The 1,150,546-nt window shown below is 43.7% G+C and overlaps 17 protein-coding genes, 6 long non-coding RNA genes, 2 other non-coding genes and 5 pseudogenes across 65 annotated transcripts; 15 read left to right on the forward strand and 15 right to left on the reverse strand.

Moving 5' to 3' along the window:
• Positions 1–13,811: 13,811 nt before the first annotated feature.
• Positions 13,812–74,127, reverse strand: LOC117307869 (uncharacterized). 2 transcript variants are annotated; one of them, XR_012325603.1, is made up of 3 exons: positions 73,501–74,127; positions 53,959–54,043; positions 13,812–13,932 (listed from the first exon to the last, which is right to left on the reverse strand). It is a non-coding gene; the product is annotated as an uncharacterized lncRNA (long non-coding RNA). The 2 variants fall into 2 exon arrangements; XR_004521752.2 differs by lacking the exon at positions 13,812–13,932 and adding an exon at positions 48,972–53,717.
• Positions 19,527–20,694, reverse strand: LOC101330905 (phosphatidylethanolamine N-methyltransferase). Its single transcript, XM_004321120.4, is given in 2 exon segments — positions 19,527–20,260; positions 20,263–20,694. Coding segments are annotated over 2 exon segments (450 nt in total). The 5' UTR covers positions 20,407–20,694; the 3' UTR covers positions 19,527–19,954.
• Positions 74,128–119,277: 45,150 nt separating the features above from the next.
• On the reverse strand, positions 119,278–274,383 carry ANAPC1 (anaphase promoting complex subunit 1). Of its 14 annotated transcripts, none has more exons than XR_012325605.1 (50): positions 274,137–274,380; positions 271,423–271,659; positions 270,262–270,423; positions 268,359–268,410; positions 267,686–267,786; positions 267,023–267,105; positions 265,849–265,922; positions 263,967–264,112; positions 263,529–263,749; positions 262,604–262,813; positions 260,074–260,169; positions 251,730–251,820; positions 251,565–251,630; positions 248,039–248,173; positions 246,563–246,703; positions 245,935–245,995; positions 243,794–243,981; positions 233,089–233,163; positions 230,808–231,076; positions 229,407–229,498; positions 228,450–228,598; positions 225,426–225,504; positions 224,992–225,028; positions 224,840–224,910; positions 222,771–222,949; positions 220,097–220,323; positions 218,556–218,674; positions 215,932–216,203; positions 213,380–213,614; positions 211,146–211,237; positions 209,668–209,802; positions 209,415–209,497; positions 208,451–208,529; positions 207,666–207,740; positions 201,286–201,362; positions 200,648–200,738; positions 200,499–200,552; positions 199,431–199,624; positions 195,290–195,376; positions 191,867–191,984; positions 190,871–190,948; positions 190,441–190,508; positions 189,289–189,427; positions 187,217–187,303; positions 185,880–185,975; positions 184,061–184,259; positions 178,492–178,626; positions 172,888–173,015; positions 153,932–154,167; positions 119,278–129,974 (listed from the first exon to the last, which is right to left on the reverse strand). XR_012325605.1 is itself a non-coding variant. In XM_073791128.1 (49 exons), the coding sequence occupies exons 2-48, from the start codon at positions 271,633–271,635 to the stop codon at positions 172,900–172,902; spliced, it is 5,847 nt and encodes a 1,948-aa protein (XP_073647229.1). In that variant the 5' UTR covers positions 271,636–271,659; positions 274,137–274,380; the 3' UTR covers positions 119,278–154,167; positions 172,888–172,899. The 14 variants fall into 14 exon arrangements, 11 of the variants coding, with proteins under 11 accessions (XP_073647229.1, XP_033694447.1, XP_033694444.1 ...); XR_004521806.2 differs by having other exon boundaries at positions 119,278–133,645; XR_012325604.1 differs by having other exon boundaries at positions 119,278–122,172; positions 133,478–154,167.
• On the forward strand, positions 160,989–161,900 carry LOC141276308 (uncharacterized). The gene is made up of 3 exons (XR_012325606.1): positions 160,989–161,038; positions 161,255–161,323; positions 161,796–161,900. It is a non-coding gene; the product is annotated as an uncharacterized lncRNA (long non-coding RNA).
• LOC141276426 (speedy protein E4-like) lies at positions 161,920–164,536 on the forward strand. Its single transcript, XM_073791755.1, has 4 exons — positions 161,920–161,990; positions 163,496–163,554; positions 163,910–163,995; positions 164,347–164,536. Exons 1-4 carry the CDS (start codon positions 161,930–161,932, stop codon positions 164,534–164,536), a joined length of 396 nt encoding a protein of 131 aa, XP_073647856.1. The 5' UTR covers positions 161,920–161,929.
• On the reverse strand, positions 191,991–194,556 carry LOC117307893 (proline-rich protein 14 pseudogene; annotated as a pseudogene).
• A 21,781-nt stretch (positions 274,384–296,164) lies between the features above and the next one.
• MERTK (MER proto-oncogene, tyrosine kinase) lies at positions 296,165–407,739 on the forward strand. The gene is made up of 19 exons (XM_033838402.2): positions 296,165–296,446; positions 318,614–319,034; positions 329,527–329,627; positions 332,704–332,877; positions 343,515–343,601; positions 346,899–347,014; positions 352,579–352,762; positions 360,390–360,541; positions 374,233–374,386; positions 377,953–378,106; positions 381,336–381,421; positions 383,154–383,249; positions 383,968–384,048; positions 389,070–389,162; positions 390,698–390,816; positions 397,113–397,222; positions 399,229–399,388; positions 400,061–400,197; positions 406,842–407,739. Exons 1-19 carry the CDS (start codon positions 296,386–296,388, stop codon positions 407,353–407,355), a joined length of 3,000 nt encoding a protein of 999 aa, XP_033694293.1. The 5' UTR covers positions 296,165–296,385; the 3' UTR covers positions 407,356–407,739.
• Positions 306,122–306,256, reverse strand: LOC117308008 (small nucleolar RNA SNORA70). The gene has a single exon (XR_004521947.1). It is a non-coding gene; the product is annotated as a small nucleolar RNA SNORA70 (small nucleolar RNA).
• Positions 407,740–409,770: 2,031 nt separating the features above from the next.
• Positions 409,771–421,094, reverse strand: LOC141276309 (uncharacterized). Of its 2 annotated transcripts, none has more exons than XR_012325610.1 (3): positions 420,958–421,094; positions 420,475–420,546; positions 409,771–410,390 (listed from the first exon to the last, which is right to left on the reverse strand). It is a non-coding gene; the product is annotated as an uncharacterized lncRNA (long non-coding RNA). The 2 variants fall into 2 exon arrangements; XR_012325609.1 differs by lacking the exon at positions 409,771–410,390 and adding an exon at positions 410,600–418,393.
• On the forward strand, positions 421,019–699,529 carry TMEM87B (transmembrane protein 87B). Of its 3 annotated transcripts, XR_012325607.1 has the most exons (20): positions 421,019–421,177; positions 424,100–424,160; positions 427,653–427,744; positions 429,553–429,687; positions 430,654–430,707; positions 432,329–432,419; positions 434,266–434,327; positions 434,567–434,750; positions 437,636–437,735; positions 441,657–441,750; positions 443,290–443,360; positions 448,745–448,854; positions 448,940–448,998; positions 450,244–450,347; positions 451,657–451,730; positions 459,842–459,915; positions 462,242–462,294; positions 467,521–467,551; positions 468,697–469,573; positions 699,509–699,529. XR_012325607.1 is itself a non-coding variant. In XM_073791134.1 (19 exons), exons 1-19 carry the CDS (start codon positions 421,019–421,021, stop codon positions 468,754–468,756), a joined length of 1,668 nt encoding a protein of 555 aa, XP_073647235.1. In that variant the 3' UTR covers positions 468,757–472,687. The 3 variants fall into 3 exon arrangements, 2 of the variants coding, with proteins under 2 accessions (XP_073647235.1, XP_073647236.1); XM_073791134.1 differs by lacking the exon at positions 699,509–699,529 and having other exon boundaries at positions 468,697–472,687; XM_073791135.1 differs by lacking the exons at positions 441,657–441,750; positions 443,290–443,360; positions 699,509–699,529 and having other exon boundaries at positions 448,757–448,854; positions 468,697–472,687.
• On the forward strand, positions 483,646–549,028 carry FBLN7 (fibulin 7). Of its 4 annotated transcripts, none has more exons than XM_073791131.1 (8): positions 483,646–485,344; positions 506,945–507,104; positions 511,721–511,891; positions 524,003–524,128; positions 526,199–526,336; positions 527,351–527,488; positions 528,188–528,326; positions 528,760–529,877. In XM_073791131.1, the coding sequence occupies exons 1-8, from the start codon at positions 484,862–484,864 to the stop codon at positions 528,776–528,778; spliced, it is 1,374 nt and encodes a 457-aa protein (XP_073647232.1). In that variant the 5' UTR covers positions 483,646–484,861; the 3' UTR covers positions 528,779–529,877. The 4 variants fall into 4 exon arrangements, with proteins under 4 accessions (XP_073647232.1, XP_073647233.1, XP_073647234.1 ...); XM_019931051.3 differs by having other exon boundaries at positions 484,912–485,344; positions 529,740–533,202; XM_073791132.1 differs by lacking the exons at positions 528,188–528,326; positions 528,760–529,877 and adding an exon at positions 542,339–549,028.
• ZC3H8 (zinc finger CCCH-type containing 8) lies at positions 531,512–583,351 on the reverse strand. 6 transcript variants are annotated; one of them, XR_012325608.1, is made up of 10 exons: positions 583,164–583,349; positions 580,019–580,115; positions 569,338–569,575; positions 568,306–568,445; positions 566,130–566,252; positions 565,617–565,730; positions 564,503–564,610; positions 563,194–563,243; positions 550,208–550,390; positions 548,281–548,866 (listed from the first exon to the last, which is right to left on the reverse strand). XR_012325608.1 is itself a non-coding variant. In XM_073791137.1 (9 exons), the coding sequence occupies exons 1-8, from the start codon at positions 583,325–583,327 to the stop codon at positions 563,214–563,216; spliced, it is 1,014 nt and encodes a 337-aa protein (XP_073647238.1). In that variant the 5' UTR covers positions 583,328–583,349; the 3' UTR covers positions 531,512–533,506; positions 563,194–563,213. The 6 variants fall into 6 exon arrangements, 5 of the variants coding, with proteins under 5 accessions (XP_073647238.1, XP_073647239.1, XP_073647237.1 ...); XM_073791137.1 differs by lacking the exons at positions 548,281–548,866; positions 550,208–550,390 and adding an exon at positions 531,512–533,506; XM_073791138.1 differs by lacking the exon at positions 550,208–550,390 and having other exon boundaries at positions 569,344–569,575; positions 583,164–583,350.
• On the forward strand, positions 591,685–644,480 carry ZC3H6 (zinc finger CCCH-type containing 6). 3 transcript variants are annotated; one of them, XM_019931048.3, is made up of 12 exons: positions 591,685–592,065; positions 610,968–611,148; positions 617,924–618,046; positions 623,899–624,175; positions 626,643–626,776; positions 631,728–631,844; positions 632,470–632,581; positions 634,827–634,936; positions 635,942–636,195; positions 638,042–638,553; positions 638,875–639,117; positions 642,011–644,480. In XM_019931048.3, the coding sequence occupies exons 1-12, from the start codon at positions 592,034–592,036 to the stop codon at positions 643,480–643,482; spliced, it is 3,567 nt and encodes a 1,188-aa protein (XP_019786607.1). In that variant the 5' UTR covers positions 591,685–592,033; the 3' UTR covers positions 643,483–644,480. The 3 variants fall into 3 exon arrangements, with proteins under 3 accessions (XP_019786607.1, XP_019786608.1, XP_019786609.1); XM_019931049.3 differs by having other exon boundaries at positions 638,875–639,108; XM_019931050.3 differs by lacking the exon at positions 632,470–632,581 and having other exon boundaries at positions 634,844–634,936.
• Positions 658,003–658,075, reverse strand: TRNAG-UCC (transfer RNA glycine (anticodon UCC)). The gene has a single exon. It is a non-coding gene; the product is annotated as a tRNA-Gly (tRNA).
• Positions 665,566–703,344, reverse strand: LOC109549290 (uncharacterized). Its single transcript, XM_033838684.2, has 8 exons — positions 703,333–703,344; positions 699,020–699,225; positions 686,295–686,478; positions 681,858–685,088; positions 677,723–677,908; positions 674,124–674,296; positions 670,865–670,982; positions 665,566–667,560 (listed from the first exon to the last, which is right to left on the reverse strand). The coding sequence occupies exons 1-8, from the start codon at positions 703,342–703,344 to the stop codon at positions 667,372–667,374; spliced, it is 4,299 nt and encodes a 1,432-aa protein (XP_033694575.2). The 3' UTR covers positions 665,566–667,371.
• A 13,444-nt stretch (positions 703,345–716,788) lies between these two features.
• Positions 716,789–754,154, forward strand: TTL (tubulin tyrosine ligase). 4 transcript variants are annotated; one of them, XM_073791143.1, is made up of 8 exons: positions 717,763–717,901; positions 719,275–719,998; positions 721,252–721,330; positions 727,941–728,173; positions 737,134–737,269; positions 738,268–738,537; positions 744,000–744,143; positions 750,707–754,154. In XM_073791143.1, the coding sequence occupies exons 3-8, from the start codon at positions 721,269–721,271 to the stop codon at positions 750,819–750,821; spliced, it is 960 nt and encodes a 319-aa protein (XP_073647244.1). In that variant the 5' UTR covers positions 717,763–717,901; positions 719,275–719,998; positions 721,252–721,268; the 3' UTR covers positions 750,822–754,154. The 4 variants fall into 4 exon arrangements, with proteins under 4 accessions (XP_019786605.1, XP_019786601.1, XP_073647244.1 ...); XM_019931045.2 differs by having other exon boundaries at positions 717,765–717,901; positions 719,932–719,998; XM_019931046.3 differs by lacking the exons at positions 719,275–719,998; positions 750,707–754,154 and adding an exon at positions 743,198–743,270 and having other exon boundaries at positions 716,789–717,901; positions 744,000–744,138.
• Positions 754,155–762,008: 7,854 nt separating this feature from the next.
• On the forward strand, positions 762,009–790,376 carry POLR1B (RNA polymerase I subunit B). Of its 2 annotated transcripts, XR_012325611.1 has the most exons (16): positions 762,009–762,221; positions 765,765–765,932; positions 766,184–766,330; positions 768,584–768,716; positions 771,251–771,387; positions 772,264–772,487; positions 773,066–773,237; positions 776,212–776,383; positions 777,153–777,434; positions 778,554–778,687; positions 779,940–780,110; positions 780,905–781,061; positions 782,015–782,211; positions 782,627–782,880; positions 783,716–787,541; positions 788,410–790,376. XR_012325611.1 is itself a non-coding variant. In XM_033838507.2 (15 exons), exons 1-15 carry the CDS (start codon positions 762,045–762,047, stop codon positions 784,596–784,598), a joined length of 3,408 nt encoding a protein of 1,135 aa, XP_033694398.1. In that variant the 5' UTR covers positions 762,009–762,044; the 3' UTR covers positions 784,599–790,376. The 2 variants fall into 2 exon arrangements, 1 of the variants encoding a protein (XP_033694398.1); XM_033838507.2 differs by having other exon boundaries at positions 783,716–790,376.
• LOC117307890 (uncharacterized) lies at positions 772,292–794,594 on the reverse strand. The gene is made up of 2 exons (XR_004521798.2): positions 794,391–794,594; positions 772,292–777,720 (listed from the first exon to the last, which is right to left on the reverse strand). It is a non-coding gene; the product is annotated as an uncharacterized lncRNA (long non-coding RNA).
• A 433-nt stretch (positions 794,595–795,027) lies between these two features.
• On the forward strand, positions 795,028–842,873 carry CHCHD5 (coiled-coil-helix-coiled-coil-helix domain containing 5). Its single transcript, XM_033838508.2, has 6 exons — positions 795,028–795,215; positions 796,347–796,487; positions 796,576–796,741; positions 799,245–801,025; positions 804,974–805,072; positions 842,659–842,873. Coding segments are annotated over exons 1-4 (333 nt in total). The 5' UTR covers positions 795,028–795,213; the 3' UTR covers positions 799,269–801,025; positions 804,974–805,072; positions 842,659–842,873.
• Positions 801,022–804,247, forward strand: LOC109549289 (axin interactor, dorsalization-associated protein pseudogene; annotated as a pseudogene).
• On the reverse strand, positions 820,165–822,089 carry LOC101333450 (cleavage and polyadenylation specificity factor subunit 5 pseudogene; annotated as a pseudogene).
• Positions 842,874–847,887: 5,014 nt separating the features above from the next.
• On the forward strand, positions 847,888–862,839 carry SLC20A1 (solute carrier family 20 member 1). 2 transcript variants are annotated; one of them, XM_073791142.1, is made up of 11 exons: positions 847,888–848,112; positions 848,536–849,151; positions 849,326–849,466; positions 849,654–849,739; positions 854,461–854,557; positions 857,000–857,119; positions 858,655–858,927; positions 859,055–859,607; positions 860,200–860,385; positions 860,935–861,019; positions 861,859–862,839. In XM_073791142.1, the coding sequence occupies exons 2-11, from the start codon at positions 848,806–848,808 to the stop codon at positions 862,018–862,020; spliced, it is 2,049 nt and encodes a 682-aa protein (XP_073647243.1). In that variant the 5' UTR covers positions 847,888–848,112; positions 848,536–848,805; the 3' UTR covers positions 862,021–862,839. The 2 variants fall into 2 exon arrangements, with proteins under 2 accessions (XP_073647243.1, XP_033694858.1); XM_033838967.2 differs by having other exon boundaries at positions 847,889–848,112; positions 859,049–859,607.
• An 11,379-nt stretch (positions 862,840–874,218) lies between these two features.
• On the forward strand, positions 874,219–910,884 carry LOC117307915 (large ribosomal subunit protein uL16-like; annotated as a pseudogene).
• Positions 910,885–912,490: 1,606 nt separating this feature from the next.
• NT5DC4 (5'-nucleotidase domain containing 4) lies at positions 912,491–931,055 on the forward strand. Its single transcript, XM_033838686.2, is given in 22 exon segments — positions 912,491–912,574; positions 916,105–916,192; positions 916,274–916,393; positions 916,475–916,571; positions 916,776–916,867; positions 916,978–917,035; positions 917,367–917,401; positions 917,404–917,447; positions 917,582–917,653; positions 917,903–917,983; positions 918,283–918,315; positions 919,069–919,197; positions 919,444–919,510; positions 919,632–919,802; positions 920,448–920,499; positions 920,864–920,924; positions 923,407–923,484; positions 924,869–925,040; positions 925,508–925,573; positions 926,552–927,385; positions 927,470–927,676; positions 928,214–931,055. Coding segments are annotated over 18 exon segments (1,419 nt in total). The 3' UTR covers positions 924,926–925,040; positions 925,508–925,573; positions 926,552–927,385; positions 927,470–927,676; positions 928,214–931,055.
• Positions 929,753–960,555, reverse strand: CKAP2L (cytoskeleton associated protein 2 like). 2 transcript variants are annotated; one of them, XM_073791144.1, is made up of 10 exons: positions 960,446–960,555; positions 958,494–958,560; positions 956,957–957,008; positions 949,161–950,404; positions 945,112–945,319; positions 939,921–940,076; positions 934,296–934,359; positions 933,768–933,938; positions 932,374–932,563; positions 929,753–930,948 (listed from the first exon to the last, which is right to left on the reverse strand). In XM_073791144.1, the coding sequence occupies exons 1-10, from the start codon at positions 960,474–960,476 to the stop codon at positions 930,723–930,725; spliced, it is 2,409 nt and encodes an 802-aa protein (XP_073647245.1). In that variant the 5' UTR covers positions 960,477–960,555; the 3' UTR covers positions 929,753–930,722. The 2 variants fall into 2 exon arrangements, with proteins under 2 accessions (XP_073647245.1, XP_004322154.3); XM_004322106.4 differs by lacking the exon at positions 933,768–933,938 and having other exon boundaries at positions 960,446–960,551.
• Positions 960,556–965,923: 5,368 nt separating this feature from the next.
• IL1A (interleukin 1 alpha) lies at positions 965,924–977,726 on the reverse strand. Of its 4 annotated transcripts, XR_012325554.1 has the most exons (8): positions 977,651–977,726; positions 976,954–977,008; positions 975,526–975,574; positions 973,977–974,199; positions 971,441–971,614; positions 969,280–969,401; positions 967,174–967,319; positions 966,902–966,991 (listed from the first exon to the last, which is right to left on the reverse strand). XR_012325554.1 is itself a non-coding variant. In XM_019930998.3 (7 exons), the coding sequence occupies exons 2-7, from the start codon at positions 976,998–977,000 to the stop codon at positions 966,809–966,811; spliced, it is 798 nt and encodes a 265-aa protein (XP_019786557.1). In that variant the 5' UTR covers positions 977,001–977,008; positions 977,651–977,726; the 3' UTR covers positions 965,924–966,808.
• Positions 977,727–982,670: 4,944 nt separating this feature from the next.
• LOC101318515 (5'-deoxynucleotidase HDDC2 pseudogene) lies at positions 982,671–983,407 on the forward strand (annotated as a pseudogene).
• Positions 983,408–1,020,248: 36,841 nt separating this feature from the next.
• LOC141276310 (uncharacterized) lies at positions 1,020,249–1,022,940 on the forward strand. The gene is made up of 2 exons (XR_012325614.1): positions 1,020,249–1,020,521; positions 1,022,162–1,022,940. It is a non-coding gene; the product is annotated as an uncharacterized lncRNA (long non-coding RNA).
• Positions 1,022,941–1,022,967: 27 nt separating this feature from the next.
• On the reverse strand, positions 1,022,968–1,039,007 carry IL1B (interleukin 1 beta). Of its 4 annotated transcripts, none has more exons than XM_019930997.3 (7): positions 1,038,898–1,039,007; positions 1,029,590–1,029,651; positions 1,029,006–1,029,054; positions 1,026,718–1,026,916; positions 1,025,760–1,025,921; positions 1,024,207–1,024,337; positions 1,022,968–1,023,484 (listed from the first exon to the last, which is right to left on the reverse strand). In XM_019930997.3, the coding sequence occupies exons 2-7, from the start codon at positions 1,029,634–1,029,636 to the stop codon at positions 1,023,272–1,023,274; spliced, it is 801 nt and encodes a 266-aa protein (XP_019786556.2). In that variant the 5' UTR covers positions 1,029,637–1,029,651; positions 1,038,898–1,039,007; the 3' UTR covers positions 1,022,968–1,023,271.
• Positions 1,039,008–1,124,613: 85,606 nt separating this feature from the next.
• On the reverse strand, positions 1,124,614–1,133,504 carry LOC109549287 (uncharacterized). 2 transcript variants are annotated; one of them, XR_012325616.1, is made up of 5 exons: positions 1,131,523–1,133,504; positions 1,128,667–1,128,781; positions 1,127,030–1,127,104; positions 1,126,122–1,126,208; positions 1,124,614–1,124,901 (listed from the first exon to the last, which is right to left on the reverse strand). It is a non-coding gene; the product is annotated as an uncharacterized lncRNA (long non-coding RNA). The 2 variants fall into 2 exon arrangements; XR_002175520.3 differs by lacking the exon at positions 1,131,523–1,133,504 and having other exon boundaries at positions 1,128,667–1,129,975.
• Between the last annotated feature and the right edge of the window lie 17,042 nt (positions 1,133,505–1,150,546).

Consider the following 1,150,546-nt stretch of genomic DNA (forward strand, 5'->3'; position numbering starts at 1 on the left):
CAGGGAAGCTCCACTCACTGAAACACTCCTCTTAGCAGGCGTTTGTGCTGGACGGAAGTACACATTGGTGTGTGGTTGGGGATTAAAAGAGAGGACCCCTGACTGTGTAGTCCAGTGGCTTAGGTTTTCTGGGCTGGTCCTGCCACGGAGCAGCTGTGGGATCCCTGTGGAATCATTAAGCTGTTCTGGGGTTCTGTTTCTTTCTTTAATGTGAAGGAATTGGTTAAGACCATTTCTAAAATTCTTCCGCCAATGACTAATGACAATAATGTCAGTAAATGTTATACAAGCATTTCTTGAGTGCTTTCTAGCTGCCAACCACTGAGATTTGCTTTGTTTGTAGAACCCCAATTCACCCCTAAAATCATTTTATGAAGGAAATAAAACTGTTACCATTTGCATAAGGTTTAATTGTCTACGTAGACATTTCCAAAAATCTATAAACTGTTAGATATAATAACATTTAGTGAAGAGATAAAATGTATACACATCAAAGAACTAGGAAGCACAATTAAAGAGATGTTCTAGAACCAAACTTGGGTCAGCTCGTCCACATGCAGTCAAACCAATCTACTGACACCGGGTTGTGGTGAAGGAAAGTACAGCATTTATTGCAGGGCACCAAGAGAGGAGTCCAGGTAGCTAGTGCTCAAAAGACCCAAACTCCCTGATGGCTTTCAGGGAAATGTTTTTAAAGACAGGGTGAGGGAGGGGGGGTTGAGGTACCAACCCATCTGGGGTCTATATGCTGTTGGCAGCACATAACTGACTTCTTCCCTGGTGGGGGTTTCAGTATCTGCAAAACAGCTGAAGGATTTGGCCCAGAGTATTATCTCTAGCCCTGGAGAAGGAACTAAATGCCCTTGACTTTGTTTAATGGCTAAACTCTTATTATTTTGTCTTGTTTGACTGTTTTCCTTTGTTTCTGCATTTTCTCACTTCTCTGATTATTCTTTGGAACTCGGCCTAGGAGGCTAGAGTTTTTCTACAAACAAGAAGCAGGCAGAGGAAATGAGAGGTCTGTCCCATAAAGGCCCCATAGGGTCCTGTTCAGTTACAGAGAAATCATTTATAATAGTTTCAGAAAATATTAATTCCCTGAGAATGAATGTAGCAATACATGTGGAAGACCTCTAAAAGGAAAGTATCCAATTTTATTAAGAGGTATTAATAGGGCCTTCCCTGGTGGTCCAGTGGTTAAGACTTCACCTTCCAATGCAGGGGGTGCGGGTTCGATCCCTGGTGTGGGAGCTAAGATGCCACATGCCACATGCCTTGCAGCCAAAAAACCAAAACGTAAAACAGAAGCAATATTGTAACAAATTCAATAAAGACTTTAAAGATGGTCCACATCAAAAAAAAAATCTTCTAAAAAACAGAGGTATTAATAAATGGAGAGATAAATCATGTTCATGGATAATATGATTTAATATTATAATGTAATCTATACATTCAGTGAATTCCTATCAAGTTCCCAATAGGTTTTTTAATTGAACCTGAAAAGATGATTCTAAACTTATCTGAAGGAGTAAAGGACCAAAAATAGGCAGACATTTCTATAAAAGAAGTGAGGGAGAGCTTACCTTACCAGACATCTGGACTTTTATGAAGCTGGAATAATTAAACCATTGTAGTATTGGTTCATGGATAGAAAACTTGACTGTGGAATACAAATGAGATCAAAGAAAAAGACTCTTGTGCATATAAAGAATTTTGGTATCTGAGAGAGGGGTAAAGAAGTTCAGTGAGGAGAGGAGAAACTCATCATTAAATGGAGTTGGAAAAAATAGTTAACCGTGTGAGAAAAAAGGAACTTGGCTATCTCCCTCCAACTATAACTGGAAAATAACCCCAGATAAGGTAAAAAATTAAATGTCAAAAATAAGTTTTAAAATTCATGGTAGATAATACAGGTGACGATCTTTTATACCTCCTGAGAGCTAAAGATTTTCTTAAACAAGCACTTAAAATTGATCATAAAATGATCAATTTAGCTATATCAAAATCAAGAACCTTTGTTCACCAAGAGATAATTTTAAACAGTGAAAAGTCAGAGTGGAAACTGGAACAAGATATTGATATGTAGAACTGCTACAAATCAATTAAAAAAAAAAAAGCACAAACAACCCGTGATAATAATGGGGGAAAGAAACCAAGAGATATTTTGCAGAAGAGGAAACATATATGCCCAATTAATTTATAAAGAGATTCACAAGGAAAAATGCAAATCAAGATCACAATGAAATAGCATTTTATACCCATTCAATTAGCAAAAAGTTTAACAAGTCTAATATGATGGAGTGTTAAAGATGAATCTTGTGGCCTTGTAGATTGGTGCAAACTCTTTAGAAAATGGTTTGGCATGATCGCCTGAAGTTGAACTTTCATATGTTCTCTGTCATGATTCCCTTCCAAGATTCAGAGCCAAGAGAAACTCTTATACTTGTAAAACAGCAGATGTGCACAAGTATGATTAAAACAGCACTGTTTTAACTAGCACAAGTCTGGGCCCCTACTTCCCAAGTGCCCCTCAGTGGGAGAGTGGATGAGTACATTATGGTATACCCTGTGATGCACCAGTAAGAACAAATGAACTACAGTGACACACAGTACTATGGGTGGATATTAACAGTATAATATTAAGTGAAAAAGGTAAGTCCTCCAAAGTGACGTGTAGCATACCATCTTGACAAAGTTAAAAACAATTAAGATAAGAATATCCATCCCTTCTAGAAATACATACAGAAGGATAAAACTAAATACAGGGAAACAGGGGTATTAGGAACACAGGACTCAAGATGATCGTGACCTCAGGAATGGAGGGAAGGGGTTAATGAGATATTGGGGACCATAAAGTGAGACGTAGGTTACCGTCCTGGTCATAGCTTTCATTCTGGGTGATGGAAATATGGGTGCTCATCACACTATGGTAAATAACTCATTACAGAGCTAAATAAATGACAAAGCCACACACAGATCAGAGGTGGAAACTGTTATAACCAAGGACTGTGATTAATCTAATTCGCGGGCTCGGAGGGATGGGGAACGGGTACCCGGTGGGGTAAGTGCTATTATTATCTACATGTTACAGGCAAGGAAACTCAGGCTGGTTAAACAACTTGCCCCAGACCACACAGCTAAGAAGTAGCAGAGCGGGACCCATAGCCAGAGCATTGATGACACCCACGTAACCAACAGGCAGCCATGAGTCCATGCATTAAGTGGACCGTTGACTAAAAGGAGATGCCCCCATGGTGTCCATGATGGGTGGGCCTCCCACTTTAAACCTGGGTCATTTATCTCCACATCAACTCAAGAGGTTGTTCATTTGCCATCACAATCTGGAGGTCTTGGAAGAGTCCCATGAGCTGATATCCCTCCCCCAGCCCCCCCTACACACTCAAAGTATTTTCTGGCACCTTTTCAAATCATTTTCATATTCTTTTTGAGGAGTTTCATTTTCTAGGCCTGTTACTTCAGAACTCATTCATAGGGTACATATGAAAGAAGGGCCGCTCAGCATTGACTAAGCATTTGAGTAAGTTTTTATTTTAATCGCACCATGTAGGAGGTTGCTTTACAAATGAATGGGGAGAAAGGAGGCAATGCTTGCAAACTTCCCCCAGACAGAAGCTAAAACCTGTAAAACCGTGCTAACACAGAATTACCCTTTTCAGGTTCAGAGTGAGCTCTCTTCTCTAATATCTTTTGCAAAAAAAAAAAAAAAGACAACAAATAATCTTTTTACATTGCAGCTCTTAACAATGTCTGCTGACGCAATGAGTGGAAATGGGTGGACCACATATACAGATGGCAAATTTATCAGGATCCCATTCTGGTCTGAAATGTTTGTGCAATGGAAATGCTCATCTCAGAATCGAGCAGGGCTGGCTACTCTGCATTGAGGTACTGTTACTTTGCATTGCCCTGAGCTGCTCAATTCCATATGCAAAATCATTTTCAAAGAGATTGGGCCGTGACTGGATTTATGATGGGCTGTAGGCAGCATGGTCCTGGGAAGGACTGGGCAGAGTCAGAAAGTGCTGTTAACGTGTGCTCTCGGTCCCCCAGCTTGTAGACTGAGTCCTTCCCAGTCCTTCCCAGAGGGCAGTGCCCTGTAGACCTGCAGCTGAGCACATGGTGGTGTATGGACGATGCGGAGACTCCACTGGGGAGGATGGGGGCAGTCATGCTAGAGTTGAGTTAACTCCTTACTGCTCTCCTCGTCTAAGTGAGTACTTGCCGTGCATTTTGTAGCCCCAGGACATGGCCCCTAGCTCTCTTTTCCATGAGATGGGACCCCTGAGCCTCTCACAATGATGGGGCAGGCTCCGGAGTCTGCTGGCCCCTCCCTGGGCTATGCACAGCAGGGGACTCCGTCTCTCCCAATAGAAGACTTACCCATCACCCTGCAATAACTTCAATATCCATCTTTCTCTCTCCCAGACTTCCCTGGCCACAGGGACACAAGGCCCCCACGTTCCCAGCTAATGGTCATTTCTCTGGCTGTGGTCTGATGGCCGGGGCCGTCCTGATACTTCCCAGGCAATTCCTGTACCAAAGGGTCTGCCCAGGCTCCTCCCAGTAGCTTCTTCTTAGAACAAAGGAGGGGTTTTATCCCCACCCTTCTCTCCTCCTTTCTCCTGCAGACCTGGCTGCCCCTTTTCTCTGAGTTTCTACAGGTGGCCAAGCCAGGGACAGCACAGGTGAGGGCCATGCTGTGGAGCTGGGGGTGGCGGGAGGCACTGCTGTCCTGTCCCAGAGCCTTATGGGGAAGTGAGGTGGGGTGGACCCCCAGCCCAGAGAGAGCAGCCTCTTGTGGAGGAATCCTCCTAGGAGCATTTACTCCCGTTTGAACATCCTGAGCCCCTCTCTATTATGTGGACTGGACTTCTGTGTCCTCACAAAGTTCATATGTTAAAGCCTTAATCCCCAATGTGGTATTTGGAGGTGGAGCCTTTGGAAGGAATTGGGTTTAGATGAGGTCATGAGGGTGGAGCCCCCATGATGGGATTAGTGCCCTTATAAAAACAGGAAGAGACCAAGAGGTCCCCCTCTCTCTCTGCCCTGGGAGAATACAAGAAGGTGGCTGTGTGCAAACCAGGAAAAGAGCTCTCACCAGACACCAAACCCTGCCACCACCTGATCTGGAGCTTCCCAGCCTCCAGAACTGTGAGAAATTAATGCCCTCCATTGTTTAACGCACCCAGTCAATGCTTTTTGGTTAGCGCAGCCCAAGCAGATTAAGATGTTGAACGCATCCCCACGGCCCCTGGCGGATGGCTGTCACTCAGGCATATGGAGCAGATTGAGGGTGGCTGTGCTGCCCGCTGCCCAGGTGACTGTGCTGCAGAACAGGACCAGCGGCTGGCAGTGGACAGATGCTTGACCACCTTGTATTGAGATTTCCCACTGACCTCCTCCTTGTTTTCTAGGAAAGCCCAAGTTCCACAGCAGAACTCAGTCCTTCTTCCTTTATTTTTTTTTAATTAGCTGTTTTTTAAAATTGCAAAAATTGTAGATATTCAGCAGCTACCAAGGTGTACAGGTGAAAGGTCAGAATCCCTTCACCTTCCTCAAATCCCGTGTCCCACGTGGGCCCACGGCCAGTGGGGTACTGGCGCAGCCTCCCAGTCCTTCTCTGTGCGCATCTGGTGGGTGGAGCTGAGGCTGGAGGCATGGAGATGGGGTCTGGGAACGGATGCACTGACCCCTCTCTTGAAGAAACTGACGAGGAGAGGCTGCTGCCCCACGGGGTGTTCATCCAGCTGCAGCTGTCAGGAAATGATCTGCCCTGGGAGCTCTGGGAGCTTTGACCCTAAGGATGCAGGGTGAGACGTCCTAGATGCGGAAGGAGCTGCAGAAGCCCTCGTGTCGTGCTGGAGTGATTTTCCTTCACATTGACTACAAGGTAAAGCGCTGGGGCTATTTATGGACCTTTAATGCTACTTTTATTTTCAGCATCGTCTCAGAAATGTCTTAGGATGCTTGCTCTGAAGGTAGCAGCCCAGTATCTCCTGAGGTTTAGGGGTCTTCTTCAGGGCATCTTACCTCATCTAACTTTCATCTCAAAATGACTGACTGTGGGTGTATTTTTATTTAACACTAGCACCAAGATCATCCCTTGAATAATTAGATGATCTTGCTTCAGAATACGCCATTTGTTTTAAAGATTAAAACACAGCCAGAGTGAAAACGACACAATAATTAGCAAAAGCGCAAAGGTCACAAAGCACACGAACAGCGTGGTTCACACCAGAAAGCTGAGGCCAGCGGGATCTCTGCCTGCCTGCCCACCACGGAAACAGAAAACAATCCACTCACACCCACACTCCCACGTCTTTAAAATGTAATCTTTGTTTTGCAACTAGGGAAACTTTGTATTATTTCAAAAGTTTCAAATCCCCACATTCCTGTTCAGGCCAAGTTGACCACACTGGTTAGGTAGGAGCTGCACCGCTGGATCTCCAACAGCCGGCTGTGTGGCCCCTCACCAACCAAAAGGCCAGCAAGTAAGAGGTGTCCACTGGGGTCCCCCAGTCTCGCTCCAAAAGGCTGCCCCGGCTGCCAGGCCTCGGCATGTCTGGGCAAACCAGGACGCCCGACCCACTCAGGCCAGTGTGGTGGGACTGCCTTGAATGGGATGCGGGGGTGTTAGGGAGACAGCTGCGCCCCCCCCCGCAGAAGTGGAGCAGTGTCCCCAGCATGCTGCTCCCTCAGACCCAGCCCATTTGGAATATGGCTTGATAGAGAGGCCCTGCTCCAGGGAGCTCACAGCCGTGAAGCCTTCCTGTCTGCAGGCAGGTGGCCCTGGGGAGCCTGACCCTCACTACGGGGCTCAGCTCCCCACATCCCTGCATCCTTGCCCACCCCAGGCACTCTGCAGGGTGAGCATTGCTCCCTGCTGGCTCTGCACCTGCCACCCGACAAGTTTAGCTCTGGACACGAAAGGCATTTTGTTTAGAGACGATCTGTCACCACCACGCTGGGCGATAAACCAGTGCCCACAGCTCTCCTCATTGCTTCGCAAGCCTAGCCTTATACCCGCTGGGCAAAAGCTTCAGGGTGGACCCCTCCCTCTCCTCGCACCTTCCCCACCACTTTCCAAAAGCACTACGCTTTGGACTCTCTCTTGGTTCCTGTGCTACATGCTATGGAGGCTTTAAATCTTTCTCTTTGTTTAATGTTCTCATCTTCGTTTGCATCTTTCCACTAAAACTTTCTGCAAACAGCTGCCCACCACGAGGAAGTGTGTGCCGTGGGTACCACGTCGGGGGACAGCACTCCAGGCCCACCACACCAGGCTGGCTGGGAGCAGGCCCCTGGCGGCAGCCCGGCCACTCCCACTGTGTGAGACAGGTGTGTGGATCAAATCCCAGGAGGCACGAGAAACTGCCTCAGGCTGAGGCCAGGGGTGCATCTGCATGACAGAGACCTGTTGACAGCTCTGGGGGGAGCACAGGACCTGCAGGAGCTCGCATTTTGATTTAGGTTGCGGAAGCCTGGGGTGGGATGGCGATGGTTATGCTGGCGGAGGGGCATGGGAGAGGCCAGAGGAGAGAGGAGAGAGGTAGGCATGGGGACCAGAGAGAAGGGGGTGGGAGTGGGAGGTTTCTGAAGAAAACACTTGACAACTAGAGCCAGCAGGGTGTCCAGGAAACAGCTGCTGAGGGGGAGACGTGGGCAGCCAAGGGTCACTCCACAGGTGAGGTGATTTATACCGTCCTGGGGAGGTCCTTGGCAGGATCTGCGTTTGGGCAGTGAACAGTCCATCACAGCCGTCCAGCACGGGGATCTGTCCCTGTGCTGAAAACTGGACGTGGACACCAGAACGTTTCCTTTTTCATCACGGCCACTACAACTTAGGCCCTTAACAGCATAAGTTTCACCCTTTAGAATCATTCTGATAAAACCTATTCTAACCACAGCATCAGCGTCATACGGCTCACGTGGTGTATGAAAACCTACTGCAATCCTGCCCCTAAACTTGCACGATGTATCCTTTTATCTGGCAGTACCATGTTATCACATAGTTTTTATACCATCATGATCTCTCCGCACCAATGAATAAATGAAAAGAAATATTATGCATCAACACTTCCTTTAAAAGTTTTGCTATTGAAATTGATGGTTACCAGGGGATAAGGGGGGAAGGGATAAACTGGGAGATTGGGATGGACATATACACTACTGTATATAAAATAGATCTAATAAGAACCTACTGTAGAGCACGGGGAACTCTACTCAATACTCTGTAATGGCCTATATGGGAAAAGCAGCTAAAACAAGAGTGGTTAGATGTACATGTATAACATTCACTTTGCTGTACAGCAGAAACTGACACAACAGTGTAAATCAACTATACTCCAATAAAAAAACTTTCTTTTAAGTTTTGTTACTGAACTTTGAAGGAATCATTGCAAATGATGGTGTCTCTTGGGGGCCCCAGGGAATCTTCTGCATCCCAGGGAGGACTTCCCTGGGAAATGCTCCCTAGCGAGCCCTGCCCAGCTGGAGGCACTGCCTTCAAGAGAACTGTCTCTCCAGGAGCTCAGTGCCTGGGCCTCGCGACCTGCCCAGGACATTTAACTTCCTGCCAGGAAGTTGCAGTGAGCAGTGCTGCAGGAGATGCTCCGGAGAAGGGGGGGTGTGGGGGGAGAAATAGGAATGGGACCAGCTGGAGAGGGAGGGAGGGAGGACAGAAGGGGCTGTGGGAAAGGGAGGAGCTCCGGTGACAGCACAGCAGGCGTCAAGGGACCAGTGGACAAGCCCCCCCCTTGGGGCTCTGGACACAGTACAAGGCGACTCACAACACCAGAGGGACCCTCAGAGATGCCTGGCCTGACCACCCCGCCTCTGTCTGCTCCCTTGCCTGGGAGTATCTTTTCCTTCTTGCCATCTGATAGTATTTCATGATTATTCATTTCTTATCTGTTTCCACTACTAGAATCTAAGTTCTGTGGCGGCAGAGTTTTATACACTCACGCAGACAAACACCGCATTATTCATCACCATGGCCATCATTTCACCGTCCTGGGAAACCTGTGGGTATATGTGATTGTGCTGGCTTTACAGAGGAGGAAGCTGAGACACACACACAAAAAGAAAAAGCAGAGCTGGGGGCTTCCCTGGTGGCACAGTGGTTGAGAGTCCACCTGCCGATGCGGGGGACACGGGTTCGTGCCCCGGTCCGGGAGGATCCCACATGCCGCGGAGCGGCTGGGCCCGTGAGCCATGGCCGCTGAGCCTGCGCGTCCGGCTCCGCAACGGGAGAGGCCACAACAGTGAGAGGCCCGCGTATTGAAGAAAAAAAAAAAAAAAAAAAAAGCAGAGCTGGGAGGCACGCCCAGGGCTGTCGTGTGGTTTTACAGCCCCGCTGCTTCTCCTCGAGGGAGGACCCTGCTCGCTGTTAGCAGCCGCCCAGAGGGAGTGGGGCCTGAGCTGGGCAGCCAGCAGCCGAACACCCCCCGGCTCCGGGGACCACCCAGCTCTAGGGACCGGAACTGGGAAGAGACGGGCAGCCATATACCATCATATAGTAGAGCATCCTCACTGTATGGACATAAGTGATGGAAATAACCTCGAGACAGATGATAGTAAACTATAGGAAAATCATTAGAAGTGGTAAGTTTTGAGTTCATGACCATCTACTACCTTTGCTTTGGGTATAATTTATTTAATTGAAGACTTAAATAATTTTTAATAATGGCTGTGGGTAACAACCAGCTCACCAAATTCCTGAAGATCTCCCAGTTGGCTCTGGTGCGCTAGCTGGCAGCTGCACACATCTGTCTGCTGAGGACGGAGGAGGAGCTGGGGCCCAGGGGGGCCGCCGGGGGCTCTGCCACGCCCACACTTCCGGCACGTGGGTCCCACAGGGCTCAGCGCTCAGGGGCTCCCAGCAGCAAGCCGGCGCCGAGAGAGGGGCGGGAATCGCGTGCGCTGTGCATCCCAGCGGATGGCTGCCGTTCCCACGTACGCTGGGGGAAGGGAAACACACTGGCCAGCTGGGGCTCCTCGGGAGTTTCAGGGATGTTGCTACAACGGGCCACGAAAGAAACCGACTGTGGGAATGTGCTAGAAGGGCAGCAGCCGGAGCACAGGAGCGGGGGGGAGGGGGGACCGTAGAACCTCCTGGAAAGACCCGGAAAGAGGCGGTAACGCTGGTCCCACCACCTCCCAGAGCCACCGACTGGATTCCTAGCCCTGAGCAAGGGACTCACGTGGAATTTCTAAAGGCTGGAAATGTTGGGTCGTGGAGAGGGAGGTACGGAAGAAAGGTGGCCGCAGTGGACCCTGACTCCCCACTTTCGTGGCTCTGAACTGTGCCCCGCAACTCTCCACCTTGGTGAAGCAGGAACACTGGGACCCCCCCCAGCTCCGCACTGCCCAGCACTGTTCCTCCCGCACCTGCTGGCAAGCCGGGCCGTAAGTTGCCCAGGTCTCAGGCCAATATCCCCACGACAAGACTGACAGAAGCGTCAGGGAAAGACGACTCCAGAGAGGTGGGGGCTGATTCTAGCCTGGCCTTGGCCTTGGGCCACTGTGAGACTCATGGACCCAGGAGCGGGGACCCGGTCCAGATTATCTCGGAGAATCAGCGAACCTCAAATGCTCACAGCTGCAACCAGCAGAGAAGGTGAGGGCAGTGACTAAGACGAGCAAATGCGTGGCCTTGAGAAATGGGAGGCTTGCCAGATGAAATACACAATGCCCAGTTCAATGTGAATTCCAGATAAACAACAAATGATTCTTAGTATAAGCTATCCCAAATACTGCACAGGACATATTTATACCCCAAATTATTCATTGCTTATCCGGTATTTACATTTCACTGGATGTCCAGTTTGTCTCTTGCTAAATCCGGCAACCCAAGAAACAGGTCTAATGCATCCCCTTACAGGGGCCGTAACCATACCCTCCCCTCAAAGGCAAGACAAAGCTTTCACACGCAGTCGGCCTCGTGGGCTGTGTGACACCCCACACATCCCTAGACCCACAGTTCATTTCGTGGCTCAGGACAGGTGACCGGGACGACCAACGTCAATGTGAAGTTGTGGCACAAGTTTCTGCACCCGTGCCAGAGGCCTACGTTCAACTGTCCCTCAGCCTGTGAGTCTGGAATGATTGCCATCATCCCCATTTTACAGACCAGAAAACTGGGCTCCAAGGGCCAAACCAAGAGGAGATTTACAAGATTTGAAATTCTTTTTTGCATCGCTTTACTCTCGTGTGATCAGAGAATCCCATGCTCATGCTGTCGCATGTGGAAAGTACAAGTAAGTTACAAGAAGCCGAAAAATGGCTTTCCAGCCGGGCTCCTATGAGCCCTGACTCACCGAGTGGGCTGTGAGTTCTGCTGGGCTCCACTGTCATGGGGTGGAAACATGCCCTCCTTGACAGTACATAGTGAAAATGTGCAACTACGTAATAGGTATCACGAAGGACAATGTCTAGTGATGAATTAGCTAGGACAATGCCTGTCAATCCGCCGACGGTGAAAAGGAAGATGAAACCCAGGGCTCACATCATGGCCGGGGATCATTTAATGTTACCTCCGTGGATTGTTGCCCGTCAAGGGGGTGGAAATGAAGGACCAGATCATGCCATTTTGCAGAGCCCAGTTCTGCATCACTGGTGCTTCTCACTGACACCAGGCAGTGGGGAACAGAGTCCTGACTCCCCACTCTCATAACCTCACTCAGTCTCTTTGCTTCCATGTGAGGGTGGGGCTCAGGTCCCACTGGTCTCCACTGACACTACCTCGTGGGAAAATCAGAGCATCACTGGCTTCTGCGGTGGGAGGGTGAAAGATCTGCTCCCCGATTGCTTTCCCAGTGGGGGAAGTGGGGAGAAATCCCCAATCAATAGAAATGGACTAGAGGCCAGACAAAAAATTCAAGCAAGGCTTTACTGGGGCCCCTGATGCAGCACCGGGTGTTGGGTGGGGGTGGGGGGTGGGGAAGCGAGAACAAACAACAGGTTCCCTTGCTTGTTCGCTGGCTGAGGTGGGGCGAGCTTGTTCCTTGTATGGGGTGAGGGTAGGGGTGTGTCCAGGGGTTGGGCCGGAGGGGTGGCTTAGGTGTTTTGCCCACCCCTTAGGTGGTGTCGCGTGCAGGGGGGCATGCGCAGTACCCTGCTTTAGCTCCCAACGCCATGTTTTTGCTCCTGCTCTTCAGAAGTGGTAGCTGAGGTTTTGTTTGTTGTTGTTTTTGTCTTTTGGTCCAGAATTTGCCCCAATTGTGCCTGCACACAGTTATTTTTAATCCCACATAGTTTCTTTGTATTTTGTAGCTCGAGGAGAGGTGTGTCCAGGTGCAAGTTTTGCAGCACTGCCGCAAAAGGTCCCAGGTCCCAGACCTGTCTCACTACCTGCTTCTACCAGGTGGGGGATTGGGTAGAAGGTCAATCCCCCAGCAGGGGAATCAGAGCGTCATCACATGCTTCCACCTACAGGACGTGGGAATGTGTAGAAGATTATCTCCCCTCTTATCCTGGAACGGGAGACAGTTTTTTTGTTGGTGTTTGACTGATACAGAGCTGGTAATATGAAAAGGTTTTCTATTCTGCTAGGCTGCCGTCTTCCCAGTCTTTTGACTCGAAGAAGCAGGTTTTACTTAGCTTTTTTTGTTTGTATCTATTTGTGGTTCTGAGTTACAAACTTTTCCAACAGTTTGTGCTATTTAGGAGGCAAAAGAAATTAAATTCAAAACTCAAACAGACAATTCCCCACCATGTTATTACTCAAGTCTTGATGTCCCTAGACAGTTCATCTTCTTCTTTCCCCCTTTCAGAGCCTTCCTATGTTTGCTGTGTTATGTCCAGAGGTTTTTTTTAGTTGTAAGTGGAAGGACCTAGAAAGAATGCAGCTACTCCGTTTTGACCGGAACTAAGAACCCAAATATACATTTCTTAAAAGCCAGCAAATGTTGAAGTTGAAAAGGAAAAAAATATTGCCCACAGACTAATTTTCTTATATCTAAAATATCATAGGTAGAATCAGTTTCAGCATAGCTTGTGACATCTCCAAATTCTGAATTCTCATAACGAGTTTGAAATCATTCCATCCAGGAATGCACGGGTGAGCCACTAATCTCTTTTCTTCTTCTGTGGTAAGAAGTTCTCTTGTTCGTGACTAATTTCGCATTTGGTTACAGACTTTCCTTTTCGTTTCTCTGTAATATTTCCTCCTCCCAGTGCGACCTCGTGGAAGTTCCCTTCAGTGCCCATTCACTGGGATTCTCAGGAGGAATATGGGGCAGGGGCTCTGAATTTCTAGGTGGTCTTCTGTGACCTGGTTCTGCTGTTAGATCAGAACCACAAGTAAGTGTGGAATAATGGTCGTTTTTCTTCAGCTCCTTTTCTGGAAGAAGCACAGTATCTGCCTTTTGTTGGAGGTGAGATGCACTATCTCCTGACTGAAATTAGAAACTTGCATCGCTGTCTGTTGTTTTTCTAAGTCACTTTTGTTTATATTTTGTACTCAGAAACATCAAGAATGGATCCTGTTTATCAGTTTGTGGAGATAACTGTGTGCTCTTCTCCTTTGTACCGTTTATTTCAGCTGGATTCAACATGCGACACTTATTACTCGAAGGTATGCAGTGATTCTGAAATAAACACAGGCTTTTGCTCAGTTTCTGGGCTTTTTTATGTTGAAAGACTTGCTCTGTCACCACACTACGTGATTTTCCCCGAATGCCTTCTGAGAAGCGTGTCATAATTGTAGCTGTTCCTGTGGTTCAATCTCTCTTGAAAAAAAAAAAAAATGTTCTCCAATAATGGACAGAAAATACCTTATGCTGCATTTATTCATTTTTCTTATGTGCATTTCTTTCTTATTCCACAAGGTGGAATGACTTGATTATGATAAGCTGCTCCATTCTAAGTGTCACTGTTGCCATTTGAGGGGGTCGCGGCTTAACGTGGAACCTCAAAAAGAAAACGTACAAACGTGATACAAATGAACGTATATCCAAAACAGAAATAGAAACGTACAAACGTGACACAAATGAACGTACATCCAAAACAGAAATAGAAACGTACAAACGTGATACAAATGAACGTATATCCAAAACAGAAATAGACCCACAGACATAGAAAACAAACTTGTGGTTACCAGAGGGGAAGGGGAGGGGATAAATGAGGAGTTTGGGATTTAACAGATACACACTATTACATATAGAATGAACCACAAGGTCCTAATGTATAGCACAGGGAGCTACATTTGATATCTTGTGATGAGCCATAACGGAAAAGAATATGAAAAAGAATGTATATATGTATAACTGAATCCCTTTGCTGTACAGCAGAAATTAACACAACATAGTAAATGAACTACAGTAAAAAAAAAAATCGTGTTCCTGCAAGCAAGAGCAACCATTTCCTTTTGTTCTCTTCTTTCACATGGGGTTGAATTTATGGTACTGCCATCTTTATCACCATTTGTTTGGCTTAAGTTGAGTCTGCTCTGGGTGCTGGATCATTGCTGGTGTGGATCAGAAAAAGTACAGAGCGCCAGAAGAGAAGAACTTATAACAAGCACTTACTCAGCGGACGCTGCGGTGCCTCTGAAGCTGGCCCATGCCGGCTCCTTTTCCAAAAGACGTTTTGAGTTTACAGCGTGTTTTCTGTGCACTGACTCTGTTCCCCACAGCTCTTCTCGAACGGTTTGACTTCTTCAGTAAATACAACCCTCTGTGGTTGTTGCTATTGTTGTTCGAGAGGGTATCTAATCCGTGGTCCTTGAGAGCTTTTTCAACTAGAAATGTTCCTCTGTTTGCACACAACTGGGTCTGGAGCCTTAAATGAATGTCCCGCAAGTCTGAGATGAGAGGTACATTGGCTTCAGTTGTACATGCTGATTCTGGACTTGGTACAAGAGAAATCTGGCCCAAGGTTTATGCCAATTTCGCCTCTTTTTTATTTGAAATAAGATCACCGATACTGGGCTTCCCTGGTGGCGCAGTGGTTACGAATCCGCCTGCCAACGCAGGGGACACAGGTTCGAGCCCTGTTCGATCCCACATGCTGCGGAGCAACTAAGCCCGTGAGCCACAGCTACCGAGCCTGTGCTGTATAGCCCGTGAGCCACAACTACTGAAACCCGCGAGCCTAGAGCCTGTGCTCCATAAAAAGAGAAGCCACCGCAATGAGAAGCCTGCGCACCACAACAAAGAGTAGCCCCCGCTCTCTGCAACTAGAGAAAGCCCGCTTGCAGCAACAAACACCCAATGTGGCCAAAAATAAATAATAAAATAAAATAAATAAATTTATTATTTAAAAAGATCACCGATACCTTTTTTTAAATTGGAGTATAGTTGATTTACAACACTGTATTTGTTTCAGGTGTGCAGCAAAGTGACATATATATATATATATATATATATATATATATATATTTTCTTTCAGATTCTTTTCCCATATAGGTTATTACAAAATATTGAGTATAGTTCACTGTGCTATACAGTAGGTCCTCATTGGTTATCTATTTTATATATAGTAATGTGTATCTGTTACTCCCAAGTTCCTAATCTATCCCTCCCCTTTCCCCTTTGGTAACCATAAATTTGTTCTCTATGTCTGTGAGTCTATTTTTGTTTTGTAAATAAGTTTATTAGTATCATGTTTTAGGTTCCACATATAAGCGATATCATAGGATGTTTGTCTTTCTCTGTCTGACTTCATGTAGTATGATAATCTCTAGGTCCATCCATGTTGCTGCAAATGGCATTATTTCATACTTTTTTATGGCTGAGTAGTATTCCATTGTGTATATATACCACATCTTCTTTATGTAATAAGGTAACTGATATCATTTTTTTATGATTTTTTAAAATTAATTAATGTATTATTTATTTTTGGTTGCATTGGGTCGGTTGCTGTGCGCAGGCTTTCTCTAGTTGTGACGAGCGGGGGCTACTCTTCGTTGCAGTGCATGGGCTTCTCATTGCGGTGACTTCTCTTGTTGTGGAGCATGGGCTCTAGATGTGCAGGCTTCAGTAGTTGCAGCACATGGGCTCAGCAGTTGTGGCTCTCCAGCTCTAGAGCGCAGGCTCAGTAGTTGTGGTGCATGGGCTTAGTTGCTGCACAGCATGTGGGATCTTCCCGGACTAGGGCTCGAACCCGTGTCCCCTGCATTGGCAGGCAGGTTCTTTAACCACTGTGCCACCAGGGAAGCCTGGTAACTGATACCTGAGTTCTTCAACTCTTCCTCCCAGAGCTTTAATCACCATTTTTCATCTTTTCAGAGATCATGACAGAAGGCAAATGAAGGAAACATACTTCCTAAAGTGCTCCCTTAAAAATTTTTCCAATTTGTTATCCATTTTCGCAGATTTTGAACATAACATCTTTTTGTTATTTGGGTTTATACTTAGATTCCTCTCAGAAATGCCCTTTTCTGTGGCTCTAGGATTCATGGCAGCCGTCGGCACCCACATACTGAATCCAGAGAGGCTCCTCTGTACCAGGCCCCTGAGAAAACACAGCACTGTTTCCAATCGAGATGCCTGCATACCTCTTCACCCTGGCCTCCTTCCCTCAGTGCTCTGGCACTCCAGCCTCCTTTCTGTCCTTGAAATACATTGACTCTCTGCTACCCCAGGACCTTTGCACGTCCATTGCTCTGCTATGTGCTCCTCCCTGGGTCTCCACAAGGCAGCTGCCCCTCACCACTCGGGCCTCACCCCCACGCACACACATCACCGTCAGTCACAGCCCATTATTCCACTCAGCTTCCTTTGTGGTGTTGGTGATTGTTTTGGTAGCTCTTAATCAAAATTAACTTACCCTGTGTATTTTTGGGTTAGCAACTCAGCATCTTGCTCCCTTGTAGAATGTAAATTCTGTCCTGGCAGGAACCTTGACCATCCCCTTTTCAGCCATGTGATGATAACAGTGCCCAACACCTAATGATCCTTGTGCAAATATTTGTTCGAATGAATTGTACTGAATCCAATTGAAATGACTTGAAAGGAAATTCATGAAACTATTAAAAGGTGGATATATTTTGGCTTGACCTGAGGGATCGTTCAAGAGAAACGAAGATGTTAAAATTAAGTGCTTGACATGAATTGCTCTGGATTTGCAGCTAGAAAGGAACTTTCTACTAAAGCTGGATTCGACAAAGGAAGTGGAGGGATCCATCTACCTCCTCTCCTTGCCTTCACTCAGCGCCTCATGCATTTGGCCGAAAAGCATTGGAAGATGCCCTGAGGCCAGCTGCCTGCCAGGGGCCAGGAATGGGATGAGGGGGACCCCCTATTCCCGTTTCCAAGACACTTGCCATCTGAACCCGTGGTAACTGCAAAGGCAAGAATACGCACCTGAGGGCCTTTGGAGCAAAGAGCGGAACAGGTCACCAGAGACCGAGCTCCACAGAGGTATCATGAGGTGACTGGACGGTACGAGCTACAGGTAGGCATCCAGGGACCAACTTTGAAGGAAAGGCACAAGCAGCGGCAGAGTTCATGTGCAAAGATCCAGGCAAGGAGAAAACCGGCCAGGAAGCAGGGGACCAGGAGCCCAGCATCCAGAGGGGGTGGGTGGCCTGTGCGACCTACACAGTGCCTGTCAGCCCCGGGGGGGGCCAGCCCTTCCCTGTAGAGTTGTTGTCATCGTTCGTAAGAAGAACAGTCAGCATTTAGTGAATGCTTACTTTTGTCAGTTGCCTTGGTGACACATTACGTATGTTTAATCTGTCACAGCCATGTGACGATGTGGGGACTATTATTCTCTCTACTGGATCTGTGTGGAACGACAGCTTTGTCAGCGTGGCTGGCTTTCCCGAGGTTACAGGGCTAAGTGGCAGGGCTGGGCCAGAGCTCAGGGTCTGTCTTCTCGGGATGTGTCAGAGGACCTGGACCACTCAGCAAGCTCACAGATCCACCAACACTGCCCTCGGGCTCTCCCACATCAGCCCCTGTCTCTGGGCCCAGGCCCGGCCTGGCCTGACATTGACATAACTGCATAGGGAGCTCTGGACTGGTTTCGGGTGAGAACAGCACATGAAAGAAAGATGGGGACAGGGAGAGCACACAGTCAAAGAGAAGGAAAACTGGATAGGCGGAGCGCCTGGAAACTCAAAAGCCCGGATTGAGCGTGGTAGAAATGCTAAGCACAGGAGAAAAGGGTTTGGTTTGGGGGGTTTGTTGGTTGGATTTTTTTGGCTTTGTGTTTTTTGGGGTTTTTTTTGCTTTTGTTGCTTTTTGTTTGTTTTTTGTTTGTTTTTGTCTTTGTTTGTTTGGGGTTGTTTTGACTGTGCCACACAGCTTGTGGGATCTTAGTTCCCCGACCAGAGATCGAAAGCACCAAGTCTTAACCACTGGACCGCCAGGGAGTTCCCTTATTTTGTTTTTTAAATCATTTATTTGTAGCAATGCTGTGAAACATATACTATCGCCTACTATCTGTGAATCTCAAAGAAACATCAAAAATTGTTTAGATGCTTGTGAGTGGCCTCTGGCATCCGTAAGACAAGACTTTCACTAGATAAGGCATGTGACCCCCACGACTGGAAACTTCTCTACTGCAGGCTCCGGATGGAAGGAGAGGCATAGGGACATAGAGTGAAGAGCTGGGAAAATCAATAACAGAGGCCACAAGAGGACAGGGAGTGGGAAAGACAGGGAAAGTTCTCCTCCCGTACCTGTGAACCAGCTCTGTATGCTCTCAAAAGAGCCTGAGTTGCCCCCCTCGCGAAAACCAGAGTGTGGAAAGTCAGACCCAAATCCTGGTCTGAAGCAAGAGGAATTTGGGAATATAGAGAAGGGCTACAAAAGAGTGGCCAACGGATGAAACCAAGTGACAAAAGGCAAGATAGAAACAAAAGTGAATTCTGCAGAAGGCCGAGAACGGTTTGCAAGTACATGACGGTGAAAAACAGCTTTTCCAATTTCTAGCAAATAATTTTTTAAACATGTGAATTTCACAACTCAGATGGTAGTGGTTCAGATGACAAGATACGCACTGGACCACAGCAGTTTACGAGGCCACAGAGGACACCGGAGCCTCTCCTTTACGGAGGACCCTCGAGGGAGAGCTGAGCTGACACCTGGCTGGGCTTGGCGGTGGTTTTGCTGAAGCCCCAGAGATAAACGAGGGAGCGAAAGCAGGGACACTCCTAACTCCAAGTGCCCTTGTGCAGAGAGAGATAAATGGGCCGTCCATTTTGAGATCCAAAGGGCAATGCAGAGGAAAGCAACCTATGTGACGGAATTCCACCACAGAAAACCCCTGAGAGGCACAGGGAGGAGCGGATAGCACATGCTCAAGTAAGAAAAAAAAATGGAAATAGATGAGTATGTTGTAGGAAAACCATTGAGCCCAAAGGTTTCATAGGTCATTGTCAAAGACCTAGTGTTCATATTGGGTAGAAATGCTCATTATGAAAAACAAACAAACAAAATAAAGCATTTTATGATGAGATGTCTGACACCTGATGTCTGAATTACAAAATAAAATGATTGGTAGGTACATTTTTAAAAGATAGAAGTTAAATCTCTGGGTAGAAGGATTATGGGAGATGTTTATTTGTTTTCAAACTTTTCTTGGAGGAGTGTGCTAATAGATTCATAACCGTAGAGAGACAGGAAGAGGGTATTTTAAAAGAAAAGTAAACATCATAGCTACTCAGGCCATCTACTTCACATTCTAATTTTTTTTTTTTTGCCAAGAACAGCTTTTACAATTTTAATTGTTTTAAAAAATCAAAAGAATATTTTGTGACTCGTGAAAATTACGTGAAATTCTAATTTCGGTGTCCATGAACAAGGCAGTGGGGCCCCCAGCCACGGCCATTCCTTCACCTGCCTGCAGCCCGGGGACCTCCCACTCTTGTAATAGGGAGTTTACCGACCCCTGTTCTAGGAAGGGGACCCTGACCAGTGCCCTGGGCTCCACGGTGGCACGAGAGCTGACCCATCGCCCAGGCGGCACAGAGGGAGCCCGGGACTTACATGATGGCCCAGCCCAGGTAGTCGGCTGTGCTGCCCCAGTACATGGGGTTGTCCAGGACGCTGAACGGGAACGTGGTCACTCTGGCCTCCTTCAGGATCCCGAAATAGTCGCCTAGGCAGGTCCCCGTGAAGCCCAGAGCCAGGAAACTGGAAAGGACAAACACGCCGCCCACTCCCAGGAGTGCCAGGCCCACGCGGTAGGCCGAGGGGTTGTCCAGGCTCTGGCTCAGCATGGCCTGCGTGGAGCGAAGCACGTTGAGAAGCAGGATGGTGCCGCCCAGCGTGCAGCAGGCCGGGGCGGGGGGGACCCGAAGGCCCCACTCGGCTCTCGGGTCTTAGGTTCCCATCTCGCGACCACATTCCAGAAGAGCGGATTGAAAGCGATGGTGAGGACTGCAGCCACAAAGTGGGGTTCTGAGGGGTCCACGTAGCCCAGCAGCCGGGTCATAACGCAGAGGTCTGCCGGGGCTGCCCTCACTGTCCCCTGGGAGATGAGAGCCGCACAGCACAATAAAGGGTTACAGCTTGATGCCGGCTTGGATGGCAAAATGGGGGACACTGCCCTGGAATCACATTCTAATTTTTAATGGTCTCCCAATTATATCAGTTCTTAGACACTGGGCTCTCTCGGGCGATAGGACATTTCCTAAGCTGGGCCTGGTTCTCCTGAGAAGCTGCAGCAGCCCAGCAGCAAAGCCAGGCCTCCCAAAGGTTCCTGGCCATGTCTCTGGCCTCAGATCCCTGCTGTGGACGCCAATGTCTAACAGTTTGTTTTCCAAGCCAAGGCGCCTTCTCAGGAGTGGGCTCGTTGCCACTCTGGCTGGAAAGAAGGCCTGTCCGGCCTGAGCCATTCAACTCGGACACTGGCCTCCAGCCAATGTCTGTCCCGTGAGCCCAGGGGCTGCCAGTCTGCTGGGTCAGGAAGCCGAGGGTCAGCGGGCGGAAGTCTGGAGCACACACAAGCTCGCTCCAAGGTCCTCTCATTCTCCCAGTGTTTACAGTTCTCTCTCAAGACAGAGTGCTTTCCTAAATAAAATTAATGATGGCAGCAAAAGTGAAAAACAAACTCCCTCTCTTTCCTTCCCACAGACACCGAGAATTTGAAGGCTCCATGAGAAGTGGGTGGCCCAGCCTGAGAGCAGGGATGGCCGGGAGGGAGGGATCAGAGCCCCCCTCTCCGCCAACGGTGATTCATGGTCATTGCATTTCCCACAATGTAAAGGAACACGGCCTCCTGTCAAATGAGGACTTCCGTGCCTGAAGATCGAAAAACAAAAATGTGTTTGGAAATTCCAAGTCCGATGGGTAAAGTGTTGGGGCCGTTACAGACCTATGTCTCCACCTGGCTCAAGCCTTTCCTTTGTCTGGCCTTGAACTAGTTCTATCACCTCTCTGAGCGCAATTTCCATCTCTATAAAGTAAGGGTAATAATACTAACCTAAGCAGGGTTGGGTGAAAGGGGGGAGGGGTGGGCGGGATGAATTGGGAGATTGGGATTGTCATATATACACTATTGATACTATGTATAAAATAGGTAACTAATGAGAACCCGTTGTATAGCACAGGGAACTCTGCTCAGTGCTCTGTGATGACCTAAATGGGAAGGAAATCCAAAAAAGAGGAGCTATAGGTATACGTATAGCTGATTCACTTTGCTGTATAGCAGAAACTAACACAACATTGTAAAGCAGCTGTACTCCAATAAAAATTAATAATTAAAAAAAAAGAAAAGGAGAAAAAAAAGAAGGCTTGGGTGAGAATTAAATACATAGCACATTAACTGGCATATTGTATGCCCTCAATGTTTGGTGGTTATTATTATTATCATACACTTTTCCAATGGTGAATGTTGGGAAAATGAGGCTTTCTCACCAGGGGAGAGTGGGACACAAGGGCAGGGGTTAGCATGAATGATACCTGCCTTCCTGACTGCCCATGTAGAGCGGCAGTTCCCAACCTTTCTGGCACCAGGGACCGGTTTCATGGAAGACAATTTTTCCACGGACCACGGTGGGGAGATGGTTTCTGGATGATTCACTCGCATTACATTTATTGTGCACTTTATTTCTATTATTATTACATTGTAATATATAACGAAATAATTATACAACTCACCATGATGCAGAATTGGTGGGAGCCCCGAGCTTGTTTCCACTTGCCACTCACTGATAGGGTTTTGATGTGAGTCTGCAAGCAGTTGATTTATCATGGTCTCTGTGCAGTCAAACCTCTCTGCTAATGATAACCTGTATTTGCAGCCGCTCCCCGGCGCTAGCATCACCGCCTCAGCTCCACCGCAGATCGCCAGGCATTAGATTCTCATAAGGAGCGCGCAACCTAGATCCCTCGCATGCGCAGTTCACGGTAGGGTTCGCGCTCCTATGAGAATCCAATGCCGCCGCTGATCTGACAGGAGGTAGAGCTCAGGCAGTAATGCGAGTGATGGGGAGCGGCTGCAAATCAGATGAAGCTTCGCTCACTCGCCCGCTGCTCACCTCCTACTGTGCAGCCCGGTTCCTAAGAGGCCGCGGACCTCTGATATAGAGGACCTTGGAAGGAAAACCAGCCAGTAACCACTGTCTCAGATCATGCCTGTCATGGGATAGTGATGTGGGCACTGGAATGGGAGTTGGGAAAGTCATGTCACCTCAGACGCTCTTCGTTGAGGACACAGCATGTGCCAGATACACTATGGAAGCTAGAATAGCAATAGGGTCATCTTGGACAAGTCACTTATTATATATGAGGCTCAGCTTCCTCATTTCTAAAGTCAGGACCAAAACATGAGGTGCTGAAAATAAAAATTCATCGTGAACCGTCAAGTGGCTCTCCAATACGCTGCAGTAGAACTTTCCACACAACTGCGTTCTAAGTTGACACCCTATAAACCACATGTGCAGCTTTTCAAGGGACCCTGGAAACGTATGGATGCCGACTCAATGATAAAGTATGTCATCAGGGATGCAGATGGAAAGGCACCTGGAAGGTCCATACCTTTGCAGTTGGAGATTCAACTAATGTTTCTTAAACACAAAGCAGGAGCCAGCACCCTACTTGGAGCTTTGGATCCCCTGGGTCTGATGCAGAGAGACAGACTATGCAGTACAAGCCCACATAGGAAGTCAAACGCAAGTGAAGAAACTCCCTATGTGGGAAATCATACTAGTCAGAGAAAAGTGGTGGGGTTAACCGCCACTCAACTAGTGATATAACACTTGATAAATGTCTTATGATCTCTCGGTGCACTTCCTCTTAGCTGAAGGGCGCTAGACCCATCTTTAACGTATCATGCACATTTGTGATGTCGTTGAATGCAGAGGGTTTGCAAATAATGACCTGACTCAAAAGAAAAGGTCAAAATCCAACCTAATGAATTCCAAGAGGACTTGTACAGATTGCTTAGCGTGTAAGAAACTGATTTCCATATGTATCTTGTAGAAAAAAATTAATTCTACAATCCTGTTGCTTCTAATTATGATTCAAAATTCAGAAACTGTAAAAAAGTTAACAGTTCAACTACATTTCAAAACGATAACAACAACTTTTTCATGGCAAAAAATAATAATAACATGGACAAACTAGGATATAAATGCAATTAATAACAAATAATGAGGAGGGTTTTTTTAAGGTTATAGTAAGAAAAGAAAACATGAATAGGAAGAAGGGAGGAGAGGAAGAGGGAGAAATTGAGTCATGTGGGTTACAGATTCAGTAAGGTACAATAACTTTTTCCTGAGATGACACGCTGTCATGACGCCCACTGGGACAGATCCAGAAGGGGACTGTGGCTAGGGCATGAAGTCACAAAGGTCATCTCTTGTCAAAATGCCAAAGACTGACTCCATTGCCCATGACTTCCAGACTAGGGAACTAGCAGGACAGAGTTCCATCTACTAAGGAAGACTAAGCTAAGCAGGGTAAGAAAGCAATGATGAATAACTGCCCCTCTTATGAGCTAGAAATGCAAAGGCAGTTAAGACCCTGTTCTCCCCAACTAGGAGAAACGAGGGGCCAGCCACAGGACCAGGAATTTCAATCCAATACGGTGAGAACAGGGGTCAGTTGTGCAGTGGGACCAAAGGGGCACAGAGAGGTATCCAGCCCTGTGGTGGTGACGGGGAATCAGGAGATGCTCCCTGGAAGAAGCAGCATTGGAGCTCTGAAGGACGTAGAAGACAAGGGTGTGTTTGGAGGGCAGGAGCCTCAAAGGAGACAGCTCTTCTCCTGACTCCTCCCATTTGCTGGGTGTAAAGTGAGCTGTCCGGGCCTGGATAGCACTTTTCCAGGTGATTCAGAAAGTTCAGGCAGGTTTGACCTGAAGCAGGTTGGATGGAGCCTGAGAGGGGGTTGTGAGGCTGCTATTCCGTCCAACTCAGCCTACATAGCCTCCATACCACCGACGTGCCCTTCCCGGCATTGCACCAGCCAGACCTAGGATTGATGAGAACCCAGCAAGGACACAGCAGCTTGGGGGGGGGGACGTGGGCAGAAGACTGTGGAGAGACTCACCAGCTGCCCCGGGGAACTGGTCGCCATCTGTAAGGTGACACAATGCTAAATCATTTCTGGAACTCTTGCTGTCTAAATGCAAAGTCCTCTTTTTCTATGATTTTAATCTCCAAGAACAACCAACACTGACAACTGCTTTTCCTTTCAACATGCGTGAAATGATGTGTGTGCATGACCACGGACCCCATCCAAAGACGTGGGGAAATCAGGGGAGGTTTTTTTTTTCACACTATAGTTTGGGGGAAAAAGCATTCCTTGCTTAGGAGAACTATTTTCAAGCACTTGAGAGGTGATGAACAGCTGCTATTAAGTCACTTTAGCTTCTCATAGAATCGGTGAGCAGAGAGAGAGGCAGGAGGTCTCGGAAAGGCTGGGAGCCTGGAGTCAGGCAGCCTCCTTTCAGGGGCAGTGATCTGGGAAATGACACGCAGCTCCCAGGATCCCATGTCCTCCTGTGTCAGTCGGGGATGTCAACATAGGATACTGTAACACACACTATCATGCCAACAAGCTCCGATGAGTTTCCCTAACACATTTATGTTTGTGTACCGTTTATAACTGTGTATTTCATTATTCAGAAAAGTATATACACTGATCATATTACTGCTGCTATTAAATAAAACGTACAGTTATTTTAGGACTTCTAATTCTACAACATATTAATTGATTCCCACGGAGGTTTTTTGAGGGTCAAATGAGAAATTGTGTGTCCAGGGCCTGGCACTTTGCCAACATCTAATAAACGTGCTTTGTTACTATTAGTAGTAGTCATATTATCATTGTTGTTATTATAATTTAATAATTATTTCTGAGATGAGCTGCATATAAATTAAAGAGCATTACAATTGATTTCTTCAAAAATATTCTAAGTTTCAGAAACCTTTTTGACAACCCAATCGGCCCTTTCCTCAAACACCCCAAATGCTCTCTCTCTACTTACACATTCTGTAAACACAGGGCCTCGCTCCATTCACACCTCTGCTCATTCCAAGCTGCTGATAAGGATCCAGGCTTTGTTTCCTCAGCTCCACGTCCACAGCAAAGGCGTCTGCAGACCACCCGAGGGACAAAAGCCGTTGGCAGGAGCACTCAGGTCCACCCTGGGCCGTCTCAGGATGCCTTCTGTTGAAATGTGGGCTGCCTGTGGCTGGGCTGGGCACCGTGCTACCCTACTGGGTACCCGACTTGGGCCTGGTTTCTACATGGGAAAGTCAGAGACGACACCCATCCTCTAAACCTGCCACGGGCCAGGCACTGCCCTAAAGCACTTCACAGAGATTAACCAGCTCAGTGAGGTCAACACAGTTATCCTCCCTATTTATAAGTTGGGAAAGAGAGACACAGAGAAGTTAAGTTACTTGCCCAGTATCACACAGCTTTTGAACAGCAGAGCTTGGTCTCGAACGGGTCTAAAGGCTCCAGTTCCAAATCTCTGCCCCATGCTGACCGCAGGAACCAGGGGGATCACAGCAGAGGCAGAAAGAGAGACGACAGAACTGGGGAGCCTGGTGAGGAGAGTTAGAAAGATACCGAGTAGGGGACTTCCCTGGCCATCTAGTGGTTAAGACTCCGCGCTTCCACTGCAGGGGGCACGGGTTCCATCCCTGGTCAGGGAACTAAGATCCCACATGTGTGCGGCCAATAAATAAATAAACAAACAAACAAAGCTGCTATAATTTTTTTTTAAATTAAAAATAAGAAAGATACCCAGGAAAGCCTGGGACGGTGTTCAGCGGTCACTGTGCTGGTACAGACCAGGCCTGGGGTGCCTGGGGACCCATGAGGAAGCTGAGGTGAGTGAGGAGGAACCTTGGGGGGCTGTCAGCCAAGCCCACACCCCCTGGATGCTGTCTCAGTGGATGGAGGGAAAAGGCTGGCCTTCGACTTCAGAAGAGGCCACCTGAGCAAGGCTCCCCTGTCACCAGGTGGTGGCATATTTTAATTTTAAGAAAAGAGGGGAGGGCTTCCCTGGTGGCGCAGTGGTTGAGAGTCCGCCTGCCGATGTAGGGGACATGGGCTCGTGCCCCGGTCTGGGAAGATCCCACATGCTGCAGAGCGGCTGGGCCCGTGAGCCATGGCCTCTGGGCCTGCACGTCCGGAGCCTGCGCTCCGCAACGGGAGAGACCACAACAGTGAGAGGCCTGCATACCACAAAAAAAAAAAAAAAAGAAAAAGAAAAGAAAAGAGGGGAAATGAAAACCTACAACCTTGAGCGCTGCAAGGCAGTTGAGTTCAATGATCAGAGAGACGGCACTCAGCTCAACAGATCACTGACAACCGTCAATGTGTCCACGGTTCGAGGGCGGCTTCTTGACTTTCAGACTCACAGCAGGTTTGTAAATGACCATCTGGGGACAGCTGGCCTGTCTGTAGTCGTGTCATTAGCTCCTGGTAGAAATGAGAGGTTGACAAAAAGATGGTCCTCCTGCCATTTCCATTATCTGAGGGTGACCTGCACGGCCTCCCCACGCTTGCTGGTATCTGTAACACGCCTTCTCAAGTTTATCTACCAAGAGTCCTCACGTGGCTGAAACATACTGTAAATAACCCTTGAACTGAATGTTTAACTATGACAGACTAGAACAGCTTTTCTGAAGGCACGTGATCTCTTTTAGACCAAGCAGGCACCAGCAAATTGTTATTTGGGAGGTGACTGATGACCAGGATAAATTACATAATTTGCAGTGCAGATGAAAACCGGGGCCCCTTCTTCAAAAACCACAGACACGCCTTGGAGATATTGTGGGCTCGCTTCCAGACCACCGCGATAAGTTGAATATTGCAATAAAGCGAGTCACACAAAATTTTTTTGGTTTCCTAATGCATATAAAAGTTATGTTTACACTTTACTGTAGTTTATTAACTGTGCAATAGCATTATGTTAAAAATACATATACATAACAATAAAAAGTACTTTTTTGCTAAAAAATGCTGACCATCACCTGTGACTTCGGCAGATCATCATCTTTTTGTAATAGTAACATCAGAGGTCACTGATCACAGTCACCATCGCAAATAGTATACTAATGAAAAGGTTTGAAATATTGTGGGAATGACTGAAGTATGACACAGAGACACAAAGCGAGCAAAGGCTGTTGGAAAAATTGAGCCCATAGATTTGCTCAACACAGGGTTGCCACAAACCTTCAATTGGTTTCAAATGAGATATGCCTGGACTCAGGAGTTCAAGACAGCGAGAGCAGAGCGTTGAACTGCGCATGGGCTCTTCTGAGCCCCGGACATGAGCAATTGTGCAGGCTGCACCCCAGGACTCCAGAGGTGAAGGGTAAAGAGGTTTTGTTGCCTTTCTTAATATTTGCATCACCTGGACTCATTCTCTCAGGAGGCATTTCTCTGAGTCCTACCCACGGATCTAAGAGGGGCACTGAAAACAGGTGAAACTGGGCTGCTCACTGTAGCCCCCAGCCAACAGAACAGAGAGAGGGCTCCTGAAAGCGTCATGACCATCGGATGGATGGACAGATGGACGTGGCTAAGGCACCCATCCCTCTTGCTCCGGGTCTCTGGTAGGCCCGAGCATTTGACTGATTCCCGATTTCTTGTCTTTGCTTGTTCTTACAAAGAGAGACCCCTAAGTCCATGGACCTCAGCTGAGACACCACAGCACACGCCGATTGCCAGAAGGGCCTCAAACTACTGCATCGTTTTTTGGGGGTTTTTTCTGTTTTTTTATTTCATTGAAGTATAGTCAATTTACAGTGTTGTGTTAATTTCTACTGTACAGCAAAATGATTCAGTTATACATATATACATATATATATATACATTCTTTTTCATATTCTTTTCCATTACAGTTTATCCCAGGATAGTTCCCTGTGCTATAGAGTAGGACCTTTCTGTTTATCCATTCTATATATAATAGTTTGCATCTGCTAATTCTAAACTCCTAATTCTTCCCTCCTCCCCACCTTGGCCACCACAAATCTGTTCTCTATCTCTGTGAGTCAGTTTCTGCTTCATATGTATGTTCATTTGTGTCATATTTTAGGTTCCACATATACGTGATATCATATGGTATTTGTCTTTCTCTTTCTGACTTACTTCACTTAGTATGATAATCTCTAGGTCCATCCGTGTTGCTGCAAATGGCATTATTTCATTCTTTTTTATGGCTGAGTAGTATTCCATTGTGTATATGTACCACATCTTCTTTATCCATTCATCTCTTGATGGACATTTAGGTTGTCTTGGCTATTGTGAATAGTGCTGCAATGAACACTGGGGTCCATGTATCTTTTGGAATTACAGTTTTGTCTGGATATATGCCCAGGAGTGGGATTGCAGGATCATGTGGTAGCTCTATTTTTAGTTTTTTGAGGAACCTCCATACCATTCTCCATGGTGGCTGTACCAATTTACATTCCCACCAACAGTGTCAGAGAGTTCCCTTTTCTCCATTCTGACTGATGTGAGGTGGTACCTCATTGTAGTTTTGATTTGCATTTCTCTAATAATTAGCAGTGTTGAGCATCTTTTGACTCCATTGTTTTGATTGGATCAACTCGGAAAGTCTTGGGCTATTTCCTCTCCCCTGTCCTTTAATTTTTACATGTGTGCATTTTAATGAAAATACAATTCTTTCACTATGTGATTCATTTTCCCTCTATTAATCAAAATATTTAAAAGCATGTGATTCATAAGAAGGCTTTAGTATTGACCAAAGTTTGACATTCCTTTTTCAGCTATGACTCAACTTTCACTTAGATTAAATGGACGGGAATGAAAGCTCCCTTTTTCAGTCTAATTCTTACGGTCAGGGAGGGTCAATTCTGTTCTTCCCACTTGCGATGGGAGGACAGACCATGGTTAGAATCAGATCAGATGCACTGTTCAAAACTGCTCTTTGAAAAGACATCTGAATTCGTATTATCAGTGACTATTTCCCATCAACGTCCTCTCCATGGAAGGTCACATGCTCAACCAAATGAAGCTTCCTCACTCAAAACACTCTTCAAACTACACTTTGGGAGGTCCCTCAGAACTGTGGCCTCTCTGATGAGAATTCTAAATTGTTGCAAATTGTCCTCTGAGGGCAGGTTAGCTTTCTGGAAACAGTCTGAAGTCATTTGAAGTCAAGTGGAGAGCCAAAAGGGCACCAGAAATAAGACGCATCTCTACCCCGGCCAGTTGGTGTTCTTGTGAGCCATCCTGGGGTTCTGGGGGAATTTAGGGAGGAAAGTTCCAGATCAATTCTGAACTAGGCCCGTTGAGGGCTTGGTTAGAATAAGTCTACATCCCCTAGGAAGCTGCTTTGAAAAAAACAGCATTTATTTTATTGTATACAGTTGTGTTGTAAATAATGTTTTAATTCCCTTACTTTATAATAATATCTTATATGCATCAAGTTATAAAGAAGATTTACCTTTGGCCTACTGGCTGCTACCTTTTAAAAAACCTAACATTGACAAACCAGAGCTTTCAAATAAGCTACCAATAAGATGGGACCAGGAAAAACAAGAATAAAGGATCTAAATAAATTCACCAGGGGACAGTTCCGTGTAGTAGCAACCTAAGACATATATCCTTCAGAATGGGCAACTTGCTACCAAGATTCATTGTGCAATTTCAAAAGAACTTATGTTGTCCTGTCATATTCTTTGTTCGCAAAACAAATTGAAACTACTAAAAACGTATTTTTAAAATAAAACAGAGAATAAAATGAAAACGCTTAAACCATGACAGACAAGGAACGCAACATTTTTTTAGGGCAAGTGACTTTCTCACAACAAACTTGGTGATTTCTGAAGTCACATGAGTCCTTTCTGTGTCAGATCATATTTCTTCAGACCCACATTGGCCAGCCTATAAAGTCGACAGCAGCTATCTCACAGCTCTGGCACCTTTCCTTCTGGGGCTTTGGCCATTTTCCCCCATTTCCTTCAATCCCCTGTGGGTGGGCAGGCAGAGGTGTGGGAAATTGCTAAAGAGGGAAAGGGGGATTATTCTAAAGCCAGCACTGGAAACCTGGACTGAATATCATTTGAAAAGCACAAAATCAAGTCCTGGGTTTTCTCTTTCCATTGCAGAGATGATATTTATGTAAGCCCCATCTATCTTGTTCACAACAAAAGCAACATGGGGAACGCAGGGAGCTCAGGACTCCCAGAGAGCTCCAAGGTAGGGGGTGATTGCAGGAGCCAACCGTGCACACACAGCCTGCCAAGCAACAGCCTCAGCCTGCCAGGCAGCTTGAAACATGGGCCAGAATGTGAGTAACCGCAGTGCTTCTGCCAATTCACTGGTCCAAGTGATTAGGACAGAAATTAGCTGCTCATGTAAAAAGTCATTAATCAGCAGGGACTTGCTAGAACCTGTCTTCTGCCCCATGCAACACAGTCATGGCCCCTTTCTGCTCCTGGCCCCCTGGCTGGGCTGTTCTAAGGTCTGTGTTAGGTATGGGTGGAAGGCCTAGGAGAAGAAGTTCAAGGTCACATGCTGTCCTGAACATTGACCCCATGGTGGGCAGAAACCCACCATTTGTAGGCTCAAGGGGCCTACAAATGGTGATACAGGCAGCATCATGTGCAACGCTACTTCTCATCACAAGCAACGTCAATTTGCATGAAGACATTTTTATTGCAAGTGACAGAGAGGTGTCTTAGGAAAGGGGTACCTTTTTCTGATTTGTGCAAAGACTCCATATGGGTTAGCAGCCATTCCAACTCCGGCCACTGATAACCAGGTAGTTTCTGCCTATAATAACAGAGAAGGAACACACAAACTCTGGGACTAGGAACACACAAACTCTATGAAAACGCTTAAACCATGACAGACAAGGAAAGCAGCATTCCTTGTTGCATCCTAGATGGGACTCTGAGAGGAAGGGAAATGTAGTAAATAGGTCTGCTTTGCTCCTGTGGTCACCTCTGATAGAATAGTTTGGCAGATATGTTCATTAAGAATTAAATTCAGCCTATAGTTAAGAAGGATCGCAAAATAATGGCAACTCAAAGAGAGGAGGGTTTATTCTCACACATCAGAGACAGAAAGTGGGTGGTCCAGGACTAGTACAGTAGCTCCACAAGGTCATCAGGGACTAACCAGCCAAACTGAACTTCTTCCCAGCTGGGGAACAGCACCTTAATAACACTTGATACCTACTTCTGTGGGCCTGCCGTTACCCTAAATATTTTATACACATTATCTCATCTTAGAGAAGCCCCTGGGAGATGGTGTGATACCAATGCTTATTTTGTGCCTAAAATAAGTGGAGGCACCTGTGGCTCAGGATACCTGGATTCACCTGGAGGAGCACATGAGTTCCTTCCATCTTTCTGCTCTACCATCCTCAGTGCATGACCTCGTCAGCCAAAGTCACCTGTGTTTCCAGTCACCCTATCCACATTCCAGAAAGGGGAAAGAGGAAAGGCAAAAGGGAAATTGTACCACCCAGCTAAACTATAATCCCTTAAGGGACCTACCCAGAATCCCCATACAACACTTCCTCTTATGTCTCATTCGCCACATCCAGCTGCAAAGGCAGCTGGGAAATGTAGTCTTTAAGCCAGTGTATGGCCAGAATCACAGGATTCTCTCACTGCCCTTGTGCCTGCCAAGCGTGAGTCTTTTTTCTTTTCCTTCCTGCATTAATTTATCTACCCCTTTCAGTGCTCACCCAGAACACAGCCAAATGATGAGGAACAGACCCAAGATACAAAGCACAGCTAGGTAATCTGTCCCACTTGGAAAAGCTGGGTCTCTTTTTTTCCATGAGTCAGGTAAACTTTTGACCTAGGTAATCAGATAAAGTGGAAGCAAAGGTAGATAGAGACTTTTTAATTGATCTGAGTGCTTCTGCATGTGTTATTTCTTTAATTCCTCAAGACAGATCTGAGAAAGACTCAGTTATACCCACTTTGCACACAGAACATCAAAAACTTCAAGAAGAAAGCAAGGCTTCCCAAGGTCACACTGTCAAGTTTGGGAGTAAAATTTAAGAACAATCTTGTTTCCAAAACTTATGCTACAAGTAGAGGTTAGACAAAAAATTGTATTACAGTAACTGATAAGAATAAGTTGATAAAATTGTGAATTTTAAAGCCATGGAGAGAATTTTTAAAATAGTGTCTTTGTGCATGGAGCAGTTTGCAAGCAACAGCAGAAACACCCAGGTGATGATTTAGCTAGTCTACAACAAATACAGGGGTCCCGCCATGATCTTTGGTCTTTTTCCTTCTAATGTCAGTTACTAAAATACAAGTTGGTATTTAAATGTATTTATTTTATTGTAAATTCAGTGACTTTCACATGAAGAAAATATTTACATCACATCATTAATGAAGGAAATGTTTGTTATTACTCTACTAAGAAAATCAGGTCCCTCAAGTGCTGGCTCAAAAAAAATATTCACACAAGAATTTCCATTTTGCAGCCCTGACCCACGTTTACAAATTTCAGACTGATTGCTTACCTCCTTACGTCCACCCCCTTACCTCCTTAGTCTGGTGGTATTAGGCCTGTTTCATAAGAAGCCAAAGACATGGAATAAAGGCTTTGAGAGGCCACAAGCTCTTCCCCAGGTCCTATGACCAGGTCCCCACCCTTCCCCCCGTAAAGTTAAAGGGGCTCCAACAGCTGCTGCGTCCAGCAGCGCAGACAGCAGCCCGTCTTTCTAGGAGACCCGTCCACACACTGTGGCCACACCCGCAAACTCTGCCTTCCGGAACCCTCTGTGTATATGCACCCTAGGGATTCAGACAGCGTGTATCAGGGATAAGAGCTTGGGAGGAGCACAAGGAAGACCTTGTGCTTCTCAAGGTCACCAGGTCCAAGGCAGGGCTCTCGTGCCTCACGTTCCTGGAGTGCTGACCTTTCAACCCGCTCACACGCTCCTTCCCTCTACACACACCTCCTTTCTACCACTGTCTCCTTTCAGCCTCTTCTCCCCCCATCACCTCCTGTCTCGGAGCCTCTGGGTGCTGGCTCAGGCCAGACCCTCCAAATTCCTCATCCCATACCTGCTCCTAGCCACTTAGATGACACCCCGCACACCATGGATGCTTGCAGGGCCAGGCCGCACTCTGGCTCTGGTGTCCCTCCAGCCATCACAAAGGAGGGGAATTCCAGTGGTTAAAACTCCGTGCTCTCACAGCCAAGGGCCTGGCTTCAATCCCTGGTCGGGGAACTGAGATCCCACAGGCCGCGCAGTGTGGCCAAAAAAACCCAAAACCAAAGCAAACAAATAAACAAACAAACAAACAAAGGAGGTAGCCCAGTCAGCTCTACAATTCAGACTGTCCGTTGGACACAAAGAGAGCATTCTTTGGAAAAAGCACCTCTGACTAGCGCTGACCCGTGGTGGAATCCCCATCGGTCCCCCTGTGGTGGATGAGTCATGACCAGTATCCTTAAGAAAGGCACGAGAAAGGCCTGGGGCAGCTCTTCTTTCCCAGCTCCTCAAGGCCAGCCTACATTGCCTGTGGCCCAAGGCAGGACGTGCTGTTCTAAGGGCAAAAAAGCAGTGAGGCTGATAAAGTGCTCTGTGCACCTGTCATTTTCTATGTACCTTGTACTCTCATAGTGTAAACCACCCTCTGCTAAAGTCTGAGATGATGCTGTTAATGACACCGTGCTGAAGAGGGTCATGACGTGAAAGACGAGGACAGCAGTCCCTGGAGGCAGTTCAAAGCTTGGGTTGACTACCAGAGCCGCAGCAGATGCAGGCAGGCAGCCCCTGCTCAGGGTACCCTTTAGCAAGCAGCTCCCCTCTCAGCCCGGAAACAGGCCTTCTTCTTCCCTCTGCCCACTGTCGTCAGCCGGTCACTCTCCCCTACTCCACCATCGACGTGGTCCAGGCCAATCTTGCTGCTACTAATGGCTTAAAAACTGAGAGCCTAGCGCGAGTGGTTCAATGCATAGGCGACAGATGCGGCAGGTACGGCCTCCGTGGATGTTCCCGTGCATCAGACATCACCGGAGCAGGTGAAGTCTGCAGACAAACACATTCCTCCCCTTGTACAAGCTTCCCCACAGAGCGTCCTGCCATGAGAATGATCTTCTACCCAAGAGCACACTTCATAGGCTGTGAAGACAATTAGGCTTCTTCCTAAATATTTCAAACACATGCTCTGTTTTAATAGCCTGGACCAAAGCCAGGAGGAATTTAGCCTATGCACACATGGCTGTCTTGGACCTTATTTGGCCCGTGGCAGCTTTTCTGACGGGTGTTTTCTGTTCTCCTGCTGACGCTGCCGTCCTCAACTCCCGCCTGCTGCCTGCTTAGTGCTGCCTTCCTGCCCTCTGTTGCAGGCATACACCAGAAAGCGACGGCCTGCGGCATCCCTTAGCAGGAAGCACAGAGATGTCCCATGTCTGCTGGTCTGTTCTCCACACTTCCTCAGGTACACGGAGTTGGAAAGGGCCCTAAAGGAAGCCGTGAGCTAGGATGACCTAGGCTTTCGTCCCAGATAGATATAAAAACAAACAGAAATACTAAAGACTTCCTCTGAGCTAGTTTTATTTCAGACTTCCCTGACTTAACAGTCCACAAGATTCACCCCTTGTCTGCAGTTACATAGATTTAATCCCAAACTGAAATTGAGCTTCTAATCTAGAATTTGGAAGAAGTATTCTGCCAGGCAGGAACATTCTTTTTATTTCTCAGACCGTCTAACCTTTGTCCATTTGTCTTTTCCTGTCATTCCCTGACTTACTGTGCTTACTGCTCTCCCTCTAATAAATCTTTTTTGCCCTAGTCCCTTAAGCCCTTGGCCTGCCTGACATGTTTTTATTCCCTTCCAAGAAACACTGTCCAAACTGGATGGAAGAGCAAGATAAGAGCAGGGGTTTGGAGCCCGAACACTGGGGTTCACAATCCTGATTCTGCTACTTACACGCTGTGCAACCCTGGGCATGTCCCTTAACCTCTCTGTGCCTCGGTTTCCTCAGGTATAAAACTGAGGCTGACAACAGTGCTTCTATCGTAAGGTTATGTGAGGATGAAACGTGTTGACATATGTAAAGCTCTTAAAACCATGTTGCTTGAAGTAAAACTACATACTTCTGTCGTGTGTGTATGCTATTATATGCCACAGATCCTGAGGGTTCCAAGGCTGAGCCAGACCGAATCGTTGGCCTCAAGGAGCTTATCCTCAAGTGAAAAGGGATGGCAAGGAAAAAAACAACTTTAATACAGTTAAGAACTCAAGGGAAAAGCCTTGAACTATGGGAACACAACGGCTGGAGCAGTTCACCCTGCTGGTGAATCTGGGAGTGCCCTGTGGCAGAAGGGCTCAGGGGGATAAAGGGAGGTCTGATGAATTCTCCGTCTATTAGCTCTCTATTGCTGCATAATAAATTCCCGCAACAAACATTTACTCTCTCACGTGGCTTTGGTGAGTCAGGAATGCAGGAGTGGCTCAGCTGCATGTTTATGGCTCAGGGTCTCTCTTAAGATTGCAGGTGGACGTCAGCAGGGGCTGCAGTCATGTGAAGGCTTGACTAGGGCGGTGGGTCCACTTGCAACATGGTTCCTGCATGTGACTAGCAAGTTAGTGTTGGCTGTGGGCGGAAGGCCTCAGTTCCCCACATGTGGACGTCTCCATGGGGGGCTGCCCGAGTGCCCAAGCGTCACAAGACTGATGTCAGCTTCCCCAGAGCAAGTCACCCATAAGAGAATGTGGCAGAAGGGACTGTGTCTTGTATGACCTAGCCTTGTGAGTCACACTCTGTCTGTTCCACAAGATTAGTTACACAGGTCAGTCCCAAGAGGGAATAGAACAGAGTCAAGAATCGCTGGAGGCCATCTGAAGGCTGATGATCACAATGGCGAAGGGCAAAGGGCAGGGCTACACCAGGCTGTGCCACGCTTGGGAAAGGGTGGGTAGTGGTCCAGGGAGACCCTGGGCTGCAGAGACCTGCTGTGGCCCCATCAGACATGGCTTTGGTGTGGGGAAAAATCACATACTGCCTTAAGCAGATTAAACTATTACTAAGTACTGTGAGTTGATTTTAAGGAAAAAAAAGGAGGAGGAGGAGAAGAAGAAGAAGAAGGAGAAGGAGAAGAAGGAGGAGGAGGAGGGGGAGGGGAGGGGAGGGGGAGGAGGAGGAGAAGGAGAAGGAGAAGGAGAAGGAGAAAGAGAAGGAGAAGGAGAAGGAGAAAGAGAAGGAGAAGGAAAAGGAGGAAACAAAAAAAGAGAAGGAGGGGAAGAGGAGGGGGAGAAATACAAGAGGAGAAATAGCTTTGGGGTCTTTACTTGAGTTCTGGGCATTTTTCTCCAGGCTGTGGGAAACTAGCCCCCCTGTAATAGAACCACCTTTCCTGTGATGTGTAAAGCTGTGAGTCTTTTCACCAGCTCTCTCGATTCCCACTGGTTGGGTCTCGTCTGCCTTGAATCTGGGCTTGTCACAGAAACAGAAATACTCCCCGAATGTCTCATCTGATCATCAACTATTTCAGTTGGCTTTCGTGCATCTCCTGGCATCCTTGCTGTACGACAGGGCCATGATGACTAGTTCAGGCCAATGAAATATGAGTGGCAGTGACACATGGGGGAGAAGCTCATAAGTGAGCCTCCAGTCTCCCTCCTTTGTTGCAGAGGCTAAGGAGGCTGCATGTTCCAGGTTTTTCAGCCTGAAGACAGAGGCACTCTTACCAGCCTTGGTCCCTGTGATTGTGTGGATCAAAGCCCTCCACTGTTGGACAGACAGCATTCCCAGTCAACCAGCCTTGGTTCTGTTAAGCTACTGAGATTATGGGGAAATTGCTTACTGCTGCAACACTTAGTCCATCCTGACTAATACAGGAACCCAAGAGGAAATAAACCTTCATTGGCAACCTCGGGTCTCACAAGGATGTGCTATGTATGGGGTCATCGCGCAGGTCTATGTGAGAAGGTGAAAGGGCACGCACCCTTGGGGATGTGTGACCATTTCCCTTGTTACAATCAGAAGCTGAACAAATTAGAAGGGATGGTCAGGGGGCAAGGAAGATACGAGGAGGCAATGAATAGAGATACTGACCAATCAAGAACTAACCACATCTGTCACCAGAAGTCACCTTGAACTGGTCCCCTCCTCTCCGTCTGCAAGCCTGACTTCTGAGTCCGGGCCCCTGTGACCGCCCCCATCTGGTCTACTGCAGTAGCCCCAACTGGTCTCACTACTGCCACCCCACTCGGCATCCCCCCACCCCGGTCTCTTCCCCATCCAGAAGCCAAGCGACCGATTTACAGCACAAGTCTATTCACATCACCGTCCTGCTGAAATACTTGGCTGGCGGCCTGGCGTTCCTCATACCACAGCCCTCGGCTGCCGCACCATGCCCATCCCCACCTGCCTCAGCTTCCCCCGCGTGCCAAACCCCTTCCTTCCCCTGGCCCATCAGGGCACTGTTAACTCTGCCTGCAATTCCTTCTCCTCCTCTGTTTCCCGCAGCTTCCTCCAGACATCAAACGTCATTCCCTCCCGAAGGTCCTCGCTGACTGTCACCCCCAACCCCGGCTAACCAGGTGGGTCTCTCCGTTGTCGACTCTCATACTTTCATCGTTGGAATTAAATACCACTTAAAGTTGCATAATTAATTGGATAGCTGACTTCTCAAGGAAGTGAGCTCCCGCAGGGGGCGGGCTTGCTCCCTGCAGTACCCCCAGCTCCTGGCACCCAGCGGGCACGCAGGAAGTGCTGGATGAGCCCCTGGTGAGAGAGGCTGCAGAGGTCTGCAGGCCCCTCTCCCTGTCACGTGCCGCACACAGCAGCCTCCAGGCTCACCCAGCCCCTGAGAACCAGGTGGGGAGCAAACCCAGAGTGTTTGGGTCTGATCACTGCCCCTCCCTCCCGTTCAGCAAGAGAGTGAGCTTCCCGCACGAACAGGACACACTATCCTCCATATGAAGGGCAAATCTTCATGGCCCTCCGTGGTCTTCTCCAACCAAGCATCAGAGAGCAAGGCTTCAGGCTGGGGCAGAATTGGGAACAGAGCACACCCACTGGAACAGTGGCAGCCCATGGTCCACCACCCTTTTCTCAGGCAAGGGCCTCTTCCCTGCCCCAGCCTGGCCCCGTCCGTCCCGGCATCTTCAAGCCACCGAAGTCCTGGGAGAGCCCTGAATTTCGGAGCACTGAGCTGGGGTCCAGGACTCAGCTTTCACGGGCACGCTTTATGACTCCCTGTCGGGAGCCAGTTTTCCATCCCTGTCATTCCCGAGGGAGGAGAGACGTGCCCAGATCCTGACTACATGATATGCGTTCATCTTTTTCCTATAAAACAACTCTGAGTCCCTGAGTTATGCGTCTTATCAGAAACCACGTGCTGGGTGATTTTTAAATACTACCCCTCAAATGCATATAGAAAACGCCAAGAAACCATCCACCGTAAATTATCTCCGCCTCTAAGGGCCACAACACGGTTACTGTCACCAGGCAAGCCGTTCACATAAAATCCAAAATGTTTCGCCCTTTACCTTTAAATTTTACAAAATTTATTGATCTTTATAGCCATGAAAGGCAAGAGGAAATATACTTCAAGTTCATGTCTTTTATTACTGACCCAACCGATCTTGTGAAACGGCTCAAATTTATCAACCTGTCCAGTCGCCAGCATTTACGGCAACTTTTAAACATGTCACTTTACCTTAGACTGACTTCTTCTCGTGGTTTAGGACTCTTTGGGAGTTCACCGAGTAACTCTGATTTCAGGACCAGAACAAATAAATGGTTTAAGTTCTTTTGCAGCTCACTGGAAAGAGAATTTGAAATTCTCTTGAGGAGACTGTTAACCGTGGACCACAGAAACCTAGGAAGAAGCAAACGCTCCCCCCAGTTTACATCTCTTTCCATATGGGAATAAAAAGAAAGGCTGCCTCTGCCAAACAGAGATTCTCCCTGATGTGAGCGTCTGTTCCATCCCGAGAGTTAAGAAAATAGTATTCAATTGCATCTCCACTTGCCAAAGAAAAATTTATTACTGATACATGCAAAAGGAAGTGTCGGTTTCTTTTACAATGCCGTTTAATGCTGTTAACCATGAAGGGAGTATGGACAAAACAGTCATCACTGTGCATGGAATTCAGGCTTTGTTCTTTAGAAAAGCAAGACATGGTTTTAAAGATACCAACCTTTATAGAAAAAGGACAAGCGTTTGCAGGCATCAAACGTTGTGTTCTACGCTGATCCATGTTGAATTTGACTAAGAACGCAGAGGCGCAGGCTGCGCGTCCAGCCAGCCCCTGAGTCCTGGGTCCTGCCTCGTTCATTTCTCTTTTCTCTCTCTCATCCTTTAGCTCTGCGCGCTTTGCCACGCCCTCGACCTCCGTTAGACTTGGTTTTGTGATGCCACCTGTAGGCTCAGATATGTTGTAGGTATTCATTGCCTGGACCCAGATGACAAAGGTGACAGCTGTCTGTCTCCAAGGCAGAAGTCATCTCTGTCTGTATATGTCTCCAGTCTTACACCCCATAATGAGATGTCTGTTCCGAACAGCCCAGCGAACCCAAATGCACAGCTGCCTCCAAACTTCACTGACAACGGCCGCACAACCAGAAAGCCCCCAAGCCTCTCTAAAGGCTCCGCACCTGTCAAGATGCAGCGGCACACCCAGTCCTGGCTGGATGAGACCGGGCAGCCGGCCTCCCCACTCCATCCTCTGTAACTCGTGCTGGACGTTCAGCCCCACACTGCGTGTACTTGTTCCATGCGTGACATCGTTCTCTCCCAAGATTGAACACCCGAGGGTGGGTACCCTGTCCCACACACAGCTCTCCTCCCTGGAATCTAGCCCAAAGAGTGGGTACTGAGTAGACAGATTTTGAACAGAACTAAATACATCAGCAGAAATAAAATATTTCAACAAAATTGATATAAACTCACTTTGTGGAATTCTGTGGAGGGTTAATACATGTTAATTTTTTTAAGTCACTATGGTGTCCACCTTCACTGAAGGTCTGGGGATGAGCTACCAATGAGGAAACATCTGGTAACATCTGCAGAAGAGCTGTCACGTCTAGAAGTGTGTGACAGCTCCCTTGCTTGTGCCTTGGGCCCATACCTTTTGTGTTCCTCTTTCCTGTAACACACGCTCACATACAAGACGGCCGGCTTCTTGTTGGCTGCGTCTCGGTGGTTATACATCTTTGAGGTCCCAGGACTCCCTGGTGCATAACAAGAGCTTAGAAAGTGCCTGCGTAGGGCAGGCAGCAGACTGGTTCTCTCCAAATGAGTGAAGCTAGCTTAATTCTCTGGGCTGATGAGAATTCACGTGTATTGGGGTTTCTAAATGCATGTAACGAGGCTGGAAAACACCCTCTTTTAGGCATAGTTGGTTTGTTCCTGCTCTGGGGCAGGGAGCCTATCCTGAGTGACCAGATTCAAAACCTGGCCTTCACAGCTCTCTCTGCTCCATCCTGGGAGGAATTCATCTCCTTTGCACTGTCACCCCATCACGGGTTCAGGCCTGCACCTCCCCTTACAAACACCACAAGCACACCTCAATGGCTCCTGCCACCAACCTCCCTCTACCCCTGAGTGATATGTAAGAAAGCATTGCTACAGGGCCCCTGCGGGATTCCTCCCTCATCTTGTCCACTGTGCGACACCATCCCCGTACCCGCAGAAGCACCAGAAGCCTGACACTCTGTGAGCCACTTCCTCCAAAGCCCCCAGGTCTCAGCAGGAAACCTCTTCCTCCAGGACACCTGTCATTGGCTCCCCTGACTCTCAGTTTCCCCATCAAAACACTCTGTATTGCAATCATGCTACAGTGCAATTGTTCAGAGTGTGAATTAGTTTCCTGCTGCTGTTGGAACAAATTACTATAAATTTAAGGGCTTAAAACAACACAGATTTATTCTCTTACAGTTCTAGAGGTCAGAAATCCAAAACGGGTCTTTCAGGGCTATAATCAAGGTGTTGGAAGGGCTGGTTCTCTTACCAGAAGGGGGACCCCTTCCAGGGCCTGAGAGTGGGCTCCTGTCTAATACTCAGAAATGAATTGTCTGAGGAGACACACGTACTAACAAAGCAAAAGACTTTATTGGGAAGGGAGACCCGGGCGGAGAGCACCCGGAACTGCTCTGCCACGTGGATCACAGTCTCAGGGTTTATGGTGGTGGCGTTAGCTTTCCAGGTTGTCTCTGGCCAATCATCTTGCTTGTGCCCATATCTGGTCCCATTCAAGGACCTTCCTGGCGGTGTGCACATCTCTCAGTCAAGATGGTTTCCAGAGCAATGGTTTCTGGGAGGTTGGCAGGACATATTATGGGCTGGCATCTCCTCCCTCCTTTCGGCCCCTCCCAAATTCTCCCAGGTAGTTTTCAGCAGCTGCACCATGTTCCTCATCAGGACATCCTGTTGTGAGACAACTCATGCAAGTGGTTATTATCATGCCTGGCCAAAGCGGCAGTTTCGGTCAACGGTTCCCTAACAGTTCCTTCTGGAGGCTCCAGAGGAGAATCCCTTTCTTGCCTCTTCCTGCTTCTAGAGGCTGCCAGCATCCCTTGGCTTGCAGCTGCATCCATCTAATCTCTACTTCTTTGCCTTTTCCTATCCTGATCACCTACCTCCTTTTTATAAGGACCCCTGTGATACATCAGGCCTATTCAGATCATCCAGAATAATCTCTCCATCTCAAAATTTTTAATCACATGCCAAGTCCCTTTTGACATATATGGCAAAAGTCACATATTCCAGGAGTTGAGGACATGGACAATGTTGGGGGGCCATTACTCAACCCGTCCTTACTGTGTCTTTCCCACTAAGATTTGCATGATGGGGGTCATGTGAAGCTGGCTGAGCTTGTACTCCTGCCAGTGAAGGATGAGGACATGAGTGTTGGAGTGAATGAGCAAACAGAGCTCCCCTCCCACCTCTCTTAGGCTTTCTTTTGACTCTTTTTTGTTTGTTTGTTTGTTTGTTTATTCCATTTCCCTCTCTCCTTCCCAGCTTCTGCTTCTTCCTCACCTGCACATATCAGGCAGGGAGTCTAGTACCTTGATTTGTCATCATTTGTCTGAAGCCCATCTCCTGCCTCAGTTGCCTTGTTTTGGTGAAATAAATGTCCAAGTCTCCTGCTGCTATCCATGCCCAGATCTGTGAAGGCTTTAAAATTGGGTGGAAAAAATTACTGCATGTTCCATCTAGAGTACCCTTCCTGGCTCTCTCTGCTTGTCCTCATCTTGAACCTATTTTATAGCTCTGCAAATTGTAGGAATGCACACCATTTTTGTTTATATACACGTAAATGAACTCCATCCAGTGGTGGTTATTATCAATTTTGCATCTATTTGTGAATTCATTTCAGCATTCTCACTTGCCTATCGATGGATGGTATTTTCATTTCTCCTTTGGATTGGTTGTAACATCTTACCGGTTTCTTCACCAATTAATGAATTAAATCAAACTTTGAGGTGTGTTTTTCCATTTGTATAAGAGTCACGATTGTTCCTTTAAACAAAATAATAATCCTTTTACAGAGCTCAGGAAAGAGGCAGCTGAATCCACAAACACGAGGACTATGTATCCTTTAGAAAATCCGCAATTGCTGGGTGGATCAAATGCACCTGTTCTTTCCTCACTTCCATTCCCTTGACCATATGGAGCAGTTGGATGAGACACAGTTCAGGAGGAACAGTGCAGAAACCAGCCTATCCAGTGGGGGAGACACATGTCTCCAAAAGGCTGGGGTGCACAGGCTTTGGCTTCTCCCCAGCCACTCCCAGCTCTCCTCCTTGACCCTCCACCCCTGCTATCTTGGGAATCTCATACAAAGTCTTTGCCAGCAGAGCTTCCCAGACCTGCCATTCCTCCTCCCAACAGCCATCAGGTGGAGGAATTCTGGAGTTGTCGCCGCAGGCCTTAATCCATAAGGAGCTGCCTACCTGTCCTTGGAAAGAAGGGGAAAGTCCACTTCCAGGCAGGAGAAGGGGTTAGGCCAGGACCTACCTCCTGGTCGGGTGACCCCAGAGAGCAAAGCCAGCCTTCTGATGACCAGAGCAAAGGCAGGCCTGCCAGCAGCCTGCAGGGCAGGGGTTTTGCCCCAGGATGCTGGGAGCTGCAATGCTCCTCCCGCTGTTTCAAAGTGTGCAGGTGTTAGTCTCCCCAGGGGCAAGGATTACAAAGAGCCACCACATGGGAACTGGCTGCAGCCCCCAGACCTCATTCCTATGCAGTTTTCACTACTGTCAGCTCCAAACTAGGGTTCAAGGTGCATTTGGTGCGCACACTTCAGATCGCGACCCTAGTGACCTCCTCTAACCATTTGGGTCGGGGTTGACCCTCTATAGCCCTTCCAGCCCTAAAACTCTCGCAAGTCAGAAGAACAAAGCACTAGCATCTATTCCCTATGGGGCAGTGGCCCAGAATGAACTAGAAACACTGGTCTTTCCTGTGGAGTTTATATGTGTACGAATGTGCTTCTGTGAGAAACCTCCCCCCTCACCAGACCTGAAGGGCTGTGCAAGCAGACGGCCCATCCCTCACTGTGCGGTTCATTCAGCCCCGCGTCGACACGGGGCAGCACCCAGCAGAAGGCTTTCACACACAGAGCTTAGTGCCTCGATCAGGAAACAGACACGGACCTCCCTGGGGCACAAACATTTTCAATTGCAATTGTGATCACTGCTTTGGAGGAGGGGGTGGCCCGGAGGGAACTGGCATTCGACCTAGTTGGGAGTCAGGAAAGGTTTCTTGGAGGAGAAGTGGGTCTAGGAACTAATTCAGGTTTTCACCTCCAAGTCTGATGCTGCCTGTAGGAATTTTGTAAATGCTTTTTACCATTTTGAAGAAATTCCCTACCGTTCCTGGTTTGCTGAGTCTTTTTATCATGAATGGGTATCAGATTTTGTTCAATGCTTTTCGCATCTGTTGAAATGATCTGGTTAATTTAACCTTTCATTCTGTTAGTACAGTGAATTACATTGATTTTTTTCCTCATGCATAACCAAGCTTGCATTCCTATTTATATTATAAACCCAACTTGTTCATAATATATATCCTTTCTCTAACATCCATGGAAACAGGAGACAGGGACCCATGAGTAATTTAATTCTGCCCGTAATTCTCAATCCTCCCTTTTAAAAAGGTATTCTCATCTGAGGTTGGTGGAAAACAATATATGTTAGAGGGACCACGGTAAGTGCTAGGGACACAGGTAGGTTTACTTGTGCCCTGCCCTCGTGTGGCCAGCAGGCTGCATGGTGAAACAGCTCTAGGTATGATCTAGGCCTAGAATGACTTGTAGGCGAAAGCACTTGTAGGGAGGGTGGGGTTGGCAAGAGCAGAAGAGGCGGAGCAAGTCTGGGAAACAGCCAGCAAGTCACGTGGCTACGCAGAAGGGCCATCTGCGCACGATCTCGAATGTCCAGACCCAAGGATGGAACCTTATCTTCCTGGGAACAGGGAGCGGCGGACACTGGAAAACGCCCACAATGCGAGGTTAAGTGCGTGGTCTAAAACTGTATGTGCAGAATGCCTCCAATTTTATTAAACTGTGTGTGAGATGGAGAGGGATGTTGTGGCCACCGTAACAAAATGCCATGGACAGGGTGGCTTAAACAGCAGACATTTATTCCTCACAGTTTCCGGAGGCTGGACTTCGGAGATCAGGGAGTAAGCACGACTGGTTTCCTCCGAGGCTCCTCTCCTTGGCTTGCAGATGGCCATCTTCTTGCTGTGTCCTCACCCGGCCATCCCTCTGTGCGTGCACGCTGGTGCCTCTTGGTGTGTCCAAATTTCCTCTTCTTAGAAGGACAGCAGTCGGATTGGATTAGGGTTCACCCTAAGGGGTCTCATTTTAACTTAATCACCTCTTTAAAGACTTTATCTCCAAATAGGGTTACATTCTGAAGTACTAGAGGCCAGGACTTCAACATATGAATTTGTGGGGGACATGATTCAACCTGTAACAGATGTTAATGGTATTGTTCTGATTGAAGAGATTACGATCTTTTCATTCTCATTTACTCTTTTCTATTGCTATTTCTCTTATTATATTATATTAGTTGTATATTATAGTATTGTACTAATAATACTATAACATATAAGATATTGTATTTTATATATATTATATAGTATAATATACTTATATATATTATACTATATAATATATTACATTATGTATATTTTAAGTATTATATATACTTATATATAAGTATTATATATTATAATACATAAGTATAATAAATATAGTATAATATATAATTATATAATATATACTACATATTATAGGATATAATGTTATATATTATAGTATAGTAGTAATAGATTTCTATTACTATAAAATTGATTTTAAAAGGAAAACTAGGACACCATGAAAGTCCTCTGTGCACAGATCACATGTTAGATAGAGTGCGGGCCCAAGCACCAGAAGGGCTTGCCTCTGGGCCCCTGTCTCAGGACCAGTCCTCCCGAGTCGACTCCTGGCATCACCATTCCCAGTAACCGAGGAGACAAGAAGTAAGTGGAAGGTGGTAGACGCCCTCCCCTTGTAATGGCATAAATGCAGCGCAGAATCTGAAGGTGATCAGGTGGAATCCATTGCCTCCCGTCCCTAGGGCTTTGAGTAACAGGACCTCACCGGTCATCCTTCATCTTTCCATTCAAAGACGCCGCCGCTGTTTCCCACATCTAGTCAGCAGGGTCAGCCAGAGCTTGATCAATGGTGCTCCTCGGGGAGCCCACCTGAGCAGCCTGAGAGCCCTGCTCTTTCCTCTCGGGTAAATCCCAGGTCAGCTCCAGAGGGCTGGCTCCAGGCCACGCCACTCTGAGGCATGACAGCTGAGAGGCACCTGCTCAAGGCAGAGGGCTAGAGCAAATAAATCACCCTCCGCCTGTGCCAGAGGACAGGCAGACCAGGTTTGGACTTTGGATTCCAAGTGGGACAAAGGGCGTTCCTTCCATATGTTCCACCTAAAATGTCTAACGACAGGCATAGTCTATCCTGATATGCCTAACGTCTAAGAGAGCTGGGTTCACATTCTGGTTAAGGATGAGATTCCTCTCTCCTCCCATTTTCATTATAAAAGCATTTTGACTGAAAGAGAAAACCTCCCATAACCCACCATCCTAGACAAGATTCTTTTTTTTTTTTTAATTTCCTTATATTCTCTGTGCATTGCCGGTATACTAAGGGATTTAAATAACAGGTCAGGAAGACAGAAGGGGTGACTTTGAGGACTTACTTTTTTAATAGACAATGATTTGGCAGCCCTTCCTCCCCCAAACACACACACGCGCACACACGCGCACACACACACGCACGCACACACATGCACGCGCACACGCACACACACACACACACTGGGTATTTTGGGTATTAACGAAATATCAAAACACCAGCCTTGACCTTAACTCAGAAAGAGCCTCCAGTAACAAGGAAAAAGTCTCTGAGTGAGGGGAGTGTAAACCACCAAAGCCCTTATTGAGAGCAATTTGACATCAGGTACTAAAGCCCGAAGTTTTTCATACCCTGTGACCTAGTAATTCAGCTTTTAGGTATGGCTCATAAGGAAATACAGACGTAGAAAAGACTTATGACCCCCAAATGTTTTACACAGTCTCATTTATGATAGTAAAACTTGGGAGCAATCTTGGTATCTAACTGTAAGAGAAGGGTGAAGTAAACATGCCACACCGTGAACAGAAGGAGTATGCGTGCTCCTCTGGGCGGGAAGGGCTCCTCAGCCCCCCTCACCCTCACCCACAAGAAGAGTTATGAGACCTATGGGAACGCCAGGGGCCCAGATGCATTCCCAGCCTGTGGCAGGGAGTGTGGAGTAGGGGACAGAGGGTGACCCTGGGGCCAGACCAGCCCAGGTTCAAATCCTGCTCTGTCTCACCTTGGCCAGATGGTCTTGGCAGTCCTTCCACCTCCCCCCGTGGAAAGTAGGTTGAAATCCTGAACCTGCAGGGCTCTTGAAGAAATTATACCGGGCCTGACCCAGGGGAGCTAGCATTTGCCCAGGTCACCCAACCAGCACATTGCAGAGCCCAGATTTAAAATTAGATCCAGCTCGTTCCAGGATTATTACTGTTTCTGTTCCTTATACCCTGCTGCCTCTTCTAGATTACCCTCTCCAAATCCCCAGGGAAGCAGCAGTGGCATGAACGACAAACAGACGGCCAAGAAGCGGGGCTCCAGCTGGGGACCTGAACATGGTCTTTGCTCTTGAGACACAAGGAATTGATTCAAGAGGTCACGGTAACCAGCCGCTTTCATTGGGAGGCCCCAAGTCCTGGAATTGGGGTGCTGGAGGGAGATCCAAAGACAACAGTTCTGGGTTTGGAAGGAGATGCGGTCCTCCGTCACGGCCAGCTGTCAGAGGGATGCGGGTTGAACTCCCAGGCAGGAAGGGGCATTTTGTTTCACTTGGCCGCAACCGGTGTGTTTTTCCAGTTGATAAGGGAGCCGGGAGATGACTTTCCTGCCTGCTTCAGACAGAAAGGACGCTGGTGCCAACTGCCTGGAAGAGGTTCCTTCCCCAGGACCTCAGGGCAGTGGACCTGGCCCTGGTGAGCAGCGAGCTCAGAGTCAGCGGCTCTCCTGGCGCTGCAGAGCCCCCCCAGGCACTTGGCCTTGGAAAAGGCCCAGCTTCCCCTCCACAGTCAAGTCTTCCCTTCCCCTTGACCCAGAAAAATGTGCCTATTCACAGATTGTCACTCTGTGACCTTCATTTGTCACATTTGTGTCACTCTTTTGACTGCCTTTCCCAGGGTTTCCTTTTCATGTTCCCCTGCAGATGGTATCTCTCCGGAGGATGCCTGGGTTGTGATGATCTATTTAGAGGCAAGAAGGCAGCACTGAACAAAGCAAACACCACTTTCATGTATGAACAGGTTTCCTGGGCCCATCACAGCAGCTGGAGCAAGTGATCTATTGGTAACAGAAAAGTCTTCTTTCAGGCCAGGCCCGCAGACAAGTCTGACAGCTGCTTTCTCTCCTTCCCTCTTTCTTTCCCTTTCTTCCTTCCTACTTTCCCTCCTCCCTCCTTTTCTTTCCTCCCCTCCCTTCTTCCTTCTTTTCCTTCTCTTCAAAGAGATCACATGGAAATCTAAAAAAATGATACAGATGAACTTACTTACAAAACAGAAACAGACTCACAGATTAAGAGAACAGATTTATGGCTACCAAAGGGGAAAGGTGAGGGGGAGAGATAAATTGGGAGTTTGGCATTAACGTGTGCACACTACTATATATAAAATAGATAACCAACAAGGACCCACTATATAGCACAGGGAACTCTACTCAATATTCTGTAATAACCTAAATGAGAAAAGAATTTGAAAAAGATTAGCTATATGTATATGTATACATTCGCTTTGCTGTACACCTGAAGCTAACACAACGTAAATCAACTATACTCTAATATAGATTTTTTTTAATTAAAAAAACAAAAACATGGAAATAAAGCTGAAGCCGAAGCCGGTGGTCAGGAAAGGTGCCGGCACGGTGGAGACAGGACCGGATTCATCCAGCAGCAATGAATCCACCAAAGAGGCTCTTTCCGAAAACCAGTGACTTTTGCCAAAAAGCCATAATGAAAAGGCCCCACGTGTGTTCACACAGTAATACTAAACAGCAAAGAGAAAGAATGATAAACTATACACCACCATGTGAACGACTCCTATAACATGGTGGGTTTGACTTGCACCAGCTCGTAAGAGCTGACTGTGGAATATTCTGGAATCTTGCAAACTGATTGTTAAATCATTGGTGGCTTGAAATCCACCAAGGTGGGAGCATTCACAGCACTGAAATAGGCAAACACTACAAACAGGAACTTTTTCTTTCTTTCTTTCTTTTTATTGCATTGCTTTTTTAAAAAATTTTTTATTCTTTTTTCTTTTATTCCTTTCCTTCTTTTTTCTTTTCTTTATTTATAATAATAAATAAATTAGTTTTTGAAAGCCAATTTACCAGCACACCACTGGGTTTTACAGATTCTGAGCAGAAGTAACCAGACAAAAAGAGGGCACACTGATCCCATTGTAAGGAGTTCTACAACAGGCAAAGCTAATCTATGTTGATGGCAGTCAGAGCAGTGGTCACCCTGCATCGGGAGAGCTGGTCACGTTCCGTGTCTTGATCTTGGTGGTGGTCACATGGGCGTATTCAGTGTGTGAAAATTCATCGACTCTAACACTTATGATGGAGCATTTTTCACAGACGTGGTCCCGTAACAGTCCCATATATCTGGGTGGGGAGGAAGAAGAGGGAGACCCTCCACTCCATTTTGCAGAAGCAAATGATCTTTGAACCTTTAAGGCTTCACAAGAGAGACGCTCCATAATTCAGGCTCAGGAGTCAGAGGCTCCCGCGCTCCAAGCTTGGGCAAGTTCCCTAGGCACTTTGGGCCTCAGTTTCCCCATCTGTTAAATGAAAAGACTAAAACCTACTTCTAGAGTTGTTGAGAATATTAAATATGCATTACATTGCTTCAAACACTGTAAATATCCAATACACTGGTTATTGTTTATTTTCGTTTTTATTATTAATCAGTCCCAGGGATGGATAGGAGATAAGGGAAAAAGAAGAGGGAGAATTAATATTTGAGAAAACAGTCAGTGGAGGAAAGCCCGTCACTCCCTGCAAAGGGTGTGTTTTGCCTCTGTCTTCTCCCCATGGCTGGCTAAGCTCCCTCCTAACCCTGAAAATACTGAATCTGAAATGGGTTAGAAGGGCCCTGGGTCAAAATAAACCCAACTTGGAACAAGTTTGATTCTGGGGCTGGCATGCCTGGGGACATGGTCTAACCTAGATTCACGTGGAGGAGTTCACCTAGCTAAACACATAGTAAGTTCCCAACGTATAGCTAAAGGAGTCAGACCAATCGTGCAAGGGCGGAAAATTCCAGTGAAGGTTTTAAAAAGGAAGAGATGTGGAGGAAACATAAATACTGAAAACTATGAAGTGTCCATTTCCCTGCGAATGGACAGTGATAGAGTGTTTCATGCTTTGATCCCAACGTGATCTTTACCTGGCCTATCAGTAAACATTTACCCATAATCCACTTTGTTCTACATGAAACTCTACTTGGAGTTCGGAGAGAATCATAGATCCTCCAAAAAAAAGGTACAAATGAACTTATTTACAAAACAGAAATAGAGTCACAGATGTAGAAAATAAACTTACGGTTACCGGGGGGGAAGGGGAGGGGATAAATTGGGAGGTTGGGATTAACATATACACACTACTATATATAAAATAGATAACTAATAAGGAATACTGTATAGCACAAAGAACTCTACTCAATACTCTATAATGACCTATGTAGGAAAAGAATCTAAAAAAGAGTGGATATATGTATACGTATAACTGATTCACCTTGCTGTACGGCAGAAACTAAGACAACATTGTAAATCAACTATACTCCAATAAAAATTTTTTTTAAAAAGGGCCCAGGAGCTCATCTCATCCAATTACCCCACTGGATACTGATATTTTCAAATAACTAACCCAATGGGTGGCTGGTCAACCTTTCCAACATTTGCATGCTTCCAGTCACAGGGAACCCACCCCATGATGAGGCAGCCCGTGGCATCTGTGCATCACCCTGTGAAAACATTACTGCACCAAAGAGAAAGCAGCCTGACTGTGGCTCCCCACTGAGCCCGGCTCTATGCCTTAGGGCCACCCACCATTAGAAAGATGCCTCTTCCACTGAACGTTTCCCGTCATGTGTGCAGACGCGTTCCACCCTGCCCTACTCTTCTATTCTCTTGACTCAACAATGCCTTTGGAGGGTCTCACCTCCATTTCTTCCACATCTAACAGGGTTTCCCATTTTCTGCATCTTCCTAGTCTTGCTTCCATATTCTTAACTATTACAAATCTACAAATCAAAACTTAAAGAGCATTAGCTCCTCAAAACCATTTGTTCTTTAAAGAAACTACTTAAAAAGAATTTTCACTAATCCAGGGCGTCCAGACTGTTTGTAATCTGTCCCTGTCTGTATTTCCAGTCATGTCTTCTGACATGGCCCCACATCCACTTTGTCCTTCAGCAGTAATGGGTTCTCCCCCACGACTGTTCCCTCCACACCATCATTGTCCCCAGAATCTCAGCCCACATGTTGCTTCTTGCCTCTCCGTTATACCTTCCAGCATCTGTACCAATCATCCTCCCTGACAGTTAGCTTCTCCATCATGGTACCTCTAAGACTTTTCTTCCCTCTATTTTAGCACCTATCCCACTGCACTGAAATCATCTCTTTGCACTATCTCTCTCCCACTAGACAGTGAACTGCTGGATCAGGAACCACTTCTCCTTTTCCATCTTCCAGGACCTACCATCCTTCTCACAGATGGCAGATCTACTGTTTTTACTGAATGACTTCCTTTCCCCCTGCTAATCCAGCTCTGCTAAGTATGTGCTTGTTATGAATTACTTGGATGTGTTCCTTTAAGAGATGTCAAGGACTTCCCTGGTGGTGCAGTGGTTAAGAATCTGCCTGCCAATGCAGGGGACATGGGTTCAATCCCTGGTCCAGGAAGATTCTGCATGCTGTGGAGCAACTAAGTCCGTGCACCACAACTTCTGAGCCTGCACTGTAAAGCCCATAAGCCACAACTGCTGAGCCCACACGTCACAACTACTGAAGCCCACGTGCCTAGAGCCTGTGCTCCGCAACAAGAGAAGTCGCTGCGATGAGAAGCCCACGCACTGCAACGAAGAGTAGCCCCCACTCACGGCAACTAGAGAAAGCCCACGCGCAGCAATAAAAACCCAACACAGCCAAAAATTAATTAATTAAAAATGTTTAAAAAGAGAGGTCAAAAGTAGATTTCCCCGTTATAAATCAGTTTGCATAGAAAGTGTAGCTTTCTTAAGCAACATGTTTAGATGCTAATCCTACTTAAGCCCAGTGGAGTAGAGCATTTCTCAACACAGATTTCTGAGAAGAAAGCTACAGTGAGGGTTCCGATTACAAGATTTGCTCACAGAAGCTAGTCACTGTTCAAAAAATCAGTATAATTAATAGGTGGTATATTCAATACAGCCCCTTTAGTGATGCTTTTATTTTATTTGGATTTTGATCACATTTAAAAATTAATAATCCACCAGACTGACACCGATCACAAGTTAGTTAAAATGAGAACATTTCTTATAGTTAAAAATGTAATGCCAGAATTTCAGCTTACAGGAAGGTGAAGTCCATGTACTTCTTCCTGTTCCTTCTGCTAAGTCCAACTAAAAACCCTGGACATTTAGTATAATATATATAGAGAGAAAGAGAGACTCTGAAAGGTGGGGGAAGGCAAACAAACTAGGGAACTCAGAACCCAAGTAACAAAACAGTAATGCATTCTCTGAATCAACTTTTTGCCTCATATATCCCAGACTTGGAGCTGAAGAAGCCAAGCAAACTGAAAACATCAACGACTACAGACAAAAATAGCCCCAGCAAAAGCCTGCTCTCTCTAACCAAAGGACAGGGGAAGGAAGGGACATTCTAGCAAGACAGAAAACGTTTAGATGGTAAACATCCTACTCCAATCAAACACCATAGAAAAAACTACGGCTGCATTCCTACCAAGCAGAAGCCAAATGGAGAGCCTAGACTTCCATCTTCAGCAAGTTTAAGGTGCCCCAACTCCCTGTCAGTGTGGTGTCAGATAAGGTTGAGTATAGAGCTGAGGCATTCACCCACACCAAGCAATAAGGAGCACCCTCCACCACCACATGGTGTTGATGGAAACCACCTGGGAAGTTTCTATTTCTTCCCTGCTGGAGTAGTCTCAATGGAGAGTGGAAGGTCACGATTTTCACCAGAGCCCAGCAGTAACGAAGCCAATGCCTCCCCTCCCCCACTGATGATGTCCTTTGAGGCCACACGACGAGTAGTAATGAGCCACTCCTACCCCTCTCTGTCAGGGAGGTATCTGTAGATACCAACATCGAAGTAACAGAGATGTTAGAATTACCAGACAAAGATTTTACAGTAGCCATCATAAAAAAATGCTTCAGCAAGCCATTATAAACACACTTTAAATTAATGAAAAAAAAAAACACTCAGCAAATAAGTTGAAAGTGTCAGCAAAGAAAGAGAAGATATAAAAAAAATCAAATAGAAATTTTAGAACTGAAAAATACAGTAACTGAAATTAAAAGCTCAGTGGATGAGCTCAACAGCAGAATGAAGGAGACAGAAGAAAACAATCAATGAGCTGTAAAGTAGAACAATAGAAATTACTCAGTCTGACTAATGGAGAAAAGTTAGAATAAAAATAAAAAGATAAGCAGAGCCATGGGGATCTGTGGGACTGTAACAAAAGGTATGTCTTTCGTGTCATCAGAGTTCTGGAAAGAGAGAAGAAAAGGGACAGGGATCACAAGCTGTTCAAAGAAATAATAACTGAAAACTTCCTAAATTTGGCAAAACTCATAAACTACAGATTCAGGAAACTGAGCAAACCCAAAACAGAATAAAACCAAGGAAACCATGCAAATAGCTATCAAACTTCTGAATATATTCAAACTTCTGAAAATTAAAACAAAATTTTAAAAACCTTGATGCAGTAAGGGAAAAGTGACACCTTACCTATAGATGAAAATCAATTCAGATGACAGCAGATTTCTCATCAGAATCCATGGAGGCCAGGAGGAAGAGGAATATTCTTCAAGTGCTGAAAGAAAAGAACTGTCAACTTAGAATCCAGAAAAAATATCAGAAAAATCCTGTATGTAGCAAAAATATCAGAAATGAAGGGGAAATCAAGACATTCTCAAATGAAAGAAAACTACGAATTTGTAGCCAGAAGACCTACCACAAAAGAAAGGCTAAAGGAAGTTCTATAAATAAAAAAAGAAATGATAAAAGGAATCTTAGAAAATCAGGAAGAAAGTTTGCAAACAAAAATATGGGTAAATATAATAGCTTTTCCTTCTCTTCATGAGTTTTCTAAATTATGTTTGACATCTGAAGCAAAAAATATGGCACTGTTTAATGTGGTTCTAAATATTTAGCAGAAATATTAAGACAATTATTTAATACAAGTGGGGAGAGTGAATAGACATAAAGGCAGATAAGATTTCTACACTTCACTTGAACCGGTAAAATGATGACTGTAATAAGTTATGTACATATAATGTATTATTAGAGCAATCATTAAAATGTCACACAGATACACTCAAAAACTCTAAAGTTAAAACTCTATAGTTATAAAATTCTAAAAACTGTTCAAATAACCCACAGAAAAGCAGGGGAAAAGAGAGAAATGCAGAAAGAACAAACAGAAAACCAAAAAAGAAAGCCAGATTTAAGCCATAACAAATCAATAATTACATTAAATATACAGTTGACCCTTGAACAATGCAGGAGCTAGGGCCACTGACCCTTGTGCAGTCAAAAATCAGTGTATAACTCTACAGTCAGTCCTCCATATCTGTCGTTCCACATCTGTGGATTCAACCAACCTTGGATCATTTAGCATTATAGTATTTATTTATTGGGGGAAAAAATCCATATATAAGTGGACCCACACAGTTCAAACCCAATTTGTTCAAGGATCAACTGTAAATGGTTATACCAATTAAAATGCAAAGACTGACAGAGTGGATCAGAAAACATGACCTAATTATATGATGTCCATAAGAAACTCACTTAAAATATAATGATATAGGCAGGGTTGAAAAAAAAAGCAGTGGAGATATATGTATATATTACAAACTTCAATTGAAGTTTGTATATATGTACCTATTCAAACTTCAATTGAAAGAGAGAAGGAATAGCTATATTAATATCAGCATATAGAATTCAAAGCAAAGAAAATTACCAGAAGCAGAGAGATACATTGTATAATAACAAAAGGATCAATCTACCAAGAAGATTTAGCAATCATAAATGTGTATACAACAGAGCTATAAAATATGTGAAACAAAAATTGATAGAAATGAAAGGAGAAATAGACCAATCTACAATTATTTTTGGAGACTTCCACATCCTCCTCTTAACAGTTGATAGAACAACTCTTCAGAAAATCAGCAAAGATAACAGGAAAACGCTATCAACAAATAAGATATAATTGACATTTATAGAACACTCCACCCAACAAAAACAGAATACGCATTCTTTACCATTGCCCACATATGCCAAGACAAACCATATTCTGAGCCATAAAACAAATTCACTTCAATAAATGAGCCACTTCAACAAATTTGAAAGAATGGTAATCATACAATGTGTTCTCCAGCCACAATGGGATGAAACTATAAATCAATAAAGAAAATCTCAAAACACTTGGAAATTAAACAACACACTTCTAAATAATCTACAGATCAAAGAGGAAGTCCCAAAGGACTTTTTAAAAACTCATTCAACTGAATGAAAATGAAAATACAACGTATGAAAATTTGTGAGCCACAGGTAAAGCAGTGCAAAGAGGGAAATTTATAATACTAAATACATATATTAGGAAGAAAAATGTCTCAAATCAATCCAAGCTTTCACCTCAAGAACCTAAGAAATAAAAGAGCAAAATACATTCAAAGCAAGCAGAAAGAAATAGTAAATATAAGAGCAGAAATCAATGAAATTAAAAGAGAAAAACAACTGAGAAAATCAGTGAAACTGAGCTGATTGTTTAAAAGATCAATAAAATTGGCAACCTTTAGCAATTCTAGCAAAGAAAAAAGAGAATAAATACAAATTACCAATTTTACAAATGAAAGAAGAGTCATCACTAGATATGCTAACTTCAAAAGTCTATAAGGTTAAAACTACAAACAACTCTGCATGCATAAATTTGGCAACAAAATGGACCAATTCATTGAAAAGCACAAACCACCACAATCTACCCTAAATGAAACAGACAATTTGAATAGTCCTACAACTATTAAGAAGATTGAAGTCAAATTTAGGAGCTCCCCCAAAAGATATTTCCAAGCCTACATGGTTTTATATAAATGGAGAAAAGCTTCTTTAAAGAAGTTTTAATAGCAATTTCATATATTCTCTTCCAGAACATAAGAGAGAACATTTCTCAATTTATTTTATAAAGCAAGTATTGCCCTGATACCAAAACAAGGAGAGTATTTTTAAAAAAGAAAAGTACAAGCTCACATCACTCATGAAAATAGATGTAAAAATCCTTTATAAATATTTGCAATCAGAATATACAATGGAGAAAAGACAGTCTCTTCAATAAGTGGTGCTGGGAAAACTGGACAGCTACATGGAAAAGAATGAAATTAGAACACTCCCTAACACCATACACAAAAATAAACTCAAAATGGATTAAAGACCTAAATGTAAGGCCAGACACTATCAAACTCTTAGAAGAAAACATAGGCAGAACACTCTATGACATAAATCACAGCAAGATCCTTTTTGACCCACATCCTAGAAAAATGGAAATAAAAACAAAAATAAACAAATGGGATCTAATGAAACTTAAAAGCTTTTGCCCAGCAAAGGAAAACATAAACAAGACGAAAAGACAGCCCTCAGAATGGAAGAAAATATTTGCAAATGAAGCAACTGACAAAGGATTACTCTCCAAAATTTATAAGTAGCTCATGCAGCTCAATATCAAAAAAACAAACAACCCAATCCAAAAATGGGCAGAAGGCCTAAATAGACATTTCTCCAAAGAAGATATATAGATTGCCAACAAACAGGTGAAAGGATGCTCAACGTCACTAATCACTAGATAAATGCAAATCAAAAGTACAATGAGGTATCACCTCACACCAGTCAGAATGGGCATCATCAAAAAATCTACAAACAATAAATGCTGAAGAGGGTATGGAGAAAAGGGAACCCCCTTGCACTGTTGGTGGGAATGTAAATTGATACAGCCACTATGTAGAACAGTATGGACATTCCTGAAAAAACTAAAAATAGAACTACCATACGACCCAGCAATCCCACTACTGGGCATATACCCTGAGAAAACCATAATTCAAAAAGAGTCCTGTACCACAATGTTCACTGCAGCTCTATTTACAATAGCCAGGACATGGAAGCAACCTAAGTGTCCATCAACAGATGAATGGATAAAGAAGATGTGGCACATATATACAATGGAATATTACTCAGCCATAAAAAGAAACGAAACTGAGCTATTTGTAGTGAGGTGGATGGACCTAGAGTCTGTCATACAGAGTGAAGTAAGTCAGAAAGAGAAAAACAAACCATATGCTAACACACATATATGGAGTCTAAAAAAAAAAAAGAAAAAAAATGGTTCTGAAGAACCTAGGGGCAGGACAGGAATAAAGATGCAGACGTAGAGAATGGACTTGAGGACACAGGGAGGGGGAAGGGTTAGCTGGGACGAAGTGAGAGAGTGGCATGGACATATATACACTACCAAATGTAAAATAGATAGCTAGTTGGAAGCAGCCGCATGGCACAGGGAGATCAGCTCGGTGCTTTGTGACCACCTAGAGGGGTGGGATAGGGAGGGTGGGAGGGAGACACAAGAGGGAGGAGATATGGGGATTTATGTATATGTATAGCTGATTCACTTTGTTATAAAGCAGAAACTAACATACCATTGTAAAGCAATTATACTCCAATAAAGGTTTCAAAAAAATATAAAATAAATATTTGCAATCATAATGCAGAATATGTAAAAAGAGTTATACACCATAACCAAGTGGGGTTATCCCAGGAATTTGAGGCTTTTTAATATTTGAAGATTAATCAGTGTAATCCATCATGTCAACATATCAAGTGAAAAATCATATGATTATATCAATACATGAATAAAAAGCATTTGACAAAATTGAGCACCATTCGTGATGAAAACTGAGAAAACTAGAAATAGAGAAGTACTTCCTCAATTTAATAAAAAGCATCTACAAAAAACTTACAGCTAATGTTTAACAGCAACAACAAAACAAGCTACATTTAACACTATACTTAAAGATGAAAGACTGCTTTCAGATGTTAAGACCAGGAACAAGACAAGGATATCTGCTCTCATCACTCTTACTCAACATGGTACTGAAGTTTCAGCCAGTGCAATAATGCAAGAAAAGGAAGTAAAAGTCATACAGATCAGAAAGTAAGAAATAAAACTGTCCCTATTTGAGATGACATGATAGTCTATGTAGAAAATCCAAGAAATCTGTTATTTGTTTTCTGTTTTGTTCCCTCTATTTCTTGTTCCTGTTTGTTTTTTCTTTCTTTCTTTTTTTTTTTTTTTTTTTTGCGGTACGCGGGCCTCTCACTGTTGTGGCCTCTCCCGTTGCGGAGCACAGGCTCCGGACGCGCAGGCTCAGCGGCCATGGCTCACGGGCCCAGCCGCTCCGCAGCATGTGGGATCTTCCCGGACCGGGGCACGAACCCGCGTCCCCTGAATCGGCAGGCGGACTCTCAACCACTGCGCCACCAGGGAAGCCCCCTGTTTGTTTTTTCTTGGCTTCTTCTGCATTACTTGAACATTTTTGATGCTTCATTTTTATTAAATTATAAAGTTTTTGAGAGTATTTCTTTATATAGATTCCTTAGTGGTTGCTCTGGGTATTATTATACATGCATATAATTTATCACTGCCTATTGATGTTGATTCTTTACCATTTCAAGAGAAGTATAGAAATCTCACTTTCATTTAGGTCCCTTTATTACCTCAATTTAATAAATATAATCACCTTTAAAGTATTCCCTCTACAAATATTGAACACATCAAACAGTGTGATAACTTTTTCTTCGACTATGAAACCATAAAATGTGATTAAAGAAACTCATGAGATGAAGGATGAAGGATAGCCTATTATGTTTATTTCTTTTTATCCATTCCATTCCTTTCCTTTCTGATGGTTCTAGCCTTTTTTCTATTATTTTCCTTCTGTCTGGAAAGCTTTCTTAGGCATTCTTTTTCTGTTGTTGGTTTTTTTTATTATATAGACACTGGAATTTATTGTTGTGGTTTTTAAAAAATAGTTAGCTTAAATTTTCATTTTGAAAAAAAAAATACTGATGCCTGGGTTCTACCCACAGAGGTCATGATTTAACTGATCTGGGATATATCCTGGATAGGATGACTTTTTTTTTTTTAAACATCTTTATTGGAGTATAATTGCTTTACAATGGTGTGTTAGTTTCTGCTTTATAACAAAGTGAATCAGCTATATGTATACATATAGCCCCACATCTCCTCCCTCTTGCATCTCCCTCCCACCCTCCCTATCCCACCCCTCTAGGTGGTCACAAAGCACCGAGCGGATCTCCCTGTGCTATGTGGCTGATTCCCACTAGCTGTCTGTTTTACATGTGGCAGTGTATATATATCCATGTCTTAGGCATTCTTTAAGGATAAGTGTGCTAGCAACAAATTGTCTTCATCTGAGAATGTTTTTCTCCTTCAACCCTGAAGGATAGCTTCACTGACTATGTGATTTGGAGCTAATGGTTCTTTCCTTGCAGCACTTGAAAAATACTGTGCTACTTCCTTCTGACCTCCATGGTTTCAGAAGAGAAATCCACCATCATTCAAGTCAGTGTTCCTTTATAGGTAATGTGTCATTTTTCTCTGGCTATTTTTAAGAATATTTCTCTGTCTTTAGTTTTTACAAGTTTGACTATGATGTGTCTTGGTGTGGATTTCTTTGAGCTTTTCCTATTTGGGATTTGCTCCTCTTCATGAATCTGTAGACTTATATCTTTTGCAATTTGGGGAGTTTTCGGCTATTATCTCTTCTGATACATTTTCAGGCTTTACTCTCTAGAACTTTAATGTCAGCACTGTTCAATCTTTTTTATTATTGTCCCAAAGATCCCTGAGGCTCTCCAATGTTTTCTCAGCCTATTATCTCTCTGTTGCTCAGACTAAGTAAATTCTATTGATCTCTCTTCAAGTTCACTGCTTCTATCCTCTGTCATCTCCACTCTACTGTTAAGTCCACCCAGTAAGTTTTTTATTTTGGTTGTTGTATTTTTCAATTCTATCATTTTCATTTACTTCTTTTTTATAATTTATTTCTTTGCTGAAATTTTCTGTTCTTTCTTTTGTTTCAGAAGAATTTGATTTGTCATTGATTGTCGAAGCATTTCTATGATGGCTGCTTTAAAATCCTTGTCCAATAATTCCAACATTTGAGTCATCTTGGAACTGCACCAGTTAAAATTATCTTTTTTCATTCAAATTGTGGTTTTCCTGGTATGATGAAGGTTTTTTTTCCCCCTGTATCCTGGAAATTTTAATCATTTGATATTGACCTATTTAAGTCTTCTATTTTAGTAGGCAGTTGCTCTGTTTAGTTTTAGAGTACAGGTTTGGTGCTACCTTTTTTGGGCTTTCGTTCCAATGACAATTTAGTTTTTTGAGCACTTACAATGCTATCTGGTCAGTTTTGTTCTTCTGGTGCTGCTAATTCTCCTGCTCAACCTATGGTGATGTTTTCTGCAGGGGCAGAAGTGCCTCTCTGGGTTGTTTACTGTCTGTGGGTGACCATCTAGGGAGGAAGGGGCAGAAGCCATCGGGCCTAGATCTCCTTACATTTCTGGGTAGAGCACAGGCAGACACAGGGCTTCATTGTTGCAGCTGTGAGTGTATGAGATCACCCACTTGGTCAGCTTGTGATCAGGGGTTGGAATGGCCAAGGCTTTGCTGCTTCTGCTGTAAACAGATCAGACCTCCTGCAGGGGCTGTGGTTGTAGAGTTGAGGCTGGGGGTCCCCACTAGATCTCTGTTGGACTTCCTTCCTTAGACCTGTGGCCAGAGACAGCAGGCTTTTCTTGTTTGTCTGTTTGTTGCCTATTTGTGTTGGCAGTTCCAGGTTGCAGACCTCTCCTGCACACAGTCTAAGAGATAAAACGAAAACGCAAGGAACTCACTGCATAGTTGGTTCTCAAGTCCTGAGGTCCCTATCCCATCCTCCTCCTCCTTTGCAGCTCTGAGTCCTTTTATAATTGTCTTTTCAATAATTTCCAGGGTATTTGGTTATACTTTGGGGGAGAGGGGAACAGAGGAGAGTGAGTATACTCCATCTTGTTTTGGAACCAGAAGAGCTAACAGGTATGTTTGCCGCCCACTCTGTGCAGGGCTCTGCACTCAGCTTCCACAGCTACCCAGACAGAAGCAAACCCTCAGGGACTTGCCAACTGCCTGGACCATGCTGATGGGGTACCTCTGCTACAAGGCTACAGCTTTCTCAGTGGTAGCCTGAGATAAAGTCTCACAAGAGCGAATCTTCCTTTAATCCAAAGTTTCAAAGTTGCTTTTATTTTATTTCTATTATTTATTTATTTAGGCCACACCGTGCCACAGGCAGGATCCTAGTTCCCCCACCAGGGATCGAACCCATGCCCCCTGCTGTGAAAGCGTGGAGTCTTAACCACTAGACTACCAGGGAAGTCCCAAAGTTGCCTTTATTTTAATCATATGGGATGAACGTTTTTCTCAATGTGTTGTACAGTCCCGAAATGGATCAAAATCTGAATTCTTCCTGGTGCCCTCCACCCCTTGCTGTACTATGTCTCCTGCCCGTGGTCCAGCTCAGCAAGTGCACCTACCTGCCATCTCCTTCTACCTGCTTTTGTAGCTCCCCTCTCTCCTGCCTTACTGTCAGCCTGTCAGTTGTCACTCTGACTTCCGGGTACCTACTTTTGGAAGGCTCCTCATTTCAATCCTTAGTTCTAATTTGCTGAAGGTCAAGGAAGTCATCTAGCCAAGACTGTTTCTATTGTTTCTAAATGAAGACTAAAACTGACTGGGCAGGGGCAACTAACATACGTGTGTGTTATGAACCAGAGCTTGGGTACTTGGTGTTTTGATAATATTTTGGCAGTTCGGTGGCTGTTTTCACTACATTCTTGTTATTGGCTGTGTTCCAGATAATCAAGGCTGCAAGAAAAGTGGCCTCTAGAAAAACGAAGCATTTTGGCATGTATTTAGTAAACAGACCCCATCCCACACGACACCTAACAGTTTTAAGCTCTGTGACATGGACTCAATAAGTCCTTGTTGGGTAAAATAGACAAAAGTGAAGATACTTTTTTTCTACTTTTCTGTTACAAGAGAAGAGCTGAAAGGATATTTTATGACCCTCTCCAAAAGAAATTGTTTCTGTGCCAAAGTCAAACATGAGACATTTCAACCCAAAATAAAATCGACAATACTGTGGGTAACTTAATTGTAACTCTTCTGGAAGAAACTAGTATGAAAGTGAAAGGGGGTTTCAGTTGAGTTTTGTTGGAAATTAAATCCAATTATAGTTAGCATTAACTAGATACTGGATAAAACCATTTCCAAAATGTAGAACACTCCTATCCTGGACCCAGATTTTAACGAGGAGGCCCCATGCCCGGGACCTCCAGTCACTGAGAAGGAAACCTGGACGCCCAAAACCAGGCCCTGGAATTAGGTCTCACTGGTAAATGGACACGTGTGACTTCACTGAACAAAAATAACAGACTGCCAAATACTTCTAAACTCACTTATTTGGATTCAAATGGGTCCCTGAAATAATCAAATGCCCTGATTTCCTAGTAAACTTTTGCCAAGACTATAAAAACTTTACTAATAGCACACATGTTAGGACTAGACAAAACACACGCCTTCTCTTTCTCGCCTCCTCTGATGCACAATAGAAAGTGTTATTTGGATGTATATTTCCCCCCACCCTCCCCCAAACACACTGATCACTTCATCTTGAACTGTCAGATGATTATTTAACTGTGCTGAAGCCTACTTTGCCCACTTTGCAGCCGAATGACATAGGCAATTATATCCCCTTGTCTACCCCTAGTAGACCCTAGGGGTCTACTCCCCCTCTCAGGCTCAGCCCTGTTCCTGTCCCCAAGGGCTCCGAGAAGGGATGGTTTTTTAAGGAAACTGGCTCTCAGGAGCTGTTGTTTCTGTGGACTCTCCTTCCATGGTAACTGCGACCTGGCACCAGCTTGAGCAGTGACTTTGGTCCAGCAGCTTCTGCATCTGGCAGTGTGTGAGTGTACGTGAGTGTGCGCGAGTGTCTGTGTGTATGCATGTACATGAGTGCGTACAGAGGTTCCAACTCAGGAAGACCCTCATGGGCACTAGTTTCTTGACCAACTTCCAGGACTCCAAACAGCCTCTTGACACTGCTCTTCATCTGACCTGCCCCATCCAATCCCTCCTCCTCACAGCTACCAGATGGGTCTTTCTGAAACCCCAAACCACATGGAGCTGCATATCTCCCCTGTTCAGTACTTTCTGGAGATTCACTGCCTCACTGCCTGGAATGGGGTCTAGAGCCACCGTCTCCTTCACAGCCTCCCTTTCCACTGCTCAGAAAAAGCCTACTCACTTTTCAAGATTCAGTTAAGACTCATAGCCACTATAAACTCTCTCCCAACCAGTCCATCCATCTCCCCACTTCAGTAAGCAGAAATGACATCATATTGTATATTTTGTAAGTACCATAACCCTACACAAAGGTCTCACTCTACTGGATGAAAAGTTCCTGCCAGGCAGGACCTCTACAAATGATCTTCAGATGCCCAGCTTCTCACCTGAGCACCTGGCATATAGCACTCAACCAATGTTTAACAAGTACACGAATGCATCTTTCAGCTGACAAAGAATTCCAGGCCCTTCCTGGGATAAAGCATACATTAAAAAGAAAAGTGAGCCCGAGGGGACTTTCCACATCAGGAAAGTGTGCAGTGAAAGAGCCTGCTGTGCACTTACAAGTAAAATCTTCTAGGTATAAGAGAGGATAGGTTTTATGAAGAAGAAAAAGAGGACAGAGGGAGGAGAAGGGGGAAAATGAGGAGAAGAATAAGGAGGAGGAATGGGAAGAGGAGAGGGGAACAGAAAATTCTATACCCAACCAAACTATCATTCAAGTATCAGGGGGTAAAATTCCAGTTATGTCATGGTAAGTTGGATTGTTGTTCTCAGTTCTTTACTCCCTCCCTTGGCTATGGTACCTTGAAGTGCATCTCAGCAGAGAAGGTGAGGTTTATACCCCCACTCTATTGGCTTTGGATTTGACCATATGACTTGCTTTGGCCAATCATATGTGAGCAAAACCTTGGAATGTGGTTTGGCTTAGCCTCTCGGACTCCTTTCATTTGCCATGAGAAGAGTATGCCTCCAGGAGCTGCTCTCCCATAATGAGATACATGGAGCAGATCCAAATCTGACTTTCAGTTGGAACCAAGCCCAGCCAAGCCTATCCAGAAGCAGCCAAACTCCAGCTGACCCACAAGTAAGCAAAATACATGTTTGTCATTATAAGTCTCAGAACCATGGGCTAATTGCTATATAGCATAATGCAGCAACACCTGATTAATAGACAGACACAGAAAGCTTACTATTCAGGTCCCTTCTGTGAAAGAATTACTAGAAAATATCCTTCAGCAAAATGCAGTATAATCTAAGAGATGGTCAGGGAACAAAAAAAAATGATAGGAAAAGCATAAAATGTAGAGTTATATCTAAATAGGTATTGACTGTAGGAAAAAATTAACAATAATCTTGAAGTTTATCTCAGATGGTCTCAAAATGAGAAGTGGTGATAGCAGGGAAAGTAAAAAGGTTCATGTCTTGTTCAGATGGGACAGGAGGGAATGAGGAATATAGATGTAATTAAGTCAACATCAATAGGGGAAAATAACTGTCAACGTGTAAATCAAAGTTTTTTATTACTTATTTATTTACTTGGTTGCGTCGGGTCTTAGTTGTGGAAGGTGGGCTCCTTAGTTGTGGTTTGCCAGCTTCTTAGTTGTGGCAGGCAGGCTCCTTATAGCTGCGGTATGCATGTGGGATCTAGTTTCTGGACCAGGGATCGAACCTGGGCCCCCTGCACTGGGAGCGTGGAGTCTCAACCACTGTATCACCAGGGAAGTCCCTAAATCAAAGTTTTAGTGGTAATCACCAGAAAAATATAGAATTGAGAGGTATTACTTTCAATCTATTAGAATAAAAAAGAACAGATTAACATGAAGAAAACAATCAATCCATAGAAGGCAAGAAAGTTTTTTTTAATTAAAAAAGAGACGAACAGGCAGCTTTTTAGAGACAAAACATAGACCAACATTGCAGGAATGAATTCAAACACATCAGTAAAAAGTCAAGGTTAAATTCTTCTATAAAGGCAGAAATTCTGGGATTAGGGGACACTCCTGAAACAAAATGATGCAAAAAGGATACAAAGAAAAGATTAAAAAGAGAACAACATAGCAGGAAAATACTAACAAATAGACACTGGAACAATATTACTTCCAGACAATAGAATTCAAATACAGAGCATCAAAAAGGACAAAGGAAAATATATCTAATACAAAAGTAACTTTTATATAACAGTCAGCAACCTTGATGCTCCTGACAACTAATTTTGAAATATTTCATTTAAAAACTGATAGAAAGGCAAGAAGTGGTCAACCTACCTCACAACAGAGGCTTTAATGCACCTCTTCTGAAACTCAACAATAGACCCCCAAAAAGTGAGGATCTAGAAGATTTCAATAATATAATTAACAGGAATAACTGAATAGAGAAATGCATACCCAACAAGCAGAAAATACACATTAATTTCAAACACAAAAAACCCTCCCAAAAATTGGCCACTATCAGACTTCATAGAAAACTTCAACAGGTTTCTCAAAGCAGAAATCTCACCGGGCGCCTTCACTGAACTCAATTCCATAAATTATAAATTAATAGCAAAAAAAGAACCAAAAACCCAATTCATCTGAGAACTTTAAAATAACCTTCTAAGAAAACAGACATAGTCAAGTCATTTACTCATGCCTCCCAGATTGTTGCTCTTGAAATTTTCCACTGCTGTATGTTGTTTTTTTCAGCGTATCTTTTTCCCTCCTAGAACACCCACCTCTTAATCAAGAACTGTAGTTAGAGGGTATTTAGATATAAATACCCTTTGCTTTTCTTCTTTATATCGCTGAAAATTTGTGGAAGTCACTGGCTGTACAGAACATAATAAAAGATTTTCATAGTCTTTTATTCTTAAAATAAGTATCTTTTACATTATTCTTTCTACATGATCCTTTTTTGTACCTTTAAGAATATTTTGATTACATCAAATTAATGCTAGTTTTATAAAGGGGTCTTCAAGTGAGTAAAAGATGTACATTTTAGGTAGACAAAAAAATGTACCTTGAATTTGCATCTCCTCTCTCACACCCAATCTGTAAACAATTGACATATTTTGTCCTAAAATACTTGGTTCAAGTTAAGCTTATTTGTTTTAAAGCCTGTACCATCAAACTCTCTTTAGATTTAAAATGCTATTGAATATGATACTTTTGAGGAGAGAGTGTGCCCAGAACTTAAGATACAATAGGCCAAGTAAGCTACGTGTACAATAAATTTTCTAATTTTACACCTAAAACAAGGAGAGGCGGTCACTGAAATATAAAATATATATATGTATATATGTAAGACTTAATTTAGTCTTGCTTTGTCAAGCTGTTTGCTAGAGCGGTCAAGATCACAATATTACTCTAACTCTTAAAAGTGATGTAATCTGGTAGCAAAGTGTTAGTTCAAACACATGCACTTACATGATAAAAATTAATAAATTAACATCAAAAACGAAAACAGACAGAATTGTGATCTATTTTAAAACAAATACAGAGCATTGCATATCAAAACCTGTAAATTGGGCTTCCCTGGTGGTGCAGTGGTTGAGAGTCCACCTGCCGATGCAGGGGACACGGGTTCGTGCCACGGTCCAGGAAGATTCCACGTGCCACAAAGCGGCTGGGCCCGTGAGCCATGGCCGCTGGGCCTGCACATCCGGAGCCTGTGCTCCACAACAGGAGAGGCCACAGCAGTGGGAGGCCCGCGTATCGCCAAAAAAAAAAAAAAAAAAAGTAAAACCTGTAAATTGCAGCCAGAGAGATATTCTGAAAAAGATTTACAGCCTTTAATGCAAATATTAGAAAAAATGTAATGAAAATGAATGCACTAAGCATTCAACTCAAGAAGCAAAACCCACAAAATATCAAAAAAGTGCAGAACTAATAAATATAAAAGCATAAATAAATGAGTTGCTAAATGAAACCAAAGATTCGTTTCTTGAAAGCTAGATCAATAGCTAAATAACTGACTCCTTTAAAATGAGTCAAGAATTTAGAATTTAGTTGTGTGTGTGTGTGTGTGTGTGTGTGTGTGTGTGTGTAAGCAAGTGAATACAAAAGTAATAGGATCTCAAGTTAGTGGAGATTAAATAAATTCAATTGGAACAATCAATAAAGTTTACTGCAACAGAATTAAGGTAGATCCCTACCTCACACCATACACACAAAGTTGACCTCCAAATGAATCAAAGAACAAACATAAAACACTATAAAAGCATTATGAAAAATATAAGATAAACGTTTTTGTAAATTTAGGGTAGAGTAGAAATAAATTGCAAAGACTATAAAGAAAAGGACTACATACATTTTTCTATTGTGTACAGCAAGAACAAAAATAAAGTTTAAAAGCACAGAATGGATGAAAATATTTGCAACATGCATTACAGATAAAGAATTAGCATCCAGAATTATAAATAATTTAATCAGAAAAAAGTAAGAACCCCTCCCCTTTTCTTTCTACCCTAAGAAAGTCAATAAAGAGGTCCGTGATTTCAGCACTCATTCTCCTTAGTTTTCTGCCCAGACTTGGTGTACACCAGTGAAATACAACCTTCCAAAACCCACAGCATAAGTAACCTGACTGTGTTATGTTGATAGAAAGCCACATGAGTAGCTGTCTAGATAGAGATGTAGAACTCACCATGCATAACCTCTTCTAAAATGATGTTGTCATGGTGTTCCAGGTGCCGACGGCTTGATCAGAGCACAGCTTCTGCAGACTGTTTTTACTCTGCAGCTACATGAAATTAGCATCCCATATAAGAAACCATACTGGATGCTCAACATCACTAATTATTAGAGAAATGAAAATCAAAACTACAATGAGGTACCACCTCACACGGGTCAGAATGGCTACCATCAAAAAGTCTACAAATAATAAATGCTGGAGAGGGTATGGAGAAAAGGGAACCCTCCTACACTGTTGGTGGGAATGTAAATTGGTGCAGCCACTATGGAGAACAGTATGGAGGTTCCTTAAAAAACTAAAAATAAAGTTACCATAGGAACATGCAATCCCACTCCTGGGCATATATCTGGAGAAAACCATAATTTGAAAAGATACATGCACCTCTGTGTTCATAGCAACATTATTTACAATGGCCAAGACATGGAAGCAACCTAAATGTCCATTGACAGATGAATGGATAAAGAAGATGTGGTACATATATTCAACAGAATACTACTCAGCCATCAAAAAGAATGAAATAAAGACATTTGCAGGAACACAGATGGACCTAGAGATTATCATAGTAAGTTAAATAAGCCAGACAAAGACAAATATCAAATATCGCTTATAGGTGGAATTTAAAAAAAATTGATACAAGGGACTTCCCTAGTGGCACGGTGGTTAAGAATCCACCTGCCAATGTAGGGGACACGGGTTCGAGCCCTGGTCCGGGAAGATCCCACATGCCGCAGAGCAACGAAGCCTGTGTACCACAACTACTGAGCCTGCACTCTAGAGCCTGCGAACCACAACTACTGAACCTGCGTGCCACAACTGCTGAAGCCCGAGCACCTAGAGCCAGTGCTCCACAACAAGAGAAGCCACTGCAATGAGAAGCCTGCGCACCGCAATGATAATTAGCCCCCGCTCGCCGCAACTAGAGAAAGTCCACGCGAAGCAACGAAGACCCAATACAGCCAAAAATAAATAAAAATAAAATAAATAAATTATTTTAAACTTGATACAAATGAACTTATTACAAAACAGAAACAGATCCACAGACATAGAAAACAAATTTACGATCACCAAAGGGGAAAGTGGGGAAGAGGGATAACTTAGGAGTTTGGGATGAACAGATAACACACTATTGTATATAAAATAGATAATCAACAAGGACCTACAGTATAGCACAGGGAACTAGACTCAATATTTTGTAATAATCTATAAGGGAAAAGAATCCGATAAAGAATATATATGTGTGTGTGTGTGTATATATATATATATTAACACAGCCTCCTGTCCATATGACATAGATCCAGAAATGTTATACTGCTCTGTTTTTACTTATAGAAACAGTTTCTACGTAAAATTGATCATCCACGTTCAAGCAGAGCAGGTAAAGTTTAGCTAGAACATCTTATTGCTGTTTTGCTATTACTATTGTAAAAAGAAAATCTGTCCTAAATTGCTTTCTATCACTCTTAGTAAAGCATAATAATCATTCTATTTTAACAAACTCCTTAAAATTTTTTTCTCTTTTCTTTTTTTCCCAGTTTTATTGAGATATAATTGACAGATAGCACTGTATAAGTTTAAGATGTACAGCGTAGTGGTTTGACCTACACATACTGTGAAATGATTACCACAGTGAGTTTAATTAACATCTAGCTTCTCATATAGATACAAAAAGAACAAATGAACCTGTAATGGAAAAGAATCTGAAAAAGAATACACACACACACACACACATCCATAACTGAATCACTTTATTGTACACCTAAAACTAACACAGCATTGTAAATCAGCTATAAAAACAAATATCGTATATTAACGCATATGTGTGGAATCTAGAAAAATGGTACAGATGAACATATTTGTAGGGCCGGAATAGAGATGTAGACATAGAGAACAGACATGTGGACACAGGGGCGAAGGGGAGGGTGGGACGAATTGGGAGATTAGGTTTGACATAAATGCATTACCATAAGTAAAATAGATAGAAGTGGGAACTTGCTATATAGCGCAGGGAGCTCAGCTCACAGGGAGCTCAGCTCGGTGCTCTGTGGTGACCTAGATGGGTGGGATGGGGGGTGGGAGGGAGGTCCAAGAGGGAGGGGATATATGTATACACATAGCAGATTCACTTCACTGTACAGCAGAAACTAACACAACATTGTAAAGCAATTATACTCCAATAAAAAAATTTTTTTAATTAAAAAAAATTTTTTTAGATTCCATATGTATAGCTGATTCACTTTGTTATAAAGCAGAAACTAACACACCATTGTAAAGCAATTATACTCCAATAAAAATGTTAAAAATTTTTTTAATTAAAAAAAATTTAAAAGAAAGAAGAATGTGATGAGAATGCTCTGGATCTATACTCTCTTAACAACTCTGTATTACAGCAGATATATATTACAAACCTTTTTTTTTAACAGGACAGTGTGGACAGGCAATTTACACAAAGAGAAAGACAAACAGGCACTACGTATATAAAAAGACACCAGCCTCACTAGTGTCTGCACTAAGGGCTGTGGAGAAGAGGGAAGGCAGAGAAAAGCACAAACCCTTGCACTTGAACCCTTGCAGATTTGCAAAGTAGCAATGGAGGAAAAGTTCAGTGTGCCAGCAGGAGGCATTCACCGAGGATGTCTCCCACCAAAACTTGAATCCTGACCTAAGGGGTCTCTTTGATTCATCACAAGTTGTGCCTCAGAATTTCTGGAACTTTGACAGAAGTACAAGCTCTTTGATGTTTCCATCTGCCTCATAACTACCATCACACTTTGTTTTCCTTTTTGGAGCACACATTCCGCAGTGAGTCTAGTGTGTAATTATTCTTGAAAACTTACCCACATGTAAATCAGGCCACAACGTTTTTTTCATGCAAAAAGCACCTAATCCTTCTTCCCAGGGTTGCAACACGAAACCTAGTCAACGTCTTAGAAACCACAGAGCCAGGCTTGCCCACAAAAACACCACTCCCAGGGGCGCAAGCGTGATGAGCCCTGGTGGAGGAGGCTTAGCCATGTGAGACATTAAGAGCAAAGCATATGAGGCAGAATTAATAGTTAACAATTAAGAGAACATCGGGGGACATGGGCCAGGCCCAGGGAAGACAGGACAGTTATATCAGTTCTCCCGGCACATGTGACACAGCATCTGAGGACACGACAACCTGTCCTAGAGACCAGCCCTCACCCTCAGGAAGTACTGCGTTTAGCCATCCTATTTGGGTTTTTTTTTTTTTTTTTTTTTTTTGCAGTATGCTGGCCTCTCACTGTTGTGGTCTCTCCCACTGCGGAACACAGGCTCCAGACGCGCAGGCTCAGCGGCCATGGCTCACGGGCCCAGCCGCTCCGCGGCATGTGGGATCTTCCCGGACCGGGGCACGAACCCGTGTCCCCTGCGTCGGCAGGCAGACTCTCAATCGCTGTGCCAGCAGGGAAGCCCAGCCATCCTATTTGTTTTTAATTGTAGTCAACACATAACGTAAAATTTACCATCTTAACCATTTCACGTGTATTGTTCAGTAGCATTAAGCACATTCACCATGTTGTGCGAACGTCTCACTAACCCTCCACGGAACTCTTGTCATCATCCCAACTGAAACTCCATACCCATTAAGCAACAAACCCCATATCCCCTCTTCCCAGCCCCCGTCAGCCACCATTCTACTTTCTGTCTCTATGAAATTGACTGCTCTAAGTATCTCTTATATAAGCAGAATCATACAGTGTTTGTCCTTTCATGATTGGCTTGTTTCACTTAGCATAATGTCCTCAAGGCTCATCCATGTTACAGCGTGTGTCAGAATTTCCTTGCTTTTCAAGACTGAATACTATTCCATTCTATGTACAGACCACATTTTGTTTATCCATTCATCCGTCCATGGGCCCTTGGGTTGCTTCCATCTTTTGGCTTTTGCAAAAATCATCCTATGCCTTTTTTAAAGGCATCCAGAAGATGGCACAGTAACTCACTGCAAAGCCTTGCAGTGAGCTTTATTTTCCCCAAATGAGTCTCGTGTCTAACCTAAATCCTTTGTGCTACATCTTAAGGTCATCTCTCCCTCGTGCTCACTGAAGACTCCGCCTCTGCTCCACCACTTACAAGTTTTAGGACTTTTAGCAATGCCCTTCACCCTTCACCTTTCTACACCTCATTTTCTCATTGGTAAAGGGGGGAATCTCTGCAGGGCTTTGGGGAAAACTAAAGGAGCTAATGCACAGAGAGCAGTGGGCCCTGAGCCTGACACATGGTAAGAGTGCAATGCTGGTATCACTCTGAAATAAGCATGCTTTGTAGATTTAGGAATTGTCCATTTTCTCAGCTTTCTTTAACTCCTTGAGATGACGCATGTTTCCTAATCAAGTCCCCTTGTGTCCACTCAGTCAGCTCACACGTACAGAGATGCCCACTGAGCTATCCACACATCCTTCTGCAGAATGGCTCAGGGCTGAGAATCAGGGCCGTGCTACGAGACCCAGTCTGGGGAAGGATCACTTAAGCCCCCTGGGAGTTAGGTTCTAGACTCCCATTCCTGGGAAAAAAGGGTCTCCAAATTCAGCAGCCGCTCCTCCAATAGGGAAAGGTTGCCACTTAAGAAAGGGTTAGAACCAAAGTCCACACTCCCAGGCACTCCCTGCCATGGGAGATCAAACCCATTGGCTTCAACAAAACTAATCATCTTAGAAGACTTTTTTTTAAAAGAAAGTCAGGCATACCATATATAAAACTACAATAAAAAGTCTTTGGTTAACAGAGGGGCTAAAAAAGAATCCCTAATGAGTGGTGTGGTTTCTTTTACTATCTGAGGAAGATTAAGATGACAAACATCACAAATGGACACGAAACAGTCACAGCCTCTGACTTTCCTGTCACTAATTCTCAGAATTCTAAAATGAAATAACAATCATCGTAATACACCATGGTTTTGCAGAATGCGATCTACCGAATTGCAAAAGGGGTTTCACCCAACGTTAATCCCTCAATGACTTTTCGTTTTTCATAATTGATGGTATTTCCTCCTTTTGCAAAGAGCGGCCGTGACACAGCAACTGTGACCCACGGAGGAACCTTGATTTTCTATGAAGACGGAGTGTTAGCCCCACCAGATCGCTGTCTTTCCACAGGACTTTGCTAAAGTCTCCAAAGAAAATTCCTCATTTTATTTTAAAGAAGGAAATCTGCAATTTTGTGAAATGTAGGCAGTCCTTGGAATGAAGAACTTTCAGTTCAGCAAATAACAAATAAGGAAAGAGTTCCTAAAAGGGTACTTCCCCTCCCAAACGGCCCCCCTCCCCACTATCCAAAAGCGGAGCGTCCCTAGGAAGTCTTTCTTAAGCAGAAGTAGCATAAAGCAAATAATCAATTACCTTAGGACCCATCTTGCTAACAGACGCTTAAAATAAATCGAGATCAAGCACAGAGGCTGGCAGACACAGTTCAGAGCCATGGCGGCTTGATGCTGAGATGCTGAGTGTAGTTCCAGGCGAAGGCACTTGGTGGTGCTACTTTAGCTGCTGGGGTGCGCGCTGCCTCTAACGGCTCAAAGCAAAACACAGGCTGATCACTACTTCAACTTTCTGCCTTTTTCCAAAAAAGTAAAAACCCTTTTGGGATTTCTTTCGATGAGCAAAAACAGGTACTAATGTAGGTCTTTTGTAAAAGTGGAATGGCATAAGTGGAATTTTTGAAAAGTAGGGGATGCTTGTAATGGTTTTTCCATGAGGCCCATGCTGGCAACTTCTGCTGGGAACCACGGGGGCGTCAGAAGAGATGACTTTTGGGCTTAGATTCTTCCTGTGATTGCTGAAGTGAAGAGCGAAATCACAATCTGACTTGTTATCCAAACTCCTCTAGGCCAAGAAGAGAGGAAGAAATGGGTATTAAATATTTACCAAGTCTCAGTGGCTGCAGCAATGCCAACCATTAACATGTATCGAGTTGGGTACTCTGCTGTGCCTGTTACGTGTACCGTCTCATTTATTATTCGCAGCGTTAAGTCCCCAATATGTAGACGGAGAAACAGAGCCTGAGACAAGAGTCTGTCCCAAGATGTCTCAGTTAGTGGACCACGAGGTCTAGATTTGGAGCCAGGGGCCAGAGCTTTCATTCACGTCCACTGCTGTCATTGGTACAGGTGAGGAATCTTTGTCATTGACTTTCTGAGGAGTCCATCAGAGGTCGCCCATCCGGAGCAGATGTAGACAAGGTTGAAAACCACAACATCTTTTCCTCAAATAAAACAGGTTTAAGGAAGGTTAAGTTCCCACAGTGTAGGTAAAGGCTGCCACAGAAAGGACTTTGTACTTGAAAAGTAAGTAAATGAAGATCTAAATAGACATTTCTCCAAAGAAGACATACAGATGTCCCAAAAGCACATGAAAAGATGCTCACCATCGCTAATTAGAGAAATGCAAATCAAAACTACAATGAGGTATCACCTCACTTTGGTCAGAATGGCCATCATTAAAATGTCTACAAATAATAAATGCTGGAAAGGGTGTAGAGAAAAGGGAACCATCCCACACTGCTGGTGGGAATGTAAGTTGGTGCAGCAACTATGGAGAACAGTATGGGGGTTCTTTAAAAAACTAAAAATAGAGCTACCATAGGATCCAGCAATCCCACTCCTGGGCATATATCTGTAGAAAATCATACTTTGAAAAGATACATGCACCCCATTTTTCATTGCAGCACTATTTATGATACCCAAGACATGGAATCAACCTAAGTGTCCATCAACAGATGAATGGATAAAGAAGATGTGGTGTATATATATATATATATATATATATATATATATATATACACACAATGGAATATTACTCAGCCATAGAAAGGATGAAATAATGCCATTTGCAGCAACATGGATGGACCTAGAAAGTATCATACTAAGTTAAGTAAGCCAGACAGAGAAAGACAAATATCGTATGATATCATTTATACATGGAATCTTAAAAAAAGGGATACAAATGAACTTATTTACAAAACAGAAAGAGACCCACAGACTTAGAAAACAAATTTATGGTTACCAAAGGGGAAAGGTGGGGGGAGGGATAAATTGGGAGGTTGGGATTAATACAGACACACTACTATATATCAAATAAACAACAAGGACCTACTATATAGCATAGGGAACTCTACTCAATATTCCGTAATAACCTATACAGGAAAAGTAAGCAATGGACAGTGACGGGTTCCCCTTGCGGTAGGCTGAACATATGAGGCACTCAGGGTCTCACAGGCTTTCAGTGGACTGGAACAAAGAAAATAAAAGAAGCCAAAAGTAGAACTGCTGCTGCTGAGAGCTATGGATAAGGGGCTGAGTGAGCTCTGCTGGGTGAGATTTCAAGAACTCAAGCAAGCACCAAATCACACCTGCACACAACACTCTCCCGAACAAAGAGATCTTCCTCTTGCATGGGAACTTATTTGCCTTCTGAGTCTGAGAGATGTGGCATCCAGACCAGGAATGCAGAACACAGGGACATGGGGAGGGGTGTAATTGAAGGAGGAAGCTGAGCCAATGTCCTTCCTCCCTTTCCCCATAAGTTAGCAGCTAACATGCAAGGAAGAGCTTTGAAGGAGTCTGGTTCCCTTCCTTCTAAAAAACAATCTCTTGGGATTCCCTGGCGGCGCAGTGGTTAAGAATCCCCCTGCCAATGCAGGGGACACAAGTTTGAGCCCTGGTCCAGGAAGATCCCACATGCCGCGGAGCAACTAAGGCTGTGCGCCACAGCTGCTGAGCTTGCGCTCTAGAGCCTGCGAACCATAACTACTGAGCCCATGTGCCACAACTACTGAAGCCTGCACGCCTAGAGCCCACGCACTGCAGCAAAGAGCAGCCCCCACTCACCGCAACTAGAGAAAGCCCATGCACAGCAACGAAGACCCAATGCAGCCAAAAATTAATTAATTAACTAATTTTAAAAAAAGATCTCTTTCCCACCACTACATATAAACCACATCTTGAGGAGAGAAAGAAGTTTCCACCTAATAAGAAGATTATGCCACGGAGCTCCTTCTGTCCCAGGAAAAAAATATAGGAACATAATTCTTTTATTCATGACTCGCTGAGTTCCCACCATGTGTCAGATGTTATACCAGGCACTTGGGAGTTGAGCACAGGTGAAGAAGGCAGCACACAGGAAGCTTCATGACTGGACAGCTGGGCAGGAAGGCAAAGACGTTGACCCGGAGCTGTGGGAGCACAGGAAACGTCTGATCTGGGGTGGAGCAGGGCAACCAGTGTCAATGCCTTACTCCCAGATGTGAGGAAATAGGGCAGAAAAACTTACAAATTATTCAAGTCTGTTCTGTCTGGAATCCTTGAGGTGAGATGAGAAGCCACCAAGGCAGTTGACTTCAGAGCTCTGTGCACAGAGATACTTTGTTGCCAGGCGTTTCATAGACCAGTAGAGTTAGAAGAGGACCCTAAGATGTTCCACGCCAATGCCCTCCTGTTACAAGTGAAGAAAGTGACCTAAAGAAAGTGGCCCCAAGAGAGTTTCAGGGACCTGTTCAAGAAAACTAGATAACTGTCTGATCAAAAGCTGAAGCCCACTTTTCTTCAATTTGGCCTGATCATCAATTTGCTCTGATTCATCCATCCATCCACCATCTGCCCATTCATTCATTCATTCAAAGATTTACTAAAACATTTCATTGACATATTTACAGAGTGCTAATTATATGCCAAGAACTGGCCTTGGCCCATCATCTCTCTAGGACAAAAGAATCTAAGATTCACACGAAAATAAACTTCATTATGGCTATTTCAAATTTATTAATATTAGAAGTGTTGTAATTGCTGTGTCATTCAGTATGTCCCCGCTTCAATCTCAGTCTAACCACCTACTGGTGAAAGACTCCCAGGCATGGGGAGCATTGACAGCATCTTCTATGGTATACTATAGTAAAACTACAGAAAATCAAAAACTCAAAAACAGAAGAATCCTGAAAGCAGCCAGAGTGGGGAAGACATATGACCTTCAAAGGAGCAGCAGTGAGACTTACAGTTAACAAAAACACCTTACAGTTAATTAAAAACAGAAAACTTACTGTTAATAAAACAGCTTACAGTTGATCAACAGCAATGCTGAAAGAAAAAAAGAAAACTTACCACTGAGAATTCTACACCCAGTGAAATATCTTTTCAAAATTGAAGGCACAATAAATGCACTTTCAGACCTCAAGTCCCTCCAACAATAACCTGAGAGTATTCATCAGAAGAAAACCCACACTGAATGAAATACTCTTTAGCAAAAGGAAAATGTCCCCCCCCCCCACCAGAAAAGAAAAGAAAACCACAAAACCAAAGAAAAGCAAGGAAAAAGGCATACATGTGGGTAAATGTAAACAAATACTAATTGTACAAAACAATAATGATGTCTTACGGAAACTAAAATATATGTAGGATTAAAATTCATGATTACTACAACGGCACAAAAGGCATGAGAGGAGTAAACAAAGTTAAACTGTTTCAAGGTAATAATATTGCCTGAGAAATGATGAAAAAAATATTTATTTATATTCAAGTATAAAAGGCCAAGAATATAAAAATAACTATCTAATGGAAAAGGGGAAATCGGACAATAAAAATATTTTATTAATACAAAAGTAAGCAATTAGGGAGAGAAAAAGAAACATAAAACAAATTACAAATAGAAAACAAATTATAAGATGGACATAATTATATAAAATGGAAATAAAACAAATGTTCCAATTAAAAGACTGATGTGACATCAGCAAAAGTGGAGGAGTAAAGACCTCCAAAAGTTTGCCTCTCCAGAAAAGCAATATAAAAACTGGCAAAATTTCTCAAAATCAACTTTTTCAGAACTCTGGAAATTAATCAAAGGCTTGCAGCAGTCCAGGGAAATAAAAATCAACTAAATCTCAGGAAGAAAAGAAATAAAATGTATCTAATTGGAAAAGAAGTAAAACTGTATCTATAGTCATATATATATATATATATATATATATATATATATATATATATATATACATATATGGATATAGATATATATGATTATATATATAATCCTAAAGAATCCACAACAACAAAATCTATTAAAACTAATAAACAAGCTCAGCAAGATTACGGGATACACAATCCATATTCAAAAATCAGTGGTATTTCAGGGGAGTGGCCAAGATGGTAGAGTAGGAAGACCCTGAGCTCACCTCCTCCCGTGGGCACACCAAAATTACAACTATTTACAGAGCAACTATTGATGAGAACAACTTGAAGAATAGCAGAAAATATTTTCCACAACTAAAGGTATAAGGAAGGAAGCACAATGAGATGGGTAGGAGGAGTGAACACACAGTATAGTCAAGACTCAAACCCTTGGATAGCACACCCTTGGGTAAGTGACCCACAACTGGGAGGATATCATAATTGCAGAGTTTCTTCCCAAAGAACAAGGGGTCTGAGCCCCACATCAGGCTCATCAGCCTCAGGGTCCTGCACCAGGAAGATGAGCCCCCAGATCATCTGGTTTGAAGGCCAGTGAGGCTTGCATATGGAGAGCCTGAGGGATGTAGGAAACAGAGCCTCTGCTCATACAGGGCACACAAAAAATTCACACATTCCAAGACCCAGCACGGAGGCAGTCATTTGAAAGGAACCTGGGTCAGACCTACTTGCTGATCTTGGAGAGCCTCCCAGAGACGCAGAAGGCAACTGAGACTCACCTTGGGGACCTAGATGCTGGTGGCAGCCATTTGGGGAGCTCGTTCTACCACAAAGGCACTGGTGCTGGCCAGTGCCACCTTGGATTCCTTCCTCTAGTCTATTAAGGTCATGGGCTTACCTGCCCACCAGCCAGTTGGCACAAGTCCCAGAACCCTCAGGCCAAGCAGCCAGCTGAACAAGGACCCGGCGTCTCCCACAAGCAGACCCAGGACCCAGCCCACCCACCAGTGGACTGACACAAGCCCCGAGATCCCACAGGCCCTGGCCCTACCTACCAGCAGCCCAGTACCAGCCCCAGAACCCCTGGCCCCACATCCAGCAGCCCTGGGATCTGGTCCCCCCCACCACCAACAAGCTGGCACCATCTCCAGGGCCCTGAGCCCCACAGCAGCCACACGACTGAGTTGATACCCACCCACAAGTGGGATGATACTAGCCCCAGACACCCCAGCATCTGCAGCCAGCCACCGCAGGACCAGCCCCACCCACACACTGGTCGGCACCAGCTCTGGGACCCCCAGGACCTGCAGCCAGCTGCACTGGGACCCAGCCATGACCACCAGTGGCTGGCAGCCTTCATATGAGGCAGCTCCTGGCAGGCAGTTAGGCCAGGGGCCAGCCCCACCTACAAGCACACCCACAGTAGTCAGACATGCATCAACAGAAGTGCCCACTCAGCCCACATATAGGGCACCCCTATATTATGTAGCTCTGATGAACAGAGGGGAGTGTGCTGCTGAGCCCCATAGGACATCTCCTATGACTTCTTCTCCAAGATCAGGAAACATAACTGACCAACCTAATACATACAAATAAACACAGAGAACTAGGAAAAATGAGGCAACAAAGGAATATGTTCCAAACAAAGGAACAAGGTAAAACCCCAGAAGAAGAACTAATCAAAGTGGAGATAAGCAATCTATCCAATAAAAAGGTAATGATTATAAATATGCTCCATGAATTTGGGAGAATGATGAACACAATGAGAAGTTTAAAAAAGAGATAGAAAATGTAAAAAAGAAACAAAATAGAGCTGAAAAATACAATAACTAAATCAAAATACACTGGTAGGACTCAACAGTGGATTAGATGACACAGAGGAACAGATCAGTGAACTGGAAGACAGAGTAGTGGAAATCACCCAAGCTGAACAGAAAAAAGAAAAAAAGAATTTTAAAAAATGGTGACAGTTTAAGAGACCTCTGGGACCACATCAAGCATACTAACCTTAGGAATCCCAGAAAGAGAAGAGAAAGAGAAAGAGGTAGAGAACTTATTTGAAGTAATAGTAATTCACCTTCACAGGTGACTTCTACTAAACATTTAAAGAGTTAATGCCTATTATTCTCAAGCTATTCCAAAAAATTTTAGAGGGAGGAACACTTCCAAGTTCATTCTACAAGGCCAGCATCACTCTGATACCAAAAGCAGACAAAGACACCACATAAAAAGAAAATTACAGGCCAATATAACTGATAAACATAGATGCAAAAATCCTCAACAAAATATTAGCAAATTGAATTCAACAATACATTAAAAGTATCATACATCATGATCAAGTGGGATTTATCCCAAGGATGCAAGGATGATTCGATATCTGCAAATTAATCAATGTGATACACCACATTAACAACCTGAAGAATAAAAAGCATATGATCATCTCAATAGATGCAGAAAAAGCTTTTGACAAACCTCAACATTGACTTATGATAAAAACTCTCAACAACACAGGTATAGAGGGAACATACCCCCTATCAAAACACCAATGGCATTTCTCACAGAACTATAACAAATAATTCTAAAATTTGTATGGAAACGTAAAAGACCCCAAATAGCCAAAACAATCTTGAGAAGGAAGGACAAAGCTAGAGGCATCACATGCCCTGATTTCAAACTATACTACAAAGCCACAGTAATCAAAACAGTGTGGTACTGGCCCCCAAACAGACATACATATCAATGGAACAGAATAGAGAGCAAAGAAATGAATCCACACTTACATGGCCAATTAATCTTTGACAAAGGAGACAAGAATATACAATGGAAAAATACAGTCTCTTCAATAAGTTGTGTTGGGGAAACTGAACAGCTACATGCAAAAGAACCAAACTGGACCACTTTCTCACACCATATACAAAAATAAACTCAAAACGGATTAAAGACTTAAATTTAAGACCTGAAACCATAAACTTCCTAGAAGAAAACATAGACAGTACAGTCTTTGACATCACTTTTAGCAATATTTTTTGGATATGTCAGGCAAGAGAAACAAAAGCAAAAATAAACAAATGGGACTACACCAAACTAAAAAGCTTCTGCACAGCAAAGGAAACTACCAACAAAACAAAAAGGCTGCCTACTGAATGGGAGAAGATATTTGCTAATGGTATAGCTGATAAGGGGTTAATATCCAAAATATACAAAGAACTCATACAAATCAACATTAAAAAAAAAAGGTTAAAAAAATGGGCAGAGGACTGGAACAGACATTTTTCCAAAAGAGACATACAGAGGGACACAAGCCCATGCAAAGATGCTCAGCTTCACTAATCGTCAGGGAAATGCAAATCAAAGCCACAATGAGACACTACTACACACACTCCAGAAAATAAATTAATAGTATCAAGTATCTATAAAGGTATTCAGCAAAGGAACACACATACACTGCTAGTGGGGCTATCAATTGGTTCAACCATTTTGGGCAATTGTTAGGCAATGTTCACTGAAGCTGAACATAAACACATCTATGACCCATCATCCTGTTCCTAGATGCAGACTCAACAGGTATACCAACATATATTTGTCAAAAGACATGTTCATGGCACCATTATTCATAATGGTCCAAAACTGAAAACAACTCAAATGTCCATAAAGGGAGAAGGGATGAATAAATAGAATTCATGAATACATTTATACAATAGAGCTCTATACAGCAGTGGAAGAGAAAGAACTACAACCCAGAGGGTTCTCACAGGTGGAATGTTAAGCAAAAGAAGCCAAGCTCAAAAGACCACATACTGTATGGTTCCACTTATCCAAAGTGTAATAAAACCAGCAAAATCAATCTATTGTGAGGGAAGTGAGACTAGTTACCTCTGGAGGAGGTGATGCTTGGAGGGAGACAGGAAGGGAGCATATTGGGTGCTGTTAATGCTCAAAGTCTTTGTCTAGGTGGCGTGTGCTGACTCTGTAATAATTCAGCACGATGCACACATTGTTCTCCATGTACGTGACACTTAAATTAAATGGTTCACCAAAAAAAAAAGCATTGGAAAGGCCATCCAGAGTGCACCAGGAGGAGTGTGAGGGGACAGCAGGGCAGGTGAGAGTGAGGCTGAGCAGAACCTGCGAGCACAGTCGAAAAGCACCACCAGGATTCCCCCCTCTTGTCAACTGTGCCAGGCGGGATCAAGGGCTGGTCCTGCTGAGATGGAGCAGCTGCTTCTCTGAGTATCCAAGACAGACAATTTAGAAGAGCTGACTTGGTCCACATAGAACACTTTATCTCATTGGGCTCCTCCCCATCGTTTTGAACCATATCCAACTCCTTTCCTTCTGACAGCACAAAAGGAAGGAACGTGCATACATGCAATTAACTTTAAAAGTGTCTCTGAAGATGACCGGGGGAAATGTTAGGCAGCTTTTGGAAGGTGACTGTGTGACACCGAAACTCCAATACACAATTCTACTGCTACTTGGAACTGCCACAACCACTTTGATGGCATCACTAACTAGCCCAGTTGAGCGTACACCACGTGTCAAGCAGTGTTCGTCACACTTTATATGCATTATGAACTTGTTGAATCCTCCCAATAGACCTATGAAGCCTATCTTACCATCATCATCCCCAATTCACAGATGAGAACACTGAGGTACAAAAAGGTAGGCGTCTTGCCAAGTTGCCACTCCTAGTTAATAGTGAAGCTGGGATTTGCCCCACAGGCTTCACCTCTCCACGCTACCACCTCCTGATGATCCAAGTCCAAGTCACCCCTACAGACTCCCAAGGTCGGCTTCTGCAAGACTGGGTTCATTTCTGGAGAAATACTCTTAAGGACTTCAAATCCAAAGCACGGAATACACGCACAGAGGGTAAAATGTATGTTCCAGAGAAAGAGGCTGCAGTTCTAAGTCTGATTCCCCCTAAAGACATCACATTGCTAACAGAAAGACTAATATCAAGCTTCTTATGGAAATGCCTACAAACAAAAAAAGTTCATCACCTATAAATGATGCTCTTTTCAAGAGGTTCACATGTACTTTAAAAGTTTTATTCAATCTCAGCACCAAATCCTGCTCTTTGTTCTATAAAACTGAATTACTGGGCTTCCCTGGTGGCTCAGTGGTTAAGAATCCGCCTGCCAATGCAGGGGACGTGGGTTCGAGCCCTGCTCCGGGAAGATCCCACATGCTACGGAGCACCTAAGCCCGTGAGCCACAACTACTGAGCCCACGTTCCACAACTACTGAAGCCCACGCGCCTAGAGCCCGTGCTCCACAACAAGAGAAGCCACCGCAATGAGAAGCCCGTGCACTGCAACGAGGAGTAGCCCCTGCTTGCCTCAACTAGAGAAAGCCCACACGCAGCAACGAAGACCCAACACAGCCATAAATAAATAAATAAATAACTTAAAAAAAAAAAACCTGAATTATTACCACCTCTAGAAAAGGGTCTTCCCCCAGGAAGAACTTTTTCAAGCACAGACTATGCTCAGTAGGTAATGAGAATAGCTTGCTTTTGTGTTTCTAACCGCTACTCTATGGGACGGGGGCTCCGTAAGCTTTGATGCCACACCACTTGAAGCAGCTCTGCGTTGGCCTCAGAAGCTGTTCATCAGTGTCCTGGCAGAACCGGCCCCCTAGCTGATACTGTTGAGACCCCTTCCTCCCTCCTCTCTTTCTGGAGCATTCCAAAGCATATAGACTTGGGGGGGGGGTGTTCACATGAGTATCCCTTGCACCTTCTAAGGGCTAGAAGGTGGCATGTAACACAGATGTAAACTAGCCCGGGGATGTAAATTGGCTTAAATCAATGGAGCCTGAACTATTCCAAACTGGGAAGGTCCGCATCGAGGGATACCAGCTTCTTTTCCAAAAGGGACCTTGTCTTTATCATTCATGGAGATTTCTAAGATATCAGCTTTCAATCGTGGTAAAGAAGTGAATGCACGATTTGGAATGTGTTTGGAATGTGTTACAGATCATTTGTGCCGAGGTTAATAAGCCTGTTGTTTTGGAATGTGTGCACGATTTGGAATGTGTTTGGAATGTGTTACAGATCATTTGTGCCGAGGTTAATAAGCCCGTTGTTTTGTTGCGTACAGGCTGTGAAAGCCACTTAAGTCACTCACGTCACCCTTTTTTGTTTACAGCTGATGGAATCGACTCCTTCAAAGAAGCATGGCCACAGAGGGAACTGCTCCTTTTTACCATAAAGCCTGAAGTCCCCTGATTCCACGGGGACAAAAAGGAAATAAAAGGGGATAATATTGTAGCTAAATTGTGACATTGTGCCTTAAATGGAAGGACACTGTTGCCTCAAGGATCACCTTCCCAGGGAAGGGAACATGGGTCTTCATTGTTGGGGAACATCCATATTGTTTTCCAGATGGCATCTACAAAATGTCACGTCTCAAAACGTTACAATGCAAAGTCCTGCGTAAATGGAAAATGTTGCCCCAAGCAGTGCAAGACGTAAAATGATTGCTCTGATTTCTAACAATTCCACCCATCGCAGTATTTCATCCTCATGGACGCACACTCTACTGGAGGTTCCATGCTCATCATCTAGTTAAAACCAGACGCCTGCCTCTCACATGGGGAAAACTCTAGCAACCTTGAGTCCTGAATCATGAAAAGGTTCATAGTCCCATCTTTGGTCTTTCCTCCCCAAACTCCCTGCTCTCGTACTGATGACCCAGACGTGCATCAAGTTCTTGGGTCAGATGTGGAAACATGGCCCCAACATCTGCATAGCTGCCCAAATTCCAACAGCTTGGCATCGAAGGCCCTGCCTTAAAAGCAGGGAAGCGGGGGCTAGGGGGCTCTGTGCAGGGTACCCAGCAGCACAGGGAGCAGAGATGGCCTTGAACCTATTGCCAGCTTCACTGCTCACAGTTGGGTGACCTCAAAGAGGTGGCTCAGCCTTTCTGAACCTCACTTTCCTCATCCGTAAACCCAGCCAGTTAAACCTACTGACCGGCTTGCTGTGAGATTTAAATAAATTAGCATACTGAGCCCAGCTCAGTGACCAACACAGACACCACTCTTTCGTGTTAGGCGGTTACAGCCAGAAACGGCATCTGATGGTTCTGCCCTGGGAGGGGGGAACTTGCCCAGGGACGCTTCTAACTGTTGACAACCCGACACCAACTCGCCCCTGACCCCCTCCCATGCACCACGCCCACAGTCTTTCAAAAGGGAAACCAGAGCTCTGGTATTTATTTTTGTTCAAAAAATGATGTTTTAGGGCTTCCCTGGTGGCGCAGTGGTTGAGAGTCCGCCTACTGATGCAGGGGACACGGGTTCGTGCCCCGGTCCGGGAAGATCCCACATGCCACGGAGCGGCTGGGCCCGTGAGCCATGGCCGCTGAGCCTGCGCGTCCGGAGCCTGTGCTCCGCAAGGGGAGGGGCCCCAGCAGTGAGAGGCCCGCGTACCGGAAAAAAAAAACAAAAAAAAACAGATGTTTCAGTGATTCTTTGTCAATACAGGCACAGCTAATTCTTAAGCTTCGTGAATAATAATAATAATAGTAATAATAACGCAACAGGGAGGAGATATGGGGATATATGTATATGTATAGCTGATTCAATTTGTTATAAAGCAGAAACTAACACACCATTGTAAAGCAATTATACTCCAATAAAGATGTTAAAAAAAAATAACGCTCAGATCTCACACCAATGTGCTCTCTGCTGACACTTGGTAATAACCTCAGACTCTGCTGGATTTCTAGAGCAGCTGTCATCCTGAAGTGTCACTTCATAGTGTTTCGCTCTGTTTCTTCCTAAGCAGACATTGGTTCTGTCAATCTTGGACTTTTCCTTTGTCGCTGGGTTTCTCTTTGAACCATCATCGTTCGTCTTAGATTCTGTTTGGCCCCAACTTTAGATAAGCAAAAGTTCCTTTTTTTTTTAGAAAGAAAAGAGAAGTCAGCCAACCTCAGGGAACAGGCTTGAGGTTTTTTTTACCCAAATCCGATCAATAGATGCTGCAAAACATAAAGATCGTTAAGCCTTTCTACCGGAAGAGAAAAAAGAACTTCTAAGAATGCAACTGGCAAGACTCATAAAAGAGTTTTTCAAGCCTCTCTCCCCGCAAGGGTCTTCAGTTGGTGAAGAGGTTTACAAATGTTATTAAAGACCAGATTTCTTAAAAAAAAAAAAAAGCCTGAGCTTCTCCCCCTCTTCCTCTAATGCTTATTTGTAATGCTATGGGTAAATCGCTCCCCCGACAGTCTTGCTCTGGAAACTTATTATTCCCTTTATTAGTTTTTTAAGCACCACGGCAGGTGCTGCTGGGTTACCAGCTCTCCAGCAATGGGCCGGGACCCTCCACAGTGCAGAGACCCGCCACCCGCAAGAAGACACTCAGCCTTCTGCATGGCGTGGGCCAGTTCTGACCCAAACCTTCCTACGGAGCCCGAAAGTACCACGATTTCTGGCTGGATCGTGTTGTTGTTTGGCGAGGAGGTGGGTAAGGCAGGGGACAGAGGTGAGGGGCGCTGTGTTGGGGAATCATGAGATAGGAAAGTAAGTCACTCAAGAGGCAGAATGGAAAGGAACCATCTGTTACTTTGGCAACCACCTGTATGTTTAATCCACCATCCCCCAGTGGAAGTGACACAATACTGTCATCTACTAAAAAGGCAAGGAGACGCATGGCTCTCTTCCACCAGGCTGCAAGCCTCCCAGGCCTGATTCCTTGCTGTCCACCTTGCCTTTCTGCCTATCCAAAGCGTGTGCCCTCTGTTCTCCAAGCAAGGGTTAATAAAAGTAATGACTGAACATTTCTTTGCCAAATCGGCAAAACACACTCTCAGCCCGGAGACCAAATGGTTTCAATTCCCTGCTCCCTCTCCCCCCTCCTGCCTTCAAGATAATCCTAGGGGGAACGGGCTGTGCAGAGAGCAGGTTAGAAAGCTTCAGTGCTCAATCCTCCCACGGCCCACAGAAAAACCTGCTCTGTTTTTCTTCAGATAACCTTGCCATGGCTCTCACTTCTGTTCCATGTCACCTTATTTGAATGTTTCTTTGTTTTGTTATCAGCCACGGGCCAAAGGTCCAACCGTTTCTTTACGGAGGGCCATCACCAAGGCTCCCGAGTTACCCGGGGACCATCCCTTACTCCTGGGCAGAAAGTGATGCGGATGCCAGGGCCAGCCCTGAGCCAGGCGGAGTCTCTTACGCAGGAAGTTGGGGGTCTCTCTCTCTCTCTCTCCTCCTTTTTTTGTAGAGCTTTCACTGGTCTTCAGTTTTTAATGAAGCCAGTTTCCCCTTATCTCTCTCTTTTTTTTTTTTTTTTTTTAGCGGTACGCGGGCCTCTCACTATTGTGGCCTCTCCCGTTGTGGAGCACAGGCTCCGGATGCGCAGGCTCAGCGGCCATGACTCACGGGCCCAGCCGCTCCGCGGCATGTGGGATCCTCCCGGACCGGGGCACGAACCCGCGTCGCCTGCATCGGCAGGCGGACTCTCAACCACTGCGCCACCAGGGAAGCCCTCCCCTTATCTCTTTCTTAGCTGCTTCTCTCTCGCCCAGTGGACTCAGCCTCTGAGCCTCAAACTCCTCATCAGCAAAGGAGGATAAGGTGTGGCTTCCTGAAGTCACCGGCGGGAGAATGAGGCTGCGGGTGGGAAGTGATGACTCCAGGCCTGGCATGTGCCACATGCCCAGGAAGCAGCATCATTCACGGTGGTGAGATGTCACACCATGTCACACCATGTCACACCATGACATGGATGACATGTCTCATCCATGTCACGGGCGGTGAGAACTGGAAAACTAACGAAAAATGCCATCTGGTCGAATCCTCCTCATTTGCATTGAGGAACCAACGTCCAGAAATTGGAACTTCGTTTTCCGAGGGTGCTCAGGCATGTACGGGCACAGCTGGAGTTAGGAGTCCCATCTCCTAAATCCTGTCTCTGTTGACTAAGCTGCTCAAAGGCCTGGAGCTCTGCTTCCTTTGCACAGCCCCGGGGCTCCCATGCCAAGCGCCTTCGCAGTGACGTTGCCCAGGTGAGGATGAAGTGAGGGAGAAACTGGGTTTCACTTGACGCATGTTTTATATCCAAAGGATACTTCTGATCACAGTTATCAACGCAACTTCCTAAGTGTATGGCAAAGTGTTTGCAGAGCTCATTTCTCCTTCTAAGAATCAATGAGGGTAATAAAGAGAATCATAATAACTTAAGAAAGGTCAAGTCTAAGGGCTATCTAGATTGGGATATGTCCCTCACAGTCCTGGACACAAGATGTTTGTAGAAGGACCTGGCCTTTCCTCCCAGAACCAGTCCATTAGGGAAATGGCCCCGAAAATGCCTTGTTCCCCTGACGACCCATCAAGGCTCAGACTGGGTACAAATGACGATCATTCTCATCGATGTCCAAGCTATTTAGATTTTCAACCAAGACCTTCTCTCAAGACAACAAATTCCAAATATTGACAAAGTTATGTGTCTTAACTTTACCTTTTTAGAGCTTTAAGGGCTTTGGGGGGATGTGTTAAGAGTATGGTGTTTCTGCTGTCCATACCCTTCGAGCTCTCAGCATCACCCTGAATCCTGCCCTTTCAGAGCTCCCGCCGTGCCAGGCCACCCAGCCTTCACGGCCTTTTCTATCGAATCTGGATGACCACCCTCAAGGACAGGTCCTGTCACCATCCTCAGTTCACCAAGAGAGACCACCAGGTTCTGAGAGGGCAGAGCCTTGCCCAGCACCTGATTGGAGTTGGAACTCTCAGCCCCACCCCCAATCTCCAGGGAGGGGCCGGAGATGGAGTTCAATCACGTGGCCAATGGTTAACTCAAGCCCGCCTACGTGATGTAACCCCAGATGAAACCTGAAACAACGAGGCTGAGGGGCTTCCTAGTTGGTGAGCATATTGATGTCCCAGGAGGGTGGCACGCCCTGATTCCACCAGGACAGAAACTTCTGCACCTGCCACCCTACCCTCCCACCCCGCCCCCAGCCCCGACCTTGCTGCCCTACGAACCTCTTCATCTGGCTGCTCCTTTGTATTCTTTATAAGGAAGTGGTGATTGGGCTTCCCTGGTGGCGCAGTGGTTGAGAGTCTGCCTGCTAATGCAGGGGACACAGGTTCGAGCCCTGGTCTGGGAGGATCCCACATGCCGCGGAGCGGCTGGGCCCGTGAGCCACAACTGCTGAGCCTGCACGTCTGGAGCCTGTGCTCCGCAACAAGAGAGGCCGTGACAGTGAGAGGCCCGCGCACCGCGATGAAGAGTGGCCCCCGCTTGCCGCAACTAGAGAAAGCCCTCGCACAGAAACGAAGGCCCAACACAGCAAAAATAAATAAAATAAATTAATAAACTCCTACCCCCAACATCTTCTTTAAAATAAAAAAAAGAAAGTGGTGATTGTTTAAGTATAGCCCTTTCCTGAACAACGTGAGTTATTCTAGCAAATTTTGGAACCTGAACAGAGGGTCACGGGACACCCAAATTGTTGTCAGACTGAAGTGGGAGTAGCCTGGGGACCCAGGACTTGCAACTGGTGTCTGAAGTGGTGGGTGGGCTTGTGGAACTGAGCCCCCGAACCTGTGGGGTCTGCACTAGACCTGGGTAATGCAGAATTGATGGGAATTGTAGGATACGCAGTTGGTGGCAGAGAATTTGCATTGGAATGGAGGCACCCTCCATCCCTCCCAGCCCCTGGATGAAGGGCCGCCATCCCATTCCCTAGCCTCTTTTTTCTTTTAAGGATTTTTTGGTTGTTGTTTTGTTATGTTTTGTTTTGGTTTGATTTTGGCCACGTTGCCCGGCTTGCGGGATCTTAGTTCCCTGAGGAGTGATCACCAGCAGCGAAAGCGCCAAGTCCTAACCACTGGACCACCAGGGAACTAACTCCCTCCCTAGCCTCTTTCTCACCAGCCTCTCTCTGATCGAACGTCCGCCTTTCGATGTGGTCACAACCACCACATACCTTCTCCAGCTCTGGGACGTCCTCATCGTGGTCAACATGGTACCAGATCGTTGAGGGAGCACTGAGGAGCGGGTTCACGGGTAATTTCATCACTGAGGGGCAGACAGCCTAGCCCATGGCTGGCTGAAATTCACAGTGGGAAACTCAAAAAGGAGTTATCTACCCTCTCCCCAAATAAAAAGAGTTCTCAGCTGGCATAAAGCATCATGCTCAAACTGGAACATTTGGAAACACAATTTTGAAAGACTCACCATCAATAATGTGACGGGCAGAACACACGTGAACCTCTGTTAGCAGTATGTGCACCCGACTATCACGGCTAGAAAAGTAGTTTCACAAATGTTCCCTGGCTTACCTTCAAGATTAGCAGGCACTGGTAATTACCAAGCAGCCCACTCCCACTTTGAAAGGTTGGTTTGCCCAGAATGACGTCTCCCACCTCACTGATGTTACTGCACGTTGCTGACACAGTCGGCAGGCCCATAAGTCAAGTTTCCCTTTCTTTTATTAAACTAGAGGCCAGTGATGGGGGAGTTTACGTTCCTTCCACAAATCCGTTGGGAAAACATACAGCTTTCTTTCAGACCATTTTTTTTTTCTTTCAAAACCCGGCGTGTGAGTCTGTATCTTGTTCTCCTAACTCAACGCATAAAGTTCCCCGTGTCCCTGATGTGCCCCCCTCCCATCCCCCCAACAAAACTGAACTGAAGTCTCCTCCAACAATAAATAGTACATTGCAAGTTTACATTCCCAAATGACTTTCCCACACATGGCCCTTTTCGCTTTCTTTCCAGAACAGAAAGGCTGTTGTAATCTTCCTTTTTAAATCTGAGAAAACCGAAGCCTAAACAGAAGGGCAAGCGTGTATTAAACATGTATTCGGCATGGGCCTAAGTCATTTCTGTGTATTTCCCCATTCGGTCCTTTCAACAGCCTATAAAGCCAGTGCTATTAGTGACCCACTTTACAGATGAGGACACTGAGGCTTAAAGAAGCCAAAGAGATTATAGTGAGGGAATGGCTATAATCTCACCCCCAAGAGCACAAAACCGTCTCCATGGGCTCCCTGCCCAAGACTTCTTATCCTTGGGTGCCCTTCTAGGATGTAAGCTTTTTTTTTTTTTTTTTTTTTTTTTTTGCGGTACGCAGGCCCGTCACTGCTGTGGCCTCTCCCGTTGTGGAGCACAGGCTCCGGACGCGCAGGCTCAGTGGCCATGGCTCACGGGCCCAGCCGCTCCGCGGCATGTGGGATCTTCCCGGACCGGGGCATGAATCCGCGTCCCCTGCATGGGCAGGCGGACTCCCAACCACTGCGCCACCAGGGAAGCCCTAGGATGTAAGCTTTGAAGGCGAGCCCCACCCTGCCTTCTTCCCTCGGGAGAACACAACAGGTCTCGACTCAATGGCATAAAGAGACACCAGCTCTCTCTCTGTCAGCTTCTTCCCTGCCTCAGCCCTCTTCCTACTAATATTCTCCCTCAAATCTCTCTCCTTGCTTGGCTCCATCTCCTGGCTTTCCTTCCGCAAGCATCACCCTTCCTGGCCTCCTTCCCTGGCTCCTCCTGTGCTCAGAGGTCCCGCCCCTTCCCCTCCAGTCCACACTCAAAGCCACACCCACTGCCATCTCTTCACCTCCTGCCTCCAGGTGGAAACTGCAGGTTTCCAGGGGACCAGGCTAAAGCCTTCAAGTTGCCATACGTTTGGCCTCATTACTGGCTACATTGTATGGATCCAGGAAATCTTTGTTAAATTGAATCATAAACCCTTAAGGAGGAGTAACTAATCATTTCAATGAAGAAGGCATTGAAATCACTAATAATAGCAGAATAAAAATGATTAACATCCCAGGCAGTGTGCTGAGCATTGAACTTGCTTTTACCTATTCAAGCTACACCAAAACGCTAGAATAGGTGCCGTTATTATTCCCATTTTGCAGCCGAGAAAATGAGGTTCTGAGAGAGCAGGTGTCCACAAGATGACATAACTAGTAGACGGCACAGCCGTGACCTCAGCCAGGCCTCTGGCTCCAACTCCTTGGCGCCTATGCCCCGTAGCTCACTGTGTGGCCCTGGTCAGGGCCCCTGGTCCTCAAGGCCTTGTCTCTGAAATGAAGGGCATGAAGCAGGTGCTTCCCAAAGCCCATCTCAACACGAAAACGCCAAGGGTCTCTCCAGAGCTCTCCCATTTGTGACGTTGGCTCTGCCGAAGGAAATCACGGAGCAGGGGACTTAGATCGCGTCAGTGCGTGTGACTCACACTGTACTTCCTGCCAGTACACGAAGCATCCACGCAGCCCTGACCACAGCCACTTTCACTGTAATTTGGGGAGGGGGACTAACAGGGTGGGAGAGAGAAGGACAGGGGATAATCATTTCTAAGCCTCGCTTTGTTTCATTTGTGAAAACGTGTTGCTGGCCCAAGGGCAACTTCCGATGTTTACTCTGGGACCAGCTTTGAACTGCAGACGCCAGCTGCTGGCAGCCTCTCGCAGTGTCCCATCTGCTCCCAACTCCAGGCTGGGCCGAGGCCTCAAACCACCAGCCCTGCTGTGGCCTCGCTTCCGTTCTCAGGTAACACCTGCCCCTTCTTGCTCTGTCTGGAGCTTCTTCCTTCCCTGAGTTCCCAGCCAGCCTGCCATTCCTGGGAGCCCCCAGGAGGACCCAGGCCCTCTCACCCAGCACCTGGAGAAGCCACACTGCCCACGTGACCGCCTCCTGCAGTTCCGAGGTGTGACAAGGTCCCTGAGAGCCAGTGGAAGGCAAAAGATGGACCCGGCTTTGCATTTCTCTCCTGCAGAATGGAGGCCAGTTGTCTTAGTCTGTTTGGGCTGCTCTGCAAGAATCCCATAAACTGGGCGGCTTAAACAACAAAAAGTTATTTCTCACATTTCTGGAGGCTGGAAACCTAAGATCAAGGTACAGCAGATCCAGGATCTGGTGAGAGTCCCTCCCTGGTTTGCTGTCTTGCTGTAGCATCACCGCCTCACATGGTGGAGAGAGAGAAAGACCATCTCTCTTGTGTCTCTTCATTCAAGGACACTAATCCCGTTCATGAGGGCTCCACCCTCATGACCTAATCACTTCCCAAAGGCCCACCTCCTAATACCATGGCATAGGGGGTTTAGACTTGGAAGTATGCATTTGGAGCAGAGACATTCAGTCCATAACTCAGGGCAACCAGGCACTGTGAGTCGCCACCTTGACACTCAGCTTCTGAGTCAACCCAGAATCTGCCAGAGAAGGTGGAACAGACGGGACAAACCAGAAGTCTCTGCAGATCTAGCCCTGATGGGAGTGAACTGCAGACCCTCCTGGAACTGGCTGGGCCAGCAGAAAGGCCTCAGGGAACTGCGGGCTGGCAGCCATCTGGGAGGCCACCTGTATCACATTTTATCTCTGTGTTCATCCCCCAGGAAGCAGGGATTCTGTCGGTGGCACTACAGACAAGGATGCCAAGAGCCCCTCGCAAGTACTATAGGCCAGTAGGATAAGCAGGAATTGTCTTCATAGGAGCAACAACGGCTCTGAGCGTGGGCCTGGCAACAGGTCAAGGTGGGGACTCCGACCCCCTCCTCCCACCTCTGTTGCTTTGTCATCCCAGGGGTCTTCCTCCGTGAAATTTGTCAGAGTATTTGCTCAGAGCGTCGTTGTGCAGATCCAATGAGCAGATCCACTTACAGTGTTCAACATAGCTGTTATCATCATTGCCATGACAACTGATCAGAAGCTCTTAGCCTCAGTTTTAATTCCACAAATGTGCAGGTTCATTGGTAACAACCCCGGGCACCTGTGACAAATGTCTGAGCACAGAGTTCACTCCAAATGCTGTCTCCCTCTGCTGGTTCTACCAAAGCTCATCCTCAACATTTCACATGAACATCTGTGGTCCCTGCTTTTCTGAAGGCCAAATGCACCACAGGAGGAGCTGGACTGGCACAAAACTGGCACTGCCAGGGCCCGGTTTGCCAGCAGGACATAATCCATGTAATTTTTTCCATCAAAGTCCTAAGGACTGAATTTGTGATTTTTTCACTAATGAATGATAGCCAAACAGTACCTGGACCCATGCCTCCTCCAAGACCACGTCTCCTGTTCCTGAAGTTTCTTTAGGCTGTATTTCTTTGCTCAGTGGAAGTGGGAGTTCTAACTCACCAGGAAAATAGGTTTTACCTCTGAAGGTGACTTGCCTTAAGTTCTGGACTTTCCACTCTCCTCTCTAAGTGAGAAGTGGCCCTGGCCAAGCCCTCCTCTTTAAAGGCATCCGTCCAAATGTGTGTCCCCAAAAGCTTTGCTCTTAGAGGAGAGTGAGGGAACATAGACTCAGAGTGAAGATTCCGGAAGAGATATGGCCTGGGGTGCAGGAGCGGAGTTTGAGGCTGCAGCCCCTCCCCCTGCCTTCTCTGCAGAAGCTCTTAACGCATCTGCATCATTTGCTGGGTTTTGAGTTTGTCTGCTTGTTTCAGCCATGCCCCTCGGCTTGCAGGATCGTAATTCCCTGGCAGTGAAATCACCAAGTCCTAACTACTGGACCACCAGGGAATCCCCGAGTTTTCAATAAGAGTGTTAAACACACACACACATTTTAAAATCCCTGCACCCCACCCGGTTCTCTCATTTTACAGGTAATAAACAGGTGAGCGGGGCAGGGGCAATTAGCTTTGGTGACAGTTAAAATACCAGCCCCCAAACCCATGACCAATGCTCTGAGCACAACACTTTGTTGCGTTGAGAAAGGATCTAGAGCGTCCTGACCTACCAGAAGCATCTTAGGTCAGGGCTGCTCCCCGACGGATTCTCAAAGGTTTGCCAGTGTCGGGGAAAACGGATGTTCACCAACCACCTCTTTAGACATAGATAGTCTGACATTTTCCCCTGTACGTTCACTTGGAGACCAGAAGTCCTTTATTGGTTAAAACACAGAGAGAAAGCTCACCAGCTATCTGGAGGCCAGATACCATTCCCAAATGTGTACATTTGACCTGCACAGTATTATCATTTTTAAAAAGTAATACGTTGTCAACGCTTAAAAATCAGGCATTTTTGCATTAAAAAAATTCAGATTGTAGTTTCTTTCGGGCAGGGGCAGGGGCGGGCAGAATCAGACCGTCTGAGATGAGAGCAACAGAGGCTCTCATTTTCCCATGGCGAGGACCGGCCGGAGCGGAGTGGCTTCGTTCCTTTGAGAGGGGTCACGAGCTCTACGTCCCCCAGAGCTCCCCACCGCCACCCGACAGCTGCCCTCTGCACCCACCACCTGCCGCCTGTAGGCCTGTGAGCTCGCACCCCAGAAGTAGACCTTGGGGTCTGGTTCCCTCATTACACATCCCTCTCCGGCCTCAACACCCCCATCCTCACCCCTATGCCCATCTAGTTGCTCCTCGGAGCAGAAAAAGAAAGAAAACTTCGGCTAGCATCTGGAACGTGGGCGATTTCACACTGGCCTCATGGTGTGACCGTGTCTGACACAGCAGGGCAAGGGGACAATTGTTGAGTAGATTAATGAAGGATTTGTCATCAGTGCTGGACCTGCTTGGAAGTCTCAGATCTGTTTCCAGCCTGGATTTTCATAAAACATGATGTGTTTCATATCTAAGGAGAGTATGTATTTTTCCCCAGAGAGTAAAATTTCAAGGGAGAGAATTATCCAGTAAAGCTGTCCAGCACTTGTCATCCCAAAGAGATAAGACTCCCTCAACTCCAAGGATAAGATGTTCAGAATGAATGCAGAGGGAGAAACCCTCCCAGAAAATCCCGCCTATCCTGGCATGGGGGCAGAGTGGCCAGGCGGTGGACGGCAGGGCTGGAAGGGAAAGCCTGTCATCACGCCGAGTCCTGCAGGAAACTGCACAGCCTCCCAGCTGTTCCAAGCTTAGATTAACCTATCGCATCCTGAATACACATCAGAAACAAAACAGTTTTTGACTTTGCTGCCTTCAAGTTTTCTTCTCCCCTCTTACTTCCTTCCAGCCGCCTTCCGTGGTACCAGGCCAGGAGTGTAGGGTCCAGGCCTCTCCCCATCACCGCCCACAGCCACCCCACTCCCCAGTGACAAACAGATCCACTATATTTCTCCTTTGATTGTGTGCCCTCCTTGGGCATTTACATGTGCCTTTTCATAAACGCTTCTTGGAAGAAACTCATTAATGTGCCAAAGTATATACTGAAGCCCAGTGCGTGCTGTGGTTTAAACGGTTTTTAGGATCTGAGAACCTTGATGGAATTTGTTTAGGAGCTCCAATAGGAAACGCAACTAATGTGGGTTTCTCAGATTGAACCATACGCGGAAGAGGGTGAGCCTGGACCCCCATCTGCTTAGTGACCTCCGCGTCCCCACTTCCACTCCACCCCTCAGAGGTTCATCAGAGCCTGGGGGTCTCTCGAGTGCGATTTGCAAACCTCTGCTATGAAGTCTTGCCCATATGTGGGGGGAGCGTGGTGCCCAGTGGTGGTGACGGTAATGGTAGCAACGGCAATAGAGGCGCTCATGACGACTGTGGTGGTTTAACTGTGTGAAGGTGATGTAACTGGCGGTGGTGATGGCGTCAGTGGTGGTGATCACTGGAATGATGGTGTAGCTGTAATGGTGGTGGGGGGAGTGGGTTGGGGGACGGTGGTAATGATGGTGATCATGGTGGTGGTATTAGCGTCAGCGGTGGCAACTGTAGTGATTGTGGAAGTGAGCTCAAGGAGACAGCAGTGAGCAGTGGCTTGAAGCGCGATCTTAGTTCCCTGCCCAGGAACTGAACCTGGGTAGCCTGGGTGAAAACCAAGAATCCTAGCCACTAGACCACTAGGGACTAGAGGCTAGAAGAAAAGTTTCCCTGGCTCTTGCGCCTTTTGGAATCAAGAATGTTTCAAGCAGGCAAAAACTATAAACACAGGTACAGAGCTTCATATCAGAGACCCAGCACAACAAGTGGGAGAGCGCACAGAGAAACAGTTTGCTTATTTAAGACAGAAGCAGGGCAGAGACACACAGCCGGAGAGAAAGGCTGTGGGCATCCTCCCTAATGAGGAGGAGAGCAGTGACCAGTCGGTTAAGTCATTTATGTGGGGCAGTTCTTCCGGGTCTTTGTTTACCTTTGGCCACTTATCCGGTTTCTTTTTCCACACCTTCCCTGCCCGAGGGCCCTCCCCGACATGCGCCGTGCAACTTTTTTCCGAGATGGATTCCAGCACAGACGCCCATGAGAAGGTTGATACCACCTATTGTGGGATGACGCCCCCTCCCTTACTGACTCCCAAGGAGCCTTTCTGTGCGTGTGTAGTTGAGAGAATGAGATATATGTGGTCTCTTTATCTTTTGTCTGGGCAGGACTCAGCTCCTCTGTGCCCCTGCCATTACTGTTATCTTAAAGTGTCAACCGGAGACAGAGTCCAGCTATCTACCCTGTTCCTGTTGTCACTTCTATCTGGAGGTGTAAACAGGAGGCTGGCTGTAAATGTCTAACCTGGAGCCCATCTAGTTCCTGCCTCAGTAGTAGTGGGTGTTACGACAGCAGCGTTAGTGGTGATGGCAGCGATGGTGGTGGAGGCTGTGTGTGCCACGTCTATGGTGGAGGTGGGGAAGCCAGGGTATGTACGAGTTTTTGCAACGAAAGACCAGGTAGCTGGAACATCGAAAGATTACTGTTAATAAAAGAAAACCAGATATCTCATGTCAAGGAATGGAGCGCTTTTCTATGCATGGGAAGATGCAAGAGTCTGGGCTCACTGAAATCATTCCTTTGATGTGCACCTCAGCTCTCTGGGGCCAGCAACCTGTGCTTTCTCATCCTGAGTTTCCTCAGGGCTCAGAGTCCAGGAGGCTGTAATGTGATGGCTTGGTGGCCGCAACATCTTTTGTTTACTGATGTGGTAGGCAGTATTTTAGTCCTCAAATGGTTTTAAGATATAAGTCAAAGGAAGATAAAACAAGAGCTTGTGGAAGTCATGGAAAGAAATAGCCCTGAGACCTGAGAAGCGAGCTGAGGACGGGGGCCCAGCCCAGCTCATGGAGCCACGTGCAGGAGCCCTGGTACCTGGCCTTGCAGGGGACGTGGGCTTTGGCTGCACTGACCAGCAGAGCACCGCGGCCCTGGGAGCACACTGTGGGTGGCAAATCTCACACAGGTATGTGATTTACATATGGGTATGACAAACCCAGAGAAACCCAGACAGTTGGCCATCCTGCCTGGACATGAATGGAGGAACCCAGAGAAGGGATTTTGCAGTCAGACCTCTGGAGCTGGGGGAGCATGGGGACTTTCCTCTTCAGAAACAACATCATTTCCTACAATACTATTAATTATTGGTTGGTATTTTAAAGTACCATATATTTAGGCTATAAAAAACCATCATGTCCCTACTGTCTGCCAGGCACTCAGGTGCCACACAGGAGTGATTGATGCCAGGGTACCCAGGCTGGGCAGCACCCCGGCCGGCCAAACCTGACACAGGAAACCCCCCTGGGCGCTCAGCCATCCTCACCCCTCCTGTGGTATCGGCAATGGGGCATCACCGCACCAGCGGGGGACCCCGTTCGTTCTCATCAAGCACTGGGACCCATGCTTACCAGGTGGAGGTCTTAATTTTATTACAGGTGTGCCTTCCAAGGTCCTTGTCCGTCCCCTTCTTTCACCCTTGGGAACTGCCTTGAATGTCCTTTTTTAAGAAGGTCTGCCTTCCCTGGGGGTCTGGGGTGGATTCCACATAGCTTTGTCCCAAAGCTCATCTACCTGGGAAACACCCTTCTCTCAGCAAGAGCATCCTCAGAGAGATGACAGATGCATCCAGGAGATTCCAAGAAGGAAACAGGGGAAAATTATTGCTCTAAAGACATAGAGGGAGAAGAAGGTGGGAAATGTCTTAGTGAATTAAGGATGCCCAAAATAAAACTGGTGAGAAAGCAAATCCTACCTGGGATCATATGAGATGTTGACCTCTTTCTTAGTGCTTTGTTGATTTCCACATTTGGAAGGTGGGTATATACCAGTTTTATCATCAGAAAATGTAAGTCTAAAAGAATTTTTAAAGACCTACCTATTCAAAGTTAGCATAGCAACTTTTGTGGCAATAAGACTTTCCCTTATTTTTCATTCATAACATTTTGACATAGAACGGGGATTGTAACCCTGATTACGCACATAGAATCAGATGCTTGCAAAATTGCATTTGGGGGATGGATATCACCCCGGGCAGCAAATTAAGTCAAGCCAGTTCAAGTTTATGCTAGCATTTCCCACCCACTGGGGGCATCCAGACAGACGGGAGAAATATTTTCAGCTGTGCGGAGAATCACAGATAGAATAACCATGTTCTGATTGCTTTCGAAATAGCCATCTTTTCCGATTTTTGTTTTTTAATTGGGATATAGCTGTTTTACAATGTTGTGTTAGTTTCTACTGTTCAGCGAAGTGGAGTTCCCTGGGCTATACAGCAGGTTCTCATTAGTTATCTATTTTATACAGATTAGTGTATGTATGTCAATCCCAATCTCCCAGTTCATCACACACACCCCACCCCGCTTTCCCAATTTTAAATCAGCAAATGCAAATGTGAAAGTGTCCACATCTCAGCCCTATAAGAGTAAGGACGGACCTCAACAAAATCCATGAAAGTGGTTCTGTGCTTAAATGGAGACGAATAGAGCTTTGCCTTTGGCCTTTGTGGGAGGCTTAACTGCTGGCCCTGCACTGCCCACCTTCCCCCCAAATCCCCTCCTCTGCTTGCCTTCTCCTAAGCAGTCAGGGCTCCTTTAGAAGTGCCCCAAGCTTGTGCTTTTCTGTTATGTGATGGTGCTGTGTTGGGGAAGTGGTTGGTGAGCCCAAGAAGGAGGAAGCAAGCTCAGGGGTGGAGGGACCAGGACGCCGTTGCCTCAGGAAACGGAGCGATTTTTTTTTCTTTTTTTTAGGTATTTGATAAACCAAAATGAGTGTGATAAATTTGCACTAACATGAGTTGATTTGTAAAATGCAAAACAGTAATGCATGATTCATGCAAAGTAAGTAATTCACTGACTGGTTGTCTCTGATTAAGCGTCCTGCATACACAGACCGGCAGGCAGCAGCCCCATGGCCCTCACCACTCAGGGAAAACTCAGGGGCAGAAGGACAATTCCAGGCCCTGTCTGTCAGGTTCAGAAGAAGTCACCTTCTCCCAGCATCAAACACAGCTGCAGAATGCAAACCTGAAGGTAAGAAGAAATCGTGTAAACTTAATTAATTACAAAGTGAAAAAATAACACTTGGGGGTTGTTTCCTGTTAGATCCTTGGGCCTCTAACAGTTCCTGGTATAAAATATCTGCTCATTAAATACTTGAATAAATGAATCAGTGAATGAAATTGTCAAAATAACTGATGCCTTATAAAATATACTAAAGCACTATTCCGTTCAAAAGTGGCCACAGTGGGCTTCTCTGGTGGTGCAGTGGTTGAGAGTCCGCCTGCCGATGCAGGGGACACGGGTTCGTGCCCCGGCCCGGGAAGATCCCACATGCCGCGGAGCGGTTGGGCCCGTGAGCCATGGCCGCTGAGCCTGCACGTCCGGAGCCTGTGCTGCGCAACGGCAGAGGCCACAACAGTGAGAGGCCCGCATACCAAAAAAAAAAAAAAAGTGTAGTTATCAGTGGCTCTCCGTAGCCCATCCCTGCCTCTCTCCTTAGCTCTGGACAATTTTCCCAACAGAATCTAAACTTCTGCAGCTAACGGTACTTAGGAGCATCCAGTACATCAAGTCTGGAGCCTAAGCCACGCCTCCCCTCTCTGCTGTGCCCTCCCCCTGCTCCCCCCTCCATCTGCCCACGTGTCCTGGCTGCGAGCCTTGCAGTCTCGCCTGCCTCCTCTGTCCTCTGCACCACCCACGTCGAATCTACCACCTGGTCCCTCACCTCTGCCTCCCAGGTCCCCTGCCCTGAAGGCAACCTGGTGTTCCCCAGCCTATGTGGTCCCTTCTCTGGGTAATGCTCCTGCACTCCACCACAGACAGAGCTTGCTACACCTCAAATCGGGCCACATCATCCCTTCCCCAACTTCCCCCAAGCTTCTGCTGATGACATGGGTCTAGACAGATCCGTCAATGACACCCGACAGCGCTCAACATGGGTTTTACCCAAATGACCCCTCGCAACACCCCAAACTTAGGTCCAGCCATTACCTCCTCTGATAGTCAAGAGAGCTGAGATGGAGGAAAGACAGCAGAGGGGGCTGCAGTGCTCCCCCAAAGTAAGGCAGTTCTGTTGAAAAACTTGAACTTAGAATTAAACAATAAAAAACATGGACTCTCCCCCAAATCAGCCATCCGTACCCCCATTAAAACACAAATCTTCGTGGCAATTATGAAATAGTAATAATAATAAATGATGTTGCGCTATTTGGAAACTGTGTTGAGTCTGCAGAGTTCGTAAGATCATCCATGAAAAGTCCCGTCTTTGAAATCTCTTCAGAATCTTTCAAGTCTGATACCAACCAAGTCAGAGTTCCCTGTTGACTGCAGTTAGGGGCCCAGAGGAATAAGATGTACCTCCAAGGAGTCTTTCTTGGTGGCTCTCATGCAAAATGCTACCCCAACACATCTGGGTAATCAGACTGACTGCTGTATACTTCTTATCCAAACCACTGTTATAGACTGAATGTTTGTGACCCACCCCCCCCAGTTTAAGACCTTGAAGTTCCAACCCCCAGTGTCATGGTTTTTGGAGGTGGGGGTCTTTGGGAGGTGATTAAGTTTTGAGCAGGTCATCAGGTGGTGCTCTCGTGATGGTCCCTTATAAGAAGAGGAAGAGACAGGAGAGCTCTGTATCTTTGTCTCCCTCCCCCCTCCCCCTCTGCTGACGCCTCTTCTCCTCTTCCTCCATTTTCCTCTCACTCTTCCCCTCCCCCTCTCCTCCTTTTGCTCCTCCTCTTTCTTCATCTTCTTCCCTTTCCCCTTCTCATCCTTCCCATTCTTCTTCCTCTCCTTCTTCTTCTCCCTCTTCTCTTTCTTCTCCTTCTTCTTCCCCTCCTCCTTCTTCTTCTTCTCCTTTCTCTCTCTCTCTCTCTCTCTCTCTCCCTCCCTTCCCCATCAACCCTCCCCTCCCCACTAGCACCTACCAAGGAAAGGCCAGGTGAAGACACAACAGGAAGGCAGCCGTCTGCAAGCAAGGAAGAGAGTCCTCACCAGGCACGGAATCTGCTGGTACCTCGATCTTGACTTGTCAGTCTCCAGAAGCATGAGAAATAAGTGTATGCTGTCTAAGCCGCCCATCTATGGTATTTTGTTATGGCAGCCCTGACTGACTAAGAAAGCAACTGAGATCTCCTTTAGAAACTGAATAACATTTAACCAGAAAAAGTCAACAGAACGTATGACAACATTCTGACCTAGGTTCGGCCCCCGCCTCCACTCCCCGCCCCCATCTCCCTTTGTGAGCGTAAGTGGTTACCAAGTCTTTTTAAACCATATTTTCCTTACTGGACTGAACAGAAAAACATAAATACCGTACTTAAAATACTGCAATTGTCTTTACCAGGCAAATCACTTTAAGGAAATAACAGTTCTTCCCTTTATATATGGTCTTACGTTTTCTCCTACAAGAAAAAAAGAAGAAACCAAATTTTACATACATAAGGTAGAAAAACGATGCCTTTCAAATTCCAGTCACTTGATCTGTGACAATTCTGACCCATGAGGTCCGTATAAAAAGATGAACACAGCTTTCGCATGTGCACGGGGCCACCATAAAGTCCTTAAGGTCATAAAGATCTCCTCTTGTGGCTGTATTGGTTTCCTATTTCAGATCGTTGGGGATATCAAATTATCCCAAACCTAACAGCTTAAAATAACACTCATTTGTCAGCCTACAGCTCCTTAGGTGAGACGTCCATGGCTGGCATGGAGGGGTTCTCTGCCTAGGATCTTACAAGATTGAAATCAAAGCGTCAGATGGGTGCATTCTTTTCTGTATGTTCTAGGGAAGATTCAACCTGCGAGCTCATTCAGGTGGTTGGATGCCTGAGTTGTAGGACTGACATCTCTGTTTCTTTGCTGGCTGTCAGCCAGGGGTCACTTTCAGCTCCAAGAGGCTAAGTGAATTCCCTGACACACACCCTCCTCCATCTTCAAAACCAGCCAAGGAAATCTCCTTCTCAAATCCCTCTCACACTTCACATCTCTCTTCTAAGACCTCACCTGATTAGGCCAGGTTCACCCAGGGTAATCTCCTTTCCCTAAATTCAACTGACTGGGGACCTTAATTACATCTGCAGAATCCCTTCACAGCAGCACCTAGGTTAGTGTTTTATTGAATAGCTGGGAGAAGGTGTGTGTGCACAGGGGCAGGGATCTTGGGAGCCGTCTTAGGATTCCACCTACCTCAGTGCCTTGGCTTTGGTTCACTGGGCCTCACTATTTTCTTGATTCAAAAAGAGCAGGAAAAGATCTCTTACTTCTAATTATTTCGATATGCCAGAAAATGAAACTTATTTTGGAGCTGACAATCTATTCTGTGGCCAAATTTCAGAGACCAAAATAAAACCCAGCCTACTCTGAAACCTGTTTGTGCAGGCCCAGCAGTAGAGTCCCCCACCAGCTATTAGCATCATCAGAACACCCCAGGCACCCCGAGCCACCAGGTGGTGCTCCGGGGACCACCGGGGCCTGCACAGGTGGATCTGACCCCATCATCTCACCCGCACTCACTGCTCTTAGAAGGCGCTCTGGTGTCTAAACCCTCACTCCTCAAAGTGCAGTCCTGACCGACAGCATCGGGACCACCTGAGAGACCAGAGGAAATGTGGAAATCTCAGGTCCCACCCCAGATCTGCTGAAGCAGAATCAGCCTTTCAACAAGATTCCGGAGAATTTATGTGCACAGCAGAGTTTGAAGAGCCCTGGTGTAAACCACACGGCCAAGGACCACACGTTAACTCATTCTGCAAAATGCACTGAAGACGTGGTGAAGACTGAACATGTTACCCCTCCCCCGCTCAAGTCCACATTGGTCCCTGCACCGGCAGAGCCTTGATAATGACCTAGATCCACGCTGCATCCAGCTACGTGAGGGTAATCTCTCAACTCAGGCAGTGTTTCCCTAGAATTGCTCCCGTCTCTCTGAGTAACACTTTCTCTGGATGCCCAATTCTCTGGCTGTGGCTTTTTCCACCAGATAACCCCACAGGTACCCACGGCTGGGAGGGCCTTGATTTTTTTCAACTGTAGCCCCACCACTAGGTGCTCACTGGGGTCCCTCAGGGACCCCACAGATAGAGAGACCTCCACCCCAAATGTTGCCCACCTCTGTGTTGGAGGGGCTCACACAGCACTTGAGTGAACAGCATCACTGGCTCGCAGCTCATTGGCCAGCACTGGTCACGTGCCCCATCCAGCCACCAGGCAGGAAGCGCCAGCCGGCCACACCTGGCAGTGGAGAGCTGCAACCATTCAGGGAAGGCCTGCGGCTGCATGAAGCGTTTCCCCCGGCCAGCAGGTCCCAGAACCTGCGTCTCCAGATTTGTCATCATCAGAACAGGCTGATTCTGCCAGGTTCCAGAAAGCGAAGCTCTGCTGCAGGCGGGTTTCCAACAACTCACTTAACCTTCCTGGGCCTTGTTTCCTGGTGTGTAACAAGGGCTTCATAGCATCTCCCTCCTAGGACTGTGTGGCAGGATAAGGATTAAAAGAGGAAGAGAATTAAGTGTTGTAGGGACAAAAGGTCCAAACTTCACCACCCAAACCCTCAGGCTACAGACTTGCTGTCACATCTCTGAGAGTGAATTGATTGGGTGTGGTTCCAACATAGAGCTGTTGTCCTTCTTGGTCCAAACTTCACAACCTGCTCTGCGAATCAGGAAGAGAGCGGCCTTGCATCTGGGGCTACCTGCATCCGTGAAGGGCCCAGCGCGCCAGCTCCAACCATGTGTAGCTCTGACCATTGGGGCACCTCAGAAGCACAGCTTGTGGTGCACAGAGGCTTGGAGAACTGGTGGGTCACTTTCAGGGGTTCTTCCTGTGAGGAACCAGCTTCCCTTTCTTTCCTGTTCTCTTGGGCCCTGTCACCAGGCCAGGTGCAGAAGCAGGAGCTCTAACCTTGTATTATGCAGACAAACGTCCTGATGGGGAAGGGCCAGCTCCCAAAGAGGTTTGGATTCTTAACCGGGATGGAACCGAGTCCAGAACAGAGCACACTGACTGTCTCCCAGCTTTGCCCCCAATCCCTGCTGGGGACACCAGGGACGAGTGGTTGTCCCAGCCTGGCCAAGGACAGGGTCCCCTGATCCCTTCATACTCAGATCCCACCTGTGCTTGGAGGTACCTCAGAATCCCCAAAACTGCTGCCCCCAAAAGAGCCCAAGCACTTTTTCATACTGTTGTCTCTTCACCCAGACGCTGTGCCCGAGGAGCATGCTGACATCAGAGGACACGCCAAGGATTCTGAAAACAGAATTTTGCCTTTATCCCCATGGTGATTGGGGCTGGTGAAACACAGGATTTTTCACACCCCCATATTTAGAAACTGGCAACCCTTGTATAAGTTTGGGCGCTAAGAGCAGCTGGCCTTCTAAAGCACCAGTTTGTTTTACAAGGTGTTTTTGTTGGTTGCTGTTTGGGAATGTGACCGTCATTTTCTCATTTCGAGCAATACACGAAGAAAAACATCACCTGTCCAGGAAAACCATTGTGACATGTTGTGTTTCAAAGGGGCTAATTTTGGATGCGCCTCAGAAGTTTCTAGATTTCTAAAACAGTCCTGTGTTCTCAGGTGGAAAGAGAGAAGCATCCCTTTACCAAACAGAGGCTGTGGTATCTGCAGCCCACCTGAGAATACTTTCCAAAATGTCTCATTCACGCTAGTGGGTTTCATCAAGGGAGGCAAGGCCTCCTTGGGGACATTCAGGAAGTCGATGGGGCCTTTTCTGTTGTCACCATGATGGGGGAGGGACTCTGACAGCATTTGTCAGATACAAATCAGGAATTCCGGGAGAGTCCTTCTCAACAAAGAATCACGCCACATCCCCCGTGATTTTCGAACGTCATTCTGGACATCTGTGTAGGTGAAAAATCCATTCATTATTATCTGAGTCTGAACTGAACCCCGTATTACATGTAAACATTGTGTTGTGTTTTTTTTTTTTTAACATGGCTTAAAATACACTGACTCTCCCAGTAATGCCACCACTGCACATATCAAGAGAGATCTACACAGTACTTTGATTTGTTTGGAATTTTTCCAAGAGCCATTCTTCAGTCTGGACAATTAGGGCACAAACACCACTGCTTTCCAGGTGTTTCCATCGCCGGAACCACACCCCTGCTCTGGTCCGCATTTGTAGCTGTTGCACTCGTGGTGATTGTATATTTAGAAGCAGGCCAGTGTGCAGACGTCACTCAGAGAATCCTTTCGCCCAGCAGGGCACGATGGCGAGAGGAAGGGATAGGCAAGGGGAAAAAAAGGCTGAAATATTCATCTTAGCTTCCCCAGTATTTAAGTTTATACCACAGACCCAAAACATAATCGTGTCTAAGAAAGAAAAAAAAAGTCCATGTATGAAAAGTTCCCTTTGGGGACAGGATGGGTCAGTGTAATTAGAAATCAGATCCCATGGCCTCCAAGTCCCTTCCAGGATTCTGTCTTCCGCACCAACAAGGATTTAGGTGCACCAAGAGACCTCCCTGTGTTGGCAAATCCTTGCAGCTTACAGACATGCCGTTCTCAGCCATTGCCCTTCCTGGCTAAGGTCAAACACTACATCCCCAGCCTGATGGCAGAGCCTGGATTTTGTAGCAACCGGTGCCCTGGTTCTGCTCTCACCCGCCACAGAGGCGCCCCATCACTTAGTGCAGGCGCCAGTGAGCCCAGATTGAGGTCCCAGCTCCCCTCGTTCCAGCCAGGTGACCCTGGGCTGACTCCTCACCCTAAGCCTCTTTTTTCTAAGGGAGGACAAGAGTATCTCCTCATAGGGTTGTGGTGGAGGCTGCATGGGGTAACGAACAATGGTCCTAGGGCAGTGTTTAGAGGGAGGGGCTCTCCCCTAGCAAAGATGACCCTCCCACTGCTGTCATGTCTAGATTCCGCTGGCCTGGAGCAGGTTTAGTACAGCTTTGGGCTCAAGTGTAGGGTGAACCCCTTCCTTAACTTTCCATCCCAAATGGCATCTCATCTTGTGGGTCCTTAGTCCAACTTGGAGGCATCCTGACTCCCCACCAGGGTGACACTGGAAACTTTGGCAAGCTTATCATCCTGACAGTCTCAAAGGGGTACCATTCTTCCCCTGACCCCTGTAGACCCTGCCTGTCTTCAAGCTTCTCCTACCATGACGCTGAGATCTGAAAGGTCACGTGCTGAGGCTCACGAACTTCTGTCTTTCCAGAGCAATGGACACAGTGAGTGCTAAGTAACTACTCACTGGATGGATGGATAGAGAGGTGGATGGATGGATGGGTGGGTGGAATGATGGATGGATGGATGGATAGAAGGATGGAATGAAGGATGGATGGATGGATGGACAGATCTGATAGCAAACTCAGCCCAGATAGAAAGCCCCACATTAGATGACAATTGTTTCAAAGTGGCTCTCTCTCCTCCCTGGGAGAGAAAGGAGCTCTCCCCTCCTGCCTGAGGCCCCCTCTCCAGGGCTCTCTGCAGAAGCAGAGACGAGAGAAACTGGTGGTAGTTTGAGTTCATCACAAATCTCAAATCATTTTTCAAACTCTTGGCCCAGTCCCTTGGACCCTTTGCCAAGCACGTTTCTCCTTGGTTTTTAAACCCTGGGGAAATATTATCTGAATGTTTCCAATTCATTTATGCTCAGCTCATCAAAATGCCATTTTATAAGGGCTGTGTGAACTCCATAAGGTCTGGGAAATTTCCCTTCGCGTGGTTATATGTGAAAGGCAGCCTGGGTCTTCCTCAGTAGATGGAGTGCCCGGCTGTGCTGTGGGCAGTGTTCACCCCCATCCCCCGCCCCCTTGATAACCTGGGCAGGCTTAAGAACAGACAAATCCCACTTCAGGGAAGGAGGTCAGGCTGCGCACTGTCCAGGTCACCTTACCTCCACAAACAAGAAAGAACTCTTGGACCCAGTTAGGAGATTTGAGTCCCCAAATGTAAACATTTTCAGAAAGAATCCTCCTATGCAAACATTCCTTTAAATGCAAATGAGGAGTCTCCAGAATTCTCCAGATGGGTGCTGAAAGTGGGAGGGACATATCCAAGACAAGGAGGCTAAAAGAGTCTCAGCTTCCTCTTCCATTTCTTCCTGACTGGTTTAAAGGTTTAAGAGGGATTGTGTCCTCCAGTGCCCAGAGACCTGCTACATTCAGGATCCCCGTCGAGAGAGTCCGGGAAGTGTCTGGAGTGGTCTGATCTCCTCACAGCCTCCAACTCACTCTACAATGCAGCCTGGAGACAGAAGGAAAGCAAATGCACAGGATCGTCTGGAAACCCCTTCTCCATTCCATGGGCTGTTCCCTACCACCTCTCCCCTCCTCCCATCAGCAACTGTCCAAATGTAGGGATGGAAATATCTTCCTCACCCCCAACCACTTCTTCACTTTCACCTCCATGACACAGTTCAGATCTTTCCTGCGGGGGGTGAGGGGGTACACCAGAAATCAGAAAATCAGAAATCAGAAAAAGCGGAAGTCAATAAAATTGAAAAGAGGAAGTCAATAGAGAAAATCAATGAAACAAAAAATTGATTCTTTGAAAAGATCGATAAAACTGACAAACCTCTAGCAAGACCGGCAAAAAAGAGAAAATGCAAATTACCAGTATCATCAATGAAATGGGATAAACAAGAGATATAACAGATATCACATGGATAATAAGGAAATATTACAAACTACACTACATGCATAAGTTTGACAATTTAGATGAAATGAACAAATTCCTTGAAAATTAGTAAACACCACAATTTATCCAAGATGAAAGAGATACTATGAACAGCCCTATAACTAATAAAGAAATTTAACTCATAATTTTAAAACTTCCTAAACAGAAATCTCCAGGCCCAGATGATTTCACTGAAAGGAAGTTTTTTTAACACAAATTTTACACAGTTTCTTCCAGAAAATAGAAACTTATTTTATGAACCTAGTATTCCTTGATATCAAACCAGACAAAGACAGTAGAAAAAAGAAAACTACAGACAAGACAGATGTACCTCACGACTATGGATGCTAAAATCCTTAACAAAATATTAATAAATAAAATTTAGCAGTATATAAAAAGAATACCACATGGTAAGTGGGGTTTATTTCAGAGATGCAAGGTTGGTTCAATACTTGAAAATCAATCAGTGTAGTTCACCATCAACAGGTGAAAGGAGACGAATTACAAGATCATATCAATTAATGCAGAACAAAGCATTTGACAAAATTCAGTACCCGTTCGAGACAAAAGCTCTCAGAAAACTAGGAATAGAGGAGAGTTTCCTCAACTTGACAAGCAACATCTATCAAAAACTATACTTTAAGTCCCTTACATATGAACTAGTTCCACTCCAAGAATGTGTTCGTAAATCCAATTTGTTCGTAAGTTCAACAAATTTAGTCTATGTACCCAACTAACACAATCGGCTATATAGTACTGTACTGTAATCAGTTTATAATACTTTTCACACAAATCATATATGAAAAACAAACACAAAAAATAAAGAAAACATTTTGAATCTTAGAGTACAGTCCCTTGAAAAGTACAGTAGTACAGTACAACAGCTGGCATACCGGGGCTGGCATCGAGTGAACAGGCAAGAAGAGTTACTGACTGGAGGAGGGAGAGGAGGTGGGAGACAGCAGAGCTGAAGAATTGTCAGCAATAGGAGGCGGAGGACAAGCTGCAATTTCACTCATGCCCGACTTCAGTGGCACAGGTTCTGGTTCCTTGCTGCATTCAATTATATTTACCCACTTGAAAAAAATGATCCAGTGATGTCTGGGTAGTAGCTCTTTTTTTCTCATCATAGATGACACGGTAGCACTGGATTGCGTTCTGAATGGCTGCTGCAATCTTCGTGTACCGTTCTAGGTTCGGGTCCTGTGTCTCAAAAACTAACAGTGCATCCTCAAATAAAGAAAATCCCCTTGTCATTTCCTTCATTGCGAATCTCTTTGACTCTTCAGTTACTTCTTCTTCCTCTTGTTGCTCCACTCTCTCAATTATTTTCACTTTTGTTTCCATCTTTATTGCTTGGCACTTCTTAGCGGTACCAGCTACATCACCGCTGTGTTTACGCTTGCTTCCAGACATCCTGGGCTTGAAATAAAGATAGTGTACTACTGTACGCTATACAGTACTGTACAGTAAAGTACGCAAAAGTACAACCACTTGTAGAGGATGCATGCATGTGACAATGTACACCAGACAAGTGAACTAACTTACGTGACTGGACATGTGAACGCATGTTTGCATCTTCAAAAGTTCACAACTTGAAGGTTTGTATGTAGGGGACTTACTGTAGCTAGCATCAAACTTAATGATGAAAGACTGACTGCTTTCCACCTAAGATCAAGAACAAGATAAGGATGTCTGCTCACACCACTATTAACAACATAGTATTGGAAGTTCTAGCTAAGGCAATAAGGCAAGAAAAGTAAATAAAAGGCTTACAGATCAGAAGGGAAGTAAAGTGTTGCTCTTTGCAAATGACGTGACGGTCTCCATAGAAAATTCTATGGAATCTACCAAGAAAAAAACCTCCTAGAACTAATAAGGGAGTTCATCAAGGTCTCAAGGTAAAAAATTAACATACAAAAATTAATTGTATTTCTATATCTTCACATGAATACCTGGAAACCAAAACTAAACATAAAATACCATTTACAATCCCTTTAAAAAATTAAATATTTAGGTATAAATCTAACAAAATAAGTACAAGACTTGTATACTAAGATCTAGAAACTGCTGATGAAAGAAATTAAGAAACCTAAACAAATAGAGAGACACCCTATGTTCATGGACTGTAATACTCAACATAGTAAAGATGTCAATTCTCCCTAAATTGATGTACAGGTTTAAAGTAATTCCTATCAAAATCTCAGCAAAATATTTGTAAATATAAGCAAGATTATTCAAAAATTTGTGTGAAGAGACAAAGGAATTAGAATAGGTAAAATAATTTCAAGGAAGAAGAATAAAATAGGAGTCACTCAACCAAATTTTAAGACATTATGTAACTATGGTAATCAAGACTGTGAGGTATTGTCAGAAGAATAGACCAATGGAGCAGAATAGAAAACCAAAACATGGCTCCACACAAGAACAGCCAACTGATTTTTGACAAACGTGTAAAAGCAGTTCTATGGAGGAAGGGGAGAGTTTTCAACAAATGGTGCTGGAGTGACTGGATATCCAAAGGCAAAAAAAAAAAAGAACCTCAACCACATCTCAAATCTTGTACAAAATTAACTGTAAATAGGTCATATATTTAACTTTCAAATGTAAACTATAAAATATTTGTACGAATACGTAGGGAGAAATCTAGGGCTTGGTAAAGAGTTTTTAAACTTGACACCAAAAGCACAACTCATGAAAGAAAACAATAGATAAAGTGGACTTCATCAAAATTAAAAACTATTGCTCTTCAGAAGATCTTGTTAAGAGAATGAAAAGAAAAACTACAGACTGGATATTAGTTCTCTATTGCTTCCATAGCAAATTACCACAAATTTAACAGCTTAAAACAACACCCATTCATTCTCTTACAGTTATGTAGGTCAGAAGTCTGGTAGGCTAGGCTAGTTTCTCTGCTCTAGGTCTCCTTTAGCAGGAGGGCTGTGTTCCTTTAGAGACCCAGGTGATTAATCTTCCAAACTCATTCTGGTTGGTGGCAGAGTTCAGTTTCACTCATTTGTAGGACTAATGTTGCCATTACCTTGCTGGGGTCGTTCTTAGCTTCTAGACATCTTCTGCATTCCTTTGCTAGTGATCCACTTCCTCCATCTTCAAAGTCAGCAATGGTGAGTTGAATCCTTCTCACACTTCAAATCATTCTGACGTCCTCCCCCTTCCCCCTCCCCCTCCCCCCTCCTCCTCCTCCTCCTCCTTCTTCCCCTCCTCCTCCTCCTCCTTCTTCTTCTTCTTCTTTCCTTCTTCTTCTTCTTCTTCTTCATCTTCTTCTTCTTTTCTTCTTCTTCTTTTCTTCTTCTTCTTCTTTTCTTCTCCTTCTCCTTCTCCTTCTTTTCTTCTTCTTCTTCTTTCCCTCTCTCTCTGTCCCCTTCTTGCTTCCTCTTCTACTTTTAAGGTCTCATGTACTTACACTGAGCCAGATAATTCATAATTTCCCTATTTCAAAATCACTCACTTACTAATCATTTTTTAAATATTTATTTATTTAGGCTTCACCAAGTCTTAGTTGTGGCATGCGAACTCTTGTTGCAGCATGCATGCAGGATCTAGTTCCCTGACCATGGATCAAACCCGGGCCCCCTGCATTGGGAGCTCTGGACCACTGGAACACCAGGGAAGTCCCTCATTTACTAATTTTAATTGCATCTGAAAACTCCCTTCACAGAAGCACCTAGATTAATGTTTGACTGAATGATCAGGGAACAGGAATCTTGGAGGGAAATCTTTGAGATTTTGCTTACTACAGACTTGGAGAAATTATTTGCAAAACCGTATATCTGACTCATATCTAGAAAATGGGCAAAGAGATGAAAAGCATTTCACTGAAGAGGATATACAAATGGCAAATAAGCACATAAAAAGATGTTCAACAACACTAGTCATCAGAGAAATGCAAATTAAGATTACAATGAGATATCACTACACACCTATCAGAATTGCTAAAATGAAAATAGTGACAAAACCAAATGCTGATGAGGATTTGGAGGAACTGGATCTCTCATCCATTGTTGGCAGGAATGTAAAATAGTACAGCCACTGCAGTCCTGGGTGTTTATCCCAGAGAAGTAAAAACTTATGTCCACACAAAAACTTTTACACAAATTTATATTGTTATCTTATTTCTTTTATAATAGCCCGAAACTGGAAATAACCAAAATGTCCTTCAATGAATGGGTGAATGGTTAAATGTACTGGTACAACCATACTATGAATGTATTAGTAAGCATTCTCTAGAGCTAGATAGATGATAGATAGATGATAGATAGATGATAGATGGATAGATAGATGATAGATAGATAGATAGATGATAGATAGATGATAGATAGATAGATGGATAGATAGATGATAGGTAGATGATAGATAGATAGATAGATGATAGATAGATGATAGATAAATAGATGATAGATAGATGATAGATAGAAAGATGATAGATGATAGATAGATAGATAGATGATAGATAGATGATAGATAGAAAGATGATAGATAGATGATAGATAGATAGATAGATAGATAGATAGATGATAGGTAGATAGATAGATGATAGATAGATAGATAGATGATAGATAGATAGATAGATAGATAGATAGATAGATAGATAGATAGATTTTAAGGAATTGGCTTGTATAATTGTGGAGACTGTCAAGCCTAGAATCTGCACAATAGCCTGGCAGGCTGGAGACCCAGAGAAGAGCTGATGCTGTAGCTCAAATCTGAAGACAGTCTGTTGGCAGTTTCCTCCTTCCTTGGAGAAGTCAATCTTTTTTCTATTAAGTCCTTCAATGAATTGGATGAGGCCCACTCACATTATGGGCCTCTGCTGTATTCAAATTCTACTGATTTAAATGTTACTCTCATCTTTAAAAATATCTTCACAGAAACAAATAGAATAATGTTTGACCAAATATCTGGGAACAATGACCTAGCCAAGTTAACGCATAAAATTAACGTCACAATGGAGTACTACTCAGCGATAAAAAGGAATAGCAGGTTGAAACTCGGGGGAATTCTGCCGAATGAAAAATTGCAGTCTCAAAAGGTCACATACTGTATGATTCAATTTACATAGCATTTTCAAAATAACCAAAATACAGACATGGAAAACAGATCAGTGTTTGTGGGGAGAGAAGGGTGTGACTATCGGGAAACACGAGGGGGATTTTTGGTGATGGAGCAGTTCTGTACCTTGATTGCTGTTGTGGTTTCAGGAATCTACACATGTAACAATGCGGCATAAAACTATACACACACATTGTGCCAAGGCCAGTTTCCTGCGTTGGATATTTTTCCATAATTATTTAAGTTGTAACCGGTGGGGTTAACTAATGGAGAACACACAGGATTTCTCTGCACCATCTTTGCAACTTCCCATGAATCTACAACAATTTAAGAATAAAAAATTATTAAAACAAGGATTTATAGCAAAGAGTCAACATGCATACTTTCAAAAGTAAGCACGTATTCCTCTGAAATAACACAAGTTTTTTTTTTAATCTTTTTCCTGTTGTTGTTGTTGTTGCTGTTTTTATAAGAATGTCCAAAACTTTTCGCTCAGAAGGAATTTACACAGGCACCAATGAATGCAGTGATGCTTGATAATACCTAAGAAAGGAAGCAGGAAAGGGCAGCAAAGGTTAGGATGTCCCCTGCCTGAATACCAAGAAGCCACTGAGGTGACCAAACCCCCAGTTGGCAGGCTTCTGAAGCCTGAACCCCTCACTCTCTTCCTTATTCTCTCCTTAAGTGATCCTGGGTTTGCAGCAGTCCCTCTGAACCAGAATTTGTTCTTTTCCATTTCCTCACCTTTTTAAGACAATTTCCTTTCTTTCCATTTCTGTCTAAACCAACAGCTATAAATAAAGCAACACCACTGTCTGCAAAGGCCACCCAAATCTGTGTTCATAGATTCCATTCATATGACCATAATAAGCCCACAGGTATGATCAACCTTTCCCAAAGCAAGTTATTTATAACTATTAGTGGTGACAATTGAAAAGTACATGTGCAATTTATTTTTGAAGCCACAGAGATTCATTGAAGCTGATCCTCTAGTTATGGGACTAGACTGCATTCACATTGCCTTTCAAATAGGACCCTAAACTCAAAATAAGGGAATTCCCTGGAGGCCCAGTGGTTAGGACTCAGCACTTTCACTGCCGTGGGCCTGGGTTCCATCCCTGGTTGGGAAACTAAGATCCTGTGAGCCTCACGGAGAGGCCAAAATAATAATAATAATAATAATTTTTAAATAAAATAAAAATAAGAACCATGTAGACAGGATCTTAGAGGAGCCTAAAGAACCTGCCAAAAAAAGAGGGCAGCAACCGATGGCCTCCAGTCAAAGGGGTAGGACAGGTTTGGGATGACACAACCGGACTGGCTCATGGGAACATGGTCCACAGTGAGGAGGCTTGTCTACGGTGCTGCCCAATCCCTTTCCAGCAGCCTTGACTCCTTCTTGCTTAGCAAGATCCTCCTTCCCCTCTGACCCTGTCAACCAGGTGTTAACTGACCCCCCCCCCAGGGCTCTGCGCCTTCTGCTGGGGCCTCCCCCCGGTCTCCCCATCCATGAGAATGAATAAGCAGGGTTTGGCTGACCCTTCCTCCTGCCTGTGGTTATTACAGCTGACTCACCAGACCATCCTGGGTACACAGTTTTGAATATTGAAGCAATTCACTTCACGTTAGATCATATTTCCCTCTGTCATTACATATTCTTGGAAAACATGATTTTTAATGGCTGCAAACATTGCTGGGACCATCTGCTTATTTGATGTTGGCATTCAAGCTGGCAGACAGAGAAAACAAATTTATGGCTACTGAAGGGGAAAGGAGGGGAGAGATAAATTAGGGGTTTGGGATTAGCAGATACACAATACTATATATAAACTAGATAAACGACAAGGTCCTACTGTGCAGCACAGGAAACTATACTCAATATCTTGTAATAAACTATAATGGAAAAGATCTGAAAATATATATATATAATATATATCTATAACTGAATCACTTTGCTGTACAGTGATTTACAGCATTGTAAATCAACTATACTTCAATATATAATAAGGCAGTTTCCTATCTACTTGAACAAATGCTATAATATCCAAGTTATTATCCCAAACCTCCTTGCCTCATAGGAACTTGAGTTGGAAAGGGTGAGGGTCGACTTTTTAAACCCTTAGTGCGGTAGTCAGGTAGAAACCTTCTTCCTGTACATAGACCATCTTGATAGCTCTGAAGAAGAGAAAGGACACATTAGTCCCCTGTGTGGGACCCTCAGTAAAGATTATGAGGAAGTCAGGCGATGGTAATCACAGCCTTGTTTATTGAACATGTACTAAGTTACAGGCTCTGCACAAAGCACTTTGATAGAAACCTATCACCACCCCTTCATGGAAGTATTTTTAGCACAAAATGACAAGAGGACGAATGTTAGCTGCACGTTGCAAGAGCTGAGAGCCATCTCTGCACTAGATCAGCGTGGCCGGCGGGGCAGATGTCTCACCCACCAGCCTCGTACACAGCTTCAAGTCTACGGGGTTCCCGGCACCTGGGAAATCTCAGATCTTTCCCAAAGCCTTTTGCACAGTAGCTCGTTCTGGCTTCATTGGCTGGGGGGATGAGCCCCCCCCCCCCCGGGCCTCTTGACCACAGGCTTTGTGGGGACAGTGGTTCCCTGAGTGTGGGAATTTCAGAGATGGAAGGAATCTCTCATTTGCTGCTTCCGGCTGGTCCTGGGCTTCATCCTGATGGAGTTCTACCTTCTGGCAAGGAGGAGCTGGAGACAACATCACTTTATCCACAAGCCAGATTCCCCCCACCATCGCCCAGCTCCCTCTCTGCTTCCCACAGGAATTCCACCCCCGGCAAGGGCAGGAAGAGGGCCCAGGAACCCCTATCTGCTGTGCTCATTCATTGGCAAGAGCCCTCTTGCTTACAGCACCCCATGTCCCCCCAGTAATTACATATGGGAAGAGAAGGTAAAAGGTGGGCTTGACAGTGACCGGTGATGCGCTTAGCGTCCCACCCTGTACCTCCTCTCACCTCCCCAAGAGAAGAGAATGGAGTCACCCAACTGCTACATACCACGCATGTCCAAGGACTGGGGACACAGCAGGAAAGAGTACAAAGGTGACTGGCCGCAGCTGTTTCTCGCGGCTGCACCACCGGCACGTCCCCGAGAGCAGCAGGTCCGATGCTGCACCGACCATCTCCCTCGGAAATGACGTTCATTTCTAACACCCCAAGTCTCTGACTCACCAGCTGCCCTGATTCTTCCTGCCAGCTGCAGGGACGTGGCGAGACAGCAAATCTTTGGAGCTCCCAGCCATCGACAGAAAAGTCCATGATTTCGAGGGGTCCCCAAACCTTGGGGCCCGGCTTTGTGGGAAGGTACACACTGGGCTGTGACAATTTGGCAGCCAAACCCCCTTGCTCCAAGCTGCAGATTAAAACCCCAACCCTGCAGAACTCCACGTCTAAGGGTCACAGACACAGCTATAAGACAGGGGCATGAGGATGGGGCCACCTTTAGCTCCTGGTGAAAAAGACTCCTGGTCTGTTTTTCTGGCAGATTCCAGCCACCTCCAGTCCCGAGGCAGAGGGTCCAAGCTGGTGTCTCCCTCCCCCTTCATCCCTGTGAACACAACAGACTTGATAGGAGCCAAATGTTCTCATTTCTAAAGGTCTCAGCAGGAAAGCCTGAAACTCATCCTTTCAGGCCTGAGGACCTGAGGGAAACTGTCGGCTTCTGTAGCCAGGGAACGGGGCAGGGCGTGAGGGCTTGTGGGGAGTCTCCTGGTACCCGTGACACAGAGCATATGCGTGTGGACATTAGTGGGCATGGAAAAGCCACAGCGTCTGGCCAGGTGGAAAGAAAGCCCAAAGCAGCATTTGGACAAATGTGCTACTATTATTTCCATCCAAAAAGCAACAGAGGTCAAGGTGAGAGCCGTTAGCTCATGCAGGCGGCAGGTAGAGCATCAAAGCCAGATCAGAGCACACACGCTCACTTCCAAAGGGGGCGTTCGCTCCAGAGTGGTCTGTGAGTGCCCAACAGTGAGCACTTTAAGCTCCTCAAACTGACCTCAGGTGGCCTCGGCCTGCAGCGGCTTGAGGCAGGATTTCGGTTCCCGCCAGAGATTGAGGTCAGGCCGCGGCAGTGAGAGCACTGAATCCTCGCCTCTAGACCACCAGGGACCAGTGGCCAGTGACAAGGCCCTGGCCCGTCCGCTGTGTAGAAATGAATTTCCACAGAGAGACAGAAAGTAGTGAAACAAGCAAAGTGTTTATTAGGAGGGGAAAAGGTACGTGTGGATAGACACACAGGCGGGCTCAGAGAGAGAGTCTCACCTCCGTGGTAGTTTGAATCACTATTATGGGGCATTTCTTCCGGTTTCCTTTGGCCAATTATCTTGCTTTGCCTGGTTCTGAGTCCGTATTTGGTTTATCTCAGGGTCCTCCCCTGTGTGCGTGCACATCTCTCAGCCAAGATGGATTCTAGCGAAGAGGCCTATGGGTAGGTTGACATCACCTACTATGGGGTGGCGGCCCCTCCGTTTTTGACCTTCAAGGAGCCTTTCTGCGCATGTGTAGTCGGGAAGGTCTCCTTGATCTCAAGAATGAGGAATATGCGGTCTTTTCTCTCTCATCTGGGTGGGGCTCAGCTCCTCTCCTGCTCCTGCTATCTTGGAGTATCTGTCCACAGGGGAGAAACTCCAGCAGTTCAGCCTGAGGCCCATCTATCTCCTGCCTCAGAATGACTGGTTGCTCCAAGCTTCCCTTCCCTCTTCACGAACATCACAGGATCCGGGGTTTAAGGTTCCGTGTTGGTGCCCAGGGAGGCCAGCCCTGGTTCTCACTTATCTATTTGGTGTCAACCAACCTGGGGTAGCCATGGGACTACAGTAAGCTGCTAAGAGTGGGGCAGCAGTATTTCAAACAGACACCCAAACACCTGTTTTTCTTGTTAAGTAAAAACAAGTTAATAGTCACACCAAAACCATGAAGAAAACCACAAGTGACCCAAGGATTTCTGACTCACCCCCTAGTCTGAGTAGTTTGTGACATTCCACCCAAAGCCATCACCCACCTGCAGGGGCACAGAAATGCCGATCAGCGGTCCTTTTGTCTCCCTAACTCAGGGTAATTACCCATGTGGCCTGCTCCCAGATCGCTCTTGCTTTCAGATTTAAAAAAAAGAAAAAGAAAAAAAGAACAGCCAAAAAAAAAACACCCACCTTTCCCTTAAGCCCAAGTGACTAAGAAAAGCTAGCAAGGACCCTCCCTCAGACCATAATTGTGGGAAACCTCTTGCAAAACAGTTTCTCTGCAAGATAAACCGTGTCTGTTCCCAGCAGCTAAGTGCCACACCCGAGAGGACTGGTGAGAGATTTCCTTTAAGAAACTTCAAGAAAACGTTAAGAAAGTTCACTCTCCTACGCACCAGGAATAGCTGTGAAGATTGACTTACACCCTGAGAAAGATCTTTGCTTTTCTTTTTTTTTTTTTTTGGTCTTTAAAAATATAATTCAGCACAACATGCACCCCATTCTGGAAAGCCGGGTCGGGAAGCTCTAACTCAGTCTGGGACTCAGAGCTCCCACGAGCAGAGGGTCTGGTACATACCAGGCACAGCCAGGGCCCTTTCCTGGCTCACTGGGCTAGGTATGTGCCACGAGCCCGGCTGCCCGTGAGAGCAGCGGGCCAGCCAGGCCCCAGAGCCCTCCAGGAAGAGGCGGCCAGTGTGGAAGTTGTCACGCTCTGTGTCACGCAGCTCAGGGCACGTGGTCGCACCTGGAGGGAACTGGGCCTAGGCCCCAAGCCAAAGACTGCCTTGCTTGGGCTGGACGGTAAGCTCGGTGGGCTGTGAGGTTGCCTGTTCCCCAGAGCTTCCCCGGGGAGGTGGCGGGGAACTGGGACCATCCGACCCATCAGAGTCTCCCTCTCGGGGTTGGCAAGAGCCTGGAGGTCACAGTAGGGACAGATGAGGGGACAGCCCCACCTCCACCTGCCCTCGGCCCAGCGCCTTGGGCCCCTAGACCCGCCACCCTCCTGCCCTGCTGTGCCTGTATCTGCCTGGGTCCCCTGCGCTTCCCCAGCCTGCCCAGGCCCTGGGGACCACCCCCACTCCCTGAAAGATGACCCATAAGCACGGTGTTCAGGACCTCGCGGACAAGGCAGCAGCTGAAACTCAGAGAAGACACGAAGGGCAGGAATATGAACGGGCTGCCTGGGGGCCCCGGGGTGAAGAGGGGCTGGGCGTCCAAACCCGCACCTGCAGGAGCTGCCCCGCTCACGCCTGTCATGGGAGCATCAGCTCAGGGCACAAGGAAATGTGACTCTGCTCAGGGAAACGTATCTCCCCCAGAGGTCTCGCCGCAAACTGGGAACCCCCCGCCATTCGAACCTCCCCCACGCCCGGCTGGTCCTAGCTTGTTGCCTCTGCACCTCTGCTGACTGCTCTGTGGGATGAGGCACAAGGAAGGTGACATTCAGCCAGGACCTTCTAAGCTTTTCCACTACATTTCCTATATTTCAACATAGGATCACAACCAGCTTAAGAGGTTGGAGGTTTGGCCCATTTTATGGATGAAGGGGCTGAAGCAGAGTGAGGTTGTGTAACGTGTGCAGGGCCGGGTGGGCGGTTGGAGGCCCTGTTCCACCCGTGAACATCAGGCACTGCAGCCCGTTGTTCTGCAGTCACTGACACATGCACAGTGTCTCACCTGCCAGCCGCACGTGGCCGAGGCCAGTGCCCTAGAGAAAAAGAATCTGGAGGGTCTAACGCTTGACCCTCTGCCACAGAGCGGTCCTCGGCGCCGGGCATCTCGGGGAGAAGGTGGGGTGGGGTATTCTAAGGGTCTTTTGCCCCGGAGGGCGTCTTTGGACAGCCTCTCTGGGCGCCCTCCGGCACCTCACGTCAGCATCACGGGCGCTGGCTGGTGTACGGCTGGCTGCACGCCTCATCGTTTTAGCTAGGACATTTCTACAAATCTTTTTTATGGGTATTGAAAAGAAACAACCTTGAATTTGAGAGTCATAATGTTCCGCTTCTGCAGCACTCAGAATCTATGTCACCCCTGAGGCTCCGAACCCAGCCGTTAGCAGGAAAAAGAGTCCTCTGAACCTCAAGGAAAGACACAAATCACTTCAGAAGGCCAAAACCCCTTCTCTAGACACCCTCAAGACTGCCTCCTTCGGAGTCGACAGACTTAAAATGATGTGTAAAGTGACAACTTTGACACTCCACAGAGGGGAGTATCTAGCCTGGCCCCAGAGTTCCTAGGACATGCTGGTTGGTGACCAGAAACAAGGAAAAGCCAGGAGGCGCAACAGCTGCTGTCCGGGGGCTGCATGCCCACTGGCCATGATGGCTTATCACAACTTGGGTGACTTTTATGACTTTTACCTGGATATACAAAATCTTTAAAACCTGGTTGCCCTACGGGTGAAAATAATAAAGCTTTCAGTGAAGACGTAAGGAAGCCAAGAAAGTGTGTGGCATGTTCTAGAAAAGAGCTCCTTCCCCGGCATCGTACTCTTAACTGTTGTTTCCACAGGTTGGGACACAAGGTCAATTCTTAGCATTCATGCATTTTCTTCCTCCTTTTGGGCCTAGGGCTCTTTAAGTAACCAGTCAAATCTTGATGTCTCTTTACAAACTTGGACTGATTTGCAAAGATGTTCACCGAAGTTTTATATATAGTTGTAAAAAGTTGGCACTGGTGTATTTGTCCCATCATATGGGAATGGTTAAATAAATTATGGTACATCCATAAGATGGAAAAAACAGCAACAAGTCCAAGATGGTGTTTTTCAAGGCTGTTTAACACTGTGGAAACTTGGTTATGCTCTAATGTTAAGTGGAAAGCTATAGTTACACACAATTATATACACAATGAATACCGAAACTACAATAAATCATACATATATGTGTATAAACATGTAGCTGGAAAGAAATATAACAAAATGTCAAGAGTGGCTATCTCTGCATGGTGAGATTGGAGTTCACTTCTATTTCCTCCTACGTCCCTTCATTATTTTCTATACGTTGTCTTTCGAATTTAAAAAAGCTATTGAAATTTCCACCAAAAATGACAAGAAAACCATTTTCCATCGTTAACAGTGCAAGTTTGGAATAAGAGGAAAATTTTCTACACGACACTTCAGTTAGATACTGCCCTGGTCTGCCTCGGCCCTGCAGAGATGGGCTTGACCTGCGGCGCCGGCCTCTTGTCCCTGTTTCCAAGAAGGAAGCAGACGGGGCTCAGGCCGGGCAGCAAAGGATGGGGAGCAACGCTTGAAACTGACAACAAAGTGTCTCAGTACGTCTGACTTAAAGCATCCAGTGTTTTCTGTGTCTTTCAGGATGTTTTTGATGCTGTAATGAGATGCAGGAGAAGGTTATATAATTGTTTACATTGGGGGCTTTTTTTTTTTTTAAGAAAGGTGTCAGGTATAAGCCACAGGATACGTGAAGGTGCTGAAGACACTCATGGACCCCAGCGTGGAGCGTGACCATGGCCACAGCTTCCCTGTCCCACGACAGCTCTGACCAAGGGGCAGTTCCACCTGGAGCGCTGTGCGGTGGGCGGGAAGGGGTGCTTTCCAAGGCTGTACCGGCTGCAACGGAGAGGAGGCCACGCGGATGGGCCCCCCCACCCCCGGGGTGCAGCCAGCAGGACTGGCCAGTGCGAGTTCCCTGCTTAGGACGGAAGCAGCACTGAAGGCCAGTCTCTGATGTGGCTGCACGTGACCCTGCGTAATCACCCACATGCCCCTGGGCATCTCCCATCTGGCTTCCTTCACTCCCCCTGCAAATGTTTAGATCATAAAATTTGCTTCTCCAATATAGGCCAGAAAACTTGGTTTCAGAATCCTGCACGCTCCAAACATCCTGCCAACACCCGTGCTCCTGATGAGGTGGCCATCACCCCCCGGAAGGATGTTTCACATCCGCACTCCCCAGCCTCTGGAACAGAGGACGTGGCTCCGTGTGGCCAGCCTAGGAATCGGCCCCCAATATACAGGGGAGCCCACGGGCAGGGGTAGCCTTCCAGCTGGCCTGGCGCTCAGGTCTACGGAGTCGGCCAGGCCACCGAGGTGCAGGGGGCCTGAAGGAGGGGCCCTCGGGACTTCTGCCGCCGCCAGGACAAGGTGACATACGCCCTAGAGCTCTTCTGCTCTGTGGGCTGCATCTCTAATCACTGTCCTTCCTAACTTGAGGATTTGAGACAATGACATGAGATCATGGTGAAGGCTTGGTACCTATGATAAAATGGTGAAAATCCTATGTAAATGCAAGTTATTTTGATTTTTTTTGAAAAAACTTTTTTTAAGGCAAAGTAACAATAAGCCTAAAGATGTAGTCATTAATGATTTCAGGTAAGAGTTTCTGCTTCAGGCTGAGGAAGCGGAATGGAGAAGAAGGAAGGACGGGCGCTCAGAGCAGGGCTGGGGGCGGAGCAGGGGGCGGGGCGGAGGGCAGGGAGAGACTGGGGTCAGCCAGTGACAGCTACAGGGGGAGGGCAGAGGAGGGCGGGGCCCGCAAGGACAGCTCTGGGGAGCTGGGCAGGGAGGACACAGGGGTGTGGGGAGCAGAGGTAGAGGCCCAAGGGTCGCTGGGCGTGCAAGTCTTGGGGACGGAGGAGATGATAGTAGGCCCTCACCAGGGACCTGGAAGGACTTCAGGTGCTGGGTTTGGGACTGGAGCGTCTCCGGATGCCACGCTCCGGGAGGCTGGTAGGGGCGCTGAGCTACAAGATGCTGCCCAAGGCTTTCCTTCCTAAAGCAGATGTGAGCAGAGGCACACTCGGCCGTACCACTAATGTGCACTGTGCAGGCAACGATTTTCACATCGAGTTTGAGAGCAGGAAGGACCCCTGGACCAGCATTTCCCAATATTTCTCCTCATCACCACCAGCACCACACAAAGAGGGTTTTGTGGTCAAAAGTCGAGGGAAATGCTCACTGAACACCCTGAGGAGTCCTCTTCCTGCAGGTATTTGCACGGCCTGTAATATGCTAACAAGTTTCGTAAGAGAAAAGATGGGGCTTCCCTGGTGGCACAGTGGTTGAAAATCTGCCTGCCAATGCAGGGGACACGGGTTCGAGCCCTGGTCCGGGAGGATCCCACATGCCGCGGAGCAACTGGACCCGTGAGCCACAACTACTGAGGCTGGAGCCTGTGCTCCGCAACAAGGGAGGCCGCGATAGTGAGAGGCCCGCGCAGCGCGATGAAGAGCGGCCCCCGCTTGCCACAACTAGAGAAAGCCCTCGCACAGAAACGAAGACCCAACACAGCCAAAATAAATAAATTAATTAATAAACTCCTACCCCCAACATCTTCTTAAAAAAAAAAAGAGAGAAAAGATGGAAAAGTCATTGTTTTCCAGGTGCACTTGACCAAGGAGAGACACCTACAAGCATCTGGAACACCTTTCACTGTTGCTCATTTAAAAGAAGAAGAAGGAGAAGCTAAGGAGGTTGAAGGACTTAGCTGAGGCCATTTGACCAGTTCACCGTGGATTCAGAAGCTACCCCTTCCCTTGTTTACTCCCTCAGGTATATCTGGCCCAGGTCTCCCGCTCCCCTCAGGTAACCTGCTTACATTGAATTCCACCGTCTTCCCTTCATGCAACCTCCCTCCCTATCACCCCAGAAGCAATACTATGAAGGCGAATTTTGTAGAACCTTAAACCATGTGTCCCACTGCTAAATATACACATTGATCGTGTGCTGCTTGGAATTACACTGCAGCTCACTTAAGCATGGATGTATGTGATGGTTCCATCCATTAGGAGCCAACAGAACAAGAGTATGTAACCGAAACGGTGGGCTTTTAAAACCAGATGGAGGGAGGGAGACGCAAGAGGGAAGAGATATGGGAACATATGTATATATATAACTGATTCACTTTGTTATAAAGCAGAAACTAACACGCCATTGTAAAGCAATTATACTCTAATAAAGATGTAAAAAAAAAAAAAAAAACAGATGGAATCCCGGCTCACTCCCTCCTCAGGAGGCCCTCTGTCACTCACCCTCGATGGCTCACAGTAGGAACAGAGCAAAGAGACACCCCCTCATCGTGTCCAGGACCAAGGGCAAGCCCCGAAAGAGAGTGATTTGTTTAACAGCCTCACAGGAAGGCTGGCTGGTGTGAGCTTTTTTAAAAACCTTGTCTGGGTATAATTCAAGTACCATATAGCCTGGCCTCTCCCCATCTCTCCTTTCTTGTATCTGGACCAGAAAACAAAAGGAATCATGATCTTTCCTTGTTGGACAGAAATAAACTGCTGAGCTCCTTGTTGCTTTCATGGTGGCCCTCGGACTCAGGGTCACCAGCCACTGAGATGCGGAGCACAGGAGGAGAGAGGAAAGGCTCGGTGGGGCTGCTGGACTAAGGTCAAGGATGCAAAAATAAGAGAAGAGGAAAGTCAGGGCCTAAAAGAGCTCACAGCCCAAGGTGCTGGGGTGCGGCCTCTGCCGTCAGAGCTACCCACCCACTGTGCCCACCCCCAGGCCCCCCCAGTGGAGACCTCAAAGGCCGAGACTAGGATGCCTGGAGGAGGCCACCCAGCTGGTCTCCTTCAGCCACAGACAGTCTTATCCCACCTGTGTCCCAGTGTGCGGTACAAATGTATTCCCTATGTGGACCCTTGCAGAGGATGCTCTCCGGCCTCTCTGGGATTGGATTAAGCGCCCTTCCTCAGTAACACCATGATTAGAAATCTTGTTCTGTGGGTTTGCATGAGTGACAGCTGCCGGAGCCTCTGCTCCCCATGTGCCCAGGGCTTACACGTTAATAGGTAGTCGGTATCATTCTCACCAAACGTTTGCCATGTGCCAGGCACTGTTTAAAACACAACTGAGCACTAGCATAGATGTGGGGTGTAGGCACTATGATTAATCCCCATTTTAGAGATGAAGAAACTGAGTCAGAGAGAGTTTATATTACTTGCCCAGGTCAGACAGGTATAGTCAGGCTCCAAACCCTGGCAGTTTGGTTACCAAGGCTGTGTTCTTAACCACTTGTCATTCTGACTCTCAAGGAATGTGTGTGGAATCACTGATGGTCGAGGCCATCAATCAAGTTTCTTTAGAAACCGACTTCACGCAAAATATTACACTAGACGTGTTGCCCCAGAGTCAAGACAGGAAAGTAGGAAAGAAATAAAGAAGAGTGGTGCTGGTCAGTTCCCACACAGTGATGGCTAGTGTGATCCCATCTGGGCAACGACTGTGCAGACATCACCTGGCACAGGTGAGCAGGGGGGTGTCAGCACGAGCATGGCCAGTGCTTGTCTCTGGGGCTGGATCTCAACCAAAATGGACGTTCTTCCTTGCATTTTCCTGTTTGAATGGTTTTCATTTACAGTGAGTATTATTTGCTTTTACAGAGATCTTTTGAAAAGTTCACGGTTTAATCCCTGCCCGTGGTGTTCACCATCTGATTGGGGCAATCTACTATAAACTAATAAAAAGGAAGATGTAATGCACCCCAATGTTCACAGCAGCACTATTTACAATAGCCAAGATGTGGAAGCAACATAAGTGTCCATCGGCAGAGGAATGGATAAAGAAAACGTGGTACATATATACAATGGAATACTACTCAGCCATGAAAAAGAATGAAATAATGCTATTCGTAGCAACATAGATGGACCTAGAAATTATCATACTAAGTGAAGTAAGTCAGACAAAGACAAATATTATATGGTATCATTTATATGTGGAATCTGAAATTTGATACAAATGAACTTATTTAAGAAACAGAAAAAGACTCACAGACGGAGAAAACAAATTTATGGTCACCAAAGGGGAAAATGGGGAGGGAGGAAAAAATTAGGAGTTTGGGATTAACATATACACAATACTATATACAAAATAAACAATGAGGACCTACTGTAGAGCACAGGGAACTATATTCAATATCCTGTAATAAGAATGGAAAAGCTGAAAAAGAATATGTGTATATGTGTAACTGAATCACTTTGCTGTACACCTGAAACTAACACAATCTAAATCAACTATATTTCAATTAAAAAAGACAAAAAAGGAAGATGTAGGACACCCGCCCTGACCAGTGGGGGAGGAAGCCCTGTGGCCAGCGGCTTGGGGAGGATTCATGGCGCAGGGAAGGCCTGTCCCAGAGCTGAGTGAGAGCAGTGCCCAGAGATGGGATCTGGGTACGATGAGTTCAGGAGAGCACGAGGTGTTTCTAGAAGGTGTGTTCCACAGAAGGTTGGTTCTGCTGTGGTTGTTTTTGTTGAATTAAAAATGTTCGAAATGATGCAAAAGAGCACATCACTCTCCATTTCTTTTCTCGGCCACTAGGAAACAGCACACCACACGCCAGGATGTTACCCTGCAAGGTCAGGTGAAGGGCGAGGCGGGCCCAGCTCAGCCGTGGGAGAAGCGGGGCCCACACGGCTCCCCGCCCCCCCCCTCCCCGAACCAAAACACCGCAGAGGAGGTTTTGGGAATGAAAACCACAGGTGAGTCAGCACAGGGGAACCATGTGGAGAGTCTTCATTCCACTCTTAAGACTTGAAAAGAACTTTCCAGGGAAAAGGAAGCCTCCCCCCACCCCCCACCAAGTGAGGTGGCAGCAGGCTCAGGTCACATGGGTCCTAACACAGTCCTCCTGCCTCCTGCCACCCCCTGCCCGGGTTGACAAGGTCAAGTGAAGCTCTCCTCCTGGCCTGAGCGGCCTAAGGACTCTTCTGCCACGCCACGAGGGATCTTAGTTCCCCGAGCAGGGATCGAACCCGGGCCCCCTGCAGTGGAAGCACAGAGTCCTAACCGCTGCACTGCCAGGGAAGTCCCCAGAGGGCTCTTCTAACTCCCGGTCCCCTGCACGCCCGCCCCTGTGGAGGCGGGGAAGTGATCCCAGAATGACGGGGCAGCCACCATGACATCTGTCTTTGCTGGGTTTAATAAAGAAGTTTGTGGGTGCATCGGACTCAATTCCCTAATAGTAAAAAAACACCCTTCAAAGTTTTCAAGGAAAAGTCCATGTCTAGGGATGGGAGGGAAGGGGGCAAACTGAGAGGGAATTTTGCCCCAGAGGAGTGAATCAGAAATACACCCGCCCCGTCCCTAAACGCGCTAAACCTTCAGCACAGCTGATGACTCCGGGTACTTGCGTGTCTGGCACTGAGCTAGGCTCTGCGACAGTGATCTCCTTCCGTGCTCAGTGACCTCGTACCGTGGCTTCTACTATTCCCCCCTTTTACCGACAAAGAGCCTGAGTGCCCATGGTCACCTGGCAGGTAAACGGCAGAGCTAGAATTTGAGCACAGGCCAGGCTGACTCCAAATCCTAGGCTCTTGGCCACCCCATCGCCCTGAAATGTGGCAGCAGACTGCCTCATCCTGGTCAAGTCAACACGGGAACCGGCCAGATGCCCAGGATCAACACAGAGCCAAGTCCAAGCTGGAGTGGCAGCTCACCAAAGGGTCCTGGCCCTCCAGTCACCAGCGGTGTGGCAAGACATCAACAGAGCCCCTCAAGACTTTCTTAAGTACAAAGTCGAGCGTGTCTACGACTCCTGTGATGCAACAGCAACTTAGGCTGGAGAGAGAGAGCGGAGGAGAGGGAGAAAGGGAGGCGAGGATGGGCAGACACTGTCTCCCAGAGTCTGGACCCTCTGCACGCTGACGAGTTGCCGTCGGCAGGCTGGCAGGTTTAGCAGAAGCGACTAGCGTGTGCAGGAAATGCCTTGCGTCCCTCAGCCCGCTCGGCTGGGCATTCAGGGCCCCCACCTGTGCTCTTGGCTCCCTGTGACTCTGCAGTTGCCTGGAGTCCTGCCGGCAGCAGCCATCCTGCAGCTCCAGCCACCTTTGGTGGCCCAGGGCCGTCCTATGTTCACCCTGAGCGTCACCAGCCTGCTTTCTGTTGCTGGGGGTTCCCGGCTCCACACGCCTGGGTGAAGGAGGGCGGAGGGCAGATCTCATTGCTCAAGGAACAGGCACTTCCCTGAGACACAAGCTCTTAATCCAGACCCATGGGTCCAAGCTGTCAGGCCGGCTGTGCAGACGCACTGCCTCTTCAATGGGAGCTGGTCCGGCGCTTGCCTTGGGTTCTCAGAGAGGCCACCCTGGTTAGGTGGGTGAGTCCGGGAGGAGAGGCAGAGATGCCTTAAGGAATAACCCTCCTCCAGCTCCGCAGTCAGGCTCTGACAGATCCAGGACAGCACCAGCTACAGCAAAAAAATGAGCATCGGGGACTTCCCTGGCGGTCCAGTGGTTAAGACTCTGTGCTTCCAATGCAGGGGGTGTGGGTTCGATCCCTGGTCAGGGAACTAAAATCCCATATGCCACGTGGTGTGACCAAAAAAATGTAAAAACCTTTTTTTTAAAATGAGCATCAGATTCTCGGCAGCTAGGAGCCCGGTGTTTCCAGCATTGAGTCAAGGTAGAGCAGCCTTCCCAGACGCACAAGGCCCGCTCTGGAAGGGGACTCACCAAGGGCAACTCGACCCTCTGCTGGGCCCGCTACATACTCTCTCTTCCTTTATTCTTATACAACTGTTTTCTTTTTATGTACTTATTAAATATTCAAGTATAAGTCCTCACTCATGCAAACATTACAGAAGTCTACAGAGATGCGCTAGGGCATGTGCACACCCACAGTCGTGCTGTCCTCTTATTCCAGGTATTCTGGGAAGGGACAAGCTGACCCCGAGAGCCCAGCTGCCTGCAGCAGCAATATCCCGCAAGTACCAGGAGGCAGAAGCAGGCGAGAGCCTGCACAAGGCACCCTGAGGATGCCAGGGAAGGCCTGACGGCAGAGGCAGCGGGCGCTGAGGACACACCCAGGCCCGGGTCCCTGAACTGCCCAGGCCTGGCCGCATTGCAGAATCTCAGCCTCCATCACCCACTTAGCGTCTTAGGAATTCATTATCCGATTGCTCCAGGCAGAATCCAGGAGCCTGGAGGAGGCTGCAGGCAATCTGCAGAGGCCTGCAGAGCGAGGGAAGTAGCATTTGACGCCAAACATCAGGAGAACCCTCAGAGGATGGATTTTGATGTTTTAACATTGACAACAGCTCTGACTGCATCTGAAGTTACCGGTCCTCTGATAGAAGGACTTGGTTGTGATAAGTTTATCAATAGCAAGTGATGAAACTGCTTCAAGAGAACCTCTGCATTCAGGACAGTCATATCAATCTGGTAGCTTGATTTAAAAAAAAAAAATTAAAGTATGTGAGAATAAGGCAAAGCACTGATGAAAACAAAGGAAGCTTATCATGAAAAAGCATCGGAAAAAATTGGGGAAAAAAATCAAAAGCATCTAAGACTCCTCTAACATTCTTTGAGTTTGGATTGGTCTAGATTCTTTTCCTCACGTTGTGGACAATGTCTTCCAAATTGCTCCGCTGAAGTGTAAAGGAAAGTTTTGTAAACTTGAAGCTTGATTAAGAAAAATTGCCGATGATAAAGCCCATGATGATGAAGGAAATTAGAAAATAGTGATGAGAAGAATAAGGAATTACAGCTATTGGGACTGGAAGGCTATAGAGAAAGCTTGAGGTTTTCAGAAGTTGTGTTTTCATCATGTCAGAGTCAACGGAAGTTTTTAGCGTAGGATTGGTTTTGTGTTTTCTGAGATATCTCATATGGCAAGGAAAGTACATATTATATATAGTATATGATGCCATGTTTTCAAGAATATCTGAAATTTCTGGGGAAAAAAGGGTAAAAAATTAGATTCTCTCTAAGTACCTTCAGGGCTGAGTTAAAGGCAAATGCTTCCAGTTAAAGCTCAAACATTCCCCCAGGGGCCTTGGCCTCGAGGATGCCACGGAGACACCGGGATGGGCAGACAGGGCACACTGCTGCGGTCAGAGCGCTTCCAGAGGGCAAGTCCTCCTCCCTCGCATCTCACCCGCCCCGAATACTACTCGAGTCTTACTGAGTCCACCTCAGAAGTATTCTCCTAGAAGACTGTGATCTGGTCATCCACAAAATCCAAGAGCCCGTTGAAGTGAAAGAGGCAGGGCTGGCTTTGTAAGACCACTTGAGTCAGCTGACGCACCTCAAAAGACGAACAAGTAATTCACCCACCAATTTCAAAACCCACTCCAAGGCATCAGGGCCTGTGTTTCCCTCCCACGCCCTCTTTCATTCCTGGCAGTGGTTGTGCACCTCTACCCCAAGCTGCTCCCCCTGAGTCACCCTCTGCCACGAGCCCCTGCTCAGTCTGGGTAGGTAACCAATTTGGACCAAGGAGGCGGAGCTTCCAGAGAGCCCGGGGCCCCAGGGTGTCCCGCCCCACGGTCTTCCTGATTGAGGCCTTGGGGAGCTCTGTGCTCCTGCCTGTTAGAGCCAAGGTTGAGAACATTCTTCTCTCCATCAAGGCTCCATCCTGGTCTTCCTCCAAGGCCTGCGGTACTGACTTAGCGCGACTAGTGTATCACGTTGCCCAGCAAAATGGGAATCATGACCTCCGGGACTAGAACTCCCTCCCCAGGAGCCAGACCCAGAGCTCGGTGCTTTACTTGGGGAGCAGACACAAAAGGATGGTTTTCAACTACCATAGGAAGCACCTGAGGGCCCCAGGCATAGCTAGCATCCCAGCCCACGCCGGCCTGACATCCAAGCCAGACCCTCCAACCACAGAACCTATATCGCCAGCCAGTTCTCAGCCTATAATGAATTATTTCATTCCTTCTGAAAAACAAGAGAGAAAGACCATCAAAACCCAGGGAGCTGCCTTTTTCACTGAATCCACAGTTTCCAAAACACGGCCTCAAGGGACTCACTTTTTTTTTTTTTTTTTTTTTTTTGCGGTACGCGGGCCTCTCACTGCTGTGGCCTCTCCCGTTGCGGAGCACAGGCTCCGGACGCGCAAGCTCAGCGGCCATGGCTCACGGGCCCAGCCGCTCCGCGGCATGTGGGATCCTCCCGGATCGGGGCACGAACCCGCGTCCCCTGCATCGGCAGGCGGACTCTCAACCACTGCGCCACCGGGGAAGCCCCAGGGAACTCACTTTTAAAATTTAACTTAGAAGATTACTAGCGGGATAGATAGGTGGTGAAGGGCACGCGGGGGAGAGAAGTGAGCTACAACGAGGTCAAAGCAACATTCCCTCCTCGCAGGGCTATTTGGTGGAAATATGTCTGACTGGCCAGCCATGTCACCAAGCACGCTGCCACCAATTGGCCGGGAGAGGGTAATCGTCCATCTCCAACGGTTTACTTTGCTGGTAGCTATTCAAGCACACTCAGAGCCCAGCTGGATGCACAGGACCGCCCTTTACTTCACATCAGGCCATACGTTCCAACCCTTACAGCACCCACAGGGACGGGGGCGTTGGAAGCAGTCATTGCCCACCCCAAGCCAGGCTCCTGTGGTCACCCTCTCGTGGGCGCTGGGGGGGGGGGAGCTCTTCTTTTGTCCCCCGTGGCCCCTTCCCCTACTTTGGTGTGGTCGGGTGGGGAGATGGAGGCCCTCACTGTGGTCTAGCTTCAGGGTAGAGTAACCACAAGACAATCAGACTGCAAAATTAAACTCACCAGAGCAGGGTTCCTCTCTGCTTTTATGCTAAAAGAGCCTCTTTGTAGTATCGCGTCATATTTCAAAAATGTCCTCTTGTGTGTGTTGGGGTGTGGGAGGGTAGCTACATACATATAGGTCCCAGGAAGGAATGGGGAAGGGGAGAGAAGTCATCCCCATTGCATTTATCACATTCTGTGTAAATTTTCAAAATCCATTTGTGGTTAATAGGAGATGCTGCATTCTACCTGCACAGGTAAACCTAGGTAGTTATTTCAAAAATGGTAGCCCCGGGACTTCCCTGGCGGTCCAGTGGTTAAGACTCCACCCTTCCAAGGCAGGGGACGCAGGTTCGATCCCTGGTTGGGGAACTAAGATCCCACGTGGCCTGTGGCACGGCCCCCAAAAATTTTTTTTAATTAAAAAAACATTTCTTAAAATGGTAACCCCGTCTCCATCCCCACCAAGGTAATATTTTCCACTGAGTCAATAATGCAAAACAAGCCCATTTTTCCAGGAGGTGAACAACACAGCAGGTTAGAAACACACCATCCGTGGATTTTGCTCCTAACAAAAGCACCTTGTAAAAAGGAGCATTTTAAATGAGACCCAGGACACAAATACCCTTAAAAGTTGCAACACTGAGAAAGAGAAGGTGTCTGCACAAAACAGCATGTTCCACGATTCCCCTGAACCTTAGGGCGGACGGCTCTCAGGCCAGAGTCTGTCATGGACTCACGGAGTAACCCCGCACCTGGTCCAGCCCTGTCGGCTCTGGGCTGCAGCCCTTCCCCGCCAGGAAAGTGATCCATGCCTCAAACGAACTCCCCTGGGAGAACCAACTTCTACCAGAGCCCCCGCCATCTGGACAGCTTCAGAAACTTAAGCTCAAGGACCGAGAGTATAGCCAGGTCCCCTCAGTTTTATTTTCCTCACAGGTGATTTTTTTTAATGTTCGGTAAATGGTTTTAGACAAAGAAGAACCACTTTCAGAGGTTCGTAGAACGGAACCCTGTTTCAACTTTGGGCCCGAGGAAATGCAAAAGGAGACCGATTCTAGATCGCTATAGCCCCTATCCTCCTGCCACCACCCCCCTAAAGATAAAAGGATGGTCTCGGTGATGAGGACCCCACAACTGAAGCCCCCATGGATTTCTCCCATCTGGAGTAACGATACTTACAAAGCAGGTTTTTCTGGTAGGACATTGAAAGGACACGGAGTCATCCTTTATCCTTATTTCCAACTTCTGGGTAACGTTTTTCAGTTTTTTCCACATAAGTTTTCTTTCTCTCATTTGTCTCCACATCTCCAGGAGGTAGATAAAGGAGGTAAGCTTTCCATTTTGGCCCTTAGGGGGAAACGAAGGCCCACAGTGATAAAAAGAAGTTACGCGCAACCTTGGTGTGAATTGCAGACAGAGCTAGATCTGGGGCAGAACGGGGGCGCCTCCAGGGGGCACCCACCCCAGAGAAGAGGGACGTGTAGAATACTGGGGAGCCTCGACCTCTGCATTGCTGCACACGGCAGCTCTGCTAAGATCTTCCATCTCCTAACTGATGCAAGATGGAAGGACTCACACCTCCTCACTCCCAGCCCGGCGCCCCTGCCCCACAAGCAAACCGCAAGATCTGGTTTGGGACCCCAGAAGGTGGTGGAGGAGGTGTCCTGGCAGAGCGCACCCCCATCTCAACTACGGCCTTGGCAGGGCCCAGCCAGGACTCACAGCTGGGTCACGTTCTTCATGTTTTTTTGTTTTTGTTTGGTTTTTTATTGACATATAGTTGATTTACAATGTTGTGTTAGTTGCAGGTGTACAGCAAAGTGATTCAGTTATATATCTATTCTTTTTCAGATCCTTTTCCATTATAGGTTATTACAAGATATTGCATATAGTTCCCTGTGCTATACAGTATGTGCTTGTTGATTATCTATTTTATATATAATAGTGTGCATATGTCAACCCCAATGTCCCAATTTATCCCTCCTCCCCTCCTTTCGCCTTTGGTAACCATACGTTTGTTTTCTATGTTTGTGAGTCTGTTTCTGTTTTGTAAACATGTTCATTTATATCATTTTTTAAAAATTAGGTTCCACGTATGAGTGATACCATATGATATGTCTCTCTCTTTCTGACTTACTTCACTTAGTATGACCATCTCTAGGTCCATCCACATTGCTACAGATGGCATTATTTCATTCTTTTTTATGGCCGAGTAATATTCCATTGTATATATGTACCACATCTTCTTTATCCATTCCTCTGTCAGTGGACACTTAGGTTGCTTCCATGTCTTGGCTGCTGTAAGCAGTGCTGCCGTGAATATTGGGGCCCATGTATCTTTCCAAATTAGACTTTTGTCTGGATATATGCCCAGGAGTAGGCTTGCTGAATCACATGGTAGCTCTATTTTTAGTTTTTTAAGCAGCCTCCATACTGTTCTCCATAGCGGTTGCTCCAGTTTACATTCCCACCAACAGTGTAGGAGAGTACATTCTTCATGTTTTTAAAGACAATTTATTAAAAGAAAACAGGAAGTGAGTGAGCAGAGGAAAATGGCTGGTCTTGAATTGACAGCAATGTTCTCTCCCCACCTTTTGAACAGTCCTCCATGAGAAATATATGCTAAACATAGAAATACGGGGGAAAAGTGGTTTATGTCTTTTACACATATTCTGCAACATTGACATTTTGTAGCTTTGGGTTTATATAACTAGCACTTTTTATCTCCTCTAGCAAAGCATCCTTTTCAAAATATTAGAAACGTGGCTCTCATACCCTCATATATATACGAAGCACATTTATTCAACCCGTTAATGAGGGAATCAACGGGATGGGAAAGCTGCTTCTCAGAGCATTTGAAGAGCAGAGATGTAGAGTCAGTTGGAAAGAAAATGCTGAGATAAGTTAAGTGTCTTAGTCTGTTCAGCTGCTATAACAAAATACCATAGACTAAGGAGGTTATAAACAACAAAAATTTATTTCTTCCACTTCTGGAAGCTGGGAAGTCCAAAATGATGACACCAGCGGATACAGCGTCTGGTGAGGACCCCATCCTGATTCATAGACAGCTGTCTTCTCACTTTGTCTCACATGGCAGAAGGGGTGAGGGAGCTCTCTGGGGTCTCTTTTATAAGAGCACAAGTCTCCATCTCCATGACCTAATCACCTCCTAAAGGCCTCGCATCCTAATACCCTCATCTTGGGGGTTAGGATTTCAACGTGAATTCGCGGGGGACACAAACTCAGTTCATTGCACTAAATTACATACAAAACTGGTTAATATTCTATGGTACAATAAAACTGTAACATCGGAGTTTTATTGTAAGTTTTAGGTTTTTTCTTCAAAAAACTAAAAACAGAGCTACCATATGACCCTTCAATCCTACTCCTGGGCATATATCCAAACAAAACTGTAATTCGAAAAGATACATCCAAAAGAAAATGTTCATAGCAGCACTATTTACAATAGCCAAGACATGGAAGCAACCTAAGTGTCCATCGGCAGGTGAATGGATAAAGATGTGGCACATATATACAATGGAATATTACTCAGCCATAAAGATGAATGAAATAATGCCATTTGCAGCAATATGGATGGACCTAGAGATTATCATACGAAGTGAAGTAAGCCAGAAAGACAAATACCACACGATATCACTTATATGTGGAATCTAAAATAGGACACAAATGAACTTATCTACAAAACAGAAACAGACTCACAGATACAGAGAACAGACTTGCAGGTGCCAAGGAGGTAAGCGGGTCAGGGAGGGATGGGTTGGGAGTTTGGGGTTAGCAGATGCAAACTATTATATACAGAATGGATAAACAACAGGGTCCGACTGTAGAGCACAGGGAACTATATTCAGTATCCTGTGATAAACCATAATGGAAAAGAAAAATGAATAAATAAATACCCTTTCTCCATTTATTCCTTCCTTTACACCCCTGAGGCCCCCCCCCAGTCTATGCCTTTACCATACCACGTGGAGATTACCACAATAGTACACAATGTCTTCCCAGTCCAGACCCCCCAATACCGCTAACAAATTAATTCATCCAGCAAACACTTACTGAGCAGCTTCCAAATGCCAGAACTGTTCAAAGTTCTGGTGATCATCAGTAAATAAGACAAAGTTCTTTGCTCTCACATATTTCCTTAAGAGCAGGGAGAAAACAATTCACAAGAATAATGTCAAGTGGTGATAAGTAAAACAGAAACAGGCAGGGTTAGTTAAGGAATAAAAGAATGATAGAGGGTTATTTTATTGCAAATGCTCACAAAATTTCTTAGATAAGAGCTGGTTTCTTATCCTCATTACTGCAAAAGCAGATGAAATCCTTCTGTAAACTCAGGAGAACTAGAAATTTATTTTAAATACTTGGGCAAGTCCCTGGAATAGAAATGTTTCATTAAAAGTTCTCCTGTGTTTTGGTATTTTAATAAAGACCCCATGATATGAAGCTTATTTCTTGGTTATTAAAAAAAAAAAAAAGAATGATGGAGACAGAGCTATTATTTTATAGAGAGTTCCTCCCACTCTGTGGTGAGGGAACTGAAGGGGATGAAAGAGCTAGCCATGCAGATATCAGAAGGCAAGTGTTCCAGGTAGAGAAAACAGCTGGTGCAAAGGCCCTGGGGCGGGTGTGTGCTCGCTGATTAAGGGATGTCCAGCTGTCTGGTAAAGGAGGAGAAAGTGAGCAGAGTGATCTGGGTCAGAGGTGAAGCTACACAGACCAGACCATGGAGAGCTTTGTAAGCACCTGGAATATTACACTGAGGGGAAAGGGCAACCATTTGATGGTTTTGAGCAGAGGAGTGAAATGACCTGACTTGTTTTTAGAGGATGCTGAGGACGGCCTGCAGTGGGGAGAAGCAGGGAGTCCAGCTGGCCATCACTTGCAGTGGTCCAGATGGGGCGTGAGGGTGGCTTTGAGTGCCAGGTGGGGAGAAGTGGATGGATTCTGGATATATTTCACAGGGGGAGCCAACAGGATCACTGATGAATCAGGTGTCAGGTGTGAAAGAAAGAAGTGTCAGAGATGACTCAGAGTTTTCACCCTGAGTAGCTGGGAGAATGGAGTGCTGGGAGGGCGGCCTGGAGGAAGAGCAGGCTGGGGTGGGGGGGGGGAGCAGGCAGGGAGCTCGTTAAGGGGTGTGTCAAGTTCACGATGACTGAGAGGTCCAGGTGGAGATGTGAAGCAGGCTATATGTGTCTTGAGTTCAGGGGAGACTCCGGACTAGAGGCTTACACAGGACAGCACAGAGCATGTAGCTGGTATTTGAGGTACTTGCATGCAGGCAGGCGCACGCGCACACAAACACACGCCGCATGTTGTAGTACAGTTGACCCTTGAACAACAAGGATTTGAACGGGACGGGTTCACTCATACACAGATGTTTTTCAATATATACATGCTACAGTCCTACACAACTGGCTGAATCCAAGGAGACTGGGGGCCAGACTGTAAAGTTACACGAGGCACCCCAATCCCCTTGTCGTTCAAGACTCAGCTGTGTATGTGTCTGATACTCAGATCGTTGACGGAACACAGATGTTTGCTGGCGGACAGATGGAAGCCGACAGCATTTAGAAGGAATCTAAAGGCAGGCTCCGCTGCCCACTTAGAGGGGGAGCAGAGAAAGCGGGGAAAGCCCTTCGAATCGGCCTGGGCGCCTCTAGCATGTTTGTCTAAAACAAGGCTTCAATATTCACCTTCCGGAACCATCCAAGACACCCCGTTGTCCAAACGCTTGGCTCTCAGAGTCTGGTCATCCTCCAGTCCCCGCAAGCCCACGTCCCTCCTCCCCCGGGTAGCCTCCATCAGGGCCAGTCCCAGCCCTCCCGCACACCCCAAACACACACACACCACGCCCCACCCACACCAGTGGCTGGTTCACGCCGTTTGTCTCTCTAGGAGAGGCAGCCCCTCTGTTCTGCTTGACTCATTCCTACTAAACCATCCAATACTGTCCAAGCCCCGTCCGTCCCATAAGAGCTGCTGTAACCCTTGCCCCACGGAGCCCCCCATGATATCCCCTCCCCTGGCCAGGCCTAGACCTGTGACCTTGACCACTGACCAGGCACCAGTTGTATATCATCCTGTGACAGGGGCTCTCCCTCTCTCCTAGCGAGGGTGAGGCCTGCATCTCTGTGTCCTGCTTCCATGGTGTTCAGCGCCACGTGGCCTTCAGTAGACATTCGTTCATAACGCCGATGAGAGCCGTGTGGGCAAAGGGAAGGACCACCCGTCATGGCGCCCTCGGTGACCCATGCCCCTTGGTGGCCCACTGCAGCGCCCACCTGATAACCTGTGCTCAGCCCAGCGTCCTCGGGAGAGAAAAAAACTGGGGCTTTCTCTTCCCACACCATGACTTTCCACTTCGCCTGGCTGCGTCGAAGTTGGGTGAGAACAAGATGAGGTTCCCCTGGGGCCCCCTCCATCACCCCCTCAACCACCCTTCCAACCGGGAGAAGTGTCCCCTGGCCGCCCGCCTTGGATGAAAGAGCCTTCCTCCAACTGTAAATTATTTCTAAACTGTGTATCTTGTTCAATGAGTTTCAAAATTGAAAGAAAATACTTCTCCCACAATTACAGTCATTTTGTAACTAAACCCCGCAGTTTCCCAGCTCCTTCCAAACCTACTGATTTTAAAACAGAAAAATATTGTCGTTTCCCAACATGGTCTTTATAGAGTAAGCCTGGATGTGTACAGGCGACCACTTGCCTCTCCGGGATTATCCTAGGACTACTGGATTAAAGACAAATTAGGTAATATTGTACGCTGTTCTCTTTCAGAGAGATTCTGAAAGCCGGGTTTTAAGGGAAGCAGGGGCACATCAAAGCACACACCAGGGCAGTCAGGGACCTTGAGACCAGCGGAGGTGACAAGAGAAGCTGACCCCAGGAAAGACTTGGCACCTGGAGGCTGGAGGACTGTGTGCCAGTGAGGGCCTGCCATCGGCCATGGGACCGATGGGTGTGCCTACCAGGGCCTTCCAACATTGGGACAGGACCCACATACCTTTACAAAAATGAGCTATAATCCAGAGGTTCATGGCGTGACATTTCCTGGTGTCTGGTCACTGTTCTCAGTGGAAAAATAGAGGTAATCCCCCTGCCCCCAAACAAGGGTTTAGATGGAGTGAACCCCACCTAAACTTGACCCTGGGCCTTAACCTCCACGTGTGTCCCCAGAAGATGCTTGGATTCCCACTATTGAGCCATAAATAAACCAGGGGTTCTACAGCTACCACGGTCTCAAAAATGGTGAAAAAGTGAGGCGGCATCCTGAGAATTGAGGACAGTGTGAAGAAGCCTTTTTTTCAGAGGCCAAATTTTACCTAGTGATGAATAAGTGACACTGTCTAAATGCCACAAATCACGTGATTCGAGACGCAACGGGACCACGGACATGGTACACACCTGCCACAAAATATACAAGTTATTGTTTAGTGGGTAGGATCTCAGTTTGGGAAGGAGAAAGTGATGCTGCCCAACGATGTGAAGGTACTTAATGTCACTGAACTGTACACTTAACAACGGTTCAAATTGCAAATTTGACTTATGTATATTTTATTACAATAATGAAAATAATAAAACATTTCTAAGATTAAAAAAAAAAAAAAAGCTAGCACAGAGCTGGCAAAGAAGAGGAGGAAATATCCACTCAAACGCCTGGATCAGGTTGGGTCAAATCTCCCTTCGACTTTTCAGTTACTTGAGCCAATAAGTTTATTTATTTATTTTGGCCGCCCCACGCCTCATGTGGGATCTCAGTTCCCCGACCAGGGATGGAACCCGCGTCCCCTGCAGTTTAGGCACAGGGTCTTAAGCACTGGACTGCCGGGGAAGTCCCATACATTTTTGTTTAAGTCTTAAAAGAAAAATTGGCCAAACTTCTAGAGAAGCAACCGTTTTGCACTTTGCAAGGTCCAGGGGCGCCGTGAGCAAGGGGCTTCCAACATACAGCAGTGACTCAGGTGCTGCGCAAACCGGGAGGCCCTCAACACACCCAAAGAGCTCTGAAAACCATGTAGGGAGTTCTAGCCCCAAGCCAAGGCAAGTGGTTCAGCCCCAGAGCTCCTTTTTTCACTGGGAGTCAGTTTTCACCAGGTGGGAGACACAGAGCCATTGACCCCAAGCAAGCACTCAGCAGAAACCTTGCTTAGCCTCAGACACTTGTCATCTCGGATTTAAACTTGACCCAGCCTGCCCCTGCCGCAGGTGAGATAAAGGTCAGGGAACAAAAGAGTTCCTCGAGGCTCAGAATCTCCATGGTTAATCACTTCCCACCCGATTTGACAGCCACAGATATTTTTCCCTCTTGCCCTCAGGCATGATCTCAACACAGGGTGAACTTGAAACTTGCATGTGAGGTGCACACGCAAAGCTGACACACGAGAGCTGGAAGGACGCTCAGAAGGCCTGACTCTCGCACGGACTGTGGCGAGATGTATTTGGTTTTCTCGGGAGGACAACACAGACCTTTGCACAGTGCTGAGAGTTCAACACTGGGGTCATCCCATCCAGAGATATGTAATCATCTTTTGCCTAAAAGCCACATACCTTAATTACATGTGGATCCAATAAACTTCTCGAAAATCATTGTACAGATAGGGACCCGTGGACGTCAGGAAGACCAGTTATATGTCCCAGACTAAAAGTACCCATTTGGGAAACAAATTGCTACAGTCACCTTGAAAAACTGTTGGGCAGTACCTTACAAAGTTGAATATACGTCTACCCCACGACCCGGTAGACCGAAGATAAATGAAAACACAAGTCCACACAAAGACCTGTACATGAATGGTCACAACCACTTTATTCCTCATCACCCAAAACCAGAAACACCTTGAATGTCCATCGAGTAAAGTCAAATGGTGGTGCGTCCAGACAGTGCAAAGCCACTCAGCAAAAAAGAGGAACAACCACAGATACCCGAGAGGACAAGCCTCAGATAGATTCCGCTGAGGGAAAGAAGCCACGTGCAAAGACTACACACTGCTCGATTCCATTTATCGGAAATTCTAGAAAAGGCAAAACCATAGTGATAAAAAAACAGGTCACTGGTTGCCGGGGCCAAGGTGGGGATGACTCCAAAGAGGTTAAAGGGGACCTCTTGGGGCGAAGGAGGGTTCTGTATCTCGATTGTGGCGGTAGTTAGACAACTATGTATAATCACCAACATTCATTAAGGGTGCTCTTAAAATGGGTTGATTTTCTGTTACACAAATTACATCTCAATACTTTTTAAAGGTCCCCACCTCCGTTCTCCAAAAAATCAGTCTATAGACTCTGTCCCTGTCCTTCTTTAACAAACTTGCTGTCTGCACCTCTGTTCCGGCACAAAGCTGTGGTTACATGGAACGAGAGGCCGGGAGGGAATCCCTGGTGTCCCGTCCTTGCTAGAAAAAGGTGGTCTACGTCAGGGCACACCTTCAGAAAGCCAGAATGGGATCCACAGGCTGGCCACTGATGTGTCCCAGGAAAAGCAGACAGACATAAAGCGATCCACCCCAGAGGGGATGCATTCCGTCACCCCACAGAAGAGGGGCCCCCAGAGAGGAGGGGTGCACCCCAGGTGATCACAGGTGAAGATGGAGCAGGTCATGCAGGTGCCCAGAGGGGAACATTGCCCCAAGGATTAACCCTGTGAGTTCCTGGACCACTAAAGAAAGGCCAGCATGATCTTTAGAAACTGGCCGTAAAAAACACGAAGGATCCCAAGGCGTAAGCGCCACGAGCATCTGTAGCTCAAAGGAATAAGACGAGTCTGTGAAAGTCAGAGGGACAGGAACACAGCAGATGTAAGTACTGAGATGCGTCATCCCATAGAGCCTGGTCAGATTCTAGAGAACCAAACTTCTCTCTTTGTTCCTCGCTAGAAAACAAACCATGAAGCTGCTTCTTTCGGGGGCAAACAATGAAGGTCATCTATGTTATTTTTTCAAATTGACACATGCCCTGAGCCTGGGAAGATTCTTGAGCAGGCATGTGAAGTGCCCACGGTGGGAGTCTGCAGGTCAGCAAACTGACCGCACTCCCTTCCCCCACCTCACTGTCCTGGAAGGTGTTGGGCAAACACAGGACGACCAACGCTACCACATTACATGCCAACCGTTGCTACCAATTTTTGCGAAATAACAACGACAGCATCACAGATTTTCTTGAAGCCAAAACCCCAAATAACACCAACAATACCGCAAGAGTCCCCAAATTAAAGGTTGCCACAGCCAGGCATGAAAGGGCTGTGAGGCACCCCCAGCCGTGGCCCTCAGTCTCTGCTGAACTCTGCCCACATTCCTGATTTCACAAGCCACAAGAAGGTGCTGGGCCATTTGCAACCAAACTCCAGGGAATTTGCAAAAATAGAGGAGGATAGCTAATGCCCCGACTCAGCAAATAATCTACAACCTTCGCATTTCCCAGGGCTCCGGGTCAAACGAGCTTCCCCTACTCTACTTCTGCCTACTCTACCTTCTGTCCTTCTTCCCCCCAAGGGCTACGCTCCTCAGCCTTGGGAGGAAGGAGGGTTCTCTGCTCTGTAGCCCCTCCAGGAGAAGAAATGGCCAATCATATCCTGTCTTTGGTTAGTTAACAAAAGATATAAGCTACAGGGGAAAATGCGCAGGGTCGTTCGCTCATGAGTGGCCAAGCTGGATCTGCATTCACTGCTCTCTGCCTGCATTCTATACCCATAGACACAAATAGGTTGTATTTTAAATTGCCTGCCCGGAAGCTGAGCTTCTCTCCTGGAAAGGGAGCTTCTCAAACACCAGCAAGCGTATCTCAGAACTGTAAAATGAATCAAGAGATACCTGAATTAAGTAGAGGCAGGAGACCAGAAGGGGGAGCTCTCACGCCCTGCGACCATAGCACACAGCCCAACGGGAAGAAGAAAAACGCCTCTTCTTTCCTGGTGAGGACTCAGCCAATGAAAAGCCATGGACTCCTTGTTTACTATAACCCTCTCAACTTCCTCTTCCCCTCTATAAAAGCATCCTCATTCTCTTGCTGTAGGGAGACTTCCGTGTGGCTCACCATGGTTGCAGACCCCAAATTGCAATTCTGTGGTGATTCCTGATAAACCCATCTTTGCTGGAGAAATATCCGGCCATCTATTTATTTCAGATCAACAACTACCGGCAAAGACAGAGGCCAACCGACCAGGGTTAGGGATGCGTGTGCTGTGGGACGCCATGACCAAAATGAGCGCATCCTCGAGACCCCCCCCCCAGGTCTGCTCCAGCCATTCGCCCCCCAGCCTTCCTGTGCCTTTAGCCTCAGCCTCCAACTCCCCATCTGTAAAATGGGGCACCATGCTGTGACACGGGTGTGTTGTAAAGAAAGAATGAGATGAAATCAGAGAAAGGGAGACGCCTGCTCCCTTTGGATAAATGTGCATACGCCATGTCCCTGGCAATGTTATTAGATATTTCAAACGATAAACTGTTAACCAAGATGATTACTGGAACAACCTTCCAGAAGTTATTAGCTTCCATTTAATAACAAGCCATTACCCACAAACAACCCATTAATTATCAGCCAACAAACGTCTTAAAGTTTCCAATGCTCGATGAATGATGTGATTTTTTTTTTTAATAATAAAACTGGAATTCTCCTGCACTTGAATGAGTTGCACCTGCCTCTGGGCAGCTCGGCTGTTGGCTGACTGCAGGAACACAGCAGAAATCTGGGAACGGCCTTCTCCCGAAAGGCTGAGACCTTCCGAAGTCCAAACCCCAGTTTAACCAGAAAGTGGCAGTTCTTGTGCAGGGACTTATCCCTGACCGGCGGGGCGGGGTGGGGGGGCCGGGGGGATGGCAAAGAGTCCCAGGGCTGGAGCTCCTCTCTGGCTGCCTCTCGCTCCCCACTGCAGGGAGCACGTCCATCTGTCTGCCAGGGAGCCGTCACTGTGGGCTGTCCGCTGGGTGCAGCTGCAGAAGTCACGCTATCGCTCTCATACCCTGAACTTTCTCCTCTCTCCCCAACCTTATGCTAAGCAGACGTCCAGAGGAAAGAGTGACAACACTGAAAAGCACCTCCGCTTCTGTTCCAGAGGCTTCTACATGCATCATTAGCTCGTTCAAACCTTGCAGCAGCTCCAAAGTAGCTATCATCACTCTCGTTTTTGCCAAGTTCACAGAGCAAATACGTGGCCAACGTGGGACTCAGGTGCGCACCTGCCCGAGGGCATCACCCAGCCAGCCCACCTCACCAAGCACCCTGACCCTTCACGGAAAAGCTTATTACACCCGCCCTGCGGGTCTCCCCCACCGTGATTCTCAGCTCTGTGAGGGCAGACTGCCTTTTACTGACTTGTGTCTGCCACAATGTAGCTCCTAGGGGATGTGCAAGAAAAGTTTTTGAGATGAATGAATCTAGAAATCAGAGGCCAACCCACAATATATGCAGTTGACCCCCAGAGAATGTTTGGCGGGTGACTGAAGGGTGCTGTGGGCAGACACTTCTGGTGACCGCTGCCCCACTTTGAATAAATGGGCGTGCGCTGTGTCCCTGGCAATGTTATTGCATATTGCAAACGCCTTGAGAGTATGGTGGCCAGGCAGAGGACTTCAAGCTTCCCAACCTCCCTGGTCCTATTCCAGGGAGAGGCTCGGTGAGGAAGGGATTCCTGGGACCTGCCACCCGTGTGGGGGGCAGGAGGGCGACACAGTGCAGTTAGCAAATCAGCCTGCCTCGCTCCTGTCCTCAGAGGACCTGTAGCTGCGTCCTCTTCAGTACTAGCCTGGTGACACCTCAAGAAATTCCAGTGACCTAAGATTGGGCCAAATGAAGCTGCTCTCTAGTGGGTCCCTGGGGTGTAGATGTACACGAAGAGCTCCGTGGTTGGATGCTCTGAGGAGATGGCACAGGGGGAGAGAACTTCTTTATCGCAAGACCACCTTCATAAGAAGCTATCAGGTTGCCTAGCCCACTCAAAAGAAAGTCCTAGAAAAAACAAACTTAGCTTCTAGTGTCCACACACCACCTCACACCCATTAGGATGGCTACTCTAAAAAAAAAAAAAGAAGAAATAATACATGTTGACAAGGATGTAGAGAAATTGGAACTCTTGTGCACTGTTGATGGGAATGTAAAATGGTGCAGCCACTATGGAAAACAATGTAGCAGTTCCTCAAAAAATTAAAAATAGAGCCACATGATCCAGCCGTTCCACTTCTGAGTATATACCCATGAGAATTGAAAGCAGGTCTCAAACAGATATTTGTATACCCCCGTTCATAGCATTATTCACAATAGCCAAAAGGTGGAAGCAATCCAAGTATCCATCAACAGAGGATGGGAGAAACAAAACGTGGTCTATATATATATTGGAATAGCATTCACCCTTATAAAGGAAGGAAATTCTGACACCTGCTACAACATAGATGAACCTTGAGGACATTATGCTAAGTGAAACAAGCCAGACATAAAAGAACAAATACTGTGTGATTCCATTTATGTGAGGTACTTAGAGTAATCAAATTCATAGACAGAAAGTAGAATGGTAGTTGCCGGGGTTTGCAGGGAGGGAAAAATGAGGGGTTAGTGTTTAATGGATACAGAGTTTCCATTTCATAAGAGGAAAACCTATGGAGATGGATGGTGGTGATGACTACACAATATGAATGTATTAAATACCACTGAACTATACACTTAAAATGCTTAAGACGGTAAATTTTATGTGGTGTATTTCACCACAATTTTTTAAAGTGTCCACACATATTAAAATTAAAAGCACCCAATCCTTACTCCCCCAGGGTTGACCAGATTACACTTTTTGTGTTGCTGTGATGTGTCTCCTCTTCAGTTTCACATCCATCTGGTGCCAATTTTATTAATGGCAGAATGAGATTCAAATCAACTTTCCTCCAGAGAAAGGATGAACCCGAGAAGCAGGCAACTTGCCAGGATCAAAGAACAGGAAAATAAGCCAACATCAGTTCAGAAGGTGCTGCCCTGTGGCCTAGCCCTTCTGAAACCTGCCATGTGGGGGAAGGGGAAGGGGGCAGGGCAGAAGGAGGACCAGGTTACAATCCAGAAAATGTATTATCACTCTCCATCCGGGTTCAAAATGTTTCTTTCGATGAGTCACAAAGGTTAGCTGGGAGGCTCTTAAATTAAAAACCCACAGGGTTTTCCTTTTATAGACTGTCCTCAGGAGACCTCTCACTGAGTGTTCTCCCTCGGTCCTCATCCCCAACTGGCAGCTGCTCTAAGCATGTGTGTTTACAGAAATACCAGTAGTTATTGCATGTTCCCTTCCATGTGATTAAGCATTGCCATAAAGCCCAGGCTGGATTAGAAATAGATTTTTCCCTTCTGAGAAAGGCTGAATGGGGCAAAGCCAGTGGCCATGGTGGGTGTCTTGTGCCACCTACTGGCCACTGATGGGATTACACAGCAATCGCCTTAGGGGTAGACGGGGCTTTGCCACCTGCCAGTGAGCAGGCCAGAACCGCTGCCCCGCCCACACTGCAGGGCAGGGGGTAACTGGGAAATGCCACCAACCAACCATCCCACACTGGAACTGATCTCCAGTCCTGTACTCCCTAGTGAAGGGCTCCAGTCACCTGAGCTATTGTCTAAGGAAGCAGCCCATTGGGTCTCTTGCTGCCAGGACAAGGGCACTTCAGGACAAGGGGAACTTACATGGCAGCACTATTCACCACGTGCATGTTTAGACTTGGAGATGAGGGGCGTGCGCTCCACTGTGGTTTGCAACGTTATAGCACTTCCCAGGTAGCTTTGGACAAATGTATCTCTTTTGATCCTCATAACAACCTTATGAGGCAGGTTCCATTGTTCTTATTTTAGAGGTGAGGAAACCAAAACACAGAGAGGTGGGCTTCCCTGGTGGCGCAGTGGTTGAGAGTCCGCCTGCCGATGCAGGGGACACGGGCTCGTGCCCCGGTCCAGGAAGATCCCACATGCCACGGAGCGGCTGGGCCCGTGAGCCATGGCCACTGAGCCTGCGTGTCGGGAGCCTGTGCTCCGCAACGGGAGAGGCCACAGCAGTGAGAGGCCCGCGTACCGCAAAAAAAAATAATAAAAATAAATTTAAAAATTAAATAAAAAAATAACACAGAGAGGTCTGGTCACTGGGTTAAATATCTTTTTGTCACACAGAGGAAAATGAAGGGTTATTGGGGTACTTACTTGCTTGGAAGTGGAACTACAATACAATGGTTTTTTATTGTCTATTTTCCAAATCAAACACACCAACATAAAGATATCTGAGTATTCTCTTAACAGTTTGGAAGATCCTACTTGAAAGTTCCACAAGCAAATGAGCATCCTCACCTCTGTAGCCACTGCCTCATTTCTTGGTTCATTTCAACAAATATGGATTGACCATATTCTTCTGAGTTCCAGGCAGGGCAGTAGGAATGAACTAACTACTCCATCACTTAGCTTATGATAGGGGCACTCTTGATGCCAACAAAAGTTTGGCTATTTCCCAAATAAAAATTAACCTTAAATAATGAAACTTTGTCACCATGGAGGGTATTCATGCTCTGAAGCCATTCACAAAGAGTTTGGGGCAAGCCATGCTCTCCTAGGTGACTACCTGGGGGAGTGACCCACGGGCAGGAGCCCAGGGCACAATGGGCTTCCTGGAGTGATGGAGGGTGGGCGATTTGAGCCCAGGTCCTGAGTTAGGACTGTGTTGGCACCATCATCCTGTTGGGCTGATATCCTGAAATCCAACGAGACCCTGGGGCTTCTGGCCTCCGGAAAGACGAGTGATCAGGCCACCGCAGTCACCAGCCTCCACCTGCAGCCACAAGGACCCTGGGCAAGGCTGTACAGACCCTGCTCCGGGGCAAGGCAGCCCTAGAGGAGGGAGTCTTAGGGAGAAGGAGGGAGACAGGAGAAGGGCAGGTGGGGTTTGCTGTCACTTCCTCATCCGTCCTCCAGGCCCACCAAGAGGCCACTTTCCTGTCTTCTCAAGAGCCACGTGTGAAAACATTTGATCAGCCCCATGACCAGGTCAGGGAGGATGAGGAAAGCTCTCCACCACCCCCCACCCCTTCCGCAGCCTGGCTCTTGTGCCCTCGCCACCTCTGACTGCCCGGAACCTCTCGCAACCTGCCCCCAGCCCCAGTCTTCCCTCTCCGGTGCCCTCGCAGACCCACTGTGTTCTGGGTTGTCTCCCCTACCTTCACCTTGCACATTCCCTTCATTCGCCCCACCCTCACCGACACTCAGTGCCCTTGTAGTCAACCCCAGAGGTCTGCACCCGCCTCATTTGATCAGAACATGTCCTGTGCTTACTACCTTTTTACTCCCCACTCCATGGACTCACGGTGGGAACTCACGCTAAATGCCATCTTGAGAACGGTGATTTGTTTGTGTGGTGGTTTCTGTGTGCCCGCCTAGTTTTTCTCCTCCTGCCCCACGCCCCCCCTCCTCCCCCTTCTTTTATAAGAACCCAGCATGTAGGAACTAAATTTATTTCATGCATATAAACCCAGGCACTTGACTAAATTATTGTGATGAATAACAGAACAGAAACAAATAAGAAAGTGGAAACTGACATCAACTCTTTAAACAAGTATTTTCTTAATTTAAATAAATAAAGGACCAAATAAACTAGAACCTCAGTCTTCCTGTCCCATCAGTGCTTAGCAGTAGCCAGAGAGAAAACAACTTTGTACTTCAGGGAGTGATGTCCTTTTTGACCACAGTACTCCCAGCCATGACCATGACTTTCAGCGGCCCTATCTCTGGCCCTGCTCACGGAGCCTGCAACTCATAGGCCCCCTGAATTTCTGCACCCACTACACAGGAACGCTGGACTGCATGACCCAGTCAGCGCAATCCAGGATTGGCGCATAACATCATTTAACCTAAAAGCTCACTGAAGAGGGAACATTAGCATGGACACAATCTCTATCAACAGGATAAAAATTACTTAACTTCTCTGAAAGAGAAATGGTCTCTAGATTAATCAACATCCATAAATACATTTGAGCTTCCTAATAAGTTGTCCTATAAATAATGCACATTATTTCTAATTAAAACAATATAAATTCCTCACACTCATGGAACCCTTTACACTTTCAGAATACTGTCCATATGTTATCATGGTAGCCCCTCAAGAACTACATGCAGTGATAATAAATGCAATCCCTGTACATTAACAATTTAATATGCTGATATTTTCACAATAATTTTAAAGTACAAACCTCCTAAGCATATGTCCTCTGAAGCGGTTGAGTACACGGTCCCGGAGAATTTTTGCACAGCAACCCGGACGCTCTGTGTTGCTGTTCAGGCCTTCTCCCAGTAGGGGGCACTCTAAGCCAACCTAAGCACATCCACTAGGCACCATCAGCGCCTGATACCTGGCTAAGGCCTAAGGGGTTTCATGCACCAGCCAGGCCTCCCAACAACCCCGGAAGGCAGGGACTGGGCTGTGTTGGCCATGATCCCATATTCAGGGCCAGAGTGTTGGTATAATTACCTCCTGGAACAACAGACCATATTTGGAGCCACACTCTCTCCCTAAGGCGTTCTCTAACCCTCAAAGCCCTTCTACCTAAAATGAAGGAGCACTTGAGTTTTGTTCCCCTCTCAGACCTATGAGGGGAAAAGGAAAGGAGGCCTTAGTAAGACCATGCCTGTCCCCTGTGCTGGGGAGGCCATCCAGCCAGGCCTAAGTGGTCATAGAAAGAGAAGGAGAAAGGCCTTGGTAGTCTAGGGGGTCCTCAGACAGCCTGCTTGCTGTGGGCATTTCTCAGCCTCCTTTGGGGAAGAACAAGCAGCCATTCCCAGAAGAGGGATCAACGGGCCACAGACGTTCTCCCCCAGCCCAGAATCACCTCTCCCCTCCCTCACCTGCCATGCTACCTCCAACTCCAAGTGGCCCCCCCCATGCACCATGACCCTGTGTCAATAAGCCACACCCCTGTGTGAGTGCCCTCCCACACTGACTCTGGGCGTGGCCATGTTTTTCCTTTTCCGTCCTTTTACTTAACATGTGTGTTAAAAGCGTGTGGTTGGGTCTTGTTTTTTACGCAATCTGGCAATTTCTGCCTTGAATTTCTGTCCTACCACTTTTCACCTACTGTAAGAAACTCTCGTAGCCCAGCCTCAGGCTGCCATTAAGGGACTCACCTTTTCCTTGTGGTTGGATGGTGGGGAAAGCCATTGTTTGGGAAAGTCTAGGCTCATCTTTAGGTCCACCTCCTGCAGGGCTCACAACGCAAGCACCACAGGAATGTGTATGCTGTCTGCATTCTCTCTGCTGACCAGCCCCTTCTCCAGTGCTACTTCCCCAGCAAAATTCCAGGGAAAGGGAGAGAGTTGTTGGACAGGGAGATGGCTAGTTGCATGTGGAACTCTTTCAGACCCTAACAGCTTCCCCGCACCCAGGACGCTTCTTCTCAGTCTGTGCTCACCTGCCCCCAGAGAACTCCAGGGCTCTCAACTCACCTGTAGGGGGTGTGTCCCTCTGCAATTCAGCCCATCGCAGCTTCCTTACATCTACCAGTCTTTGAAAACCCCATGAAACGTATGCTTTTTATTCTATATAGTTAATTCTTTTATCAACATGGGAGGAAATTGTTTATATCTTTCTACATCGTAATCGGAAGCAGACAACCCTATCTTGCTTAAGCCACTGACATTTGTGTTTCCGTTATACAACCAAGCTTAATTCCTGGGCTCATAGTATAGAAAAGACAATCACAACTAGCACTGAAGGTGTCCAGACAGCAGGGACGGTCAAGTACACAGGCACCAGTCTCACTGGAATTGTCTCTCATGTCTGCAAGCAGCTGCTGGCCACTACAAGATTCAAAAATTGAATTTGAAAACATTTGTACTGAGTCCAAGATCTCTAGTTTGCTGGCAATTTCCCACACCTCCTCTTATTACTTATCCACTTACTTCATATATTTAAGTTTTCTTCTGGCCCTTATTGACATTTCAGTTTGATACTCAGTGAACACTGAGGAATTCCGTGCATGTCCCCCAGCAATCATGTCTACTCTGCTTTCCATGCAGATATTTTGCATCTCATGGCAAAGCTCCCATAAGCTCATTCATTTCTTTGCCTCTCATTTTCTACAAATATAATCATTTTCTATTAAAGTCAGATGGGAGAGTGCTTGGAACAGCACAGTGTCTCACAAATCTGGGATCTATCTTGGATCTCTTCCTAACAGTCACAAACATTTTCTAGCTCAGGGGCACTTCTCTCGCCCGTAGCATCACAAGAGAGACCTAGAGGCCACATCTGCCTGCAACGCTGGCCTCCATGGAAGACTCACATGTCTTCTGCTCTCCACCAGCAGGAGAGGCGGCACTGAGGTCTCTGGGGAGTGTGTGGCCTTGAGCATCTTTGTGCAGAGCCGGTCTCAGGGGATGTAGCCTCGGGACTGCACAGAGGAAATAATCCGAGCTATTCAGGAGGGTGTTGAGGACAGAGAGGGGAGAACAACTGTGCCTGCAGAAGTCAATCTCCCAGTCCCAACTCCACCTCACCCCATCAAAACCCAAACAGCTCATCGCAAAACACAACCAGCCCTTACACTAGTGAGAAAAATGGGTCTCTCTGCACACGAGACCATTAAGCAGAAACCAAATTAGGCTGGCCATCTCCTCTTTGCTTGCGCCAGGGGAGGGAAGGGAAGTCTGCAGAGGAAGAAAGTACAAAACAGCACAATTCTTTGCTTTCTTTTTTTAAAACTTTTACAATTTTGAAACTATTGTAGATTCACATAGAGTTGTAAGAAATAATACAGAGAGCCCGTAGGTCCTTTACCCAGGTTCCCATGGTACCAACTTGCGTAACTACAGCACGATATCCCCAGCAGGAGAGGAGTTCTGAGGTCTCTGGTGCGTCTGGCCTCAACCACAAGATTGCCATTATTACGATCCATCCACCTTATTTATACTTCCCTTCTTTTACATTCACTCAGTTGTTTGTGCGTGTGTGTGGTACTGTGCAATTTTATCACATGTGTGGATTTGTGTGACCACCAGCAGAGCCAACATCCACAACAGTCCCATCACAAGGATTCCTCATGTTGTCTCTTTAATAGCCACTTCACTTCCTACCCTCACTTCCTACCCTCACTTCCTACCCTCAGCCCTAAGCTCTGCCCACTACTATTTTCTCCATCTCTATAATTTCAATAATGCTATATAAATGGGATCATACAATATATAACCTTTGAGATTGACTTTTTTCTCTCATATTCTGTGAGTTATTACAGAATAATTTTCTTTTATTACTGAGAAGTGTTCTATGCTTCACTTTTCTTTAAAGGCATCTTATAGTCTCTTCTGATTTCATGGATTGATAGAAGAATGTGCTTAATGTCACCTCTTCGTTTTCAAAATTGTTAGGTATAAACATGATTGAATGAAAAGGAAAAGAAGTGTACGTGAAGCACTCTCAGTTTGCATTTTTCTTCCTAATTTGCTGATAATTTGCATTTATGAATGCAGCTTTCAGGGAAACCACTTCCTGTGTTGAACAGAGTTTGTTAATAATAACAATAAAGGCTAGAAACTCAAAATGTAACCGCAACAAAAATGTTACTGTCCTGGACCTCTGGTTACAAACAAGATGGCGTAGATGAACTTTTCCCTATTCTTCCTGCTAAGAACAGTGATAACACCTGGATATTATATATGAAACATGAGAAGACTCAAGGGTGGAGAGAAAAAAGCAGATTGGGTAAGGACCCCAGGACCTGAGGAACAACATGGCAGTAAGCTTTTCAGGTTTCTTCTTGGCTTCTTATATCTCAGACTGGGCTGAAGAAGCCAGCAAACTAGAGGCTTCAATGGGTGCAGACAAAAAAGCCCCCAAGGGCTTCCCTGGTGGCGCAGTGGCTGAGAGTCCGCCTGCCGATGCAGGGGACACGGGTTCATGCCCTGGTACCGGAAGATCCCACATGCCGCGGAGCAGCTGGGCCCGTGAGCCATGGCCGCTGAGTCTGCGCGTCCGGAGCCTGTGCTCCGCAATGGGAGAGGCCACAACAGTGAGAGGCCCGCGTACCGCAAAAAAAAAAAAAAGAGAGAGAACTTACAAATATAACAATAGAGGTAGGTTGAACATAAAAGAATGGAAAAAGATATGCTATGTAAACATGAGTCAAAAGAAAACAGAGTGGCTACATTCATATCAAATAAAGTAAACTTCAGAGCAAAGAAAACTTCTCAGAAGATGTAATAGGAAATGTTATCTAAATGTTCCCAAAATACGCAGAACAATTCCAAGCTCTTTCTCAAAGCCAAATCCCTGACACCTCTACTTGGGAACTCTGTGAGTATTTCCTCTAGCTGCCCAGCTGAGAAGATAGTAACTAAGCTACTCCTCTCCCCACAATGGAGAAGGTGAGCACCCAGTGTACAAAAGGGGCTCTTTGAGAAAAAGGCTCAGAGCAGATTTGCCTCATCAAGAACTCCAGCTAGACCCCAGCTAAGTGAAGAAGCGAGACAAGAGATGCACAGGCCAAAAAGGATTGCTCCACTTGGCTTCCACCCACACTCTGGGGGTCATACATTAACAGCTGTTAGTCCCAGATGCACCAGGAGAGTGGGGACGGGAGAGAGGAGGGGTGATTCAAGATTCTTGAGAAGAAACAGAGGTTTCCCCCAAACCTTTCACAATCCAGGTCAACGCTGCAAGCGCTTCCGTAAGCTCTGGTCATCTGAGGGCAGTGCTCAGGGAGTGCCCGGCACAGCGAGGAGACTGCCAGCTGCGGGGTTTGGGATCATCGTCTGTGGAGTTCTCCTCCTTGACTTCAGTACCATCCGGTGGATCCAACATATCTCCATTCACAATTTAAAACAGTCTCCAAATCTTGTCAAAGCATCCGGGTTACACCATCCACCCACTGCAAGAGAGGAATTTACAGTATTGTACTGGGTCCCCGGGCGCATTCCAGAGTGAGCTGTGGTTACTCAGCTCTAAGGCTGAGGACCAGCAATTACCCTCCTAGTCTAAACTGCGGCTTCTATACTTGTTCTACATCTTTGTTCAAAGTCATTAAGTCATTAGTCCCTACTGGGAGAATGGTACATGTACATGCATGGTTGCTGTGTAGTTCACAAAGGTATGTCCATGGTTATTATATTACTGTGCCCTCAGAATCACAGGCATACCTAACTCGTCCAGAGTGACTCAGATTGAATCTAGGACACCTGCCTCTCAGTGTGGGGGCGGCACCAGACCCACACTGGGGAAAACAGCAAGTCCCACGGGATATGTTTCCATTCATCCTCTGCTGTACCTATCTGAGTTCATGGTTTTTCCTCTGCTGCTGACGGTGTAACCCTAACAAAGGCCTCCTCTAATTTCAGTAATCGAATATGACCTGGTCAGCCGAGAGCATGGGGGGGATGCCCTCATAATCCCTAATAGTGCGTCTCAGCAAAGTTGGTTGCCTTCTCAACGTGCAGCTACAGCAGCGACCTCTATCAAACATGAATGTTGGCGTCCATTCCACAAAAAAACTGTAAAGTCTCTACTGTGTTCTTCAAAAGGCCATGCAAGAATCATCCTCCTGACCCCCTCCTGGACGCACAGTGGCAAACCCGCAGTGGAAAGAACAGCCAACATCCTACCACCAACACCAACACCCACAGAGAAAGCCAGGTGGGTTCACAGCTCACACCCTATCAAGGAAGAGGGAGTGGAGGAAACCCACAGACATCTTCCCAGCATCAGCAGCCAGAGACAGAGCCCAGCTGCACTTCGCTGCTAGCAGTCTCATAAAGACGAGAATACAGAGGCTGGTACCACAAGCATCACCGCCATTACCACCACACGGGAAAAGAAACGAGCTTTGCAGAGCTTCTCATCACAGGAGGGGTGGAAACAGAGGTGAACACTTAACTGGAAGACCAAGATAGCCTCCTCCCCCTCCCCCCTCAAGTTCGGAGAGCTGACACCACCAGGAAGGGAGGCAGGGAGGACACACCTCTCCTCCCCTTGCCTCCAGAATGATCCCAGGAAGCTCCACGGCCATCAGCACCCTACTTAACACCCAAGTCATAGGCAAGTTGAAAGAGGGAATGTTTTAAAGGAAAAGCATAGGGACTTCCCTGGTGGCTCAGTGGTTAAGAGTCCGCCTGCCAGTGCAGGGGACACAGGTTCGAGCCCTGGTCCAGGAAGATCCCACATGCCGTGGAGCAACTGAGCCACAACTACTGAGCCTGCGCTCTAGAGCCCGTGCTCTGCAACAAGAGAAGGCACCGGAATAAGAAGCCCACGCACCGCAACGAAGAGCAGCCCCCGCTTGCCGCAACCAGAGAAAAGCCCGCGCGCAGCAACGAAGACCCAGCGTAGCCAAAAATAAATTAATAATAAACGAAAAGCGTGACCCCTTCGATTTAGTCCTGCATAGACATGGCCTGAGGAAATGAAAGAAGAGAGAGAATACTCTCTGTCAAGCCCCCTATCCCCCCACCCACCCTGGGATCCCCTGCTAGCGGTTCTCAGAGCTAAATCCTGAAGAGCAGAGCCCCTGGCCAGGCTCAGAAGCTGATGCGTCCTTGTGTGCCCTCCACATGGCATTCAAATTTTTTTAATTTGTTGCCATTGCTTAAAATTTGGAAGATTTCACATTAAAAAAATCTAATTTCTGGCTTCTTTTGAAACATCGTAAGACCCAGACTCCCACGAGTTAAGAGTCCCCTGCCTAAGCCCACATGTGGAACTGGGGTGCGTGACAGCCACTCCCCATGACTGATGCCCTCTGGCACCCTCTAGGCCTCCAGCTCTGGGCTGCCTTCACCGTGGTGCTGCTGACTGGTCCCAGAAGACATCTGTGGTGGAGTCGACGCTAGTGACAATGCCAAACTTGCCTCCCCCCACCCCATGTATGCTGGAGATTTCTAGAACATAAAAATTTCCAGAATACAGAGACTCCATAAAGAAGCTCCTGTTCCCTTTCCCTTCACCACACTCCCCGCTCCCTGCAAAAAAAAAAAAAGAAGAAGAAAAAAAAAATTGCCCTCCAAGAGTCACATCTCATTAGGAGGAAACTTATCTGGTGTGAAATCTGAAGAATGGAGGAAGCAGGAATCTAGCCACCAAGCTGAAGGGCAGCCCTGGCTTCAAGGATAACCCCTCAATGAGCTGGAATTAGGGGTGGAGACCACAGACCCAACCAGAGTCAGGAATAGTGTCTCGGAGGGAGAAGATGCCGCCCCCGTCTCCCTCAGCTCTGGAACCCACAGGGCACTTCTCATGCGGCACCAATCAGAGGGAACCACAGCAGAACCTGCGGTCACTCCACCCCGAAGCTTGGCACCCAGGTTCCCAGTGGGAAGAATGCTCTTCAAGGGATCTGGCCTCTGCCATGTAGTGCTTATGTATGGTCTTGGGCTAGACCCTGGTGTTTTCAGGGCCACTGTTTTCTCATTTGTCAATAAAGAGCTTAAAATGAGTAAATTTCAAACGGCTTTTAGCAATGAAATATTTTTTTCAAACTGATTTCTCTACCAATCCCCAGTAAAAAAAAAAAAAAAAAAAAAAACAGACATGCAGTAGTGGTTGCCTAGAGCTGGAGGTGAGAATGGGGAGTGACTGCAAGGAGGGAGGGATCTTTTTGGGGGATGGACATGTTCCAAAATTAGATTGTGGTGATGATTGTTGAACTCTGTGTAAATACACTAAAATTCATTGAATTGTATGTTTAAAATGAGTGAATATTATGTAACATACATCAATAAAGCAGTTTAAAACAACCCAATCAAAAAATGGGCTGAAGACCTAAATAGAATTTTCTCCAAAGAAGATATACAGATGGCCAATAGGCACACGAAAAGGTGTTCAACATTGCTAATTATTAGAGAAATGCAAATCAAAACTACAATGAGGTATCACCTCACACCAGTCAGAATGGCCATCATTAAAAGGTCTACAAATAGGAATTCCCTGGTGGTCCAGTGGTTAGGACTCAGTGCTTCCACTGCAGAGGGCACTGATCAGGTTTGATCCCTGATCAGGGAACTAAGATCCCAGGTGCCATGCGGCACAGCCCAAAAAACAAAAACAAACAAACAAAGTCTACAAATAACAAATGCTGGAGAGGATGTGGAGAAAAGGGAACCCTCCTGCACTGATGGTGGGAATGTAAACTGATGCAGCCACTATGGAAAACAGTATGGAGTTTCCTCAAAAAACTGAAAATAGAGTTACCATATGATTCAGCAATCCCACTATCCCACTCCTGGGCGTATATCCGAATAACACTGTAATTCAAAAAGATACATGCACCCCTATGTTCACAGCAGCACTATTCACAATAGCTAAGACATGGAAGCAACCTAAATGTCCATCAACAGTTGAATGGATGTGGTACACATATACAATGGAATATTACTCAGCCACAAAAAAGAATGAAATAATGCCGTCTACAGCAACATGGATGGACCTAGAGATTATCATACTAAGCAAAGTATGTCAGAAAGAGACAAATACCATATGATATCACTTATATGTGGAATCTAAAATATGACACAAATGAACTTATCTACGAAACAGAAACAGACTCACAGACGTAGAGAACAGACTTGTGGTTGCCAAGGGGGAAGCGGGGTAGGGAACGGATGGATTGGGAGGTTGAGATTAGCAGATGCAATCTACTATATATAGGATGGATAAACAACAAGGTCCTACTGTATAGCACAGGGAACTATATTCAATGTCCTATGATATACCATAATGGAAAAGAATATGAAAAAGAATATGTATGTATATATATATGTATGTATAACGGAATCACTTTGCTGTACAGAAGTTAACAGAACATTGTAAATCAACTATATTTCAATAAAGTTTAAAAAAAACTGATAGAAACAAAGAACAGACGGATGGTTACCAGAGGCAGGGACTGGGGGGGGGGGGGGGGCGGGTGAAATGGTTGCAGGTGGTCGAAAGGTGTAAACTTCCAATTATAAAAGAAATAAGTCCTGAGGATGTGACGTACAGCATGGTGACTATATAATTAACACTGCTGTATGGTGTACTTGAGAGGTGCTAAGAAAGTAAATCCTAAAAGTTCTTATTACAGGGAAAAAATTTTTCTGTAACTATATGAGGTAATAAATGTTAACTAAACTTACTGTGGTGACCATTTTGCAATATACACATATGTCAAGTAGTTATACTGTACACCTTAAACTTATACAGTGTTGTACCTCAATTACATTTCAATAAAACCAGAAGAAAAAAAATGGTTAAAAAAAAGAGGATGTTAAAAAATACGCTATAGACTGGGAGAAAATATTTGCAAACCATGTATCTTACAAAGGACTTGTATCTGGGATATACATAAAAAGCTCTCAAAACTCAACAGCAAAGAAGTAGTTCAATTAGAAAAAAACATGAACAGAGATTTCACCAAAGAGGATATACAGATGGCAAATAAACACATGGAATCAATATCATTATGGAACATCATTAGGGAAGTGCCAATTAAAACCACAACGAGATATGGTTAAAATAAAAAGTGATAACCCAAATGCTGACAGTGATGTGGGGAAAGTGGATCACTGATACATTCCTGGTGGGGATGTAAAATGATAGGGCCACTCTAGAAGAGTATGGCAGATTCTTACAAAACTAAATATGCACTTGACCATAGAACCATGGATTCCTACTAAGCAATAAAAAGGGATAAACTATTGATTTATGCAACAAATTAAACAGTTCTCAAGGGAATTATGCAAATTAAAAATAAAAGCCACATCAGAAGATTATACACTATCTGTTTCCGTTTATGTATTTTTGAAATAACAAAATTATATAGATGAAGAAGAGAATAGTGGTTGCCAGGGGTTGTGGATGGAGATACTATAAAAAAGTAGCATGAAGGATCCTTATAACAGAACTGTTCTGTACCTTGGTGGTGGTGTACATGAGTGTACACATGTGATAAAATTGCATAGAACTAAATACACACATAAGTGATTGCATATAAAACTGGGGAAATCTGAATAAGGTCAATGGGTTGTACCAATGCCAATTTCCTATTGTGATACTGTGCTACAGATATTCAACTTTGTACCACTGAAGGAAATTTGGGGAAAGGTATACAGGATGTGTCATTACTTACAACTGCATTTATAAATCTACAATTATCTCAAAACGAAAAAGTTAATTTTTTAAATCTCAATATAATCATAGTTAAACACAAATCAGAAGGGAGTAAAAATAAACTACATTGGGAAGGAGACGCAAGAGGAAGGAGATATGGGGATATATGTATATGTATAGCTGATTCACTTTGTTATAAAGCAGAAACTAACACAGCATTGTAAAGCAATTATACTCCAATAAAGATGTTTAATAAATAAATATCAAATAAATAAACATTAATAACTTTCCTATGAATATTAACTTTTAATTTTCTCGATTTTTTGATATGTGGATGAATCACTTTCATTTGGAATCATTAATTGGTTAGATGAAACACAAGATGAGATTCAGAGGTAATACTGGGGTAAGAGGAAGTGATCCCAGTGTTCAGGCTGGGACACTAACTCCTTCCTCCTTGAGGCCCACAGTCTTTTCCTTGAGAGGCTTTTATAAACCAAAGAGCAGGTTCTGGTGGAATGGTGTGATGTCATCAGTGACTCATAGTAAGGGCCAGAATCTCGGAAGCCATTTGATCCCGAACACTTGGCTACAGTCAGTGCTCTTCTCACGCCGTTGTGAGCCTGCGTTCTGGGTAACAGTGAGGGCCTAGATCTTGAGGGAGCCTCCAGGTGCTTACTTGGGGTGGGCGTCACTCTTTTCCGTACTAAGGTGAGTCTTGGATCCTGAACTATGTTCCTCCAAGCTGTCGCAGGGGATGTGGAAGGCATCACCTGTGAACCTCCAGATGAGTGACTGGGATGCAGTAGGAATACAAATAGGTCTCAAGTTTGGGGAGAAAAGAGAACAGGAGGGGATGTGGGCAAAAGGAGCACAAAATGAATATGGGGGAAGGAGGAGAGACAGTAAAGCGACTCTACAGAGAACTCGACCTTGAGAGCCCTGGGAGCGTGTGGACACTTTGTCACCCAGGAGGAACACTGTCCTCAGAGGCGGCAGGTGGCACTGGCCTTCTTGAGGTGGAACTGCCTCAGTCAGCTTCCAGGGCCATTTCGGACAGGCCTGGGCTACTCTGGTCAGATTTTTGCCAGGTTGGATTGCTGTAACTTTATAGTGGTTCACAGAGATATTTAGGCAGAGCTGATGACATAAGCGTGTAAGGAGGCCCAGCTCAACCCTAATGGAAATGTGACTGAGGCTCAACTGTGGCTGCCACCAGCCTTCTTCCCCTGAGCACCGCTCAGACACGAGTTCTAATCCCAAGTCCAAAGAGCTCTAGCCACGGTCAAGGAGCAAATCCTAGACAAATTAGGTCAGCACTTCCTCATCTGTAAACAGGCAAATTATACACCTTACCTCACACCTCCTTGTAAGGATTGAATGAGGTAATCCCAATGCACTAATCAATATCTGAAGTTTACTAAGCAATTACTGTTAGCTAATGTCATTGCCATTTTAATTATTATTAGGTCTCAGAAGAAGCAGGTTAAGCGGAAAGAAATGGCCTGGTCAGAATCAAGTTGGTTTCTTTCCATTTTTTTGTACCCAGAAAAGATAGACTATGCCTCTGAGCTCCACATCGGCTGCCTCAGAGACGGCTGCAAGCCCACAGGACCCAGCAAGAAAGGCAGAGGAAAAGCAGCGCGTGGAAGGGAAACCAGGTGTGTGTGGTCATTCACTTATCCCCGCTCTCTGAATGAATGAAGGTGATAGATCATCATGGCTCCAGCAACACTTCTTCTTCCCTGGACTCTCATGGGTGTGGGTCTGCAGGGCAGGGGAAAGGGTGTCCAGGGTGAGACAGGAGGTCACTATCTTGTTCACCTTTGTAGTTATTAAAGACATCGATGACCAGAGAGTTTCACATGTCTCCATAGAGGTGCCCCCCACACAGAAAGATCCATGGAAAGAGGCACAGGAGAGCAGTTTTCCGCTGGCAAAAGAAGGTAAATATTAATTCAGTTCCTACCCTCCTTTATAGACAAAGTGCAAAGGGGGTAATGGTCATTCTTATCACTTCAGATGTCACATGCAACATATTCAAGGTGAGTGAGAAGGGAAGAGCACAGTGTTTCCCAGGTGGGTCCCTCCCCCGATCACACAGGGTCCTTCCTCTCTCCTGGCAGCTGCTCAGGGTGGGAGCCCTCTGGCCTCCAGTTCTGCCCCCCCCAGAGGCTGTCTCTGAGCAGAGAACCAGGAGGATGCGAGGCCAGAAGAGGAAGAGACTGATGTATGTCAAGGGAGGTGTGGTGTCCTCAGCTTCCTCGGCCCTGAACAGAACATCAGTTACTGCTGAGTAACCACTTGTTGTCTTGTCCTCAGGAGGCAGGGTTCAACCTTCAGGGTGAGCTGCAAGGGAAGACCCAGGACCTCCCAGGTGGGTCAGGTCTGTGCTCACACAGAGCCTTGTTCCTGCAGCCACCCAGGAGAGCAGCCCCCTGGCCTCCAACCCCACCCTCTCGGAAGTGGTCTCCGAGCTGACGTCCTGGAAGAAGAGCAGTCAGAGGAGGAGCATGTGGACTGTCAATCATGTTGAGGGGACGAAACTCAGGATGAGCAAGAGAAGATCCAGTTATCGTCCAGAAGACCAAGAGGCCTTCTACCGGCTTCTGGGTCTGTGCTCTGAGCCAGTGGAGTGTCAGGTCCCCTTTACACCGAGGATCCCAGAGGCTCCGGGGTCATAGCCAAAGCTCCCCCTGGGGCTCAGAGCTGTGAGGTGTCCAGGTGGCACAGAAGCAGATCACTCTGTTTCCACAGTTCTGCTGCGGTGCTGATGGGTTTTCATCTGAGACAAGTTCTTGGAGGGAGAAGGGAAAAAAGGACTCACGGTTGACTGTTCAATTATCAAGACATTTTAGGACAAATCAAGGGAGGAATCCCCTGCCCATATTTATTCCCTCCAGTTAAGATTTTAGAGATCAGTGATGAAAGGACAAACTAGATCTCGCTGCCATTATGCTCAGAGTGGGAGGAGACCAAAAAAAATGACAGAAGTAAGTTGCTCTCAGCCAGTGACAAACACAGAGAAGGAAAAGGCAATGACACCTAGAGATGGGCTGTGAGCAAGAGTCGGAGAGCTTTGTGACAGATACTCAGGGAAGGTCTGCAGAGAAGGTGATGCCAGGACCAGAGGCAGGACCGAGTGTGGCAGGTTGGGGGACGACACGGAGCTGACACTGTCCAATGCAGCACCCACTAGCCACATGCAGTTATTCAAATTTAACTCTACGTGAGTTAAAATAAACTTCTGAAATTCAGTTCCTGGTTCTCACCAGCCACATTTCATAAGCTCAGTAGCCACACATGGCTAATGGCTACCGTACTGGACAGCAAGCTACAGAATATTTTCATCATCACAGAAAGCAATGCCCTGCCGGGAGCCAGGCCGCCTGGACAAGGCTCAGGGAGGGCGAAATGATCCATGACCCCTCCATCCTCCGGTCTGGGTAAATGCCATTGTCCGGGGCAAGGTGTGAAAGACAAGGAGGACCTGGCGTTCTCAGGCCATCGCTGGAAAATGGCACCTCCAAGGACAACTCTACTCCCAGATGAGCCTGCTGGGGCCAGGGGAGGCCAGGTCATTATCAGCAGGAAGTGAAGGGGGTCCAGGAGAAGGACGGTAGAATGCCCAGTGCCCCCCACCCCCGCCCAGGAGGGTATGAACTCTCCACTGCTCACATAGGATGCTCAGTTATCAGGTGGGGCAGGAAAGCGTTGCCCAGTCACAGTATGATGAAGTGACAGGGATGTAGTGCCCAGAGGCCCAAGGCCACACCCAAGCTTTGGCTCGAGGAAAGTTATGTTAAACTTTGAGAACCAGGTCATATCTCTTTATGAAACACACATACCCACCCATGTGTTGAAGATTAAATAACAATAGCAAAATTCCTGCCCCACAGTTGAGACTCGCTCTCCCTGGGTCCATGGAAGGAAGAGCTTTGTCACTGCTAAGGCTCTGAGCCTTCCTGGGGAAAGAGAGCTGCCTCTACTTCCTGAAACAGAGGAACTGGGAGAAGTTTCCAGTTCTCCTCCTCCCTGTGAAATGTCCCACAGCCCCAGGCTCGCTGCTCCCGGAAGGGCTGCTCCGAGGCCCTCATCACGTCTCCCTTCCTTTACAGAGGACCCTGTTATCCAGAGCTTCCTGGAAGCTGATATTTTCCTGAAAGTGTCCGACAAGGTACCCACAGCACTAAAAGTATGAGGTACCAAGGGGTCTGCAGTGTCACCACCCCCTGGGGGTGGGGACGGAGGACAAGGTGTCTGCCTGAGCAGAGGCCCTGGAGAGACCCACCCTTGGCGCCAGAAAGGAAGAAAGGACACACTGTCGGTGCCCCGGCCCTTGGGCATCTCCTTCCTGGCCTCCCATCAGCTCATCTCCACATGTCAAAGGGCCATGAGTCCCTTAGCAAGGCCCACCCTGGGTGGTTTTCCCACCTGGCCTCTGGATGGGGGTGGGGCGCATGGCCCGCTCAGGACACTGGCCCTGCCATCGACCCCTGGCCGCCCCTCCCCCGCCCTCTGTCTCCACGCAGTACCTGCTCTCCATGGTGGTGGAGTACTTCGGCCGTGTCGGGCTGCCTGGTCACCTCTACAACAGGATCCACTTCTTCCTGGCCCTGTGAGCAATGCCTGAGGGCCCCCAGTGGTGGTTCAAGGCCCTCAAGGGGTCACATGGTCAGAGCAGGGGAAGGCAAGGAGGAAGGTCCTGGGATAACGAACGTAGCCAGGAAATACCATTTGCTGCCCAGAGACTGAGGGACCCGAGGTAGAAAGTCCCAGGGAAATGGTGACAGCCAGAATCTTGACCTGGGCTGGGCACACCATGGGCCCAGCAGCCTTGGTGCTGAGGACGGTCCTGCCCTCTGTGGACCCGGGTGCTCCTCCAGGGTGACCTCAGCAGCCTCTCTCCACTGTCTCGCCTGAGTCCTTGTGGGGGCCGGGACCAGCTAGCCCTCTTTTCTGATGGCAGCTACATCGCCTCCGACATGGAGGAGGACAACCCCACATCCAAGCGGAGCATCTTCCAGTTCCTGCTGGGCAGGGAGCACTGGCCAGACCTCTACAAGGAGTTCCTCAAGCTGAAGGTGGAATTCTTCCATGCGATGGAGCACCGAGCCTGGGTCACCCCGGATTTGTGTGAGGAGGTCTGTCGGGGATGAGGGCCGGGGAGCGCACCCCCAGAGGTGGAGGGGCTGGGCCCCTCCTCCAGGAGCTCACCCTGCTGTGCTTCCCTTTCAGATCCAGGCCCAGAACCCACATCACTGGGTCTGGAGTCGGGTGCGCCAGGGCGTCCCCTAGGTTCCCAAGGAGTGGAGCAGGGGCTGCAGGTGGTCCAGGTGAGTACTGGGCCTCCTGGTGGGGACAACCCCACCCCGTGCCCTGCAGTCACCTCCAGGGCTGGTGGTCACTTGGAAGTGCCACTGCATCCCTTAACGCACTGTTAGCCTAGTAAGGGCCCTGCGAACTCCCATGGTACAGAAAGTAATTACTGTGTTTATACAAAAACTCTCCAAATGGATTCAACTATGGAATCATTTACCATGCTATACAAGGTCCCAATTTGCATATCAATTTCTTTTTTTTCTTCTTTTTTTTTTTTTAGGAAAACTCTTGGAAATGCTGATCTAAGTAGTGAATGAAAACCTCTGCAGGGTTTTGATCTGAGTTGATTTTTAAATATAAATACATGAAAAACACTGAGGTCATCCTTTCTGGAAAAGGAGCCATTACCATGGTGGCTCTTGGGAAAAAAAAACAATTAACTCCAACATGTCATCAAAGGTTTTGTGTGCTCTGCTCCCACTTGACGCAAGCTGCCCTGAGCTGGGTCCCTGTAGTATGTGTCAGGGTCTAGCCTCACGTGGACGGAAGGAGCTCCTAGGGCCCTCTAGTCTCTGAACAAATAAGCTCGCTGGATAATAAAGGAAACAAGAACACATGCAGAGCTGTGAGGAAGCCCGTGACAAACGACACATGCACAGACCGATCACCTGACGAGCATCACATGCTTTAGCATTTGTTTTCCTTGGCTGAAATTTCGTTTTTATGTGTGGATTTACTTGAAGTGGAGGGAGACCTTCTGTGAAGTGCATAAGGAACCCCCTGCTTGGGCAGACGGCTGTACTAGGACAGTCCTGTGAGCTGAGCCCTCCGCCCTTTGCCTCATTGCAGGGGCCCATTCTGACCCCAGGAGAAAGAAAAGGAGAGAGAAAAGCAGGGCAAGTGTGTTCTGAGATAAACCGAATTGGGTATGAAGTTTCATCCATCCCCTAGGTTTTTATTTGAGGACCAAGAATATGTCAGGACTACATATTCCTACTGTATATATCAGGAGTCTCAAAATTCGAAAGAAAATAGTGTTTTTACTACAAGAAGGAAAAGAAAGAAAGAAAAATATCCGCGGCCCCTCTTGGATCTGGTCACGCATAAGAGCAACGAGGGTGACAGCTGATTCTCCCGGACCCCCTGTCCTACACGCACCTTGTGCTGTGGTGCCGACAGCTTCCTCGCTGGGGGGTCTGCCTTCCACTCTGATCTCACTTTCTCTCTCTGCTTGTAGCTCCTGCCCCCTCTCCCTCCCCCACCACAGGGCCTCCAGGCAGCTGTAGAGGGACAGCACTGGGCCTCCAGCTCTCCTCAGGCCCGCAGACCATGGCAGCCTGAACCTGGGGTGTCGAAACCAGCCAGTGGCACGATGGCCCCCCAGCCTTCCAGTGGGTGTCAGCTGACAAAGGCCCTGACCCCTGAGTACTCTGAAAGGGTCTAGCAGTAACATGGAGGGGGGCACCCAAGGGAGACAAGAGACCAGAGCAGGAGCCTCCACAGAGACTGAGGATGGGCAAAGGGAGAAGGGACAGAAAGTCAGGAAGAGGCCTGGACCACCAAGGAGGAGGAACCTGAGAAGAGCCCAAAGAAACAACTAGAAGGTAGTGAGGAAAAGAGGCAGAGACAGGAAGGAGAGAAACACCTGAGGAGAGAGAAGGAAGTCCGCATCTAACCTGCTGGAGAGCAGCCTTACCCAATGGAGAGATGGGAACTGTCAGCCGGAGGACTGAGGGAAGGCATGGAGAACATCAGTGGGCCGACCTAAGACTCACACACAGTGGGAACAGAAGGGGGGAATCGTATGCTATCGTTCACTCTGACATTACAGAAATAACCCAACCTTCACACTCAGAGAAGGGAGAGAGCAGGGGAGGGGCTCATGAATGCTGCCTGGGGGAGAGGTGGGGAGGTGCCAGGGTGCTATCAAAGCTGGAAACGAGACCGTGGAAGTCGGGTAAGGAAAAGAGGGATTCGAGGAATCCTACGAAGGCAGTAGCGCTAAATGCAGTCACAAAAACATGAGCCATCCTAACTGCCGAAGTCACGAATACAGCAAATTTTGAGAGCAGAGAAAACAGACCAAAGATACACAGTAAATATAAGAAGTGCGGTATAAATACAGAAATATAAAAACTAGACACACCTTATTATTAGTAAATCTGAACTCAACACTAAAAGAAAAAGATCTTCAGACTGAATCACAAAGCAAAACCCAGCTGTGTGGTTTGTAAGAGCTTGTCCTTAAATCATCAGAGGTGCGAGGGCTACACCAACAGACATGCTCAACTGAGAGTAGGAATTGGGATTTTTACACCAGGGGAAGGAAAATTAAGGGTCAAAACCCTTCAGAGAGGCCAAGAAGGTCTTTGGGGTCGGGGTGGGGGGCCCCGGGGGCACCTGTCCAGCATTAAAGGCCATCCCAGGGCCTGGGCTGGTCCACTGCAGCTTGATTTGCTCAGGGATGTTCAGGTTTACAGCTCTCTATACGTATAGCCCCCTTTAGGTAGGAAGTTTTATTACTGGGCAGCTGCTACACAGTATTACTGGGTAATCACTGCAATTGCCAGACAGAAACTATCTAGCTCTTCGTCTCTTTTTTTTCCCCTGGAAATGTCTAATTTTGCCAAGAAATTTCTGGTAAGGTTCCCAGGAACCTCACAGTCAAGTCTTGTAAAAAGCCGACTCCTTTCAGGAAGCAATACAGTTGTTCAACGCTCTCTATCCCATGAAGGTTTAGCATTTTCCTCGAGTCCTCAAAACCTCCATCAGCAAACGACCACGGTACTTTTCAGTCTGTGACACCCAGTCTGTGCTGCCCCAGAAGGCCAAGGTGGAAGCAGCTGGGCTAAGGGTTGGTTCTCTCCTCAAGGTGGCCGCTGAGGGGCAAACCCAGAACCAACAGGACTGGGCAATGGGCCACACTATGTCTCCATCCACACACCTGTGACTCCGTCCCAGGAAGCCTGACACAAATGGGGCCAACCCCAAGGCGTTCCAGTTACTCAGCTAAAAGGTCGCCCATTCTTCCTTTAGTCAGAGAGTCCCCTCAGTATGTTAGGGGAAACCCAAGGCCACTCTGGGGGCCACTGCTGCTGCAGCACTGAGGCTGGTGCCATTCGGGGGAGCTGGTGCAAGGATTACAGAACTGCAGAGACAGTTGGGGCTTTCAGAGAACAGCTGAGTGTCTGATAATGGAAAAGGCAAGTGAACAGTACTGGGAGCTCAGGGGAGACAACCAAGGGCCTGGAAACTCCATAAGCAAAGCCCAGGGGAGAACAAGCGGTGGGGACTCGGGACGGGCTGTGTTCACATCTGGGTCATTACATCCCACACAGCATCACAGCGTCTGCTCAGGAACTCAAGCAGAAAGGGTGTTGATAAAGGGAAGCAGATGGAGGGGTTTTTGGAGCAGAGGATGAAGAAGCCCCAACAAACCTCCAGAAACTCCAGGGCGGGGCCCCCGGGCAGAGCTGGTATTAACGCCCTGCTGCCAGGTATGCACCATCTGCCCTCGTGTCCGCCTATAACGGCTTCGCCTCCTCTCCCACCTCCCGGCCTTGCCTGGGCATCTCTCGCTGGCACCTCCCAACGGCACACTCTTACCTGGTCCCATACGGGAAACACAGGTGGAGGCTAAGGAGAGAGGAGGAGGTGGTGAAGACGCCGAGTTGACATCCAGGCCCCTCACAGGGCACAGGGGATGACCTACAGGTGAACCAGTGCGACAGAGGGGGTGTGGAGGGAGGTGACCAGACAGCACCTGCGCCCTCCTCTGGGGACCCGCAGAGATTTCATCGCCTGAGGGCTGGAGCTCCTCTCATCTAGATCTTACCGGGCAGGAGACTGCAGCCAGGGATGCTAATTACAGTGGATTTGCTAAGGATTCTTCCCTCAACTCCAGAGTTATACACATTTGCCCAAAATATCTTCTTAATCTCTGAAATGGCACAGTAAGCAGAATTAAAATATTCTTGATAAGTGAAAGATATGCACACAAATAAACACAAATGAAAGAAAAACAAGTGGCACCAACTAGCTTCCAACCACCGTCCCTGTGATGAGTCCCCCAGTAAGGTGACTCCACAGATCAGCACCTGGCATGTCTGGGCTCTGAAAGCACACGGTCCACAGTGTCCCAAGGCCCTGCACCTGCGCATAAGACTCAGGATGGCGCCACTGACTACAGAGGCAAGGCGAGACACTTCACACCTGAGTACTGGAGTAAAAGCAGCGGAAATTAAGAACATGTGCTTATTTACAGATTTTCATTGCTTTTATTGAGCTTAGTATGAAATTAATTCTTTTCCTAAATTTCCTACTTCATGTTTTAATGTACCATGGAAGAAATACTTTCAGCTAAAAGAGAAAATTTTTAATTAAGATAGTTGTTGTAATGACCAAGAAAGCAACACAGGCTAATTCAATTAATCTAATTCCAAGAAATTACACAAAGGCCTTTGTTTTTCCAAAGATGCACAGAGAAAGGAAGAGTCGGTGTGTCTGCTTTTTAAAGGTGTTCATAAACTCTGCCTGGTGCAACGTCCTTGTAACTTACATTTAACCGGCCTCTTCCTGAGGGTCTACTGGACCAGGAAGAAAGGCAGTAATGGACCAGGTTCTCGGGTAGAAACAGCGTGGTCTGGGCGCCCAGGCTGGTCTGGGCTGCGATGGGGAGCGGTGCGGACTTGGGCCAGCCACCCCTCCCTGAGCCTCCGGGTCTCAGCTGTAGAACGAGGGGCAGGACGAGATGCCACCTGAGGGAGCTTCTGGTGCAGCTGCCTGATAGATGGGTTCCCCTCGTCTGGGGCCTGAAAGTCCTGCCCTCTGAGCAGCCCCCACTTTCCATCCTAGCCTCACTTTCACTCAAGAACGTAAGATGGAGCAAAGCAAGAGGATGGAGAACAGGCAAGTCTTCCTTATCCACAGGCAAAATCAAGGATGTGGTTTTAGGGGCTCTTCTTTTATCGAAAAAGACTTTTCGGAAGCTTGTGACTGTAATGAGAAGCAACCAGTGTATTTTGGAGTAGGGGGAACCTGGCCTTGGAAGCAGGAAAAGTCACCTGGGAAGCTTCGGAACCAGCGTGGGTATCTGCCGGGCGCAGTAAGTGCTGACAGAGGCCTCCACGTGGAGGGGGTGCTTTTCCGACCTCACCTCTGCTTCCTTCCACTGCTGGTTAAAAATTGCAGACACAGGGGTACAGAGGTGACCAAATCCTGTCCCCTCCCCTATTGCTTAACTGGAGAGATCTTCATACAGTGAGGCATTTTTCCCCAAGATTTGGTCAGTGTGAGGATGGGGAACCCAGAAGAGAGGCCCCCAACCCTGTATGAAGAAGGCAACAAAGTCTTCCTGCTTTGGTCTCAGATTGGTCCACGGCCTTCAGTTTCACCCAGTTCCCAACATCCTCTCCCGGCCTGGCCTACTCCGGTCGCTCAGACTGGGCTTTGGCATGTGCTTCCCTTGGAATTGTCACAAGTCCATTCCTCTGACAACTCCTGCCTCGGCTCCCACAGGCTCTGGCTTCCAGTCCAATGCTGGCTCCCATGCTCGGGCCTGTCTACAGCCCAGCAGGCTCACCGGCCTCCCACCAAGCGTGTTTGCACACTGACCACCAGGCTGAGAGATGCGAGCCCCCCTCCTTCCTGCCTCCTGTAGGATGTCAGGAGATCCCCTAAGCTGGGACATGCCCCTCTCCATATGCTGTGAAGTCAGCTGGTTTCTAGACAAAGGGTGAGAAAGTGGCCTTATTCAAGTAAGATTACGCAGCACCAAGGAGAAGTTCTGTGAGGCTTACACCAATGGTGTCCTGCGGCTAAGGCCTGGTGTCTATGCCTCAGAGCTTCCCACAAGTTCGTGCCTTCACTCCTTTGGAAGACACTCGAGCGAGGAGCACAGATGTCAGCATCCGTCGGGGAAACAGTAATAACCTGAGTGTGTGTGTGACTGTATACTGTTTCTTTAATCATGTCCATCTATGGAGGCAATGACATGCATTCCATCTGTGTAAGCAGAGAAGATGGATGGACAAGTGAAGAATCATACTGTGACAGACATTACCAGTACTCACCAGTGTCTAGTTCTCCCCTTTGTGAAAGAACACGTACAAGGTGGAGCAATTTATTTCACGCCAACAGGCTGTAGCCAGAAGTGACATAGGCCACTTCTGGGCCAAAACACTCAACGCTGGATGCGTTTCCCCAGCTCTTTCCTGCCATGGCTGTGAGGAGGCTAAAACATTCCGGATGGTGAGAGCCATACTCCCAAGATTTTTTGAGAGCCCACAAAGAGCTGGCAGTGACTTCTGCGATGATCCTAACGTGTTTGCTCGGGAACAGACTGTCCAGAACATCATCTGTGCTCCTCGGGAGGCCCCAAATATAAAGACAATGCTGTTTCCAGACCATCTGCAATCTTCCATCCTGCTCTCTCCCTTAGAAAGCCTGATTTTTGCTTTTGTTGACAGCATTCCAATGACTGTTCTCCTTCGTACACGAGAGTTCATACGTGTGCAAATAACTCAAGTCATTCTTCAATCAGAGAAAAGCTTAGAAGTTATAAACAATGGAGAGTGCAGACAGCAACAGCTGCCCAGTGCTGAGTTCTCTATACCCTGATTCAAATGGAATTTCCATAACCTACCATTTTAATTTTTTTCTTTTCTTTTTAATTAGAAGAAAAAACTCTTTAAGTGTGAAGGAAGCACAGTTCACCCTCCCTATCAGCCACCTTGCCTATGCTTCACACACAGGGGCAAGTCCCGGGGCGGGCACACAGGTGGAACAGTGAAGGTCTGAAGAGAACCACTGATGCACGCCTTCCGGACGCAAGCCCCCTCTGCAGGAGCAAACACCACATGGGTTTTTGTCAAACTCTCAATGGAAACATTTCTATTTGCTTTCATTTTTACTTTTAAAGCTAAACCCCACAATTCAGGGTGTGGAAACGTGAAATCACTGGATGGACCTTGCAGCTTCGACCAGTTTACGGTCCCACCGGCCATTTAGGAGGCAGAGGGCACATCAGTATCTGGACAGCAGGGAGCCGCCTTCTTCCTGGACTGGAAACCTGAAGCTGCAGACACCTTTATACAAATCCCCTTCCTCAGCATCTGGTCCAGAAACTTGATACAGACATATGTTCTCTAAATCCTGGGTGAAAATGAACTTTTTTTAAAAATAAATTTATTTATTTCATTTCATTTATTTTATTTTTGGCTGTGTTGGGTCTTCATTGCTGTGAGCGGGCTTTTCTCTACTTGCGGCGAGCATGGGCTACTCTTCGTCGTGGTGCACGGGCTTCTCATTGCCGTGGCTTCTCTTGTTGTGGAGCACGGGCTCTAGGCGCACGGGCTTCAGTAGTTGTGGCACACGGGCTCAGTAGTTGTAGTTCGCGGGCTCTAGAGCGCAGGCTCAGTAGTTGTGGCACACAGGCTTAGTCGCTCTGCGGCATGTGGGATCTTCCTGGACCAGGGCTCAAACCCGTGTCCCCTGCATTGGCAGGCGGATTCTTAACCACTGCGCCACCAGGGAAACCCCTGCACTTTTATTTTAAAATATAATTTCTGAAGACCTCTCTGTAGTGGAAATTTCTTATTTTTTCTATTTAGAGCAGGCTTCATGTTGGGTAATTCTTCATTAGGGTATAAATCTCCTCCTGTTTAAGATGATCGATCATACTATGAGGATGCCTGGCACTGTCACAGGATGTACGAACTTACTTTAGACAAGACTATGGTGACACCTTAGGAAATGCTAAAAGCCCTTCATTGCTGCAGAAAGTAAAACTATATGACAGAGCTTCTTTAAAAACTTTGCATTTCTGAGCATAAAGTCACTTCACCTGAATCACCTGAAATCTTTTTGAAAGATTTCGAAAACTAATATCCATCTCAGCCCCCACTGCTCTACTCTCTGAAACCCCAAACTAAAGTAATCATCAAGAGTTTTGAAAAGAAACCAAAAACTTTTATTTACAAAAGTAAATTTTCACTCATTTTTATATTCTCATAATGTTAATGCCAACAGCAACAGTCTCTGGGATATTTAAAACCCTTGATTTTAAAATGCATTGAGGTTTGTGCAGCTCATTTCCCCCCCAGTTATATTATAAAACTTATAAAGGTTTCTTTAGCTTTGTTGTTTGGGCACGCTTTTGTGCAGAAGTCACGTTTCAGGGTAGGCTTACCACCAGACATGATCACATAAGCATTGGCTGTGGATTTCCAAGAAGCAAAGGAGCCAATCTCAGCAAAGCTCGCACTGGCATCTTCAGCTGTTTAAATTTGAAGAGGAGTTCTGCGAAACTTGTGTTCCCTAAAGAAATACAATTGGAGGGAAGGGGTCACGTATCTAAATAAATTCAGCGACACATCCTCTTTCAAAGAAGCTTCAGACACATAATCACATTTCAAGCTGGCGTTCTTCCGTTTGAAAACAATTACTGAAAGATAATATTTAAACTATGAAATTCCCTAATGCACTATAGGGTATGATTTGATATAAAATTTTAATTTATCCATTCTGTACTTCAGAAATTGACCTGTAACCATATGTGAAACTATTAATACTGTTTAAATACATATATTACTTAAATATAATTAATAAATGTGCCCATCTATCCTCAATTACCATAATCCATGCACTTAATAATTTACCTAAAATAAAGACACAGGCTCAAAATGAGTAACAGAGAAGTTAATCTAAAGCCTCTTCCTCTAACAAGCAATGGTTCCCAACCTTGGTCCAACAGAGTCTGATGTAATTTATGTGGAGTACAGCCTGGGATCTGGAGCTCTGAAAGCTGCCCAGGTGATTCTGATGTGCAGCCAAGGTCAAGAACCACTGCTCTAAGGGTACGCAGTAAGTGTATGACCTGCAAATTCTATTAAGCATCATCTTCCTCTTTGCCTCCATCCTCACCACATGCCACTGTCCACAGTTCCCTTTCTTCAGCCCCAACATATACACATACATGATCCCGATGAGTCTCTAAGCCACAACAAGCATCCTAGTAGACATGCAGACAGCAGAGTGTACAGGTGGGTCATATGATCCCATGAAGATGGACAGAGAAGAGTCTCATGATATGAATCGAGTGGCCTTCTGATAAAAGCATAACTAACACAAGAAAGAGTTGTAATGCTGCACAAAATATGAAGAAAGCAACTATTTCTCTTTAGTATTTCCTTTTATCGACTCTGCCAGTAATCTGTGAATTAAATGTGTTTAATAAACCTCAACAGGAATTAAGAGAGATTTCCTATTTAATTGTTATCCACAGTGTTCCCAAGACCTTGCTAAAACTCAAAGACAGAGAACAAATACATACGAGCTATGGAAAACATCTCCAATGTTCTGATACACTGTGGACTCTAACAGACCATTTAGACTTTTTTTTTTTTGGCCACAACACGCGGCATGAGGGATCTTAGTTCCCTGACCAAGGATTGAACCCTCACCCCCTGCAGTGGAAGCACAGAGTCCTAACCACTGGACCACCAGGGAAGTCCCCAGACCATTTAGACTTAATGTGACTATCACTATGGTTAGGTTTCAATGTATCATCTTGCCATTTGTTTTCTATTTTCTCTGTCTGTTCTCTGGTTCCCCCTTTTCCTCTTTTCCTCTCTCTTGGACTGAGTACTTTTTATGATTCCACTATAGCTCCTTTATTGCTTATTGGCTCTCACTCTGTTTTCTTATCTTAGTGGTTGCTTTATGATTCATAGTATCATCTCTATCACAGATTACCTTCAAGTAAGATTATACCTCTTCACAGGTAGTATAAGGGCCTTATGGCTGTAATTCCATTTCTCCCTGCCCAGCCTCTGAGCTATTATTGTCATACATTTTGCTTTTCAGATTTTATAAACCCCATAGTACATTTTTATTATTTTTATAAGTCAATTATCTTTAAAAAGTATTTTTAAAAGAAACAAACCTTATGTATATCTCCATGTAGTTACCATCTCCAATGCTCTTCATTCCTTTGTGTAGATCCATATTTCAATCTGACACTATTTTCCTTCTGCCTCAAGGACTTACTGTAACATTTCCAGTAGTGTGGGTCTGCTGTTGATGAATTGCCCCAGCTTTTGTGTGTCTGAAAAAGGCTTTATTTCATGGTCTTTTTTTTTTTGAAAGATATTTTTGCTGGGTATAAAATTCTAACTAGATAGTGGTTTTCCTTTGAGTCCTTTACAGATGTTACTCCACTAATTTATCACTTGCATTGTTTCCTATGAAAAATATGCTATCACTCTTATTTTTTTCTCTGTAACATGTCTTTTTCCTCTGGCTGCTTTGAAGACTTTTTATCATTAGTTTTAGGCAATTTGGTTATTATGTGCCTTGGTGCAACTTTCTTCATGTTTCTCAGGCTTGGGATTCATTGAACTTCTTGCAACTGTGGACCTCAGTTTTCATTAAACTTGTAAATTTTCCACCCATTATTTCTTCGAGTATTTTTTTCTGTCCCTCTCCCCCATTTTTCTCTTCTTCAGGGACTCCAATCTCATGTAAATTGGGTCCTTTAAGTCCCAGAGCTTACTCCATTTTTAATGCTCTGTTGCTTTTTTTTAATCTTTTTCTTTTTGCATTTCATTTTGGATAGTTTCTAATGCTATGTCTTCAAACTCAGTATTTTTTTTTATTCTGCAATGTCTAATCTGCTATTAATCCCATTCAGTGTGTTTTTCTCAGAATTATAGTTTTCACCTCTAAAAGTTCAGTTAGATTCTTTTTATATTTCCATATCTCTTAATGTTCTGAAATATGGAATAACGTTATATGGAATTGAGTTATAATAAGTGTCTTAATGTCCTTGTCTGCTAACATCCATGTCAATTCCAGGTCAGTTGTAATTGATTTCTCACCTCCTTCATTATAGGCTGTATTTTCCTGTTTCTTTGTATGCCAGACATCATGAATTTTACCATAGGTGCTGGATATTTTCGTATTTCTGTATTCTTGAGCTTTCAGGATATAGTTATATTACTTGAAAAGCAGTTTGATCCTTTTGTGTCATGCCTTTAAGATTTTTAAAGTGGGCTAAAATATTTTAGTCTAAGGCTAAATATTTCTGTTTAATCTGTTTAGTCTAGGGCTAAATATTTCCCATCATGGAGGCAAGACCACACTGAGTACATCCCCTTAAATTGTGAAATTGTGGGAACAGACACTGTTCCTGAACCTGTTCAAACTGGTTCTCTCTAATCCATTAGGACAGTTCTTCCCTCAGCCTTGGGAAACTTCTTCACATGCATGTGCTGATTAGTAAGGACTCTTCTGATATTTGAGGGGGACCCTCTGCAGACATCTGGCGTTCTCTGTGTGCAGCTCTCTCCTCTCTGGCACTCTATCATGTAAATTCTAGCTCCTTTGGCTCCCTGTACTCTCAGCTCCATCACCTCAACTGAAGGAGTCTTCCAGGCTCTTCCTGGGTTCCCTCTCCCTCCTTCACAGTCTGGAAACTCTCAAGGCTGTTAGCTTTTTAGGGCCAATCACAGGGCTTATGTCATTTGTTTCTCATCTCTCAGGGATCACTCTTCTTCATTACCTGATATACGTCTCAAAAGCCATTGTTTCATATGCAGCGTCCAGTTTTCTTTGTTGTTTTTTCAGCTTGTTTATTTTGTGTTGTTTTGTTTTCTTTTTTCAGGCAGGATAGTAAATCAGATCTCTGTTACTCCATCCTGGATGAAAAAGGAAGTCTATGCTTTCAATTTTTTTCTTCTTTTATTTTTAGTACCTTGACTTTTATGCAACTAGGTGTGGTTTTCTTTGTATTTATCTTGCTCAGGGGTCACTGTAGGTTGATGTTCATCATCCATTTTTCAAAATTCTTAGCCTCTGTCTCTTTAAATACGGCTTCTATCTCATGTTCTCTCTCCTCATATTCTGGGATCTCAACTACATGCATGTTTGACTTCTTCACCATGTTCCACATCTCTCTTTTCTGAATTTTCCATTCATTTTTCTCTCTGTGCTTCTATCTGTTTATTTTCTACACACTTGTCTTGCAGTTCATTTATCTGCTGTGTCTAATATGTTAATTAATCTACACACTGAATTCTTTTTTCTTTTTTTTCCTTTTTTTTTGCTGCACCCACACAGCTTACAGGATCTTAGTTTCCCGACCAGGAGTCAAACCTGGGCCCTGGGCAGTGAAAGCATGGAATCCTAAGAACTGAACTGCCAGGGAATTCCCTATATACTGATTTCTTAATTTTAGTTATATTTTTCAGTTTTAGAATTTCCAATTAACTCTCACTGATTCCAGATTTCTGGTGAAATTCTGTATCTTTTCCTCTATTTTCTTGGAAATATTAGTCAGTTATTAGTCATAGTAACTCCAGATACTGGAGTTATGGAAGTCTGATAACTCCAATATCTGGATCACATACAAGTCTCTTTCTTTTACCTTTTACTCCTATTATGTCTTTTAATTGTGATTCAACACTGATACTATGATTTAAAAACTGTAGAAGTTTAAGACATTTTCTTCTTCCTATACAGGTTAATTTTTCTTCTATCAGGGAGGTAGCATGCAGCAGATCTCCTCAATTCTGCTTTAGGCTAATTTTAGGTCTGCTGTGTTTCAGTGTTACCTTTCCTGCTAGGGCTTGGCCCTGCTACTGTTTCATGTGAATGTCTGGGATTGGCAGGCCTTGAGTACTGCCCTTTGTCTCCTTGGCACTATGCTGTTGTTGGAATCATTGCCCACATTTTTAGCCTCCTGGTTTCTGCTAGATTTCTTGAAGTTTTATCCTGCGCATGTGCAGGTTAAGATTTGGCAAATGCCTCAAGGGAAGAGTGTGTCCAGGTTTTTGAGTTATTATTCCTCTTGTCCCCTCCTATCTGGGACTTTGCTCCTCAAGTTCTAGCCCTGGGCAATCATTAATCCAACCTCTGGCTCCTCTGCCCAGTAGCACTGCTGCTTTTTGCTGGGACTCTACTTCTTGTAATGAATTGACAAATGCCTCTGGGAGAAAGTCAGAGTAAATATGGAGCTCCTCAAATGAGTCCCTTCTCTCAGGAATTCTTGTCTCTCAATCAAGTCTGGTCACTATGGTTGCCACCAATTCCTTTAAACTTTATGTAGTTTGTCCACTTTTATATTTGCTTTTGTAGGAGAGTCAGTCTAATGCGAGCAATTCCACTGTGGCCATAACTGCAACAGAAGTCTCTGAATAGTGCATTTTCATCTGAGGTTTTCAAAGCAGCTATAAATCAGTAATATCATTAAACTTTTAAGTTTAAATGATTAAATGGACAAATTTTGTATCTGATTACATATTCTGAAAAATACAGTTAGATGCTAAGATTTTAAACTCTCTATTATGAAAACAATCAAATGTCAATACATACAAAATTAGGTACCTGATCATTTCAAAGCTTTATAATATTAGAAATTAATATTATGTGTTTTAAAAAAATCCAAACTGAAAACCCAAAAAATACAGAAAAATAACTTTAATAAAAATCAATTCGCAGAGAAAAAGAATATGAACATTTAGTTTATTAGTATATACTTGGTATCTGGGGCCCTGTGAAGAATCCATCTTCTTCTGAATGTAAATAAAGGTTTATGCATGTGTAAAATTCGGATAGTTTGGGGTTTGTTTTTTTTTTCTTCCAGAAAAAATTCTGAAAAATAATACCCAAACATGAATGAAGCCAAAAACCTAACTGGAGAAAATAACTCAGTTTAGAAACACCTCCTAACAAGAAACTAAACCCATCAGCGGGTAATACAGGTACTGAAAAGAGGATGTAGATGTGCAATTACCTTCTAGTCCTATAGACGGCAGGTGCCGCGGGGCTGGCACTGAGTGGTAGACGAGGAAACAGGCCAGCATGCTCAGCTGCGACTCCTCGCAGGGCTGCCCGTTGAGGTAGGCGTGCACACACCCATCACCCCCAGCTGTGAGAGAAGCACACATGGAACAGAACCAATCGATTACAGAGCTGAGAGGCACAAGGAACGCCTTCTTTTTATTATTTTCTCATCAAGAGCTCATTGAGCACTTACCATATACCACACAGGTCCTGTACTGGGCATTAAGGCTACTGTGGTAAACCAGACAGAGTGCCCGTCACTGCGGAGTTTAGAGTGCTGCGGGGGACGGAGATACTACATACCTAACGATGCAAACAAATGCTAATCATAAACTGTGATGAGTGCCATGAGGGTGCAGTGGTCACCATGGTCGTCTCCCCAAACACCCATTCTACCACCCTTCCCTCCACTGTCACGTCTGAGGGGACTGACTGCAGCTCCAGGACTGGATCCTGATTTATCTTGGCCAGAGGTTCTCAAACTTTAACAGGCATCAGAATCACCTAGAGGACTGATTAAAACACAGATGGGTGGGTCCCCACAATTTCTTGGATGGGGCCAGAAAAACTATTTCTAACAGGTTCCCAAGTGATCCCACTGTTGCTGCTCCAGAGACCACACTGTGAGAACCTTGTCTGGGACAATCACGGCAACCCCACTTCCCTGACACAGTGACTGGTTCAAGGACAGGCAGACCTAAGCCATTCAGAGAGACACTCTACCCCGGGGATTGATCGAGGAATGTGCACGAGTTCCAGTGCAAGCCAGAGACACAAGGAGATGCTTGAGAACATGTTTGCTAGAGGCTTCTGGGAAACAAATTCCTCATTCTTATGGCAAAGCTCCTAGAAGCAACTCTATTCTTCCTCTGAGTTGGAGGCAAGGAACTGTTACAGTCAGTTCATTGCCATCAGAAAGAAGTACTCTGAGGATAAAGTCATGGCACAGAGTGTCACTGATGGAGCCTCACAGAAATGGAGCTGGAGCCACTGGAGCAACAGCCTGCCGTAACTGTGGACTTCCAATTATATAAGTTTATAGGTGTCCTATTGTTGGAGCCAGACTGAGTCAGGCCTTCTGTTACTTGCAGACAAAGGCATTTTGATACAGAGAAAAAGGTTGAGAGAGAGAAAGAGAGATATAAAGATGGCAGGAAAGCTGCCTGAGGCAGTGTGGTCTTGGAAGGCCTGTGTGGAAGGGGCATGTAAGTGGAGGCTGCAAGAATGAGTATGAATTGGGCAGGCAAAGAATGAGAGGAAAAAGGTTCTTGGGAGGGAAAGCAGCACATTCAACAGTCCCGTGGTGAGAAAGAACTCCATGCTTTCGGGGAACTGGAAGGGACCAGGGTGCCTGAGTGGAGTTTGTGAGGAGCAGGTGGTATAGAAAGAGGCTGTAGAGGGAGACAGAGGCCTTGCTGGTCATGCGGGGCCTGCTGGCCACATGGTACAGATTTTTTTCACAACTGAATCAGCAGCCTTTGCGAGGTTTTAAGCAGAAGTGTTGAATCTGTTCACTCTTTGAAAGACCATTGTCAGTTGACTAGAGACAGTGAGAGGGAGATGAGAATGAAAAACAGGAAGACTTGCAGGAGGCTACAGGTCCAGGCAAGAAATAATCACGGTTTGTTCTAGGATAGCAACAGCAAAATGTGGACAGAGTTAGGAGATATTTAAGAGTTAGGACTGAAAGGATGTGGTAATGGATTGGCTACCGCAGAAGACAGGAGAGGGAGGGAGAGGAAGGGGCAAGGGTGACTCCCAAGAAGGTAACGAAGGAATGACCGTGAAACTAAGTGATGAAACTAAGAAAGAATGGTCGGAGGGTTTTTTTTTTTAAAAAAAGAATTGGGAAAGTGTGCCGTCACAAAGGTCAAGGGAGGTCTGTTTCCATAAGAATGAGAGGGAGCGACAGGAAGACTATCAGGGGTCCACTGAACCTGACATGAGGATGTTAGTCTGGTGGGAGTGGGAACATCTGGGGGTGGCAGCAGGAGGGGTGATAAAGGAGGCAAGAGGAGACCCTGCTGTGGCAGCCTGTCAAGAGAGGAAGGAGAGAGCGTGGTCGCTCACAGTTCCTCGTCAACGACTTTCTCATGCCTACTGGCCTTTTTTTTTTTTTTTTTTTTTTTTTTTTTTTTGCGGTACGCGGGCCTCTCACTGTTGTGGCCTCTCCCGTTGCGGAGCACAGGCTCCGGACGCGCAGGCTCAGCGGCCATGGCTCAAGGGCCCAGCCGCTCCGCGGCATGTGGGATCTTCCCGGACCGGGGCACAAATCCGTGTCCCCTGCATCGGCAGGCGGACTCCCAACCACTGTGCCACCAGGGAAGCCCTTGCCTACTGGCTTTTTGTTTCACCGATTTTCTCTACACTTTTTCTGCTTCCAATTTCACTGATTTCAGCTCTTATATCCTTGCTTTGGGTTTATTTTGCTTTTCTTTTTCTAATTTCTCAAAGAACTTAGATTAGTAATTTGAGACTTTCCTACTGTAAGCATTTAGCACTATAAATTTCCCACTTTAGCAGGAAGACTTACACTACAAAATTTCAAAATTTACTCTGAACCTACAGTAGTTAGGGAAGCGTAGTACTGGCATAAAGACAGACATACAGATCAATCGTACAGAATTGAGTCCAGAAACAGACTCACACTTACACAGTCCACTGATTTTTAACAAAGGCTCCAGAGCAATTCAATGAGAAGGAAAAGCCTTTTGCATAAGTGGTCCTGGAACAACTAGATATCCATATTTAAAGCTGAGAAAAAAGAAAACTCCCAGCTCACACCAGGCATAAAGTAGGAGAACATATCTGCAAAACATATCTGACAGAGCTTGCAGCCAGAATATGTTAAAAACCCCTACAACTCAACACTCAAGACAGCCAATTTTAAAAATGGGTAAAGGTTTGAAAAGACACTTTGCAAAGGGTATATGAATAACTAACACATGCAAAAATAATTAACATGATGAGTCATCACGGAAATGCAAATTAAAACTACAATGAGACACCACTACATATTCAGTAGACTGTCTAAAACTACAGACTAACAATGCCAAAATCTGCACTGCATCCCACTGCTGGCAGGAATGTAAAATGGTACAATTTGGAAAATAACTGAGCATGTCAATGGGTGAATGTACAGATGATATAAGAATGGCAGAATGTTGATACTGTTGAAGCTGGGTAATGGGATTTATTATACTATTATGTTTACTTTGCATTATGCTTTAAATTTTCCATAATATAATATAAAAGTAAATAAAACTTTTTAAGTTCTTCAACTCTAAACCCATTTTCTTTGTTCAATTAAAATCCATTTGAGGAGATAAATCACAAAACATGTACACAATATGATCAGTCTGCTCCATTTCCAGACTTCATGGCTATAGTTTGGGTTACTACTGAGCCACCTTAAAAGTCCATATATTCATCTGTGATCTCACTGAGACACAAATATGAATGACAGTTTCCAGTGCTGTCACACGGCCTCTGCATCGTCATTTAATTTATTGTTCTCCGCCCCAAAGCTAATAGTATCTGTGAGGGGAGACCACATACTTAAGAGGCTTTTTTTTTTTTTTTTTTTGCGGTACGCGGGCCTCTCACTGTTGTGGCCTCTCCCGTTGCAGAGCACAGGCTCTGGACGCGCAGGCTCAGCGGCCATGGCTCACGGGCGCAGCCGCTCCGCGGCATGTGGGATCTTCCCGGACCAGGGCACGAACCCGTGTCCCCTGCATCGGCAGGCAGACTCTCAACCACGGCGCCACCAGGGAAGCCCAAGAGTTTTTTTAAAGTGATAGTTCTTTTTAAATAAAAAAATAAATACACATTTTTGGCAATCAGAGTGGCAAGTCAAAGCTGGTGAAGGTTACTTACAACGCTGTAACCCACCACCACCAATGCCCTAAACAGCAGTGAGGAGAAAGCAATTCAGGGCACTGTTTTAGAGAACGCTCTAGTCACTGCCAAAGCTTCATCACATTATATGAAACATGCAAATCAGAGAATCTGCAAAGGTTTGAGGACTTATTTCTTATCAACAGCAAGGGTCTGCTATGGGTGATCAAACGCTAAATTGAAGTAAAAAAGAACATCAACACCTATAAAATAACATGTATTTTTCTCCCAAACATGAGAACAAAACGATTATCATATTTTTAGAAATTGTGAAACTGCACGAGCTTTCAAATCCCAAGAAGAAATACCAGAGCACATGCAGGTGTTAAACATAAACACTGGGAGTTTGAAATTGCTGTTTTCCATATATATCACTCACAATCTGGTTTACAGTTAAATCTTTTTGGAATTTTTTTTTAAAGAAACAAATAGCGTATTCATATCGGGGGAGAGATGGGTGCAGATGGGAAATAGGGAGGCAAGGGTCCCCCTCATGTTTGCCAAAAACCACTGCCCCACCCGCCTCCACCCTCACCTCCCTCCTCTGGGGAGGGGCCCTGGCAGGCTCCCCGCTTCTAGTGGGTCTCCCTCTTCCTCCTCCCCTGCACCTCCAGTGCCTGGGCAGAGCCCACCCCGGCTCTAAAGCCAGGTGAAGACAGGCTCAAACTAACGTTCTTCCCCCTTCCTCCACCTCCCCCTCACTCCCATCTCTTGTCTAACTAAAATACAGAAAAAGCAAGAGCAGCTGGGACCTGGGAGCATCAGTCACCCGGTGGCTGGGGCAGGGCAGGCAGCGGAGCCTCAGACAGGTGTAGTGGAACACGCAGATAGCTTTAAACATAATTATATTCGAATTCCTGGGTTCTACCAGTTACTAACAACTTTACAGAATTAGGAACTGTTCCTACTGATACCACTAGAGTTAGTATTTACTCAAAGCAAGTTGCTGTCAGATACATACTGGAAGCATTAGAACTGAAAAGAATAAAAAGATCAAGGGGTTAACTATTAAAAATCAATTTCAGGCATATATTACACATCAAACAGCTTTCCATATATCAAAAGGCCCCATCACTCGCCTCCCATGATTACTTCTACACAGTCAGGAGTAATTTCACAGTCTCCCTGCAATCACAAGGCAGTGCTTCCGCTGACAGAAAGCCAGTTACATATGCCCCAGGTCCTCACTGACTGACTCACAGAACTGGTAAAAGAAGCATTCACTCTAAGTCCACATCAAGTTTTCAGTGTACACAAGGTAAAGGCAGAAAAAAGGGCCTCAGGGAGGTGACAGGCCGCACCCCTAAGAAACAGAAGAGAGAGGCACTGGAAAGGAACACGATCTGATGTTAGAAAAAATAAAACAAGTTCCTAAGTGTCAAGTGGTATTTAAAATGCTGTATATATATTCTCCCCGTGGCTTATAAAGCAGAGTTAAATATATTTGTTAAAGAAGTTAAAGTAGATAATCAATGTAATGCATCTAACTGGAAACTACATCTATAGCCATTCGGGATTGTACTCAGACTTATCTTGCTTTCCAATGGAAAAAAAAGGTCAAAACAGAAACACCTGAGTCCCAGTGTAGCTTAAAAACACAAAGGGCGCAATGCTGTTATTACCTTGTAGCCACTGGTCCAGAGTATTATCAATAGTGCATTTGACAACAGGGAGGAATTCCGAGTTCATAAAGAGCCCTCGCTTAGGGTGGTTCTGCAGCCGCTCCTGATGGCTTCTGGAGCTGAAAAACTCTAACACCAACTTTATCTGCCAAAGTTCAGATGTCTCGGACATTTCTCTTCTTCCCAGTCTTCTTACAGCCTTGCAGAGAAAAGAGAAACAGCAATCTACTTAATGAAAGAGTAAAGATGCAACTGTCACTTCCTCAGAGTTGTATACCAGAGTATTTTTTAAATGTGCCTCATAAGATCAATAAAGGGCAGAGGGGAGCCCATTCTGGGTTTTGCTGCAGTCTGCCCCACAGAGGAGCCCCCTACTGGGTTTACATACATGGCCCACTCTCTTCAAAATGAACATGAACAGCTTTCAGGTGAAAAAACAGCAAAGGCAAATGAGCTCATTCTTGGCTCAATGGCTCTGAAAAATGAAGACCAATAGGTCTACAGCCAGTCACCTCTGGGAAACCCAGGTTGGGTACAATGACATGGCCAGGATCAGGCCAGGGATTCCAGGGGTCAGAAGGCAAAAGTATTATTGATAGTGCTGTTCTTGGGACCCATCTGCAAAGTCACCAAGGCTGCAACCAGAAGGGATGTTCTTCTCTAGATACACACCCACAACTGCAAGGGGTGAAGAAGGTTCAGAGTGTAAAAAGAGAACACACTCTCAGCCAGCAACTAAAAAATGCAACTCATTACTTGGCTGTTGTAGAGAGAGATACTGTGAGAAGCAGTACCAGTGTGGACATCAGGTATTCATACTTATCAACCAAAAAGGTGGATACCTGACAATAATGGCATTCTAGGCCTACTCGGTTACAATGGAACTGGCCTTTTAATTAAGATTGTTACTTAACACAGGTTTTGGGGAATTATCTCCTGTGTTTTCCCACTCAGTTTTTCAGTAGAGATTATTTTTCCATTAGAGATTACTTCCTTTGACTTTAGACACTGAGTCCCAAATTCTCATCTGTGAACTCATTATATCACAGTCACTCGAAGGGCTGTTTAAAACTACAGATCCTGGACTTCATCTCAGAAATTCTGATTCAGTAACTATGGAATAGGACTTGAGGATCTGAATTGTTAAGATTTCCCAGATAAATTTTAGCCAAGTTAGAAAACTACTGGCTTAGTTTAACTGCAAATTTGAGTCTGAAAGATATGACACTATTTAAAAAGCCATATTTATTACTAATAACCTAAAGTGAATAAATTAGTCCGATCCTTTAGCAAAGCTGTTGAGCATTATCTTCTGCATTACCCCTTTTAGGCTCTTTTAAAACAAAAATAACACGAAAGAAATTTAAAAATGAACTCCAGCTCCCTAAATCCCCACATGCTGATGCTGTAACCTCTGCGAGCTTAATTACGCAGGTGTAACTGTACACTACTGCTATCATCAGGGCACCGTTTGTTCACTTACTGCTCACTTGCATAATCTTTTCCACGAAGAGGTTTTATCAGGAGGAAGGCAAGAGACATGAGGATGCTAGGGGAGAAAGGAAGGGAACGTGCTCTTCCTCTACTTGTCAGAGGAAGAGGCCAGAAGAGGCGAACCCCTGGAGTAACCCCACTTGTCATCATAAACTCTAAGCTATACAGAGCTTTCAACTTTGATAGGGATTCCTTTTTTAAAATTCTAAAAGCAAATGAGAAACTAAAGAGATGGATATAGAGAGAATCTTACCTCACTGTTCGTATGTTATGTGAAGTACAAGATAAATCTCATCAGAATTGGAATAGGTTTTTTGAACCATACCTGATCCATTGCTATGTATGCAGGTAACATCTCCGGGGTCTCCTGGGTCACACATTCATATAGCACTGAAGAAAAGAGATCCAGAATTTCCTGTTTCTGTGGAAAGTCAGAACCTTTTTGTAGCACATCAATGTATATTCCAAAATCAATTCAAAAAACAACTGTAAAGCAATTACTATGGCCCATTCTTAAGTTCTGCAGTGAATGATATCAAAGGGCAAAACAGCTAGGTCTTTATAAAATCAAAGTGCATGCAATATTAAACACCAATGAAATATAACCAAAATTAAGTCCCATGGGACAGTTAAGGCTGTAAGTGCTGTGGATGAGAGGAGTGAACCACGCTGGGTAAAATGAGCAGGCCGGACATCACAGAGCTATGTCTTGGGTTGGGCTGGCAAGAACAGGATCCAGAAAGGGCGCCCAGGATCCACCACACCAAGGTGCAGTAGAAACACTGAGCAGAACAGGTTAGGGGGAGCCTGCACAGCAAGTCCAGCTGGGGTTAGGGGCAGGCGTGGGCTTTTACCAGAGACCTGTGGTCTTGAGTGCAGGCCCCAGCCCTCACTGGCTGTGTGATCTTGGGCATGTGACATCTCTCAGTGGCAGTATCCCCATCTGTAAACCCACAACAATAAAGTACCTACCCTCTGGGTCAGAATTAAAGGAAAAACTTACAAAGAGTACTGAGCAGAGTGCCCAATATACAGTGAAAATTCAGTAAGTAAGTGGCAGGAAGGTTATATCACTTAACTTTCAAAGCAACAAGGTAAGGTAGGTTCTATTATAACCCCACTTTTAGAAATAAGGAAACTACATCTCAAAGAGGTTGAAAAATTTTCCCAAGGCTATATACACTTGCAGGCAATAGGCCATCAATCCTGGATCATCTAATTCCTACATCCAGTCCTTGCCACCTGAAATGATGGATTAAATCAAAGATCTACCAGCAAGTACCCTTTGAATCCTTAAGAGAATGGTTTTATGACCAACAAAAAGAAGGGTTACAAAACAAATAGAAAACAAAATTAATAAAATTATGTAAAAACAAGAGAAGGGTAGTAAACATTGAAAACATGAATTAGTACAAGAATGGACATAAAGTATCACCTATCAAAACTAATGTCTTAGGAATTATAAGTTGTTTTCTTCTATCAAGGTAGGAAGTTACTGAATTTAATAGTTTTAGACTATGAAAAATCTGTGCTTGCCAAGCAAAAATCATCCAATGTGCCTGAGGCATGTTATCAATATCAGAGCTACATACGGATATTTTAGGTTTTTTTGGTGGTCCACAGATAGAAACAACAAAGTCTAGCAAACCACATAATATATACCTGACCCATGTTCACAGTTGGTTTGCAGAAATATTCAGCAAATGACAGAAGTGCTGGATCAGAAGTGAATGCTGAAATCGTTTCGGGCTAAAAAATAAACAAACAAGCATAAGTGAGATAATAAAGACTTTTTTCATTACTACTCAAACTGTAATGCATGCACCTATAACCTACCTTATTTTTTTCTCACAGTGTTCCCAAAACACCCAAGGTAAAACTTGCTAGAGCTTCGTCAACCTGTTCTGCTGAGAAGTTTTAAGAAACTTTTTTTTTTTTTTTTTTTTTTTTTGCGGTACACGGGCCTTTCACTGTTGTGGCCTCTCCCGTTGCGGAGCACAGGCTCCGGACGTGCAGGCTCAGCGGCCATGGCTCACGGGCCCAGCCGCTCCGCGGCATGTGGGATCTTCCCAGACCGGGGCACGAACCCGTGTCCCCTGCATCGGCAGGCGGACTCTCAACCACGGCACCACCAGGGAAGACCTTAAGAAACTTTTTGCACAAGCTACCGTGAGCTACTGATTTATCAAAACAGGTGCTTCTTACACAACTCACCCAAAAAAGGCTTTCCCTCTCCTTCCTTAACGAACTGAAAGGCAAACTAGAAACTAGAATTGTTACTGAAAAGGTAAGGAAAAAAGATTATCACTCTAATAAGCCACTCAAAAAAAGACAAATGCTGTCATAAGGTCATTAGAGTCATCAAAGCCAGAGAGAGAGAAAGCAGAATGGTGGTTGCCAGGGGCTGGGCAGAGGGCGAATGGGGAGTTAGTGTTAACGGGGACAGAGCTGCAGTTTTGCAAAATGAAATGAGTCATGGAGATGGATGGTGGGAGTGGCAGCACAACATTATGAATGTACTTAGTACCAATGAACTATACACTTAAAAGGTTTAAGCCACTATATTTTTTGTTATGTGTGCTTTACCACAATAAAAAAACTGGAAGGAAGGGTGAGGAGGACTGTCACTCAAATTTCAAGACTGAAAATGGAATATGAAGGTATTACCACTTTCCACCGAGAGTCAGTTTACTTCTGAACTCCCAGCAGGCAGGAAATGGAGGTGTCTTTTAACTTTTATAAATTTGCCCCATTCAAACTCAAGTCTAAACTTATCTGTTTTCTTTATAAATTGGATTAGGATCTTTGAGATGGGCCCTAGTTTATAAATCAAAGCAACAGTGCTAATTCAAGTTAAACTTTGCCCAAAAATCCTTCAAAAGTATTTCACAGGGACTTCCCTGGCAGTCCAGTGGCTAAGACTTCGCCTTCCAATGCAGGGGGTGTGGGTTCAATCCCTGGTGGAGCTAAGATCCCACACGCCTCCTGGCCAAGAAACCAAAACATACAACAGAAGCAATATTGTAACAAATTCAATAAAGACTTAAAAAAATGGTCCACACTAAAATAATCTTTAAAAAAAAAAGTATTTCATAGAGAACGTATTGAATACTGACAAACAAAATTCACTGATGTCAACTGTATCTATTTATTCCCTGGAAACTATTATAAAGGCTCAGTCATAAGAACTAATAAGTGCTACCTTGCAAAAATCTTTTATTTGGGCCATGTCTTAAGTAAATCTTAATGGATTTGAGGATTAATTATTAAGCTAAATTTTTTTTAGTGTTAAGATATATTCTGACTGTCCCTGCCACTAAACGTAAATCATCCTTAGAGTCCTGGCAGATGGCCCATATTTTATAATGGTTGTCACAGAAAACAGCCAACAGGCCCAAGGTCATTCATCCTTTATAATATGCAATGATTAGAGAAAGCAGATCTACCTAAACGGTACCATAAATGTTATCACAGAAGTACATGCTTTGGGTGGACTAGTGGGATTTGAACCTATTCTCTTTCATCATTCAATTTGGGGGGGGGGGGGGTTTAAATTGAGATATAATTGACATATAACAGTTGATTAGTTTCAGGTGTGCAACATAATGATTCCATATATGTATATATTGAGAAATGATCACCACAATAAATCTAGGTAACATCCATCATCACACAAAGTGATAAATATTTTTTTCTTGAGATGAGAATATCCTTCAGTTTTTACCAATTACTACCTTGAAAGCCCGAGCTTCAGAGTTCCTGTTAGCAACAGTCTGGGCCAACAGACTTTGCCACCCCATTGGATCTTCCTTGTACGAGAGCTGACCCGCTCTGAGCTTAACATATAAAACCCCGTCCTTGGAAAGAATTGACCTGAAAGAAAACAAGAATGAATTTAATATGAGGTATTACTGGCAGTTGTTGGCTGGGAATGCAGTGTTTCCCAACAATAGTATTGGGAAATAAGTGAAGTCTTAAACAAGACTTCGCATGAGGTGAAGTCTTCACCACTTTGCACTAAGATATATGATTATTTACTGTGTCTAAACTCAATCAGTCCCTACAACAAAGTCATAATCAGGTTCTGCTCTTCTCTGCCATCTAGATTCACGGGACCTGGTAAATAAGAAGTCATTCTGACTATTGGCTCAAGTGTGGACTTCAAAGGAGGTATTTTATCTAACATGTCTTCATACTCCCTTAAATATCTACTGATTGGTTTATAGCAAAAAGAAAAGGATGCTGCAAATCTCAGACAGAACAATACAGAAAACAGCTACTATATAGATAGTCTGGGAGAAACAGAAATGCGGACTGTACTTTAAAGATTGTTACAAGCTTGTTAAACTTTCTGGGAATTTAAAGACTTAATTTACACACTAACTGAAGTGTAAAATTATTAACACTCTCTGTTCTTCAAAGTAATTACTTGCATATGACTATTTCCGCCCAAAAGTAATCTACCATAACCTCAATTTTATGAGAGCAATATAACAAGAGAATGGTAAAGAGATGCAACAGAAGATGTGTCTGACAAACACCAACTGTTACAAAGTTCCCTTTGTAGACATATGTAAATCAGCCTCATTTTCTTAAACTAAATCTTTCATTATTGCTCCAAAAGACAATTCCACTACTGTCCCAATTTAAGTCACTTCAAGTTTCTCAATGAATTAATATAAATAGGATTTGACTTCTAAATTAAAAATTTTACTTTCTAATACAAACTGTTTCAAAGATACAGACCACTTTATTCAACACTACATATTGTCCTGGGTGACATTAAAGGGTGACAAGGAGCATTCTACATAACAATCTATAATTTATATCTTCCCATATTTTTCTATTCCCTTCACAGACACATCTGAGAAATTCTATATACTTACTTCAAGTGTTGGGTTCCCTTGCTTAAATCTATGAGCAGTTCCCAGTATCGTGGGCCTTTAACTTTAATCTGCCAAGATAAATGTAAACAGTCAATCCAATGCTGGGAAAGTGCTAGTTTGATAAAATGAAACCCATGCTTCTCAGAGGAAATAAAAATAAAATGGGCTAGAAAGAGATGCTGAGAGGTTAACAAGCCCCATTTCCAGACGGACATGTAAGTGAATCACGTTCTCAGGCCATCTCGGCCATCAGTAAAGAGCCCCCAGTAAAGACCTTCTCTATTCCTCAGGACTATTCCTCCTGCGCTGCTTTCCCATTTCTTATAAAACACTGAGAAAGCAGAGGCTTTTATTTAGCTATCTTTAAATGCTATGCTGTTCCGGCTGAATTCACCCCTTGGATAAATCTCCCTATTCACACCCTGCTTACCTGCTTTAAAAGGTGGAGTTCTGGAAGAAGGGTAGGAGCCATCAATTCTTCTTTGGTTTGTTCATACCACTGAGTGCCCTTTACAAATGTAAAGGAAGAGTCACAGCTCACCATACAGTCAGGGAGAAGTACAAAAAGAACATTGCTCTACACTTCCCCTTCCCTGCAGTTTGTAGGCAGACTGTCAAACGGCACAAAATCCTCTCTGATACCCAAGTCTGGAAGGGCTACTGTCTACAATCCTTTGCAGAGCTAGCACCACTTTCCAGCCCTCCGAGCCCCGCACTTCACCTGCCAGCAGTACTGAAGCTCTGCACTTGCGAGGCCTCTGGGTTTCTGCATGTTGTCTCCTCTGCTGGGAACGTGCCCGGTTTAGCGGGCAAATCTCAGCCCAGACACCGTGTCTACTATGATGGCCTTCCAACCCCTAGAGATGCTGGATGGGAGCACGTCTCCACTCCCCCTGCATCCCACACAAACCTCCAATTATCACGATTTCCTTAAGGAGAATGACTATGTCATTTCAACTTTGTAACCCAGAGCCTAGCACAGTTTTGATATTCGGAAGGTACCTAACAATTTTCTGAAGGAAGGATACGTGACTTGTAATCTGTCTGTACATCTAAATCAAAGATCTCTCATCACATACACAACCCTGGGCTTTAAAGCACTCTGCTAACAAATCTAAGAATCATTCTAATAGAATTCATTTTTTAGAACACTGCTATCAGCTGCGTAAATTAACAAGGACATTTTCAAACTACAAGCTCTAAAGATAAAAGAGCAGTTGATGGTCTCTAAAATATTACACCCATAGACTGCAAATGAGCCTGAATGGACTGGCAGAATGTACAAGAACTTTGGAAGCTTCAATTTTTACATGAGTTCAACTCACTATTGTCATCTTTTAAAGGACACCACTTTCAAAATATTTTGATTTGCAAAGATGGATGAGTGGCAATAAAATTACAAATCAACAACGGGGGAGAGAGTTACCTTATAGGTCACTTCTAAGAGGGCATAGCAGGGCGTGTTTGTGTCCACATCCACAGGCACGAGAAGTCTCGGTTCTGCAGCCAGCACATACAGGTGCCGGAGAGCCTGGAGGTGATACCTGCTCAGAGAAAACACAGAAAGGTGGTAAAAAAAAACAGGTGACGGCACATGAGCTCTACAATCTGCTGTGGTCTACGGGTTAAACCAAGTCAGAGCCAAGTGATACCTTCTCAGGACAGCAATCCTAAAGGAAGACGATGAGGTTCAATTAAAAAGTAATGGAGAAAAGATGTTAAAAAAAAAAAGTAATGGAGAAATTCTCTTTAAAAAATTAGACACGTAACTCTTGACCCAAGAATTCTTTGAGTCTTCACAGTTAAGAGGTTTTATAGGGAAGTAAAAATTATCTAAACATGAAAATATTTAGTAATTAATTGATCACTTATAATGTTAGTTTTCAAATCCTTTTCTGCTCAACACAGGCATCTCCTTTTACCTTCTACGGGATCTACTTCTTTCTTTCTTTTTTTTTCTTAAGGTTTGGTAGGGAAAAGGGGGAAAGAAAGGATGACAGTTTTCCTCAGACAGCAAAGCTCTTCTACATATACATCCCTGTACACAAATACATACACACACACCCAGAACACAGTACACCAAAAATTAATGGGTGACATTAATGGGTAACATTTTTCTTGCTGTGTGTGTGCTTTTCTGAGTTTTCAAAAAAAGTTTTTTTTAACTTTAAAATTTATATTTTAGAATTTAAACACATACAAAGCTATTACATTTTAAGATCCCATAAAAGGATAAAACAAGCCTTCAAATTTACTTTTCTTTTAGTTATATCAATTCCCTCCCTCTTCCCATGCAAATCTACCCACTCCTATAAATCTACCAGAAACAAAATCAATCAAGGCCAGAAAAAATCGATACATATCAGTTACATAAAGTTTCCTGTGCTTATCACCAAATTGCTTTGTTTAAAATAGCTGATACTCTGACCAGCAACATGTGAGGGCAGCCTTGTACCCTAACCAATAGCTGACTTCAACAACTCAAAAAACCCTTCCCTGAACTGACAAATGATAGACCACCTGTCCGAGTTTTATTAACTTAACAACAATATTCTCATGCACCACCTATCACTAAATTATGGACTTCAGATCAGGCTACTTTTATAAACAGCTACCTTTCTGTCATTACTGTCTCTGCCTTACGCTGTAGTTTTACACAATGGCTCACTGCTACAAGGAGTGCTCCCCCTCTTGAACCTTCTCTGGGCAGATCACTGGGGGTGCCTTCAGCTGAGCTCATGGAGCACCTTGGATGTCACTGGGATATAAGGAGCTATTTTCTTCCCTTCCTCCACAGAGATTGGCTAGGCCTGAAACTCATAGGGAAACAGAAGTGTTGGTGGTTCTTTCTACAAGCCTTTCCCAAGGTCCTGGTCTTGGGGTCTGAAAGCACCTGGTCTTCTGAGGCCCTTGGCTCCTTCCTCTTGAGCTCAACTTGGGTTCTGCAGGTTCAAAGAAGGAAAAAGTGGACGCAGTAGACAAGCAAGATGTGATGAGGGAAGGAGACCTCCACCCACTCCAAGAGGGAAGACCACTTTCCAGAGTCAGGGCCAAGGGGCTGGTGGGGCTCAGGCCATCTCTCCACCACCCACAGTGCGCCGCCGAGGCCGTGGCCAGCTTAGGTGGGGTGGGCCAGGGGGTCCCGACCAGGGCAGGAGTGGCATCGGCCCAGAGAGGGCTTAGGGAGAGGTGCTGGGGGATTCTGGTCTTGAGCCCGCCACTGGCAGATAGGGGGCCGGGGACCGATAGATGCAGTGCCCTCAGCAGCCCCGGACTGCTCAGCCTCTGACATGACAATCTTCAACTACAACTTCATGGTGGGTGATGAGGGCGGGGGGCTTTGCTGGGCGTGAGGAAGATGTCAGCAAAGCCCTCCTGCTTGGAATGAACGGAATCGAAGGCGGGGCCAAGCCCCAGGGACTGAGGCGGGGGGCGTAAAACGCCGGATGGCGGCGGGGTCGATGAGGGCTCCAGAAGAGGATCTGGGGCTGGTGGTGGGCTCTCCGGAGGGTTTGCAGACAGGGCAGATGGCTGGAATGAGGGTTCCAGGTCCCTTTGGCTTTGGCTGGTGGACCCAGCTCTTCTTGCTGGGACGATGAAGCAGGGAGTCTCACTGGCAAAGCCCTCCGCTGGGGGTCTGGAGCTGGCAATGTCCTCTAGCATCACCGCCCACGTGGGCTGGGGGGCCTGGTCCACCTTTTGTGAAGGGCCCTCCTCTGGGCCAGGCGTTGTCCTTGATCGCCGCCTCAGGGTGGAAGAGGGCCGACGGACACGGCTCAAGGGCTCTCGGCATAAGTGCAGTGGGTCAGAAGGCCTGGCCTGTGGGGACCACGTAGCCTGCCTGCGTCGCGAGGCAGGTGGTTGGCTGCGGACAGAATCCTGACGTTTGCTGCGGTGCCATGGGCTGGAGATCTCCTCTTGGGGCACCAGGGGCACCCTGTGGGCAGCCACGACATCTTCCAGGACCATGGCCAGGACCTGCCGAGAGGCTTTTTCCAAGGGCAAAGGGGCCCCGAGGGGCTGCAGATTCGGCTGTTTTGGGCTCCTGGCTCCCCATAATGCTCGAGCCAGGGGTTGGCGGATAAACAAAATGGGGTCTATCCATATAGTGGGATATTATTTGGCCATAAAGGAAAGAATTATTTTTTCTTTTCTTTTTTTTTTGCCATGCTGCGCAGCTTGCTGTATCTTAGTTCCCCAACCAGGGACTGAACCCGAGCCCCAGCAGTGAAAGCACTAAGTCCTAACCACTAGACTGCCAAGGAATCCCCCCTTTTTTTAAACATATCGAAAACTTTAACATATGCAGAGCTTTTGTATTATCAGACTGCTTCTACATGTTTGAGGTTCTACTGCTCACTTCCACTTCTAAATTGTCTAATTCTTTGCTGCATTTTGCTTTTCTGTCCCTTCTCTGTCAATTATATAAAACTTCTCAGCATTCATGTAAAAGAGAGAAAAAACAGAATTCATATAGACATTGCTGCTAAATCAGACAAATTCCTCTCTTGGAACTAAACAATTTTGCCAAAACATATTCATCTTCTCTTAGTTGCTCTCTTTTGCATGATGAGTTTTTCCCTAAAGATAACCCTGGCCTACTTCTGGGTTTAGAGCAGTCCTGTTGCCTGGAGAATGGGAGAAGACTGATCAGTCATCAGATGCCCAAAGTTCCCTTCTGGTTTAATATTTTGTGAGAGAAACTTTTTAAAAGATTTACCCAGGGAGATAACTAAGTTGAAGAACAGAATAAAGCTAATTTGGAAACAAATCCATGGAGCCAAAACACAATCAATTTACCCCTTAGAGAACTTAAGGAAGATCACGTGAGGAAAATCACTAGACTCACCGGTTGTCAGTGCTGTGAGCTGGGAAGTGCGGGTAAAGGGCACAGAGGAGAGCGGCAATGGAAGAGTTTGATGTGCTCAAAGAGTACCTGCAAAACAAATTCGGGAGGGACAGACGCTGTTAATCATACTGTGCAAACTTTCATGGCATTCTCGAGAATCAGGAAATTCGGGTAGTGTGGCAATGCACGCTGATAAAGCTAACCCTTGATCAATACAAATGCGTCAACGCTGTGAACACCTGACTTTACAGTCAGTCCTTGAGGCACTCCAACACCATCTACTATTTAAAGCAGGAGTGACTATTCACAAATATTAAATTGTAAAACTTGAATTAGTGAGCAAAGTTTTAACCTAAAAGAGAACAGTAGTGAGGACCGTGAGTGCAATTCTAGAGATTACAGATATTGAAAAAGTCAAGTGTAAAGTATGCTACCTTCTCCAGTTTTATATATACCTATTTATAGAAATATGCACCTTACTTCTAAACATACAAGGTTTCTTTACTGGGTATCTCAAACATTTTTTTCCTTTCTGTAAAGCATAAGCATTTCCTTAGAATGCTAGGCTAAATAAAACAGGCAAAAGCTACCACTAAAAATTTACAGTGAATGGATAAACAACTATTCCTTGAAAAACAGTTTTTTTTCTTATCGATATGACAAACTTATTTTACAAAGGCCACATACTCTTAGTAAAGTAAAATCTTTTGAAATTTTCGTCCAATTATTTTACTGTTGCTCGAATTCAGCATGGCCAACAGGCAGATTTGTCTAAAGTTTTAGCTTTTCTTACAAATATTTTGAAATAAATATGGTTCAGAACATCACATAAAACCACTGTTGTCACTATTCGATATACATATATCTTTTATTATACATATATACATACACACATCCCCAAATCTCTTTCCTTATCTTTTTTAATAATTAGGGTATCAAGTAAGAATTTAGCATTTATCATACACACATATATTTAATGAAGAAGAGATTTCAAAATTTAAATATGGAAATATATCTATGTTGACATGTGCATTTCCACTTTACCATTCTGACAAAACCAAATCCAAAGATAAACTTTAGATATTAATGTTAGAAATGTTGAGATTAAGCATAAGGGTGTAACTATGCTACGAGAAATGTAAATGTTGTTACAGAGTACACATAAGCATTCAAAGATTAAAAAAGTCACTAGAAAAGCAGCAGCAGAATGGGAGAAAATCTACTCAGTATGGAAGAACAAGAAGGGTCATGCAATGTGTGATGACAAAAGATGAGATTGAATAAAGATAAAATAAATGCAGGGGCTTACTTTGAAAGGAGATAAATTTTCAAAAATCATAAAATAAGAATTTTCATAATATTTTCTTAACCACTCTTAATTTTAAACAATTGAAGAAACTTCTACAAAATCTGTCAAAAGGGAATGAATGCACACCTTTCTAATAATCTTTACTTTCTGTACTTCTGAAAAGGTGAGTTCCAATGTTTTAACTCAGTCTTAAGAGTGTAAAATAAACCTACTGACTTATAGGAAGTATGTCAGTTGTCCAAGGTCACATACTAAATAAATGAAAGGATACACCATACCCACAGATTGAGAGACTCAATGTTATAACAGATTTCAATTCCTCCAAACCAGTGGATAGACTCAATGCAACTCCGATCAATATTCTATCATGTTACTTAGTGTGGAAAAATCAAAAACAAATTCCATTATTTATATAAAATGCAAAGAGCCAAGAACAGAAAAACACATTTTTGAAGAAGAAATCTCAGTTTGGAGGATTTACTCTAACCGGATATCAAAACTTATTACAAAACTACAATACTTAAGACAAGTGTGGTACTGTGCAAGTACAGAAAAACAGACAATTGAACATAACAGCCCAGAAATAAACATATGTATATGGACACTTAATTTATAACAAAAGTGGTACTACAGAATAGTATAGAAAGGATAAACTTTTTGATACCTGTAAGGTGCGAACTGGGGAAAAAAACACAGAAAAATCAGTTCCAGGTCAACTTTAAATCCAAATGTGAATGGAAAAGCTAAAAAACTACTAGAAGATAAATAAGCAAATATCTTCATTTCTGGTGGATAAGAATATATTTCATCAGAAGGACAAAGAAGTACAAACCATAAAAGAAAAATATTAATAATTCTGTTCGTCAAAAGACAACATTAAGAGAGTTAAAAGGCAAGCCACAGAGTAGGAGAAGATAACTACAACATACAAAACTGACAAAGGTCTTGGGATCATAATGATAAGCTAATATGGAATAGTCATATCAAAAGAAACAGAAAGTAGGGACTTCCCTAGTGGCACAGTGGTTAAGAATCCGCCTGCCAATGTAGGGGACACGGGTTCGAGCCCTGGTCTGGGGAGATCCCACATGCCACGGAGCAACTAAGCTCATGTGCCACAACTACTAAGCCTGCGCTCTAGAGTCCGTGAGCCACAGCTAGTGAGCCCACATGCCACAGCTACTGAAGCCTGTGTGCCTAGAGCCTGTGCTCCACAGCAAGAGAAGCCACCTCAGCGAGAAGCCCGCGCACCGCAACTGAAGAGTAGCCCCCGCTCGCCGCAACCAGAGAAAGCCCGTGTGCGCAGCAACGAAAACCCAACACAGCCAAAAATGAATGAATGAATTAATTAATTTTTTAAAAAAGAAACAGAAAGTAGAACAGTGGTTGCCAGGGGGTGGGGGAAGGGGAAATGAAGTGTAGCTGTTTAAAGGGTATAGAGTTTCAGTTTTGAAAAATGAAAAAGTTTTGGAGATTGGTTGCACAACAATGTGAATACATCTAATACGACTGAACTGTACATTTAAAAATGGTTAAGATGGGAAATTTTATGTTATGTATATTATACCACAAATAAAAATTTTTAAATGAATAAACCAATATGAAAATGGGTAGCAAGAGATTTGGACATCACAAGAGGAGACTTTTCAGTTGGCCATTAAAGATATAAAAAGGTGCCAAATACCATTATTCAGGAAAATGGAAATTAAAACCTCAATGAGATACTACTACGTGCCGGCTAAAATTAGGAAGGCTAACAATAACAAGTGTTGACAGGATGGGGAGCAACTGGAACTTCATATGATGCTGATGAGTATATAAAATGTAAAACCACTCTGGCGTACTGATGGCATTATTTACTGAAATAGAACATACATATATACCCTATGACCCAGTTCTACTCATAGATCTATACATAACAAAATCAAAAACATGTACAAGAACATTCATAACAGTCCCAAACTAGAAAACAAACATATCCATCACTAACAGAATAAATTAATAACTGTGGTATAACCATACAGTTCAATTCAACAGCACTGAAACATGAATAAACCAATGCTACACGCAACATGGATGAATCTCAAACATAATGTTGAGCAAAAGAAATAAAGCACAAAAGGATACATAGTATATGATTTCATCTGAATTTCAAAAACAGGCAAAACCAGTCAAAGGTGTTAGAAAGCTACGTAGCGGTTATCTTTGGGCAGAAGTAAAGTAACAGTGAATTGGGAGGGACAGAGCAGGGTTGGAGATGGGTTGTCTCAGTTACATCTTGATCTACATAATATCAAACAGATTTTCATACTGTAGGTAGTTCATTGAGTCATGCTCCTATGATTTGCACACTTTTCTGTGTATGGATTTTTATTCAAAACAGATCATTAAAAGCCAAAGAAGTCTTATAAAGGGATGAGGTGGTCAGGAATGATAGATGCTGGAAAGAGAGCAAGAAAGTTGAAAACTAAGGCAATCTCAAAGGATTTGGTGACTGAAAGTGTTCATGACCATTATGAGAAAGCAATTTAGTAGAAGTCATTAATGAGTGGGAACAAGAGGTGATGCAATGAAGTACTGAGTATAGACTCTTCTGAGAAATGCAGTGATGCCAAGTGTGTTAGAGAGAGGATGGTAACTCTACTAAGTGGGGCATAAATTGGTGGTTAAACTATGAAAAAGCCCTTTTTAAGTGTAATAATGCCCTGAGATACGCTAATAGCTAGTCAGAATTGAAAATTTTCATGCATCTTCAAAATCAAAATAAGTCACTCTTTGAGATCTTGCTCATGAGATCTTTTCACTGAGAAAAAAATATATATATTCATTTACCTTCCTCCTCCCAAAAACAGAAGTCCAAGGGCCATGTGATGGGCTAAGTGGAAGCCATAGTTCATTTCACCACCTGTTTTCATGTGCAAGAAGCGACAAAGCTGCAAAACCTTCAGGTTCCCCGAGCCAGCCATCACCATGGCGAGAGACAGCAGCACCACACTCAGGCAAGTCTCCAGGTTGTAAGGACCTGTCTGGAGACGCAGAAGATGACATACTATAACCGCTGTGCTACCTTTTCTTTATTATCAAAACTAAAGCAGCCAGCATTAGACTACAAATGTCACAACTTTAAAAAATCTGAAAAAACAAATATTTTCCCTGATTATGAAATTTAAGTTCCATGTTGAAAATTCAGAAAATAAAGTATCAAAAGGAAATAACAATCACTTGGAATACTAACAGCTGTAAACATTTTGGCTTTCTTTTTCTCCAAATCTTTCCCTGTATCTATTTTGCATTTAATGAAACTGAGATATTACTATACACAGTATTTTTAAGCTTTTGAATCTATTTTATTATGAGCAATCTTCACTCATAAAAAATTCTTACAGAACATGATTTTGATAGCTCCTCTATATAACAGTGTAGATACACCACAGTCCATTTTTTGACTGGTTTTAGATATTTTGATGTTTCCAATTTTCTAATATAAATAATGTTGATTAAATGTGTTGCTGCTTTTTTAACCAAGAAATAAAATCTTGCAGTCTTACTATCATCAGAGCAGCAATCCTCAAAACAACTGCATTTTTACTAAGTACTAATTTTTTCAAAAAGCAGTTACCATGATTCAGTACTGAGCATGGCACAAGGCATGACAATCCATGAAGGTTATGGCTTTTCTTATTTATTTTCTTGTCACAAGAATTAGATACCTTCAAGCATAGTCACGTTCTCACCTAATATCCCAGAACTAAAATACAAAGATAAGCCAAAGCTTCAAATCTCCCATTCTAAATTCAAAAACTGTGCATATATTTGGCAACATATAAGTAATCGAATTATCAGTGAATTTTCTTCAAGTTTAATTTTATTCCCAAGGAAAATCATCATAAAAAGACTTACTACAGAAGCATTAGGTGCGGACAAATAAGTCATAAAATCTTTTGCAAATTTATGCTGGAAAAACAAAAGAAAAAAATTAAGGTTAAAAGAAGCATACTAAGACTCTGTAAAAAAGAAAACAGAACACAGTAAACGAAGATACTTCTTACCAAACAGTTAAATGCTGATAAGTTTTCTGAGCCAGCAAATCGAAAACCCAGAGACAAACAAGCTCCTGCAATTATGTAGACATGTGCCTGCCTGAAAACAGATCACAAGAGATTTAAATACTGTCCTTGTCTTGCTTTAAAATTCATTATTACTATTATTTGGGGATACAAATAATAAATATTCCTGTTCTCTAAATTATCAATAGTTTATATTCTTCTGGGAATGCTCAACTGTGCCTCTACTCAATCAACTGGACAGATTTCCGTCCGGTTTTCTTCAGTGGAAGCACCATGCGGCTCTTGCTGATAAAGTCGGCCTCTTGCCTGCACTGTTTCATATGCAGCAAAAGAAGATAATTTTTAACAATCACTGCCAATTTTTTTTAATGGAAAGGATAAAAGAGGAATATGTACAAGTTAAAACTCAGACACCGTTTTTTGAGGGTAAGAACTCTATACTGCAGAGAGCCAAACGAAAAACAAACTTGTGAACATCTGGTAAATAATGGTTAGAAACATGGGGGATTCAGAATAATTACTCAAATCAAGGACAGTATTACTCCTACACAGTATATTCCAATTCATTTATCTGACAGATGCTAGAGTAGCTGATTTGTACTACATGTTTTAGGACTTACGACAAAGTTTCCAAATTCAAATCCTCTGAACACGGCAATTCGATTTCACTGAGAGAGATACTATTTTCTCTTATAATCTGTCAAGACAGAAGGCAAGAATACTTGGACATTAACATTCAAGTTACAAGTATTTAATAATTTGAAGAGTAACATATTGCTTATGGCTATATTTATATAAAATAAGCTTTACCAAACCATCTCATTCAAAGGCATATATTTTAATCACATTGAATGCAATCCAATTTCAAATCTAAGATGGGCCAAATAACTGAATAGGACTGAACGAATATAAACTGGAGGACTTAAGTATATTCTGAATCAATAACAGAGTAATAATGTTTCGTGCAAGTGAACTGAAATGCAAAGATGATGGCCACAGAGCAGAGCTGGGGCAGGAGTGAGGGGAAGCAGCAAGGAAAGTGGAAAAAAGCAGTTGCAGAGAACTCTAACCAGAGACATATATTTCTTACTCATGAACATTTCTAGTATTAAGCCTACCTACCTACCAAAGGTGAGGTTAGTCACCAGATTAATTACCCAAGCTAAACTAAACTGTCAATATGTGAATCTGTAACTATTGTTTAGAAACACATCCCTTTCCTTTTAGTATAAGTGTGAACAAGAATTTATTTTTTAAAAAATATAGACAATATCTAACTTTAACAACCAAGAACTGATTTGATTCTCTTCACTTAAATACAAATAAAAAAGATAAAGCTATATATTCTCTAAACTTATGAATGCAAGTACATAGATGTAAAACTCTGAAGATTTATTCCTATAATTCTTCTTAGAAGACTGTTCAGGGGAGTAATATTTCAGGATGCTTTCCATAATAAATCAATAAGTATTCAGAAGTCGCTTATGATACAATCTTCCTATATACTGAATATCACCAGATCAAAAAACTTGAAATACCTTGTCTCTTTGATAATCTCAGTGAGGTAAGCAACTATGTTGGCTGTGTAATATAGGCTGATAACTACTTCCATTTTTCTTCCTTCCTCTTGTCTTTATTTTCAATTTTGGATGTATTTACTCAGAAATTGAACGACATTCTGAAAAACTGATATAACTCCAAAGTGAGTAATTAATATATTCATGGATAACCTGATTATAACATTCATATAAATTAGCAATATCATACAGGAATGGAATATTTCTATTTTGACAGCAGACATTTACAAGCTCCTTTTTGTCTTCAGAAGAGCATATAGCCTGGAGCTTGAAGGCCTAAGTTCTAATCCCAGCAGGGCCACACACTAGCCCTAGGACCACATCCGTAAAAATGAGCAAAAATAGACCTCCTACCTTCTAGGTGTCTCTGAGAATTAGAGGACTTAACTGACTCAAAGCTCTTAAAATTAATGCTTGGCACATATGCTTTGCAAGTGTTAGCTCCATTATTATCACTATTATAGATCTGCACCATTGCTATCACAAGACCACACTTGATCATAACCACTTTAAAACATCACTAAAAACTTGGGTTATAAATAACTGTGGGGGGACTTCCCTGGTGGCAGAGTGGTTAAGAATCCGCCTGCCAATGCAGGGGACACGGGTTCGAGCCCTGGTCCGGGAAGATCCCACATGCCGCGGAGCAACTAAGCCCATGCGCCACAACTACTGAGCCTGCGTGCCACAACTACTGAAGCCTGTGAGCCTAGACCCGTGCTCCACCACAAGAGAAGCCACAGCAATGAGAAGCCTGTGCACTGCAACGAGAAGGGGCGGGTAGGGAGGGTGGGAGGGAGACACAAGAGGGAGGAGATATGGGGATGTATGTATATGTATAGCTGATTCACTTTGTTACACGGCAGAAACTAACACACCATTGTAAAGCAATTCTACTCCAATAAAGATGTTAAAAAAAAAAAAATGAGCCCCCCACTCGCTGCAACTAGAGAAAGCCCATGCGCAGCAATGAAGACCCAATGCAGCCAAAAAACTTTTTTTAATAAATAAATAAATAAATTTATATATAAAAGAAGAAAGCATGCAGTCCAATTATGTCATAAAATAGTCCTGTTTTAAATAAATACACAGCTGTGGGGGTGGGGAGCACACTTCAACCCAGTCCCTGTAACCTTTTCCATGGTCTCCTAAAGTTTAAAAAATAGCAAGAAATATAAGGAGTAATCAAAGGGAAACATGTAATCACTTAAAGGCAGGTTGAGGCACACAGGAAACGAACAAGAAAAGACCACCAAACTGCCCTGTCTTGTACAGAGTCTTATACAGAAACCTCAAGTTCTGAAGTCCTAACAGCTAGTTTCAGTTTTGCCCCACCTCTTACTAGCTGGATGGTTTTGGACCAGTCTGTCCTCCTTCAATGTAACAGTGATATACTGAACTCTAGCTACTGTGCGCGAGTCGCTAGGAATGAAAGATGGAAAAGACACGGTAGCTGGCCTTGAGAAGTTCATGGTCTAATAGATACACAAACAGATAATCAAAAGTAGTACATCGTTCCTACCCATACAATGGGGGCAATACTTGAACAATTTATAGCACAACACCGCAAAAAAGAAAAACATTAGGCTGTAGAGGAAAGCTTTTTATGAAGGAAAACGTGCTATGAAGATGCTAGTTATTGTATTTGACACATGCCTTAAATTCAAACAAATAAGCAGTTTACAAAGTGACCTTTTTAATCCCACCTTTGATGCTAAGTTGCTCCCTACAAGGGACCCTGCTACAGAATCAATGAGATGAGTGGGCGAGAACTAGGAGAAAGTGGAGAGTGACAGGCAATATCAACCAACAGAACTGTGAACTTATTGTATGTCCTACTGTGTATCCCTGATGTAATAAAGACCAAATTTAAAATTATTAAGTCTGAAGTAAAATAAGTATCAGAGAGATAACTTTGTATTAAAAGTCCAAGAGACTTCCCTGGTGGTCCAGTGGTTAAGACTCCATGCTCCCAATGCAGGGGGCCCGGGGTTCAATCCCTGGTCAGGTAACTAGATCCCGCATGTCGCAACTAAGAGCCCACATGCCACAACTAAGTGCCCGCATGCCGCAAGTAAGAGACCGCATGCCACAACTAAAGATTCCACATGCTGCAACAAAGATCCCACATTCCACAACTAAGACCCAGCACAGCCAAATAAATAAATAAATATTTTTTTTAAAGTCCAAAGACTACATTTCCACAAAAGTTTAAAGAAAGAACTGACATGAATTTTCACCTTCCATTTGAGAATACAGTTACTTGTATACATGTTTAACTTCACTTTGTAAACAAAATTTAGTAAAATAAAGTTTTCTTGAAGGCAGTCTACATGTCAGATGCATCTTAAATGCAGCATAGAATTTAATATGGTGTCTTGCATTTGCAAAGGTTCAACAAACATATGCTGAATGAAGAAAAAGTATGTTTTCATCCTACAGTGTACATTTACTTTCCAAAAGGAACTGATACCTCTGACATCTAAATGTGCTGGGAGTTAAATGTCTTCCTGACCCGTGAACCATGTGTGATCAGGGCAGACTCAGCCTCCAGAGGATAAAAGAACTGAACTAAAATTAGAACCGGCAGACAAGAGACAGGGTTTGACATTTGATTACAAGTAAATTAACTGCCTGCTTTAAAACAAAATGTATTTGTGTGTGTACACAAATACACACACAGAGATATGTATGTATGTACATATGTATCAACACTCTTTAGAGGAATACAACAGAAACTAGAGTCTTCAAAGACAACATGCACAATGTCCCAGATACAAATCAAAATTACTTAACATAAGAACAAGAAATGCAACATATTCTCAGAAGAAAAGACCATGGAAAACAATCCTGAAATGACCACACTGTTGGCATTATAAGGGAAGGATTTTAAAGCAGTTCTAACTAGAAGGACAGTATGCCCATAATGAGTGAAAATCTCATCAAAAAAAGTAGAAATTATTTTTAAAAAAAGGAAAAACTAAAAAGTACAGTAAATGTAATTTTAAAATTCACTTCATGTACTTAATAGGAAAATAAAATGCCTGAAGAGTGAATGAACAGAAAGATAAATCAATAGAAACTTGCAATCTGTAGAAAAGACAGAAAAAGAATAAAAGACCAGTCACCTCATATATACACTACCAAATGTAAAACAGATAGCTAGTGGGAAGCAGCACATAGCACAGGGAGATCAGCTCGGTGCTTTGTGACCACCTAGAGGGGTAGGATAGGGAGGGTGGGAGGGAGACGCAAGAGGGAAGAGATATGGAGATATATGTATATGTATAACTGATTCACTTTGTTATAAAGCAGAAACTAACACACCATTGTAAAGCAGTTATACTCCAATAAAGATGTTAAAAAAAAAAAAAAAAAAAGACCAGTCATCTAATTTTTGACAAAGGAGGCACAGGAATACAATAAGGAGAAGGTGTTTTTAGAAACAGTGTTGGCACAACTAAATGTCTATATTTTTTTAAATGAAAACCTTAACCCTTATCCTTGTACCATAAACAAAATTACTTTGAGATGAATTACGTAATTATACATAAAAGCTAAAACATCAGGGCCTTTAGAAAAAAATAAATCTTCAGGCTAGGCAAATATTTTTTCCATAGGACACAAGAAACAACCATAAAATTGAAAGTTGATAAATTAGACATTATCACATTTTTTTAAATTTTCTACTCATCAAAAATAGTACTAAGAAAATGAATGGGCAAGTCAGATTAAGAGGGATATTTGCAAAACATTTATCTGACAAAGGATAGCTTTCCAGAATATATAAAAAATTCTAGCATCTCAGTAATAAAAAGATAAACAATACAAAAATTTTTTTAATGGGCAGAAGATATAAATAGACATTTCATTTAAAAAAGATATATGAAGAAGCAATAAGCAAATGAAAACGTTCTCAACATGCAAACTGAAACTACAATAAGGTATCATTACATATTGACCAGCAGAGCTAAAATTAAAAAGACTAACACCACCAAATACTGGCAAGATGTGCAGCAGCCGCAGGACATGCAACAGCCAGCATTCTCATACACTGTTGGTCCAAGAGTAAAATGGTGCAACGTCTTTGGAAAAACGTTTACTGGTCCTTATAAAACTAAACATACTGCTACTCTATGCCTCAGTAATTCCAATACTAAGTATTTACTCAAGAGACACTAAAACATAAATCCACACGTATATCTGCATAAGAATACTTATGGTACCAAAACCTGGAACGAGCCCAGGCATCCAACAAAAGAGAATGAAAAAAGAAACTGTGGTATATTCATACAATGGGATACTACTTAACAGTAAAAAGGTTGAACTACTCATATACTCAATGGTGTCTCAAAATCATGCTGAGTGAAAGAAGTCTTATACAAAAGGGTATACATTGTGATTCCATTAATATTAAGTTCTGTATCGGGCAAAGTAATATATTTTGGGGAAAAAAATCAGAAAATTGGTTGTCTTGGGGATGGGGAGTAAGTGCACAGACTGAGTGGGAAGGGAACTTCTGGCCATTTTGATAAAGGTTTGTTTCCATGAATTTATACATTAGTTGAATCCTATCAAATAGTATAATTAAAGTTTGTGCAGTACATTATATACAAATTTTACCTTAAAAGGAAAAGAAAAGAGGTAAATATTGAATAACACACATGCTGAAGTACTTAGGGAAAAGTGTATGATTATCTGTAACTAACTTTGAAATTGATCAAAAAATAATGGGTTGGATAGAGGAAGAGATAAATGGATAGATATGTGATTAAACAAGTTTATACAGTAAAATATTAATTGTAGAATCTAATTGGTTGTATGGGTGTTTGTATAAAGTTCTTTCAGCCTTTATTTTGAAATTTTCTCATTAAAACATTGGAGGGAGCACTCTAGCATTCTGAAGGATAAACAGATTTATTTTCTAAATAAAAAGGTACTGAGGACATGGACAATTAAAGGGCAATATTTAGTTACAATACTTACAATATTTGATTTGGAGTTTTTACAAAAGAGTCTGTTTATTTTTAACTATTTGGCTTATTGCGTAAACATGCCATAAAGTAATTAAAACAACTTCTTACATACAAGGTAAAAAATTGTCACAAAGTATAACAGTACTTTAGATAAATGTATCCTTATTTAGGATAAAAATGTCAAAAATACTTTTATAGAGTTCTTTGATACATTTAATTTTTAAAAATCAGCATTTCTAGTGCTCTGTAACCGAAAAAGGAAGGCTGTGGTCTGTGCTCAGCATACAATCTTAAAATGACAGTTCCTACGTTTTCAAGAAATACAGTAATCATAACCATCACTATTGCCTTCAAAAGAAAAAGTATTTTATAGGTTTTAGAAAATCCCATAGGAAATCATAATTTTATGTGATTAAAGATATAATAATATTTATTATACATACGTACTTGAGGAACGTTGCTATCAACCCACTTGGAATTTGGTAAAATATCATCCCACAAAATCAGGCATCGAGCAAGCGTCTTAAAAAATGCAATACAGAACAATTAATTACAGCAGGCAAAGTTCACAGATTTTGTAACAATGATAATACTGTTAATAGAACAATTTAAGAATTAGTTCCCAACTGATGAAAATTTTGAAAAACAAAGTATATAGTATCAACCTAAGCCACTCATTAAAATAAACAGAAGATTTACATTTATCTCAAAAAATCTCAAATTGACTTGATCATCACTGAAGTTTGGAGGAGTTGGAGAGAAGTTTTTAAAACTTGCTCCATAGAAGAAAAATCATAAAGAAAAGAATCATACATACATCTGTCTACATAATTTAAAGCCTTTCATATGCTAAAAGCATAAACATTGTAGAAAATGGAAAATCTGAATCAAATTTATGTCAAACAGTTACTGTAACTAATTATACCCTTAATAGTATTATTGCATTCTTAATAATAATGAAAGAATGTAAAATAAAGTAGTAATGAAGCCCCAGTGTCTTGTTACTTATTAGGAAGTTTTGAATAATAATGTGAAACGTTAAAATGTCACTCCAAGTATTATATATCAAGGTGGTTGTCTTTCCTGGCAATTCCTACAGTTATATTTGGGAAATTTCAAAAGAACACTACCAATTATATATACACATGATGGATTAACAGTAAAGCTCCCTCGTGGAGACATTTTATAGACTCCTCATGTTAACAGAAATTAAAAATTGCCAAGTACCATACCCTAAGTAAGAGAAATTCTGGCTTCACAAAGTCCAGCAAATACATGGTGTCGGGAGCTCGGAGCCAATCTGCAATGGATCTGTTGGTGGTGGATACCAATAAGCGTTATTGCTCAAGAAGAGAATAAGAGCATCAAGACCACAAGACAGATTTCAAGAATTTTCTTTCCACTCCAACCACTGTCCTATTTTTTCCCATAGTACTTCACGTCCTCCAACGTAATACTTAGTATGTATGTATTTCTTACTATAAGTTTCCTAAGGGCAGATATTTTTAGCTCTCTTTTGTTAAATGAAACATCTCCAGTGCCAAGAAAGCAATGTCATATACTTTCATCCAAAAAGTAGATGAATAAACCTGTTTTTAACCACTTTGTTAATTTTGCAAACATTCACTTTGTCTAAAAAAAGAATTTACAACATTGAAAACTTTCTTTAATCTTAGAATGTTTTTTAAATTAAAAGACTTAAAATGCAACTTAACTTACTCTTCTATACAAAATGTAAAAGAATAAACACCAAACATCTACTTTCAAGTGTCAGCACTAATTACAGGGCTTGAGGAGGCAGACGGAATAGCTGTTAGGAAAGCTCCTGAACTAAGCAGAAACCATTTTTATGAATGGTAACCAGGAATATAATAATGCTAAGTATTTCTGATCTACCCAGGCCTCATAACAACAAGCAAAATTAATGAAAAGGAATTTAGACATTGTTTGTCAGTGACATCAACTATAAAATAAAAGTGAATAGAAACTGGCAACTGTATTATCAAATATCATTAAAATAACCAAATGTATTATTTCTAGATAAAACTCTATATAACTTGTAGTACCTGAGAGCACTAAAATCAGGCTGATCTAGCACAGGAGAGGTAAACACAGTAAAATAATTTAGTTTTACTACTGAGGTCAGAAAGGAAGTCACATGGTCATGGCAAAGGATGGGGTGAGGAGGTGCGGTACCTGTTATTGGTTTTTAAGTAGATCATGGCCAAAGCGAGAGTGGCACCTGGACAAGTTACATCCACATTTATGGTATCTCCTTCCTATCAAAAGAAAAGTTTGTATAAAAGAGCTCTGAATTATTATAAAATTCTTCTGAATACTAACCTATGCTTAAAATTAACATAGTTACACATGTTGGTATGAAAACTACTATTTTCAAATTAACTTCTTAGCTTCCAGAAGTTTGATCTGTTGCTTGATTTGGACTTACTTTGATTTGATAACTTGGAGATTTATGTTTCTCCCTGTGCATCCCTGCTTGAAAGCGCCTGTGGCCTCCAACCATGTACTGATAAAGCTGCTCGGGCACATTGAGATCAGACATACCTATCAAATTACTGCCGTGCTGTAAACGAAGTAACAGACAAGGGAAAGGAAATTTTACAGAGTAAGATCCATAACACATACCCATAACAAAGAAAACAATAAACTAACTTCAAAGCCAGTCTTCTGGGTTTTTTATCAATTAAAATCTCATGAGTTAATACTCAGTCTGTTAATAATTCACATTAAAAATTATACAGGCAAGTTAATACTTTCATTTCATAAAATACATAAAGGCTTCAAAATACAGCTTCAAAATACAGTTAACTGCATTAACAGTTAAAGAAAATATTAGGCAGGTAAATGAACCCTGAACTATGAACACCTGAATCCTTTCATTATCGTGCCTGTGAACTAGTCCAGCAATAATAACCATAATAATAACTTAGTGAACGCTTAACGCTCTTCCAGGCATGATTCTGTATGTTTAACATGGATTAACTTACTTAATAAGACAATTCGATCAAATAGCTACTATTTTACAGGTGAGGAAAGGGAGGCACAAAGAGATTACGCCCAAGGTTACATAGTTAGTAAGGAGCAGCAGTGGATATAAAACAAGGCAGTCTGGTTCCACAGTCCGTCGAGCTGCTTAACTACTAGAAAATACTGTAGTTAACCGATGTCAGGACTCACTGGTCAGGACCAGAATTCACGTCCCAATTCCCAGTATGATGCTTTTCCATTGTTTTATCTGCCTCTTTAGTTCATGTGTCAAATGTGAAGAGTCAAAAGCCTAAACGACAGTCGACTTTCTTTATATAATTCGGTTTCAGTATAACACTGTATTGGTGGTTCTTCAAAGGACCCACATTCCAGCTGACGTAGTCATTTAATGTTTTTCTGGTAACCCTACACTACGTCTACTGGATGGGGTTAAAGATGGGGAGTCAGAATGATACTGCATTCTGTCACAAAGCAGCTGCTATTGTGGCAACGTTCTGGGATACCTAGTGAACACCAGGGCACCAAAAGAGAGTTCTGGTTTATCTCTAGTCCTACAGACTCTTAAGGCTCCCCATCATACACCCATTTTCACTTTTTTCTGTTTTCTTACTGAGTGAACTGTCGTTTCTTCATCTTATGTCTTGAACTCTTTTCGAAAAACTTCATTCCCTTAGTTCATTCATGAACACTTATATCTAAGCCGGGGGGAAGAAACCTTAAAGCCCCATTCTTCACTACAATTTCTCTCCATTTCCAAATCTGGCACTTTGAAAAATATCCAGAAAGAAGAAAGAGCTGAGAATCACAGTAAGTTAAGTCACAGTACGGCAGAGTGGTATTCAGAGTAAAGTGTCAAGGCTACTCTCTCAACAAGCAGAATTTGTAACTGAAGCAACTGCAGGCACAGACTCTGCTTACCCCCAAGCAAACCATGCCCAGAGCCAAGCCAGCAGCCAAAGAGTAAGACTCTCTGTCCGTGCAGTATTCCATTTCAGGACCAGGGGGCCGTCCTATAAAACAAAAAGTAACACAATTCAAACTGGCCTCTTAAAACCCTAACTCGTAAAAGTTTTAGAGTTAACTTTCTAGTAAGTTGCATAAGAACTATGGATTCAATATAACCCCACTAAGAAAGATCTGACGTTATCACAAATGGTGTCCACAACTATCAGTTTACCACAAAATAAACCCCAAACATGGTTCTTCTAATTTGCCAATCTGAAAGCAATCACTTTAAAATACTGTCAAACCTTGAGTTTTATAAAAAAAAAAAAAAAAAAAAAATTACCAAAAAAGGGGAAAAAATTTTTTAAAGGGAGGGATGCTCAAAAAAGCTTCAATTTGTAATTTCTTTCCTTTTGTTTTTGTTTTGTTAGCTTCAAATCTATTCAGATGTGGTAAAAAAAATGTTCAAATACTGATAAGGAACAGGAAGGACACTCCCTTTAAGTTTTTAAGAATGTTAAATATTATGCATCCAGACACTTATTTTGAATCTATATAATACTGAGCCTTACTATGATAGAATTTCTCTGTATCGATGCTCTAAGTTTGACTGGATGCAAAATTCATACTTTAAAAAGTACCCCCTAATTCTAACTCCACCCCTTTTAGGGCAGCAAAATGTATTATATATAAAGACCCCTTCCACCAAAGAAAAAGTTCCCATTCCTGGAATTTCATCCCCAGGAAAAAGATTTTTTTAAAAAGAAAGAAAAATTATACACAAGTAATCAGTGTAATGTTTATTGCTTAATTAGCAAAGAATTAAAAACCACCTAAAAGTCCTGAAAATAAGACAATGATTAGGCAATTTATAGAAAACCAACTCAATGAGCTATCCCACAATATAAAATTAATTTTAAAAGCCATTTATGACAATGATATATGAAAAGAGCAGTACAAAAACAGTACGTACAGTCTGACTGTAATTATACAAAAGAGCACACGCATATGAATCCAGATGAAAACTTCTGTATACAATGTGAAAGAGGTGTACTATGGCTGTGAGATATGTATAATGTTGGCACCATTAGATATCATTATGATATAGCCAAAGAATGTTAATTACCTTGCAGATGAACAAGCTTTAAAAGCCAGTCCTGAGTATCTTCTGAATAAGTGTTTCTCAGACCAATCACTTATGCTATTACATATTTTGCTGACAGGAAAATTTTAGTTTTGTGAATATTTCATCACTGTAGTTGACTACACTGTTGATTCCAATTCTTCAGTGCCCTACAGCGCCAGTTATAAATACATCCACACTCCTGACAGAGTTTCCTCTGTACCTGAACGTGTGACTGGCTTTGAACTAGGATCCTGGCTGGCACAAGGTAAGCAAAGGCCTAAAATGCGCTTCCATTATTTGGTTCTCCCTCTTGCCCTTCTGACATCACCATAAAAGAAGCCTGGGTCCCAGAATAAGGCATTTGGAGCAGAGTCTAAGCAGCAGACCCACAGATCTACAGCCTGAAGCAGAGATGCCCAGGAAAATTTTGTGGCTATCCTGAAATATATGTAGAAAGATCCTGAACAGGATAGAACAAGACATGCAAGTATGTATCTAAATTACTGAGCGTACCAATAATACTAATAGCATTTCCATTTCTCAGAAGAAGATGATAACACGTAAGACACGTTTCCAAAGAATGCAGACTTACGATAAAACATAAAAAATGCCTTTTATCATGAACATATCCACCAGCATATAGAGGAAAGCCAGAATCAATCACTTCCATTCTGTTAGAAGTGTTGTTGTCCAACAGAATAAACATTGTGCTTTTAGGGATCAAAACAATCAACTTTGAATTTTAAGTGTAGACCATTGCCAGACATTGCCTGGCAAAGACAGAGCAGGATAAGCAGCATGCTCACATGTGATTAAGACCCTAGGCTACCTCGTTAAATGGGGCCACTGGAGCTCAATAATGGGCTGGCCAAGGAAGTATGCAGACCAATAACCTGCATAGTAACATCAGCCTTGGAAAACATTACTTTGTAGTTGTTTTCTTTATTAGTATAGCTCATTCTATGCTCACAAAAGCTACTATTTTTTCCTTAATTTTTATAATCTTACTATCATTTTTACTTTGGTTCCTGTGGAATGGTAAAAATACACTTAGGAAACCGCAGCACTATTAATGCCACACCTATTTCAGCCAACAAGACTTCCGCGGTATGCCTGTGAGCTGTCCCTTGATAAACAAGGCCGACGCCGACCACTGCAGCCACTTGGACGTTGTGAGGAACATCAAGCTCTGTGGACGTTGGGGGCAGGAGAGCAGGAATGTGGATGCTAAGAAGCCGTGTAATCGACATATCCATGGTGCCTAGTTTAGCAGCAGAAACACCAAGGAGCAGTCCAATGCTTGTCATCTCATGACCCTAAGACAGAAAAAAGAATGAGACTTAAGTCACTACCAAAACAAATATGTAGTTTTAAATAAGATACTGCCTGCCAGTACTGTGACAGGCAGTGAGAAGCTCCAAGAATACACAAGCAAACTAAACAGACAGGTCCTTGTTCTGATGAAGTCAGTGCCCTTGGGGAAGGGAAAGTGTTAAACTAAAAAATATATATTATTGAAAACTCATCAAATGAAAAAGTATAAAGATTATGAAAGAGTATTTTAACAGAGCCTACTTTAGATTAGAAGGGACTGGAGAATTATTAAGAATCTCTAGAAAGTAAAATTTACAATAGAATGAGTACAAATTAGCCAGGTAAAGTGGCAAGAAGGGAAGGCACTCAAATTTACAAAGTGAGAGAGAATGATGACAGGTGAGGGAAAAACATGTAAATGATGCTGAGATGATTAAAAAAAAAACCCTCACATTGATATTCAATTGACTACAAGGTGCCAAGACAATTCAATGGGAAAAGAAGAGTTTTTACAAAAAACGATGCTGTGATACCTATACAGCCACTTGCAAAAGAATGAAATTGAACCCCTTCCTGACATCATACATAAAAATTAACTTCAACTAAGATGTAACTAAAAGTAAAAAAAAAAAAAAAAACTCTTAGAAGAAAACTTATGCTATTACATATTTTGCTGACAGGAAAATTTTAGTTTTGTGAATATTTCATCACTGTAGTTGACTACATTGTTGATTCCAATTCTTCACTGCCCTACAGTGCCAGTTATAAATAGGTGTATATATAGGTGTAAATCTATGTAATAGATACTAGATACAAAAGAGCATACGCATATGAATCCAGATGAAATCTTCTGTATACAATGTGAAAGAGGTGTAACAGATATAAATCCAAGTGATCTTGTGCTAGGCAGTAACTTCTTAGATATGACATCAAATGCACAGTAACCAAAGAAAAAGTAGATGAACTGGACTTCATCAAAATTTAAAACTTTTGCGCTTCAAAGACACCATCAGAAAGTCAAAAGACAACACAAGGGCAGAAAATTTTTGCAAATCATGTATCTGTTAATGGACTGGTATTCAGATTACATAAGGAACTCTTACGACTCAACAACAAAGACAGCCAATTAGAAAATAAGCAAAGGATTTGAATAGACATTTCTCCAAAGATGACATACAAATGACCAATAAGCACATGTAAAGATGTTCAATATCATTAGCCATCAGGGAAGTAAATGCAAATCAAAACCACACTGAGATATTACTTCACACCTACTAGGATGACTATAATTAAAAAGACAGATAATAACAAGTGTTGGCAAGAGTGCAGAGAAATTGGAACCCTTATGTATTGCTGGTGGGATTACAAAATGGTGCAGCCACTCTGGAAAACAATTTGGTAGTTCTTCAAACTTTAAAACAAAGGGATACCATATGATGCAGCAATTCTACTCCTAGGAGTATACCCAAGAGAAATGAAAACATTCATCCACACAAAAATGTGTATATAAATGTTCATAGTAGCATTATTCATAATAGTCAAAAAGTAGTAATAACTCACGTATCCATCAACTGATGAATGGAAAAATAAAATACGGTATATCCATACAATGAATATGTATTCAGCAATAAAAAGGAATGAAGTGCTAATACATGGTACAACATAGACAAACCTTGAAAACATTACGGTAAGCAAAAGAAGCCAGTCATAAAAGACCATATATTGTTTGGTTCCACTTATATGAAATGTCCACAGTAGGCAAATCCATAGAGACAGCAAGTACATTAGCAGTTTGCCAGGGGCCGGAGGGAAAGGGGAACGGAGAGTGACTGCTACTAGGTAGGGGTTCCTTCATGGGGTGATGAAGATGTTCTAAAATTAACAGTGGTAATGGATGCACAACTCTGTGAATATAGTAAAAACCACTGAATTGTGTACTTCATATGGGTGAACTTTTATGGCAGAGAAGTGGAAAAGTTTACGCCAAGAGAGTTTGGTCGGCCAAGGAGCTAATACAAGCAGTCTCTATGGCTGGAGCATAGGGAGCAAGGAAAAGAGAAGCACAAAGTAAGGCTGGGGAAGTGAGTAGGATCACACAGGCTCCTAGAATGTACAGTAAGAGCAATGGAAGATCACTGAACAGTTTGACCAGGGAAGTGATATATTCTAACTTACACTTTAGAAAGATTTTTCTGCCTGCTATGAGAAGAATGCACTTAGAGGTACAAGATTGAAGAAGAGCAAACAGAACAACTAGGAGCTACTGTAATAGCCCAGGGGAGAGGCACAATGCCAGGAGCTGGCAGCACAAGCTCTCACCTTGGTCAGGTAGTCATGGATATTGAGAGTAGCCAGCTTGGTAAGGTGCCCGTTCAGACCCAGGGCCATGAGAAAGCCAGCATACTCATTGGCTAACTCGGCGTGCTTGGGCTTATTGTAGACAATCCAGGCTGAGTCGATCTGGGAGGCAGGGGCTATCTTCAGGCCGGCAGCCACACCATTATGGAAGCTGGCCCAGCTGGTCATGTTGGGAGGCACATCGATGTTGCCACTGTTCAGGTCTACTGTTGTGTTCCGAGGGGGTGCCCGCCCTATTCAGGCAAACAAAATTTAAAATTGAGAGAACAAAACTTCAGAAACCAAAATTGTTACATTTAGATTCTTTGAGAACAGAGATCACTTTTCTACATTCAAAACCCTTAACCCCATAATACCTGTAATGATGTTAGGTTACTATGCATACTTAAAGTTTTATACATGTGAGTCAAACTTGATGCAAGGTAGAAAAACCTTAACTGTATAAAATAATTCACTGTCCTTTCTGCTAAAATATATGGGACTATAATAAGATAACTGATACCAATTTAACTGTGTACAGATCTGATTAGGATACCCATTGCTTTGAAATCTGTCTTTCAAACAGCAGGAAGCTCACCGAAAAATAAAATGAAAATTAACATCACAAACTACATGAATAATAATTCCAACATGTGACTGACAACAATGTTAATTTCAAATGTGCCATCCCATCTTTTTCTCTGGACGTTACGGAAAAATGATTGTTTTTAAAAAAGACAAGGAGCTTTATAAATTTGCTCTATCTCTTATCTATACATCTCTCTATATGATATAGAAATCTAACTACACACTATTGGTAAAAATGCCAAATTGCATTCAAAGATACCTATATAAAAAACATTTTATACACCTGAGTTACCCAGTGAACCATAAAAGAGTATTCACTAAATTTAAATTTGTGGTCAACTTATTTAAGAACAGTATAAATTAAATGTTCATGATGCTATGTTCTCTTTGAATGCCTTTTCTTGAGTGTTTTGACTACACTGCATACCCGCCAATACTGAATTATCTCTATATTTTTAATATTCTGTATTAGCTCAAGTCATGGATGACTGTTTAAAATAAATATTCTAAATACAGTAAGTCCCTTACATACGAACTTTCAAATTGCTAACTTTCAAAGATGCAAATGTGCGTTCACGTGTCCAATCTCGTAAGTTAGTTCACATGTCTGGTGTATGCTGTCACGTGTGTGCATCCTCTACAAGTGGTTGTGCTTTTGTGTACTTTACTGTACAGTACTGTATAGAGTACAATAGTACAGTATCTTTATTTCAAGCCCAGGATGTCCAGAAGCAAGCGTAAAAGCAGCAGTGATGTAGCTGGTACAGTGTAGCCAATTGTGTTAGTTGGGTATCTAGGCTAACTTTGTTGGACTTACGAACAAATTGGACTGATGAACGTGCTCTCGGAACTGAACTCGTTCATATGTAGGGGACTTACTGTATTGCATACAGTTATACAGTTCGCTAGAGGTTTGAAAATATGGTTTTAAAGGCGTTCTGAAAGTTATGTAAATTTTAATTAGATGCATAGTGTCTTGTTTGTAGTCTATATACACATACACACACATACACAGACACAAGCATAAAATAAAATATATTTGTATTTACCATTTGCTTTTTGTACCTAAGAGCTAACTCAAATGCTGGTCTGTGATAGCACCACACTGGTGACAAGTTCATGAGTTATACTTTTACTTTCTCAAAAAGGGCAGAGAGATTAATATGAAAAAGCAAGTAAAATTTCTAAAACAACAATTCAACATATGTATAAGACATAATTTTTATACACAAGAGAAAATAAAAGGCAAAGGGTAAAGCAAATTTTCTTCGATAAGAATAATTACATACAAAAGCACAATAGGCCAAACCAGTGTCAGTTAAGGAACTAAAGTGAACGTTTTTTTCCTAAATGAATTTATTATTAAAACAAGATCATCTTTTGGCGGGGGGCAGTGCTGGTCTGGGAGGATGCTCACTCACTATATAGTAAATTTTTAAAAACAATTTCTAAAACAGGTTTAAATTTTCTGATAAACAAATATAAAATTATAAAATGGAGAAATAAAATTGGGAAACAAATAAACCAAAGTGTTATTTAACATTAGTGAACTCTAACAAGTTGGGACTACTATGAGTGGCCATTTTTTCTTTTTGCGTAGTATATTTTCTTGTTTTTGTACAAGCATCATCTATTCATACTAAGACATAACAAGACATTTTAAGACTAAATATTTTTACATATTGACTTTAAGATTATTTAAAGTTTAACAATCTCACCATTCAATAGTATCTTTCTAAACTTCCCCAAGTGCCTTTTTATATCTTGAAATGGTCTCATTAAAAACAAAATTTAGTAATGGGCTATATTCTGCTTCCCTCAATGTTTAATTTGATTTGCTATTTGAGCTTTGATAACCACTACAGTAGCTATTAACAATAATCACTACAGTAGCTATTAACAATATTTAAAATCACGGGGGATAGAGCATTTCTTTGGTTTTAACTACAATGATTCAAAACAACTCCACTAAACATATACCCATTTTCCTTTCTCACTGAGCCCAGAATTTAACATACCAGTCAAATTCAACTTAGGAATAGGCAATGGCTCCGTTGGAACAGGATGGTATGAAAACAAGGTAAACATTCCCCGTCCTACCGGAAGAGCCATAGTTCGCTGACACAACTGGAGCAATCTATAATTAAAATTAAAACCAACATGTGAAAAAATTTTAAACAAAAAAAAACAGAATGTAATCTGTAGGCAAGTATTTCAAAAGCAGCAGTGCTGTGTAAGATGAAGCCACATCGAAGTAAATCCATACAAAGTCTTGAGTGAGTCACCTAAACACGGTTGTTCTCATTCTGATACTCTTACTCCCATCAGAAACTCTAAAGGGGAGACACATTTCTTTCTTCTGTTTCATATTTGCTTTGAATTAAAACCAGCTGTTCTATAAACCAAGCCAACTCTCCCTAAGTATTCAAAAAGCAAAACCTATAATTCCACTCTAAACGATGCTAACCCTCTCAGAGGAAAATATCGTATTAGTTGGGTTTCCTCATTGTGCTGTTATCAGTTTAGCTGGGAGCCTCCTCTCATCCTTTTTGTGAATATAGCCCAAGCGCCACCTCCATGGGTGCACACAAGGTTAAAAAGGAAGTCCCTATTTTGGAGGTCAGCGGATTTCATGGTGTCTCCAGGAAACACAGGAGCTTCATTTACTTGATGGTAAGGACTTCTAGGACTAAAAGCACTATATGTCAACTATGTTCAAGGTTAAAATGGCTTCTACAGGCTATACTTTGAAACTAATAAACTACTTTTTAAGTTGTTTCTATGTTAAAATAAATGGCATCAAACAGAAATTGTGGAAGCAGGGGCATTCATAACCAGGAAACACTTAACACAAGTTATACCTGAAGACAGAGAAACAGCCCTCCTCCTTCTGAGGCTAACCAGAGGCTGAAATCCTCTGCAGACAAAGTTATTCACAAGCACCCTCTCTCCCTAACTGTAAATATATATAGCTGCTTTTCTAGTCCATTGGTGAGGAAAATTTTGCTGTCCTAAGATTCTTTGGGAACACTGTTCCACATTAATTTAAAATCAGGGAAATTTAGAATCAGGCCAGCAGACTACATTCTATAACATGTTTAGCAGAAACATTATACATAATCTACAAAATTATAATAGTGAAAACAAAAACAGTATATCCCCCCTTCCATTTAAGACGCTATTGATTTTAAGATGCAGCACTATTTCATGAGGTACTAAAAAAGAAAAAACACTGCCATTTAAACCATAACACCTACAAACACCTACAGATTGAAAGACATAATCTGATTTCAGAAATAGTAAAACGTACAAAAAAAAATCAGCATCATACAATCAATGAAATCTGATAATAATCGCTGACTGCATCGAGCTTTACTATACTATGTACTGGGCAGTGTTCTAAGCACCGTGTAGAAATGACCCACTTGATTCCCAGAGAAACTCTGTGAGGTGTGAATGCTACAGTCATGCCTATTCTTACAGTTGAACAAAATGAGGCGGTACTTAATGTTTTATTTAAATTTTTACTTAAATTACAGCAGTTAATGTTTTCCTTTACCTGTTCTCTTTTTCCTCAATGAACTCGTGGTCACTGAGCTCTGGGTACTGCACCACATTGACGCGGACAGGATGTGCACTCTGAAGAAGCCTTCGCACATCCTGCACCCTTAAGTCTTCACTCCATATTAGTGACATCACCTCCTGATTCATGTCATTCATGCCATCATCTTCCTCCTCAGTTTCTGTTCCTGAAGGAACATCTGATGAGAGCACCTGAGTAACAGACTAGGTTGTAATACTAATTTAAAAACCAGCCAACACACACTTATTGAACATGAGGATACACAGGATGAGGTACCAAGTCTACATCAGTGCAGAGAAAAAATATATTCCAAAGCAGGGCTGGCTTGGGTTCCCAATACATACTGGGACTCTAACCTAAAAATCTTTTTTTTTTAAGTATAATTATATTGCCCACTTGGAAACATTCTTTACTGAGCCAAGGGGAAAGCTTTCAACTTACAACGATAGTCAGGAGGCTGATTCCATCGAAAGATATATTCTAAATAAACTGTAAAACTCTAACTATATCCTAAATATTCCAAAAAGGACACAAATTACTGCAAATGGAATATTAACCCCACGCACTAAAGAACTAACACCAATTTAAATACTGTCTTTAATTAATAGAAGCAGAAGAAAACAACCTGGAAGGATATAAACCAAGGGCTGGAGGAGGTCAGACAACACTTTCTCACTTCTGTGCTTTAAGTAGAATAAATCATGGTTGGTTTTCACTTTTTTTTTTTCCTAAGTATGTTCCAACTATATTTCTTAAAAGGAAAGGGATTAAATGAAGCAAAACAAGTGAGGAGAGTTAATTCCTTGCTTAGCATTCTGTCCTCATAAGCTCAGCATGTACTTTACTATGAGCCTTCCCAGTCCAAATAATTCAGTCAGACTTTAAGATAGATGTTAATAGCAGAAATCTCATTTTCTCTCAGAGTTTTAACTCCTTTCACAAAAGATTAACTCCTAGGTGAAATGCTAAAGTTTTGCAACATTTAATGTGGAAGCAACATTAGCCTTAAAAAAGAATAAAGGTAGATATGACTAGATAATCAGTCTGACTTTAGCTGATAAAAATTTATTATAATTCCTATGGAATATCTAATCTTAAAAGAAGCTACATTCTAATAGGTGAGTTAGCAATAAGATACAGACCCAAATAGCTGATAAATTGGAGACGAGTTATAAAATGTAACCTCAAATAACTGAACAAATTTAATTTAGCCAGAATTACTTAAAATGACATATAAATGAATAATTATCAATACCATTTGGCTTTAGTGCTAATGATGTTCTCATTCACAGTAATAAAAGAGGTCTATAAATGCTAAAGACTTCTCTTGGTCAAGGTAAAGATAACCATATTATTAGCAAAAAAATTGGTTTTCTGTTTAAAACAAGCCAAATGCTAATTCAACTAAGAGTTGTTATTTCAGTGCAGATTAAAAGACAGATGTGCTGGTACAACCCTGCTGGAGATGGGATCCCCCATGGAAACTGCTTCTGTCACAGATCCATTATACAACTCTGATGTTGGGAATAAATTTTGATAACAGTCTCTGAAGAAGCGTTAATAGCCTAAGATCTAATGTGGATTATGAACAGTTATTGATTATTATGTGTTGGTTCAAAGGTTAATAAGAGATGAGCCAAATCTGCACTGTTTTCTCAGAGACATAAAGTACCAAAGTCACCAGGGGTGGAATAACCATCCCTGAATCCTCCTTGATCCTTAGAGTAAATGCAGTGCTACCATTTTTTTTTTTTTTTTTTTTTTTTTTTTTGCGGTACGCGGGCCTCTCACTGTTGTGGCCTCTCCCGTTGCGGAGCACAGGCTCCAGATGCGCAGGCCCAGTGGCCATGGCTCACGGGCCCAGCCGCTCCGCGGCATGTGGGATCTTCCCGGACCGGGGCACGAACCCTTGTCCCCTGCATTGGCAGGCAGACTCTACCATTTTTTTTTAAGTTAACTGGAGTTCTAGAAGAAGTTTTCAAAGTTCCATTTTTAAGTTTTAAAAGAGGCTGATTTTAAAAAGAAAGGAGGATAACGATATATTTCACTTTCTATTTGTAGGGTCTTAGAACCCATTCTTAAAAAAACAGATTTGAACATTAATGAAGGGCACTGTTTGAGGAGGGATAACATTAAGACAGCTTCTAAACAACTTTAGTGCCCCCCTGCAAAAAAACCTTTTTCCTGGGGCTTCAGTTTTATGTGATTAAAGATATATTTACACCTATGTAAAAGGTTAAATTTAAGAAATGTAACACATCAAAAAAGTATGAAGGAGAAAATAGTTATAATTTATTCAAATTCAGGACATTATGTGCTCTCCCTATTTCCACATAATAATTACAAAGTAGTTAATTACTAACATGGTCCAAGCAGGGAATCAGTCATGGTAGCTGCTCTACTGACTCGGCACTTGTCCTGACTCAAGGCACAGAAAGGTCCAGGCAAAACAGAGCATTCACAAAATCTGTTCCCATGTTCGACTTACAATTAGTAAGATTTGTCCAATTTTAAACCGTATCTAGCATATAATATAAAAGATAATCTGATATACACACTTGCAAAAAGACTTAAAGGAAAATGGAGAACATTTCTACTGTGATTTTATTGAGGCTAAATCTGAATATGGACTTTCCATATTGATACTCACAGATTTCCCTTTGGGCAAGTTTCCTTCACAGGCCTGCTTGGAAAGATCCTGACGCCCAATCAAGAGGCAAACAGCTTCTGGCCAGTCTGAAGCAGGCTGCTCCCGACAGTGATAAATCGCATCTCTGATGGGAAGAGCAATTCCAAAGGGAAGGGTTTCCAAGTCTCTTAAAGCGAAACCTTGTGGTGAAAGGAAGGGAGAAAATTTTTCACTACGACTTACCACTGTCCCAATTATTCTCTGAGTGAAGTTAGTAAACTCTATCCTAACAAATAAGCAAGAAATTGATTTTATTCATCTTACTACCAAACCAGTGTCTTGACCTCAGGGATGAGTATAAAATTTGTTTTAAACAAAAAATTCCTAAAAACTTTAAGAAAAAGACAAACAATCCAATAGGAAAAACACAAAGGACTAAAAGACATTTCCCTAAGAGGAAACACAAATGGTCAATAAACATATGAAAAGATGCTCTATCCAATGAGTGATCAGGGAAATGTAAATTAAAACCACTAGAAAATAAAAGTTCACACTCATTTGACAGACACATATTAAAGTCAATCGATACCAAGTGTTGGTAACTATGTAGAGCAACAGTAATTCTCTTCCACAGCCAGTGGTGGTGTATACGGGTCCAACCACTTTGGAAAACATTCAGCACGTAGAGTTAGGTCCACCCCTACGGTCCATCAACAGACATACAGAAAGTTGTGTACATGGCACCGGGACATAAGCATTAAATTATTCATTAGTAATGTTTCATTATGGCAAAAAAGGGAAGGGAAGTAAGAGCCCAACTGCTATCATCAATAGAAGGGATAAATAAGTTGTGATATATTCAAGCAGTAGATCATACAGCAGTGAAAATGAATGATCTTCTGCTACATGAGTCAACATGGATGAATCTTTAAATAATAATATTCAGTGAAGAAAATAAGATAGTAAAAAAAAGTTTATATTTATATCTATTTACATAAAGTTAAAAAACATACAACACTAAGCAATATATGAAGTGATAAAACTCAAAAAGAAAAAAACTCAAAAAAAAATGACAGAAGGTAATACAAAATTTAGGTAGGGTACGGTACAGGTACTTTACCTCTAGCGATGGGTGTATGAGAAAGGGAGGCCATGCAGGAGTAGATCCACAGGGCTTTCTACTACACTGGCAATGTTTTATTTCTAATGGTGGGTCACCAGGACATCAATGCTCATTTTATTATTATTCTCTAAATACATTTTATACACTCTTATATGTACACCATATTTCATTTAAAAAAACTTCAAATCCTCAGGTTAATTAATTTCTTCGGTGATAATTTTCTAAATTTTGTAATATTATACGTTATTTATTAATATAGAAAGTTGATCAATTATTGAGGTTAAATGCTATGTACTATACAAATGAACAGAACTCATATTTTCAGCATAAGTGTCTCATCTGTAATACTATATGACAATTATTGCAATTGTCAAGGAAGCATACACAAAAGTACAGGGAAAAACTAAGTCATTGAGAACATTCCCTAATTAAGAATTCAGAAACATCCTGTAATATTCATTAAAGCATTACCTTCTAACATACTACTCTATAACATTCTCCTTTTCTACATTTTCATATCAGTAATATTTTTAAAAATTTTTATAGGAAATTTTAGTATTTTACTCAGCTTAAAACCTAAAGGCACAGGCTTAGGAAGAGAGAATAAACCCTTTTCCTTCCTTTCCCTTTTCCCAGGTGAATCTGCCTCTTGGTGCATAAAATCCCTGGCCTGTATCATTCAAAAGCATACCCTGAAATATTTACACATTACTTTTAGATTTTGCCAGAAATACTCATTTCTGATAGCCCAGATATTAGTATAGGGAAGCTGTGAGACTGTCAGGGAAAGGAAGGGTGGCTTGATGGGCCATCATCTCCATCCTGTGGGATCCTTCTGTAGAGCGAGAGGCCCTCCCTTCTCACGCCTTCCAGCTCTAGTGAGCTCTGAGGACGCAGGGCCTACTTAGGAAGGAGAGCCAGGGAAAGGATTTCAAAGACACATGAAAAGTAACAAAGACCACCTTACCTACATTAGTCATCCAGACGACTAATTTCTCAGCTAGACTAGAAAGTGATGTAGAATGCCTGAAACTAAACCTATAAGAGAACAAACATGAAGTTAGTAAACATGAAGTTATCAAACAGACTGTGTAAAAGCACAATCTGAATAAAAGTCACCTGTTCTCCTCTTGCTCTGCTTGTGACTTCTGTGGGGCTAAAACAAAATGAAACTTTATTTTGATAGTTATCCTGGTAAAGGAAACACATAACATGTAGAAAACATTTGCAAATAAAAATTCATTAATAAACAAATGCTAAAAAATAATAAGCAGTACTCTGGCAGGCTGGAAAGTATAATCATTTCCCTGGGGCTAAAACAGTCCTTTTTAGGCACACTGAAAATGTAAAATTTGTCAGATTTTAAGCAACCTTGGTCTCTAAAAGTCAGATGTGGACTCCAGGCTAAAGCGGTGCAATTATGTCACCTCTAAAATGAAGCAAGACATGGCCTCTGAAGTACACTTGGAAAATTTTTAATTTTTTTAATTTCAACTCTGATATCAACATCTATAAAAATCTGTTTGGGGAAGCTTAACATTAGACTGACTTACCTATACTTATTCTGGATAAATACTGTGAAGATTCATCAGAAACAGAACTTTCATCACCAAGTATGTAGAGTGCAATACTCTGCATAAGGAGAAAGTTAACATTTTTTAAACTATTGGGGCATAATTACATACAGGAAAATTCACCCACTTTAAATGTACAGCTCTGTGTTTTGACAAATGTTACACAATCATATAACCACTACCACAGTCACGATACAGAATGCCTGCATCACACCAGAAAGTTCCCTGTGCCCCTTGGAGTCAATCCGCTCCCTCCCCTACGCTAAGCAGTGGAAACAACGCATCTTTTTTCTCTCCCTAAATTTTGCCTACTCTACAATGTCATGCAAATGGAGTCATAGAACACGTAGTCTTCTGTGCCCTACTTCTTTAACTCAGCACTCCTTTGAGATTCATCCACGTTACTGCATGTATCAGTAGTTTGTTTCTTTTTACTGCTGACGAGTATTCCATTATACAGGTGTACCAACCTTTGTTTATCTACTTATAAACTGATTGACATTTGGGTCATTTTTGGTGAGGTACACCCTAACTCTCTACCCCTCTAGGCCTAACCCTTCTCTGCTTCAGCCTTCAAAGTTCTCGTTTGAATACTTGCTACTACCACTAAGATCTACGTCTGCAGCTTTTTTTTTTTCCTGAAAGAAAGTAGCAGTATGAGCTTATTAAAATTTCAGCACAATGCTGGAGGATCTTCAAGTCCTACATTCTAACCCACTGCAAATGATATATTCCTAAAGCTAGCTGACATCATATCTAACAAAGATATAATATGAATATCTACAAATTGACTACTATTATTTAAGTTGGAGGCTGAACAACTCTGGCTTATTCATATTTCTCTAGCTCCCTTTTGGGTAGATATAACACTGAGTCTAACCCATTCAGCAGAGTTGGACAGGACCAATATATCTGGTGATTGCACCTGAATGTTTCCACACAAGCAGCAAGGAATGAAAAAGTTCTAGGATTAAGCTGCTCTTAATACACTGTGAATGTATTTAACATCACTGAATTGTACACTTAAAATAGTTAAAATAATAAATATTATGTTATGTATAGTTTATCAGCATTTTTTTTTTAAAAGCAGATTACCATTCTGCGTGTCAATTTCAGAGCCACAGGGGGTTCTGAAGCCTTTCTCAACATGAAGCAAAGCAGAATGCAGAGTAAAGGAAAAGATGGGTGGGGAGCAAGGACATTCATATACTCCAGTGACATCTGGGAGAGGAGACAAAAGATCTGGTTCTCTTCTAAGTCTGGGAAGGCTCCATCTCCAGAAAGGTCCACAAAAGACCTGTAGGCAGGCTACTCCAGTAGAGGGACCAAGAGAAAGGAGTGTGAAGGAACTCACCTTTGCCCACACCCTCTGGTTCTATTTGAGGGTCTGATCTTGGATTACCTATGTATTAACAAAATGAATTAATTTTTAAAAATAAAAATTGGGGCTTCCCTGGTGGCACAGTGGTTGAGAGTCTGCCTGCCAATGCAGGGGACACGGGTTCGTGCCCCGGTCTGGGAAGATCCCACATGCCGCGGAGCGGCTGGGCCCGTGAGCCATGGCCGCTGAGCCTGCGCATCCGGAGCCTGTGCTCCGTAACGGGAGAGGCCACAACAGTGAGAGGCCCGCGTACCGCAAATAAATAAATAAATAAATAAATAAAAATAAAAATTATTTTATTTTTAAAAATGCAAGTAGGATTTTTTGTAGCTATTGACAGGCTGATTATAAAGTTTAAATGAAAAGGCAAAGGAATTTAAATAGCTAAAACAATTTTGAAAAAGAAAAGTAATGGAAGGAAAAGTCATACTAACCAATTTTAAAACTTACTATAAAGCTACAGTAATCAAGTGTGTGGACCACAACACAGATCAATGGACCAGAATAAAAAGTCTAGAAACAGACCCACAAGAATGTGGTCAACTGATTCTTAATAAAAGTGCAAAAGAGAAAGAATAGTGTTTTCAACAGATGCTGTTAAAAGAATTGACCATCCAAATGGAATAAAAATCTCAACATAATCCTCACATCTTATAAAAATTAACAAAATGGATCACAGATCTAAATGTAAAACATAAAACTGTAAAACTTCTAGAAGAAAAGTGGAGAAAATCCTTGTGACCTAAACAATGAATTTATAGACATGACACCAAAAGCACAATCCATAAAAGAAAAAAAACTGGATAAACTGGCTTCATCAAAATTAAGCATTTTTGCTTCACAAAGGAAACATTAAGAGAACAATGGAACATGACAAACTACAGGAAAGAATACTTGAAATCCATAGATCTGACAAAACCTCATATCTAGAATACTCAAAATATCACTAGCCATTAAGAAAACGCAAATTAAAACCACAATGAGATATCACTACACATCTATCAGAATGACAAAAATTACAAATCATGACAATACCAAACACTGACCAGGATGCAGGGAAATTGGAACTCTCACACATTGATGGTGGAAATGTAAAATGGTACATATACTCTGAAAAACACTTTACAGTTTCTTAAATATACATATATTAATCTTAAATATATACTTACTATATGGCCATCAATCACACCTCTGGGTATCTACCCTAGAGAAATGAAAACTTTTGTTCACACAAAAAACCTGGACATGAATGTTTACAGCAACTGTATTCATAATTGCTAACAACTGGAGTCAACCCAAATATCTTCAATGGATGAATGGATAAACCAATGTGATATATCCACACAATGTATAGCTGGCACTCAGCAATTAAGTGTAACGAACTGCTGATACAGCAACACTTGGATGAATCCCAAAAGCATGAGGGAATTTTCTGAGGCGGGTGATGGAACTGTTCTGAATCCTAATTATGGTGGTGATTACATGAACTCTACATTTGTTGAAATCCTCAGAGCTATATACAAAATGAAAAAAAAAAGTTAATTTAACTGTATGATAATTTAAAAAATTATACTGAAAGAGAAAAAGAAAAGAACAAGTTTGGCAACACTTTGAATACATACCAAGACTACAAGTCTGCTTCTTTCACAGATGACGGGGAGGTAAGGATAGGGTGGCATTCCTTCACCCTTCAGACAAGAACTCACCCACTGATAAATACTTGGTGGCTCAGAAGTAAAAAATGATGGATGATGCATAAATCCTGTTTGTCCTTTAAAATCAGATAAATGTTTATAAAGATACATTAATACAATACTGTTTTATTCTAAAGGAAAAATAATCAACAATATTTATCATTTGAAAACTATCAGAATAACATTTTTCCATAGTCTCCAAAATGCTTCATGTTTTCTGCCACAGTAAGTAACTGACCATATTATAATATGTGGAATTTAATTGACTAATATTTTATCCAATCCTGGAAGGAAATTTAGAAAATTCTTGTGTTCAAGGCATATAAAGAATCTAACCAAAACTTTCTGCCCTAACCCTAAAGATGAGAAAACAGACAAGACACCCAGGATTGTGCTCTGTTTTAACAACTGGGCCCCAATCCTGAGTCGCTTTAACTCGGGGTCTAAAACAGTACAGTGGTTATGGAAATGTTCTGTATCTGTACTGTCCAATATGGCAACCTCTAGCCCCATGTGGCTACCGAGCACTTGAAACACGGCCAGTGCAACTGAGGAACTGAATTTTTAATATAATTAACTTAGATAGCACATGGCAGGTGGCTACTAACTGCGCAGCACAGGACAGCAGCGCACCCTTGGCACTGGAAGCTCTAAGCTTTTGCAAGGCAGAAACTTAGGGATGAGTAACATTTTCCCCCTACACTGAAGAGATTATGGCTTACTACAAGTCAGAGATCGAACACTACAAACTAAAATCTGCCTGGTGGAAAGACACTGCCCCTGATTTAGAGGCCAATGGTAAGAAATATATCCTCTGCTATTCACCAAGAAAAATACAAGCAAATGTCACTACATTGTTCAGAAAACCTTTAACAGCACACTTACCTTGATCAATTGCACACACTTGTCCAGTAGTTCTGACAAGTGCTGGGTAATCTCTATAGTAATGATCTACATAAGCCTCCAATTTTAAGTCCCTAAAACAATAAGAACACATAAAAAAGAAATAACAAGGAAGGTATTATAGCACTTTCCTCCCAAAGAGTTAGAAGGACTCATCAGTTGAACTTTTCAATTAAAAAAATTTACTTATGAGAAAGAAGACAACCAGATCTAGAGCCTCTGTATTCTATTTCTGGACTTTAAAGTGCCCAGTATGACAAATGGAACCCAAACTCCTTTTGCCAGATGAATTTTGTGGATAAAACTACTGTGAAAACACTGTGGTCCATTTTCTCCTCTTTTAATTTATTAGCTGTGTGACTGTCAGCAAGTCAACTCTATGAATCTCAGTATTTTTTCTTCTAGAAAATGGAGAAACACCAGTTAACTCACTCTCAAGTTTTTAAGATTAAATAAGATAATATGTGTGAGAAATACTTTACAAAATGTAAAACATTTTACAAATGTTACCTGTTTCAGAGAGCCATGATTAGGGTTTGAAAATCATTTCATTACAAAAGTATTTTCATCATAGTAATGATTCGTCATTAAGAGAAACTGACCATCAATTAAAACTGCCATGTCTCAGAAAAGAATTTCAGTATCTCAAGGAAGATAACAGAAATTAGAAAACATACTACAACCTTAACACAGAGGTTGGCATTTTAATTCAAAGTTAACTTTCTTTATCACCAAGGGTCACAAAGGCTCAAATAACACCTAAGTATCACCTTCCCAGTTCAGTGTCAAACACAAGGTGCTAGAAAGGCTTTTAAAAATATTATCAGAACAATCTTATTATGGATCCACTACGAGAGCCTGAAAGACGGGGAAGACCACAGACTGAGACAACAAAGGAACAGCAAAGACAGCCCACGACTAGCAAACGACACCTGTTCTTAGAAACAAACTTGAGCAAGTTTCCTCATCGCTGAAACAGGGATTGTAATACCTACTTTGACAATTCCTACATGTAAATTACGATTTTGTTCGCTATAAACACTATCTGAACATAGGCATTACTACGAAAACAGCAGGTGTCATTACAGACCTTTCACCACAGTCATCGTATCAAAATGAAAGCTGAGCAGGTCATCCTCACCGTGTAACACACTCCGGTGTCTTCCCACTCATCTTAGGACAAAGACCAGCAACCCCAGCATGACCCACAAGCCCTTACATAGTGGGTACCTTCAAACAATTCTGTGGTTTATAGAAAATGCTGTGGTTTGTTGAGACGGTAGATTTCAGAAATTTATTTACAAGCTTCCTATATGATATTCATGTCTAAGATCAAGTCAGCTAACGACCTCTTGAAGTTTCTAATCTACAAACAATATTTACCTTGCCAACTGAACGAGAAGTTCAACAAGTGAACGAATTCCTTCTCCCATTAGAGTGTTCAACTTAAGCTCCTCATAGACCAGGTGAAGAACAAAAAAAATTGCAGGTATGTGAGTGAAAAGAAGTGTAGAAGAGTCCAAACTGAGATTCTGTGACAAATCCTCATCCTTCATCTGTGAAACTTCCAAAGGACTCAAACATAAAGATCTATTCAAAAGATGAGACTCAACATTCTGGTGGTAGTCTGAATTTAGTAAATATTCCCAGTCCTGAGAAGAATAAAAAGGATATTAACTTTTTAAATAATCCCTCCTTGTAATGTCATCATTAAAAAAGAAAATCAAATTCACTTAAAACAATTCAAGTTCCATTTTCACATTAAGTTGTTAATAATATGAAAAATCACAATGCTGAAAAATTAGAACCAACACTTCAAATAGCTAAGCAGTTTCCAGGTGCCAGCAATAAATATTAAGACAAGACACCTTTAAAAACCACTTGAAAAAATGTAGTCACGCCCTTTTAGGGAAGAGACTTTGGAAGAAAAATCCTACTACCTAGGTAGAGATTGAGAGAGAAAAATTTAAGATTATCTTAGGCAATGTCTTATGAGCCAAAAGTAAAGAAGGAAAGGTGGGAAGTGTAGACAGGCAGGTATAAGGACCACTACGTTGATTTGGGTTTTAGTAAGAGGAGAGGTCTACTTGTATCCAGCTGGTATATGTATCTTTCAGTGTTTATAAGATGATGACGCTAGTAATGTGCCCAATAGTCAACTGAATTTTATATTCAAACTGTGCTATACTTTGCAAGTATTAAGTGTGTTTTAGTTTCTACTTGCGATTTATTGTATTGAGAGAATGTGGTCTATGGTTTTGTCACAACTTGGAATTTATTGGTGCTTTTGTCAGGCTTAATACAGTGTGTTATTCTAACTTAAAAACTCTTGGAACAGATATAGAACCAACCATGAAAGTAAAAAATTTATAAGTTAGACAACCAAAATAAAAAATTCTGCTCGCCAAAAGACACTGTTAAGCCACATACTGGGAGAAAATATTCCCAAAATACACATATGACAAAGAATGTCATATCTAAAATATATAAAGAACTTCTACAGCTTAATAAATATTTTTTTAAATCCAATTTAAAAATAGGTAAAACACCTGAACAGAAACTTCACAAAAACATATGTAAGTAGCTAATAAGCACATGAAACAGTGCCTAACATCATTAGTCATTAGGGAAAGGCAAATTAAAACCTCTTAGAGAAACTGCTTTCCACATATCCAAATGGTTAAAAGGAAAAAGACTGACAGCAAATATTGGCCAACTCATATATTACTCGTCAGTGTTAACATGGTATAACCAGTCTGAGAACCAGCAAAGACCCAACAAGTTCATTGCTAGGTATTTAGCCAAGAGAAATGAAAATATATGTCCACAAAGACTTATTACTGAATGTTGGCAGCAGCTTTACACATAACAGTCAAATAACGGAAATGGGCTAGATATCCATCAGCGGAAGAATGAATAAACAAACTATGGTATATTCATACTACCCACCAATAAAAAGGCACAAACTACTGATATCTGCAACAACATGGATGAATCTCAAACGCATTATGCTGAATGAAAGAAACCTTATGCCAAAGATTACATACTATATTCCTTCATTTATATCAAGTTCTAGAGCTGGCAATGCTAACATATGACAGAATTCAAATCAGTGGACGCTTTGAGAAGAAAAAAATGATTTAAAATGGCACAAGAGCTTTATGGAATGATGGAAATGTTTTGTTCTTGAGAGAAGTGTGGGTCACACGAGTGTGCATTTGTCAAAATTGATCAAACTGCATACTTAAGATCTGAGCATTTCATTTATGTAAATTAAACCTCAATTTTAAAAGAATGTTTTCAAACAACAAGAATACACCCATGAAATCTGATACGTTTGAAAACCTAAATTAAAGAAACACTGCTTAAAAAGGCAAATGCTGTCACTTTAGGTGATCAATTGGCAGTAAAACATCTATAAACCCAAATTTAAATCACACAGCATTATGTATGTTTAGTAATTTTTAGATGATCATTAAAGACAAAAGTGAATAAATAGCCACAGAAAATGTAACAGGTCCTGTCCTTCAACATAGCTGTCATTCAGTATTAAAATAAGTAAAAGGTGTTAGAAATACATGCAAATCAACAGGAACACTACAAATGTGGGGGACCAGTAAAATACTCAGATTAATTTTTATTAGCAAGAAAAAACAATGCTTACATCATCAGATCCTGTCTCAGAAGGTCTTGCTTTTTTGGGTGCAATGACTGGGGAAAGTGATCCTTCAAAGTCGAACTGGAAGATAACCCCAAAAGAGAAGACAAAATCATGTAAATTTATCACTGACAACTGATCAACTTAAATGATTCTGAAATCAGTTCTACCAATTATGGAAACTGAGGAATGTCACCAAAACTCATTTTCTCATCTGGAAAAACATGGTACGAAAACCTTTCTTCTAGGATCATTGTGAAGATTAAATGAAATCATCTATGTAAAGCACCTAGTCCAGTGCTTGGGCTCACAGGTACTGCAATGGTAGCTTCCTTTCCTCCCCTACTTCTCTGATGACACAGATCTTCACTCCACTGGTAGAAAGAACAGGACCATTAGCTATACCCAAAATATGCCAAGTCTCAAAGAATCAACCCAGTGTCAGCCAAATGTCAGAACTTAGCAGACATTTATTTAGAGTCTGTCTACAGTGACAGTCGAACAATTCTATGGCAGAGATGGGTAGCTACTCTCCAAAATCTGTGTTCTCCTCTTTCTCCTGGACCCACAGCCAGGCTATGTATCCCTGCCCCCTCACAGTTAGCCGTGGCCCTCTGACAGTGTGATTATGAATGAAAGCAGATGGCACCACTGCCAGGCCCAGTTCCTGAAAACCTCCCATTCATGCTCCCCTAGGCTCTTTCCCTTGCATCTAGCATCAACTCTAAGGCTATCTTTGAAGCCTCACGTTGAAGACAGATGCTCCATCAGCCTGGGTCCCTAATAACCATGAGGCCTGTTTACCTGCTAAATACTGTTATATGAACAAGATACACATTTTTATTGTGTGTGAGCCATTATATCTTTTGAGAGCTTTCTGTTATAATAGTTAGCCTATCCTAATGCAGTTACATAAAAGCAATTTTCTAAAAGTTCAGTCTTATTCAATTCCCTCTGGCATAACCTTTGCCACCTGCTACTTTACACAGGCACTGAACTACCAACTAATCAACCATAACCCTATAAATAGCAATAGCTGTTTTCCTACGCTATAAAAACTTACATATTTATCAATTAATCTCATTCATCTGAAAGTTTATTTCTATATAAAAACTAAACATAGATAGCAATAATTTTTAAAACTGAATGTTTAAATATAAAACTGCATAAAGTACTTTTTTAAACTGAATAAAGTAATTTAAAAAACTGATCAAGAGAACAGGTTTTCTTGTGAAGCATTTAAATAAAACACAGCCCAACTTACATACAATATTATCAAAAAACAAAAATAACAAGAGCAAAATCAAAGCAACAGATGAAATGATAGCTATCTTACCTAAAACTTCAACCAAATATAGCGTACATGTGTGCACGTGCGCACACACATGGTCTTAAGTCCCACAGTCAGAAAGAATGTCCCAGCTATGGTTATCAGGTTCATTAAGACCTGGAGTTATGGGAAAGGACAGTGGAGATTGTCTGATACAGATACCTCTTTGTGACATATATGGATCTGTCTTATTTTCATTATTTTAATATGTCACAGGTTAGCCAATCCTGTTATACAATTCTGTTGATCCCTGACCTTGATCTATCACAACCTGGATATAAAATATTCATTTATCTGCCTTCCCCTAGGACAGTCAATTCCGTGAGAGGAACTATCTGTCTTCTCTAATGCGTATCTGAAAAGCCTGGCTTCATGCCTGGCGCACATCAGGGACTCAATATCTATCTAATGAAAATATGAGCATCCCAAACGACAGAAGAGTTAACCCTAGATGCAACCACTCACAGAATGTAAGAACCAAAAAGAAATGTCTGGCCCAGTCCTCTCATTTAACTAATTAGTAAATTAAGGAAGGCCCAAAGAAATGCCAAAATCACAGAGCTAGTCATTGGCAGAAATTCGGTACTCTACCCTCCACTCTATTACTTAAATGAAAACAAAAAAGAGATATATCTGGACAAAGCAAAATAAAAACCATTTGCCACTGAGGACCATTTCATCCTGAGCTTTGACGGCGAGGACAAAAGACAGCAGGGTTTAACTATGCAGTCCTACAAATAAATGTCAGAGCTGATTTCCTCGTTCCTTCCTTTAGGGCTATCATGCAATAAGTAAATCAAAGAATCATGTTCTTCTTTACAAAAGAAAAAAACTGTGGGTGCTCAGTCCTAACCACAACATGGAAACACAAGGGGGCACTGGCTCTCTGCTAGAGAATGGGGCACAGTGATCTGTATTCCTCAACAAGTTCCACAGGACAGTAACATACAAAAACTACAAGAAGCTGAAGTGGACTTATTCATATTGTAGAAATCCTCGGTTTCTGTAAGGCACAATTTTTCCATATTTAATAAAGAATGGAAAAATCTGGAATGAAGTAGCATTCATGCAATTGTTTGGAATAAGAAAATTGTCCCTATTTTCCCAGGAAAATTTTTCCCAAGGAAATTGCAGAGGGCGATTCTTTCACATGATGCAACAGACACAAAATGTTAAAATATTTCATTCAGGTGGAAAAGGGCATTCATTCAACAAATGTTCACTAAACAGCCACCTATGCCAGGCACTACTGTAGGTCCTAGAGTAGTGAACAAAACCAAACAAAAATCCCTGCCCACACAGAATTTTCCTGTGGGACGAGAAGAGACACACAAACAAAATAAATAAAATATACAGCATATTATATATAATTAGTGCTAAGAGAAAAAAAAGGTAAAGGGGATCATAAGGGGGGCATGGTGTGTAGGTACAATTCTACACAGAATGGACAGGGCAGGCTGCACTGAGGTGACATCTGGAAAAGGCCTCAGCTTGTCTTGTCTGAGGGAAGTCATTTTCTCCAAGGGTAACAGCAAGTGCAAAGACCCTGAGGCAGGAACATGCTTGGTGTATTCAGGGAAAACAATGGAAACCAGCGTGGTGGGGACAATGCGAGCAAGGCAGGGATGAGTAAGCAGTAAAACCAGACGTAAGAGAAGCTGGGTCACATGGTGTCTTGCAGGCCTTTGGCTTTTACTGAGTAGGATGGGAAGGCACTGGAGGGTTCTGAGCAGAGGAGTGACTTGATCTGACTTTATTGGACAGGGTTACTTTGGTTGCTAGGTGGAGAGGAGAATGAAACAGGTAAGCCATGAAATGCAAGTCAAAAAATAAAAACTATAGGGGGCTTCCCTGGTGGCGCAGTGGTTGAGAGTCTGCCTGCCGATGCAGGGGACATGGGTTCGTGCCCCAGTCCGGGAGGATCCCACATGCCGCGGAGCGGCTGGGCCCATGAGCCATGGCCGCTGAGCCTGCGCGTCTGGAGCCTGTGCTCCACAACGGGAGAGGCCACAACAGTGAGAGGCCTGCGTACCGCAAAAATAAATAAATAATAAAAACTATAAATGACCAATGAGAATTTTAAAAAGCCATTCCCATTTACTTATACAGAAATAACATAATAGTTCTGAGTTGGCAAAGGTTCACCCCACTCAAATAATCAATGTGGTGAAATGGGCACCTTTAAATGATGCTGGTGAAAATGTTGATTACACAAGCCTTTTTGAACATTACTTGACCTAGTAATCCCTCTTTTAGGGTTCAATTCTTGGGAAATGACTAGAGATGTACAGATTTACATATAAAAGAATGTTTGCAAATTACTCATAAGAAAAAAACTGGTTCAGCAATGTTCAGTTATTAGCCATTAATCATGATAAAACCACATGGTAGCCTATAAAATGAAGGGGGCTTTTTGAAGAATTTTTAATGATATAGGAAATTTTCACTGATATCATGTTTATCTATAAAGCAAAAGCAAAACGTTTAGAGTGGCTGTCTCTGAGTAGCAGTATTTTCCTCTTAGTTCCTCCATTTTCCAAATTCTCCTCAGTAAGCATGTATACTTCCATAATAAAAAAAAAACAAATGATTTTTTTAAATGGATTTGCTGGTATGAAACTAAAATGTATAGACAAGTACAGCTGAGTTACCTGGAGAAAGGTAAGTGTGTTCTACAGTGATTTCTTCAGAGTGACCCAGGCAAGGTTGTCCTGGGAGTGATCTCCAGAGGCAAAAGGAAATCACCAATACTGAAGACGCTACCCTGATTTTGTAAATAACCTATTAAGGACCTGGAAGAAAGTTTCTAGGGAGGGAGATGAGGAATGCAGCTTTGTATCATTAGCAGACTACATACTTAGGCTAAAGCACTTTAAATCTCCATCAAATCAAACCTTCCTCCTCACAGACCAAGCAATTGTGTGTGAAAACACAGTCTGGGCTTCAGAAAAGAACATTAAGCCATGAGTCAGAAGATACAATGAAGGCCCAGTTTTGAGCAAATCTCTAGGCGATGATTTCTTCGTGATTCAGTTTCTCCATCAATAAAATCAAGACTACTACTACTAATCCGAGCATGACTTATAGCCATTTTACAAAGATGAAATGAGAAATAGTAGCCAAAGTGCTTTACCATATTATGAAAATGCAATAATTCTAATTACTAGTAAAATGTTATTAAATAGTAATGATACTTGACTTAAAATGTATAGACACAATAAGCCTTAACATATTCCATTTTGTTGAATGAAGTATGCCCATTAGTAAACTGATATGTTATGTACTCTGAATGCTGCAAAACCAATTATCCAAACATCACTGGTGGATTTGTTTTTTGGTTTGCTTGCTCTCTTCTTTCTTTCTTTCTTTTTTATTACATTTTTTAATTTTTTTTAATAATTATTTTTTATTTTAATAACTTTATTTTATTTTCCTCTTTCTTTCTTTCTTTTTTTTCTCCCTTTCATTCTGAGCCATGTGGATGACAGGCTCTTGGTGATCCAGCCAGGCATCAGGGTTGTGCCTCTGAGGCGGGAGAGCCAAGTTCAGGACACTGGCCCACAAGAGACCTCCCAGCTCCACATAATATCAAACGGCGAAAATCTTCCAGACATCCCATCTCAATGCCAAGACCCAGCTCCACTCAACGACGAGCAAGCTACAGTGCTGGACACCCTATGCCAAACAACTCGCAAGACAGGAACACAACCTCACCCATTAGCAGAGAGGCTGCCTAAATCACAATAAGGTCACAGACACCCCTAAACACACCACCAGACATGGACCTGCCCAGCAGAAAGACAAGATCCAGCTTCATCCACCAGAACACAGGCACAACTCCCCTCCACCAGGAAGCCTAAACAACCCACTGAACCAACCTTAGCCACTGGGGGCAGACACCAAAAACAACAGGAACTACGAACCTGCAGCCTGTGAAAAGGAGACGCCAAACACAGTAAGTTAACCAAAATGAGAAGACAGAGAAACACACAGCAGATGAAGAAGCAAGGTAAAAACCCACCAGATGTAACAAATGAAGAGGAAATAGGCAGTCTACCTGAAAAAGAATTCAGAATAATGATAGTAAAGATGATCCAAAATCTTGGAAATAGAATAGAGAAAATACAAGAAATGTTTTACAAGGAGCTAGAAGAACTAAAGAGCAAACAAACAGTGATGAACAACACAATAAATGAAATTAAAAATTCTCTAGAGGGGATCAACAGCAGAATAACTGAGGCAGAAGAACGGATAAGTGACCTGGAAGATAAAATAGTGGAAATAACTACAGCAGAGCAAATAAAGAAAAAAAAAAGAATTGAGGACAGGCTCAGAGACCTCTGGGAGAACATTAAATGTACCAACATTCAAATTATAGGGGTCCCAGAAGAAGAAAAGAAAAAGAAAGGGACTGAGAAAATATTTGAAGAGATTATAGTAGAAAACTTCCCTAATATGGGAAAGGAAATAATCAATCAAGCCCAGGAAGCACAGAGAGTCCCATACAGGATAAATCCAAGGAGAAACACGCCAAGACACATATTAATCAAACTATCAAAAACTAAATACAAAGAAAAAAATATTAAAAGCATCAAGGGAAAAACAACAAATAACATACAAGGGAATGCCCGTAAGGTTAACACTTGATCTTTCAGCAGAAACTCTGCAAGCCAGAAAGGAGTGGCAGGACATATTTAAAGTGATGAAGGGGAAAAACCTACAACCAAGATTACTCTACCCAGCAAGGATCTCATTCAGATTCGATGGAGAAATTAAAACCTTTACAGACAAGCAAAAGCTAAGAGAATTCAGCACCACCAAACCAGCTTTACAACAAATGCTAAAGGAACTTCTCTAGGCAGGAAACACAAGAGAAGGAAAAGACCTACAATAACAAATGCAAAACAATTAAGAAAATGGTAATGGGAACATAGCTATCGATAATTACCTTAAATGTAAATGGATTAAATGCTCCAACCAAAAGACACAGACCGGCTGAATGGATACACAAACAAGACCCATACATATGCTGTCTACAAGAGACCCACTTCAGACCTAGAGACACGTACAGACTGAAAGTGAGGGGATGGAAAGAGATATTCCATTCAAATGGAAATCAAAAGAAAGCTGGAGTAGCAATTTTCATATCAGACAAAATAGACTTTAAAACAAAGACTATTACAAGAGACAAAGAAGGACACTAATAATGATCAAGGAATCAATCCAAGAAGAAGATACAACTGTAAATATTTATGCACCCAACATAGGAGCACCTCAATATATAAGGCAAATGCTAACAGCCATAAAAGGGGAAATGACAGTAACACAAACATAGTAGGGGACTTTAATACCCCACTTTCACCAATGGATAGATCATCCAAAATGAAAATAAATAAGAAAACACAAACTTTAAATGATACATAAAACAAGATGGACTTAATTGATATTTATAGGACATTCCATCCAAAAACAAAAGAATACATTTCCTTCTCAAGTGCTCATGGAACACTCTCCAGGACAGATCATATCTTGGATCACAAATCAAGCCTTGGTAACTTCAAGAAAATTAAAATCGTATCAAGTATCTTTTCCGACCACAATGCTATGAGACTAGATATCAATTACAGGAAAAAAATCTGTAAAAAATACAAACACATGGAGGCTAAACAATGCACTACTTAATAACCAAGAGATCACTGAGGAAATCAAAGAGGAAATTAAAAAATACCTAGATGTAAATGACAATGAACACACGATGACCCAAAACCTGTGAGATGCAGGAAAAGCAGTTGTAAGAGGGAGGTTTACAGCAATACAATCCTACCTTAAGAAACAAGAAACATCTCAAACAACCTAACCTTACACCTAAAGCAATCAGAGAAAGAAGAACAAAATAACCCCAAAGTTAGCAGAAGGAAAGAAATCATAAAGATCAGATCAGAAATAAATCAAAAAAAAAGATAAAGGAAATGATAGCAAAGATGAATAAAACTAAAAGCTGTTTCTATGAGAAAATAAACAAAATTGATAAACCATTAGCCAGACTCATCAAGAAAAAAAGGGAGAAGACTCAAATCAATAGAATTAGAAATGAAAAAGGAGAAGTAACAACTGACACTGCAGAAATACAAAGGATCATGAGATTACTACAAGCAACTATATGCCAATAAAATGGACACCCTGGAAGAAATATACAAATTCTTAGAAATGCACAACCTTTCGAGACTGAACCAGGAAGAAACAGAAAATATGAACAGACCAATAACAAGCACTGAAATTGAAACTGTGATTAAAAATCTTCCAACAAACAAAAGCCCAGGACCAGATGGCTTCACAGGTGAATTCTATCAAACATTTAGAGAAGAGCTAACACCTATCCTTCTCAAACTCTTCCAAAATATAGCAGCAGGAGGAACACTCCCAAACTCATTCTACGAGGCCACCGTCACACTGATACCAAAACCAGACAAAGGGGGCTTCCCTGGTGGCGCAGTGGTTGAGAGTCTGCCTGCCGATTCAGGGGACATGGGTTCATGCCCCGGTCCAGGAAGATCCCACACGCCGCGGAGCAGCTGGGCCCGTGAGCCATGGCCGCAGAGTCTGCGCATCCGGAGCCTGTGCTCCGCAATGGGAGAGGCCACAGCAGTGAGAGGCCTGTGTACCACAAGAAAAAAAAAAAAAAAACAAAGATGTCACAAAGAAAGAAAACTACAGGCCAATATCACTGATGAACATAGATGCAAAAATTCTCAACAAGATACTAGTAAACAGAATCCAACAGCACATTAAGAGGATCATACACCATGATCAAGTGGGGTTTATCCCAGGAATGCAAGGATTCTTCAATATACGCAAATCAATCAATGTGATACACCATATTAACAAATTGAAGGTGAAAAACCATATGATCATCTCAACAGATGCAGAGAAAGCTTTAGACAAAATTCAACACCCATTTATGACAAAATCCCTCCAGAAACGAGGCATAGAGGGAACTTATCTCAACATAATAAAGGCCATATTTGACAAACCCACAGCCAACATCGTTCTCAACGGTGAAAAACTGAAACCATTTCCACTAAGATCAGGAACAAGACAAGGCTGCCCACCTTCACCACTATTATTCAACATAGTTTTGGAAGTTTTAGACATGGCAAGCAGAGAAGGAAAAGAAATAAAAGGATTCCAAATTGGAAAAGAAGAAGTAAAGCTGTCACTGTTTGCAGATGACATGATACTCTACATAGAGAATCCTAAAGATGCTACCAGAAAACTACTAGAGCTAATCAATGAATTTGGTAAAGTATCAGGATACCAAATAAATGCACAGAGATCTCTTGCATTCCTATACACTAATGATGAAAAATCTGAAAGTGAAATTAAGAAAACACTCCCCTTTACCACTGCAACAAAAAGAATAAAATATCAAGAAATAAACCTACCTAAGGAGACAAAAGACCTGTATGCAGAAAATTATAAGACACTGATGAAAGAAATTAAAGATGATACAAATAGATGGAGAGATATGAGATATATACCATGTTCTTGGATTAGATCAATATTGTGAAAATGACTCTACTACCCAAAGCAATCTACAGATTCAGTGCAATCCCTATCAAATTACCAATGGCATTTTTCACAGAACTAGAACCAAAAACCTCACAATTTGTATGGAAATACAAAAGACCCCGAACAGCCGAAGGAATCCTGAGAAAGAAAAACAGAGCTGGAGGAATCAGGCTTCCTGACTTCAGACTATACTACAATGCTACAGTAATCAAGACAGTATGGTACTGGCACAAAAACATAAATATAGATCAATGGAACAGGATAGAAAGCCCAGAGATAAACCCACACACATGTGGTCACCTTATCTTTGATAAAGGAGGCAAGAATATACAGTGGAGACAAGACAGCCTCTTCAATAAGTGGTGCTGGGAAAACTGGACAGCTACATGGAAAAGAATGAAATTAGAACACTCCCTAACACCATACACAAAAATAAACTCAAAATGGATTAAAGACCTAAATGTAAGGCCAGACACTATCAAACTCTTTGAGGAAAACATAAGCAGAACACTCCATGACATAAATCACAGCAAGATCCTTTTTGACCCACCTCCTAGAGAAATGGAAATAAAAACAAAAATAAACAAATGGGACCTAATGAAACTTCAAAGCTTTTGCACAGCAAAGGAAACCATAAATAAGACGAAAAGACAACCCTCAGAATGGGAGAAAATATTTGCTAGTGAAGAAACTGACAGAGGATTACTCTCCAAAATTTACAAGCAGCTCATGCAGCTCAATATCAAAAAAACAAACAACCCAATCCCAAAATGGGCAGAAGACCTAAACAGACATTTCTCCAAAGAAAATATACAGATTGCCAACAAACACATGAAAGAATGCTCAACATCATTAATCATTAAAGAAATGCAAATCAAAACTACAATGAGATATCATCTCACACTGGTCAGAATGGCCATCACCAAAAAATCTACAAACAATAAATGCTGGAGAGGGTGTGGAGAAAAGGGAACCCTCTTGCACTGTTGGTGGCAATGTAAATTGATACAGCCATTATGGAGAACAGTACGGAGGTTCCTTAAAAAACTGAAAATAGAACGACCATACGACCCAGCAATTCCACTACTGGGCATATACCCTGAGAAAACCATAATTCAACAAGAGTCACATACCACAATGTTCATTGCAGCTCTGTTTACAATAGCCAGGACTTGGAAGCAACCTAAGTGTCCATCAACAGATGAATGTATAAAGAAGATGTGGCACATATATACAATGGAATATTACCCAGCCATAAAAAGAAACGAAATTGAGTTATTTGTAGTGAGGTGGATGGACCTCAAGTCTGTCATACAGAGTGAAGTAAGTCAGAAAGAGAAAGACAAATACCGTATGCTAACACATATATATGGAATCTAAAAAAAGAAAATGGTCATGAAGAACATAGGGGCAAGACGGGAATAAAGACACAGACCTACTAGAGAATGGACTTGAGGATATGGGGAGGGGGAAGGGTAAGCTGGGACAAAGTGAAAGAGTGGCATGGACATATGTACACTACCAAACGTAAAACAGAATAGCTAGTGGGAAGCAGCCGCATAACACAGGGAGATTAGCTCGGTGCTTTGTGACCACCCAGAGGCGTGGGATAGGGAGGGTGGGAGGGAGGGAGACGCAAGAGGGAAGTGATATGGGGATATATGTATAACTGATTCACTTTGTTAAAAAGCAGAAACTAACACACCACTGTAAATCAATTATACTCCAATGAAGATGTTAAAAAAAATTATGCAAACATTACACTGATAACAACAGAATATCTCAGGAGGAAAAACAATTATCTGTACTTACATTCCTTGTCCATGCTAAGCGGTCTGTGTTATAACCCATCATGTTCATGAGACAAGTCACAAATAAGTTCCACTCTGAGTGATAACTGGGTCCTCCTGGAGCACTGTGGACACTGTACCACTTGACAAGCATCTGAACAGCTACTTCTTTTGGCAGGATAAATTTAATTGCTTGCAAACAAGTTTGTACTATTAAAAGCAAAGATTAATTTTAGTATGCTTCCTATGCATGCATTTCTTTTCCCCTTTTACTAGGAACATTTTTTAATTACTACTATATAAAGGCCAAGTACTATGAAAAAAGAACTGCCATTAAAGAGCCAGTGGGATGCAAATCTGACCTAGCCAATCAACTGACACTGAATTTAACAGGGCTTGCAAGAGGTCTCAGGGCAGCTTTGTAATCATTAATTTTGGATCAGAAATAGAGTAACCAAAGAGCTGAGATTACCTAAGACAGAGGTGATTGACATCCATGGCCCTGACAGTTATTAATAGCTCCCCATTTCACTCTCAAAAATGTCCTAGTTTGGACAATAAATTAAAGGCCATTCTAACAAAAACATACAATTTCTACATTAATAAATTCATATAAAATATTGCTTCAATACTTCAGTAAATATGTAATAATCAATATATACCTCCTCAAATAGCAATGCTTACTTAGCATTAAAATACGTTCTGAATGATTGAACATTCTGGTTAACCAAAGCTTTATAACTTTTCATTATTTCTGACAGCATTGTTTCTAAAATGTTTTACATGCTCTCTGATCAATCAATACCATGTAAACTATAACTTTCTTAATGACTCAATATCATTAGTATGGCTATCACTTAACAGTGCTACACTGTCATACAGCGACCCCCTCAGGGCGGTAAGGGCTACTGCTATAAAGAGGCCTGGGTCTGCTTTTAGTAGGAAATGGCCCCAAACTGCAATGCTTTCGTATCCTCCCATAATCTCTTTAGAGGATTCTTTTCTTCCCTGCCCACTGGCACTGTCACCGGGGCCCATCCTCAGCAGCATATGCTTTTTCTCATCAATTTGCTATGTGTGTGCATACACAGCAAAGGTTGGAATCAAATGAAACCAATGTTAGAAAACCTAATAATCAAGTTTGTCATGACTGAATCCAAATTAAGTGTAAACCAGATACTGCCTGAGGGGCTGAGGAAAGCTTTATAAGTAAAGTACAAAAACTTACGTGCATGAACTATGTGACTTCTATTTGCTCGTGAGAGAGTAAGATTTTTTTTTTTAATTAACCTGTTATTTGTTTTTATGTACTTTGGTTAGGCTTATACTTCTTGAGATCACTGGCTAAATACCTTTCAGAAAAGCAAGGCATCTCCACACAAACTCAGAATATCATTTACTACACCAGTGAAAGATACTTCCTAAAACACAAGTCATTCTAGCCCACTTAGCAAATTGCAGAATTCACACAATCTGCCAACGCTCTGCTCTGGCAGTTAGACTTTGAAACTAATAGATGTCCTGAATTTTCTTATATCATACAAGCATTCTTTTCTTAATTTACATTTGTTGGCAAATCTTTTCAATTCCAGTTTTCTTTACTATTCTATGTTCAGAAATATTTTTCACCTAGTACTTTCCAAATTGCATTTCAATGATAATTCAAGCAGACTCCAATTTTATCAAAATACTCCTGAGTGTATTTTTACTATAATGTTAAGTTTTATTCAGTTAAAGGCAATTATGTTAATTTTCAATGTATCTAACAATTGAGAGATATATTTTTGGATTAAAAACCATCAATATGCCAAAAACTATTTTAGTTGCTTGGGCTTCCTTGTTTTTGAGATTTTCTTGCAAGAGGCGTGTCCATACACTGTAATCTCACTGCATGGCTTCTTTTTCATAAGAAATCTCACAGAAGCAGAACTAGCACACACTTCACGGGTTCCCCCAGCCTTAGAGCACACATGGAGCGGGCAGCGCAAAGTGCCCCGCAGCTCTTTTTTATAGCTTCTCAGCACAGTAAAAAACTCCATCTCATGGCTTCAAAAACAGCAAAAATTTTTTAAACCCCAATTATTCATGTAAATCAGCAATTACTCCAAATCTTTTAAATCAAACTAAGAACACACAAAAGTGAGGTTTGATTCTTAATCATACCTAATTCAGAGGTGGCAATTTCAGGAATAGTGATCCTAACCATGGAGCCATTACTCAGTTCCTAGGGAAAAGAATGGAAACAAATAAGAGCGAGTAAATAGAATCTGTGCACTCTAAGTCTCTGAATGTCTTAAAAATAGCTGATGCTTCACAAGACTGTCTGTCAAACAAAAATGCAATAAAATAAATGAAAAACAAGCAATATTTTTCAAACAGAATTGAATACTTCGAAGTTTTAGAAACAATAAATGTACTTATTTGTAAAACATTTACAAAAATTCTTGTCTTTAACAAAGTGTCTAATTTTCATATAGACACTTGAGTCACCATCACCAGAAGTAAGAGGCTCACTTTTAATAGAAAGACAAAAACCGTGCCCATATAAAATTCAACTGATTCAACAGCTTTGTTTTCAATAAATTTTTTAAGAATACATGAACTTCAGAAAAGTTGGCCAGAACTACTTTAAAGTAAAATAGGGCAAAAAAATGACGCATTACAAGAGATTTTAAAAATCACAAGACACGTTTCCATTTATCACAAAATTCTGCGTTCTGACAAACTTTAAATAACAGCCACAATTCTTGGAAAGTTGCCTAACCTTTTAAAAATAAATATGCATACTTACTAGCGTTACCCTGTTATGGACAGGGTCTCTTATAGAATGAATGTAAGTTCCAAGCTGTTGGAAAGTACAATCCTCATTATAGAGAGAATCATGAAGCTTTGAAGAATCCCTTAGTTCTGGAACTGGGGACAATAGAACAGCCTGTAAAAAGTCATAAATACAACACATGTGAAGCATGTTTTGAGAAATTAAGGTTAAAGAAACTATATATCTTTTTTGCATATGGTCTAGCAATTGTACATAATGATTTAAAACCATTCTGCTCTAATCATGACTAAGTACCTTGTAGCAGACCAAGGTCCTCACCAAAGCAACTAGAAAAAGTCGATAAAAATAGCACATCTGATGCACAGCACTACAAAGCTGTGGAGACTACCTGGACTTGAGGGACCAAGATCAGGAGAGAAAGAAAGGAATCGGAAGGAGGTGGCCCCAGAGTCTTACAGCACTTGGGATCTAATTGGTCTATCTGCAATCCCAAGATAAACCTATCTAAAACACAAATCCTAACATTCTTAACTCCATGCTCAGAAACCTATAATGCCCTGGAGACTGCATTCGGAATAAAAACCTTTTCATCCTTTCTTTTTCAAGAGCATGTTAGGAAGACAGTGTAAATCCTAGCTCTACCATTTATTAGCTGTATGTCGTTAGACCAGTAACCTCCTTGTACCTCTCTATGTGCCCATTTGTAAAACAAGGATTAATATTTTCCTAATAAAGCTGTTTTAAGGGATTAAATGAGTTAATACATATATAACACTCAGAACAGTGCCTAGTACACAGATAACACTAGAAAACAGGTTATTATTATCCTACCCCCTGCCCTACCTCACCCAAGGGACTACGTGTACTTTTATAAGCGTTCATTCATTCCACAGACTTCTTGAGTCTTCACTTGTATGCTGGGAGATGGAGATACAACTATGTGTTAAAATGTTCTGCACTGTCCTGCCTCCACGCCCACACCCATGCAATTCCGCATACCCCAAAGGCCCCTTCCATCTACAGACATCCTACTTACCCTCCAGGTCCAAACCAAGGTAGACCAAGGTCTCTAGAAGAGGAGCCTTTGATTCCACCACATCATCCCATCAGAATGTATCTTCCTATCAGTGAATCTCCTATGGTACTTTCTGTTCCTCTTAAGTCTTAATAGTCTACCTATCTTAAATTATAATCTCTTAAAACAGACAGTACATCTGTTCCACCCAATTAAGATCCCAAGATGAAAAAGAATGCATCACTTTCCTCACTGCAGCACCTTCAAAAAGTACCTTACACATCAGAAGGGAAGTCAATGTATGTTTACTGAATCATTTGTGTTTGAAAATATACACATTCTACAAGCATTAGCCAAACTTCCAATTCTGTCATCATTAAAACAGAAAAAAGTTAACCATGGAAAGAACTAATATTTGACCAAACTTCTTTAAAACACTATTAATTTTTGACAACACCCACTCCCTGTCTTACCTCATCCAGGGATCCAAGCAGCTTACTCAGAGGGTTAGGAGTACTAACGCTGTCAAGTGGGGTGCTGGGCCGAGGCATCGTGTTCGACATTGTCAGGGAGGGAGCTGGCAGCCCAGGAATAAAAACCTTTCCCACCTTTAAGCAGTAAAAAAATGTGGAAAAAAATTAGCTTTAACTTTTTGTTGTTGTTGTTGTTGTTTTGGCCACACCACACAGCTGATAGGATCTTAGTTCCCCAACCAGGGATTGAACCCTGCAGTGGAGGCTCAGAGTCCTAACTACTGGACCACCAGGGAATTTCCTACTGTATCATGTTCTTAAATGAAACATTAGGCATGTAAGCATATATTTCTTTAAATATTTCAAAGTCTATGATCACCAAACACAACTAAAAAAGAGAATTAAAATTTTAATAATGTATCAAATTCTACCAACCAACTATGAGTACCTTGGCATAAATTCTTAATCTGATTCCTTCTTTTCATAACTAAGGACTTCTCTGGGGGCAGGAAACGGGGAATGTTAATATAGTCAAGACACTATACAAAATTCAAGTATACTATGCATTTTTCTACCTCACTGGTGGTAAAGGCAGCAGAGACACTAAGCTTTCAGAGACTACAAGCATCAGTCTTGTTAAGTATTTTCCTGGCAGAGAGAAAGACACCAATTACTTCTTGGGAGCCAAAAAATTTAGGCTGAAGCGATACTCAAGAAATTAAATCCAACCTAATTCAAACCGTGCTCTCTAGCTCACAATCTGTCTTCTGTCCTAAACTTTCAAATACTTCTTCCTCAAAAAAAATTTACATTAACTCTTCATTGACCTTAAAAGAATGAGCCAGCAACCCATGCTACCCACTCCTTCCTTTTAGCTACCCACTCCTTCCTTTTAGCTACCCACTCCTTCCTTTTAGCTACCCACAGGGTTCTCAAGAAAAACACAACAGAAATTCACACCCACACAGGCTGAAAACTCTTGATAAGACTAAAAGGAGATACTCAGAACTAAAGTGGAATTTTGACAATATATATATTTATGTCAACATACTACCCGAAAGCTAACAGAATTACAGAAGTTGCCCAAATAAAATCCTTAGGATTAAAAAACAAAAATGACAGGAGAACTAGTATATATAAAGTTTTTAAAAAGCCATCAGAGACCACCCCCCCTCCAGTTCATAAAAATATGCAATAAGCACATTCCCTGCTATTCCTCCCACGAATTACCACCACAACAAAATCTGCACGAAATGTATGATGCAACTAGCAGAAGACTCTAAAAGGTGAGGAAAGAAGACTGACTGGCTAGGGGCCTGAGAACCAGGAATGAACTATGAATTCCCTAGCTTTTGTTTTTGTTTCTCCAACTCCCTACGTAACCAGGCCTTGGGCTCTCGAGAGGCCCACAACTCAGAAATGTCCACAAGCACACACCAAAAGAGAGCCCATGAAAACCTTGCTCTTTTGGCCAAAACTTGGTCAGGAAGAGAGACTAAGCAGGGCAGAAACACTTTCGCCCCACCTGCCCCACTTCAGGCAAACACACGGAAGAAGCCACAGCCCTCAGTGCCCGCCCCATCAGGAGCTGTGCTTGGAGACTACGGGCAGGGTCCTGTCATCCCACCTGCAAGGACTAGGTGGCGCCCTGCCCCAGCACAGAGGCGAGGCCTATCTTACAGCCCAGCCATGCAGTAACAAGGTGGCATCGCCTCCCCTCATCAGGCACTGCAGCTGCAGGCACTGCAGACAAAGCCCTGCTCTCGTTGCCACAAGGCAGCCCCTCTCCACCGCCCCACCGTGTGCAGCAACTGTCAAGGGGGAAGAGCCTGGCTTTCATCCTCCCTCTATAATAAAAAGCAGCCTACCTCTCCCCTCCCTGTTCCAGAGACTGTGGGTGGAACACTCTATTCCATCCCTACCCTGCAATAACAAAGCAGCAACCCCTCACTGTCCCAACTAGGGAGTGAGGGGAGGAATGGAGAGGGAGGAAATAGAGAAAAGGACTTTCTAAATACATGTATGAAATCGTGGTGTGTTTTTTAGGATTAAAAAACAAAAATGACAGAAGAACTAGTATATATAAAGTTTTTGTGAAACTGACCAACAATGAGTGACCCATGTGTGAAACTGACCAACAATGACACAGTAAAAGATCTGAGAACTAAACACTGATGTATAACACCATTCGGTTCTCAAACTGGCCTCTAGGTAACGTGGAAATTGAGGCAGACCACAGTCTCATTACAGGAGCAGACAGGAAAAAAGACCCAATCAGTAAAGGAATAGCTAGAAAACTTTTAGACAATGACCAACCTACTCCAGACAAACACGATAGGAAAATACTGCACCCCACCCCTCGGCCCTGTGAGCAAAGGCCAGGAGGGAGCCTGGACTTCCATTATCACCTGGCTGTAATGAGGCACCCATCTGGGAAAAACAAAAACAAAAAGCTAACAGTACTTTGGGTTAGCAAGAATGTAAAGAAACTTCGAGAGCTCTCATACACTGTTGGAGGCAAGGAGCACAACCTTGCAACCTTGATGCAACCTACACTTTGGAAAACAATGTGGCACCATGCGGCTAAGTTGAACATGCATATATTCTAAAGGCTAGGAGATATATATTTTTTAAAAACTTTTTAAGCATTGTTTATTAGAGGAAACAGCAAAACAACCCTAGTGGCTGGTAAAGTTCTGGTATAATCATACAACAGAAAACTAGGTAACAGTGCATGAGTCAACAGCTACACGTTAACACAAATAAATCTAAAAATAATATAATGTTGAGCAAAATAAGTCAGAGAAGAGTATGTGGTATGTTTTCTTTATATGAAAATCCAAAAACAAGGAAAACTAAACAATTTACTCGTCAGTGATACATACATAACTGCAAAAACTAGTAATAAAAACAAGGGACTGATTTATTCCAAGTAAGGATCTCTGGGGGATGAGGATACAATGAGGAAAGAAAATCCAAGAGACTGTAAATATATGGCAACATCCTATTTCTTAACCTGGGTAGTGGTTATATGAATGTTTGCTTCATTATCCTTCAAACGGTATTTAAATTTCATAATTTAAATTTGTAAAATTTACATTATTCCATATGTAAAGTTCACAACTGTTTAAAAAGACACAGACAACATATATATTATACATTTAATACAATGAAACTTTAATAAAACTTTGAGACTTAAGAAAGCTACCCATACATCAATTTCAAAACTATATTCTTTATAAAACTTTAATTAACTTTTTTCTTTTTTTAAAATTATCTATATTCATTAAAGTTTCCCCAACTGCCCTGTTTTCATACTGCCAACCCATCTAATGACAGTAGTCCTAGACCTCCAAATACGGCCCAACCTAAATTGAAGACTTCATTGTCAACTCTTACAAGAATCTTCTGCCAAATTCTATAGACAGGAGGTAAAAAATTTTAAATATCAAACTAAACTAACATTAAAAAATAATTATTAAGGAATTAGTCCTACTAAAAGCATGAAATGCTATTTATTACTTACCCGAACCACTCCTGTGTACAGCACCAGGTTTCCACTGCTTTCCAGGACCAGCATAGTGTCTATCTTCTAAAAAAAAAAAAAAAAGGCAAAAATTTTATTTTCCAATCTGTACAAATTATAAAGCACAACGACTTTCAACTTCTCAAGAAATGTGCCTGCATTTACCTCCACTGGAGCTGCATCCTTTGCCTGTATGTTGGTGACGGAGCCAAAGATGAGCTGGGTTTTATCATTACTCTCTTGAAACTTTACACATCTAAATATTCAAATTAAAAGAGAAATACACTATTGATATATGCAACAGCCTCTACTGATCTCAAGGGTATTATACTAACTGTAAAAAGCCAATTTCAAAAAGTTACTTACTGTATGATTCCATTTATAAAACATTTTCAAATGACAAAATTATAGAGATGGAGAACAGATTAGTGGCTGCCAGGGATTGGGGACTGCGGTAGATGGGTGTGGTATATGTGACTCTCAAGTGGGTAGCATGAGGAAGATCTGTGAGGTGATAAAGAAGTTCTGAATCTTGATTGGGGTGTTTTCACAAATCTACACGTGATAAAATTTCATGGAATCAGATACACACACACATGAGTACATGTAAAACTGAAGAAGTTTGAATGAGGCCCGTGATTGTACTGATGTCAATTTCCTTGTTTTAACAATGCACTATAGATATGTAAGATGTTACCTCTGGGGGAAAAAGTGCAGGCTCCACAGGACCTCTACTACTTTACAACATCCTGTGATCTATAATAATTTCAAAATTAAAGGTCAATAAATTGGTAAATATATAAATACACATTTTACCTAAGAAGATAAATGAATGGCTAATAAGCGCATGAGAAGATGCTCAACATCATAAGTCATTAGGGAAATGCAAATTAAAACCACTTCAGGGGCTTCCCTGGTGGGACAGTGGTTAAGAACCCGCCTGCCAGTGCAGAGGACATGGGTTTGAGCCCTGGTCCAGGAAGATCCCACATGCCCCGAAGCAACTAAGCCCGTGCGCCACAACAGCTAAGTCTGCACTCTAGAGCCCGCGTGCCACAACTACTGAAGCCCAACTGCCTAGAGCCTGTGCCCTGCAACAAGAGAGCCAAGCCACCACAATGATAAGCCCGTGCACCGCAAGAAGAGTAGTCCCCCCACTTGCCACAACTAGAGAAAGCCCACACACAGCAACGAACACCCAATGCAGCCAAAAAATATAAATAAAATTTTTAAAACACACTTCAGGGCTTCCCTGGTGGCGCAGTGGTTGAGAATCTGCCTGCTAATGCAGGAGACACGGGTTCGAGCCCTGGTCTGGGAGGATCCCACATGCCGTGGAGCAACTGGGCCCGTGAGCCACAACTGCTGAGCCTGCGAGTCTGGAGCCTGTGCTCCGCAACAAGACAGGCCACAATGGTGAGAGGTCCGCGCACCGCGATGAAGAGTGGCCCCTGTTTGCCACAACTAGAGAAAGCCCTCGCACAGAAACAAAGACCCAACACAGCCAAAAGTTAATTAATTAAATTTTTTTAAAAAAGTAACTGTACCATTTAATTAAATAAAAATAAAAACACTTCACACCCACCAGAAAGGCTATAATCAAAGAAAATGACAATATCAAATCTTGTCAAAAGGAACCAAGATGGTGGAGTAGAAGTAGAAGGGAGTGCTCTCACTCCCTCTTGTGAGAACACCAGAATCACATATAGCAGCTGGACAATCATCGACAGGAAGACACTGGAACTCACCAAAAAAGATACCCCACATCCAAAGACAAAGGAGAAGCCACAATGAGATGGTAGGAGGGGCGCAATCAGTAAAAATCAAAGCCCATAACTGCTGGGTGGGTGACTCACAAACTGGAGAACGCTTATACCACAGAAGTCCACCCACTGGAGTGAAGGTTCGCAGCCCCACATCAGGCTTCCCAACCTGGGGGTCTGGCAACGGGACGAGGAATTCCTAGAGAATCAAACTTTGAAGCCTAGTGGGATTTGATTGCAGGACTTCGACAGGACTGAGAGAAACAGAGACTCCACTCCTGGAGGGCGCACACAAAGTAGTGTGTGCATCGGGACCCGGGGAAGGAGCAGTGACCCCAGGGGAGACTGAACCAGACCTACCTGCTAGTGTTGGAGGGTCTCCTGCAGATGCAGGGGGTGGCTGGGGCTCACCGTGGGGACAAGGACACTGGCGGCAGAAGTTCTGGGAAGTACTCATTGGCATAAGCCCTTCCAGGGTCTACCATTAGGCCCACCAAAGATCCCAGATAGGCTCCAGTGCTGGGTTGCCTCAGGCCAAACAACCAACAGGGAGGGAACCCAGCCCCACCCATCAGCAGTCAAGTGGATTAAAGTTTTACAGAGCTCTGCCCACCAGAGCAACAGTCAGCTCCACCCACCACCAGTCCCTCCCATCAGGAAACTTACACAAGCCTCTTAGATAGCCTCATCAACCAGAGGGCAGACAGCAGAAGCAAGAAGAACTACAATCCTGCAGCCTGTGGAACAAAAACCACATTCAAAGAAAGACAGACAAGATGAATAGGCAGAGGGCTATGTACTGGATGAAGGAACAAGATAAAACCCCAGAAAAACAACTAAATGAACTGGAGATAGGCAACCTTCCAGAAAAAGAATTCAGAATAATGATAGTGAAAATGATCCAGGACCTCGGAAAAAGAATGGAGGCAAAGATCGAGAAGATGCAAGAAATGTTTAACAAAGACCTAGAAGAATTAAAGAACAAACAAACAGAGATGAACAATACAATAACTGAAATAAAACTACACTAGAAGGAATCAATAGCAGAATAACTGAGGCAGAAGAACGGATAAGTGACCTGGAAGACGGAATGGTGGAATTCACGGCTGCAGAACAGACTAAAGAAAAAAGAATGAAAAGAAATGAAGACAGGGCTTCCCTGGTGGCGCAGTGGTTGAGAGTCCGCCTGCCGATGCAGGGGACACGGGTTCGTGCCCCGGTCTGGGAAGATCCCACATGCCGCAGAGCGGCTGGGCCCATGAGCCATGGCTGCTGAGCCTGCGTGTCCAGAGCCTGTGCTCCGCAACGGGAGAGGCCACAACAGTGAGAGGCCCGCGTACCACCAAAAAAAAAAAAACAGAAATGAAGACAGCCTAAGAGACCTCTGGGACAACATTATACGCAACAACATTCACATTATAGGGGTCCCAGAAGGAGAAGAGAGAGAGAAAGGACAAGAGAAAATATTTGAAGAGATTATAGTCGAAAACTTCCCTAACATGGGGAAGGAAGTAGCCACCCAAGTCCAGGAAGGGCAGCGAGTCCCATAGAGGATAAACCCAAGGAGAAACACACCGACACACACAGTAATCAAATTGGCAAAAATTAAAGATAAAGAAAAATTACTGAAAGCAGCAAGGGAAAAACGACAAATAACATACAAGGGAACTCCCATAAGGTTAACACCTGATTTCTCAGCACAAACTCTACAAGCCGGAAGGGAGTGGCATGGTATATTGAAAGAGAAGAAATGGAAGAACCTACAACCAAGACTACTCTACCCAGCAAGGATCTCATTCAGATTCTATGGAGAAATCAAAAGTTTTACAGACAAGCGAAAGCTAAGAGAATTCAGCACCACCAAACCAGCTCTACAACAAATGCTAAAGGAACTTCTCTAAGGGGGAAACACAAGAGAAGAAAAGGACCTACAAAAACAAACCCCAAACAATTAAGAAAATGGTCATAGGAGCATATATATCGATAATTACCTTAAACATGAATGGATTAAATGCTCCAACCAAAAGATACAGGCTTGCTAAATGGATACAAAAACAAGACCCACATATATGCTGTATACAAGAGACCCACTTCAGACCTAGGGACACATACAGACTGAAAGTGAGGGGAAGGAAAAAGATATTCCATGCAAATGGAAATCAAAAGAAAGCTGGAGTAGCAATACTCATATCAGATAAAACAGACTATAAAATAAAGAATGTTACAAGAAACAAGGAAGGACACTACATAATGATCAAGGGATCAATCCAAAAAGAAGATATAACAATTATAAATATATATGCACCCAACACAGGAGCACCTCAATACATAAGGCATCTGCTAACAGCTATAAAAGAGGAAACCGACAGTAACACAATAATAGTGGGGGACTTTAACACCTCACTTACACCAATGGACAAATCATCCAAAATGAAAATAAATAAGTAAACAGAAGCTTTAAATGACACAACAGACCAGATAGATTTAATTGATATTTATAGGACATTCCATCCCAAAACAGCAGATTACACTTTCTTCTCAAGTGTGCACGGAACATTCTCCAGGATACATCACATCTTGGGTCACAAATCAAGCCTCAGTAAATTTAAGAAAATTGAAATCATATCAAGCATCTTTTCTGACCACAACGCTATGAGATTAGAAATCAATTACAGGGAAAAAAACGTAAAAAACACAAACACATGGAGGATAAACAATACGTTACTAAATAACCAAGAGATCACTGAAGAAATCAAAGAGGAAATCAAAAAATAACTAGAGACAAATGACAATGAAAACACGACGATCCAAAACCTATGGGATGCAGCAACAGCAGTTCTAAGAAGGAAGTTTATAGCTATACAAACCTCAAGAAAACAAGAGAAATCTCAAATAAACAAACTCACCTTACGCCTAAAGGAACTAGAGAAAGAAGAACAAACAAAACCCAAGGTTAGCAGAAGGAAAGAAATCATAAAGGTCAGAGCAGAAATAAATGAAATAGAAACAAAGAAAACAATAGCAAAGATCAATAAAACTAAAAGCTGGTTCTTTGAGAAGATAAACAAAATTGATAAACCATTAGCCAGACTCATCAAGAAAAAGAGGGGAAAGACTCAAATCAATAAAATTAGAAATGAAAAAGGAGAAGTTACAACAGACACTGCAAAAACACAAAGCATCATAAGAGACTACTACAAGCAACTCTATGCCAATAAAATGGACAACCTGGAAGAAATGAACAAATCCTTAGAAAGATATAAGCTTCCAAGACTGAAACAGGAAGAAACGGAACATATGAACAGACCAATCACAAGTAATGAAATTAAAACTGTGATTAAAAATCTTCCAACAAACAAAAGCCCAGGACCAGATGGCTTCACAGGTGATTCTATCAAACACTTACAGAAGAGCTAACATGATCCTTCTCAAACTCTTCTAAAAAATTGCAGAGGAAGGAACACTCCCAAACTCATTCTATGAGTCCAGCATCACACTGATACCAAAACCAGACAAAGATACTACAAAAAAAGAAAATTACAGACCAATATCACTGATGAATATAGATGCAAAAATCCTCAACAAAATACTAGCAAACAGAATCCAACAACACATTAAAAGGATCATACACCATGATCAAGTGGGATTTATCCCAGGGATGCAAGGATTCTTCAATATACGCAAATCAATCAATGTGATACACCATATTAACAAATTGAAGCATAAAAACCATATGATCATCTCAATAGATGCAGAAAAAGCTTTTGACAAAATTCAACACCGATTTATATAAAAACTCTCCAGAAAGTGGGCATAGAGGGGACCTACCTCAACATAATAAAGGCCATATATGACAAACCCACAGCAAACATCATTCTCAATGCTGAAAAACTGAAAACATTTCCTCTAAGATCAAGAACAAGACAATGTTGCCCACTCTCACCACTATTATTCAACACAGTTTTGGAAGTTTTAGCAACAGCAATCAGAGAAGAAAAATAAATAAAAGGAATCCAAATCGGAAAAGAAGTAAAACTGTCACTGCTTGCAGATGACATGATACTATACATAGAGAATCCTAAAGATGCTACCAGAAAACTGCTAGAGTTAATCAATGAATTTGGTAAAGTAGCAGGATACAAAATTAATGCACAGAAATCTCTTGCATTCCTATACACTTACGATGAAATATCTGAAAGAGAAAGTAAGGAAACCCTCCCATTTACCACTGCAACAAAAACAATAAAATACCTAGGAATAAACCTACCTAGGGAGACAAAAGACCTGTATGCAGAAAACTATAAGACACTGATGAAAGAAATTAAAGATGATACCAACAGATGGAGAAATATACCATGTTCTTGGATTGGAAGGATCAATATTGTGAAAATGATTATACTACCCAAAGCAATCTACAGGTTCAATGCAATCCCTATCATATTACCAATAGCATTTTTTACAGAACTAGAACAAAAAAATCTTAGAATTTGTATGGAGACACAAAAAACCCTGAATAGCCAAAGCAGTCTTGAGGGAAAAAAACAGAGCGGGAGAAATCAGACTCCCTGACTTCAGACTATACTACAAAGCTACAGTAATCAAGACAATATGGTACTGGCACAAAAAGAGAAACATAGATCAATGGAACAAGATAGAAAGCCCAGAGATAAACCCACAAACCTATATGGTCAACTAATCTATGACGAAGGAGGCAAGGATATACAATGGAGAAAAGACAGTCTCTTCAATAAGTGTTGCTGGGAAAACTGGACAGCTACATGTAAAAGAATGAAATTAGAACACTCCCTAACACCATACACAAAAATAAACTCAAAATGTATTCGAGACCTAAATGTAAGACCAGACACTATAAAACTCTTAGAGGAAAACATAGGAAGAACACTCTTTGACATAAATCACAGCAAGATCTTTTTTGATCCACCTCCTAGAGAAATAGAAGTAAAAACAAAAGTAAACAAATGGGACCTAATGAAACTTCAAAGCTTTTGCACAGCAAAGGAAACCATAAATAAGATGAAAAGACAACCCTCAGAATGGGAGAAAATATTTGCAAACGAATCAACAAAGGATTAATCTTCAAAATATATAAACAGCTCATGCAGCTCAATATTAAAGAAACAAACAACCCAATCCAAAAATGGGCAGAAGACCTAAATAGGCATTTCTCCAAAGAAGACATACAGATGGCCAAGAGGCACATGAAAAGCTGCTCAACATCACTAATTATTAGAGAAATGCAAATCAAAACTACAATGAGGTATCACCTCACACCAGTTAGAATGGGCATCATCAGAAAATCTACACACAACAAATGCTGGAGAGGGTGTGGAGAAAAGGGAACCCTCTTGCACTGTTGGTGGGAATGTAAATTGATACAGCCACTATGGAGAACAGTACAGAGGTTCCTTAAAAAACTAAAAATAGAATTACCATATGATCCAGCAATCCCACTACTGGGCATATACCCAGAGAAAACCATAATTCAAAAAGACACATGCACCCCAATGTTCACTGCAGCACTATTTACAGTAGCCAGGTCATGGAAGCGACCTAATGCCCATCAACAGACGAATGAATAAAGAAGTTGTGGTACATATATACAATGGAATATTACTCAGCCATAAAAAGTAACGAAATTGGGTCATTTGTTGAGACGCGGATGGATCTAGAGACTGTCATACAGAGTGAAGTAAGTCAGAAAGAGAAAAACAAATATCGTATATTAACACATGTATGTGGAACCTAGAAAAATGATACAGATGTACCAGTTTGCAGGGCAGAAGTTGAGACACAGATGCAGAGAACAAATGTATGGACACCAAGAGGGAAAGCCGCAGGGGGTTGGGGATGGTCATGTGATGAATTGGGTGATTGGGATTGACATGTATACACTGATGTGTAAAAAATTGATGACTAATAATAACCTGCTGTATAAAAAAATAAATAATATTCAAAAATTTAAAAAAGAAATCTTGTCAAGGATGAAGAAACTGGAACACTCAAACATTACTGGTGGGAATGTAAAATGGTACAGCTTATTTGGAAGACAAATTTAGCAATTTCTTTAAAAGTTTACAATGAATTTATCATTTGATCCACTCCTAGTTATCTACCTATCTATCTACATGAAATCATGTATGTCCACACAAAGGCTTTGGCTCCAATGTTCATAGTGCCATAATTCACAATGGTCAAAAAAGTGTAAACAAACCAAATGCCCATCAACTAATGACTAGATAGACAAAATGTGGTATATTTATACAATACTACAAAGCAAGAGGAATAAAATATTTATACATGTTATACATGGTAGGCCCTAAGAAACATGCTAAGTGGAAGAAGGTGGACACACAAAAAATTATATATTGTACGATTCTATTTACATAAAATATCCAGAAAAGGCAAATCTGCAGAGGCAGAAAGCCTATATACTGGTTGCCTGAGGTTGGGAATGGGAACAGAGACTGAATGCAAGTCAAGCACAAGAGATCTTTTTAAAGTGATAGAAATTTTTAAAACTGGATTGTGGTGATACTGCATAACTGTAAACTTACTAAAAATCATTAAACTGTACACTTAAAACATGTTAATTTTATGGTATGTAAATTATTTCAATAAAGCTACTTAAGTCAAAAAAAAGAGAGAGAGAGAGAGAGAAAAAGAAAAAGAAAAAACAGTCCTAAGTTTATTTATACCAAATGAATGAGATACATAAACGCACTTACCGTAACTGGAGCTGGGACTCTACTAAAAAGCACAAGAACTTCTGCCCACATAGATCAGATGTAATAAAGACTTTTGAGGCCTGTGAATTTTTCTCCCTGTAATAGATATATTAATAAAGAAACTGTTGGCACTCACTTAAAAATCTACCATAGTAATTATTAAAAGTCTTTGAAAATATTCTACAGGAAATACTACTTGGGCCAAGCAATAACCTTGAAAACACAAAAGCAGTTCTAAGAATTGAACTTCATGATCTCTAAGATTCCTTTCAGCTCTTTGACTCTGAGTCCACTACACAGCTTTTTTGGGGAAAAATTACAATAAATGTAATCATTACCAACAGACTTTTTAATTCCACATTATGCAAGCTGCCTACTGCTAAAGTAATGCAAACTTGAAGAGATCTTAAACCTCTTACAGGGTCTAAGGGGTCAGACATTTTATAACATGACCTCTCCAATCTATCCTCTCTCTCAGATTAGGCTCCACTTCATCCCTTTTTTTTAACCCATACTCAAAAATTCTCTATTCTCAAAAATTTCTTTGTAACTCTGTACAATAAGGATCTGCAATATATCCAACTTAGCAATAAGGTATTTAAAGACAAATGATTTTTAAATACAGGGAATTTTTATTCTATATATAAGGAATTTTTATTTTATAAGAAATTTTTATTTTATATATATAAAAATAGAACATACTTCAACACTGTACTCACATCTTTCCTTTCCTCCAACTGCCTATCCCTGACCTGCCAGCCTAAGAACATGCGCTTGTCTTTCTACTCGGATGTGGAGAGCTTAAGGCCGTACAGCCAGCTGTATTTTCAGTGCTTTCCCTGCTCTGGGTATATAGTCTTTTCGTAGCCTACTCTCTCATATTAAAATGAGTCTTTAAATACAGAGATGGACTAAATATTAGATTATATAAAGGACTTACTGTTAATTTGGCTGGGTGTAAAAATGGTAGCATGGTTAGGTAAGAAAATGTCCTTACTTTTTAGAGAAACACACTTAGGTATTTAAGGGCAAAAATGAAGACTAATTTTCTCTAACATAGTTCAGGAAAAACAAAACTCTCCCTTGACCCTGAGATTCCCTCAGCTAGTTTTGTATCCTCATTCCCATTCAAAGGCAAACTCCCTGGACAGTCTGTATACCTATGTTCACCTCCTCGGTCCCCATTTACTTTTTCCACCCCATTCCACTCCACCCTAGACCCCTACCCCCAGGTGCTCTGGCCAAGGTCACCAGTGACCTTGCCATCCAGGTACTGCCTCTCTGAGCTCACCTAAGAGTGCCACACTTCACCAGCACCTGGCAACATTGGCATCTTCTTCTCAAAAGCCACTTTTCTTGTGTTCTATGACATGTCCTGCTGCTTCCCCCACCTGACCTCTCTTGCTCTGTCTCTCTGCAGCAGCTTTATCTCTTTTCACCCCTCCCAAATCTTAAGTTTCCAAGACTTTAGTCACTAGCCCTCTCTGATTCTACACAGCCTGGTTTTAACTATTCGGAGGCCACAGACTCTGAGAATCTAATGAATGTTAAACCCTCTGCTAAAGAAAAGGCCTATACACCACACATCCCCATGATTACTATCTTTGATTCCAGAGGGTTACCAGAACCCCTGCAACTGCAAGCTCATCCACAGGCCCTCCTCGAACCCAACCTCTACACACTCCATAAACTCCAATCCACCTGTCTTGCCTCAATCACCACTGATAAGTGACTGCTCTGACCCCTGAGTTTATGACCCACATATAAAGCACCTTCTTACAGCTCTCATCAAACAGAACAGCCCAAAAGGCCATCTGTCTCCACCTCCTCTTTCGCAGCCCTTTCCCCTCCTCCTGCACAAACAAATGGAGAGTATTTTTAATTCCCTGAACAAACCACACATTCACACTTCTGCACTTTTCTTCTGATCCCCTCTAACTACTGTGTACTGCCTCGCTTACCCACCCAGGAAATACCTAGTCATCTTTCCAAAGCCCTACCAGCAGATGAGCAGTGCCACCATCCTCCAGCTGTCTCTTTCTGAGGACAGGGACAGCAACTTATTTGCTGATAAACCACAGCCACTAGTACACACACTGGCATTGACTGAATGACTGATTAAAGAGAACATAAAAGGAGGAAGGTCACATGGAACAGAGGTCTGAGTTGTGTTTCCCAGAAAAACAGCTGATACTCAACTAACATAAAGACAAAACTTAAGAAAAATGTTATAAATTCCCAAGTTTCCTAATCTACAGAAATTAGTTGTCTCTCCCTAAAACATCAAACACCTCAAATCTGAGAGATTACTAAGGAAGAAATAGCAAATGACAAAAGAATATTTTTATGATCACCTTAATATCACTAACATCCTCTACTGAAACTGAGGTAGCCTTTAATATATATCTCTATGTATTTCAGAAATATTAATAACTGCTTATACCCAAAGGAAGCTTTACACAAAATGCCAAGTATTTTCTAAAACTTTTAGTATCATATTTCTTTGAATATAAAAATATATACTCCAAACCTTATATTAGTAATCGTTTCTGTCCATAAATGGTCCATACAAAGTTCAGGAACAATTGGCTCTGTTTCTGGTGCAAGAAAGGAGCCGTTAGAATTACTATTTGGAGAATGAGAAATACTGTGTCTCTTTGGAGATTGATTATGGCTTGAAAGGTTGAACCTTTGCACCCCTGAAAAAGAGTGCACTCCTAAGGCTGGAGAATGAGCACGACTGCAAAATAAAGAGAAAAGAGTGCACCACAATTAATAACACAGGCTGATATAACACACTTTCTAATAAAGCTTTCCAAATTCTATGTATGGAGAGTATTCATAACATAAACCCAGTCAGAAATACAATTTTTTTAAAAAGGAGTAGCTACTTAAACGGTTTGTCAACATGCTTTATTATATTCTAAGGATTTAGAATTCCTGTTAGAATTCTTTTTCTTTAACTGAAGATCAGTTCATTTTCTGCCTCAGAAAATCAATTATTTATACCAATATTATTCAAAAAAGTTTAAACTATGTTCCTATACATTCAAACATATACACACCAACAAAACTATGTCCCTATTGTACCAGACAGATATTAACAAAAACAAAAGAAAAGCTAATGCAAATTAAGACAAAAGAAAACAGTACCAAAAAATTTCTGTAATTAATATTCACCAAACTGCTGCCACTTAGTGGTAAAAATGAGGCACTCTTACAACAAGCACTGGCAGTCTCTAAATATGACTCAGTGAAAAAGTAACACAGTAGGCCTGGAAGTCTTAGTAAAAATAGCACAACTGGAATAATGCTGTTTTCTCTAAAAGATACTCAGGATCTGTCAACAGAAATTTTAAATCCTTCAAATCACAAGAGAAAGTTTTAAAAGAAGGTATCTTTTTCTTGGGATGTCTTGTTTAAAGCAAGGAAATGCTTCCACACTTAATTCCCACCTGAGAGCTGCCATGTTGGAAATGGAAGGTGAGCGGGAGTGTAGGCTGGGCGAGGAGGCTGAGCGACTCTGGCTGTGGATGGAGGAGTAGTTCTGGAAGGGGGAAGCCACGGGGGAGTCTCCCCTGGAGAGGCTTCTGAGGTGTGCTGTGAGCGAGCTGCTGGTGGCCACATTCTGTGGGGTGCCCCCCTGTTCAGAGAACTTTAAAACAACATTCTCTTCCTTAAGTCAAAATGAAAAGGGGGAAGGAGCAGAAAATAATTAGATTAAAAGGGCAATTTCCTTGTGAGAATGCAGGGTAGTTGCCAGTTATTAAAGATATAATATCTTTTTATCTAAAGCACTCAACCTATTTCACAAGTGATTCTTCTAAAAACCTGCAAAGTTTTTAGTATTAACTATCCTTTTCTATTAAGAAGTGATCTGCCTTCACCCTTACCTCTGTTTTGACTCTCCGGAGAGCCCACACAGAATGCAAACCTTGAACGGTGTCATAGGTCATTACAACGGAGGGATCAGTGTTGAGAAAAACAATTTTCATTGCATGATCTACAACATAGTGTACCCGTGATGAACCAAAAAGACCTTAAAGACAGAACAGAAATGATCAGGTATAGAACAATGGACTTTTACAAGACTGTTGTTTATGAAGTGACTTCTTGCAATTCCTAAAGATAAAGAGAAATCAAGGCAATTAAGGCACAAAAATCTATTAATATATTACATAATTAACCCTCAATTTTTAATAAATTTATTTGGGCATCAATTCCTTTAAAATATATTAAAGATGAGAATCTTACGAGTTTTGATTTCACACACATGCAACTAAATGTTGAAGGTTTGTGCTGACTAAACCATTAAATTCATCAGCCACAGGTAAAAGGTCCATGACTCCTTTAATAACTGACTTATTCTTAAATTACACTCAACCATTCGACCAAGTTTGACTTCCTTACAGGTTCTTTTCTTCTCTAAGAAATCTGTTCTCTACTATAACTATTCAAACAGTGCTGAACAGTACACTACTGTTTCTGCTTTACTGGATACACATGCAAAATAAGTTTTTTCCTAGTGAGTCCAGCTTTTACATCTACAGTACCATAAACTGGTTTCTACATCCTTATTTGACTGTCTCCTAAATGTTGCCATCTCAGTTAAAATACTGAAAAATTTAAAAAGAATTATTTTATAAAAGGAGTACTTTATAAAGAAAGAAATAAAAATCATTCATAATTCCACTCAAAACAACCTCTACTAATATATTTTGGGAGCACTCGTCTGAGTTTTTTTTTTTCCTATACAGACATATTTTTTATGTTCTTACAAAATTAGGATGATATTGCAGTTAGTTTTGTACCTTACTTAACATTATGAATAAGCAATTCCTGAGGTCATTAAATATTATTCAAAAACATGATCAATAATGGCTGCATACCATTCAATCACACACTCTGACATGTTTTTTTAGGTTGTTTGTAGTTGTTAGCAGTATAATATAGAATTATCAATAAACTTTTTCTGTAAAAGGCCAAAGAGTAAATAGTTTAGGCTTTGCAGACATACTGACTCTGTAGCATAATTTTTTTTGTTTTCTACAACCTTTTAAAAGGGTAAAAACCACTCTTGGCTCTTAAGCCTTAGAAAAATAAACTGGATTTAGCCCCCAGGCTGTAGTTTGCCAAGCCCTGATATAGAAGATAAAAACCTCAGTGGTATTTCAGAATATATACTTGGGATAAAGTCCTTAAAGTAAAATTGGTCAAAGAATATAAATATTTTTTTTTAGCCTTCAAGTCCTCATTATTCATAATAGCCTATGTTTGGTCACATTTAAAATTTTAAAACAAGCATCTAGAAATACCTCTAGGAACTATTAAAAGTCTGAGTCCCAGCAAATTATGTTATTATGAGCAGGGAAAATAAAATATTAAAAATTTCCAAAGTAAAGGTCTAAGGCCCTACATTTCTTTATTCCAAAAAAAGGAAACGATTTTAGTTTATCTAAGTATTGTTCATTTACTTACTAATTACTAAGGAACAAAGTCCAGAGTCATCTACAGGTAAGTTAGAAAATATATCAGTATTTCTGGTTGATGTATAGGCTCTATTTTTACTAAAAGAATAGCTGTTAAAACAATTAATACCAGGGTATTCAATGAATTAATTAATATGAATTATTTTCATAATAAGAGTTATTTTTAAATGCTTAAATTATATTATTTTTATAAAAGAAATCTAATTTTCATAAGCTCCTTTATTTCCTCCCCAGCCCCAAACTTAAAAGAGAGCCTACGTAAAAGAATTTATAAATATACACTTACTTCCAGATTTACAAACAAGAGGTGTGATTTCATCTAGTGGATGCAGCATGCTGAACATAGTGGGTAAAGGTTCTCTAGTAAAGAACAAATAAATAATCACCAACGTAAGATGACTCCATTTGTGCACAAATTTTGTACTTTCCTTGCAAAGAAATGTCTTCTGCAGATTACACTAACAACTAGAAACCTACCATCTCAAAAAGCAACCCTCTAAAAACTTTTGACCTACTGTTTTTCACAGTATCTTCTATTTTATTCCTAGAAATCTTTCCTCTTATGCAGGGTAAATTTGCGCGCGCGCACACACACACACACACACACACACACACACACACACACGGAACTCAGTGTAGCCCAGGTAGTATCTGAGCAGCAGTCAACACCTTTCAGAACAAACAGAGTAATGGGCATAAGGCAGTCATTTTTTTTTTAAAACCTCTCTTAGTGGCAGTGTCTCTAACAACTAGGAAAGAAATTTTGTCTTCTAGACCTATTGACAAAAGAGAGTATTTAAAAATAAAAAGAAGAAACACTTCAAGTAAATGAAATGGCTGCATTTTCTTAAGGAGTGACTGAAAAAAGGAAAAAACAGACCTTCTATCTAAACACAGAGAGAGATTAAAATCTATAAGCAGTTTTCTTAAAACTCATTGTCTACTACTTGTACCACACTGTGACAGGTACTGTATGTTCCTGCCCGTCAACGAGCTCACAGCTGATTAGGGAGACAAAGTAAACACACTATAATTTATTACGCACCTAAGACATAAGAAGCGCTATGTCAAGAGATTATATACATTAGCTTGTTAAATTACTGCATAAATCCTAAGAAATAAATGACAGTATTCTTCCTGTAACAGATAAGGAAACTAAAGCCAAAGCTAATGATTTGCCCAAAGTAACATGATGGAAAAAATGGCAGAGCTAAGAATTGAGTTTTGTTATCTTTAAGCCAAGTGTTTGCTCAATTTTACTACTTGGGGAAAAAAGCTGTAGATAATTAAGAGCCAAGTGAGAAGTAGAACTCATAAGGGTACAATGCTGAGATGAGAGAAAAAGGCATCTATCTGTGCTGACAGCATGGAAATTATCATCATCCCAAACTTTTGGGTAAACAATTTTACCTTAGAACCAACCAAAAAAAGCCCAAGGAATCATATTCTGACCTGCATACCTGGGTGGGCCTGGAGGAACCTCATGTGAAGAGCTGCTTCGTTCAAACAACAAGCCATACTTCGTGGGCCAAACATTTGCAACCTATTGGGTAAAAGGGTGAGGAAAAAAACAGAAGTAAAAGAAACTATTCTTTATAACATGTTTTTACGAAACATTACAGAACATTAGATTTCCTTCCAATTTAATAAGAGTTTTGCAAAGTAACAATCATTAACTATAATTTTTTTAAGTAATTCTAACAAGTAAATCTAAGACAAAATCAAATCTAAGGAAGAGAAGTTCGACCTGAAATTCCTGCCAGTAGCTAATATCAGTACCAAAATGACAGTGTGATTAAAGTGTAACAATAGCATTAGGGCATGAAAAAGATAATGAGAAACAGGAGAAAGACTAATATTGCTCAAGTGCTTGAATAAAACCAAAATGATTTCTTCTATGTCACTTAAACTGAAAAAAAACCTCTCAGAAAAGACTTCATAATTCACTTCACTAAATAATTTATTTTTAAGACAAAGGATGGAAATGGTAAGCCACTACAAGTTTATTTCAGTAAAAATAACATTTTTGATTACAAGACATGAGAGTAGCAATACTTCTGAAACCAATTAATTCAAGAATATTCTCCAGTAAAACACAAAAACACTGAAACACTCAAGTTTACCTGAAAAGGTAAAGAAGCTATGTAATCCTTTCCTTCTATGCTATGCATGTTAATACATGAGCTTTGCAATATACATATGCATTTTTCTACTTCATCACTACCTGAAAAGAGAGAGTACAACAAGATATATGCATTGTTTTCAAAACAAAAATCCCAATAATCATAAATTGCAATTCCCGGGACTTCCCTGGTGGCACAGTGGTTAAGAATCTGCCTGCCAATGCAGGGGACACGGGTTCCAGCCCTAGTCCAGGAAGATCTCACATGCTGCGGAGCAACTAAGCCTGTGCAGCACAACTACTGAGCCTACGCTCTAGAGCTCGAGAGCCACAACTACAAGCCCAAGCGTCTAGAGCCCGTGCTCTGCAACAACAGAAGCCACCGCAATGAGAAGCCCGCACACTGCAACAAAGAATAGCCCCTGCTCACCGCAACTAGAGAAAGCCCGCATGCAACAATGGAGACCCAACACAGCCATAAATAAATAAATAAATAAATGTTTTAAAAATAAATGAATTGCAATTCCCAACAACACAAATTCTTTAATGCACAATATAAAAATGCTTGCGCTAACCCACCATTATTAGTGGCTTACTTATTTTGAATGAAAAAAAATGAGATAAACATTTGGAATCATCATTAAGATCAAATAAAATTTCAAAAAGGAACTTACTGTAGTCCTTTTCAGACTTATCCTGTGATATAATGAAGTCACACCACAACGCCTAAAATCAAAACAAAATGCTTACCTAGGAAAATGACATCTAAATAATAACCTATTAACTAATGGTATCTAAATAATAGTGTCACCTACATAACGGTCCCTCCTCATCAGCTCAACACATATACCATGGGAACAAAGAAAAATAAGATAAAATTAGACTAATTAATGATAACTATCTTAAGGAAAGATAAACTATGCTTGCAAATAAAAAGAAAAGGGAAAACAAAATCAAGAAACGTACTAGATAGCTTTGCAGCAAAAGTGAATTCAAATAGTGGTTCAACCTGTAGTAAACCCTATATCCTATACAAAGCTAAAGATTATCAGAAGAGTTGAAAATTGCCAAGCTATTTTATAATCTCCAGACTTACCTAATCTTGTCATTCTCTGACTCGCCAGAAAGAATGTTTAGAAAAACATTTCCCTTTCTTAAGGGCCCATCTTAAAAATATATATACAAACTAGGAAAAGCCGTTAAACTTCAACTGACAATCACTTATTGAAATTTTTAATGGCATTTTTATGTGTCTTTTTAATTGTGGTAAAATATACATAACATAAAATTTACCATCTTAACCATTTTTCAGTGGTATTAAATACATTCACAATGTTACATGAGGGGGAAATTATCAGCAAAAAGAGCACTGGCTTTGACACTCCTGGATGGAAATGCTTTCACACATGCTCTCAAATTTGGGAATAATTCAGTTGACCCTTCCTAATAAATTGTTAGAAGAGTACAACACTCATCAGGAAATAGTTCATGGAAAAAAAAAAAAGCAGTGTCGAGGTACGATTTCAGTGTCTACAAATGGGGAACTTCACATGAGTAAAAAGCTTCTAAAAACCTCCTGTCAGTAGCCTAACAATTAATGCAACCAACAAAAATGTTTTCACTTCTCCCCCAACTTGATATTCTAAAAACTTTCAGTAAGAAAAGATGAAACAGTACAGTGAACATCTGTCTCACCTGAATTCTGCCGTACCTGTTTAAGGGCATTTGAGTACACGTGGAATTGCAGGGGGCAGGGGCTATTTGAAAATTGCACACATCATGACACTTTACCCCTAATCACTTCATCGTGCATTTCCTAAAACTAAAGATGTACTCCTATATAACCACAAAACCGTCATCCCACCTGAGGAAAAATAATGTAATTTTCTTCTAGCACCTGATGTCCAGTCCATTTTAGCAAGTAATTCATAGGGTAATACCTTGGTGCCATGGTAATATCCTTTCACCCAAGAGTGTTAATATCCATTAACAATCCTTTTCTGAATCCATTATTACACTGGAGGTTACAAAGTGGTGATTTTTTAACTCTACCCTTCTTTCTATATTAGCTGGCATTCGTCCATAAAAAAGGGTGTTCCTTCATTAACTCAAGATGAACTGCACGTCTTCCTAGAAAGGCAGGGCAAATGCTTAATTCCTTCCCTTTACCGATTTTCATAATAGAGTTAGGTGTAATAGCCAACTGCAATGATAACAAGTTAGGTTTTTTCTTTCTCTTTCTGATTATCACTAGGAACCAGATTTTTATTTATTGAATACTCTGTAATCAATTATAATCATCATGTGTTACAGTATTCTTTGTACCCTCAATGTCTTAGAAATTTTTACTGAGAATAACAAATTGAATTACTCAAGAACAGTGTTTAAAGACTATCATTAAATTGACAAAAGATGATGTAAAAAAAGTGATGATACAGAAAACAAATGAAATTTTTTAAATGGACACCCAGCTGCTGGGACCATTACACTGTTTTTATTATTTCTGTTAAATTTTAGGACAAAAACTTTTTTAAGTGTTAAGTAGTCAATCAAACGCTAAAATTCAAATCAACTCACCTGTTGAACAGGACTGTCAACTGTAAACGCTTTATAAACAGCCAATGCCTGGCTTTTACTTCCTTTGCTCCAGATAACCATATTTCCAGCCACATAGAGTTCCTCATCATAATCTACTTCTTCTCCAATTTCACTTACGCCTTTCCTTAACTGCCAGCTCTCCTTAAAAATTAACACATGTAGGACATGTTCAAGCACTTTTTTCCAAAGTATGGAGCAGGATTTATTAATTAAATCAAATAATCATTCAGAGACAAGTTTCCTACTCTCTCTTTGCCTGGGGAGTAAGACTCAATCTAAGCCCAATTCTTAGAAGCTTAGTGCCACTGATTAACAAAGTGGGGTGTGTGCATATGTGTATTATATACCTTACAGGATGTTTTATATTATACTACTATATTATTTGCCCCAAATATAAACAAACAAAAATTATACCATATCTATAGATCAAAAAATGAAACCAACATGCTAGGGAAACTAAAATGGTATATTAGGTGCATGGGGAAGTGATGGAGAGGGGGCAGGAAGGTGCACATGGGAATCACTGGGGGAGTTTATTCACAGGGTAGATTTCCCTGCTTCACAACTAAATATACATTCACCTTCCTTCCCTTGTCCCACTCATCAAAATAAATGGGAGAGAGAAAGGTTCAGATTTCTAACTACATAGACTTCCTCTCCCTGAGATTTTGGTATCCCAAAAGGAATGAAAGTGGAATAAGGTGGGAAAGACTGATTTCCTGACACACGCTAACATCTCATTCTCCGATTTAAGAACTAGTACTCTATCTACTTATGTGGCATTTTCTTTGTCCTCAAGAAACATGTAAGTCTTTTTGCAGCAGGGACCATTTCTAACTCTACCATCTAATAATCAAACAACATGAAATCTGGTCCCCACATACTAAGGGAAGAGAAAGAGGTTTAGAATGGACCATAATCATAGCACTTATTATAAAACCATGAGTTATATGCCTAAATAAACGGTTATGACACCATAATACAATGAAGTCATTATTTTAGTCTTGACTGAAATTACCAAATCTTAACCACTACCCTAGAAGTAGCATTATACTCATTTCTCAGTTGCAGGTAGCCTTAAATTACAAGTAGATCACAACATTCTATATTTCAAAAATACAATGGTAAACTTAACGGAACCTTCTGTTTCTCGTGGATCGTAACCTCCTGAAGGGATCCCACCAAGCCAGCGGCACCATCAGAAGACCATAACTCCGACGCTGGCTGCAGCTGGCGAAGCTGAAGGTTCAAAGCATTAGGGTGGTGCTTGCAGTGGTCTCGACCAAAAGGAACAAATTCCTGCAAATCCCCGGCTGCAATCATTGTTGCCCCTTCTTCATAGAAGTTCGACATGGGTTCCAAATATCAACATTATTTCTGTATGAATTCAAACACACTCTGGTCAGCTTCTAGAGTTAAAACCAGAATAAAATATCATAAAAGTTTACAGAAGAGTCATTAATCCTTAGATGAGTGTCAATCCTATTACACTGGAGGTGTACAAGTAATTAAAACATCAAAGGTCATTCCAGATCTGACTCTCAGGTGATTACAGTTATTGCCACATTTTAGTTGGAGACTGACCAATAGACGGTTACCACCAAAGGAAACCGCTGGGTTGAGACAAGCACTTACATCCCACAACACCTGTCCTATTCTCCTACTACTATATGCTAGTTTTTCCACACTTCACATATGAAGTATTTAGACAAGTTGTACTTTACAGTCCCATGACTGCCCGGCTTCTCAACATTTAAGGTCATTTCTGTTCAGCTGTTGGAAACTCATTTGAAAAGCACACCTCAAGGACCACTGGCATATTGGAATGAAACAAACAAAAAAAACACCAAAAAACACATATTACTTCTAATTCGTCACAAGTTGAACTACTCGTTTCAGCTGACCAATCCACAAAAGACCTAATAAACTGTCAAATGTCACCAGTAGTTTTGACACCCCAATCCACCTAAACATATGACTACAATCAATTCCAATTTGGGGTCCAAACACAGGAAACCAAGGCATGAAGAACTCTGGCCATGGGACAGCCACACCTGCAGCAAATTTATGAGTCCTAGCTTTTAATTAACACAACCTATTACAGTACAGCTTCTCACTATAAAGATGTGGCTGAGCTGTGGGTGGAACCATGCCCCTTTACTTCCAAAACATTTCTACATACAGCAGTTGACAGCTAGTAAAATTCACTGTATAATGTGGTATATAAGGTGGATGCCAGTTCTCTCTCTAAGAAAACACCTACATTAAAAATGGATTCTGTGGCATCACATTTAAGCTACGATCCTCAAACAGATCAAAACCAACGTTTGACCACAGCACCACAGACAACTTTAAAGGGTTTGAAATGGCACTCACAATTAAAAGTTTAACTAGGGCTTCCCTGGTGGCGCAGTGGTTGAGAGTCCGCCTGCCGATGCAGGGGACACGGGTTCGTGCCCCGGTCCGGGAAGATCCCACATGCCACGGAGCGGCTGGGCCCGTGAGCCATGGCCGTTGAGCCTGCACGTCCGGAGCCTGTGCTCCGCAACGGGAGAGGCCACAACAGTGAGAGGCCCGCGTACGGCAAAAAAAAAAAAAAAAAAAAAAAAAGTTTAACTAAATTTGACTTATATTTCTCATCTGAGGTCTTTTTGGCATCAGTAGGGTTTTTTTCCCCGCAATATCTCAAAGCCCCTGTAGTTCCTATGCAGCTCCTCTAGGGTCAAAGTTATTTTGCTATGAATTAAATGCTATTCCTGACATAACCATATGCCACAATCAAAACACTTTTATTTTCCTCCCGCTAAAATTCAGAATTGAGAAGACCTGAACTTGGGATATAACTAAAACAGTACCTTATAAAACTTACAAGAAAAAAATAAAATTCAGCTGGCCTTCTTATATTCTAGTCAACAGGATAACCAACATTAAAAATCTTGCGAGTTCATCCGACTTCAGTTGTGCAATTTTGAAACGTTATCCTATTAAAACTTTGAGAGGGGCTTCCCTGGTGGCGCAGTGGTTGAGAGTCTGCCTGCCGATGAAGGGGACACGGGTTCGTGCCCCGGTCCGGGAAGATCCCACATGCCGCGGAGCGGCTGGGCCCGTGAGCCATGGCCGCTGAGCCTGCGCGTCCGGAGCCTGTGCTCCGCCACGGGAGAGGCCACAACAGGGAGAGGCCCGCGTACCGCAAAAAAAAAAAAACAAAAAAACGTTGAGAGAAAATTACAAAAATATTAATTATGGTTATTTTCATAGTACAATATCTTTTTGTACTAATTAAGGCGACACATTTAATACTTTTGCAATACCCCAAATTTTTATGTTTTTACTTATTAGGGGACAACATAAAGAACTACAGATGAAAGTACTGTATTAAATTGATATGCTATAAAACAAGATATCAGCATTGCTTACTAGGAACAAAAACTACCCCGCCAGAGGTAACCACACAGTTGCTTCAAGAGTAAACCCAAATGCACACAGAAGACACCTTGAGTTGAGACTCCGCAAAAAGGCAGAGCTTCCCCGGCCTCTTTAGGGTCAGGTGAAACAGTCTAAGAGCCTGGGTCTCAGAACATCGTATCACAGCGGCAAGGGGCTGAACTAGAAGCTAAGGCCCACACGGGACACCGCGTTTAGCTCAGGAAGGAAGCCGGCGCAGAGTGGAGCAGGAAGGTGCACCCCGTAAAGCCCAGCCCGCAAGCTGGGATCCTCTTGGCTCTGGCGCCCGCTCAGGGCCCGCCCCGGGCTCCCAGCCCTCCGGGTCACCGCGCGCGGGTAGGCCTCGGGTCGGGTGAGAGGGCTACCGGACAGGCAATGAACCACCAGGCGCTGCGGGCCTGGGCCCTTACCTGTGTGACTCGGGACGCGTCAGGCGCGGCGAGCCCCGGCTGCTCCCCGGAGGCGCGGGGGCCGAGGGGGCCCGAGGGTGGCGGCGGGGACGGTCACGGTGACTCCTCGGCCGCTGCAGCTTCTCATTCCCTCTCCCTCCCCTATTCCGGAGGAAGACTGGGCAGCAGCTGCGAACACGACTGCTAATGACAGGCAGGCGTGCAGGAGAACCACTCAGGCGAGCTGTTCAAATGGACGCGTCCATGTTGAATTTCCCGTCCTGCTTCGCGCCGAGGCGGGGCTTCGCCGGGAGCGAGCGGCGTTCCCGCGGTCCTAGCGCCTCCGCAGTTGCACGAAGGAAGAGCGAGGAGGAATTTGCTGGGTATTTATTTGTACCTTCAGCCTGTACTGGGATAGGATCTTCCTGGCATCCAGATCTTCCCCAGGTCATGTCAGTACGAGCCTGAACTGCGTCATAACTATGAATTAGAAGGTTTTCTGGCCAACTTCGCTCTCGCCTCCTGACCCCCAAATTGGAGATATATGCCTGCAGGCTTGGGGGACGGTGGGGACTCTACTGATTTTCTCTCTTTACCAGTGCACTTTAACCTTTTGGGGGTCCGGACCTTTTGAAAAGTTGATGAACGGTATAGAGGTCCTCATAAAAACGTTGCGTGTAGTAATCTGAGCTTCACAGAGACTTCCCCTAGCAATTCATAGATCCAGGTTAAGAACCCCAGCTTTACCCCTCCCTCCCTGTCTGTGGGTTCAACCATAAAGTATCACACTTGTGGAAACTGTATAACTCTGTTGAGCTCTAATCTCCCATTGCGTGGTGTCGCTATGTTAAAAGGATTGATAGGCGTCCTATTGCCTGAGAAATAAAGTTCAAATTCCTTATCCAGAAATATAAAGTTGCCTGAAACTTTATGTCTTCACTAAAATTATCTCCTTAGGGTCTCCAAACACATCTTGCACTTCGTGGTATCTTGGTTCATTCTCATCTCTTTGTTTGAAATGTCAACCTTCAGGGTTTAGCTCAAATGGCCTCTTTTCAGAAGGCTTTACTCCAACAGGAAGGAGCCTGCTGAGGACTGAATATTTGTGTCTCCTCCCCAAATTCCTGTGTTGAAACCTAATGGCCTATGTGGTGATACTAGGAGGTGGGACCCTTAGGAAGTGCTTAGGTCATGAGGGTGGAGCCCTCATGAAAGGGATTAGTGCCCTTATGAAAGAGACCCCACAGAGCTCCCTGGCCCCTTCCACCAAAGGAGGACACAGCAAAAAGACGACTGTCAATGAACCAGGAAGCACAACCTCAGCAAACACTGAATCTGCTAGCACCATGATCTTGGACTTTCCAGCCTCTAGAACTGTAAAGAATAAATATTTGTTGTTCATAAGTTTATGGTATAGCAGCCCAAAGGGATCAAGATAGAACTTAGTGTATCTTAGACTTTGAGACCAAAATATCCCCAGACATCCCTGCCCTGAGGGTACACATGAGGTCAAATTAACAATCACATTAACAATGCTCTGCCTTTATCTTTTACCTATTTCCTCCTACAGGGTCCCCCCTCAGCACCACTCCCCCTCTAAGTCCTCTTCCTACCAGTCCTCTTCCTGACCTGGTCTTTCTGGGAGAAACAACATCAGGACATATCCCAGTTGCCTCTCAGAGTCTCTGAGTGCCACCCTCCACCTCTTGCCCCACCTCAGCCACCACCATGGCCTGACCATACGTGGACACTCCTAGAGAAAGGGACACCATAGGCTGGTTCCACCAGCCCTGTCAGCCCCACTACCAGCCACTTGCCACAGAGGATGAGGCCCTCTGCCCTGGCTTTGCTGTGCCATCAGGCCATTGTCACACTCCCTGGGGCACTGGCTTGGAGGGAATGCCTCCCCATGGGGTGTGCAAGCTGATATAAACCCAAAAGTGTAGGGAGCAAATTTAGATCAAGGCAAATTTTGTTCAAGAGGAGCAAGGCAGGAAGGAGCCAGAGACATAAATTCCCTTTTCTTTTCCCTCTGGTGGACTGTTCTACAGCATGGTTTCTTTGCACAGCCTACCAGACATCCTCTGTGGCTGAGTGGGCACGCCTGCCAAGCAGTCAGCTGAGTTTTTGGGCAGTGGCCAATGCAGTGCTTCTCATCCTTCCCTTCCCTTCCCTTCATTCTCTCTATCGTGGGCTAAAGCATCAGCACTCATCAAATTCGCCTTCAGCTCTACGTTTTCGAGAACACAGTCCACAAAGTGTGTCCTATGCGGCTTATTGTCCAGTCTGTGAATAGAGTTACTGAAAGGGTTCGCACAGCTCTTCTTCCTGGATCTTCCTTTGTCTGCCAATAAATTCTCTCAAGATGCCTCTCCGTGGCCTCCGCCTATGATGTTTTCCCAGAACTGGGGTTCCCTGAAACACAGGACTTTCCATTTTAAAATCAGACATCCCAAGCAAGCTGGGACCACTGGTCACCCTAATTTGCAGTCATAAGAGGCAGTTTTCACATGCATTTGAGCAAAACCTAACCTTCTGGGACCTTGGGTAATGAACCCCGCAGCACATAAAACACAATGTTTTCTCTATTCAAACGTCTGGCTAGCCTGGCTGGCCCAAATATGTCTCACCGGTATTTGTAAAAACAGTTTCAACATCGGGGCAATTTACAACACTGCACTGAACAAACAGGAAGTCTAAATATCTAGGAAATTCGAGGTTTTATTCGTTTAATCAAAGCTTGTCCCATCTTAAAGGGGAATTTACTTTCCCAGTTTTAAATTTTCCCTTCTCAAAGAGAGGTTTACTATATATACATATATATATATATATTTTTTTTTTTTTTTTGTGGTATGCGGGCCTCTCACTGTTGTGGCCTCTCCTGTTGTGGAGTACAGGCTCCAGACGCGCAGGCTCAGTGGCCATGGCTCACGGGCCCAGCCGCTCCACGGAATGTGGGATCTTCCCGGACCGGGGCACGAACCCGTATCCCCTGCATCGGCAGGCGGACTCTCAACCACTGCGCCACCAGGGAAGCCCCGGTTTACAATATTTTGAGTCCACAATGTAAATGCTACTTTTTCAAATCTCAGTAACCTACTTTGCCCTACAAAAACACAACAATTTTAGAGAGCTGTAATTAGAGATTAAATTGAGAGTAGATGCCATGTGGAAACTCAACTGGATTCAACTCTCAGTTTTACAGAGGCAACTCTGAGGTTAATTTGCTTAGTACCTTTTGTTTTAAGTTCTTGCTTCCCAATTCTGATTTTATCCAGCAATATTTTCCTACTTTAAACCTCTGGATCTCTTGGCTATAAATGCTAAATTAGTAGGCAGCAAGACTTGAACTAGTGACCGTAATGGACTTTTTCATAGTACAGTGAATATGTTGTTATATGATACTGAATGCGGGCATTAGCTATAAATGGCACCAAGTAGTCATTCCCTGTATGGTAATGTAACCAGCAACAACTAAGGAAATACTTTCTAAAATCCCTCCGTGATAAAGGTATCATTTTTTATTTTTATTATTTTATAAATTTATTTATTTTTGGCTGCGATGGGTCTTTGATGCCGCATGCGGGCTTTCTCTAATTGCGGCGAGTGGGGGCTACTCTTCATTGAGGTGCACGGGCTTCTCATTGCAGTGGCTTCTCTTGTTGCAGAGCACAGGCTCTAGGCACGTGGGCTTCAGTAGTTGTGGCACGTGGGCTCAGTAGTTGTGGCTCACGGGCTTAGGTGCTCCGGGGCATGTGGGATCTTCCTGGACCAGGGCTCGAACCTGTGTCCCCTGCATTAGCAGGCGGATTCTTAACCACTGCACCACTAGGGAAGTCCCGATAAAGGTATTCTTAGCCATTGTGAGACTTTACCCAGTAAGGGTGGGTAGTTGAAGTTGGTAGAGAAAGAGGGACACCATACACTGAGAGAGAAGAATTACAAGGCTTGAATTCTCACTTGACTAGTTAATAAGTTCAGAGGTAACTTTGAACTTATTATTATTATTTATATTCCCACCGCTGAAAAAAAGCGGGGGGGGCTTTCCAATTTCCACAAGTGAATATGTGCTGTACATCATATCTATAGCTTTTTAAGAACTCTGAGTGGTTTGAGATTTTTACCTTCTCTGCCTGCCACAGTTCCATAAATGCTGGTAGAAACCAGAAAACTGCCGGGTCAAAGATGAAGAATAATTTGTTACTTACAGCAGAGCATCAGCATTTTTGTGCCAGTTCCCTGAGTCCAAATTCCCACAGAGTGATGTGTAGGCTGGATGACATCTACATGCATCCTGGGTTGCATCACAGGAAAGAACAGAGAGCTTAGGAAACCCAAATCTTTAATAATGGGTAGTAAGAATGTCTGCCCTTGGCTCCAAGGGAGACACGATCTCCATCTTCTAAGGCTGTGAGCAAACCTGCCCTTTGCTTAAGAAGTAGACACTATCTCTATCTTCCAACGCTGTTTCCTACACAAAGGAACAAGGGCAGACAGTGCCCCCGAAGCAACAAGCGGCAACCTGAAAGACCGATGGAGAACTGTCTCCCAACATGGCAAAGTATAACTTTCATTTTAATGAAACTTTACTATTAACTAGCACCCCTATCCAATATTAAAGTTTCTTCTCTACAAGCAAACTAAAAGACACAGGACCCGGGACTTCCCTGGTGGTCCAGTGGGTAAGAGTCCATGCTCCCAGTGCAGAGGGCCCGGGTTTGATCCCTGGTCGGGGAACTAGATCCTGCATGCATGCCGCAATGAAAATAAAAAAAGATCCTGCGTGCCACAACTAAGACCTGGTGCAGCGTAAATAAATATTAAAAAAAAAAAGACACAGGACCTAATTTCATAAAGGTTGTGTATTTGTCATCTCTTGCTGTGTAACGATATTACCACAAACCTAGTGGCAATGCGTATTTATCTCCCAACTCCTATAGTCAAGAATCAGGCATGGCTTAAGTGGCTCCTATGATTAGGGTCTCACCAGACTGTAGCCAACATTTGGCATTGAGTCTTGAAAGATACTTAAATCAGTTGGGAGGCGTAAATAGGAAAAGTCATTTTAGGCAAAGAAATCGGCCCAGGAAAAGGCTTGGAGATGACAAAGTTTATGACTGGTTTGCAAATACCCCAAGAAGTTTAGGAGTAGAGAAAATAAATCCAGGAGTATGTGCAGAAAGAGAACTAGCAAGCCAGGATGCTTATTCAAGAATTATCTATGGACCACATCAAAAGGACAAGGAAGCCAACTCTAAGGGGTGCCACTGGCCTAAAGGAATAATTTGAGTATCATAAAAAACAATGATCTTGGGGACTTCCCTTGCGGTCCAGTGGTTACGACTCTGCACTTCCACTGCAGGGGGCATGGGTTTGACCCTGGTGGGGGAACTAAGATCCTGCATGTTGTATGGTGTGGCAAAAAAAAAAAAAAAAAAAAAAAAGATCTTAATGGATTAAAACACATTAGATATGTAAAAATGTGCATTCATAATGATGCTAAACAAACAAACAAGACCTTGTTGATTAACAATGGAGGTTAGTAGTGCACCAACTTGTTTCTCTGAAATTTGATAATTAAAGTGAAAGTATCCAGCACTTATTCAGTCCTTCCTCTGTGATCTCTGCATTTCAAGAATAATCAATGAGGGGACAGGGACAAATTGGGAGATTGGGAATGACATATACACACTACTATACATAAAATAGATAACTGGGAATTCCCTAGCAGTCCAGTGGTTAGGACTCGGTGCTTTCACTGCCAAGGGCCCAGGTTCAATCCCAGGTCAGGGAACTAAGATCCAACAAGCCACATGGCATGGCCAAAAAAAAATTATAAATTAATTAATTAATTAAAATAAAACAGATTACTAATCACGACCTACTGTATAGCACAGGGAATTCTACCCAATATTCTATGATAACCTATATGGGAAAAGAATCTAAAAAAGAGTGAATGTATGTATATGTATGATTGGTTCACTTTGCTGTGCAGCAGAAACTGACACAACATTGTAAATCAGCTATACTCCAATAAAAATTTTTTTAAAAAAGAATAATCAATGAGCTGGTGAGAGAAAGTTCTTTTTATAGAAGAATCCCAGGTAGTAAAGAGAATTATTGAAAGTATTAGAAACTCACTGTTCCCAGATAAAGGACTTAAGAGACATGCCAAAATGCAACGTGAGGACTTCTTGTTTGGATCTCTTGACCTGAACAAGCCAACTATTAAGTGACATCTTGGACTCAACCAGGGAAATTTGAATATGTACTGAGTATCAGATGATGTGAAAGAATTATTAATTTTGTTAAGTGTGATACTGGTGATTAAGTTCAAAAAAATCCCTATCAGATTGAGATGCAGATTAATTTAAGGGTAACATAATGTGTCTGGGATTTGTTTTAAAGAACTGAAGCCAAAAAAGATGGGGGGGAGGGAATACATGAAACTAGACTGGCAAAACGTTAACAATTGTTGATACTTTGTGATAAGTATGAGAGCTCATTACTGGAAGTGGAATCACTTTTGCCTATGTTTAAAATTCTCACAGTAAATACTTTTAAAAAGAAAATAATAAATAAACAAATGCTACCTTTTCAGAGAGTACTTTTCCAACCACCGTCTTGAAGCTGGTACCCCAAGTCCCCCCCTGCGATCCAGTTTACTCCCTTTAGAAAACTTCCCACAAACTGTAACTCTTCTTTTTAAAAAGTATGTGTTTCTTAACTCTCTCTCTAGGATACAAGCTCCATCCTGCTCATGATGGTGGCAAGCACCTACCACTCAGTCACGTGCATAGAGGATGAGCAATATATATATTAATGAGCGAATGAATGAATACTGAAGCCAGATATTGGTGAAGGTGGGAGTAACGAGTACTCTCAGGCACTGAGAGTGAGCGTGTAAATGATGGGGAACATCTCTGGGAGACAGAAAGGAGAGTAAAGATAAGTAGACCAGACTGCTAGACAGCTTTCATCATAGGAGGAAAAATGGAAACAACCAACAAGAGGGGACTTCTAGGTAAAAAAGACAGATTAAACAGAGTGATCCTTCCCCAAGGGTTAATTAAAAAACGATAAAGGATTTTCTTCGAAGTTATAAACTCAGGAGGATGGGATGCATGGGAAAGGAGACAATAGCTTAAATATTTCGGAAGCTGTAAAGCAACAGAGTGATAAACTACATAAGTCATTTAAGAAAACTGAATAGTAGGAGTTCCCCAGCGGTCCAGTGGTTAGGACTCCACGCTTCCACTGCTGAAGGCCCGGGTTCAATCCCTGGTCGGGGAACTAAGATCCCAAAAGCCGTGTGGCAAGGCCAAAAAAATAAACAAAAACTGAATAGTAAGCAACAATAGGGGAAAGGTAAGAACCAGGCCAAATTATACCATAAAACCACAAAAGTCTTAGGAATTGGTGGTATCAGGTACCCCTAGTGTGAATAAAGAAATGGCACAGTGTTAAGATGAGGAGGTTGGGTTGAGAGTCCATTTAAAAATGAATCCAGGGCTTCCCTGGTGGTGCAGTAGTTAAGAATCCGCCTGCTGGGAGGACCTTCAAGATGGCAGAGGAGTAAGACGGGGAGATCACCTTCTGAACGCTAGCAGAAGACCTCAGACTTCCCAGAAGGGTCTTCGTGCTCCAGCCGGGTGTCAGACCTGAGACTCTGAGACGGGAGAGCTGAATTCAGGACATTGGACCATGAGAGACCTCCCAGCCCCATGTAATATCAATCGGTGAGAGCTCTCCCAGAGATCTCCGTCTCAACGCTAAGACCCAGCTCCACTCACTGACCAGAAAGCTCCAGTGCTGGACACCCCATGCCACACAACTAGCAAGACAGGAACACAACCCTACCTATTAGCAGAGAAGCTGCCTAAAATCATAAGTTCACAGACACCCCAAAACACACCACTGGATGTGGTCCTGCCCACCAGAAAGACAAGATCCAACCCCTCCCACCAGAACACAGGCACCAGTCCCCTCCACCAGGAAGCCTACACAACCCACTGAACCAACCTTACCCACTGGGGGCAGACACCAAACACAGCGAGAACTACAAACATGCAGCCTGCGAAAAGGAGACCCCAAAACACAGTAAGATAAGCAAAATGAGAAGTCAGAGAAACACAGAGCAGATGAAGGAGCAAGATAAAAACCCACCAGAGCAAACAAATGAAGAGGAAATAGGCAGTCTACCTGAAAAAGAATTCAGAATAATGATAGTAAATATGATCCAAAATCTTGGAAAAAGAATGAGGAAAATACAAGAAACGTTTAGCAAGGACCTAGAAGAACTAAAGAGCAAATAAACAATGATGAACAACACTATAAATGAAATTAAAAATTCTCTAGAAGGAATCAATAGCAGAATAACTGAGGCAGAAGAACGGATAAGTGACCTGGAAGATAAAATAGTGGAAATAACTACCACAGAGCAGAATAAAGAAAAAGGAATGAAAAGAAATGAGGACAGTCTCAGAGACCTCTGGGACAACATTAAACGCACCAACCTTCGAATTATAGGAGTCCCAGAAGAAGAGAAAAAGAAAGGGACTGAGAAAATATTTGAAGAGATTATAGTTGAAAACTTCCCTAATATGGGAAAGGAAATAGTTAATCAAGTCCAGGAAGCACAGAGAGTCGCATACAGGATAAATCCAAAGACAAACATGCCAAGACACATATTAATCAAACTATCCAAAATTAAATACAAAGAAAAAATATTAAAAGCAGCAAGGGAAAAACAACAAATAACATACAAGGGAATGCCCATAAGGTTAACACTTGATCTTTCAGCAGAAACTCTGCAAGCCAGAAGGGAGTGGCAGGACATATTTAAAGTGATGAAGGGAAAAAACCAAGATTACTCTACCCAGCAAGTATCTCATTCAGATTCAATAGAGGAATTAAAATCTTTACAGATAAACAGAAGTTAAGAAAATTCAGCACCACCAAACCAGCTTTACAACAAATGCTAAATGAACTTCTCTAGGCAGGAAACACAAGAGACGGAAAAGACCTGCAATAACAAACCCAAAACAATTAAGAAAATGGTAATAGGAATATACATATCAATAATTACCTTAAAGGTAAATGGATTAAATGCTCCAAACAAAAGACATAGACTGGCTGAGTGGATACAAAAATAAGACCCATATATATGCTGTCTACAAGAGACCCACTTCAGACCTAGGGACACATACAGACTGAAAGTGAGGGGATGGAAAAAGATATTCCATGCAAATGGAAATCAAAAGAAAGCTGGAGTAGCAATTCTCATATCAGAAAAAAAACAGACTTTAAAATAAAGACTATTACAAGAGACAAAGAAGGACACTACACAATGATCAAGGGATCAATCCAAAAAGAAGATATAACAATTGTAAATATTTAAGCACCCAACATAGGAGCACCTCAATACATAAGGCAAATGCTAACAGCCATAAAAGGGGAAATGACAGTAACACAATCATAGTAGGGGACATTAACACCTCGCTTTCACCAATGCATAGATCATCCAAAACGAAAATAAATAAGGAAACACAAGCTTTAAATGACACATTAAACAAGAATTTTTTAGACTAGGAAGATCCCACATGGCGCGGAGCAACTGAGCCCGTGCGGCACAACTACTGAGCCTACGCTCTAGAGCCTGCGAGCCACAACTACTGAGCCCATGTGCCGCAACTGCTGAAGCCCGGGCGCCTAGAGCCCGAGCTCCGCAACAACACAAGCCACCGCAATGAGAAGCCCGCACACCACAACGAAGAGTAGCCGCTGCTCGCCACAACTAGGGAAAGCCCACGCGCAGCAAGGAAGACCCAACGCAGCCAAAAATAAATAAGTAAGTAAATTAATTTTTTTTTACAAAAAAGAAAGAAACGGGACTCTCCCAGAAGTTCTTATATCTCAACTCAATATACAGTCAGATAGTTGATTGTAACTTTTAACTCTTGTCATCCTCATTTACATTGGTTGGCAAACAACAAAATATTTAAACAACTAAAAATATTTAGTAAAATTAGTTTAACAAGATTTTTTTTTTTGGTGACAGAAATGGTGAATTATTTATTATTTTTTTCTTCCAGTTTTATTGAGGTATAATTGACAAACAGCACTGTAAATTTAAGGTGTACAGCATAATGACTTGACTCACACACATCATAAAATGATGACCACAGTAAGTTTAGTGAACATCCCTCATCTCCTATAGATATAAAATTAAAGAAATTGGAAAAGATATCCGTGCGATGAGAACTCTTAGGATTTATTCTCTTGACAAATTTCATTAGATAACATACAGCCGTGTTCATTATATTTATCAGGTTATACATTACATCTCCAGTACTCTTGTTATTTTTGATAACCTTGACAGTTTTGAGCAATGTTGGTCGGGTATTTTGTAGAATATTCCTCAAATGGAATATGTCTGATGTTCTCCTCATGATTAGACTGGGGGTATGCCCAGCAATCACATGAGGGTTGATGCTAGTTTGGTCATGTAGCTAAGGTGATGTCTGTAAGGTTTCTCTAAAGTTACTTTTCCCCCATTTCCATACTGTACTCTTTGGAAGGAAGGCAATATGTGCAGCCCTCATTGAAGGAGTTGGGCCAATTGATTTGTTTTGTTTTGTTTTGTTTTACAAAGTTGCAAAAGCAATTCAGTGGAGGAATGATAGTCTCTGGACACTTAGTGCTAGAAGAATTGAATATTCATATGCAAAAAAAAAAAGAAAAGAATCTTGATCTCTACCTCATACTATTAACTCAAAATGGGTCAAAGACCTAAATGTAAGACTAAAACTATGAAACACTTAGAAGAAGAGATAGATGTAAATTTTTGTTACTTTGGATTAGGCACTGATATCTTAGATATGGCCCCTGAAGCTCAAGCAACCAAAGAAAAAATGATAAAGTCCAATTGCTAAATTGGAATTTTTTAAAACCTAAGGATTTTGTGCTTCAAAGGATACTATTAAGAAAGTGCAAAGACAATCCATAGAATAGGAGGAAATGTTTGCAAGTCATGTATCTGACAACTCTATTATCCAGAATATATAAAGAACTCCTACAACTCAATATAAAAAGACACCCCAGGGCTTCCCTGGTGGCGCAGTGGTTAAGAATCCGCCTGCCAATTCAGGGGACACGTGTTCGAGCCCTGGTTTGGGAAGATCCCACATGCCGTGGAGCAACTAAGCCCATGCACCACAACCACTGAGCCTGCGCTCTGGAGCCCGCGAGCCACAACTACTGATACCGCGTGCCACAACTACTGAAGCCCACACATCTAGAGCCTGTGCTCCGCAACAAGAGAAGCCACCGCAATGAGAAGCCCGTGCACTACAATGAAGAGTAGCCCCCGCTCACCGCAACTAGAGAAAGCCCGCGTGCAGCAATGAAGACCGAAAGCAGCGAAAAATAAAAAATTTTAAAAACCCACTTTGAGACACTACTTCACACCCACTAAAATGGCTATAATCTAAAAGATGTATAATAACAAATGTTGATGAGGATGTGGAAATATTGGAACCCTCCTGTGCTACTTGTGAGAATGCAAAATAGTGCAGCCACTTGGTAAAACAGTTTGACAGGGCTTCCCTGGTGGCGCAGCGGTTGAGAGTCTGCCTGCCAATGCAGGGGACGCAGGTTCGAGCCCTGGTCTGGGAGGATCCCACATGCCGCCGAGCGGCTAGGCCCGTGAGCCACAACTGCTGAGCCAGCGCGTCTGGAGCCTGTGATCCGCAGCAAGAGAGGCCGCAACAGTGAGAGGCCCGCGCACGGCGACGAAGAGTGGCCCCCGCTCGCCACAACTAGAGAAAGCCCTCGCACAGAAACGAAGACCCAACACAGCCAGAAATAAATGAATGAATGAATAAATAAATAAATAAATAAATAAAACAGTTTGACAGACCCTCAAAACAATTAAACCTAGAGTTGCCATACTAGCCAGTAATTCTACTCCTAGGTATATACCCAAGAGAACTGAAAACATATGTTAACACAAGCACTTTTACATGACTGTTCGTGGCAACATTATTCATAATGGCCAAGAAGTGGAAACGACCCAAATGCCCATCACCTGGTGAACGGATAAACAAAATGTGGTATATGCATACAATGGAATATTAGTCAAGCATCAAAGGAAATGAAGCACTGATACATGCTACAACATGGATGAACCTTGAAAGTATTATGCCTCGTGAAAGAAGCCGGTCACAAAAGGCCACGCTGTATAATTGCGTTTATATGAAATGCGTGGAATAGGCAAATCCACAGAGACAGAGAGTAGATGAGTGGTTGCCAGGGGCTAGAGGTTGGGATAGAAGTAGAGGTGGGGAAAACAGAAAGTGACTGCTAGTAGGTACAGGGTTTCTTTTGGGGGTGATGAAAACGCTTTAAAATTAGATGGTGGTGTTTCTTGCACAAGTGTGTGATCCACTTGTGCAGTAAAAACTACTGAATTGTATACCTAAAAATGGAGTTTCATGCATAGTCTTATGCTATATTTTATGCAATATGAAATATATCTGAATAAAGTTGTTTTTTTTTAAGTTCTTAGATAAGACACCAAAAGTACAATCTAAAAGAGTAAAAAAAAAAAATAGTGAATTGGACTTTATCAAAATTAACACTTTTTATTCTGCTAAAAACACCATTAAGAAAAAAAAAAGACAAGTCACAGACTGGGAGAAAATATTACAAGTCACATTACTGACAAAAGGGTTTTATTCAGAGTATACAAAGAATTCTCAACACCCAAATAAAGAAAACAAACAACCTTGTTCCTTAAAAAAACTCTTGTCATACTTAAATGAGACAGTCATAATCACGGTTATAAACTGATTTATCCAATTATTACCCAGTAAAAAGAACAGATTCTAATTGAAACTATGCAAAAAAATTTTATGATTATGAAAAAAGAGAACTCAGTAAGACACTTTGTATAATATTTAACCAATGTTACATTGTTCTGAGTGGTTTTGTAGATAAGAGTAATCAATGTATATCACTAATCATAACAGAATCATTATTATGTTTTCCTTTACTTATTAACATAATCTATATTACAGTCTTTTATGGGATTGCTTTTTCTGAATTCTGAGGGGCCAGCTGGTACAAGATAACTATTTTTGAAATCTCATTACAGTTTGAACAAGTTTAGCAGTAAAACTGATGGCTAGAGATAAAGAAAAAAAACCTTTTTGATATGCTCATCAGAAATAGAATATTATCCATAATTAAATCAAAGTAGGTTTGTATGGCTCCTGAATTAAGCAGTGCACTTTCATGCATTTGTCTGCTTCTGGACTAAAGTGTCTGCAATCCTACCTCAGTCCTTAAGTACAGGTTGACAGCAGTTGGCAATGTCAGTTTATTCTGGAAAGCCTGGATCTATGGTACAGTCCTCAACTGCGGTTCGTTTGATGTTTCTTCTAGAAGACCAATTACTCTCGGGCAAGCTAGGACCCTTAAGAGGAGGTAATAGTTGGATTAACTCCGTCTATTTTGTTATGTGCCCTTTGTTGTATGTAGTACTTGTTCAGGCAGGTTGCGGCTAGTTAGGGGCATAACTTTTCAGACTTAATCACACTTTATTGTTGCACACGGAGCTCTGCCTCACATCTTGAACTGATTCATATTAATATTTGGGGGACCTCCCTAATTTTGTGGAGGAGAAAAGAGAGAGAAAGCCATGTTCTCCAAACTCTAGATTTCTCAGAAAGATTAGAAACTCGAAAAAAATCCAGAAACAATCATTCCCTGACCATCACATACTCCAGCTCCTTCATTCAGTTATCCAAACCAAGTAAGACCCTCTTAAAAGTGTTGACCCATTTGTTATCAATATATAAAACCAGTTTAAAATGTTTCCATCAGTCTTTGTATACATTTTCTCCCCTTACCAAAGGAATCAGAAAGATCTGTGTGCCTGCACTAGATTTTGCTAGATGAAACGTATAATAATAAGCTTTTATGATGTATCTGTCCCCCGAGATTGAGAAACAGAAGGACACAGAAAAAGTTATAGACAAACAAGTGATTGTAAAAGATATACTGTATCTTGCTTTTGTGAGGAAGAGAGAAGGCTTTTTTTCCCTCTAAATTTTCACACATACAAAAGAACTGCAAGCTTAGGTTTTACAACTTCAGCTATTGGTCAAAAGGAAATACAGGACTCAAAAACTCACCAGCCCAGCAGTTCCAGCAAACACACACACACACACACACACACACACACACACACACACCCCACAATATTTTTCACAGAACTGCACCTCTAGAGGCAAGCAAACAAGCCAAACAGCGCAGAGGATGCCGGGAGCTAACAGAGTACCCAATACGAAGAGACAATTAAAAATTATTATCTATCAGATTGTCCATTATCAACCACCTGGCAGATCGCCAGATAGTCAGCCATTACCAAGAACCTTCGAGAACCAGACCTCTGTAATTTCAGTAAGCTGCTCAGCAAATGGAATCTCATATTCACCATCTCCACTCCCCCACCAAACTATAAGAACTAGAAACATCTTATTTCCAGAATGGTTTGGGGAAGAAAAGTGGAGTTCTTTATATGTACCATCTTAACTCTCCTAGAACTACAGAGGCAAAACATTTAAAAGATATATATTTTTTTAATTTAATCTTATTTTTGGCTGCACTGGGTCTTCGTTGCTGCGCGTGGGCTTTCTCTAGCTGCGGCAAGCAGGGGCTACTCTTCGTTGGGGTGCGTGGGCTTCTCATTGCGGTGGCTTCTCTTGTTGCGAAGCACAGGCTCTAGGTGCGTGGGCTTCAGTAGTTGTGGCACGCGGGCTCAGTAGTTGTGGTGCACAGGCTCAGTAGTTGTGGCGCACGGGCTTAGTTGCTCCGCGGCATGTGGGATCTTCCTGGACCAGGGCTCGAACCTGTGTCCCCAGCATTGGCAGGCAGATTCTTAACCACTGCTTCACCAGGGGAGTCCCTAAAACATTTATACTATTAGTATTTTTGTTCCAGAAGCTAAATGGAGTTGCTTGCAAGCATTAGTTCAGTTTCACATTAAATTACAAAATCTAGATCTCTGTGCTTCTGGTATGTTCTTTAGCAGCTGAATAGAGATTCCTACTTCCACCATCTCAATCTCCCCCAATCTTCAGGTGTTGGACACACATTTCCAGTAGAGTTTTACGCTGATTTGAGACTCTGCTAAATACCATCTCAGTGCCTTGGGGAACTCTGTCTAGATATTTGCACATCCCAGATGTTTGGCATGGTGAAGGGTATCCAAAAGCTGCAAGGGCTAGACACTGGTCCTTCCAGTTTGTCATTCACCCCTCCCAACAGTCTCTTACATGCTCCAATACTAGCACTGTTGACCCTTAAACAACACAGGTTTGAACTTCGAGAGTCCACTTACACTCAGATTTTTCTCAGTAAATATGGTACCTGTATGTAAGTATTTCTTTTTCACATTATCTATTTATGTTAGATGTCTAATTTAGTCGTATGTATAGCACCTACAGTGTTTTGTATCATATAAGACTGTTTAATATTGATGTGGGTATTGACAGACAGACAGTGCAGCCTGTAAACATTTGATGTAAACCTACAGTGAATACAGTACAGTACTGGAAATGTATTTTCTCTTCCCTAAGACTTCCTTAATAACATGTTTTCTTTAGCTCATTTTATTATAGTATATAATATAGTATTTAATATATATAACATCCAAATTATGTGGTACTCGACTGTTTATGTTATTGGTGAGGCTTCCAATCAACAGAAGGCTATTAGTAGTTAAGTTTGGGGGGAGTCAAAAGTTATATGCGGATTTTCAACTGAGTGGGGTGGTCGGTGCCCTTAATCCCCGAGTTGTTCGGGGGTCACCTTATACTTCCCATACGTTGCTGACCATGGCTATTTGAGCATTTTAAACACAATCTGAATCCCCCCTTCCCACACACATACACACACCCACTGCAAATACATGAGCTGCATAATTTTCAATCTACTGTTCGGCACATGGAGTGAGGTGTTTTACATGTTCCATAATCACCTGCCAACAAATTCAAGAACTGGGCACCCGGCCTCTAGTATGTAGGTCAGTGTGCTGGCTGCAGGCAGTGTCCACCAGAGCTCGCTCAGCCCCATCACAACTTACAAGTGCCAGACAATGGAACTTCCGGTGTGTTTTTTAGCATGATGAAAACATACACCATCTCATTATTATAAAGTTGTAACACTTAGATATTTGAGCTTCTCTTACTTTTGCCAGGACACCTAATGGTTTCTCTAACATGGACAATGTCACTTTTCCCCGACAAACTACAAAAGCCCAACAGCTGTCCTTGTATCCAGGGAGGGGCATCTTTAATCAGCACCATGTTTTTTCTGAGCCTGACAATTTTACTTCCAGTAAGTTTTTTTGGGTTTTTTTTGCCTATGGAATGGATTTTCATGCTAAAGTGTCCCCAGAACTACAAAAGGAAACACTTTTATTCCACCATCATGTTCACTGTGCTGAATGGAAATTTTACTTGTATCATTTTGCAATGACTGTGGAAGCCATTGTGCTGGGAGGGCCTGGAATTAGCCTGAGCTATTTTGCTAAAGTTCCTGCATGGCCCTGGCTCCTGGTCAGGGCACGAAGCATACTGATTAGTAATGTTGCTTTGTGGGTTCGAGGAGGTTCGGGGAGATTTGTCCCAGCTCGTCAGTGCTGTTTATTGAAAACAGTGAGATACAAGGACCTACTGTACAGCACAAGGAACTATACTCAATATCCTGTGATGACCTATAATGGAAAAAAATCTGAAAAAGAATTTAAAAACATATACATATACACACACACATATATATGTATAACTGAATCACTTTGCTGTATACTTGAAAATTATTTAATAATTATTAAAATTATTTAATAATTATTTAATAATTTGTAAATTATACTTCATGAAAAATAAATTAAAAAAATAAAATGAAACAAAGCAAACTAAACAAAAATCAGAGAGATAGAGGATTTGTATGTAGTCTCAGTGAGACCACCTAGAGGGGTCTGCTATTGAAGCTGGTTATGCCTCAGGAATGTGCCTAGGGGACCCATGAAACATAAAGATCTCCAGCTACGCCTCTATTTTGGTATTGAGGTATTCCAGGTGATTCTTGATCCAAGATAGGAAATGCATCCAGCCACATGTCTTACAGAAGCGCGGACAAAGGATCCTGTACCTAGCCTCTCTGGGGCCCTTACAATGAAACAACCACTAAGTGTGATGCGTATTAACTTTACTGCTGTTGCTATATTGTAGCCTCTTCCCGTTTCAAACTGTAGAATTTGGATCCGGTGAGTCTTCATTAGCAGCGGATTCCTGTTTAACTGCCAATCAGTTATACAAGCAGCTGTTCACTTGTATTCAATTCGACATTCCTAATGGATTACCTTACCTGCAGCATGGTCCCCCAAGAGCTATACACCTGTACTCTGAGCATCTCGTTCAGCACACTGAATGGAGAGTCTTCTGTGCACCACCTACAAGAAACCACAAGAGGCTTGTGCGTCCCTTAAGATTTGGGGTGCTCTGAGTTGACTCTCTTACAGGGCACCATCCCAGTTCCCCAGCAAACTTCAAGAACTTGGTACTTACATGGATTTCCAACACGTTGCTCAGCACACAACATGGGGGACAAGAGGTCAAGAGACTTGGACTCTGTGGTGTTGGAATGTCATTCATACAGGACTGAAACCACCAAGAATTATGACAGGGATTTTGTGAAAGGAGTGACCGTGATGCAAGTACTGAAATCTTCAAGGAATGAGAGGGAGGGACCGAGGGGTCTGTAGTGACCGCAGCAAGCAGGTCTGATGATATGAGATTCAAAGTTGGAGACTCTGGAGAGAGGGGCAGAGAACAATCTTTCAGGCAGCAGGGAGAACACCACCTCCGGGCGCAGGGGAAGGAAGGAATGTGAGTGCAGGAGGCATGGTTCAGCAAAGGGAAACCAGGGTGCTGCGGTGGGAGGACCATGGAATGGCTGCTGGGCGGGTGAGAACCAAAGTGGTCCTTGACTGGCATTTGGCCCATGAGATAGTAGCTCCCTGATGGAGGTGCTGTGCTTTGGCTCAGTGACACATTCCAGGGGTTGGTCTTACACCTGGAATTGAGCACATGCTGTCAACTTCTGTGGAATCATAAATGAATGAATGGCTCTCTGGCACTGAAACCAGGATGAGATTGTTTCTTGGCAATCTGTCATTCATAGAATACCGTGAGGCTAAGCCCGATCCCTAAATTTTAGGCAATCTGCACTATGTTAAAATGGATGGGAGGAGGCCAGCTCTGAATTGGGGGTCCACGTGCTGGACTGGATGCAGGAGTGGGAAGTCAATTACAGGCCCCAGCTGGAGACAAGGCTGAAAGGGGCAAGGGGAATGTGTATGTGGGTGGGTAGGACAACAAAGGGAGAGGATATGGGTTTAGAATAGGGTCATTGATCCAGCAATCCCACTCTTGGGCATATGTCCAGACAAAACTGTAATTCATAATGATACATGCAGCCCTACGTTCATAGGAACACTATTTACAATAGCCAAGACAAAGAAACAACCTAAACGGCCACTGACAGCTGAATGGATAAAGAAGATGTGGTATATATATACAATGGAATATTACTCAGCCATTAAAAAGAATGAAATAATGCCATTTGTAGGAACAAGGATGAATCTAGAGATTATCATACTAAGCGAAGTAAGTCAGAAAGAGAAGGACAAATACCATATCACTTATATGTGAAATCTAACATATGACACAAATGAACATATCTATGAAACATATAGAACAGACTTGTGGTTGCCGAGGCAGGGTCGGGGGTGGGAGAGGGAAGGATTGGGAGTTTGGGAATTAACAGATGCGAACTATCATATATAGGATGGATAAACAACAAGGTCCTACTGTATAGCACAGGGAACTATATTCAATATCCTGTGATAAACCATAATGGAAAAGATATATATATATATATATGTATGTATAACTGAGTCACTTTGCTGTACAGCAGAAATTAACACAACATTGTAAATCAACTATATTTTAATAAAATTAAAAAAAATAGGGCCATTGAGAACTAACTCTTTACATCTTTCATGTGTAGGCTGGCATGCTCCTCTGGGGACTTCAGTTGTTAGTCTTAAATCCCGTCACTGATACGTTGAACATGCTTGAGGCATGCATCGTGATCACGATACCACTTGATTTGAGACACAGCCCTGCTACACTTGAGTCGGTGGGGGTGGACTTTCCCAGCCCCCGGATGAACGCTGCTATAGCCCCTTGACTTTCCCTCCTTTTCTTATGTAATAAAAGTAGGGGCTCCACCTCGTAACATGTGGAGTCTTAGCAGATATAGAAGACAGTGTGGGCACCGAAGTATGGGTTCTGGGTTGGTGTCGCCCAGCTAAAGTTGCACAAATTAGCCTTTGGGGGCAGACATCCTATAAGGATGGAAATAGTTGTGTAATATGGGGTCTGGTTTTTCTTTTAAACCCACATTTCCTGTCATCTATTTTGATGACTTGAATAATTAGGACATTAACTTGCAATAACATTTAGATGCATGGCAAGTATGAAAAATGAATACAATAGAGTTGATATCCCACATTTTAGCTAAGCTTTGTTCTTCGTGAAAGTTTTAAAAGGTTGCTGCAAATCCTTTGACCCTTCCATCATCAGGAGGTGGGAGCTACGGCTCTTCCGCATGAGAGTGGGGTTGTGACTGCATCCACCAAGAGAGTCCGGTGTAGTGGAGTGGGGTGACCTCTGGGCTAGGTCATGAAAGGCCATGCAGCTTCTACCTTGTTCACTGGAATGAATGTTCACTCTTGGAGCCCTGAGCCTCCATGTAAGACTTCCAGCTACACCAAGGCCACCATGGAGAAGCTTTGTTCAGGTGCTCTGGTCTGCAGCCCTGGTCTTTTGAGTCATCCCAGTGTAAGTGCTAGCTATGTGAGGAAACAGACCTTTAGATCAGGGGTTGGCCGACTTCTGTAAAGGGCCAGATCGTGTGGCTTCGTGGGCCCTCTGATCTCTGTCACAAGTACTCAACTCTGCTATTACAGCACACAAGCAGTCATAGACAACACACAGTGAATGGCTGTGTTCCAATAATGCTTATTTGCAAACACAGACGATAGGCCCACACGCTACAGTTCGCTGACCCCTGTTTCCGATCATTCTAGTCCCCAGTCATTGAGCCTAACATCCCAGCAGAGATGGAAGAGGAAAGACAAACCATCTTCCTTGTGCCCCATCTAAATCTCTGACCCACAGAATCTGTGAAGCTAGTACAGTGGCTGCTGTTTACCCCCACTGCGTTTGGGGTTGTATATCACACAGGAATAAATAATTAGACAGTTTTATACTAGGTGGGCCTCATCAGGAACGTGAGACTTAGCAAAGACCTGAAGGAGGAGCATTAACCAAGAGGGGGTGAGTCTGGGGGAAGAGCATTCCAGGCAGAGGGAACAGTCGATGCAAAACCCCACGGTGGAAGGGAGCCTGGTGTATATGAGCAGCAGCAAGGACACCGCAGGAGAACAAGGGCTCTGCTGAGATGGCCTGGCGACCTTGCACATCTCCACATAGGCATGCAGGCGAGCCTTGAACGCAGTCTTACCCAGGTCTTGGGGGACTGTCCCGTGCTTCCTCCTGCGGCAGGGGGAGGTGAGCCTGGTGAGCAGCTGTTGCAGGCAGTTTCATGTCTCTCTCTCAAGGCATGCCTGTTTCTCTTCCTTCTCCAGACTTTCAGTTGAGCAAGGTGTTTCCATGCCTTCCCTCCATGCCTCTCCCTGCCCCCAAGGACACAGCAGCAGCCACCTGTGAAAGTCTATGAAACTGTACTTTAGAGTTGGCTGCTCAGCAGCAAAGCCACCCACTCCTCAGGTCTGTTCATCTGGCCCCTCGGGCTTGGTGTCATCCTATGGGACAAGGGACGCCAGAAGCTGACATCGTGCTGACTGCTTTTGCTGGCAGTGCAAGTGATAACCGATTTAAATCCATGTGGGCTGGTTGCCTCCTTACAGCCAAATCTAGCCCAAGTGACCAGCCTAGGGGTCAGGGACTGCTGGACCACAAAGCAGCATAAATGGAGGTGGAGTATGCAGATGAAGTCAGAGAAGAAAAGGGACCAGGTCGTGCAGGACTGTGGCTCCTATGCAGAGAGAAAGTGGGAACCACTGTCCAGTTTTGAGCAGAGGAATGGCTCATGTTGTCAAAGGATCGCATTAACACACATAAATTCTAAAAATGTTTCCTTAAAGTATATATATACATATATATGTAAGTTATTGTTGCGATTATTAGTAAAAGTGGCTGACATTTCTTTCACGGTTAACTTTCTCTGCGTCTGCCTTCCTGGCTCCTCCACACTTTGTCGTTTGGGGGCTGCCTCCTTCCACTCACGCTCTGCACTTTTTCATTGACGTTCGTCTCCCTCCGTGAGCATCACCTCTCTTGGGCTCGGGGGCACAGCGAAGAGTTCTTCTCCAGGAGGCGTTGAGCTCCTCGACGCCGAGGCTGGTCTCACCCCTTTGGCCGGGTACCCAGGGGGCGCTTGGGCGGGAGCGGATGCATGTGGCGCTCAGCAGGGAGCGCCGCCACGGTGGCCTTGGCCTCTGGGAGCGTTGCTGTCTGGGTTTTGTGTTCGCAGAGCCGAGACTGCGGGACTACCGCAGTCCCCAAGCTGCAGGCGCCTAGTCTTAGTCTGGTGGGGCGGCCTCCGCTCCCCCTCGCCCAACCCAGTCTCCTCCCTCTGTCCCTCCCACCTGCACGTGTTGGACGTAGAGACAGCCCAGAGCCAGGGCCCCTTTCTCCTCCCCACCTCCGGCTGCCCCTCCCCTTTATGGTCCCCACCTCCCTCCCCTCTCTTCAGCCCCCGCGCCCCCATCCCGGTCTGCCCAGGCTCGACCCGAGGCCCGCCTCTGCCCGCCTCTCCCCGCCCCTCCGGTCCAGCCCCGTCCCTTCCTCCCCCTCCGCGGCTCTCCTCTCCCGGCCTCCTTCCCGCCCCCTCCCCTCCCCGACTGGCTGGGTCCGCTCGGACTTGGCCCGCGTCCCGCCCCCTCCAGCCCTCGGCGCCACCCTCAGCGGCTCGGCTCCGCCACTTCGGCGCTGGCTCCCGGGGCCGCCGGGAGTGGGCTGCTTCGCGGGCGCGCTTGGCCGGCGACGCGGCAGGTTCTGGACGTCTATCTGTCCGTCGGTCCGCAGAGAATATCCAGTTCCGCGGCCCCGGGATGGGGCGGGCCCTGCTGCCGCTCCTGCCGTGGCTCTTCCTCCCCGCGCTGTGGAGGGGAGGTGAGTGCAAGGGGCCGGGGGCCGGGCGCGGGGGGCCGGGAGCTCGCCGACTCGGGCGCACCCAGCAGCTGGCAAGTTTGCAGACACCTCCCCCCGCCCCAGCGGTGCCGGGTGCTCCCACCGACGCACTGTCCCGGCACCCAGGCTGGGTCGAGGGCGCGCGTCCCGGTGGAGCCGGGGAGGGGTGGGCGCCGAGGGCTCCCCTTAACCTCCAAGAGGGAAACAGAGCTCGGCCGGGCGCGCTGCAAGTCCTGAAATTTTCGGCAGAGGGGAATGCGCCGAAAACTTTTCCCTGGACATGGTTGCGTGGTTGGACCCAGGCTCTGGCGGGAGTTGTGGGAGCCGCAGACCCCATCATCCCCCGAGGGGCCGGAGACCAGCAGGCTGCGGGAGTTGGGGTCGCAATCCCGGTGCTAAGATCCCCCAAGGCCCAGAGTGCGACCGGGAGGGACTGTGGTCCGGCTGCTCCCCCCGGGCCCTCATGGGCAACATTAGCAGGGACACCCTGGGAGCGTGGGGACCCCGGAAAAATGGGAAGCATTCTTTTCACCCCTGTTACTGCTGAACCGAATCTAACGTGCTTGGTCAGCGTCTAGGTTTATCTCGACTCTGCCAGGCATTCCAGTATAAATACTCTTACCCATCCAGTACTGGATGGGTAAGTGGTGGCAAGGGAGGGCAGGTCCCATTCTGCATCAGCAGCTTGTTTGGAGGGTAAGTGATTAACGGGTTAGAAGTTTAATCGCTGATGCATTGCTTAAGGAAGCTGGAAGAAATTTAACCAGGCTTTATACTGAATGAACACATCTCAGGCATTTTCCCTAAACTAAAAGGTTTAGCTTTCACCTATTATAGTCAAAGATGTTTTTTAAGAATACCTGGGAAGTTCAATTTATAGTTAAACAATTTACTTCAGATTTTTTCCCCGTGAAGTTTTCATTGGAAAGCTCAGTTGCTCAAATAAGAAATTCTTAAGCAGTGCACACATTAAATTACATAGACAATTTATAATTTGGGGCAACATAGCAATTTGAAGCAAACATCCAAAACATAAACCAAGCAAAGAATTAAAGCAATTCTGTTCTTTACCCCCAGCCCTCCACTAAACCCTCAAAAATTCCTCAGCATTACTGCCAGATCCTTTTTCATAATCTGCTGCAAATCTGTTATATTTTGCTACTAGGGAAGGCTGGCCATTAATGGTAATCTTGGACATAGTGAATGTGGTGAAAATTATGGGAAAAGTAATAGAAACCGTAGTTTTGGTGGAAGACATTTTTTAAATGGGCTGTTTTTCTAATTTTTTAAAAAAGCTGTAATAAAGAAACTTTTGTAGCCAATAATCAGTTTAGGCAGATAATCATAAAAGGTCTGTTAAAATCCACCCAGCGGGAAGAACGAAAAGTTTCTCCAGTGTTTCTTTCCCTACCTTTTGCTTTTCATCTCGAATTTATCTGTGAGATGTCTGGCAGTGTTACATTTTACCTTGTGAAAAGCTGGAAGAATGGGCTTCTCACTGGCCAAATTAGGGCAGAAGTAAGAGTGCTGTAGGAAGAGATTAAAAATGGTTATTGGACCCCTCGTCTAGGTTTACGATTTTCATATTGCATGTTGTGGTTTCAAGTGGTTTGCTCACCAGGCAGCAGAGGGGAGAGAGAGAGACAGGGTGTGAATGTGTGTTTAGACTCTACACTGTAGAGGAATGGATAATTACAATTTACGCATCACTTTCACCCTGGAATCCTCCCTACCGCTCACCCCCACCCCATACACACAAACACCCTCCCACAAAGACAAACACACACAGAACTGAAACTGCTGAACCAGGGGTGTTTCTGGGCTCACCAATCTTTCCTTTCTGTTCCGTCTCTGATGGGGGTGCCAGTGAGCAACAAATCAAGCAAAGGGTAGCTCTAGAGGGCCCAGGAGAAGCTAGAGGACAAGAAATACAGAGGTGGATAGAAGCGAAGGCATTGCAAGGACCTAGACGTTGCCCCGAAACTCAGCCCTTAGAACTAATTGGGCTTTTAAAACTTTTCAGTGTTAGCATTTCTCTCCCAAACTGAAGCTGTCACCACGTTACAATATATTGTCAACATTTTCCCAGAAAGGACTTTAAGATGTCTAGTTGCTTATGGGCTTTGTATCAATGGACTCAAATGCTTTGTGGAAGTAAGCAGGGCACGTTTCAAAACTAAGTAATTTTTCAAAACTTATTCTGATCCACTTCCTTAAAGTTAGGGTTAGGGTTAGGGTTTTTCAAATTGAGAATAATTATTTTTTGTCTTATTTTTAGAAATAATTTCCAGGTTATTCTAGGAGCAGGGCCAGTGGGTTGCCAATCAGAGCTGGTTACGAACAGGTTGCATCTTTAGGTGCCGGTGAATTGGGAACATGCCGCCAAGGTAGGGAGGCTGAGGCCGGACCTTGGTTTAAATGGGTTCCCTGGCCTGGAAATGAACATATGCAGACCCTCCGCTTCCCACATAATGGCCAGAATGAGACTTTGAAGATGAATCGGGCTGGGTTGTCCCCTTGTCTGACGTCCTCCAGTGGCCTCCCTTCTTTAACGAGAGTTGGCAAGGACTCAGGGGCCTCCCTCTCCCTTTTTGACTCATTTCCAGTTACTCCCCCCTTGTGGCTGGAGCGGCACGTCTCTCTGGTGCTTTTGCTGTGGATGTCCCCTTTGGCTGGAATCTTTTCCCCAGGATCTCTGCACACTGGCTGTTTCTAGTCGTTTGGGTCTCAGCTCAGATGTTCTCCTGGAGAGGCCTTCCCTCACTGCCACTGCTGCCAAAGTTATACACACACACTGCGTGAAATAACACTACTGCCACCTGATGGGTTCCTCTTCACCTTCAGAGCGTGCTACTCATTTCAGGTGCTCAGCATCTGCAGATGGTATCAAAGACCCAGGCCTCTGCAGGTCTCACCGTGTGTTCCTCCCGCTTCTCTCTTCCTACTGGCTTTTCCAGAAACAGGTGCTGCAGCTCCCATGACCTTGTGCTTGGGGCTTGGTTGCTAGAAGACAATCTTTCGTTTCACCATGATGCCAAAGTGATCTCCTTACTAGAAATGTTAGGGTAGATTTTTGCACTATATTAAGGCCAATAGAGCAAGGTTAACGTATTTTATAGTCTCTTAACGATCCCAACTTTAAAAATAAGTCAAAAGCCAATTTTTCATGTTAAAGACACAGTTTTAACAGCTCCTTGCCCAGGGCGAATTGCCCGATTCCCAGGTCATTGGGGTCCCGAGTGCCTTGACTCTGGCCTGTTGTTACTAGTTTAATCTTAAACCAAAGCACGTGGCTCTGGTTGGGATGCATCTCAGCAGGAAGTTAAACATTATAAAACCTGAAAAAAGCGGGTTCAGTCTGTGTGCTCCTAGGGCTTGGAATGAAAATTAGCAGGGGCTGCAGCTCAGGGGCTGAGTGGCCAGTGGGCTGGGCTTCCTGTCCTGCCTAGCTGGCCTCTGGGGAGCCCTGGGGCAGTGACTAACTCTCAGGACCTCAGTTTCCTCACTGGTCCTGTGGGACTCTTTGTTATTTATGGAAGGATGAATGAGCCGGTGTCACATGGTAAATGCTTCAAAACTGTTAGCCATTATTACCCATGCTTCCTCTCCCTTCTCAACTCAAATTTTGTGGTAATTGTTTTTCTTAAACAAAAGGTATTGGGGGAAAAGTTTCTTCTTTTCTCACTGAAATATGTCCTAAATTGCAACTTGAAACACGAGGGCGGACCTATGGGCCATCCTCCACTGTTCAGAGCGCTCTGGTGGAGGGGCTGTGGGTGTCCACCCCAGAACGCTGAAGTCCTTGCTCTGTGGGACTGTTTTCTATTAGTTCTGCTAGCAAAACCCATGCTTGTCGCCTCAGATGAGGCAGGGCCTGTCCTGACCACTCCCCTCTTCACCCCCCCATCACCCTCACTTGTTGAATTCAGGGTTAACTCAGTCCAGGAATCGCTTCCTGTCATGTGCCTCTCAGGAAGGTATAAAAATGAAGTCCAATTCCTGCTCAGCTTTTCCCACATCCCTCTACTCTAAAGTGGGTGTGGTTTTGTTTTGGTTTCATAACTTTTGGGGGGGTTGTTTGAGTGTAAACATCCAGATAATTCCTTTCTTTTTTTCCAGCTAAAACTAGGTTTGCCAAATGCAGTCTTCTGGCTGCAATGGCTAGAGAATGAGGCTTTGTTTCTTAGATGACGTTCTGTGTCTGAGTGGGTGTGTGCAGGTGGTCTTGTAGCAGATAGACCGGACAGGGAGGCCCAGGTGCACTCCTGGCTTCCAGATGCTTCCTGCTTGGTGGCAGGTGTAAGCGAGCCCCCCCTGGGAAAGGCCCAGACTCCTCTGCATCCCACACTCTGGGCATTTGCTAACCCCTGACCCAGAGGTAACTTGTTCCCTATCTTGTTCCAGCCCTGCTGCCTCCAGCTAAAATGCTGAAAATGCAGCGTGGCAGGAGGATCCTGTATGCAGCCCTTCGCAAGAATACCGAGAGTACCTACCAACCCAGCACTTTCTCTTTCCTGAGACTTTTTTTTCTTTGTCTGAAGTGTGGCTGTTGAACCGTATGGAAGATTTTTAACCACAGTGAGAGCCCAGGTCTTCCCCAATTTTGTGAGGCCTGGAAGCCTGGCCCCTCCAGCACCTGGAGCAGCTGGGCAGCCCTCCCTTCTTGGTTGCCTTGCCATTCCCACTCTGTCTGGGCCTCTGTCAGCCAGCAGGATCCAGTAGGCCTGGCCTAGCTACCACATCCAGGTCACCTTCTTAGGTCCTGGTGTTTTCAAGTGAAGGAAAGATAGTATGTCTTCAAGAGTTTGTTGAGAAACCTGCACTCCATTCTAAACCATTTTATTTCATCCTTTTGTCCATTTCATCCGCTGTTAATGCCTCTTTCACTTAACGATAAAATGGATTTTCCACGAGTCTTGGGGGTGGCAGGGGTGGCGGAAGGAGCAGGGCAGACGGGAGAGGGAGAAAAAGAGAGAGAGGAGACATATGTTGACTTTATGTTTGGCCCAATATCATACACGAGAAGTTTTACACCAAAAGCTAAGCATGTTTGAGAGACTTACGCTTGGAGAAAAACCATGCATTTCATAAGAGCAATGCATAGATATTTGTGGCACCACATTTTATGCTTGTATGTTTCTCCTTGTCCGCAGTCATTAACGGTGTCTTCCGGATTTTTCCCAGTCGATCCCTTCAAAGGTGTTGTCTAGCTTCTGGGGAGCCAGCCAAGGGCCCAGCGGGATCTGATCATCATGGGGTTAGAGCTCTGCCCCAGCGCACTCAGGCAGGGGGCCCATCCTCACAATTTAGGTCTCAGGCTGCCGCTCGACAGTCAGGCAAACACTGCTTGACAGATCCCTTTTCTTTGTAGTCTGCTTTTTGGGGCACGGGGTGGGGTTGGGTGCTCTAGCTACTACAGGCATTCGGGGCCAGTAGACGCCTTAGAATGTGCCTGAGCTCTGGTCCTGCCTCTCCTTGGACATACAAAGGAAAGCCTTGTTTATTTTGGAGACGAGATTGTTTTACTACTGTAAGCCGTGGGGCTTTTTAAAGCTACTAATAGAAGACCGATTTCATTATCGTTTTAGAAAATGATCTTTTTACCAGTAAGGACAGGCTGTCTTCGTGGAGGATATTAGAACATAGACTCAAACTTGCTGAAAGTACTCTTCTGTCCCTGCGCTACTTAGTGAATGCACAGCGAAGTGATGAATATTCATGGGCTCCCAAGGGTGGCCTGTCTTTGGAGGCCCGTTTTCCACTCGCTGCAGTTCAGGGCAGGCTGCCTCCACGCAGGAAGTGAAAGCAGCCTGTGAGCCTTTTTCCAATTCTGGCACACGATGCAAAGATTTGTGGATGAAAACAATGTCCTTTGAAAGTTTGGGGACCAAGAAAAAAAGAAGCTCTTAGATTTAGCATGAGATCTCAAGCATTAGTTTAAAAGAAAAATAACCACTTTGAGAGTCTGAAGATGTAAGTCCTCATCCCAGTTTCAACGTGCAGGGACAGCTGGGGTGCGATGCTTCGCCCTTCTGAAATTCCACATCTCCGTTGATTAAATGGCGTGGGGGGCGGGTTGCAGATAGGTGATTCTGGGGCCCCTGGTGGGTAGAAAATGGATTGTATCTGAAGGAGACAAGTGGGCTGGGATGTTTTCTCATCGTGAGGTTCAGACATGGTGCCTTCCATGAGTGTGTTGCCGCCAGACCCCAGCCCGGCGCCTGACGCTGGCAAAAGGAGTGCAGGCATCAGCCCAGAAGTGGGGCTAGAGGCAGCGTGGGGTATTTCTTAAAAATGAGTCATGCCAGCAGCTTCTTTACTGTGGGAAGTTGCCCTTCCCCCCTGCCTGGGCTGTGTCCCCATGAAGGACCCCCTCCAGCTCTATCTGGGGCAATAGAATAGTCTGGAAACACAGAGGTGTATTTCTGAGGATACTGGACCTGCCCAAACAAATGACAATACGTTAGGTCACAAATTAAGTCTCAATACATTTAGAAGGATTTAAATCATACAAAGTGTGTTTTCTGGGGCTTCTCTGGTGGCACAGTGGTTGACAGTCCGCCTGCCGATGCAGGGGACACGGGTTTGCACCCCGGTCCGGGAAGATCCCACATGCTGCAGAGCGGCTGGGCCCGTGAGCCATGGCCACTGAGCCTGCACGTCCGGAGCCTGTGCTCCGCAATGGGAGAGGCCACAGCAGTGAGAGGCCCGCGTACCGCAAGAAAAAAAAAATGTGTGTTTTCTGAACACGTGGAATGAAGTTAAAAATTAACAATGGAAGAAATTTAAGAAATCATAAAAGTAGAAATTGAACAACACTACTAAATAACGAATGGGTCAAAGAAGAAATCACAAAGAAAGTTAGAAAATATTCTGACATGAATGAAAATGAAAACACAGCAACACTTATGGACTTATGGGATGCATCTAACGCAGTGCTAAGAGGGAAATTTATAGCTGTAAACACTGATATTGGAAAAGAAGATAGCTCTCAAATCAATAACCTAAACTTCCACCATAAGAAACTAGAAAAAGAAGAATAAACTAAACCCAAAGCAAGCAGAAGGAAGTAAATAATAAAAACTAGAGAGGAAATAAGTGAGATATCACTTTATACACATTAGGATGGGAATAACAACAATAACAACAAAAGGCCAGTAACAGAGGTTGGCAAGGATTTGGAGAAATTGGAACGTTCATACACTGTCGCTGGGAAGGTAAAAGGGAGCAGCCTCTTTGGAAACAGGGTGGCAGTTTCTTCAAAGGTTAAACATGAAGTTACTCTATGGCCCAGCAATTCTCCTCTTAGGTGGATATCCAAGACAAATAAAAAATGTGTATTCACACATACAAACAACAACAAAAAAGTCTAATTATTCAATATTATGATATAATTTTATATTTAGAAATTTAAAACTCTTTTATAAAAAACATTGTAGAATGTTAAGCTCCAAAGCATTTTGGCTGCAAGGAGAAAGTCAACTAGGAAGCATTTTCAAAATACAGAAGCCCAGGTCCCACCCAGGACCTATGGACTCCATCTTTGGGGTGTGACCCTGTCCTGCGTGGGTCCAGGCCGTTGTGTGCCACATCTCCTGTTACACTCCATGGATCCAGTGTGTCTGATTCTTGAGGAGGGGTGCAGAGCCTCACACCACCCCCTGGACTCCTCCCCCCAGGGCATGTATCAGAACCTGGCCGCTGAGGGTAAGAATAAAATAGTTATGTTTATCCAGGGAAGGCAGCAAGTCTGGGACTAGGGTGAGAGCTGTGAGGCTGGATGATTCCTCAAGCCAAGTGCTCTTATTGAGACAGGAAGGGGGCAGGGCACACAACCTTTAAAAGAATGACATAGCCCTGGAGGACATGACATAAACTGGTTAGAACCAACTAGGTCCAAGATGGCAGACGAGTCGACTTCCACTAGACTTTGAGCCTCATTATACACTCACGGTAATACATCAGCCAAATGACACACCCACAGGAGTCCTGACAGTGCCCCGGTCAACCGTAAAATGTCAAGAAGTGGGCAGTGACCCAATTCCTGGAAATCCGCACCTTCCCCAAAATAGTTGCAATAATCCGCCCACTCATTAGCCTATGAAATTACCCACCCCTATGAAAACCAACAACCCCCAGACCCTGGCATCTCTTGCCTTCTGAGACGGCCCACGCTCTGTCTGTGGAGTGCGTTTCTCCCTGAATAAACCTTCTTTCACTTTACTGTCGCTCACTCTTGAAGTCTTTCCTGCGTGAAGCCAAGAACCCACACTTGGCGGCCCATCCCAGGGACTCGCCCGAGACCTGGGACGAGACCATCCTCTTGTGCCCCACTCTTTTTCCTGCAACATTATGATTTTGGGACCTACGGGTGGAAAAAAGATTCAAGGAGGGTTCCCATCATTCTTGTCAGGTGGGCCAGCTAGTAAACAGAAAGGCCTATTTTTCTCTTTTTACCATCACATTTTTTTTTCTTACCTACTCTTTTATTTACATACTCAAATCTTGTGATGAAATATTTAGGATACACAGAAGAATATACAGGAATAAAACTCACCTCTGTGCTCACCACTCAGCATCAGAAATCAGACATGAGCGGTACAGTTGAAGCCCCCCACTGCTCCCCTCTCTAGTCTCATCCCTTCGCTCCCCTCCTCCTGGAGAAAAGCACTACCCCCTCCCCGCCATCGGTGTTTTAATTCCCACTCATCTCTCTATCCTTTGATCACGCATCATTATATTGGTAACACTGTAGTGTTACCATGTCCTTGGGGTTTACATTTGTTTGCACGTTACAGAAAACCTCGCTTCAGCGGCTCCACCAAAGGGGACATCAACTGGGAGTCCTACCATTCATTTCAGTTTTGACACTAACTGCCTAGAGTGAGCAGAGCCTCCACAGGTTAAAGGCTCAATCCCGTAAGACTGCCTCCCCGCCAACACCCACTTCAGACACCAGCTCAGATGGAGTGTCCAGGCTGCCCACACTTCTGCCCAGCTGACTATAAATTCAGAATTCCCATGGCTTCCTCTCCCCCTCAGGTTTGATACTTTGCTAGACTGATTCACAGCCCTCAGTAAAGCGCTATACTCAGGATTACTGTTTCATTATAAATGATACAACTCAGGAACAGCCAAATGGAAGAGACATATAGGGCAAGGTATGTGGGAAGGGGCTCAGGGCTTCCATGCCCCCTCCGGTGTACCGCCCTCTCAGCTCATCACCAACTCAGAAACTCCTCAGACCTTGTTGTTTAAGCCCTTTATGTGGGGTTTTATGACACAAGCATGATGGTTTAAGTCATTGGCCATTGGTGATTAAACTCAGTGTCCACTGTCAGAGACGTATTTGACCCCGAAGGCATCTGGGATGAGCCACTTTTCTGTCACCATATTTTGCAACTCATCCTCATTAAACTTAGTAAATCCCCGCTTCTTGGGGATGTGGATTTTCTGGAGGCCGGGGAACTTGAACTTGGCCCTGCCGAGGGCCTCAGTCACGTGCTCCTTGTTCTGCCACTTGATGTGGATGGACATTATGACCTGGCCAGTGTGGCCACTGGCCACTGTGCCCTGGCGCTTTCCAAAGTCACCGTGCATACCTGTCTGGAGCCTAGATTGGAGTTAGCATGCCAGACATGAATGTCCACTGCAGAGGGCTGTCTCCAGGGTCCCTTAGAGCAACCCGTACAGGCAACAGGCTGCGTGTACTTCCGAGGAGGCTGCTGTTTGCATCCACTGCACACTGGGCTCCCATGGGGAAGAGAGCATGGTGGGCTTAGTTGGCTGCAAACATAGTATTTAATTATTATACTTTTGATGTCTTCAGAGTCTATAGTGATACTCCCTGTTTCATTCCTGATATTAGTAATTTTTCTTTTTTTTTTGTGGTACGCAAGCCTTTCACTGTTGTGGCCTCTCCTGTTGCGGAGCACAGGCTCCGGACGCGCAGGCTTAGCAGCCATGGCCCACGGCCCCAGCCGCTCTGCGGCATGTGGGATCTTCCCGGACCGGGGCACGAACCCGTGTCCCCTGCATCGGCAGGCGGACTCTCAACCACTGCGCCAACCAGGGAAGCCCTGATATTAGTAATTTTTGTCTTCTTTTTTTCTTTGTCAGTCTTGCTAGAGATTTATCCATTTTATTGATCTTTTCAAACAACCAGCTCTTTGTTTCATTGATTTTCTCTATTGCTTTTCTTTTTTCAATTCATTTCCTATATTTATTTTCTTCCTTCTGCTTGTTTTGGGATTGCTTTGCTCTTCTTTCTCCATGTTATGAGATTAAACTACTAAATAAAATTTCCCCTCAAAACTGTGTCAACTGTGTCCCACATATTTTGATACATTGTAATTTCATTTTCATTCAGTTCAATGTATTTTTAAAAAAATTTCCCTGAGACTTCCCCTTTGATCCATAGATTATTTAGACATTCAGTTTGCAAGTATTTGGAAAATTTCTTGTTACCTTCTGTTATTAATTTATAATAATTTCCATTGTAATCAGAGAGTATAAACTGTATGATTTTAGTTCTTTTAAATTTGTTGAGATTTGCTTTATGGCTCAAGATAATGGTTTTTCTTGGTTTATATCCCATCGTCATTGGGAAAGAATGTGTATTCTGCTGTTGTTGGGTGGAATGTTCTATAAATGTAGTCTAGACTCTTTTCATTGGCAATCTCATCAAGTTCTTCTTTATCCTTGCTTATTTTGTGCCCAGTCCTTTGATCGATTGTTGAAAGAGAGATGTTGGAAGTCTCCAATTATAATTGTTGATTTGTTTATGTCTCCTTTCAGTTCTATTGGTTTTTGCTTCACATATTTTGAAGCTCTTTGCTTTAGTGCATACTCATTTAAGACTCCTGTGTCTTCTTGGTAGATTGACTCTTATCCTTACATAATGTGTCTTACTGTCTCTGATAATTTTCTTTGTTTCGAAATCTACTTTATCTGATGTTAATGTAGGCATCCTGCTTTTCTTTTGGTTAATGGTTGCATGATATGTCTTTTTTCTATCTTTTTGTTCAACTTGCCTATATCATTATATTTGGAGTGATTTTTTTATAACTGGCAGATAGTTGGGTCATGTGTTTTAATCTACTCTGCCATTATCTGTCTTTTAATGGAAATATTTATGTCATTTACATTTAATGTAATTTGTGGTCTATTAGGTGTTGATGTTTTACCAGTTCAAGTGAATTGTAGAATCCCTACCTTCTTCTAAGTCCCTTTACCTCCCCCATTTAAAGCATAATTATCTTAAATATTTCCTCTTCATATATAAAACCACATCAGACAGTGTTACAGTTTTTCTTCAACCATCAGATGTAGTTTAGAAAAATCAAGAGGAGGAAGAAATTCTATTGTATTGACCAGTATTCTTGCTTTCTGTGTTTTTTCCTCCCTCCTGATGATTCAGGTTTTCTTTTTTTATTGTTTCTTTTCTGTTTAGAGAATTTCCTTTAGCTGTTCTTTTAGAGTAGGTCTGCTGATGACAAATTCTCTTAGTTTTCCTTAATATGAGAATATTTTGATTTCCCCTTCATTCCAGAAGAATTCTGAGTTGACATTCCTTTTCTCTCATCACTTAGGAAAATGGCCACTTCCTTCTATCCTCCATGGTTTTTAATGAGAAATTCACTGTCATATGAATTGGTTTTCCCCTCTAGGTAAGGTGTCATCTCTCTCTCTCAGTGCTTTCAAAATGTTTTCTTTGTCTTTAGTATTCAGAATTTTGATTATAATGTACCTTGCTGTGGGTATTTTGGGGGGTTATCTTATTTTGGGTTCATTCAGATGTTTAATTTTGTAGGTTTATATCTTTTGTCATATTTGGGGAGTTTTCAGCCATTATTTCTTCAAGCGCTTTTTCAGCCTTGCCATCTTTGTCTTCTCCTTCCAGGACTCTGATGATACAAATGTTAGCTCTTCAGTAATATAGTCCTACAGGTTGCAGAGGCTCTGTTCAGTTTTTTCTGTTGTTCAGATTGGATAATTTTCTATTGCTGTATCTTCTGGTTCACTGATTCTTTCCTCTGCCCCTTCATTCTGCTGTTGAGCACATCCACTGAGTTTTTTATTTTGGTTATTGTATTTTTTAGTTCAAAAATTCCCATTTGTTTCTCTTCTCAATCTTCTCTTTCTTTACTGAGACTTTGCATTTATTTGCTAAGGCTTCCTATTTTATTCATGTGTTTCATATTCATAATTGCTCATTGAAGTATTTTTATGATTCCTTCTTTAAAAGCTTTTTCAGATAATTCCCTGTCATCTTGGTGTTTGTATTTCGTTCAGTTTCAGACAGAATTTTTTAACTGAAACCTAGACATTTGGGGTACTATGAGACTGACTCTTATTTGTCTTTTGTTTTACTTGGTTTTCTCTGAAACGCTCTGGTAGGGGGCCTCACTGCCTGGTGGGGGTAGAATTCCAGGTTCCCCACTCAGCCACCATTGACATCTAAGTATGGGCTGGTCCTCGTCCTCATTACTGCTGGTCAGGGGTGGGGTGGGAGTTCTGGCTGAGGGAGGGGTAGGCGTGCCTGCTTACTTTCCAACTGTTCCCCACCTGACCTCCACCGACGCTAGGGAGTAGTGAAAGCCCTGAATCTCTACTAGGCTTCCTCTCATACCACCCTGCTGGGGACGAGGAGGGATGCCTTGTTAATGCCATGTGGGAATAAAAGTCGAGGCTCCCCACGTGGGCTTTACTAACGCCAACCAGTAGGGATGAAAGTGCCTGTTCCCTCCTTGGTCCGCTCTGATACCACCCAGTGGAACATCTGTAGCACCTCTTCACAGCCTGGGAAGGGTCCAAGTCTAGGCTCCCCACTTGATCTTTTCTGGCCTGGGTGGGGATGGGGCCGTGGTTTTTCCTGGGCTGTTTGCCTGGAGGAGAGCAGTTTACTGTTTAAAAGCCTTCTGTCTTGCTGAGGTGCCCTCTCCTAGTCCTTTGACTAGAGATAGCAGGCTTTTGTTGTTGTTTTTTGTCTTTGCCTGTTAGCATTTCCAAATCTGGGACACAATGGACAAAAGGAGACCCAGGGAATTCGTCACCATGTTGTTCCTGGGTCCTGAGGTCCCTAGTCGGTTTACCATCTGTCCACTCTTCAGGGTTTTAAAAAATGTTCGTTTTATATATCAATATAATGCCCGGTGTTTTTAGGTGTACTTAGTGGAAGAAATAGGGGAAAGTCCATCTACTCTGTTTTTGGAGGGAATTCTGTGCCCTCTGTCACTTAAGAAAGACTTGGACAAACTGTGCTTGCTAAGGTGTTCGGTCTTTAGCGACGGTCACGTTTTAGAAGGAACTATTTTTTCCTGAAAAGAAAGACTAAAATTAATAGGATTTCAGGTATTGGTGGGCTGGAGGATGTGTGTCAGGGGTGGCAGGACAGAGGAGTTAAACTCGGGGACAGAGCGTCTCTCCCGGGTCTTGTGAAAACCATAGCTGGTTTTTGCGGAGAAGCAGCCCCAGATGACCCGGGGACCAGGGGGGTGGCTGCTTCACAACCTTGGCCAGAAAGTGTCCCCTCAGCCTTTCTGTGACCCTTGGCATGCTGCCAAAGGGGAAAGAGAAGGAAAGCCACCCTTGGTTGGGTAAACATATATTCCTGTTTCACTGCAAGAGGCTGAACGATCTAAGTCAGCATAATCGGTTCCATATGTTGGCCTTTGATAGTCCAGACATGACTAGTTGCACCTTTGAAACCAGGCAGATCAGATGTTTCACGTTATGAAAGCTGTAACTGGCATGGATCGTGTGCGTGCGCAGTGTTCCGTGCGCAGTGTTCTGCTCTGATCTCTGAGAGGAGGAGGTGTTACCTGTCTTCCTTCACAGATGAGGAGACTGAATCTCAGAAGGACAAGGGACTGGCGCCTGGCCTCTGAGTGGCAGAGCTGGGACTGAACTCAGGCCCCAGAGTTCTTGTTCTTCCCACGCTCCCAAGCCACATGGACTCTAAGCATCAGGTCTAAACCCTCAGGAGCGCCCCCCACCCCACAAGATGATTTGGGCCACCGGATGGATCCATTCCCTAATTCTCTAGGAATTAGATCTGACCCTAATTCCTCTAGAATCACTAGAGGAGGTTTTTTAAAATCCCGAGATGCCTAAGCTGCACTGCTGGCCAGTTAATTCAAGCTCTGGGTGAAACCTAGGCGTCAGAGCTTTAAAAGCTTCCCTAGAGATCCTGATGTTCTGCTGGTTTTGAAAGCACGGTGGAGTTAGAAAATGATGGGAAAGAGTCAGTCAGTCGCAGTCTGCTGGGGAAGCTTCTTTTGCAAAGCACTTCTATCAAGAAACAGTCAAATGGGGCTTCCCTGGTGGCGCAGTGGTTGAGAGTCCGCCTGCCGATACAGGGGACGCGGGTTCATGCCCCGGTACGGGAAGATCCCACATGCTGCAGAGCGGCTGGGCCCGTGAGCCATGACTGCTGAGCCTGCGCGTCCGGAGCCTGTGCTCTGCAATGGGAGAGGCCACAACAGTGAGAGGCCCGCGTACCGCAAAAAAAAAAAAAGAAACAGTCAAATGCTCGTTAGAAAGTGGGGTGCAGGCTGAAGGGGGTTATGGGGGGCTGCCTAAAGCCCTTTGAGTTCCTTGGAGCTTCTACTGCTAAAGTGTGTGCACAAGGCCAAGCAAGGGGAAGAGGCACCTGTGGGGCTCCAGTCTTTTGTTTTGCAGCCAATGCATAAGGGGGCCAGGGGGAGTGAGGAGTCACCCTGATAATCATGCGTTTGGCTCAGAGGCCCGAGCCGCCGCACATCCTCCAGGTGAGGGCACAGAGAGGTTGGCTAGCTTGCTTGGTGTGTTGGGGTCCCTGTTTGCCCCTCTACACCCCTTCCTCATCCTGCTCTAGGCCCCAGGAGGCCAGCCTAGGGGGAGCGCGACAGTGAACTCCCTGGGCACCGGCTCCAGCTGGTTTGTGCTAAAGGATACTAAGTTGCATTTACTTAACTAAGTATAACCCACATAGGCATTGTTTATCTGAAATCCAAGTGTAAGTGGGGCATCCCATTTTTTATCTGGCAACCCGGTGCCCGCCCACCGGAGCCTGTGTAGAAAATCTGACTCACCAACACCATGTTTTATACCAACCCCACTTTTTACCCGGTGCGGGCATCTCAGTGGTTCACTGTCACCTCTGCTTTTTTCTGCTGAGGCTGTGACCCCTCCAGACACATGCAACCCACCAATTACTCCCCCTTGTTTCCGGTAAAGCCCCTGCCGGGGCCCCTTCCCTCAGGTCAGCTCTCGGTTTCTGCCTGCACTTTTCCTGCACTAGGTGCATTTATCCCATGAATGGCCCTTCTTCTTTTTTTTTTTTTTTGCGGTACGCGGGCCTCTCACCGTTGTGGCCTCTCCCGTTGCGGAGCACAGGCTCCGGACGCGCAGGCTCAGCGGCCATGGCTCACGGGCCCAGCCGCTCCGCGGCACGTGGGATCTTCCCGGACCGGGGCACGAACCCGTGTCCCCTGCATCGGCAGGCGGACTCTCAACCACTGCGCCACCAGGGAAGCCCTCCTTTAGATTTTTACTGAAGCTTCAGGATCACAGCCCAAGGTGGATAAAGGAAGCAGCGGCTGCTGAAATCGCAGGTCCCGGGGTATTGGGTGGAGTGGCAACCTCACGCCGCCTCCCTGACCCTGGAGTCCCTCTAAGCTGCAAGAGGAGGGTTGGGCAGGGCGGCAGCTGCGCGGGAGGGAGAGTGCACGCTGGTGTTACGTGCCATCAGCCCGCTTTACTACCCCGAAGACCTGGGAAGGAACCAGAAGCACCTGGGCTGGATGGGTCAAATAACAGCAGGGCTGCAGTGCCAGCCAGTGGGAGCCACACCGGGTTCTCCCTACTCCCTCCTCTCCTATTTTAGATTCCACATATAAGTGATATCATATATTTGTCTTTCTCTCACCTACTTCACTTAGTATGATAATCTCCAGGTCCATCCATGTTGCTGCAAATAGCATTATTTCATTCTTTTTTATGGCTGAGTAATATTCCATTGTATACATGTACCACATCTTCTTTACCCATTCTTCGGTCGATGGACACTTAGGTTGCTTCCATGTCTTGGCTATCGTGAACAGTGCTGCTGTGAACATAGGGGTGCGTGTATCTTTTTGAATTAGAGTTTTCTCCGGATATATGCCCAGGGGTGGGATCGTATGGCAGCTCCGTTTATAGTTCAGAAAATAGCTCCTTCCCTAGCATCCCCTCATTGACCAGTTTTGAGTCCAAGAGGCTGTGGTCCTCAGTATCTGCCCCACCGCAGCTGCAGGTGGTTTGGGGAGGAGATGCTGCTGCAGAGGCCTGGCGACAGACCCACCACAGTCCCACTCCCAGCCACAGCAGTGTCCCTGCCTGTGTCACACCCATTTGTTCTGTAGGTGTTTGCTGCATATCAGCTCCGTGCCAGGCATCAGGCTGGGTTCAGAGGATACCGCCTCCAGCCCTCAAGGAAGCTGCAGGCAAATTTGTTCAGAAAAACAAGACAAACCTCAAACAATGGACCATAGGTCTAATCACTTTATTCGTTGGCTGAAGAAACATTTGCTAATCATATCCCACGGGCCTGTCCCCGTGCTGAGCACTGGAGGAAGATGATGGTAACACAATCCTTGTCTTTATGAAGCTGGCCTTGGAATCTGGTCAAGGCCTGGGTAGTCATTGGAAACACAGGGGCACACAGCAGGGGCGCTCCACGACCAACTCCAGGACTGGATGGATGTGGCCCCCTGGGGTGGGCGGATGAACTGCTGGAACATGTGGACAAGCTACTCTTGGACCTGAGTGGGAGGCCATTTATCCAAGTTGTTCAGCTGCATTTGCTTGTGAGGCCAAACTTCCCACTTTAGCCTCTGTCCCGTCCACGTGAGAAAATAACCGTGAAAGAAGATGGGAGTGGGGAAGGGAAGGGGGAGATGTCTCATGAATTCCAGCGGCAGCCTGCTTTTCCACGTGTGCCATGGAGAGAGGACCAAATTCTCATTAAGTCTCTGGCTGTGGGCTTTTAATACACCTCTGACTCTGGCTAAAAACATTGTCTCCACAATGGGGATCATCAAACAGGCCCGCCACGTTTGGTCTTGTCATCTTGAAAATGAATTGACAAGAACACGTTAATAAAAAGTAAAAGTTTAAAAGATTTTTGGTCTGATCGCATCCTCCTACTGTCACTACCTCGCCCCACCAACAAAATAATTTTAAAATCTTCCACTTCTGTGAAGAAAAACAGGGGGAGGGACATTATACAACTGAAGTAGTCAGAACACTGAAAAATTAGCAGCTTAACATGTAATTTCTAATCGATCATTGCTCTGACTTTGGGGTCCAAAACCTTGGAATCGTTTTCATCTTGCCTTTTCCCACATTACCCGTATTCAGTCAAGGCCCCCATATACAGCTGGCGAGGTTATGCACCGCACAGCACATGCTGTAAAGCACTGTTTACACTGAAAACTCTGCGGGGCGACACCCCATCCCAGCCCCACTCCTTGCCAGAGCTGCGCAGTGAGAACCTCACCAAGCATGCGTGGTTGTTCAGCCCTCAGCGTCAACCCCTGTAGATCAGCAGTTCTCAAGTACTGGGCCGTGGCAGGTTTTACTGATACAAAGAGAAAGTAATAGAAGTGATAATCACTAACGTTTACTGAGCGCTTACTATGAGCCAGACATAGTAATGACTCCTTTATTCCTAACCGCAACCCTGTGGGACACCATTATTATTACATCCCCATTTTCCCCATGGGGGCCACACTATCCAAGCAATGGCCAGGATAAAGCTGCCAGGTGTCCACTCCTGAGAGCTGCCCTGTGTTACGCCCTTCCTAAACATTTGGTGTCAAACTGACGTATCTTTTTTTTTTTAATATATATATATTTTAATTATTGAAGTATAGCTGATTTACAATGTTGTGTTAACTAATGCTGTATACCAAAATGACTCAGTTATACCTATATATACATTCCTTTTCATATTCTTTTCCATTATGGTTCATCACAAGATACTGAATATAGTTCCCTGTGCTACACAGTAGGACCTCGTTGGTTATCCATTCTGTATGTAGTGGTTTGCATCTGAAACTGACCTCTCTTTTTGACGTGATGGCAGTACTCGAGGATGCTGTTGGGATCAGCCCCTCTTCTCTTTCCTGCCTCCTTCCTGCTACGTCCTGGCCCCTCCCATAGTTAGGGCTCCGATACCTTCCTGCTGTGTTTCCTACGTCCTGGCCTCCTCCTTCCTCCCTCTCAGGCAGATGTCCACGCCCCGGTCAAGCACGCCTCTCATCTTCTCCCTCCACTGCTCAGAAACCTTCCAGGAATCCCTATTCCCTCCGCGGCAATTCAGGGCTCTCCACGTTCAGCCTCATTTCACTGTATCTCTCATTTTTCTCCTAGCACAGAAGCGCCACCCTGCAGCTAAACTGGTGTTCCCAAACTATGAGGGCCTCTTCCTTTCACTCCAGTTTTCCACCACCTCTGCCCCTTGAAACCCTGTCAACCCTCCCCTACCCCTCCTTTAATTCATGCCCTTACCTATTCATTCAACAAACCTATTTTGAGCACCTCCAAGGAACTGACTACAGTGTGGGGGACTTTCAGTCAACCCGGCAGGGGAGAAAGAATTGAATGAGAAATTACAGATATTACAAAGGGGAGGGTCCCAGCACCTGACCTGGGAGGTTTAACTAGACAGGGTGGCGGTGGGGAGATCAGGGAAAGCCTCCGACGAGCACACAGTTAGCTGTGTCCCCTCCCCCCTTTAACTCCTGGGACCCTCTGCTGCCTGTCTTCTGGGGCAAGTGCCTTTCCGTATCCCATTAGACAGTCACAGCAAATCTTAGACCTGGAGGTGCTGTTATATAAATATCTGTTGGCAATTCAATCATACTACCAGCTTCTGGCAAATGAAATTGTGGAGATCAGTTACCTTTTAAACCATCCATAGTGATTACGGGGTTTGACTGCTCCCCAGTTTCAGTGATGTCATCTGACTGGATGGCTTTGCCATTAGTTCGTTCAGTGAGCAGCTCATAGAAAACTAACGCTTATACCCCAAACTATAACCAGAGGTTATCTTGCACGGTTGGGATTACAAAACAGGTTTCCATTTTATACTTTCTGTGCTCCCATAAATATTTGAACTTTTTACAACAGACTTGTGTTACCTTTATAATTAGAAATGCTCAATTTTTTAAAATATTTATTTATTTGGCTGCATCAGCTCTCAGTTGCGGCATGCGGGAACTTTCATTGTGGTGCGCGGGCTCTTCCCTGCAGCGTGCGGGGCTTCTCTCTAGTTGTGGCAGGTGGGCTCCAGAGTGTGCGGGCTCAGTAGTTGCAGCACATGGGCTCCCTAGTTGTGGCTCACGGGCTCCAGAGCGCACAGGCTTAGTTGCCCCACCGCATGTGGGATCTTAGTTCCCCAACCGGGGGTTGAACCTGTGTCCCCTGCATTGGAAGGCAGAGTCTTAACCACTGGAGCACCAGGGAAGTCCCAGGAATGTTCAGTGTTTTTAAGGAAATTAAACAAACCAAAGGAAGCATCATTTGTTTCTCCCACTCTACTTTTTTGCCTTATATTTAACACACAAGAAAAAAAAAGTTATTTGGACAAAACCCCTGACTCCCCACCTCAAGAAATAGGAAAGACTGCAGGTAAGTTTGCCTCCAAGAGACAGAGGTGAACTGTAAGTGCTTTGAAGCCTGTAGAAAAAGAGTGTTCTGAGCAGGGTCTACAGGCATAAGATAAATAGCTAGAGCAGCCATTACTGCAGAGGGATCCCCAAATCAGACAAGATGGGGAGCATCCATTACTGCAGAAGGGACCCCCCAGATCAGAGAAGATGGGCTTCACCTCTTCCTACCATCCCTGTACATAAAGTTTGCCTGGCGTGGGGACGACAGGAGAGGCAGGGGCTCCTCTCTGCAGAATCACCCTGACGTCCACTCCTTGGAATAAATCATCACTCCCATCACAGCACACTAATCTGTCTGGACGACTGAGCTCAAGGCCAGCCAGCAGCCGGCCCACAAAGCCCTCCCCCAGAGCCTGCAGAGAACCCCTGCACTCCCAGAGCCCCTGAGACCTCAGCCTCAAGGACAAGCAATGAGCTCTCCCTCGTTTCTTATAGTGAAACCTCTTGTCCTCCAACCTGGCATTCACCCCGGACGCAGTTCCCAAATGCAGCAACTGGGAGAGTTGACCTGGTCGGGGAGAGAGAGCTGGATGGAGAGGACTCCCTGGCAGGAGCCCCGGCCCTCCATTCAGGGATACGTGTGGTCCAGAGTGACCTGCAGGGAGGAAGCCAGAGGTACAAATTCTCAGATCCCCGCTTTTGCCCCCAAATCTGCTTGTACCTCCATTCACCCAATAAGTACTTAACTGAATCCTTATACTCAAAAAAATTTTTTAAGATTTTTTTTTTTGATGTGAACCATTTCTCAAGTCTTTATTGAATTTGTTACAATATTGCTTCTGGTTTATGTTTTGGTTTTTTGGCCGCGAGGCATGTGGGATCTTAGTTTCCCGACCGGGAATCGAACCTGCAGCCCCTGCACTGGAAGGCGAAGTCTTAACCACTGGACCTCCAGGGAAGTCCCTATACTAAAAATTACTTGTTGTTTATCTGAAATTCAAGTTTAACTGGGTGTCTTTTGTTCTTGTTTGCTAAGTCTGCACCCCCTGCACACTCACACTCAGGAGCGCAGGAAGGTGTGAGGTCCTGAGCATGACAGGAGGCATGAGGTGCCTCTGTGTACCCCCGTCACTCACCCACAAGGTGCCAGCCTGTGTCTCTCCTCCCTGCCTGTCTCACCACCCGTGGTCAATGTATTTGAATAAATTGCAACTAGTATAGAATGTACGTTCCAAAAATGCCATTAAAACTAAAAGTACGGGCTTCCCTGGTGGCGCAGTGGTTGAGAGTCCGCCTGCCAATGCGGCGGATACGGGTTCGTGCCCCGGTCCGGGAAGATCCCACATGCCGCGGAGCGGCTGGGCCCGTGAGCCATGGCCGCTGAGCCTGCGCGTCCAGAGCCTGTGCTCCGCAACGGGAGAGACCACAACAGTGAGAGGCCCGCGTACCACAAAAAAAAAAAAAAACTAAAAGTACAACTGATGTGAGCCTATATTTTTAGAAATTCTTGTGGGTCAAATGAAATCAAAATATTTCCAGGCCTATTCCTGCAGGCAAGCATTTTGCTGGAAGCTCCAAGTCATTCTATAGCTGGTGACATAAGCACATGTTGATTTTTTTCCCCCATGCTTAGGGTGGGTCATGCTGAGGCACAAGAATTGTAAACTCGCCCCTTTGTGACCAGTAGCAGCCTTTGCAAGACTGTTGGCCAAGCATAGTCTTGTGACTGAGGAGACAGTAGGAAGGTGATCTCAGGCGCCATCACCTGCCTGCCATGCTGGTGAGATGGGTATGAGGGATTTGGAATGAGTCACGAATTTCAAAAACTGGTTGAGGGTCTTCCCTGGCGGCCCAGTGGTTAAGACTCTGTGCTTCCGATGCAAGGGGCACGGGCTCGATCCCTGGTTGGGGAGCTAAGATTCCACATGCCACGCAGCGCGGTGGCCAAAAAAAAAAAAAAAAAAAATGGGTGAAGTGGTCAAAAGATACAAACTTCCAGTTATAAAATAGGTAAGTCCTGGCAATGCAATGGAGTTAATGCTGACTGTAGTTAATAGTACTGTATTATATACTTAAACGTTGCTAAGAGGGTAGGTGTTAAAAGTTATCACAAGAAAAAAAAGTGTCTCACTATGTGTGGTGATGGATATTAAGTAGACTTATTGCAGCAATCATTTGGCAAAATATACAAGTATGGAATCACTGCATTGTACACCTGAAACAAATATGTTATATATATATATCTCAATTATGTCTCAATTTAAAAAAAGAAAAAATTTTGACGGGGGCATTATATTTCTTACGTATTCTTTAGAAAGAAGGAAGTAAGCGAATGAATGAACTTGTGAAAGAGAATATTCACACTATTCGTGTGTGTTAAATAAATTCAGCTCATGCTTTCTAAGGACATTCAGGATGCCCGTCACTCTCTCATCATGGCCTATTAAGTTGGGGACCTACTTGGAAAACTCCATTATTTAAAAGGCTAAAAATCCAATCTTCTGTTTTGTAGCTGTCGCTGAGGTGAGCGAAGAAACCAAGCCCAACCCGCTGTTCCCCAGATCTTTCCCGGGAAGCCTGCAGACTGACCACACACCATTTTCCTTTCCTCACACCAGTGGGTTCCAGCCCACCTCCACGTTTCCACCCATCCAGCCTGGAAGACCGCACACCGGAAATGCAGCCCTTCCCGGAGTGACCTCCGCCAGGTCCACGTCCCTACTGCCTCTTGCGTTTAATCACACGGTTGGCCACATAATACTTTCTGAACACAAAGATGTCAAGTTTAATTGCTCGATCAACATACCTAATATATACCAGGACAGTGCAACTGTTTCTTGGTGGAAAGATGGGAAGGAATTGCTGGGGGCCCATCATGCAATTACTCAATTTTATCCAGATGATGAAGTTACAGCAATCATCGCTTCCTTCAGGTAAGTGTTCTTTCTTCCTTTCTTTTAAAATGTTGTTGTGGGGCTTCCCTGGTGGCGCAGTGGTTGGGAGTCCGCCTGCCGATGCAGGGGACGCGGGTTCGTGCCCTGGTCCGGGAGGATCCCACGTGCCGCAGAGCAGCTGGGCCCGTGGGCCGTGGCCGCTGGGCCTGCGCCTCCGGGGCCTGTGCTCCGCAGCGGGAGAGGCCACAGCGGTGAGAGACCCACGTAACGCAAAAAAAAAAAAAAAAAGTTGTTGTTGTGCTTTTGCTGATTCAAAAGCAAAAGGCTTGTAAAGAAATAACAGCCTTCTGTTTTCTGTGTTAGCAGCCCCACTGGTCCATTTAGAGGGTAGATTAATAGCTGATTGTATTGCTGATTTCTTTTCTATTGGCTTTTGGCCCTACTGGAACTCTTGGTGATCAAATGCTCTTCCCAGCTGGCCTGTAAGTCCTGTCAAGGCCTGCTGGACTCAAGAGCTCTCCCAGCGAGTGAGAACAGTGTTCCTACCTGGCAGGAGGAGACATCTAACTCACCAGGTGGGCGTGGAACTTGTGAAACAAGGCAGCCCTCCACCCCTTTCGTTTGCCCTATCTCCTCTCCCTTCTCCCTCTCCCAGCACCCCCTGCGGCTGCAGATGTTGCCCTCCTGTTGGGGTAGGAAGGAGGCGGAAAGTGTGAAGTCTGGGGAATTGAGACAGATCTTCGGCCACGTGGCTCCCCATCTCAGCATTCCACTTTGTGTCGGCAGGGGCAGGCCCAGTGAGTTGGAGGGGGTGACACGGATAAGCCAGGCCAGGACATAAATGTGGAATAATCCATCGTCCCAAGGGTTGAGTCCTCCTACCGCAGATACTGGAGACAGTGAGACAGCTGCTTCTCTTCTCACCGTCCCTTTTCATTCTCTACTCTTTCCTCTTAGCCAGGAGGGGTTTTGTTTGTTTGTGTTTATATCAGGACTTCCTGGCATGTACAGTTTTAGAATTAGGTGGACTGTGGTCACTGAAGTTTCTAAATGAATTCGGAGCAGCGTTGACTCAGGAGGCTTTTCTCTGGGATTCCTCCACTCCGAGTGGAGTCCTCTTTGATCTGCTGTGTTTTTACTTTCTCCAACCTGATGTTTGGGCCTCTTCCAGACTGTGTCATGTCTTCTGGTGAATCATTGTGTGTTTCCTTTTCAGAAAACCACCTCGGGGTTACCAGAGACCTGATGACTCCAGTTAGAGTTTAGCGTGTCAACACATTCATAAGATGACCCCCTTTTTAGCATTTTCCAAGTTATCTTGGTCATCATCAAGGAAAGAAAACGATTTCCGCATTTCCCGTTGGTCGATTTAACCTCTGGCTGGGTCTCTCGCGCTGCCATTCTCCGCCAGTGTCAAGACTCGGGTGTCTTGCCCATGGCTATATTTTTTCTCCATCAACTACAAAACACAGATGTTTTTCCATTATGTAGACACAGCTTCTGATGGGAGAATTAAAATCACCATTTCATAATGAATGAGGTTTAAAGGCTTATAGAAACCAAAACTGGCACATTCGTCTCACCCGGGGTCATTTAGGAGGAAAGCACAGCCTTGCTCTCTGGGCTGCAAGTCCCAAGTGGGGGTCCTGCCACCGGCCCCCATGAGACCGTGGGTGAGCCGCTGCATCTTCCCTGGTCTTCTTGCCAAGGAGATGGGTTTGGACCGCCTGACTGGCAGCTCTAGGTGTGCTCTAAGGGGCCATTAGAGAGTCAAAAGATTTGGAGAGTTTTTAAACTTAGACGGTGTCTTATTCTGAGCTGATGTTTTTAGAGTTCAGAAGGTGACTGGGTGATATTTTGAGAACTTTAGAGAAGAATGTATACTTTTGCATGTATTCGGCTGAACTCTCATAAACTCATTTGGAAGAGAAAAAAATCTTATGTGACCTCCCAACTAAGCAAATTCCGTGATCAGAATTCTTGCAAAGGATGGACACTCAGCTGAATTGAGTAATATCTGGAACAGCAGTAAGTCCACCATTAGGATATTCTTCAACTTGATTAAAGTAATGTACAGGCAGCACTGTAGCTGTGGGTGATTCAGTGAAGTAAATTACAGTGACTTGATCAAGATTATCAATATTTGTGTCATTTCTTCCCAAGAGAGAAGGATGTTGGAGACCCTAATTTGATGTCTTTTATATGAGGACCCTGAGGTCCTTAAGAGTAGGGTGTCTTGCTCAGGATCACTAGGTAGTAAGCTGGTCATCCTTAACCAGGGGGCCTGATATGCACACCTGCAGTATCCTCTCTTCTCAAATCTTCACGGGCCCTGAGGAAATCCACTCTGGTTCCCAGAAACAGTGAAGAGTTAAACACTAGTTCTAGGTTTTCAATAGATGCCATTTTATCAGGAATTCGTTAGCCTGCAACTTTGCTGGAGTTGCCACTAACAGGACCGGCATGGACCACGTTTATTTAAGGGAATGTGCAAAAGATAGATGTCCGTATATAGGCAGGGGTCAGAGGAACTATAAAGAAAAACACAAAGTATTTTAAGTTAGATCACGGAACCATTTTTCTATAAGGTTATTATAATAAAAAAGGACAGAATGGACATGAATTTTGAAATGATTAGGTCTCCGGATCGGGGAGTCCACAGTTTGCACCTGCACTTGTGCTTTAAATACGAAGCAGCTGTGAGTCGCTGAAGCCTGGCAGATTGTGGATGCTGCATTTAACTCTCTTAGCCTGATATTGGTTCATGCTTTCTCTTTCATATCATGCAGACCCTTGGCTTTTGCCCACCCCACACTTAAACTCCCAAACTCCTCATTCTAAACATTAGGATTAGTCACGCTTCTGGTCTTTCATCCTAAAACAAAACCTGTCCTGGTTGAAGGTGTAGTTTAAGAGGCGTGCAGATTTAAAGCACTGGAACTTTCATCTGTTATTCCTTCCACTCTCTCACAGTGGCCATCATAGTGCTTTCCTTTCCAAAGGAAGGAAAGAATGGGATAAGTAATTTACACTAAGGAAAGCTTGAACATTGACTGGTGACATCATTTTGGACACAAGGAATAGAGATTTTGTTTTCAAATCACAACACAGGCAACCGCCCACTAGTTATAAAATCAGCCAGCCTTGCCCTGAACGTCTGGGCATTGAGACACGAAGGACAGACCTGGTCCCTGTCCTTCTGCTTGTGAACAGAATGGAGGGGAAGGAAGACTCAAATGTCAAGTGCAGAAGCGCTAAGGTGATGGTGATGTGTTTAAGGTAGTGTTGCCATCAGATTTTAGATTTGGCCTTTAGGGGAGGAGGGCCCTGCATCAGGACCAAGGGAAGGACACTTCTGCTGCTCAGGGGGGACCACATCTTGCAGTCAACCCTCAGTTTATTGAAACTAGGTGTGGGAGGGTGGGAATGATAGGAGGAGCTCACAGGCATTTCAGCATGAGTCCCATGTACCCTGGAAAGCTTAAAGGAGATTTGTTTTGGCATCATGCGTGAGAGTATCCCCAGAAGATTTCTGAAACTACTTGGTCTTAGCTCCTCTATATGTGCATTTTTTAAGTTATTTTAATAGTTACATATGTATTTTGTTTTCATAGTTGTATGTATTTTGTTAAATACTTGGAAGATACCAAACAAGTACAGAGAAGGAAACTATGGCCCACAACCCCAAGAAAACTTTTCCAAGCATATAGAACTCTAAGATGCTTGAAATCAAATTAGTATTTTATTACATAGATGTATGTCTTATTTCATGCACTTATCATTGTAGGATGAACATTTACCTATATTGCTAAAAGTCTTCAAAATATTTTAATATTTAATATTATTTAATATTTATATTTAATTATTTTTTAATATTTTTAATATTTATTTTAATGCCACTGTAACTTGCTATTGTAAAACAGATTCATTTATAGAGAGTGCAAATGAAATTATAAAGGGAAAACCTTAAAAATTATTTTCAAAATGCCAAGGTTGGTGGCATACACAAGGGAAGAAGTAACTGATGTGGGACTTCAAATCCAGATGCCCTCTTGAGCTGGGTCTGTCCTGTGCTAACAGTTCACGTTTCACTTAGTTGTCTATTATTATTGACAGAGTCGAGTCATCTTTCATTCATGGGTGTAGGAAGCATTCAGTGTCTGCTAGTAGGTTGGAGTATTCTTAACTGATAGCTTGGTGGTGAATACTGAAAATCCACACCAGCCTCCCTACTTACCCCCCACCACCCCGTGCATGGTACATCACTTGAAAGCAGTTGCTAGACTGTGGGACTTAGGTCACCAGGCTGAGCATCCCCCTTGACACTCCAACCAGTATCCCGCCCCATCTACACCTGTTATCAGCTCGTCCAGCCCCAGGACCCTCTTTAGCCAAGAGCTTCCCGTGAAGTCTCTAAAGGACGGTGTAATTTGTGGGACGTAGCTCAAAAATCTGGTATGGGGTGTAGAAAGCTCTCTCGCTTCGGTGGAAACACTCCCTCATCAGGAAGGCACCAGCCTTGAGATCAGAAGACTTGGGGAGACTCACCCTCAAGCAAAAACAGAAGCTGATGTTCCTGTAAACTGACAGGCCCAGCACATTTAGTTATTGGGTGATTTATGGAGGAGGGAAGGTATTTGATGTTTGTTTTCTTTGTAGTCTAGGTATTCCCAGTACTCTTTAAATTCTGGCATCCTTCCCAGTAGCTAAAGCTAGAAGGATTTTACTTTCTTCCTACATTTTCTTGGTAAACATGTTAAGTAGGTAGTTTGGGTCCCTGCGGGCTCCTGGCGCCTGAGACGCTTGTGTTGGCGGCGCCCCCGCAGGCGCTGTGTGCCGAGACCCTTGCCACAGGCGGGGCGGGGTGCGGGTGTGCATCTGCCTGGTACCATTGCTGGCTGTTCTTTACCCCAAAATGGAATCGTGCATGAGAAATCAGCCAAACATCTAGAAAGTAAGAACCTAATTTGTTGAGCCAAACCATCAGCTGGAAAAGTTATTTTTAGCCATTGATCCCTGAGACTTTTGGACTTGCTTTATATTCAGACTTCCTTTCAGCTCAGGTTTTGTCCAAGATCCCCGAACTCGGGTGATCCATGGAATGCTGTCAGCGCCGTTTGAACGACGGCAAAGGGTAAAACAGGATGCTTAGCAGTGGATCGTCTTTGTATTTCTTTTAAAAGTTTTTCTTTCCATTTTTCATGGCTTTTTTTTTTATTGTGGTAACATACACATAACATAAAACTTACCATTTTAGGGCTTCTCTGGTGGCGCAGTGGTTGAGAGTCCGCCTGCCGATGCAGGGGACACGGGTTCGTGCCCCGGTCCGGGAAGATCCCACGTGCTGCGGAGCGGCTGGGCCCATGAGCCATGGCCGCTGAGCCTGCGCGTCCGGAGCCTGTGCTCCGCAGCAGGAGATGCCACAACAGTGAGAGGCCCGCGTACCGCAAAAAAAAAACAAAACAAAAACAACTTACCATTTTAACCCTTTTTGAATATCCAAGTCAGTGGCCTTGAGTACATTCACGACGTCATGCCACTGTCACCACCATCCATCTCCAGAGCTCTTTCATCATCTCAAACTGAAACTCCATACCCGTGAAACACTAACTCCCCACTCCCCCTCCCCTCCAGCCCTCGGTAACCTCTATTCCACATTCTTTCCCTGTGAATTTGACTACTCTAGGCATTCATCCAATATTGGTCCTTTTTTATATGTCTTCTAAGAAGGCTTGAGAGCTTAGGTACTCCTTGCGAGCCATTTCTGAGCAGGCCAGCCTAGTTGTAATAGGTCTGAGGGCCAGAGAGATGCTGTGTGTCCTTGTAGGATGCCCTGGGGCTACGTCAGCTGAGGGGATGCTGGTGTGATGGGCTTTTGCAGCTGCTGTCCCACCGCCATGGCTCTCTCCAGGTGGTTCCTGTCTAGACACTGTGGCAGAATCTGTGGTTTCTTTGGTCTTCCCCTGTTCAGATGTTTGACCAAAAGCTGATGGAATTCTTATACTTTTTTTTTTAAGTGCCTGCACACGGTAAAGTAGTCTAACTGTCCAAAAGTTATCTCTTGCATTCCAGCCCCCTTGCTCTTTCCCAGTGGGGAGCTGAGGTGACCCGTTTACTGGGTAGCTTTCCAGAGATATTCAGTCCATGAGTCGTGTGTGTGTGTATGTGTACGTGTGGTGTGTGTGCATGCCTGTGCCAGGCCCCAGCATGGTGTGTTAATCTAGTAGGGTACTACTCATAGCTGTGGTTAAATCAGTACCCAGAGTTCACAATTTTTGTGGCTATGGAAATGCTATTTTCAGCCAAATCATGTAGTCAACTGTAATTACATCGTACTTGTTATAGAGCTTTTTGATTTTCCTGAATTTAATAGTTTCCTTGCCTGTTGGTTCACTGAATTGTCTAAGTTTCAATCGCTCTTTCTCCCCCCACGTTTTAAAGGAAAATAATGCACCTCCTCTCAAAATGACCAGATTCTCAGGACTGGTGTTTTTCCTTGGAGGCGCCAGTCCTGGAGCTGTCCCTTTTCCTCCAGCCCAGACACGTTGCCCTCCAGGTCTGGGGTCTGTGGCTGAGTCAACTTTGCTTTCATTTTGGGGAGCCTCGTTCCTGCTGACTTCCAGCATCTGTTCCCTGGAGCCCAGCTCCCCCTCTTCCTGGCTTTACCCCGTCACCTTGGCCTGGAGCCCAGCCTCTACTCACTTGCTGGGCCCTCACGTGTCTGAAAATGCCATGTTTTTCCCACCTCCACCTTGAGGTAGTTTGGCCAGATACAGAATTTTAAAGGAAAATAATTTCCTGTTGTCATCTTGAAATCATTGCTCCGTTTCCTTTTCGCTCTCAGAGTTGTTCTTGAGAAGCATGACACGTTTCTGATTCCCTCGTAAATCACCTGCTTTTCTTTTCTCTGGAAGCTTCTGGGGGGTCTCCACTTTGTCTTAGAGGTGTGACATTGCCTGGTGAAGCCCCTTGGTGGGTCTTGTCTCTCTTGCTGTGCTGCCCACCTAGGTGTCAGGTGAGGGAAGACCCGTATCGCCAGTTCTGGACATTTTCCTGAATGACGCCTCCCTCCTCCCCTTTCTGTGTTCTTTCTGGAACTCCTTACTCAGTCATCGTCCGAATGCCTAGGTTGCTATTCTGAGCTCAGAGCCTTTCCTGCTGTTTCTGCGGGGGAGAGGGAGGAGATTGGGGACCAGTCGCCCATCTCCAGTCCCACCCCCCCACACTGCCATCATCCTGGGAGCCTTTACGTGATGTCTAGAAAGCAACAAGAGAATGATTTGTGAAAAACGTTTCCTGTGCTATAGGTAAGATGGATCTGGACTTGCTAATTAACGCAGACACGTTGTCCTTTTCACCCAGTGACGCTAGATCCTGCCTGATGCGAATGAGTAAAGACCAAGTTTTGATCACATTCCCTTTGCATTCTCGTGCTTTACTCCTAGTCTGAATTTTCCTTGCTGGTTAGTTGAAGGTACTCCTGGACTTTTTTGTGTGGTCTGATTTCTGCTGCCGAAGGTTATTTGTGCCTGCTGGCTTCTTGGGTTCCCGGAGTGCTGACCATACCTGGGCTGGGTGCGGTCCCCCTGGGGATGTGCCCTGCCTCCCTCTCTGGCCTTCACTTCCTCTCCGGTCCCTGGCTCACTGAGTCACGCAGCAAGCCTGCTACAGCACTGGGGTCCCAGGCCGTGAGCCAGAGCCCAGTTTTCCGAGGGCGTAGGTGTCCTCAGCCTGTCAGATCTCATTGTCTGCCGCAGCCAGCCCCTCCCTGAGTCTTGCCTCAAGAAAATGTTGCTTCTTGTAAAGTGATGAGTAGAAAGGATCCTCTCTTCAGTAGCCGTAACCTTGGTTTCCCTTGGAACTGCTAAGACTAGACAGGTCAGCCGCGGAGAATCTGCAGGAGCTGCTGAAAGCCACGTCGTACCATCCAGCCTCTGGGTGTTACCCACGATGGGCAGCGCATCGTCCTAGACGCCTGCTCCCCTCCCGCTTTCTTCAGCCCCTTCCTGTCACCTTGATATCCTGGTAGATTCTAGGGGAAGCGTCAGCTAGCCCGTTATTTGGAGATATTTGTCCTGTGAGGTCTCTTTCCGTCTTCTCCTGGTGACCTCTAAGCATTGTGACATTCAGCTCCTGCCCTAAAGCATGGAGAGACCGGCCTTTCCTTGACCCCTGCATCCTCCCCAAGTCCAACAGTCATTCATCAGGTGCCTTCCAGAATTATATCGCTCCTACATAGGAATGAGGGGAGAGGGGAAGACAGCGTATTCCCAGTCAATGGGGCACTGCTTAGATTGGCACATCAGGAAATGCAGGGGACAGGGGACCGTCACACTGCTGGATCCTGAGACCGTTAAGGAGGTGATGCTAACCCAAGCAGCTCTGGCCCTCGTAGTTCTGACTCATGCCGTTCTTTTTTTTTTTGCGGTACGCGGGCCTCTCACTGTTGCGGCCTCTCCCGTTGCGGAGCACAGGCTCCGGACGCGCAGGCTCAGCGGCCATGGCTCACGGGCCCAGCCGCTCCGCGGCACGTGGGATCTTCCCGGACCAGGGCACGAACCTGTGTCCCCTGCATCGCAGGCAGACCCCCAACCACTGCGCCACCAGGGAAGCCCCCTGATGCCGTTCTTCATGTGTACCTTCGTTACTCTGTTTATCATAGGCTAATAGGGGTCTGCAGAATAGTGTTGGGAGAAGCGGTATTTACCAGTGTCCAGTGTTTGTTCTGAAAACCGTGGCTTCTAGAGGCCGGGGACCCTTCACTGCCGCCTGTCAGCTCCTGGTGGTGACTGTGCTGTGTTAATAACCCTGGCAGCTGCCCCTTCTGACCTTGCCAGCTTCCTGGTCTCTTTTAAGCCTTAAGCCGTAGCCCTTGACAGGTTGCGGACAGATTTTATTTTGCTTTGGGATAAACTAGTTATATCGGGGAACAAGCTGCTAGGAAGGCAGGTGGACCCCTCCACGTTTTTCTTCTTTTTTCTTTTTCCTTCATTCACAGTCTTCTTGGTTGTGTCTGATGGGCAGAGAAGAAATCAGTGCTTGGGGCTAATAAAGGCATCCTCTGTAGGAGAGCATCTGAGAGCATTTCAAAGTGTGCCTCATTGTCTCACCCCTTCCCACCCCGGCTAAGAGCGGGTTTCACGTCTGTGGTGTAACTCCCTGTTTGCAAACACATTGGGAAATTGGCAAGCAGGACTCTGAACCTCTTAGAGCCAAGGCTGCCTGTTTATATAAGATATCTTATGTTCATCCTGTAATAAGAGGGAAACGAAAGGAAGGCAATTGATAATTAAATAATATGAATGTGAATATGTAAATGCTGGGTGTGACCACACCAGGAGAGATTATAATAAAGTCCACAGTGACTTGCCCCCAGGCACATGGCAGCTGCAGACGGAGCAGTGCTGTCGATGATCCATCTTCCAGACGATGACTGAGTCACAGCCAAGTTCCAAACAGGACAAAGGGATACTGGCCCTCCATTTTCACGGTCCTGGGAAATGACATGGATATTAACACCAGGCAAAATACTTTGTGTGTGTGTACAGTGAGATTAGGTTCTAGTCTCAGAAGGTCATTTGGGGGCTTCCCTGGTGGCGCTGTGGTTGAGAGTCCGCCTGCCGATGCAGGGGACACGGATTTGTGCCCCGGTCTGGGAAGATCCCACATGCCGCGGAGCGGCTGGGCCCGTGAGCCATGGCCGCTGAGCCTGCGCGTCCGGAGCCTGTGCTCTGCAACGGCAGAGGCCACAACAGTGAGAGGCCCGCGTACCAAAAAAAAAAAAAAAGAAGAAGGTCATTTGGGATGTGGAAAAGTTGCCCCTGGCCCCTGAAAACCATGTCGCCCCTAGTTATTTGTGACCATCCAAAACAACTCCACAAATTTGCAAAATGCCTGGAGGGGTGGTACTCTGATATAGAGAACCCTGGTACAGAGCCTACCATGGAAGTCCAGACAAGTGACAATATATGTGTTAGACCGGATTCTTCAGAGAAACAGAACCGGTAGAGGACACACACACACACACACAGACACACACAAACACAAAGAGAGCGAGAGAAATTTATTTTAAGGATTGGCTAATGTAATTGTGGGTGCTGCCAACTCTGAAATCTGTGGGGTGTCAGTGGGAGGCCCAGGGAAGAGTTGATGTTGCAGCCTTGAGGCCCAAATGCAGTTTGGAGGCAGGATTTCCTGTTCCTCGGAAGACCTCAGTCTATGCTCATAAGGCATTTAACGGACTACACGAGGCCCACCCAAGCGATGGAGGGTCATCTGCTTTGCTTTGAGTCGACTGGTCGGAATATTCATCACACCTGAAAAACACCTTCACAGAAAAATATCTTTACATCTAGAGTAACGTTTGACCAAGGATCTGGGTACTGTGACCTAGCCGTGTTGAGACACACGTGACACACATTAGCCATGTTAATCATCACCGCGAAGGACAAAGAAGTTGAAGAATGTTCCATTCCTATAGCAGAAACTCTAAAGGTCGTCACGATAAATATCTTTGTGTTTCTCCCGGAAGCATAACCAGTGTGCAGCGTTCAGACAATGGGTCGTATATCTGTAAGATGAAAATAAACAATGACGAGATCGTGTCTGACCCCATCTACGTCGAGGTGCAAGGTGAGTCCAGAGGCCACAGGGTGTCCAGTTGCCACAGGGCGGTTTGTTGTAGAGCCTGCATTAATCGCTTCGTGTATAATGCTCCAGAGTTGGGCATGCCCATTTGTTTGTTTGTTTTTTTAATTGTTTTTATTGAGGTATAGTTGATTTACAATGTTGTGTTAGTTTCAGGTATACGGCAAAGTGATTCAGTTTATTATATGTGTGTGTATATATATATATATGTATATATATATATATTCTTTTTCAGATTCTTTTCCCATATAGGCTATTACAAAATATTGAGGCTAGTTCCCCGAGCTATACAGTAGGTCCTTGTTGTTTATCTATTTTATATATAGTAGCATATATATGTTACTCTCAAATTCCTAATTTATCCCATTGGTAACTCTGTATGCAAACCTTGCAAATCCATAAGCACTGAAATTTTACAAGGCCATCTGCTTTGCAGACTTCAGGTAGTTATGAAATTCACTTAATTCTTAGAGATTTAGCTCTATCCTACGCGCTATGGCTGAGCTAAAAAGAGATTGTGGACCTCCTTGTCCTAAGGTTATTTACAATTTAAAACAACTGAAGTCTTTTTATGTTAAGAAACAAAATGCAACCTATTATCCAGTTCTCAGTGCTGGCATCAGATGCCACTCACCTGGTCAAGTGCCAATTTGTTTATTATTCAGTATCTGTTACTGTCTTGCTTATGCAGACGGGGAAATCAGGGAGAGTGAGCCGTTTTCTTGATTGGTCCTGCAGCTTGGCCTGGGATTCCTTTTTAGGCCCTAGGATTTGTCAGGCGCGTGATTCAGTGCAGTTCGATGCCATGACACGAGATGGGCTTGGTGGGGGAGCTGGAGCAACAGGCAAGGAGAAGGCAGTCTCTGCCCTCAAGGAAGTTGGACTCTCGTGGGGAACGTGAGCTGATGCACAGGTGAGCCAGGCCAGGGGGGCCCGGGTCCTGCATCTCGGGGTTTGCACGTCCGGTTCGGCAATGGCAGGGCCTGTCAAGTGAGGCTTTGAGGAGGAAGCATCTTCATTATCACCCCAAGTGGCCGCTCCCCACTGTCCTAGGGGCTGCCCTCCAGGGTCCCTGCTCGCTGAGGTGCAGAGCCTTCAGAACAACTTTTCTGCTTTCTCCCGACCCTCCTCATCAAAGGCTTTAGAGCAGGTGATTAGCTTTTCAAGGAACTTCAACGAGAAGCATCTCCCACAAAAAGGCTGCTGAGCTACCCTTTCTTTTGCAGACGTGAACTTGATACCCTCTAATGCTGCAAGAGGCCTGAGGGAGGGGCCCCTCAGAGTCTCTTTTGGAGCTTTGCTCTGAGCCCATCCCAGGCTGCACAGCCAGTGCCACAGGGATCTGTCTGCATCAGCCAGAGGGGAGGGTTGCTACATTTGCTGCTAATCTGGGAAAACTATTCAGAGGACATTTCACTTGTAAAATCCCAGAAAAAATGCCCAGGGCAGGAATGAGTTAGGTGCAAATGGAGTTTTGCAAAACTTTGATACATGAAAAAAGAATCCCATTTTACCACTCCCACATCAGTCCTGCTGGGACCAGAGCTGTGAGCTCCCAGTCCCAAAAGAACACAGCTTAAACGTCTGAGGCCAGTTAGCTTGATCTGTCAAATTTTTGTCACATGCCCCAAATAAGTACCAACTGGTTTTCTCTGAGCTATTCTTAACGTCCCTTCCCTATGACCCCGGTTCTGGGATCATAGTGGGAGATCTTGGGGTTGTAACTGTGTAACTCTGTCTATACTCTTCATGAGAATGTGCTTGGAGAAGTGCTCAGCCCTGTACGAGTGTACAGATTTTAAAATTTATTATCCCTCACCTGAAAGTCTCACACAAAATAGGTTGTCCTCAAAAACAGGCAGACCACACCGTTCAGAATGGCCATCATCCAAAAAAGTCTACAAATAATAAACACTGGGGAGGGTGTGGAGAAAAGGGAACCCTCGTATACTGTTGGTGGGAATGTAAATTGATGCAGCCAACATGGAGGTTCCTTAAAAACTAAAAATAGAGTTACCATATGATCCAGCAATCTCACTCCTGGGCATATATCTGGAAAAGACAAAAACTTTAATTTGAAAAGATACATGCACCCCAATGTTCACAGCAGTACTATTTACAATTGCCAAGACATGGAAGGAACCTAAGCGTCCATCAACAGACGAATGGATAAAGAAGATGTGGTGTATATACTGGAATATTACTCAGCCATAAAAAGGATGAAATATTGCCATTTGTAGCCACATGGATGGACCTGGAGATTATCATACAAGTAAAGTAAGTCAGAAAGAGAAAGACAAATATCATATGATACCACTTATATGTGGAATCTAAAAAACTGATACAAAGGAGCTTATTTACAAAACAGAACCAGACTCACAGACATAGGAAACAAACTTGTGGTTACCAAAGGGGAAAGAAGCGAAGGGGTAAACTAGGAGTTAGGGTTTAGCATATACACACTACTATATATAAAATAGATAAACAACAAGGACCTCCTGTATAGCACAATATAGTTGATATTGAACTATATTCAATATGTTGTAATAACCTATAATGGAAAAGAATCTGAAAAAGAATATATTTTTACATATGTATAACTGAATTACTCTGCCGTACACCTGAAACTAATAACAACGTTGTAAATCAAGTATGCTTAAATTTAAAAAAGAAAAAAAAATGGGTAGATTCTTACGTGGCTTTGTTTTCACTTTGTGTTTATTGGTAAGGAATCCTGAAAACCTGCCAGCCTTTCCCAGGAGTTTGAGCAACACCTAATTTCAGAACTGCTAGGCCTCCCTTCTGAAAAAAAACAGTTCTGAATCACCATGACTCCTTTGGGAAAGTGTCCTAGAAGACAGGCTAGGGCTAGGCTGGCAGGAATTAGCCCCTTTGTTCTTTCCTACCCAACTTCAGGGAGGTAAAAACTGGCCGTTTCAGACCTGGGTGGTGGACAGAGGAGGCTCCCGCTGCCAAGCTCCCGTGTGGTTTCCATTCCCCTGGGGGCTGTGCCTCGGCCTGTGGATCTAATAGCTTCTTTCGCTCACCTCTTCCTCTGCAGGACTTCCTCACTTTACGAGGCAGCCTGAGAGCATGAATGTCACCAGAAACACAGCCTTCAACCTCACCTGTCAGGCCGTGGGCCCACCTGAGCCCGTCAACATTTTCTGGGTTCAGAACAGCAGCCGTGTCAATGAACTTCCAGAAAAATCCCCCTCCGTTCTGACTGTCCCTGGTGAGTCTGAGTTGTGGGATTTCCATACTGTTTGCCCTGGAATGGTGGAAGGGGAGCAGAAGTTTGATGAGCGCCGTGTGCACAGCAGCAGGGAGTCGAGGCGGATGAAACCGCAGGTGAGGCAGCTGCGGGTAGGGGCCAGGTGGAGGGGGAGGCGGGGGGGAATCTCGGGGGTCAGAGGTCACAGGGCAGGACTGGGGCGTGGGGATACGGCCACCGCGGGTGTCTGTGGTTAAGTTGGCGAAGTGGCCAGAGTCCTTGAGCCTGGGCAGCGGGAGCCCTGCTCACGTCTTCCGTGGCAGCTGTGGCCCTGCTGGCTGGCAGGGCTTGCATTTCAGGAACCACTGATGGGACGACCTCAGCGAGGTTTGGCGGCAAGGAAGGTGCGTTGGCCACGGGGTTGGCTGCGGGAGGACTGAGTCACTGTGAGGCCGTGGCCGCCCTGATGGTCAGCGGTCATCTGATTTCCCTCCGAATGGGCGTGCCCTGGCTTCCTTGCCGTGCTCCTCCGACAGCGCTCTCGGGGTCCGCGCCACTGATGTTTCTGTGCCGCTGAATCCAGCGGGCTCCTCTTTGGCTCCTGTCACTGCATCTTCCAGCAACATCTGGCAAGGTTACCAGCCCCGATCCTTTCTTTTTTTCACACACTCAGCAAACGTTCTGAGGGATGCGCACGCCAGAGGTGACCTTCAGGAAGCCCTGTCTTCCTGGCTTCCTTCCTGCCTCCCGACTCGTCCTCTTCCCTTGACAGGAGTTCTGAATGTGGGAGGGTGCCCTAGGGCTCAGTCCTGGACCCACCTCTGAGAGTTCCTTTGGGCCCCTGGCTTCGCGACCATCTGTGTGATGACAACCTTGAACTTCATGTCTCCAGCTCAGACCTCCCCCCTGAGCTTCAAGCTCCTTGCTTGGCATTTCCACTTACTGGGTATGGAAGCGTCTTAAAATGAAACTCTTGATTTCCCCCCAAGACTTGCTCTGCCCCAGAGTTCCCCATCTTAGTAAATGATATCACCATTTGCCCATCCTTCCTTCCTTCTCCTTTTCCTCACTGAATGCATCAGCAGGTTGTCAGTTCTGCTCCAACAGTACATCTCAAATCTGTCTTTTCTCTGTCCCTGCTGCAGTGCCCTGGTCCACGTCACTGCCAGCTCTTGCCCACAGCACTGCAGTAACTTCCTAACTGGTCTCTTTGCTTCTAGCCTTGTCCCCACTCTCGTCCTCCATGGCAGTTCGTGTCCCCCGCCTGCTGGAACCCTTCAGGGGCTTCCCATTATCTTTGACTGGCACTCAGAGTCCGTCCTGCCCCCGCTCACAGGACCTGCGCGCTCTGGTTCCCGCTCAACTCTCCAGCCCAAACCCATCCCACTCTTTCCCTGCTTATTACGCACCCGTCACACTGATTGTCTTTCATTTTCTCAGAAACGTCACCTTTCTCCCTGCCTCAGGACCTTTGCACTTTCTTTCTGTCTGCTTGCCGTGTTGTTCCATCTGCCCTTCATCCCATGACACGTCTCAGACATCACTTTTGCACAGACGTCTTTCCTGGTCCTTCTTTTAGTTCCTCCCCACTCCTTTATTGACTCCCAGGCATGTATTCTTGTGGACTTCCTTCACTGCGCTGGTCACAGTCTGTAATTTCCCTGTTTATTTGTTTAGTTGCTTGTCTGTCTTCTTAGAGAATGTATACTCAGTAAGAACAGGGACTTTGTCTCCCCCAAGGTGGTGCCTGACTCATGGTAATACTCACTGAATATTTATGCTGAGTGGACCAGCTAGTGAATGCCAACCTGAGGTATTGTTTCTGAATCACTTTTCTTACTCCCGAGTCCACAAGCAATGTTATGTCTCTGCCTTCATCTGAGTTTTCTTTGAGTTTCTCCAAGGAATTGATCGTCAAGTAACTTATTTGTTCAAAATTAATTTTAAAAAAATACATTCCTCCCTCTCTGGGATGATTGCTTAAGTCCCATAAAGGAGGATTTATGGGGCATACAATGAAATATGTAGGTTAAATTGACATACAGTTAAATGCATAGCAATTAAATGCACCACTCAGTGAGTCATGATAAATGTAGACACTCACGTAACCACCACTTCAATCAAGATATAGAACAAAGCTTCCCTGGTGGAGCAGTGGTTGAGAGTCCGCCTGCCGATGCAGGGGACGCGGGTTCGTGCCCCGGTCCGGGAGGATCCCACATGCCGCGGAGCGGCTGGGTCCGTGAGCCATGGCCGCTGAGCCTGCGCGTCCGGAGCCTGTGCTCCGCAACGGGAGAGGCCACAACAGTGAGAGGCCCGCCTACCGCAAAAAAAATAAAATAAAATCTGAATGTTTGCAGGTAGGCACCCTGCTATCTTGGAATTAACCCTGAAGTAAACTTTTCCCATCCCTTCTACCAAGAGGAAGCTGAGCAGGGAAGTGGTTTAAAGAGCCCTGATTGTTGAGACATGTTTGAACAGGAAGGTCATACGCTTTCCCCTCTTGATATCGGTTTTGTTTTGTTTTTTCCTCTGTGATGTAAGCGCTGTCTTCAAGAACCATGAGCAAAGAAGTACTTTGTCTAAAGGGCATTATTCTGAGTCAACAAAGCCAATCTCAAAGGTTACGTGTAAAATATACTTGGCGGCTGTCCTTGGAAGGCTCTTCGAAGGGATCTCTGTTTGAAATGTTTTCCAGCTGTGATTTCCTTTCTGAACAATCTGAGGCTAATTCAATTTGTGGCACCTTTCTGCTCTCCAGATTTTTGTCAGAAGGCAAATTACCCGTATATGGCTCTCTACAATCATATAGATGGTTTTGCTGGTTTGGGCTGAGACTTTTACTGAATTGTAAATAAATGATCCCATTGGTACAGGGGGAAAAAAAAAAAGGTTACATGCTATGTAATTCCATTTAGACAACATTATCCTTTTTTTTTGAATTTTATTTTATTTTTTTATCCAGCAGGTTCTTATTAGTTATCTATTTTATATATATTAGTGTATATGTGACAATCCCAATCTCCCAATTCATCCCACCACCACTTTCCCCCCTTGGTGTCCATACGTAAATGACAACTTACAGTGATGGCGTACACATCAGCTCCTGCCAGATGTTAGGTTGGGGGAAGGATGTTCGTAAAAAGGGTGGCACAGGGAAGCTTCTTTTTGGTGATGGAACAGTTCTCCATCTGTACACGAATCTGTACCTGTAATAAAATTTCATAGAAATCCCCCCCCACACACACACAAAATAAAACAACCAAAAGCTGGTGAACTCTGAATAAGGTCTGTATTTTAGTTAATAGTATTGTACCAGGGACTTCCTTGGTGGTCCAGTGGTTAAGACTCTGCACTTCCACTACAGGTGGGGCGGGTTCGATCCCTGGTGGGGGAACTAAGATCCCACAGGCCGCAAGGTGCGGCCAAAAAAAAAAAAAGTATTTATCATACCAAAGTCACCTTCCTAGTTTTGATGGCTGTACTATGATCATGTAAGATCTTACCTTTTAGGGGAACCTGGGTGAAGGGTGCTAGGAACTCTTTACTCTTTCTGCAGTTTCTTGTGAATTGAAAACTATTTCAAAGCAAAGTTATTTTCCCCAAGGAAGTACTTTGTCATTGGCAAAATAAAGTCCCCAAATAAAGAGCAGAACTGCAGAAAGCTTTTGCTGCATGGTGTTCAGTGGTGGGATGCGTTACAGGTTAGTGGTTAAGATCCCGAGCTCTGATACAGACTAATGCCAGTTCACCACTGTGTCCCTAGGCAACTTACTCACCTTCTTCATAGAAAATAGGGGTAATAACAGTGTCTACTTCATAGAACATTTATGAGGATTCAGTGAAATAATGGATGTAAAGGCCTTGGTACAGAAGCAGCCTACAGGAATGACTGAAATGTTACCTGTTACAAATTTTCATATGCAACAGTTACTAACTCATTGTCAATTTTGAGCTACCTTTCTACCAAGAGTGGGGGACTTAGGCTCATCTTTCTGGTTTTTACTTTTTAAAAACTACTCATTTTATATTTAAATCCACATTTAGAAAACAGCTAAGCTAGTTTTGGTTTTAGTTAATTGGCTATAATTCGTAATGTTCATTGTCATAACAACAGTAACAATAATAATGAGAATTTATATAAATCAGTTCGTAATTCTCACAGTGCTTTTGGTAAAGATTTACTCTGAGCCACATTGCAACCTGTGCTATAGTTAGGCATTTTTTAATTCCCATTTTGCAGATCAGGAAAAAATTTGGAGCAATTAAGGGACCTTATGGCCGAAGGGCTAGTCTTTGCGTGGCAGCTGGAACGATCCTTATAAAACACAGACTAGATCATATCAGTCTTCTGCTCAAAGCCCCAGGTTCCCCACCTCACTTGGAGGACAAAGGCCTGACCCACATGTTCCCTCTGGTTTGAACCTTCCGTCACCCTCCAGAATAAACTTGGCCCGTTCCCTCACCCTGAGTCTTTCCTGAGAGGCCATTTCTCAAGGAGCTCCCTCTGACCTGCATATTTAAAACCACAGCCACTTCTCTCTACCCACCCTGACCCCCTGATCCCTAGTTTTCCATCGTACTAATCACCTTCTAATAGAACATGCAGCTTACTTATTTATTAAGTTTATTATTTCCCACCCACTTTTCTCCATGAGAATGTGAGCTCTCTAGGGTAAGGATCTTTGTTTCATTCATGACTAGATCCCAAGTGCCTGTAAATGTTGAATGAGTGAATTCCGGGCAGATAGTGAATTCCAAGTTAATAAGTGTAAGTCCTTCATTTATGCAGCGTATTCTTCTATCTCCTGCCTCTTTGGGTACAAAGATGAACACTAGGGAAGAAAATTAAAGGGACAGGATTCCTTAACCTAGAACTCAAAGAACTGCCCTAACTGTGCTCTTAGAAGCTGATTCCTCCGCGATTCTGACTGTCCTTTCCTCCAGGGAACATCCTGTGGCTGAATGTTCCCTAAAATGTCTTTCAGACCTTGTGTCAGGGGCTGTCTTTTTTTAAACTAGCAGAGGACCAAGCAAGAGGGGCATGAACCATCATAATGGACTTGGGTGGGACATAATGGAGTAAGAGGGATGCCCACGAGAAGAGGACACAGTAACAGGAGATGTGGAGACGCTGGTGCTGGGGGCGCTCGGGAGAATGGGTGGTAGGGTGGAGACGGAGGGGTGTGTGGATGAATTTCTCCCTGGGAAGCCACAAGTGTTTGGGCTCTAAAACTTCAAGGTCTATTCCAGTCTGGTTATTGTTCATCCCGAGGGAGAACAGAAAAGTGAGGGGGGGGAGCTGTCTTTCTTAGTACGTCTGGGTTGCTGTATTCAACCCAGGCTTATAGATGAGTCTCCAGTTAGGAAGCTTGTGCCATTAAGCAAAAAAAAGAAAGGTCACTGAATACATTAAGCCAGGAAGCCTATATTTGGCCTTAAGTTTTGGCCCATCCAGTTCTGGAGAAAGTTAACCTGGGTTGGAAGCAGTTTCCACTTCTCTCTGCTGGCATCCTTTTGGCCTGTGGACATTCACCACCTCAGCCCCCAGACAGATCTGCTCTCCTAGATGGTTTGGCTACTTGTGGGCAGTTCTGAATCGGAGTGGGTGCTCTGTACCAGGGAATTAGCTGCAGATCGTCTTCCTGACTTTGTGTGTCCTCTGAAGAGAAACACGAAGAGGAAAAATGACTTCCCGCTTAACCTAAAATCATGTTCCCCGAGGAGCGGTTTCACTCTCGGTATTGATCAACCTTGCAGGACCGAAGAACTGTGGGCTTAACTCATCTTTACGATCTATAACTAGATGGTGGATCTCAAAGAAATAACTCCATCCTCTTGTTTTCTAGCAGGGCTCCTCTTGCCCTCACAACCAGTTGGGAATGTCACTTGCAGTGTGTACTCAAGTGTTTCCCAAGAGTTTGGACAAGAGCGATTGAAATCAAATGACTGGTTTTAGCCTGCAGATGTCTGCTCAAATATGTACAAAATATAAGTTTTGATTGAATGTCTTCTGACCGAGCCAAAGCTGATTTTTCTAAATATAAGCCAAGTTTTGCGAGTCCATGTAGCCTGGCAAAATGGGCCTCTCATTTGGGAGCTGATGACCTGGAAGCTAAGGTGAAAAGCCAGGTGTCACAGGCCTGCCTGGGAAAGTGACTGCCAGCAGGGGCCCCAGGTGACGGCTTAGAGGGGTCAGTGGATCCTCATGCAGTATGTGTCCTCTTTCCGAAAGTCAGTGCCTGACCAAATGCCCGAAGTCCTGACTCTGTGCCAGTTTTTCTTTTTCACCTTCTACTTCCCTGTCATCTCTTTCTTACTTTACAAAAGAAAAAAGACCTCTCTCTGCCTTACCTGGAGTCACAACAGGGCATCAGTTCTCCAATGCTTTGGTCTCCTCTTTACTGTCTTAAAAGTGATTGAAAACCTACACGTTTTTGTTTACGTGAGATACATCTATTGCCATTTACTGAATTAGAAATTAAAACACAAGAATACACAAGCACGTTTCATCAGCTCATAGAGCTATGACATCATCACACATCATACACCTTATGGAAAATTCCATCATACATTCCCGAGAGCATGAGAGTGAAGAGGGCAAATAACATATTGCTATTCTCACAAAAATAGTTTTCAACTTGAGGCCCCCCAAAGTATCTCTGGGATGCCCGGGAGCCTCTAGACCACACTCTGAGAACAGCTGCTCTAGTGCATTGGCTCAAGGTTAACAAAATTCCAGACTACCACATAGAAAATTCCAAATTTTGTCCAGCAGAGGAGTTGTGCTTCCCATAAAATTTTGCTTTGTATGTTTAAAAATGACATGTATATTGTTTTGATCCGTTGTACCCTAAATAATACTTGTAAAGGTCATCAATCTAGAAGAAAGTTTGTTTTCCAATTTCAATACGTAAGTGTAATTTTATCACCGAGGAGTATCATAGGGTGATTATCAGTGACTTTCAAACACACACATATATGCCATTAGGATAAAATTCTGCAGGGGAAGTAGCAAAGTCATGATTGAAAACTTCTGATTTCTGGGGAGAATTATTTCAGCAGGTGATGCTGGGTCTCCCGTCCCAGTAATATGTATATTGCATGGGACTCTAAAGGGGTTTTACTTTAAATTATCAGCATATCCAGGGTACCTGAAATTACATTTTTTGCAGCTGTTTAAATGATGAACAGTTTAAGATGCAAACCGCAAAACGTGTAAGAGGCTACATATATTTTTCAAAATTCTTTGGGAGGAATACAAGCAGAAGATCCAAAGACTCCTTAAGGCCGTGTATTTACAGATGTTCTTTTATAGATGTGGCTAGTGGGTTTGAAATAAATATTCCTCTTCAGTGAAATAAATATTTTCTAAACCATCACACCATCTATTAGTTTCATCTCTCATTCGAGAGGAGGTGACCCAATGTGAAAGAGCTGGGTCCTACCTGGAATTTTAGTTTCTTAGCACTTGGATTTAGAGAATCTAATTAAGCAATCTGATTTAGGATTTTCCTCCAGTCTGAGGGGAATCCTCATCTTGGAAAATTAAAATACCTGAAGTAGCTATCATATTCTGATCTAAAATTATTTAGGAGAAGTCAAAGGTCACCACAGAATCGTAGGACAGAGAGTCTAGTCAAAAGAGGTCAGATGCTGGAACAGACTTCCATGTGGATGGAAAAGAACAAACACCCACCAACACTGATTTTTTTGTGCACAGCTAATCCCTCAGGAGAGGCACTGACTTGAAAGGGATCAGATTTGCATTTCTTCCTAGAACTTCTCCCAGGCCATGTGGCCCAGCCTCAGTGCAGCCTTCACTGTGCGGGCATCCAATGTGGACAGTCTTTCCTGGCTGGTTCCCGGCTGGGTTTCCCTCTGCAGCTTGTTTCAAATATTTAATGACTTCATTAGTGATGAGCTTTGGATTTTAAAATCATCCGATGGAAAATATCCTACACAAGTAGAGAGAAACAAACAAAAAAACGTATAAGCCTTTCTGGCAAGAAGTGAGTGATGGTGTATTTTCAAGAATTTTATCTGTCTTTCTACAGTTTATGATATAAGCTCTGGGCCAGGCACCTTGTGTGTCAGAAAGTTTCCAGATTCAACTAGATGGTAAATATATGGCTGTGCTTTTTAAAAATAATCTTTTAAAATTTTAGAATAGTTTTAGCTTTATAGAAAAATTGTGTGCCATCTCGTACAGATTATTCCCATAAACCTCACGCCCACACTCCCCTGTTATGAACATCTTACATTAATTAGTGTGGTACATTTGTTACAATTCATAAACCAATACTGATAGCATCATTTTTGAACAACTATATTTAATGTGACACAGTATAGTGTACCATAAAAAATTATTTCACTTCCTTATACCCATTGCATTACTTTTAGAACTTAGCATAATGAATCGGGAATGAAACGTTCCCTAACAGGTTTGTAGATTCATCTTCTCCAGAGAGATTTTCACAGGTGTTTTTGAGACTTTGGGAGGTAGTGGACCTCAGGGTGTCCTTCTGAGCAGCCCTTCCAAGCATGCCTCTTTTTTACAATTTTTAAAAAATGTTTTGGCCGCACCAAACAACATGTGGGATCTTAGTTCCCCAACCGGGGATCGAACCCGCACCCTCTGCTTTAGAAGCACAGAGCCTTAACCACTGGCCCACTAGGGAAGTCCCAAAGCAAACCTCTTTATCTCACTGAAATGTCCCTTCAGTAAATGTAAGCCTGAAACTAGCACATAACTGATTATTCTGTTATCTCTGGAAATTCCTGATACATCATTACTAACTAAAGTCCATAGTTTATTCAGATTTCCTCAGTTTTTACCTAATGTCCTTTTACTGTTCCAGGATTTAGTTGTTATGTCTCCCTAAGGCGCCTCTTGGTTGTGACAATTTCTCAAACTTCCCTTGTTTTTAATGACCTGGGCAGTTTTGAGGAGTACTGGTCAGGTTTTTTGTAGAATGTCCCACAGTTTGGACCTGTCTGATGTTTTTGGTCATTTTTCTTATGATTAGATTTGGGTTATATGTTTTGGAGGAGGAAGACCGTAGAGGAGAAATGCCATTCTCATCGTATCAAGGGTACATTCCGTCAGCACGACTTACCATTGTTGGTCTTGACCTTGACCATCTGGCTGAGCTGGACGTTTGTCAGTTTCTCACTCAGAAGTTTTCCTTTCATTCCCCTTTCCCTACTGTCCTCTTTGGAAGGAAGTCACTTCGTGCAGCCTTAAGGAGTCAGGAGTGATGCCCCTCTTTGGGGGCAGAGCGTCTGTATAAAAACCATTCGGAATTCCTCTGCATGGGGCATTTGTCTCTTCTCCCCCTTTTATTTAATCATTTGTTCATATCAATATAGACTCATGGATATTTGTTTTATACTTTGGGTTACAATTTAATGCTACTTTATCTTCTTGCTCAAATTGTCCCAGCTTTGGCCATTGGGAGTTCTTTCAGCTGGATCCCGTGTCTCTTTGCCGTACCCCCATCCGTGTGTGTGTGTGTGTGTGTGTGTGTGTGTGTGTGTGTGTGTGTGTGTGTGTGTGTGTGTGTGTGTGTGTGTGTGTGTGTGGTGTGGTGTGCTGTTTGTGTTATATTTTGCTCCAGGCTCACGTGTGTTTTGCTCCAACCTGACACTCATCCATTTCTCCGAGGAGCTCTGGTTCCTTTCACTGGAGAATAGTATTATAAGAAACCAAGATCTGGATTGCCTCTCTTCCTTTCTCCTTAAAATTAATGTCAGCTAATTTTTTTCATTTCCAAGATGTCTTCAGACCTCTGAAATGATAGAATTTTCTTCATTCAGCACCAGTGTCTTTTCTTCAAGTAATCAATAATGATGCCTTGTGTTTATATAATTCCTTATGAATACATTGAGTTTTACTATTAAAAAGGGATTCATTACCACAGATCACCTGAAATTTTTAAAACTGTAACTTTTATCCTGCTGTTTCTGGTACCCTGACGTGTCCATACTGTGGAGTGTATGCGGTGCTAAACAGGAGAGTGTCTGTGTGAGCCTCAGAAACTACTTGTCTTGACTTGGGGGCCAGGGATTCCCATACCTCCTCGCAGAAATTTCAAAACTAAATGATACTGCTTTGTTACCTAATGTTTCGTCATCGGGGAAAAATAAAGGCTTTTAATGAATTACAGCTGCCTTTTAAAAAATTTTTTTTAACATCTTTATTGGAGTATAATTGCTTTACAATGGTGTGTTAGTTTCTGCTTTATAACAAAGTGAATCAGTTATACATATACATATATCCCCATATCTCTTCCCTCTTGCATCTCTCTCCCACCCTCCCTATCCCACCCCTCTAGGTGGTCACAGAGCACCGAGTTGATCTCCCTGTGCTATGCGGCTGCTTCCCACTAGCTATCAGTTTTACATTTGGTAGTGTGTATATGTCCATGCCACTCTCTCACAGCTGCCTTTTAAGCCCATGGTTGCCTTGCTCCTGGTACATAGGGTTTAATCCTAGGTTTGTTTTTCAAACACCAACACGTATTTTTAATTAACTTTGCATTTATGGCTTGAAGCAGTGAACCAAGAAGTAAAAGGATGCTGAAACCCCCATACGATTCTGATAAACAGAAGCCTGTCTCTCTGCAGCTGGTCTCACGGCTCTCCTTCCCCTCCAGGTCTGACTGAGACCGCGATCTTCAGCTGTGAGGCCCACAATGACAAAGGGCTGACCGTGTCCAAGGGCGTGCAGATCAACATCAAAGGTAAGCGGCAGGGTGGAGTGCCCCCTGCATGTTCCGGGGGTTAGGGGGTACAGTGTGATCTCTGCAGCCAGCCACCTGGGATTGAGTCCTGGCTTCCCTTTGTGACCTTGGACAAGTCACTTAACCTTTCTGCCTTCGGTGTTCCCCTGTGTAAAATGGGGATGATTACAGAACCTACCTCCTCTTGAGGGTTCAATGAGATAATGCAAGTAAAAGTACTCATAACAGGGCCTGACACTTGTCTTTGATCAACATTAGCTAGTTTAGTTCTGCTCAGATGGAGAAGAAAATTGTCTGAAATGCTGACCCTGGATCATCTTGGCTCCTATTTTCACTTTTTCCTTTTCTACCCTGAACTAGTCCCCATAACTCCTTGAAGAGCCCCCAGGGTAGGCGCAGCTTGGGGCACTGATCTGAGGATGGGCTCTGTCCTTCCTTGGGCATCTGGGGCTGAAGCAAGTCTCCACCAGCAGCTGTCCTGAGGAAGGAGAAGGTCAGAGTCACTCTTCTGGGGGCACAGGGCTCCTGTCCCTCTCTCTCCTAACCTCCTCCACCCCCCTTGCTTCCTCTGAGGTGGGATATAACAGAATGGAAGGCGCATGTTTGAAACCTCCCCCAGGCTGGTGGAGACATTCCAGTCCAATTATCTGCCATTGGATTGGACAATCCAAACCAATCATCAGATTCCTCCTCCTTTTGTGGGATCAAAGGTATTTAAACCTGAAACTTGAAAGGAAAGGAAAACCGTCTTTTTATCCCTTTCAACTCATCTCCCTTAACCTTTCTCATAGAAATTCAGGGAAATGGTATGTTTTAGTATTTGTTCTTAATTTATTTTTAATTAATTTATTTTTATTGAAGTATAATTGATTCACAATGTTATGTTAATTACTGCTGTATAGCAGTGATTCAGTTATATATATATATATATACATATATATACTGTTTTTAATATTCGTTTCCATTGTGGTTTATCACAGAATATTGAATATAGTTCCCTGTGCTATACAGTAGGACCTTGTTGTTTATCCGTTCTATATATAAAAGCTTACATCTGCTAACCCCAGCCTCCCATTCTATCCCTCCCCCACCCCCCTCCCCCTTGGTGACCACCAGTCTGTTCTCTATGTTATTTGTTCTTAATTTAAATATTAAGAGGCAATATTGAGTTCATATTCCCTTTGGTCTTATCCTTGGGGAAATAATAGAGGGGAAAAAGCAGAATGTGTTTAATAATGAGTTAAAGGGTGGGTAGTGCACAGCAGAAGACTCAAAATTACAAAAGACATACTTTTTAAAGGTGCTGATGGTTTAGTTTCAGCAAATCAACTAGAAGAGGCTATGAGAGGGCATTTCCAAAAAGTTCATTGGAAGAAAAAAATGAGCAAACTGAAAGTTACTAGGAGAGGAACTGAATAACTTCCTTCCTTCATTACGAATTCCATTATTACAATTTTCAAAAGAAATGTTGAGAATTTCGGGAATCCACGCGTGGGCATAAATTTGTAAAGACATTTTCATAAAATATCAACATCTTAAAGTTTAAAAATCCATAAAATGAGAAGCACTTCCTGAATTTTATGCTTCAGACAGAATCGCAACTAGGACTTTATTTTAATAAAGCCAATTTCCAAACCTTATGTTTGGGGCTTTCGTTGATTTAAGCATGTATATCAAAGCAACCAAAACTCCCTGCTCGTCTGTTATCAACTGAGGTATATACGTGGCCAAACTTTGATCTGGAAAGGCAGATACTCTATTTAGGGAAGTGAGTCAAACGAAACACTGACTCTTTCCCATTCATCCGTCTGTGTGTCTCCTGGTAAAACTGAAACTCCTGAATACCGTACCCAGTGAGCGCTTAACACGGTCCCAGCCTTCCTTCCCTCTTATCCCCTGCGCATCCTGTCCTCGCCTTTACCACCAGCGCACCTCCCCCAGACCTCGTACGTGCGTTACCGCATTTCATCCTCACCCCAGCCCGTGGAGCAGTGTGGTCACTCCCCGCCCTTAGTAGAAGCGGGAGCTGAGTTTAGAGAGGGCATTGAGCTGAGCCATGGGCCATGCAGCTGGCTGAATGGTGACCCCACTCCCCAGCCCCTGCTGGTACTCGCTGGTCTGCTTGCTGCCCCTGCAACCAGCTTCCAGCGTCCTGTTGAGGGACACTAGTGCTGGAGTCAGGCAGACCCGAGTTTAAGTCCCCATTCTGCTGCTTATGAGTTCTGTGCGCTTTGGCAAGTTTTTAACTTCTCTGGTCCTCAGTTTCCTCATCCGTCAATGGGGATCGTAAGACTGCTGCTCTGATAGGGTTCTTCCTATCAGACCAGTCATGTTTAATGAAGTCCTTAGGTTCCTGGCACAGAGTAAGCACTCAAAAACATGAGTCATCATTTTGGATTATTAGTGCGGTTATTACCATTAATTAAGATTTAAACGTATGGGAATTTTCTGGTGGTCCAGCGGTTAGAACTTCGTGCTTTCACTGCTGAGGGTGAGGGTTCCATCCCTGGTCCGGGAACGAAGATCCCGTGCGGCACAGCCAAAATAAATAAATAAAAATAATATTGATTCACAGATTTTAATATATATTTCCTTTTTTAAAAAGAGTTAAATATAGCACAAGACACTAAAACCCTCAAACTTCAGATCCTTGTTGGATTCTAATTTAAATATCTATCCACGTCCCACCCGTGGCTGAGGTCATTGCACGTGCATTACGGTATGCCCTCCCCTCCCTGCAAGCAGATGCACTTGGGTCTTTTGCTTAGCTGACTCTCCCCTATTCCTCGGCCTGGAAAGCTTCCTTCCTCCATCACACACGCGCATATGCACGCACGCATGCACACACATGCGTGTTCCCATGGTACCCCTCTTTTCTCAGCACAAGGCACTCATCCTCAATCAATGTGGGTCTCCCCAACGCAGCCTTTAGCTCCACAAGGGCAGCGCCATGGCTCTTCACCCCCATTGAGAGCACCAGCGCCCTGCATACAGTAGCAGGAAATGGATGTCTCCCCATCCTTGTCCAGCTAAAACTTCTCACTTCACCAGGGGTCAGGAAAGCAGGTCTACATCCCACTTCTCTGGCCCTGGCCGAGCCATCCTATCACTGCAAGACTTCCGTAGGCTAATACCATTGCCCTTAGGGGTACGATGGCTCATCTTTAAAACTTGTGTTTAATTTTCCCAGTCTCAAGAAACAGAAGTAGCCTTGGTATTATTAATGCATTTGTTTGGTAGCTGTGGCCTCCCGTGGTTTATAATTGTGTCTGTGGTGTGTCTTTGTTTTTTACATAGCAATTCCCTCCCCGCCAACTGAAGTCAGGGTCCGCAACAGTACCGCACACAGCATCCTGATCTCCTGGGTCCCCGGTTTTGACGGATACTCCCCGTTCAGTGACTGCAGCATTCAGGTGAACTTCCGTAATGAAAAGAAGTGGCTGTTTGGTGCTCAGTGGGTCTGCCTGATTTTTCTTCCTCCTGAGGATGGGTGCTGAGATCATTTCAACACCCCCATTCAGAATCCCTTGACCTTCCCCCCGATCAGCGTCCACTGGGCATGCACCATTTTATGATGTTCTGCCCCTGCCCCTCCCCGCGCCCCTGTGACGCTGCCTCTTTCCTGTGCATGGTCCAGGGCCAACTGGAAGAGAAACATGTTTCCAAGATAGAATGTCATGAGACCAGGGAGAATTAATTTTTAAGATACAAAAACCCATCTGGCTTGTAACCAGGAGTCCAAGGAGCCAGGTCCTCTGCAGCCTGGCTTCTCCTGGGTTGGTGGCCATGAAGGACAGAAGAGCAAGCACAAGATGGATCATCTTCACTATTGGATGTTGCATCTCAGCCTGTGGCTTCCAGGGAAACCTGGGGATTACAGGCCTTACGGAGTCATCACCCACTTTTAACCACTACCTAAAATTGGTATAAAATAGAGCTGTAAGAAATATAGGTTAGCCATCCTAAAATGACACCTTGCCATGAGATAGGCTCTGCTCTGAGTGTTCATTTCATAAAAAAGGGAAGGGTAGGGCTTCCCTGGTGGCGCAGTGGTTGAGAGTCCGCCTGCTGATGCAGGGGACACGGGTTCGTGCCCTGGTCCGGGAAGATCCCACATGCCGCGGAGCGGCTGGGCCCGTGAGCCATGGCCGCTGAGCCTGCGCGTCCGGAGCCTGTGCTCCGCAGCGGGAGAGGCCACGACGGTGAGAGGCCCGAGTACCGCAAAAAAAAAAAAAAAGGGAAGGGTAGCAGTAACTACCTTTTACCGAGTGCCCACAATGGCCCAGGGACTTTGCAGACATTATCTTAACTTGGAACCCACACCAGCACTGCAGGGCCACAGTGCACACAGAGCCTGTGAGTGGCAAAACCGGAATTCAAGCCCAGGAAACTCTGATGCCCAAAGCAATGCTCAGGACCACCTGCTCCTCCGTGTCTCAGGAAGACGTTGCAGGTGGGAACAGGTAGTTGAACACACATGGATTATCCGCTGAAAACATGAATGCATTCTGCCTGTACTTGATCATACAGTAACGTCAGGGATTATTCTTAGTTTTCTAAATGTCTGGTCTTATTAGGTAAAAACATATTAACCTGACATGGGCCAGTCATGCCAACTCAGCTGAGAGAAGTGACTTTCATAGAATTTTATGTGTTGACAACTAGATGTTTTTAATACCAAGTGGAACTCATTTCTCTGCTCTTATTGCCTCCCACCCTTGTGTAACAGCTGTTTCTTCTCAGAAGAGTAAAAACATATCATCCCCAAAATAGCCTCCACCCTCACCCTGCTACCCACAGCCTTGCTTAATCTTGTCCATCGTTATTTGCAAACCTCCCAAGTACTGGTAAGTGTTAGGAATTCTCCTTGTGTCTACAAAGTCTCACCAGGGATATCCTTGTTTTTGAACAGCTTTTTTGAAACATATTTTACATACCATAATATTCACCCATTTAAAGTGTACAATTCAGTCGTTTTTAGTATAGTCAGAGTTCTGCAGTCATCACCATTATCTTATTGGGACTGTATTAATAAGAGATATTGGCCTGTAGTTTTCTTGTGTTAGCTTTTTCTGGTTTTGGTATCAGGGTGATACTGGCCTTATAGAAAGAGTTGGGAAGCGTTCCCACTTCTTCTGTTTCTTGGAAGAATTTGAGGAAGGTTGATGTGAAATTGTCTTCAATATTTAGTAGAAATCACCAGCAAAGCCATCTGTTCCTAGGCCTTTGTTTGTGGAAAGTTTTTTTGAGTAATACCAGCTCAATCTCTTTACTTGTTATAGATCTATTCAGATTTTCTATTTCTTCGTCAGTCAGTTTTGGTAATTTGTGTGTTTCTAGGAATTTGTGCGTTTCTTAGGTTATCTAATTTGTTGGTATACAGTTGTTCATAATCTTCCATTAGAAGCTTTTTTATCTTTGAAGTTAGAAGTGATGTCCCCTCTTTCATTCCTGATTTTAATAATTTGAGTTGTCTCTTATTTTTCTTGGTCAGTCTGACTAAAGGTTGGTCAGTTTTATTGATTTTTTTGAAGAACCAACTTTTGGTTTCATTAATTTTTTCTATTTTTTAAAATTCTGTTTCATTCATTTCTGCCCTAACCTTTATTTCCTTTCTTCTGTTTACTTTAGCTTAATTTTTTTCCCCTTTTTGTTTCTTGTAGTGAAAGTTTAGGTAATTGATTTGAAATTTCTCCTTTTTTGATATAGGCAGTTATACTATACATTTCCCTGTAAGCACTGCATTGGCTGTATACCATAAGATTTGGTATTTGGGGGTTTTTCCATTCAAAATCAAGTTTTTGATCACTTTTCTTATGATTTCTTCTTTGTTCTATTGGTTATTTAGGAGCGTGTCATTTAATTTTCACTTAGTTGTGAATTTCTTAAGTTTTCTTCCTTCGTTGGTTGTGTTTAGAGGATATACTTATTATGACTTCCATCTTTTTTTTTTTTCTTTTGGCCACGCTGTGCGGCATGCAGAACTTCCCTGACCAGGGATTGAACCCATGCCCCCTGCAGTGGATGTGTGAAGTCTTAACCACTGGACCACCCTGGAAGTCCTCATCCTTTTAAATTTATTAAGGCTTGTTGTATGGCCTTGCATATGTTCTATCCTGGAGAATGTTCCATGTGCAGTTGAGGAGACGGTGTATTCAGCTGTGGTTGGGTGGAACGTTTATATGTCTCTTAGGTCTAGGTGGTTTATAGTCCTGTTCACTTATTCTGTTTCCTTGTTAAACTTCTGCCTCATGGTTTTATCTATTATTGAAAATAGGAAATCGAGGTCTCAACTATTATTTTTGAATTATGTATTTCTCCCTTCAGTTCTATCAGTTTTTTTGCTTCACATATTTCAGGACTCTGTTGTTTCGGGAACAACCAGGGCCTGTTTCCCTGTATATGGACATAACTGAACCTACATATGGACACAAATACAGCATGAACCAGCCCTTTTTTTAAGAAAAAATGAGGTATAGTTTTAGGTACACAACATAGTGATTCAAAATTTTTAGAGATTATGCTCCATTTATAGTTATTATAAAATATTGGCTATATTCCCTGTGTGGACCAGCCTTTTTAAAAATTGTTTCCAGTTACTGAACTGTTTGAAGAGTCCAAGAGGACATGAGACTCCTTCCCATAGGAGGGTGTTACCTTCAGGGAGACTGAGGAAGAGTACTGCCCCCACTTGGAGAAGAGTGTGTCTCAGGGTAGACGTGAGGTAGAGGGGAGGTAGAGTAGGGTGGTGGAGTGGTCTGAAAACACCAGGTCACCCCTGCAGGTGGAGGATGATCACACAAGCTTCACTTACACTCTCTTTGCCTTGGCTTTGGGTGGCCAGGGCGTGAAAAATCATCCTGAGACTGCTAAATTGCAGCCCCTCTTGCCCACCTTGGATCCTATTGTGCAGGACATGGTTATCCTGTCTGTGCCCCACCAGCTAGCTCAGGCTTCCTTCACCCATTCTCCTTTCCATCTCTCCTAGGGTTACCGGATTTAGCAAATAAGAATCCAGTTACTTTACAAGTTAATTACACTGTTGATTTTGTGTCATACCTATACCCATAATTATTGGTGGTCTATCTGAACTTTAAATATAAACGGGTGTCCTTTATTTTCTCTGGCAGTCCTAGTGAGGTCGATCAAAACTGGCTCCACAAGTTATATACTTTCACATTCTGTTGATTAACAATGTATTCCCATTTCTGAAGGGACCAAGTATCATTTTGTAGCAGAGTCCCAGTTTGTTACAATTTTAAACTCTGACTTGGTAACAAATGAATGTTTTGGACAAGATTCACATCCACCCACTAGCAGGACACACCCTCTCACTTCCCCTGGTCTTGGCATTAGTTCCTTTCTTCACCCATTTTTGGGCTATGGACTCCGTTTCTATTTTTAACTCTCCCACATATGTCTTGCCGTTTCATGCCCTCCTTTCCCCCAGAACCCACTGAGCACTGTTAGAGAAACCCGTCTTCTTCTAGGAACATGCCCTCCAAGAGTGTCCCTGTGCCTGGAAATGGTCCAACGCGTTGTTCCGGAAATAGGGCAGGGGTGGGGAGCCAAGGTTTCCTCCACCTTAGTTCCAGCGCTTGGTCAGCAGGAAGTAGGTGCAGACTCTAAAGTGAAGAAACAAAGAGTGATTTCTGCCAACAGCCACCACCAAGATAAGCACACAGCTCCTGGTTTGTCCTCTGGTGGCTCCTCAGGCCAACTGGTACCCTCTTGTCACCCCGCAGAGTCTGCGGGTCTGAGTCAGAGGTGAGACTCGGTCCCAGCACCGCCCTCATGGTATCCACTAGGGGATTTGGAATTCCAAAATGTTGATCTGTGGCCCCTTGACCTAAATTGCAAACACACATATCCTGAAATAACAGCGTTGTTTCCACACCCCATAATTGCAAGCCCATTATTATCAGAAATATATTTTGTGGGTTTAAGATTTTATTCCCCAAATTGTTTTTGGTGGCTTCTTTTTTGTCCAATACTATTTTTGTCTTTCTGATTTTATATGTACAACATATTTTAGAAGTTGTGAAAAACATACAGTGAGAGAAAACTCTGCCTGATCCCCGTTCCCAGATAAGAGGTTTCCTTAAAGGAAAAGCTGGAAGTTTAGCCTGAGACTGAATTTTGCTGGGAATCCCTCTCTCTTGCCTGTGCATACAGAAGACATGGAGAGGGATGTGGAGAGACTGGTGGAGTTTATGGAGAGAAAGATGAGGTACAAGGGCTCAGGGGAAAGAGCTGATGGGTTTTTAAAAGATTTGGAGAAAAGCTTGTTGGGTGAGGTGCAAATGACCCTTTCCTATATCTCCCCACCAAAAAATGCCATAAAATCTATACTATCTGTGTTTGCTTTTGGAGTTGAATCTATATGGGAGTGGGAATTGGGGGGTAAGAATAAAGGACATGCTAAAATTAGCCTCAGAGCAAGAGCAGAATTCCTCAGGAGACATAATGAAAAGAAATACAGATTTTTTTAAAAAAAAAATTAAGTATCTCATCTTCTAAAGTGGGATTTGGGAAATATTTTCTCTAAAGGGTCAGACAGTAAATATTTCAGGTTTTGCCCCACATACGAAGTCCCTTGTCTTTACTGCATAGTCTGTGAAACAGCTGAAAAAAATGATCAAGAAGCGAAGTGATTCTGAGGAAGAGCTACTTTTATTATAAGTTATAATGTAGAATAACTATAATGTTATGATGACGATTATTTGCTCTGTTACCTGCTGGAGTGAGAACACTTATTTTAGGCATTTTTCATCAGGTCCGCAATTGTTGCACCCAGTGAGTAGCATGAGTAATACACAGCGATCCTGGTGGGAAATTTAAGGTGTGGCCCGAAAGGAAGCAGGTACTTCCCCTCAGTGGAGAGGAAGGGCCATGTACACCGAATGCATGAATGCCCCCAGTCTGACATTCCTGCCCCCTTACTAACGCCTGGTCCACAATTTTACTCTTCATTTAGGTCGAGGAAGTTGAGCCACTGAGTCATGGCTCAGTCATGATTTTTAACACCTCTGCTTCACCACATCTGTATCAAATCGAGCAGCTGCAGGCTCTGGCGAATTACAGCATCGGTGTGTCCTGCATGAATGAAGTCGGCTGGTCCGCAGTGAGCCCTTGGATTCTGGCCAGCACGACCGAAAGAGGTAATTCCTGGGGTTCAGAATGCATATTGTGCCTGATGACATGTGATGAAACAAATCCTTCCCAGTGGCCTGATTCAGAGTTTAACTTTTTCTTTGTGTGGCCTTCGTCTCTGGAGGATAATTTTATGGAGGTGACCAATGAAAATAAGAAAGATGTTTCCTTCTATAATTGAAAAGGATTTAGTGACAAACTTTATACTTACTATGTATAGGGAATATTTTCTTTTACCTAGGAGGATATTAATAGTCGCATACTCTTTATAGCATATATTATTTTAATTAAAATATAAATATATGAAAGTTATTACTCATAGCATCAAACTTAAGAAAACTAATAAATGTGGAAGTGGCTAATGTTCAATAAGCACCTACTACATGCCAGGGACCATCTTAGGTACTTTACATGCATTATTTCATTAACTCCTCATAGCAATCATATGAAGTAGGTACTGTTGTCTCTACATTATTTTCTTATAGCAAATTTTATTTACATCTGTAAACTTTCATTTCTGTGTGCTGCTTTTGGTTTTCCAAGCGTTTGTATTTTTTCTATGAATATTGTAGTTATGTTAGATTTGAATTGTCCAGTTTCCATTATTTTCCAATTTAGAGCTCTGGATTACTCAGAACCTCTTTCCTGACCTTAACTCCAGCCTTACATAATCAGTGCTCCAATTTTAATACAGACGGTGGGACAGGTCTAGGTCATAAATTGTTAGGGCTTAATCCTTGCACAAATGAAACTAGTGCCAAGATTGTAACATATCTTAAATGAGGAAGAAAAACCTCTGAGAACAATTTTTATATGGTGTTTCCTTTTCATTCAGTTTAAAAAACTTTCTGGTTTCTGTTTTGATTTCTTCCTTAACCCATTAGTTATTTAGGTGTCTAACGTAGTTTCCAAATACTTGTATTAGTGATTTCTAATTTCATTCTGTTGGGGCCAAAGAACATAATTCATATCGCTTGAATCCTTTGAAATGTATCAAGACTCAATTTTACAGCCCAGAACATGGTCTATCTTGACAATGTTCCATGTGTACTTGAGAATGTGTATTCTGCTCTTATTAGATGGAGTGTTTTATAAATGTTACCTTGGTCAAGTTAGTTGACAGTGTTTTTTAAATTGTATTCTTATTGATTTTATGCCTCCTTTTTCTATCAGTTATTTAGCCGGGTGCATTGAAATCTGTTGTTATAACTGTGAATTTATCTATTTCTATTTGTAGTTCTAGCAGTTCACATGTTTTGAAGTTCTGGTATTTTGTGCATAACTGTGTAATATTACTATGCTCTCCTAATACATTGGCCACTTTATCATTATGAAATTATTTTCTTTATCTTTGGTAATATATTCTGTGAAATCTATTTTATCGATATTAATAATAGCCATTTTACTCTTTCTTTTGATTCCGTGGTGTATCTTTTATTCATACTTATTTTTAACTTACTTGAATCTTTATATTCAATGGGTATTTCATGCAGGCAGTACTTTACTTCACAATCCTTGCCTTTAAATTGGGGTATTTAATCCATTAAAATGTAATGATATCATTCATATGGGTAGGTTTACATCTGTCTTCTATTTGTTCTGTCTGTAATTTGTTCCCCTTCTTTTGGGTTCATTGAATGTTTTTATTCTATTTTATCTCCTTTTTGACTTCTTAGCCATAACTCTTTTTTTCTGTTCTTTCAATGGTTGCTTTAGGGTTTATAGTATACAGGTTTAACTTATTACCATATGCCTTCAAGGGATGTTTATACCACCTCAGGTATAGTGTAGGAACCTTAACATAGTATACTTTCATTTTTCTTTTGATATCTCCAGATATTTATTCTATTGTTGTCACTCACTTTACTTTTACATATGTTATAAACCCACACTAGATTGTTATTATTTTTGTTCAAAGAGTCCTAATCTTTTAGAGTGATTTATATAATTATAAAAAACCTATATTTACCCACGTGGTATTTACCCAAATGGTAGTTACCATTTCTAATGTTATTCAGTTTTTTGGTGTAAATCTGTACATATTTCCATGTGGTATTATTTTCCTCCTTCCTAAAGGATTCTTCATTACTTCTTGTAGTGGGAATCTTGGTGAGAAATTCAGCTTCTGTATGTCTGAAAGAAATCTTTATTTTACCTTTGAGGGGTTTCTTTGGACTTCATTTTGTAAGGTATTTTTATTAGGCATAGAGTTCTAGGTTACTGCACTGTCTTCTTGCTTGCGTTGTTTCTGATAACAAACCTGTGGTAATTCTTAATTTATTCCTCTGTGTATAATGTGTCTTATGTCTCTGGTTTTCCTTTTGTATTTGATTTGGAGCAATTTAATTATGATGTGCCTTGGTGTAATTTTCTTTATATCCCTTGGGCTTGGGGGTTCATTGAACTTCTGAGATCTGCGTGTCTATAGTTTGCATCACATTTGGAAAATGTTGGCCATTGCTTCTTCAAATATTTTTTTCTGTTCCTGCCTCTCCGCTCCTTTGAGGACTCCAGTTACCCATGTATCATATCACTTGAAGTTATCCATAATTCACTGATGCTATTGCTTTTTTCCCTGCTTTTCTCCTTGTGTTTTATTTTGGGTAGTTTCTATTACTGTGTCTTCAAATTCACTAATCTTTTCTTGTGCAGTATCTAATCTGCCATTAATTCTATCTAGTGTATATTTCAACTCTCACATTGTAACTTTTCGGGTTTTTTTGGATCTTTCCTGTCTCTACTTAACTTTTGGACCATATGGAATACAGTTATAATAACTGTTTTAATGTCCTTGTCTGCTAATTCTAACATCAGTCTTATTTCTGGAGTGGTTTTGATTGATTCATTTATATTCCTTGTGGAGAGTACTTTCCAATTTTTCTACATGTCTGGTAATCTTTGGTTGGATTCCTGACATTGTGAATTTTACTTTGTTGAGTGCTAGATATTTTTGTATTCTTATAAATAGTGAGCTTTGTTTGGGGTCACAGTTAAGCTAATGGGAAAAGACTGATCCTTTTGGACATTGCTTTTAGTATTTGTTAGGCTGGACCAGAGCAGTGCTTCATCTAGGGTCAACTATTACCCACTATTGAGACAAAACCATTATGTGTACTCTACCCAGTGCTCCTTGAATCATTAGATTTTCCAGGCTGATTGATGGGAACAGGCACTATTCCTGGCCCTGAGTGAGGCCCAGCCACTCTTATCTTTAATTTTTTCATGTGGTTCTTTTCCTGTCTTCCTCCAGAGTCATCCTAGTGACTCCTTTGCCGTCTCCTGGGCGTTTGTCTTTCTTGGTTTACTGTCTCTCATTCTCATGGAGCACATTCTCAATTAGCTCTAGAGAGAATATATATATAAATAAAAACTGTGGGACCTTGCATGTCTGTTTGTCATACTGGATTGGTAATTTTTCCTAATAGAGAATTTTAGGTTGGAAATGATTTTCCCTCAAAATTTTAAAAGTATTTCTGCATTGTTTTTTAGCTTCATGTGTCATTGTAGAGAATTTTGATAACTTGAGTTTTCTAGGTGAACTGTTTTTTAGTTTTAATTTTTCTTTAATATCTTTTCTCTTTAATCATGGTGCTGTAATGAGCTGTGATGTGGGATCTGTTTCATTCGTCATCATAGGCATTCAATCTAGGAATGCAAATGCTTTGGTTTTGAGACTTTTTCTTATACATTTTTTCCTTTCAAAATGTTCTTCTATTTTTCTTTCCAGATAACTGTATTAGACATTTGTTGAAACTCCTTTAATTGCTTCCTCAATTTTTTTTTACCTCAAATTGGCCTCCTTTTTAAAATTTTTATTCTACTCTTCTTTTGGAGATTTACTTGATTTATCTTCTAATTCTTCTGTTGAATACTTTATTGAAATTGGCAATGTCATATATAAGAATAATTTTATTTTTCATTGACAGTTTTTTCCAGTTCTCAATTATGAGAGCCTTTTCTTATCTTTGACTATGTTAATTATTGGTTTTGTTTGTTTGTGTTTTAGTTTTCTCTAGTTCCCTACGTTGTCTCTGCCTCCTCTGAGTGCTCTGTCCTGTGTTTTGTTCTGGTCTCTGACATTCATGAAGCAGACCTCCCCAGCCTCTTCTGATCTTCCACTGTCTCTCCTATTGAAGAGTGAAGAACCAGCGATTGATGGGAAGCTCTGTGAGCATGGGTGGGGCTTGTAGGTTTCACTGTCAGGTGATTGGCCAGCGACCTAAGTGTTTTAGTTTGGATACCCCCAAGTGTCAATATTGGCTTTCTTTCCCCCAGAGCCACTTACTTCCTCTAGAATTGAGTCTCCTGTCTGCTGCCTCAGGAATATGAACACAGCTGCTGATGCTCTAAGATCAGGTGGGGAGGAGCCAGAGGTGGAGTCCCCCTCAGTCAATGTATGAACTTCCTCTTATTTCCCTAGTTGTCAGCCCCTCATCGTGCCTCCATTCTACTGGTGCCCCAAGTCCAGTAGTTTTTCAGTTCAGAGAATAAAGCATCCTGTCTCCTGTGGGAATTTGAGGGATACCTGCCAGCTGTGTGTGGGAATAGGTTAGAGGGATCTCGAGGGCTACTTCCTGATCAAACTTTCAATCTTCCAGTTTTAGTCCCCACTCTGGTCCCTTGGCCCTCTGCTTCTGAGCCTCTCTGTGGTTCTTTGGGGAGAATCCGTTTACTGAGTTAATTACACCTTCTTACTCTGCTTTTCAGCTTTCATATGTATGTTGGCATTTCTCTTCCACTGTTGACTCCTCTGTACCCTGTGAGTTTATACTGTTATAAATTTCTTATTGTCATCATAGAGAGGTTTTAGGAGAGAGTAGACATAAAGACATGTTGAGTCAACCATGTTTCTCTGTAAATTGTACTGTGTGACTCGTTTCATAGATACAGCTTTAGCTATATATTTCCTAAGCTGAAATTTGCTCTAACTTCATTATTACTGCTCCTGGAATCAGCAGAGACAAAGAGGTTATAGTGCCCTTTTGTTTCCCTTTCAGATATATCAGAAATATACAATTTAATCTCCCGTAAATAAAATACAACAACAGTTTGGTGTATATTATTGCATATTTACTCTTCCTATATGTAAAATACTTATTTTTTAATTTCTAAAATGGATCATTGATACGTACCTTTTTGCAGTTTTATTCACCCCCCCCCCACCATTAGATATTCTTTCATATCAATTTACATGGTCTCTCAAATTCTTTTCAGTGTGGGCTAGTGAGTAATCCATTGGAAAATTATCAGAATTTATTATATCGTAATTATTGACTGAACATTACATTTATTCCTTTCTGTCACTATTATGCTTCAATGAATATAACACTACCTACAGGAGAACTTTTCTAGATTAAATTCGTGGAAAGAAAATATTGGTCAGGAGGCATATGTTTTTCGGTTTTAATAGCTACAGTCACGTTCTTCCCGCCCAAAAAAAGAATGTAGTTGTGATCTTGACTTGTTTCCCAAATTATTTCATACACATACTGTACCCACATACATACTTTTCCTAAAAAGCGCGTTAACGTTTATTATCCTTGTATATAGACATTTTGACATAAAGTGGTTATGTGGCATGTGTAGGATTTACTATAAACCAGAGAGTGAAAACCAGCGCTAAATTCTAGTTCGTCACCTAACCCAGCAAATAGTATTTGACCCTCTGATCTTCATTCATGAGGTGTCTTACACACACGCACACGCACGCACGCACGCACGCACGCACACATACACATACATATTTAAATTTATTCACTGATTAGCTCTGTTCAGATCATTAGTAACCTGGCTCTGGTCTTTAAAACGTGGCTTCCTTCTGAGATCAGCAGTGTTCCCTGCCTTGTACAGCTCAAAAGACACAGAGCTGATCCCCAGCTGGCCTTCTTGGCCTATAGCAGCACAGGTGTCTACTGGAGAAGCCTCTTGGAGTTGTGTGTGTTTTGCTTCCCCAAGAGGAGTCCGTGAGCTCTACCTACCTCCTTCCCTGTCTTCCACTTCTTTGTTGTTTTAGTTTGGAAAGGGCTTACTTTTTTCTTTTTTTTTTTTTAATTTTATTTATTTTTGGCTCTGTTGGGTCTTCGTTTCTGTGCAAGGGCTTTCTCTAGTTGTGGCGAGCAGGAGCCACTCTTCATCGCGGTGCGCGGGCCTCTCAGTATCACAGCCTCTCTTGTTGCGGAGCACAGGCTCCGGACGCGCAGGCTCAGTAGTTGTGGCTCACGGGCCCAGTTGCTCCGCAGCATGTGGGATCTTCCCGGACCAGGGCTCGAACCCACATCCCCTGCATTGGCAGGCAGACTCTCAACCACTGCGCCACCAGGGAAGCCCAGGGCTTACTTTTTAAAAAAACTTTCATTGAAGTAGAGTTGATTTACAATGTTGTGTTAGTTTCAGGTGTACAGCAAAGTGATTCAGTTATATATTCTTCTTCAGATTCTTTTCCATTATAGTTTATTACAAGATATTGAATATAGTTCCCTGTGCTATACAGTAGGTCCTTGTTGTTTATCTATATTATATATAGTAGTTTGTGTCTGTTAATCCCAAACTCCTAACTTATCCCTCCCCACTCCTTTCCCCTTTGATAACCATGTTTGTTTTCTGTCTGTGAGTCTGTTTCTGTTTTATAAATAAGTTCATTTGTATCATTTTTTAAGATTCCACATATAAGTGATATCATATGATATTAGTCTTTATCTGTCTGACTTCACTTAGTATGATCATCTCTAGGTCCATAGCGCTTGTGTGAGTGTGTGTGGCCTTTTTTTTTTTTTTTTTTTTCTCCTTTCCCTTGCGGTACGCAGGCCTCTCACTGCTGTGGCCTCTCCCGTTGTAGAGCACAGGCTCTGGACGCGCAGGCTCAGCGGCCATGGCTCACGGGCCCAGCCGCTCCGCAGCATGTGGGATCTTCCCGGACCAGTGCACGAACCTGTGTCCCCTGCATCGGCAGGCAGACTCTCAACCACTGCGCCACCAGGGAAGCCCTGTGTGTGGTCTTTTTAAGAGAATTTTATTTGAGTGGTTCTTACAAAGATTGTTGCAATATGAAAGTCAGTTGTTTGATAGAAATATCAAGCTGTCTTGTCAAACACACTAAAGTAACCCAAAAATATATTTCAGAGCTCACAGAGCCTAAAAAGAGCAAAGATTATATGCAACAAGACAAAACTATTTCTGCATTTCCTATTTCTCGCTCGGACTGCCTTGCCTACCAGCCTGTCACTAAACATCTTGAGGAAATGCAGGGATCATTTTGTTTGGAATCTTAGACACAAAGCTTACTTTTCTAAACTCATGATATCTTAATGGTCCTCGATTGAAAAGAAGGTGAAAGTCCACTTTTTTTTTTTTTAATGTGACATTGAAGAGATTTTATCACGAAGGAAGTGTTGGAAAATGAGAAGAACTAACATTTTCTGAGTGCCTACAATGAACTAGACACTGTGCTAAGCGCTTACATATAATATCTTAATAAATCTTCATAGAAATGTATGAAAGTCCACTATTAATCTCAGCCTCATTTGAGTGCTTTCCGTAGAAAATTAAAAAAACAAACGTACAAAAACCAAGAAGAGAACGACTCTCCATGTGCCTTTCTTCGTACTTCCTCATCCTTCTCTCCTTTCTCTTTTGTAGCCCCGTCAGTAGCACCTCTGAATGTCACTATGTTTCTGAATGAGTCTAGCAACAAGGTGGATGTCAAATGGATCAAGCCTCCAATTAAGCGGCAGGATGGGGAGCTGGTGGGCTACCGGATCTCTCACGTGTGGCAGAATGCAGAGACGTCTGTAAGTCTGAACTTGAACAGAGTGCACTTGTCTTCTTGGATCTGCTGATTTAATACTGCTTTAGGATCTTGCCTTTTGTCGTGAAAAGGCCTGATGTTATTGGGTTAGGCAAGGCACCTTTCAGCGGGAGATAAACAATGTAGTAAAAATTAGAAGTGCCTGAAAAGTTACAAAATTCCAAGAAATCTTTGGGGCTTTCCTCACTCACTCTTCATCCATTCATTTATTTCATTAGTCAATGTGAATAGAACTCATCCTCTGTTGTCACCTGATTCTTGCCTTCAGGGAACTTAGGCTCTTTGAAGAAGACAGTGTGAACTACTGAGAGGGGTTACCGGGCTTAGCAGCCCTGCAATTCATAACCTCTTGAAAATTCCAGAAGGTGGTTGTCAGGGAAGCCCCCCCAGCCTCATAGCGGATGGCAAGAGTAACTGGACCCCGAAAGAGAGGGTCGAGCAGGCTAACAGACCTGTAGGACGTACTGTATAGCACAGCTTTGTTAGACGTGACTCCAGTCAATCCCAGAGGGCCATCTGATTTTGATTGCCGAGAGGTCTAGAGATGGTGGGAACATCTGACCCAAGACAGAAGTGGTGAGGGGGACAGCTGACTGTGGTTAGGTGGGCAGCTCCCAGACAGGCCCCTTTCCCACTTGAGAAGGGAAGAGGGTTGAGGTGACACTGACTTCTCATGACACAGAGGATCTGTAGAAGAGCAGACGCACTGGCTTTATCCTCAGGGCTGTCTCTTCTTTACCGCCATTGCGGAAAGCATGCTTTGTTGTTTTGTGTTGTGTTGTTGTTCTGTGTTGTTACAGTCCTCCTTGATCTAACCCTGGTAATAGGTCAGACGTCAGCATCCTTGTGGCATCTGTAGGGAGCATCACAGGACAGTTACAATTTCTTGGCACGAGAGAGGAAAGGGGTGAACAGCTGCACTGACGGATGACGTCCAGGCTTTGTGTCGGTCACTTTTAACCTCATGTCACCCAGCTTTTACCAAAACTGCTGTCTTCCAAAAGAACAATTTGAATTTATTTTTTTTCTTTTCCTGCCTCAGTTTACCTATCAGGAAGCAGACTGTCGGAAGCAGTAGTGATGGAAAAGGAAGAGAGCTTAGAAATCCATGGTTTGTTCTGCCTTATAGTAGATGATAAAAGGATGCTACTTGTACCAGTCGAAACCCTGCTTAAGAGAGTTGCAGCTATGAGATAAGAAGTCTCTCACTTCCTGGACTTTTGTCTCAGAGCATTTTGCAAGGGGCCTGTTGATCACATTTGCACACTGTCGAGTCAGGGGAATCAAATGCCTCTCTTGGAGAATGGCTCCTGATTACAATACTACATTCTTAGTAGAGATACATGAAGGTCCAGCGATTGCATTCTGATTCAGTAGGAACTTTGGTTGGCGGGAGATAATGATTCTTAGCAGACACTTGAGTGATATAGGAACAAAGCAGTTTCTTTGAAGAGCTGCAGGTCATCCTTTCTCCTTCTCCCCTGGTGTGGGTGAAAGATACTTCTTTAGGGGGGACCCCTGAAGCAGGGGCGCGCTGAAGGGCAGGAGTGATGAAAGCCTTACAGATGACATGACGTGGCCAAGGAGCCTAACACACGAGTGCCATTAACACCCAGCCTTGCATTCTCTCTGCCCTTTGTTCAGAAGGCCCCCCTCTGTAGTAAGAACAATACCGCCACAGTTAGGGCTGTGACCTTTCCAGTCATTACCTCCTTGGAGATGCTAGATCATCCCAGCAGGAAGGTCATTTGCATTGTACTCATGCTGTCCTCTGTGCCTCACGACAGCCTTGTGACAACAGAAGACTTAGTGGCTCACTTTACTTTGGGTAACATTCTCTGAGGCAGCTAAGCTCCCAGCTCAGCAGCTGCAGCTGGAGACAAATAAGAACACTGAAGAGAAGCTCAGCCCTTCCAAAGGGAAGCTTGAAATGACCTCTGTACCCATCACTTCGGTTCCCTAAACTCCCTTCTTTTCCGAAGGGCAAGAGTTAGACACAACTTCCTCTCGAAATCGTCCTTTCATTTTCATTTGAAAACTGTTACTAGGGACATCTCTGGTGGTCCAGCATTTAAGACTCCACGCTCCCAATGCAGGGGGCCTGGGTTTGATCCCTGCTCAGGGAACTAGACCCCGCACACAGCAACTAAGACCCAGTGCAGCCAAATAGATAAAAATAAAATAAATATTTTTTGAAAAGAAAGAAAACCGTTACTAAAACTACATCTTCTTTATGTAAGGTGATGAAATTGGATATTTTTGGAAGATATTCTTATTTATTACTCTAATAAGGGAGGGGTTTTTTGTATGGAATTTCAGAACATTCTTGAAGTAGTCTTTGGGTGGGCTATTACAGTTTGCTGGAAATTTAGTTTTCAAAATTTGTACCTTCAGTATCCTACAACTGTTGTGTCACTTTCAGACTAAGAAACTCCTGGTATTTACTGTATGGACAGTTACTGTATCTTGATGAAGCCATCAATGTTTTTTGCTCTCTTTTTCTTGCTGTCCCTTGCCTTCCAAATCAAAGCTTAAAATACAAAGGTCAGGATCAAGTAAAATCTGTTCTCCTTGAAGCTGGAGCTGCGCCTTGCCCATCTTTGTACCATCTGAACACAGGACCTTGAACTTGCTTTGTAGGCATTTATGGCACTATGAACCTGATGTATGGACCTGACTGACATCTAAACCAGCAGGAGAATTTCTCTGTCTGAATGGGACAGTCTTTTGATGAGTGTGGACTGGTATTTCTTGCCCCATTCCCATAAAGTGTCAGTAGACCTGTGAGAATTCAGTGAGCAGATAAGTTTATAAAATACTGCGTACTATACCCCCTTCTGGAAGACCCACAGTGTATACTGGCAAGTTCAAGGTTCTCCAGTGTTCTGCAATAAATAAATCTGTTTACCTTGGACCGAGATTTGCCCGAACCTTAGGCAGAGACTCATTTTTATACGTGTCATTCTTGTAGAGCTCATTGTTTTGGGATTGGGGCTCTAATGCTGGTTTAACTGTGTTTGGAAAGGGTGGAGATCTTTGATCAGAAGGAAGTTTCATAGCCGATTATGATGGGCCAAGAGACATGACATGTAGAACCAGCTTATTTAAAGACACAGGGGAGCCACAGTGCCCTCAAGGCTTCCTTCCTTGGGCCCAGACCCCTGCCTCCTAGCAAGCAGCATGCCCGGAGGGTAGATGTGCCCACCGCCTCTTCCCTTTCCTCATTTCTCCCTCTCACTCACTGTCACAGGAGGGCAGAGCATGCGAGCTAGTGTCATTTTAAGGTAAAAAGAACAGGTGAGGTTCTTGTGAGACAGGCCAGACCGGGGTCTGAAATATTTCTGAAACCCAAGGATCCTTCAAGGATGGTGCCTTTTGCCTGGAAGAGAAAGCTACAATGAAGAGCAGCTCTATGGATGGGTCAAATAAAATTCTTGCTTTGGGAACTAGACAGCCTTGATTATTTTCTCCAGTGCACCAAGACTTGAAAGATACTACTCGCTCAGTTCTATCCTAGAGCCTTACAGTTATAGGGAAAGAAGATCAAAATACAGCACCTGTAAGGTGCTGTAGGAATGTAGGAATAATAATAACCATCATCAGTTACTTACAGTGTTGATTACTTACAGACCCTGTGCCAAGTGTTTTCCATAAAAGGCCTCATTTAACCCTTACAAAAACACTGTGAGAAAGATACTATTTTCTCAATTTTCATTTGAGGAAACTGAAACTCAGAAACATTGAGTAACTTACCCAGAGTCACACAGCTTAGAATTGCAGCATTGAAATAAGAACCCAGGTCTCACTGACTCCAAAGCCAGTGCTTTTCACAGCCCCACTACTCTTCTCCAGATGCCCTTGGCTTTCTTCACAGTACAGTGTTTCTTGTTCAAATTCCACAGCATGGCCTCTTAGCAGAAAGAAGTGAAAACAGGACAGGTTTCAAGAGTAAGATGTGAGGGTTTTACACTGATGATTGTGCACTTGAAGCCCTTTTGAACACGTTTGTTGTCGCCTGGGGTAGTTCTTTCCCTATTGAAGGTTACTGTTCTTTGAGTTAATAAAATGGACCATATTCTTCTTTTTTTTTTTTTTAGCCTAAGTAATTTGATATATTTATTTTTGAATTTTATTTTAGTTTTTAATACAGCAGGTTCTTATTAGTTATCTATTTTATACATATTAGTGTAAATGTCAATCCCAATCTCCCAATTCATCACACCACCAGCACCACCCCGCTTTCGCCCCCTTGGTGTCCATACATTTGTCCTCTACGTCTGTGCCTCTATTTCTGCCTTGCAATCTGGTTCATCTGTACCGTTTTTCTCGATTCCACATATATGTGTTAATATACGATATTTGTTTTTCTCTTTCTGACTTACTTCACTCTGTATGACACTCTCTAGGTCCAACCACATCTCTACAATGGAACCAATTTCGTTCCTTTTTATAGCTGAGTAATATTCCATTGTATATATGTACCACATCTTCTTTATCCATTCGTCTGTCGATGGGCATTTAGGTTGCTTCCATGACCTGGCTATTGTAAATAGTGCTGCAGTGAACATTGGGGTGCATGTGTCTTTTTGAATTATGGTTTTCTCTGGGTATATGCCCAGTAGTGGGATTGCTGGGTCATATGGTAATTCTATTTTTAGGTTTTTAAGGAACCTCCATACTGCTCTCCATAGTGGCTGTATCAATTTACATTCCCACCAACAGTGTAAGAGGGTTCCCTTTCCTCCACACCCTCTCCAGCATGTGTTGTTTGTAGATTTTCTGATGATGCCCATTCTAACCAGTGTGAGGTGATACCTCATTGTAGTTTTGATTTGCATTTCTCTAATAATTAGTGATGTTGAGCAGCTTGTCATGTGCTTCTTGGCCATCTGTATATCTTCTTTGCAGAAATGTCTGTTTAGCTCTTCTGCCCATTTTTAGATTGGGTTGTTTGTTTTTTTAATATTGAGCTGCATGTGCTGTTATATTTTGGAGATTAATCCTTCGTCCCTTGATTCGTTTGCAAATATTTTCTCCCATTCTGAGGGTTGTCTTTTCGTCTTGTTTATAGTTTCCTTTGCTGTGCAAAAGATTTTAAGTTTCATTAGGTCCCATTTGTTTATTTTTGGTTTTATTTCCATTACTCTGGGAGGTGGGCCAAAAGAGATCTTGCTGTGATTTATGTCAAAGAGTGATCTTCCTATGTTTTCCTCTAAGAGTTTTGTAGTGTCCGGTCTTACATTTAGGTCTTTAATCTACTTTTAGTTTATTTTTGTGTATGGTGTTAGGGAGTGTTCTGATTTCATTCTTTTACATGTAGCTGTCCAGTTTTCCCAGCATCACTTATTGAAGAGACTGTCTTTTCTCCATTTTGTATCCTTGCCTCCTTTGTCATAGATTAGTTGACCAGAGGTGTGTGGGTTTATCTCTGGGCTTTCTATCCTGTTGCATTGATCTATATTTATGTTTTTGTGCCAGTACCATGGTGTCTTGATTACTATAGCTTTGTAGTATAGTCTGAAGTCAAGGAGTCTGATTCCTCCAGCTCCGTTTTTTTCTCTCAAGATTGCTTTGACTATTCGGGGTCTTTTGTATCTCCATACAAATTTTAAGATCTTTTGTTCTAGTTCTGTAAAAAATGCCATTGGTAATTTAATAGGGATTGCATTGAACCTGTAGATTGCTTTGGGTAGTAGAGTCATTTTCACAATATTGATTCTTCCAATCCAAGAACATGGTGTATCTCTCCATCTGTTTCTGTCATCTCTGATTTCTTTCATCAGTGTCTTATAGTTTCCTGAGTACGGGTCTTTTACCTCCTTAGGTAGGTAAGTCCTAAGTCCTAAGTACTTTATTCTTTTTCTTGCAATGGTGAAGGAGATTGTTTCCTTAATTTCTCTTTCTGATCTTTTGTTGTTAGTGTAGAGGAATGCAAGAGATTTCTGTGCATTAATTTTGTATCCTGCAACTTTACCAAATTCATTGATTAGCTCTAGTAGTTTTCTGGTGGCATCATTAGGATTCTCTATGTATAGTATCGTGTCATCTGCAAACAATGACAGCTTTACTTCTTCTTTTCCAATTTGTATTCCTTTTATTTCTTTTTCTTCTCTGAATGCCATGGCTAGGACTTCCAAAACTATGTTGAATAATAGTGGCGAGAGTGGACATCCTTGTCTTGTTCCTAATCTTAGAGTAATTGCTTTCAGTTTTTCACCATTGAGAATGATGTTAGCTGAGGGTTTGTTGTATATGGCCTTTATTATGTTGAGGTAGGTTCCCTCGATGCCCACTTTCTGGAGAGTTTTTATCATAAATGGGTGTTGAATTTTGTCAAAATCTTTTCCTGCATTTATTGAGATTATCATATGTTTTTTATTTCTCAATTTGTTAATATGGTGTATCACATTGATTGCTTTGTGTGTATTGAAGAATCCTTGAATCCCTGGGATAAATCCCACTTGATCATGGTGTATGATCCTTTTAATGTGTTGTTGGATTCTGTTTGCTAGTATTTTGTTGAGGATTTTTGCATCTATATTCATCAGTGATATTGGTCTGTAATTTTCGTTTTTTTGTGGTATCTTTGTCTGCTTTTGGTATCAGGGTGATGGTGGCCTCATAGAATGAGTTTGGGAGTGTTCCTTCCTCTGCAACTTTTTGGAAGAGCTTGAGAAGGATGTGTGTTAGCTTTTCTCTAAATGTTTGATAGAATTCACCTGTGAAACCATCTGGTCCTGGACTTTTGTTTGTTGGGAGATTTTTAATCACAGTTTCAACGTAATTACTTGTGATTGGTCTGTTCGTATGTTCTATTTCTTCCCGGTTCAGTCTTGGAAAGTTATACCTTTCTAAGAATTTGTCCGTTTCTTCCAGGTTGTCCATTTTATTGGCAGAGTGTTGCTTGTAGTAGTCTCTCATGATGCTTTGTATTTCTGCGGTGTCTGTTGTAACTTCTTTTTCATTTCTAATTTTATTGATTTGAGTCCTCTCCCTCTTTTTCTTGATGAGTCTGGCAAAAGGTTTATCAATTTTGTTTATCTCCTCAAAGAACCAGCTTTTAGTTTTATTGATCTTTGCTATTGTTTTCTTTGTTTCTATTTCATTTATTTCTCCTCTGATCTTTATGATTTCTTACCTTCGACTAACTTTGGGTTTTGTTTTTTCTTCTTCCTCTAGTTCCTTTAGGTGTAAGGTTAGATTGTTTATTTGAGATTTTTCTTGTTTCTTGAGGTAGGATTGTATTGCTATAAACTTCCCTGTTAGAACTGCTTTTGCTGCATCCCATAGGTTTTGGATCATCGTGTTTTCATTGTCATTTCTCTCTAGGTATTTTTTGATTTCCTCTTTGATTTCTTCAGTGATCTCGTGGTTAGTTAGTAACGTATTGTTTAGCCTCCATGTGTTTGTTTTTTACATTTTTTTTCCCTGTAATTGATTTCTAATCTCATAGCGTTGTGGTCAGAAAAGATGCTTGATGTGATTTCAATTTCCTTAAATTTACCGAGGCTTGATTTGTGGCCCAGGATGTGATCAATCCTGGAGAATGTTCCATGTGCACTTGAGAAGAAAGTGTAATCAGCTGCTTTTGGATGGAATGTCCTATAAATATCAATTAAATCTCTCTGGTCTATTGTGTCATTTAAAGCTTGTGTTTCCTTATTAATTTTCTGTCTGGATGATCTGTCCATTGGTGTAAGTGAGCTGTTAAGTTCCCCCACTATTATTGTGTTACTGTTGATTTCCTCTTTTATAGCTGTTGGCATTTGCCTCATGTATTGAGGTGCTCCTATGTTGGGTACATATATATTTATAATTGTTATATCTTGTAGGATTGATCCCTTGATCTTTACGTAGTGTCCTTCCTTGTCTTTTTTTTTTAATTTATTTATTTTATTTTTGGCTGCATTGGGTCTTCATTGTAGTGCGCGGGCTTTCTCTAGTTGTGGCGAGCAGGGGCTGCTCTTCGTTGCGGTGCACGGGCTTCTCAGTGCAGTGGCTTCTCTTGTTGCAGAGCACAGACTCTGGGTATGCGGGCTTCAGTAGTTGTGGTGCACAGGCTCAGTAGTTGTGGCGCACGGGCTTAGTTGCTCCGTGGCTTGTGGGATCTTCCTGGACCAGGGCTCGAACCTGTGTCCCCTGTGTTGGCAGGCGGATTCTTAACCACTGCACCACCAGGGAAACTCCTTCCTTGTCTCTTGTAACGTTCTTTATTTTAAAGTCTATTTTATTTGATATGAGTATTGCTACTCCAGCTTTCTTTTGATTTCCATTTGCATGGAATATCTTTCTCCATCCCTTCACTTTCAGTCTGTATGTGTGCCTAGGTCTGAAGTGGGTCTCGTGTAGACAGCATATATATGGGTCTTGTTTTTGTATCCATTCAGCAAGCCTGTATGTTTTGGTTGGAGTATTTCATCCATTCACATTTAAGGTAATTATCGATATGTATGTCCCTATTACTATTTTCTTAATTGTTTTGGGTTTGCTTTTTGTAGGTCCTTTTCTTCTCTTGTGTTTCCCACTTAGAGAACTTCGTTTAGCATTTGCTGTAGAGCTGGTTTGATGGTGCTGAATTCTCTTAGCTTTTGCTTGTCTGTAAAGCTTTTGATTTCTCTGTCAAATCTGAATGACATCCTTGCCTGGTAGAATAATCTTGGTTGTAGGTTCTTCCCCTTCATCACTTTAAATATATCATGCCACTGCCTTCTGGCTTGTAGAGTTTCTGCTGAGAAATCAGCTGTTAACATTATGGGAGTTTCCTTGTATGTTACTTGTCCTTTTTCCCTTGTTGCTTTTAATATTTTTTCTTTGTCTTTAATTTTTGTCAGTTTGATTACTGTGTGTCTCGTTGTGTTTCTGTTTGGGTTTATCCTGCCTGGGACTCTCTGTGCTTCCTGGACTTGGGTGGCTGTTTCCTTTCCCATGTTAAGGAAGTTTTTGACTATAATCTCTTCAAATATTTTCTCTCTCTCTCCTCCTTCTGGGACCCCTATAATGTGAACGTTGGTGTGTTTAATGTTGTCCCAGAGGTCTCTTAGGCTGTCTTCATTTCTTTTCATTCTTTTTTCTTTATTCTGTTCCATGGCAGTGAATTCCACCATTCTGTCTTTCAGGTCACTTATCCGTTCTTCTGCCTCAATTATTCTGCTACTGATTCCTTCTAGTGTGTTATTCATTTCAGTTATTGTACTGTTCATCTCTGTTTGTTTGTTCTTTAATTCTTCTAGGTCTTTGTTAAACATTTCTTGGATCTTCTCGATTTTTGCCTCCATCCTTTTTCCAAGGTCCCAGATCATCTTCACTATCATTATTTTGAATTCTTTTTCTGGAAGGTTGACTTATTTAGTTGTTTTTCTGGGGTTTTATCTTGTTCCTTCATCCGGTACATAGTCCTCTGCCTTTTCATTTTGTCTATCTTTCTGTGAATGTGGTTTTCATTCTACAGGCTGCAGGATTGTAGTTCTTCTTGCTTTTGCTGTCTGCCCTCTGGTGGGTGAGGCTATCGAAGAGGCTTGTGCAGGTTCCCTGATGGGAGGGACTGGTGGTGGGTAGAGCTGGGTGTTGCTCTGGTGGGCAGAGCTCAGTAAAACTTTAATCTGCTTGTCTTCTGATGGGTGGGGCTGAGTTCCCTCCCTGTTGGTTGCTTGGCCTGAGGTGGCCCAGCACTGGAGGCTACAGGCTCTTTGGTGGGGCTAATGGCAGACTCCGGGAGGGCTCATGCCAAGGAGTACTTCCCAGAACTTCTGCTGCCAGTGTCCTTGTCCCCGTGGTGAGCCACAGCCACCCCCCGCCTCTGCAGGAGACCTTCCGGCACTAGCAGGTAGGTCTGGTTCAGTCTCCTATGGGGTCACTGCTCCTTCCCCCTGGGTCCTGGTGTGCACACTGCTTTGTGTGTGCCCTCCAAGATTGGAGTCTCTGTTTCCCCCAGTCCTGTCTAAGTCCTGCAGTCAAATTCCGCTAGCCTTCAAAGTCTGATTCTCTAGGAATTCCTCCTCCTGTTGCCAGACCCCCAGGTTGGGAAGCCTGACATGGGGCTCAGAACCTTCACTCCAGTGGGTGGACTTCTGTGGTATAAGTGTTCTCCAATCTGTGAGTCACCCATCCAGCAGTTATGGGATTTGATTTTATTGTGATTGTGCCCCTCCTACCATCTCATTGCAGCTTCTCCTTTGTCTTTGGATGTGGGGTATCTTTTTTGGTGAGTTCCAGTGTCTTCCTGTTGATGATTGTTCAGCAGTTAGTTGTGATTCTAGTGCTCTCGCAAGAGGGAGTGGGAGTACGTTCTTCTCCTCCACCATCTTGAACCAGTCTCCCCCTGAGTAATTTTGAAATGGGCCATATTCTTCTTTCTTTTTTGGCTGTGCTGCATGGCTGCAGGATCTTAGTTCACCAACGAGGGATTGAACCCAGGCCCTCGACAGTGAAAGCGCAGAGTCCCAACCATTGGACCGCCAGGGAATTACCTATATTTTTTTTTTTTTTTTTTTAACGGTACGCGGGCCTCTCACTGTTGTGGCCTCTCCCGCTGCGGAAAACAGCCTCCGGACGCGCAGGCTCAGTGGCCATGGCTCACGAGCCCAGCCGCTCCGCGGCATGTGGGATCTTCCCGGGCCAAGGCACGAACCCGTGTCCCCTGCATCGGCAGGCGGACTCTCAACCACTGTGCCACCAGGGAAGCCCGGAATTACCTATATTTTTAATTACAGTTACAAATTATGGGGTTGTGAATTCTTACAGAGTTGAAGATATTAAGGTCTTTTTGATAAGTGAAAACAAATATCTAATTGCCCTGACCAACACTGAAGCCACACAATGAGAAGAAAGAAACTGTGTTTCCAAAGATGTGCCATTACTTTCCCCAACAGGCAAGGTCCGTATGTTTTCTGTGTAAGTAAAGCTGTAGTCAAACTGATTTCATTACCTGACAATGCCTTTAGGTTTTGAGTTCTTAGAGATATGGGCCTGTGTTGGTGAAATTGAAAGCTCACTAAATGAGAAATGTGCAGCTGACCCATGACCTGTGTCCTGTGGCCCGACCACATTGTGCCAATGAGATGACCCCTCCTTCGGCGGTCTGCACCCTGACAGCAAGAGAGAGAACACACGGGGGTGAGCGGGGGGCTCCTACAGCTGTCTGAAATTAGAAGGATCTCTGCCACCTTTCAAGATCAAAACTAAAATACTTGGGGAAATGGATGTGCTCACACCTTTGTTTACGTATTTGGCATCAAAACAGTATGAATAAATTACATCAATTTTTAACATTGGAAATCATGTTTAAATTATATTTGAGATTACTATTTAAGGATATTCTTGGAGAAAATTGAACACCTACACTAAGTGTTTATCATTAATCTTTCTAATCACTACTTCAACATTGATTACAATTCCACCCCTAAAGTGGGATGATTTTTTATGTATTTCCAAAATGGATTCCCAGTGAGCGGTGGCTGGCATCATTTCCATGCTTCAAGATTCAGGATAGGACTTCCCTGGTGGCGCAGTGGTTAAGAATCCACCTTAACCAGGAGACACGGGTTTGATCCCTGGTCTGGGAAGATCCCACGTGCCGCGGAGCAGCTAAGCCCCTGCGCCACAACTACTGAGCCTGTGCTCTAGAGCCCGTGAGCCACAACTACTGAGCCCATGTGCCACAACTACTGAAGCCCGTGCGCCTAGAGCCTGTGCTCGCAACAAGAGAAGTCAATGCAATGAGAAGCCCACGCACTGCAATGAGGAGTAGCCCCCGCTCCCCGCAACTAGAGAACGCCCGCGCGCAGCAATGAAGACCCAACGCAGCCAAAAATAAATAAATAAATAAATAATTTTGTAAAATTAATTAGTTAATTAAATTTAAAAAAGATTCAGGATAATGCTAACTGTGATGGTGGCCATTGTGACTCTTGGATAACCTTTGCTCTGGGTCAGGCACTGTTTCAAGCACTTCACAGATTAACTCCTTAAATTTATTAACTCAAAGAGTAGGAGGTGGAAATTAAAAAGTAACTCCTCTGGGTTTTCATAGGGAGTTATAGGCCCTATGGGAATAGGTGTTATCAACTGCTTTTATGTTCATTTCCAAAAGGATAATTTTGGTTTTGTTAGGATTTCTCTTCTTCTTGGGATTGAGTTCTTTCAAAACTATGTGTGTCCCCTTATTTTAAGACAGTTTTTCTCATAAACAAGGTATCGTGTTTGAATCTTTGCAGACAAAATGTGTGACACCAGGAGCAGGCCCCACGTTCCTTGTCAGGCATGAAGTCTTTTGTACTTTGAAGAGCTGTTAGGTTTTAAGCTGTGGGGTATATGCACTGTTTCTCAGCTGCCCGTCACGGTCCCATGACTGTGAGGGCTTTGACAATGAAGCTACTCTACCTGATGATTTTCTGTTCTTCCCAAATTATACAGAGAATGACCAACGAACACATAATCAAAACTGGGTTAGCCATACAGAAAATGCTTTTTGATATATCAGAAAAATTGACTAATTTGTCTACCTAATTAACAAAAAATCTGTGGCAAATCTTTTAGGCACTGAGTCCGATGGGGTTAAAAAACCAAAAAAAAAAAAAAATTAAGACCATAGTTTTCCCTTTCATCCCTTGTCTGGGGACGTTTCTAGGTCCTGATGGTCACTGCCTGTTTAGATTATAAACAGTCTCCAGGTGGCTGACCCAGGTGTCCCCACTGGTCATGAGTGATGGGACTGCCCTCTCCGTAAGGGCTGACCGGGTTCCACCCAGCACCATTGGGAGAAGTGACCAGCATGAGTGACTAGGGGAGGAAGTTACCACCCACACCAGGCCCCTGCTATCCATTGCTGATCCATGATATCTGTGCTCCATGTGTGATATCTCTCTGTGAAAACAAATCTCCCTAATTCAGCATTAAAGACATGTTCCTAGTGCTACATTTCAGCCTTCACCAACCCTGTGGTTCCTATTTGAAAAGCCAATCCCAAACGCAAAATTAGTTTCCCGCACCAGAGAACACCATGATAGTCAAGGTTTGGAACCAAAGGGGAAAGTATTTTTTCCCCTGGTTATTTTTTCAAAAATCTCCCCCGTCCCCCATGTTTTAATGGGTCAAGTTGTGCAGCGATGGCTTTAAAACAAAATAAGTAAAGCCAGATTTTTGAAAACGGAGCACATTGTGTGTTTGTCGCTGGAAGAAAAAGTGTCAGTGCCCTTCTAAATGTAGACTGTAGTCACAACTCTTAGAATTGCAAGGAACACGAGCCCACTTGTGCTGGTTCAGGGAAGCTGGCAGGGGGTCAATGTCAAGGTTCAGTGCAGCTCCTGGGCAGTGTTCTCTGGGGGTTCTGAGGGCGGGAGTGTCGAGGAGACAGTCTTGCTTTTGCCTTCGGGTGCATCTGCCACATATTCCCTTTCTTCCGGAGGTTTCTTCACCGACCTCTTTAAGTACCATGTTCGCACGACCCTAGTAGGCCCAGATCCCCAAGACCTGAGGGTGCTGCCAGCCTGTCCTGCATCACTGCCCGCCTATTGGCTCCCTTGGTTGTGGCCTGAGTGAAGTAAGGGATGCTGTGGGAACACGGCCGCTGCCCCTGGGATGTGGGTGGGGCAGCTTCCCTCGGAAGAACTTCCCTCAGGCGACAAGACCCCTGGTGCCTCAGTATCTCCTTTCCTTTCCTTTCCTCTCTGTCCCCAGAAAGAGCTCTCAGAAGAAGTCGGCCAGAACGACAGTCTCGCTCGGCTTTCTGTTCAAGTCCACAACGCCTCGTGCACCGTGAGGATTGCAGCCGTCACCAGAGGGGGAGTCGGGCCCTTCAGTGACCCAGTGAAAATATTTGTCCCTGCACACGGTGAGCGCTGGTGCCCGACTGACTGACGGAACATCAGTCCGGGCAACACACAGGTGGCCAGAGAGTAGCCTGTGGCCTGGACGGCTTGTTTCAGAATGAAACGTAAAGACCAAAAGGAAATTTCGCAGCGTTGAGGATAGTTGATCGCTGATCACAGAGCTGTCGGTGCCCTTGAGTCTTCCCACGACTATTACTCTCCAGTGTAATAACTTCCTAGGAAGATTCATCCCTTTCAGAACCCAGAATTTGACTGGACTTAACGAATTTAGGTTTTTTGGTTTTGCTTTTAACTTTTATTGGAGTATAATTGATTTACAATGTTGTGTTAGCTTCAGGTGTACAGCAAGGTCAGTCAGTTATACATGTACATATATCCGCTCTTTTTTAGATTCTTTTCCCACATAGCTCATTACAGAGCATTGAGTAGAGTTCCCTGTGCTATACGGTAGGTCCTTATTAGTTAGCTATTTTATATATATATTGAATTTGTTTAAATGCATCCATACTTCATGACTGAATTTTGGGTAGGCAATGTGGCTAATCCTCAGCTCTCTAGAATTGGCACTGTTTCTTTGCTTTAAGCGGTGCAGGTTGCTCAGTTATTAGCCATTCAAACCTTAGGTAACATGCTTTGTGATTCATTGGTACAGAACAAGGAGCGTTTCCTAGAGAAGCCATCTTTACACGGCGCTGGGCTCGCTCAGCTAAATGCCCATCCCTGCGTTCTGGTTTCTGCTTGTTGTTGGAGTGGCCTTAAACAAGGTGACGCCATGGTGCCCCAAGTGGCCCAAATGCTGTGTTTGCTTCTGTAGACCAGGGCAGCCGCCTTCGTTCTGACTCTGACCTGCCCTAGGTTGTTTGCTAATGAACTGCTACCATGAACTCTACGCAGACATCTATATGGGTATGATTTGTGCATTTACAAGTTCTTGCCAAATATATAGCCTTTGTAGCCGAAGCAGACAGGACTTGGGAACAGACCGTTGAGTCCCCCTATGTCTGTCCCAGTGACCCTCAAGTATGTTCTCCCTTTTAGTGCCAAATTGGATCCATATTACAGCTCCTACAGCCCATAAGCCCAGTCCCGAGGGAACATTAGTAACTGGTGTTGGGGACACAAGGCATGCCTACCTGGCAGAAATTCAGGGACAATGAGATTCTGATTCTAGAGGCACAGGTTAAAAATCAGAGTTTAACACAGACATAGAAAACAAGCTTATGGTTACCAAAGGGGAAAGGGGGTGGGGGAGGGATAAATTAGGAGTTTGGGATTAGCAAATACAAACTAGTACATATAAAACAGATAAACAATTAGGTCCTACTGTGTAGCCCAGGGAACTATATTCAATATATTGTAACAAACCATAATGGAAAAGAATATGAAAAAGAATATATATATTATATATATAATATATATATACACACACACACACACACACATACAGACATATAACTGAATCACTTTGCTGTACACCAGAAACGAACACAGCATTGTAAATCAACTATACTTCATTTTTTTTTTCCCCACATCTTGTGGCACGTGGGATCTAGGATCTTAGTTCCCTGACCAGGGATCGAACCCACGGCCTCTGCAGTGGAAGCACAGAGTCTTAACCACTGGACTGCCAGGGAAGTCCTATTCTTCAATTTTTTTTTAGAAAGTCAGGGTTTAAGATGACAGAGCTTTCATCTTCATTCATAATAAACTGTCCAAAACTGTAAAAAGCTTTGCTGTTCTGGCAGTCCTGGTTTTGCATGGTTCCTGTCTGCATACATTTCAGTTACCACAGTTTAGTGACATCACACCTGTTCCCCAACAATATGGTTCAAATTTAAGGTGCCAGCACATACTAACTGTGAGCAATGGATAAACTTCACCGCCAGCTCTTCAGTGCACAGATCACTCCATAAATAACAGGGGCATCTTGGTTGTGACCAGTCGGGTCACTTCTTTCAAAGTCTGTGGTTGGTCACCGTGCTTTCCTTATTCAGTTCACATGCGTCTAACAGGCATAGAGCTGTGCTACTTCCTTGTCTCGCAGGGGCGAACCCACATGACATTTCACAGAAGCAGATAATTGAGAGACGGAGCTGGTGAACAAAGATGAAAATGTAGAGAAGAAAGAAAAAGTGATAGTGTTGGAAGTGGAATTTGAATCGAATGTGTGTGGAATTACGAAAGAAGTAGTTGACTGTGGGCATGTTGACGCTGCTGCCATTTGGTCCATGAGACGTGCAGCCAGGGAACTCAGTGAAGGTAGACTTACCCACATGAGTGAACTGGTTGTGCTGAAAAGGAGAAAGATGTCCCAGAGGGAGTTACACTGGCCACAGTCTTCACCTGTGTGTCAGGGGCCCCGAAGCTGATGTACTGAATTGAGAATATGCAGATTATGGCCCACTGAATGAGGAGCGCACACCACCCCCATGGGGTGGGTAGATAGTTCCCTCAGCATCTGAGCTGCCACTTTGGGGAAGTGAAAACCCTGGGGTCATTTTGATTGTGCAGTTTCAATACACCCACACAAAGGAAGCAGAGTCACAAGATCTATTACAGATCCCAGATGCAGGTGTGGGGTGAGGAGGTGGGAGAGCCAGGGCAAGGGTGGTCCTTCATCCCACGTCAGAGCAGGCGGTAGAGAGGGGATAGAAAACGCCTGTACTTAACTTTTCAGGGGCTCAACTCTAAATGGTTATTTTAAAAGGTGCCCCTGGAAAAGCAAAGCAGAAACTTGCAGCAGGACTCCTAAGCTCAGATCCTCCTCAAAATGCCCAGACTCTGAATTGTCATACTGGGTTGCAAGCAGGGTTGTCATACTGTACAGTGCCTCAGCAGGGACTTCCCTGGCAGTCCAGTGGTTAAGAATCCGCCTTCCAATGCAGGGGTCACGGGTTCGATCCCTGGGGAACTAAGATCCCACATGCCGACGGGAAAGTGAGCCTGCGCGCCACAGCTAGAGAGCCCGCGCACTGCAACTACTGAGGCCGCGCACTCTGGACCGTGCACGCCACAACTAGAGAGAAGCCTGCATGCCACAACAAAGAGCCCGTGCGCCACAACAAAAGATCCCACGTGCCGCAACTAAGACCTGACACAGCCAAATAAGTAAATAGATAAATAGATAAATATTTTTTTAATAAAATAAAAGAAAATGCCTCAGCAGCAACTCAAAGTCTCTGCCTTCTCATCACAACATTAAAGGAACTCACAGAGGTATTTTACGACACTGAAAGCGCAAAGGATAAAGCATTGGAAGCTGATCCAAACTTGGAAAGGAGTATGACATTTGTCAGGGCATGGAAAATACATTCTCTCTATATCCTGAGCTATGTGGCTAGAAGCTGGCAAGCAGTGTTCAAACTACTCTTGATACTTTTTTTAACAAAGAAATAAAGCATTTTGATTCTCAGTATTTCCAGAGCATACCAGTTAAATACTAGTTTTACTATTTTTTCCATTGCTTATACATTCATAACTGACATGAAGAGAGTTCCCCAATACTGTAAATCAGCTACCCCGAATCCCAAAGAGATGTTTTGAATTGAGTCTATTGGTGTTTTACCAGGTTGGGTCAACTTTGCCCCCTCGTCAACCCCAGCACCTGGCAACAAAGATCCTGTGCTCATCATCCTTGGCTGTTTTTGTGGATTTGTTTTGATCGGGTTGACTTTATATATATCTCTGGCCATCAGGAAAAGATTCCAGGAGACAAAGTTTGGGTAAGTTTCTCAGTTTACAATGTTTTGCTCAGTGGTATCGATGAAGTTGCTCTGCCAAGCGTTAATGCCTCTTCTGCTGGCCCAGCTCCGGTACCCAGCTGGGTCCCTGTATTATGCACACCCCGGGGGGAGGCAGCTTCCTTACTTAGGCCAGTGCCACAAAGGCAGGCAATAGTGAAAGCTTTTTACTTCTTCCAAAGTCTCTTCTTGCTTTCCTCCTTTCTTGTTTTCCTTTAAGAGGAAACTTAATATTTTTTAGGACATTAAATGTTGTGAAAATATTTTGATTCTGGTTTTAAAATACATTAAAGTCAAAGTGCTAGAATGACATCCCATCCACAATAGCACGAGAACTATAAGGTTCCTAAGAAGAAACCCAATATATGTACAAGAGCTTTGTGGAAAAACTTATTAAGCTTTACTGACATTGCAGAAGACAACGCAAATAAATGGAAAGATGTGTACCATGTTCATAGATGGGAAGGCTCAGTTTTGTCAAGAGATCATTTTTCCCCAAGTTAACCATAAATTCAATATAATCACCATCTAAATTGCTGCAGGATTGTTGATAAAAGCTGATTTGAAAATTTACCTGAGGGACTTCCCTGGCAGTCCGGTGGTTGAGACTTTGCCTTCCAATGCAGTGGGTGTGGGTTTAATGCAGGGGGTGCAGGTTCGATCCCTGGTCAGGGAGCTAGGATCCCATATGCCTCGTGGCCAAAACACCAAAACATAAAACAGAAGCAATGTTGAAACAAATTCAATAAAGACTTTAAAAAAGGTCCACCTCAAAAAAAAATCTTTAAAAAAAAAAAAGAAAGAAGATTTACTTTGAAGAGTAAATGAGCAGAGACAGCCAAGACAGTTTTGAAAAACACAAAAGTTTGGGTGGAGAGGGCTCATCCTACTAGGTATGAAAACATGTTAAATGATTAGAACAGCGAGGTATTGGTGAGAACTCAGTGTATGGACATCACAGGGTGCCCATATGTGTGTGGGAATAGAATATACAATGAAGATTGCATTTCAGATCTGTGGAGAAAGGAAGGAATGTTCAAAAAACAGAACCTGTTCTAGGGGTTGGATGGAGAGAGATGAACAAGACAAGCATGGGGCTGCCCACATGTAGCTTATAGTCTAGCAGTTAAGAAATGCAGAAGAGGGCTTCCCTGGTGGTGCGGTGGTTGAGAGTTCGCCTGCCGATGCAGGGGACACGGGTTCGTGCCCCGGTCCGGGAAGATCCCACATGCCGCGAACCGGTTGCGCCCGTGAGCCATGGCCGCTGAGCCTGCGCGTCCGGAGCCTGTGCTCCGCAACGGGAGAGGCCACAACAGTGAGAGGCCCGCGTACCGCAAAAAAAAAAAAAAAAAAAAAAAAAAAAAAAGAAATGCAGAAGAAAATGCTCCGTGTGAAAACATTCTTATCAGCTAGTCCTCCACTAACTCATGGTTCCACAGAGCCCAGAAGCTTACCACCAAAATAGATCTTAGATATTATCTGATTCAACCCTAGCTGTAAAAATTTGGAGAAGTTTAATGTTGAATGTTTTAAAACTTACCAAAAAGTGGGGCTGCAAAGTACAGCAGATATATTAATAAGATTCCAGTACTGTTTCAAATATTTAGAAATAAAATTATCTCCAAGAACCATTAAGCTGAGCAGAAGCGGAAATCAAGTGAGAAGTTGATCACAGGTTATTTTATACATTATTTTATACTGAAGTCAGTTTCCTTGGGTCTTCACTGCAACACCCTCTTCATTTGTTCATTTTGTACAAGCACCTTTCATTTGTTCATTTTTTAATGAAAATACCTTTATTTTCCACTTATAAAAGTAACATTCTTCTAGTTTTTTTAAAAAATCAAATTATATAGAATAGTTGAAAGTAGAAAGTGAAACCCACCTGTAACTCCAGGGTTTATACCTGGTCTCAGTTGCTATTTTGGCATAAATCCTTCCAAATTCTTTACTTTGCATACAAATGTATTATTTTTTAAATGTGTTCTCTCTTTTAAAATAATCTATACATGCAAGATAACGTGAGGTTAAGTCTATAATTTAGACTCATGAATTCATAGTACTTTCCACCAATTAGTCTAAAACAGTGACTAAATGGATTTTTTTAAATAGGTTTTATTTTTCAGAAAAAAGTTTTAAATTTACAGAAAAATTGAGAAGGTAGTACAGAGACTTTCCATATACATCACGTCCAGGGTCCCCTGTTATTAACATTTTATGTTAGGACAGTATATTTGCTACAATCAGTCAAACAATATCAATACTTTGTCATTAACAAAGTCCATACTTTATTCAGATTTCCTTTGTTTTTGCCTAATATCCCTTTTCTTTCCCAGAGGCCTGTCCAGGACACCACATTACATTTTGTCGTCATGTCTCCTTAGGCTCCTCTTGGCCATGGTAGTTTCCCAGCCTTTCCTTGTTTTTGTTGAACTTGATAGTTTCCGGGAGTACTGCTCAGGTATTTTGTAGGATGCCCTCTCTTGGAATTTGTGTGATGTTCTGCTCATGATTAGACTGGGGTTACAGGTTATCGAGTGGAAGACTACAGAGGTAGAGTGCTATCTTCATCCCATTACTTCGAGGATACACACTGTCAACATGATTTGTCACTGTTGATGTTAATCCTGATCACCTGGCTGAGGTGGTGTCTGCCTGATTTCTCTACCATAGTTATTTTTTCTCCCTTTTTATGCTGGGCTCTTAGGAAGCAAGTCCATATATGCAGCTCACACTCACAGGGTAAGGAGTTAACGCTACCCCCATCTCTTAAAGACAGCGTATCTATATAAAATATTTGGAATTCTTCTGCGCAGGAGACTTCTCTCTTTTCCCCATTTTATTTATTTATACACATATACACACACACATGCGTGTGTGGGTATTATCAGTCTGGACTCATGAATATTCATTTTATACTTTGGGTTATAATCCAATACGACTATCGTGTTGCTCAAACTGTTGCAGCTTTGGCCGTTGGGAGCTTATGAGTTGTTCTCAGCTCTTGATGGTTCCTAGACAGGGTTGTTTGATATTGCCAGGTAAGCCTAAAATGGATCTAAGGAAAGAAGCCTATTTCTCCCAGTGAGAAAGATCTTTGTACTAGAAGAGCCCTTTTAACAGTCAGAAGCTTAGTAGCATCTTGTGGAACCAGCCCCAGCCTGGGTAGCCTTCTGCTGCTTGTGTGAGATGTCTGTTCTCATTCACCCAGGAGCGCCTTCACAGAGGAGGATTCAGAATTGGTTGTCAGTTACATAGCAAAGAAGTCCTTCTGTCGGCGAGCCATTGAACTCACCTGTAAGTTGACTCTCATTTCTCTGTTTTGGCAAAAGTTAAAATGGTTGAGAGCAAAGAAAACCACAAATTGATAGATTTCTAACAAAAGCCAAAGGAGTCGAAGAATGTCTTATCTTTAATATGCAAAATGTCTCTGGAAACCAACAAGTAGAGAGTCAGACATGGCCCTGGGCTTCCCTACTGGCCAGTTTCCTGGAAATCTGGAGCTGGACCCACGGTGAAGTGACCGGGGTTAAGGACTCCCGATGCCATGAAACATGGAGGGAAGAAGGAACTCTCAGGGTGAGAGGAGAAGATGTGGGCAGAGGGATTTAAAGGAAACAGCAAAGCAACTGTCATAATCTTGAGCTCATTTCCTGTTTTTTCCTGACAACCAAGTCAGGGAACAATTTGCTAGCATGCTTTGTGACAGTTATGATTTGAGCTTTGCTGAATCAGAGCGGGAACTCTTTTAGTTTCAAAGAATGGGAAAGACAGATAGCTGTGTTCTTGAATAATTTCAGAAACAGTGTTGGAAGTGTGTGAATATTATCAAATTCAAGCTTCAGGATGTTTGCCAAAAAACAAAACAAACAACAACAAATAAATATAAGGATGATGGAAGACAGGTTACTATGAAACAAAAACTCATTTGATGTAGGATGTTATTACTTCTCTAATCTAGAAGTTTTGCCTTTTAGATGTCTATTCTTGCATTTAAAAAAATCTGTCATTTAGACCAGTTTCTTTCCTTGATTGAAGCACTATTTGGGTAAAATTTTTTCACTAAAAGCTAATGTGTCCTTTGTAATTACCACATTTTTTTTTTCTTTCTAAGTCTTGCTCGTTCCCTAACTATGGCACAAACTGAATCATTTGCCCAATGGCTATTGAATTGGTCTCCCTCTCCTGGTTAACAGCCTTTATTGATAACACTGATTGTCTGTGCTGCATATCTACGCCTCATAGAAAATCTTAACCTTCAGTCCCCCACCAAGTATTCAATTTAGCACTTTCTATGTCATTATAATGAGGTTCTATATACCATATGTAAAACCAACTGTACCTTGTTCTCCACATGTTTCCTGTGGATTCTGTGCCATGTTCCCTGGCATGGGAGGGCAGGGGAGGTGTCCTGATGACTTTTTTTGTATCCCACACTTAGGGGTATACTAGTAAATGCTCCACTAGAAAGAATATTGACTGGGGACTGCCCTGGTGGTCCAGTGGTTAAGACTCCGAGCTCTCAATGCAGGGGGCCCGGGTTTGATCCCCGGTCAGGGAACTAGATCCCGCGTGACGCAACGAAGATCCCTCAGGCGGCAACTAAGATCCCGCGTACTGCAACTAAGACCCAGCGCGGCCACATAAATTTATAAATAAATATTTAAAAATTAAAAAAAAGAAAAGAAAGAATATGAACTTAGCTTCCTCACTCCTTTAGAGTCAAGGGCAAAGGTCCCCTGCATGCATCGGATTGCCAGCTGCTGCTACCACCCAACGGGAAGAGAAATACGGTTCTGATTTTTATAATCCTGCAGGATTAATTTTGCCCTGAAACATTTGACTCAGTTTAATCATTAAGTACAATTCAGTGTGATATTTTACTACTGGCATTTTGGGGGGAGAGCTACGGATATAAAATGAGAAAAATGTTTAACTTTTTTGTAGGACTTTATATACGATTTTAATTATATTCAGATGAAAGGAAGCATACTGACAGGTCATGTATGTTCTGTGACTCCTTTTATAGTACATAGCTTGGGAGTCAGTGAGGAACTGCAAAATAAACTAGAGGATGTCGTGATTGACAGGAACCTTCTAATTCTTGGAAAAATTCTGGGTGAAGGTAAGCAGTTTCATTCTTTTAAAATATGAGTAAGAAGGTAAACAGTTCACAGTCATTTTCAAAAATATATATTTATTAAATAAAATACCATTTTTGTGACTTGAAGTTATAATACAAATAGTTCTATCTTATAACTTTTAAAATGACGAAGGAAATAGCGATTTTTGAAACTCAGATTTGGCCTATGAAAAAGGCCTCTGCAGAGCCTAACACAGTAGGCTCTCGAAAAATATTCATTTCCTCTCTTCATTAAAATGCAATGCAATTCATGGGTCGGCTTCCTATATACTTTCAATTTATTCCTCTAGTTCTTAAGTTTACTATTCTTGTCACCTTCCTAATTAAATAGGAACAGAGGTGAAAATACATATTTGTCAAAATGGTCTTAGGATAAATGATAATGGTATTAAGACTTTGTACTTGATGCACGTCAGTAACAATTTCCATGTTGTCTTGTAAGTTTCTTGAATCAGTTATGATGCTTAATAAAGTGATGAGCTGAGCTAAGTCTGAGCCAACCAAGCTTGTGACAAGCAGGAGGCTAGGGCATGGCCTGTGCCCTGGGTTTACCAGTGTGGGTGACCTGGCCAGCTCTGCCCGGCTGCTGTGTTGGGGTCACAATGGAGCCACGTGAAAACAGCAGCTACGGTGCTATTGCATTTCTGTGGGCAAGAGAGATTTTGCACAAGGTCAATATAGATGTTGTTTTACTTCACAGGAGAGTTTGGGTCTGTCATGGAAGGAAATCTTAATCAGCAGGATGGAACCTCTCAGAAGGTGGCCGTGAAAACCATGAAGTGTGAGTTAACCCTGATGAAACCCATTCTTCTAGGGGTGGGCAGCTGCTTCAGTATCCGGTGCTTCATCAGGCCAGTGATGAATGATGGAGTTCATGTGTCATGGTCTCGGTCACCAATGGGTCAGAAGGCCATCCAGAGCACTGTTAAGGTCACAGATGGAAAGTTACTGTAATGAGCTCTTCATACCTGCATTTTTTATATATATATATATATATATATATATTTTTTTTTTTTTTTCAAACTGAACATGAGGAAACACTAATTCAGGGCTTGTCTGTTTGGGGGAGGGGTCTGAAGCTCTGATGGTGCTTTTTTTTTTTTTTTTAATTTATTTACGTATTTATTTATGGCTGTGTTGGGTCTTTGTTTCTGTGCGAGGGCTTTCTCTAGTTGTGGCAAGCGGGGGCCACTCTTCATCGCGGTACATGGGCCTCTCACTATCGCGGCCTCTCTCGTTGTGGAGCACAGGCTCCAGACGCGCAGGCTCAGTAACTGTGGCTCAAGGGCCCAGTTGCTCCGTGGCATGTGGGATCTTCCCAGACCAGGGCTCGAACCCATGTCCCCTGCATCAGCAGGCAGACTCTCAACCACTGCGCCACCAGGGAAGCCCTCTTTTTTTTTTTAATGTTTGGTTTTATTTATTTATGTATTTGTTTATGTATTTATTTATTATTGAAGTATAGTTGGTTTACAATGTTTCAGATGTACAGCAAAGTGATTCAGAATATTATATACTCTTTACACTTGTCAGGGAGGGGGAAATTTCCCCCTCCACCCCTTTTAAGTTCTTGTGGCTGGCCTAATAAAATTGACACAAGACAGATTAACAGGAGAAAAAGAAATAAGTTTTAATTCATGTGCAGGAAATGTCATAGAAATGGGACCTACGAAGTGGCCAAAGAGGCAGCTTTTATATGTTTTAGACAAAGAAATAGTAAATTTGTGAGGAATTGACAGGACAAAGAAATGTGGGGTTTAGGTGCTCAGTAAATGAAGAATCAAAGCAAAGCTCAAAGTTTGGGCTTGGGGTAGTCAATTTAAAGAACTAACAAGGGAGAAGGTGTGAAGAAAAGGGAACCCTCTTGCACTGTTGGTGGGAATGTAAATTGATACAGCCACTATGGAGAACAGTATGGAGGTTCCTTAAAAAACTGAAAATAGAACTACCATACGACCCAGCAATCCCACTACTGGGCATATACCCTGAGAAAACCATAATTCAAAAAGAGTCATGTACCACAGTGTTCATTGCAGCTCTGTTTACAATAGCCAGGACATGGAAGCAACCTAAGTGTCCATCGACAGATGAATGGATGAAGAAGATGAGGCACATATATACAATGGAATATTACTCAGCCGTAAAAAGAAACAAAACTGAGTTATTTGTAGTGAGGTGGATGGACCTAGAGTCTGTCATACAGAGTGAAGTAAGTCAGAAAGAGAAAAACAAATACCGTATGCTAACACATATATATGGAATCTAAGAAAAAAAAATGGTTCTGAAGAACCTAGGGGCAGGACAGGAATAAAGACGCAGACGTAGAGAGTGGACTTGAGGACACGGGGAGGGGGAAGGGTAAGCTGGGATGAAGTGAGAGAGTGGCATGGGCATATATACACTACCAAATGTAAAATAGATAGCTAGTGGGAAGCAGCTGCATAGCCCAGGGAGATCAGCTCAGGGCTTTGTGACCACCTAGAGGGGTGGGAAAGGGAGGGTGGGAGGGAGGCTCAAGAGGGAGGAGATATGGGGATATACGTATATGTGTAGCTAACTCACTTTGTTATAAAGCAGAAACTAACACACCATTGTAAAGCAATTATACTCCAATAAAGATGTTAAAAAAGAAAGAAAGAAAGAACTAACAAGTTTTGTTTATACAGGCTTCTTCAGCCAGAATTCCCTCTCTCTGGCGATAAGGGTGTCCTTCATCCTTCACATGAGAGAGTTATTTCCTGCTTTCAGGAAGACAGAAAGGAGTGTTAGTGTCAGAGTGTCCCCCTTGCGCTGGCCATTTCCTAAGTAACTGTAATTCAAAGTAATCAATATGCCATCGTGACATATTTTGGGGTGGCCCACCCTGAGCCCCAGCACACTCAAGGCAATAACATTGGTTATTTTTACTCTCTCCCTCCCCCTCTCTCATCATTTAGTAGAGATAATGATTCCAAAGTAAAGCATGAATTTCCAAGGCAGGACTGAGCTGGTAGCAGCATCTGACCCCAGGGGTTGGTGTGGTTTAGCTTGGTGGGTTCACTTCCTCACTTGAGGGTGGTTGTATGGTCTGCAGGAAGCTGTGGACTGCCTGGAAGGTAAGATTCCCAGAGAGAGGAGAAATATTCTTTGGTTAAAGGCATATCGAGAGCTATGATCATAAACTGCAGTTTCCAGGGGAGCTGGGAAGAGTGCTTACATCTGGGTCAGGAGGGGCCTGAGAAGTCATCACACAGAATCTGTTTGCATCCCACAAGTAGTAAAGTGCTATTAAGAGTCTTAAGCACATGAGGACAAGAGCATATTATTACATTCTAGAAAGTTCACTTTGGTTGCAGCATGGAGGAGAATGAATTACAGTGTTGACCAAAATAGTGGCAGATGCCAGTTAGAGCCCTTTCAGAGTCTGTGCCCATGTCCATCTAGACAAGGAAACGAAGGCTCAGAAAGGTGGTGACTTGTCCAAATCAAATAGCTAGAAAGAAGGAGGGTTGGGCCGGAGTTTTCCTCACCATAGATTGACCAGACTGCAATGGCGGAACATGGTAACGGGTCCCCCCATGCCCTTCTCCAGAAAGCATCTCCAGGGCCTGGAGACACATGAATGTCTAAGTTCGGTTCTTCAGGTGTCCAGCTGGGCACCCATGAAATTGACCATGATCGTACACCATTCACCTGAGTTGTCCTCACCATTCATACAGAGGAAAATTATTTGGTGCTGTGTTTGTTAATGCTCTTAATATTGCCTCCTCATTTACCCCTTGGATATATTCAATATTATTTTTGATCAAGGGGTAAAGTAAAATTGGTTTCTTCCTAAAATTTAAATCCACTGTTTATTGGGCATTAAAGCATCAGATAGATTATAAGCATGTACTGAGACTTCTTAACCAGAATTGGAGGCTGAAGTTTTAATTTAAATATAAAAAGTAACCCTAATAACCAGTAAGTCAGACGGAAGCTTTCTATATACATAATAATGGCCAATACTCATGTAATTCTTACTGTGTGCCAGAGGGCACTGCAGTTATTCCCACATTTCATCAGTACAGCAGGAGCAGGAAATCAGTACAACTAGGAAGTAGGTGTGGGTCATCTCCTCCATAGACTGAGAAAACCCGAAGTTAGAGTACTTACTAGAGCTGAACCCATGTGGAACCGAGTCTGGGTTTCAAGCCACAGTCAGCATCCTTCCTGCCTCTCTCATTTTTCTGTTAACCCCCCAGTGTGTCCCTAGGAAGGCTCCTTCCATCAGTTATCCCAATTCACCGAGTAGAAAGTTTAGGGGCCCTAGTAAAAGGAGCTGGGCCTGGAACCTGTTTCCTCTCTGGCCTTGGCTCTGCAATCCTTTAACTTAGTTAGAGTAACTTGTATGTGAATTGCATCCATGCTAATTATCAAAGATTAAAAGCCCAGTCTCTGGCCTCTGAATCCCAGGCTCATCTACATTTGCCTGGAGGGGTTAGACCCTGGGGGAGGGGGTTGCCCACTTCACCTGGTTGTTTGGGGCAAAGTTGGCAGACATCTTGCAGGTCTATAGAATTTTTTTGCTTAAATTTGCTTTGATAGGAAGGTTAATATATCTTAAGCCCATAGGAGGTACAGACGCTGTACTCCATGCTCTTACATGTAATTTCAATCAACACTTCCCCCATGTTAAAGCAGATTCCCTAAGGCACGCTTGGCTCTGTGTTTGATTTTAACTGTGGTGGAGTACACATAACATAAGCTATACCATCCTAACCATTTTTAAGTGTGCAGTTCAGGGACATTCAGTACATTCACACTGTTGTGCAACCATCGCCACCATGCATCTCCAGGACTTTTTCGCCTTGCAAAACCGTAACTCCGTACCCATTAAACAACAACCCTCCATCCCCCGTGCCCCCTCCTTCTGGCAGCCACCGTTCTACTTTCTGTCTCTGTGAATTTGACTTCTCTAAATACCTCATAAAAGCGGAATCATACAGGATTTGTCCTCATGTGACTGACTTATTTCACTTACCATAATATAGAATTTTAAATGTTTCTCTTAAATTGGCTTAATTGCAAAAACTTGGTATGAAAGTGTATCTAGTTCACAAAGCGTGATTGGGCAACCAGACTTGCAAGAAACGTGGTGAGAGAGAGAAGCATGTGTTCTTTCTTTTTTGAAGGCAAAAATCATTGCCACAGATCAGTTGGATTTGATTTTAGTTTTTTTAAACTAGTATGCTTTCATTTTAGAGCAGTTTTAGGTTTATAGAAAAATTGGGCAGGGACTTCCCTGGCAGTCCAGTAATTAAGACTCGGGGCTTCCAGTGCAGGGGGCATGGGTTTGACCCCCGGCCAAGGAACTAAGATCCCGTATGCCTTGCAGCTCAGCTGAAAAAAAAAAAAAAAAAATTGGGCAGAAAGTAGAGGGTTCCCATATGCCCCCTCCCCTCACACAGTCTCCCCTGTTAACATCTTGCATGGGTATGGTACATTTTTTATAATTGATGAACCCGTAGTGATACATTATTAACTGAAACTCATAGGTTACATTAGGGTTCCCCTTGTGTTGTATGTTCTGTGGGTTTTGACAAATACATAATGCCCTGTGTCCACCATTCCAGGGTCATACAGAAGTTTCAGCTTCCTAAAACCCCCATATGCCGTCTATTCATCCCTCCCCCCACCAGTCTCTGACAATCACTCATCTGTTTACTGTTGCTATCATTTTGCCTTTGCCTGATGTTACTTTTAAAGAACAAAATTGCTATTGCCCCCTCCCCTTCTCTGAGTAAATAACTCGTGCCTAACATTTTCTGTCTTTTCTTTTAGTGGACAACTTTTCGCAGCGAGAGATTGAGGAGTTTCTCAGTGAGGCTGCGTGCATGAAAGACTTCAACCACCCAAATGTCATCCGACTCCTAGGTACTCAGAGAAACATAGGACTGGGTGGCCAGAGGGGCTCAGCTGATCCGCTCTGGGCCACAGGAAACATCTCTGGGGCAGATAAATTTTACACCTTGTGTAACTCCGAAGCTATTTATAACATCGGGTTTTTCAGGACTTCCCTGGTGGTCCAGTGGTTAGGACTGGGTGCTTCCACTGCAGGGGGCCCGAGTTCAATCCCTGGTCAGGGAACTAAGATCCTGCAAGCCGCACAGTGTGGCAAAAAATAAAATAAAATAAAATAAAAATAAGGGCGTTTTCACCCAAAAGACTTCTCATGGTTATATTTTCTGAGGCTGGTGGTAAAAATAGGCCTGCATTTTCCTGGACATCAGTGGGCTCAGGACTGTTCAGTGTCCACAGAGTTCTAGGTGATTGTGGATTAAAACAGCCCCCGGTCACCCCAGTTACAACACATGAAAGCTGGTTATGCTATAATTTGTATTGATTGAGTTTACCCGTGAACCAAAAGCTAGTGGAGTAAAGCTGTAAAAGTAGACAAATTCCATGGCTCATCTTTGAGAAACAATTTATTGACATATTTCAAGTACTGATTTCTCGGGATCTGCACTGACAATTTCATGGCACTCGATTCAAGTGATTTGAGTCAGTGATTTAATGGGCAGAATTTGGTTTTGTGGCACTGTTTGCTAAAAAACACAAAATGGAGAGCCCATATCAAGTGGTTGCTGTGTGATACTATTCCAGGAGGGAAGAGCGACTTAAAAATAATTGAATATTCTGCTGACTTTTTTTTTTTTTTTGCTGTCCTGTGACTTGATAAATGCTGAATTCTTTGGGGAACTCTCAAAGGTTTATTATGATGGACACTGCAGAGAGATGGGAAAACTAATGTTTGGAGACGATGTTATGTCAAAGAAACTACTGTTGCTCATTTGTAACTATTGACTTCGGCGGACTCTGAGAACAGTGGTGCTTTGTAATTGCGCCACCATGTGCAAGAGCATTGTAAGCTTGATCTCAGGTGACAGACAGGCTCTGATTCTAGCATCCATGACAAATGATGTTTTTTTCCCCCCATGTATGTGTTAACATTTAGAGATGTGAATTTCACCTATTGGCCCTCAGAATTCTTCCAATAGTTTTAAGCATTCGGTTGCAGGGGACTTCTTCATACGCTTAAGTATTGAACCATCACATGAAACTAGTTTGCCCTTGAATTCTGCTGCAGTCACTACCCCTCACTTAGACTCAGTATAACAGAAACGCCGTGTGTTTATAGATGGCTGTACTTGGTATCGATTAATTTTTGAGAGCTTTCATGCGAAGATTGGCACTAGTCTGAAAGAAAAAGAAATACCAAGAAGTGGACCCAGTGTGTGTTCCCTATTCTAGAATACAGCGTGTGGGTTGTGAGGGTTTGGTTTTGTTTTGTTTTTTTAACCGCTAACTTGAGAGCACATGTTTTCAATTTGGCCAGCGCTCCTGCAGTGCTTTTTCTGGTCACTGGTAACAAGGGCTCTTTGTAACTTACTCTCTGTTTTTAATTCCAGGTGTGTGTATAGAAATTAGCCCTCAAGGCATCCCCAGGCCCATGGTAATTTTACCCTTCATGAAATACGGTGATCTGCACACCTATTTACTCTATTCCCGATTGGAGACAGGACCAAAGGTAATTAATCACCCAGTTGCGTGGCCTCTGAACAGTGCTTGGGGCTCCCGTGACAGGGCCTGGACAACACCAGCATCTAACCTAGAAAATGAAGGAGGGAAGGAGGGGACATTGGCCTCTGTTCCGTGCTCACTGTGCACCCTGGGGGTTGAAATGTGGTCCTCATAACCGGCCTGCCCATAGATTTCATTACTCCTGTTTTATGTGAGGGAGAAGCAGGCTGGGAGTGGAGCAGAGGGCGCCCCTCTTGCTGTCAGGGTGGTCTCTTTCCTTGAAAGTCTCCTCTTTTTAGATTGTTCACTCTGAAATTCCTGAATGCCGGAGCCATCTCAGTTTTCAGGGAGAAGTGGCATTGAGTTGTTTTTCAGAGACCCTGAGGGGGTCCACGTTTCTCTTTATCCCGAGCCGCTCTGTCCTCAGAATCAGAAAGTGTGTTGGGAATTGGTGGGCCAGCCTGCCTGCCTTCCAAGGTGCCCCTGAGAGGAACACTGACCCCACAGGGCAAACCCTGCCCTGAAGCCCCACAGAGCAGAGACACCAAATGGAAACGAGCTCTTAGACTGAAACACCTCGCCCATCGGTCACAGGTGGTGGAAAGAGTCGTGATGAGATAGTAGTAATAAGATGGTGCCTGGGGAGCTTCATGGGGAAGGGCTTCATCCCAAGAGACAGGTGAACCTGTAGGAACGGCCATTTATTTATAATATGGTGAGGCAGTTGAAAAAAACATAAAACTTGAGACCCAATTTAGGGGGAACATTTTCTAGAACCTTCCTCCCTGTGTCTGGCTGCCCCTGTTGGTAGTTTATGCCTGTGTGTTTTGAACAGGCCAGGAGATTTTTGCTTTCCTTTTTCTTGTACTTGTTCTGTTCTTTCCACGAACGGCGTAAGGGACCTAAATAGGAAAGTGAGCCCCTTCCTTTTTTTAGCTACCCCCATGGTCCTGTGCTCACACCTGTTTTGTTCATGGCTTCTTTAAGTCTTTCACCAGCACAAATACTAACCAGAGACAGGAAATTGTAGCCACATCACAGAGCAATTACAAAGTCACTGGGGCTCCTCCAAAGAGGTGAAGGACCTAATCCAAAGTAGGGGACTCAGCATGGCTGAGTGCTTTCCTTCTCTTCCCTGTCCCCCAAGAAACAGACAGTAACATGCTAAGAAGCCTGGAGAAGAAGAAAATATTACCCATAATTCCCAACACTGGCATCCTTGGACGTTCACGTCGCAACCGTTTATTCCACATCTGTGTGTTTCACAGGCAGGGGCTCAGTATGTACACATCTGTCTGTAGGCCAGCAACAGGGGCTAACGTCTCTCAAATGTTTGGCAGAGGCCAGCCTGTGTTTCACATATATCAGTGGCACCGCCACCATAATAAGTAGTTACGAATAGAATCTCAGGTGAGGAAACTGAGGCATGAAGCAGCAGTGGTGGAGGCAGAACTGGCTGCAGACCCCATGCCTTTAGTTCTTCTCTGCCCTATCCCATGGGTGCCCCTGCCCGATAGGGCCGCCTCCAGACAGATGTCTGTGAATGGCTGCATAGCCTCCCCTTGAATGGATTTCACTTCATGTTGATGAGTGATTTTGCCTACATTTAATTTCCTGGTATATTGTATGATTTTTCTAATAATTTGCAGGGGGGGATTTCATATTTCACAAGAGTGATTTCTGTAGTAAAAAAAATAAAAATACACAGGTTTGTTTGATGACCAGCAATCATCCGTCTTGTGAAGCTTAACTCTCCTCCCTTTTTTGGACCCCTGTGCAAGTGTAGTGAGCCTCAGATTGGATGTCTTTCTTGAATCTTTGTAGAAGAGAAATAGGCCATTTATATCCTTTATAAAAATACTTTAAGGGCTTCCCTGGTGGCGCCGTGGTTGAGAATCTGCCTGCCAATGCAGGGGACACGGGTTCGAGCCCTGGTCCGGGAAGATCCCACATGCTGCGGAGCAGCTGGGCCCGTGAGCCACAACTACTGACCCTGCACGTCTGGAGCCTGTGCTCTGCAACAAGAGAGGCCGCGATAGTGAGAGGCCTGCGCACCGCGATGAAGAGCGGCCCCTGCTTGCCACAAGTAGAGAAAGCCCTCGCACAGAAACCAAGACCCAACACAGCCTAAATAAATAAATAAATAAATTTAAATCATATGGGCTTCTAAGAAGACCTCTGCTTTAAAAAAAAATTTTTTTTTAAATTATCATACAGAAAAAAATGACTTTTTTCCCTTTTCAGTTTATAGTTATATAAATTATAATGCATGTATAGATTCATATACTACCGTTACAATCAGGATACAGAACAGTTCCATCACCAAAAACTCCTCCTCCTTCTACTTACCCCTTTATAGTTACACCTTGCCCACGTGGCTAACCCCTGGCAACCACTGATCTGTTCTCCATCACTACAGTTTGTCTTTTAGAGAATGCCATATAAATGGAATTATATAGTTTGTAATTCTTTGAGACTGGCCTCCTTCACTCAGTATTACGCCTTTGGGAGCCATCCAAGTTGCATGTATCAGTAGTTCATTGCTCTTTTTATTGCTGTGAAGGCTTCTATTGTATGGCTGTGTCACAGTTTGCTTTTTCCATTGGCCTATTGAAGGACCTATGACAGTTTTGAGTTGCTATAAAAATTCACATACAGGTTTTTGAGTGAACATAACTTTTCATTTCTCTAGGCTAAATACCCACGAATGGGATGCTAGGTCACATGGAAAATGTGTGTTTATCTTTATAGTAAACTGCTAAACTACTTTCCAGAATGGCTGTACCATTTTACATTTCCACCAGGAAGGTATGAGAAATTCAGTTGCTCTGCGTTCTTGTTAGCACTTGGTATTATCTGTAGCTTTTTGTTTTGTTTTGTTTTTAGCTGCTCTGATAGGTGTATAGTGATAGCTTATCATGAAATTTATTTGCATTTCCCTAATGATTAATGATGTTGAGCATCTTGTGTTTATTTACCATCTTTATATCCTCTTTGGTGAGTGTCTGTTAAAGTCTTTTGTTTATTTTTTAATTGGGTTGTTGGTTTTCTTGTTGAGTTTTGAGAGTTCTTTAGCTACAGTTCCTCTGTTGGATATGTGATTTGCAAAGACTTTTCTTCCAGTTTGTAGCTTGGCTTTGTATTCTCTTAACATGAGCAAAAAAAGTTTAATTTTGATGAAGTATATAGTTCATCAGTTTTTTCTTTTAATGGATCATACCTTCACTGTCATTTCTAAGAACTCTTTGCCTAACTCCAGATAAAAAAGATTTTCTTCTGTGTTTTCTTCTAAAAATTCGTGGGTTTACATGTTACGTTTAAGTCTGTGACCCATTTTGAATTAATTTTTGTATAAGGTGTGAAATTTAGTTTGTTGCTTTTTTTGCATATAGATGACCAGCATCATTTGTGAAAAGACTATCCTTAATCCACTAATTGCTTTTGCACCTTTGTGAAAAATCAGTTGTACACGTGTGGGTCTATTTCTGAGTTCTCTGTTCTGTTCCGTTTAGCTATGCGCCATCCTTCGCCCCTATCACACCATTGAGATTACTGTAGCTTTATTGTCTTAAAATGAGGTAATGTGATTCCTCCAAATTTATCCTGCTTTTTCAGAGTTGTTTTTGCTATTCTAGTTTTGTTGCCCTTCTGTATAAATTATAGAATCAGTTTGTGTCTGCCAAAAGTACTGCTGTCATCTTATGTTCTTTTGAACAGAATAACAAGGAAACAAGTACACAGCATTTTACTGACTAATGAATAGTTTCGATTTGCAAAAATATAAAGTAGATCTCCAATGATGGAAACTCCCAGGTTTTATAAAAATTTTAAAGGAATGTTTTTAAAAGGAATGTGTTTTCATATTTTGACACTTTGTAGCCACATGTAAAGCTGAAAGTCACAAAATGCGTCATAGACAAACTAGAAAATCAAGCTTTTATTCAAATCTCTACTGCCTTATCAGTCAGTTCCTTGGCAATAAATACCTCTGGTCCTGTTAGAGTGGCCCAAGACTAGGTCTCAGTCATATAAGTGTGCTTCTTCAGCAGGACCTGGGTGCCATTCTGTCCTCTGTGTGAATAGCATGCCTGCTCTTCCAATCCATGAACACTGGGTACCTTTCCATTTATTTAGAAACTAATTTAATTCTTTGCTTTTGTAGTTCTCAGAGTATAAGTTTTGCACTTCTTCTGTTAAATTTATTCCTAACTATTTTGTTGTGGATTCTTTTGCAGATGTTGTTTTCTTAATTTCATTTTCAGACAGTTCATTGTTAGTGTGTAGAAATGCAGTGGAGTTTTGCATGTCAATCTAGTATCCTGCGACCTTATTGACCTCATTTATTAGTTTTACCACACAATGATCTTTTAAATGACCTTTGGTCACAGCCTGCAAGATTAACATAGTTCTGCTTGGAAAAAACTAACACAAACGAATAGCACCGGATATTCATTATACTTTCATGAATGTCAGCAGATTGGATATTTCTTAGCGCCCAAGTCCTTTCCTGGAAATTAGCATCCAGAAAATCAAATGCCCCACATATAGAGAGCAGAGGCGTAAGGCTTTCATGCCTGATTTACTTACATTTTTTTAAACAACTCCATTATGTAAGGGTAAAGGATAAAGCATTTTTGTTACATATACAGTCTGTGACTGACACGTGTCTTAGTTGAGAAATATAAATCATTAACAATTCAGTGTCAGGACTTCTGTGGTGGTCCAGTGGTGAAGACTCCATGCTCCCAAATCAGGGGGCCTGGGTTCGATCCTTGGTCAGGGAACTAGATCCCGCGTGCCTCAGCTAAGAGCCTGCATGCCACAGCTAAGACCCAGCACAGCCCAATTAAAATAAAAAAAAAAAATTCAGTGTTTTCACGAGTACCACTTTAGAAGACTCATGTGCCATATAGAATAAACCAGAAATCCAATGCTTTGGGGAAGAATATATCACGGGTGGACCCATTTATGATTTCTAGGAACTTTGTGAACCCTTTTCTTCAGGGCTCTGACTGCACTAAAACATTGAATTACTACACAGAAGTCTTCATTAGTCATCATCCTCGTAATCAGTCCCAACACGGCAGGTTTTCTAACACACAGTCTGGTTTGATTTTTACCACGTAGAAAAAAAACATTAGGCTGTTAAAACTTACAGGAAGGCCCTAGAGAAACAAAAATGAAAATTCCCGAATACTTACTTGTGGTACTTTGGTCCCATGGTAAGGGGTAAAGACCATCCTACTTTCTGTCCAGAAGAAAAAAAGCCTCTTTTGAAACATTTCAAAATAAAATGATACCAGATGTGGGTGCATAATTGGGAACAGCTCCTTCTCCATGGGCTTTTTGCTGTCAAAGCATTAGATCCTCCCCCACTGAGGCCAGACCCCCCTTCTTTTCCCCTCTTTGTCCCACTGCCACTCAGAAGGACACAAGGATCGCATTTGAGCTCATAACTTGTGAAAAGAATGTTATTAACTGGCCACATACACAAAATAAATTGTTGGCGGTATCTTTGGAATTGCATTAAAGTTATATATTAATTTTTTTAATACGTTTAAAGACGAGGAGAAGAAAACGTGATACTTACCAAGAAGTTTTAGGGTTTGTTGGGTTTTGTTTGTTTTTCATTCATTTTTAAAACCTTATTTGTGACATTAGTGATATGGAAATTCACTTGTTTCATGGCCACGCTTCTCAGTCATAAAGCCATCATTTCACCCCCTCAAATGGAAGTAACTTGGTTTCCTTTGAAAATATAATCCTGGACTTTCCTGGTGGCGCAGTGCTTAGGAATCTGCCTGCCCACGCAGGGGACACATGTTCGGGCCCTGGTCTGGGAAGATCCCACATGCCTCAGAGCAGCTAAGCCTGTGCTCCACAACTGCTGAGCCTGCGCTCTAGAGCCCACGAACCACAACTACTGAAGCCTGCGTGCCACAACTACTGAAGCCTGCGTGCCTAGAGCCTGTGCTCCACAACAAGAGAAGCCACTGCAATAAGAAGCCCACGCACCGTAACAAAGAGTAGCCCCTGCTCGCTGCAACTAGAGAAAGCCCGGGCACAGCAACCAAGACCCAACGCAGCCATAAATAAATAAATAAATAAATTTATCAAAAATAATAATAATAATAGTCTCTCAGGAATCCCCTGGCGGTCCAGTGGTTAGGACTCTGCGCTTTCACTGCCAGGGCCCGGGTTCATTCCCTAGTCAGGGAACTAAGATCCTGCAAGCCACATGGTGTGGCCAGAAAAATAATAATAATAATAATAATCTGTCTCCTTGTGTCTTCCACCCCCTAGCATATTCCTGTGCAGACACTATTGAAGTTCATGGTGGACATTGCCCAGGGAATGGAGTATCTGAGCAACAGGAACTTTCTTCATCGAGATTTAGCTGCTCGAAACTGCATGTAAGAGCCCTGGCCCATCCTGGAGTGGGTTGGACCTCATGGTGGTAGATATTTGTGGGCCTGTGGGGTGGCCTGTTGATGTTAAAGTATGGAGGAAGATTAGGCTTGGGAGGTGACAGTGGGGCAGGCTCTGGAGTTGGGGTTTCTACCACCCTGACACATGACTGGGTGTTTGCTTGAGGGTTTTCACTACCTCTGCCACTAAGAGTCTGGCTGGCCTCCAAAACTCCCCTGGGACTTCTTTTTTTTTTTTTTTTTTAATTTTTATTGGAGTATAGTTGATTTACAATGTTGTGTTAGTTTCAGGTGTACAGCAAAGTGATCAGTTATACATATACATATATCCACTCCTTTCTAGATTCTTTTCCCATATAGACCATTACAGAGTACTGAGTAGAGTTCCCTGTGCCATATAGTAGGTCCTTATTAGTTATCTATTTTCTATATAGTCGTGTGTTTATGTGTGACTACTTCTTTATTTTCACACTCTCACTCAGCTAGGAGCACTAGGTGTGAACTCTGGGATCCTCCCCAACTGCCATCAGCTTGTTTGGATCCAGAGTTACATATAAGTCAGCTGATCATGAAGACAGTGTGAAAATCATAATGGTTTTGTCCCTGAGTTTTCATGATACTGCGTTGTGAAGTAGTTTTGTCCTGACTACACCATAGCTTTCCTTTTGCAGCAGAGAGACAAGGGCTTAAGCAAGAACTTCGAATTTCACCTTCCCCATCTCTTCAGTCTGCTTCAACAGCCATTATCTGCTGTAAATCTTCAAAAACAATAACTATTTCTTGATTGGAAATTCACTATTGCAAGAAGAGAGAGTGTTCCTTAAATGTATTGCTGTTACTCGTTTTTCTTTGTTGGAGATGTGACAGTGGAGCCTGTCCCCTGCCTCCTCCAAACCAACCCTGCCCCCCGGCCCTCTGTCACTTTCACCTCATTTTTGAAAACCAGAAGGGTCTTGGTTTTGGTTTTTTTTGTTTTGTTTTTTGTTTTTTGTTTTTTTTGCGGTACGCAGGCCTCTCACTGCTGTGGCCTTTCCCGTTGCGGAGCACAGGCTCTGGACGCACAGCCTCAGTGGCCATGGCTCACGGGCCCAGCCACTCCGCGGCATGTGGGATCTTCCCAGACCGGGGCACGAACCCGCGTCCCCTGCATCGGCAGGTGGACTCTCAACCACTGCGCCAGCAGGGAAGCCCTTGGTTTTGTTTTTTATTTAAATAATTTGTCTACCATGGAGGGAGAATCATGAAAACCTCTTCTTCCCCTTAACATTTCTTTCATGGTTTTCCCACGAGGTAGCGTGACCAGCTGTCCGGTTTATCCAGCATTGAGGGATTTCCCAGGATGTGGGACTTTTAGTTTTAAATGTTAGCGTCAGGCAAACAGGGACAAGGTAGTCGCCCTACGTCCAGACCACTCATTCCTCCCCCTCCTCCTCTCCTTCTTGTCTAAGATCAATTTTAACTGCTTGGGCTGTAAATGCAATTGTATTCCTTTAATTTTCCAGTTAATTCCTCAGGTACCACCTGGCACCGTCTTAGCAGGAAGTCCAGTGTCCCCCGCGCACAGCACGTGCTTCCCCACCTCCCCCAATCTGTCAGGTGGTTTAATCTATGGAGCCAGTGCTGCTTCCAGACGTCAGGCAGGAAGGCTACTGGGCTCTAGATGAGTCCACGAGGGGGCCCTGGCTTGGAGCTGCTTCTCTTTCTACTCCCGTGCCCCTCTGTTCCTCCAGATGGTTCCATCCTCTGTGCCCAGGTGCCCTGGTTGGTCCAGATTCCCACACAGACCAGAAGGGTAGAAAGTTATAACTCATCTGGTTCCCCCTCACTTGCTCTGCCATTGGTCCCAAAGCAGGACCCTCCCAGGCTGTGGGGTCTCTATCTTTTGGTTACTCGTCATGAATGTTTTCAGCTGCATCAGGTGCAGACCTGTGATTTCAGGCTTTGCCTCTGAGGTCGCTGAGGACATGAACTCACTCTGTCTCTCTCTGTAGGTTGCGAGACGACATGACCGTCTGCGTCGCGGACTTCGGCCTCTCTAAGAAGATTTACAGTGGCGACTACTACCGCCAGGGCCGCATCGCTAAGATGCCTGTGAAATGGATCGCCATAGAGAGTCTCGCGGACCGAGTATACACCAGTAAAAGTGACGTGGTACGTACGTACAGAGTTTTGATTCGGGGCCCCGCATTGCAAAGATGAAGCCCTGCTGAAAGAGATGGCTTAAGCTGGTGATGCAGGACATCTTACTCTTTGATCAACTGAGGATTGGGGCAGCTCACACTTCTCTATTTATCGCTAGATGCTTTAATTCAGGCGGAACATTAGATTCTGATGAAGTAGCCTGACATTCAGAGGATGGCAAAGGCCCTTAATTCATCTCCACTTTCCTCTGCTACAGTATAGTGATGCATTGTCTGCAACTAAGATATTTCATATTCACATTAAATTAAATGAATTCATCCCATGGCTGTTTGGGACTAGGGTGCTGTATAAAAGGTACTGTGTATGGATACCCTTAACCAGAGATCAGGAAAAGAAAACTCTTGCCGACAACAGTAGGAACAGAACATTAAACAGAGCACTGATGTGACACAAGGCTAGATCTGCCTTTGTCTCATTTCCCAAACAGCTTTAGTAAAAATGGGGAACTGTGACGTTCCGACCCCACGTTATTGCCGTTTTGGGAGAGCGGCGTATCTCAAACATAATTGTGAGCTTTGTGCATGACTGCCGGGGCTCTAAGGAAATGACCTTTCCCGATGAAAAAGTCCATTCAGCCTTTCTGAAAAGACTTGCATCCTGACGTTGTCACTTTGTCCTCAGTGGGCATTTGGCGTGACCATGTGGGAAATAGCCACACGAGGAATGACCCCCTATCCCGGAGTCCAGAACCACGAAATATATGACTACCTTCTGCACGGCCACAGGCTGAAACAGCCAGAGGACTGCTTGGATGAACTGTGAGTCAGCTGCTCTTCATCTCGGGGCACCGTGCAAAGACCTGGGGGACACACAGCCATAGTGGGTGGGGACACTCAGCCAGGCGGGTGTGGGCAGAAGATGACACACGCAGATGTCCGGCACAGGAGCCTCTCCTGGTGTGGGAAGCGGTGTGTGCACATCTCCAGTGAGCCCGCACGTGTTCTGAAGTTCTGTAAGCCCCTCTAGGAAATACAGTCGGCCCTCTGTACGGGCGGATGCAGAACCCACAGATACGGGGGGGCCAACTGACTGTAAGGGGTCTGCAGATCTTGGTATCCGCTGGGGCTTTGGGAACCCATCTGTCATGGACACCGAGGGATGACTATATATCCTATAGATAAATAGGCCGACTTTACAATGCGTGAGGTACTTGGATAATTCTCTGCCCTCTTTTGAAGCAGTCATGCTTCTCTTTTCATTCAACATCTTAAACAAACCAATCACAGGAATATCTTGAATCAGGAAATTTAGAAATCTGAGCCAGTGGCTTTGCTTTCAGGCTGGTCCTCAGAATTGCTTAGGGGAGATTCTAAGAATGTGATTCCTCAGCCCTGTGCCTGGAGACTGTGATTCTCTTGGTACAGAGCAGGCCCAGAAATGTATATGTTTTAAAACTATCCCAGGGATGGACTTCCCTGGTGGTGCAGTGGTTAAGAATCCGCCTGCCAATGCAGGGGACACGGGTTCGAGCCCTGGTCCAGGAAGATCCCACATGCTGTGGAGCAACTAAGCCCGTGTGCCACAACTACTGAGCCTGCACTCTAGAGCTCACGAGCCACAACTACTGAGCCAGTGAGCCACAACTACTGAAGCCCATGCCCCTAGAGCCCATGCTCCACAGCAAGAGAAGCCACCGCAATGAGAAGCCCACGTACCGCAACAAAGACCCAACGCAGCCAAAAATAACTAAATGAATAAATAAATTTATAAAAATAATAATAATAATATTGTTAAAAAAAAAATACTATCCCAGGGAGACTGTACACTCAGCCGGCGTGAGACGCCCCCGAGCTCCCAGCGTGCAGGACCACAGTGCCCTTCCCATCCCAACAGGCCCCTCTCTCTTCGGGGTGGACAGTACGGGGAGAGGCCTGGGACTTGGAGTCAGAGAGGCCAGGCTCTGCCTCCTAACTAGCCACGTTTGTGGCCACTGCAGCTGACTTGACCACTCCATGCCACATGATCTGCCACCAAAAAAGTGTAGTCACGTATTCTGCAGAGGTATCTGGAGGGTTAACAAAGAAGTGTGTGGAGTTCTCAGCCTGCAGGAAGCACGCACGCTAAGTGTCACATGTGGTGCCCGCGATTAATAGCACCTTTACAACTCGATCCCCTCCCAAACACCTTGCCGACTTTTAAAAACTCATTTCTTGTGGCACTGCCTCTAGCTTGGTGATCTGAACCTTCCTAATGATGAGTCTGTCCCCAACGTAACAGGGGTCATGGGCTTGGAGAGGGGTATTCTCACCATGTTTAGCAAGAACATTTCAGGACCGTGGGCCTGCGTGGGCTCCGCCGTGGAACGCCGGGCCGCGCTGCTCGGGCAGGTGGGCCTGTGCAGGACTCCACACACGCGCACCCACACTCACACTCCGACCCTGCTTCCTCATACCGGTGAGGAGACCCCGGTCAGTTTGCACATGGGCCTCCCAGATCCACCGTGGCCAAACAGAAGGAAAGTTTTTTTTGATCAGAGCCTCACAGTGCTTGGGGGGTGTGGTAGTGGTAGTGGTGATTATGGTTGTAAATCTATAACATTTAGAACAGACACAGAAATCATAAGCCCTTTAAAAGAAACATCATAAAATCCTAATTCAATTAGATCTGAGGCTTCACGGTCCTTTCTGAAAGGGCCACATGAATGAAACGTTTGCTTCTGCAAATGAGGAAGCCATTTCTGTCAAACAATACTGAATGGAGACTTTTGTGGCTGTTTCTTTCTTGGCTTCTTCGGTGCTCCAGGGGAAGTTGATTATCTGGAGTCTTAGCAAGGTCTAAGCTGTGTCACGTTGTGGTTTTAGATGCTGCGTGTAGAGCCATGACGAGGGAATGCTGAGTCGGTTTTTGAGAGGTGTTTTTTTAGGTGAAAGAGCTGCAGTGTCAGCAATGCCCTGCGGCTGGGGGAGGGAGGCTGGGGAAAAGCCGGAGGAAGCAGCGGCTCCGCGGTCCCCACCCCCAGGCTGGTTCCTCACACCGCGGGCTCGCAGAGGCTCTGGTGAGCCAAGCCCGCTCCCCAGGTCCCCTCTGAGTCTGGATACTGGCGAAGGACAGAGAGCTCTCTGCATTTCCATATCTGGGGTCTTTTCTTTTAAAACTGAGGCAGATATTTCGGAGCACCTCTGTTTGCTGTCTCACCTTAGTGGAGATGAGTTGACTCCTGTGTTTGGTTGCCCCTAGGTCATTTTACAGTTAACCCTGAGAAATACAGCAATGGAAATAACAGGGTGTGCTTGGAGCCCCGCTCCCCGGTCCTGCCCGCTGAGGGCCACGTCTTCTTACGGCATCACCCCCACCTCTGGATGACCAGGTCCCCATCACCCAAGAGGCCGCTCTGGGCGGTGCGCCCATCACCTCCGGGGTACCTTTCCTCGGCCAAACTCACAGCCTCCCAGCTGCAGCCACTGTGGTTCGTGGCACCGGCCCTCGGTCTCCTCGTCTCCAGGGTGACACACAGAGGCCACCTTGTTCTTTCTTATCCCACTGGGTCCCCACAGCCAGCAGGTGTCTTTCAGGGTCCCCCTCCCCTCCATTCCTTCCCCCAGTACAAGCGCGCCTCCCAGATATTGCGGGTTCAGCTCCAGAGCACTGCAGTAGAGTGAGTCACAGGAATCTTTTGGTTTCCCAGTGCATATAAAAGTTATGATTACCATACTGTCGTCTGTTAAGTGTGCAATAGCATTATGTCTAGAAAATGGTGTACATACCTTAATTTTAAAAACACTCTGTGGGGACTTCCCTGGTGGTCCAGTGGCTTAGGCTCTGTGCTCCCAAGGCAGGAGGCCCAGGTTCGATCCCTGGTCAGGGAACTGGATCCCGCATGCCACAGCTAAGAGTTCGCCTGCCACAGCTAAGACCTGGCGCAGCCGAATAAATAAATTTTTTTTTTAAAGAAACACTTTATTGCTAAAAAATGCTAACCGTCATCGGAGCCTTCAGCAAGTCATAATCCTTTTGCTGGTGGAGGGTCTTGCCTCGATGTTGGTGGCTGCTGACTGATCAGGGCGGTGGCTGCTGAAGGCTGGGGTCATCGTGGCAATTTCTTAAAATAAGACAACAGCGAAGTTTGCTGCATCGATCGACTCTTCCTTTCATGAACGATTTCTCTGTAGCACGCGATGCTGTCTGATAGCATTTGACCCCCAGGAGAACTTCGTTCAGACTTGGAGTCAATCCTCTCAAACCCTGCTGCTGCTTTATTAACTCAGTTTATGTAATATTCTAAATCCTTTATTGTCATTTCAACAATCTTCACAGCATCTGCACCAGGAGTAGATTCCATCTCAGGAAACCACTTTCTTTGCTCATCCATGAGAAGCAACTCCTTATCCATTAAAATTCATAAAATTGCAGCAATTCAGGGAATTCCCTGGCGGTCCAGTAGTTAGGACTGCACACTTTCACTGCCAAGGGCCCAGGTTGATCCCTGGTTGGGAAACTAAGATCCCGCAAGCTGCTCCGTGTAGCCAAAAAAAAAACCACAGGTTAAAATTGCAGCAGTTCAGTCGCATCTTCAGGCTCCACTTCTAATTCTGGTTCCCTTGCTCTTCCCCCCACATCTGCAGTTACTTCTTTTAGTGAAGACTTGAACCCCTCGACGTCATCCATGAGGGTTGGAATCAACTTCTTTCAAACTCCTGTGTATGTTGATATTTTGACCTCTTGCCATGAATCACAGATGTTCTTAACGGCATCTAGAATGGTGAATCTTTTCAAGAAGGTTTTCAATTTACTTTGTTCAGATTCATCAGAGGAAACTCTTATCCATGGCAACTCTAGCTTTACAAAATATATTTCTTAAATAATAAGATGGGAAAATCTAAATTACTCCTTGATCCCTGGGCTACAGTATGATGTCGTGTTAGCAGTCATGAAAACAACACTCATCTCATTATACATCTCCATCAGAGCTCTCGGGTGACCAGGTACATTGTCAATGAGCAGGAATATTTTGAAAGGAATCCATTTTTCTGAGCAGGAGGTCCCAACAGTGGGCTGAAAATATTCATTAAACCATGTTGTAAACAGGTGTGCTGTCATCCAGGCTTTGTTGGTCCCTTTATAGAGCACAGGAAGAGTAGGTTTAGCATAATTCTCAAGGGCCCTGGGACTTTTGGAATGGTAAATGAGCACTGGCTTCAACTTAAAGTCACCTGCTAACTGCGTTAGTCCCATACAAGAGAGTCAGCCTGTCCTTTGAAGCGTTGAGACAAGGCATTGATTTCTCCTCTCTGGCTGTGAAAGTCCTAGGTGGCATCTTCTTCCAATATAAGGCCGTTTTGTCAGCATTGGAAATCTGCTGTTTAGTGTAGCCACCTTCATTAATGATCTTAACTAGATCTTCTGGATAACTTGCTTCTACACCAGCACCTTGTCCTTTTGTTATGGAGACGGCTTCTTTCCTGAAACCTCATGGACCAACCTCTACTAGCTTCACACTTCTCTTCTGCAGCTCCCTCACCTCTCTCAGCCTTCATAGAACTGAAGAGAGTTAGGGCCTTGCTTTGGTTTTTTTTTTTTGGTTTTGTTTTTTTTTTTTGCGGTACGCGGGCCTCTCCCTGCTGTGGCCTCTCCCGTCGCGGAGCGCAGGCTCCGGACGCGCAGGCTCAGCAGCCGTGACTCACGGGCCCAGCCGCTCCGCGGCATGTGGGGTCCTCCCGGACCGGGGCACGAACCCGCGTCCCCTGCATTGGCAGGCGGACTCTCAACCACTGCGTAGGGCCTTGCTTTGGATTGGGCTTTGGCTTAAGAGAATGTTGTGGCTGGTCTCAGACTCTCCGCATCAGCAATAAGGCCGTTTTGCTTTCTCATCACTCATGTGTTCACTGCAGTAGCACCTTTAATTTCCTTCAAGAACTTTTCCTTTGCATCCACACCTGGGCGGTTCGGCACGAGAGGCCTAGCTTTCGGGCTGTCTCAGCTTTTGACATGCCTTCCTCATTAAGTTTAATCGTTTCTAGCTTCCTTAAAGTGAGAGGCCTGTGACTCTTCCTTTCAGTTGAACGCTTAGAAGCCATTCTAGGGTTATTAACTGGCGTCATTTCACCGGCGTTGTATCTCAGGGAATAGAAAGGCCCGAGCAGAAGGAGAGAGGCAGAGGATGGCCGGTCGGTGGAGCCGTCAGAACGCGCACGACGTCCTTTGATTGAATCTGCTGTCTTACGTGGACACGGTGTGCGGCACCTCAAAAATATTATCATAGTAACATCAAAGATCACAGGTCACCCTAACAAACATGACAATAATGGAAAACGTTGGAAATATTGTCAGAATTCCCAGACTGTGATACGGAGACCCCAAGTGAGCAAATGCTCCTGGGAAAATGACACCAATAGACTTGCTCGATGCAGAGTTGCCACAAACCTTCAACTGGTAAAAAAAAAAAAAAAACGCAGTATCTTTGGAGTGTGATAAAACGAAGTGCAATAAAACGGGGTCTGCTAGTACTGTCAGACCATAGAGGTCCAGGGCTTGGCGGGGCCTGGGGGTGGTGACACTTGTGGGAACTTTGGTGCAGTGGCATCCACAGTATATGTACGTGAACGAGCGGGTCCCTGTTTCCTACAGGGGAGTGCAGGCTCCTCTGTCTCCTGACTTGTTCTTCTCATCACCCCCAGGATCCTAATACATCCTTTGGGTGACATCCAAAGCAACTTTCCTAACATTATCATCTGGTCGTGGGAACGCACCGAAGCACAATCTTTCTGTGGTTCCCCCTTGCCCACAGGGTAGAACCTAAACCCGTCAGGGTCTGACCCATGGCAAGCAGGGCTGCTCCGTGGTTAAGAACATGGGCTCTGGCGTCAGACACTCTTTGATGTGGGTCACAGCTTCACCCTCGTCCTGGGGCCAAGCATCACGCTCTCGGGATCCTCTGTAAAATGGGGATCACAGTACCTGTGTGTGGGCTCGTGCTGCCAAGCAGGCTAGTGTCTCTAAAAGTACCTTACACGATGGCTGTCAGATAGTAAATGCCGATGACAGGTCAGCGGTTATTACTTTTACTGGAGGAGGTCGAAGTCACGGAGAAGAGCAGGGGCCCCCGAGCGTTTCTCCTTCACGGAACAGCATCAGGTGGCCAAGGTTCAGCAGCCCTACACGCGCCACGAAGCTGCGGCCGCCTCAAATCAGGGGCTGTCCCAGCCCAGGGCTCACCTGCCACTGTCACAGCACTGCCCTTATTCTTCACACACCTGCCCACGCCGGCCCCCCTCTCGATTTCATGCCTCGAGCCTCGCAAGGCCTGGAACGATGGTGAGTGTGGAGCTGGCGCCGACACCTGTCTGCTCCCAGGACCCCCGCTCCCCTCCCCCTCCCCCCAGCCCCTCCACTCCCACCTGAGTGGGAGAAGCAGGGGCGGATTGCACGTGCTGAGCCAGGAGATAACACTCTTCTTTGCTTCTAGGTATGAAGTCATGCACTCTTGCTGGAGAGCTGAGCCCTTGGACCGCCCCACGTTTTCAATGCTGAGGCTGCAGCTAGAAAAGCTCTTGGAAAGCCTGCCTGAAGTTCAGAACGAAGCCGACATCATTTACGTCAACACACAGTTTCCGGGGAGCTGCGAGGGCCCGGCCGAGGGCTCGGCACTTGCTCAGCTGGACGTGAACATCCATCCCGACTTGGTCATTGCTTCTTGCACACCCGGCGCCACCGTCAGCGTGGTCACCGCAGAAATCCATGACAACAGACCTCACGAGGGAAGGTACATCCTGAACGGGGTCAGCGAGGGCTGGGAAGAGCAGGCTCCTGCTGCCCCGGCGACGGGGACGGCGGGAAGGAACGGTGTTTTACTGGAGGACAGGCTGGTAAGGAATGGGGTCTCCTGGTCCCAGTCCAGCACGCTGCCCTTGGGGAGCCCAGCGTCAGATGAACTCTTATTTGCCAACGACTCCTCAGAAGACTCAGAAGTCCTCATGTGAGGAGAGCTGAGACACATTCCCAAATCCTGGAAATTCCTCCATACGAGAACCCACATACACTCGATGTTTTTGGTATATGTCTTCCTTACCAAGTCAATGCCCTGGCCCAAAAGCACCACGTGAATGTTGTCAAGTAAGTCATCGTTTAGAATACGTAACATATATTTATTTAAAGAGAAAATATCTATATGTATATGGTGGAAAGAGACAAAGATATTCTATTTTAATAAAAGATGACTTATGTCACTTTTCTGGATGATCTTAACATTTAAGCTCTAACAGCCCCATCTCCACAGCAGTTCCTGGATGTTCACGTTGGCACAAAGTTGTTTTTTTAAAGTTCTTTTCCTTTTTCATGACTATTAAATATTTGTAAAATAAAATGCCATATTTGCCTTTGCTTCTGCTCTTAAGAAAAATCTGGTATTCCCACCTGAATCATCTCTTTGATAAGAGAGATTCATTTCATATTTAAAGTTTTATAACTGATGAATTCTCCGATCTGGCTTCCTAATAAAATATGAATGAGGAAAGATGCGTGGTACTTACTTGAGACTTGGAAAGACATGGCCACTGGCTGCCTCCGTGCCTTTGCAAAGGAATTCCCTTGATGCGGGGCCCTCGATGCAATTGCTCTGACCACTTGACATTGTTTTTTTTAAAGATATGGAAAAACCACTCCAGAGAGCCCAAAGATGAAGAACAAAACAAAATATTAGAGGGTTGAAAAATACAATCTGAGTGGAAAGATTTCAAATAAATCGTAGAAGGGACTTCCCTGGTGGTCTAGTGGTTAGGACTCTGCCCTTCCACTGCAGGAGGCACAGGTTCAATCCCTGATCAGGGAACTAAGATCCTGCATGCCACGTGGCATGGCCAAAAAAAAAAAAATTCTAGAAGAGGGTCCAAGAAGTTAAGCACTTTTCTGTGGGAAGGCGAGACTCATAGGAGGGAGACGCGGGCAGTGGACAGGGAACAAGCTCAGAGCTTAGGACCCCTGAGTCCACGTCCTGGCTCTGCTGGGTCATAAGAGCCATTGCTGGTTGAGCACTTGTTATGTCTCAAGCACTTTATGTGAACTGTACATTAATATGTACATCATTAACGTGGGTACCAGTGCCATCATCACGCATGGGCCAGGAAACAGAGGCTGGAAAGGTTGAGGGCCTGCTATGGCCCGTGTCTAGAGAGGGCGGGAGCTAGAATTCAGAACGAAGGAATCCAGTTCTGGCTGGCTCTAAGCATGTGATTTGGGGGTCTGTTCTAGAGCCTCGCCTCTCGACCTTTTAACTTTTTTTAACAAACACATAGATAGCCCTTATTATGTGGCCAGGCCTGGCAGTCATTTAATCCTCATAACAACCCTACCAGGTAGGTACTACTGTTATTATCTCCATGTCACAGCTGGGCAGACTGAGGCAAGAGGAGGCTCACTTACTCTGCTAGTAAAGCAGTAGACTGATGTGGTCAGTTTCAGTGTTGATCCCTTCAGCCCCTGGGGCAGCCACGCAGGCGCAGGGCCACTGGCATCCCCAGGTGTGTTGCAATTGTGAGTAGCCTCACCCAAGCCACTGCAGCCTGCAGGGATCAGTGTGTGGCCCTCACAGTCTGGGTCCTGGTCCCGGATGCCAGCCCAGATGCCCCAGTCTCCAGGGTCTGCCAGCTCTATTGTTACTGTGAAATGCTCCAGACAAGAAAGTTCTGCGGGTTGGCGAGGAAACTGCATTGTTAGGAGAAATGCTAGCACCACATTTTATCCGTGAAAGGAAAAAAACAAAAGGCTGTTAGAGCCTAGAAAGATCATTTCTACTGTTGGACAATTTTGAATGGTTATTTGAAAATCCGTAGAAAATTTTTATTTTTTTACTTTGTGCAAATAAAGTTTCCTACTGGTGGTAACTATTGAGAATGTCTTGATCAGGAACTGACTGGCTAGTTTAAGCAAAAAAACCCAAGGTAAAAAGGTATGTTCGTGGGGACTTCCCTGGTGGTCCAGTGGTTAGGAGTCTGTGCTTCCACTGCAAGGGGCATGGGTTTGATCCCTGCTCAGGGAACTAAGATCCTGCAAGCCGTGCAGCTCCCCCCCCCCAAAAAAAAGGTATGTTCGGGACTTCCTGGTGGCACAGTGGTTAAGACTCTGTGCTCCCAATGCAGGGGGCCCGGGTTCGATCCCTGGTCAGGAAACTGCATCCCACATGCATGCTGCAACTAAGAGTTTGCATGCCACAACTAAGGAGCTGGTGATCCGCAACTAAGGAGCCAATGAGCCACAACTAAGAAGGCCGCCACTGCAACTAAGGAGCACACATGCCGCAACTAAGGAGCCCATGAGCCACAACGAAGAAGCCCACCTGCTGCAACTAAGACCCAGCGCAACCAAATAAATAAATTAAATAAATATTTTTTTTAAAATGTATATTTGCATCTGTAAGATAAATAAGCAAATTGAAAAACATACTTGGGAGTTTCATACACATTTAATATTAAATATCTAAACTAATACACTTTGTGTTTTGTGTTTCTAATTTTAATTACATAATGTAAATAAATATATAATGAATAGGTCGTCAAATGCCCACAGCCCCCCAAATCCTGTCCAGTTTGCTCAGTATATGCCGTGTGGCCCGAGAAGGGCTGGAAAGCCTGGGCCAGTTCTGCTGTAGAGAGAAAGCTGTGACTTCCGGCTTTTCCTGAGACAGTAACAAACATGGCAGAGAAATTCACTTCAACCCCACAGCGATGCCCCAGGGCCTTGGGTAAATGGGGCGTGATGGGCAGAACTCCCATCCCAGCCTCCTTTTCCCAACAGGAGAATGGAGCCGGACTCCCCTCGTTCAGACACTCGCTGAGACGGTCGCTACCACCATGTTCTTCTCTCAGCCACGCTGGAATGTTTGAAAGAAGTAACTTTCAGAGGACCCGATCCCTGGCAAAGTCTTGTATAGACTTCTGAGCATGAACTGAACATAGCCCTTCAAGTTCTCTTTTGTATAAACTCAAATTACTTTTGTAAGTGACTCCTATGGGCCAAAAGTCTGGGAGAGAAAACAGGGAGAAACAAGACAGTCATTCTCTTCAGCCGGGCTGGGACAGGGCTGGGACAGGGCTGGGGAGAGCAAGAGAAATAAACAAATACCAGAAATACTTGTGACCTACAGGTGAGACTAGCTCTGCCTTGGGAGGGTTATTTTTTCCTCCCCTCCTTCCCTCCCTCCCTCACTCCCCTCCCCACCTCTCTCCTTTTTTCTTCTTTTTCCTTTCCTTTTCTTTTCTCCCCTCCTCCCCACCCCCCTTTCCATTCCTTTTTCTGGCCTTTCTTTCTGAGTAGAAAGGAGAAGTGAGAAGAATCAGGGCCTCAGGAGTCAGACCACGCAGCCAACAGCAAGGGCTAGACAGGAACCAGTCCTGTGAGCATTCCTTGGGCAATCTTGGTCAGGTCACTTTGATCTCCCGGAGCCCAAGTGTCCATCAGTGTACAGTAGAGATTGCAACACCTCCTGCAACCCCCTGTAGGAAGGGGAGGTGGCAAGGTCCTTGAAAGGACCTTATGCTTGTTATCGAGGCTTCTCCCAATCAGAGGCTTCTCCCAATTTCATTGCTTATGCAGTACAAACTCACCATTTGTCATAGTAGAAATATTGTCCCTGATTATGTTATCAACCGCCTCCAAAATAACGCAAACTAATTCAAAAAAGAAAAGAAAAAGGGACTTCCCTTGTGGTCCAGTAGTAAAGAATCCGCCTTCCAATGCAGGGGACGTGGGTCCGATCCCTGGTCCAACTGAGATCTCCCATGCCGCAGGGCAACTAAGCCCAGCATGCGACGACTATTGAACTCACACGCCTCAACTAGAGAGCCTGCATGCCACAAACTGCAAAGCCCACACGCTCTGGAGCCCTCGCGCCACAACTAGAGAGAGAAAAACCTGCACACTACAACTAGAGAGAAGCCCGAGCGCCATAACGAAGGATCCCGCAACTAAGACCCAATGCAGCCAAAAAATAATAATAATAAGGAGAATAGAGAGAGAGAGAAAGAAGGGAGGCAGGAAGGGAGGGAGAGAGGAAGGAAGGGAGAAAGAGGGAGAGGAGAGGAGAGGAGAGGAGAGGAGAAAGGAGAGGAGGAAAAGAAAAAGACTTAATCTTTGCCACTGATGCACACAGTAGGGGAAGTGGCCAGGGTGCAGGAGAGTGGTCCTCATCCCCCAGAGGCCGGCACCTGCCTACACAGCGATGCCCAGATACCTCTCCTATCAATCTCGTCCTGGAGTTTAGTTATTTGAGCTTCAGTGACCATTCTCTTTCCATATATGGGTGATGGCAAGCAGTGGTGACTTTACCAACAGGATTTGGGGACCTGAGGTGTCAGAGTGCCCTCCAGGGAGGAGGAGACCCTCCCTCTTCTTCCATGTCCCCCAGACCAAGCAGAGATTCCCTCTCAGGAAACAGGCCAAACCACAGCTCTTATCTTACAAATCAGGTCGATTCTGGCCAGACTTGTCCTGACTCATGAAAGTAAAGAATTTTGTAACTTCTCCTGGTAAATGACAAAAGCAAGTTGGAACTTCTGCTGAGTCGGTAGGAAAGTAACTCACCCAAAAATAAACCAGTTATAACAGCAACTTAACTTCTCTAAAGACATTTAGGTACCTTGAGTGACAAATGGGAAAACGGGAAGTTTTGCTTTCTTTAATGAACATTTCAGTAACGTGTGATGTTTCTATATGTAGGTTTTATTTTCTCCCTTTTAAAGGTCTAAGAATAGAAGTAAAATTGCCAATCCTGTTTAACTTTAAAAAGCATGTCTAAATTACCTAACTTATTTGTATTTTAATGTAGTGATTATTTCCAGAAATTGTAACCCAAAGACCACTACTTTAGAATATTTTCATGTATAATATCTAGGATTCCATGCATAGATATTCGAAAGAGATGCTTGAGAATTATGTATATTAACCCTTCCTACCTCTTAAGGACACAATCATTTTAAATGAATCTGTGGATTTACTGAAACTGCACATCTACAAATTCTAACCAAAAAAGTATTTTTGAAAAAAGAAAAGTGTTTTTGAACATCAACCATGTGCGGATACAATCAACTCACCCATTCAACTGATACTCACTGAGAATATTAGTGACTATATTCTGAACAGAACTGGGACGTTGGGATTTGCAGAGCACAGCAATCTAGACCTTGCTGTCTTGGATAACAGTCCAGAAGAGGGAATAGAAGGCTTCAAATGAATACTTTCTTTTAAAGACTATTCCTCAGAGGGCTCTGACTTGCACATTTTATTGAAGTCTATTAATACCACGGTAAAGCAGATCAGCCAGGCCTGCAGATGCTGTCCAGACTCTGTAACAAACTTCAGAGCTAGATCAAACGCTTTTCCTGGAAGCAGGCTCCAAGGCCCAGCCCCATCTGACTTAAAATTAAAGGGCCATCAGCTGGAGTTTGAAAACCAAAATTCCATCATGTTACAAGTCTGAACAAGAGAATGCAGGCTGCTTCTTTAACTCCACGGAGTACTCCATGAGTACTTAACTCCACGAGGCTTGTTTTAACATAGTTTCTCCAGAGACAGAAGATAGTTTCTCATTCAAAAATGTGTGGTTCTCCAACTCTTTTTCTTCCTGTCGTTTAGGTGAGATTATCAGTGATGATCTACCTTCAGGTTCACTGATTCTTCCTTCTGCTGGCTCATGTCTGCTGTTGGGCCCTTCTAGTGAGTTTTTCATCTTAGTAATTGTATTTTTTCAACTCCAGAAGTTCCATTCAGTTATTTTAATAACTTCTCTTTCTTTATTGATATTCTCTATTTGATTAAAAAAATGGTTTTCTTTCATTGTTTGAACATATTTATAAATAGATGCTTTTTTACATATAAAATGTCTGTTCAGTCCAACATCTGGATCCCTTCAGGGAAAGTTTCTATTGACTACTTTTTTCCTGTGTACACATTAATATTCTTGTTTATTTACCCATTTAATCTATTTCTGTTGAAACTGGATATTTCAGATCATATATTGCAACAACTATGGATTCTAATTTGTCTCTCCTTCCAGGGGTGGTTGTTATCACTGTTTCTTTAGGGGTTTGCCTGAACTAATCCTGTAGATTGCGTTTCTCCTGCAATGTTTGAACACTGGTGCCTCTGCTCAGTTGCTTTTTTAAAATTATCCGCATTTTTATTTTTAAGTCTGGCTTTTAAGGGGTCATCCGGGAGTCAAGCAGAGCTTAGTAGTAAGCCAATCATTGATCAGACGTTGTACTTAAACATCTTGGGCCAATGAGGCCTCCACATTTTGTTTATGGATCTGTCTGTAGCTTGGATAATATATTCCAAGTTCAGGAAGTTTACAAGTCTGCCTGGCATTCCCAGTGTTTCTTGCTTAGCCAGTGATGAGTAGTTCACTAAACGTGAATGGATTAAATATTCCAATCCAAAACCACAGATCATCAGTCTGGATAAAAGGAACTTTTATCCAGAATTTATACATAATTCTTACAACTCAACAGTAAAATGACAACCTAATTTTTATATTTTTCTTCCAGTTTTATAAAGATATAATTGACATACAGCACAGTATAAGTTTAAGGTGTACAGCATCATGATTTGACTTACACACATCATGAAATGATCACCACAATAAGTTTAGTGAACATCCATCATCTCATATAGATACAAAATTAAAGAAATAGAAAAAAATTTTTTGCTTGTGTTGAGAACTCTTGGGATTTACTCACTGAACACATTTCATGTATAACGTTACATCCCTAGTACTTATTTATCTTATAACTGAAAGTGTGTACCTTTTGAATGCCTTCATCCAGTTCTGCCTCTCTCTACCCTCTACTTCTGGAAATCAGAAACCTAATCTCTTCTTCTATGAGTTTGTTTGTTTTTCAAGTATAATTGACCTACAACACTACGTTAGTTCCTGTTACACAACATTGTGATTTGATAATTCTATACATTTCAAAATGATCACCAGGATAAGTCTAGTTACCATGTGTCACCATACAAAGATATTACATATTTCTTGACTATATTTCCCACACTGTACATTTCATATCCATGGCTTATTTATTTTGCAACTGGAAGTTTGTACCTCTTAATCTCCCTCACCTATTTCTCTCCTCCCCGCCACCTCCCTCCCTTCTGGCAACCACCTGTTTATTCTCTGTATCTATGACTTTGTTTCTGTTTTGCTATATTTGTTCATTTGTTTTTTAGATTCCACATATAAGTGAAATCATACAGTATTTGTCTTATTCTGTCTGACTTACTTCACTAAGCATAATACCCTCTAGGTCCATCCATGTTGTTGCAAATGGCAAGATTTCATTAGTTTTTACGGTTAATATTCCATTGTGTATATATATATATATATATATATATATACACATGTATATATATATGTCTCATCTTCTTTATCCATTCATCTATTAATGAGCACTTGGAAACACAAAGCACCACAAATAACCAAAACAATCTTGAGAAAGGAGAACAAAGCTGGAGGTATCATGCTTTCTGATTTCAAAATATAATACAGGGACTTCCCTGGTGGCGCAATGGTTAAGAATCCACCTGACAATTCAGGGGACACGGGTTCGAGCCCTGGTCCGGGAAGATCCCACATGCTGTGGAGCAATGAAGTCTGTGAACCACAACTACTGAGCCTGCGCTCTGGAGCCCATGAGCCACAACTACTGAAGCCCGTGCACTCTAGGGCCCACACGCCACAACTACTGACCCCACATGCTGCAGCTACTGAAGCCTGCCCACAGGCCTACTAGAGCCTGTGCTCCACAACAAGAGAAGCCACTGCAATGAGAAGCCCACATACTGCAATAAAGAGTAGTCCCCACTCGCCACAACTAGAGAAAGCCTATGTGCAGCAACAAAGACCTAATACATCCAAAACAAAAAACAAAGCTACCATCATCAAAACAGTATGATATGTACCACAATGTTCATTGCAGCTCTATTTACAATAGCCAGGACATGGAAGCAACCTAAGTGTCCATCAACAGATGAATGGATAAAGAAGATGTGGCACATATATACAATGGAATATTACTCATCCATAAAAAGAAACGAAATTGAGTTATTTGTAGTGAGGTGGATGGACCTAGAGTCTGTCATACAAAGTGAAGTAAGTCAGAAAGAGAAAAACAAATACTAACACATATATACAGAATCTAAAAAAAAAATGGTTCTGAAGAACCTAGGGGCAGGACAGGAATAAAGACGCAGACATAGAGAATGGACTTGAGGACACAGGGAGGGGGAAGGGTAAGCTGGGATGAAGTGAGAAAGTGGCATGGACTTACATATACTACCAAATGTAAAATAGATAGCTAGTGGGCGGCAGCCGCATAGCACAGGGAGATCAGCTCAGTGCTTTGTGACCACCTAGAGGGGTGGGATAGGGAGGGTGGGAGGGAGGGAGATGCAAGAGGGAAGAGATATGGGGACATATGTATATGTATAACTGATTCACTTTGTTATAAAGCAGAAACTGACACACCATTGTAAAGCAATTATACTCTAATAAAGATGTTTAAAAAATAAATAACATATATGCTGTTGTTATTATTTTGCTTAATAAAGATGATGTAAAGATAAATAAATAAATAACACATAAAAGCATTTGTTCTTTAATAATGTAAAATCCCTGTTGAGTCCATTACCAGCAATCAAATGTGTGATACTTAGCACTAAGGCACACAATGTTTGCTGACTGATTAAGGTTTTAATGGCTTAAATTAGAGGTATATATAGCATCATCAATTGAAGTTGGAAGATGAAAACTCTGGATTAAAAAGCCATTTAGAGTAGACAGTATTTTATATAAAATATCTTCAATCAGCTAGTGTCACCTACTGGTGAGGATTGGCTAGTGTTCTAGAAACGATTCTATTTCCTAGTGCTCTTGAATTTTAATGGTTGCATAACAAGGGGTCTGTATGAAGCATTAGTAAACAATAAAACTTTGACACACTAGAAAAATATTTATATGATATACAAGTTTCTTGTGAAAAGCAACTGTTAGAAATTCAATCTAGCTAGTTACGTTGTAGAATGTTCCTCCATTTGAGTTTATCTGAGGTTTCCCCATGATTCAATTCAGGTGATGCATTTTGGGCAGGAATACCACAGAAGTGATGCTGCTTCTTTTCATGGCATCACAGCGTGAGACATATCATGTCAATTTGTCCCACTCGTTGTGATATTAACTTTGATCATTAAGGTGGTGTCTGCCAGGTTTCTCTACTATAAAATTACTATTTTCCCCTTTGTAATGAATATAGTTTGTGGCAGATACTTCCTCAACAAACTTTTACTAATTTTAGAATCCAATTGATGATTCTTTCTGAGTCAAGTGTAAGTATGACAGTTACCAAATGATGATTTCCTAACTCCATCATTCATTCTATATTTACTTGTTGGTGTCCTACTGTAAGGAAGAGGTTTTCTTTCTGTCCTATTTATTTAATCTTTTATGTATTATCATTATTTATTACTGATAATAGACATCTCAATAGGTGTGAGGTGATATCTCATTGTGATTTTTTAACATTTTTATTTATTTATTTATTTTTGATTGTGTTGGGTCTTCATTGCTATGCACGGGCTTTCTCTAGTTGTGTTGCGCGGGCTTCTCATTGTAGTGGCTTCTCTGGTTGCAAAGCATGGGCTCTAGGCGCACAGGCTTCAGTAGTTGTGGCACACTGGCTCAGTAGTTGTGGCTCGTGGGCTCTAGAGCGCAAGTTCAGTAGTTGTGGTGCACAGGCTTAGTTGCTCCGTGGCATGTGGGATCTTTCTGGACCAGGGCTCAAACCTGTGTCCCCTGTATTGGCAGGCGGATTCTTAACCACAGTACCACCAGGGAAGACCCTCATTGTGGTTTTAACTTTCATTTCCCTGATGATTAGTTATGTTCAGCATTTTTCATGTGCCCGTTAGCTATCTGTGTGTCTTCTTTGGAGAAATGTCTATTCTGGTGTTTTTCCCATTTTTTAAATTGGGCTATTTGTTGTTGGTTTTTTTGCTATTGAGTTGTATGAGTTCTTGTATATTTTGGATATTAACTCCTTATTGGATGTGTGGTTTGCAAGTAGTTTCATTCTATAAGTTGCTTTTCATTTTGTTGATGGTTTCCTTTCCTGTGCAGAAGCTTTTAGTGTGATGTAGTCCCACTATTTATTTTTGCTTTTGGTCCCAAATCCAAAAAATCGTTGCCAAGACTAATGTAAAGGAACTTAGCTCCTCCATTTTCGTCTAGGAGTTTTATGGTTTCAGCTCTATGACCAAGTCTTTAATCCATTTAGCATTGATTTTTGTGTATGGTGTAAGATAGGATCCATTCTTTTGCATATAGATATCCAGTTTTCCCAGTACCACTTATTGAAGAGACTGTTCTTTCCCCATTGTGTATTCTTGGAGACTTTGTAGAAAATTAATTGACCATTATGCAATGGTTTATTTCCAGGGTCTCTATTCTGTTCCATTGATCTATATGTCTGTTTTATGCCAATAGCATACTGTTTTTTTTTGGGGGGGGGTTTACTGTAGCTTTGTAATATAGTTTTAAAAAATTTTATTGGAGTATAGTTGAGTTACAATGTTGTATTAGTTTCAGGTGTACAGCAAAGTGATTCAGTTATACATATACATATATTCATTCTTTTTCAGATTCTTTTCTCATATAGGTTATCACACACTAGTGAGTAGAGTTCCCTGTACTATACAGTAGGTCCTCGTTGGTTATCTATCTTATATATAGTAGTGTGTGTAAGTTAATCCCAAGCTCCTGATTTATCCCTCCCCCCACATTTCCCCTTTGGTAACCATAAGTTTGTTTTCAATATCTGTACATATTTTTCTCTTTTGTAAATAACTACATTTGTATGTGATATAGTTTAAAATCAGGACGTGTGATGCCTCCAGCTTTCTTCTTCTTTCTCAAGATTGCATTGGCTATTTGAGGGTCTCTTGTGTTTCCATACAAATTTTAGGAGTTTTCTGTTTCTGTGAAAAAATGGAATTTTGATAGGGATTGCACTGAAACTGTAGATCACTTTTGGGGGAATGGGCACTTTAACAATAATTCTTCCAATTCAGAAAACTTTTTAATCATTTCTCTGTCATCAAGGGCTTTGTAGTTAATAGACATAGACGTTGTTTATCTACTTTCATTGACATCAAGCAAAGTTGCAAAAGTGCTTCTCCCTCAGTTCACACCCAGGGCTGCAAGGAAGATCCTATTTATGACCAGCTGATAGAGAGGTTAAAAGCCTGAGCTTGGTACATAGGTGGATCAGCTCCATAGGTAGGGGCAAGTTGAAAAAGGATAGCAGCTGCACTCTAGTCTTGCTCAGGGGTGGCCTTGAAAGACAAAGGTGAGGAAGAAATCCTTCCAGCGTCCCCAGGGTGGGGCATAGGGACAGAGCTTCAGGCAATGCATGTGTTTATTCACTTTTTGTGGAAAGGGAAGTTGTCTGAAGTTTAAACATACATGGATTTATGGGCAGTGGTTAATGGCTTAGCCAGCTGGTCAGGAATCTGGGAGGAGAAAGATCAGAAGATTTGGGACAAGGATATCTGGGATAGAGGGATGTGAGTGGATCAACGGAAAAGGACACAAAGTGTCCTTTGTAAATAATATTGTACTAACAGGAGCACCTACAGTGGAAGAGGCATTAAATGGAGATGTGATGGTAGCCACCACCATTGCATCTTTTAAAGGTAGCACTAATTTCTGCCATTCCCCCCAGGAGACAATATGGTTTGGCCAGCAGGGCAGATTCAGAGGTTTCTACCTGGACTTCCCCATTAAGACAGCTCTTATTCTAGACACCAAGGACTAGTGTAAGGTCATTTCAGCTACTCATTATGTATATTCCAATTATACAATCTGGAACCAGGATAATTACCACCACGTGGGTCTGTGGACCCAGTGGATCCAACTATGGGCCCAGATTCTATTTATTACCTGGCCCCTTATGCCTCTCATTCTAATAGGGAGCCAACACCAACTCAGACTGTGAGTCCAACACTCCTTGAATTGTTTGGGTATTCCTCTTTTCCCAATGTACAGTTACCTAAATAAATTACCCCTTTGTGAAGCCATGTAGTCCTGGATCTCCTCACTTTTCTCCTCTTCCAGATGGTCCACACCTCATTTGTTCCAGTCAGATACCTTGGTTCCAGCCTCAACTCCTCTCCTTCCTAAGCTCCAATATCTAATCAATCACCAAGGTCTTTTAATTTAAAATCTCCATCTCCCACATTTCTGGAATCCATCCAAATCTCTATTCTAATGGAAGCTTCTGTGGTTGAGGCCACCATCTCTGAATTACTGTAATTTATTCTTAACTGGTCATACAAAGTATTGAAATATTCTTAACTGATCATCTCATTGCCCTCCTTAACACAGTTTTCATATGACTGAGATTAACCAAAAGAATCTGGTCACTTCATCCGCCTTGCTTAAAAACCATCATTGCCCCTCTGATGTCTTAGACTAAAGTGTTTAGGAGGACCTGGATGTTCTGCTACTGTTTAAATATTCGCAGTCTTTCCACTGTCCATCTCACACCAATAACTAGTCATCTGGTAGGTCTTTCTGTTCCTCCAGGCCTTGGCGTAGTCTATTATTTCCATCCACATAGAAATGATCACAACTGCTTGCTGGGAAAGGCACGTATGGAATGCACGTGCAGTCTTTATTACACATTAGGCTCTCAGTAATTAGTCTAAATAAGTGACTAAGATGACTGATAAGGCCAGATCCTCTTGACTATAAATCGATCCTATTTTACGTTAATGACAATGTTAAACTAGGACTGTATTCTCCCTCTGGACATTATTTACATTTAATAATAAACTACTGTAGTTCTCTTTGACAGCAAGACATTTACTCAGGTTTCACAGTCAAAAATGCCTGGCGAAGTACACCGTTAAGACAGACCCAAGCTCTGCCCCTCTGAGCTTTAAGTAACCAGGCAACTTTGTTCTAAAAATCTTTAACCATCCTACCGACATTATACTCACAATACTACGCCTTGGGTTCAACGGACCGGACCTCAAAGCACTTTCCAGGCACTTACCGTGAATTTAGAGAACAGCTTATTTCCCCTGAGATGAGGGGGTTGGGGGACAAATGCAGAGGATTCAAGAAACTGAAATACACAGAGAAAAACCTTAGCTAGTAGCTCCATCCTATATTTCCCACTAAGCATTCGACCAGAGCCATGCAAATTCTGGGACCTCAGCTTCCCGCCTCGGGCTGAAGCCGCTTCCAGCGGGGACCTGATTTAGAGCCCCTCCTCCCCTCCGGCCCCGCCTCCTCCCCCCGGCCTGACTCTGAGCCCCGCCCATCTCCTCCACGCCCTCCCGGCCCCGCCTCCTCTCCCGGCTCCCCAACCCTGCCTGGCCCCGCCTTTACGCTCGGACCCCTCCCTCTAGCCCGCCCCCTTTCCTTTCCACTCTCTGGCCCCACCTCTAGCTCCACGCCCCGGCCGGCCCTGAGCCCCGCCTCCATGCCCCAGCCACACTTCCCGGACCCGAACCCGCCCGGGGCGGAGCTGCACCTGGTGCGGGCCTGGGGCGTGGCGGGCGCCACGGAGCGCCAGGTGCGGCTTCCGCGTCAAGATGGCCGCTACCAGCTGGGCTGGGGTCTGGTTCTCATCCCGCGGCCGCCTTCCCGCCAGGCGCTCGCTGCTGCGAGTTACCCTCTGCCTCCTGTGCTGGGGCCCGGCGGCTGTGGGCGCCGTCCCCGAGCTCGGGCTCTGGGCAGCGACGATCAATGACGTAAGTGGAGTGTCGGGACCCAGGCGAGGTGCTGCCCGGGCCCGCAGGTCCTCCCCGGGCTCTCTGGGCTCCAGGAGCCGGTCTCGGTCTTGTTGATCTGGCCGGGCCTGCCCCGGGTGCCCTGATACTTTCTCTGGGCTCTTTGCTCGGCGCGGGGAGCGCCCCCTCCTCCGGCCCGACCTGGGCTGTGGGGAGGATCAGTCAGGCTTGTGTGCTGGGGGATTGCTATCCCTTCTGAACCCTGTTCATGAGGATCACCATTCCCGAAGTCCTGGCCCCTCGCTCTTCTCCGACCTGCTCTGGCTAGATCAGGTCCTCGTTTATTCAGACCTGAGCCCTGAACCCCTCGGCACTCCTAGCGGCATCTTTGGATTTGACCTCTCCTCGTGCCCGGGTGCAGCCACAGGGCCGCACCCGTGTGGCCACAGGGTGGATTTTCCAGGGCTTCAGCTTCCGCATAAATTTAGAAAGAGCTTGTGCCTTTTCTTTCTTTCTTTCTTTAAATGAGAAGGGAACATGCAATAGTCACCCCACCCCTCTTTCCCTCTTCTTGGGTTCCTGACATCACAGCTCCGGGAGCGTGTGTGGGCGGGGGGCGGGGGCAGAATGTGTAATTAAGGGATGTTTGCAAGGCTTGTCTGGAGGCATGAGTGCGTGGAAACGCTTCCTTTCCAGGGCAGGCCATTTGAGAACTTGACATCCAGTAGTTACATGAGATGATGTGGGAGGAATGCAGAGGTAGAATTTTGGAAAGAAATTAAGGGATGTTTGCAAGACTTGTCTGGAGGCATGAGTGCGTGGAAACGCTTCCTTTCCAGGGCAGACCATTTGATAACTTGTCATCCAGTAGTTACATGAGATGATGTGGGAGGAATGCAGAGGTAGAATTTTGGAAAGATTTGCTGAAGAGAGACAGGAAATCGAAGAGGCCTTATCTCCTGCTTTTCTATATTCAGAGGTTTCATCCAGCTCCGTTTGAGATGAGTATTTTCCACATGTATGGAAACGATGTCCCAATTCTAAAGGCAAAACTTATATTTTGATTTCCTCAACCGGAAAGAGAAAGTACCAGAGGCTACAGATTCTTCCTATAACACAAAAGCTGCATAAAGGAAGGAGCATACATATCTTTCTGAATCTTTAAGACCCAGTGCAACCGTCTTTTCCAGGATTCTTCTGGGTTGGTGCCCTATTTTGTGCGCCAGTGATAGAGCCTGTGTATCTTCATCATTAAATTTCTCTGAACAGTAAAAAGCAAAACTCAGAGAACCACACTTACCGTTTGATGCTGCTTCTGTAGTGAGTAGGCAGTAGCATAAACTAAGTCCGAATAAGTTGGAAGTGAATCGGCTGCATACAGACTGCTTGACCATATCTGTAAAGATCTTTGCCAAGTATACTTTGGATGGTGAGATTCCAAAGGCCATGGGGAGAGAATGACTTTGCTTCCTGCGTGAGGAAGAAAAAATTACCTTTGGGTCCCACGTAATCTTTAGTCCTGTGTGATTCAGGACAGTAGCAATCCATAAAGCTCTTTGCAAAGAGTAGGCTGATTTTTTTTTTTTCCCCATTTCAAGTTGTCAAAACTTGTTCTTCAGAACAGGAAAGGAAAGTGGAGTTTTCTTTCATTTGTTCTGCAAATCTATCAAGAAATGGTTCTTTTTTTAAAATTTTTTTAATAATATATTCATTTATTTGGTTGTGCTGGGTCTTAGTTGCAGCATGCGGGATCTTTAGTTGCGGCATGAGACTCTTAGTTGTGGCATGAGGGATCTAGTTCCCTGACCAGGTGTCTGGTTTAGGGCAAGTGAGTGTGGACTGTCTATTGGAGATCCAGTGGACGTGACCTTTAGGTAATTGGGTATGTGGATGTGCAGCTCAGAGGAGGGGTCTGGGCCCGGGGTTTTATTGATGTTGAAACTGTTGAGGAGGGAGAAGAGGTTATCAAGAAAGAGCTGCTTGTCCTGTCAGTGTTTTTCTTTAATTCCTAACCACATGTTCGTTTATCGTAATCCCTTCTCACAGGATTTTTTTTCTTGGTGAGGGCAGACATTAAATAACTAGTGTAAGATTTCATTTTGGTTGTGGTACCGGTTGTGAGGAATGGGTCTTACAGACTATGGAAGGGAGGGCCTGGCCTGGTGTGGGCTCCAGGAGAAGACACCCTGAGGAAAGGGATATTTGAACTGGGCTTTCAGGGGTAAGAAGGAAATAACTAGATAAAGAGAGCGACAGGGAGGGGATTTCAAGTAAGTTTCAAGTTGACTGCTAAGGTCCTGAGGGCAGGAAGGAGTATCATGTTTTTGAGGACCTGCGAGAAAGGTGCAAGAGAGGTGGGCGGGGCCCTGTGAGCGGCAGTGAGATTTGGTCTCTTATAAAGAGACAGCGGTAAACCATAACTTAGGGAGAGGGTCAGTTGTTTTATCAGAAGTGCATTTATGTTGATACCACGAGAGCAGCTGCAGATGCACAGACAGGTTCTCCGTCTGAACAGCAGTCATCGAACAGTGGCAGTCGCACTCACCCGCCGTGTGTTGCTGGCCCCAGGAGCCTTCTGGAGCCTCACATCCACTGCAGGGAGTAGATTACATGAGACAGAGTTCTAAGCCAGTGAGTGATGTGATCAGATTTATGTTTTTAATGCCTTTTTTTTTTTTTTTTTTTTGGCCGAGCCACGGGGCATGTGGGATCTTAGTTCCCCGACCAGGGATTGAACCTGTGGTCCCTGCAGTGGAAGCACGGAGTCTTAACCACTGGACTGCCAGGGAAGTCCCAGATTTACGTTTTCAAAGAATAATCACTCCAGGCATAGGAGTTAAAGGATTAGAACTATGTATTTTCCAGGATAAAACTATACTCTTAAACAGTAGAGAGAAATTTTTTTAACAAGAGCTTTCTGTATTTCTTTGTTTTTCATTATAGAAATCAGGACCTTTGATATTTAGGAAAACTATGTTTAACTCTACTGAGATCAAGTTTTCTGGTAAGTATAATAAACTAATATAACAGTAAAATAACAATAAATTATAAATGAGCAACATGTAGTATCAACTCATGCATTAATTTAACATAAACTAACATAACACATTGTAATAGTATATATTTTAAACTAGGCAAATGTTTTTAAGTGATCCTAACATTTTAAGGGTTTCTTTTGTTCCAGTCGGGTCATAGTTATTTTCAAGAATGAATTTTTCTGATCCTGTCTCAGAAAATGTAATGTGAATCATTCTTTATCATTCTTTAAAAATTATAGTTAAAACCTAGTAAAGAAGTCTTCAGCAAAAAAGTATTTGACCTCCGAAATTTGACTCTGAATCCCTTTTAAAATTCAGTAAATTCTTTTTATGGTTATATGAAATGCCATGATTGTGATGAAACCTTTGTGTTTCTGAAAATTTTCTAAATATACATATGATCACAGCAGGAAATAAAAATTATTAGACACTAACAATTAGGGTTTTAGAGCTTATGAAAGTGAAAATATTTGTTAGGGACTGTGTTGTCTGTGTAAATACTGGTGTGTCATGACTACCAAGTCATAGATCTTGAGGTTTGCAGTATTTTTAATGAGTTTACATTGGATCATATTTACTGTGCACTAACCCCTCTAGGTGTTGCCAGTAACTTGACTAGGTCAGTTGGTTGCCAGAGTTAAAGTTTGGGGTAAGGGGTAGTTTTTCTGTTGGGTAGAGCAAATTGGCTTCGTGGGACCCACAGCCGTGGCCCTTTTATCTCTCACACCGTGCTCTGAACATTTGTTGGAGAATTCTGCCGTGTGTGGTCTTTGCTGACGGAAGTAGGCCAGCCATCAGCTAGAAAGCAAAGGCGGTTCAAAGCAGCTTCGTGATATAGATCATCAGTGGTGATAAGAGCTTGGTAAGAGGAAATTGAAGCCCAAGGTGGGTGAGGAAAAAATTTTGGCCTCTCAGTGCTTTAATAAATTCATGTCTCACTGTCTAGACAACATTTAAAACACTGGTGCAGACAAAAAAATTACATGGGGGAATAAAAAGTTATATGGACCACTGAAACACAGAATTTGAATTTTTTTAAAATCAATATGTAATGTCCGAGATCAGCCTAAAAGGAGACCACAATTTAGTATTAACATATCTAAAGAAAGAAAAATGAGGCAGCAGAAGGGAGTTAGGAACAAAAACGTAAAAAAAAAAAAACTGAGGGTTTAGTCAGGTAAAAGCTGGCAGTGTCCCAGCACTGATGGGAGAGAGGTCTTTCTGTAACTATGACCGTAGCTCTAACATTGTGGCTGGTGGGGGTGCATGAAGTGCCCACCTGAGCCTCCTTGTTCTGCCACGTTCACCAAGCAACCTTCTCATCATCTACTTTATAGTTACTGTTTAAGTGAGTAATTGGGCGTTAAGTTTTACACGCCTACATCCATGGTGTGAAAGATGAAACTGAGTCTCTGAGTTCTCACAGAGCCAAATTTTATTTTATTATTATTATTTAAAAAAAATATTTGTTAGGAATGACTTTTTTAATTAATTAATTTATTTATTTATGGCTGCATTGGGTCTTCGTTGCTGCGCACGGGCTTTCTCTAGTTGTGGCGAGCGAGGGCTACTCTTTGTCGCGGTGCGCGGGCTTCTCGTCATGGTGGCTTCTCTTGTTGCGGAGCACGGGCTCTAGGTGTGCGGGCTTCAGTAATTGTGGCGCATGGGCTCAGTAGTTGTGGCGTGCGGGCTCTAGAGTGCAGGCTCTGTAGTTGTGGCGCATGGGCTTAGTTGCTCCTCGGCATGTGGGATCTTCCCAGACCAGGGCTCGGAACTGTGTCGCCTGCATTGGCAGGCGGGTTCTTAACCACTGTGCTACCAGGGAAGTCCCAGAGCCAAATTTTAGTGCCTTCAAAGTTAAGCATTGGTCCCTCGGGTATGTGTCCGTGCTGTTTGGTGGATCAGATGCCTTGCTTTCCCTAAGGAAAGCTAAGGTGACCCCTCTTCGCTACTCCATTCAAGATGCCGTCATGTGGAGCCACTGGTGAAAATCTCTCAGTGTAATTCACCATATTAACAGAATAAAAGAAATACATCATATAATCATCTCAATATATACAAAAAAGCATTTGAAAAAAATCAGCACCTATCCATGATGGAAACTCTCAGAAAACTAGAAATAGAAGGAAATGGCCTCAACCTGATAAAGGGCATCTATGATAAATCTATAACTTAACATTATACTGGCAATTCTCCCCAGATTGACCTATAAATTCAATTAATCCCAATCAAAATCCAAGCAGACTTATGTAGAAACTGGCGAGAGCTGTTTCTGAAACTTAGATGCAAATACAGAGGACCTAGAATAGCCAAAACAATTTTAAAAAAGAACAAAGTGGGAGGGCTTTTACGCGCTGATTTCAGAACTGAACACGAAGCTACGGTAATCCTAACACTGTGGAACTGCGATAGACACACAGAACAGTGCACATCGTTGTCAAATTGACTGATTCATGTCACGATTATGAGTCAACTTTTCCCACCTTGTATATCTAGTATTTTTGTTGGCTAGTGGATATCGTGAATTTCACATTCTTGAGTACTAGAATGTTGTGTTCCGTGAACAACTTTGTTCCGGCAGACAGTTACGTTTCTTTGGGGTCAGTTCGATCCTTTCCAGTTTTGTTTTTAATTTCTTTTAGGAGGGATCAGGGGTAGCCTTTACTCTAGAACTAACTTAGCACCACTTCTAAGGTGTGACTCTTCTGCGTCTCTCTCAGACACGGGGTGTGTTTACTGAGGCCTTTCCTCTCTGGCTAGTTCCCATCCCCATGTGAACTCAGAATTTTTCAGCTTGTCCCTGTGCACGGGCAGGCTGTTATGCAGCCAGAGACCAAGGATCTGTATGCAGATTTCATTGACCCTTTCTCTGTGTGGTTCCCACCTCTTGGGTACTCTGCCCCAGAAACTCTACCAGCCTCAGCCTTGGTTAACTGTAATAATTTAATTTAAGGAATTTATCTGTCTCATTTTGCAGTGACTTTTTGGAGAAATTAGGTAATACTTTACTCATGGTTTCCTTAAAGTTGTCTATTTTATTTATTTATTTTTTAAAGGAACATTTATTTATTTATTTTTGGCTGCGTTGGGCCTTCGTTTCTGCACGCGGGCTTTCTCTAGTTGTGGCGAGCAGGGGCTACTCTTTGTTGCGGTGTGCTGCCTTCTCATCGCGGTGGCTTCCCTTGTTGTGGAGCACAGGCTCTAGGCGCGCGGGCTTCAGTAGTTGTGGCACATGGGCTCAGTAGTTGTGGTGCATGGGCTTAGTTGCTCCACGGCATTTGGGATCTTCCCGGACCAGGGCGCGAACCCATGTCCCCTGCCTTGGCAGTCAGATTCTTAACCACTGCGCCACAGGGAAGTCCAAAGTAGTCTATTTTAAATTGCATTCTTGAAACCTTAAGTTTATGTTAAAGTATATATATTATTGTTGTAAAATGAGACTTCCTTTCTCTAAACAGTTAAGTCATTCAGCTGCCCTGGGCCTGTGAAGTTTACCATAGTGTGGCTTTTGGAACATCATCCCTGTCACAATCAATATTCTGAGCTGGAAGTAAGTAAAACACAAATTTTAAATGTGTCTAAATCTATGAAGGAAAAGTTAGGAGTTTTAAGATTTATTAGCTTATCAAGTGAGGAGGCCAGGAATAGAGAAGTACCACAGATTTTGGGACTTAGGCAATAAACGCCTTAATTGTATCAAAGTATATGCTTTCTGAGAATACAGATCTTTTAGTTTCCTTGTATCTTATGAAAAATGTTAGTAAATATTTAAATCAGAGTTGTGGAAACCATTGATAAGGGGACTGTGGGTCACGCACAAATGAAAACCAACTCAATTTAAAGAAGAAATGTAAAAGTTTCACTTCGTTCAAAAAATTAGTAATAGGGAACCTAGAACTTCAGTGAGTGTGAGTAGATTTAGTGAGTATACGTAGACCTCAGAAAGAGGAGAGGAGGGAAAAGGAGGGGGAGAGTGTGAGAAGAGGAAAAAGAGACCGGGTTAGGTCAGTGTGTATTTCCTACGAACAAAGATATTCCCTTAGATTACACAGTACAGAGATCAGATTTACGAAATTTAACAGCGATACAATGCTAATTGATATAATAGCTAATAAACCATATTCAAACTTTGCCAGTGTCCCAACAACATCCTTTTTAGCAGCTTTTTTCTTTTCTTTTCTTTTCTTTTCTTTTTCTGGTACAGGATCCAATCCAGGATCACCTTGTATTTCTGCAGGGTTTTTTTTTGGGGGGGGTGGAGGTGTTGAGGGTGGTTCATGACATGACATTGATATATTTGAGGTGTACAAGCCATTTATTTTTACAAAATGTCCCTCAATTTGAATATTTCTCACGTTTCCTCGTGATTAAATTCAGGTTATATTTTTGGCAGGCATACCAGAAAGTATACTGTTTTGTCCCATTTTTGGTGATATTAACTTTGATCAGTTAAGGAAGTTTCTGCCAGGTTTCTCCACTGTAAAGTTACTACTTTTCTCCTTGTTGTTAACAATAACTTGTGAAGAAACACTTTTGTATTTATGTGTAAATATCCTGTTTCTTCATCGGTCCTTGTTTTAACATTCTTTGATTCTTGCCTGAATCAAGGCACAGTTACCACTGTGATGATTGCTAAACAATGATTTTCTAATTCCATGTTTTCTTCTACATTTATTAGCATTCGACTATGAGGTTGCACTCTTTTCCTCTCTCTTATCCGTCTGTCAGTCAATCAATTATCAATATGGACTCATTGATTTTAACTTTGTTGGGTGGGTTATAATCTATTACTGTTTTTCTGTATTTTGCTCAAATTGTCTCATATTTGGCCAATGGAAGCCTCTTAACCTTTTCTTCATGCCTGGGAGTTGCCATTAGGAGCGCGGTTTTCCTCATCCATCTAGGAGCCTCATTGTTAGTTGATGTGTAAATGAGTGTTCCCCCTGCACTCAGTTGGGTTTGCCATCTTTGCTTTATGTTACTGAGTGTTTGGTTTATCTTTCCTTGTAATTAAATGCTGCTTTCTTTCTCTGTAAAATCTTTTATACCTGGAGTAAAATGGAAGTAGCCCCAGGACAAAGTATTTTGTATTTCTCTGTGAACCATTTCCTTGTAGTAACATCTTAATCACTTTTATTACTATAAGAGAATGATTATATTATGTATTACTGTATCCGAGCACATCAGAATGGCTAAAATGTTATGATTACCTCAATCGTACTGAAAATTATATTCAAAACTTTCTTTTTGGTATTTTGTTCTATTGCGTGTTTCAAGTGTTCCAAGCTGAATAACTTTTTGGTATTATTTAGATATTAAGTGGAAATAAATTATGACGTAGAATCTTACTTTGCATAGGAGCTGTCACAAAAACATGAACTTAGTGTCAGTGAAGACTTTTGTGGTCATTATTTCAACAGCAGCGAATGTTGGACAACAAAAAATGAAAACTTAGATTGCAACAGTGATTCACAGACGTTTCCCTCATTGAATGTGAGTACCTGTCTTGCGATGTTGAAATAGAATTTACGTTTCTCCCAGTGAATGCAAGTATCAACTTCTGTTTTATCAGTATTTTGATAAAGGAAGGTGCTTAAGTTGTCAATTATTAGGTTTAGTTCTTTTGTGTGTGTGGCAGTACATAATAAGTGGAACCATTGTTCCATTTCTTTGTGCCTTTTGCAGCATCATCCTTGGAAGAGGATCCTTTTATCATCCTTTCATGATTTGCTGTCATTCCGTCCCTCATCTCTCTTCTGCCCACCCCAGTCAGGGCTTTGCCCCCATCATCCCATCAGAACAGCTCTAGTCAAGGTCACCAGTGACCTCCATGTCATTAGATCCCTAGGTCTATTACTCCTACTGAAGGTCTTTCAGTGTACTTGACTCACCAGCATTTAACACACTTGAACACTCTCCTTTGTGCACTTTCTCCTCCTAGCCTAGAAGACTAGATTCTAAAATGTTAACAGCGGTCATCTCTGGGTGGTGAGGCCGTGGGTCATTTTAAGTGATTTTTTTGTCCTGTAAATTCTGAAATGAAAATGTCTTTAATAAAAACGTTAAAGGGTTGTTTTAAAAATTTGTGTCAAGGTATAATAAATATACGTAAGTTTACAGCAAAGCTTGCATATCAGCAGCGTAGGGCTTGATGAATTTTCACAACCTGAACCCACCCGTGTGAATCCCGATCAAGGTCAGGGCCTTTGAGCACCTCGAGCTCCCTTTGAGTTCCTACTACGCTCCCTGCCAACGGTAACCACTGCCCTGATTAAGGAAGTAATTTTTCAAAAGTAGGATTTTGTTCCGCGTGTTTGGGATACAGTGAGGTTTGTTCTCTGGTGTTCAGCTTTAATCTTTACTTTTTTCATAACACATTTTTTTCTTAATTGTTGAAACTATTTTTCCTTATGGAAATGCAACAATATAAAATGAAATTCTTTTATTTTATTTTTCCAGAATAAAGAACTAAGAACAAATACCGGAAGTGTTACAAACCAGGAAGGGTCAGCGGTAAGTCATTTTATTTGCCTTTAAATCAAATACATACAAGTTAGAGTAAGACTGAGCAGAATCTGTTGATGGACAGATACTCAGAGAGTGATCTAAAGTAGGGTTAGTAGAGTTAGGAAAGAAAAAAGCATTATTTTTTTTTTTTTTTTTGCGGTACGCGGGCCTCTCACTGCTGTGGCCTCTCCCGTTGCGGAGCACAGGCTCCGGACGCGCAGGCTCAGCAGCCATGGCTCACGGGCCCAGCCGCTCCGCGGCATGTGGGATCCTCCCGGACCGGGGCACGAACCCGCGTCCCCTGCATCGGCAGGCGGACTCTCAACCACTGCGCCACCAGGGAAGCCCAAGAAGCATTATTTAAAACAGTATATTTCCTTACATATGTCTGTGTGAATTTTGTACATACCTGGTTCTGTCTTTGTTTAAAAATCTCTTTAAAGGTGTGATTTAACAGTAACTTCTATGTAGTCTTTCTTTATTTTAAAAAATAAAATTCCGCTGCCAAATACCTGAGGCAGCACAGCAGTGGGCGGAGCTGTATCGTCATTAAGGAAGTAAAGAAATAGATAGAAACCATGATGCAGCACGAGGGGGAGGGGAAATTTGGAATTTGGGGAAATTACTCAAAGTCAGAAGACTAAGAGGTTGAGAGGATTACAAGGAGTTGAGTGTAGGGACTGAAAGTGGATTTAGAAGAGCTTGATGTTTGCCTTTAGACTGGGACCCTTCTGCTTTCATACTGTTTTCTCCAACCATCTTACAGAGTAGTCTGATAGTGGAAGGGCATTCACTCTGCAGTGGCTGGACCAACTCTTTGCTTTGCACAAACTGTCACAGGTGGAGGAGTAGGAAATGAGAGGGAAGGATAGGAAATACTCAGGAAGGAGGAGTGTGAAAAGTTTGGTCCAGCTACATGAGGGCACTGCAGGGTTCACAGGCAGTCCAAGTGGGCAGTTTCAGGCCTCAGTGGGACTGCTAGCAGCAGAGTGCCTTAAGGAATTTAGCCTGTACACCGAATCTGAGTCATTTCCAGCAATGTTATCTGACATCTTTCTCCCCCAGTTCAATTTTAAAAAACACACATTTAAAAACTGAATGCTTGGGGCTTCCCTGGTGGTCCAGTGGTTAAGACTCCGTGCTTCCAATGCAGGCGGTGCGGGTTCAATCCCTGGTCAGGAAACTAAGATTCCACATGCCACAGGGCGTGGCCAAAAAGTATAAATAAATAAATAAATGCTTGATTATACTAGGATATTAGAAAAACTATTTCAAAGGTAGTATTAAATAAAACATAGAATGGTAACATTGGGGGGAAACCTGTAGAACTATATAAAAAGTAGAAAACATTGGCAAGTGGAAAAGGCTTTTTTCCTCCTCCATCCCTTTGGGCCTGGGAGGATGGTGGTAAAAAAAAAAAAAACAAATGGAGGAAATCCTTCCACTACCCACTGTCCTTCCACAGCCCACCGTTCCTTTTATCTGTGTTTTTTTTTTTTTTAAAGTAACCCAATTCAATTCTTAAAAGTTGTTTTAAAATGTGGTGGACAATCGTTTAGATATATCTTATATAGCAATTAAAATAAAATAATAATAACATGAAGGATTTTTTTTTTTTCTGTTTCAGGATGTTGTAGCCAAAACACAGAGAGATGGGTTTCATATCTTTATTGTTTCTATTAAAACAGAAAAAACAGATGCAAGCTGGAATTTGAATGGTATAGTTAAACAGTATGCATGTTTTATTGTCTGCTTTTACTGTATTCTGTATTTTTGTCATTAACCCAAATCTACATTCTCTGTTAAAACACATTATTCAAAAATGATTTTCTGTTAATCACAAAAATGAATAATCTGTTTATTTGGGGTACTTAGAACTTTATGCTTATCTTAACTCTAATATATATTTTTTTAATGGAATGGAAATTTTAAATTAATTTCAGATAAACTTTGGGAGTTCCCTGGTGGTCCAGTGGTTGGGACTCTGTGCTTTGGGTGCCGAGGGCCAGGGTTCAATCCCTGGTCGGGGAACTAGGATCCCACAAGCTGCACAGCGTGGCCAAGAAAAAATAAATAAAAGAAAATAAATAAAAGGGTGAATTAAAAAAAAAGATTAATTTAAAAAGTTTTAAACTTGATAGAGGGATACAAAATTCTCCATCCTTCCAGATTAAAAAAAATTTTTTTTAACATGTAGAAATGGGTAGGTGACACCTTAATCGTACTTGAAGTGGATTATATTCTGTTACTTGAAAATGGCCATCATCAGGGGTTCAAAATTTTTGTTCTTTAAAAAGTTTAAGAAAAAAGAATCTGTTTGTAGCCTAGGAGTAGAAGTAGCATGTCTGGCAACTGTGGCTTCTGCGGTCTGTGAGCTCCCCTGCCTGCCCATAAGGTAGATGCTCTTTGCCTCGTGAAACCGTAGCTCCTGGTGCCCAGTGTGAGAGCGGGCTCACACTAAGCGGTTTTCAAGGGAGCGAATGCTTCCATGGGTCCTGGCATTGCTTTAGTGGTCATTTTCTGTACTGGGTATCTGCTGGGCTGACAGCAGCCAAGCAGCATGTGATGATCCTGGGGATTTGCAAACTGCTCTGATTCACCCACTGGGACACAGAAGTGAAGCCAGGCTCTGTCTCTGGGGGGTACCCAGTCCAGAGAGGAGGGAGAAAGCAGTGAGGTGAGTCAGGCATGGCCGCAAAGGAGGCCCAGAGCTGGTCTTCCCCAGGGAAGCTGGTGGGGGCGCTGCTCCGGAGAGTGTGAAGCAGGCCTTCCTCCCGGAGGTACTGTAATGGGCCCAGACCATGCCACACAGGGAGCAGGGGCCTCGCTGCCATCCTGCTCCCCAGCCTGTGCGCCCTGCCTTCCCAGGTGTGGCGTCTTTTCCTCTGACACCAGCAGGCAGCTTTAAGCTTCTGCTGGTTAGTAACTGGCGCAGTTGCTAAGCCTTGCAAGTCTTGCACTGTATTCGGCACTCTGTTTGTTAGTGCTCTCAGACAACAACCCAAACTAGATTCTGGAGTTCAGTAAATTAAAAAAAAAATTTTTTTTAATTAATCAATTAATTAATTTGGCTGTGCTGGGTTGCCGCGAGCGGGATCTTCGTTGCACCGTGCGGGATCTTTAGTTGCAGCGTGTGGGATCTTACTTGCAGCATGCAGGATCTAGTTCCCTGACCAGGGATGGAACCCATGCCCCCTGCATTGGGGGCTCGGAGTCATAACTGCTGGACCCCCAGGGAAGTCCCTGGAGTTCAGAATTTGTCCAAGTTACATTAAGAAAGACAAAGTCCTCAGCTAGGTCAGGGACTCAGCCAGGGCCAATCTCAGACCAGGACTACTTTGCTGTCTGCATAAGATCTGACTTGGCCCACACTTTACAAGAGCATGTATACAAATACGTAAAGATATCTTCATACAGTTACATAATCAAAGGTTAAAATTCAGCATTCGTTAACTTGGTTTGTATTCTTGGAGTCTTAAAATGAGCTTACATTGAAAAACTTAAGGAAAACTGGTTGTTAATTTTAATGCCTTAATTTCTTTATCCCCACCCTGCCTTCACCAGTTTCTCTTTCTATGATGGGGCCTCATGGATATATCTCTGCATCAGATTGGCCTCTGATGATTGTGAGTATCTCTCATCATTTCTTCCTTTTTTTAAAAATGAGTTTTGTATCCTAATTGGAACATTTAAACATTTTAAGAGCTCAGTGGTGGTAATTCCTTAGTAGCTAACACTTTGACATACCCTCTATTTCTGGTTCCATGGTGACTGGAAAATAAAGGATTGCAAACTTGAATGTAGAAATGTCGATTTTCAAATGATCAGAAGGCTTAACTGACTAAAATTGCTTCTCCTCCCACAGTTCTACATGGTGATGTGTATCGTTTATATCTTATATGGCATACTCTGGCTGATGTGGTCTGCCTGCTATTGGAAAGATATACTAAGAATCCAGTTCTGGATTGCAGCTGTTATTTTCCTGGGAATGCTTGAAAAAGCAGTTTTTTATGCTGAATACCAAAACATCAACAGCACTGGGTTATCAAGTAAGTGGTGACTGTGTCCATGAATATGGTGTGACCCAAGAGTCACCTAGCATTTGTGAGCAGAGCTGTGGGGACTCCCCGCCCCACCTTCATACAGTGGTTTGGGAACAACCATATAGGTGAAGAGGAGGGAAGCCAAGAAGAGAATATCAGAGTAGGGCTCTGATCCAGGCTAGCATGTGTGTGGTCTTCATTTTCTGTTTTCTTCTTGCTGGCTTTCCCTTACTTCCCTCCTGGGGAAAAGAAAATTCCTGTTCCCTAAGGTTCAGCTACCCGTGACTGGCTTTAAACAACACGAAATTCTGGACTGGGGACATCGGGGGCTGCCAATCCTTTTAACGTATTTCTCTGTATTTTTCCCCATCCTCTCTTCTCCTTTCCCCTCCAAAGGAGAAAAGAAAATTTGGCCACAGGGAGTAAAATTAGTAGTGCCAGGATGGATGGTGACTGCACCCTTTTTGCAAAGAACTTCATGTGACCGTGGGAGATACCATCCCAGCTTACACAGTGGCATGTGGCAAGCAGGCAGGGCATATAGTGGGGCATCCTCAGATGGGTGCCCCAGACTTCTAGAAGATAGAGTTCAAAAGGGCCAGAGAAGTAAAGGCACAATTAATTCCATCACTGAACCTTCAAAAGGGAGATAGCTCAGAAGGGTAGAAAGCCCTCAGGAACGTGCTTCTGAGTGGTCAGTTACAAATGATCGTGGTACAGGTTTTCAAAGGGTGTAGTTGTGTCTGCTCTTTATTTTAAAATACTCCGGGAAAAAAAAGAGGGTGAGTTGGAAAATAGATGAGACAAATTTAGCATAATGTTGATAATTATGGAAGCTGAGTGATGGGTACGTGGGAGTTCATTATATCACTTTCTCTGTGTCGAAGAATGTTTGTAATTTCCCAAAATAAAAAGTTTAAAAAGACATGTACAAGACACTAAAGAAAAGACAAACATCCAGGGAGACATGTTAGAGGTATTATTACCCTATAAGAAGTTTTAGTGACGTGCGTGCGTGTGTATGTGTGTGTGCCTGCCCTAAACCAGATAAAGAAGGAAGGATAGAGCTGCTGCATATGACTGGGGGTTAAAGCGTTCTTGAATGTCAGAGAAGGCGGGTCAGCTCCTTTGCTGCCAGTGGTGGGCGTCTCTGTCTAGAAGAGGGTGGCGTGAACTTGGGTGAAGGGCAGCAAAAGCCTGAGATCCATGGAGAGAAGGAAAGACCATCTATCTTCCTCAGGGCCTTCAAGCCCTCTGAGATGACACCAGAAGGCCCTTGGAAGAGAAACCCCAGACTGCCGTCCTTGTCTTTGAGGAGTCCTGTGGAAAGGAGAGGCGCCAGACGGGGCCTGGGTTGATGTTGTTTCTGATTTTCCCAAGCGTAAATTCTGTAACCCAGGCTGTCTTGCTTAGCATTGGTCCTGGAAGGATAGACTTCAGAAAAATCAAGCAATGATAATTTAGTGATTGTTAGGACCCAGCAAGGATACATTAAGAATAGGTCGTGTCCATTGACTTCTTTGTTTTGTGCTTCTAGATTGGCAGTTAGGCAAATGTAATAAATTTAGTATATCTGCACTTCTTCAAGGTGTTGGGCAAGGTCTCTTGTGGTTTCTTCTAGAGAAGGCAGAGAAACATGAACTGAAAACAAGAATGTTAGGTGGATTCACAACTCGTTTCTGAATGGCTTTCTCCTCTCCGTCTTTACCGCCAGCACTCTCATCATCTCTTGGCTAAATTCTGGAATAGACTCCTGAGCGTTTTCCTCGCCTACAGTCTATTCCTCTCCAAGCCATTAAGTAGAGCAATCTTGATAAAATAAAGCTGTCTACTTTCTTCCAAGGGTCAGCAAGCTTTTCCTGCAAAGTCTACACAGTAAATATTTTCGGCTTTGCGAGCCATGTAGTCTGTGTTGCAACTTCTCAACTACTGCCATTGGAGCATGAAAGCTGCCACAGACAACAAATGGGCATGGCCGTGTTCCAATAAAACTTTATTTACAAAACAGATGTAGGGCCAGATTTGGCCTGTGGGCTGTAGTTGACTAGTTCCTTTTTCACTCCCTTGTTTACTATCATTGACTTCCCACTGCCCTCGGCAACAAGCCCTGACTCACGGCCTAGCCTAAAACTGAGGTGATTGGGCCCTGCCTCTGCCCCAGCCTCTTTTCTTGACCTCCCTCATTACACGCTCTGCTGCAGACATGCCGAACTTTCACTTCTTGCAGCATATTTGGCTTTGTCTCTTTTTCCCTCCATGCCCTTGCATGTGCCATTTCCTTTGCTTTCCCCTTTCCCTCCTCCAAACTCCTACTCAGCCTTCAAACCCTGGTGTAGATGTCACTTCCTATGAGAAGCTTTTCCTGCCCCGTGTGGATTAGGTCGCTTTCATCACAATCCTGGGAGATACAGCGTGACCTCCAGCACTTGCTGAATTCTGTCCGTTTACTTGTCCCGACCAGAGTACAGGCTTCACGAGGGCAGGGAACGTGGTGTGTCTTTTACTGTGATAGCCACACGGTAGGAGCGTGAATGAGTAAATGATGAGGGCAACCTGGGGAAAAGAGAGCTCTTGAGGGCGTTATGGTTTTCAGATATTTACAGAACAGGAAAGGGCTACAATCCTTTGTAACCTCAAGGGGAAGAATAAGAACAGAGGGGAGCTCGGGGAGACGGATTTCCAGTGGACGTGAGAGAGCTGTGCCCAGTAGAGCCGATCAGAATCCCCTTCATTGAGGTTTCAAACATCACTTGGATTAGATGACCTTTAAATTCAACGTGGCGAATTCGTCTGAGGTCAGGACGTAAGTGTACACAGTACCCATTTAGACTCTTGGCGGCAGGCGTCCAGATGGACCCAGGGCGAATGATTTTCCTTCGTCCCCCCCTCAGCCCAGAGTTTACTGATCTTTGCGGAGTTGATATCTGCAATTAAGAGGACGCTGGCTCGCCTCCTGGTGATCATTGTGAGCTTGGGATACGGCATTGTGAAGTAAGTACCGGGGCCCAGAAAAGACGCCGCGTCCCCATCCTGTGATCCCATCCATCTCCGCTATGACCCCTGTGAAACCCGGCACCTCTCAGCGTCCTAACACAAATCCCAGAGGGAAATACCTGCAAGGACGTGTTTTTAAAAGATTTCCATGCACTGGCTGTTTTATTCTTTTCTCAAATAAAGATCCTGAAGTTGAATTCCAGTAACTTCATAGTTAGATGAATAATCAACTATAAGGATTATGGAAAATTCTAAATGATTCTCGAGGTTCAGACCATTTTCTGTTTCCTAGACAACATAGTTAGGGGTCATGTTTGTGTATGAGATATTGTAAGAGAGCGCGCTCTCATGAAACACCAGGGTCAGCAGAATTTCTGGCTGAAACCTGGCAGTCGCCTGAGGACCTGCTTTCGGGACCCTCTCAAGCAGATCTTTTCTCCCTCTTACCTTTGAGTCCCTGGGCATGAACATGGAAGAGCCTGTTGCCTAAGACCCTCTGATTCCCAGAAACTCAAGCCCTCACACTGGACCACAGCAGCATCTTCGGGTTGCAGGCCTTGTCAGCCGCCAGGTTTCCCCTCATCCCTCACCGCTCCCAGCACTTGCTTTATTGTCTTTGTCCTCAGCACTTCACTGTCAGGATTCCCTGTGATTTGAGTATCCGTGTGAGGATCCTTTAAGAAACCTGACCTCACCCCCTCACCTCTGCCGCTCTTACCTGTCACCTCCCCTCAACTACTGAGTGCCCTGGCCGTTTTCTAGACTTGATTAGTATCTATTTATTATCGTGTATAGCTGCACCCTCTCCATGGTGGCACATTGAAGCAATCTACTCTTCAGCCTCCCCCGTTTCCTGTTTACTTTCTCTAATGCGTCAGCTGTAGGCACTCTTGGTCCCTGGTGTGGCCTCCGGCCTATTGATCCCACCGCCTTCCACGGGCCGGCAGGGCACTGACGACCCCTGCCACCCCTGAGGCCCTCCGCCTTCTCCTTTGCCAGCCTCCCTCGATAAATCCAGCTCTCCATCTGCGCAGGCTCGGCGTCAGCCTGAGGAGAACACCCCGCCGCACTGCCTGGCTCAATTCACTCCGTGACCCTGAACTTGAAGGGCGCCCTCAGTGCTGCTGGCACCTCTTGGTCCCCGTGCCGTTCGTGTTCTGACTCTCCGCTCTGCGCAAGACCATTCACCCCTTCTGTCTCCTCGCACCTCCCTACCCTCATCCAGCGTAGCTGATCTTGGCTCTTCTCTCACCGAGGAATTAGAAGCCACCAGAAGGGACTTGCGGCTGTCAGGTCTGTGTCATCCTCCCCACCTCTGGACCACACGCAGCCTGTTCTGCTCCTGTACGGCGTGGACCATCCCTGTGTGCGGTTAAGCCCCGCCCTGCCCTGGTGCCCTGGGTCCTGTTACCTCCTCTGTCAAAGAAGCTGTCCCAGCAGTCTGTCCTGTTTTCTCTGATAGCGTCAGTTTCCCTCTCCGGTGGGCCGTTCCCGTCAGCACACTGTTACTTCTGTCATCTTCAGAAGCAGAGCCTCCCTTGAACCCGGATGGCCCTCTCCTCTGCTTCTCCTTCATTGCTTTTCCCCTGTGTGCAGCAGCGCTTTTCAGATGTGTTGTCTGTACTTGGCCGCTCCCACTTCCCTCGTTTTCTGTCCTTGTGAGGTTTGGCCCCATTCCTCCACTGAGACTGCGCCTGTCAAGGTCACCTTGACCTCTCCTTGCCGAATCGCAGGACCCCGCTCAGCCCCCTGCAGGTGCCCGATCGTGGAGGCTCCTTCACGGTCTCCTGTGCCGAGCCCCCTCGTCTTCCCGAGCTCCAGTGTTGGGGGGCCCTGGGCTCAGGCCCCAGACCTCTGCTTTAGTGACCGGCATCCCCGAGGCTTTCTCATCCAGTTCTGTGGCTCTGACTGATGAAAGTGTCCAGAATGAGCCCATCCCACCCCTCCACAGCCACCACCCTGATCCAGGCCACCATCTTCTCCTGCCGAGACTACACTCCAGTAGCCTCCAAACTGGTTTCCCCACTTCTGCCCTGGTCTCCTGTCAGTCTTTTCAAACACAGCAGCAGCCAGGATGATTCTCTTAAGATGTAACTCCAATTTCATTACTTTTCTGCTCATTTCACTCAGTGAAACCCAGATTCCATCTTGTGGCTTCTCCGATGGCTGACCTCATCTCCTGCCACTCTCCCTCCAAACACTCTGCTCCCTCCTGCTGCTTTTCTTGCTCTCACTGTTCCTTAAACACAGCAGACACGTGTCTCACAGTGCAGGAGAGGCCTCTGCTTGTCAGCTTCCCCCCCGATCCCAGGCATGGTTTGCTCCCTCACTTCCTTTAGTTCTCTGCCTCACCGTCACCCCCCAGGGAGGATGGCCCTTTGGGACCCTAACCAGTGCCCATCCTCCATCGCTCTAGTCCCTCATGCCTTTTGATGTGTTTCTTAGCATTTGTTGTCTCTTCCCCCCACTTGTGTGTGACTTCCCTGTATTGTGTCCTGCTGTATCCCAAGGCCCCAGTGCGCTGGGCAGCACACAGCGTGCACTCAGTAAGCGTGCACTAATGCACGCACGTGTGCTTCTGAGCTCCGGACTGGTGCAGTTACCAAGACTGTAGCGAGGAAACCTTCTTTTCGTTTGTTTTGCTTTCTTTTGTTTTTTGGCCTCAGTACAGTATATAGAACACAAAACCCTCTGGGTCCCAGTGGCAGCTCACAGTTGTAGTTACGAGCATCAGGTGCCAGGGTGCAGAGGGTGGTGGCTGAGAAAGGGATAGAAGATTGAGCTGGTGGGTGAGGGCTCAGCCCTTTTTGACTGAATCCCTTCACTGTCAACTTGTGTTCAACCCTTACAAAGCGGTAACAGTTCTGGCTGTTGCAGGGTTCCAGTAAGCTGGCTATAGTGAACCAGAATTTAGATTAACTAAATTAGATAAATTGTCTGAAATATGAGCTATGGGTATTAGTTCAGTTTTCATCATAAGTATTTTTTTTTCAAAACCAGTCTTTTCTTCTAATTACTCTGAAAAGAGGGTTTTTGAGTTAAAACATATTCATAATAAATTCTGATTTGCAAGTGTCATGAAATTTCAGTTCTTCTTTTTTTTTTTTTTTTTTTTTTTGGCCACGCTGTGCGGCCTGAGGGACCTTAGTTCCCCGACCAGGGATTGAACTTGGGCCCACGGCAGTGAAAGCACCGCGTCCTAACCATTGGACCACCAGGGAATTCTCGAAATTTCAGTTCTATTTTCAAATGACTAATCGCAAAAATCATCGTCTTTGCATGTTCTCAACTCATTTATACTTTCAAAGAATCAAAACTGTTATTTTAATTCTTTTCAATCCGAAGAATGAAAGCTGAAGTCTTTCCGGACTGTCGTTTGGGAATATTAAGAGGGGAAGGCAGTGGGATTCGATCTCCTGACATCCTGCTATTTCTCTGCCCAAGTCATAGAATCAGTGGATTATCGCTGACAAGACACATCTCAGAACACTTTACAATCTCTGTTAGTGAAAGAATTAAATGATTATTTCTGCCAGTGACACTTAGAAGTTGGCGCTCACTTCCTAGGTTTCATCACTCTTCTCGTCCATTCTGTAGACATAGTACCTGGGTTATGTTAATCATATTGCTTGGATTTCAGCAGCAAGATCCTCTGGCCTCAAAAATGTTGCTTCATAGGCATCAGTACAGCTTCAAGTCCTAGAGAAGGAGGCTAGATTTCCTTGAGCCTGTTTCTGCCTTCTTCCCAGGAAACAATGCTGTTTCCCAAAACAAAGTACCTCCGAGGTGGGAAGGGACTGACGTGATTGGATAGCGACGTTCCTGGTGTTGGAAATGGGGCCAGTTACTGTAGTCAGATACATTTTACTTACCTTGCTTCTTCTTTCTCTTTTTTCGGTTTGCTTCTCCTTGTATCAGGCCTCGTCTAGGAACAGTCATGCACCGGGTCATCGGACTGGGGATCCTTTACTTTATCTTTGCAGCTGCTGAAGGCGTGATAAGAGTCATTGGGGTAAAAACTACATCATTCCACTTGCACTTTTTTTTGTCGTTGCTGTGAAATACGATTTTACTTCTATCTCCTGAGATGAATTTTTAAAGATAGGAAATTTGTGATAAAGGCCCAATTTGAGTTTATTTTCCCCCATGTGGACTCTTTCCCTTTTCTAACACGTCCTGAAAGTATAAGGCTAAACAGAGCACTTTTTTAAATGATGTGGTTATGAACACACCACCTGACGTCATCCTAGGAATTAGCTCCATCTCAAAAATGTTCGTGGTTGCTCTTCACGAAGAACATTCATCTTTATCATTATGCAGTCTGAACACATTCATTTCTTCCTTAACCCTTGGTTTAAACGTGTAAGTGAAGAGCAGTTAATTTTACCTTTTGTGCATACAGATATTACGTGTCATTGCTTTTTAAAGTCTCCTTTGGTTGTAAGTTTTCCCTGACTCCTGTGGGCTCAGAATTTGGGGGATTCAGCAGACTCCACGCTTGGAAAAACCAGGAGGAGGTAGTGTTCTGGGGAGAAACGGCTCTAGCAACATGGGCAGCAATGCTTTTCTCTAGAGAAGAGCGAATATTTGTATCTGTGAAGACACCTACATTTCTAGCTCTAGGTTTTCCTTAATAATATGGCTGACAACTGAGGGATTAAGAAGCTTATTATATTTTTACTTGATTCAGAGAACCTTGTAATTTTTACTCAAAACGTCTTTTGGATTAGATGTTTAAATCAGATCACTGTGCACAGAGTGAATAATCTGTATATTGCCACGTACGTCTACTTCATGTAGGTTGATCTGACCCTTAAAGCAGGACATTTGTCCAATAATGTTAAAAGCTTCACTCTTCTTCTGGTGTCTTTGACACATCTGCATTCTGGGTTAGATACACCTGCTCCTTGAAAGGTGCATTTATTTTTACTCTTACATAATAATGAAGAACTTCGCATTTACATGTATAATTCACAGAAAACTAATCTTTGCTAGAAAGAAAATGGAAAGGATAAACACCCCATGGATAGATTGCATTGTATCTCTTTAAAATTTTACACAGTCAGCCTCTTAGATGTGACCGTTTTAAATATGATTCTCTGTCAGCTCTTGAGTACGCATCCAGCCGATGGTTTGTTTATACCCTTCCACACAGTTCCTTTTCCTTATTTTACTTTTTGCATGTCCTTTCACACATGTGGGGATGATGAGGAGTCCGTTTCTTTAGGAGCCGTGGCTGCAGGTTTGGTGCGGAGAGGGCAGAGGTTGAAATGGTTGGCCTGAGTTGGGTGGGATGTGCTGTGTTTTATTTGCCACTTTATAACACACTTTTACGTTATCACGGGACAAGTTGATGACAAACATTTGTTGACACCAAAACAGGTAACTTCCACGTGCTCATAAACACAGTTCTGTTAGGCAATAACATCTTTTATGTGGCCTTTTATAAAACAATGATATGAGATAAATTGTTTTTCTTCATCAGATGATAATTATTATAATACAATGAAACTTTTACATTCAGATTTTTTCCCCTATTTTTATTTTTCAGGGTTCTAACCATTTAGCTGTTGTATTTGGTGACATTATTTTAGCCGTTATTGACTCCATTTTTGTATGGTTCATATCCTTTACTGTGTCCTAAAATTGTTGTATCATTAAAATCGGATTATTTTTAGTGTGTAATAATAATAGAGAGAAATATACTCATGCGTTATTGTTACCTCAATATAGAAATTTAGTTGAAGGTGAAAAAGTAACGATTCCTCGAACAAAAAATATCCTTATTTTTTCTAGTAGTTCAGCAAACTTAAATGCACATATTGAGCGATCTGGTAAGGAAGAAAAATACATAACTAGGAGCAACATAGCAATAGTAATTGCCACGTTAGAGAGGTGCTGTGCAGATAGAGGAAAGAGAAATTTACTCCAGGGTGAAAATCAGGAAAGATTTCAGGGAGATGGTGACATTTTAATTGAGACTGAGTGGACAAATCGGGGTTTACTAGGAAAAGAACTGAGGGGAAAGCATTCTGGGAAGATTTAAGGGGACCAAATAGTTGGAAGCATGAAAATATAGAGACAGTGGCACGATGTCTCAGAGTAGCTTGCCTGTAGGTAACGTGTGTAGGAGAATCATAGAAGGTGGGACCAGAAGGGAAGGATAGAATGACATGCTCGAGAGTTTAGAAGGTGGAAAGGAGCAAGGAGTTGAGGCTGCACAGGTGAATGACATGATGAAATCTTGTAAGAAAGAACTCAAGGATGGCATTTTTAAAAATGCCTGGGAAAGGAGAGTCTAGAGCTGGGAGGTCTAGTAAGGAGTCCTTTGCAGTGGGCCAAAGGAGGGATAGTGAGTGTTAGAAGTGGGGCAGAGGAAATGGAAGAAGGACTCTGGATGACAAGCTGGCTAGAAATGGGTGGGGAAAGGGAGAGAGGGCTCCCAGGAAGACATGCACGTCTCAAGTAGGTGGCTGGACCAGTGTTGCCATGCTCAGGGTGGTAAACATGGATAAGGGACCACAGTGGGTGAGGGTTGAGTTGCCTGGGGCATTAGTGTGAAGAAGAGAGTTGGAAGTCCCAGCCTGGCTTAGCAAGAGGAGTCAGAGCTGGTGACGAAGGTGGGAGTCAGCTTTGTGTGGGAGAAGGTCGCAGCCGTGGAAGTGACCCAAGAAGAACAGGTAGACCAGCAAGTGGAGAGGAACCAGGACAGTGCCTCATGGGGCGGAAACATGCATGGAAGGAAGTCCAGGGTGAAGGGAGGTGGGAGAACCAGGAAGTCATCCTGGGGTGGAGACTAGGAAAGCTTTGGTAAGGAGGGGTGCTCAGCAGTGGCTAGCGCTGCAGAGAGATGAGTTCCCGAGGCGCACCTGTCTGCCTGGTTCATTCCAGGGGTCACGGCGGACAGCAAGAGAGCGGGTTCGCTGGAGGTGGTGGGCCAGAGGCCATAGCACAGCAGGAAAAGTTTCAGAGACAGTGTTAACCGATCCTTGAGGCTCCTCCTCGCTGACTGAGTGACTCCAGTGGCGTCTGGGCAATTCCACTGTTTTCCTCTCCTAGGCAGGACCCTCTAAAGTGCATTCGTGGAAATGGGAGGGATTCTAGAGAAACTACGACCTGGTCAGAGCAGAATGCAGGGTTCTGTGGATCCAGAACATTATTTGTATCTGTTTCGTTGACATTTATGTCCTCTTTGAAACTCATAAGCTTTTATTTTTACACAGTTCTTTTTGTTGCTATTGTCTTTGATAATTGTCTTTTAGCTTTTTTTTTTTTTTTAAAGAAGATGTTGGGGGTAGGAGTTTATTAATTTATTTATTTAGTTTTGCTGTGTTGGGTCTTCGTTTCTGTGCGAGGGCTTTCTCTAGCTGTGGCGAGCGGGGGCCACTGTTCATCGCGATGCGCGGGCCTCTCATTATCGCGGCCTCTCTTGTTGCGGAGCACAGGCTCCAGACGCGCAGGCTCAGTAGTTGTGGCTCACGGGCCTAGTTGCTCCACGGCATGTGGGATCCTCCCAGACCAGGGCTCGAACCCGTGTCCCCTGCATTAGCAGGCAGATTCTCAACCACTGCGCCACCAGGGAAGCCCTGTCTTTTAGCTTTTAACGTAAAATGTGATTTTGTTTTCCTTGTGTTTCTTTCCATGTTCTCATCTTTGTCTCTCACAGGGAGGGCCGGAGGGCTTAAAATGGCCTGTGTCCCTTCTCTACAGGAAGCTGTCCCTTTCTGAAGGTGTGCTAACAGGTGTAACACTGTTAGTAGGATTTTCTGAGCTCCTTGTGGGTAAACCCGGTCTTATCTATTCTTTAAATTCCCTGTTTGTGAATTCTCGATATGCTTCCAAGTTAAAAACAAAACAAAAATCTTTTAATTTATTTTTATTCTCGAAAGCAGTGGTTCTTAGCCTTGTTTGGGTTCTGGCAGCAGAGATGCCTTTGCAAATCTGATGAAAGCTGTGGAGCCTCTTCACAGATTATATATAAACACACACGTCATTCACACGAGGAGTTTTTCCTACAGTGAGGCATTTGCAGACCTCCTAAATTATGTCCAGGTAGCCCCTAGTGTCCGAGGGGTGTCAGTAAAGGGATGATACCTGATTTAAAGAGTTGTTTCAACCAACTTGCTTGAAAACTGGATTCTACTTCTGTTGAGAGCTACCAGTTGAGAATCCAAGTTTACTGAATAAAATTATAGTAATATAAATCTGATCTTCTCCGAGTCATAAAAATTTCTGACTCTAATGTAATTTTTCATATTCTCTACATTAAAAAAAAAAAAAACCATGTAGAGTCATTCAGTTGTTCAAAAGGTGAAGTCCGTTCCTCAGTTCTGCAGGTGAACAGGGTTCCAGCTCTGAGTACTTATCCCCAGCGTGGAGCCCACTCTGCCGAAGCCCCGGCTTCATCGCTTGTCAGGGATTCTCACCTGACTTGAGGATAAGGGGCAGGCAGTGCGAACACCCTGGGACCTGGACAGGCAGAATTGCAGGGGAGGTGAACTAGCTACTGGGCTCAGCGTTACTGTCTCCAATCTTCATGTCTTCTCTTCTGTCACTGTGAGTTTAGAAAATGAGCTTAAGACATCTATTCATTTTGGAGTTGTCTTACTTCTAAACTTGTATATGCTTAGAGCCTTGTAAACTTCACATTTTAAAAATCTATATTATCTTTTCTCCTGGTAATTTACAGATACGTATTTCAAAGTATTCTTGTTCTTAATCATCTCCAAGGTGGTACATGGGTTCATTGGGAAAAATACATAGTAATGCAACTTGGCAGAAAATTCCAGAGGAAAGTGGCTGTAAACGCTCTGATTCCATCTGGATTTGAATGAGGGTAACTTACCACCTTTATGGACAGCAATGGCTTTGGTCCAACACATAATGAGCCAGATTGGGATGGGGAGATAAGGAAAATAAGGGGAAAGATTTAGCTTGCTTAATTAATAATGTTTTTAATAAACATGTTTGAGGTAAAAGTCATAAAGAAATCCAGAAATTAAAGTTCTCTTGGTTAGTATTTCATGCTGAGAGAAAGGAAATTTAGCATTATCCATTTCTGCCTCAACCTGAATTTCTGACGTTTGCTTTTAGATTGCCGTTTGGTAATTTTCATTACTGAGATGAAGTCTGCTTTCTCTGTACAAAAAGGTAGTGGATTTCCTAAATGATTACCAATGACAAGCAAAGAAGCAGGACTACGTCCTTGTAGAATTGAGTGCTGGGATAATGACCCTGCTTCCTTCACCTTTGATGAACCTCATCTAGCTCCTCCTGTGAGAATCTAATTCTATATTAATAGAAAAAATAGCCTGAAAGCGCCCAAAGCCACAGCCTTCTGCCTCTTTTCTCCTGCTTGCTGGTTTTATTCTTTTGCTGTTTTGCTGCAGGCAAATGATCTGATCTTGTGCTCCTGGCCAGCCTCCCTCTGTCTCTTCTTGACTCTAGCTTGTGCTGGTGGATATCCTTTTCCTAGCCGCAGCAGCATGTCCAAGGTGCTTCTCTCGTCAGGATCATGGGGCCTGTGTGCTTTCATTACTGCTTCAGAAGTATTCGGTCTTGATCATGTTTATTGAATAAAGCACATTTGCATGTCTGTAAATTCTGACAGCAGGCCTAATTGGTTGAGTTGTGCTATTTTAGAAATTGATCTTCTGTTGCAACTTATTGGTCATTCAGAAAGATTGAAAAGCAGCTTTGGTAGTTTTAGTACTAAAGTGAAGTTTTTGATGAGTGAAGTATTTGGAATTTAAATAGGAGGCCTAAGTGCAAACTGTGCCACTTCCATTCCTTTGCTCAACTCTGTTACGTATGTTCAGAGTGTGGCCCCTGAACGGGGCTTGGCAGGTGCTGCAGAGGAAGCAGCTCCCGTTTACAGAGCTCTGGCTTGAGCACAGCTGCACTACTGAGGAGCCAGTGGACAAGCCTCGTTCTGCTTCTTTGTACCTGACAGTGTCGCACTTTACCTGAGCCCTGTGCTCCTGGAACAGCCGTGGTTAAGACAGCCTCCACCCTTTCGTGTTCCGGGAAAAGGCTTACTGTCAATACAAACAGATGCCTTTCCCCATAGGACTTCGATGAGACTCCCAGGTGCCCCCATGTTCACTTGTGACAAGGCCAGACACAGACCTATGTACCCACTGACCAATCTGGACAAAATACCAGACTGGACCAAACTAAGCCTTCTCCTTCCCCCGGGTTCCCGAGCTTTCATCCACCCGCAGCCCTCCTTCATGGCCCCTCCTGAAAACCTGCAGACTTCAAGGAAAGTCATTCTCTGGGCAACTGTCCCGTCAGGCCACCCACTTCTCACACCTGCTGCTCTCGACACCTGTTTACTCCTCCCTATAAAAGCAAAGCCCTTCCCTGCCTGACCTTTGGGACTCTCTCGGATCTTATAGTCGGAACATTCTCCCTATTGCAATAATCTCTTCAATAAAGTCTGTTTTTACCTAAGTCCAGATTTGTGTTACTTGACATATTTCAGTTTCAGTTTATAAAATGGAATTGGCAGATGGTGTAACTTCTTAATTATGGTCATTTGGAGGATAAAATGAGAATAGACCAGAAACAACAAAATAAGAAAGAAACAGACAGAAAAGCACACGCCAAGTGGCATGTCATGATGGGATCTGTAAAGAGTGTCTGGCCTAAGGGGGACTTGGCATTTAGTGTGTGTCCTGCTCTGTTCTCTGTTTCAAGAACTTGGCATTGAAGGAGCACATCATAGGTCTTCTTGCTTATGTTTTTTTTTTCCTTGAAGTGTGTTTACTTAGTTCAGACAGTGGTATATTGTAAAACAATATCTGTGATGAAATTGGTATCATGATTATACAATATTGGATAAGACAACATTTTCTGTGTGTTTATTAGTTTTAAATTATGGGAATTATATGTAGCAGTACTATATAGCAGTGCTAAGTTTGGAAATGTAGCAGAAGATTCTTGTTTTGTTTTTTATCTTAACTGTATATTACTATTTAAAATTTTTTCCTTAACTTTTTTCACATTTTTGTAAGTTTGGCACAAACTATGAAGACTCTAAGGCTAAGAAAGAACACAGTGAAATTTTCTTTGTACAGGCACTTCACAAATACCCTGATCTTTGCCATAATGGGTAAGCTATCTAACTTTTCTTTTAAAATACATTATTTTAGTATTGCATATTCTTTCAATGGTTGACTTTTTTTGGTGTGTTTCAGCATCTGTAGTGTTTACGGTGTGGACAACTAAGACATTTAGAATTGCAAAATGTCAATCAGTAAGTATAATCTTCCTATTTAAACAGTTTTCATTTTTAATTATTCTATTTGATTTTGTGTAAGGTTGAAGAATTTTGTGTTTGTAGACAGATAATTTGAGTGGAGATTTTCTTTACTTGGAATTATTTTGTAAAGAATTATAAAAACATTTGCCTTCTTTAAATGTCTGAAAAAGTTCCTCTTAAATCTCCTTTTCCAATTATGCCCTTTTCTTTTTGTATATTTTGAAAAGGAATCCTCCCCCTGTATAATTTTAGGTAACAGGAAATCTTTTTCTTCCAGCACACAGTGTAATTGGGTTGTTTTGTACTTAGGACTGTAAACCTTAAGCCTGACATGTTTCTAGGATGGTATACTCATTGTGAACATTCAGGAGATACCCTCCATGGATTCTCTAGTTAGAAGAAGATACACTTCTCAGACTTAAAATAGTAAAAGACCCTCTTGGGGGTTTCTTGATTTGGAAATAGTCTGTAGTTCCATATAAATAATTATAAGGAGGCCTCTGAAAACCCTGGACTTCTGCTGCTGTAGGGATAATTTAGTGAGAGAAGAAACTGTTCTTGTCTAGAAAATAATTGACCTCTGAAGCCCTTTTAAACTCTAATTGTTTTTTTTTTAAATTTATTTATTTATTTTTGGCTGTGTTGGGTCTTCGTTGCTGTGTGCAGGCTTTCTCTAGTTGCAGCGAGCGGGGGCTACTCTTTGTTGTGGTGCATGGGCTTCTCATTGCGGTGGCTTCTCCTGTTGCGAATCCCGGGCTCTAGGTGCGCGGGCTTCAGTAGTTGTGGCACATGGGCTCAGTAGTTGTAGCTCTCAGGCTCTAGAGCACAGGCTCAGTAGTTGTGGCGCACGGGCTTAGTTGTTCCATGGCATGTGGGGTCTTCCCAGACCAGGGCTCGAACCTGTGTCCCCTGCATTGGCAGGTGGATTCTTAACCACTGCGCCAACAGGGAGGTCCCTCTAATTCTTTTTATGATACTATATAATTTGTTAGGATTTTATTCATTATATTGGTTATAAGGCTGAAGTAAGCATTAATATTACTGAAGTAAGCATAATGATTTTATAGAGATAGCATTTCTTAGTTTTTATGTTTCTCGGAAAAACGTGTGCCTATTCATTTGGAAGACTTACTGGTTGGAAAGATTTCATTAGTACTTGTCATTATGTACTATTTGAATGGGAAATCTGTATGTTTATCAGAAAATTAACTTTTCTTGTTTGAATTGTCCTTATTATAGGATTGGATGGAACGCTGGATTGATGATGCGTTTTGGAGCTTCCTTTTTTCCCTTATCCTTATTGTAATAATGTTTTTGTGGAGACCATCAGCAAACAATCAGAGGTACCTAACATAGGAAAGTTCAAATTTGGCAAGGATTTGTTCATCATCTGCTACAATGTTAAAACAGCATTTATAGAAACTGGAGAGGTAGTCCTTGCTGTTAAAGAGTGTACATACAGTCAAGTGGGGAGACAAATGTAACAAAAGCAAGACAGTGAAATAAGAGATATATAAGCCCAGCAGGAAGGTGGAAGAGGGGTCCATGAAAAGGCAGCATTTATGTTACACCTTTAGGAAAGGAGTAGGACAGTGACTGGCTGACCTGCGAAAGACTGCAGGTTTTCTAGGAGTAGCGGGAACAGACATGGCATACTTTGAAGGCCAACAAGCCATACAGTTTGGTTACTACCCTTACATTGGTGGGACATAAAGCTGGAAAGGAAAAGTGGGAGCAAAATCATAAAGAGCTTGAATGCGAAATTCAGAAACTTGTACTTTACACTACATGTGACAGGAAGCCCCACAGCTTCCCTTGCCTCATTCCTCTTCCCCAAGCAAAGCACTGTTAAGTTTCTTCCTTCTAGGAAAAAATGAAAAAGTATATACTAGTGTGTGTGTTTCTCTCTCTCTTTAAAATTATACAACAACATGCAAATCAACTATACTTCAATAGAAAATTTTTTGATTAAAAACAGATTTAAATATTATACAACAACAATGATAGTACATACATACATATATACACTATTCTGCACTTTCTTTGTTTAAAATGTGTCTTTCCTTATCATCTTGTATAGACCTACCATATTACTTTTAATAGCTTTCTGGCATTCCATATGATTGTAGCATAATTTATATAAGCAGTCCCTAATTATTAGACACTTAGTTTCTAGTTTCGTTGCTATTATCAGCAGTGCTTTTTTTTTTTTAAAATCAGCAGTGCTTTTTGAATGCTGTTGGACCCAGTAAATGTGGCTTGAGTGGTGTGCTTTATTTTCACCAATCAGGTTAGCAATTCCTTTTCGTTAGGAGATAAGTAAAAATAGTGGGCAGGGAGGTAAACCTGACATGGAGAAAAAAGTACAGCAGAAAATTCCCTTCCCTGAGCATTCGATATTTCAAAGTTGCTTCCAGAGAAATTTGATCCATCGATGCTTTTACCAACGGGTCTGGGAACCCCAGTTTCAGTTTCTTCACAGTAACCTTTGCTGATTTGAGAGTAAAATAATTAAATTTTTATCATTTCAATTTATGGGAAACTTTTTAAGTGTATATGTTTTTTAAAGTGTGTACTGACTCTTTTAGATGTAAACTGAATGTTGAACAGGTTCAAACACACTAGTAAAACTACTCCTTGTTTTTGATTTAGATATGCCTTCATGCCCTTAATAGATGATTCTGATGATGAAATTGAAGAATTCATGGTAACATCTGAAAATTTAAGTGAGTGGCATATTTTCTTATTAAATGACCATTGCATATATTGTAACAAAGAAATATTGTACCTCTACCTGTGATGCAAGGTCAGATACACTTTTTTTCCCGTAAAATATTTTTAAAACTGTATCTGCAGAAACCTCTATTATGGTAGACAGTCACAGAAGAGAAGTCAGTCATGAAATTTTCAAGATTGCTAAAATAGTTTGAGCTTTTGTTATGTGTTTGCTCTTAAAGTCTAAGTATTGAAATAGCTGCACTGTTTCCCACGAGAGTGATTTGGTGTATATTGTGCTTAGCTCCTAAACAATATTCGTCTTCTTAATGATGATTGCTGAATTTCTTTGTATCACCTCTTCTTGCTCTTGAAAATTGTGCACATCTGTAATTTCCCGGTCATGCCCAAAGCATTTCTAATTATGGTTTTAGTGCTTTAGTTTTCATCTTTCTATTAATTTATACATAAGTGTCTTATCATTTTATTAATTTTACCAAAACACTGTAATTGAAGCATTTGTTACGGCAACTTAAGTATGTAACTCAGATGTAAAGAGTAATTTTATCTTTATTCCATTCTTCCTTCCTCTTACTTTGGTTTCTCTTATTAGTAACAATTCTTTTTCACAATTTTTTTTTTTGTTTCTCTACTGTGAAAATTTTATAATCTACCCAGTCAGCAAAATTTGCAACATAATCAGTGTGTCTTCAGTGTCCACACTTCCTTTTACCTCCTCTCATCAGATTATCACCTACAGCTAATTCTTTCATGTTTTTCTGACTTTTCTATTAAGAAAAGAAATCTGCAAAACTTATTCACAGCAGAGATATTAAAATTCAGTGTGTTAGTTCTGGCTCCAATAATGATGGAATGAATTGTTTGGGGCTAATCTTCCTGCTGATAGCTAGAATAAACTCTGGACAGATTTTTTTTTTTTTTAATTAACTATTGGAGGCACTGGAGAGCAAAGAAAAGCAGGCAGAAACTGGAGGAGATTTCACTGTTGAAAGAAGAGAACCATGAAAGAAGAGTTCATGCCCAGTCAATGAGACAGTACAGTGGCTAGAGCACAAGCAGACAGGTATAATCTTACTGATGCAAGGAATTGGAGAGTGAATTTGGGGCTGTAAGAATGTCTGGAGATTGATGGAAGAAATCCATAAAAGAGAGAGCCACAAAGGGGGAAATTCAAAAGTCTATAGTCTCTCTAGTCTTATCTGATACCTGAACTGGGTATGTGCAAAGTGAGACTCCAAGAAGCCAGGGGGAAAACAATAGCTATTAGGCTAAGAAGCGGAACAGAAGTTTCAGCAGCTGCCACAGCAGAGTTTGAAATTCAAATCTCAACAAGTTAAAAGTGCTTTCCATTAAAACCCCAGAAGGGCCACTCCTTAGAAGTAAAGACCACAGTCTAGGACCACTGAAATTTACCCTAGGACTAAAGCTAAACTGAAATAAACCCTAATCAAATCTAAAAGCATATCCCCCAAAGATCAGAGTGATCTAGCAATAATTTGAATTGCCTGCCAGAACAAAACACAACACTTCCCAGAGGAAGATAAGAGAATCCAGTCTATAAGATACCATTCTCAATGTCCAGTATACAATGATAAATTACTAGACATAGGATGAAACTGGAAGCCGTGATCCATAGTTGAGGGAAAAATCAGTAAGATCAATCTAGAGGTGGCCCAGATGTCACAGTTAGAGTTGAATAAAACCATCGACCTAATTGACTTGATTGATATTTATAGAACATTGCATTTAGCAACCAAAGAATAAAGGTTCAAGTCTACGTTGAATAAGATAGACCATATGTGTGGCCATTAAAAATGTCTCCATATATTTCAATGGATTGTAATCATACAGAGTATGTTTCTGATCACAATGGTTAAATTAGATGCACAGCAGTAAGATATCTACAAAATAATCAGATGTTTAGAAATTAAGCAATAATTTCTAAGTAACTCGTGGATTGAAGGAATATTAGAAAATATTTCATGCTAATGATAATAAAAGCATAACATGTCACATTTTACAGGATGCAGCTAAACCAATTCTTAGAGGAAAATTAATAGCTTTAAATGCCTGTATTACCAAGAAAACATTGATAATATGTTTCCATCTTGAGAAGCTAGAAAAAGAATGGCAAATTAAACCTGGGGTAATTAGAAGGAAGGATATAATGAAGTTGTGTCTACACCAATGAAATCGAAAACAGGGGGAAATAGAGAAAATGAGCAAAGCCAAAAGTAGTTTCTTTGAAAAGATTAATAAAAATTGATTAACCTCTAGGTAATCTAAACCAGAAATAAAATATAGCAAGGCAAATTTCCAACATTGGAAAGATAGGGCGGACATTACTACAGCAAGAAAGGGTAAGTAAGAGGCTATTATGAACAAATTGGGCATTTGGATAAAATGAACAAATTCCTTGAGAAATACACTTAAGAAACTACCCTAATCTTAATTCTAACCCTATGCCACTAATTGGAATAGCCATATATTTATTAAAGAAATTGGGCTTGAAATTTAAAATCTTCCCATAAAGTTCCAGACCCAGATGGCTGGCTTCACTAGTGAATGCTTTCAAATACCTAAGGAAGAAATATTCTAATCTTAGGCAACTCTTCAGAATATAGAGGAGGTGACAGAATGGGAGAAAATATTTACAAATGAAGCAACTGGCAAAGGATTAATCTCCAAAATTTACAAGCGGCTCATGCAGCTCAATATCAAAACAACAAACAACCCAATCCAAAAATGGGCGGAAGACCTAAATAGACATTTCTTCAGAGAAGATATACAGATTGCCAACAAACACATGAAAGGATGCTCAACATCACTAATCATTAGAGAAATGCAAATCAAAACTACAATGAGATATCATCTCACACCAGTCAGAATGGCCATGATCAAAAAATCTACAAACAATAAATGCTGGAGAGGGTGTGGAGAAAAGGGAACCCTCTTGCACTGTTGTTGGGAATGTAAATTGATACAGCCACTATGGAGAACAGTATGGAGTTTCCTTAAAAAACTAAAACTAGAACTACCATACGACCCTGCAATCCCACTCCTGGGCATATACCCTGAGAAAACCATAATTCAAAAAGAGTCCTGTACCACAATGTTCATTGCAGCTCTGTTTACAATAGCCAGGACATGGAACCAGCCTAAGTGTCCATCATCGGATGAATGGATAAAGAAGGTGTGGCACATATATACAATGGAATATTACTCAGCCATAAAAAGAAACGAAATTGAGTTATTTGTAGTGAGGTGGATGGACCTAGAGTCTGTCATACAGAGTGAAGTAAGTCAGAAAGAGAAAAACAAATACTGTATGCTAACACATATATATGGAATCTAAAAAAAAAAAAATGTCATGAAGAACCTAGGGGCAAGACGGGAATAAGGCACAGACCTACTAGAGAATGGACTTGAGGATACGGGGAGGGGGAAGGGTAAGCTGGGACAAAGTGAGAGAGAGACATGGACATATATACACTACCAAACGTAAAATAGATAGGTAGTGGGAAGCAGCCGCCTAGCACAGGGAGATCAGCTTGGTGCTTTGTGACCACCTAGAGGGCTGGGTTAGGGAGGGTGGGAGGGAGGGAGACGCAAGAGGGAAGAGATATGGGGACATATGTATATGTATAGCTGATTCACTTTGTTATAAAGCAGAAACTAACACACCATTGTAAAGTAATTATACTCCAATAAAGATGTTAAAAAAAAAGAATATAGAGGAGGTAGGGATACTTCCCAACTTGTTTTATAAGGCCAGCACAGCTCAGATACCAAAATCTGACAAAGACAAAAGAAAGTTACAGACCAGTGTCACTCATGAGTAGAGACATAAAATTCATTTAAACGGACTTCCCTGGCAGTCCAGTGGTTAAGACTCTGTGCTTCCACTGCAGGGGGCACAGGTTTGATCCCTGGTCAGGGAACTAAGATCCCACATACCACTCTTATTTTATTTTATTTTTAGTAAATAAAATCTAGAAGAATAATGAAAGACCATCATTGTCAAGTGGACTTTATCCCAGGGTTGCAAGGCCGTTTCAACATTTGAAATTCAATCAGTGTAATTCATCTAAAGAGTAAGGAAGAAAAATGACATAATTATCTCAGTAGGTGCAGAAAGACACGTCACAGAATTCACCTATTCATGATTTTTTAAAAAAGAAACCCACTTAGCAAACATATTACAGAATAGTGTGAAAAAACTCTACAGCTAAAATCATACTTAATGGTGAAATAGTGAATACTTTCCTCCCAAGATTGGGAACAAAGTACGTGAGTATCTGCTCACCACTTTGACTCAGTATCAGACAGCAGTTCCTAGCCAGTGCAGAAAGGCAAAACACAAACCAACCCAAAGAATACAAAAGGCATAAAGTGTAGAAAGCAAGAAGTAAACCTGTTTTTATTTACAAACAGCAAGGTTTTGTTTTGTTTTGTTTCGGCTGTGCCGCGCGGCTTGTGGGGTTAGTTCCGCTGTGCCGCGCGGCTTGTGGGGTTAGTTCCCCGACCAGGGATTGAACCCACGCCCTCTGCAGTGAAAGCACGGAGTCCTGACCACTGGAGTGCCAGGTAATTCCTCAGCAACGTTAAGTATGTAGAAAATCCTAAGGAGTCTATAGAAAAGAAAAAATACAGTAGAACTAATAAGTGAATAATATAACAGAATCATAGGATATATGTCCAAATACAGAAATTAGATTTTTTTATATAACTGGAAGTAATTGAAAAATGAAATTTAAAATATTGTTTACAGGAGCTTCAAAAAATAAAATATTTAGGAATAAATTTAATGGAAAAAAATGGGGAAAACTGCACTGAAGAATACAAAACAATGCCAAGAGAAATTATAGAATAAGTAAATGTTTATGAATTGTAACTCTCAATATTATTAAGCCATCACTTCCTCAATTGATATGTAGATCCAGTACAGTCCCAATTGTAATTCTGGCTGATTTTTTAAAAAATGGTTAAGCTGGTTTTAAAATATGTATGGAAATACAAAAGATCTGGAAGAACCTAAACATTCTTGTAGTTACAACGTAGATCTTGAAAACACTATACTAAGTGAAAGAAACCAATTACAATAGATCGTATGTTATATGATTCTGTTTATATGAAAAGTCCAGAAAAGGTAAATGCATGGAGATAGAAAATAGATTAGTGGCTGCCAGGGGCTGGTGGAAGGAGTGAGTTGGGAGTAACTGCTAATAGGTATGAGGTTTTGGTGGGGGTGGGGGTGATGAAAAGCTTCTGAAATGAACAGTGATGATGGTTGCACCATTCTGTGTTCTAAAATCCACTGAACTGTACACTTCAAAATGGTGCATTTTATGGTGTGGAAGTTATATCTAAGTAAAATTAAATTAATGGACTTAACACTGATTTCAAGACGAAAATTTCAAGTTATACTAATCAAGACAGTGTGGTATTGGCATAAGGATACATACATCAGTGTATCAAAATAGAGTCCCAAACATACATAACTAAAATAAAATGAAATGAAATTTCAGACAACTTAAAAAAAATAGTCCAAAAATAAATCTGTACATATTGTTCAGTGGATCTTGTTGTTGTTGCTTCAGATTATTTTATCAATGCAATAACACTTCAAAGAATGTACTCTTACTAGCACCAGATTGATTCCAATGTAATAGGAGGTCTCTAAAGCTTTTGTTTTTAAAAGAGATATAATATTTAAATTATAAATTCCAAATTTCCAAATTGGAAACCTCATTTGTCAATTGATTTTTGACAAAGGCAGCAAGGCTTTATATGAGGAAAATATAGTATTTTCAACAAAGAGTACGGAACAACTAGATAAACACATGGGGGGAAATCACCTAGACTCCTGCCGTGAATATCACCTATAATTAATTCAAGAGAGATCACAGACCTAGATGTAAAAGATTAAACGATAACTCTTCTAGCAGAGAACAGGAAGATATCTTCATGACCTTGGGTTAGGCAGTTTCTTAGGACACAAAAAGCAGTTACCGTAAAATAAAAAGGTTGGTAAATTAGCCATCACCAAAGTTAAAAACTTACGTTCATCAAGAGAAACAAGAAAGTGAAAAGGCCAGCCCTAGACTGGGATGAAACCTTCTCAATACATATATCTGACAAAGAACTTGTATCCAGAATATAAGAATTCCTACAGATCAATAAAAGATAACTCAATTTGTTTAAAAAAAAATGGAATACTTAAATAGACACTTCACCAAAGAAGACAAAGGAAAGGCCAGTACGCACATGAAAAGGTGCTCGATAATACTGGTCGTCAGGGAAACGCAAATTAAAACCAGAGTGAAATGCTACCATGTATCCACTAGCATGGTTAAAATTTAAAAGACTGGCAGCGTGAAACGCGGAAGAGGATGTAGAACAGCTGGATCGCTCATACATTATGGAAGAAGTCATAAGAAGTTTTAAGAAAGCAGTTTGACAGTATCTTAAAAAGTTAAACATACACCTACCATATAGCCCAGCCATACCACTCCAAAATATTTATCCAAAAATGAAAATGAAAGCAGATGTCCACAGAAAGACACTGTGTGCACTTTCATAGCAGCCTGATCCTTCATGGTCCAAAACTGAAATAGCCCAAATGTCTGTCAACAGATGAATGGATAAAATAATAGTGGTATACTTATACAATGGAATACTGTTTGGGAAGCAAAAGTAATCAACACTATACAACATGAATAAATCTCAAAACCTTTATGTTGAGTGAAAGTAGTCAAATCCAATGAATATTGAGTCCTTATGGTTTTATATAAGAAGTTCTAGAGCAGGCAGGAGTAAACTGTGGTGATTATGTAAATCAAAGCAATAGTTGCTTCTGGTGGGGTTGGGATTGACCAGAAAGGAATTTAAAGAGCCCTTTGTGGGGACTTCCCTGGTGGCACAGTGGTTAAGACTCTGCACTCCCAATGCAGGGGGCCTGGGTTCCATCCCTGGTCAGGGAACTAGATCCCACATGCTGCAACTGAGAGTTTGTATACCACAACTAAGACCTAAATAAAGAAAGAAAGAAAATATTAAATGAAAAAAAAAGAATCCTCTGTGATGATAGAAATGTTAAATGTCTTGATTGGGATGGTAGTTACACAAGAGTTGATAAAAATCTCTTCAGACTGTACACTTAAAAGTTTGTATTTTTTTTGTATATTATACTTCAGTTAAAAAAAATCAGTGTATTACACCTTTAAGAGAAGGATCTCAAATGTTGAGATTTCAGACGCCCCATGGAAACATTTTCAGATTGAGGAACCTCATTTTCACTCATTATATCCACTTATGCACTTGATCTCATCATATTGTACCAACTGTCCTAGTTTATGGAGAAGCACTTTTTGCAAATTATTGTAGTAACAGAAGTGAATACTTATTGGACATAGACATTATGTTTCAGGTACCTTATATACGCTGATTTGTTTAATGCTCATCAGAATTCTCTGAGGTAGACATTATTATTATTCCATTTTACAGGCAGGGACGTTGAGTCACAGAAAGTTGATTGCTTAGCCTGAGTTTACGTAGATAGAGCCAGAATTCCAAGTGAAGCCATCTAGTTTCAGGACTCATGCTCTTAACCTCTCCTCTGCTAAACCTGCTGGCATAAAGAAGAGCCTTGGTCAAATACAAGGAAAATCTTTTTCTTCCCTATTTTATTTATACCATAAACACATTTTTAAAATTTATACATTAGAGAAGTGAAAGCATGGCCAAAGGTGTGTTTTATTCTTAAATATATTGTAAATCCTGTAGATTTTTAAATCCATGAACTTTAAAATGTACTGAAACTACCTAATGTGTGCATGTATGTATGTTTGCTTGTTCATTTAAACTCCTCTAAAACTGGAATTCAGACTAGCAACTTGAGAACCTGGTTGTTTTTGTAAACAGTTATGACGTTTTTAACTTTTTCTGTCCCTCCTACATTTCCAAATGGTATATTAAAGCCAGCACCCAGCCCAAAGCTTCCACTATTAACTCTCTTTATAGGGTTATTAAATGTGAAGCTACAAAGGAAAATATTATTATTTTATAATTTTATGAATTTCTATAATGTTTCTCATTACAGCTGAAGGAATAAAATTAAGAGTCTCAAAAATGGTTTCCAATGGAACAGCTAAACCTGCTACTTCTGATAATTTTGTGAGTATAGTATATATTTAATAGCATCTCAGTCTTTAATACTTTAGAACTCTATATGAGTGTCACATTCATTGACCTTCAGGAGAACACTTTTTACTAGTTTTTTCTGTATGAAAATAAATGTTACTAAGTAGTGATACTAGTTAAGTCTGACAACCGTACTGCTGTAAACCCTCACTTTTCATGTGCTGTCATTGGACCAGCGGCACAAACCTCACCCGGGAACTTGTTAGAAACACAGAATTTCAGGCCTACACCAGATGTCCCGAATCTAAATCTGCTTTTTAACAGAATTCCGTAGGTGATTCACATGCACATTAAAGATCGAGACGCTTTCTTATAGTGAAAGTTTGTGTTAATTTTTCAGCACTTTTATGTGATTTTTGAAGCTATTTCAGATAACATTTGTTGTCTGTTGGAAAGGGACTTTTAAACCATGTAAACTTGAATAAAACGTTAAAATATTGGGTAGAGATGAGTTTTTAAATATTTTATGCATATTATTTATGCATAAAAGTGGTAATTATGAGAGTAATTAAAAATGGAAATGCCTACCATACAGTTTTACATTTGGCTTTCTTACAGTTACATATGTTGCGGTTAATAAGGTGTAAAAATTTATGTACGCACCTAAGTTCTGACAGGATGGATGGTGTATGAAACAGTTTCATTTGTTGGATTTGGTAAATTCTCTAATCCTTATTTTTGGTAATTAATAATTCTTTAAAATGTGTTCTTTGAGTAGTTCTTTGGTAATTTAACTAAACTTTAAAAAGTTCCACAGTTTTAATTATCTGATGTTAGAACTATTAAAGTTTCAGCTTGCTAAGAGATTTTCCTCTTATTTTAGGGATATGTTTCAGTTTATTTCAAAGCTCAGTATTTGCACATATAGCAAGGGAAAATGTTTTCATTTCTCTAAACTGTGTAGTCAGCTCTTATTTTTTTGGTTTTTTTTGTTTTTTTTTTTGTTTTTTGCAGTACGCAGGCCTCTCACTGTTGTGGCCTCTCCCGTTGCGGAGCACAGGCTCCAGACGCGCAGGCTTAGCGGCCATGGCTCACCGGCCTAGCCACTCCGCGGCATGTGGGATCCTCCCGGACCGGGGCACGAACCCGTGTCCCCTGCATCGGCAGGCGGACTCTCAACCACTGTGCCACCGGGAAGCCCAGCTCTTATTTTTTTTAGATAATTATTTTATTTTATTTTTTAATTAATTTAATTATTTTGGGCTGCGTTGGGTCTTCGTTGCTGCGCGCGGGCTTTCTCTAGTTGTGGTGAGCTGGGGCTACTCTTCATTGTGGTGCACGGGCTTCTCATTGCAGTGACTTCTCTTGTTGCAGAGCATGGGCTCTAGGCATGCGGGCTTCAGTAGTTGTGGCTCATGGGCCCTAGAGCACAAGCTCTGTAGTTGTGGCTCACGGGCTTAGTTGATCTGCGGCATGTGGAATCTTCCCGGACCAGGGCTCGAACCCGTGTCCCCTGCATTGGCAGGCGGACTCTCAACCACTGTGCCACCAGGGAAGTCCCGTGTAGTCAGCTCTTGATCAGAACTCGGGGACCTTGTCTCTCCTTGATTGACTCATTTCTACCCAAGATTCACTCAGAGAATTGGGGTGCCTATTAGTACTGGCTCAGTTGCTTTCTCTCTCTCTGTAAGTAAGCAAGATATAATTAATGCTAGAACCAGAGGATTCCATGTAGCCATTTTGATTTATTTTACATTATAAACCAAAATATTCAACATACCTTTTATTTTTCTTACTCCCAGTGAGATAACTGTGAGCAAGTTTCTGTTGAAAAAAAAATTTAGATACCCCAATTGACCTGCTTTTCTTTTCTCCTACAGAAACACGAGCACTAAACACAAGTGACTGAAATAAATAGGCTTTTGTAAGGTTAGAATATCTGTACCATCACCTTTTTCTGCTGAAAAATTATAAACTCATAAAGTGAACAGATTAGGAGGCATACTGAATGCTGGAAGCAAGAAATTAATACAAGTCAATATTCATGCTGTTTTCTATCTTATAAATCAACTCTTTGTATTTTTACTGTGGTTTTTCAAGACAGAAAAATAACACCTGTGCATCTAACCAAAACCAGAGAAGTACAAAAATCCAAAATCCAAGTGTTCGTTTGACTGTTTAAGAAAATACTGGCATAATTTTCGTGTGGCATAAGTGTCAACTTCTTAGGCTATGTAGAAATGAAAAGAATGTCATGCATTTGAATTTAAATGCTTAAATTATATATACATGCTATTTAAAAATTCTGCTTTCAGGCATTATTAAGCAAAAGCTAATATGTAAATATTTATTTCTACAGGATGAAGATTTGAAGTGGGTGGAGGAAAACATTCCCTCTTCATTCACAGATGTGTAAATATCCTCTGCTAAAGTTTGAATCTAAAATTTAGGCTGTAGTATAAAGGGATAATTTTCATGCTTTGTTATGTGCTTTTCAAAACTCTCACCTCTGTATGTTTTTATAGGCCCCTATCACTAGTATATGACTGATTAACTTCATATCGAAATGCAGAGAAAACACAGCCCTGCTTTGGTCTGTCTTTCTCCTTCCTTTTTCACTGTACAACAACTCTATTAATACTCCTGCCCTATAACCAACTCCAACATTTTCTTATGTAAGTTTATCAGGATCAGAATCATTTTGTTTTAACTTTATAATATGGAAGAATTCAAACTTTTTTTTTTTAAACACATGTAACCACGATACCATGTACGGTGGGGAAGCTTTTGGAGGAAAAACATGAGCATAGGAAAACTAGAGTGCAGAGGAAGCCCCTCCGGGAACTTGGAGCTCTTCAGGTTCTTCTTTATCAGTGTCCTTTATGACACACAAATTCCAGATAGCTGTTTCCACGGTAGACAACAGGATAGCCAAATACGATGTTTTCACATGTTGTTTGTTCCTTTCTCTGCTCCCATCTACTTCCTATTTAGATAGTTTCTGTCTAGTATGATGTCACATTTGCCTGAAGAATTTCTTTTATGTTTCTGGTCATGCAAGTATGTTGGTAATAAGTCTGTCAGGTTTTATTTGTCTGAAAAAGTCTTTGTTTTGGCTGTTTGGGAAGCTGTTTTTGCGGGTTATAGAATTCCTAGTTGACTGTTTTTTCTTTCAGCACTTCAGAGATTGTCACTTGAATGTTCTCCAGCTGTCATAGTTTTAGAAAGAAGTCTGCTGTACTTCTTCTCTGTTCCTTCATATGTTACCTGGGTTTTGTTCTGTTTTGTTTTTGGCTGCCTTCAGGGCTGTCTCCTTCTCTTGGGTTTTTCTTTTCTCTTGGGTATATACCTAGAAGTGGAATTGCTAGATCGTACGGTAACTGTATGTTGAACATCTTGAGGAAGTGCCAAGCAGTTTTCCCAGAGCCGAACCATTTTATAATCCTATCAGTAATGTATGAGGTTTCCGATTTCTCCACATCCTTGTCAGCACTTGTAATTGTTCACCTTTTGATTTTAGATCTCTTAGTGGCTGTGAAGTGGTATCTCATTGTGCTTTTGAGTAACTGAAATTTGAACTGTCTTGTTGAGGGACTGGTGTTGTTTAATTAAACTGTGGTAACTGAAATTCACACATATCAGATTCATATGAGGTAAGAACTGCCTTTACGTTATGAAACTAATAGTACACTATTATACTTTTTTTCTTTTAATAGTCATAAAAGGAAAATAGGTGTATAAATATCCTTCACATGCCTTTATGATTTCTTTTTTTCCTTCCTGTATATCTGAGTTATCACCTTCTCCTGTAGGTCTTTCTTTAGTGTTTCTTACAGTATGGGTCTGCTAGAAACTAATTCTTTCAGTTTTATTTATGTGAAGTGTATTTGTTTGCCCTCCTGTTCAAAGGATGGTTTTGCTGGATATAAAAATCTTGATTGACTTTTGTTTGAGCTCTTCCAACACATCCCTCCAATATCTTCTGGTTTCTATTGTTTTGAAGAGAAGTCAGTTTTTAGTTGTATTGTCCTCATGTGTGTACTGTGTCATTTTTTTGCCGCTTTTCAGATTTTTTTCTTTACGTTTGGCTTTCCACAGTGTGTGTGTGATGTGCCTAGGTGTGGTTTCCTTTTTGAGTATTGTTGGAATTTGTTGAGCTACTTGGATTCATATCCCCACTCCCTTTGGTCATTTTCCAGTGCCTTTAACTACTTATTTTTAATATTTTTGTCCAGGTTTTATAAATGTTTCTGTGGGAGGAATCATCTGATTTCTTTCCACCTTTACCTGCTATCTTCCTTTTTTTTTTTTTACTAGTTTCTCTGTAATCCTTTTTACTTCTTTCTTTATATCATTTTCATTTTCTTAGTAGTTTTCTTGCCACATATTACATTTTTATTTAAATTCGTTCTGCCTTGGGTGCCTTGTAATTTTTTTCTTCATTGCTGGGATGATTTTGTCTTTTTTTTTTCCCAGAGTTTAATGGACTCTTTGAATTTCTTCCTCTTTTGTTTTTATCCATTTTTGCTCTTGGTTTTAAAATTTCTTATTGTATTTTTTAATATCACCAAATATTCTTTTTAACTTATTTCATCTAATTTGCAGTGTTGTGTTATAGCTGTAGCTTTCTTCTACCGTAAAACACTTTGATTTTCATTTTCCTTCTTTTTTTCTTCCTGCACCATTATATGGAATTGGTTTTGTTTGTTTTTCCTATTCCTAGGCATTTGGTAGTGAGAGTTCCTAGTCTGAGTGCTTTCTTCCATCAGTTGCATAAATTATAGTTTTATTTAAGGAGAATGTTGATGGGATGGAGGTATGGAGAGAGGGAGGTTGGTGGTGTCTTATTTTTCTTTTATTTCTACAAGATCTTTAATCTTCCCCTTCTACTTCCTTCTTTTTACTCATGGTGCTGCCGTAGCTCTGAGGGTACCACTCCTCCATGTATCTGGTTCTCCCCTGAAAACCATGATTGTTCAAGACTGCTACTTTTGGTTCCACTCCATTTAAGCCCCTTCCCTGTAGCAGATACTGTGAACTACCAAGTCACTGGCCTTCAGTCAGTATTTTGGAACTTAGTGTTGATTTTTCTTGAAGAGGTTTGTCTATACTTTGTCTAAATTCTCCTTCCCCTCTACTTTTCACAGAGTCTCTCAGACCTCTCTTTCCCCACTCTCAGTACCCATGAGCTTGCAGTGACAGCAGGGAATTTGTTGGTATTGGCATTTATTTCTCTGTTTACGTATAATTTCAGATTTGCTGTGTTCTCCTGGTTATGCCGAAGACTGTGAGTTGTGTGTGGTTTTGTTTGCAATCCTTAGGGACTTCATGGAATTTTGAGCAAGGGTGTGTGGAGAGATTCAGATTAGGTGGCAACCGTTATCTTCCAGATTTGGAAATTCACTACTGAGTACTTTAGAAGGAAATCACCTGAGTAGACTAACCCCATACTATGCCACCACTTCTTGGTGGAAAGCAATAAGGCTCCTGGGCAGTTCTCCTTATGTCTTAGAGAGTCATTAGTCTCTACGATTTCTTTCTGTAAGTAGAATGTCTGCCTGATTACAAAAATTCCTCTGGAATATAAAAGAGCAAAATGTCTTCTTTTATGTTCTCATGAACCATTTATGTGAAATGAGTAGAACTGTACAATCCAAGATAGCTTCCAGCATTTTAGGTTCTTAGGAACCTGTGTGTCCATTCTGAAAACTTAAAACACAAGAAGTTTAGCACAATGCTACCCAAAATTCATGTGCAATTTACGTGGCAAGTTTAGAAACCGGACTTCATGTACAGGTAAACACTTCTTTATACATCAATAGAAGTGGACCAAAACTTTTGCAAGCCATAGGACAATTTAAACAGATCATGAATAACCATATGATCTAGTGTGTTATGTGATATTCGTATGGTATTCATTATGGCTTTTCTGTGTCTCTGATAAACCAAAAAGACCAGCTTAGCATAGTTCTCCTTCCTCTTCAATGCACTGAGTCCATCTTAATAAGTTTTAAATAGTCATTTACCTCACAAAAGGAACCATTTTGGAGATTGCAGTGTTTATCTCTAAACGAGGTGCTAAGCACTCAATGGGCTGTCTTCTGGGCTCCCAAGGTTCTGGATCATCTTTCCCTAAAGCAGTCTGGATTTCCCTTAATATTATTCCAAGCCATATAAGTTGGCTCCTTCCTCACATCTAGCGAGGCCCCGACTTCTCTTTCTTCTGTCTCCACCATGGGCTGCACTCTTAGTAGCATCCTCTGGACTGTGCGTTGATGTGACTTTCATGTTGTGACCTTGGCATGCAGACCCTTTGGGCTCTCCCTCTCAGTGCTCCATTGCACATCGAAGCTCTACATTTGTCTTTTTATCCATATAATCTTTCCCGAGTAAAGGTTCTGTTGCATAACTTTTTCTCTCTTCAGTATCCTTCACTGGTTTATGTCCAGTCAATGGTAACAATGACATAGGATTAAACAAATACTTGATACCATAAATACCACCTTTCATAATATGTTTACTCATCCATCTTTTTAAAAATAGGTATATCTTTTAATTAAATTTGTGTTTATTTAAGATGTACAACATGATAATTTGATATATATGTACGTAGTGAAATGATGACTACAGTCAAGCCTATTCATCCCTCTTAAGTTCTCACAGAAGTACATGACATGTGGGTTTTCAAATTAGATAGCACATCACTAGTCAAGATATTTGTCCAACTATTCAAAGTAAACAATAACCAGGGGCTTAAAAAACAAAGATATAATTGGATGCCCACTGTGTTTGGAATTATTCATTCATCATGGTTTAGTCCTTGATGTTCTTCCAACATACTAGCCTCTAGAATTGCTGATTTTTGTTGTTGTTTCCACTTTGAAGTTATAATTATTTTCATATATCAGCTAATTTTTTAACTGAAAGTTTTGAAGTATAGCACCCATTCTGGAAAGTGCACAAATTCTAAATAAGTAGATAGCTCAGTAAATTTTTAATATAAGCATACTCATGTAACCTGCACCCAGATACCCAGATCAAAAACTGGAACATGGGCTTCCCTGGTGGTGCAGTGGTTGAGAGTCCGCTTGCCGATGCAGGGGACACGGGTTCGTGCCCCGGTCTGGGAGGATCCCACATGCCGCGGAGCGGCTGGGTCCATGAGCCGTGGCCGCTGAGCCTGCGCGTCCGGGGCCTGTGCTCCGCAATGGGAGAGGCCACGACAGTGAGAGGCCCGCATACAGCAAAAAAAAAAAAACGAAAAAACCAAACTGGAACATCACTAATACCCTAAAAACCATCTTCTTGTTTTCCTCCCAAATCATGACCCCAAAGCTACTGCTGTGCTCATGTCTGTAACTGTAGATTACTTGTGTCAGTTTTTAAAATTTGATCCCTCAATAGTTTATACCTCTTTGGGGGGCTGTATAGTACTCCAGTTTACCTATTTGGGGCCTGTTAAGAGCAACACTGCTATGAATATTCTTCTCCGTGTCTGTTGGCAACACTAGGTACTCACTTCTGTTGACTCTGTCTTCCAGGAGTGAGACTTGGTGGATCACAGGATATGCTATATTCAGCCTTGTAGACACACTGCCTTTTAATAACATTGTCAACTTTTTTTTTCTTTTATTTCAGAGTTCTTCCAGTATTAGTGGATTCAGATGAGGTAAAATATATTTTTGCTTATGTCTTGGAGCTGTTATTTTCACAAGGTAGAAATGTATTTCAAAAGAAGCTCTGAAAGTTACTTTTGCAAATGATTACAAATTGAGCAGATGGAAAGACGGCGTTGAGTTGTGGGTAAAGTTTTAAGGAACTGGCTCCTCATTTAAAACAGGAGCAAGATAAATGCTTATTGGTGTGAAAGGAGGGAAGAATCCTTCTAGGAGGTTTTGAGTCTATGATTTTCTAACATCTTAAGATGTAAGTGTTTAGAAGACTTCAAGGTGGCGGTTTGTCTAAATCAATCTCTTATGTTTGTAGATATTTTCCTGGGGTATTAAATAAAGTTTCTAACTGAGTTACATTTGCTAGGTAGGAAATGTGAATAGATGATGTGGATTTAGGAAGGTTTTTGGGGGGAAAAAATGAGTTATAGATCATCTGGACACTGCAGGGTGGCCCAGGACAGGAAGACGTCTGAAGTGCAAGGATTAAAGGATGGACATGGAGACCACCAGTTTATCCAGGGGAAGAGTAGCGGGAAATGAGCGGTAGCTCAGGAGTAACTTACGTGGTGGCTGTAGAATATGAGAGAAGCTACAGCTCTGTTCATTGAAAGGTCAGGAAGAAGACTGGCATCGGCGCGGGGATTTGGCCACAGTGGGATGGGAAGTCTTGAGCAGGCTGCCATATATACGCACCTTGCTACAAAACCATTGAACTCCAGGATTTATAACTCTATGGAAAGATATACCCTGGAATTACTTTTAAAAGGGCATTTGTAGTATTCATTTGATAAATAATTGATTTGTAATTTCAAAAATACCTAAAGTAGTAGAGTCAGGCAAATCCCTAGATGAGCTCTATGCCTAAGAAATCCATTTTAGCTCTGTCCCTGCCTCACACTGGTGATTCTGAATTAGAAATGTTACAGTTTTCTGAGCTGAACAGATAATTGATTACACTCCATTACTGGAAGTCTGGATTATATGGTTTTCATTTTCCATATCTAATATTTCTGTGTGTATCGTGGCGTGTATGTACCCCACAAAATCGTGACTACTTCGTAGAGACGCTATAGAGAATTCTGTTAGGACCTGGAAGGAGCCTCGACATTTTGATGAATAACTTCCCTTTTTTTTTTTTAAGGAAATTATGACCAGATCTGAAATGGCAGAAAAAATGTTCTCTTCAGAAAAAATAATGTGATTGGAACCCACATAAATGAAGCTTACATAACAGTGAAGGACTTCCTCAAGACTAAAAGAGAACTCTGTTTTGATACAGTACAATAAGTTTTTATTGCATGATCTTGGAAATCTGTGTACTAAAACTAAGAATTCAGATGGTGGGAGGGTTCTGCAACCCTTATTAAGCTGACTCTTGAATGCCAGTTTAATGTCCATTAAATTGCCTAGACTTGGCAATGACCTGAGAGAAGTATTATAATAAAGATAGGTGCCCAAATGCCCTTAGCTGATGGGTGGCAGGCGTGTGGGTTTGGGTTCTCTTTTTTTTTTCCTGGGAAATATGACAATTTAAAACACCTTTTTTTTTTTTTTTTTTTTTTTTTTGCGGTACACGGGCCTCTCACCGCTGTGGCCTCTCCCGTTGCGGAGCACAGGCTCCGGACGCGCAGGCTCAGCGGCCATGGCTCACGGGCCTAGCTGCTCCGTGGCATGTGGGATCTTCCCGGACCGGGGCACGAACCCGTGTCCCCTGCATCGGCAAGCGGACTCTCAACCGCTGCGCCACCAGGGAAGCCCTAAGACAACTTTTTTACATGAACACTCCTACTGTTCTTCCACTGACCTTTGTTTGATTCAGGTGATGTGATTCTTCTGAGGTGTGGTAAAGCAATGTCTCCACCTCTTGGGTTTATAGTTACTAGATGCAATAATAATTCTCTTTGATTTTCATGCTGAAGCAATTTGATAAGAAGTAGAACTTGGTTAAGGTTGGAACATAAGGATGTTTATATGGTTAGGTTTGCTCTGTGTGTGTGTGTGTGTGTGTGTGTGTGTGTGTGTGTGTGTGTGTGTGTGTGTATGCACATCTGCACAAAGCCCTTGTGTGTAATTATCACCACACACATCAAATCATAGCATTGGTCTTTTCTGTCTGAGCTCAGGGGAGCACAGTACATGGAGACAGGTTACTTCCAAAGATCTGCTCTGCCGCTGTCCCCTCCCTCAGGCCAGATATCTGTGTGCTGCTGCTGAATGCCTGGGGCAGGTGGGGTCCCCTGGCCACATGGCTCCACCAGAGCACTTCCTCCCTGGCGAGCTGGGAGGCTCATACCAGTGAACCTTGAGGAAACTAGAACCTTCTATGTAATCCTAGCATATTTGGTTTCATAAAAAACTATATATTTAACTGCATAGTACATCACTATTAATCTTGTAACTAATTTTTTAACCTTAAACCATGTTTTATACATTATTTTGTTACATTATATATGTAATGTGTAATTTGAAATTTAAAAAAAATTTTTTTTAATGCAGAACGTTCTAAACTTGAAAAGCAGTTGAATATAGTATGATGAAAATGGTGAATGTTTTGCTGCTCTCCTGACCAAAGATACAGCCTAGTGAACATTTAGAATAGGAATTAAAGTTAGAATCCTATATATCTTTCTTTGAAGGAGTTCTAACCTTGTGAGTTGAGGATGACTTCAGAGGTTTTTTTTGCGGTACACGGCCCCTCCCACCGCGGAGCACAGGCTCCGGACGCGCAGGCCCAATGGCCATGGCTCACGGCCCAGCCGCTCCGCGGCATGTGGGATCCTCCCGGACCGGGGCGCGAACCCGCATCCCCTGCATCAGCAGGCGGACTCCCAACCACTGCGCCACCAGGGAAGCCACCAGAGTTTTTGATTAAGCATTAAATTCTTAACCAGTACAAGCACTTAAATCATAACCTTTCATTGATTTTTTTCATTGTGAAGCCACAAAACAAAATGATTTCTTTTAAAAGCCTGCGTTATGAATTGGCTTCTCATTTTCTCATTTCATAGGAGTTAGTAAAAAAGCTTTCTAGGGCTTCCCTGGTGACGCAGTGGTTGAGAGTCTGCCTGCTAATGCAGGTGACATGGGTTCGAGCCCTGGCCCAGGAGGATCCCACATGCCGCGGAGCAACTAGGCCCGTGAGCCACAACTACTGAGCCTGTGCGTCTGGAGCCTGTGCTCCACAACAAGAGAGGCCGCGATAGTGAGAGGCCTGCGCACCGCGATGAAGAGTGGCCCCCGCTTGCCACAACTAGAGAAAGCCCTTGCACAGAAACGAAGACGCAACACAGCAAAAATAAATAACTAAATTAATAAACTCCTACCCGCAACATCTTCTTTAAAAAAAAAAAAAACTTTCTAGTAGTAATGCCTCTTGAAAGATACTTTCAAATTTATTTGCAGTAGTAACTATTGACTGTGTTGTACTGAGAAAGGTTTGGGACATCCTTCCCAAGGAAAGAACATCTAACAGTGTGGGTTCCCTTCCTTATTTCCGTTTCTGCCACAATAATGGGCTCCCACCTACCATCTTTCCCAGCATTTATGTCCGTTCTGGTTTTGGTGTATTTTACCCTCAGCCCAGTTGTTTCAGAGCTGACCAGTGCCTTCTTGTTCCTAACATTTGTGTCTAACACCAGTCCCCAGCTTTTGAAGCAGATTGATCCCCAACTCATAGGGCTCTAGTTGAATTTTGAAATGTAGAATCCTGGGTTTCCAGCTGCAGATGTCGTGGAGTGCGAGTGGGGAGTTGATGGTAACTGTGTAGTAATAAGGGAAAATGCTTCTCACATAACCTTGATAGTGTTTATAAAAACACTTCTGCCTGCAGCTGGCAAGAAAAATGATGCTGCCGGTATGGCTCAGGTGCACAGCGAAATGCAGACTTTTCTCCAAATCACAGAAAGCAGTATTTTCTCCTGATAACCTCATCAGAAATGTTTTTCAAGCGGCGTATACTGTGTCTGTCACCTTCAGTGGCAGTTGTGTTTGTTGGTGACTCGTGAGCTGAAGCGAGTGTTCCTACAGAGGGCCTTCTCGGCCCCCTCGTGTGCACAGGAGGGGCTCCCTGGGGCTGTAGCCATAGTTCTGATGAAGGACCCCAGGGAGAAGTCACACTCAGAGCCACTGTACAGCTCGTCATCCCCGCTTCTGCACAAAGTTTCCAGAAACTGGGCATCAGGGTCTTTGAGGCTGTCACATCATTTTATTCTTAGGATGCCATCAGGATGGGTTTCCCTGTTAATGCAGGGATCTGAGAATAAGCGTCCGGTTTTATGTGTTCCTAGGCAAAATGCTTAAGTGTTTTTATTATGCAGTTCCTGTTAGGTTTATGTGAAGTATGAAATCTGCTTAAAAGGGAATTTTCATGATTTGAGTTAGATTAGTATTAGTATCTGCTTTAGTGGAGCTTTAAGTTAGTTTATTTCAAAAAATAAGGAAAAATAGATGAATATGTGAATTTTTTAAGCCCAAGAGATGATGCTCCCATACTTTTTACTTTTCCTGTAAAGAAAATAATATTTAAAATCTTTCACATATCCTGCAGAGAGTACTGACTTTCCCCCTCTACGGCAGTATATTATATTTGCACTACTGTAATGTGAAGACTGAAAGTATAAAAGATATACATGTACATGAAAGTATAAAACGATTTTTATATCCTTTTTTCAAAAGGGATTTGAGTCTGTTGCACTAGGCCGTACAGGACTGGTTTATGAGACGTATTATGCTAGATTTATAAGTCCCTAGTTTTGGTACTTGTGTCTTTGTATGATCAACAGCATGTGATAAGCAATACAAAACACCATGCCTTATAAGAAAGAAGTTTAACATGTTGGTTAAAGTACTAAATTACATAGCGAATGTATATAAGTGACAAAACTAGATTTAAGGAAATGTACATTATAACACAGGAGCTCAATAAGAAACTTCTTTAGAACTAGGAAAACATGTATTTAGGAAGAAAGGGGCTTAAGAAGTTATATATTTTTATTTAAAAGGTTAAATTATTGTATTATTTGGAAGAAGCTGCTCTGAATGTAGGACAAAACTATTTCAAAGATTTTTGTTTGAAAAAACGGATGTATTTTTGTGCCTTAATATTTGTTCTGACAATAAAATGCTTTCTGAAATTTTGGATAATCATTCTTTTTTTTTTTATTTTTGGCAGTGTTGGGTTTTCGTTGCTGCGCACAGGCTTTCTCTAGTTGCGGCGAGCGGGGGCTACTCTTTGTTGCGATGCACAGGCTTCTCATTGTGGCGGCTTCTCTCATTGCGGAGCATGGGCTCTAGGTGCGCGGGCTTCAGTAGTTGTAGCGCATGGGCTCAATAGTTGTGGCTCGTGGGCTCTAGAGCACAGGCTCAGTAGTTGTGGCGTACAGGCTTAGTTGCTCCACGGCATGTGGGATCTTCCCGGACCGGGGCTCGAACCCGTGTCCCCTGCATTGGCAGGTGGATTCTTAACCACTGCGCCACCAGGGAAGTATCATCCATTCTTGATAGGATTTATGAGTGCTAAGATTACTTAAATCTACAGGAAATGTAGACTCCAGTAGATGGCAGGACATAAACAAAATTCTCGAAAGACGAGGTACCACTAATTAACAAACATGAAGAAGTGTTCAATCTCAGTAGTGATCAAAGAAATGCAAAATAAAAGGGGAAATTTTAAAAAATCAAGTTGATATGTTTATGCTCTTAAGTATTTGTAAAACTACTTTGCTTTTAACGTCTGATGAAATGAGCACATCATTAGTGATGGTAGTGTAACTAGTTCAGTCTTTGTGAAAAGAAGTTCAACCTTTTCATAACCTTTGAATAATACCAGTTCATAACCTTTGAATAATACCAGTTCTGGTGACGTTTTTAAAAATGATTCAAAATATAGAATCAGGCTTCTGCACAAAAATGTTTATTATAGCATTATTTAAAGTAGAGAAAAAACAAGAAGCAAACTAAATATCAACAGTAGAATGGTTAAGTGAATTATGGTTTACCAGCTACTTTATGGAATACTCTGCAACCATTAAATTATGAAGAATATATGATAACATAGAAACGTACTTGTAAGAAATATAATACAAAGTCACATATGTGAACTCATCTATGTAAACACAAAGTAGGGAAAGGACTGAGTGAAAACACATCACAGTGGCACTCAGGATGAATGTTCAGGTTCAGCTAGGCTGTAATTAATAATAAATAACAATTCAATCATATTTCAGTAGATTAAGACAAAGAAGTTTATTTCTTGACCTTGTAACTGTGCTAGGATAGGTGTAGAGGTGAGCAGGGCATGTGGGATCTTCCCGGACCAGGGCTCGAACCTGTGCCCCCTGCATTGGCAGGCGGATTCTTAACCACTGCGCCACCAGGGAAGTCTGTGCCAGGCACTTTAGATACGGTATCTTAATCCTCTAACAAGCAATCACATGTCCCTCAGGGGCCCAAGGTTTATTTTCATCCTGTGGGCCCACGTCTCCTGGGGCCTGTCATCTGCATCCAGCCAGCAGAAGGGGAGAGTTGCTCCAGCCTGGGGATTTTGCAGGGCTAGACCTGGAAGTGGTGCCCATCACTTCTTAGCCTATTCCATTAGCAAAACTCAGTCACGTGGCCACACCGAACTGCCAGCTGGACTGGGAAATGGCACGGGCTGTATCCCTGCCTGCTATTCTAACTGTGAAAGGAGAGTAAGGATTTTGGTGGACAACCAAGGCTTCTGCCACAGGTTATTTGGGGTCACTGGCCTAGGGGAGACTTCCAAACCTATGTTTTTCCAATTTTCTAAGGTCAACATATTGAGAAATAAATATGTTAAAGGGCCATAACTAGGCTGTATGATATCAGAAACTTTAGAAACAAATGTGTTCTCAGATCACAGCTGAGTCCATTAATTAGTAAAACCCATCTGGCCCTAAGTAGATGGGACGTGGAGAATTTTCTTCATGGGAATTCTCCCAGCCTTGGGGGGTGGTCAGGATGGGTAGTCCCAGAGGAAAAGTAGGGTCTGTTGTCATGACTGTGATGACAGTTCAGGGAGTGTTGGGAGTGCTGGAGAGTGCCAGGCTTTGTTGACCATTGTGGTCTCATAGTAGACAATGAGGGAGGTATAGCCACTTTATAGATAAGAAACTGAGACAGGGCGGTTAAATAACTTACCCAAGGTCACCCTCCTGAGAAGTGACAAAACTGGTACAATACCAGCTATGGGTGAGAAGTGTCCTTGAAGGGTTGTCCTCAAAGTCCTGGGGAGAAGGGAAATTTCATTTCACAAACATGTGATTGCTTGTTAGAGGATTAAGAGATTGTATCTAAAGTGCCTGGTGTGGACTTCCCTCGTGGCGCAGTGGTTAAGAATCCGCCTGCCAATGCAGGGGACGCAGGTTTGAGCCCTGGTCCGGGAAGATCCCACATGCCACGGAGCAACTAAGCCCGTGCACCACAACTACTGAGCCTGCGTTCTAGAGCCCTCAAGCCACAACTACTGAGCCCACGTGCCACAACTACTGAAGCCCGTGTGCCTACAGCCCGTGCTCCACAACAAGAGAAGCCACCACAGTGAGAAGCCCATGCACGAAGAGTAGACCCGCTCACCACAACTAGAGAAAGCCCATGTGCAGCAACAAAGTCCCAACGCAGCCAAAAATAAATAAATAAATAAAATAAAATAAAGTGCCTGGTGTACAGGCCTTCCCAAGACAGATAAGGTTAGTATAAAAAAAAATGCAACAGTTAAAAAAAAAAAAGGAACAATGATTGTGGTAGATGCTACTGAGACTCAGTTGAAACAAACCCCATACGAAATTCAAACACATTCTAAGGTTTCTTTACGTGCATTAAAATGAAGTTACCCGTGGTGGTGTATATATGTCAATCCTAATCTCCCAGTTCGCCCCACCTTCCCCTCCCTTCCCTGTGTCCACATGTCTGTTCTCTATGTCTCCCTTTCTATTCCTGCCCTGCAAATAGGTTCATCTGTACCATTTTTCTAGATTCCACATATATGTGTTAATATACGATATTTGTTTTTCTCTTTCTGGCTTACTTCACTCTGTATGACAGACTCTAGGTCCATCCACATCTCTACAAATGACCCAATTGCATTCCTTTTTATGGCTGAGTAATATTCCATTGTATATATGTACCATGCATAAAATAGCTAGCTAGTGGGAACATGCTATAAAGCACAGGAAGCTTAGCTCGGTGCTCTGTGACAACCTAGATGGGTGGGAGGGAGGTCCAAAAGGGAGGGGATATAGGTATACATATAGCTGATTCACTTCATTGTACAGCAGAAACTAACACAACATTGTAAATCAATTATACTCGAATTAAAAAAAAAAAGATTGTTTCCCAACTGACTCAGAGAGAGATGTGACTACAGGACATGAGTCAGAGAGATGCGTTATGAAAAGCCCTTGAGCCACCATGGCTGGCTTTGAAGATGGAGGAAGGGGCCATGAGCTAAGGGATGCAGGTGTCCTCGAGGAGCTGGAAAACTCAAGGAAACAGATTCTTCCCTGGGACCTCCAGAAGGAGCTCAGCCCTGCTCACGCCTTAATTTTAGCTCAGGGAGACTCATATTGGACTTCTGACCTCCAGAACTGTAAGATAATAAGTTTGAATTGTTTCTGACACCAGTTTGTGATAACTTGTTACAGCAGCCATAGAAAACTAATACAGGTTCTGAGTCTCTCTGGCAGAGAAATGTGGAATGAAGGAAGCACACGGAAGTTTTGGTGCTCCAAAGCACAAGGGCGCATTTCCCTTTCACCTGACCTTCAAGGGAAGAGTGCACTCTTGGGAAATGTGGAAGAGTTGTGGTATTCCATGAGCAACAGTCGTCTCTGCCAAAATCATGTGACACCACTTTTTGGCACATGGTGGACATACATTAATACTGAATAAAAGAATCAGCAACTAAATTTAAAAACTATGAAGTTACCCAAGGTATGTCCTGTGCCCCTTCAGTGATAGTGGATTGACAGCTAAATTCCCACTAACATAAGCTGGTATGGTACTGAATTCAGATGTAAATAATTTTGACAGTATTTCCTTTAAATCATTTGGGAAATAAGAAGAAGCTCCAGGCAAGTTTATGTACAGGAACGCTTTTAAACACTATCCAGCAGATGGTGCCAAAGTAATGTCTCTGAAGAAGGCTCATCTCTGTTTTTGGCCTCTAATTCTTGCCTTCAAAATTTTTATTCATTTACTTTTACTTACCAAATGCCAATTAAGGGATAAAATTTTAAAAAAATTTTTAAATGTAAACAAAGAGTACCACCATCCCGGTAAAAAAAAAAAAAGACTTTTCAGGTAAACTTTTCAGGTCTCCCTGGTGGCGTAGTGGTTAAGAATCCGCCTGCCAATGCAGGGGGCACAGGTTCGAGCCCTGGTCCGGGAAGATCCCACATGCCGTGGAGCAACTAAGCCCGAGCACCACAACTACTGAGCCTGCACTCTAGAGCCCGTGAGCCACAACTACTGTGGCCACGCGCCTAGAGCCCGTGCTCCGCAACAAGAGAAGCCACCGCAATGAGAAGCCCGCGCTCGGCAACGAAGAGTGGCCCCAGCTCGCGGCAACTAGAGAAAAGCCCGTGTGCAGCAACGAAGACCCAACGCAGCCAAAACTAAATTAAAAAAAAAAACCTTTTCCTTTAGGTATATTTCCAGTCTCTCTCAGAATTAGAACTTGAAAGCTCCAAGGGACCTCTGAGCTCATTATACAGATGAGAAAATAAGGAACCAGGAAAGCTTCCTTGGCCCCAGGTCTCAGGCCAGAGTGGGAGCCTGTCTCCTAGATTGCTCTTCTCAACTCTGGATCCTCAGGGTCAGAGGGAGGGAGGTGCCACAGGCAGGTTGAACTGCACATCAAAGCTTGAAATGTACTTTCTATGATTTGGTTATCCCTTGCTATGTCATTTTATAGTACTGTGCTGTCTTTCACTCTAGCCACCACATTCTTGTCTCTACATAAAGAGTCATAATTCTGATTCTCTGGTTCTTAATTTGATAAGTGGACATTTCCTTGAGGCATAGTAGACTCCAGAGAGTTAAAGACAGTGTCTATTTTATTTTTAATGCTACTGAACATACTGATAATAAAATATTCTATTCTAAATGTTATCTTCCTTTTTTGTTTTTTCAATTTATTTTTTATTTTTATTTCTTTGGCCGTACTGCATGGCATGCAAGATCTTTGTTCCCTGACCACGGATCAAACCCGCACCCCTTACAGTGGAAGCGCAGAGACTTCCACCGCACTGGACTGCCAGGGAAGTCCCCTTTCTTTTTTAAAAAAAGAAAATTAAGTGGGGAATGAACAAGCTGGCCTTTTCATTAAGAAATTGCTTTTTAAATAATGGATTTATTATTATAAAATGTATTTGTGGATTTCAAGTTCTGATAATGGAGAATTACCTTCTGTTGAACCAACCTTACCCGCAGACAACAACTCTAGATAAAATTTAAATAACAGCTACTTTGAAGACATCGGAGAGAGACAGAAACAGGGAGACACTGGAAGGTACTCAACACTTGGATGAAGGGAATTGTACTGGGTGCCTTTCCCATTTTTATGGCTTTTACACTCAGGGCAGGCCACAGTTTGTGCCGAGTGGAGATTAAACCCAGATATAAAACCTGAATTTTACTTGAGCTGGAAGACAGAAATTAGAAGAACCACAACAGCTGGAAAGTGAAAGAATTACTGAAAGAGAGAACCAAAGAAAGTAAGAACCATGTTCTGTGTATAAACCTCCTAAATCACTGGCTTTCCCTCAACTATGCATGTATGGTGGTACAGACTCCATGCACCCATCTAAGGCTAAAAAAATGAAACTAAGATTTCTGCTAACATAAGAGACAAAGTTTGGCTAGAGTCCAACCATGTAAACTGACTGCTTAAAAACATAATGTGGGGTGACAGAGAAAATGGGGACTAAGGACCTCTGAAAATGTATCATATAAACAATGGAAATCCTCATGAAAACTTTCAGAATTAACCTTTTTTGAACTTTGGAAATTGACCAGTCTTGCAGCAACCTAGGGCGCATTTATTCAATAAAAATTCCTGAATTTCAGTAAGAATATCAAGCTTGGTGGTGTTCTGATTTGTCCTACTACCATACAGCTCAGCGGTAGCCTTCACAATTAAGGGTCTACTTTCCCAATCTGCAGGGGGGCAGAATGGATTAAAGACCTAAGTTAAGACCTGAAACCATAAAACTCCTAGAAGAGAACACAGGCAGAACATTCTTTGGCATAAACTGTAGCAATATATTTTTTGGATCTGTCTCGGAAGGCAAAAAAAAAAAGGCAAAAATAAACAAATGGGGCCTAATTAAACTTAAAAGCTTTTGCACAGCAAAGGAAACCATCAACAAAACGAAAAGACAACCTACTGAATGGGAGAAAATATTTGCAAATGATATGACCAATAAGGGGTTTGTATCCAGGATATATTAACAGCTCATACATCTCAATATCAAAAAGAAAAAGAAAAAAAAACCTGAGTAAAAAATGGGCAGAAGACCAGAACAGACACTTTTCCAAAGAAGACATGCAGATGGCCAACAGGCACATGAAAAGATGCTCAACATCACTAATCATCAGAGAAATGCAAATCAAAACCACAATGAGATATCGTTGTCAGAATGATAACCTGTCAGAATGGCTGTCATCAAAAATACCACAAATAAAAAATGTTGGTGAGGATGTGAAGAAAAGGGAACCCTAGTGCACTGTTGCTGGGAATGTAAGTTGGTGCAGCCACTATGGAAAATAGTACTGAGGCTCCTCAAAAAACTAAAAATAGAACTGCCATATTATCCAGCTATTCCATTCCTGGATATACATTGGAAGAAAATGAAAACAATAATTCAAAAAGATACATGCACTCCAATGTTCATAGCATTATTTACAATAACCAAGATACAGAAGCAACCTAAGTGTCCATCAACAGATGAATGGATAAAGAAGATGTGGTACATGTGTACAATGGAATACTACTCAGCCATAAAAAATGAAATTCTGCCATTTGCAACAACATGGATGGACCTAGAAGGTATTATGTTTAGTGTAATATCAAGTCAAAGAAAGAGAAATGCTCTGTTGTCACTCACAGGTGGAATCCAAAAAATAAAACAAATGAAAGAATATAACAAAACAAAAATGGGCTCACAGTTATAGAGAACAAACAAGTGGTTATCAGTGGGGAGAGGGAAGGAGACAAGGGCAAGATAGAGGTAGGGGATTAAGAGATACAAACTCTTAATTATAAAACAAATAAGCAACACAAGGATATAGTGTACATCACAGGGAAATATAGTCATTTTATAATAATTTAAAATGGAATATAATCTGTAAAAATAATGAATCACTATGTTGTACACCTGAAACTAATATTGTAAATCAGCTATATTTCAAACTTTTTTTTAAAGGTTTTTTTGTTTTTTGGTTGCGCTGGGTCTTAGTTGTGGCAGGCAGGCTCCTTAGTTGTGGCATGTGAACTCTTAGTTGCAGCATGTGTGTGGGATCTAGTTCCCTGACCAGGGATTGAACCTGCGCACCCTGCATTGGGACCGTGGAGTCTTATCCACTGTGCTGCCAGGGAAGTCCCTATACTTCAATTTTTTAAAAAATCCAAAACCCATGAAATTTAAACAAAGTTAACAAAGCTAAAAATTTGTTCTTTGAAACGATAAACAAAATCAATGAATGTCTACCTATACTAGTAAAAAAAAAAAAGAGAAAAGAGATCGATGGGCTTCCCTGGTGGCACAGTGGTTGGGAGTCCACCTGCCAATGCAGGGGACACGGGTTCGAGCCCTGGTCCAGGAAGATCCCACATGCCGTGGAGCAACTAGGCCCGTGCGCCACAACTACTGAGCCTGAGCTCTAGAGCCCGCAAGCCACAACTACTGAGCCCATGTGCCTAGAGCCCGTGCTCTGCAACAAGAGAAGCCACCGCAGTGAGAAGCCCACGCACCGAAATGAGTAGCCCCCGCTCGCCACAACTAGAGAAAGCCCGCATGCAGCAATGAAGACCCAATGCAGCCAAAAAATAAATAAAATAAATAAATTTATTTTAAAAAAAGAAAGAAAAGAGAGAGCCCTGATTACCAATATCAGGAATAAAAGAGGGGCTATCACTACATATCCAACAGATTTTTAAAAGATAAAAAGGGAATAATACCAATAATTTATGCTAATAAATTTGAAAAATTAGATAAAACGGGAAAAGTTCCTGAATATTCTCATTTACCATAATTGATATAAGATGAAATTTAAAAATCAAATTTTATAACATACAGACATGCTTCTTTATCTTTTTGAGGTAATTTTAGATTTACAGAAAAGTTGCAGAATTAGTCCAGTTCCCTTACTCCTTTCATCCAGCCTCCCCCTTTGTTAGCATATAACCACAGAACACTTGTCAAAGCTGTGAATGAAACCTTGCTACGATACCTTTAACTAAAGCACAGCATTTATGCATATTTCATCAGTTTTTCCACTCATGTCCATATTCCGTTCTGGAACCCACTCCAGGATCCCACACTGCGTTTACTATGTCTTCTTCGGCACCTCTTATCTGGGGCAGTTCCTTGTCTTCCAGATCTTTCATTGCCTGATAATACCAGTTAGGTATTTTGCAGTATGTCTCTCAATTGGGGTTTATCTCATTTTTTTCTCATGATTGGATTGATGCTATGCATTTTGGGTAAGCGTGTCCCAGAAGTGACGTACCTTTCTCTGTGCCTCAGATCAGAGGGTACATGATATTGATGTTGATATGCCCCATTGATCCACTGTAAATTTACATTTTTCCCTTTCTAATATTTGTAAATATTTGGGGGGAGATACTTTGAAGCTATGCCAAACTCCTGTTTCTGCTTAAATATTTACCCACTAATTTTAGCATTCATCAGTGGGTCTTACCTGCAGCAATTATTACTGTAGTGTTCTAAAGGTGACTTTTCTATTTTTTACATTTTTTCTACTTTTACTGATTGTAATTTTTCTATAAGGAAGAGCTGTTGTCCCCCCCTTTTATTTATTTAATCATTTATATATTTATAACCCAATGGACTCATAGATTTGGGTTCCACTGCATGAAACAGAAATCCAACTACCAGTGGCTTAACCAAACAGGGATTTACGCTTCTTAGCAAACAAGACATCTGGAAGTAAGAGGCCCAAGGACTGGCATGTCTCAAAGAAATCACTGAGGGAGCAAGCTTCCTCTGCCTTCTCTCTTTCTTCCTTTTTTTTTTTTAGTTTATTTTATTGAAGTATACTTGATTTACAATGTTGTGTTAATTTCTGCTGTACAGCAAAGTGATTCAGTTTTTTATATATATTCTTTTTCATTATGGTTTATCACAGGATGTTGCATATAGTTCTCTGGGCTATACAGTAGGACCTTGTTGTTTATCCGTTCTCTATATAATAGTTGCATCTGCTAACGGCAAAATCCCAATCCATCCCTCCCCCTTGGCAACCACAAGTCTGTTCTCCATGTCTATGACTGTGTTTCTGGTTTTTGGGGGTTTTTTTGCGGTACGCGGGCCTTTCACTGTTGCGGCCTCTCCCGTTGCAGAGCACAGGCGCTGGACGCGCAGGCTCAGCGGCCGTGGCTCACGGGCCCAGCCGCTCCGCGGCATGTGGGATCTTCCCGGACCGGGGCACGAACCCGTGTCCCCTGCATCGGCAGGCGGACTCTCAACCACTGCGCCACCAGGGAAGCCCGTGTTTCTGTTTTGTAAATAAGTTCATTTACGTCACGTTTTAGATTCCACATATAAGTGATACTATATGGTATTTGTCTTTCTCCTTCTGACTCACGTCACTTAGTATGATAATCTCTAGGTCCATCCATGTTGCTGCAAATGGCATTATTTCGTTCCTTTTTTTTTTTTTTTTTTTTTTTTTTGGCGGTACGCGGGCCTCTCCCTGTTGTGGCCTCTCCCGTTACGGAGCACAGGCTCCGGACGTGCAGGCTCAGCGGCCACGGCTCACGGGCCCAGCCGCTCCGCTCCTCCCCCATTTTGTATTCCCACTTTACACAGGGAATGTGAGTGTATCAGAGAGACAGCACTGAGCCCAGGAGATGGCAACCGATTCTGCCGAAAGGCTTTACCAATATTTTCTTTCGACATCTAGACCCCCTTCATCCCCTGACATTCCAGAATAGTCTCTTGAAAATGAGATAGAGAGGAAACAGAAGAAACAATATCGAGGTAGGCCCGTCTTATTAAGTCAAAGGTTGGTTTCCGGAGCCCTGAATAGAGGGCGCTTGGCTTCTTCTCACGGTCTGTCTGCTCTTCGCAGCCTTGGCAGGTCAGGCTGTGGAGGGTGTGCCTTGATGACCACAGGTCAAGGGCAGCTGAGGACAGAGAGAGAAGGGACGGTACTGCTGGGGCAGTGGGACCTTAGAAGGTTAATTCGGAGCAGATGCCAGAGCACTAGACAGAAGTCAGCCATAGGACAAGGGAAACAAATGGAAATTGATAATAGGAAAAAAAACTGTGTTGAAACTTAGAAATGCTTGAAAAGTAAAAGAAGAAGAAAAGAAAGAGAAGAAGAAGAAACCAAAAAAAAAAAAAAAAAAGAAACAGGAAAAACTCTGTTCCTGTAAATAAAATTCCTGAAATCCTATGATTGCATTATTTAAGTAAAATGTGGGATAAGGTAGCCTGTGCTGGAAGCAGCCCTGCTCTGGAGACCTTCGGGTTTGCAAACCATGGGCAAGTCACTCAGCCATTCCCGGCTTCAGTTTCTTCACTGGCGAGATCGGGAGTGCCTTCCAGCTTTACGAATCCATTCAGAGGGCTCAAGGGACAATAGGTCTTGTGCACATCTGGCTGGTTCCAGCGCACATCTGTCTGGTTCCAGCACACAGCCGGAACACGCCTGAGAAGCCTTGGCTTTGGGGGCTGCCATGTAAACACAAGGTAGGATAAAATACAAAATAAACACAGCCACAGTGACCAGAAGGAATCCTTCCTTGGGGGTAGGGGTGGGGAGAGTGCAGACAGAGAGGGGGACGCCGGGCTTTGGCACAGAGAGCAAAGGCAGAAAACCACTATTCCCACAGGCCGCCTGGGCTCAGGTCACTGCTGCCCAGCGCCCTCCACCTGGACAGGGAAAAGCAATCTTCTGCCCAGGTCTCTCTCAAGCCGTCTCCACAGGAATGCAGATAGGAGTACCAGACCTGCTCTCCTTCCTCCGGCAGGAAGGTGGAGGGGGCAGCCCAGCAGGATTTCCTGGGTAACTCCTGCCCAGGTGGCCAGGCTGCACCAGGCGCCACCAGTCCCCTTTCCAGGGGTCTCCAACTTTCCTTTCCAAAGGAAAACGGTTCCTGCTCTGAGCCTGCAGCCTTCTGAGCTCTGTGCCTTGAACTCTGAGTGGGCTCTGCTAAGTGAAATTCGGAAAAGGAAAAATAGATTTGAGGCTTGGCCAGACTTGGTGTGCACCATGACATCTGCAGTGTTGCCTTCTGAAAACATTCTTCCAGTAAGAACTTAAATAATGTTTTCCAGGAGCTTGGGGCTGAGGCCATCTGGTTCCTCCCACAGCCCCTGGATGCTCAGACTGCTCATGTCTGCCCTTCCCAGCAGCATTTCCCACCCGACCTTAGCAAAGCATCCAGTGTTCCCATAACCCGGCCTCCAGTCCAAACTGAATTTCTCCTTCCGTTTGGGGAACGGAGGACAGCAAATGAGGAGGGCTGTCGATTCTGAGTCACCGTGCGTGTGTGTTCTTGTACCCCGATAGCATTGTTTAAAAAGACACTAGTCTGGGCTTCCCTGGTGGCGCAGTGGTTGAGAGTCCGCCTGCCGGTGCAGGGGACGCGGGTTCGTGCCCCGGTCCGGGAGGGTCCCGCCTGCCGCGGGGCGGCTGGGCCCGTGGGCCGTGGCCGCTGAGCCTGCGCGTCCGGAGCCTGTGCTCCGCAACGGGAGAAGCCACAGCAGTGAGAGGCCCGCGTACCGCAAAAAACAAAAAACAAACAAAAAAAAGACACTAGTCTACTCGGGTGGAGAACTTGGTCTGAGTTCATGAAGCCCATCTCCTGGCCAATCTAGTCCTGTCTTCCGAGGGCCGTGGAGGAAGATGTCCTCACGTGAGCTCTGAAGTTGGACACACCTGGGTTTGAAGCTCCACTTTCTGCTAGGTGATGTCAGCCTCAGTATCCCCAGCCGGGAAAGGGGCGGGTCAGGAGCGGCCCGGCGCGGGGTGGGCTCCCGGGATCCCGCACGCACGTGCGCGCCGCCTCGGCCGCCTCCCCCGCCAGGGCGCTGAAGATGCCCGCGCTCGTCCTCGGCGTCGCGCCCGGCCTCCTCGGGGAGCCGCGCGGGTTGGGCGCGCTCCCAGGCGCATTCCTGGCCGGGCAGCCCCTCCTCCTCGGCCTTGGCCAAGGGGCTGGCGCCTCCCCGCCTCGCTGCGATTGTCTCGTGCGGGCGGCTGCGGACGCTCCTGGACGCTGCGGCTGCAGGTCTGCGCGCGGCGCACCTGGACCCGGGACTGCGCCTCCCGAGCGCGGCGGGCCCGGCTGCGCTCCGGGGCTCCCGCCTCCCTCCCTGCCCGAGCCGCTCGGGGCCGCGCGGAGCCCCGCTCCCCGCAGGGGCGGCTGCGGCATCGGCTTGGGACAACTTCGGCAGGGAAGGCAAAGTTATTTCCCCTTCCCAAGCAGAAAGGTTCCGATTGGCAAGATGGTGCCCAACTGTCCCCGCGCGCTCTTCCTCCTGCTGCTTTTCCTCGCCTGCCCCGAATCGCGGGCTTCCCAGGTCAGTGTCCCTCCCGCCCCTCCCCTGTCTCGCTTGCAGGGGAGGCCACGCCAAGGCCGGAGGACCTGGGCTCGCCACATTCCACCGGAATGCTCGGGCTGGGGGCTTGGAGCGAGGCTGGAGCTGGGGTTCAGTTTTAAGAGGGAAGCGTGAGATCCCCGCCATCTGTCATCGGATGCATCGCGGGCCGGGCGTCTGGGAGAGCCTGGGCTGGTCTAGCCGAGCAGTTTGTGCGAAAGCCTCGGTCCGCTGGGGGGAGGGAGAGAGAGGGCTCCGCGTGAGAACCGTGCGTTGCAGAAAGATTGCCCTGGGATTTATGAGACATTGGTCTTCCTCAGGTCTCCAGAAGAGCTCCCTGCTCGCCCAATTAGGATAGAGGTTGTCCCCTCCCCTCCAACTTCCAACATTTAAATTTCTAACTGAAATATCATTCTTACCACCACCAACTTTTAAATTTATTTATTTAATTTATTTTTGGCTGCGTTGGGTCTTCATTGCTGCGCACGGGCTTTCTCTAGTTGTGGCGAGCGGGGGCTACTCTTCGTTGCGGTGCGCAGGCTTCTCATTGCGGTGGCTTCTCTTGTTGCGGAGCACGGGCTCTAGGCGCACGGGCTTCAGTAGATGCTGCGGTGGGCTCAGTAGTTGTGGCTCACGGGCTGTAGAGCGCAGGCTCAGTAGTTGTGGCTCACGGGCTTAGGTGCTCCCTCGGCACGCGGGATCGTCCCGGACCAGGGCTCGAACCCGTGTCCCCTGCATTGGCAGGCGGATTCTTAACCACTGCGCCACCGGGGAAGCCCCACCACCAACTTTTAAAGGCTCAGAACTTTCTTAGCAGTTCGCCGCGTTTCCCAGGCAGAGACAGGTGGGAGGGTTCTGAATCAGCCTCACCTGAGCCTAGGGGACCTTAGATTTGGGACTGCATTTCTTTCCCACACTTGCAGGCAGCTCGCCGTTTAATTTTTCTCTCCCTGACGTTTGTGTCTGTTGGAGTCCCACTGGATTTATGTGCTTGACCAGGTTCACTTTTACATTAAGCAGTAAAAACTCATGGTTAAAATTAAGATAAGAATGCAGATAAAAATGTGTCTTCCAAAGGTGAGACTGGAATTGCTCGATTCAGAGCCAGCTATCACCAGACTGGCTCTGGAAACTGGAGACCCCTCCCTCTGTGATGGCGTGTCCCGTGGGCTGTGGGGCAGCTACCCCAAGAATACCGTCCATAACAATAATAGTAACTGCAGACGGAAAGAAAGCTCACTGAGTGATGAGTGCTGTATTCTTCGCTAAGCATCTTGCAGGCTCTTTATTCTCAGAGCAGCGCTGTGAGTCGGGAACTATTGTCATCCCCATTTTGCAGATGAGGGAGCTGAGACCCAGGGAGATTCTGACTTACTCAAGTTTCACATGGCCAGGAAGGAGTGGAGTAAATTTAATCTCTCTCCTTGGTCTCCAAGCCTTTTCCCTTCCCCACAGACTCTCACCTATGGACTGAATACCTGACAGGCACAACCGTGGCCACCTAGAAGCCCTTGGGGCACAGGAAGGGGTTCCAGGCAGGGAGAACTCAGTTCAGACCAAACACGGCCCGTGTGAGTGCAGAATGCGGTGAGTTGCCACTGCAGGAAGTCACTCAGCCACCAGGCAGCAGAAGCCTGGTCTAGGGCCACAATCAACCCACCCAACAGAACAGTGGGGTGCCCCACCCACGATGCAGATTACATAACAGAACCTGAGGCCCAGAGCTCAAAGCCAGAAGCACAGGTAGGTGCATCCCTGAGCCGGCTCCCCACCCAGGCCAGGAGAGGGGGCAGGGTGGATAGGAAGTACCAGAGGAAGCTGAGGGGCTCTACACTGCCATTATCCGATCTCTGAAGGTTACCTGGAAAAGTGGTGACACCTTGGCAGTTCTCAGATGTCTGCAGCTGCTGTTCAAGCAGGGAAGTAAGCTCTCTCAGGCTCTGTTCCGGGGGGAGATCTGGGTCCTATCCCTGCCCTGCCACGTCCAGGCTTTCTCAAATTCCTTCTCCTCTAAACCTTGGTTTCTTTACCTGCGAGAGCACCTGCCTCACTGGGCTTTGTGAAGGGGAAAGGGAGCAGAAGGGATTCTCCATAGAAGTTAGTTTAAAAATTCTAGTGAAACTGTCCTTCACCCAAAGTCCTATGTAGTCGGGGGAATCTCACCCCTAATCCTTGTCTGACTTTTCAGCACATCTGTCCTGGGTCACTTTGCAAGATTTCTGTGACCTGCTGTTGGAGAGCCAGTGGTCCTGGGGAAGGAGGGGAGGTTGAGCAATGTGGGGATCCCGTAAGTGGGAGCCCTTTCCCAACACTACTGCCCACTCTGTGTGGCCTTCCCCCAGGAAGAGAAACTGCCTTGCTGGGGAGACAGGAAAGGGAGAACATTTAACACACCCCACGCCTCACCCTCTTCCCCCACAATGGCTCTCGGCCTCCTCGTGGCCTGTGGGGAGGGGGGGCTATGGTATTTCAGAACGTTTCCCCTTCTCCAAAACCTCTCCTTGTGATCACATGTCACAGGGTTCCAAATTCCACCATTAGAGATTCATTCTTTTGGTTGTCTACTCCCAGTTGATACATTGCTTTTTACAGTGTAATGGGAAAGAAATGTTTTTGGTGTACATTTCCATGATTTTAACCATAGAACTATGTTCTATATGTGGTACTCACCACCACAGTCAGGAGACAGAAGAGTTCCACCACCCCAAAATGACATCATCATGCCCTGTGTAGTCACACCCTCGGGCACCCTAGCGCCTGGCAACACTGATCCGTTCTTCATCATTATGGTTTTTTCATCTTCACAGTGTAATATAAATGGAAGCAAAAAGTACATAGACTTTTGACTCTTACTTCTTTAACTTAGCATAAAGCATTTAAGATTCTTCCATGTCGTTCTGGGGATGCACAGTTCCTTCCTATTGCTGGGTAGTATTCCATTGTGTGGACGTATCACAGCTTTTTTTTTAATCAATTCAGCCACTGAACTGAATGACACCCATGGTATCAATTCCAGTTTTTGGTGATTATGACTAGAGCTGCTGTAAACATTCCCATACAGCTTTTGTGTGAATGTAAAAACACTCATTTCTCTTGGGTAAATATCTAGGAGTGGGATTGCTGGGTTATATGGTAAGTGTATCTTTAACTTTGTCAGAAGCAGCCAAACCGTATTCCATATCAGTTGTATCATTTTGCATTCCCACCAGCAATACATAAAAGACCCAGTTGCCCTGCATCCTCACCAGCACTTAATATTATCGGGTTTGTCTGTTTGTTTCTAAGTCACTCTAATAGGTATGGAATGGTATCTCATTGTGGTTTTAATTTCCATTTCTCTAATAACTGATAATATTGACATCTTTTCATGTGCTTATTTGCCATTTGAATAGTTTACTGGGTGAAGTGTCTGTTCAGGCCCTCTGCCCATTTTCCAAATGGGTGATTTGTTTTCTTATTGTTAAGTTTTGAGTATTCTTTATACATTCTAAATAGAAATCCTTTATCAGATGTGTGAGTTGCCAATATTTTCTCCCTATCTGCAGCTTGTCTTTAAAAAAGTTTTTTTTATTTTATATTGGAGTATAGTTGATTTACAATGTTGTGTTAGTTTCAGGTGTACAGCAAAGTGAGTTAGTTATACATATTCCTATATCTATTCTTTTTCAGATTCTTTTCCCATATAGGTTATTACAGAGTATTGAGTATAGTTCCCTGTGCTCTACAGTAGATCCTTGTTGATAATCTATTTTATATATAGTAGTGTGTATATGTTAATCCCAAACTTGTAATTTATTCTTCTCCCTACCCCACTTTTCCCCTTTGGTAACCATAAATTTGTTTTCTAAGCCTGTGAGTCTATTTCTGTTTTGTAAATAAGTTCATTTGTATCATTTTTTTTTAGATTCCACATAAGTGATGTCATATGATGTTTGTCTTTCTCTGACTTACTTTGACTATCTCCAGGTCCATCTGTGTGGCTGCAAATGGCATGATTTCATTCACTGCAGCTTGTCTAAGCAGTGTCTTTCCCAGACCAAAGATTTTAAATTTTGATGAAGTCTAATTGATCGATTTTTTATTTTTATAGATCGTGGTTTTGGTGTCAAGTCTAAGAACTCTTTGACCCCAGATCATGAAAATTTTCTTGTATGTTTTCTTCTAAAATTTTTGTAGTTTTGCATTTTTGCATTTTGATCTGTAATTTATTTTGAGTTAATTTTTGTGTGAAGTGTGAGGTTTATGTTGAGATAAACACTTTGCATGTAGATATCCAGTTGTTCCAACAGCATTTGTAGAAAAGACTGTTGAATTGCCGTTGAATTGTCTGAGCAACTTTGTCAAAAATCAGTGCGTCATATGGGTTTATTTCTGCCAGTAACACACTATCTTTATTACTGTAATTTTATTTATTTATTTAGTTAGTTAGTTATTTGGCTGCATTGGGTCTTCGTTGCACACGGGCTTTCTCTAGCTGTGGCGAGCAGGCGTCTACTCTTTGTTGCCATGCACGGGCTTCTCATTGCAGTGGCCTTTCGTTGCAGAGCACGAGCTCTAGGCGCACGGGCTTCAGTAGTTGTAGTGTGCGGACTCAGTAGTTGTGGTTTGCGGGCTCTAGAGCGCAGACTCAGCAGTTGTGGCGCACGGGCTTAGTTGCTCCAGAGGCATGTGGGATCTTCCCAGACCAGGGATCGAACCCGTGTCCCCTGCATTGGCAGGCGGATTCTTAACCACTGCACCACCAGGGAAGTCCTGTTACTGTAATTTTATATAAGACTTAAAATTGGATAGATCTTAAGACTTTATTATTCTTTTTCAAAATTGTTTCGGTTATTATAGCTTGTATTTCCATTAAAATTTTAGAATCGGCTTGTCCCTATCCACAGAATTCCACTGGAATTTTGATTGGAACTGCATTAAACCTACTGATCAATTAGGGGTGAATTGGCATCTTAACAATATTGAGTCTTCCAATCTGTGAAAACAATATGTCTTTCCATTTATTTAGATCTTCCTTGATTTCCCTCATCAGCATTTTTTCGTTACCAACAGAAACATGTTTTGTTAGATTTATATCTAAGTATTTCATTTTTGGAGCTATTTTAAGTGGTATTAGGTTCTAAATTTTTTCATTTCCAATGCTATATTCCTTGTATATGGAAATTCAGTGGGCTTTTCTGTGTTGACATGGTGTCCTGTGACTTTGTGGAACACACTTATTAGTTATAGGGCTTTTTTTTTTTTGTAGATTCCCTCAGATGTTTTTTACATAAACAATCATGTTATCTGTGAATAGGGGCAATTTTATTTCTTCCTTTCTAATCCATGCGCCATTTATTTATTTATTTAGCCTTATTACACTTATTAAAACTTCCAGTACTGTGTTGAGTGAGAGAGTGGACGTTCTTGCCTTGTTCTAGAACTTGCGAAGAATGCATTCCGTTTTTTAATATTAAGTGGGATGCTAGGTTGTGGGTTTTTGCAGATGCCATTTGTCAGGCTAAGGTTCTCTTCTAGCCGTAGTTTGATGGAGTATTCATTCATCTCTTTCTACACAGTTTGCTATCCCTCATTTATGGATTTCTTCTACTGTCTTTACCTGGTTTTGTTACCGGGGTAATACTGGCTTCCTAAAATGAGTTGTGAGCTGTCCCCTTCTCTTCTGTTTTCTGGATGAAACTGTGCAGAGGTGGTGTCAGTTCCTCTTATAATGTTTGGTAGAATTGACCAGTGAAACCCTGTGGGCTTGGAGATTTCTTTTCTGGAAGGTTTTTAACTATGAATTCAATTTCTCTGACAGATACAGAACTACTTAGGGTAGCCTTTTTCCTTTGGGTGACTTTTGGTAGCTTGTGGCTTTCAAGAAATTGTTCCACAGTCCTCACTGTCTCTTGAGGTAACTGATTTTAAATGCCCTGGAAATTACTCCCCATTTCTCAACAATTGATCTCCTGTAACGACAGATGAGTACTTTGTTCCATTGTTCGCTGCAGAGCCAAATAGTCTACTATGATTAATTTCCTTTCTTGTGTAACTTTTTGGTTTTCCTCAAGATTTTTCACTTTTGCCCGGTTCGTCCTCTACATAAGCACAGTTGTTTCCAATAATCTCTTTCCTAGTCCATATTCTGTCGGGCTGCTTTCCCCCTGGATCCCAGTCATGCTGACCTTCTCTGGGCTCATGGCCCTGTGGCTACCCAGGGACTTTGGCCTGCGCTGGAGTTTATGTTTTCTAGATCATATGTCTTCCTCTTTCTTGGCTTATTCCCTTGTTTTTTTGAACACGTTCTCAGGAAAAATGATGTTTTAATCTGCGATCCTTAGCCCTTCCCAGATCACTTTCCTATTGTAGACGTCACCATTTTTCTACCCTGAAACTTTAAAGCAGGCAACGGTAGCACCATTATCCCCACGCTGGAGATGGGGAGCCTGATGTGCCTGAGGAAGTGGCAGCTGAATCCTCATACTGGGAACAAAGCCAGAGGAAGGAGCGGGGGGGGGGGGGGGGGGGGGGGGGGGGGGGGGGAAATGCCCCCATCCAGTGTCCCCCCACTGACTGAGTCGGGAGGGAAGGAGGTGGGGAGGGTTTGAGACCTATTCCCTGGTCTGAGAACAAATGAGATGAAGAAGGGTGGAAATATGAAAACCCAAGTATGTTCCTTGCCGGTGTAGTATCGTCAGCTTATCGATGTCAATTCTACTGCCAGTTTCGATGGAGTGGCTGGACTCCAGGTTGAGAAGGATTGCTGTTTACTTGAGAACTCAGCACGAAAGGATACCATGCTCGATTAAAGGTATCTGCCGTGCTCGCAGCACCAGGAGCATTTGCTACCCTGCAGCAGGGTTTTATACACCGGCGCCTGTATTATAAGAATACATGGGGGTGAGCGGAAGCTACGGGGACGTGGGAATCACCCATTTTGAAAATGGGGCATTTCATCAAACAAATATTTGCTGACTGCCGTGGCCCAGGCCGGGAACAAAACAGACAAGGACCGTGCATTTGGTTTTGAAAGGGCCGCGCTAGATCTGGAGTTGGCTGATCAGGGTGGCAGTCTGAGCTGGGCTCCGCTCGACTGTTCTGCTCAATGGCTCCAGGCTCCGCTTTTCGGGTCTGGGCTCCTCTTCACCTGTGGACGGCTGCCAGGTTCGCTGCGGCTGGTTGGTCCAGGGTGGCTCTGCTCCATGCAGCCTCTCATCCTCCAGCAGGCTAGCTGGGTTTTTCACATGGTAGAAAGTGGTCAAGGGCCAGGACGAGCAGAATGCCCAAGACTTCTTGAGACGCTGTTCTAAAGTGAAGCTGGGATTTTGGCGTCCTCCAAGTGTGGTGAGGCCAACAGATCAGGAGACACTGCCGGAAAAGATAGTGTGTTACGCCCACTATCGAGGAGGGAGAATGTCATACCAAGTTGGGCTACAGAGAGAACAGCAGGCAGAAAGAGAGGGAGGGAAACTTCTGGAAAGCCTTTACTGGGGGTTTTGAGGGAAGAAATGGGTGAGACAGGTTAAGGAGACTAACCGGGTTAAGATTGGCTAGTTGGGATAATTGTAGCAGGATGGTGGTATAGGGCTGCCCCTAGTCGTCTGATGCCGAACCCCAGGTTTGTTGGTGGGGACTGGGCGGGTGTTAGTGTCTCACAAGCTTCGGAGCCAGATAAGCAGGCGGATGGGCTCTGGTTCAGTTGGTTTGCTACCAAAGGTGTGCTGGGCATGGGCAGGGAGGGTGTTGTGTTGTTTGCTGTCTCTAGGAATTTGCTGGCCCTGCCACAGAGGGGCAGTCTGTGCCAAGTCAGCGTGGCCCCAGATGTCAAAACATCACATACAGAAACTAGACAATGTGGTTAATCCAGAGCCAGCCTTGGAACTGGTATATCGCTTCCAGTGCATTCTGTTGGCCAAAGCAAGTCACAAGACCCGCCCATATCCGGAGATGGGAAAACAGACCTCCCTCTGGATGGGAAGACTGGCAGAGCCTCCTTGCAGATGGCGTGGGTGTGGGGAGGAAGAGATTGCCATTCTGCAAACCTTCATCAGTAGTGATCCAGGGCTTTACTGCCCCCAGAGACAGTGTTCAGATGAACGGGTGGGGTCAGGGTGAGGATGGGTGACCGGGAGGCTGTCCTGGCGTCTTCCACTTTCTCCAGCAGCCTCCACCTTTCCCTGGCAACTTCAGGAGGGGGACTGTTTCCAAGTCCTATCGAGGACGGCCCTGATTACAGAGAAGAGTGGAGACCCCTTTGCTCCGTGGGGCAGTTTCTGGCCCCTGGGGGCGTTGGGCAACGAGTGCTGAGGGTGTGGACTGGATGTGAACAGCTGGGGAAGGAGGCAGTGCCCTGGGTTCTCGGGTTGGCCTGGAGTCTTTCAGGCAGGAACTGATGCCCTCCCAGGCCTGCTCCCCCTGGAGGATTCTGTTTGACACTGGACTTGATTCCAGGCAGACCAAGCCAGATGCCTGTGGAGCTGCTCACCCCACCATCTGGGCACCGGCCCCTCCCTCCATGCGCCCACCTCCACCTGCCTCCCAGCCAGCTGCCCCAGGAGGAGTGTCCATCCCCTGACTGTTGACAGAGGCCCGACGGTGCCCCTGATCTATAGTGCAATGGTGGGCTGCCGTGCTTCTACCAACTTTCCCAAGGCTTGTGCAGCCCTGGGGCCCTGGGGACAACGGGGCAGACTCCCTGAGTGGGCAGAACTTTCTATGTCCTCTCAAACCCTCTACCTGAGTCTTCCCTGCTTCTCTGGAGTTGCCTGGCACCTAAAATAAGGATGTCACAGACATCTTCATTTAAGAAAACAATAGGCACCTACCATTTGACAGGACCCAAACCTACCCATTTCAGTAAGTAAACCTCTATCTCGAGGAAGTAACCATTGATTTTCCCTGTATGCGGGAAAACACGTGTCCCTCTGGGCGCCAGACTCTGCAGAGGGAAGCAGCTTAAATGGGAAGCAAAGCCCAGGGAGCTCACCTTGGGGCTGCGTTTCCAAGTAAGACTGAGACGTGACATCATTCACATCAAAGACTGGAGGTGTGGGGGTGGGATGGCAACTCCAGGGACTCAGGAGACCCTAGGCTGCCCCCTGACCTCGCCGTTGTCACCTGGTTGGCTCCTGACTCAGACATGTCTCTTTATGCCGGGGATCAGGTTACCTCTAGACCCTCAACAGAAGTGGCGCGCTGCCAGCTCAGGAGATGCCCTTCCCTCTGCTCCCCGAGGCTGGGCTTCCCGTCTCTGCGGGAGGGGTTGGGGGCAGAGTGTGATCGGTAACTGGGTGCGCGGCCCAGGGAGCGGAGAGGATCAGAGGATTCTTGGCTGACCTGAAGAAAGGGAAAGTGCCGGGGGTGTCTGTAGGCAAAAAAAGACAAAAAGAAAAGCTTCTTCCAGGGAAGCATCAGACACCATCAGTCATTTACACTGTGGTGTGAAAAACATTCAAACTTGTCAGTATTACCTCCCAGCGCCTTCTCTGATTGCATAATTAAAGATTTTACCTTCCCAGAAGGAATCTAACTACCAAGGTTAGATTCTACAACTATGTTCTGAGAGCCTTTCCTGCCAGGTGATTCTCTGGGTCTGGCGGGGCAGCAGGGCCCGAGGCAGCGTAGCAAGTGGAGAAGACCCTGAGTGCCTGGTCTGTGTTCTGGCTCTGACGCTTCCCGGCTGAGTGACCCGGGGCAAGTTCCTGCCTCTGTGAGTCAGTCTCCTCCTCTGAGATGCCTGTCTCGTGGGGTTGTAGGAAGGAGAAAATGAGTGACATTCAGAGAACAGGTCCAAGATAAGGGCTCAGTACGCGTTAGGGTAGAGAACGATGAGGTGGACACAGACCCTGTTGTCACGTGGCTCACCAGGCAGGCAGAGAAAAACAAGACAAACCTGAACGTATCTGGAGGCAGAGCGTGGAAGTGGGGTGTTGTGTTGGAGGGTGGCCAGGAGGCTGCTTAGTACTCAGTAGGCAGGTAAGGGCTCTTTGAGAAGGGGGCTTCTACATGAAAATGGAAAGATAAGAGCCTGGCTTGCAAGGACCAGGGGCAGAATCTGGGCAGAGGAAACAGCCAGTGCAAAGGCCCTGAGGTAGAAGTAATCTTGCTGAGGTGTGTGGAGAAACACAGAGGAGGTCTGAATCTTGGGACACAGAAGGTGCCTGATCTGGACACAGTTGGAGGTGGCAGGGCTTGATCACATATGGCTCTGTAAGCAGAATAATGCCCTCCACCCAAAGATATCTATGTTCTTATCCCAGAAACCTGAGACCCTTACCCTGATTTTAGCCCAGTGAGTCCTGTGTTGGGGTTCTGACCTCTGTCTTTTGGGAAGCTTCGATTGCAGGAGGGCCTGGGTGGATGCAGGGAGAGCAGGTGGCACGCAGGTGCAGGTGCAGGACAGGGTAGTTTCTGTCGCACCGTTGCCTGCTCACGGAGAAACGCTTGGTATTTTTCGCTAGCGAAGGTAGGAAGATCTGAAAGTGTACCACGTGTGTACACGTGTGTACTCTTAAAGTAACTCACCATCCAGGTGAGTTACTTTAAGAGTAAGGACTCCAAGGCTCCACCTCTCATGCATGGCCATGCCTACCGCACTCACCTCATCAGTCCCCTTCATTCTGCCCACGCTGCCCGCCAGGACCGGGCCCCCCAGCGCCCTCCGCCTCCTTGGCGTCAGCCCCAGGAGACCCGGTCAGATCCAGATGTCCACTTTCACAAGTCGCAGAAATCTTGGATCATGTGTGACTGTGCACACGTGTGGGCTGACGTTCCCTGAAGGGTCCATGCGTGTGTTGGGGGGGACAGTGGGGGGACTGAGAGGGTCGGCTAGCAAACTGGGGCCTCTGAGCCCCTCGTCCTGGTTCCCTCTGGCTGAAGAGAGAAGAAGAATGGACTTTCCCAGTGGGTGGACTGGGCACAGTGTGAGTGGAAAGGTAGCCTTGCCATTGACCAACCAGATGCCCTGAGCCTCAGTTTCTCTAGCTGTGAAATGGGGATAACCTTGCCTGCCTAGGGGGCTGCAAGGAGGACTAAATGAGATAATGATGGCTCCGTTTCTTACGTCAGTACCTGGCACGAAGTAGGATGCTTAGTGAATATTTGTGGAATAATGAATAAATGAATGAATTATGGACTCATTCTGTTGTACATGTGAAACTAACAGAATGTTGTATGTCAATTATACTGCAATAAAAAATGTAATATAAAAAAGAAGAAAAATCAAACAAAAAATGAGTAAGTGAGGAGAAGATGCGATATACTAAGTTTCTTTTTCCTCTTCTTTTCCTCTTTATTTTCTCAACTTCCTCTCTCCTTCTCTACTCATATTGGGTCAAGTCCCAAAAGGAAGTAAGCAAAACATGCCCCATTTCTGCAGCCAGGAGGTCCTCAAGTTATGGAGAGAGGCGAGGGGAAGGCCCAGTACCAGGGGGCTCCACAGGGGGCTGTGGCTGGTTTTATATGTGTGTGTGTATGTTTGTATGTGGTATGTGTATGTGTATTGTGTGTATGTGGTATGTGTGTGTATATGTGTATTGTGTATGTGTGTGTGTGAATGTGTGTGTGTGCACGGAGCTCCCCACTGGGCTGGGCATTAGGGGAGATATTTGCTGGACGTAAAGTGATAGTGTTAAAGGCACAACCAAGTCTGCAGGTGAATGTGGCCACGGGAAGCTTGGCTGGGCAGCAAGCAGGTGAAAGAATATGGTGGATTTGGGGAGTAAGATGAGGAAGACTGCCCTGGGCTCACACTTACATCTTCCTTCGCTCCTCATTCATCTGTTTTGTTGGTTCGCTCAAATGAGCATCTCGTGTGTACTCAGGTCCTGTCCTCAGTGATGAGGATTCCAAGTTGTCTATAACTTGTTCTCCGCCCTCAGGCATGCAAAGGGGCCAGGAGAGAGGTGACCAGAGCTGCCTGTCAAGGGGGTGCTAGAAAAGGAGGGGAGTCGGGAGATGGACAGAGGAGGGCTCCTGGGGGGTCTCCATGGACCCCTCTCTGAAGTTTCACATCAGGGTCTGGAGGAGACCTGCTGGGATTTCAATACTGGATGCGTCACCGTGGCCAAGTGACTGGTTGGCTTCCTTGCCTGTAAAGTGGGTGTAATAATGGTGCCCATATCCCGGGGCTGTCGTGAGCATCTAACGAGTTTGCTTGTGTGCAGTGTGGTGGCGGTGCTGCCTCTTGGCTTCCACTGTTGTCATTGTTCCCGTGGCCGTTTCAAAAAGTAGACAAGAATTGAGTTGGGGCGAAAATATAGAATTTTGGGCAGCCGGCATCGTAAGAAACCAAAATGCCCTGAGTACACAAAGGGAGACTCTGCTGGAGGGCTGTGACAGCTAATTTTATTTGTCCACTTGGCTAGACCAGATATTTAGTGAAACACCAGTCTCGATGTTGCTGTGAAGGTTTTTTTTTTTTTGGCCACACGGTGCGGCATGCAGGATCTTAGTTCCCTGACCAGGGATTGAACCTGCGGCCCCTGCAGTAGAAGCATGGAGTCTTAACCACTGGATTGTCAGGGAAGTCTCTGTGAAGGTATTTTTTTAGACTTGATTAGCATTAAATGGTAGACTTTGAGTAAAGCAGGCTGCTATCCATAATGTGGGTGGGCTTCATCCCAAAGACTGAGGTCCCCAGAGAAGGAGGGCTTTATGCCTCCAGACGGCCTTTGGAACTACAATACCAACTCTTCCCTGGGTCTCCAGCCCACACTTTGCATGAGCCAATTCCTTAAAATAAATCTCTCTCCTTCTCTCTCTCTCTCTACAGGGTGTGTACAGATATAATTGGTTCTTCTTGGTTCTGTTTCTCTGGAGAACCCTAAAACAAGGGCCTTGGGCACCTCCCCAAGTAAAATTCCCTCACTTCCCCCAGAAGTGTCCTTCCTTTACTCTTCTGTGTGGGTGCTGGGTCAAGGTCACTGGAATGAGAGAAGTTGAGGAGTTCTAACCCGCTTCTGATTTGGCCTAAAATTAAAAAAACAAAACAGAACAAAACAAAAAAACTTTCGGAGAAAAAAAATCCTGTGCAAATTCTACATGACTCAGATGCAGAGAGCCTCGAGCCTTGGCTAGCAGGCACACACTTGGCAAGTGTGCTCCGTCCTTTCATAGATCTAAAGGCATCAAAACATCTGTGTTCCCATTAACAACATGCTGACATGACACATAGCTGTGGCTTAGAAGAAACCAGCGTGAGAGGGCCCTTCCGAGGTCCAAGGGGTCATCCGTGGCTGCCTGGAGGGGTCTGGGGCTCTATTATCCTCGAGGTGGCTCTCAGAAATAGCCACTGTGCCGAGACTGTCGCTGTCAGGATGACCGTCGAGCCAGGTCACGTGAGAATGGAGCCTCCAGGACCCCCCATCCTTGTGCCCCCCCATGCCTGGGCCCTTCAGGGCTTTGAGAGCTGGGCTTCACTTGTAAACTGAGCCCAGATGGCAAGGAAGCCTGGCTGGGGTGGGAAGGTCCGCCTACCGGGTTCTGGCACGGGCATGGGGTGAGCTGGGGGACACACAGCATCTTTGTCTGTGTCCACCCCTGGGCCAGCAGGTGGGGTCTCAGGAGCTGGTCAGCCTCCCAGGAAGAGGGCCGTTGTCAGCCCTGAGGCGTCTCCATTAGATCCATGTGAGAGGGTGGGTTGGAGAGAAGATGGACAAGACTTGCCCTGGAGGAGCGGTGGGGTGGCTGGAGGGTAGTTCTGTGACCTCCTTGCTCCCAGGAGCCTGACCTCATCCCAGCTCAGGAAGAGCTGGCTGGGGTGACTGCTGTTGCTACTTCTGTCTCTGCTTCTGCTCGCCTCTGCAAACACTGCCCTTGGTGTTGAGTTCAGGGAAGCGACCAGCCCTCTGCGGCAGAGTTTGATACCAGAAGCGGTAAATCTTGATCTTTTTCCTACTCAAGAATGGAAGAGTTTTACTGCAGGTCTTTTCTTGATTCCATTACAAATACGTTATTAACTCTAAGAAATGGAAACGAATTTTCATTGTTTATTGTCAATGGCGTAGCCAGGTTTGGAGCCAGGTATTGAAAGGATGCAAACTTAGACCATTTGAGGGTTTCTTCTTTGAGAAAAATATTAAAAATGAGAGTCCTGGAAGGGACTTCCATGGGGGCACAGTGGTTAAGAATCTGCCTGCGAATGCAGGGGACACAGGTTCGAGCCCTGGTCCGGGAGGATCCCAAGTGCCGCGGAGCAACTAAGCCCGTGTGCCACAATTACTGAGCCTGCACTCTAGAGCCCGTGAGCCACAACTACTGAGCCTGCGTGCCACAACTACTGAGCCCGCGTGCCACAACTACTGAGCCCGTGTGCCACAACTGCTGAAGCCCATGTGCCACAACTACTGAAGCCCACACGCCTATGGGCTTGTGAAGCCCATGCTCCACAACAAGAGAAGCCACCGCAACGAGAAGCCCGCGCACTGCAATGAAGAGTAGCCCCTGCTCACCGCAACTACAGAAAGCCCGTGCGCAGCAACGAAGACCCGATGCAGCCAAAAATAAATTAATTCATTAATTTTAAAAAGAGTCCTGGAAGAGACCTTGGCAGGTGGGGGCCCTGGTTTGGCAGCTTCCTCTGAGATACGCCTTCCTTCCCCCTGGTATGGAGACTTCCTCTTCCCAGCCCTTCCCCCCACCTCCCCCCCCCAACCCCCCTGCATGGATTTGACCTTTGCCCAGTCACAGCCTTTGTGAGCCTTCCTGCCCAAGTGGACAGTTGCTTTTTACAGTTGGGGTCTGGGACCCTGAGATGGGAATCCAGCTTTCACTGTGGCAGGGCCAGGCTGAAATTCAGATGGGTGACACCTGAGGGTCCAGGCTGTTTCCTGTCCCCCAGCCTCTGAGACCCTGGTAGCCCCTCAAAGCCCCCTCAGGCCGACCTCATTGACGAGCTATGTTTATAAAGAAGGAAATGATCCGTTCCCATGTGTGGCTTCTCTTGGCCCAGAGCAGATGGTGGGTGTGGGAGGAGAAGTGGGCAGACGAATGGAGGGGGGCAAGGAGACCCCCTTCTTGGACAGAAAAGAACACAGAGGAACAGAAGTGAAATTGAGGCTCAGGGTCCAACTTTCACTCTGCTCACTGACATGGAAATGATGCCACAACCCAGAGTGGAGAGTAAAGAGTTAATGTAGGACCTGCGTCCCTTGGTCCAGCACCTGCAAGCTGATGCCTGTGTGTGTGTGTGCATGTGCATGTGCATGTGTTAAAACCTCACAAAAAATGAACAGTGGTTGTCTTTGGTCATGGGACTTGTCCTTTGTTCTGATGTGTTTTTCTGCGTTTGGAATGGTTTTGCAGGAAGCATGCTTTATTTTTATGATCAAGCAAAACGATAAAGCTTTCTCAGTTTGAAAAGGGCAAACACTTGGGTTCTCAGTCCCCCTCCTATGACGTGATTTGTCTCCATGATGCCCCCTAATGTCCCCAAGGTGCAAGACCTCTTGAGCATTTGACTTGGTGCGAAGCTTTCTAGCCTGTCATCCATCTCTGCAGATAAACTCAGTTATGCCTCTGAGGCATAAGCTGAGGTCCACTGCAGGTGATGGATTCTGAGCGTGGCTCCTGGGGACTCCAGCACTTTGGGATCAAGGGGCTGCCCTGTTAGTAGCAGCGGCTGCACAGACCCATCAAACCTCATGTCGAGAGGCAGTCATTCTTTTCACTGCCCTGGCACCCTGGCTCTGCCCCGCCATGCTGGCTTGCCAGGAAGACAAGGATCTTCCTTTTTTTTTTTTCCTTGCAAACTTTATGTCTCCCCCCCACTGAGTTTTATTGGGATATAATTGTATAATATAATATAAATGTGTAATAGCCTTGTATTAGTCCAAGGTATACAACATAGTGATTTGCTCTATGTATATATGGTGAAACGATCACCACAGTAAGTCTAGTTAACATCCATCAACTCACACAGTTGCAATTTTTTTCTCGTGATGAGAACTTTTAAAATCTACTCTCTTGGGCTTCCCTGGTGGCGCAGTGGTTGAGAGTCTGCCTGCCGATGCAGGGGACACCGGTTTGTGCCCCGGTCCGGGAAGATCCCACATGCCGCGGAGCGGCTGGGCCCGTGAGCCATGGCCGCTGAGCCTGCGCGTCCGGAGCCTGTGCTCCGCAACGGGAGAGGCCACAGCAGTGAGAGGCCCGCGTACCACAAAAAAAAAAAAAAAAAAAAAAAAATCTACTCTCTTAGCAACTCTTACATATGCAATATATTGTTGTTAACTATAGTCACCATGCTGTACATTACATGCCCAGACTTATTTAACCTAAAACCAAAAGTTTTTTTTTTATAAATTTATTAATTTAATTTATTTATTTTTGGCTGTGTTGGGTCTTCATTGCTGTGCATGGGCTTTCTCTAGTTGTGGCGAGTGGGAGCTACTCTTCATTGTGGTGCGTGGGCTTCTCGTTGTGGTGGCTTCTCTTTGTTGTGGAGCATGGACTCTAGGAGCATGGGCTTCAGTAGTTGTGGCACACAGGCTCAGTAGTTGTGGCTCGCTGGCTGTAGAGCGCAGGCTCAGTAGTTGTGGCACGCAGGCTCAGTAGTTGTGGCTCACTGGCTGTAGAGCGCAGGCTCAGTAGTTGTGGCACAAGGGCTTAGTTGCTCCGTGGCATGTGGGATCTTCCTGGACCAGGGCTTGAACCCATGTCCCCTGCATTGGTGGATTCTTAACCACTGCACCACCAGGGAAGCCCCTAACCAAAAGTTTTGACCTTTTGACCCCCTTCACTAACTTCTCTAACCCCCCGACCCCCTGCCTCTGGCAACCACCAATCTGTTCTCTGTATCTATGTGTTGGGGTTTTTTTCAGATTCCATATATAACTGAGATCATACAGTGCTCACCTTTCTCTGTCTGACTTATTTCACTCAGCATGATGTCCTCAAGGTCCATCCTGTTGTCACACATGGCAGGATTTAATTCTTTTTTATGGCTTTTCCTACATTTTCTTTTTGCATTCATCCATCAGTAGACGTTTAGGTGGTTTCCATGTCTTAGCTATTGAAAATAACGCTGCAGTGAGCATGGGGGTGCATATATCTTTTCGAGATATGATTTTGTTTCCTTTGGAATTGCTAGACCATATGGTAGTTCTATTTTTAATTTTTTGAGTAAACTCCAATCCGTTTTCCATAGTGTCTGCACCAATTTACATTCCTACCAACAGTGCACGAGGGTTCCCTTTTCTCCACATCTTCACCAACACTTGTTATTTCTTGTCTTTTCTATAATAGCCATTCTAAGAGGTGTGAGATGATACCTATTGTTGTTTTGATTTGCATTTCTCTGATGATTAGTGATGTTGAGCATCTTTTCATGTACCTGTTGGCCATCTTTGGAATATCTTCTTTCGAAAAATGTCTATTCAGATCCTCTGCCAATTTTTTTTCCTTTTTTTTTTGCCGTACGCGGGCCTCTCACTGCTGTGGCCTCTCCCGTTGTGGAGCACAGGCTCCGGACGCGCAGGCTCAGCGGCCATGGCTCACAGGCCCAGCCGCTCCAAGGCACATGGGATCTTCCCGGACCGGGGCACGAACCCACGTCCCCTGCATCGGCAGGCGGACTCTCAACCACTGCACCACCAGGGAAGCCCTTCTGCCCATTTTTTTTTTTTTTAATTTTTAATAGAACCTCCTCATAAGTAAACTCGAATTCACATGTACTCTTTTTGTTGTTGTTGTTGTTGGGGGTAGGAGTTTATTAATTAATTTATTTATTTTTGCTATGTTGGGTCTTCGTTTCTCTGTGAGGGCTTTCTCTAGTTGTGGCAAGCGGGGACCACTCTTCATTGCAGGTGCGCGGGCCTCTCACCGTTGCGGCCTCTCTTGTTGCGGAGTACAGGCTCCAGACGCGCAGGCTCAGTAGTTGTGGCTCACGGGCCTAGTTGCTCCATGGCATGTGGGATCCTCCCAGACCAGGACTCGAACCCGTGTCCCCTGCATTAGCAGGCAGATTCTCAACCACTGCACCACCAGGGAAGCCCCTGCCCATTTTTAAATCAGATTTTTGTTTGTTTGTTTGTTTCTTATTTTTTGTTATCGAGTTGTATGAGTTCTTTGTATATTTTTAGATATTAACCCCTTATCAGATATTTTGCAGATGACTTGCAAATATTTTCTCCCATTCTGTAGGTTGCCTTTTCATTTTGCTGATGGTTTCCTTCGCTATGTAGAAGCTTTTCAGTTTGATTTAGTTTCACTTGTTTATTTTCTCTTCTGTTGCCTTTGCTCTTGGTGTCAAATCCAAAAAATTATTGCCAAGACTGAAGTCAGAGATCTTACTGCCTATGTTTTCTTCTAGGAGTTTTATGGTTTCAGGTCTTATGTTCAAGTCTTCCATCTAATCTGAGTGGATTTTTGTATGATGTTAAGAGAGAGGTCTAGTTTCATTCTTTTGCCCGTTACTGTCCACTTTTTCCCAGCACCATTTATTGAAGAGACTGTCCTTTTGCCACTGTATATTCTTGGCTCCTTGGTCATAAATTAATTGACCATATATGCATGGGGTTTTTTCTGGGCTCACAAGGATTTTCTAACACTTTGTTCGGTTAGAATCACTCCAGTGAGGTCAGAGGCAAGGACGGAGATCTCCTGACTTTCCCTCAGCAAGTCCGCCCACCCCCCTTCCCCCTCCTTTCCCGCTTGCATGTGGCCTTTGTGTGCTTCGTCTGGAAGGTTTTTCCACTGTGATTGGAGAGATGAGCACATCTCACCTGTAACGAGCACCTTGAGGAAAAGCCACTGGTGCCTGCTATCCACGGTGCAGGGCTAAGGGGGGCTCGGGGGCAGTGCCACCACACGCAGAAGACAGTTTGCCCAGACCCAGGAGCTCTGGGGTTCGACTCACTTGACTGCCCAGAGGCCCCATTCACTCCACTCCCGCTGCCCTTCTTTCTGTGCTGACTGGAGCCTCATGTCCCCAACCCCAGGTTCCCGGCAGAGGCCTCAGCATTGATCTCTTGTCCCCTACTTCAAAACTCAGCCCTTCCCTGTCCCCTGGAACAGCCCTCTCCCAGCTCTCACACCTTGGAGGCAACTGCTGGCCTGGTTCAGTGTGTGAGATTGTCTCCTCCACCCCTCCCCGCTTCCTGTCCCCACTGCCCTTGCTCCCCGACCTGAGGTCTGGACGGGAGTTAGAAACCCACTCCTGTGGGATATTTTGCTTGGGTCACAGAGTTATCAGTCCCTAGTGCAGATTAATCAATAAGACCATTCACCACACAGGGGCGTTTGTGAAATGCTCTAGGGCATAAGGCAGCCACTGGGGCAAGGACTGCTTGGCAGGGGCACTGGGGCGGTAGTCAGCAGGCCCCCAGCCTGGCTCTACCGCTCATGAGCCACATGCTTTGGGACAAGTCACCCGACTCTCAGCCTCTGTATCTTGACTGTGTAATAGAGACAGTCCCAGGCCTTCTTCACGCAGGGTTGCTGCGAGCCAGTACTCCTCTTAGAAGTAGGAAGTAGCTTAGTAAACCGTGAGGAACTTCAGAAATGTGAATCACACATGAGCCACGAAGCCATCTCTGAAAGCGGCTCTTTTTTTTTTTTTTTTTTTAAGGGAAGGGAGGGACTTCCCTGGCGGTCCAGTGGTTAAGACTCACCTTCCAATGCAGGGGGTGCGGGTTCAATTCTTGGTCAGGGAGGTAAGACCCCACATGCCTCGTGGCCAAAAAACCAAAACATAAAACAGAAGCAATATTGTAACAAATTCAATAAAGACTTGAAAAATAGTCCACATCAAAAAAAAAAAAAGGAATCTTTAAAAAAGAATTAAATAAATAAAGGGAAGGGAGATGGGTGTGGGAAATCAGGACTGGGTGGATGGCTGTGCTGGGCAGGTAGGGGACTGCAGGAGGTCACTACCCAGGTGCCCAGAACCTGTGTGGGAAGGGCCACAACAAGGGAAGGAGAAGGAAAACAAACAGAACTTCCCAGAAATGGCGTTCGGGGCCAGGCGCAGTCAGGCCCTGCTTAGGGTGGAGGCCAAGGAGCCCCCATGGATTAACGAGCTCCAGGGGCAACTGGGGATTCAGCTTTGTCAAAAGCATCCATTGAACCAGGCCAGTGAGTCATCTGTTTGGTGAAATCTCCAAGGTGCAGCGGCCTGGCAGCCTCCCTGGGAGAGAGGCTGCAGCTCTGTTTCCACCGCGGTGGCAGCGCTCCATTGGCGAAGCTGGAAGCCACCCAGGCTGCAGAGGCCACATGCCTGCCTGCCGCCTGCTGACTTTTAGACATTTTTTTCTAATTATAAAACTAATAATCGTTGTAGAAAAACATAAGTATAAAAAATAAAATGAAAAGCGATCCACAAGCCTATCCCTAGAGAAAGCCGTCATTCTGCTCTCCTTTGTTCCGTGCAGGTCGTATGAGTCAGGTTGGAACAGGCTATGCTGAGGTAACACACGACGCCCGTGTGAGCCACGGCCATGGTCCTGTAACTGCCCACTGTATTCATCTCTCCTTTCCTCCTGTTCACTTCCTGGCTCTTAAAGGCAATTAGGATCAGAAACCTTCAGATTTTTATCACTCCGCATGATGCTGGGTATTGCTTTAAGTTAGTCTTTATCAGAATAAACACAAACCTCCTTTTTCTATTTTTTAAGGTTTTTAAAAATTGTCAGAACTCGGTGTTGACTTCTAGTGAATGCTTCTTTAACTCTATTGAGTTTTTTCTTATTTGCCCTGTTAGATTTCTGAAAGTATAAGAACCACTGGGGGGCTTCCCTGGTGGCGCAATGGTTAAGAATCCGCCTGCCAGTGCAGGGGACACGGGTTCGAGCCCTGGTCCGGGAAGATCCCACATGCCAGGGAGCAACTAAGCCCCTGCGCTACAACTACTGAGCTTGCGCTCTAGAGCCCGCGAGCCACAACTACTGAGCCTGTGTGCCACAACTATTGAAGCCCACGTGCCTAGAGCCCGTGCTCCACAACAAGAGAAGCCACCGCAATGAGAAGCCCGTGCACCGCAACGAAGAGTAGCCCCCACTCGCCACAACTAGAGAAAGCCCGCGCACAGCAACGAAGACCCAACGCAGCCAAAAATAAAATAATAAATAAATAAATGTATATATAAAAGAACCATTGGGGATCCCTGTTTTGCCTGTTTTATATGTTTTATTATCCATCTGCTGTTAAAAATACCCAAGGGAGAAAAAAAAAATTCAAGGAAGAAAGAAAGCAAAGGTTCCCTGAGGCCCAGATTTCAGAGCATTAACTTAGAGTGAAGAATTGGGGGGGGGGCGCTGGGGGTTCCTTGGGGTACGACCTCTGATACAAGGCACATTTGCGTTCAGGTAACTGTTCCACCACCCAATCACTTAGACTCATCGCTTCTGCCCTGCGCTCTGAAAACGGGACTTTTGTTTTCGCTGAGGGGTGAACTGGGCCTCCGTTAACGTGCACTTGAGGCCGCCTTTTGGTGACCTAACCCGACAGATGTCGGGACGCCTGCTGGGGCCACTTTTACCTTGTGCTCAGTGACCCTCCAGGGTATTTGGGCCCAAGGGTCGGGTGATTTCTGGAAGCCCACGGGAGGAGGATGGGACTGAACCAGCCCCCATACTGCTGGTGGTGGTGATTTTTTTCTCTCCCCAGAACTGTCTCAACAAACAGCAGCTCCTCTCGGCCATCCGCCAGCTGCAGCAGCTGCTCAAGGGCCAGGAGACACGCTTCGCCGAGGGCGTCCGTCACATGAAGAGCCGGCTGGTGGCGCTGCAGAGCTCTGTGAGCAGAGCGGGCCCGGACACGCCCCCAGGTGGGTCCCCAAGTCACCACCCCGGGCCCCGGGGGCCTCTTCCCGCCCTGATCTCCCTTGCCTGGCCAGGGTTCACAGTGGATTGAGTCGCGGGCCTTCCCCTGCCTCCCCTTCTGTCTGGGGCTGGACGGTAGGAGTGTGTGAAGACGGCATCTGTCAGCCGTCTCCCCCCATCATCTGAGTGGTACCCATTTCCTCTTAGACCTTTTCACTCCAGGCTCAGCAACCCTCACGTCTGCACAGCGTCTCCAGAGAATTGTCGAAAGGAACCACTTTCAGAGCACCAGCTGCTCTCCCTTCCCTGTCCCTATGCAGGTGGACCCTAGGTAGTTCCTTTTTTTTTTTTTAATTTAATAGACTATTTTTTTGAGCAGTTGTCAGTTCATGGCAACACTGAATGCAAAGCACAGAGAGGTCCCCCATACACCCTCCCGAACACACACGGCCTTCCCACCATCAACACCCTGCACTCGTGTGACCCACGGGTACAGCCTATGAACCAACATTGGCTTCCGTTTTCCAGGCATGAAAACAAGTCCTCGCTCCTCCATGAGTCCCCCGTTAGTGCGGTGGGGTGGGATGGAGGGGCTGCTGAGGGCAAGTCCCGTTTGTCTGGTGAGGTTACCGGGGGCCCCCCAGACCCCTTCCCCTGGGGGGTAGGACACTGACAGACACTGGGCCTTTTCCTGGTTGTCCCAGTGACAAGCTTCCATGCTGTCAAGGCCCGAGGGTGGGGGGCTGGATTTCCTCTGGCCTCTCCTCAGGATGATTGATGGAGGTCAGGGGGGAAGGTTGTATGTTTGTTCTGAGTCGTGAACCTATGGAATATCTGACATCATTTACTCACTTAAGACACATTTCTCAAGGGCCTTCTTTGTGGTGTGAGGTGAAGTTTCCTGAGTTGGATTTCCTACCTTTTCAGAGACTGTGGTAGCAGATCCAGAGTCACCACAGCCCTGAGTCGACTCCTGCTGTTTTCCTTGGCCCCAGGGGTGCAGAACTAGACCTGCCGGCCAAACCCCTCACACTTTCCAAGGCGCCGAGAGGCCCCAGCCTTTGGTGGGGCTCATCACAGCCGGACTCCGAGAGGCAGGCAGGGCATCCTTCCCTTCTCCTGCAGATGGGGAAACTGAGGCCAAGAGAAGTGAGTTAGGAGTAGTGGGTCCCAGCTCTGGTGATTTTGTTTTCTGCTAGAGGTTCACCCACACAGACTCTTTCGGTTTTCATGGGATCAGAGCTCCTGCCATTTCTGGGAGTTTCCAAGAAGAACCTACAGGAGATAATTTCTACAACTGCTCTGTCCATGTTAGAGGTCCCTGTCCACGAGTATATACAGAAAGGTAGCTATGGTTAAATTGCTAATCCTCTTGTCACCAGGTTCAAGGTCTTTCTCCTCTGAACCATACAAGATTTTTCAAAGTGGCCAATTCTCTTTTTAAAGAGTTGCTGTCATGCGTTCTGTCTCTTTTGTGTTGGACATGGGGCTGGCAGCTGTCAGGACTGCCTGCAGGGGAGGGGGATGCCACACAGGTGACGGGGGAAGGCAGAAGCTTGCTCCAGATCAAACTGCACATAGTGGGAAAATTATCTTTTCCTTTTTTTTAGAAGGGCATTTGCAGGCAGTCGGAAAGAATAATTTCTAGTCCTGGAAAATTCTTGGCCTTCCTCTTTCTGGCTTGTGTTCTAAGTATCTCCCTCCTGTTTTCCTAAGAACATCACAATCCATCAGCTTTAGGGCTTATCTCGGCCCCTCCTTCCAATCATGTTCCCAAATCACCAGTCATTTAACCATAGCTACCTTCACTGCCAAGCTCATTACATGTTATCCTCCTTCGGGAAGGTGTAGGCAGCTTCCCTGTGGCCCTGCAGACTCACCAAGACACGGTCATGATGAAATGAACCAGCCAAGGGGCACGTCTTTCCACCCGACAGAAACCTTTGGCTCCCATTTGGGAAGTCCTTGCTATTCTTTTTTTTTAAGACTTTTTGATGTGGACCATTTTTAAAGTCTTTATTGAATTTGTTACGATACCGCTTCTGTTTTATGTTTTGGTTTTTTTGGCCACGAGGCACGTGGGATCTTAGCTCCCCGACCAGGAATCAAACCCACACGCCCTGCATTGGAAGGCGAAGTCTTAACCACTGGACTGCCAGGGAAGTCCCTGCAAATTGATTTTTAATTAATATGTAACCATTCATTAAGTCTACTGACATTTATGGAGCTGTGTGGAGATACTGACTCCATCCAGTCTGGTACCATTTACCTGTGAGTTGCTCCAGCAGGTAGGTTTTCTTTTTTGAGGGTTTTTAAAGATTTCTCTTCCCCAAAGAGACCCTACTCCTTTCCCCCAAAGCATTTTGAATCCTTTTCAGCACAAGGCAGTAGTAGATTTTTCAGAGAGAAATATAAAGTCGTGTATTTACAGGGACTGAGACAGCGAGCTGGGAGCGCCCAAGCATTGGGTTGTGGGCTCATCCTGGCTTCCTGCTCACAAGGTCATTACCACGGGTGCCCACTTGGAGGTTCATAAAGGAAGGTGACACAGCATGGTCAGGTGTTCCCCAGTAACCGAAGAGTACTGAGAGTCCTCGGGGGATGGGCCAGCTCCTGCCCTTCTCCCGGGACACAGGTGGGATTTGGGGCAGAGCCCCAGGTGGCTGCCCAGTGCCCCCAGAGTGACGTGTGGGCAGATGCTCCCCTCGAGGGAGATGCTGAGCGATTCTCCAGCACGCACTACAACCTACACAGCTGAAGCAATAGCTTCATTTTCATCTGTCTAAAACCGTGAAAATATTTTTACAAATGACATTTGGAACCTACTTTAAAACGTGTTAGAAGTGGCTCTGAATTTCCAGCTCAGCTAAATCCAAACCCAACCTGTCACAACTCGGGACAGTCCTTTTAGACAAGCGTGGACCAAGCATGGCACTCTGCTGCAGGTGGAGGAAGAACGGGGAGCGTCTCCCCTCTCTCTCCAGCCCACGGTGGTCCTTCAGGAAATCCGGTTGCTTCTGCCTTCACAGCACAGCCAGGGTTGAAGCTATCGCTCCTGGCTCCCTGCTCCCACCCTGGGCTGAGCCACCTTCATCCTGCCCCTGGCTTTACCTCCCTCTCTGTCCTCTCTCGCACTGGACGTTGCACTCAATCTGCAGCCAGAGTGATGCTGTTCGCGTACAGGTCGGTCACTTCCCGCCTCTCCTCAGACCCTCCAGCGGCCCCACCTCATGCCAAGAGCCAGTTACGTGGCCTTTTCTTTCCTTTTCTGTGCCATGTGACACTGCTCTGTGTCGCTCCCTGACGCTTCTCTGGCTTCATCCCCAGCTACTGTCCAGCTCATCCTCTCCACGGCAGCCACGGTGGTCTCCTGGACATTCCTCAGACCTGCCAGGCACACACCCACCTCAGGGCCTTTGCACCGGCTTGATCCCTCTGTCCTCCGCAGATATCTGCGTGGTCATGCCTTCACCTCATTCAACTTTTTGTCCCAGGGAGACCTCCCCGGCCACCATACCCAAATTGAGCCGTCCTCTGGCATCCCCAGCACTATTCCCTACTTCATTTTCTACATGACACTTGTCACCTCTCGTCACTCCTTGCTATTTGCTTGTAGATCTTGCTTATCACGTGTCTCCCCTGCTAGAAGGGTGCTTCCCGAGAGCTGGGTTTCATCTGTTTCGTTCACTAAGTGTCAGACTCCTAACATGGTGCCTGGCAGATGGCAGGAACCCAATAGACAATTTTTCACTCATTCATTTGGTCAAAAATTATTTACTGGGCACTCATTATGTGCCAGACACTGGGCTGGTGCCGGGATACAGCAGGGACAGGAGGCTGGGCAAGGTCCCCACCCTCTGGAGCTGCGTTCTGAGGGAGAAACTGACAACAACTGTGGAAACAAACGCGTCAACGAGATAACGCCAACGGTTACACGTGCTAGAAGAAAGCAAAGTGAGCTCACAGGGGAGGTTTTAGCAGAACGTGGTGGTTAGAGAACACTCTGGGAGGTGGAGGGCATTCAGGTCAAGACTTGGAGAGTGAGAAGCAGCCAGAGATGGGCAGCTCTGGGGAAAGAACATTCCAGGCAGAGAGAAGGGCTAAAGCCAAGGCCTGGAGGTGGGGCTGAGCCCAGCCTGTTCAGGAGAACCAAGGAAACCCCGGGTACGGCTGGGGCTCTGAGAGAGCAGAGCGAGAGGGTGGGCCCTGTGGGGGGTGTCCCAGCTCCCACCCTCCCAGGCTGCCAGGCCCTGCCCACGACCCTGGGAGTCTCTGAGCTGCGGTCTCCTCATCTTTCACCAAGCGGGCATGCGTTGCCTGTGCCCAAGAGTGCTTGGGGGGTTCGGTGACACGTGGTATGTAAACTGTGCAGCCCAGGGAATTCCCTGGCAGTTCACTGGTTAGGACTCTGCTTCCACTGCTGAGGGCCCGGGTTCAATCCCTGCTTGGGGAACTAAGATCCCGCAAGCCACGCGGTGCAGCCAGAAAATAAGAAAAAATGAAATGTGCAGCCCAGTGCACAGCCCGGAGCAGGCATTCGACCTCAGGGCGCTGAGGGTAAGAAGCCTTGTAATCCAGAGTGATGTCTAAACGGCCGTGGGCCTTCTTTTCTTCCTTACAGTCTCCTGCCCTGCTCTGAGCACCCCTCCAGATGGCAGAAAGTTTGGGAGCAAGTACTTAGTGGATCACGAAGTCCATTTTACCTGCAACGCTGGCTTCCGGCTGGTTGGGCCCAGCAGCGTGGTGTGTCTTCCCAACGGCACCTGGACGGGAGAGCAGCCCCGCTGTAGAGGTACGGTCCTTCCTTCCCAGGGGCCTGCCAGATGGGCAGGGTCATTCCAGGGGACGCTTTTCTGCCTGATTCCTCAACCGCAGAAGAGCAGCCAGCTTGTCTGATGACCACAGCCTGGCTTGGGCCGGCATCTATCTACATAAGCCCTTGCCAGACCCTCCCAACGATTGAGTCTTATTATTTTGCACATGGGGAAATGGAGGCACAGAGAGGTGAAGGAACTTGCCCAAGGCCACACAGCTGGGGCTGAACTGATTCATACCATACACTCTGACCCCAGAGTTGGGGCAAGAAGTCTTCTGTGGGTTAGGGGAGGGGCAAGAAGAGGTACTGCAGGGAAATGTGCCTCCTTTGGGCTGCTTTGTTCTGGGGCTGTAGTTTACTGGCGAGCCTCTTGGTGATCTGTAGGGTTGAGGAAATTTCTCAGGTGTCCTTTGTGACTGCTTTGGGACTTGGTGTAGACAGGCTCCAGGAGAGACCATTGGGATGAGAGGGGGTCATGAAAAGGCTTCTTTTCTCTGTGCTAAGCTTGAAAACAGTACTTTCTTGGCACGCATAATTTGTTGGTTTTTTAAAAGTATGTGGTCAAAATATCACGGATATCCTGTTCGTTTTCAGAACAGGATTCACGGGACATCTGCTGGGGCAGAATGTCCATGATTTTAGCCCAAGCATTGAAGGGGAAAATGCAAATATTACATGAATAAGTCCGTTGTCAAGAGTAGTATGGAGAGGATTTCAAATGCATAAATAACTTGAAAATATAAAGGAACATCAGAAAACAGACTTCCCTTGTGGTGCAGTGGTTAAGACTCCACGCTCCCAAGGCACGGGGCCCGAGTTCGTTCCCCGGTCAGGGAACTAGATCCCACATGCATGCTGTACCTAAGAGTTCACATGCCGCGACGAAGGAGCCCGCCTGCCGCAACTAAGACCTGGGCCAGCCAAATAAATAAATAAATAAAATATTTTTTTAAATGTTAAAAAAAAAAAAGAGGCCATCTCTGAAGACGAGTGTAGGTTGACATGAGAGGCACAGGGCAACCAGCACCACATTCGTGGACCTAGACTTCTGTTTCCCCCTCCTGGGAAGAACAGTGATTCAGAGGTTGATGACAGGTACCAGCTCTCAGACTTACCTGGGAGCCAGCCAGGAAATGAAGCCACATGACCTGCAAACACACCAGGGGAAATGCCAGTATCTGGATTTACCCTTGACCCTGAAAGATCTCCATCCAGGAAAAGCACCTTATGCGTGCTAAACTGTGGTAGCAGAGGTGGGACCACAACAGCATTTCATTGTCCTTGCTTTGGGTGTCTGTATTTTTAACTTACAGATTGCGTTACTGACCCCAGTTGATTTCTTCCTCCGAGCAGCCAGGTGCCTCTGATGGCCCCACCAACTTCCATGAGGTGCGGGCGCGTCTCACCTGTTGGTACTCCTGTCACGGACACCCAGATGGTCATCTCCCCACCCCCACCACAAACAGTGCTGACAAGGTCTCCTGATCCCCTCTCTTTGTCTCCGGGCCCTGTATATGGGGCCGGAGTTGGGGGGCAGTTGGTTGCACGCTCACTTCCTTTGCACCGAGCGCTGCCGTGCCGCTCTACACAAGGGCGGCACCAGCCCACGCTCCCCCGGCAGTGCTGTGGGCAAAGCACATTTTACCCAAGTGCAAGTCTTCTTTCTTGCTCAGGTCTTATCCATATTCAGCCCACAGCGGTGATACGATTTACAGTGAGCATCCTGTGGTTTAAATGAAAAGATGGGTTTGAAGGAGAAGACGGCTGAAAAATGCATATTTAGGCAGATAGGGAAGAAACACCAGAGGCTCAGGAACAAAGGAATACGTTGTTGCCTGACCAAGTTGGGACCCAAAGCAGCCCAGTGTCATCTTACCAGCCTGACTAGGAGGCCTTCCCAGAGGATCCTGGGCGTGTCTGCCAGCTGCCCTGTTGACCTTGCACGTGTTGATCATGTATTAGCACCTCACCTCCCTGCAGCAGGACCCCCTTAATGGAAAACAGAGCCCTACTGCAGTGTGGCCTGTGTGCCGTGGTTCCCAAACTTTCAGATGCTCCAGAGTCACCCAGAAAGCTTGTACAACACAGGCTCTGAGGCCTCAACAGGTCTACCGAGTTGAGTGAGATCTTTATGGATGAGACTTGGGAAATCTGCATTTTTCTTGCGATTCTGACGTGAACCGGATTTTGAGACACACCATTTTATTGGTTTTTGCCACTGCCAGAAACAAAAAAGGATATTGAACGTTTTGAAGCACTGATGTATTGGGGCCCTAACCAATCAGAAGGGCTGCCAGGTGTGAGCCAACAGTAGGGCATGACCAGGTGAGACACCTTCACCAGCACTGACATTTTGGGAAGGTCGAGCCAGCCCTGACAAACATTAGGGCACACAGTCTCACTGAGCAGTCCCTCTCCTGAGATGTGGAGGTCACCTTCCCTGGAGGACCACTGCCAAGCGTGACCAGCAAGTCTACTGATCTTTCCCATTGTCCAGCACGGTGCTCCTCATTCACATGGAACTTCCCAGCTCATTCCAGATTCGCCGTGTGTTCTTGGTCTCCCCTCTCCCCCAGCCTCCTCTCTGCCCACTGGTCCTTCTTCCCTGACCTCCGTGCCGGAGGACGGCTTGCTGTAGCCCACCCTGGACTTCTACGAGGGCCACGTCTACTATCTAAAACCCTGAGAAGCACGGGCTCAGGGAACAAGGCGGTGGCCAGTCCACACCGAGATCTTAGAGGGATGTTTTTCATCTTACAGTTTAAGTGTAAACTGGGCATGGAGTTCACCCTCGCGTGGTGATGAAACAAAAACACTCATATGTCACGACCAAGGTGCCCAACCAGCTGTTGGACATGACCCCTCTCCAAGTGAGTGGACGGTGCCTGACTGACAGTTCTGTTCTGGGCAGGAATTTATTCGATTAATGGAGGCTGTCTCTAGCAGGAACCTCAAAGCGGGGGGCACCCGAGCCTGTCAAGAAGGAGAAGTAGGGGCTTCCCTGGTGGCGCAGTGGTTGGGAGTCCGCCTGCCGATGCAGGGGACGCGGGTTCGTGCCCCGGTCCGGGAAGATCCCACATGCCGCGGAGCGGCTGGGCCTGTGAGCCATGGCCGCTGGGCCTGCGCATCCAGAGCCTGTGCTCCGCAGCGGGAGAGGCCACAGCAGTGAGAGGCCTGCGTACCACAAAAAAAAAAAACGCAGTGGGCAGAGGTAGGCTCCAAAACTCCAGGATGGAAAACAGCCATTTAGCTTCCTGGATTAGTTCCCTTTTTCCCTTCTTACTCAGAAGAGCAGGTTTTTAAGATTTGAAGCTTCCTGAATTGAGGAAATCATAGCCACAGACCTTGTCCCTTTGACAACATGGGTGACCAAAAAACAACACGAGAGAAATAAATACCCTTGTCCCTTACCGCCATGCTGGGAAAAAAGAATTGTTTTCATTCGTCATCCCCACCCTCCCTTTTTTTAAACCTTCATTCATCCATTCATTCAACCAGTTTTCACTGGGTACCAGCTATGCACAAAGCATCGTGTTAGGGATTCAATGCTGAATCTAACAGACACTGCCCAACCTCGCAGGGCTCACACTCCAAGGTGTAGGCAAGACAGGTCACCAAACACAAAGGTCAACAAATCGACATTTGTGGTCGGTGCTTCGAAGGGATCTAACAAGGAACTGGGAGTAAATCCCATGGGGTGAGGGACAGTTGAGGGTCGCTCTAAGGCGGTGACAAAAACTGAAAGGGTGAGCGGGACCCGGCCATGTGATGATGGTGACTAACGGGCGGCATGAGGAGGATGCCGTTCCAGGAAGAGGGAGTGACACATGCAAAGGCCCTGACAAAGGGAAGAATTTGGCATGTTTGAGGAAACAAAAATATAAAATATAGAACCTTGTTGCTGGAGCAGCGTGTGAGCTGAGAGTGAGTGAGTCCAGGTGGAGAGACTCGTAAGCCAGCTCTTGTAGCCATAGGGGCCGTGCTGTCGGTGGGGTTTTAGATCTGAGCACAATAAGCAGGTTTAAGAAGAGGGGTGTGCTGATTGGATGGGCACGTTGCTGTTGTGTAGACATGCACTGGAGGTGACTAGAAGAGATGGACGCTGGGAAACCGCTTAGGTGGCTGTTAGCAGGTGCAGGGGAGAGATACAGCAGGGGAGACTGAAAGTAAACTTGGAGACAGAACTGATGGAACTTATCCCATGTGGGATGTGAGCAGGAAAGGAAGGTGAGGCTCCCAGGCTCCCAGACAGGGTGCATGAGACAATGAAGACCCAGCGACACATGTAGGTTTGTTTTTGGTTGTTGTGTTTATTTCAGATGTACGGCTTCAGATTCTTTTCCGTTACAGGTTATTGCAAGGTACTGAATATAGTTCCCTGTGTTACACAGTAAATCCTTCTTGTTTATCTATTTTATATATACTAATGTGTATCTGCTAAGCCCAAAGTCCTCATTTATCCCTTTCCTTCCCGTATCCCCTTTCGTAATCATAATTTTGTTTTCTATGTCTGTGAGTCTGTTTCTGTTTTGTGAGTTGATTTGTATTATCTTTTCAGATTCCACATATAAGTGATATCATGTGATATTGGTCTTTGTCTGACTTACTTCACTTTGTATGATCATCTCTAGGTCCATCCATGGGGCTGCAACTGGCATTATTTCATTCTTCTTTCTCTTGGTGGGAATGTCAATTAGTAGGTTTGTTTTAAACAACCTGTGTGTGTGGGTCGTTGACCCGAATTCCATTTTGGTCATGTTAACATGTCTGTGCAACATCCCAGTAGAGATCCATACATTCAACCCACAGAGACCATCGGGCACAGTGCCGTGCCCTGGTCACCAGTCCCAGTAAGGCTCCAAGCACATTCTGCCCACTGCATCTCGGTGTTGGCATCGCCAAGGAAAACACAAAGCAGTCGGGCCCCGGCTGGAGCAACGCTGTCCTCACACAGAGCAGACAGAGCAAGATGAACTCCAGCCGTGGGCGTCCGTCGCCCAGGGCGGGTGGGTCTCTCTCAGCAGCAGTTGCACGGGGCAGCTCACCTGCGTGCAGTGGAAGGACCCTCCTCCCCGCCCTTCCACTTCCCCAAGGAAACTGAAACGCTGGAGCTGAGGGCGGGCCTGAGGGCCATCGACACACAACTTCAGCAGAACAAAAGAGCACTTGTGGAGCAGGAAGCACGGAAAGATATGGCCACACGAGGTGGTAAACCCAGCACAGGCGTGGGGATGCTTTGTCTCATGTTGAAGGAGTGTGCCTGGCCCAGTAGGGGGCCAAAGACTTCCTTTCCCAATAGAGTTACGTGGACAGTTGGATGTAAAGTCTGGTGTCGAGGGCAAAGGAGGGCCAGAGAGACGCAGTTGGGAAATGTTAGCATAATGATGGTGTTTAAATCCATGGACAGTGATAAGAGCACCCAGAGAAGAGGGTGGAGAGAGAAAAGAAGTAGCTCAGGGGACTTCCCTGGTGGTACAGTGGTTAAGAATCCATCTGCCAATGCAGGGGACATGGGTTGGAGCCCTGGTCCGGGAAGATCCCACGTGCCACGGAGCAACTAAGCCCGTGCGCCACAACTATGGAGCCTGTGCTCTAGAGCCCACAAGCCACAACTACTGAGCCCACGTGCCACAACTACTGAAGCCCACGTGCCTAGAGCCCATGCTCCGCAACAAGAGAAGCCACCACAATGAGAAGCCTGCGCACCGCAACAAAGAGTAGACCCCGCTCGCCTCAACTAGAGAAAGCCCGTGTGCAGCAATGAAGACCCAACGCAGCCAAAAGTAAATAAATAAATAAACTCATATCAGATCCTGCCTCTCAAAAAAAACAAAGAAGAAGTAGCTCAGGACCCAGACAAAGGAGGGCAAAGGAGACAGGAAGAGCCTGTAGAGGCAAACCACAGGGAGACTGCGGAAAAGCAGGGTCGTGCACTGGATTTGGTGTCTGGAAGGTTATCTTGGAGTCAGAATAGAGCACAGCTTCAGTTCCCTTGCCTTCATATCATGAGGCCCTTCCTCAGAGACCTTTAAACAGCAATTGAAAGACCTCTGATATAGTAGCCACTTGATAATTAGTTACTGTGAAACTGACTGGCTGGCTGATTTACCGAATGCGTGAGTGAGTGAATGAATGAATGGGGGGTTATATTTAGAAACTATGAATTTCCTTCCAGACTTTTATCTAAGCAGATATATGCAAATTTTACATATTCAACATCTTCTGTGGGTCGATATTAACACAAGTTAATCTCCATTAACTCTTCTTTCTAAACATAACTTTTTTTTTTTCTAAACATAACTTTTAATGATTATGAAGCATTTCCTCATAAGGGCTATTCTATACTTAACTATTCCTCTGTTGCTTCTATAATCATAACCAATGCTGAGACAAGGAAGCTTTTTTCTTTTCCATTATGGTTTATTACAGGATATTGAATATAGTTCCCTGCGCTCTACAGTAGGACCATGTTGTTTATCCCTTCTATATGTAATAGTTTGCATCTGCTAATTCCAACCTCTCATTCCATCCCCGCCACCGCCCCGCCACAGTGTGGTATTTGCCTTTCTCTGTCTGACTTACTTCCCTTAGTGTGATAATCTCTGGGTCCATCCATGTAGCTGCAAATGGCATTATTTCATTCTTTTTCGTGGTTGAGTAATATTCCATTGTGTGCATATATATGTACCACATCTTCTTTATCCATTCATCAAGACAAGCAATCTTAAAGCATTTTTCATTATGAAAAAATTCAAACATTCAAAAGTAGAAAGAATAGTTTCATGGTTCTCAGCTACTCATAGCCCAGTAAGTATCAACGCGGCAAATCCCTTAATATCTTGAAATATCTAGTCAGGGTAAACGTTTCTCCAATTGTCTCTCATATTTTTAACACTTTGTTTGAACCAGGGTCCAAATAAGTTCCACACATTGCAGTCGGTTGATGTGTCTCCTGCACCTCTTTTAAGCCATAGTCGTCTTGAAGAAGACCACTGCTCTTCCCCGTCTCCCATTCCTTTGCAGTTTACTTGTTGAAGAAAATGGGTTGTTTCCCACAGCCTTGATCTTGCGCACTGCATCCCTGTAGGGTCGTTTAACATGACCTGCATTTCTTTTGTCTGTGTGTCCAGTTTTACTGAGATATAATGACATAGAGCACTGTGTCAGTTTAAGGTGTACAGCGTAACTACTTGACTTCCATTTATTGTGAAATGATTACCACAAGAAGTTTAGTTAACATTCATCATCTCCTACAGATACAAAAGAAATGTGTTTTTTTTTTCCCTTGTGATGAGAACTCTTAGGGTTTACTGCCTTTCAAATACACTACACAGCAGAGTTAACCACAGTCATCACGTTGTACATTATATGCCTGGTACCTATCTTATGACTGGAAGTGTGTAAGTTTTTGGTCTCTGTATTTCTTATAAACTGGTAGCTAACTCCAGAGGCTTGATCAGATTCTGGTGAGATTTTTGTACTGTTTGGGCAGAGCGGCGGTACATACTTGTGCTGGGAAGTCCCTGCTGTCCGTCATCTCTCTTCCTGTGATGCTGAGCCTTGGGAAGCATCACTGCCCTCATGCTGACCTCTCTCCAGTAGTTCCTTGAAGAGGGACTCGGGGGGGCAATTCCCCGAGTTCTTACACTTTCGAAAAGTGTACAGCTTTACCAGCCAACGACTGTTGGATTGGACATAAAATACCTGTCTCACATTTTCTTAAGTATCTTAAATGTCTTCTTCCACGTCTCCTGTTTTAACTGATACTGTTGTTGCTATCGTACGTCTTTGTGCCTGGATGCCCAAAGGATTTTTAAATTTTTCTTGAAAATCCAATAATTGTATTGGGATCCGGGTCAGTACTGGCCTTTCTGGGTCAATTTTCTCAGGTGTGGGGTTTATCTTTGCATTAAGAAGTTGCAGTGGCTGGAGCAATCTGGCCCCGAGGATCTCTGGAAACTTCTCACGACAAAGCTCCAGTGTGGAGGAGACTCGAATAGGAGGAGAATCCAAATTGAGCCCAAAAAGGAAAATCGGCGCAAAAAAATGAAAGGGATGGTCCAGGTGAAAGTAAGAGAGAGGATGGGGCAGAGCAGAGAAGGCATGAGCCACCCTGAGAAACAACTAAAGGGGGAGATTAAGAGTCAGGAAGTCAGAAAAGCTATGCGGGAAAACTTATTTCCCCTGAGTATGAGTAACAGAAAAGGACTCTTGCCAAATTCCATACAAATTATTATAAGAAAACAGAGAATAAACTCTCTACAGTCAATGAAGAAATCCCAGAAAGACATGACCATAAAAAAAAGATGAAAACTGTAACCTAGTATTTCCAAACAAGTGGAAAGAAACTTTAGAAAGATTAAAAACTATGAAAGGACAATATAAGTAAAAATCAGAAAACCTTAGAAATGAGGTGATTGGAGAAATGGAAAATCTGAAGCAAGATGATAAAACAACAGGAAACCGAAATCAAAGAGGAAAACTCAGCTCATGCATGTAAAACACTTAGCTTGGTTCCAGGGAAACAGTAAGTGCTCAGTAAACAGATTAAAATGGAATTATCCATGCTTTTGGCTTTCCAGCCTCTCCATAGTCTCTGCCAGTACCCTCTTTTTTTTTAAATTGAAGTAGGGTTGATTTACAATATTGTATTAGTTTCAGGTGTGCAGCAAAGTGATTCGGATATATATATATATATATATATATGTATATATATACATATATACATATACTTTCTCAGATTCTTTTTCATTATAGCTTATTACAAGATATTGAGTATAGTTCCCCTGTGCTATACAGAAGGGCCTTGTTGTTTATCTATTTTATACATAGTAGTGTGTCTCTGTTAATCCCAAACTCCTAATTTATCCCTCCTCTGTCCCTTTCCCCTTTGGTAACCATAATTTTGTTTTCTATGTCTGTGAGTCTGTTTCTGTTTTGTAAATGAGTTGATGTGTATTATTTTTTTAGATTCCACATATAAATGATATCCTATAATGTTTGTCTTTCTCTGACTTACTTCACTTAGTATGATAATCTCTAGGTCCATCCATATTGCTGCAAATGGCAATATTTCATTCTTTATGGTTGAGTAATACTCCATTGTTTATATACCACATGTTCTTGATCAGTTCATCTGTTGATGGACATTTAGGTTGTTTCCATGCCTTGGCTTTTGTCAATAGTGCTGTTATGGGGACTTCCCTGGTGGCGCAGTGGTTGGGAATCCTCCTGCCAATGCACGGGACACGGGTTCGAGCCCTGCTCTGGGAAGATCCCACGTGCCGCGGAGCAACTAAGCCCGTGAGCCACAACTACTGAGCCTGTGCTGTAGAGCCTGTGCGCCACAACTACTGAGCCTGCATACCACAACTACTGAAGCCTGCGCGCCTAGAGCCCGTGCTCCGCAACAAGAGAAGCCACCACAATGAGAAGGCTGCGCACGGCAACGAAGAGTAGCCCACGCTCACCACAACTAGAGAAAGCCCGCGCACAGCAACAAAGACCCGACGCAGCCAAAAATTTTAAAAGTAAAAATAAATTTAAAAAAAAATAGTGCTGCTGTGAACAATGGGGTGCATGTATCTTTACAAATTAGAGTTTTCGTCCAGGAGTGGGATTGCTGATCATCTAACTGTACCATAAGGAACCTCCATACTGTTTTCCGTAATGGCTGCACCAATTTACATTCCCACCAAAAGTGTAGGAGGGTTCGCTTTTCTCCACACCCTCTCAAACATTTGTTATTTGTAGGCTTTTTTGTTTGTTTGTTTGTTTTGCTGTACGCGGGCCTCTCACTGTTGTGGCCTCTCCCGTTGCGGAGCACAGGCTCCGGACGCGCAGGCTCAGCGGCCACGGCTCACGGGCCCAGCCGCTCCGCGGCATGTGGGATCTTCCCGGAGCGGGGCACGAACCCGCGTCCCCCGTATCGGCAGGCGGACTCTCAACCACTGCGCCACCAGGGAAGCCCCTGTAGGCTTTTTAATGATGGCCGTTCTGACCGGTGTGAGGTGGGACGTCATGGTAGTTTTGATCTGCATTTCTCTAATTATTAGCGATGTTGAACACCTTTTCACGTGCCTGTTGGCCATCTGTACGCTTTCCTTGGAGAAATGTCTATTTAGGTCTGCCAGTGCCCTCTTTACAGCTCTGATATGCATTTAGCTAAATGCCACAGCTCGGACAGATAAGAATGTGATGACAACTGTACCTCAATCAGGTCACAGATGGGGCGCCAGAACTGGACATCAGACCGTGGAATGCCTGACATTGTATCAAGATAAGAAATAAAGAGAGTCGAATGGAGCCTGTCTAGAAATGAAAATCCTGGGGAACAAGATCCAGACGGGAGCGGGGCACCTCTGCATTTCTCTGTCAAGCCAATGATTCCATCCCACCCTACGCACACCCACACCCACACCAGCCAGGTGCAGCTAGACTCAGTGCCTTCCACTGGAAGCCCAGCAGGGGACAGGCAATGGCGCTGGGCTCCGCCCGGGGCCAAACCGAAAGATTCTCCGGTTCACAGTGTTTGGCTCTCTGCCCGTAACTTCCCAGCCTAGTGATCTGCCCACTTTCAGACTTTGCTGGGGAGCAATGATGGTGCTGGACAATGGACAGAAAGAGGAATTCCAAGCTCTGGGGCATCTGTGTCGTTCCAGACACATTCCTGGAAACCGGTCATCTGAAAACAGAACATAGAGGGGGCGATCGCTGAGTTTCCCCTCCCCAGGCTGAGGTTACTGCGGAATCGGAATGGCTCCTTCTCCAGGGATAAGCAGCATTTGGATGGTCTGGGTCCTTTCACGATTAATAGAATCCATGGAATCGTCTACATAACATCCCAATTACGAGGAGGCTGAAGAGAAGCCAAAGTCCCTGCCAACCCACCCACAGGAAGGCTGTTGTTCTCATCAGGAGCAAAGCACCTTTTCCTCCCTCTTGATAGACACAGCAGGAAAGGATGCTCTTATGCCAACAAGAAGGTGCTTCCAGTTTTCTTTCCCAAGATACTGTGGTCCAGTCAGTGAACTGACAAACCTTTCCTCTCTGGTGGAAACAGCCTGTGCTCTGTGCATTAAAACTGGGCTTAAGGAACTCACAACAAGCAGGTGTGGGCCGAGGGTCTTAAAAAATCATTTTTTCTCATTAGAAAATTTATTGTGGAAAGACGGAAGAGTATAAAAAATTGTCAGTAAGCAAAAATTACCTGTAATCTACCACACAGAGAAAAATCTATTAAAACCTATTAAATTTTTATTTTATTATCATATTTTTTGGCCACGCCACTCGGCTTGCAGGATCCTAGTTCCCCAACCAGGGATTGAACCTGGGCCCCCGTCAGTGAAAGCGACGAGTCCTAACCACTGGACCGCCAGGGAAGTCCCTAAACCTATTAAAATTTTAAACACGTTTAATATATCTCTCTATATATTTTCCACAGGACCATTGTGTATATAAGCAAAGAACATTTCCCTTTTCTGACATTAAGGAAACGTCGAGGTTAAGATTAACTCCTCCCTGGTCGCACAGGAAATAATGAGCACAGGAGGGTGTCTGGGTGGGAATTTGTGAAGAGTTCATTTTCCCCATCTCTGGACATTCTGATGGGCCACCCCTCCCTCTTATAAGCCTCTGTATTGAGTTCTTGTTCAGAAGGTGTTCCACCTGGGTGCTAGTTGATAGGGGCAGAGTTGCGGGGCTGTAAGGCTCGACGCAAAGGCAATGTGGGCACAGGCCACAGGTAGTTGCCTCTGCCCCGCTACAGCGTCTACACTGCAAATTAGAAAATGGTGCCTCTGGGTGGAACACAGCTGGGTGACGGGCCAGCTCCCACAGGTAGAGCTCCAGGTGGGCGCAGTGTGTGCCAGGGTCCATGGCCTGCTGAATGGAGGGTAGGCTACATCTCAGCCCCGCTGGCCCCCTCCCAGCTCTTGCTCTTGCTGGGAGGGGCCGTGGCATGGGCAGAGTGGGCAGGCCACAAACTGGAATCATCCTGCCATGGAAAGAGAGTGACCCCATCTTTGTTTTCTGTTTGTTCATTTTAGAACTCACATACCTGTGTTTGAAACTTATTTATTTTCCTAGATATCAGCGAATGCTCCAGCCAGCCTTGTCAGAATGGTGGCACATGTGTGGAAGGTGTCAACCAGTACAAATGCATTTGCCCTCCGGGAAGGACGGGGAGCCGCTGTCAGCATCACGCCCAGACTGGTACGTAGCGGCTGTGGGGCTGGGGGAGGACGGTCTGCTGCAGAGAGAGAAGTAGGACCCTGGTCATGGGTCACCAAAGGCAGACCAGGCGGGATGTCCTCTCTTTTACATCCAAGGATCCCTCTGGTTCCCTGAAGTGGTTATTTGGGATGGCGTTTAGTTCTTTTGTGGAACCAGAGTTTTGATCCTTCTTATGGAAGAAAATGCAAGTGGAAGGATTGACCCCACCCTGAAAACCCTCCAGATTGGGAACTTGGCCTGAGAAGCTTTCTTGCTGCCACCTTCACATGGTTGACTTTTCCTCTGCACGTCAGCAAAACAGCTTCTCCTGCAGATGCTCTCATCACATCCTGCAAAATTCGTAGTTACTGACACAGGCCAAAGTGTTTTCAGAGCTGGATGAACTAGACGTTCGACTGGTGATGAGGTTGTGATCCACACTTGAGTCTGTTTGTCCAGCCTGAAGGTCTAGCTGTCACACTGTGGCTGTTTTTGCAGGTGCCAAGAAAATCCAGTGATAAGGAATCTATGGCGGATGGGTGGCGGTTCTACACTATGCTGCAGCCAACATTTCTTACATAAGAAAATCAAAACCAGGACTTCCCTGGCGGTCCAGCGGTTGAGACTCCATGCTTCCACTTCAGGGGGTGCAGGTTCGATCCCTGGTCAGGGAACTAAGAGCCTGCATGCCATGAAGTAAAAAAAGTCAAAACCTAAAGATGTCTTATTCCTTTGCCAGAAAAGCCTGAAGTGTCCTGTCTGACCGTCTGGATTTCTGAGTGGAATCTTGGTTGGGGGGGTAGGAATTGGTGTCCAGAGAGCACAAGCTTTGTCAATACTTGATATCCTTGCATTGGACCCAGCTCAAGGTCAGGTTTAAATGTTGTGTGCTACCATCACCACCATTCACCTCCAGAACTCTTTTCATCTTGCAAAACTGAAACTCTGTGCCCGTGAAACAATAACTCCTCCCCTCCCTTCCCCCAACAACCATCCTATTGTCTGTCTGGATGATTCTGACTACTAAGAACCTCACGTAAGTGGGATCACACAGGAAGAGTCCTCTTGTGCGTCACATTACATTTACCACCGATTCCTTTGCAGTCTCTTCTGACCATATGAGAGCTCTCAATCCTTTGAAAACTTTCAAAAACTAACACTTTCCTTCTGATAAGAAAATTGATTTATGTCCTTAGTTACAACAAACAAAAAGCTGAGACACTTTAGGAAAGTATTTTAAAAATACAAAAAAGAACCTTTTAAAAGAAGTAGTGTTTTAAGCTCCATAGTTTTTTTTTTTTTTAATTTTTACTGGAGTATAGTTGATTTACAATGTTGTGTTAGTTTCTGCTGTACAGCAAACTGAATCAGTTATACATATACATATATCCACTCTTTTTTAGATTCTTTTCCCATATAGGCCATTACAGAGTATTGAGTAGAGTTTCCTGTGCTGTACAGTAGGTCCTTATTAGTTATCTATTTTATATATAGTAGTGTGTATATGTTAATCCCAATCTCCCAGTTTATCCCTCCCTCGTACCCCCTTGGTAACCAGAAGTTTGTTTTCTACGTCTGTCACTCTATTTCTGTTTTGTAAATAAGTTCATTTGCACCCTTATTTTAGATTCCACATATAAGCGATACCATATGATATTTGTCTCTCGGTGTCTGACTTACTTCACTCAGTATGACAATCTCGAGGTCCATCCGTGTGGCTGCAAATGGCATTATTTCGATAAGCTGCATAGTTTTAAACTACAGTGATCACGGCTAGAATTTTGGTGTTTTAAGCCTCTGTAAGTGAAACGCGGATTTAACGTCACGGTGGTCCTCAGGGTGCAGTTGTGTGGCCTGCTTTTCGTGCGTCGTTCTATTCGGGTGCGTCCCCTGTCCTTCGCCCCTTCCGGTGGGCCCTGGACCGACGGCTGGGTTTCGGTTAATTCCGTGCCTTTCCTTTCCCTACTCCAGAGTAAGCTCTGACAAGGGGCCACGCCCCGATCTCGGGGTTCCTCCAAGGTCAGGCCCAGGTGCGCCGGGCCCGGCCCTAAGGGTGTCTTCTCCCCGCAGTCGCCCTCGAGGGCAGCGAAGCGGGGGACCCTGCCTTCAGCCGCGCGCCGCGATGCGCGCAGGTGGAGCGGACGCAGCACTGCAGCTGCGAGGCCGGATTCCACCTGAGCGGCGCCGCCGGGGACAGCGTCTGCCAAGGTAGGCGCGGGCTCGGCCGGGGGAGGGAGGCGGAGCGGGGGACGCTGGGGTTGCGGGGAGAGGGGCTCCAACCTGCAGTCCCCCCGGGCGCTCCCCGCCCCCGCCCCCGCCCAGGGGCCGGCTGCGCGCGGGCGAGCGGCTTCCTGGGCGTGGTCTCAGAAAGACCCGCCCACCTTGCGGGTTAGGTAAGTGTGGCGCAGATGGTTGCTAGGATACAGCTAGTGCGGAGATATCAGGGGCGGTCCGAAGAAAGCCAGACTGTAGAGAAAGCAGCCAGGGGTCCCCGGTCTCCCCCCAGTCACGCACACTCGTCTAGGAGAGGCTTCAGGCCCCTTATCCGCTCCCTCTTGGCTGGGATCGCAGGGCAGGTGGCAGGGAGGAGCTAGAGTCGCTGTGACCGTAGACAGACCCTCGCTCCCCGCACTCCGCCCCCCGGAGCTGTGCAGGGGCCTGGGCTCATTCTCTGGTCCCTTCTCGGCTTACCTTTACTGACTGGCCCACTTTTGCAAATCTCTCCCGATCATTGAAGTTCCTTCTGAAAACAACTCAAACCATTGGTTCAAACCTAAGAACTGGCCGTTTGGTGCTAACAGCCTCATTTTAGAGCAGCAGAAATCCTCTTACAACACTCCTAAAGATGAGGAGGCTTAAGGTGGGGCTGGGAACCAGGGTGGGAGTCCGGGTCTGCAGCCCCACGCCTTCCTCCCTGGGCTGCTGGGCCTGACTTGACAGCCTCTGCAGGGTCTCCCCAGGTAGGCATCAGCCTTAGAGGAGCTGGCCTAAGGTCGACCACATCAGACCCCCGACTCCTCCCTTCAGCCCTCGGGGTCCTTGGCTTGGGAGAAAGGGGAGCGCTCCTGCATGCTCTGCCGGGGATAGGGCCTGGTGGCCACACCCCACCCAGCCAGTTAGCCACAGCTGCCAGCGATGGTGACACAGCAGTCATCCTGGGGCACTGTTAGTGGCCGCCCGCCTGGTGGTTCCTGGAGTCATACTGGGCATTTCTGTCCCCAGATGTGAATGAATGCGAGCTCTACGGACAGGAGGGGCGCTCCCGGCTCTGCATGCACGCCTGCGTGAACACCCCCGGCTCCTACCGCTGTGCCTGCCCCAGCGGATACCGGACCCTGGCCGATGGCAAGAGCTGTGAGGGTGAGTGAGGTCGTGGCAGAGGCAGGTGGTCCCAGACGATGGCTCTGAACTACTGGGGGAGGAGGAGAGCGCAGAGGGCTCCTCCATGGGCTGATATGGAACCTGAGAGAACAGGCAGCTCCCCAGTGACGTCCTAGTGGGGCTCCACTGCGGGGCTCAGAGGAGTGGGTCACCTGGGACTAGAGGGAGAAAACATCCAGACAGCCATTACCCATCATCCATCCATCCTTCCATCCCACAAGTATTCACGAAGGCCCGCGTAGGATTATGCGGAGGCTGGGAAGAAACCCAGCCTCCAGCCCGGGAACTCATGTGTGAAGGGAGCAGAGAACATATAAAGGGCATGATATGAGCCATGGAGGGCAGACTCCTGGGCCCTCTGGCTGAGGAGGCAGGTCTGAGAGAAGTGTTGTGACCAGTAATACTCGTCCGTGCCCTCCAGCGCCTCTGTAACCTGTCATGGCGGGGGGAGGATGGGATCCAGGGAGGGGAGTTCCCCAGCACTTCCACCAGATCTGGATTTCAAATGGTTAAGGACGACCGGGCTTCCAGTTTTAAGAATCAGCATTGGGTATTTGGAAAGTTCACTGCGTGTGGAGCATCTCATTCCAGTGCCCGTCGGGCCATTCATGTAGTCCCGTCCAGTGATGGAGGGGGTGTCGGGGGATCTTCACCCTCACTGGGTGTCCGGTATTTCAGATGTCGATGAGTGTGTGAGCCCGCAGCACGTGTGCCCCCGGGGTACCGTGTGCATCAATACGGGTGGAGGCTTCCAATGCGTCAGCCCCGAGTGCCCCGAGGGCAGCGGCAACGTGAGCTACGTGAAGACCTCTCCGTTGTGAGTATAGCCAGGGCCACCCATGGCTGAGCACGTACATCCCTCGCCCAGGCCTCCTGGGGGCTGGGCTGCATTCTTCCTTCTGCGTTCTTGGGAGAAGGTACAGTTATGTCTGATGAAAGGCATGGAGCTGGGAGTCTGGCTTCTCAGAGCTCCCATCTCCCTTTAGAGGTTGCATTGAATGCACTGCGCACTTAAGAATGATGTTCTGAGCACTCCCCTGCTGACAGGGAGGCCACTGGAGGGAAGAGGGCCATGATGAGGCGGCCAGGAGGCAGGTATATGTTACACAGGTTCAGGAGAGGATCATTTCCTGTGTTCACATGGTAACTGTACACTCTGCAATATATTACTCTGCTTTTCCACTGCTACTAGGAAGTTCGATTTCTAGTAACCTCAGCACCTAACAGACTTTTTTTTTTTTTTTCAAAAGGTGGGAGACAGGCTTTTAAGGAGAATAACTGCAGCTATCACAAAGTACACGTTTTCTTCTGAGAAAGAGATCACAGGAGCCTTAGATTGTCTTTAGAATGCACTGACCTCGCTCGTTTAGCTGCCTGAATTGCTTTTAAGGCTAAAGCAGATGAGAACCAGCAAGAAAGTCGGTGGCGCTGAAGAGTGGCAGCTATTCACTGAGAGTGTCACGTAGTGAAGGGACAGAGAGACCTGTATGTCAGAGCCTTTGGGGACATCCCCGATTAACATCTGGAAGGGCTATCTGACCTCCTTAACGGTGACGATCTGAGTCACCAAAATCGCTAAACTGCATCTGTCTCTTGCGTTGGACAAGGTAGAAAACTATCAAAGCACTTCCACACCACCCCTGGCTCCACATGCCTGAGGAAGACAGGGTGTCCTGCTTTAAGAGTGAACAGTGGGGGAACTCCCTGGTGGTCCAGGGGTTAGGACTTGGCGCTTTCACTACCGTGACCCGGGTTTGATCCCTGGTCAGGGAGCTAAGATCCCAAAAGCCCTGGGGCGCCCCCCCCCCCAAAAAAAAAGAACAGACACTGGGTGTTTAGAAAGCCCACCACATGTGGAGAACCACATTCCAGGATGTTGCCAGCTAACTGCTGGGGTCTCAGCACGTGTAGAAGGGGCACCTGCTTTGAATGCCAGCACCGTTGTTATTTAATCTTCCCCGGCTTTATTTTTCTGTAAAAATGGTAGTAATGGCATATATAAACATGCATGCACACCCGGACGTACATATACAGGTGAGTCATGGCCAGGCCTGACGCCAGCCACACTCACTGGCCTGTGGCTCTGGAGCGCCCGTGGCGAGGGACCCGTGGCTGGGTCACTCTGGTGGCCTCTGCAGGAGGGCGGGTGGGCAGACAAGCCCGGTCAGAGCAGCCCCTCCTGACTTCCCCCAAGGCTGACGGCTCCCTACATTTTGCCTCTCCGCTCCAGCCAGTGTGAACGGAACCCCTGCCCCATGGACAGCAGGCCCTGCCGCCACATGCCCAAGACCATCTCCTTCCATTACCTCTCTCTGCCCTCCAACCTGAAGACGCCCATCACGCTCTTCCGCATGGCCACGGCCTCGGCCCCCGGCCGGCCTGGACCCAACAGCCTGCGATTTGGGATCGTGGGTGGGAACAGCCGCGGCCACTTTGTAATGCAGCGCTCGGACCGCCAGACAGGGGAGCTGATCCTGGTCCAGACCCTGGAGGGACCTCAGACACTGGAGGTGGATGTTGACATGTCCGAATACCTGGACCGCTCCTTCCAGGCCAACCACGTGTCCAAGGTCACCATCTTTGTGTCCCCTTATGACTTCTGAGGGTGCCATGGGGTCACGGTGTGCAGCAGTCTGGGCTCATTTCTCTTCCTCAAAGACTCAGCTGCGGGCGTTGACTGCGACAGACATCTCTCCCCACCCTGCCCACCGCCCATCTGCCTGTCCCCCACGTTCCTAGGGCAGTGCCGCACTCTGTCCCAGGAAGTGGCACCAAAGCGCAGCCCCAAACCCAAGCTACTGCCATCACACGTTTTTCTGCTTTAAGGCCCTCGCCTTAGGTTATGCACTTTCGCAGTTGTTTGTTTTTTTTTTTTACAGAGGAATGGGCAGCTTTTCAAAATGCTGTGTTGAGTGGCATTGTGAGCTTGAACTAGCTAGGGAGGGAAGAGCTTACGGCATGTGTCTGAGATGACTGTCCAGCCTCCTGTATTGTTATAGTCAAGCCTTGTTATGAAGTAGTTCTGGTCATGCTGAGGGTCAAATCATGCCCCTGTGCACGTGGCATGGGATGGGGGGGGCAGGGTTCCCTTCCACGACCCCGCACGTTCTTGTCTGCATTCCCCTCTGTGACACGCCTGCCAGCCTTCTCATCAGAGGGCCGTGGCAGGGCCTGGTCCCCAGTGCAGATTCATCCACATCAAGGAACCAATGTTCACGTGTAGATTTTGCCTGAATTAATTCCCTTTCGAGAAATCATATCTCAAAACGTAACCTGCTATTATAACTGAAGAAGTAAGTCTGTGGCTCATCCCTGCCCACCTGGCCTGTCCCTGACCATGAGCTAGCCCAGTTCCTCCTAGGAGGGGGTACCTGGTCCTCTTCCTGTCTAGGCTGGACCCACTGGGATAAATGAATAAGAAAACACAGCCCTTTCCAAGGAATACAGTTTCATGTTATTTGGCAAGGGGCTTCCAAAACTTTTTATAAGGTAGCACTGCAAACATATACCGAAGTACAGACAATAGAAGGAACCCCACGTCCAAATCACCAGCTTCAACAATCACCTCACGGCCAATCTTGCTTCATCTCTGCTCTCACCCCACCCCACGATGATTCTGAAGCAGATCCTGGACCTCACATCATTTCATCCGTAAATATTTCAGCATTATCTCTAAACCATAAGAACTTTAAAAAAGCATAACCTCAATATCAATGACACCTAAAAAATCAGCAATAATTCCTTAATACCTTCAAGTATTTAGTCATGGTTCAAGTTTCTGAGTGGCTCGTGATTTTTTTTGTTTGAATTAGGTCCATGCTCTGTAATTTGTTGATTCACTTCTTAAATCTCTAATCTGTAGCGGTGGTTCTCACGCTTTAAAATATATTGAGACAACCTGGAGGCTTGTTGGAAGAAGCCTCCTTTGTCCTTGTTAGAAGGTCCTTTGTCCTGTAGAATTTCTCACAGTCTGGGTTTTCCTGAGTCTGTCTCTGTAGTGTCTTCTTTTTTTTTTTAACATCTTTATTGGAGTATAATTGCTTTACATTGTCTGTAGTGTCTTTTAACATGGTCCTCTGTCCTATTTATTTCTTATATATCAGTAGTTATATCTAGAAATTCAATCAGACTCCAGTTAGGTTTATTTTCGCAAGACTACTTTATTGGTGGTGATAGGTTCTTCCAGGGGGAGCTGTTGCACAGCTAGCCCACCCACCTGTCCTGGACTTCATCTCTAGTTGCCTCTCTTTTCTGATGTTAACAACTATTGATGATTATTCCATAGATCCCACTACTTCTTTAGGGGTTGCAAATAGTATTCTAGTGCTACTGTTTCTTCGTTTATTAGCTGGCATACCTTATAAGGAGAAACTTCCTTTCATCAGTTATTTGGTTGCCCTGAGGTTTGGTTTGTACAGGAAAGACTGGATACATTTTTTACTTCTTCCCCTTTGTCAGTTTCCAAGGTGGTTCCCTGGCATCTTTCCAAGCTGTCCAGGGAGAGTTGTTTTCTTACTGGAAACATTACATTACATTATGAACTCATGGTTTAAACATATTTGATATGTACGTTTCAATCCATTGCAGTTCTTATCTTTCCTGTCACTCAGATTGTCCTCTTTGGCTCTTGTGAACTGCTTCAAGTTGGCTGATTCTTTTTGACATGACCCTAGTGGTCTCTAATAAGAGCTTTGTAGTTATCTTGTATGACAAGACGTTTCAAGCTCATCTTGTACATGCTCCAGCCCTGAAGTTATCGATTTTTTTACCTAGGGATCCCTGGTTCCTTTCAGTGGGGAATGGTCATTAGAGATCAAAATCTGAGTGTAAGGAGGGCTCATTGGTAGTGGTTTGGTCATTGTTTCTTGGTTTCAGTGGAAAGAGCTAGGAAATAAGTACTATTCATTTTGTTTTAAGAAGAAACACTACATGAGTTTATACTGATACTTCCAACCCAGCTCAGGAGTACAGGGTTTGTCATGTAACCTCATTGATCTTACATCTGCTCTTCTCTCTCTCATTCTGAAGACCTCCTTCTCAAAATCACCAAAATAATTATACATTGTTTTAAATCCTCAGAATAACAATGCAATGATAACAAAATTATCATCCAAAAATTACTGAAAACAGTTAAGATTTTTCTTTCTCAGTTCTTTTTGTCCTTAGGGTTTATGCTATTAGGGACATACAATCAAATAACTTGGAATAGTTCCTCTCTCTGTGGTTATGCCCCAAGCTTGAATCAGGGTTATGGTTATTCACTTTGTTTTGCTTAAATTTTTAGAGATTGCTTTTTTATTTTAATTTTTAAAAGTAATTGTGTAAACTGTTTACATGGTTCCAAAGTCAAATTCACAAAATGAGCTGTAATCAGAGAAGTCTATATACTAACCCAGTCCCCTCCACCCTACGTCCTCCTTCTACCATAGATAATCAAGTTTTTTCCATTTTACCCTTCCGTTTAAAAACATATAAACACATGATAAATGATAGCATACTAATTCATTTCACACTTTCCTTGATCTTGCTTTTTTTCCTTAACAATATATTGAATATTATCCCATAGAACCAGATAGAATGTTCTCCTATAAAATGCTCCATTATGAGGACATACCATTGTTTATTCAACCAGTCACCCTTGATTGACATTTGGGTTGTTTCCGGTCCTTTGCTATTAAAATACTGCAACGATATGCACTTGCCTTTTTGCATTTTTGCCTCTCTATCTCTAGGGCCAATTTTTCCTCCATAAGGATTATACTACTTTCTATCCCCACGAACAGTGTATGAAAGTTTGTGTCCCTAAAACCAAAGAAGGCCCCAGTGGTGTCCCCAGTTCTCACATCTATGCATCCACCAGACTCTGCTTTGGAAGGACGGAGAAGCCTGAATGGAGGGCTGTTCCACAGCTAGCCCACCCACCGGTCCTGGACTTCTGAGTAGCAATCAGCATTCACTAGGAAGACAAGAGGGACAAGCCAACTGGATCACAGGCTCCTGAGGGATGGAAGGTTAGCTAGGTTTAAAAAAATCATCTTATTTTGAAAATGTCATACTTACAACACTAGCAAACTGAAAGGAAAATAAGCCGAAAACAGAATATCACTGCATGGTCACAATAAACTGCATGGTCATGGTCACTGCTTGGTTTATTGGGCATCTGAGCACGTGCCCCAAGGAGAGACATGGTCAGCCTTGAATGGGTCCAACAGCCACTGACTCAACTTTCACCACGCTCACAGTGCAGGGAGAGAAAAGTGGACTTCTACGACTTTTACCTTGAACAATGAAAATCTGTAGGTGTTTATAAGCCGCATAAATATTCCTGGATATCTACAGTGTTCCAGGCACTGTTTTAGTTGTTCAGAATACAATGGATGAGAAGATGGACAGAGACCCTGACCTCATGGTACCCTTACACTATAGCAAGCGAGAAGATAATATAGATACACAAGAAAAGTGTGTGATTTCAAAGAGAGATGAGTGCTATGAAAATAAAGGCAGCAAAAGAGGGTGGTCAGTATATACTAACTGTATGCATAAGTATACACAGATATATCATCCACGTAGCCTAGGTGTTGCAAACACTGTGATCGTGTGTGGTGACAATCAGATTTCATTTCCTGGTGTTTGGAATTAGGACTCAGAATCTCAAGGGTCTGAAGGAAGTCGTGATGTAAAGCAAGGCCTGGGATGACCACCTTGGGCTCACCTACACAGAGAGGACGACGATGCTACGTGGGCAGAAAGGAAACTTGCAGGCAGGGAGCCTAGTTTTGTGTTCTGGTTATTACTGCTGTATAACATATCCCCAAACTGAGCAGCTTAAAACAATTACTTTATCATGCTCATAAATTCTGTGGGTCAGGAATTCAGAGAGAGCACAGTGGGGTGGTTTATATTTACTCCACAATGTCTGTGCCTCCCTCAGCTGGGAAGACTCCTTGGCTGGGGGCTGGGCTTACCTGAAGGGGTCATTCACTCACTTGCATGTCTGGCCTGGGCTGGGATGACAATGGGAAAACTATCCTTGGACTCTCCTTGTGGGTTGGCTTTCTCAGAGCATGGTGGCCTCAGAGTCGGCAGACTTCTGACATGGCGGCTCAGGGCTCTTAGAGTGCATGTCCCAGAAAACAAGGTAGAAGCTGCATGGCCTTTATGCCCCAGCCTCGGAAGTCACGTAGGGTCACCTCCGCCACACTGTTGGCTGACACAGTCACAGGCAGCCACTGGGTCAAGGGAAGTGGACATGGGCCCGGGACCTCACGGAGTTGAGTTGAACTGAGAGGTTTCAAAGGATGTTAGGGCCGTGTTCTAACCGTGCCACTCCTGCTTTCCTGCTTAGGGCTCCAGTGCCTCCGGAAATCTGGCTTCTGACCTGTGGGTTTCATCAGACAGCCCTTTTGGGTGTTCTTTGCAAACAGATGATCCCTGCGTAAGACAGGGTTTATACGCAGGCTGGGAGATAAGATCTTCACATATCTCACCAGGGACAACGGGAGAAACAGAGTTAAAGTCCCCATGCGTGGTGCTGCAGGTTCACCAAGCTCAGAGGTCGAGGGAAGGGCTGGGACCAGTTCATGGAGGAGCTGGCATTGAAATGGTTCTTACTAGGGAACTCTAGTGGGACATGCAAGCCATCTCCCGGTATACTCACTCTCACAAGGAGCATTTCCAACAAAATCCAGCATCAGCAAAGCCATGGCAAGGTCAGCTGACATGCACACAGGAGAGTATGACTTGGTGAAAACTGGGTTTGGGCTGACAGAAGTTTCTGAGTCTCACCACCACCTCCAGATGAAAAATCAGATTTTCTCCATCTAGTTCTTTACCTCCAGGAAGCTCTTTAGATATACTTTTTAGAGGAAAAACAGGCTCCATGGTATGTATACCTTGCTGACCTGAGCCAGGATCCACAACCATCATGTGGTGGCACTTGGACAATATCTCGCCTTCCTTCCCTTTACAGTTGGCCGAGTGGTCACACGTGGTGCTGGAGATAAAGATCTCTGTTTCTTAGACTCATCTGTCCTCCCCACCCAAGCCATCAAGTTCCATCACAGGGAGAGTTTGTTTTGCTCCTCACCCCTTGCCAGAGTCCTGTGGGCTAAGATGAGCTATGCACTCAGTCCTCCCTTCCTGCCTTCAGCTGGCAGGCAGTGCCAAACTTGGTTGGGGACTGGGCCTGGGAAGCTGGAGAAAGGGCACCATCCTCTGAGGGGTCTTTCTCACTCCAATGCTGGCTGTACAGTGGTTTGGAGTCTGCCCACGGGACAGATGTATCTCTGCAGAGTCACTTGGCCACGTGGAAATTCAACACACTCCATGTTCAGTCATGACCACTGTTTCCCTGAGTGCAGCCGGACCTTAGTGGGCAACCCCAAATCCCAGAGCCCTGAGTGAGCTGGCCCCCGCCGACCTCCTGGACCCCTGCTTGGGATGCTACCAAATGCACCAGCCTCCTTCCTTGCCCTGGACTCTGCCAAGCTCCTTCCTACCCTGAGGCTTCTGGATCTGCCGTTTCCTGCTTGCTCTGCCCCTTATTCTGTTCTCCACTTGGGTGGGTTCAAAAGTCCCCTCCCCAGAGCGGCCGTCCCAGCTGCCCTTGCCAATGCTGCTACCCATCTGCCATCCCTCTTGATTACCTTTCCCTGTTTCGCTTTCCTCAGAAGTACTTTTCACTATCTGAAATGCTATTTGTTTACTGTTTTCTGTCTCTCCCCATAGCATGAAGCCTGTTGGATGCCCATCCAATATCCATTTCCCTTTTCCACCTTCCATAAAGAAAACTGTTTTGCTCAGAGCCCCTTCCCTCCTTGTTATGAGCTGAACTGTGTACCCACACCCCAATTCTGATGTTGAAATCCTAACCCCTAGTACCTCAATGTGACTGTATTGGGAAATAGGGTCTTTAAAGAGGTAATTAAGTTTAAATGACGCCATTAGGGTGGGCTCTAATCCAACAGGACTGGTGTCTTTATAAAAAGAGATTAGGCAACAGACACACACAGAGGGAAGACCGTGTGAAGACCCAGGGAGGAGAAGACAGCCATCTGCAAGCCAAGGAGAGAGGCCACAGAACTCAGCCTTGCTGACACCTTGATCTCAGACTTCTAGCCTCCATAATTGTGTCTTGGGTCCTTCGTGATGGCAGCCCTAGTAAACCAATACACTCCTCATTCCAGCCTGTGACTCGGGTAGGCGATCACCCACCACTCACCCTCCAGGCTCCAAGGCAACCACAGTGAATGAAGGGAACGGCTTTCTTATTACATGGTTGGAAAGGTCTCTATCTTTTCCACTGAATAAGAGGGAATATGTCATCATGGTTGCTGCTGGAAACCATTTTACGGACAATGAAAGAAGCTAGTATAAGGAAAAAGCCTCCTGGTGAAAGGCAGAGCCAGATGGAGCTGGGGTCCCAATCGAAATACCCCTGAAAACTTTCCTGCCTCTGGACTTCCTGTTACATATGATAATGGGGTTATGGTTTAAATGGATTTGAGATGGAATTCTTGTTGTTTGTAGCCCAAAGCATCCTGGATCTAATTGGCTGGCATCCCAGCTCCATGAGAGCAGGCATCTTTTTTTTTTGGCCGCACCGGGTCTTTGTTCCAGCATGAGTGCTTCTCTACTTGTGGTGCGTGGGCTCCAGAGCACACGGGCTCGGTAGTTGCGGCTCGAGGGCTTAGCTGCCCCGCGGCATGTGGGATCTCAGTACCCCGACCAGGGCTGCAACCTGCGTTCCCTGCATTGGAAGGTGAATTCTTAACCACTGGACCACCAGGGAAGTCTCGAGAGAGCAGGCATCTTGTCTGCACACCTGCTGATGTAGCCCCAGCACCCGCTCTCCCCGGCAGGTGCTCGACACTTGCCTAGAGACTGATGACTGGAGAACCTTAAATCATGAGGACCAACGTGAATGCATTAAGAGGGGCCACCCATCGCACCCACAAACAACTTGGCTTTAATTTAGTTTGTAAAGATCAGGGCCCTGAGGCAGTGGGTTGGGGAAGGGACTATTAGAAAGATGAGTAGGAGGGAAACAGTAGTGAGAGCCTCCTGAAGATGGAAATCCTTAATGGAAACCCATGGACAAGGTGACAGACAAGCCGCAAAATGTTGGGTTGGCCAAAAAGTTCATTCCACTTTTTCCCAATTGGCCAACCCAATAAAAGAGCTGGCGATCAGGGCAAACACTGGCAAATCTGGCCAAATCGCTCCTATTCTCCCACCTCTGGGCACTTCTGCCCCCTTGTGGTTCGGTCACACTATTGCAGAGTTCTTTCCCTTCCCTGATGGCATCTGGCCCCACTCAGGTGGAGGCTGCGCTGACAGCTTAGGTGCTACCTGCGCGACACAGTGAACTGCTGGCCCACGACGTGCGCAGCATGAGCAAAATATCATCCTTGGCTGTTTCAAGCCACAGAGATTTGAGAGCTGTTTGTCACTCCAGCATAACTATCCTGACTGACACAGGGCAGAAAGGGAAAAAAATAAAATAAGGGAGAATCCCTCCATCACTGACGATGAGATCGTGCTACGGACTGAGGGGTGGGATGAACTCAACTCCTTATACGTGCTTAACACCAAACAAACAAAAAAGCCACACACACAAGTGATACCTTAAATTGCAAAACTGGGCTACGGTGGTATGTCTCAAAGGCTGAGGTAGGCTTCCCAGCAACACGGAGGAGTTTTAGGAGGCCCCAAAGGCCCAACCTCAGTTCTACTGCAACCTCTTGCCTCGGGAGCAGAACAGGCCTTGTGTTTCGGCGGGACTGTGTCCGCCAAAAAGGTATGTTCAAGTCCTAACACCTGGTACCTGTGAATGTGACCCTGCTTGGAAATAGGGATTTTGCAGATGTAAATAGTTCATTAAAATGAGGTCATACTGGATTGGGGTGGGCCTTAACCCAATGTCCAGCATCCTCATAAGAAGAGAAAACAGATGCAGACATACACAGGGAGAGAAGACAGAGGTAGAGATTGGAGTTAGGCTGTCACAGCCAAGAAACGCCAAGGATCGCCAGTCACCACCAGAAACTAGATAGAGGCAAGGAAGGACCATCCCTTAGAGCCTTCAGAGTGTGGCCATGCCTACCCCTTGACTTTAGACTTCTAGCCTCCAGAACTGAGAGAATACATTTCCATTGTTCTAGGTACCGAGTTTGTGGTCCTCTGTTACAGCAAATGAACACACCTTGTATCCTGGCCTCCTCTGCAGAGCATCTGCTGAGGGTCAACAATCCCACCTCACCGAGGGAGGGGCACCTCCATTCTGGGGAACTTGGACAGCCACCCAGTGCCAAGCACACTCTTCTCTTCAAAAGCCCACATCCCAGCCTGGTCATCCTTTTCTTTGTCAATAACCTTGGAGCACTTAAAAGTGATAAAAAAACAATCACCTTATTTGTGTAATTCCTGCTCAGTTGAGAGTCAGAGAAGACCATTTTGCAATGAGTGCAGAGTCACGCTGGGGACATTCAGGAGGCTAATTTTCAAACATTGTGGCCTTTTTTCTTTTTTTTGAAAGAGAAGTTGACTAATTTTATAACCAGCAGTGACATAATTCTACTTATTTCAGCAGTAAGAGCTGAAACAAGGGGCTCAATCAGCATATTTCATAAAGAGATTCACTGAGTCCAGGGATAAGGAAGGACTTATGGACTCTTAATCCCAACCCTGGATTATGAGCCTAGAAGACTGGACATGAAATCAAAACCATTCTCCCCTCAGGGTCTGCAGGATCAAAAGCTTCCTCTCGCAGGGCTCCTCCCCTCCCCACAGCCCCTACCCTGGGTCCCCCGCACCCCTACCACCTCTCCAGCAACATTCCTGCAGCAGCAGGAGATGCGGCTCTCCCCCCTCCACCCACCAGGACAGTGCAGCCTCAGAAGTCCCCTCCCCCATGGTCTACAGTGTATGAAACTGCTGTCGTTCACAGCAGGGGACATCGTGGAGCAAGTGAAGTACAGATAAAGTCAGGTTCTGCCCTAAAAACCGGAATGCAAGTCCTGCATTTCCTTTTCCTCTGACACACACAGAAGGGGAACACAATTTATAAGCTAGATCAATAGTGAGTCAAGGGACTTCCCTGCCGGTCCAGTGGTCAGGACTCTGCACTAACACTACAGGAAGCACTGGTTCCATCCCTGGTGGGGGAACTAAGATCTCCCATGCGGTGGGACGCGGCCAAAAAAAAAAAATTGAGTCAAAAGAAATGGACAGGGGACTTCCCTGGTGGCGCAGTGGTTGAGAATCTGCCTGCCAATGCAGGGGACACGGGTTTGAGCCCTGGTCCGGGAAGATCCCACAGGCCGCGGAGCAACTAATCCCGTGCGCCACAACTACTGAGCCTGCGCTCTAGAGCCCGCGAGCCACAACTACTGAACCTGTGTACCACAACTACTGAGCCTGCGCTCTAGAGCCCGTGAGCCACAACTACTGAGCCCGTGCACCACAACTACTGAGCCTGCGCTCTAGAGCCCGCGAGCCACAACTACTGAACCTGTGTACCACAACTACTGAAGCCTGCGCACCTAGAGCCCGTGCTCCACAGCAAGAGGAGCCACCGCAGTGAGAAGCCCGCGCACCGCAACGAAGAGCAGCCCCCCCACCCCGACTTGTGTAGAAATCAGCGATTTTTTAGAACATGGCTGCTCTCATCTGCCGATGCTGGACTTCAGCTGCAACATGTCCAGCCTCCAGCCAACCCTGCCTGCTTCAGACTGGCCCCCACAATTTGAATTGGCCCTGGCCAGTCCATCCTGTTACTGAAGGCAGTGGTTTTTGTATACTGACAGGCTCCCTCGGTTTGTCTCAAGTCTGAAGTCAAGGGGAGATTCTATTGGTAACCAAGGACCTCTGTGCAGTCCTGAAAGGCGGGTTTTTCCTCCAGTTCCAGGGCTTGTTCCTATACTTGGTGCTCCAAAGTGTATAGTTATCCCGCCCCTTAGATTGTCTAGTTGGTGAATATATTGTGCAGTGTTAAGTACATCGCACCCTTAAAGCTGTTTGCCCATTTTGTCTTTATTTCAAAAATCTGAACAAATGACTAGCATATGCTTGAACTCTTGGTAAAATTTAAATATTAATAAAATAGTATACACCCCGCCCAAAAAAAGAGTAGCCCCCGCTTGCCGGAAATAGAGAAAGCCCACGCACAGCAACAAAGACCCAACACAGCCAAAAATAATATATATATATATATATATATATATATATAAAATAAATAAATTTATAAAAAAAAAAGGACAGGAATTCCGCAGAAGTTCCTTCAGAGTCGGGGCCTTTCCTGAATCTGAGAAATCATCCTGCCGTGTCCTCGGGCATCATGCACGCAACGCCCTCCCACTGCTGGACAGGAAGGTCATTTCCTAGCATCCCTCCATCTCTTACTTGCCACACTTTGATAAGAGCGAAAAACTGCTCGGCTGCCAGCCAACCTTAGGGGGAAACCGAAAATTGAAACAGAAGCCACAGCATTTCAAAACAGGCTGCTCTGGGACTCACGCCACCCAGAAACTGCACCCATTCAGAGTGTGAGCGCCGCAAACTCTTAAGTGTAAACTCCTAACACCAGCTCACTCACAGGCACAAGACCGCCGGCTCTTCCAGCACCTCTGTACTTGACAAATTCTGCCCCACTCCCGCCAAGGCCATCCCAGGACTGACTCAAAAACTCTGTTTATCTTTCCCTCACTCCCTCCTGTTGAGCTGCCCCCAGTCCCCAGAAATGCAATCTCTGTCTTGATGCAGCAAATTATAAACCTGCTTTGTGGACCCTAAGGGGGTGCCGGGTGGTCTCTGACTGATGGGCACCAACCTCCAACGTGAGCAACCAGGGATCCACCTGCTCCCCAGATCCACACACACCGGTAGGCGGTGACCAGCTGGGAGGCGTGTGCGAGGTAGCTGGCGGCTGGTACTAGTTAAGAGGCCCAAGTGTGGACATGAGAAGGAACCGTGCCAAGCGTGGAGGGCCCCTCACCCGTGCACACGCACATGCGAATGTCACACAGAGGGAGGTGCGTGCACGCCGGGCGGACACGCACGGGAACCTTGCTGTCGGCCACCCGCCTTCCTTTCTGCCTGTCTGGGGATTTACTTGAGCAGAAGGACCCAGCATCCCCATCTGCGCTGCTTCGTGGTTTGGCCTCTACCATGTCAAGTCTTAAACATTTTAAGAAATCACTTTCATTCTTTTCACCTAAAGGGCCACCCTTCTTCCTATGGTTGGGGGAAATATTTTAATGATTAACGGCTAGTGAGTGAGGGCCTTTTCTGTGCCTGACCCTTGCAGGGAGTACAGCCTTCAACAAGACAGAGACACCGCACACCCCCTGTAACAGTTCCAGAATATCAGGGAGGGCAATTTAAGGGGTGTGAGGGCTGCTGAGCCCAACGGAGGGTGGAGGGCGAGGGATGCCCTTGCCTTAAGTTCGCTAAAGCTGCCCCCGGCACAGAGAAAATGTGGGTGAGGCCTCAGAGGAAAGAGGGAAGGCCAGTGAGGGCCTGAGGCCATGGACACAACTGCTGGCCTGAACCCCCATTCCCCACTCCTGTAATTTGACCTGGACGGTTCTGAACAGACCCTCGCTAATTCGTGGGTGGGCCCAGGAGGCCGGTTCCATGGTCCTTCATGCAGCTGCAGCACCTCAGCCACGGCATCTTGCTGAAATTTGACAGAACAAAGGCGGAGGGCAGCAGCAGTGTCTCCCCGTCTGCTCCTCCTTCCCCTCTTGCCTTCTGAACCCCCAGCTGGAGGGGCCCGCACATCCCATTCGAAAGTCAAGGTCATTTTCCCCCTTCTTTTTTCTGGTGCAGATCTAGCTGGAAGGCGCATCCCCAAGAGCACAGCCCTGCAGAGCTGCTGGCGGTCTTGCGGGAGGCTGGGCGGCTTCTGTTTCCTGAGGGGCGGCTCGCATCACCTCCCCAGCTTGGGAAGAACATAGAACCCTTCACAGCTGCACAAGGACAGCCATTCAGCCCCCGAGACAATCAGGAATTCACTGGGACCAGGTTTTCCTTCTTCATGGACTGAAATGACTGTTTTATGTGCCTCTGGCTGAAATAAGGAGCATTTCTGTTGATTCCGGGTTCACCTAACTGAGCTCAGCTCCACGAGGAAGTTGAAGTTGGCTTGCAGTTCTCAGGCACACAGAAGGCTGAAAGAGCTGGTGTGTCAGCAGATATGGGCTGAATCACAAATCTGTTCATGAAGTCCAAGATTAAAGTCCAGTTTATATTATTATGTAACAAATTTACCTGCCAAGCAACACATCCAGGCAAATAAATTGGAAATATTTTTGCACAGGATACAGCTGGGATACAAAACTCGTATTTATTTAAGACTTATGTGAACGGTAAATAAGGCCACTTCTGTGGAACCCCTGAAAAAGGCAGTTTAAACATTTGGAGCAGGAACGAAGGCCCTAAATACTCAGGAATGAGGAGCATCCTGCCAGGAAGATGAGTTCCTGGACCGCCAGGCAGGAAAGGGGGATTCTGAAATAAAAGGACTAGGAAAATGGCACACAGTCAGTCTTCATATCAAAGATAAATATTTCTAAAGTACAGGCATGGAAAAAAAAAAGTCAAATACTTAAAAGTGAACTGTTGGGGCTTCCCTGGTGGCGCAGTGGTTGAGAATCTGCCTGCTAACGCAGGAGACACGGGTTCGAGCCCTGGTCTGGGAGGATCCCACATGCCGTGGAGCGACTAGGCCCGTGAGCCACAACTACTGAGCCTGCGCGTCCGGAGCCTGTGCTCCGCAACAAGAGAGGCCGCGATAGTGAGTGGCCCCCACTTGCCACAACTAGAGAAAGCCCTCGCACAGAAACGAAGACCCAACACGGCAAAAATAAATAAATTAATTAATAAACTCCTACCCCCAACGTCTTCTTTAAAAAAAAAAAAGTAAACTGTTGTTACCACTTCTGGAATGACAGACTAAGAATCTCTGAAACCTACTACTCCATAAAAGGCATGAGAGAACACTGGCAAAAACAGTGAAAATCAACTTTTGCAGAATTCTGGAAATTAAAGCCTTACAACAATTCAAAGAGAATTTACTCATGAAAAACAGCTGCATCTGGGTAAAACGCCTCGTGACAATGACTTGCCCTAATCCCATTCTCCTCTCCCCAGCTCCACAGCAGCCTTGAAAATCAAGAGCCCCAAAATGACAACTGAAGACCAGGACCCATAGTCCCCCAGACCAGGCAGAAGAGATGGGGAGCTCCTCAAAAGCCGTATCCACTCCTCCCTAAATTGTCTTTGATTTGTATGACGGTTCACACTACATCCTCAGGGCCTGTCTTCAGCTGACCAGACTCAAAAGCAATAAGCACATCCAGCACCCAGATCTTGGATTGTAACTACTACAGATTTTCCTCGACTTGCAATGGGGTTCCGTCTCAATAAACCCACTGTAAGCTGAAAATATCATAAGCTGAAAATGCATTTAATACACCTAACCTACTGAACATCGTAGCTTAGCCTAGTTTACCTGAAATGTCTCAGAACATTTACATTAGCCTATAGTTAGTTGGGCAAAATCATCTAACGTAAAGCCTTATCTATAATCAAGTGTTGACTATCTCATGTAATGTATTGAATACTGTACTGAAAGTGAAAAACAGGAGGTTGTCTGGGTACAGAATGGTCATTAAGCTCTCGGTTGTTTAGTCTCATGTTGCAGGGCTGCCCATCATGAGAGTGCGTTCTACCACATACCGCTAGCCCAGGGAAAAGATCATAACTCAAAAACCCAGGCATGGTTTCTACTGAATGCAATCACTTTCACACCATCGTGTGTGAAAATCACTAAGTGGAACCATTTTAAGTTGGGGACTGTCTTCTCAATTAAAAGGAAGCTGGGCTCCTTAGAGAAATGGCCCATTCAAGGGCCAAGGTAGGAACATACAAAACAAGCCTGGAGCACCTCTTCCAAGTTCTTAAAGCTGTCGGCAGGATTCAGTAATTTGTGGTTTTAAGACTGAGGCTCCCGTTTCTTCCCTGTCGTTCTGGGTACAGTTCTGGATACAGTTCTGGATACACGGCCCTCTCGAAACAGGGCAGCTTACTTCAAGGCTAGTAGGGGAATCTGACGCTTCTAATCTTTCACTTCAGGAAGAGCCCAGTCTCTTCCAAGGATTCATCTGATTACTTAGGCTCCACCTGGGATCATCTCCCTTTTGATTAACTCAGAATCAACTGATTTGAGATCTTAGTTACACCAAAGGTAAAAACCACTTCATCTTTGGCATATAATATAAGTTAACCATGGGAGTGAAGTCCATCCTACTCACAGTGATGCTCACACTCGGCAGGTTATACAGGCTGTGTTCACTGGGGACGAGGAATCTTGGGAGCCGTCTTAGAATTCAACTTCCCACAAAGGGGGTGGGAAAAAGGGAGGATACAGGGAATCACTTGTTTTCATTAAAAACCTTTTTATGTTTTCGTAATTCATTAATCCAAAATAAATCCCATAACAAATTTTATTTCACAGTAAATTTTTCCCTATACACATATGTAATTTCATTTAAAAATTACATTCAACCAAATCTAAATGTCAGTAACTAATAAGAGCCACCATTTTTAATGCACCAATAAGAAAAAATAACCTGCCAATGAAAATATGATATTCTATCAACTGTAAAGTACATCCCAATTTCAGAGATGTCGACCACAAAAATAAATACACTCGTTTCTTACTGTGCGCTGCCTGCAGGAGCCCAGACGGTGAATACAGCCTCCGGTGAGGAGGGCGGTGAGTGGGGACCCATGGCCTTCGGATGGACAAAAGTCGCTTATCCTTGGCTCACACGTATTAGCCTGCCTTTGGCTGCAAGTAATATAAAGCCCAAATCAAAATGGCTTAAACAGTAAGGAGAATATATGATTTCATGTGCCGTAACATGAAATCTGAAGGTTGGCTATCTCCTCTCTAAGAGCGGAGAATTCCATGGTTCAGTTGTTCTCACGGACCCAGCTTCTTCCCATCTCTTTTCTCTGTCGTCTTCAGCTGCTTAGCTGGCTCCCCTTGAGGTCCCTAAGACAGCTGCATCAGTTCTGGGAGTCTATTTAGGCATGGCAACGTCTAACCTCTTCCCGTCTATCTCAAGAGATGTTAGCTTCTCCAGAAGCACACCAGAGGACACGAATTCGTATTTAAAGCTTAAACCGGGGCTTCCCTGGTGGCGCAGTGGTTAAGAATCCGCCTGCCAATGCAGGGCACACGGGTTCGAGCCCTGGTCCGGGAAGATCCCACATGCCGCGGAGCAACTAAGCCCGTGCGCCACAACTACTGAGCCTGCGCTCTGGAGCCCGCACACGACAACGAGAAGCCCACGCACTGCAACGAAGAGTAGTACCCACTCACCACAATTAGAGAAAAAGTCGGGGCACAGCCACGAAGACCCAATACAGCCAAAACACAAACAAACGAAACAACAACAAATAAAGCTTAAAGCAATTACTGGCAAGAATGGCACTCCCATTAGTTGTTGAGACCAGTGGTTTTCAATGGCTGTATGTAGAACCATCTGGGAACTACTGAAAAATCTCATGTCCACATCCCAGCCTTCCCCCCAAACTCCCCAAAATCACAATTTCTGGGAGTGGGCCCCAGGCATCAGTATTTTTTTAACCCCTCAATGGTTATGTTTATTAAAACCAGTCAGTGAACTGAGGTACCTGTGCTGGAAGTCAGGAATCCTATTAAGACAGGGAGCAGGTCATTCAATACCTCTGCGCCTGAATTCCTGACATTCTACAACTAGATCAAGTTAACACACTGGAAGACTACATACGTGACTTATATTCTCTTACCAAATGACAAAAATTGAGTTTTGCTGTCACGTGGCTTTCAGTAACTGACTGTAAAAAAGTTATATGAAACCTGTCACAAAGAATCTTAGAAATAAGAATTCTCTCCATACTACTCAGTGATTTCCATAATGAAGACCTACGTAAGAACCATTTTTATGAAGTATTATTAGAAGAGTTAGGCTTTGCACCCTCCCTCTTTTCTGAAAATGAGAGGTAAATAGATAACCACTTCATCCTTTTTGTTTTGGCTCCGAAAGAGATCAGAGATAGGGCTTCCCTGGTGGTCCAGTGGTTAAGACTCCATGCCTCCACTGCAGGGAGCATGGGTTCAATCCCTGGTCGGGGAACTAAGATCCTGCATGCCACGCAGTGCAGCCAAAAGAATTTTTAAAAAGATCAGAGATAAATTTAATACAGCCATGATAACCATGCTGACCAAATGACATGTAAATCCATGTACGGCTTTCCCCATTACAACTTTCTTGCTTATATTTCCTCTGGTTCAGATTTTTTTTTACCTATGGTATTATTATACTCATACTTGCTGGGAGCTGCATCAAGGGTCAGTGAGATTTACTTCATAAGAGGAAACCCAAGGGAGCAGAGAGGAGCAGAGGCCAATGGGCACTAAAGCCTCGTACGGCCGAGATGGCCAGACTTCAGAGCACTTACAGCCAGGCAGACAAACAGACCCTGATTCAAGGTACAGCACAGTGGAGGCATGACTGAAGCAGTACATTGGGAAATCTGCTCTGAGGAAAAGCTCTCTTTAGAGGATTGTAGAGAAGAAAGTGGAAATTGGAGGCTGGAGTCCAGTTAGAAAGGGCTGTAATAACCCACAGACTAGAGACCCACAGCCTGATGGCTGCTTCAGGCGCACAGGGCACATCTAAGGGAAAACGTCTCTCCCTCAACTTGATTTAACACAAGTTAAGAGATTTCACTGACACAGCGATGTTTGCCTCTTCAAAATAATGATAGTTGTAGCTATTTAAACTTCTCTGATTCTCACTCCCTCAAATCTCTGCTTGGTCTTTTAAGTTTACAGGTGAGATGGGTACTGCCTCTTGGAATATAAGAATTACTTTTTTCTCATACATAAACTTTATGTCAGCCAATGTTAGCTTATGTACAGATTGGCCATAAAATGTACCTTCTACAATTGTGCCCTATGACAAGATCGTGAATTCCTTTACACTGTATGTGATCTTTAAAGAAGATATGAAGTATCAATTCTACAGGTAATATAACCACTCCCTTGCACAATTTCATTAACTTATTGAAGCTTCTTGTAATGAACCCTCTTAAAGCATCAACTCAGCCCCTCTCCCCTGTGACTTCCTCTGGACGATTCTAGTGCATTATCTTTCCCTCCTTCCTATCACAGCCATGGAGTGAACGTGGAAGACTGCAGTGGGCGCTGAGAGATGACTCACTCTCAGCTCACATACTCCTGGTGCTAAGGGCCCAGGATCCATCATTGTTTCTTACTTTCCCAGGTCTTGTCTGATATACCTTTGCTTGAGTATAAGCAATTCCCTTTCTTGCTTTTGTGGGATCAGGTTACAACCAAAATAATTCTGACTCATATTTTCAGAAAAGACTTTGGTAAGAAGCGTCACTAACTTTGGTGGACTCTAATGTATACAGCAAGTTAGTGATGCTATTATTTTTCCCAGCAATAAAACAATATTATGATAATAGTTTCAATTTCATTTTTCTAATAATAATCAGCACCACTATATAAAAGTACATATTTAGAATCTTATTATTCATGCTTGGAAATTTTTGTATTGCAATATTATATTACAAATATCACCACACTCCTAAAATTTATGTTCTACAAGTGTATAATGTGACTACAGTTTATGAACCAATGAAAAAGATAACCATTCTTATATTTTAACAACAAAAAATTTAAGAACTCCAGGTTTAGGAATGGTATAGCAAGAGACACTGCTCCGTTTTATTTATAACAGTAGGAAATCGGAAACAACTTTTTCGTTCACCAATAGGAAACTGGTTTTAAAAGATCACAGAACCATAATTTAAGCCATAAAACAGAACTGCGAGCAAACAATAAAAATATGTTGTGAATGTATTTAATGACATGAAAAGATCTAGCTGTATATTCATTGTCTATTATCCCAATGTCTTCCCAGTGGAACATAGTTTTCTCTCTTCCATCCTCACTCAGCCTAACCTTCTTCCTATTTTATTGAGAAAACGCAATCAATCAGAAGAGACTTCTGCAATCTACTGCCACAACGTTTACCCACCAGCCAGCATCTCTGTCACATATGCTCCTCCCCTGTTTCAATGGCTGGAACCATCCTGGTGAAGACCAACCCTTCACTTAGACACTACATTCATCCCTCAGCGCCACCCACTGAAGAGGTGCACATCACTGTAATGACACAAGAGGGCGCTTTAAGTGAGGAATCTTGTAAACCACTCCAAATCAAGTCTTGAATAGTCTTCAACAGGCAGACACAAGCACTCTTCATCCATACAAAGCTACAGAAGAAAAGAGAAAACAAAAACACATGAGCTGGTAAAGATTTTACCAACTTAGCTACCGACTCCACCAACAACAACATGCACGGAAGAAAACTAACACAAAAATCCAAGCTGGATTAAATATCCCAGTTTAGGTATATGAAAAAAAAAACACAACAACTTGAATTGCAATTCAAAAACTAAGTCCAAAACCGAACCAAAAAAATGGAAGTAGCCATAAAAAAAGAACGAAATTGAGTTATTTGTAGTGAGGTGGATGGACCTAGGGTCTGTGGAAGTCAGAAAGAGAAAAACAAATACCATACGCTAACACATATATATGGAATCTAAAAAAAAGGTTCTGAAGAACCTAGCGTCAGGACAGGAATAAAGACGCAGACATACATAGAGAATGGACTTGAGGACATGGGGAGGGGGAAGGGTAAGCTGGGACGAAGTGAGAGACTGGCATGGACATATATACGCTACCAAATATAAAATAGCTAGCTAGTGGGAAGCAGCCGCATAGCACAGGAAGATCAGCTCGGTGCTTTGTGACCGCCTGGAGGGGTGGGATAGGGAGGGAGACGCAAGAGGGAGGAGATATGGGGATATATGTACATGTATAGCTGATTCACTTTGTTATAAAACAGAAACTAACACACCATTCTAAAGCAATTATACTCCAATAAAGATTTTTAAAAAAGTAATGAAACAAGAGTTGACTGACCCCAGAAATGACAGAAGAAACAGTAATCACATCAAAAATGAAGACTATAATACAGACCAGATTTGAATGGAAACTTAATAAGGGTAAATGGACAAAAGTGGAAGAAGAAAAAGAATAAAAATTAGATGAAGAAAGTAAAATGAAGAGCAAAAAAAAGAAAAACCATCACAGAGATAACATAATATACACAGTAACTATAAATCAAACATTCTGTAATTTCAATAAATGTGAACGGATTAATTCACTTACCAAAAGAAAAAAATGGATTTATGGCTTGGCTCACAGAGCAAAACCCAACACTATGCACTATTAAAGAAACAAACCTAAACTGACTCAGAAAAGCTAAAAATAAAATGATGGGCCAATGAATATTAAAAGCAAGCGCAAACAAATCTCTGGCTGCAATGTAGAATCTGAAACCATAACAAGAAATTTTCTGTACTGTTACATTAAAATCTATTAATCTACATTGTAGGTTGGATGTATATTTTACACAGGCATACTTTATAATATCATGCATTATTTATTTGGAAAATATTACCTTACTAATTTATGCAGATCTTTCGAATGCTTCATTCTATAGCATTTTAAGAATCACATTCTTTAATATCATCACCAACCAATCTTACCAAAAAGTCTTTAAGTACAGGAAAGCTTTCAAGCTCACGGAGGCAGATCAAATCTTCCAAAACTGTAATTTTTGCTCAAAAGCCAGAACTTTATCATCAATAACATATACTTTCAGTTGTTTTTCTTGAAGTGACAGGGTCACTCCATTCATTTGTGAAAATCTACTTGCCAAACATCCACATCTGAAAAAACCAAACAGTTTGCCCCTGAGTTTTTTTTTTTTTTCTTTTTCTTTTTTTGGTTGTGTTGGGTCTTCGTTGCTGCACACTGGCTTTCTCTAGTTCTGTTGAGCGGGCACCACTCTTCGCTGTGGTGTGCGGGCTTCTCATTCCAGTGGCTTCTCTTGTTGCAGAGAACAGGCTCCAGGTGTGCAGGCTCAGGAGTTGTGGCTCGTGGGCTCTAGAGAGCAGGCTCAGTAGTTGTGGCACACGGGCTTAGTTGCTCCATGGCATGTGGGATCTTCCCAGACCAGGGATCAAACCCGTGTCCCCTGCCCTGGTAGGCGGATTCCTAACCACTGTACCACCAGGGAAGTCCCCCTGCCTCTGAGTTATTCTTTCAAGTAAAAGAGTATTCATGAAAAGGTGTTCAACATCACTAATCAGGGAAATGCAAATCAAACCTACAATGAGATAACCACCTTTTATACCCATTAGGTAGGCTACTGTCAAAACAACTGAAAATAACAAGTGTTGATGAGAATGGGAGAAATTGGAACCCTGTGTACTGTTGGTGGAAATGTAAAAATGGTACAGCCTCTTGGGAAACAGTATGGCGGTTCCTCAAAAAATTCAAAATAGAATTATCACATGATCCAGCAATTCTGCTTCTGGGTATATACTCAGAATTGAAAGCAAGGTTTCCAAAAGATACCTGCACATCCATGGTCACAGTAGCGTTATTTACAACAGTTAAAACATGGAAGCAACCCAAGTAACCATTGACAGAAGAGTGGTTAAGCAAAATGTGGTAGATACATACAATGGAATTTTTTTTTTTTTTAATTTTTTGGCTGCGCCGTGCAGCACGTGGGATCTCGGTTCCCCGACCAGGAATCGAATCCGCACCCCCTGCATTGGGAGCATGGAGTCTTAACCACTGGACCGCCAGGGAAGTCCCGATACAATGGAATATTATTCAGCCTTAAAAAGGACTGAAATTCCGAAATATGCTACAATATGGATGAACCTTGAAGATACAGGTTAAGTGAAATAAGTCAGTCACGAAAAGATAAATACTGTATGATTCCACTTACAAGAGGTACCTTGAGTAGTCAAAAATCATAAAGACAGAAAGTAGAATGGTGATTGCCAAGGTCCTGGGGAAGGGTGAAATGGGGAGTTCTTCTTTAAGGAGTATGAAGTTACAGTTTTGCAAGATGCATGGTGGCGATGGTTGCACAACAATATGCCTGTACTCAAATACCAGTGAATCCTACACTTAAAAATGGTTACGATGGTAAATATGTTATGTGTATTTTACCACAATTTTTTAAAAAAAAGCATCCATCCATTTCTATCTTCTCAAGTATTTATTTTCAAGTAAGAAACAAGCGTTGAATTTTGGAGGATGCCTTTTCAGCATCTACAGAAATAATCATGAAATGAAGGACTTCCATTTTGCTGTTTTTCCATGATAATCCTTGTAAAACTACATGACTTTTAAAACTATCTAAATATACTACCTTGATAAAAAATATTTAATGAAACAAACTTCAAGAATATAAATCAAATAGTACATTGAGAGAAATTTATAGGTTTAGATGTATGTATTACAAAAGGAAACAATCAATTTTGAGGCAAAATAAGCTCAAAGAATGTAAAATGAATGCTATAATAAAGAAATTAATGAAATGGAAGATTAATATAAAACAGAAGTAACAAAAGCAAAGTTGGTTCTTTATAAAGGATAATAGAACTGTTAAACCTCCAGAAAAGTTGATCAAAAAGAATAAAAGGGGCTTCCCTGGTGGTGCAGTAGTTAAAAATCTGCCTACCAATGCAGGGGACACAGGTTTGAGCCCTGGTTCGGGAAGATCCCACATGCTGCGGAGCAACTAAGCCTGTGTGCCACAACTGCTGAACCTGCGCTCTAGAGCCTGCGAGCCACAGCTATTGAGCCCGCGTGCCACAACTACTTAAGCCCTCGTGCCTAGAGCTCATGCTCCACAACAAGAGAAGCCACTGCAATAAGAAGCCCGCGCACTGCAACGAAGAGTGCCCCCCCACCCCCCGCCACAACTAGAGAAAGCCCACGCACAGCAACAAAGAAACAAAGGCAGCCAAAAGTAAATAAATAAAATAAATAAATTTATAAAAAAAAAGAATAAAAGGCACAAATAATCAATATAAGGAATAAAAAGGCAGCTATAATTTCAGATGCTACAGATATTAAGAAGAGAATATCATGATTATGCCAAAACATTCAAAAAGTTTTAAATTAGAAAACTTTGTTTATCTCAGGAATGCAAGGGTAGCTTTACATTTCTAAACCCATAGATATAATTCGTCACATTAGCAGAATAGAAAAACTCGTGCTCATCTCAAAAGAATTCCAAAAAATCCAACATCTACATCTATTCACGATTATAAAACAAAGAAACAAAAACCTCTGAAACTTTTATCAAACTACCATTTGAAGGGAATTTCCTTAATCTGATAAAGAGTATCTACCAGAAAATCACAGCAAAGATTGCAGTCAATTGAGGAAGTATTGACAGCAGTTCCTTTAACATCTAGGACAAAAGTGTACTATCACTACTTTTATTTAAAATTGCAGGGGAATTCCCTGGTGGGTCCAGCGGTTAAGACTCCACACTTGCACTGCAGGGGGCACTGGTTCAATCCCTGGTCAGGGAACCAAGATCCTACGTGCAGTGCGGTGCAGCCAAGAAAAAACTGTACCGCCACAAAGGCTGGAGCATAAGTGTGCACTGCAGTTTTACTGATAACAGTCAAATGGCCATCAACAGATGCGTGGATAAACAAACTGAAGTATATCCATCCAAAAGAATACAATTCAGCAATAAAAAGAAATGCACTCTGCTGCACAAAAGACACAAACACAAAAGAGTGTATTACAGGACTCCACCTACATGAAATTCTAGAACTGGCAAAATGAATCTTTCCTTACTGAAAGAGTACCAGTGGTTGCCTGGGACCTGACGGAGGGGAAGAATGGATTGCAAAGTGTCACATGGGGACATTTTGGGGTGCTAACTGTGGTAGTGGTTACATGGGTATGTATATGTGTTAAAATTCACTAAACTACACACTTAAAATGGGTGCAATTTATTGCATGTAAGGTATACTTTAACACAGTTGTTTTTTTTAAGATGTATGTATGTATGTATGTATATATTTATTCATTATTTATGGCTGCGTTCGGTCTTCGCTGCTGCGCACGGGCTTTCTCTAGTTGCGGTGAGCGGGGGCTACTCTTCATTGTGGTGCACGGGCTTCTCATTGCAGTGGCTTCTCTTGTTGTAGAGCGTAGGCTATAGGCACGCAGGCTTCAGCAGTTGCGGCACATGGGCTCAGGAGTTGTGGCTCACGGGCTCTAGAGCACAGGCTCAGTAGTTGTGGCTCACGAGCTTAGTTGCTCCGCGGCATGTGGGATCTTCCTGGACCAGGGCTCGAACCCATGTCCCCTGCATCGGCAGGCGGACTCTCAACCACTGCATCACCAGGGAAGCCCCAAAATCATTTTTTTAATACAATCTTTGTTATATGTTAAATATTTATTTATTTATTTATTTTGGCTGCATTGGATCTTAGTTGCAGTACGTTAGTTGCAGTACATCTTAGTTGCAGTACACTGAGGCATGCGGGCTTCTTAGTTGCAGCATGCATGCAGGATCTAGTTCCCCAACCAGGGATCGAACCCGGGCCCCCTCCATTGGGAGCATGGAGTCTTACCCACTGGACCACCAGGGATGTCCCCCAGAAATCAAAATCTTTGACATAGAAATCTTTTTTTGATATAAAAATCTTTTTGATACAGAAATCAAAAGGATTATAAAATACTATGGAAAATTTATACCAATAAAGTAGACAACTTTTAGATGAAATGGAAAAATTAATAAGAAGTACAAATTACCAAAACTTACTCAAGAAAAAAATAATCTGAATAAACCTATAAAAAGGAAAGACACTGAATCTGTTTGTAAAATCTTCCGTTAAAGAAAAGCTCAGGCTCAGCTGCCTTCACTGGTGAATTCTACCAAACAATTAAAGAAAAAATAATACTAATCCTTCAAAAACTCTTCCAGAAAATAAAGGAAGAAAGGACACTACTCAGCTCACCCTAGGAGACCAGTATTACCAATACCAAAGCTAGAAAAAGAGATCACAAAGAAAAAAAAGCTACACAGGAATACACATTATGAACAAAGATAGAAATCCTTAATAAAATATTAGCAAAGCAAATCCCAAAATATATGAAGTAGATTATACACCATGCCCAAGCAGATTTATCTCAAGAGCACAAGACTGGTTACATGTTCAAATATGCCATATTAATGTAGGATGTCGTATAATAGGATAAAGGGGAAAAATGGTATGAGCATCTCAACAGTGGAAAAAGCATTTGACAAAATCCAACACCCATCCATGATAAAAGCTCTCAATAAACTAGGAATAGAAGAGAGCTTCCTCAAATTAATAGAGTATGCTTCAAAAACCTACAGCAAAAATTACACACAATGATGAAGGACTGAACGCTTTTGCCTAATATCAGGAAAAAGACAATGATGCCCACTCTCTCACTTCTATTCAGCGCTGTAAAGGAGTTTCTAGCCAGTGAAATCAGGCAAGAAAAAGAAATAAAAAGCACACAGATTAGAAAGGAGGAAGTAAAACTGTCTTTACTCCCAGATAACACGATCCTACATGTAGAAATTCCTAAGGGACACCACACACACACACACACACACACACACACACACACACACACACACACACACACACACACACACACACACACACACACCCTACTAGAGCTAATAAGTGAGTTCAGCAAAGTCTCAGGAAACAAGATCAATAAACAAAACTTAATTCTCTCTCTAAATACAGCAAATGAATGACCGAAAAATGACGTTTAAAAACCAATTCCATTCAACAACAGCATCAACCAGAATAAAATCTGTAAGAATAAATTTAACAGAAAAAGTGTAAACAGTACACTTGTACAATGAAAGCTACAAAACACTGAGAGAATAAAAAATCTAAATGAATGAAGATGTTCACAGATCAGAAGACTCAATATTATTAACACGGCAATCCTCCACAGATTGAATGCAAACTCTGTCAAAATCCCAGCATAGTTTTTGGTTTTTTGTTTTAACATCTTTATTGGAGTATAATTGCTTTACAATGGTGTGTTAGTTTCTGCTTTACAACAAAGTGAATCAGTTATACATATACATATGTTCCCATATCCCTTCCCTCTTGCGTCTCCCTCACTCCCCCCCTCCCTATCCCACCTCTCTAGGTGGTCACAAACCACCTACCTAATCTCCCTGTGCCATGCGGCTGCTTCCCACTAGCTATCCACCCTACGTTTGATAGTGTATATATGTCCATCCCACTCTCTCACTTTGTCACAGCTTACCCTTCCCCCTCCCCATATCCTCACGTCCATGCTCTAGTAGGTCTGTGTCTTAATTCCCGTCTTACCCCTAGGTTCTTCATGACATTTTTTTTTTCTTAGATTCCATATATATGTGTTAGCATATGGTATTTGTTTTTCTCTTTCTGACTTACTTCACTCTGTATGACAGACTCTAGGTCCATCCACCTCACTACAAGTAACTCAATTTCATTTCTTTTTATGGCTGAGTAATATTCCATTGTATATATGTGCCACATCTTCTTTATCCATTCATCTGTTGATGGACACTTAGGTTGCTTCCATGTCCTGGCTATCGTAAACAGAGCTGCAATGAACATTGTGGTACGTGACTCTTGTTGAATTATGGTTTTCTCAGGGTATATGCCCAGTAGTGGGATTGCTGGGTCATATGGTAGTTCTATTTTTAGTTTTTAAAGGAACCTCCATACTGTTCTCCATAGTGGCTGTATCAATTTACATTCCCACCAACAGTGCAAGAGTGTTCCCTTTTCTCCACACCCTCTCCAGCATTTACTGTTTCTAGATTTTTTGATGATGGCCATTCTAACCAGTGTGAGATGATATCTCATTGTAGTTTTGATTTGCATTTCTCTAATGATTAATGATGTTGAGCATTCTTTCATGTGTTCGTTGGCAATCTGTTTATCTTCTTTGGAGAAATATCTATTTAGGTGTTCTGCCCATTTTTGGATTGGGTTGTTTGTTTTTTTGTTATTGAGCTGCATGAGCTGCTTGTAAATTTTGGAGATTAATCCTTTGTCAGCTGCTTCATTTGCAAATATTTTCTCCATTCTGAGGGTTGTCTTTTGGTCTTGTTTATGGTTTCCTTTGCTGTGCAAAAGCTTTGAAGTTTCATTAGGTCCCATTTGTTTATTTTTGTTTTTATTTCCATTTTTCTAGGAGGTGGATCAAAAAGGATCTTGCTGTGATTTATGTCATAGAGTGTTCTGCCTATGTTTTCCTCTAAGAGTCTGATGGTTTCTGGCCTTACATTTAGGTCTTTAATCCATTTTGAGTTTACTTTTGTGTATGGTGTTAGGGAGTGTTCTAATTTCATACTTTTACATGTACCTGTCCAGTTTTCCCAGCACCTCTTACTGAAAAGGCAGTCTTTTCTCCACTGTATATTCTTGCCTCCTTTATCAAAGATAAGGTGACCATATGTGCGTGGGTTTATCTCTGGGCTTTCTATCCTGTTCCATTGATCTATATTTCTGTTTTTGTGCCAGTACCATAGTGTCTTGATTACTATAGTTTTGTAGTATAGTCTGAAGTCAGGGAGTCTGATTCCTCCAGCTCTGTTTTTTTCTCTCAAGATTGCTTTGGCTATTCGGGGTCTTTTGTGTTTCCATACAAATTGTGAATTTTTTTGTTCTAGTTCTGTGAAAAATGCCATTGGTAGTTTGATAGGGATTGCATTGAATCTGTAGATTGCTTTGGGTAGTAGAGTCATTTTCACAATGTTGATTCTTCCAATCTAAGAACATGGTATATCTCTCCATCTATTTGTATCATCTTTAATTTCTTTCATCAGTGTCTTATAATTTTCTGCATACAGGTCTTTCGTCTCCTTAGGTAGGTTTATTCCTAGATATTTTATTCTTTTTGTTGCAATGGTAAATGGGAGTGTTTTCTTGATTTCACTTTCAGATTTTTTCATCATTAGTGTATAAGAATGCCAGAGATGTCTGTGCATTAATTTTGTATCCTGCTACTTTACCAAATTCATTGATTAGCTCTAGTAGTTTTCTGGTAGCATCTTTAGGATTCTCTATGTATAGTATCATGTTATCTGCAAACAGTAACAGCTTTACTTCTTCTTTTCCAATTTGGATTCCTTTTATTTCTTTTTCTTCTCTGATTGCTGTGGCTAAAACTTCCAAAACTATGTTGAATAAGAGTGGTGAGAGTGGGCAACCTTGTCTTGTTCCTGATCTTAGTGGAAATGGTTTCAGTTTTTCACCATTAAGGACAATGTTGGCTGTGGGTTTGTCATATATGGCCTTTATTATGTTGAGGCCTCTATGCCTACTTTCTGCAGGGTTTTTATCATAAATGGGTGTTGAATTTTGTTGAAAGCTTTCTCTCCATCTATTGAGATGATCATATGGTTTTTCTCCTTTAATTTGTTAATATGGTGTATCACGTTGATTGATTTGCATATATTGAAGAATCCTTGCATTCCTGGAATAAACCCCACTTGATCATGGTGTATGATCCTTTTAATGTCCAGCATACGTTTTTTGCAGAAATTTACAAGCTGATCCTAAAATTTATATGGAAAAGCAAAATACAGGATAGCCAAAACAATCTTGGAAAAGAAGAACAAAACTAGACAGCCTACAATTCCTTATTTCAAAACTTAGTACAGTCACTCCTCCATATCTGCAGCTTCCGCATCCACAGATTCAATCAACTGTGGATCAAAAATATTTGGGAAAAGGAATTCCAGAAAGTTCCAAAAAGCATAACTTGAACTTGCCATGCGTCAGCAACTATCTGCACAGCATTTACACTGTATTAGGTATTATAAGTCATCTAGAGATGATTTAAAGCATACAAGAGAACGTCCTTAGGTTATTTGCAAATATGCCATTTTATATAAGGGACTTGAGCATCCATGGATTTTAGTATTTGTGGGATCCTGCAACCAATTCCCCTCGGATACCAAAGAACAAATAAAAAGTTATAGTGATCAAGACAGTGACAGTATATAAGGATAAACATTATAGATCAAGAGAACACAACTGAGAGCCCAGAAATAAATCCTTACATTTAGTTCAACTGATTTTTGACAAAGGTGCCAAGGCAACTCAGTGGGGAAAGGGTAGTTTTTTTAAATGCTTGCTGGAACAATTGGGTATCTATATGCAAAACAAAAATTTGGATCCTAACTCACACCATTCCCAAAAATTAACTCAAAATGAATCACAGACATAAATATAAGAGCTAAAATTATTAAAACAAATTTAGAACATAAAAGTGAATCTTGTGACCTTGGATTAGACAAAGAATTTTTAGATGAAACACCAAAAGCATGATCCATGATGGAAAAAAACTGATAGTGTACTACAACAAAATGAAAACGTTCATGCTTCAATAGACACTCTTTTTAAAAGGCCAGCACAAATTGGGACAAAAAGACAAAGCCACAGATTGAGACAAAATATTTGCAAATTATATATCTGATAAAGGATTTGTATCCAACATATATAAAGAACTCTTACAACTCAATAATAAGCTTACAACCCAATTAAAAAATGGGCAAAGATCTGAATCCACCAACAGCACATGAAAAGATGCTCAACACCATTAGCCATTAGAGAAATGCAAATTACAACTACAATGAGATTCCAGCTCACCCCTAACAGAAAAGCTATAATCAAAACAGCTGACAATAACAAGCATTGGTGAGGATGTGAAGAAACTAAAATCTTCCTACAATGCTGTCTGGAATGTAAAATGATGCAGCCACTTTGTAAAACAATGTGGCAGTTCTTAAAAAGTTAAACATGTATTTACTGTCGGACCCAGAAATTCCACTAAAGTAGTAACCTACTCAAGATAAATAAAAATGTATGTCTGCAAAGCTAATAACAAGCTCATCCTGATTTTTCCGTCTACCAATACTTCCTTGATGCAACCTAAGGTTTTCTGTGATCTCAAGTAGTCACCTCTTGATCCCATGACCTAGAAATAAGTCATCCCTGCTTGAGGAAAAAGTACTTCAAAATAACACAGGTCCAAACCTACCCTGAACTGACAGCCACCCACCAGCACCAAAAAGTTTCACAAAACCCACCTGTTGGGCTTCCCTGGTGGCGCAGTGGTTGAGAGTCCGCCTGCCGATGCAGGGGACACGGGTTCGTGCCCCGGTCTGGGAAGATCCCACATGCCGCGGAGCGGCTGGGCCCGTGAGCCATGGCCGCTGAGCCTGCGCTTCCGGAGCCTGTGCTCCGCAATGGGAGAGACCACAACAGTGAGAGGCCCGCGTACCGCAAAAAAGAAAAAAAAAAAACAAAAAAAACCCACCTGTTCCTAATTGTACCACCAAAAGGGAAAAAAGTCCTTAGATGAGAAGTTCCTCAAGAGAATATTCATTTACGCATTTGGTACCTTCGTAACATTGCTTTTGTGTGCTATCTCCAAGGCATATTTTGACAATATATTTAGAATTCTCATTTTCCAAAAAAAAAAAAAGTATGTCCACAACACAAAGATTCATACACAAATGCTCACAGCAGAATTATTCATAATAACTAAAAATTGGAAACAACACAAATATCAATTGTTGAAAGGATTTTAAAAAAGTGGTATATCCATACAATGGAATAATGGAGCAATTATTTTTTTAAAAAATCACTGATATATGCTAAAGCATTGATGAATCTCAAAACCATTACACTACATGAAAAGAGCCAGAAGCAAAAGACCACATGCTGGGGCTTCCCTGGTGGCGCAGTGGTTGAGAATCCACCTGCCAAGGCAGGGGACACGGGTTCGAGCCCTGGTCTGGGAAGATCCCACTTGCCGCAGAGCAACTAAGCCCGTGTGCCACAACCACTGAAGCCCACACACCTAGAGACCATGCTCCGCAACAAGAGAAGCCACTGCAACGAGAAGCCCACGCACCTCAACTATAGAGAGCCTACGCGCAGCAAAGAAGACCCAACTCAGCCAAAAATAAAAAAAACAAAACAAAAACAAAAAAAGACCACATGTTGAAATTTATATGAAATACCCAGAAAAGGCAAATCTAGAAAATTCATTAGTGGGATTGGGAAGTGACCGCAAATGGGTAAAAGGAATCTTTTGGGGGTGTCAAAAACCTTCTAAAACTAGATTTTGTGATGCTATGCAACTCTGTAAATTTACCAAATAATATTGAATTATACACTTACAACAAGTGATATATAAATCATACCTCAACAAAGCTGTTTTTTAAAAAACTAACAAAGTAAAAGGGTCCAAAACAGTCAAGGTGCTCCTGAAGAACAACATTAGAAAAATTATCAAACTATATCAAAATCCAACAAAGCTCCAGTAATTAAGGCAGTAGAGTACTAGAGCAAAAGACAAAAGGAACAGAACAGAGACCCCAGAAATAGACCTCTGTTTGAAGGAAACTCGATATATACCAGAGGGGGCATTACAAATCAGTGGGGAAAGGGCAGTCTTTTCATTTGAATGGTTCTGGGAGATTGGTTATCCGTATGGGGTAAAAAAAGAAAATCAAGTCCCTATAGCACACTGTTTAAAAAAAAAAAAAAATCAATTAGTCTTAATTCTTCCCTTTTCCCTATACCCACAGCTACCCTCTTTTTCGTGTAATTAAAAATTTTTTTATTGAGGTATAATTGACATATAACATTATACTGGCTTTATGTGTACAACATAATAACTCAGTATTTGTATAGATTGAGAAATGATTGCTACAGTAAGTCTAGTTACCACCTAACACCATACATACTTAACTTTTAGGATTTACTCTCTCAGCAACTTTCAAGTATGCTCTACAACATTACTGACTATAGTCACCATGCCGTACACTACAGCCCCATGACCTATTTATTTTATTGCTGGAAGTCTGTACCTCTTGACCCCTTTCTTCACCTGTTTCACCCACTGCCCAATCCCCATCCCCTCTGGTAACCACCACTCTGTTCTCTGAATCTATGATTTTGGTTTGGTTTTATTTGTCCATTTGTTTTGTTTTTTAGACATAAGTGAAATCGTAACGGTATATTTCTTTCTCTGACTTATTCTGCTTAGCACAATTCCCTCAAGGTCCCTTCAGAAAAATTTTCATGTAATTTAGCAACTCCTCCCACATGGAAAGTACAGAAAGTGGAGTATACTTTCCTACACCCTAACTTTGGGCTTGCCTATGTGACTTACTTTGGTCAATGGGTTGTAAGTAAACGTGATGTGATACAAACAGGGCCATGCCCTCTTGTCCTTCTGCCAATGCCATGAGAAAAACATGCCCCAGCTAGCCCCTTGGTCCCAGGAGGAGAGTGAGACAAATGTGGGGCAGAACCATCCCAGTGGTTCTGCTTTATGAAGCACAACCAACCCAGCCAGAGCCAGCCTGTATCAGCCTATTCCCAGCCAACCTGCAGATGCATGGAAAAAGAAATGTTTACTTTTATATGCTACTGAGAGTCTTGTGGTTGGTTTTAAACACCATTATTGTGACAACTGTTAACTGATAGAATTTCCAAAGGATTAAAATATAAATGTAAAAAGCAAAACTCCAAAAACCTAAAAAAAATTAAAGTACTTTACAGCCTCATGATAGGGAAGGATTTCTTAAGTAAGACGCAAAACACAAAACCTACCATAAAGAAAAAGATCGCCAAAACAAGTAATTCTGCTCACTGAAACGCCTTTAAAAAAGTGAAAAGACAGCCCACAAAATGGGAGAAGACTTGTCACACATACGTCACAAACAATTTGTATATAAAAATCAATTTATAAAGGACAATCAGCCCAACAGAAGCATAGGCAAAAGACATTAATGGCATTTCCCTGGAGATGAAGCTCAAAAGCCAGTAAGCTTAAGAAAAAATGCTGAACTTTATGAAAATACAGCCATGTGGCACCATTTTTACACCCACTAAATTGGTCCAAAAATTTAAAGTCGTGACAATATAAAGCATTAGTGAGTGGGGAGCAACAGAAATTCTTTTACACAGTTGATGGCAATAAAAACTGTTATAAGTACTTCAGAAAAGATTGGTATTATCTTAAGTTTTAAGATGATACAACAATTCTATTCCTTGGTACACTCAGGACAACTCACCCACATTTTCATCAGAAGACATGTGAAACAGTTACTTATAATAACAGTTTATATTTTAAAAATTGAAAATAACCTCGATGTCCGTCAATAGTAGAATGACTAAATAATTTGTAACATATTCATAGAATAAATGCTATACAAGAGTAAAAATGAATGACAGCTGCATGCATATACATGAATGAATCTTACAAGCATAATGCTGAGTGAAAACAGCAAGTCACCAATAAGTATAGAATATGATACTGTTTAATATCCAAACCCAAGCAAAACTAAATATAATATTTGGTGAATCATACACATTTGGTAAATTTACAAAGAAACAAAACAGAAGAATAAAAACACAAAAAGACAGTGACAAATCCAGAAAGGGAAGCAGGTCCATGGAGAGCCACATATATATTTATATGTATCAAATATTTTATAAGTTTTTAGTGGGGTAGGAGAGAGAAAAAGACTTCTATTTGAGAAAATGTAAAAAGGCCTATGTCCTCATGCCAATTTCTAGAGACATTTCAGAGGGGGAAAAAAGTGTTAAATCATTAATTTTACCTTTTTTATGCATTTTACTTTCATGACGACTTCTTTTCAGGATCCAAAGCCTAGTTTGGGGGAAAAAAAAATCACGCAATCATTTTTATGCATTAAATTCAGGTACATCATCATACTCTTATAATTTTCTAAAGATTCCAACAATATTCATCCTAGTAATTATCTAATAATATTTACTATAAGTGGAACTGGAAAATGACTTTTACATTTATCATTTTTTCCACATACATTCATGCTAATGAACAACCAAATATTTGGTATAATTTCTAATTCCAGGGTAACCCTTCATATTTCACAACTAAAAATATCCAGAAACAAGGACCTTTGACTTTCTAATATTTGCAATATAGTCAAGGGAACTTCTGCCGCAAGATGGAATGGTTTGGTTTTAAAAGAATCTTTTATTTTCACTTATATTTCAGTTTAATTTTGAAGAGACTAGCTCCAATTAATACATGGGAAATGAAAGAACATAAACGACTATTATTTTTCAATTATCTTTTCTTACACCTGAAAGAATATTTGAAGAAAACTTTGAAATAACTACTTAAGTATGTTTTGATGTAACCCTAAAATATTTATCAACTGATGATCCTTAACTTTCCTTCTAAGAGTATAACAGGAGTACTATTTCTCCTATTTGCTTTGTTTTCCTCTGGTTAACTTAGCTACTAAGGTTGCTAACTACACTGAAGGTTTTAAGAACATTCCAATTTACACCAGCAGTAAGTATAAGTTTTCCTTTAAGCTACAAGGAAAAATATACAAATGAATTTTCTAAACTGAAGTAAATCCTTAGATTATCAGTCCTAATACAACCCACATGCTACCCTATGAGGCACTCTCCTTAAGAAACTGTGAGCGTCTTTTCAAATTCCACCCTTAGTTCAAAAGTATTCTTTAAAAAAGAAAAACAGGGCCTTCCCTGGGGGCGCAGTGGTTACGAATCTGCCTGCCAATGCAGGGGACACGGGTTCAAGCCCTGGTCCGGGAGGATCCCACATGCCACGGAGCAACTAGGCCCATGCGCCACAACTACTGAGCCTGCGCTCTAGAGCCCGCGAGCCACAACTACTGAGCCCACGTGCCACAACTACTGAAGCCTGTGCGCCTACAGCCCGTGCTCCACAATAGGAGAGGCCACTGCAATGAGAGGCCTGCGCACCGCAACGAAGAGTGGCCCCCGCTCACCGCAACTAGAGAAAGCCCGTGCACAGCAACGAAGACCCAACACAGCCAAAAATAAAATAAAAAATTTAAAAAATTAAAAAAAAAAAAAGAGAGAAAGAAAAATTAAAATTATACTTACTTTAGCCAACAGTTCTTGTGTTTCAGCAGTCAGGGGAGCATGTGAAAACTTGCAATGTTCTCCCTGATAACATTTTGCTCCTGTATGGTAAAACTTGCAAGGATATTCATGTTAACCCAAATGTTAAGGAAAAGAACAACCGTAATCCAACTAAAATAATTTGTTATTAATTTAGTAACTTTATTTTTCCTATGTAAAGTTCTTTTCTACTAGTAGAAACAAATTCTCTATTTAAAATATGAGACAGTAAATTGTTAACTGGGTTATAAGAAAAATCTAATTTTAGGATGATTATAAAGTTTATTGGCTATCACAGGACACTTTTTTCCTTCATATCCATTCTTAAAATAAACTACAGGTATATTTCACCAATATAAGAGAGGGATGTGTACTTTAAATACTTTGAGAAATGGGATTATTTTTAAAGCATTCTTTTGCGGTGGGGGGATTAAAGTCAATGACAATGATATGTCTTACAAATCTGGATCCTTCATATATTAGGCTTGTATAAAATAGGAACAATTTATACAGCTTCGATATTGTTTTCTAGGAAAAATTTCTCAAGTTAGAATTTGCGATTCCTTCTATTGAACGACTGAAGGAAAACAACTTTTGTGCTGATCAAAGGTCCAATTACCCTAACATGTTTATGTTTGTATTTTTACAACATATCTAGACCATTTACACTGAAGAGTTAGGGTTACTCTTCAAATTAAGGGACAATGTACCTCTATACAATACTGAATGTGCAGAAAACGAGTACTCCCAAACTGTGCAATTCCTGCCTCTTTTATGAAGTAGATTACATGAATATAGATTCAATTAGTGGAGGTCACAGCAGAAATTCAGAGAAGTTTTTCTGGATAGGTCTGAATAGGTCTCATGAAGCTGTTACACTACCCAGGTTGAGAGGATGTGCATTTGAGAGAATTTCTAAAGACTCTTGCTTGGGGGAAAAAGAAAAAAAATGTGTGTACAATTTAATCACTTCAATACTGAGTTGAGCTTGGATAATGTAATTTTGCCATGGCTAAAACACTTGGTTTCACTCAAAATCTTACATTCATGTAAATGTTTATGAACAGTAAAGTTACTGTACCTTGTGATAAAGGATATTATGCAAATACAGGCAGTTTTCACCTCTGGTACAATATCCTTGTACATAAAACTTACACATTTCCTTTTTCTTCTCTATCTCTGCAGCATGATCAAATTTACACTGGTCTCCCTGGGCCAAAAGAAGGGACAAGGAAAAACCATTATTCCTCATAGTTAAGTCATTACAATTCCTACTTAATGATTCTAGAAGAAAACAAAGTCTTAGAAGCAGTACAGTCTAATTCTTAACGAGCTATCATAACCACATCACATATATATATCTGCTTAAAAATCTGTCAAGTCCTTAATATTTTTAACACAAAGCATTTAAAAAAAATTATCTACTCTCTCTCCTAAACATAAAAGAATATTTCAGTAAAATTTCCTAATTGAAACTTTCCCAGAAGGAAACAGTTCTAAAATTGTACAGGTATGCTTTTGGAGTGTCTAATGGAAAGAGGAGTTGGTTTTAGTACATTTTTGCTATATCTTACATTTTAGTATATTTTTGCTTACACATTTTTTATACCTTAATACATTTCCTTTCAAGAAAATATTTACAAATTTGTTTTCCCTGGCGTTGCACCGTATGTTGGTTGATGAATCCCTGACTCATTCTCACAGGCTGCTGCTTCTCTTTAGGTTTACCATCCTTTGAAAACAAAAACAAAAAACTAAATGTGAGAAATAAAAAATTAAATATTTTATTCCATTGTACAAAAAAATGTGTTCTTTAAATTATTTATTTATTTATTTATTTTTGGCTGCATTGGGTCTTCGTTGCTGTGTGCAGGCTTTCTCCAGTTGCGTCGAGCGGGGGCTACTCTCTATTGCGGTGCGCGGGATTCTCACTGCAGTGGCTTCTCTTGTTGTGCAGCACGGGCCCTAGGCACACGGGCTTCAGTAGTTGTGGCTCGCAGGCTCTAGAGTGCAGGCTCAGTAGTTGTGGTGCATGGGCTTAGCTGCTCCACGGCATATGGGATCTTCCCAGACCAGGGATCAAACCTGTGTCCCCTGCATTGGCAGGCAGATTCTTATCCACTGCGCCACCAGGGAAGGCCGTACAAAATTATTTTAAACCACCTTTAACAACATTAAAAAGTAACTCTTCTGAATTGGCCTGCAGGTAAGATGTGGACTTTTGTACATCAGTTGAAAAAAATTAATGTTCTGTCAGTTTCAACAGCATTCCATCACTCGTTTTAAAAAATTAATTTAAAAATTTTAGAAGGAAAGTACCACTACTTCTGATTAAAAAGTGAAGTCTAAGAACAAGGCTCTTTAGAACAATGGGGACAAACCTCAAAATCATAAGGTAAAGCAAAAGTAGTGTGATCTTTCATTTCAGCGAGATGCTCACTACGTGTGAGCTGAGTGTACTGATGAGCTCAAATTAACAAACATAATTAGAAATATACCCTCAAAAATGGCAATAAAGGTATGAAAACAAAAGGGGAATTTCATTTTACGTCTTTAGAAACATAAATCACTTTTAGTGTGTTAACTTGTGGTACAACTTACAGCTTCTACGTACCATATACCCGCATACAGTCTTAGGAATTCAGTAAGTACAAAGAAGGGAGCTGGCTGTATATTTATGTGATCTACTTTGCAATAATGTCAGACTTCCACTTAGCACCATCAAAATTATGTGTCTAATAAATGTCAGTTTTAACTCTGGGTTTTATTTTGATTATGTTATTAAATTCTAACATATATGTTTGCATTTGTTCCTCATGTAGCAGGGCTGTCAGCTTTGGCTGAATAATCATTTGAGTCAATCTAAACCAAACAAAAGGGGGGACTTTGCTTGTGGTCCAGTGGTTAAGACTCCACGCACCCAGTGCAGGGGGCCCAGGTTGTCAGGGAACTAGATCCCACATGCCGCAACTAAAGATCCCGCATGAATCAACTAAGACCTGGCGCAGCCAAATAAATAAATAAATATGTAAATAAATATATATTTTAAAAAAAAACAAAGGAAAGGGAAACTGCCTGGGTCTAGCCCTGCCCTGGCCCTTGTAACTACAGGCAGTTACCTAAACCCTAGGGCTTCGGATTCCTCCTTTGTAAAACAGATTTTATATAAATACATTTCAATCTATAATATTTGGTATTTCTAACAGTTTACCACCCTCAACTCTTGCCTCCTGAACCAAGTCTAACAACAAAAAGGTGGCCATCCAGCTTAGAAGCCCTCAGAAAAGCAGAGTCCAGAGGACTCACTTATTGTTCTACCGTGATTACATCTGCAGACCAAGGAAGAGGAACTTCTACAAAGCAAAATCAAAATTCCAGGAGGGTAGGGACTGTCTGATAAGGTCAAAGCTCAAAAATATTCATTTTTAATTTCCAGAGGGAGTCAAAAACCAACAGACCAGGGACTTTAAGAGTAGAAACTCTGTAAGACTCTGTGGCCTTTGGAATGTCCTCATGGCTATCTTATATTCTCTCTGCCTCCCATATCTGTTTTTGCACAGCCCTCAGAAATCAGGGGGCTTGTGTGCGTGTATACAGGGGCAACAGGTACGACACTAAGGCCTGAGTGGGCGCTGGCAGGTAACGAGTGTGAGGGAAGGCCACCCAACAGTGAGAAAGAAGAACCCACGGAGCGCACTGGAGGTAAGAGGAGATCCCATTGGGGTGCAAGATAAAAATCCAAGGGCAGGCAGTGCCCTCCGACAGACAGGCGTATATTCTCATACCTGCTCCTGTGAGCCACTCTTCCTCAGGGAAGCGTTTGATCCTTTGTCTCCAGTGCCAGGCCATTTTCGCTTCATTTTCTTCTGTTTACCATTCTTGCGAACAGCTTTAAGGTTTTTATTTTTATTTTTTTGTTTAACAGCTAAAAGCAAGAAAGTTCAATTTAAAGGTGATATGAAAGTCCAATAGCAGTTTACTCTTAAGAAGTATATTCTCTAATAATCCAGGAAAACTTCTCCACTGCTCGAAGCGTAATAACTAGGATGATGCGGACCTGTCTTTCTAGAAGCGCTTGGATTAATATACTGTGGATCCCAAATTAACTCTTTGTGAAAATATGTAAGGCATTATTGGGGGAAAAAACAAGATAATTCACGAAATCAATCTTGCTAGCCATCAGCCAGATCCTTCCGAAGTGTTCAGAGTACAATGGATCTAAGTAGGAACTGCTATAGCACTGTAACAGTAAAACCTTCAAATGTTTTAAATGACCTCATATATGGCTGTCAGATTACTCCCTGAAAACATTTTATATATTAAGTTTATCTATAGATCCATTTTAAATAGAAGAACATTTAAAGAGGGAAAAAAAATAAAATGAGAAGATTAAGAATTTCATTTACAATTGTCATTTATTCTCCTATCTGTGGCTTAATTTCATTTTAGTCATCTAAAAGAATATATTTCTGAGTTTAGTCGGCCACACTACCATCCCAGAAATTAATTAAACCCATTCTTCTTTAGAGGACAGCAAACAGGTATTTCCTGTCCTTCACACATGCTGAGGACAGGGATTTAGCATTCTCCCTTTCAAAGTAGTCACGTCCTTTGAAAACCCTCCTGCACTCTCCGCTCCTCCCGCAAACTAAGCATCTGTACACCAAGTGACCAGCTCACATTTGGTGTAAAGATCCAGGAAAACGTGATCTTATCATGAGATAAAATGCAAGCGAACCCCTCCCCCCCATCCATATGTGGACAAATGTGACTGCTTCTATAGATAACTTTAAATGATAAAATAATTGGACTCTTACCTTTACCTTTCTGGATATCCTTTGCTCCCTCTTTCTTCACAGATTCTTCAGGAAGCGATAAGGATTGAGTAGCATTTGCCATCTCTTTAGCTTGTATATATTGTTGAAGCTCTTTAGCAAAATTATCTTCTGATTCCTGACTGCAGATATCATTATCACTATATACATCATAGTCCTTACTTCTTGATTTTCTACGTTGCAAATTCTTCCGTGATGTAGAGTTTCCAAAGTGCCTAAACTAAGTGAAAATTACATTTTCAATTTTTAAAACCTAGCATGATTCAAAACAATCTGGTTATAAAGAAGAAGCAAAGACTGGCCATGATCATTGTTGAGGTTGGGAGATGGGTACGTAGGGGTTTCATATGCTATTCTTTCCGTTCTTGAGTATATGAAATTTTCCAGAATTAAAAAAAAAAAAAATCTATCCTTAAAGATGGTTTGAGGGAAGATTCTGAATTTGTATACTGTACTTTACTGAATTGAAAGACTAAAGCCCCGGGGGGTGAGATGAATTGGAAGATTGGGATTGACATACATACACTAATCTGTATAAAATAAATAACTAATGAGAACCTGCTGTATAGCACAGGGAACTCCACTTCGCTGTACGGTAGAAACTAACACAACATTGTAAAACAACTATACCCCAATAAAAGAAAAAAAGAAAAGAAAAAAGAAAGACTAAAGCCCTATGTCTTAATTATTTGATATAAAGGAACTACAGAATTATAGTTCACATTTTATTTCTCCCTTTGCATGGACTATACTTTTAAACGGTTTAACTCAATAGATCGTCATTTCATAAAAGAACAAGTACACTGTAATGGCCCAATTGAAAATCCGCTATACTAAGTGAGATACGTCACACATACCAAAGCCTATTTTTTCCCTATAACTCACAGCACTGGTGGCATAGGATGTGGCAGCAATGATGAGAAGAAAGAATTGCCCCATTCTCTGTAATTAAGTTAATTTTACTTTCAGAAATAGTCTTCTAACTCTGTTGTTGGAGCTGCCCCAAGGTGACAGCTACAAACACAGGCATCCACTGGAACAGGAACTCAGGTATGGCAGCTGACCCTGAAGCAGCCCGAGGTGATCAAAGCAGACAACTTAAAGCACTTTGCATATAAAAATTTCCAAGTACTGGTTACAGAGGTGTCTATACTTGGTGACACAGATGTATCAAGCTGTATAATTACAACCAATACCAACCAATACATTTCAATTAAAAAGTTTATTTTAAAAAAGCCCAACTGCCAAAGGGCTCCTATTCTGATCTCAGGAAGAGATGATATGTCTGTCATTAAATTGGCCAATTACCTTGCTCCAGAGCTTTTGGGGCTGGTCTCATCTACCCTCACATAACCGAGGAAGGCAGCAAAGGAGAATCACAAAATATACTAGGTGGTCCAGTTTAATGGTTTACCTTTGATGTTTAACTTCCAAGCTAGAAGCTGTACCACTGGAGGGTTGACTATGGCCTAGAAAATGAATTTGCCCCCTGCCTGAAGAATCCAAACAAGCTGAGAAGGTTGCCTAACCTGACAAGGGCTTCACTGTACATCTTATTTTCATTACACCAGACAAGACTACCAACCAATCCAATCTTCAAGCCTCCAAGTTTCTCATCTCTGAGTCCTCAAGAAAAGAGCACCCTTTTCCAACATACCAACTTGTAAACAGCTTCGGGTTAGGGGTTAGGCCTGGCCTCCTGCTTTTATAAATAACGTCTTGCTGGAACAGTCACACTCATTCATTCATTAATCTATGGCTGCTTAGCTGTGACAGAGACGATATGGCTCACAAAGTCAAAAAGATGCACTTATCTGGTCCTTTATGAAAAAGTTGGCTGACTCCTGTCATAATTATTATGTTTACCTTGGTTTTGGCCTTTAATTTTATTTAGTAGGCACAGGGAGAACCAAAAAATCATTCAATATGCAACAGTTCACAAGAAGTTTAGCTCAATCAAACATGAGATTCTATTCAGTGCATCTGAATCAAAATATTACGAGGATCCAAATGGGTGAGTATGTGTTCCCCCTCCCCCGCACAAGATGTGGGGGCCTGCAGTACTGAAGCAGACCCCTTTTACTACAAGTAGTAACAAAACTGACTTATTTGTATTAAATGAAGAGATGAGATGACTTGGCAACATTATAAAACGAGGACAATCATCAACTACATTGTTTTACTATAGAGAAGTATTCCTAATTGATATGATTCTTTTCAGAGGGCACCGAAATACACAATATACAAATGATTGCTTAAATACTTTTCTTCATGCAGCTAACTATAAACTCATTGCTTCGATGTCTGTTGTTCTCTATATAATTTGGAAAGTATAAGAACACGATATTACAACTTTTTTATGTTTTATAAAGGAGTCTACATAAAGTATTTTTCTTCTTTTTTAAGTAAAAGATTTTCTTGCATTTGATTCAGGATGGTATATAGAACTCATATGGCCTCCTGAAATTCCACAGAAATAAAAGTATAGAAATATAAAAATTAATAGTCCTAAAATAGTGTGTGTATAGGAGACAGGGAATGAAGTACACTCATTAGGAATTAAGAAAAGTTCAACAAATTCCTGGCAAATTTTTGACAAACAAAAAGCAAGTTATAATTTGGAAGTTGGGCTTAGGGTGCAGTGTGAGAAATAGGGCTATAAATGAGAATGACTTAAAATTCTACATAAAAACAAACAAAGCTATTGTAACAAATTATCTCTGCCCACCCACCCCCAACGCAGAATACAATCAAACAAAAATTTACCCTGGGCTGGGGACTTCCCTGGTGGCACAGTGGTTAAGAAACCGCCTGCTGATGCAGGGGACACGGGTTCGAGCCCTGGTCCGGGAAGATCCCACATGCCCGGAGCTAAGCCCGTGTGCCACAACTACTGAGCCTGCACTCTAGAGCCCAAGTGCCACAACTACTGAGCCCAAGTGCCACAACTATTGAACCCGCATGCCTAGAGCCCATGCTCCGCAACTAGAAGCCACCACAATGAGAAGCCTGTGCACCGCCACGAAGTGTAGCCCCCTCTCGCCGCAACTAGAGAAAGCCCGCACGCAGCAACAAAGACCCAATGCAGCCATAAATAAATAAATTTTTAAAATTTATTAAAAAAAAAAAATTTACCCTGGGCAAAAAGAGAGCTATTCGCTAAAGAAATGTATTAAAATGTCTGATAAAAGCCAAGTCTTCTTGTATGGGTACTAAGACCCCAGAGTGAATTCCTCCATATTCTGACATTTGGGAGCAACTCCCACGAGAAAAACACTCTATCCACTCACTCTGTCTCAGGGTTCTTAACCTGCTGTCCAGAGATGGCCCCACCCCGCCCTGCCTCTGGCCAAGGGTCTATGGATAGAATTCAATGAACTTGGATAGTAATAAAAATCACACATTATTTTCATCAACCTCTAAATTGACATTTGGCATTTTCTTCTGCTTTGAACTACAGCAACAAACCACAGTAGTATTAGCAGCAGCTGCGACTGTCACCACTAGAAATCACAGGCACTTTCATATATTATCGTTATTGCAGACCTCAAAATATCTTTTATGTCATCACTATGTCAAAATTACAATAATTAGACCTAACGCTGGATCTTACTATTTAGTGCATTTATAAAGAGCATATTACTCTTACCCCATTTGTTCTTTAATATTTTGATAACTGTGTTTCAATAAGATCAATTTCCATTGTAATCTAACATATTTTATACACTTAAAAACATTATCATGGGCTTCCCTGGTGGCGCAGTAGTTGAGAGTCCGCCTGCCGATGCAGGGGACACGGGTTCGTGCCTCGGACCGGGAGGATCCCACATGCTGCGGAGCGGGTGGGCCCGTGAGCCATGGCCACTGAGCCTGCGCGTCCAGAGCCTGTGCTCCGCAATGGGAGAGGCCACAGCAGTCAGAGGCCTGCGTACCAAAAAAAAAAAAAAAAAAAAAAAAACATTATCATAAGGGGCCCATGGGCTTCACCAGACTGCCAAAGGGGGTGCATGGCACAAAGAAGGTTAAGAACTACTATGCTGCTGGACACCTAGAGATGCACACGGCCCACTCACGTACCGAATGCCCCATCAGGCTTTCCATTTAGAAGAAAGGCCTATGGAGACACAGACCTACCAAAAGACCAGCAAAGAACATCCATCAGCTCTCCAGGCCTTTCTTAAATCAAGAGACATGAAGAAAAACAAAAGCTAACGATGAAATCTAGAGCAGTGGTCATTAAAATATAACCAAGGACCAAATCTACCCTGCTACCTGTTTTTGTAATAGTCAGCAAGCTAAGAATGGTCTTTACATTTTTTAAACGGTTGGGGGAAAAAAAATGAAATAACATTTCATGACACGCGAATTATATACAATTCTAATTTCAGCATCCATAAAGTTTTATCAGAACACAGCCATGCTCACTCATTTACGTATTACACTGGCTGCTTTGAGAGCTGAGCAGAAGCAGAAGAGACCGTAGGTGTGGCTGTGGCTCTCTCATCACTTTACACTCATGCTCAGCATACCATGAATTTGTGACAGTATAACTTTTTTTTTTTTTTTTTTGCGGTACGCGGGCCTCTCACTGCCGTGGCCCCTCCCGCCGGGGAGCACAGGCTCCGGACGCGCAGGCCCAGTAGCCATGGTCCACGGGCCCAGCCGCTCCGCGGCACGTGGGATCCCCCCAGACCAGGGCACGAACCCGCGCCCCACGCATCGGCAGGTGGACCCCCAACCACTGCGCCACCAGGGAAGCCCATAACTTTTTAAAAAAATAAATTTACTTATTTATTTATTTATTTATTTTATTTTGGCTGCGTTGGGTCTTCGTTGCTACACGCGGGCTTTCTCTAGTTGCTGCAAGCAGGGGCTACTCTTTGTTGCGGTGCGCAGGCTTCTCACTGCAGTGGCTTCTCTTGTTGTGGACCACGGGCTCTCTACGCACGCGGGCTTCAGTAGTTGTGGCTCGTGGGCTCTAGAGCATAGGCTCAGTAGTTGTGGCGCACAGGCTTAGTTGTTCCGTGGCATGTGGGATATTCCCGGACCAGGGCTCGAACCCGTGTCCCCTGCACTGGCAGGTGGATTCTTAACCACTGCGCCACCAGGGAAACCCTGACCGTTATAACTTGACAGCATATTGAATACGTCACATATCACCAAGTCATGATACTTTTTTGTTTCATTACCAGTGCACACCCACCATGTCAAAACATGAAAAGCAGACTTTGAATGCCATGCATTTAAGACACAGTAAAGTGTGGATTATTTTACTGTCAAATTAGGTGGCAAAGCATTACGGTTATTACACAATGATACTACAGCAGTGCTGAAGGAACACAATATATGTTGACAATATTAAGCATTCATCACAATAATCCCAACTCACAGGAAAGCCATGGTGAGAAAAATTAGAAAATATAAGCAAAACATCTCATCACAAAATTATTTCCTCACAAAAATCAAAAATGAAAATGAGGCTGCAATCAAAGTAAGTTTCTGAGTGGCTCAGTTGTTAGCCAAAGAAAGCTGATGGTGAGTTAATTAAATCATGTTTGATTGCAGCAATTGAAGAACTGTCCAGAGAAAAAGTTGTTTAAGAAAACTGGCCTTTTGGCGACAACAGTTTCTCAAAGACGTGAGGGAACTGGGAGAAACTCTGCCAACTAAAAAAATAAGACAAATGATATCAGGTGGTTTTCCTTGGCTCTTGATGAGTTGACAGATGTTACTGACATCGCTCATATCACTGTGCTGTCCAAAGTTACAACAAGAAGCAAGAGCTCCATTCTCACGCAAATTTGCAGTAGATTTATCTTCCAGGCTCAAACTACAGTTCCAGCAGTGTTTTTCAGATTTTAATGTATATGCAGACGAAATCGCTATTTCAAAATCCATTTAACTGTGCAACTGAGGAGTTATCACCTAACCTTCAATTGGAAGTAATTAATCTGCAATGTAATGACAGGCTAAAAGACAAATCTCAAGAGAAAAATCTAATAAAGTTTTAAAAACGCCTTCCAAGCAATGAATATACTCAGTAACAATCATGCTGGTGAACTGATAAGTGTTTTCTGCAGCACCTGCAGTAAAAAAAACACCTTTAAAGATGGAATGTATAGAGTCTAATTACAGATCAGCACTAACAGATGAATCTTTGCAATCAATTTTGATAGGAAACACTAACTTTGAACTCCAGTTAAACAAATTATTACCCCAAAAGAAGAATCCCCTCATTCTCACTAGTAAACCTGTACAACAAAAAACTCAATTATTATATGTTAAATTCTGTCAGTAAAAATGCTGTGGAAATTTGTTTTCTCCCACTTGTTATATCAGTAGCTACATTCTACCCTCAATTTTGCTTTTGGCTTGCAAAGCCTATCTTTTACAGAAAATATTTACTGACTCCTAATCTAGAGAATAAAACAAAAAAGCAGGAGAAAGAGAAAACCTGATCCAGAAGAAGCAAATACAATTCAAGGAAAAGAAAAGAGCACAAAAATTTTTAAATAAATAAACAAAGATATCAGGATGGTATATATATATTTTTTGCGGTACGCGGGCCTCTCACTGCTGTGGCCTCTCCCGCTGCGGAGCACAGGCTGCGGACGCGCAGGCTCAGCGGCCATGTCTCACGGGCCCAGCCGCTCTGCGGCATGTGGGATCCTCCCGGACCGGGGCACGAACCCGCGTCCCCTGCATTGGCAGGCGGACTGTCAACCACTGCGCCACCAGGGAAGCCCCAAGATGGTATATTTTTTAAAAATGCTAGAAAGCTATAACAACAGAACAAGGAAGAATTCTTGATAATTATGATTTACAAAAAAAAGATAAATAGAAATAGAGGAAATGTCTTAGAATATAAAGAAAAAAGGCAAAGAGAATAAAAATAAAAGATATTTCTTGTACATGAAGGGTATGAGTAAACAGTCTCACCAAACACTTAACCACAATGAATGAAAAAAGATTCAGTCTCTAACACCACCAAGAGAAGACTCTAAAAGCTTCCAGGGAGAACAGGATACTTAACAAAGTAACTAGAATTAGACTGCCAAGACTTCACGCTAGCAACACTGGACAGTAGAAGAAAATAGGGCAATAAGCTCAAGCCGAATTCTATTTCAGCCAAATTACCTGTCAGCTATGAGAATAAAGTCAAGATATTTTCAGAAATGTTACAAGAACTCAAAAGTTTAATTCCATGCATTCCTATCTAACAATGTATGCCAGCTAAGTGAGAAAACAAGTTAGAAAATGGTGCTTAAAAAAAAAGGAAAGGATGTAATTCACAATAGTCTCATCAGACACCCAGCAATACATCTAACAAAAGGTATATAAGATGGAAGACATCTACAAAGAAAATTATAAAACACTGCTGAGATAAATTAAAGAGGAGTTAAAGACTGGACAATCCAATATTCTAAAGATGTCAATTCTCTCCCAAATGACCTAAAGATTCAATGCATTCCAAAGTGAAAATCCCAACAGGATTTGTTGTGGAACTTGACAAACTCTTTCTAAAGTTTATATGGCAGTGCAAAGGGCTAAGAAGAGCTGAGACAGTTAAAGAAGAAAAACAACGTGAGAGGACTTGTTTATCTGATATTCAAACTTATTATAATAAAACTGTAATAATCAACACAGTGAGGTCTTGGGGGAAAGGACAGACATATAAACCAGCAGATGAGAAGAGAGAGTCCAGAAACGGACCCATCAGAACACAAACACTTGATTTTTGACACCAATGACACTGCAGACTCATGGGAGAAAAGACAGTTCTTTCCCCCCAATGAATGGTTCTGGAACAATCGGGTATGATAATGAAAAAAAAGTAAAATGAAATTTGTCCCCTCTACCTCACAGTATACATAAAAATCAATTCTGGGTGATTATAAACATAAATGGGAAAGAAAAACAACAAAACTTCTAGAAGACACTGTAGGGAAATATTTCTATTACCTCAGGATATTTAAATAAAACATATAAAACATTAACTATAAAGGAAAAGATTAATAAATTTGAATACATTAAAATTATAAAACTTTTATCAAAAACTGCCATTGACTGGAAAGAAAGCCGCAAAATGAGCAGATACTTGCAACACATAATTCACAAAGAAGGGGAAAACATCCCCTACATCCAGAATAAAGAAAAAAATGAAAAAAAGACTTAAAGTGGCCCACAAAAAAGGCAAATCCAAGTTGGACAAACATGAAAAGATGCTCAATAGTAATCGAGAAAATGCAAACTGGGCTTCCCGGTGGCACAGTGGTTAAGAATCCACCTGCCAATGCAGGGGACATGGGTTCGAGCCCTGGTCCGGGAAGATCCCACATGCCGCAGAGCAACTAAGCCCGTGTGCCACAACTACTGAACCTGCACTCTAGAGCCTGCGAGCCACAACTACTGAGCCTGCGTGCCACAACTACTGAAGCCCATGCGCCTAGAGCCAGTGCTCCGCAATAAGAGAAGCCACTGCAATGAGAAGCCCGCACACCACAACGAACAGTACCCCCTGCGCACTGCAACTAGAGAAAGCCCACGTGCAGCAATGAAGACCCAATGCAGCCATAAATAAATAAATTAAATAAATAAATTTAAAAAAAAAGAAAATGCAAACTAAATGACAATGAAGATATCTCACCAGATGGCAGAAAATAAGAAAGGTAACAAATATCAAGTGAGCAGCAGTAAAAATACAGCCTCTCATACACTGTCTTTGGGAATAAACATCAGTAGAACCACTCTGGAATACAGTTTGGCGTCATGGTAAAGGGAAAGATGCTTGTACTCTAAGACCCCGCGGTTCCACTCCTAGGTAAATGTAGAGTAGATGTGCAGCAGGATACAAGTGAGAGACGTAGCAGCATTACCCATAACCCCCAAAACTGGACATGAGACCAAATGTCTACCCACACCAGAACCTAGTATATTCAAATAATGGAATGCTATGCAGCTAAGAAAATGAACAAATCAGTATACGCCACTTGTGTATACTATGTATATACTACATGTATATATCGTGTATACTATGACTCTCATAAACATAACGTTGAGAAAAATAAGACAGCAAAGAGCACATACAACACTGTTCTATTTCTATAAAGTGCAAAAACAGGCAAGAGAAAACTGCATTCTGAAGTGTGACAGCATTAGTAGTAAAACTGTAAAGAACGAGGAAGTGATTAGTACACAAGTTCGGACAGTAGTTATCTCCAGGAGGAGAAAAGGGAATACAACTGAAAAAGGAGGCATCAGAGGCACTGTGGGTAAAGCTTTCTTGTTGCACAGTGTCTACTTGGGTGTTCTCTTTCTAATTAGCTGTGATACTATACATTTATGTTTTACACACTCCTAAGTAAAGAGCCTGGCCTGGAGTAAGCCTACTTAGAAATGATCTAGGCATCCATCTTCTCACAGTATTGTTTCTGGGAAACTCCTCAAGATAATCGTGGAAGGCTGTACCTGTCTATCTCCTGTATGGGGTTATACATGGACTGGGGAACTTTAAGTGGGCATGAAAGACTGGGACCTACATGACTAAAATAGCATAAAAAAGGTGTGGGAAACCCAAACTGCAGTTTCTTGGTGTCCACCACAGCTCTCGTCCACAGCAGCCATATATACCCCAAAGGGCAAAAGAAGTTATGTACTTGGGTAGCTGAGACACTTCCTGAGGAGATGAAGATGCTGTACCTGCTGGATTTTCTGTCCTGTAACCTTTTATAAAGCTGAGTATAAGAATATCATATGAAAGCCCATGTGTGTCTTGTGAGTCTCATTGTCAATTTGAACCCATTCTTTTGCAGTGCGTTAAAATTCACAATTAAAAAAGTTCAAAAAGAGAAGAAGCAAGAAAGATGCAGATATTGGCGTTGCTGTGGGTTGACTGTGTCCTCCCCAAATTCTTATGTTGAAGTCCTAACCCCTAGTACCTTAGAATGTGACCTCATTTGGAAATAGGGCCATTATATGTATAACTAGTTAAGATGAGGTCATTAGGGTGGGCTTTAATCCAATATGGCTGGTGTCCTTATAAAAGTGGGAAATTTAGACACAGACGTATTCACACAGGGAGAATGCCCTTCAAACATGAAGGTAAAGATCAAGATGATGCTTCTGGAGGCCAAGCCAAGGAAGACCAAAGATTGCCAGCAAACCAACCAGAAGCTAGGGCAGAGGCATGGAACAGATTCTTCCTCACAGCTGTCAGAAGGAACCAACCCTCCCGACAGCTTGCTCTTGGACTTCTAGCCTCAAGAAACACAAGATGATAAATTTCTGTTGTTTAAATCACCCGGTATGAGGTACTTTGTTATGGCACTCCTAGCAACTGAATACAAGCTTCAAGCTATAAATCACTACAGTTAGTTAAGTTTAGCAAATCAAAATTTTTAATCTAATTTGAAAAGAAAGAAGATTTTGAAACCGTTAACAACCATTTCAAAGATAGGGGAAACCAAAACACAGACAATGCACTAGAAACAGTTCATGTTAAACAACAAAGTTCTTAAATGATTAATTTTTTTTTAAGTATAACAAGGTTTCCTTTGATATAAGTAACCTCTCAAATGCTGACTAAAAGGAGACAAATAGGATCCCTAATCAACTTCTCACAGCCATTTCTGTCTGTTTTTTCAATACACCAACTTAATCTTACTTTTTTGGAAATTTGCTCACACTTCAGTTTTACTTTCCATTTTATTTTCTCTTCTTGTGTTTCTTCAACTTCTGTATCATCTATTTCACCATCGATTCTGCAGCAAAAATATCAAATAACACAGACGGGTTTTTCAACATGAAAAGGGTTCATACCACAACATTAAAATTCACTGCTTTGGTTTACCTTCAACTTGCCCTCAAATTCAAAATTCAAAATCTACCCCAAATATTCCAGAGAAACATTCCATCATTACTACTCAATGATGAGTAGTACATGTCAACACGTTTATGAGTAAACCGCAAAGCTGAAACTTTATATTACATAACCTTAATGTTCAACTATTAGCAGCTATATAAATCATCCATTCATTCAACAAATACTGAGTATCCACCGCACACCAGGCTCTGGACCTTAAATCCTGGAATACAACAATGAAAAAGACCTTGTTCCTGCCTTCTAAGAACTTTCTATCTACTTGGGAGAAAAAAAGAAAGCAATTTCCGTATGGTGTGCTAAGTATCAGTGCATACATGAGGAACACTTAGCCTAGATTTGGGGGCCAGAAGTTTTCCTAACCTAAAAGATATGTAAGGGTTTCCCTGGTGGCGCAGTGGTTGAGAGTCCGCCTGCTCATGCAGGGGACACGGGTTCGTGCCCCGGTCCGGGAAGATCCCACATGCCGCCGAGCGGCTGGGCCCGTGAGCCATGGCCGCTGAGCCTGCGCGTCCGGAGCCTCGGCGGGAGAGGCCACAGCAGTGAGAGGCCCGCGTACCGCAAAAAAAAAAAAAAAAAAAAAAAAAAAGATATGTAAGAATTAAAAACAAAGAGGAATGTCAGGGAGAAGAGTATTTCAGGTAGAATGCAGGGTGCCTTCTGAGGTCCAGAGAGAACTAAACTTATATTCAAGTGGGAAGATGAAAAAGAAAAGTTGTTGTCAGGGTCATTAGGACTGAGAAGCTGAGCATGCATAGATACCATCTGAGATGACTACTTGAGGTTATTCCAGCAAAACTAAAAATAACCTAAGAAAGATGAAGATGGGAAATAAAAGAAACAAAGAAGCCAATAAAATGTACAGGTAAATCTAAATAATGGTTGATGCTATAGACACAGAAGTCTGAAGACAACTGTGTCTCAGCAAGTAGTGATCAAGAGATAAAAGCTTAAGATCTGAGTTGCACGCCAGATAAAGGCAAGGACTAGGCAATGTGTATGTTCTCAAAAGAACATGTTGCGAAAGGCACTGCTAGCACTGGAATGTGAAGAGTGGTTTTGTGCTTCTTTCAAAGTTACAGGAGGAGCTCAGGCTTCACAGCCTCATCCAATCCAACAGTTTACGACGCCGATCTGTCCCTAGTCAGAGCTTCAGTCACGTCCATCAGATGAGAGACCAAGGTGTGCGCCTTCTACAGAGGCCATCGTTACAAGAGCCAATAAACCAAATGCTGTGGAGTTTCACTGTTCTAGTTTTCGGTAATGAATCATCTTACGGAGTAGGAAGCAACCTCTCCTTAGGCAGAGCGATAATGACCACAGCAGCAATTACAGCAGCAGCTGACTCTTGCATTACACTTACTCTGTGCCAGGCGCTGCTCCATGCACATTACACACATCACAACAGCCTATGACATATATACTATGGTTTAAAAGCCCATTTTACAGATAAGAAAACGGAATACGGAAGGCTTATGTAACCTGCCTCAAATCTAGCAAATGGTGGAGCTGAGATTTGAGTCCAGGCAGGCAGAGCCAACTTCCTATTCAAAATATGTACCTGGATATCTACTAGACAAAATCTTAAAATATCCCAAACTGAACTTTATTTCTTTTTTTTTGGCCGCACTGCACGGCTTGCGGGATCTTAGTTCCCAGACCAGGGATTGAACCTGCGCCACGGCAGTGAAAGCGCCGAGTCCTAACCACTGGACCACCAAGGAACTCCCCAAAACTGAACTCTTGATCTAATCCTCCTGCAATCTTAAACAGCAACTCCAACCTTCTAATGATACAAACCAAAAACCTTGAAGTTGACCTTAACTCCTCTCTCAGACCGCCCATCCAATCTCTGAGGAAATAGTTTATCTTCCAAATATATCCTTACCTGACCACTTCTTGTTGCTAAAACTACGATCCAAGCTACTCTGGCCCCCACTCCGTTCTACTCTCCACATAACGAGATGGTCCTGCTAATATGTCACTCTCGGCTAAAAACCCTCCAAGACCTCTCACCTCACTCAGCCAGAGTCCTTACTACGGCACCTAGAAGTCCCTACACAAGCTGCCTCCCCCTCCGCCCCCCATCCCAATACCTCTCGAGTTCCCCTTTACCAGTCCCACTATTCTTACTCCACACCAGTTGTCTTTCTGGCTACTTCGCTCCCAACACCCCATCACATCTAGCTCACTCCACCTCAGGACCTTTATATGGAATACTCTTCGCACTAGAGAATCAACCTCTCTCACCTCCTTCAGGTCCCTACTCAAATATTAATGATGTTATTAGTGAGGCTTTCCTTACCTCCCTTACTTAAAAGATCTATCTCCTCCCTACCATCCCATCCTCTCTTACCTCCCTAACCTGCTTCCATTTTCTCCGTGGCAGTCTCAACGCCTTTTTCAACCTAAAGGAAACAGTATATCCCAGTGGAGTTCGCTGCTCTATTATGGTCTTTAGGATCTTCCGATGTAAATCAGGAGACTCTATCCTTCACCGCACAGTCTTTTCTACCCAAAAGGGCCTAGCACGTGCAGTGAGAATGACAAATGATCTCTGTCCCCTAGGAGCTGACTGCCTGCAAGGGCAAAGCGCTATGGGGCCGCAGGCGGGTTCCCACCCGGCCGGAGGGGCCGGGTCGCAGAGAAAGGGGAGCATCCCGGGCCTCCCTCGCCGTCTGGGCCGCTCCCCCAGGCCCAGGCTCCCGGCACCGCTGGCCCCGGCGGCCTATGAACCGGGCCCCATTCCCGGCTTCTAACCCCTGCCCCGGAACGACCTGTGGGCGCCCGGCCGTCGCACCGGCCCGGCCGGCCCGACGCGCTCCCCGCGGGACCTGGCGGCCCTGCCAGCGCGGCCTCCCGAAGGAACAAAGGGGCGGATCCTAACTGCATCCCCTGCGTTCAAAGCATGAAAAAGACCGGGGGTCACCTTTGGTCAGAGTCCGTGGCGGGCTTCTTGCCGAGAGCCGGGTTGGGGGGTTTGGAGAAAAGATTCTCAAAATCCATCATTCTCGTCAGAGCCCGACAGCTACCGAGAAACGGGTACGGCGTGAGGAGGGCGCCGCACACCACTAGAAGGACGCCGCGCACCATGGGCAGGACGCCCCGCTCATGCGCTTTTCCATCCCCGGCTCTGCGCACGCCCGCTCTCGCCCCCTCCCCCCCGGCCCTGCGCAGGCGCCGGCGCCGTCCTTTTGGCCGTTTGCGTGTATGCTTCTCGACACGTTATCTCAAGTATTTAGTAGAATTTTAAAACGTAGTCCTCCTTTATTTCCCTTTAGTGAAAACTCTTCGATCGAAGTCACAGTGTTTCTAAGGCATGGTAGCTGACGTTTATTTGAGCGCTCACTTTGTACCAGGAATCATTTCACATTTTCGCTCACCTAATCTTAACAGCCCTCTAAGAAATACACTATTACCTCCCACATTTTCAGATGAGTAACCAGAGCGGTGGACTGATTTTGCGACTTGCAGACTCTTTACAATCTAATGAAATTAAAATAAAGATGACTTTAAGGCCGAAAAGTCCACTGAAAGTACCACGTGCTAAGAGAAATGGGTGGAGAGGGTCCAAAGGTTAAAACAATTTTTTTTTGATTTAAATTAATAAATAAGTAGATAGGTAAAATGTTTTTAAAAGACGCCCAGACTTTAGGAGTGGGGTCCGGGTATCAGCGGGTTTGGGGCAGTTCCCTAGGTGATTCCAAGGTTGAACCTGGGCTAATTCAACAGGTGGGCTTAAGAATGATCAGAGCCAGCTGTGTTCCTGACCTGGGTAGGCGTCCTTCCATTTCTTGTTCCCTGTTTTGTTTTTTTACTGTGTGGTTTTTTTTCTTTTTTTTGGGGGGGGGTGGGTGGAGGTGTGTCTGGGTTTTTTTCCCATCTGGTTAATGGGAATGGAAATGCTTGTTCCGCTTTCCTCTCAGACTTGTAGTAAGATCCTGAGAGAAAAGAGTTGAAAGGCTTTGAAAAATGTCAACCACAGAATACACCTAAGATACTTGTTTTTCCTCGTTCTAAGTCTCTGCCACAGTGAGGCCTTGGAGTAGGGTTACCAGATATCACAAATAGAAATACAGGAGACACAGTTACATTTGAATTTTGGCTAAGCTACAAATAACTTTTTTACATTTTAGTATGAGTACGTTCCAGGCAATATTTAGGACTTATACATATATACGAAAGGCTTGTTTGTATTTTATCTTGGTGCCTCTTTCCCTGCTGCAACTAACAGGGGTGAGGGCCCTGGGCTCTTCACTGGAAGCTGCACACCTGCGGGGCTACCTTTGTTTGGGGGATATTTTTTGTTAACCATCATTGTGAAGGAAGGCATTTCTAAATCTCTGACTTGAGGTGGGTCCTGTGTAGCCAGCCCAAGCCAATAAAGGGCTGTAATGAGTGGTTGCCCCTCTGCTCTGCCAGTCACTGATTCTCACTGAGTGGAGAGTTTGCTTTTAAAATTCAATGAAGCAATATCAATTTATTTAGATTTTCTTTCATTTCTTTCATCAGAGGTCTGTAGTTTTCCTCATATAGATGATGTACATATTTTGTTAGCTTTACGCGTGAGGGTTTTTTTTGTTTGGTGCTAATGCAAATGATTTGAAGTTCACATTTCAGTTGTTCATGGCTAGTATGTAGGAAAGCAATTGACTTTTGTATATTAACCTTGCTTTAATTGCTTGTTAGTTCCAGAATTTTTTGTCAATTATTTGGAATCAGCAGTCGCCACGTGTTGGGTTGGGGGTAGGGTAGGGAAGGAGGAACGAATAGGTAGAGCACAGCAGATTTTTAGAGCAATGAAACTATTCTGTATACAGTAATGAGGGACACGTGTTACTATGTATTTGTCAAAACCCATAGAATGTACAACACAGAGTGAATCCAGTGTAAACTGTGGATGTTAATGTATCAATATTGGTTCAACAATTGTAACAAATATACCAAACTAACATAAGATGTAAATAACAGGGGAAACTGTGTTTTGGGGGGGCAAGGAAACTTTGTACTTCTCAATTTTTGTATAAACCTAAAACTGCTCTAAACAAAGTCTATTAAAAAACAGTTGATAGGGGCTTCCCTGGTGGCGCAGTGGTTGAGAGTCCGCCTGCCGATGCAGGGGACACGAGTTCGTGCCCCGGTCCAGGAAGATCCCCCATGCCGCGGAGCGGCTAGGCCCGTGAGCCATGACCGCTGAGCCTGCGCGTCCAGAGCCTGTGCTCCGCAACGGGAGAGGCCACAACAGTGACAGGCCCACGTACCGGAAAAAAAAAAAAAAAAATACAGTTGATAGGGGGCTTTTCTGAAATGAAGATGCCCAGGGTTAGTTGAGGGAAAAAAGGGTGGGTACTAAGTGCCAAGAGGATTCAGAAGAGAAAAAAGCACATTGGTTGGGAAGGCTTCTTAAAAGGGGTATATTTGAGCTTGGTCTTGAGGTAATTTCCATTAGAAGAGATGAAGTTAAATGGGCATCACACGTGGAGAGAAATGTATCAAGGCAGGAAAATAAAGTACAGTTTGAAAAATGGGGAATTATTTAGTTTTGCTTAATGTAATGCCAGTATAAGGGAATCGTGGGAAAAAACCCTCACAAGGTAGGTTGGACCAATGATACAGAGCCTAACTTGCTTCTCTTAGTGAAGGACTGTTTGACTCCTGGCAGGAATCAGGGTCCACTTCACAGATAAGACAACGGAATTCTTTGAAGCCAGACATCTTCCCCAGAGAAGTTGTACTTTCCCCTGTTGTTTCTATTATTGGCAGTCACCTTCTTTTGTACATGAATCATTACTAAAAATTAAGAGAAAAATTGAATTAAGCTACCTTTAGTATCCTTTCATTGGAGGAAAGTGCTGTATTTCCAAACTCAAATTATAGGACTTCCTGGCGGTCCAGCGGTTGAGACTCCATGCTTCCACTGCAGGGGGTGCGGGTTCCATCCCCAGTCGGGGAGCTAAGATCCCAAGTTAAAAAAAAAAAAATTATTACCATACATACTTTTTCACATAAAACGTCCAGCATACAGCAAAACATAACCAGGCAACCAAAGGAAATTAAAGTGATAGGTTAAAAAAAAAAAAGTACAGGGGCTTCCCTGGCGGCGCAGTGGTTGAGAGTCCGCCTGCCGATGCAGGCGACACGGGTTTGTGGCCCGGTCCTGGAAGATCCCACGTGCCACGGAGTGGCTGGGCCCGTGAGCCATAGCTGCTGAGCCTGCGTGTTCGGGCCTGTGCTCCACAACGGGAGAGGCCACAACAGTGAGAGGCCCGCGTACCGCTAAAGAAAAAACAAAACAAAACAAAACAAAAAACAACAACAAAAAAAAAGCACAGCAAAATCAGCAAGCAAGAAAAACTGACCTGCAAAGGCATCAGATACTAGACTTTTCAGATAAAGACTATCAAAAGCTATACATATGTTTGTGGTAGATTGATTCCCAAATGGCCAGTAGCAAAAATGATTGTAGTGGTTATGAATATTTCATCCTCAATTTGATATGTGTATGTGTACACATACATGTGTGTGAAATATAAATATGTATATTTTATATAATATATGAAATCTTCCCCTCTCCCATTCTCCTACTAACACATGATATATTAATAGTAGTTAACTTTATATCTCATTACTCAAGTATTTGATATGAAAGGAATGTGACTGAGCTAAAGGAAAAACTAGAAGAATAAACATCACCCAAAGATGGAAAAGAGAGTTTTTACCTTTTTAGGGGAAAGGGTTAACATGTTTTTGGCTAAACATTGTGTAGCTGCATCATAATAGGCAAAGGCATGACTTTGCTATTGTTTTTATTCTGGATGGAAGTTAAGTATGAGTTAAAGTGGTACATATGGGTGCCTAGTTGAAAAGTGTGTACTTGGTGGTTTTCTAGTGTGTCATCTCGGCTGGGCTGCTCTACGTTTTACAGGATTCCTATCCTTGCATGTTTCCAGTTAGAATGGGCTATCAGAGAGATTTTTGCACAAAATTTGGAAGGTGGAAGTGAAACAGCAGTCATATTGTTTTTATACTCAGGAAGTTACTGCAGGGGTGACAGATGCTGGTGCAACACATGCACATAATCATTTATCTGCTAGTTCACCTTGCTGAAATGGGGCAACAATCAGACGTTCAGCTGACACACCTTGTCACAGATCTTCCTTCAGCTTCTCCAAATTCTGGGCAAGGTATGTTTAGCTCCATGGTAAAAGGCACAAGATTCTCCTTCAAAGCACCCACATCATAAAAGTTGGATGTGGTGAGAGACTAATACAGGTTCTAGTTTGTCCTTAAGGATTCCAGTTCATTTCTACTCTCCTTCTTTACATCCAACTTCCCTTCCTGAACCCTTGCCTTGAAGATCTTAAGTTCTAGACTCAGACAAAAACTCTACAGAGATTATTTTAAACAGTTTCCACAATTGCATAAGACCAACTGCCTGTAAATCTATCTATCTCTTAGTGATTCTGCTTCTCTGACTGAAACTTGATTAATAAGACACTCTTTAATAGAAAACTAGACAGGGTGGAAGAGGAAATTAGTGAACTGGAAGACAAGTCAGAAGAAACTATGCAGAGAGACCTCCCCACCTTTAAAAAAAGAATCTATGAAAGAGACTATTAGAAATAGCAATAATAACTCAAAATGTCTAAATATAATTAACTTTAATCATGAGAAGAGAAAGAGAACAAGGCAGAGGAAATGTTTGAAGAGAAAATGCTATGATTTTCCAGAATTGATGAAGCATACCAATCCACACATCAAGACTCTCAACAAATACCCAGCAAAATAATTAAATGAAATTCACGCCTAGACACATCATAGTGAAACTGCAGAAAAGCAGAGAAAAATTTTAAATCAGCCACAGAAAAAACAAGTAAATGTGTCAAAAAATTAGATGGATTGATGGATGGATAGAGGGAAATATAGATAACTAGTAGTACACTAAAGCAAATAGAGTAAAATATTAACAAAATAACAAGAAACAGAAAATTGTGAGAAACCACTGGGGATCCAAGGGTAATGGTGGAGTTTGCGGGAGGAGGTGCTACTTTGAAATGTTGTCCATGGTGGTTGTCTTGAGCTTGGGATGGGGGCAGCTTGGGAGGTTCATGGGAGGAGAAAATAAAAAATAAACTTTTTTGAAACAGAATCACGGACATTTGAGAAAATTTATATTTTCTTAAGCATGCATGGAGTAGTTATAAAAATTAATCATGTACATAAAACATCAATACATTTTAAAGAATAGATATTATATAGACCATGCCCTAGAACACATGATAGTTGAGCTAGAAGTTAAGGATGAAAGCTTTGGGCTATGAATTTCAGAGCAAGAAGCCAACAGGAGCCTGTGTTTATAATGACTTCTGTGAGCACTTGCATCAGTCTTGGACTCCTACCTCCAGATATATTGTTATTAAAGAAACTCAAAACCTGTTTTTAGTTAAGCCATATAGCTGAGTTTTCATTATATGCAGTCAAGTTCAATTTTAACTGAGTAAGCACCCTTGACCCCAATTAGTATTTTGATAAATGCAAACTTCACAAGTGCAAATTATTAGACGCTAAGCTCCATGAAAACAGACATCCCAAGTAGTTTATCCACAACTCTGTGCTCAGAAAATAGCACAATATCTAAAGCATACTGACATGATCAATAAATCCTTGCTGAATAAACATATCAGTGAATCAATTCTTCTAAGATTAAAAGGTGAGGGTCAGGGATATATAGAGCTCAGCACATACCATTCCTACTACTGGAAAAAACAAACAAACAAACAAACCCACATTTCCACTACAGGTGTACATAAGTGATATCCTAAAATAAAGACTATTTTTTTTTGTTTTTTGCATCAGAAAATGCTTTCACAACTGCTGAGAGCTGCCTCTGAGTTCATTATCTTTGGGGAAGAATAACAAAGAATTTGGAGTCAAGTATTTAAGAAACAGGCTTAAGGAAGTTCTGATGACTTTTTTTTTTTTTTTTTTTTGCTGCACTGTGGACCTTGGGAATCTTAGTCTCCCGACCAGGGACTGAACCCTCACTCTTAGCAGTGAAAGCTGGGAGTCCTAACCACTGGACAGCCAGGGAATTCCCCTGATATGACTCATTGACCTCTGAATTCTGCGTCTGAGACAGACACCTGAAGTGTATTATGGACCAATCCTGACCTTTTCCATCTGAGGCTATCAGAGAGCATGAACTAGAGAAGGGACCACCGCCGTCTTTTCTGGAGATGGAGCCTGCCATCTGTGTCAGTATCTTAATCTCATTTGGAGGCAACATTTTGAAAGCACTTTTGCAAAGCCTGGGCTAATATGCAGGTGCTTGTTTTTCTTTGGAAAATTTCCGAAGAATGTGATTAAAACAGGTATTTATTTGTAAAGCCCTCACCCCACCCCACCCCCCGCCAGAGACTGGGAGACAGGCTCTTATCTTCCTGATGATTACATTTCAAAGGAGTGGCTTTTAGGTCCTTGAGAAAGACAGTCCTGAATTGGAGGAGAAACAAAAGTACAGGGGGCAGGGGCCTGTGTCAGGTGTTGGCGAGAACAAACAGTAATTCTCCTGGCAGCATTGAGCTTTCTCAGACGGGCGTTTTAATGGGAGGTGGGAGTCCTCCTAAGGGTCTGGTCTTATGCTGCTAGAAGTCATGCTAGAATATAGCTATCTCTTGGGGCAGAGGTTTCCCTGGAGTTGTTATGCACAGAGAGTTCTGCAGTTCTTATGGTCCATCTTTCAATGTTAGGTAACATTTACGAGGTTGAAAACTAATGATCTCTTTTAATCTGTGATGAATGCATGCCTTCTTAATTTAGGCAGTTAAAGGTGAGGAATGCTGAGCTTGGATTAGCCCTCAACTTAAATATATTTTATCTAACATCTCTGAGCACTTTTAGATTCGAAACACAGAGCTTCAAAGGAGCACCACCTCCCGCCCTCCATACCACCCACATTGTCACTCCCTTTCAGCTACCCAAGGGAAAAGAAAAGACCAGGGCCCGATGCCCTATTAAGTGGTGTGCATCAAGGATTAGGAAGGAGTCTTTTCATCTAGGGAGAACTGTATTCATTGTTCCACACCACAGCAAACCAAAGGCCCTAAAGTTCGAAAGAGATCCTGATGCCCCCAGATATAGGGGAGAGGAAAAACTGAAGTGCAAAGAAGGAACAGCAACTGTTTACCTCAAACGTCCTCGGAAAACTGCAAAGAAATGTCTCTCCTAATTAGCTACAGTAAGATCTAAGTAACACAGCTACAAGAGACAAAGTAGAGATTCTAATGCAACTCCAAACGCTCATATAGCTGCTTTTGAAAGTTTCCTAGAAATGTATTATGTCCAAACGTGGCAGGTGCCTCCAGAATTATCCATCAGTGTACATCTCCTGTCAACGGCTGCATTCAACTTAGAAAAAAAGAAAGAAGTGCGATTTTTTTTCAATACACATAACCACATTTTTTAATTGAAAATTTAATCTAATTGCATTTGCTTCTAAATGCACTGCACTTATGCATCAGCAAAACACATTTACTCAAAGGAAGTCAGATATTTGAGAGGATTAATCAATCCATCACGTTAATAAAAAACAAGGACCTTCCTTCAAAACTAAGGTAGCACACTAAACAGGCCAAAATGTTGTCATTAAAAATTCTTTTTCTGAAGATCACGTTCATAAGTGCAAAGAAATGTAATAGCTAGTTGTTTTTATTTATAAAATATTCGTATGTATTTTGCATATCAACGTTTTTATGAAATCATTCAAAACCTATGATTCTTTTAACGATTTTTCTGTCATTATTAATAACCGGGTAGGTAAATTTAGTATTAAATAACAGAAAAAGTTACATGCCAAGTTTTCCTCACAACGTGATTCTGAGTATTAAACATTACAAAAAGAGACATTCGCTACAACCTTGAACGAGAAAGTACATTTCCCCATTATTTAAGCAACCAAGGTTTTTTGTTTTTTAATGACGACTCAAAAAAAAGAATAAATGACGACCCAGCAGCCGCGAGTTATTACCCCACCCGGGCTCACAACCGCTGGCTTTAAGGGCCCGTTTGTTAGGGTACGTCTGAAACTCCCCATCACTGGGAGGCGGCGTCTCGCAAGGAAAACCTCGGACCGGCGCGGACCGGCCCCGGAGGCGCGGAAGGACTGCAGGTCCCGCGGGACGCCACCCCCACCCCCTGAACTACAAGCGCCGCCCGGCATCGCCATCAGAGACTGCCTCCTCCGCCGCTTCGCAGGGGAAGCGTGAGAGCTCGCCCCCGGAGGTGATTGACGGGGCGTCTCCTCCAATGGGCGCCGCGCTCGGCCCCGGCGGGCTGGGCAAGGGCCGCGGCACGCGGAGGAATCTCTCCTGCCCTTTAGTCCCGGGCTAGGTGTTGCGGCAGGCGCCATTTTACCGAGTCGCCTGTCGCGGGTGCCGCCATGTTGGTGAGGAGAAATCACCGTTACGGCCACTGTCCAAATCCCCGCGTCGCTGCGCGCCGCCCGCCCGCTCCCAAGCCTCAGCCACCGGCGGCGAATAGAGACTAAAGCGGCAGCGCCGGCAGCGCGGGGCCGTGGCCCAGTGTTTGCAGTTAGAGCCCCACCTCTCTGGCGTGGTTGTTAATAGACTGGAAAGTCTGTGTCTGTGTCGCTCACTAGTAACCGTGAGTTTTTACCACTTCGTCACCTCCCGGCGGCGGCCGGGAGCAGGTACCCGCAGGCGGCGCAGGGATCCTCCCCGCGCCCCGCCGCCGCCGGCCTCGCAGACCTGCCCTCCAGCCCCGCCCCGTTCTTGACCAAACATGACAGACTCTGAACATGCAGGGCACGACAGGTCGGGAACCCTTCTTGTCTGTCTTTCTGTCGGCTGAGAGGAGGGGTCTGGGGCGGCGGGAGCGGGCCGGGGCCGCGCGCCTCCTGCATGACTTAGACGTCTCTGTGTGGCTCCGTCCGTCCCATGACGTGCGCCCGGATGGAGAGCCCGGGCCCGCGGCCGCGGGGAGGCCGCCCCGGCCGCGCCCGCCTCCCCGCGCGGGGTCCTTCCCGGCCGGCCCCGCCCCCGGCCGCACGTGCGAGCCCCCCGCCCCCGGGCGGGCTCGGCGGCGCCGGGCGGTTCCCGCGCGCCGGCTCGGGGCTGCGGTCCAGCCCGCGCTCGGAGGAAGCGGTTCCCGGTGCGGGGCCCGGCGTCCCCGTCCGACGAGGACCCGCCAAGAATTGTCAATAACTGGTGATTTATTTGACTACTACCCTAGTACACTCCTAAAAATAAACATGTGTGGTTTTTCGGTCTTTTTCTAGGAAAATTTTAAGCAGCTCCTAAAGGCCGTGTATCTGTACAGGCTTACCCCTCGCAATTTGAAATGGCAAGTTTCAAATGTTAACATAAAATAGTTAGACTTTGCAAACCTGAGTGTAGCACAGATCTCTCCTAAAGTAAAAACTCCATGGATTGTCCAGTCTAGCCCGATTTTCTAAATGCTGTGATGTATCATTTGAACATTTAACTGAGATTCTGATTTTTTATCTTTACTATGGCTTAAGAGGCCCATTCTTCGTTCCGTTTAACGGTTTGCGGGTATTTACTATTTTAAATAGCGCAAGTAGCATCCTTAAGTTTCGGTTAGGTTTTGAATTCATATTGATATCCATCTTAATCGTTAGAAAAGAAAGGGTGGGCTTTCATTCATTAAAATTGCTGGAACAAAACCCATTGCATCTGATTCTTATTTAGAATATTTAAAAGGCCCAGAACCCGGCAGTTACTCCCTTGTGAATAGCATTAATCAGAAGTATACATTGTACTCTAGGCTGTATACAAATTGCTGAAGTTTTACCTGTGAAGTAATGTGACCTGCTTTGGTAAAGTATACCAAACACTTTTTCTTTTTTTTTTTTAAATCCAAAAGCAGAAATCACAAACATTACTGAAATTTGAAATATCGAAATATCTGGCAACTTTGAGAGGGATAAAAATGTTATTTTAACAACCTTGGTACCGTAATAATAAATGTAGACGGCTAGAAGGCAGGTTAATTAAACGTGTCGTAATTTTTAGAAAGTCAAAAATGCTCTTAAAAAAAATTATGGGTATGTAAGCTTGCACTTGACACATTTTTCATGATTATTTTACATTATCCTGTTATTAAAATGAGAAAATTCTTGGAATGGGTTAACTAATAACCTGCGAAGTTTCCCACTCTGAGTATCTGTGGACAAACCAATGATGGGGTTTTGCTAATGCAGCCTAAAATTCATTCTTTGTGTGAAAGAAGGAAATCTGTTCTCTGTTAGTTCACAGAGAAACTTCAATATGTAGAATTATGTATTCTACTTAAGGAAGCAACCATGTTGCCAAATTCAGATATCGAATTAATTTTCTAGTAAGGAACTGTGATGCTGGACTTTAAAAAGAATTTGAAATTTTAAAATACTGAATTAGAAATTAAAAATAAAAATTTAAATAATTCTTTGTAAGATATATAACCAGCTTGGCGATAGGAAGTAGGGATTAAGCAGTAGTGTATTTAGTCTTTTTTTGTTTTATATTAGGAGTAAGAAAACTATTTTCTGGTGATTTCTGAAGCAAAAAGATTAGCTCTGTTTTAATTTATCCATTTGTTAAGTGGCAGTATTATTCTGAGGCAAGAAGGTTTATCTTTTTCACACTTTTTTAAGTCAACCTACATGAAAAACAAAACAACTATATCTAAAAACAAAGTGAACTAGGATTCAGGAGAAGTGGTTCTGGCTCCAGCTTTGCTACTACTTAGCTTTGTGAACTTGAGCAGGCTTAGTTTCTTAATTGTTAAGAGGGTTGTATAAGAATTTTTCGACTTCTACAGGATCAGTGGTTCTCAACCTTCTCTGGGGAGGTTTTTAAAAAATGTTGAAATCGTTTCCATTGGTCTGAGCTTTAAGATTTTTTAAAGCTCCTCAGGTAATTCTAACATGTATCAAATTGAGAACCACTACACTAGGTCAATATTAGCTAATCATCAGAATCACTTTGCGGAATAAAGATTTTTGTCCTGTCCAGAGCAACTGAATCAAAATCTCTAGGGGGGAAAAGAAATCTCTAGGGGAGGATTGTGGTAATCTGTATTTTTAATGGGCTCCCTGGGTAATTTTTAAGAAATTTGGGAAAAAATGGACTAATCTGTGGAATCCCAAAATATTCTGTGCTTTCATACTATAGTTACTTTATACTGTGATAAAACTTTCCATGAGTTAAATGGAGAAGATATATGAATTCTGGTATTTGGAGCTTGGCATTGTCTCAAGGATATTCTTTTTTTGTCATTTTTGAAAATTAAGATATTGGAAAAAAAGATACAGGAAAAAAGTTAAATCTATGATTTTTATTTACAACTGCTATAATTATACAAATTAAAATATTACTATGATGGTTTACATGAGAATGAGATTCTACATGTAAATGGAAATTCACAGAATGAACAATTTTTTCTTTTAAAAAATTGTTTTCTTGTACGTGTTTTATATGGTGAACATTTTGCATAAGATTTGTTTGCCAAATTAGTTAACTTAAAAAAAAATACCCATTTGTACTTTCCTTTAAATATTTTCATGCCTGGAGTGAAAACATTGTATTTTTATAAAGTGTTATTAATATAAAAATACCTATAAATGAACTTGTGACTATGTAGACTGTTAGAAGAGGACTTATGCATAGATCTTTAGAATTAATAGAGGTGGAGAAGGAGTTGGAGCAAGTCAAAGGGAGATAAAGGTCTTGTCTCTCTTTGCATTCAGTTCTTCCCTTTCAGCCAGTTCTCTTAGGCACAGCTCCAGCCACCTAGCTTTATATTTCAGCTGGATGTTGACCTAATTAAAACAACTCACAGATAACTCTTAAAGGCTAAATAGTATGAGGCCCTGCTCTGGACACAAGTACAGTTGAGAAGGAAAGATAAATATATGCCCAGGTAATTGTTACATATTTTTTGAAATATGCTAAAGGTCAAAAGTTTTAAGGGCCTACACTGGGGAAAAGGATAATTTTAACATGATCAGTATGAGAGCTTGTGATTCTCAGAGTCTAACTGATAGGAGGTATGGGTAATACTTTCCTTTGGGAGGAAGTTATTCTTTGCCCATGATGAACAACCTTCCCACCTTCTTTCCCTCCTCTCCCCGCTTTCCTTCCTCATGTAAACCGAGATCACCAAAACTCCAGCTAGTCAGAATTGTAGTAGTTTATATTTCCCCTTCCTTTCCCTCCCCTTCTTTTCCCTCCCCCACATAGCGATTGAAACCTTACACGGGAGAGTATGAAGAGGTGAGGGTGAAGAAGATGATTACACTTTCCATTTGTAACAGGGCTTTCCTTTGATTCGCACATTAATCCCATGAGGTAATATAGTATTGCAATGTTCAGTAATTTCTCTGAGATCCCACAGATAGAGCCTAGGTAAGAATCCAGAATGCAAACTCCTACCTGCAGTGTTAGTTTTAACTCTTCATTAAGTTTGCATGGGGAAGTAATCCAGTAAATTCTAGCCTTTACTTCTTGAATTGTTTGGGATTGAAATGTGGTATATTTAAGAGAGCTCCGTTTTCTGAATGAAACCTTGGTTGTGATCCTAGTTTTTCCTCTAGCTTGGTTAATGCTCTCTTCTTTTTCATGATTATTTTTCTTATTTGTGAAATAAGGTAGTTGAACTAGATTACTTCCAATCTCCCTTCCTACTTTAAGAAGTCAATAATTTTCATTTAAAAAGTTGCAGATGCCTTTTCTTACATCAGAGTTCACTTTGATTTCCTACACAATGTCTGGTTTTACAAACAACCAGTCAAATCATTATGCTGTACCCCTTAAACTTACACAGTGCTGTATGTCAATTATATCTCAATGAAACTGGAAGAATAAATTAACTAATTGCCTAGTGAGGGAAGGCATTGACTCCAGTAAACGAGAGATTGGTAAATTTCCAAAATTCACAGAGTAAATCAGTGGGAGCTCAAATAATGACTCCAGAGCCCACACTTTTATGGTAGAATAGACATCTTCATCACATGAGGATGTATATGTATATCAGAATGCCAATTTAGTCACGTAAAACGAGTTTTTAAGGTGTCCTAAGTTAATTATCATTAAAATTATAACGTAAAACCACATAAAAATAACAATCTGTTTATAAAAGTGGTACAAAAATAAAGAACCTAGATTTAGAATTCATGATACTCAATATTATACATATGTTGCTGTTTATAATTAATGTACTTGAATTCATTTGGTCCATATAGAAAGAACAGATATTAATGTCTTCATTTTATAGTTTCGGAAATAGATTTAGAGGGTAAATAACTTGACCAAGGTGGCTAAGCAGCTGAGAAGCACAATTTGTGTCTTACGGCATTCGGTTTCAGTACTCTTTATGTTGCCTCCATTTTGTCATAAAGGTAGGAAATCTGATAGCAGATGCTGGGTTGGATTTGGGACACTTAAAAGTTTTTTTTTTTTTTGAGGTATTGATCACAGGCAATTTCATTGTAGTTCATTATAAATTCATCTTATATGACAAAGGGTTTTTCTAAATCTTAAAACATTAAAATCGAATTTATAAAGAATATTACTTTTCACATTATTTTAAAAGGGATTATGAAATCAATTAAATTAACTTAAATCTACAAATTTTTAACTATAGAAAACACAAGTTTCAAACTGTTAAGGGAATTCATTGAAAATTTGTAAGAGGTCAGAAGAACCGTTACCTCTTTGCTTGGATTTTCCTTGAATACTTGCAGCTGACAATAAAATGTTAGCTCACTGGTACTTGTGTGTGGGGTTAAGTTCTTTATAACCTCTACTCTTTGGCCTATAAAGGAGGTTGTGGGTTGATTTCTTTTCTACACCCTTGGAGTACATAGGAGTCTGTTTTAAAATTATGTTTTGTGCAAGCAAATGAAAATGAAATAGAATAACGCATCTAAGTTAGAAATACCTACATATTTGACTTTATATATATATTACATATATATATATATATATACACACACACACCATTTTTTTCCCCGAATGCCAAATGTCCAAGTGTGAAAACCAGTATTTGACTAACGCTAGGGCTGAAGCCATAGATTAAACTTTTGAAATATGTGAATAAATCTGAAATATTGTCCCTCAATTTATTATTAGAAATTTTAGAGATCTAATTTTTAAAATAGGACATTACCGTACAGTAACAATAATTTTCAGCACTGCCTCTTGTTAGGTGCTCCTGTGCTTACTGTAATGCACATGATAGTGAATGGAGGGTCATTTTCAACTGAGATTAGTGGAATTCAAGATAGTTGAGGGAATTTTTTTTCCTCTAAAGTTTTCTTTTTTATATATTTTTTAACTCTCTGGGGCAAACATGATTGATTACGTTGCACATAACTGGAGTTTTTTCTCCTCATGAAATTTTGAGGTAGCAAAGTTAACATTCTGTTTTTCATTTATCCATAAAAGATGTGAATTCCCAAATGGCATTTTTTTCTTGAAAGATTTATGGAATTAAATAATTAAAAACTAAACATAGTCTTTAGAAGTTATTTTGTTCAATGATGTCGATATTAGTATGCCAATAATTGAACAAAGTTAGAATTATGACATAATTTCTATTATTCTACTTTGCATTTTTTATTTAAATTTTTATAATTATTTGTCAGTTCAGAAAGGATATAATATTCTTTCTAAAGTCATCAGCTAACTCTTGCAATATTATTACACTATTTGACTATTTGAAAATTTCTTTTGTACGTAAAATAGCTTTCATAATCATCAATTGTGACATTTTTCTCTTGCATTAATAATGTACGTTTATACTTCATCTAATTCATAAATTGTCAATATATAAAGCACACAAGGAGATTCTAGTTCTAAATTGCACCTAAAATATCTTCTTAACTTGGAAAGTGAATATTCAGATACTAACAGTAAATTCACTTGATACAGCCTTTTAATATATGACCTTGTTACACTAATGATCACACAATCCCTGATCATGTCACATTCAGGGATACCAGAGCTGACTTGAAGCAGGCCAAGGTAGAACGAAGAAAGGTACTTTAGTTGGATACTTCAGGCAAAGCCTATTTTGGATTTAAAAAATATATATACTCCCACCACATTCCCCAAATCCTGGAGCCCCAGTTCCTCATATTATAGTTAATGTGGTTATCAGTTAATTTGGGATATTGGACACTTATATACCAAGTATCCTTTTTGGATATTATTGGGTCACAGGCAGTTTTACCCAGCTCATTATAGATTCATTCAAGACTTCTTCAACTTTTGTTTTGATATCATGATGCCTAGAAGATTGTTTTCTGGCTTTCAAATTCTAAGGGTATTTTATTTGCTGAGATTCGTTTCAGTTGGATTTCTAGCTTCTCTGGTCAACATCAGAGGACCTAAATCAAAAGGATAAATTGAAAGGGAATGAAAGTAAATGAATTTTAGCTTAGTGAGATAGCAAAGATAGTGAATGAAATATAAAAAAGAATTTTAGGGAGAGGCCTAGTGGTTAGGATTCTGGGCTTTCACTACCGTGGTCTGGGTTCATTCCCTTGTCGGGGAACCAAGATCGTGCAAGCCACATGGCGGGGCCAAAAACAAGGAATTTTTTAAATGTAGTCTCAAAAAAAACTATGGCAAGCTAATTCAGTTTTAATTATGTTATAGTCTCTGCTCATGGCATAAAGGATGTTTGAGGAATAGTATGGTTTTCCTTCATGATGTTAAACATACAAGTTTAAGGATGCGTTAAATAAATTTAATTTCATAAATTGATACACAGCAGAACCTATTCTAGCTGGCATTGGATGGGGGCAGGGAATTAAGCATTAGCAAAGATTTTATCAGAAACCAAATTTGTGAATTTTTTTGAAGGAACTCTTAAAATACATGGCATGTCTTACTAAATAGTTACTGATTTAGCTTTTTCTTAGTTACTTAGGATCATCATGAATATGTATTGTCATCATAATCCCTCTGAATACTAGGTATTATACTCCATCTTGTGTCTTGCTGCATTCAGGAGACTTTGGAAATATGGAAGCTTTCACACAGACTGTCATTGCTAGGTGTTGCTTAATGATAAGTAGAAAGGCCCTCAGGAACAGACTCCAAAGTTAGTCTACCCCAGATTCCTTTCTGCTTCTACTTGTTTCAGATAGTTTTTCATTGTTATTCTCTGAAGGAAAATAAGAGAAATTTCCCGTTACAATCCATGCTCCTTGGATTTATAACCTTTCCCAGTTTCTGTGGAAGTACCTGTAGTCTAGCATACCCATTTTATTCAAATGCATGTATTTCAAGTAGATCACAAGAAGAAAGGAAACTTGTTGAGGGCTGTCTCCTAGGTACAGTGCTAAGTAATTACCTAACTTTATCTCACTTACTCCTTAACTCTGTGCTGGTAAATTGATTCATTACATTTTGTAGTTGAGGAAACTGAATATTAGAGGTTGAGATCATTTGTTCAAGGTTATATACCTAGAAACAGAATTTGAAGCCACATCCTTCTGGCTCTAGAACCTTTCTTCTTCTGCCCTACTATGATTATTTTTAAGTATTCAGTTTTAACATATCACAAGTTTAAAGCATTATGTAGTCCTTTTAAGAAATCTGTTGTTGGTTACTTGTTTAACACTCCTACTTTAATTTCCAGGTTCAGGTGACCTCACTTTGCCAGAGCCCTGGGTCCTCATTAAATAAGAGAGGTTTTTTGCCTGTTAGATTTTGGTTTGGGTCAAAGCCAACTACCTTATTAAGTATTACACATTCTTTTCTGGATGTTGGTGCTTAGCCCCGTCTTGTTTTAATTGAATGGCAAGCCTTAGTAATAACATAGCAATTTTCGTTTCTTGCAACATTCCTCTCTTTTCTTCCCCTCTCTGACTTTGATGTAGAGAATTTCATTTGGTAGGCGGTTACCTGGACTGCACTCCTTTTTATCAGCTTGCTTGGAACCCTGAAATGAAATAGGGAGACCCATTTTCCAGCTCTCATGATTTGATCGAGTCTTTTTTTTAATCTGTTCAATAAAAAAATTTTCCTTTGAGCACTTAAAAACAGACTGTTCATTAAAAAGAAAACCCTATATCATCAATCCAACTGGTCTAGCCTGGTAGCTCTGTTTCCTGACAGATCTTAAAATAACTCCTGTGGAATTTAAGTAACTCACATTTACTCTTTTTTTAATTAATTTTTATTGGAGTATAGCACATTTACTTTACGTGTCAGAAATGCAACTTCCAGACCGCAAGTTTCTCTGTATCATCTCTTAAAATACCACCCAAATCATGTGTTGATGAAGTTTTTTTCCCCAAATTTTATTACTTTAAACATACAAAAATGTTGAAAAAATTTTTACAGTAAACACCCTCATGTGTTAGCCACCATTTGGTATGATTCTTAATCTCTATATCAGCTACTATTAAGTGGTTTAGCTATTTGCACTTTCTTCCTAAGACTAAACACATGTTGTGACTATTATAGCAACAGGGTTAAGAAAGATGGGCCTGGGAATCAGACGGCCTAGGCTGGGTTCTAGCTCTGTCATCTACTAGCAGAGTTAGTTAAGCTTTTTGTCTCCTTTCTTCACCAGTTTAATGGGGATAATAATAGTTACAGTTGACCCTTGAACAACACTGGTTTGAACTGCCTGGGTCCACTTCCACTTGGATTTTTTTTCCCAATAGGAAAGACTACGTACTACACGAACCTGGGTTGGTTGAATCTGCAGATACGGAACCATGGTTTTGAGGAACTCAGATATAGAGGGCCGACTATAAATTACGCGTGGAGGGTCGGCACCCCAACCCACATGTTCAAGGGTCACCTGTATTTCATAGAGTTAACATGAGGGTAAAATGAACTGACCCAACATGCCTGGCAGCCTAGTAAGTGCTCAGTAATTGTTGACAATCGTATTATATGATGATATAAAAATAATTTTATTTTTTGACTACAAATTTGGATTGAGATGTTATTTTACTTCAGAATTAATATTAGTTTATCATGAACACATTAGCTGGAATTGAAGATAGACAAATAGTGAAATAATTAGATGACGAAAAGTATAGACGAAAAATTGCTGAGGAATTTTTTTTTTTTTTGCGGTACGCGGGCTTCTCACTGTTGTGGCCTCTGCCGTTGCGGAGCACAGGCTCCGGATGCACAGGCTCAGCGGCCATGGCTCACCGGCCCAGCCGCTCCGCGGCACATGGGATCTTCCCGGACCGGGGCACGAACCCGTATACCCCTGCATCGGCAGGCGGACTCTCAACCACTGCGCCACCAGGGAAGCCCTGAGGAATATTTTTAAATTATTTGTTTAAGTCATATATCCATAATCCTCTGATGGCCCCAAGCTTTTGAAAGGTTCCAGGCAATATTTTGGCCTTTATGGGGAAACAGAGTTAACTTACTACAGCTAAAATTGAATCATTTACACTTTCTGTTTGTTCATATCTAGATTTGAATGCTTGCAGGACTAAGACAACCTGGTACTGTAGTGAATGGGGACTTGTAATGCTTCTTTAAAAGATAACCTTTAGTTTTATTTGTATCCTCTATTGTTTTTCTCTATTTTGTTGATTTATGTCCTCTTATGTATTATTTTCACTCTTCAGTTTACCCATTTCCAAGTGCTTTAGTTGAATGTATAGATCATTTGTTTTTAATCTTTGTTATTTCCTGAAAATGTGTTTAAATAAAAGCATAAATCTCCCTCTAAGGACTCCTTTTCTTTGTTCAAAAGGTTTTTAATTTAATAACTTCATGGTGTACTCTGCACAAAATTTATACTGGGAAGTTCACCAGGAAGTTACATTGCTTGAATTTAGATGTTTCTTTATGATGCTACTGATACATTCATTACTGCATCAGGTAATTATAATGCCTTCTTTGAATAATTTGAGGCTTAAATGATTGGGATTACATGCTGCTATGATAGAGAATATTAACATATTATTCATTCATATCCTTACTATTTTTAAGGGAAATCTTGACCCAATTCAAAGGAATGGTCACTTCAGCAATAATGAGGTGACATTTTAAAGGTATAAATCATGGGAATGTTTGTAATATTCACAGAGGATTGCCTGAAAGATAATAGTCTATTCATTTCTCGATATTAGTAGCTTTCAGCTAATTTTTTTTTTTTTTTTTGCCTCAACACTGTTGGAGAAAAAAACATTCCTATCAGTAACAGAGTGATTGTATTCGAGTGGAGTGCGTCTAGTATCAGCATCTCCATATCTGTTCCATTCTTCTTTTGGATTGTTGCAGTGGCATCCTGCTTTTGCTGTATCTGTTTTGTCTCTCCTCTAGATCTGTTTTTCACTCTCAATTAAATTTGTATTTCAAAATGGAGATCTAATTACAATGCCAAAATTTGTATTTCAAAATGGAGATCTAATTACAATGCCTCCTTTCCTGGAAAAAACACGTTCAGTGTTTTTTCATTTCTCTAGGATAAACTCCAAACATGCCCAAAGCCCTGCATGATCTAGTGCTACCCATCACTCCAGTATAATTATGAACCAGCTTCTCCCCTTTCCTCTATGATCCAGTGACACTGGCCTTGTCTCCGTTCCTGCCTCACTTCTCATACAAAGAAATTTTGCTCATCCTATTTTCTCTGTCTGCCAGAGGCCCTTCCCTACCCCTATTCTCCTAGGCTAACTCATCATCTCAGTTCATTCATGACTTCCTCAGGGAAAGCCTTCCAGACTTCCCTGACATGACTTTTCCCTATTGTGTACACTCGTAGCACTTTTACCTCCTTCGTATATGGTTGTTATTTTATATTTATTTGTGTGATTCTTTGATGTCTGTCTCCGCCATCACTAGATTGAAAACTTCATGAGAGAAGAAAGCCGTGTCTTTTTTGTTTACCATCGTATCCCCAGTTAGTAGTGAATAAATACGTTAAATGAATGAATGGCACTTTTTTTTTTTTTTTTTTGCTGGGAGGGCAGAAGATTCTTATAAACATATAGTTTTTGAGAAATGCTGCTCTAGATGCTGTGGTTTTCATCCCTGGATTAAATCAGAACACCAGACAGTTGTGTACTTGGACAATATTACTTTGTTTCCTCATATAATTGCTTCTTCTCAATTGAACTTTGGCATCATGCCCTTGGTTCAAATTGGGGTATGCTGTAAGTGATAAACTGTTGTATGGACACTACTGAAGATAGTGTCCATTGTATCAAGTACTGCCCATTGTATCTGATAATATTTATAAGGACTCAGAGGAGAAATTTCTCTCCCTTCTCCCAGAAACAAAATTGTGCTTCTCTTGAGCAACTGATCTGTTCTTGTCCTAAAAGCACTGTTGTCTTATACCTTATCCTGTTTCCTAAAGCTCAGGGTCAAATTTGCAGCTTACATCTAGAAATTAGTCCGGGATTTCTGGCATGCCGCTATGTAAACTAATCTTAGTCTTAGCACTGTTTTAAGCTTTAGAATTTTAACTGTGATTTATTTACATATTTTACAGTTTGTTCAATAAAAGTCTCTATAAATAGCTTCCAAGGAATAATAGAACTCTATCAGAACCTTAAAAAAAAAGGCAAAATTAATCTGTTAATCTGCTTGCTGGCTAAGAAACAAGTTCAGTGGGTCTCTCCATGCTGAAAGTGGAAGGGATAAAGAGGAGTATAAAATGTTTATTACATATTGGGAGGAATTCGAGATATTACGTTCTGATTGGTTCATTTGGGAAATAGAAATTCTTCCTTTTGATTTTTTTCTGCTTCTGTCACAAAAGCACAGGCATTGCTTTATGACGATGTCTGAGGAGGGATGTGAAAGTGTCTGTTAGGCTCAAGGACACACAGCACTTTTTTTGTATGCGCATGTTGGGAACTTGGCAGAGCTTTAACAGTCTCCCCTTGTCCTACTCACGTAAACAGCAAGTTAACGTGTACGCTACGATCTTGTAGGAACTCTGATTAAAAAGGCCTTGGCTTAACTGAGTCCCTTTGTTTTCCTTCTGTTATAAAAATAAATTTTTGTACCATCTCATGAAATAACAGCTGTGCAGTAGCATATCTGACTCTGGAGACCAGGCATTGAAAGAAAAGTAAGAGTAGCCGTGACTGTTAAAAGGAGAAACTGGAAGGCACTTGAGAATGATGACCAAAGATTCCTCACTTGACCAGGAGGTTAGATGTTAAGGCTCCTGCTGAGTCCACATTTGATAGCCAAGTTGTCTTTTAGTTTGAGTATAGATTGGTCAACTTTCCTTATGGAATTATTCCATAAGAAGCAGGAAGTATCAGCCATATTGTATATTTTTCTTGGCTTGCCAGGAAGAAGTCCAGGGCCATGCTGTGATCTACAACCACGTGGATCAATGACTTTAGTTTGTTGTACTTTTAGGGCTTTACAGTATTATTTATTCTTTCAGTCAATGTTAACAACACATTTTTGATATATTTTTCCAAGTTATATGACCCCCTTAGTTGAAGATAGAGCCCTAAGGATTCTAGCTTTAAGGGAGCAACAGTTTTTGTTTGTTTTTTTTTTCTCTAGGGAGATCAGTGTCCCTTCAGACACTCCCAGAGAAGCATGGTCTCCTGAAGGAGATAGGAAGGAAATATCTAAAAATGTCTAATTATTACATTGTTATATATACTTTTTATTTATATATGCAAGTTAGGTTTTGATGAAGTAAATATGTGAAACCATGTTGTTGATTCAGGAAATAAAGATTAGAAGGGCCACATATAGTTTTAAAAACAAAAGAGCAATTACTTGTAACAAAAGTAACAAAGGAATTCTGTTATCTCTGGGGTACAGATAACATACATAGAATTAAACAAAATTTGCAAAGATTGTCATAGGACTATGAAGGCTATTAGGCTAGTTAAAATATATAATTTTGCCCATATATTTGTACAAAATCCCATTCCTGAAGGAATTTGTATTTGGGTTGAGACTTTGACTAAGTTCTAAGACAGGCGTGGGGAGTAAAACAAACCAAGTGAAAATTGCCGTGGCTGTAGATAGTCATTTTAAAGGGATAAGCTGAGTTTCTGCAAACCAGTACATTCCAGAGGGTGTAAGAATGTATTGGGTAAAGGATAAGGATAAAAAGTGATTTGAAGGCTGGTAGGTATCCAGATTTTACCACTGGTAATTTGTAAAGACAAACTCTCTGAGACAAATGCTGATAAACCATCTAGGATGTAAATGTTCAAGGTCCAGTTTGGGATAAACATAAAAGCACAGAAACTCAAGTTAGGTAGCTCTTCCATGACCCCAATATGGCCAGCCAGTGTTTTCCTTGAGGGGAAATACCTAGTTTGGGAGGTATAAGGTAGGGAGTTAGGTTAGGGCTTAATCAAGAGGATCACACATAAGCTATACAGATTGAGGGAAACAATCAGAGCAGGCATGGGCAAATCCTAGACCCAAGCAAGTTTTTTGTGACACCTGCTTACAGGTTCAGCGAGTAAGATTCAGAGAGTTTATTTCATACATAGACGACAAATTCAATATCAGCATCGGGTCAGCTTCTCGTGTCCCTTGTCCTACAGGATAACACTGAAATCAAAGAGACCAGAGGATCATAGGTAATGTGAGTGGTAGGGCACTCTTGTTGCTGAGGAACAGTTTCCATACTGCAGCTATGCAGTTTTTTTCAGCCTGCAGCTGTACACTTAGGAGTGGGCAAGGTGGAAAATCTAAGTCCTCACCGGAAGCAGGGAAGGTGGGTGAGAAATTGCCTTATAGCAGCCTCCCACGAAATAAGGAGGTGGGTGAGAAATAGCCTTGCAGCAGCACCTATCTTTCCATACTTCGGGGGGACCACAGGGCATCTGCTAAGGTTTAGGTCAGCCTGTGGTTGAGCCTTGCCTGTGTGGCCTATGTGGAGACATGTAGGGTTGCCAGGGCACTGGTACAGAGCAGTTCCTCTACATTTATCATCCATGGTAAGGGAGAAATGACAGGATGAATTAGAACAAGGCATGAAAAGTGCTACAAGCAATCATTTTCAAGCATCTAGAAAATTTGTGTTCTCTTGGTTTTAGGATAAGCAGTCTACTTCTATAAACTTGTCTACTCTGAAAAATGTCTTTTTTGTAGTGATCATTATCAGCTTATCCCAGGAAGCTTGTGTTCATGAGTAATATCTTTGTAATATCATCCATCAGGAGCACTTGTATAGTCTTTTTTTTTTTTTTTTTTTTTTTTTTGCGGTACGCGGGCCTCTCTCACTGTTGTGGCCTCTCCCGTTGTGGAGCACAGGCTCCGGACGCGCAGGCTCAGTGGCCATGGCTCATGGGCCCAGCCGCTCTGCGGCATGTGGGATCTTCCCGGACCGGAGCACGAACCCATGTCCCCTGCATCGGCAGGCAGACTCTCAACCACTGCGCCACCAGGGAAGCCCTGTATAGTCTTTTATTGAGGCTTTTGTGTTTCTTCCAGAAGACTCAGTTTCTGATCTATAGCTTGTAACAGGAGCCTTTAGGCAAGCATAAAGAAAAAGCAGACACTACCTGTGGAGGTAAGACTGAATGGTTCAGGTTAATTTATTTTAATAGCCAACAATATCAAAATGGAGAAAAGTAGAATTCTCTATTGAGGCGTATCAATTTGTAAGGATTTAGTGACTAGTTACCTCAGAATAAGAACAGTGAGGGCATTGACCAGTTTCAGAGTCTTTAATTTATACTACAGTGAATTATGATTTTCTCTAGTTGTCTCCAGTCTAGATATTTAAATCTAGAGATAAAATCTTTTAAAATTTTATTTTATTATTTTTTAAAATGACAGCTTTATTGAGATAGAATTCACCTTTTAAAGTATACAATTCACTGATTTTTAGGATGTTCCAGAGTTATGCAACTGCTACCACTATCTAATTTTAGAACACTTTTCATCACTCCTAAAAAAAACTCTGTACCTATTGGCAATCATTCCCCATTCTTCCTCTAGTCTAACTGTCTTTATGGATATGCCTGAGAGAAATTCTTTTAAAGATAATTTTGTTTATTAACTGGACGGTTATGTACATGTCTGTGACATGAATATGACTCCTTCTAAAAAGGACATAATCATTCTATTATTTTTTTAAATTTATTTATTTATTTTTGGCTGTGTTGGGTCTTCGTTTTTGTGCGAGGGCTTTCTCTAGTTGGGGCAAGCAGGGGCCACTCTTCATCGCGGTGCGCACGCCTCTCACTATCGCGGCCTCTCTTGTTGCGGAGCACAGGCTCTAGACGCGCAGGCTCAGTAGTTGTGGCTCACGGGCCTAGTTGCTCCACGGCATGTGGTATCCTCCCAGACCAGGGCTCGAGCCCGTGTCCCCTGCACTGGCAGGCAGGTCCTCAACCACTGTGCCACCAGGGAAGCCCCCTATTTTTACATTAATAAAAAGTCACCCATATATGGTTGACTTAGGAACTTTTATTTTTTATTTATTAAATTAAAACAAATTGGGCTTCCCTGGTGGCGCAGTGGTTGAGGGTCTGCCTGCCGATGCAGGGGATGCGGGTTCGTGCCCCGGTCCGGGAAGATCCCACATGTCGCGGAGCAGCTGGGCCCGTGAGCCATGGCCGCTGAGCCTGTGCGTCCAGAGCCTGTGCTCCACAATGGGAGAGGCCACAACAGTGAGAGGCCCGCGTACAGCAAAAAAAAAAAACAAAAAAAAACCAAATTATCTTGGGTTTAATAACCACAACAGCTTTCATAATAGTGTTAATTCAAAATCTAGAGAATGGCAAGCACTTTTAATTACTTCTATTATCTCTTCTATTTTTGATTTTTCACAGAGCTGGATTAGTATCTGATACATTGGTAGGTGCTCAGTCAAGAAAGCTTTATTTTATTTTGCTGACAGAGCTAAAATTAGAATCCAGTTTTCCTCCTACTAAGTCTCCTTTTTCCATTATGCCACACATGCTTTCCATCTGTGCCCAAAGGTGATTTTTTAAAGCATTGGAAGCAGCTCATAGAAGTGTGGATCATTGTTCTTCATTTCCTTTTACTCTCCTTTATGTAACCAAACATAAATTTACAAATTTAAATGTGTTATTGTATGAATGTTGAAATGATAAAGAGGCTAAAGGAAAAGAAAGAAAAAATTTTAAACTTTCAGTGTTTTATGTTTAATAACAAATATAAATTCCCGTATGTCACAGGTAAAGAATTTAAGTAAAGTAGAACATAATCATGTGCAGCATTTTCAGCTTGAGTATTTTATTTAAATAGCTCTAGTCAAAAATGCTAATTATGAATTAGTGGTTTTAAGGTATGATTTAAGGAGCTCAAACTGGAGGAGAATGATGGTAAAAGAAAGGATGAACACCTGTAGATTTTGTTGTTGTTTGCATTTAGATTTTTACATGTAGACAGTAAAATGCACAATTCTTAAATGAATTTTTAAGAATTGATGAATTTTTACACACGTGTATATGTAGTAATCACCATACCCATCTATAGAGAATATTTTAACAACCTAGGAGGCTTCTTAGTACTCCCTTTTTGTCAGCTATAACCCTCCAAGAGGTAATCGCTGTTCTAACTCACATCACCATAGATTAGTTTTGCCTGTTCTTGAAGTGCATATAAATGGAGTCAGACAGTAGTCCCTTGTGTCTGGCTTCTTTTGCTTATGTCTGTAACATTCATCGTATTATGTGTAGCAGTACAGTAGTTAAGTTTTTTGGCTTTATAGTATTCCATTATGTAAATGAAACACTATTAATCCATTCACGTGTTCATGGAGATTTGGGTTGTTTACAGTTTTTTACCATCATGACTAAAGCTGTTAAAAAACTTCTTTATACTTGTCCTTGGGTGAATATATGCACTCATTTTTCTTGGGCCATAGGTATTATAGTGTTATGAAAGCTCAAAACTTTTTAAATTAAAACAGCCAGTATGCTGAACCTGCCTCACATGAAATTTTCAAGTCCACCTAAATAGACATATACCTCTGATTTTATGATGGAAACTGGAGAAAAACAACATTGACTTCACAGTCAATACAGGGTGATATTGTGTGCCTGTTCTGTAATGGCAAGGGTTATGGGTATTTTACATTCAATCATTCAGTAAAAAGCAGGGCACCGTGCTAGGGATTAGGAGATACAGCTGTGAAAGACAGTCCCATACCCCGCTTTCACCAACCAATGAGCAAGTCATTCAGACATAACGTGTAGAGTGCAGAGATAAAGAAATGAGAATTATTAGGGGAGTGCTTAGGATGGAGCAGCTCACCTAATCCTGAGTAGTCAGTGGAGGCATCTTGCAGGAAGGGACATCTAAACCGGGTCCTAAAGATTGAATTGGACTTAGCCGGTGAAGGAGGTGAGAGGGTGGATGTTGAGAGGAGCAGGGCAATGAGAGTTTTTAAGGCAATGTTTAAGGCTTGGGGACTTGAATTGAAATTAGCTGGTGAATCAGGGACTCAATTATAAAGGGCCTTTTGGAGTCAAGGAGTGTTGACATCATCCTCAGGTCAGAAGGGAATCACTGATACTGTCTTTTTTATTATGGAAAACTTCAAACACATATTGATAGAATGGTAGAATGAATCCTTATATACACATCCCACAGTTTCAGCAATTACCAACTCATGGCCAGTCTTGTTGAGACCACTTCCTTCATCCTCAGTGGATTGTTTGAAGCAAATTTGAGATATCACATCATTGAAGATTTTTAGCAGGAGAGTGCTACATGATCAGTTTTGCATTTTAGAAATCACACATTTCTAGTAATTTAAAAGTATCTTTAAAATGCACACACCATAGTTTGTGTGCTTCTCATTTGCTTCCAGTCACAAAAGACATTTATCTTTCTGTATCACCATGTAATATTTGTAGTTGTTTGCATTTTTTCAAACTGTATGGAAACAGGATAAAATGTTAAAATTATTTTATGTATTTATCTTCCCATGTAGATCAGTTAATTTGCATTTAAAATACTGTTAGTGAACGTTGGGGCTTCTATAACTATAAAAATGTCATAATTAATATAAAGATTTGTAGATTTGGGGTTTTACTCTGAATATTTTTTACAGATTCAAGTTGAGGAATTTATTATTCTGCTTTTGTGGTTCAGGTTTCAGTAGGTAGATTACTTATCTACCTATTGAAATTTGTCTTCTTATTGAAGTTTACTCTTATGGTGAGAATTAATATATTACATTGCTTTTATTTTAAAGCTATTTATAGCTGTCTACAGGTCACTAAGTTAAATTCCTTCCTGTAGTTAGAATGTTTGCTTCCTAAAGTGTTTTAATTTCTTTCTTCCTCCCTTTCTTCCTCCCTCCCTCCCTCTCTCCCTCTTTTTCTTTCTTTCTTCTTTCTTTCTTTCTTTCTTTCATTTTTATGGTAGCTTAGTATTATAGATGGTAACTATTGCTGTATTACCTTGGGATACTATTGCATTCATGCATTCATTTGTTTACTGAGTGAGAGTCAATGCTCTTACTCTAAATCAGAGGTTGGCAAACTATGGCTGCTGAAATTGCTTCTTATGTTCTTGAAGGGTGTTGTAAAAAAAGAGAGATTTTGCAACAGAAACCATATGTGGCCTGCAAATTTAAAATGTTTACTATCTAGCCCTTTATAGAAAATTGGCCAACCCCTGATCTAAATGAGTATAACTTAAATTCTTGGCTCATGCTTTTTTTTTCTTTTGGAACTGTTTCTGTAAGATTCTCTTTAGAATTGACTTTTGAAAATTAAAATTTTCATTGTCTTTTACAGAGAAGATGGTGAATTAGAAGATGGTGAAATAGATGATGCAGGATTTGAAGAAACACAAGAACAGGAAGCAAAAGAGGATGAAAAGCAGAAAAATGAGAAAGCCTACAGAAAATCAAGGAAAAAACACAAGAAAGAAAAAGAGAAGAAAAAGTCCAAAAGGAGAAAACGTGAGAAACATAAGGTTAGTTAGAATCTACTTTTTATTCTTTTGGTAAATTTTTATGAAATATAAAACTGAAAATTACAAAGTATAAATCATTGCCTGTTTTCTTATAAAATATATGGATTAGATCTTTTTATGTGCTTAAGAAATTTTATGAACATAAAGATTATATGAAATGTTTTAAAGATTTAAAAAATATTCATGAGAACCTTACCGTATAGCACAGGGGAACTCTACTAGGTTCTCTGTGGTGACCTAAATGGGAAGGAAATCCAAAAAAGAGGGGATATATGTATACGTATAGCTGATTCACTTTGCTGTATAGCAGAAACTAACACAACAGTGTAAAGCAACTCAACTCCAATAAAAAAATTAAATAATCAAAGTAACTTTTAATGCAAATTAGAATAAATCTTTTAAATTGATGGAAGATTGTATGCAAGAATACTGAAAGCTTAAGGAAAGAAAGTTTCATTCTCTACAGATGTAGATTAACAGCACTGGCATTGTCCATCCATTCATTTATTTATTCATTTGTAAGTATTATTGCGTGCTTGCTGTGGAAGTCTCTGTGCTGTATGCTGGGGGTTATAGTAATGAATGAAATGGTCTCTGCTGTTATAGAGATTACATTGAAAAGGGAAGGAGAGAGCTGTAAACAATTGAAAAACAAATGCTATCAAGAGAGCACTTGGGTGCTGGATACAGAATAATGTGGATTGCGGTTGAGAAGAAGGGAAACCTATACTGACAGAGAAATCAGAGAAAAGTTGGCAGCAGTGGTGGGGTAGTTTTTGAAACTCCCTGAATTTCCCCCATAAAAACAGAGCAATTAGAATAGCAAAACCAAAAATTCATTGGCAGCATCTACCAAAAAATGAACTAACAAATTATCTTCACAAACCTCAAAAGTAAAAAACCACAGACAGCAACCACAGACAGCAACAAGACCAGAGTAGGATCAGCAATTGTGTGAAATGAAGCAGAAGAAAGGTAAAAAGAACTTCCAGAAAACAAACTACCAACAGGTATTCATCTCAATGCAGGAGTCCCCAGTGAACATGGAAAGCCTGTCGGCCAAACTGAGAAACAGCAATGGAAACTGAGAGGGGGCTTTACTAGCTCCCAATTCCCACATGAGTATAAGGTGACCACGTAAGATTGTATGGTGCTAGAATGGTCTGTGCCTGATGAATACTCATCAACTAAATCTCTTCTAGGACAGAGTCCCACCCTGAGGAGAAAACTGCTAGGAGTAGAATCTAAGTTGAGAGGACAAGAATACTAGGGCCAAGGAAAGAAAATGGGGGAAGGGAGCAGGGGTGGCATATCTCAGAAGATACACAGCCATGTTTTTTAATACCTCATGTGCTAACGACAGAAGAAATAACCCTAGAGAGTGAAGCTAGGAAAGTTTTCCTGGCTCATTCCTCCTTTGACACATGAGCAACAAGATTGGACCATGACCACACTCCATATACGTTATTCTTATTAAAAAAAAAAGAGGAAACTGGGGAGAATAATATTCTTCCAGAAAGGAAAGAATGCCCACAAAACATGAAAAACTTAACCTAACATTTCAAAATGATTTTTAAAAATTAAGAAAATAATACAGACTATGATCAAACAGCATCAGCAGAACTGGGGGAAAAGGGAATCGTTTGGTCATTTAGGCAAAAAGACCAAGCCACTTATTAAGAAAGGAAAGTCAGATTTATAGAAAAATTTTTGATATCAACATTTTATGCCAGAAGATAATGGAGTAACATATTTGAATAAAATGCAAGCCAAGCATTTTATATCCAGCTAAATACTGAACTTCAAATATAAAGTCCTCAGAAAAGCTGTATATAATAGAAGTCAGGAAATATTATCATAAGACTTCTCATAGAATCTCCTAGAGCACACGTTCAGATAACCAAAATGACTGGTTGAAAAAGTGAGAGTGATCTACATACACTACGTATTAGTCTGTAAAGCTAAGACTAAATGATGGACATGGGGGGCAGTAAATTATGTATCGAAACATTACAGCTGTAAAAAACGTCAGGGAAAGCAGAAGAATATAGGGTAAGCAGGATAACCTTCTTGGTAGTTTTTTAGTTATTAACTGAGACTTTTTAAATATACTTCAAATTATTATCCTGGGAATGAAAGAGAGGAAGTAGAAGAAGAGGTTACTGCCTAATTTCAATATTGGTCCTACTAGTAAACAAATAGTATGCAAAGAAGGGATAGGGACTAAGGTTATTGGAAAAAGACAACTTGAAAGAAATAACTGAAACAAAAATATAATCTTTCTAATACCAAAAGATATACCTCCCAACAATGCAAAATCCAACTCTAAGCTATGTAAAAGAGAAAGATTTAAAAAGTGGGTAAAACCATTGTAAAGCAATTATACTCTAATAAAGATGTTAAAAAAAATAAAAAAATGAAAAGTGGGTGAAGCTATACCAGGCAGATGCAAAGAAAGAAAAGGCAGAAATCACAGTGTTGATATATGAAAAAGTCAAATTTAGGTCAAAAAGGCATTGAAAGAAACAAAGAAGGGCATTTTATAATGTTAAGGTTATAATTCACAGTGAAGATTTATTTATTTATTGTTATTTAATATCCCCTTAAACATCAGTTTTCATAAAGCAGGAACTATAGGAACTATGAGAAGAAATAGACAGGAATACAGTAATAACAGGAGATACACCAGTATACCTCTCTTAACCCAAGGAGATTAATCAAATGGATGAAAAGGTGGTAAGGATATTAAAGAAATATTATAATATTATATTATAATATTATAATATATAGTATTATAAATATTATAAATATATAGTAAGCTCTGAATCCTGAGAATATATCTTTCTCTCAAGTATACTTGGAATATTCATAAAAATAGACCATGTCATAGGCAACAAAGAAAACTCCAATTAATTTGATGGAGTAGAAATAGTACAAAGAGCAATCTCAAACCACAATGCAATAAATCTAGACATAAATAACAAAGTCGAAAAACAGAAACACTTTTGAATGCAGACTAAATCTGCCGAATTACATGAAAATAATAATAGAATTTGACATATGGAAGATAGCTAAAAAATTATCAGAAGAAAAATTATTATAGTATTAAAATCTAGAAAACAACAAAGTAAGACAGAAACAAAAAGGAAGGGCTTAATAAAGTTATAAGTAGAATTTAACAAATTAGAATGAAAAGTCAGTAGTTTGTTTTTTTTTTTGGCCATGCTGCACGGCACGCAGGATCTTAGTTCTCCCATCAGGGATCGAACCTGTGCCCCCTGCAGCACGGGTTGGCCAAACTAATTAAGAAAAAAGGGAAGCACAAAAACAAAGTTAGATATTTTGAGGCTAAGAACTTTTAAAACCATCAAGTCCTGGTTCCTTTTTAACAGTTCTTCCTTTAATTCATCTATCTTTCCTCATAGATAGGTACTTTCAACATTTTGCTTGAAAATCTTAACTAGATCACCTAGTTCATTAGACACATTTTCTACTTTCCATATTGCTGAATGTAACAGTGTTGCTAGATTTCTGCCACTGCATAACAAGGATCTCCCTTTTTCCAGTTTTAATAAGATCTCTGTCACTTTCCTTTTAAGTCGCCCCAAAGTCCAAAATTTTACTAACAATAATTCAGGGTGATCTTAGGCTTTCACTAGTGCCCTCTTAAAATCATTCCAGTTTCTATCCACTGTCTGGTTCCAAAACCAGTTCTACCTTTTAGATACTTGTACTGGCAGCACCGCATTTCCAGATACCAAAACCTGTATTAGTTAACTATTGCTGCGCAACACATTACCCCAAACTTAGAAGCTTAAAACAACAAAAGTTTGTCTCCTAGTTTCTGTGGGTCAGGAACGTGGGCACGGCTTAACTTGGTATTCTGGCTCAGCGCTTCCTGCGAGGTTGCAGTCATCTCCTGACTAAGGCAGGATCCTCTTCCAAGTTCGGTCATGTGGCTCTTGGCAGGCCTCCGTTCCTCACCATGTGGACCCCTTTACATACCACTTCTTTGACCTCGTGCTTTGGCTGGCTTCCTCCAAAGCAAGAGAGCAAGAGAGAGCACCCAGGATGAAAGCTACAGTCTTTTTTATAACCTAATCACTTCTGACAAATTCTGTTTGCTAGAAGCAAGCTTCTAAGTCTAGTCCACACTCAAAGGGAGAGGAATTAATCTCCACCTCTTGAGGGTAGGAGTAATAATGAATTTGTGGACAATTATTATTAGAGAAATGCCATTTAATTGATTTTATATTTTGCATTTTCACTTAATAGTACAGATAAACATTTTGTTGTTTCTATAAAATCTTCTAAAATACCATTTTAATTGATTGCTCTGTATTGTATTATACTTTAGTATCATTCTCTTACTATTGGACATGGAGATTTTTTGTGATAAATCTTGAAGGACAGGTAGGAATTAGCTCGTTGACCAAAGAGACACAGAGAATACAAAAGCAAAAAGGTGTGAAAAGGCTGGCATGGTTTGGGGAAGTCACTGAAGTCCCTAAATTCTTTCTGTTACTGTTTGAATATTTAAAGGGGTCACTAAATGTCTATCCTGTTAATTAGTTCTTGACTATGTCTTTTGCCCTCTTTACTCACCACGTTGTGGTGTCATGTTTGTTAAGAGTTCTACAGAAAGCATAATCACTGAGACTTGAACTTTATTTATTTTTAAAACATTTATTTATTTGGCTGGGCTGGGTCTTAGTTGTGGCATGCAGGATCTTCTTTGCAGCATGCAGGATCTTTAGTTGTGGCATGCGGACTCTTAGTTGCATCATGAGGGATCTAGTTCCCCAACCAGGGATCGAACCAGGGCCCCCTACATTGGGAGCGTGGAGTCTTACCCACTGGACCACCAGGAAAGTCCCTAGACTTGAACTTTAGTACTTACCAACCAAGTGTATTGAAAGAAATAATCCACCAGTGTATTATAGGTAAAATAACAAAATTAAGGGAACACTTTCAAACACCAAACAGATACCAAACAATAACCAAAAAAAAGAAACTCAAAAATTCTGAATTAAAAAAAGTATACTATCCTTTTCACTTAAAAATTTAATAATTTTTAATTACTCTCTACTATTTCCAGCTATTTTTAATTTTGGGTTAATAATTACTTCTTATTACTGTAGGTGAGCCACATACATATTTTTTTATAATAGCCTTCCTAATGACTTCTTAACGTCTGTGTTCTAGACTCATTTTTGGGGGCTAGCCTGAAGAATCTTCTCCCTTAAACAGAATCTCTTCTCTGATGGCTCTTCCTGAAGCAATGCCTCTGTTTGAACTTCTTCTTAAGCAAGCCTTACCCCTTTAGTGTTCTTCAAGGTAAAGGTTTTCTTTTGAGCCAGAGCTGACTTCTGCTAGTAACAGAGCAAACTTGGCTTTTAAATGGACAATATTTATTTCAAGTCCTAACCAAAAAGATTAGGTAGTTAAGCTTGAAGCGTTTCATAGCATAATTATAAAAAGATCTTCATATCACCTATCAGATCAACAAAAGCAGAATTAACAGCACCCCAAAACTAAACCCCAGAACATTTAAGAACAAGGTGGAGGAAAACAGTTTGTCTTCTTAAACCAGCATTTAAGAATGGAGTAGAAGAAAACAGATCCTTCTACTGTAAAAGTATCAAGAGGTCAATTTAGTTCAGCACATTTTTACTGAGTTTGTTCTAGTCTTGGATGCTGGGAATGCAAGGATGATAAAATACAGAGTCAGTGTCTTTGTTGATAAGAACTTCAAAAAATTTTTTTAAAGAGGGTGCTCAACCTGGGAAGGTAATTATTTTGGCTAGATGGAGGGTATTTCGTGATTTTTTTTTTTGAAATTGCATTCATACTTGAAAAAGCTTATTCTTGATATTTGTCAATCACTGTCAATTACTTGTGGTTTGCATTTCATCTTTGTTCAATTTTGTGGGTTGGATTTATGTTATAGTTATAATTTGGAATGTTTTGATATCTTTTAGATTTAGGGTACTTATGCAATAGATTAAGAACTCTAAAGCTGTTTTAGGTAAAAATAAATTACTTCATACTCTATTCATGTTCTAGGACTCTTTTTGGTGATGAGGAACCAATTTTATTTCCTTTATGATTAACTTAGGGGCTTCCCTGGTGGTGCAGTGGTTAAGAATCCGCCTACCAATGCAGGGGACGCGGGTTCGAGCCCTGGTCCAGGAAGGTCCCACATGCCACGGAGCAGCTAAGCCCGTGCGCCACAACTACTGAGCCTGCGCTCTAGAGCCCGCGAGCCACGACTGCTGAGCCCGCATGCCACAGCTACTGAAGCCCGCGTGCCTAGAGCCCATGCTCCACAACAAGAGAAGCCACCACAGTGAGAAGCCGTGCACTGCAACGAAGAGTAGCCCGCGCTCGCAGCAACTAAAAGCCCGCACGCAGCAGCAAACACCCAATGCAGCCAAAGATTTTAAAAATAAAGATTAACTTAAATTTAAGATCACTTTAGAGCATAGAGGTGCAGTATTTTCTATTTGAAGTCCTTGGGCCAAAGGGATGATGGGGAAAATGCTGCCATTAAAATCCCCGAGAAAAGAGGAAGATGTACTATTCCTCAGAAAATTTCAGAGGAGTTGGGGTGGAGGTGGTCTTTGGAACAAGAATTTTCCAGTTAATACTTCAGAACCTACTAGGATAATATAATCTGTTGGTTGGCACCTCTGGCTGAAACAAGCTTATCTAGATACTAGTTAAATTTTTTTCCTTTTGTAAATGTAACATTTTTGGTTTTTCCTTCTTTTAGCATAATTCTCCATCCAGTGATGATAGTTCAGACTACAGCCTTGATTCAGAGGTCGAACATACAGAAAGTTCCCACAGAAAAAGAAGTGGTTTCTACAGGGATTATGACATTCCATTTCCTCAGGTATTGCCTTTATTTTTATTGTCATAAAATATACAGAACATAAAATTTACCATTTTAACTATTTCTTTTTCTCTCTCTTTTTCTTTTAAATTAGAGTATAATTGACCTACAACACTGTGTTAGTTCCAGGTGCACAACATAGGATTCAATATTTCTGTACATAAAATGATCACCACAATAAGTTTGGTTACCATCTGTCGCCATACAAAGATATTACATTATTATTAACTGTTCTCCCCATGCTGTACATTTCATCCCTGTGACTCATTTATTTTGCAACTGGAAGTTTGTACCTCTTAATCTCCCTCACCTATTTCATCCCCATTCCCCTCTGGTAACCACTTGTTTGTTCTATCTGTGAATCTGTTCCTGTTTTGTTATGTTTGCTCATTTGTTTTGGTTTTTAGATTCCACATATAAGAGAAATAATAGTGATATTTATCTTTCTCTATCTGCCTTATTTTACTTAGCATAATGCCCTCTAAGTCCGTCCTTATTGTCACAAATGGCAAGATTTCATTCTTTTTTATGGCTGAGTAATACTCCATTGTATATATACTGCATATACTGCATGTATATATATATATACTGCATCTTCTTTATCCGTTCATCTGTTAATGGACACTTAGCTTGCTTCCATATCTTGGCTATTATAAACAATGCAGCAGTGAACATAGGGGTGCATATATCTTTTCGAATTAGTGTTTTTATTTTCTCTGGGAAAATACCCCAAAGTGGAATTGCTGGATATTTGGTAGTTCTATTCTTAATATTTTGAGAAACCTCTGTACTGTTTTCCACAGCGACTGCACCAATTTACATTACCACCAACAGCGTACAAGTGTTCCCTTTTCTCCACATTTTCACCAACACTTGTTATTTCTTGTCTTTTTGATGATAGCCATTCTGCCAGGTGTGAGGTGATATGTCCTTGTGGGTTTTTGTGCTTTTTAAAAATTAATTACTTATTTTTGGTTGCATCGGGTCTTTGTTGCTGTGTGCTGGCTTTCTCTAGTTGCAGGGAGCGGGGGCTACTCTTCATTGCGGTGCACGGTGGCTTCTCTTGTTGTGGAGCACAGGTTCTAGGCACACGGGCTTCAGTAGTTGTGGCATGCAGGCTCAGTAGTTGTGGCACATGGGCTTAGTTGCTCTGCGGCATGTGGGATCTTCCTGGTCCAGGGCTCAAACCCGTGTCCCCTGCATTGGCAGGCGGGTTCTTAACCACTGTGCTACCAGGGGATTCCTATCCTTGTGGTTTTGATTTGCATTTCCCTGATGATTAGTGATGTTGAGCATCTTTTCATGTGTCTGTTGGCCATTTGTATGTCTTTGGAAAAATTCACTATTTTCACCATTTTAAAATATACAGTTCAATGACATTAAGTTTATTTATGATGTTGTGCAACCATCACTCTGTCCATTTCCAAAACTTTTTCATCTTCCTAAACAGAAGCCATGTACCTATCAAGCAATAATACCTAATTTCCCCCTCCCTCCACTCCTGGTAACCACTATTCTACTTTCCATCTCTATGAATTTGCCTGCTCTAGGTGCTTCATATAGGTGGAATCATGCTGTATTTGTCCTTTTGTGTCTGGCTTATTTCACTTACCATAATTTTTGCAAGGTTCATCTGTGTTGTAGTACGTATCAGAATTTCCTTCCTTTTCAAAGCTGTATAGTACTCAATTATATGTATATACCACATTTTGTTGATAGATACTTGGATTGCTTCCACCTTTTGCACATTGTGAATAATGCTGCTATGAACGTGGGTGTATAGGTATCTCTTTGAGACCCTGCTCTCAATTCTTTGGAGTATAGACCTAGGAGTGGAATTAATTGATGATATGTTATTTCTACATTTAACTTTCTGAGGAACTACCAACTGTTTCCCACAAAGGCTGCACCATTTTACATTTCCACCAACAATGCATGAGATTTTTCTGATTTCTCCACATTCTTGTCAAGCTTGTTATTTTCTGTTTTTGTTTGTTTGTTTTGTTTTGGATAACAGCCTTCCTAATTGGTGTGAAATGATATCTCACTGTGGTTTTGAGTTACTGCTTTTTAAAGAGAAAAATTAAACTTTCAATTTCATTCTTTGCTTTCTGATATTAAAAAAATATTTTATAAGACATATGCTACAAATTTTAAACCTTTGAAAATAAAGACTATGTCATGGATTTGTCTGTTAGGGCTGCCATAACAACATACCACAGACTGGTGGCTTAAACAACAGAAATTTATTTTCTCACAGTCTGGAGGCTAGATCTGAGTCCAAGATCGAGGTGCTGGCAGGTTTGGTTTCCCCTGAGGGCCACAAGGGAAGGATCTGTTTAGGTCTTTCTCCTTGGCTTGTAGATGGTCACCTTCGTGCTGCTTTGTCCTCACATGGTCATTTCTCTGTGCACGTGGACTCCTTGTGTCTCTGTGTGTCCAAATTTCCTCTTATAAGGGCAGCAGTCAAATTGGATCAGGGCCCACCCTAACATCCTCATTTTAACTTAATCACCTCTTTAAAGGCCCTTTCTCTAAACACTGTCATATTTTGAGGTACTGGGGGTGAGGGCTTCAGTATATGAATTTTGTGCCACCTACCTCTTCAAGTGCAAACATTATTTGATGTGTTTTAAACAGAAAAAAAATTAAAACAACATGATATACTTTATGTCTTCCTTAAATATGTTGCACTGTATGAACAGAATCTTCAATCTGAATATTATTTTGTGCTAGAAAAATCCTGATGCTCTCAGGAGCACTGAGGAGTATTCAGGTCAGTGTGCATGTATCTGAAAAACCCCAGACTTTCTGAGTTCTGGTGGGTGGGGGTCGCTAAGGCTTCCGCTTTTTCCAGACTCTGGACTCCTTTTGTTCCCAAAGATTGAAAGGATAGTCAAAAGTGCTGTTGAACCTTTTCAGATGATTTTTCATGCTGGGCTGATGCTTTCAGAGCAAAAACAGCTCCAAGTACTGCTCACTTCTGGGGATTTTCATCTACTCCATGGGAAACGGTTCAGTAATCCTTCACTAATTTGTTAGCTCTCTGATGTCTACAGTGGTCTGAAAGAAATATCTTGTCTATCTTTGCTGCATTTTTTTAGGAGGAGGACTGATCTGAATTAAATTACCTAGTCTGCCATTAGAAGAGAAAGTTCAGGATCATTTCCTTCACATATGGTTTAGTGTTGACTCACTGAGGTTAGAAAGTATATCCTAAAAATCTCATTTGATTAGATAACGAGTATCTACTGTATGACACTTCTACAGTTATAGGCCGACAATAGAATATAGTATTAGCATCTAGCTATTAAATTAGCTATTAAATTAGTACTTAATATATCTCCTTTTTCCTCATCCTTGTTCAGGGTCTCCTGTTCTCTTATTTCATGCTTAGAGTGACAGCCTGTGTAACAGAAACCAAATCTGCCCCCACAGACATTCTAGCAGGTAGATAGCCTAATAATCAATAAGCAAAGTGATTGGAGAAACTATATCCTTCAGTAAAATTTATAGTCTTTTTCATTTCTTTTATCTTTAGGAGGGCTTTTAAAAATACTTGCTAGATCCTTGCTGGTGAGTACATTTTGTTCATTCCAAATGGTGAACATGTGAAGCACGAGGAGATACTCTCCTAGAGAACTGGGGCTGCTCTGTAACCCCTCATTCATTTAGCGCTTCCTGGAGAGCTTGCACCGCATGGGTGGTGCCCTGATGCAAACACTAAGCACTGCAGCAAGCCACATTAGAGTCTGTCACTGCAGAAGAAGCCCTGAGGTTTGCATAATTAGAGGGCTATTAGGATTATTTGCAGTTGGGAAAACAAGGGAGGGATGGATTGAAAGTTTAGGGATAATTCTGCTTGAAAAAGTAGGAATTATGGAGATTATTTTTGTAAAGGCTGTGAAAAATCAGAGAATTGGATTAGTATTAAGACTTAAAGCTTTTGTGAAAAGCATCTAATCTCTAGAGAAAAATTCATACTCGCCCATTAACAGAGAGTAATCCTTGCTCATTAGGCATTGAAATATATTTTTGAAGAATTAATGTAATCACATTTTTTATAAAAGGAAATGTAAGTACCACTCAACTAATAAATCTTCAACTTAATCAAAGCAATTATTTTTTGTTTTATTTTCATAGTGGCTTTTTTTTAAATGTAAGAAACAGTCTTTTGGCTATAATTGTAGATCCCCTTCTGAATTTCTGAAGTGCTAGACTGAGAACAGTTTATAAACTTTAAAAATGTTGCTTAAAAAAATTTGGAAATCTAATATAATGTCTTCAAAATTTAAAACTGATGAGCTAATTGATTTTCTTGATTGCTTTATATACTTTTTCTCTATTTTATAATTGCTGAAAAGGACTTAATATTTCTCTGAATTTTACTTTTTTTTGAATTTTATTTTATTGTTACTTTTTATAGAGCAGGTTCTCATTAGTTATCTGTTTTATACATATTAGTGTATATATGTCAATCCCAATCTCCCAGTTCATACCACCACCACCACCACCCGCCCCCCCACCCCCGCATTCCCCCCATGGTGTCCATACGTTTGTTCTCTACATCTGTGTCTCTATTTCTGCCCTGCAAACCAGTTCATCTGTACCATTTTTCTGGGTTCCACATATATGAGTTAATATACGATATTTGTTTTTCTCTTTCTGACTTACTTCACTCTGTATGTTCTCTGCATTTTATTAAAAACACAGTCTCGTGTTGGTATTCTGCCAGGGCAGTGTTTTTATATCACATTTTAAATGTACTAAACTGAAAATGAGTCATGGTCTGACTTTTTCTAGATCCTCAAGCTGTAATTATGTGCAATTTTTTTTGCGGTACGCGGGCCTCTCATTGTTGTGGCCTCTCCCATTGCAGAGCACAGGCTCCAGATGCATAGGCTCAGTGGCCATGGCTCATGGGCCCAGCCGCTCTGCGGCATGTGGGATCCTCCCGGACCGGGGCAAAACCCGTGTCCCGTGCATCGGCAGGCGGACTCTCAACCACTGCGCCACCAGGGAAGCCCTATGTGCAATTTTTTTCTTGCTTTCTTATAAAAAAATTGACAATAGATATGATAGAAGTAATAAAAATATTTCAGTAAATAGAGATATACTTGAATACTGTCATTAAATGAACTTCTAGGACTACAATGTATTTTTTGTTTTTACATGCTTTAGTAAAAAGCAATAAAATTAATAATAAGTGCAATAAATATATATAAGTGCAATAAATAGTTTCTAATGAGCAATTTATTCATTAGATGTTTTTTACTATTAGGGAAATCTCTGTTTTTTCTATTAGACCTCAAATATAAATATTTTCTTTTTACAAATTTGACTTTACATATAGTTTTTTAATTAAATATAATATGCTTAAACGTGTCATGTGGGAATTTTTGAATCTTAGGAGACTCTATATATTTTCTACCCTTGCTCCAAGCTATTTCACTATTTTTTTTTTCTGTTTTCAAAAAGACCTCTTCAGTTTTTTGGAGACGGAATTTTTGTATGACAGTATGGATTTTAAAGTACTCTTATGTGTATAAATATCGAGGCATGGAGCATGAGAAACATAAGACATGGGCATGGAAAACAAAAAGTGAACAAGACACACTCTCCAGCAATGTTCTATGAACATTATAATGTTTAATAACATCAGAGTAGCATTTAGCTTTTTGAACTTAGTTTTAAATAGTGCCATAGATAAGTTCTAACCAAGAGGCAGAACTAATAACTGTCTTTTCCCCTTCTTTCTCCCAGCTTTCTGGGGGGGAAAAGATGTCCTGTGTTACTATCAATTCCTATATATAACTGAAAAATCTTGGTAATGGTTGTGCGTTTTCACTTAGCATGGACATATATCAGGAAGCTACATGGCATCAAAGAAGAGTCAACATAACAGAAAATTTAGAAGTAAAGAATATGATGAGTACAGTACCTACAGTGATGATAACTTTGGTAACTACAGTGATGACAACTTTGGTAACTACAGTCAGGAAACAGAGGAAGATTTTGCCAGTCGGCTGAAACAATACAGGCAAGCTAAAGAAACCTCAAATACTGCTTTAGGATCATCCTTTTCTAAAGAACCAGGGAAAAAACAAAGATTGAAAGGGATTCAGCAAGGTAAGTTTGAAATTGTCTGTTTTTTAATATGAGAACCTTATTAAAACAGGTAAATATGAAGTAAAATCTTAAATTTCTTTGCCCTTTCTCATGATCAGCTTATTCCTGTGCTTCCTGAATTCGTTTTTTTTTTATTTGTAGACCTTGAGGACAAAAATCTACAAATATTTCAATCTGCATGATATTTTAAAATTTGAATCTAAAAGATTTCTTAATATTTTTAAAGTGTATAAAAATGTAAAACAACTTTCCTGTTATGTTTTTCCCCTCCCTTCTATATGGTATCAGTATACTGAAAGAAATAACCTACCTTTTTCAGCTGTCTCTGTTACTCTGGGTTACTTTATGTTTTAGACCTGTTAAGGACAGAATCCTGGGAAGCTATTCTTTTATTAGGCTTTAAAATGTAGTGATCATCTTCACTATGTAAATGTACTCAGGACTATAGACATCCTTCAGGATCAGAAATAAGAACATAATCTAAAGAAATTTCTGGAGTGATAACCTATTCATCTGCTATATTGAGGTACATCGTCCCTGGAGAGACCAGTACAAGATTGCCATAGAAATTATGGGTAACATCAGGGTCAAATCAGCCTTAAGAACTGTCCAGTCAATATGTCTGCTTCAAGAAAACTGGAGCGAGATGAGGCTGAGGTGAAGTAGTGAGCACCAAGCCCTATGTAACTATCATTTAATTATCATTGAAAAAAGGAATCAGTTACGAGTAAATTTGGTTATTTTTATGGCTTTATTTTTTCTTGATTTCCAAGTAAAATTCCTTTGAAAAATGTGGATCTAGGCTTTGTTGAACTAAAGAGACAGGAATTTGTCTATGCATATGCTATTGTAATTAGTAAGTTTGTTCCTGGAGTCCAGACATAGTGGTGTCAGGGATCATTCCACTTGGGGAATAAGGGGAATGTAGAGGCCTTGTTCATCCCTTCCCACCTGGGGTTCTTCCTTTCAAACTCTTTCTGTTTGTTCTGTTAAAGAATTGAGTATTGCATTTTATTTTGACTTTCATTTTTCCCCCAGAATTATGAAAATAATATATGGTCAAATGTAGAAAACTTTTTCTATGTGTAGAAAAGATAACCCAGCAAAGATCAAAGATAAAACAAAAGCAGTTTGAATCCCTACTCCCAGAGACAATTACTATTAATATTTTTGGTATACTTTGTTTTTTTTTTTTTTTTTTGGCTGTGCCACAGCTTGTGGGATCTTAGTTCCCCAACCAGGGATCAAACCCAGGCCCCCTGCAGTAGAATCACGGAGTCCTAACCACTGGACTGCCAGGGAATTCCCCGGTATACATTCGTCTAGAATTTTTTGACAATTATTTTTTAACAAAAAACTATATACACTGTTATAACTTGTTTTTCTCCCTTAACTGTGAATTGTACCTCAGTCATTCTGATGTTAATGAGTAGATTTTAATGTCTACATTCTATTCAATTAAATAGATATGGCATAATTTGTCTACTAAACTGTTAGGTTTGTTTGTTAGTAATTATTTGGGATTTAAGTTGCACCCATTTTTAAAAATTCTGTGATTAACCCTGCATATTTATACACATCTTGGCAAACATTTTTTTTTTGAGAGTAAATGCTGAAATATAGAATTGAGTCAAAAGACATAGCTACATTTGAAGATTTTTGATCCATTTACAAAGTTGATATCCAAAAAGGTGATGTAGCCATTTATAACACCCCTGCCAGTGTGTGCAAATGCCAATTTCTCCAAATCCCTACCAACATTATTCTATGAGGTGAAAATAGTTATCTTTAAATTTTTAATTTCTTTGATTTCCTTAATGAAGTGAAACATTTTTCTATATATCTATTGGCTATTTTGTAGGTTTAATATCATTAGAAAACTTATTAGTTCAGTATGACTTTGATATAATGAGAAATCACTTTGTATTGTAACTTACTACCCTAATATATAATTTTAGTCATTTGAGTATCTCTTTAGAGACTTTTAAATATCAAGTTTTTCAAAAGTAAAAGACAAGTATAAATTTTGCTTGGAGATATATGTGATGTCTGTTCAACATTATCAGTAGAAACTCAATTTGCCACAAATTAATCACGAATACCTACAATGTCTTCCTTAGAGATGAATGTAATATTTAATTCTCTTAAAAACAGAAAACATTGTTAATTGCTTATTCTAAGGAAAATTGAGAAGAATAAAACTAGATTTGACCTCTCCAGCCATGTATATGTCCTTGTTTCTTGCCTTCCTTATGTTGTTAACATCCCTTAAGAAACAAAACAATAAGGAGCAGTACCCACGAAGTAAAATGTAAAGACTGAATTAATTGTTTTCACTGAATCTAAAGGGAAAAAAAGAATACACTGTACATTATAGACTATTTAAAATAAGCTATTCCCTGTAAACTAGTAGATTGTCTAGTGTGCTGTTTTTTTAACTATCTGAAGTACATTTTAACTTTTTTAGGTATTGAACAGAGGGTTAAAAGTTTTAATGTTGCTCGTGGACGCGGCTTGCCGAAGAAAATCAAACGCAAAGACCGTGGAGGAAGGGCCAATAAAGGGCCTAATGTGTTTTCAGGAACGGATGACTTTCAAGAGGTACTGAGAATTTATATATAATGAGGAGAGGAGCTTTTCCGTTTTGTAACTTATTTGGCTGCAAAAGAAAGCATTGTGATTTTTTTTTAATTTATTTATTTAATTTATTTACTTTTGGCTGCACTGGGTCTTCGGTGCCACGCGTGGGCTTTCTCTAGTTGCGGTGAGCGGGCTTCTCACTGAGGTGGCTTCTCTTGTTGAGGAGCACGGGCTCTAGGTGCGCGGGCTCAGTAGTTGTGGCACGTGGGCTCAGTAGTTGTGGTGCACGGGCTTAGTTGCTCCGTGGCATGTGGGATCTTCCTGGACCAGGGCTTGAACCCATGTCCCCTGCACTGGCAGGTAGATTCTTAACCACTCTGCCACCAGGGAAGCCCAGCATTGTGATTTTAATGCTACTTTCCTAGTAAATGAAAATTTTCCAGTTCAGATCGAATGAGTATAGATGAACTCCAGGAAAGAAGTATTGTTTTAATTAGTTTTGGTAGTAGCACACAGATGCACGTTTTGGTGCCCTCGGAATAAAATCGGTAAGTTGGAAAGCACCTCAAAATAAAATTGATATGTCTGAAAGCAAAAATGTTTGTTCTGTTAGTTCTCTGTTGTACTTTCCTTTCCTAGGAGTCACGGTCCCTAGATGCAAATGGCAATAAAATGCTAATAGCTCAATACGTAGCAGGACCAAGAAGGGAGATAGCAGTAAATTCACTTACTTATTACAGTTGAAATCATTAAAAGAGAAAAAAGGAGGTATAAATGGTTGGAAAGATGAATTTATGAATTATGTGTATAGTAGGTATTGAATAAATACATGTTGAATTGAACTGAACTCTGAACAGTACATTTCAACCTTGTAGCGACTTTCTGGATTAGAGTGGTCCAATTCCTGTATTCTGCCACTGTTCCAGTAAGATTTGATTGAATTGTACAGAGCAAGGGTGGGTTATCAGTAGCTGCAACCTTGATTGATAGAAAAGGGATAGTAGGGGCTTCCCTGGTGGTGCAGTAGCTAAGAATCTGCCTGCCAATGCAGGGGCACGGGTTTGAGCCCTGGTCCGGGAAGATCCCACATGCTGCGGAGCAGCTAAGCCCGTACGCCACAACTACTGAGCCCACGTGCCACAACTACTGAAGCCCACGCGCCTAGAGCCTGTGCTCCGCAACAAGAGAAGCCACTGTGATGAGAAGCCCGCGCACCACAACGAAGAGTAGCCCACACTCACCACAACTAGAGAAAGCCTGTGCACAGCAGCAAAGACCCAATGCGGGCAAAATTTTTTTAAAAATTAAAAAAAAAAGAAAAGGGATAGTAACATATTATAATTGGAAAATGCTCAGTTTTCTCATTTCTGGGTTTAAAGATAATGGGCAAAGATTTCTTAATATGTACTCATTAAGGTACTACTTAGGGAGTTGTTAACAGAAAAAAGAAGTTTGGGCCCAAATGAATTTGTGAAACCCAGCACATGCTACGCTACTCTTGGGGATTCTCAGTCAACATTAATGTATTAAACACTCTGAGCAGGTTAGGCATAAAGAAGTCTGTTTTACTTTGTTCAACCCATCATTTTCAAAATTTACTTGACCATGAACTCTTTTTCCTACACACCTACTAACATTTACTCTTAACTCACCGCTCCATGGAAACAAACTTAGAATTTCTGGGTGACTATAACCTGCCTGTCCATCTTTCTAGACACGTGTAGATGTCTAGGATGTGCTGCTTTCACTAGACGAAATTAGTGTGAATGTTTTCTAAGTAAGTCTTCTTCTATATTCAGTACTTATACCCTATATGTGAAAAAATATTAGCTTCCGAGGAAGTGTGGCGTTGATCATGTTACTGCCTATCTCTGAGCTTCAGTTTGCTCGATCTGTAAAATTAGAGTACAGTATTAATTCTAATGGCCTCTTCAAGCACTAACATTTTAGATGTTTGCAGATCTGGGCTGCAACTAAAAGATTTCTTTATCATGTAGTAGAAAATCAGAATAAATTCTTTCTTTTACATTTATCAGATTTAGAATATGTTTCCTTTCTTTATCAAGATTAAAATATGTTATTAACACTATGTCAGTTTATTGGCTCTCATGAGAGATTTCTTCTTACGGTTCCAGAAACAAGCAGGAGCGTGTCAGAGTCCAAGGAAGCAGCTCATGTTCAGGAGTGCTTTGGTGGAGGCCCATCCAGGGTAGAGTGAACATACTTGGAGTGGCCAACATAGACCCATTTTTACCCTTGCCTTTTCAAGGAGTATAATATCCTCCAAAGGCCAGATAAATTTAGGAATACCTGCATGTCCACACTAATTTTCTTGAAAACTCAAGTATAGTCACAGAACATGCAAACTTTTGATGGATTTTAAAGCCTTATTCAGTCTTTTGGCCATAAAACTCCTAAAATTTTTTAGTCTTTATAGTAGCTATTAAATTTTTTTTATAAATACATATTCTTTTCCCAGTAGATCCTTTAATTTCCTCCTCCTTTTAGTATATTTAAAAAATCTTTTATGCTCTTGTTCCCTATACCAATATAATACATCCTCTAGAGTAAATAAATTTTAAAATCACCAAGTGGATAGTTTGGTTTTTCCCTCCCTTTCTCTGTCTTTTCCTTCTCTCTCTTTCTTTCTTTCTTTCTTTTTTTTTTTTCTGGCCACACCGCACAGCTTGCGGGATCCTAGTTCCCTGACCAGGGATCAAACCCATGCCCCCCTGCGGTAGAAGCGCAGAGTCCTAACCCTGGACCACCAGGGAATTCCTTCTCCCTCTTTCTTGAATTGTGTTTTCTTTGAAACAGTGTGATACAGTGCAAAGAGTTCTATCTTGATTCTCCTAACATGAAACGTAAACTTTGGCAAGTCACTAACTTCACTAATCTTCAGTTTTCATATTTGTCCAGTAAGGGTGATGAACTAGATTACTTCTGTCATTCTTCCAGCTCTTATAGTTCATAAAAGATCTTAAGGATAGAGGACAACACAACATTGTGAATCAGCTATACTCCTATATAAAATAAAAATTAAATTAAAAATTTTTTAAATGTATAGAGGACATTTGTGGTTCTTCTGTATGCTCAAGCTTAAAAGACCTTCTAGGCACTTTATTTTATCCTGAAATTTTGTTCAAGTTGCTTTAGATTTTCTAGAATACCTTGATTTTTCCCATAGTTTTCCCATAGTTATGGGTACTGCAGTACTTGCTACTTGTTTAAACAGAACTAAACTGGAAAAAAACAGCCCCCAGCGATCCTCCGTTAAGACAACGAGGTGTATCATTAGAAAGTAACATAGAAAGAGTAAGTTATTAATGAAACATAGGTACAACTTGGTACATTTTTCAGCGTTTTTTTGGGGGGGAGGGTGATTACCTAATATTTTTACTTTTTAATTTCAGAGTTATATTCCTCAGGTTGGCTCATTGACTTTGCACAATGCACTCTCTTTGGCTGCCTATTTTATTACAGCCACAGTTCCTTGTACAGAAGGCATATGTGAACTGGTCATTTATATCTACCTGTTCTAAGTGAGCCTAGAAATAGAAAATGTTTGTAAGTAAAATTTACGTAGATTTAAGACATTTTAAATGATCCCATCAGAGTAGAGTATAAGCAGTTTCTTTGCGTTTTCCTTGGGCAATTTGGGTATATATATGTATTTTTTTAAAAGAACCTCAAAGATTCTCTATTTTCCTGGTATTCTTGTACTTTTTTTCAGAATCCTTCTAGTAAAATGTATATTTCATCAGTTGGGAGCCCTGAGGGTCAGATTTAAGTTTAGCCATCTATTTCCTTAAGTGTTTGCTGAGAGGCAGTTTCCTGTTTTCAGTAGATTGTGCTTTGTTCTCCATCTTCTAACAAATTGAGGGAAAAGGGAAAACTGATATCACATCAGAAGAGCAAATATCAATAGTTATTAAGCTCCTCGATGTTCAAGGCACTGTGCATGCTAAGAGCCTGAAAAACAGTGATATTTTATAGCACTCATGAGTGGAAGTCCTTAGCTTGGCTAAGCTTCATACTCTCTTGCTACTCCACCCTCTTATACTTGTAGCAAAAGTTGAATAGGAGACTGAGGAGAAGAACTAAGAAAAACAGGTAGGGCTGTGAGATTTTCTACCACATACTAATTTTTCTTAATTTTCTTAATTTAAAAGTTAAAGATAATGCATCCTCCATTTTTTTCCTATAGAAAGTACAAAATAACCACACACGCAAGCAATCTATAATTTTTTAGAGATATACCTAGAGACATACACTGTTAAAGGTAGGGGTATATTCTTTTAGTCTTTTTCTTTGTCTTTATTATTATAAACTGGGGTCACATTTTCACTTGGTAAGGTATTGTGAACATTTTCTTATGTCCCCAAATTGTCTTTCCATCCCATGATTTTTTAATGACAGTATAATATTCTACCACCTAAGTGTATCATAATGTGTTTGACTTGTCTCCTAGTTTTGGATGGGTACAGTATTTCTAGATTTTGTTTTGTTTGTTTGTTTTACTTGTAAATAATTCTGCAGTAGTTATTTTTGTGAATAACTCTTTGTGTGCCTTCCTGATAATTCCTTCAGAATAATCCTGAAAAGTACAAATTTTGTGTCAAACAGTATGGATATTGTACGTCTTCCATCAACAGTACACGAGAGTAAATATTTTATTGTACCTTTGCCAAAGTATTATTGTTAATTTTCAAGATTTTCATAATTTTATTTTGAAAAATGTAGTTGTATGTCCTCATTAAATTAGAAATAGCGTTCTTTGCAACTACTAGTATAGCAATAAGCACTTTTCTAGAAGCATATCTCTCTCCAAGTAAATGAATAGCATCAGAATGTCCAGTCTTCACTACTTTTAATAATCAATGTATACTGCTTTCTAGATTCATTTGACTATACATTTTAATACCTTTTTACTACTTCATATGTTTTATTTAAATAATTTTTTTTCTTGCAGTATAGTAAACCAGGGAAAAAATGGAAGGTTATGACTCAGGAATTTATTAATCAGCACACAGTGGAACATAAAGGAAAACAAATCTGTAAATACTTTCTGGAAGGGAGATGTATTAAGGTAAATTTATAGGGGTATCATAAATCATTTTAACTTCTGAAATAATCTTTAAAATGTAAAGTCATTTTAGGGGGTGGTTAGTTTTTTCATTTCTCATATACTTGTAATAAAACTGGTTCTTCAAAATGTATCTTGCATTGAATACTGTATATCAGAACTCATTTAATTATATTCTGGGGCAGTAATATAACTTGTTGAAATGAGATTTTATTTAACAAACACATGATGCTGACTGTATGGCAAGTACTGTTCAAAGTAGATTACTAATATTAAATGTTTTAATCTTTACAGTGACACAGTGAATTGTAGTCACTGTTATTATCCTCATTTTTAACATGGCCAAACCAGGAGGTTAAATAAGTCCCCAGAGTAGCTCAGCTACAAATGGTGAGTGCTGGTGGAGCCAGGCAGTATCCTCTGAGGTCATGCTGACTGTGCTGGCTCTCTGCAAAGAGCCACATCCACTGTCTTGGGCAAGAATTCTAAGGACTGTTCGAATTATTATTAGCTCATTATTTAAAGACTGGAGATATGACCATAGTTCTACCATGAAACACCATGGAGAAAATTCAATTCAGTGGTTTCTTTTTTTTCCCTCTTTCTTCTTTTCTTTTTTTGTGAACAGGGAGATCAATGTAAATTTGATCATGATGCAGAGTTGGAGAAGAGAAAAGAGATCTGCAAATTTTATTTACAAGGATATTGTACCAAAGGAGAGAACTGCATTTATATGCATAATATCCTTTATTAAAAACATGTTAACCAAAATATTGTAGTTTTCAAGCATCACTGAGACTTTAAAAATCATAAGTACAACCCAGAAAGCCTAGTTTGGTTTTAAATTTAAAATAGCACGTTATATAAACCAGGTCTAATCAGCCTTTGCACTTCAAAAGGGCAAACTGAATTTTTTTCTTTAGGGAAACGAAATAACTTCCCTTTGGAAAAAAATCTATGAAATAAATATACTTCATATTTAATATACTCAGCTTATAAGTATTTCAAGAGACTGTGCTTCCTGAAGGAGTAGTTCGCAACATATTTATTCTGTGACTAAATGATTATTTACTTAGGTTCATAAGTAATAAATTGTCATTGTTGGAAATTATTAAACCAAAGTCTTATCAAATCTTACCACCTAATGATAAGCACTATATATTCTTCCCTACTTCTCCCTTTGGAAATCTATACATTTCAGTTGTATTCCTACCTCTACCCCTATGGCATTTCACTATATATGGTCCTTTAAAAAAATAAATAAATAAAAATAAATAAATAAATAAAAATAAATAAATAAATATATATATATATATATATATATATATATATATATATATATATATACTGTCCTTCAGTAAGGACCTTATTTTTTTCCAAATGGTTAGCACATTGTCCCCTCTTCACAGATTTAAAAGATCACCTTAACCATATTCTAAATTTTCCTCTGTGCATAATTCTGCTTCTATACTACTGTTACACGTTGTGCTCTTTGACCATTCCCCTCTGTAATATTATATTTGATATTTACTAGGGCAGATACTCCTTTTTTCTTTATCAAAATGTTATGATAAATTTGTCTTATTCAATCAAAGAAAATTTTTTTTCAGATTTGACGTACTTCTTTAGAAACCAGATACCTTACTGAACTGTTTCTTAAAGCTTTCCATCTATTCTTATGTTTTTCTCCATAGTCATGCCATCTGTGGGATGACAATTTCAACTGTATTGTCCATACTTCCAGAAAAATGTTAAATAATAGTGATTGTGGCAGCATAATACATGTTTCAAAGATAATGCCCTTTTGCTTTGGCTGTAGTTTTAATATTGATTTTTTTTAAAACTCAAGTATGTATATCCTTATTTTACTAACAGTTTTTAATATCAAAAAAAGATCTTGAATTTTATCAGTTGCCTTTTGTATCTGCTAAGATGATCACATGATTTTTCTCTCTTGACCTTATCAATGTGATGATTACAATAATAAATTTCCTAAAACTACCCAGAAATTTCCAGAACATACACTACCTGAAAATGGTATATTTTTCACTATACTTCTAGATTTAATATTTTCTTTAGAAGTTTGTCTCTAAAATTTTAAGTAAGATTAGCCTGTAGTTTTCATTTTTGGGATATTTGACATATCAGACCCCTTTATTTTCTTCATAGATATGAGCTCTTGCTACAAAATTTATTTGTTCTATATTTTATTTTATTGAGTAAAGTAACAGAGTTTACATAATTAAATTACACTATAATATTTGCTATAGCCATCATAAATATTTTTACTTTAAAAAATTGTTTTCTTGAAAAAGAATAGATACATATATGTGTAACTGAATCACTTTGCTGTATACCTGAAGCTTACACAACATTGTAAATTAACTATACTTCAATTAAAAAAATGGTTTTTGAGAAAAAAGAATATTAATGGAATTAGCTAATTATCCAAGCTTAACATTTATACTTAACATTTCGTATCATGGTACTCTCAACAAACTATTGAAACTTTAACATGACTCTTTTGATCAGTGGTGAAGGCATCTAGATTTTGCACAGAATTTTTGGCATAATTTATATTATGGTAATTTGGGAGATGATTTGTAAAATCTTGACCCAAAGCTCTTTCTAAGGAAGTCTGTGTTAATTACCCACATTACTAACTCTGTTATGATAGAAGATATAAACATTTATCACTGACAGAAAAAAATAACAGGTAATATAGTTTGTACAGTCAAGTTTTTTTTAAATACAAAAGTTAAGCTCTTAAAAAATGTTTTCTAGTTTTAATAGAGTAGAGGAGACTTAAAATTTTTTGAATGTTTTGCCATGTATTTAAAATATTTAAAATTTAAAAAATTGTGTGATTATAGAAAATTTAGTACAGTATTAGTAATAAAGTCATTGATTCAGCAGTTATGTTTTTGTGTATAAAAATATGAGAGTTTGATTTTACGTGGTCTATTCCTTAATATTTTTATTTACATGAATTTCCATGCAAGTTCTATCATAGTGGAGCAAAATGTTACCAAGGAGACAACTGTAAATTTTCACATGATGATCTCACTAAAGAAACAAAGAAACTTTTGGACAAAGTGAGTAATATTTTTGTACCTTGATTACAGATTCATTTGACTTGAATCATGTTTTATAAGTCATAGTTTATAAAACTCTGCTGAGAGATCAAGGACTTGTTAGTTTATGTTTTATTCTGTTAATGTAATGTGTTAGAAAAGCAGGAATATTGGACTCAGAATTAAGAATCTTTTGTTCTTAAAAGATTAAATTATGTGATGTATATGAAACACTTCATACCACTCCTAGTAAATAGTAAATGCTCAATAGTGGCACCTGTTATAGTATCCTTTACTTATTAATGATAGTAAGTAATACAATTGCCTTAACCTTAAAAAAAAACAGAATCTTTTGTTCTTATCATTGTTCTGCCATTAAAAAACCTAATTTTTTGAACCAGTCCCTCATAAATTTTATTTCTCTCAGTTGAGCTTCTGTTCAAATGCAGTTTATTTATTTTCCAATTTTACTGAGATATAATTGGCATACAGCACTGTATAAATTCAAGGTGTACAACATAATGATTTGACTTACATACATCTTGAAATGATCATCACAGTAAATTTAGTGAACATCCATCATCTCACATAGATACAAAATTAAAGAAGTAGAAAAGATTTTTTTCCTTGTGATGAAAACTCTTGGGATTTACTCTCTTAACAGCTTTTATATATAATATACAGCACTGTTAATTACATTTACCATGTTATACTTTACATCCCTAGTACTTATTTATCTTATAGCTCGAAGTTTGTACCTTTTTAGTACCTTCATCCAGTTCTTCCTCCCACTACCTTGGTAACCACAAAATTTGACCTCTAAAAAAGCTAATTTACTTTAAGAAATATCCTTTACCTCTTTGAACCTCATATTCTTTATAAAAAAGTAGTTAGCTATCTCTGATCTATTTCAACTTTAATATTGTATTTTTCTATTGACAAAACTAGTTTACTCAAGTCGTCACAGTTTTAAATGTGAGGAAGAAAGCTTGTTTTGAAATAGTAATCCTTGCCAATTATTTTTAGGTGTTGAATACTGAAGAAGAAGCTACAAATGAAGATGAAAGAGAGTTAGAAGAACTTAGAAAGCGTGGCATAACTCCTCTTCCCAAACCGCCTCCAGGAGTTGGGCTTCTGCCAACCCCACCAGAGCATTTTCCCTTTTCTGATCCCGAAGATGATTTTCAGACAGATCTCTCTGATGATTTCAAGAAAATTCCATCTCTCTTTGAAATAGTTGTAAAACCTACTGTGGATTTAGCACATAAAATTGGGAAGAAGTAAGTTAAATTTTTCAAAAAATGGCTGCATTTTCCCCCTAAAAATTCTTATTAAGAAACTAACTTGTATTCCATGTCAATCATATAATTAAACTTAGGTAGAGGTAGCAGATGTCTGGCATGCACCCCAACTGCTGCTTCCCACTTCCTTTTTGCCCCACCCTCTGCTGCCTGCCATGCCATCAGTGCTTTTCTGTACAGAATCCTTAACACAGCTTCAGAAACCTCTCCACACACTAATCCTGAAGGGCACTGCCAGGTGGATGGAACTGGCATTCCTACCACCTTGTTATGAGGCAGGACTGTCACTGATAACATCTTCAAATAGTGGGTAATATGTCTCCAGCATATTCATTCTTTTAGAGAAGTCGTTCCTTGGGCTGTTAGAGGAAAACCTCTGGATAAGGCTGCATCCAAGTTTGCATTTTCCGGTCCTGTTTCCCATCCACCAGGGTCTGTGCACCTGGGCTCTAAGTCCCATTGTTGATTATTCTTTTAATCCTGAAGACTCGGGGAAGCAATGAGATCTCAGCAATTGAGGAATAAGAAATCTGTAGCAAATATCACAGTTAATATGAGCCATTAAAAGTATTTCTATTGGGCTCCCCTGGTGGCGCAGTGGTTGAGAGTCCGCCTGCCGATGCAGGGGACACGGGTTCGTGCCCCGGTCCGGGAAGATCCCACATGCCGCGGAGCGGCTGGGCCCGTGAGCCATGGCAGCTGAGCCTGCGCGTCCGGAGCCTGTGCTTCGCAACGGGAGAAGCCACAACAGTGAGAGGCCTGCTTACCGCAAAAAAAAAAAAAGTATTTCTATTAAAGTCAAGAAGAAGACAAGTCTGTCCACTGCTTGGCTAAATATTATAGATTAGATCCTAGTCAATGCAAAAAGAGAAAGATAGAATAGATATGATTAGAAATGGTGGGGCAGACTCATTATTTGGGCATTTTCCCTTAGTAAACCCAAAGGAATCACTGACAAAACTATTAGAAGTTGTACAGTTGTTCCTGGGTGTCTCAGGAGGATTGGTTACAGGAGCTCCATGGATACCAAAATCCACAGATGCTCAAGTCCTTTATATTAAAATGGTGAAGTATTTGCGTATAACCTTCATACATACTCCCGTATACTTTAAATAATCTCTGGATTATCTGTAATACCTAATACAATGCAAATGTTATGTAAATAGTTGTAAATACAATGTAGATACTATGTAAATAGTTGCTGGAGTACATACAGCAAATCAAGTTTTGCTTTCAGAACTTTTTGCAATTTTTTTCTTCTGAATATTTTCGATCTGCAGTTGGTTGAATCTGTGGATGCAGAACCTGCCGATATGGAGGCCCAACTGTAATTAAATTAGTAAGATGCCCAGAAAGAAGAGCAACATTCAAAAACTAAAATCTTTTCATGTCAAGCAATAACCAATTAGAAATTATAATACAAGCAGTACGTTTATATCGTATAATTCTAATTTTGTTATAAAAAGGTCTGTGTGTACCTAGAAAAAGGATTAGAAGAGAACCAATCAAAAAGTTTATCTCTGGGTGATAGGATTAGAGATGAATCATATTTATCTTTGTATTTTTCTATATTTTTGAAAACATCAATATTAAGTTTTAGAACAGATGATAGTAAGCAGCAATTTAGAAAACTTGTGTGCTAAAATGAAGGCAAGATACATATGTTGGTGTTTCTACTTATAGATAATATGGAATAAATTGCTTCTTAAAAATATAGTTTTCTCTTCTGATACTGTAAAACATTCAACCAATATCTATTTAGAAATGTAACATTCTTGTTTGCCTCTTTTCTTTGAACTAAGAAATATTATTCTTTTGTCTACAGGCCACCAGCATTTTATAACAGTGCCTCACCACCAGGACCACAATTTCAGGAAAGCAGCCCACATACTCAACATATGTATAGTTCTGGGTCAAGTCCAGGTCCCGGACCTAATATGTCTCAGGGACACAATAGTCCTGTGATGCACCCAGGCTCCCCTGGACATCATCCATGCGCAGGACCTCCTGGTCTACCAATGCCGCAGAGCCCACCTTTGCCGCCTGGTCCACCTGGAATTGTAGGCCCTCACAGTCAAGCGGGAGTACTTGTTCAACCGGATACACCTTTGACACCACCAAATATGAGTGGTGCTTACCATTGCCCTGGCTTTCCAGAACACATGATGAAAGTACCTAGAGAGAATCACTGTTCTCCAGGTTCATCACACCTGCAAAGTCCTGGTGAAATGCAGCTCAATACCAATTATGAGTCCTTACAAAACCCAGCTGAGTTTTATGACAATTACTATTCACAGCATGCTGTACATAATTTTCAGCCACCCAATAACTCTGGTGGTAAGCTTACCTTTTGAAATAACTCATTTCTAATTTAAAATATCTGGAGTCCTATTTTTCTTTAAAAGCATGGAAAGAATGCATGTTTTAAATAAAGCAACGTAAAATGTGATGAAATTGAAACATTAAAATATGATTTAAATTTAACCAAATATTTGTAACAATAGACCTTTAGATAACCTTGAAAAGTGCTTACAATCACATAATAATCTGATAATCAAATGTGATATTACTGTAACTCAATTTCTTACAACTCACAGTGGTACTTGTCTAGTGGAGTTTTACGCTAAATCAGTGTCTCTTTCCGTGTTATGTATGTAGATGGGACGTGGCATGGTGAATTTGCCCAGCATCAGCCTCCTATCGTTCAAGACTCACCTACCCGCGGGAGTGGGTCTGACAGCAGCAGTAATGTGACAGGCCATGGCCCCCTGCCTGCACCAGGTCTCCTCCCTGCAGTGCAGAGAGCTCTTTTTGTTAGACTTACTCAGAAATACCAAGAAGATGAAGAACCAGGCAGCACCCAACCTCAGAGGGCACCAAGCAAGGAAGAAGGTGTGTCAGGTGGTATGATAGCATCTTACCTATTTGGATCACTCAGTTCCTGAAATGGTCTTGAATAAGTTAAAATTTGAAAAAGGAGTTCCTGTGAACTATCTATTCTATTTCCAATTTATCTCATAGCTCCTATCTTCTTGGGATTGATTGTAGTTTCCAGTGCCATTGATGCATTAGTAGTTAATTGCAAAGGGTTTGATTTGAAGCAATAAAGAGACTGAAGCTGGAGTGTGAGGCCTGGGCAAGCAGACTTGCTATTATGCCTTTTTTCTTTTTTCTTTTTTAAAGAAAATAAATAGAACAGGAACAAGATACCTTCCAGTTCAGGAATTTTAACCTGTAACTCAAGCTCAAAGTTATTTGATTATTAGATTTTCATGGGCAGAGGCTGTATACTTCAGGTTCTGCTATGTTATTAAGGAATATTATTTTTAATTTAAAAGACTACGTGGGGACACTAAGTTTCCCTTAGTATTTTTGATATTGATATGTGTACAGCAATTAGTTAACTCAGTTAAGGGCAGAGAACTTTAAATCACCCAGTTCTTCTTATGAATTACAAAATTGATGTTTGGCCACTCTTAAACATGAAATTTAGGGCTTCCCTGGCAGTCCAGTGGTTAAGAGACTGCACTTCCACTGCAGGGGAGACGGGTTTGATCCCTGGTCTGGGAAGTTTTGCATACCTCGAGGTGCAGCCAAAAAACAAAGCCCCATGAAATTTATGAATAACTATGTAAAACTAGATAACACTAGGTAGCTACAAGCTATTATATAAACATTGTTATGTTTTCAAAAAAGGTGTTATTAACTCTTCATTTATTTAGCATGACAGGGAAATGAGGAATTTCTAATAAGTTAATTCCTGTAAAATTTATGTGTACTCTTTTAGGTGCTAATTTTAATACGCAGCCATTTTAATGGTAATCTTTCTTGAAAGTAACAAAGCTTTCTTTATGTTTTCATAGATAAGAAAATTAAAACTTTTCTACATGATACAAAATTTTATACTATAATACTATAAAATTGGTAATGTTTTATGAGGCTTGTTTTCTCGGAATACAGAAAACTTCTTAAACAGCTAGGTTTTTTGTGTTTTTGTTCATTGTTAGAAATTTTATTGCCTTTATAAATTTTATTTGTCCTTTGATAAAATGCTCATAGAAACCTCTTAACTATCATTTTCTGTCTAATATCTGCTTTCCACTGACCTTTCTCTACTGTTCTACTTTCTTTCTGCTCTATATTCATTCTTATTCCAAAAAGAATTTAAGACTGCTTATAAAATACATTGATATGAAAGTGAAAATAAAATAGCATCTTACCTATTTGGATCAGATTTGGATTGTCTTACCTATCTGGATCAAGTACCAAATTCTATGAGGAGTGAAGCTCCTATACAGAAATATTTAAAATAACTACAACAGCTGAAAGTGAATCACAAGTCTAGCTCTAGACTTCCTGGAAGTCAAAGGAAAAAAAAAAGAAAAGAGATCCGGTGTCTAGAAGTAGTTTTTTCAGACACCGAGATATGAGTAAAACTTTTTGCCATTGTGATATAATATTGATATATACTATTTTAAGCCACATCCCCACCCTAAATACGAGTGCTTGTTTTTGTTGTTGTTGTTGTTTTGGTTTTGGTTTTGGCTTAAACAACAGATATTTATTGTCTCACAGTTGTGGGGGCCAGGAGTCTGAGATCTAGGTGTCGGCAGGGTGGATTCCTTCTGAGGGCTGTGAGGGAAGGATCTGTTCTACGTATTTTTTTTTTAACATCTTTATTGGAGTATAATTGCTTTCCCGAGTGCTTGTTTTGTCAGCACTGTTCTGTTCAAACTAAGTGTGTAGCACTAAAGTTCGATGTTGTGGAAACACATTAGTGAGCAGTGAGATGAGGTAAAAGTGAGAATATATATACTGTTCTATTGATCCAAGATATTCTAGGGTACGTATGAGTATGTGTACATATGTTCGTGTATGTGTATATATATAGGTGTATATATATATATATACATATATATATACACCTATATATATACACATATATACATATGGCCAATTCAGAGATAACCTGTGTGTGTTTTAATGGAGAGGAAGGAGACTCGCCCTCCTGAAGCATCAGTTTTTATTCCCTTCTCTACTAGAGAGAAGACCTCTGATGGTTAAGCGTCTTAACATTGTGCCTAATACACTAGGGTTACATAGGCTTTAAGAGTAAGGCCCAAAGTGTTCTCGTAAAGTTAAAGTATATAAATTTTAGGCTGTTAGTTTTCTTTGTTGTTTTTAATTTAATGTTTGAATAATTAATATATTCACACAGGTCAAACATCTAAAAATATAGTATGAGTGAAAAGTCCCCACCTGAGCCCACACTTGCTCGGTTCCCTTTGCTTCCTTAACCATCATTGTTAGTGTTTTGTTTTCTTTCCAGGTATTTTTTTTTATAGCTCTCCCTTGTTATCCTGATAAATCCAGAGCTATGAAGTTTAAGGGATTAAGCTATGAAGTTAAATCCAGAGCTATGAATTAAAGAGAGCCAAAACATTTTGGTATTCCTTTTCAAGAGTGTTTTCCCTTCTCCCCCAGCTCTGTCTTACCACACATTTCTGAGCTCCCTTTGACCAGTTGGAATGAAAGGTTCAGACTGTTCTCTGACTAGAAGGACATTACACATGTTCTAATATCATACTTGTTTCTTTATAAAGTATAGTGACTGAATTGTTGATTGTTATACCACATCTTATCTTGTTCCAGTGTTGAAACTCTGTCATTTCTATGATGCATTTTCTTGAAGTTAGACTACACTTATTCAGAAATAGTATATGTGTTTTTTTCATCTTAATTAAGGCCAAATATGAATGCTTCATTCTTTACCATAGTTTTTGTCTGCATTTAGATGATACTGTTAACTGGTATTCCAGTAGTGAAGAGGAAGAAGGAAGCAGTGTCAAGTCAATACTGAAAACATTGCAGAAACAAACAGAAACTTTAAGGAGTCAACAACAACCTTCCACAGAACTCAGCACTCCTACTGATCCAAGACTTGCTAAAGAGAAAAATAAAGGAAACCAAGTGGTTGACCCTAGACTTAGGACTATCTCAAGGCAAGACGTTAGAAAATCTTCTGAGTCTACCCCACTGGATCTTAGACTTGCGTGGGATCCCAGGAAATTAAGAGGGAATGGAAGTGGTCACGTAGGTTCTTCTGTTGGTGGAGCAAAGTTTGATTTACATCATGGAAATGCTGGCCCTAATGTCAAACACAAAAGAGGAGACGATGACGATGAAGATACAGAAAGAGAACTGAGAGAAAAAGCTTTCTTAATACCTTTGGATTCTTCCCCTGGTATAATGCTCCAGGATCCAAGGTCACAACTGAGACAGTTTAGTCACATTAAAATGGATATTACCCTAACCAAACCCAACTTTGCAAAACACATCGTGTGGGCTCCAGAAGACTTACTTCCAGTCCCTTTACCTAAACCTGACCCAGTATCTTCAATCAATTTACCTCTGCCCCCTCTTATAGCTGATCAGAGGCTCAGTAGGTTGTGGAATACAAAAAGTGATCTTCGTCAAAGCACAGTGCCCACTGATGCAAAACTAGCAGGCAAGGCCAAAATTAACCCAGCAAACAGAGAAGGCTACCTAGAACAATTTGGAGACGCACATAGTTCAGGAAGTAAGTTAGGAGACCCTAGGCTGCAAAAAAGTTTTGATCCTAGACTTCACAGACTGCATAGTACAGAGTCTCATCAAGCAGTTATGAAGGATTCACATACATCAAAGGGTGCCCCTCATGTAGCCAGATCAAACTCTGGTTCATCACAGCCCTTAGGGGCAGTATCTAGCAATTCTGGTCCTGGGGCTTTGCCACCATATGCCCCTAAACTCTCATCTTCAGCTGGCCTTCCCCTGGGAACTCCAGGTTCAGTCCTTAGTGCTATTAGTTTGTATGACCCTAGGGAGCATAGTTCATCATCTACATCAGAGCCAGCAACAGAAAATGCAGAGAGCCAGAAAAAAAGTGGTGGTTTAAAAAGTAGTGATAAAAACGAGCCTCCTACTGGAGAAGCAGTCCTACCACAGAAAATCGCTCCAAACGTGGACGTCCCTGTTGATGGGCCAGCTGACCCAGAGGCAGATATTCTTGGGAGTTCCGGTACCGTTCAGGTCCCAGCAGTGCACAGTCTTCCGATTCAGGCATTAACAGGCTTAATTAGACCCCAGTACAGCGATCCAAGACAGTCAAAGCAGCCGGGTCAGGTGAGCCCCACCCCAGATGATGACCCTCGTAGAGCAACAGATGACAAATCTCTGAAAGAGGTTTTTAAAACTTTTGATCCAACTGCTTCACCGTTTTGTTAGCTATTGTGTAATTAAGCAGTTCTTTTCACTCTTGTGACTATTGCAGTCCCCTGCTGTTTTGTAACTGGTTTACCTCTATAGTTTATTTATTTTTAAATTATAAACACTTTTCAGCTGCTAGTATCAGAACCACATGAAGTTATATCCTCTAAAGCCTGTGGTATTTTATATAATATTTTTATAATTTTAAGAGACTGTAGTAATTGACATAGAAACCTATATATCACGTTAGCTTCAGTAAAAGTACTTTTATTGTAAATAAACCATCATGAACTCAACACTCTGCCTGAATATATGCCAGTTGTCTTTCATAATCAGTGTTTAGATAAATGATTACCACTTTTATATGGTTATTAGTTTCAAGCAATATAATGTACATTACTTTTCAGAAACAGTATTTTGACTAGGATCCTATTTGTCAACACAGAACTGATTAATATGTAATGCTGACTGCTAGCTAAAATGTAAAATGAAGTAAAACATTTTTAAAATCATAATTAGCAGAGCAGTTCATGTTTAAGGGCATCACTTTTATTAGTACTGGCAATATTATTTGTGTAAATGAAGCATTTGAATGTTGTACCTTTTAAAAGTATTTTATGGTATACTGTATCATAGAAGTTGGAGATATATAAATAGAATGTTTTGCTAAAATGAAAAATTCCCGAGTTCTCTAACATAACTTTTTAATTTTTCATATTAATAGTTATGAGTTACTGCTGTGTTACATTATGATGTTTATGCGTTTCGATGTTTTTTGTCTTTAGCAGCATAATTTATATTACTTTTTCAAATGATGTAGCTGCAATAATTGTATTCATCATGACTTTGGCAATTTTTAACAAAATTTTAAAAGATCCAGTGAGTCTGTGGTGATTATTTCATTGATAATGTTTTAAATGTCCAGGTTCTATATTTTTTCTTAAATAGCGAGAAAACACAGAGATGGTATAGTCAACTGTATATGGCTACCAATAAAGAATCTCTTTCAGATCTCACCTGACTGGCATTCTATAACAGAGGAGACTGCCTGGTGTTTTAATGTATTCAATGTCGTCATAGTTTGGAAACCTCCTGAATTGATTAGAGGTTGTATTTTTATGAAAAATAATTTGTACTCATTCTTGTATATTTATTGCAGTATATAAATAATGGCAACCCTACCTGTTTTATACATATATTATTTATAACTAAAACTAAGTAGTACACTTAGTTTCAGGCTAAGTGTATATATTAATATCTTGAACTAGAGGTATGTGACAGTATTTGCTAGTAACAACTCTAATAAGTAACTTGAAAAGGAGTATTTCATTATAAAAATAATGGAAGTAGAGGAAATCAGTCCTTGAGAAGTGATTTTTAAAATATACAGTAAAATATTTATGTGGGAACCTAACACTCAGATAGCATATGGTTTAATACTAATGTATATCCTTTCTATTCCCTTCTTCACTTTTTACTTTTTTTGCCCTGATTCCGTGCTTAAATGGGGTTGCAGTTAAGTGAACAAGAATTCTGCCTGCCTACCTAAGAAGTTCATTGTGTTCTAAGTGGAAGGACAGTTGTTCAAGGGAATGTGAGTTCCTACTATTTATACTTTGGTTACCTTGTAGCCTAAAGTGGTTCTGGATAATGTTTTGGGGTTAAAAAATGCAGTTTAAAGCCATGATAGAAAGAATTTTTTGACTTACTATCCAAACGAACTTTATTGTTAATTGAAAAGTCAATAAAATGGATAAAACTGACAAAAAAAAATATAGACACATTTATATTCCTAAGAATAATATTCCTTTATCAGGATAAAATCAGTAAAATTGCTGAATTTTAGTAATTAAATTTAAAATTTTAGCAAATCTTTAATTCATGATTTTGTAATTATTGTAAGTGATGCTGTTTACATTTAAAATATCACACAAAAAAAGATAATTTGGATGTTAAAGATCAAAATGGAATCCAAATTTTTTTCCAGATTCTTAACAGAAGATCCTTTTTACTAAGAGAGATATTAAAAGATTAATTTAAAAGTAAGATTTAAAAACCATTAATACTTACTTACTAAGTAAGTTCATTTACTTAGTATTCTTGAGCCCCTATTACATCGGCTAGTGGCCTGGAGGCTATTTTACAAGAAAGTTTGAACTTACCTTCAAATTTAACAATATATTTTTTATGAAAATGTTTTATTTATGTTTAAAATAATGATTTTTTATTTGTAATGCTTTTTAATTGAGATAACTTTAGGGAATATTCTATTATATCCTATCAACCTGGATTATCTTAATATCCTTTTTTCCCATTTTCTTACCAAAATTTAATAAGTAGCCATTCTCTCTAATTAATAAGCTCCTTGTAAGGTGAATTGGTGTTTTTAGAATCCATCTAATTTGATTTACACTATTACACTGAAAAGTACATTATGTCCCTATTCTTAGAAGCCAAACATTTACAGATAACAGAAATAACTGTGTCTTTAAAGAGTCTGCTAGACTCATTGGTTGAGATGTGACTTAACTATTCATACTGGTTTGTGAGAGTTTTATACCTGTTCCCTTTGATGTTGAATAGAGTGGGATATGTCAGGGTGTTGAGTTGGGATATCCAGATGATCATAATTTAGATTGAGCAGCTACTTTCCCATGTCTTGTTTAGTTTGCTCCCAACTCCTATCTCTGGAGGTTTCCTAGTTAGGACCTCATTCTGAATCTTGAAAATGAACCAAATGTTGGAGTGATTTCAAACTCTGCCTCAGCAGTTAGGTCTGTTGCTGTACAGACCCTCTGTGTTACCCAGCCATATGCACTAAACCCCAGAATTAGGTTGCAACCAAAGTAGCCTAATTATGAAATGATGTTTGCTTAGGTTTGTTTGTCTTTTAACTTGCCTTAGGAGTTTAGTAGTTTTCCTTGCTAGTCGTACTTACTTTAAGAGTAGAAGAATAGTTGATTAGTAAAAAAAAATCCTGTATGAGTGTTCGTATAAGCTACTTGCTGAATTAATTAGAAGAGAGAGAGGGAGGAAAGGAGAACTTATGAGGGCTAGAGGTTTATGACAATGAATTCATATTCTTGTTCTGAATTGATTTATAGGTGTTTTATCTTAATGTCTAGTTCGTTTTCTGTGAAATGGGTATAATTTTGACTGTTTACAGATTTGATGTAAGGAGTGAAGTAATTATCATTTTTAAGTATTTGTAAATATAAAATTGCTTTATGACTTTCACAAACATAATCATTACGTTCCCACTGGGTTTGCATTAAGTTGTACAGATTCCGAAATAACATGATATGGTTTGTGTGATGCACCAGTTCTATGAAGTTTCAGACGATACACACTTGAGACACAGTAGAATTGCCTGAGAAGTTGTTTCAGAGAATATTAACCCATCAAGTTGGCAATTTCCTTAAACATTTTGTGTATCAGTAAAACACAGGACTTTCCTATTTTAGAGCTCTATGGACTTGTAGTGTCTATTCAAGATCTGACCGCTCTGCCCATTTTATGCAAGTTGGATATTGATGGAGGGTGAAAATCCTCTGATAGTCAGTGTCGTATGAGGTATTTGCTTGAATCATAGCACGTGTGTTGTGGGCGAAGTGGCCAACTCAGTCAGTATAAGGGCTGTTAGCTTTTAGAAACACTAGGGATGTTTACTCCCACCTCTTAATATATATTTCTGCAAGCATGTGACATTGAGGTCTTTCTTAGTGACCATTTGCTTGATATTGATAAAGGTACATTTTCCTTTGGTTAATGGCATCTTGACGTTCGGAAGTTCCTACGGATCTAGATGTGAGGGCTTGTCAATGTATTTCCATTTGCACAGGACAGAGTCTTACGGTGGAGATGTTCTCCCTGAGCTCACCCTTCTGGGCTGAGGGCTACACCTCAGAGGGGTTGTCTGTGCTAAAGGCTGTACCTCGGCGAGGTGGTCTGCAGTCAAGCAGTCCACTGATAGGGTGCCTGCAACCTTCAATATTGGGCTTTCTGTGAATTTCTAGAATGAAGGGTTGTAATTATCTTTTCAGAAATGGTTTGGCAGCACTTGATGCTGTTATGTTCAAAATTTAGTGGTCATTAGTAAACTTAATTAGTTTAAATAAGGCTGAGTTTAGGAAATTAAAGCTTTGACAAAATGTAACCAAACAGGGTCTGAGTGTTTAAAGCTGTTTTTCTCACTTATGTGTTAGGACTTGGTGTTTATGTAATGTCTCTTCCCGAAGTAGCTTACGTGATTTGCAGAACCAGCGCCAGTAGCTACCAATCGCTGTTATTGCTGGCGTTATGTTTTCGAGTATGTTATTTATTAGCAGCGTCTGCCAGTTGTAACAAAGTCCAAATTAACCTGCCTTTCTTGGAAAGGACACATACCTAAGAAAGGACTTTAAGTTAATGTCAACATAACATTTAGAATTTCTCATTTTAAAATAAGAAATAAAAAGCACATTTTAAACTGTATTTTATGCTTTTGGAGGCAGAACCCATATGTGTCTCCTTGCTTCTCTGTTTTCCCATTGCAGCAAGCCTAGTGCTACGCACACCGTGGGTGCTTTGTTCCCAACGTCCATCCAAGTTTAGATTTTGCAGGTGCTGTGATCTGTTAGAGTAGATGCGACAGAGCCATTCCATGATCGTATTAGAAAGAGTACAATGATAAATTATACCTCCTTCAGTGGACACAGGGCACCAACCTTCTCTTTTTTTGTCTCCCCTCCCCACCTCCCACCCAAACAATGTGAAAGTAGGGTTATGGCAGCTTTACTTAGGAGTTATATGTTTCTACAATAGTTTGTAATTCTATGAGTCCTCCAGACTTACAAGATAATTTTACTACTTCATTGTGGAAGTTTGAATAGATCAGTAATTTATCCCCATAGATCTATGAAGGGTTCTTTCTGTAATCTGAAAGAACTCCATGCTAGAGTCTTATGTTTTTATGTTAAAATATATTTCTCTAATTTCCCCCTTCCTATTCTCCTCAAAATTCAACCAAATTATGAAGATATGCCTAACCTAGTGAATTTCCAATCGCATTTTATTCTAAGACCATTAACTTACCTTTTCAGGTCATGAATTGTACTCTAAATCTGGGTCTTGTGTCTTGTCCTTAAACACCCTTCCTTACCCTTTAGAACAGAACAGTCATGTGCTACAGTTGTGAGCATAAAGGAAATCCGTTTTTTCCAACAACTATGAGTTCTTGGAACAATATCTTGTAGCTTGGTTTATCATTGGATCTCTTGTTTTTTTAAACTTAGAATTTATGAGAAAAAAGTTAATATATAGCTTGTTATGGCATTTTAGAAGAAAATCTCCGGCTCCACGCTCCTTGGCTCATTACTCTACTGATTTTAATACCTCTGTGAGGTTTTAAAGGTTGAGAGGAATGGCGAAATTTGTGTTAGATAATATTATTTTGTCAGTGATGTGATATATAGGTTATTGTAAAGGAGTTAAATACACACAGACCCAATTTTTGAAAATTAGTCATGTTCTTCCCAAACTTCCATTACCAGCAAGATCTTGGGGTTTGTGGTCCGTGATAGACTATACATTTTATGTGCTTTTTAAGTAGAGAAGGTGAAAAATAATTAACTAGTATTGCAGATAAGAGGTCTTAGTCCACCTATATTTTATAGGAATTTGCCCTCCAAATGTTTGAGAGAGAAGTCACATAAGATAGGAGAATATCTTTTCCTGAAGTAGAATGAAATTTCCTTTAAAAGTGACAATCAAGAAATAGTCATTTCTATACTTACTTGCCAAAGTTTTTAAAAAGTTTATGTTTCTTACCGTAAACCCAGTGCTCCTCCACCAAGGATTCAGAAAGGGCTCAGTATAAAGCCAGGGTTCTAGGCCATTTTGCTTTTAGTCTAGGGCTGCTGTGCTTGCACATGGTAAGGGCATTGATGGCACTTGTGTCCTAGGATGTCATGTGTCTGTGTGTTTGGTAGGAGGTGGTGTTGTGTCCAGATTCCTGGTCGCCCACTTTCTATCAGATTTACAAGCACCATCTGTAAGGTAGGCTGAAATCCAGATTAAACCTATGCAGTATGAAGTAGTGGGTTTTTTTAAACTTCCTACTGTTAATTATTTCAGTTCCCCACATTGTATCTCAAATGGTGGGGAAATGCTGCCTTGACTGTTTCACTTTGGAGGGTTTTAATAGATGCCAATTTAGTAGATTAACTAAATTATTAACCTACTGTCTGTTCAAAAGACACCAGCAAAGGGTGTACTTGGCTGAATTGATAAATTATTCTACACGAGGACTAACAAATCCCTTGGTAACATCAGGAATATCTTTTTTTTCCCCTTCTCATTTACTAAAAACTTTTCCAAGTTGCATTCTGTTGTTGCAAGTTTCTGTAGTTTTCTTCTGTGACATCTTTCTATTGTCTGACTTTAAATAAAAATGTTTCTAATAATATCTGTCTGGCAGTGCATTGCTTTGCTTTAAATAAATCTTCAGTAGTTAAAGATAGGGCATTGGGGAGCCGTGTACTCGTATGAGAGTTTGTAAATGGAACACCTCCAGGTCTTCCTGAAAGAAGGGGACAGCAGTAAACTGTCCTTCAGGTTATCCTTAGTGCACAGAGAGTGTGCTTCACTTAACCACAGAGATTAACAGCATTTAAGGCCCTATCCTGCGTAAGGGAGTACCTCTTACATTAGCTTAAATCAATTTTCTGTTAAAAGATCTGAATCTGAGAGGTTGCTAGCAAATGTAATGCTTTGGTGTAGAACAAGAGCTCTTCAGGGTCAAAATAGGATCTCATTGCAGGAAAGGCTCTCAGAGAGCAACTGGTCATTCTTCCCTCCAAGATCAGGAGCAACAAAGAAGTGGCTAGTCACGCTTCCCTCAAAGGTCAGGAAGTATCATTAAAAGGTGTTTTCTGACTTCTGTTCTAGTATGTTCAATGGCCAAGGGCACCCTGTCTCAAATAAGGGAACCTAGTAGATTACTGGATTTAATTACGGAGCAACTCAGATTATCAGAAACTTCTTCCTTGAGAGCTAGCGTGATCTGGTCCTGGTGCAGTCTCTCCTGAGCAGTGCAACGCGAGGCGAGTTAGGACTTCAGTGAGTATCACTTTCCTCATGGACAAAATGGGGACTCATCACTTATTAAAGAAAGATTGTTTGAGCACTTAGCATTTGCTATTATGTTTTGAGTTACAGAGATGGGTAAGATAGACTGCTTTTTAAATCAGACTTACTACAAAGTGAGTGAAGTCACAGTGCTTTGCGGCTAATATCAAATGATCAAGTGCACAAGGATATGTTTTAGAAAATGACAAGGAACAAAAAAAAAGTATGGTGGACATAATGTTACATAATTCTTTCAAAGCAAACCATGCCCGTCTCTAATATCCTCACATTGGTCATGGCTCTGCCCCTTAAACTTCATCCTCCACAATGGCACATTCGTCTGCCCAACATTTTAGAGCCCAAAAGTGTTTATGATAATTACAGTAAAACCTCAATAAATGATGGGCAGTGTGCTTGGGGATTAATTAAATATTCACCATGTGACGAACACGCTGGTTACTTTTTTCTATTACAATATATTCTTGGATACCCCATCAATAAAATACTCAACAAATATTTTTATTGAGATATAATTGACATGGAACATTCTATTAGTTTCAGGTGTACAACATAATGATTCAATTTATATATGTATTGTAAAATGATCACCACAATAAATCTAGTTAACATCCATCACCCCGCAGTTACAAATTTTTTGTCTACTCTCAACAACTTTCAGATATGCAATACAGTGTTATTAACTGTAGTCACCATGCTGTATATTACATCCCAGGACTTATTTATTTTATAACTGGAAGTTTGTCCCTTTTGACCTCCTTCACCAGCTTTGCACCCCACCCCTCCCTGCCCCAGCCTGCCTCTGGTAACCACTAATATGTTCTCTGTATCTCTGAGTTGGCTTTTTGTTTTTGTTTTTTAAATTCCACATATAAGTGAGATCATTCAGTATTTGTCTTTCTCTGTCTGTCTTACCTCACTTAGCATAATGCCCTCCAAGTCCATCCGTGTTGTCACAAATAGCAGGATTTCCTTCTTCTTTTATGGCTGAAAAATATTTCACATTATGCATATGTACCACATTTTCTTTATCCATTCTTCCATTGATGAACACTTAGGTTGCTTCCATGTCTCAGCTATTGCAAATAATGCTGCAGTGAACATTAAGGTGCATAGACCTTTTCAGATTAGTTTTGTTTGTTTGTTTCCTTCAGATAAATATCCAGAAGTGGAATTGTTGGACCATTGGTAGTTCTATTTTTAATTCTTTAAAGAACCTCCATACTGTTTTCCGTAGCGGTTGAAGCAATTTACATTCCCACCAGTAGTGCACAATGATTCTTTTTTCTCCACATTTCCACTAACACTTGTTATTTCTTGTGTTTTTGATAGTAGCCATTCCGACAGGGGTGAGGTGATATCTCGTGGGTTAGATTTGCACTTCTCTGATGATTAGCAATATTGAGCACCTTATCATGTACCTGTTGGCCATCTGTATGTCTTCTTTGAAAAAATGTCTGTTCAGATCCTCTGCCCATATTTTAATCAAATTGGTTTTTTTTTTCTTTTGCTATTCAGTTGCATGAGTTCTTTATATATTTTAAATATTAACCCCTTATCAGATGGATGGTTTGCGAGTATTTTTTCCCATTCTGCAGGTTGCCTTTTCATTTTGTTGATGGCCGATAAATATTTATTGACTGAATGGACTAATTTCAACTTAGAAAGGCTTTGGAAAGACTCACACACTTGCAGTTATCTTCTCCTGCATGTGGAGTACCTAGTGAGTGAGAAAGAATGCAGATTGGTCTTGTTCTCAGATCTCCAATCAGCTGCTGAAGCTGGAATTAGACCAGTGAAATATGGTCACCACTGTCACATTGATGGCATCCAAGGAAGTGAAAAGACCAAAGTGTTCCTATAAAACAAAGCAAAATTCCAGCATAGGATTTATTAGCCATAACCACAGACGAGCACATGTTTCCATTGATCTTACAGGCATGTAACCCGGCAGGTCTCTCAAGGATCCCTAAGTGCTTTTAATTATCCTTAGAAGCTCATTTCCCAAAAGTGAGCCAAGCCTCTCTACATCCCTGATATCTACCTCCTCCCCCTAAGTAGCATCAGAAACAGTCATTAAAATATGTGTCATTTTTCACATTATTAACGGACTTTCTCTTTTGTCTTTTGGAGTTTGCAAACTCTTGCCTCATTGGCTTGTGACAGCCATCCAACTGGGATAGTGGAGTGAAAGAGAAGAGACCATTATGGCTTGTTACAAGGAATACAAAGAGAATGAAGGTAATATTCAGCTTTAACACTCAAAAATGGGATTTTGCAGCAATATCATAATCTGGTTTGAAATAATTATCTGAATTCCTTTATCACCCCTGCAATATATCAATGACCAGAGTTTTGCTTAAAAAGGGGGCAAACAAAAGAGAAATGTGGTGGAGGAAGGAAGCCTTTTTCTTTCTATCCCTGGAGAATTCTAAGAAAAAGCATAAGAGGAAAGGAGAAGAGGGGATTGATCAGATGGGTGTCCAGAATTGTTTTCTTGGGGGTTGTGGGTAACGAGAGCTTTGATTTCTGTCTGAGATTCTGGGAGGAGACTGTAGTGCAGAGGTCCCATCACTGATGTGGGGCAGCCAAGGTTACATGGAAGTATTTGCTCAGGGTGTCCTGATTCTCCTGGGGCACTCTCAAACCTGTGTGTCCATGGGTGCCCTCTGTGATAAGATGTGGTGACCACACAGCAGAAGCCAGGGAAGGGGTCATTAAGAGCTTAAGCCATTAGGAGCCAAGGAGAAGAAAAGGCTGTGAGGGCAGTTGTCTTATGCTCCCTGGGAGCACTTCCCAAGCCGAAGAAAAGGCCACAGTTTACCCAGGTGTAGATACGGCATGAGAGGCCAATAGGTGTTGTGGATAGTGATCAGAGCAATGGATTTCAACCAGTGGCCACTCCAGGATCAGCACAAAGCTGCCGGGCTCACTACCCCTACCCCCAAGCCAAAAAATGTGTGTGCAAACTACAGGGCTCACTACTGAACCTCCCCACCTACCCCGCTCCGCCCCCCCCCCCCCCACCACACACACACCCCTAGATGCCATCTTAGGAGAGACTGAATCCTACTAAGTTTTAAACCAGCTTGGACACCTAATTTTCTCCTGCTGATCATTGGTTGTGAACTCAGGAGAAAGGCCAGACAGTCTATTTTGTTATGGACAAAATAAGCAAACAAAAAACCTTTCCATATCTGAGTTGTGTGAGCTAAAATCTGCAACCCAAGAGACACTTACTGAAGAGCAGCTTACTTTCCATCAAGCATCTGGAGTTTGTAGTTCCCCCAGGCTCACGACAGCAGCCGGGGCAACAGAAGTTCAGTGTTTACTCTGAGGCCTCGTCCACTATTTCCATGGAACACTGGCTCAGAGAGAGTTCACCAGATGTCCAATTCTTACACAGAACCCAAGAGTTTACTGAGACAATATCTCATTACATGTTCCAGGAGGTGGTGTTGGCAGTTTAGTTACTGCCATCCATTTCCAGGAAGGCAGCAGACCCTGAAATTTGGCAACGTGTTGTTCAAGAGGGCTTCAGTATACATAGAAAGGAAGAGTGTCATGGGTGAGGCCAAGCAAGCATAGTTGTAAGATAGGTTAGATAGAAAATTAATTTAAATGAGTCTCAGAGGAAAAATAAAGGCTATGGATAAGGCTAAACTGTGGTTTCATTTAATGAACTGAATACAAGTTTAAGTACAACTAAAATGGACATAGTTGACCTAGGAAGCAGTGAGACAGCCTCACAAAGGTTTGCATTCATTGTTACAACTGCTCTAAGACTGGTTTGGAAATCTTAAGTTGGTATTCTATCAAGGCCCCATCTATGGGATTGGGTTGTCTCCTCAGTAAAATGATGCATTTAATTTGAGGAATGAAATTTCTTGTTCCAGATTCAAAATTATAAATATGTATGTTTCTGGATCTCTGTGTCCATTTTTTGTTTAAGTGTGTGTGTGTGTGTGTGTGTGTGTGTGTGTGTGTGTGTGTGTTGTGCTGACATACCAGATGTCCCAGTGTTTAGTTTTGGAATCGGTGCCAGTTGCCTATTAGGTCCATATAATCAGGACAAGGTACCAGCTCAGTTCAGAGTTAAATGTAGGAAGTTAAGAGAAGCACCCTAATATTCTTCTGTGAATTAAGTGTAAATTGTCTCAGGAGGCTACTAAGTCCCATGATAATGTTAAGAAATGTAGAAGGAAAAGAATGTTTTCTATCTCCTCAACATACAAGTTCCTGAGTGTTCCAGTTTCAGTGTGCAGGGTTGTGAGGAGGAGGAAGACTGGCCTGCCTGTCCACTCCTTCTAAGTCCCCTCCTCCTGCCCTCTTCTGTTTTTTGATCTCCAGCCATACCTAGGTTTTTACCAGTTTTTACTTCATTTTGTTTTAGAGAAGGGATTGTCCATCCTACCTCCCCACTTTCAAATCTTGATTTGTCTCCTCCTTCCCCTAAGGATTTGCTTTTCCAGGCATCCCTTCTCTGTTCAGTCTCTGTATGGCGGCAACTTCACCTACATGTGTGCTATATCCCTCCAGTGAAAACTACTGAACATGACTTCTGCTCTGGTCATAATGTTGTAACAGGGACTGGATTTATCCTCCTCCTTTAAACAACTAGAAAACTGGATTAAAATACATGAAATTACTCTATTAGACATTGGACCATAGTCCATGAAAGACATTGATATTTAAGAGAAGAAGAACAACTAAGGAAGCCCTGCAATCACCCCAGCTCTTTGCCTGTCATTACTTTCTGGACCACAGAGTAGGGAGGAGGATCCCAGGCAGTGCACAGCAGTCTCACTAAATGGAGGCAAAGATGGAAGCAGGAGGCAGAGGCAGCTGTGTGGCAGAGTTCTGGAGAGGAGAGAGCTAGCAGAAACAATTCCAGAAATATGTGTAGGGGTCCCCTTGAGCCTTTGTTGAACACTGAAATGTGAATTTGTGGAGTGAAACTCCACAAGGTTGGATAAAGAGTGGCTGGGGAGCTGTGAGTTATACTGTTCTAGGAACTCTTACCACCGCTAGGAATTGTTCAGGCTTCCTCCAGTCAGAGGGGAGAGTTCTCATTGATCACTTGAGTATGCAGCAGAGACTCCAGAAAGGCTGAAGCTTAATAGTAGGTTTAAATTATCCCTAAGGTAGAGACTACTCTCTGTCTGATATAACAAAGCTTAAAAATAAGGCTCAGAAGGATAAAACTAAACCACAAGTGATTGCACTGTCTGCCAGAACAGAGCTCAACACTCTTTAAAGTGAGACAGTAAAATCCATACATTCAACAACGTAAGATCTACAATGTCCCGCATCCAACCAAAAATTGGTAGACATGCCAAGAAGCAGGAAAGTATTGTCTTTTACTAGGAGACAGTAAGTCAGTAGAAACATATCCAGAAAGTATAGCATGATGAAATTAGCAGACAGGGATATAAAAACAGCTATTATAAATAAGTTTACATACTTAAGGGAAAATATTAGCATATTGAGGAGAGAAATGGAAGATAATTTTGAAAATAATGAGATTTCTAGAGCTGAAAAGTACATCAGAAGTAAAAATTCACTTCATGCAATTAAAAAGAGATAAGACACTGCAAAAGAAAATATTAGTGTACTTGAAGATGTAGCAATAGGAAGTATCCAAAATGGAGCACAAAGAAAAAATAAATTTAAAAAAACGACAAAAGAACAAGAGTTTCAGTGACCTGTGAGCAATACCAAGAAGTCTGTCATACATGTAATTGGACTCCCAGGAGGAGGATTGGTGGGGGAAGGAGTAGCAGAAAAAAATATTTGAAGAGATAGTAGAAACTTTTCAAAATTTGATGAAAGCTATAAGTTCAGATGCAAGAAGCTCAATGAACCTCAAGCACGATAAACACAAAGAAGAACACTCCAAGGCACATAATCAAATTCCTGAAAATCAGTGATTAAGGGAAACTCGAGAGACAGAAACAAAAGACATGTACAGAGAAATAAGCCTAACAATAACTGCAAATTTCTTTTCAGAATCCAAATGAACCATAAGACAATGGAAAGACATCTTTAAAGTACTAAAGGAAACTATCAATGTAGAATTAGGTAACTAGTGAAAATACCTTTCACAAATCAGGAAAAAGTTAAGACAGTTTCACACAAACAAAAGCTGAGAGAATTTGTTGCCATCAGACCTGTACAATAGGAAATGTTAAAGGAAGTTCTTTGGGCAGGAATAAATGAGGAATGAGGTGCATCAGAAATGGTAGATATGTAAGAAAATATTAAAAATTTTAACTTTTAAAGACTTTGAAAGAAAAATTACTATTTAAAGAAAATATTATAACTGTGGATTGTGGTGTTTATGAAATATATGTTACAACAGTGGCACATGGGAAAGGAGAGGGAAATGGAAGGTTGTTTTTTTTGTTGTTGTTGTTTTTGTTTTTTTTGAGAGAGAGAGAGATACAGTACATGAGGTGGTATAATATCATTTAAAAGTAGACTGTGATAAATTAACAATGAATATTGTAAACCCCAGAGCAATTAGCATAAAATACACCAGGGAAGTACAGCTTATAAAACAATGTGGAGATAAAATGGAATCATAAAAATATGTTCAAGTAATCCAAAAGAAGGCAGGAAAAGAGGAGAAAAAGGAGGAAAACAAACCTTGTTAATAATTTCATTAAATGTAAATGGTCTAAACACTCCACCTAAACTACAGAGATTGTCAGAGCCACTATAAATCCACAATAATCAAGAGTCAGATTGCCTTAAGGATGGACATATAGGCCAGTGTAACAGAAGAGAGACACTAGAAGTTGACCCATATATATATATATATATATATATATGTCCAACTGATTTTCACTAAGAAGCTAAAGTAATTCAATGGAGAAAGAAGAGTCATTTCAGCAAGTTATGCTGGAACATCTGGATATTCATATGCAATAAATAAATAAACCTTAACCTTTTTCTGACACCACACACGAAGAGTAAGTCGAAATGGATCTTAGACCTAATTGTAAAAGCTAAAATTACATATACACTTATAGAAAAAAATAGAAAATCTTTGCAATCTTGGGATAGGCAAAGGTTTCTTAGATATAAAACAAAAAGAGTGAATTATAAAAGAAAAAATGGTAAATTTGATTTCACTAAAAATTTTAAATTTCTGCTCTTCAGGAGATATCTTTATGAACACAGACAGGCATGCCCCAGACTGGGAGAAAATACTTGCAATAAGGATTTGTATACAAGATATATAAGAAACTTTGTTATAACTCACTGGTTAATAAAAATTAACCAAAAAATATGGGCAATGAAAGAAAACGATACAAATGGCCAATAAGTACCAGAAAATGTGCTCAATATTATTATTTTATTTTTTAATTTAAATAAATATTTATTTATTCCACATGTGGCACTTGGAACTTCCCTGAATAGGGATCGAACCCATGCTCCCTGCAGTGGAAGTGCAGAGTCTTAACCACTGGACCACCAGGGAAGTCCCTTGGTGCTCAATATTATTAGTGAACAAGGAAATGCAAATTAAAACCACAGTGACATACCGTTAGACACCCTTGAGAATGACTAAATTTATAAAGACTGACAATATCAAGTGGTGGGAATATAAAATGGTACAACCACTTTTGAAAATAATTTCATAGTTTCCAATAAAAGTAAGAGTATAATTACTATCCAATGCAGCAATTCCACTCCTAGGTATTTATTCAAGAGAAATAAAAATACATGTCCACACAAAATCTCGTACGTTCATTTTTTTTCCAAAATAACAAAACCTGAAAAGAATCCAAATAGCTATGAGCATGCAAATGGATGAAGATACTATGCTATATCCATAATTGAAATACTATTCAGTGATAAAAAGTAACAAACTATTGATACACAAAGCCACATGGTTGTGCTGAATGAAAGAATTCAGACACAAAACAGTCCTTACCATATGATTCCTTTTATGTGAAGTTTTAGAGTAGTCAAAACAAATCTGTAGTTACTGAAAACAGATCAGTGGTTGCCTGGGCCCAGAGATGGGTGAAATTTTACTGTAAAGGAACACAAGGGAACTTTGGGGGATGATGGGAAATATTCTATAGTGTGACCGTGGTTACAAGGTGTATACATTTGTCAAGCGGCAGTTCAGGTCCACATCTTATTCTCCTTGGCCAGCAGCTAATTAAGGCATATTCTCATTCTTCTTCCCCCTCTTCCTTTTCCTCCTCTTCTTCCTCCTTCTCCTCCTCCTCCTCCTTTAATTTATTGAGGTATAATTGGCATGTAACATTAAATTACTTACAGTTGTACGATGTATTGATTTGATATTTGTAAGAATTGAAAAATGATCACCACAATAAGTCTAGTTAAGGCACATTCTTCTTGTCACAAAAGGCAAGAGCACAGAAGGATGAACCCAACTATATAAGCACATTTCAACTAACACATCATATCAACAACATTCCATTGCTGAGACAAGTTCCGTGGCCAAAACTAACATCTTAATCTGGGGAAATACACTCTGTCCACAGTGGGAAGGGGAGTGGGGTGAGAAATTGCTGAATAATAGTCTAAACTATCAGAACACTTGAATCAATTCTCTGTATCAAACATTCATACTCATTCAACAAATATTTATTTATCAGCTTCTCTGCCAATTCTAGGCTCATTTGTGAACAAAAAGACCTGGTCCTCAGGGAGTTTCTATCCTACGTTTCTCAAATGAAAAATGTATGTGAAATCCAGCCTACAAAATGGATGAAAGCAGAGACATCCTGGCTCAAGTTGGGGTGGGGTGCTGGATCCCACACTTGAATCACCCCAAAGGAGCAAGTCCCCCACAGGGCAACCAGTTCTCATAAAGCATAGCGAATACCTCGCCACTCGTTGGCTTAAAAGCCCACAGGGACTTTGCTTACCTGTACGACGGGTCCAAACTCCTTGGCTTTGCAATCGAGGCTCCTTTTCCAAGTGCCTTCCAGACTCTGGCTGTCACACCCCTAGATCCACAGATCCAGACCCAGTTGGTTCTGCAGAGAACTAATCGGTCTCTCTATGTGCTCCCATAGTATCAATCACATTCCATTCTAATGAGCTACAAATTTGTCTTCTCAGGTGCACTGTGAACTATCTTCCCATTTGCTTCCATCTCCCCAGGACCTCACACAGTGTCTGTTCCTCAGCAGGAGCTCGTTGAATATTCACTATGGTGTAGGACAGACCGGGGTTCCAAATCAGAGGCCACAGGTGCACACTCCCAGGTCCCACAGCCTTTTCAAAAATCTACATTGGATAGGGTACACAGTATTGTATAGAGTACACAGAAGGGTCTTGCCTCAGAAGGAATTATTTCACCTTAGACTGAACTCTACTCTCATCCCACTTAACAAATCTTAGAAGCAAGACAGAAAATATTAAACTGCTTCCAAGTAACTTAACTGTCTCCCAGAACAAATTCAAGAATATTTATAGGAACACAGAAATAGCCAGCACCCAAAAAGGCAAAATCACAATGTATGGCACACAGTAAAAAAAATCACCAGGCATGCAAAGAAGCAGGAAATACTGCCCATAATGAGGAGAAAAATGAATCTATTGAAAGCAACCCAGAAGGGGCACAGATGTAAGAATTTGTAGAGAAAAAGACATTAAAAGAATTATTAGAATGGTATCCCACATGTTCGTAAGTTAAGTAAAAGCTTAGGAAATATTTAAAAAATCAAATTTTAGAGCAAATAATATTGCCAGGAATGAAGAGATTAATTTATTAATGATAAAAGAGTTAATTCATCCAAGTGATATAAATGTTTATGCACCTAATAACAGAGCTTTAAAATAAATGAAGCAACTCTGATAGAACTATAAAACACGCAAATTCACAATTACATTTGCAAATTTCAATATCCTACTCTTAAAACTGATAGAACAAGTAGAAGGAAAATCAGTAAGGACATCAAATACTTGAGCAACAGTGTCAGTCAACTTGACCTAATTGGTTTTTATAGAGTACTCCAACTAACAACAGCAGAATGCACTTTCTTTTCTAGTGTACATGGAACATTTATCAAGATAGACTATAACCCAGGCCATAAAACAAGGCTCAATAAATTTAAAAGGATTCAAGTACTACAAGGTATGTTTTTTGACCACAAAGGAATTAAATCAGAAGTCAAAACAGAAAATCTCTGGAAATTCCCCCAAATATTTTGAAACTAAATAGCACAGCTCCAAGTAATCCATGGGTCAACAAATAATTTAAAAAGGAAATTAGAATGTATAATGAGAAATAAAAAAATATCAAAATTGGTGGGATGAAGCAAAAATAGGGCTTAGAAATGTACAGCAGTAAATGCCCATATTAGAAAAGAAGAATGCCACAAAACAAAGACCTTACCATCAACATTCAGAAACTTGAAAAAGAAGAGAGAATTAAACCAAAAGTTATCAGAAGAAAATAAATGTTAAAGATAAGAGAAGGAATTCATGAAATAGAAAACATAAATCTAAGACAAAGTCAGCAAAACCAAGAGCTGGTTATATAAAAAAATAAATAAAATCGAGATGAGAAATCTCTACAGAGGCTTATTAGGAAAAAAAGAGTAAAGACAAATCACCAATATCAGGAATGAGAGAAGTGACATAAATACAGATCCTATAGATAGTAAAAGAATAATAATATATTATGAATAACTTTATGCCAATAAATTTGACCTTAAAAGAAATAAACAATTCCGTTAACTCCACAGACTACCAGTATTCACCTTGAATATCCTATACCTATTTAAAAATAATATTTTAATTAAGATCTTCCCATAAAGAAAACACCAGGCCCATAAAGTATCACTGATGAATTTTATCAAGCATTTAAAAAAGAAATAACACCAATTCTCTGCTAGAAAATAGAAGGGAACACCTCCCAAATCATTATACGGGGCCAGTATTACACTAATACCAAAACCAAAGACAGTACAAAGAAACAAACAAAAACTACAGTCCAATGTTCCTCATGAGCACAAACACAAAAATCCTCAACAAAAACATACTAGCAGATAGAATCTAACGATACATCAAAAGAATAATATGTCATGACCATGTGGTGTTTATCCTTGGAATGCAAGGTTGTTTCAACATTTGAAAGTTGACTGATGTAATCTAGCATATTAACAAACAAAAACAAAACAAAAATTAAAACCCCCACGTAGTTATATTAATTAATGCAATGCATTAAAAGTATTTACAATATTCAACATCCACTCGTGATAAAAATTCTCACATATAACAATAGAAAGGAACTTTCTTAACCTGATATAGGACATTCACCAAAAAGGCCTACAGCTAGCAATATAGTTAATGGTGAAAGACTGAATGCTTTCCCCCTAACAAGGCAAGAATGTCCACTCTCACTCCTTCTCTTCAACATTATATTGGAAGTTCTAGCCGGCACAATAAGACAAGGAAAAGAAATAAAAGACAGACTGATTAAAAAGGAAGAAGTAAACTTTACAGTAATGACAGTTATATCTACATAGAAAATCCTAAGGAATCTACAAAAAGCTCCTAGAAGCAATAAGTGAGTTTAGGAAGGTAGCAGGATACAAGGTTAACATTTTTAAAAATCAGTTGTATTTCTGTATATTAGTAATAAAATTTGGAAACAAAAATTTTTTAAATGGTACCATTTACAACAATTCTATAAAATGAAATATTGAGGTTTAATATATAAAATATGCACGGAACCTTATGCTAAAAACTACAAAATGCTGGAGTGATACACTGTGCTCATGGATTGTAAGTCTCAACATAGTTAAGATGTCAGTTTTCTCCAAACTGATCTATAGATTTAATGTAATTCCAATCAAAACCCCAGCATAATTTTCTGGAGATAACAGACAAGCTGATTCTAGAATCAGCTTGTATATGAAAGGCCAAAAAATTAGAATAACCAAAATCATTTTGCAAAGGACAAAGTTGGGGGACTTAAACTACTGGATTGTAAAGCTTGCAATAAGACTACAAGAATGAAGACAGTGTGATATTCATGAAAGAATAGACATACAAATTAATGGAAAAGAATAGAGATTTTAGAAACAGACTTGCACAAACATGGTCAGTTGGTTTTTGTCAGTGGTGCAAACACAATTTGATGCAAAAAGATAGTCATTTAAAGTTATAGTGTTGGAACAATGGGACATTCATATACAAAAAAAAGAAACCCAAATGAACAAATCTTGACCTCTGCCTCACACTTCAAACAAAAATTAATTCAAAATGTGTTATATATCTAAATGTAAAATGTAAAACTCTCAGTCTTTTAGAAGAAAACATAGAGAATTTTGTGACCTAAGTTTGGCAAAGAGTTCTTAGCACACAAAAAGCATAATCCATATACCCCCCCAAAAATTGATAAATTGTACTTAAAAATTAAAAGACATTGTTAAATAAATGAAAAGACAAGTTACAGACTGGAAGAAAATATTTGCAATCACATACTGAACAAAAGAACTTGTATCTAGGATATGAAAAGAACTCTCGAAATTCAACAATAAGGAAAAAAAACAGAAAAAAAGAATAGGCAGCAGATTTGAAAAGATGCTTCAGCAAGGAAGATGTGTAGATAGCAAATAAGTACATGAGAAGATGTCAACATCATAAGTCTTTAGGGAAACGCAAATTAAAACCACAGTGAAATACCACTGCTCACCTATTACAAGGCTAAGATGAAAAAGAATGACCATACCAAGTATTGGAGAGGAAGTGGAGGAACTGGAACTCTCACACATAGCTGGTAGGGATGTTAAACACTATAGACATTCTGAAAAAAAAATTGGCAGTTTCCTTAAAAATGTAAACATTCACTTACACTACCACCCAGCCATTCCGCTACTAGAAATGTTCCTGAAGCAATGAAAGCATTTGTGTGTACAAGGACTTACATAAGATGTTCATAGCAGATATTTTTCTTACAGCCCCAAACTGCAAGCAACACAAATGTCCATCAACAGGCGAGTGGATAAACAAATTGTCCTATATCCATATAATGGAATACTACTAGGCAATGAAAAAGAATGAATCTTGATATACATAGTAACATGGATATCTCAAAATAATTATGCTGAATGAAAGAAGCTAGAGGGGTAAAAGAACACCTACTGTATGATTCCATTTTTACACAAATCCTAGGTAATGCAAACTAATCTTTTTAATTGAAGTGTAATTGATTTACAATATTATATTAGTTTCAGATGTACAACGGAGTGATTCAATTTTTTATACATTACAAAATGATTACCACAGTAAGTCTAGTGTCCATCTGTCACCATACAAAGTTATCACAATATTATTGACTATATCCCTTATTGTGCACATTAAATCTTGTGATTTATTTATTTTACAACTGGAATTTGTACCTCTTAATTCTCCTCACCTGTTTCACTCATCCCCTCACCCCTTCCCTCTGGCAACCACCCTTTTGTTCTCTGTATCTATGAGGCTATTTTCATTTTGTTTATTTGTTTTGTTTTTTAGATTCCACATATAAGTGAAATCATGTGGTGTTTGCCTTTCTCTGTCATACTTATATCCCTTATCATAATACCCTCTGAGTCCATCCATGTTGTTGCAAATGGCAAGATTTCGTTCTTCTTTTATGGCTGAGTAATACTCCATTGTGTATGTATATTTTATCCATTCATTTGTTGATGGACACTTGGGTTGCTTCCATATCTTGCCTATTATAAATAGTACTGCAGTGAACATAGGGCTGCATATAGCTTTTCAAATTAGTGTTTTTGTTTTCTTTGGAAAAATACCCAGAATTGGAATTTCTGGACGTATGCTAGTTCTATTTTTAATTTTTTGAGGAACCTCCATACTGTTTTCCATAGTGGCTGCACCGATTTACATTCCCACCAACAGTGCACGAGGGTTCCCTTTTCTCCACATCCTCACCAACACTTATTTGTTGTCTTTTGATAATAGCCATTCTGACAGGTGTGAGGTGATATATATCCTTGTGGTTTTGATTTGCATTTGCCTGACAGTTAGTGATGTTGAGCATCTTCTCATGTGCCTGTTGGCTATCTGTATGTCTTCTTTGGAAAAATGTCTGTTCAGGTCCTCTGCCCTTTTTTTTTTTTTTTCTGCGGTATGCGGGCCTCTCACTGTCGTGGCCTCTCCTGTCGTGGAGCACAGGCTCCAGACGCGCAGGCTCAGCGGCCATGGCTCACGGGCCCAGCCACTCCGCGGCATGTGGGATCCTCCCAGACCGGGGTACAAACCCGTGTCCCCTGCATTGGCAGGTGGACTCTCAACCACTGCGCCACCAGGGAAGTCCCCCTCTGCCCATTTTTAAATTTGTTTTTTGATTTGTTTTTTTCTTTCATATTGAGTTGTATATGCTCTTTGTATATTTTGGATATTAGCCCTTTATCAGATATATCATTGTTAGTGTATAGAAATGCAGCAGATTTCTGTTATATTAATTTTGTATTGTGCAAGTTACGGAATTCATGTATTGGTTCTAATCGTTTTTTAGTGGTATCTGTGGGATTTTCTATATATCGTATCATGTTATCTGCAAGCAGTGACAATTTTACTTCTTCCTTTCCAATTTAGATAAAAGGAATTTCTTTCTCTTGTCTGATTTGCTGTGACTAAGACTTCCAATACTATGTTGAATAAAAGTGGTGAGAATAGGCATCCCTGTCTTGTTCCTGCTCTTAGAGGAAATGTTTTCAGCTTTTCACCATTGAGTATGATGTTAGCTGTGTGAAATAAAATTCATATTTTATGACAAGTCAAGAAAAATTTAAACATCAAAAATTTTCTCTGCACTTTGGCCTCCTCTCTCCTCTCTGCTGTGCTTTGTGCACCTGCATTATATTACATTTTCCAATCAGCAGAATATCTGCTCCACCATAAAGAGCAACATTCTCCCAGCACCAACAAGGCAACTTAAAAGATAACATTCCTTCTTAATCTTGTAAGGGACCACGATGAACCATGACCCACTATTCACTACATTGTATAAACTGTCAACAATACGTTATTTATGTACAGCCTCTGTCTTAAAAACTTACATAACTGTGCTTTGACCTCTAATGGGCAGAACAGTTCTCAGAACTTTCCTTGAGGCTGTTCCCAGGTAACAATCCTCAATTTGGCTCAAATAAAATCTTCCATTTCTTTCTTAGATTGACTGATTAATTTTTCAATGACAGCCATGTGCTTGTCATATATGGCCTTTATTATGTTGAGGTATGTTCCCTCTATGCACACTTCATTGAGAGTTTTTATCATAAATGGATGTTGAGTTTTGTCAGAAGCTTTTTCTGCATCTGTTGAGATGATCATATGATTTTTATTCTAATTGTTAACGTGGTGTATAACATTGATTGATTTGCAGATAACTAATCAAACTAATTTTTTTTTCTTAAAACGGGTTAGGTTGACAAATTTTATTTATTTTTAAAATATTTATTTATTTATTTGGCTGCGCCAGGTCTTAGTTGTGGCACGTGGGATCTTGGTTCCTGCGTGCGGGATATTTGTTGCGGTATGCAAGATCTCTTAGTTGTGGCATGCGAGATTTAGTTCCCTGACCAGGGATCGAACCCGGGCCCCCTGTATTGGGAGCACAGAGTCTTAACCACTGGACCACCAGGGAAGTCCCTCAAATTAATCATTAAGTGACAAAGCAGATCAGTCATTCCAGGGACCCCGGAGGGGAGTGAGGACACTTTTGGGGTGATGCATATATTCATTATCCCAATTGTAGTGATGATTTAATGGGTGTATACAAGGCAAAACATCACATTGTATTCTGTTTTTTTTTTTTTTTTAAAGTGGAAAGAAATCCCTATCTTTATTTACTGTAAATCTGAACCACAATCCCACTGGGTTGTGGGAAATTCTGCCTCATCTAGTGTCAGCCCTCCTCCCTATGGGCTGTACCAGAATATAAGAGGGTGGCACGATGTCCCCCAAACAAGCAAGGCCCCAGCCCCCAGGGCATCCCTGCTCCGAGACCACGTACCCAGTCCCTGTCTACATTCCCCTCCTCCAGACGCAGTTCTCCACTTTTGGCCCATGCAGTTCAACCCGAGGTGAAGGTCACTGGTCTCCTCATTCCTTTACCAAATAGGTTTTGTGAAAGATCCTGAGAACTGAAAAATTTCCACTGACTCTCCAAGACCTTAATGCCCAACTGTTCCTCTCCATCCCAGATGCTAAACCCAAATTCACCAAATCACAACTCAGGACCTTCAGACTTGCAGCTCCTGCACTGTATCCCCAAGTAGCACATCTTCAGTTTCCTCACACCTTGAAAATTTGAACAGTGCCAAGTTACTCAAGCAAGGTGAACTCTGACTGACTACCAATCTAATCCATAAATCTTTCAGTTCCTGGATCCCTGTAGAACGTGCTGGGACTGTTTTCACATTGCAACATCTTAATATAGGCTTAAGCTAATAGGGCTTGGGTGTTTTTTACCCCATCCTTGCCCAGTCTATGTGTGATGTTCCTTCTAAACCCAGAAAGCTAAGTATCCTTCCCAGGAAGATAGCAGTCTCACCAGGGGCCCAGAGCTGTCCCCTTGACTGGGAATACTGTCGGGATAGCTCTGTTCAAGGCCCAGCCCTGGCTGCCCTGCACCCACCCAACCCACCGTATCCCCCTGTGTCCCCACAGGCTGATTCGGCCTAAAAGGCACATTCCATGGGCTCCCAGAGTCTCAGGGCCAGTGCACACATCAACAGAGAGTCTGACTAGGAGAATATTGCTCAGCTTTTATAAGGCTTCTTGAACCAGGGCCACGAGTGTCGGGGGCCCTTTAGTGCTTGTTTTTCGCAGGCCCAGCTCATCACAGTCGAGGTCTGAGGTTTCTTGAAGTCTGTGCCTTCGCAGTTTTCTTCTCCACTGCATGCAGAAGGCAGCAACTTCCAGTTCCTCCGGATCTGGGGAAGGCTGTCTCAAACCCTGGAGGAGAGAGAGATGATTAAGTACTAGGAGGCGCTGTGCACTCTCTCCCAGTGTCAGCTCATTGGAGCTCCTAGGGGATTCTCCTGAGTGATGCTGGGACTGGTTTTCTGATATTTTAGCCCTAAATTGAATAGAGAGCAAGGAATCGTGTTTGGAGAGGTCCTCTGAATTGGAGCCCACTCATTCTTAAAGGACAAGCACAACAGGACAAAGGATCTTGTCTATCACGATAGAATGTTCTGGGACTGTAGTTAATTAAAAAAAAAAAATCTCTCTCTAACCCAAATTCTGCCTCCTAGATCTTGCTTTATTCATTTTGCTTTATGCAAACTATCCATGGGTCTTTAGCCAGCGGCCTAAGCAGAGCCAGGACACAGGTGTACACAGCAAGCACTCAGCCTGGCCCTCAGGTTCTCCTGCACTCAGATGGCCTGGGCATTGGGACCTGGGGACTGGCCCTGCCCTGGGTGGTGCTGCAGGATCTGCGGGAGGCTGTGGCTGTGGCCACGCTGGCGTGCTGGCGGGAGAGATGCTCACTGATCCATAGGGCCAGTCCTGAGCTTTTCTCTCAGCCTTCTTTATATTCAAGAAATTCTGGGACTTGTAGTTCAGGTATGCACATTTTCCAAATGCTTTTCACTGGGTGTGTCTATTTTATGTACTCTTTGAATTTAATCGGTACAAAGTTTCTTTAAACTTGAAATGAAAATTCCCGTTCTATTTATTTAGTGCCTCCATGCACTTGCCCACTATTCTAGGTCTCTGGCTTCATGAAGTGTACATTCTAATAACAGAGCCAGACAAACACATAAAAGTGAGGAAAGAAGCAGACAACTACAAAATGTGATAAGTGCTACGAAGGAACCATACAAGGTACTAAAGCAGGGGACACTTGGTGCGATTTCATTTAGATATAGTGGGGAGTATTTCATCCCTTTTGAGGAGGTGGAATTTAAGTTTGGGCCTAAAAGATAAGAAGGAGACAGACATGAGACAATTTGGTAGAAGTGGAGGGGCAGAAATGCATCTCACACAGGTAGAATAGCACATGTGAAGGCCCTGGCAGGGTATTCTTTTGGGAACCCAAATATTTCCCATTTCCTGCCTTCACTTAGGACATAGAAAGCTGGAAAGGGAGTTGCTCCCACCCTAACAACAAGAAAAAGTCAGATAATCCACAAAATCATAACTTTTCTTGAACTTATTAGAGAGTGAGGTTGAAGGGCAACTCACTGGACTGAAATCTAAGAAAAGACAGCCACTTTCAGGGAGAGGCAGGGGCCCAGCACTGGCTTCCTTAGGATAGAGCATGGGAGGAAGATGAGACTATCATATACCTGATCAGAAGATTTTAGCTAAAATTCTTAACAAATTGCTGTGGCCAATTGTAGATGAGTGTGAGTGTATAGGACCCATGAGAGCCACAACTAAGAAAAATCCACACCTGTTCACAGGCTTTCTCCAGGACCTCTCCTGGCGCTCATGACAAAGATTTGGGACAGGGCAGGAGGTTGGGACTGTCTCCCTTGTGGAGCAGGCTTTGGGAAGAGGAGCAGCCATCACTGCAACAAAGGCACAGATCTCCGCCCACATCTGCCTCTTCATGGCACAAAAGCTCAAGTCACTGAAGGAAGGACAGCAAATCCTGTCATCCCCAGGGCACAGGTCAAGACCACTGCAAGCGGAGAAAGAAAACAGAATACAGCCCTCTACCTCGGGGGAAGAAGCAGAAAACCATCCTGAATTCATAACTGTTAAAAGTCTCCTATTGGGCTTCCCTGGTGGCGCAGTGGTTGAGAGTCCGCCTGCCGATGCAGGGGACACGGGTTCGTGCCCCGGTCCGGGAAGATCCCACATGCCGCGGAGCGGCTGGGCCCGTGAGCCATGGACGCTGAGCCTGTGCGTCCGGAGCCTGTGCTCCGCAACGGGAGAGGCCACAACGAAAGTCTCCTATTGCTGAGGGAGGAACAGGGCCTGCCTACAATTGAGGCTGAGTGAGAACAACAATGAACACTACCACCTCCTCTCCAGACCAGCAATCATCGAGTCACAAGTAACAAGTAGGCTATGGAGAGGCAAGAACATTGAGAGAGAACACCCCTGAGGTGCACACTCACAAGGAAAGCCTCAAGCTGACAGTGGAACAGGAACATTGATGAAAACCCTCTGGTAACCCAGACCCCACACTGAACACAAAGTAATGCTAGAACATTTGAATCCAGTGGTTACCCAAGGATGACTGTAACAATGCCACCCAAACTCAGCTCAACTCCTGACTATATTGACTCACACCCCCACCTCCCATCACACACACACACTAAAGGCCTAGAAGAAGAGGTGGGCCCATTTTCAGGCATACATAGTATTCATTTAGTCTCTGCCAGTCTATGCATAATGTCAAGTTTTCAATGGAAAATTAAAAGACACACAAAGAAGAAGAAGGATCTGCTGTCAAGAGACAAAGCAATCAAAAAACCCAAACTCATGGGACTTCCCTGGTGGTGCAGTGGTTAAGAATCCGCCTGCCAATGCAGGGGACACAGGTTCCAGCCCTGGTCTGGGAAGATCCCACATGCCGCGGAGCAGCTAAGCCCATGCGCTACAACTACTGAGCCTGCGCTCTAGAGCCCGCGAGCCACAACTACTGAGCCCACGTGCCACAACTACTGAAGCCCGTGCACCTAGAGCCTGTGCTCCGCAACAAGAGAAGCCACTGCAGTGAGAAGCCCGCGTACTGCAACAAAGAGTAGCCCCCACTCACCACAACTAGAGAAAGCCCGCACGCAGCAACAAAGACACAATGCAGCCAAAAATAAAATAATTTAAAAAAAAAAAAAGAAACCCAAACTCAGATATGAGGCACATGTTGAAACCATCAGATAGGAAGTTAAAAATAACTATGATTTATATATTAGTGACTTTAGTGGAAAAAGTAGACAAAATGCATGAACAGATGGTGAGTTTTAGCAGAGAGACAAAAACTATGAGAAATAAACAGAGATGCTAAAAATAAGAAAAAATGTGGTAACAGATTGAAGAATGCTTTGACAGGCTCATCATCAGATTGGACACAGCTGAAGAAAGAATCAGTGGAACTGAAGGTAGGTTGATAGAAATTAACCAAACTAAAATGCACAAGAAATCAGGTGACAGGTTTGGGTAAGAAATGCAGTTGAATTTAATAGCTAAGAAGCAGGTAGAGTTGCCTCATGAATGTCTGCAATGTTGCTCTCAGCCTGTGACCTGAGTCATGGTCCTGTGCATGTCTGTGCCAGTGTCCACCCTTGGGATTAGCACTTACCCGGAGACTGGCGGCTTCTGCAGCCCTCACAGTCTTAGAGGCAGCACGGAGGAGCCGCTGTGCATTTTCCACCAGGAGCTCTTCAGAGGACTTGCTTCTTGCCAAGGAGGCCTTTACTCTTGGGAGTTGACAGGAGGAAAGCAGTTAACATTATACCAGGTAAGAGGCATAATCTCAAATAAACAAATACCAGATGGTTTTACAATGTGAGCCTCTTCCAGAAAGCTGGGATGCCTTTGTAGGGACTATTCAGAGAAAGAAAGTTCTTAAGGTATAATTTAACATTTTAACATAAAATTTATATTTTGATACTAAGAAAGTATGACTCATATAGAATCTATAAATTAACAAGAAGTATGTTTTTAAAAAATTTTTATTGAAGTATAGTTGATGCGCAATATTATATGTTACATGTGTACAATATACTGATTTACAGTTTTTAAAGTTTATACTCCATTTATAGTTATTATAAAATATTGGTTATATTCCCCATGTTGCACAATATATCCTTGCAGCTCATTTTATACATGATAGTTTGTACCTCTTAATCCCCTACCTTTATATTGCCTCTCCCCACTACCCTCTCCCCACTGGTAACCATTATTTTGTTCTGTATATCTGTGAGTCTGCTAAGAAGTATTTTTAATGAAAATAACTGAAGAGACCTAGCAGAATAAATGCCAACATCCATACCTAATGAAAGGGAACAAGAAATTTTGTCTAGAATTGCATTCAGGACTTAAAGTAAAAGTTCTAATCAAAGATCAGACTGCTATTTCTTAATTGAATCACACACCTCAATGATACTTGCTTTAAACTGAGTGTAACTGAATTTAGTGAGACAAGTTGTTTTTCACCAATGAAAATGAAGATGCTATACATAAAATAGATAAACAACAAGGACCTACTGTATAACACAGGGAACTGTGTTGGATATCTTGTGATAACCTATAGTGGAAAAGAATATGAAAAGGAATAGATAGATAGGACTTCCCTGGTGGCACAGTGGTTAAGAATCCGCCTGCCAATGCAGGGGACATACATTCAATCCCTGGTCTGGGAAGATCCCATATGCTGCAGAGCAGCTAAGCCTGTGCACCACAACTACTGAGCCTGTGCTCTAAGCCTGCGTGCCACAACTACTGAAGCCTGCACGCCTAGAGCCCATGCTCTGCAACAAGAGAAGCCACTGCAATGAGAAGCCCGCGCACCGCAACAAAGAGTAGCCCCCGCTCGTCGCAACTAGAGAAAGCCCGTGCGCAGCAACGAAGACCCAAAGCAGCCAAAAATAAATAAATTGATTTAAAATAAAAAAGAATAGATAGATTGATTGATTTAGATAAAACTGAATCACTTTGCTGTACACCCGAAACTAACACAACATTGTAAATCAACTATACTTCAATAAAAATTAAAATTAAAAAGAAAATGAAGATGCTGTGAAACTTAAGTGACTAACTTTGGTAAAATCTCAGGACTTCCAGATCCTTTAGAGAACTGGGAACTTGATAAATGTACCTGTATTAATCATGCCTTTTTATTTTCTGTGTTTCTGATGCACTATCTTAGGGCCATCTGATGTTGGAAAGACTGCCCCTCCCAGGGTTAGCCAATTCTTAGAGTAAACCACTTGCCTGCAAGTGCACTTATACATGCAAACCAACCAATCCGAAGTTCACACCCCCAACCTTCTCCTTTATAGCGCTCTTATACTCTGGGCCACTATTCCCCTGCCCTAATCACCCCAGGGCCAGGTGCCAGACAGCTAGAGATAATCTCTATACTCCAGAGCCCAAATTCAAATTAACCAGTCCTAAAGCTGTTTAGCCTATTTCCCCTGACTTGTCCATTCCTTCCCACGAAAACACAGTAAAGGATTTGTCCATGCTTTCCCCTCACTCCTTCTGCTTTTTGACTGACCCTGGTGCTTCCCTATGTGGTCCTACTGACATGGTTCCTGTTTCTAAGGGTCCGTGAGGGATTGTCTTCCTTGTTTTCTTCCTTCTTCCTTGTCACATCCATGTTTGCATGTCCTACTATACCTGATTTAAACAAATCCAGAGTACCCTTACAGCAATACCCATATTTGAAATGCTAAAATTAATTACAGTTCCTGTATCTTAAGTAGAAAAAATCTGGTAGCTAATTGTGACATGATTTTGTGCCTGAAATATTATTTCCTAGAGAACAGTAACCAGGCTTTGTGTTTAGTTTAAAAACAATTTATATACCCTGGTCTTGGCGATGTTATTTTTATGCCTCACAATAATTGATAATAGTCTTAACTACCAAGCTTTCCCATAATATATTACTAATAAACGTTTGTTACTGATGAATATGCCACTGCAGGTATTAAGGGACTTGGGTGGAAATGAAACCATCCTATACTTCTATTCTGGTGTTCTATATTATCAACGTGAAAACTGTTATATGGAGACAATGACCAAAAACTGTTCAACTCCAGCACAAGGCTTATGTTAAGGTTAATTCATGGGGCACATTAAATGAATTAATCTTAACATAAGCCTTGTGCTGGCATAGTTTTTCTTAGGCAAATGACATTTAAAATGCTTTCACTTTGCAATTAGTGTATTTTTAGAGATAACCAGCTTGTTTGTTAGATATGATTCGTATAAAAACAAATAGAGAGCTAATGGTGAAAACGTAAACACGATTGTAAAGTAGAGATCAGTCATCTGTGCTTGTATAGTAACCCTGAAGTGTTGTGAGCCCAGCAGCACCACTGGAGTCACTGTTATGAAGGGAGGAGGGACCGATGTTGAAGGAGAGCCTCAGTTCTGATGTATTTGATTCTTAATCCTTATGGGGACTCAAGGACTCCGTGCTTCCACTGTGGGGGGCACAGGGTCGATCCCTGGTCGGGGAACTAAGATCCCACCTGCCATGCAACACCGCCAAAAAAATAGAAAAAAATTAAAAAAAAATCCTTATGGTTACTTTATCCTCACACCTACTCAGGAACTAGTTTTCCATGTTAAATATTTTTTCTTTCTTAAGTATATTATCAGATATGTTTGTGATACAGTGAGAAATGACAGTAGCCTAAATGTGTTTTTTGTGCTCTGTAATTATACTCTATATTTTTAACATTTGATATTCCTCAAATAAATGTAGATTCTTGGAGGATAAAAAACATTAAAAGGAGTATACAAAAGAAGGAATTATATTCCCCCTTCCAAGCCCTCCCTTTGGGTCTCGAGAAAGAAGACAGCAACTTCCCTTCAAAGGCATTTCCTACCTGGAGATGATGCGGAGCTGGCTGCTCATTGTCTGAATCTGCTCTACCATGTACAGAAGCTCCTGGGAACATCTTTGGTCTACACAGTTCTTAGCAATGATGCGGATAAGTCTGGCGAAGTTTTGTCCGGAAGTCGCAATTTTCCTGGCAGAGGTAATGAGCTGTTCTTTGGTCTATACCAAAAGAAATGAAAGAGTTGGCAGTAGGTGAACCACGCCTCCGCAAGTTTTCCCTAAGAAATCGGCAGCAAATGGTAAACATCCCAAACTTGCTCGGTACAACTTATTTCAGCCCCGGAATGAACATATTGTGGCTTGGTCTAAAACTGTGATGTCCCGAACCTCCTCCAGAGGCTTCAAGACCAGACACTCTAGGTTAACAAGAAGCTTATTCTCTTTAAAACCACAGAATGAGGTGGTCCAGGCCCATCTGTCCGTGGGGACTGCTGAAGGGAAGGTGGCCCAGCCTCCTGGTCTTGGGCTAGATGTTCTGCACAGGAGCTGTGGCCTGCAGTGGCTCAGAGAGAGTTTTCAGCAGCCCCGGGGCAGAGATAAGGCCCCTAAGAAGGGCCAGGTGTGAGGAACGTGCAGGTTGAAGGAGGTCTTGGCTTGACCAAACGGTCAAAGGCCTATAGCCACATGTAGAGCTTCCCAGTTGGGAACTGATAATTAATGGGTTGGTGACAGAAGCCTTTTCCTAACCAGGTCTGAAAAGGCTTCAGAGTACAAGGAAAGGAGACCGCCCTGGCTTTTGTTGTGGTCAGAGAATGGGGCCAGGGTGGGAGTTTCCACTCAACAGTCAGGGCTTGTGTGGTTTGAGCTTCCCACTAGCACCAAAGGAGACCGTGCCTGGACCTTTTGGCTTGCCCAGATGTGTAGCACAAGGGGAAGAAGGAGGAGTGGTCGGGGCTTGAAAGCTGTCAGCAAACATTAAAAATGGAGTCAGACTATTTATTGTACCTGCCCTGTTGAGGGGCCTCTAAATTCCATGAGGATGGACATTAACTTAAGGGACAGAACTTAATTTTGTCTGCCCCATACTTTTCGTAATGGCCAGCCCTGGTGGGGAGCCACTTCTGGGTCCCTCTCCTGCATGTATCATGCTGTCTCAGCTTCTCCTGTAAGGAAGAAAACAATCCTAAAAAACCTATGTTAGAGGCTTAGTTTATTAGAGGTATTTGCAATTCCAGATAAGAAAGGAGTGGGTACAGATGTGTCCAGTGCCTAATTCAAGCAATTCCAAGCTCCACAGCAGACCAGTCCGAGAAAGCTCCCTTTCAAATGGGACAGCCTTTTTGAAACACAGAACTCAAGCAGCCAGTCCTAAATTAGCCAAATCTGTGCCAGGTCATTTGACACTCTGTTGCTCCTTCTTTTTAAAAAACTGACGTTGCGGGCTTCCCTGGTGGCGCAGTGGTTGAGAGTCCGCCTGCCGATGTAGGGGACACGGGTTCGTGCCCCGGTCCGGGAAGATCCCACATGCCGCGGGGTGGCTGGGCCCGTGAGCCACGGCCACTGAGTCTGCGCGTCCGGAGCCTGTGCTCCGCAATGGGAGAGGCCACAACAGTGAGAGGCCCGCGTACCGCAAAAAACCCCAAAAAACTGATGTTGCAACCCCAAACCAAGCCCCATCCCAAACATCCAAGGCAGCACACTTCTTTATGATGTCCCAGGAGAAGACGTGAGTCCTCACACCCTCGAGAATTTGCTTTTGCTTTATGATATGCCACCCTAGTTAGCAAATGAGTCCTAAAATATGTACTTTACTTCTCTTTGGATAAGGCTTGGGTTTAGGCAAGCTCTGCATCTGTCAGCTCTCTCCCTGTACCAAATGTGGGTTTGATGACCTGATTTCAGAATTACTGGTCTTTAGGATAAGAATGAAAAGGAATACTAAAGAAATAGGAGAGAGGAGTGTGAGAGAACCCCTCTTTTTTCCTGTGGGTATTTTATTTTGTACACATTACTGCGACAGTTTCCCTGACCTAGATAATGACGCGAGGAATGGCTATCGTTCTCTGCTGGCACACAGACAGTGCTGATGAAGGTCGTGATGCTGGAAAGTCTTTAGTAAGAACATCTCCATGTGTGAAGGGGGAGGGCTCCACTGAGGAGGTCAAGCTGGAATATTCCAGAACTCATAACCTAGGTCTCAAAGGTGCCAGAGGAAACTCAAACCACATGAGAATAATCTTTTGTAGATCTCTGCCAGGAAAGGAGATGCTTACCTTTTCTGCCTCTCCAAGGGAAACCTTCATCCACTCTCCCCATCTTCCTCCCTGCTTCCTCCAATTCTGCCCCCAGCCTCAGGGCTGAAGAGTTGCTAATACGGTTGACTCAAGATTACTGCTCTGCCCCCATGCCTGTGCTGCCTGTTACCCCCCAACCAGCCATTTTAAACTCTTTTCTCTGTTTTACTCAAGAGCACCAGGGACTTTGGTTGTTAAAATCTGATTGGTATTAAGGTCGAGATTTGGAGGTTTCGGGGGGAAATTCTGCATAGTCACTGCATTTTACCAGGCACTAGCCTCACTGTTAAAAACCACCATTTGCTTTTCCTTTTGTCATTTCCCTTTAGCGCACATTTCCCCAGGGAACAGCACGGGCTGGAGGATTTGCATATTCCTGGGCCCTCAGCCACATGGCCCCATCAGCACCCAAGTCCTATATAAATTAGAATATCTGAGATGTTTGGAAGGAAAACGGAAGTCAGCAAGAAGTAGTAACTGCTCCCACTTTTGACCTAATGACCTTGGGGTAACCGTTCCAGTGAGAAACTAACTGAAGTGGACATGGGTTGGGAGAAAGAAGAGGCCAATGAAAGGCCTGAGTCTTGGGTGTGGTAGGGCTGCTGGGCAGGGCTTTACAGTCACCTCGTCTGGAGGTGCCCTGACATCCAACCTTCTCTCTGGGCCCCGCTCCTCTACCGCGTGTGGCCCAGCCACGGGTGTGGGGGCCACGAGTACCCAGCAGGCCTGCGCTAGGAGACATTTTCTAAATGGCTCTCGGTGCCTTTCGATCTCTTCCTCTGGTCCCCACACTCAGTAAATGGACTTCTTTTACTTTTTTCAGTGTTGATGTGTGTGTGGATGGTAAGTGATGCTTAACTGCATTGAATCAAGGAGATGGCTAAAGAGAGTCAGAACAGGTGACCTGTGGTTGAAGTTGCCCCCACCCCAAAGCCAGTGGAAAGTAGCCCCCATCCTGTCCAGGCTGTGCTGGCCCTGAATGGCCATCCTTCAGGAGCTTGCAGCCCTGTTACCTCTATTTTGGGGAATTTTTAAAGACGTAAATGGCTCCCTTCAGTTCATCCTCTGGGATAGGAATGGGTCTTGATTTTACTTAACTGCAGCTTCCGGTAAATTATCTTCCCCGATGGATTAAGACAAAGCCTTAGTAACGAGCCCACAGGAGGAGGGAAGAGAAAAATGAAGTGAGCTCTAGGATACGCCCTAGAGAGAAGACAGCAACGAAAAATGCTATGTACCCGATGGCCCCTGCTCGTGGCCCCTCTGTCCTGGCTCCTGCGGGGCAGCAGCTGGGAGACCCGTTTCCCCCCATGGTGCCCAATCCTCCCACCACCCACTGAAGGTCAAGTACCAGGATGCATCCTCTCCTCCTCAGACTCTGTGCCATCAGGAACACCTCCTTGGCCATCTCCTGGGTAACCTGGGTGATTCTGTTCCCACTGTTCACGCTGCCATCCTCTGGGAGAGGCAGGTCCACCTCAGTGTGCAGCCAGGCTGGACAGCCGGGGGAGCTGCCAGGGGTGCCGCTATGCTGGTGCTGTAAGAAGAAGACAGGATGGAACTGATGAAATTCAAGATGCTCAGATCTTTTAACTGCAGTGGGGATGTTAATGGCTTCTTCAGCATTTTTAAAAGAGTGGGAATCAAGAGGGTTTCCTGATCCCCACATGCCAGCAGTTCTTGACAATCTCCTCCAAATACCTAAAAAAAAGTGAGAAGAGGAAACAATGAATCCCTATTGCTCTGTGCTCCTTTCACCCAGAATTTGCATAAACTGCAACTGGGCAGACTCAGATCCCCAGTATAGTTAAAATATCACATTTTCTTTCCTTTGGTGAATTTTCAGGGCTTACCTGGGAGAATCTCTAGCTCCTTGAAGAAATTCAGGAATCCTTGAATGTCCCTACTTTGGGACAGTTTCATATCAATTATTGCATGTGAAAGGACTTTACAGTTCTGGTATGAATAATTATTTTTCCCCCATTAACTTGCTTATTATTTTCTAGTGAGAAAAACAGCAGCTTCTGCCAACCAGAAGTGGGCGAGACCATGTTATTCTTCTTTGGACCCTAAATGAGGCCTCCGCTAAGCCTTTTCCAGACTCTGCAATCGAGACCAGGTGTACTGCCCTTGAAGGTAAACCCAATAACAAAGTGTCAAGAGTGGCCTTGATCATCTCTTGGCCTCACGCACCAGATCCTGAGCTCCTGGGGGTAGGGCCTGTGCCCTGGGTGCAGGTGGGAAGGAGAACATGGGTGGGAGGAACCTCTGGGCCTTCCTACACCCTGACTTCTCCCCCAAGACCCCAACGTAGCATACTGATGTCTCAGAAGGGTCATAACGTAGCTGTTGGAAGTATGAGTGTGATAGCAAATTCTATCTAAATTGGGAGCTATAAGTTCACGATCCTGCTTGGTCTGAGGCTATATATGTAGCAAATATTTCACCAGGAGAGGAATGGAAATCAAAGGATAACTGCTCCAGGCATGTGTCCCTTCCACCCCCACCTCGTTGGCCACTTTGTCCAGTCTTTGTCATGCTTCACTCACTGCCGAGCACGCAGGAAGGGTGCTGGGCTAAAGATGTGGAATCAGGAGACCAACGATCCAAGGAAGGGCTTGGATGAATCACATCATTTGGCGGTAGCTCTAGAGCTCAGGTGGGTGTTTAAGCGAGCGGTTGCCAAGTGACAGACAAGGGGACGGGACGTATGTGAGTCTGGGACCAGGAGACCGTGGAGGCTGGGATCTAAGTGACCTGCCCTGGGGTGTGGGTGCTCCACATCGTGGTGCTTGGCCCAGGAGCAAGCAGAGGCGACAGCCGCCGAGCATGTGGGGAAAGCCCTGATCATGTGGGTTTGACTCAGAAGTTGTCCAGATGCCGAGAACAGCAACCAGCCAGGTGGGTGGCTGGAGGTGGCACAGGGCATCCATAGTGAAGGCTTAACTGCAGGCTGTTTTCCTCTCCAACCATAAAGTATTCACTTCCACATCAGGAGCACATCTGAGCACAGGTATGCGCCCCCCGGGCTCATAGCCACTTGCAAACCAAGTTCACTTCAGAGCTCTTATTGCCTGCAATGTCCTTCCTCTCTTCCCTGGCAAATACAAATCCCAAACTGCCTCTGAAGCTCAACTCAAGACACCCTCCTCTCAGGAGACATCTAGAATATCTGCTTTATCCCTCCCGTTACCATTTTGCCCCAAATTTGTACCCCTTCTGCCCTTCTAGGCTGTCTTTAGCATCCCAGCAAGCAATCTAAATCACTTACCATGCACCTGCGATGCCCCAGACACCGTGCTTGTCCTGAAGGATCTAAAGATGAGTAAAATGAAGTCCTTGAACTTCAGCGGCTGAGAGTTTAGACTTTCTGTGCTAGTGCATATTGAGAAGTCACCTGGCTTTTTTTGTATTATGTCTGCAATTAAATAATCCCCCACCTTCTGAAAACTGTTTGTTGGCCTCGTTTTAGACAGGTTGGGATGCCCCCTGACTGCTGGGAGGGGCAAGTCGGAGCCTTTTCTGGAGAAGGACCAACACACTGAGGGCCAGCAGGCTGCCCAGATGGGGCCCGGGATTATATGACGTGAAGAGAAAGGTGAGAACTCAACTGAGACTAAGACTCAACCATAGTGACTAAAAACCAGGGTGAAAATGGCAAATGTGGGATTTGGTGGGCCTTGAGCCAAGGGATAGGCAACTAGGAAATATTCTTTTCAACTCATGCCTCATATTCAACTGTCGGGGACCTTCAACATCCAAAGCTAGCAGTGTCTCCAGGCTCTTCAGTAATGAAGGAGGCTAGGACTCTGCTGGAGAGCCCATAACTGGAATAAAGAATTTCCAGATAGTGACTTACAAGTGCCCAAAAGATGCACCTTCCCAAGGCCATGCCCTCCCTCAGGGGCTCACAGTTTGAGGTGCTGTTCTGGGCTGTGTGGAGGGTGTCTCCACCCCCCCAGGAGCCCCAGGGAGTGGGACAGTGGAGCAGACACACACCATGGATGGTGATTCTCCCCTCTCCAATTGCCCTCCCACCCGGGAGTAGCCCAGCAGGACCACTGTCCCCACTGTCCCCTTCTATGCACTGGAATTATGTGTATGAAGGAGAATGCTTCCCTGGGGTAGGAACCTTGGAATGTGAGGCCTTGCTCTCCACCCAGAGGAAAGCAGCCTGCAACAGGAGAGGTGACACCCCTTCGCGGACAGGAGGGGTGATGGGGGCTGAATGAGCCTGCTCTTCTCACCATTCCGGGTGCCAGCTGACCTGGGCGCTCAGTTCTCTGAAATGCTCGTGTCAGGAGGTTTTGCTGAGAAAGGGACTGTGTCAGCTGAACTGAGAAACAGAATGTGTTGTCAGTGAAGTCAGCGGCATTAAGTATGTGTCAGAAAGACCCTGTGGAAACACAGATCAGGGGGAGCTGGCAGGATGTCTGAGCTCATGAGACCAGGAGCCACAGAACAGGAGAGATGAGAAGACAGCGGGAGGCAGAGCAAAGAGGGCTTAGGCTGCAGGGGCAAGGGAACTGTGCCTGCCAGGCTCCCAGCGGATCTGGGAACAGGGCCTTTCTCATGGTAATGACATTTTAATGAGAAAGATGAAGTAAAGGGTAATGGGGTGGAGAAACACATTGTCTGGTCCACTTTATCTTGGAAGAAAGCCCAGGGAAAGGTTTGGGGGGGAGTCTGGGCAGCCAAGCATAAGGTCACGAAGGGGACAGATCAGGTTATGCACAAAACGCTGGGCTGAGCACATCTACCTGGGAACTTCTTGGGCGGTCACTGCCAACCTATTATATCTCCCACGGTTGATGTTAAGTAAATCAAATGTTTGGGCTCCACAATCCCTCACATTGTCTGGTGCCCCAGAAGGAAACGACTATACGTGGAAGGTGTTCAACAGACCCAGAAGCCTTCCGGTAGATCTTTCTTTTTGCCTACGAGGATTCAAGTTGGACTCCGGCCACTTGCAAACCAAAGAACCCCTGACTGGAGCAGGGAGGTAACATCGTGGAGGTCAAGGTGGCATGAAGTAGCCAGATCCACAGGAGGAGTGCTGTCAGTCACAGCAAGGGGAACCCCCTCCAGATGGGGCCATGCGAAAAACTTCATGGAAGTCAATCATTACAGGCCCTACCACAGCGTACTAATTATGTTCCAGGCAAGTGCAAGTATTTTCCATGGATGCTTTCATCAGCCCTCTGCCAGGAAAGTATCAATGTTCCCATTTTCTAGACTAGGATCTTAAAGTCCAAAATAGCTAAGAAACTTCTCTGAGGTCTCAGAACTTGGAAATGGTAGAGGCAGACACAGTGCAGGCAGTGTGGTTCCTGACCTTGGATTCTCAAAGGGTGCCCTGTGCTGCCTGCCAGATGTGAATGACACACGTGGGCACCAAGAGAGCTTTTTCTGGAACTTGACGGGGGGCTTTGGTGACCAGAAAGAAGGCTGAGGTGGGGGAGAAGGAGGGATGCTGACTTTCCTACCGTGCCCAGGTCTGCGGCTGTCCCGGTGATGCCTGGATCCGGAGTACAGGTCCCCACTGAGCTCCCTGCAGTGTCTCTTGGAGCAGCACCCTGGGAATCTACACTGCTGGCTTCAGCGGCTCCTGGTGCACCCTCCCCACGGTGGAGCTGGGGCTGGGTGGGGTCCTCTTCATCACTGGGCTTCAAGCACTGGGCCAGGAGTCTCCAAGCCTTGGTGTGACCACCTTTCCAGGCCTGGAGCTGGGCCACAGCATGGTGGGCCTTGGCTGCCCACTCCTGCTGAAGCCAGTCCTCTGGGCATTCTCGGAGCACAGGGACCCGCTGGGCTACCTCCTTGGTGAGGACGAGAATGCTCTCCAGAGCCATGAGAAGGTCTTCCTGGCAGGGCCCAGACTCCTGACCTCCAGCCACAATTCCCTGCACAGCTTGGATACCAGACACCATTCTTTCCAGAGAGCCTTCTGGCTGGGTCTGGGGGTCTTTGCACACAGAGAGCCTCGGGCAGAAGGCACCTTGGAGGACACGTTCATAGTCTGCATTGATGCTGCTGAGGTGGCCAGTCAGGGCCTTGGCTTGAAGGGTGAGCTCCAAGCAGAGAAGTTCAAAGCGGGTGGACAGGCTGGGAGATGGTTTGGGGAAGGAGGCCAGGATCTGTGCCACATCCAGCAGAGCATCTGTGAGCACATGAACCTCCCTGCACAGAAAGGAGATCTCACTCTTTACCTGCTCATCCCCACACAGAAGAGAAGACAGCCTAGCGGCCTCTTGGAGCCTTTGAGAAACATCTGCTGCCTGAGCCAACCCTTCCTGCAGCCCCTGCTGGTCCTTCACAGCCTGTCGCAGGGGCAGTAGGAACAGGCCTTGTCTCCCGCTGAGCCTCTCCAGGCACTGGAGCAGGTCTTGGACAGCCACTGACCATAGAAGGCACCCATCCTCAATGCTCTCCTCCCCCGACCTGGGGGCTTGGAAACCATCAGAGGCCAGAACTTTGTCCAAAAGCTGTTTGGCATGGGTCTCCGCCTCCTCCAATCTGCCTTGCACTTGTAAATGCGCTTCTGGGTGCCCAGCTGAGTCAGAATCCTTCTTACCCGAATCCATGGGTCCACTTTTGACTGCTAGTTGAACCATTGAGGCTAAGTTCTGCTGAAGCTCCATGAACACTGTCATGTTCTCTTGAAAATCAGCTGCTGGGTTGTTGCAAAACAGCTGTTGACACAGAGAATACCAGTCACCAGCTATGGCTACCAAACTTTGCCTGGTTTCCCTGGACTTCCCAGACAGTTGGAGAGCCACTTCCAGAAGCCTGTCAGTTCTAGCAGTTGTGCAATGTTCTATCTCCCTTGCTAGGTCAATAATAGAAGGTGCCAGTGATGGGATTTCTTGGAGTCCAGTCATCGTCTCTGACCCCAGTGGTCCCTCTCCAGCCAGGGCCTCCTGAGCTGCCTCCACAGCTGCATCCTGGTCCTGCAGGATGGTGTGAGCCGAGGTCACTCCCTGGTGGCTCAGGCTGTCTACAGCAAGCATGGGTTTGCTGATGGCAGAGAGTGGAGAACCCACCTTCTGTAGACCGGTGTCAAAAATCAAGGGGCAAAAAAGATGATCCCTAGGTGGATAGGAGGTGCCCTGGTCGCTTTTCCTCAACCCAGGCTCCCTTTGGTGTTTCAGTGCAGGAGCTGTGCAATCCTGGAGGCTGGAGAGAATGAAATAAGGCTGTCTCTCAGCCATGTCAAACCTCTGGACTTGGTCCCGAAGGGGACTGAGGATATCTGGGTGGTTAGTTCCATCCAGCCCCTCTCGGATGCTCTGAGCTGAAGAGATCACATGTTTCGCCAAGGTTAATAGCGCATCTGTGTCCTGAGAGCTGTGCCCGCCTGAACAGTGCTCCCCAGCCTCACCCAGGACCCGGGAGGATTGCTCCAGCTGCTGGATCAAGACTCTCAGGCCATTCCGGAAAATAGGATCTCGATCTTGGTCCACATACCTGCTCATCACCTGCACTATGTGTGTCCCTCGACCCTGTAAATATGCCACAAGTGGAGCAAACTCTCTGGAATCTCCACACCTCAAAGCCCATGTAAAAAAGTCCAAGTGCTTGGTCATTTCCTGAATGGACACACTCAGGAACTCAGGAATATCGAGAACATCATCAAAACATGCTAATAAGCCTTCAGATGCCCTGGCCCACTCCCGAAGCAGGGCCTGCAGGGCAGCAGGGCTCCAGTCCAGACCAGACCCTTGGGGGCTTGGTGAGAAAAGCTGTCGCACTCTGACCACGAGCCCCCAAAGGCCTGCCATGGTGGCCTCCATGTCTTCGCCAGTTTGCTGTCGTGGGCAGCAAACCAAGACCAAGTGAGCCACTCTGAGCATCCGGTTGGCCTGGTCGTGGAAAGCAGCGAGGAGAAGCTGGAGGCTCTCAGGCAAGGCCTCGCCATCGCACCGGGAGGAGACTGAGGGAGTGGCCAAGGCGGCCCGGACCAGCCTTTGAAGAGGGCTTTGCGTGTCGGTGAACGTGTCCAGGATCTGGCGCAGCAGCCCGCTGCGGACCCCCTGGGAGAGGTCCTCAGTCGCGGCCCACAGCGCTGCGCACTCCTCCCCCGGCTCCTGGCTGTTCCCGCCCGTCCCCGGAGGCCCGTCAATCGGGTCCAGGCGCCGGACGCCGGCGCTCCGCAGCTCCAGCAGCCGGCGGCAACGGGCCACTAGGCGCAGGCGCTCGGGCGGCGGGGAGCAGGCGGCCAGGCGCATGCAGTGCCAGACCACGGCCGCCAGCGGCGCGTCCAGCCCGCCGCGCAGCCGCTCGGGTCCGGGCGCCGCCAGCAGCTCCCGCAGCTGCCGCAGGCTCCGAGGGAGCGCGCCGTGCGGGGCGCGGGCCGCTGGGGCGGCGCCGGGCTCCAGGCGCCCTAGGAGCTCGCCCAAGGTCTTCCTGGCCAGAGCGAAGACGTGGCGCCGGGAGGCGGCCAGCCGCGGGTCGCGGGGACGCCGGAGGTGGCCGCGGGCGGCCACAAGCAGCACAGGGACGCAGCCCCGCAGCAGGCGGCTGGCCCGGCCCAGGCGCTCCTCGGATCCGCGCGCAGTCAGGCCGCCCAGGCTCTGCAGCGCCACCGCCAGGTCGGCGAAGGGGCCGCGCAGCGAGGCCGCGTCGCCCGCCGCTTCCAGCGCGTCCAGGCAAGTCAGGCACCAGCCCGCCGCTCGCACCATCTTCCTCGCCGTCGCCGCGTCTTCCAGCAACAGAACCTGTTAGGGCAATCGGGGGAAGAGAAGCTGGAAAATGCCTACACGTTTCTGGAGCCGAAGCGAAAGCAACGGCAGCTGCTTTACCCCCATTGTGCAAATAAAGGTCCTCCAAAAGACTAAAGAGAATCTCAGAGATAATAATAGTAATAATAATGATGACGATGTCACCTAAGAGTGACGTTTAAGGAAAACATTTGGCTTAACTGAAAATGTAAGCCCCTCTAAATTGAGCTACATTTAATGTGGGGTCCAATCTGGCTTTGAAGAGCCCTTCTCTTCACATTACAGGAGGAGCAGTCAACCGTCCACGTGGTAACCAACACATCACGAACGGAAGAGTGTTTAGGAAGCACTTACTGTTTGCATGAGGATGATGGGGGCTGGCGAGATGGCCTGTCCAAGAAGTGCCTCTAAGAAATCTTTCCTGGTCTGACTCTGTCGCCCCCTGACTGCTCTGTTCATCCCCTTCAACAGAGCTGGTACCCAACCACTTCCAAGAGCCTGCCCTTCTTCCCCTCTCCTCCTCCCAGCAGCAGGTGCCAAAGCCCTCTGGCTGTGCCTCTCTCATCTCCCCATTTCAATCTTTCTTTAATGAGGATCTGTTACATTACAACTACACCCCCTCCCAATAACGCACAGTATTAAAGTTTAAATGATGAACATTATTAATATATTAATATTTGATAATAGTTGAGGCATATAACGTTGTAACAGGGAGCGATGTACTGAGCTAAAAGAGTTGTGACAGATGGTGGAATGTCAGGATGGAGAATGGGGAGTATTTAGAGGCTGAGGGGTTATCCTGGCCCCTGAGATCCGCCCAGGTGTAAGGCAATACAGCAAGTTAGCCAAATAGGCTGAGAGTTGCGCAGGTTTTGGTAGCTTCTCCCCAGGTAGGTCCTGGCCATGGGTAGGGTGGGAAATGCATCCCTCATCATTACGGTTTGGTGGCCAAGTGTGGGGATCAGGGGTTGCATGTGGGTTTAAGAACAGAGACTCAGTACGTCTACCCAGCTCCCTATGGCAGCTTCCACAATGAGCATTTATTAAATTGGTAATGAACTCTGCGATCTTGGCATAAACTTGGGCAGGTTTCTCTCTCTGGGGTGGGCATCCCTTGTGGGAATGACATGCCCCGTCCATGCTTCCCAGCAATGAGCTCTCTGTCCAGACCAACGGGCCAGCCAGCTCTGACATCAGCCTCACCTTCGTGGTGTCTACCAGGATGTGCTGAGCTGTGGTCACTAGCTCCTCCTGGTGGCTCTGACATTCCGGCTGAAGATGGAGCTTCTGAGCTACCAGCGTGATATTCCTTGAAGACAGGATCAGAGACTCCGCCGCAACCCCCATTTCCTCCTGGAGCCACACTTCCTCAGAGTCTCCCGCCAGCCTGGACAGACATGTTCTTTGCTTAGCATTTACCAACACTCCATGAATGTAATGTTACAAAAAAGAAACATCCCGGTAAGGAAACTGTGACGCGTAGAAGTTACAGAGCACTATGAAGCCATTAAAGTGGTGACGTAGGTCTATATGTAAGTGACAGAAGCCTCTCCAAGATGTGATATTGAGTGAATAAAACCAAACTACAGAATAGTGTGTATGGCAAGATTTAATTTGTTTTCAATTAAGTGTAGATCTACATCGAGAACCATTTATCGAGAAGGATAATCATCAAACTGTGGTTCTATCTTGGCGTCTTAAAATATGCTTTGTTCCTTTCTGAATTGCTCTCATTTTCTCTGCAGTGAACACATATAATTACTACAGGAAACAATAAGCCTCTTTTTGTAAGGAAGAACTATCTAGAATCTCACTGCAATCCATGTTATCAGGAGGAGATGTTTTGTGTAACAAAAATCAGTTTCCATGAACGCAGATGTCCACAGCAGCTGTTTTTGTCCACGTGACTGCAAACATTTCTTTTTCACTAATAATCCCTAACCACACAAAACAAAACAAGAAAAGTCCCACCCCGCCTCCCGCCTGACCATATAATGGTTATTCTTTGCAAATGAGGCTGAGTTCTGTGCCTTTGGACTTGCAGGCTGGGAGGACACAGGAGTGCCAGCTTGAGTGATCTCAGAGAAGCTCCTCTCAGCTTTTGGTCCCTTACCTAATGGCAGCTGATTTCAATGCCCCTCATTCTTTCCTGCCCCAAACAATCCAGCTACCCTCATGTAAAATATCCCAAGTTCCCGGTGTGCAGAATCACACGAACCCAAAACACCCAGCGCAGCAAAATGTCGAAACGCTGGGGGAAAGGAATATTGGAGAGGATATGTGACAGCTTTTGTCTTCCCTTACTTTACTTTGGACTCCTTGCGGAGAATTTGCACATCAGCTGCTCGGCCCGTAAATTTGACACTCAGGCCGCTCAGCCCATAAATATGACTGTGCCACATCCGGGCAGCTGTTCAGTTGCAGAGCTGGGGCCCTCACACACTTGCTAACTTCCTGGGCTTTCTCATGGGAGAGAAACATAGCAGTCAAGAGTCAGGGTTGTATATGTGAAATGAGGTTGTGGAGTCCAGTCTTAAGGCAATTAATAGCTGTGTTCAAATATATGACCTTGAGTACCAGCTACTTCACACGGAATAGAAACTCTGCAGTGATCTGCCCAAATGAATCTTCCGATGACCTGCTGACCTTCCCAACTCTCCTCCCTCTTCCTGAGACCTTTGGAACATTTTTCAATCCTTTCTCCCCTCACTCTCTTCCCTCCTTTTAGATTCGGCTGAGGTAGTTTAATGTTTTGAATTTGAAGCCTCAGTTAGAATTTCCCTTAGCATTTGCATCTCTCTTTCAAGAATTTTGATTCTTAACCATTCCAAGATGCAGTACTATTATCCTTTACAAATTTCTGTTCTTCTTCATCTTCCCTTATATTGAGGTCTTTGGTTTATGTTTGTGTTGTTTATCAGTATTTTTCTGGGTTTTCTTTTTTTTTTTTTTTTTTTTTGTGGTACGCGGGCCTCTCACTGCTGTGACCTCTCCCATTGCAGAGCACAGGATCCGGACGCGCAGGCTTAGCGGCCATGGCTCACAGGCCTAGCCGCTCCACGGCATGTGGGATCCTCCCGGACCGGGGCACAAACCCATGTCCCCTGCATCGGCAGGCGGACTCTCAACAACTGCGCCACCAGGGAAGCCCTGGGTTTTCTTGATTTCTTGACTTGGGGTACATGGTGATATGGTCACTAAATCCTTGCTTATCTGCATTCATATACTTCCTGTTTCAGGTTAATGATGAGGTGTCTGGGTAGAGCGTTCTTAATGGCAGGCCTTTCCTCTTCACAGCCCATAGACTTGTTACCAGCATCTTCTGGCCTCCAGAGTTACAGGTGAGAAATATGAAGCCAGTCTATTTGATACCAGTCTAATTGACCTTCCTTTATAAGTAATTTGTTTTTCTTTTGTCTGGAAGCACCAAGAGTTCAGGAATTATGTCAACATATGCTTTATATATATCTTTCCTCTGCAATCTCACCCAGAACCCAGGGAGCAGTTTTTCTGTACAGATATGGGTCATTACTTGGCTCAGAGAAATTTTCTTCTATTATTTGTTTAATTATTGCCTCTCCTCAATCTCTTCATGTTTCTCCTTCTAGAAGCCCCATTATCTGAAAATTGGGTTTCCTGGATCTGTCCTTCAATTCTACTGTATTTTACATGTGTGATTTCTATATCTTTCTGCTTTTGCTCTTTGGCCGGATTATATTGATAGCTTGCTCTTTCAGATCAATAATTGAGTCATAATAGTAGATATTCTTGGGACTTCCTTGGTGGTCCAGTGGTAAAGAATCCGCCTTCCAATGCAAGGGACGTGGGTTTGATCCCTGGTCGGCGAACTAAGATCCCTCATGCCACGGGGCAACTGATCTCGAGTGCCGCAAACTACAGAGCCCATGCAACACAGCTAGAGCGAAGCCCACGTGCTACAACGAAGAGCCCACACGCTGCAACGAAAAATCCCGCATGCCTCAACGAAGATCCTGTGTGCCACAAGTAAGACCCGATGCAGCCAAAAATAATAAATAAATAAATAAATAAAATAGTAAGTATTCTCAAACTTTTGCTTCAAGCCATGAGAGTATCAGACCAACCTTCCCACCAAGAACACTGGTAAAAGATGGATGAAATATTTTTAAAAACCCAGATACTTTCAGGTGCTAGAGATCAACCAAGGCAGCCAAGATTTATTCCCAAGTAACGCAGGCCAAGAGGCACAAAAGCCATGTAAAAAGTAGCAGTCATGCCAAGACTTCAGTAGTCTCATGGTACTGAGAAAATAAAAGTTAGAGTTTGGGTCTCATCAATGTGAAGGAAACCTGATGAGTATCCCAGGATTTCAGCTGAGACCGCAAAAGGCTACACCTTAGAAGTAAGAACTGGAAATAGACATCTCCTAACAAAGACTGAAACTAGTCTTGAAGCATCTTAAGGTTTTGATTGGAGAAGAGTGACCTCTCCCTACTTTAACTGCCCATCAGAATAAAATTAAATTCTCTCTGGAAGGAGACAATACTACAATTTGCATACATTATGTATTGTATTCAGGTTTTTTTTAATTAGCCCACATGAAAAGATAAAGGTAGCATCTCAAATTATTTTGGTGAAGATAGACTTTATAATAAATAGTGCTGGGGGAGTTCCCTGGTGGTCTAGTGGTTAGGATTCGGCACTTCCACTGCCGTGGCCGGGGTTCAATCCCTGGTCAGAGCACTGAGATCCCACAAGCTGCGTGACCAAAAAAGTAATAAATACATAAATAAATAGTGCTGGGACAACTGAGTAGACATCTGGAAAAATATAAAGTGAGATTCCTATCTTAAGCCATACACAAGACTGAACTCTGAGTAGATTAGGCAATCTGAATATAAAATCAAAACTATACAAGTACTAGAAGAAAATGTGAGTGAATTCTTCTTTAATCTTGGTGTGAGAAAACCTTTGTAACTATGACTCAAAACCAAAAGGCAATAAAAGAATAGGTTGATAAATTTAACTACATAAAATTTTTAAATTTCCCTGGCAAAAAAAAAAAACACCTAAAATGTCAAAAGACATACAGTAAGCTGGGAAACGATTTTTGCAATATATATGACAGACAAAGTTACTAACCTTAATGTATAATATATTCAATGTTTATAAACCTAATGATATAACTGCACCATACACTTTGCTTTTATCACTTAATAGTGTATGTGTTTTGGATTAATAACATAACCTAACATACACTACAAAGGGCTAATAACCTAATTATATTTCAATAGATCCAACATGTAATATATAATATATTTCAACCCAGAAATCTCACTACAAAGAATCGACCACCTCCAACAATATGAAAGTACATATGCACAAGGTTGTTTACTGCAGCATTGTTTATAATTTCAAATATTGGAAACAACCTACATGTGCATTCATACAACAGTGGTTGAATAAATTATGGTGCGTTCATACACACAATGGAGTTATTATACAACTCCATATAAAAAAGTAAGGAAAATTTCTATGAAATGGTATGTGTGATCTCCATGATATATTAAGTAAAATAATCAAAGTGCACAACAATATCTGTAACATACCCTTCATGTAAGAAAGAAGATATTAAAGATACATGTGTCGAGGGCTTCCCTGGTGGCGCAGTGGTTGAGAGTCCGCCTGCCGATGCAGGGGACACGGGTTCGTGCCCCGGTCCGGGAAGATCCCACATGCCGCGGAGCGGCTGGGCCCGTGAGCCATGGCCGCTGAGCCTGCGCGTCCGGAGCCTGTGCTCCGCAACGGGAGAGGTCACAGCAGTGAGAGGCCCGCGTACCGCCAAAAAAAAAAAAAAAAAAAAAGATACATGTGTCAAAATTAACCAGAATGTGGGGAAATCCCAAAATAAAATATGAAAAGTAACAAATGAACCTAACTACTCTCTGAGGTTGTCAGAATTCTAAGATCGCCCGCAAGGCTCTCATCCCCTGGTGTACACACCCCGGGTAATGGCCTCCCCTTGAGTGTGGGTGGGACCTGTGAATAGGATGGGATGGCAGCCTGTGATTATGTTATCTTATAGGAAAAAGGGGTTTGTTGATGTAATTAAGGCCCCTAATCATTGGCTTGAGTTAATCAAAGGAGGATTATCTTGGGCTGGCTTGACCAAAGCAGAGGAGCCCTTAAAAGGGTGAGTGGGTCCTTATTGAAGAGACAGATTTGAAGGAGCAGAGACACTCTCCTGTTAGCCTTGAAGAAGCAAATTGCCGCATTGCGGAGAGGGCCATATCTCAGGGCCTCAGTTCTCCAATCCCAGAGAACTGAATACTGCCAGCAACCAGTGAGCTTGGAAGGGGACCTGAGCCTCAGATGAGACTGGGGCCCACCTGACACCTGGGTCATCTGGCTCACCCAGCCAGATGAGACCCACAGCAGCAGACCAGCTACCCCAGGCCCAGACTCCTGACCCACAGACACTGTGAGATGATAAATGGGTGTTGTTTTCAGCAGCTAAACTGGTGGTAATTTGTAACGCAGCAGTAGAAAACGAATATGATTTCAAATGAATAACACTGAAGGGGATGGGGAAGAAAAAAACTAACCTAATTAACTCTAGAGAACAATATTTTTCCAGGACAGGGTCAGGATAAAAACGGTAAGAGCTACATAAAAATGCTTCCCTCTAGTAATCTGTTTCTCATATGGTTACAGGTTAAATTTGCAATTCCTTCACATGTATAGGGCTGAAAATAAATGGATATATTGTGGGTAATGAGAACCAGGATTCTCATTTGTTGGAAAAAGAAGCTGCAAAGAAGGAAAGGAGAAGATAAGAAAGAACCTTGTGGGGTTGGATTGGACTTGGAGATATGAATATGCGATTATATAAATGCATTCAGAGACATAGAAATAAATAGTCAATGTATGTGTGCCCATAGATTAGGATACATACATATATTTCTTAGCTCTGTCTGCTGAGAGGCCCGAGGAGCAATGACACACCAGTAGTAATGAGTATATTTAAAGCCCAGATCTTGGTTTCTAAATGCTCTTATCCTTCAGTAAAGGAAACCAGGGTTCTTTGGGGGAAGAAGTTAATTCCAGGGCTCAGGCTGGAAAAATACAAGATGAGTCTGAAAAATAAGTGGGTGCTTTAAAAAAATGGAGACATTTTCAAAAGGACACAGGAGCTGATTGGAAGGAACTCCCGATGACCGAAACTGGAATGAATTAAACAGTAAAATAATGACAGTATTGGATTATAAGCCATAGAACGAAATAAATATCCAGTATAAATCATTGAATATATACATATAATTGAATAAATAAATGAGGGAGAAAGGATATTATTTCTGTACAGAAGAATTCCAGTTCATACACGTAGAAGAAATGAGAGAAATTTTAAAAATTATTAGGCAAACATCACAGTAACAATTCTTACAGGCAAGATACACTAATGGGTAAATGGATGAAAGTTTGAAGAGAAACAGAACAGTTACAGAAATTACTCCAAGACACTTATGAATTACAAAAGGAAAAATAGTGGAGAAATCTATCGGTTAGTTAGCCACTCAACTAAATGATAAAGTTTAAAATCACTAGTAATAAGATAGATCAACATCATGATAGAATGCGTAAAGAAGGCCACATCACTTCTGTGATATTCTTGCCAAAAAATGCATAACCTCAATCTAATCTAATCATGACAAAACAATTTGACAAACCCAAATTAATAGATATGAAAGTACTAAATAACTGACTGCAAAATAACTGACCAAGACTTATCATAATATCAGGGTCATAGAAGACAAAGAATGAAGAACTGCCACAGATTGGAAAATCTTAAGGAGAGACCATTAAATGCAATGTGGGATCCTGAATTCGATCCTGGAACAGAAAAAGAACATTAGGAGGAAAACTGGCGAAGTTTGAATGAGGTCTACAGTATAGTTAATAGTATCGTATCAATGTTAATTTCCTGGTTTTGAAAATTGCACTATGGATATATAAGTTGTTAACATTAGGGAAAATGAGGTGATGTGTGTACCTGAACTCTATTATTTTTATTTATTTATTTATTTATTTTGCGGTACGCGGGCCCCTCACTGTTGTGGCCTCTCCCGTTGCGGAGCACAGGCTCTGGACGCGCAGGCTCAGCGGCCATGGCTCAAGGGCCCAGCCACTCCGCGGCGTGTGGGATCTTCCCGGACCGGGGCACGAACCTGTGTCCCCTGCATCGGCAGGCGGACTCTCAGCCACTGCGCCACCAGGGAAACCCCTTTACATATTTTTGATATAAGTTCTTTATCAGATAGATGCTTTGTAAATATTTTCTCCCAGTCTCCGGCTTCTTTTCATTCTCTTAGTAGTAGCTTCTTTTCATTCTCTTCTTTTGAAGAGCAAAAGTTTTTTATTTTTTGAAAAAGTCTAATTTGTTCTTTTATGGATCATGCTCTTGGCGTTATGTCTAAGAAATCTGTTCTTAATCCAAGATCTCAAAGACTTTTTTCCCCTATGGTTCCTTTTAGAACTTTTATAGATTTAGGATTTATATTTAGGTCTGTGATCCATTTTGAGTTAATTTTTGTATATAATCTAATATAGTATGTATCAAAGTTCATTTTTTTGGTATATGAATATCCAATTATTCCAGCACTATTTGTTGAAAGACTAACCATCCTCCACCGATTTGCCTTTACACCTTTGTAAAAAATCAATACTAATTTATATTAGAGTCTAAAAAGTCAAGGATTCATGTTGTAATGAACTAATTCATGCATAGTGCAGAACATTAAAAGGATAATTTAAAAATGCATAACTGCATAAAAGAAGAGACATCATATAGAATATTTATTGGACCACAGTATAATTATGCTAGAAATCAGAAAGGTAGCTAGAAAATCTCCAACTGTGTGGTCCAGGAGAGACTGAAGTTGGAAGTGGAGAGCAGAGAAGGTGTGTTAAACCATCTTCCCCAGGGCTGCTGTGATGCTCATGCTGACTGTGCAGTCACAGCCCCAAAGGCACGATTCACCCAGACTCTGAAGTGAGTGGTACCCTGTGGGGTTGTGCAACCCACGGACCCTTCCCTGTTTACCAACCAGTATGATCATATATATGTATGGTAAACACATATACATATATACAGGCATATCCATGGATAGATATGCTTTATATGAATTTTTTTAATGAAAATGGAGAGATAGGGAAGAAAAAAGGATGGGAAGAGGGAGTGGGAAGGAGAGAGAGAAAGCAAAAATATCTGGAATCAATATATACCAAATGTTCACACTGGTTACCTATGGGCTGTAGACTTATGGGTAATTCTTTTCTTCCTCATCTCATTCATATTTTCTAAATGTTCATCGTATGATACATTTTTAAGCAAAAGGGAACATATGCTGTGTTGGCCTCTTCTTGTGGGGTCTTCCCTGTAGCCCCGTCCTGATGCCAATGCTGGTCTGCTGATGTGGCAAGTTCCTTCTGGCCTCCTGAGTGCTTACACAGCAGAGAGAAACACCGGAACTTGCCAGCCAGAGAGAAACACTTAGCACGTTGTGTACAGATTGCCTCCATTTGCCCTCTCCTGAGAACTGCTGGAGGAGCTGCCCTGAAAGCCAAGGGAACCAAACCCAAGTCAGAATATGAATTATTTGCAGTGTTGCTCGGATTTGATGGGCTGGACCGTATCCCACGGTCATGAGCACAGATAATTCCCTTTATAAATAACTTAATTGCCCGGAACAGACGATACAGCAAAGTCATTTACAATGAAGCAGACAAAAAGGATAGTTAACTTCTCCCAAAGTTTTGTGTGATTTTTTGTGTGTGATTACAAAATGCATTGCATTAAAAACTTAGAATGTACAAAAGAGCATTAAATTAGTATAAAATCACTCTATTCTCAAACTCCTAAGTAAATTATTGTAAAAATTTTGGCAAGTTTCTTTCCATGAATTCTTTTTCCTTTCACATCACTGGGGTCACACCATGTACAGTGCCTCTGGCTGCATATCTTGTGTGTGTGTATTAAAATATACATAACATAAAACTTACCATCGTACCCATTGTTGTGCAACTATCACCACCATCCATCTCCAGAACGTTTTTCAACATCTCAAATTGAAATTCTTGGTTTTTTTTAAGATTTAATTTGATTTATTTTTGGCTGCATTGGGTCTTTGTTGCTGTGCGCGGGCTTTCTCTAGTTGCGGCGAGCGGGGGCTACTCTTCATTGTGAGTGGGCTTCTCATTGTGGTGGCTTCTCTTGTTGCAAGGCACGAGGTCTAGGCACGTGGGCTTCAGTAGTTGCAGCACATGGGTTCAGCAGTTGTGGCTCGTGGGCTCTAGAGTGCAGGCTCAGTAGTTGTGGCACACGGGCTTAGTTGCTCTGTGGCATGTGGGATCTTCCCGGACCAGGGCTCGAACCTGTGTCCCCTGCATTGGCAGGCAGATTCTTATCCACTGCACCACCATTCTTATCCACTGCACCAATTTGAGGAAGTCCCTCAAATTGAAATTCCATACCCATTAAATGATAACTTCCCATCTTCCCCCTTCCTGAGCCCGCCCCTCACCACCCCTGGCAACCACCATTCTACTTTCTGTCTCTATGAATTTGACTACTGTAGGAACCTCACATAAGTGGAATCACAAAGTATTTGTCTTTTAGTGCCTGGTTTATTTCGCTTAACACTAAGTCCTCAAGGTTCATCCATGATGTAGCATGTGTCAGAATTTCCTTCCTTTTTAAGACTAATACTCCCCTGTATGTGTACACCACATTTTGTCTATGCATTCATCTGTCTAGTGACACTTGGGTTGTGTCCACCTTTTGATTATTGAAAATAATACTGCTGTGAACACGGGTATACAAATAACTGTTAGAATTCCTGCTTTCAATTCTTTTTAATATAGAACCAGAAGTAGAATTGCTGTATCACATGGTAATTCCATTTTTGGTTTTTTGAGGACTCACGTACAGTTTTGAATCCTCTCTGCTTCTAATTCACTTAACTTTTGAGCATGAGTTGTTTTGTTTTTTTTTTTTAATTTTGGCTGCATTTGGTCCTCATTGCTGTGCGTGGTCTTTTTCCCTGGTTGTGGAGAGCGGGGGCTACTCTTTGTTACAGTGTGCGGGCTTCTCATTGCGGTGGCTTCTCTTGTTGCAGAACACAGACTCTAGGTGCGCATGCTTCAGTAGTTGCAGCACGCAGGCTCAGTAGTTGTGGCTCGCAGGCTCTAGAGCACAGGCTCAGTAGTTGTGGCGCGTGGGCTTAGTTGCTCTGCGGCATGTGGGATCTTCCCGGGCCAGGGATCGAACCCGTGTCCCCTGCATTGGCAGGCGGATTCTTAACCACTGTGCCACCAGGGAAGCCCCCATGAGTATCTTTTTAACAATGTTTTTGTAGCTCTTAATAATTTCAAACTTCCAAAAATTTTTGTGAAAATAATACAACAAACTCCAATATATCCTTCAGTGAGATTCACCAACTGTTCTCATTTTGCCATGTTTTCTTTATCATTCTTTCTCTTTTTGTGTATGTATGTGTGTGTGTGTGTATAGAAAGTTCCAGATATGATGCTTCTTTACCCTGAAATGATTTAGTGTGGATTCCCTAAGAACAAGCACATTCACTTTCGTAACCACAAAACAAGTATCAGAAATTAATCAGAAAATTAAACATTGGTACAACGCCATTACGTAATCCAAAATCCATATTCTAAGTTTGCTAATTGCTTCCAATCTGAGGACATGTATGAAAGTTAATTGTCGAGTCCTGTGGTGGGCAGTTCTAAAGATGCCCCCACCCCAACGGTCCCATCCCCTGGTAAGTCAATCAAGTGTTAATCGGGTACTGCTGGGAAGGACTTTGCAGATGCAATTAAGGTGACCTTAAAATAGGGAACTTATCCTGGACGATCCAGGTGGGTCAAAGTAATCACATGAGCCCTTAAAGCAGAAGAATAAGACAGAAGGGGAAGTCAGAGAGGTCTGACAGGTGGGCAACCTTGACCCACCATTGCTGGAGGGGCCACAGGAATGCAGGCAGCCTTGAAGAGCAAAGATGAGCCTCTGGCTGAGAGCCAGCAAGAGACTGGGCTCCTCAGTCCCATGACCACAAGGGACAGCCTGAATGAGCCTGGAAACGGATTCTTCCCAGAGCCTCTACAGAAGAGCCCAGCCCACGGGCACCTTGATTTTGCCTGTGAGACCAAAAATGGAGGAACCAGCCAAGCCCACCAACTTCAAAACTCTGAGGTACTAAATCTGTATTGCGTTAGGTCCCTAAGTTTGTGATAACTTGTTACAGCAGCAAAAAAAACCTAATACACGTCCCCTCAGTCTCCTTTAATCTGCAGCAGTTCCTGAGACTTCGTCTTGACCCCTGACACTTTATGGAAAATACAAGCCATTTATTTGTAGAAGGTCTCTGAATTTGGATTTTTCTGATATATATATAAATATAAATAAATAAATATATATATATATATACTTGGCCACGTGCATGGTCACCCGACCAGGGACTGAACTCAGGTCACAGCAGTGAAAGTGCTGAATTCTAACCGCTAGACCACCAGGAAACTCCCTGATATTTTATTAATAGATTCAGGTTCTACGTCTTGGCAATTGATTCCACAGAAGTGGTGCTGTGTCCTTCTCAATGGCCCACATCAGTGGGCATGTGGTGTTGTTTTTGTCCCAATAACAGTAATGTTAACCTTGATCGCTAGGGTAAAGTGATATCTGCCAGGCTTCTCCTCTGTAAAACTACTATTTCCCCTTTGTAAATAATAAATACTCTGCCGGAAGACAACTAGAGACAATACAAATATCCTGCTCCTCAAACTTTTGCCCACCAATTTTAGCATCCACTGATGACCCTTGCCTGGAACAGTTATTATTATGATAGGTGCCTTCTCTGTTCATATTAATTCTAGCTCTATATTAGCTTAAAAATTTTGTTTGATAGCCCGCTTCCCCATGTAAAGCAATACTACAAGTATTTCCCCTAATTAATAAATGTTAATTGACATTTTAAGCATCTACTTTGTTTTATTGTTTCACCATAAGGTTATATCATGGTTTACCAAACTAGGTCATTTAGCTTGTTTCTCCTTTTTCACAATTTTAAATAATGACACAACAAATGTCCTTGTAAATACATCGTAGCTCATATTTGTGACTATGTCCTCTGGGTAAATTAGTAAGATTGGAATTAATGAGTCAACAGGTACATATTTCTAAAGTCTTGGATCTATTTTATCAAATTACCCTCTAAAACACCAATTTCCATTTCTATCATGAGTATATGAGACGACGCATGTCTGCCACCACAGTATTATCATTATTCTTTAATAGTTGCTGATATGCTGGGCTAGAAAAATAGTATCTTACCATTTTAATTTTCATTTCTTTGTTTGCTAAATGTTTGGTAAAAGAATTATTGAGGATTAGTAAGATTGAATATATATTCCAGATTTTAAAATTCACTTTTATTTCTTTTTCATTGAAATAACTGTACTTTCCTTACTTTTCTATTTATGTATTTGGCTTTTCCTTGTTGATATCGTTGTATGTTTCCTTTCTGTTTGATCCACTGCTCCTGAGAGCAAGGACTGTGAATGTCTTATTCATGCTATATTTCAGCACTTAGAATAGTGCCTGACAATTTAGTAGGTGGTCGATAAATACATGTTGGATGAAAACATGTATTCTTAGTGGAAAACTCAGTCAGCTAATTCTGAAATGTTTGCCTTTTGAAATTACATCCCGACTAATAAATAACAACATATTAAGTAGCTTTGCTTTATGTTTTATCAATTTACTTGTCACACCTGACTTCTTTCCAAAAGTATCTAAGGAGACTATAATAAGGCTCTATTTATACTCTTCTTCTGCAAACTTGTCAGAGTAAAGCGCTTGAGTTGTTTAAAATTATTACCTTTGGGCAATTTGCACAAACTCTTCACTAGCTTGAGCCAATTCCTCCGCCATCTTCTCCAAAGAGGCAAATACTTCATTGTCCATGTCTTTCCTCTCCACTGAGATGATCAGATGGCAAAGCTGAACAGTCATTGGCGAGATGATTCTCTCAATGGCCTTGTTCTGTATCATGGAGCCAATGTCATCCAAGAGGAAAGACTCCATCTGTGGACAGAAGTATGACATGGCTGATATGAAAAGAGGAAGGCTCAGACTTGCCCTTCTAGTTAAGACATAATAGATTACAACAGGTCAAAGTGCCTGCTATAACATTAAGAAGAGTCAGATAAATTATAAAAATTATATTCCAAATACATCAGAGAGCTGTGGCAGCAAGGATTATGAGACAGATTAAAATTCCAGGAATGAGGTGCTTCCCTGGTGGCGCAGTGGTTGAGAGTCCGCCTGCCGATGCAGGGGACGCGGGTTCATGCCCCGGTCCGGGAAGATGCCACATGCCGCGGAGCGGCTGGGCCCGTGAGCCGTGGCCGCTGAGCCTGCGCATCCGGAGCCTGTGCTCCACAACGGGAGAGGCCACAACAGTGAGAGGCCTGTGAACCGCAAAAAAAAAAAAAAAATTCCAGAAATGAGAGAATCTTTCAGAGATGAGTTAGTGTAGAGGGCTATTTTCTTAGGGGAATTTGTTATTCTGGGCACAGGCTGAGGAACAGGGTCTGGACAATTCAGAAGCCCAGTGCTGGGGGAAACAGATAAAAAGAAAACTTTTATAATAAAAAAACCTCACACTGAGAAACATTACATAGTCCAACTGCTAAAAATTAAACACAAAGAGAAAAAATTTGTGAGCATCCAGAGAAAAAGGCACTCCATCTCTGAAGGAACAGCATTAAATTTGACAGGTGACTTCTCTATAGAAACAAAGGAGTACAGAAGATAATGGAATGGCATCTCTAAAGCGATAAAAGAAAATCATTGCTAACCTAGAATCGTATACCCAGTGAAGTATGCTTTTAAAAAAATGAATGTGCTGGGGTGATAGAACAGTCCTAAATCTTGGTTGTTGTGATTATGTAAATGTGTACATTTGTCAAAAGTTGTAGAATTGTACACTAAAAGAGGGTAAATTTTACTGTATGTAAACTGTGGTTCTTTTTATGAAAAAAAATAAGGAAACAAAGGCATCTTCAGGCAAACGAAAACCAAGGGGATTTGTTGCCAGCAGGAACTGCACTGAAGGAAAAAAAAGGAGTTTATCAGGCAGGAGGAAGATGATCCAAAGAGGGAAACAAATGCAGAAGAAAAAGAACAGCAGAAGGGTAACATACGATATTGCTTATACAAAACAATAATCATATATAATGGTATATTTTATAGAGTTTAAAATATATGTAGATCTAAAATGCATGACATGAGGTGGATGGACCTAGAGACTGTCATGCAGGGTGAAGTAAGTCAGAAAGAGAAAAACAAATACTGTATGCTAACTCATATACATGGAATCTAAAAAAAAAAATGGTTCTGAAGAACCTAGGGGCAGGGCAGGAATAAAGATGCAGATGTAGAGAATGGACTTGAGGACACAGGGAGGGGGAAGCTGGGACGAAGTGAGCAAGTGGCATGGACTTATATATACTACCAAATGTAAAATAGATAGCTAGTGGGAAGCAGCCGCATAGCACAGGGAGATCAGCTCGGTGCTTTGTGACCACCTAGAGGGGTGGGATAGGGAGGGTGGGAGAGAGGGAGACGCAAGAGGGAGGGGATATGAGGATGTAGGTATATGTATAGCTGATTCACTTTGTTATACAGCAGAAACTAACACACCATTGTAAAGCAATTATACTCTAATAAAGGTGTTAAAAAAATAAAATGCATGACAGGGAATTCCCTTGTGGTCCAGTGGTTAGGACTCGGCGCTCTCACTGCCGAGGGCCTGGGTTCGATCCCTGGTCGGGGAACACAGATCCCTCAAGCCGTGAGGCATGGCCAAAAACAGAAAAAGAGATAAAATGCATGACAATCATAACTCAGAGAGCAGGATGGGGTAAATGTTGTCAGAGTGTTCTAGGGTTGCAGCATCATTAAGAAATTAGTAAAAATAATCATCTGTGTTAAACTATAATAATGTAAGGACATATATTATAATCTCTAGGTAAACCACTAAAAAAGTGAAGGAATGTGTAATTAAAAAGTTATTACATGGAAATAACAGAAAAATTACAATTTTGATTGATTTTTAAAGTCAAGAAAAGGAGGAAAATGGGCATAAAACAGATGCCGAATAGAAAAGTCATCCCAGTAAGAGAGTATATATACACACACACAAATACATCTAATTACATTAAATGTAAACAGATTGGATTCATCAAGTAAAAGACTAAAATTGTCAGTCTAGGTAAAACAAATTCATTCTAATTATAATACAGTAATCCTGCTTACAGGAGACATAGTTAAGGGCACAGAGAGAGATTGAAAGTAAAATAAAGAAGCATGCCATGGAAATGTTACCTAAAAGAAAGCTGTTTTGCTATAATTAATGTCATACAGAGTAGACCGAAGGCAAGAAATATTACTGGAGATGAAGAGGGTTACTTCATAGACATGACAAATCTCCCATGCAGTAGAATTCCAAATAATTTCTATAGCAACTCCACCCTCAAGAAGGGGGAGAATAACTCCCCAGTCCTTAAGTGTGAGCTGTGCATAACAACTTCCTTCCAAAGAGAACTGGAAGGAACGGGTATGGGGGAGAGTAACTTTACAGTAGAGAAACCTGACGACGCTATCTCAGCCAGGCAATCCAGGTCAGCATCAACAGTGATGAATTGAAATAGGATTCCTCAAAGCTGTTTAGATCAAGGTGATCAAAAACAGGGAAAACCTTTGGAACTGTCATGGCCAGGAGGAATCTAAGGACACATGACAACTAAATTTAATGTGGCATCCTGAATGGAATCTTGCAAAAGAAAAAGGATGCTAGGTAAAAACTAAGGAAATCTGAATAAAGGATTGACTTTATATAATAATTGTGAGGGCTTCCCTGGTGGCGCAGTGGTTAAGAATCCGCCTGCCAATGCAGGGGACATGGGTTCGAGCCCTGGTCCGGGGAGATCCCACATGCGGCGGAGCAACTAAGCCCGTGTGCCAGGACTACTGAGCCTGCACTCTAGAGCCTGCAAGCCACAACTACGGAGCCCGTGTGCCACAACTACTGAAGCCCGTGGGCCTAGAGCCCGTGCTCCGCAACAAGAGAAGCCACTGCAATGAGGAGACCGCGCACAGCAACGAAGAGTAGCCCCCGCTCGCCACAACTAGAGAAAGCACGTGTGCAGCAACGAAGACCCAGTGCAGCCATAGATAAATAAATAAATAATAAAAATTTAATAATTGTGTATCAATATTAGTTCATTAATTAAAACAAATATACCATATTAATATAAGATGTTGATAATAGGGGAAATTGGGTTCACGGAGCTCATACTACTTTCTTAATTTTTCTGTAATTCCAAAACTGTTTAAGAAAATTAAGAAGTCTAATCTTTTAAAAATAAATGATCACAATATATTTAATCAATGAATTAAATATGATAACATTAAATCAATAAATAGTAAAAAGGCTATTCCTAATCTTTAAAAAGATTTCCAAGTAAAATACTTAAACATGATAAAGATTATTTACCAAGAGAAAGCTTTAGACTAAAGAGTAAAATGCAGAGCCAATTTCATCAAAATCAGTTTCAAACTACTTATGCATCTATCACTATGATTCAACATTTCCCAAAGTTCTATTTAATGCAATTAAACCAAAAAAATCAAATTAAGTTAAAATTAAATTTTAAAATAGGCAAAATCATCCATGATATTTTAGGAAAGAAAATCTTTAAAAAGAAAATTTGGTTTAAATGGTTGCATATGTTTTCTGTAATAACAAAAATTGGAAATGGAAGAACATCTCATTGTAGTAGTAACAATATCCAACGTGAAGTAAATTTAACATGAAAGGCATGATTTAACTTAAATAAAATCTTCTAGAGGACATAAAAACTGAATCAATTGAGAGATATAACACGTCTGGATAGGAAGACTTAGTATCATAGAACTAAGAATCCTCCCAACATTAATATGTATGGACATTACTGCCATTCTATCACAATGAGTTTAGAGCTAGCTAAAAAATAGTCATATGGGACAACAATAATGACAGAAAAGTTCATAGGGAAAAATAAGTGCTTGAGAATAACCAAGAAGCTAAGGCAAAGATTAAGAGGGAATTGCCTTTAAAACCATTGTGTGGTGGAGACGGTTACTTACCACCACCCCCATGTTGGTTATCTATATCTGTGTAAGTACAACCTTCTGTAATACCTCAAGAAAATCAAAGGAGTTTTGTTCAGTCATACAAAGGTCCCTTTAAAGAGATTTGGGTGTTCCTCTCAGATCCTCTCAATCAAACAATAAGGGGAGATTAAGAGCAGTGTTTCTCAGCCTCCATGCAGGAGCTCAAGGTAGTGAAGGGTTTATCTCAAAGATTTGTAGTGTGTTTCATCTAACGGAGTTAATCCCAAGGAGACTCACACACACAAAAAGAAAACCCACAAGTTTTATGAGAAATCTGTGTCAGCCAAGCAGGCATGCTCCCACAGGGGTGGGGTGTGGAGGGATACGGGAAGAGTCCCTCTAAAGTTAAGGTAGTGGTGCCCACTCGGACACTGTCACCAGCAGTGCAGCTGGTGCTGTGAGTAGGAGCTGCCAATTCCCCTCTCCCGGGAACTGCTCTGACCTGACAGAGCTGCTTTCCCTGGGGAGTAATTCCTTCCCCCTGGACAGAGCGGACTGTAGCCAATGGCTGAATGACATGGAGTGTAAATGGTCAGGCCCCCTTGCCTTTAGGGGAGGCAGATCTAGGATGCAGTTTGTGCTCCATGGTCATATCCTGTGGGTCAGACCAGGTTAGACTTGGTCCTGAGACCAGGTCCTTTCTCCTTCCCCTCCCCTGTCCTCCCTTCAGGCTTTTCCTGAAGGGCACTCCTTCAGTACATCCTGTGCCCCCAAACCACTATCTCAGTCTCTGCTTCTGGGGAAGCCGGGCTAAGTCTCTTCCCCTGGCTACATGTATTGATTCAGGGAGAGCAAATGATCTCAGCCTGTCCAATTAAAGCTGACCCCCCAAACCCGTTGAGAGCCAGACTATGCGCCTGGAGCTGCTGGCAGCCATTTTGCCCCCCGATGGTGTGGCGGGTGGTGTCTACTCTTGGAGGGAGACAGCAAGGGTAGCCAAGGGATGGAGCAAGTAAGACCAAGTCCTGAAGACATTGCTTATGCCCTTGGATTCAGGTAAACAGTTGTCTTCCAACACACACTATTTTTGTGTTGCTTAAACCATTTGGTCACGTTTGGCAGACTCCGCTGACATACCTGGGAACCTCCCAGAGGAATGAGGCCCCTCCCTCTGCATAGCTACAGGTGGTCAACACCACCTGTAGTGCTTATAGAGTAGCAGGGAGGAGCTACAGAATCCTGGCCCACTGTCTCAGTGATCAAAAAATTTAAAAATTTTTAAAAAGGTTGTTTTTATTTAGTATTTTTTTTTTATTTTATAAAAACCTTCTTTCTCATTTTTAAATTGGATACCCACATAATGTTTCTAGTGTGAACTCTGTTCATGAAAGATTTTAACACACCAAAACATATTATAAAATAAGTTATTCCTGGGACTTCCCTGGTGGCGCTGTGGTTAAGAATCCACCTGACAATGCAGGGAGCACGGGTTTGAGCCCTGGTCCAGGAAGACCCCACATGCCACAGAGCAGCTAAGCCTGAGTGCCACAACTACTGAGCCCACACATGCCACAGAGCAGCTAAGCCTGAGTGCCACAACTACTGAGCCCACACGCTGCAACTACTGAAGCCCTCGCGCTCTAGGGCCCGCGTGCTGCAACTACTGAGCCTGCATGCTGCAACTACTGAAGTTCGTGTGCCTAGAGCCCGTGCTGCGCAACAAGAGAAGCCACCGCAATGAGAAGCCCAAGGACCGCAGCAAAGAGTAGCTCCCGCTCGCTGCAACTAGAGAAGAGCCCATGTGCAGCAACGAAGACCCAATGCAGCCAAAACAACAACAACCACCAAACAAACAGAAAAACAAAAACCATAAAATAAGTTATTCCAGATAAGAAAGAGTTTAACACATAAGAAAAAGGAAAACATGGTTATTCCTGCTTCTGAGTATGCCTAGAGATCAGCCAGCATCATCTTATGCCAAGAGCATGAGTTGTAAAAACCCTATGATCCATCTTGATTGACAATCTTGAGAGCATAGCCACCCATAGAGAACCAGCAAGGGGGAAAACATGGACATTTTTGCTTACCTTGATGGGAAGATGCTCTCCACTTTCCAAGCCAAAGAGCAGAATACTGGATTCACTCTAAATGTAAAATATCCAGTTTTTTAAAACCAGCAACAGTAATCTATTTACATCCATACTACTGTTCAAAACTGTGGCATCTCCCACCATCTGTTAGCTGACTCTGCTACTTACGTCACAGACAGTATTGCTAACAAGCAAACATCATAATTTATGCATGGAGCTATTCAAAGTCTGCTGCGCCTGCGGGATTGAATGTCCTGCTTATTCACAGGAATAGGAACCAGATTACAGTCCGAGAAAGAATCTAAACGTTTTAATCAATTCAGTCATAAAAATAAGACTCGACTATCGGTCTTCAAAAAGTTTTGTTGTGGGCAACTGAAAGGAAATTAGGCATCTGAAAGCCAGACGATGAATCACTAAGCAGTTTAATTAACTTGGCTTCTTTCTAGTTTCCTCATGTGTAGATTTTCACAAGAATCTGGTTTGTGAGTGAATATTCAGGCTGCTGTTTGTGGGAACAATAAAAGAAATGGGGTCTTAAACTGGAGGGAAAATAGAATTAAACATGTATTTAAGGTTTGTACTGTGTCCCGGGTGTTTCCTATACGTCATCTCACTTACTTCCTAGAACAACTTAATTAGGTAAGTATTATGAACTTCTCTTTACAAGTGAGGAAACCAAAGGCTGGGGCAGGTGAATGGTGCCAAACCTTTGAGAATTATTTCCTATTCAAATTATCACTCATTCCTAGATTTACAATAAGTTCCTAAAGACTATATGACATTTGAGTCGTGCCTGATCAGGAAAACAGAAAGCACTTTAGGTACTTAAACCAGAAGGAATCTGATTCAAAGAATTAAATACAGAAGTGTTGGGAAGGATAATGATTTCAGGCAGGACTTCTGACTATGGTTGAGTGAGGAGATTGTCAAACGCTCTTCCCTAAAAACAACTATAAAGATGGACAAAATTGCCCCCAAACAATCATTTCAGCGCTCTGGAAACTGACCATAGGCATTCAACAATCTGAGAAGTGTTTATGCTTTAGCAAATGCTGGACTTGGTGGAAATCTGTGGCGTTCTAGTCTGTGTCTGATCCTGTCTATCCCTTCAATGTGGAGTACTGTCAGGGAGGAAGGACCGTGAGAACCAGCAACTTTGCTGTTGCCATCAAAGGGAGCTCACTCCATTTGGAGCAGTGGATGATGCCCACACTCAGGGTCCTTGTCAGTGAAAGTGATTTCCCAGAGGCAGGAGAGCTGGGGAGGGCCAAGCCCTGGTCTGGGAGGATCCCACATGCCGCGGAGCAACTAGGCCCGTGAGCCACAACTACTGAGCCTGCGCATCTGGAGCCTGTGCTCCACAACAAGAGAGGCCACGACAGTGAGAGGCCCGCACACTGCGATGAAGAGGGGCCCCCGCTTGCCACAACTAGAGAAAGCCCTTGCACAGAAATGAAGACCCAACACAGCCCTAAATCAATGAATAAATTAAGGAAAAAAACGAGTAAATCCTATTTTAAAAAAAAAGGAGAAAATAAAAAATAAATAGAAAAATGACAAATATATAACAAACAATATCAATAATTATATTAAATCTGAATTATCTAAACACCCTAATCAAAAGGCAGAAATTGAAAGACTGCATAAAAAAGCAAAGTCCAATCCTGTCTACAAGAGACACAACGCTGATTCAAAAACACAAATAAATGCAAAGTTAAATTTTGGGAAAAGATACTCTTTGCAAATAGTAACCCAAAGAGAGCTAGAGTGCTGTATGGGGTTGAACAGCATTCCCCCCAAATTTCATGTCTACTCAGAATCTGTGAATATGACCTTATTTGGAAATAGAGTCTTTGAAGATGTAATCAAGATAAGACAAGGTCATACTGAATTAAGGTGAGCTCTAATCCAATGATTGATGTACTGATAAGAAAATAGAAATTTGGACACAAACACACAGAGAGAACGCCATGTGATGATGGAGACAGAGATCTGAGTGATGCATCTACAGGCCAAGGAACATCAAATATTACTGGCAATTAGCAAATACCAGGAACAGGCAGGGAAACATCCTTCCCTTGAGAATCCTAGAGCCTTGAAAGAAAACATGACCCTGACAACACCTTGATTTCAGAGTTCTAGCCTCCAGAACTGTGACAGAATCAATTTCTGTTGTTTTAAGCTCCCCAGTTTAGATATCATCAGAGACAAAATGGGACATTTCATAATGATAAAAAGGGTCCATCTGTCAGAAAGATGTAACACTTAAAATGTAAATGCACTTACACTAGAACTCCAAGATACATGAAGCTAGAGAATTCCCTGGTGGCCCAGTGGTCAGCACTAGGTGCTTCCACTGCTGGGACCCGGGTTCAATCCCTGGTCAGTGAAAAAATACATGAAGCTAAAACTGACAGATTTAAAAGGAGAAATATACAACTCAACATATACAGTTGTAGATTTCAAGACCCCATTTTAAATATTTAATAGAACAACTAGTCATAAAATGAGCAAAACATGAACAGTACTATCAACAAATGCACCCTAACTAGTATATATAGAATACACCACCCAATGACTGGAGAATACACAATCTTTTCAAGAACACATGGAACATTTACAGGAAAAACGACATGCTATGCCATAAAAGTATAAAAGTCTCAATAAATAAAAAGGATTGAAATCATGCAAAGGACGATCTCTGAAGGTATTGTTGTCCCTTACATCTGTCACCCCAACCCAGAATTGCAGCTGCGGAGACTGTGGGAATTTGTGCTCCTCCAGTTAAAATTCCTCTCTCTGAATCCAGTAAAATCCAAGCTTCCCCAGGAACAGAAGCTCTGCGAGGGCAGGGACTTTGTCTTGTGTCCTCCATGCCTCAAGCGATGTCTAGAACAAGGATTTGTTAAATATCGATTGAGCAGTTCATGCTTTGAGAAGAAGGCATTTCCTGTGTTCCAGAGTCTCTGTTTCAACCACGCACCCATGCTGCTAGAAATACCAACACATCAGTCATCGTAATCTTAGCATTAATAAGTTCATTCAAATGGAAAATACTTTTGTCCTAGTTTTGAGAAATATTTGGATGGACATAAAGATGAGAAAGTCAAGGTGCCTTCCTCCGAGGACTTCACAACCTAGTCCGTCGATTTTGGTGTCCTTCGGCTGCACGAATGAGCTGGGTGAGAACAGCAGAGTGCGACACTGGCGGAGCAGGTTGGTTCAGTCAATGTTGAAGCTATTAATCAGCAGACACCCCTTGACATAAAATGCAATGCAGAAAACCCAGTCCCGGTATTACCAACCATTGACACACTTCGTAGCTTCCTCCAGTCCTTCTGTCCCATAGTCATAATCGTGGGTACATCCTGGCCTCTACTGGTCCCATTTCCATGGCTCTGTATCCTTTCCACGGTTGGACATAGGTCTCTTCTTCGTCTGTGTTCATGGGCTGCATACCCAGCCCATTCTCGGAGTCTGGCAGGAATCTGATGGGGAGGGAGCTGTCCTGTCCAGAGCTCACCTCACTGCCTTAAAAAGGCAGCACCAGGACATGCAGGGGGGCCCTGGCTGGTGTAGGGTGCGGGCTGAGCATCTGGGCTGGAGAGAGTGTTAAAAGATGTGTGAAGTTGAATATCACCATCTTAACTCTGTGTCTGGAGACTGCTCATCTTGAAGACTTGGAAATGGAGGTTTCATGCTCACCAGCAAGGATATCCTCGCCCTACAGACTGTTTTCCTTCTGACGGAAACGTTATATTACACGTACACGCAACATCCGAACTTGGTAACTTCTCAGTTATGAAGAGTTGATTATATGCCAGGCATGCCTTAGGCGTTTCACATGTCACTTAGTCCTCACCAATGTCACATTATTATTCCATTTTTCAAAGATACAATTTGAGGGACTTCCCTGGCAGTCCAGTGGCTAAGACTCCACGCTCCCAGTGCAGGGGGCCTGGGTTCGATCCCTGGTCAGGGAACTAGATCTCGCATGCGGCAACTAAAAAGATTCCGCATGCAGCAACTAAGACCCGGAGCAGCCAAATAAATGTATGAATGAATGAATGAATGATACAATTTGAGGCCCAGAGAGGTTGAGTAACTTGTCGCAAGTCACACAGAGAGTCAGTGGCTGAGGTGGGATGTTAGCCTAGGCCTGGTGGCCCCAGAGCCTGATTTGTCTTCTCTCTGTCACACAGCCTGAGCAAAGTCACAATCCCAGACACAGTCACCTTCTGAAGAAAGTGACTCCAAGCTCTGTCATCCTAATAAAAACCTCAGGCCTCATGATTTCTAAATGACACCCAGCCTGAAGCTCAGGCCCTCGTTCTGGAACTCCAAGTCCCTCTCTACGGCTGGAGTTTAAGTAGCCTGGAATGTTCTCCAGCGCTTCTTAGGGCATTTGAAGTGGTAGGAGAACAAGGGAAGGGACCAGCTGTGTGAGCTGAGGACACTGTCTCCAGAGAGACTGAGCCCCTTCCTGGCTCATGTGAGACCTTTGGGAGAGCGGGATGTGGGATGTCTATGGAGGGGCGAGGAGCTCCCCCATCCTTCCTCCTGGTGCCGTATTCATGGGTACCCACGTTCCACATACCACGGATGACCTGGGCATGTCTCATCCCTGAAACTCTAAGGAACTTGACTGCAAGAGGTATATACCAGGAATTGCATATAGAACCACCCTTCAAGGGCCTTTCTCTGCCGCAAGGTTCAAGCTGTTGTTACAAAGGCCCCTGTGAGGTAATAGAAAATTCATACAGTTGACCCTTGAACAAAGTGGCAGTTAAGGCCACTGGCTCCTACGCCCTCAAAAATCCAAGCATGACTTTACAGTCGCCCCTCCCTATTCACGGTTCCAATCCATGGATTCAACGAACCATGGATGGTATCATGCTGTATTTATTGGGGAAAAAAATCCATGTATAAGTGGACCTGGGCAGGTAAAACCCATGTTATTCAAAGGTCAAATATAGCAACCCAAATCTCTCATTTATCACTGATATTTATTGAAACTCTTTAAAATCACATTATCTAAAGAATGCCCCATTTAGGCAGCTCTTCCACGAATTTATTGGTCTCTATGCTTGTCTATAGACTGGGCAATCCCTTCGCAGTTGGGGCGGGATTAGAAGCGGATTCAACAACGGACGCATATTTCAGGTATGGTTCGAGTACTTTTTTTATACTTTTAACTATAGGTTCTGACTGTGCTTCCCTTTTACAATTGTTTTTTAGATGCATATGTTTGTATGTGTACACATGAATGTGTATAATAATTATTATTATGGATATTTCGGACATCATACAGTACAGAAATTTTTGAAGCAGATGTTCACTTTGTAATATCAAAGGCACGAAAGAACTTAACACAGAAAAATAAAACAGATAATTTATGCAGTCTTTTTGTTAAACATTTTGGTGCTTGGGGGGAAAAAGTAAAAAAGGTCAAATATATATTGGTCTCTGCTCCTGGCTCCTGGCACAGAGTTCCTAAAACACTTGTAATTTCCTAAGTGATAAGAGCCCTGGGATCATCTTGAGTTCTACTGAGGTGACTCTGGGTGAGCTTCTCCATGGCTCCTGGATAGGGGCTGGTTGTCAGGAAGACCAAATCATGATTATTAGGAGCTTGGAAGTTTCAGTGCCACCCTCCATCCTTCAGAGAGGAGACAGGGGCTGGAAATTGAGTTAATAATTCAGCATGCCCACGTGAGGAAGCCCCCATAAAATGCCAATAGTACAAGGTTCAGAGGGCTTCCAGGTGGGTGAACACATCCACATACTAGGAGGGTGACTCATCTCAACTCCACGGGGACAGAGGTGCCTGCACTCGGGACCCTCCCAGACCTCATTCTGTATATCTCCTCATCTGACTGTTCATCTCTGCCCTTTATTATACCCTTTAGTAAACTGATAAACGTGTCTCTCTGAGTTCTGTGAGCCGCCCTAGCAAATGAATCAAACCCAAGGAAGAAGTTCATTGGATCCTCTGACCTACAGCCCACTGGTCAGAAGCACAGATGACAACCTGGGCTTGAGGCTGGCGCTGGAAGTGTGTGCTGTGGTGGTGGAGGCAGTCTTGTGGACCTGAGCGCTTAACCTGTGGGATCTGACGCTACCATGGGGTAGTGTCAGGACTGGGTGGACCTGTTGGTGGTCACAGAGAATCGCTTGGGGTGTGGAAAACCTCCACATACTTGGTGACCACAAATGTCGGAAGTGAAGTGTTTGGTGTGAGTGTGGAGTAGTATGAGATATGCAGGAGAAGGAAACACCGGAGGGAAAAACTGGTGTTTCCGACTCAGGCCACATCTACTTTTGTGGAAGCGTGGGCAGCCCTGGGATGGATGAAGCGGACAGGGAGAGACTGGGGAGAAACCTTACATAAAAAAGATCTATGTGAGGGCTTCCCTGGTGGCACAGTGGTTGAGAGTCCTCCTGCTGATGCAGGGGACACAGGTTCGTGCCCCAGCCCGGGAAGATCCCACATGCCACGGAGCGGCTGGGCCCGTGAGCCATGGCCGCTGAGCCTGCGCGTCTGGAGCCTGTGCTCCGCAACGAGAGAGGCCACAATAGTGAGAGGACTGAGTACCGCAAAAAAAAAAAAAAAAAAAAAGACTTATGTGGTCCATGAACGTTTGTACAGTATGCTATGCAGGAAGAGTTTGCTGCAATCAATCTGTCAAAGAAAGGCAGAAGGAGCTTTTGCAAGTAAACTCTTCTGGTACGTGAAAGCATTTCATTTTATTGTTTAACATCCTAATTGGGAGAAAAAAAAATCTCCCATCACGTGTTCACAATTAGATTTTTTTTTTCCTTCTTTCTTCAAAGAATATTAAGGGAAGTTCCCTGGTGGTCCAGAGGTTAGCACTTGGCACTTTCACTGCCCTGGCCTGGGTTCCATCCCTGGTCGGGGAAGTAAGATCCCGAAAGTCATGTGGTGTGGCCAAAAAAAAAAAAAAAAACAAGAATTATCCAGTGAGTGTAACATCTCGTGCATAGCATCTTGAGAACCGCGATTCCGGTTCTCTGGGAGCAGAAGAGTGTGACGGGCCTTCCTAAAGGAGGGGGTCAAGGGCTCCACTGAAGGGTATGGCAGTTCTACCTGCAAAGTGCTTAAGAGCTACCGAGACCTCAGGCTAAAGAAATAGTAAGTCTTATTTTACTCAGCACGATTGTGAGATACAAAACTCTGGCTCATTAAATGTTTTGATTAATAGGGACTTTATGATCCATGTGGTATATGGTCCATCCGTTTAGGGAGGGTTAATACACACTCAACAATGAAACAGACTTTCATTTGACCTTGATGATGATCAGGGCACTTCAAAGACTTTGGATGAAGGAGTGTGGGTAACACGGCAGGGAAGATCCAATGGGAAGACTTAATGAAAGGCTATGAATTTGAAACTGAGGATGCTGGCTTCAATGAGCCACTGCAGTTTTCGATGGGTGGATAGACGTGATGAACGCTGTGTTTTTGAAAGATTAACCTGATAATGATGTTCACGGAAGAGGGGAGGTAGAGGGGCGAAAGCAAGAAGAGCAGCCAGAGGCAGGCGTAGTAACCGAAGCGTGGAATGATTGCGGTGGTGTCAGAGACAGACAGTTTTGAGTTGTTTGGTGTCCAAGTAGGAGACACAAAGAGCAGAGAGAGGGGAAAGGGTAGTTGAGGATTTTGCAGCTTGTATCTTAGGAGCGTCAACCTAAGGTCTATGTAAGAAAAGTCCTTCTTTAGAGGCTCCAAGTCTGGCCCTATGCTAGCCACGTCCCTCCCTATGAGTGAGACATCTGTGAGGTCAAGGGGATATGGGCACCCCAAGACTATAACCTTCCCCCTTTCTAGACTATTCTGGGTACCTGAGAACCTGATGCTTCACTGTCCAAATAGCCCAGCTCATGGCCTGGGCCTATACAGGCTTCTTCCCTGAGTCCATTCTCTGAAGGGTCAATGGCATGGCTGGTGTGTGTGCCTCTAGGCCTGAGTGGTGGCCAAAAGGCAGCTGTTTGTGGGAGGTGTTGGGTGAGTGGACAGAGCTTGAATTTCCTGGCTACGGAGTCCCCGCGCGTGATGCACAACCAACCCCTCACAGTGTAGGATGGAGTCAAGGGGGCGGGCCATGGACAGGGGCCAGGGTCACCCCTTCCAGTATTACCAGGGTCTGGCATGGAACTCCTGTGAGTCTGAAAATTATTAAAATCCTGACCCTCCAGGTCATTCTCGTAAATGTATATTTGTAAGGTAGGAAGATAGCATATTGTTTAGCAGCTTATCGGCTTGTTTATAACTTCAAAGTATTTAGACATATGGCTTCCCTTTGTACTCTTGCCCTACAACTATTAGGTGTATGTGGGCCTGCTTTTTAGCCAAATATATTCCTTTTTTAGTTTCTCAGGGTGCCTTTTCTTCAATTTTTCTCTTTTCTGAGGGCTTACCTCTTGGGTTGTCCCTTAGACTATCCAGAACAATTCTTTTGTTAATTGGCTTCCCAGTTTCTTGTTTGTTTGTTTGGCCGTGCCACGTGCGTGGCTTGTGGGATCTTAGTTCCCCAACCAGGGACTGAACCTGCACCCTTGGCAGTGAAAAACGTGAAGTCCTAACCACTGGACTGCCAGGGAATTCCCCTCAGTTTTTTAAATTATTGATTTGTAATTCCTTGTATATCTCAGCTATGAGGCCTTTGTCAGATACATATGTACACACGCGCACACACACATCAGACATATTCTACTCTCTTGTTTTCCTTTTTATTCTCTTGATGATGTCTTCTGATGAATAAAAGTTCATAATTTTAAGGTTGCCATTTTATCAGTTTTTTCCTTTATTCATAGAGATTTTTGTGTCTGCTTTGAGAAATCTTTATCTAGCGGAAGATCATAAACATTTTTCTTCTTTCTGTTTTCCTCAAGCAGGTTTATTGCTTCACTTTTCACATTTAGATGCATTATATCACAATGAATCTGCAACTAGTATTTTTCTTTTTGCAACTGATTTTTGTGTGTGGTAGAGGTCAAGATTAATTTTGTTTTCCAAGTGCATATCCATTGACCCAGCTCCATTTATTGCAAAGTCCATCCTTTCTCCTATTGATGTGCAATGTTGCCTTTGTTATAAACAAAGTGACTATATATGCATAGGTTCTTTCCATTGGTCTATTTGTTTCTCCTTGTACCAAAATCATAGTTTCGTAATTACTATAGCTTTGTACTTAAATATTATAATTTTACAGTTCTTGATATCTGGTAGTATTAAGTCCTCCAACTTTCTTGGTCAAGATTGTCTTTGCTATTCTTGATCCTTTGCATTACCGTGTAAATTTTAGAATTGCCTTGTCAATTCTCAAAAACTGTTCCGTTTTCTATTTCCTTGGTTTCTTCCCTTCCACTTACTTTGGATTTGATTTGATATTCTTTTCATAGATGAAACAGATGACAATAGAGATGAAAGCTTAGATAATTGATTCTCAGTCTTTCTTCTTTTTCTAACATAAGTTCTGTAGAATGTAAATTTCCATTTAAGCACAGCTTCAGTCTGCGTTCTACCAGTTTTGATACACCACATCTTTATTACCATTCAGTTAAAAAAATTTTTTTCATACTGTTGCGATTTCTTCGTTGACTCATGGGCTACTGAAGGGTTTTACCTGATGTCCAAGCAGCTTGATTCCACTGCAGTCAGAGAAAGCGCTCAAAATTATATCAGTTCTTTGAAATTTGTCGAGGCTTACCTTATAACGCAGCATATAATGAGTTTTGGTAAATGTCTTACAACGTTTTGTCCCACTATTGTTATTGACTGTGTATCCTGCCTCCAAGAGAAGAAGGAGAAGGCAAGTGCAAATTCTAAGGTCCAGACTAGGAAGAAATGCACAGTACTTCATTTACATGTAGTAAATGAAGATATTTATATATCCACATGGCCAGGCCTAATGCAAAGGAGCATGGGAAGCTGAATTCTCAGACAGGGTGTTCCCTCTGTAAGATAGCAAGAGAGCTGCACGCTGTCCCACACAATCTTCCAGCTAAGCAACTCCAGTTGGGGGAAAAAAGAGAGTCTTTCTCCATAGCTCAGGTAGAAAAATCCCGGAGAGAATCAGATTCGCCAAATTTGGATCACTCTCCTATGTTTCTCCAATCACAATGGCAAACGGGGTGGAGTAGTCCTGTTGGGCCAAGATATTCATTTTCCTGTGTCCAGAATGGTCAGTGTCAATCCCAACAGAATCACATAAAATGGACTCCAAGGGGAAAGATGGATTCTATTCTTAAGAAAAGGGGTGCTGTACAAGAACTAAAACAAACAAAAAAGATGTTCACTGCAAAGTGTAGGTGAGAAAAAGGAGAGAAGTACTACTGGATTTGGAAATTCAGAGGTCGCTGATGTTCCTAATGACATCCGTGGCTGCGGAGTGGCACAGAGAGAAGCCAGCTTGCCGGGGTGAGTGGGTGATGCAGGAGGATTGAGTGAGTGAAGAGGACGGGGGTGGGGGGCACGATGAAAGTGGGTGTCACTTCCGGGATGACTGGCTGTGAAGAGAAGCAGCTACAATGTCTGGGCCTGAGTTCCCCAAAAAGGGGGCCCTGGTACAGGGATTTGAGAGCAAGTAGTTTATTTGGGAAGTGATCCCAAGAGACGTGGTATAGTAAACCAGGAAAAGGAAGGACTCCAACAAGAGAAGGTGCGTGAATGAGCGGGTTACAAGCTGTGGACAACGGGAACGCTTCTGCAGATGACCTCGAAGTAGGGTGTAGGATATATGCCTCCCTGCCGGTTCGTTCACTGGAGGGGTGAGGAAGCTGGAGAACTATCTACCAACTTTTTTTTTTTTTTTTTTTTTTTTTTGCGGTATGCGGACCTCTCACCGTTGTGGCCTCTCCCGTGGCGGAGCACAGGCTCAGTGGCCATGGCTCACGGGCCCAGCCGCTCCGCGGCATGTGGGATCTTCCCGGATCGGGGCACGAACCCGTGTCCCCTGCATCGGCAGGAGGACTCTCAACCACTGCGCCAACAGGGAAACCCTCTACCAACTCTTATTCCTCCTGGATGTCTGAGTGCTGGGGGCGGGGTTGGGGGGGGGGTGAGGAAATGTAACCAACCCGGCACTCCTGAGTCTGCCGCATTCCTCCTCTGAGCGAGCTTCCCTCCAGCGGTTGCCGAGCTGGAGGCTTGGGTGTAGAATAAGCGAGTACTCGCCGCTGGGAACGTGGGCAAAACGGGAGAGAGGAGAGCGCCTTTACGATATGCTAATTAGACACCGTGAGCACAGGGAGAGCAGGACGGGGAGACGTCCCAGGATGCTCTTTCTCTAAAGAGTAAAAGATATGAGGCGTGTGGCTGATGCGGCTATCTCATGCGGAAGTGTAGGAAGTTTACGGGAAATCTGATAGAGTCCTTTCTCTGTCCCTCAAATGGACCAAAAATCGTTTCCTAAAAGGAAGTCAGAGTGAGATCAGGGCCGAAGGGGCTTTCAAGAACCCCGCCACGCACACACTCGAAAGGGGAAATCGTTCCGGAGAAGAGAAAGCGAGTGACCCAACGCCGGTAAACCGCAGGGCGGAGTCCAGGGCTCCCCAGAGCTTGTGTGCAAGCGCCCGGCGGAATCTGAAGTCACCCCCTGGCTGTGTGCCACGCAGGAGGTCTCAGCAGGTGAAAGGAGCATTCGACCCAAAGGGAAACCAACAGCCACCGGAACGCTTCTGGTTCTCCGCCGTCTTTAAGCAGGAAGGCCAAAGAAGCGCATCTTGGACGCAGGATGGGGCCGCAGAACTTTTTGGTTTTATCCATAAAACGTCCCTTTGAAATAGTGGGTGGGAAGCTACCGGAGCAAGCCCCCTAGAAAGGGATCTTCCGCTGGCACCGCCGCCCCCCTCCGCCCCCAGCAGTGACCCTGGGCTCGGGAGGACTGCCCCACCCTCCGGTCCCTCTGGGGACCGGCTCCCGAGGCTGCAGCTCAAGCCGCGCGCCCCTCCTCCAGCCCCCGCATCCTCCGCCGCCGGCAGCCGGCTCAGGGAGGGTGCGGGGCACGCCCCGGGAGCACAGACTCCCCCCCCGCCCGCCGCCGGGCTGGCCGCGCGGAATCACGGGCCGGAGGCGGGGCTGCGCCGGCGGTGGGCGCGGCGTCCGGGCTGCGCTCGCCGCTCGGGCCGACGCGCGGGCACCCGGGCGCGGGCCGCCAGGGGAACCCTAGCTGCGCGGGGGCCGGGCGCGGCGGCGCGGCCGGAGCGTGCGGGCGGGGTCGGCGGGGCCAGATCCCGGCTGGCGCCCGGGCGGTTCCTACGCTGAGCCGCCGCCTGGCCGGCTGGTTCCTGCGGCGGCTGCCGGGGCGGCCCGGTCGCGCGGCCCTTCGCCATGTACACCTTCGTGGTGCGCGACGAGAACAGCAGCGTCTACGCCGAGGTCTCCCGGCTGCTGCTCGCCACCGGCCACTGGAAGAGGCTGCGGCGGGACAACCCCAGGTTCAACCTGATGCTGGGAGAAAGGAACCGGCTGCCCTTTGGGAGACTGGGTGAGCTTCCCCGTTTCGCGCCCTCCCGCTCCTCCCGGTAGAACGAGCGCTTTTGTCTTAAGGTCAGAAACCTTCCACTCTGTCGTTCCTCGGGCGGATAAAAAAATGCATCCCTAAAGGGCTAAGGCCGTCGTTTTTCATGCCTTCTCGGGTCCCAAATCGAATTCGGGGCGGGAGTGTCGGTGAGGGCCCCCGGGACGGCGGCTGCCTCCTGACAATGACCCGGCCCTGCAGCCCCGGGGGCGTCGGCCTCGGGAGCGGGGAGCCAATGCCGCGCGTTCCCCGGATTCCCCGGTCCTGACGCCCCCAAATCGGGCAGGTCGGCTGGGCAGATCGCCGGGGGGCGAGGCTCCGCGGAGCCGGCGGCTGACCATCTTGCAAATTTCCTCCACGGGGGATTCCGCCCTGTCTGTGTTGGCTCGGGAGGGGAGCTTGTGTGTGTTGAAAACCCTGAGGATTCAGCTCCCCGAAGGCTCAGATAAAGCGGCAGGGGATTTGGAAAAGACCTCTGGATTGCGAAAACGGAAGCTTCAGCAGTGAGCCCAGCCCGGGGAAGGGCGGAAGGGTGTCTGATTTTAGACCTTCCCTTAGTTTCACCAAAGAACACGTTTTCACACTTGCGCATTGAATGCAGATTTTACGTGACCCAGGTTTCTCTGCCCTACTGTCTCCGAGGGAGTTCCCTTCATTGACACGGTTGAAGCTGGCGCCCCCATGCCTACATCTTCCCCTGTAGGAAGAGGCAGGGGGAAGGAGAGGACCAACGGCTCCTTTTTAGATGACGTAATCCAGAAGTTGTGCAGATCATTGCCATTTACATCCCACTGACCTGCACATAGTCTCACGGCCTCTCCTCCCTGCATAGTCATCCGGAATTGCAGCCTCACTCAGGGTCGCCATGTGCCCTGCCAAAATTCCCCTGGGGTGGGCACCCCATCGTACTGCCAAAGATAGAAGGGGAGAAAATAATGAGGAAAAGTCATCTCTGCCTTGGAGGGCATCCCAGAGAGAACAGTTGTATGTCCAGGAGAGGAGACAGTTTTTAGAAATAGGTGTGGTCAGCGGGTTGGAGAGGTTGAATAGGCAAAGACTGAAAATAGCCATTTGGAACTGACTAGCCCTTGGTGAGCTGACAGAGCACAGTTGGGTGGGAGCCTGTAGAACTGTAATGATTTGAGGAATGAAGGGGGTTTCAGCCTAGTCTTCCTGATATTTTTTCTTTGAAATGAGACCATGGACAACTTTTTATTGTTATACAAATTTATGATGTGTGTTGGGGACTCCATGGAAGGGCTGAATCCAACCCCCAGAAACCTTCGAATACAGAGAATGGGCCTGGAGATTGATTCCCTTTTGTTAAACTGTCTCCCCAGGAAGCCCTCAGCGAGAAGAATATCTTCCCTGAAAGAAGAAAACCTGCTTACAGTTGAGAACGTTTATTTCCTCCTTGCTCTGTCTGCTCCCCTGCCTGCCTGACTTTCCTCTTTGGACTGGTCAGTGCCCAGCTGAAAGAGCTTAGGTGGAATCCTAAAATTAAAAACTGACAAAAACGGCTCTTTGCAGGGGTGATCGGCGTTGCTGTGGGGCTCAGGACTAGGGTGTAGGATTAGGGTTAGGAGCAGAGTCCTAGAAGGTCCGAATCCTAAGCAGGTACCATGAAGTCAGCAACTGCTCAGGGAACATTTGCTTTTTATGGGAAAGAAAACAGCATCCGATTGGGAGTTTGGGATTAGCAGATGCAAACTATTACATATGTATAACCGGATCACTTTGCTGTATACCAGAAACTAACACAACAGTGTAACTCAACTATAGTCCAATATAAAATTTAAAAAAAGAAAAATTCTAAAAAGAATGTCAGCCAAACCCCCCCCATACTTCAATAAAATAAACATTTTTTAAAAGGTTAGCATCTTAAAAAACAAAGAAGAAGAAAAAACAAAAAGAAAAACAAAACAAAAAAACCAGCATCCCACAACCAGATGGTTATAATATGCCTTCATTGTTAAGGATATTTACCTCTCACACAGTTCGAAACCCAAGGAGATGGCCCAGCGGATAAAGGCCAAGGAATGCTGCTGCCTTGGTGATGTGAAGGTGGGTAGTTCAGGTGTGAACCAGTCCATCTGTCCAGGGAGATGGTGAGAGCTAGTTAGCGCCTGAAACTTTTTATTTGATTGTATGCTGTTCCCAGATGAATTATTCTTACCTCTGGCATCTTCAGTTCAAGCTCCCATTGTTGGGTTCTACTTTGTGTTGCTGAAAACTGCATTTTGTTAAGATGTTAAACATAAATTGAGGCTTTTATAGAGATTATCATACTCAGTGAAGTAAGTCAGACAGAGAAGGATAAATATATGATATCACTTATATGTTGAATCTAAAAAATAGTACAAATTAATTTATTTACAAAACAGAAACAGACACACACATAGAAAACAAACTTATGGTTGCCAAAGGGGAAGGGGGGGGAGGGATAAATTAGGAGTATGAGACTAACAGATGCACACTACTACATAAAAAATAAAAAGGATTTACTGGATAGCACAGGGAACTATATTCAGTATCTTGTGATAACCTATAATGGAAAAGAATCTGAAATATATATATGTATAACTGAATCACTTTGCTGTACATCTGAAACTAACACAGTATTGTAAGTCAACTATACTATAATAAATTGTTTTTTAATTGAGGCTTTTGTTTTTATTTGTATCCTTTTGCCCTAATTTTAAAGAGGAGGGGGCATGCGGTACAATCTATGGAAAATGGGTTTCCCTGTGAGAGGACGCACAGAACATCCTCAGGGCTTCTGAATTTACAGACACGGCCTCTTGGAGCATCTAGTGGCCCTCCTAGAAGCTTGCACAGGGAGACATGCTTGAAAACAGCAGGATCGTAGTTCTCCTACCTTCCTTGATGACTGTAGAAAGCAAGGGTAGCAACATCAAAAGCCTAACTGTTTAAGTCCTTACTGTACAGAGATGACTAACTCCATATGTGTTAAGCCATGTGTGCAGTGCAGTGGGGATCCAGGAGAGGCGAAATAGAAAATACTCTCCCACCCAAAGAAGAAAAAACAGAGGCAGCAGTGGTCTTTGGCAGACCTACGATGGCGGTATCATAATAGCCACTCTGGGGAGGGTGAGAATTGCCAGTGAGATGCTGAGCAAAGGGGCGTAGAGGGGCCGGGCCACTGAATCGCTCCCTTTCCAACACCCAGTCCTGAAAGGGGAGACAGACAAGCTAAGCGTGACCCTGCTCTCCCTCCTGCGCGCTGGTACTGACATTGTCATTTCCCACTTGAGAAATTGTCTGTTTCCCTTCTAAGCCTCTTCTTCCCTTCACAGGTCACGAGCCTGGCCTGATGCAGTTGGTGAATTACTACAGGGGAGCTGACAAACTGTGTCGCAAAGCTTCTTTAGTGAAGTAAGTGTGCTTTAAGACCCGTGTTTTCCATTTTTCACCTGAACCTTTTGGGCTTTCATCCTGAAGCACTTAAGCAAAAGTGTGAGGTCGTCTTTAAAGGGAGAAGACACTTTTATTTAAAAAGCCAGCAAAGATCAGCTTTTAGTCCCAGTCCAAACTTGGCCGTACGTGCCTGTCTGTCCCTTAAGTTGAGGCTCCCTAGAAGCAGAGCCTGAGACAGGGCTTCTGGGAAGTGATTTATAAGGGGAGGGCTTGCAGGAGAAACGCGCTGAGAACCAAGGGCAGGGCATCTGGGGAAGACGCGAAGCGAGGAGGTGGTTTCAGCTGAAGTCTCGCCTCTCCCTGACTCCATGGAGCTTGAACAGCAGTGAACAGCCCCTCCACGTTCTCTACTCTGACGTCGCCCAGCCACCGGCTTTGGGCGGGACACAGCTTCCCCGGCGCTTCTAGGCACGGGCTGGTCCCCGGAGAAGAGGCGCGCCTAAGCCCCTGGCAGCCAAAGCTCGGCAGCCAGGGGTCCCTCAGAAGGGACACCTGGGCAGAATATACCGGTGTCTACCGCACCACCCACCTCTGAGCAGTGGGCTTACAGCCAGGTGCCAAAAGAACCGTGTCATAAGGCGGAAGGAAGCAGCCTTATACAGTGATAAGATCTAGGATCAGCAGCTTGGGTTTTAATTTCAGCTCTTAGCAGCTTGGGCAAATGTTCTGATCCCTCTAAGCCTCGGTGCCTCCCTCCTAAAGAGGTTGTGATGGACGTAAAGCGTGTAGCACGGTGACACAGAGTGAGCGTTTGACGCTATGCCTTAGTTTCCTTTTCTGTGAAACGAGGATGATAATAGCAGCTACCTCAGGGTTGTTGTGAGGATTAGTTGAGTTACTTTACATAAAGGCCCGGAATAATGCACGTGTCAGAGTTCACACTGTATAAATGAAAGGTGGGTGTGGCCCCCCAAATCAGGTCTCCAGCATTCCCTCCACAGTGGCTTGTGAACATGTGTGTGTAGCCAAGTGAATCATTTAGGTAAGAAGACACTAGAAGTCTTGACCCAAAGCAAACGCCCTTTTCCCCAGTCGCACAGCTTTCCGGGCTCTCTAGCTGTTTACTAGTTTGAGTGCTGGTAGGAATATTTCCACCTTTTTGTTCCGACTCACTGCCCCCACTAACTTATGTATCCACTTCTTCCTTTGACGGATTTTCATGATTTACCAGCTATCCTGAAGGAGAACGAGGCTTTCTGAAGTCTTCTTACATATTTATACATTTAGAGTGCAAACAGTTGTTTCAGCAGAACTAGAAGTAGCACACGATTATTTATCCAGATTGTCCATTTAGAAAATTTTTTTTTTTAATTTTATTTATTTTTGGCTGTGTTGGGTCTTCGTTTCTGTGCGAGGGCTTTCTCTAGTTGCGGCAAGTGGGGGCCACTCTTCATCGCGGTGCGCGGGCCTCTCACTATCGCGGCCTCTCTTGTTGTGGAGCTCCAGACGCGCAGGCTCAGTAATTGTGGCTCACGGGCCTAGTTGCTCCGCGGTATGTGGGATCTTCCCAGACCAGGGCTCGAACCCGTGTCCCCTGCATTGGCAGGCAGGTTCTCAACCACTGCGCCACCGGAGAAGCCCCATTTGGAAATTTTTATAAAATGCTTACTCATTCTTTATTCTATGATGATTTTTTTTCCTAAAGATAGAGGTTGAATTCTGTTTTTGAAGTAGAAAGCAGAGGGTGCTGTAAAAAGTAATGTTCTCTATATTTGCATACTTGGCAGCTATAATAGGGTGAAGAGAGTGCAGAGCTGGAGTCGTGAGCAGGTCTGAATAGGTATCCGGACCTCTGTGACCTTGGACGGTACCACTCAGAATCTGTGGGGAGGGAGGTGATCACACCTGCCCTTTGCTGTTCTGCAGCACGCGGCGTGGTCTGTCATGACACCTTATAAATGACGACGTGACTTATGCAGACTAGAGGTTGTCATCATTCTCATAAGCTTCCTTCGTTCTCTCAGGTGTCCTGCAAGGGACTGTAGTAATTCCAGGAGGGAATGATTACCTTTGTCATTTTGTCTCTCTCCCATAGTTTGTATGGCTCAAAAGAGCTCCAGAAAGTTAAAAAAATGTCATCTCAGGTGGCAGTCAGAGAAGACAGCCAGGTTGCCCGTGGCCGTAGCAGTTAGTGTCGAGCCAGGACGGTTCTCATCTGTACAAACGGGCCCCGTGGGCAGTGTGCCTGGGCCTCCCTCGAGGCTTCCCAGGGCCCTGATGGGGTTCCATGCTGGACCCTGTACAGTCTGTCATGCCTGTCACTTCCAGGAGCTTTAGAAATTCATCAGGGCCCCATGGCCATAGTCTCAGAGCGCTCAAGGGCTGTCCTCCTGGCCCTGATTGGAGCTTTCTTTTCCTCTTGTGAGCGTTTCTCACATCTCGTGTGCGATGCGACTAAACCTCCATTTGTGGCTGCTTCCCAAATGGGCCTTTTTTGGAAAGGGAACAAATGCTAGAGATTTCCGGTAGAAACCGGACTGGGTTCTGTACAGGAAATGAGGGCTTCAGATGAAGGGCATTCTGCAGACCAGCGCTGGCCAACAGGAATAGAATGCTGGCCACATGTGTCATTATAAATTGCCTAGTAGCCCCATTAAAATGAGTGCAAAGAAACCGGTACAGTTTATTTTAATAATATATTTTATTTAACCAAATAAATCCAAAACGTCATGTAATTAATAATACCCCATATATATATTCTTTTATATATTCTTTTTTTTTCCGAGTCTTCAAAATCTGGTGTGTATATTTTACATTTATAGCACAACTAAGCTCAGATATTAAATTTTCATTGGAAGTCCTATGTTTAGACTTTCATAAGTCTAATTTTTAGTTTAGTTTAGTTTAGTTTAGTCTAATTTTTAATTTCATAAAAATGTGTGGTTGAAAAGGTAGATTTACATACACAAGTCATTCTGACAAACGTAAAAGTTTTTCAATAACTGTATTAAATACCAGAATATAATTTTCCTTTAATAGTCACATGTACATTGACAAAGCAGGTTCATAACATGAGAAGAATTGACTTGACTTTGAAGCAAAAGCATATCATTTTTAAAACTATGTCCAAGTTAAGTAAATTCACCAACTCATGTGTCAACTCAGTATTATTAATATTGAATTCAGAGGAGGTATTGAATACATTGAAAAGAAACCCTAAATTTATCATTATCAACAAAGTGTTCTTCAAATTTTTCTTTAGTTTTTGCAGCCAGTTTGCATAATGTTGTCTGTTACAAGGAAAATCTTATGCATACTGAGTCATAAAACTATGTAAAATCATTATTATTGACTTATATTATGAAGTTGGAACACAAATTCTCACACCTGTTGGTCTACATCACAAGTAAGATCTTTTTTTCCGACTTCCTTGGAGCTTGAAATTTAGCTTGTTCATATGCAGCGTGGTTATAGGTGAAAAAATGTAAACCACACTGTATTTTTTATCTTTGATTATTGAATGAGGGAATAGTTGCATGAAAAGAACGATTTGACAAGCATTCCTCTTATTTTAAGAAAATGTGAACTGGAGTTTACAGTACGGGGAAACCTTGTAAAACTCTTCCATCTCTCAGTCAGTGAGCATTGGCAAAGAACACAGAATCATTAAATTCATCATCTTGTGTTTCTTTCATGGTTCTATACCTGCGAACCATTGTAGCATTTGCAAGCATATACTGAACCATTTCAACAACTGTATCCATACTGAGTGCAAATGTTTTCAGTATGTATCATGCGGGCTTCCCTGGTGGCGCAGTGGTTGAGAGTTCGCCTGCCGATGCAGGGGACACGGGTTCGTGCCCCGGTCTGGGAAGATCCCACATGCTGCGGAGCAGCTAGGCCCGTGAGCCATGGCTGCTGAGCCTGCGCATCCGGAGCCTGAGCTCCGCAACGGGAGAGAGGCCACAACAGTGAGAGGCCCGCGTACCGCAAAAAAAAAAAAAAAAAAAAAATGTATCATGCAATGAAGCAGATGTTTCCAATACGTATGGTACAACAAAATAAAGCAATAAAGCAAACGTCAGTCTATTAAAATCCCAGTAAATCCAGATTTTAACCCAACCTAGCTGAAGTAATGTCTGTCATGATAGAAGCTGACTTTTCACATGTAGATGAAATTCTTCTTGGACAAATGTAAAAGATTAGGAAATATCCTCACCACGAGTTTGCATTTTAGGCTGCAATTTGACAATAATTTTTTCCTATATTTGGAAATCTTTTGAGGCAAAACATACAAAGTATTAATTGGGCATCATCTCTTATGTCACTCAACTCATCTAAAGCTAAGGAAAAATATTTCAAAATTTTCCGGTTTTGAATCAATCTTTAATATTGTTAGAAATGCTTTGTACTCTATGGGCAATTATTGATGGCTTAACTAAAGATTGTTCACTTTTTATAAAATATCTTTTTAGTCTTTTCCTCAAAATAATTTCTATTACCACATTTCCATCTAAAAGGATGTTCGTTTTGCGTGTGTATGTAAGAATCCAAGCCACTTTATAGCTGACCAAAGTTACAAGCTCAGATCCTAAGAAAAATATGTTGAAAGTTTTTTTGTTGAGTTTTTAATTCTGATTTCAGCCGCTAATTCCATTGCTTCTCTTTAGACTATTGAGAGGAAAACACCTATCAAATTCATTATGTATTTGCTGAAAATGTCTCCTTACACAACAAACTTCATTTTTCCTGCCACAGCAAATCGTAATTGCCGTTTGTTAGGAAATTTGTGACACGTCTTCTTCTAGTGCTTATTTTTTTCTTTATTGTCTGGTCATAGTTCTAGCTTCTGCATCCCCACTCAATTCCGTGTCAGTAGAATGCCTTTGTTTTAAACTTAAAAGTTTGTTCATACTCATTTTTTTAACTAGAGGACTAATTATACGTTATTTACCAATTATGATTTACCTAGCAATCTCTGTAAGTTGGCTGTGTGCATAATAAACACATTATAATGTTTCATCAGTGCCTGGAAAAAAATTCACATGAGCTGAATCCATCTGTTGTCCCCCAGTAGAACAGTGATGCATTTATGTCTAATTCCAGAAGTAGCACACGCGCCTGACATGCACGCCACCCTCTAACAACAACATCTGAGGTCACGTGGTAGTTAAAGTGAAAACATCATCTACCGAAACAGTAATGTTGTACTTGGTGGAAACATACTTTACAGTGCTTCAGCTTTTAAATGAAAACCAAACAAAACGGAAAATTCAGTTTCCGAGTCGCATTGGCCACTTTTCAAGTGCTCGGAAGCCCTTGGAAACTCCACGTGGCTAGTGGCTGCCGTATTGGACAATGCAGATAGAGCTGAATGGTCAGTGAGTTAGAAATGTATTGATTTTTTTGTTCCTTTGAGTTCTTTAAGTTAAATTCCATTGCCTCTAAAGTAAAAATAGCTTTACTTAAAAATCTCAGTTTAAAGTTTCTTTTCATTATTTCTGCCATTGGCTCAGAGGCTGGGTTTTGCTGATGAATCATACCCCAGGCTTTAACAGTTCTGTTCTAGATAGAAGAGGGCGTGCAGCTCAGGGGAGGCCTGTGAATGTCTTTGGGCAGGTTTCTCCCTCCTCTGATTCCTGGGGAGCAAGGGTAGGTTTTTTTCTTTCTATTTTCTTTCTTTTTTTTTTTCTTTTTTGGCTGCACCTCGCGGTTTGAGGGATCTTAGTTCCCCAACCAGGGATTGAACCTGGGCCCTCGGCAGTGAGAGCCCGGAGTCCTAACCACTGGGCCACCAGGGAATTCCCAAGGATAGGTTTAGAATTAGGACATGGGAGTGATTCAGGGCTTATATCCTGCTTGTTTCTTACTACCTTTGTGATCTTGGGAAATTCACTTCTCTGTGACCCAGTGCCTCATCTGTGAAACGTGATGCTAGCGCCTCCCCCCAGGGGTCTGATTGGAGAGGAGATACAGTGTGAAGCCTTTGTGTTTATTAAGTGCCTGCCCAGGGCCTTTCTTTATATTCCCTTATATTATGGGGTTTTTTTTTGAGGGGGGGCAGGAGGTGTGTTTAGTTATGACCACTGGAGTCCCAGGTTCCATTAGAAAGATTCTTCCTTTATTCTGTCACCGAAGCCAGGCTGAGCTAAAGGCAAGACATGAAGAACGAAAATGTCTTTAGATAATTCCGATTCCGGAGTGTTAGCCTTTTCTCTCCAGAGTTGGGCCGAGGTGGTATTTTTTGCTAGTAATCCAAATGGTTTCCTCAGTTCTCCACTTTGATTTTTTCGGGTGGTTCTAGCTCAGCTACAGCATGTTCGGTGAAAAGATGTTGGTTCAGGATTACTTCAAGCTAAGTTTCCTTAGAGATGCATTTTAAAAGGAGCTGAAGTTCTGGACGTTAAGCCCCTTTTGAATTCACCGGAGCATGCCTGTAAGGTCGCGGGTAACAGCTGTGAGCTGCCCCATGGTGCCTTGGAGGTCTGCCCCGTGAGTGGGATAAAAAGGAGACCTAGCCCTGGTCGTGCCCGGCTTCCTTCAAGAGCTCTGGGGCAAAGCACTGGCTGTTCTGAATAGAGGGACGGAGGGTACTCAGAAGGGAGACTGACCCTCTGTCGTCTGCTAGGCTCGTCAAGACCAGCCCAGAACTGGCTGAGTCCTGCACATGGTTCCCCGAGTCCTATGTGATTTATCCAACTAACCTCAAGACCCCAGTTGCTCCGGCTCAGAACGGAATCCACCCGCCAATCCAGAGCTCAAGGACAGATGAGAGAGAATTTTTCCTGGCTTCTTATAATAGAAAGAAAGAAGATGGAGAGGGCAACGTTTGGATTGCAAAGTCATCAGCCGGAGCCAAAGGTGAGTCGGCACTGTTGCCCCTTCTCCCTTCCCTGTAGGTTCCCATTGTGTTTTGTTAGACTCAAACGATGTCTTCAGATGTGTGGCTATTCTAATCTGAATCCTCGGGGGTGGAGGCCTCGTTTCATTACATAGTTTAAAATATCTGCGTGCTGGTGACTTAGAAACGTGTATCTCCAAATCAACTAAAATAGAATAAAATAAAAATTTTTTAAAAAGTGAAATAAAGTAAAATAAAATAAGAAAATAGAAGTATCTCGAAAATAGAATAAACTCGAGCTGAGGTCTTTCCCTTTAAGCTCCCCAACAGCAGGCATTTTCAGCATAACATGTCTGATATAGAACTCTTTACTTCCTTCCCAACTTCACCCGCCCCAGCCTACTCCTCTTTCCGTCTTCCCATGGAGTATATGATTCCACTTCTCACCCAGCCTCTCAATCCCCAAACCCAGGAGTCCTCTTTGGCTTTACAATCTATACCTAATGCAGCAGTAGGTCTTGCTAACTGTACCTTCAAAATAAAGTCTGCAATGGACTTTTCTTGCCATTCCCACTGCTCTCACTTAAACCAAAGCTCCTTTTCTCTCTATTCTGGGTAACTGCGGCACCTGCTCACAGCAGCTCTCCTGCTCTTGGACAGAGTGGTGTTTTAAAAACAGAAACGTGATCATGTTACTCCCCGCTCAAGACTTACCAGCTGGCTTCCCAAGGCAACTAGAATAAACTCGAGTCCTGCTGGAAGTCTCCGTCACTTGATATTTGCCTGTGTCTCTGATCTCATCTCTTATTCTTGGCCTTGCTCCCTGTACTGTAGCCATAACACCTGCCTAGCATCCCTGAAATACTCTAAATTCATCTCTGTACCTGGAATGAGCTTTCATGGACTATTTTTCATTTCTCAGCTCAGATGTTGCCTTGTCAGAGAGGCTTTTCTTTTCTTTCTTTTTTTTTTTTTAGAGAGGCTTTTCTTTTTTCTTTTCTTTCTTTTTTTTTTAGAGAGGCTTTTCTGATCTAAAATAACCTCTGTGCCCATTGCTTTCTATCCTTTCTCCTGCTTTATTTTCCATCCTTGCATTAACCTCTTCCCAGCACTCTATTACATATTAGTTTATCTGTTCATCTCCCCCATAATCCTGCACACTCCATATAAACACAGACTTTCTGTCTTGTTCATCTCTGTACCCTCCCCATAGGCACTTAATAGAGGTATGTTGAGGGAAGGCATAAGGTGTGTCATACTAACTCAGGCTTAAAATGTAGGCAGCTGCCAATGTAATGATCACATAGACACGGTCCATCTCTGCAACTACCATCATATGCTCTCTTAAAACCCACTCCATTTTGAACTTACTTCTTCTTTCATTGCCTTGGAAGACCATCTGGCCATTGGTACTCATTTCTGTCCCTGGTCCAGTGGATCTCACCTTCTTTTCCACCAACCGTGAGACAGGAGGGCATCACCTGGAATCTCCTGAAAGTGGGAGAGTTGGACTCTTGCCACAAGCCAGGTACCTCACCTACTTCTCCCTCCCCTCCTGGGACTTCTTCTCCAGGAGAGTCCCCTAGCTTTGTTCTACTAGTAAGTGGGGGAATTGAAAGAGGAAATAGTCATCCACAGTATTCCAGATTCCTCCTTTGGATCGGGGCTGGAATCAGGATGGCCATTATGAGGCTATCGTGTGTCCTTGTGTCATGGACTTGACTGGTGCCGGAACCATGAGGGGGGCAGGGCCCTGGGTAGAAGGATCTGTCAAGTCGTGGCAGTGATCCCACCTAGGTGGTCCCTGGACCCTCACCAACCCAAGATATAGAGTGATTCTCAGCAGCAGAGGGAGGTCATAAAGAGAGAATAAAATGCCAAACAGGACGTTTTGCTTTGGGAGTTGAGGAGATAAGTGGTGTGGATTTGTTTTGTTTAGGCTGAATGAATGACTTTTATTCTTGTTAAACAAATATTTAGTGCCTACTACATGCTGGGTGTAGTTGGCTTAACTTCACCCTATATCCAGATCAAGCCACTGTTCACCACCTCCACCCCCGTCTTGGATCTGAGTCACCTTCACGTGTCACCTGGAGCATTGCTCCCTGTTCTGTTCTTGGCCATTCTGCAGAGTCTACACAAAATACAGCAGACAGAGATCCTGTTAGAGCACAATCAGACCATGTCACATCTGTCCTCAGCACTGCCTCTGGGGCCAGGACAGCACCTGGCGTGCTGCAAAGGTTCAATATATGTATTGAGCGAACGAGTGAATGGATGGATGAATGAATAAGAGAAGTAATGAACGTTTGGAGGGAGATGAAGAGATAAATGAGACGGACATGGTTCTCTTGCCCTCAGGGACCCATAGTCTAGTCAGAAAGAAGGCTAATGATGCATTTATTTCCAGATTAGCTAAATGCTGAGATGGAAACAAAGAACCCGAAAAACCACTGTGACTGCGACCTTGAAGCTCCTAGAAGAACCCCAGCTTCATAACTTAGTGAGGATATAAACAGATATCCTCCAGGTATAGTTAGTGAGGATAGAAACGAACGGTATAAGAAACAGTTAAGAAACACATGGAAACATGCTACGCTGGTGTACGAAACTTACAAAATCAATGTGGATTTTACGTATCATTTTACATCTACAAAGTAAGAAAACAGAACCCTTCAGTGGTTGTGTTGCTGAGTTTGTTGTGAACTGCTCCCTCCCAGTGGCGATACACAGCCCTTTGAAGCAGCAATAGGATCACACAGAGCAAGGGTCAGAGTTCCTTTGCTTTCGGCTCACTCATCTCATTCCTGAAAATTTACTCCGGGGAGATAGTTAAAAAGTAACAAGGGTGATCTACAGCAAAGACCTTTACCATTGTGTTACCTGTAATAGCAAAATTGTATTTAGGAACAGCCCCGTTGTCCAGCAGTCAGTAAACTGTCCAGCAGTCAGTAAACGTGTCATTTTTTACATCCACACAATGGGATATTTCCTTGGCCACTAGCATTGGGAAGTTAATGCAGATACAGTGAAAATATTGACTGTATGAAGTGAAAAAAGAATATGAGGTGAGTCTGCTGTGATTGAACCTATCTTTGCCATATTACATAAAGGAAGGTAATATGAAAAAATGAAAAGCATTATGTTAGGAAATAAGATGATGGGTAGTTTCAGGGCACTCGTAGGAAAATGCTGTTTTCGGATGATGATTCTAAAAAGAGTGTGCAAGGTGCTGTGGAGCGGGAGAGACTGAAGTCTGATCTGAAGAACTGGCAAGTGAGAATGAAGAGGAACCAGGGAATCTGAGTGCGGTTCTTAAGGGAAATGAAACACAATGAATTATGTTCATCCAAAAAGAGAGGAAGGGATGTTTCCCAAGTTGATTTGCTGCTTCTTGTTTAAGAGGCTAACCAGGTGGTGGAGGGAGTGATAGAAATGGGGTAGTTGAAAACGGGGCTGGCTTTTAGGAAAGATGAATCGTTAAATTAATTTGCCGTACAGCAGAAATTAACACAACATTGTAAATCAACTATACTTCAATTAAAAATATATTGGAGGGCTTCCCTGGTGGCACAGTGGTTGAGAGTCTGCCTGCCGATGCAGGGGACACGGGTTCGTGCCCCGGTCCGGGAGGATCCCACGTGCCGTGGAGCGGCTGGGCCCGTGAGCCATGGCCGCTGAGCCTGCGCGCCCGGAGCCTGTGCTCCGCAACGGGAGAGGCCACAACAGTGAGAGGCCCGCATACCGCAAAAAAAAAAAAAAATTTCTACTGAAAGCATGAGACCCAAGTAGAAATGAGCTGTGAATCTAAAGTGTAGGGGAGTGACTTCCCTGGTGGTCCAGTGGCTAAGACTCCGCACTCCCAATGCAAGGGGGCTCCAGTTTGATCCCTGTTCAGGGAACTAGATCCCGCATGCCACAATTAAGAGTCCACATGCCGCAACTAAAGATCCTGCACGCTGCAACTAAAAGATCCTGCGCGTCTCAATGAAGATCCCGCATTGCCACAACTAAGACCTGACGCAGCCAAGTAAATAAATAAATATAAAAAAAAAAAAGTGTAGGTGGGAGGTCCTAGAACTAAAAAGTGAGTCCAGCAAGGTCGCAGGATATGAGATCAACACACAAAAATCAATTGCATTTCTACCTCTGTCACCTATTTATGCCTTGCTCTCCGCAATCTGGCCACATCCCATCTTGTACGCTCCAACCTTATTTTCTTTATGCAATTTCCTTACGGACTATTTCTTATTGAAAATTAATATCTCTAATGCTAGTAGATGGAAAAATAATGGGAAGAAAGTAAGGAGACAGGTACTTTTTAAAAATAAATTTATTTATTTTATTTATTATTTTTGGCTGCATTTGGTCTTCGTTGCTGCGCACAGGCTTTCTCTAGTTGCAGCGAGTGGGGCCTACTCTTTGTTGCAGTGCACGGGCTTCTCATTGTAGTGCCTTTTCCCATTGCAGAGCACGGGCTCTAGGCGTGTGGGCTCAGCAATTGTGGCTCATGGGCTCTAGGGCGCAGGCTCAGTAGTTGTGGCGCACAGGCTTAGTTGCTCCATGGCATGTGGGATCTTCCCAGACCAGGGCTCGAACCCATGTCCCCTGCATTGGCAGGCAGATTCTTAACCACTGCGCCACTAGGGAAGCCCTGTAACTTTTTTTTTAATAGGAGTATAATTGCTTTACAGTGTTAGTTTCTGCTGTACAATGAAGTGAATCAGCTATATGTATACATATATCCCCTCCTTCTTGGACCTCCCTCCTCCCCCCCACCCCATCCCACCCATCTAGGTCATCACAGAGCACCAAGCTGAGCTCCCTGTGCTATACAGCAGGTTGCCACTATCTATTTTATGCATGGTAATGTGTATATGTCAACCCTAAGCTCCCAATTCATTCCACCCGCCCCTTCCCCTCTGGGTCCACATGTCTGTTCTCTACGTCTGTGTTTCTATTCCTGCCCTGCAAATAGGTTCATCTGTACCATTTTTCTAGATTCCACATATACGCGTTAATATACGATATTTGTTTTTCTCTTTCTGACTTCACTCTGTATGACAGACTCTAGGTCCATCCACATCTCTACAAATGACCCAGTTTCATTTCCTTTTAAAAAGTATTATCATTAAAGAAAACCTAACATTAAAAGGACATGGAAAAGTTACCCGTAGCCTTACCCAGTTCCTAACATAATTATTTTTATTTTTTCATATTAGTTTCTTTTACATATGGGCAAAGACAGATTCAATCACGGTGAACTCATTTCATATCTTTTTCATTTCATACTAACAATGAACATGTGGAAGCCAAAGTTAAAAATACAATACCAGTTACAGTCACCCTAAAGAAAATGAGATGCTTAGGTATAAACTTACCAAAACACGTACAGGGCCTATCTGCTCAAAATTACAAAACAACTATGAAAGAAGTCAAGGAAGACCTAAATAAACAGGTAGACATATCATGTTCATGGATTGCAAGATTCAACACAGTAAAGATGTCACTTCACCCCAAATTGCTCTATAGGCTTTAGGTGATTGGTGTCAAGACCTCAGCAAGGTTCTTGTGTAAACGTAAAGCTTCTACTAAAATTCATATGGAAAGGCACAGGCCCTAGAATAGCTTACACAATATTGAAGAAGAAAAGTGGGAGGAAACACTGTCCCTGATCCCAAACTGTATTGTAGAGCTACAATAATCAGTACACTGTGGTATTCGTGGAGGGGATAGAAATATGAATCAGTGGGACAGAGATGTACCCACACATTTATGACCATCTGATTTTTGACAGAGGTGCAAAAGCAATTCAATAGAGGAAGGATAGAGTTTTCAACAAACGGTGGTGGAGCAGGTGGATAGCCACAGACCAAGAAAATGAACCTCAACATAAACCTCACCCCTTATACAGAACCGAACTCAAAATGGATTGTGGGCTGAAATGTAAAATATAAAGTTATTTTTCAGAAAAAAATAAGAGATAAAGCTAGGCAAAGAATTCTTAAACTTGATACTGAAAGTATAATCCATAATAGTAAAAACTGATCAGTTGAACCTTATCAAAATGAAAAACTTTTGTTCTGTAAAGGACCCAACCACGAGGATGAAAAGACAAGCTACAGACTGGGAGAAAATACTTCCAAGCCTTATATCTGACAAAGGACTCATATGTAGACTATACAAACAATATTCAAAACTCAACAGTTAAAAAAGGGGGGGGATCCAATTAGAAAATGGGCAAAAGACAATGAAAACATATTCCATTGAAAAGGTTCTACAGATGAAAAATAAGTAAATGAAAAGATTTTCAATATCATTAACCATGAGGGAAATGCAGATTAAAACCACAACGAGCTATCACTGCACTCCTAAAATGGCTAAAATAGGAAACGGTAACAACAGCAAATGCTGGCAAGGGTCAGGAGAAACTAGATCACCCTCCCAGTGCTAGTGGGGATTTAAATTGGTAGAGCCACTCTGGAAAACAGTCTGGCAAGTTCTTATAAAACTAAACCTGAAATTATATGACCCAGCAGCACCACACGTGTGGGCATTTGTCCAGAGAAATGAAAACTTACCTTCACAAAAAACTTGTACCTGGTTGTTCATAGCAGCTCTATTTGTAATAGCCCAAAATGGGAACAGCTCAACTGTCCTTCAACAAGTGAATGATTAAGCAAAGCGGGGTGAATTGATCCCATAGAATACTACCCAGTAATAAAAGAGAATGAACCGTTAATAAATACAACCCCTTGGAGGAATTTCCAGGGGAGTATCAGTGAAGAAAACAACTTCCAGGGATCACATATGTTGTAATTCTATTTATGTAACATTTTTGAAATGACAAAATTGTAGAAATGGAAAACGGATTAGCGGCTACCAGGGGTCGGGGAGTGGGGTGGGGGGAGGTACTCGTGGCTTTGAAAGGGCAATATGAGGATTCTGTGCAATAATGGAACTGTTCAGAATTGGAGAAGATATTTGCAAATCATATAAGGTACCTGTATCCAGGATATATAAAGACCTCTTATAACTCAGTAATAAAGACAAATAACCCATTAAGAAATGAGCAAAGAATCTAAATAGACCTTTCTCAAAACAAACAAATGACATAAATAGCCAATAAGCATGTGAAAACATGCTCAACATTCCAAGTCATTAGAGAAATGCAAATCAAAACCATAATAACATACCACCTCCCTCACAGCCACTAGGATGGCTATAGTTAAGGCAGAATACAACATGTGTTGGCAAGGATGTGAAGAAATGGAGCTCTTGCCGCCCTTTGCTTATGGGAATGTAAAACGGTACAGCTATTACCAAACTATTTTGGAAAACAGTTTGGTAGTTCCTTAAAAAGTTAAACAGTTACCATATGACCAACAATTCCACTCCTAGGTATATTTCCAAAAGAGTTGAAAACATGTCATATGTTTTCCTATGTTGAAAACATATGTTTTCCACATGAAAACTGCAGTACACATCTTCATAGCAGCATTATTCATGAGCCAAAGATATATGTATATGTATAACTGAATAACTTTGCTGTATACCTGAAACTAATACAACATTGTAGATCAACTATACTCTAATATAAAATTTTAAAAAAAGAGCCAAACAACAGTGGAAACAACCCAAATGTCCATCAATTGATTGGACAAAATGTGATCTATCCATACAATGCAATATTTAGTCATAGGAAGGTGGAATCGCATATTGACACATGCTATAACATGGGTGAAGCTTAAAACGCTGTGTTAATGAAAGAAGCCAGACCAGAAAGGGCCCCATATTGTGTGTTTCCATTTATATGAAGCATCTAGAATAGGCAAACCCATAGAGACAGAAAGTAGGTTAGTAGTCCTCAGGAGCTAGTGTGAGGAAGGAATGGGGAGTAACTGCTTGATGGGTGTGGGGTTTGGGGGGAGGTGAAGAAAATGTCCTAAAATTAGATTGTAGTGATGGTTGCAAACCTCTTGAATATGCTAAACACCATTGAATTTTACACTTTACAAGGGTGAATTTTGTAGGATATAAACAATATCTCAGAGCTGATGCATCATTTATCTAATATTGATGGACACTTTCTATTGGAGTAGAGTTGCTTTGCAATGTTGAGTTAGTTGCAGGTGTACAGCAAAGTGAGTCAGTTATACATATACATATATCCACTCTTTTTTTAGATTCTGTTCCCACATAGGGCATTACAGAGTATTGAGCAGAGTTCCCTGCGCTCTACAATAGGTCGTTATTATCTATTTTATATATAGCAGTGTGTATATGTCAATCCCAATCTCCCAATGTATCCCTCTCCCCGCCCTTTCACCCCTGGTAACCATAAGATTGTTTTCTACATCTGTGACTCTATTTCTCTTTTGTAAATAAGTTCATTTGTACCATTTTTTTAGATTCCACATGCAAGCGATATCATATGATATTTCTCTTTCTCTGAAGTAAGTCTGACTTCCTTCACTCAGTATGACAATCTCTAGGTTGAGGGACACTTTAAATGTATCCAGTTTTTTCTAATACAACGCTGCAGGAATGTTCTTGTACATTTGTCTTTCTGCCCTAACCACCTGATGTTTCTACTAGATATAGTGTTTCCAGTCGGTTTATTGGTCATAAGCAGCATACGGCCTTTACTGTGGTAGCCAGTGACCAAAAGTAGAGCGGCCTTTATTTATGGTGCTTAGACCCTTTGAATATCCATAAAAATGAAATTTCATGGAGCCTGCCATGACAGTGTTTACAATCCTACATGGAGAGAGGGTTGGATAACCCTTGGTGCTTTTGTGGGGAGAGGGGAGAGTGAGAGAGATGGAAGGAGGGAAAGGATGGAGAATGAAAAGCGAGTCGGCCAGTAACAGCCTCCTGTCGGTTTTTACCTGCTGTCAGAATTTCCTTTCTGGCTTTGCAGAGAGCTTTTCCTCTTGGAGTGAACTGGACTGATTATGGTTTGCTTTTGCCCTGTTAGGTGAAGGCATCCTCATCTCCTCGGACGCTGCGGAGCTGCTGGATTTCATAGACAACCAGGGCCAGGTGCACGTGATCCAGAAATACCTTGAGCGCCCCCTGCTGCTGGAGCCAGGCCATCGCAAGTTTGACATCCGGTAATGCTTCCGCGTCTGGAGTTTTTGTTTTACAAATCTGGAAAAAATGCAGTGGTGTGTGATGCGGAGGGTGACATGGATTATAGGGAAGTATTGGACTTCGTTTAATGTTCCCCAAGTTGAGTGCAGCTGAACAGAACCGAGCTTCTGTTTTTCTTTCACTCTTTCTCTTTCTAGAAAATGTTATTAAGATGATGAATTTTCTTTTTTTTAAGTATTCTCTTTAATGAAGATGACTTGTGGATCCAAAGAAAGGATATCAGTGTGTGGGGCTTGCTTTATGAAAGCAGCAGAGAGATATGCATAGAACACCTAATACAGCCACAGCAGATCAGGTGATCCTGCCAAAGAGCACGTCCTCACTTTATTATCCGTGTCCCACTTTTTAAGGTTTTCGTGAACACACCTCAGGGGTTTGGACTTTACCTTTGCGAGCAAAGGGCCTGCAAGGAGAAGGAGGTTGCATGGTGCTTTCAAAAGCTGAAAGCCCTGCCCCAGCTTGCCCTGAACCTTGCTGTCCTCTCCCCATCCAGGACTCTTAGTCACTTAGGTGCCTTCACGTTGACTTGCTGCTTCTCGAACACCAGTGCTGTCAGATCAGCTTCAGCAGAAAGTCTTCTTAAGATAACTAAAAGAGCAAACATGGCAACTGGAGGTTTCATAGATTAACTGTAAAAACCAAGCCACTCAGATCTCTTCGAAATGCTGTATCTTTTGAATGGACCAAAGTCTCCTTGTCAGTTACGGTGAAATGTTTTCTTTGCCTCATCATGGTGGTAATCCACTGTCTTGGCTAACTGGCATGACTTGCCTTGTATATATATTTTTTATTAATTTTTTCTGGAGTATAGTTGCTTTACAATGTTGTTACGGCATGCCTCGTATAATTTTAGAACATACCTCCTTCCTCTGTTTCCTCCCAGAGAAATCAAGGTGTGGGGATGATCTATATAATATGCAGAAACTTTGGGTAACTTGAATATTTTATTGACTTGCAGAAGCTGGGTCTTGGTGGATCATCAATATAATATCTACCTCTATAGAGAGGGTGTACTTCGGACTGCTTCAGAACCGTATCATGTGGATAATTTCCAAGATAAGACTTGCCATTTGACTAATCACTGCATTCAAAAGGAGTACTCAAAGAACTATGGGAAGTATGAAGAAGGGAACGAAATGTTCTTTGAGGAGTTCAATCGGTACCTAACAAGTGCTTTGAACATCACCCTGGAAAGTAGTATCTTACTACAAATCAAACATATAATAAGGTAACTTATTCCTATCTCTTTCGGTTAAATGTGTCTTAAAGGAGCTTTGGGAGTTTGTGCCTTTCAAGGAATGATTCCATTTACATTGTCTAAGAACAAAAATTATTTGTTATATCCCTTTATTATCCTTTTAATATCTATAGGATCTGTAATGCTGTCACTTTTTTTTAATCCTTACGTTGGTAATTACCTCATGTTGGTAGTTTATATCTTCTGTCTTTCACTTGGACAGATTGGTTAGAGGCTTATCAGTTTTATTCATCTCTTGTAAAAGTCAGCTTTTGGCTTTATAGATTTTCTTTGTTGTTTCTGTTTTCAGTTTCTTTGATTTCTGTTCTTAATTATTTTCATCCTTCCGCTTTTGGGAGGTTTGATTTGCTTTTCTTTTTCTAGTTTCCTTAAAGTGCAAGGTTAGATCATTGATTGGAGAGATTTATTTTTTTATAAAATATAAGCATTTAAGGCCATCAGTTTTCTTATAAGTACTCGTTCGCTGCATCCCACAGATTTTGCTATGTCATGTTTTTGTTTTCATTTTATTTTTATTTTTAAAAATTTTTGTTTATTTTTGGCTGCTTTGGGTCTTTGTTGCTACACATGGGCTTTCTCTAGTTGTGGCGAGTGGGGGCTACTCTTTTTTGTTTGTTTGTTTTGTTTTGTTTTGTTTTGTTTGTAGTATTTGGGCTTCTCACTGTTGCGGCCTCTCCCATTGCGGAGCACAGGCTCAGAGGCCATGGCTCGTGGGCCCAGCCGCTCTGCGGCATGTGGGATCTTCCCGGACCGGCGCACGAACCCGTGTCCCCTGCATCGGCAGGCGGACTCTCAACCACTGCGCCACCAGGGAAGCCCTTTTTTTTTTTTTTGTATTTTTGGGGGCTACTCTGTTGCGGTGAGCGGGCTTCTCATTGTGGTGGCTTCTCTTGTTGTGGAGCACAGACTCTAGGTGCGCAGGCTCAGTAGTTGCGGCTCTCAGGCTCAAGAGCGCAGGCTCAGTAGTTGGGGTGCGCGGGCTTAGTTGCTCTGCGGCATGTGAGATCTTCCCAGACCAGGGCTCGAGCCCATGTCCTCTGCATTGGCAGGTGGATTCTTAACCACCGCGCCACCAGGGAAGACTGTTTTCATTTTATTAAAATATTTTCTAGTTTCCCTTGTGACTTCATCTTTGACTGGTGTTATTTAGAAATTTTTGCTTAATCGCCAGATATTTGGGGATTTTCCAGGCATTTTAATTTCTTTATGGTCCAAGAAAATACTTTGTATGGTTTTACATCTTTAAAATTTGTTAAAGTTTGTTTCATGGCCCAGAATATGGTCCATCTTAGTGAATGTTCCACATGCACTAAAAATAATGTTTATTCTGCTATAGCTGGGCAGAGTGTTCTATAAATGTGCTTTAGGCAAAGGTGGTTGGTAGTGTTGTTCAAGTCTTTCGCATCCTCGATCATTTTCTGTTCTACTTGTCCTGTACATTATTGAAAGGTAAACTATTGACGTCTCCAAGTATAATTATGGATTTATCTATGTCTCCTTTTAGTTGTTTTTTTCTTTTTTAAATAAATGTATTTATTTATTTTTTGGCTGCATTGGGTCTGCTCTGCTGCACGTGGGCTTTCTGGAGTGGTGAGTGGGGGCTGCTCTTCGTTGCAGTGTGTGGGCTTCTCGTTACAGTGGTTTCTCTTGTCGTGGAGCACAGGCTCTAGGTGCACGGGCTTCGGTAGTTGTGGCACTCAGGCTCAGTAGTTGTGGTGCACGGGCTTAGTTGCTCCACAGCACGTGGGATCTTCCTGGACCAGGGCTCAAACCCATGTCCCCTGCCTTGGCAGGTGGATTTTTAACCACTGTGCCACCAGGGAAGTCCCTCCTTTTAGTTTTATTAGCTTTTTGCTTCGTACATTTTGAAGATCTGTTGTCAGGTGCATATGCATTTAGAATTGTTATCTCTTTGAGGGCAATTGACCTCTTTATCATTATGTAGTTTCTGTCTTTATCTCTGGTAATATTTCTTATTTTGAAGTCTATTTTGTCTGATATTAATACAGCCACTCCAGCTTTCTTTTGATTAATGGTATGTCTCTTTCCATCCCTCTACCCTTCTTCTCTGTTCTATTCTATGTTTAAAATGGGCTTTTGGTAGACATCATATCATTGGATTTTGTTTTCTTTTGTTTTTAATCCAATATATCATCTCTGGTTTTTTTTTAATTTAATTTTATTTATTTTTTTATACAGCAGGTTCTTATTAGTCATCAATTTTATACACGTCAATCCCAATTGCCCAATTCATCATCTGTTTTTTAATTGTTGTGTTTATACCATTTAAATTTAAAGTAATTACTGACTTGATGGGATTTATGTCTACCATTGTATTATTCATTGTCTGTCCCTTCTTTTTTGTTTGTTTGTTTTTCCTTTCCCTGTTTCCTGCCTTCTTTTGAATTATTTGAACTTTTTTAGAGTTCCATTTTAATTTTTCCACTGAGTATTTGGCTGTCTCTCTTTGTATTTTTGTTTGTCTGTTTTAGTGGTTACTCCAGGGTTTATTATACACATACTTAATATATGATAGATTGTCAGGTTGGATTAAAAAATAAAAAAAGACCAAACTATACGCTCTCTACAAGAAACGCACTTTAAATATAAAGGGAGAAAACTAAGCTTTTACATTTACCCAGATATTTGCAGTTTCCTTTGCTCTTCCTTCAGTCCTCAAGTTCCAAGTTTCATTTCCCTTCAGACTTCAGCATTTCTTCTAGAGCAGTTCTGCTGGTGATAAGTCCTCTTAATTTTCCGTCATCTGAGAATGTCTTTAGTTTACCTTATTCCTGAAGGATTTTTTTCACTGGAGTTACACAAATATAATGTCAAGCAAAAAATTACAAATTGGTCCTGTTCATATAAATTGAAAAACAAGCAAAACTAAGTAATATGTTATTTGGAGGAATGTACACATGTGGTAAAAATCTAGAGAGAAACAAAGTAATGATAAACACAAAATTCAAAACAGTGGTTAACTCTGGAGGGGAAGCGGGAGGGACCCAAGGAGGGGGTTTAAAGGTATTGAATTGTAAGTATATGGGTAGTCATTAGTGCTACATATATTTTAAAATCACAAGTCATTATTTTTGTTATTTGTATAGTTAATATCCTGTTAGATTCCCCCATACATTTTAACCCTTTATGACCCCAGGTCACTAGTACATATGACTGTCCTTTCCCCACTGCGTTTTGGTGTGCCTTTGTTATAAATCAGGTGGCCGTTTATGTGAGAGTCTGTTCCTGGGATCTCTGTTCTGTGCCGTGGTCTGTTTATCTGCCCTGTCGTTACCACCCTGTCATGATGACTGAGCCTTTTTCCTTAATGTATTCTTACACAGAGTCTAACAGAATAATTACGGGGCTCAGAGTTCCATCTCTTCAGGGATTATATGTGGTTAGAATTCTGACACCAGATAAGTCAAGTATACTGAAGAAAGAATTCATATTTTAGGCAGAAGGTTTATTTGATATTTGATATACCCCCTCCTCCTCATTGTTCTGTGCACTTCAGAGAGCGTTGCTACTTTGGTGCCATTAACGCTCCTCACGGCTCTCATGTTCCTTTTTTCCCCAGCTAGCTTCCCCCAAACTTCCCACTCCAGCTGAAAAAAAAGATGTACTATATAAAGTCTCTGATGATGAAAAGAAATGCTTTAAAGTGAATTATTAACTTGAACTCCCAGCAGATAAAACAATATTTCGTTTTGATTTGGTTCTTGCTTTCAGTTTTTCCTGTAAGTGTTGGAGTGTAATGTTTCTTTCCATTTTTATCCTTCAGTGTTGTTGGTTTTTTTTTTTTTTCATGAGCACCTATTAAATTAAAATTTTTTTCGAAATTATATTTTAAAGGGCATTTTAATAAAAACAAAAGTTAAGGGTATTCTCTCGTAGAATAGAGATGAAATATAGAAAAAAATGTGATGTGTGGCTTGCAGGTTAGGGATGAATGGGAAAAGAAATTTTTATTCCAATTGGTTCTTAAGTGACTAACTGTCCAAAGTGATTTTGAAAGGTTTAAACACATCTATAGAAAATTTTTCCTCTTCGAGGAAAAAAGGAGGAAACTGATGCTTGGGGTGGAGGGAGGTTGAGGGGAGCAAGAACCTGGTGCCAAGTTCACAGAAGCCTCAGTTCTTCTTTTAAAGTCATAAGCCAAAAGCTACTTATAAGGACACGTCTTTTTTCTTTTTGGCCATACGGCACGTGGGATCTTAGTTCCCCGACCAGGGATCAAACCCGCGCCCTCTGCATTGGAGGTGCGGAGTCTTAACCACTGAACCGCCAGCGAAGTCCACTTCTATTTCTTCTTCCCCTTCCTCTTCTTCTTCTTTTTTTTTTTTTTAGGACACATCTTTTTTCTTCTAAATATACAGCTGTGTAGAAGGATAGCTATCTCTGGTAATCTTAGAGTCATCATAACATATATTGCATTTACTAAGAGAAATATTTTGCCCCAACATCTAGTTGAGGGAAAAATCAGTGAAGAGAGCTTCATAAAACAGAAATGGCATAGGTTTTTTCTAGGATGGTTGTACTAGATAACAGTTCTTTATTATTCATAAACAATAGATTCATGATTATCGTAATTAATGATAAATTCATAAAATATGCTTACATTTATTAGATGCTTCCTAGCTACCAGAAGTCATGCCAAGTTCCTTATGTAATTATGTCATTGAACCATCTCAGCACTGGGAGTAAGTATTATTTTTACCCCAACTTTACGGACAATGAAGTCAACACTTGGCTTAAAGAGGTTAAAACATTGGTCCGAGCTTCTGGCTTCAGCAGCCTGACCTCAGGCATCATGTACTTTTCCATTATGTCTCTGAGATTCACTTTCAGCTTTTCTGCGTCACTAAAATCCTCCAATTTTTGCGAACAGTAGTTGATCCTAATATTAAATCCTATTCTGTATTTCAGTATCTTGTTTCATTATATAAAGCTTTAAAAGCAACTATTTGACACTTGAACTGGAGCTAGTGAAAGAAATGAATGGAGTCAGCATTCTTTTTGCAAATTCTGCTCATCACTAAATGGTGGTCCATTCTTTTAATATAGCAAAAATACGTAGAAATGTTTTGCTTATTATTATTATTTCTTTTTGGTTTGTTTTGCTTGTTATAAACAAATGTGGCAGCAGTCCACCTGTTGGAGGAGTCCACATTTGTAGTGACCACGGTGACTCGGCACTTGCTGGGAAAGCAGCCACTACTTGTAAGAACAAGAGTGATGGCAGAGTCTTCTAACAAATAACTCACATCATCTTGAATAATCTATTGGTAATGCATTTAAAAAAGAGAATTAAGCCAAAGCCGAATTTTCATCAGCCCATTCGACGTAAAACCATCCAAGCACCTCTCTCTCCCAGTGGTCCTTCTCCCTGGACCACCCCATCCTCAGTGAGCGCCCCCTCTGCCCTGCAGGAGCTGCCTCATGAGCGTGGAGCCCGCCATCAGCACCCGACACCTCCCTTACCAGAGCTTCCAGCTCTTCGGCTTCGACTTCATGGTGGATGAGGAGATGAAGGTCTGGCTCATTGAAGTCAACGGCGCCCCTGCTTGTGCTCAGTAAGCCCGAACACCACTGGGTTTTTGTCTGTTTGTTTGCTTTTATCTAAAATGAGGTTTAATGCATTTCATGCAGTTTGAAGTCCGTGCAGCAAAGGAGACTAGCACGATCTTTAATGCATTTAAAAATAAGGGCTTCCCTGGTGGCGCAGTGGTTGAGAGTCCGCCTGCCGGTGCAGGGGACACGGGTTCGTGCCCCGCTCCAGGAAGATCCCACACGCCGCGGAGCAACTAAGCCCGTGAGTCATGGCCGCTGAGCCTGCGCGTCCGGAGCCTGTGCTCCGCAACGGGAGAGGCCACAGCAGTGAGAGGCCCACGTACTGCAAAAAAAAAATTAATTAATTAATTAATTTAAAAAAATAATTAAATTAAAAACGTGGGGTGGGAGGCAAATACACAAAGTCCTAGTCTCCTTGAGTCCCTGGAAGAGAAGGATTTGGGTTAAAACGCGTGGGAAGTTAGTTCTGCAGGGGGAGTAGTCTGTCTTGGCAAGGTGGTGAGCTCCTGTTACCTGGGTGTCCAACCACTGACCCTTTGAGTGCCGTCAAGGAGGATGTACCAGCGACGGGAGGGCTTTGGGAGGACCCCGGCCAGCAGGGGGCTTTGCTGAGTCATTTCTTATCCCTTTTCCTCCCTGTATATGTTGAGCACTTAGCACCTGTGGGTGGTGGATGCCGTGAGAGTTCTAAACAAAGCTGGTAATACCAGCAGCGACCCTCTCCCGTGACAAGGTGATGAGTCAGCCGCGTCCTGTGAGTCAGGGAGAAAGTGATGACCAAGCAGTTCAGAGGCTCCCTGGGCAGGAAGTGGTCTGAGAAGGTACCATGGACATCGTGGAGCTGAGGCTGGGGTGTAAGAGGAGAGTGTCATGTGTGCTAAGGGGGCGGGAACCCAGAATCCAGTGGGACCTTGCTCTGGGCCAGGCTCTAGGGGAGATGCACAGATGAACAGACCCTGCCCTCGGGGAACTTCTGTTCCTCCTGGGAGGAGCCTGGCTGCAGCGTGGCATGAGTGTCGGGGGTGAGGAAAGTTGAGGGTGAAAAGGTGAGTTGGGGCCCCACTGTGGGAGGTCTTACGTGTAAGGGAGTCATTTGGACTTCATCCTCAAAGGCTGTTGGTTCCTCTGAGGATCCACATTCATTAGTGTCAAGACCCTTTCACGGTTCCCCACGTCCACGTCTTGGAGAAATTGAGGTGTGATCTTCCGACGGCGTAGGAAAAAGGCCTGCACCTCCAAGGGGCAGTGTTAACACATAAGCAGTTCTCTCATCTGCCACCTGCTTCGTGGCTGTGACCTGGCAGCTGGGATTCCGTCTCATTCATCCTTGCCTGCCACTAACGAATACCTGTTAGATACCCCTAACCCGCCAGGCCCCGGACTGGGCTCTGGGTCACAGTCGTGAGCAGAGAGACCCGGGCCCCGCCCTCAGTGGAGGGAGACTGGGCGAGACAAAGGACAAGACAAATATAGATTACAAACTGGGACACACCCTTTCACAGGGTAAGAGATGTTAGAAGGTAATATAATTGAGCAAAAAGTCCCCCTGGGAGGTGATGTTTGGAACCGAGATCTGAAGGAGAAAGGAAAGTTAAGGAGACCCGGGGTGGAGGAGAGCAGAATGTTTCACATCCTCCCTTCCCCAGGTCCACAGGGGTGTCCATCTTCTCCCGTCCTTCCTGTCAGAGGTTTGTCCCTTCCTTGTGCTCTGGACCCGATCCCCTCCCTCCAGGCAAGAGGGCGGGTTGAGGATGCTCCCTCATCTGCTTTCTCCCTCTTGGCTACCTCGTTCCCACCAGCCTGTGGCGCTCAGCACATTTCCCCAGCAATTAGGAAAAGCCCTCCTCTGAGGCCCCGCCCTGCTCCCGGGACCACCCCCTCCCTGCTCCCTCCACAGCCACACTTCTGGAGAAGCCACACGTGCACACGCTGTCTCCTTGTCCTCAGTCCGCATCCACGCTCTGGTCCACTCCGGGCTGCCTCGCATCCCGGCCGCTGCACAGAAACTGCTCTTTCCAGGTCCCCAGCCAAGCCCATATTGCACTCCAGGATTTTAAAACCAGCAAATGATGTCGCAGCCCGGAGTTGCAGGCCAGTATCTGCACCTGTCTTCCCGGCGTCCTGCAAGGATGTGTGTGGATGTCCAGTAGGCGCCCCACCCGGCCAGAGTCGCCCATCTCACTGAATGTCCAGCCCCCCCCCACCGCCCCCTGCTTTCCAGGTGACCGAGACCCTGCCCCTGCCTTTCCATTACCCTCAGGTTCTGTCCATTGGGGCCTGGTCAGTTCTGCTTCCAGCCTCGCCAGCCCTCTGCTCCCCCCGCCCACTGCCCTTGCTCTCCCAAACATCGTCCTCCAGCTTTGCTTTTGCAGAGAGCCTGCTAACTGGGTCTGTGCTCTTGCCCCAGTGGAGTCCGTTGTCCCCTGAGCAGCCAGAAACCAGGCCCTGCTGTTCTCTAGCCTTCCCCCTGCGCCTGGGACCGAAACCCGACTCCCCTCCACCTGCAGGGCTCCTGCCCCGCCTACCTCTCCAGCCTCACCCAGAGCCTCGTTTCCCTGATGACGCTTACCTGCTGCGGGGCCTTTGGCTTGCTCTTACTCTACCCCCCCCAGCCCAGTCTTACCAAGGCTGCTCCTAGTCTGTCGAGATGGCATCTCCAGGAAGCCTCCCCTGAATAATCCCATCTTTTTTAAAAAATTTATTTTATTGACGTATAGTTGATTTACAGTGTTGTGTTCATTTCTGCTGTGCAGCAGAGTGATTCAGTGATACATATATAGACATTCTTTTTCATAGTCTTTTCCATTATGGTTTATCCCAGGACATTGAATAGAGTTCCCTGTGCTCTCCAGTAGGACCTTGTTGTTTATGCATTCTGTATATACCGGTTTGCATCTGCTCACCCCAAACTCCCAATCCATCCCTCCCTCCCCCCTCCCCTTGGCAACCACAAGTCTTGAACAGTCCTATCTTTGATTTTCTCCAGCCAGAGCCTTGGTAGTTTACTTCATTGCACTAATTGCTGTCAAATCAACCCATTTTTGTTTTCTTTACGGAATGTATGCACCGTGAGGGCAGTAGCCTTGTTTTTCTTGTTCTCCTTGGAGTCCCAGCACCTGGCACCGTGCCTCGCACATCCTAGTCTGCAAATAGTAGTTGGGTGGACACGGTGTGTGTTACTGGTTAGCACTCTTACTCACCTGAGTCAGTAATTGCTTAGGTTTTATTTACATAGAGACATCTTTCTATCTTCCTAATACTCCGTAATGACATTGGTGCTTCGATGCATAGAATTTCTTTATCATTAGGCCCAAACTTACGCATCAGCCAGGATGGGGTGTCAGGGAGCAGGGAGGTTCTGTTTGCGCACTGTGAAGAGCTTTGGGAATGTTTAAATGGCAGCTTTAAGTGTTTAAAGACAAGAATGCCATCATGTCTTGATGGTGAGTCAAGGACAGAATCTAACATGCAGTCAGGCATTCAAGTGTACAAGGTAAGAAAGTCATAAAATAACCCCACTGTCTTGTGGGCAAAAGTGATTCTGTTTCAGTTTATTCCTGAAGCTTATGAGCTGTTCACTAAGTGTTTCTTCTCCAGGGTAGCTCTTTGATTCCAAGTGTAAATTATCCTAGGTCAAGATACAGATAATCTGGTGCAGGCCCTCATAACTGAACGCTTTCCGTAGACGTTGGACCCTTTATTTACCATTGGTCTTAAGGGCTTTGGCTCAAGGGTGGACCTCCAGTCTCTGGATTGGAAAAGGTGAATCTGCCTCTTTTGTTCCGCGTAAGGATTGAAGGCTAGGGAGGGCAGAGAAACGGCAACTTCTTAGTTCATTTGGAGTGTCTAGTAATGGCTTTGACCTCTTTCCCCAACAGTAGCACCCCCCTCAACCTGGTGGAAACTCACCTGCTCTCTGAGGTGCCTTGCAGGATCAGGTCATGCTGGGCCCCAACAGAGGCCTCTGGTGATAAACCCCTGGGCATCAGGGTTCACTGGCTTCTCTGGGCTCCATCTCACCAGCTCCCACACAGCCACTCACTGTCTGTTGGATTCCCTTCGTTCAGAGTCCTGATGCGAGCAGTGGGGTCCAGGGAAACAGTGGGGATTTTAGGAACATGTAAAAATGAGCGTCCTCAAGGAGTCGACTGGAGGAGGGAGACAGACACTGCCCAGTTAATTATTATATGAATCATACTGTGTTACAGTTGCTGTAATAGAAAAGAAACAGATTCCATCTTTTTATTTTTTGGCCAAGCCAAAAATTGTGGGATCTTAGTTCCCTGACCAGGGATTGAACCCGGGCCCTCGGCAGTGAAAGCGTGGAGTCCCAACCACTGGACCACTGGGAATGTCCCTCAGATTCTATCTTTTAGGTTCATGATTTTGAGTGGGGAGTGTTCTTGGGTCCTTGCTTCCAAAAGGACAAACAGCGGGGAGAGGGTCAATGGAGATGGTGACATGAGGGCGTAGTCCAAGGGAAGTCTTTTTTTTTTTTTTTTTTTTTTTTTTTATTTTTGGCTGCATTGGGTCTTCGTTGCGGTGCGCAGGCTTCTCATCGCAGTGGCTTCTCTTGTTGCGGAGCGTGGGCTCTAGGTACGTGGGCTTCAGTAGTTGTAGCATGCGGGCTCAGTAGTTGTGGCTCGCGGGCTCTAGAGCGCAGGCTCAGTAGTTGTGGCACACGGGCTTAGTTGCTCCGTGGCGTGTGGGATCCTCCCGGACCAGGGCTCGAACCCGTGTCCGCTGCATTGGCAGGCGGATTCTTAACCACTGCGCCACCAGGGAAGTCCCGGGAAGCCTTTGTTCAGGAACCACAGTTTCCATTGTCGTGTACATGTTAAAATAGGACTTACTCCTCTTGCTGTATGAAAACCAGCAGGATGTTCAAAGGCCCACTCTTGCCTGTATGTCAGGTACTTCCTACACCAGAAATAGCGAAGATATGAGTTGACCAGGTTGAAGCTGTGTCCTCCCCTCCCCCAGTATCCCCTTTGGAAAATGCCTTCCCGAGGTAGCTAATGACAAGCATCACGAAACACCAAACACGGTGTATTTTGATGGTTGTGGCTCTTGGGGACTTGCCGAGTCCCAAGTTTAGCAGCCGCTATCACTCCCTTGCTGGCCCCCTGGTCACTATCCCTTCAGAAGTGGGAGGTTGAGTGTGTGGCCACACCAGACTGTTGAAAATGGGACTCGATTCACAGACAGAAGGGGCAGAGGCTGGGGGACTGGGGAGAGGGGAGAGCGGGAAGAGCAGACATCCAGCAGGAAAGATGAAGTTTAGCTGGCAGTTAGGACTTCCTGAGATAGACAACGGAAGCATGGCTTTGCGTGAGCTTTCTTCCCAGAGGGCCTTACCAGAGGTTAGAGCATACAGGTTCCAGCTGCAAGGGCAGTAGAAGGGGATGGGAGGGGCGGGAGAAAGTCTCTGTGATGGGGTGGATGATAGCAGAGATTTGCCATTGCATCAGGAGGGATGGGAATTCGCTTGTGAAGATTTCCTACCTGTTGGAGGTTGGGACATAGCATCTTCTGGAGATCAGGGCAGTGAAGACCTCTGTTCCTCCAGGTCGAGCTGGCCTGGGCTCCTACCCTTGGCTGCAGCCACCTGGATTCCAAATGTGTCTTGAGTGAGTTGGGAAGGCACGTCAGGCCTGGAGCGCCATCCCAGATGTGGGTTTTCTCTTTGGACCATATGTCTCTGGTTTTCCCCTGCGTTAGAGACAGTCCTCCGAGAGCTGGCTCTGGGCCTCATGTGCTGCCGTGTGAAACGGGCGAAAATCCTATAGGCAATGAGTGAGTGGGGAGCCAGAGGGCCTCATCGCTTCTCTCAAGAGGCTGGATGGGAGGTTTTCCTCCTTAGCTTTTCTGCTATGGTGGTTCCAGACCCCTGCACGTGGCCTCAGAACCCTGCATGGCTTGGCCCCTGCCTTGTCCCTAGCCTCGCACCGCGGTGGTCCAGTTCCCCAGATGCCCTGAGTTCTCTCTCCTCAGTGGGTACCACTCCTTCCATTTGCACTGCCCCTCTTCTCTCTCGCCCAAGTCTCTCTTTCTCCCTCCCCTCCTTTCTCTCCGCATCTCTCCCTCATTCTTTGTGTCTGGCTCCCCCTCCTTCATCCTGTTTCCCATCCCATCATCCGTTCTCTGTCCGACGTGATTCCCTCTCCGGGTCTCGGCCGAGCTGTCACTCCGGGGAGTCTTTCCTAAAGGCCCCGCAGCCACACTGCGTGGGCACTTTCCCTGGGGAGAGCCTGCGCCTCCAGGTGTCCCCCCCCCGAGACAGGCAAGACGGCCCCCGTTCTCTTTGGAATTGCCTGTGTTCCCTGCAGTTCAAGTCAGAGCAGGAGTCGTCTTGTCTGTTCACCTGCAAGACCTTCCAGAAATATCTGTCGAGTGGCTGCTTTCTCTTCCTGCAGTACCTCCTGCAGGATTTGCATGGTCAGCAGACACTAGTCTTAGAAACGTGAGGTGGAATTTCTAGGGCGGATCCTGGTGAAAAAAGCGTTGACTTTTCGCTCGCACTTTGATGAGCGTCCTCAGTAACAGCTCTTTGAACCCGTTGCAGGAAGCTCTATGCGGAGCTGTGCCAGGGCATTGTGGACATAGCCATCGCCAGCCTCTTCCCGCCCCCCGGCTCGGGGCAGCAGCCGCCCCAGCCAGCCGCCTTCATCAAGCTGTGACCGAGGGAGGCGCTCGAAGCTGCCTCGGAAGAAGCACGAGGGGGCGCTGCCCCGGGGGAAGGAGAAGTGTCCGAGTTGCTCGTCATCAAGCCAAACAGGAGGAGGAGAGACAACCCGCAGAGATGTGCTGGAAGAAGAAAAGGCAGCTTCCCCGAGGAGTGGTCGTTTGCCCAGGGGTTCCCAGGTGGAGCTCTTGGCACTGCTACTGAGATTCGAAAACTGCAGCAAATTTCGCCAATGGGAGAGCAGGCTATTCCTCTGAGGGGCAAAACACAGGGATGTGCTTAACGTTCTCATCCTTTGAAAAATCTGATTTTTATCCTAAGGTAGTGCTGTGAGCAGCGCCTTTCCTGCCCAGGGTGGCAGCCGTTGGATCTGGTTGGTGTCTGTCCACCTGCTGCATTAGTGCCTTAGCTCTGTGCCCAGCTACAGCCTCCTGTCTGGGGCAGGGGCGGGATGCGAGAGCACTTGGGAGGTTGCCAAGGGTGTCCCCCGCTAGTCCCACGGGCATCTGCACAAGTGCGCACCGACTGTCCTGGGTGCTGGGCTCTGCGGACGCTGCCTTGCCATCAGGGGGCTTGCTCTTCTTGGTCCTGATGGCATCTGGCTGGTCACTGGCCAGGGATGGCGTGGGCTGGGCACCAAACAGCAAACGCTGCTCTCAGCCTGCTCTCTGCATGTTTTAGAAACCAAGCAGCAAGTTTGCTGCAAACCCGTAAGCATCCAATAAGCATGAGAGAGGAAACAACACAAGTCCTGCTTTACTTAATAGTTGCGTGGCGGGGAGTCTTTGAAATATGATTCTCAGTTCTCTTTGTTTTAACCAGAATTCTACATGCCCTTTGGCCAAGTTCCCTTTCGTTCTGTTTTTCTTGGGGGGATTTAACTTTTGTAAAAACCCTTCTAGGGGTTGGGAGAGGGTAGAATTCCCCCCCTCCACCCCAGGGGGCTCCTCCCCACTTTGTTTTTCTTGCTCTTCTAGCACCTTCTGTGGGAGCTGGACAGGCAGGTTTTGTTCCAGGGAAGATTCTCCGTCTGCTGCGCCTCTCGACATCACGGAGAGGCTCTGAATCAGTGTGTGTCTCGCCTGAGTGGGAGAGTCTCTTAAAATGGGGAAGATGGGGTTTCAGAGCCGCGCTCAGCATCTCTTAAGTCAGCAGAGGTTAACGGTGTCCCGTTAGATGTAGTTTCTACTCACAGGATGGACGAATTTTCTGCAGACTTTCCAGGAGGCCATGTCACTAGCGAGAGGAAGCCCCATATGCCATCTGTGTCCACCGTAAGATGAGTGAACGGTGCGCTGGGAATCAGAGCAGACCCACTGAACCGGCTCCCTCCTCCCCAGGGCGCGGCGGGGTCTTCCCTCTGGCACGTGTGTGCTCTGTTATTCGTCTCTACTTGGCACAAGAAAACAGTTCTGCAGCCAGGGGAGACTTTTTTTTTTACAAAGAGAAGAAACAGCAACACCTCAAACATGATGAGATGTGGGAGCTTAACAGTGAAAAAAGGAATCATGATGGAAATGATTCAATGGCTGCAGCAGTGTGTGTGGGATGTGAAAGTGTTATGTCCGGGCTGAAGTGGAGGAAGGGCCAGCTGGCTCGGCCCTCCCGGGTGTTTGGAATTACAAAATAAACGTGCGGGCGGTTACCCAGAATATATAGATAATGAAGTTTCCATCCAGAGCGAAATAAGACAGTGTTAAGGGAACTGTGGAGGCCCAGCACAGCTGATGGGTTAGTGCTGGGGGCTTCTGAGCAGATCGTGGTGAGGTGCACACCTACGTAGAAAGTGTAGGGTGATGGGGAAAGCGTGGAGGTTTTTGTAGTGCTGTCACATGCGAACGCAGATTTGTAATGATCTTTTGGACCTGAACTGCAGGGACGTTTGAGAATTTTCTCTTACCGTGTCTCTCACTGGTGACAGAGGTAAGAATCCAGGTGTAGGAAGTCTGTGGAACTTGATGGATTTTCTAAGAAACCTGAATCAATAGCAATATATGTGAGGGAAGGAAGGCTTTAAAGAGAAAATTCTGCTTCATTCCTCGCGTGGTTTCGAATAAGTATCTATTTTATGCATTTATTTCTGACCAGGTGGAATGGCTGGCTCAGAGCTCTTCCATATCCTTCCACGATATCCTTGACACAGGTGGTCATGCCTCGCCCGCAGTCAGTCTTCATACCTGTGGTCTGTGTTCGTGTGTCCAGTTGCTGGGGAAGGAGGTGGTGTTTTGTGGAGGCGTTGATTCTGATCTTGACTCTGTCATTGGCTGCACGGCATCAGAGGAGCCCGTGAACCTCTCTGTGCCTTAGTTTCTTATCTCATGGAAGAGCTTGTTGCCTGACCCAGGGACTACTTCAAGGGCATTTAGTGAGGACACATGAGATTAGGAAGGCTGGAGAACCTCCAGCACCAAGGTTCTCAATGCTGGCTGTTTGCTGGAATCACTTGGGAAGCTTTTAAAGAATGTCGGTGTCCACACCTTCCCCCTCCCTCACCCCTGACCGATTAAGTCAGAACCTCAGGCATCAGCTTGCTTTGAGATGCCTTGAACCACTGACTGAGAAGGAAGGACAAACACATTATTACCTTGGAAGAATCAGATAAGGTTTAGGGCTTTAAAAAAAATTCCTTCTAGAAGGCTAGGCGTTCCTTTAAGAATGACCGGATGCTGACGTGATACAGCGAGTGCCGTCCAAGCAGGTTTTCCTTAGCTCCCCGTCACAGCCTTTGGAAGCTCAGCTGTGCTTTCATCTACTTAAACAGTTTGTGAAGCCTTGTCAGCAAATATAAACAGATATGAATTTATAAATCTGCTAAATAAGTGTTAAGATTATAAACAAATAATGGAGAGAAAAATCCCCTTCCCTCCCTCTGGACTCCCGTGGTAACTATAGACTCCACTTCCCCAGGACGTGGAAGTGCCTCGGTGTCTGTCTGATGCAGTGGAGCGGGTGCTGGTGGACTTACCAGCTGACGTGATGTGTCACGAGTGCCTCAGGGTGATCATCCCAAACTGGGGACATCTGGTAGTGCTGGAAATGGATGGGATCCGCGGGACCCGCAAGCAGCAGCGATGCTACAGAGGGTGTTGCCATTAAGAATTGAGGTCGTGTCAAGCAGGGGTGCGTCCAGCCCTGCTGTGGGTGGTGGGGACTCTGCCAGAGGAGACTAGATGCCAGAGTGGGTCCCCACAGCACATGGGTGCCACGGAGAAAACTGTCTCTGATCCTGGACACAGAATATGTACCTAAGAGGAAATGACTCCTGACACAAGGCGATTTTATGAATGTTTAAAATGCCTGGAGCATTAAAGGAATCATATTTCAAGCATTTCTCTGCCCTTTGGTTCTGTCATCTTATTGCGAGTGTTGACTGTCCTAGGATATCACTGGTTATTTGAATGCATGATTCTGTTACCCAGAGGTAGGCATACTTGTTCTATAAAGGGCCAGGTAGTAAATATTCTAGGCTTTGCAAGCCAAACTGGTTCTCCTTTGCATATTCTTCTTTTTTTTCCCCAACTCTTAAAAAATATTAAAACAAAGCCAAAAAAACTTAGCACACAGGCCATACAAAAACAAGCATATATGCGGCCATTGTTTGCTGACCCCAGAATGCTACTCAATACGTAAGCCAACAGATTGGCCTTTGAAACTGTGATGAGCTGCTCCAGGGTGAAGCATTGAAACAGTTTCAGCTGCCAAAATGCAGCCCATCATGTCTCACATGTCATGTGTATCGTCTGAATCATGCTGCAGGTTGTGAGGTGAGACCCCTGGTTGTGAAGGAGTTATGTGTGCTTTAAACATGGAGGTAGAGGGGCTTCTGAAGTGAGGTTCGTTCCCCAAATAGCTAGAAGTTCAAGAAGTCCTTACTAAGACTTCACTAAGGACTTCTGTGTAAGTCCCCATCTTAGGGCTTATTTTATGTGGCGTGTCTCAGAGTGTGCCCAGTGTGAGCAGCCTTTTCCCTAGGTGCGTTTGTTAAAAATAATCAGCATCCATTGTTTAACATCTCAACTTCCTGAGATGGCTTTAGCAGCTGGAACGGAGAAGCCGCTGACCAAAAAATTTAGAAGGGAAAGATGGGGAATGAGATGTCCATAAAACGTTTCGAAAAGTTTCAACATATTCCTAAAAATATGGAAGGCCACACACAGGTGTAGGGCTGTGTCCATGCCCAGGGGAGACCTGAATTCCCTCAGCTTTCACCTCTGTCTGACTAGGAGGATCTGCACAAGCAGGACGTGCAGACTAAGGCAGAGCTGTAAACTAAAAGGAGACAGAACGATGTGTCACCAGAGAGACAATATCATTAAAGAGAGAAATTGTTTTTGAAATCGAACAAAGAAATTTTGGCATTGAAAAGTATGATCATGCGAATGAAAAATTCAGTAGAGGTGTCCAAAAGCAGGTTTGAGCTGGCAAAAGAAGGAATCAGTGAATCTGAATTCAGTTGAGATCATCCAGTCTGAGGAACAGAAAGAAAAATGAATGAATAAAAAAATGAACAGAACTCCAGAAACATGTATGTACACCAACATATACGTAACAGGAATCCTAAAAGAAAGGAGGGAGAGAGAAGGGGGCAGAAAACAAATTGGAAGGAGCAGTGGTCAAAAACTTTCCCACTTTGAGGAAAACCATTAAAATGCATCCAAGAGGTTCAATAAACTAAGTAGGATACATTCAAAGAGATCCGCACCAAGACACATTAACCACTAAGAAAATAACTTTAAATATATAGTAAAAAGGACAAGGGAACTAGAATGTTACACTAGAAAATATATATTTAACAAGAAAAGGCAGTAGTGAAGGGATGAGGAGGTAATAAGGCATTTACAAAGCAAATAGCACAATGCAGACACAAATCCTACCTTATCAGTAATTTCATTTAAATGTAAATGAGTTAAACACGCCAATCAAAAGGCAGAGATTGGCAACGTGGATCCAAAAAAAAAAACATGATCAAACTCTGCTATCTACAAGAGACACGCTTTGATTCAAAGCCACAAACAGGTGAAAGTAAAAGGATGGGAAAAAATATACCATGCAAGCAGTAACTCAAAGAGAGCTTAGGTGGCCATACTACTATTAGACAAAATAGACTTGAAGAAAAAAAATTATTACAGGCAAAGAAAGACACTTTATAATGATAAATAGATCAATCCATCAGGAGATACAACAATTATAAACAAATGCACCTAGCAACAGAATCCCAAGATACATGAAGCAAAAACTGGCAGAACTAAAGAGAGAAATGGACAATTCAACAGTAATAATTGGAGCTTTCAATTTTCCATTTTCAATAATGGATAGATGATCAACAAGAACATAGAAAACAATGTAAACCAACTAGATCTAACAAATATCTATAGAACACTCCACCCAACAATAGCAAAATATACATTTTCCTGAAGTGCACATGGAACTTTCTCAGGAATAAACCATATGCTACACCATAAAGCCTCAGTGAATTAAAAATGATTGGAATCAAACTACATATGTTCTGTGAACACAAATAAAACAAGAAATCATTAACAAATCTGGGAAAATCACAAGTGTGTGGAAGTTAAAAATGCCAAAGGAAAGAAGTCACAAGGGAAATTAGAAAGTACTTTGAGAGAGATGAAAATGAAAACACAACAGGGCTTCCCTGGTGGCACAGTGGTTAAGAATCCATCTGCCAATGCAGGGGACACAGGTTTGAGCCCTGGTCTGGAAAGATCCCACATGCTGTAGAGCAACTAAGCCCGTGCACCACAACTACTGAGCCTGCGCTCTAGAGCCTGCAACCCATAACTACTGAGCCCGCGTGCTGCAACTTCTAAAGCCCGTGCGCCTAGAGCCCGTGCTCTGCAACAAGAGAAGACACTGCAATGAGAAGCCCGCCCACTGCAATGAAGAGTAGCCCCCGCTCACCGCAACTAGAGAAAGCCTGCGTGCAGCAACGAAGACCTAACACAGCAAATAAATAAATAAACAAAAAAGAAAGAAAACACAACTTACCAAAACTTACGGAAAGCAGTTAAAGCCGTGCCTAAAGGAAAACTTACATCTTTAAATGACTGTATTGTGAAAAGATCTCAAATCAGTAACCTAACCTTCCACCTTAAGAAACTAGAAAAAGAAGAACAAGCTAAATCCAAAGTAAGTAGAAAGAAATAATACAGATTAGAGTGGAAATAAATGAAATAGAGAATAGAAAAACAATAGATAAGATCAATGAGACCAAAAGTTGGCACTTTGAAAGATCAACAAAATTGACTAACCTTTAGCTAGACTGACCAAGAAAAAATAAGGAATGAAAGAGAGACATTACTACAGCACAAATAGAAAGGATTATGGGGGAACCTGATGAACAATAATATGCCAACAAGTTAGATAACTTACATGAAATGGGCACATTCCTAGAAAGACACAAAACTGATGAAACTAACTCAAGAAGATAAATTCTGAAGAGACCTAACAGGAGATTGAATTAATAATAAATAATATTTTCACAGGGAAAAGCCCAGGACCAGATAGCTTCACTGGTAAATTCTACCAAATGTTTAAAGAGGAATTAACACCAATCGTTCACAAACTCTTCCAAAATATAGAAGAGGAGGGGACACTTTCCAACTCATCCTATAAGGTCACTATTAATACTTTAATACCAAAACCAGACAAAGACATCACAAGAAAAGCAAGCAACAGACCAATATCTCTTAGGAATAGAAATGAAAAAATCTTCAACAAAATACTAACAAACCAAATGCAGCAACATATAAAAAGAATTATAGATCTTCCTTTACTTATGATGGGTTATGTCCCAGTAAACCCACTGTACGTTGAAAATACCATAAGTCAAAAATGCATTTAATACACCTTACCTAGCAAACATCATAGCTTAGCCTGGTCTACTTTAAGTGCACCCAGAACACTTACATTGGCCTACAGCTGGGCAAAATCATCTAACACAAAGCCTATTTTATAATAAAGTGCTGACTATCTCATGTGATTTATTCAATACTGTAGTGAGAGTGAAGCATGGAATGGCTGTCTGGGTATGGAATGGTTATAAGAGTATTGGTTGTTTATCCTTGTGATCGCTTGGCTGACTGAGAGCTTCAGCTCACTACTGCTCCCCGGTATCATGAGCGACTACCATACTTCATATCCCTATCCCGAGAAAAGATCAAAATTCAAAATTTGAAGTAAGTTTTCTAATGAATGTGTATCGTTTTGCACCACTGTAAAGTTGAAAAATCATAAGTCGAACCATTGTAAGTTGGGGACTGTCTGTATATACTATTGTATACACCATGATCAAGTAGGATCTATCCTAAAAAGTCTACATTCATTTAACACACAAAATTCAATCAATATAATCATTTTTTATGGAACAAAAAATGATCATATCAATATACACAGAAAAAGCATTTGACAAAACAACACTTTCTTTGTAAAAAAAACTAGGAATGAAATGGGAACTTCCTCAATTTGATCAAAGGCATCTTTGGAAAAACCCACAGCCTACATCATATTTAGTGGTGGAAGACTGAAAGCTTTCTCCCTAAAATCAGGCATAAAACAAAGATCTAATCTTGCCACTTCTATTCAACATTGGATTAAGGGTTCAAAAGGAAGGGAGGACGGAAAGAAGGAAGGGCATCTAGATTGGAAAGGAAGAAATATAACTATCTCTTTTTGCATATGACAAGACCTAACATACAGAAAATCCTAAGAAATCCACAAAACCTATTAGATCTAATAAATGAGTTCACACAAGATTGCCAGAAACAAGATCAATATACAAAACTCAATTGTATTTCTAGACCCTACAAATGAGCAATTTGAAAGTTAAATGAAGAAAACAATTCCATTTACATCAACATCAAAAAGGTTTAAATACTTAGGAGTAAATTCAACAAAAGACGTTCATTTGTACACCAAAAACTACAAAACATCTTTGAAAGAAATTAACACCCAAATAAATGGCAAGACATCCCATGTTCATAGGTTGGAAGATAATTATTGTTAAGATGAATATAAACCCTAGATTGATGTACAGATTGAATATAATCCCTATCAAATAGCTCAGCTGCCTTTTTTTGCAGAAATTGACAAGCCAACCCTAAAATTCATATGGAAATACAAAGGATCAGGAATAGCCAAAGCAACCTAGAAAAAGAAGAACAGAATTGGAGGACTTACACTTCCTGTTTTCAAAATTTATTACAAAGCAATATTGACCAAGATTGTATGGTATTGGTATAAGAATAGACATACACATCAAGTCAATAGAACTGAGAGTCCAGAAATGAACCATCATATTTATGATCAATTTTTTTTTTTTTTTTTTTTTTGCGGTACGCGGGTCTCTCACTGTTGTGGCCTCTCCCGTTGCGGAGCACAGGCTCCGGACGCGCAGGCTCAGCGGCCATGGCTCACGGTCCCAGCCGCTCCGCGGCATGTGGGATCTTCCCGGACCGGGGCACGAATCCGTGTCCCCTGCATCGGCAGGCGGACTCCCAACCACTGCGCCACCAGGGAAGCGCTGATCAATTGATTTTTGACAAGGTGCTAAGACAGTTCAATGGGAGAAGAATAGTCTTTACAACGAATGGTGCTAGAACAAAATATTCACATGCAAAGGAGTGAAGTTGGATGTCTCTCTCACACCATATACAAAAATTAACTCAAGATGGGTCAAAGGCCTAAATGTAAGAGTTGCAGCTAAAAAAACAAACAAACAAAAAGACACAACTCAGAAGACAGCATAGCTGTTAACCTTCATGATCTTGGATTAGGCAATGATTTCTTAGATATGATATCAAAAGCACAAGCAACAAAAGGAAAAAAATAAACTAGACTTCATCAATATGAAAAACTTTTGTGTTTCAAAGGACACAACCAGGGAAGTAAAAGATAACCCACAAAATGGGAAAAAATATTTGCAAATCATATATCTGATAAGTAGTATAGAAATAATACAAAGAAGTATGACAACTCAACGATAAAAAAGACGACCCAATTTTAAAATGGACCAAGTATCTAAATAGACGTTTCTCCATTGGAAATATACAAATGGTCAATAAACACATGAAAATATGCTCAATATCACTAGTCATTAGAGAAATACAGAAATCACAATTAGATACTACTTCACATGTACTAGGGTGGATATAATTTTTTTTTTTTTTTTTTTTGCGGGACGCGGGCCTCTCACTGTTGTGGCCTCTCCCGTTGCGGAGCACAGGCTCCGGACGCGCAGGTTCAGCGGCCATGGCTCACGGGCCCAGCCGCTCCGCGGCATGTGAGATCTTCCCGGCCCGGGGCACGAAGCCGTGTCCCCTGCATCGGCAGGCGGACTCTCAACCACTGCGCCACCAGGGAAGCCCTTGTACCGCTTTTTTTTTTTGTGGCGGGGGGTGGATATAATTTTTAAAAAACAGAGAATAACAAATACTGGTGAGGACATGGAGAAACTGGGATCCTCATACATTGCTAGAGGGAATGTAAACGTGTACAGTGCTTTTGGAAAAATTTGGCAGCACCTCAAAAAGTTAAACATGGAGTTACCATATGTCCCAGAAATTCCACTCCTAGCTGTAATACCTAAGAGCATTGAAAACTTATGTCCATACAAAAACTTGTGCATGGATATTTCTAGCAGCATTACTCATAATAGCCAAAGGTGGAAACAACCGAAATGTCCATCAACCGGTGAATAGAGAAACAAAGTATGTATCCATACAATGGATTCTTATTCAGCGGTGAAAGGAATGAGATACTGATACATGCTAAAACATGGATGAACCTTAAAAGCAGTGGAGAGATAGTAAGGATGGTCGACGCTTTTTGTGTCCTGAAGGGGAGAATTCCTGTGGTAGCTGAAGTGGGACAAGAGATCAGTGAGCTGTTTTTTTTTGTTTTAACAGCTTTTCCAGCAGGTTTGTATGCTGATGGAAATGACTGCTCCTGCCATCATCCCTGCATTCTCCTGCCCTCCAGGAGACACTGACCAAGGGAAAGGGAATGAAGGAAGTTTTCCTTAAAAGAAGCAGACGTTGTAAAGGGAGAGAAGGCAGAATTTAGGTCACAGCTGCACGGATCTTGGGAGATTTGATGATGTCAACATAAGACAGAAACAGAAGATAACTTTTTAAAAGTGATATAAGAGGAATTTCCTGGCGGTCCAGTGGTTAGCACTCAGGGCTTTCACTGCCAGGCCGTTTCAATTCCTGGTCCGGGAACTGAGATCCTGCGAGCCACACGGCATGGGATGGGGGTGGGGGAGCAATAGAGGAGTGAAAATTACCAGCTGACCCAGGTAAAGGTGAAACTGGGGAAGGAGGACACTTTTGGGAGTGGTGAATTAATTCATTAATTGTGGTGATGGCTTCATGGGTGTATAAATAGGTCAAAACTTATCAACGTGCACACTTTAAATGTGTGTAGTTTATTGCCTGTCAATTATACTTCAATACAGAAGAGAGCTGCGACACACACACACATACACACCAAAGATGAAAGACAGCTGCAGGCAGTCCCTGATAACGTCCGTATTCTGGGGAGATAAGTACTTCATAGGATTTACAGATCCTCAAAGGATCTTAAGGCTGCAAGGCCCCTCGGACACCCGCCTTCCCACCCCGCCGGCCCCGCCTGGCTCAAGACTTCAGTCCAGACGACGCGGGGAGTGGGTAGAGAGGGCGGACCACCGCTTGACCGTCCCAGTGATGAGCCTTCGACTTCAGAGTTGCGTAGAGAGCAGTCAGTTTGGTGCCCGACTGCTTTTTCCTTGAAGCCAAGACTCCGGCTGGGTGTCACCCCAAGGGTCTGCATCAGCACTGGATCGCAAAGCGGTCAAGGGAAGAGAGGGAAATCTTTGAACACCGCTCTCGGCCGGCCCTAATAGCACGAATGAGAGCCAAAGAGGTCACACGTGGAATTGCCCGTGGAGCGGATTCCCGCCTTTGGCGTCTCGCGGAAGGGGGATATGGGAGGGAGCGGTGGAAGAAAGGAGGCCGGGCGAGTCCCCCACTCTGCACAGGTTTCAACTGGCCCATTCGCTCCACGGTATTGGTTTCCAGTCGACCCCGTAAAATCGGAGGACCCAGGGCCGGAGGAAAAAGAGGAACTACATTTCCCAGCAAGCCGAAGGCGCCCGGCGCCGGCCATGCTTTCCGGCGCGTGTGAAGCTGTTGCCGGCATCCGGTGTGCAGGCGGACTCATGGATCCCGACGGCCGGTGGCGGCACCTACCCAGCGGGCCCAGCCTAAAGCACTTGACCGACCCCTCTTACGGGATCCCGCGCGAGCAGCAACAGCCAGCGTTGCAGGAGCTGACGCGGGCGCATGTCGAGTCCTTCAACTACGCTGTGCGCGAGGGGCTCAGCCACGCGGTGCAGGTGAGCGCGGCGTCCTCAGGCGAACCCAGGCTCCCCTCAGCTCTGGGTTCGCCTGCGGCCCTAGCCCCTGCTCCAGGCGGGCGGAGGAGAGGGGGCCCGGCGAGGATAGGGGTGGGGGCTTGTGAGGCGTTGGAGGAGGGCCGGGGGAGAGGTGATTGAGGCTCGGGGCCTGGGAGGGGGAGATCCAGGAGGCGGGGGGAATGGGGCACATGCCGCGGGCAGGGGTCCCAGAGAGAGGGCTGGGAGGTCGCAGTGTAATTTCAAATAGTTGTAACTCCTTGACCGTGCTAGGCTCAGCGCGGGTCTGTGTTGAGGAAGGTATCAGTGAGGCATAAAAGAGAGGTTCCGTAGGAACCGTTTGGTCCACAGGAAGTGATTGGTACCATCATTACACAGCATTTGCTCCACATTAAAGTGATTGGTCTAGAGGGTCATGGTGCCAGAGTTCAGGTGAAGATGGTGGGGGGAGGGTCTCATTAGTAAGCATCCCCTTGTCTCCAGGCACTGGGCTCTAAGGGTGAGGGAGAGGCAGGCCTGTAAGAGACAGTTCTTGCTTGGCATCATGTTTTAGGTGAGGAGGTGCAACTGTGAAGGCAGTCGGTGCCGGTACACTTGAGCACTGCTCTGACAAGGGGCGGCCGCATGGTACTCGGGGAGCACAGAGGAGGTCCAGCTAGTCCAGGTGTACACGAATTGAAGAGGAAAGTGCGTTCCCTCCAGGGGAAGTGAAGGAGCAGAGCGCAAGGGGACTCTACCCTGTGCTTTTGTTGGGTAGGGCTTGCATGGTGGGAGGGGTGGAGAGAATGTGGAGAGCTGTGCCGGTCTCTGATGCTTGAACTCTATTCCGCAAATAATTCGGAGCCGTTGAGGCTTCTTTGAAGTTTAATTATTCCTTGACCTGTTTGCGGAAGACAAGATATTTTTGTCTGATGGGAAATAATTTCTATCATGCCTGGACTCATTGTATCGTGTCTATGAGAAAAATTATACGTCTACTTAAAAGTTAATTGGCCCTGGGGTTTATGAAAACAATGAAAAAGAGCAGTGTTGAGATGATCAAGGAAGGTTTGACCTAAAATGATGGAGCACATGTACATAAGAGATTTTTATGGGTAATATGTGGACCAGCAGTTCTCAAACTTTTTGGTCCCAGGACCCCTTTCCACTCATAAAATTCTTGAGCGATTCCCAAAGAGCTTTTGTTTACTCTATTAGAAACTGAAATTGAGAAATCTTAAAAATACTAATTCATTGAAAAAGAGACCAATTTTATATTAACTTTTTATAAAAAATATTTTCTAAAGCAAAAATGGAATTAGTAGATGAATGATACTTTTGTGTATCTTTTTAATGTTTGGCTTATTAGAAGACAGCTGGATTCTCAACTCTGCTTGTATAGTCAGTCTCTTTTGATATGTTGTTTTGGTTGAAATACACGAAGAAAATCTGACCCAGATAACGACGCTGCAATTTAGTTTTTGAAAATGTTGTTCCATGAAGCACAGTAAGGTAAATGACTAATGTTTACAAATCCAAGGGGAAAAGAGCCTTCATCAGATCTTGTTTTGCCCAGTTTCTTTGGAGTAGATTCCTCCATCTGTGAGTGCAAGTTGATATGTCTGTCACATTTGTGAATTGCCTACTTGCTAAAGTTTATTTGTAACCCCCAAACCAGTACTCGCCAACATCTGCAGGGACAAAAAATTTGAGTTGCCCATTGTACAGCCATCCCAACTCAGGTACGATAAGGCGACAGTCTTGCTTTCTTGTTTCAAGTTCTTATACTAAAAATAATGAGATAGTAAGAGAGAGATGCTCATTTTTTTCCAGCAGATTCAAAGTGTTCTTTTCAAAGTTTCTTCCGTTTTTCACGTTCTTATTATGTTCTTTTCGTTGGTGATTTTGCTGTTTAAAACAGACATCATGCATAGTGCTGAAGTGCTGTGTAATGTTGCTAAGTGTGAGAAGGCTGTGATGTGCCTTCAGAGAAAATGTATATTAGATAACCTTTGTTCAGTCATGAGCTAGTGCTGATGGCTGTGAGATCAGTATTAATGAACCACGGTATGTATTAAATAAGATGTTCCTAAGTAGAAACACGCATAAAGGGAATTCCCTGGTGGTCCAGCGGGTAAGACTCTGTGCTCCCAATGCAGGGGGCCCAGGTTCAATCCCTGGTCAGGGAACTAGATCCCACACGCATGCTGCAACTAAAGATCCCGCGTGCTGCAACTAAACACGCTGCAACAAAGATCCCGGGTGTCGCAGCTAAGAGCCGGTGCAGCCAAAATAAATAAATGTTTTTTTAAAAAAAAAAAAGAAAGAAACCCACATAAAGCAAGGTTATGTATTGATCAGTTAATGAAATGCTGTGATCAGAGACTGGCAGGAACCTAACTTTGTATTTCCCCCGAGAACAGAGGTTCAGAATTCACTGATTCAGCACTTGTGGTGACTTTATGGGCCGTAACTATCTTGAATAATGAGAGTTGGCTGCGTTGAGATATAGATAGTGCAGCAAATGGCTGGAAAAAGTGAATCTTCTAATCTCCTTTTGTAAACTATTGCTCTATCCTGAAATAGGAAACATGTTAAATTTTTATTTTAGAATAAAATACTGAATTCTAAAATACTAGCTTTAGATAAAATTTTAAAGTTTAGAAAGGGTCAGTTGAACTCACGTGAGGTGGAAGAACCTCCCTCGTATTCTTAGCTCCATTTGTGGCATTCTTGCTATTTCAGCACTAAGGCCAGGAGGTTGTTTAGAGTTAATACGTAGGAGAACTCAGTGATGCCCCTTCCTCAGTTCAGCAGCGCTCCCCCCGGGGAGTGGTACAAAGAAGCAACTGCTGTGGAAGGGGAAGAACCACCATGACCACCACCAACCCCTTGCATGGCTCTGGCTTCAGTATGAGGCCACCGTGGAATGAAATGTACAAAGATCAGCCTAAAGAACGGCATTATTAGAGTGTCTTGCTAAATCAGTAGGGTGTGTCTGTATCCTTGCTCTGTTGGCAGGAGTCCCATTTGTCTTGCATGCAGAGGGTACAAGGTACAAATGGGAGGGGTGGGGGAGAAATTAGGAGTTTGAGATTAACATATACACACTACTATATATAAAATAGGTAAACGTCAAGGACCTACTGTATAGCACAGGGAACTAACTATACTCGATATCTTGTAATAAACTATAATGGAAAAGAAACTGAAAAAGAATAGATTGTGTGTGTGTGTGTTTAATATATAAGAATAGAGAAGTCAAGCACTTGGTTCAGAGAACAGCTTTGTTCTGTACACAGCTGTATCCCTAGAACCTGCTACAGAATCGGACATGTAGTAGACAGTCAAAAAAAATCTTGTTAATGCATTACAATTTTAGGTAGTTAGGTTATGAGTAGACTGGTTGTAGCTTTAGCTGTTTTTCAGATGTGTCACATTAGCATTATAGCCATCAATGCTTATAGAACACATGGGATTTGAAAGAGTCTTAGAGAAAAAATACCTTGGAAATGCAAGCAGCTAACAGTGTGAATTGTGTTTCAGGCCATCCCTCCCTTTGAATTTGCTTTCAAAGATGAGCGGATCTCTCTTACTATTGTGGATGCTGTCATCAGTCCACCCACAGTTCCAAAAGGGAGCATCTGTAAAGAGCTCAATGTTTATCCAGCAGAATGCCGGGGCCGAAGGAGCACCTACCGGGGAAAGCTGACGGTGAGTACAAGAGACAGTGTATGACTTGCACACTGTACATTTTTGAGAACAAGCCTGGTGCCTAACACAGTTTATACCAGAATTCTACTTTCTTAGTGCTGTCATCCAAGAGATGCCGTCTTTTCAATCTAAAGCATAAAATCATTTAGTGTATGGTCTTCTGCCTTAATCTCTTCAAATACTCATTCTTGTAGATCTGGATATTTCCTTTTGTACGAAATAATTTTTTTCTCTCTCTTATTTTCATTTAGGCCGATATCAGCTGGGCAGTGAATGGAATCTCAAAAGGAATCATTAAACAGTTTCTTGGCTATGTTCCCATCATGGTGAAATCCAAGCTTTGCAACTTATACAACCTTCCTCCAAAAGCCCTCATCCAGCACCACGAGGAAGCAGAGGTACCTACAGGGGTCCCATGCAGTCAAGGGCCAGGTGACAGTAGAAAGCGCCGGAGCTGGGAGAGAGAGGACGGGAAGCTTGTCGGGAGTGGGGGAGGGGGGTCCGGATTTCTTTCTCTGCTTCAGTCTCTGGATGGGTAACGTGGGGCATTGATGTTTTGTCTGCACACTGCATAGGCCTCATAATGAGTCTCACATGAGACAATGTATGGAAAAAAACCACTCCAGTTAGAGAATATGATTATTATGGGGAAAGAATTGGTAGGTTTTTCCTACCAACTGATACATATTTAGATACATATTTGGTTTTTTTTAAAGCTGTCTTAACCCACATATCTGTCTCAAATGTCTGCTTTACCCACAGTCAGATTCTGTGGACATATTAAATGCTTCATATACCTTCCATTCAAGCCCTGTTAGGTGGCTTTGCAGTATTAAGTTGAAGTAATCAAGACATGCAAACACTACAAATAGAACTACCATATGACCCAGCAATGCCACTACTGGGCATATACCCTGAGAAAACCATAATTCAAAAAGAGTCATGTAGGGCTTCCCTGGTGGCGCAGTGGTTGAGAGTCTGCCTGCCGATGCAGGGGACACGGGTTCGTGCCCCGGTCCGGGAAGATCCCACATGCCGCGGAGCGGCTGGGCCCGTGAGCCGTGGCCGCTGAGCCTATGCGTCCGGAGCCTGTGCTCCGCAATGGGAGAGGCCACAACAGTGAGAGGCCTGCGTACCGCAAAAAAAAAAAAAAAAAGAGTCATGTACCAAAATGTTCATTGCAGCTCTATTTACAATAGCCCGGAGATGGAAACAACCTAAGTGTCCATCATTGGATGAATGGCTAAAGAAGATGTGACACATATATACAATGGAATATTACTCAGCCATAAAAAGAAACGAAATTGAGCTATTTGTAATGAGGTGGATAGACCTAGAGTCTGTTATACAGAGTGAAGTAAGTCAGAAAGAGAAAGACAAATACCGTATGCTAACACATATATATGGAATTTAAGAAAAAAAAATGTCATGAAGAACCTAGGGGTAAGACAGGAATAAAGACACAGACCTACTAGAGAATGGACTTGAGGATATGGGGAGCAGGAAGGGTAAGCTGTGACAAAGCGAGAGAGAGGCATGGACATATATACACTACCAAACATAAGGTAGATAGCTAGTGGGAAGCAGCTGCATAGCACAGGGAGATCAGCTCGGTGCTTTGTGACCGCCTGGAGAGGTGGGGTAGGGAGGGTGGGAGGGAGGGAGACGTAAGAGGGAAGAGATATGGGAACATATGTATATGTATAACTGATTCACTTTGTTATAAAGCAGGAACTAACACATCATTGTAAAGCAATTATACTCCAATAAAGATGTAAAAAAAAAAAAAAAAAGACCAGCAGACTCTGCTTACAACAGGGGGGCTGTGTTGTGTGGTGGGAAGAGGGTTTTGGTGGCAGATCTGGGTTTGACATCCAGCTGTTCCGCTTACCAGTCCCGCACCTTTGGGAAATTTAATCTCCCTGAGCCTCAGTTTTCTCTTCTGAAAATGGGCATATAGCTCTCTCTCATTATTATGGGATTAAATGTTATGCTGACATAGAGCACTCAGCGTGATATGCCTGCTTCATAGTAGCTCCTTATTTATTACAGAAACGTTCTATTAACTTATTAAAAATTAAATATTAAAAATATTTTCCTGTTTAGCTAATCCAAACTTCTGGTTTCCAGAGCTTTCATACAGTCAAAAGTTTTTTAACTTATTCAAGAAGCCATACTTGTCTGGAAGCTAAACGATTACTGTTTTCATCTTTAGACTTCTCTTTGGAGTAACTTGTTTTTGTTTGTTTGTTTGTTTGTTTTGCGGTACGCGGGCCTCTCACTGCTGTGGCCTCTCCTGTTGCGGAGCACAGGGTCCGGACGCGCAGGCTCAGCGGCCATGGCTCACGGGTCCAGCCACTCCGCGGCATGTGGGATCTTCCTGGACCGGGGCTCAAAGCCGTGTCCCCTGCATTGGCAGGCGGACTCTCAACCACTGCGCCACCAGGGAAGCCCTCTACAGCCGTTTTAATGTGCTTAAGAAGACTTACTAAAGTCTGCAGTTTCCAAGGGATCCACAGTTCCTCTTGCCCGAGTGCACCTCTTCTGCACATCTGTTTACGAATGAGGGTGGTGATTCCAGTTGGTCAGTTTCATGTTTACGGGTAGTTATATATCTTTGTTTAACAAATTTTAATTCGTCTCTTTGGCAGGAAATGGGAGGCTATTTTATAATCAATGGCATCGAAAAAGTCATCCGAATGTTGATTATGCCTCGCAGAAATTTCCCCATCGCAATGGTAAGACCAAAATGGAAAAGCAGAGGGCCTGGCTATACTCAGTATGGTAAGTTGTAGTGATTTTTTTGGAATGTTCTTTTAGAAAAATTTAAGCTATTTTATTGGGTCGGCCAAAAGGTTCGTTCGTTTTTTTCCGTAAGATGGCTCTAATAGCAGTTAGTTGTCTTTAACTTCATTCGAAACAATTCTGTTAGATTGTATTTGACAGCTGTCATATCAGCGTGCATTTAAAAAAAGACATCAAAATTAGTGAATTTTTGTGTAGCCATTTTAATATTCAAGATGAAAGAAAAAAATCAACATTTTTCAGCATATTATGTTTTATTATTTCAAGAAAGGTAAAAACGCAACTGAAACGCAAAAAAAAATTTGTGCAGTGTGTGGAGAAGGTGCATTAATGATTGAACGTGTCAAAAGTGGTTTGCAAAGTTTCGTGCTGGAGATTTCTCTGGACGATGCTCCACAGTCGGGTAGACCAGTTGAAGTTGATAGCGATCAAATCGGACATTAATTGAGAAAAATTAACGTTATAGGACTTCCCTGGTGGCGCAGTGGTTAAGAATCCACCTGCCAATGCAGGGGACACGGGTTTGAGCCCTGGTCCGGGAAGATCCCACATGCCACGGAGCAACTAAGCCCGTGCGCCACAACTACTGAGCCTGTGCTCTGGACCCCGTGAGCCACAGCTACCGAGCCCACGTGCCACAACTACTGAAGCCCGCATGCCTAGAGTCCATGCTCTGCAACAAGAGAAGCCACCATAATAAGAAGCCCGCACACCACAACGAAGAGTAGCCCCACTTGCCGCAACTAGAGAAAGCCTGCGCACAGCAACGAAGACCCAAGGCAGCCAAAAATTAATAAATAAAATAAATAAATTTTTAAAAATCAACATTATGCCATGCGGGAGATAGCTGACATACTCAGAATATCCAAATCAAGTGTTGAAAATCATTTGCATCAGCTTGGTTATGTGAATTGGTTTGATGTTTGGGTTCCACGTAAGTTAAGCGAAAAAAACTTTCTTGACCTTATTTCTGCATGCGATTCTCTACTGAAATGTAACGAAAACATTCCGTTTTTAAAACAAATTGTGATGGGCGATGAAAAGTGGATACTGTACAGTAATGTGGAACAGAAGAGATCATGGGGCAAGTGAAATCAACCACCACCAACCACACCAAAGGCCGGTCTTCATCCAATAAAGGTGATGTTGTGTATATGGTGGGATTGGAAGGGAGTCCTCTGTTATGAGCTCCTTCCGGAAAACCAAACGATTGATTCCAACAAGTACTGCTCCCAGTTAGACCAACTGAAAGCAGTACTCAACAAAAAGCGTCTGGAATTAGTCAACAGAAAACACATAGTCTTCCATCAGGATAATGCAAGACCGCATGTTTCTTTGATGACCACTCAAAACTGTTACAGCTTGGCTGGGAAGTTCTGATTCACCATCCATATTCACCACACATTGCTCCTTCGGATTGCCATTTACTTTGGTCTTTACAAAATTCTCTCTCCTTTTTTTTTATAAATTTATTTTATTTATTTATTTTTGGCTGCGTTGGGTCTTTGTTGCTGTGCGCGGGCTTTCTCTAGTTGCGGCGAGCAGGGGCTACTCTTTGTTGCAGCGCACGGGCTTCTCATTGCAGTGGCTTCTCTTGTTGCGGAGCATGGGCTCTAGGCACGCAGCCTTCAGTAGCTGTAGCACGTGGGCTCGGTAGTTGTGGCTCGCGGGCTCCAGAGCGTAGGCTCAGTAGTTGTGGCGCAGGGGCTTAGTTGCTCCGTGGCATGTGGGATCTTCCTGGACCGGGGCTCAAACCCGTGTTCCCTGCATTGGCAGGTGGATTCTTAACCACTGCGCCACCAGGGAAGCCCCAAAATTCTCTTAATGAAAAAAATTTCAATTCCCTGGAAGACTGCAAAAGGCACCTGGAACAGTTCTTTGCTTAAAAAGATAAGTTTTGGGAAGATGGAATTATGAAGTTGCCTGAAAAATGGCAGAAGGTAGTGGAGCAAAAGGGTGAATACGTTGTTCAATAAAGTTCTTGGTGAAAATGAAAAATATGTCTTTTATTTTTAATTAAAAACCGAAGGCACGTTTTGGTCCACCCGATATTAAAAAGTAGATGCATCCAAACAGAGTCTTTGATATTTTTCTCCCATATATGTATAATTTTTTGTTTTGTTGTTAAGCATTTCTGTGTTATAATTTCATAGTGGGAAACCTTTCTACTGTGTTCAATTTTTTTTCAAACTGAATGAACACATGTATTTATGTTACTGCTTACGGTGCTGAAGGATGCTGACTTGGCCAGGTGTAGGTACAGGCCTCGGAACTCTTCTGGTTCAGGGTATGTGGCACTCTCCTCGGTCTCTGGCTGACAGTGACCTGGCCTCTGTTTGATCACTCTCCGTGACAGTGGCTGGCTTCACAAGATAGCATTTTGCATTCACGAGCCCTGTAGTTAAACAATTTATTCTTATAATTGAGCTAAAAATCAGTCTCTAATTGTAGCCATGCATGCTAAGTGGTAGTGTTGCTGAGTTTCTGACCGTTTGCTCTGTTTTTTTAAATAGGAGTTTCAATGCACTGTGTGAGGGAAGAACATTCCGCCGTCAATATGAACCTTCACTACCTGGAAAATGGCACGGTTATGTTGAACTTTATTTACCGGAAAGAACTGTTTTTTTTTCCTTTGGGATTTGCACTTAAGGTGTGACTTACTGAATATACTTCTCTCGTTAGGGAGTGAGTCATTGCAAGTGGTGTCCGGTGCAGGATGGATACAGGTTGTCCTCATCAGAGTTCATGCTGTGCTGGCGTCTCCTACGGCTCCATAATAAGTTACCTCAGGGAATTTCCCGGTGGGCCAATGGTTAGGGCTCCTCGCTTTCATTGCCGAGGGCCTGGGTTCGATCATTGGTTGGGGAACTAAGATCCTGCAAGCCACGTGGCGCGGCCACCAACAAAAAAAGTTAACTTAAAAGGCAGTGGCTAAAGCATCGCTAAACATTTCTCCCACAGTTTCTGCGGTCAGGAGTTTGGAAGTTGCTCCAGATTTGGGCAGCTCTGGCCGGGGTCTCCGGAGGTTGCCGTGAGATGTCAGCGGGGGCTACGGTTGTTTGGAAGGCTTGCCCGGGGCTGGAGGATCCCCTTCCGAGGCGGTTCCCTCATGGCTGGCAAGTCACTGTGGGCTGTTGGCAGGAGGTCTCAGTTCCTCTCCACGTGGGCCTTTGCACAGGCTGCTTTGAGGCAGCTGTCTTCCCCAGAGAGTTAGCCAGGAGAGCAAGGCGGGAGCTGGAGGGCCCTTGAGACCCTGCCTTGAGAGTCATGCTTCAGCTTTTCCACCATGTTCCATCGGTCACACTGGCCAGCCCTGGCTCAGTGTGGAGGAGACCAAGGTTGTGGATACCGGGAGGTGAGGATCATGGGACCATCTTGGTGTCTGTCATACAAGCATCGCTTAGATTCAGCGATAGCGGAGTGCTAGTTTTTCTCGGGTATTAAAAAAAGAACAGAATGGTTACTAAATGATTAAGATGGTTTAGTTATTAGCAATTTTAAAAAAGAACCTTTTTTTCTTTTCTAGGCACTTGTCAGCTTTTCCGATTATCAGATTTTTCAGGAGCTCATCAAAGGAAAGGAAGATGACTCTTTCTTTAGGAACTCTGTTTCTCAGATGTTAAGGATTGTAATGGAAGAGGGATGTTCCACACAAAAACAGGTCCTTAGCTATCTGGGGGAACGCTTCAGAGTAAAACTCAGTCTTCCTGACTGGTACCCAAATGAACACGCTGCAGAGTTTCTCTTCAGGTAGGTGTGCTTTTGTTTATTGGGGGTGGAGGGTGTCCATGCTTCCTTGTATTGATGTAGCTGGGGCTGGTGAGTCATCTGGGAATCAGAATGGCCCTGGGGGTAGGGTTCTGGCTTAGCAAAGTAGGGCCCAGCGTTGTTTCTGCAGTCATCTTCGCCTTTTTTTTTTTTCTGGTAGCTTCATATCTTCTGTTGTACTTTAAAACTTCTGAAATAACTTCAGACTTCCAGAATTGCTGCAAAAATAGTACATTGGACACTCTCGTTCACTAGTTCTTAATATTTTTACCACTTTGCTTTGTTGCTTTCTCTGCATATCATCAGCGTTTTTCTTTCTGCATCCTTGAAAGTTGTAGGCATCACGTCCCTTTATTTCCCCAAGGCTAGGACCTGGTCTTCTGTAACCACTGTGTAGTTATTAAAGGAGCCCTGCTCTAGACCAGCGCTGTCCCATCTGTATCCACGAGCCACACGCTGAGCATCTGAATGGCCAGTGCAGCCGAGAAGCTGAATTCAGTAGGACATCGAGTAGTATCGGCGGCTGAATCGTTCTAAGCTTTTTCTTTCTCTTTTGGCAGCCAGTGCATCTGTATCCACTTGAAATCCAACACTGAAAAGTTTTATGTGCTTTGTCTCATGACCCGGAAGCTCTTTGCTTTAGCCAAAGGCGAGTGCATGGAGGAGAATCCTGACAGTTTAGTGAATCAAGAGGTCCTGACCCCCGGGCAGCTCTTCCTCATGTTTCTGAAGGTAAATGCAGGCTGCTTCACCCCAGAGCAGTCATACCTCTTGTGGGATGACGTGGCCATTTCCAGCAGTATTGTTTCCTGCATGTTTAAAATTTCTCGTTTGGGCATTTTATGTAGTCTTTTTTTTTTTTTCTTTTCTACTTTTTGTTTGTTTGTTTAGCAGTAACGGACTCACAGATCTTAGCTTGGCCAGGTTCAGAAATGTCTTTAATGTTTTTATAGAAGCTAAATAAAGACAATATCAAATCTTGGTCATAACATTAATGATAAAGTGTAAATGGCCTATATACACACATCCAGTCAGTCCCCATTATTCACAGAGTCTGTACTTGTGAATTCACCTACTCGCTAACATTTATTTGGAACGCCAGCAGTGTCAGCACTCCCGGGATCATTTGCAGACATGCACAGGTGCTGAAGAACTGGAGTTTCCTGACGTTCATGGCCCCAGCTGAGGTCTGATGAGCTGTAAACAAGGGTCTCTACTGCCACGTTTTTCACAGTTTTGTGCTTTCTGTTGGTGATTTTGCTGTTTAAAGTGACCCTCAGGCTCAGTGCTGAAGTACCGTCTAGTGTTCCTAAGTGTAAGAAGGCTGCGACGTTCCTTATGGAGAAAACACTTGACAGGCTTTGTTCAGGCATGAGTTACGGTGCTGTTTGCTCTGAGCTCAGTGGTAACGAATCAACAGAATAAACTAAGGTGTCTCTCAACAAACACAAAAAACGAGGTCATGTTTCGATCAGTTGACGAAAACGTCGTCAATGACCAGAGACTCCCTGAAGTCTAACCCTGCATTTCCCCTAGGAGCAGTGCTTCTGTGCTCGCCAATGCAGTGTTCACAGAGACAGGATAGGACACGATTACTGTAAATAATGAGAACTCTGTGTGTGTTGGGAGAGAATGTTGGCATGACACAAAAATAATCTTATAAGCAAGTTGACTTGGTAGCATTTTATATTTTGAATATCATCCCTAAAAAAGATTTAATCTAAGAGATAACAGAACAACGGCAGGGAAGATGGAGAGGACTGAAGTAAAAATCTCCAATTCGTAATCTGGTCAATAATTAAATTCTTACTTGAAGGTAATAACTTTTGTTTCTGTCTGCTCTGTCTATAAAATTAGATTGAGAAATTTTGGTAGTCTAGCATTTCCCTGATAAAAATTCAAATCAGGCAGAAGTTTCAGTCACCTTTAAAGACTAATTTACATTTCCCTCCTTAAACTGAAGCATGTGGGTTCGTTGCGAGCTGGCCATGTTAGAAGTATCTTCACTTGCACGACATTACCAAGGTGACCTGTTTCAGCAACAGAGGAAAGGAAACTTGGGACTTTTTCAGAGAATTCATTGCTTAAAAGTGTCTGATTTCCTTGCCTTTGCCTCCGTTATACTCAAGCTTTTAAACCTCTGAATTCGGGACATGAAAGCAATCTTCAGAAGGTTCACGACAGTGACCTGATACGAATGACAGGCTTGTATAACCATCTCAGTGAGTGTTGCCACAGAGACTGAGGTCCCTGTGATTGGGTCCGAGGCTGCTTAACAGGGTTGGGGAGTGAGGGACGCTGAAGCGATTCCGCTCTGAAGTGTGAGAGCAGGTGGGGAGATGCTGTACCTCCTTCTCAGCGCTGCGTCGCTCTTCATAGGCTTGTCCGCCCATCTCCACATTAGCCCTTTTCCCAGAGAGGCTGGTGAGCCTCATGGGAAGCCTTCCTGGAGGTCTCGCTTGCTTCTGCTTGTACTGAGTGTGCAGACCGCACAGACAGGTCCACAATCGCTCGCCTGCAATTCCAGATCCAGAAAGTATGAGAACCAAAAAAAAATATAAGAGTTGGCAGCAAAACCTGATCCGAACCAACAGGAGGCTGTTTGTAACTTTCACTTGCTCTACCTAGTATGACAGTTTGTGTTTCAGGGTAGAAATGTGTTCGATTATGAGCCAGTGCCTCAGTCTCCATCATGGGTGTTAGGTAATAAAAGGTCTGTGTGCCTGTCACCTTTCGGAAGCCTAAAAAGTTCTTAATACTGAAGTGCATCTGGCCCACGGGTTTTCAGAGGTCCTGTAATGCCGTGCTTCCTGAGGAAAAGTTTGTTGTGCGGCTGAAGTAACCATGCAGAGCGCCAGCTTGTTGTACGTGCCCAGTAAATGCTAGCTAACCTCGAAGAGACCACGGGCAGGCCTCTGACCCAGGAGGAAAGTTTAGCTCACTCTTTCCGCCTCCCCGTCTCCGGTTCCAGAGCATTTTACCCACATCTCTGTTCCTCATCTCTGACTTCTTTCCTCTTTTCTCTTTTGTTTTCTCTTCCTTTTCCATTATGTTTCAACTTTTATATGAGAAGAACGTGTCGGTCTTTCCTACTGGCTTGTCAGTCAGGGGTCCTGTGTGTGGGGTGTCATTTGGGGACTCCGGGCTCTTCTTAGTTGTTTTGTTCTTGGGACAGCGGGCTGCTGCTTTGTCTCAGGGCTTTGTTGTTGTTGCCTGTTTCTGGGGTTGAAGGTCTTGCGATTGTTTGATAAGAGCATTTGAATTAAAAACTTTTCTAAGGCCCAAGCAAACCAGTTTCGGTTCTTTTCCATTAGTGTGGGTAATCTCGACTGGGAGCGATTTTGTTCCACCCCAAGGGACCTTTGAGAGTGTCTGGAGGCATTTTTGTGGGTAAGGGCCAGGGATGCTGCGGTAACATCCCACAGCTCACAGAACAGCCCCTCGTCACAAAGAACTATCCAGCCAGCTGCCCACAGTGCCGAGGCGAACCTCAGCACTGCAGAAGCCTGTATCTTCTGTCTTAAGAAATGCCTGAGCTGCAATAGTACTTTGAAAAGCTGTTTTTTCAGGTTTATAGTTGAGAAGTTTTCCGTGTCAGACGTACGAATTAGTGGGCTTTTGTTACGGATGTGCAGGTTATGTCAGAGTAAATATCCAGCTTGTGCTCATTAAAATACCTAACAATGTAAAGTTTTTCTTATTTCAGGAAAAATTGGAAGCTTGGTTAGCATCTATTAAAATAGCTATAGACAAGAAGGCCCAGAAGACCAATGTGTCCTTAAACACTGAAAATTTGATGAAGATTTTTACTCTGGGAACAGACCTTACAAAACCATTTGAATATCTTCTTGCTACTGGGAATCTACGTTCTAAAACAGGTGAAATTAAACAGAGAGGCTTCATTTAGTTATGATTTTCAAATTATTTGCTTAATGTAGATTTATATATTGCTGAGAGAGATTCTTTTCAAAAGTGAACTTCTTACTCATTAAAGACAGATTTCATGTTGTAAATTTTGACAGGTGTATATTGGGCTGTAGACAGTCTGTCTGTATAGTTGAAATCTAATTTTAATGATCAAATGCATTTCCTGTGCCTCCTTCTAGAAAACTAAAGAAAGCTTAGATCTCTGAGGAAAGGTTAACTAGATGGGTTGTCTGGGAGGGTTGTTAGACGTGCGCATCCCTAAACCAGTTGTATTAGAATGACTGGAAAACTTTGAAAAGTGGTTATTGAGGGCCCAGAAATCTTTTTTTTTTTTTTTTAAACAGATGATACTGGTGCAGATTCCTTAAGGGCTAACAAATGCTTGTGTGTTATCCAGCCCTCTTGGATGAATCCCATTTAATTACTTGCTATTTTATTACTTATTTAATGTTTTCCCACAAAGGAGATAGTGTAGAGGAGATGGAGAAACCGTCGAGGCTAATACAGTTTGTGAAATCTGGGGATTTTTACTATGTTTTTAAGCTCTTCCCCTCACCAGAGCTGAGTAAACTTTGTGATAACTGAGTAAACTTTGTGATGACCCACTCTGTGATCTCTTGTGTACTCTGAGGGTTTATCTTATCAGAGCCTCCAGTAAAAGATAGGCTTTTTTTTTTTCCTTAAGTTTAGCCCATTTTCAATGACATTTGTTTTATTAAGGTCTTGGCTTCCTGCAAGATTCCGGACTTTGTGTGGTGGCTGACAAGCTGAACTTCATACGCTATCTCTCCCACTTCCGCTGTGTGCACAGAGGGGCAGATTTTGCCAAGATGCGGACCACCACAGTACGCAGGCTGCTGCCGGAGTCCTGGGGTTTCCTTTGCCCCGTGCACACCCCCGACGGGGAGCCCTGTGGTCTGATGAACCACTTAACCACCATATGTGAGGTCGTCACACAGTTTGTGTATACAGCATCTGTTCCAGCTTTGCTCTGCAACTTGGGTAGGTGGCGTACAGCAGTCTTGTCTTGTTTGCTTGTGTGGGTTTTAACAGGTGCAAAGCTATTAAGTTGTGCTTCTTTGGGGGCTGAGCAGAGAGTTCTTGTAAGGGCGATGGGTGAAACACTGTGGATAACCTGTGACATTTTGTAAAGCACTTGCTATCTTCAGAAGGTGTTGATGGCTCATGGAAGAGCGTTCTTTATTTAATTAGAGTCGATGCTTGGTATTTGCAGTACTTCTGTAAAGTCACCACTGGCACTGAATTAGCAGATACTGAGCCGTTGTTCCTGGGGAAACAAAAGATTAGGTTCCTGTGAGCCTCTTGGCACAGCGTTTTCATCAGCTGGTACATAGTCTTGCTTTACGTGTGTTTCTGTTTAAAGACGCCTTATTTAATGTATATTGTTGATTCATTACTATTGCGCTCTCGGCCAACAGCACTGTAACGATAAGCTGATCCAACACGTTTTTCCATAAGGCTCAGCACGGCCTCGTGCTTAGGAACCAGCACTTTCACACTGTGCTTGAAGGCCATTATAAACGGCAGAATCACCAACAAAAGCACAAAGATGCAAAAAACATGGCACTGAACAGAGTGCGGAAAGGACGCTTGTTTATAGTATGAGCTGAAACAGACAGCGCGTCGCGTGGTTTGAGCTCAGCTGGGAACACGTGTATCTGGCGATTCAAAATTTTCACTGCATGTCCTCAAATGATCAAAAAAGCGCCACTAGTATTGATATTGGGGTTACAAATAAAGTTTAGCTAGTAGGCAAATTTGTGATATGTGAACAATGAGGATCAAAGGTAATTAGATTTTTGGGGAAAAGTTAATATGTTTACATGGCTCAGAAATCAAAATACAAAAGGTGCACAGGGAAAAGCCTCCCTTAAACCCCTGTCCCCCTGCTCCTCTCCTCACCGGCAATTAGAGACAGTAGATTTGGGGGGTCCTTGCTGAAATGATTTAGATATTTACTCAGGCAATACAAAAACATTCCGGTTTAGAGACAAGATGACTAGATAGCTAAAATGAGGAAGCACTTGTTGAATGTGGAGGGCAAGTTAAATGTTGGGAAAAGCATCCTGATGTGATCATTCCGTTTCCTCGCTTCACCAGGCGTCACTCCAGTTGACGGAGCTCCACATCGGCCGTACAGCGAGTGCTACCCTGTCCTGCTGGATGGTGTCATGGTTGGCTGGGCGGATAAGGAGCTTGCTCCTGGCATTGCCGATTCTCTCCGACATTTTAAGGTGATCTTGAGTCTCTGTGAATTGTCCTGTCCTTCCGTCCTAGGTTTTCAGTCATTTTCTAGTTGTTGAGGTAGCCCCAGGGCATTCTCGAGTGTCAAGGGGTCTGGAGGTCAGAAGCTAATTACAAAAGTGCCCATACATTCCCTCTGGTGGCAGCGTCTTGCCTTGTACTGACGTCATCAGTTAGGGTCAGTGACAGGTATTTGACCTGTACTTTTCTTTTGGTGGTTTCATTGAGGCCCTAGTCTATTAATCTAACACACTTTTAACTTTTTTTTTCTTGGTAAATACTAGTGGCATATAGGGGACCTTGAAATATGGACTTTATATTTCAAGTAATATTGAAACTCTACAAGATACAAGTCGTAACCTGTTGCCTTCTGGGTCCTGAGATACCTTTTTTTTTTTTTAAAGGCCGTTCCATGCATCACGTGGATCTTAGTTCCCCAACCAGGGATTGAACCCGTGCTCCCTGCATTGGGAGCGCAGAGTCTTAACCACTGGACCACCAGGGAAGTCCCTTGAAATACATTTTTTTTTTAAGTAGAGGGCTTCCCTGGTGGTGCAGTGGTTGAGAGTCCGCCTGCCAATGCAGGGGACACAGGTTCGTGCCCCAGTTCGGGAAGATCCCACGTGCCGCCTTTTCACTGAATACATTTTAAAATAACACCAGTCATTTGTATATTATTTATTGTTTTAGTATTTATTTATTTGGCTGTGCCAGTTCTTAGTCGAGGCACACGGGATCTTCGTTGCGGCATACAGGATCTTTTAGTTGCGGCATGTGACCTCTTACTTGTGGCATGTGGGATCTAGTTCCCTGACCAGGCATCGAACCTGAGCCCTCTGCAGTGGGAGCTCAGAGTCTTAGCCACTGGACCGCCATGAACGTCCCCAGTAATCTATGTTGTAGACATCAGAGGATAGAATTTCATTTAGTATGTCTACACACACATTCTTGGTTTACCTTTTCCCCAGTCTCAGTCGTACGCAGTCTGCCTGATACTGGGACTGAGCCCCCAAGAGAGTAGGGCCTTTGCCAGCTCTGGATATGGGGCGAACGGCCATCTGTGTGGGGTTGAGACTGGCAGGGCACTAGGTTTGTTACCTGCAAAACTGATTTAATTCTAAAGATGTTGCTTTTCACATTTGATCTGCTTCTCCACCTCCTGGGTGGCAGGGGAGATAGATGTAAAATACTTCATTTATTCTTAATTGAACTTTTTTTTTTTTTTTTTTTTTTTGAGAACAGGTTTTGAGAGAAAAAAGAATTCCTCCCTGGATGGAGGTGGTCCTGGTCCCCATGACGGGAAAACCAAGTCTGTACCCAGGGTTGTACCTTTTTACCACTCCTTGTAGGCTGGTGCGGCCTGTGCAGAACTTGGAATTGGGCAAAGAAGAACTAATTGGAACTATGGAACAGGTACATAGACGATGTGTGATTGTATAGTATGCAACTTTCAGAGACTTAGTAACTATTTCTTTTTTAAAAGTGTTACTGGGGCTTCCCTGGTGGCGCAGTGGTTGAGAGTCCGCCTGCCGATGCATGGGACGCGGGTTCGTGCCCCGGTCCGGGAAGCTCCCACATGCCGCAGAGCGGCTGGGCCCGTGAGCCATGGCCGCTGAGCCTGCGCGTCTGGAGCCTGTGCTCCGCAACGGGAGAGGCCACAACAGTGAGAGGCCCGCGCACCGCAAAAAAAAAGGTGTAACTGTTATAATTACAATTGGGGCATTTGAAAGAAAGTCAAAGCTTATTTTCTGCCTCTTCTGTGACCAGCATGAAGCAGTTTTCATGCTCATCAAACTTGAGAGAGGGTTGGCAGTCACATGACTTGCCTTTCCCATCCCGCTCAACTCCCCACGTTCCTTGGCATTGGCAGCCAGCTCTGCCTCGGGTGGTGAGACTGAAACGTTCCATTAGAACCGCTCTCAATCTTTGCCTGCATTTCTGCAGTTGCAAACTCTGGGCTTTGTGCTACTTTAAAAAAAATGTTCCTCCTTCCTATCTCCCTTCACGATTGGACCAGGGTAGATTTAGAATGAAGTGTGTAAGGCATGTGGTATTTCTAACTGTGGATCCCTTCAGTGTTCATGATACTGGGTGGGAAGTTTTTCTTTCAAGTCTGTGAGAACTAAACTCTGAGAGATAGAGCTAATACGTGTTAGCAGTCACAGTTATTTTGTATGTTGAACTTCCTCGTCCTTCCTCTTTTCCAGATCTTCATGAACGTTGCTGTCTTTGAGGATGAGGTTTTGGCTGGCGTTACCACCCACCAGGAGCTCTTCCCTCACAGCCTGCTGAGTGTGATCGCCAACTTCATCCCTTTCTCTGATCACAACCAAAGTCCAAGAAACATGTACCAGTGCCAGATGGGTAAGGTGGAGGGGAAGGTGGTGGTAGTCACAGAAGAAAAGGGCTTGTAGTTTCTTTTTAAATTTTATTTATTTTATTTACTTTTTATTTTTTGCTGCGTTGGGTCTTCGTTGCTGCACGCTGGCTTTCTCTAGTTGCGGCGAGCGGGGGCTACTCTTTGTTGCCGTGTGCGGGCTTCTCATTGTGGTGGTTTCTCTTGTTGTGGAGCACAGGCTCTAGGCGCTCGGGCTTCAGTAGTTGTGGCTCGCGGGCTCTAGAGCGCAGGCTCAGTAGTTGTGGCACACGGGCTTAGTTGCTCCACGGCATGTGGGATCTTCCTGGACCAGGGCTCAAACCCGTGTCCCCTGCATCGGCAGGCGGACTCTCAACCACTGCGCCACCAGGGAAGCCCTAAAATCATTTTGTCTTGAATTGATTCTCTGTACTGTAAGGTAGTAGTACAAAGAAGCGTCTTACCTGCCCCCTGTACCTACCTCACTATGCACAATTTACAAATACCAACATCTTACTCTGTGTGTGTGTGTGTGTGTGTGTGTGTGTGTGTGTGTGTGAAAGTAATCTACTTAGATAGTAGTTACTGTCACTCCATGTCTCCCCCCAGTAGTAGTAATGTCCTGTAGTTTGTATATATCCTTTACGTCCCCTTTTTATGCTTTTATTACATGTGTATCCATAAACTAGGTCTAGAATTGGGATGTGTGGCAAATGTACATGAATGCATCATATTAAACGTCATTCTGTACTTTTTCTCATTCAGCATTGTTTTCACGGGTCATGTTGATACACACTTGTCTACTTCATTTTCACCCCAAGTATTAGTCTGTAGTAAACATAACCAGCATGATTAATTTATTTATTCATTCCCCTATGATGAATATTTAGTTTCTAATTTTATATGTCACCTTTATAATCAAGGAGGAAAAAACGAAATACTAATTTTTTTCCCTTTGTAGGTAAGCAGACTATGGGCTTTCCACTCCTCACTTTTCAAGACCGGTCAGATAATAAACTGTATCGTCTTCAGACTCCACAGAGCCCTTTAGTGCGACCATACATGTATGATTATTATGACATGGATAACTATCCGATTGGGACAAATGCCATTGTTGCTGTTATTTCTTACACTGGCTATGATATGGAAGATGCCATGGTAAGTTCTACCAGGAGACGTAGTTCCATCCTTCTTCGTTTTTAACTTCTTTGTTTACCATCAGATCACTGAAGGAGTATTTCTTGTGTGCCCAAGTGCCTAGTATTTGGTGCATGGCTATTCTGTTAAATAGTTAATTCCTGGTCTAAGTTAAAAGTGACAAGCCTTGAGGGATATCACTAGATATTCATATGCATATAGCCTGCCTGTTTGAGTGCATGGTATGAGTAGATGTCGAATGAATGTAGTCTTGGAAATATCTACCTTTATTGTGTCTGGATTTTAATAGCATAGGTGATTTAGGAAATGTGGATAGTTTTAAAATCAAATGCCTAAACCAGTTGTAATTCTAACCGGGTTTATTTTGAAAACTCTCATTTGGTCTCAGTCTCTTAATGATTCTTTGACTTCACAGATTGTGAATAAGGCCTCTTGGGAACGAGGCTTTGCCCACGGAAGTGTCTACAAGTCCGAGTGTATAGATCTGTCTGAAAAAATCAAACAAGGAGATGATAGTCTGGTCTTTGGAGTCAAACCTGGTGACCCACGGATTCTGCAGAGGTTGGATGATGACGGATTGCCGTTTATTGGAGCACAACTGCAGTATGGAGATCCATATTACAGCTACGTAAACCTCAACACCGGGGAAAGCTTTGTGATGTACTATAAGTAAGTTCGCATAACCAGTGCTGTGTTTTTTGTTTGTTTTTTTTTTTTGCGCTACGCGGGCCTCTCACTGTTGTGGCCTCTGCCGTTGCGGAGCACAGGCTCCGGACGCGCAGGCTCAGCGGCCATGGCTCACGGGCCCAGCCGCTCTGCGGCATGTGGGATCTTCCTGGACCGGGGCATGAACCCTGCGTCAGCAGGTGGACTCTCAACCACTGCGCCACCAGGGAAGCCCACCAGTGCTGTTTCTTAAAGGCTGTTTCTGAGTGAAATTGCTGGAGGTCAATGCAAGTTATTTTTCAACAGGAGAATTTTTGGAGAAAATATAAGCGGTAGCTTAGTTATTAACTGAATGGCCATTTCTTAAATGAGACAGAGTTCTGTGGTCTGTTGTACTGCCTTTGTTTTTCTACTTTTCTTGTCAGTCTACTACAGTTGATTAGCTAATCTGTGATTTATTTTAAAACTACATTATTCAAACTTGAGCATCTCTCTTGGACATGTTGTTAGTAATGTTTCCCAGCTAAAATGTTGAGTTCATTATACCTCTTAATAAAAATAAAATTTTTAAGCTTATTTTACAGCTGTAAAATTGGTTTCAGTAGTAGGTCTTCAGCTGCCTTTCTTGCTAGTATTCTTTCAGATGAACACAGTTCTCTAGTGAACATAATCAGTAGCCCTATTCATAAATATACTTTTAGGGATAGCAGCTCTATCTGTATTGGAGAATAGAGGTGAGAATAAGTTCTGCAAATATCCTTTATGAAGCGCTAACTGTATCAGTAAAACTTAGTATCTCTATACATTTTGACATTTTGTCCGGTTTATTTTTTCCTAGGAGTAAAGAAAATTGTATTGTGGATAACATCAAAGTGTGCAGTAATGACACTGGAAATGGCAAATTCAAGTGTGTTTGCATCACGATGAGAGTCCCTCGGAACCCAACCATCGGGGATAAATTTGCCAGTCGTCATGGGCAGAAGGGCATCTTGAGCAGACTGTGGCCAGCTGAGGACATGCCATTCACTGAGAGCGGGATGGTTCCAGACATTCTGTTCAACCCTCACGGTTTTCCATCCCGCATGACCATCGGTATGCTGATTGAGAGTATGGCAGGGAAGTCTGCAGCTTTACATGGTCTCTGCCATGACGCTACGCCCTTCATCTTCTCCGAGGAGAACTCGGCCCTGGAGTACTTTGGTAAGATGTTGAAGGCTGCTGGCTACAACTACTACGGCACTGAGAGGTTGTATAGTGGCATCAGTGGGCTAGAGCTGGATGCAGACATCTTCATAGGTGTGGTTTATTACCAACGCTTACGCCACATGGTCTCAGACAAATTCCAAGTTAGGACAACAGGAGCCAGAGACAAAGTCACTAACCAGCCTATCGGGGGAAGAAACGTCCAGGGTGGGATCCGTTTCGGGGAGATGGAGCGGGACGCCCTTTTAGCTCATGGTACATCTTTTCTCCTTCACGACCGGCTCTTCAACTGCTCGGATCGGTCTGTAGCCCACGTGTGTGTGAAGTGTGGTAGTTTGCTCTCCCCGCTCTTGGAGAAGCCACCCCCATCGTGGTCCACCATGCGCAACAGGAAGTACAACTGTACTCTGTGTAACCGCAGTGACACCATCGACACTGTTTCCGTGCCTTACGTCTTTCGGTATTTTGTAGCTGAACTGGCAGCTATGAACATCAAAGTGAAACTGGATATCGTTTAACTTGACGCTGGCCTTTTGGGTCAAGATTGCTATCAGATTAAAACAAAATGTAACTTTGGTTCATTGAAGCTGTTAATAGTTACTCGAGTTTTTCAAGGTTAAGAGTGCTCAACCAAGACCTGGCAACTAAGAATGCAGAGTTTCTGAGTTGCTCTGGTATAATAACTGCTGAAGATGACTTTCAGTGTATTTGTTGCTCTTTAAAAGTGATACACTGAAAAATAGAAGGATATTCAGGGGAAAGTCTTTCCACCCCCAGGTTCTTCATATCCTGCTTTCAGCAGGCAGTGACAGTCAAACATTTATTTTGATGTAGGGCGGAGCAGCCCAATAGAAATAAACAGTGTAAGCCATATATATGTAATTTTGTATTTTCTTAAAGTAAAAACAAAGGTAGAAAAATTTTTAGCAGCTTTTTTGAGGTGTAATGGTTATACCAAAAACTGCGCATATTTAATGTATATAATTTGGTGCGTTTGAACATATGCACACACTTGTGAATGACCACAATCATGGTAATAAGTGTCACCTCCAAAGGGTTCCTTGTGCTCCTGGGCGTGGTTGGTTTTGTTTTGTTTCTTGGTGTTTTTACGGTAAGAACACTGAACTTGATATCTACCCTATGGACTATGGATAGAACACAGATGAATATATCGCCCCATAAAAACAGTTGTTCAAAAGATCGATATGTGTCTCTAGAAACTGGGTCTTGGTGTAACAAAAAATAATGTATTTATTGAAGGAAAGAGCGATAAAACCGAATGGTGTGTGTAACAAGTTTATGAGTGCATGGCTGCTAAAACACAGAAAAATACAACTCAAGACTGAATTCTATATGTGACTAGAACAAAAATGTATCTAAAAAGAGCTATACTCAACACGGAATGATATGAAGTATATCTATGAATGGACAGTTTGTATAAAACAAAATTATTCAAAACAAAATTACTCAAAGGAAATACCTGAACATAAGAATGAATGACATTTTTTAGAATAAACTGTTGTAGAATGGGAAAAAGTATACACACAATTATATGCTGTGTATCTCTATGAATGGAATGTTGGCAGAACAATAATATATTGTTATATTATGTATATGTATATTATGTATATATCAATTATGTATATGGAAATAAGACATTTCCATATACATAATTGAATTATACTTTTCTATCTCCCTGAATGAAGAGTTTATGAATCTAAATGAATGTAACTACTGAAAGGATTTATACGCAAAAGAGAATGATGCAAAATATATCTATACATGGAACGTTGGTAGAAAACAGAAACAGGAGGTGTCTACAGAGAGAAAACGCCTGTGTACCATGCGTATTGTGGGTCCCTGGAATAAAATGTGGTTAGAATGGAAAGGAATATATCCGCTCAAAGAAAAGCGGTGTACACAACACTGAATGACAGGTTACTTATCTCTGCACTGAATGTTGGTATAACAACAACGAGTGTATCTAATGAGAATGAGTGATGTGTTTTTATCTATAAATGAAGTGTTTGTGAACACAAATGATGTGTCTGGAGTATGAGAGTATAAGCAATTGTACCTATTAAAAGGAAGGATTTAGAAATGAGCCTGAAAGGTTTTCCCCTGTGAATGGACTGCTGGCAGAACACATGGGTGTCTGCTGAGACAGACTGCCATGTGCGGCACTGATGATTTGCATCTGTAAGTGGAGTGTTGGTGAACCCAGGTGAATGTATTTGCTCAAGTAAGAACGGTATATACAAGATCTGTGCGTGCGTGTGAAATTCATGTGTAAATATATATAGGTATATAATCTCAATAAATAGGAGGACAAGCAAAAAATCTACTTAAAGGAAAAATATACTCAAAAGATTGAATTAATGTTATGCAACTCTATGAAAAGCGGAGAAAAGTACCTTCAATGGGAAGACAGAGCTAAATGTAAAACTGAATAAGTTACTTACAACCATGAATGAAGTGTTGCATAATTAAAGAATTTATTATGAGTACCTTAAATGAAAGAAGTAAATACACAATTGAATGACAGATTTTGGTTCCTGGCAGGACCCGTCCCTGGGTCCTGCTAGAAGTCAGACCTCCAGGCCCAGCCCACTTGGAGACAAAGACAAATCTATGGGGTAGATTCACAGCACTCAGTCCCTCTGGCAGTCAGGATACTAATGAGAAGCCACTTGTGACTCCTTCCCATCGGTCTTGTGGTAAAAGAGGCCACATCACAGGACTGCAGTGTGTCTACCAGCCGAGGAGGGCCAAGGACTGCTGGCGACCACCAGAAGCTGGAAACAGGCCTGGAACAGATTCTCCCCGTCTCCCGAAGGAATCAACTTGCCAGCACCTTGATTCTGGACTTTGGCCTGAACTGTGAGAGAACACGTTTCTGCCTACCTAGTTTGTGGTAGACTGTTCAACAACCTCAGGAAACTTCCACAGCCGAAGCTCAGTGCCTGGTGGGGCACACCGTTGAATAGCATGGGCTCTAACTGTGACATTTAGGTCCCTCCATTGGGATCAGTGAGGGGGAGGTGAAGGGGCCCAGACTGGCTGTCAGAGAACCAAACCACCTAATTAACCCTTCCCATGCTTCCTTTTTCCTTCCCACGAGGTGCCAAGTTCTGTTTGAAACATCAAATGCACTTTAAAGGCTAAGCAGGGGGAATTCCCTGGAGGTCCAGTGGTTAGGACTCTGCACTTTCACCAGCAAGGGCCCAGGTTCAATCCCTGGTTAGGGAACTAAGACCTTGCAAGCCTTGCGGCACGGCCAAAAAAAAGAAAAAAAAATGCCCTGCATCTGTGACCGGTTTCTGTGCGCCTCCTTTGGCCTCCTTTTGGCCCACAGCTCTGGAGGACCTGGAGGAAGGAGTAGGGCACTGGGACCCATTCATCAGCTGCTGCTTATGAAACTGCACCTCTTCTAAGCCTCGCACCCCGTGAACCTGCAGCGGGTAAGGAAGGCTCGGGCAGTGCTGAGGAGGGGGCCAGGCCCACGGGAGCCCCAGCAGCCCAGTGCACGAGGAAAGGAGTTGCACTGGGTGGGCGGCGGAGGTCTTGTCTAAGACTGGTCCCCAGGAGGGAGCTGCTCCCCTGCTCCCAGGGGGCAGAAGAGTCTGAGTCCGCCCTCATGAGGGCACCGCGTCCTCCTCTCACCTGCAGCGTGCCTGCCATCACTCAGGAAGGCTGTTTCGGTAGCTTCTCTAGGACACAGCCACAGCTTCCACCTCTTCCCCAAAACCTCCCCTGCCCGGCACCTTAATACAGGCCTGAGAGCACGGCAGGAACCTGCAGGTATACCCTCCTCCAGGCCTCCCGGCCCTGCCTAGACTGGCAAACGTCTGGAATCCAGAAGCTGGAGTCGAGGATGGAGGTTTTTTTTGTCTGCGTCGGCTCTTCGTTGTGGCAAGCGGGATCTTTTTGTTGCGGCGCTCGGGCTTCTCTCTAGTGGCGTGCGGGCTCCAGGGTGCATAAGCTCTATGGTCTGCGGCACGCAGGCTCTAGTTGATGTGTGTGGGCTCTGTAGTTGCAGCGCACGGGCTCTCTAGTTGTGGCACGCAGGCTCAGTAGTTGCGGCGCGCAGGCTTAGTTGCCCCGCGGCATGGGGGATCTTAGTTCCCTGACCCGGAATCGAACCCACGTCCCCGGTATTGGAAGGTGGATTCTTTACGAATGGACCACCAGGGAAGTCCCCACTGAGGACAGAATTTATCACAGTTCCGATTTTTAAACTAAAGGGCCTACGATGGAGAAAAGGGGGCAAGAGACCCCCTCAGAGTATGTGGTTTCCTCTAACAATTTCCTGTGCCACTCTTTCCACAGGAGGGGGGCCCTGAAGTTCTACGTCACTGAGAAAAGGTGGAAGGTGGCTGGCAGGGTGTATCCGCTCACCGCTGTCCTCACACCGGGAGACTTTACGTGTGCGGGGCTCCTCAGGAGTTGCCTCGCCTCCAGCATGCCCTACAACCTAAGATCAGGAGTGTGGAGCTTCCAGAAAAGACAGAAGGAAGCCCAAGAGTTGAGGGTGGTGGGTGAAGCCACCCGAGAGGAGAGGAGCCCGTGGGGCCAAGAGACCCTCTCCTGGTCCACAGAGCCTTCTCGTAACACCCCGTCAGGAAACCACCTGTACGCCCAGGCACCATCACAGGCTGCCTCACAGCCCCTTCAAGGGATCAAGGGTCAGCACTCACTTTGCTGCCAGGTCGGAGATCATCTGGTCAAAGTCATGTCTGTGCTGCCATCCGTGACGGCCCTCAGTCTGGCCAGGGATCGAAGCCCTGAACTAAAACTCTCTCTGAGTCAGTCTACAAGTGCATCCTCCCATCATACAACCCTGCCCCTCACCAACTCTGACACGCGCTCCCTGGAAGGCGCTATGTCTTCCTGTGTCTAGCTGATTTCACCGAGCAAACACTGCATGATCTACTTGATATGTGGAATCTAAACAAGTAAAACTTCCCTGGTGGCGCAGTGGTTACGAATCCGCCTGCCAATGCAGGGGACGTGGGTTCAAGCCCTGGTCCTAGAGGATCCCACATGCCGCGGAGCAACTAAGCCCGCGCGCCACAACTGCTGAAGCCCGTGTGCCCAGAGCCTGTGCTTCGCAACAAGAGAGGCCACTGCAGTCAGAGGCCCGCGCACCGCAATGAAGAGTGGCCCCCACTCGCTGCAACTAAAGAAAGCTGGTGCACAGCAACGAAGACCCAACGCAGCCAAAAATAAATGGATAAATAAATTAATAAAAACAAACTCTGTGGAGCTAAAACATAATTTAAATAAATAAATAAATAAAATTAAAAAGTCAAAATCATAGGAGCAGAGTAGCCAGGCCCAGGGAGTGGGGGAAGTGGGGAGATGTTGGTCAAAGGGCACAAACTCAGTTATAGGATGAGTAAGTCCTAGAGACCTAATGTACAGCATGGTGACCACAGTTAGCAATAATGTATGATGTACCTGAAATCTGCTAAGAGAGTGGATCTCAAATGTTCTCTTCACACACACACAATGGTAACTATGTGAGGTTGATAGGGATAGAGAAGGATAATTAAATGGTTAGTTTAGAAATCCCACTTGGGGATTAAAGATAGAAAGGGAATTTTAAGAGTCTGGGAGACTCTTGTAAGCTAATGACACTCAAGAAAAGGATCCAGTAATCTAGCAACAATCTACCTTGAAGGAACACCAGGCACACTCAAGCCACAAACCCTGACAGCTAGGACACAAGACAATAGGGAACTCCCTGGCGGTCCAGTGGTTAGGGCTCTGCACTTTCACTGCTGAGGGCACGGGTTCAATCCCTGGTCGGGGAGCTAAGATCCCACAAGCCATGTGGCGTGGCCAAAAAAACAACAAAAAACCCACAAGACTATAGATATGGGGTCTATGTCTTGTTACATGAAATCGGGGAGTTAGTGGTCCTCGAAAAGTATCATTTCTGCATGTAGCCAAGACAGGACTTTGTATAGGTGAAAGGGTGAAGAAACTAGGTGAAAGGGGACATTATACCGAAACCTGAGATGAATTACCATATTTTAGTATATGTCACCACCCTAATATACATAGGATTTAAATAGCACCATGACGGTCTCAGACCACATAGGGTTAAAGGAGGAACTAATGATGTAAGCCTTGATGTCTGCCCAAGAATGAGGAAAAAGGTGGTCTTCTCCCCTCCCCATTTGCTTTGATTATAAAAATGGAGCCCTCTTTGCTCTTGCGGCTGCGCCTTGCCTGCCCGCTTGTCTCTCCCACAACTGTCCTATGCTAATAAACTCACTCTTTGAATGCCACTTTACCTCACGCTGAATTCTTTCTGCATCAAAACAAAAGAACCTGGGCCTTCCTTGGTGGCGCAGTGGTTGAGAGTCCGCCTGCCGATGCAGGGGACACGGGTTCGTGCCCCGGTCCGGGAGGATCCCACATGCCGCGGAGCAGCTGGGCCCGTGAGCCATGGCTGCTGAGCCTGCGCATCCGGAGCCTGTGCTCCGCAACGGGAGAGGCCACAGCAATGAGAGGCCCGCGTACAGCAAAAAAAAAAAAAAAAAAAAAAAAAAAAAAAAAAAAAACTTCTCTGCCCTTTGGCCTCCCCTCTCCCCACCGCACTATGCATTGTGCATCTGCATTATGCATTGACCAAACCTCCCCCCTCAGCAGAAATACCTACTCAACCATAAACAGCAACACTCTCCTAGCATAAATAAGACAACTCCTTAAAAAATTACATTCCTTCTTGATCTTGTAAAGGGTCACACGACCCACTGTGATGGTGCTCAAATCTGGAATTATGTACACTGTCAATATTAAATCCTTTAATGTACAGCCCTCTGCCTCAAAAAACTTATGTAAACTGTGTCTTGACTTCTAAAGGGTGGAACAGTTCTCAGAACTTTCTGAGATGCTCCTCCCAGGTTATTATCCTCAAATTTGGCTCGAATAAAAATTTCCAGGGACTTCCCTGGTGGCACAGTGGGTAAGACTCCATGCTCCCAATGCAGGGGGCCTGGGTTCGATACCTGGTCAGGGAACTAGATCCCTCCTGCATGCCACAACTAAGAGTTCACATGCCACAACTAAGGAGCCCGTCTGCTGCAACTAAGACCTGGCACAACCTAAATAAATATTTTTTAAGAATAAAATAAAAATTTCCAATTCTCTCTTAGATCAACTGATAAGTTTTTCGTCAACAGTGAATAACTGGATCTCATGTTACTGTCAACAAAAAATTAATCAGTGGTCAATCTAAGACATGGAAAATGTTACTCAAGCCAACGTGAGGGTTATAACCCAGGAGACAGTCTTTCAGGAAGTTCTGAGGACTGTTCTGCTTGTTAGAGGTCAAGGCACAGTTATATAAGTTTTTGAGACAAAGGCTTATATATCAAAGTAACATATTGACAGTTAACACAGTCCAACAAGGAGAGTAGTGGGTCATCGCGATTGCTTACAGGATTGAGAAAGGAATGTTATCTCCTAGGAGTTACTCTGCTGGTGCCAGGAGGAAATCGCTTTTTTTTTTTCTCTTTGCCAAGTAGGCATTTCTGTATCCTCTTAGGGGATCTAGTTGATGTATAATGCAGATGCCCAATGCACAATGAAAGGGAGGGAGTAGTGGCTCAAATGGGCAGAGAGAGAATTTTGTTTTCCTTTTCCTATTTTGAGAATTTTATGTTTAAATATTTTCTTGTACTGCCTTAAAACAATTTTATTTCATCATTATCCTCATGCAATCCTATGAGCACACTGTTTCATTCATTCCACTATTACTCTGCCAGGCCCCATGCTGTGGGGTAGCCAGCAGTGACCATGATACAGATACAAAGCCCCTTCTCTCATGGGCTTCACAGGGCTTTGAAGTAGGCAGAAAATAAGCCAACAAATATATACAATAATAATTGTAAAAAGTAATAAACAGAACCAAAATTAAAACAGAGTCAGGAGGTCAGAAGGGGGCGCACTCACACCCTAACACATAACTGAACCCAACAGGAAGAGATTCCTCTTCTTCCCTAGCAAGAGCTCAGCCAATGAGACTGTCAGGACTTAGCCAATAAAAAGCCGCTAAACTTCAAACTCCCAATCCCTCCAATGGACTCTGTTTACTACAGTCCTCCCAATTTCCTTTTCTCCTCTTTAAAAGAGCTCTCCTCTCCTTGCTGTGCTGGGACTTGCACCTGGCTTGCTATGGTTGCGGACCTGTTAACTGTATTTCTTTACTGATCTTGAATAAACCCACTTTTGCTGGAGAAATAACTGGCAGCCTATTTGTTTTAGGTCAACATAACAAACTCTGATAAGTCTAGAAAGAAAATACAAAGTGCTCCATACCAGGTGCTTTGCACGTCATCTATGTTTCTATTCACAAGGAAATCCTGAAACATCTGTTACAAGGAAACTGAAACACAGACAGAAGTACTCTGTCCGAGATCTCAGGTTCAAACCCAGATCTGCTTCACTCCAAACCCTAGGGTCACTTGGGTCCCCCTTTCCTTTGATTCCTAAAGAGGAAGTTAGTTACACTCTTGAGCCACAGGCCAAAAGGCAACTAGAAGTTTGCAGGCATGAATGTCAGACGTTTGAAACCCTTCCCTGGAGGAAGCATATTACCTGGACTTTGGGGTAAGACTCAGGGGGAGGCATGGGACAGGTTAAGATTTCAGTCTCCCAGGAAGGGAAAACCTGAGAATTTAGTCTACATTTGAAGCCAAAGAGAAGAGACGCTGACGCTGTTCCCTTCCTCTCTTCCAGGCTCCATGCTAAAATGCTCACATATACTATATCTTGTGAAGAATTTCACTGTTATCATCCCCATTTTACAGACGAGCACACTTACAACCAAGGAGGACCCTTTGGGGCCCTCCCAGAACACACTTCCTCCCCATGTCCTCTGCCTACCTTCTGTCTGTAGAAAGACTTTAGCCTCCTGGGCCTTCCCCGAGTTCCAAAGAGGAAATTTAATCAGAGAAGTGAGAAAATGCAGCAAGGAAAACCGTCAAACAAGACAAAATAATAATAGTTTAGCCATTAAACAAAGTCAAGGCCCTTTAGTTCCTCCTCAGGGGCTACAGATAATATTCTGAGCCGCGTCCTTTGAGCTGTTTTGCACATACTGAAACCCTCACCAGATGGAGGCACGTAGACCCCAGACTGGTTGGAACCAGAAAGTTGATGATACTAACTCCCACCAACCAATGAGAAGAACGTCTAGAACTGATCACACACCTCACAACCCCGCCCCCTCACCCTGTCTTTTTTTTTTTTTTTTTTTTGCGGTACGCGGGCCTCTCCCGTTGCGGAGCGGAGGCTCGGGACGCGCAGGCCCAGCGGCCACGGCTCACGGGCCCAGCCGCGCTGCAGCATGTGGGATCCTCCCGGACCGGGGCACGAACCCGTGTCCCCTGCATCGGCAGGCGGGCTCTCAACCACTGCGCCACCAGGGAAGCCCCCTCACCCTGTCTTTAAAAACCTTTCCCTGGGAACTCTCTGGCAGTCCAGTTGTTAGGACTTGGAGCTTTCAGTGCCCTGGACCCGGGTTCAATCGCTGGTCAGGGAACTAAGATCCCTCAACCTGTGTGTCGTGGCCAAAACAAACAAATAAAAAAAATAAAAGAATGACAGAGCCTTTGCAGGTATGACAAAAACTGGCTAGAACCGATTAGGCCCAAGATGGAGGAAGATTCAACTCCCAGAAGACCTTGAACCTCATTATACACTAACATATGCAAATGACATGCCCACAGGTGCCAGGACAGTTCTGAGGCTGACCACAGGAGGCCAAAAAGTGGGCAGGGACCCAATTCCTGGAAATCCCCGCCCCTTCCCGTAAGTAGTTAGAATACTCCTCCCACTTGCCTAAGAAGTTACCCAGCCCATAAAAACTAACCACCCCATATTTCCGGGCCACTCTCCCCTTTTGAGATGGATTGCATTCTGCTTACAGAGTGTATTTCTCTAAATAAATCCACTTCTTTCCTATCACTTTGTGTCTCATTGAATTCTTTGGGCAACCAGACAGAAAAAACCTGAGCTTCTGTAAGTCCTGATACCAGGTGTGCGAGCTCAATGAAAAGACAGTGAGTTGGAGTCCCAGCCCATGGGTTCCAGTCCCATCTAAGCTGTGCTGTTTCAGTTCGGTAACATACTGAGACTCCAAGCAATTGTCACGTGCTCACAAATGGCTCTGGTTCCTCTAAGCCACTATGATTAACTACATTTTATGTTCATTTTGGCTCACCCTGGGTCTGGAAAAAGCTCTGCACACAAGACAGCAGGACTGACGCTCAGTTCTCTGACCAAGGGATACTCACACGGAGCCTCATACCTGAAGACAGACGAGGAGGCGGAAACGTCATATGATGAAGAATTACAGAGAACTAACTTCCCCAATGTGGCAGGGAGCCAAGACTAAAACTCACATCCGCCTTGGCTTCATAATTTATGCCAAGGGGTAGGGGACACGGTCTGGGTAACCCAGGCTGAGTAGACGAGTGGTCCAGGCCTCCTTCTCCTGCTCCCGGGGTGACCCCCTTCCCGCCCGCTCCGCCTCGCGTACAACCAGCGTCCCCAGAGGCTAGTGAGCGCACGCGCAGAGCAGAAGATGCAGAGGAGCATCAGGTATCAGGTTCCGTGTCCGGGCACCCAGCAGCCCGCAGCCACGGCGCCCAACCAAGCCGCGAACGGCAGCATGTTGAGAGGTCGCAGCAGCGGCAGCCGCTGGCCACCAGCTCCAGTAAGGCGACTAAAGGCGCGTGCGGCTGCGGCCAAGTACAGGAGCGGCGCACACCGGCGCGGCACTCGCGTTAGAGCGGAGGTACCGCGATTCTTCCCAGGACTTCCGGTGAATTCCCGGTGCCGCCAGGGCCAGCCGGAAATTGAAGGGCACAAAGTACCGAGCCGGCTGGGGCCGGAAAGTGGCTACGCAAGGCTCCACCATTAGAGGTCGGGGCCGGAAGGACAAGTAGGGCGTCGCCATGACGGGTTGGGCCTAAAGGGAACTGGGCTGCCTGTCTGCTCTGCGACCGGGAAAATACGAGGCAAGGAGGGTTGGGCTGGGCGCCGCCATGACAACCTGATACCGGAAAAGGCGGGGCTATCCTCCCTCATTGATCCTCCTCCGGCATCGGCCTCAGGATGTGAGTAGCGGGAGCCCCTACCCCGTACTGCCCCCGTATTCTTTCTCTTCCCCAGTGATCTGGACTTAGGCCAGGACTCCGGGAAGAAGGATTGGCCACTCTGTTCCCTGGAGATCCCGAGCCTTAGGATTCAGCGCTGTCCTTCACGAGCCTCAGTTCGGCGCGTGTTCAGGCCCCGCCCTCTGAGCGTTTAGGCTCCGCCCCTTTTTCGGGTGATAACGGAGGACTTTCAGGTCCAGTCTCTCAACACCCCAAGCCTTGCCCCCCAAAACACCGGGTCTCGTCCCTCACCCTGCAACCCTACGACTCCAGACTTCTCCCAGGACCTCTAGGACTCTTAGAGCCGTCCTTTTAGAGCTCCAGGTTCCTCCCCCTGGATCATCTGACTTTACCTTTTGGAACTTCCGGGTCTGTCGAGTATCTCAGATCTCACCTATAGGGCCCACAGACTTGTTCTTAGACACCACTGATCTCACGCTGGAGTTCCAGACCTTGTTCCCAAGAACTTGAAGAGCCTATTTGTAGGACCCTCCAGATTTACCCTAGAGCCCCAGCCTCACCCAGGGCTTCCAGATCATGCCCCTAGGACCCTGAGACCCACCCCAGGACCCCCAAACCTGCCCCAGGGCCTCAAGTCTCCCTTTCAGTACCCCTGTTTTCAGGTTTCATGTCTAAGACCCTTTGGTCAAGAGACCTTTACCCAGGACCCAAGACCTCAACCCTTGGACCTCTAACCCTCACTTTTAGGGCCTTTGAACTCATTTAGGGCTCCCAGGTTCTCTCGGAAAACTCTAGGTGTTACTTCTAAGGCCCTAAGCCTTCTCTTCATGATTCCCAAGCCTAAACTAGGGGATGCCCAGACTCCCAGACCCTTCTTCCAGGACCTCCACAGCCTGCCTTGGAATAATCAGACCTTTTTTTCAGATCCTCCACTATCTCCCCAGAAGCTTCCAGCCTGCTCCACAGCCCCCAAGGCTCATGCCTTACCTCTCTACCTCCCTGGCCCTATCCCAGGACCCTTCAGACTCTGAGATTTGCCCAAGACCCCATGGGGTGCCACCCCAGACTCAGATCAGAATTCCCTTTCTTGCCTACTGCCTGGAATTATCCTCAGACTGTCACGTCCCACAGGCAGGCGGCCCTGGAGATCACTGCTCGCTACTGTGGCCGGGAGCTGGAGCAGTATGGCCAGTGTGTGGCAGCCAAGCCTGAGTCATGGCAACGAGACTGTCACCACCTTAAGATGAGCATTGCTCAGTGCACGTCCGCCCAGTGAGTGTGGGCAAGTACGGGGCAGGTGGAGGGGGGGTAGGCAGTGGGGTGGAAGTCTCCCCAGGCCTGAAATGCCCTGCCCCTGCAGTCCAGTCATCCGGCAGATCCGCCAGGCCTGTGCGGAGCCTTTTGAGGCCTTTGAGGAATGTCTTAGAAAGAACGAGGCAGCCGTGGGCAACTGTGCAGAACACGTGCGCCGCTTCCTGCAGTGTGCTGAGCAGGTGCAGCCGACACACGCCTCCTCTACGGCAGAGGTAAGACAGCAGCTCAGCACTTCATCCCACCCCTTCATCTTCGTAGCTGCTCAGAGTAAAGACCTTGGAGTCAGCCTCAGCCCCACACAGACCTTTACCATGCATCCCGCTTTCAGAACATCAGCACATGTTCCCCTCTTACCCATTCCATAGTCCCTGCTTTAGTCCAGCCATCTCCTCCCCCCCTCCACAGCCAAGGTACTTGCCCCAGCCTTCTCCCTGGTCTCCCTGAATCCCCTCTTACCTTGCCTCCATGCGGTGGCCAGAGAGAACATTTAGGAACTGAAAACTAGTCACATTACACCTTTGCTTAAAGCTCTTTGGTGACTTCTCATCCACACTGAGAACAAAATCCCAGGTTCCTGCTGCTTCTCTGTGTTCTTCCCCAGGCTGACCTGATCCACCTCCTCCCTTACCCACTCTCCCTTTCTCGTCCTCATTGCCTCTCAGCTGTATGGGCAATGGGGGTAAGGATGGGGCAAAAAAGTCTTACCTGTTTTTAATGTATACAGTACCTAAACAGATATACACTATATCTATGGTATTAAAGTGTCATGGATGGGTTCAATTTTTAAAAAATGTCTAAAAAGACTCCTTGGGGGGCAATAATTTTTTTTAAAAAACGTTGAGAAATGTTGATTTAGATGTTTACTGTCTCTCCCACTGGCCTGCAAGCTCCAAAGGCAAAAGTCACATCTTGGGCTTCCCTGGTGGCGCAGTGGTTGAGAGTCTGCCTGCCGATGCAGGGGACACGGGTTCGTGCCCCAGTCCGGAAAGATCCCACATGCCGCGGAGTAGCTGGGCCCATGAGCCATGGCCGCTGAGCCTGCATGTCCGGAGCCTGTGCTCCGCAATGGGAGAGGCCACAACAGTGAGAGGCCCGCGTACAGCAGAAAAAAAAAAAAAAAAAAGTCACATCTTTCACCAGCTCCCTCTCAAGCCCCTCCCATTTGCCCCTCTCTCGGTTCCTGGGGCCCCATCTTCTCTGTTCGCACCCAGAAGAGAAGCCTTCTCTTGGACCTCCATGCTGTCAGTCTTACCTCATTCAGTCCGTTCTCTGTGAAGGTCCCAGAGTGATCCCAAAGGAACTCTGACTGTGTACTGCTTCATGGCTCGCATTGACCAGGCCAAGTCTACACCCCGCACAGTCTCTCGGGCCCTGCAGGACATGGCCTCTGGCCCTGCCTCTACCCGACATCCACCTCAAGCTCTGTGTTTTCTGCCCCAGTGAACATGCAGCTACTCGAATGCTGGTCTCTCCTGCTGCCAGGCTTTTATCTCACTTTTCCTCTGCCTGGACTGCCCTTCCCATTCCATCTGGCTAATTTGTATCCCAGCTTCGATGTCACCTCCCCCAGAAAATCCCGTCATGGCCCGTCTCCATCCTCCCAAGATCCCTGAGCTCCCTCCACTATGGCTTATACTTTACTGCCTTGTGTCTGCTTCCCTCCCATCGCCTGTTTCCGAGGAGTTCTTGCCTAAAGACTGGGGAAATGCCCTTCTACCAGGCCCTGTAGACATTGGGTTTTGTTTTTTTTTAATAAGGCACAGATAAGTGAAAGGTTCAGGTTCCAAGAGCAGACACCAGTGAGATGGACTTTTAATTCTTTTCAGAAAATATTCAGTAATGATTGCATACTGTTCACGCTAGTTTATTAATTGTATTTTGGTGATACTTCTTTCAAGTTTTTGAGCATCTGAGCAAAGACGCCACCTTCCTATCTTAGGGCCAGTTGCTCCGTCCCTCCCGGAATGAGCAACCAAGGCTCTCCCTGGTCTTCCTGGGGTCAGCCCTACCCTGCCCCCCTGCTACTCTCTGTCTCCCTGCTGGTAGCCAAAGGAGCTTTTAAAAACGGAAATGGGGTCACATCTGTCCCCTTTAAAGCCTGTGGCTTTCCAGCGCACTCAGAGTCATTAACCCCGCTCCCCGGTCCCCCTGACTGCCCTCCCCTTCCCGGTAATGGCACCCCAGCTGCAGCTTTCCCTCTCCGATTGGAGGCAGTGAAATTCAGGCCTCCTCTCTTCTCTGGTCTCCAAAATGGCAAACACACAGGCTCATCTCGTAAAACACGGCATAAAGACATGTCACGTTAGCGCGGCTGACGGCGTGAAGTGCTGCTTGTACCTCCCGCTCCACACACCTCTGCCCTTCACCCCGATGCAGTTTTCTTCATAGGATTTACCCGCTGACATGTTTTTGTTCATTTGTGTCTGTCCCTCCCTGGAGTCAGAGATGTGTGTCTGCTGCATCCACTGCTGCGTCCCTAGTACCTGTCACAGTGCTGGGCACACAGCAGGTGCTGTGTAAACCCAGCAGAATGCTGCCTTCCCTGCTCCCAGTGATGGCTCGCTGCACCCGAGGTCATCACCTGGCACCCTCTCCCTCGAGGCTGTGAGCTCGGCAAGGGCAGCCTCTGCCGTGTCTACCTGATCTCGCCAGCAGTGGTCCCAGGGCCAGGCCCACAGAGGTGCTAGCAGATGTTGATGCGGCTTTTTTCTGCAGGCACAGCCACTTCCTGCCTCCTGAGGACCCTTCAGACCGTAGGAGAACTGGACATGAGCGACTGCGCTTGATGCCTCCACCCCTGAAGCATGGCCAGGTGGAGTCCTGAGGGCTGTGGACATGGGCCTGGCTTCCCTGGACATCAAGGCTCACAATAAATAAAGACTCTACAGGCTTTGGCTCCTGCCTTCAGCGCCTGCGGGCCCTGTTCCCCAGCTTCACCTAGTGCGCCAAGGAGGGGCCTGGGGCCTGGGGCAAGCTGCTCTGTCTGTTCACCAGGGTTAAGGCGACCCCTCTTCCCCCTCAGCACTGCCAACATCCATTTCCTGTCTCCTGCCGCACGGATACGGAGAAGGGCTCCTTCTCACCTCAACTGTAGCACTTACAAGTCTTCATTGAGTGTTTCCTTGAGGCTTAGGGGGCAATAAATAACACACCTCCTTCCCTCCTGAGTTCAGAACCAGTTGAGCAATAGACATGGGCATGAGGCAATGCAGGTGAAAACACTGGCTTTTGTATGGAAAACAGCTGCATTGACGGATGTGGCTTGGAGTTTGCTGCACTGGACTTCTCCTCTGTCTTGGTTTGCATCCTTCCAGAGTCCAACCCGGAGGATTTGAGTGCAGGTAGTATCTGGGGGCATGATTCCAGGAATACTCGTAGGGAAGTGGAGAGGTGTGACAGAGACGAAGGCAGCCAATAAAAGGTGCATCATCAAAACCGGTCACTGCTGTGGGCAGCTGAGGCTCAGTCCCACCTGGGACTTCTGGGAGGTGGCACAGAACATACCTCAGTTCCCCCATCCCAGGGGCAAGGAAGTTGGGGTGTATGTACACCAACTCCCCATCTGACATTGAGGGATGTTTTCATGGGCATTGACTACCCTATGCGTGGCCGAGTGCCCTCCTGCCACCAAGAGAGGGCCCTGAGCAGAGAGCAGTGGGAAGTCACGTGAGCAGCATTCAGCACACAGGAGAGGGTGCTGAGTGGATCGGGTAGGTACCAGCAGTGGCTGCTGCAGCTTCTTAATGTTTCTCTGCAGGATTACAGGCTCCGTGGGCACAGCTGGTTGATCGTCTTCCTGCAGGGGAGGTCCTAAGGTGCAGAGGGTAGACAGGCAAGTATGCAGAGAGCGAGCCCAGAGCCTGCACCCAGCTTCACCATTCAGATAAGTTGCTCTTCCCTGGAGCGTAATCCAGACTTACAGAAACTGGAAGTGACTGGTCAGCGCTGACCGGACTGGCCATTTGAAATCTAAGGCTTGTGCTCTGGCTTGGAAAAATGAGCTGGGAGCCTCTCCTGGGGATTTGACACCTAAAACAAAGGAACTTGTTGGTTGGCTTCGCAGCCAGGGCGGGAGTCCTATGCAGTCAGGGTTGCAGGGGCCCTTGGATGCCATGTGGCCCGAACAAGAAAACCCAGGTTGTGGAGAGAGGGTTGTGATCAGTTCCTGTGGTCCCTGAAAGGGCTGCTTGGGTCCTGGTGGCTTTCTGTTCCCAGCTCCAGTTTCCTTGGGCTGTGGATTGAGCCCTCAGATTTCTGTGTACGTTTTCAGCCAAACTGTCTTTACTTGAGTAAGCTAGGGTGGGGTTCTCTCCATGTGACTGAAAGAAGTGATAAGAGCGCAGACAAAATGGAGGTGGAGACTACGTTTTAGAACATCTCTAACAGGCCTCTCTTCCACTAGGCTACACCAGCTTCCTTACATGGTGGGTCTCAGGGGTCCACGAGAGCAAAAATGGAAACAAAGTCACCGCATTCACCACATTCTACTAGCTGAAGTAAGTCATGAGGCCAACCCAGACTACAGGCCCTGGAGACGCTGCCTCTTTCTTGGCGGGGAAGGGACTCCACCCCTTGACGGCGTTTGCCTGCAAAGAATTTTTGCCCATATTTACCCATAAAAACTTCATAGTTTCTATTCTTGCGTCTGTTTGGGTAAAATGTATTTTTCTAAGAATTTTTCACATGATCTGAATTTTTAAATGGCCATCAATTTGTTCCTAATATCCTCATGTTATCTTAAGGTCCGTCAAACCTGTGACAAAGGCGCCGTTTTCATTTCTCTCTTTTCTTCTTTTGGCCGAGCCGTGTGGCTGTGGGATCTTGGTTCCCACCTGGGCCCTCGGCAGTGAGGGTGTGGAGTCCTAACCACTGGACCGCCAGGGAGTTCCCCCCGTTTTCATTTCTGACATTGGTTATTTGTGTCCTCTTCCTTTTTTTCTTGATGAGTCTTGACAGGAGTTTATCAGTATTACTAGTCTTTTCACAGAATCTGCTTTTGGCTTTGTTGGTGCTCTCTAGTTCATATATTTATTTTAATTTAAATCTCTTCTTTATTATTACCTTCTTTCCTTGGATTTAATTTTCTGTTTTCTACCTTTTGGAATGTTTAGCTCACTGATTTTCAGCCTTTTCCCTTTTCTAATATATGCACTGTTTCCCCAAAGCATGGCTATTTTGCTTTTTTCATTGATCTCAGATTATTTAGACGTTTAAAATTGTATTTTTAAATTCCTAAACATATGGGGATTTTTCTAGTTATCTTGCCTAATTGCAATTGGGCTGAGAACATATTTTATGTGATTTCAGTCTTTGGAAATCTGTTTCGACTTTCTGGCTTGGCACATGGTCAGTTGTTGTTCATGTGCCGTATGTGCTTGAATGCTTGGCTCGTGACGCATCATCGTAGCTTGGATTCCCCCACAAACAGACTTTGAGACAAGGGTTTGGGAGATGATCCCAGAAAGCACTGGTAGAGCTGTGGGAAGTGAGGCAGGGAAGGGAAGGCAGCACATCAGAGGTGCATTTTCAAGCAAGGTATCACTGTGGGCAGCAGCTTCCTTCTCTGGGCAACTCTGGGAAGCAGTGGAAATAGGCTTCCCACTCTCGGGGTGAGGGCACTTGTACACCCTTCATTTGGTTGAGGGCTACTTAAGGGGATGGGTTTTTTGTGGGGTCTTTTGTTTTTTTTAGTTTGGCCCGCGGGAGTTTGGTTCCCTGGCCAGGGGTCGAACCCGTGCCCCCTGCAGTGGAAGCGCAGAGTGTTAACCACTGGACCGCCAGGGGAGTCCCGAGGGGATGGACTTTTAATTCGCTGCCCCTTCCCGCTTGCCACACACATCAGGCAGAGTGGGCTCTGGTGGAGAGGGATCTCTCCAGCAAAGGTCAGCCGCCTCGCCTGATTCACCCACTGGGTTCACGTCTGTGGCCGCCACCTGTGGCCACAGCTGCCATTGCTCCCGTCTGTCATGGCTGCCTCAGCAGCAGCCAGCGTCATCCTGACCACCTTCGCTGCCTGTCACTACTGATGCCATCACCACATCCCACCATAGCCACCGTTGGTGGAGGTATTGAAATGACAAGAATGCCTTCAAAATGCTTGACTCCGTTCGCAAAGAATGGCTGCATTCAACCCAGGAGGCCAGTGAGAAGTGGTGGGCGTGAAGGCGGGGGGAAGCCCAAGGAAGTGTGTGGGGAGGGACGGACGGCAGTGTTGGGGGGACGCGTGTGCACGCTGAAGGGTCTGAGTGAGCGGATAACGCTCAGGGTTCTGAGGAGGCAGAGTTCCAGTCAAGGCTTCAGAACCGCAGAGTTTGGCTCGGGCGGCAGATGGGCTTGGGCGGCTCCTTGGTGGGTGGTGGCGGTGGCCTGGCGGCTCCTCCTGGCCCTGTTAATGTCAGGGCCAGGCCCGGGGAAGATGGCGCCCTAGAGCCTAGCCTCGCTGGGGTAGGGGCGGGAGGGGACGCGGTGGGGACCGGCCATGTCGGAGGTGACCCGAAGTCTGCCGCAGCGCTGGCGTGCCAGCTTTGGGAGAGGCTCCGACTTCGACTCTTGGGGCCAGCTGGTGGAGGCGATAGAGGAGCATCAGATATTAGCAAGACACCTACAAAAAGAGGCCCAAGCTCAGCACAGCAATTCTGAATTCACCGAAGAACAAAAGAAAACCATAGGCAAATGGCGACATGCTTGGAATTACGAAGTGCAGCTTTACAGCCCACATGGTCCCAAGAAGAATTTAAACTGGAGGATCTGAAGAAGCTAGAACCAATCCTAAAGAATGTTCTTACATATAATAAAGAATTCCCATTTGCTGTTCAGCCTGTCCCCTTAAGAAGAGTTTTAGCACCTGGTGAAGAAGAGAATTTGGAATTTGAAGAAGAGGGTGGTGCTAGAGCAGGGTCTCCTGATGCCTTTCCTGCTAAGAGTTCCCCGTACTTTATTACCAAGGTCGCCATCAGAACCAGGAGTGACGTTACTCATCATCAGAATTGAGAAAATTGGCCTGAAAGATGCTGGGCAACGCATTGATCCCCATGTCACGGTTAGCGTAAAAGATCTGAATGGCGTGGATTTAACTCCTGTGCAAGAGACTCCAGTGGCTTCAAGAGAAGAAGATATGTATGTTCATTTAATGTGGACATGGAGCTCCAGAAGCATGTTGAAAAATTAACCAAAGGTGCAGCTATTTTCTTTGAATTCAAACACTATAAGCCCCAAAAAAAGGTTTACCAGCACCAAATGTTTTGCTTTCATGGAGAAGTATGAAATTAAACCTGGGCCAATTGTAATAGAACTATACAAGAAACCCACTGACTTTAAAAGAAAGAAATTGCAATTGCTGACCAAGAAACCACTTTATCTTCATCTGCATCAAACTTTGCCCAAGGAATGATCGTGACATGAATACCCTGGAACTTCTGTGAATCTTACCACTCAGTAGAAACCATCCTAGCTCTGTGTAGCCTATTCACCCTTCAACAGGCAGGAAGCAAGCCATACCCAGGCCAGCAGGACAGAGCGAGTCCATTACCCAGCTGTAGCCCAGAATTCAAAGTCCAGCACGTCACTGATGGAAAAGACTCCTTTGGATACAGGCTTATTGTAGATCTTGAAACGTTTTCACTTTTCTATTAATTGTGCAATGAATAGCCTCTTTTCTAATGGGCCACTACTCCTTCCCTGCTTCCTGGAACGACACTGTTGTGGGTGGAATGTGCTCACCTGCACACTTAATACAGCAATAAGAGTGTGCTGGAGTTTACACACCTGTCCACTTCCGCTCCAATATGCTCTTCGGTTTTTCGAGTTAATGTCAAACTTTGGGTTGATGTGGGTAGGATAGTATGAAACTGTCTTTGAGAGGAATTGGACCAATTATGCTGCCCAAGGTCAGTCTGGAAATTTATAGGCTGCTCCTCGGAGACGGCCTTGATTCACCCTGATCTCATGGTTCTCCTGCTTAGAAATAGTGTGTCTTGGCCAAATCAGCATCCCATATGGGCGTTGTTCACAGGTTGTAGCTGTGATTTTTCCAGATGACCAGATCGTTCTTCTGAAAGATCATTTTTTTGTTTGTTTGTTTTGTTTTTTTTGCGGTACGCGGGCCTTTCACTGTTGTGGCCTCTCCCGTTGCGGAGCACAGGCTCCGGATGCGCAGGCTCAGCGGCCATGGCTCATGGGCCCAGCCGCTCCGCGGCATGTGGGATCTTCCCGGACCGGGGCACGAACCCGTGTCCCCTGCATCGGCAGGCGGACTCTCAACCACTGCGCCACCAGGGAAGCCTCTGAAAGAGCATATTTTTAGTCATGTTGATTAGCTTCTTTCTACACCACATCGTTACTCTTTCTGATAGTGATTCTGGGGTTAATGATGGAATAATTATGAATTCTTGGTGGGTTTATAATGTCTTCTAAATCATGTAATCTAAAAATAATTTTATTTTTAGATTGTTAGTCAGATGCTAACAAGATACTGCAGGAATAACTGCTGTTTTTCTGACAACTGATTGTGAAACCTTAAAACCTGCCTACCTCTTCTTATAGTGGTGAGTACGCAAATCTGGAGATATTCTGTTTTTTTTTATATAGGTAGATAGGATTGCCATTTATTTCCTATGTAGATATATTTCCATTCACATATGGAAATATGCTGGTCATGAGCTTTTTATAATTTGACTATTTACATTGTTTCAACTTGATAATGGGGCATAAATAAAACTTTCATAGTACACATGAGGTGGATACTTGATACACAGAACATTAAGATTTGGGGTGGGCATTCTGTGGGTTAGGTGTGGAGCCCACATATTTAATATTCACTATTTTAAATGACCAATGCTAGCATGAGGGGAACGCAGTGCCAGTACATGGCCTATTTTTAAACTAGTGTAATAGGCCTGGTCATACCGTTCAGTATGTTTGCTTTTTAAAGTAAGTAACCACAGTCAAGTTCTAGCCCTTGCACTTCAAGAGATCTAGTCTCCACTTTCAGTTGTCTGTTAGGTCTGTTCTGTTTACTGTGATGGATGTTAAAAAACTATATGAGCCTGAAGGATTCTCAGCCAAATTCAGTCTTGCCTCTCTCTTGATTAGCTTAATTCCAAAATGCTTCCATCCACAGTAGCTTGAGGGGATGAGGAATTCGCCTTAATAAATTACTTTGTTGTTCACGCAACTCTTAGACTGTGAGTTGTCAGCCCCACCCCCCCCCGGCCGCTGACCCCCAGACTGTAAGCTCCTCAGGGGGCAAGAACCACATGTTCGCCACATCACGTACATTTTCTGAGGTGCTTGGCAGCGCTCTGTACCCTGTGGAGTACTCGGTACCTTCTGTTTGATGTTGCTGACAAGACCTAAAACTAATCCCTTAAAAAACCTACCATTTGGGTTTCCCTGGTGGCGCAGTGGTTGAGAATCTGCCTGCCAATGCAGGGGACACGGGTTCGAGCCCTGGTCTGGGAGGATCCCACATGCCGCGGAGCAACTAGGCCCGTGAGCCACAACTACTGAGCACGCGCGTCTGGAGCCTGTGCTCCGCAACGGGAGAGGCCACGACAGTGAGAGGCCCGCGCACCGCGATGAAGCATGGCCCCCGCTTGCCTCAACTAGAGAAAGCCCTCGCACAGAAACGAAGACCCAACACAGCCAAAAATTAATTAATTAATTAATTTTAAAAAATAGTAGTACTTAAAAAAAAAAAACCTACCATTAAAATGTAGCAAAACTGGAAGAAAAAAAAAAAAGCCAGTCAAAGGTGTGTGGAGGTTAGCAGGCGGGGTACGTGAACCAGAAAGCAGAGTCTTCGAGGGTCATCATTTTCACCTTTGATGGCTGGACTGAGGATTTTGTGCTTGTCACTGAACATACTGACTTTGATGATAAAGATTATCACTATATTAATGGTAAGAAATATTTCAGTCAGCACTTACCTTCAAAGGGTAAGCACCTCATTTATACCATCAAAAACTTTCCGGCAGAATGTGTGCAAATAGAAGTCAGATCTCTAAAGAAATTAATAATCTTGAAAGAAAGTAAGCTAGCTTTTACTGTAAAGTGTGCTGCTTTTCAAAAGTCCTGCTGCCACACCCTAGACCAATTAAATCAGAATCTCCTGGGGTAAGACCCACCCAGACATGGGTATTTTTTTTAAAATACCGATTTTAAATTTTATTTCAATATACAGCCAAGAACCACCGCCCTGGCGGAATTCCTCATTTTTGGTTGACTGCGTTTTGTAATATTAACTTGTTTGGAAATAAAGTTCTGAAAGTTGTTGACCCTATTTCTGAAGCCCCTGATGATCTAGAATTTATAGAGTCTGGGAGCCTATGAGTGTCACAATAGTATTTCTAACCCAATGAATCTTTACCAGTGAGGTGGGGACATACGAAACAAGGTCAGATTCAAGTAATTTACATCCTTTCCTCCTTCTCTGATGGGCCAGAAATTATGGGATGCAAGGTGTGTCAGTTCAACTGGACAGAAGGAAAGGGTGTCACTCTAAAAAGCATTAAGCAGCAAAAATGTCAAGGACATGGACAAGTTTGTGCAATAAGGGGACCTGCCCTCCTGAGTCTTCCAAGGCCAGAGGCCTGGACACTGCTGCTGGGACTGTGCTGGCTGCAGAGCATGTCCAAAGTCAAATCTCTTACTTCCCCAGAGAAGACATTGAAGATAACACGGTGACCTCGATGCAGCAGTGTGAGGTGCTGGCGAGAAAAAGGGGGGAAATGCAAATCGGTAAAATGGAGAAAGAGAACAACTCCAAAGATTCTGTACCCAGCAGAGCGTGAGCCCCAGGGAACCAAGTCCAGGGAAGCATATTTACATATGTTCTTAAGACACGTAAAGGCAAGACTTTAAAAAAGAAGACGGCAAATAAAATAGTACTAATTTAAATGGATATAACCTATACAGAATAAAAATGACAACGACCTGTTTCTTCCTGTCTGATGATACAGTAAAATAGTTTTGCTTTCTCTGTTTCCTTTTCCAGTAATAATTCTCTGAACTGCCTGCAGTCTTTAGGATGTCTTATTTTCTTTCATTTAGTGGTAAAACTGAGAATCCTAATGATTCCGTGTTCAGTGCTTTTGTTGAGAGAATGTTTTAGCTCGATGTCATCACGTTGGCCTGACACCAGGAATCAGTGTGATGTGTGCCTTCTGAGAGTAGAACTTCAAGGCAAAGTGAATTTTACATAATAGAGTAAAAGTGATAAAGTAAAAGAAAACAAACAAAAAACAAAAAATCCTCATTTAATTCTTCTTTACATTTCGAGAAAAGGAAAAGTGACCAAAATGCACATTATAAAAGCCTCAATATCACAGGTAAGTAAATCACGTCTCTTTTTAGCAAAATGTGTCCAGGACACTTAGCAAGTAAGATCTTTCCGTTTTCTTTGGTAAGGAGCTTATATGCTGAATGGGATTTGCCAAAATTTACATTTGCACTCTCTGCTGAATATGCAGATAAATAAGCAAAGTCTAGTTTGTATTTGTATAAGAGATCAGCAATTTTTTTGTTTTATGTCTTCTGCAACTTCAAGGCAACCTTCATAGAAATTAAGAAATGATGTGAAGCTCCAGTTTTCATTGAAAAAGTACCTAAGAGCTAGGGGAAACATTTGTTGTGGCTGCCATGCCTCAGTTGAGTCACTGTAGAAAGTATGATCATTGCTGAGATACGATGGAGTCAGTTTCGCACTGTAAGGGGCCAACACATCTGTTACGCTCTAGAGTCTACCCTTCTGTTGGCCCACAAGACATTTTAGTTGCAATATCTGAATGAGGAAATGTAATTCTACTCGGTTTCATAGTGCGGTCAAGGGAACAGTACGCTGATCGTACGTGTTTGTGTCGATTCAATGGCTGCTGTTTTCAGCTGAGCTTTGGTGTCTTTTGGGGAGACAAACAAGCAAACGAACACACTGGCTTTTTTTTTAATATATAAATTTATTTTATTATTTATTTATTTATTTTTGGCTGCGTTGGGTCTTTGTTGCTGTGCGTGGGCTTTCTCTAGTTGCGGTGAGCTGGGGGCTACTCTTCATTGTGGTGCGCGGGCTTCTCGTTGCAGTGGTTTCACTTGTTGCAGAGCACGGGCTCTAGGCGCACGGGCTTCAGTAGTTGTGGCACGCAAGCTCATTAGTTGTGGCTCGCGGGCTCTAGAGCGCAGGCTCAGTAGTTGTGGCGCGCCGGCTTAGTTGCTCTGCGGCATGTGGGATCTTCCCGGACCAGGGCTCAAACCTGTGTCCCCTGCATTGGCAAGCAGATTCTTAACCACTGCGCCACCAGGGAAGTCCCAACACACTGGCTTTTGATAGATTTAGAAGTACTTGCCTGTCTCATCCTGAACTTGTGATGTTCAGTCTCCACATGTGCTTTCATATACTCTTTTCCACCATGTGCAATCCCCAGTTTTTTTCTGCATAGTGTGCAGTATGATATATTTTGGTTACTTACTTTCCTAATCCAGTTATATATGTCCTTCCATTTGTCATTAAAATAACATAAACATTTAGTCTGTGTTTTATGTGTTATCTGGGTCATGCTGGCATTGGTACTATAATTATTCTCATTTTCATTATCTGAACTCCTAGAAAACAAAGTCACGATATTCACAATGTTAAATATTAAACTATCACTGTCCCAGTCCAAAGTACAACAGTTGATCCACAGAGACAGAGTATTAACATACAACTACAATGTACTTGTTACACATTTAAGTTGCATCATTCAGAGTGATGCAGCGATGGAGGATTCAATACCCTGAGTCAAATTATACATTGGGAGGAAAACAACAACAATGGCAGGGAATTCCCTGCAGTCCAGTGGTTAGGACTTTGCGCTTCCACTGCAGGGGGCCCGGGTTCGATCCCTGGTCAGGGAACTAAGATTCTGCAAGCGGTGCTGCACGGCCAAAAAAAAAAAAGGCAGGTGGTTAACTCCTGAAATTTAATCTCCACTCAGACTTCTCTGCCAAACTCCAGATTTGCATATCAATTGCCTACTCGACATTTTTTGTGTTTTTTTTTTAATTACTACGCTTACTTTATTTTATTTAGTTATTTATTTTTTGGCTGCAGTGGGTCTTTGTTGCTGCTCACGGGCTTTCTCTAGTTGCGGTGAGCAGGGGCTACTCTTCATTGAGGTTCGCAGGCTTCTCATTGCGGTGGCTTCTCTTGTGGAGCACGGGCTCTAGGAGCCCATGGGCTTCAGTAGTTGCAGCACATGGGCTCAGTAGTTGTGGCTCACGGGCTCTAGAGTGCAGGCTCAGTAGATGGGGCGCACCAGGTTAGTTGTTCCGTGGCATGTTGAATCTTCCCGTACCAGGGCTCGAACCCGTGTCCCCTGCATTGTCAGGCGGATTCTTAACTCCTGCACCACCAGGGAAGTCCCAACGTTTCTATTTTGATGTCTTGAAACATCTCAATATTACCATGTTCAGAGCTGAGCTTCTGATTCTCCTCCTAAAACTGTTCCACCTCTGTCTCCCCTAACTCAGGCAGATCCATTCTGCCCGCTGCTCAGGCCAAAGACCTTGGGAGCCTCCTTAACCCCACTTTTCTTTCACATCCAATATCCAGTGCATTTGGAAATCCCATTGGCTCCTTCTTCAAAATATATCCACCATCCCTCTACCTTTCAGCACCTCCTGTTACCAAATCCAGCGGGAACCACCATCCCTCACACCTGGGTTTCTGCACAGCCTCGTCCCTACTCTCCAAGTTTCTCCTTCCTCCCACCCTGAGTGTGTTCTCAATACAAAAGCTAGAGGGATCCTTTTAAACATGTAAGTCAGAATATCTGTCACTTCTCCATCTGAAACTGTGCAAAGGTATATCATCTCAGAGCAAAAGCCAAAGTCCGTAGAGTAGCCTGTGATGCCCTGCGCCGTCTGGGCACCCTCCTCCTCATGCCTTCTGACCTCATTTCCTTCCAAGTTCCCAGCCACGTGGACTCATTCCTGCTCTTCGAACACTCCAGGAGTGGCCCTGCCTCAGGGCCTTTGCTTAATTCTGCTGGGAGCCTTCTTCTCCCAGAGAAGCATGTGACTGTCACCTCTAAGTCTTTTCTCAAATGTCACCTTCCTACCACCCTACGTAGCACAGATACGTACCTCTTGCCCTGCACTTCGGATAACCTGCTCTTCTCCTTTTATCACCTCTTTGCCTACCTTATTTATTAGTATTATTGCTTACGGTCTGTCTCTCCCACTCGAACAGGCAGGAATCTTTGTCTCATCTGTTCATTGCTATATCCAAAGCCTTGAGGATAGTGTCTGATAGGTGCTCAATGAATATTTTATTATTTTATTTTATTTTATTTTTGGCCATGCTGCGTGGCCTGCAGGATCCTAATTCCCCCACCAGGGATCGAACCAGTGCCCCCTGCAGTGGAAGCTCAGAGCCCTAACCACTGGACCAGCAGGAACTCCCTCAATATATATTTTAGAATGAACGAAGGAGGTGATCACTATGCTCTGTTCAGGTCACAGCCTAGGAAGTGTGGCTGGAGCTGTCGTGGTGAGGTCCGGGGCCCCGGAGTGGTAAGGCTGAGGCCTCAGGGCCCAGGGGTTCACCATTGCACTCCCTCACCTCTGCCCTAAGTGGCTCTAGCCTATTTATCAAGGTTGCATCATCGTCTGGGGAAGAAGTTTCATTGGAAATGCAAGTATCATCTTATTTGAAAGACAGGCAGATCCCTCAAAGTTGCTCAGATCTGTAGGCAGGCTGTGCTAAATCAGGTGGTAGGGAATGCCCTCCGAGAAGATGACATTTGAGCAAAGACTTGCTGCTAGGTCCAGGGCATGCGATCGAATCTCAGTGCGGAGAGAGGGGAGGGGGCAGCAATGAGATATGGTAAAAATTTGTTTCTCTGCTCAACCTAGTAATGCTCTAGGGCTCAGAGACTTCCACTTGACTTTCTGCACATGTCAAGCAGATGAAGGAAGAGAGAGAGCTTGAGGATTATGGAGAGGTTTTTTAGGGGCCAGTTCTGGAAGTGCTGGTGTACATCACTACTGCCACCAACCAGAACTCAGCCCCACCTCACGGCAAGGGATGCTGAGAGATGTAGCATACTTGTGTGCTCCGGAGGCAAAGCAAGTAAGCGCTCAGCATCGTCTGTGCCACATAGGTACCCTGCGTAATTCGGGGACAATACTCAGGGCTGTAGAATGAGTAGAGTACCAGGCACACACTGGTGTGGATGGGAGAGGTGTGTGGCCTGGAACAGCCTTTCGGGAAGGCAATGTGGAAGAATCTTCTTCCCTCTGTAGGAATTTATGCTACAGAATCATGAGTGTACAGATGTAAGTGTACAAGAACGCATCCAGCAATGCAGTTCACAGTAATAAAAATTGGAAACATTGGACAAAAAATGGGATGCAGATCATTTAAAAACAAAGACAGGGACTTCATTGGCAGTCCAGTGGTTAAGACTCTGCACTTCCATTGCAGGGGACATGGGTTCGATCCCTGGTTGGGGAACTCACATCCCACATGCCACGTGGCATGGCCACAAACAAATAAACAAACAAAGACAGATCTTCTTATATTGTCATCTGAACAGATGTCCAATAAAATGCAAATTGTACTGTAATTATAGTGTGATCTCAGGAAGAATATTTATACATTAATTTTTAAAATACATAGTATTTGCACGTGGTACAAAAATTCGAAAGATAGAAAAGGCTATCCACTGAAAAATCTCCCTGTCACCCCTGCTCCGGGTCATCAAGTTCATCTCCTTACAGGCAGCCTATGCTACCAGTTTCTTGTATATCTTTCTAGGAGCATCTTATGTATACACCAGCAAAGACATACATATGTGGACACATTCCCACACATATGTGTGTGTATCTCGATCCTCGTTTTTTATGCAAATGCTAACTTACTATACATATATTGTTTTCAAAACAATTTTTTACTGAAGTATAGACTTAAAATGTTGTATTAGTTTCAGCTGTACAGCAAACTGATTCCGTTATATAAGAGTATTTCAGATTCTTTTCCATTTCAGGTCTTACCAGATACTGAATATAGTTCCCAATGCCACACAGTAGGTCCTTGCTGTTTATCCATTTTATACATACTAGTGTGTATGTTAATCCCAAACTCTTAGTTTATCCCTCCCCCCAACTATCCCCTTTGGGAACCATAAATTGGTTTTCTATGTCTGTGAGTCTATTTCTGTTTTGTAAATAAGTTCATTTGTATCATTTTTTTTCGATTCCACATATAAGTGATATGTGATATTTGTCTTTCTCTGTCTGACTTACTTCACTCAGTATGATCATCTCTAGGTCTTTTGTCACCTAAAAATTTAACTTTGTGATCATTCCATTATGAGTACCTAAATAATTCTCTCTTTCTTTTTATGGCTACATAATATTTCCTTTTATGGATATAAAAAATGAGTTATATTTAAAATTAAGTGTTTCCAGCCCATATATACATAGAACTATATGCAGAATATCCTCAAACTCTTCACAGCTCTTGCTAAGGCCGCAGTGACCTCCACGTGCAGTGAGCACTTTTCAGTCCTCCTCTTGGCCGCTCTTGACGGGTTGCTTTCTGACAAAGACTCTCTCCTTGATCAAACTTGAGTCAATTTCCCCCAGGCCCTATTTTTGATTAGGTCTCAACCTTGGCCGCCATCCTGTGTCTGGTCTGCCCAACCCAGTCTCAGCAAAGAATCCTGCTAAGTTGGTTTAGGAAGAATTCCCTCATCTTTGACATCTGATCAAGTTCCTCACGCCCACCTTTGACATCTAAGTCCTTCACCTGCCTTAGCAAGAATTCTGTTAGGTCAGTTTCGCAAGAATTCCTTGAAGTCTCCCCTTAGTCATTTTCCATCCACTGAGCCCTTCGTGCTGCCCTTGGTTCTAAATCCCCCTTGTCCTTGTTGGAGTCAGTGTTGAGTCAGATCTCTCTGCCCTATTGCAGTACTCCTATTGCAACAGTCCTGAGGAAAGCCTTTTTTACCATTTTAACAAGTGTCAGTATTAACCTTTAACCTTGCTCCCTTAACCATTCCCTGAAACTCGTCTTCCCTTGTCTTTCTGTACACACTTTGCAGGCCTCCTCCTGCCTCTCTGGCCATCCCTCCACCTACTCCCACCCCTGGCGGTATTCTTCAAGCCTTGAACCAGGCCTCTTCTATTCTCTACTCTCTGCAGTGACATTTCCTATAGAGAATTGCAAACAGTTCATTGCGTCACAGATGGTTTCCTTCAGCCCAGGCCTCTGCCACAGGCTTCCCCCGACTACATGGATTTTTCTCAGATTTTCCAAGGGAACACTCACCATCCAGAACTAAAGGCAACATCTTCCCAAGCTTGTCTGTCATTTCCTTTGGCCCCCTCACCCTTTCTCATGGCCACGTCATTGCACCTGGGCCTGGAGGGCTGTTGCTCGCCATGGCCAGTGTGCTTAGTTAATTCCTTCTCATCATTTAGACCTGAGCTCAGCCCAGAGTCCCTTAGAGAGTCTGCTCTGTCCCCGCCCTCCTCAGAGGCCAGATTCCACTTCTGTATGTTTTCACAGCAGTGCCATAAGCACCTCACTTGTGGCCCCACTTGAAAGAGGGAACCTCAGGCTGATCCGGACCGAGAGACAGTCTGCAAAATGACTGTCTTGGACTCTTCAAAAACATCAGTGTCATGAAAGACAGAAAAAGTCCAGGGACTGGTGCTAAAGAGACATTGTTTGGGCCATCCATCTCTAAGCCATTATTGGGATAATTGGGATATTTGAATATGGACTGTATATTAGACAATAAATGTTAAGTGCCTTGGGTTTGATAATGATATTGAGTTAGTATATAAGAATTATAGGGAATTCCCTGCCAGTCCAGTGGTTAGGACTCTGAGCTCTCACTGCCTTGGGCCCGGGTTTGATCCCTGGTTGGGGTAGGATCCCACAAGCCGTGCAGTGTGGCCAAAAAAAAAAAGTTGCTTAATATATGAGAATTATATAATATATAAGAATTCTTTAGGAGATACATGTCTAGGGATGAAGTCTCATAATAAATGCAACTTATTCTCAAACAGTTCAGAAAAGAAATGTGAGTGTATATATGTATATACCTATAACTATAGGTATTACATATACACCTATACCTATCATTCACACATATGTACATATATATACACACTATATATAAACATATCTATCTATCTATCTATCTAGAGAGAACAAATGTGTCAAAAGGTTAATAATTGGTACATCAAGGTAAGGGATATACTGTATTATTTTTGCAACATTTTGTAGGTTTGAAGTTTTCCAAAATAAAAAATGGGAGGAAAATCAGTGAACATGTAAAGTATAAAAAGCTTTGGGGAAGAACTTCTTGATAACAGTCATTCAGGCCATGTTGTCATCCTTTTGTTTTCAACTACAGTCCAAAAAGATTGACTTTTCTGGGCTTCCCTGGTGGCACAGTGGTTAAGAATCCGCCTGCCAATGCAGGGGACACAGGTTCGATCCCTGGTCCAGGAAGATCCCACATGCCACAGAGCAACTAAGTCCACGTGCCACAACTACTGAGCCTGCGCTCTAGAGCCCACGAGCCACAACTACTGAAGCCCGTGTGCCTAGAGCCCGTGCTCTGCAACAACAGAAGCCACCACAATGAGAAGCCCACGCACGGCAATGAAGAGTAGCCCTCTTTGCTCACTGCAACTAGAGAAGTCCCGCGTGCAGCAACGAAGACCTAACGCGGCCAAAAATAAATAAATTAAATAAATAACTTAAAAAAAAAAGATTGACTTTTCTAAAAAAAAAAAAATCTGAGACACAACTTAATGATTTAAAGTACAATCCAGTTGATAACACCTTAACTTAAACGGCTCAAGATCATAGAGATATAGTTTATTCTTTCTAGTTTTGAAGTTGGACACAGGCTGTGCATGGGTTTATTCTATTATATTTTAAATAACAAAATAAATAAAGCAGGCCATGCATAGAATAGTGATGACAGTATTATGGAAAAGACATTTTTCTTGGTCCAAGTCTGAGCTCTTGAGGTACAAAAAGCAGAAAGGAGGAATAAATAAAATTAAAATCTGATGTTAATGAAACAGGAAATAAAAAAGCAAAAAAAAAAAAAAGGCTTAAAAAGATGAATTCCAAGTTGCTTCTTCAGGAGCCTGATTAAGGAAAAAGTTAAAAGAGATGCATTAAAAATTAGAAAGGAAATGTAACCAGAAATTGTCTGGAAACTACTGTGTGCCGCTCTATTACAAAAATTTCCTGGGCTTCCCTGGTTGCACAGTGGTTAAGAATCCGCCTGCTAATGCAGGGGACACGGGTTCGGGCCCTGGTCGGGGAACTAAGATCCTGCATACCAAAAAGTAAAACAAAACAAAACAAACACCCGTATATCCTTTACTCAGATTTACTTATTGCTAACATTTTGCCTCATTTGCTTTGTTGCTTGTTCTCTCTCTCCCTCTCTCTCTCTCTCTCTCTCTGTATGTTCTTAACTTTTTTTTTCCCTGAACAATTTGAGAATAAGTTGCAAACATCATGGCCTTTAACTCCTGGTGTAATACAAAGCACAGTAGTGAGGGAGCTTCTGGTAGCAATGAGAAATTCAGTGGTAGGGTCCTCCACAGGCTGGGGTGGCGGTAAGACATGGTACCACTGAACTGGACTGCCTTGTGTTACTGGGAATAACAGGATTCTGAAAAAGCAGAGGCAGGTGGGGTTACTTAACTGTCAGAAATGTGGACATAATTACTGGAATGGGCAGCAAGCTTGAGGTAGCAACCAGGGTACCTTGATACACAGAGATCTGTGGCAATGACTGATGATCCACAGTGTCTTTGGGAAAGAGATATGACAGCATCTGAATAGAGTATTGTTTGGTTGTATAACCAGAAAACATGGAGATCTGGGGAGCTGAAGCCCGATGGCTTTCACTACAGTGGAAAATCACAAGTTCTCACCCAGTTTCTAGATCTGAGTCAGTTCTCAGACTGACAGATGGGCAGTCCAGTTCCCTGTGGGGAAGGACTTGGTAAGGCCACTGCAAGTATGCACAATATTCCTCTAGTTCCTCCTTAAAGGGACTCGTGGCCATTTTCTAGAGAAACCGTCCACTATGGAAAAGGGGATTCCTAGATTTCTCGAGGGCTGTGGAATACTGGATTCTGAGGTGACACCAATACCAGGGGATCGGAAATGCCATTGTGGTTCCCCCGGCTGGAATGAGGCTGAGAGATGAAAGGTAATAAATGAAATCCTGATTCATGTTTGTCTCACTGTGGGTCTAGTGGGCCCACAGATCCATCCTGCAGTTACATCTCCTAACGGTAATGGATTAACAGGTAGCAGACCTCACATATTGATTGGTTCCCTCACCAATTATGTTAGGGAAAGCCTAGCATGTAGTGACAAGACAGTACATAAAGGATAATATCCTATCAGGGGTGGAATTGCAGAGATTAGCACCTATATCAGACTAAAAGATGCAGGACTCCCTATCATACACCTATTTGGTTCTCATGAATATAAAAAAACAGACAGATTATGGTGGATGGCTGTGGATTTCCATCCACTTAACCAAGTGATAGTCCCAATTGTAGTTGCTGAGCTGGATCTTTTCTTTTTTTATTTATTTATTTGGCTGTGCTGGGTCTTAGTTGTGGCATGTGGGGTCTTTAGTTGTGTCATGTGAACTCTTAGTTGCAGCATGTGGGATCTAGTTCCCTGACTAGGGATCGAACCCAGGCCCCCTGCATTGGGAGCGTGGAGTCTTAGCCACTGGACCACCAGGGAAGCCTCTCTGAGCTGGATCTTTACCTGAACAGATCAATACAGATTTTGGCACTTGGTATGAAGCTATTGATTTGGTAAATGCATTCTTTTCAATCTCCATCATTAAAAAGGCTCAAAGGCATTTTGTTTATATGTGGGAAGGCCAGCAGAATACATTGACTGTCTTGCCCCAGTGCTACATTAACTCTCCTGCTTCCTGCTACAGTATTATCCACAGAGACCTGGATCATCTTGATATTCTACAGAACATGATACTAACTGAACTTTGTTGAACAAAATATGATAAGTACTCTGGATGCCCAGATGCCAACTAGTGGGAAAAAAAGACTCCCTCAAAACTCAAAGTCTTTGCCACATTGGTGAAATCTTTAGGGGTCCACTGGTTTGGGACAAGACGCTGCACCTTATGTGCCCCCTATCACTATGAAAGGGACAAATAGTATAAAAAAAGAAAAATAGTATTTTTTTGGAGCTCTTTGGATTTGAGGCATCATACACCACGTTGGCAATACAGCACTGATTCATCTATTTCCTAGTTCAAATAATGTCCAGAGCAAGAGGAGATTTGCAGTAGATCCAGGACGTAGGGCAAATTACCTGCTCCTTGGCCACTGCAACTCAGCAGGACCTGTGGTGCCCAGATATCCTTGATAGGTAAAGATGCCATGCGGAGTCTCAGGAATGTCTAGTAGGAGGTCTACAGCACAGACCTCTAGGGATCTGGAACGAGGTTCTACCTTCTGTAACAAAGAACTATTTGCCATTCATTTGAGAAGCAGCTCCTGTAATGCCACTGAGCCCTAAAAGGGACTTTGAAATTGATCATGGGGCATCCGATGACTTTGCAACTGGAGCTGCCTTTCAAGTTGCAGCAACAGTTCATCATATAAGGGAAATGAACAGGTCCAGAGAACACAAGTAAGTTAAATGGATAAATGGTCCAGGTCCCTATGTCATCCACCTCTGTTGCACTGACACCATTCTCTCAGCTCATGCATATAACCTCAGGGGATCCGTATGATCAACTAACGAAAGAAAATCTTGGGCCTTCTTAGTGTGAGCTGAAATGGACTGCTACCACATTACAGCTCTACTCAAGGTGGCCATAAAAATAGCAATGAGGGGGGACGAGGGGAAGAAAAAAAAAAAAAGCAATGAGGAGAAATCTTCCCAGCAATCAGAGCTGTGAGTAGTGTATATTGACTGAAAAACAACAAAAAACAAAACATACAACCTGAAATTATGTTTTATTCGGGGGCTATACTGAGGTCTATAGCACAGGAGACAGCCTCTCAGATAGCTCTGAGCAACTGTTCCAATGAGGTAAGAGAGGAGCCAGGATATTTAGGAGTTTTTGTTGGAGAAAAAAAAAGAAAAGCAAACCCATATAGTTGAACATCAAAAAATTACTGCTAATCACAAAAAAACAGACAAGTTAATGAATTTCGTGCTTTTCTATGTATGGGAAGATGCAAGAGTCTGCATTATTGAAATCATTCGTTTGATATGCATCTTAACTATATAAAGGCAGTGTCTATTTTTCTCCATCCTGAAGAATTCCCCTCAGGGAACACCGTGCAGAGGCTGATGGTCTGATGGCAGGCAACGTTCATGGTTTACTGGAATGGCAGGAAACAAGTTTTGTCCACATATACTTTGTATTTCAAGAGACGAGGTCTAACGTAGGTATGTGTATGGACTCCTGAGCTGTGATGAGTAGTTTGTCTAGTAGGTCAGGGACCTAGAAGGAGTAAGATGGGAAGATCAGAGACAAAGGGGTCTGAGGAGGGTGAACCTGTGTGCATGAGCACAAGTGTGTGTATCTTCGTGTTTCAAGTCAGGGCCCACCAAAAGCATCCACATCAGAAGATGCACTCAGCAGCCATGTGGACAGGATGACATATCTGGTGGATATCAGCTAGGCTCTGTCTCTTATAACTCCATTGCTTGTGTGATGGACAGCATGGGCTCCGTCTGTCCAAGGCTGATCTAACTTAACATTTACCATGTCACCAACTGTGCCACGTGGTACCATCCCTTGGAGGAAAACAGCCAGCCTCGTGGTGGCAAATTGATTACATCTGATCTCTTCTATTCTGGAGGGGACAGTGATTCATTCTTACTATAGTTTATGCCTATTGCACACGTGGTTGTAATTCACTGCCTGAAGTGTCTCTGCCAGCACCACTGTGAAGGCTCACTGAATGCCTGATTTTCCGTGCGTTTGAGTGACACATAACCATGGGTACCTAATAACGGAATCCACTAGTCCTACCATATACCAGACCATCCAAAAGTAGTCAGCCAGGTAAATGTTTGGAATGCCCCATTAAAACCTCAGCCCTGGCACCGTCTTGGGAACAACATTCAGGGATAGGACATTCTTCTCCCTCCGGGGATGCAGTCTATGCATTGTACCAATAACGAGAATATACAGGTTCTGGAATCAAGGGGTAGAATGAAGCGTGCCTTTTCTCACATTGACTCACAATGAGCAGGTTGCCAACTTGCAACCTGAGGCTCTACTGGGTCCAAGGGCCTGGTTCACGGAAAATGAATGCTTGTTCCAGCGGATGAAGTAAGGTTTCAGCTTCTTTGGATTTCTTTTGTCCTTTTTGCAACTTCTCAAGTAGGATACTTACATGGATCTTTAATCTTCAGCCTTTATTTCTCTCTAACACGAGCATTTAAGGCTATAAATATCTAAAGAGTGTTTGTGATATGGTAGTATGTTGTCATTATTTTTCATTTCTGCATACTAAGTGATTTCCACAAGAGTTTCTTCTTTAACACATCAGTTATTTAGAAGTTATTTCATGAATTTCCAAATATGGTATTTTTCTAATTTTCTTTTGGTTAATTCTTTTCTTTTCTCTTCTGTCTTAAGAAAGAAGTCCACTTTCTTTAATGTTGTACAGAAAGTATGTGTAGAACCAAAAATAAAGTAAACATTATCACATTTGTTTACACCACAATCTAGTTTTTCATATTAACTTTGCTATTCAAACAACAGAAAGTAGGTGGTCATGTAGGGATTGGGAAAGAGATAAAACCGAAAAAACTTTTCTAGCATGTTTATTCTACACTGTGTACAGCTGTGCTCACAAAGACAGCTTCTCTTTTTTTTAATTTATTTATTTTTATTGGAGTATAGTTGATTTACAATGTTGTGTTAGTTTCTGCTGTACAGCAAAGTGAATCAGTTATACATATACATATATCTACTCTTCTTTAGACTCTTTTCCCATATAGGTTATTACAGAGTATTGAGAAGAGTTCCCTAAGGAGCCCACCTGCCACAACTAAGACCTGGCGCAAACAAACAAACAAACAAATAAATATATAAGTTCCCTGTGCTATACAGTAGGTCCTTATTAGTTATCTTTTTTTGTTTTGGCTGCTTTGGGTCTTCCTTGTGGTGTGCAGGCTTCTCATTGTGGTGGCTTGTCTTGTTGCGGAGCACGGGCTCTAGGTGCGTGAGTTTCAGTAGTTGTGGCGCACGGGCTCAGTAGTTGTGGCGCACGGGCTTAGTTGCTCCGCAGCATGTGGGATCTTCCTGGACCAGGGATCAAACCCGTGTCCTCTGCATTGGCAGCCAGATTCTTAACCACTGCGCCACCAGGGAAACCCAGTTATCTATTTTATATACAATAATGTGTATATGTCAATCTCAATCTCCCAGTTTATCCCTCCCCACCAAGACGGCTTCTCTTACTTCTCTGCTGCGCAGGAATTCAGTTGTGTATAAAATTGAACCTGCTCAAAAGCTGGGGGAGACTAGATATGATGGGTCCATATCTGGGTGTATCGTTGTACAGTTCAAACAGTGGTGCAGCTACCAGCTCGTAATTTTTAAGGACTGCAGACAAGGCTTTCTCTTGAAGTTGAACCAAAAACAACTTCTTATGTTCCTTAGGTTTTGTAATATGTGCAGGAATATATGGATACTGAGAAGGTTCAAAATTTGGTCTCCACCAGTTACCATTGCAGTCATCAATGTCCCAGTCTTGCAGGACTCCATCTTGACGACCCAATAGCTCTGTCATTAAGCATTTTTGTCCGTCGACTTCATCTTCTCCTATGTTAAGCTACCACCAGGTAATTTGAAGAAAGTTGTTCCCAGCTGTAGCAGCAACACATGGGGTAGCCGGTGCTCAGGAACAGTCAAAACCCCTTCTACAGTCCTCCTCCTGCCAATTTTATCAAGTTCCTCACTCATGCGCTGAAATCTGGCTGCAACAGAGCTGTACTTCTTTTTTTAATTATTATTATTTTATTTTATAAATAATATCTGGGCGTTTATTAACCAATGGAGTTATTGCACAACAAACTACCTCACATCTTTCAGGAAGCAAAACCACTACCTTTGAAAAATAAAGACGTCACCCACTGAATTTGAACACAATTAAAATGTGCTTTAAATATTTCTTTGGGGGAGGGGACACAACATTTCCAGTCAATTAAGAGAAGCATCGTAGAGTCCAAGTCTTTTATTTTCTTTACACCCATCATGCCATGAATTCATAGGGAATGGGCTCCAACAGTTCAGACTCCTTTCCATTGGTTCTCACGACGTGTGCTTCTCTGGGTGGAGCAGGCTGGCGCTTCAGCTGAACACAAGTACCCTTCTATCTGGCTTCCTTCTTTTTCTTATCATTTTCCTTCACACATTTCAGGAAGCAATCTCGGCTCTTAGAGTGCTTAATATACTTGCTAGGCACATTAATTCTCTTGGCAAGAGTCTTGCCCTTGTTCGTCTGTGGCACCACGGACATGCTGGCGAGCTCGGGCACTGGAGGCAAGGGGAAAGGGAGAGGCAGGGAGATGTTCCCTGTGCCGGCAGAGGTTATCTGCATTCCACGGAACAGCCGCCGCCCTTCACTAACAGGAGAGTGCAAGAGCTGGTTAATACTTTCTAATTTAATTGAATCAGAGAGTGAATCAGTCTTTTGAGATCTGATGAAAATAACATTGTGGGATCTTTGTTCATAAACGCTCCCTATGAGATTCACTGTTGTTCTATTTCTGCCCCAAAGTTAAGCTTCTTGGTTGCAGAGTTTAGTCAATAGAGTAACGTCTTGATCTGAATATTGCAGAAAGTAATGTGTCAAATATCCCATGGAGGGAATTCCCTGCAAGTCCAATGGTTAGGACTCCCGCTTGCACTGCCCAGGGCACAGGTTCAATCCCTGGTCGGGGAACTAAGATCTCACAAGCCACGTAGGGCAGCCAAATTAAAAAAAAAAAAAAAATTCATGGAGAGTAGCATTGTGAATTTCTCTTTGTAGTTCTGTCCATTTTCATTTATATACAGTATTTTGACTATTTAGTTAGGTTCACACAAGTTTGTATTTGCTTTATTTTCCTGGCGTAATAAACCTTTTATCGTAATGGAGTGATCCTCTTTATCTGTAGTAATGCTTTTTGCATTAAATTCTATTTTGCCTGATAATAACATGGCTACATCTGCTTTCTTTCCCTTAGTTTGTCTAAACACAAGTATATCCTTTTGCATTCCTCTACTTTAGATCTTTCTGAAAATTAAACCTTTAGATATTTCTTGTCAGCAGTATAACGATTTCTATAATCCATTCTGACAATCTGTTTTTTGTTTGTTTTTTGGCCGAGTGGCTTGTGGGAACTTAGTTGCCTGACCAGGGATCGAACCCGGTCCCTGCAGTGAGAGCACTGAGTCCTAACCACTGGACCGCCAAGGAGTTCCCTCTTGTCCTTTTTAAATTAATGTTTTTAGTTATTTGTATTTTATATACTCTTTTACAATTTATATGGTAATCAGCGCTCTCTTTGGATTATTTTGTCCATCTTATTTTATGCTTTCTTTTCTATTTTTATTCCTCTCTGGCTTTTTTTGGATCAATTAAATATTCTTTCTACTTACTTTCTTAATTTTTACAAGTATGGGACATATTTTCAGCTTAATAATTTTTACCCTGATATTTTGACATTCATATTTAACTTAGTAAAATCTACAATGAATAGCTTTACGGTCCTTCAAACCACACAAGGATATTTGAATATATGAACCTCACTTCCTCTCTCTCTTCCGTGTTCATCTTGCTCTTTTAAGCCCAGCGGACAGTATTATTGTTTTACACTGTCAATGTTCTTCATTCTTTCCGGCATCTCCGATCTTTTTTCTGGATTGCTTTCCTCCTGTCCAAAGTACATTCTTTAGAATCTCCTGAAGTTCTGTTGGGGGCACACCCTCTGTAGTCCTTCCTCGGTGTCCTGGGGGGACTGGTTCTAGGAGCCCCTGGGGATGTTCAAGCCCCTTATATAAAATGGTGTCGTATGAGGAATACAGTCGACTCCCCTATGGGCAGACTTAACTGCCGATCGAAGTACTTGTGCACAAACGATGGAGAAAGAGAATACACAGTAAGAGGAGCCCTTAGGTTGTTAAATAACCAGAGACTTTCCTGCTTATTATAACTCATGACCTGACTGCCTGAAAGATTACTCACGCCCGAAAATAAGCAAGAAGCTGTCTCCAGGAAGAAAAGTGAAAATATTCTTTAGAGGAAATTGGGCAGCTCTGAAGCATCTGCCTGTGTCTGCTGGACTCACATTAATGCCTCAGGGCAGGTTAAATGTGGAGGCACAGGCTGAGTCTCAGGCTGAGGGTCAAGGACTCCTGGAATGCTGGCGGTGGTGGGAGGAGAGCTTAAGGGCCAACAGGTGGGGAGACAGGAAAAGGCTGGAGGTCCCAGCTTCATTTTAGGCTGGAAGGAACAGGTTTCCTGTTTAGAAAGGCTGGGGAGGAAGTTTTACATGATAAATGCAAATATCTACAGGATGTGATCAGGCCCCAGGGCAGGAGAGAAAGCTGCGTCTTGGGAGATAGACTAAAAGACCTGCAGAATTCACCCCTTTCATTGTTGTTGTTACGGTCTCTTGCCCAGTCCATCCTGAGGGAGGAGAAGGGGTACCAGAAGTGAACACAAATTCGTAGAGTTTGTGTTCCAGAAGCGTTGCATGTGAATGCAATTCCTTGTAAACACTTTTGGTTGTTCTACCCCTGCTCGTGACACTGCATGATTTTTTTTTTTTAACCTAACCCTGATGTGCTCTCAGGGACCCTAATTCCACCCCAAGCCCTCTTTGACCAGAACCAGAAGGTGGGAGATTTATGCCTTGGGGCAAGGCTGCAAATGGCTCTGATAAGGATGCAGAAGAGCAATTTGCCAGATCACTGACCCATACTGCATCCCTGATATGCTGTTCCTCTGCCTGAGGAAGACACCTGGGTACCTCTTCTGCGAGGCAGCTGTGAACACTGGGGCTGTTCTTTGGCTGCCTTTGCGGTTGTCCACCGTCTTCTGCTAGGATACATCTGGTTTGTGCTTGAAGTGGATGTGATTAAAGAGGGGTCTGAGAGGCACCTTCACCTCTACATTCCTTCATCTTTATGGGTGGCACAACTCCCCTCCCCCCCAGGATGTGGGATTATTTGTGAGTTATGATTTTGGTCAGGGGAAGCAGGTTCAGAGGTTTCCACTTGACCTTGCCCACTGCCATAGCTCTTCTCCACAGGCTAAGGACCATGTAGGGGTTCTTCTAGCTGTCAAGCATGTCCATTGCAATTCTGTATTTGTGGATTGGGGAAATGACCGTCAGGTGGCTCCATGGACATGGTAGACTCACTAAGGAGGCCTGGTCCAGGACTCCGTTATTACCTGGCCCCTGGAATGATGATGCTTCAAGCCTCGGGATTTTTTTTTTTTTTTTTTTTTTTTTGGCAGCAACTCGAGGCTTGTGGGATCTTAGTTCCCCAACCAGGGATTGAACCTGGGCCCACGGCAGTGATAGCGCCAAGTCCTAATGATTGGACCGCCAGGGAACTCCTAAACCTCAGGATTTCTTTCTTTCTTTCTTTTATAGTTTAGTGTTTTATTTTGAGATTTTTTTTAAGTACAAAAAAACCAGAATAAGGGGCTTCCCTGGTGGCGCAGTGGTTGAGAGTCTGCCTGCCGTTGCAGGGGACACGGGTTCGTGCCCCAGTCCGGGAAGATCCCACATGCCACGGAGCAGCTGGGCATGGTGAGCCATGGCCGCTGAGCCTGCGTGTCCGGAGCCTGGGCTCCGCAACGGGAGAGGCCACAACAGTGAGGCACGCGTACCACAAAAAAAAAAAAAAAAAAAAAAAGAAAGAACGAGCCCATTTTCAGATTAGGCAGTTTATTACTCACACAGAGAGTGAAAGTGAAAAGTCAGAGGTGCCAGATCCTTGTGGCCCTTGTGCAGGGCGACACCAAGACAAAAGGGGTCCAGCGTGGCACCATGGATGACGCCCAGGCTGTGACGCAGCTAAACAGCTTAGAGCTGGCAGCCACGCTCTAAGTGGGAGGAGGGGTGGCAGGCCGAATTCCGAGGTGGCCCCCCAAGAGTCCACCCCCTGCTGTACATGCCTTCCCTGTGTAACTCCCTCCCCCTGAGTGTGGGTGCCCTCTCTCCTGGCGAAAGTGCTAAGGGCGGAGGTAGGCAATTCCACACCCAGAGGGTGTCTGTGTTGACTGACCTTTATTCCCCACCACCGCTGGCCTGTGACACTGACCAGACAGGTAAGGTAAATGCAGATGCTGTAGGAATCACTAGCCCTGCATCTTTCAGATCTTTATGGAACTAATTTCTGCAATGTCCTCCGGGGCACGGAATTGTTTTTAGGTTATTATCTTGGCTGTAGGAGGCCCTTTCCAGGACTCCGACTGGCCATTCCTACCATAATAGACATTATTCCTCTGGTAAGGGAAGCAAGACTGGCCAAATAGCCACAAGGTGTGTCTGGGATCCCACTTGACCCTCTGTGAGATGGACTCTGGCCAAGACTTATCTTCCTCCTGACCGCCCTAAGCCTCTCTGTCCAAAGAATCCTAGTACTCCAGGGATTAGGCTCAGATAAGCACCATTATCTACAAATGTGGCTTTCAGTGAAATGAGCACAGACTGAGATGAAAGAATCCAATTCCAGATCCTCTCATTTGCTAGGTGTATACCAGGCAAGATCCTTAAGCTTCCTGAGCCTGTGTGCTCATCGGTAAATGAAAGCCAAAAATATTCTTCTGATAGTTTCTTGTTTGTGCTGCTGTGATAAAATTACGTACCAAGTGCTTTCCACACTGCCTAGAATATAGCCTAACGACCATCAATACCACTCGCTTCTTCTTCTGGAAAGTGTAAAGAGGAACAGAAATGTATATTACGTTTATTTGTATTTTAACAACCCACATTGTCCGTTTTTAATTATTCCTCATTTATTTCCAACTTTTGTTGTTTTTTAATAACATAGAATTTAGGGGTAGGAATTCAGGACTAGGTCACCCATCAAGTTGAAGGAATATTCTTACATGACAAATTGGTTAGATTAAGTCCCCAAGAATCAAATGAATTGATCCTTATTTTCAAATAATTGAGCTATAAGATTTATCTTTTACTTCTATGTTTATGATTCAAAATTTTTATAGATTATACTCCATTTAAAGTCGATTTATCTTTTACTCGCTAATATATAATCTCTATCCCTAGCCTAGGATTTAATTTGGAAAAGATTTTTTTTTCACTGCATAGCTCTAGAATATGTGTGCTTCTGACCATAGCTGTTAGGAATGTGAATTGGTAAAGCATTTCTGTAGAGCAGATGTTATGGCTATTTAAAACAGATTTCAGTGGGAATTCCCTGGTGGTCCAGTGGTTAGGATTCCGAGCTCTCACTGCTGAGGAACTGGGTTCAGTCCCTGGTCGGGTAATAAGATCCCACAAGCCGTGTGATGCGACCAAAAAACAAAAGAAAACAACAACAACAAAAACCCCACAGATTTCGGGACTGCAACCTTAGAGTATATGACCCAGTGGGACTGGGGGAGGGGGCTGAAGAATTTGCATTTCTGACAAGTTCCCAGACGATGCTGGTCCTGAAGCTGCTGGTCCGTAGACCACACTTTGAGAACTACTGATGTAGAGAATTCTGGTAACATTTACTTAAAGCCAGAAAAATATTCATAAACTGTGACCCAGGATAAACGAAGATGAGTAGCCCCCAGCCCATCACCTGCTTTGGAGGCTCTCCAGCTGACCCCCCAGGACCTGCTACAGCCCCACCTGGTCATGCAGGGCACACCCCCCAGCACTGAGGAGTGTGGTGAAGGCATGACCCACCCAGGGCAGCCCCAGGTTCTCAGGGTGTGGCCGGGGCAGCAGAGGGGAAGGGCAGTCAGGACCACATCCCAGCTCTCTGACCCTGCTTACGTTTTTCCTATTGCACTTATCAACATATATCATAGATTTGACTGGTTTATCGCATCTGTTGCCCGATCCCCTCACCTCTCATCAGAATGCAAGTTCCCTAGAGCAAGAATTTTTGTATATTTTGGGCAACAACAGTGTTTGGATCATAGCAGGTACTCAGTAAATATTGACTGACTATACCCATATGTCTGTATGTTCATAGTACTATTTCTATAAGGGCACAAGAAAATGGCAGCAGGCTTTCTGTGGGCAAGGGACATGGGGAAAGGACTGGGAGTGAGCACAACTTTCTACTGACTCTGTTCAGTCCTTTGAATTTTTCCTACCAACTGTTAAAAACAAGATGACATGCCCAAGATGGAGTTGCTCATGCTAAACCCCACGTCACCAAACTGAAACTTATTTATACTTTTGGCTCTCCCTGAAATGGAATCTTAGCCCAGCCAATCAGGAATTGCCTGACCAGCACTAGGGAGGTCAGCTGCCTGGTCGACCTCTGCCTGCCGACCCCTAAAGGGAAGTAACATTGCAATAACCAATCTGCTTTTTTTGCCCGATATAACTTCTTGTTCCTGCTCCTCTGTGCCTATACGAGTTTTTCATTTTGTACAGCTACTGGGGGCTCCTTTCTATCTGCCAGATTGGGTGCGGCCTGATTAGAATCGATTTTTGCTCAAATAAATTCTTAAAAATTGTGATATGCCTCAGTTTACTTTTTAACACCACATGTCACCTAGCTTAAAAAAAAGTTAGATCCCTATTATTGATTAGGAAGAACAAGTTGTAAGAGAAATAGGCATAATAGGAAAAAACTTAAGGAACACACACACACACACACACACACACACACACACTTAAGTATGGTTTGGTTAGTTAACACCTGAGACAGGCTTGAAGAAAAGTTCAGTGTTCACCGATCATACTCTTAAGTGGCCTGGACCTGAGGCCCTACCCCAGGCCCTCTCCCAGGCTCACTCCAGGGGGTCCCACAGGTCCTTTCCAGCCCTTTCTCCAGGCCCATGTTATTTGCAAGTGTCAAGTAACAACAGTTAATAATTAATGAGGGAAAGAGAAGCCGGCCTGGGGCTGCTTCGGGAAAAAGAGAAAATCTCTAAGTCCAAGGAACTATAGGCCAGATGAGAATCCCGGTGTCCAAAAGGGACACAGAAGGAAACATTTAAAGAGAGAGAGAAAGGGGAGAAGCTGTGAACGAGATCCGACGTGATTTGTAAGCATCTCCGCTGGGAACCGGGAGCTGGGTTGAGGGATTAGAAGAGAGAAGCCTCCAGGATCCCGAAGGAAGAAGGCCAGGTTGGATCTCCAGTAGAAGCAGCTTGGAACTGGGAGAACCAGGTAGAAGGACCTACTAGAGACAGGAATTTCACAAAGAGGGACAATAAACTGGAAATGTTCTCCCAACAAAGCCAGGAGCGGTTTCTACCTTGGGTAACTGCTGAGCTAGTTATTTATTCCATTAATATTTATTGGGCACATCATTGGGTCAGACCCTATGTCAGAAAAATCATTCTCATTAAATGCAGAAGACTTAAGTGACCTGAGACTGTCTTACTGGAGACTTTGTAGGAGGCACTGATACTCTCCCCAGCCTTCCTTGGAAGGTGGCAGAAAAGCGGAAGACCTTTCCCACCTCCCAGATGCGGGGACTCCAGGAGAGGGGCGCCTCCTTCCCTTGGGAAGCAGCTTCTGTGCTTGCCCAGCAGAGGGCAGCCGGAGCCTGGGCACCAGGATCCCAGCCACCTGCTCAGGGAACCGGACAGATGGGTACCTATCCCTCACTGCCCACTGCAGTTTGGGCGTGATGCCCACTTGCTGACGGCGGTGGCAGCCCTAGAGAAACAGGATGCACCAGGAGGCTGTAAAAAAATGCTGTTTTGAATTCTCTCTAAGCTGTGTCGCTTCTGCATGGCGTATGCTCAGCCCTGGCGCCCTGCCACGATCCCCCTCTCTAGCATACTGGGGCGAAGGATCATTTCCGTCTCATCCCAGGGCAGCCTGCTTGCCCCGTTTCTACTCACTATTCAAAAATCTGTTTTTTCCAGGGCATAGAATCCTAGAGCCCCAGAGCTGGAAAAAAAAAACTCGGGGGGCTGCTTTGTCCAGGAGTTGCCATTTCAAATAACTTCAGAGGCAGGCGGTGAGCCTCAATTTGTGATGCTGATTTAGGGCGAGACGGTGGGGAATTACAGCGGCGATGGTGAACCGGAAGCCTAGCCTTGTGCAAAAGCACCTCCGTTCACTTGTTTTTCTAATTGGGAAAAAATAAAACATGGCCTTGGGCTGAGCTGGGGTCCTGACTGCCAGGTCTGCCCCTTCATCTTACAGTGAGAAACTAAGGGGCGCAGAACGGGGGGGGAACTACTTGCCCAGGATAGGGCCCGACTCCCTTTCTCACCCCAATCCCGTCTCTTTCGTGTTGTTTGTCCCTTGGAGGCACAGGGTCAATATCAAGCTACAGTAGTTGGGGATGACTTGGGCTTCCAGCTCGCCCTGCCCCGCAGCTGCTGATTACTCTTGGATTGCTTCATTTCCTTCCCTGGCCACCGATCCCGTTTGGAGCAAGCAGCCTCGCCCGGAATACAGGGCACTCCTTTTCCTCGCGGTGAGTCACAGCCTCGGAGCTGACTTGCAGACAGCCTGACTCTGAGTAAGGATCCTCTCCTCCTACTGCTTTTTCCAATGAATACCGCCAGCTGTGGCGTTCGCTTCCTCTGGCCATCTCCCTCTGGCTGTGCACTTTTATTTACTCCGGTTTTACTCCTTGACGTGAGGTCCTACGGAGAAGTAGCCAGGGACTTTTCAACCTTGATTCCTCAGATCTTACCGAGAAATAAGGATAAGAAGCATAAAGTGCTGTTTTCCCATCAAGAGCTAAGGTCCCAGGGATGCTGCACTTGCTTGGTGTGGTTTTGCAAGCAAACCACTGAGGGTGGTTTTCTAAAAATCCAATCTTATATTTTTTTATTCAGGCAGCCTGGCATTGCTACCCTCTCAGGAGGCCGCGGTGGGCTCGGTGGGGATGCTTCATTAGGGCACAAAACTTTCGCTTCAGCCTCCGAGTAGCAGGAGCTCCCAAGTAGCAGGAATGGGGGCTGTGGCTCCATTATCAGTCATAGAGATACCTTTGGGACCTGGGCAAGGATTTACGCCAGCTCATTCTCACCATGACTAATCCCTTGAGAATTAGCACCAACTAACCCCATTGTCATGGAGCTCCTGCTTGCAACACCTCCCAAACTGAAGTGCAAAGATGACTAGGGTCCTGAGAATCTGGTCTCAAAAGAACATGGTCTTAAGAATATCATTTGAGTGGAGGAAATAACCTCCACTCAGATAACTTTCAATAACCAATTTATTCAAGGAAAAAGGACCAGAAAAAGGAACAAACAAACAAAAAAAACCCTAATGAGATTAGTTACCTGCACGGCATAGTGGGAACAGGATTGAAAGAATAAAGGATATGAGGGGAATGACACTTCTCTGAAACAGCTTTTTTTTTTTTTTTTTTTTTTGCGGTACGCGGGCCTCTCACTGTTGTGGCCTCTCCCGTTGCGGAGCACAGGCTCCAGACGCGCAGGCTCAGCGGCCATGGCTCACGGGCCCAGCCGCTCCGCGGCATGTGGGATCTTCCCGGACCGGGGCACGAACCCGCGTCCCCTGCATCGGCAGGCAGACTCTCAACCACTGCGCCACCAGGGAAGCCCTGAAACAGCTTTTTGTTCTGACTCGCCTTTGGAACCATTGTAACATTTAAAATTTCAAAAATAAATAAAAATAGGGGCTTCCCTGGTGGCGCAGTGGTTGAGAGTCCGCCTGCCGATGCAGGGGACACGGGTTCGTGTCCCGGTCCGGGGGAATCCCACATGCCGCGGAGCGGCTGGGCCCGTGAGCCATGGCCGCTGAGCCTGCGCGTCTGGAGCCTGTGCTCCGCAACGGGAGAGGCCACAACAGTGAGAGGCCCGCGTACCGCAAAAAAAAAAAAAAAAACAAAAATCAAAAAAACAAACCTGAAGAATCCTTGAACCAGGGACAAACGCAACATCTGGTCCTCAAGCTGCTGCCTGCCCTCCCCCAACCCCGCCTCGGCCCCTGCCCCATGTCATCCCCTTTTTGAAACAATAGGAATAATCCCACATCTCCCACAGGGGAACATCCTCAGCTGGCCGCTTCTCAGAATCTTTCCATTCCTGCCTGGCACCGTTGCCCCTGTGTCCTTCCCCAGCACCTGCTGAGAAGCCCCTGGCCCTGGGTGGCCACACCAACCCCTGCAGCTCTGTATTCACACCCCAACGCCCAGTTGGAAGCACTGGGACCCTGGGCAAGGCGGTGGCTTGGCAGGCGCTGGGCACGCCCCTCTGTCAGTGTGGTTTTTCACATCCTGTCCTAGTGGTGTGTTTGTCTTTTCACTCCCGGATCCGGAGCTTAAGCGCAGGAACCAAGTCTTGCTTTTTTCTCTCCCCTAGAACAAGATACAGTTCTGGAGAGCATTTGTTTAATAGTTGATGGATGTTTTCCCTTAAAGCAACGTTTCTTAAACTTAAAACCACAACCTCAGTAAGAAATATTTTTTACATTATGATCCAATTTACACACTCATCCACACATGTATATAATTGAAATAAGAGTTTCAAGAAATAATACTTACTATGTTAGATGCGCTTTGAGATTTTCTCTTTTATTTCATTTTATTCCTAAATGCTTTGTTGGGACTTGGTAGGTGGAAAGCCACTGTTCGAAAGCATGAAAGGAGAAGAGCTTCCCTTCCAGCCAGGATCAGATTAGGATTAAAGTGTAAACAAATGAGGGCCTCAGCCAGCTCTGATGTGCAGACAAAGGTCTTGGCCTCATTATCAAGCAGAGGCCCAGGTAGGGTTAGTGGATACATGCTGGACGTCACACTCCGGGCAGTACCTGGGCCTGGGCGTGCCCTTTGCAGCGTTCTCGTTCAGTCTTTTCTATCTTTCCTTCATTCCTTTCACAGGGCAACCTCCGCCTCACAAAGACTTCCTCTCACTTGGCTTGGGGCGTCACTTATATTTCGTGCATACCTCTCTGATTGATCTTATCACACTGGCCTGTGAGGCAATTCCTTTTCACATGGCTGGCTGCTCACCTGAGTGCCTGGAGGGCCCCTGGCCTGGGAAAGCCACCCAGCAGGACTGCCTTGTGTGAATGAGGAGAGATGAAGGACTGCTCTCAGGGGGTCCGCGGGTGTCACCTCTTCCTCACGGCTGCTGGGTCGGGAGTGGCCGAAGGCTCGGAGCTGCTGCAGGAAGGGCAGGCCGTGGCAGGAGCTGCCCAGGGGCAGTGACTGGAGTTCAACAGTGAATTTCCAAAACTCGGTTATCTCTTCACTTCGTCCAGAAACCTCACAACTTAAGAAATCAAGACGATAAACCTGGGCTTAGGGTGAACTTTGGTGCCGAGGCAGTCTCTGAGGACTGGGGTTCCTGGAGCCCTGATTACAGTGGCGGATGACCGCCAACTCGGGGCCTGGCACTGAGGGTCTGAATGTGACCCAGGTCACTCGCCGCGGGTAAAGCCAACCCCGGGGCCTTGGAGCTTCCTCTTCCCTTTTGCCGTGCCTCGCTCTGAGCAGATGATGTGTATAAAACTGCGTGGGAGGGCAGTCAGTGCTGTGTCTCCACCTTCCGTGCCAATGTACCAATATTCCGGGTAGGAAGTGTTTTGGGGACGGTCAGGAATGACATAGATGGTGAAACATAAATAGTACATAAATCGCATTATGTCGGAAAATGTAAGTCAGGGTTCTGCTGGTCCTGTGCTGGCGGTAATCACACGTCTTCCACGCAGAAAGAAACAACGAACACAGAGCTCCACTCCATAGAGAGCTCGCCACCTCAGGAAGGAACCGGGGTGAGAACATCCCAGAACATTCCAGCTGGCTGCCGCCTGTGTCTGGGCCTCACTTGCTTTGCGTCTTTGCTCTTCCAGTGCCTTTTAAGAGGACAGCATCGTGCCGTCTGCCAAGGGGTACAAAGTTCAGTTTTTTTTTTTTTAATGAATTTCAGCAACAGGATAGATTAAAAACAGACACAGAACCAATGACTGTTCCTCTTAACTGTTTACCTAGCTCCGCCCTCTCGTTGTTGCCTTGTTTGTCACACAAAAAAGAGAACCTGGCCCTTGTTCCTCAGGAGCTCATGGTGTTCAAGACAGGTAAAGTGGCAAGGCCTCCAGGCGAGGAGCACAGAGGGGTCTCAGCCCTGTGGTTTCGGGAAGCGACTGACACCTTCTGAGCCCCAGTTTCTTCTCGGCCTTGGAATTAGGATGACTGTACTGCACCCAGGCCTGCTGGGAGGAGGGAAACGAGGGGACATAGGTGGCAGCAGCTGAGGTTTGGGAGAAGTCGGTAACTTTCTCAGGTGACATTGGAGCCTGTTGCCTTCTGAGTGCGGAAGGAAGGTGGTAGTGAAGAGGCAGACTGGGCCGACTGGATTTTTCCCGTGGTGAATCCGTGGAAAAGAGAGCTGCATGGACAGAGAAGGGCCCCGGCCAGCCAGAACCGTCTGGAGTGTGTCCTGGCATTGGTCGTGCGGCGAGCCTTCGTGAAAGTCATGGCCTAACAGATTAGTCTGGGCACCTGTGTAGCTCGGTTGGAAGCCGGGTGAGGCTGGGGGCTGGGGAGTAGGGGCGAGTGGCTGCACTGAGGGAGGAGAGAGTGAGGGGAGGGGCAGGTGTGAGAGAGTGGCCACGGGAGGACTCAAAACTGGGTTTCCCTGTGCTCTGTCAGCCCCCTCCCCCCTCCCGCCCCCAAGTCCGTGTCTTTGCCTTTCTCCTCCGGGTCCTTCTTTTTTTTTTTTTTTTAACTATTCATTTATTTATTTATTTGGCTGCACCGGGTCTTAGTTGTGGCATGCAGGATCTTTAGTTGCGGCATGCAGGATCTTTTAGTTGTGGCATGCGGGATCTAGTTCCCTGACCAGGGATCGAACCCAGACCCCTGTATTGCGAGCGCAGAGTCTTAACCACTGGACCACCAGGGAAGTCCCCGTCCGGGTCCTTCTGTCTCCCTGCCACCCCTACTCCCCACATCCACCCTGTGTGTCCTTCTACCACCCAGGTCAGTGCGTATGTGAGGCTCAGCCAGTGCTTCAGACGACGCAGCTGCTGCCCAGTGGGTGCTCCCTGGGTGCCGGGGGCCGGGCTGGCTCTGACTGGGTCATGAGCGGGAGGGGCATGCCACCCTTTCTTTAGTCTGTGAGTGAGAAAAGCGCCTGCTGGCTACACCTCACAGGAAGCTCAAGCCAAAGGGTAGCACCTGACATCAGGTGCGGCACAGCCAGCTGGGTGAGAAGGGGAGGTGATGCCTCTGGGCTGCTGAGGCCGGTGGCTCCTTCTACCCAGGGCCAAGGAAATCAGGTCACCCTGCCCCTCTTCCTTCTGCTAGATGCTGAGGCACCGACTGCTGCCTCTGGAGCATCGAAGAAATATTCATGGACTAGCCGGCCAGGGCAAGGTACCTGGGTGAGGGTCTCAAACTGGTGGCCCACAGGGCCATCCCCCCTGCAGATGGCCTTTGTTTGGCCCACACAGGCCCTCTCACTCTGTTACACATCTCCCTTGTCCCCTCTCTGCCTCCTGTATTTGCCTGCCTTGTCTCGCCACTGAGCTTATGAATTTAGCAACCCCACCCTAAGAAACACAAAGGTGCTCCAGGAGCTTCTGACATGGCTGGGAAAATAAGACCAACATACAGGCCAAGAGGACTGAGCATGCCAGACCCAGTGTGTGGGACAGCCATCCTACTTTTGGAGTTTAGACGAGAGATCTCCCATGGAGGTCATGATAGAGGAATGTACAGAGGTGAGTTGCACACTGAGCCTCGCTGGAAGAGGAATGTTGGGATGGAGACTAGGGAGGAATGTTCCAGGAAGGGGAAGGACCGGAGGGGACCGCCTGGAGAAGTTTCACCTGGCTGGGCTTCATTCCACACGCAGCAGGGGGCACCTCTGAGGTGTTTGCATAAGGGAGCAATGACGGTGGCACAGAACAGTTCAAGGAAGGTAGCAGGGGCGGGGACAGGGGTGGGAGCTGAAAAGAGGTACCAATCTGGGAGGAAGTTTGAAGGATGTAAAGACCGGGCAGTGTGCAAGCTGAAGGGTCCAAGGACACTAAGCTTGAAGCTTCAGAGCATCACAGAGACAAAGCTCTTGAATCATGGAGGTGGGGAAGTCGTGAGAAGGCAGCTGCCTGGGGTGGGGTGAGAAGTTGAGAAATTTTGATTTCTCAATGTGTTACATTGAGAAATCAAAATGTAACAAATGTGTTACATTTGATGGATGAAAAAGGTAGCAGGCATTTAGAACCGTGGACCCAGAGATGGAGGTGGTGATTTAGGGCGGCAGTGGATTAGAGCAAGAATCCCAAGGGAGATGTGGAGGGGGGGAAGAAAAAGAAGAGAGAGGGAGAGGCACTGGGGAAGAAGACGGGCATGGAATCGGAGAGGGAGAGCAGAGAGGACAACCTTAAGAAAGAGGTCCACTGACATCATCAAGTTCAGAGGATTCAGGAAAAGCGGAGCAGAGCAAAGGCTGGGGTCTGGAGCCAGGGAGCGGCAGACATTTTGGCAGGTGTGGAGAAGACGGCCACATATGTCACAATCAGAGAGACAGCACCGGTGGAGAAGAGGCTCCTTATCTCAAGGAGCTCGTGGTAGATACAAGTGATGTCACCGATACCGACACCGGCTTGTGGTGAAGGAAGGTACAGCATTCATCTGCGGGGCGCCAAGCGGAGTACTGGCGACCTGTGCTCAAAAGACCTAAACTCCCCCCACCCCTTGGATTTCACGGAAGGATTTTGAAAGGCAACATTTGGGGTGAGAACTGCCAGGGGCATGACTTTCTTCTGATTGGCTGGTAGTGAGGTAACAGGGTGATGTTTCGGGAATCTTAATCATCAACCTTCAGGTTCTAACCAGTCTGGGGTCTACTGCCTGGGCTCAGCATGTAGTCACTGTCCTCCACCTGGGTGGCAGGGGGAGCGGGGGTGGCGGTGGAGGTCTTAGTTTTGGCAGAAGGTAGTGTCACATTGTGATGTATATCCCTTGAGGACTCTGGGATATAGGGCTAGGACTGGGATATAGAACGTGGACTCTGTTTTTTCGCTGAACTATTGTCATTACTTTTCTTAACTGCTTTTCCTTTGTTTTTGCATTCCCTCACTTCTCTGCTAAGTAACTCCTTGTTCCTGCTCTGGAACTCAGGGAAGTTCTAGGAGTCTAAAGCCTTTTTCTACAAACAAGAAATGGGGGACACGGAGGGGCTTTTGTATCTGGGAGAGCGCCGTAGGGTCCTGCTCGGTTGTGACAGTAAGAACAAAAGGAGAGTCCTGGAAGTTTGAAGGCAGAAGGAGATAATGGTGAGAAAAGTACTGAATCTGCTACGGAAAGATGATAAAATGAAGAAACGGCTCAGGCGCGGTGGAGGGGGTGGATGGAGACGCCAAGCTTGGATTTCACAACGGGCTGCATGCCCTCACCCCTCATCTCGGGCCCAGCCCTGGGTCCCCCCACTGTCTGTGCCCCTCACTCTTGGACTTGGGCAGCAGAGGGAAGTCGGCAGCTGGCCAGGTGAGGCACCTTGGGGGAAAGGCGGGGGTGTTCTTAGCTCAGCATTGGGACCCAGAGCACCAGCATCGATTCCTTTTCCCTCTGGCCCTGGATTCCACTCTCCTTTCTCTCTCAGGGGCCCCCATTAGAACTGGTAGTGATTGTCCAGAGGGTTGGAAACGTCCGTGAAGCCCTCTGATTGGCCCCCGTTTTAGGCTCCCCAGGCACAAGCAGACGGACAGGAAGTAAAAGTGGGTGACCACGAGGAAGGGGGGCGGGGCGAGGCCTGGGTTAATCATCACAGTTCTCGGCGGCAAGTTCTCAGTCAGCCTTTGCTGAGGTGGCGAGTGACGACAGATTTAAAGTTCTCTCGGTGGCAGAGTCTGTCTCTTCACGATCTGGTTACCCACCCACGCGGACCCCACAACGAGCACCAGGCCAGCAGGCCCTGTGGATACAGGAACATCAACAAGCAAGGAGGTGCCTTCGAGGATGACCTCACTGGAAAAGCAAACATACACCCCCGGGGCAGGGAAGGAGGTGCGTGTTCACAGCTGGGCTGGGGAGGCTGCTCTAGAGACGGCAGGGCAGGAAGGGAAGACGGATGGATGAAGGAGAGTGGTCTTGGTCTACACTGCGAGGCACAGTGTGAAGGGGAAGACAGATTTGTGCAGGAATGACAAGTAAAGAGCTGGAAGGAGAAAAAAAAAAAAAAGCCTACTGCTGGGGACGAGGGTCCAAAGGTCTCATTCTGAAAGAAGTTCTGACTGTGGGTAAAATGTTACCTAACGGTACTGCACGCTACAGAGAAAGTGTTCTTGAACAGAAGAGTTGATTGATGCGGCCAACTTCATTATCTTCTTATTTTAAGAAACTGCCGCAGCCTCCCCAGCCTTCAGCAGCCACCGCCCTGATCAGTCAGCGGCCACAGCATCGAGGCAAGACCCTCCACCAGCAAAAGGATTATGACTTGCTGACGGCTCCGATGATGGTTAGAATTTTTTAGCAATAAAGGTTTTTTTTGCGGTACGCGGGCCTCTCCCGTTGCGGAGCATAGGCTTCGGACGCACAGGCTCAGCGGCCATGGCTCACGGGCCGCAGCCGCTCCGCGGCATGTGGGATCTTCCCGGACCGGGGCACGAACCCGCGTCCCCTGCATCGGCAGGCGGACCCTCAACCACTGCGCCACCAGGGAAGCCCTAAAGTATTTTTTAAATTAAAGTATGTACATTGTTTTTTAGACACAGTGCTATTGCACACTTAATGGACTACAGTATAGCGTAAACATGACTTCTATGTGCACTGGGAACCCCCTCCCCCCCAAAAAAGGTCTCATTCTGACAGAGAGTTCAGAGATGCTAAAGAGGGAGATTGATACTGATGAAGGAGACGTAGGTGGGCCATTAGGCCACTGACCACGTGTGACCCGAAGGAGATCTAAAACATCCTGAGCCTTGAAACTGGCATTTTCTCTTATAGGCTTACAGGTGGGCACCTAACTCGTAGTTTGGCAATACCCTATAAATGAGGACATTCACATAGCCTATAACCCAGCTACTCCACCCGTGCTAGGACACACACGCACGGACACATACACCTTATGATGGACAATTATGCAGATTTTAAGGGAAAAGAATCGGGGAGCTCTACATGCAAAGGTATCTAAAAATGTTAAGAGAAAAGAATCAGGGAGCTCTATATGCAAAGTATCTAAAAATGTTAAGTGAAAACAACCAGTTGTATAACTGTGTGGTAGGATTTCACTTGATTAAAAAAAGAAACATGGTATGTATTTTATATTATAGAAAAACATAAATACTTTCTATGTGTCTATCACAGGAATTTTTTAAGAAACCACTTTGTTGAGGTACGATAGACATACAAAAATCTGTACCTATTTAATTATATTAAATGATGTCATGAGTTCACAAGGAACTGTTAATAGCAGTTATTTGGGGGGTTAGATTAGAAAATTGGGGTTCTAAGTAGGGGCACTTTTAACTTGAAACTCTTCTGTATGGTGTATTTTTTTAATTTAATTTTTTAAAATTAAAAAAATTTATTTTATATTGGAATATAGTTGATTAACAATGTTGTATTGGTACAGCAAAGTGATTCAGTTATACATATATGTGTACCTATTCTTTTTCAAGTTCTTTTCCCATTTAGGTTGTTACAGAATATTGAGTAGAGTTCCCCGTGCTATACAGTAGGTCCTTGTTGGTTATCTATTTTAAATATAGCAATGTGTATATGTCAATCCCAACCTCCCAAGCTATCCCTTCCCCCCATCCTTCCCCCCTTGGTAACCATAAGTTCAATCTCTAAGTCTGTGAGTCTGTTTCTGTTTTGTAAATAAGTTTATTTGTACCAGTTTTTTCTTTTTAGATTCCGCATATAAGTGAAATCATATGATATGTCTCTCTCTGTCTTACTTCTCTTAGTATGATAATCTCAGGTATCCATGTTGCTGTAAATGGCATTATTTCATTCTTTTTAGTGGCTGAGTAATATCCTATTGTATACATGTACCACATCTTCTTCATCTAGTCATCTGTCATGGACATTTAAGCTGCTTCCATGTCTTGGCTGTTGTAAACAGTGCTGCAATGAACACTGGGGTGCATGTATCCTTTCGAACCATGGTTTTCTCTGGATATATGCCCAGGAGTAGGACTGCTGGATCATATGGTAGCTCTATTTTTAGTTTTATAAGGAACCTCCATACTGTTCTCCATAGTGGCTGCACCAATTTACACTCCCACCATGTATGGTGTAGTTTTTAACATCTGAACGTATTATTTAGCTTGATTGTTTTTTTAGTGACCACAGTTTGTGAACTAAATAGAATGCAAATTTGATAAATATGAATATGAATTCTTTTTTTTTGGCTGCGTTGGGTCTTCGTTGCTACGCGGGGGGCTTTCTCTGGTTGCGGTGAGCGGGGGCTACTCTTCGTTGTGGTGCGCAGGCTGCTCATTGCAGTGGCTTCTCTTGTTGTGGAGCACGGGCTCTGGGCACGCGGGCTTCAGTAGTTGTGGCGCGCAGGCTTCAGTAGTTGTGGTGCACGGGGTTACTTGCTCCGCGGCATGTGGGATCTTCCTGGACCAGGGATCGAAACCGTGTCCCCTGCATTGGCAGGTGGATTCTTAACCACTACGCCACCAGGGAAGTCCAAATATGAATTCTTATGGGGACAATGGAACAGAGGTCTCTCCTTTTGCTCTCTCTCCCTTATCTGGCCTCAAAGCCTCACCCCTGAAAGTTGCTCCTCTGGTTTACATTGGAGGCAACCCTGGGTGGTGGGAAGAACGCTGGGTTTTGAGTCATTCATCCAGGGCCTACCAGGGCATCCTGTACCAGCCAGCATTCCAGGCCCTGCTCCACCACTTACCGTGTGGCCATGGGCTCTCAGATTCTCATTTCCCTGTACAGTAGGGTAATAATACTTGTTCTGCCTACATTACACAGTTGTGAAGATGAAACAATGCTTTTGAAGGTACCTGGAGGGTAAGAGCCCTACACAAATATTCAAGGTTTTCAGAAATCATCGTCAGAGGCATTACCCAAGGTCACGGTGAAAAAGTTCAATTCCCTGCAGATGGCGGGTATGGAATAAATTAAATGGACAGTCCTGAAATGAATATATTCGGGGGTAACAGTAGGTTGCCTGCAGGAATAAAGTCACTTTTAGAAAAGAAAACTGGGAAGCAGGGACTTTCCTGGTGGTCCAATGGGTAAGACTCCGTGCTCCTGATGCAGGGGTCCCGGGTTCGATCCCTGGTCGGGGAACTAGATTCCGCATGCATGCTGCAACTGAGTGCACATGCTGCAACTAAAAGATCCTGCAGGCTGCAATGAAGATCCTGCGAGCCGCGACAAAGACCCAGTGCAGCCCTAATAAATAAATAAATATTTTTTTAAAAAAAGAAAGAAAACTAGGAAGCATCTGTGCATAGTGGATGAGACCACCAACTCCAGAAGCATTTCATCTTAACAGATGGTAAGTGCAGTATATAGAAAATTGGGGGACACCCAAATCCAATTAGTATCCAAGTGTATCGAGTGCTCGCTAAACACCAGGTATGCGCCAAGCGCTTTACTTATTTAATCCTTATAACAACCCTATTAGCTCCACTTTACAGAGGAGGAATGTGGGCCACAGGGAAGCATGGTAACTTGCCTAAGGTCAGAGCAGGGAAATGGTAGAGCAGGATTCTCATTTCAGACAGTCAGCCTAGGTGCTGAACTACCCCCTAGCTAAAATGCTGGAGTGCTTGCTCAGGAAGATCAGATTTAAGATAGAAAAGAGTGGCGGCTTTTCAACATCCGACTGAAAAAGAAGGTATTAACATATTGTTTCTAAACTGTCCAGATAACAAGAATCATTCTTCTTCTTGTAATTGCTTCTCAAACTGTAACGTGCCTCTGAGTCCCATGTGGACCTTGTTAAAAATGCAGATTCTACATAGAGAACAGACTTGTGGTTGCCGAGCGGGGTGGGAGGAGGGATTAATAGATGCAAACTATTATATATAGGATGGATAAACAACAGGGTCCTTCTGTATAGCACAAGGAACTATATTCAATAACTTGTGATAAACCATAATGGAAAAGAATATGAAAAATGTATGTGTATGTATAAATGAATCACTTTGCTGGTCAGCAGAAATCAACACAACGTTGTAAATCAACTATACTTCAATAACAAATTTTTTTAAATGCAGATTCTGATTCTGCAGGTCTGGGGTGGGCCTGAGGTTCTGCCAGCTCCTTTGTTGCTGGTCTGCAGACCACACTTGGAGAAGCAAGGCTCTAGGTAGAGGGAAATTGGAAATGGATCTCTCCACTGAAAACGAAGAAACTGGGCTTTGTTAGAACCTCAGTCTCCCGTGAGGCAGTTCCCAACAGCTGAAGCCCCTCCGAGCCCCCAAACATCTGAATTTCTGGGCCTGCGGGGCCGGTCGCTCCCCTAACAGACAGCTTTCTCTTGCTGAGGGGATCAGATGCGCGAGGGACCCTGAGCCAGCTGGGGGACGCCCATGGAGAGCAGGGGGCAGCCTCCTGTGCTCTGGAGATGTCTGCTGAGAGAAGAACGATGAATCAGAGTGGCCTGGATGATGAGCTGTGTGGGCCGGAACAGGAGGGGGAGGTCTGAGGCGGGTGGAAGGTTGACTTTGCCTTCTCGGCTGTTGTGCTCAGGGCTGGTCCTCGCTGTGAAATTCTGGGTGTGAGGAGTTTGCGTTTTGTGAGGGCGAGGGCTGGTCAATCTTGTTGCTCTGCCGGATCCACGCTAGACTTCTGTTCAACGAGTGAAAGGATGAAGAGCTACGGAAGCAATGGAGCATCTGAGGCCATTACCCTCTACCCAGTCTGTGGGAGGGCCGTGAGGATGACTCACATCCTGCCACCACTCACTTTCTCAGCCTAAAGCCATGTGTCCAGGGGCACGGTGACAGCCAGCTGACCCCTTGTCCCTTCTGCCACAGGAGTGTCATTACACACAGTTCCTGAGTTTCCAGCAAGTTGCCTTTCTTCCGTGCTTTCCTGGTAAGAGCTGAGAAAGTTGGGCCTTGGGGAAAATGGAGTCCTGGGTGAGGTCTCCGGAGAGGCCTTTCTGAAGAAGTGTCCAGGAAGAAAGGGCTTGATCGTTTTTTTAGTGACCACAGTTTGTGAACTAAATAGAATGACTGATAAATATGAATTCTTTTTTTTGTTGTTTCGTTTTGGTTCTTTTTTGGCTGCGTTGGGTCTTCGGTGCTGCCCCCTCTGTCTGGGTCCTATGCCACAACACGCCCAAGCGTGTGAACTCAAAACCAAAGGGAAGAGACCAGGGATGAGCAGTCGGAAGGAGGCACATAAAGTCTGGAGTGGGTGGACTAGTCCCCCACCCCTTGTGTTGGCAGAGGAACAGACTGACCCGTTTGTCTGGGCCAAACAAAATCCAGCTCTTTATGGCTGTGGAATGCTGGCCTGAGGCAGCTCTCCACATCAGAGCTTGTCTGTGCGGGTGCTTGAAAGCGCCCCTCCCCTACCTTCCCTCTCTCTCCGGAACAGTCCCTGGACCTCGTGGGGGCAGAGCCACGGATACTGGGTGGCCAGTCCTGTTTGACGGGGAGTGAGGAAATATTTGACGATGGAAGCCAGCCACATCCACAGCAGGTGGGAGTGTGGTGGTGGGATGGTGATGTGTGGTCCTTACTTGAATCATTATTTTGAACCTGTTTCTGTAGGCATTGACTACAGCCGGGTACAAGACAGGTTCCCTTTCTTTCTTTTCTCTCTTTTTTTTTTTGGCTGCACCAAGCAGCTTGCATGAGATCTCAGTTTCCTGATCAGGGATTGCACCCAGGCCACAGCAGCGAAAGCCCAGAATCTGAGCAACTAGGCCACCAGTTGGTGGCCTAGAACTCTTGACTTCTCAAGAAAGGAAACTCCCCCACATTTCCTTTCTTGAGAAGTCTGAAAGAGAACAGAGCTTTCAGCAGCTCTAAGACATGGTCAGGCCACTGCATCAACTTACTTTTTAGGAAGAATATGTGCTTTGACTTCCTGCCTCTTCTTACTCTGCAGAAAGGGAGGGCAATCTTTTTTTTTTTTTTTTTTTTTTTTGTGGTACGCGGGCCTCTCACTGTTGTGGCCTCTCCCATTGCAGAGCACAGGCTCCGGATGCGCAGGCTCAGTGGCCATGGCTCACGGGCCCAGCCATTCTGCGGCATGTGGGATCTTCCCGGACCGGGGCACGAACCCGTGTCCCCTGCATCGGCAGGCGGACTCTCAACCACTGTGCCACCAGGGAAGCCCGGGAGGGCAATCTTGAAGTCAGGTCTCCTAGAAATGCCCTTTTCTTTTCTGACAGGGTTGGAAGAGGGTTAAAGTACAGGCTGTAAAAGCAACAGAGTTAACAAAAATAAAGAGGAAAGAAGGGGGAAGTAAACGGGTTAAGTGCAAAGAAGAGTTACCACCTAAGGGCATCCTATTTGCCTCTGCCCTTACTGACAGGGAAAAAGCACTTACAGACTCGAAGTTTGTGGGGTTCTTCACTGGTTTAACTGTTGCTTCATTCTCTGTGCCTCAGTTTCTTCGTCTGTAAAATGAGGTAAAAGTACGTTAAGAGAGGTTTATTAGAGGATCACGTGAGCATTAGCATGTAGAGCATCTGAAACTGCCTGGCACAGAGTAAACGTGGTAGATATTACCACTACTTCATTCGTGACTGCAGTCGAGCGGAGGGGAGTGGTGGGTAGAGAAGAGGTGGTTTTCCTTTACTCAAAGGCTCCCATCTTCTTCTCCCTGAATGTTCCTCTCCCCTCTCCCATCCAAGTCCTAATGGATGGCCTCTGAAACTTCCTTGGATCCCAGTCTGGCTCCACAGTGTTCCCATTCCCCACTGCAGTCCCCCCTCCTCCAAGCAGACCCTTTCCAGGAGGTTTCCTTCCTGCTCAGTGAATGGTGACCTCAGATGCATTTCTCTGACTGCAAGCGTCTCTGAGCTCAGAAGGTGCAGAAGTGGTACTGCCTCTTCCTTTTGTCCATGCTTCTGCAGGTCTGGAGGGGCTGGTGGGTCAGCCTTCCCAGCTCTCTACAATTTAACTCCACCCATGGAGTCAGTGAGAGATGGAAGCATCTCCAAGAAAACTGCAAACCCATAGTGCCCAGGTTGCTGTTCAGCGGCACATGGCAGGCTGTCTTGTTCAATTCTTTTTTATTTTTTTGGCTGCACCGCATGGCTTGTGGGATCTTAGCTCCCCGACCAGGGACCGAACCTGGGCCCTCGGCAGTGAGAGCACAGAATCCTAACTACTGGACTGCCAGGGAATTCCCTGTTCAATTCTCTTTGAGGTGAGGGTGGGTAAGGGACCCTGAAACTCCTGGGCTCTGTGGCAGGGACTCACCAAAGATCCTGGGGGCAGTTAGGGTCTGAGCCAGGCCAGGCCTCTCACTCCTAGGCCAGCAAGCCCACTCATGTGCCCTGAAGCACACACTACACCCCAACCCACCACGCCAGGGCCCCGGCAGAGGGCCCCAGTTTCTCGTGGCCCCCCCATTCTTTATCAGCAATGGGAGAAGTCTGAAAGAGCTTGGCCTGGATGGCAACTCTGCCATGTGACACACAGTTCCTTTTAAACATGAGCTCTGCACAGTAGGCCTTCAGCTAGATACTGAACTCAGTAAGAGTGCCGAGATCACACCAGCCACGGAGTAGACATCCTCTCAAAGGACTTTACGTACATTGATTGAGTCCTCACAACAGCCCTAGGAAGTAGCAACTCTTAACCTCTCCCCTTTACAGATGAGGAAGCTGAGGCATAGAAGGTACTTGCCCATGGTCATGTGACTAGTGAGTAGCAGAGCAGGCAGTTCGGCTTTATTGTCCATACGTTAAACCACTAGACCAACTGGCTTCGCTAGGGTCCGAGATTCTAGCAGAGAACGCCTTGATTCTAAGAGAGAAACATTATCATTGAGATCTCTGCCCTCTTTCCTGTGTTCAGCCGTAAGGTCAGAACCAGCGCCATTTGTGTGTGAATTGGTGGTCCTCATTTTTTCCATCGTTTTCCATTTCCAAGGCACTGTAACTTCTCTCCATAGGCAGAGCCCTAGCTCTTCTCCCTAATGGGAGGATAAGGCGTCCCAACCATGGTAAGTCTAGGTCTCTAAGGGCTGTATCCCACAGATCCTCTCTCCCCAGGTGAGGCAGCCAGGACCCCACCCCACCCCACACGGCCTTCAACCCCCCCCACGTCCCTTTACAGCCTGGTTCACTCTGAGTGTCGTCCTAAGGAGGAAGGGTAGAACCCTTCTAGAGCCTGAAGATGTTCACAGAATTCATTTGTGTCACAAGGGGCATCTCCTGAATCTCTGCCCTGGCACTCTCCTCAACCCACCCCAGGAGGCCTGGAATGTGCTCTTGCCTTGATAGATATGCCCCACGGCTGCCCCACGGCCTTCAATAGACATTGTCCAGCAAGTGTTTGCCCACTTAAAGAGCTAGTACCACAGGCCAGCAAAAGTAGACAGAAAGGACAGAATGCAAAAAACACATACTGGGAAAAGTTCCAGGCAATTGCCTTAATAACTGCTTTGAAAATTATCATTTTCAGTGGCAGAACACTAAGGACCTTTAACAGACCAGTCCTTTATTTTTTTTTCATAACCTTGAAATGAAGTAAAGGTGGAAGGAGGAGTACAATTTAAGGTGTCAGAATTACATCAGATTTGCACCCCAGGGTCAGTGCTCCTGGACACGCACTTTCTTCTTTTTGGACATGACCTTCGGACTTAGAGCTTTGTAAGTTACTCATATAACTCCACCAGATTTTCTAGGCAGGTCAGAGGATACTCCGGTGGAGTTTACGCCTCCATAGATGACCCGGACATAGCAACGATTTACAACGTCTTCATTCCTGCTAATCAGTGCCCAGCTGCTAGAGATGGCAAAAGGTGGGGAGGGCTCCAGAACATTCTAAGCCTGGTAAATATTTCTGTTGGGAATTCTTTAATCTCACGACAACCCTGACAAGAGACCATGACCTTAATCTCCCTTGGCATGAATGGTTCGTCTTGAACTTAAGCCAAATAGTGAAATACCCCTAAATGTGCAGAGAAGATCTCACTAATGTCAAAACTACATTATATACCACGTAGGGGGACCAGAAATCAATGTCTCAAAATAGGAAAGCTTCCGGGATGCAAAGAGAACGCCCTTACAACCTTTTCTACATTCTAAAACAGGAATATTCACGGAAAGAGCAGGACGAAATTAGCATTCACTGAACTCCTACTGAGTTCTAGTCACATTCACACACGTTAACTCACTTAATCCCCGCTACCAGGTAGGTAGGGATTGTTAACAATTTACATTCCTGAGAGCGCAGTCAGAGAGATCTGGAAGTCGCTCAAGGTGACACGCTGCAGCGAGCAGCAGTCAGGATTTGAATCCGGAGCAGTGTCCTTCCCCACGCGCCACAGCTGCGGCGCAGAAAACGCAGCTCTGCCACGGGGAAACTGACGACTCGCAGCCGCCCTGGGGCTCTGCGCCATGACTGGGAGACGACCTGGTTCTCGTGACTGCTCAGTCTGTTTTCACCCAAGTGCATGACTGCTGGAGTAAAGCGACCACGTGAGCCCTTTCCCTCCCCCGGCGAGGGACAATGCCTGTCTGGCCAATGGCAAGTCACAGGTGCGACAACGTGCCGGGAATGGATTCGGAGCCCCGGGGCGCGAGCTCTCCTGCAGCGTCACCGGGAGGACGGGAGGGAGGGAACTCGGCCAGGTGTGGCCTCCGGATGCGGCAGGTCGCAAGTGCGCTGAAAGTGCGGCTTGAGGCGCGGCCAGCTCCGTAAAACTGGGCTCGCGCGGGAGGAACTATGCCCTTGGTCGCGGCCTCTACAATCCCCACTTGACAACCTCCAGCGGCAGGGTGAGGGTGCCCCGCGGCCTGCGCCGCTAACCAGCAGGCGCGGCCAGAAGGTGCCAGGACACCAGGGCAAGGCCGCAGGGAGGAGGCCGGCCCTCCCCACGTGGACAGGCTCCCCTCTGGGGGCGTGGCCGCCAGCGCGGGGCGGGCCAATGATCGCCGCGGTCGGGCTCATCCGGCCGGGCCGCCGGGTTGGCTGGGGCTGCGTCATCCCGGGGGCGGGGCTCCTGGGCGGCGCGAGGCGCGGCTGGTCACGCGGTGCGCGGCGACGGCTATAAGTAGAGGCCGGCGGAGTGCGCTGCTGGAGTGATGGCTGCCGTCGCGTGCTGAGTGCTTTTCCTTCTCGGCTGCTGAGGCGTCCGCGGCTGCTTCCTGGGTGGGTTGCCAGCCCCGCCGAGCCATCCCCAGAGCCTCCGCCCCAGGCCAGGCCGTGTGCTCGCCGACAGCAGGTGCGTGCGTCCGTGGCCCTAGCCCGCCGCCGCAGCCTGGACCTCGTCTCCCACTCGGCCCTTCGTTTCCTTTGGTGAGTGGCGGCGCCACCTTGGAAAGGCTCTTTCTTCTCCCCGGGGCCCGGCGCGGACGCGGCGGCGCGGTGGGGTTCTGCTTTCGGCGCTACCCGCCTCCCTCCCCCACCCTACCCCATGCCACCCCGTCCGCCCGCCCGCGGGCCTTTTTGGCGGTCCCCGGGAGGCGCGCGCGGGAACGGCTCTTTTCCGCTTTTCGCGGGGAGGGCGCGCGCGGGCCGGCGGCGCGGGGGCCGGGCTGGGCGCGCGCGGGCCGAGGTGGTCCCCTGCGCCACGTGCCCGCCGCCCGGCGCGGTCTGCGTGGGGTGCGGGATACCGGATCGCGGGCGGCGGGCACGGCCGGGGCCCCCAGTCCCGGTGGGCCGTCGCGGGGTGCGGGACCGCAAGGGCGCGCTGCTATTGTTATCCATCCCCCCTTCCAGGATGAACTTGCGTCCTTTCTCTTCTCCGCCATGGAATTCTGCTCCGTGCTTCTAGCCCTCCAGAGCCAAAGAAACCCCAGACAACAGATGCCCATACGCAGCGTATAGCAGTAACTCCCCAGCTCGGTTTCTGTGCCGTAGTTGACAGTATTTAATTTTATATAATATATATTATTTATTATAGCATTTTTGATACCTCATATTCTGTTTACACATCTCGAAAACCGCTCAGTAATTCTCTGATTAATTAAAGAACCACTACTCTAGAGAATGGCATCTACCATGGCAACGCTGATTGCCACTACTATTGCTGCTACTGCCGCTTCTGGTCCATTGGTGGACTACCTATGGATGCTCGTCCTGGGCTTCGTTATTGCATTTGTCCTGGCATTCTCCGTGGGAGCCAATGATGTAGCAAATTCGTTTGGTACAGCCGTGGGATCAGGTGTAGTGACCCTGAAGCAAGCCTGCATCCTAGCTAGTATCTTTGAGACAGTGGGCTCCGTCCTGCTGGGGGCCAAAGTGAGCGAGACCATCAGGAAGGGCTTGATTGACGTGGAGATGTACAACTCGACACAAGAGCTGCTGATGGCCGGCTCTGTCAGTGCGATGTTTGGTAAGTTTTTTTTCGTGTTGTCCTGATAGTGGCGGGTGAGGAAATTCTTATCATGGGTCGTTCCATTCTTGTGCTCTGCCTCGATTCAGATTATTACATTCAGTAATATGCACTTCGTACATAATGGAATTTGTCACTTTTGTCACGTACTTAATAAAACTTTATGTGTTTCAGGTTCTGCTGTGTGGCAACTAGTGGCTTCGTTTTTGAAGCTTCCCATTTCTGGAACCCATTGTATCGTTGGTGCAACCATTGGTTTCTCCCTGGTGGCGAAGGGGCAGGAGGGGGTCAAGTGGTCAGAACTGATAAAAATTGGTATGTTTAATTCTAAAAGGCTTTTTATTCTTCTTGTCGTGTTACCATGGCGTTGTGTATGGGAGAAAATGATGTAAAATTGGAGGGACGGGCTAAAGTTTTGAAACGAGAGGACTAAAATTTAAAGTGTGTTTTGGTTCCTGATTTCCATTAGTTGACATTTTTTTCTTAATGTGTTCTATTTCAGTGATGTCTTGGTTCGTCTCACCGCTGCTTTCTGGTATTATGTCTGGAATTTTATTCTTCCTTGTTCGTGCATTCATCCTCCGTAAGGTAATCTTTCTCTCCCCGCATGACCTGTACTAAGTCACACTTCGTGGTGTTCAAACCGATAGCATTATTGCAAATGGGATCGGTGTGTAGGAGTGTGGCCTTGGAAAGTTAGAAAAATTCTTTGTTTTGTATACCTCTCGTATGTTGAATTTTCTGAAAGAAGCACGTTTTCAATACCCAAGAAGTCATTTGGGAAGGAAAAATTGAGCACTATAGTGTGCCGAGACTGAAAGAAAAAATTAAGGAAATGTATTTGGAGTGGCTTTGTTGACCTGTATGCAGATTACTACCTCAAATCACCATCATATGCAGGCCAGTCTGCATTGTAAGCTTAGGGTTCAACAAATCACAGTGTCCTGGGTGACATTTTCTTAGCTGCCAGTTAAAGTGGAGTTGTTTGGGTCCCCACATAGTTATTTGTAGAGTGTTGATTATCGAAACCAGCTTGTAAGCTTCATGGTGGACACGCTACCTCTCACAGTGACTTGACTCTAATAGCTCAGAATAGGTAAAAAGGAACCAGTAAAGGTAATTCTCATTTTGTTTTTCTTGGCAAAAAAAAAAAAAAAAATTCCAGACAGCCATTTAATTTCCTGTCCATTTGAAAATCCCTTTTGAGGGACCTGATAGCATTTTTTTTAAATCAAGAAGTCTGATGCTGGCTCCAAAATAAATGTAGACAACAAGGGATGTTGTCGTTGGACTGAGTTACAGTAAGAATAAATGCTTTTTTCTCAGGAAACAAAGTTGTCCTTTTCCTGAGGTGAATGGCTCTTAACGGTCCATTGTAAGTTCTTAAAAATTCTTCTGAACTGAAGAAATCTGAGTGAAGGGAGATAGGTAGCTTAATCCCAAGGGGTAAGAATGTATTCAGAACCGTTTGTTTGGTCTAGTTCTAAGCTTCTCTAGGGAAGGATACATACTTTTCTATAGAAATTCAGTAACTGGTAAAGTGACTCACTAATCACTATTTACCATGGCCTGAGTCTGGCAAAAGATAGCAGCGTAATACTTTGAAAACTTGAAACCTCTGTAGCTTGGTATAATTTGAGAGTAAACAGTTGGTTGATATCAACAGACTCAGAGTTTGGCATTGTCTTGTTTAGCAAGCGGTTAGTGAATAGCACCTACCCTCCTACTCCCCGCAGCTGTGGAATGTGATAACGTGAGGCTTCCCTTTGAGGCTTAGTAGTAGTCAGGGATCAGAACTCTTCGTACTTTGAGAGCTGTATAGCTTGCTCCTTACCAGAGAAGCAGGAGGATTGCTGGGATCCCCTGTTGTGGATTTGTGCTCATAAAGGTTTACACCGGGTCTTTGTGGATTATTGAGAGACAGATTGTTCCAGAGGCTTTGTGTGTATCAAGCCCAAACAAACTTCTTTTCTGGAGGAGGAATGGTCATGCTTTCAGGTACAAAGTGGGATTTTCAGGTCCCCAGAACTCTCATTTGGGGAATGCATGCCAGGCGTCTTTATCCTCAGTTAGAGACCTTAAGTTAGATATATGAACTTCTTAATTATATATTCCTCATGGGGTATGAGGATGGACATGATCAAGAATGATTGGAATAGGTCTTTCCTGGTGGTCCAGTGGGTAAGACTCTGTGCTCCCAATGCAGGGGGCCCGGGTTCAATCCCTGGTCAAGGGGACTAGATCACGCATGGATGCTGCAACTAAAGGGTTCGCATGTCGCAACTAAGAAGTCCGCATGCCACAACTAAGAGATCCTGTGTGCTGCAACTAAGATCCGGCACAGCCAAAATAAATAAATATTAAAAAAAAAAAAAAGAATGATTGGAATAGTGTTTAAAACTATTCAATATGGACTTTGAGAATCTACCCGCACACACACACACAGGCAGGCACGTACTCTTGTGTTTAATCTACCAATAACAGATGAATTTTTAGGTGATGAGGCTGAATATTTCTGGTTACTGTTAGATTTTAAGTCTCAAGAAAACATCTTTACACTAGTAACCTTTGGTGGTCTTGGCTGTTAAAATCTAAATATTTGACCATTAAGATACTTTCCAATTAAAGATTCTGTTTTGGAAATTAACATTAAAAGTGCTTTTAAAAATTTTCAATTTTCTGAATGTTCCAAGGGTGTTGGGTAGTCTAGTAGGAAAAAGCAGAGTGGAGGTTAAGGATTGGGACAATAAACAAGGAATAAGGGGAAAAGGGAGTTTTCCTGTTGAGTGTTTAAATTCTAGTCAAAGAAAGTGGGCCTTTCAGCATTTTCCCTTCTGTCAGGAATCTCATTAAATATATCTAGGGTATCTTTTCAAACTCAGGAACTTTTTTCTTTAGTTTACTGGAATGTCCGATGTATAAAAAATGAATATTATGGTTGAAAATGGGTTATGAAGACCCCCTTTCCCATCCCATATAACTGGATGATGAGATATTTACTTATAGGTAAAGTTTTAAGTGTTAGGTGAGTCATATGGTGGTCAACATTCAATAAAATGTTAGCCCTGGTTACCTCCTGGGGGAGTGGCTAAGAGGAGTTTGGAGGTAGCAAAAGGGAGAAAGAGAAGCCCCCACAAATGTCTAGAACCCTTATGGATTTTGATTTCGGGGGGTGGTCTTTGGTTTCTTGGAGAATTTCTTAAAAGCACAGAGAGTTCTTAGAAGAAAAATGTATATACACCTCAGGTTCATAACCTTACCGACTACCCTTGGGGTGGGACACGCATGGTTGAGTTACTCAGAGATGATGAGTTTTTTTTTTTTTTTAAATTAATTAATTAATGTTTGGCTGCGTTGGGTCTTTGTTGCTGCACGTGGGCTTTCTCTACTTGTAGCGAGCGGGGGCTACTCTTCGTTGTCGTGTGCGGGCTTCTCATTGCAGTGGCTTCTCTTGTTGCGGAGCACAGACTCTAGGCGCGCAGGCTTCAGTAGTTGTGGCGTGCGGGCTCTAGAGCGCAGGCTCAGTAGTTGTGGCGCATAGACTTAGTTGCTCTGCGGCATGTGGGATCTTCCCGGACCAGGGCTTGAACCTGTGTCCCCTGCATTGGCAGGTGGATTCTTAACCACTGCGCCAACAGGGAAGCCCTGATGCTTAGGTTTTATTGGCTATTTTTGTTTTGACCAATTCCCTACCTGTAGCATTCTCTTAAACTACGGATAGGGAAGGTAATATTCAGAGTGGTTTTTGTCAAGCGCCCATCTCTGCTGATTTGGAATGGCACCTCTACTTTCCGTTTCCTTGATCTTAAGCCATTACCTCACTCTTCTGATGTATTTGATTCTTCTCCTTGTTTGTTCCTCCCCAAGATTTTCCATTGGATTGTGATTCAAGATAGCATTAAACCTTTGGGCTAACCACATCTTTGAAGTTTAGCCTTCTCATGTATTCAGATCTGTGCTCTTGTTTTTAACTCTTGTTTCCAGTCACACTGGCCTCCTTGCTGTTCCTCAGACAATTCAGGTGTTTGCCTCAGGGTCTTTGTACTTTCTGACGTCTCTGGGATAGTCTGCCCTCCAGGTAGCCTGCTCTCTGGCTGCTCTTTTTCTACCCCTGCGTGTGTACCTGGCTTATGGCTTGTTGACCTAACACATTTGTGTCTTTGTTCCACTGATGGTCTTTGGAGTATCTCCCGCGCCACCTCCAAGAATTAAAGTGTGCGCCTCCTTCCATCACGGCCTCCTTCCCCTTCTTTTTTCTTCATAGCATGATTCTGTACTAGAATGTAAGTGTCAGTTCTGTGAGAGCAGGAACTTTGTCTCATTCACTCCCATATTTTAGTGCTTGGCACAGTCTGTTAAATGAGGAGGTGACCTAGTGTACGATTGATTTTTATCTTAGCACTTTGGTAAATCACTAGTTGTGGCATATTTATCAAATGTCTAGATAAGATGGTTGTTGCTGGTATATTCTCCTACATGTTTTGTTTTTAAGAAGTCATTGCAGGTATAAAGTCAGGTAAGAAATGTAATATCTCATAGTCTGTTTCTTGATCTCTCTTATATAGTACATTTTCAGGTGTGTGCTCAGATTTTATCTGGACGTGAGGTACCTTAGAGCACTGGGGGTTGAAACTGATCATTCAGGACATCACCAGTCGCTAGTAGTAGGTAGCCTTGTTAAGAATAACAGCAACAGGGACTTCCCTGGTGGCTCAGTGGTTAAGAATCCGCCTGCCAATGCAGGAGACACGGGTTTGAGCCCTGGTCCGGGAAGATCCCATATGCCACGGAGCAGCTAAGAGCAGCTAAGCCCATGCGCCACAACTACTGAGCCTGTGCTCTAGAGCCTGCGAGCCACAACTACTGAGCCTGCGTGCCACAACTCCTGAAGCCCTCATGTCTAGAGCCCATGCTGTGCAACAAGAGGAGCCAACGCAATGAGAAGCCCGCACACCGCAACAAAGAGTAGCCCCCGCTCGACACAACTGGAGAAAACCCAAGCGCAGCAACAAAGGTGCAACGAAGCCAAAAAAAAAAAAAACAATAACGGCAACAAAAACCTAACCAACCCCCAAACATTAAAGCGAACACAAACTTAAATTCAGATGGATGTAGAAGATGAGATCAGCCTTGGTAGGGGAACTTCCAGGAGCAAATGTAGGAAAAGACCATCTGGCCTTGGAAACTACTATGGGGAGATAGTTATTGGAACTAATTCCTGAAGCTGCCCTTTGATAAGGTTCTATGGAAATGGGTTAAGTTTTTACAGCTTTTAAGATCTTGAGCTTAATGATGATGGTATTTTACAGGCAGATCCGGTTCCTAACGGGTTGCGAGCTTTGCCAGTGTTCTATGCCTGCACAGTTGGAATCAACCTCTTTTCCATCATGTACACTGGAGCACCTTGTAAGTACATATCAGAATATTTAAATGTGAATTGAAAGTTGTTTCTAAAACTTGCATTAAATGCCCAATTTACCCCTTTTTGTTTACAGGGCTGAAATCTCCTAGAAGGTGGCTGGCCTGCGCCCATTTCAGAAGGCTGCAGGCTAGTGTATGCTGAGTTAACCTAGATAGTTTTTCAACCAAAGAGACCTGCTCAGATTCTAAATCACTACAGACCTTTACTCTTTAGTCTTCACAGGATCCACCGATAATTTGATCTTCTCCCTCCCTCTTTCCTATCTATGCTAAAAATACCGGAATTGATGTTACCTCGACTACTGAAGAGTCATTAGTTATACTTGGTCTTCGATAATCAGTCATTTAGGACTGGTTTGCTGGATATTCTCATTTTTCTCTCCCAAGTGGAGCTCCTTTTTGTTTCTAAATTTACTCCCCTGAATCTGCTTGAATGAGAAGAGTTGGGATGTTTAACACCTGCCCTAAGTGCACTTGGAAGAAGAATTCATGCAGCTAAGAGGAAAAATATTTGTGAGAATATAAAGATTGAAATGTTGATTACTTTTATGTTGGAACACAGGCAAAGCATGGATTAAATTGTGATACGTGTTTCATTTAGCAATTGAAAAAGATTGATAACCTGTAACTTGTCAGACAGGACAGTACATGTCTTGATCAGTCAGTTTTCCTGTCTAGGTTCATTTGGCCTGATGGCCTTTGATCCGTCAAGTTAGTGGCTTTCAATCTTTTGACTGTTGTGACACACTGGAAGAAAGACATTGTACATTGCTGCCCAGCACACACATACTTAGAGAGGGAGGGGGAGAGAGGGAAAGAGAACTGGAATAGTATGTTGAAGCTACTTAACCTTACTATGTGCTATGCAGTCATATTTGCAAGTATTCTTTTTAGCTTTTTAAAATGCTCATTGTGGCCCACCAAATTGATTCCATTTCTGACTGATGGATTGTAACTTGCTTTGGAAACCTCACTGAAGTAATAAGTCACTGACCAAAATTGGAGTTAGCTAAGTATTTTTAACCATGTCTTTGTTAGAATAATCAGGAAAGAAATCAGACAACTTTATGAGGATATTGATCTTATTTAGGGGATACCAGCCTCCTTACCAAATGCTACAGGCAAAGGAAAGCTTGCCTGCTGCCTTTCCATTCTGTTTTAAATTGGCTTCTTCATGTTAAACTAAAAAAGGCTCCGTGAGGCTCTAAGCACTGATGTTTTATGTGGTAGCAGCAAAGCTCATAGTTCAGTGAAATTAGAAACTTGCATTTTCAGTCGTCTTTGAAAAGGGAATGTGGGTATTTTTGTCCTGTCCTTTGGTCGATCATTTACAAGAAAGAACCAGTCTCATTTTCCTTTTTTGACTTGGAACGTAGGCAAATTTAAATTGTGATACAGAGATTGATTAAATTTCATGTATATTTTAGTTTGTGTGACTAACTGCATGATTAGAATTGATAGCAGGAATTAAAATGGAAAGATTTAGTCATCACAGAACTTTGGTTTTGAAGGGGCCTCGATTTATATCTGATTTTTAAATACGAATCATTTTGAGGAACAATAGAATTTCCATTTTATAAGTAATTCCTAATATGCAAAACAACCACAAGGAACTAAGCTGTTCTTGGATAAACCACAGATCATTATAACATCCTTTAGGTTTAAGTAGTGTTCTCTAGTGCTTTGCTTCTGTCATTAAATATAGACGAGTGGCTTGGAGGCTGTTGGCATTTAAGTGATAACCAGGTGACTAGTTAATGATCCCTGAGCCATGTGAGAAGTAGGCATGTCTCTGTTTAAGATGTCGCTTGTTAGTGTGATTACCACTCTACTATTTTCTTTTTGTGAAAGACAGCCCTTTGAACTATTCTTATCCCTTGATAGATAAATGTATCTTAGTTTGATAATGCGTCCTAAGAGATAATCTTGCTCTAAAGGATTTTGCTTGGATGTGATAACTTCCACAGAGAACTGATTACATCAGTAGGAGAAATGTGACGACTGGGGCACTTTCCTTTCTTAACGTTAAAATCTTATGTGCAAACAGAAGGTGTGGCCGCTCCCATCTGGAGGCTGGGCAGTGGAAAGCTTCCGTTTATTTTCATAGCTAGTTGCAGTTGCTCAGTGTAGTAATCTGTCTTCTAAAGCAAAGAAAGGAAAAAGCCTAGTATGTGAAGGAGCTTGGGAGATGTCAGTCTAGCAGGTGTTTAAAGTAGGCCAGACTGGTGGATTTCACATGCTATGGGATTTTTCTCCCAGATTTGTATAGCCACGAACACAGTAATCCTGTGGACCTAAGGCTGGCAACAGCTATAAAGGGTGATGGGCTGGCTTGGGGAACCCCAGAGTCCCCAGAGGAGGGTTGACACGTTATTACAGGGGGGCAGTTGCCCTGGGGTTTTCAAGATGCACCATTTTATCTCCTAGTGCTGGGCTTTGACAAACTTCCTCTGTGGGGTACCATCCTCATCTCGGTGGGATGTGCAGTTTTCTGTGCCCTTATCGTCTGGTTCTTTGTATGTCCCAGGATGAAGAGAAAAATTGAACGTAAGTAACATGTTGTAGCAGAAAATCTTAACTAGTAATGCTGTGCTTGCTTCTTTGTGTGTAGCCGTCTGTAAAAATCTGCTACTTGGATAGATTGGTAAAGCCAGAAAATTTACATGGAAATTTGCGGATGTAGGTTTATTGTCCAAACTACGTTCTTATTAACTTAAAATGACCTGAGACCTAGTCATAAGGCGTATTTGACCTTATTTGGGCCGCCAGACAAGCTAGGCACTTAATCTGTTTTTTCTTTTTTTTACTGTACCTTGATCACTTGCCAGTGACATGCTAGATAAATACAGAGAAGTTGTAGTCTACATTAATTGAGAAGGATGAGGATACCTTAATGAAAAATAAAAGGTAGGTATGAAATATTTTCACAGGAAACATTTACCAAAACCAGCGCCTTCAGATTCAGATATTCAGAGCTATGCTACTATATTATCTGACTTCAGATTTGGTTCATTTTCAGAATTGGAGCACAGATTCCAGAGGTAGACATTTTCAGGGTGTCATGAAGGGATCATTTAGACCATTACTGTATGTAGTATTTCAGTATAATCAAATATGGCATACATTCTGGTTAGTATAGGTCTTAATTAAATCTTATATTCCTTCCCTTACTACTTGAACTCTCCTGAGACGATCTTTTTCCGCCCTTTTCATCTGCAAATGCTCGGGTGGTGATATAAGTTTGTTCTTTGAAGAAGCGCAGGGCTGCACAGACTGCAGTGGCACCGGGAGAGTGCTGCGTCATGCAGCTGTGTTCCGGAGCCTCCGAGAGGCTCTGCGCTAGTCTGGCGGCCTTCAGGACTTCGTGACCTTGATTCTCCCTCAGTCTGGGAGAAGATGAGACAGGTCCTGCTAATGTTCTGTACCCTGGTTGGTAGCTTGACCGGGATTCCTGAATGAACACGGAAACAGACTGGGCATTGGTGCAGAGGCAGAAAACGTTCCCACCTGGTCATGGAACTTGAACCATAAGGCACATGTCTTTGTTTTCTAGAGGTGGAAATTCAAGTCACCTTCAGTTGCCTGCGTTGAGCTGTGTCATTTTGCTTGAACTCACAGACTGAAGTTTGGGGCCACTTTTTGAAAAGGCCGTGCACTAGGCGCAGTCAGAATTCTTAGTTCTCTGCCAGCCCCACGCTTGGGCTCCTTCCCCTCAAGAAGGGGCCAGCAGGAAGCTCAGGATGGTTTCTACATTTGTGAAGGGTTCTATGAAGAACAAGAATTTATAGCAGAGTCCACGGAGCCTAAAAGATTTTTACCGTCTGGCCCTTCACTGAAAAAAACTTTGCAACCCCTAGTAATAGGGTGTTCTGCATTTGTATCGCTGGTTTCTTCCCAAGTGAGAGATTAAGCGATACGGCAAATAAAGCAGACAGGAAAATTATCCTGAATTTTCACTGAAGTTTACATGTGGTCTTATTTTGAGAAGGATTTTTTTTTTTTTTTTTTTTGAAGTGAGGAAAGGGGAAATGTAGAGCAAGTCAGTTTGGTCAAAACCAAACAAAAACATCCTTCTTTTCTAGGAGAAATCAAGTCTAGTCCTTCTGAAAGCCCCTTAATGGAAAAAAAGAATAGCTTGAAAGAAGACCGTGAAGAAACAAAGTTGTCTCTCAGTGATACCGAAACCAGGAATCCCGTCTCAGAGGTAGGGTCAGCAGCCACTGGGCCCCTGCGGGCTGCAGTGGAGGAGAGAACGGTCTCGTTCAAACTTGGAGACCTGGAGGAAGCTCCAGAGCGAGAGAGGCTTCCCAGCGTGGACCTGAAAGAGGAAACCAGCATAGATGGCACGATGAACGGTGAGTGGACTCTTCTCGGGTGGGGAAAGGCGAGTTTCCCTTTGTCAGCAGCACTGCTGCGAGGCTCTGTGTTCGGACTTGATGCTCTGGGCATTGAGTGTAACCTTTCGGTCTTGGCCAGGTGCAGTGCAGTTGCCTAACGGGAACCTAGTTCAGTTCAATCAAGCTGTCAGTAACCAGATAAACTCCAGCGGCCACTATCAGTATCACACGGTGCATAAGGACTCCGGCTTGTACAAAGAGCTGCTCCACAAGCTACATCTTGCCAAGGTGGGCGACTGCATGGGAGACTCTGGCGACAAACCCTTGAGGCGCAACAATAGCTACACTTCCTATACCATGGCAATTTGTGGCATGCCCCTGGATTCGTTCCGTGCCAAAGAAGGTGAACAGAAGGGTGAAGAGATGGAGAAGCTGACGTGGCCTAACGGAGACAGCAAGAAGCGAATTCGAATGGACAGTTACACCAGTTACTGCAACGCCGTGTCTGATATTCACTCGGCATCCGAGATCGACGTGAGTGTCAAGGCCGAGATGGGTCTGGGCGACAGAAAAGGAAGCACCAGCTCTCTAGAAGAATGGTGTGACCAGGACAAACCAGAAGTGTCTCTCCTCTTCCAGTTCCTGCAGATCCTCACGGCCTGCTTTGGGTCATTCGCCCATGGTGGCAATGACGTCAGGTCAGTCGATTATGATTCTTGGCGTTGCTCGTGCTATTTTTGTGCCGCCTAATCCCTTTATGAGGTTCTGCTTGTGGCCTTGGTACTTATACCACCCGTGGGACACTGAATAATGCAGAAAGGATGAGGTAATAGCAATTAATTGACTTAAAAAAACAGGAAGAAAAATTTTTTCTTCAGAGATTACAAAGAATATGTTTGTTTCTGTAGGTGGTAAACACATATATCTTCCACAGAGAAGCCTTTTATCGAGATGGGAGCCAGTTCTTTGATAGAATCACTGCCCCCTAGAATGAATTTGTAGGTGGTTAATCCTAGTTCTGTGGTTTGTCACCTGTTCATTGGAACCCAAAATTTGCTTTAGTTGGGCCTATAGGAAGACAGGCCACCAGATGCGTGGCGTTTCCCCTCTGAGAAGAGCTCTCATTTTCTTCTGTTGTGTATGTTGGGGTTCCATTTATTTCCTTTGAAAGAAAGACCAGTTTCTAATGAAAGCTTTGCTTTAGAAAACTTAGTAGATCAATTGACAACTAGATTCTTGCCAAGTTTTAGTTTTGCCTGAAAAATCATCCCTGCCCTCTTTTTCTTGCAGCAACGCCATCGGTCCTCTGGTTGCTTTGTATCTGGTTTATGACACGGGAGATGTTTCCTCAAAAGTAGCAACACCAATATGGCTTCTGCTCTATGGTGGTGTTGGTATCTGTATTGGTCTATGGGTTTGGGGAAGGAGAGTTATCCAGACCATGGGGAAAGATCTGACACCAATCACACCCTCTAGGTAAGTTGGTAAAGCAGGTCTTATTAGGTTAATGCTCATTTTCTTAAGATACATAATACTGTGCAGTGGTACTGCGTAAAGTAACCAAGTTCGTGTAAGTTCCTGATGTTCCTCTCTCTTTGGTGTGAACTTTTTAGATTTTCCTTATCGTCTGGCCCTTAAACATAATTTATCTATTCAACTCCGGTGGACTCTTTTTAACAAAATAACTTCTGAGAAAGGCGTGTGTGCTAAGACTTACTAGCTATGTACATTTGGCTTGTATCTCTGTCTTTACGGAGCCAACACTGATGTTTACTAAACTCAAAGTAAAAGTGCAAGCTTTAAGAATGGGCTTCCAGAAAACCTGAAAACCTCAAATGCTGGAAAAGAGAAGAGCAGTCTCATGGCCTGATTTAAAGCAGATTTCAGGAGTTAGGGCAAACTAAAGATGTTGGTGGAGTTTTCGTCACTGGATAGAGCACAGCAAGATTGTGTGAACTTTGGGGTAGTGCTAACTTACCAAAATTTAAGTTCCATTCTTGACAAGTGATCTGTCTGTGTCCACAGCGGCTTCAGTATTGAACTGGCATCTGCCCTCACTGTAGTAATTGCATCGAATATTGGCCTTCCCATCAGTACAACACATTGTAAAGTAAGTGTAATGTAGAGGTACTGTGTCTTTTGAGTGGTTTTAGTAGATGCGTCGAGAGGTATTTCTTTGTTCTTTTTGTTTTTTGGTTTTTTTCCTTTGATAATTTGGTGTTATACCGTGGGAGTCTTGAAGAGTTCACAAGTTTAGGACAAGTTGACTCTAAGGATGTAAATACACGTTGTGCAATTTCTAGCGTCTATTACTTTTATTTAAGCAGATAGTATATTTTCTCCCCAAACGGTGCAAAAGCCCCTTTTTATAGAGGCAGCAAGTCTGTGAGGCTTGTTGAAGGGCAGTTTATTTGAAGCAAGCATATATTCAGAGCATCTCAGGATTGAAGTCCTGAGAAACTTATTGAGTCCTAAGGTGGCTTGATGACCATCTAATAACCATAGGGTAACTGTAGGGAAAGGAAGAAACTGGCTTCCTTAAGGGAATTTTTAAGTTAGTTCATCATGGAGCCTTTGAGTCATTCTTTTTCTTCCAGAGAGATCTACGGGTGATTGGCTATTAGGTCTAACAGCAGCCTCCCTCTAGAATCTTTGGGAAGCCTGAAACTTAAAGGAATCTATTATTAAAGCAGTTGTTATTATTATTAATGTAGTTCATTACATTCCAGCAGCTCAGAAGGGAAAAGGGAGTTTTCTTTCCCTCTTTTACCCCAATTAGCACGGATTCCGTGACTGGGTTTTATATTGCCCTTCGTCTTGTTACAAGCCAGCTTTCGTGGATCGGTCCGGCAGTCCGGGGCTCCTTACCTACCTAAGAATCACGGGTCTGTTTAACAAAATGCCACTGGCACTTCAGTAACCAGTTTCCTTGATTGCTTTCTCCCGTAGGTGGGCTCTGTTGTGTCCGTTGGCTGGCTCCGATCCAAAAAGGCTGTTGATTGGCGACTCTTCCGCAACATTTTTATGGCCTGGTTTGTCACAGTCCCCATTTCTGGCGTTATCAGTGCTGCTATCATGGCAGTCTTCAAATATGTCATCCTCAGAGTGTGAAGCTGTTTGAGATGAAAATTCGGGTCAGTGTTTGGGACCACCGTACACATTCCTGTTCCTTTGAAGAATGAATTACAGTGTTATAGAAGACTGACAGGAGTCTCTTTAAAGTTTGGGAGCTGTGGGAGGGAAGCGTTACTTGTGCTATAATTGCTTTTGTGCTAAATACGACTTGTCTCAAGATTAGCTATGTAAAGTGGCCAGGTTTCCACTGGTTCCTGTTGAGGTTCCTTTTCCTTCTGGGCTGTGAATTCCTGTATATATTTCTCTACTTTTTGTATCAGGCTTCAATTCCATTATGTTTTAATGTTGTCTCTGAAGATAACTTGTGATTTTTTGTTTGTTTGTTTTGTGTCGTTTTAAAACGACCCTTCAGAGCCATTTGACAGCGTGCTCTGCTTTGTTGGTTTCACCAGCTTCTGCCCCAACACGCACAGGGACTTAACAGCACACACCGTAACCGAAGCTTCCCTTGTAGTCTCTTAGAAAAATCGTCATTTGTACCCTGCCCTCCTGTCGGTAGTGGCAGGTTCTGTTGGCATACGTGAACTTCTTACTTACAAGGACAAGGTTCTTTGGACACGGTGAAAATTTAAGTTAGTAGTAACTTCTTTGCAGGCAGTTCACTGACCATGATTGCTAAGAAGAATTAGGAAGAAAAATCCTTCTGGCAGTCTTGGTTATTTCTTTAAGATTTCTGGCAGTGTGGGATGGATGAATGCAGTGGAATATGAACTTCGGGTGAGTTAAATGGGCCAGCCTTCCATGTTCATCTGTCTACCTCTTAACTGAATAAAAAAGCCTACCGTTTTTAGAAAACATGTCTCATTGGTTTTGTTCATATATTTGAAGCATCTGAGCTCCCGATCAGTCAGCCTTATGCAATTCTTAGGAGAATGTGGTATCTTAACAAGTGAGAACTGCCCTCTAGCTTAAAGTTCCCCCCTCCTCCCTGGTACGTTTCTTGTGATCCCAGAATATACATGACATTCCTCCATGGGGCATTTCTAACTGTTTAGTATTTTTTACCAGCACATCCTAGACATTTCCACGTTAACACGTATCTACTCATTGTCTTTAACAGCCACAAAGTTTTCCTGTTTGAATGGATTAGTTTGTCTTACTAGACCCTTATTTAGATTATTTGTAGCTTTGCTATTAGAATGCTAAAATGAGTGTTCGTGTTTCGTGTGTGTAGCTCGGCTTCATTTAAAAATTCTCAGTGTCGGATTCTTCAGTCTTGACCCATTATCTCTTTTAGGCTTGATCAGGACAGTTAAGCAAAAGTGCATGGCTTTGCAAACTAGATTGATGGGTCCTGTCCTTAGACTTTTAGCAAGATGCTTTGTAGAAGCCAGACTGCAACAAGGATAAGGTTATGCTTGCCTGACCTGTGCCTGAGAAATTGGACCACTGGTTGCGTACCTGCCCATGGATTCACTTAGTAAATGTTCACCGTTTCATGTCAGGCACTGCACTAAGCTTTTTATATACATTTAATTCTCAAGACCTTTTGCAGTAGTTCCTAACATTATTTTGTAGCTGATGAAAGATACTGAACTGTATCTTTCCTAATCTTAAGAGAACAGACAGGGACTTCCCTGGTGGTCCAGTGGGTAAGACACCATGCTCCCAATGAAGGGGGCCCGGGTTCGATCCCTGGTCGGGGAGCTAGATCCCACATGCCACAGCTAAAGATCCCGGGTGCCATGCAACTAAGAAGAGAATGGACAGCCCCAGGCTAGCTGAAGGTAGCCATGTGACTATTTGAGGAAGGAGAGGGGGGCCTGGGGTAAAGAGGAACCTAACGGTAAGCCCAGAACTGAGGGTCCTGCAGGAGACCCTCTGAGTTTTGGCGCTGACTTCCAGGATGACCTCACACAAACCCAGATCCTGTCTTTGCCCAGTGATTAAATGGAGAGTAGTGACTCTCCCCAAGACTCTCCCCTTGGCCCAGGAGAGGACAGCTGAGGAAGTACTTGATCCAAGGATGTGTTTCTCTAGGAAGAGCAGCTAGATCTGGGGAAGAGGAACCCCATTAGAGCTAGTAAGAGGCCAGAGGGGATCTGTATTTCCATGTATGGTAATAGCTGCTGTGGGCCAGGGACACAGGCTGGTGAGAACTCTGGCCTGTTTCTCTTGGGTGTTATTAGATGTTCCCTTTTTTTTTTACTCTCCCCCCATCCAAGCTGTTTTCATTAAGGTTGCATGTATGCATAATAAAGTAGTCAAGTGATTCAACAAGGCTTCTATGGAACAGGGATCTCCCACCATCATTTCCCTCTTTGCTGAGGCAACCACTTGCTTTTCTTTTGGTATTTGTATTACTATTTGGCCCTTTCAGTGTTTAGCTCTTGATGTCCCATAGTGAAAAATGATGTTTAGTTCTAGTCTAACACTGTTATCATACACAGACCCTACCCTCCCACCTTTGCTGTATAATTCGGTTTTAATTTTGGTAAGATCAAAATTGAGAGTATTTTAAAAATATCACTGAGCTGCTGAGTCTTTTCCGGACGCGCAGGCTCAGCGGCCATGGCCCACGGGCCACCAGGGAAGCCCTGCTGAGTCTTATAGTACGTATATACTGTGATCATTTTGTTTTCGCTGGAATAAGCTCTACCGCCCCACCCCCCCCTTTTTTTTTTATTAAGTGCTTGTCACCCTTTTAGGACTGTGAGAAGCAACAGGAAAGTTCCTGATATTTTAGGGAAGCTTCACTCACAGCTTCTGACCTGTTCCAGTCTAGACAAGTTTCACATCTGCATCCTGAAATTTCCCTATGCCATTCTGGAAATTTCTTTTACCTCCTTTGTTGGATTTCCTGTTTCCTATAGCCCATGTTTTTGTTTTTTCTTGGTTTATTCCCCCGTTTTGGGGGAGAACACCCTACTGTAGCAGCTTCCTGAGAGAGAATCTCGGGTGGTAAAGGCCTAATTGCTCAGAGTTCCGGGGCTCACTGGGGCAAAGGTCACCGTGTATTTTAGTCTCCCCGTTTTCAGTACCTTGTTTTTTTGCCTGGTTCCAAATGCAGCGTTCATTACCACAGTTTTTAGGTAACTAACACCAGTCCCCCAGCAACACGGTTCAGATTTCAGTTGCCATGGTATATTTTAACTGAGGAATCGCGTACAGTACAAACTTTAATGCTAGCTCTTTGGTCCACAAATCCCATTTCCAGAAGAACAGATGGACATAGGCCCAACGAATGACCTCTCGGTTCGCTTCTTTCAAAGTCGTCTTGGTGTCTGGTTGCCGTTCAGCTATTATTCAGTTCACTCACTGACAACAGAGCTTTTTAGTAGTGTTCCCAGCGGTAGAAGAGATGCTGTAGGCTGTTAGCACCACAGTTGGATTATGTTCCAGGTTCTCTTGCGGGCTTGAATGAAAGTGCGAAAACTTGCCTTTTACCATCAAATGCAACTTTCATTGATCCAGCCAACAAAGAGGTTATTTCACATTTTAACAGGTTTGGACAGGCTATTGGTACTATAACTGGAGATTGTACGATTGCTTCAGCTGAGGCTTGGAAGAAATTGAAAGCGTCATGGCAAAAAGCAGCAGTAATTTGCAGTGTGGCGGAAACTGACTACACTGCAAAGAACTTTGGACGATTCAAAGTGGACGTGAATTGAGTTGTATTTGAACACGGGAGGGTTGATGCTGCTACTGTTTGAGAGATTCTAGATAGGCAGCCGGAGGCACTTTAGTGAAGGTGAGCATGTCGGCGTAAATGAGGAAGGTGGTTGTGATGAAAAGGATGCAGATGTCCCAGAGGAAGTGATGCTGGCCTGGCCCGAACTTCACATGAAGGGACTTCCCAGAGCTATTATTTCTCAACGGTGAAGAGAAGGTAAAATGTTGGAAGCTGAGCCTCAAACACTTTATTTAATTAATTAATTAGTTTCCTGCAGATGAAATTTAGATTTTTTTAATTGAAATATATTGTATACAGAAAAGTGCACATAATTGTATAACTTGCCGACCTTTTGCACACTGGACAGATCCATGAAACCAGCAACCGGAACAGGAAATGAACAGTATCATTCACAGGATAAACGGGTCAATGACGAGTCACCTGGTTAAACTGCAATATGGTAACTGAGAACTAGATAAATGTTACACAATCATGTTTACTTGCAAGCTGGGCTAAGCTCTAGGCTACTAGTGCTTCCAACAGTTCATTTCCTGACTGGCAGGAAATAAAAGGATTTGTTCTCACCCTACCTCACCCTTTCACCTTTCCGCAACGTAAAAGTTTCCTAGAGACCCAAGGTGACAAAATCAAAACACTTGCTCATAAAACCTGGGTTGCGGTGTTCCCTCTACAACATAGTGGTATAGGGATGCCTGGTCTATTAAACACTTTCTGCACTGTGTTTGTGCAGTGTGTACGATTTGCAAATATTTTAATTGCCATGGTTTTCTCTTGCTTCACAGGAAAATCTTGTTTAGTGCTCCAAAATTTCAGTACGGTTACAGAACTCATACCCCATGGTGTGAAAGCCCTTTCTCTTTAACTCCGTTCTCTGTCTTTGTCTTTGCCTCTACTTGGGAGGTTTAAATTCTTTACCCATCCCATTGTTTACACCCAAGACACAGTGAGATCTTTGAAGTTGGAGAAAACTCAGCTAACTGGAGATTGCTGAGGTGCTTCTACCAAACTGTTACTTTTGTGACAGATGGAGACTTTCGAGACTTTATTAATAGTTTTTTTAATACTAAAATATTAGAGCTGCTCATTGGCTTGCCTTTCTAATGACTGGGCTCTTGTGGAAACCCCTTTTGTTATATTCAGAGCTGAAGCAGGGTTTCATCTCAGCTGAACACACTGTGATGCAGTGCAGATGGCTGCTTACGAAAAGGAGCAAGATGTTTATTTTTCTGGGGACTGCTGACATTAGTGCAAGGTCTCCCCTCCCAGACGATTATTGCTGAAGACCTAGATAGCAGGTTTCTACTTCCCATTCATTCTATTTCCAGAAGCAAGCAAGCGTTCTCTAATTGCAGGCTTGGGCTGAATGCCTCCGTAGTGTTTCCCATTGTGCTAATTGGAAAAATATAATTTTCAACTAACTGTGACCTGCTTTGCAAAATAATCGTTGACAGATGAGTTGCCGGTTTGGTTTCTAAAGTGAAATAGTACCTTGTAGTTTAGCACTAAGGGTAATGGAGTTTTGGAAGTCCCAGGGCAAGCCTGTGCTGTGTACGAGGACCATTAGAGATCAGATTTCAGCCTGGGAGAACCAAGAGCCTATTGATTTGATGTCTTTTTCTGGGAGCTTTTATTAAATTGAATTTCAATTAAAAACTTTGAGGGAGCCACATTCTGGGAACGTTAGTCAATGTTGCCCATTCGTTGAATAGTCATACAATGGGCCTTGTGTGTACCTTATTGATTTGGAAGGGAGGTAATCTTTTAGCTAAGGTCTTGGCTTCTGGCAAGCTCTCCTTCAGTCTAAATGTGGTTGGCCTTGCCAGCTTTCTGGAATTACTGTCAGCTTGTGAGTATAGAGTTGGTGTGACTCTTCTGTTTAGCATCTTTGGTTTTTCTTAGAGTGGTTCTGTCGTCACTACCACAGAAAAGGGCTTTAAATTCAAAGTTGCCATTGGAATCGGAGATCTTTTTTTTTTTAAGTTTTAAAAATGTATTTATTTGGTTGAACCGGGTCTTAGTTGCAGCAGGCGGGCTCCTTAGTTGCGGCATGTGAACTCTTAGTTGCAGCATGCATGTGGGATCTAGTTCCCTGACCAGGGATGGAACCCAGGTTCCCTGCATTGGGAGTGTGCAGTCTTATCCACTGCACCACCAGGGAAGCCCCAGAATCAGATATTTTTTTTTTTTTTTTTTAAAGAAGATGTTGGGGGTAGGAGTTTATTAATTTATTTATTTTTGCTGTGTTCGGTCTTCGTTTCTGTGCAAGGGCTTTCTCTAGTTGTGGCAAGCGGGGGCCACTCTTCATCGCAGTGCGCGGGCCTCTCACTATCGCGGCCTCTCTTGTTGTGGAGCACAGGCTCCAGATGTGCAGGCTCAGTAGTTGTGGCTCACGGGCCTAGTTGCTCCGCGGCATGTGGGATCCTCCCAGACCAGGGCTCGAACCCGTGTCCCCTGCATTGGCAGGCAGACTCTCAACCACTGCGCCACCAGGGAAGCCCAGAATCAGCGATCTTAAAGACAGTGATTACTTCCTGTGTGTGGTGGAGTGTAGTGGTTCCGAACATAAGCTTTGGAGCTAGACCTGTCTAGGTTCCAATTCCAGCTCTACCACTTGCGTATCCTTGAGGTCATTTAATCTTTCTGAGCCTCAGGTCCCTGTCTGAAGATTGGTGATAATAATGGTACTTAGGTCCCAGGATTTTCATGAGGATTAATTAAAATAATGCCTGTAAAGTGTGCCTTCTTAAGCACTTCTTAAGTAGTGTTTACTAACTGGTCTCATCCTCTAAATAAATATATGTAACTTTTCTTGACACGGTCATGGTTAACTTAACACTGATTCCCCTAGATACCCTTCCTTGACTATGGAGTGACTGTTAAGTAATTTTCCTTAACTGTACCTTTATGTATTTCTTAAATCTGAAATGAAGGATTTAATTTTGGTGGCTTGCCTTTGAAGAAAAGTGTATTCAGACCCTGTATACATTAGGATTCGGTTAAACTGTGAGTGATGGAAAATCCCAAGAACACAGAAGAAAGTTTTTCTTCCGCCAGTTACTGATGGGCTGGAAATGGTGTCTCAGTTTGGAAGGAGTCCCATGGGCCTGGGACCCAAACGCCTGAGGAGGGCACGCTGGCGGCTAGGTGTGAAGAGGATGACTCTGTGAGGGCTGAAAAACTACCAACAGGATGCAGCTGGTTGGGGTGGGGGAACTGCTGCTGTGGGAATGAAGAAATGTGAAGAAATGGAAGGAACAGGAAGCTGACCAGGAGTAGTTCCTTTTCCTGGCCAGGTCCTCACAGCTCCCCTACTGAGCAAATGTGAACAATTGGAACAAGACCCCACGCTCCCAATGCAGGGAACCCGGGTTCCATCCGTGGTCAGGGAACTAAGATCCCACACGCATGCTGTGACCAAAGCCGGTGAACACGTGGTTGGGAGAGTTCCAGCCCCAGCGGCACCACAAAGTCGGGAGGGCTGGGTTTGCAGCTGAGATGTGGTCTAGCTTAGCAGCCAACACAGGGGCGTCTGCCGGATTTCTTCATCTTCAGAGCACGTTTGGAATTAATACCTTATCTGTGGGGTGAGATTTTGAGATTGTGTGACTGTCCTGTGCCTCACAGCCGTCTTGCATTCAGTGGCCTCAGTATCCATTGATGAATCTTGCCTGAATCCATTTTTGCCAAACTGGTTGTAAAATGGGTGATGTTCTATTTTTCTTACACCTTGAACATTTATTAGTTGGCATTCTTCGTTCGGTAAAGGAAAGCTCTCTTATCTCCCTCATACTTCGCTCTGGGAAATGGCGGTTTTCAGTTGGGTGACCACATCTTGGCTAAAAGTTGGAGTTGTATTATTAAGAACTGGGTAGAACAGACACGGTGTAGTCAGCCGTCACTTTGACACAGTCCAAAGCCGAAGCAGTCTTATTTCTGTCATTGTATCCATAATTGTCTTGAATTATAAAAGCTTTAGAAGGAATTAATGAGTATTTTACATATGAAAGGATGAGGGAAAACGACCTGAATTCACAGGTGGTGTCTGATGTTTCAGGGTGTTATTCTCTTGAGAGGACCAAATAGGCGAGTGATTCTCTACTGTGCCTGCCCCATTGGACTCATCGGGAGACCTGAGGCCTGGGTTCTTTCCAGGGGCATTGGGATTTAATTGGTATAGGTGGGATCTGGGCACAGGATTTTTAAAAGCTCTCTTGAGGATTCCAACATGCTTCCCCGGTTCAGAACTTGGAAACAGGCAGCCGACAGTGGTCACGTGGGGTAAATGAGTGCTGTCTGTTACATTCCGTTGAATGGGAATGAAGGAGCTGAACTAGGTGTACTGGCATGCCTTGTTCTCAAATCAGCACTTTAAAAAATCTTCCCACTGTTAGTGTTTGACCACATGGCATATTTATAAATTTGATTTCTTTGTTAACTTTTTACTCTATATTGGAGTATACTTGATTAACAATGTTGTGATAGTTTCAGGTGTACAGCAAAGTGATTCAGTTATACATATACATGTATCTATTCTTTTTCAAATTCTTTTCCCAGTTAGGTTGCTACATAATATTGAGCAGAGTTCCCTGTGTTATACAGCAGGTCCTTGTTGGTTATCTATTTTAAATATAGCCGTGTGTACATGTCAATCCCAAACTCCCTAGCTATCCCTTCCCCCGACCCGTCCACCCTGCTAACCATAAGTTTGTTCTCTAAGTCTGTGAGTCTGTTTTGTAAGTAAGTTCATTTGTATCATTTCTTTTTAGATTCCGCTTATAAGGGATATCATATGATGTGTCTTTTTCTCTGTCTGATTTCACTCAGTATGACAATCTCTAGGTCCATCCATGTTGCTGCAAATGGCATTATTTTGTTCGTTTTTATGGCTGAGGAATATTCCATTGTATATATGTGCAACTGTAAATTTGATTTCTTTCCCTTGGGGAAAAAAAAAGTTACTGTTCTCAAAATCCAGTCTGACTCAGTTGGTCCAGATCCAGGCAACCAGATAAATGTGGCTTCTCGTGACCTTAGTCACACACTCATTTGAACTCCCGTAAAAATGGAAACACCTTTTTCTAGCTTAAGGTTGGAGTGAAGGAGAGGGTCCCAAAGGTGAGTAGGTAACAAGGGGTGGAATGACGGAGTGAAAATGAAGGCATTTCCTAGTGGACGTTGAGCCTTTGACTCATCCCCGGCGTTGCACACATACTCACTATAAATAGGTCTTTATTCACTTGTTTATTTTGGCCACTCCACGGGCATGGGAGATCTTAGTTCCCCAACCAGGGAATGAACCTGTGGAGGCGCGGAGTCTTAACCACTGGACCGCCAGGGAAGTCCCTATAAACAGGTCTTTAAAACTTTCAAAGTTTGATGTGAAATATTTCAGACATAGAGAAGGTTATAAAAAGAATAAAATAATGAACACTCTCGTACCCACCGTGTAGTTTAAGATTCCAGGGCCTGGACTGTTTTCCTCTTGTTCCATTCAGGACTACTGACAACTGACCAAATTTAGTGTTTACTGTTTCTTTTTACCTTTACTACACATGCTTTTTTCCCTAAATAAGACATAACATTGTTTTGCATGTTTCAAGCTATATGTAAATGGCTTCACACCATGTGCATTTTCATTCTAATTACTTTTTATACATTGTAGTAGTGAGATTCCTCCGTGTTAGTATGAGTAGCTCTGGCCCATACATGACCACATCACAGTTGATTATCTCTTTTCCTGGTCAGCATTTAGGTGGTTTCCAATTTTTGGCAATTAAAAACAGTGCTACCCTTAGTATTCTTGCTTTTTTTTTTTTTGGCCCCGCTGCCAGGCATGCAGGATCTTCCCTGACCAGGGATCGAACAGGTGGAAGTGGAAGTGCAGAGTCTTAACCACTGGACCACCAGGGAAGTCCATCCATTAGTATTCTTATATGGATTTCCTTGGGCATCTGTGCAGGAGTTTCTCAGGGTCTAAATCTAGGTGTAGAACCACTGCATTGTAGTATATGTTCATCTTTAATCTTACCATATATTGTCAAGTTGGTCTCCAAAACTTGAAGCAGTATATGCTCTCACGAGCAGTGTATAAAGTTCCAGTTCTATGCCTTTGTCAACACTTGGCATTGTCGGACATTACAGTTTTTGCCAAATACGTTATTTATTAATCCTCCCAGCAATCTTATGAGTAGGCTTCTTATTTCAGGTGAGGAAATTGAGTGTCAGATATTAAGTAATTTGTTCAGGGTCACAGCAAGTCACTGATACAGTTGATTCTAACCCAGGTCTACCAGATTCCAAAGCTCTTGATTAACAGTACGTCACTGCAATGTAGTGTAGCTTCTGAATCTGTAACTAGAGATGAGCGTCTGCAGGTGTGAGAGATGACAGATGGGCAAAGGACCAGGATCTAGGAAGGAATAAGAGAGGCTGAGGTGAGAGAGGAAGCGTATGAGGTATGAAACGGTAGTGCCTTGTCTGTCGCTTCGGCATGCAAGCTGGCATGAGAAAAGGGTAACTGTGGCAGTTTAAGAATGGCCACAAATTCTTTGACCCTCCTCCCCGTAGAGGCGGAGTCTGTGTCCCCTCTCCTGAAACCTCAGGGTGGGCTGTCTCTGCTTTGAGTCATAGACTTTGGCAGAAGTGACTCTGCCAATTTCCAGACCCGGCCCCTGAGAGGCTGGCGGCTTCCACTTCCTGTCTCTTAGAACACTTGGTCTGGGGAAGAGACTTGGCGGCAGTGTTGTGATGTAGCCCAGGCAGATTCATGGAGAGGAACCAAGGTTCCTGGTCGACAGCCAGTCCCAACTTGCCAGCCATGTGAGTGAGCCATGTTGGAAGTTGATTCTCCAGCCTCACCTGCTGCCGTGTGGAGCAGAGAAGAGCTCCGTTGGGAGCCCTCCCCGAATTCCTGATCCCCCAAATCATGAGCAAAATAAAATGCTTCTTTTGAGCCGCTAACTTTTGGGATAGCTTGTTATGTGACAATAGTAACCAGAGCTATAGTGAAGGCAGAAACTGAAGGGAAGATATATATATATGGCTGTCACAAAATATATGTATTACATGTATTTCAAAATTTTAAATCCACCCAATACGACTATTTTGGGTTGACTTTTCCCATGTTATACAAACAGTACATTATAAAATCACCTACCTGGGGCTTCCCTGGTGGCGCAGTGGTTAAGAATCCGCCTGCCAATGCAGGGGACACGGGTTTGAGCCCTGGTCCGGGAAGATCCCACATGCCGCGGAGCAACTAAGCCTGTGCGCCACAACTACTGAGCCTGCGCTCTAGGGCCCGTGAGTCACAACCACTGAGCCTGCGTGCCACAACTACTGAAGGCTGCGCCTAGAGCCCGTGCTCTGCAACAAGAGAAGCCACCGCAATGAGAAGCCCGTGCACTGCAACGAAGAGTAGCCCCTGCTCGCGGCAACTAGAGAAAGCCCGCGCGCAGTGAAGACCCAACGCAGCCAAAAATAAATAAAATAATAAAAATAAAATAAAATAAAATCACGTACTTGGACTTAGAGAGTGTCATACAGAGTGAAGTAAGTCAGAAAGAGAAAAGCAAATGTCTTATAATGACACATATATGCGGAATCTAGAAAAATGGCATAGATGATCTTATCTGCAAAGTAGAAATAGAGACACAGACGTAGAGAACAAATGTATGGACACCAAGGGGGAAGGTGGTGGGGTGGGAGGAATTGGGAGACTGGGATTGACACATATACATTGTTGATACTATGTATAAAATAGACAACTGATGGGAACATACTGTATAGCCCAGGGAACTCTACCTAATGCACTGTGGTGACCTGAATGGGAAGGAAGTCCAAAACGGAGGGGAATATGTATGTGTGTGGCTGATTCATTTTGTTGTGTAGTGGAGGCTAACACAACATTGTAAAGCAACCATACTCTAATAAAAATTAATAAAAAATAAAATAATCACCTACCATGACTCCCAATCTACTATTTTCATTTGTCCATGTTCTGTTCTAGTCTTTGCTTTAACTGCATATTTAATTTCTAGTTAAATATGTAATTATGAAATAGGTACAGTTTAGGTCTTCTGTGTCATAATTTTTTTTTTTTTTTTTTTTTTTTTGCGGTACACGGGCCTCTCACTGCTGTGGCCTCTCCCCTTGTGGAGCACAGGCTCCGGACGTGCAGGCTCAGCGGCCATGGCTCACGGGCCCAGCCGCTCCGCGGCATGTGGGATCTTCCTGGACCGGGGCACGAACCCGTGTCCCCTGCATCGGCAGGCAGACTCTCAACCACTGCGCCACCAGGGAAGCCTCCTGTGTCATAATTTTTAGATGGATTTGGTCACAGGGAAATCAGCAATTAGGTTGGTGCAAAATTAGTCATAGTTCACGTTAATTTAGCACTCACTTTGCTTTAATTCATTTAATATTCATAATAATTCAATCAGGAAGTTATATCTTATAGATGAGAAGACTAAGGGATTCTTGAGGTTAGGGAATAATCCAAGGTCACACAGCCAGCACACTAGGAATGTGTCATTACTGCAATGGAGAAGGTTAAAGCAACGGAGGACAGTGTATCTGGTGCCCATACAGACAGAGAACACTCAACAGGTAAGGCAGGAGCATTTCCAAATCTGAGATAAATGAGATTGCTGGATGCCAAGTGGACTGCTCCTCTTAAAGTAAGTGAGTGCTGGGAAAATTATTTAAGGAGCATTGAAGCAACATTTGCTGTGTGCCTTGGCAATAGCTCCTTCAGAAAAATCTGCAGCCAGCAGAAGATCTGGATACCACAGAGACAACACCATTGAGACTTCCTCATGTGCTTGGAGAAAAGAGTCCTTACCATCAAATCTGTGACCTGTGCTTTTGGGGTCTTCAAAGCCAATCAAGATAACTGGCAACTGAAGGAGAAGGAACATAAGGAACAGGGAGGTTATGGTTGGCTTTGGACATAGTAGAGATGCCTCTGTTACCCGTTTCTGGGGTTTTATTGCTGGGGTCTTATACTCTTGGGAAGAGCGCCTCTATCAATGAACAAAGGAGCAGTGTTGGACTAAACATAGTCTGATTTGCAGGCATAACTATAAGGATATTGACAATGCTGCCATTTTCTGAATGCCTGGCATGCAACTCTGGCATTCCCAGTGCAACCCCATGGTCTGTACCAGCATGGTTGACCCTGACCGCAGGAGGAATCTTGAGGCATCATGTTGCCAAAACAGGCTAAGCTTTGATTTGCCCCCCACCTCCCCACCCACTGCCATCTCGCAGGAGTTTCTGTTAAACAGAGCAGAGTTTGTGGGTAGGAGCCACGGATCTACTTGATGACGCAAAACTGCTGGAAGCAGCTGATGAGAAACATGTTTCGAGAAGATAGAGGGGTTGTTCTAGGCACTGCTCTCCCAAAGTCGCTGCGCTAACAGCAGGCTGGGGGCTTGTGGCTTTCTTGCTTCTTCCCGAGCAGCCCTCCTGGCATCAAGGAACAGCTGAGCAACTCAGGAAGGACAGTGGCTGTGACAGACCAGCCTGCATCACCAGGGCACTGTTTTTTCTTTTTTGGCTGCACTGCCGGGCATGCGGAACTTCCCGACCAGGGAGCGAACCCGCGCCCCCTGCAGTGGAAGCACAGAATCTTGACCACTGGACCACCAGGGAAGCCCACCAGGGCACTTTTTGCTCTGATGGTTGCAAATTGTTTTCCAGACAAAACACTGTGACATGGCACCTGTCACTTAGAGCTTATGTGTGCCCTTTATGGAGGGGCTGGACAGATCAGGCAGCGAGACTCTGGCTTTGTCTGGTATTGGGGGTCTCGTTCCTGATTTAGGTCACATGCATTTTCTGGGTCTTCATTTCTGGCTGACAGGGTTTTTGAATCCTGAGCTTGGGAAGAAATGATAAAGATGGTATAAAGAAAAATGATGTTATGAATCTATCTAAGATGTAAGGGGCAAAGTTTCTCCAGTGATACAAGTATTTCTTTTCAGATTTCAGCCTCCACGCTGCTTCCTTCCCGGCTTCTTCAGGAAGCCTGGTGCAGTGGACACGTCGGGGTATCTTAGCATCCATTCCGTTTTCCCTCTTCCCTTTCCCCCGCAGGCCCAGATTTCCGGTGGGGATTTAAGTGGTCCCAGCTCTAAGGTGATCAAGACAAGCCAATTCTACCCTTCTCCCAGATGGACATGTGAACAAGTATGGTCTAATCAAAGCGAACGTCAGGACTTTTGCTGGGAATTCTGGGCCAAAGAGTTTTCTGCTGTGTGATTATCAGCACAATGCAAAGGGAGCCCCAAGCCTTTCCCAAGGATGCTGCTAACAATGAGGAAGACAGTGCAAAGCTCAGGAAAGAAGCAAGTCCTTGCAAAGTCACTGAGCTACTGGAGGAAGGCTCCCTGTGGACTTCCGTCACCTGGGCCTAGAAATTTCTTTGATGGCTTAAGCCAGTTTGAGTCAGGTTTCCTGTTTCTTGCAGCTGAAGCCATCCTAACTGGTACCCTTGGGATGCCTGTCACTAGAGTCTTTGATCTGAGCTCTTGTCTCTGATGCAGAGGGGGAGAGAATTCTAGAATCCCTGGGTTGTGGGCTCCATGGAGGAGGCAGCGCTGCCCTATTTATCCCAGTAGTTGTCCTGGCAGAGGTGGGCCCTCCTTCCCAGAGGGGAGGGGAATCTAAGGTCCTGGTCCTGAGGGAATTTACCAGTGTCCATGTGACTATGATTCATCTACTGGGCTTAAAGGACTAATTCCTTTTTTTAAAAAAATAAATTTATTTATTTTTGGCTGCATTGGGTCTTCGTTGCTGCGCGTGGGCTTTTCTCTAGTTGCGGCGAGTGAGGCTACTCTTCGTTGCAGTGCACGGGCTTCTCATTGCGGTGGCTTCTCTTGTTGCGGAGCATGGGCTCTAGGCGCGCAGGCTTCGGTAGTTGTGGCGCATGGGCTTAGTTGCTCCGCGGCATGTGGGATCTTCCCGGACCAGGGTTCGAACCCATGTCCGGGTGGATTATTAACCACGGCGCCACCAGGGAAGCCCAGACTAATTCCTTATAGGGCTATATTCAGCTCCTCTGGAACAACAGAAGTCTATAGATACCGTGTAAATAAACATCCTGTTCCCCAGCTTCCTTCCCCCCGACCCACTTAGTAATACCAGCAGTTCAAAGCACTGCTTCCTCTTCCTGTTTTTATTTTCTGTAGCTCCTCCCCTTTGGGTTGCACCAGATGATCCTGGGGATGTGGCTTCCAGATCCTATGAGGCGCCTTTTCTCTTATCAGCCTCAGGCAGCCTTGTGCCTGTTCCACCCAGTGTGGGCCTCCTTGACATGAAGGTGGGGCCTCCCATGCCCCAGATTCCGTTTCGGTCTCTTTTGTTCCTTCCCGCCCCCCCCCCCCCCCCCCCGCAACTGATCAATAAGATTAAGTATCCTCCGTGAAGGATTAAAAGAGACTGGGAGGGCTTCCCTGGTGGGACAGTGGTTGAGAGTCCGCCTGCCGATGCAGGGGACACGGGTTCGTGCCCCGGTCCGGGAGGATCCCACATGCCGCGGAGCGGCTGGGCTCGTGAGCCATGGCCGCTGAGCCTGTGCGTCCGGAGCCTGTGCTGCGCAACGGGAGAGGCCACAACAGTGAGAGGCCCGCGTACCGCAAAAAAAAAAAAAAAAAAAGACTGGGAAAGCAAGAGTGTAAACTGATTAAAGGTTAATACAAAACTACAATAAGGAAAATAGTTGGTACTATTTTCTATATAGTCCAAGAATAGACAGCAAATAATTGGAACTGAATAGAAAGTTCTGAAATGGACCCGGGTGTATATGATATATTAGAATGTACTTCGTTGTCGAGATGGTATTTCAAATCATTTCCAGGGAAGGATAAATCAGTGGTTCTCAACTGGGAGTGATTTTGTTTCCCAGGGGACACCGGGCAATATCCAAAGGCATTTTTGGTTGTCACAACTGGGGTGATGCTACTAGAATTTGATAGATGTCAGGAATGCTGCTAAACATCCTACAATGTGCAGGACAACCCCAAAGCAAAGAATTACCTGGCCCCAAATACCAATAGTGCCACTGGAGCGAAACCCTGGGATAAATGATATATTTGGAAGAACCGTTCAGGGGGAAAAGAAAAATGAAATTCGATTCTGAAATTAGATTTTGAATCATACCACAACAAAAATAATTTCAAGTTAGATAAAATATAAATTTTTAATAAACAAAATCTTTAGTAAAGTTTAGAAGAAAACACAGGTCAATTTTTATCCTTAATGTGTAAAGACTTTTTAAAACCACACAAACAGATCAGAAACAATAAAGGAAATACTGACAGACTTCACACCATAATCATGAAAAACACCATAAAGGCACTATAGAAAATAGCAACAAGAGTTGCAACATGTGTGACAAAAGATTAATATGTTTTTCCTACACTTTTTTTTTCCTTTTCAGATTCTTTTCCATTAAAGTTCTTTTGTAATTTAATTTTTATTCACATTGGAGTATAGTTAACACAATATTGTGTTAGTTTCAGGTGTGCAGCAAAGCAATTCAGTTATACATATACATTTATTCTTTTTCAGATTCTTTTCCCATATAGGTTATTACAGGATATTGAGTGGAGTTCCCTGTGCTATACAGTAGGTCCTGGTTGATTATTCCCCCACTTTTATTAGCATTGGAAGAAATTAAACATCATTTTACAATGCTTTTTCCTCAACTTTATTGAGGTATGATTGACAAATAAAAAATTGTACACATTTAAGGCATACAGTGTGGTGTTTTGATATAAGTATACCTTGTGTAATGATTACTACAATCAAGCTAATTAACATATCCAACACCTTTAAGAGTTACCATTTTGTGTTCGTGTGTGGCAGGGGTGGGGGGACATGGTGGTGGTGAGGGGAGAACACTTAAGATCTACTCTCGGGAATTCCCTGGTGGTCCAATGGTTAGGACGCTGTGCTTTCGCTGCCAAGGGCCAGGGGTACAACCCCTGGTTGGGGAACTAAGATCCCTCAAGCTGTGCAGTGCAGCCAATTAAAAAAAAGTCTATTCTCTTAACAAATTTCAAGTATACGATCTATTATTAACTTATAGTTACAATGCTGTATATTAGCTCTCTACAACTTATTCATCTTATAACTGAAAGTCTGTAACTTATGACCAACATCTTCCCATTTCCTTCAACCCCCAGTCCCTGGAAAACACAATTTCTTTATTTTATTTTCTTTATTTATTTGTGGCTGCGTTGGGTCTTCGTGGCGGTGTGTGGGCTTCTCATTTTGGTGGCTTCTCTTGTTGCGGAGCATGGGCTCTAGGTGTGTGGGCCTCCGTAGTGGCAGCACATGGGCTCAGTAGTTGTGGCTCGCAGGCTCTAGAGCACAGGTTCAGTAGTTGTGGCACACGGGCTTAGTTGCTCCGTGGCATGTGGGATCTTCCCGGACCAGGGCTTGAACCCATGTCCCCTACATTGGCAGGAGGATTCTTAACCTCTGCACCACCAGGGAAGTCCCAGGAAACACCATTTCTTAAGTTTCTGTTTCTCTAAGTTCAACTTTTTTAGATTCTACATATAACTGATATCATGCAATATTTGTCTTTCTGTGTCTGGTTTATTTCACCTTGCATAATATCCTCCCAGTTCATCCATGTGATTGCAAATGACAGGACTTTCCTCTTTTTTAAAAAAATTAATTTTTATTGGAGTATACTTGATTTACAATGTTGTGTTACTTTCAGGTGTACACAAAATTAATCAGTTATACACATACATATATCCACTCTTTTTTAGATTTCCTTCCCATTTAGGTCACCACACAGCATGGGGCAGAGTTCCCTGTGCTATACAGTACGTTCTTATCAGTTATCTTTTTTTTTTTTTTTTTTTTTTTGCGGTATGCGGGCCTCTCACTGCTGTGGCCTCTCCCATCGCGGAGCACAGGCTCCGGACGCGCAGGCTCAGCGGCCATGGCTCACGGGCCCAGCCGCTCCGCGGCATGTGGGATTCTCCCGGACCGGGGCACGAACCCGTGTCCCCTGCATCGGCAGGCGGACTCTCAACCACTGCGCCACCACGGAAGCCCTCAGTTATCTATTTTATATATAGTAGTGTGTATATGTCAATCCCAATCTCCCAATTTATCCCTCCCCAACCCCCCTCCCTGCTTTCCCCCTCGGTAACCATAAGTTTGTTTTCTATATCTGTGACTCTATTTCTGTGTTGTAAATAAGTTCATTTTTACCATTTTTTTTAGATTCCACATATAAGCAATATCATATGGTATTTGTTTTTCTTTGCCTGACTTACTTCACTCAGTATGACAAGGATTTCCTCTTTTTTAAGGCTGAAAAGCATTCCATCATATATATATATTTCCCCATTTTATTAGCATTGATAAAATATCTCACAATTTCTTTATTCATCCATCAACAGACACTTTGGTTGTTTCCATATCTTGGCTATTGTGAATAATATTGCAATGAACATGGGAGTGCAGATATTGCTTTAAGATCCTGATTTCAGGCACTTCCCTGGTGGTACAGTGATTAAGAATCCACCAGCCAATGCAGGAGACACGGGTTCGATCCCTGGTCCGGGAAGATCCCACATGCCACGGAGCAACTAAGCCCGTGCGCCACAACTACTGAACCTGTGCTCTAGAGCCTGCGAGCCACAACTACTGAGCCCATGTGCTGCAACTACTGAGGCCCACACGCCTAGAGCCTGGGCTCCGCAACGAGAGAAGCCACTGCCATGAGAAGCCCGTGCACCGCAACGAGGAGTAGCCCCGCTCGCCGCAACTAGAGAAAGCCTGTGTGCAGCAACGAAGACCCAACGCAGCCAAAAAATCGAAACAAAACAAAAAAAGATTCTGATTTCATTTCCTCTGGATATATACTAAGAAGTGAGATTACTGGATTATATGGTAGTTCTATTTTTAAGTTTTTGAGGAACTTGCATACTGTTTTCCATAGTGGCTTTACCAATTTACATTCCCACCAACAGTGTAGAAATGTTCTCTTTTCTTCAAAACCTCATCAGCACTTGTTATCTCTTGCCTTTTTGATAATAGCCATTCTAACAGATATGAGATGATATCTCACTGTGGTTTTGATTTGCACTTCCCTGATAATTAGGGATATTGAGCATCTTTTCATATACATGTTGCCCATTTGTATATCTTCTTTAGAGAAACATCTATTCAGTTCCTTTGCCCGCTTTTAAATTGGACTATTATTGTTTGCAATTGAGTTGTATAATTTCCTTATACATTTTGGATATTAACCCCTAATCTGATATGTGTTTTGCAAAGATTTTCTCCCATTCTAGAAGTTGACTTTTTATTTTGTTAATTTTTTCCTTGCTGTGCAGAAGCTTTTTGTCTGTTATAATATCTCTTGTTTATTTTTGCTTTTATTGCCTGTGCTTTTGATGTCATCAAAAAAATCATTGCCAAGACCATTGTCAGGGAGCTCATTCCATATATTTTCTTCTAGAATGCTCATGGTAGCATTGTTATAATTGGGAAAAACTGGAGAAAACCTCAATGCCCAATAATCAGGAATCGGTTAAACATTCATTCAATGGAATATCATGACATCATTAATGGTAATGTAATAATACTGTGAAAAGATATTTCACTTGGAAAAATGTTTACTATTTATTCAGAGGGAAAAAAATACAAACTGTTGTAGTATCACATTTTTGTAAAAGACAAAGTACATATATGTTCACACGAGTAGAAAAAACACTATATTTTAAAAAGATGCTAAACAGTTGATGGGATTATCTCTGGTTGGTGGGGCAGGGGGTGGGTGGGAACTGGGTGATGGGATTTTTTTTCTGTGTATTTTCAAAAAATTCTGAAAGAGTCTGCTTTGTGTTAAGAAAAGAATGTTATTTCAAAACTTCCAAGCGAAGTGGTTGTAGAACACTAACCAGGGACGGCGTAAGTGCTCTTCCAAGTGTCTACAAACTTGGCCTCTGGTCTTTGGGCAGCCCCTTCCCCTCCTCCTCTGTGACCTCTGTCTTCTCACCTCCTAAATGTGGGTTGGAAGAGCTTAGACTCTCAGATGCCTATAGTTTGCAGCAGCTGCTGTCTGCTGACAAGCCCTGTGAGGATTTGTGCCAAAACATTCCCTCATTCTTCTTATCCATTAATAGCATGTGGGACTCACAAGTTTCTGACAGATAATTTACTTACAAAAGACTTACATGTGTGTCTCAGCCCTCACTGGGCCTTTGCTCCAAGGTAAACACAAGGTAGAGCGGGGTCAGGGTCCATTTTAGAGCCCAGCAAGCTGAAGTCCAGGGAGAAGGACATCACGTGGGTTTGGTGTTTGCCTGTCCAGGGCCATTTGAACTGGACTCTGTTAACCCCAGAGCTTTTGTATGTACAGGGAACCCAGAGCTAATTAATTAACTAATTAATAAATTATTTTTTCAATGAAGTTAACATTTTTTTTCTTTTTTTTTTTATTGAACCAAAATTGATGTATAATGTTGTGTTAATTTCTGCTGTACAGCAAAGTGATTCAGTTATACATACATTCTTTTTCATTATGGTTTATCACAGGATATTGAAATATAATTCCCTGTGCTCTACAGTAGGACCTTGTTGTGTATCCATTCTATATATAGTAGTTTGCATCTGTTAACCCCAAACTCCCACTCAATCCCTCCCCCACCTCTTCTCACCCTTGGCAACCACAATTCTGTTCCCAGAGCTCCTTTATTATTAGGTTGCTGAGGAACACCAGGCAGAGACTGACAGGGAGAAAGAATCTATGTGTGACACAAATGAAAGCCGTTTTATTAACGTAAAAGCTAATTTTAAAAAGATATTTGAAAGTGGCTTCTGGGACAGAAAAGTCCCCAAACTCCTGGGGAAAAGGTTATCTTCCTGGTTGATCATCAGGGGATATCTAATAGTTTGCTCCAAGTCTCAATTTCTTTATCTACATTGGGTGGGGTGGGGAGGTTTGGATTCCCTGAACTTTTCAGTTGAAAAATTCCAAGATTTTTATGTTTGATGGGGATTTTTCAAACCCACATTCTGCGAGGTGCAGGGAGAAGAGGGCAACATAGGAAAGAGAGTTGTAACGACTCTGTCCATCCAAATAGCTGTCTACGTGTCTTCTTGGTTTTCTCAACTAGCACTGTCCAATAGAAGCATAACGTGAGCCTGTATGTAAGTGTAACTTTTCTAGTAGCCACATTTTGAAAAAAAGAAACAGGTGAAATTAATTTTAATAATAGATTTAACCCAATATATCGAAAATATTGTGTAATGACTATAAAAATTATTAAGAGATTTTATATTTATTTTTTGGTACTAAGTCTTTGCTATCTGGTGTGTATTTTCCACTTAGAGCACATCTCCATTCGGACTAGCCACACTTCAAGTTCTCAACAGCCATTCGTGGCTAGTGGCTACCATAGTGGACAGTGCAGCTTTAAGCCGTACCAGGTAGGTAGGGTTTATTTCTCCCCTTATACAGATGGGAAAAGAGAGGCTTAGAGGGTCTACAGTGCACCTGGAAGAGCAGAGACAGGGCCCCAAGCCTTCCCTCTCCCCCTCAGCAGATACCCCCATTACACCCCACCCTTCTCCACAGCCCGAGGTACAGTCCGGCCTCCTTGGACCTCAAAGGCAAGTGGGGAGATAGAACCAATTCATTTCTAGTGCAGTGACACACCAGAGAGTGCAATGAGGTTCACAGGAGGCGGGGAGCTGTGAGGCCTGGAGGAGGAGACAGGTTAGGTTATCTCTCAGCAGCAGGACAGCCTGGGCTGTGGCTCTTGGCCGGGTAGGTGTCCCTGATAGGCTGCCCAGACAACAGATTCCTGCAGACCATCTTGAGAACCCATGGGCCAGTCTTCCATGACCTGTGGTTTCATCTGTGCACAGTATTTCGGTGAGGCTTGGCCCTTCCAGAGAGGCTTAACATGCCCAGGAGAAAGAGGAGACGCCATCCGGGGCTTCCCTGGTGGCGCAGTGGTTAAGAATCCACCTGCCAATGCAAGGGACACGGGTTCGAGCCCTGGTCTGGGAAGATCCCTCATGCCGTGGAGAAACTAAGCCCGTGCGCCACAACTACTGAGCCTGCACTCTAGAGCCCGCAAGCCACAACTACTGAGCCCACATGCCACAACTACTGAAGCCCATGTGCCTAGAGCCCGTGCTCTGCAACAAGAGAAGCCACCGCAATGCTGCAAGGAAGAGTAGCCCCTGCTCGCCGCAACTAGAGAAAGCCCGCGCACAGCAACGAAGACCCAATGCAGCCATAAATAAATAAATAAATTAATTAATTAAAAAAAAAAGAAGAGACGTCATCCATAAAAACAGCAATGGTAATATGAGTACTAATAGTGATAGCGGTGTGCATCCACCCAGGGTGAAGTGGTTCTGTCCCTGGTAGTGCGGTATTTCCCCAGCATCCCTGGGAGGCAGGTCGGATACACATGGTTCCCCGTCCTGGACGCCTTCTCCAACCGTTCCCAGGCCCAGTGCTGACCTTCGGGGGGACCACCCCCATGCCAGGGTCCTGCTGTCCTGCTGGGGTCTCAGGCTGTCTTTCCCTGAGTAGCCAACCAAGAGACTACTTCATGTCATCCATGAATTTAGGTGATTTTTCTACTGAAGACTTAATTATAATAAAAGCAGCTACCCATCAAACACGAACTCCTGGCTTTACAGACAAAACTATAAAGGGACAGAGTAGGGCGTGGGTTACACAGGAAGGGACTGTCCAGCCGAGCCCAGGAGGGGCAGGATTGAGAACAGATCACGTCTCAGCCTAGCCCTGCTACTCATCATATGGCGCTTCAAAGGTGTCCCAAGGACATTGCAGAGATCCGAATATGCTTTAGGTGATTTTAATAACATAGTTCTACCTGACCACATCAAACAGTGTTTGTCAATGAATTAAATCTTCAAAGGGCTTTTCTGAATTGATATGAAATTTTACAGAATGAACTTGAGCCGGAATAATAATGCATTTCCTGTCTTTAAAACTGCTGTGAAGATCAAGTGTAACAGGGACTTCCCTGGCAGTCCAGTGGTTAAGACTCTGCGCTTCCAACGCAGGGGGCACGGGTTCCATCCCTGGCTGGAGATCCTGCATGCTGCGCTCTGTGGCCAAAAAAAAAAAAGACCAAGTATAATAATTTAAACGAAAGCACCCTGTAAGCCAGGCAGCTACACATACATGTAGTGTGTTTTTGTGATGAATTATCACAATTAATTTTCTTTTAACCTAACTGCAGCTGATATTAATCTTTGGAGCCTCTGAGAATCTTCTCATCAAAAAGCGCTTTTAGCCTTAAATTCCCTGGATAAATATATGAATTGGTCCTCAGCCCAGAGCCCACCTTCTCATTATTTTTTTCACCAAGTTCTTTTTGCTTTATTTTTAGTGAAACAATTTTTCCAGTTGTATTGAGGTATTATTGATATATAACATTGTATTAAAAGTATATAACATAATGATTTGATACATATATGTATTGAGAAATGACCACCACAGTAAGTTTAGTTAGCATTCATCATCATAGTTACATTTTTTTCCACTTGTGATGAGAATGTTTTTTCTTCCAGTTTTATTGACATATAATTGACATACAGCACTGTATGAGTCTAAGGTGTACCGCATAATGATCTGACTTATATACATCATGAAATGATGATCACAGTAAGTTTAGTGAACATGCAACATCTCATATAGATACAAAATTAAAGAAATAGAAAAAAATTGTTTTTCTCTCTTAACATCTTTCATATATAAAATCAGCAGTGTTAGTTCTATTTATCCTGTGGTATATTACATCCCTAGTACTTATTTAACTTGGAAGTTTGTACCTTTTGAATACCTTCATCCCCTCCCCCTCCCACCCCCAACCTCTGATAACAACAAATCTGGTCTCTTTTTCTGTGAGTTTGTTTGTTTGTTTTTGAAGTATAATTGACCTATAACACTATGTTAGTTCCTGTTACACAACTTAGTGATTTGATTTTTCTATACATATCAGAATCACCAGGATAATTCTAGTCATGTCACCATACAAAGATATTACACAGCTATTTACTGTACATAGCAATCTATATGTATACGTGTGATTATTTTAAGTTGCTGATCACTTAAGTTCAAATGCATTTTAACAACCCTGTAGTTTTACTCCTATCCACTACGCTTACTGTTTTTGACATCATAATTGATATCTTTTAGTTTTGTATATCCCTTAACCACTAATTGTGGATATAGATGATTTTACTACTTTTGTCTTTTAACTTTCCTACTAGCTTTATACACGGCTGATTACTACCTTTACTGTATATTTGCCTTTACCAATGAAAGTTTTCCTCTTGTAATCTTCATGTTTCTAGTTGTGGTCTTTCCTTTTTAGCTTAGAGAAGTCCCTTTAGCATTTCTTATAAAGCTGGTTCGGTGGTGCTGAACTCTTTTAGCTTTTGCTTGTCTGTAAAACTTTTTGTCTCTCCATCAAATCTGACTGAGAGCCTTGCTTGCTAGAGTATTCCTGATTGTAGGTTTTCCCCTTTCATCACATTAAATATATCATGCCACTCCCTTCTGGCCTGCAGGGTTTCTGCTCAAAAGTCAGCTGACAGTCTTATGGGAGTTCCCTTATATGTAACTAGATGCTTTTCCCTTGTTGCTTTTAGTATTTTCCCTCTAGCTTTAATTTTTGTCATTTTAATTACAGTGTGTCTTGGCATGTTCCTCTTTGGGCTCATCCTGTATGGGACTCTCTGAGCTTCCTGGACTTGGGTGACTGTTTCCTTTCCCAGGTTAGGGAAGTTTTCAGTTATTATGTCTTCAAATATGTTCTCAGCCCCTTTGTCTCTCTCTTCTCCTTCTGGGACCCCTATAATGTGAATATTAGCACTTTTCATGTTGTCCCAGAAGTCTCCTAAATTGTCCTCAGTTCTTTTCATTCTTTTTTCTTTTTTCCTGTTCAGTGTCAGTGATTTTCACTACTTTGCTTTCCAGTTCCTTGATCTGTTCCTCTGTACCATGTAAGCTGTTGTTGATTCCTTCTAGAGTATTTTTCATTTCAGTTATTGTATTCTTCATCTCTGTTTGGTTCTTCTTTGTATTTTCTAACTCTGTTAAAAACTCCTAACTTCTCATTGGTCATCCAATCTTCTGTGTTCTTTGAACATCTTTATGATCATTACCGTGAACGTTCTATAGGGTAGATTGTCAATCTCCACTTCACTTAGTTCTTCTTCTGGGGTTTAGCCTATTCCCTTGTTTGGACGATATTCCTCTGTTGCCTTACTTTGCCTAATTTGCTGTTTTTATTTGCATGTATCTGGTAGGCTGGTTGCATTTCCTGATCTCGGAGAAGTGGCCTTTTGTATGAGACATCCTATGTGTCCCAGCAGTGCACTCCCCTCTGGTCACAAGAGGTATGTGCTCTAGGGATGCCCCCTATTTGGGCTGTGTTGGTCCTTCTGTGGTGGCAGGCTGACTATGTGGGGGGGTCTGGTAGGTGTGGCAGGACCCCAGTCTCTGCCTTGTGCAGAGGCTGCCTGCCACTGGTTGGTGGGACCTAGTCATGAGACTGCTGGCTGCAGGGACCTGGGAGCGGGGACTGGGGCTGGGGCTGGGCCACTCACGGGCAGAGCTGTGCTCTGGAGCGGGTGGCTGTGGTGCTGGCGATCCCAGATCTCGTGTTGATCTGCTGGTGGGACGTGAAGCGACTGCGGCCGTCATGGTCATTACCTTCTTGAGTCTGCTTTTCCCATGATGTTTCTCATCTATTTTCCCATAGGGATAAATGCCAATTCTTTTTTTTTTCTTTTTCTTTTTTTCGGTACGCGGGCCTCTCACTGTTGTGGCCTCTCCCGTTGCGGAGCACAGGCTCCAGACGCGCAGGCTCAGCGGCCATGGCTCACGGGCCCAGCCGCTCCGCGGCATGTGGGATCTTTCCGGACCGGGGCACGAACCCGCGTCCCCTGCATCGGCAGGCGGACTCTCAACCACTGTGCCACCAGGGAAGCCCAATGCCAATTCTTGAAAATAAAATGGAGGCTTCAGCCAGCTCACACACATGGTGCTTTCCTGATGATGTCCCGAGCTTGGGGTTGGCCAAAGGCAGTTGGCCCTGCTCAGACCGATGATCCAGGGAATGTCTCACCCTCCTTTCCTGCAGGGGTGGCAGGGAGAGGGGAGTTGTTCCAACTGCTCACCTTTGCCTGGGATCCCTTGGTGCCTGGGCCAAGGATGGGGAGGGATGGCTAGAGGCCCGGTGGCTCTTCTCTGACTCTTGAAAACATGGCCTCCATCTAGTCATGGCCTGCAACAGCGGGCTCACACTCTTCCATCATTCATTCATAAACAGCATCAAACACACACATCAGAGTAAATGTAACCCAGCATATCAGGTCCTCACTCAAAACCCCCTCCTCTATTTTTAAAAAATCAACTTTATCGAACCCTAACCCAAACTCTAGCCCTAACTTTGCATACAATAAAATGCACCCGTTTTAAGTAGACAGTAGGTTGAGTTTTGACAAATGTATACACCTACTCCTGTTTTCTGTCACTGTAGTTTTGCCTTTTTTAGAATTTCAGATAAATTTCATCAAGCAGTGTGTATTCTTTTGTGCCTGACTTTTGCACTAAAATAATGTCTGTGAGATTTTTGTACATTGCTGTGGGTATCAGTAGTATTTTCACTTTTGTTGCTGAGAAATATTTCATTGTGTGGGTATACCACCATTTTTAATCTCCCTCTTATTTTTGACTGTGACAGATGGTCTATTCAGTGCCCCCTCCTAATGGGGGTGAACCTCTGGGCCACTTCTACATATATACTGGATTTTTTTTAAGTGTATTTTTTTAAAAAAATTATTTATTTATTTATTTTGGCTGTGCCGGGTCTTAGTTGCGGCATGCGGGATCTTTAGCTGCGGTGTGTGGACTCTTAGTTGCAGCATGCATGCGGGATCTAGTTCCCTGACCAGGGATCGAACCTGGGCCCCCTGCATTGGGAGTATGGAGTCTTACCCACTGGACCACTAGGGAAGTCCCTATACTGGATTTTTATCTCCTACTCCTTTCTGCTAATCTGAGCCCTTTCTTCCCATCCCTGCCCCCTTCTTCGCCTTAGGTCTGCTGCAGAGCGGAGCAACTATTCTGATGCTTAAGATTGTGTAAAAAATAAGCAATTCTTGCACAAGTAATATAAAGTAACATCAAGAGATGCCAAATTAAAAAACTAAAAAAAAATGTGTGCAGTTTTGACAGCCCTCCAGATAAGATTCTCAACGACTTTAGCAGACTACCAAGCCCTCACCACCTGTTTCTTTAAAAGGCTATGATTCTTGCCAGAATGCATATATTACTTGAGCATCTCTCTTATGTAGACACACTGATAATATCTGTAGATGTATCACATTTCTTTCTTAAGTAATTACTTTAAACGTTAAAAACATTTAAAAATAATACATGAATATGGTTAAAAAAAGATTCAAACAGTACAGAAGAATATAAAAGGAGAAGAAAAGTATTGATTTGAGTCCTCTCTCTCTTTTTCTCCCCACATCATTTTCATTTCTCAGGGCAGCCACCGGGAACAGGTTGGGGAGAATCTCTGCTAACATTTACAATGTCCGATACACATGCTGTATGTCATCAAAACAAAACCAGGCCTCCGTGTTCTTGCCATAGCACAGTGATATGTACACAAGAAACACAAACCTGGCTTCACTTTTGAAAACAGTCTAGGTCTTTGCTAGGTCTTTACTGAAGCTCTCTTGAGAGCACTATGGAGAGAGGTTCACAGGACACACACATGTGCCTCAGTCAGGATTCTTTTCATTTTATTTTATTTAATTTATGTTTTTATACAGCAGGTTCTTATTAGTCATCAATTTTATACACATGAGTGTATACATGTCAATCCCAATCTCCCAGTTCGTCACCCTCCCACACCCAACCCCTCACTGCTTTCCCGCCTTGGTGTCCATATGTTTGTTCTCTACATCTGTGTCTCAATTTCTGCCCTGCAAACTGGTTCATCTGTACCATTTTTCTAGGTTCCACATATATGTTAATATGCGATATTTGTTTTTCCCTTTCTGACTTACTTCACTCTGTATGACAGTCTCTCGTTTCATCCACATCTTTACAAATGACCCAATTCGTTCCTTTTTATGGCTGAGTAATACTCCATTGTATATATGTACCACATCTTCTTTATCCATTCATCTGTCGATGGGCATTTAGGTTGCTTCCATGTCCTGGCTATTGTAAATACTGCTGCAATGAACATTGCAGGGGATGCATCTTTTTGAATTATGGTTTTTTCTGTGTATATGCCCAGTAGTGGGATTGCTGGGTCATATGGTAATTCTATTTTTAGTTTTTTTTTTTTTTTTTTGCGATACGTGGGGCTCTCACTTTTGTGGCCTCTCCCGTTGCAGAGCACGGGCTCCGGACGCGCAGGCCCAGCGGCCATGGCCCACGGGCCCAGCTGCTCCGCAACATGTGGGATCCTCCCGGACCGGGGCACGAACCCGTGTCCCCTGCATCGGCAGGCGGACTCTCAGCCACTGCGCCACTAGGGAAGCCCTATTTCTAGTTTTTTAAGGAACCTCCATACTGTTCTCCGTAGTGGCTGTATCAATTTACATTCCCACCAACAGTGTAAGAGGGTTCCCTTTTCTCCACACCCTCTCCAGCATTTCTTGTTTGTAGATTTTCTGATGAAGCCCACACTAACTGGTGTGAGGTGATACCTCACTGTAGTTTTGATTTGCATTTCTCTAAAAATTAGTGATGTTGAGCAGCTTTTCATGTGCTTCTTGGCCATTTCTATGTCTCTTTGGAGAAATGTCTATTTAGGTCTTCTGCCCATGTTTTGATTGGATGGTTTGCTTTTTTAATATTGAGCTGCATGAGCTGTTTATACATTTTGGAGATTAATCCTTTGTCCATTGATTCGTTTGCAAATATTTTCTCCCATTCTGAGGGTTGTCTTTTTGCTTTGTTTATAGTTTCCCTGGCTGTGCAAAAGCTTTGAAGTTTCATTAGGTCCCATTTGTTTATTTTTGTTTTTATTTCCATTACTTCAGGAGCTGGGTCAAAAAAGATCTTGCTGTGATTTATGTCAAAGAGTGTTCTTCCTATGTTATCCTCTAAGAGTTTTATAGTGTCCGGTCTTACATTTAGGTCTCTAATCCATTTTGAGTTTATTTTTGGGTACGGTGTTAGGGAGTGTTCTAATTTCATTCTTTTACATGCAGCTGTCCAGTTTTCCCAGCACCACTTATTGAAGAGACTGTCTTTTCTCCATTTAATATCCTTGCCTCCTTTGTCATAGATTAATTGACCATAGGTGCGTGGGTTTATCTCTGGGCTTTCTATCCTGTTCCATTGATCTATATTTCTGTTTTTGTGCCAGTACCATATTGTCTTGATTACTGTAGCTTTGTAGTATAGTCTTAAGTCAGGGAGTCTGATTCCTCCAGCTCCGTTTTTTTCCCTGAAGACTGCTTTGGCTATTTGGGGTCTTTTGTGTCTCCATACAAATTTTAAGATTTTTTGTTCCAGTTCTGTAAAAAATGCCATTGGTAATTTGATAGAGATTGCATTGAATCTGTAGATTGCTTTGGGTAGTATAGTCATTTTCACAATATCGATTCTTCCAATCCAAGAACATGGTATATCTCTCCATGTTGGTATCATCTTTAATTTCTTTCATCAGTGTCTTATAGTTTTCTGCACACAGGTCTTTTGTCTCCCTAGGTAGGTTTATTCCTAGGTATTTTATTCTTTTTGTTGCAGTGGTAAATGGGAGTGTTTCCTTAATTTCTCTTTCAGATTTTTCATCATTAGTGTATAGGAATGCAAGAGATTTCTGTGCATTAATTTTGTATCCTGCAACTTTACCAAATTCATTGATTAGCTCTAGTAGTTTTCTGGTGGCATCTTTAGGATTCTCTATGTATAGTATCATGTCATCTGCAAACAGTGACACTTTTACTTCTTCTTTTCCAATTTGTATTCCTTTTATTTCTTTTTCTTCTCTGATTGCCGTGGCTAGGACTTCCAAAACTATATTGAATAATAGTGGCGAGAGTGCACATCCTTGTCCTGTTCCTGATCTTAGAGTAATTGCTTTCAGTTTTTCACCATTGAGAATGATGTTAGCTGTGGGTTTGTCTTATATGGCCTTTATTATGTTGAGGTAGGTTCCCTGTATGCCCACTTTCTGAAGAGTTTTTATCATAAATGGGTGTTGAATTTTGTCAAAAGCTTTTTCTGCATCTAATGAGATGATCATATGGGTTTTTTCCCTCAATTTGTTAATAAGATGTATCATCTTGATTGATTTGTGTATATTGAAGAATCCTTGCATCCCTGGGATAAATCCCACTTGATCATGGTGTATGATCCTTTTAATGTGTGTTGGATTCTGTTTGCTAGTATTTTGTGGAGGATTTTTGCATCTATATTCATCAGTGATATTGGTCTTTAATTTTCTTTTTTTTGTAGTATCTTTGTCTGGTTTTGGTATCAGGGTGATGCTTGCCTCATAGAATGAGTTTGGGAGTGTTCCTTCCTCCGCAATGTTTTGGAAGAGTTTGAGAAGGATGGATGTTAGCTCTTCTCTAAATGTTTGATAGAATTCATCTGTGAAGCCATCTGGTCCTGGACTTTTGTTTGTTGGAAGATTTTAAATCACAGTTTCAATTTCATTACTTGTGATTGGTCTGTTCATATTTTCTATTTCTTCCTGGTTCAGTCTTGGAAGGTTATACTTTTCTAAGAATTTGTCCATTTCTTCCAGGCTGTCCATTTTATTGACATAGAGTTGCTTGTAGTAGTCTCTTACGATGTTTTGTATTTCTGTGGTGTCTGTTGTAACTTCTCTTTTCTCATTTCTAATTTTATTGATTTGAGTCCTCTCCCTCTTTTTCTTGATGAGTCTGGCTAATGGTTTATCAATTTTGTTTAACTTCTCAAAGAACCAGCTTTTAGTTTTATTGATCTTTGCTATTGTTTTTTTGTTTCTATTTCATTTATTTCTGCTCTGATCTTTATGATTTCTTTCCTTCTAATAACTTTGGGTTTTGCTTGTTCTTCTTTCTCTAGTTCCTTTAGGTGTAAAGTTAGATTGTTTATTTGAGATTTTTCTTGTTTCTTGAGGTAGACTTGTATAGTTATAAACTTCCCTCTTAGAACTGCTTTTGCTGCATCCCATAAGTTTTGGATCATCGTGTTTTCATTGTCATTTGTCTCTGGGTATTTTTTGATTTTCTCTTTGATTTCTTCAGTGATCTCTTGGTTATGTAGTAATGTATTTTTTAGCTTCCATGTGTTTGTGTTTTTTAACTTTTTTTCCCCCTGTAATTGATTTCTAATCTCATAGTGTTGTGGTCAGAAAAGATGCTTGATACGATTTCAATTTTCTTAAATTTACTGAGTCTTGATTTGTGACCCAAGACGTGATCTATCCTGGAGAATGTTCCATGCGCACTTGAGAAGAGAGTGTAATCTGCTGTTTTTGGATGGCATATCCTATGAATATCAATTAGATCTCTCTGGTCTATTGTGTCTTTTAAAGCTTGTGTTTCCTTATTAATTTTCAGCTTGAATGATCTGTCCATTGGTGTAAGTGAGGTGTTAAAGTCTCCCACTATTATTGTGTTACTGTCGATTTCTTCTTTTATAGCTGTTAGCAGTTGCCTTATGTATTGAAGTGCTCCTATGTTGGGTGCATATATATTCATAATTGTTATATCTTCTTCTTGGATTGATCCCTTGATCATTATGTAGTGTCCTTCCTTGTCTCTTGTAACATTCTTTATTTTCAAGTCTATTTTATCTGATATGAGTATTGCTACTCCAGCTTTCTTTTGATTTCCATTTGCATGGAATATCTTTTTCCGTCCCCTCACTTTCAGTCTGTATGTGTCCCTAGGTCTGAAGTGGGTCTCTTGTACACAGCATATATATGGGTCTTGTTTCTGTGTCCATTCAGCGAGCCTGTGTCTTTTGGTTGCAGCATTTAATCCATTCACGTTTAAGGTAATTATCGATATATATGTTCCTATTACCATTTTCTTAATTGTTTTGGGTTTGTTTTTGTAAGTTCTTTTCTTCTCTTGTGTTTCCCCCTTAGCAAAGTTCCTTTAGCATTTGTTGTAGAGCTGGTTTGGTGGTGCTGAACTCTCTTAGCTTTTGCTTGTCTGTAAAGCTTTTGATTTCTCCATCAAATCTGAATGAGATCCTTGCTGGGTAGAGTAATCTTGGTTGTAGGTTCTTCCCTTTCATCACTTTAAGTATATCATGCCACTCCCTTCTGGCTTGTAGAGTTTCTGCTGAGAAATCAGCTGTTAACCTTAAGGGAGTTCCCTTGTATGTTATTTGTCGTTTTTCCCTTGCTGCTTTCAATAATTTCTCTTTGTCTTTAATTTTTGCCAATTTGATTACTATGTGTCTCAGCATGTTTCTCCTTGGGTTTATCCTGTATGGGACTCTCTGCGCTTCCTGGACTTGGGTGGCTATTTCTTTTCCCATGTTAGGGAAGTTTTCGACTATAATCTCTTCCAATATTTTCTTGGGTCCTTTCTCTCTCTCTTCTCCTTCTGGGACCCCTATAATGCAAACGTTGTTGCATTTAATGTTTTCCCAGAGGTCTCTTAGGCTGTCTTCATTTCTTTTCATTCTTTTTTCTTTATTCTGTTCTGCAGCAGTGAATTCCACCATTCTGTCTTCCAGGTCACTTATCCGTTCTTCTGCCTCAGTTATTCTGCTATTGATTCCTTCTAGTGTATTTTTCATTTCAGTTATTGTGTTGTTCATCTCTGTTTGTTTGTTCTTTAATTCTTCTAGATCTTTGTTAAACATTTCTTGCATCATCTCGATCTTTGCCTCCATTCTTTTTCCGAAGTCCTGGATCATCTTCACTCTCATTATTCTGAATTCTTTTTCAGGAAGGTTTCCTATCTCCACTTCATTTAGTTGTTTTTCTGGGGTTTTATGTTGTTTCTTCATCTGGTACATAGCCCTCTGCCTTTTCATCTTGTCTATCCTTCTGTGAATGTGGTTTTTGTTCCACCTCAGTGAGGATTCTTGATTGGGAGCAACAGAAATCATTGTTTTCGGGCTTCCCTGTTGGCGCAGTGGTTAAGAATCCATCCTGTCAATGGAGGGGACACAGGTTCAAGCCCTGGTCCAGGAAGATCCCACATGCCACGGAGCAACTAAGCCCGTGAGCCACAACTACTGAGCCTGCACGTCACAACTACTGAAGCCCATGCACCTAGAGCCCAAGCTCTGCAACAAGAGAAGCCACCACAATGAGAAGCCTGTGCACCGCAATGAAAAGTAGGCCCCACTGGCCGCAACTAGAGAAAGCCCACGTGCAGCAACGAAGACTCAATGCAGCCAAGAAAAAAAAAAAAGAAATCACTGTTTTCTATTAGACAGTATTGGGTGCTCATGTACTCTCTGGATATCTCATAGCTGGGAGGCTCTGCAGATGAGACCAACCCCCAAATCATGTCCCAGAGTTGGTCTGATTAAAGTACAATGACCACCGACAACGGTGCTGGTGACTACAGCTGACAACACCACCAATGCCCACTCTGGACCCTGGTTGCAAATGCCACCCTGGAGAGTGAATGTCCTGTCATCACGGCTGCTTTATGTTCCTAATTTCTGATTCAAACACTGGGTGAGTCTGCCTGATTGGTGGAGCCATGCATGGGTCCACACCCTACCTGCAAGGTGAATTGGGAAAGTGAGCTTCTGGCATCTTCTGCTTCTATTGTGAAGGGGATCCTCTGCCTTCTATTTTTTAAATATTTATTTATTTATTTATTTGGTTGTGCCGTGCATCTTGTAGGATCTTAGTTCCCCGACCAGGGATTGAACCTGTATCCTTGGCAGTGGGAGCACGGAGTCCTAACCACTGGACTGCCAGGGGTTTTCTGGGATTCTGCCTTCTAAAGAGGAGGTTTTCTTATCATAGACAGAAGTTCAGATGCTGAATGGCCCAAAGAAATGGAAATTGCCTTCTATAGTACCACCCTGCAAAACTCCTTAAAAATGTGGCACAGCATTATTGCAGGTAATCCAGACTGTCTCCTTGACTCTCCATCTCGCTCATCCCTCTTCTACTGCTTTGCGGGGCTCCCTTCTTCCTTCGGGGGTGCCGGGGAAACTCCAAATGCTTATACTTTTATAATTTTGTTCCTGCTACACACACATATGAGAGGAACAAAAGTTGTGTGCATTTTTTACAGAAAGTTGTGTCATACTCTGTACATCTGGCGCCTTGCTTCTGATAGCACAGCTTGAGATCATTCCATTTCAATACAAATAGAGAACTGCTTGTTGCTTTGTGGTGGCGGAATAGTGAATGAACCATGATTAATTGCATACGTTGCCTCCTGATGGGCATTAAGTTGTCAGTCTTTCGGAATTCAAACAATGCTGTGCCCTTGTGCTTGTATATTACTCCCCTGTGTAAGTAGGGACATTGCTTAGTCCAGCTGGGGAAGAATTTTAGCCCTTCACACCCCCGGGGTGTGAAGTTATGGTGGGCTGGGTGGGCCTCCCAGGGGCTGCTTCCAGTGAGGGCTCCATATGCCTTGTGGGTGGATGTAGAAACCTGAGTGAGGTTTGGCAAGAAATCTAGTGAGAAATGTCACAACCCAAACAGTAACTATATGCACAGTGCTTTACATTTCTTCTTCCACTGTGACCAGCTGCCGTTACCCGGAGCTAAAAGACTGAGTGAAATGTCTAGAGGAAGTGGTTGGAACTTGTTGGCAATTGGCAAAATATCATTTGAACATCTGGATAGCCATTGAGCGACTCAAATTCTTAATTTTAGGGACAGATTCAGAGGTTTGTCCTTCCACTATCGGACTGGTGACCTCGTGACACTCACTCTTTATTTTGGATACAGCAGCCCCATTTCCTTCTGGGGAAATACGTGTCCAAGGTCAGGTGCCTCTCGGAAAGCAGTCATCACCAGCCAAGGTGTGAGGCCATATGACTCCATCTGGGCCAACGAGACCGTCTCTCCTGGACTTTGACTCCTGCAGGGGGTGACGTGAGAACCGGAGAAACGTGGCTGGTGCCGACTCATGCCAGAGGCACCCTGTTCTGGCTCCCTGAGCTGGCCCCTGCGGCTGCCCTTACCCCTGCCTTTCTGACTTTAGTTTCTGCTACTTCATTCTGTGAACCCTCCTTCTCATCAATGCTTTTATTTTTGCTGAGGTTGCCCCTGTTGGCTCTGTTGCTAGGACAGGCAAGTCTGAACTTGACCCCTGGCTTCTGCAGGGAGGCAGCAACAGTGACCACAGGCACCCTTCCCCCAACTCCCCACAGTCTGTATCCGCCCAGCTTCTCCCACTTTGGTCCAGCCCGGTCCACATTCCACCTCTGCTACCTGCCCTGCCGCTCCATCATACCAGCTTCTCCGTCCTCGCAGCAGGCCCTGCTTTACCCGTCCCATGCCTCCCTCACTCCTGCACCCAACCTGGGAACTGTGGTCAGGGCCAGCCTTGACCTTTTTCTTGCGACCCCCTGTGCCTGCCTTTGCTCTCCCTCCACAGCCTCAGTGTCTTGGCCCTCCCCCAGATTAGATGCTGGGACCATCTAACCCCCAGAGATCGGGCTCAGTTTCTCCCCGATGCTATGGTTTTTCCTCTGGGCACCCTGAGGCTACTGTGGTCAGGCTGCTTGGGGAGCAGAGGGCAGACCTGTGGAGAGGGAAGATGGAGGGAGAGTGAGTCATGGCGAGAGGGGCGGAGCCCCTAAGGAAGGAAATGAGTGTATACACGTTGGTAAGCACCAGGATTCTGTGATTTGAGGGTCCAGAAAGTTCTTCTTACTTAGCACTCTTTTTTTTTAAACATCTTTATTGGAGTATAATTGCTTTACAATGGTGTGTAGGTTTCTGCTGTGTAACAAAGTGAACCAGCTATATGTATACATATATCCCCCTATCTCCTCCCTCTTGCGTCTCCCTCCCGCCCTCCCTATCCCACCCCTCTAGGCAGTCACAAAGCACCGAGCTGATCTCCCTGACTTAGCACTCTTTTACTAGCCTGGATTAATACAGGATCTTCACGCAAATGAAAATAGTGAAATGGCGAAGCCATTAAACTCCAGACACTGTCATTTGCATTTGTTTGTCATTAAGACCTAGCAAAGAGCCAGCGCGAAGAGGATGAGACACAGGTGTTTTGAAAAAAGAAAAGAAAAATCAGAAAATCTGGATTTGAGTCCCAGCTCCCCACTTACTACCGAGCCCCCTTAACAAGGTATTTAAACCTTCTGGGTACCACTCGTCCCTGCCGTACCGGGGCTATGATAATTATGTGTGTTCTTTATCTTACCGGATACTTGGGGAGGAGGTGGAGGGGATCAAGGCACAGGAGCTTTGAGCAGCTTAAAGCCGCACAGCGAGGTTAGTCATCGCTGCTATTTTTCTCCTGGGAAGAGACACAAACTCTCTGTTATCCCCGCAGGAGTGGGTGCGTGTCAGCCCTTACTGCCGGCCCTGGTCCTTGGGCTCGTGGCTGGGGGTAGGGGGACAGAAGGGTGGTGGAGGGAGTTTTCTGGGCAGCATTCTCCGACGGGTTGAGGAAGAAGAACTGGGGTGGGTATTCAGACTGGAAGCCTGTGAGGAGACTCGGGGCTCACAGAAACCAGTGCTTTGTGTGGGTCGGAGGCTCTCCAGACTGTCCCTGGTTGTTCTGTTTCCAAGCGTAAGTCCATTCTGAGGCCGAAGGGTTGTGAACGGGCTCTCAGGTCCAAAAGGGGAGCGCCCACAGTGTTGAGATTGGAAGGGCCTGGAAGGGCCTGGAAGGGCCCCCTCTGCTCCAAATTTGGTCTGGACCGCAGAGCAACCCTGCCTGTCCCGAGGCAGAGTGTGGGCGAAGATCTGGGAGGGCTGGAGAGATCCCTGCCTGGAGCAGGAAGGAGTAGGTGGTTTTAATGAGCAGGTGGCCTGAGTGGCTGGAGCAACGTGAGCAAGGGGAGATGGGGTGATGAGAGTGGAGATGGGGTGATGAGAGGGGAGATGGGGTGATGAGAGTGGAGATGGGGTGATGAGAGTGGAGATGGGGTGATGAGAGGGGAGATGGGGAGATGAGAGGGGAGATGGGGTGATGAGAGGGGAGATGGGGTGATGAGAGGGGAGATGGGGAGATGAGAGGGGAGATGGGGTGATGAGAGGGGAGATGGGGTGATGAGAGGGGAGATGGGGTGATGAGAGGGGGCAGGGGCCCGGCTGGAAAGGGATGAAGCCGGCTACGGAGGTGAGGCTCTAACAAGTTCTTCACTGGGCTTTGACAGCCTCTGCGGCTCCATCTGCAAAATGGGTCGAGGCAGGTGAAGGGAGCAATGGCTGTGCGGGGTGACTTGGAAGTGAAACCGGGAGGAAAGGCGGGAGAGGTAACCCCTCATCCACAGCCCATCCCCGAAGGGCCCAGCCTCCAAGCCCCAGCTGGGTCTCCAGGGAAATGAGGCAGCGAACCCTGCGCAGACGCTCTGGGTTTTCCTTCCTCTGCATCTGTCATCGTTGATGAAATGGAGAGTAAAGACCCAGCAAACTCTCAAAGCATCTCCTGAAGTTCAGCCTGGCGGTGAAGTAGGGGGTAGGTAAGTAGGTAAAATGCGGTAGCCTCAGGAGAGAGCTGCTTACCCTCATATGACCCAAAAGAGCCAAAAAGATGCCCCACTTAATAAGAAATCCGGCCTCTGGCTTGGGAAATCCACTCGGCTCTTGGTGCCCCAAGCGGAGTCCCTTTCTGAACCTATCGGACGCCAGGCTGCTCAGGCAGATCCCAGCGGGGCCCCGGCAGCCGGCTGGGTTTTGTGTGCCCTGAGTTGCCAAATCAGAGAGTGTCCTGGGTTCTGGAGCACGTGCCGGGCCCCCGTGAGACCCGGATGCTCAGGATCGCTGCGGGTGTTGGCTCCGGGGTTGCGGGGGTCGCCGTCCCGTCGTGCCCATGCTTTGCAGGTTTACTGCGGCTTTCTTTGCTTGCCTCCACGGACTGCAGTTTTTTTTAACAAATGGTTAATGCATTAAAAAAACCCGTTGATTCCTGATCTCCAGGAATTCGTAATCTAACAATATGTTTCGTGAGAGGAAAAAAATTAGAGACTTTCTTATTGAAGTAAAACGGTGGGATTCTAAAAATTCAATACATTTTTAGTTATAAAAGTAATACATGCAATGTGAAGAAGTTGGAATCCTTGTGTGTTGCTGGTGGGAATGTATCAATAAAATGGTGTAGCCACTTTGGGACTCAGCATGGAGGTTGCTCAAAAATTAAACATAGAATTACCATACGATCCAGCAATTTCGCTTCTAGGTAGATAGCCAAGAGATTTGAAAGCAGGGACTCAAATAGACGGGTATATACCCATGTTCATAGCAGTATCATTCATAATAGCCAACCGGTGGGAACATCCAATTATCCATCCACAGATGAATCGATAAATAAAATGTGGCATGTCCCTGTAATGGAATACGATTCATTCATAAAAAGGGGTGAAATTCTAGAATCTAAAAAATAAAAATGAATTAATATAACAAAACAGAAACCGATTCACAGATATAGAGAACAAACTAGTGGATACCAGTGGGTAGAAGGCTGGAGTAGGGGCAAAATAAGGGTAGGGAATTAAGAGGTACAAGCTATTATGTATAACATAAATAAGGTACAAGGTAGTAATGTATAGTACAAGGAATATAGCCAATGTTTTATAATGACTTTAAATGAAGTATAATCTATAAAAATATTGACTCACTATACTGTACACCTGAAACTAATATAATATTATAGATCTACTGTACTTTAGTAAAAAAAGTGTTATAACAATGTCCTCAGGCATAGTCATATGAATAAAGTTTTACAGTATAAGAAAAAGGGATAGGGAATTCCCTGGCGGTCCAGTGGTTAGGGCTTCGTGCTTCCACTGCAGGGGGCACGGGTTCGATCCCTGGTCCGGGAAATAAGATCCTGCATTCCACACAGCGTGGCCAAAAAAAAAAAAAAAAGAGGTAAAAATTCTGACACGCTACAACATGGATGAACCTTGAAAAAATTTTGAATGAAACAAACCAGACACAAAAGGACAAATATTGCATGCTTCCGTTTTCATGTAGTACCTAGAATAGGCACACTTATAAAGACAGAAAATTGAATAGTGGTTACCAGGGGCTGGGGGACAGAGGAGTTATTGCTTAATGGGTCCAGAGTTTCCTTTTGGGAAGATGAAACGTTCTGGAGATGGATGGTCGTGATAATTGCACAGCACTGTGAATGTATTTTATGCCATTGAACTGTACACTTAAAAATGGTTAAAGTGGAAATTTTATATTATGTATATCTTACCATAATGAAAACAAATAATACATGCACATGGTAAACATCATCCGTTCAAAAGATTAATTTTTGAACAGTGAGACTGATTCTCGGTCTCACTCCTCTGAGTGACCCACTATTGGCAGACGTCAGTGGATCCTTCCAGACAATTTTTATAGACATGCTTGTCCTTAATCATATTTTATCTTTACGCAATAGGATTATGGTGTTTACTACGCTGCAACTTGTTTTTTCACTTGCTAATATCGCAGCCGTCTTTTCCTTTTGGTATAGACACACCTACCTCATTCTGTAGAGGGTTGCATTTTAGGGCACCTCATTATTTAACCAGTTTTCTACTGGTGAATATTTTTTTTTTGCTCTATAAACTCTGCTGCATTAAAAATCTTTATATGCCGCATTATCTTTTACGTAGCTGTGGGGATATATCTGTTGCGTAAATTCCCAGAAAAGGGAATTCTGGGTCAAAGGGCATGTGTGTTAAAAGTGTTTATAGATATTGCAAAATTGCCCTGCAAAAAGGGTGCACCAATTTACATTCCTATCCGTAGACTCATTGGTCCTCCATTTGCCCTTCCTCATTTCCTTCCCTTCCCTTTCTCCCTCTCCGCCCCCCTTCCTTCCACTTAACAAACAGACAAGCAAACACTTTACTTTTTCCATAGTAACATGACAGGAATGAAAATAAAACGTATATTCCAGTTTCTCATAGTTTGTTGGTCCATCTGGTTCTCTGGCATCCAACTATTGACTATATTCATCCTTTTGCTTTAATTCACATCATGTTATTACTCCAGGAATAAGTTATCTTGAAATGTTTGGGTCTTATGTATGCTTTTTGTCTTGTCAACATGAAGTTAAAAATATGTCTTTCATTCTAAAGAATGACTGCTGGGTTCAGGGTATGACTTTGTTTTTGGTTATAATTACACTTTCTTTATATGAAAATTGCCCTGTAGTTTTTAATTTAATTTTATGACTCATGATCCAAAAATATGAGCTGGTATCCTGTGAAAAGTCTGTCTCTTTTCCTTCTTCTCCATCTCTGGTTCCTACCGCCTTCCCTGGCCTCTGAAACCTTGTTTTTACTTTCTTATATATTCTTCCAGTGTTTCTTTATGAAAACACAAGCAAACAAATATGGATTCTTTCCCCTCTCTTTTTACACGAATGTAGTGCATTATTTGTTCTGCAACCTTTTTTCCTTCCTAGTTATTGGCATACATTGGAGATCTTTCCTTATTAGTAGATGGAGAGCTTCCTCATTCTTTTTCATGGTTGTATATATATATATATATATATATATATATGATATTCCATTGTGGAGGGACCTTATTTACGTAACCAGCCCTCTGTTGATGAGTATATCCTATTTATTTTTACTATTATAAACAGTGTTGCAGTGTGGTCCATGTTCTTGTCCATGTGGTCATTTTGGATGTGTACAAGTCATTCTGAAGTGTCATGAGGAACTGATGGGTCAAAGGATTTCTCTTAATTTTGTAGATGCTGCCAATTTGCCTTCCTGAAGGGGCTGCACCAACGTGCACTATCACGAGGAATGTGGGAAAGTTCCTCTTTCTCCACAGCCTCGCTGCATGTATTATCTTGTTGGAGTTTTGCCAACCTGATAGGTGAAAATTGGTATCTGTAGGTCTTTTTTTTTTTTTTTTTTTTTTTGCGGTACGCGGGCCTCTCACTGTTGTGGCCTCTCCCGTTGCGGAGCACAGGCTCCGGACGCGCAGGCTCAGCGGCCATGGCTCACGGGCCCAGCTGCTCCGCGGCATGTGGGATCTTCCCGGACCAGGGCACGAACCCATGTCCCCTGCATCGGCAGGCGGACTCTCAACCACTGCGCCACCAGGGAAGCCCTCATTGTAGTTTTGATTTCCACTTCTCTAATAATTAGTGATGTTGAGCATCTTTTCATGTGCCTCTTGGCCATCTATATGTCTTCCTTGGTGAAATGTCTATTTAGGTCTTCTGCCCATTTTTTAACTGGATTGTTTGTTTTTTTGATATTGAGCTCCATGAGCTGTTTGGTTATTTTGGAGATTAATCCTTTGTCTATTGTTTCATTTGCAAATATTTTCTCCCATTCTGAGGGTTGTCTTTGTCTTGTTTATTGTTTCCTTTGCTGTGCAAAAGCTTTTAAGTTTAATTAAGTCCCATTTGTTTCTTTTTCTTTTTATTTCTGTTACTCTAGGAGGTGGGTCAAAAAAGATCTTGCTGTGGTTTATGTCAAACAGTGTTTTTCCTATGTTTTCCTCTAAAAGTTTTATAGTGTCTGGTCTTACATTTAAGTCTTTAATCCACTTGGAGTTTATTTCTGTGTATGGTGTTAAGTAGTGTTCTAACTTCATTCTTTTACATGTAGCTGTCCAGTTTTCCCAGCACCACTTATTTTTAATTTTTTTATTTTTTGCTGTACGCGGGCCTCTCACTGCTGTGGCCTCTCCCGTTGCGGAGCACAGACTCCGGATGTGCAGGCTCAGCGGCCATGGCTCACGGGCCCAGCTGCTCTGCGGCATGTGGGATCTTCCTGGACTGGGGCACGAACCCATGTCCCCTGCATCGGCAGGCGGACTCTCAACCACTGCGCCACCAAGGAAGTCCCATCCCAGCACCACTTATTGAAGAGGCTGTCTTTTCTCCATTGTATGTTCTTGCCTTCTTTGTTGTGAATTAGGTGCCCATATGTGTGTGGGTTTATCTCTGGGCATTCTATCCTGTACCATTGATCTATATTTCTGTTTATGTGCCAGCACCATACTGTCTTGATTACTGTAGCTTCTTTTTTTTTTTTTTTTAAAGAAGATGTTAGGGGTAGGAGTTTATTAATTAATTTATTTATTTTTGGTGTGTTGGTCTTTGTTTCTGTGCAAGGGCTTTCTCTAGTGGTGGCAAGCAGGGGCCGCTCGTCATCGCTGTGCGCGGGCCTCTCACTGTCGCGGCCTCTCTTGTTGCGGAACACAGGCTCCAGACGCGCAGGCTCAGTAGTTGTGGCTCACAGGCCTAGTTCTTCCGTGGCATGTGGGATCCTCCCAGACCAGGGCTTGAACCCGTGTCCCCTGCATTAGCAGGCAGATTCTCAACCACTGTGCCACCAGGGAAGCCCGATTCCTGTACCTTTGTAGTATAGTTTGAAGTCTGGGAGCCTGATTACTCCAACTCCATTTTTCTTTCTCAAGGTTGCTTTGGCTATTCAGGGTCTTTTGTGTTTCCATACAAATTGTAAGATTTTTTTGTTCTAATTCTGTGAAGAATGCCACTGGTAGTTTGATAGGGATTGCACTGAACCTGTAGATTGCTTTGGGTAGCATAGTCATTTTCACAGTATTGATTCTTCCAATCCAAGAACATGGTATAGGTATATTTCTCCATCTGTTTGTGTCATCTTTGATTTCTTTCCTCAGTGTTTTTTATTTAAATTTATTTTTATTTTATTTATTTTATTTTTGGCTGTGTTGGGTCTTGGTTGCTGCACGCAGGCTTTCTCTAGTTGTGGCGAGCGGGGGCTACTCTTTGTTGCAGTGCGAGGGCTTCTCCCTGCGGTGGCTTCTCTTGCTGCGGAGCACGGGCTCTAGGCACGCGGGCTTCAGTAGTTGTGGCGCACGGGCTTAGTTGCTCTGTGGCATGTGGAATCTTCCCAGACCAGGGCTCGAACCCGTGTCCCCTGCCTTGGCAGGCAGATTCTTAACCACTGCGCCACAAGAGAAGCCCTAGGAGGCTTTTCTGAAGATTTGGAGCAGACATGGGGATATAAGGAGGATGGAGCCGGGATCTGGGCAGCCGGTGGCACAGCAGGCAGCCCTGTCTTTAGAGTGTCCTGTCTCGGGGGCACCACTAACTTCCTTTGCACACGTTACTGCTTTCCTTTTGTCTCCTTTTCTCTCCATCTCTCCACCTTCCTCACGGGGGCAAGACTCCCAACTCCTGCAAGAGAATTCTCTCTGTCCTTCGGTCTCACCTTACTCTGAGGGGCTTACCTGCCGGCCATAACAGAGCACGGCCTGCACAACCATATGGGGGTGTGTTGTCTGCTGCTACCTGCTCTTCCTGGGTTTTCCAGTGCTTTCTGGAAACTCTGCTTTCTAAGGCGTGAGGCATGGGAATCAGGGCATGTCCCAGTGTGACAGCAATGAAGGAAGAACAGACAGAGAGACTGTGTAACATGGGTAAGAGCAGATTGAAAAAGGACAATTTAAAAAATTTTTAGTTAAAAAAATTTGGAGGCGGGGAAGCAACATAAACACAAGGAAAAACATTCAAACTGTAAAAAACGTGTACGGTGAAAAACCTCCCCTCTCTGCCCTCAGTTCTTTAGTTCCCTTTCCTGAAATAACCACTGTTACCAGCTTCTTATTGATTTGGGGGAAATGTTTTATGCATATATAAGCATAAGTTATATGTATTATGTGTAAGTATTCTCCCCCTTTAACAAGAAATAGTAGCCTGTTATACATAAGGCTTTTCTTTTAACTTTTGAAAATATAACAATATATCTTTACTATTTTAAATGGAGCGACTTATAAATATATGTACATAAATACACACACACAAACACATATATATCAATATTTTCTTGTATTTGCACAAAAGGCAAACCTAGGTGACCTCCTTCATCTGTCAGCGGGGAAGCCTTCTGGGGCACGGGAGTTTCCATTATGAAAGGGATTCTTGTTGCCAAACATTCCTGATGTCACGTTCAGTCCCAGGATGTGATAACAAACACTGAGATCTGTCTCTGAGGGCTCAGAGCTGTGGTTGGTGGTATTCTTGTTCCCAGTTATTTTCTGTCCACTCCGTAGAGGGTTCTGCACAGCCGGGTGTGACCAGCGGTGCCTCCCCGTGGGAGGAATGTACTTCTTCCCCTCACGGGCACTGGACCGGCCACATCACCTCCCTGGGCCAACGGAAGTGAGTGCGAGTGATGCCTGCCACGTCGACATCAAAGCCTTAAAAGCCAGGGTGGGCTTCTGCTCTGTTTCTTTGTCCTTGGCCATGGGAATGGAGACAGGGCTTGTTCCCTCAGCCTGGGTCCCAGAACAAGAAGGCATCTGGAGTAAAGCCACAGCTGATCCACATCTTATGAGTAATGTGGGTGAGAGAGAAAGCTTCCTCGTTGAAGGTTGTTTGTTACAGCAGCCTCGCCTAGTGAAAGCTGACTCAGACCCGGGCTGTGCTTTGTTCTAAAGTCCAGGTGGCTCTGAGGAACTGGTATCTGCTAACACTGCCTCTGGGCTGGACCTGGATCTACCACCAGTAGGTAAAGGAGTTCTGGTTGTTATTACAGGAATTAAGATATGCCATGGGCGCTATGATATCTCATCCTTTGCTCATAGCAGTGCTAATCACTTCCAATGTTCAGAAAGCCGTTTGGTCATGTATAATAAGAGCCCTAAATACTTTTTACTTCTGGAAATCTAGCCCAGGAAAAAAAGTCAGAGCTATACACAGAGGTCCATTGTAAAGTTATTTAAAAAACCGGAAACAATGTTAATGCCCCATCACTATGGGAGAGTGTATACATTATCCTATATGATGGACACTGCGCAGTCATTAAAAATCAAGCAGCTGAATATTTAATGAGGTGGAGGAGACGTTTGTGTTTTAATACTGAGTGAAAGAAACAGGATACAGAACTCTATCCTTATGACAACCCTAACAAATTTGGGATCACACTGTTTATAATTTTGTATCTCTTTTCACTTACGTTATGTGAATAAACATTTCCCCGAAGGCCAAACATGTAAATAGGTACAAAAAAAAAGACCATGAGGAAATAAGCAAAAACAGTGGTTCTCTCTGGGTAGCATTTTCTTGTCTGTACTTTCTGTATTTTCCAAACGTGCTGTGATGAATATGTGCTACTTCAATAATCAGAAGTAAGTAACTGCTGTTTAAAAATAATTATTCCGGTTACTTCTAGAGCTGTGCCTTTGCGCTGCGGCTGCCCAGGGGCCTTAATTGGGGCTCCTTGTCTAAGAATAAGCCTGTGTGTTTAATTAGGTCACTCTTCTGCCGACCTAGAATCTCTGCACAGGGCTTAGCTTGTGCTGCCCCGAACCCCTGGGACGTACCCTGTCTGAGCTGGGAGCCTCACAGGCAGGCGCCGGACTGCTGCCTGCCTTTAGCTCAGTCTGAATTTGACAAGGGTAGGAACTGTCACCCTGATGCCTCTCTCCTTTAAAAATGAATTGAGACCTAGCAGTTTTATTGAAGAGAAAACGAAGACTCATGAAGTAAGCATTCTACCTGTTTCGGGTTGGTTGTAATCCTGGTGAGGACAGCTGCTGTGCCCGGCAGCCGTCGTTCACTGTCCCCTGTGGCCTTCCAGGTCTGTCCCGTGTCACATACACGGAGGCCCTGGAGAGGCTAGTGAGCGGATGGGGGATATCTCATGTGTGAGAGCCAGAAGTCTCCTAGGGAAGAGCTCAATCCAAAGGAAAAGGAGACCCGTATGACCAGGATGACCCTAACCAGGGCCTCAAGTGTCAGTGGGCCAGCCAGGGCCACTCTGTTCCTGTGGTGTCACTAAGCCTTTTTCCAGGGTTGGCCCTTGTAAGTGTGTGCGGTGTGTGGACAGGTGGGTGTCCACAGTGTTGCCCAGCAGATGCTACAGTGGATTTGGGGACCAGGCCTGGGGACAGACAGGGAAAGGGCGGCTGGGACCGGCACCCTCATTGGAACAGGGCCTGCGAATAAACTAGCACAGCAGCATCCACTTTCCAAAGTAGTTTTTCTTAACTGTTTCACAATCATTCACAACTGAATGACCTTCCTGTCCATGGGGCACGGGTTCCCCCCGCTCCCAGACTCCATCAACCTCCCTGGGACTTGCTTCTACCCTGCACCGCAGGGCCTCGTCCTCTCCAGACTGCTCCCCATCTGAAATCTTCAAATCCATCACCCTTAATTTTTTTCCTTGAGTTCTAATGTACATATAATAAAGTACATGAGTTTTTAAAAAAATATTTATTTCTTTATTTTTTGCGGTACGCGGGCCTCTCACTGCCGTGGCCTCTCCCGTTGTGGAGCACAGGCTCCGGACGCGCAGGCTCAGCGGCCATGGCTCACGGGCCCAGCCGCTCCGCGGCATGTGGGATCTTCCTGGACCGGGGCACGAACCCGCGTCCCCCGCATCGGCAGGTGGACTCTCAACCACTGCGCCACCAGGGAAGCCCTGACCTTGTTTATTTCCTAGTATTTCCCCCACCTCCTCTTCGCCAGCCTCCCGTGGAGGGCGGGTTCAGGCGCTTAGCATCTCTTGCCCCACCACTGCACCAGGCGCCGGACTGGCCTCTGCCGCCCGGCCAAGCCCTCTCACGTGTCCTCCTCCACCCTGAGCCACGGAGATCCACCCCTGGGCACATGGGACCGGGTCAGTCTTCTCTTACATTCCTTCACTCTCATCACCTCCAAGAGAAAGTCCCCGCCTGTCAGTGTAGCCTGGAAGGCCGGCCACAGTGCACCCCAGCTGACACCCCAACTCCCCACCGCAACCAAGCATGTCTGTGACACCCACAGGCTCGCCAGGCGGCTGCTCAGCACCGTCGGGGGCAGCCCTTGCATGGCTGATTCCTCCTCCAGGAAGCCTTCCCTGACCTCCCCGGGTTCTAAGGGCACAGCTTTCTCATTTCACTGTTTCCCACTAATGCCTGTTGTCTGTCTCCTTTCTTGGACTGTCAGCTACTTAAGGGCAGGTAACACCTCCTCATAGTTTTAAACCCAGCTTCTAGCATAAGTTTGGCATGAGGCGCATACCTAAGGAATGCGTGGTGTCTGACTAGATCGATTGATGTGCAGGAAAATACTGCACATAATACTGAAATATGCCCCATTCTGACTCCCGCGCAGGTTCCCTTTGCCCCGGGACCCTCTGCTCTGGCCTGTGCTCATCCTGCCTAGCCCCCTCCGGATTCTCCAGGTCGCAGCAAGGGCAGGTGTGGGTCTCTGTCGGGGGCAGGGGGAGGGACCTGTCCCTGGCAGTGGCTGTTAAGGCCCCTGGCCAGGCCTCAGGCAGGTCTGGCGGGTCTCGGATGCCCTTCCATCCTGTCCCAAACCTGGCTCGGGGCCATCGTGCACCTTCTCCACTGAGCTACACAGTTCAGGGACAGGATGGCACTGTCTCCCGTGCTTCGGGCTTCCTCTGCCTCCTGCCGTCCTCAGATTCCCAGGGGACCCAAGGTCTGCAGGGCTGCACAGCTGCTGAGCTAGGGGGGCCCCTGGTTTCCCAGTTTAGGTGTAAATAAGACCTCACCTCACTCCCTCAGGGGCCAATTTTACCTAAAAGTGGAGCCCCAAAGTGTTGCATTGATGTCCCACGGGGGAGCCTTGGCCCCGGCCTCCCTGCCCCCATCCTGTGCTCTTGCAGGATGGTCAGGTCGGCCGTGTGGGCAGTCAGCGCACACACACTCACACCCACACTCACTCACGCTCACATAGGCACTCACACACCACAGCCTCCCAGCGACTTCCTTTATTCTAATGGCAGGAGAGATAAGTTCTTGGAAGTTTCCTAACGTCTCACCCCAGATCTCTCCTTCCACGCTGCCCCACCCATTCAGGGGGCCGGCCTTTGCCCTGGGTGGGGCAGGATTGGGGCAGAATTGTATGTGGGCCTTATGTCAGCCCCAGCTCCTTCCAGCAAGTGGAGTCCACCCTCCAGTCACCGTCCCTCCCCATTCACCCCGGGACGTGCCCTTTGGCTGTGTGGCCACATCGGAGGGGAGGAGCCCTCCAACAGCCACTGCCCTGGAGGCAGCTCCCAGCCTCTGCTGTTCCTGTGGGTCAGTTTCCTTCCAGCCCCTCAGCGCTGGGCGCGCTGCCGGCTACGTGAAATCCCTTTCTCCTCTAAACTAACACAAATCCTACATTTCCTGAAGACCTCATCCAGGATGCCCCTCTGTTAAAAAGCCTTCCTTTGGCGCGCCCCTGAAGATCCTGGTGTTGCTGTGGGCCGCCACCCCTCCCGGTGTTACCGGTATGGTGAGAACAGACTGTACCCAAAGTCTGGCTTCTGCTGAGGTGTCCCTGATGCTAAGAGCTGCATCTTTCTTTTTTTTTGTGGTACGCGGGCCTCTCACTGCTGTGGCCTCTCCCGTTGCGGAGCACAGGCTCCGGACGCGCAGATTCAGTAGTTGTGGCTCACGGGCCCAGCCGCTTCGCGGCATGTGGGATCCTCCCGGACCGGGGCATGAACCCACGTCCCCTGCATCGGCAGGTGGACTCTCAACCACTGCGCCACCAGGGAAGTCCACGATCTGCATCTTTGACCTGGGCTGGAAGAAGGCGAAAGTGGTTGAGCTCCCACTCTGTGGCCACGTGGTGTCACATAAGTATGAGCAGCTCTCCTCCGAAGCCCCGGAGGCGGCCCGTATTTGTGCCAACGCGTACGTCATGAAAAGCTGTGGCAAAGATAGTTTTCACATCCGAGTGCAGCCCCACGCCTTCCACATCATCCGTGTCAACAAGATGTTGCCCTGGGCTGGAGCTGATAGGCTCCGGACAGGTATGCATGGTGCCTTTGGAAAGCCCCAGGGCACGGTGGCCAGGGTCCACACTGGCCAGGTCATAATGTCCATCCACACCAAGCTGCAGAACAAGGAGCACGTGATTGATGCCCTGCGCAGGGCCAAGTTCAAGTTCCCTGGCCGCCAGAAAATCCACATCCCCAAGAAGAGGGGATTTACTAAGTTTAACGCGGATGAATTTGAAAACATGGTGGCAGAAAAGTGGCTCATCCCAGATGCCTGTGGGATCAAATACATCCCTAGTCGTGGCCCCTGGACACATGGCGGGCCCTGCACTCCTGAGAGTCTTGGCGCTGTCCCCTCCTTACTCACACCCACCGATAAATCCTACTTTCCTGTCCAAAAAAATCCAAAAAGCCTTCCTGATGTATTGCTCTGGTCCCCGCCTCAGTCTCCCTGTACAGCCACCCCTGTGTGAGGAAGCCCCATCTGCGGGAAGTTTCCGGTGGTCTCGAGAGAGTTTCTCCAAGCTCAGGGGTATGAAAGGCCCCTCGATGCTGTGGACCAGCTGTGCACCAGCTGGGTGAGCTGGAATAATGCCTCCGACTGAAGGTGGAGGTGAAGTGTGAGGGGCGACAGGTGCACCCAACACCCCGGGCACCTACGATCTGGCCACCTCTCTGAGTGTCAGGCAGCCACGGGGAACAAAGCCATCACGTGCTGGGCCTGGACACTTTCTAAACAGGCACAGCCTGGGTGTGAGAATCAACAGGCATGAGGGCTGAGTGGTCCTGTTTCCACTCTGCCCCTGGGGGGATGGGAGGCGTCCAGCTGGGAGCTCAGAAGAAAGTGGGAGCCAAAGTGACTGTTCCTGGTGGTGACATGGGGGCCTTGGGACTCCTTATTTAAAAAAGATATTTTTAAAATTTGGAAATAATTCCAAGTTTATGAAAAGTTGTAAACATAAGACATAGTTCAAAGGACATCTTTATACCTTTTGCCAAGATTTACCGGCTGTTAACATTTTACTCCATTTGCTTTATCATTTGTCTCCCCAAGCATGTACACACACACACACACACACACACACACACACACACACACACCCCATGGATGTCTCTATATGCATAATTTTTTCCCTGGAGCATTTGAAGGTAAGTTACCCTTTTACCCTAAATACTTCAGTATTTTCCAAGAATAGAGATTTTTCTTACGGTATCAACTTCACAGATTGACATTGAACCAGTACTTTTAGCAGCTGTTGATTGTCTAGTCTTATTTGTTGACCTAAGGATGTCCTCTTCCCTGATTCAATATCTGAAAGCAGATACCGCATAGCCTCCTCCATTAATCTGGAACATTCCCTCAGCCTTTCTTTGTCTTTCATGCTGCTGAAAAGTCCAGGGGTTTTGTGAGGGCTCCTGGGCAGAGGCGGTTTCACCCAGGGGTTGACAGCACAGATGTTGGCGCCTGGGCTCTGGGCTCAAGTCCGCTCTGCCATCTTGCTTTGTAATGGTGGGCGAGAGGCTTAGGACTTTGGTGCCTCATTTTGCCATCTGTAAATTCAGAGTAATGCAAGGCCTACCCCGTAGGGCTGTTAACGAGCCTGGCACACAGTCAAAGCAATGCAAGGATTCACTTGTTGTTACCGTAACAAATCTCCTCTTCTGGAAGGGGCTCTGAAATGTACCAAGTCCCACAAGGGTGCCCGTGGCACAGGGGCCAGGCCAAGAGGGCCCTGTGACAGCCTGTGGTCCTCCCCAGCTGGACCTGCCGTCAGCTGAGGGGCACTGGGGTCTGGACAGGTGGCCACATCCTGGAACGGCACTACAGACTGGCCAGCTGAAGGTCCATTGGGGATATGGTCACCTCAGCACGCAGCAGTGTGGGGATGTGCTGGTTCCCCAGCTGTGCCAGTGCACGTCACATGAGGCCCCACCAAGAAGTGATGGGCAGCTACCAGCTCCTAGCTCCCAGCGTGCTGAGCATAACCCCCACGCTGTTCAGTCAAGCCCAGGAGAGGGCTGGGAGTGTACTTGGAGAGGTGGCCTGAGAAACCACTGATGTGACGGAGTGTATGTGAATGTCACTGGGTGACTTCCTTATCCTCAGGTGGAAGGGAATCTTGGGATAGACCCCCGAGTTCAGCTATGGGAAAAGCAGGATACATTTTTGCACACTCACCATGTTAACACCCAGTGGGAGGGCTGAGGAAATTTCTGGTGACTTCCCATAACCGGGTATTCCTCCTTCTGTTTCTGACCCAGAGAGGAACTATGCACCTTTAAAAAGGTCTCCCTGAGATGAGCAGAGAGCAGAGAATGGGTGAAAGGGACTCGGGAAATCCTGCTGATTTCTGAAGCTTGATTCTCCTCTGATACCCTTAATAAAGGCTACCATATATAGTCCATAGGTCTGTGCATCCAACTGTCCTTCCATGCATCCATCCATCCATCCATCCATCTATCCACGAATCCATCCGTCCATCCACCGATCCATCCATCCATCCATCCATCCATCCATCCATCTATCCACGAATCCATCCATCCATCCAATGAGGTAATGTACCTCCTGCAGCCTCCATACTCTTGCCTCACCATCCTAACAGTTGCTCGTCTGGAATTACCAAGGAAGGAACTATTTCACTGAAATACATTTTTTTCCCCCAGATAATTGTTATCCCTTCAAAAGTGCCTAACTTCATTAAGTTTGGCCATTTTGTAGAGAAAATTTTCGAAAATGTATCATAAACTGGCCTTCCTTTTTCAAAGAGGACATGCCACATCCTATAAGTCTTTCTGGATGATCAGGTCAAAACTCTGAATGGAAGTCGTTGTGCTTTGTTGCAAAACCAGCAATTGTGGACCCTTAGGGACTATTTCCAGCTCTACACTAAATGGTCCCAATTGCTCTGCTTTTTTTTTTTTTTTTTTTTGCGGTACGCGGGTCTCTCAGTGTTGCGGCCTCTCCCGTTGCGGAGCACAGGCTCCGGACGCGCAGGCTCAGCGGCCATGGCTCACGGGCCCAGCCACTCCGCGGCATGTGGGATCCTCCCGGACCGGGGCACGAACCCGCGTCCCCTGCATCGGCAGGCGGACTCTCAACCACTGCGCCACCAGGGAAGCCCTGCTCTGCTTTTTGATACTCACTTTTGTACTTTTTTTTTTCTGATTCTGAGATTCTAGTCATCTGCCACTTCTTATAGCTCCTGGTATGCTTCTAGCAATTACTTCTTTAAATGGCCTTGGGCTGGGAAGATTGATAGCCAAGTGTGTTAGAATTGTGTGTAAAGCAAGAATCTTAAGTTCTTTCTTTCTTTATTAGTTTTATTATTTTTATTTTTTAAATTAATTAATTAATTTTATTTATGTTTTGGTCGCGTTGGGTCTTTGTTGCTGCGCACGGGCTTTCTCTCATTGCAGCGAGCAGGGGCTACTCTTCGTTGCGGTGCGCGGGCTTCGCGGTGCGCAGGCTTCTCATTGTGGTCGCTTCTCTTGTTGCGGAGCACGGGCTCTAGGCGCACGGGCTTTAGTAGTTGTGGCATGCGGCCTTAGTAGTTGCGGCGTGCGGGCTCTAGGGCGTGGGGGCTTCAGTAGTTGTGGCGCTCAGGCTTAGTTGCTCCATGGCATGTGGGATCTTTCCGGACCAGGGCTTGAACACGTGTCCTCTGCCTTGGCAGGCAGATTCTTAACCACTGTGCCACCAGGGAAGTCCCAGGACACCCTTATTTTATTTTTTTAAACATTCAAGTACAGGTTTTTGAGTGGACTTTTTTTTTTATGGGTTTTTAAAATTGTTTTATTTGGGAAAAGTGCGTCTTACAAAAGGGCAGCTGCAAAATACAGAGACCTCTGCAACAATTACTTGGTTTTGCTTAACGTGAAAGAATGAGTGTTATCCAAGGAATCAAAGCAGTAGATGGACAAATCAGGGGCATCTCCAAGTTATTTTCAGGAAATAGAGCAACAAAACGCAAAGCTATAATTTCCTATCAAGAAATTCTTCTAACAATTTAACTTTAGCTTATCTCGTGGCTTACCACCCCTCCGTCCCCTTTTAGTGGAAAAGCATGACTGACTATTGCAAACCAATGACTCCACTACAGGAAACACCTTAGAACATAGTTTTGAATCACATCTGTCTAGCTGCAAAGCTCAGGGATGGAATGAGGCAAATACCCACAAAAACAAACACAAAAACCCGACAACAAAAGCCCCTCAAATGAGGACAAAGTTTTGTCAAAAAGTGCCTGGACTGGAAAGTCTAGGCGATCATAAAACATTAAATACAACTGGAACTGAGACCCAGTTTGTGTTAATACATGAGATAACCAGATAGTTTGAACTTCTATGGTTAGGCCCATTTGTTTACTTATATAGACAGAGCTAGCCCTGCTCTATTAACAGCTACCAATGTACCGTTGTGTCCTTTCAGATCCATTTTGAGTGGACATATTTCTTTTTCTTTCTTACGTATTTATTTATTTATTTGGCCGTGCCGGTCTTAGTTGCGGCACGCAGGATCCTCGTTGCCGCGTGTGGGATCTTCAACTGCGGCATGCAAGATCTTTAGATGCATCACGTGGGATCTAGTTCCCTGACCAGGGATCGAACCCAGGCCCGCTGCATTGGAAGCGCGGAGTGCTAGCCACTGGACCGCAAGGGAAGTCCCGACACTCTTATTTTTAAAGCACACGCGTCTTCCGCTTTTGTAAACGCCATGTTTGCTTCACTCTGTGTTCTCTGCTACATTCTAGGTGGTTGAGGTCTTTGGGGGCACAAGCCCTAGAAGTGGAGGTGGCATAATACGGATGAATTCTTCTTCCTTGATCATTACTATTTTCTCTCTTAGAGAAGAGAGGGGATGCCAGAGACTGTCCTGGCTTTCTTCTCCCTCAAAGGAGGAGATGGGGGCCCAGGGTGGCGCCCACGGGGTCAGTGGTGTCTGAAGTGTTTGAGGGAGACGGGAGCTGCTGGGCCTCACTGCTAGCAGGCAGGTGGCTGGGGAGGGGGCCGCTGTCTCCTCACTCCTGGCAGCGATGGCCTGTGTGGACGGGGGAGAGCCTGGGGGGCCCAGAGGGGAGACACAGGCCCTGGGGTAGGATTGGCACCAGCGGTGAGATGGGCATTTGGGATGGGGGTCGGGGGGATCTTACAAACACCCCATTTCCTGACATATCCCACACAACACAGCAGCTCATACACAGGGATGGTGACACTCAGAACACAGACCAGCCCCTGCACTCACAAGGGGACATCTTTCTGTAGGTGGGCAGTGACCCGTCAGAGGGAAACCTGACAGTGTACACTTGGCATGGAGGGAGGTGCTCTCCCCCCACGCACGCCGACGTGGGGACATGTGCTGCCCACCTGTGACAAACGCATCCTCTCTGAACTTGGACACAGTGACCCCGCTCAGGAAAGAGACAACGGCGCATCCTCGCGCACGGGGATGCCCCCAGCACACTCCCACGTTGAGACGGAGCCCTGCACATGCGCTCACACGCATGTGCCCAGACACACGCAAGGCCCTGGGTCTTGGAGTCTGGGGGGCTGATCTCAGTGTCCTTCCCCTTCCAGGATTTTTGTCAACCGCAGCCTGGAGCTGGGGAAGATTTGTTGCCTTGGCTTCGACATGGACTGCACTCTGGCTGGGAGGGGGAGGGGAGTGAGGGGAATTTGGGGCTGGGAGCAGGGGGCGGGCACCAACCGGCCTGGGTCTGCTTGGCCCACAGCCTACAAGTCCCCGGCCTATGAGACGCTGGCCTTCGAGTTGCTGCTGGAGCGCCTGGTGTGCGTCGGGTACCCACACGAGATCCTGCGCTGCACCTACGACCCTGCCTTGCCCACCAGGTGCGGGAGCCCGCGGGGCGGGAGGCTGGGCCCACTCACTGGCCCTGGTGCCTCATCCACAACCTCTGTGCCCTCTCCCGGGGGGCTGGTGTTTGACGCGCCCTGTGGAAACCTGCTGAAGGTGGACGCCCGCGGGAATGGGCTGCTGGGCACCCATGGCTTCTCCTTCCTCCCGGAGTAAGGAACGGGGTGCAGGGCGAGGATGCTGGAGGAAAGACAGTGGCGGGGGTGACTCGGGCACATCGCAGGGGCTCGGCAATGCCAGCTGGATAAGGAGGGAGAGAAGGATGGGTAGAGGCGGGAAAGAGTGGCGGGGCCTGTCCTGGCCTCTGGGAGGCGCTGGGGAGGGGCATCATGGCACCCAGCCCACCCCTTCCCTAGGGCCGAGATCTGGAGTTTCTACCCCAGTAAGTTCATTCAGAGGGATGAGCTGCAGCGGTCCCACACCCTCATCACGCTCTTCAACCTGCCTGGTGAGGGCTGATGGGGGTGGGGGGAGGTGATCCTTTGGTCCTGGCTCCGGCCTGGCGGGCTGCTGCCTGGATCCTCGGGCCGGCAACCGGCCAGCCTCCCTCTGCCCTAGAAACCTGTCTCTACGTCTGCCTGGTGGGCTTCTTCTCTGGCTGCTCCCGCTACATCCAGTGAGTTCCATGCCCCTCCCCGCTGCGGCCCTGGGTGACCAGCAGGACACTGTGCAGCTTAGGGGCCAAGCCCGGAAATGGGGGCCCCGCCAGAGGGCAGAGGCTCCTCCTGAGGGGTTTGAGGGGCTCCAGGAGCTCAGAGGGAAGGCCTTGGATGTAGGGGCCCCCAACCTTGTAACTGATGCCCCCACGGGGTGACACCCGTGCCAGGAGGGTTGGGCCATGAGCCCAGTGTCGGGCCCACTGTGGATGGAGGGGTCCCCCTGGTAGGGCTCCAGGGTTGGTGGTCACATCAGGGCCCCTTATCAGCCTCGCTCTTGGCCTGACCCAGCTGTGACACCGGTGATCAGCATGGGAACCTCTTCATGTCTTCCAGGATGTGACAGATGCCGTGGATAACGTCCGCCATTCGGTGAGTGGCCCAGGCCCCCAGACCCCATAAGGTTTCACTCCTCTTCCCGTGGAGGCTGGTGGTCTGGGCTCCCTCATCTCGGATGCAGGCATGTGTAGGCACGCGCGCGTGCACGCACGCGCACACGTTCACAGCTCTGCTCCCTCCCGCGGGGCTGTCTCAAGGAGAGGACCCCAGAGGACTTGGAGAAATACGTGGAGAAGGATGCGAGTGGCTATAGACCAGGGTCGTGACCAAGCCTGTCCCTTTGTCCCCCTCCTCCCCAGGGCACTGGGGCTGCTCCCCCTTCCCTGGCCTCCCCTCGAGATCTGGACAGAGCTGTGCACCCTGGCCTTGCGCCCCGCCCTCCTGCCTGGCCTGAGGCCCCCTGCCCATGGGGCTGAGACCTGGGAAGGGGCTCCCGGGGCAGCTTGGGGAGACCCCAGCCCTGGAGGCTGCCCTTCTCTCTGACCCAGGCGGGAATCCCCATCCTGCGGGGCAAGAGGAAGGAGGTAGGGAAGGTGTTCCTGGCTACCGGCAGCTACAACTACACCGACGTGCATGTGCCTGTGACGGGGGAGGCCCTCAGCCTCCGGGCCAGAGAACTGCTTCCTTCTTGGTCCTGGGGAAACTGAGGCACTGCAGGAAACAGCAGCCAAGACCCTGCTCCGCCCACTGCCTGGTTGGCATCTTGGGTTCCATTTCTTGGCCTTTTTAGATCTCAGTGGAAGAAGCAATTTTCCCACCATCTCGCTCCTGCGGTCCCCAGCGTGGCCTGTGGGGTGAGGGCAATGGCAGGTAGTGGCCCCTGGCCCATCTCAGCTGGGTGCCCTGACCCCTGCCCTGTCCCCGCCAGGCCATCCGGAGCTACCTGTTTGGCGCTGGTGAGGTGAGGGCCACGCACCTGGCTGGGGGAGGCTGTGTCAAGGGCAGGCAGGGCCGGGCTGGGCCACCTTGCTGGGGCCCTTCCCATGGCCAGCCCCCCGCTGGACGAAGAGGCAAGTGTGTGTGTGGGTCGTTTCACGTGGGTGGGTCTGTTGGAACTTCCCCCGTGGGTGGGAGACCAGTGACCTCAGCCGGTCCACAGGAGGAGCCTGGAGGGGTGGGGAAGGCCACTCACGGCCTTGGAGAAGGCAGTGAAGAGGCCATCAGGTATTTGGGGAGGGGCTGGTTGGGGCGGAAGTGGGTGGGGAAGGGGGTGAGAAGAGGCTGTAGCAGGCCTGGGGGAGGGGGCATGACACACCCCGCGGGGACCCGGCAGGCAAGCCGGTGAGCGGGTCTGCAGCTCGGGGACTGTGCTCTTGTCCCGTGCCCCTGCGTCTCTGACTCTGCTGTGAGAGGCTCTGGAGGCTGACGCGGTGCACGCGACATCCAGCGCTGGCCTCCGCTGCTATAGCTTGTGAGCCTCCCATGCCAGCATGGCTGCGTGGCCAGACTGCCGGGGTCCTGCCCCCGGGACGTCTCAGTCTTGCTGAGGGCCAGGGCCAGGGCACGTGGGCGGGCATGAGATGCGAGGGCTGGCGAGCTTTCACCGGTCCAGAGCGTGGCGGAGCCTGGGCGGGCATCCGGCCGGGTATGGCGGGGCAGGGGCTGGCGGGGACCTGGCTGAGGACCTGTGAGCCGCGGCGGGTCAGATTCCCAGGCTGAGCACTTGTGTCTGCACCTGCCCACCCCCTGCAGGCCCTGGAGGTCCTACTTCGACCTGATCGTGGTGGACACGCAGAAGCCCTGCTTCTTTGCGGAGGGAACGGTGCTGAGACAGCTCAGGACGGTAATGCAGGGGCCGAGGCCCGTCCCCCATGACCCGTGGCCCACGCTGTGGGGAGGGAACCCGCCTCTCAGGCTTGATCTGCCCTTAGCAGCTGCTGCTCTGCTGTCTGTCTGTCCCTGGAAGCAAGGAAGCAGGGGACCCCTTCAGGGCCCTCTGCCGCCTCCTTCTTCCCACACCCCACGGTCACCCCTGCCAATCCCAACCCCCTGCCCTCTCTGGCCAGGGCACCCCTTCTGCCTGCTCTAGGACATGGGTAAGCTCCGCGTGGGCACCAGCACGGGGCCCCATCAGCACTGTGCCGTCTACTCTGGAGGTACCGGCTCCCCGCCCCGTCCCTCCACAGGCGCCACCTCTCAGCTAGGAGCCCATGTCCCCAGGCTGCCCACCAGGACAGGAAGGGCTGTGAGTGGGCCTGTCCTCCCACGGTCGGGCAGGGTCGTCAGACGCAGTGTGCAAGCTGCTCGGGGTGCGGGGGAGGGACATCCTGGACGTCGGGGACCACATCTTTGGGGACATCCTCAAGTCCAAGGAGCGGCAGGGCTGGCGGACTTGCCTGGTGGTTCCTGAGCTGTCCCGGGAGCTGGACATCTGGGCCTGAGAGGAGGGTGAGACGTGGGGGGCCAGCAGGGGGCACCATGGTCACATCTTCCCCTCTCTCCTGCGGGGGGCTTGGTAGTGACCGTGATAATACCGTCCTCTCTGTGGTTTGTGAGAGCAGATCTATTTTATACACGAGGAAACAAGAGACCCAGAGAGGTTAAGCGGCTTGCCCAAAGTCACACAGCCAGAAGGGCTAAAGTTGAGACTCAAATCCTGTCTCCTGATTCCAGAGTCCTGTGGTGTTTCTGTAGTCCGAGGTTTCCTTCCTCACTGAACCCACCCTCCTTACCCACCCTGAGGAATCTTAGTGAGTGGAAGGTCCACTCTCCCAGCCGGGAATGACTTGTATCCTCGGGGTCAGGAGTTGCTATGAACCCAAACAATCCGGGCTTGTCCTAAGGGCTGGGTTTGAGTCATTGCCTTGTGACCTTGGGCGGGTCACCTGACTCCCTGTCAGCTTCCTCAACCGTCCCTGCTCTGCCTTGGGCAGAGTCTCCCTCGATGTAAGGAAAGGGTGAAGGATGTTATACACACAGTAGGGGGAGCCTAGACCCCAGTGGCCTTTCCACCCTCACCTCAACTAGCTGAGCTAGGCCTGGGACAAAGGTGGGCAGGGTTGTCAAGCCCCCTGTCCCCTGTCCACTTTTCAGAGCGAAGGGAGGAGCTGAAGAGGCTGGACATGCAACTGGCGGACCTGTACCAGTGAGAGCCCTGACCTGTGACCCCTGCCCGGGGAGGGGAGCAGGATGGAGGGTAATGGTCCATGTCCAGGCCTGGCAGCGGGGTCCTCGCCAGAGTGGTCGGGAAATCACGATCTGTTTCAGGGTGGGCTTCCCTAGTAAACTGGACTTTGGGACCCCTCTGACCCCCTTGGGACACTCACACTGTGACCTCTAGGCCCTTGCTGCTGACCCACCAGCCTGGACTGAGGACGCTTACCATCTCACGGGCACACACCCAGCCCAGTACCCCCCACTGGTGTCCCCAACTCGATCTGGGGAGGTTGTGCCTGGAGCCTGGGGGGCCGTTCCTCTCTTCCTGGGTCATGTGGCCATTTTCGCACCAGGCACATGGATGGCAGCAGTTCCGGGCTGCCACTCATCAGCTCCACCAAGAGGGAGATTCGGGTAAGAGCGGGGTGCCGAGGGAGGAGGGGATGGGCCCAGGGGGCTGAAGGTAGGGCGTGTGCCTCCGGGCGGCCTGACTGGATCCGCTCCGTCCCAGACCCCAGAGACAAATTACGACTCCCCCAGTCGTCAGGAGCGCCACCTGGCCTTGTCAGCCAGCGCCCCCTGCTGGCCATATTACGAACGACAGCAGTGTGCTCTTAAAAGGGCCTGCAGGGTGATGGGTGGGGCTTAGCCAGTTCCTCAATCTCCACCGTTAACCTTGAGAAGTGCCGGCCTCCTGGGTTGGGTCCTCATGTGACCGACCACCCGGCTAGCGTCTGGGGTCAGCCAGACAAGGGGCCTGAGAAGACGGGATCTAGGGCCGGTGGAAAGGACACGTTCCCTTGTGGTATTACTTGACCAGTCACCAAAGCTGGGAGAGTCCCACAGGCCACATCAAGGGGAGTCAGGCCACTTGGCCTTCCCAGGCCCAGAGGGGACCAATAGTGAAGGATCTTTGCTGAGCCTCTTGTAGGGTATTTGATCCTCCCACAGCCCCGCGAGGTGGGCTGGGCAGGGATCGTCATCCTTATTTTACTCACGGGGAAACTGAGGCACACGTGCTGCTCAGTCACTCTGGGAGTAACGTCTGGACCAGTTTTCTAGACTCTAAAAGAAGGGCCTGTGATGCGGGGGGGCCTGTTGGGGGGGCCGGAGTGGGGACTGGGCGTGTGGGCAAAGCCCTCTGAGGAGGCATCAGAAGGTAAGTGATGCTGAGAATTTACTGCAGGGTGGTCACTCTCCAGGGCCAGGCAGGAAACTAACTGTGAAGCGGGAAGTGGGGTCCGTGGCAAAGCGGCGAGCTGCCCCACTTCCCAAAGACCCCGGCTGGCCGGGCAACACGGCAGCCCCTTCCCCGTCGTGGGCTGCAGGGGTGGGGGGGAGGGGGTGGGGTGGGCGGGGATGGGATCTCTGCCAGCGAGTCTCCCAGGAGCTGGACCAGTGCTACAGCGCGATGGGCAGCCTGTTTCGCTGCGGCTTCTGCCAGACGCTCTTCTCCAACCATATGATGCGCTACGCCGACCTCTACACGGCTACCTGCCTCAACTTCCTGTACCACCTGCTCAGCTCTCTGTACCGGGTGGCCCTGGAGCTGGTGGGTCCCTGCAGAACCCCCCCCCCGGCATCCCTGACCCTCCGTCCCAGAAGGATCCACTGGTCCCCAGCCCTGCCAAGAGCTTTTGAGGTCACCAGACCCACGCTCCCCCCTCTAGGCACAAGCGGGTCAAACCCTTGCAGATAACTGTCCACACGGTTAAAAAAAAAAAAAAGGCTCTAGAGGGATTGTGGTTGTATAGATACGATGCCTCTGCTGGGAAGTTTTCCTCCTGCCCTCCTGCTTTAAACTGAGACCACATTATCTCCCTAGTACATATGATACTGGTTTGAAGGAGGAAGGCTATGGTCTCCCTACCCTTAGTACACAGTGATCGCAGAGGAAGTGGACCAAACAGCAGTCCATACAGTGAACGCTCCAGCTGGTTTTCCTCTGGAAGCCCTGGAGATGCTTCTGGGGCAAAAGCAGCGAAGTGGAGGCGGCGAAGACGCCACGGAGTTCATGGGGGCCGTGGGACTGACCAGTGCAGAGCTCCCCGGAGGACACCCGTCCCTCTCCCAACAGGCGGTCATTATTTCCGTTGTAGATGGTGTGCCACCTGCACTCAAGGATCTGGACTTGAAACTAGTTCTCTGGGGCTCCCTGAGCCCTGCTTTTCTTGTCACTCTCAGCTCCCTTCCTGATATTCGAGAGGAGGAAAAACTATTTTGTGTCTGGGCTGGGTGTTTGTTTTTTTAAAATCGATCCTGCTGAATGCTTAACCCGGCAAAGTAGGTTTTCTTCTCATTTTACCACTGGTGAATTTTAAGTGCAGAGAACCTAAGTAACTTGCTGTCACACTGGTAGACAGACTGCAGAGTCAGCATTTGAACCCAGGGCTGCTGAACTCAGGGGACACGCTCTGCCCCCTGCATCACACTGCCACATGCTGGGGGAACTGAGCTCTCCCCATGCAGCTTCATCCCTTCTCTGGGCTTTTAGATGAGCAGGGCTGGAGATTTCCTGTTGCCAAAGCTGGGGGTCCGAGGCACAGTTAGAGTGCTGTTAGACATTGTTGCTAAAGTAGAGACCAGACAGGTGAAGAAAAAGGATCCGGAGCACCCAGGTGAAACAGTTAAAGAAACCTGACCTTTACCCCGCTGTGCTGCCTGGGATTTTTGAGGAAGTGAAGTCCGTCTGCCAGATCTTTCCTTCTCCAGCTGACCCTCCTGGGCTCCCTTTTCTGTGGCATCACTGGGCAGGAAGCTGGCAGCTGGGGGCAGAGGATGGAGCTGGCGGGGGGGGGGGGGGGCGGGGGGGCGGTGTCTATGCATAACTGGGGACTCTGGGAAGGCCTCACCACTGACGGAGCTTCTCCACCTCTTGCTGCATTGGTCCCTACAGATGCCCCATGAGTCAGCAGCAGAGCCAGAATGGGCCAGTCTGGGTCCTGCCGCCCACCTCCTCTCCTGCAGCCAGAGGGTGAGTTGCTGGGAAGTGGGAGGAGCCACTTGGCTGGCCCAGGAGCTCAGAGACTTAGGGGCTACCCCAGGGCTAGAGCAGGGGTCCCAATGGAGCAGTATCAACCCAAGCAGGCATTTGGGAGATTTGCAGGAGCTCTTTTGCCTTCCAAGTGCAATCATTCCTGAGTATTTACATAGAAATACATATTATATTATACATTGCTTTTCATTTCTCCTATGTTATAGTTATGGTATTATATTGATTTTTAAGATTATAGAGACAATCATTATATTATCTATGAATTTCAATTCAGGATAGAAGAATTGAAAATATTTGTTTTACATATTTTTTTAATTGAAATAGTTGATTTACAATGTTGTGTTAGAAAATATTTGGATTTAAAATGAGGCATTGGGGCTTCCCTGGTGGCGCAGTGGTTCAGAGTTCGCCTGCCGATGCAGGGGACACGGGTTCGTGCTCTGGTCCGGGAGGATCCCACATGCCGTGGACCGGCTGGGCCCGTGAGCCATGGCCGCTGAGCCTGCGCGTCTGGAGCCTGTGCTCCGCAACGGGAGGGGCCACAACAGTGAGAGGCCCGCGTACCGGGAAAAAAAAAAAAAATGAGGCATTGGGTCCGAGGGGGCCCAGAACCACTGGCTGTCAGCCCAAACTCACAGGTTCTGCTCAGCGGGGTCAGCTGACTGCACTGGGGCCCTGCACCTCTTCACACCAGTTCTGGCTCATTTCTCTGACAGCTCCGTCTCCGCCCTGGGAGAGGTTGCAGAGCACAGGCTCTCGCTGGCCAGGCTTCCTCTCCAGGCAGCTTTTATGGACACAATGTGTAGGGGCTTCTGCTTTGACCCCTCTGCTCCTTTGTGCTGCCTGACTGCCCTTTGAGTGCAAACTCCAGTTTTCCTGAGGGGCAGGCTCAGCTCCTAGCCTGGTTCTGCAGCCCCAAGCCCTGCAGGAGGGTTCCTGTTTCTACCCTGGCGTTCCTGGGCCTTGATTTTCAAAATGCCTGTCTCGTCGGTTCCCTTTAGATTGGTGGCTTCGGGCTCAGTGAGCATTCTTCCCACCGGTTTTTTTACCAAGCACCTCCAGCATGCCCGACAAGGTAGAAACGGAATTGTAAGCCACTTTACTCCTGCCCAGGAGAAGCTCAAAATTCAAGCACATCAATACTTTAATCAGTGCTTTGCAACTATTTTTCCCTCCCAGACCACCAGAGGGCTGGACCCACTCCCATCTGCAACTGCGTGTTCTCTGGGGATGTGTTGGTTTCTCTACCCCCTCATCTCCATCCCAGCCCAGGCTAGGGCATTTTGACACATTTTCTACCCCTGGTTGAGAGTCACTGTGTGAACCTGGGAAGGCTCCATGACCAGCTTTCTTTGTTTCTTAGAAGGCTGAGGGCAAAGAGAGAGGCAAGGACCAGGAGGGCTGCACGGAGGCAGACTGAACCCAGGACACAGGCTGGCATCACAGTCGTCTTCCACTTGAAATATTCTTCAGATAACGGGAAAAATATGGAAGAGAGAAAAAGCAACCATATTGAAGTCTCCTAAATATAACAGGTTTGGAGCCCAAGAGCACTTCTTTTAGGTAGGAGGAAGGTGTCTTGCTCTTATCCTGGAAGGCAACCCTCCCTGGCCTCTGGGCCATTTGTGTGTAACAAGTGGAATTATTTTGCCCAGTTCCCCTGAGTGTATCATTTCACATCCCATTTTATTTCTATCCATTTCTTTTTAAAAATAGTATTTCCGGGACTTCCCTGGCGGTCCAGTGGTTAAGACTCTGCACTTCCAATGCAGGGGGTGTGGGTTCGATCCCTGGTCGGGGAGCTGTGATCCCACATGCCTTGCGGCCAAAAAACCAAAACATAAAATAGTAGCAATAGTGTAACAAATTCAATAAAGACTTAAAAAAAAATGGTCCACATCAAAAAATAAATAAAAATAATATTTCTGTGCACTTTTGATTCCGTCACTAGTAACAACAATACCTAATCGGCTATAGATGACCTCATTAATGTTCTTTCCAGGTCACTATGAAAGACAGCGAGATGCCCAGACATCTTTGAACTTGATGTATACATGCATTAAAAACTGTAAGTCCTACTCATGATTTAAAAACCTGATTCTTTATTTTAGTCGGAGCTCCTCCGTGGTGTTAAGCCCTGGCCTTTCTTGTTCTGTCATTAATTTGAGTTCACTTTTCGTGTTAGTGTATCGTCTGGCATTAATATTGGAGGCTCAGAAGGAATATATTTACATGTTTGAAATGACAAAACAAACTCTTGAAGAAATTGGTCTGTGGCACAGTTCACTAGTTTTATTTTCTGTGGATAAACAAGGGAAACATTTGGAATATCTGAGGATAAATAAGGGACAACAGGCTGCGTGCTCAGAGAGTTCACAGTCATTTTTTAAAATCTGTTTATTTCAGAAGTTTCCAGGCCTTTCACTCTTCTTCCTGGGTTGACTTTTGGGCCTCAGAGTCCCGCAGGGGTAGGTTCTCCAGGCAAGAACCGGGTATCCCTGGCCTTTTGTCTTTAAACACTAGATTTTTATTCAAGAGGTAGACGATAGTATTTTACCGGGAAAACTGCTCAGACCCTAGGGTCCATGCTTTTCTGGAAAGGTGCTGAAATACAGTAGTATTACAAAAAGTATTTTGTAATGCTACAAAACTGAACCCTTAGAATTCCCTCCCAGGGTGGAGAGAATGCAGAAGGGCCTGGGGGTAATCGGCCTGGCAGCAGACCCCTAAGGGGTGTGAGGAAGAGAGTGAGGGAGAGGGAGAGGGGAAGGGGGGAAGGGACAGGGAGGGGAGAGAGACCTGCAAAAGGAAGAGGTGGCCAAAGGGCCCTTCCCGTGTTTTTCCTTCTGCCTGAAGCACCCCCATCTCTGCCCCCCACCTCACATCTCCGGGGGCCTCCCCACCTCCCTGACTGGATCAGTTCCTTCTTTTAGTCCCTCCCCCAGGGACCTCTTTCTCAGAATCATCACACTTCCCCCCCCCCCCCCCCCCCCCCCCCCCCCCCCCGTACGCGGGCCTCTCACTGCTGTGGCCCCTCCCCTTGCAGAGCACAGGCTCCGGACGCGCAGGCTCAGCGGCCATGGCTCACGGGCCCAGCCGCTCGCTCCGCGGCATGTGGGATCTTCTCGGACCGGGACACGAACCGGTGTCCCCTGCATCGGCAGGCGGACTCTCAACCACTGCGCCACCAGGGAAGCCCAGGATCATCACACTTTGACACTTGTGATTCTTTAACATGTGTCCCCTCCGGACTTGACGCTCCTTAGTGACAGGTCGTTTGGGTCATTATATCTCTGGCTTCCAGTGTCCTGTATGTTTTATTGAGTGAACCGTGTAACCTGATTTATTATTACTCTGGGTCAGCTTGTAGAACTGCAGGGGAAAGGGTGGGGCTAAAGACCTATCATGAGACGGACGAGAGGAAGTGGGGAAGGGCTATACAACTTTGGATTAGAACCCTCCTCAACTCTTAGGAGCTCATCTGAGGCAGGGTAGGGTGGGAGATATTTCTAGCTCGGGGTTGTTCATTTGATGCAGTATATATATTTTTAATCCTGTGTCACCTCTGTCCTCATTTATCTGCACCTTAGAGATGTACTCCATTACTCCTAAGACTGTGGTAGACACCGAGAGTCATATCCCGTTTCTGGAAGAAGTTTTAGTTGGGCATGTGGCCACCCAGAAGACATTTCCCAGCCTTCTTTGAAGATGAGTGGGGACACGTGAGCAAGCTGTGGTCCCTCTCACCCTAAGCAGAAATAATGCATCCAGCTTCCAGGTCGTGACCTTAAAAGGAGAGGGTGTGCCTTCCGCCCCCTCTCTTGCCCGTTCCCACTGGCTGCCATGTGAAACTGCTCGGGAGCCACGCTTGTCCATATGGGTGAGGCTGCACCCTGGGGATGGCAGAGCCCCGAGACAGGTGTGCTGTGGGCCTGGCACAGCTGAGCATTGGCTGTTTCACCAGGGTTGCTGATGGGAGAGAGATGCATTTCTAGTTGTGACTAGTCACACCGGCTGAATCGGGGTCTGAATTCCGGCACCCAGTCCCGAGCGGGCAGAAATGACGAGAAGCACCATCCCTGGGGCGGCGCTCTTGTGGTAAAAATGTGATCGATCACCTCATCTGGAGGATAAATGACAGCACTTTGGCTATCACAGTGATTCTTATTTGGTAAGTTGGGAACCGTTCAAGAATGTCTTTCTCAGATTTGCTCTTTCCTTGTCACCGTCCTAGTTCTCATTTCCATACTTGAGAGACAGGAGTGAAAAGCTCTGCACTTGGAGCCAGGCAGCTCTGAGTTTGAAACTTCAGTCCTGCCTGTCATTTACTGTCTCACTCTGTTTCCATACCTATGCCATAGGGCTACTGTGAGAATGTAGTGAGACAATATGCCTGGAAGGCAGCCAGAGCAAACATGAAATAGGAGTTTCCTCTACTACTGTATATATGTGTACTAGTCAGGATTTTTCCCTAGCACCTGACAGAAACCTAAATGAAACTGGCTTAAGAATAAGGGAATCAATTGTCTCACATCACTGAAAAGTACAGGGCTTGGCCAGCTCCAGGCTTTAGCCAGGGATCAAATGATGTCACTGGATGTAAGCTTACTCTCCAGCTCTCAGGCTTATTCTGTGTTGGTGCCATTCTCTAGGAGGTTTTTTTCTCCATGGTTATAAGAAGGTTTACAGATTTCCATCTTCTTTGCAGCAACTCTACCAGGAAAAGAGTCTCTCTAACAAAAGTCTGGGAAACCAGTCTCACTGGTTTTGAGTGAGAAATAACCCCATCGTCCAGTCAATGCCGCTGGCCAGGATATTGGGCTCTGGTTGGCCTAGCCTGGGTCACATGCTCATGTGGGTGGAGTCCGTTCCTGTTAAGCGACAGATTGTGAGTGGGAAAGAGGTGGTCCTAAGGAAATTAGGGCACTCTTACTAGAAGAAGGACTACACGCCAAGCAGGCACAACAGATGTCTTTTATAGCATGAGTACCTGTACCTAGTAAACAGTCATAAATGTGAACTGTCATGCCTCCTCCTCTCCTCGTCTTCTGGGTCATGGTCATTCTGCACCAGGATGCCAGTATGTAGCCATCCTTATTTATCTTCCTTTAACACTCCCTTTACACTCCCCCCTTCAAAGAAGTTGGACGTTAGACTTAATTTCTGCCGAGGCCCATATCTCCCCTGCAATTCCCTAAGAATCTTCCTCCCAAGTGATTAAGGGCCTGCTTCTTACCTTGCCTCTCTCCCTCCCTCCTGCTCCAGGTATCTAGGAACCGCTATTTACTAAACAAGAGGGTTACTAAGAATCTACAAAGAGCTCCAGAATCACGGTGCAGTTTCCTGTAGTTGCTATACCATCCCCATCACTTCCACATCCTTTTATATCCTGAAGATGCTACCTAGTCCAATCAGGCTGTTTAAAACCTCCAATTTGTCAGTTTGAAATCTACACGTTATTCAGTGCCAGTGGTTCAGCCGACATTGTTAGTACCCAGGGTGGTACTGTGAGAAGTCCTGCTGGGAACTGGCAATAGCGAAGGTGTTCTTTTGAGAACTGAGCTGTAATACTGAGACGATGTTCTGAGGAGAGAGAGACGTAACATCACCATAGACAGCTGAGTCCCAGTCTGGGTGGGGGGATGGGCATTAGGTGGCAAGGATGAACCGTCTGAAGCCAAAGAATAGGTAATGCACAAAGGACAGCAGTGCAGGCCCAGCCAGAGGACTGGTCCACGGACGTGAGCTGGAGGGCCTGAGGTCTGAGGCAAGGGCGTTCCTAACAAGGAGGGGCGTGCTTCAGGCTCTTTCTGTCTCGTGATTTTGAATATTTGATTTCCCCAAGTCCCATTTTCAGCTGCCAGGACTTCTAAGCAACCCCTCGGGCATGATTTGGCTTTAGAGGTAAAGTGAGTCTGTCTAAAGGGAAGGGAACGCCTAGCTGTGTGGATTCCTGCGTTTTGGTTGTGGTGACAATCTATTTCTCATCCAAAGTTAGTCTATGAGCATTATGGGTTTATACCTCAGCTTTATGAACCTCGTTTTTGTAAATCAGACTTGGAGAGATGGATCTGCTTCCCTCACAATGGAAAAATCCACATGAAGGTGAGCTCTCCAGGGTAGTGGGTGTTCCCTGTGAGGCCTCTTGGGATAGCCTATTGGCGTTCCCCAGACAGACCCCTAATTCTCTAGGCCAAGCCACCAGCACTGTTTTCTGTAATAAATATGATAAATGAATACGCAGGAATGAATAAAAGTCAATTGTTTTTTAGATGATACATAAGTATTAAGAAAACTAAAATCTCAAATACATCGACTAGGTTTTCCTATACATTATATTTACACAACGATTCTGATTTTACCTTTCCACAGGCAGTTGCCCAGGAGGAAGGAAAGGCGACCTATGATAGTCTCTGGGGCTCAGATGTCTTCTCAGGCCAGGTGTCCCCTAGCAGAGCAAAGAACTGAAGAGGCAAGGGTCCTTTCCCCGCCCCTGTCTGCTGCTCCCTTTTGTTTTTATTTGAAGCATTTCTCAATAACAAATGCAAAATTAGGTTTGAATATAAAAAGCTAGATGACCACTCCAGTGCAGGATTGTGTATCATTAAGGAGGCCAGGCCCAGAAAGGATGTGAATTACCTCTCATCTCCAAGGATCTGTGACGGAAGTCAAAGATCACACATAAAAGTCATCTGTGATCTCTGAGCGAAAGGCACAGCCAGCATAAACTCAGCTGCAGAATGAGAGGATCTGACCAGATGGTCTGTCACGTCCCACCTAGCGGGGAAGGCTAGTTTCTACACTCAGATCTTCCATGCTGGAAGGATTTGCCCTCTCTGCTAAGGTGGATGCAGGAAGGAAAGTCTATCATATTGTGGAATTGACCTCCTGATATAAAAAATAACTATGTTGGGATTCAGGCAGGTCAATAAAATTCAAATTGTTACCATACTTGTGGGGTAAGTTAATTTTCAAAGTTTGAGATTTCTGTGTGCTGTAAAGCTGGGGCAAACTACAGTCTTAAGTAACCAGACGTTCCCATGGGGGTGTAAATCTGAGAGTAAGCCCAGGGAATTACTTCCCAGGCCCTGGGCCCACAGTCTGCACCCACGATGCCCCTCTATTACAGTTTCTCCCAGGCCACCCAGGTAAGTGCATTTCTTGTCTTGTGGAGGCTCTGAAATGTCTCTCTTTTTTAAAAAAAAAAAATCAAGAAATTACGACTCAAGGACTTGAAACCCTAATGTTACCGGCAAAGCCTCATTTTTGCGGAATATAAAACACTCTGTCTCTTCCACTTCTAACAGTTCGTTGAGAGAAGCCACCACTAGGTCATGTTCCTGCAGCATTTCCGGGTAGCGGGACACTGCTCGCTCGATCCTGGCTGAACGCCGTACAGGAGTGATAAGCTTCATGTCTTGCACTTCCGGCATTCCGTTTATTCTGAGAGACAGCAAGAGATGCATTCAAAACCTTCTAACTTCTTTCAAAATTCTACTTGTTAGTCTTTATTTTTTTCTTATTCCCTAATAAAACACAAGAGAAATGTCTATAGCAGCTCTCGTCCTAAGGTGGACTTGCCCTCATTGTCAGAATGAACTGGGTGGTGTCCATCTGCTCTCACATGGTGTCAGCACAGGGATTTAATTGAGTGAATTGTTAAGTGTGCTTTTATTTGAAGTCAGCTACTTGGCAGTTGGTGTTTGTTTATTCCATAAACTTTCAAAGAGCTGACACGTTTTGATGAAATTGGGCCTAACACCAAATGAGGCTGGACTAATGAATTCTAAGATTCTTTCTAGCTTTGACAGTAAATTATTCAAAAAACATCTTTTAAGATGGTGGACCAAACCACAAATTGAAACTGGAACAAATCAGGCATCTTCCTGGTAAACCTGAATGCATTCCAATCACAGGCAGCCTGGAGGGTACGTTGCAGAGACCTTTCCAGGCAGTGAAGCCTGGTCACACATCACAAAACCACTGATTACATTAGCCTCACAAAACTCGTGGCCAGTCTGCTGAAAACGCCCATCACCAATTCCGGAGACAGTAAGAGGTGGTCTTCACGTCAGCTGCCTGCTTTCATCCACCCACGAGCTGACTACAGTGGGGAAATGACAGGTCTGAGACAGGAGTTTAGACTGGAAGAGGCCCAGCTGTGCTTTCCAGAGAACGAAGATACAGAACTGTGGTCTTGGTGCTTTTGTTTGGAATTTTCCTTTCAAGAGCACGAACAGAGACTGATGTGACACTAATGTTTTAGAAAATGACATCGATACCCTGACACAGTTCCTTAAATTACCATGGATTCTTAACCTTACACTTGTCTCAAAACCAAACACTTCTGATACTGTGCGCGGTCTCTAACTAGCACGTGCCTGCCGCCTCCCTGTTCTCACAGGGCTATTCACAGCTCCCTCCTTCCCACAGCTCCAGAGGCTGCCTGCTTGGCAGTTTGCTCCTGCCCCCCAGGACTGGCTGGAAAGGTGGGTGGGATCTGCAAATGCAGCACAAATGAGGGTGAAGAGGGAGGACCAATGCCAGGAGGGAGGGGTGACTCCACTCCAGCAGCCCTCCTGACTCTGGCAGCTCCTTCCTCATTGCAGGTCAGGTCTCCTTGGGGGTGGTGTGAGGGGGGATGGTGTGTGTACTGAGAAAGGACACAGCTCTTCCTGGCACTGGTTCCAACCCCCCCGATCACCCTCAGCTCCTTCCCTTAACACCAAAGATGGATTAGACCACCTGGTCCTCGTATGAGGCAGAAGGTATCACTAATCTGATGGTATCCTGGATCTGGGGAGGAGAAATTGAGAATTGGACTTGAATTAGCCCTGTGAACACAAGCCTGCTTTAGAGTTTGCTTACCTAGGGATCGGGGCGATCTGTAATTTGATACCAGGATGATTATCCTGTTCTGACTTGGTGATTTGGGGTGTTGCTGAAACCTGTTCCCTCTCTTTTGGAGAAAGACAAGACGTCCCAGACTCCATCTTCTTGGCCAGCATTTCTATTGATGTTATATTAGTTTCAGCAGCTAAAGAGTCAGAGGTAATTCCTGTGTATACAAGGTCAAAAAGAAAAGATTTAGCAATTTAATACTGAAGCTAAAAAATCAATAAAATGAAACAGCAGTTATCTACAATGATTTCTCAGTGATCCTTACGGATTCCATATACTCAATAAAGAGTAATTGATTTGGAGTGGGACCTACAACTAGTTTTTCCTGCTACATCAGGCCATCCTCCTAACCAGCCCTCCAGGCAGCCTTGGGGCCTGTGAGAATGGATCCCGGCTACCCTTTCAACATTGTGAACACATCCCCAATCTCTTATTCACTCTCGAGGGAGCTCCCTTAGTGACTAATCATTGGCCTCTTCTTACCCTTACATCACACCTTGGTTCAATTTTCCTGACTCATTAGAGTTAATTCACTTGACCTTCTGATCCCTCCCTACCCAGGTGTGACCATATGGCTATCACCTTGGACAGTAGGTGAAAAAATGTCTTGTGTTGACACAATTTGCATGATAGCCCAACCATAACAACCAAAATTAAGGGAAGGAAATCAGGCTGAGACAGACAGATACTGTGGCTGGAGGCTGAGGCCCCAAGAGAGGCCAACAGGGGCCAAGAGGTGGGAAAGGCATGGATTCCTGTCTCCTCTTTTTATCCCTTTGAAGAACACTGCCACACATTATAAACAAATACCTGAATTGTAGCATCATTCTCAGCAAGAGGACCACTGAGTATAGGTACTCTACAACCTTATTCCCAAAAGTAATGGGTTAGTTGGCTGTAATTCCTCATGACGTGATTGTTCCCCAAAGGTCGATCTACCCCTTTGTTTTTTTTTGGCTGCGTGGCACGCATGGGATCTTAGTTCTCCGACCAGGGATTGAACCCAGGCCCTTGGCAGTGAGAGCGCAGAGTCTTACCCACTGGACCGCCAGGCAATTCCCTAAACCTACACTTGAAAAAGATTTGTCACCTTCTAAGATTATAAAAATAATCCATTTTATTTTCTCAAGGTAGCTTTTTTTCCCCCATTCATATAACAAATATTATAATTAACGTGTCACTCACTGTATTTGGCACATTTTTCATAGAAGAGTTCTCTAAAGGTTCTGGCCAATGACAGTAATGGTGAATTAAGTGAAATGATTCCTGAGGTGGGTATGATTTAAAGGTATAACATGAACTTGGATGTATACGTGTTGGTGGGCTTGTTATGATGAAACATGTAACTTAAACCAAAGCACCTCTCCCATTTGCCTCAGTCTCTTCTGGTAAAGAGTCACTTGCTGGGCTTCCCTGGTGGCACAGTCGTTGAGAGTCCGCCTGTCGATACGGGGGACGCGGGTTCATGCCCCGGTCCGGGAAGATCCCACATGCCGCGGAGCGGCTGGGCCCGTGAGCCATGGCTGCTGAGCCTGCGCTCCGCAACGGGAGAGGTCACAACAGTGAGAGGTCCGCGTACCGCAAAAAAAAAAAAAAAAAAAAAAGAGTCACTTGCCTTCTCCTCTCACCTTCTCTCCAGGGAAGCAATACACCCTAGTCTAGGCTGCTCTGGTGGAAACCTTTGTTTGGTGTTGAGCAGTATATTTACTTGTAATAATAGAATAGAAATGAATCAGCTGATGATGAAGGCCAAAAGGGCAGGCCATGGAAACCAAGAAGCAAGAGGCATTTCAGGGGACTTACAATTCTTTTTTTACCCGCTATGTGTTCCTCAATGACTTCTACTTGAGTGGCTGGAGGGAATGAATTTAAATACAAAATAGTAGTACCTTCTGTGGTTCTGTCTGGGTCTTGCAAAATATTAAGGACAACTTTCCGCAACTCTTGTATTGGCTGGAAGGAAGAAAATACATGAACAGTAGTAAAAATATTCATGGAAAAAAGTGATCTAAGGAACTTACGCTGTTGTTCAACATCAAATAGACTTTTTATAACAGAAACATTTCCCTTTTTATCTCTTGTCTAACTATAAATAACATTTAAAAGGTTTCAGTTTTAGCTTTATGGGAAAAATAAAGGAACAAAGAAAATGTTGGTTAAATGCTGGCATGCTTGACTTTTTTTTTTTTTACACAAAATTGCAGATTTTATATGAAATCACACCAAGAGATACACATTAAACTCAATAAAGTTAACTGTGGGAGGAAGAGAATGATAGTTGGCTACAGGAATAAAAGAATAAATAAAATGAGAGGCTTTGCATAGAACAACCATGACGATGTGTCATGAATGTGAACTATGATCAGACCTCCGACACTTTGAGAGGTAAATAGGTACCTCTTATTTTTGCATGGGGGCTCACGTTCTCAGAGGGCTAAGACTAGTACGAATGTGGACAATGTGAAATCTCTTCACGTCCATCCTGGGCATAGAAGTCTGGATATGGCAAAAGCCGGACAAGTCCATTTTGTGGATGCATACTACACTGTAGTCCAAAAGTTAAATCTAGTCTGTGTTTGGGGTGCTGACCCTTAGCAGGCTGGACAAGTCCATTCTATGGATGACATATTTAGAGTCTCTGAGGGCAAACTAACCCATTCCTTCTTTTTTTTTTTTTTTTTTTTTTTGCGGTACGCGGGCCTCTCACTGCTGTGGCCCCTCCCGTTGCGGAGCACAGGCTCTGGACATGCAGTCTCAGCGGCCACGGCTCACGGGCCCAGCCGCTCCGCGGCACGCGGGATCCTCCCGGACTGGGGCACGAACCCGTCCCCTGCATCGGCAGGCGGACTCTCAACCACTGCACCACCAGGGAAGCCCCCATTCTTTCTTGCTGGCGAGTTCAGAAACGAAAAGTCTGTCAAATCCATTCATTGGAAAGGTAGCTCACACACTCAGAAGGCTGAACGAGAACCAACCATGGGGAGTGGGCTCAGACACTCTTTGCTTTGGGTAAGTGCATTGATGTATTGTGGAAGTCCTTTCTGGGGATCAAGGGTTCAGCAACTCTGAGCGACAGCAAATAATCGTTCTGTTGGATTGGGATTTACTCCTGTAGACTGAAGCATCCTCTTCTGCAGAAGGCACCTCAGACGGTCTGCTGGTGGGGAATTCGAGAAACTGGCTTCAGGAGGGCTTTATCAGGAGTCTTCCCAGTCTCTCGGCTTCTTGGCGGTAGCTGCCTCTTTGGCCTTTTTACTTAATTGCCAGGTAAGCAGCGTGCATCTTGCGGAGCGACTGCTCCTCGCCCCACTGACGTGTGCCACGCAGGGCGAGAGCAAGGTGTGCGACTGGGGGGAGTGCCGGCTTCCGACACGTAGGCTTGGGCTTCTCCGGGGTGGTGGGTCCCGTGCTCCGAGGTGACACTTTTTGGTTGGTGCGAAGCTGGCGCGCTATATGCGAGCGTGAGGAATGCCGGGAGGGGCTGGCGGCGTGGGTGGTGGCAGTGACCACGACAGCGGAGACCTGGGTGGGGGGTTTGCTCATGTGGCCGCCGCCATCTTGTTTTTGGCATGCTTGACTTTAATGAAGAGATGTATTTATGGAAAGTTGTCTATAATAAAATTTCTCTAAATCAATTTTCTTACTGACTTATATAATCCCACTGAAGATGTGTTCCCACATAAAGATTCTGATCCAAAGATGTAAAGCGAGCCATACAGAAAATTTGGCATATGTTTTTAGTGTTGTCTTAACTGAATTTTTGTTTTTATTATAAAAGTCATATATCTTTTTTATTTTATTTATTTATTTTTGGCTGCATTGGGTCTTTGTTGCTGTGCGTGGGCTTTCTCTACTTGTGGCAAGCGGGGGCTACTCTTCATGGCGGTGTGTGGGCTTCTCATTGCGGTGGCTTCTCTTGTTGCGGAGCACGGGCTCTAGGTGCACGGGCTTCAGTAGTTGTGGCGCACAGGCTCTAGAGCGCAGGCTCAGCAATTGTGGCGCACGGGCTTCGTTGCTCCACAGCATGTGGGATCTTCCCGGACCACGGCTCAAACCGTGTCCCCTGCGTTGGCAGGCGGATTCTTAACCACTGTGCTACCAGGGAAGCCCAAAAGTCATATATCTTATTACAGAAAACTGAACAATAGGTCAAATTTGAAAAGGAAAACCACCCATAATCCCATCATCTAAATATAACCTTTAGTTGGCATTCTGGGCAATTTCCCCCCAGCCTTCCCTTTCTTCTTTTATTTGGTAAAATAACGTAAAAAACAATAAAAAAAACTATTACAGAATAGTAATTTTCTGATAAAATTATCTGAGATAGCCATCCTTTTTTGTTTTTTTTTTTTTTGTTTTTTTTGTTTTTTGTTTTTTTGTTTTTGTTTCTTGCGGTACGCGGGCCTCTCACCGCTGTGGCCTCTCCCGCTGCGGAGCGCAGGCTCCGGACGCGCAGGCCCAGCAGCCATGGCTCACAGGCCCAGCCGCTCCGCAGCATGTGGCATCCTCCCGGATCGGGGCACGAACCCGTATCCCCTACATCGGCAGGCGGACTCTCAACCACTGCGCCACCAGGGAAGCCCTGAGATAGCCATCCTTTTTAAAGCATGTTAACCAGGCCATGAAGCAGAACATCATAAATGAGTTGTACGTTCTCATAGGAACATGATATTTGGAGCCTGGCCTTCCTGACCTGGGACTCTGTATCAAGTAAATAACAGATACAAACTGACAACAGAGCATAAAAGCAAAGCTATCTATACATTTTTACAAAATCTAAAAGGCTGTAAACTTAAGAATGGGAATAAATGTACAGAATATACTGCAAAAGGTCTTAATTATATGCAACACTCATCAAGTGTATTTTACATTTTCACAGGCTTCTAGCTAAAGACGATGCATTGAGTACACATTTCTTTTTTTTTTTACACATTTATTTCTAATCACTCTTGAAACTCTACTGAAATTATACTAAAGGGATTAAAAAGGAGGCAGTAACCACAGGGAATAGAAGAAACAGCAACAAGACTTTGGAAGCTCGAATGTGGAAGGAAGAGGTAAGCAGTTTGACCAACTTGAAAGAGCCAAATTCTAAGCTGGCAGTGTGGCTAAGAAAGAACCTGATTCGACCCCAGAGCCCCTGAAAGGCTGAGGAATGGATGGAGGGGTCAAAATCAGGAGGGCTCTTGAGCATCTGTCAAAAAGCAGTCAGACCTGGGAATTCCCTGGCAGTCCAGTGGTTAGGACTCGGCGCTTTCAGGGCCACGGCCCTGGTTCAATCCCTGGCCAGGGAACGAAGATCCCGCAAGCTGCGTGGCTTGGGAAGTAAGCAAGTAAATAAATAAATACGGCCAGACCTCCAAATCCACCCTGCATCCCTAAACTCCATGCAGCCCGGTGACTGTGCCCCTCCCACCTTCATCCAAACAGGACACTGGGCATGTATCCTCCAAGTCTCTGGGGGATATCATGCAAGATTGAGGGTGGGTGTGCCTACTGAAAAAAGGGATAAATGAAAGTTTCCACGCTGAAGGTTGAGACACCCAGCTCTCTCCTCCCCCATAACACCTGGTAGCCTGGCTTCTAGTTCCTGGGAAGAAGACTGGATGAGGCTTCTTCAGAGAATATAACCAGTCTTAGAAGGAAGACCTGAAGACACTGATATGGAGGGTTCTTCAGTCAACTGACTCAGCCAAATCACCCTATGGTAAAGCCTCATCTGCGTCCAGAGTTTTTAACAAGCTTTTTAAAATCCACCTCTTATACTGAAACAGCCCAGTTTCACTGGCATCTGAGTAAAGCATTTAATGAACAATAGAGAACAACCCCCTACCCACCAAAAAAAAAAAAATGGTGAGAGAAGAAAAGTATTGGAGAAGAATCAGGCAATGTAGGAAGAAACGGGAATCTGAGGGTTTTGGTGAAAGGAGATCCCAGAATGACAGGCAATAAAGACAGGGGTAAAGAACAACCTGTTGAGCCTGGAACAGATTAAGAAGGGTCTGGGAGAAAAGTCTCTGAGAAAAAGAAATCAACAGAATATCGAATGTTTTGAAAGTATGGAGAAATTTAGATAATTATAGAAGAGTATGGGAATTAATTATATAATAAATACTCAGAAAATTAAGCAAAGGGAAAACAAGAAAATAATTTCAGGAAAATTATGAAAACATACTTGAAAGGCAAAGTAATCACAGTGTATACCACATGGCTCAATGCAAATTTCTCACATAGTCAATAACAATGTGAACACTGAATAGTGACCAGAATTTCCATATGACTCTCATGGAAATATGGAGGACAGTAAAAGTCTGCAGGGGTGATAGGGGTGTCTATGTGTGTGTGTTGGGGATCTGTGTGGGTGTGTGTGAGAAAGAAGGTTAGATCCTCATCCTGTATAGTTGGATGTCTACAAATCATGTCTAAAGAGAGAAAAATCAAGAAATAGTAATATAAGCATGTTATCTGAAACTATCAAGGTAACAAAATACTCAGTTTGCTCTGGGAAGTGGGAAATGGGAGGGGAGGGAATCAGGCCTTATGGAACAGACCTTATCAAATTATTTATTTAAACTATGTCCATGGACAAGTCTGATTCTGAACAATCATGGAAAAGGTATGGTAGAATATATGATGACATGGAAAGTGATATTATAGGGAAGAGTTATGAAACTATTTAATGCAGTCTGTGTTAAAAAAATTATATATAGGGCTTCTCTGGTGGTGCAGTGGTTAAGAATCTGCCTGCCAATGCAGGGGACACGGGTTCGATCCCTGGCCCGGGAAGATCCGACATGCCACGGAGCAACTAAGCCCGCGCACCACAACTGCTGAGCCTGTGCTCTAGAGCCTGTGCTCTAGAGTCTGCGAGCCACAACTACTGAAGCCCGCGCGCCTAGAGCCCGTGCTCCGCAACAAGAGAAACCACTGCAATGAGAAGCCCATGCACCGCAACGAAGAGTAGCCCCTGCTCGCCGCAACTAGGGAAAAGCCCACGTGCAGCAACGAAGAGCCAACACAGCCAAAAATAAAGAAAAATTTATTTAAAAAAATTATATATAGACATTGGTTTTACTAGGTTTTAGGATTAAAAGTTATTTCATAAAATAGCCCTGAATTATTGATTTATGGACATTGATGTGTTGGGTTTAATATATTTTTAGGTTCTTTAGGTGAGGTATGACTTTCTTAGTATTGGCTATTGACGTTACATTATAATTTTCTATGCTATTACTTTTCACAAGTGCTTATTTCTACAGTGAGTGTAAAGTGAGACATATTCGCTTGACAAGAAAGTGATTCTATTGGTTTACATGTAACACTATATTCTACAAAATAAATATTTTAATTAAAATGTTCATAAAGGACATATCGTACTTCATATTTTGCATATAACTTAATGAAGTGAATTAGAAGCTTCAACATTACATTACATAGCCGCCATTTTGCAAACAACAGAGAAGTCGTATTAAAGAGAAGTTTTAAGAAGTCACCCACTCAAGGTAGATACTTACTCTGGCCCCATTTCTAATGGCCTCTTCATATAGCCCAATGACATCAAAGGTGCCTTTACTTGCCAACAACTTGGCTTTGCAGATCCAGAACTGAGCAAACTTTTCAGCCTCAGGAATACTGGACAAAATGGCGCCTATTTCATTAGAATGTACACCCTGGAGAAGAGAGAAATACCCAGAGGTAATTATTACTGTCTTGCTGTTATTCTCTCCTAATATTTATCATAGAAGGTATGCAGAAATCAGTCTGGTCAATATTTTTTTGAATTAAAAAAAATTGAATTTTATTGAAGTAGTTTATATAAAATGCACCCGTTTAAATAGCATGTTTTGATGAATTTTGACACTGATCATTACATTTTAAATTAAGAGACCAAATAGAAAAATATTTATCATAGTTGAAAGTAAGAAATATGTTCTCCATTTTTATGCAAAACCAAAACCAAACCAAACCCAACCCTGGAGTAATCAGCCATTCATGTATTTCTTACACATTCATAATAATGTGAACACTGAATGGTGACCAGAATTTCTGCTTGACCCTAACAGAAGAATGAAGGATGGCAAAGGTATGCAAGGGTCATGGGTGTATATGTGTGTGTGCTGGGGATCCACACAGGTGTATATAAAGATAAAGAGGGTTAAATCCCACAAAAAGGAACTTTAAAATGGCTTCACTGGTTTGGTTCCCTTCTGCCTTGTACCAAGAGCAGCACAGTGACCTGAACCAGGAGGACTATGAAGAGCCACATGCCCAGAAACCCAGGCACTGGCACACTCAGCCAGGCAGCACCTCCTACTTCTCCTGAGATGGGAAAGACACAAGGGTAAGCTCACAGTCAAGAATCACTAATGTTTGAGGAAACCAACACTACATGAAAGAGGCATAAAACTCAAGAACCAGAAGAATGAACATTGGAGCAAACAGCTGAGGGAGCAAAGAGAAATACATTTTAAGAGTACTGTAGTCAGGACAGGAATAAAGACGCAGAAGTAGAGAATGGACTTGGGGACACGGGGAGGGGGAGGGTAAGCTGGGACAAAGTGAGAGAGTGGCATGGACTTATATACACTACCAAGTGTAAAATAGATAGCTAGTGGGAAGCAGCTGCATAGCACAGGGAGATCAGCTCAGTGCTTTGTGACTACCTAAGGGTGAGGGTGGGATAGGGAGGGTGGGAGGGAGACGCAAGAGCGAGGAGATACGGGGATATACGTATATGTATAGCTGATTCACTTTGCTATAAAGCAGAAACTAACACACCACTGTAAAGCAATTATACTCCAATAAAGATGTTAAAAAAACAAACAAACCTGTAGTCAATATCTTCAGAGTGATAAGAGAATATTGCCATCATAAAACTAGAACTAATGCTGTGAAAAAGAACCAATAGAAAGGCAGAACAGTGGCATGGACCCTGCTGAAGAATAAATCAGTGCGCTGAAAATTTGGCTGTGGAATTCTTCCAGAACCCAGTGCAACAGAACAAAGAAATGAAGAGTATAAAAGAAAAGTTAAGAGTTCTGGAGGATACATCTATTACTCAAGAATTCCAATATCCATGCAATAGAATTTCTAGAAGAAAAAGTAGAGAAAGAACAAAGCAGAACATACACTCAAAGCAGTTGTAGAAGAAAATTCCCAAGGACTGAACAAAGAAACAAGCGTTCAGACCGCAAGGTCCTCAGAGAGCTAAGCAAGATGGATGAAAAAAGACCCATACTTAGAAAACCAAGGAGGGAATTCCCTGGTGGTCCAGTGGTTAGGACTCCATGCTTCCACTGCAGGGGGCGTGGGTTCGATCCCTGGTCGGGGAACTAAGGGCCTGCAAGCTGCATGGTATGGCCAGTTACAAAAAAAAAAAGGGATAAAAGGAAAATCTTAAATCCTTCCAGAAGGGAAAAAAAGGATTACCTATAAGGAATGAGAATTAGATTGACATGAGACTTTAATAAATCAACAATTTCAGATGTAAGAAAGAAAATGAAAGAGTAACTTCAAATTTTCCAGGGAAGATCATGTGAATTTAGAAATTTCCCCCAGCCAAACTATGAATCCAGCAGGAGGGTGAAATAATGACATTTTTACAAGCATAACAAACTCAGAAAGTTTACCATTCGAAAACATAAAGTTACTAGTGAACAAACTTTAGAATTCAAGTGGAAGACTTGAAACAAAAGTAACCATGAGAAGAATATATAACTTGCATACCATGTTTGAACTCACACTTACCACTTTCTTTTGTGATTTCAATTTATATGCTTTCGTTATGAAATAAAGAAAACTGGATAAAGAGATGAGGGAAAATAAACCAAAAAATAATTCATGTAAATTGAATTACAAAATAAAACAGCAGAGATAAAGTTAAACATATGCGTAATTATTACAACAGATGTATATGGGTTAAATGCACTTTTTTAAAAGCAGGGAGTTCCAGATTTGGTTAGAGAAATTAAAGTTGTATGTATTCATGAGACATACCTTTAAAAATAAAGGAATAGAAAAAAATTTACTAGACAAATTGTAAGAACAACAAAGCAGGTGTGGCAAGATTAATATCAGACAAAAGAAAAATCAAAGCAAGTCATGAATCTTTAGTACCTAACAACGTAACTTTGAAAAGTAGAAAGTAAATGTTGACAGAAATACAAAATGAAATTATCAATCACAAATCACAGTGCCAGTGACAGACTCTGGCATATTTCTTTCAGAGAGCAATGGATACCCATGTAGAATTTTCTGTTCAACAGAGAATACGTATCCTTTTCAAACACTTTTGGAACATTCACCAAGACTGATCAGACATTAAGACCAGAAAGAAAATTACATTCACCAACCACAATGCAGTATAATTAAAAACTGACACCCAGAAAAAACAAAAAAAGAACCCCCCAAAACCCAACACCAACAAAACCAACTACATATCTGGGAGTTAAAAGATACTCTTCTAAGATAACTTTTGGATTAAAGAAGAACTCAAAATGGAAATCTCAAACTAGAAACGAAAATGAGAACATGTCAGTTATTAGGCTACGATCTCTTAGCTCCAAACCCACCTTTTATCCTCTGCTTTGTTGTGCAGAATTCTGTAAATGTGCTGGAATTCTATAAATCACTTTCTGCTTTGACAGCAGTTCTCTGATGGGCTCGGCCAGTATGGGGCACTAGAGGGAGGTTGCAGGGCTGGAGAAGAGAGGGGACTGCCTCTTTCCCATTTGCTTTCATCACCCCAGCAATGGTCCTTCACTGTGGCAGCAGCAGTTGGTTCCAGCCTCTACCTTTTTACCCTGGCATTCACAGACTCTGCCTCACTGTGCTCCTTCAGAGGCAAAAGCACCAACCGGCTAGCTAGCATCGTTTTCTCAAGGTCTGAATCCCAGCCCTGCAGGGCCCCTCCTCCAGCTCCGGTGGCACCAGCGTTGCTAGTAGTATGCCCTCCTTAGAGCTGGAGTCCCACTTCCACCAGGGTTTGTCTCTCCTAGCTGCTAGGTTCTGATATCCCCAACCTCTCTTTGTTCCCCTTTCTTCCTTGAAGGGTCTGCTTCAAGGACACTCACCTAAGACACTGTGAAACCAACCTTCATATTCCATTCTTTCTATTGAGATACCTTGTGTTTCTGTTTTTCTGACTTGACTCTGATACAAAACATTACCTAGTCAAACATGAAGGATATGACCAAAGCTAAATTCAGAGGCAAATTGACAGCACTAAAAAATATTTTTAATAAAATAAGAAAGACTGACATAAATGCTCTAAGCTTTCAACTAAAAAAGCTAGAAAAGAAAAATAAACATAAAAATAGATGCAGACACTGATGCAAGAGAAAAAAATAAAACCCAAAAGATGGCCTTTTAAAAAGATGAATAGAGAAATCTTTAGCAAGTCTGGTTTAAATAAAAGGCACAGAATTACTAAAATTGGTTCAAGAAATACAAAACCTAAATAGACCAATGACCATGGAAAAAATTGAAAAAACAGAAAATTATCCCCCAAAGTCCAGATGATTTTAGAGGTAAGTTCTTACCAAACCTTCAAAGAACAAAATAATTCTAATGAATCTCAATTGCAAATAAAGTATTTTCAGGGTACAGGAAAAAAGGAAAATACCCAACTCATTTGACAAAGCCAGCATAATACTGATACTAGGAAAACACAAGAAAAGACAACCAAAGAACACACATAAAAATCTGAAATAACTGCAGCTCACAAAACCATATACTTCATTTCTCTACATACCTATACTGTTAAGCAAATGCATAAAAACTGTCTGGAAGGATAATGGGCAGTAGTGGTCACCTCCAGGGAGAAGCCTGGGGTGCGTACCTTGTGTGTGTGCGTGCACCTGCGCAAGTGCTGGGAGTAATTTACCTGTATTATCTGAAATGCTTTTAATAATAAAAATGTATTCAGGTATTTTTTTAATGCAATGAAAACAAGAGAAAGAACAAAGAACTGAAGTTTAATTCCACAAAAGAGTAGTTAATGTTTAACTGAATCTAATGAAAAAAACTGCCCAGAGTAGACCTAATTTGAAGGTTTCCTTTTTTTTGCTGATATACAATACTACCAGTCAAACGACAGAACTGAGTTTGCTTCAGGCAAGGACCTTAGTATAGAAGTCTATCCAGTTATTTTTTATTAATATATTTTTCCTTCAAGGAATATCCTAAGGATCATACCCTTTGCTTACCATTTACTTTATCCTTATCTGCAAAATCCAAGATACAATTTGGATGCCATTCATAGCTACCTAGAGACCTTAGGATAATCTAATTCTACATGAGGCCTTGCCTTTTGACTTTAGCTTCGTATCTAAATGTCAGATGTTTACTCTTTGGACCTCAGTACATGAAGAAGGCAGAGTTCCTTTTGAATCCCTCTGGAGCCAGGCTACTTGGGTTAATTTCCCAACTTCTCTGTGCCTCAGCTTCATTTGTAAAGTGAATATCATAATAGTCATTATGTAATTGTATGAAATAATATAAGTAAAGTGCTTAGAACAGTACCTGGCATACAAGAGTCATTATTTAAGTACAGGTTTTTTATTATTACTATCCTTCCTCTCTATTAAAAGGAGGAGCTAAATTTCTGCTTAGACAGAGGTTATCTCCCCTACACTATATTTAACAAAAATGTTTAAAAAACTCTAAGATTCAGCAAAGCTTTGGGAGCTTATTGTTCTCACTCACCCCTTCAATGAGCTGCAGACATTCTGTCAGAGTGTTGTTAATTTTACTGGATAGTTCAAGTTGTGCTTTCTTTTCTTCCTCTTCTTTTTCCATACTCTTCCAGAATGAAATATTCATTTCCTCTATTATTTTTCTTTTTGTTTTAAGTTCCATAGGAGGCCGTTTATAGATCCTCCCCTTAGATTTCTGCCATTCTTCCAACTGTTTCCTGTTATACAATTAAAAAGGGAGATGGTTTTAGGGGTCTTTTTTGGTACACGGTTAAGCTTCTAAAGTATGACATGCATAGATTATCACTGAACACCTTCAACTAGAAAGTCAGGAGAATGTTTTAAAAATAATTTACCAATTGGTATTGGAAGCACTGGTTGCCCCCACCCTTCAGAAGGCAGATGCCAGACGGATTAGTTGGATTACAACAGGTGGTTAGCATCTCAATCTTCAAACTCCTTAATTTCCTGTTTATTTTTCAATATTTTTCTCTGACAATTTTTACCTGTATGCTACTCCTGACAAATTGCTGTCCTAAGACATCCCTCCATCTCTGAGATCATTAACTCAGCACTCCATTTCTCTTATCATGAGCTTTGTATCTGCCACTCAACCAGACTCACCAAACCTGTATTCTTCCCTCAGTAGGGTCGTGGCCACTCAGTGACCCACTTTGCCCAGTTCCTTAGCCCTCTCCTACCACACATGACCCCCTCTTCCCCAATGAGATCAATAATTTCAGGGCTCTTTTCTTAAGTAGCTAGTCTCTGATGGTGCCACGTCCTAATCCTCGCTCTCCCCACACTGTTCACTCTCCACTCCTGCTCCTAGGCAGTCCACAGACTACTGTTGAAGGAGTCACCAAGACATGTAGGCCCAAGCATCTGAATGTAGGCTCTTCAGTTTCTTTAAAGTACAACTACATGTTTATGACTCACAAACGTACATTTCAGCCCAGATCACTCTCTAGGGTCCCAAGCTTTGTAAACTCCAGTGCCTAACTGATAACTTTTATCTGATGTCTGGCAGGCATTTAAAATTTAATATTGTTCAAAACGAAGCTCTCGATTTTCATCTCCAAATCTTTTCCCAAACAGCCTTCCCTACATTGGTACACAGTGCCCCAATCTACCCAGTTGCTAGGGCCTAAAACGAGGAGTTGTCTTGAGTAGTCCTTTCTTTTCCCCACGTCCAATACATCATCATATAATCAGTATTGATTCTATCTCCACTACCACCATTCTTGTCCAGATCACTGTCACCTTCTGCCTGAAATGCTGCAGCAGCCTCCTAATTCATCTCCTTCCTTCCACTCTAACCCTTCTCAAATTCATCCTGTGCACAGTAGCTAGTGATCTTTATAAAGTAAACCAGTCATGGCCAGGTACTTTCCATGGCTCTTGGAATAAAATTCAAAATGTTCTCTGTGGCCGAAGGTGAAGTGCAGGTTGGTTCCTGCCTACAACCTCATGTTACGCCACTCTCCCCCTCACTCACTGCCTTCCAGGAGCTCTGGCATTTTTTCCGTTACTTAACCCAAGCTCATTCCTCCCTCAGGGTCTTGTATTGTCTGTCTTCAGTCCTCTGCTCAAATGATAACTCCTTGAAGAGGTAATTTTCTGTAATTATGCTGTCTTAATCAACATGTTGATTTTCTATCTTTTCCACTAGAATCCAAGGTCTATGAAGACAGAAACCTTGGATGTCCCAGTGCCTAGCATAGTGTTTAGAACATGTGTTTAATTACAGTAAAATTCACCTTTTTTGGTACACAGTTCTGTGAGTTTTGACAAATGCATGAAATCATGTGACTGTGACTACAATCAAGATATAACACCCTCAAAAATGCCCCTGTGTTCCTCGGTGGTCAGCCTTGCCACCCATGCCAGCTCCCAGCAGTCACTGATCGCTTTGCTGTCCTTATAGCTTTGCTTTTTCCAGAAAATCAGTAACTATCAAAAAAAAAATTTTCTTTATTTATTTTTGGCTGCATTGAGTCTTCGCTGCTGCACACAGGCTTTCTCTAGTTGCATCGAGCGGGGGCTACTCTTCGTTGCGGTGCGCCATGCTTCTCACTGCAGTGGCTTCTCTTGTTGCAGAGCAGGGGCTCTAGGCGTGCGGGCTTCAGTAGTCATGGCACGTGCGCTCAGTAGTTGTGGCTCATGGGCTCTAGAGTGCAGGCTCAGTAGTTGTGGCGCACGGGCTTAGCGGCTCCGTGGCATGTGGGATCTTCCCAGACCAGGACTTGAACCCGTGTCCCCTGCACTGGCAGGCGGATTCTTAACCATTGCAACACCAGGGAAGCCCCCGAGAAAATCAGTAACTATTAACTCTCTTGTTTCTCCCTTGATTTCTCAGCACAGTCCACACAGTGCTTATATCAGCCCTAACTGCTTCCCCTTTACCTTCACCGGCTTCATGACAGAAGCTGAGTCATCTGGCATGTGTTTCCCCTATGTTCCCAGCATTCTTCTTATCTCCTTAGCCTTGCTTCTAATCATAAATGAAGAGGGAACTTGCTTTTTCTAAAGCTAACATATTCCTAGGAGCTGGCTTTATTATTCTAGTACTTTCCATATATACACCAGAAAAAATGTTCCATAATAGTAGACTATGACTGTATGCTGATCACTGTATCTCCCAGTGTAGGTGCTAAAGGAACACTCGAGGAATGAGAGAGTGATCTATCCTTCTCCACAGACTCCTCCTATTTTTTGTCATCAAACTTGGCCCAGCTGTAATCTGTCTTAGGATCCATCGTCTGTTATCTGGTCTACATTGCAAAGCTCCAGGGTAGGGACCCTGACCTCCTCATTCACCAGCTCAAGGCCTTTTCATTCAGTTTTCTTTTTGCTCAGAAGACTCATCCTTCTTCCTGTCACTGTCCTTTTTTTTTGTGGTATGCGGGCCTCTCTCACTGTTGTGGCCTTTCCCACTGCAGAGCACAGGCTCCGGACGTGCAGGCTCAGCGGCCATGGCTCACAGGCCCAGCCGCTCTGTGGCATGTGGGATCTTCCCGGTCTGGGGCATGAACCCGTGTCCCCTGCATCGGCAGGCGGACTCTCAACCACTGCGCCACCAGGGAAGCCCTCTGTCACTGTCCTTTTCCCAGTCCAGATGTCACTGTTCAAAGTACCTCCCCTGACCTTTCTATCTAAAGTCATCCCAGCCTCCCTCTCTCAATCGCATCACCCTGAATTAAGTTATTTTCTGTCTCTTCAGGAGGGCAGAGAGCTTGTCAGTGGTGTTCAGGGCTGTATTCAGAGAATAAATCCTGCCCTCACTTCACTCTGCTATACCTTTTAGCTACCATCTAATTTTACATGTTCCTTTTGCCCTTGCCAGGAATCTCCTTATTTTCTACTCCAATCCAGTGTACAGAGGTGCTTCTCCTGGGAGGTTCACCACATCATCAGAATATGTCTGGTCCTGTTCAGAAAGTGTATGAAATCCTTTGGCTCAGTTTCAAGCATCACACATGTTAATGTTAACTCCCAGCAGCCTGAGATTCTGACTTCTAACATCTGAACTCTGTATGTGAACTGATTACTTCTCTCTGCCTTAGCGTACTTTCCAAAACTTGGCCTGTTCAGACTCATAGAAGTTTCCTGCTCCTTCTTCTCTGATAACTTTTCGGATTTCACATTAGTTGGCTTGACAAGGGGCTACCATGTCCGCACTTCCTAGCGGTGTAAGTTCACTACTCTGGCTCCTCCTACCCTGCCTCTTCTGTTGCTGTTCAGTCCCTGCAGGGCACTTCTTGCATGAATGGTCTACCTCTGCAACCTCTACTTCTTATCCAACTATTCTGTTTCAATTTCTTTTTTAAAAAATAAATTATTTCAAGCATACAGAAAATTACAGAGAACAATTTGAACACATGTATGTACCACCCAGCTCTATCAAGTCTTCATATTTGCCTTGTCTGTTTTTCAGAGTTACAGCTAAAAATTACTCAGGAGCCATTATTTATGACCCATCTCCTGACTTTAGCACTCCTGATGGTCAATTTGCCTAGTCATCTTACTTTGCAAAATTTTGGAATTAAAATAAAGTACCTTCGATCCTCTGCTGTGGTCTTCTTACTTGGATTAGTTTGGGTCCCATTTGGGAGTCCTCTTCCATTTACGGTTGTGCCACCAGCTTGAGTTCTGGGAGCTGTCTTGTTTAGAAAACAGTTCTGGGGAAGAGCCCTTTTCAACTTGGAGTCCAAAGTCCGTGCTTTTTGTTGACAGCTGTTGTTGCATTTATTCCCTTTGGCTCCATTTGCTCTTATGCTAGGGGTGCTTGGAATGACTGAGTTAAAGCTGCCAACTGTCAAATTAGGCCTTTGGCTTATGGCTTTTGATTTTTGCAGTACATATGATGTCCGACGTCTACAACAAGCTTGCGTGGGTTTATGATCTTGCTTTGTGTTTGGATGTCTGTTGTTACATCCTCTTTGAAGCACTTTGGGGTATGTGCTGGGTTTGCTATGTTTTACTTTCTGTTCAGTAACAGTGCGTGACTGTAACTTAGTTTCATTTGGTCTTTCATACTTACCCCTATTAACCTTTATATTCTTTATGTCCTTAACCACTGTTTTCTTTGATGCCTGAGTCCTGTTAAGTGTCTGGACAAAGTGAGAGGAAACTGTTTTTGGGGGTTTTCCCCCTGGTCTTGCAAGATCTGTTCCTCTAGAGAGTTGCTGAGCCTTCTCTGGTGGAATCCTGATCTGTGTGTCTTCGAGGAATTGTTTGTTGGCTCTGTCTTTCAGCACAGCAGTGTTCACTGACCTTTTGCCCAAGACTTCTTTAGTAGGAGCCACACTGCTCTTGGTTTGATTAGTTTTCGGCTTACTGGCGGTGCCTAATTCGGGATTTGGCTTGCCCCCAGAGTCTGGTAAGATCTGGGGCGAGCTCTCCTTGTTCGTCTCTTTTAGACAGCTGCCCAAGGATTCATCTCCGACGTGGGTGTCCACAGAGTCTGTACATTTAGCAGGTCCTTGTTGTGTTACCTGCTGCTTTTTAGTTTTCAATTCCTGTATATTAAGTGACCCCGTGGTTTCTCTTGGCAGTTCTCCAGTAGTGGATGATCCAAATTCATGGTGGTGTTGACTACTTCCGGAAGGCTTACGGTTTGGGTTAGAAGAAACACATTCTGAAGTGAGCCTTTTTCTGCCCAGAAGTTTTGGTGGCTCCAACTTTGGCCTCTGGGACCCTGTGATACTGGCAGGTCTGGACTGATGTTTAATGCTGATGGGTCTTGTAGCTTTGACAGGCAAAGCAACATGGTTGGTAACATCCTTTTTAGGTCTAATAGTCTAAAAAGACAGAGAAAGATATAAAAAAAGTAAACTCATAACAACAGTCCACTGTTTTTAAAATAAAAAAACTAGTTATTTTGTTTATAATTTCATTTAAGAGAATTGAATCCTGAGAAAATAAAAGACTCACTAATAGATGATTTTTATAACTGGAGCTCCTATTAGAAATACATTAGAATCTTTTAGCTTGATAGAATTCAGCAGAGATGCAGTGAACACATAAAAATTGCTGTTTAAAAAAATAAATTTGGCTCCATCAAACAAGTACTTGCTGAATGCCCATTATATCCAAGTGAAGTGTCATTCTAGGGACTCTGGAAAGATACATACATAATAGACTTATGTTAGGGTACCTCCCAAGTTCCTCCTAGTACTTTGCATTGCTACACTAATTTTCTTAAAACAACACTGCCTTTGTAAAGGTCAGAGTGTCACTCAAGAAACTTTGTCTCATCCTGGAGATCAGTGGTATGGATATGCTGGGAGTCCTGAGATACTCTGGAACAGTTCTGAATAAGTACCTAACATCTCAGCAGAAAGTCAGTCATATTTGTGAAGTCAGGAAAGGGTTTTAAGGTTAGATTGTACATTATTAACAAGTAAATATTTCAGTCATGTGATTTAATTTTGGATAAGAAAGGTAGGACTAGGTTGCAGAGAACTTTTAAAACTAGGGAGGGGTGTTTAGAATTAATATGGTAAATAACAGGGACAGGCCACTGTGGATTCTGCAGCGTCTGCATTGAACGCAGTTACTCAGAAAGGAGAATTTGGCAGAGATTTGTAGACTATCCAGGGAAAGATATGGCAGTGCTAGAGTTACTGTCCTCTATTTTTGGTTTGATAATATGATGAATAATTACTATGTAAGCTTTGTGAACGTGTAAAGGACGTCTGTAACTAGAACCACTTGTCCTTAAGGGCGAAGAGATGGCCACCCTAGGATGGCCTGGGCATGTGCACTGTTGCTCATGGGTACTCTAGGGGAGCGCAGGGGGCGGGAGGCAGAGAGACAGACGGTGTGCTCACGCGGCCACAGCTGGGTTACTCCTTGAGCCCCAACATTTACATCAACCTCGGCTCTCCCCATTATTGCTCATTACTGCTTACTGAAGAGGCAGGGATGTTGGTATAAACTTTCCAATTATGTGCTATTCCTTACTCGTTCTTTTTTGTATATTAAAAAAAAATCGGCATATAATTTGTACCCCATTCACCATTTTAAAGCATACAATTCAGTGGGTTTTAGTATATTCAAAAGACTGTACAACCATCGCCACTAATTCCAGAACATTTTCATCACTGCAGAAAGAAATCCCACATTTGTTAGAAGTCACTCCCCATTTCCTCCTCCCCACGGATCTGGACAACCAGTAATCTATTTTCTGTCTCTATAAATTTGCCTATTCTGGACATTTCATATAAATGGAATCATATAATATGTGGCCTTTCGAATCTGGCTTCTTCCACTTAGCATAATGTTTTTGAGATTCACCCGTGTTGTGGCATGTATCAGCACTTCATTACTCTATTTTTTAAATAATAAACTTTAGGGCTTCCCTGGTGGCGCAGTGGTTGAGAGTCCGCCTGCCGATGCAGGGGACACGGGTTCGTGCCCCGGTCTGGGAGGATCCCACGTGCTGTGGAGCGGCTGGGCCCGTGAGCCATGGCCGCTGAGCCTGCGCATCCGGAGCCTGTGCTCTGCAACGGGAGAGGCCACAACAGTGAGAGGCCTGCGTACCTAAAAAAAAACAAACAAAAAAACCCCAAAAAACAAAAAATCCAAAAAAACCAAAAAAACCCACTTCATTTTTAGAGCAGTTTTAGATCAAAGCAAAATTGAGTGGAAGTACAGAGACTTCCCCTATATTCCTCGCCCCCACACAGGCACGTCACTTCTTTTTATGGCTGAATAAATATTCCATTTTATGGCTATGTCACATTTTGGTTATCTATTCAATTGATGGACATCTGGGTCATTTCCACCTTCTGGCTATTATGAATAATGTTGCTATGAATATTTGCTATAAGTTTTGTGTGTTTGTGTGTGTGTGTGTATCTCTGTTTTCAACTCTCTTGGGTATATATCTAGGAGTGGAATTGCTGGGTCATATGGTAGCTCTATGATTAACTTCTGAGGAACTGTCAAACTATTTTCCAAAGGTACTGCACCATTTTACATTCCCACCAGTAATGCATAGGGGTTCTAATTTCTCCACATCCTCCCCAACACATATCATCTGTCTTTTTGATTATAACCATCCTAGTGGGTGTGAAGTGGTATCTCACTGTGATTTTTATTTGCATTTCCCTAATATTGAGCATCTTTTCATGTCCTTATTTCCCATTTGTATACTTTCTTTGGAGAAATTTCTATTCAGATCCTTTGTCCATTTAGAAATTGGGCTGTCTTTTTATTGTTGAGTTGTAAGAGTGCTTTATTTATCCTGGGTCCTAGATCTTTATCATATATAAGATTTGCAAATATTTTCTCTCTTGTACAGTTTTTATATCTTTATTTTAGATCAGCCTGGCCTTGCTAACTTACTGTAAGTGGTAGAACTGGTCATGCAGTTAGTTTCAAGTACTTCATTGAGAGAAAAACTAGGCTTAGAAGAGTCATTAGGCTAGCAGAATAGCCTGCAATCAATAGGCAAATACACACCATTCGAGCTGGAAGGGATTTTGGAGATCATTAAATTGAGCCCCTTCATCTGAGAGGGAACGTGAGCTGCCCAAGGTCAGGCAGGGTGTTAAGAGGCAGGGTTGGGGATAGAACTTCAGTCTCTGACTCCTGGCCTCAGACAACTCACGTCAAATAGATCTGATTAAAAAAAAAAACAAAGAATGTACAAGAAGGAACAAGTGACACAAATTGAATTTGGTCACTTCATTCTGTACATATGAAGCCAGAGAAGGGAGAAAACTCACAAAGGATATGACTAGGGTTTAAATCAGGAGAGATTCACTGCATCTGTACTAGGCACTGTGCTAGACTGCAAGGGGATACAAAGATGACAAGATGACACATGCCCCTGAGGAGTGCTAACAGAAAATTATGATACGAAGACATGAGGGCTGTAATAGGGCTGGGAGGGATTATAAAGCTCATCTGATTGGTGGTTTTCAAGCATTTTTGTTCATATACTCCCAACATAATTTTGACAAACTCTGTGCCCTCCTATACTTATAAAAGTTAATAGCTAACATTTTTCATCATTAGTTTAAATAGCTGCAAATATGTAATTTCAGGCACACTGTCAATACTGACATTTCAAGATGAAATGAAATTTGATACCCACTATAATCCATTTAAAAACTATAGAAACACACTCTTCTTTAACAACTGAAAAGATAATACCTTTCTTTTTTCTCCTGGTCTGTTCTCATTCCAGTTCACCACAAAATTTTTATACTAGATATTTGTGCTTGGAAGTTTATAATCCATTACCCTATCATACTTCTCAACAAATATATGTCTATAAGTTTACCTTAATCTGTATTTACCATAACTATAAGTAATTCAGCAAAAGAAGATAAATGTTACCAATTTTGATCAATAATTATTAAGTATAAAGAGTAAAATACTTTTTCATAAAGAAATGGAAATATCTCTTAGTGAGTTGGCTGGAGGTTTCCCCCCACAATTAGTTCATGTATTCACTGGAAGACATTATATTATTTATTGCTAGAATGAGACAGAGGTCTTCATCAGTTTTATTCCTTTGGCTTTTTAAATAAAAACTCAGAAAATTTGTGCATATTATCAAGTAGATGGGAATAGAAGATGTTTTGTTACAGCAATTACAGTCAATTCTTTGAACTCATCCAGAGGCATATGCTAAAAGTCATGCAGTGATCTCTCAGCAAAAAATTATTTTTAATGTTCTTCCACATGACAATGTTGAATGCAAAGAACTGGAAGCTGCTTGAACTGCAAAAGGCTTTCTGAACATCACCACCATTATTTCAAATTGTCCCTTGATTTTGTACTTTGGAGGTACATATTTCCATCCCTGGGCAAAACAAGCAGAGAAAGAACTGAAAAGTGGAAGAAGGATGACAAGGGAGTGTCAAGGGAGGTGGGAAAGGAGAAACTGAAGCACATTCGACGACAAATCAATTTTGGGCAAAAGCACATACGGAAGTTGAAGATGTGGAAATTGGTTCTGTTAAAATGTGTACCTGCTGGAGATGCTTTATGCACCTCCAGAGGAACATATATCCCAATATGCAGACACTTCTAAATGTACTTCAATCTGCATTAACTCAATCCTTTCAAACAACTCTATGAGAAACCTCCTATTATTCCCATCTCACAGATGAAGTTAAATAACTTGCCCAAGGTCCCTGAGCTAGAAAACAAAGGAGTCAAGATTTGGACCAAGGCAATTTCTTAACTATTATACATTACTGTTTCTCAATAAATCCAAGAGGATGGCTCCAAGGAATCTTTTCAAATATGTTAAAACTCCTGATAGGAACAGAAAATGAAAAACTTCTTTTGTGTGTTCCTTTGTGTGCCAGAATGAAACCTGAAACAGTTATGGTGAGGCTGTTAATTTCAAAAAGTGAGGCATGGTAACAGTACACTAAGAGTATGCCAGAAAAGCTCTGTTCAGGTCCTTATTGGCTGTATAAATGTGGCCAATCTCCTTGAGCCTCAGTCCTCTCATTTGTAAAATGGGAATAATAATATCTATAATCTGGGGAAGGTGCTATAAAGTCCTGGCTTTTGCAAGATAGTTTTGATTTATGCCCGTTGGCCCAACATATTAATAGCACTTCCTTTTACTCTCAAAGGTCTCTGGACATTAAATCATATGACCACCCTGCTTATAGCGTTGTTTTGAATATTAATTGAGATATTGTATGTAAGGTGTCTCATCCAGTATCTGCATAATAATAAGTACTCAAATGTTAACTCTTACGGTTATATATAAAAAATGTTTTATAAATTGTGAAGCCTTATACAATTGTAATGATGAGTTATTTGCCTAGTACGTTGAGTTTCTCCCAAGTCCCATAATTGCCTTCCCCACTTCATTTTTATCTTCACTACTGTGATATCTACCGTAAAGGGTAGGTATCACCTCATTTAAGAGATGATTTACTGAAATCAGTATTGTCAGCTTCGAGCGAACCTTCTGGGAGCTCTTAATGAGGGCCCCTTCCAACAGAGTTTTTAAGCCTTGCATGCTATACCAGTTAAATCTTCCTAAAGCAGAAGTCTAACCCAGGGGCTTCCCTGGTGGCGCAGTGGTGAAGAATTCACCTGCCAATGCAGGGGACACGGGTTCATTCCCTGGTCCGGGAAGATCCCACATGCCGCAGAGCAACTAAGTCCATGCGCCACAACTACTGAGCCTGTGCTCTAGAGCCCATGAGCTACAACTACTGAGCCCACATGACACAACTACTGAAGCCTGCGCGCCTAGAGCCCGTGCTCTGCAACAAGAGAAGCTACCTCAATGAGAAGTCCACGCGCTACAACGAAGAGTAACCCCCATTCTCCGCAACTAGAGAAAGCCTGCGCAGCAATGAAGGCCCAACACAGCCAAAAGTAAATAAATAAAAAATAAAGATAAAAAAAGAGTCTAGCCCAGTAATTCTCAACTGTTCACATCATCATGCACCACTTTTGCTTTCTATGCATTTCCTATCCTCCACAGTGTCTAATGATGTCACGTGTACACATAACATATATAATCTATATATGATAGATACATGCCTATGCATATAGGTATATATGTATACGTGTGTGTGTCTGTGTACATTTAATGAACGAATCATTAAAACTTATGAAAATTGGCACCAGTGTCACACTTTGGGCAACATTATTTCAATTACACTTGAACTTAGATAAAACTATGGTTTTAAAAATTAAAGTTGGGATTTTTATTGATTATTTTATTGCAGATGAACAATTTGTGCCATTTTCAGGAGGATAATTTCTCCCATTTTAAAACCTTAAGTATGTTAGGATCTTTTTATCATTCCATCCAGTCTAGCTGAACCGAACTGATTGGGAAGCACAGGTTTGCTAAGTACCTTGGAAGATCCAACACAGATGTTCTCTTTTAATGACTACTGAGCTATTTAACTTCATGGCAGCATACCAAAGTAGTTAAGACCATGGGCTCTCAGCCTATCAACCTATTAAGAGATTAATAACTATGTGACCTTGGGAACTTAACCCTTCTGTGACTCAGTTCCCTCATCTGTAAAATGGGCTACTAATAGTCCTACCTCATAAGGTTGTAAGGACTCAAGGAGTTAATGCAAGTCAGAAAAGATCCAGACACATAGTAAGTATTCAATAAACGTTAAGAGGACAAAAGTGCACTTAAAGATTTTTTTTGGCTAATAAACTGAACTATAGTATGTTGTACTTTTCAAAAAATGATACTATTGCTTACTAAACCAAACTGTTCTTATATTTATGTAAATACCTTTGAAAAACATGTTCTTTAGGTTGTTAACATGTTTGTTATTTTTATTGCTAATCATCCAAAACGGATATTTTTTAAAAGACTAATTTCTACTTACAGATTTAGAAGGTGGTGGATTCGGGCAATTATTCTTGGCTTTTAGATAAGGCCTATAAAAGATGAAAGATGATTAATTCTTTGTACAGAAGAATCAGCAAGGCTTGGGAAGTACAGTGCTTAACAGTACAGTGATTAAAAATTTTTATGGTTAGAATTTTAAAGCATTAGAATTTCCATATATGGTAAAAAAAATTTCAAAAATTATGATTGATAGAAAGTCTCCTTATCATCCCTTCCTCAGTCCTATTATTCTACTCCTCAGCGACCACAACCACTGTTGCCCGTTTTTTTCTGTGATCCTTTCATAGATGTCCTATGCATAAACATAACATTCTAACAGTATTAATAAAATATGTGTTTTCTTCATATCTGCATAGTCTCACTCAGTGGAACATCATTCCGGGAACACTGCAATGTGCCAGGCACTAGAGATTCAATGCCAAATAAGATAATTAAATGCTCCTTTAAAAAGCGTGTTTTCTATGACTGTGACTCTGTTTCTGTTTTGTAAATAAATTCATTTATATTAAATCAACTATAAGTAAGAAAAAAACTTGCTTGTTTTTTAAGTATCTTCACATAGTGAATTTTCAGGTGGGGAAAGTGATATAAATAAAAAATACTGAGGCACATATGAAATCTAGCTAGTGAGAGATAAAATGCAAAAAAAAGAGAAAAACAGAGAATTTAGACTCAGTCTTCACAGATCATAAACTGACAAGACTAACAGGGACTTTGATCACGACTTGACGCTTGTTTCTCCCATCTTGGATGTATGTAAGTCCTGGGAAGGCAGGGAGCGCATACCTTCAGAAGCAAGAGTGACTGATACATTATAGGTATTAAATAAATATATGTTGACTACATGAATTAGGTTTATTTAATCAAGGAAATAGAGTCGAGTAAAAACCCAAAGTAAAAAGAAACTAAAACAAAGGGTGAAAGCTAACTTTGTAAAAATTGGTTTTCAAATAAAAATTTAGCAACATGTTGGGTAGAAAAACATATCAATGCTAAGGCAAGTGAGATAACACCATTTAGATGACAAGATGTTGACAAAAGATCAAAGTGAAGCAGTCCTATTCCGTTTACCTCAAGAGTAAGTGCTAAGAGGGAGACCAAAGAGCACTGTCAGGCTGGAGGATGTGGGTGTGCAGCTTATGGAGGATGGACTGAACCGGCTCTCCTGCTTTAGAGAGAGGCACCAGAACCAGGGTCACTCAACTCCTCGGCCGAACATTGCCTTCACAAGAATCGCTCTCCCAGGAAACGCAGCAGGGACAGGAAAAGCTTGCAGCACTGCAGGTGATATTGTAGACCCTCCTCTTCCGCCTCTGGAGACTGTCACAGTAGTAATGCTTAAATCTTTGCCAACATCTTTGTCATGGCTTGCCTGGAAATGCCCTTTTTGAATAATCATAGGATCCCAAGGCAAGTCTGAGTAGACTGCAAACAAAAGGGCTATGTTTTGGAAAGGCTTTAAGTTGCTATTAGCAACCAGGGCAAACGTGCATAACCGCGGGAGACAAACTCACTTGGCGTTTTGGCACTTCAGTTTTCCCTTGGCCGCTAGGTACTCCTGGAGCTTTCTCTGCCGCTCTTCTGCAAAACAGGCGAGCAAACAAACGCGTGAGATTCTAACCAGTTCATTTATATTCTAAAAGATGACACCTCTCTGTAATGATTCTGGCTTTGGACCATAAAGCTATAAAGTCCCTAGCCCTACAAATGGGCCTCCAGGTTAACACTAACATCAACAATATCATTTATATGCCACGTACAAAGGTCGTCACACACACTTCCTTTCGTCTGCACTACAATCCTATGAAGTATTTTACAGTCCGAAATTTAAAGAGGATAAATGATATGCCCAAAGTTACCCAGATAACATGTGGCTAAGCCAGGATTTGAAACCAGGTTTATCCAAACCCAAAGCCCTTGCTCGCAGCCACTGTTCTCAGCTCCAACACATCAAGCTTTGCTTGAAGAGATTCTGTTACTGGCCCATCTAAGCTGGCAAGCCCGGGCCTTGTTTTATTAATCCCTTCTGACAGGGATGATGACTTTTGACCCCAAACCTTTACACGGTTTCCTTTGGTACTAAGGACAAAATAGGCCAGGTTAGGGGGTTCATGGCAAACATCTATCCACATGGTGACTTTCTAAGCAAGGCATCTGTGAGGGAATGAAAAGTCAGTATTTCCATCTTCAAGAAGTTTCAATCTAGTAGTGGAGATAAAATAAACACAATAATAATTACAATATAAGGCAAAATCTAAATGCCATAAAATAGGGTCAAAGAAAGAACTATGGGAGTCCAGAGGCAGAGACTCAGTGAGGGGACTGGGTGGTTGGAAAAGGCTAAAATTCAGTAATGGTTTAAAAAAAAAAAAAAAAAAGCTATAGGGGTGCAAAACAACTCAACCTCATTTAAACTGAGTTGCCCTGTGTTTTTTGGGGTTTTTTTGTTTTTCGTTTTTGGAGTATAATTGCCTTACAATGTTGTGTTAGCTTCTGCCGCAGAGCCAAGTGAATCAGCCATTCGCATACACACATCCCCTCCCTCTTGGGCAGCCCCCCCCCATCCCACCCAACTAGGCCATCACAGAGCAGGAGCTATCTATTTTCCACGTGGTAGTGTATTTATGCCCTGTATTTTGATATCTGGCTCTGATGCATCCCTAGGAGACAGCTGTATCAAGAGGACTGTTGGAGACTGAGAGATGGGGCTGGAATCCCAGCTCTGTGACTTCTAGCAAGTTACCAAACCTTGCTGCTGCTGAGCCTTTAAAATGCGGCAGAAATGCCGATCTTGAAAGGCTGCTGTGTAAAGTGCCTAAACAGTCAACATGCATTATTACCGAAACCAACAAAACACTATACGCATTTTGGAGCAGGTGGCAGGCACCTGAGCAGGAGTATGCTGAAAGTCAGCAAAGGGCTCCAGGCACATCTAAGAGGTCGGGGAGCCCTTCAGCCTCCGCGCACGTTTAACCCATCAGCTTCCACCAGGGCGCGCAGGCTTGCGAGGAGATGAGCTCCGCGTCGGGGTGAGACCCTCCTTGACAGCTGTCACTACTCGGGCGGCCGGCGCTGCCCCGAGGGCCACACCCGGGCTCCGCCTGGAGCCAAATATGGGCCGCAGGAGCGCCTAGCTTCCTACTGACTGTGCCACCCCGGGCAAGGGGCCTCAGGTTCTTTACCCAAACGAGGTGACAATGACAGCTTCTTGCAGAGCTGCTGCGGGAGTCACTGGGAAGATGCCTGGGAGGCACATGGCCCCGCGCACACCCTCCCCGACCCCCGGCCCCGACTTCTCACCGGGGCCTAGGGCCTGGGCTCGGGTCAGCGCCCCCTAGACCGGAAACGCCGACGGAGGGGCAGAGGCAGGCAGGCGAGCGGACCAGCCACTTCCGCCTAAAGGACTCACTCGGGGGCCTCCCTTCGTCCCCGCCCGTAAGACACAGCGGCTCGAAGTCATACTCACCCGCGGCGGCGGAGGGCCCCGGCTGCACCATGACTCCCCAGCTACAGTTCCTCTTCAAAAGGCCGCGCCTGCAGTCAAGGCCGGCGCGTCGGGCGTGCGCCCACTCTCATTGGCTCCCGTTGTTTTGAAACCCGCCAGTCGGAAGCAGGGGAGGGCGGGACAAAAGGAAATAGACGCGTTGTGGTTGGCTCTGCCAGTCAAATCACCCAGGGGGCCCTTTGATTGGAAGAACGTACAGTTGAACGGGCAGTCGGCACTGAGGGCGGCTGGTTAAGTGGGAGAAGCCCCCCTTTTAAGGATGCGGTTTCTGGGCCGTTGTGCTGTCACTTACGCTGAAGGCAGCGGGGATGGGCGATGGGGGAGCCCCCGGGCCCCATAGACAACGCCTCCCCAGCCCCCTTAGATGCTAAGGTTCACATAAAAATAAGATAAAACCAAAATGATGAATTTGGCGACTCCACATGAGTGTACATCTCCACTTGTTATGGGTCTCTGAAGCTAAAGGATCTTAGTTTTTAGTACTGCAGCGTGTCTCCTTTTATGTTTTTCAGTGTGCTAAGATATACAAAACAAAGTTTACCATTTAAGCCATTTTTAAGTGTACAGTTCAGTGTCATTATGTTCATTTACAATGCTGTACAATCATCACCACTGTAAAAAATCAAACATGTACCTCAAATAGAGTAGGGAGATCAGAAGGGGGAGTTCTCATATTCTGCGACCACAGGGAGCCCAGTCATAAGAAGAAAGACTCCTGCTTCCTGGCAAGGACTCGCCAATGAAAAGCCAGGGACTCTTTGTTTATTACAGCTCTTCCAACTTCCGTTTCCCCCTCTGTAAAAGCCTTTTCCTTCCCTCGACTTCAGTGTGGCTCGTCATGGTTGCAGATCCCAAATTGCAATTCTCTGCTGACCCTGAATAAACCCATCTCTGCTGGGAAACTATCTGGCAGTCTATTTCAGGTCAACACCATCATCTGTCTCCTGAGCTTTCGCATCCTCCTAAACAGAAACTCTATACCCATTAAACACTAACTCCCTGTTGCCTTCTCCCCCCAGGCCCTGGCAACCACCATTCTACTTTCTGTCTGTGATTTTGACTACTCTGGGAACCTCATTTAAGAGGAATCATACAGTATTTGCCTTTTTGTGACTGACTCACTTCACTTAGCATTAAGTCCTCAAGGTTCATCCATGTTGTAGCGTATGACAGAATTTCCTTCCTTTCTAAGGCTGAATAATATTCCATTGCATGTATATACTACATTTTGTTCATGCATTCATCTGTCACGGACACTTGGGTTACTTCTACCTTTTGGCTATGGTGAATAATGTTGCTTTGAACATGAGTGTACAATTATCTGTTTGAGCCTCTGCTTTCAATTCTTTGGGTATATAACTTGAAGTGGTATTACTGGATTATGCAGTAACTCTATTTTGAATCTTTTGAGGAACCGCCATACTGTTTTCGGGATGGCCCCTTTTTGATGTATATTTTTGATTAGACCTTATCAGCTGGGTGTATGCCTAACCAAGGAAGGGACAATGGGGGCAGGTCCAGACCTCCTGAGTCCCTAGACACACCTCATTCCTTTTATTTCTGTCCTAAAACTTTTCTTTCAAAAATTTCCCCAGTTTGGCTAGTCCACAGTTTCATGAAGAGGTTTGGGAAATGCTTTTGGCACTCTATGTGTTAGGGTTCCACTTCCCTAGGTGCCAGAGAGGTGGTGGATAGAGAGGTGGAGCTGTGTGTGGGCCCATTTTTGCCAGGTTTGCTTCACCACTTGGGTGCTCAGCTGGGCATGAAGCCATTGGGGCAGCTCTCCTCTTTGTTTCCAAACAGGGTGTTCAGGAGGGAGCCATGCTGGGGTTTCTGGATTTATATATTTTGACACACTAGTAGTATACAAATATGTTTAAAATAGGACAACTGATAATTATTTAAGTGAAAAACTTGGACTCTTTGTCTAGTGCCATGAATCCTTGCCTAATGGTTAAATCTAGCAGCTGGGCAGAACATTTTTGGTTAATGAGTAAGAAAGTGGCTCATGTACAGTTTCAGAAAAGTGAAAGGAGTTCTCTTGGTCTTTATAGAATCTTAGTGATCGAATGGGTTGCAGATTGAGAAGTCATCTTGTCCACCACCCAGTGCTAGAGTATTCTGCAGGTCCCATGTGTGCATTGCATCTTTGCAGGAATACTGCTTGGGTCAGGGAGCTGCTTCACCTGTCCTGTTTTTAGACAACTGCTGATTATTATGAAAATTAAAGAAAAAAAAAGAGCTCAAATAAGCCTCTTGCTCATTGATCCTTGTTCTCTGGAGCAACATGGGCTGACTCTGCACCCTTTTCTAAATTCTTTGGATATTTGAAGAACTATTTTGTAGGACACAAAATATGGAAAAAAAGCTAAATAGGTTTAACAATTCTCAACTCATCTAGCAAAGTATCCATCTTGTGGCTTGAATGGCTTCCCATTGCTCTGAGGCTAAAGTCCTACAACTCCTGCAGGGCCTAGCCTTTGCCTACTTTTACAGCTTCAGCTCATACCACTCTCCCCTTGGTCACTGTAGTTCAGGCACCTTGCAAAAATGTTTGTAACCTATTTTTTATACTCTATGATATACTATGTACAAAATGAAAACATGCTCACCAAATTACAGATGTCACAAAACTAAGAGGAAGAGTCAGTGTATAAAAAAAAAAAATCAGAATCTGGAACAATCTAGAAAGATCTGGGGCCAAATAAAGATTAAAATTGAACAGGGATATATGTAAAGTTTTGAATTTAGGATGAGAACCTATAGGTTTTTGTTGCCTACAAACCCTATATGAATCAACAATGTCACTTGCTTTCAAAAAGCTAATGTCACTTTCTAAAAACAGCATGGTGTCTAAAATTGGAAGGACAAGGTCCCACTCTAAGCTGTGCTGGGCTGGCCATATCCTGAATAGTATACTAATTTCTGGGTAACAAGTTTTATGAGAGATATTGACAAGCCAACATTGGCCAAGACTCAAGAGGACAATTTTGACAAATGTATATGGTCATGAAACCACCACACAATCAAGGAATAGGTATAGATACACAAGGATATTTTACATCCAACACAGTACTTACTGTTATCCCAACTATTTCCATCATCCCCCAAAAGTTCAAGTGTAGGTATATGTAAGCATCAGAGGGATGATTTAATTGGGAGGAGGGTTAGGGAAATATCCTTTCCCTTTTCCTTCCATACCTTGGACTTACAGGTGATATGGCTCTATACTCATCAATTTGGAGACTGATGTATAAGACCATATTAAAGAAATAGACTCCAACAAGTTCAGTGCTAGGATTGTTGAAGCTCATCATGGTGACCTTCTCACTGTTTATGCAGCTGGGGAGTAGGGAGTAGGGGATATGCATAGCTGATCCTGTTAGAATAATACTTGAGGCCATTTCTAGAATGATTCAATATTTCACTGTTGAAGACTGAGCAGCTATTATGCTTTTTAAGGTTTCTTGAATTGGTATTGCTTGCTCAGTGTTTTGTATTTCTCTATTTCTTAAAATATTGATACCTAGTCTTACTCTAGCCAGACTCGGGGTATAGAAAACCTAGGAAAGTAATGGCAACTAGAAAGAACAGTGTGAAACAAACAAGAGAACAGGTTTTTTCCTTTTCTCTCTGTTTTTCTGCAGTGCTCTGTATCTGTGTCTGTATTCTGTGGTGCTCAATTAGGCTGAGTTCGGCTGTAAGTAATAGCAAACCAAATGTAAATGATTTAAAATCACAATAATGGGACTTCCCTGGTGGTGCAGTGGTCAAGAATCCACCTGCCAGTGCAGGGGACATGGGTTCGAGCCCTGGTCTGGGAAGATCCCACATGCCCTGGAACAACTAAGCCCGTGCACCACAACTACTGAAGCCCTCATGCCTAGAGCCTGTGCTCTGCAACAAGAGAAGCCACTGCAATGAGAAGCCCGCACACCATAACGAAGAGTAGCCCCCACTCGCCACAACTAGAGAAAGCCCGTGCACAGCAACGAAGACCCGACGCGGCCAAATATAAAAAGAATAAAATCGCAATAATGCTTCTTGTGGTCTTAAAGTCTGGCAGTAAGTAGATTCTTAGTGCAACAATGTCATCAGAAATGCTGACTCTATTTCTCCTTCCATTCTGTCATCCTCAGCGTGTGGCTGTGTCTTCCCAAGTGCAAGTTGGTTAGCACAGTTCCAAGCTCTACATCCTCATAGAACATGTCTCATGCAGGAAGGAAGGAAGAAAAAAAAGACTTTCTTCTACATGGCTCTTTTATCAGAGTAGAAAATCTTTCCCAGAAATTGCCCCCAGCAGACATCTCATTAGGCAGGACTAACTCAACGTGACTTAGTCATGGGAGGACAGAATGACCATGATTGGCTCAGACCAATTGGACTCATTCTTTGAGTCCAGTTGGTCTAAGCCAATTCAAGACATATTTCCTTCTGAATGAAGTCAGGGTTCTGTCAGTAAGGAAGATGGGGAGATGGTGATTGGGTGGACAACCAACAGTGTTCATCATATTCTTCTCTTCTCTCTCTGATGTCATTTTTAGGATTTTACCTACTAAAAACCTGCTGATGTCTTCCAAGTCTGTATCTAGTTCTAACTTTTCTTGAGTTCCAGACACATCATCATCTGCCCATTGTACATCTGCATCTGGGTGTCCTGCCAGTAGCTCAAGTTACGTGTCTAAAATGGTACTCATTATATTTCATCCTAGAACTCCATATTTTCACCAAAAATACTGATTAAGACACCACTGCTCACCCTCTCTCCAGTAGCAGGAAACTGAGAATCATCTTGGACTACTCCTTCTCCACTACTTCCCACATCTAATTCCAAGTTCTCTTGATTTCAACTTTTTCCAACTCAACATACTTTGTATCTATGCTTTCCGAAAGGATCCATTAGTCCTTAATGTGGCTCTGAATGTGTGAGTTTGTATGGACATATGAACACAAGTGTTGTGTGTAATATGAGCTTTAAATGAACCTGGGAATATTATCATTCTTATGCCTTTTATGCATACTGGCAAGCTAACAAAGGGGAGAGAAAACCCATAAAATCTTGGTATGGTTTTGTAACACGACTTATAGTTACTTACTTTTATTATCTGTTCCTAATTACCATGCTGTAAAATAATGATTAAGACAACATGTAATTATGGGCCAGATTTACTTTTTTCTAAATTATATTCAATCATGATTGATAATAATGTATCAGTTCACATTGTTGATGGTAATGTAACACTACGATTGGATCACAACTTCTAGAACCTAGAAGAAACGTTGCTCATGTTCCAGAAAAGAAAGTTGAGATAACAGTTGTCCTGTGGTTGCCAAAGTTAGGTTCATCCCATTTTAGCTAGTAGGACTTGAGAGCAGGTGAAATTGAATGACACAAGAATGACAAAGGCGGAGGAGTGAAAGAGTTTGGCCAGTTATCAGTTCAAACGAACAAGGTAATTAATACAAATTTATTATCGTAATTACAGAACTCCCAGGTACTAGAATACAGAGCTTCACAGCAATGGAAAAAGCACAACTTGGATCAAAGTGCCTTAGTGCCTGAAACTCATTCAGCCTGGAAAACACTGTCTACTATTGTTGAAGATACATGGGCATACTCAGAGGCTGCAAAGAAGTGCTATAAATATAATAATGTTACAATTATCTTAGAAATAATATTTATAAATATATAAGTGTAATAAATAATAATTTAAAATAATATTGCATCCTTTGCCTTCTTCTTGAGGCTCAGCTTCAAGAAGTGTTTTACTAAAATGAGCTCACGGATTGGCATAAAATACTGTTGAGGCAGGAAGGATATAGCCATCATTCCCTCCATTTTGAAGATGATCAAACTGAGGTCCCAGAAACTTACAGTGTTTGATAAAGGGTCCATCAGCAACTTAAAAGCAGAAGCTAAGCAGTTGGAATGAAATCCTGGGTCCATGGCTTCTCATTCCAAATACTATGGTGGGTATTTCTTAGTATTCTTATGCCTTAGTTAACCCATCTGTAATATGGGTAGAGCTTTTTTGGTAGCCAGAGTCAGTAGCCCTGGCCCTCCCAAGATTGTATGCATCATAATAATTAAAATGATTGGTAATTTGCAAAGCATGGGGTGTTCTTTAAATAACAAGCAACATTATATGTTAGTGTTGGTTCTACTAGACCTTGTGCCCTCTCTTAGAAAGAGAGTAAATATTCATTTAGAGTTACAAAGGCTCAGCACATGCTCAGAGAGTGACTAAGAGTGCAGGATTTGACTCCTTCATGTACATGGTACATACAGATTGTCAACACTTCACAGGTAAGTAGACTCCACAGTCAAAGCTGAAAGTCAATGATAGAGGGCGGGCCCCTTGCCAGGTGCACCAGTTTTTCTCCCTTTGTGGCAAAATACAGCTTGGGATGGGCAACTGATTTGAAGTGTTGCATACTTCCATGGTTGCTCCAGAGGAAGAGGAGATCGGTCTCATCTTTGATGGTTTGGGGTGTCTCAGGCATCTCCTAGGATAAGGAAAACAAAGATCTATTAAAAGAGAAGAGGAAGATGGTAAAAAAAGAACTGATGCTCAATTCCTTGGCGTTTGGTCTTCATGAGATACACAGTACTTTAGGACTATGAGTAGGTAACATGATGATATAGGTTCTTCATTCATTTTTTCATTCAGAAAGCATTTATTACATGCCTGTTAGATGTATGGCCCCATCTATTCATAATAATTGGTTTCCTCAGTTAACTGGAGAGAAATCCAATGTCATCATGAAGATCGCCAAAGACACTAGTGTCTCACTGTATCCTGACAGGTAGGGCGGAACATTCTTCTTGTCCTGCCTGAACATGGGAATAGAACATTTTGCATCAGATATGAGCACTAAGGACGCTAAGACCTGGAAACCTTTTGACCTCTAAATGTACAAAACATACTTTGGGAAAATAACTTAGAATTTAGACATGTTTATCTCTGTATTTAAGTCAACAACTGAAGACTAAAGAAACCCAAATCTCACACACACACATACACAAAACTTTCCAGACATATTAGAAGCTGAATCCTTTCAATACAATTTTTTGAAAATTGTGATCCCTTTAGACGACACTCCTCTTGTTCCTCTTGCGAGTATGAAAAAAACTTAAGACGCATCTTCTCTATTCTTTTAATAGAAAAGAACTAAATATCCTTTTGAGGTTTCCTTGGGTTTTTCAATGTCAACAAGGATTTTATTTCTCAAACCTATTTCTCTCCCAGTTTCCCCCGCTTCCTCTTGTTGGTTCTATCTCCAAAATATAACCAGATTCTGTCTCCTTCTTTCCACCTGTCTCACAACTCCCGCCCCCACCCACCCCGACTGTTACTACCACATCTTAATCAGATTTTCTCTATTGCCTCCTTTCTGATCTATTCTCTGAGTTAGAAAATATAAGTAAAGTCAGGATACTTCCCTGTTTGAAGTCCTTTCCTCTATTTATCTTTCCTTTTTTTCAGGGTGTCCCAGCTCCTTGGGTGTCCCTTCTGATCTTTGAAGCTGGCCTTGTAAAGCTCTAGGGCTGGGTGCACTCAGATCCCTCTGTTTGGAATGCCCCCCACCCCCCATGGCATGCTCCCTCCTGGCAGCAGCTCTCATCTCTAGGGAGCTCTGTGTAAAAAGCATGCTCTCATTTTCTCTATCTCAGCGCCCTGTTCATTGGCTTTACAGCATCTTGCACTTTTTGCTGGTTGTTTGGCTCGTCTATTGTCTGTGCCCTTCAGAAGAGTGAGTTCTATAAGGCTTTGGCTCACCACTGTCTACTGAGCTGTTGACACTGCTTGAAAAATAGAAGGCTCTCAATAAACAACGTTTGTTGAATGAATTCACAAATGAAGCTACTGCCCTACTCTATAGACATCACTTTCATCTGACTTGATCCAGGAAGAGAGACACATGCATCCACGTAAATCCTAGTTAGGGTGGGAGCAGGGGTTGGGTTTTACACATTTACTGAATAAGAGTCACCCACTAATCAGTGGAGAAAACATCTGGCTCTAGTGGGCAGGTGTGTGCGTCTGTATGTTTGGAGGGGAATGTGGTAGTAGAGATGAGGCTGGGCTGAGAGAGAAAGCTGGCACCAATGGAGAGAGAGAGGCACTGCAGTCAGAAAGCCAGGGTTTGAGCCTTGGCTCCCAGCTTTTGCTTTGTACCCACTGGCAGGTGATTAATCCTCTGTGATCTCAGTGGCTTATTTGACACTCTTGGAGGCAGGCCCCCTGGTACTAAAGCCTGCTGTCATGTAGGTCAGATAGTAGATGTCAGTAGAGCTCAAAGAGGGATGGAATAAACAGATGCCCAGGGATGGGAGGTGAATAGGACCAGGCAGGGAAAAGAGAAAGAAGAAGAAGGCAGTTTACCTTTTATGTCATTTTGCCACCTCCACCTCCACAGATCCTGCCTAGAACTGCCTCTGAATATAGTGGGTAAGAAGTAGGACGGGGGCTTCCCTGGTGGCGCAGTGGTTGAGAGTCCGCCTGCCGATGCAGCGGACACGGGTTCGTGCCCCGGTCCGGGAAGATCCCACATGCCGCGGAGCGGCTGGACCCGTGAGCCATGGCCGCTGAGCCTGCGCGTCCGGAGCCTGTGCTCCGCAACGGGAGGGGCCACAACAGTGAGAGGCCCGCATACCGCCAGAAAAAAAAAAAAAAAAAAAAAGAAGAAGAAAAGAGGACTGTGCCATCCTGCTAGGGGTGTCTGCCTCTTGGGATCATCTACAAATGCATGGGTTGTAAATGAAGGTAAATTGGAGACTGAGAACAACTGACCTTTAGCAATACGGGTTCGCCTTCGTTTTGAGCACAAACAAACAGTTGAGTTTTTGAGATTCTTAGAGTCACAGGAAGTTGAGTATCATCTCCTGATGTATAAGCAGCTATGTCAAATTCCACTGGCAAAGAGAAAAGCCAAAAAAAAAAAAAAGTAAATCCATTGTATTTGTGTAAAATCAAGTGTCTATGAAGATGCTGTGTGTGGGCTTCCCTGGTGGCACAGTGATTGGGAATCCGTCTACCAATGCAGGGGACACGGGTTCGAGCCCTGGTCCAGGAGGATCCCACATGCCACAGAGCAATTCAGTCTGTGCGTCACAACTACTGAGCCTGTGCTCTAGAGCCCACGAGCCACAACTACTGAGCTCACGTGCTGCAACTACTGAAGCCCACATGCCTAGAGCCCGTGCTCTGCAGCAAGAGAAGCCACCGCAATAAGAAGCCCGTGCACTGCAACGAAGAGTAGCCCCCGCTCACCGCAAATAGAGAAAGCCCGCACATAGCAACGAAGACCCAATGCAGCCAAAAATAAATAAATAAGAAATAAATTTATATATATATATATAAAAGATGCTCTGTGTGTGTGTGCAGTTATGTCCCCAACTATGGTGTAAGTACCCGAAGGTCAGGAATGGAATTTATACATCTTTGTATCCTTCACAATGTCTGCCTTATTCACTAGGCAGGTAAATACTTGCTTAATGGCTTTAGAATTTTCTATGTTGAATGAATGCTTGGGGGCTGCATATTTATTGAATCTCTTATAATTATATTAGTGGGATAAGACCCTGGAATTTGTGAAGTCATGAGTAAAATGGAGGGGTTTAGAAGCTGATACACTCATATGTTGCTAAGGATAGTGAAAAGTAGTTCAGTTTTCCTTAGAGAACAATGCTTAATAAGAGCTGTAAAATTATTTATGCCTAGAAATCCAGCATCTGGGATACGTTCCAAGAAATAAGCTCATAGAGAAAGAAATAATTTAAACAAAGACATTTGCAACTGAATTATTTAGAGCAAACCCAAGGCACCAGCATAGCAACATGATTGAATATTCTAGTGCCATTAAAAATGGCAAATACATATACTCTGTCAATATGTGGGAAAATTGTGTGAAATAATATTAAGTAGGAAAACAGAACACAAAATAATTTGTAAATGTCTTAGAGTGGAAAGCGTGTTAGCTGAAATATATCCAATCAGAAAGAGCCCTGCTTGTTTATCACAAAGTAGCCTCTTTGGACCTCTGAAGATAATTTTGTTTACTGATGACATGTCCTTAAGCTAAAATATGTACACCATGGAAATTGGATCGTTGTGACAAAATTTCTTGCATCCTAAATTTCATTCTTCAGAACATATTTGCAGCTTATTGGCTACTTTGCCTCACAATTATGTTATCAGAGATAATGATTCTTGGGCTTCCCTGGTAGTGCAGTGGTTAAGAATCCGCCTGCCAGTGCAGGGGACACGGGTTCGAGCCCTGGTCCAGGAAGATCCCACATGCCACGAAACAACTAAGCCTGTGCACCACAACTACTGAGCTCACGTGCTGCAACTACTGAAGCCCTCACGCCTAGAGCCCGTGCTCCACAACAAGAGAAGCCGCAACAATGAGAAGCCCGAGCACCACAAGGAAAAGAAGCCCCCTGCTCGTCGCAGCTAGAGAAAGCCCGTGTGCAGCAATGAAGTCCCAACACAGCGAAAAAATAAACAAATAAATAAATTTATATATATATATAAAAAGATAATGATTCTTCCTAGTTTGGTGTTATTTGGAAGTTTGATCAGCAGGCTCCTCATTGGCTTCTGAGTAAATTTGCATAAGTCACTGAATATTTCTGAGGCTCCGTTTACTTACCTTTAAAATCAAGGATAAGACTATCTCAGAGAAACAAAGGAGACAGTATCTCAGAAAGCTTTAAACTGCACTTAGAGCTTTCATAGCTAAGACACTTCTCTCTTGTTAAAGCTTCCAGATTTGGCTGAAGTTCCTGTCCTTGCCCAGAATTTTTACGAGGGGTGATGTGCTTCATCTTATTCTAGATAAATCGTGCAAAGCCAGGAATCTAGAGAGGTTTATTCTTTAAAAGCAGAAAGCTTAAAAGAAATACAGAAATAAAAAGGGTGGGGGAAGATGACAGAATTGTCCATTTACCTGCCTCATCCAGATTATTTAATGCAGCAGCCATGAGGTGTTGACCTGACGGATGTAGAACTATACTTTGATGGAGGGCGTCATTCAGGATGTATTGCTGTTGGATGAGCTTGATAAAGTTGTATTTCATGTTGCTCTGGAAGCTGTAATGTGCTGATCTGGGCTTGATGATTTCTAAAACCGTTATCACGAGCTCAGATTAATGTCCAAGTACAAACATAGATGATATACATGCTCTAATACAAGGTATTGAAGGGACATGAAGAATATCCCAGTCTAGGTGAGGAAACTGAGAGAGAAATGAAATCACCCTGTCAGCAGAATTGGTTCTAGAATTATCCCTGTGGTTACTTATTTGTTTCTTTTTAAACTTAGATTCTTCAGGCAATAGTTGTTTTTTTTTTTTTAAAGATTACCTGTACAACTTTTTGGTTGTTTGGAGGTTTGTAAGGAACCAGGAAGACTCCTTGTATATTCTCCACCTATATTTTCAAATGAATGCACTCTGAGAAAAAAATGAATCCACTAGGAATTTTATATGTCACTGAGGTGCAGGTCTAAATGTCTGCCACCTTTTTTTTTTTTTAAATCTTTATTGGAGTATAATTGCTGTACAATGGTGTGTCAGTTTCTGCTTTATAACAAAGTAAATCAGCTATACATATACATATATCCCCATATCTCCTCCCTCTTGCATCTCTCTCCCACCCTCCCTATCCCACCCCTCTAGGTGGTCACAAGGCACCGAGCTGATCTCCCTGTGTTATGTGGCTGCTTCCCACTAGCTATCTATTTCACATTTGGTAGTGTATATAGGTCCATGCCTCGCTCTCACTTCGTCCCATCTTACCTTTCCCCCTCCCTGTGTCCTCAAGTCCATTCTCTACGTCTGCGTCTTTATTCCTGTCTTGCCCCAGGTTCTTCAGAACCATTTTTTTTTTTTTAGATTCCACATATATGTGTTAGCATACGGTATTTGTTTTTGTCTTTCTGACTTCACTCTGTATGACAGACTCTTGGTCCATCCACCTCACTACAAATAACTCAATTTCGTTTCTTTTTATGGCTGAGTAATATTCCATTGTATATATGTGCCACATCTTCTTTATCCATTCATCTGTCGATGGACACTTAGGTTGCTTCCGTGTCCTGGCTATTGTAAATAGAGCTGCAGTGAACATTGTGGTACATGCCTCTTTTTGACTTATGGTTTTCTCAGGGTATATGCCCAGTAGTGGGATTGCTGGGTCATATGGCAGTTCTAGTTTTAGTTTTTTAAGGAACCTCCATACTGTTCTCCATAGTCTGCCACCTTTCTTTTTATTTTTTGAAAAAAATTTTTTTATTTTGTTTTTTCTATCTACCACCTTTCTGAACAGGGGTATATGTCAACAGCTTCACAAATCCTCATGGCTCTGAATAATTCTACTACCAGGAATATTTTATTCTAAGTAAATAAATGATAGAAACGAAGATTTATTGATACGGCTCTTCATTGTCACATTACTTATAATGGTAAAAAACTGGAGCTCTAAAATGTCTTTTATTTATTGACAAATGAAAAAAGTTGGATATTCAATCGTATGTAATTGACCTAATAATGTTTAACATGTATATTCCTGTGTGTGCAGGCACATAGAAGACTTTAAGGAAGGTAACATAGTGCTGGCAGTGGTAAACCCTGAGGGGTAGTATGCGTATGCGTGGTTTTAGTTTTCATTCTTGTATTTTCCAATTTTCTAGGTGAACATGTGTTAATATTTAGCTGTTACTTTAAAAATATTAGGTTTATATCTCATGTGGAGGCTTGTATAGTGGAGGCATGGGAGAAAAATCATGACTTCTATAGTCAGATAGAACAGATTTGGTTTGACACTTTACTACTTAACACACTGTGAGATTTTGGGCAGGTCACTATCTCACTGAGCTTACTTTCCTCATATATAAAACAAGAATGTAGGATTGTTGTGAAGGTTAGAGATAATGCAGCCATTAGTAAGTTAGTAGTGTCAGTAGTATTAACAAAATAGTAGTAGTAATAATGCTAATAATAGCTAACATTTTTTAGGTATTTTCTACGTGCCAGGCATTATTTTAGTCCAGAAGCTTGCAAGTATCGACTCATTTAATCTTCACAACAGTTAGGGGATTACCCCCATTTTACAGTAGAGGAAACTGAAGTACAGAAAGGTTAAGTAACTTGCCCAAGGAGACATAATTAGTATGTGGAGGAGCATAACTTCCACAGTGGAAGTCACCCACTAACAGTATATAACTGCTTTCTGTCGAAAGGCGCAAAGTCACTTGACCTTAAGAATATGGCCACGAAGTGAGCCTGTGAGCAGGTATGCTAAACTCAAGCCACTGCTGACCTCTTCCCACTGGAGAAGGCTAAAAATTAATTTTCCTTTCTTATAGTTACAGACGAATGGTTGGTTGCCCTCTTGTTACTCAAGGTTTTATTTTTCCCTGTACTCTGCTGTCCCCATTTGCTTAAAAGTAGAAAACAAAGATATTATTGCACTTGACCCCTTACCTTCTTCTGTATCATTGGCAATGTCTTCCAGGTCATCGTCGGTGAGGAACTGATTTAAACTCAACCATCTGTTCTTCAGAATCTTCCCGTTGGCTGCCACCATCATCACATTTTCCTTGAAGGTAAGCTTGGATGTCTTAGAGGTTTCAGGGGTATTCAGAGACATATATTTATCTATGCAGTCCTGATGAAGTGGTTCATAGCTTGCATCATAGAAGGACTTCTGTGAGGAAGGAAAATGAAAACTGAAAAGTTGCCCATGGCCATAGAATGAGACTCCTTTATAATAGGAGTTTTATTCAACAGACTTAGAGAGAAGGATGTCCATTTTGGTCTCGGGTAACCCATGTTTCATCAGTCTTTCCCTCCTTCCTCCTTTCCTTTCTCCTTCCTCCTTTCCTTTTCCTCTGCCTCCTTCCTCTTTACCCACTTCCTCCCATCCCTCCTTTGAGGATTTCCCTGAAAAGATGTGATCTCTGGGAAGGTCTTTGTCATCCAACCACAGACTCAAAAATGAGATCTTGTTATACTTAGTGAAGTAAGTCAGAGAAAGACAAATACTATATGATATCACTTACATGTGGAATCTAAAAAATAATACAAATGAACCTATATACAAAACAGAAAAAGACTCACAGACGTAGAAAACAAACTTATGGTTACCAAAGGGGAGATGTAAGGGGGGAGGGGCAAATTAGGGATATGGGATTAAGAGATACACACTACTATACATAAAATAGATAAGCAACAAGGATTTACTGTATAACACAGGAAATTATATTCAATATCTTGTAATAACCTATATCAGAAAAAAAAACGGTATCGCTATGCTCTCCTCCTGAAACTAACACAATATTGTAAATCAACTATATTTCAGTAAAAAAAATGACATGTTGTAATGAAACAGGTCTACAAGTGATCTTAGTGAGTGGTAGCCTTCTAGTCAGTTCCCCCTCAGGAGGTCAAACACCTACTTGACAATGCTTAAATATTTTAGAAATACTCCCCTAGGTATAGCTTTTAGAACTAGTACCAAAGACACACAAAGCAGTACCTATTTGTGGTCTCCTAACCAAATAACACAGCATGTGAACGGCTGCAGATTTTTTACTTTCAACTGGTCTGCTTCTTCCACCTCAGCTTCATGGGCTATTACACTTAGAGGGCTATCTCTAATCTCTGGAGCTGGTGTTAGAGAAGGTGTCAACAACACGTCACTTAAGGAGACAGAACCCTGGTGAAGTGGCCCAAAGGGGCTGTCCCAGGATGGCAAAACCAACATTCTGATTGAAGGCTGACCCAGAAGACTCCATTCTTGGAGTTTCAGGTGAGTTCTGCTCTGTTCTGGGAAAATCTGGTGACCATGAATGATGCCATCAACTGTTAGTGCAAAGAGGCAGTTGGTCTCACTTATAATGAAAAAATGCATGTCTCTGGACTTCTAGTGAAGGTAAAACAGAAGCATCTAAGATTCAAGCCATTGTTATACTAGTGGAGAAAATACTGCGTAAACACAGCAATCTTATAAGAATTACAGTCATATGCTTACCTGATTCAGAGACAGATGGTCAATTTCGGAACTGTATTCTTCATTTTCACTGTTAAACAAGAGGATGAGAATTTAATTCTGTTTGTTATATCACTACAGTCACTGGGCAACATATTTTAATAACTATATTAGCTTTGGGTAACACACACACACACACACACACACACACACACACACACACACACACACGGCCATTACTGTCATCTTTGAAAATTAAGGGCCTCTGTGCATACACACCCACACAGTAATTTGTACTTGATAATTTGGAATTAGTAATCATCGGGCCAGGCCTTGAACTCTACCTGCTCTCTACCTATAAGAACGAGACTTGGCTAACCAATTGAAGAGTTGTAATCGAATTTCGGGGAAAAATTTTAAGCTCCTCAAGAGAGAAGAAACACTTTTGAAGCACCTCATTTAAATTTGAACCAAATGGGTTATACGTTACACTTTGCTTTCATGTATTTAGTAAAACAGATTTAATCATTTATACTTTGCCAAATATCCAGGCAACATTTCCGTAGTCTAGTTTGTGGTTAGTGTATCTTAATAGGTAATGGGAATACCATGTTGGCTTAAAGTGTTACACAATTTTAACTTTTTATTCATTATCTTTCTCCTGTGTCTGAATGAGATTGACCGTGTATGTTTCACATGCTCAAATTGCTGTGAAGCCATTTCCTATTCCAGATTGAGATCAAGAAGTTTTCCTGAGAAAGGTTTCTCTTTCTGACAATCCATTAAAACTCCTTACTGTATCAGGGCATGTGAACCAGACAGAAGCTGTGTCTAAGTAGATGTTGAAAACCACTAGGACTCAGCAGCCCTTAAAAGTGATCTTTCGGGCTTCCCTGGTGGCGCAGTGGTTGAGAATCTGCCTGCTAATGCAGGGCACACGGGTTCGAGCCCTGGTCTGGGAAGATCCCACATGCCGCGGAGCAACTGGGCCCGTGGGCCACAACTACTGAGCTTGCGCGTCTGGAGCCTGTGCTCCGCAACAAGAGAGGCCGTGATAGCGAGAGGCCCGTGCACGGCGATGAAGAATGGCCCCCCGCTTGCCACAACTAGAGAAAGCCCTCGCACAGAAACGAAGACCCAACACAGCAAAACTAAATAAATAAATTAATAAACTCCTACCCCCAACATCTAAAAAAAACAAAAACAAAAAACCAACCTGATTAAAAAATGGGCAGAAGACCTGAATAGACTTTTTTTTTTTTTTAAAAAAGTGATCTTTCTAGAATGGCTGCCTCCCTGTCAATTCACCTCAGTTTAAATTCTGGGTTCTGTTTCCCTGGGTCTTCACTGAACCTGCCCTGACTTCAGAGGTAGGACACATCTTTACAGCCTCTGCGGGTCTGGCCCAGCTGGATTCTAATGTACCTTGATCCCCTCATTAAATCACAAGAGACAGAAGCTCTTTCCTACCTGTAACAGTTCTTCAGGTCTTCAAAGAGGTCGGGGACTTTGGCCATCTTCACTTCTGCAACAGAGAACACCAGTAGCTGTCAGTCCTGCCAGCCTCTGAACCAGATGCCAGCAACGAGAACCACCTCCCCTTTGTGTTTCTTGAGACATTTAATGAATGACTTAGCTCACACTCAGCATTCTTCTTTTCACTCCCTTGAATTATTTGCATATGTATCTGCCTCCTCTGCTACACAGTAAACTTCTTTTAGAATCTTGGTAACCCTTATGTGTCCAACCCAACGCACCACACATGGTAGGCATTCAATGAAAGTTTGAATAAGTAGAAAACAAGAAACAGAAAACCCCCAACAAGGATGAGATATTTACCTTACACAGATGCAAGAGAGAGGCAGCGTTAGAAATTCCCAGTTTTCTCCTAACAGTTTTTGGTTGTAGAGATTCCCTTCAAGGAAAGCCCTGGCTGCACTCTCCAATGCCCTCATATGTAACCAGTTCCTCTGTCCCTCAATTTCCCACCAGAAGAGAGAAGCATTTTCTGAAATCTGACTGTGATTCTAACTCACACACCAAACCAGAGAGGGATGGGAAAGGAAGGAAGAGGCTTTAGCTTCAGAGGAGGCAGTTTGAGAGATCACAGCCAAGGAGAAAAACAAAAAAAATGTGTTACTATCCAAAGATGTGATAAGGACTTTACCTTTGCTGACTCGAGCGAGCGACAGTGAAATGACTTGCTCTCTTTCCGTGTGGAGACTGTAGCCCCAGTCAGCTTTCTTCGCCTTTTGTCTGCTCTGGAGTGGGCGTGGCCATGATTGCACCACTGGAAATTCACAGGGAAAAATTCTGCTTTGTATTTTTTTAAGTTCATTCAACCTTATACTGGCCAAAATAATGACAAACAATATACTTGATCATAGCGTTTGCAGAGATTCCAGGAGTATCTGACTTGGTTCATTTATTTATTGCTTTGCTCTAAACAGTGATAAACATGTAGTCTTAGAAAAAGGGAAGAAGAACAGGAAACTTAAGTTTCTAAAAATATTTGGTGGGGGATGGAGGGAGAACTCCTAAAAGCAGAATTGTAGATGGTTAGAGTTGGAGGGGCGCTTAGGAGTTGTAGTTCGTGTTTTCGCTTAATTTGTTTATTGCGCCCCAGGGCTGAGTATGAATTGATGGAATACTTGGAAGCCCCCCGGCAGCTAAGGGGTGGCTCTTGAGAGAAGACGGTCCATCTTTTCTGAAGAGGGAGGTCTGCTTGAGTAGGCATCCATCACTCGAGTATGGGGTGACCACTTCTCCGTTAGGGCAGGGTAGAGGAGAGAAGAATCATAGTCAACCACAGAAGTCAATCCTTTTACTCCTCTGAATACTGTCAGTCCATTTCAGACAGAAGTGACAGAGCTTTAGGAGAAAACTCTTTTCCTGGCCATGTTTGGCTTCTACCAGAGCCCAGAGAGAAGCATGGTCTTCTCTAGGATAAACCCAAGGTGTGTGAGGATAGCTGCAGACTCAGGGAGGTATGGACAAGGCTAGAAGCCAGTGGCTGGATTCAAGAATGGAGATCGGGGGACTTCCCTGGTGGTGCATTGGTTAAGACTCCACGCTTCCACTGCAGGGGCCTGGATTCCATCCCCGGTCGGGGAGCTAAGATCATGCATGCTGCGTGGCACGGCCAAAAATAAAAGAAGAATGGAGATTGAGAAAGGAAGGGACTCAGGGACTCTTATACACGACCCTGATTCAGTGTTACCTGGCTGTTATCATCAAAGACTTTTTCAGTATACTGAGGCTGGCCCAGTTCAGGTGGCAGAACGCCAGACTCTTAGCAGATAAATGTTTCAGGTTTCCTGGTTGGAGTTTAAGCCATGTAATTTAAAATAAAGGAAATGGACGGGAAAAGAGGGTAGAAGAGGAATATAAAAAGTAAAGAGAGGAAGGCAAGACACCACAATGCAACATGATATTAAAAAGCAAAAAAGCTCAGAAGGACTAGGAGTAAAGTGGTTTGGTGTGAGTTGAGTAAAGTATGCTGTGTGGGCCTTGTTTGACATAAATCATGAGGTTGGTTAGGTGATCATTAAGGTCTGTCCTAGGTGCAAAATCTCTGGTACTGATTCTATTGTCCAGTTCAGTTCCTCCTGCTCACAGACCTGGTGTTATAATAGTTATAAATAAGAACCACAGGAATAACTGGCATCCTGGATGCAGGCAATGTAGATGGAGGACCAGACTGGGACGAGCTTGGATGTCTCAGGATGGATCCTTTTGTGAAAGGTGTTGGCAGTCGGTGCTTCTCTTTCAGGCTACACAGAAATATTAACACTCGTTACCCCCTCTGCCTCCTACGGATCTCGTGAAGACTATTACTAAGAAACAATTGCAAAGCACATCGTGAACGTGGGCTGCTATGGAGATGCAATTAAACAAAAATAATAACAGCGCTAACGATGGCTTCTGTCACTTGGGACCCTGTAGAGTCATCATTGTAATGCCTTAGTTCACTGAAGATAATATAGTTCTTACGAAAATAATGACTTGAAACTTCAACAGGGAGGACATTTTCAGGTGAAGGCCTCCACTGAAACCTAGGGTGGGTTCAGTTTCTGGGAGGAATACATACCACCTCTTTGGTAATCCAGGAAAATACCCTTGGTTCCACCATCAGTGGCAACACCCATCCTGGCCCATGTCACATCTCTGTCATAGAAAATTGCTCAAATGTGGTTGCTGAATTTCTCAAGGAGGGTCTGAACTGATTTTCTAGCCAATCAACTCAGGTTGTGTCTCACTTAACTTTTTCCTGGACATGACCTTTTTGGAAACTGGTTTTTAAAGGAAGAACAAAAATGTGGGTGAGGTTTAGAGAGTGAGGAGTCCTTGCTTTGTTTTGGGGAACGTGCTTTTCTGTGAGTGTGAACAAAGCTTGACTTGCAAGTAATTCTCAACACCACACCATCTCTTTCTAGGAAACAGAGAGAGGAACATACTGGAGCCCCAAGTGTGTTTGTGGGTTGTCCTGTGACTGGGAATTTGGGTGGTTTCCTGTATCCACTTCTTGACTCCGGGGAGGCCTCAAAAATCCTTCTTTAGTCCTTTTAATCTAAATCATTCAGAAAAAAGTTATTGTGCCCTTATTCTGTGCCAGGGGTTTTGCTGGGCGTCAGTATTTTTCTTTCATGATTCACAAAATTAGACAGGTATTGGGACTTCCCTGGTGGCACAGGGATTAAGAATCTGCCTGCCAATGCAGGGGACACAGGTTCGAGCCCTGGTCCGGGAAGATCCCACGTGCCGCTGGGCGACTAAGCCCGTGCGCCACAACTACCGAGTCTGGGCTCTAGAGCCCGCGAGCCACAACTACTTAGCCCGCGTGCCTAGAGTCCGTGCTCTGCTACAAGAGAAGCCACCACAAATGAGAAGCCCACGCACTGCAACGAAGAGTAGACCCAGCTCGCCACAACCAGAGAAAGCCCGCACGCAGCAACAAAGACCCAATGCAGCCAAAAATAAATAAAATTAAATCTTAAAAAAAAAATTATAGGGCTTCCCTGGTGGCGTAGTGGTTGAGAGTCCGCCTGCCGATGCAGGGGACATGGGTTCGTGTCCTGGTCCGGGAGGATCCCGCATGCCGCGGAGCGGCTGGGCCCATGAGTCATGGCCTCTGAGCCTGCGCGTCCGGAGCCTGTGCTCCGCAGCGGGAGAGGCCACAACAGTGAGAGGCCCACGTACCGCAAAAAAAAAATAAGTAAATAAAAAATGCTATAGGTATGCAGGATGAGAGGATGTAGTATTTTGGTAGGTGATTGGATACGCTTTATGAGCTTGGAGGCTGTGGGTCTAACAGTCACGGTGGTGCTTTTCACTTGAAAACTGCTTTACATAGTTCACAAAGAACTCTCACCCGCACTGTCTCACTGGCTCCTCACTTTACCTATGAGAGACAGTGATTACCATGCCCTTTCACAGCTGAGGACACGTGAAGAGGTTAAGTGACCAACCTATGGTCGCTAAACTGCCAGAGCCAGCACTTGACCTCGGGTTTCTGATTCCAAGTCCAAGCTTCTCTTTCCACTGCATATAGATGTGCCAGTCTCTTATCACCACCAACGCCAAGTGACAGAGCTGAAACTGATTGTCCTTAAAGGTCTTTCCTGCCTCAAACAGCCTATCATTCAGTGATTCTAAGGTTCTTTGTAAAAAAAAAATAAAAAATAAAAAAAAGAAATGGTTTGAAATAGCTTTCCTCTCTTCTTCTATGAAATCTCACTTTTTTCTTTGGAAATACAGGAAAGGGGTGAAGGCAATCGGCGTAATTGAGTACATGATCGTGGTGGAGTCTGAATGGGGACTTTGGTGATGCTCTTGTCATTGTATCACGAAGACAGGAATCATCTGTAAACATCTTGGGAACCAACTTTAAAATCATTGCATGTAGTTGGATGTGACAGGGTGAAAGAGTGCTTGATTGAAGGGAGATAATCAAAACTGTGAGGTCGGTATTCTTATCACATTTATAGAAGAGGAAACCTAGGTCCAGGGAGGTGGAGCAATCTGTCTAAGATCGCAAGGTAACCAAGTTGCTGAAATGGAATTCAGATTCCAGAGTCGAGGCTCAGTCAACCACCAGGGATTCTCTTTTTCTTAGTGGGTGACCTCTTTCTTTCTTTTGCTCTTGTTAATCTCTAATTTCTTCTGCTTTGTCTTGTTAGTCTTTTGAAGGGCCTAGAACGATATGTTGGAGAAGGATGCACCTCAGACACTATGTAGATTAAACACTTCCTAAAAGAGAAAGTAGGCTCAGAGAAGGGGGAGCGTCAGTGTCCCGAGGTCACATGGAGAGTTCATGATGAGAGTGGGAAAGAAAAATGAAAACTCGCTGTTTCTTGATTTCTAGTTCAAAATATCCCACTACCTAGTGACACTGGCTCTGTAGTAAAGAAAGGGAAGGTGAAGATATAATCTCTCCATGGCTCCTCATTAGTAAGTAAAAAAGGAGTTAAAAAAATGAAACCCCATTCAGTGAGCGAAACCAGCTATGGTCTCTGCTCTCCTGGAAGCTGACAGCAAAAGTGCTCATCAATAATCCCCTATATGAGTAGATATGTACAAACTGAGATAAAAGTGTTGTGAGGACATTGAACAGAGGAGCTAGTCTGAGATCGGGAGTGGGTAGTTCAATGGGAAGGGAAGAGGGAACGTTCCAGGCAGAGAAAAAGTCATGGGGGTCAAATGATGACATGAAAGCAGGGCATTGAGGCTGGAGCCCAGAGTTGAGGGGAGTTGAGAAGGTGGTGAGATGAGGGGGGGAAGGGAGGCAAGAGCCAGCCGGGCAGCGCCTTGTGTCGACCCCACTAAGGTCTTTACGCATTTAATCTTGGGTAAACTTTGGGCAAGTGCTCTGAGAACTCGGAGAGCATAGAGATGGCTGTGGCTTGGAGCAGATGGAGAAATTCAAGTTGACAGGGTGAGGAAGGGACAGTTTCCTGGTCAGCCAGCAAATCCCCATTTAGCTGTGATCCCCTGTCTTCCCCTAAGCTTGTTTGTTCCCTGATGTATGTGCTTTTATTGTTTCTAAATTCTCTTTCTTTCTTCTCTTGAGATGGTGGTAAATAGAGCTGTGCCCCCTCTTTGCCTTCTCCATTGGCTCTGTGTCCTTTTTTCTCTCTTTCACAGACACACTTTAAAAATCATAGTTCACTGTTGGGTTGGGTAGCCGCATGGCTGCGCCCATCTCGGGCCACGGGGCCTAGAACCTGCTGCAGTTCCTGCGGCTGGTGGGACAGCTCAAGAGAGTCCCATGTACTGGCTGGGCATACAGAAATGTCCAGAAGCCAGAGAGCATATCAGGTCACATGTATAGGATGGCAATTATGGATCTGGTGACCAAAGATGAACATCTTAACAAAGACCGATGTGTACGCCTAGCCCTGGTTCATGATTTGACAGAATGCATCGCTGGGGACATAGCACCAGCAGATAACATCCCCAAAGAGGAAAAACATAGGCGAGAAGAGGAAGCTATGAAGCAGCTAACCCAGCTACTCCCAGAGGATCTCAGAAAAGAGCTCTATGAACTTTGGAAAGAATATGAGACCCAATCTAGTGCAGAAGTTAAATCTGTGAAGCAGCTGGACCAATGTGAAATGATTCTTCAGGCATCTGAATATGAAGACCTTGAGAACAAACCTGGGAGACTGCAGGACTTCTACAAGTCCACAGCAGGAAAATTCAGTCACCCTGAGATAGCCCAGATGGTTTCTGAACTCGAGGCAGAAAGAAACGCTCACATAGCTGCCGCCGCCAGCGAGCCACACTCGTGAGATGCACTCCTGTAACAAACATTTTATTTTTCTGTTTCATGGTATTGTGTTTTGCCACTGTTGGTCTGTTGATTCCCCAGATGTGAGTCTGTTTATTTTCAATTGCCTGGACTCCAGCAAGAAACATGATACAATTTGGACAGTAAAAGAAGCTACAGAACAGGGTGTGGTCCTGAAAATACCATGGATGAAGACTTGGAGGGTGGGGAACTTTTTATGAACTGAATAAATAAATTTTTAAAACCTTAAAAAAAAATCCTAGTTCATCAGAAAGCTTCCTGTGTGGCACAGTCATGTCTATGCTTCTCTCTCATTTTCTTCTTGCTGGCTAATTGTGACTGTCTAATTAGACTGTCTAATTCATGTCTAATTAGAAGTGCATTCTTAAAAGATTTTCTTTTCTTTTCCTTATGGGAATCATAGTTATCTCTGGCCTGAACTTGTTTCTCAATTAAAAAAAAAAACACTTGTATTACTCTTTTGGGTTCTAAAACATGTTGATTAAATATTGCTAGGGAAATACAAAAAATACAAAAAAAAAGAGAGAAGAAGAAAATAAAATCCCCAAACAATTGAATAATTATTCAAAAAAAGTATTCACTATTATCATTTTGGTCTATTTCCTTTCAGTCTTTTTTTCCTCAAGGCATGTATACATTTGTTTCGATACAGATGAGATGCTCCAGCATTTCAATATTTGCTCTCTTGAAATCTAAGGAACATATATTTGGTAGACCATGCTCATCGAACATCCATCTACTCATTGGTGGGATTACTTGGTAAATGTCTATCGTCATGCCCTGATCTCCCTTGCAGTTAGATCAGGGACACATGGTTTGTCTGGCCAATGCACTGTGAGCAGGAAGTCAGACGTGACATGTTACACCTCTAGGCTGATGCAATCGAGGGTCAGTGTGTGCTTCTGTCGTTGCCAACTTCCCCTGACGCAGCAACTTCAGAGGTGGTGTGTTCCCGAGGGTGTGGCTGTGGGGTGTGGCTGTAAACGTATGAGACTAGAACAACCTGCATTCGTGTTTAAGTTACTGAGATTTCAGGGTCTATGTGTTACTCTGGTACAGCCTAACCTATTCTGACTACTGCCGGGGATGACTGTCCTTCCTTTATCACAAACCCCAAAGTGACACGCATTTTTTTCCTCAAAATTCCTCTTTCACATAATCGATGTCTTCTTGGACAGAAGTGTGTCTAGATTAGCATTCTTCTTGTCACATTCTTTACCCTCTGGGAGATGAATTTTCCACTAAGGTCATGTTGGCCAAGTTTCAATTCCAGATATAAAGATCAATTAACTGTGAAAACAAAATAGCCAATCATAAAGTTGAAGTAACAGCCCAGAATCAAAGCACATAATAATTACATTCAAGCTCTAACGTTTATATGGTACTTTACAATTTTTCAAAGCATTTTTTATAAACAAAATACGGGCATCTAATATGATGCGAGACTGACTTATGCATGCAGATGGTCAATTGCAAAGGTCCCATGCCCAGTGCATGATTCTCTCCTCCCTCCCTTTGTTATGAACTCCTGGCTGCTGGAGAAGATGGGCCCCTGATTAGAGCAAATGTGGCCCAGGCAGGGTGTGGAGTGGCAGGTGTGGCAGACAGTGTGGTGGGAGAGGCAATAGAGTTGGATCTGACTCTGACCCTGACCCTAACCAGTTGCGTGACCTTTGGCAATTCCCACACATTCTCTGGACCTTCCTTATCTATAAAGGGAGGAAGTTGTACTGAATGACTACTAGGCTTCTAGCCCTGGCTGTCCATTCCATATTTCATGACTACCCTGAACATGACCATGTTCTGCCTCATGGCAGCTCTGTGCTCTTGAAATGTTATGTTTGGTTACATAGAGCCCACACTGAACTCATTCCTCACTATCTTTTTAAAACTTTTTTTAAAAAATAAATTTATTTATTTATTTTTGGCTGCGTTGGGTGTTTGTTGCTGCGTGCAGGTTTTCTCTAGTTGCAGCGAGTAGGGGCTACTCTTCATTGCGGTGTGTGGGCTTCTCATTGCAGTGGCTTCTCTTGTTGCGGAGCACGGGCTCTAGGTGCGTGGGCTTCAGTAGTGGCAGCGCTCGGGCTCTGTAGTTGCGGCACACAGGCCCCTAGAGCATGTGGGCTTCAGTAGTTGTGGCTCACGGGCTCTAGAGCTCAGGCTCAGTAGTTGTGGCCCATGGGCTTAGTTGCTCTGAGGCAGGTGGGATCTTCCCGGACCAGGGATTGAACCCATGTCCTCTGCATTGGTAGGCAGATTCTTTTTTATTTTTTTTTTGATATTGGGGGTAGGAGTTTATTAACTAATTTATTTATTTTTGCTGTGTTGCATCTTCATTTCTGTGCTTTCTCTAGCTGGGGCAAGCGGGGGCCACTCTTCATCAAGGTGCATGGGCCTCTCACTGTCGCGGCCTCTCTTGTTGCGGAGCACAGGCTCCAGATGCGCGTGCTCAGTAGTTGTGGCTCACGGGCCTAGTTGCTCCGCAGCATGTGGGATCCTCCCAGACCAGGGCTTGAACATGTGTCCCCTGCATTAGCAGGCAGATTCTCAACCACTACGCCACCAGGGAAGTCCCCTCACTATCCTTTGTAGAATCTTTCTCAGTCACACATACATTTGAGTCACAAAGACATACCTGCTTTTTCATTACTTCAATGGCAAATTTGATTTACCACTCTGAGTGCATATAGAAAAAAGTTCCTTTTCTAGTACAGAAATATATAACAGTTGCTGATAAATTAGAAGGAAATGACAATTTTACTCCATCTGTTAAGTGATGATGACTCAGGCTTGTTTTCTAGAAAGCTTGATATACATGGAGGACCATCTGAGCCCTCGATGACCCTCCAGAAAAGGAAGTTTAGGTTTCTGAGCCTGAAAGGCTGGACAAGTGTTGGAGTATTTTGGTAAAAAAAGGAATATCCAAGGAAAAAATATGATCTTAATTTCCCCTTTTCTGGACTCTTCCATCCAGGAGGTCTTCCATCCAGTGCTGTCCACAAGTAGGCCGTTATATTCCCTGCAGGGTTGCTCAAAGCACTGTGGCTTCCCTGGAGGAGAATCCTAAGAGAGCCTGGACTCAGGAGCAGGACTTGGAGGCAGAGGGGAAAAGGTGATCCTATAGAGCCTACTTCCGTGAAGCCCTCCTGGAGCCCTCTTGACAACCTTCTTCATGGTTCCATCATGTGTAAGGCATTGTACTGGAAGCCATGGGAAAGAGGTGTCAAAGAAAGCCACTGGCCCTTAACAGGCTTGGAACTTGTGGGCAAGACCCGTGTAGAAGACAATAGCATGAGCAGAATAAAAGAAGTGCTGTAGTAGAGACAGAAACAGACGGAAGGGAAGGGAGTGACTGAAGCTAACACCAAGAATTAAGGAAGCTTCCCGAAGGCTGCATTTTAGCCGTGTCTTGAAGAATTAGATTTAGATAGTGGAGAATGGATAGTCCAGGCTGAGGAAATAGGCGGGGTGAAAGCATAAGGAGTAACATTTCATGTCTGTCTCTCCTACCGTGTGGCCCTGGGCAATTTCCTTAACTTTTAGAACTTTGGTTACCTCATTTGTAAAACTGGGCTAGTAATTCTTCCTTCGCAGGATTTTAGAAAGATTAAATGAGGTTGTGTTTGTAAGAGTGTTCAGTTTAGTGTCAGTTTCCTTTCCCTTCTTTCCAAATGTCCAATGCTCTCCCATCTCTCCACATTTGCTCAGGCTGCCCCTTCTTTGGGATCTATCCGCCTTCCTCCATCCATGGAATTTTAGACCTTTTTCTTACTAGTCCCAGTCTCTCCGTGATGCAGAATGGAAAGCATAGATTTGCTGCAGGGAATGTCAAATATGGCTAGCCAAAAATCAGGTTACAGTCAAAGGGATTTAAAGTGGAATGCAAGCTTGTCTATAGTGAGCATAGTAGACTGGAATACTTTTTAAAGTTATCAGTTCTTTCATTCATGCATAGAAGATGGAGATCTTTGGTCCAGGAATGTGTTTGGAGCTGAGGAATGAGGCATGATGAAAAGAAACACTGTTCTGAATCTCACGGAGCATCTCTGCTAGCAGGGAAGCCAAAGCTTGCACAGATGATCACGGTTGGGGGTGGTTATTAAGAAAAGGGTTGTATGGAGATACCAATATATGCAGTGGGAGGGGAGAACCTAATCTATTCTGAAAAGTCACGGAAAGTCTCTCTGAGAAAGCAACCTAATGGATAGGAAGGGGAGGGTTTAGCCAGATGAAGGTGCAGGTAGACGTATGGAAAGAGATTCATGTCTCGGGCAATGAGAACAGCATGCGTGGAGACCCCGAATCTAGAAGGACTGTTGTGTATTAGAGAAACTGGAAAAGAGCCAGTTTGGCAGAAGCCAAAAGAATGAGGGGCAAAGTGGCACGAGTTCAGGGTGAAGGGGTAGACAGGGCCAGGTCACTGACAACCTTGTAAACATACTAAGGACATTGGATTTATTCTGAAGGCATTTTGAGATATTTTTAAGCAGGTAAAGTCAGGTTTGTGTTTTTAAAAGATCAGGTTTGTGTTTTTAAAGGGGAGAAAGCAAATGAGGGGAGAAGCCTGTTGAATCCTCCCAGTGAGAGATGAGGATGGCTCGGACTTGGGTGGTGGCAGTGGAGGTGGAGAGAAAATGATGTACTGGAGTTATTAGAAGGCAGCATCTACACGACTTGGTTATTGGTTAGACGTGGGGTGTGAAGAAGATAGACGGCCCTAAGAAAACTGCCCACTTGGATGGCTGATGTATTTGAGTTATCCATATTCTGGAAGGAGCAGCGAGGAATACCAAGGTACCACATTCTGAGAGAAATGGTGGCAGACTTGGACAAGAGGCTGTGGGGTGGGAGGAGCTTATGAGGCGGGAGTTGCAGGCATACGTTTAGAGCTCAGAAGAGACAGTGGACTGGAGCTGGTGTTGTGGAATCCTTAGCAGTGGAAGGCTTGAGAGCGGGTGAGAGGGCCCGGTAGGCAAACCGACTGGTTAGAGGGCAGGTGCCCAGGAAGGGGCAGGTAAAGGCAACTGGGAAGCCAGGGAAGTAGGGGAAGCATGGAGAGTGTGGGGTCCTGGGAGGCAAGGGAGCTGCCGGCTCTGGTCCATCCACGTGAGGATACAGGTCCCAGTGCAGCCAAAACCATTGCCAGCTCACCTTTGGTGTTACCGCTCCTTCCAGCTTGTTCTGACCTATTTCAGCCCTTTCATTTCAGTCACCCAGTGCCCTATTCTGATCCCAGCTCTTTCTTGGCTTGGAGGGAAGTGGTCTGATAAAATCGTCGACGCAAAATTTCCGGGACCGAATATGGTGCAACTTGCAGACATTTATGTCTCTTAAAAGAAGAGCTTGGAAAAGGCAAGGCCTTACGTTGGGACTGAGAACTGTGCTTTTGTGAGGGCTACTGACCCACTGAGAAAAGTAAATACATGGGCATTAAGGTGCAGTGTAATTTAAAATTTTAGAAATTAACAGTGGGCACTGTCATACTTTATTCAATACTTGAATAAAGATCCCTAAATCCAGTTGAGACTGGAGGTAAAAGAGGAGAGAAATAACGAAATATTTACGAGATAGACAGAGAGCTCGTGTCAGAGGAAGGAGAAAAGATTGAGGAGGTGGGTGGGATTCCCAAATTGCAGCGGACATCGCTGAGTATTGATATTGTTGCCAAATCTGGCTCCCTGTGCACTGATGCCAAATAAAAACACTGAGACAGAGAATTGGAAGATAAGAAATAGAGAGGCTTTTTATTTTCTTTGCCAGGCAAAGGGAAGACACAGTATGCTAATGCCTCAATAACTGTGCCACCCTCCTTTGGGAATCGGAGAAGATTTTATAGGTGGGGCTTGTAGTCTGGGGTATATGATAAGGATCAATTTGGTGAAGGTCTTGCATTTCTTTTCTTCTGCAAATTTATGGCCAAAGCTGGCATCCTTGAAGTTATCTGGTCTGGTGTTATTGGCCCGTGACCTTCTTTCTGAAATGAAGAATGCTACAAGGGAATGCACGGGGAGAAGAAATGCCAGGTGCAAAGGGTAATTTGTATGGAGTCAGAAGGTAATCAGCTTTGTGAAGGATAAGTCTAGCTACAAATGTTTGTTAGTAGTAACAGCTAAAGAATAACCAAGATTGCTTAACTCTTTCAGGCCTATTTATGTTGTTTCCCCAGCCTGTTCATTTTTTCCTTGTTTATCAGAAAAATCTCATTTCTGGTTTTGCTGCAACAATATGATATCTGGACTGTCGTTTATGAGCAAGGAGGAAGCCCTGGAGCGTTTGGAGCAGAGCGATGCTGTGATGGAGAACATTTTGACAGTGATTAGAACAGGAAATGAGTGAGGCAGGGAGACGAAAGGTGAAAGGTGAGCAAGGCGTGGGCTGAGAGAAGCCGTGATGGGACCAGATGAAGGGGCGGATCTGAGAGGCCCGAGTGGGGAAGGAGGAAATGACGTGCTGGGTCCTGGGTGTGTGAGAGAGAAGAAAGAGGACTCTAGGGTGACATCAAGATCTTGAGTCTGGACAATAGAAATGGAGAAGTCTTGAGGAGGAAATGGTTTGGGAAGGAAGATGATGATTTAAGCTTTAGACAGTTTGAGTAACAGCTTAGGGTAGGTTGAACCAATAGCGTTTCCCAGGTTTCCCCATTTTAGTTAGTTCTGCTTTGTCTGTAGCCCCGGGAATTTCTATACAATGGAACCAGTGGCCTTTCCTTGCAGAATTTGGAAAGAAGGAATTCATAGAACCAAAATAAAAAGAGAGGAAGTGACATATTATTTGTCTCATAGGTTTGAGGGAGGAGACAGGATGTTCTGACTTTCAGTCTAGCATTACCTGAAGTGTAGCCCAAACGGCAGTGGATTACATGTCAAAGCCAAACTTCCGGTATTTGCAAGCAGAGGGGGAAAGCATGGATTAATTAATAAATGGTGCCTTGGGAACTGATAATGCATTGGAAAATAAAAAATGAAAAGGTTGCATTTTTTTCCTCATGCCAAATTCAATTCCAAATAAATGAAAGACTTAAAACATTAAAAAAAAGAAATCATAAAATTATGAGAAGAAAATAAAGGCAAATACTTATATAATCTGGGGAATACATTTCCATAGGATAAATTTTCCTCTGGCTAAATTTCTGAAAGTGGAATTCAGTGTCCAGAAGTTTATGGACTCTATCACCAGATTGCCCTCCAGAAAGGTTGTGTCCATATACACTGCCACTAGCATTGTATGAAAGTGCCCATTTTCCCACACTTTCACCAATGCTATTTTCACTTTAAAAATTTCATTAATTTTCTGTTAATGATTTTTACCTTTTCGATTTTTTACTGTTAGCTTTTAAAACCTCTTAATAAAATAGTAAACTCATTGACACGGATGAAGCAAATATGTTTTTTTCCTTTTGCCCTGTATTTCAGTTACTGAGCAGTATTTATGATTCTGTTTTATAAAAACAAAAAGACTGGCTGGATATATACCAGTATGTCAACAACAGGAATATTTTGCATTTTGAATCACAGATGTTTTAAATTTTCTTCTTTGTGCTTTTATTTATTTGAAAAATTTCTGCAACAAACCTATATTACTTTTGTTATAATAAGAAAAACATTTAAAAAATGTTTAAAAGATTTAAAATATTAAAAAGAAGTCTTCCCAGCTAGCTTATGAAAATTTTTCAAAGAGATCTTCCTCTGGCCTTCAGTTCTTGGGACTTTTCTGGGCTCTTTGAAGAGGGTAGGTACGCCTCTTTTTGTTGGACACCTTGGTGGATTTTGGGGTAGTAGACCCCTGTATAAAAGTCCTTCCAGTCTGTTGCTCTCCAGCTGAGCTGGCCTCATGCTCAGCATTACTTAATATTCTGGGAAGTCTTCCTACTCAGCCTTTACCACTGTAATTGAGCCAGACCCTAGAACTCATTACTTCATTGCCATCTACTTGTGTTGACTTTTTTTTAATATATACATTTATTTATTTATTTATTTATTTATGGCTGCATTGGGTCTTCGTTGCTGCGTGTGGTCTTTCTCTAGTTGCAGGGAGCGGGGGCTACTCTTCATTGCGGTGGGCGGGCTTCTTATTGCAGTGGCTTCTCTTGTTGTGGAGCACAGGCTCTAGGCGCGTGGGCTTCAGTAGTTGTGGCACACGGGCTCAGTAGTTGTGGCTCGCAGGCTTTAGAGTGCAGGCTCAGTAGTTGTGGCACACGGGCTTAGTTGCTCCGTGGTATGTGGGATCTTCCCGGACTAAGCATCGAACCTGTGTCCCCTGCATTTGCAGGCAGATTCTTAACCACTGAGCCACCAGGGAAGTCCCTACTTGTGTTGTCTTAATGCAATCTCTATTAATGTCTAATTTGGCATGTCCTGTCTCAACTCTTCAGTTTCATTAAACAAAGACCTTAGAAAACTCCAAGTATGTGACCATACCTTCTACTTCTTAGAATTTTGGAACTGTTTTCCTAGTCCGACTCTTCCTCAGGGTGGCAGTAAGTACCTTCAGCTGCATTTCCTGCAGAGATGAGAGTGATTCAAGAAATGGGGTACCTGTAGCTTTGTGAAGGAGCCCACTCTGCAGCTGGACAGCTCTGCTATTAGAATGCTCTCCCTTTTGGTGAACCAAAGACTGTAAGCAACTCTGTGAGTCCCTTCTTTTGATCCAACGTATATCGACAAAGATGCACGGAAGTTATGACACCACAGCAGAGATCTTGAGGAAGGTGATGACATCGATCATGTGCCCCCGAATCTTCTCTAACTGCTTTTCACAGAGCTTGTCTCTCAGACCCCTCATTGAGTTGGTTGTTCTCCTCAGTGAAGACTCAGCTTGTCCATGGCCCTCCTGAAATATGGTTGACCCCTGAATCCTCGAGATGTGAAGGACAGTGTGGGCTGACCCTTCTGCTTCTCTTGCTCTGCTCTCTCCAGTAGAGAAGAGGTGAAACACATTCTTCTTCTTTTCTTTTTTAATTAAAATTTTTTTTAATTAAAATTTTTTATTTTTATTGAAGTATAGTTGATTTACAATGTTGTGTTAGTTTCAGGTGTACAGCAAAGTGGTTCAGTTATATATACATATATATATATATATATATATATATATTCTTTTTCAGTCTTTTCCCTTATAGGTTATTATAAAATATTGAGTATGATTCCCTCTGCTGTACAGCAGGTCCTTGTTGTTTACCTATTTTATATATAGTAGTGTATATATGTTAATCCCAAATGCCTGATTTATCCCTCCTTCCCCCTTTCGCCTTTGCTAACCATAAGTTTGTTTTCTATGTCAGTGGTTCTATTTCTGTTTTGTATATAAGTTCATTTGTAACACATTCTTCTTCTTTTAAATCCTCAGCAACTTTGTTTCTAGGCCTGATTAAACCATTTGTGTTAAGGATCGGGTTGAGGATGACTGAGGGGATTATTATGAAACTGCAACTCTATTCAGTTTGGGGGACAGAGTGCACATACACAGGGTTCCTGAGTGATGAATGCATCTGTAGGGAACTAGTTGCTTCATTTCTCATTGCAGAAGAAGAACCTGGGCTTTGGAGTCTGACAGATTGGTGTTTTCTAGCATCTGAAATGGGGTAGCTCTCCTTGTAAGGTAGTTGTGGAAATCAAACAAAAGGTGAATTTCCAGGTAAAAAATAAAGACTCAAAAATATTCAAGTTCTCTTCTTTTGCATCTGATGTAGTCCTTAAAATATTTGGAAATTTGCATCCCTCATAAAAATGAAATTTCTATTATATAGAAAAGACTTCTTCACTGATATACATAATTTTGACCACCCATAAACTTTTGCAAATCAGTTATCCTAATGTTTCCCATTTTACAGATAAGAAAATTGAACCCCTGGGAAGTTGAGTGACTACTTAACTAATACTTTACTTAACTAATACTACTACTTAACTAATGGCTACTTAACTAATACTTTACTAGATGATGGGCCAGGACTAGAGCCCAAGTCATCTCCTTACCAATCCCTTGCTTTGCCTTCTATACCTCACTGTCTCTGTGTCTGTGCCTTTGATTAGGAACAGTTTAACCCGTAGGCCTACCAGTTTGTAACTGATTCCATTTACTGAAAAAAACTGATCAATCAAGCAACTAGTATTTCCTCTAGGCCTGGCATTGTTCTTGGTGCCAAAGAAGATACCAGTGGAACTCCAGACTCTTTAGGTCTCATTGCACACCTACAAGAATGTCTGAAATGAAAAAGACTGACCATATCAAGTGTTGATGAGGATGTCGAAGAATAGAACCTTCATGAGAATGAAAAATGGTACAACCACTTTGGGAAACAAGTTGACAGTTTCTTAAAACTTTACACATATATCTACCATATGACTCAGACCTTCCACTCTTCGGTTTTTATTTACCCAAGGGAAATGAAAACATATGTTTATACAAATACACATACAGGAATATTTATAGCAGCTTTACTTGTCATTACTAAAAATGGAAACAACTCAACATCACGAGCAAGTGATTGGATAAACAAACTATGGTACTTCCACACAGTGGAAAACCGCTCAGCCACAAAAAGGAATAAACTAATGATACACACATCAATGTGGCGGAATCTCAGAACAATTATTCTGAAAGAAGCCAAACATGAAAGAGAACATATCATATGATTTCATTTATAGAAAATTCTAGAAAATGCAAACTGACTAATGGGACAGCAAGCATCGGTAGTTGTCTGGTGTTGGGGGCTGCTGGTCGGGGGAGAGAGGGTTACACAGGGGCATGAGGAAACTTTTGGGGGTAATGGAAATGTTCATTATCTTGATTGTGGGGAAAGTTTCACCGATGTATGCCTTTGTCAAAACTATCAAACTGTATGCTTTCAGTGTGTGCATTTTTTAAACTGTAAGTTGCATCTCAATAAGTCTGTTAAAAGACTAGACAGAAAAACAAAACAAAGACGCTTTGGGCCTCACAATTGTGCGGGCGTAAAGAAACTGCAAAAACAAATAAGGACCTACGGTATAGCACAGGGAACTCTACTCAATACTCTGTAATGGCCTATATGGGAAAAGAATCTAAAAAAGGAAGTGGACATATGTATATGTATAACTGATTCACTTTGCTAGATACCTGAAGCTAACACAACATGTAAATCAACTCTACTCCAATAAAAATTAAAAAAAAGAAACTGCAAAAACATAATTGCAGTTTCCCTGGCTCCTGTTTTCTTCTGGCCAAGAACTCAGTCTCACCCAGCTTATCTTAGATTCAGAGATAGCTTTGTCGCTATCTCACATGTAAATCAGCCTGGCAGCGACAGTCCCCACGTGGCACTGCCCCTGCTGTTGTTGGGAGCGGCTTGCGATGCTTCCTGAGGGCATTGCACTGGCCCTGCTGCCAGGGACCAGCAGAGATGTGATGTCTACGCCAGAGGCCCGTCTCTCCAGGAGCGGCTGTCCTCTGAGGACCCGTGTGTGTACAGGCACAAAGGCTTTTCTGCATCAGTGCAGAAGAGGGAAGATCACGTCCCTACCCACTGCCTCTGTGTCCTGGGTATAGCCATGTCTCACGGAGCGTCTGATGAAATACTGCCTCCAAGTCCCTTCCCCGTGATTTCCTGTGCCTGAGTGAGGCATCTACGAAAGAAGGATGCCACGATTTCCTCACGGGCAGATTCCTCTGATTAGATTGCCCCCGCATTCAAGTCAGCTCACGCCAATGAGTGACTTCCTGCTGCTTGCCAAACCCGCTCATCTGACCTGCCTGCACCAGTTGTATCCAACTACTGGCTTGACCTAGGCCTCCGCCGAGCACACCCACCACTCAGGGCAGACTCCGTTTGGCTGGCAAACCCCAGACATGGAAGACTTTCCCTACTGCCACTACTTCTTCCTAGGCTCCAAATCAGGGAGGAAGTTTGGACACTGGAGGGGGGGAAGGAGGAAAGAGTGAAGGAAGATACACGCCCCCCTTCCCAGAGCCACAGGCCAGGTTGAGAAACTTTGAATTAGTTGTGGGATTGGTAATCTTCCTTCCTCCCCCTCAATTCTCACCATGGAAAATTTCAAACATTCAGACAAGTTTAAACAATAGCACAATGAACATCTGCACACTCATCGTCCTAAAGCAACAGTCCTCAATGTTTTGTCACATTTGCTTCACACACACACACACACACACACACACACACACAGAGAGGCAGGCTAACGTTTAATTATTTTCTCTTTGCCCCTTTCAGAGTAAGGAATTGGTGTACTGGTCACATGTGAGACTGACGTTTTGATTTTGAAGGCAAGTTTGAAGTTCTGACTTAGATTGGTGGACTAACCTGGAAGGGAATCTAAAAAAATTTTTTTTTTTCATTGAAGTATAGTTGATTTACAATGTTGTGTTATGGAAGGGAGTTTTAATTACTGAAATGAGACTGATTAGACTTTTTCTTCTCCTTTTTAAATCTAGTTTTAAAACATAGTGCATGCCATGTGGCATGGCCAAAAAAAAGAAAAAAATAGAGAATCTTTGACGTAAGCCAGTAAAGAAAAAAAAAGTACAGCTTTATTGTTTTTTGTGTTTGTTTTTAAAAGTTCTACATGTAAAGAGTCAAATAGTTCTAGAAGATTTGTTAAATACTAATATATTATTATTAATAGATATAAATGTATATTAATCGATATAAATATAAAATATATTAAATATAGCAGGTTCTTCTTCTCCCATCTCTATCATTTCGTACTTAATTCTTATTTTTAATGAGACACTTGCTTTACTTTTTCCTGAACTTTAAGTTTTAGGCATTAACGATGATCTTCCCACTTTGGAGAATGAGAATTTCAGTTCTCTGTCCTGTCCCAACCATCCACTTCACCTACTTCCCAGTCCTCCTAATACAGTTATATCTTAATTTTCTTAGATTAATAATAAGAGTTTATATTATTATGAATATGTCAGTGCTATTCAGACCTAAGCCAATTAGTAAACTCTTCCTTTCCAGTTCAACATGTTGTTTTCCCTTGAGTTAATAACTGTCTTTCTTTCATTTGCTTAGTTTTTATGTACTTATCACTGGGGCTAGATATAGTTTCTATTGGCAGCCCTCTTTAAGAAAACGAATAAAAATTACAAATACAGGGCTTCCCTGGTGGTGCAGTGGTTAAGAATCTGCCTGCCAATGCAGGGGACATGGGTTTGAGCCCTGGTCCGGGAAGATCCCACATGCCGTGGAACAACTAAGCCCGCGAGCCACAACTACTGAGCCCATGTGCCACGACTACTGAAGCCCGCGGACCTAGAGCCCGTGCTCCGTGACGAGAGAAGCCACCTCAACAAAGAGTAACCTCTGCTCGCCGCAACTAGAGAAAGCCCTGCACACGGCAATGAAGACCAAACGCAGCCAAAAATAAAGAAATTTATTAAAAAAAATTACAAATACAAACTAAGCACAGACTTTGCAAGGGACCTTGTAAATGAAGGGTCTTGAGATTTAAGCTTGATTAGCTTCACAGTAAATCCACCTCTGATGATTATTAATCAAACTCTAAATTTCCAGTAATCGTTTAAATTTTAAGACATTCAGATGTATTAGGCAGTTTCTTTTATCTTAGAAAAAGAATATTTCCTAGGTTTTCTGACCTGCTCTACCTTGGACTGGGGGCTCTCTTTACTGCTGCATACAGCTTCATCCTGAGATCTCCTTCACCATCAGGATTCCCTACACCTTACTCCTGCACTGGAGCCACCCTTTCCTTGTTTCCCATGTATTCTTCTATCTTGGTTTACTCCCTTTAGTGGCTTCTTGGGAAAAGATGCCAAAGAAGTAAAAATATTTTTAGGAACCTACATGTCTGAGAAAGTCTTTATTCTACCTTGACATTTGGTTGATAGTTTGGCTGGATATAGAATTCTGGGTTGAATGGAATTAATTCTCCCTTGTGATTTTGAAGGCATTTCTCCCTTTTCTTCTAGCTTTCAATATTGCTGCTTGAAGTCTGATACCATTCAAATGCCCTTTATTTCCACGTGGCTGTGGTTTTCTGTCTGGAATATTGTAGGATTATGTCTTCATCCCCAGTGTCTTGAAATTTTATGCTGTGGACCTTTTTTCATTCATTATGCTAGACACTCAATGGGCCATGTCCATCTGGAAACTCCTGTCCTTTAAGTTCTGAAAACTTTATTAATTATTTGAGTAAGTGCCTTTCCGCTCTGATTTTTCCTCTTGTCTTTTCCTCTGGAACCTCTAGTTTTAGCTTCTGAGTCTCCTGGATCTGCCCTCTAATATTCTTATTGATTCTGTTCTATTTCTAAGTCTTTAGTCTTTTGCTTTACTTCCTGGGAGATTTGTTTAACTTAATCTCCCAACTTCTTAATTATTTTCATTTCTCTTACCATATTTTCTTTTTCTCTGAATATTTTCCCCCAGCCCTTCTCTCGTTCCCCCATGGTATCTTCCTCCTGTTTCATGATCCTACTATCTTATTATTTTGAGGACATTCATAATAGTTTTTGTTGTTGTTGCTTTTAAAGTTTCATTCTCTTTGCATAGTCTCTTCTTTTCCCTCTGCTTTTTTTTCAGTTGGTTTGTTTTTATACCCACCTTGCTAGAAAGTTCCTGCAGATGTCTAGTAATCCTAGATTTTCTGCTTATGTGCAAAAGTGGGTGCTCAAAAGCTGATTGGAAACTCTGAGAGTATGGGTAAGGCTTGTTGACTGTGAGTGTCGTCCTTTGATGCCCTGGCAGGGCCATTGGGTTGAACAAGCCCTAGTATCAGTATTGGCTTGATTCCCCAGAGAAGCCTCTTTTAGTCTCCTGCCTAAAGGGTAAAGGCCTGGCCATCAGCCTTCTGCAAGTGGTATGTGTGGGGGAAGGGCGGGGATTCTCAGAATCATGTTGCATGCTGTCATTAATTACTCTGTTTGTGATACTTCTCCCACCTTCAAATATACCTGGTATTCCCTAGTTCAAAGACCCTTTATTTTACACCCTTTACGGAGTCTTCTTATCTTCTTGTTGTCTTCTGTTAACATGGGAAAAGTCATCTGTGGATATAATTATTTATTTTTTTCCCTGTTAATGTCATTTTAATTATTATCCAGATGTTAAATTACTATCATGTTATTCTTCAAAAACACTGAACCAGTCAGCAACAAATGAGAATTTCCTCATAGCCCTGTCAGTACTTCTAACAAACAACTTTACTAAGGTAAAACCGACATATAATAAATTGCACGTTTAAATTGTTCTCTTTATATGTTTTGACATACCTCTGTGAAACCATCACCACAATCAAGATAGCGAATGTATTCCTCACCTCCTAAGTTCCCTCAAGCCTCTTTGTAATTCCTTCTCTTCCCCTCCTTCATTCCCAGCAATCACTGATCTGTTTTCTGTCACTGTAGATTAGTTTACATTTTCTAGAGTTTTATGAAAATGGAATGGCACAAGATGTACTTTTTCTTTGCTCTCTTTATTGGCTTTCAAGCAGTCTTCCATATTTTACCCTCTAATCCCTCTCTCAGAGATACTAAATGTTGGCTGGTTCTGAGTTTTTCCACTGCTCACTTAAGATCAACTTCCACTTGTCCAACTATTGCTTTCCAGCTTTCAAAAAATTTTTTTTCCTTGAAAAACTCCTATGTGAGGCTAAGACCTCTTGCATCTCTGTTGTGAATGTGCACTCAGCAAAGTGCATGCCAGGGAGCTGCCTGATCTTCATCTCCTTCCACTATTGCTGGTTCCTTTCCTGTTCTCTCCATCCTTGTGGGTTTGTGCCTTTAAAGATCCCTTTAATGTTATTTTAGTAGGGTTTGGGAAAAGGAACAGAATTAGTGAAAGAGTTCATATCTGCCCTCTTTATCTGGAACCTGAGACTGTTCAGATATGAAGGTTATTCAACAGAAAGTTCTGCACTGGCTGGAGGGATCAGAAGGATATGATAGAGCATGTGTGAAGCAGTTGCTGGAGGAAAACAGATGGAAAGCTATACTGCATTCTTGGATTAGAAGAATCAATGTTGTTAAAATGACCCTACAACCCAAGGCAATCTACAGATTCACTACAATCCCTATCAAATTGCCAATGGCATTTTTCACAGAACTAGAACAAATAATTTCACAATTTGTATGGAAACACAAAAGACCCTGAATAGCCAAAGCAAACTTGAGAAAGAAAAACGGAGCTGGAGGAATCAGGCTCCCTGACTTCAGACTATACTACAAAGCTACAGTAGTCAAAACATTATGGTACTGGCACAAAAACAGACATATAGATCAATGGAACAGGATAGAAAGCCCAGAAATAAACCCATGCACTTATGGTCAATTAATCTATGACAAAGGAGGCAAGAATATACAATGGAGAAAAGACAAGTCTCTTCAATAAGTGGAGCTGGAAAAACTGGACAGCTACATGTAAAAGAATGAAATTAGAACATTCTCTAACACCATGTACAAAAATAAACTGAAAACAAAGTCATTTCTTGTTTGTCATTCGTGAAGTTCAGACTGCCTGATATATTGGTTACATTTGGTACTAAGTAAAAAGTCATTTCTCCTCCTTCCCTCCTGCCTTTCTCCCTTTATCCCTCCTTTTCTCCTTTTACTTCAGCAGCTACTTTGTGGAAACTTCTCAGGAGGAGAATGTGCCAGCCCACGGGTGAGGGCGACGTCTTGCGAGGATAGAAGAGATGCTGCAGCTCAATTTGGGATGGTGTGAAGGTCAATGGAGGCAGTTAAGGATGGATCTTCCTGCCAGGAAAAGGGGAGGGAGAAGGGGAGGGGAGTTAAGATAAGCCTCTGAGTATAGGGATTCCAGGGCCTGAAGCCCGGAAGAGTTTTTTTTTCTCAGCCATACCGTGAGGCATACAAGATCAAGATCTTAGTTCCCTGACAAGGGATCGAACCTGTGCCCCCTGCAGTGGAAAGGCAGAGTCTTAACCACTGGACTGTAAGGGAAGTCTCAGGGAGAGGTTTTAAGAGGCCCGGCCTGGTGGGAACTCAGCTGATGAGGAGCAGCCTGAAGGCCAAGGAGGACTTTTTGGTGACCAGGCAGAAAGTTCCTTCCTCATTCAGGGACGCCAACTGACTGATGGGCAAGGGGGTGTGGAGGGACAGGCTTGGGAAATAAGCTCAGGTAGAGAGTATGGAGTTCTTATAGATGAGTGTTTTTCATTCCGAGTCTTAGAAAATGAAATTCAAGACCTCATGTGACTGGAGGGTGGGTGGGAGGAGGAAGGGTCTCTGGGATTTATGTCCTAGGAACCGTGGAGCCACTGCCCAGCTGTCTCTCAGTTGTTCTGCTGAGGTCACTCCAAAGGCAAGAGATTCTTAGCCCTGCTGGATAGTATCGACCGAGGGAATCTTATTAGAGCATATACTTCCTTTTCTTTCGATGAAAGTTTAAAGGTCATCATTTCTTCTTGCAAAGGAATTTCCACAAATATTCCATTTCCTGCCTTAGAAATAAATAGCATGACATCAAGTTTATTGCAAACTCCCTGTTCTGGGGGAATTCCCAAGGAAGCGCAGGCAGAGTTCTGGTAGAGACAAAATGAATTCAGAGCGATTACTCAGCAGCTGCAGTAAGAACCAGAATTTCCCCACACGTTCTCAGGCTCCCATTTGCCAACTCAGCCTGGAAGTATTTCTATTGGTGGAAAAAAAAATAGCTGTGGGTGAAAGAATTCATTTTTCAGGCATGAGCCTCCACCTTGGTTGGCTTGGAGGCCTGTTTTACCTTTCTCTGGGACGGCAGAGGCAGACGGCCCTGATGTCATTATTGGGAATGGGAAATGCGTGGCTATCTAGGCTTGAGTTCCACCCACTTATAACATTAAATAGAGCTAAATGTCAAGTTTGTAGACATTCTACAGACAGTATTTGAATCCCAACCTGCCACTTCCGAGACGTTGGCGAGGACTGTAAATGGTTCTGGGGCGTCCCTCCCCTCTTTGGGGCAGATGATCCAAAGCTGACTTTCTATGGATGGAGGGTCAGTGGTTAAATGTGAGTAATGCAGCTGTACTGGAGCCTGGGGGGTTACATGCCAGAATCTCATGTCATTCATCATTTGTCCACGTGAATAGCTGTGGTATCAGGTCCAGGGTTAAGGTCTTCCTACCGTGTCTGAGGGGAACAAAATAACCCTACCGGGCTGAGATGTTTCTGTGATACAGAAGCATTGTGGGGCGGGGTGGGGAGGGGCGGGGCGGGGCTGGGCGGGGCTGGGGAAACTAATGTGTTATTTCCAGATGCTTTGTTTTAAAAATGTAGACTTCTTACTTAGGAGAGATAGCCTGGTGAGTCAGAGCAGGATCAGAAAGACCAGGACAAAAAGATGGAAAAGTTCAGGGCATTGAGTGTGACTGTATTTAGTAGGGTAAGGGGGAGAAGGCAGAATAGAGGGAGTAGTTTCACCTTCACCCAACCCCATGCCCAGCTGATAATTGTCATTTTGTACTTTATTGAAACAACAAAGATAATAGGTCAGGAAATCTCTTATCTACCCCCTGAAATACTGAACCCACCTGCCTTTGCTTCTATTACAGTGGAAGAGGTGTCCCTGGGGACAACAGTTATCTTGAGCTCTGGTTTTTACTCCCCACCTGCACCCCACCCCTCCACAGCCTGCTCAGGACTCTTTTCTCACCTACGTCATCCCCTCTTCCCTCTCTCCCAGGTCTTTGCCCAAGTGTCTGCCCTCATGAAGAAGTCCTCCCTTGACCCCATGTCGCTCTCCAGCCACCACCCCACTTCTTTGTGTTCCTTCCCAGGGGGTTGTACTTCTATCCTTTCTTCATTCTATTCCATAGGGTTGCTGTGTTCACCAATCCACTGAGACTCTCATGCCAAAGGCAACCTTTGACCGCCATCTAGTAGCCACTTGTCCATCCTCATCTGTCCCTATCTCTCAGCAGCACTGGACACAGGTAGCCCCTCCCTTGTTTTTGAAATGCTTCCTTGCTTTGGTTTCTTTCTTTCTTTCTTTTCAGAAAATATTTATTTATTTTGGCTGCGTCAGGTCTTAGTTGCCGCACACAGGATCTTTTGTCATGTGGGATCTTTTGTTGTGGTGTGTGGGCTCTTCGTTTTGGCATGTGGGCTCCAGAGTGCATGGGCTCTGTAGTTGTGGCATGAGGGCTCTCTAGCTGTGGCTCGAGTGCTCAGTAGTTGCGGCATGTGGGCTTCGTTGCCCTGGGGCATGTGGGATCTCAGTTCTCCGACCAGGGATCGAACGCACATCCCCTGCATTGGAAGGCGGATTCTTAACCATTGGATCACCAGGGAAGTCCCCTTTGCTTTGGCCTCTAAGACACCTAATTTTCCTCGTTTCAGTCTTACTTTTCCTCTGCCCCTGGCTGCCCTTTTCAATCACCTTTGCTGGCTCTTCCTCTCCTACCTCTTAATGTTGGCATGTCCCAGGCTCAGCTCTGGGTCTGCTTTCTCCTCAGGAGGTCTAATTTAGTCCCATGTTTCATTTACCCTCTGTTTGCGGTCCATTCCTAAGTTTATAACTCCAGCCTGTGTTTATTTTCTCTGAGCTTTAGACTTGTATATCTATCTGACTGTTTGCCACCTTCACTTGAATATCTAATCGGTGTCTCAAGCTAAACATGTCCTAACAAAAACCCTTGACTCACCACATACTTTAAGCCTGTTAGTCTCCTGGTCTTCCTCAGTAAATGACACCAAGATTTACCTAGTTACTCATGAAAAATCTAAGAAGTAATCTTTGTTTTTTTAAATTAATTTTTATTGGAGTATAGTTGATTTACAATATTGTGTTAGTTTCTGCTGTACAGCAAAGTGATTCAGTTATACATACACATATATCCACTCTTTTTTAGGTTCTTTTCCCATATAGGTCATTACAGAGTATTGAGTAGAGTTCCCTGTGTTATAAGTAGGTCCCTATTAGTTATCTATTTTTAAAAAATATTTAATGAATTAATTTATTTCTTTATTTTTGGCTGCATTGGGTCTTAGTTGTGGCGTGTGGGATCTTTTGTGGCGGCGCAGGCTCTGCCTTGCGGTGCGCAGGTTTCTCTCTGGTTGTGGCACCTAGGCTCCAGAGCGCTTGGGCTCTGTAGCTGAGTCACGTGGGCTCTCTAATTGCAGTACACGTATTAGTTGCCCCGCGGCATGTGGGATCTTAGTTCCCCGTCCAGGGATCGAACTGGCGTTCCCTGCATTGCAAGATGGATTCTTAACCACTGGACCACCAGGGAAGTCCCTAGTTATCTATGATATATGGTAGTGTGTATATGTCAATCCCAATCTCCTGATTTATCCCCCCTCCCCCTTTCCCCCGGTAACTGTAAGTTTGTTTATTTAGAAGTTATCTTTTATTCATTAACTTTTCTTATTCCCACATCCAATCCACTAGGATGACCATTACTTCTACCTCTGAATTAGTATCCAAAATATTTTTATTCTTTCTTCATTCTCCACTAGAGAAGATTCGACGTATGATAGTCCAAGCCACCACATTCCTTGGATGGTGCAATAGCCTCCTAATTGGTCTCTCAACTTCCACTTCTGCTCTTGGACAGTCCATTTTCCACACAGTGGTTATAATCATGTTTAAAAAATATATAAATCTGGGGCTTCCCTAGTGGCGCAGTGGTTGAGAGTCCGCCTGCTGATGCAGGGGACACGGGTTCGTGCCCCGGTCCGGGAAGATCCCACACGCCGTGGAGCAGCTAGGCCTGTGAGCCGTGGCCACTGAGCCTGCGCATCCGGAGCCTGTGTTCCACAACGGGAGAGGCCACAACAGTGAGAGGCCCGCATACCACAAATAAATAAATAAATCTGGTAATGTTACTTTCTGCTTAAAATCTTCCAATGATTTCCCTATAATATGTTTTTCTTTTAAAAGATTTTTTTATGTGGATCATTTTTAAAGTCTTTATTGAATTTGCTACAATATTGCTTCTGCTCTATGTTTTTTTTTCTTTGGTGTTTTGGCTGTGAGGCATGTGAGATCCTAGTTGCCCAACCAGGGATTGAACCTGCAACCCCTGCATTGGAAGGTGAAGTCCCATTTCTGGACCGACAGGGAAGTCCCCCGATAATCTTGTCATAGGTCCAAATTCCTCAATACGGCTTACAAAACCTGAGTGATGGTGGCCCTTATCTGTTTCTCAATTTCATTTCATAACACCTTCAGTGATGTCCTGAAGCCCCTTATACCTGCTCATGAGATGACTGTGTGCAGGGCTTTCCAACTTTGCATTTAGTGACACCATGTTGATAGCTTTAAGTTGGCCATGGTGGAAATATTTACATCTTGGCAATTGGGAAATGCTACAAACCCAGATTTTTTTGTTTTTTTCTCAGAGGGTCAGTTGTTAAAACACCACTGATCCCCCCTTTTCCCATGATGCTCCAGTCACACTGACCTTCTAGCTTTTACTTGCACTCATCCAGCTGGTTGCTGCCTCAGAGCCTTTATGCTTAGATAAACTTACAGTTCTCTCTAGCTGGGTTGTTCTTCCTTTCCATGGTTGGCTCCTTCTTACCATTTAGAGCTTAGTTCAGAGTCATTTCCTGGGAGACGTCTTCCTTGATGAGCTTCCTTGGTGAACCCCCTCTTGACTCTACCACATCACTCTGTTTTATTGATGACACAGCATTTACCTCTAACTGAAATAATTAATTTTCTTACGTGGTTACCGTCTGTCTCGACACATTAAAATGTTGCCTCCTGTGTCTCCAGCACCTAGAACAGGGTCTGGCTCATGGTTGGTACTTACTAAACATTACTGAATGAATAGGTGAAATTTGTTATATTCTTTATCCTCCCTGGGCCTCAGTTTCCTCATCTAAAATGGAATCATTGAGGTGATGTCACCAAGATGGCAATAGGAAACCCCGTCCTCTGTCCCCCAACAAAGATCAACAATTAGATGGCTATCCATGAACAAAAACAGCTCTAAGAGAGCTCTGGAGTCCACTGAAGAAACTTCAGCAACACAGAGGAACAGAAAATTTGAGAATAACTACACAAAATGGGAAGGAAGAACAGTTTCATTGAGCTTGCATCATCCCATCCCTCAAGCCAGCATTGTTCAGCACCAAGAGGGAGCCCCCCAGCTAGAAAGAGTTCCCATCACCCTTTGTGGGGCACTGCCCGAAGGACCCACTTCATTTTCACTCCACCTAGAGACCAGACAAAATAGACTTTAAGTAAAAAACTGTAACAAAACACAAGATAATTATTTAATGATAAAGGTGGTAATTCATCAAGAGGATATAACAATTATAAATATATATGCACCCAACATTGGAGCACCTAAACATATTAAAGAAATACTAACATATATGAAGGGAATAATAGACAGCAGTGCAATAATAGTAGGGGTCTTCAATACCCCACTTTCAACAACGGATAGCTCATCTATACAGAAAAGCAATAAAGAAATATTGAACTTGAACTATGCTTTAGAGTAAATGGACCTAACAGACATATATAGAGCATTCTATCCAACAGCAGCAGAATAGACATTCTTCTCAAGCATGTATGGAACATTCTCAGGATAAATCATATGTTATGTCACAAAACACATCTTAGCAAATTTTAAAAGATTGATATCATGCACAGTAACTTTTATGAACACAATGGTATGAAACTAGAAATCAATAACAGGAGGAAAAAGGAAAATTCACAAATATGTGGAAATTAAGCAGCACATTCCTGAACAATAATGGGTCAAAGATAAAATCAAAAAGAAAATAAAAAATATCTTGAAACAAAGAAAAAAAGAAACACAATATACCACAACTTATGGGATGAAGCAAAAGCAGAGGGAAGAGGGAAGTATATAGTGATAAATGCCTACATTAAAAGAAAAGAAAGGGGGCTTCCCTGGTGGCGCAGTGGTTGAGAGTCTGCCTGCCAATGCAGGGGACACGGGTTTGTGCCCCGGTCCAGGAGGATCCCGCATGCGGTGGGGCGGCTGGGCCCGTGAGCCATGGTTGCTGAACCTGTGTGTCCGGAGCCTGTGCTCCGCAACGGGAGAGGCCACATCAGTGAGAGGCCCGCGTACCGCAAAAAAAAAAAAAAAAAAAAGAAGAAAAGAAATATCTCAAATAAATAACCTAACTTTACACCTCAGAAAACTAGTAAAAGAATAAACTAAGCCTAAAGTTAGCAGAAGGAAGGAGATAACAAAATTCACAGCAGTAATAAGTGAAATAGAAATTAGAAAAACAATAGATGAGAGTGACAAAATGAAGAGTTGATTTTTTGAAAAGATAAAAAAATTGACAATCCTTTAACTAGATGTATTAAAAAAAAAGAGAGAGGGTTCAACAAATAAAATTATAATTAAAGAGGAGACTTTTCAACTGAAATCACAGACATACAAAGGATCATAAGAGACTACTGTGAAAAATTATAAGCCAACAAACTGGACAACCTAGAGAAATGGATAAATTCCTAGAAAAGTATAATCTACCAGCCTGAATTATGAACAAATGGAAAATCTCAACAGATTGATAATGAATAAGGACATTGAATCAGTAATCAAAAACTTTCCAAAAAAGAAAAGTCTAGGACCAGATGGCTAGTGAATTCTACCAAACATTTAAGGAAGAATTAATGCTAATTCTTCTTAAAACCCTTCCAAAAAACAGAAGAGGAGGGAACACTTTCAAACTCATTTTATGGGGCCAGCTTTACCCTAATATCACAACCAGTTAAGGATACTACAAGAAAAGAAAACTACAGGCCAATATTCCTGATGAATATGGATGTAAAAATTCTCAAGAAAATTTAGCAAACTGAATTCAACAGCACATTAAAAGGGTCATACACTATGATCGAATGGGATTTACCCCTGCCTTGCAAGGATGTTTCCACATAAATCAATAAGTGTGAAACATCACAATAGTAGATAAAAGACAAAAATCATATGATCATCTCAATAGATGCAGAAAAAGCATTTGACAAAAATCAACATCCTTTAAAAATAGAACTACCGTATGATCCAGCAGTTCCACTTCTAGGTACTGTATGTGTCCAAAGGAAATGAGGTCCTATCTCAAAGATATATCTTCACTCACATATTTGTTGCAGCCTTATTCACTATAGTTAAGATATGGAAACAACTTAAGTGTCCATCAATGGATGAATGGATAAAGAAGACATGGTATTTATACACAATGGAATAGTATTCAGGCATAAAAAGAAGGAAATCCTGCCATTTGTAAACATGGGCAAACTTGATGACATTATGCTAAGTCAGACAGAGAAAGACAAATACTGTATGACCTCACTATTTTGTGGGATCTAAAAATTTCAAAATTAAAAAAAAATAAAAATTTCAAACTCATAGAAACAGAGTAGAATGGTGGTTGCTAGGGCCTGAGTGTGGGGGAAATGGGGAGATGTTGGTCAAAGGGTACAAACTTTCAGTTATAAGATGAATAAGTTTCAGGGATCTAGCGTACATCATGGCGAATACAGTTAACAATACTATATTGTATGCTTGAAAGTTGCTACGAGAGTAGACGTTGAATGTTCTCACCGTAACAACAGCAACAACACAACAACAACGAAATGGTAGTTGTGTGAGGGGAAGGATGTGTTAACTAACCTTATTGTGGTAAACATTTCATGATAGCTACGTGTATCAAATCATCATGTTGTACACCTTAAACGTATACAATATTATATGCCAGTTATATCTCAATAAAGCTGGAAAAGAATCACACAAAAAATAAAAGTGAGATCATGTTTTCATTGAACATTCATTAAGTTCTTGTCCTGGGCACTGTGCGCAATGCTGGATTGAAAACTAAACTCACTCCATGAAGACTAAAATGTAAAGTTTGTACAAATAACATTAAAATCTATACAAATACGGCTATTCAATGACTGTGTGGGCATTACAGGGGATTTTTAATATTCTTTTTTCTTTTTTTTTACTTTCTCTTCAGTGAGAGTATTTTTCTTGTGTAAAACAAATTCACAGTGTTGATTGTTATTATTATTATTGCCATTATAACTAGCCTACTTCACTTGCTTTTTTGTTGCCTCCAGGCTTTTCCAAGTCTGTAATCTGGACCCTTCTCATCCCCTAAGTAATTAAGGAGATAAAGCACTTTCTTAAGAGAGAAATGAAGAAGATCCATACTGGTTTCTTCTACGAAAAGGCTAGAGGAAGCAGAGATGAGAAGTAAATTGGCAAAAATGAATTTACTTTTATAAAATAGCAAAGTTAGACACAAAACAAGGCACTAGTACCATTTATTTTTATAACTGGAAAGGACCTCAGATGCCATTTGGTTCAACCGAGTCCATTTTGTATTATTGTCAATTTCTCCCCTTATGTCTATAAATATTTGCTTTATATATTTAGGTTTTCCTGTATTGGGTGCATATATGCTAATGAGTATAATATCCTCTTCTTGTCTTGATCCCTTCATCATTATATGATGCTCTTCTTTGTCTTTTGTTACAGTCTTTGTTTTAAAGTGTATTTTGTCTGATATGAGTGTTGCTACCATTTGCATGAAATATCTTTTTCCATCTCCTCACTTTCAGTCTGTGTGTGTCTTTAGCTCTGAAGTGAGTGTCTTGTAAGCCACATAGAGATGGGTCTTGTTTTTTATCCAATCAGCCACCCTATGTCTTTTGATTGGAGCACTTAGTCCATTGATACTTAAAGTAATTATTGATAGGTATGTCCTTATTCCATTTTATGACTTGTTTTCCAGTGTTTCTGTAGTTCTTCTCTGTTCTTTTCTTCTTCTTTTTATTTCTTCCCTTGAGGCTTGATGATATTCTTTAGTGGTGTTCTTGTGTTTCTTCCTCTCTTGCTTTTGTGTATCTGTTGTAGGTTTTTGATTTGTGGTTACCACGGGATATATATACATTGACCTATAACTATATCTATTTGTTTTAAACTGGAGGTCCTTTAAGTTCATAAAGATTCTAAAAGATCCACATGTTTTACTCGCCTCCCCCACCCTTTGCCATATTTTACATTTTCACGTTTATCCCTTTACTGATTATTGTAGTTGTAGTTGATTTTTACAATTTTTTGTCTTTTAATCTTTGTACTAGTTCATTTAAGTGGTTGCTCCTCAGCCTTTACTATATATATTTGCCTTTACTAGTGGGATTTTTCCTTTCCTACAGATTCTTTTTTTTTTTTTACCTTTCCTACAGATTCTTACTTCCTGTTATCGCCTTTTCTTTTCCACTTAGAGAAGACACTTTAGTATTTCTTTTAGGGTAGGTTTAATATTGATGAACTCTTTTAGTTTTTGCTTGTCTGAGTTATTTATTTATTTATTTACATTGAAATAATGTTAATTTACAATGTTGTGTGAGAAGTTCTTCGTCTCTCCTTCAATTCTAAATGATAATGTTGCTGGGTAGAGCATCTTAGTTTGCAGGTTTTTCCCTTTCAGCACTTTGAATATATCATGCCACTTGCTTCTGGCCTGCAAAGTATCTGCAGAAAAATCAGCTGATAACCTTATAGAGGTTCCCTGTACATCACTCTTTGTTTTTCTCTTGTTGCCTTTAGAATTCTCTCCTTATCTTTAACTTTTGCCATTTTAATTAGGATGTGTCTTGGTGTGGGTCTGTTTGGGTTCAACTTGTTTGGGGCCTTCTGCACTTTCTGTACCTGGATACTTGTTTTCTTCCTCAGTTTTGGGAATTTTTCAGCCATAATTTCATCAAATACATTTCAACTTCCTTCTCTCTCTTTTCTCCTTCTGGGACCCCTAGAATGTGAATGTTGATGCACTTGAAGTTGTTCCAGAAATCCCTTAAACTGTTCTCATTTTTAAAAATTTGTTTCTCTTTTTGCTGTTCTGAGTGGGTGATTTCCATTATTCTATCTTCCAGGCCTCTTATGCATTTTCCTGTATCACATAGCCTGCTATTAATTCCTTCTAGGGTGTTTTTCATCTCAGCTGTGGTTCTTCAGTTCTGACTGGTTCTTTTTTGTGTGTTTTATAGTTCCTTGCTAAAATTGTCACTGTGGTCATATCTTCTTTTCCCTAATTCAGTTAGCATTCTTATTATTAATGTTTTGAATTCTTTATATGGTAAATTGTTTATATCTGTTTCATTATTTGTTTTTTCAGGGTTTTTTTTTCTTGCTTTTTCAATTGAATCAAATTTCTCTTCTCATTTTTCTTAACCTTCTGTGTCTCTAGGAAATTGGGTGAAACAGTTACCTATTGTGGTCTCGAAGGGGTTTCCTTGTGTGGGAGCATCCCTATACAGTTTGCATGTGCCCAGTGGCTTTGGTGGGAGAACCAGGTGTGATGTGAACACAAGTCATGTCTTTCTAAAGGGTGTGCTGGCAGCTATCACTTCGGTAGGAGGTAGGGCTGGAGATGGAGGGGCAAGGATCAGAGCCAGGTGTGAGCTGGAGCTTCTCTTCTGTGACCATCACGGCCCTATCCGGGTTGGAGTCAGGTCCCAAGCTAATGTAGCAGAAGCTCTGAGGGCTGGGTCTGAGCTGACTTTGTTCCCTTTAAGTGCGGTCTCTCCCCTCTCCTGGCACCAGCACCCTCATCCCAGAGGGAAAGAGTGCTGGAGCAAGTGGGGCTGGTGGGGGTACTCGGGGTGGGTCAGGGCACAGGCTGTGGTGGTTCAGTCACAGACAGGGATCAGGGCTGCTTCTGATGCTCTGCCTGTGTAAGCATTGGTGATGGCTATCCCCACCCTGCTCAGATGTTGCTTCGGGTCTGAGCTACCTCTGTGTCTTAAAGCTGAACCATCACCCCAGGGTGGAGCTGTGTCATGAAGCAAACGGGGCTGGAGTGTTCACTTGGCTTATGTCGGGCTGCACACCGGGATGGTCAGCCACTGGTGCAGTTTTCAGTCTTCCCTTTCTGACCTGCTTTAGGAGCAAGCAGTCGTGCACACACTCCCCACAAGTGGAGTCTAGCTAAGGGAGCTTGTCTTCTCTGGGTCGGACCCCAGGGCTGGGGCAACCAATCTGTGGCTCAAATCACTCACTCCCCAGGGAGGGTCTCTGCCTGTGTAATTTCTAAGTCCCCTCCTAGGGGCACAGGTCCAGATCTGATCACTTCTCTTCCCTTCCTACCTGGTTCTGTGTGGCTCTTTCTTACAGCCTTGGTTGTACAGGAGTCTTCCTGCCAATCTCCAGCTGGTTTTCAGCGAGAATTGTTCCACAGGTAGATGTATTTTTGATGTGTTTCGGGGGAGGGGAGGGGAGTTCCATGTCGTCCTACTCTGCCATCTTGATCTCCTCTCATAAGTGGAAAAAACGGAGTGGAGAAGTTACTTGAGTGGTCACGGGTCAATCAGCTACTTTGCATAAAACCTGGGAATCCCAACCCAGTGCTCTTACCACTGTACCTCATGACTAACGCTGGGCATTCTGGGGAGGAAGCTGAAGCTCTGATGTTGGTGAAACACATTGCCCTCAAGATAGTCCACAGTGGCTAAAATAGATACGTTAGCAATGAAGGGAGCCCAAGTCAGCGTACTTGGGTGTGAGCTTTGGCCCTTGTTTTGTGCCAAATCACAGCGCTACTGGAACAAGTCACTGCCATGCTTTGCGCCTCAGCCTTCTTTTTCTTTGTAAAAAGGAGGGAATGGTGGGATGAAACTAGACATTCAACAAACCCCTGTTGTCTTGGAGTCATGTAACAAGGTTTGGGGTGACTAATTGGACATATCACCCACAAATAAAGCTAAACTGTCCTGTGGTATTCTCTTTCTTCCAAACACCAGTCCTATCTTCCACACTAGCCATGCCCCACCCCACTCTGGTCATGTCTAACTTTGTCTCCTGCATCCTTCCCACCCGCCCCCCACCTCATCTTTGCTTCTTTTTCACCTACCCCTATGTCTGTTAATAGAAATTCTTCTTGTTTTTCAGGGCCTAGCTTAAATTCCACTGCTACAAAAACGTTCTTAAATCTCCCCCCTGCATCCCCACCCCACAAGCCAAAGTTAATTTCCTTTTGTGGCCAAGGGACTGTGGTTGTATTGATAAATCTCTCATGGTACATAACGTTGGGACCAACGTCCTTAGACTTCACCAGCCAGAGGGGTAAACATCTATGTTATGTGAGCTCCCGCCTGGACTTGCTGATGCGTGGCCTCTGCCTTCTCGTCTAGTCTCTTCCACTGTTTCAGGAATTTCCCAAGGTCATGGTGCAGCCCATGAGCTCCAGGGCAGGCCCATATACGTTCTTGCTTCCTCTCCTTTGCACATGGCTTTCTTGAGCTCTGGTGGTAGTGGTGGTGGTGGGGTCCCAAAGCTGCTCCAGTCTGTAGGCTGAGTAGGGAGGGGACTTCAATAGTTGTGCTGTCCTTTGTCTTCCCCCAAATAGCATGAAACGCAAAGGCTCTCAAGAAAGAGCTGCTTTGCTCTCTGGTCCTAACTCCTCCCTCCTCTGAGGACTCAAAACCAGGCCCCCAGGCTGAGCAGAGCATAGATGTATCCTATCTTCACCATCACATTTGTCTAACCTTTCTCCTTCTTAGAGCAGATATTATATATATAAAATACATATACACTATACTACAGAGTACATATATTACATGTGTATATATGTAATGAAGGTATATATAATACACATATGTATATATTATACATGTTATATCTATATATACATATATAATTGTATATGCAAATACACACAACAAAGTTAGATACAAACCAGGGTAATAATATCATAACAGTTGAGTTCACCATTTCTCCTGGACAGAAATAATTTGTTATCCTGCTGTACAAAAATGACCCACCACTCATCCATCTTCTGAAGGTCAAGATCTAACTCTACAGCATCTGGGCCCTGATCAATAGTAAACAGTAATTTAAACAAAGGTACTTTCCTTTAGAGAAGGGGGTCGGCAAATTGGCCCATGGGCTTAATCTGGCCTTCTGTGTGTTTTTGTAATAAAAATGTATTGGGGCACAGTCTGTCCACATGTCACAGATTTTCAGTGGCTGCTTTCATGCTGTAACAGTGGTGATGAGTAGTTGCCTCGGAGAGCTTATGGCCCTCAGGTGTAAAAGATTTACTATCTGGCCTCTTCCAGAAAATAAAAATATTTAGAATATCAGGCACCTTTTCAGCAGGCTAGTTAGACACTGAAAAGGTGCAAATAGTTTTTTTGCCCTCTTACCATGTTTTGGATACATTTTCTTAACATAACGTTTTAGCCTTTTTCTCTTATCCCTGCCCTCAAAGGGGCCACTTCTACCTTAGTAAGTCCAGTTGTTTAGGCTTTAGTAATGCCAATCGGTAAAGAGCAAGGGGTCTAGGACATGGGGTAGGGATTTAACAGGGAGCTTGGAAGAGAAAGTGTGGAGGCAGCTGTGAAGGAAATGGATGGAAGAGATAAGGGACATTCTAAGAAATGGTGCTTGGCAGAGGCCGAGTTTTGGGCATCAAGTTCATGTTAAACAGGGACAGAGTTTCTCTTTGGGATGATGAAAACATTCTGGAGAGGGATGGTGGTGACGGTTGCACGACAGTGTAAAGGTACTTAATGCCACTGAACTGTACACTTAAAAATGGTTCAAATGGTAAATTGTATGTTATTTACACTTTATCAAAATAAAAAAGAAAGAGTTAAAAAAGAGAAATGGTGTTTGTGCTCTGGGCACTTTTCATGAGGTTCGTGGAAATTAGCCAAAAATCGGAATTATTTGAAAACTGATTTTTTTGTTGCCAAAATGTATGTTTGTGTGTGTGTGTGTGTGTGTGTGTGTGTGTGTGTGTGTGTGTGTGTATGTTTCCTCTACTGGGACTCAGTCCTGAGACTGGGCAGCAGAGTTGTCCATCATCAGAGATTCAAAGGGACCAATGAGGATGCAGCATTCCAGGACTGTTAACGTGTTGGAAAGGAGAGCACTGCACAGCTTCCTGAAGACTACTTGGGGACCGGCTACTCTCTGCAGGCTGACTTCCTGTGATGTCAGTTAAATTTTTTGAGGTTCAAGAGTTGTTTGTGTGCATAGAAAAGCATTTATAGTTACTTGAGCCTAAATTTGTGTAGTAAAAGCTATTACAGTTATATATTTAAAAACCAAGATTTTTCTTAATAAGTTCAAATGACAAATCTTGCCACTCTCTTTATAAAGCTAGTTTTTGGTACAACAATGAGAAAAAACACTTTCACTTTAAAAAATTAGTGCTCAGTTATTTCATTGCTTTGATAAATGGAATATTGTCTGCCATATCAGTAAACAAGGGATGTCACAGTCATCAGCGATTGCAGCCACCACGGATGGTGAGCTGGTGAGCCCTGAGGGAGCTCAGGAAGGAAAGAACACCTGCCATCTAGCAGCCATCAGACTGCAGTCATTCCCCACGGTGAGCCCTGAGGAAACACAGGATGTGAAAATACATGATACTGGCCCCCGATAGATGAGGTGCATATCGAAGGAATGATTTCAGTGAGCCCAGACTCTTGCATCCTCTCATATATAGAAAAGTGCTAAATTCCTTAACTTGACATATCTGATTTCTTTAGTTAACAGTAATAATTTGATGTTCCAGACTACCTGTCGTTTGGTGCAAAACCTCCTATATATCCTAGCTCCCCCCTGCCTCTTTGGAGCAGCTTCTCAGAGCTGTCTGAAATGCTGTCTCCCGGGCTGCAGTCCTCATTTGGTCCAAATAAAACTCAACTCGCAACTCTCATGTTGTGCATTTTTTTTAAAGTCAACAGCATAATATATTAAATCTCACTAAATATTTACCTCTCTTTTCTAGCATAGTTAATTGCGTTTTTCTTAAATATTTTAAACTACAAATTTAATATATCTGCAAATTTAGTATGTAATTTTTTTTTTCCAAACATTTCAAAAACCTGCCAGGGTGGATTAAAAAAATCTAAGGAGCAAAATATTTCTAAGCACCTAAGTCATGCCTGTAACTCCAGAGAAAGCAAATAAAAAATGTAGTAACTCAGGCTCTGAAAATGCAAACGCAATCAAATTTTCTGTCCTTCAAATGAAAATCAGAAGTCTAATATCAATTGCACATTTCAAATTGGAATTACAAAGTTAATATGACAAATTCTTTAATGTTTCAGTTTCTTTAATTGTTTCAGGCCCATTAAATAACAAAGACAGATCACCAGGAGACTCTCAAAACTTATTTCTAAGCTAAACACAAAAAACGTTAAACCTATGGGTTTCATTTACATCATCAGCTCTATGCTTTTTTTTTTTTTTCCTTTAAATACTTACGTGGTGTTGTCAAGCCACTTAACCCAGGGGCACAGACCACAGATGAACTATCTCAGTAGGCTCCTAGATCAAAGATTCTGACCCTGAGTTTCCTGCGTCAAAGATTTAGCAACTTGACTTGGGCTACTGGCTTGAGAATCTGAGACAGGGTTAGTGGCCTCTTGGATAACTCTTGACGCAAACCACAGGGTGACACACTCAGTCAACCCTTAGTGTTGGATGCAGGTTGCTGAGTCAGAGGGAAGCCTTCGGACCAGGCTTTTTAGCTGTGAGTTGATGTCACAACTAAGTCCCATGGACGTCTTTCAAATGGCATCCTTACGCAATTTTTTTTTTTTTTTGCGGTATGCGGGCCTCTCACTGTTGTGGCCTCTCCCGTTGCGGACCACAGGCTCCGGACGCGCAGGCTTAGCAGCCGTGGCTCACGGGCCCAGCCGCTCCGAGGCATGTGGGATCTTCCCGGACCGGGGCACGAACCCGCGTCCCCTGCATCGGCAGGCAGACTCTCAACCACTGCGCCACCAGGGGAGCCCCCTTACGCAATTTTTATCTTAACCGCTTTCAACCTTTCACCACCTGTTGTAGATAGATAGTCTTGCCTCTTGTCCGGATTGTAGTTAATATCTCTCATTGTTTTATCAGACTCAACTAATTTCTGTACTACCTGATTTTTTCCCTAATGTTCCCTGATGACTGCAACTCTGTACTCATTGTATTGATTAATAGGTACTTTAAAATCTCAGCGTTCTTATGCCTGCAATGGAATAAATTCTTATGCATTTATTGCCTGTGATGGCCAATGCTCACAGCCGTCGTGTAATAATGAATAAGGGGGAGATGCCTTTCAGACTCTTCTGGGAGCCAGTAAGACCTTAAAGGGGTTGATGGTAAAGCACAATAGCGTTTCGAGTTTGGCAGAAGATGACAGCGGCTGGGGCGGCTCAGCCTGTTTGACCTGAGAAGCAGTTGAGAATCGTCCTGTTCAAGAGAGGAGAACCCAGACTGGGCAGGATTAACAACCTCAAGGACCTGGACGGCTAGCATCACTGAGCACTCTGAGCTGTCTCATTCAGAAGATGGGAGCAGGGCTTCCCTGGTGGCGCAGTGGTTGAGAGTCCGCCTGTCGATGCGGGGGACACGGGTTCGTGCCCCGGTCCGGGAAGATCCCACATGCCGCGGAGCAGCTGGGCCCGTGAGCCATGGCCACTGAGCCTGCGCGTCCGGAGCCTGTGCTCTGCAATGGGAGAGGCCACAACAGTGAGAGGCCCGCGCACCGCAAAAAAAAAAAAAAAAGTAAAAAGAAAAAAAGAAGATGGGAGCAGTCAGGAAAGAGCTGCCTCGTATTTCTATCCCAGGAATTATTGACCTACTTGCATCTGTTCCCATGCACATCACTGCCCAGCATCACCTCCCCTACGGGACACCCAAGGCTTTGGCTTTTCTGATCCTCTTCCTCTCTCCCTCCTACTGACTGATGCACTATAACAACTCTCATCTTGAACATAAAAATCCGCTTTTGATCCCACAGTCCCCTCCAGCTACCATGGCATTTCTCTGTCCCCCTCGCTCTCACTTTTATTTTACTGCAAAATTACTCAAAGGAGCCTCGTCTACTCACTGGCTCACTTGCTCGCCTTTCACTGGAACCCATCGCAATCACACTTTTGTCCTCAGCTTTGTCCTCGCTTTTGTTATGGCCACATACCACCTCTTTCTCACCAAATCCGGTGGCCAGGTCCTCATGTCCTCAGCCTCTCAGCATCATTGGGCCTGGTGGACCTCCTTCTCCATTACTTGTTTTTTTCCCGCCATCCTCCCCCCATCCTGATTTTTCTCTTCCCTCACTTTTTACTCGTCCTCAGTCTCCTTTGACGGCTCCATTTCTTCCTTCCAACCTCTTACGTAGCACCCCAGGCTCAGTCTTTGGCCATTCTCTCTTTTCTATCTACACACTCTTGGTAGGTACTCTCATGTGATCCATGGTATTCTATGCCTTCTACTTGCCAGTTACTCCTGAATCTGAATCTCAGGGGAGATTCCAATTTTTTTTTTTTTTTTCCGGTACGCGGGCCTCTCACCGCTATGGCCTCTCCCGCTGCGGAGCACAGGCTCCGGACGCCAGGCTCAGTGGCCATGGCCCACGGGCCCAGCCGCTCCGGGGCATGTGGGATCTTCCCGGACCGGGGCACGAACCCGCGTCCCCTGCACCGGCAGGCGGACTCTCAACCACTGCGCCACCAGGGAAGCCCCGAGATTCCAATTTTATATCCTCATGGATGTCTAATATATATCTCAAATGAAACTTGGCCAAAGCAGGACTTTTGGAGAATCCCCTCCCCCCAATATGATACTTGTCCCTTCCCAAGTCTTCCCCATTTCTGTTAAATACCCCCATTTGCCCAGTTAATCAGCTCTCAACCTGTGAGTGCCCCTTGATTGCTCTCTTTCCTTTACCTCCCACATTTACTCTGTCAGCCAGTTCTGCTGTCACAATGCCCAGAACACCTCCCTTCTCACCTTCTCTGCTATTACCCTAGTCCAAGGTACCATTGTCTCCTGTGTAGTTCATTGCCACAGCCTCCTAACTGGTCTTTCTGCTTTCGTTCTTGACACCCTCTCCTCCTGCCCCCAGGGTCCATTCTTCACACAACAGCAAGAGTGATAAAACTTCTATGAGGTCATCCCTTCCGTGTGTAGGATGCTTTGCAAAACACAGTAAGTCCAAACTCCTTACACAGAGACCTGGCCCTTGCCTGCCCCGTCCCTGCATCCTCCTCTCCAGCCGTCTCTCCTTTGCTCACTCTGCTTCCACCACATCGGCCTACTTACTCGCAACTGATGGGGTTCAAAGCAGGCTGCCTCCAAATATGCCACTTTGGTATATTGACTATTTTGAATTAAAGTTACTTTGGAAACAGCCGGTGCAAGAAGAAGGCTCTGACCCTCTTTTGTCCCCCCAAAAACAGGAAATAAATCTCCCACGGGAAGATATCCTACCTACAGCAGAAGGATAGGAGGCATCTTTATGGCCAGAGACAGGGAATTCAAGGCCAAGAAAGATGTAGAAACAAACAAATTTTGTTATGTCAGTAATCTGCTGCCCCAAGCAAAAACCCCTCTGTTTTGTCAAATTCTCACACATTTTCTTTGTCTAAAAGGTATAAAAGCTGCCTACTTTGGTCACTTCTTTGAGCCTCATGTCTTTGGAGTTCCTGTATATGTGAAATTAAATTCAGTTGTTTTTCTCCGGTTGATGTTTTAGGTCAATTTCATGGTTAGACCAGCCAAGAAGAACCTGGAAGGGTAGAGGAAAAATGTTTCCCTCTCCTATACCTCATACACGCCAAGTCCATTTACAGCTGTGTGCTACCTCCCCTTGGCATGCTGTCTCCCCAGATCTTTGCAAGATCGGCACCCTCCCTACATCTCTGCTCAAGCCACCTTCCCTGACCAGCTCACATAAACCAGCACCTCTCATTGCACCCACCCTTTATTCTCTATCCTAAGAAAGCTAAGCTACTTTCCTATCGCTGATGATGAACTGAACCACAGATGCTAGATCTCCCTGCACCCCCATCATTTTTTTTTTAATATGGCTGTAGACCACCCCCATCATTACAGATGAAGAAAAGAAGCCAGAGGTCAGAGTGGCCCCAGGCCTCCACTTCAGCCTTCTCCCCCTCACTGTGCAGCAGAATTTGATTAGGTGTTGTCACTACCATCACCTGACACCCTGACATGAGGCGGTCACTCTTGGCCTATTCAACCAGTCCAGTGAACACAGCACCAGGGCAGCAGCCCCATGAGTAGTGGAAAGGAGGCGGGAGTGACCTACAATGTCCTTCGTAGATTTTTTCAAATCGAAGTACAGTTGATTTACAATGTTGTGTTCAATGTGAACCCCAAAGGGTTCTGCTTGGTTTCAGCATGTAAGCTAAAATATTGGAAGACTAACATTCCACAAGGATTACAGCCCTGGGAGGCCTTTTGGGAAGGGAACTGGACTTGCTGCTCTGGTAGTGAGGCTGACAGTGGACGGTGCAGCAGGAGGACATTACCTACTTGGGACAAGCGTCTCACCCCCAAGGGTGGGAGGGCAGTGAGGCTCACCTTCCAAGTTGGACATCTCTTCCAGGTGTTCCTGATATATTTTACTTTAAAGTCAAACCATAGCTCCTGGATCCTTCTGGTCCAAGGACTGATCCAAACCCAACATTCACACGTGAACACTGTGGCCCCTTCTGGCCGGTGCTTCTTCAGGTTGACTTATAGCCTCAGGAACCTCAGGCAGTGGCTGGGACTCCCTCGGCCCACCTGATCCCTGGCGGATGAAGGATTTCATACCTTTTGTCTCCGAGGGCTGGTGGGATTGGGGTGCAAGTACTGGAGGTGAGGGGCTGGAGAGAAAGAGAAGCATTGGCCCTTTCAAACCGCCTGTGGGGAAACTCAAGACTTGGAAGGGAGTGGCCGAATAACTGTCACAATTCCCACCTTAGTTCCCAGAGGGCCCCACCTGCCCAGGACAACCTGGACCTCTCTGTCTCTAGCTGCCCCATTTGCCAGAAGGGAAAATATTCTCAGAGACAGTGATGTCCCTGATAGGGAAGGTGACTCAGGTCCCAAGCACCCTCCTTGCCCCTTCCTGTCCCACTTTTCCTGGTACACTTGCTGCGTTTCATGGTTTTACGACCTGCTTTCAGAGAGGGATGTGAATTTTCATGATTCTTGTGTAAGCAAACAGTCATGCTTATACAAATAAGCAAAGCAGTGTTTCTGGACTTCCCAGGTAGAAAATTGAATCACTTGGCTTGCTTCCAAACTGCCAATTTAGGAGGCAAGATGTGGTCCCACACCCCTGGGCGGGCATCTTACCAGTTCTCTAGGTCATCCTCACCCCGGCGTCCAGCTGAATCAGATGGTTGTGGGTAGTTCAGCAAGTCTGTACTGGGGAGTGAGGAATGGGGTGGGGAGGAGGTCTGCACAGAAGGCCCATGGACTTACCCTTGCGCCTCTGACCAGGACGTTGTAGCAACCATCCACTCCTAACCTGTCCTTCAGACAAGGTATGCTCCCACCCACCATTGCATCACTTACCTTCCCTCACCTGCTTACTGCAGTCCAAGCTTATGGGATGAGCCACACCCTAATCCTACTGTCTGCCTGACACAGAATCCAAGACATCAAGTCAAATTCAGAAGCGCCGACCTCTTACTCTCCAAGTACGTGGATGGGATCTCCTTGAAAGCTGGTCAGATCTGTGCTGCTGTGGTGCAGACGAACTGACGTCCCAGCCCGTTGGTTGTGTTTCCTGGGCTGGGTGAAGTGTGGGCATGGGGAGGGCACTGCCTCTCCTCACTTCAACCATCTGACCCTTTCCATTTCGAAACAGGCCATTTTTCTTTTCCAGGATAAGGCTACCCAGTGTAGAGAAAGGAGAGCTGTTCCCAGGGAAATAATTTGGCCCCAAACCAGGGATAGAACAGCCCTTGGAAGATCTATTTTAGTGTTTGGCTCAGGTCCAGGAATTGAAACACATTTCAAATTGAATATTTTAATGCAAAAGATTAAAATGTATATATATGTAATTCATGAATATAGTCATCTTGTAAAAAAATTCAAACTTTATAAATAAAGCTAGAGTTCCTCTTGACGACCCCCTCCCGGCCCCATCCCACCTCAAGTAACCGCTATTTTCAGTTCAGTCCATACTCTTCCAGACCTCTCTGCTTTCCATGATCTTAGAAGCACATGGCTATGCATTTTGGATGGGCAGTGCTTTTTTCTTTTATGTAAATGGTATCATTTTGTCCTTATTGTTCTGCAACTTGACTTTTTCTCACAGTGATTTGCCTGGATCTCTTTCCATTTCAGAGCTCTCTTTTTCTTTTTAATTTGCCGTTTTATTTAAACTTTTTCCTACCAAAGGACCTTTAGGTTGTCTCCAGCTTATTCTGTTACACTTTTCCTAAACAATTCTAAAGTAAACCTCCTGAAATTTGTTTCTTTAGGGAAGACACCAAATAGTGGAACAGTAAGTCATGTTAGAAATAAATTAGATACTGTCAATGTTTTCTCCAAAATGGAGGTACGAATTTTCTCTCACAGAGATGCTTCATAATCTGGCTTCCTTATGAGGTGAGGCGCCTTCACACTTTGTCATTTTGGCTGGTGTGTCTTCCCTTTTGGACCTCAGAGAGGTGGGTGGAATTGTACCACTGAACCAAGGAAAGGGGATAGTATCACTGCTGGGGCTCCCAGGGGCACCTCTGCTTTCTCCCCAAAGCAGCTCCCCGCCTCCCAGGAACCCTGTTACATGTTGAGGATGGGTACCACTTGGATACTTGTTTCTCATAGCCATCCCATCCTTTTGTACTGCAGTTAGGAAGCAGACCGAGCTGGGGGTGCGGCCCTGCCGGCTTTAAAAAAAATAACACTATTTTATTTGAATACATAATATAGTCACATGATTCAAGAATCAAACAATATAAAAAGTATTAAGAGAAATGTCTTGCTCCCACCCTTATCCCCTTGTATCTTATTCCCCAACCCCTCACGGCTATTTTTTAAATTTCTTACATATCTTCCAGAATTTTCGAAATCAGATAAAAGACCTTGGAAAGGACTGCCTTATTTTCTTCTGCTGTTTGTTACATAAAAGCTAGCACCCTATAAACACTGCCTCTTGTTCTTATTTATTTATTAGGCTGCACCGCGCGGCATGCGAGGGATTGAACCCATGCCCCCTGCAGTGGAAAAGCAGAGTCTTAACCACTGGACCACCAGAGAAGGCCCTCCTGTTCTTTTTTTTTTTTTTTTTTTTGCGGTACGCGGGCCTCTCATTGTTGTGGCCTCTCCCGTTGCGGAGCACAGGCTCCGGACGCGCAGGCTCAGCGGCCATGGCTCACGGGCCCAGCCGCTCCGCGGCATGTGGGATCTTCCCGGACCGGGGCACGAACCCGTGTCCCCTGCATCGGCAGGCGGACTCTCAACCACAGCGCCACCACGGAAGCCCACCAGATATACTTTTGATGAACAATAGAAACGAAAGGGAGAGGTATCAAGGCTGGTCTTTTCTGGCCAGTGATGTTCCTAAGTATCTCGCATTCAGTGATGAGGAATGAGCTTCTGAGTCCCCAAGGAGGATGCTCATGGCCCCATTTACCTTGACTCTTCTATGTCAGATCCAAGACAAGTCAATGACCACGTGGCAAAACATTTGTTTTCAGTGAACTTTATTTCAAAATCATTGAACAATCTGATCATCCTTCCTCATTCATAAATACTCCTTTTGAAATGATCTGAGCTTAAATATTTTCAGGCTTAGTGAAAGGACTTGATATAAAGACGGCACACTAGCCCAAATGAAATTGGTTCCATAGATATAGAAGACTAGGATTTTTCACAGACTCTGCTGTTTCTTGGCCCCCTTGAATTAAATTAAATAGATTAACCCATCAATAAATAAATAAATAATTAATTAAATGGTCACTCATCAGAAGCTGTGTGCAAAGGACAGAGGATTTCTCTGAACCTAGTGTGCCATGGTTTCTGCCAGGCTGGCTTTGAGTGAGTGGAAGAGGTGAGAGAGGGCTGGCTCAGTGGTTGGGGTCTGAGGACGGGCAGAAGAAGCGTGGGAAGAGTGGGGTTATTCCCGCCGGCTGGTGGGCAGGAGGTCTCGTAGCACGAATATACGGAGGGAAGTTGGGCATTGATTAGACAACAGTGAAGTTCAGGCTGCAGCCATGCTCTTCGATTCCCCTTCTGCTAGCCCTCAGGGTCATTCGGCCCATATGGACTCTGGGTACAGCTTCCTTTAGGGAGAGATGATTTCCATGGTGAAGTCAGTTATATCATGGCCGCCTTTGGAACGTCCTAGGAAGATGGGCTTTTCTTCTGCTTGAGAGGTGCTGATGTACCAGTTGGGGTACAGGGCAGATTCAAATTCGACGCTATTCTTGATTTCTGTCTTGTTGAAGACAAATCGCTTTTCCATCTTCCACTTTGGGTAAGTTTTGGGGTCTACCTCCTGCAGCAAAACAGAAATAAACATTTTCATGAGGGCAGGGACACAGACGCTCTACTCTGATCTGGACAAAGATATTCTCTGGGTCGGCTAGAGAGAAAATGGATACGAAGGTCACAGGCCCAGGAGCCAGACTCCTGAGTTATCTTTGAGACCCCAGGTTTCTATGTGGTGACTGAAGGTGTCCCTTATCCTCTTCTGAAACTTAGCATCAAATGCTAGGTGGGAATGTTTTTCAAAAGTGAAAATTAGATTAAAGCTCCTAGGCGTATCTGTTTGCAGGGACTTTGCTGTATTTTCCTCATGGCCCTGTGGCTAGAATGACTTCAGCTTGGAAATGAAGCTTTTGCTGGGAAAGCGGGTGAGGGGAGGTGTGATTTTGGGAGAGGGTTGGAAATGATGACAGGTGACTGGTCCCCTGAGCAGATTAAGTTCCCAAAACGTCATCTAACAAGTGGAGCAACCCTAGCACTGTATAATCTGTTGGGTGGTCACAATGGCAAGACACAAGAACATCTACATAATGATTTAATTTTCTGTGGTGGGAGTGAAAGTTGCATGCATTGAACACTTACATTAAACTTATTTACATCTATGCAAAATTATCAAGTAGCTCTGCTCCCAGAGTTTCTAAGGGGAAGAGGTAGTTGTCTTGGAAGAAAGTGATGGCTAGGCGTCCTTCAGAGGAGCCTGAGAAGGGCCTTCAGCCCCTGGTACCCACTCACCTCCAGCTGCAGGATGGGCCTATCGCCTTTCATCACACAAGACAGGTAGAGATTCTTTTCCTTGAGGCCTAAGGCCACAGGTATCTTGTCGTTACTTTCATCTCCTTGCACGAAGCTCATGCAGAAAACCACTGGGGAGAGGAAAGGGGTCTCATGGTTAGGGACACACAGCACTGCAGGGACTCTTACAATTTAGCATCCTCTGCGGAAACCCACACCGAGGTCCCTATGGCTTAACAGACAGGGTAATGGGGCTTCTCACAGATCATAGCAGGTTCAGTTGGTTGAAACAGGTTTTTCCCCAAAGAAGGTCTAGGGGCTTCTCAGAGCCTCACCACAGCGGCAATGAAGAATCAGGGGGTCTGATTTTTAGAAACTGCAGAAAGTCATCTTGTCCCTGACGGGTGATGTGTCCATCCACAAGAGCACAATAATTTGATCAACGTGAAAAGCGAGAAAAGAGAGAAAGCTGGGTCCCGGAAAAACATCGGGCACGGATCTGTTTCAGGAATGTAGAGAAGGAAGTGGGAAGAACTTGGGAAAGGAGCTTAGCTGGGAAAAGTGGCTGCAAAGAGAGACATGCATTTTTTTTTTGCGGTACACGGGCCTCTCACTGTTGCGGCCTCTCCCGCTGCTGAGCACAGGCTCCGGACGCGCAGGCTCAGCGGCCATGGCTCATGGGCCCAGCCGCTCCGCAGCACGTGGGATCTTCCCGGACCGGGGCACGAACCCGTGTCCCCTGCATCGGCAGGTGGACTCTCAACCACTGCGCCACCAGGGAAGCCCGAGACATGCATTTTAATCTCCCTTAGTCATAGCTGTCTGACTTGGAGGCCCCAAGGTCACCCTCACAGTGCAATTCTAAAGAAAGAGGGCTGTCTTGTCTTGGCTCACACCAGGAAGCTTTCCCACAGTGATGCCTCTCTCCAAGGTCAGCAGCCTTGGAAGAGAACTGCCTGCTTCTTTCAGCTGCCCCCTGGACCGCAGCCACGGTGGCAAAGTGCTGGGCAGATTCCCACAACCCGTGGGACCCCAGTCTCGAGACAATTGCCAGTGACAGTCGAGAGATATGAGCTCCTGCTTGTCAGTAAGGTTTCCCTCTAAGGAACCATCTGGTATTGGGCCGGAAAGATGTTAGGGGCGAGGGGGCGGGGCTGGGCATGAGGCGGGGGAACAGATTATCTCCTCACCATTCTAGTTTCAACTGCAACAACAGGAAGAAAGAACCCACGGGCGGTTAGGTCTTGTCCATCAAACGACTCCTTTCTAAAAGAAGCACTGACGTGGCGCTACCATTAAATGACTTGAGTGAACAGTGGTCCTGAGCGTGCTTGAGCCCCCTAATTTCTCAGAGTCACCTCTCTTGCTGAAAAATAAATGCACTAAGGGACTCGATCTGGTGTCAACGCTAGGACCCAAACAAAAACATATCCTTTATTGTATGTTATTTCACTGCTGTCGATCATTTGCCTTAATCATCTACTCTGTTGAAAGTGTAGAGAATTAGCAAGCTACCAGGAGGCCAAGAAAAGAAGCAGGGTGTCCCCAGGTACCTTCTCGGTTCATATCCCGTGCGAGGAGGTGGAGAGCCTTCAGCACACACGGGCTAGCCAGCACCAGGGATTTTTGGTCTCTGTCCTGGAGCTTGCAGGTCAGCGACTGCACAGCCGCGTCACACAGAAGATCATCGTCGTACGTTTCAAAGATGACAGGCTCTAAAATGTGGAGCACAGACGTCGTTTAGGTGGAAACTCAGAGGGGCAGGCCTGGTGCTGTGAAGCAGCAGAATTTGGTTCCTCCGAGGATATCTGAGCACGCACAGCCAAAGTGTGATTATAACATTGGTGGGCAGGAAGCTGGGGTGCGTCAGAACACTGGGCCTGGCACCCTAAGATTTGGGTTCAAGCCTCAGCTCTATTGCTGGCTGTGGATGGGCCATAGAGCTACTTATGTAAAGTGGCAGCGGCAATAGAACTGGCCCAACAGGGATATTCTGACACTCGCAGAAGATACATAAGTGAAAGCCCTCAGAATGATTGGGTGCTTTGCAAAGATCAGTAGTTATCAAGGTCCTATTTTAAGAATAGTTTCAACAACTAAAAATGAGACTAAAACCATCACCAAATTGGATTTTATACAGTCGTGTCTTGAGATGTTACATTTTGGGTACCATTTTATGCGTGACCATGAATATATTCTGGAAAAGCTTCCATTCTTAAGATTAATAGCACTATTACCCAGTTACACCATCCTTTCAGTAAAGAAGAATTCCTTAAAAAACCTTTTAAGTGAACAAATCGATCTGATGGAAGACAAAAAAAAAAAAAAGAATGGTTTCAACTAAAGAGATGATTAATTGGGTTTCTAGGTGTCTCTGTTTGCCTCTCGCTGCTGGGCCTTCTCCTTTTAAAGGGTTTCAGCTTTAGGGAAGTTTAGTTGACTGTTGGGTTACGGCCTCTGAGAAGGAAATGACCAGCAATCTCGTGTCTGCCCTCAGCTCTCGTTAGGTACCTTCTTCAAAGACGAGTGAAAAGATGCTCCTCAGGCCATCATCCTGGAAGGTCTGTGAGCAGGGGATCTTCTGCAGCTTCTCCACAGCCACGATGACCGACACCACATGCCTGAAGCTTTTGTTGTAGAGCTGGTGGGAGATTTGCAGGTGGATGCTCTCATCTCCCGTGGAGCTGAGGTCCAGGTGTTGGACGCAGCACTGTAGAGAGAATAAGGAAGTCAGCGTGGGAAGGTGCTTGTGCCAGAAAACTCTGGTTTTGACATGAGAGAGGACGAAGGAGGGGGTAACAGAGCTTCTAAGGATAAACGTTCATCTCTCTGCAGCCCAGAGAGGTTAAGTGGCTTACCCAAGGGCACGTGGCAAGAGAGAGGCAGACCCAAAACTAAAACGTTGGCTTTCTGATGCCCTATATGGCATTCTTCTAGAATAAATACCATTTCTACCTTATCTCTTTTACACATGCTCCACCTAACTATAAACTTATACCTTCTTACACTTTTGATATTTTTGTAAATCTAATGCACTAACACTATGTAGTTAATTTTTCATGGCAATGATGATCATAATATTTTCAATACATCTATGCTCAATCAACAATTATTCTTTTTTTTTTGCGGTACGCGGGCCTCTTGCTGTTGTGGTCTCTCCCGTTGTGGAGCACAGGCTCCGGACGCGCAGGCTCAGTGGCCATGGCTCACGGGCCAAGCCGCTCCGCGGCATGTGGGATCTTCCCAGACCGGGGCACGAACCCGTGTCCCCTGCATCGGCAGGCGGACTCTCAACCACTGCGCCACCAGGGAAGCCCAATCAACAATTATTCTATACAAGTTTTTTTTTTTCTCTCAAATGCTCTCTCATAAATAACCTGCCAATACTTTAAAAGTGGTTACTATTCCTGAAATAGGTTCCCATTTCCACCTTATGCAGAGAACCTGTATAACTAACTGCATTAAGGCTTAACTGAGGTTGCCCCCAAGGCACGATAATGGTTTAAAAGCTTGAAGGACAGCTAAAGAGACATATAACAGTGCAGAGGAAAGCTGAGTGCGAGATAAGTTCCTGCCCAGAGCAGAGGCCCCAGATGAGGGAGAGCCAGGCTCCTGGAAGAGACAGTGGAGGAGGGCCGGGTCGCACCCCACCCAGGGCCAGAGAAAATCAGTTACGCTGGTTTTAAAACCTTTAAAGAGATGTGCTTTTAACAAGACTGAGACTGGATGAGGAGGCTGGAGGAGGCTGTCATGAACTAAAAAAGTAAGAGAGAAGTAGCTGCCTGCTAATCTGTACAAGTGCATTAGCTGGGCTGATGGCTGGACACCCTGGGAAAGTTATCAGGCCTCTTACAGAAGAGAAGAGCCAGCTGGAACATCAGCAAGGCTCTCTGTTAAGATAAGAGTCAGAGGGCTTCCGTGGTGGCGCAGTGGTTGAGAGTCCGCCTGCCGATGCAGGGGACACGGGTTTGTGCCCCGGTCTGGGAAGATCCCACATGCCGCGGAGCGGCTGGGCCCGTGAGCCATGGCCGCTGAGCCTGCGCGTCCGGAGCCTGTGCTCCGCAACGGGAGAGGGCACAGCAGTGAGGGGCCCGCATACCGCAAAAAAAAAAAAAAAAAAAAAAAAAGAGTCAGAGAAATACTCCTCTGCTGGGATAGACTTAGCTCCTGCTGACAATATTTCAGAACTGAAGGTTGCGGGATGCTAGGGTCTCTGACGTCATCCAGCTCATGAGCCTTATTTTTCAGATGAAGATCAGAGGGGTAAAATGACTTGACCAAGATCCACTGGCAAGTGAATAATTTTCTTGCCACTCCCAACTAAACTTTTTCTGTACATCATCTATGCCCTGTTATCATAAGCTCCACCCCAGGGAGCAAAAAGCAACTCCACCCTTAAAGGATGCAGACACGTTCATTCTCAAGATCATCTTCTCTGGGTCTCAGAGTGTGACTTAAGTGATTAACGTAGTTTCATCACTCTGAGGGCTAAAAGCCTCTTCTAAAAGGAGAATCAAATTTGCGTTGGAGCCTGGACCGTCTTCCTAACATGAAACAGCAAACGCTATCTCCACTGTAATTCCCCCTCACCCTCTGCAAGCATGGCCACCATCACCAAGCCTCAGTGAACCACTGTGGTGACGTGGGAGCTGCGTAGTGGCCAGCCTGCGTCTGTCTCACTGGAAGAGGAGAAAATCATTTGAACACAAAACTCCATAGGAACAAGGTGGACCCCTTTCCTTGAGTCTTTCCCATGTCAGAGCCCCTTCATGTGTTGGGAGCTAAGCCCACGGACTCACCTTCATCTGTTTGGGGCCGTCAGCCTCAAATAACAGGTCATTCTCGTCACTGTAATAAAAACAGAGAGATTGTTCAATTATGTCTCCTGGACAAGATTATGTTTCCTTCCCTGCAAACAGTCTTCACCGTTAATAGGAAACTGCAAACAGCATGTTCCTTAGGGCTGCCTGAAGCTGCCAGGTTCCGTGGTGATATGCAATGGAAAAGCAAATGAGGCAGGGCAGGTACCCACGTTGCTCTCTGTTGGATGCTGAGACCTAACTTCCAGCCCAGTTAAAATCTGAGCTTTCTGTCTCATTTAAGCCAAATGTTGCAAGGGATCCCCTGTATTGTCCACTTGACACCTTTCCTTCCTGTTTGCCCTCTGCAGGCTGTCCCTGCAGCAACATCTAGATGGCCTATGGGGCCCAAGGCCAGACTTATAGTGGGAAATTAGTCTTTAAACCAGGTTTGCCTTGGAACCATGCTTGCCACTGAAAGAGGCAGTTTGGTGGGGCAAATCTGGTCTTCAAGCTCAGATGACACACTCCACTCTTGAGAGGGGAGCCCTGTTCACATTACTGGTATCAATTTTCCCACTGACCTGTAGTAAGCCATCACTTCGTTGGTGGGTTCAAGTACCGTTGCCATGGCTGCTTCAGAAACCTGTGTAGAGAGGAGAAAATGAGTGACCATTTGCCACGCCAGTCCCCACGAGGGCTGCCTTCACACGTGAATTGCCCTCAGCATCTAGTACCTGGTAGGCATGCAAAGAAGCAGTCTTTGAAGGCATAAGTGAATGCGTGAAAGAGTCATCCTTTGGGTCCAGAGTAGAGCATTTGCTAAATCAAGCCTAAACCAGGAGTGGATTTATTAGGAGACCTGGGGCAGAGGTTTGATGCTGAGCTCTCAGACAGCCGCTGCGAGATAAGCAGTATTAATCCGCAATATTTTGCAAGTTATGGTGTTATAGTACATCTGGCATTTGTGCAAAAAGCCCAGCCCTCAGGCCCCGAGAGAAGGAGGGAGGGAGAGGGGAAGGGAGGGAGAGAGGGAGAGAGTGGGTGGGGGAGAGAGAGAGAGAGAGAGAGAGAGATAGAGAGAGAGAGAGAGAGAGACTCCCTTAGGACCTAGTCATAAGGAAGAATTAAAGTGGTACCTGGACAATGAAGGCTGCCTGGAGAGAATAGAATCCCGGAGTGGCCTGTTGTGTCTCCAAGAGGTATGCTGTCTGCCAGTTTCTCCCTCACTATTTTATGGCCTTCAAAAGCAGAAGTGAGGAGCTAAGAAATTTCCCGGTTTGGTTAACTGATTTCACAACCAAGTTAAAAAAAAAAAAAAAAAAAGAGGATGGATGGGAACTTCTGGGAGAGGGTAAACTGAAAAAATTCTCTAATCCTTGGAAGGGCAAGTGGTAGCAAACTGTGACATATTTTTGCAAATGTGTCATTATGCAAATATATGTTGTTTTTTCTGACAACTATTGTGCAGATGATGTCAATCAAAAATACTGGGGTTTCCTAGGTTAGAAGGACGTTTTAATTTAGGATCTCTGGGGTAAAGTGGAAGACACGCGGAGAGACACACATACAAATGCTCCCTCACTCTTTGCACATAAGTTTAGGAACCTTCCCACTTGGAGATGGATAAATGGGCCTAATGAAGTAACAGTAACCCTGCCAGTTCTGCACCCAGCGTGCTGTTTTCTACCTTGGGGGCTCCGGGTCAATTACTGGGGAGTAATTACTGGGAGCCTCTGGGGAGACACTTGATCTTGCTAGGATGAAGCAGAGAAAACACAGTAGTGCAGGGGTTCAGGCTCCAGATGGGGCTGGGGAAACCTTGGAGACAAGTTCATCCAACCCATTCAGACCAGGTGCTGGGACCCTAGCCAATTGCATATGGAATCTCCATCAATGTTCGGTGAACGGTGAAATGAGCCTGGATTGAGAACGTATTTGAAAAGATTGTGAATAAGTCAGGCTTCGTGATCACATTCCCTCTTTAAGATGCAGAGATGTTTTTTGCCTGAAAGAATTTTTTTCTGTTAACTCTGAAAAGTGAAAATTTTTACAAATAAGAATATTCAGGGCTTCCCTGGTGGCGCAGTGGTTGAGAGTCCGCCTGCCGATGCAGGGGACGCGGGTTCGTGCCCCGGTCCGGGAAGATCCCACATGCCACAGAGCGGCTGGGCCCGTGAGCCATGGCTGCTGAGCCTGCACGTCCGGAGTCTCTGCTCCGCAACGGGAGAGGCCACAACAGTGAGAGGTCCACATAAAAAAAAAAAAAAAAAAAAAAAAAAAGAATATTCAGCTGAAGCTATATCCCTTGGTAAGTCCAAGAGTTATTAGACTTTGTTTTTTTCTCTAGCTTTATTGCAGTGCAATTCACATATAACGTTGTATAAGTTTAAGGTGTACAACATGATGATTTGGTATATATATATATATATATATATATATATATATATATATATATATAAAAGATTACCACAATGAGGTTAGTTAACACATCCATAACCTCACACATATATATACATATACATATGGTGGTGAGAACACTTAAGATCTACTCTTTTAGCAACTTTCTGCCATATGATACAGTGATACAATATAGTTAATAATAATCACCATACTGTACATTAGATTCCCAGAACTTATTCATCTTATAACTGAAAGTATGTACCCTTTGACCAACATCTCCCCATTTCTCCCAACCCCTAGCCCTTGGCAACCACTATTCTTTTCTCTGTTCCTGTGAGTTTTGCTTTTTTTTTTTAAGATCCCACTTATAGGTGAGATCATATAGCATTTGAATTGCTCTCACTTATTTTACTTAGCATAACACCCTCAAGGTTCATCCACATTGTGACAAACAGCAGGAGTTTCTTCTTTTTTATGACTAAATAATATTCTTTTATATACATATTGTATACCTCTATATAGAGATATATATCCCTGTAATATAGTCTGAAATCAGGAAGTGTGATGCCTCCAGCTCTGCTGTTCTTAAGGTTGTCTTGTCTCTTCAAGGCCTTTGGTGATTCCATACGAATTTTTGGATTGTTTGTTATATTTCTGGGAAATATGCCATTGGAATTTTGATAGGGATTGCAATGCATCTACAGACGGCTTTAGGTGGTATGGACAGTTTAACAATATTAGTTACTCTAGTCCCAAACATGGGATACCTTTCCATTTATTTGTGTCTTTGATTTCTTTCATCAATATCTTATAATTTTCAGTGTACAGATCTTTCACCTTCTTGGTTAAATTTATTTGTATTTCGATGTTATTGTAAATGGCATTGTTTTCTTTATTCCTCTCTGGGTATTTTGCTGTTAGTGTACAGAAATGCACCAGACTTTGTTTAACTCAGACACCAGAAGAGTGCCTGCCCAGGGTACTGCCCCAGGGTAGCCCTAGAAGAAGGAGTGAATGACCGGGTCAAGAATGGGGCATGGAGCCCGGGAACGGTGCCTTCTCTAGCCCCTTTGTCACATCAATATTATAGCACTTATTATAGCACCGAATCGAAACCTGGCTCACTTACCTGGTTCCCTTAGGAGGCTGTGAACTCTTCTAGAGCTGGGTCTAGCCCAGTGTGTGACATGCAAGTTCAGGCAGTAAAGCTTTGCTGCCTGAAATAGTGAGCAGGAATTTGACAGTGTTTTTACTCAAATAAGGATGTGCTTACTCTGTGCCAAGTCCTGGGCTTGCACAACATGGTTCATGGGAGAGAGTTCCTGACTTTCACAGGCAGGAGGGAAATAGACTCTACCATGAGCAAGAATGATGCAGTGGCTTCACCAACCAGCCTTCTGATTGGGCTCTCAGTATCTTGATATCAGGAAGGCAGACACAAGAATCCCATCTTTGGGAAGTTATATGTTTCAGAGAGAATCTAAGAGCTGCATCCTGTTCAATGCATCCATTCCTTGGGAGTTTGGGGAGCAATAGTCCCTAAGTCCTCATAAAATTGGGTGTTCGGTTGTGCAGACTCCCCGGAGGCCCTGCCTAGGGAGACTGGTGGATGACTCTGTTTTCCTTTCATAAGGTCCACCCTGGAAATGAACCCCTGGTCCTCAAGTCTCACTGAAGGAACTACCACCTTCCTCAGACTCTTTATGCTGGGGGTCCACAGGACCCGGTGGTCTGGTAGCTCTGTGAGCTCTCCTGACAGAGAACACAGAGAGGCACTCAGTCGCTGATGTGATTACAAGCTGAGTGAAGGAGGATGGAAGCCAGTGACAGGAGAGCAGGTATGCAAGGGACCCATGTCGTTTCTGAGTGAATCCATTCTGTTTCTGGGAATCGAGATAGAGGTCAGGAATGAATCTACTTCTCCATCCTCTTCATGCACCAGTATCCAGGGTGCATGAGCCCTCATTCTTTCTCCTCAAGGGAAAGTTTGGAGCCATGGGGCAATGCCCTTTGATGTAGTATTCTCTACAGCTCTGCCATGTCTCATCCTGATCCTGTAGCCCAGACCCAAAACCTGGCAGCATCCGGTCCATCTCAGGAAGTGAAACCTCTTATTGTGTCAAGCAGGCCGGTTGCACAATGCATGTATTAAACCCTGTCTTTCCAAGGAAACCACTCAGGCCCCAGCACTTCTTTCCGGTTCCCAATAAACAGAAAACATCTCACTACAGATGTAGTTGCATGGAGGGAGGGCCTGGAAGAGGGACGACGACGGAGATGGAGATGCAGACACCCAGGGAAATGGACCAAGCAGAAGTGCGGGGGAGGTGTTGGCAATGCCAGGACGTCACAGGGAGCTCCAGCTTTTGGGGAATTCTTCAGCTGCTGAGTCACCCAAGCCCTTCTCAGTTGCAAGTTGCCCTCTACCCTGGTAGGTCATTCCTCTGAGACAGGATCCTGGCACTGATTCAGAGCAGCAAGTGCCTTGGTACCATCTTCTGCCTAATCTTGGGCGTTGAACCTCTCTCATCAAGGTTGGCCTCACTGAAATGGTCTTCGATCACTTTGAACAAGAAGACCAGCAAAATAATCATGGGTTACTTCTTATATCATCATGATACATGTAGTGATGACTGCTCTCCGCTGCGGACTATTCCTTCCTGGTTCACTCCCTTGCTCAGAACAGAACTAAGGTACAACCATCCCTCCCATTTTCCCCACGTCCCTTCTCATCCTTGGCATTGACTTCCTAACATTGTTCATAAGGGTCTGCATTTTCCTTCCATTATTTCCACGGATCTTTCTGGTACCTGAATGTGTAAACAACGTCCTGTGTAGCCACACCTGTCTCCATGAATTCCCGACTCCTTTTCCTCCTGCTTCGGGGATTATTTGGGAATGAGCAGTCTGATTTTTAGTTTTGAGACCGCTGCTCTTCCTCTCACAGCAACATCTCATTTGGGCCTGCTTCCTACCCCCCTGGACCCAGGTACTCAGAGTGGCGACAGACAGACTCCAGGAATATTCCATTCTTCCTCTAGGTCTAGAACAAGGAGGGCTTAGATATATAAGCAGGAGGTTTGGTGCAGCGAGGTGTATGGTCTCCAGTGGCCTCTCCCCATAGGCTCAGTCGTTATTTCACCTCTGAGAGCCCAGTGAAAACTTGCCCTTCCTTTGGATCCAACAGAAAAGCCCTGGGTGGGTAAGGTGGATATCAAGGGCTTTGTGCTCTATATCTTTTCGCACACATCGTGTGTACAGGAGAGTCGGCCTCAGACATAGTACTCTGATACAACTTGTACCAGGGGCCTGGAAACATTATGTATAAAAGAGCCAGATAGCAAATAATTTAGGCTTTGTTGCAACCACTCAACTTTACCACTGTTGCGAGGAAGCAGCCATGGGTAATGTGTAAATGGAGGGGCTTAACTGGGTATGGCCTGCAGGTTGAAGGAGTCAAGTGCCTGTCATATCCCATTATATTACACCATTTTTTTAAAAAGATATTTTTGGGATATGGACCATTTTTTAAAGTCTTTTATTGAATTTTTTACAATGTTGCTTCTGTTTTATGTTTTAGTTTTTTGGCCCCGAGGCATGTGGGATCTTAGCTCCCCAACCAGGGATTGAACCTGCATCCCCTACATTGGAAGGCAAAGTCTCAACCACCGAACCACGAGGGAAGTCCCATCACACCATTTTTATTGGATAGAAATTTAGAAACAGTACTTTTAAAAAAACTGTCCTTGCTCATAGAATTCAACATCAAAAAGAAACAAACAACCAGATGAAAAAGATGGTAGAAGATCTGAACATTTTTCCAAAGATGGAATGCGCTCAACATCGCTAATCATCAGAGAAATGCAAATCAAAACCACAAAGAGATATCACCTCACACCTGTCAGAATGGTATCATCAAAAAGAACACATATCTTACTTGTGTCTTGCTATTAAAAAAGGAATTGGCCTTTAAAAAAAAAAAAGAACACATATACCAAATGTTGGCAAGAAGAGGGAACCCTCCTACACTGTTGGTGGGACTGTAAATTGGTGCAGCCACTGTGGAAAACGGTATGCACGTTTCTCAAAAAACTAAAAATAGAACTACCATACGACTCAGCAATTCCACTCCTGGGTATATATCCAAAAAAACAGAACAAAAACAAAAACACTAATTCGAAAAGACACACGCAGCCTCAATGTTCATAGCAGCATTATTTACAATTGCCAAGATATGGGAGCAACCTAAGTGTCCATCAATAGATGAATGGATACAGAAGACGTGGTATATATGTATAATGGAATACTACTCAGCCATAAAAAGAATGAAATGATGCCATTGCAGCAACATGGATAGACTTGGAGGGTATTATGATTAGTGAAATAAGTCAGACAGAGAAAGACAATACTGTATGCAATTACTTATATGTGGAATCTAAAAAATACAACAAACTAGTGAATATAACAAAAAAGGAACAGACTCACAGATATAGAGGACAAACTAGTGGTTACCAGTGGGGAGAGGGGATGGGAGAGGGGTAACATAGGGGTAGGAGATTAAGAGATATAAACTAGTATGTGTAAAGTAAGCTACAAGGATATATTGTACAACACAGGGAACATAGCCAATATTTCATAATAGCCATAAATGGAGTATAACCTTTAAAAACTGTGAATAACTATATTGGACACCCATAACTCACATAATATTTTACATCAACTATAACTCAAAGAAAAGTCAATGTGAAAAAAAAGTTTTTTTAAAAAAGGCTGTCCTTTATTGAGCACCTACTAAGTACTAGGCAGGTTTTTCTCATTATCTTATTTAATCTTCACAGTAAACTTTGAGGTAAATAGCACCCATTTCACCAATGAGGAAACTGAGGCCAACAGAAGTAACGTACCTGAGACCACGCAACTAGTAAATGTTGGAATCATGACTCAGATACGGGTTCGCTGAACCCAAACCAGAACCTTTTTGTTTTAACCACTTTTTATTGTTACGAACGTTTCTTGCCCCCATCCTGTGCAGTCCACAGTGCCCATATGTAGACTCCTTCCTCAGTGATGCGGTTATATTCTAAAGGACATTGGCCTGGAGGATCACGTATCTGTCCCCAAGCATTTCTACATTGTCTCCCTTGCCTGCCCTCCTTTCCCACCTGGCTGTGACAAGCTGTGTGAGTTTGCTTCTTTCTCCTTCTTTCAGGGCTGCCCGGGGACTTTCCAACTCGGTTCTTAGTTCTCTCTCTTCCCTTTTCTGAGTTTCTTCCTTATTCATCTTCACTTTCTCACCTGCTCCTGGTGGCTCTGTTGCCTGAGTTCCTTTGCCCTTTCCTTTTTCCTTAAGACTTTGTTATAGCACTGTCAAAGGAATCCCTTTAGGGTTTCTGTCCCTGGAATCTTATGCTTTTTTTTTTTTTTTTTTTTTTGCGGTACGCGGGCCTTTCACTGTCGTGGCCTCTCCCGTTGCGGAGCACAGGCTCCGGACGCGCAGGCTCAGCGGCCATGGCTCACGGGCCCAGCCGCTCCGCGGCATGTGGGATCTTCCCGGACCGGGGCATGAACCCGTGTCCCCTGCATCGGCAGGCGGACTCTCAACCACTGCGCCGCCAGGGAAGCCCTCTTATGCTTTTTAAAATGATGCTAAAAAATACTTCTCTCCTAGAGTCTCTGATGAAACGCTTCTCTCCTAAACTGTCTGCTGTGTCTGCATCTACTCGCTGGTTGTTACATAATCGAAGGTGATTTGACCATTTCCTTCCATGGCTTCGTTAATTTCACTTCTTTACTCACTTCCTCCTTATTGGCTGGAACTGAGTTTTCTATTTTCTGGGAGAGGAAGTTCTCACCAAGGCCACTCAGGATTTGTTGGGTGCACTGGTCAAGTCTGGTACCCAGACTCTAGGAGGTTATCTCCCCCAGTTACTGAATGAGGATGCCTGAGTGTGTAAAGGTGTTAGGAAAATTCTGCCCAAACTTCAATACAATGGGTAGATATTACAGAATTCACTAACCTCTGACCTGGAGTTTCTTTCTCCCCCTGATATTAGAGGGTTAGAAAATCTTCCAACATCTCATAAAGAATCAATGAAGCTGTCACATAGGACCCATGTTTCAAAATAGATTTTTACAGAGAGTGATGTTTGGTGTGATGGTTCCAGAAATGATCTATCGAAGTTAACTTATGATGTGCACAGGCAGAAAGTTATATGTTAGAACTAGTAGTGATTTAAACAACACCCTTCTTAGGCTTTTTGTTAATATAATGCTCATTTTCAAAGTATCAAATAACACAAAGGTATTTAGAATAAAAGCCCTCCACTCTCCCTTCCCCACTCCCTCTCTCACTGGTTAAGGCATTCAACCAGAAAGTATCACAGTCTCTACCACCCAAGGACTCACCCCTCCATCCATTCATGACCCACCATCAGTTTGTGGAAAGGTCTTTCTTGAGTGTTTCCTAAATGCCTGGGATCTGTAGATTTCTTTTCATCCCCATACTTCATTGCCGTTCAAGCCTTCCTGCCTTCTCACCTAGGTTATTTCAGTCATGTCCTAATTGGTTCGCTTGCTGCCATGGAAACTCCATCCATCCATTCCCCACCCACCAGCCACAGAGATCTCTCCACAAAGTAAATCTGGTGACACAAAGCCCTTGCTCCAATCCCATCACTGGCTCTCCATCCCCTTTCTGGGTGAGTCCAAGCTCCTGATCTGGGCAAGCAAGTCTCACCATGGAATCTTCTGCTTTCCTCTCCTAGCCCACGATCTTTCTGTGCTTCTGCACATCCTGTCGTTTCTGGCCTGGAACCTACTTCTCCTCTTTGTACCTTGGCCAACTCCTAGTGCTTCAAGACTCAGCTCAGGCTTTGCCTCCTCCATGACAAGCCCCTTCCCAAGCTGGGTGGTAGGTACCCTTCCTCTCTGTGGTGCGCCTCTAACACCCTCTGCAAACCTCCTTCATTGTGTTTTATTTGCTCGTCTCCCTTCCTGTTAATGTACCTGTCGCAGGCTTCGGATGATAGCTCTGATCTCCATGCCTGGCACATAACGGTGCTCCACAAATGTTGGCTGACCACATGCACGAAAGCCAGGAGTGATCACGCCACACCACTCTCACTGCTTCCATCCTGAGCTAACCCCCACTGACAGGGAAATGTTTCCTTAGAAAAGAATATCTTTGCGCGAAAAGCAGAGACTCACCAGAAGTACAATGTCCAGCTCAGAACAAACTCCTCAGCAGCAAATAGGCCCCCCAGACGCTTAGAGCAGGAGAGTAGCTCTGGCCCGGTCAGGGGTCTTATCCTCTTGCAGAAGCACAGCTCCTGCCACGAAGGCACTGTGGACAACTTGCTGCTCTGGCTTGAGTCAGAGCAGTGTCCACCTGCTTGTCTGGGGAATTCTGAGCCTTTTATGAAGTTTTTTTTTGGGACAGGGAGGTGATAGGGGCTCCCACTATAACCAGGAGGGGGGGTGTTCTCCCGACCTGGGTCTCACCAGAAACACCCTGGAGGCAAATTCCTGGAAAGATGCTCCCGTCTCTCCACTATGGCAATTTTGAAGCGTTTCTTGAGGGCTTTCCATATTCCTCTGACAATGTAGGAATTCTAGAAAGACAAAGTCAGAGATGGTGGCATGTCATGGTAAGTAAGGTTAGCTGGGCAGGTCAGGCAAGGTAATGTCCATCATTCATTCAGCACAGGCACCCAGTTTGAGGTGTGTATATGTGTGTGTGTGTGTGTGTGTGTGTGTGTGTGTGTGTGTACAGCAGGGGGAGGGTAACAAAACTACACAAGACATGGTAGCTGTCCTCAAGGAGGTTCTGCAAACGTCCAGAATTTAAGATGGAACATGGCAAGTACCGGGGCAGATGTAAACTTCCTCCAAGGGGCCGTCTCCCTTTCCTCTCCACACTTGGGGACATGACTAGGCCAGAAGAGGGAGAGCAACGCGGTCCAGCTCTCTGTAGACTGTGAATGCTCTAGGCTGCGTGCTGGGCTGCTTTTGGGGAAATCGTGGGCTCTGGTGGGAAGGCTTGTTTCCGGCAGGGCAGAGCTGAGGACCTGAGAGTGCCAGGAAAGGCGTGGGGTAAGCATCTCCTCACTCTGGACAAGGGATTGTGAGGAACAGCGGAGCTGGCCTTGGCGCCCTGCTGTCCCCACGTGGCCACAGTCACTGGCTTGGGACCCTGAAGGGGATGGAGAGGTACCGTCAGACATGCCGGGGAGAGGGCGCGCTGGGGCAGGAGGAGGGCCCTGGTGGGCACGGGGGAAACTTCTTTCTCGGTTAGCCTCATGGTAGCTTGGGACATGCCTGGAGCCCACCTGGGGGGTGAGCAGGCGGGGCGGGGCAGGGGGGCGCAGTGAGCTGTTTCCTGTCACGCTGGGAACCCCCCTGGGAGGAGAGGAGAAGGTGGGCCTGGACCGCGGACCTGGGAGGGGCCTCCCCTCGTCCTCACACCTTCAGAAGAGCTCTGTTGAAGGCAGGAAGGTGGCCTCAGAGATTTAGGGGCGAGCAAGGTCCCCTCTCCAGGGCTGATGTGGCAGAAGCAGCTACGGTCATCCTATGGCCGGCAGGGCAGACACCTCATGCAGGGTCCCCGAGACCAGGGACCTGGGTGCCTTTGCAGTTTCCCCAGACGCCAGAGCAGTGTCCCACCGTCGCCGGTGCTCAGGACAGTTTGATGGACTTGAATGAATGGATGCAGGTCACCTGCAGCAGGTGCGGCGGTGGCAGCCTGACGTGGAGGCCAGGGGGAGGCTGCTGAGACCGTGCCCTGGGGACCCTCAGAAGTCCCTGGCGACACGTCTCTGTCCTCATTACTAGGTGTCAGGCAAATTTACCGTCAACTGAAACCCGAGCGTGGGCATGCGTTTAATGAATGGAAGGGCGGCAGAACTTGTCACTTCAGCATGTGGATTCTTTTGAGCTGAAGGCAGTCGAGGCCCACCTGATTCGGGAGAAGGTTTAACCGCCTCCTTAACTACGTAAAGGAATTCGGACAGGGGGCATCTATCAGCAGGAGAGATATTGCCAGAAATGACTCTTTTAACTGACAGATTTATCTGCATAGCAGGGCAAACATGATGACCCGTCATCTGCTCTTCTTATCTTCCTGTGAATTTCCCCTATCCCCTTTGAAGCCCCGGGCCCCCTCCCATCCCTTAGCTCAGGATATCACAGAAGCCTCAACTGCCTGACTGCCTTTGAGTCTCATATTTTTATTTAATTTACGTGCAAAATTAAATGTGCTTTTCTCCTGTTAATCTGTCTGATGTCAATTTTATTATTAGACCCAAAAACCTAGAAGGGAGGAAGGGAGACATTTTCTGCCCCTCCAGAATCCTCACCACTGGGATTTTTCCCTGTCGAGGAACCCAACTTTAAATTCCCTGCTTCTGGAAGTCTGCCTTAGCTGGGCACCTGGAAGGTACTGTACATGCAGAGGGAGGCATAAAGAACTGGGTGTTGGGGTCCCCGCACCGAGACAGGATCTGAAGGGGAGAGACGGTTTGTACATCAGGAGATCGCGGGAGGGCCCTGAGTGCCTGGTGGCTCATCCCAGGCCGGTCTAGGTGGCTGATATCGTTTGCCTCCAGCTGGGGATCTGTCTGTGTCTGTGGGTGCAGAATGCTTGTGAACTGGGGAGCATGGGTTCAGAGCTGGGCTTGGGAGGCACCCTCGGTAGAAGTCCACGAGCTCAGCTCGCTCCACTGCAATGTCGTGGGTTAGTTTAGGCGGGCTCTCGACGCTCAGCCTTCCTTTTGCTCAGTACATGCAGCACACAGGTCTCCTGTCTGATCCTTGCCTATGTCAGTCTTGCTCTGAACTGAGAGCCAAGTTGGTTTATCTGTTTCTCATGAGGGTCTCCCCGACCCCCCATCCCTCACCCCCCTCCCTCTAGTTCCAGCCACTCTTTAGCCCATTACTCCTATGGATTTTCTTCTCACCATCTGCAGTGATCTCTTATCTGCTCTTTACAGACAATCGAAACAGGTTGTATTCACATGTATCCCCGGACCAGAGTGTATGATGAACAATGGTTGGTCAACTGGAGATGGATCGGACTGTCCCTTGCGAGTCCCTGATGACTGACTCTTTCTGGCTCTCGTCTTAGGTCTCACTCCACGTTCTCTCCAAAGGATGAGAGAGTTAGAGTCGTTCAGTTCAGGGCCCTTGGGTGGGCGGCTCACGTCCCTGCGTCCTGCCCGGGAGGTTGCGCTGCTCTGGCTGACAGGGCAAGTTTCTCTGCCTCTCTCACTTCCGCATGGGTGTTCCTTCTGAAATCACTTGCTCAGTCCAGAGAGTGATCTTACCCAAGAGGGTCCTGCATCACAGGGGCTTAAGGAACGGAGACCTGCTGCTCAGATATCTCCTCCTGAGCTACCCAAGGCGGCTGATGGCTGAGGGACCAGCCTGGCCCAGGGTCCAGCTGCAGATCCAGCAGGGCACAGGCTCCCAGGCAGGTACCCAACTTCCAGCTCGAGTTCCTCCCACCCACTCTGGGTGTTCAGATGGAGAGAGAGTGGGGTGCTCCACTGTGCCCCTGGGAAACCCCAGGACTATGAAACCTCATCATCAGCCAGGGGCCACGTTCTACACACGGTTCCTGCCGCTGAGAATTGGGTCCCTGCCTGTTGTCTTTTTACGAATGGCTTCATCGACAAGGGGACTAGCCCAGTGTGAGTGGAGATGGAGGGAAAAGGGAATAAGTTCTCAACATTTCCTCTGAACCCACGGCAGCCTTGCTGGCTGAGCACAGGTGCTTCGATTGTCAGACCACTGAGCTCTTACATTATCCTACAGATAACTGGCTCTCAGGAGTGAGCTGGCCTCTGTGAACTCCAGCAAGTTCCTTAACTCTTTCTTTCCAGAGGTTGATTTCCTAGGAGACATTATTTTAAAGTATCGAGAGTACGATCGGATTCACCCCGGTTTCCCTTTGTCACCGGAGAGGGAAATTTGCTCTTACTTCTTTTAAGTTCTAGTCACGAAGAAAGCAGTCCTACAAACGAGCAAACAAACTCATCACATTGATACCCGGAACAGAACCTTTCACCTTAGTCTCCCCAGGTGACAAGCCTCCTCGTTGGTTAGTGGGGAGGTGCTTCGCATGTGGCGGTTTGGGGGCACAGGTGACCTTCCCCACCAGCCTGTAAGCTCCTAGGGGGCCGTGACAAAATTGTCTACCTCGCCTTCTCCTGTGACACCTTGCTTAGGGTAGTCACTTGATGAATGGGTCAAATTATCACTGAATAAAGGATTCCAGGAGGCACTCAGTGGGTGAGTCAGGAAGACCAGAGAGGGGATCAGATGAAGTTCTGCCCTTGTTGCCCTGTCTCTGGAAGTCACTCCCTTCCTAATGAGAGTAACGTCATTTCCACTGTTGCCATTGACTCTCTGATGGAAGAGATAATCCAACAGGGATAACTGGTCGTGAGTGAGTACGTGTGAGTTTAAGACTGGAAAATGTTAACTGGCAACACTTACTTCTAAAGAGCTCATTTGGCCTGGGGCGGCAGTGAACTTGGGGAGCCCTGATCCCCAGTGTGCCTCGCTGCCCATTTGTCTCATTGGTTCCCTGAGGTTCACCGCACAGGGGCTTCCTGAGTTATCCTGCATCCTTCACACTTTAGCATCCTCCCTTCCCAAAGGGTAGCATTACCTTCCATGTAGTATTTTCAGTCCTGCTAGGAATACAAAGATGGATTCAACATGGAACCTCTCTTCAGGGAACTTATCTTGAATACAAGGAATTAATACTCCGGATAGAAGAGGCATGCCCCTGGCCACCCCCGAGGCCGGATGCCTCTTGGAAAGGCTCCATTTCAGCAATCGTGCCTGCAGACTTCCCCCTCTCTGACCACAGCCTTGCTGCTTTCTCACTCCCATACTCTCAAAGCACCGGTTCTTCACCACTATCAGGACCTCTAGCCCATGGACATCCTCCCTCTCTGTCTGCCCCTCTGCTTTCGCTTCCTTATCCATCCAGTTTAATTTCTATGCGCCATCTTTTTGGCCATCTTCTTGCTGGTGTTCTCACAGGCTTTCTCTCTTTTCTTCCCTGGCACTCATTAGATAAAACCCCAGCCTCGTGGTATTGATGGTCTGTATCTCCATAGGGGCTGCTAGGGGCTATTGGAGAAAATCACCCAGCCTTACAGACGGCTGCCACCTGGGTGCACGCGCACCACCACCACTGAGCTCTCGCACTGCTCAGCAGTCCTAGGAAGCTTTCCTAGGCGTCTGTGCACAGCAACAGTATCCCGACCCCATCGCTCCCATGTGCCGTCCTTGAAAATAGAACTCATCACAGGAAAGCCTGTTCAGCATCTCCCACCACACTTCCAACTACACCCCACTAGCCCTGCCATTCTCTTATTGCTGGAGTGGTAGAGGCTCTTCCTTTCCTCCAGGTCCTGAGCCTCCTGACTCGTTGTTATATAATTTAACAATTTATCTGATTGGGCTTCCCTGGTGGCGCAGTGGTTGAGAGTCCACCTGCCAATGCAGGGGACACAGGTTCGTGCCCCGGTCCGGGAAGATCCCACATGCCATGGAGTGGCTGGGCCCGTGAGCCATGGCTGCTGAGCCTGTGCATCCAGAGCCTGTGCTCCGCAACGGGAGAGGCCACAACAGTGAGAGACCCGCGTACGGCAAAAAAAAAAAAAAAAAAAAAATTATCTGATCTTTGTCCCAGATTTCTGGCTGGGAGCTTCTGAAACCCTTGGAATTTCCTCAGTGACAGATAACGATCTGACTCATGGCAGGGTATCTGGATAGCTTCATGCTGGTGCCTGGTCATCAGAAAGATCAACTAGATAAACGGTTGGGGCTTGGAGACACTCGATATCAGATCTTCCTCCCGGCTTCCTGGGAGGGGAGGGGGGCTGGAGACTGCGTTCAATCATGTGGCCAATGTTTAATCCATCACACTTGTGTGTTAAATCCCCCCAAACTCTGGGCACTGGAGCTTGGAGAAGCTTCTTGGTTGGAAGCACACAGTGATGTGCTGGGCAGGTGAGGCACCCTGACTCCACAGGGAGAGGGCACGGAAGCTCTGTGGTCCCTCCTAGACCTCATCTTAAATGCCTTGTCATTTGGGTCATCCTCCTGATGCGTGTCCTATATAATAAAATTACAGTAATTTATATCGTAATATAAAATTATAATATAATAGCACTTTCCTGAGTTCATCCTCCTGATGTGTGTCCTATATAATAAAATTACAGTAATTTATATCGTAATATAAAATTATAATATAATAGCACTTTCCTGAGTTCTGTGAATCTTTCTCATGAATGATCAAATCTGAGGGGGTCATGGGAACTTCTGAATTTATAGCCAGTCAGTCGGAAGTGTGGGTGGTCAGGGGACCCCTGAAGTGTGGCTGGCATCTGAGGTAAGGGATGCTGCCTTTTAGCTCGTGGGGTCTGCACTGACTCTGGGTGGTTGTTGCTAGAGTTGACCTGAAGTACACCCAGTTGGGGTTGAAATGGAAAACCCATCTTCTCAAAGACTTTGCCGTTTTGATTTCTCCCTCTCACCTTCAATCATTTGCTCTCTGCTGGTTCCTTCTCACCAGACCCACCCATGTCTTGCTTTTCTAAAACAAAACGAAACAAAACGAAGACAACATCTTCCCTCTCTACTTCTTTGCTTCTCTTGAAAGAGTGCCTTCCCTTGCTTCCCCCCCCCCATTCCTCCACCCTCAACAGTTTGCTTCACCCCACCCCTTGATGGAAACTTTTCTCATAAAGGCCATCCTTGTGCCTCACAGGTAATGGACCGTTTTCGGCACACCCCGCCCTTTTAAACTCTACTTCTCAGCAGCATTTCACACTATTGACCATTTTCTTTCCTTCTTCAGCTACAAACCCTTTCTGCCCCTCTTTCGGCAATGCCACACCGGTTTTCCTTTGGCCATCCCTTTCCTGGTCTCCCATACAGTCTCCTTCTGTCCATCCCTTAACTCTGCCAACCTGCCCCTATTGTCCACTTCCTTCCCTCTTCTTTAATTCCTAGCCCATGAAAGTCTCACCGTCCATGCGGATACCTAGAGCATCGCCTTGAGTCCTTCCTCTCGTTCACTACTCTAGCCCCACATCTAATCGACCACCCGGTTTGGTTTCTTCCGTTTATGACGCTCTCTGCCTCTGTTGCTCCCTAGTCCAGATGATGACCCCTAGCTCACCTCGGTTGTCTGCCTACTTCTTGTCATGTGACCCTCCAACCTGTTGTCTACCCTACAGCTGGAATGATATTTCCAGAACACATGCAGTCCTGTAGAGCCAGAGCTCATGTGGGGCTTGGTCTATGGCAGGTGCCTGTGACTGTTTTGTTGAATGAATGAATGTTATGTCCTTGCCTAAAACCCAATAGTTTCCCATGGCTCTTAGAGTCCAAGCTCCTGGACACAGTTTCTAGCCCCCCTGACCTAGCCCTTGGACCCCCCTCTCTTTAACCTTAAATGTGTCATGCTCACCCTCCCTCCATCTGGACCACCCTACCCTTCCTTTGGCTGGGTAACTCTTATTCATCCCTTACATCTCAACTTTCATGGACCCTTTCCTGCCTTACTTGCCATTTGGTCCTGGTCACTACCTGCTCCGCCTATTATATACTGATTACATTTTATTGTGATTGTTTGCAGCACCAGTTTGCACACCCGCTGTCAGTATCAGTATCCCCATCACTCCACATTCCTGGGAACACTTGACACAGCCAGACTTCTAAAAAATTGACAATCTATTTGGTGGAAAATGGTATTGTAGTATAACTTAATTTCCATTTCTCTAATTTTTAATGTTTAATTTAATGTTAGTTTTAAAACACAAATGTTTTCTAGCCATTTGTGTTTATTCTTCTATGAAATGCTTATACTTTTCCCTGCCGGCTATTATTTTTAAAATTTATTTGTAGGCGTTCTTTATATCTTCCGAATACCAATCCTTTGCAAGATGTGTATGTTGAAAATATCACATTCCAGGTTGTGGCTTGTCTTTTCAGGTTTTAATGGTATCTTTTAATGAAAGAAGTTTAACATTTAAAATGAGGTCAAATCAATCAGTTTTCTATTTATGGTTTATGCCTTTGGTGTCTTGTTTAAGAAACGTCTCCCTGCCCAAAGCCACAAAGATAGTCTCCTCTATTTTGTTCTAAAAGTTTTGAAGTTTTGCTTTTCACATTTGGGCCTTTATTCCATTTAATTGGCTGCCTCCTCTGCTGGAGAGAAGCTGCAGGAGGATATAAGGCATCCGTCTTGTTTCATTCTGATCCCCAGAGCCCTGTGTAGTCACTGGTACCCAATGGGGCATCAGTGACTGAACAAAAAAATTATATGATTGAAGGTAGAAACAAAGTGCTATGGGAGTTCAGAGAGAGCAAGAGATACCTTTGAAAAGATGAAGGAGATAAAGTAGGATCGTGGTTCTCAATCCTGGGTCCACACTGGAATTCCCTGGGGAGCATTAAAAAGTATTTACTGTGGAGGGCTCCACCACAAGAGATCATTTTGTAATCGGTTAGAGGCACGATCTGGGCACCAGATGGTCCCCGTGAAGTGTCAGGGCTGAGAGCCACTGGATGTGGGGGTAAAATAATGCTGTGGTCGAGGGAACAGATGTAGGGCTTTAACAGACTTGGGTTTGAATTTCAGCCTGTCACTGTGTGCTTTGACACTCTGAGCCTGTTTCCTCACCTACAGAATGGGCATAATAATACCTGCCTGCTGTGGTGATCATGACAGTTAGAGGAGATAAACATGCTCGCGGAATGAAGGGTGTCCTTCATACTTTGTAGCTTTCGTTTGCTTGTTTGTTTATTCTTTTTCAAGGCGGAGGTGGCATTTGAGCTAGCCCCTGATGGCTGGGTGTAAACGTGTGGTGCTTGGGAGAGAAGGGCAGTTCAGGTAGAGGAAACATGACATTTAAAGGGGAAGGGGAGGGAAGACACGCTGGGGAGAGGGGCCAGTTAGCACAGGTAGAGAGTGCAAGGAAGAGAGCAGTGGGGAATCTGTCAGCGGGGACAGATGGGCAACCAGGTGCTAAGGGCATGGCTTCTCAGGGGCTCCCATGGACGCAGCGCTCCTCCCAAATTCTCAGCTCAGCCGTAAGTGAGCAAGGGTTCTGGGTTCTCTCTTCCTCTTCCTCGGTTCAGGAACAGAACAGAACAGAGCTGGTATATAGAAAAAGAGTGGAGGCCGTGTTGGGGGAAGTCAGGGGAGCAGAATGCCAGGATGGAAGCAGAGGATGAAGTTTCGGTCCCAAGAGGAGGAATACTGGGGCTCGGGAGGGGCTTGGGAGTGATGCCGGACTCTACCTTAGGTCAGGTAGGAAGTATTTCCGTGAAGAATGGCGTGGAGGGGGGTGGAAGCAGGCAGCTGTACTGAGCTTCCTAAAGTGCCAAGCCTTTTAGATGGTCTTTAAAAGTCATGTAGTGCGCTTTATATCTGGTGTTCCAGTTCACAGGTTATTGATATAATAACAATGGAAACTCAAGCAAGTGGCCTGGAAGTTCTGTGTTGGTACAGGAAGTGGATTAGGATGAGCTCCAGGCCTGGACCTTTGCACACCTGGCACAGTCAAGTGGCTGTCCCAGAGCATCTTCAATTTACCATGTCCTAAACAGAACCTTGGTATTCCTGCTCAACCCATCCCCCGTCTCCCAGCTCTCACTAAATGGTACTCCAACGACCCGATTGATTAAGTAAAAGTCTTAGTACTAGTCCTGGATTCTTCCCTATCCCTGTTCTGTTACCCCACCCACTCCATCAGAGCTTTTGGCAGGCTCTACTCCTGACATAGATCCTGCCTGTGTGTTGCCAGTTCATTCCAACCACCTCTCATCCTTCTTCCGAGTCTCTCCAAGGGCCTGTGCTGCTTGTCAAGACAGGTACGCCCTGTACGCCCAGGTACGCGATTTAAAATGTAACCAGTATAACTGGGTGGAGTTATACTTACACATTATTCTTCCTTAAAAATTTTATATTTATATCTGAAAATATGCCATGTTTCTTCTCTTGCCAACTAACAGACATTATTAGTTGACAAAATCTGCTCATAGCCCTGGTAGTAAGTTACTGTTTCTGAACGCTCAGCTTGAATTACTCTCGCTATCATCTATGGGCGTTAATCTTGGTGGAAAGTAATTGAGTTTTCCCAAACAAATAGAACTTCAGGGTGTGCCCACGGAGCATGACTCATGGAATCACATTCTTAGAGGGAGCTCAGCATGCCTCCAGGTTTCTGTTAAGGAGCTTTGGTGGCCGCCTTGGGGAAACTCTGCCCTTTGGTGGAGTCACCAAGGTTCAGATGCTTGGCCCAAGAGTTCCTTGATTGTTAACAATTAACAAGAATCAGATTCACAGGGGTTGATTATGAAGCTAGAGCACCAATGTATTATATTTATTTATTTGGCTGCATTGGGTCTTCATTGCTGCACACGGGCTTTCTCTAGTTGCAGCGAGCAGGGGCTACTCTTCGTCGCGGTACATGGGCTTCTCATTGAAGTGGCTTCTCTTGTTGTGGAGCATGGGCTCTAGGTACACGGACTTCAGTAGTTGCAGCACGCGGGCTCAGTAGTTGCAGCACACGGGCACTAGAGTGCGTGGGCTTCAGTAGTTGCGGCTCAAGGGCTCTAGAGAGCAGGCTCAGTAGTTGTGGTGCACTGGGCTTAGTTGCGCCACGGCAGGTGGGATCTTCCCAGACCAGGGATCGAACCCGTGACCCCTGCATTGGCAGGCAGATTCTTAACCACTGCGCCACCATGCAAGTCCTGACGCCAATGTATTATTGATACATTTATGGTAAAGGCCATATTTATGGTGATTGCATGTAGTCCAGTTCATGTGAAGATTAGAGTTCTGACAAATACACAACATAGGAGAGAACTATTGGGCTGAATATTTGAAATTTGGATTTTCCTAGAAAATCCAAATTTTTGATTGCCGTTGACATACATTTCTGGGGACAATGATTCTCTAGCCCCTAATATTAGAAGACATGTTCCCATCAGATTACTTTATTGCCAGTTTTCTTTCTAAAACCTCAGTTCCCTGGCCTCCGTTCCTTAAGGTCTTCCCGTTTTCTACTGGATGAAACACAGATTTCTGCTTTTGGCAATATGACTGAGTATAGACTCTTCAGGGTCTTCCTGCCTCAAAAAAAATGTCTTAGATAAAACAGAGATAAACACATTTTTTGGACTCCTAGAAAGGAAAGGAAATCTCTAAATTCCTCCTTCTGTGTTCCCCCCCCCACCCCCCCCAAGTGAGCTTAAGGGGCAGTGGTTCTGTTCACCACCACTCTTGGTGGTGAACAGCAGCAGGTAAACATGCTTCAAAGTCAGGCTTCCTCTCAGAGGGAAAACACCTATATTAGCATTGCAACTGATGGGAGCCTCTGAACCAGAACTCAGGGCCAGTAGCAAGGTGTGGGGGTGGGGGGGGGCGGGGATACTCGCAAGGGTCCTGTCTCAACCTGGGACCTTCAAAGCATGCTATAGTGGGTTCCGGGTCCTTTACACTTCCTCGGCCTCCCAGCAGAGAGAAACACACATCCTCTCTGGAGACAGCACTCCAATTTACCATAGGTTACAATCCCCACAAGCTAATATCAACTGTGAATGAGCTCACAATCAAAAGTCAACAAATACACAGCCACAAACCATGAACGACATGAATGAGAGTCAACAGAAACAACGCACAACAGTTAGGACTCTCCCAGACTTCAGCTCTTGCAATTACTGAATATTTAGAATATATTCAATAACTACCACCAAAGTGAACATTTAATTCACTACTTACCACGCAGCCAGCCCTGTTATAAGCACTACACACATGGTGCCAGGTACTGTGACTCAACTCCAGGCTCACCCTCCAACATCCTTCTAATTTGCACAGGATTAAAAGATGGGAAGAAGATGGCAGCCATTCTGCTCTTGGCCTCTGGCAGCCACAGCAAAATGGACAGTAGCAGTGGTAGTCACAGATGAGTGCCAGCTCTTGTAGTGGCTCCTGGCAGTGTGGGGCTTGGACTGAGGCAAGGACTTAGATGCACAAGGTCCTTGAAGGGACAGTGGTCAGCAGATGGGCAGGGGCTGCATGGCTCTGTGGAAACACTGCATTGTGGGCTCAGAGGAGCCTTGGCATGGCAGTAGTGATTTTCTATAGTTCCTGCTCTTTGGATCACACCAACTTCTCCCTTTTATTCCTCCAGCCGTTCCAATAATTTTGAAACTGACTTCCCTGTATTTAAATCCCTCTCTGATTGAAATACCTAGTCTGATTTTTAGTTCCTGATGGGACATTGGCAGGTATGTATATAGTAACTCATTTAATCTTTACAGTTCTATGAGGGAGGTACAGTAATCACCCCCATTTTACAGATGAGGAAACTGAGATGCAAAGAAAGTGAGCCACTTGCCTATACTTAGGGGAGGAGTTGATAGAATGTGGAAATGTTTAAAGAAAAAAATGGATGGAATTTAAAAATAAAACAAGGCTGATCTGAAAATGAACCAAATAATCTTCTTTTAAGTAAAAAACATAATTGTCGAAATATGTGTCTTGGTGAATGGTTAAACAGCAGAAGAAAGAATTAATGAACTGGAAGGTAGGTCTGAAGAAATTTTCCAGAATTCAGAATAGATAGAAAGTAAATGAGAATTATAAAAGAGAGGTTAGTGATAGGGAAGGTAGAATGAGAGCTAACATTTGTTGTCTAATTGGAGTTTTGGAAGAAGAGAATAGAGAGTAGAGAAGAAGCAATATTGAAGGAGATGCCTGAGAATTTTCCAGAACTAATGTAAGCTATGACTCCCCAGATAAAGGAAGCCCAACGTACATAGGGGAGGATAAATAAACACCACAAATTGTAGTGGAACTCCTGAACAAAGTCAACGAGAAGATCTTAAAATCAATCAGAGAAAAAAAAAGGGCAGATTTCTTACAAAGAAATGGCAATTGGAATGGCAGCCTTCTCAATACAACAACAGAAGAAAAATCAATGGAATAATATCTTCAAAATGCTGAGAGCGTCAATCTATCTTTGAAGAATGAAGGTGAAGGTGATGCTTTGGTAAGAGACCCATTCTGCCTTACAGAAAATAACCACAACACAAAGAAATGTAGGTAATATAAAAACGTTTTTATATAAACAAAACCTCAGAGTTTACCCCCAACAAGGATTCACTGAAGGGATCTGTAAAGGAACTTTTCAGGAAAAAGGAAAATAATCTCACATAGAAGGTCTGAGGTACAAAAAGGAATGGTGAACAAAAAAGTTGTTAAAATTGTAGGTAAATTAAAAAAAAAACGTTGTCTGTAGAAATACTATTACTACTGCTACTACTACTATTACTACTACTACTAATACTGATAATGATGCTATTAATAGTTTGTGGGATTAAAGAAAAAGACAGAGTTAAAATACTAGACAATTAAAGCATGTAAAATATTCAGGAGTTATTTGGAAGTTAAAGATCTAGGATCCTTCTCTTTTTCTCCAGGGCGTAAAGATAACAATTTCTGACTCTGTTAATTATATAGTGTAAAACTTTAAGGATAATCATAAAATAATCGAAGTAGAGGGTGTAAATTCTGAAACAGTTAAGGGAAAAACATGGAACAAGAAAAATAACCGATAAGCATCTCATTTCATTAAAAAAAAAAAGAAAAGAAAGAGTTTGGAGGGAGAGAATCAAAACATAGAAAAATCAGGACAAATAGAAAGTGGGAAAGAAATAGAAACAAATTCAGGAACATCAGCAATGTACTAAACTCACCATTAAAAGACAGAGAAATAACAACAACAACAGCTCTAGGGGTGCTAGTCAGGACGTGTTCTAAGATAAGAATTGTTGTGAGGGTCACTACTTAATGATGAAAGGTTTTATTCACCAGAAAGACACAATAATTCTAAACTCGTATGCACCTGATAAAACAGCTTTAAAACAAATATGACAAACTAGTACGACAACAGTGAACATTTTACAAGTCCATCACCACAGTGGGAGATTTCAACTTATCTATTTCGATCATTTAAAGGTCAAACAGACTGAGAAAAAAATTGGTAAAACAAACAATACAGTTTACTTGATTTGGTGAACATATGTAGAGTACTCTACCCAAGAATTAGAGAATACATACGAGTCTCAATTTCATGTGGAACATTTACAAAAATGAACCAGGTGCCTACACCATAAAGAATTGACATGATGCAGCATAAAACACAACTCCTGGCCAGGAACCCAAAGCCCTCCACCCTTCCAGCTTTATCCGCCACCAAACCCCAATGTGTACCCTCTACTACCTGCTAATCTTGATACAAATTCCATGCTCTCTCAGCCTAAATAGTTTTCTCTGCCTGGGATAACTGCTTTGTACACATTCACCTATTGAATTCTCACCTTAGTATCCCATCTACGCCAAGACATTGTTCATTGGGGGTCATCCTCTCTCCTCCCATATTCCTAGATTATCTTTTTACACCTCCATTATGTTATTTATCACGTTTGATTTGTGCCAGTTTTTTTACTTTGTGTCTGCCTTTCTTCTTTCCTGATCCCTAGAGCTCCTGGAGGTTTAAATCAACTTTTTGTTGTTGTTTACTTGTTTCCCACAGCACAGTGAGTGTTTAATGAATGGTTATGGACTTCAACTGAGTTTTATTTAAATGGGCATGTTGCACATCTAGTTGTCTCTTGGACCACTGCAGAGTTCCTTTCTAGCATAACCAGGAGATGGGGAACCACATAAAGGCAGGGCTGTGCCAGGTAGAAGTGCATGAATCCTCCCTGGCTCCTGAAAAAGAGCATGGGAAGATGCAAAAACAAAACTTGCCACTTTTAGAGCAATGTAAGGATGTGGCACTCATCACACTCAGGTGGTATTTTATCATGTAGTTATCGCTGGTGTTTTATGACAGTGTTTACCCAGATATGGATTTATCTCCTGTGTAGGGAACTGAGGACAGGAATAAAGCTGATGCCAACTCTTGATAGTGAAGCCAATATTCAGAGAATTTCTATTATGTAGTTTTTGAAGAATTTTATTTTGCATTCGTTTAACACTTATCTAACTTGGTAGTTGTAAGCTGACCGAATATTTGGGATGTCCTCATAAATGATGGCTTTGGTCTTAGAAAAGTTATTTTGAAGCTATTATTTCTAATGATACTTAAACAGCATGGCCTTTTGCTTCTGGAGGCCTGCCTTAGGTTGTGAAATATCCTAGATAGTAAAATCATATCATCTTTGTGTAGAAAACACTTATCCTTCTGTCCTTTACAGCAGAATAGGAACCTGGCTTGTCCCCAAAATGAAATCAGATGAGTAAAGTGTACTTTACTAAGAAAATGGTTGGAACAAAGCAATCTCTGCTTCATTTACTCTGTTGGAAATCATCTATCCATCAGGACACTGTTCCAACTGACCTAAACTCTTATGAACTGACTAAAATAAGAGTTAATATCAATTTACATTTTTAAAGAAAACTTTTCTGTGTTTTAGATGGACTGTTAATTGGATAAACTGATAGATCTATAATATAGGGAGAGTAGTCTGTTGCCCTTAGTGATTTGACTTATTTCAAAGCTATACCTAATTTTGTTGTGAAATAGTCTGCATCCTCCAAAAACGTTGTATTGTATAATACTGAGAAGTACTGAATCATTCACCTGGAGGAAGTAAGTGTGAGAGATAATTTGAACTAGTTTAGAGATGGGTACTATTGACATCTACCTCTTTCCTGACTGGCAGCTGAGGTATAGAGAGAAGGGGAAGAGGCGAGTTAAGTAGGTGCTGAGCTATGCATGACCTGGTTGACCTACAACATAAGGGAGGTTGGACCAAGGAAGAGGGGTGTGCATTTATTAATCTTCCTCCAGGAAGGGCACTATGATAAACATTGGAAAAATGAGGTTGAGTAACAAGTGGTCTCTGGTTGCAAGAGGCTCGCAGGTTTTGGGGGAAGACAGACCAAAATATTTGATAAGTATGGTAAAGTGTTACAGATGCTCTGATGGAGGTCTGTGCCAGAGACGAAGAGGAGGGCCAGTTGACTGATTCTAGGAGCATGGGAGAACATAGTCATGAGCAGCTGCTACTTGCACTGAGTCTTATAGGAGTAGTAGTACTCAGGGGGTGTGGGAGGTGTCAGGCAAAAGGCCTTCAGGTAGAGTCTTTGAAGGGAAGTGGTGAGAGATGAGATTGGGAAAGTAGGCAGGGACCACATTAGGAAGGACCTTGTGTACTAGGCAAAGGAGATCTGAGTGACACATCAGATTTGCATTTTAGCAAGTTTATTTTTGCACTGTAGTGTAGAAACGGCTGGAGTTGGGCAAGGTTTGAAGCAGGGAGACAGATAGTCTAGGGGGAAGTGATGAAGTCCTAAAATAAGCCAGTGGTGGTGGGGAGAGAGTGGAAGGGATAGAGTTGAGATATTCCCAAAGTAGAATCAGAATGGACTTAGTGACTTTTAGATATGAGTGGGGATTGAGGAAGCAAAGTTGAGGCTAACTCTGAGACCTCTAGGTTGACCCACTGAAGAGGCATTACTTAACACCGCCAGTCAACCAAGGGGGTGATCAGCTTAGCTTGTTTGTTTCCTTTAGGGAGATTGATATAAGAGGAGTTACTTCATTAAAGCTTGGATAAATGAATTTGTTAGGCCTTTGGTATTTGTAGGTAAATAACCCCAGAAAACTGTTTGGGATAAGGACACAAAAAGAACAATTTGGCTGGTGATGCATAGTTAGTAGAGGTCATCCTATTTCCCAGAACTTAGAATAGCTGAATGCAGAGGGCAACCCTCCAGCTGGGTGAGGAGCTCAGGGAATAAATGCTCTCACTTCTCACACCTTCTGCCTTCTGATTTCATCTCCTTTCCTCTTGCAGGCTAAACCCAACTGAAAGCTGGACAGCCAGGGAGCCCAGTGGATGCAGTCCATGTGGGTCAGCCTCCTAGAGACCAGAGTGGGATAGAGGAGGGTAATAGAGGATCTGGGAGTTCAAAAAGAATATATGGGAACTGAGGTGTCAGCAGCCATTTTTCACTATGGACTCTGGCCTGAAGAGCCAGGTGTGAGGCCTCTGCGCCCAGCAACAAATGAGCTAGTGAAAGTAGAAAGAACAAAGGGGGAAAAAAAGGGAGAATTATTTGTAAAATATGAAGAAGGACAACTCCTTGATCCAACAGACTGGAAACTAACTCAAAGAACACATTGAAAAAGATTTGAAGCCGTGTGACTGACAGGGTCTTGATGTTCTGGCTGGGTGTCAGGCCTGAGCCTCTGAGCGGGAGAGCCCAGTTCAGCACACTGGACCACCAGAGACCTCCCAGTCCCATGTAATATCAATTGGTGAGAGCTCTCCCAGAGATTTCCGTCTCAATGCTAAGACCCAGCTCCACTCAACGACCAGAAAGCTCCAGTGCTGGACACCCCATGCCAAACAACTAGGAAGACAGGAACACAATCCCACCCATTAGCAGAGAGGCTGCCTAAAATCATACTAAGTTCACAGACAACCCAAAACACATCACCAGACATGGTCCTGCTCACCAGAAAGACAAGATCCAGTCTCATCCACCAGAACACAGGCACCAGTCCCCTCCACCAGGAAGCCTACACAACCCACTGAACCAGCCTTACCCACTGGGGACAGACACCAAAAACAACGGGAACTACGAACCTGCAGCCCGTGGAAAGGAGACCCCAAACACAGTAAGTTAAGCAAAATGAGAAGACAGAGAACACACAGCAGATGAAGGAGCAAGGTAAAAACTCATCAGACCAAACAAATGAAGAGGAAATAGGCAGCCTACCTGAAAAAGAATTCAGAGTAATGATAGTAAAGATGACCCAAAATCTTGGAAATAGAATGGAGAAAATACAAGAAACGTTTAACAAGGACCTAGAAGAGCTAAAGAGCAAACAAACAATGATGAACAACACAATAAATGAAATTAAAAGTTCTCTAGGAGGAATCAATAGCAGAATAACTGAGTCAGAAGAAAGGATAAGTGATCTGCAAGATAAAATAGTGGAAAAGGTGAAGATGATACAAACAGTTGGTGAGATATACGATGTTCCTGGATTGGAAGAATCAATATTGTGAAAATGACTATACTACCCAAAGCAATCTACAGATTCAATGCAATCCCTATAAAACTACCAATGACGTTTTTCACAGAACTAGAACAAAAAATTTCACAGTTTGTACAGAAACACAAAAGACCCCAAATAACCAAAGCAAACTTGAGAAAGAAAAACAGAGCTGGAAGAATCAGGCTCCCTGACTTCAGACTACACTAAAAAACTACAGTAATCAAGACAGTATGGTACTGGCATGAGCACAAAAATATAGATCAATGGAACAGGATAGAAAGCCCAGAGATAAACCCATGCACATATGGTGACCTTATCTTTGATAAAGGAGACAAGAATATACACTGGAGAAAAGCCAGCCTCTTGCATAAGTGGTGCTGGGAAAACTGGACAGCTACATGGAAAAGAATGAAATTAGAACACTCTGTAACACCATACACAAAAATAAACTCAAAATGGATTAAAGACCTAAATGTAAGGCCAGACACCATAAAACTCTTAGAGGAAAGCATAGGCAGAACACTCTATGACATAAATCACAGCAAGATCCTTTTTGACCCACCTCCTACAGAAATGGAAATAAAAACAAAAAATAAACAAATGGGAACTAATGAAACTTCAAAGCTTTTGCACAGCAAAGGAAACAATAAAGAAGATGAAAAGTCAAACCTCAGAATGGGTGAAAATATTTGCAGATGAAGCAACTGACAAAGGATTAATCTCCAAAATATACAAGCAGCTCATGCAGCTCAATATCAAAAAAACAAACAACCCAATCCAAAAATGGGCAGAAAACCTAAATAGACATTTCTCCAAAGAAGATATACAGATTGCCAACAAACATGTTGAAAGGATGCTCAACATCACTAATCATTAGAGAAATGCAAATCAAAACTACAATCACCTCACACGGATCAGAATGACCATCATCAAAATATATACAAACAATAAATGCTGGAGAGGGTGTGGAGAAAAGGGAACCCTCTTGCATTGTTGGTGGGATTATAAATTGATACAACCACAATGGAGAAGAGTATGGAGGTTCCTTAAAAACTAAAAATAGAACTACCATACGACCCAGCAATCCCACTACTGGACAGATACCCAGAGAAAACCATAATTCAAAAAGAGCCATGTACTACAATGTTCATTGCAGTTCTATTTACAATAACCAGGATATGGAAGCAACCTAAGTGTCTATCGACAGATGAATGGATAAAGAAGATGCGGCACATATATACAATGGAATATTACTCAGCCATAAAAAGAAACGAAATTGAGTTATTTGTAGTGAGGTGGATGGACCTAGAGTCTGTCATACAGAGTGAAGTAAGTCAGAAAGAGAAAAACAAATACTGTATGGTAACACACATATATGGCATCTAAAAAAAAGAAAAAGTTCTGAAGAACCTAGGGGCAGTACAGGAATAAAGATGCAGACCTAGAGAATGGAATTGAGGACACAGGGAGGGGGAATTGTAAGCTGAGACAAAGTGAGAGAGTAGCATTGACATATATACACTACCAAATGTAAAATAGATACCTGGTGGGAAGCAGCTGCATAGCACAGGGAGATCAACTTGGTGCTTTGTGACCACCTAGAGGGGTGGGATTGGGAGGGTGGGAGGGAGATGCAAGAGGGAGGGGATATGGGGATAAATGTATATGTACAGCTGATTCACTTCATTATACAGCTGCAACTAACACAAAAATGTAAAGCAATTATACTCCAATAAAGATGATTAAAAAAAAAAGGAATATATGTAGGACAGGTACCATCTGAGAGCAGGTAGTACAAGAATTGTCAGTACAAGAGACTGAGGAGTCAGAGGTCAGAAGAAAAACCAGGTGACTCAGAGGACAAAGAGAGAAGGAAATGGAAGCGGCCAATGGTGCCTAAGACATGGGCCGAGTCCATTTGGTTTGGTAATTAGGAGAGTTTCACCAAAGTAGCTTCAGTGTAGTGGTGGGACCAGAAGTGAGCCAGATGAAGTGGATTAAAAAATAAAAAGGCTTAAAAAAAAATTCTTCTGAGCCTTCTACAGAGAAGGCCAAACCTTCCTAAGTCCTTCAACTCTTCATATGACAACGTTTTAGCTTCTTTCAACTTCTGGCCATGCTCTGTGCTCATATGTATTCGTTTCCTTATTTATTGAATCTCTCTCCTATTGAGCTGTAAGTTCCAAAGGGCAAGATCACGTCTATTTTATGCTCCAGTATACACCCAGCACCTAGTACCATGTCTCCCAATTAGAAGGCTCTCGGCAAATATTTGTTGTATGAATAGGTGAATATATAGAGAAGAAACTAAATAATAATAATAAATAGGCTTTTCATTTCTAGCCACATAGATGACTGTTGTATAGAACAGTTTTTCCCAGTAGAAGACATCTGGAAAATCAGGATAAATTAGTTTTCATTAAGATATTTTTAAAAGCATGACTTGGCTGATGAGAGAAATAATTTGAGGCCAGATGTAATAAGAAAATTATTCCACAGTTGAGGTTAAGCACAGGATATAGCAAAGAGAAGTTGGTTAGTTACAGAGGCACAATTAGAATGATGGGAAACTCTTCAACAGTGATAGTGAAAGCCAGAAAACAGGACAAATAGTTTCACAGTATGGTAAGCAAATGCCTTCAACTTAGAATTGTGGGCCCCATAAAAACCATCTTTCAAGAACAAAAAACCCATGCAAAGATGTTGGTGGTGAGAGGCTTCATACCCAGAGGCCTTTATTAAAGCAACTTCCAAAGGCTGTACTACAGGGAGGGGAAAATGAACCCACTAGGAAGGCCTGGGATGTAAGAAGGGATGGTGGGCCAACAACATGCTCAAGGTTTGAATAAAGCTAAACAAATATTAACAAATATTAATATTATTTGCGAGGGAACTATAATTCTGGGTAACAGTAGGTTTGGGAAGGAGAGAGATTGGATTTAAAGCATTCTGAGGTTCTTTTCTGTTTGAGAGGAAGGGGTAAATTCTGATAAATTTTAGATTTTATTTCATTAGATATGATGTTAAAAGTTCTTGGAGGTTAAGTGTGAGAATAATAGACACAAAACATATAATTTCTTTAAACTAGTGAACAAACATTAATGGAATAATGAAAACAAAATGAAACAAAAACCACCTAAGAAAAGAGAAAAACAAGAAATGGAAAAAGGGGACAAATTGCCCAAAATAAGATGGTAGAAGTGAATCTACATATATGAAAAACACCACCAAAGTAAGTGAGCTAAACTTGGTAGTTAAAAGGCAAAGATTGTCAGACTAGATTAAAAAAAACAGAGCTCAATTTTACCATAGACACACTTAATATAAGGATACAAAAAGGCTGAAAACGGGCTTCCCTGGTGGCGCAGTGCTTAAGAATCTGCCTGCCAATGCAGGGGATACGGGTTCAAGCCCTGGGCCAGGAAGATCCCACATGCCCGGAGCAACTAAGCCCGTGCACCACAACTACTGAGCCTGCACTCTGGAGCCCGTGAGCCACAACTACTGAAGCCTGCGCGCCATAACCATTGAAGCTCATGCACCTGGATCCCGTGCTCCACAACAAGAGAAGCTACCACAATGAGAAGCCTGCCCACCGCAACGAAAAGTAGCCCCCCCCTCGCCGCAACTAGAGAGAGCCTGCGCACAGCAAAGAAGACCCAACACAGCCAAAATAAATAAATAAATTTGAAAAAAAAAGGCTGAAAACAAAACAATGAAAAGAATATATATTAGGCAAGTTTTAAACAGGATAAAGCTGTTGATTAATAACAGAAGAATAAGCATTAAGACAAATAGCATTACTAAAGATAAAGTCACTCATGTTGATTAAAAAACTACAAAGATAAAATTTTAAACATGTGTGCACTAATAGTATACAAAAATATATAAAGCAAAAATGACAGATCAACAAGAAGCCACTGACAAAGCCACTGTTACAGTGGGAAATTTTACTGTACATCTCTTAGTAACTGATAGACAGCATAGACCCACATCAGTAGGGAAATCACAAGCCTGACTGCATGGATATACATGGAACGTGGCACCCACAACTGGAGCAAGTCTCTCTCTGGGAAATGAAGACAAGAGCCTCAGCCTCGTAAAACATGCTGTTAGAAGTAAAAGTAATAAACTACTTAAGGTACTTTATACAGGACCTGGCATACAGCAAGAACGTGATAAGTGCTTGATAAATATTACCGTAATTTGTTCCCTAAGGAAGATGCCACTGGGGGAAACTTTGGGATCCAAATTAAAAACAAACCAACAGGGCTTCCCTGGTGGCGCAGTGGTTGAGAGTCCGCCTGCTGATGCAGGGGACGCGGGCTCGTGTCCCGGTCCGGGAAGATCCCACATGCTGCGGAGCGGCTGGGCCCGTGAGCCATGGCCGCTGAGCCTGCGCATCCGGAGCCTGTGCTCCGCAACGGGAGAGGCCACAGCAGTGAGAGGCCCGCGTACCAGAAAACAAAAAACAACAAAAAAACAAACCAACAAAGCTTGTCCCCTGTGAGTCATTGACAGGTAGAACCCCAGAGGGCAGATGTGAATGCAGACTGCAGAGGGACGGCTGAGGGCTTTGGAGGCTGGGGAGACCAGCACAGCCTGGGACAGGACCAAGCAAGATCGAAGAGGGGGTGGTAATGGGATTGAACAGGGTCTGAGCCATGTGGTCATAAGGATCCACTAAGACGAAGATTGTAATTTTTTTTAAAGTGAGGATCAGGGTGGTTCTAGGAATCTCAACAGGGTTGACTAAGGAAAGCAGGCTGCAGAGAGTTGAGGGAACCCCTCTGAGGGAGCTCTGCGAGCCCATCTTATGAGCCCCTGCATCAGCGCTTCTCCTCCTCCTTTCCTGGTACCTACCCTGCAGGGAACCACACACCAAGCCACCGGCACCACGGTTATCCCCAGAGAGTCACAGCCCCTCAGGGCCTGGAGCCTGCAGTGCATGGAAGGAAGGGTCTTAAGAGACTGTAAGAGAAGTCACGCTGCTTGGCTCGCTGTCATTATCTTACCCCAAGCCTGATCTGAGGAAGAAAGTGCTCCCAGGTAGCCGCACAATCTCCTGGCCCACGATCTCCTATATTTGTCTTTCTGGCGCTCTGTCTCTTCTGATAGCTTTTGAGGTTCAGAAAAACCCACATAATGATCGAATCTGGGAAGTTTTCAACATTTCTCAGTGACGAGGAATATAAAGGAGGTCCTGGTGACAGCCTGTGTGGGAAACGTTTAAAATTCTCCTGGCTTGAATTACCCCCGATATTAGTTTAAGAAAAATCGAATACTTAAGGAATTATCATTTTCAAAAACAAGGACAGGAGAATGTGAAAAGTAGATATTTGAAAATAATAAGTTATTAGAAAATTTAAGAAAAAGGATCTTTTATAGAGTAAATTTTTAAGAGAACATTTCTTTGCAATTCTTTTTTTTTTTCCCCTGTTAGGTATATTTTGCACTAAAATCTTCTGGGTTCTTAACCCTTGAACTCTTTTCTTTACACATGGAGGTGGATTTACTGATGTGGGCTTTGAGGTTAATAAAAGAGTTGATTCTTCTGAAAACAAAACAAAACAAATAAAACTCTCCCAGCCTGGAGAGAAATTCTGGGGAAAAATACTGGCATTTCCACAATTCCAGATTTATATAAAAGGATGACAGCAGTGAGTTGGGGGTGACTCACCCTGTGTCTGGGTTTCCGAATCCACCTAATCCAGACAGATCAGAAGCACTGAGCTGGCTGGACAAGGGCCTCTGGCTTCCCACCAAGGTCCTGGGGAAATGGCTCTGGCTTGTTGGCTCCCATTCTGAGGACCAGCTTGGGGGCTGCAGGTGAGGGAGAGCAATGGGTGAGCTCCCGGCTCCCGCGAGGTGGCTTCATTATGTGCCCTGAGCATATGAAGGCTGGGGTGTAGCTTTTAAAAAGGTTCTTAGAGTTTTACTTTCCTTGAACAGCTGTGCTTGGGAAGAGGTGGCTAGACCAGGGAACAGTTCAGCGGGTCAGAGGATCTCCCAGGTGGAGGTGAGGGTGGAAAAAAGTGAGTGCATGTAGCTTTTCTCTGAGACAAGTTGGGAATATATTCTCAGAGAAAATACCCAATTCTTGAGCCTTGAGCCCTCCAGGAAAGCTTGAACTGGCAGGATAGCCATACCCACAGGAGTCTAAGAATTTCTACTTCACCCATCCCCTTTAATTCCCTCATCAATCCTGTGTGATATTAAGGAACTCTGGCCAGGAAACCTCCATGTATTTGGTGGTAATGGGGTGGTGGTGTGTGTGGCATGGGGGTGTGTGGGGCTGTGAGGTGAAAAGGCAGTTGGGTCTAAGCTTAAGAACTTAATGGTTGTTTCAAAATGTTCCGATGCGATTAAACTCAGTACAAAAGATTGGCGCTGGGCTTCCCTGGTGGCGCAGTGGTTGAGAGTCAGCCTGCCGATGCAGGGCACACGGGTTCGTGTCCCGGTCCGGGAGGATCTCGCATGCCGCGGAGCGGCTGGGCCCGTGAGCCATGGCCGCTGAGCCTGCGCATCCGGAGCCTGTGCTCCGCAACGGGAGAGGCCACAACAATGAGAGGCCCGCGTACCGCAAAAAAAAAAAAAAAAAAAAAAAAAAGTCCTACTCATATCCGTCTCGGATCTGGGCTCTAAGTTCCTTTAGGGAGCGAGGTGGATACAGGATGCGGAAGGAGGTAAGGACTAGAGATGCAGCGTTTGGTGTTTGGAGCTGCGGGGATGGACGAGTGGGAGGAGGGGACACCCTGAGGGGAGTGGATAGAAAAGGAAGTACCACAAAAGAGATGAGGTGGAACAGCCCGCTGGGGGTGGGTAGCGGTGGGGCTCGTGTGTGTCTGGCCCCTGCATACTCAGTGAATTCCTTAAGGACGGGCCCTGGGCCCTATGCTGCTTCCGGATCCGCGGCACAGAGCTGAGTGTGTGGTGGGCAAGTGAGAGAATGCTCGCGGACTGACATTGGCTATAAGCATCATGGCTGTATTTTTTTTTTTTTTTTTCGGTACGCGGGCCTCTCACTGTTGTGGCCTCTCCCGTTGTGGAGCACAGGCTCCGGACGCGCAGGCTCAGCGGCCATGGCTCACGGGCCCAGCCGCTCTGTGGCATGTGGGATCCTCCCGGACCGGGGCATGAACCCGTGTCCCCTGCATCGGCAGGCGGACTCTCAACCACTGCGCCACCAGGGAAGCCCCATGGCTGTATTTTATAGATATGGATGTGTATACGTATATATATTATATAATATATATGCATGTTACAGCATAGTTGATACAGGATTTTTGTACTGCTGCTGGAATTCTAGGATATATAAGTTGGAGACTATAATATGGAGATTTCTAGAACTTTTTATTAGTTTTTAAAAAGTATACGAGCATAGGGTAAGAAATCAGACAGCGTGGAAGTGTTCGCTGTGAAAAGTAAAACTGTCTCTGCTCAGAGGCAGACACTTTAGCCCAGATCTTCCTGCCATCAATAGTGATTTTCTCTTTCTATTTTGGTAGTTTTATGGGTATATAGCTTTGGAAGCTTGACACTAGGGTGGATCTCAGAAAATCATTGCTGTGGATTGAGGCACGGCCGCCTCACAAATATAGACACACACGCAGTGGGGATGTTTCCCGCGGGGCTCTCTAGCTGCTGTCCCTTTTGCTTGTGTGCCTACGTTGGGCTCAGTATGCCCTGCGGTTGGGGTCAGCCGTGGGGAGAAGGCTGGCATGGAGTTCTCTGGAGCCCGCTTATCATCCTAGGTTACCTGGAAAGTCTGTCAAAGAAACCAGGTCCCCTGAGGCTCTTAGGAAGGAAGGACTGTGGGCGCTTTGGGGTCTTCTAGCCCCAGAGGTTAGGGAGGAACAGGTTTTTGGCTTTGGGCCACATGCTCCTTTGCCCAGTAGATGCGATGCCCCCAGGAGCTGTTGGCTCCCAGGCAAGAGAGCAAAGGCAAGGATCAGAGGCCAGGAAGTTGTTGGGTTGTAGGAAACCCCATTGGGGGGCTGGGCAGCGAGAGCTAAATTAGGGGGTCCTGGTGGCAACTGTGGGTGCCGAGATGGGGGGAAATGCAGGACTGCAATCCCGCGGGGCTGCCGGTGACCTGACCGTGCTGCTCTGCTTTCCGGATATGCGTTTTGGGCTCTCACAGCAGATGACTGGCAGCTGGTACCTCAGCCGGCAGCAGCAGATAGACAGACAGATTGGCTGAAGGACGGACATGCAGACTGCTACTGAATCAGATTTGTTTTATTGGACTCCCAGCCGGGGAGCCCTCGATGACTGATCAAATGAGAGAGGAAATGAGGCCACCTGTGAGTCAGGCCACCACTGATGCTGAGGGTGTTAGGGTCACGTCTCATCCAGTGCCTGGACCTTTGCAGCTGGATCTGAGCACAGCAGTTGAGAGCGAACCAGTCGGAGAGGCTGTGCAGAGCTCACCACGCAATCTTGCAGGAATGCAAGCACACAGCGTGCACCGACAGGCATGTTGCTTCCCCGCGTTGGCACCAGGACCCTGGCCAGGCTGACTTGGCTCTGTCATGTGGGAAAACAGGCTATCCTTGGGGAGCCCATCCATCCTGTGTCTGGCCGCAGATGTCAACATATGTCTGCTCTTCTAAGTCTGGGCCTCCAGGCAAGCTTGTGGTCTTTTACCCACATGTGACGCCCTCCAGCTAATGAAGGGCTTCCTCTTGCCTCCATCCTCTCTGCCTCTAGCAAGTGGAGGCCCCAGGCCTTCACAAGGAGCAGTGACTGTTGGAAAAAGTGGACAACAACAAGTTATCTAAACGGCATTTCCCTTGGCACATGGGAAGGGTCTGCATGTCATCTGACCCCCAAAGCCATTTTCTGACTGTCCCCAAAGCTGGACACGCCATGGAAGAAGGGAGGCTGAATGGAAGATTCAAGAAGGAGCCCTTGGGACTTCCCTGGTGGTCCAGTGGCTAAGAGTCTGCGCTCCCAATGCAGGGGGCCTGGGTTCAATCCCTGGTCAGGGAACTAGATCCCACATGCCACGACTAAAGATTCCTTGTGCCACAACTAAAGATCCCACCCATGGCAATGAAGATCCCACGTGGCACAACTAAGACCCGATGCAGCCACATAAATACATAACTATTAAAAAAAAAAAAAAGAAGAAGGGGCCCTTCCGACCTATAGAGCACAGGGAACTCTACTCAGTACTCTGCAACGGTATATATGGAAAAAGAATCTAAAAAAGAGTGCATATAGGTATATGTATAACTGATTCACTTTGCTGTACTGCAGAAACTAACATAACATTGTAAGTCAACTATACTCCAATAAAAATTTAAAAAAAAAGGGGGGGGCTTCCCTGGTGGCACAGTGGTTGAGAGTCCGCCTGCCGATGCAGGGGACACGGGTTTGTGCCCCGGTCCGGGAGGATCCCACGTGCCGCGGAGCGGCTGGGCCCGTGAGCCATGGCCGCTGAGCCTGCGCGTCCGGAGCCTGTGCTCCGTGATGGGAGAGGCCACAGCAGTGAGAGGCCCGCATACCGCAAAAAAAAAAAAAAAAAAAAAAAAAAAAAGAAGGAGCCCTTCCAAGGGGCCCCAAACACCCGACCAGAGAAACACCAGCCTTGACTCATGGCCCGTGCGTTAGATCCTTATTGTGTTGACTCATCTCTGTTTAATCCTGAAAAACCCCGTTTCCTGTGACAGGAGGAGTCTGGGGCTCGTTACTTTCAGTTTATGCAAATTGGGCAAGAGGGGTGAGGAATTTGTGCTGATGGTCCAGGAGGGGAGACAGAGGTCACAGAGCTGGGACCTGATTCCACAGCTGGGCCTGAGGGAGAGGCCCGGCATCTTGCAGAAGAGCATCTGTTCTGCATCTTGTCTGTTCTAGAAATGTGAGCCACGGGAAATTCCCAGGTGGTCCAGCGGCTAGGACTCTGTGCTCTCACTGTCATGGGCCCGAGTTTGGTCCCTGGTCAGGGAAGATCCCACAAGCCACACGGGTTGTGCCCCCCCAAAAATGTGAGCCAGACCCCAAGGCTGGGACTTAACTTCCACAGTTGAGGGCGAAGCCCCTCGTCTCTGGGGAGAGAGGGCCTGTCCTCCTGGTATCATCACCTCCCCCTTGCCTCAGCCCCTCCCATCCCACACCAGGTGTGGCTGGGAAGGCTGGGAGGGGGAGTGGAAGTGCCAGGCCCCGGCGGCGGGGTTCGGGGGGGGGAGTTGGAGGTGGGGGGAGTTTGTCTTGTTAAGGGAGAGAGAGGCTATGTGCACACCCACCTGAACACCAAGAATTGACAAAAATAAGCAGCTTAACAAATGCCAGTGACATTTCCAAGTCGGCAAGAATGGTGGAAGTAGGGACCCAAGTAGGGACCTAGTAGGGACGACGGATGTTGGGGCATCCACGAAGGGGCAGTTCTGGCTAAAGGAAGATTCAAGTAAAACCACCGGTCTTTGTATCCAAAGCAAAGCAAACACCTGAGTCTCTCATTTGGTTACTGGAGAAAATGTTGGGGCACGTTCGCCTGTTGCCTGAGTCTGAGGTTCTTGGAGCTCCAAAGGTTTCTTGGGCGTCAGAGGCTGTTCTCGTCTTGCTTCGTCATTTGAGCTGCAGCAGGAATGTACCAGACACACAGGAAATCATAAATCAAGAGTGTAACTGCAATGCCCGAGTGGCCCACCCGATCGGCTACCACTGGCAAGATGGAAATTATTTACATTATGACTGACAAGGCCACACAAGAAGGCTTATTCATCCATAGGAAGATGAAGGCTCGTGGTTTGGTCATTTTTTATGTTGCTAAGATAGGAGTTTCAACAGTGGAGAAACACACAATAAATATTTTCTTGGTTTGATTGATTTAGATATTTCTGGGGTTAGTTCTGTAGCTAGTTTTGAACCGTAGGAAACAGAAGGCTTATTTGATTATTTTCATTACAAAAAAAGTGATGAAGTGTCAGAAAGAAAGGATTTTGGTATTGGCCGGGGCCTGGGGTGTCCAGTCCCATGGAGGAGGAAGGGCGTCTGAGATGCATTGGCCTGCCTGGAACGACCCATCTGGGAACAGAAGGATACTGGACTCCAGACTCACCACCACCACCAGCTGTATCATCTCAGTTTGCGGGATGCTTTCCTGCTTAAGTCTTTCACATGCCTGTCTCATTTGTTACTTCTTTTTTTTTTTTTTTTTTTTTGCGGTACACAGGCCTCTCACTGTTGTGGCTTCTCCCATTGCGGAGCACAGGCTCCGGACGCGCAGGCTCAGCGGCCATGGCTCACGGGCCCAGCCGCTCTGCGGCGTGTGGGATCTTCCCGGACCGGGGCATGAACCCGTGTCCCCTGCATCAGCAAGCAGACTCTCAACCACTGCGCCACCAGGGAAGCCCTCATTTGTTACTTCTAATGTGAACCGGACAACAGCAGTTATCATGGATTGAACATCTTCTGTGTGACAGATGGGGGTGCCAGCTGTGGGCACCCTGGGGACCCAAGGGCTGGAGGCTGTTCCTGCAGAAACCGAAAAGGAATGGAAATCAATGGGAGAAACCCATGTGAAAGAGACCGCCACGTCCTGGACCCAGTCCCCATCAGAGCCCAGTGATGTCCCTTTGCTGTGTCCACTCCCACCCACCTCTGCTCGGTCTTCAGTGGGCGAGGCAGGAACACCCTGGAGACTTCCTCCAAGCCCACAGCCTGCCCCACCTTAGGGCCTCCAAATTTTACTGCCATATAACCTTCTCCCTTTTTCATGGATGGGGAAACTGAGGCACCCTAAACAAATTACCGTGCTTTCCCAAGCCAGGTAGAAGTTCACTTCTGTAAGCACAGTTCCCCATCCCTGCTTTTTTTTTTTTTAAACAGCGTTTTCAAATTTCTTCACATGCATCGATTGCTTTTACAAAGTGAATTTTCAACACAGCTTAAGGAGTGAACACAAAATGAGGATGAGGACAGCCAGGGAGTCTGGCAAAGCTGTATTAAAAAAAAAGGGGTTATCAGCCACTTCATATTTATTATTTCATTTTATCCTTATACCATTACTAAGCATCTGTTATTCTTCTCCTTCCCTCCTTGCAGGGTATAAACCAGGCTTAGAGGAGTTAAGTAACTGGTTCTAGGTCCCATAAATAGTAAGTAGCAGAGCCAGGACATGAACCAGGGTCTCACGTCTTCAAAACTTCTGCACTTTCTCAAGTTTTGTCTTCTGGCTCTCCTAATCGCCACTGGAACACAGCAACATGAAAGCATAAGGAAGAAACACCACCAGCAAAAATAAACTCAGGCAAAACCTTGGTCTCAGGAACCTTTTGTCCTTCTGTTGAATCACTGACTTTGGAAACTTTGGAAAGTGATCAACGAAGGATTGCATAAGAATAGACATCAAATTCATTTCATTGAGCAGAGCCATCTGATAGAAATTTAATTGTAAGCTGCACATATGAGCCACAAACAGAATTTAAAAGAGTAAAGAGAATGTGGTAAAATGAACTTTAATGAATTTTATTTAACCCACTATATCCAACATATTATTATTTGAACACGTAATCAATATAAAAATAACCAGTGAGATATTTTACGTTCCTTATTTCATAATAAAGAATATAAACTATTTCATCTGTGATATTTGGGGTTTTTTTTTAACATCTTTATTGGAGTATAATTGCTTTACAATGTTGTGTTAGTTTCTCCTTTATAACAAAGTGAATCAGCTATACATATACATAAATCCCCATATCTCCTCCCTCTTGTGTCTCCCTCCCACCCTCCCTATCCCACCCCTCTAGGTGGTCACAAAGCACCGAGCTGATCTCCCTGTGCTATGCGGCTGCTTCCCACTAGCTATCTAGTTTACGTTTGGTAGTGTGTATATGTCCATGCCACTCTCTCACTTTGTCCCAGCTTACCCTTCCCCTCCCTGTATCCTCAAGTCCATTCTCTAGTAGGTCTGTGTTTTTAGGCGTGTGTTTTATACTTTATGTTCCAGATGCTCAAAAGCCATGTGTGGGGAGTGGACAGTGCAGGTCTATGAAAAAAGAAATGGAAAAATATTCCTGGAAGGATGGTTGTTGCATGTCAAGGCCATGGCTAACTCAAGGGCTTGAAATTTACCATGGCATGGAGTGTTGAAAATATCAGCAAGAAGTAAGATGAGATAAGGGTTGTTATGCCTAAATAATAATATTGTACAAGACCCTGTGTCCTTGTCTTTTGAAGTAAAAGGATGACTCAAAAGTTAATGATTGGGGAAGATTGGTTCAAGATGGTGGAGTAGGAGGACGTGCACTCACTCCCTCTTGAGAGAGCACCTGAATCACAACTAACTGCTGAACAATCATTGACAGGAAGACACTGGAACTCACCAAAAAGATACCTCACATCTAAAGACAAAGGAGAAGTTGCAATGAGATGGTAGGAGGGACGATACCCCACATCCAAAGACAAAGGAGAAGTTGCAATGAGATGGTAGGAGGGATGCAATCACAATAATATCAAATCCCATAATCACTGGGTGGGTGACTTACAAACTGGGGAACAATTATACCACAGAAGTCTACCCCCTGGAGTGAAGGTTCTGAGCCCCACGTCAGGCTTCCCAACCTGGGGGTCTGGCAATGGAAGGAGGAATTCCCAGAGAATCAGATTTTGAAGGCTAGTGGGATTTGACTGCAGGACTTAGACAGGACTGGGGGAAACAGACACTCCACTCTTGGAGGGCACACGCAAAGCAGTGTGCGTATTGGGACCCAGGGGAAGGAGCAGTGACCCCAGGAGAGACTGAACCAGACCAATCTGCTAGTGTTGGAGGGTCTCCTGCAGGGTGGCTGTGGCTCACCTTGGAGACAAGGACACTGGCAGCAGAAGTTCTGGGAAGTACTCCTTGGCATGAGCCCTCCTGGAGTCAGCCATTAGCCCCACCAAAGAGCCTTCAGCCTCCAGTGCTGGGTCACCACAGGCCAAACAACCAACAGGGAGGAAACTCAGCCCCACCCATCAGCAGACAAGCAGATTAAAGTTTTACTGAGCTCTGCCCAGCAGAGCAACACCTAGCTATACCCACCACCAGTCCCTCCCATCAGGAAGCTTGAACAAGCCTCTTAGATAACCTCATTCACTAGAAGGCAGAGAGCAGAAGCAAGAAGAACTACAGCCCTGTAGCCTGTGGAATGAAAACCACATTCACAGAAAGATAGACAAAATGAAAAGGCAGAGGACTATGTACCAGATGAAGGAACAAGATAAAACCCCAGAAAATCAACTAAATGAATGGAAATAGGCAATCTTCCAGAAAAACAATTCAGAAAAATGATAGTGAAGATGATCCAAGACCTCAGGAAAAGAATAGAGGCAAAGATCGAGAAGATGCAAGAAATGTTTAACAAAGACCTAGAAGAATTAAAGAACAAACACCTAGAAGAATTAAAGAACAAACAAACAGAGATGAGCAATACAATAACTGAAATGAAAACTACACTAGAAGGAATCAATAGCAGAATAACTGAGGCAGAAGAACGGATAAGTGACCTGGAAGACAGAATGGTGGAATTCACTGCCACAGAACAGAATAAAGAAAAAAATGAAAAGAAATGAAGGCAGCCTAAGAGACTTCTGGGACAACATTAAATGCACCAATCTTCACATTATAGGGGTCCCAGAAGGAGAAGAGAGAGAGAAAGGACCCAAGAAAATATTGGAATAGATTATAGTCGAAAAATTCCCTAACATGGGAAAGGGAATAGCCACCCAAGTCCAGGAAGTGCAGAGAGTCCCAGGCAGGATAAACCCAAGGAGGAACATGCTGAGACACATAGTAATCAAATTGACAAAAATTAAAGACAAAGAAAAATTATTAAAAACAACAAGGGAAAAATGACAAATAACATACAAGGGAACTCCCATAAGGTTAACAGCTGATTTCTCAGCACAAACTCTACAAGCCAGAAGGGAGTGGCATGACATATTTAAAGTGATGAAACTACAACCAGGACTACTCTACCCAGCAAGGATCTCATTCAGATTTGATGGAGAAATCAAAAGCTTTACAGACAAACAAAAGCTAAGAGAATTCAGCACCACCAAACCAGCTCTACAACAAATGCTAAAGGAACTTCGCTAAGTGGGAAACACAAGAGAAGAAAAGGACCTACAAAAACAAACCCAAAACAATTAAGAAAATGGTAATAGGGACATACATATTGATAATTACCTTAAATGTAAATGGATTAAATGCTCCAATCAAAAGACACAGGCTTGCTGAATGGATAAAAAACAAGATCCATATATACACTGTTTACAAGAGACCCACTTCAGACCTAGGGACACATATGGACTGAAAGTGAGGGGATCGAAAAAGATACTCCATGCAAATGGAAATCAAAAGAAAGCTGGAGTAGTAATACTCATATCAGGTAAAATAGACTTTAAAATAAAGAATGTTACAAGAGACAAGGAAGGACACTACTTAATGAGCAAGGGATCAATCCAAGAAGATATAACAATTGTAAATATTTATGCAACATAGGAGTACTCAATACAAAAGGCAAATTCTAACAGCTATAAAAGAGGAAATTGACAGTAACACAATAATAGTGGGGGACTTTAACACCTTACTTACACCAATGGACAGATCATCCAGACAGAAAATTGATAAGGAAACACAAGCTTTAAATGACACAAGAGACTAGATAAATTTAATTGATATTTATAGGACATTCCATCTGAAAACAGCAGATTATACTTTCTTCTCAAGTGCACATGAACATTCTCCAGGATAGATCACATCTTGGGTTACAAATTAACCTCAGTAAATTTAAGAAAATTGAAATCATATCAAGCATCTTTTCTGACCACAATGCTATGAGATTAGAAATAAATTACAGGGAAAAAAACCCATAAAATACACCAACACGTGGAGGCTAAACTAAATAGCTAAGAGATCACTGAAGAAATCAAAGAGGAAAACAAAAACTATCTAGAGACAAATGACAATGAAAACACGATGTCCCAAAACCTATGGGATGCAGCAAAAGCAGTTCTAAAAGGAAAGTTTATATCAATACAATCCTACCTCAAGAAACAAGAAAAATCTCAAATAAACAATCTAATCTTATGCCTAAAGGAACTAGAGGAAGAAGAACAAACAAAACCCAAAGTTATTAGAAGGAAAGAAATCATAAAGATCAGAGCAGAAATAAATGAAATAGAAACAAAGAAAACAATAGCAAAGATCAATAAAACTAAAAGCTGGTTCTTTCAGAAGATAAACAAAATTGATAAACCTTTAGCCAGACTCATCAAGAAAAAGAGGGAGAGGACTCAAATCAATAAAATTAAAAATTAAAAAGGAGAAGTTACAATAGACACTGCAGAAATACAAAGCATCCTAAGACACTACTACAAGCAACTCTATGGCAATAAAATGGACAACCTGGAAGAAATGGACAAATTCTTAGAAAGGTATAACCTTCCAAGACTGAACCAGGAAGAAATAGGAAATATGAACAGACCAATCACAAGTAAAGAAATTGAAACATTGATTAAAAATCTCCCAACAAACAAAAGTCCAGAACCAGATGGCTTCACAGGTGAATTCTACCAAATATTTAGAGAAGAGCTAACATCCATCCTTCTCAAACTCTTCCAAAATTGCGGAGGAAGGAACACTCCCAAACTCATTCTATGAGGCAAGCATCATCCTGATACCAAAACCAGACAAAGATACTACAAAAAAAAAAGAAAATTACAGACCAATATCACTGATGAATATAGATGCAAAAATCCTCAACAAAATACCAACAAACAGAATCCAACAACACAATAAAAGGATCATACATCATGATCAAGTGGGATTTATCCCAGGGATGCAAGGATTCTTCAATATATGCAAATCAATCAGTGTGATACACCATAATAACAAAATTGAAGAATAAAAACCATATGATCATCTCAATAGATGCAGGAAAGGTTTTACAAAATTCAACACCCATTTATGATAAAAACTCTCCAGAAAGTGGGCATGGAGGGAACCTACCTCAACATAATAGAGGCTATATACAATAAACTGACAGCAAACATCATTCTCAATGGTGAAAAACTGAAAGCATTTCCTCTAAGATCAGGAAAAAGACAAAGATGTCCACTCTTGCCACTATTATTCAACATAGTTTTGGAAGTCCTAGCCACGGCAATCAGAAAAGAAAAAGAAATAAAAGAAATACAAATTGGAAAAGAAGAAGTAAAGCTGTCACTGTCTGCAGATGACATGATACTATATATAGAAAATCCTAATGATGCCACCAGAAAACTACTAGAGCTAATCAGTGAATTTGGTAAAGTTGCAGGATACAGAGTTAATGCACAGAAATCTCTTGCATTCCTATACACTAACAAGGAAAGATCAGCAAGAGAAATTAAGGAAACAATCCCATTCACCATTGCAACAAAAAGAATAAAATACCTAGGAATAAACCTACCTAAGGAAGAAAAAGACCTGTACTCAGGAAACTATAAGACACTGATGAAAGAACTCAAAGATGACACAAACAGCTGGAGAGATATACCATGTTCTTAGATTGGAAGAATCAATATTGTGAAAATGACTTTACTACCCAAAGCAATCTACAGATTCAATGCAATCCCTATCAAACTACCAATGGCATTTTTCACAGAACTAGAACAAAAAAATTTGCAATATGTATGGAAACACAAAAGACCCTGAATAGTGAAAACAATCTTGAGAATGAAAAACAGAGCTCGAGGAATCAGGCTCCCTGACTTTAGACTATACTACAAAGCTACAGTAATCAAGACAGTATGGTACTGGCACAAAAAGAGAAATATAGATCAATAGAACAGGATAGAAAGCCCAGAGATAAACTCACGCACATATGGTCACCTTATCTTTGATAAAGGAGACGAGACTATACACTGGAGAAAAGACAGCATCCTCAATAAGTGGTGCTGGGAAAACTGGACAGCTACATGGAAAAGAATGAAATTAGAACACTAATTAGAACACTGCCTAACACCATACACAAAAATAAACTCAAAAGGGATTAAAGACCTAAATGTAAAGCCAGACACCATAAAACTCTTAGAGAAAAACTTAGGCAGAACACTCTATGACATAAATCACAGCAAGATCCTTTTTGACCCATCTCCTAGAGAAATGGAAACAAAAACAAAAATAAACGAATGGGACCTAATGAAACTTAAAAACTTTTGCACAGCAAAGGAAACCATAAAGAAGACGAAAAGTCAACCCTCGGAATGGGAGAAAATATTTGCAGATGAAGCAACTGACAAAGGATTAATCTCCAAAATATACAAGCAGCTCATGCAGCTCAATATCAAAAAAACCCACAACCCAATCCAAAAATGGGCAGAAGACCTAAATAGACATTTCTCCAAAGAAGACATACAGATGGCCAAGAGACACATGAAAAGCTGCTCAACACCACTAATTATTAGAGAAATACAAATCAAAACTACAATGAGGTATCACTTCACACTGGTTAGAATGGGCATCATCAGAAAATCTACAAACAACAAATGCTGGAGAGGGTGTGGAGAAAAGGGTACCATCTTGCACTGTTGGTGGGAATGTAAATTGATACAGCCACTATGGAGAACATATGGTAGTTAAAAAATGAAAACTAGAACTACCATATGACCCAGCATTCCCACTACTGGGCATATATCCAGAGAAAACCATAATTCAAAAAGACAGATGCACCCCAGTGTTTATTGCAGCAGTATTTACAATAGCCAGGACATGGAAGCAACCTAAGTTGCAACAGATGAATGGATAAAGAAGATGTGGTACACGTAAACAATTTAATGTTACTCAACCATAAGAAGGAACAAAACTGGGTCATTTGTAGAGACGTGGATGGGCCTAGAGACTGTCATACAGAGTGAAGTAAGTCAGAAATAGAAAAACAAATATCGTATATTAATGCATATATGTGGAATCTAGAAAAATGGTACAGATGAACCAGTTTGCAAGGCAGAAACAGAAACACAGATGTAGAGAACAAACATATGGACATCAAGGGGGGAAAGTGGCAGGGGCATTGGTGGTGGTGGGATGAATTGGGGGATTGGGATTGACATATATACACTAATATGTACAAAATAGATAACTAATAAGAACCTGCTGTGTAAAAAAAAAAAATAAAAAAAAAAAAGAGTTAATGGTTGGGGACTTCCCAGGTGGTGCAGTGGTTGAGACTCAGAGCTCCCAATGCAGAGGTCTCAGGTTTGATCCCTGGTCAGGGAACTAGATCACATATGCATGCCACAACTAAGAGTTCACATGCCACAACTATGGAGCTGGTGAGACGCAACTAAGGAGACCACGGGCTACAACTAAGGAGCCTGCCGGCCTCAACTAAGACCTGACACAACCGGAGGAAAAAAAAGAGTTAATGATTGGTAAATGTGAAGATGTAGAAACAAAGAAAAGCTGTGGGGCTGGGGAACTGGTAACAATTTAGACTAGAAATCTACCACATGGCAGAATCACCGAACTCAGAGTTCCCTGAAAGATATAAAGGCCTGACACACATCCCTGAGTTGCTTTTACAGGAAGCAGACCTCCACTAGATGAAAACTGCTGACCACAAGAACACAGACCTTAGACTGCTTGGAACCAGGAGGTTGATGACGCTGACTCCCACTTACCCCACCACCAACCAATCAGAAGCTTGTCCACTACCCGATCACGCCCTCTTTGAAGCATCACTGTAAAACTATCAGTACCCCCTCCAGGTTGGGACACACAGTTTTGAGGGCATTAGCCCGCTGTGGCCCCCTTTGCCTGGCAAAGCAATAAAGCTATTTCTTTCTACTTCACCCAAAACTCTTGTCCCCAAGATTTAATCTGGCACCGGTGTATAGAGGCCATATCTCGGTGCTATTACTATTATTTTTGATTTAAGAAAGTTAAGCATTTCACACACTGAAGTAGGAGAGAGATGGCATGAAAAGGGATCAGGTTCAAAGTGTAGAACTGCTGGGTCCACATTCAAGCTCTATTCTCCACCAGCAAATTCGGGGAGGTTGTTTAACCACCCTGAGCTTCAGCTGCCCCGTTTGCAAAACAGGATGCCACGACCTGCCTCGCAGCGATGTCAACTTAGAATGATCACGGGGCTTGTTTCTGGGACTCACTTCCTTCTTTGAACAGTGACTTCCCTGCCCTCTGGGCAAAGTCCAGAAATGGAAGTCAGCCCATGTCCCATTGCTCAGCTTTTGGCCTTTTCCCAGGAAGTGAGCACGTTTCACAGGTTACATACGCAGGGGAGAACAATAAGAACTTTCCTCCTTTTTTTTGGTAACTCCCCCTTCATCTCTGTTGGAAGCCGTCATTTTTTTTTTTTTCTTTCAGGCAAACTCAGGCAATTCAAAAATTTCATGGTCATTTTAGGTTTAAACTCAGCCAGGTCAGGGTTCCACCGCTCCTCCTCTTTCTTCCGTGAGGGTGCCCAACATGTGGAGGGGTTTCACAGCATAGAGCTGTTGGTGGGGAGTGGGCAGCGGGCCTGTGGTGCTTCATGGGAACTGCTGAGCTGCGTCTGGCCCTGTCTGGTCTCTGGTCGTTGGCCTTGCTTCCCATGGTTCCCGCTGCAGGATGCTTTGTGTCTTTCTTCTCCCAACCACCCACGTTCAGGCCCGCAGGCCCCTGTCACTGCTGAGATATGGGGTAAAGGCAGCTTCTGGACATTTTCCTGAACTTTCCTGGAAACTGTGTGTCTGTCTGCAGACTGGCTTCTGTTTAGACTTTCCTTGCTACTGTTTTTGTCATGTCTAGTTTCTGTAAGGCTTGCGGCTTCCTTGGGCTCTCTTAGATGTCTAAACGGATCTGCGTGTTGGTCACCCACGCACCGCAGGGCTCAGCCTGGAGAAGGACAGGCTCTCCCTGGACCCTCTTCTTCCTCCTAGAGTCTAGTCTAGCGGGAAGGTTGTCTGGCCCTTGAATGTAGAGTTGCAGGTTTGAGCAGGTGTAGGTTGGGGTCAGACAAATCTCACGTGGAATGAAGGTTAACCTTGGAAATCCCTTAGAAAGCTGTCCCCCTGACACTGTCACCTGGATCTCCTTAAGTCCACAAACCAGTTTTTCCTGGGGTTGTTTTGGAAGGCGGGAAGCAGAGGGGTTTGTAGAAAGCAGTCGAGAAAAGGCAGAAGAAAATGCGAAGTGGGCGTGTGTAGAAGTCATCCCTGAGCTAAATTCTCAAATTCTACCCTGCCACCAAGGCTTCCCTGTTCCCCATTCCCAGATTTGGGCTAATGGCCATCCTATCAGCTATTTCTCCCCATAGAGAGATAAGCTACCAGGAAGCAATGAGAGATAAATCCTTCATATCACACAGCAGTTGAAGGGTGAGCTAGGAGTTGGCTCGAGTCTGATTGACGAACAGTGTGTTTGCAGGCAAAGCAAAGCAAGTCTCACCAGAGCCATAAAAGACTGCCTTGCTGGAAAAGTGTCTGCCTTCAAAACCTTAAGTTGGAAACATCTTTTAAAATGAGTTTGCCATGGTTTTCTTCTGAAGAATATATAGTATTTTCATCATTAGATACGCATGTTCTGGAGGCTTTCACAAACAGATTCTGCGTTTCCTAGAAAGTTGTGGGTCAGAAAGCCCCAAACAGTCACTGCATCGAGGGCAGCAGTGTGGATGTTTACACCCCGCGCCCCCAAGTCCCCGGCAAGGAACTCTCCCGCCACCTAGTGGTCATGTACCCACAGTTCTGGGGAGCGCCTCTGAGTTCACCAGTCTGGGGTCTGTTATAGACTTGGGCAGAGAAAAGCTAAACTCAGTAAAGAAATAGGGAGATTCCATATATATGTGTTAGCATACAGTATTTGTTTTTCTCTTTCTGACATACTTCACTCTGTATGACAGACTCGAGGTCCATCCACCTCACTACAAATAACTCAATTTCGTTTCTTTTTATGGCTGAGTAATATTCCATTGTATATATGTGCCACATCTTCTTTATCCATTCATCTGTTGATGGACACTTAGGTTGATTCCATGTCCTGGCTATTGGAAATAGTGCTGCAATGAACAATGTGCTACATGACTCTTTTTGAATTATGGTTTTCTCTGGGTATATGCCCAGTAGTGGGATTGCTGGCGAGGGGCAGGACAGGAATAGAGAAACAGATGTAGAGAATGGACTTGAGAACACGAGGAGTGGGAAGGGTAAGCTGGGACGCAGTGAGAGAATAGCATGGACATATATACACTACCAAATGTAAACTAGATAGCTAGTGGGAAGCAGCTGCATAGCACAGGGAGATCAGCTCGGTGCTTTTTGACCACCTAGAGGGGTGGGATAGGGAGGGTGGGAGGGAGGCTCAAGAGGGAGGAGATATGGGGATATATGTGTACATATAGCTGATTCACTTTGTTATTCAGCAGAAACTAACACAACATTGTAAAGCAGTTATACTCCAAAAAAGATGTTAAAAAAAGAAAAAAAAAGAAATAGGGAGAAAATCAAACCCTCCCCACAAAAGTGTCATAAGAGAAATCTGACACTTGTTTTTCACCTCTATGTCTATCTGTTGCTTCCTTAAATATGCTATATGTACCAGGCACTATTCTAAAATTGAAAATAGATTTATAGATGTGCCCAATCCGGGGGCATTAAAAGATGGTTGATGTAAAATTTGCCATGATTCATGTTTTTGGAAGTAAGGTGCAGAATGTTTTGAGGTATAGGTTATAGCATTCTAGAATGCTCAGAGAGCTATTTCTGATGGGACCAGGAAGGGCTGAGCTGTGGGCTTGGTGGAGAGCATTGACAGGTGAGTCTGTGAGTACTGTCTGTGCCAAAGTGACAGCTGAGGATGAGGAAGCAGAGGGACAGCTTTTTCTACTCCTGAGAAGAAGTTATTGGTAAAAAAGACATAAATATTTATTTAACAATTGAAATCGGAAATCACAGCATTAAGTGTTTCTGCTGCAACTGAGCAATGTTTTCCATGATTAGGAATTTTCTAAGTGGCATTTGGACATGGTTTTGCGTGCTTTCAAAATGAGCAGCAGGTGATGGAGAACATCTTCCTTTTGATCCCCCTCTTGGGAGCTGGGTCATTCCCATACATGGAATCAGAAAGCTTGGACTTGAATCCCATCAGACTCTGGTGTTTCCTGGACAAATCACTTAAGTTCCGTCTTCTTCTAAGTTGTTTTTTCACACAGTTCAAACAGCACAGAACTTGTAGAAGAAAAGGTCCAAGTCCTGGTTTACAGTGCCTCACTTCCAAATGCACTCCCTGATCTGAGGTGACCTTGCCCTCGGTTGGTTGGCATTCTTTGCAAGTATACACACATACACTCTTTTTTTTTTTTTTTTTTTTTGCGATACGCTGGCCTCTCACTGCTGTGGCCTCTCCCATTGCGTCGCACAGGCTCCGGACGCGCAGGCTCAGCGGCCATGGCTCGCCGCTCCGTGGCATGTGGGATTCCCCCGGACCGGGGCATGAACCCTTGTCCCCTGCATCGGCAGGCGGACTCTCAACCACTGCGTCACCAGGGAAGCCCTAACACTCTTTTGTTTTAATTTGCCTAAATGAAGTCACACTTTGTTATATTGTTTTCTTTTAAAAAATCAACCTTACTGAATTATAATTTACATACAAGAAAAAACTGGGTTTTTTTTGAGGGGGGCCCCGTGACATGCGGGATCTTAGTTCCGCCATCAGGGATCGAGCCCCTGCCCCCTATAGTGGAAAGCACAGAGGCTTAACTACTGGACCTCCAGGGAAGTCCCCAAAAATCCATTTTTAAATGTACACCTTGAAGAGTTTTGACAAATAAAAAGACTTGTGAAATGAATACCTCAACCAAGTCTTAGAGTATGTTCATCACCCCCTAAAGTTCCCTTATGCCCCTTTGCAGCCAGCGTCCCTCTCCCACCCCAGGCAACCACTTACCTACTTTCTACCACTGCAGCTTCAATTGCCCCCTTGTCTAATTTCATATAAATGGAATCATACGTGATGTAGTGTTTTATAGCTGGCTTCTTTTGCCCAGCCTAATGTTTCTGAGATTCGGCTATGTTTTTGTGTTTGTCAATACAGTAGTTCATTCCTTTCTATTGTTGAGTGGTTTTCCATTGTATAGATGTACCATACATTTGCATATCCATTTGGCTTCTGATGGACAATTGATTTGTTTCCAGTTTTTGACAGTTACCAATAGAGCTAGTATGAACATCCATGTACAGGTCTTTGTGGGGACTTATGTTTTCGTTTCTCTTGTTTAAGTAGCTAGGACTGGAATTGCTGGGTCATATGGTAAGTATACATTTCGCAGTTTGTAAGAAGCTGCCAGAGGTCTTTATGATGGTGATGCCGTTTTGTATTCCCTCCAGGAACGTGTGAGAGTTTCAGTTGCTTACATCTTTGCCAATACTCTTTGTTTTATTGAATGTTAGACTAATCTAAGTGAGTATATAGAGGCATCTCACTGCGGTTCTAATTTTCTTTTTCCTGATGACTAACAATGTCGAGCATTTGTTCATGTGCTTATGGACCATTCACATATCTTCTTTTGTAGATAGTTTCTGTTCAAATCTTTTGCCCATTAAAAAAAAAATTGGTGTTTGTCTTATTGTGTTGGAAGATGTGGGATAATGGGAAATATTTATACTGCTCTCTGCCCCCGATTCCTGGTACAGAGCTCCTAAAACCCTTGTAAGTTCCTAAGTGATAAGGGCACTAGGAGTGTCTCTTTGTTCTATTAAGGCGACTCTGGGTGACTCTCGGATGAGGACTGATCACTGGAAAGATCAAACTGTGATTAGAGGCTATGATTTTCAGCCCCACCCCATCCTCCAGAGAGGGGAGAGGCACTGGAAATGGAGTTCATAATTGATCATGCCCACATTGGGGAAACCTCCATGAAATGCCAATGGTGCACGGTTCAGAGGGCTTCCAGATGGACGAACACATCTACCCCAGGAGGGTGACTCATCCCAACTCCACAGGGACAGAAGCTTCTGCACTCGGGACCCTCTCAGACCTCGCTCTATGTATCTCCACATCTGGCCGCTCACCTGTATCCTTTAGTAAGCTGGTAAGTATAAATAAGTGTTTCCCTGAGTTCTGTGAGCCGCTCTAGCAAATGAATTGAACCGAAACCGAGGAGGGGGTCGTGGGAACCCCTGATGTGTAACCAAGTCGGACAGCAGTTGAGGGCGACCTGGGGACCTACGACTTGCGATGGGCATCTGAAGTGGGGTGGGAGCATCTTGTGGGACTGAGCCCTTAACCTGTGGAATTTGGTGCTGTCTTGGGGAGATAGTGTTAGAACTGAGCTGAATCGTAGGACACCCAGCTTGTGTGGCAGAGAATTGCTTGGTGGGTATGTGTGTGAACACCCCCCTGCCATCGTAACTGGGTCTTAGAATCATTGCAGAAGAGTTCCATATTTACTTTTTCTTCTTTATGTATTTTGTATACAATTTCTTTGTCAGATTTGATGATATCTGTCTCATCTCCTCAGAAGTCCGGTCAGATAAGGTAAGGAGCGGCAAGCGCTTTGCAAATGGGGTAGGATAATTTCGATGTCGTTCATTAAGGGCATAAGGTCCTTCCTGTTGTGGTCACAGAAGCTGTTTGCTTCTTCCTTCCTTTGAAGACCAGCATGGTGGAGCCACCTGGGCCGGCTGCCATGAGTCAATCAGGGGGCTTCTTGTTTGTCTTTTCTCACCACGTCATTCTGATTTGTGACATGCGGTTGACTACAATGTGTATTTTCAGTTGTGACACTGGCCTGGGAAGCCAAGAGGCAGTGTGATGTGGGTTTCCTTGATTGTGCAACAATGGTGTCTCTCTGGTCTTATTACTACCGCTTCTGTTAACACGAATTCATGGAAATGAAACGTCTGGCAAAATACCTTCTTCTTCACGACCTTGACTTCTCATAAATATAATGGTTGTTCGTTCCCTTACTTTAAAAGCATTTTAATGCTCATTGAGGAAATTTGGAAACACCATAGAGGGGGAAAAAAATTCCATTACCCCAAATCCTCCTTGTTTTCTCACATAGGGTGTAATTTCTGGGCTTTTTAAAAGTTTCTTTTCTGCCCTGATTTGCATGATTGCGAGCAATGGTCTTTGAAGTATCGATATTTGGATTTGGCCTGTGAACCCTCCGAGAGAAGACTGCAGAGTGAGGGTCCCCAACACCTTCGAGATATATTAATTCCTACAGAGTTGTCCTTGTATTGACAGTAGAGAATCACTGAAGACATTTCACACAGCCAAACACACGGTGGAGGCGTTGGCCCATCAGACTTCAGTGTGTCCACATGGTGGGATATTTGGGGCCCATACCTACCCTTCTGTTAATTTCTTCATTTTGTTCTTATTTGATACTTTAGCAATTTGATGTAAAACAAAACCCAAAAAACTAGAATCTAGTGAATTTAAGATGCTGGCTCATTATTTCTTCTATTTAGGTGAGCGTCCCTAGTGAGCACTATGTGAATGTTAGGTTTACATTTTTTCTGGTTGTATTCAGTGTCACACTGTCTATCACTGACTCCACACGCTTCCAGGGTTTGTCCCATGCACATCTCTGTCCTGGTTTGTTTTTCCTCCTTTGTCTTGGTGCTGATGACTTGTTCCTGTCCAGAGGTAAGGAAAGGTCTGTAACAACTACCTAGATTCTACTTAGGAATCTTCCTAGGAAGATGCCTGCTTCTCTCCAGGCCCCGGACCTGCCCAAGTTCAGCTGTCCCTCATCACTTTTGGCTTCTTTTTTTTTTTAAATGTCATACTGTGTTTATCCATTCACCTGGTGATTGACACATAGGTTGTTTCCATTTTGAGCTATTACGAGTATTAATTTTTATGAAGTCCAACTCATGCGTTCTTTTTCCTTTACTTAATTTTCATGCATTTTTGTTTCACATTTCAGAAGTCTTTGCCTAACCCAAGGTTGTAAAGATTTTCTTCTTTTTTTTTTTTTAAATTTTATTGGCGTATAGTTGATTTACAGTGTTGTGTTAATTTCTACTGTATAGCAAAGTGATACACTTATACATATATATTCTTTTTCATATTCTTTTCCATTATGGTTTATCCCAGGATATTGAATATAGTTCCCTGTGCTATACAGTAGGACCTTGTTGTTTATCCATCCTATATCGTCCTTGGCTTCTGCCTTCTATCTCATCTCCCAGTTCAGCCCTTCTCTGCCCAGATCAGGCTTTCACACTGCATGAAAGGAGACACTGTAAAAGGAAACACTTGAAGCAATGCTCTCCTGCCTGAAAGACCCTGGGGGTGGGGGGTTGGTCTGCAGAGTAGTGCAATGAAATAGCAACCTCTAGATTTCTTGGAGTGACTTTCTACTCTTACCACTAGAGTTCTGAGTGAGACTTTCTCAGCCACGAAGCCCACTTGCGGTCTCCCTAACCAAGCCTGGGGTCTTCCCACTTCTAGGATTTTAGGTTGCGCTGTCCTCTCCGATCGAACTCAATCAATCAATGACTATGCATTGAGAACACACCACGTGCCGCGTCTCTTACTTACTGGGAGGTTTCGGGCTAGGATTTGGTGGCTGAATTCATCACATCTGTCTCCTTGCCTCTAGGTTCCCTATAAAGGAAACTGTAAGTGCAAATTACAATAGCTCAGCAGGGAGCAAAGGACTAGCTCTGTGAATGACGTGTCAAGCATCCAATGACACCCCGACATATGGCTTCTCTGGTGTCTCTGTTGGGGGGCCCATGGATCGGCTCAAGGCTAGAGAAGGAACGCTCTCAAGTTTCCTACCCTCTGAATCTAGATGGTTAGGTATGTGAAATAGTACTCACAGGCCAGCCTCGTGGATGAGAGTCGTTATGGAGAAAGTGCGATGACTAGCCTGGGCCTCCTTCCAGAAGGTTCTGACCAGGTGCATTAATTAACTACCTGGAAGCATGAAGCAGACAGAAGAAAGGGGGGTGGCTGGGACTTTTCTCAAGAGGGAGAGTATGGCCAGAATCTGTCTTAGGAACCATGACCTTTCTCAGAGTCCTGCCACAGGGCAAGGGAGCCCACTCTGCCTGGGCCCAGGGAGTGAGTGGACATGCACACAGCTGTGGGCTATTAGCCTGCGCCCTGGTCCCTCGTACCCCAGTGCATGTCAGAGCATCAGATGAGCAACTTCTCCCAGTGGTGGGGGAGGCAGGATGTGATGACTGCTGAGGAGCTTCCTCTCTTCAGGGAGGGCAGTTGGGGCAGAATGAGGACAGCTTTCCTCAAAGAACTGACATTGAAGCTGGGACCTGAGCGATGAGCTGGGAGCACCTCGGTGGACCCTGAGGACCACGGCAGATGGAGCTGGGATCTCAGTGCAGTCCATCTGGTTGGAAACTGGGTCTCGGCGGTTTGCTGGAGGTTTAGAGACTATGATTCAGCTCCAAGAGGAAGAAACTAAGAGTGAGCTTGGAGGTTACGTTTCAGTCCAATAAATCAAGGCAGGGCTGCAGTGGGAGAACTGTCAGGTAACCTGGACAAACTTATGTACACAGCCAGGGAGGTACAGGGGGCTGCTTCCCTGTAATTCACTCATTTAACAAATACTATTGAGCATTTCCTGTGTACCAGGGTATGTTATGGGCACCTATTCACACATTGCCTGTGTTCCCGTGGTGGAGACAGGCAAGGGACCAGCTCTGAATAATAAGTTAAGAAAATGTTCTGATGGTGACACACAGTCTGAAGAAAATTAAACAGGTGATGTGGGAGAGGGTGGCAGGCACGTAAACTGAGAAAGGTTGGTCAGAGAAGGTCTCTGAGGGGTGCCCATGAGAAGGAGCCAGGTGTGAGAAGATCTGGGGAGGAGCTTCCAGTCCGGGCAGAGGCAACAGTATGTGCAAAGGCCCTGTGGTGTCTGAGGAACCAAAGGAAGCCCCATGCAGCACAGGGAGTGGGCAAGAAGGGGAGTGGAGGGGATGATGTCAGAGAGGTAAAAGGGGCCTTATTCCCCAGGGTGACGAATTTGGATTTTGTTTTAAGTGAGGTGGCAAGCCATTGGAGGGCTTTAAGCTGGGGGGGTGACCGGATCTAACTTACACTGCTTACGCTGTAGAAAAATCATTTAAACAAAAAAAATTATTTATTTATTATTCGGCCGCGTTGGGTCTTAATTGTGGCACACAGGATCTTTCACTGTGGCATGCGCAGGCTTTCGTTGCGTGCACAGGCTTCTCTCTAGTTGTAGCACGTGGGCTTAGTTGCCCCGCAGCATGTAGGATCTTAGTTCCCCAACCAGGGATCAAACTTGCATCCCCTGCATTGCAAGACGTATTCTTAACCACTGGACCACCAGGGAAGTCCCTGTAGAAGGATCATTCAGAGGTGAAGCAGAGACTCTGGCCCAGAGGAGAAGAGATGCCTTGGGGCTGGTGGTAGCAATGGGGATGGAGGGAAGTGGACAGACTTGGAATATATCTTGGAGGTGGAGTCACTGGGATTGTGGAGGGATGGAGGGTCAGGGGTGCTGATTCCAGAGGAGGAAAATTGGGGAAGAAGAAAATTTGGGTGACAAGGAGGCAAGAGTTTTGGCCATTTGCGGTTTGAGATGCCAAGTGTCAGTGTTGTTGGCAATTAGATAAACAAGTGTCAATTTCATGGGAGAGGTGAGGGCTAAAGATGGAACTATGGACGTTATTGGCTAATAGATAATATTGGAAACCATGGAACTGGATGAGATGCCCTAAATAGGCTGGTACCCGGGCACCAGTTTAGGCGGTAAGACCATGATGAAATCTTGCCAGCTGACGGGAACTGAAGAGGGAAGGGTGGTGCTTAGCTTGCAGGCTGAGTCTTTCATACCCACATGTACGTGTGGCTGGATCAAGCGGCGACTGGCACTGCCCTGACGTGTTCTTCATTCCTCCCTCCTTAGCTCCACTCCCATCTTTTCTAGAAGCTCCCATTTCTTCATCCTCCATCAGCTGGCCATACCAGTTGGGCTGCAGGGTCTAGTGGTCCTCATTTGTGTATTGTCTCCTTGGTTGCCATATCCTGGTATTTTCCCTCTGTCTCCTAGGGTTGACTGAGTGAAAAACCCACATTTATATTACGTGGCATCCTCCCCAGTCTAGGTGAGGCTCTTCATCTCAAGAACGCAAGAGTTTTAACAGTTATTCATTTTGAAGATGGGAGATTGAGCACCATAGGAGAGATGTTATTTGGCCAGGGTTATGCAAGAAATCAGCAGGAACTGTGAGCTCTGGGAGGCCAGGGACCACTGGTGCCGCATCTTGATCACTATAAAAATGTGAGTTCCAACAGTAAAAGGGGTCTTCTAATGTTAAAATGATGTAGGCTTAAAAAACTTTTTATTTTGAAATAATCACAGATTCACCGGAAGGTGCAAAGGAATGTACAGGGGCGTCCTGAGCACACTTCAGCCAGCTTCTCCCAAGGTTAACATCTTGCATTATTATAGGACAATATCAAAAACAGGAAACTGACATTGGTACAATCCACAGAGTTTATTTAGATTTCATCAGTTCTACATGCATTCACTTGTGTGTGTGTGTGTGTGTAGCTCTGCATAATTTTATTACACATGTAGCTTCATGTAACCACTCTGATCACGATACCAACAGTATCATCCCCACACCACTCCCTCTTGCTACCCTGTTATAGACACGCCCACCTTATTCCCTCATCCCTAACGCCTGGCAACCACTAATCTGTTTTCCATCTCTATGTTATTTAATGAGTGCTATATAAATGGAATCATGAAGTAGGTATCCTTTTGAGATTGGCTTTTCTTCACTCATCATAATTTACTTGAGGCTTATCTAAGTTGTTGGATGTATCAGTAGTTCTTTCCTTTTTACTGCTGCATAGTATTCCATTCTATAGATGTACCCCCTTGAAAGATATTTGGATAGTTTCCAGTTTCATAGTTTTCCATTATGAATAAAATGGCCATAAAACATCTGTGTACTATAGGGTTTTTTGGTTTTTTTGTGGTACACGGGCCTCTCACTGCTGTGGCCTCCCCCGTCGCGGAGCACAGGCTCCAGAAGCGCAGGCCCAGCGGCCATGGCTCACGGGCCCAGCCGCTCCGCGGCATGCGGGATCCTCCTGGACCAGGGCACGAACCCGTGACCCCTGCATCGGCAGGCGGACTCTCAACCACTGCGCCACCAGGGAAGCCCTACTATAGGTTTTTGTGTGAACTTAAATCTTCATTTCTCTGGGACATATGCTTAAGAGTGCAATTCTCGGGTCATATGCAGATTCATTTTTCGTTTTAAAAAGAACTGCCGAACTATTTTGCAGAGTGGCTGTTGCCATTTTGTTTCCACTGCAGTGTATGAGTGATTCAGTTTCTCCACATCTTTGCTAGCCTTTGATGTTATCACCATTTTTTCATTCTAGTCATTCTGAAAGGTATGGGGGTGATAGTGTGGTTTTAATTTGCATTTTTCTAATGGCTAACGATGTTGACTATCTTTTCTTGTGTTTGTTTGTAATCTGCATATCATCTTTGGTGAAAGGTCTGTCCATGTCTTTTGCCTATTTTCTAATTGCATGGTTTGTTTTTTAAATGCTGAGTTTTGAGAGTTCCTAATGTCTTCTAGATATAAGTTCTTTGTCAGATAAATGATTTGCAAATACTTTCTCCCTGTCTGTAATTTCATTTTTCATTCTTTTAATAGGGTCTTTTGCAGAGCAAATATTTTTAATTTTGATGAGGTCCAAATGATCAATTTTTCCTTTTTTGAATCATGCTTTTGGTGTTGAGTTTAATAACTCATTGCATAGTCCTAGGTGTCATAGAATTTCTCCAGTTTTTTTTTTCCTAGAAGGTTAATATAAAGTTTTATGTTTTACATTTATGTCCATGATCTGTTTTGAGTTAATTTTTGTGTATGGTTTGAGGTCTAGGTTGAGGTTAATTTTTTGCCTATGGATGTCTAGTTGTCCAGCACTATTTATTGAAAAGGATATCTTTCCTCCATTGAATTGCTTTAGCTCCTTTATCAAAAATGAATTGGACATACTTGTGTGGGTCTATTTTTGGGTTTTCCATTTTGTTCCATTTACCTATGTGTCTATTCCTCTACCGATACCATTTTTCTTGATTATTATAGCTATAAGTCTCAACATTGGGAAGAGTGTTTACTCCTATTTCCACCATTAATATTGATTTAAAAATTACTTATACTGTGTGTGTGTGTGTGTGTGTGTGTGTGTGTGTGTGTATGTGTGTGTGTGTTTTGAGTGGGGGCTGAAGGGGAAGGGATTCCTCCTTATGTTCACAAGGTGGAATATTTTTCTTCTAATTATTTTCCTCTTTGGACTATAACATCTGATTTGAAAAAAGATTTTAGAATTGTGCATAAAATAGAAGTAAATTAACCTAGTGTGATGCCTTTACCCAGAGGAAGTTGCATTGACTTTTTGCTCATTCTCTTGGCTTCTTGGAGGTCTTCTTCATGCCCATCAGCTCCCAGAGGAGCTTCTGGATGGTAGAGGTTATAGCAAACCTGACCTTTGTGTAAATGAAGTGAGTCTAGCCATGAACTTTCAAAACAAAGGCTGTAGTGTTAGCTCTGAGATTATCTAACACCAAATACACTATCTAGTGGGTGTGGCAGGTGATATAATTGAGAGAAGTGGGTTAGGGAAACAAAAGGAAACCAAGCACCATCTGAAGGGGGCATTTACCACTCTTATCGAGCATGCTGTTGAAACAGTCCTAGTATTGCCAGATTTTAAGAAAAGCCAGAAATTCAGATTTTTATGTGAAATCTCCTGGCTTTTCATGTTGGGAACAAATTGGTACTTTAAAATTATTCTGTGTGGGCCAGATGAACTGGTCTGGGGCACTGATCTTTCCCAAGGGTGGCCAATTTGCAACCTTTGATACTTAGCTGGGTTGTCTGAGAGTGCCTTGTCATTATGGGTCCTGCAGGTGATGGGTGATTGGTCAAGCAGCTATGTGCTCAGTGTCTAGTCTGTTTCCAAAGAGCCTGATGGTGCGTAAAAACAGTTTATTTGTCCATGCCACTCTTGCAATCTTGTTTACACTATTCATTTATTTTGCAAATCTTTCATGTTTCAAGCAGACAGAGCTGAGGCAAATGTCAGCCCCGCCTCTTTATAATGATCATTGAATCTATCAAGCTATGTGCAGTTTGATTGCCTTGTATTGACTGAGAGCCAATGGTTGTGATTCCTCCCCTAGGTGTGGTGGGGATGACAGTGTGTGTGTGTGTGTGTGTGTGTGTGTGTGTGTCCGCACGTGCACTGTTGGGGGCAGAGGGGTGTAGAGGGCAATAGCTTGGCATGGAAAACTTAAGTCTAAGGTAGCATCAGGAGGTCCGTGAAGTCAAAACTATTTTTATAACATTACTGACATTATTTGCTTTCTTCGCTCTCATTTTTTAAGTGTGTTCAGTAGAGCTGTCCAGAAGCCGCATGACATGTGATGATGTCATTGCTTTGATGGCTAATGAAAGATGTATATGTATGCCTTTGTGTTTTAAAACTTTGTTTTAGGGAATTCCCTGGTGGCCCAGTGGATAGAACTCCAAGCTCTCATTGCCAAGGGCACAGGTTTGATCCCTGTTCAGGAAACTAAAATCCCACAAGCCACGTGGCCAAAACAAACAAACAAAAAAACTTTTGCTTTAAAATAAACTTCTGGAGCCTGAACCAAGACGGCGGAGTAGAAGGACGTGCTCTCACTCCCTCTTGTGAGAACACCAGAATAGCAACTAGCTGCTGGACAATCATCGACAGGAAGACAATGGAACTCACCAAAAAAGATACCCCACATCCGAAGACAAAGGAGAAGCCACAATGAGACGGTAGGAGGGGTGCAATGACAGCAAAATCTAATCCCATAAGTGCTGGGTGGGTGACTCACAGACTGGAGAACACTTATACCACAGAAGTCCACCCACTGGAGTGAAGGTTCTGAGCCCAACGTCAGGTTTCCCAACCTGGGGGTCCGGCAACGGGAGGAGGAATTCCTAGAGAATCAAACTTTGAAGGCTAGTGGGATTTGATTGCAGAACTTCGACAGGACTGGGAGAAACAGACACTCCACTCTCAGAGGGCACACACAAAGTAGTCTGCTCATTGGGACCCAGGGGGAAGGAGCAGTGACCCCAGGGGAGCCTGAACCAGACCTACCTGCTAGTGTTGGAGGGCCTCCTGCAGAGGCGGGGGGTGGCTGTGGCTCACCATGGGGATAAGGACACTGGCAGCAGAAGTTCTGGGAAGTACTCCTTGGCGTGAGCCCTCCTGGAGTCGGTCATTAGCCCCACCAAAGAGCCCAGGTAGGCTCCAGTGTTGGGTTGCCCCAGGCCAAACAACCAACAGGGAGGGAATCCAGCCCCACCCATCAGCAGTCAAGTAGATTAAAGTTTTACTGAGCTCTGCCCACCAGAGCAACAGTCACCTCCACCCACCACCAGTCGCTCCCATCAGGAAACCTGCACAAGCCTCTTAGATAGCCTCATCCACCAGAGGGCAGACAGGAGCAAGAAGAACTACAATCCTGCAGCCTGTGGAACAAAAACCACATTCACAGAAAGATAGACAAGATGAAATGGCAGAGAGCTACGTACCAGATGAAGGAACAAGATAAAACCCCAGAAAATCAACTAAATGAAGTGGAGATAGGTAACCTTCCACAAAAAGAATTCAGAATAATGATAGTGAAGATGTTCCAGGACCTTGGAAAAAGAATGGAGGCAAAGATTGAGAAGATGCAAGAAATGTTTAACAAAGACCTAGAAGAATTAAAGAACAAACACTTAGAAGAATTAAAGAACAAACAAACAGAGATGAACAATACAATAACTGAAATGAAAACTACACTAGAAGGAATCAATAGCAGAATAACTGAGGCAGAAGAACGGATAAGTGACCCAGAAGACAGAATGGTGGAATTCGGGGCTGCAGAACAGAATAAAGAAAAAAGAATGAAAAGAAATGAAGACAGCCTAAGAGATTTCTGGGACAACATTAAATGCCACAGCATGCACATTATAGGGGTCCCAGAAGGAGAAGAGAGAGAGAAAGGACTCGAGAAAATATTTGAAGAGATTTTAGTCGAAAACTTCCCTAACATGGGAAAGGAAATAGCCACCCAAGTCCAGGAAGCGCAGTGACTCCCATACAGGACAAACCCAAGGAGAAACACACCAAGACACATAGTAATCAAATTGGCAAAAATTAAAGACAAAGAAAAAATTATTGAAAGCAACAAGGCAAAAACAACAAATTACATACAAGGGAACTCCCATAAGGTTAACAGCTGATTTCTCAGCACAAACTCTACAAGCCAGAAGGGAGTGGCATGATATACTTAAAGTGATGAAAGGGAGGAACCTACAACCAAGATTACTCTACCCGGCAAGGATCTGATTCAGATTCGATGGAGAAATCAAAAGCTTTACAGACAAGCAAAAGCTAAGAGAATTCAACACCACCAAACCAGCTCTACAACAAATGCTAAAGGGACTTCTCTAAGTGGGAAACAGAAGAGAAGAAAAGGACCTACAAAAACAAACCCAAAACAATTAAGAAAATGGTCATAGGGACATACATATCGATAATTACCTTAAACGTGAATGGATTAAATACTCCAACCAAAAGACACAGGTTTGCTGAATGGATACAAGAACAAGACCCATCTATATGCTGTCTACAAGAGACCCACTTCAGACCTAGGAACACATACAGACTGAAAGTGAGGGGATGGAAGAATATTCCATGTAAATGGAAATCAAAAGAAAGCTGGAGTAGCAATACTCATAACAGATAAAATAGAATTTAAAATAAAGAATGTTACAAGAGACAAGGAAGGAAACTACATAATGATCAAGGGATCAATCCAAGAAGAAGATATAACAATTATAAATATATATGCACCCAACATAGAAGCACCACAATACATAAGGCATCTGCTAACAGCTGTAAAAGAGGAAATCAGCAGTAACACAATAATAGTGGGGAACTTTAACACCTCACTTACAACAATGGACAGATCATCCAAAATGAAAATAAATAAGGAAACAGAAGCTTTAATTGACACAATAGACCAGATAGATTTAATTGATATTTATAGGATATTCCATCCAAAACCAGCAGATTACACTTTCTTCTCAAGTGCACATGGAACATTCTCCAGGATAGATCACATCTTGGGTCACAAATCAAGCCTCAGGAGATTTAAGAAAATTGAAATCATATCAAGCATCTTTTCTGACCACAACGCTATGAGATTAGAAATGAATTAGAGGGGAAAAAACGTATAAAACACAAACACATGGAGGCTATACACTACATTACTAAATAACCAAGAGATCACTGAAGAAATCAAAAAGGAAATAAAAAAATACTTAGAAACAAATGACAACACAACTACCCAAAACCTAAGAGATGAAGCAAAAGCAGTTCTGAGAGGGAAGTTTATAGCAATAAAATCTTACCTCAAGAAACAAGAAACATCTCACATAAACAATCTAACCTTATACCTAAAGCAATTAGAGAAAGAAGAACAAAAAAACCCCAAAGTTAGCAGAAGGAAAGAAATCATAAAGATCAGAGCAGAAATAAATGAAAAAGAAATGAAGGAAACGATAACAAAGATCAATAAAACTAAAAGCTGGTTCTTTGAGAAGATAAACAAAATTGATAAACCATTAGCCAGACTCATCAAGAAAAAAAGGGAGAAGACTCAAGTCAATAGAATTGGAACTGCAAAACAAGAAGTAACAACTGACACCACAGAAATACAAAGGATCATGAGAGTTTACTACAAGCAATATATGCCAATAAAATGGACAACCTGGAAGAAAGAGACAAATTCTTAGAAAAGCACAACCTTCTGAGACTGAACCAGAAAGAAATAGAAAATATAAACAGACCAATCACAAGCACTGAAATTGAGACTGTGATTAAAAATCTTGCAACAAACAAAAGCCCAGGACCAGATGGCTTCACAGGCGATTTCTATCAAACATTTAGAGAAGAGCTAACACCTATCTTTCTCAAACTCTTCCAAAGTATAGTAGAGGGAGGAACACTTCTAAGCTCATTCTACGAGGCCACCATCATCCTGATACCAAAAGCAGACAAAGATACTACAAAAAGAGGAAATTACAGACCAATATCACAAATGAATATACATGCAAAAATCCTCAACAAAATACTAGCAAACAGAATCCAACAACACATTAAAAGGATCATACACCATGATCAAGTGGGATTTATCCCAGGGATGCAAGGATTCTTCAATATATGCAAATCAATCAATGTGATACACCATATTAACAAATTGAAGAATAAAAACCATATGATCATCTCAATAGATATAGAAAAAGCTTTTGACAAAATTCAACACCCATTTATGATAAAAACTCTCCAGAAAGTGGGCATACAGGGAACCTACCTCAACATAATAAAGGCCATATACGAGAAACCCACAGCTAACATTCTCAATGGTGAAAAACTGAAAGCATTTCCTCTAAGATCAGGAACAAGACAAGGATGTCCACTCTCACCGCTATTATTCAACATAGTTTTGGAAGTCCTAGCCATGGCAATCAGAGAAGAAAAAGAAATAAAAGGAATACAAATTGGAAAAGAAGAAGTAAAATGTCACTGTTTGCAGATGACATGATACTATACATAGAAAATCTTAAAGATGCCACCAGAAAACTACTAGAGCTAATCAATGAATTTGGTAAAGTTGCAGGATACAAAATTAATGCATAGAAATCTCTTGCATTCTTATACACTGATGATGAAAAATCTGAAAGAGAATTTAAGGAAACACTCCCACTTACCATTGCAACAAAAAGAATAAAATACCAAGGAATAAACCTACCTAGGGAGACAAAAACCTGTATGCAGAAAACGATAAGACACTGATGAAAGAAATTAAAGATGATACCAACAGATGGAGAGATATACCATGTTCTTGGATTGGAAGAATCAATATTGTGAAAATGGCTGTACTAACCCAAAGCAATCTACAGATTCAATGCAATCCCTATCAAATTACCAATGGCACGTTTTACAGAACTAGAACAAAAAATCTTAAAATTTGTATGGAGACACAAAAGACCCCGAATAGCCAAAGCAGTCTTCAGGGAAAAAAACAGAGCTGGAGAAATCAGACTCCCTGAGTTCAGACCATACTTCAAAGCTACAGTAATCAAGACAATATGGTACTGGCACAAAAACAGAAACATAGATCAATGGAACAAGATAAAAAGCCCAGAGGTAAACCCATGCACCTATGGTCAACTAATCTATGACAAAGGAAGCAAGGATATACAATGGAGAAAAGACAGTCTCTTCAATAATTGGTGATGGGAAAACTCGACAGCTACGTGTAAAGGAAGGAGATTAGAACACTCCCTAACACCATACGCAAAAATAAACTCTGAATGGATTAGAGACCTAAATGTAAGACTGGACACTATAAAACTCTTAGAGGAAAACATAGGAACAGCATTCTTTGACATAAATCACAGCAAGATATTTTTTGATCCACCTCCTAGAGTAATGGAAATAAAAACAAAAATAAACAAATGGGACCTAATGAAACTTCAAAGCTTTTTCACAGCAAAGGAAACCATAAACAAGATGAAAGACAACCCTCAGAATGGGAGAAAATATTTGCAAACGAATCAACAGACAAAGGATTAATCTCCAAAATATATAAACAGCTCATGCAGCTCAATATTAAAAAAACAGACAACACAATCCAAAAATGGGCAGAAGACCTAAATAGACGTTTCTCCAAAGAAGACATAGAGATGGCCAAGAAGCACATGACAAGCTGCTCAACATCACTAATTATTAGAGAAATGCAAATCAAAACTACAATGAGGTATCACCTCACACCCGTTAGAATGGGCATCATCAGAAAATCTATAAACAACAAATGCTGGAGAGGGTGTGGAGAAAAGGGAACCCTCTTGCCCTGTTGGTGGGAACGTAAATTGATACAGCCACTATGGAGAACAGTATGGAGGTTCCTTAAAAAACTAAAAATAGAATTACCATATGATCCAGCAATCCCACTACTGGGCATATACCCAGAGAAAACCACTATTCAAAAAGACACATGCACCCCAATGTTCATTGCAGCACTATTTACAATAGCCACGTCATGGAAGCAACCTAAATGCCCATCGACAGACGAATGGATAAAGAAGATGTGGTACATATATACAATGGAATGTTACTCAGCCATAAAAAGGAACGAAATTGGGTCATTTATTGAGACGTGGATGGATCTAGAGACTGTCATACAGAGTGAAGTAAGTCAGAAAGAGATAAACAAATATCGTATATTAACACATATATGTGGAACCTCGAAAAATGGTACAGATGAACTGGTTTGCAGGGCATAAATTGAGACACAGATGTAGAGAAAAAACGTATGGCCACCAAGGGGGGGGAAGGCCCCGGGGTGGTGGTGGTGGTGGTGTGATGAATTAGGTGATTGAGATTGACATGTATACACTGATGTGTATAAAATTGATGACTAATAACCTGCTATATAAAAAAATAAATAAAATAAAATTCAAAAATAAAATAAACTTCTTTGGGTTCCTCACTTATTTGTAAAAGTAAAAAGGGATTCTGTGATTGAAGAGTTTGAGAATTGCTGGTCTAGTGTGATGGTTGTCAACCTGGGCTGTACATTAAGGTCATCTGGGGAGTTTTAAATTCATACTGATGCCTGAACCCCACCCCAAACCAATTGTCCCAGAATCTCTGTGGATGAGAGGTCATCATTGTCACCATCACCACTATTGTCATTACTATCAGTGTCATCATCATCATCACCATCATCCTCATCAGAACTCCACCTAGATGGTCCACCATGGCTCAGGCCCTGTGCTCTGTGCTGTACCTCTGATTCTTACAGCTGCCCAGAGAGGCCAGTTTGATCTTACTTTACCACAGGAGAATCTGGATCAGAAAGGCCAAGGTGAACAAGTTCACAAAGCTGGAACAGATGGAGCTGGGATTCCAAACAAGTTTTCTCTGCTACATCAGTGTTCCCAGTCTTTGCACTATCTAAAAACCTCTTTCATTATGCTCTCACCCCTCCAACCTCACAGTGGATTTTGATACATTTTATAAACAAACTAGATCTACTAAGCAAGAATTGGTTTATGTTTTAAACCAAATGTTAAAAACATGCAGTGGACAATCTTGACATCTCCTCCATCCAAGATCATCATATTACAGCACAGAGTTGAGGCAATTCCACCTAAAAGCAGAGAGACCCAACCCCTAGGTTAACTGAGAAGGACTTAACATGGTTAAATGTGCAATTTTTCCTGACCTTTTGGAAAAGTCTCCCCCGTCTAATAGTTCTTACCTTGGTGGATCCCATACTGGGCACAACTCATGGGTAGATGAGGGAAGGAATAAGAAACCTTACTTGTTTTTGTTTTTTTTTTTGCTGTTCTTTTCAGGTGAGCATGGTGTGGAGATAGGTATAGGATGGCCATTGTATGGGAGAGCAGACAGAGGCTATGCAATGAATGCATTGAACTGTCTAAGGACCCAGAAGTCAGCTTAACTTTTCAAATTTCCAGGGAAGGAGTTCCGAGCATCGAATGCCCTGTGTATGCCCAAAGCTTTGTCTTGCAAACAGACTTTGGAGAACAACTTATTTCATTTGTTGTCAGGAAACTGACTTTATGGATGCCAGAGGATGGGGGAGGGGAGAAAGATGGGTGCTGTGTGCTGTCTGTGCTGCTGGGGCAGTGAGCCTTCTCCTCTCCTGGGGAAGGAGAGCATGAAGATGAAGGCCACACGGATGAGGCCTGTGAGACATGTTCACCTGCCGGATACGGAGATGCAGCAGTCCCCGTGGGGTCCTCATTGTTCTACCTTTATTCTGCTTTTGCTTATTCTAATATTAAAGACAGAAACTGACTATGATCCCAGAAGATCTATTCCCTCCCGTCTTGGGCTAAACCCCAAGTCTTTAGATCTCAGTGCAAGAATCACTTGCTCAGAGAAGCCCCCCTGGTTCCTGGACTAACAGCCCTATGATAAGCTCTTGTGTGCCGGGCCCCTTTTTTTCATGTCCCCCCCACCCCGCCCTTCATAGGAGTTGTTTTACATTTGCGTGGGTGGAACTTTGATGGACATTTCTAGCTCCCAATGGACTACAGTTCTCTCACGGGAAGGGATATGATCTGCATTTGCTCACCACGGTGATTCCCAGTATATAGCACAATGTCTCCTACACATAAGTCCTTCAAAATGGGAGGAAAAGAATGAACATGTGAATGAACAGATTAGCAGCGCTGAAAAAGCAACTCCAGGTTTTATTTCAAGTGTTGAATTCCTCCTTGAGGCTATTGTTCTCCATGTTCAGGTTCCTTTTTTTTCTTTATTGTGGTAGGATGCCGATTGTGGTCTGTATTTGAGGTTAGACTAAGCACCGTTAGTGCAGATTTCTGGGGCCCAACCACTCCAAATGGCTTTCAGCTGTTTTATACACTGTATTGCGTTTTCCAATAAAATATACTAGAAAGAGATGATGTTTCTCAAAGTATGGTCTGAAGCCATCTGCACCGGAATCACTTGGGGAAGCTCTGTAAAAATACATATTTCTGGGCTTAACCCTGGACCTGCTAAATCAGAATCTTGCGGCACAAGAACCTGAGAATTTGTATTCATTGTTATTGTTGTCTCTCTCATTTAAAAAAAGTTGGATAGGTACTACTGCTATTTGATCCAAAACCCCAAAGTATAAAAAGACATACAGATTTCAATGAAAAATTTAATATTAAAAAGTATTTTATTTTAGACTAGTTTTAGGTTTATAGAAAAGGTGTGAAGATAGTACTGAGAATACCCATTTACTTCACATTCAGTTTCCTCTATTGTTCACATTTTATATTAGTAGGGTATATTTGCCATAATGGATGAACCAATGTTGATATATTATTATTATTAACTAAAGTAACACATATGATGAAACGAAATTAATTTTAAGGCAGGATGAGAAAATATTTTTTCCTTTTTTTTTGATTGGAGTAGAGTTGATTTACAATGTTGTGATAGTTTCTGCTGCACAGCAAGGTGAGTCAGTTATACATATACATATATTCACTCTTTTTTAGATGCTATTCCCATATAGGTCATTACAGAGTATTGAGTAGAGTTCCCTGTGCTATACAGTAGGTCCTTATTAGTTGTCTATTTTATATATAGTAGTGTTTATATGTCAATCTCAATCTCCCAGTTTATCCCTCCCCTCCCCTTTCCCCCTTGGTAACCATAAGTTTGTTTTCTACATCTGTGAGTCTATTTCTGTTTTGTAAATAGGTTCGTTTGTACCGCTTTTTTTTTTTTTTTCAGATTCCACATATAAGTGATATCATATGATATTTGTCTTTCTCTGTCTGACTTACTTCACTCAGTCAGGAGAGAAACACTTAACATAAAATATTCTCTGCTCTTTGAGCCACTACCCCCTTCCCTTTAGTGTGTCTACATTATTCATTAACTAGATCCTTTTAGAACACACAGGAATGCCTACAGGTCCCCCCACAAAAAAGCAATTTTCTCCTGGCACCAGCAAAGTAACTCTTTGGGAGATAACATTCCTTTCTCAATCCTGAAAGCAATCACGATGACCCACTACTCACCTTGTTGGACTGTGTAAACTGTCAATATGTTACTTTGATGTATAATCCTTTGCCTCAAAAACTTACATAACTGTGCTATGTGACCTCTAATGGGTGGAACAGTCCTGAGAGCCTTCTGAAAGACTTTCTCCTGGGTTATAATCCTCAGGTTGGCTCGAATAAAATTTTCCATTTCTTTCTTAGATGGACTATTCATTAATTTTTTTCATCAACACTCTGTTTAGATTTTGTTAGTTTTTACCTAAGTTCCTTTATTGTTCCAGGATCCCATCCACAAAACAATTCATCATCACATCTCCGTAGGCTCCTCTTGACGGTGACAGTTTCTCAGATTTTCTTGTTTTAATGACTTTGTTTTGAGGTATTTTGTAGCTTTCCCCTCAGTTGGGGTTTGCTTCATATTTTTTATATGATTAAACTGGGTTCTAGGTTTTGGGGAGGTGAAGTGTCTTTCTCATGACATCGTATTGAAGGTACGTATGATCAGTACGATGTCTCAATGTTCAGATGACCCTTGATCAGCTGACTGAGGAAGTGTTTGTCAGATTTCTCCACTGTAATATTACTCTTTTTTCCTCCTCTTTCAACACTGTGGCCTTTGGAAGGGAGTCAGTCTGGGCAACCCATACCCGAGGGGTGGGGAGTTATGCCCTACCTCTTTGGGGGAGGAAGTATCTACTTAAATTATTTGGAATTCTTCTGCAGGGTGATTTGTCTGTTCTCCCCCATTGGTTTGTTTATTTACTTAATTATTTATTTATATCAGTATGGACTCATGGATATTTACTTCATACTTTGGGTTATAACCTAATGCTCTATTATCTGTGTTGTTGCTCAATCTTTTCCACCTTTGGCCCCTGGGAGCTCTTTTGGTTCTCTCCTGTGTCCTTTTGTTATATCCATAACTGCCCCCCCCCCTTTTTCTGTCTTTTCTTTCTCTTTCCCCCTTCCTTACTTTCTGGCATAACAAGATGCTCTAGGCCCATCTTGTATATATCTCCCCTCTATCTGCTGTGTGTACGGGCCCCTCTTAAAGGACAAAGCCCACAGGCTCCCCATGCTTCCAAAAGCTCACCTGTGAGTGAGTTTGGAACGTAAGATGACTTTTTTTCCAACAGAAATAATGCCATACATATGATTGCCTTCCAAGTCTCACCCACAAAAGCCCACTCAATTCTTTATTCATTCCCAGCTGCAGTATTGGCATTTCACTTATCCCCAATCACACTGATAAGACTGTTTCTCTTAAAAAAAAAATCCAAATTGCACTTGCAGTTCTAAGATTGACCTTTAACAGAGACTGCATATTCCTTGAGGCGAATGGTAGGACAGTGGCACCTGCAGAAGAAACTCAATATATGCAGAGTAGAAACTGGAGCTTCCATTCTTCTTCTTCTTTTTGTTTTGGCCGCACCACACTACGTGTGGGATCTTAATTCACCCAACCAGGGACTGAACCCGTGCTCCCTGCAGTGGAAGCATGGAGTCTTAACCACTGGACCGCCAGGGAAGTCTCAAAGCTTCCCTTCTGGTAATGATGAAGTTGACAGTTCAGGAATGAAGATGAAATAAGGATACTTTCAGCTGAACAAAACCGGAAGGCGTTCTCTACCATAAGGTCTGTAAGAAAGGAAACTATGCGATAGAACTTCTGGCGATGATGAAAATGTTCTATATGTTTGCTGTATGGTAGCCATTAGCCACTTGTGGCTACTGAGGACTTGATATGTGGCTAATGAGACTGAGGAACTTAATTTTTAATTTTATTCCATTTTACTCGCTTTAAATTTCAATAGCCACATGTGGCTAGTGGCTACCATATTGGACAGTGCATTTCTAAAATATGTACTTCAGGCAGAAAGAAAAGGATCCCAGATGAAAGGTCATAGATACAAGAAGAAATGAAGAGTAAAGAAAGTACTAAATATCAGACTTCCCTGGTGGCGCAGTGGTTAAGAATCCACCTGCCAATGCAGGGGACACGGCTTTGAGCCCTGGTCCGGGACGATCCCACATGCTGTGGACCAACGCCACAGTTGTGGCCCGTGTGCCACAACTACTGAGCCTGCACTCTAGAGTCCATGTGCCACAACTACTGAGCCCACGTGCCACATCTACGGAAGCCCATGTGCCTAGAGCCCGTGCTATGCAACAAGAGAAGCCACTGCAATGAGAAGCCCACGCACCACAACGAAGAGTAGCCCCCGCTCTCTGCAACTAGAGAAAGCCCGAGCACAGCAACGAAGACCCAAAGCAGCCAAAAAAATAAAATAAAAAAGGAGAAAGTACTAAATATGTGGGCCAATGTAAATGAACACCCATGCTATGAAATAACAATAATAAAAAATAATAAAATCTTACAGAGTTTTGAAAGTATATGTAATTAAAATATATGACAGTAGAAGCATATAAGTTGGAGGGGTTGAGGTAAAGGCAGGTGTCCTGTGATCCTTGATTTGTCTGGGAGGAGAATAAAGCTATTCGTTAGCATTAGTCGTTCACAAGTTAAGGATCATGGATTACTTCTAGGATAAGCACTAAAAGAATAGAAAATAGTGCATAAGTTTCAAGCTATGTAAGGAGAGTAATGGAATGAGAAAAGACATTCAAACCAGAAGAAAGCAAGAAGGGAGCAAAGAAACAAAATGGGAATAATGACTAGAAAGCAACGTAACAATGGTAGATTTTAAGTCCAGATGCTCTATTTCGTTGATTTTAAAACACACATTTACTCATATTTTTACATTTCTGAAATCGGGAGGCATGTGACAGGCTGTGGCATCATACAAGCTCTGTCAGCACGCTGTGCTACTTGCCAGAGCTGTTCTTCTGGTCACCTGCTGAGTTTTGTGCATCATTGCACATGTATTGAATTTAATCCCTGTTTAAAACGTCTTCAAAAAGATGCTCTCTAACTTGGCACAGAAACACAGTAGTAGGGTGAAAATTTGTAGTGAACTCCATTTTTTCGGTGGCAAATACCAAGAGCTTCTGAGACCTAAAGGGGGAGCTACCCACAAGTCGTGAAGCTGTGCTACATTTTATTTCTGAGATACGTGCAGCGTGAAACAGGAGAATTTGCCAAATCCCTTGGAACTGGTAGAAGAAATTTGGAAGCAGGAAGAAGCTGGTGTGACGGATGTGTGCACTTCACAGGGATATTGTTAAGATGTTGTGTCGTGGTTTAATAGGTAGAGTTTCTCTTTCTTATTGGTATATAAAATATTGATGTGTTTTACAATCCCTGGTGTTTTAGAACTGAAGTAAATGGTTTATAAGGTGGATTAAGCAAAGCAGGCAGAACCCAACTACATGCTGTTTGCAAGAGATAAATCTAAAACATAAAGGTGGAGAAGATCGAAAGAAAAAGAATGGAAAAAGACATGTCACACAAATAGTAATCAAAAGAAGCCTGCTGTATCTGACAAAGTAGACTGTAACGCAGTTAAGATTCCTAGAATTAAAGAGGGTCATTCCTTAGATGTAAATACCTCAGCTTACTGGGGAGATATAGAAATTCTAAATATATATGCACCTAATAACATGGCTTCAAAATATATAATGCCAAAACTGAGATCAAAATAATAAACCTATGGCATAGTAGGATATCTTAAAGTACCTCTTACAACAAAACGACAACAAAAAAATCACTGTGGATAGAAAACATTTGCTAAATAAGATTAATACATCTGACCTCATGGACATATATAGAATACTGTACACAACAACTGAAGAATACTTGTCAAATATTTACATACAGACATTGGTGGAAAAATGTAAGATTGATATGAGCAGACTGGCATTCCAGAGATGTTAGTTAATAGCAGCACTAATAATGAAGATTGCAATCATCTCTTTACTGCCTTCTAAATGCTTCTTACAGCAAAGATGAAATCACATAATTTTCTCCACTTTCCTACTCTGTGTTCTCTTCTGGATTCTTTCCTATTTATTGCCCAACACTCTGGCCCCTTAAAAATTGTTAGTTTGTTTCGTTTTTTCTTTTTTGCGGTACGGGGGCCTCTCACTGTTGTGGTCTCTCCCGTTGCGGAGCACAGGCTCCGGATGCGCAGGCTCAGTGGCCATGGCTCACGGGCCCAGCCACTCCGCGGCACGCGGGATCCTCCCAGACCGGGGCACGAACCCGCGTCCCCTGCATCGGCAGGCGGACCCTCAACCACTGCGCCACCAGGGAAGCCCCGCAAGGGGGTGTTTTGATCTGCAGAGCACAAAGTCATTCCCAGCGTTACTTGCCCACACTTGTATGGAGACCTCCAGAAAGCAGGATCTGGGGTGCTTCTAGGAGGAGAGCAGTGTCAGAAGGAGAATGCACCCAGATTTCAGGCTGCACGACCCACACACAGTCTGAGAGGAGCGGGCAGAGCCACATGCGCAGAAGGCGCTCTCCCCTGTACGTGCCAAATAGCAGAGCTTCCTGTCTTCTGCGCCAAGGGAGGGAAGTGGGAAAGGAAAAAGACAGTATCCCCTGCGTTTACATTAAGGCCAAGGAGTTTCACCACATCCCTGGGAAAACGCCCTTCTTTCATGCCCCGTTGAGTATGGGTAAGAGACATTGGGCTACAACACTGGAAAATACATGTCCTCAATAACTCACCTTCAGCTCTAGCGAGTGTGGGCTTTGTCCTCCATCCTGGTGACAGCTGAGATGGGGCTCCTCTCTAGAGATCACCAAGAGACCACCAGACTCCCTTTCTTCTCACAGACTGAGCCCAAGTGTGGGGATAAAACACAGGTCTCCGGAAAACAACAGTCAGTGAAAAAGGTCTAGTCCCTGGAGTGGGGAAAACTTCTCAAATCAGCTGAAGTTTCAGGTGTGGCACGTAACCCTTCTCCTGGGATCTGTGGTCAAAGGCCCGTTCCCCCTGCTACCCCATCACACTGGTCCATCCTCCTGAATCGTTCTCTGGTCATGCTTCTTCGGAAGGCCCAGTTGTCCGGCTCCTTCTTAATTCCAGCCCTTCTAGAACTATCCCTCTCAGAACTAGGAATCTTTCCAGACTCTATCATCTAATTTCTAATGGTTCCTGGGGATTCCCTCACGCGGCTCACCGCCAGCTGGTTCTGGAGGCCCAGACGATGCACTCATTGGCCTGCAAGAAGAGGTAGGAAAGAGAAAGCCCATTTCGAGGGAGCTTTACTTGGCCTGGTGGGGACACAAACCTTCACCAGAGAACAGGGCAGGGCTCATTCATCTGGGCTTCTCTTGGTTGTTTGCAGAATGGCTTTGAAAGATCCCACAGAACAGAAGCAGGAACATATGGTACATGACCTAAATATTGAATTGTATTGAATTTGGCTTTCGTTTGAGCCTGGATCACTGTGACCAGAGGATGGCATTTCACCTTGAGCATGGAAGACTCTGCATTTCCAGCCCTGTATCGAGTGTACCAACCCAGCTCCACTGGACTCTGATGAGCTTGGGACCTCTCACTATTTCCATCAACCCGAGCCTTTAATGAGAAGCAGGTGACCCCTCTTCTCAGAACTTTGGCTTTGGAGGTAGGCAGATGGGGTTCCAATCTTGGCTCTCACACATACTAGTTGTGGGACTTGGAGCAACATTTTAAATTCTTCAGAGTTCAGTTTTCTCAACCGTGAAATGAGCATTGTAAAAGGGCCGACCAAACCAGGTTATTCTGAGAATTTAAAAGTTATTCAGTGATATCAACAGAATCTACCTTATTATGATGCTTACATTTCTTGTTTTGTGTTCACTTGACCTATCATGTCCTGGGAGTGATATATTAAAATCTTCTATGATTTGCGTATCAAAAGAAATAAAATAAAAGTTATTCAGTGATCGGTATTATCAAGGTGTCTGGACTATAGAGGAAATATCAAAAAATTGTTTATTATTATTCTTGGAGTTATTATTTTTCTTAACCCTCTTTCCTGTACCCTCAGTGCACCAGCAGTGCCTGGGGTGGGACAGATGCCTGCACTGGCTGGGCCAGTGAAGGGACAGTGGCAGAGCAGGGAGTGAGAGATTGAGGCAGGAGGCAGGAGCCCAGCATCGTGCAGGATTGAGCTGGCACTGCCAGGCTCCCAGGAAAAGCTGCAGGGTTTGCACCTGGCCCTGGAGAACCTCTCTGAACAGGCAGACCAGCCACAAGAGTGGCCAGGGGACTTCCTAGGGCCTGGCTAGGGACACATTCAGACCATTCCTGCCTAGAGGCTCGGCCACAGAGGGGACCTTCCCTACTGGGCCTTGGACTGGGCAGGGGGCCAGGCCCTCAGGGAGGAGCTCAGGCCCTTGCTGGATGAAGGGCAGGGGCCCACATGTGGGCCAATGACCATCATGGACGGGTGGCTTTAAAAAGTCCAATGTGACAGCACGGTAACCACTGCACCAGGTGATCCTGTAACATAATTATCTATCCTAGGCAATTATAACATGGAGATGGAGTCTAAGGCCTCATTCTCCACCTCTTCAATCAGCACAAGGCCTCTGGCTGCTCTCAGTGTGGAATGGCCTCCTGGTCTCCTCCTGCCTGAGAATGGGGAGGGTTCCTGCTGGTTCTCCTGCCACCTCCTCCGGGAAGCCCTCCTCAGCCCCTCTGCGTGGACCAGCTTCCTCTCTGGGCTGCGCAGCTCTTTGCACCCATCGCTGCGGCACAGGTGTCAGTGTCCTTGTCTCATCTCCCTGCAGCCCTGTAAGCTCCCCGGGAGCAGGTTCCCTGGCTGACTCAGCCCCAGCCTAGAGTCCCAGGCGTCACAGATACTCGGCATTGATGGGATGGGTGACTGGCCCAGGCGAGATCCTAAGTGGCTCTGCAGCGATGCGGGGTCAGATACGATCCCTGGGTCTCAGCTCTGCTCACGTCAGAATCTCCTCGGCAGCTCTGTTGGGCCCCAGACATTCTGAGTTCACAGTATAGATGCACGTTGATTCAGAATCATTAAACTAGATTAACCCTAAGCCTATGAACGTCTCTAACATTAACCAGACCTGCGGACTCTGCCTTTCTATCAGCCCCGGGTGCTGCCGATGCTGCTGGGCTGCGGACCACGCTTGGAGTGTCACCGTCTAAGGCAGGGTTCTCAACCTCTGCTCTCTACCAGAAATCACCTGGTGGGTGACATCTTCAGACCATGGATTCTTGAGCCCCACCGCATGAATGAGCATGGTGGCCTCCACATCGCCTGTGTTCCAGGAGCAGGGCTGGTTCTCTCTTGTCACTGTTAGCAGATCCACATCCGTCAGACCAACATCCTGATTTTTCATTTTGGAACTCTGAATGCCACGTGTGAGTTGAAAGCTCCAGGATTTGGCCTCCTCTCCCTTCACAGCCCGTGCCTTAGACAGTCATTTGGGTCAAAAGCCTCCTCTTCTTGTCCCCCTGGAGCCAATGTCCAAGTTCCTTCTTCCAGGGGACACTCAGAAGCCCTGAGCAGGGCTCCTTTTTCCAACCCGGACTCAGAGAACCCTGTCCATCGCAGGGCATTCTCCTCTGCCTGAGCCAGTAGGGAGAAAAGAGATGCACTTGGAGGCTTCAAAACCATCCTGGTGGTGAGTCAGGACTTCACAGCCCTGACACTTTGGGTGAAAATGATCCATTTATCTACCACCCGCGGCACCTGGACACCTGCTGCAAAGCTCCATTCTCCCCTCAAGTATTTCTCTTGTCTAATTCATTCACCAAGGAAGTTCCCAGAACTGTGCCAGGTCAACAGGGAGAAGCTGGGACTGCCCAGCACCTCACAAGGTCCCACTTTAGGAGTTACTCTTTGGCCCTGGTGCGGATTTTTAGAAGAATCTTACCTTCTGAGTGACACTGAAACTCATCTCTTTCACAATCTTCAGAGCCCATTTTCACACCTGGTTTCTCCTCCAAAAAGGACATTTTCAACGTGAAGAAATGACTCAACAGGAGCCTGGGATGAAGGGCAGGACCTGAGTGGACAGGAAGGGGACTGGCTACGGCTCCTTCTGACCCCAGGAAACCTTGCCAGAGGCCCCTGCTGATGAGGCCGCAGGCCTTGCTCTCTCTTGGAAATGTTTGCTGCCTCCGGGAAGGCCTCCCAGGGCTGGGCCATCCTCTTCTGTCATTCCTTCTTTGATGCTTGCCCATCCAAAGCAATGCTCTCCAAACTGTGGGTCACCATATCTTTTTTACGGACCTTGACAGCATTTTAGCAAAAGGAAATAGAAAATTCAAAGTGCATTGTTCTAATCCTGGGACTGGCAAACTACAGCCCACAGGCCAAATCCTGCCCTACCACCTGCTTTTAAGTAAAGTTTTTTTGGAACACAGTCATGCTTTACACGTTTACACGTTTTCTATGGCTGCTCTCTGGCTCTAACAGCAGAGATGAGTCATTGGAAGGGAGTCACCTGGCCAGCAAAGCCTCTACTGGTTACTTTCCCAACCTTCATAGAAAAAGGTTGCCGACCCTCTGCTAGAGTCTAACCTTAGACAAGAAAGGCACTTTCTTCGCAGCCTCTTGTCATGGAAAACTGAGCTTCCAAAGGTCCCAGGAAGCTGAACTCCTGATGTCTTGGGGCAGGGCTGACACAGAATCCCCTTAGTGAAAGGGCTTGGAGGAGAGAGGTTTCCAAACATCCTCCAATTGTACACGTCACATCTCACCCGATTCACAAAGAACTTTAGATGGATGAGGAAAAGATTCAGATTCCAAGGAGAGCATGTGACTGCCCTAGTTTGGCTCATGTGTCTGCTTCTCTGACAGCTAAAGGCAACACACCTTATTAGTACTTCGAGAATTTGTATCTTGAGGTCATAGAAGGAAGGATTGCTTCATTGTAGAGTTTTTAGATGAAATAGATCAAACTCTCTACAAGATACCCCCTTACGTTTCCAAGAGGCAGTAAGGGTCCTCAAAGTCAACCTGGAGAGCTGATCTCAGCAGGTACTGGGCAAGAAGACAAAGCGATGCCTCCCTGAGTCCCCTCAGCCGTAACTAGGACTATGACAGTACCCCAGCCTGTGAGGGTCAAGGGGGATGAGGCCCCAGGGAAGAGCTCCGACAAGGTCAGCTGCTTCTGCTTCTGATCTGAGGACACTGGCGACCAGCACCAAGCCCGAGGTAAAAAAGTATTTAGTATTTTCAGTGTTTGAAAATGTGTCCAGGTGACAGTGATGCTTGGCATGGGGGGTGGGGGGCAGGGGTGAGGGTGTGTTTTCTGCATAACGTCACGTAACTTCTTTGCAACCAAGACGTGTCTATTCAGATTGGTCTCTGAGCTGGGGCTGTCTCCTAACGGTGAGGACTCTGGCTTCCAAATGGGAGTGAAACCTTGGTCTTGAGGAGGTCGACCATGTGGGTCAAATGGAGGCAGGCATAGCCTGGGCTCCATCCTCCTCCACCTGTCCTTCCAACCTGGTGACATGAAGTAAATCGCTGTGGTGCATGTAGCATGTTGTGCGGGCTTCCCGTGAGGCTACACCGAGATCACAAATGTACCCGCCTTCTTACAGAAGCACAAGATTCCTGTGTGCTCTGACTTTATTGGTAGAAAGTCAGGAATGGTTCAGGTGACCACACAGGTGTGCCACCCCACTTAGTGCTGCGAGCGGCTTCCCACCCCAGCACCACCAAGCCCTCTTTCCCGGGTCTTATTTTTTTGGTCCTCCTAACATGCTATATAATTTGCTTATTTATTATGTTTAATGTGTGCATCCTCCACTAGGATGTAAGTTCCAAGAGTTCTCTTCTCTCTGAGGTATCCCAAGAATCTACCACCCAACACGTTTTCTACGAATGAATGAAGGAGACAGAAAGACCAGAGGGAGGAAGGAAGGAAGAAAAGGATGGAGAGAGGGAAGGGTTGCTATTTAAATGACGGTCTTCTTATTACTGCAGCTAATACGATATCCCCTGCAAAGCAGATGCATTTTTGAAAACTTGTATAAAAACATCTAAGGTGATTTGGATTTTATTTTCCTAACCGTCATCGTAATCATGGGTCTAGGTGTTCAGTGAAAAAGTTTGGGCCATTGCATGTTACACCTGAGAATCCCAATGTCTTTCTTTCCTAAGGGCTGCTATAGCAAAGTGAAACCACTAGGTGGCTTATAGCCACACAACTTTATTCTCTCACAGTTCTGGAAGCTAGCTAGAAGTGTGAAAGCAAGATATTGGCAGGGTGGATAAAAAAGAATGAAATAATGCCATTTGCAGCAACACGGATGGAACTAGAGATTATCGTACCAAATGAAGTAAGCTAGAGAAAGACAAATATCATATGATATCACTTATATGTGGAGTCTAAAAAAATGAGACAAATGAACCTCTACACGGAACAGAAAGAGACCCACAGACATGGAAAACAAACTATGGTTACCTAAGGAAAAGGGGTGGGGAGGGAGGGATAAATTAGGAGGTTGGGATTAACATATACACACTACTGTACATAAAATAGATAACCAACAAGGATCTACTGTATAGCACAGGGAAATATACTCAATATTTTGAAATAACCTATAAGGGAAAAGAATCTGAAAAAGAATATATATATATATATATATATATATATATATATATATGAATCACTTTGGTGTACATCTGAAACTAACACAGCATTGTAAATCAACTATACTTCAATTTTAAAAAATGTTAAAAAAAAAAAAAAAAAGGATGTTGGCAGGGTGGGTTCCTCCTCAGGGCTCTGACTCTGTTCCACGCCTCTTCTAGCTTCTGGTTTTGTTGGCAATCCCTGGCATCCCTTGCTTTGTAGATGCAGCATTCGTCCTCCATTGCCACATGGCCTTCTTCTCCCTGTGTCTCTGTGTCTTCTTATCCTCCTCTGTTTATGTCAGTGTCCAAATTCCCCTTTTCTTACAAGGACAGCGGTCACCTTGGATTAGGACACATCCTAAGAACTTTATCTTGATTAAATCTGCAAAGACCCTATTTCCAAATAATGTCACATTCACAGGTACCAGGCGTTAGGACTTTAACGTATCTTTTTTTGGGGGAGGGGCACAAATCAACCCATAACACTCAAATTTCAGCTGTTCACCTCAAAAAATTCTCTATGCCTGTAAAATGCGTGATCTCACGACATTCACCCTGCAGCAAGAACTCCTTCAGGAGGACCCCATCCAGGGGTTCCTTTCCCAGCTGATCATTCCTCTTGCCCCCATTCGATATCCTGGGCAGGGTGAAGCAGGTGAGGGAAAGAGGAAGGCTATACTGGGGACAGAAAGAGGAAACCCTTATCCATCCTGCCCTCTGCTTGGGAGTGAGTGACCCAGCACAGCGCATTAATGCACAGCCTTAGGAGTGGTACAGCCCAAGCATTTTTGATCCCAGTTACCCCACTCGATTAAACAAAACTGAGGACACATCTTGAAATATGGGCAATAGCACTTTGTGAAACTTCCATAAAATTAGGAAATTTACAAGGACTAGATAAAACAGGAACTAACGTTTAGTAGTTTTGTCTCACATTCCAATGGACTGGCTCTCCCAGCCCCTTCTCTTCACCCCAGTCTCTGGAGACACACACCTAGTGATGGGCTGGTAAATGTTTAACAACAAGTTCTATGGGGTGGAGGGGGAGGGGTGGGAATGGGCGGGAGCAATGATACACAGCTCTTGCCAGTTTCAGTGGTGTACACAGCCGACTTCAAACACAGCCGACTTCAAACTGCCCCCCGTGAAGTCACTGTAGGTGCTGTCAGGAAGAGGGGCTAACAATGGGCTCTTACAAGCTGGATGAACTGACTCCAGCATACCAGGGAAGCCCCTTTAAGATCATCATTGTAGAGCCAGGGGTGATTGGCAAACCGTAGCCTGCAGGCAAAATCTAGCTCACTCCCTGTTTCAAATAGTTTGCTAACACAGCCAGGCTCACTGGTCGTCTATGGCTACCTTCCCCCTACAGTAGAACCTGTGGATTCTCAGCCAGCAAAGCCTAGAAGATTTTCTATCTGGCCCTTAACAGAAAGTTTGCCGACTCCCATTCTAGAGGGCAAGGGGCCACAGACTGTTTGAAGTCTCCAGACATTCATCCCTGAGTCATTCTGGAACTTTCCACTTTTCATCAAAGAGCTGCAATGCAAGATGGTCTCCACCTCACGCACAAAAGCCTGCACTGTTTTTTTACTGCAAAAGTAACATTGCTTTTGTTTGTTTGGCGTAGCTCAGCCTCTCCTGGTATTTTTCAGGAGGAACATGCATTCTAAATTCCACCTAATCAGGGACCTGAGCCTTTGACGGTGCCTGTCATTTCCCCACAGCCCTTTCGCAGAAGGCGCCTTGTCAGTGCAGCTCCGTACAGGGGCTCAGGGCAGGATCCAGAGGCCAGTTGACCAACGGTAGGGACAGACTCTTTGCAGCGTGTTCAGAGGGGATTGCTTGGCAGGCTGTCAGGGTCATGGTGATTTCTGGTCTGGGAGGTAATTTTCACAATGCATTGGGTGATCGTTGCATCCACCTAACGCTGTGACCAGGGCTGGATGAGAATTATGCCCATTTAATAGTGGAGTAAACAGACTCAGAGACAAGTAACTTGACCAGTCACCCAGATTCTAAGTGGCGGACTTCCAGAAGTTCTGACTCCTAGTACAGAGCTCTTTGCACTGTCCCTGAGGGGTTAAAATGCTGCTGTGCTTAAGAATCACCCAGGAAGGGCTTCCCCGGTGGCGCAATGGTTGGGAGTCCGCCTGCCGATGCAGGGGACGCGGGTTCGTGCCCCGGTCTGGGAAGATCCCACATGCTGCGGAGCGGCTGGGCCCGTGAGCCATGGCCACTGAGCCTGCGCGGCCGGAGCCTGTGGTACGCAACGGGAGAGGCCACAGCAGTGAGAGGCCCGCGTACCGCAAAAAAAAAAAAAAAAAAAAGAATCACCCAGGAAGCTTCTGACGAGCCTTGAAGGCATTATGCTAAATGAACTAAGTCAGACAGACAAAGAGAAGTACTGTGTGACATCACTTATATGGTGATTCTAAAAAAGCCAAACTCAGAGAAACAGAGAGGAGGGTGGTGGTTACCAAGGGCTGGTGGGGTGAGGAGAATGGGGGATATTGGTCAAAGGGTATGAATTTCCTGTTATAAGATTAACAACTTCTGGGGATCTAATGTATCGCATGGTGGTTACAGCTAATAATACAATATTATATACTTGACAGTTGCTAAGAGTAGATCTTAAATGTTCTCACCACAAAAAAGAAATGATAATTATGTGATGGGATAGAAGAGTTAGGTGAGGCGATGGGGGCCATCATATTGCAATACAGAAATGTGTCAAATCAACACGTTGTCTACCTTAAACTCACACAATGTTATACGTCAATCGTGTCTCCGTAAAGCTGGAAAAATACACATTCTCAGGGTTGCACACCCTGGGATTCTGATTTAGGTGTTCTGGGATGTAACCAGGAGATTCTGATTTAGGTGTTCTGGGATGTAACCAGGAGATTCTGATTTAGGTGTTCTGGGATGTAACCAGGGACATAACTGCCTTTTTTGTTTTAGTTTTTAAATTTTATAGAGTTTTTAAACGTTGCTTTCCATTTACAGTTATTACAAAATGTTGGCTATGCTCCCTGCGTTGTGCATTAAATCCTTAAGCCTGTCTTTCACCTGATAGTTTGTATCTCCCACACTTCCTCCCCTATATTGCCCCTCTCCCCCAACTGGCCAGTTTTTTCCCTGTATCTGTGAGTCGGCTTCTTTTATCTAACTGCTTTTTTTAAAAAAAACCCAAGTAATTCTGATTCAGGCATTTCTTTCTTGTCCACACTTCCTCCTCCCCATACATTTCATTAGAAAATGATAATGTGCCTTTCTGGCTGAGTGATTGGGTACCAGCTGCCAACAGTACTAGTATTCAGGCTGGCCTTAAACTTGCACCACCAGGAGGAATGTCCTACTCCAGGTGACATGAGCCTGAACCACAGAGAAATCCCATTGCCTAACCCATCTGGTGACTGTGCCCTGTCCCCAGCAGAGAGGCACCCAGCAGAAGACAGCGCTCAGAGAGGCTTCTTCACACAGAGCTTGGACAGTGCGGGCTGGCCTGGTGAGCCCTCTGCCAGCTGACTCATTCCTTACACAGTGTTTGTGCCGGGCTCTGTGCAGGGCGATGAGGATGGAATGTTGAGCACACTCAGAAGCAGACCCTGCCCTCAAGGCGCTTGTGGTCTGTTGGGGAGACAGACGTTAATCAGGCCAACACAAGTGTAAGTGGAGAAGCTGTGCCCAGTGCATGACGGGGGTGCGCAACCCAACCAGGAAAGTAGAGGGACTTCCCTGGGCAAGACCCGAGTAAGATCAGAAGGAAGAGTGGGTGTCAGCCAGGCTCGAGGTGCCATCTTTGGGGGGGGGTCCTGATGAGTTCCCTTTATTGCTATTGAATAAGGCAAAGATGGAGAAAAGGGAGAGCTGTGAACGACAAGGAGCCAGTTGCACCTCCACAGCTGGCAGGGATGGTTTATCGTACCCCATCTATATGCCTTGGGGCACCTCCTTTCCTATGGGGGGGCAAAGGGAAGGGACAGTGCTTTAGAGGCACAGGGGGTCCTGTCATCCATCCCTCTTCCACCCTGTCTCCTGACATGCACAAAACTCATTTTTTTCACCCGGCAGGTGAACTAAGTGCTGCTGGAAGTGCAATGAATGAACACCGGCCTTGGGCTTATCCACAGCATGAGACAACCACTGCCTCTTCCTCGGAAATTCGGGAAGAGAAACTGTTTTATGCTTCTTCACACAAGCCTAAAGCAGAACCTTGCCCCTGATGCACTTTCAGAAGCGATGGCCAGAGCCCACCTATTACCCAAGGCTGCACAGGAGAAGAAAGGGCAGGCAAATTTCAAGATGTTGGTGTGTGCTAGCCTCCGTCAGCAAAGTCCTTCAGGAAAAGGATAGACTCAGACCATCACCCACCAGGTGGCAAGCAAAGATGGAAGGAAACCATGCTTGGTTAAGGGAAGGGACTGGTCTGAAGCCTGCAGTCTAAGCTCACTGAAAGTTCCCTTCTTTTTGGAGCTCTACAGGACTGAGAAAGCCAGCTGCTTCTGCGTGGGCCATAGGAGCTGCGAAGTGGCAGTTTTCACAGTGTCTCGAGAAGACTGGGACCCCACATCTTTACCAAGCATGGTCCTTTAAGAATAATTGTAAAAATATACACACTACCATATATAAAATAGAAAAAGGACAAGGATTTGCTGTATAGCACAGGGAACTATATGCAATATCTTATAATAAACTATAGTGGAAAAGAACAGAAAAAAAGAATAAAGAGATATATATTAGATACATATATATATGTATGTATAACCAAATCACTTTGCTGTACACCTGAAACTAACACAATATTGTAGATCAACTATACTTCAATTAAAATAAATATATATATTTATTCCCATATATCAAGCATGGTTACTTAAAAGTTAGGTCAAGTCAGTCTGCCAGGTAGTATCAGACTAAGGATATTTACGATCTCATCTGAGCCCACTCTGAATTATCTCAAGGCGGCAGCATTCATGTAAGGGGCCTCTCACAACATAGATCAGTGGCTACACGCCACTGCCAAGCAAGAACTCATTTGCTAGAACTCCCGAAATGCACATAAATGCAAAGAGTTAGAACAAATGAAATATTAGGTAAGTGCTCACATAACTATAGAGAAGGGAGAATTCTTTTTTTTTTTTTTTTTTTTTGCGGTACGCGGGGCTCTCACTGTTGCGGCCTCTCCCCGTTGCAGAGCGCAGGCTCAGCGGGCATGGTTCACGGGCCCAGCCGCTCCGCGGCACGCGGGATCCTCCCAGACCGGGGCACGAACCCGTGTCCCCTGCATCGGCAGGCGGACTCTCAACCACTGTGCCACCTGGGAAGCCCAGAGGGAGAATTCTTGAGGCCCTGCAAACACAAAGAGATTTTGATCGTACGTTCTCATGGCGGTGTAGTCAATGAAAAAGACCACTGAAACGTTCAAGCTTGCTAGTCATCAAGTCATTTGTACTTTTGATATCGGTCTTGTGGTTTTGGACTTTATATCAGCAGATAAGTCAAATGAATAATTTAGCTAATTTTGTAAGCATCAAGATTTTCAGTTAGAAAGTAATGGTATAGCCCTTTGAATTACAAAAGAAAGGCATAATAAGAGTTTCCGTAGATGGTTGGCTTTTTTTTTTTTAACATCTTTATTGGAGTATAATTGCTTTACAATGGTTAGTTTCTGCTTTATAACAAAGTGAATCAGTTATACATATACATATGTTCCCATATCTCTTCCCTCTTGCATCTCCCTCCCTCCCAACCTCCCTATCCCACCCCTCCAGGTGGTCTTTAGTCTTAAGATGACACAAACAGGGTTGCCTTTCCAAAGGCTACAGAGAGGGAAGATCAGAAACAGAATGAAAGGAGGCACTACCTTCCAGATCCCCGAATTTTCACCAGGCTTTCCTAGTTGCAGACGACGGTTTCTGAGTGAGTGAGGATCACTCCAGACTTGAAGCATTAGATCTCTTGCCTTTAACCCTAGAAACCTCCAGCTTCCCACCGCCCCCGCACCACCACCCACCCCCGACTTTGTGCCTGGGTCCCGAGTGCCTGTTCTGTTTGCCTGCCTGGCCCTCCGACCCTGCTTTAGGACGTGATCTTGCCATGCTTTGGACCTGAGTCTGGATAAGTGACAAGGGCCTTCAGGCCTTCCCACAAACTGGCTTCTGTCTGCCACCTGCTCAGGATTCTTTGTCACTGGTTCCTCCCACCTGTTGACACCCACTGCTCTGCTCTCTTGCACTGAGGACTCACAGATAGTGTCTTACCACACCCCTTGACACTGAGCCCCACTGAACCCCTTGACACTGAACCCCACTGAACCTCTTCTCTTGGCACCTGCAGCTGGGTCAGCGTCCCTAGAATTCATCCAGCCTCCACACGAATCACTAATTAGAGCTTGCATTATCCAGGCTGCCCTCCTGGAGGAGACAACCTCTATGGCTCGGCTATCTCTTGAGAAACAGAAGGACCTCGGTGAGGCTGGACGTGTTTAGGAAAGCAGCAAAGCCACAGGCACTGAGATCATCAATTCCCGGAAATTTATTTCAGCCTAGAACTTTGTAATTAACCACACACTACTTTTTTTTTTTTTTGTGGTACGCGGGCCTCTCACTGTTGTGGCCTCTCCCGTTGCGGAGCACAGGCTCTGGACACGCAGGCTCAGCGGCCATGGCTCACGGGCCCAGCCGCTGCGCGGCATGTGGGATCCTCCCGGACCGGGGCACGAACCCGCGTCCCCTGCATCGGCAGGCGGACTCTCAACCACTGAGCCACCAGGGAAGTCCCACACTCTACTTTTTATAGCTCAAACTTCATACCCATGAAAGGGACAAATGACACCGAAAGTCAAGCCCATGGTCTTGCTAGGTGAAGGTGACATATTACCGGGAGAAGATGCTTTTATTTGCCGTTCTCTATGGAAAAAAATGAAGACCACTCAAATGAGAAGAAACAGCTGCTATTTATTCAGAGCTGGCTATAGCAAAGGAGTCAGCCCCCATCAGTTGCTTTTGGCAGAGATTCGGGGCAGGCAGAAAGGGAGGGCTCCAGGTGTGCTTTGATTGAAGCTGTTGCCATGGGGAAGCCGGGAGAGGGGCATCGTATGCGATTGGTTTGGGCAGCATAGTTGCCTTTTTCTGATTGGTCCTGAGTTGAAAGTGGGCACAAAAATAGAGAAGCTGGCCGTCATTGACCAAGTCCTGACCCTTCTGGGCCAATTGCTATAGAAGTTGAGGGTTGCATTCTATTGTCGGAGGTCGTCTGGCCATTGTCAGTTTGTATATTCAGTCTTGTAATGTATTGAGTTCCACATTAGTCTTTTGAAATTGAAAGGTTGTTTTTCTTTCCCTAGATCTTTGGTCACTCCCACAGGTTGTCTGGGTGTGTTGGAGGTGTAGATAAATATCCGCGATTCACAGCTGACTCCAGAGTGAAATAGGAACCCACCTGTTCCTTGAGGAAGGTGAAGGGCAGACGTTCCTCGTCCGTCAGTGAATTCAGCTCTTTAATGTTCTTTTTCTGAACTATGAGGCAGAATTTCTTAGGTAGCCAGGCTGCTTCCGGAAAGATCAGGCAACTTTGTTCCAAAAAATATGATGTTTTTTCTCAGTAGTAGCTTTTCTTAAGTGTGAAGTTGATACATAAAAGGTCTCTGGAAAAAGTCAGAAAACTGCGTCAGCCCTAGAGGAGAAAAATGATCTTTTTTTTCTGTTGACATTTCGGGTACAACCGCCCTGTTTTGCCTGAGCAATGTCATCAAATGCTCAATCCTGGGTTGGCCCAGGAGCCAAGAATGTCCCTATCCTCAGAATTTCCCTCTCCCTCTGCCTCTGGCTCCTTCTTCCTCCCAGCCCTCCCAGGGAGACTTCTTTGAAGTCAGGGACTCTCTGGAACTGTGTCCCCATCCTGACTGTTGCCCACCACCAGCTGCCCTTGAGGCTCTTTCCAGGAGGCAGTCCTTTACCTGTCCCAGAGGAGGGGGTGGTCAAGCTGCCCCACCGGGGAGGAGTTTTCTACAGGCCAGGTGGGCAGTGAGAGAATAAGAACCACTTCTGCTGAGTAAAGCAAGGCTGAGAGTCACCTCCGGTTCTGATGCTTTTGTCTGGGACCACTCTGAGGACCTCGCCTTCCAGGACCAGAACTTGCTGGTTCAGGTCTCGAATATTATACTTCTGAAAGGTTACGGATTTGACTTTGGGACCTGAAAAAACAGTACTAGAGATTATGAACAATTAACAAGCTGCAGTTCACCAGCCTCAAGTTCCCGCCTTGCCCCGTGGGCTTAGGTGAGACGTATTCCTCTCATTAGTTTTTTTATCCCACCCATCCATCCATTCATTGAGGAACTTCAGTGATTAACCCCTGCACCCTGGAGTCAGATTAAGCCAGGGTCCAATCCCTGTTCAGTCATTTACAAGCTGAACAACTTACTAAATTTCTCCAAATCTCATTTTGCCCACCAGTATAATGGCATTAATAAAAGCTATCTTACATAGGGTTCATGTGGGGAATAGGAGGGAGGCAATGAAAGTTCATTACTATTAGTAGTGGTGGTATTGGTAACATTCATTGAAAAGTCATCATTATTACAAGTAATAGTTGTATGGATACATCCAACTGGAGGGAAAGTAATACATCATGAAAAAATAATACATCCATGAAAGTACTAATGATACAACATCATTATTATTAGTGGTAGTATTGATGACCCTCTTTTCTGCACCCTCTCCCTGGCGGCCCATGCCCTCAGCAATGCCTGGGTGGCACAGATATCTGCCATGTTGGGCACCAGCGGGGCTAATGGTGAGGAAGATGAAAGGGTGAAGATGATGAGGTGAGGCAGAAAGGACCCAAGAACAGCAACTTTGTGCTGGGAGGGAATGGAGATGGCAAGACTTCTGTGCAAAATGCAGAGAGGTTGTGTCTGCCTTTGTGGAGCCTGAGTAGGCAGGACCAGCTGCAGGAGTGGCCAGGGATTTGCCTGACTCTGGGGGGATTCGGGCGTTCAGTCAGCTCAGCCCTGCTTGGGGGGTGGGCAAACCTAGACTGGGAACTTGTCCCTCTGCCACCTCTGATTGGCCAGGTGACCATCTATCAGTGAGTGAACTCAGGCTTTGCATGGGGGAGGGTACAAGCCCATATACAGAACTGATGATTGAGTCTATCTAGAACAAGAGATATAAGACGTGATAATGTGATAGGTGACCTTGTAGATTAGCAATTGTACTATATAATCATATACAGGCACACACATAGTCTAGCTTCCTACTCACTCCATAAACATGATGCCTTTAGCTGAGACCCATGCTTTGCACTTTCTTCCTGTCACCTAGGGTCAACCTCCTTCTCGTCCTGTAATCCTAACTCATATGCCACCTCCTCCCTGAAGCCCTCCCTCAGTCCCTTAATGGGAGAGACATTTTCCTCTCAGAGCTGCCCAGCCCCAGCCCTTGGGGAAGAGCAGCTGTATGTCAATACCTCGTACTGCAGGTGTTGCCTGCTTGTGCAGGATTAATTTCTGACTCATTCTATGTTGTTCATGGGGCCCAGGGTGGGGCTTTCAGTAACCAGCAATGGGTCAGAGTTCACTGGATTTGCCTCTCTGGATCTGGAGGAAGCTGTCTGTATGCTTCTGAGGTCTCTTCTGACCCCAGCCATCTATGACTTTTGTTGCGGAATAAAACAATGAGGGTTAAAACTAACTGAAGATACATTTACTTGTATCTCCAAGTTCATATTGTATTTCTGGGGAAAAATCGATTTACACAAAAATTGGAATAAAAAGCACTAGAATATTTTTAAAAATCAATAGTTCAACACTAACTGGTACCTATGAGAGCTGACAGAAGTAAATGTGTGATCCTGCACGTAACTTGCATCAGAGATTCACCACATGGTTGGCACACAATGGAAGAAAATCACCCCAAGTTGGATACCACTAAGGTAGGGCTGCCCAAATGAGGCAGCCCAGGACCCAGCCCTCTCCTGCATCATAAGGGTGTGGTCATGCAGGCAGGTGAACAAGGGCTCCATTACCTGGCTCTTTCAGCCTGCATCACCCCCGCCCCCCTGTCCCTCCACTCTTGCTTCATGCTTCAGTCCCAAGTTCCTTCTCTCCTGTATACTCCTTCACGCTTTTTTTTTACACTGCTCCCTCTGCCTGGAAATGCTTTCTACCTTTATTCTCAGCGTAATTCCAACTGCTCCTTTGAGATTCGGTGCAGGCGTCACCTCCTCTGGGATATATCCCCCAGTTCAGCCCCCCTCAGCATAGGCTGGTTCCCTGTGTTTCCATAGCAACCTGTGCTGCCTTCTAGTGCAGCCCTTTCCATATATAGAACATCAAAATTACTGTTAGAGGTCTGTCCCCCCCCTCCCTCCCCCACCAGCCTGTGATTGCTAAAAGATGAATGAAAGACTTCCCGTGCTCGTTTGCATGAGCACAAGGGCGCATTCACGGGAACTTCCATGGCCCTATCCACTGCGTTCTTGGCACACCAGCTTCTACACCCAAGTCAATGCCCAGGGTTCTTACAACAGGGCCCGGCTTCCGGGGGTAGGTCGGGAGAACTTGAAAGAAGGGCATCTCAGCAGAGAATGGCGGTTGGGGGCTGCTGGTGGGGCAGATTCCAATACATCATTTCCCCTAGTCTCTGAGGGACCCCAGGGCCAGAGGAATTGGGGCCAGTCCAGGCCAGGAGTCTACACTTTTAATGCCAACCAAACCACCGCTGCATCAGCAAAACTGGGAATGGCAACCGCTCGCTGGAAGAGTAGCAAACACTCTTTTACTTTCTTCCTGACATTGGATTTTCACGGCACTTTACAGACAAGGATGTGTGGGACCCGTGGAAACATTCTGGGACTCCAACTGAGGTTTTCCTGCCATGGGTGATGGAAAGACTCCTGGACCTAGAGGCGGCAGACCCGCTGGTCATCCTGTCTCTGCTACTTGCTAGCTGCGTGTCTTATATTCACACTTTTGATGATCTGTCTTTATCGGAAAAGTGGAAACAATACCTTACTAGTAAAGTTGTCATGGGAGTTTCCCTTTCCCTTGTGGAAAGAGCTCAGCCTGGAACTTAGTATACACTTGTCAGGAAATATGAGTTTCTTGTCCTTCACCAGCACCAAGTCCTGGATCAACTTCCTGGGCTTATTCTTCCCCCAAAGGCTAATTCTCTGAAAGCAGAAAGTGCAAAGGCTGGGTGTCACCTCCAACCACCCATCCCCAGTTTTAGATGCCCCCAGGAGACATTTCCCCACTTCTAGGGGGAGGCTTAGCTACCCACCACCCTTCCTTCCCCTCCTAAGACCCCTTGGAAGATCACCTGAGCGGGCAGAAACTACAGAAGAAAGGCTGAGGTCTGATGCCAGGGCACCTCGTGCTGACAGTAGGAGTCAAAGACAAGTTAGCAAATGCAACGCCATTAGCCTAGGACTTGAGTTCATTGGCTTAGGGGTGATTTCATTGTTAATTTCTGCAGTTTCCAAGGGACAATCTGCAAAACACTCACAAAGAAACACATTAATGCGCTTAAGGAGGTTCTGTGCCCAATAATTTGGGGAGATTCTGGATTGAATACTATTAAGTCTGGTTCCTTAAAATGGGACTTCTTAGAGCCATTTTTTCAAAATATTCTGTGAGGAATTACAAGAGATTTTACCAATGGTGACTTAGCTAGACCAAAAAGGGGATCCCCTTTCTGACTTTGGGGTTGGAGCTCTCAGTAAGCCTTTCAACAAGAAGGTTCTCATTCCTAGTTTTTCGTGTTTTTTTTTTTGTGGAGTAGGGAGTTTAGTAGCTGCAAACCAGTTGATTGGAGAAGCAGTGCTTTAAAGCTTTCTATATGAGGGTATGTATGAAAATTGCGTCTACTCATGATAGGACTGAAGGCCTGAATCATAATATGTCCCTTTCCACCACTTTCCGGAATTGTTCCTGTCTACTTAATGTGCTAGAGAGAGTCCCAGAGTCCAGTTCTCTGGCAAATTAGACAGAGGAAAAACCATTTCCATAGATAGCATTTAACCCATTTCCTGTTTGGGAACCAATTTTGACGCCCATGATGAATTTGTAGAGGTTGCTTACATTCCAGGTCTGGCTGGGATTCATGCTAGTCCTCACGGGACTCATGGTCAGTTTTCATGTCTGAGCTGCCATCCAAGGAAGACATCACCCAAGCTGAGAATTAATGCAATGGGAGAGGTGAAGGGAACTCAGGACCTGCAAAGATCAGGGGATATTGGTTATGGACCCTACTCCAGGAAACCTCACCTAGTGCCCTAATGCCTACAGGACCTTGCCTTATCTCTACTTGGGAATGTTGCTTTAATGTCGCAGGACCAGATCATTTCAATTCACAATGGAATTCTATTTAGATTGTAGCCCTCGGAGGTAATTCGATGGTTTGCCTGTCAAATGACAATTTATTTTTGGCCACTTGCCATATTGTGTTTCCCATGTGGAAGGATTCCCAGGAATCACTGCGGGGGCGGTTGGGGGGAAGGTTCTTATTAAAATGCAGATTCTGATTCAGTAGGTCTCGTGGGTCCTGAGCTTCTACATATCCAACAAGTTCTCAGGGGATTCTGCTGGTTCACGGACCACACTTTGAGTAGCAAGGCTCTAAGAAGCTCCACCTCTAGTGCCTTGGAGCAGAGCAGGCTTACAATCCTGCCTCTTGTGTGGGCCGGGGCCTGGGGTGGGGGACACACACACACACACACACACACACACACGCACACACACACACACACAACCTTAATCCTCTTTTGGATATCCACAGCACTTTACAGTGTAAAAGCCGTTTTGCATGCATGACTCAGCAAATCCTTACCATGAGACTTCAAAGGACACTGGGTGAGTATTTTTAGCCCCTTTTATAAAGATAAAGATAATCTTCTATAAAGATAAAGATAAAGAAACAAGTTGAGAGAGGCCCCCAAGGTCATAGGGCCATGGAGCTCAAATCCAGACTTCCCAGTGCGCTTCCCATCAGACAGAATGCCAGGTGGGAGGTCACCAGACAGCAGTGCTCATCTCAGGCCCACCACCAACTTGCAGGGTGACACGGTAAGTTATGTAAGATTTCTGGGCCCCCAAAGACATGGTACACAGAAAACGTTCGACGAGATCTCAGAAAGTACCAGAATTTTGTGGTTGTCTGTGGCTAGAGGAGCTTCGCAAACTTTAATGAGCACGTGAATTACCTGGAGACCTCGTTAAAGTGCAGTCTGATTCAGTAGGTGTTTAATGGGGGCCAAGGCTGCATTTCTGACAAGTTCCTAGGTGATACCAAGGCAGTAGATCCATGGACCATGCGCTTAACGCTGGCTGTGTTTTGGGGTCACCTGAGGAGCTTTAAAAATGATAGAGCTGGGTGCCATTCCCCAGGGGCTGACTCCATTGGTCTCGGGTAGGGCCCAGGCTTCAGTATTTTTTGAAAGCTCCCTAGTGATTTTAATGCGCAGCCAGTCTTGAGAATCACTGTGCTGTAGGGTTGGGCTCCTAACTGGAAACAGTCTACACTGTCAGGTAATACAGCTTCCTAATAACACTTGAGCTCCCCTGCTAGATTTTCTGGTATGAGATGAGTCATATTTACAGTTGTTACCAGGATAGGAACTACTTTTCCGCCCTTATTTTCTTTCTTCTATGGTTCTAACTCCAGAGTCCTTTGGGAATCCCACTGGGAGATGAATCTAGAAAGTTACTCTCTTGGCTACAGAAGAGAGTGGAGTCTGGCCTGTTTGTGGTAGGAAAGAAATGCCCAGAGAGCCTCTCTTTACTAACCAAATTCAGCCCCATCTGGATCAGACAGAATCATTGCCGCAAGGCTTTCTTACCTTCCTAGGACATTTGGAGGTTGCGTTTATCCCAATTATTAGCTTAGAAACATGGTTCCCCAAGTGTTCACCAAGGTGCCCTGGGGCACCTCACCACACTCACAGGAGTGCCATGGGATACTTTATTTATTTTTAAAATTAATTTTTATTGGAGTATAGTTGCTTTACAATGTTGTGTTAGTTTCTACTGTACAGCAAAATGAGTCAGCCATACATACGTCCCCTCCGTTTTGGACTTCCTTCCCATTCAGGTCACCACAGTGCATTAGGTAGAGTTCCCTGTGTTATGCGGTATGTTCTCACTAGTTATCTATTTTATACATAGTATCAATAGTGTACATGTGTCAATGCCACGGGATACTTTAAATTTTTGAGGGAAACAAGAACATGGGTTAGACCTGTGTATGCAAATTCCATTAAGTTGTATCAATCTGACTACTTAATAAACAGAACTGTCAGGCATATGTGTGTGTGTGTGTGTGTGTGTATATATATATATATATATATATATATATATATATATTTTTATTTTTTGTCTTAGAGGTTCTTTGTAGAAGTTCCTGAGACCCTAAGGCACAGTGAGCTGAGAAGTTTGGGAACCTCTGGTTGAGAAGATGGAGGTCATATTGCTTAGGGATTAGTCAATCCTTTTGACAGTGCATTTAGGTGTGGAAACAAAGCTCGTAGAATGGGGATGGGATGTGCTGGGAGATGGAGAGGATTAGACTGATCCATCCAATAAACAAGGGAAAGTCTGATACTTCCACAAGCATCCTGAGAAGGACAAGGCAAGGGGCCTAGAGATTGAGGGAGGCCAAGAAACATGAAAGGAGAGAGAAGACTGGGAGCTGGGACTGGAGGAGATGGCGTCTGAGAAGTTCCTGATGGCGGTGTCACTGATGGACGTCTACCAGGAAGGGTGAAGATTGTTTTCTGGACCGTTGTCTTCCCCCGTGTGTGCTGACCCCTTGCTACTTCAAGTGTGGTCTGCGGATCCATTTGAGAGCTTATGAGAAATGAAGAATCTGGGGCCCCACTCCAACCCCAGAAAGAGACTCTACTTTTTAAAAAAATTTATTTATTTGATTTATTTTATTTTTGGCTGTGTTGGGTCTTCGTTGCTGTGCGTGGGCTTCCCCTAGTTGTGGCGAGTGGGGGCTACTCTTCGTTGCGGTGTGGCTTCTGTTGTTGCAGAGCACAGGCTCTAGGCGTGGGCTTCAGTAGTCGTGGCACGCGTGCTTCAGTAGTTGTGGCACGCAGGCTCAGTAGTTGTGGCTTGCAGGCTCTAGAGCGCAGGCTCAGTAGTTTTGGCATACGGGCTTAGCTTCTCCGTGGCATGTGGCATCTTCCCGGACCAGGGCTCGAACCCGTGTTCCCTGCATTGGCAGGTAGATTCTTAACCACTGCACCACCAGAGAAGCCCCAGACTCTGCATTTTAACAAGATCCCCAGGTGGTTCTCATGCACACTGGGGTTTGAGAAGCACTGTGCTAGCTGAGAATTTCTCAGCTGAAATACCCAAAAGAGTTAATAAAAATACGAAGGCCTGTGTCCCACCCTCAGAAATTCCTATTTGATTGATCTAGGGAGCAGACTCACCATCAGGATATCTAAGGCTTGCTGGTATTTCTAAAGCCAAGTTTGCTAACTACAGGGCTAGTAACACCCAGTAGCAACTCTTTTTCCTTTTTTTTTTAGAGGAAACCAAAGTTCTGGGTCAGTTTGGGACCAACATAGGAGCCAATTGAAATATGTGAACCATGAGAGAGGTCAGAGGATATAAGAAATCGGTGACGACGAGAGGTATTCCTGAGGTGTTAGGGAACGGGGTAGGGGAAATTGGGTTTCCACCATATGTTGGGTAGGGGATTAAGTTAATTCCTATTTAAACATTGCAAAAAAGATGATCCCAATCGTCTGAAGAACTTGGAGACATTTCGGTGACTGATATCCAGTTATGGACAGAATTGGCTCACAAGGGTAATGAAATTCACAACAGATCTTTAGATGGTATCCAATCGGGTGATATCCACAGATCCACCTAGAAAAATGCTACATTCAGTCATCTGGGATCTGTCTCCATCAGCAAAGAATGCTCAAAGCAGTGGGACCAAAAGCACTCTCCTAAGACTAATTCTCTATTTGTTTTCAAAATGAGTCATTGTATCCCCTGGAATAGAGTGAGTGACGTCAGTGGTACCCTACCAGGACACACCAAGGCATGTATGTTCTCAAGCTCCATTCTCTCCCTCCCACTGTATCTCTAACAACCCATTGATTTTTAGGGCCTCCTGGGAGAAAATATCTGTTCTTGTTCTTTGGAGCAAGTTGCTTGGAGTGGTCTTAGGAATGAAATTACGAATAGTTAGAGAAACATAAGGAGGAGCATTGTGAAAAAAAAACAGTGAAAAACAAACCCCCCAAAACCAACCCAGCCAGGCCAAGCCAATGAGTGCTCTTCCAGTCCCTCGTCCATGCAGGTCCATAGCTAAGGAAGACGATTTAGACTTGATCTAGGGGATTGAGAAGGGCCAAAATCATTGGTGCCCATAGCCCAGAGGGGGTGTTCCAGAAACCAGGAGTGAGGACCACATACCTGGGCCAGGGATGCACCGTGTGTGCAGCTCTGAGTGGATGTCGGCGTGCTGGTGTGTCTTATGTACCACCAGGAACTGTTGCTCATCTGGAATGGATGGTGGATGGGAGTGGATGGGAGTGGGTAGACGTGAAATTATGACAGCAACAATTAGTCAACAGCTCGCTGGTGGGGCAAAGTAAAGATGACTGCAGATTCTTTGATATTCCTCTCCTTGAGAGGTGTGGTCTATGCGCCCTCTCCTTGACTCTGGGTGGGCGCTGTGATTGCTTGACCAATAGAAGGCAGTGGAACTGTGTCTGCTTCCAGCCGCTTCCAGGTCTTAGGGACTGGCAGCTTGTACTTCCTGTCTCTTGGAATATTTGTTCTTGCAAGCCAGCCATCATACTGTGAGAAATTCCAAGCAGCCCCACTAAGGGGTCCACGTGGAAAGAAATTGGGGCTCTACTGAAAGCCCCAGCTGAGCTCCTAGCTGATATCTAACACCAACATGAGAGCAGAACGAGTGACCTGCTGGAAAATCATCCTCCAGGCCCAGCCGAGCCACATGAAACAGAGTCGCTATCTCAGCTGAGCCCTGTCCATAATGCAGAATTGTGAACAAAATAGGCCACAAAGTTTTGCGGTGGTTGGTTATGGTGGTTGGTTAATAGATAATTAGAAGAGGTTTTGGTATCAGGAGAGGTGCTCCAGTAACTAAAATGTAAAACATGTGACCCTGGCTTTGGGTTTGGGTGGCCGGTGGAAGCTGGAAGTCTTTGCTCATGAGGGCGTGAAGGGCAGTGAGGAAAATGCGACTGAAAGCCGGAGAAAAGAATGATGTGTGTTATGTTGTGGTGGGAAGTTTAGCAAAACTGTTGCCTAAGGTAATGTGGGAAATTGAACCTTAGAAGGATTGAAGGGCGTACCTGGCAGGTCCTTTAAGAAACTTGAAGGTCTTGTCCCACAGAAGCCTCACAGGCAATGCAAGGTAGATGGGCCATCTGGAAAGGAAACGTAGGTGTGTTTTTTTGTCTAGTTGAATTGATTATCAATTGCGAATGCAAAATGTTTTTTTAAACTTTTGTTATTGAATTTATTTTTCCGTTAGAGAAGAATTTAATTGATTTACAAGTATTAATCGAACATCAATCTATAGTTTGATTCCAAGTTACTTAAAAGGAAGATCATTGGAATTTTATATATACATGTACATATATGTACATGTATATATATATAATATATACGATGGTTGAAAATTTTGTTCTCATAGACTTTATTTTTTATTAAAATTTTTTATTGAAGTATAGCTGGTTTACAATAATATATGTTATAGGTGTACAATACAGTGATTCATAATTTTTAAAGGTTATATTCCATTTTTAGTTATTATAAAATATTGGCTATATTCCCTATGCTGTATGTTATATCCTTGTAGCTTATTTTATACCTAATAGTTTGTAACTCTTAATCCACTACCCCTACATTGCTACAATGCAAAACGTTTTTAAAGGAATGATAAAAGCTTAGACTGAAAGGGACAGAGAAGTAAAAAAATAAAATGAGGACTTAATGTATATAATCTAATATATATAATAATAATGGCCCCAAGATGTCTACATCCTAATCCCCAGAACCTGTGACTATGTTACTTTACATGGCAAAGGGGACTTTACAGATGTGATTAAGGGTCGTGAGATGGGAAGATGATTCTGGGTGAACCAAATGTAATTACAGGGGTCCTTGTAAGTGAAAGAGGTAGCAGGAGAATCAGAGTCAGAGTGATGTGCTATTTAAAAAATTCGAGCAGCTACTGCTGGCCTTGAACTTGGGAAAGAGCCATGGAACATGTGGGCTTGGCCAGAATTGGCCCACAGGTTGGACTTTTCCTGGTTTAGATGATGAAGTCCTGGACCGCAAGCTGATGCCTTCATTGGATGAGACTTCTGGGGCCCTTGGGAGGGCATAAGTGTATTTCGCATAAGGGAGGAGTTGAAATAATCATGGCCAAGAGGCAGACTGTGATAGTTTAACTATGAATGCAAGTTCCTTGACATTTCTCCCATCGAGAGATGACATTTACATGCGCTCCTCTTGAATCGGTGCAGGTTCTTTGATGGATCAATAGAATATGTCAGAATTGAAGTATTGCCAGTTGCTGGACCCAGGTTTTAAGAGACTACCAACTTCTACTCTTCTTCCATTCTTCTGTAGGTTGGGATACTTGCTCTTGGAACCCAGCTACCATTCTGTAAAGAAGCCCAAGCAGCCCCAAGGAGAGGCCACGTGGAGAGGAATTGGGTCCCTTGGCCAATAGCCCTTGGCCAGTAGCCCTGGCTGAGTTCCTGATCCGTAGTAAGCACCAACGTGCCAGCCTTGGATGTGAATCCTCCATCCAGCTAAGCCCCCTGACATTGCCTGGAGCAGCAATGAGTTGTCCCCACTGAGCCCTGTCCACCTGGCAGAGTTTTGAACAAAATAAATGGTTGTTATTATTTTAAGCTACTCAGTTTGGGATGGTTAGTAATGTAACAGCAGATAACAAAGATATTTAGCTTTCTCTAACCTTTATTGTAGCCTCCTTCGATGGCACGAAACCATCTAAACCGTGATGAAGGAGGAAGGAGAAGCTGAGGTGCCTGCAGGTTCACTCCCACAACAAGGTGTCTGTGGAAAACAGCCTTGATGCAAGGAAAAGGGGAAAGAATAGGTAAGTCGGCAAGTGAGACTGGGTTCAAGCAAGGCTTTTGCTCTCATTAAATTCTCTTAACAGCCCAGGGAGTCCAGGCAGCAGTGGCCTCTCCTATCTCTCCTTCCAGATGCTCATTTAGACCCGACTACCATCGCCCTCTACCTCCTCTGGCCCCCTAATCTTTAAAATGTGAAGCACTTCCGGGACACCGCCCTTGATCAACCCCCCAAGGACCTACTTCTCCCTACAGCCAATTGGCTGTTCGATTATTGATTTCATTTTCCTTATTTTTTCCTTGTAAACATTCTTTAATATTTAGTTGATGATTAAATTTTAGCATGACTATGTTTCATGATGACACAAACAGATGGTTCATTCAGGAAAAATTTCCATAAACCGTTTGGAACCTAATACAACCATGACTATAATGAACTTTTATCGAGCACCTAACATGTGTTATACATGCTCTGTATGATCGCACCTAAATCTTATAAGGGCCCTAGCACTCAGATAAAAGAACAGGGGCTTTGAGGCTGAGTAAATTGCTCTAAGGCCACATGTCTATAAGTCAGAGAGGGGATGTAGCCCAGGTTTTTGTGACTCCAAACCCACGTTCTTAACAATTCTCCTACACTACTTCTTAATCAGTACGAATGTTTACTGTCTATCCTTCTAGACTTTTATTTTTCATCTATAGACTTCTTTTTAATTACAAATATAGAATCAAGCATGAAAAATTAATTTTTTTGGTCACTAACTGTGTATCTTGCATTCCCTTCCATGTCACAAGGTAGGCTTCTATAAGATCGTTTTTAATTGTTGCATCACGTTCCACGGATTATGTAAACGTATGTAGAAAATTCTTTTCCTTTTTCATCCATTATAGGGGTTTTTAGTAAGGGGAGACCCATCTTTGTTGGAGAATTCCTTGTTAGTCTTTCCAAGGGGGATGAGAGCCCCTAAATCATACCAATATGCCAAAACATGGTCATTAAACTGTGTTCTAAGGAAGGTCTGTCCTGTGTACTGTACCGGCCTTTGTTTTGGTGAGCTCTGAACTGGATAAAGAATGAAAATTTGGCAGGAGCGGGGGTGGAGAGTTGAGAAAAATGGGTTTCAGTGAGAAAGGACCAGAGTGGAGTCAGTGAAATTTTGATTGGAGGAAAGGAGTGGAGGATGGAAGGAGAGAAATGGGGGAAGAGGGGGAGAGCGAGGTGGGGGAGGGAAAGGGGGGAGGGGAGGGAAGAGCAGGGAAGGGGAAGCCAGCCAGTGGGTGCAAAGAAGGGACACTGGATGCTGGGGTGACTAAGCTGTTTCCTGGGGGTTACACTGTAAACCTTCTCCACGCCTTCTACAACTCTCCAGTACCTTCTACATTGCTAACTCATATTTGGGTCCAAGTGGACCCCTTTTGGCATCAAAGTTGAGGAAAGAGGACATGAACATCCTACAATTTTTGAAATGATTTCACATTGCTGGACACATGCATATACCCTATAAATTCAGCAGTGAGTGATTATTTCCTTGGAATATAGCCTTAGGAGAGGACTTTTTACATTAAGAAGTAGGCACAGGGAGAAGTTTTTAATATATGTGAAAATTGAAAAAAAATTTATTTGGTAACATGTAGAAGCTTCTTTGATTTATTGTCTTAATGTTTCACTATTTTAGCCTGTTGTGACATCAGGATGAAAGAAGACTTTGAGATTGATAGTAAGCTCCCCCAGCTGTGTGGGCTGGCATGTCACTTCCTTTCCAGATCAAAATGTCCTCTTGGTCACTTAGAGAGGATGGCCAGAGATGTAGGTAGAGTAGATGATAGTCCATAAGTGGAGAAAGGATGGAACAAGTGTGGTCCAGGTGATACTTCCTATGAGGAAAAGGCTGATGACAGGTGCTTCTGCACACACCTGTTCATAGGTAAATCGGGGTGAGCCGTCCTCCGAACCCCGCTTGCCAAGGTGTTGGGGTGACCTGATAGAATGGCACTATTTCGTTCTGTGGGTATTTTGTGGTGTGATAACTCTAGGTACCAAATCACGAACAGTGGCAGGAACCATGCCCGGTACCGAGCGGGCTAAGTCACAGAGTTTGTGGCTCTGATCAGTTGTCTTAGAAACAGACCTGGGGTGCACAGTCTGTTCCTAACTCTGGGACTGTGTGTGCATTTGATTGTGCCCAGGAGTGGCTGTAGCCTGGGGACCCGCAGGGCCACTAGGCACAGAGGTAGTGCCAGGAACAGGGCAGGGATATGCTGGTCCTTGCTGAATGATTCTGACGATATGCTTGTATTCTATATAAAGCAGTGCATTTTCCCCTGAAGTCTTTTTTTAATTCGTCAGACCCTTACAACAACAACAGAAGTAAAAGGGGCAGGAACTACTCCCCCGTTTAACACATGAAGTACAGGTGGGGTCCAAGCTTGCCTGGGGACAGGATGGGCCAAAGACATTTTTCTCCTAATTCCAAGCTTGGCTCTCTCCATGCGGCCAACCCTGGAGGAGGTGAGAGGGGCCCTGTGCTCTCTAGAGCCAGCTGCTAATAATCTATATTTTCTTCCCAGCTCCATTTCTAAGACAGGGCCTTATCAACTGTGGGCCGAGACCTGTAGTAAGTCATAGAAATCAACCGCAAAACAAAAAGGATCAGAACCTAAACTAGCAGAATCCATTCGGCACGATAAGGGTTGAACCATTCACGCATTCTTGGTAAAGGGCTCCTTTTACTTACTTTTCAGCAGAGGTTTCTGCTCCCATATCTTAACAAGGAGCTGAAAACAGACTGGACAGAAGCAGTTGGGTTTTATAAGACACATCAACATTTTCTTTCTTTTTTTTATACCAGTTTTTTTAAAAAATTGAAATATAGTTGATTTACAATGTTGTGTTGATTTCTGCTGTGCAGTAAAGTGATTCAGTTATACATATATACATTCTTTTTTTAAAAATATTCTTTTCCATTATGGTTTATCATAGGATACTGAAAATAGTTCTCTGTGCTCTACAGTAGGACCTTGTTGTTTATCCTTTCCATATATAATAGCTTGCATCTCCTAACCCCAACCTCCCACTCATCCTTCCCCCGACCCACTCCCCCTTGGCAACCACAAGTCTGTTCTCTATGTCTGTGAGTCTGTTTCTGTTTCATAGATAGGTTCATTGGTGTCATATTTTAGATTCCACATATAAGTGGTACCATATATTTGCCTTTCTCTTTCTGACTTACTTCACTTAGTATGATAATCTCTAGGTCCATCCACGTTGCTGAAAATGGCATTATTTCGTTCTTTTTTATGGCCGAGTAATATTCCATTGTATATATGTACCACATCTTCCTTATCCATTCATCTGTCGCTGGACATTTAGGTTGTTTCCATGTAAGACACATCAATGTTTTAACATCACGTGGTGTGGAATTCAGCTGTCTAGGCAAGATTTAACATGCCAGCTCTTCCCTGTGAATTCAGGAATCACCCCAAATACCTGAATTTCAGTACTTTGAGAAAGGACTTGATATAAAGCTGTAACACGGAAGAGCCGAATCAGACTGCATGTTGGATCTCTTTCTTTTACTTTAACCTTTGCTTTCAGCTGCTTTTGTTCATTAAAAGGATACTGTCTATACATAATGGCCTGCCTCCGGGAAGCCTGCTCCTCTGCCTGAATGTTAAACCAAAGTGCCTTTGTTCAGGGAAACATCCGACCCAGTGCACCTGTGGATGGCTGTAAGAAAGAAGAAATTAACACATCCCCTCCCCGGGGCTGGCCATTCCAGGTGATATTTACAAAACTTATAGCCTTTTTACTTTACTTCCTCATCTCCTCCCCCTCTCTGTTCTATAAGAGAAACTGGCATCCAAACCCTGATGAGATGGTTATTTTGAGACTTTAGTCTGCCCTGTTCTCCATCTGCTGGCTTCTCCGATTTATTGCCCGGTAGTGCAGCGAGCAGAGCGAGCTTGGCCTCGGTAACAAAGCCACGGTGACGTTTTATCACTGCAGCCCCATCACAAGGACACAGACTTCTGCAGCGCTTCTAAGAAGATCTTTGTTTTAGAACATTTATTGACTCATTGAATATTTCACCCCCCAACAGCTTGTCTTGAAGAACTTCTCTTCAGGGATCCCAATTATTGTATTAACTATGCACGCTTACATACTTTTATCAGTCTGTAATGAAAACTTTAACAATCTATTAGTAGTTATTATTTGAAAGGGGAACCTTTTTTTTTTTCTCTGTTGGTCTCAAACACCGCAAACAGCTTTTGCACAGGCTGGTTAAAGGTATGGTGCTGCACTGTGAGAAGCATTTTGCTTTTAACAGTTAATGGCATCCTTTTGTGACTGCCTCCTCCGTGGCTCCCTCCCACACTGTTGTAGCCAAGCTTATAAAATACACTGTTTCTTGTTTTGCATTTGTGGAAACTAAAGGAAGGTCCGTCTCACAAGGCATCCATGTGGTTTGTTTCCTGCTGTTGCTGCCTGTGATGACTTTCCATGCAAACAAGCTATTTAAACTAAGCAAGATAATTATTTGGAACATGAATATAAATATAGATAATTACTATGTTTGTTAAAAAACAAGACAAAAGGCCCAAAATGGAGTCGATTATGCTAAGCCTGTGTCAACAAACTGAGGTTTCACTTAATCAGTGTTCCCAGATCTCCCAGAAATGGAATCTTAACCCAGTCAATCAGGGATCAACTGACCAACACTAGTTAGGTCATCTGCCTGGTGGACCTCTGTCATCCCCTAAAGGAAAGTAACTTTGTAACAACAAACCGGACTTTTTACTTCCTTGTTCCCCGGCCCTTCTGCCTATAAAAGTCTTATTTTGTACAGCTCCTCAGTGCTCCTTTCTGTCAGCTAGATTGGATGCTGCCCAATTCGGATGGATATTTTTGCTCAGATAAAGTCTTAAAATTGTTAATAAGGCCCAGTTTATCTTTTAACATGTTAAAGAGTTTATGACAAAGTATTTTTCCCCACAACTGTGTATGATTTGTGAATCTCATAACTTTCTAGGTTGAACTAAAATGTTACGCACTCTGCTACCCAGAAAATAAATAACACATGAAAATTAAATGTTTCATTTTAAGGAGACTGTAGGCCTTTATGACTTTACAGCCTCAGATTTTCATTTTTTTTTGGTTAGCTATATTTTAAAAATGTCTCAAAATAAGTTGCATTGAAAAAATTTTTTAAAATTAAGCACACAGCAAGAAAATAAGGTACAGAAAATTCCACGCATTCAATAACTAAAATTGTGAATATTTCACAAAATAAATGCTTTAGTCACATAAAAACAGTTTAAAAAACTTTTGCTTTACTGGTACAAAGACCAAAACTCCACTTTAATTAATTAACTAAATTTAATTGTGTTAAACTATTTAATTTTGAATTTATCACTGTGAAATATCAGCAATCAGATTTGGACAGATTAATATTAAAACTCGATAATAAATATACGCGTATGTGTGTACTAGGTGGCAAGGTAAAATGTATTTCAAACCGTGGTTTGCATTAAAAAAAAAAAAAGTTTGACAAGCGCATTTCTCGGGTTGGACAACTGTCCTGCCTGCAGGCACCACGCCGAGCTCAGAGCTCTCGCAACCCCACGCCCGGGGTGGCCTCCGAAAGTGCTTTCGACGTTGTTCGGTGTCATGGCGCCCTCTGCTGGTCAGAGGAGGCACAGTTCTGACACTAGCTCAGCCAGGGTCCCTGGAAGCCCTGAAGGTGTTTTAGGGTGACCACAAGGACGGATTTCGGCTTCGCTGGCAGCCAGGCCCTCTCTGTAGCAGCTTCCAAGAGAGGGTAGTGGCTGAGGATGCTCTATAAGGGGTTTGTGCTGAACCAAACCTTTGCATTCATGAAGGTAAAGTGAGCGAGGAGGTGCGCAGAGTCAGTTTATAAGAGGGTCTTGGGATTTCACTACAGTCTGGATTTGCTGGATAGAGAGCACGGAGGGTTTTACTCAGGGGAGTGCTGTGATCGGCACTGCATTGCAGAGGAATTTCTTGGCCAGAGTGAGTGGGCAGCCTGCAGCAGGGGTGCCTTGAGGTGGGCGGGCAGTTATGGGCTGGGTCAGGAAACCCAGTGGTAAGTGTTACCACCGAGCCTCAGGTGGCCGTGCCTCGTATCACTACATGCTCCGTGCCTGTGAAACTGACCTTGTGGGCTACTTCAGAGGTCTCTTGTCCTCTCTCTCCCGGTTGGGCTCAGGCACTGGGAGGTCAGAGGGAGGGGGAAGAGTTTGGTTAGCGCACGACCGCCTCCCACCCTGTTCCCCCCCACACACCCCGCCCCGGCCCCCCTGCCGAACTCCTGGGCCAATTGTCAATGGCTACGTTCCAATAAGTAAGATCACAGCTTCGGCTCTCTCTGTGTCGGGTCACGCCAGGTCCCCTTGCCCTTTTTCCTCTGGAAAGCGTAGTAGATTCCAGCTGTCGGCAGCTTCACCATCTTCTGCTGTTTCCTCGGGACCTGCCTGCACTTTTGTAAATACCCCTTTGATTGCATTCTCCCCAGTTGCATCTTTTGAGTGTAAGCTCTATCCCTTGCTAGGACCTGACCTGCGCTAGTGTTTGAACTTTACTGTCCAGGTAGTAGGGAATCATTGAAGGTTTTAGGGAGGAAGTGGCAAAAACAGATGTGTATTTTGGAAAAATCTGACCAAAGAGAGCAGGACAGCTTGAATCAGTGAGGGTCTGGGGCCGCAGACCATTAACAGACAGCAGTGAGAACCCAGGTGATAAACTGAGACCCCGAGGCCCGCAGTGTTGGATCAGGGAATGGGAGAGGGAAGTCAAGCCATTAGATGAGCATGTGAGTTGCACATATTACTAGGTAATTCACTCTAAAAAGCTGGAAATGTAATGTTTTGTTTTTTCAGGGTTGCAAAATGAGTGTGTCAAAAGTGTCACACCAAAATGTTCTGCTTTGCCCTGTCTCCCAGCCCCTGGCCCTTCCACGTGAGCTGGGTAAGTGGCTGCCCCTTCATGATGCTGTACCTGGGCCTCTACTGGCAGTACAGCTGCATCCTTAGACAATCATACGAAGTGAAGTAAGTCAGCCAGAGAAAGGCAAATATCATATTATATCATTCATATGTGGAATCTAATTTTTAGAAAATAATATAAATGAACTTATTTACAAAACAGAAACAGACTCACAGATTTCGAAAACAAACTTATGGTTACCAAAGGGGAAACATGGGGGGGGGGGAAATTAGGAGCTTGGGATTAACATACACACACTACTACATATAAAATAGATAACGAACAACGACCTGCTGTATAGCACAGGGAACTCTATTCAATATTCTGTAATAACCTATATGGGAAAAGAATCTGAAGAAGAATGAATATATGTATATGTGTAACTGAATCACTTTGCTGTACACCTGAAACTAACACAATATTGTAAGTCAAATATACTCCAATTAAAAAAAATACAGTGTAAATTACACATGTGAGCCATGTATGGAATTTTAAATTTTCTAGTGGCCATATTAACAAAAGTGAAAAGAAATAGGTTAAACTCAAAATATACAAAGATCTCTGATAATTCAATAATATGAAAACAACCCATTAAAAATGGGCAAAACATCTGAACAGACAACTCACCAAAGAAGATATGCAGATGGCATATAATGTGAAAAGATGCTCCACATCATATGTCATTAGGGAATTGTAAATTGAAACAAGGAGATACCATTACACACCTATTAGAATGGCCAAAATCAGGAACACACAATACCAAATGCTGTTGAGGAAGGGGAGCAATGGGAAATTTCTGCCATTGCTGGTAGGAATGCAAAATGATACAGCCACTTTGGAAGACATCCTGGCAGTTTTTGTTTGTTTGTTTGTTTACAAAGCTAAACATAGTCTTACCATATCATCCAGAAATTGCACTGTACACAAAAACATGCACATGAATGTTTAGAGTAGCTTTAGTTCATCATTGCTAAAACCTGGAAGCAATTAAGATGTCTTTCAATAGGCTAATGGACAGAAAAACTGTGGTATATCAATACAAAAGAATATCCTTCAGCCAAAAAAAAAAAAAGGAGCTATCAAGCTGTAAAATGAGGAACGTTAAATGCATACTGCAAAATAAGGGAAGCTAGTCTGAAATGCTATGTATACTGTATGATTCCAACTATATTACATTCTGGAATGTGGCAAAACTATACAGACAGTGAAAAGATCAGAGGTGTCTGGGGTTAGGAGAGGGAGAAGGGATGAACAGGTGGAGCACAGGGGATTTTTTTGGGCAGTGAAACTATCGTTTATGATATGTAATGGCAGATACATGACGTTATGTGTTTGTCAAAACTCAGAATTGTGTAGCACAGAGTAAAGCCTAATGTAAACTATGTACTTCAGTTAATAATAATCTCAATGTTATATATGGTTATATATGTAATATGGGTTCATCAATTATAACAAATGTAGCACTAATGCAAGACCTTAATAATAAGGAACTTCTGTAGGCTGTGTGTGTATAAGGGGGTGCTTGTGGGGAGGGGTATATGAGAACTCCCCGTACTTCCTGCTCTGTTTTCCTATAAACCTGAAACTGCTCTAAATGAAAGTCTATTAATTAAAGAAAACAGAAATAGGTGAAAGTAATTTAAAAATATATATTCTTTAGCCATGTTATTTCACTATAATAGATGACTTGGTAGAAACGTTATTATCTTCTGACCTTTCTTTAAGCAAACATTCTTTTTTTTTTTAATAGAAGTATAGGTGATTTACAATGTTGTGTTAGTTTCGGTTGTAGAGCAAAGTGATTCAGTTAAACATATATATATATATATATATATAATATATATATATATATATATATATTCTTTTTGTATTCTTTTCCTTATAGGCTATTACAAGATACTGAATATAGTTCCCGGTGCTATACAGTAGGTCCTAGTTGTTTATCTATTTTATATATAGTAGTGTGTATCTGTTGATCCCAAACTCCTAATTTATCCCTCCCCCTTTCTCCTTTGGTAACCATAAGTTTGTTTTCAGTATCTGTGAGTCTGTATCTGTTTTAAAGCAAATGTCCTTTAACTTTATTTTTTAATTTTTATTTATTTTTTGTTTTTGTTTGTTTGTTTTTCAAACTCTTTTTACTGTGATGCAATGGAAGAAATACATTTTGCAGTACAGCCTAGCACATGCACAGACATACAAACAACAAATGAAATAAAATCTCAGGGAACAATACTTATCCCTATTATGAATGATGTGCTCAGTTTTATTCTTTCCTTTCTGCTAAAGTCAATTGCATTTTTTTTAGTTGAGTGATTATTTATTTATTAACATCTTTATTGGAGTATAATTGCTTTATAATTGTGTGTTAGTTTCTGCTTTATAACAAAGTGAGTCAGCTATACATATACATATATCCCCATATCTCCTCCCTCTTACGTCTCCCTCCCACCCTCCTTATCCCAGCCCTCTAGGTGGTCACAAAGCACTGAGCTGATCTCCCTGTGCTATGCGGCTGCTTCCCACTAGCTATCTATTTTACATTTGGTAGTGTATATATGTCCATGCCACTTTCTCACTTCATCCCAGCTTACCCTTCCCACTCTCCGTGTCCCCACTCCCCAATGTCCCTGTGTCCATTCTCTACGTCTGTGTCTTTATTCCTGTCCTGCCTCTAGGCTCTTCAGAACCATTTTTTGTTTTTGAGATTCCATATATATGTGTTAGCATACATTATTGTTTTTCTCTTTCTGACTTACTTCACTCTGTATGAAAGACTCTAGGTCCATCCACCTCACTACAAATAACTCAATTTCGTTTCTTTTTATGGCTGAGTAATATTCCATTGTATATATGTGCCACATCTTTATCCATTCATCTGTCGATGGACACTTAGGTTACTTCCATGTCCTGGCTATTGTAAATAGAGCTGCAATGAGCATTGTGGTACATGACTCTATTTTGAATTATGGTTTTCTCAGGGTATATGCCTAGTAGTGGGATTGCTAGGTCATATGGTAGTTCTATTTTTAGTTTTTTAAGGAACCTCCATACTGTTCTCCATAGTGGCTGTATCAATTTACATGTGTTTGTTGGCAATCTGTATATCTTCTTTGGAGAAATGTCTGTTTAGGTCTTCTGCCCATTTTTGGATGGGGTTGTTTTTTGATATAGAGCTGCATGAGCTGCTTGTAAATTTTGGAGATTAATCCTTTGTCAGTTGCTTCATTTGCAAATATTTTCTCCCATTCTGAGGGTTGTCTTTTCATCTTGTTTATGTTTTCCTTTGCTGTGCAAAAGCTTTTAAGTTTCATTAGGTCTCATTTGTTTATTTTTGTTTTTATTTCCATTTCTCTAGGAGGTGGGTCAAAAAGGATCTTGCTGTGATTTATGTCATAGAGTGTTCTGCCTATGTTTTCCTCTAAGAGTTTTATAGTGTCTGGCCTTACATTTAGGTATTTAATCCATTTTGAGTTTTTTTTTGTGTGTATGGTGTTAGGGAGTGTTCTAATTTCATTCTTTTCCATGTAGCTGTTCAGTGTTCCCAGCACCACTTATTGAAGAGGCTGTCTTTTTTCCATTGTATATTCTTGTCTCCTTTATCAAAATATAAGGTGACCATATGTGCTTGGGTTTGTCTCTGGGCTTTCCATCCTGTTCCATTGATCTATATTTCTGTTTTTGTGCCAGTACAATACTGTCTTGATTACTGTAGTTTTGTAGTATAGTCTGAAATCAGGGAGCCTGATTCTTCCAGCTCTGTTTTTCTTTCTCAAGATTGCTTTGGCTGTTCGGGGTCTTTTGTGTCTCCATACAAATTGTGAAATTTTTTGTTCTAGTTCTGTGAAAAATGCCATTGGTAGGTTTTTTTTTTTTCAGTACGTGGGCCTTTCACTGTTGTGGCCTCTCCCGCTGCAGAGCACGGGCTCCGGATGCACAGCTCAGCAGCCATGGCTCACGGGCCTAGCCACTCTGCAGCATGTGGGATCTTCCCAGACCGGGGCACGAACCCATGTCCCCTGCATTGGCAGGCGGACTCTCAACCACTGTGCCACCAGGGAAGCCCTGCCATTGGTAGTTTGATAGGGATTGCATTGAATCTGTAGATTGCTTTGGGTAGTATAGTCATTTTCACAATGTTGACTCTTCCAATCCAAGAATATTGTATATCTCTGCATCTGTTTGTATCACCTTTAAAATCTTTCATCACTGTCTTATAGTTTTCTGCATACAGATCTTTTGTCTCCTTAGGTAGGTTTATTCCTAGGTATTTTATTCTTTTTGCTGCACTGGTAAATGGGAGTGTTTCCTTAATTTCTCTTTGAGATTTTTCATCATCTGAATATAGGAATGCAAGAGATTTCTGTGCATTAATTTTGTATCCTTCTACTTTACCAAATTCATTGATTAGCTCTAGTAGTTTTCTGGTAGCATCTTTACAAGTCTCTATGTATAGCATCATGTCATCTGCAAACAGTGACAGCTTTGCTACTTCTTTTCTGATTTGGATTCCTTTTATTTCTTTTTCTTCCCTGATTGCTGTGGCTAAAATTTCCAAAACTATGTTGAATAATAGTGGTGAGAGTGGACAACCTTGTCTTGTTCCTGATATTAGAGGAAATGGCTTCAGTTTTTAACCATTGAGAGCAATGTTGGCTGTGGGTTTGTCATATATGACCTTCATTATGTTGAGGTAAGTTCCCTCTATGCCTAATTTCCGGAGGGTTTTTATCATAAATGGGTGATGAATTTTGTTGAAAGCTTTTTCTGTATCTATTGAGATAATCATGTGGTTTTTCTCCTTCAATTTGTTGATATGGTTTATCACATTGATTGATTTGTGTATATTGAAGAATCCTTGCATTCCTGGGATAAATCCCACTTGATCATGGTGTATGATCCTTTTAATGTGTTGTTGGATTCTGTTTGCTAGTATTTTGTTGAGGATTTTTACATCTATGTTCATCAGTGATATTAGCCTGTAGTTTTCTTTCTTTGTGACCTCTTTGTCTGATTTTGGTATCAGGGTGATGGTGGCCTCATAGAATGAGCTTGGAAGTGTTCCTCCCTCTACTATATTTTGGAAGAGTTTGAGAAGGATAGGTGTTAGCTCTTCTCTAAATGTTTGACAGAATTCGCCTGTAAAGCCATCTGGTCCTGGGCTTTTGTTTGTTGCAAGATTTTTAATCACAGTCTCAATTTCAGTGCTTGTGATTGGTCTGTTTATATTTTCTATTTCTTTCTGGTTCAGTCTTGGAAGGTTGTGCTTTTCTAAGAATTTGTCTATTTCTTCCAGGTTGTCCATTTGATTGGCATATAGTTGTTTGTAGTAATTTCTCATGATCCTTTGTATTTCTGCAGCGTCAGTTGTTACTTCTTTTGCATTTCCAATTCTATTGATTTGAGTCTTCTCCCTTTTTTTCTTAATGAGTCTGGCTAATGGTTTATCAATTTTGTTTATCTTCTCAGCGAACCAGCTTTTAGTTTTATTGATCTTTGCTATTGTTTCCTTCATTTCTTTTTCATTTATTTCTGCTCTGATCTTTATGATTTCTTTCCTTCTGCTAACTTTGGGGGTTTTTTGTTCTTCTTTCTCTAATTGCTTTAGGAATAAGATTAGGTTGTTTATGTGAGATGTTTCTCGTTTCTTGAGGTAGAATTTTATTGCTATAAACTTCCCTCTCAGAACTGCTTTTGCTTCATCTCTTAGGTTTTGGGTCATTGTGTTGTCATTTGTTTCTAGGTATTTTTTGATTTCCTCTTTGATTTCTTCAGTGATCTCTTGGTTATTTAGTAGCATATTGTTTAATCTCCATGTATTTGTATTTTTTACAGATTTTTTCTGTAATTGATATCTAGTCTCATAGCATTGTGGTCAGAAAAGATACTTGACACGATTTCAATTTTCTTAAATTTACCAAGGCTTGATTTGTGACCTAAGATATGATCTATCCTGGAGAATGTTCCATGAGCACTTGAGAAGAAAGTGTATTCTGTTGCTTTTGGATGGAATGTCCTATAAATATCAATTAAGTCCATCTTGTTTAATGTATCATTTAAAGCTTGTGTTTCCTCATTTATTTTCATTTTGGATGATCTGTCCATTGGTGAAAGTGGGGTGTTAAAGTCCCCTACTATGATTTTGTTACTGTCAATTTCCTCTTTTATGGCTGTTAGCATTTGCCTATGTATTGAGGTGCTTCTATGTTGGGTGCATAAATATTTACAACTGTTATATCTTCTTCTTGGATTGATCCCTTGATCATTATGTAGTGTCCTTATCTGTCTCTTGTAATAGTCTTTGTTTTAAAGTCTATTTTGTCTGATGTGAGAATTGCTACTCCAGCTTTCTTTTGGTTTCCATTTGCATGGAATATCTTTTTCCAACCCCTCACTTTCAGTCTGTATGTGTCCCTAGGTCTGAAGTGGGTCTCTTGTAGACAGCATATATATGGGTCTTATTTTTGTATCCATTCAGCCAGTCTATGTCTTTTGGTGGGAGCATTTAGTCCATTTACATTTAAGGTAATTATTGATATGTATGTTCCTATTCCCATTTTCTTAATTGTTTTGGGTTTGTTATTGTAGGTCTTTTCCTTCTCTTGTGTTTCCTGCCTAGAGCACTTCCTTTAGCATTTGTCGTAAAACTCGTTTGGTGGTGCTGAATTCTCTTAGCTTTTGCTTGTCTGTAAAGTTTTAATTTTTCTGTCGAATCTGAATGAGTCCTTGCTGGGTAGAGTAATTTTGGTTGTAGGTTTTTCCCTTTCATCACTTTAAATATGTCCTGCCACTCCCTTCTGGCTTGCAGAGTTTCTGCTGAAAGATCAGCTGTTAACCTTATGGGCATTCCCTTGTATGTTATTTGTTGTTTTTCCCTTGCTGTTTTTAATATTTTTTCTTTGTATTTAATTTTTGATAGTTTGATTAATATGTTTCTTGGCGTGTTTCTCCATGGATTTATCCTGTATGGGACTCTCTATGTTTCCAGGACTTGATTGACTATTTCCTTTCCCATATTAGGGAAGTTTTCAACTATAATCTCTTCAAATATTTTCTCAGTCCCTCTTTTACTCTTCTTCTTCTGGGACCCTTATAATTCGAATGTCAACGCATTTAATGTTGTCCCAGAGGTCTCTGAGACTGTCCTCAATTCTTTTCATTCTTTTTTCTTTATTCTGTTCTGTGGTAGTTATTTCCACTATTTTATCTTCCAGGTCACTTATCTGTTCTTCTGCCTCAGTTACTCTATTGATTCCTTCTAGAGAATTTTTAATTTCATTTACTGTGTTGCTCATCATTGTTTGTTTGCTCTTTAATTCTTCTAGGTCCTTGTTAAACGTTTCTTGTATTTTCTCCATTCTGTTTCCAAGATTTTGGATCATTTTTACTATCATTACTCTGAATTCTTTTTCAGGTAGACTGCCTATTTCCTCTTCATTTGTTTGGTCTGATGGGTTTTCACCTTGCTCGTTCATCTGCTGTGTGTTCTCTGTCTTCTAATTTTGCTTAACTTACTGCGTTTGGGGTCTCCTTTCCACAGGCTGCAGGTTCGTAGTTCCTGTTATTTTTGGTGTCTGCCCCCATTGGGTAAGGTTGGTTCTGTGGGTGTGAAGGCTTCCTGGTGGAGGGGACTGGTGCCTGTGTTCTGGTGGATGAGACTGGATCTCGTCTTTCTGGTGGGCAGGACCGCATCTGGGGGTGTGTTTTGGGGTGCCTGTGACCTTATTATGATTTTAGGCAGCCTCTCTGCTAATGGGTGGGGTTGTGTTCCTGTCTTGCTAGTTGTTTGGCATGGGTGTCCAACACTGCAGCTTGCTGGTCATTGAGTGGAGCTTGGTCTTAGCATTGAGATGGAGATCTCTGGGAGAGCTTTCGCTCTTTGGTATTATGTGGAGCCAGGAGGTCTCTGCTGGACCGATGTCCTGAGCTCGCCTCTCCCACCTCAGAGGCACAGCACCAAGACCCTGTCAGCCACATGGCTCAGAAGAAAAGCGAGAAAAAAAATAAAGTAAAATAAAATAAAATAATTAAATTGAAAAATAAAAAAATTTAAAAAGTACTATAAAAAAACAAAGAAAGAAAGAAAGAAGAGAGCAACCAAACCAAAAAACAAATTCACCAATGATAACAAGCGCTAAAAAGTATACAAAAAAAGAAAAAAAAAACAGACAGAGAAAACCCTAGGACAAATGGTAAAAGCAAAGCTATACAGACAAAATCACACAAAGAAGCATACACATACACACTCACAGAAAGAGAAAAAGGAAAAAATATATATATCTTTTGGGACGTCTGAGGTCTTCTGCCGGCGTTCAGTAGGTGTTCTGTAGGAGTTGTTCCACATGTAGATGTATGTCTGATGTATTTGTGGGGAGGAAGGTGATCTCCACGTCTTACTCCTCCACCATCTTGAAGGTCCTCCCCTGTTCTTTAACTTTAAATACTTTCTTTCTTGCCTTTAGACTTGCGTGTATCATCTCCATGTCACCGGCATATCATTACTATGAAGGAGGCTGGAAGGCCACTATGGTCTCCAGTTTTAGAAGGAGTAAATGTTTGTGTGATCTCTGACACCTAAATTCTGATGTTAGGCTGTCCAACAAACGTGGATCTGAGGAAACGAGATCTGAGGAATTAGAAGCCAAGGTTGCCCCCGACCATTTAGGCTCCTCTTGTCACTGAATAAACAGGAAGAAAGGAGTCACCTTACTGGTTAGGGTGATTGATCCTGATTACTCTGGGAAAACTGGGCTGCTGGTACTCAGTGAGGGTAAACAGGATTATGTCTGGAATCTAAGGGGTTTCCTGGAGCATGTCTTGTTACATGTCTTATTAGTCCCTTGCCCAGTAGTTTTAGTCAACGGAAAACTGCAGCACCCAATAAAGAAGAACACAAAGGACTCTGATTCCACAGAAATGAAGGCTCGATTCACCCTCACGGTGAAGGAGCACATCAGCTGAGGTACTGGCAGAGGGTAGGGGGAACATGGAATGAGTGGTGGAAGAAGGCAACATGGTTACCAAATTAGACCTAGTGAGTAGCTATGGATTCAAAGAGTGCATCAGTTGACTGCTTAACTTTTTCTTCCCCACTCCTGCCTTTTCCTCTAACCCCCTTATATGAATAACACTGGGAATGGCTTAAAAAAGAGCTTCAGGGACTTCCCTGGTGGCATAGTGGTTAAGAATCCACCTGCCAATGCAGCGGACATGGGTTTGAGCCCTGGTCCTGGAAGATCCCACATGCCGTGGAGCAGCTGAGCCAGTGTGCCACAACTACTGAGCCTGCGCTCTAGAGCCCTCGAGCCACAACTACTGAGCCTGCGTGCCACAACTACAGAGCCCGTGCTCTGCAACAAGAGAAGCCACCGCAATGAGAAGCCCACGCACCGCAACGAAGAGTAGCCCCCGCTCGCTGCAACTGGAGAAAGCCCACGTGCAGCAACAAAGACCTAACGTGGCCAAAAATAAATTTAATTAATTAATTAATTATTTTAAAAAAAGGAGTTTCAGTTGTGGGTATGACCACATTGACCTAACTTGTGATGATTCAGAAGCTGATAATTTTTTATATTTCACTTCGGATAGAGAATACAGATTTCTCACCCCTGGAGGAAGACCATGACCCAGAGGGATGGAAGACTGGGATGATGCTGGATGGCTTCTATTACCCCTCAAGAGACACTGGAAAGAAATTGGATGGGGGGAAGGGGTGAGGTCAGGGTATCTATTCCCTGGTTCCTCCCTTCTGGGGTCACCCGGCCTGACTTTTTTTAAAAAACTGAAGTATAGTTGATTTACAATGTTGTGTTAGTTTCAGGAGTACAGCAAAGTGATTCAGTTACACATACACACACACACATATATGTCTATATACACACACACATATATATTCTTTTTCAGATTTTTTTCCATTATAGGTTATTACAAGGTATTGAAATATAGTTCCCTGTGCTATGCATAGGGTCCTTGTTGTCTATCTATTTTATATATACTAGTGTGTATCTGTTAATCCCAAATCTTAATTTATCCCTCCCCTCTTTCCCCTTTGGTAACCGTAAGTTTGTTTTCTATGTCTGTGAGTCTATTTGTTTTATAAATATGTTCATTTGTATCTTTTTTTTTATGATTCCACATATAGGCGATGTCATATGATATTTGTCTTTCTCTGTCTGATTTACTTCACTTAGTATGATCATCTCTAGGTCTATCCATGTTGCTGCAAATTCGCCTGACGTTTTCTTGACAAAGGTCATAACTCCTATTAAATGGCCCTCTCCACAAAGCTCTCTCTGTGGGTTCTGGTAATCATTTCCTCCTCTTGTCCCTTCAAGCCTATGGGTGGTAAAGGGTGTATCCTACTGTTAGCAGCCCTGGGGTTCTGCACTATGCCTTGGGATTTCGCTGTCCTCTGCCCACATCTTTGTAAATAACTGCATTACGTTTACTTCAAATTGCTAAATTTGAATGCGTCCTATGTTGCTTGCTAGAACCTGATTGACACAGCATGGCTCCCAAGTTGACCCAAACATTAAAATTCTTTTTTTTTTTAGATGTTGGGGGTAGGAGTTTATTAATTAATTAATTAATTTTTGCTGTGTTGGGTCTTCGTTTCTGTGCAAGGGCTTTTCTAGTTGTGGCAAGCGGAGGCCACTCTTCATCGCGGTGCGCGGGCCTCTCACTATCGTGGCCTTTCTTGTTGCGGAGCACAGGCTCCAGACACACAGGCTCAGTAGCTGTGGGTCACAGGCCTAGTTGCTCTGCGGCATAGGGGATCCTCCCAGACCAGGGCTCGAACCCGTGTTCCCTGCATTAGCAGGCAGATTCTCAACCACTGCGCCACCAGGGAAGCCCGACCCAAACATTCTTGAAAGAATTTGATGTGGGAGAGACATTCTTTTCCTTGCAGGATATAAATGAATGAGCATGCAATTCTGATCGTCAAAGGCAATCATCTTACAGCCTTGAAGGAAACTGGCCCTATGTTATGTAAGTCAGTTCAGAGAGAATTAAAAAAATGCTGATCCTTGCTGACATCATAGAACTATCACATCAGCAACCATGATCCTACACTACTCCTGGGCTTTGAATCATGTGCTCTAGTAAGTACTTGTATTGTTTTAGCCACTTTGAATTGGGTTTTTCTAGCTTTTGAAGCTGAAGGTAATTTAACCAATAGATTATCATAAGTAGAATTGATGGGTCAAGGGTACATACCTTTTAAATTTCTGAGGAATTGCTTTCCAAAAAGGCTGTGCTGATTCACACATCCATCCATCCAGTGAGTGAATCTGTTTCCTCACACCATTGCCTATTATCTATTTAATTTGTGCCTTCCTGATGGGTGGAAACTGAATTTCATTATTGCTTTGATTGGCCTCTTGCTAATTACTGGTATGGTTAACTATAATTACTTCTACTTACTGGATATTTACATTTTCTTCTCAGTGAAATGCTTTTTACATCTGTCACTCATTTTTCCTATAGAATTATTTGCATTTTTCTTACTGATTAGTAGGAACAATTTAAAAACTTTGAATATTAATTATTAGCTTGTTAGACGTGTTGCAAATATTTTCTCCCAGGTACCTTATCTTTTAAAAATTTTTTAAATTAATTAATTAATTAATTTTACTTTTTTTTTGGCTGTGCTGCGTCTTCACGGCTGTGCGCGGGCTTTTTCTAGTTGCGGATAGCGGGGTCTACTCTTCGTTGCGGTGCGCGGGCTTCTCATTGCGGTGGCTCCTCTTGTTGTGGAGCGTGGGCTCTAGGCACGCGGGCTTCAGTAGTTGTGGCTCGTGGGTTAGTTGTGAGCATGTGGGATCTTCCTGGACCAGGGATCTTACCCGTGTCCCCTGCATTGGCAGGCAGAGTCTTAACCATTGTGCCACCAGGGAAGCCCCAAAGGTACCTTATCTTTTAACTTTCTTCCATGGTGTGTTTTGTCCAAGTTTGTCCCAAATTCTAAAATTTTGATGATGATCAACTTACCATCTTTTCTTTCATGGCTTTGCATTTTGTGTGATCATTGGGCAAAGGCTAAAAGTACTCTTTGTATGGGAATTTCAAACTTTAGGCGTTTAACCTTACAACCTTTCCTTAAGTGTTGTACCACAAGCTGTCCAATTAAAGTTTTACTGTTTGCTTTTTTTTTTTTTTTTTTTTTTTTTTTTTGCGGTACGCGGGCCTCTCACTGTTGTGGCCTCTCCCGTTGCAGAGCACAGGCTACGGACGCGCAGGCTCAGCGGCCATGGCTCACGGGCCCAGCCGCTCCGCGGCATGTGGGATCTTCCCGGACCGGGGCACGAACCCGCGTCCCCTGCATAGGCAGGCGGACTCTCAACCACTGCGCCACCAGGGAAGCCCTGTCTTAGTGCTTTTAATGCTTCTACTTATTTCTGCCATTTTGGTGAGTAGTTTGGAAGTTATTTTTGTTCATTTGTCCTTCATTTTCATGAGAGAGAGGAAGTTGTTAAATAGCATCTTGGCCCAACTCCTAAAACCTGGGGTTTCATGGAGACACTAGCTTTGGGGAGATGTGATAGGTCAGCCCACAGGGATGCAAGTCTTAGACAATGGGCTTGGGCTGTTTGGAGGCGCAGAGGTTTGGGCAAGTTCAACTACATCATCCCACCCACGTTGGGTACAGTGCGTACTGCAGAGGCTGCCCTGGGAATTTCCTTGGTATTTTCCCAAATCGACCAGAGTACCAAAGGCTCCATGCTATTCTTTGTGGTTCATGATACCTATTATGTTGCCCCATTAGTTGAACCAAGGTGAGTGCCAGTTTTTTTCCAGTAACAATACCCAGCCCAGGCTGCCAGTCCTGCCTGAAGGTAGCCATGATAGAATCGAAGCTACAGTGGCTTTGGTCCTCTTAGGAACCCCAAGGGCACTGGTGAACACTGCAGCAGAGAGCCCTGGATTAAGCCTAGTTCTACGGATACCATGAATTTGGTTCTGTGTATTTCTCCACTGTGGGGGCCAGATAACCTCTACTGCTTCATGCTTTATTACCTGTGATTGTCAACTTGGTTACATGAAGAAGTCATTGCGGAGATTGTGAAGAGGTCTAGAGATTCCAGTGGTTTCCACTGATGTTTCCTCAACTTATTAAGATGATGGACATGTTAAGTGGGCAGACTGGTGGGACTTGTTACCAAACAAGGGTGGATGGTGCTATCTTAGAACTTGGAAATTGGAATCTGGACTTAGTGATCCCTTAGTGATCTCTTCAAATTATTTGCATGTCTAGGACCTTTGGCTTTATGAATACTTACTTGAATTCAATTCAAGCCACACTTAACAGTGTGCGTAATTTTCATTGTTCTAGGTGACAATAAAACATTAATGGAATCTGGCAAACTGGGTTATGTTTATAAACCACATTCTTTACTTCTTATAATCAGCGTGAATATTAAGTCTTCTCAAATAGAGCTAAGGGATCATGTAATCATCCCCTCTGCTCTAAGACAAAAGTTCTGGTCCATTTCTTTAGTAGATGGGCTCTCTGCTCTTCAGTTACACACCCCAGTGGCTCAGTTCTTCCTTCTTACCATCATCAGTACTATTCCTTCTCATTTCTCTGATACTCATTCACACTAAAGTTGAAACTGGGCACTTTAGAATGGATGCAGATGGCTGATCATTCTGGGAATGCTGGTTTCTCTGAAGGTTGAGGAGCCAGGAAAACGTCAAGATCAAGTGGAATAAGAGGCTGAGGCTAAAGAAGACACATGTCACCATCATACGTAGGCTTTTGCGATCTTCATCTGGGCATGGAAAATCCAAGCTATACACCAAAGCTTTTCTTCCTTCCTTCCTTCCTTCCTTGCATCCTAGTTTCCCGACCAGGGATTGAACCCTTGCCCTCGGCACTGAGAGTGTGGAGTCCTAACCACTGGACAGCCAGGGAATTCCCCCGCCCCCTTTTTTTCCCCAAAAGCTTTAAAAAATATACATTGTATTATTTTATTTTACCCAGCTGCAGTACATTGTCACAACCCTGGAAATTGACATTGATATTGCAATATTAACTGAAATACAAGCCTTATTCAGAATTCGCCAGTTTTACATGTACCCTTCCATTAAATAATTTACCAACTCAGGTGAAAAGTAACAAAACTATTAATAGTAGATCTTAGCATCCACTTTTTTTTCCCCCCTCAGGCCCATCCCCTCCGAAAAAGGTCAGAATCTGAGAGTCAAAACTTGCTCAGAACTGAAAATAAAAAATCAGCCCTGCTATTAATCAGCCTGGGAGGACAGACAAATAAAGCCTGCTGAAGAAGTGAATAGAAAACACCGTCTCTCCCCAGGTCCCACAGCCATTGTAAAATGTCATAATGACCTCCGTCTTCTTTAAGTGACTATTACTTTCTTGTATGTGATAGCGCCAACCTGCTCCCAAAGGCTTTTGAATCAATGGAAATACAGCTGTCTGCGTTGTGTCCCTTGGGCCCTCCCACACTGGGTGCTATCTGGGATACCTCGGGCGTCCTTTTTACTCTCCAGCCTTCTAACATGTGTGTTACCAGTTTCTTGTGTTCGATTCCCTTTGTTTGCAATTCCTTGTGTGGGTTCTGCTTTCCAGACTGGATCCTGATTGAAACAGAGACCTAAGGAATTTGGGGGCCAGAAGATGGAGCCTTTTCGATGCTGTTTCGTGGTAAGCATCCCAAGAAAGGGGATATGTTGACTGACGCATAATGGAGAGACTCTTCAGCTGGGCGGAGGGGACTCAAGGGGTGACGATG

Source organism: Tursiops truncatus, chromosome 14, assembly GCF_011762595.2.
Source record: "Tursiops truncatus isolate mTurTru1 chromosome 14, mTurTru1.mat.Y, whole genome shotgun sequence".
Classification (NCBI taxonomy): Eukaryota; Metazoa; Chordata; class Mammalia; order Artiodactyla; family Delphinidae; genus Tursiops; species Tursiops truncatus.

What these genes read in the sequence shown, in the direction of transcription:
- SLC20A1 (XM_033838967.2), top strand. Translation starts at nt 848,806, where the DNA reads ATGGCATCTACCATGGCAACGCTGATTGCCACTACTATTGCTGCTACT. An exon ending in GTGCATTCATCCTCCGTAAG is followed by an intron (nt 849,740 to 854,460) that starts GTAATCTTTCTC and finishes GGTATTTTACAG; the next exon opens with GCAGATCCGGTTCCTAACGG. An exon ending in CATGGTGGCAATGACGTCAG is followed by an intron (nt 859,608 to 860,199) that starts GTCAGTCGATTA and finishes TTTTTCTTGCAG; the next exon opens with CAACGCCATCGGTCCTCTGG.
- POLR1B (XM_033838507.2), top strand. Translation starts at nt 762,045, where the DNA reads ATGGATCCCGACGGCCGGTGGCGGCACCTACCCAGCGGGCCCAGCCTA. An exon ending in CTTTGGGATTTGCACTTAAG is followed by an intron (nt 771,388 to 772,263) that starts GTGTGACTTACT and finishes TTTCTTTTCTAG; the next exon opens with GCACTTGTCAGCTTTTCCGA. An exon ending in GAATCTACGTTCTAAAACAG is followed by an intron (nt 776,384 to 777,152) that starts GTGAAATTAAAC and finishes TGTTTTATTAAG; the next exon opens with GTCTTGGCTTCCTGCAAGAT.
- FBLN7 (XM_073791131.1), top strand. Translation starts at nt 484,862, where the DNA reads ATGCCCGCGCTCGTCCTCGGCGTCGCGCCCGGCCTCCTCGGGGAGCCG. An exon ending in AGAGCAGCCCCGCTGTAGAG is followed by an intron (nt 511,892 to 524,002) that starts GTACGGTCCTTC and finishes TTATTTTCCTAG; the next exon opens with ATATCAGCGAATGCTCCAGC. An exon ending in CGGGGACAGCGTCTGCCAAG is followed by an intron (nt 526,337 to 527,350) that starts GTAGGCGCGGGC and finishes TTCTGTCCCCAG; the next exon opens with ATGTGAATGAATGCGAGCTC.
- CKAP2L (XM_073791144.1), bottom strand. Translation starts at nt 960,476, where the DNA reads ATGGTGCAGCCGGGGCCCTCCGCCGCCGCGG. An exon ending in CCATTAGAAATGGGGCCAGA is followed by an intron (nt 934,360 to 939,920) that starts GTAAGTATCTAC and finishes TCTTCCTTCCAG; the next exon opens with CCAATACAAGAGTTGCGGAA. An exon ending in CAGATCGCCCCGATCCCTAG is followed by an intron (nt 930,949 to 932,373) that starts GTAAGCAAACTC and finishes GCTGTCTCTCAG; the next exon opens with AATAAACGGAATGCCGGAAG.
- MERTK (XM_033838402.2), top strand. Translation starts at nt 296,386, where the DNA reads ATGGGGCGGGCCCTGCTGCCGCTCCTGCCGTGGCTCTTCCTCCCCGCG. An exon ending in TCAGTGACTGCAGCATTCAG is followed by an intron (nt 347,015 to 352,578) that starts GTGAACTTCCGT and finishes CTCTTCATTTAG; the next exon opens with GTCGAGGAAGTTGAGCCACT. An exon ending in AAATGTCATCCGACTCCTAG is followed by an intron (nt 389,163 to 390,697) that starts GTACTCAGAGAA and finishes TTTTAATTCCAG; the next exon opens with GTGTGTGTATAGAAATTAGC.
- IL1A (XM_019930998.3), bottom strand. Translation starts at nt 977,000, where the DNA reads ATGGCCAAAGTCCCCGACCTCTTTGAAGACCTGAAGAACTGTTACAG. An exon ending in GACCTGAAGAACTGTTACAG is followed by an intron (nt 975,575 to 976,953) that starts GTAGGAAAGAGC and finishes CTTGTTTAACAG; the next exon opens with TGAAAATGAAGAATACAGTT. An exon ending in TGCCAATGATACAGAAGAAG is followed by an intron (nt 971,615 to 973,976) that starts GTAAGGGGTCAA and finishes TAACGGTTTTAG; the next exon opens with AAATCATCAAGCCCAGATCA.
- TMEM87B (XM_073791134.1), top strand. Translation starts at nt 421,019, where the DNA reads ATGGCCGCTACCAGCTGGGCTGGGGTCTGGTTCTCATCCCGCGGCCGC. An exon ending in AGACGTTTCCCTCATTGAAT is followed by an intron (nt 429,688 to 430,653) that starts GTGAGTACCTGT and finishes TTATTTTTCCAG; the next exon opens with AATAAAGAACTAAGAACAAA. An exon ending in CCATCAGCAAACAATCAGAG is followed by an intron (nt 450,348 to 451,656) that starts GTACCTAACATA and finishes TTTTTGATTTAG; the next exon opens with ATATGCCTTCATGCCCTTAA.
- ZC3H8 (XM_073791137.1), bottom strand. Translation starts at nt 583,327, where the DNA reads ATGGTGCGCGGCGTCCTTCTAGTGGTGTGCGGCGCCCTCCTCACGCCG. An exon ending in GTGAGCAAATTTCCAAAAAA is followed by an intron (nt 569,576 to 580,018) that starts GTAAGATTAAGT and finishes ATTTTCACTTAG; the next exon opens with TTTAGGCACTTTGGAAACTC. An exon ending in ACTGCCTGTATTTGCATAAT is followed by an intron (nt 564,611 to 565,616) that starts ATCCTTTATCAC and finishes TTGGGTTAACAT; the next exon opens with GAATATCCTTGCAAGTTTTA.
- ZC3H6 (XM_019931048.3), top strand. Translation starts at nt 592,034, where the DNA reads ATGACAGACTCTGAACATGCAGGGCACGACAG. An exon ending in TGGAAGGGAGATGTATTAAG is followed by an intron (nt 631,845 to 632,469) that starts GTAAATTTATAG and finishes TTTTGTGAACAG; the next exon opens with GGAGATCAATGTAAATTTGA. An exon ending in GCACATAAAATTGGGAAGAA is followed by an intron (nt 636,196 to 638,041) that starts GTAAGTTAAATT and finishes TTTTGTCTACAG; the next exon opens with GCCACCAGCATTTTATAACA.
- ANAPC1 (XM_073791128.1), bottom strand. Translation starts at nt 271,635, where the DNA reads ATGTCGAACTTCTATGAAGAAGGGGCAACAATGATTGCAGCCGGGGAT. An exon ending in AAGGGAACCCAACACTTGAA is followed by an intron (nt 189,428 to 190,440) that starts GTAAGTATATAG and finishes GTTTTCTTTCAG; the next exon opens with GTCAATTCTTTCCAAGGACG. An exon ending in TCTGGACCAGTGGCTACAAG is followed by an intron (nt 178,627 to 184,060) that starts GTAATAACAGCA and finishes CTTCTCTCACAG; the next exon opens with CTGGGGGTGATGGGTGTGTG.
- CHCHD5 (XM_033838508.2), top strand. An exon ending in GCTCAGTGCACGTCCGCCCA is followed by an intron (nt 796,488 to 796,575) that starts GTGAGTGTGGGC and finishes CTGCCCCTGCAG; the next exon opens with TCCAGTCATCCGGCAGATCC. An exon ending in ACGCCTCCTCTACGGCAGAG is followed by an intron (nt 796,742 to 799,244) that starts GTAAGACAGCAG and finishes TTTTTTCTGCAG; the next exon opens with GCACAGCCACTTCCTGCCTC.
- LOC109549290 (XM_033838684.2), bottom strand. An exon ending in TCCTGGTAGACACCACGAAG is followed by an intron (nt 685,089 to 686,294) that starts GTGAGGCTGATG and finishes TTGCCCTAACAG; the next exon opens with GTTCTGTTGCTGGAAGACGC. An exon ending in CAGCCGCAGACCTGGGCACG is followed by an intron (nt 677,909 to 681,857) that starts GTAGGAAAGTCA and finishes TTCTTCTTACAG; the next exon opens with CACCAGCATAGCGGCACCCC.
- TTL (XM_019931042.3), top strand. Translation starts at nt 717,745, where the DNA reads ATGTACACCTTCGTGGTGCGCGACGAGAACAGCAGCGTCTACGCCGAG. An exon ending in CGCAAAGCTTCTTTAGTGAA is followed by an intron (nt 721,331 to 727,940) that starts GTAAGTGTGCTT and finishes GTCGTCTGCTAG; the next exon opens with GCTCGTCAAGACCAGCCCAG. An exon ending in CATCGCAAGTTTGACATCCG is followed by an intron (nt 737,270 to 738,267) that starts GTAATGCTTCCG and finishes ATTGACTTGCAG; the next exon opens with AAGCTGGGTCTTGGTGGATC.
- LOC141276426 (XM_073791755.1), top strand. Translation starts at nt 161,930, where the DNA reads ATGAGCAAGAGAAGATCCAGTTATCGTCCAGAAGACCAAGAGGCCTTC. An exon ending in GGCCTTCTACCGGCTTCTGG is followed by an intron (nt 161,991 to 163,495) that starts GTCTGTGCTCTG and finishes CTTCCTTTACAG; the next exon opens with AGGACCCTGTTATCCAGAGC. An exon ending in TCCTGAAAGTGTCCGACAAG is followed by an intron (nt 163,555 to 163,909) that starts GTACCCACAGCA and finishes GTCTCCACGCAG; the next exon opens with TACCTGCTCTCCATGGTGGT.
- IL1B (XM_019930994.3), bottom strand. Translation starts at nt 1,029,778, where the DNA reads ATGCCTTCAAAGACTGCTTCTTTGCATGCCTACCAG. An exon ending in CTTCTTTGCATGCCTACCAG is followed by an intron (nt 1,029,652 to 1,029,742) that starts GTACTAGATGCT and finishes CTCTCTACACAG; the next exon opens with GTTTCTGAAGCAGCCATGGC. An exon ending in GGCCCATCCTGCAGCTGGAG is followed by an intron (nt 1,023,485 to 1,024,206) that starts GTGAGTGGGTAC and finishes GTTTTGCTGCAG; the next exon opens with GAGGTAGACCCCAAAACTTA.